At 39.0% G+C, this 1,153,433-nt stretch overlaps 6 protein-coding genes and 4 pseudogenes across 25 annotated transcripts; 5 read left to right on the top strand and 5 right to left on the bottom strand.

Moving 5' to 3' along the window:
- Nucleotides 1-56,055: 56,055 nt before the first annotated feature.
- On the top strand, nucleotides 56,056-148,968 carry LHFPL1 (LHFPL tetraspan subfamily member 1). 4 transcript variants are annotated; one of them, XM_063660160.1, is made up of 4 exons: nucleotides 56,056-56,135; nucleotides 98,946-99,584; nucleotides 109,934-110,032; nucleotides 139,041-148,968. In XM_063660160.1, exons 2-4 carry the CDS (start codon nucleotides 99,134-99,136, stop codon nucleotides 139,220-139,222), a joined length of 732 nt encoding a protein of 243 aa, XP_063516230.1. In that variant the 5' UTR covers nucleotides 56,056-56,135; nucleotides 98,946-99,133; the 3' UTR covers nucleotides 139,223-148,968. The 4 variants fall into 4 exon arrangements, with proteins under 4 accessions (XP_063516230.1, XP_063516227.1, XP_063516229.1 ...); XM_063660157.1 differs by having other exon boundaries at nucleotides 56,062-56,179; XM_063660159.1 differs by lacking the exon at nucleotides 56,056-56,135 and adding an exon at nucleotides 90,613-90,743 and having other exon boundaries at nucleotides 98,751-99,584.
- LOC129024168 (high mobility group protein B3-like) lies at nucleotides 81,211-81,816 on the bottom strand (annotated as a pseudogene).
- Nucleotides 148,969-297,984: 149,016 nt separating the features above from the next.
- Nucleotides 297,985-677,534, bottom strand: RTL4 (retrotransposon Gag like 4). Its single transcript, XM_054471097.1, has 3 exons — nucleotides 677,430-677,534; nucleotides 624,163-624,281; nucleotides 297,985-301,006 (listed from the first exon to the last, which is right to left on the bottom strand). Exon 3 carries the CDS (start codon nucleotides 300,775-300,777, stop codon nucleotides 299,845-299,847), a length of 933 nt encoding a protein of 310 aa, XP_054327072.1. The 5' UTR covers nucleotides 300,778-301,006; nucleotides 624,163-624,281; nucleotides 677,430-677,534; the 3' UTR covers nucleotides 297,985-299,844.
- On the bottom strand, nucleotides 372,523-373,851 carry LOC129024252 (coiled-coil domain-containing protein 121-like; annotated as a pseudogene).
- Nucleotides 677,535-677,742: 208 nt separating the features above from the next.
- TRPC5 (transient receptor potential cation channel subfamily C member 5) lies at nucleotides 677,743-1,000,353 on the top strand. The gene is made up of 11 exons (XM_054471093.1): nucleotides 677,743-678,643; nucleotides 809,645-810,043; nucleotides 846,878-847,399; nucleotides 907,929-908,265; nucleotides 909,613-909,752; nucleotides 914,615-914,937; nucleotides 926,885-927,080; nucleotides 986,073-986,276; nucleotides 987,001-987,042; nucleotides 989,133-989,222; nucleotides 991,366-1,000,353. The coding sequence occupies exons 2-11, from the start codon at nucleotides 809,666-809,668 to the stop codon at nucleotides 992,056-992,058; spliced, it is 2,925 nt and encodes a 974-aa protein (XP_054327068.1). The 5' UTR covers nucleotides 677,743-678,643; nucleotides 809,645-809,665; the 3' UTR covers nucleotides 992,059-1,000,353.
- On the bottom strand, nucleotides 855,850-883,839 carry TRPC5OS (TRPC5 opposite strand). 3 transcript variants are annotated; one of them, XM_054471095.1, is made up of 4 exons: nucleotides 883,699-883,839; nucleotides 863,788-863,933; nucleotides 863,372-863,460; nucleotides 855,850-858,297 (listed from the first exon to the last, which is right to left on the bottom strand). In XM_054471095.1, the coding sequence occupies exon 4, from the start codon at nucleotides 857,985-857,987 to the stop codon at nucleotides 857,652-857,654; it is 336 nt and encodes a 111-aa protein (XP_054327070.1). In that variant the 5' UTR covers nucleotides 857,988-858,297; nucleotides 863,372-863,460; nucleotides 863,788-863,933; nucleotides 883,699-883,839; the 3' UTR covers nucleotides 855,850-857,651. The 3 variants fall into 3 exon arrangements, with proteins under 3 accessions (XP_054327070.1, XP_054327069.1, XP_054327071.1); XM_054471094.1 differs by having other exon boundaries at nucleotides 883,615-883,719; XM_054471096.1 differs by lacking the exon at nucleotides 883,699-883,839 and adding an exon at nucleotides 877,896-878,015.
- LOC129024249 (small ribosomal subunit protein eS7-like) lies at nucleotides 971,352-972,004 on the top strand (annotated as a pseudogene).
- Nucleotides 1,000,354-1,007,711: 7,358 nt separating the features above from the next.
- ALG13 (ALG13 UDP-N-acetylglucosaminyltransferase subunit) lies at nucleotides 1,007,712-1,087,263 on the bottom strand. 15 transcript variants are annotated; one of them, XM_054471082.2, is made up of 27 exons: nucleotides 1,087,110-1,087,261; nucleotides 1,086,117-1,086,279; nucleotides 1,083,307-1,083,445; nucleotides 1,060,048-1,060,414; nucleotides 1,059,391-1,059,474; nucleotides 1,056,732-1,056,782; nucleotides 1,055,925-1,055,971; nucleotides 1,055,157-1,055,229; nucleotides 1,050,515-1,050,596; nucleotides 1,050,168-1,050,330; nucleotides 1,047,667-1,047,742; nucleotides 1,046,575-1,046,683; nucleotides 1,045,421-1,045,485; nucleotides 1,044,395-1,044,495; nucleotides 1,043,229-1,043,356; nucleotides 1,041,261-1,041,507; nucleotides 1,040,871-1,040,984; nucleotides 1,040,550-1,040,706; nucleotides 1,040,015-1,040,135; nucleotides 1,037,904-1,037,936; nucleotides 1,037,751-1,037,806; nucleotides 1,033,183-1,033,254; nucleotides 1,031,424-1,031,589; nucleotides 1,023,381-1,023,608; nucleotides 1,015,492-1,015,532; nucleotides 1,010,595-1,010,769; nucleotides 1,007,712-1,008,627 (listed from the first exon to the last, which is right to left on the bottom strand). In XM_054471082.2, the coding sequence occupies exons 1-27, from the start codon at nucleotides 1,087,188-1,087,190 to the stop codon at nucleotides 1,008,362-1,008,364; spliced, it is 3,405 nt and encodes a 1,134-aa protein (XP_054327057.1). In that variant the 5' UTR covers nucleotides 1,087,191-1,087,261; the 3' UTR covers nucleotides 1,007,712-1,008,361. The 15 variants fall into 15 exon arrangements, 13 of the variants coding, with proteins under 13 accessions (XP_054327057.1, XP_054327058.1, XP_063516534.1 ...); XM_054471083.2 differs by having other exon boundaries at nucleotides 1,033,183-1,033,215; XM_063660464.1 differs by having other exon boundaries at nucleotides 1,086,176-1,086,279; nucleotides 1,086,985-1,087,223.
- Nucleotides 1,087,264-1,098,454: 11,191 nt separating this feature from the next.
- LOC129025598 (5S ribosomal RNA) lies at nucleotides 1,098,455-1,098,574 on the top strand (annotated as a pseudogene).
- A 49,920-nt stretch (nucleotides 1,098,575-1,148,494) lies between these two features.
- Nucleotides 1,148,495-1,152,413, top strand: LOC129024167 (large ribosomal subunit protein eL20-like). Its single transcript, XM_063660228.1, has 2 exons — nucleotides 1,148,495-1,148,541; nucleotides 1,151,778-1,152,413. The coding sequence occupies exons 1-2, from the start codon at nucleotides 1,148,495-1,148,497 to the stop codon at nucleotides 1,152,376-1,152,378; spliced, it is 648 nt and encodes a 215-aa protein (XP_063516298.1). The 3' UTR covers nucleotides 1,152,379-1,152,413.
- The last annotated feature ends 1,020 nt before the right edge of the window (nucleotides 1,152,414-1,153,433 follow it).

Raw genomic sequence — 1,153,433 nt, 5'->3', positions numbered from 1 at the left:
AGTTTTTCTTTTATTGCTCTCCATATTTAATATCAATATGAAAGTAATTAAAATTTTTTAAAAGTGCATTTAAAACAATAAAAACAAAAGTACCTATGATGAGAGAGCAGTCTATGGTAAGAATTAGGAGGTGCATATCCCAAGAGCCACAGAAGTCTGAGGGGTCCCTGTAACCTGAGAGAGCTCCAGACAGCCTTCATGGGGCTGATGGGACTTGAGCTAGACTTAACACATATTTAGGATGCGATTGGTAGACATGATAGGGCGTTCAAATGGGGAAGGCTGTCCATAAAAAGACAATAAAGTAAGAACGAACTACTGTCACCTGAAAATTTCGGAGACTAAGTAGGCAGAAGGATACCAGCTATCTTGAAGGTACAAGGGACAGAAGAGTGAAAGGTGGCTGCATTCCCACTTACATTTGACCCTGAATGTGCTCTCATGGAATACAGGTACCACCAAATTGGAATGTATGAAGTTACCATTTGTCTTCCACCCACCCCCAACCCATTTATTTTCTTTCTTCTATTCCCTTCATAGGCCTTTCATTAAACAGCCACTTCGAAAAATTCTCAGGACTCTATCTCTAGAAATAGTTACCACTGACATTTCTGTGCATGTTAAAGACATGCACAGAATCATTCTGGGGAGACAGAAGCTTGAGGAAATCAACCAGTCCACCTCACTCATACGCTAGAAAAGGAATACAAGGTCTTGACAGGTGAAACATCTTGCCAAGCCACATAGTCCACTGGTGCAGAGGTCCAAATAAAACTCAGTCTTTCACCTTACAGGCCAGTTTTAGACTACTCTTCTTTCTGTGTTTACTAATGATATATTCATTTTCCAGACTAGCCTCCAGCATGTTATTGATGTCTTGGAAAGGTGAAACAAAACATAAAAGCATGTGGAACCAGGTGGTCACTAGAAAAGCTGTGCTAGCTTGTGTAGATTGGAGCCGCGTTCTAATGAGTTACCATGGCAACATCTGGGCATGCATTTCAGGCTCGAGGGAGAATATATAATACTAATATCCTGCCTGGCCACTCATTCCTGTCAAGGTATGATTCATCACTCCAAGAGAATGGGCCTCCAACTGTCAAGTTGTGGGGAGGACAGGGGTGATGGGGAAGTAGACACTCTCTTCTTCCTGTTTGCAGTGTCGTCATTTTTGAAGTGGAGGGAAGGAAAGAAGGAAAGAAGGAAGGAAGGGAGGGAGGGAAGGAAGGAAGGAAGGAAGGAGAGATGCTTTTCTTTTCATTGATATTTTCCTTGCAATATAAGACACTATGCTGCCATTAACCTTTCCTGGCCTGGAAAAAAATTGTTCTAGCTATATCTCCTTCCTTTGAAATCCAACTTGCCCTTTAGTTTAATTAGATCCCATTTGTCAATTTTGGCTTTTGTTGCCATTGCTTTTGGTGTTTTAGACATGAAGTCCTTGCCCATGCCTATGTCCTGAATGGTACTGCCTAGGTTTTCTTCTAGGGTTTTTATGGTTTTAGGTCTAACATTTAAGTCTTTAATCCATCTTGAATTAATTTTTGTATAAGGTGTAAGGAAGAGATCCAGTTTCAGCTTCCTACATATGGCTAGCCAGTTCTCCCAGCACCATTTATTAAATAGGGAATCCTATTTGTTTTTTCAGGTTTGTCAAAGGTCAGATGGTTGTAGATGTGTGGTATTATTTCTGAGGGCTCTGTTCTGTTCCATTGGTCTGTATCTCTGTTTTGGTACCAGTACCATGCTGTTTTGGTTACTGTGGCCTTATAGTATAGTTTGAAGTCAGGTAGCGTGATGCTTCCAGCTTTGTTCTTTTGGCTTAGGCTTCTGCACAGCAAAAGAAACTACCATCAGAGTGAACAGGCAACCTACAGAATGGGAGAAAATGTTTGCAATCTACTCATCTGACAAAGGACTAATATCCAGAATCTACAAAGAACTCAAACAAATTTACAAGAAAAAAAAAAAAACAACCCCATCAAAAAGTGGGTAAAGGATATGAACAGACACTTCTCAAAAGAAGACATTTATGCAGCCAACAGACACATGAAAAAATGCTCATCATCACTGGTCATCAGAGAAATGCAAATCAAAACCACAATGAGATACCATCTCACACCGGTTAGAATGGTGATCATTAAAAAGTCAGGAAACAACAGGTGCTAGAGAGGATATGGAGAAATAGGAACACTTTTACACTGTTGGTGGGACTGTAAACTAGTTCAACCATTGTGGAAGACAGTGTGGCGATTCCTCAAGGATCTAGAACTAGAAATACCATTTGACCCAGCCATCCCATTACTGGGTATATACCCAAGGGATTATAAATCATGCTGCTATAAAGACACATGCACACGTATGTTTATTGCGGCACTATTCACAATAGCAAAGACTTGGAACCAACCCAAATGTCCATCAATGATAGACTGGATTAAGAAAATGTGGCACATATACACCATGGAATACTAGGCAGCCATAAAAAATGATGAGTTCATGTCCTTTGTAGGGACATGGATGAAGCTGGAAACCATCATTCTCAGCAAACTATCACAGGGACAAAAAACCAAACACCACATGTTCTCACTCATAGGTGGGAATTGAACAATGAGAACACTTGGACACAGGAAGGGGAACATCACATACCAGGGCCTGTTGTGGGGTGGGGGTAGCGGGGAGGGATAGCATTAGGAGATATACCTAATGTAAATGAGGAGTTAATGGGTGCAGCACATCAACATGGCACATGTATACATATGTAACAAACCTGCACATTGTGCACATGTACCCTAGAACTTAAAGTATAAAAAAAAAAAAAAAAAAAAGAAACCCAACTTGTCTTACTTCTCTCTTCTGATTCCATATGACGCCACAGGATTTCACCAACAGTCTGACATGGCTGAGCGATTCACAAGCTTTTATAGCAAAATTAAATGTTATTATTCTTAAAGGACTCTTTTTTATCTGGGACAAAACCCAAGAGTCAGTAGTGAAGCAAGAGATCTAGATCAGGACAAGTTTGGAGCTATGGTAAGATTCTGGAGTAGATCGAATTTGCTTTGGAGTCCTAAGGCAGGAAACGGACCAAGTTTAGCTTAGACCTCACAAGGCCCACTCTCCTGACCCAACCTATACATCTTACTGCATCTCAGTGGGGTGCACAAAGGGAGACACAAAGGGATAGCCAAGTTGAGAAGGGGAGATCATGACCTTGGAAACTGATGGTATACCACGAAGTTATCATGTGGGGAGCCCTGAGGTATGATTTAAAAACATAATCATCTAAAGTGGACAGAGTAGGCCGGGATGGCAAAAGATTGCTGTTTCTGGGTCTGAGTCTCTGAATGGGGCTGCTCCAGTACCAAGGCTCAATTGTTCAGTCTGTGAGGTGGGAAGGATGATGCTATCAGCCCCACTTCCTACCTTTCTCCATTCTGTAGCCTCTGAAGCATTCAAGTTAGTCTATTCTCTTTATTCCACACACACACCAGGCTAATTTTCACCTTCTGTTTCTGTGGTTTCTTCTACTTGGACTGCCCTCCTCATCCTCTCTGCTTACCCTACTTCTAATCTATGTTTCAAAATCAAATTAGAGTTCTGTATCCTCCATGGGCCATTCCACTATTGCCCCCAACTCATAATTAGCCCTTGCACAAAGCTTATTTAAGTTTTATATTACATAGTTATTTAATCTCTCTGTGCTTTGATGAGGAAAATAACAGCACCCACCTCCTAGATTTTTAGTGAGGATTAAATAAAATAATTCATGTAAAGCATTTAGGGGAGTGCCTGAAGCACAGTCAGTGCTCAATAAGTCATATCTGTTTTTATTTTCACGGCAAGGCATTATATAGCCTCAAGTTAGGGCCATCACACATTGCTGTGGTATAGTACGTAGTAATAACATCAAAAGCAGCAGGCAAGGCCTTTTGTCCTTTTAATATGCAAAAGGATACCTTGCCTTCCAGAATAGATAAAGAATAATAGGTAACATTCTGAGTCCTAACTGTGAGTCAGGGTGATATTCTAAGTGCTTTACTTTTGTTTCTTTGTTTGTTTGCTTGTTTGTTTGTTTGTTTTGAGACGGAGTCTCCCTCCATCGCCCAGGCTGGCGTGCGGTGGCGGGCTCTCAGCTCACTGCAAACTCCACCTCCCAGGTTCACGCCATTCTCCCGCCTCAGCCTCCCGAGTAGCTGGGACTACAGGTGCCTGCCACCATGGCCAGCTAATTTTTTGTATTTTTAGTTCAGACGGGGTTTCACCGTGTTAGCCAGGATGGTCTCGATCTCCTGACCTCATGATCCGCCAGTCTTGGCCTCCCAAAGTGCTGGGATTACAGGCGTGAGCCACCGCGCCCGGCCTAAGTGCTTTACTTTTATAAACATGTTGAATCCTTACACCACTAAGAGTTCAGGGCTATCATCATTATCCCCATTCTACAGATGAGTAAAGAGATCTGGAGAGGTTGGATAACTGGCCACAGGTCACACACTTAGCTAGCAAGTAATGGTAGAGCGGGATCTAAATCTAGACAGTGTGGCTCCAGAGCCTGGACTCAACCATTACGCTAGCCCCCTTGCAAATTGGAAGATGAAACCCCAGTCAAGGCCCTGGGGAGCAAGGAGCCTATTTAGAAAAGGGAAGAGGATTTAGCTGGAAAGTGTCCAGATGCTTTAAAGCACATAAGCTTTGGGGTGGGTGGCCCATATTTGTGGAGAACAAGCCAGTCTTGCATGTGAACTGGGTGTGCTCATGCTATCCTTGCTGTCTGTCCCGGGGTAGTTTCAGTTGCACTCAGGGAGCCTTTCCTGAGAGTCTGTGGCTGTCATAATGACTCACTGTGAGGAGGGTGACTGGAGATAAGGGAAAGGAAGAGTAGCAATCTCAGGCTGTGGGCACTAGAAGAGTCCCCGCAATCCCTGGGGTGGTGGCAGAAAGTCTTGAAGAAAGAAGCCAGCGGACTGCTGCCCAGCCACAGAGGGATATGAGCATTTTCAGAAATTTGCCTTCATAAATCAAACCTTTAGGTCTTATCTCTAACTTCTTTCTTGGCTCCTTCTTGGCCACAATCCTGTCATTTATCTGGAAGGAATTCCAAGTGTTACACAAAGCTGAGACAGAACATCGACACTTGGTTTTGATGAAATAGTGCTCAGAGAGGGATTGGCAAGCTCCTCTGAGTGAGGGCTGGGTGGGGGCTTTTAGTCAAAGGGTATGAAGCATGCCCTACCTTAAAGTACACAGTTCTGTGGGGAGTTTTTGCTTTTGGTTTCATGCTATTGTCAACTCTCTGATGACTTCACAATTTCTTGGGAGATTAGGTACCACCAGAAGAATTGCTGAAGCCGGGGCTGGAGACTTACATGGTGTTTAGTCATCAGGAATACTAGACCGAGCCTCATCCCTGAAATGCTGGCCTAACCAACACCTGTCATCTTATTATTGGTACTGGATGTCTGAGTCTTGAAGATTTTATTTTTCCATCTTCAAGAATGTCCATTTAAGGGCTAGAAAAACACATGAAGTTCATCTGGTCCAATCCAGTTAATCTCTATTAAAGCATGAGCATTATTTGATGCATTATTAGTATTCATTAAGTTAACCTGAGGTTTATAAGTAGGTTCTATGAATTCCCTAACACAGTATGCCAAGTTTCATGTGAATGTCCAGATGTGCATTTTTTACACATTGTAAGGCTCTGATCAAGCCAGAGGGTACTGGGTTGTGTTAATACTCGGGAGGCAGTATGACACAGTGGAAAGCATAGGCTTATAGAAAGGACTGGCTTTGAATTCTGGCTCTTCCACTTACTAGCTGTGTGGCCTTGAACAAAATGCATAACCATTCTGAGCGCAATTTATAAAATGGAGAAAGTAATAGTGCCCAACTTGAGTTGGTATTGTGAGGATCCAAATAAATAAGGTAGGTAAAGTGCAGAACATAGTCCCTGGCACAAAGTAGAGGCTCAATAAATATTAATTCATTCAATAAATATTTATTGACTGTCCACTCTATGCCTTTCATTTTTCTATGTTCCATAGATACAGCAGTGAACAAAGATTCCTGCTCTCGTGGAGTCTACATTCTGGTGGCTTATACTGTGAATATTACTCTGTCAAGCACTATTCATTCACTCATTTATTCCTTCAGTACATTTCTATTAATTACCTATTATATGTGATCTACTGTGCTGAAAATGAGGCTAAGATGGAAAACAAGACAAATGTGGCCCTTGGTCTCATAGCAATTTGGTGGGAGAGACATCCAAAAAATAGTTAGAAATTCTATACATAAAATAGCTAAAATTATGATAAACACCACGAAGGAAGTAAAGAATGGACACAGAGAAGGAGAATAAGGGGGATGGGAGAGAGTAGAATCATTTTGAGCAGGATGGTTAAGGTATGACCCTGATATATGGTGACATTTAAGCTAAGATTGAAAGGAGATAATTATGAAAAGGGAAGGATTGTGTATTAGTTTTCTATTGCTGCCATAACCAATCACCACAAGCTTAGTGAATTAAAACAATACTGATCTATTATCTCACAGTTTCCATGGGGCAGCAGTCCAGGCACTGCATGGCTGAGGTAGGTTCCCTGCTTAAGAGCTCCAAGACCAAAATCAAGGTGTAAGCCAGCTGCATTTCTTGCTGGAGTCTCTGGGGAAGAATCCACTTCCAAGCTCATTTCCTTTTTGTGTTTTCCACATGGCCCTTTCCATCTTCAAGCCAGCAAGGGTGTCTGGAGACTTTCTCATGCTTCAAATATCTCTGACTTCCTTTTCTGCTGCATTTTTTTCTGCTTTTTAAGGGCTCACGTAATTACACTGGACCTACCTGGCTAATTCAAGACAATCTTTCAATCTTGAAGTCAGTTTATTAGTAACCGTAATTATATCTGCACATGACAATAGGTTTGACATCAGGCAGTGAAGGTTATGGGAGCCAAAATTCTGCCTCCCACAGATAAAAAGGATACTGCAGGCAGAGGGAACAGCATAATGACCAAGTGCACTGAGATGGACTCCAGCTTGGCATATTTGAGGAAATGAGAAGCCAGTGTAGCTGGAATGTTGTGAGCAAGCAGGACAGTGGGACAAAATGAGGTTGGAGAGGTGAGCAGGGGTCAGCTCATGCAGAGCTTATGGGCCATGCACAGGAGTCTGGGTTTCAGTCTAAAGGCAATGGGGAGCCATTAATGAGTCTAAATCTGGTAAATGACATGACCTGGTTGACATATTTGAAAGTTCATTCTTGCTACTGTGTGGACAATGAGTTGGAAGGGAGCAAAAATGAAAGTGAGAAAGTAATCATGAAGAATAAAGGTAATGATTCCAATCCTTAATTCCAGAGCTTCTCACTTTGTTCCAGTAACATAGCACTGGGAATCATAGAGTTCTTCGTGGAAAATTATAAAATATTCATATTTAAATCATAAAATGTTTACAAATATAGTTCTATGTTAAATCAGATGCTAACTTTTTCATTCTAGTATAGGCACACGGGAGCAGGGGCCAAGGGTTTCAGCAAAATTTACGAGAGCACATTCTAACTACAAACTTACTGCTTTTCCTTGAAAAACTTGGTGAAAGACCATCATTTCATTTCACTTCATTTCATTTTTAGTGGCAGAATACTCTTATTTAGTTCACAAAACACAAAAGTTTCTGAGGGGATAGTTTAGAAAACATTGTTAAGAGGAGAGCAATGTCTTAGGGCATAGGCACTAATGTAGGTTAGACATAAGACCAAGGTCCTTCCCGTATTCTTTCAGTCTCTTTTGGACCTCCCTGTCAGGATTTTGAACTAGCTGTTTGAAATGTGTTATTACAGTGGGAAAAAAATTCAAGGTCCAACAGCTATGCAGATGGAAGAAGGCCAAGTTCACAGAGTAGCCTAGTTCGTCAATGGGAGGTGAGATCTTTTCAGCTTCATTGCGAGGTGGGCCCTTTGGTCCCAGATTGAAACTGCTCTGATTCTACCTGGTAGCCCAACCAAACAAGGCTCCCATAGTCTCCTCTTCTAAAGCTCTTTGAGCACAAAGCCCCCAGTCACTGGCAGTTTCCCACCCAGCCTCCTCCTCTTCTACTCTCTGGCTTTGAAGAATTCTGTGATCCATGCTCCTAGCAGGCACTTAGATTTCTTTCTCCTACTTTCTCATGCTGTCTGTTCATTTACACACCTCTCACCAAGTCCTTCAAACGTACCATTTTTCTAAATAACCCTTGTGTTTCCTTTCATCATTTCTAGGTCCCCTCTTCCCAGTGTCACACATCTGGGGCTTTGATGGCACTTGTCCATTTCTGTTCCTCACATAGACTTTGTTCAGCTCATCCATGCTCAGGACACACATTTGCATGTCTAAAGTCCCATTAACATTATGATTATGCCTTCCCTATTCATCCTCCAGTTTTCTCAACATCACATACATTGAGAAGAGGGAAAGAGTTTCTATAGGAGCCAGGATGCAGGTGTCAGAATTGTGAGAGAGGCCTTAAAGGTGGCACTGTTGGATTCCTGAGAGCCTGGCCTGAAGTAGCTAAGAGTGAGCTGAAGAGGCGCTGGAATGTCCACTTAAGGATTTGTGGGAGATTCTAGTATCTGAGAAACAAAAGTAATATTGTCATCCCCTTCAGACAAGTCTACCCAGATTCAAATGGAGTGGGGCCTGCGTCCTGCCACATCTTTTTATCTGTTTGGAACCTTGGGGGCTTCTTTGGTGATGGTGGGGGAGGAGAGATGTGAGACGAGAAACAGAGAGTGTGAGAGAGCGTGAGAGAGCTGGAGAGGGCACTAAGGCGGGAGAGAGATTGATAAAAGGGAAGTCTTTTCAGTGTTTGGAGAATGCATTTGAAAAAGTGTAGAGGGTACAGGCTAGTCTGGTTCCAGCAGTTACTCTGAATGAAATGGAGAATTTCTGCAAAATATAGCTTGGGGGCAGCTCTTTCTTGTACCAAATTATTATAGTAATGTTAAGCATTTTTTTGAGTGCCCACTACTATGTGTTGAGCCCTGTGCCAGGCTTTTTATTTGCCCTAACTCATTTAATCCTCACAATGACATTAATAAACGGAGGTTATTATTATATTTCCATTATGGGTGAGAAAAATGAGGCATGGAGATAGGAAGCAACTAGTTCAAGGTCACATATCTGGTAAGTGACAGAATCAGGATGCAAGGCCAGGTCTGGGTAAGTTCAGTGCCCATGCTCTTAACTACTATGTTCTGTTCTGCTGGCATCATTGGCCAGTCAGTGAACCATTGTAAAGGCCAGGAAGTCCTTTCTCATCTAACTCACGTCTGGTTTTTGTTGTTGTTGTTTTGTTTGTTTGTTTGTTTTTGAGAGTCTCAAAGCTTAGGGAATGGGAAAGACTTGGAGTAGGAGTACAGCCAGTTCACAGCAGAAAAACACCCTTTGGTGTCCATACCAAGGCAAGCATTGATGACTAAAGAATCACAAGCTATCTTCATGTGAGCCAAATGCGTATTTTCTCCTTTTCACAAAGGTAATTAAAAATGTATACACCACTTTCATGTCTGCTCCAGGATCAAGCACCTGCTGGATATGTCAAAGCCCAAGACTCCAAGCTGGATGTCTTCAACCCTGTCCTTCACCCTGCGTTCCTCCCCTTTGCCTCAGCTCTGTCTCCTGCCTTCTGTTACTTTATCTGTTTTTGTCTCCCACTTTTCTCACTCCCTCTTCATATTTATGTGCTAAGCCATAGCCAGAAAAGAGAGTTGTATTTTTACTTTTCAGGGTAATTTCCTGGCTGGTCACATTCTCCTTTAGTGACTGCCTCTGATTATTACATTCTCCCAGCAGCCACTCACATATATATTTAAGATTTAGGAAGAGGCCAGGGGCAGTGGCTCATGCCTATAATCTCAGCACTTAGGGAGGTCAAGGCAGGAGGATCACTTGAGCCCAGGAGTTCAAGACTAGCCTAGGCAACATAGTGTGACCCATCTGTATTTTATTTAAAAAGAATAGGAAGAGAAGGGGGCCCACTTGTATTTGGTATGGACAAAGCTGGAATCTAGTTCCTCCCTTGAAAAACAAAGTGAAATGCCAATTAAAAATGATAGTGTCATTTTGTTAAAATGTTACTTTCAATTTCTCAGGATTTTTTTTTCTTTTCCATTCTTCGATATTACAAGGCATAGTCAAGGTTTGGCCTGTGTAAGTGACTATAGAACTTTATATTCATAACTCTCTCTCTCTTTTTCTGTTTTTTTTTCTCTCTCTCTTTCTGTGTGTGTGTGTGTGTGTGTTTCAGGCTACAGCTCTGAGGTAGACTATGCAAGTATGATTAACCCCATTTGCTCACAAGCAAGTGACTTGCTCATGGTCATACTGCTAGAGAGAGGCAAAGCTAGAAGTACAACCTAGATATCCCATCATTTGCTCCAGAGATCTTTCCACTGAGCCATACCTAGTGGATATGCTTCTTCCTCCATGTGTTCTGGATTTTAGGAGGCTGCAGTTGGAAGCAGCTGGTAGATGGCACTCTTGAGTGACGAAAGATATGACTCAGGGGCATAAAGAAAGATTATGGCACTAAACAGTACCATGCACACGTTTCTTTATTTTTAAGAGGACACATTTGGGCTAGATGAATTCACAAGTTCCTTTTAGGGCTACCAGTCTAGGAAATCTAAGCCTCTGAGGCCCTCTTCTGAGCCAGCTTTGTGTGAGTAAATGTGCTGGAAGGAAATTTATAAGGAAAGCTTGTCCATTCCTTGGCCTCTTAGCAGAATTACCCCTTGACCAGCTCAAGCTTCTCAGATCCTTCTGTTCCTTAGGCCCATCAGATTCAACTCGCCTTTTTAGTTGCACATTCCAATATTTCAACATGTTCTACAGCTGAATGATCATTGTGCACATTTAAGTTTTCTTTCTTTGGGGGATTCTTCCGAATGCAGTATTGGAACCTATTTAGTAGATATCCATGAAAGGGAGACTTGGTGATGGGAGAGCTGGGTTAGGGCACTAACTGAACCAGTCAGAATGAATGTGACTCTCAATTTGAAACAAGCGATATGTTGAAACATCAAGGCCCTTCAAGGGAATATGAGGAGGTTGGCTTTCTTCACACCTGACATTACTGAGTCCAGAATGCCTGATAGGGATACTTGCTTCAGTTAGAAGTTTGGAATTTGGGCTGCAGCTTCAAATGTTCCCCTCTCTCAGCTCCCACTAAACAGAAAGAAGTACCTTAGTCTCCATCTCTCAAACTCTATTCAAGCAAACATTTCCTCCAGATAAAATATGGAAACCATGAAGTGTACAATTTAATCAAAATGCGAATAATCTTACTTTATATGATCTAGAAGTTAAAAGCCCTGGAGTCAGACAGAGCTGGGTGCAATTACTAGATATTGATCATGACAAGCCGGCCTCTCTTTAACCCACTTTTCTCATCCCTAAAATGGGGCAATAATAGCTTATCACATCAGGTTTTGTGGGAATTAAATGAGAACATGCACGTAAAGCACAGGAAGCTTCCAGAAACTGTTCATACTATTATTACACTTTTCAACATACTTTCTCCTGTTACTTCTTTTAAAAGTTTCACTACCCATTCTGTGAGGTAGAAGCTGGGGCAGAGTGGAATAACTTGCTCAGGACCACACAGAGTCCTGACAGAATGGTGCTGTCTCCACCAGTGACAAGAGCTCCACCTCAGGGCTGGAGCTCCCAGCTGCCTGAGCATGTTTTAAAGGATTCCCTTGTAAACATATGTACTAAGTTCACCAACTCCTTCCTTCCTTCCTTCCTTCCTTCCTTCCTTCCTTCCTTCCTTCCTTCTTTCCCTCCCTCCCTCCCTCCCTCCCTCCCTCCTTTCTTTCCTTTCTTTCTTTCTTTTCTTTCTTTCTTTCTTTCTTTCTTTCTTTCTTTCTTTCTTTCTTTCTTTCTTTCTTTCTTTCTTTCTTTCCTTCTTTCTCTCTCTCTCTCTCTCTCCCCCTCCCCTCCCTCCCTCCCTCCCTCTCTCTTATGTTCTTTCTTCTTTAAGGAAGAGAAATGAAACCAGATGCTATAAGACCAGGGCAAAATCTCAGGACAGTCTTGTTTTCGGTTAAATTTTTATAGTAATATTTTATTGGCACAGTCTCTGTCTTTCCTTTCCTCTTCCTCCATCCGCTTTGCAATTCCATTGCCTTCATCTGCACTTAAAATGGCCAAGGCAAGCAAGGCAGGCTAAAAGTCAGTGGGGGCAGGGAGGCCTCCTCGAGATTTCCAGGTCAGGACTGCCATAGATTTTGTGTCCTTGGAGAGAGGCTTCCTTTTCTGCTGGGCTTGGAAATATCTCCGTCTCTTGGGTTGACACAGTCTCAGCTTCCCTCCTTCAGAATCCCAGGGCCTCTGATGGGGGCAAGAAACAGGCAAGCTCTCCTATCCTGGTCCCCCACTCCCCCTCCCCCAAACACCCACTTCCTTTATAGCAGCTGCAGCTGTTGGGTCAGCCTGGGAGCCCAAGCCCCCTCCCCCATACCCCTTTTCCCCAGGTAAAAATAAATAAAATGTCAGTGAGCTGATTGCTTTTTGGATTGCACCTCACCTCTTTCTTCCTGTTTTGAGCTTTTTGGTTTCTTAGTGGAAACTACAAACCTTGCCTTGACTCCAGTGTGGGTGTGATTTCCTTCTTCCTGCCTCTCATCCCACTCTTCCCCGACTCCTTCCTTCTCTAGCATGACTCTCTTATCTTTCTAATTGGGATTTCTCACCAGCAAAGGGTTTTCATCTTCTCTGAAATTAGTAGGTGTCTGGAAAGGATGGTGAAACTAAGTTTTCTGTAACCCAGCAATTAGAGCCAAGAAATGAGAACTTCTAATCTATCTTTTACCTAAGACTCACTGTGTGACTGTAAGCCATTCACAGTGGTAGTGCCATTTGACTTGGAGAAAGAGGTATTAGCCCATATTAATCAAGTTATGCCGAAGAAGCTTACAAAAAGTGTGCTTGCTCTACAAACACGTTTTCAAGACAAATCCCTTAATTTTTACCTGTCTCACCAAACCTCTTCACATAAAGAAAGAATGTAAATGCAAACACTAAAAGGGTAGGAGGTGAGTAGATGCAGCTTCTCTATACAGAAATTCTGGAGCTATGGTTGGTTCTTCACTTTCTATGTTAATCTCTTTTTTAAGACTGTAAAACCATATCAACATTTAATATCTTTGGGATAGACTGAGATGCTTGCAGAGTTTACCTGGTATATGTAGGTCCCAGATTGTAGTCTGGACAGAACCAATCAGAATATTGGCCTGTGTGGTACATTTGTAGTTCTGCTTATAATCATTTTAAAACTATACCCAAAACAATTAATGTACAGTGATTGAAACTCTTATGCAGTGTACAACCATATTCTGTTCACCTGAGGTGCTCTCAGGCCTCCTCATAGGGATCTGGAAAGCATTCAAGTAATTGAGGCAATGGAAAGGAGCAAAGCAGTAGCTGGAGACAGGCTTAGAAATGTAAAGTATGTTGTTTTAGGGCAAGGTAGCTGAATAGCAGGGGGCAATTGAGGGAGGAAAGGTAAAATGCTGATTATCTAAGCAGAGTGGAGGGCTGGAAATCTGCACCCCTATCTCCTGTGGGGAGCAGACTTGAGAGAGTTAGAGACTGTGACTCTAACTTTTGGATGAGGAAAAGAGTAGTTCCTGTCCTAGAGGAGTTTACATTTAGTAGGGGTGAGAAAGTGTACACAGATGAATAGTGGTTAAGAGCATGGTCTGGCACCAGGCCACATGGGTTCAACCAGATTTTCCACTAACCAACTGTGTGACCTTAGGCAAGTCATTTCAGCCCCTGAGTCATCGTGTCCTCACTTAGAATATGGAGGCAATAGTTGTACTTACCATATGAGGACAATGAAATGAATTCATACACATAAAGTGCCTGGCACATATTGAGAGCTCAACTGATGTCAGCTCCTATTTATTCGGGGCTACCTCTGTGCTACATCCTTTGCATGCATTGTCTTTTTTACTTCTCACCACTACCCTATAAAGGAGAAATTGTTATTATCCCCTATTTCCAGATGAGGAAACTGAGGCTAAGATAAGTTAAGTGGATGATAATAATTGAGTGTAGAAAGTGCTATAATAGACAGGTGTAACAGGAATGCAAAGATAAACATGTCTAACTGCCTGGAGAAATTTGCAGAGGGCATCACGGAGAAGGGCACATTTAAGGTGGGCTCTGAAGGGTAAATAAGGGTTCATCAAGAGGGGCACAGAACATGCAAAGGCAAACAGATGGTAGTTAAGCATAGCTGGAGTACAGATGTTGGCAGGTTAGGTATTAGCAGGAAATGGGCCTGAAGGTTGGTTGTAACCAGTTTGTGTATGCCACCCTAAGAAGTTTGGACTCTACTCTTTAGAGAATCATCAAAAACTCTCTGTGTTCAGGTTGTGTAAAGGGAGGGAATTTCGATGAGTGATAACTAGGGTTTGTACTAGCATAGTAGCAATAGACATAGAGAGACGAATCCAAATGGTGAGGTCAAAAGTAAAGCACTTCCGGGTGGGGCGCAGTGGCTCACGCCTGTAATCCCAGGACTTTGGGAGGCGGAGGCAGGGAGATCACCTGAGGTCAGGAGTTAGAGGCCAGCCTGGCCAACATGGAGAAACCCCATCTCTACTAAAACTACAAAAATTACCCGACTGTGGTGGCATTTGCGCCTGTAGTCCCTGCTACTCGGGAGGCTGAGGCAGGAGAATTGCTTGAATCCGGGAGGCGAAAGTTGCAGTAAGCTGAGATCACACCAGTGCACTCCAGCCTGGGGTGACAGAGCAAGACTCCGTCTCAAAAAAAAAAAAAAAAAAAGTAAAGCACGTCTATTGCTTCATTAGAAATCAACTGAACAGGCTGGGTGCTGTGGCTCACTCCTGCAGGCAGAGGCAGGTGGATCACTTGAGGCCAGGAGTTCGAGACCAGCCTGGGCAACATGGCGAAACCCCATCTCTACTAAACACTCAAAAAAATTAGCCAGGCGTGGTGGTGCGTGCCTGTAGTCCCAGCTACTCAGGAGGCTGAGGCAGAGAATCGCTTGAACCTGGGAGGCGGAGGTTGCAGTGAGCCGAGATAGCACCACTGCACTCCAGCCTGGGCAACAGAGAGACTCTGTCTCAAAAAAAAAAAAAAAAAAAAATCAACTGAATATATAGTGCATGCTTGCTTGGGAGTTGCAATATAGTCTCTACTCCCCCTCAAGGAGCTCACAATAAAGTGCAGAAGACAAACCTCAAATCAAAGGCAAACCAACAGTTACAATACAACATGGTATGCTCTGTGAGAAAGAGACACATACAGGATGCTGGAGGAGCACAGAGAAAGTATATTGTTCTCAGGGTGGAGAGGTCAGTAAAGGCTACCCATAGGAGGGACCACTTCTGCTATGTTTTTTTTTTGTTTTTGAGTTGAGAGTCTCTCTCTGTCACCCAGGCTGGAGTGCAGTGGCACGATCTCGGCTCACTGCAACTTCCACCTCCTGGGTTCAAGCGATTCTCCTGCCTCAACCTCCTGAGTAGTAGCTGGGATTACAGGCATGCACCACCATGCCCAGCTAATTTTTGTATTTTTAGTAGAGATGGGGTTTCTCCATGTTGGCTAGGCTGGTCTCAAACTCCCGACGTCAGGTGATCTGCCCACCTCGGCCTCCCAAAGTGCTGGGATTAAAGGCATGAGCTACTGCGCCCAGCCTGGAACTAAGTTTTGAGGGGTGAAGAAGAGGTATCCAGACAAAGAAAGGATAGGAATGGTTGTCATTCCAGTAGCAGGAATAACAGAAGTAAAAGTATAGAGGTATGCAACAGCATGGAATGTGGTAAGTGCTACAAGTATTTCAGAATTGCTGGAGAAGGAAGTGCATCAAGGGTAAATAGCAGAAAAAACAGGGCTAGAAAGTAAGGCAGAGACCAAGTTTAGAGGACCTTTGTACGCTATGCCAAGGAGTTTGAACTTTCTGTAGTAGGTGAAAGGGAGCCATTAAAATGATTTAATTAGGAGGCTACCAGATGCACAGATGTACCTATTAGACTGGTAGCAGAGTGGAGGATAGGATTGGAGAGGGTGAGATTAGAAAAGCCAAGACCAGAAGCAGAGAAAGCTGGTAGGAAATTATTGTAACAGATCATACTAGAGATGAGGAGTGCTTGGTTTAAGGCAAGGCAGAGGCGACAGAGAAGGGATAAGTGATTGGAGAATTAAAAGTGGCAGGACTTGGTAACTGATTCGATATGGTGGTTAAAGAAAAAGGAGTTGAGGAGGACTCTCAGGTTTTTGGCTTTAATGACAAGTGAACTTTAGTTCACCAATCAAGAAAAATAATGGAGAACTGATTCTGGGAGAACAGTGATGAGTATCATTTTGAGCATCTTGAGTTTCAGATGGTTATGGGAAATCCAGGAGGAAATGTCCACTGGACATTTTTTTTGTTTTTGATATGTGAATCTTGAGCCTTGGGGAGATGTTGAGTTAGAGATTTAGAGTTGGAAAGCATCAGCATACAGATGCCGGTAAAAGTCATCAGAAGGGTTGAGACCACCTAGAGAGAACATGGGCCAAACACAGAAACTCAGAGGACTATCAGCATTCAAGGGGCAGACAGAGGCAAAAGTCCAGGAATTGTTGGCACTAGCCCTGGACTATATCTTTTAAGAACTGCGGGATGGAATGAGAAACCCCAGCATAGTGGCCCCAATCTTTCCTCTTGGAACTTTCTAAAACTATTCTGTGGTGTACACGATTGAGAATATTAACACATTTTAGGACTGCATATCTTCTAACTTCTAATATAGTACCATTTTTTCTGAAGATTGTTGCAAATTGCTTTGCAACAATATTCATAATACAAATTTCTGAGTTCCATGATTGAATTTTCTTTCAGCAGAAAATTGTATTTATTTTCTTCATCTCATTAACCTAAAATGCTTTTGTAGTATCACATCCCTTTTGACTTAGTATCTTAGTCAGCTTGGTCTCCTATAACAAATACTATAGACTGGGTGACTTAAACAGCAAACATTTAGTTCTCATAGTTGTGGGGACTGGGAAGTTAAAGATTGAGGTGTTGACCAGTTTCCCTCTTTCTGGGTGTAGACTGACATCTTCTCGCTATGTTTTCATACAGCAGAGAGAAGATTATCTCTCTTATGTCTCTTCTTGTAAGGGCATTAATCCTATCATTAGGGATGCACCCTTATGACCCAATTACTCCCCAAAGGCCCCCCACCTCCAAATGCCATCACACTGAGCACTAGGGCTTCAACATATACATTTTGAGGGAACGAACATTCAGTTCATAACATTCAGGAAGAATTTTTTTTCTTCTTGTTAGTTTTAACATATATAAAGCACTAAACCTTATGAAGGTTAAGATATATATGTTTAAATAGTGCCTAGAACATAATAGGTGGCCCACACAATTCAAGTGGCATTACTCAAATTCATTGCCATTACCTAAATATGCACACCCTATTCTATAGTCACAGACACACATGCAAGCAAGTAAGCTACGTCTTTCTAAACTAGTGATTGCTCAGTGTTAAGTCTTGCCTTTCAGGTTTTTGTTTCAATTTTTGGCATCGAAGGGCAAATTAGAAAAAGAAAAAGTACTGGTATGTAGATTTGGGGGTTATTTCCCTTTAGATTATGACAAGATGTTAAAAACTGATCACAGTTGATATACAGCAGCTTGCTGGAGTCTCTGCAACATGCCTCAAACACAAAAATCCCTGGTGATGGACGACTGTGGGTAAAAACATGCATGCATCAGATTTCTTCTCTGATAGCTTCCAGACCCCATTTTAGTAGGTTTGGCTCTCAAGGAAACTCCATTTGACAGCACAGGAGTAGCTACTCAGTCATTCTCCCAAACTAGTCAGTCATTCCCCCACGCTTGGCCTCTTTTCAGCAGGCAGGCTTGACTAGCTGCTTACTTCCTCTCTCCTCTTAAGGGAGAAGGGAAGTGACAGAACTCCCTGGTGAGTGCTGAGTTGCGATCTGTGCATACAGTTTTACAGGGGAGAACAAAACTACTCTATTTTCTCTGTTTCATTGTAATAAATCTCTGAAGAGATCTCTGGTTGGTTCACCTCAGAGAGAGAGAGAGAGAGAGAGATTGGGACAGAGAGAGAGAGAAAGGGAAAAAAAACGAGGAGGAGGAGGAGAGGAGAAAGAAGGAGGAGGAGGACAAGAGAGAAAGGGAGGGTAGAGAGAAAGAGAGACAATGGGCATTGTTGCTGACATGCACTGTTTTTGTTTCTGTGTGTGCTTTGTACTTGTAATGGTTAATGCCCAGATGTGTCCTAAACCCCATGAAGCTGTTTCCTTCCCAATCACTAGTGAGTAGTAACAGTCCAATCCAAATGTAACCCTTGATCTTTTTCATGAGTAGAGCACAGAATCCTTTGTTCTCACATACCTTTTTTTAGTACATCATTAAATTGAGTAGAATAACAATAATAATAATAAAAACTCAAGTCAATGTTCCAATAACCTACCCCTAACTGCCTCTCCCTACGAAACTGCTACTCTTTACTGCACCACAGCTTTGCTCACATCCAAGGCAAGACCTCAATTGATCAGTTGAGGTGATCTTGTTATACCCTTGCGAGGCTATAGGCTACCACAACCAATATATCAACCTTAATCAGCGCTAAGTCCCTATTGCTATTGCCACTCTATTGATCTCAGCTTGTAGGAGATAAGGGTAAGAGAAATTTTTCTTTTACGGTCTTTGACAAAAAGAGAAAAGAAGAAAAGGGAAGAAAAGGAGAAGAAAAGGGAAGAAAAGGTGAAGAAATGAAAGACCCGGAAAAAAGAAGAAGAGGGAGAAAAAAAGAAGAGGAACCATGTGAAGAAAACTTGAATACAAGTGTCCCCAGGCTCCACACCTATCTAATTTGCTTTTCCCTGTTTCTCCACTCAGCAATGCATTAAACATGTGATCTTTCTTTTAGCCACAGCCTTTCCATTCCTTACTGTGGAGTCAAGAAAAATACATGATATAATGAAGATAAGACAGGCTTTGGAATCAGCTCACCCTAGGTTCTCATTCTAGGACCTAGCACGGTAACTAACCCGTAATGTCAAATAAACTCCTTTTCGTAAGAAATTTGTTTGAGTCCCGTGTAGCAATGGCAATGCTCCTGGACTGTATATATTATTCCACCATTGTATGGTACCAGTAAAAACTCACTGGGAATTCACTTTTCTCAAGTGTGTTTGGGTATGAGGGCAAGGAATTTCAATTGGCAGGCAAAGTATGTTGTTGCTTAACACCCATATATGAACATGCATACTTGTACACATACAATGTATACATAGTAAAAACAAACAAACAAAAACTCAACCCATACCTAACAAAAGGATACAACAAAAGGTCTCTACTCCCTCCTCCACAACAACCCTTAGATCCTTTTGAAAATGTAACCACTGGACCACTGTTAACTGTTTCTTGTTTGCCAGATATACTTCAACATGGGGAGGAGGCTGGTCCAAGTTGTTTTTCATTTGCACAAGGTGTTGAAGTAGAGAGTACTCAACAGTTTAGGGTGGGTGGCATTAGGACCTTGGGCTTCCATGGGGATAGTAGCCATGAAAACAGGTAAGATGAGAGGATGGGAGACATTCCCTACTTTACAGTCTTACCTCTTTCGTGGTGTGACTCTTAGATCATGAATTAGAAGGGTCCCATCAAAGGAAAATCTGAGACCTGGAAAAGGAAGGGCCTTGTGCAAGGTTACACATGCAGCCATTTAGAGGCAGAGCTGATATTAGCCCCTCTAGCTTTATTATTTTATTTTTATTTACCTCTAGCTTCCTAGGACTCTGTTCTTTCCCTAATTCCCCAGAGCCTCCAACAGTGAAACAAACAAAGCTAGCGCCTCTGCTTCTGGCAACTTCCACTGCTACTCTACTCCCTGTGTCTGGACTGTGAGCCTTACAGATCTCCTGGATTCTTCTAAGGGAGGACTTTTTTCTTTTCTCCTTTTAGTGGACACATGATAGCTTGAGGGCATAAAGACATAGTTTTCAAACTGTAGTATGAATCTGAATCATCTGAGCTGATTGTTAAACATGTTAGTCTTTCCCAGAAGTTACTGACTCTCAAAGAACTTTCACTACTCCTTTGAAAAAGGAATCAGACACTTACTGGAATTTTTTGTGTTCACATGATGACTTTCTACAGAAGCCCTAAGTCTAGAGGAAAAACACCATCCTGTTTTAAAAATTTTGTTATATTGTTTCTGTTTGATTATAAAATTAATACATATTTATTGGCAAAAATTAATATTACAGAAGAATATTACGAAAGATATACATCAGCAGATGTTTTTAAAGCCTTTTCATCAACTCTCAAGAAAATCTCCATTCTGGACACAAGAGGGAGCTTTTAGCTAAAATGAAAATTTTAATGCAGGCAGTTTCATGGGAGATACATCATCTTTGCTTTCTTTAACACATTTGACTTTTTTTCTCTTTAAAAACACATTCGTTAATGATTATGGAATTGTATAATGATAGAGCTGATAAACTTCTTAATAATCATGACCTTTCTACAGCAGTTGATATTGTAACTACCCAATGGGTTCATTTTGCCTGCTGCCCACATAGAGCTGATTTATCAAGACAGGGGAATTGCAATAGAGAAAGAGTTTCACACATGTAGAGCTGGCTAAATCAAATCAGCCTCCCTGAAAATTTGGAGGCTAGGGTTTTTCAAGGATAGTTTGGGGGAAGAGAGGTGGGGTGGCTAGGCAATGGTTGCTTGTTGCCAGTTGGTTGGGGATGCAATCATAGGGGCATAGGAAATGGTTCTCATGCCCACTGAGTCACTTTTGGGTGGGACCACAGGAGCAGTTGGCAGGTCCAGGTGGAGCCATTGGTTATCAGACATGCAACAAACCTGAAAAGACATCTCAAAAGGTCAATCTTAGGTTCTACAATAGTTATGTTATCTGCAGGAGTAATTGGGGAAGTTGCATATCTTCTGGCTTCTGGAATAATGGTGAATAATCATTTATGTCAATACCTTGGCAGAATTCAGGCTCCTCTTATCCTCTTAGCCTGGTGGTCTCTCCTTAGCTTTACAAAGGCAGTTCCATTTTGAGGAAGTGCTATTATTATTTAAACTGTAAACTAAATGTATCCCAAGTTAGCTTGGCCCAAGGCCAGGAATAATTAAGGGCAGCTTGAAGGCTCAAAGCAAGATGAGGGGTTGGTTAGATCACATCTCCTTTACTACCATAATTTTCTCGCTGTTATAATTTTTGCAAAGGAAGTTTCAATATGGTTGCCTATTCCTGTCTTTAAAGATTCTCCTTCCTTGTCTCCTGAGATACCACTCTGTTCCTGGCTCTGCTCCTAATTTTTTGACCATTTCTCTTCCTTTGCTCTCCCCTTGAGTGTGGATGCTTCTCTGAGACCCTCAGTCCACTTGTCTTCTCATTCTGCAGTGTATACACATGTTCTGTGGCTGACCTCATCCATTCCCATGGTTTCAACTACCACTATGTGCTGACGAAGTAATCACCATGCATATCTCTTGCTATTAAGCTTATACTGAGGCACAGATATGCATATTCACTTGCCTACTGGACAAGCTCAAAAATTCCAAAGCAGCCCAGAAAAAAGTCAATTAACCTGACCCAGAGGGTAGTAAATTTTAAGACTACATAATAGGTTGGTTAGGGAATCTCTGAGTTTTCCGAGTCCACAGGGAATCACCTCGGATGACCATGTGAATTGTGATTGTAGAAACAGAAAACAAAACAAAAAAAGAGCAACAAAACCCACAATAACAAAAACACTAGAGCACAACAAAAAGTTTCACTTAGGCTGGATTGTCCAATATAACAGTCACAAACTGCAAACGGCTTTTGAGCATCTGAAATGTGTTTGGTTTTAATTGAGATGTAGAGTAAATGTAAAATACTATCAGTTTTTAAAAAAAGCAAAATATCTCTTTTTTTTTTTTTTTTTTTTTTTACTGATTACAGAACAGTTCCTGGTTCATACAAAATGCTCAATAAATGTTAACTGCTACCATTACTAGACACTCTCAATTCTGGTCACTTCAAATTTCTTGATATTACCCAAACCTACCAGGCACTTTCATGCTTCTTTACCTTTGTGGATGCTGTTTCTCCTGCCTGGGATGCTCTATTGCAAATTCTTCACCTATGAAACTACTACACATACTTCAAGATCTAGCTAAAACATTACCCGCTTTTTGAAATCTGCCACATTACCAGTGGTTATTGTCTCCTCTGTGGCACCATGTAGATATTGCTATTATTGCACAAATGCTAATACAGTTACACTTGTAATATAATGGGTGTGTCTTCTTCCTCACTGGACTTAATCTCAACAGAGATAGGGGCTTGTTGGTCTCCTGTTGGTATATAGCACAAGTGTCTAGCACAACATTTGCCACCGAATAGGTACTAAATAAATGCTTTTCAAACTGACAATTGAGTAACATAATTAAACCATCTATCTTTACATATGAAAAAACTGAAGCCTTGGGAAGTGATGGACTTTTTGGACAAGCTTATACTTTGGACCCTAGTGGACCAGAGGGCCTTTTGTTTTGCCTCTGAAGAAAACAGGCAAAGTGTAGCCGCAGAATAATTAAAATAAAGACTTAAATTAACAGAGATCCCTCACTTTCACTACTTGTGAGAAAATGATGATGGGTGTGAATCCCAAACCTTGATACTGAATTAAGCGTATAATATATGTCCAAACTTCCACTAGTTTCTGGTGTCAGGATAAGGATAATAACATTTTGCTATTTACCATCCCTCTGTGGCTGGCTAGACAGCAGGACCTGCAAGCAACTGTAGAGTCCAATATTGTTATGTGCTTGATGGAAAGAATACTATGAGTCAAACGACCTAGATACTAGTCCTTACTTTGTTGCTAACTTCTTAGTTAAGTTACTTAAATTTTGTCAACTATTTTCACATCTATATGATGAGTGGTTGGATCGGATGATCTCTAAAGTATAACAAACTCCCTTCTGATTGTGACTGTGACAGGATTCTTCATGTACAATGAGATTCTCTCTTATTTTTAAAGCTCTCTAGAAAAAGTTAATATACATTTCCCTTAAGAATCCCTTCAGTTTTATATCTCTGAGCTAAGTAAGTAATAATGGAAAACTATATAAGATTGGATAGTGTTTATAGATTACAAATTACTTTACATGCAATATTTCAATTTTCAAAACCTCTGAGGAAAGTTGACCAGTTAGCTTTTTTATATCAATTCTGCAGACGATGATGATGATTGTTATGATAATAAGAGCTAACATTTTATTGAGTATGCCAGACAGTGTTCTTAGAACTCTGCAAGTGCTATCATATTAAGTTATTCTAGGTGAGGATTCTAAAGCCCCAAAATGTCAAGCGATTTGCCCAAGTTAGTAATGACAGATTCAGGACTTGAATCCAACTTGACTTTCTCTAATTTCTGAGTTGTATGCCAATCACTCATCTCCTACAACTGTTTTGTATATCATTGAATTAGAGAATGAGTAAACATCACCTTTTATGACAGCCCTTCACAATTGGAAGATATTGTTCATTATCCTTTTAATTTTGTCTTCTTTTTTGCATGGATTACATTTCTTATCAGAGATCTGGCTGGCTCACATCATTTTGTGAGAGCTAATCCTGTGTATCTCTTCTTAACTCTGCATTCAGTGACATCACTTTGGTGGTGTTATGGCTTGAATATATCCTCCAAAGTTCACATGTTGGAAACTTAATCCCCAATGCAGCAGTGTTGAGAGGTGAGACCTTTAAGAGGTGATTAGGTCATGAGGGCTCTGTCCTCATGAATGGATTAATGTCATTATCACAGGAGTGTGTTCCTGACAAAAGGATGAGTTCAGCCTTCTTCTCACTTGTGTGTGCTCTTGTGTCTTTCTGCCTTCCCACCATGGGATGATGCAGCAAGAAGGTCCTCATCAGATGCAGCTCCTCACTCTTAGACTTCCCAGCCTCCAGAACTGTGAGTCAAATAAGCTTATATAAATTACACAGTCTATGGTATTCTGTTATAGCAGCAGCAAAAAAGACTAAGATAAGTGGCATAAAATCAGCCATGATGGCAGATTTTTACACCATATAAATATGTTAATGCTACAAACAAAGATCTGCTTTCCCCCTGGAGAGCCAGTTGTTATTACCAGCACATGTTTGGTTCAGGATAAAAGAGAAAAATGCCAGAACCTCATTCTGGGTTCCATTGAGTAAAGTGGACATTTGTATTTTAGTAAAGATAACAGTATAGACCACGACATCTTTCTTACTCTGGAGAAAGAAACATTACTCTTCCTTTGAGAAGCCTTTGGAATATTCCAGATATTCCTAGACATGAAGAGAACTAATAGAGCTAAGAAATATTTTTTTTCACCAAATTATTACTATTCTCTTTTCTGTAATATCCTGAAAACTGCAAAGCTTCAGGCTTTAATCCTTTGTAGAATTGGCAAAGATTTTTATGTAACCTTCTTCAAGCATGGTACACTGATTTAAGATGACAGCTAGTGAGTGGTAAAGCCTAGATTCATTCTTTCTTTCTTTCTTCCTTTCTTCCTTTCTTTCATACGAGGTCTTGCTCTTTCACCCAGGCTGGAGTGCAGTGGTGCAATCATAGCTCACTGTAGCCTTGAGCTCCTGGGTTCAAGCCATCCTCCTGCCTCAGCCTCCCAAGTAACTGGGACTACAGGCACTTGTCACCATGTCCATTTAATTTTTTAAAATGTTATTAATTTTATTTTTTTGAGATGGAGTCTCGCTCTGCCACCCAGGCTGGGGTGCAGTGGTGCAATCTCGGCTCACTGCAAGCTCCGCCTCCTGGGTTCACACCATTCTCTTGCCTCAGCCTCTCGAGTAGCTGGGACTACAGGCGTCCGCCACCACGCCCAGCTAATTTTTTGTATTTTTAGTAGAGACAGGGTTTCACCGTGTTAGCCAGGATGGCCTCGATCTCCTGACCAGGTGATCTGCCTGCCTCGGCCTCCCAAAGTGCTAGGATTACAGGTGTGAGCCACTGCACCTGGCCCACCACGTCCATTTAATTTAAAAAAAATTTTGTAGAGGTGGGGTCATGCCATGTTACTCAGGCTGGTCTCAATCTCCTGGCCTCAAGTGATCCTCCCACCTCAGCCTTCAAAGCATTGGGATTACAGATAGAAGCCACTGCACCCTGTCCTGGATTTCTTGATTACCAGTTTATAGCTCTTGTCACCCATCATGATGCCTGTACAAGACATTATTTGTAAATATTTGCAGTGTGTATTTATGGTCACTTGCTGTGTATGAATAAACTTGTATATCTAATAAATAATCATCTGGAACATTTTTACTTGGTGTTCACATTGTTTAGTCTTCAGAATCCCTGCTTCCAGCTAGTATATGTACTCACATTTAAGGAAAATTATGGGACTCTTATATAACATTTTGGAGGTGGAACAATCCCTGTCATCCTCTTGAGGAAAGGGAAAATGGAAGGTCTGATCTGATAGTGTATATCATTGATCACTTGGACATCTAATAAAGTTCAGCTGACTGAGTTATTTTTATTTTGGTGAACTAGATTTTAGTTTCCTCCAAAAATCTAGTCTAGATCTACTTCCTGGAAACCAAAAGCTCTGGATTTCCCAAAAGCAGCCACAATCCCAAATTCTCTGGCTGTAAGTTCTTAATTATAGAACATATGCCCCACATTTTGGTTAATGAAAATATTATTATGGCTTACGCTGAGAATGAGACTATTTTGTGGAAGGAGAATAAAATAAGTCATCATTACTTACACATTTCATTAGGGTACTACTTTGGGGAGCTATTGTATAATCTGGATGAGTGGAGAGAGCTTTTGAGCTGAACTGACAGAGACATGAAGGAAACCAGAAGAAAGAGTCACTAGAGGTCAGGCCTCAGGCATACCTCTTTTCAGTAGCTGCTCTGGAGAACTGTGACCATGGCATACTCCCCAGAACCTGTATGTCCAGCCACATGCGTGTCCTAAAGGAGAGCCAACTACTGGACAGTGCCCATTTGATTCCTCACCCTAGATGCAGCCATCTGTTGCCATTGCTACAACTCCTGAGTGGGATCCCATCAGGGCATTGTTTTGGCTCAGGATTCTGAAGGGGAGGCCAGACCACTTGGCCTATGGGACAAGGAAAATCTTAAGTAGGATTGGCTGCAAGGGATGGTCTAAGGAAAATTTCAGGAGTAGGCTAAGAAAGCGATTGATTGAAGAATTGAGTATAACTCCCCTTCTCTGGGAATTTCTGCAGTGTCAAGGGCATGAAAAGAGAACATCCTGGAAGAATCAAATGATGGTAGACAAGGTCAGATGTATTTGGTTGAAGGATAACCAAACTAAGTCCCTGTCCTTGAGTGTTTCTATGAGAGTAGAGGGATGAGGACAGAACTTTCTGGAAAAGAGCTATTGAAGAAATGCCTGTCAGAGGCTCTTTCTGGATGGAGAGTGTTATGGTTTGAGTATGTTCCCTCCAAAATTCAGGTGTTAAAACTTAATGGCCAATGTGATGGTATTAAGAGGTAGGACTTTTAAGAGGTGATTGGGTGATGAGGTCTCCTCCCCTCATGAATGAGATTAAGCCCTTAAAAAAAGGCTTCATGCAGTGTTTAGATCTTTTTCCCTTTCACCTTTTGCCATATGAGGACACAATATTCCTCTCCTTTGAAAGATATAGTAATAAGGTACCATCTTGGAAGGAAAAAGCAGCCCTCATCAGACAACCAACGGCCATTTCCTTGATCTTTGACTTACCAGCCTCCAGAATTGTGAGAAAATAAATTTTTGCTCTTCATAAATTACCCAGTCTCAGGTATTTTGTTATAGCAGCACAGGGAGAGACCGATTATCATACATAATCATGAATGCTTATTTGAAGGAAGAGGGTGAAATCACCAAAATTAATCATAGTGATATTGAATTCTGGATGAGTTAGTCAGGTGTCTAATCCACATAAACAATCCCTTCTCTGAAGAAGGAGAGGCGAAAAAGCTACTCCCAAAATTACATGAAGTGATATTTGTTCCTAGACTAGTTATTTATATTGTCTAATCCTTATGAGTAAATGCTTATCTGAAGAGGGAGGGGGAAAATGCCAACACAAAAATTGATTCCAGTGAGATAAGTTCCTGGACAAGTTAGTCATGGGTCTGATCATATATGGTAAATGCTGATTTGAAAGAAGAGGACAAAAAGTCTCATCCCAAAGTAATCATAGTGATGCTTGTTTCTAGACTAGTTGTTTGTGTTGTCTGGTCCATATAAGAAAATGCTTATCTGAAGAAATAGGCAGGCAAAAGTCATCACCAAACACATGGCCAGATAAGCTGCACTATATACTACAGGTTTATTGAAATGACTATGTGGCTGTGACAGGCATTAATTTTGTCTCAATGTGCAATTTTGGTGGAAAAAGAAAATGGGAGTATGAGAGAGACTTCTAGCATGAGGAGCATGCTGGGGCAGGGTGGAGGCAAGCTCTGCTAGACAGAAGTGGTAGAAGTCTTGTCTCAGACTGGGCCGGGAACTCTAGAATAGTGGCAACAACTTGTTATCTTGGGTCACAGTGGAAAAGAAAGTGGACAGCTAAAGTGGGCAGGAAACTCCAACCACATTGGGAAGTGGATAAGAAATCTGTCAGTGGATAGGAAATTCCAACTACAATAGAGAGCAAATCTGCTTTCTTAGTGGAAAAGAAAGCAGGCAACTGTACAATCAGGGAAGCCAAACTGTGGAAGAGTAGCTTACAGTGGCCAAGAATGTAGGCAGTTGGGAGAGAATAGAGAATTCCAGGAAGTGGATAGAAGTGCCTGCAGATAGTGGCCAGACAACCATAATCTGCAAGGTTAGCAACATAGAGGCAAAGACCTTGAAGGCTAGACTGCTATACTTATGAGAGGAATGTCAGTGAGCTCTGGAAGCCCCACCCCTAGTTGAAAGCAGCAAGAGAAGGATTGGAAGCCAAACTGAAAGCTGAAACCATTTTCCAGATGGGCAACACATCAAAAGATATGTTGAATTTATGCCAATCATGTCAGTGAGTAGCTTGAGGGAATTAGAAATTGTACTTCATTGTTTTGAGGAGTATGCTTCCATGAGAAGACAATTGCAATACACTAAAGGAGGGAAGTCAGAATGGGTTCAGTCATGGAAAAAAAGCTACAGGCTTTTCTCATGATAGTAGGGTAAGTCTGGAACATTAATAATGCTAATTAACTGTTAGTAAGCATTTTTAATGCGGAGATTGTTTTTCTTACTGGGAAGCATTTTTTCATTCAATACTTTTCTAGAAATGATAATGCTAATCATATTTTGAGTGTAAACATTATTATTTCCAGAGGTGCCTTGTTAAGGTCAGGGTAAAACTCTGACCCTGAAATTGATCTCACATGGAATTCTGATTGAACACACTTCTTCTTCTTTTTTTTAAACAAAAATTACACCTATTAGTTTGAGCATTTCATTATATAGCAAGTCAATGTATTCTAGTTCTTTAGAAAACAATATCTCATTGTTTCTCCATAACTATGCTAGGGAAAATAACCAAAGTGATAGCAACTCCTTGGAATATCAGTGATTGTATATTTATCTAACACATATTAAAAAGTATTTCTTAAAATGCTAATATATCTTAACCATGTTCCTCTTAGAGCATGTTTCAATTATGGTTAACTCATTGTTAAGAGCACTTAAACTTTATCTTCTAACTCCATAGAAAGATAATGCTACTTGAAATCAATTTGTTAAAGTCTTAGAGATAAACAGCCTAAACATTTTATTAATGCATAATAGATGTACATAGTTTTGGGGTACAGGTGATAATTTAATACATTCCTACAGTTCATAAAAATCAAATTTGCATACTTGGACTATCCATTACCTTAAATATTTATATTTTCTTTATCCTAGAATAATTCAATTCTTCTCTTCTAGGTATTTTGAAATATACAATAGATTGCTGTAAACTATAGTCACCCTACTGATCCATCTATTACTAGGTCTTATATCTTCTATCAAACCGTATATATGTACCTATCAATCTGCTTGTCTTTATCACTGCCTACTCACTACTCTTCTTGGCCTCTGGTAACCACCAATCTACTCTCTATCTTCATCAGATCCACTTTTTTTTTTTTTAGCTCCCACAGGTAATTGAGAACATGCAGTATTTGTCTTTCTGTTCTTGGCTTATCTCACTTAAGCCAGTTCTATCCACGTTGCTACAAATGACAGGATTTTATCCTTTTTATGGATGAATAATGTTCCACTGTGTATACATATCACATTTTCTTTACCCATTCATCCACTGATGGGCATGTAGGTTGATTCCATGTTTTGACTATTGTGAATAGTACTGCAATAAACATAGGAGTGCAGACACATGTCTTTTTGATATATTGATTTCTTTCTTTTGATATATACTGAGTAGTGGAATTGTTGAATCATATGGTAGTTCTACTTTTAGTTTTTTGAGGAGGCTTTATGCTGTTCTCCATAATAGCTGTACTAATTTACATTTCCACCAACAGTGTATGAAGGTTCCCATTTCTCTGCATCCTTGCCAGCATCCATTATTACCTGTCTTTTTGATAAAAGCCAATTTAACTGTGATGAGATGATATCTCATTAAAATTTTTATTTGAATTTATCTGATTATAAGTGATGTTCAGTATTTTTTTCATATATCTGTTGACCATTTTTAAGTCTTCTTTTGATAAATGTTTAATCAGGCCTTTTGTCCATCTTAAATTGCATTATTTCTCTTTTTTTGCAATTGAATTGTTTGCGCTTCTTATATATTCTGGTCAGATCCCTAATCCGTTGTCAGATGGGTCTTTTGCAAATATTTTCTCCCATTCTGTGGGTTGTCTCTTCAGTTTTTTGATTGTTTCCTTTGCTGTGCAGAAGCTTTTTAGCTTGATGTAATTTTGCCTATTTTTGCTTTGGTTGCCTGTGCTTTCGAGATCCTACACAAAAAATCTTTACCCAGACCAACGTCATGGAACATTTCTCTGCCGTTTTCTTGTAGTTTCACAGTTTCAGATCTTAGACTTAAGTCTTTAATCCATGTTGATTTGATTTTTGTGTATGGTGAGAGATAGGGGTCTAGTTTCATTCCTCTGCATATGGACATCTAGTATTCCCAGCACCATTTATTGAAGAGACTGTCCTTTCCCCATTGTATGTTCTTGGCACCACTGTCAAAAATGAGTTTTCTGTAAATGCAGGTATGTATGCCTAGGCTATATCTAGATTATATGTTTCTATTCCATGGTCTATGCATCTGCTTTTATGCTAGTACAATGATGTTTTGGTTACTATAATTTGGTAGCAAATTTTGAAGTCAGGTAGTGTGATACCTCTAAGTTTCTTCTTTTTGCTCAGGGCTGCTATGACTATTGGGGGTCTTTTGGGTTTTAAATACATTTTAGGATTGTCTTTCTATTTCTGTGAAGAATGTCATTGGTATTTTCATGGGAGCTGTATTGAATTTTTAAATTGCTTTGGGTAGTATTGTCATTTTTAACAACATTAATTCTTCCAGTTCATGATCATTTAATATCTTTCCTTTTTTGGTATCCTTTTACATTTCTTTTATCAGTGTTTTATTGTTTTTGATGTATAGACCTTTCACTTTGAGGTTAAATATGTTTCTAGATATTTTACATATTTTGTAGCTATTGTAAATGAGATTGCTTTCTTGATTTCTTTTTTTTTTTGAGATGGAGTCTCGCTCTGTCACTTGATTTCTTTTGTAGATTGTTTGCTGTTGGTGTATATAAATGCTACTGATTTTTGCATGTTGGTTTGTATCCTGCAACTTTACTGAATTAGTTTATCAGTTCTAATAGTTTTTGGTGGGATCTTTAGGTTTTCCTAAGTATAAGATTAAGTCATCTGTGAAGAAGGCAAATTTAACTTCTTCTTTTCAAATTTGGACGTCCTTTATTTCTTTCTCTTGCCTAATTGCTCTGGTCGGTACTTCCAGTATTATATTGAATAAACGTAGTGAAAGTGGGCATCCTTGCCTTGTTCCACATTTTACAGGAACAGGTTTCAATCTTTTTCCCATTTAGTACAATGTTAGTTCTGGCTTTGTCATATATAAGGTCTTTATTATTTTGAGGTATGTTTCTTCTATACCCAATTTGATTAGGGTTCTTATTATAAAGGAATACTGAATTTTATTGAATACTTTTTTGGCATTTATTAAAATAATCATATTGTTTTTGTTCTTGGTTCTGCTAATCTGATGTTTCACATTTATTTATTTGCATATGTTGAACAACCCTTGTATCCCTGGGATTGAATCCCACTTGACTATGGTGAATGATCTTTTTCATGTGTTGTTGAATTTGGTTTGCTAGTATTTTGTTGACAATTTTTGCATATGTGTTCATCAGTGATATTGGCCTGTAATTTTCATTTTTCATTGTGTCCTTATCTGGTTTCAGTATCAGGGTAATGCTGGCCTCATATAATAAGTTTGAAAGTATTCTCTCCTCTTCATTTTTTTGAATAGTATTGATATTAGTTCTTCAAATGTTTGGTAGAATTCAGTAGTGAAGTCATCAAGTCCTGGGCTTTTCTTTGATGGGAGATTTTTATTACAGCTTCAGTCTCATTACTTGTTATTGGTTTATTGAGATTTTATATTTCTTAATGGTTCAATCCTAGTAGGTTGGATGTATCAAGGAATTTACCCATTTCTTTTAGGTTTTCTAATTTGTTGACATATAGTTGTTCATAATAGTCTCTAGTGATTCCTGGTATTTCTGTAATGTCAGTTGTTATGTCCCTTTTTCTGTTTTTCACATTAACAATTTTGATCTCTCTTTTTTCTCTTAGTCTAGTCAAAGGTTTATCAATTTTATCTTTTCAGAAAACCTACTTTGATCTTCTATTTTGTTTTTTCAGTCTCAATTTCATTTATTTTTACTTTCATCTTTATTATTTATTTTCTTCTACTAATTTTGTGTTTGGTTTATTCTTGCTTTTTGAATTCTTTAAGATGCATCATTAGGTTGTTCACTTGAAGTATTTCTACTTTCTTGATATAAGATTTTACTGCAAACTTTCCTCTTAGTACTGCTTTTGATGTATCCCATAGATTTCGGTATGTTGTATTTCCATTTTCATTTGTGTCAAGAAATTCCTAAATTTCCTTCTTAACTCTTTTGTTGACCCATTGGTCATTCAGGAGCATGTTGTTTAATTTCCATGTGTTTGTGAAGTTTTCTGAGTTTCCTCTTGTAACTAATTTCTGCTTTTACTTCATTGTGGTCAGAACAAATACTTGATTTTTTTTTCTGTTTTTGAATTTGATAAAACTTGCTTTGTAGTCTAAGATATGAAATATTCTAGAAAATGCCAAATGTGCTAATGTAAAGAAGGTGTATTCTGCAGCAGTTGGATGAAATGTTTTGTAAATGTAAGTTAGACCTATTATGTTTAGTTTATAGTTTAACTTTGCTCTTTTTTTGTTGATTTTCTGTCTGGATGATCTGTTCATTACTGAAAGTGAAGTGTTAAAGTCCACCACTATTATTGCATTTCAGTCTATCTCTTTCTTTGGAGCTATTCATGTTTGCTTTGCATCCATAAAAGCTCTGGTGTTGGATGCATAGATATTTATAATTGTTATATCTTCTTGCTGAATTGACCTCTTTTACACAGTGGTCTTTTTTTTGTCATTTTACAGTCTTTGATTTGTAGTTTATTTTATCTAATATAAGTATAGCTACTTTTCTTTTTTGTTTTCTGGTTGTATGGAATAGCTTTTTCCACCCCATTACTTTCAGTCTATGTATCTTTAAAGGTAAAGTGGGTTTCTTGTAGGTAGCACACAGTTGGGTCTTCTTTTTTATCCACTTAGCTGCTCTGTGCATTTTAATTGGATAATTGAGTCTATATTCAGTGTTATTATTGATAACTAAGGACTTTCTATGACAATTTTGTTGTTTGCTTTCCCGTTGTCTTGTAACTCCTTCCTTCCTTTCTTACTGTCTTCATTTGTGGTCAAGTGATTTCTTTTTTTTGGTAGTATGTTTTATTTTTTGTTTTTCATGAATCTATTTTAGACTTTGTGGTTATTATAAGACTTACAAAAACATCTAACAGACATAATAAGTTATTTCAGAGGGATAAAAACTTATCTTAAATCACAAAGAATAGAAACAAATTAAAAACAAAAGAAATTCTTCTACACCTTAACTCTATCCTCCCAACATTTTGACTTTCAGTTATCTCAATTTACATATTTTTATATTACTTCTCTCTTAACAGGTTGCTGTAGCTATTTTTGTTTTTGAAAAATTTGTCTTTTGGGATTCACAGTATGTTGTGAGTGAATTGCAATCTAACATTACAGTATTAGAGTATTCTGGGTTTGTCTGTATCCTTCATTTACATTTAGCAAATAGTTGAGAGAGTTCAGCATTTGTGGTCTGGTGCTGAACTCTCTCAACTATTATTTGTCTGGAAAAGACTTTATCTCTTCTTCATATTTCCACAATAACTTTGCTAGATACCGTATTCTTGAATGGCAGTTTTTTTTTCTTTCTGTGTTTTTTGGTATTTTTTAATTAACATTTATTTTAGGTTCAGTAGTACCTGTGCAGGTTTGTTACACAGGTAAGCTATGTGTGATGGGAGTTTGGGGTACAAATTATTTCATCACCCAGGTAATAAGCTTAGTCCCTGATAAGTAGTTATTCAATACTTACCCTCCTCCTACCCTCCAGTAGTCCCCATGTCTATTGTTCCTTTCTTTCTGTCCATGTGTACTCAAGATTTACTTTCCACTTTTAAGTGAGAACATGCAGTATTTGGTCTTCTGTTCTTGCATTAGTTTATTTAGAATAATGGCCTCCAGGTCCATCCATGTTGTTGTATAAGATATGATATCATTCCTTTTTATGGCTGCATAGTATTCCATGGTGTATATGTACTACATTTTCTATAGTTTCTATAGAAACTTTTTTTTTTTTTTTAAATAACACACATGCATTTGCTTTATTTTTCATCCTCAGGAATTTTCACTTCAACCTCTAATTTGGTCAAAAAGTCATTCATTTTTCTAATTACTCATCATGCAATGGTGTTTTCCCTGTTTATGTCTTATTATTTTTTTTTTAAATAATACTACTACTACTAATTATTATTATTATTATTATACTTTAGGCTCTATGGTACATGTGCGCAACGTGCAGGTAAGTTACATATGTATACATGTGCCATGCTGGTGCGCTGCACCCACCAACTCGTCATCTAGCATTAGGTATATCTCCCAATGCTATCCCTCCCCCCTCCACCCCACCCCACAAGAGTCCCCGAAGTGTGAAGTTCCCCTTCCTGTGTCCATGTGTTCTCATTGTTCAATTCCCACCTATGAGTGAGAATATGCGGTGTTTGGTTTTTTGTTCTTGCGATAGTTTACTGAGAATGATGATTTCCAATTTCATCCATGTCCCTACAAAGGACGTGAACTCATCATTTTTTATGGCTGCATAGTATTCAATGGTGTATATGTGCCACATTTTCTTAATCCAGTCTATCATTGTTGGACATTTGGGTTGGTTCCAAGTCTTTGCTATTGTGAATAATGCCGCAATAAACATATGTGTGCATGTGTCTTTATAGCAGCATGATTTATACTCCTTTGGGTATATACCCAGTAATGGGATGGCTGGGTCAAATGGAATTTCTAGTTCTAGATCCCTGAGGAATCGCCACACTGACTTCCACAAGGGTTGAACTAGTTTACAGTCCCACCAACAGTGTACAAGTGTTCCTATTTCTCCACATCCTCTCCAGCACCTGTTGTTTCCTGACTTTTTAATGATTGCCATTCTAACTGGTGTGAGATGGTATCTCATTGTGGTTTTGATTTGCATTTCTCTGATGGCCAGTGATGGTGAGCATTTTTTCATGTGTTTTTTGGCTGCATAAATGTCTTCTTTTGAGAAGTGTCTGTTCATGTCCTTCGCCCACTTTTTGATGGGGTTGTTTGTTTTTTTCTTGTAAATTTGTTGGAGTTCATTGTAGATTCTGGATATTAGCCCTTTGTCAGATGAGTAGGTTGCGAAAATTTTCTCCCATTTTGTAGGTTGCCTGTTCACTCTGATGGTAGTTTCCTTTGCTGTGCAGAAGCTCTTTAGTTGAATTAGATCCCATTTGTCAATTTTGGCTTTTGTTGCCATTGCTTTTGGTGTTTTAGACATGAAGTCCTTGCCCATGCCTATGTCCTGAATGGTAATGCCTAGGTTTTCTTCTAGGGTTTTTATGGTTTTAGGTCTAACATTTAAGTCTTTAATCTATCTTGAATTAATTTTTGTATAAGGTGTAAGGAAGTGATCCAGTTTCAGCTTTCTACATATGGCTAGCCAGTTTTCCCAGCACCATTTATTAAATAGGGAATCCTTTCCCCATTTCTTGTTTTTGTCAGGTTTGTCAAAGATCAGATAGTTGTAGATATGTGGCATTATTTCTGATGGCTCTGTTCTGCTCCATTGATCTATATCTCTGTTTTGGTACCAGTACCATGCTGTTTTGGTTACTGTAGCCTTGTAGTATAGTTTGAAGTCAGGTAGTGTGATGCCTCCAGCTTTGTTCTTTTGGCTTAGGATTGACTTGGCGATGCGGGCTCTTTTTTGGTTCCATATGAACTTTAAAGTAGTTTTTTCCAATTCTGTGAAGAAAGTCATTGGTAACTTGATGGGGATGGCATTGAATCTGTAAATTATCTTGGGAAGGATGGCCATTTTCATGATATTGATTCTTCCTACCCATGAGCATGGAATGTTCTTCCATTTGTTTGTATCCTCTTTTATTTCCTTGAGCAGTGCTTTGTAGTTCTCCTTGAAGAGGTCCTTCACATCCCTTGTAAGTTGGATTCCTAGGTATTTTATTCTCTTTGAAGCAATTGTGAATGGGAGTTCACTCATGATTTGGCTCTCTGTTTGTCTGTTATTGATGTATAAGAATGCTTGTGATTTTTGTACATTGATTTTGTATCCTGAGACTTTGCTGAATTTGCTTACCAGCTTAAGGAGATTTTGGGCTGAGACAATGGGGTTTTCTAGATATACTATCATGTCATCTGCAAACAGGGACAATTTGACTTCCTCTTTTCCTAATTGAATACCCTTGATTTCCTTCTCCTGCCTAATTGCCCTGGCCAGAACTTCCAACACTATGTTGAATAGAAGTGGTGAGAGAGGGCATCCCTGTCTTGTGCCAGTTTTCAAAGGGAATGCTTCCAGTTTTTGCCCATTCAGTATGATATTGGCTGTGGGTTTGTCATAAATAGCTCTTATTATTTTGAGATACGTCCCATCAATACCTAATTTATTGAGAGTTTTTAGCATGAAGGGTTGTTGAATTTTGTCAAAGGCCTTTTCTGCATCTATTGAGATAATCATGTGGTTTTTGACTTTGGTTCTGTTTATATGCTTGATTACATTTATTGATTTGCGTATATTGAACCAGCCTTGCATCCCAGGGATGAAGCCCACTTGATCATGGTGGATAAGCTTTTTGATGTGCTGCTGGATTCTGTTTCCCAGTATTTTATTGAGGATTTTTGCATCAATGTTCATCAAGGATATTGGTCTAAAATTCTCTTTTTTGGTTGTGTCTCTGCCAGGCTTTGGTATCAGGATGACGCTGGCCTCACAAAATGAGTTAGGGAGGATTCCCTCTTTTTCTATTGATTGGAATAGTTTCAGAAGGAATGGCACCAGCTCCTCCTTGTACCTCTGGTAGAATTCGGCTGTGAACCCATCTGGTCCTGGACTTTTTTTGGTTGGTAAGCTATTGATTATTGCCACAATTTCAGTTCTTGTTATTGGTCTATTCAGAGATTCAACTTCTTCCTGGTTTAGTCTTGGGAGGGTGTATGTGTTGAGGAATTTATCCATTTTTCTAGATTTTCTAGTTTATTTGCGTAGAGGTGTTTGTAATATTCTCTGATGGCAGTTTGTATTTCTGTGGGATTGGTGGTGATATCCCCTTTATCATTTTTTAGTGCATCTATTTGATTCTTCTCTCTTTTTTTCTTTATTAATCTTGCTAGCGGTCTATCAATTTTGTTGATCCTTTCAAAAAACCAGCTCCTGGATTCATTGATTTTTTGAAGGGTTTTTTGTGTCTCTATTTCCTTCAGTTCTGCTCTGATTTTAGTTATTTCTTGCCTTCTGCTAGCTTTTGAATGTGTTTGCTCTTGCTTTTCTAGTTCTTTTAATTGTGATGTTAGGGTGTCAATTTGGGATCTTTCCTGCTTTCTCTTGTGGGCATTTAGTGCTATAAATTTCCCTCTACACACTGCTTTGAATGCATCCCAGAGATTCTGGTATGTTGTGTCTTGGTTCTCGTTGGTTTCAAAGAACATCTTTATTTCTGCCTTCATTTCGTTATGTACCCAGTAGTCATTCAGGAGCAGGTTGTTCAGTTTCCACGTAGTTGAGCGGTTTTGAGTGAGATTCTTAATCCTGAGTTCTAGCTTGATTGCACTGTGATCTGAGAGATAGTTTGTTATAATTTCTGTTCTTCTACATTTATTGAGGAGAGCTTTACTTCCAAGTATATGGTCAATTTTGGAATAGGTGTGGTGTGGTGCTGAAAAAAATGTATATTCTGTTGATTTGGGGTGGAGAGTTCTGTAGATGTCTATTAGGTCCGCTTGGTGCAGAGCTGAGTTCAATTCCTGGGTATCCTTGTTGACTTTCTGTCCCGTTGATCTGTCTAATGTTGACAGTGGGGTGTTAAAGTCTCCCATTATTAATGTGTGGGAGTCTAAGTCTCTTTGTAGGTCACTCAGGACTTGCTTTATGAATCTGGGTGCTCCTGTATTGGGTGCATATATATTTAGGATAGTTAGCTCTTCTTGTTGAATTAATCCCTTTACCATTATGTAATGGCCTTCTTTGTCTCTTTTGATCTTTGTTGGTTTAAAGTCTGTTTTATCAGAGACTAGGATTGCAACCCCTGCCTTTTTTTGTTTTCCATTTGCTTGGTAGATCTTCCTCCATCCTTTTATTTTGAGCCTATGTGTGTCTCTGCACATGAGATGGGTTTCCTGAATACAGCACACTGATGGGTCTTGAGTCTTTATCCAATTTGCCAGTCTGTGTCTTTTAATTGGAGCATTTAGTCCATTTACATTTAAAGTTAATATTGTTATGTGTGAATCTGATCCTGTCATTATGATGTTAGCTGGTTATTTTGCTCGTTAGTTGATGCAGTCTCTTCCTAGTCTCGATGGTCTTTTCATTTCGGTATGATTTTGCAGTGGCTGGTACCGGTTGTGCCTTTCCATGTTTAGCGCTTCCTTCAGGAGCTCTTTTAGGGCAGGCCTGGTGGTGACAAAATCTCTCAGCATTTGCTTGTCTGTAAAGTATTTTATTTCTCCTTCACTTATGAAGCTTAGTTTGGCAGGATATGAAATTCTGGGTTGAAAATTCTTTTCTTTTAGAATGTTGAATATTGGCCCCCACTCTCTTCTGGCTTGTAGGGTTTCTGCCGAGAGATCCGCTGTTAGTCTGATGGGCTTCCCTTTGATGGTAACCCGACCTTTCTCTCTGGCTGCCCTTAACATTTTTTCCTTCATTTCAACTTTGGTGAATCTGACAATTATGTGTCTTGGAGTTGCTCTTCTCGAGGAGTATCTCTGTGGCGTTCTCTGTATTTCCTGAATCTGAATGTTGGCCTGCCTTGCTAGATTGGGGAAGTTCTCCTGGATAATATCCTGCAGAGTGTTTTCCAACTTGTTTCCATTCTCCCCGTCACTTTCAGGTACACCAATCAGACGTAGATTTGGTCTTTTCACATAGTCCCACATTTCTTGAAGGCTTTGCTCATTTCTTTTTATTCTTTTTTCTCGAAACTTCCCTTCTCGCTTCATTTCATTCATTTCATCTTCCAGGGCTGATACCCTTTCTTCCATTTGATTGCATCGGCTCCTGAGGCTTCTGCATTCTTCACATAGTTCTCGATCCTTGGTTTTCAGCTCCATCAGCTCCTTTAAGCACTTCTCTGTATTGGTTATTCTAGTTATACATTCTTCTAAATTTTTTTCAAAGTTTTCAACTTCTTTGCCTTTGGTTTGAATATCCTCCTGTAGCTCGGAGTAATTTGATCGTCTGAAGCCTTCTTCTCTCAGCTCGTCAAAGTCATTCTCCGTCCAGCTTTGTTCTGTTGCTGGTGAGGAACTGCGTTCCTTTGGAGGAGGAGAGGTGCTCTGCTTTTTAGAGTTTCCAGTTTTTCTGCTCTGTTTTTTCCCCATCTTTGTGGTTTTATCTACTTTTGGTCTTTGATGATGGTGATGTACAGATGGGTTTTTGGTGTGGATGTCCTTTCTGTTAGTTTTCCTTCTAACAGACAGGACCCTCAGCTGCAGGTCTGTTGGAGTACCCAGCCGGCCGTGTGAGGTGTCAGTCTGCCCCTGCTGGGGGGTGCCTCCCAGTTAGGCTGCTCGGGGGTCAGGGGTCAGGGACCCACTTGAGGAGGCAGTCAGCCCGTTCTCAGATCTCCAGCTGCGTGCTGGGAGAACCACTGCTCTCCTCAAAGCTGTCAGACAGGGACATTTAAGTCTGCAGAGGTTACTGCTGTCTTTTTGTTTGTCTGTGCCCTGCCCCCAGAGGTGGAGCCTACAGAGGCAGGCAGGCCTCCTTGAGCTGTGGTGGGCTCCACCCAGTTCAAGCTTCCAGGCTGCTTTGTTTACCTAAGCGAGGCTGGGCAATGGCGGGCGCCCCTCCCCCAGCCTCGCTGCCGACTTGCTGTTTGGTCTCTGACTGCTGTGCTAGTAATCAGCAAGACTCTGTGCGCGTAGGACCCTCTGAGCCAGGTGCGGGCTATACTCTCCTGGGGCACCGTTTTCTAAGCCCCTTGGAAAAACTCAGTATTCGGGTGAGAGTGGTCCGACTTTCCAGGTGCCGTCTGTCACCCCTGGAAAGGGAACTCCCTGACCCCTTGTGCTTCCTGAGTGAGGCAATGCCTCGCCCCTGCTTCGGCTGGCGCACGGTGCACTCACCCACTGACCTGCGCCCACTGTCTGGCACTCCCTAGTGAGATGAACACGGTACCTCAGATGGAAATGCAGAAATCACCCGTCTTCTGCGTCGCTAGCGCTGGGAGCTGTAGACCGGAGCTGTTCCTATTCGGCCATCTTGGCTCGTCCCCTGTCTATAGAAACTTTGAAACTCATTATTGGCCTGTTCAGAGATTCAGTTAGTTCCTTTCTGGTTCAATCTCGGAAGGTTGTGTGTTTTCAGAAATTTATCCATTTTCTTCCTGGTGTTCTAGTTTGTGTGCATAGTGGTCTTCACAGTAGTCTTTGAGGTGTTTTTTGTTTGTTTGTTTGTTTGTTTTTATTTCTGTAGGGTAGGTGTCATTTCTGATGTGTTTATTTGGATCTCTCTGTTTTTCATTAGTCTAGCCAGTGGTATATTGATCTTATTTATTCTTTCAAAAACAAAAGTCTTGGATTCATTGATCTTTTGCACGGTTTTTCGGGTATCCATTTCTTAAAGTTCAACTCCGATTTTGATTATTTCTTGTTTTCTGTTAGCTTTGGGATTGGTTTGCTCTTGTTTTTCTAGTTCCTCTAGGTGTGATGTTAGGTTGTTAATTTGAAATATTACTAAATTTTTGATGTGGGCATTTGGCACTGTAAACATCTTTCTTAACATTGGTTTAGCTGTGTCCCAGAAATTCTGTTGTGCTACATCTTTGTTCTTATGAGTTTCAAAGAATTTCTTGTTTTCTGACTTAATTTTGTTGTTTACTCAAAAGTCATTCAGGAGCAGGCTGTTTAATTTCCATGTAACTGTATAGTTTTGCACAATTCATTTTTATTTAAAGAATTTTAAAAATTTAAAAATTTTTGTGGGTACACAGTAGGTGTATATATTTATGGAATATATGAGATGTTTTGATATAGGTATGAAATGTGAAATAAGCACATAATGGAGAATGGAGTACCTATTCCCTCAAACATTCATCCTTTGAGTTACAAACAATTCAATTACATTCTTTTAATTATTTTAAAATGTGAAATTAAGTTATTATTGACTATAGTCACCCTATTGTGCTATCAAATAGTAGGTCTTATTCATTTATTTTTTGTACCCATTAACCATGCCCAGCCCCGTCTACCCTTTCTAGCCTCTGGTAACCATCTTCTACTCTCTATGTCCATGAGTTCAATTGTTTTGATTTTTTTTGTTTGTTTGTTTTGAGACAGAGTCTCCCTCTGTCGCCCAGGCTGGAGTGCAGTGGCAAGATCTCAGCTCACTGCAAGCTCTGCTTCCCAGGTTCATGCCATTCTCCTGCCTCAGCCTCCTGAGTAGCTGGGACTACAGGTGCCCGCCACCATGCCTGGCTATTTTTTTTGTATTTTTACTAGAGACAGGGTTTCACCGTGTTAGCCAGGATGGTCTCGATCTCCTGACCTTGCGATCCACCCGCCTTGGCCTCCCAAAGTGCTGGGATTACAGGCGTGAGCCACCATGCCGGGCCAATTGTTTTGATTTTTAGATCCTACAAATAAGTGACAATGTGCAATGTTTGTCTTTCTGTGCCTGGTTTATTTCACTTTACGTAATGATTTCCAGTTCCATAATCTATTTACATTCAATGTTATTATTGATGAGTAAAGACTTACTCCTGCCATTTTGTTACTAGTTTTCTGGTTGTTTTGTGGTCTTTCCTTTTTTCTTTCTTTCCATCCTGTCTTGCTCTAATCAAGGTGATTTTCTGTGCAATTTTCTTAGTATTGATTTCTATTTACTTTGCGTTGTGGTCCAAAAGTGCAACTGGTATGATTTGAGGTTTTTTTTTATTATTATTTGCTGAGGATTGTTTTATGGCTGATTGTCTGGTCCATTTTCAAGTACGTGCCATATGCAGATGAGAAAAATATGTATGCTCTTGTTTTCAGATGGACAGTTCTACAGGTGTCTGCCAGGTCCATTTGGTCATGTGTTGAGCTTGGGCCCAAATATCTTTTGTTAGTTTTCTGCCACAATGATGTGTCTTACACTGTCAGTGGGATGTTGAAGTATCTCACTATTATTGTGTGGTTATCTAAGTCTCTTCATAGATCTCTAAGAATTTGCTTTATAAATCTGGGTGCTCCTGTGTTGAGTGCATATACTTTTAGGATAGTTAGGTCTTCTTGTTGAATTGAACACTTTACCATTATGTAATGCTCTTCTTTATCCTTTTTATAGTTGTTGATTTAAAATCTCTTTTGTCTGAAATTAGAATAGCAACACCTGGTTTCTTTTTTCTGTTTGCTTGGTAGATTTTTCTCCATCCCTTTACTTTGAGCCTATTTGTGTCATTGAATGTGAGATGGGTTTCTTGAAGACAGCATACAGTTGGGTCTTGCTTCTTTATCCAACCTGCTATTGTGTGCTTTTAAATTGGGGACATTTATCCTGTTTACATTCAAGGTTAATATTGATACGTGCAGATTAGATCATGTCATCCTGTTGTTAGCTGATTATTATAAATACTTGATTGTGTAGTTGCTTTATAGTGTCAATGGTCTATGTACTTAAGTGTGTTTCTGTGGTGGCTGGTAACAGTCTTTCCATATTTATCACTCTTTTATGGTGCCTTATAAGACAGGTCTTGTGGTAATGAATTCCCTTAGCATTTTCTTGTTTGAAAAGGATCTTATTTGTTCTTTGCTATGAAGCTTAGTTTAGCTGGATATGAAATTCTTGGTTGGAATTTTTTTTCTTTAAAGAATGCTGAATATTGGTCCCCAATGTCTTCTGGCTTGTAAAGTTTCTGCTGAAAGGTCCACTGCCAGTTTGATCAAGTTCCCTTTGTAGGTGACCTGCCCCTTCTCTCTGGCTGCCTTTAACATTTTTTTTATTTCATTTTGACCTTGGAGAATTTGACTATGAGTCTTGTGGATGATCATTTTTATGGTATCTTGCAGGGGTTCGCTGCATTTTCTGAATTTGAACGTAGGCCTCTCTAGTGGGGTTGGGGGACTTTTCATGGATGATATCCTCAAATATGTTTTCCAAATTACCTGGATTATATCCTCAAATATGTTTTCTCTTCCTCTCTTTCAGGGATGTCAATGTGTCATAGATTTGTTTTCTGGCTTTGTTCATTCTTCTTTATTCTTGTCTGACTGAGTTATTTCAGAGAACTGGTCTTCAAGCTTTGAGATTCCTTCCTCAGCTTGGTCAATTCTGCTGTTAATACTTGTGATTGTATTACAAAATTTGAAGTGAGTTTTTGGCTCTATCAGATTGGTTCTTTCTTAAAATGGCCATTTCATCTTTCGTGTCCTGTATCATTTTATTGTATTCCTTACATTCCTTGGATTGGGTTTGACTTTCTCTGAATCTCAGTGATCTTCATTCCTATCCATATTCTGAACTCTGTGCCTGTCATTTTAACCATTTCAGCCTGGCTAGGAACCATTGTTAGGAAACTAGTGTGGTCACTTGGAAGTGAGAAGACACTCTGGCTTTTTGAGTTGCCATAGTTCTTGTGTTGGTTCATTCTCATCTTTGTGGGCTGATGTTCCTTCAATCTTTGAGGTTGTTATCCTTTTCATGCAGTTTTTGTTTTTGGGGATTGACTGTGGTGTAAGGTAAGTTCTGTTGACTGGCTTCATTTCTGGAAGATTTTAGGGGGCCAAGGCTCAGCTCAGCACTTTTAGGCTGCATGCTTTAACTCTGGGGGTGGTATTATGCTCCAGGCTCTGTTCTCTGGCCCAAGGTTAGGAACCTGCTGTGCTGGAGGGAGCCAAGTTGTTTCTGGGCTGCTGATCACAACATTCCAACGAGTGTTACTGGCCAAAGCACTTCACTGGGGTGGTGGCAGTGGGATCCATGCTTGCTTATGTGTGCCAGCAGTGGTGGCAACACTGAGGTGCACATGTGTTGGCTGGGGTGGGATACTGGCAGAAGTGGGGTGTGGTGTTCCTGTTTGTGCCTATGCTGGCAGTGTGACAAGGGTGGAGTGCTGGCAAGTGTGGGGTTGCTGGTGTCCATGCTTGCATTCACACCAGTGGTGGTTGTGGCAGAGGCAGGGTGCTGGCAGGCATGGGGCTTCCAGCCTCTGCTTGTTCATTCACTATGGCAGTGATGGTGCTGCAGGGGGAGGCAATAGGATGCACTCATGCCAGCAACAGTGGTGTAGCAGGATGTGCATGCACACATGTGCCAGTGGGGTAGGGGAGGTGAGGTCTGCTTGCAGGTGTGCACCAGCAAACTGGTGGGGGTGTGGCCATGCATAAGTGCATGCTGGGAAAGCCAAATGGAGGAGGCTGCAGTGGGGGAGGGTGTGAGTGGGTTGGTGCTCATCAGCAGGGGTCACTCTGCTGGAGCTCTCTAGCTGTCAAATACAGTCTGTCAGTGAAGGAGCTATGATCAAGGCCTTTGGGAAGCACTCTGGTTGTGCATCCAAGTCTGCACTGCAAGTGGATGCACCCAGGCTGGGGCCCTTGGAGAGGTCAGGAGACAGGAAGCATTCAGATCAGATTGGCCCCATCTCATAGGCAAGACCTCCCCGCTCTGTCCAGGTTAGGTTTTCACCCCAAACCTAAAGTCTCCTAGAGGAGCATGACAAGCCTTAGGGGATGGGCATTCCTGGCTATTATCTAGTGCTAATGTTCCTGCACCAAACCCTCTGGGTTATGCATAGCCTGGAATCCTGCTGCTACCACTTCTCCAAGAAGCTTTCTCTGCCAGCTCAAGTGTCCATGTGGGTTGTGGGGTCTCCTGTTGCCAGGATTCTAGAGGTCCATGGCAAGAGCAGACCACTTCTTTTCTTGGGGAAGAAAAGAGCAACTCATTTCTTCCCCAGGAGTTGCTGATGGCCAGAAATGAGTTCTAGTGCTTGATAGCCCCACATAGGACCCCCAGCTTTCTCCCCCTTCAGTCTAGCATCTGTGTCCTCCTTCCATCCACTCTCAATGCCTTCTGTTTGAAGATCTACTTGAAGTGTGCCAGACTTCCTGATGCCCCAGTCTCTTGGTGGCAGATATTCCTTCTGGCTATATATAGTCAGCCATCTTGGTTAAAATTCTTACAGCATTTTAAAAATGTTGTTCCACTCCCTCCCAGCCTGTATAGTTTGTTGAGAAGTCTGTTGCCAGAAGAACTGAAACTCTTTTATATGTTATTTGCTTCTTTTGCTAGCTGTTTTTAGGATTATCTCCGGATATTCATATCTTTCTCAAGTTTTAGAAAGTTTTCTTTTATTATTTCTTTGAATAAGTTTTCTACCTCTACTCTTGCTCAATGCTCTCTTGAGCACCAATAGTTCTTAGATTTTGTCATTTGAGGTAATTTTCTATAACTTGTAGGCAATCTTTGTAGCATTTCATTTTTTTCTTTTTTCTCTTCTGACTGTATTTTCAAATAGCCTATATTTGAACTTACTAATCATTTCCTCTGCTCTGTTCTGCAGTATTCTGATCTATTCTGCTGTCGAAAGCCTCTAGTGAATTTTTGAGTTCAACAACTGTATTTCTCAATTCCAAGATTTCTGTTTTGGTTTTTAAAATTATTTCAATATCTTTGTTTAATTTCTCTGATAAATTTCTGAACTGATTTACTGTGTTATCATGGAGATCATGAATTTCCTTATAACTGCTGTTTTAATTTCTTTGTTAGAGAGCTCATATATTGCCGTCTCATTAGGGTCAGTGTATTAGTCCATTCTCAAACTGCTATAAAGAACTACCTGAGACTGGGTAATTTATGAAGAAAAGAGGTTTAATTGACTCACAGTTCTGCAGGCTTAACCGGAACCATGACTGGGAGGCCTCAGGAAACTTACAGTCATGGTGGAAGGCAAAGGGGAAGCAAGCAAGACTTACCATGGCAGAGCAGGAGAGAGAGAGAGAGAAAAGGAAAGTGCCACACAATTTTAAACCATCAGATCTTTCAAGAACTCACTCGCTATCACGAGAGCAGCAAGTGGAAAATCCACCCCCATGAGCCAATCATCTCCCATCAGGCCCCTCCCCAAAACTTGCAGATTGCATTTCAGCATGAGTTTTCAGTGGGGACACAGAGCCAAACCATATCAAACATGTTCCTTGCTTTATCTCTTTGAGGAGTCATGGTTCTCTGTCTGCTGTTTCTTGTGGATGTACATCTATGTCTTTGCTTTGAAGGATTAGCTGTTTATTCATCTCTGTCTGGCTTGTTTATTTTTTTATGGGATATATTTGTGTAAAAATACTCTTTATTGTAAAATCTAACAGATATAGGAAACTATATAAAACAAACCAAACACGCTTATAACCATAGTTTATGTTCAAAAAATGGAATTTTGCCATTCACCCTAATCACAGCCCCTTCCTGCTTTTCAAAGGTAATAACAGTCCTGATATTTATGGTAATCGCACCTTTATTTTATTTTATCACCCAAAAGTTCATGCCTAAGCACTAGTTTAGTTATGCTTCATATCTTGCTAAGTCTTTTTTTTTTAAATCTGGAGACTGCCTTCATCTTTTTTTCATTATAATTTATTCAAGAAATATTGCTTTTTTTCCTCTAAGAGTTTCTTATAGTCTTGACTTTGTTTGGTGGAGTCTCCTGTTGTAGTTTAATAAGTTATTCTGTCCTGTACTTCTTGTAACTTGGTAGTTAGTTTATAGGCTGAACCAAATTTGAGTTGATTTTTTTTCCTCTTGACTTCATAGTGGTGTGATCTATTTGGAGGTACAAAATTTTGGGTTACCTCTCTTTTCTCTGATGTTAGATGCCAATAATGATTAATACTATCAGTCTTTAGGTTGGTGATATTTCACCAGGTGCTTTGGTTATTAGAAGCTCATTCTGTAAAATCAGGAAGAACTTGCAGGAACAGTATTTCCTGAGTTCTCACATGTTGATAAACCTGTCTTGGCATTTTTACTTGAACTCAGGTTGGTCACAAAATCTTTGGCTCACATTTTCTTTCCTTGGGCTTGTTAAATATGCTATCCCATTTTCTGCTGACATAAAAAGATTTGTCAAAGTCTGATAATCTTGTTTTCTCTCTTTTATTAGTTATTTTGGTTCTTTTATTGATTTTTTTCCTTTAAAGTCCAGTAATTTTACTAGAATGTGTCTCTGTGTTGGTTAATTTGCCTAGGTTAATTTCCCCTTTTAACCTGAAGTTTTAAATTCTATTTCAGAGAAGTGTTCTTCAATCATACTTTGTAAAAACAATTGTTCTGTTTTCTTCCTTTGGTTTTCTCATTTGAGGATTGAGAGCTTATGAAAAATAAAACATTTTTTAGCAGCTGCTGAGGGGCATCAACATAGGGATGAATAAGGAATTGCCAAGCAGTATTGAAGGCTGAATTGAGATGAAATGACATACATTTCTAGTGGAGCCAACTTTCTATAGCAGAACTCAGCAGCTACAAACAAAATAAATGGTTGGGTTTTGTGGCAGGTCACACAGCATAGAAAGGCGAAGGCTTGGGAAATCCTAGGATGCTAGTTGAAGTACAGCTGAAATAGTTACCGGCATATTAATTGTACAAATAAGTACAAAATACATGCAGCTATTTCTGGAATAGTTCCAAGTTTTTCTATTTTATTTTAAATAAAGGAAATGTGAATGTTTGACTAAATGTGATTCATTTCTTATTCATTGGTAAGAATGTTCATTAACAAATCAGAAAAGAAAATCTTGATAGACCATCTGTCCCAATTTTTAATTTGAAAAAAATTTATTCCACATCTATGTGTCATCAGCCAGTGCAGTAATAATGTCAATGAAAACAGTGCCTGAGAGTGAAAGCCCTTTAACTGGAGACTTTTTTTTAATCAGTCATGTTGTCAGTGTTGGCAGATTTCAGATGTTTCAATAACATTATTTACACTAAATTTTTGGCCTGTGGGACTGAAAGTACCTCCTGCTTAAACAATGAGCAAAGTCGATCTTTGTCCACAGACTCTCTGAAGTGGGAATCCTTGAGTATTTTCTACCTTTACATTTAGCTTAAGGTCAAGATAGACACAATTGCAATGTTAAAAGAAGCAAGTTGTTTTATTGGTCTCTCCTTTCCTCATAGGAATGGTAAAAGTGCCCCTTAGTTAAATCTCTTTTTACTCTCCTTTAGGTTTCCCAGTATTCCTTTGCTCTGATGTTGTCACGTGACACCATTGATGCTTATTGATTAATTGGCTTTCTTTACCTCCTAACTCAATGTTCCTATTAAATAGGGGCAATGTAGGGAGATAAGAAAATGATGGTTATTCCAGACAAAAAAGTCTTTATCTCCACATGGTCTTGCCATAAACAACGGGGCTGGGATATATGTAGGTGGGGGTTGGGGAACTAGATACACAACAAATCCCATATATAAATCTGATGGAATTCTGCAGTTAACTTTAGAATCTTACATAGAGTTTTACTACATCTAGCTACCACTTCCTGTTCTTCCTGTTACTACAAAGTCTATTTCTCTTTCTTGATCTGCTTCATTGCAATTGTCCATTCAGCAGCCATTTTGTCATCCTTGCCCCCACTTCTTGTTTGCCTTGACTAGGATGGTGAAATGTATTTGAAATGTACTGGGAGTAGCAAAATAGGATCTTAATGTGAACTTTTTGACTAATTTACCCAGTTTGTAGCTTTTGCAACAATATCCTTCTAGAGGATTTCAGTCAATCTCTGTCACTATCTACTTAAAGATGTCTTTTGCTACTGCTCTCCACAGATGGCTTCAGGATGCTGATGCTTTCACTGAGAACACCAATGCCTAAACTCTTTGTTGGACCAAGGCAACATTACAGATGATGAACTCTCTTTGAGACTGCTGCAGATGCTTGTACTTAGAGTACTTAACCTGCATAAAAGGTAATACATCATATTACTGCCAAAGCTCTTGGTACCAATGCTGCTGATTCTTTGGCTTGCAATATCTTATGGCAATTTGCTCTGTTTACTGCAACTTCTTTGCTGAAGATTCAGACTTAGGTCTCTGAGGCTGGGAATAAAATTCAATCTGATATATACCATGCTATACTTAAAATTTACATTCCTTCTGTGTTCAAACACTGGTCTATTGTTTCCATTGAATCAAACTTGTTTATCTTGATTCTGCTTACATAATTCTTTCTCAGAAGAATCCTTAGACTCTAATATAGTATCTTTCCCAGCCCCAGTGGTTCTCCTGATAGTGCTCAAAATGTGCCTGGAGCCCCTCCTATAACATTCTCTTCCCTATTACTCCAAGTAAAAATGTTGTTGTCTTTATTAAAGTCTACACCCACCCAAGAATCAGTTTGAGTAATTGGCATTCCTTCAAGTGAGGTCTTACACAATACCAAAGCACTGGGGAGAGAGAAAGGTGGAGCCACCTGATTATTGACTATTAGTTCATACAAATTGCCACTGTCTTTTTACTACTATCTCTATTTGGTGATTCATAGGATCCAGCAGAGAGCTGTTGCCCAGTGCCTGCATGGTAGTCTTTCTATTGTTTCTATTCCACATTTGGAATACTAGTATTTTATAAGGATTCTTGTGGTCATCACTAGGACGCATACCTCATAGCCATTTCCTTTCTGGGGTCATGAGACCTCACTATTCCCACCTTTGAGAATCAGATGCAGGGCCTATGCTTTCGTTACCTACATAATTATTTCTTTCCATTTCTCTGGTCTCTTAGCCTAGGACAATATCCAGACTGTAGAGAAAAGCCCCTAATCTTCCCCACCACTCACTACCCATATGAATTAATTTAATTTAACATATTTCTTCCATGTAGCTCAGCTGGAGTGGGAGTGGGGTTAGGTTTACAAGAGCAGTTAAAATATCTGTTAGAAAGCCTTGGAGTGGGTGTCTAGCAGCTGCTTGATGCTTTTTAAAGAATATGTGTGTGGAGAGGTAGTCCAATCTTACTATCTTCAGCTTTGGGATTTTAACTGAAATAGTGACCAAAAAAAGTCTCACTTTTAAGTTTGTAAATCTTCACCATTACATTTCAATCTTCTGACTAAGCATAGCAAAAGTGCACATCCTTCCCTAACTCTTACCTGTTCTCTTTGGAACATTCTTCTTCCAAGGCTGGAGAGGATCCTTTCTAGTATCCTGAAATACAAGCAGGGTTAATGTAATCTGGGATAGATAGCACTCATACTATCTCGAGAGGAGGTAATGAGGACAGTAAAATAAGAGGGTACTTGAGTTACAATATAATAGGACTAACCAAGGTTATGTGCTTAAGTTTCTCTCACTGATGCAGTCACTAGTTAGTATAAATAAATCAGTTTTTGGCACACAATTCAAGGGAAAAAAAGCAATAAACACTCCTATGGCTCAGAGACAAAAATATCTTGAGCTCTTGCTAGGGATATGTAAGGAAGGACATGAGATCAATACGATGGAGAATGCAAGGCAACAGACTGCCTTGAGAGTAGCCAGTTTCTACTGTAGGCTACACTGCATATTAGAGGGCTGTATTACTATAAAGAGACCACTTTCGGTTCAACTTTGGGATACCGTGAAGCACAAATTTCACAGGAAACATGGGAATTAAAAGGTTTGAAATATGTAAAACAGACCTTATGAGTAAGAAGAGAATTTTGAGTAAGAGGTAATGACTGTGGTATGCATATATGTGGCAATACTGCAAGTTTCTGAAGATTTGCAAGGAGACAGAGGTGTCTTAAATACCACTCTGAGAGCAGACAGTTTGAAGAGTTATATTTTCACCAATATACGATGGCCATCACAATTATTCTTTTTTTTCTCCCCCTTGGTAGGCTTTTCTTTTCTCTAGCACCACCTGAAGTCATGTGGTCACTGAGGGTTGAGACTCCCTAACCAACATCTACTTGTATTGTAATCTTTTAATCTTTTAATAAAGCCCTTGGGCTAAGCTGACTGACATTCTTTTGGATAGCCTCCACAGATTTTGGAGCAAAGCCTGAGGGAGCAAAATTCCAGGGTCTCAAGGGAACCCTTTGGGTACTATTTGACTGGGAAGACCTGCACCAGAGCTCTCTTCAAGTCTCATACATGTGCTAATGGTCACTGCAGTCAGGGCAAGACTACCAATAGACCTTGATGCTAAATTGCTTTCAATTGTGTTTTATTGACAGGCACTGGACTCTGAAAAAGGGGAATTGATTGGGTGTATTACTGTGGAAGTCCCAACTTGGTAAAAAAGACACTGAGATATCTTGAGTTGGAATCATTCCATTACAGAGGTCTGACAGAGATACTAGCTGGATCAACTGTCCTTTTCCTCTGTGATTTCATAATATATTCCCCAAACTCTAGTTGGATTGGTTATTCATAAGTGTGATGAATTACTGTAGATTTTTTTATCCAAGGCACCTATAACACTTTCTGTAGTGGCCAACTTAGACTTTCTATGATTTGGAGACATTTTAGTAGGTAATATATACACAGAAGTATTTTCCACTGAAATTTAAGAAAACATATGCATTCTGATGTTTGCCATAAACCCACCATAGCAGGTTGAATGACCAGCTCCCATTAAAGCATTGGCACCCCAAAGGCAAATCTATGCATTCTGTTCCTGGATGGTGTAAGGAGTGCTGACATTAATGTTTTCTGCTATAGAATAGCTAAGTTGGGAGGGTTATCTTTATTTATTCTTAAAAAATTATATATATATATATGGTATACAATGTGATGTTCTGATATACACATACACATTGCATTCTTGGGATTAATCCTATCTGGTCATGGTATGTAATTTTTAAATATTTTGCTACACTCAAATTGTATTTTGTTTAAGATTTTTATGTCTATGTTCATAAGAGATATTAGTCTTTAGATTTCTGTTCTTTTGATAATTTTGTCTGATTTTAGTGTCAATTTAATAGTGGTCTCATAGGATGAGCTGGGAGGCATTCTCTCCTCTTCTGTATTTTTTGGAAGTGGTATTGCGGAAATGTTTGCAAAAGTTGCTAAACAAGCAAACAACAGTAACAGCAACAAACAGCAACAACAAAAAATCCTGGCCAAGAGAGAATATGATTTTCAAAATTATCACATTATATTATTTATAATGTCCAGTTTTCAACAATATAAAATACAAGACAAGCAAATAAACGAGAAAGTATGAGCTATGCATAGGAAAAGAAGGCAGTCAATAGAAATGTTCTTTGATGAAGCCTAGATTTTGCACTTATTAGACAATAATTTTAAATCAGCTACTATAAATACTTTAAAAGAAATGAAAAAAATCATGCCCAAATAATTAATACATGAAAATATCTTATCAAATTGAGAAATTAGTAAAGAGAAGTTATGAAAAAGAATAAAATAGAAATTCTCGAGTTGAAAAGTACAATAACAGAAATAAAAAATTCAATAGCGAAGCTCAATGGCATATTTGAGCATGCAGAAAGACAATCAACAAACTTGAAGAGAGATCAATTGAGATATTCCATTCTGATTAACACAAATATAAATAATAAAGAATATAGAAGAGAACTTCAGACCTGTGGGATACCGTAATTTGTCCAACATACAATGGGAGTACCAAAAGCAAAGGAGAGAGAGAAAAAAATAGAAAAAGTAGCCAAAGAAATAATGGCCAAAAACATCTTGAAATGGATGAAAAATAATAATACACACATCCACGAAGTTCAACAAACTTCAAGCAGGATAAACTCAAAGGGTTCCAAACTAGATACATCATAATCAAACTGTCAAAAGCCAATGCAGAAGAGACAATCTTGAAAGCAATAAAAGAGAAGTGACTTATCATACACAGTAGATCCTAAATACAATAAATAGTTGATTTCTAATCAGAAGTCATGGAGGCCAAAAGGAAAGGATGAGAAATTCAAAGTGCTGAAAGAAAAATACAGTTGACCAACAGTTCTGTAACTGGCAAAGGTATCCTTCAAAACTGAAGGAGAGATTAAGACATTCTTAGATTAAAAAAAAAAACAGATAATTCATTGCAAGTAAATCTACCCTATAAGAAATAATAAAGGAAGCCCTAAGGCTGATATCCCTAAGGATTTTTTTTTGAGATAGAATCTTATTTTGTCACCGAGGATGGAGTGCAGTGGCATGATCTCAGCTCACCGCAACCTCCTCCTCATGGGTTCAAGAGATTCCCCTGACTCAGCCTCCCAAGTAGCTGGGATTACAAGCCATGTGCCATCATGCCCGGCTAATTTTTGTATTTTTAGTAGAGATGGGGCTTTCCCATGTTGGCCAGGCTGGTATCAAACTCCTGACCTCAAGTGATCTACCTGCCTCCGCCTCCCAAAGTGCTGGGATTACTGGCGCGAGCCACCACGCCCAGCCACCTTAAGGATATTTGACAGTAACTTGAATGTACATGAAGAAATAAAGGGCACCAGAAAAGGTAACTATACAGGTAAATATAAGACAGTTATATGTATTTTTTGTTTGTAATGTTTCTTCTCTGTATGATTTAAAGGACAACTGTATAAAGCAATGATCATAAATTTCTCTTGATGGGCATACAATATATAACCATGTAATTTATGTGACAATAATAGCATAATAAAGAAAGAGTGAATGGAGGTATATAACGGCCACAATTTTACATATTATTGAAATAAGTTTATATTAATCAGAATTAGATTATTATAAATTATTAATTTTGATCCCCAGAACGACTAAGAAAATGACCATAATGAAATGGTAAAAGAAAAAGAAACAGAATTTAAACTCCTCACTAGAAAATATCTGGTTAGAATGAAGAAGGCATAAATGGAGCAATGGAGGGAAAAAAGACATAAGATATATACAAAACAAATAGCAAAATGACCAAAGTAAACCTTACCATATTAGTAATTGCAATTAAAGTAAGTAGATTTAGCACTTCAATTAAAATGAAGAACTTGTTGAAACAGATTAAAAACATCAACTAATTATATGCTGTCTACAAAAGATACTTTAGATTCAAAGACACAAATAGGTTTAACATAAAAGATTTCTAAAACTATGTCATACAAATAGTAACCAAAGGAAAGTTAAAGTGACTATACTAATCATCAGACAAAATAGACTTTAAGGTCAAAATTTTTATTCGAGACAAAGAGGACATTTCATAATTATAAAAGAGTCTATCCATCAAAAAGATATACTGGTTATAAATAAATATATAAATATATAAATATATATAAATATATAAATATATAAATATATATAAATATATAAATATATATAAATATATAAAATATATAAATATATAAATATATATATATATATACCCCCCCACAACAGAGTCCCAAAATATGTGGAGCAAAAACTGTCAGAATTGAAGGGAGGAATAGGCAATGAACAGTAGTAGTAGTAGTAGACTTCAATACCCCGTTTTGAGAAATAGGTACAATAACTGGATATGTGATGAAAAATAAATGAGAAGACTTGAACAACACTATAAAACAACTGTATCTAACAAACATCTATTAAACACTCCACCTGACAATAGCTGAACACAAATTCTTTCCAAATGCACATGGAACACTCTTCAGGATAAACTATATGTTAGGCTACCAGACAAGTCTTACAGATTTTTAAAAGATTGGAATCATGCAGAGTATATTCTCTGCCCATAGTGGAATAAGATTAGAAATCAATAACAGAAGGAAATGGCCAATTCACAAATAAGTGAAAATTAAGCAACAAATTCCTAAATAACCAAAGAGTCAAAAAGAAAATCATGAGAAAAATTGGAAAATACTTTGAGATGAATGAAAATAAAAGTGCAGCATTCCAAAATTTATGAGATACCACAAAAGCAGTGCTTAGGGGAAAATTTATAGCCATATATATATATTATATATAATATAATATATAATATATATATAATATATAATATGTAATATCTATTATATATATAATACATAATATGTAATATATATAATATATAATATATATAATTTATAATATATGATATATATAATATATAATATATGATATATATAATATATAATATATATTCTATATAATATACATATATAATATATAATATATATTCTACATAATATACATATATTATATATTATATATAATATATATAATTTATAATATATATTCTATATAATATACATATATTATATATAATATCTAATATATAATATATAATATATAATATATATGTGAAAAATATATATGTGAAATATATATATGTGAAAAATGTTATATTATATATTATATATAATATATTGTATATATTATATATATTATTATATATTATATATAATTATATATATTATATATAATATATAATATATTACATACATTATATATTATATATATATTATATATAATCTAATATATATAATATATAATATATATATGTGAAAAATGTTAAATCAACAACCTAAACTGTCATCTTAAGAAACTAGGAAAAAAAGAGCAAACTAAATTCAAAGCAAGGGGATGTAAAGAGATAAGAAATATTATACTGGGAGTAAGTGAAATAGAGAACAGTAAAACGAGAGAAAATTAACAAAACAAAAAATTATTTTTTTGGAAATATTAACAAAATGGAAAAAAAATCTTTAGCTAGACTGACCAAAAAAGAAAGAGGACTCAAATTTCTAAATCAGGAATGAAAGAGTGACATTACAAGAACCTTTATAAAAATAAAAAGGATTATAATGTTATACTATGAACAATTATATGCCCACAAATTAGATAGCCTAGATGAAAAGAATGAATTCCTAGTAAGACACAAACCATCAAGACTGACTCAAGAAGGAGTAGAAAATCAGAATATAACTATAAAAGGTAAAGAAATTGAATTAGCAATAAAAAAGAAAGCCCAGGATCATATGTTTATCCTTGTGAATTGTACCAAATTTTTAAAGAAGAATTAATAACATTTTCTCAATACCACTTTAAAAAAAATAGAAGAGGAGAGAACACCTCTCAGTTCATTCTGTGACACCAGTATTACACTGACACAAAAGCAAGAAAAAAACACCGCAAGAACAGAAATCAAAAGACTAGAGGGGAGGAGCCAAGATGGCCGAATAGGAACAGCTCCGGTCTACAGCTCCCAGCGCGAGCGACGCAGAAGACGGGTGATTTCTGCATTTCCATCTGAGGTACCGGGTTCATCTCACTAGGGAGTGCCAGACAGTGGGCGCAGGTCAGTGGGTGAGTGCACCATGCGCCAGCCGAAGCAGGGGCGAGGCATTGCCTCACTCGGGAAGCGCAAGGGGTCAGGGAGTTCCCTTTCCAGGGGTGACAGACGGCACCTGGAAAATCGGGTCACTCCCACCCGAATACTGTGCTTTTCCGACGGGTTTAGGAAACGGTGCCCCAGGAGAGTATAGCCCGCACCTGGCTCAGAGGGTCCTACGCCCACGGAGACTTGCTGTTTGCTAGCACAGCGGTCTGAGATCAAACAGCAAGTCGGCAGCGAGGCTGGGGGAGGGGCGCCCGCCATTGCCCAGGCTCGCTTAGGTAAACAAAGCAGCCTGGAAGCTTGAACTGGGTGGAGCCCACCACAGCTCAAGGAGGCCTGCCTGCCTCTGTAGGCTCCACCTCTGGGGGCAGGGCACAGACAAACAAAAAGACAGCAGTAACCTCTGCAGACTTAAATGTCCCTGTCTGACAGCTTTGAGGAGAGCAGTGGTTCTCCCAGCACACAGCTGGAGATCTGAGAACGGGCTGACTGCCTCCTCAAGTGGGCCCCTGACCCCTGACCCCCGAGCAGCCTAACTGGGAGGCACCCCTCAGCAGGGGCAGACTGACACCTCACACGGCCGGCTGGGTACTCCAACAGACCTGCAGCTGAGGGTCCTGTCTGTTAGAAGGAAAACTAACAGAAAGGACATCCACACCAAAAACCCATCTGTACATCACCATCATCAAAGACCAAAAGTAGATAAAACCACAAAGATGGGGAAAAAACAGAGCAGAAAAACTGGAAACTCTAAAAAGCAGAGTACCTCTCCTCCTCCAAAGGAACGCAGTTCCTCACCAGCAACGGAACAAAGCTGGATGGAGAATGACTTTGACGAGCTGAGAGAAGAAGGCTTCAGACGATCAAATTACTCCGAGCTACGGGAGGATATTCAAACCAAAGGCAAAGAAGTTGAAAACTTTGAAAAAAATTTAGAAGAATGTATAACTAGAATAACCAATACAGAGAAGTGCTTAAAGGAGCTGATGGAGCTGAAAACCAAGGCTCGAGAACTACGTGAAGAATGCAGAAGCCTCAGGAGCCGATGCGATCAAATGGAAGAAAGGGTATCAGCCCTGGAAGATGAAATGAATGAAATGAAGCGAGAAGGGAAGTTTAGAGAAAAAAGAATAAAAAGAAACGAGCAAAGCCTTCAAGAAATGTGGGACTATGTGAAAAGACCAAATCTACGTCTGATTGGTGTACCTGAAAGTGACGGGGAGAATGGAAACAAGTTGGAAAACACTCTGCAGGATATTATCCAGGAGAACTTCCCCAATCTAGCAAGGCAGGCCAACATTCAGATTCAGGAAATACAGAGAACGCCACAAAGATACTCCTCGAGAAGAGCAACTCCAAGACACATAATTGTCAGATTCACCAAAGTTGAAATGAAGGAAAAAATGTTAAGGGCAGCCAGAGAGAAAGGTCGGGTTACCATCAAAGGGAAGCCCATCAGACTAACAGCGGATCTCTCGGCAGAAACCCTACAAGCCAGAAGAGAGTGGGGGCCAATATTCAACATTCTTAAAGAAAAGAATTTTCAACCCGGAATTTCATATCCAGCCAAACTAAGCTTCATAAGTGAAGGAGAGATAAAATACTTTACAGACAAGCAAATGCTGAGAGATTTTGTCACCACCAGGCCTGCCCTAAAAGAGCTCCTGAAGGAAGCGCTAAACATGGAAAGGCACAACTGGTACCAGCCACTGCAAAATCATACCGAAATGTAAAGACCATCGAGACTAGGAAGAGACTGCATCAACTAACGAGCAAAATAACCAGCTAACATCATAATGACAGGATCAAATTCACACATAACAATATTAACTTTAAATGTAAATGGACTAAATGCTCCAATTAAAAGACACAGACTGGCAAATTGGATAAAGACTCAAGACCCATCACTGTGCTGTATTCAGGAAACCCATCTCATGTGCAGAGACACACATAGGCTCAGAATAAAAGGATGGAGGAAGATCTACCAGGCAAATGGAAAACAAAAAAAGGCAGGGGTTGCAATCCTAGTCTCTGATAAAACAGACTTTAAACCAACAAAGATCAAAAGAGACAAAGAAGGCCATTACATAATGGTAAAGGGATTAATTCAACAAGAAGAGCTAACTATCCTAAATATATATGCACCCAATACAGGAGCACCCAGATTCATAAAGCAAGTCCTGAGTGACCTACAAAGAGACTTAGACTCCCACACATTAATAATGGGAGACTTTAACACCCCACTGTCAACATTAGACAGATCAACGGGACAGAAAGTCAACAAGGATACCCAGGAATTGAACTCAGCTCTGCACCAAGCGGACCTAATAGACATCTACAGAACTCTTCACCCCAAATCAACAGAATATACATTTTTTTCAGCACCACACCACACCTATTCCAAAATTGACCATATACTTGGAAGTAAAGCTCTCCTCAATAAATGTAAAAGAACAGAAATTACAACAAACTATCTCTCAGATCACAGTGCAATCAAGCTAGAACTCAGGATTAAGAATCTCACTCAAAACCGCTCAACTACGTGGAAACTGAACAACCTGCTCCTGAATGACTACTGGGTACATAACGAAATGAAGGCAGAAATAAAGATGTTCTTTTTAACCAACGAGAACCAAGACACAACATACCAGAATCTCTGGGATGCATTCAAAGCAGTGTGTAGAGGGAAATTTATAGCACTAAATGCCCACAAGAGAAAGCAGGAAAGATCCAAAATTGACACCCTAACATCACAATTAAAAGAACTAGAAAAGCAAGAGCAAACACATTCAAAAGCTAGCAGAAGGCAAGAAATAACTAAAATCAGAGCAGAACTGAAGGAAATAGAGACACAAAAAAGCCTTCAAAAAATCAATGAATCCAGGAGCTGGTTTTTTGAAAGGATCAACAAAATTGATAGACCACTAGCAAGATTAATAAAGAAAAAAAGAGAGAAGAATCAAATAGATGCACTAAAAAATGATAAAGGGGATATCACCACCAATCCCACAGAAATACAAACGACCATCAGAGAATATTACAAACACCTCTACACAAATAAACTAGAAAATCTAGAAGAAATGGATCAATTCCTCAAAACATACACCCTCCCAAGACTAAACCAGGAAGAAGTTGAATCTCTGAATAGACCAATAACAGGAGCTGAAATTGTGGCAATAATCAATAGCTTACCAACCAAAAAAAGTCCAGGACCAGATGGGTTCACAGCCGAATTCTACCAGAGGTGCAAGGAGGAGCTGGTACCATTCCTTCTGAAACTATTCCAATCAATAGAAAAAGAGGGAATCCTCCCTGACTCATTTTATGAGGCCAGCATCGTCCTGATACCAAAGCCTGGCAGAGACACAACCAAAAAAGAGAATTTTAGACCAATATCCTTGATGAACATTGATGCAAAAATCCTCAATAAAATACTGGCAAACAGAATCCAGCAGCACATCAAAAAGCTTATCCACCATGATCAAGTGGGCTTCATGCCTGGGATGCAAGGCTGGTTCAATATACGCAAATCAATGAATGTAATCCAGCATATAAACAGAACCAAAGACAAAAACCACATGATTATCTCAATAGATGCAGAAAAGGCCTTTGACAAAATTCAACAACCCTTCATGCTAAAAACTCTCAATAAATTAGGTATTGATGGGACGTATCTCAAAATAATAAGAGCTATCTATGACAAACCCACAGCCAATATCATACTGAATGGGCAAAAACTGGAAGCATTCCCTTTGAAAACGGGCACAAGACAGGGATGCCCTCTCTCACCACTTCTATTCAACATAGTGTTGGAAGTTCTGGCCAGGGCAATTAGGCAAAAGAAGGGAATAAAGGACATTCAATTAGGAAAAGAGGAAGTCAAATTGTCCCTGTTTGCAGATGACATGATAGTATATCTAGAAAACCCCATTGTCTCAGCCCAAAATCTCCTTAAGCTGATAAGCAACTTCAGCAAAGTCTCAGGATACAAAATCAATGTACAAAAATCACAAGCATTCTTATACATCAATAACAGACAAACAGAGAGCCAAATCATGAGTGAACTCCCATTCACAATTGCTTCAAAGAGAATAAAATACCTAGGAATCCAACTTACAAGGGATGTGAAGGACCTCTTCAAGGAGAACTACAAACCACTGCCCAAGGAAATAAAAGAGGATACAAACAAATGGAAGAACATTCCATGCTCATGGGTAGGAAGAATCAATATCATGAAAATGGCCATCCTTCCCAAGGTAATTTACAGATTCAATGCCATCCCCATCAAGTTACCAATGACTTTCTTCACAGAATTGGAAAAAACTACTTTAAAGCTCATATGGAACCAAAAAAGAGCCCGCATCGCCAAGTCAATCCTAAGCCAAAAGAACAAAGCTGGAGGCATCACACTACCTGACTTCAAACTATACTACAAGGCTACAGTAACCAAAACAGCATGGTACTGGTACCAAAACAGAGATATAGATCAATGGAACAGAACAGAGCCGTCAGAAATAATGCCACATATCTACAACTATCTGATCTTTGACAAACCTGACAAAAACAAGAAATGGGGAAAGGATTCCCTATTTAATAAATGGTGCTGGGAAAACTGGCTAGCCATATGTAGAAAGCTGAAACTGGATCCCTTCCTTACACCTTATACAAAAATCAATTCAAGATGGATTAAAGACTTAAATGTTAGACCTAAAACCATAAAAACCCTAGAAGAAAACCTAGGCATTACCATTCAGGACATAGGCATGGGCAAGGACTTCATGTCTAAAACACCAAAAGCAATGGCAACAAAAGCCAAAATTGACAAATGGGATCTAATTCAACTAAAGAGCTTCTGCACAGCAAAGGAAACTACCATCAGAGTGAACAGGCAACCTACAAAATGGGAGAAAATTTTCGCAACCTACTCATCTGACAAAGGGCTAATATCCAGAATCTACAATGAACTCCAACAAATTTACAAGAAAAAAACAAACAACCCCATCAAAAAATGGGCGAAGGACATGAACAGACACTTCTCAAAAGAAGACATTTATGCAGCCAAAAAACACATGAAAAAATGCTCACCATCACTGGCCATCAGAAATGCAAATCAAAACCACAATGAGATACCATGTCACACCAGTTAGAATGGCAATCATTAAAAAGTCAGGAAACAACAGGTGCTGGAGAGGATGTGGAGAAATAGGAACACTTTTACACTGTTGGTGGGACTGTGAACTAGTTCAACCATTGTGGAAGTCAGTGTGGCGATTCCTCAGGGATCTAGAACTAGAAATTCCATTTGACCCAGCCATCCCATTACTGGGTATATACCCAAAGGACTATAAATCATGCTGCTATAAAGACACATGCACACGTATGTTTATTGCAGCATTATTCACAATAGCAAAGCCTTGGAAGCAACCCAAATGTCCAACAATGATAGACTGGATTAAGAAAATGTGGCACATATACACCATGGAATACTGTGCAGCCATAAAAAATGATGAGTTCATGTCCTTTGTAGGGACGTGGATGACATTGGAAATCATCATTCTCAGTAAACTATCGCAAGAACAAAAAACCAAACACCGCATATTCTCACTCATAGGTGGGAATTGAACAATGAGAACACATGGACACAGGAAGGGGAACATCACACTTTGAGGACTCTTGTGGGGTGGGGGGAGGGGGGAGGGATAGCATTGGGAGATATACCTAATGCTAGATGACGAGTTGGTGGGTGCAGCGCACCAGCATGGCACATGTATACATATGTAACTTACCTGCACGTTGCGCACATGTACCATAGAGCCTAAAGTATAATAATAATAATAATAATAATAATAATAATAATAATAAAAAGAAAAAAAAAGAAAAAAGAAATAAAAAAACTAATATCCCTTATGAATACAGAAATAAAAATCCAAAACAAAATATAAGCTAAGTAAATTCAGCAACATATAAAAATTCTTATATACTGTGACCAGGTAGGATTTATCCCAGGAATGCAAGGTTGACTCAGCATATTGAAAACTAATCATTATAATATACCATATGAATACAGTAAAGGGAGAACGTATGTTCATCTCAATAGATGAAGAAAAAGTATTTAACAAAGTGCAACATTCTTTCTTGATAAAAAAACATTCAACATGGTAGGAATAGAAAGGAACATCATCAACTTGATAACAGGCATATATAAAAAATCTACAGCTAATAGACTTAATGGTGAAGGACTAAAGCTTTCCCCTAAGACCAAGAAGACAAAGATTTCTATTCTTGCCACTTCTGTTCCTCATTGTACTGCAAGTTCTAGTCATGACCATTATGTAACAACAATGACAACAACAACAAAATAAAAGACATCCAGAATGGAAAAAGGTAAAACAATATCTGTTCGCAGATTACATGACCATGTGTATAGAAAACCTTATGAAATCCAAAAAATATCATTAGAGTTCAGCAATGTTAGGAGATACAAGATACGTATACAAAAATAAATTTTATTTCTATATACTCACAATGAAAATTGCAAAATAATATTGAAGAAACATTTTCATTTTCAATATCACCAAAAATAATAAAATACTTAGGAATACATTTTTTAATTGCAAAACTTGTACACGGAAAACTAGAAAACATCACTGAAGGAAATTAAGAAGACCTAAATGAATAGATACTCCATGATCATGAGTCAAAAGACTTAATATTTTCAAGATGGCAATATGCCCTAAATTGATCTACAGCTTCAATGTAATCCCTATCAAAATCCTCACTGCCTTTTTTACAAAAATTGAGGTGCTGATTTTAAAATTCATGTGGAAATGACAGGGATTTCAAATAGCCAAATAATCCTGAAAAAGAACAGTTGGAGGAGTGACACTTCCTGATTTCAAAAATTATTACAAAGCCACAGTAGCCAATTCTGCGTGGCATTTCCATAAAGAAAGACATGCAGATCAATGGATTGGAATTGAAAGTTCGGAAAGAAACCAATGTAACTATGGTCAATTGATTTTCAGCAAGGGTACAAAAGCTATCCAACGGGGAAAGACTAGTCTTTACAACATATGGTACTGGCACAGCTGGATATCTGCATGTAAAAGAAAGAATTTGGACATCTACCTCACCTCACCTCATACATCTAGAAAAATTAACTCAAAATGAGTCAAAGACCTGAATGTAAGTGTAAACTATAACTCTAACCGTTAGAAGAAAATTTAGGCTTAAATATTTGTGACCTTGCATAAGGCAATGGTTTCTTAGACAAGAAACCAAAAACACGATGACAAAAAAAAAATGGTGAATAAGACTTCATCAAAATTTTTAAAATTTTCCTTCAAATGACAATCAGGAAACTGAAAAGACAATGCACAGAGTGGGAGAAAAAATATTTGCAAATAGTAACATTTTTAAAGGTGCAGTATCCAAAATATATGAGGAACTTGCAACTCAATAGCAAAAAGACAAATGGCTTAATTTAAAAACTGGCAAACACTTAAAACATTTCTCCATAAAAGATAAGACTGGCCAATACATGCATTAAAAGATGTGAAAAATCTTTAGCTATTAGGGAAATGCAAACAAAATCACCATGACATACCACTTTATATCCACTAGGATGGCTATAAGAAAAAAATACCGAAAATAAAATGTTGGTGAGGATGTGGAGAAACTGGAAAATTTCTATATTGTTGTTGGAGAAGACTTTGGCAGCTCTTCATAATGTTAAATGTAAAGGTACTGTATGACTCAGGAATTTCACTCCTAGGTATATACCCAGAAGAAATAAACACATATTTCCACAAAAATACTTGTACAAAGAATGTTTATAGCAGCATTATTCATAATAGCCAAAGAGTAGAAATGACCTAAATGTTCATCATAAATGGGTAAACAGTGTGGTATGTTCGTGCAATGGAATATTATTCAGTCATAAAAAGAAATGAATTTCTGAGAGACACTACAACATGAATAAGTCTTGAAAAGATTATTCTAAATGACAGAAGCCAGACAAATAAAGGTCACATATTCTATAATTTCACTTACATGAGATATCTAGAATGTCAAATCCACAGAGGAAAAAAGTAGATTGGTGGTAGGAAGGGGTTTGGGCAAGGGGAGTAAGAAATGGGGAGTAAGTGCTAACAGGCATGAGATTTCTCTTTGAGTAGATGAAAATGCTCCAGAGTTGGATAATGGTGATTGTTGTCCAACCTTGTGACTATACTAGATATTGCTGAGTTGTACACTTTTAAAGGATAAATTTTATGGTATGCAAATTATATTTAAAAAAAAATCTGGAGAATAAAAACTATTACTTATAGTTGGGCCATTCAATATGGCAGCCATTAGTGACAGATAGCTAATGAACACCTGAAATGTCACTGGTCAGAATTATGACATGCTGTAAATGCAGAATACATATCACATTTCAAATAAGGTAAAATATCTCATTAACAAATTTAATATTGATTACATGTTGAAATGATAACATTGTGCATGTATTGGATTAAATATAATTATTACAACAAATAAGTTCATTTTTAAAAAAATGTGACTGCTGAAAATTTTAAACTAACATATGTGGATTGGATTTTTTATTCTCATTTTATTTTCTTAGGACAGCATTTCCTTAGAAGGATAATACATCAAGCCTACTATAGTTTTTTTTTTTTTTTCCTAGCTGGATAGTTGACATTGAACTTTATGTTTCTATTAGCTCATGGAAGGAGGCCTGTGGAATCAGTCTGGAATATTGATTCCTGTGGGGGTGTATGGGTGCAAGAAAAGGAGAGAATGGAAACAATGCTGATTTCTAATTTTCAAGACAATCTAAAGGGTCTGGGAATGCAAGATTATTGTTCATTGGTTTATTAGGTGGAATCATATTTGGGGAATCATGATTACTATGTCTAAAACATTTATGGCTGAACAATATGTATCAATCAGTGAGAAAATCTCTAAAACTTGAGTGTACATGCCATACATGTGTTTTAAAACATGTTATATTTTGTTAAAATAAACCGTTTTTTCCTCTCACTGAAATAGGGTGGGAATAAATGAAATGGTGGGCTACCACATTGAGCCATTCCAGCCTTTCATGCCTCCATGTGATTAACTTCTTAGAAAGTTTGCTGAGGAAATATTATTTCCTCTTGGTAGATGCCTCTTAAGTAAGAAGCCTAGGACTGTGATGATTGTCCAGGTCAGAGTCCATTGGCCTGACCCAAGGGTAGGATGCACTGTTTTATTTAAAGAGGACAGAACAGGCAGACACTGGCAAGTGCACCTCTGAGCTCTCAGAACCCACAGTACATCACCTTGGCAGACCACACGATTTAATGGGTTATTGATGACATAGAGAAACAAAAATATATTCAAAAAAATATTTTTAAAAGCTGTTATTTAAATACTACATAACAGGTAGATAGTAAAGTCATCTTTGGCTTTCAAGACCCACATGGGTTCACCGTAGTTGACCACATAACTTTGAGGCTATTGTTTAATATAAAAAGAGAACAAATGTAAATTCTAAAAGCCTAAAAAAAGGTCAAGGAAATGTATCTCTTTGATGAATAATAACTCAGGAAGGCCATCACTCTTCTGTGTGATTCTAGGACATATACCAGAAGATTTACGGCTTGAGTGGCTTTCTGTAAGCTACTGCTGCTGTTGGTGGTGGTTGTGGTGGTGGGTCTAGTCAAGAGTACAAATATCGTAGTTGTGGATGGAGATGGCAAGGAAAGGGGTAAGGCAAAAATATCACTTTTTGTGAATAGAGGGCTGAAATGCAAACCATCTTCTGCAAAGGCAAGCTTCCAGTTAAGAAGGTGCATTGGTTTAACTCATTGTTCAGGGAAGAGGTGCTTTCGGATTAAAACCTTAAGACTGTAAGATTTGAAGTCATTGGTGAGGAAATCTCCCTACCTAAAGATGAATGCTTCATATTTTCTCTAGTTAACTACAAGAGTGATTTTTTTTTTAATTAAATGGAAATTCTTTCCTTGTACTATTAAAGGAAAAAATAAGAAAAACGGTAAGGAGGTGATCACAGGGCACCTTCCCTGTCATTTAGACCTCCTAAGGGAGGGTCACTTCTGCCTGACGCAGAGGTTTATCATATCTTTCTGTTTGAGGGCATCTCTAAAGAGGCAAGCTGGGGGGAAAAAAAAGAATCAACCTTTCAATTAAGAAGGAAAAACACATTTTTAAAAACGGGGAAGCAGAACAAGATGTCTGAATGGAAGTCTACACCATTTGTTCCTCCTACAGGGACATCAAAATTTAGCAGCTAGCTACACACAAAAAGCACCATCAGAAGAACCAAATATCGGATGAGCAATCGCAGTACCTGATTTTAACTTCATATTGCTGGAAGGGGCACTGAAAGGGAGTAGGAGAGACAGTCTTGAATTGCCAATGCTACCCCTCCCCCATTCCCTAGTAGCAGAGAATCTGCGTCCTCAGAAGAGGGAGAGCACAGGAACTGGAGGACTTTACATTGAACTCAGTGAAGATGCCCTGTCACAGTAGAAAGCAAAACCGGGCTGTACCCAGCTGGCACCCGCCCATGGAGGGAGCATTTGAACTGGCCCTAGCCAGGGAGTAATCTCTCATCCCAGTGATCAGAGCTTGAGTTCTGGCAAGCCTTGCCACCACAGGCTGGAGTGCTCTGGGGTCCTACATAAACTTGAAAAGCAATCTAGGACACAAGGACTGCAATTCCTAGGCAACTATTAGTGCTGAGCTGGGCTCAGAGTCACAGAGCTAGGGTAGCATGTGACCTAGAGAGACACCTTCTGGGGTGGCTAAAGGAGGGCTTGTGCCTCTCCTCCTCCAACCCCAGGCAGTGCAGCTTGAAGCAATGAAAGTGTCTCCTTTCTTCTGCTAAAAGGGAGGAGAGCAAATAACTAAGAGGACTTTGTCTTGTATCTTGGATACCAGCTCAGTCACAGTAGTATAGGGCACCGGGCAGAGTCATGAGGCCTCCATTCCCGGACCTAGCTCCCAGACAACATTTCTAGACATACCCTGGGCCAAAAAGGAATTCACTGCCTTGAAGAGAAAGACGCAGTCCTGGCAGGATTTGTTACCTGCTGACTAAAGAGACCTTGGGCCCCAAAGAATGAATAGCAATACTCATGTATTATGCTATAGGCCTTGGGCTCTGAGATGTGCTGGCTTCAGTTGTCAGCCAGCACATTCCCAGCTGTGGTGGCTACGGTGAAAGATTCCTTTTGTTTGAGAAAAGGAGGGGAAAATGTAAAGGGGACTCTGTCTTGAGCCTTAGGTACCAGCTTGGTCACAGTGAGGTAGAGCACCAAGCAGGGTAGTGGGGTCCTCAATTCTAGGCCTAGGCTCTTGGTCAACATTACTGGACATGCCTTGGGGCAGAGGGGAGCCCACTTCCCTGATGGGTGAGTCCCAGGCCTGACAGCATTCACCACAAGGTGATTGAAGATCCCTTGGACTTTAAGTGAACATTGGTATTGGCCTGGAAGAAACTGGTGCTAGTGGCCGCAAGGAGAAGCTCTTCTGCCTGTGGAAAGGGAAGTTCCACTAGGAAGAAATTTGTCTTGTGGTTTGAGTGCCAACATAGCCACAGTAAAATAGAACACTGGGTAAATTTCTAAGGTTTTTTACTCCAATCCCCAACTCTCAGGCAGCAGCTCTGGACACACTCAGGGTCTGGGGGAGTTCGCTGCTCTGAAGGAAGGGATACAGACTTGGCTGGTGTCACCATCTGCTGATTGTGGAGGCCTAGGGCCTTGAGTGAACGTAGGTGGCAACCAGGTATTGGTTACAGTGGGTCCTGGGTGAGACCCAGTGCAGTGCTGGCTTTAGATCTGACCCCATGCAGTCCCAGTGGTGGTGGCCCAGAGGTGGCTGTGTCCACCCATCCCAGTTCCAGGTATCTCAGCACAGCGGAAGAGACTGGGAGAAAGTAAGGGAAAAGAACAAGAGTCTATGCCCAGTAATCCAGATAATTTTTCTGGATCTTATCCAAGACCACCAAGGTAGTAACTCTACAAGTGTGCAAGAACAACAGTGCTGTTTGGTTTGGGGCCTAAGTCTCTTCGAATTCCTGGAAAGCCTTCCCAGGAAAGATAGGCACAAATAAGCCCAGACTGCGAAGACTGCAATAAATACCTAACTATTCAATACTCAGATACTGAAGAACATATAAAAGTACCAACATCTTCCAGAAAAATATGACCTCACCAAGTTAATTAAATAAGGCATCAGGGACCAATCCTGGAGAAACAGAGATATGAAGGAGAATTAATACCAATCCTACTCAAACAATTTCAAAAAATAGAGGAGAGACTACTGCTAAACTTACTCTATGAGGCCAGTATTATCCTTACAGCAAAAATGGATAAAAGCACATCAAACAAAGAAAACAACAGGCCAATATCTCTGATAAATTTTGATGCAAAAATCAACAAAATACTAGCAAACCGAATTCAGCAATACATTGAAAAGATCATTCATCATGACCAAGTGAGATTTAGCATGGGGATGCAAGCATCATTCAACGTATGAAAACCGATCAATGTGATACATTATATCAATAGAATAAAAGACAAAAACTATATGAACATTTCAACTGATGTTGACAAATTATTTAGTAAAATTCAACATTTCTGTATGATAAAAACTCTCAAAAACTGGGCATGGTGGAACATACCTCAACATAATAAAAACCATATATGACAGACCCACAGATAGTATCACACGGAATGGGGAAATACTGAAGTTTTCCTCTAAGATTTGGAACATGACAAAGATGCCCACTTTCACGACTGTTATTCAGTGTAGTATTGGAAGGCCTAGCTAGAGCAATAAGACAAGAGCAGTAAATAAAGGGCATCCAAATAGCAAAGGAAGAAAAATTATCCTTGTTTGCAGATAATATGATCTTATATTTGGAAAAACCTAAAGACTCTACCAAAAAAAGCCATTAGAGTCGATAAACAAATTCAGTAAAGTTGAAGGATACAAAATCAACATACAAAAATCAGTAGCATTTCTATATGCCAACAGTGAACAATCTGAAAAAGAAACCAAGAAGGTAATCCCATTTACAACAGGTACAAATGAAATATATGACCTAAGAATCAACCAAAGAAGTGAAAGATCTTCTACAATGAAAATTATAAAACACTGATGAAAGGAATTGAGTAGGACACCAGTAAATGGAAACATATTCCATATTTATGGATTGGAAGAGCTAATATTGTTAAAATGTTCATACTACCCAAAGCAATCTACAGATTTTATGCAATCTCCATCAAAATACCAATGACATTCTTCACAGCAACAGAAAAACAATTGTAAAATTTATATGGAACCACAAAATACCCAGAATAGCCAAAGATATTCTGAGCAAAATAAACAAAACTGGAGGAATTACTTTATCTGACTTCAAATTATGCGACAGAGCTATAGCAACCAAAACAGCATGATATTGATATAAAAACAGACACACAGACCAATGGAACAGAATGGGGGAACCCAGACACAAATCCCTGTATCTATGGTCAACTCATTTTTTACAAAGGTGCCAAGAACATACATCGGGAAAAGGACATTCAATAAATGGTGCTGGGAAAACTAGATATTCATATGCAGAAGAATGAAATTTGACTCCTCTCTCTTGTCATACACAAAAATCAAATCAAAATTGAATAAAGACTTAAATCTAAGTCCCAAAATGAAGCTGCTACAAGAAAACTTTGGAGAAACTATCCAGAACATTGGTCAGGGCAAAAATTCCACAAGCACAGGTGATCAAATAAAAAGTGAACAAATGGAATCACAAGTTAAAAAGTGTCTGCACAACAAAGGATACAATCAACAAAGAGAAGAGGCAATCCACAGAATGAGAGAGAATTTTTCCAAACTACCCATCTAACAAAGGATTAACGACAAATGTAGAAAAGAGCTCAAACAAGTCTATAGAAGAACATCTAATAATCTGATTAAAAAATGGGCAAAAGATTTGAACAGCCATTTCTCAAAAGAAGACATACAGCATACCTGCTGAGTCCCAGGCCTGACAACATGGAAGGAACTGGAGGTCATTATATTAAGTGAAATAAGACAGGCACACAAAGACTTTCTCTTTTTCTATTGATTGGTATAGTTTCAGAAGGAATGGTACCAGCTCCTCTTTGTACTTCTGGTAGAATTTGGCTGTGAATCCGTCTGGTCCTGGACTTTTTTTGGTTGGTAAGCTATTAATTATTGCCTCAATTTCAGAGCCTGTTATTGGTCTATTCAGAGATTCAACTTCCTAGTTTAGTCTTGGGAGGGTATATGTGTTCAGGAATTTATCCATTTCTTCTAGATTTTCTAGTTTACTTGTGTAGAGGTGTTTATAGTATTCTCTGATGGTAGTTTGTATTTCTGTGGGATTGGTGGTGATATTCCCTTTATCATTTTTTATTGCATCTGTTTGATTCTTCTCTCTTTTCTTCCATATTAGTCTTGCTAGTTGATCTTTTTGTTGATCTTTTCAAAAAACCAGCTCCTGGATTCATTGATTTTTTTGAAGGGTTTTTTGTGTCTCTATCTCCTTTGGTTCTGCTCTGATCTTAGTTATTTCTTGCCTTCTGCTAGCTTTTGAATGTGTTTGCTCTTGCTTCTCTAGTTCTTTTAATTGTGATGTTAGGGTGTCGATTTTAGAGCTTTCCTGCTTTCTCTTGTGGGCATTTAGTGCTATAAATTTCCCTCTATACCTGCTTTAAATGTGTCCCAGAGATTCTGGTATGTTGTGTCTTTGTTCTCATTGGTTTCAAAGAACGTCTTTATTTCTGCCTTCATTTCGTTATGTACCCAGTAGTCATTCAGGAGCAGGTTGTTCAGTTTCCATGTAGTTGTGCAGTTTTGAGTGAGTTCCTTAATCCTGAGTTCTAATTTGACTGCACTGTGGTCTGAGAGACAGTTTGTTGTGATTTCTGTTCTTTTACATTTGCTGAGGAGTGCTTTACTTCCAATTATGTGGTCAATTTTAGAATAAGTGTGATGTGGTGCTGAGAAGAATGTATATTCTGTTGATTTGGGGTGGAGAGTTCTGTAGATGTCTATTAGGTCTGCTTGGTGCAGAGCTGAGTTCAATTCCTGGATATCCTTGTTAACCTTCTGTCTCATTGATCTGTCTAATGTTGACAGTGGGGTGTTAAAGTCTCCCATTATTATTGTATGGGAGTCTAAGTCTCTTTGTAGGTCTCTAAGTACTTGCTTTATGAATCTGGGTGTTCCTGTATTGGGTGCATATATATTTAAGATAGTCAGCTCTTCTTGTTGAATTGATCCCTTTACCATTATGTAATGGCCTTCCCTGTCTCTTTTGATCTTTGTTGGTTTAAAGTCTGTTTTATCAGAGGCTAGGATTGAAACCCCTGCTTCTTTTTGCTTTCCATTTGCTTGGTAGATCTTCCTCCATCCCTTTATTTTGAGCCTATGTGTGTCTCTGCACATGAGATGGGTCTCCTGCATACAGCACACTGATGGATCTTGACTCTATCCAGTTTGCCAGTCTGTGTCTTTTAATTGGGGCATTTAGCCCATTTACATTTAAGGCTAATAATGTTATGTGTGAATTTGATCTTGTCATTATGATGTTTTCTGGTTATTTTGCCTGTTAACTGATGCAGTTTCTTCATAGCATCAATGGTCTTTACAATTTGGCACTTTTTGCAGTGGCTGGTACCGGTTGTTGTGAAAGGCCAATTTTTGTAGAAATTTCTTGGAGAAGGAGCGAGAACACTTAGAGACTAGACATTTGGTAATTCCACAAAGAGGGGAAAATCAGGTTATATGCATTAGGGATCAGCTGATCTTTTAGGAATCATGAAGAAAAGTTGATGAGAGTCCCAGGTAAAGTTATAGCTCATCTGTGATTTAAAAATTTGATTGTCATTTCTCATTCTGGCATAACATGGAAGCTATAAGGAGCTGCTGTTGTGTTGCTCTGGGTAACAACCCACGTTTGATGTTTCTAGCCAAGTTCAGACCAGATGAACTTCAGGACAATTGGCCCATTAATCAACAGGATGCCTCATGATTATTTGATGTCATTCAGCTCTCTACTTTCACACAAAACCCTATTATTAGATTATTTCTATCAGAGACTTACAGGTACAAAGCCAGCTGTAGCCAACCTAAATATCTGCATTATTGCAAGAGGCTATTTTGTAAAGGATATAAGTCGGTGAGAACTAAAACTTGCTGAGGTATGGGGGGATGAAAGTGGGAATGCAGGTAACTGGTACAATCTTAGCTGTAGCAACTAGTTCTATTGCGATTGCCCTAGCTTATGAATGGTCTTTCCTATATGCAGTTCTCCCAAAGATTACTTTGAAGGGCCCCACTTGGTGGAAGTCCCAAGAACAGCCTTGAAACTCAGGGACTCAGATATGGGCAACAAGCCTTCCTCTGAAGACAAAATGTTACGTTAGTTCACAGGACTTGACTTTCAGATAAGTTGTTTACAGATCTAGCTAGAAGCCTCATTTTATATTTTCCTTTTTCTGGCCTCATAAGAAAGACTTCAAAGACCTTCACTAGCCTTGACCACTGCTAACTCTGAATTTTAGGGTCACAAGGCACTCTTGGCAAAAGATGAGAAGAAGGAGGCTGAAAGAGTCAGGAGTCCTTTAAGCTTTGCTTCATTTCAGTGATAGGTAATATCAGAGACCCTTTGAAAAGGCTTTGAGCGGGACCCTTTGAAAAGGCTTTGAGTGGTTGAAGTGCCATCCTGTTGGTTCCGGGTGGTTACTTAGGAACAGTGGGAAGTTTTAGAGAAGTGGTCTTATAAATGTGTATGTAAGACTCTCTGATATTCTGCATGTCTCCTTCCCTAAGGGGGCCATCTACACTGGATTACCACAGGCCTTACTCATTTGTCCACCGGATTTACAGGAGAAATAATAAAATATCTTAGCACATACCTAACCCCTAGAAGCAACTCAAAGCTCCTTCTCTCCCTCCACAAGAAAAAAGTACTGAAGGGCCAGAAGGAAGGCAGTATAACATGGGAGGCTAAAAGTAAGGGCTCCTATGCAAATGGTAACCAAAAGGGAGTATGGGTTGCTATACTACTATCAGACAAAACAGACTTTAATAAAAAATTGTTACGAAACACAAAGAAGAACATTATATAAAGATAAAAGGGCAATTCACCAAGAAGATATAGCAATTATAAATATTCATGCACCAAACCCCAGAGCTTCTAAATATGTAAAACAAACTTTGATAGAATTGAAGGGAGAAATAGACAATACCAAAATAACAGTAGAAAATGTCAATACCTCACTGTTTCAACAATGAATGGAACAACCAGACGGAAGATCAATAAGAAACAAAGGACTTAATAACACTATAGGCCAATTGGAACTAACAGACATACACAGAACACTTTATCCAACAGCAGCAGAATTTACATTCTTCTCAAGTGTATATGGAACATTCTCCAGGATAGACCACATGTTAGGCTGCAAAATAAGTCTTAACAAATTCAAAAAGATTGAAATTATAAAAGCATAAAGCTTCTCTTCTAATCACAAGGCAATGAAGGTAGAAATCAATAGCAGTAGAAAAAAATCCACAAATATGTGAAAATTAAACAAACCACTCAAACAACCAATGGGTCAAAGAAGTCACAAGGGAAATTAGAAAAGATTTTCAGAAAAAACGAGATTTTTTTTTTCTGTTTTGAAAACAAAAACACAAATACAAAATAGTATGGGATACAGTAAAAATAGTGTTAAGAGAGAAGTTTATAGAAAGAGGCAGATATGAAATCAACAATTTAGCTTTATCTCTCAAGAAATTAGAAAAAAAATGAACGAAACCCAAAGCTAGTGGAAGAAAAGAAATAATAATTAGAGCAGAGATAAATAAAATGGAGACTAGAAAACATGAAAAAAATCAACAAGAGTTTTTTTAAAAAAAGATAAACAAAATTGACAAACTGTTAGCTAGATTAACCAAGAAAAAGAGAAAGAAGACTCAAATAACTAAAATCAGAAATGAAAGAGGCAACATTATAACTGATGCCACAGAAATACAAAGAGATTTTAAGAGAATACTATGAATGATTGTACACCAACAAATCGGATAACCTAGAAGAAATGAATGAAGTTCTAAAATCACACATCCTAGCATAACTGAATCATGAAGAAAGAGAAAATCCAAATAGATGAATAACAAGTAAGGCGATTAAATTAATAATTAAAAACCTCCCAACAAATAAAAATCCAGAACCAGATGGCTTCACTGGAGAATTCTACCAAACATTTAAAGAGGAATTAGCACCAATATTCCTGAAACTTTTTCCAAAAATTGAAGAGGAGGAAACACTTCCAAGTTCATTCTATAAGTACAGCATTACACTGATATCCAAGCCAGACAGACACTACAAGAAAACCACAGATAAATATCTCTGATGAATATTGATACAAGAATTCTCAACAAAATACCAGTGAACTGAGTTCAACAGAACATTAAAAGAATTATACATTATGACCAAGTGGGATTTGTTCCTGGAATGCAAGAATGAGTCAATATGTGAAAATTAATCAATGTAATACACGGCATTAACATTATGAAGGATAAAAACCACATGATCATCTCAATTGAGATTATAGAAAAAGCATTTGACAAGATGAAATAACCTTTCATGATAAAAACACTCAGCAAAATAGAAATGAAAGAAAATGCCTCAACATAAAAAAGGCCATATAAGAAAAGCCCACACTAATGTCAGCCTCATTGGTATGATTAAAACTTTTCCTTTAATATCAGGAACAACACAAGGAAACCTATTCTTACCACTCTCTCACCACTATTATTCAACATAGTTTTAGAAATCCTAGCCAGAGAAATTATGTGAGAAAAAGAAATTTAAAAAATCCAAATTGAAAAGAAAAGTAAAATTCTTCTTCTTCACAGAAAACATGATCTTATATATAGAAAATCCTAAATACTCCACAAACAACTGGTAAAACTAATAAAGGAATTCTGCAAAATTGCAGGATACAAAATCAACACACAGAAATAAATTGTATTTCTACACACTAACAATGAAAAATCTGAAAATGAAATTAAGAAACAATTTCATTTACAACAGCACCAAATACTTAGGAGTAAACCTAACCAAGGAGATGAAAGACTTTTACACTGAAGACTACAAAATGTTGCTTAAAGAAATTAAGACATAAATAAATGGAAAGATATCCTGTGTTCATGGATTAGAAGACTTAATATTGTTAAGATATCCATAATACTCAATGCAATCTACAGATTCAATACAATCCCTATCAAAATCCCAATGGGATGTTTTGCAGAAATAGAAAAATCCATCCTAAAATTTACATTGAATTGCAAGAAAGCCTAAAGAGCCAAAACAATTTTGAAAAAGAAGAACAAACTGAAAGATTCACACTTACTGATTTCAAAACATACTACAAAAATACAGTAATCAAAACAGTATGGTACTGGCATAAAGACAGACATATAGACCAATGGAACGGAATAGACAGCCCAGAAATAAATTCTCATGTATATGATGAAATAATGCTCAAGGTTGCAAAGACTTCCCCTTCAAGTGGGGGAAGAAACAGTCTCTCCAAAAAATGGTGCTAGGAAAACTGGGTATTCACATGTGAAAGAGTAGAGTGGGAACCTTGTCTTATACAATACAGTATACAAAAATTGACTCAAAGTGTATCAAATTCCTAAACATAAAACCCAATACTATAAAACTCCTAGAATACATTAGACCTGAGAATAATTTTTTTGGATATGACAACAAAAGCACAGGTGACAAAAACAAAAATAGACAAATGGGACTGCATCAAACTGATGAACATTTTTCATCAAAGGTTGAAAGGGCAATCTATGGAATGGAAGAATATATTTGCAAATCACATACCTGACAAAGGGTAATATCCAAAATATAAAGAACTTCTACAATTCAACAACAAAAAGCCAAATCACCAGATTAAAAGATGGGCAAAAGACTTAAACAGACATTTCTCCAAAGATGATATACAACTGGCCAAGAAGCGTATGAAAAGATGCTTGACATCACTAATCATCAGAGGAATGCAAATGAAGACATAATGATATTAGCCCACTCCTAATGGGATGGCTACTATTAAAAAAACAAACAAACAAACAGAAAATAACCTGTGTTGGCAAGAATGTGGAGTAATTGCAACCTTTCTGCATTGTGGTTGGGATTGTAAATGGTGCAACCACTATGAGAAACAGTATGAAGCCTCCCCCCCAAATTAAAAATAGATCTACTATATGAATCAACAATCCCACTTCTGGGTATATATCTAAAAAAATGGAAAGCAGTGTCTCAAATAGATATATGCACACTCTTGTTCACAGCAGCACTATTTTTACAATAGCAAAGAGGCAGAAGCAACCCAAATGCCCATAGATGGATGAGTGGATAAACAAAATGAATGGAAACAAAATATAAATGTATTACATATAAAATTTGTGTATACATATTTATATATACATTTTTTTATATATGTGTGTGTCTATATACACACCACACAATGGAATATCATTCAGCTTTAAAAAAGAAAAAATTCTATCATATCCTACAACACCAATGAACCTTGAGGACATTATGCTAAGTGAAATAAGCCAATCACAAAAAGACAAATACCATAAGGTGGTAAAACGTATGTCGTGTATTTTTACCAGAATTTTAAAAACTTAAGAAAAAAAAGTAAGGGTCCTGTGGTATGAAATGGACCTCAATGTCAGTATTTTTATGAGCTGAGAGATCTAGGATAAGTTTGTTCTTGTAAACATGTTTTGGTTTTCCCAATCATGAAAAGGGGAGGATAAAATACTACCTATTACTCAGGCTTGTTGTCAGGATCAAACAAGATAATGTATGTAAAAGTGCTTACTACAGCACTTACTAGATAGTAAATGATTAGTATCTCTTAGCTATGATTGCTAGCTAAGACAACTTTAGGCTACAATTCCAGAATAATGGTTTTCATGGGATGAGGGAAACAATTAAAGCTGGAATCCTGATAACAAACACATTTTTCCTTTCTTCTCTCATGGACCTCAGCTGGGACAGAAAAGTGGCCTGATGAAGGTGTATAGACAGGATGTTTCTGATTCTCTACCTATCTCCTCTAAGGCGGCCAGTTACATTCCTTGTTGGCCAAAACTTTGTGTATTTATCCCACTAAATTAACCAGATTAAAAAATAAAGTGTATTTAGAGCATACCTCTAACTTCTAGAAGGATCTCAGAGCTTCCTCTCATAACCTCACAGAATAGGAGTACTCCTGGGGGTCAGAAGAGACAAAGTAGTATGATGTGATGCTGAAGAACAAGTTAAGATGGACAGAACTTCTATGCCAGTTCTGATTATCTATGAAATCTTAAGCAGGGTTTTGAACCACCTCCGCCACAGTTTCCTCAGCTATTAAATTGGGGATATAAATGTGTAAGATAATCACTAGATTATTGTATGAATCAAATGATATAACCTATGTAAAATCACCTAGCATAATGCCTGGCACACAGTAAGCATTTAATAAAATGTAGTTAATGTTAACCAAAGTGATCCTTGGGCCACTGTTCTGGAGAGAACTGATGTGATGTAGGGTGCCACTAAACAAACCTCCGTGTCTTTGTGGCAAGAAGGATATCCTCTCCCTATTGTAGCCTCGCTCCATTGCTTCTTTGATTACTTTTTGATTCTTTTGATTACTCTCCATTTTTGATTCTTTTGATTACTCTCCATTGCTTCTTTTGATTACTCTAGACACACTTTTTGTGTCTAGAGTGTTTGGAGTGGGGAGTTGGGAGGACATTTCCAGCATTTATAGGACTAGGAAGGGTACTAGGACTACCTTTACTCTAGAAACAGGGACAAATATTCTTTTACTCCCTGAGTTGTTATAGGGTTCTTTGTTCCTTTCTTTTGGAGTGCTAATTTCTAGAAGGAAAGAAAAGGCCTTTTGCCTAGCTCAAGGAAGTTAAGGAAGCTGCTAAGCCTATACTTAGCATGATGAGACTTAGACCTTCATGGGGCCATAGGAGGATGACATCCTTAGGAAATTTCCATTTCTGCCCCTTCTGTCACTTTCCCTCTTGCTTACTATTTTCCTGTCACATTAGCCTGGTTTTTGAAAATGCATAACAACTTTATTGAGATATATTTCACAAACTGTACAATTCACCTAATTAAAATGGTTTTTAGTATGACCACAGAGTTGTGCAACCATCACCATTTTCTAGTTTTAGAGTATTTTTATTGCCCTGAAAGAAACTCTGTAAATGTTTTTAGTTTTTATTTTATTTTTTATTTTTTCATGAAATCCTCTGGTGTCGAAACTGATTTTAATTTCTTTTTCTTTTTATTTTTTTCACAATATTTTAAATTATTTTTCTTTTTATTTTTTCATGGTGATTTATTTTTCTTTTTTTTCACGATGTGTAAATGTTGAGCAATCTCTCCTGTGGGAGACCAGAATATACTACCCCCAAATATGCCTCTTTGGCATAAGGATTGTCTTAAGCTGAAGGCAACTGAGAAAAAGCAGATGTAGGAAAGCTCTCTGCCCTCCCTCTTTTTGTCTAAAAACAGAATATAAATTTACAAAGACAAAGATACACCACCTCTCCTTTCTACCAGGGAGAACAAAGGACCACTGAAGAAAACTTTAGATTCTCATAAGCCTTGAGATGGCAACACAGAAATCTACATTAACAAGCTTTACTAACAAGCTTTACTAACAAGCTTTTATCTGCCATTTATTTACCTTCCCACAAGTTATCACCCCTAGAGACTCACAGTCCTCTTTCTTTGTCTTGTCACTTCTCTAAAAACTGACTGTTGTTTGTTGGTGGTGCTACATAAGGTGGACTTCAAAGCCACATTTTTGAGAATTACTAGTTCCCTGGGTATCTTCCATATGTATGTTTTATATATTATATATAACATATAAGTAATTATATATTATGTGTAATATATAACATATATAATCTTATATAATATATAAGTACATATAATTATATATAACATATATAAAATAAATATTATATATAACATAAAAATTATGTTATATAATATATAACATGTATATAGAATATACTATATATTTGTATTTATATAGGTATATAATATATTATATAGGTATATAATATATTATATGTATATAATATATTATATATACCTATATAATATATTATATATATAATATAATATGTATTTATATTTATATATTTATGGAAATATATTTATATAGTCATAGAAATATATTTATATTTATATATTTATATAAATACCTATTATATGTGTCTATATAATATGTATGTATAACATGCATAATATAAATACATATTATATATATATATAGCAATAAACTTCCTTTTGCTTTTCTCTTGTTAATCTGCCTCTGCCTTTTATTACAGGGATCTGCTTTAACTGGAATTTATGAAAGTTGAAAAAAAATGATTCTTCCTTCCCTACACTGTCCATTGTCCCTTCCCCCAGGCCCTGGCAACCAATAATCTATTTTTTATCCCTATAGATTTGCTTGTTCTGGACATTTCATATAAAAGAAATCATACAATATGTGGCCTGTTGTGTCTAGCTTATTTCGCTTAGCATAATGTTTTCAAGGTTCATTCATGTTGTAGTATCTATCAGTACTTCCTTTTTTATGGCTGAATAATATGCCATTGTATACAATGGACACATTTCATCTATTCATTGGTTAATGAACATTTGAGTTGTTTCTATTTTTTTACCACTGTGAAACTATAAACACTGTGAATACTCATAGCTGCTATGAATATTTATGCTCAAGTTTTTGCCTGAGTACCTGGCTTTGATTTTGGAGTGTGTATACCTAGAAGTAGACTTGCTGGGTCACATAGTAACTCTGTGTTGACTTTTTTGAGGAATTGCCAAGCTGTTTTTCACAGCAGCTGCATGATTTTGCACCTCTACCAGAAAAGTACAAGGGTTCCAAATTCTCTACTCCCTCCCAACACTTATTTTCTTTTTTTAAAATTGTTGTTATTATAGCTACACTAGTGGGTCTAAAGTGGTATCTAATTTTTTTTTTTTAAGTATGATACTGTTTATTTAACTTAAAGAAAATTCAGCATTCTAAACATGGGAAAAAATAACAGAACACTGCAAATCGTATTTAAGTACAGAAGATTCTTGAACTTTCATTGATCCAGTGGCTCTTTATTTTGCTAGCAATTAAGAATTCTAGAGTTTGTTTAAAAACAGTTTTAAAACTACCACACTTCACTAAAAACAAAAAACCGAACACTTCTCATGCCAGCTGACCCCCCTTTGTCCACAGCTAAGAATGGCAGCAGAATGCTATGTCACTATACACAGAAACAAGACCACCTGAAGCTAAATGGATGCCCATGCAGAGTCAACAGGTGGAGCCTCACAGCAGCACACCCTGAGCTAAAGCCCCTCCAAAAGGCATCTTCCCCAGCAGCCTCAACGCCAAGCAAGGAGCATGAAGAGTTTGTCGGGGTTGTTTTTTCTTTTTACAAATTATAGAATATGCAGTTGATAACTCAGCATTTCTAGCCAATAACCATAGACTTAATACCACCTTAAAAATAAAAAAACTGCCAGAAACATCTTTAAATGCCTTGTCACTCCAACTGCAATGTACACAGAGTAGGGAGAACACCAGAGTGACTTTTCATTTTTAAAGTGTTGGAAATATGTACAACTTTGATACAGTTTCAGGATGCTCCGGACACCCAACCACTTCATGTAAACCACTGACAATTTCTAGAGCACTTCGTGAGACTACAATATGATCATAATCAAATTTTGTAATTAAACTTAATGAGGGCAACTGACACTTCTCAAATAAGAGATATGTCAATTATGACACTCCCCTACTCTAAGGCCTTCACAAGATGACAGATAAACAGGTTTTTTACTCCCCCTCCTCCTTCTTCTCTTCCTCCTCCTCTTCTTCCTCCTCGTCTTCTTTGTCTTTCTCTTTCACCTTTTTCCAGGCAATTTTAGTGGGACCGTTTGCACTATCAAACTTTCCTTTAGACTTATAGTCAGCAACATCCTTCTCATACTTCTCCTTCAGGTTTGCTGCCTTAGTGATGTAAGGCTGCTTTTCCTTGTCACTTTAGTTAATCCACATCTCACCCAGCTTTTTTGCCATGTCTCCAATAGAGATGCCAGGATTTGTGGATTTGATCTTGGGGTGGAATTCTGTACAGAACAGGAAGAATCCAGACAGTGGCCTTTTGAGGGCATTAGGGTCCTTCTTCTTGGCTCCCTCAACTGGTCCATTATCCTTCATTTCCTGATCATAGTGTACTTTATCCACCTTTGCCATTTCATCAAATTTGCTCTTCTCTTTCCCAGACATGGTCTTCCGCTTCTCAGAGCACTTCTTGGAAAATTCTACAAAATTGACAGGGACCTCTGGGTTTTTCTTCTTATGTTCTTCTCTGCATGTCTGCGCAAAGAAGGCATAAGCAGACATCTTGCCCTTTGGTTTCTTGTGGTCACCTTTAGCCATCCTGACTGTATTGTTCCCTAGTCCATCTCATGTGTTTCTATTTGTATTATCCTAATGACTAATAATTTTGAGCATCCTCTCATGTAGTTATTGACCTTTTGCATATATTCTTTGTAGAAATATCTACTCCAGTCTTTGGGGTGTTTTAAAATTACGTTGCCTTCATGTTCTTTATATATTCTAGATACTAGGCCCTTATCAGATATATGATTTGAAAACTTCCCCCCCACCCCATGTGGGTTATCTTTTCACTCTCTTGATAGTGTCCTTTGATGCACAGAGGCTTTTAATTTTGAAGTGCAATTTATCTTTTTTTCTTTTGTTGCTTGTGCTTTTGGTGTCATATCTAAAACACATTGCCTGATTCAAGGTCACAATGATTTATATCTATGTAGGCGACAAGGTTTATGGTTTTAGCTCTTATATTGAGTTCTCTGATACATTTTAAATTAATTTCTGTATGTGGTGTAAGATGAGGTAGAGGTTCAACTTTATTCTTTTGCATATAAATATACAGTTGTCCTTAACCTGCTTTTTGTTCCTTAAACGCATTGATCATTTGTATAACTTGAGGTTTCCTTATTTGCTGTTTCCTTTGCTTGGAATTTTCCTACCTCTCTTCCTTGTATGGCTGGCTTCTGACTTTTTAGGTCTCATGTGAAATATCACCTTATCAGAGTGTCCTAACTACCCCATCTAATCTAAAGTTGTCCTTATTCCCACTCCAACACTCTATCCTATCACCAAATTTTATTTTTGTTTTAAAACTTATCTCTCTACTTCATTAGTGTTCACTTGTTTTATTGGCTGTCTTTCCTACTAATATGTGAGCTCTGCAAGAGCAAGAATCTTGTCTGTCCTGTTATCATTGTCTCTCCAGTCTCTGACACATAGTAGGTGGTCAACAAATTATTATAGAATGAATGTACTGGTCCCACAAGTAGTAGTAATACTAATAACAATTACCTCAAAATTATTTTGCTACTTAATGATTTGTTCCCATAGTATAATGATAATTTTTAAAAATTTTTAAACTTTTTCCCTAGGTAGAAGAATTAAGTCCTGAGAAGGGTGAAAGTGATGGCCCAAGGTGAAAGAATCTTTGATTTGTGGAGCAATTCTCACAGCAATAATTCAGCTTGTGGTATCCCACAAGAGTAAAGGGAGAAAGTCACAAGAGACACATGGTTTGAAGCTACTCAAGGCCAAATTCAAGGTGCTTGGACCTGCTTCCAGCCTCCCTGTGTTTCCTAAAAGTTTGTCTAAATTCAAGAAAGAAAACCAGGTGGTACCAGAGTTGATGGCTCTTTGCCAAGCACAGCAAGTATCAGCCACTGAGTCGCCCCTTAGAACTCATTAAAAATTAAAAAGAATGATTAAGGAAGCTGGAAATACTGTTTCATTTCTGAGTAAGATTGGTTTCTCACAGCTCATCCCTAGTTACCACCGGACAATAGTTGGTCGATACAGCACTTAAAGCTGGAAGGATGTGCAACCACTTTGCCCCCAGTCCCCACATCCTTCCTGAGCCACTTCTTCCTGAGCCACCTCTTGTCCTTGAGAAGCTGTGGTATGTGGGAAACAGGGTGGTTGGAGGAGGTCTGACCAATCTTTGTCTCCTTCACAAGTCCTTGTTTCTTTACCTATCCCTTAAGTGTGAGTGTTTCTCAGGGTTGCTCCTGTCCCTGGCCCTCGTATTTGACAAATACCTTTGTTCTGTCATCTACCCTTAGGCTTGTATTTTCCACAAATGAACTTTCAGCCTGGAACTTTCCCCTGAGCTCTAGACCCATATAACTATGTTTATTGTACATCTCCACTGGGATGTACAGAGATGCTTTGAACCTAATAGCCAAGCTGATCTCAATAATTTACTGATCCTCACTGTCCACTACCAGGGAGAAAGAGTGTGGAGAGGTGGGGATACTGCTGTGTGCCTGTGTTCTTAGTTTAATGAAGGATATATCTATGCACCGATTTTCTCAAAGCAGAAATTTAGGATTCATAAAATATTTCTCCCTTTCCCTTACACCCTTTTGAACCCTGCCTTCTGTTCTCATCCAGCCTTTCTTCTTTCTCCAGGTTTTTTTTTTTTTTCTGAATCTGTTACTCAACAGACCTAAGAGCTCTGTGCCTTTGGAAAAGTCATTTAACTTTTCTAAGCTTCAGTTTCCTGCTCTGAAAATGGGAGTAATGTTTATTTCATAAGTTTATTGTGAGGATCAACTTTACTATTCAAATTTTAGGAATCATTACTCATTAAAAGGCAAGGCCTGCTTGCAAGGATTAGGCAATATTTGCCTGTAATTCCCAGCAAATATTCTTAATGACAGCCTCCTAGGCAGATCTTCTAAATAGAAGGCATGTTAGAATCCACCAATGTGCCTGTGATTTCCCCAGAGATCAGAATTACATACCAAGAAGTGATGAAATGAAGTTGTTTGGCTGTCAATTGCTTTACTCATTGCTGCCAAGAAAACATGGTTTACATTGCAGGTCACTAGGCAAATGCCCAAATGTGCTCTGGGGTGGTCTTAAGCCAGCACCCAAATACTTAGCCAGAGAACAAAGCTGAGGTTTATAGAGTAGGGCTTTTCTTATTGTATCATCTTTGCTTCCTGCAGCTGTTGCTTCATGGGATTTGGTGGGCAAGTAATCTAGTTTGTAGAACTGCCTCCGCTGGCCAGCCACTGGCCCTATCAGATTACCCCTGTAGAAAAGGTTGCTGCGTATCTTCTGAGCTCTGTGTCTCATTTCCTGAGCATTTTTTTTTTGGCGGGGGGTGGGGGGGCTATCTTGTAGCCTTCACTTTTCCTTCAGCCTCTAAGCCAGCACTGAAATGGCAGAAGACATGTTCATCCTTTTAGCTGTTTTGATGTCCTTCTGTGGTATGGTTGCCCAGGTTTTTCGGAGCAGCCTGGATGGCTATACCATTCAGCAAAGCCAGGAAACTATTGTAATGCTGTAATAACCAACGAGATGCCTAGAAACCAAAGTCTTTGTGAGTGAGGTCCCAAAATTGACAAAGCTCCGTGACTTGCATTGGGAGACAGAGCAAGAACAATAATTTCTTGGTTCTGGAATGCTGCTTCTCTTGTTTCATTGAATTTTCTAAAACTGAGTTTTAGAAACTACATCTACAACCATCTGATCTTTGACAAACCTGACAAAAACAAGAAATGGGGAAAGGATTCCCTATTTAAGAAATGGTGCTGGGAAAACTGGCTAGCCATATGTAGAAAGCTGAAACTGGATCCCTTCCTTACATCTTATGCAAAAATTAATTCAAGATGGATTAAAGACTTAAATGTTAGACCTAAAACCATAAAAACCCTAGAAGAAAACCTAGGCAATACCATTCAGGCCATAGGCATGGGCAAGGACTTCATGACTAAAACACCAAAAGCAATGGCAACAAAAGCCAAAATTGACAAATGGGATCTAATTAAACTAAAGAGCTTCTGCACAGCAAAAGAAACTACCATCAGAGTGAACAGGCAACCTACAAAATGGGAGAAAATTTTTGCAATCTACCCATCTGACAAAGGGCTAATATCAGAATCTACAAAGATCTTAAACAAATTTACAAGCAAAATCAAACAACCCCGTCAAAAAGTGGGCAAAGGATATGAACAGACACTTCTCAAAAGAAGACATTTATGCAGCCAACAGATGCATGAAAAAATGCTTATCATCACTGGCCATCAGAGAAATGCAAATCAAAACCACAATGAGATACCATCTCACACCAGTTAGAATGGCGATCATTAAAAAGTCAGGAAACAACAGGTGCTGGAGAGGATGTGGAGAAATAGGAACACTTTCACACTGTTGGTGGGACTGTAAACTAGTTCAACCATTGTGGAAGACAGTGTGGTGATTCCTCAAGGATCTAGAACTAGAAATACCATTTGACCCAGCCATCCCATTACTGGGTATATACCCAAAGGATTATAAATCATACTCCTGTAAAGACACATGCACAAGTATGTTTATTGCGGCACTATTCACAACAGCAAAGACTTGGAACCAACCCAAATGTCCAACAATGATACACTGGATTAAGAAAATGTGGCACATATACACCATGGAATGCTATGCAGCCATAAAAAATGATGAGTTCATGTCCTTTGTAGGGACATGGATGAAGCTGGAAACCATCATTCTCAGCAAACTATCGCAAGGACAGAAAACCAAACACCACATGTTCTCACTCATAGGTGGGAATTGAACAATGAGAACACTTGGACACAGGGTGGGGAACATCACACACGAGGGCCTCTTGTGGGCTACGGGGAGGGAGGAGGGATAGCATTAGGAGATATACCTAATGTAAATGACGAGTTAATGGGTGCAGCACACCAACATGGCACATGTATACATATGTAACAAACCTGCACATTGTGCACATGTGTCCTAGAACTTAAAGTATAATAAAAAAAAGAGTTTTGTATTAACATCTTGATAGAAATTTTCACTAAATCTGTTTTCATTTATTTAATTATTTATTTTGAGATGGAATCTCACTCTGTCGCCCAGGCTGGAGTGCAGTGATGCGATCTCGGTTCACTGCAACCTCCACCTCCCAGGTTCAAACGATTCTCCTGCCTCAGCCTCCTGAGTAGCTGGGATTGCAGGTGCCCACCAGCATGCCCAGCTAATTTTTGTACTTTTAGTAGAGATGGGGTTTCCACATGTTGGCTAGACTAGTCTCAAACTCCTGACCTCAAGTGATCCACCTGCCTCGGCCTCCCAAAGAGCTGGGATTACAAGCATGAGCTACCGCGCCTGGCCACTAAATCTGTTTTTATTGGTACATAATACATGTACACATTTTCAGAGTACAAATGATAATTTGATACATTCATATAATGTGTAAAGATTAAATCAGGGTAATTGGAACATCTATCACCTTAAATAATTCTCTTTTCTTTATCTTAGGAACATTTGAATTATTCTCTGCTAGCTATTTGGAAGTGTACAATAGATTAATGTTAACTATAGTCACCATACTGATCTATCACACACTAGGTCTTATTCTAACTGTATATTTATACCCATTGACCAACCTGTACTCATCCTCCTTCCCCGCTGGTTTCCCAGGCCTCTGGTAATCATCAATCTACTCTCTATCTTCCTAAATCTGTTTTTTTAAAGTTTACTTAAACATAAATATGCTTACAGAAAGATACTCACAGTAGTGTGAATATAATGCAATTTAGTTTAACTTACCCTATTCAATTTGGACCCAAAATTTGGTACATGATTTTGGTTAAAAAAAGGATTTGCAATCTGTTTTATTTTCATCTACTATAAATAAAATAAAAATCCTCCCTCAAAAGCTGTTAAAGCAGGCAGCAAGATCCATGAGCAAATTTATTTTTGGTTTACTTCTGAATAATACACAAATTGCACTGCAAAAGCTTAAAAGTTGGTGCAGCAAAATATTTTTGAAATGCATTTTAAAATATATTTTGAAACATATTGTGTAGTGGAAAGAAGCCTATGTGTAACATATGAAACAACTATAACAGCAATCCCATTTTTGTTAATATTGTGTGTAGCTCATAAATCTACACAGACCAAGATAGAAGTAACTTCTTGAATCCAAGTTCCAGTGGTATGCTGGAGCTGGCTTGTAGCAGCTTCTAAGAATCGATTGTGCGTATCTCTTCCCAATTCTACTTTTACTGATGTCAAGCTGGTAGCTTGAAATTGGCTGTGATGGGAGTATTTATAGTATGGCAATCAGCAAATGCCACAAATCAGGGCTCTTTTGCAGCCCTCCACCTCCCACCTCCTGAAGCCAGTTACTAAATGTTTACCAACACACCACATCACTGCTTAACACTATCAGTTCATCCTTCGAGGTCAAAAAGGAAACTCAACAAAAGAGTTATTGGTTCTTATTTTTATATACTAAAGAAATATAAGTTTCATCTCTTGGTTTTCAGTCTATAACTGAAACTATAGTTTAGGCAAGGAGTACCTTCCATATCCAACCTGTATTGGTGACAGGTCATGGAGTTCATATGGTTTTAAATTTGCAAACACATATACAAATTTCCCGAAGTTCAAGGGCAATGGGATTCTAGAAATGATTTTTTTTTACAAAATAAATGCTTCTGTCTTGGAAGACTAGAACAGAACATACTAACAAGAGAAGAAGACGCTCTGACAAAAGAGGAAAAAATAACTTAAAATATGTTGCAAAACAACATCAACAGAGGTTCAAAGGATAATTAACAGAAAAATACATTTTCATAAAACTACCAAATGTTTGGCTTAGCTGAATTCCTGTGTGTTGCTAACTCACAGGGAATAGATTTTAACTAGTGTGGGTTAACTGGCACCTTAACAAAGCTGACAGCAAGCAGCATTTATTTCACAATTTTCCCTTCCTTTCCAACCTCTTTCTCCTCATAATCAACATAATGTCTCTACTATAATCTATTGATGTGTGTCTAACCAGGGGTCAACATCTTTTCTCCATAAAGAGTCACTTAGTAAATAATTTTAGGCTTTGTGGACCATAAGATCTCTGTCACAACTACTCAACTCTGCAAGTGTAGCATGAAAGCAGCCATAGATGATACATAAGTGAATAAACAGTGGGAGTGTGCCAATAAAACTTTACAAAAACAGACAGCCTACTGGATTTGGCATGCACTGTCTCTGGCTTGCTGACCCCTTGTCTAGACTGCAAAATGCTGTGGGGGTGTTGATCTCATTTGGGAAGTGCTATTGTATACAACAGTGTTTGGCAAATGAGGGATGGGGATGGGGGTATATATCAGAATCACCTGTTACCCATATCTTACCCTTGCAGAATCTCTTATTCCAGACTGATCCAAGGCAGGATTTAGGTATTCCCTAGTTTCCTTTCCAATACCCATTTTAGCACCATTCTGTCCCCTAAATACATTACAGGAAGTGTTCCTTTCTCAAGCCTTTCCACATAATCTTATGAAAGCAAGGCTGAAGAGCATTTTTAATTGAAAACATATCAAGAGCCACAAGATGCAAGCAATTTTTTTCTGAGAGAGCGTTCAACTGTTAAGAACAGGAAATAAAATTTTGTCCAATAAATTAGACTGTTATTTATTATACACTTAAGTGTCTATAGAGAAAAGAGGATAAAAGAGGAAAGCAAAATGGTATTCTTCTTAGAGTTTCAAATGACGATAGGTTCCCCAAATGACAGGCGTAGTCACTAACCAAAGGTCAATATTTACTGCTGTGCATAGAGTGGGGATCATCTATTTTTTATATGTCAACATTTTCAGCCATATCTCACACAGTTACTACGTGTCAGTTAATATTAACCTATTTTTAATGAAGGAGGGCCTAACATTTCTTTTTACATAATGCTATGTCTGAAGCAATGGTTCTTAAGGGAATGACAGTTGAGAGGTTATAAAACTTAGTTGGGGGGCTTACACTGCCAGAAGTCTAACGTTCCACCTAAGGGATCATCTGTGCTTCCCCCAGAAACATGATGGCCTCAGTAAGCCATGATTACAGATGGAAATGTGATTTATCACTGTGTTGTAGAACAAAACGGTAAAAATTGCTGATGGGAAGTTGCTAGATAGACAAATACATGCATGAATATAGGATTATATCACTGATAAAAGGCAGAATACAGGTGGTATACATAGAAGGCAGGAGAAACTTTCTAAGTTCATTAAATAATCATGGTACAATTAATATGTTAATTTACGGTCATATTTTGAATTATTGCCACAATATGCTAGAAAATAGGCCTAATCACCTTTGTAGCATTCTGGTGAGGGAACTGGGCCATCAGAGAAGCATAGATACTTTGGATCAGTCCAGTGTGCTCTGTTAAGGTAACCATTCTTCCTTCTAACTCATTTGGATTTGTTCAGCAAAGTTCCCCATTCACAGGACATCTAGGAGGGGAAAAGAGACATGTATGAAAATAATAATAATAATAATGATACTAGGTAGAAGATAATAAGTTTCCCCAAATATGAAGTGTCAGGGACATTCACAGGTGCGAAATATGACATCAGGTTGGAGTAGAACATCAGGCAAAGCTCCATTCACCTCCAGACCACTCAGCTCTTTTCCCAAGCAGAGTAGCAGTTATTAGTGCACTGGGATAAATTAAACACTGACTTTTGATTGTATTATTACTATAAAAATATATTAGTTATTCCTTTCAATGTATGATTTCCACAAATTCTGAAATGTAAGCTCATTACATCTTGGAGCCAAAGATTGCTCTGCTGGAGCATCTTCCCCATCAGGCAATGGAAATCAGTTTGGGGAGAAGAGGTTGTTCTGTCTTATTCTATTTAGGCATCTGTTCTCTCAGTCACTTCTAGCCACATGGGTCTGCTACCTACCATGGTAGAGATTATCTAGGGCACTGGAGGAAAATTAGAGAGAATCTCTGTTACTCAGCAGGCTTTTGAGCAGCAAGTGAGGAAGTAAGATAACGCAGTTCAAGCGCGGGCATGCCTGCGCGCATGCGCGCGCGCTCGCGCGGACACACACACACACACACACACACACACACACACACACACACACACACACAGAGACACACACACACACCCCGCTCGCGCGGACACACACACACACACACACACACACGCACACAGCTGCCTTGTCCGCTGTGAGGTTGGAGGTTTGGGGACTCTGTGCCCACTAAGCTACTTTCTATTTCAAGCGCCTGTATGTCTGAGGCTGGGTTTGAAGCCTCCAGCGTGTTTGGAGTTAATCCCCATTAGGTTGGACTCCGCCCCTTTCTCCCAAAGGTAAAGCAAGGTTTTCAGGCATCACTGCAAAGGGCAGCTAGTATTTCCATCCTTGTCTAACAAGCTGTGAGGAGAAGTTGTTTCTGAGATCTGAGCCTGAAGAGAGGGAACAAGTCAGGCAGCCTTCGTGGTCAGAAGGTAAATATGCAACTTGGGCCAAATGCAATTCAAACAGCTGGATAAGACACTGCTTTGCTCTCCCCTTGCTCAGCCCCCCTTCTCCCCTTCCTTTCTCAGGTTTCCTGTCCTTTCATCTCAAAGCTCAGAGAAGCCGTTTTCTACCCAAGGGCAGCCTGGTGCTTTTTTATTTCTTCATAGTCCGTTGTTTGCACAGAGGCTAAGGTGAATCAGGGCTGGATTCCTATTTCATATTGACGAGATTTGAGGACCTAAGGGTTAAGTGCTAGTTGGTTTCCCCAGGGGAGTTGGTAACCTGAGGAGAGGAAGTGCCTGTTTCTGGGAGTGGAGAGAGTGATTTTGTTATGACCTGTCTATACAAGTAAAAATGGATCCGGTTTGCTAATGTGGTAGGTTGATCGCCTGGATTTGCCTAAATCTAAGGGGTTATGCGATGGAAATGGGGTAATGAAGTTAAACTGAAATGCAAATATTGAGGCCTCTCAGGCTGGAAATAAAAGAATGCATCCATTTGGTAAATATTTATGAGTTCCTACTATGTGCCAAGGCATGACAATTTCCAGAAGAACCTGAAATACTTAAACTATAAATCCATTCTTACAAAGAACACTCGGCCAAGTGGTTTCATTTTGTGGTGGGGAACTGAAAATAGAATGAAGCCTAGGGGTGAGGAAAAATCACCAATGTAGCGGTTGTGGGGAGAGAAAGGGGAAAGGAGAGATGTTCTAAATCTTAGGTGGTTCCAAGTCTTTTCCATTACTTATGAGAGAATAGGGTCTTTTCTGGTAGAAAGGCAGAGAATTGATACCTATGCTGGTGTTAGGTATAGTGCAGATGTTTCACTTGAATTTTATGCTTAATCATTTCCATTTTATAAATGAAACCAAAACTCGGAGGTTTTAAGTGATCTTTTTATGTGCATATAGCCTGTAAGGGGCAGACCTCAAGACTCTGTCTCTGATCTGATTCCAAAATTCTGACTCTTCCACTAAAACAGTATTCCTCAGTCATTAGTTCCCATTAGAATCAATTGAGGATTTTTAACAATATGAATTCCCATAAATTCGAATTCAATGAATCTAGGAGGGGGTGACATAGTCTGCATTTTGAACAAGCATTGAAAGTAATTCTGAACAAGCATTGAAAGTGATTCTGTTGAGAAACATTCTTGATATACCATGCTGCCTCTCAACTTCTCTGAAGTGATTGGAAAAGCAATCAGCCCATCTTCTTCCCATATGGGCCAGATTCATTCAATGGAAGTGGGCAGCTGTGGTGACATTTTATTCCCAGCTTATACAATGGGGTGAAGAGACTAAGGGCAACAATAACAGGGCTGGGGTTTAGGGCTTAACAATGTCTTGCCAGGGATCTTGATAGGGATAGTTTCTAACCAGCTGAGAGTGTGAGATAGAACTCGTAGCCAACCAGCTTATCACTGAAGATGATGGCACCTGTCTAGCCAGAATAAGAACTGAGATGAAGATCTCTCATTGGCACCTCACTTTTAAAATCATAGGATAGATGGGGAGCTCAAGGAGCAGCATCTTGGGGAGAGGGAAGGAGAGAGAAGCTCATATGAAATTTGGGGAGGTTATTCCAGTTCCTACCTTTCCAGTCTCAAACTCTGGAGAAAGGAAATAGCCCAGGGCCTGATGTGGAGGTTCTTTTTATGAGCTCTCTTTGTCTCTGCATGGTCAAATATATTTATTTAGAGTTGATCATTTCAAAGTTATCAATTGCTCAGTTAGTCCTTTCTCTCCACTTAGTCTCTGGCTTCCTGCCTTTTAATGCCTTACCTGCTTGTGAGCATTCCCACCTCTGCATGGAGAGATGCAAATAAACACGTAAACTCACCCAACACAGTTTTACTGGTCTTTCTCCCCCAAACTAAAAGAGGAGGGAAGGAAGAAGAAGGCCCAGAAAGACGTTCAGCAAACATGAAACTTGAGGAATTTGAAATAAAAGACATAAGTCAAAAGAGAGATCTTCTTAGAGTCACCAAGATAGAAATGGAAAATAAAGCCCTTTGAGTGAGTACATCATGAGATGATTTCAGGCACAGGATAACTCAGAGCACTTCTCATAATGGAGATAGCCAGAGGAGAAGAAACCCCTGAGGGAGACAGGTAGCAGAACATGAGGAGAGAAATGTTTGGGGAGTAGCAGTATTTTTTTTTTTTTTTTTGAAGCTTTGTCTGAAACAGAAAGATCTAGCATGGTCAGGCTGCTTATATACCCAACTTGATATAAGGAGTCACATCGGTCCAACACGTTTCTCTGGAGCAGGACCCTATTTACCCACTGGAAACATATGCCTGCATATCTCGTTCATTTCCTAGGGAAGTCTCAACTCTGAGTAAGATGTATTTGTAACAGGATTGGCAGGAAGACAATGCACACTGTCTGGGGGCGTGAGGAGAAAGGCCTGTTCACATTCCTTTGCCAACACCAGTGCCAAGAAAGCTGCTCTTCACAGACCAGTCCTAAACCAGCAGTCTTGCAGGCATGTTTCCCTCAGCAGCTGTTAAGTCACTGACTCCCTTTCTTACCACTTCATGTTCTAGTCTTTAATTTGCTTAGTGTTTTGCCTGTACCCTCTTACCCTGGGAAAGGCAGTGCTTTCCTTAACTCAGAAGTTGCACAACAAGCTCAAGTGGGAACAAAAGGATTTGTGTCTTTTTCTGTGGGTACTGGGGAGGAGGTGATACAGGAAGGAATAGCTTTGTTTTTCTCCACCAAGAGAAATATAAAAGCAACGTTTCACTTTCATTGATACTTAATTGTAAGTGCCCATACATTAGTAGGTATACAAGAGAGTGAAAAAAGTGAGAACAAATGATTAAAGGCTTGGCAATTGGACACCACAGGGAGAGGGAGAATGCTCATTATGGGGAAAAGGCTAAAGGTCTCCTGCTAGCAATCTGAGTTGATGAAGGGCTCTCATCTGAAAGATGGTGGCTAGCTGTTCTCCATTCTCTCTGAGGACCCAACAAAAGGATCTGGCCTTAGGTTGCAAAAAGAAAAGTTTACAAAGGCATATAACAAATTATTTATTGACGGTGAGAGTTGTTAAGCTACTAAGAGATATTATAGATTTCCCTTTCCTAGAGTTCTTTAAAAGTAATGGAGATAACCATTTGCCATGTATGGTTTAGGTGGGTTTCCTGCATCATATAGGTTGAGGTGATTTCTACCCACGAGGCTCTGCTAGAATGGCTAGCATTATCTCTAAAGATGAGCAAACATTAGGCTTTAGTAAGGATAGCAAATTCAGAACAGAACTCATATTTGTATCCTATTTATTACAACTTCCTGACAACATCCACTGCATCTCATACAACCAATCTCGGAAACAGGCTTGCGGCCCATCTAGCAGATTAAAAAACCTGAGGAAGGAGGGATAATGTGACACCTAAAGAGAGAGGTTCAACTGCAATCCTATCAATGCCTGGTAACTCGACCACTCCACAAGAGCATCAGGGTGAGTTCTTGGTTCCTGAAATCCAGTGTGGCTCTTTGGCTGGATATTCCAGGACAGGGAAACAAAGCTGTTACATACATGAAGTATACAACAGGAATTAAGATAGAATAAAATACAGCATTGTTTGTGGTTTCTAGTTATGTAAATATAAAGTGACTTAACCGGTTTCTGGAAATGAACTTGGATTGCTTTGGAGGGTTGTCATGAAGGAGATTACTCCATTGCAGGTGGCATAACTAAAAGCATTTTCTAGAATACACTTCACTGTCCACCACATGTGAACATAAAGCAGTGTGTGAACAGACTCCATGTGCCCTGCGGCCTCTCTATCCAGTCACAAGAGAAGTTGGGCTGAGACTCATATTGTGTTCAGAAACTATTAAGCAATTGGATCTCTGAGATCTCTTCCTTGATTGCATTCAAGTCAAGTCTATGATTTAGAAAGGTTTGCATTTAAAGTGTATAAGCTTCATATCTTCAATGTTTAATTCCATACTCACTTCCCTAACTTTATATTGTTTGAGTCCTGAAAAGAGAATATTAGAGAATTATCTGTGGCAGTGATTCTTAACTTGCTGTCCATGGATCGTGCTAGCCCACAACATCTCTAGTCCTAAATAGGGTGACTATTTCATCCAAGGTTGTTTGGGACTTTCCTGGTTTTATCACTGAAAATTCCACATCCCAGGAAACCCCTGAGTCCCAGGAAAACTGACATAGTTGGTCACCCTAGTCATAAATGAAATAAGGGCTACGAGTTTTTCCTAAAGTTGAAAGTACTTCATCTAAATTCTGAAGGACAATGAGTTTTTCTAAAGCTAAACACATTTAATTTAAATTGAATTTTGAGAATTTGTCTTCCTATGTCTTGGCCTCAGAACGTCGCTTTTAAACTGAAATCATGGTGGCAGTAGTGGATAGTATTGTAGTTTAATTTAACAGCTTCATTTATCACAGGTGAGGGCAACCATATATTACAACCCCTCCCCTAATTTCTACTGTAGTCTCGGTACTACACAGAGATAGTCCGTTCCTCTGCCTTAAGTTCTCTGCCCCTCCTACTGGTTGTTATATTGGGACTTTTAAAAAAAATTTATTTTTCCATAAGTTATTGGGGTACAGGTGATATTTGGTTACATGAGTAAGTTCTTTAGTGGTGATTTGTGAGATTTTGGCACACCCATCACCCAAGTAGTATACGCTGCACTGTATTTGTAGTCTTTTATCCCTCGCCTTCCCCCCCAGTCCCCAAAGTCCCCAAAGTCTATTGTGTCATTCTTATGCCTTTGCATCCTCATAGCTTAGCTCCCACATATCAGTGAGAAATATGATGTTTAGTTTTCCAATCCTGAGTTACATCACTTAGAATAATAGACTCCAATCTCATCCAGGTCGCTGCAATAATGACTTCTTTTCCTCTAGGTAGATACCCAGTAGTGGGATTGCTGGATCAAATGGTAGTTCTACTTTTAGTTCTTTAGGGAATCTCCACACTGTTTTCTATAGTGGCTGTGCTAGTGTACATTCCCACCACCAGTGTAGAAGTGTTCCCTGTTCACCGCATCCATGCCAAAATTTACTGTTTTTTGATTTTTTGATTATGGCCATTCTTGCAGGAGAAAGGTGGCGTTGCATTGTGGTTTTGATTTGCATTTCCCTGATCATTAGTGATGTTGAGCATTTTTTCATGTTTGTTGGCCATTTGTATATCTTTTTTAAATAATTGTCCATTCATGTCTTTAGCCTACTTTCTGATGGGATTTTTTTTTTTCTTACTGATTTGTTTGAGTTCATTGTAGATTCTGGATATTTGTCCTTTGTCAGATGTATAGATTGTGAAGATTTTCTCTCTCTGTGGGTTGTCTGCTTACTCTGCTGACTGTTCCTTTTGCTGTGCAAAAGCTCTTTAGTTTAATTAGGTCCCCGCTGTTTATCTTTGTTTTTATTGCATTTGCTTTTGGGTTCTTGGTCATGAAATCCTTGCCTAAGCCAATAGAAGGGTTTTTTTTTTCAATGTTGTCTTCTAGAATCTTTATAGTTTCATGTCTTGGGTTTAAGTCCTTAATCCATCTTCAGTTGATTTTTGTATAAGGTGAGAGATAAGGATCCAGTTTAATTCTCCTACATGTGGCTAGCCAATTATCCCAGCACTATTTGTTGAAAAGGATGTCCTTTCCCCACTTTATGTTTTTGTTTGCTTTGTTGAAGATCAGTTGGCTGTATTTGGGGTTTTCTGGGTTCTCTATTCTGTTCCATTGTTCTGTGTGCCTATTTTTATACCAGTACCACACTGTTTTGGTGACTATGGCCTTATAGTATAGTTTGGAATCAGGTAGTATGATGCTTCCAGATTTGTTCTTTTTGCTTCATACTGGGACTTTTCATCTCCAGGTGATGATGTCCATGAGGGACATTCGGAGTTAGTTTTGACTACAAGTGCTGAGATTGAAAGAAATTATATACTTGCCCTGATGGTGTTTGCACTATGTCTGGAGAAATTGGGTTTCCCTCTGTCTTCAATATTTTTTGAAAATCTTTATGGGAAATCATGGAGGCTTTTAATTGTAATACTTTTGAGGTAATACTGTAGGGGAAGGCTTCAGGTAAAAGAGAAGTGAGAAATTATGGCTTTGCCGTTGAATCACTGTGTACCCCTGGGTAGGTCGCTTGTCTTTCTGAAACCCAATTTGCTCATTTGTAAATTTGGGATAATATCTTTCTTACTAACCTAAGAAGACCGTTGGGCAGAGCACATATAATAATGGATTTGGAAGGGATTGTGATGACACAGCTAATAACTGTTTGTCAGCTTGTTTCCTCTCCTCCTCTGGCCTGGGCTGCTTCATCATGAAATGAGTCTGTAATGGAGGGCTGCTTGCACTTTTTGTAATCTTACAAACTCTAATATAACAAGCAGAGGCATTACCTCATTGCGGCCAACCATACCTGCTGTCTAACAGCAATTACTCAAAACTAGTTCCACTTCTCCCCCTGTTGCCTTTCAATCCCTCATCACATCTTTCTCTCATTCCTCCCATTCTCAGCCACAAAGCCTAATTCCCAGGGGCCCAGCTCAGGGCACTTTCTTCCCAAGCCCTAACATTCCAGAGTAAGCACCTGCAATTTATGATCTCTGCTCCCTTCCTGCACAAAACACGTAGCACAAAATACATATGTATCAAGAGGGGAATTGTGGTTGAGTAAAAAAAGAGCATTATATTAAGAATCAAATAACTGGGCTCTGATCTGGCCAGTGTACCTCACTAGCCCTTCACCCTTGAGTAAATCACTTCCTCTCCATATTCCCACCTGTAAAGTGATGGAGAGGGGGTAGTTTAACATTGTGTGGTAGAAAAGTACTGGCCTAGGCATCTGCAGATCAGGTTTCAGGTACTGATGTTGCTGCTTGCTAACTTACTCTGTGACTTGAAGAAAATCACTTCCTCCTTTACTGGGCCAAATTCTCCCATATGTAAAACAAGAAGGTTGGATTAAATGATTCATTAAGTTCACTACCCATCTGGAAATTGAATGATTCTGTGAAACGGGTTTCACTAAACAAACTTGAAATGGACTGCCTGCTCTGTGTCAGGCACTGTTTGACGATGGTTGTGAAAGGGCTCATGACTGAGACCCTGAGACACTTAGTGCCTCTGCTGCTTGTTCCTGTCAGTGTCTAAAATTGGCAATGTGGTGATGACCCCATACAGCCAGTTCCTGCACTTCCCCTGCTTTGGGTCCCCCAGTCTCCTTCCCCGTCCTCTACACCACCATATATAACTTTAAGTAATGGTGGTGAATCATGGAGAAGTTTTTGAAACATATTCCACCATCTGCCTGCTGGAGACATTCACAGTGCTGTCATCAAGCTGCAGTGTGTTCTCTAGCTGGCCCAATAGAGAAACCGGCCAGAAAGCAATGGCAGATTAATGGAGTTGGGAGGAAAGTGGTTGATTTTTGACAGAGGGGTCTGTGAAAACCATTTGTGAGCTGAGCTGAAGAACTAGATCTGGAAAGACTCTCAGCGTCTTGATTACAAGATTATTTGTTCCAAAAGGGACCTTGAAAGGTCCTTACAGCTATATGTTCCTGCTGCAAGGTAGGGAGTGCCTGATCCTGATCTATTTCAGAACTTTGAGAAGCTTTTTGGATTATATCCAGCAAAGGACAAGGAAGCTTTTCTTAATAGCCAGTCCAGAGATAACCTCTCCTGGTTGGAAATTTGCCTCCCATTTCGATTGTGGGAAAAGTGACTGATCAGTGCTCTCTCAGTGACAAGTATAGGGTATGAGACTAGACACCCCTTATTTTATTCTATCCATTTAAACCTGGCTGATGCATCCCAGTTGAAAAGCCCACACTAACACACTGCTGGACATGTTACCCAAGTCAGATGGGAACAACCTGTAACTCCATGGCGAGGTCTGTTTCCCTCTTACCCCTTATAGTAGGGGCGGGTCTTGTTAAGTTGTCTTCCTTCTCCTTCACTCACTGAAAACAACTTTGTTCCTGATCCTCTTCAGATATTGCCTCCTTCCAAGCTACCAGGCCAGGAAGTCCATTCAGCTGGAAGCCGGGACGGCAGCCTTGTTTTCATTTAGGCTCCTTTCCTGCCACTTGTTCCACGATGTATGTCAAGAGTTAAAAGCTGTCTGATCCGGCTGTATTTGAATTGGCAGAGCAGACCCTAATTCAGTTATCTGGTTCTTCCATTGCAGCCTAAAGACCATAGAACTCTAAATCAGGCAGAAGGAAGGGAAGGTGGGAAAAGTACTGAAAAGCAAAATCCCACAGGGATCCAAATGGTCCTCGAGAGAATGATCTTATCCAGAAGCAATGACCGAGTGGCACATAATTGAGCCCCAGGACTGGCCAACCAGATGAAAAATAGGCCAGTGGAGCCTACATGGTAACTTACTGCATTTGGTGCTGTGATCCAACTCATCTCCCCATCCCTGCAGAGAAACCTGTGACCATGAGGAGCAGCCTGACCATGGTGGGAACCCTCTGGGCCTTCCTGTCCCTTGTTACTGCTGTGACCAGTTCTACCAGTTACTTCCTACCTTACTGGCTCTTTGGATCCCAGCTGGGGAAGCCAGTGTCATTCAGCATGTTCCGGAGGTGCAACTACCCTGTGCGGGGAGAGGGACACACTCTGATCATGGTGGAAGAATGTGGGCGCTATGCCAGCTTCAATGCCATCCCAAGCCTAGCCTGGCAGATGTGCACAGTGGTGACAGGTGCTGGCTGTGCTCTGCTGCTCCTGGTGGCACTAGCTGCTGTCCTGGGTTGCTGCATGGAGGAGCTCATCTCCAGAATGATGGGACGTTGCATGGGAGCAGCGCAGTTCGTTGGAGGTAAGACTGTGCTTCTGGGATTGGGTAGGTTGGGTAGCTTTGGGGCAGGGAGGAGTGGGAAGTGTAGCCTTATGGGGAAACCCATTCTCACCCCCTTCACTTTGTCCAACTCTAAGGCTATGAATGAAGTCTCCTTTAAAATATTTAGTCTAGGACTTCCCAAAGTGCAATCAATATCAGAGTTTTATTCACAGCAAATTTGGCTAGTAGGCAGAATTGATATCTGTTGTTTACCCTCTATTTTTGTCACCTTCATCTGCCTGCAGGTTGCCCATTTAAAAACATTATCTATTAATATGTCTGCCTTCCAGAGGCAGCAACATACACTCTAGTATTACTGCTCCAGTATAAACTTAATTTCTAGGAGCCCTGCTCTCTGGTAGTTATCTCAGAGAACAGTGATCTGATAAACACATACACACAGGTGCAAATTACTAACAGTTCTCATCAAAGAAATACACCTCTAATAGTGAAATGCTGGGTACCAGAAAAACTGTAGATGACTACTTATTTGGACCACATCTAAGGCTAGCCCTGTCTGGCAGCTATTAGCAGTCTACCCAGATTTCTTGTGACCTTGACCCACCTCACTTGTCCTTCCCCTCATTCAGGCTCCCGCTAACTTTAGTGCAGGGAAACTGAGATACCGGCAGTGTGTGGATTGGCTAGAAAAGAGCAAAATGCAAAAATGGCAGACTTCAGGAAGACAGTGAGAGCTGTATAATTTGAACTGTCTGAGAAGAAGAAACAAATTTAGAAAGACAGGAAAATATATATGTGAATATTTGAGTATTTTGCAAAACCTAGATTGGGCACTGGGAAAAAGTGCTGGTAGAATCTACTGCTGAAGTTTGTGGTTACAGGGTTTTAGAATTATTACCCAATTCATTATCATTATTACCTCCATTACCATGACAGTGTGGGTCACTAGAGTCAGGAAACTTGGATTTCACCAAGTTGCTCTGTGACCACAGTGGGAAAATGACATGACTTTTCCTATGCTTCACTTCCTTTGAATTTGTCCCCTGGTGATATAGCCCAGATCTGATCTTTCTTTCTTCTGTCCAATGACTGCATTCATGTGGCCTTGGAGTGAGATGGCAGTGATGAGCTAAGACAGTGGTTCTCAATGGGGACGACTTTTGCACGCCCCTCCCCCCCGTAAGACATTTGGTAATGTCTGGAGGCATTTTAAATTGTCACAACTTGGGGAGGGTCCTACTGACATCCAGTGGGTGAAGGTGAGGGATGGTGATGAACGTCCACAATGCACAAGACGAGGACAACACTCACCCACAACAACAAAGAGGTATCCAGCCAAAATGTCAATAGTTCCAAGTTTGAGAAGCCCTGGGCTAGGCTACCATGGTTTCCTGGCTTGATTATGAAAAGCATCAGATTCTTTTTGTGATACCAATTAAGGTGATGCTTTCTGGTTTCCTCTTTTCTCAGACTAGCTGTAAAAGTTTTAAATCTGAATTACCATTCTAGCCTCCCTCATTTCTGATTTTTCCCACCGTTTAGCCACTAATGGGTTTTTAGCCACATTGGAATGTACAATTAGGTTAGTTTCTTCCCTTTGAAAACTGTAATACTAAACCAGTTGCTAAGGCTGATCTAAGCCAATTATCTTAGCTGGCTTTGGAAGCTCCATGGGTATTACAAATAGGTCTTAGGCTTACCTTTCACTTTTATTTTTGAACATGCTATAATTAACTCAGCACTGCTATGAACACATTATTTCAGGAAGTGACACTTGGCTGATAGGGCAGAGGGGTCATCCTTGCAATTCATATTTATAGCCCTGGAGCCCAGTTCCGTGCCTGGCTGGCACAAAGCAGATGTTCAGTAACTGTAGACAGAATGAATGCATGGCTAAGGCAATATCTAGCATATGTTGGGATAAACTGAATATGTGAGAGCTGGGTTAGTTCACATCCTTTCCTCTTTTTCCAGGCTTCCATGCAGGGTTGTTAGCGCCCTGAACTCTCTTCTCTTCTGACAAAAGAGTGACAGTTTAGCCTCACTTGTATTTCTAAGAGTTTCCAGCAGAGTGAGGAGGGGCTAACTGTCAGGAATCAGAAAGCCTAGCAACAGCCTCCATCAGATTCCACACATTAAAGTGGCTCCCATACCCCCAGCTTGCTTCCTCTTTTGGGCTCAACTGAGACTTTCACAAAGCATTCATAGTTCTCCATATGATGCATTTCAGTTGATTTCACCTACTAGGTATAGAAACTCAAAGGAAATTGTTGATGGGGGATGTGGGAAGGTAGTGGAGATTTGGATATTCACAGGCTAGGCGGGACAGAACTTTGAGTGGCAGGTGTCATATAGAGGAAATAAAAACACGAGCATCGTTTTAGTTTCACATGATTCTGCCATTCTATATCCACATGAGCCTTGCTCATAGGAACACAGTCACAGTGTTCACATGTAGATGAGGGTCTTTAAAGCTGAAGAAGAAAATGCCATTTGGCAGTAGTCCTACAACTCTTCAAGACCCTGGGTGTGCTACCAGGTTTATCCCTGGGCAGGGGATTGATATTGGGACAGATCGCTAGACCTCCACAGCTTCCCCATCTGTAACACCAGCCAATTAAGAACCATTCCTGCCTCCTTTCTAGAGACTGGTGGCTGTCCAGGTTATATCAGATGCGAAAGAATGGTGAGGGTTGCTTGGATGAACTCACTAGGAGCCCCTTGACATATGACTGTGACCTAAGGATCTTTGGACATCTTCAGCCTGACCCTCTGAGACAGGCTTTGCCAGTGGAAGGAAACCAAGGCTGGGCAGCATTTTGGGCCCCATGGATAAAAGACACAAGAGAAAGAGTTTGGGGGATTAAGTTCAAACTTATGTAGCTGAGGGGAATTGATTTTGTTGCTTCAGGCCTGGCTGCTTCTCGGCAGCTAGTGCATTAACCGAAATACATTGGGGGAGTAGTCAATTTTTGTCAGGTCTGGTTTCTCTCTGCCAGACCCCAAACCACTGAAGAGATGGAGAATCCATTAAGAACTACCCCCTCCCCCTGCCTGACTCTTGTTCCCCAGTTTGGCGGCTGCCCACAGAGATGAGTGGTGGGAAGTGGGAGAAACAGGAAGAAATAAAGAGCTGCTGGCCTGACTCATACTCAGCAAAGTGACCTGATGGGGCCCATGGGTCCCATTTGCTCCACCTGTAGCTGATCCATCTGGACAAGCCCAGGGTCCAGAGAGCCTTCCACTGGGACCTCCATGCCCTGCTCCAATCAATGAAGGAAACACCTGGCCAGGAGATTATTTCAACACTGGGGATGCTGAGATTTCTAAACAGCTGGCCCCCAGTCCCTGAGAACATGGCCATTATTCACATTCCCCTGTTTATACATATGCAAGATGCTTATGAGATCCTCTATCTTCAGTGAGAGCTAAACAGAGAACAAATAGGCGAGTAGTAAATATAAGGAACTTCTTGGCAGGAAAACAAAACAATGTAAGATCTTGGATCAGGTTACTCATGGGAGGCCAAGAATCTTTCTCGACCAAGGAATGTATCAGAATCACCTGGGGTGCTTAAAAATGTGAGCTTTCCAACTCTCTGGTCTCGTTTCCCATTCTGATATACACAACAACAGGTGTAAGGCTGCACATTTAGTCAAATCTCCCCGGTGACTTTGATGTGTATGTGTGTTCCCTTTCCCCAGCCTAAGGGAGGATCACTAACCTGGACGTTATTTTTTTGTTGTTAAGAGAACAACATTCAACACACCAGTGCTTTTCTCCGTGTAAGGTCCTAATATTACATGCTTCAAACTGAATAAAAGTTGCCATTGGAGACATATCACTGAGAACTTGATTTCAGGAACAGTGCCATGTTTCTAAAAATCATTATCATCTCTGGAAACCATTTTTTTCCTGGAAAGTCCTTCAAAGTTTCACCAGATATCACTTTATTTATCCTTACCATGCTGAGAAAGGATTATGAAAGCGATTTTCTGTTTGGGAAGTGGTATTCAAGGAAGTTAACCCACTAGCAAAGACTTATGTAGCAAATTGGAACAGAGCTGAGAATATGGTCCAGGGCTCCTGACTCTCAGTCCTGTGCTTCATACACTGATGCTCTTGAATTTTTTTCTTTTCTCTTTTGGAAAAGAAATGCTATCACAGTGTTTTCCAGAGTGGTCCATGAACCACTTGGATTAAGAATTACCTGGGGTGCTTGTTATTACAGATTCCTTAGTGCTGCAGACTGCACCAGGGCCTGCTAAAGTGTGTATTACACAACCTCTCATGCTCATATATTTTTGAAAATATATTATGAAATATTTCAGATGTATTCACTACTTTGTGTAAGAAATGGAATATTAGCAATATAGCTGAAGCCTCCTTTATACCCTGATCACATTCCCTTGTCCCCACTGAAAAGGTAACAACTCTCTGGGAGTTGTTATTTATCATTCACTATCATGATTCCAGTACACACTAAAATTTGAGAAACTCTGCTCAGCCTTGTTTAGGGTGTTGCTTCTTTCTGGAATTCCCTTTTCTTCTATCCCTCCCTGTAAATGTCTACCTATCTCTCAAAGGCCAGGTCCAATGCAGCCCTTCTGTGAAGCCTTCCCTCATCTACTTTTGACATCTTTAGCAGGTATGAACGATCCTGTAACTCCAAGAGGAATATGGGGTAGAATGAATTGCGTGGGGGGGGGGGGCAGTGGTAAGTGAAGGAACTCCCTAGGAAGGGAAAGCTGAGATATAGTTGAAAGTCAGGCTTGTAAATTTTCCACTGGTTTGTGTTTGAGTCGAAGTTGTTATAATAACAAATTAACCCGTACTAGGCTTCTGCTCAGGGCAGTAAATCCAAGCTACCCAATAATTATGTTTGGAAAGTAGGATTGGCAGCTATGCAAAGACAAGGGAATTGAGAACGAGAGCAGGAAGTTTAACAAATGCCTATCCAACAGTTGCACTTGTGAATAGTGGAGGGGTGTGCAAAGGGGGTTGGTAATACACAATGAGGAGGTTATCCCTGCCAGAAGACAAAGATTAGGCATCTACCTATTTGAGAATGTGTAGTTGGGAGAGGATTATATAGCAGCTGGGATATGGGTAAATAGTAATGCTGGGAACAGGGAAAAGTTGAAGGCAGCTGTGGTGTGGCTGGAGGGAGGGTTCCAAGTTCTGTCTCAGATTTTGCACCTGAGGGTATGTATTGATGTCCCAGTTTCCACAAGGGCTGAAGCTTAATAAAGTGTCTAACTCCAGCCCTCTTCTTGGTCAGCTCAGTAAATTCAAACCATGACAACTATGTCGGGGAGAACATTTGGTATATTTTGTGATAAGGGATTCTTAGGGAGGGGAGCAGCTGAGGAAGAGAAACAAAATGGCAGCCTATTGGACATCTTCCCACGTGTAGTAGGGGAGTAAAGACAGTAACACACTCTAAAGGCTTTCTTTTCCTTCCTAGAGGCATGTGAGATTAGAAAAGTCCCAGCTAAGCATATGCAGTTGAAACAGACTTCTTCAGGCCAGGCGCGGTGGCTCACGCCTGTAATCCTAGCATTTTGGGAGGCCGAGGCAGGTGGATTGCCTGCACTCAGGAGTTCGACACCAGCCTGGGCAACATGGTGAAACCCCATCTCTACTAAAAATACAAACATTAGTCAGGCGTGATGGCACGCACCTATAATCCCAGCTACTAGGGAAGCTGAGACAGGAGAATCGCTTGAACCTGGGAGGCGGAGGTTGCAGTGAGCCGAGATCGTGCCATTGCACTCCAGCCTGGGTGACAGAGTGAGACTCCGACTCAAAAAAAAAGAAAGAAACAGACTTCTTCAAGGGTCATATGTGGTTGGAGGGGAAGTCAAAATGGGAGTTAGCAATGACACAGAAGAGAAGTGAGAGCCAGGGCTGAAGCTCATATGTGGCAGGGCTGGGATTTAAACAAGTTTTCTCTGCCACCAGAGCTTCTGCTCTTAACATTTTTAGTGGTGTTTTTCTTAAATGTTGGTACCAGGACACGATACCTCCACATTACAGGGCGCTTTTAAAATGCATATTCCTGGGCTGCAGTTACTGAATCAAATACCTGGGGCTGAGGTCCAAGAATCCACATTTTTAATGAACCTCCATTCTTTCAGAAGGTGGCAGGGACTGATACTTGTAAATGACTTCCCTGTTGCTACTTGAAGCACATCTTCACAACTCCAAATTAATGAGAACTGCTGGAGACAAATATAATTGAGAATGAATTACTCTATGAATCCATTTTTATTTTTAATGTGTTCCCAGGGTCATCTTTCTCCAGCTATGATAAAATGTAATGGAATCAGCTGTCAGTTACAAGTCAAATATCTCCATGAAGTATGTTTACAACCTAATGTGCTCACCTGTCTAAAAGGCAGGATGGAGTGCTGGGGAAGATGGTGGAGGTGGGAGGGCAGATTGGGCAGAGCATGGAGCTACATGCACTAGAGCTGAACAAATGCTTTGCAGAGATTCCTGTTCTTTCATCAGGTACCTCTGCAAAATTGCAAGATAATTCCAACAAGGCAGCTTTTGAATCAAGCCCTGTTCAGGTTTTGACTTTTTAGCTGTTTGTTATGAGGTTAAAGAGGTGAGGAAGAAATTAGCATGGAGAACACAGGTAGAAACTGGGAGAGGAGCCACAGGGAGAGTCAGCTGTATAAGAATAATAAATTTTTCTTGAGCACTTTCTATGTACGAGGCACTTTATGTATATTAATCTCACTAATTCTTTGAACAGCTCCATAAAATACAGTCAGCCTTCCATATCTGCAGGTTCTGCATCCACAGATTCAACCAATCATAACTTCAAAATAATTTTAAAAATCCAACAAGAATACAACTATTTACATACCATTTACATTGCATACCAACCATAACTCAAAAATATTTTAAAAAATCCAACAAGAATACAACAACTATTTACATACCATTTACATTGCATTAGGTATTATAAGTAATCCAGAGATGATTTAAAATATACAAGAAGATGTGCTAGGTTATATGCAAACACTACATCATTTTATATAAGGGATTTGAGCATGCACAGGTTTTGCTATCTTCAGGGATCCTGGAACCAATCCCCTGTGAATACCAAGGGACAAGTGTAGTGTTATTACTCTGATTTTACAGATGAGGTGAATGAGGCACAGAGAAATTAAGTAACTTGCATAAACTCACACAGCTTTCAGGTGGCAGGGCTGGAATTTGAATTCAGGTCTAGTTCTGCAGTCTGACTACAGAACCCATTGTTTTAAGCCACCATGCTGTGCTGCAACTCTCAATCTAATGCCTAGCAAATTCCTAGTGCCTGCTAGAGATATTGTTGCCAAGAGGTAATCATCCCAGGACACATGTCTCTAGAAGGACAGAGCCTCTAAGGGTTGATGATCTCTTTGATCAGTGAAAAAGGGCATTGCTAGTTACTAGCTATGTGATCTTGGGTAAATCATTTTCCCTTTCTGTGTTTCAACATTCACATCTGTAACAAGGAGAGATTAGGGTAGGTTATGTCCAAAAGCCTTTTCCTTTCTAATTTTTTTTTTTTTTTTTTTTACCGTGTCAGATGTCTGGGATGATTTCCCAGCCCTGCCATGGAAGTCCCTTCAGAAGGGACTTTCCCCTTGGGCAGTGTGGGCAAAGGAAGCTGTCTGTTATATAGCCTGTGCATACTCTGAAACAGATGCATTTATCAAGTACTTATTATCTACCATGTGCCAATGACACAGAATTGAAGATAAGTATGTCTCCTGCCTTCAAGGAATACACACTCTAGTGAGGGAGGCAGATGATAAACTTTTGTAAAGAATATATATTATAGACTGTTTTAGTCACAGGAGTAAGCACTAGGTGCTATGGGAACAGAAAGAAGGAGCATGTAATTTAGCCTGGGGGTTGGAGATAGTGAGGGAAGACTTCCTGGAGAAGGAAATCCCTGACCTGAGCTCCTCAGTATGGTAAGATCTGAGGGGCAGGGGTCTGAAGAAGATGGAAGGTTCCCTCTACTGTGCCAAGAAAGGCACTTGGCCAGCTCTAGTTTCCGCTTGAGAAGGCAGAGTTTGTGCCAGTCCCAGGGATCTGAATGTGAAGGTTAGAAAATAGAGCTGGTGTTCTTTTATAAACTTGTGTTCTTTTCTTCCTAGTCTGTGTGGGAAAACTCAGTCTTTATTAAATTTTCCCTCAAAGGGTATATACTGGCAGCAGGAAAAGGCTTAGGTTTGATTTCTACTTTTGTCCTTAACCCAATGTGCATACTCTGGACGACCTCTTCATATCCTAGGATTTCAGTTTATCTGTGGAAAAAACAGGGGGTGTTGTTGTATTGCCACTGGATGAATTCCAGGGCCTAGAAAGGTCTTTGAGTGACCAGTTTCACTTCCTGTGATACCACGAGACAGATAAGAATGCTTTCTAATTTTAAGCATTCCACTGAAGAGAATTTCTAACCTTAATTGGTCATTGTTTTAGTTTCTAAAACCATTCTCACTGTCAGTAAATTCTCCCTATTTTCTTATTTAAATCCTTCTTGCTATTTCTTAAGGTCCTTCTCTTCTTCTGCAGCCTCAATGAGTACTGAGAAAAGCTAGTTGCCATGGGGCAGCCAAGCTTGGAGGCTACTTTGAGATCTTCCTAAAGGATTCATCTGAAGGCAATATGAGTTTCTTAGAGTATATATGGACTGTTCCTCAGTGAGGAAAGAGAAGTGAAGATGAAGCTGGCAGTCCCTAGAGCAGCCCACTTTTCACTGTCCAGTTGAGCCCCAGAGCTCTGGAACCTATAAATATGCTATTCATTCACCATTGATCAAGCAGCTGCTTTGTGACGGTTCTGTGCTATGTGTTACTTTCTGTGTCCACATTCATGGCAAGTGTCCCTCCCATGATCATTAGTGTGGCACCCAAGTATGGCGTGATTGTAATTAGGCTCTATTGGTTGCAAGTAGCAGAAACTCACTTGAGTTGCCTCAGTGAAAAGGGAATTTATTATAACATAAGGAAAGTAGATTTGGAAACCCATCAGGAAGGCCTGGCTTCTCTTTTCTCTAGCGATTTCATTGACAGTATGGAGTTTTTCTCATGGTATGTCTGTTTCATGTCACTATTCTCCTCTATTCTCTCCCTCTGCCAATCAGTTTGCTCAGCTTATCCAGAATTGATACCCACTCATAACTTTGAATTGAACTTGGCTTTAGCTTGATACAGACTTGATTCTACCTTCTGGTGTTGTGGGGGTGTTTTAAACTTCTGCATTATCTGTTAACTAGCTCAGCATCTTTATGATTTTTTCCCTCCATTTTTAAACAGACTAGTCAAGTGCAGTAGTGAGAAGGGGGAAAGAGTAGAACAATAAGTTCAATCCATAACTGACTGTGAACAATCAATTAAGACAACTCAGTACCTTCAGACCAGTCATCTTTATGCTTCTCAATTAAAAATTCCAGAAACAAGAAACTAGCCCAGGTCACCTCTTCATGCCAGGCTACAATGTCACCCATCACTGACCAGCCAATGAATTTGTTTTAGTTGTCAGATGCCAATGCTTGTTACAATCCTCTGTGGCCAGAGGCAGGGTAAAAGCCATAGGATATAAAATGTGAAAACGTATGCAACAAGAAAAAGTTGTGAGCAACGTGGTTGCCCTTAGAAGGCAGTGTTGGCAAGCAGACCCAGATTTGTATCTCTGGTTGGAAGAATAAGATTATCACTAAGGTACAACAGAATTTCCCTTTGATGACTAAATGACCTAAATAAAAGGGCCTTAATCCTTTTATTTAGGGTAAGGGGTCATGGTGTAAGGCATATGGAAACCAAAGAAGGGAGGACTGCTTGGTATAAAGCTGGAATGATTTATCGAGGGAGGAGTGTGGCTCCCTGCTCATCGGTCCAGCAGCTGACTCTAAGTTACAGAAATCGTTACATATTTTCAGCTAGTAGGGACCTGCCTGATGTTTAGAAACAACTGGATTTTGGGAAAGAGTAGTAACCTTCACATTGTTATTCTCTGTATATCAGACCAAGGCTAAAGAGGTTGGAAAAGCCAACCTAGCCTTGTAAGTCATTGACAAAAGTATTTTGGCTGCAAAAAGTATATTGGCCTGTCTCATTTTTCAACATTTGTTAAATTTATGAGTTGTCCCCTCTGCTACCTATTACACTCCACTACCTGTGGCATGGCCAAAAATAAAATCCTGTTGAGTTGGTACTCTCATAGAAATTTAGGCTAAAGGGAGAAGTGTAAGCTCAGTTGAGGAGGCAGAATTTGAGCTGAACTAATCCAAAGGGAATGTTGGTGTGACAGAAGACGTTATATTTTTTCTGTCTGTGTGTATGCTTTCTTTCTAGGGCTGCTGATAAGCTCAGGCTGTGCCTTATACCCTTTAGGATGGAATAGCCCGGAGATAATGCAAACGTGTGGGAATGTCTCCAATCAATTTCAGTTAGGTAAGGTGGCCTGGGCAGATGGCAGTGATGGTTCATGGGAAATGTGTTTTTCAAAGTGCTTTACCACTTGGAGGGCACTCTGCTAGTGGTACTTGCCTGAATCTCTTTCACTGTGTTAGCGTATGGGAAGTGGTGGCTTAACTCACAAGAGTTGGCTATAAATTCACCTTCTTTAACTATCTCTCCATACAATTTATGCACTTTTGCCCTGGGACCTATGACCAGTTTAGGGCAACCCTATCTTCAGAGGGATTTAAAATGCTTGGAGACTAACAATCTGCCATCTTCTGAATAAATCCTAGTTCCTACTAGTGTTTCCTTCTAGGCACCATTTTCCAAATGTAAATCAACAGTATCGCTTGTCAGTCTTCACTGAAGATGTAACACGAGGTTATTTAGTTTACCTGAAGCATGAGGAACCTAGATAAATATTCAAAATTGTTTCTAACGGCAAGAGCTGTTAAATATTAGAGTAGGTGACAGAAGTAGCCCTGAACCATTCTCTCGTTGCCAGTTTTCATTGAGAATGTCTCAGGTTCACTATTGTGAGTTGATAATAGATTAGATTCTAATTGGAAGACTTCAGAAATATTCCCCCACCTATCATGATGAAAGAGAGTAGGAGAGGGAATGTCTAGGTTCCTTGGGTATTCTCAGTTATACAAAAGGATTTGGGAACAAGGACATCCAACCACATATAGCTTGTGCTCCAATACTTCCCTTTCTCTCTGTTGCCTCAGATTGTTTTTTGAGTCTTGCTTGACTAATTTTTGAGAAAGTTGTTCCCTATGCAAACATAACATGAAGGAAGGTGTAACTAGTGTGGACGCTCAAATGTCCAGTGTTCTTCACTCAGGACAAGGCTGACTGGTAAACATAATATTTTTGCCATAGATAAAAGAATGAGTAAATACTTGGGGCAGGTGTTGAAGAAAGGGAAGCAAGCCACTAGTCCTGCTAGCTGGGGTAAAAGCTGAAGATTCAGCACATTTTTCCTAGTTGGTTGTGGGACTGATTCTACTTTTTGAAAATGACAGTTTTGTTGATATATAATTCACATATTATAAAATGTACCCATTTAATGCATATAATCAGTGGGTTTTAGTATAATCACAACATTGTCTAACCATCACCACTATCCAATTCCAGAATTTTTTTTTTTTTTTTGAGATGGAGCCTCCCTCTGTCACCCAGGCTGGAGTGCAGTGGCACGATCTCAGGTCACTACAACCTCTGCCTCCCAGGTTCAAGCGATTCTCCTGACTCAGCCTCTCAGGTGGCTGGGACTACAGGCTGGCGCCACTACCCCCAACTAATTTTTGTATTTTTAGTAGAGACAGGGTGTGGAAGAGGGGTTTCCGCCATGGTTCAAACTGCTGACCTCAGGTGATCCACCCACCTTTGCCTCCCAAAGTGCTGGGATTACAGGGAGCCACCGCGCCCTGCCCCAGAACATTTTCATCAGCCCAAAAAGAAACCTCTTACCCATTAGCAATCAGTGCCTATTTCCCTTTGCTCCCAGCTGCTGGTAACCACTGTCAATATGGATTTACCTATTTTGGATATTTTATGTAAATGGAATCATATAATATGTGTTTTTTTGTGTGTCTGGCTTTTTCACTGAGCGAGAAGTTTTCAAGATGTATACATGTAGTAGCATGTACCAGTACTTTATTTCTTTTCATGTCTGAATAATATTCCATGGTATAAATGTAACACATTTTATTTATCCATTTATCATTTGATGAATACTTGAGTTGTTTCTACTTTTTGGCTATTATTATATAATATTTCTATAAATATTTGTGTACACATTTTTGTGTGGACATATTTTCATTTCTTTTGGGTATATATCTCAAAATTGCTGAGTCAAATATTAACTCTATGGTTAAACCTTTTGAGGAACTGTCAGGCTTTCCAAAATGACTGCATCATTTTACATTCCCACCAACAATGTACAATGGTTTCAATTTTCTCAACATCTTCCTCAATACTTATTTTCCACTTTTTGTTAGAGCTGTCCTAGTGGGAGTAAAGTGCTATCTTATTGTGGTTTTGATTTGCATTTCCCTGATGACTGATGATTTTGAACATCTTTTCATGTACTTGTTGGCTGTTTTTACATCTCCTTTGGAGAAATGTGCATTGAAATCATTTGCTTGTTTTTTTTCTTTTTTCTTTTTTTTTTTTTTTTGAGATGGAGTGACACTTTGTCACTCAGGCTGGAGTGCAGTGGTGCGATCTCTGCTCACTGCAACCTCCGCCTCCCAGGTTCAAGCAATTCTCCTGCCTCAGCCTCCCAAGCAGCTGGGATTACAGGCACCTGCCACCACATCCGGCTAATTTTTGTATTTTTTAGGGGAGATGGGGTTTCACCATGTTGGCCAGGCAGTTCTTGAACTCCTGACCTCAAGTGATCTGCCTGCCTCGGCCTCCAAAGGACTGGGATTACAGGTGTGAGCCACCACAACTAGCCATCCTTTGCTTATTTTTAATTGGGTTATTTGTTGTTGTTGCCATTGTTGTTGAGCTGTAAGATTGTTTTATGTATTCTGGATACAAGACTCTTTTTGGATATATGATTTTTAAATATTTTCTCCCATTCTGTAGGTTGTCTTTTCACTTTCTTGATGACATCTTTGAAGTATAAAAGTAATTTTGATCAAATACAATTTATCTATTTTCCTTTTTCTTTTTTTTTTTTTTGCTTCTGTTTTAGGTATCATATTTAAGAATGCATTGATAAATCCAACATCATAAAGATTTACCCTTAGGATTTCCTCTAAGAGTTTTACAATTTTAGCTCTTATAGTTAGGCCTTTGTTCTGTTTTGAGTTAATTTTGAAAGTGGTATGAGATATAGGTCCATATTCATTCTTTTTGATGTGAATATCCAGTTGTTGTAGCACCATTTCTTGAAAAGTCTGTTATTTCCCCTCGTTGAATCGTCTTGGTATCCTTGTTGAAAAATCAATTGTCCATAAATGTAAGGGTTTATGTCTGGATTCTTCATTCTATTCCATTGATAGAATATATTGAATATTCTATCATTGATAGAATACATTGAATATATGTGTATTCCTATGCCAGTACCACACTGTATTGATTATCATAGCTTTGTAGTAAGTTCTGAAATCAGAAGTATGAGTTTTCCTTCTCTTTTAATACTGCTTTGGCTATTCTGATTCCTTTGCATTTCTATCAGAATTTTAGATTTAGCTTGTCAATTTCTACACAAAATCAAGCTGATATTTTGATAGGAATTGTATTGAATCTGTAGATTAGTCTGGGGAGTATTGCTGCCTTAATAATATGAAGTTTTCCAATCCATGAACCTGAGATGACTTTCCATTTAGTTAGGTCACTTTGAATTCCTTTGAATGATGTTTTGTCATTTCCAGTGTAGAACATTTTCACTTATTTGGATAAATTTATTCATAAGTATTTTATTTTTATTTTTTAATAAGTAAAGCAGGACTATTAACACAGAATTGTTTTACACTTTTATTTTATTTTAAGATTCCTTATTGTTATTATATAGAAATACAGATGGTCCCCCAACATACTATGGTTTGACTTATGATTTTTCAACTTTGCAATGGTGCAAAAATGATACACATTTAGTAGAAACTGCACTTCTAATTTTGAATTTTGACCTTTTTTTAGGTTACAGATTTGTAGTATGATACACTTTTGAGATGCTGGGCCACAGTAGTGAGCCACAGCTCTCAGTCAGGCACCAACAACCCATACTCTACAGCATACTGTGTTGCCCAGTGGTTTTGCTGAACTGTAATATTATAAGTGTTCTGAGCACCTTTAGGGTAGGCTAGGTGAAGCTATTCCATTCTGTGGATTAGGCATATTAAATACATTTTTGACTTACAATATTTTTAAGTTACAATGAGTTTGTTGGGATGTAACCCCATTGTAAATTGAGGAGCATATGTACAAATGATTTTTGCATGTTGGCCTTGTATCCTGCAACCTTGCTGAACTCCTTTATCAATTCTAATAACTTTTAAGTGTATTCTTTAAAATTTTCTAGATACGACAATCATGTTATCTGAGAATAGAGACAGTTTTACTTCTTCCTTTCCAATCTGGATGTCTTTTGCTTGTTTTCCTTGCCTAATTGCCCTTGCAAGAACCTCCAGGACAATGTTGAATAGAACTTGTGAGAATGGAGATCCTTATCACTGGTGTTAGCAGTAAAATATACAGTTTTTCATCATTAAGCATTGATGTTAGCTATGTTTTTTTTTAATAGATGGAGGACCTTTATTAGGTTGAAGAAATTCCCTTCTATTCCTAGTTTGCTGATTGTGTTCACAATGAAACGGTGTTGGAGTTAATCAACACCCTTTTCTTCATTTACTTAGATAATCATGTAATTTTTGTCTTTTATCCTTTCAATATGGTGCCTTTCATTGATTGATTTTCATATGTGAAATCAACCTTGCATTTCTTGGATAAATCACAGTTGGTCATGGTGTATAATTCATTCTATACCTTGCTGGATTTAGTTTTTTATGATTTTGTTAAGGGCTTTTGCATATATATTTATTAGGGATATTGACCTGTATATTTCTTTTCTTGTACATGTTTATTGACTTTTGGTATTAAGGTAATATTGGCTTTACAGAATGAGTTGCTATGATTCTACTTTGATTAAGGTAAAATGCCGAAGTAAAAAGTTGGACATGTGATTTGCATGGAGATTACCAACTTTGTTTTTTGCCCTAATCACTACCTAAGGACCTAGTTCATAAATGAGTAGTTCTAGGCTGAGTGCAGTGGCTCATGCTTGTAATCCCAGCACTTTTGGAAGCTGAGGTGGATGGATCACTTGAGCCCAGGAGGTCAAGACCAGCCTGGGAAACATGGTGAAACCCTCTCTTTACAAAAAATAAAAATAATTAGCTGGGCATGGTGATGTTCACCTATAGTCCCAGCTACTTGGGAAGGGAGATACACAGAGCCAAAAAAGAAAAGACATGGTCCCTACCAGAGGAATAAGCTTTTTACCCTGACATGGTTCAGAGACATGAAGAAGGTAGGGAGGAGAATAGAGGCGGGCATTATCAATCCATCAGAGTAAGTAAAAAGGATTCACCACTCTGCTACTCTGATAGGCTTTCTGCAGCCTCCTATATGAAGAGATCACATTCATGTCTTCAACCTATCTTTTCTTAGGTTTTCATTCAAGTTATCCTAGACCATCCACACTATTTTTTAGTCCTAATTTGAATGATCAAAGATACAACTTATATTAAGGCACTAATCTTGATGTCTGCATTGGATTAAAGATAGCCACAAATTTCTTGATACTCTTCCCATAGAGAAGCTGGGTCTGTCTCCAATTGCTATTCCCCAAATCTTCACTGGCATATAGCTGCTTTAAGTTAATCTAATTAAATCTAATTAGAGCTTTAGACTTAATACTCTAATTAACTTCATTATAGAAGAGAAATAGAGTATGACAGAAGTGACATCAAGCTTATTCTAGGCCTATGGTCTAAAGAACTTGCAGTTTCCATCTTGGTTTCTTGGAGCTCTGAGTCGTCATATAAAAAGTTTGACTGTCTTGGAGAGACCACATGGGATTTCCAAGAGTTACTTAAAGACATAAAAGTTCAGCTAGTACAGCCATTCCTGTCAAGGCAGTACACATGTGAGTGAAGTTGTTCTGAACCCTCCATACCGGTTAACTGAATATCACTGAATGACATCAGTTAATGCCATTTAAAGTAGAAGAATTGCCCACCTGAGCTCTGAACAATTGTGAAACCATGAGATATAATAAAATAGTTGTTTTAAGCTGCTGTGCTCTGAGGTAGTCTGTCATACAACAATGGATAACCAGAAAAATGCCAAACCGTAAGTATATTTCAGATCGTTATTTTAAATAAAAATAATTCATGTATGTGACAAAATAAAACAATACATATATAAAGGTTTAAAACTTAAAATCAGTCTTTTTTTCTGACCTCAATCCCATTCCCCAAAATGACCATTAAGTTCCTTTTATATTCTCCAGAATTTTTAATAAATATAAAATATTTTTTCCAACTGAGATCATATTATCTAGCTCTCTATCTATCTAGCTACACTGTTCTGCACCTTGCGTTTTTCACTTATTCATATCTCTTGAAAAGCTATCAATGTTTATAGATCTTCCTTCTATATTTTAGGAATGCCATATTTTTCCATTGTAGGGATAACATAATAACATGCTGTGTGAGGGCATAGATTTTTGTCTTTGTTGTTTATTGCTATCTCCCCAGTGCCTGCTTAAAGAGTACCAAATAGTACTGAATATTTGTTGAATGATTGAATCATATGATCATTAACCACTTCTTTATGCACATTTAGGTTGCTTCCAGTTTTTGGCTTTTCCAAAACATATTTCAGGGAACAACTTTATGTATATGTCTTAGCATACTAGTTTATCTGTAGGACAAATTCCTAGGAGTGGAATGATTGGGTTAATGGTTATTTTAAATTTTCAGAAGTCTTTGATGAATTAAATGCTCTCCAAAGAGACTGTACTAAGTTATTCTCCAACCCACAATGTGAGTTTGCCTGATGTCCCATAGCTTCCTCAGTTTTGTGGATTGTCAACATTTCAGTTTCTTCCACTCTGGTATCTTCTTTTAATCTGCATTTCAATAATTATGGAAAGGATTAAATAACATTTCATTTTTATTGCTCATTTCAAATAATATATTCAACTCCAGCAACTTTAAAAGGTGACAGTGTCTAATTTACAATTACAATTCTTTAAAAATTCTTAACTTTTATCCATTTATTTTAAGTCAACTTTGATTTCAGACCCTGATTAGAATGTTCCTGAGATTTGCCTTGGTCTATTTTAGCTTGGAGTCAAAGCCCTTTCTAGCAGCTCGTCTCCAACTCCCAGGCAGGCTTGCCATCGAAGGACCTCATGCTGCTTCTCTCGGAGAGAACAGTTTTCAGCATATGCCATCTTCCTTCAGCAAGGAAAAGGAATAGAAAGGGAGGGAGCAGAAAATAGGAGACCCACTTTATCCTTTCCATTCACTTGTTCCTAACTCTTTCTTTTTTCTGTGCATGGGATTGAGGAGAATAAAAATGATGTTAACAATAATTAATATGTTTTTGAGCATTTACTATATCCCATACATTATTTTACTTAAACCTTGATGACAGTTAGAGAGGGAATAACTGAAGGAGCAAAATTCTTGAGAAGGTGGTTATTAAGTTACCCCAGGGCACAGAGCTTGTAATTGGCAGAATCAGGATTTAAACCCAGGCCTGGGAGTCTCCATTGCCCTAGCTTTCAACCATTACTTAGGTGCTGTGATCATTATGTAATAATAATTGCTATCATTTATTGAATGCTTGCATAGGCTTCATATTAATTACATTTTAGAATTATTATGCAATACTTCAAATATTTTTAAGATATGAAATAATACCATGAACATCCATGTACTTATTACTGATTAAGTAGCTACTTAAAGTTATGTAGCTTGCCTAAGTTCACTCACTCAGCTGGTAGAGTGGCAGAGGTGGGATTTGAATTCCAGCTTAGAAAATAAAACCTTACCAATATGTTTGAATCTTTCTATATCCTGCCCCAATTACATCTCTGTGCCTCTCCAACAGAAGTAACTACAATCTTGAATTTGGAGGTCTTAAAAATGTTGTATACACTCATTATGGTGATTGTGCTATGAACATTAAATTCATTACCATATTGGTTTCTTAAAACTATTCTGTCAGGTTGATTTCATCTACTGACATTATCCTGAGAGGAAGAATAAGACTCTCATATCCCTCAACTGATAGCACAAAGCCCTTGGTGCCAGTTTTAATGAGGCAGCTCCCTCCTTTATGATGCTTGGCATATTTAGCTATGTGTGGCATATTTTATACAGAATCATAGAATGTCCAAACAAAATAGATCTTAGCTATCATTTGGGTTTGGCTGGTTCTTTATTATCGTTTATCTTCAATGCCACCACCTCAAAGTCTCCCATCATCATACTTTTCTATCACAGCATCTTTTTGGTGTCTTTTGTAGCACTAATCACAATATATAATTATTAGATTTGCTTATTTGATTACTTGTGTTCCTTACTAGAATGTAAGCTTCATGTTGGCCTAGACCTTGTGTGTCCTTTTTCACATTCAACAGAGGCTTATTGAGCAAATAAATCTAATCCAATCTCCTCAAGGTAAAGACAAGAAACCTGAGGCCTGGAAAAGGACTTGCCAAGATCACACACTGTAGGTTTTCTGACTCGCAGGCAGGCACTGTGCTATGAGGGAAGGAACTTCGGTGGTTATAATAACGGTAGATGTTCTCATGGTGTCTAATTAGTGTTGATAAATGATATGAAGGAAGAGACAGGGTTTGGTGAGAGAATTCTAGAGGGGCATCTGACTTAAATTAGAGGAGAATTAGGGAAGGCCTCTCTAAGAAGGTAAGACTTAAGAAGAAACCTGAAGGGTGGGTAGGCTTAACCAAGTGAACTACATGAAGAGAGTTCCACACAAAGAGGTAGAATGCTATAAAGGCTCTAATGTGAGAAAGCGCATGTTGTATTTGGGTACTACTCTAAGGCCAGTTTTGCTGAATCAGAAGAGTGAGTAATGGGAAGAGTAATAGATGATCTCAGAGACATAGGCATTAGTCAGAATTTAAAGGATTTTGTATTTTATCCTAACTGCAATGAGAAACCATTGCAGGGTTTGAGGAAGAAAAGAGATAAGATGTGACTTCTATTCTAGGAAGTTTCCTCTGGCAGTGTTATAGAGAATGGCTATGGGGATGGTGACAAGAGTGGAAGCAGGAGGCCAGTCAGGAGGCTGAGCCATAGTCTAGGCAAAGACATGAGGGTAGCAAAGGTGACAGTGGAGCTGGGGAAAGTAGGCTGTTTCAAAATATATTTTAAAGGTGTAATCAATTGTACAGGTGATAGATTTGATATGGGTATGGAAGACATGTCCGAAAATGGGGAAGACTAGAGGAGAAGCAACTGTGGCTGGGATTGAGAAAAGAGAAGGAAACTCAGTTTTAGATAGGTTTTGGAGATACCTATCTCCAAAAACAGGAGAAATCCAAGTGGAGTTGTCAAGCAAGCAGTCTGGAGCTCAGTGAGGTCTCTGACCTTGAGTTTAGAAATTGGGAGTTCTTAGTACATAGATGATGTTTAAAGTAATGGGAAAGAGGATTGTAATACTAACAGTGGTTATCACCTACTGAATATGACCTATATGCCAGGCAATGTTCCAAGTGTTTTATATGTATCATCTCATTTAATTTTCACAGCAACCAAGTGAAATAGGTGCTGTCATTATCTTCATCTTTTCATGAGGATGAGAAGTTTACAGAAAGGTAAAGGGACTTATCCAAGATGAATTTAGCTAGGGAGAAAGAGTTGAGTGAGAAGAGAAGAGAGCCCAGTCTAAGTAATGGGAAATTCTTCATGTATAAAGATTGGGCAATCATAGCGAACTCCTATATGGCACTCACTATACATACAAGAGCTCATTACATCTTTGCCACAATCTACAAAGAAGATATTATTAGCCTCATTTACAGAAAGGGAAATTGAGGTTAAGAGAGATTAAGTAACTTGCCTAAGGTCATTCAGCTGTGGAGTGGCAGATAGAAGTCTGATCTAAGCAACACCATCTAACAGAAGTTTTTGCAATGATGGAAATGTTCTCTGTGTTGCTGTCTCATGTGTTCCTAGTCACATGTTGTTGAACAATTAAAATATGGCTAATGGGACTGAGGAACTGAATTGTTACTTTTAATTTTATTAAATAAATGTCTAATTTTATTAATTAACCTAATGTAATTTTATTAAGTGTAATAGGCACAATGTGACTAGTGGCTACCATATTGTACAGCACGACTTGAGAGAGTCTGTGCTGTTAGTTGCTTCTCTGTACAGAAACTTACTAAGGAGACTCAGAGGAGTAGCCAGAGAAACATAAAAAAGAAAATCAAGAATGTGGGGGTCACAGCAGCCAAGAGAAAAATGTATGTCAAAAAAGAAGGTGTAACCAACTATGTTTAATACTGCTGCATTAAACTCGATGAGGACAGAGAAGTGACCATTGGAGTCAGTCAGACACAGGTGACCTAGAAGAGAAGTTTTGGAGTTACAGATACTGGCAGTATTGTGAGATGAGGAAAATGAAGGCAATGTGTGTAGATAGTTCTTTCAAGCAATTTTGCTAAGAAGGAGAGCAGAGAAAGTGAGCAGTAGCTGGAGGAGAATGTGGGATGAAGAAAGGCCTTTTCTAAGATGACCAAATGCTTGGATGCTGATGGGAATGATCCTGTAGTGGAGAGAGAATGATGCAAAAAAGCAAAGTCTCTGAGAAACTGAGGGTGCAATGAGGAGGAATTTTTTTTCTATTGTATTATAAAGAAATCTAAGTAAGAACCCTGAACAGAGATTTCAAGTGATTTCTTAATACGCTAATTGCAACTTTGATGAGATTTTCAAAATCCTCTTAAATCCACACACTACTAGAAAATTCTTTCATACCCAATGGCATATAGACAGGGGACACCCAAATAGGTCCCACTGAAAACTTAGAGAAGCTATATACTTCTTTTTTTTTTCACAAAAAACTAGATGTTTATTTGTTCCACACATGAAAAAAGGGATGTGAGAAGTCATGTCCAGCAATATAAAAGGTCTCCCTGATTACTCCGCACAATGAGAATAAAAGGATTCATGAATATACATATTATGACAAAATTTCAGAACATTAAACAGAATACCTTAAAAACTTGTGGAGAATAAAGAAGTTATAAAAGACAAAATACATATAAAGAACAAAATCATTCTGGCATAATATATTTTATCAAAGCCAATGGATGCTAGATGAAAAAGGTACAATGCTTTTAAAATTTTATACCCAGAAAAACTGTCATACAAGTAAAATAAAATAATGAAGATTTCCAACATGGAAGGCCACATAACATTTATCTCTCATGCATTTTTCACAGGGGAATATTGGAAGATATATTACAGTCAAAGGAGAGAATAAATCCCAAAAGAGGAAGGCAAGTAATCCAGAAAACCATAAAGTCTGCAAATCTTTGAAGAATAGCATGAATGAAGCCTCTGTAACACATTAGGAGGCAATTGTTCACAATTGGAGGAGGCTTATGGCCTTCAGTGAAAAGGTTGCTAAGGAAAAGGGAGTCTTGAAGAAGGAGAAATTCTAACTGAAAGGTTAGGATAATTTGTGAATAGGAACATGTCAGATGATAGATAAAAAGAAGATTAGAAATGCCCAGGTAAACAAACATGCAATAAAAAAAATAAGAAAGTCATGGTCCAAATATAAAGCAAATGAAAAATAAGTATGCTTTTAGAGATATACCTAATGTTAAATGACAAGTTAATGGGTGCAGCACACCAACATGGCACATGTATACATATGTAACTACTGCATGTTGTGCACATGTACCCTAAAACTTAAAGTATAATAAAAAAAAAGAAGTATGCTTTAAAACAATTGGGAGCTAAAGTAAGAATACATTTTAATTTTAAATATGGGTTCATTTATATTAAATTAGCTTAAGAAAATAACACTGTACATGCAACAAGTGAGAAGTATCTTAGTAGAGAACTTGGTCCCTTGTTGAACAATATTTACTACTTCCTATTATTGAAAGCACTATTTGTTGGTAATAGAGTCAATCTATTGTCAAGGTATGGGAGACTAGGTTGTGATTGCAAGAGAAAAATAATGTTTCAACTTATACCTTCTATACCTAACACAGAGTCCATAATAAATGTCCTCATTAATATTTGGAGAATAAATAAATACATAAATTTCTTTTTTTAATGTTGAAATTTTTATTTTACAGATGAAAAAGGTGGAAGATAAAATAATTTAAGAAGTCCTGTTTTGTCTAGCATAGGGGAAAAGAGAACACAGCTTTGTGAGTTTGTTTTTTTTAATACTTTAAGTTCTAGTCTATTAAGGTAGAAGTCAAAATATTCCTATGTTAAAGCTTTAGTTTAATCAAGATAAAATGATCAGGAAACAGATTTTTTTAGCTGATTCTTATACTGTTATTTTTCTTTACTCTTTAGTTCTGAGGAAGAGGACATCAAAATCTTGAATTTCACTCCTGTTGCTCAGTGACAATGTTCAGAGAAATGTGGCATTTTAACCATCATTTTGGTAAACTTGGTTATTTTTGTATGGCCATCTGTCCCTAAACCACATTATTAAGGATATTCTTTTTTAAAAATTATACTTTAAGTTTTGGGATACATGTGCAGAACGTGCAGGTTTGTTACATAGGTATACACGTGCCACGGTGGTTTGCCGCACCCATCAGCCATTCATCTACATTAGGTATTTCTCCTAATGCTATCCCTCCCCTAGCCCCCCACCCCCCAACAGGCCCTGGTGTGATGTTCCCCTCACTGTGTCCATGTGTTCTCATTGTTCAACTAGCACTTATGAGTGAGATCATGCAGTGTTTGGTTTTCTGTTCCTCTGTTAATTGGCTGAAAATGATGGCTTCCAGCTTCATCCATGTCCCTGCAAAGGACATGAACTCATCCTTTTTTATGGATGCATAGTATTCCATGGTGTATATGTGCCACATTTTCTTTATCCACTCTATCACTGGTGGGCATTTGGGTTGGTTCCAAGTCTTTGCTATTGTGAATAGTGCTGCAATAAACGTATGTGTGCATGTGTCTTTATAGTAGAATGATTTATAATCCTTTGGGTATATACCCAGTAATGGGATTGCTGGGTCAAATGGTATTTCTGTTTCTAGATTCTTGAGGAATCGCCAAACTGTCTTCCACAATGGTTGAACTAATTTACACTCCCACCAACAGTGTAAAAGCGTTCCTATTTCTCCACGTCCTGTCCAGCATCTGTTTTTTCCTGACTTTTTAATGATCACCATCCTAACTGGCATGAGATGGTATCTCATTGTGGTTTTGATTTGCATTTCTCTAATGACCAGTGATGATGAGCTTTTTTTCATATGTTTGTTGGCTGCATAAATGTCCTCTTTTGAGAAGTGTCTGTTCATATCCTTTGCCCACTTTTTGACGGAGTTGTTTTTTTCTTGTAAATTTGTTTAAGTTCCTTGTAGATTCTGGATCTTAGCCCTTTGTCAGATGGATAGATTGCAAAAATTTTCTCCCATTCTGTAGGTTGCCCGTTCACTCTGATGATAGTTTCTTTTGCTGTGCATAAGCTCTTTAGTTTAATTAGATCCCATTTGTCAATTTTGGCTTTTGTTGCCATTGCTTTTGATATTTTAGTCATGAAGTCCTTGCCCATGCCTATGTCCTGAATGGTATTGCCTAGGTTTTCTTCTAGAGTTTTTATGGTTCTAGGTCTCTAATGAGACATAGCTGCTTTTAAGTAAGCTTATAGAACTGTTGTGTTATAAATAGCACTTAATTCTAGGGTAATGTCTGTATTGTCCATCAATGGATCACATTCACAACATGTTCTCATGAATATAATATAATAAGACCCGAAAAATCTCAAGCATGACTGACGGTAATATGCCATTTTTATAATGAGGAAAACCTGAGATGGAGAGCTGAAGTGACTTGTGTAAGGTCACACAGCAAATTAAAGGCAGAATAATGAACGGAGCCTATCTTCTAACTCACTGCCTGTGTGCTACAATGACCTTTTTCCTCTCCATTGGTGAGGGTATGTCTTGAGTCATTTGAGAATTTTTTTTCTTTAGGATACACTTCACCTCTATTGTTTTCAGAAATAAATGTCTGAAACATCAGGGAAAGTACCTAGTGATGCATCCTGTCTCCCCACCTCAACCCCTATCCCCACCCCCAGTCCCCCATCAATCTTTTAGCATAATCAGATTAAACATAAATCAGGAAGTGGCTGGACCTGATGGGATTCTGAAACAGATCCCCATTGGAATGGATATGTATGGGAAATTCTTAAATGCCTCTAGATTTGACTTGCGCTAATAAAGGAATCTAAATGGTCCTGCTAAACTCAATCAAATAAGAAAGATCTACAAAAATTTTTGTGTTCCACATGTTCTGAGATTATATACAGTTTATCTAGGGCCTCTTTCTGGTCTTCTGGGGTATGCGTTTGGGGGATAGGGAGGATGAATGATTGGAGGGGGTTTGGGGAAGATACAGCCTTGAAAACAAAACCGTACAATTGCAAAAAGAATCTACCAGCCCCCTCACCCCACTGCAAACCAGGAAAGTTTGACCTCCTTCCTTCCACTGCCTCTTTTGTTTCCAGGTTCTTCTCTTGTGTCTTCCAGTCCATCTTCCAGGTCCCTTGCTGTCCTGGGACTCCGTTGGTGTCCACTCTACCCTCCTGGAAAATTATGTACCTGACCCTGTCCCACCAGAGTCTTCAGTTGAACAGTTTAGGAAATTGACTCCTTTACTTCTTTTCTTCACTTAAAGAAGAAACTAACAGCCAAATATTTAAAACAGAAAATGAACAAACATTAACCGGGAACCTGCACTGAAACTTAAACTGAGAGGGACCTTGAGATCAGTCAGTGGGGCAAATAAGGGCAGGTGTCTTCCTGAAGGTCCCACAACTAGTGACCTAGGACTAGTTTCCTTACTCCCACGTATACGGTAGATGCTGCTTAATGGCAACCCAGTATCTGTTTCTTGAATGAATCACCCATTCAACAAGAGGGAGGAAACAAGTAAAGGCTTCTTGCAACAGCCCTGTCAAGTGCAATGCCTTTCATATACCTTAATTTTATTAAATAAATGAAAAATTTAAGCTGAGAAAAATGCTTTGCTGTTTGTTAATTGAATTCCAGCCATCAAATGAAGATTTTATGGACTTGATGCCACACAGATGAATTCTTGAGAAATCCAATTCTAAATTGATGCTATTCTTCATCAAGCCTCTAATTGAAAGAGAGAGTTGGGCATAGATTGCCTAGTTGTAAGACTGGGCTTTTGCATAGCTACATTCTTAGCTCTGTGACCTTGGGCAAATTATTCAGCATTTGTGAGTTTGTTACTACCTCATGGATTGTTGTGAGGATTAGATGAGATAATGCATGCAATACACACAGTATAGTATTTGGTATATAGTAACCAGTCAATAGTTGATATCTGATATCATCATCATCATCATCATCATCATCATCATCATCATCATCATCCTGATACCAGTTGTTAAAATAAAAATGTTCCCAGTACTTTAGTTTTCAGAAAAAGGACCTATTACAGCAAGGAGCCAGTATATGCAGCATGAAGGATAAATGCACAGGTTAATAGTAGAATGACCTGGGTTCAAATATGAGTCTTACTATTTACAAGTTGTGCAAGCCTCCATTAATGAGGATTGGTAATAGTATTTCTCTCCGTAGGGTTAATGAGAAGATTAAGTGAAGTATAGACACATACAAAGCACAATAGGCTGCTTTATATGTAACTTGCTATTAGTAGCAGCCTAGGTCTCAAGAGCCTTTTTGGAGGGGATGCTCCAGACTTGGCTTCTGGGAGGGAAGGAGGGACCCCCTCCAACACACACTTGGCAAAGGCCTGCAGTAGAGGCTACCCAAAAGCCATGTGTGTGCTCCCTGTGTTTCCTCTCCTGGAGGTTCATTTCCTTTGCTCTCCCATCATTTCCGCTTATTCTTGCCAGTTCAAAGCCTTTTATGGTGACTTGGGGTTTGACCTTTGTGGGTTCAGTTTCCAGGCATTTCCTGTTACCTTTTCTTTCTGTCAGTTTCCTTCTTTATGGACAGTTTGTTTTCTTGTGCTCACCACAGCACAAAGAAGCAGTCTAATACATTTCCATGCCCATAGCAGGGCATCAAAGTGTGGTAGAAACAACCATGGCCAGGGTATCAGGGCACCTGGGTTTTGATCTTCCTAGCTTGGGTGCCTCACTTTGGCACTCTGAGCCTTAGTTTCCTTGTTTTCACATAGAGAGCATTGGACTAGATCGATAAGTACTCAGAGGCCCCAGATACATGCCTAGCTCCCTGTGTTGTGATATGCCTACTTTTATGGTGAGGTCTTTGATCTAATTTCATGTCTACCTATTTTGTATTTAAATAACAGAAGAGCAGATATGAGGTCCTCTTAATGTGTACACACACACACACACAAACAGGAGAAATATATGCTAATTTGCTTGACTGTAGTAATCATTTCACTATAGGTATATAAAAACATCATATTGTATATGTTAAAAATGTACAATAAAAGCTAAAGCAATCTACTTAAGGCATGCCTTCTAGAGGAGAGGAGCTTTTTGGTAATACCCACCCCATCAAGATTAGGTTATAGAGGAAAAGAAAAAAAAAAGAAAGTAATACCCACCCATGGAAGGAGGGGCCAGAGATTGGCCAAAGGGATTGTCCAAAGCAACTCATCCATATGAGGCCATCCGCCCCTCACAATTTTCCTGCAGCATCAGCTAGAATGCCCTGGCAGGCAGTCCTTGAAAATCCATGGCTTAGGTGTTGCTTAAGATTTTTTAGTTGCCCATCTAGCCCACACAGAGAGGAGTATCCAGCCAGAGAAGAAGCTGTGCTGAGCTGGAGCAGGCAGTGGGGAATCAGTCAGTTAAAAGGCAACTTAAGCAGCTGCTCTGTGAGGTAGTCGCTTCTGTTTTACTCATGGGGAGCTGAAACTCAAAAAGGTTTGATGACTTGCCCCAGAGGTTAAGTTTGTGACAGGTCATGATTTCAACCGCACATCCGTAGTGCTTGGCATGCTCAGTGTTGCACTGAATGGAATGAACAAATTGTAGGGTGGCTCTGTTGCTATCTGACTGTATCACCATAGATAAGTAATTTCACTTCTTTAAACCCGTTTCCCCACGACTAAAGTGAGGATGATAATACTTATTGATATGGTTTGACTCTGTGTCCCCATCAAAATCTCACCTTGAATTGTAATAATCCCCACGTGTCTAGGGCAGGACTAGGTGGAGATAACTGAATCATGGGGAAGTTTCCCCCATGCTGTTCTCATGATAATAAGTGAGTCTCACAAGATCCGATGGTTTTATAAGCATCTGGCATTTCCCCTGCTTGCACTCATTCTCTCTCCTGCTGCTCCGTGAAGAGGTGCCTTCTGGCATGATGATAAGTTTCCTGAGGCCTCCCCAGCCATGTGGAACTGTGAGTCAAGTAAACCTCTTTTTTTTTTTTTGAGACAGAGTCTTGCTCTGTAGCCCAGGCTGAAGTGCAGTGGCACGATCTCGGCTCACTGCAGCCTCTGACCCCCAGGCTCAAGCATTTCTTCTGTCTCAGCCTCATGAGTAGCTGAGATTAAAGGCATGCACCACCATGCCCGGCTAATTTTTGTATTTTTAGTAGAGACAGGGTTTCACCATGTTGGTCAGGCTGGTCTCGAACTCCTGACTTCATGATCCACCCACCTCGGCCTCCCAAAGTGCTGAGATTACAGGCGTGAGCCACCGCGCCCGGCTTTTTTTTTTTTTTTAATTACCCAGTCTCAGGTATTTCTTCATAGCAGCATGAGAATGGACTAATATACCTACCTTCAAAAATCGTTTTGGCCATAACATGACAAAATGCAGATAAATGTGCTTTATGAAAACAATGCTCTACAGGTACAAGGCATAACAGATTAGAAAGCTAATTTACCATTAGATTTTCTCACTGATCATCTTCTATTAAAAATAGTGAGGTGCTTAAAGTAATGAGACTCTATACATCCCATAGGCCACTAAGCTACCTTCATTTTGAATAGAAAAATAACGACGGTGCTTATAAACATTTCTATCTTTTCTGACATAGTCTGCGTGAGAATGGGGTGCTCACCCCTGGAGTAGTTGGTGACTAAGGTGACTTCCAGCTTGGTGACTCCAGAGGAAAGCAAGGCTGTTACAATAGCCTCAAGGTCAGGTCTTCTGCTTCAGTTGGCCTTATTTTCACATTGCCTTGCAGAGGGCCTAGTAGGCTCAATGACTGGAAAAATGAATGCAGAATTGTGAGCCAGTTGTCTATGCATCAGATGACCACACGATGGCAGTAAAGTCAGGTGAATTCATTCTCTGCTGCTTTCTCAGTCCTGCCTCTGGTCCTTAGATCAAACAATGTGAACACACTTAATTCCTTGTTTCTGTTTCTTCCAGTTAATGCCTGGGCAACATGGTGAAGCCCCGTCTCAACAAAAAATATAAATTTTTATTTTTATTTTTTATATTTTTTGTTGAGACGGGGCTTCACCATGTTGCCCAAAAAATTTATATTTTTTGTTGAGACGAGGCTTCACCATGTTGCCCAAGCTGGGCTCGAATTGCTGGACTCATCTAAGCTGCCCACCTCGGCCTCTTAAAGTGCTGGGATTACAGGCGTGAGCTGCTTGGCCTGACATTAACTGATTGTATTACTATTGTTATTAGTATAGATTGGACAATATAGAAGGTTTTTTAATAAAGTGAAATGGGTTTCAAACACAGGAACCAGGAGGAAAACTAGGGACAACTGTAATCCTAGGAGCAATTCCCTGGCGAGGCTAGAGTTACAGGGGTGAAAATATATGTTATATCCGTGTTCTATGTCATATGACTTTTTCAAATCATTTTCACCTAGCCTCACTCTGGTGAACTGTGAGAAATCATGAGAAAGAGACAAATGTATCTTTCAAGTGAAAGCTGCTAGCACTGCATCAAGCACAGTGTAGGTTTCCAATAAATGTGGATTCTTCTTGCTTTTCCACTAAAAGTTAGACTGATGTGGGCTAATGATATGGTCCTATCTAGTGGTTCCCCATGGAATTGTGTATCAGAATCATCTGGGCCTTCTCCCCAGACATACTAATTTTGTAGATCTGGAGTGGAGCCTAGGAATCTGTATTTTGCAGCTCTCTCAGACACTTTTGGGAACTTGTTGAACCAGTTGGGAGTGTGTTTAGCTGAGATAAAGAGGATCTGAGAAGTATTAATTATTCTAGGCATGGTGCTACGTGCTTTGTATGTGTCATCTTTTTGGCCTTCATAGCTGCTCTGTGAGATAGGTGGTATCACTTCCATTTTACTCATGGAGAAGCTGAAACACAGACAGGATAAATGGCTTGCCTCACAGGTTCACTTTGTGAAAGGATATGATTTCTAGCACAGTTCCCTGTAACTCTCATCCCAGACTCTTCTCCCTGTACCACACTGACTTTCTGAGCACACACAGACCTGAGCTCAGTCTCTATATTCTCTAAGTGGGGACCTTGGTCAGACGCTTTATCTGACTGTTCGATTCTTTCCTCTATAATAATTCCTGCCTCTGGCTGGGACTTGACGAATGAATAAAACAAATGAAAAATAAATAAATGAGATAATGGATCACAAAATACCTTAAAAATGATAAAGTACTAAACTCATATTGGGTGGTATCATTTGTGGCATTTGTCATTACCCAGGAACCTTGGACCTTGAAAAGTCTGTATGGTGTATACCCGCTGGCTGATAAAGCATGGATGGAAATAGCTAATGTTCAAAGCTGGCATTGCTGGTATGGGGCTAATTTAATGGCTAAAATGAGGGAACATGCACTTCTGAGTCCTGAGGTAAGTCAGCTCACTGGGTCTGGCTTTCTAGCATTCTTGAATATTCGAGGATTATGTCAAAAATTAATAACAGTCACTCAATAAGCATATTCTGGACATTCACTGTATTCAAGATGCTGAATAAGGCATTGTAAAAACTACAAAGAATTTAAGGATATAGTCTTCAACAAGCCTGTAGTTTATTTGAGGAGACATGATCCATACACACACACACACACACACACACACACAGATGGAATCTAACAAAAGCAGTCATAATGATGTCAATCACAAATGTGTAGTGTCGTCAGAAGGAGTAAATTACTTTTGTTATGCTAAGACACCCAATGAGAACTCTAGAATTGATCTTCCTTCTCTTTATGTAAGTTCTCATCTAGGTTACTGAAAATAGCCCCTGACTCTCTCTCTCCCTGTTCCACAAAGGTACTGCACATCAACCCCTTTATCTATCTCCCGTTCTGTGGACAAATTGACATTTCTAAAATGCAAATCTGATGTCATTATCGTTCTTTAGCAGTGGTTCCCCATTGCCTTCAGGATAAAGTCCAGATTCTTTAGCAAGGCCTACAGGGACACTGGCTATCACTTCCATCACCACCCTATCTTCTTCTCTTGCCCAGCCACCTTGAAAATACCATGTTCCTCCACCCCTTTGCAACTTTGCATGTGTTACTCCCTTTGCTGGGAATGCCCTTCTTCCCTTCCTTACCTAGCTAACTTCTTATTTTTCCCTGAAAAATCCCCAGCTCCTTTCAACTGGATTTGATATCTCTCACCTATATCCTTGTAGCAGTCCATATCGGAGCATTTGTCACACTAATAGTCTATTTCCTTGTCCCATTTCTGCTTCTGGCTCCCTTTCACTCATCTAGTTTGTTGATCTTACCTATGAGAAAACAATATGTTTACAGAGCTTACTATAGTGACTGGCATTTAGAAACGTTTAACCAATATTAGCTATTACTATTCCAGTAACTGACTTATTTAGCTGAGAAAGTTTAAGTGGAAGCAAGCAGAGGGCTACTGAGCAGATGTTAGGGGAGAGGAACCAATTTCCTAGAGGCTAAGTGTCCTCAAGAGCTAGCGCTGAATCAAATACATCCAATATTTGGTCAGATGGGTTTTAACCCGTCTCCTTGAGGAGAGCGCCCAAAGCTCTTCTGAGAATCTGCTCCAGGTGTAGCTGACAGGCTGTATAAAAGGCAACAAGGGGTGACCCAGAAGTGTTTTTCAGAGGCAGCTAAAGGTAAATCTGGAGAAAGACCTAGAAGCACAATTTAACTTGGCCTGAGACATGGAAGATGAGCAGAGTAGCTAAAACTCAGGATAGCTATATGAAAAGCTATATGAAAAGCTATATGATATAAATAAGCAATACAGGTTGGCAAAACATGAGGAAAGGTCGGAAGCTAATGCTCGATAATGGCGAGGAAGATTTTAATCGAAGGACTCAATTTGTTCGGCAGAAGTGTGTGAGAGAGAAAAGAAAAATCAGCCAAATCAGGGCATTTCTGTCATCGTGAGGACTTGGCTCTTCTTTGAATACTGCCATGGACTTTCTAGCAAGTGCCCTGGTCTTCCCTTACCCTTTGGAACATTGGGTCGAACCATGATGAAGTTGAAAACCCAGAATGTCCTACCCCTCCAGCAGACCTGACTGGACCAAAAAGTCAGTGGCTACTCACAATAACATATTTACCTGAACAACTGAAGTTTTCAGTGGGTTGTTTTTTATTCTTCTTCTCTGGGAAAGGAGCCTGGCAGGCTTCTGGAATCTTCAGTAGGTTCTGGGCCTCCAATCTGGGCTGCTGTTGACACTCACGCCCAGCTTGGAGAGTGAGAAGAGAGATGTTCTCATAGCTTTGGCTGTCTTTTTACTGGGGGCCGGGGTGGGGGTGGTAGGGTGTTTGGCAATTGCTCTTGAATTCGTTGGCTTTGCTTTATCTTTGTGGATTATTCATCTGTGTTTGCTGAACCTAGTAGAGAAAGTTCTCTGTTCATTTAGCTTGGCTGCATTAAAAATGTTTTTATGTTGCTACCTATAAAGACCCTAAAGTCAGCAGTATGTCTCTGAACAGATGGGACCACCAGCTCCTTCCAAACCCCTGCTTCTCTTGCTAACATAAAATTCAGGTCCTCATGGCAAAAATATGTTGAGTCAGCAAATAGCAACCACCCGTCCCTTACCCTACCATGTGTACCAAACAGTAGTTTGGGAGATGGGTTGTTACCTGGTTTCATGATTTTAGATGGTGCCACAATGATGAGAAGAACAGCTGGCTCTCCTGAACTGGGTTTGCTTTGGAAAAAATAATACCCTCAATAGGAAGAGGTCTGTAAAAGCTTAACCCTGCCCAGCCATCAGTCTCCATGTGCCATGATCTCTATGTCTAGTGTTCTAATCTTCCACCCACCCCATTGACTCTCCTTTAGTATCTCTAGTGTTCTAATCTCCCACCCAACCCATTGATTCTCCTTTAGTCTCTTTCTCTTCTTTGATTTCTCTCTATTCCTTCCCCTCACACCCTACTCTATCAAATTCCAAAGGATTCCTAGGTGCTTCTCTGTAGCTGAGGATTTTGTCCTCAGGGCCACTATAGGCTACCTGGCTTGATATGTGGAAGCCTGTGAAAGCCATCAAGGCCACCAGGTCACTCCCAAGCAGATTTCTCTGTATATCTGTCCTGTTCCTCTACACTGGGTGGTGAAGTTGAGGATGATATGCAGGCTCCCATTTTAGGTTCTTCTCTATCCTTGGTGTCATTCCTTCCCTTCTTTTGCCTATCTAAGGCCAGGGCAGTGTCTCTTAAACTTCCTGATTATTGGAGTATATAGATGAAAAAACAAATGCTAATATTGTTCTCTTTGCCCCTTACCTGAAACACCCTCCAGTCTTCTAATTCCAATAATTCCTAGAATTTGGATCTTATCTTTCTGGTGGAATACAACCCTCTGTCTACACCCTTGAACTATTCACATTGTCCAAATGTATTTTTCCCTTCTTGCCTGACCCTGAAACTCCAAACTGCTTCACAATTCTTACCCCATCTTCATGAGCCTCTCCCCTGCCACACCAATATCCAACACTTCTTACCGTAATCCGTGGTCCTAGCATGCTTGTTTTTTCCTTCTACAGTAGCAGCTCTCAGAACTTGACTGTTGGCAACACTTGTGTGAAATTAAATCTTCATATATCTGAAGGTTCCATTACATTTCATCTAGCCCTATTCAGTTTTGGAGGTGTTAGTTGTCATTATGGGCTTGCTATATCTCTGCTTCCCTGACTCTTCCTCCAACCTTTCAGGAGCCTGGAATTTCATCAGATGATTCTCTGAAAGAGAAGACTCAACTCACTCAAAAGACAGACTTACCTCATTCTCTTTTTATGCCCTTTCTTTTCAACATTGTTTCCTTCTTCCTCCAAAGAGAACTCCTTTTTTGGATTCACTCTCCAGCATTCTTGGCTTCTAAACTGGCATTCTGCACATGCCGCCTGAATGGGGGAGCCACTCTATCAGATTCTGACTCACTCCGGTCCATAATTTTGATGTCCACAGCAATGCTAGGTCCCACCACAAGCATTGGTTTGGGGCTAACTCCCTATAGCTCATCATGACCCATTGACAACTAGCCAGACACCACAACCCTGAAGGGCATAGGACTGCGGCTCTAGGGAGGGTGGTCAGTTTAAGTGGCCGCCAGTGACAATTTATCTCTAAACAGTGAGCTGTAAAACATAACATCGTGCTGAATCAAAGGAAACAGAGTCAAATTCCAAACCAATTTGATTTGCAACTTGGAATAAAAGCAACGTGTCTTGATTTAAATGTCAGGCCCACTGCTGAGTGATGATTTAATAACTTGTATGAGAGATTCTGTCACAGCAAATTCAACACTGGAATTGAGTGACTCACAGATAGAGTGTTAGAAATGATACAGAAGAGCACAAAAAGGAATAGGCTTATCTCAGGGCTCATCCAGAAGCTTTGCATAAAGCTAATTTGCAGTTAGAACCTCTTTTCTCCCCCTATCCTGCCACTGATCCTTCTCTTCACAGACACCCATGCATGGATATAGAGAAAATTTCTAGGTGTGATGTCATCTCCTTGCAGTATCTTCTAAGGACACAGACTTTTAAACAATTCTAGCATGGAATTAGAGTCAGTGCACTTAACCTGAAGGCAAGAAAGCAGTTAGTTTGGTGTTTCTCAAGGGACTTTAAGGACGCATCTGGTCCTAATGTGATGTCTTTAGCCAGGTACTTAATTATTTTTCCACATTTTAAGGGTTAAAGAGCTGAGACCTTGTGGAGTTAAAACATTTATTCAAATATTTATCCTGACTCCTTACTCCCAGGGAATCAGTGCTTCCTCCTCAATACCTTGTGAGATCTCTCCCCTTGAGCTTCCCTTGCCTTCCATGGGGTAACATACCAGAATGCTTGAGATTGACCATGCCTCAGTCCCAGTCTGCTTCCCAGGTCAAGAAGGAACCATGCATGGCTGTTCTTAAGGGAGGAAATTCCATTCTATTGGGCTAATCTTTTAGTCATCAAGATTTATTTTGAATAGAATTTAAAGTATAAATATCTCGTGTTTGTCTACATGAGGATTGCTCAACCTAGACAATATCAACACTTTTTGGCCAGATCATTTTTTGTTGTGGAGAACTGTTTTATGTATTATTGGATGTGTAGCAGTGTCCCTGACCTCTGGTAACTCTCTCTGCCTATATCCTCCATTTGCCTCCAATCTATTTGACACAGACCTTTCAGGTTAATATTTCCAGACAATACCTCTCACTTAGTGGTTCTCAATAGAAAGCAACCTCCCCTCACACCAGGGGACATTTGGCAATGTCTGGTGACATTTTTGGTTTTCACAACTTGGTGGGGAGGAAGAATAAGTTGCTATAGACATATAGTGGGTAGAAGCCAGGGTGTTACAGTGTACCGGAAAACCGCCCCCTGCCCCCGCCCCCACACCAAATAAACGTCCAACCCAAAATGTCAATAGCGCCAAGGTTGAGAAACCTTGCTCTAGCATATCGTTCCCTGCTCAGAAACTTTCCATTGTTTCACACTGCTTGTAGGAAAGATGACAGATTTCGTGGCCTCTCCTGATGTAGATTCAGTTTATTATTTTGTCAACTATAGCTCCTTTTTGGAAACAGCTCTGAATGTTATGCTTTCTCTGAAACATGTCGTGTGCTTTCTCACTCACATAACTTTGCTCACGCCAGCCACTCCCTCTGCCTAGAATGCCCACTTCCTACTACTAAAGCCAAGTTGAAATGTAGCATCTACAAAGGCTTACCTGAGCTCAAATTTTCCCGGCTGCAAATAATTCCTCCTTCCCTGGATATTCCTATAGTATTTTACACATATGTCTCTTAAAGCACTTATCATATTCATTCTACAATAGAAAATATGAACTGGAAGGGGTTTTTAGAATTCTCTTCAGTAAATCCTTCCACTAAAAGTAAAGGAAACTGAGGTCCAGAAAGGTGAAGTAATTGGCTGAAGGCATTGTATATTCTCGCAAGACTTGGACTGTAGTCATTTGTGTTCTTGGTTTCATTCTCCTAGCATGGTTGAAATGGATAATCATGAACTTTGAGTTAGGTCTGGCAGTCAAATTGCAATTCTGACACTTATAAGTGGACCAAGTCATTTACCTTTCTGAAACTCAGTTCCCTGAGCAGTAAATGGAAATAGTCATGGCTGTTATGTGAATTAAATGAGACTGTGTATTAAAAATGCCTAGCATATAGTCAGTACTCAATACGTGTTTGTCAGATGAAAATAAGGATCAATAGTAGTTTAAATAATGGGATTTAGGAATGGATGATGGTCCATAGGACTTCTCTAAAAGGCAACAAGAGGCAAAATATGGCAACTCATTGCCACCTGCTCCCTACTTTTGCACCCTTCCATAGACAATTTCCTCAGTGGGCCATCAGACCAGCATGCAAGTTTTCTATGGTGTAACTGAGTGCTGACAGTGGCTTTCCAAATGGTAAGGTAGTTCTTAAAAGGTCTGCTTTTTCTTTTTCTTTTACAGTGCCAATGATATAATCTCTTTTTTTCCTCTGGTAGATAACAGGTAGAGTTGTGGGGAGGGATGTGGATGGAAGATGTATTTCCCTTCTTTCTCCTTAGTTTCCTTTATGACAGCAGTCTGGGGCTTAGATGCCTTCAGAGGCCTAACAGGAATTTCTATGAGAGAGAATTCACAAGGCACTTGGGGTGGCAATAGGAGCACTTTAGTGTTGGCTCCTAGCTCAGTGATACCTGGTTCCGACTTCAGTGAGGTTTATTGGGGCCTTTCTAGCCAGCTCTTCACTCTGGAGCTGACCACTCTGTCAGTTTTCTTCCTGCCTAGGGCTTTGGGGTAATGGCATGCTATGCATTTATTCTCTTCATTCAGAGAAATGAGTCTTTCCCTGATCCCATGGGGCATGTACCTAATAGAAATATCCTTGCTACTCCAATGAGGGGATGACCTGACAAGCAGCTGAAGAAACAGAATGAGACTTCTGATGCCTTGTCTAGACTAGATTTGAAATAAGCTGGGGAGGATGAAGTTGCTTGACAATGGGCCCATCTCAGAGCTGGCTCCTGTCTGCTCTGCCAGGTGAGTACAGGAGATTTTTGTTGGAGGGGGTTAGAAGAGAAGCTCAGGTGAGTCTACTACAACTTGACTTAGGAGCCCTCCCTCCTTAGGGCTTACAGATCAAGGGCCCTCCCTGTAAGAGAAAAATGCTTTTGGGTGTGATGAAAAAAGACTGCAGAGGGCAGAGCACTGAATTGGGATTAAAGACACTTGGTCTGGATTTCTGCCTCTACCTCTCTGCTTCTGAGAGAGTTCCCAGGGCTATCACCGGAGCCTCATATTATAGTTTGTGAAGTAGGTGCAATAAAGTCTGCAGTCTTCTTCCCAGTGATGGCAGAAGTTGAAGGTTTTCCAGTTTCTGGAGTTTTCACTCTGTGAATTCTAAAACATTGTTCAAACCTTCCTACTTTGTGTATGTGAACCAGGGAGTGTGTGTGTGCGTGAGAGTGTGTGTGTGTTTGTGTGTGTGTGTCTAGGGGGAGGAGCAACAAGGAGGGGATATAGCTCTATAGGCTGCTTGTCTCTATATGGTATTCTTCAGTTTACTGTCTTCAGAGTCCACCATTGTTGTTCATGTTTAAACTACTTTGGAGATAGTTGAGCTCCTTTCTCAAAGGGGGCTTCTCTTTCAAATTTGCTCTTTCTGAGGTTTTCACTATTTTCATAGCTGCTGTAATTGGGCTTTCACCATGATTTTGGGTGGGACCACAGGAGTTCAGGAACTTTAGACTGCCCAGGTCTATTGGTAAAGTACTATTTCCTCTGAAGGACTGTAACACTTGACACTGGTCATAAGAGGGGATAAGGGATCCATTCACCCATTCAAGTAGAAAGGAAGGATACATGGTACTGTGAGAGCCTTGATGAGGGAAGTTGACTTAGGAAGGTCAGAGAAAACTTCACTGAAGAATAAATGATTATGTTTAGTTCTGAGGAATTAGTAAACATTGACTAAGTAAAGAAAGTATTGGAAAGTATATGCGTACACGTGCACATGCAGTAAATATTTTAGGCAAAGGAAACAGAATGTGCATAAGCCTTAAGGTACAAGGGATCAGGGCACATTCCAGAAAGAAATAAAATACTATATTGGCTGGTTTTTCCACTTTAATTCAAAATTTAAGCCATAGTTTTAGGTGTTAAGGGTTGAAAATGCCAATGTACTCAGCTTTGAAGTACTGTTAGGCTAAATCACACATACCGAAATGGTACCCACTGTGGATCGAGCACATGAAAGCATAATCATGAAAAGAAACAAATGCATCTGTACTATTGAGCCAACAATCTGGAAGAGAGGAAAGGGCAGATAAAAAAATGTGAAATGTAAATCTTTCTCCCAATATTTTGTCCAGCAGGTACATCTGTCTATGGAGTATATGGATACATTCCAGGAGGGCTACCTGGTTGAGGTGACATGAGCCCAATGGAGTGAATCAAGGGAGGGCTTCAAGCAGGTGCCAAGTTCTGGATAGTGTTCTGAGGAAGCTATAAATTGGTGAATAAGAGGAGAGAAGATGTTTCTGGCTGGAGAAACAGCATGAGACATGACTTGGTGGTAGACTGTTTTATTTCAGAGATGGGAAATGTGGGGATAAATTAGGCTGGCCCAAATGGGAAAGCGAAGCAGCCAAGCTTGGGCCCATCTTAGACTCTTTCCAGGACACACCAACTAATCAATTAAAAGCAGTAAAATTAAGGTTCACCAGGTAGTACGTGAAAATAAATAATTAGTTATTTGAATTTAGCCTTTAAAAAAATAAATTGTCATACAGATCAATCTTGATATCCTCCACTGACTGTAGTCAGGATTAACTTTCTTCAAGATTTAGATAGAGAGAGATAGGTGAAAGTTGCTGCCTATCTCTCTTCTCAGGGCCTCTCTGCAATTTTGTATCACTGGGACCCTACCATAATTTCTGGAGTCCTGTTTGCTTAAGCACTTTATTTTAGCAGTTAGTTACTTTGATACCTTGTAAAGTAATAGCTCTTATTTTTCTAGGCATTGACATTTTCTGAAGGATGGCTGAAAAGTCACAAATCTTTCGGACAAAGGAACCTGTCTCTGATGGAATAGCAGGTGGTGGGGTGGATGTTTTCGAGCAGGTGACCTTTCCCATTACCTTTTAAAGAGAAAACTACCCACTTCAAAGCTTGGCTTTGATTCCAATGCATATTTCTTTCCTGGGTGTTGAAAGGCTAGGTCAGGATAGAGACATGATGTGAGAGGGAGTCGATTTTATTTTACCTGTCTAATCCCCTCATGATGCAGGCAGCCCATGTACAGTATTCTATCACTGTGGTTCAAAGTGTGGAGTTTTGGAGTCATGATGAGTCAGCATTTGTATCTTTACCACTTGCCGGCTGTGTGGTTTTCAGTTGCCTCATCTTCTGTAGCTGCATGTGCCTCAGTTGCTTTGTCCTTTGTAAAACAGGGATAATAAGAGTACCTATCTCATATAATTACTGTGATGATCAATGAGGTATATGTTTAAAAAGCTTAGCATAATGCTTGACATCTTATCAAGTTGTTCTTGTCATCATTGTCATTAGCACTGCCACACGTACCACCCCCAGGCTCCTACTCTAACAAAAAAATAAAATCTTACAACCTCTTGCTAAAGCAAAGATCAGCAGTCAGCACAGAAGGAAAGAAGAAAATAGGAAGCCTAGGGTCATTCACTGTTTCCTATTCTCACCCTAACCATAGCATCCCAAAGAGAATGTATAAAAACTGTACTTTCTGGAGTCATTTCTATAGTTCATTACCAAAGAGAAAATATGAAAAGACAACCCAATCTTCATTCTCTGTCCCTGTTCTCACAGGTACCTGTCGGCTTGGCTGGGCCTATTACTGTGCTGGAGGTGGAGCAGCTGCAGCCATGTTGATCTGCACCTGGCTCTCCTGCTTTGCTGGAAGAAACCCCAAGCCAGTCATATTGGTGGAGAGCATCATGAGGAATACCAATTCTTATGCTATGGAGCTTGACCATTGCCTCAAACCTTGAGCTTTGAAAGAGGATTGGAGAGGGTGGGAAAGGGGAGGAGGGAGCCCTGAAAAGAGGTACTAAGGATTAGGCCATTTGTCATCTGTCATTAGTGTAGCCTAGTGTTTGCATGCGTTTCAAACTAATTGTCATTCATTTTCACTTATGTTCAAGCCAGTAGGTCACTGGCTGTTTATAAAATTCATCTAGAGGAAACATTTTCAGACATTTACCCAACTGGCAAGTCATGCTAACTCGAAGACCCAAAGTACCCCTTTATGCAAAATAGGATCCAAAGCTAAGGCTGGGTAAGAATAGTTGTGCAGGGAGGGAGCACGAGATGGGCAGAGCTGTTTTCTACCACTCCATTCACACAGTTCATTCCCAAGTATTTATTGTCACCCCCAAACATCTCTAGAGTACTACTGCTCAATTTTTGTGTCGTTATCAGGAGTATACCCTGGCTCTTCCTTTTTTTCCTCCTGCTTTTCTCTCCCCTCCCCCTCACCACCCCATTGTGGGGAAGCTTCAGGGGAGCAGGGAAGGGTGATTCCCAGTGGTGGGGAAAACAATAATCAAGGATATTTGCATTTAGCCTGGAGCCCCTTCCTCATTATGCTTTAGAATATTCATAGGAGTTCAATTTGTATTCCAGCTGGGTGATGAGCAAAAAAATAGATAGTAGCAAATATTCGCTCATCCTTTAGAGATAAAGAAATGGTGTTCATCAAATATACTGAGAATAGACTAGCATTTGTGCGGCACTCAATGAATTTAAATTCATGGTGACAGTGACAAGGATGTTTCTGCTAGATATTTATTGAAATTTCTATCAGAGATCATTTTTACTGACTAGGAAATCCACAGTGGCCTTTTACCCCCTATAGTCACTCTTAATGTGACATAAGTTCATCTGCCTGTTTCAAAGACTGTTCATCAAATGATCTCTCCTCCATCTGGGGCGAGTTAGCCACAAAAGAACACAGCACTGATGTCACCTAGGGCTGATGTATTTTTAGGCCTGGACTCCATCCCATCTGTGCTCAAGGTTGATAGATGGTGTAGAAGAACTTGGTGTCTCCTGGGGGCAGACTTTGTCTCGCTCCTCCCCCCCAGTTAATTCAGGCCAGCTCTATTGTTCCATAACTACAGCTATTGTTCCGTAACTACAGCTTTACGGAATGGGGAGGGCCCGTGATTCAAAAGGCCAGCTCATCTGTTTCTATTCTTAATAATTCCAGCATGGTTTTGGTACAGCCCTACCTAGAGGGATAGAAATAGAAAAAAACTGGCTTCAGAAGTTGTATGCTATCTCATGAGAGGTCAGAGTTCTTATATTGGCTTTACATAGGTAAGTGAATTTAAATGCTTCCTCCATCTATAGTTGATTCATTCATTGAGTCACTCATTTAGAAAACATTTCTTGAGCATCTTACTGTATGACACATTCTGTGCTAAGTTCTGGGGATAAAAGGACAAAGACAGTTTCTCACCTTAAAAGGGATAGTGGTGAGGTATTGAGAGACATGTCAATAAGTACTCATCAGTGTATTAAGTGCTAGAAAAGTGAAGAAGAGTAGCTAAAGGATCACAGAGAAGCCATTAAACCAACTTGGCATGAAAGGGTTCATGGGAAAGCATCCTAGCAAAGAAGATGGGTCTGAGAGATGAATAGCAGGAGCTTTGTCAGAAAAGGTAAAGAGTACACAAGATAAGCAATGATGGCAGCCAAGTCATGGAGACAGCATTAGAATGACATATGGGTATAAAAAGAGAGGTGGCAAAAGCTGAAGTTGAAAAGGGAAGCAGTAACCAGATTCTGTTGGACCCTTTACTCCAGAATAAGGCGTTTGAATTTTATCCTAAAGAAGGGTCATTGAAAGGGAAGTGACATGAACAAACCTGTAGCTTTCAAAGATAAGTTTGGCTAAAGTGAGGAGAATGAAAGAAAAGAAGAGAATAACTAGAGATATTTCAATAATCTCGGTATAAAACGATCAAGGCCTGGAGGAAGGTAGTGATTGTGAGGCTGGAGCAGACGGATGAATTTGAAAGAAGATATTTAGGAAGTACATGCCACAGGATTTATTGTCTAATGGATATGTGTATGTATTGGCAAGTGAAAATCTTGGGATGACCACTCTGGTATGTGGGCGACTCCTATCATGAGGATGGCAAATGCAAGATGAATAACAGGTGGTAGGGAACTGGTGATTGAATTCGTGTAAAGTATTATCTCCCTCATGGAACTGCATTAAGTGTTTAAGGTAAGGCCAACTTGAACATACCTCACTGGGAAGGAAGCAATGTAATGTGTTTGCAGCATCTCCTTTCTTTAAGAAAGATGACTAAGAACAGCTAAAACAAAAATGCAACTAGCTTAAACCTCAGTTTTATTGTGTAGACACAATAATGTAACTTTAATTTAGGAGGGCCCACTGTATAGATAATATGTCAAATATTTGAGAAAAGGCAGATAGCTCACTTCAGAAAAGGTAGTTGGATCAGGCGATCACTCTTCTCAGGCTAGGCAACCTTCTGGAATTCTGTAGGATAGACTTTGTCAAAGTGAGTGTATAAGTCAGAATCCTGCCAAGAAACAGATGGTATACTCAAGGAGTTTAGCTGAGATGAGCTTAGTGAAGGGACAATTTATGATGGTGTGTGCAGGGTTAAGGGAACTTACCAGTGATCGTGAGGCATAGAAAGACTATGAACAGTGAGGGGTTGTTATTATTATTACTCCTAACACTGAAAGGACAAAGGGAAGAAACAGTGTTATTGGCACCTGGTAAGTACTGCATATGTACAAGAGGGGCTGCCTCACAGGAGCTGTTGCTTCAGGTAACACAATATAGTCTCTGCCCAAATGCAGTAAGGAGGGAGAGAGGGGAATTAACACCCATATCTCACTCTCTTTCCACTCTTTGATCTCCTGCCAGTGCCTATCATTAGCCAGTCCCAGCCATATGGCAGCTGGCAAAGAAGCCTGTTGCAATAGCCCATTGAGGTCAGACTCCTTTGGCATAGAGCATGGCAGGGAAAGGTGGAGAATGAAGCTTGGGGTTATGAGGGGCCAATGGAAAATAACATTTCAGTGAGTGCTCTTAGCCATCAGACAATGCCATTGCCTTATGCACTGCTTCCCAGCAAGTATATGCTTTGCTTTCCTCCGTGGCCCAGATGCTTAAACACACTGTGAAGTAATTGGACACTGGAAAGGAGACTGAAGAGGAAGGGGTTAATTTGAAAGAACACTTTAAATAACTATCACCTTGGAGGAGTTAGTTGCAGGTGAAGTAAGTTGGAATGTTTTCTCCTCTTTTCCAATGAAAGGAAACTGGATTTAAAAGATATATATATTTTTTTCTGTGAAGAAACCAGGTCTGCAGGGGCTTATATTCAAAGAGGGATCTAGCCCCATGTTCAATTCAAATTAAAATTCCTCCTTGCCTATGTCTGGTTTCTTTTCTGCCAGGCCTTGTTTTTACATAGATGCCTGGCAAGACTTGGTTCTTTTCCCCGTGGCCTGGAGCAAACTTTTAGAAGCTAAATCTGTGTCTTGGGCTGCTATTGTACAGAAAGGAAGGACAGCCCATGGGTCAGGTGGAGGCTGAATGAGGTGAAAACCTAAGAGACTCTGCAGTTTGTCCCATGCCTAGCTGGCTGTCATGTTCCTTACCTGGGCATGCAGGCCGAGTGTCTAACTATGGGCCCATTCTGACCCTGGAACCACTTAGATCTTGGGGAGGGAGTGAGAGGTAGGAGGTGATTAATCTGGGCTAACTCACAGTCCATTTAGTATTTCATAAGAGCCCATTTTGCAAGATACTCCTTACAGAAAATAATCTCAGATGGGCAACAACTTCCCAATTGGCATGCTTTTGTGTCTAGAGGATTGAAATTTCTACACCTTGGCTAGCAAGTGTTAAGTCACTAGGGTATGTCTTCAGTGGTGCTGTCTCTCTAATGTCACACCTCATTACCTCTGCTCTCAGAGGAGTAGCTGCCTTTATTCACTTACAGCTGCTAGTGACTTCCAGGCAGTGGGTTCTGCCTTGTGGGAGTGAGCGTGTGACCTGAGCCAAGATGGAAAGGTTCTGGTCTCTGGGAAAGGAGTTCTGGCTTATGCAAGAGTAGATGACAATACAAAGTCTTGGCTGGATGAGGGAAAACCCTGTGAGGATGAGGGAATGAGGAAGCTTCTGGGAAGCGGAGGCTTTATAAATTTGTCAAACAAATTGTACTAAGGAAAGGTCTAGCTCCTTCAATATGTGATGGGGACCCTTTCTTCTGAGTCTGGCATTCACTCTCTGTAGAAACATTCATATTAATTTAAAGTAGTTTCAAGATGGTATTTGGTCCCTAGGAAGCCTGGTGATGGGAAAAATGGAACTTTCAAGAAAACTAATACTGAATATATTTTGTAAAGGATGGAAGGCATCCTACTTGGTGGCTTGAGGGGAAAGGTGTGCTATTTCTAAAACTCACAATCAATCTCCAGCCATACCCAGTAAAGCTTTCTTAGTAGACAGCAGTCAGGGCTCTTCCAAACAATCATAGCTACCTTGTGTCCTTGGTTAAGAGCATTTTCTTAGCTGCAGTGGTGCTGGAGTTGAAAGATACTTATTACTGGTCTGTCTCTCTCAGATGTAGAGAAATGCATTTTAAGCTTCATTTTTTCATTTACTTCTGAGATTTGGCTCTCCCAGGGAGATCTCCCAGATCTCTTCTCTAAACTCGTCAAACCCCCACTGAGTCCTCAAAGCTAACAGCAAATAAACAGTTGCTATGTGTGCACACAAATAATTTAGATTTTCATTATACAGAGCTGCTGATATGTTAGGAGGCAGAAGTAGGGGGAGACAAAATGCTAGGTTTTGATGGCAATGCCATATTCTTCTCCTTCCTCCCCCTCCAGAAATGAGGCCCAGAGAACAGTACTTGGGAGTCAGGGAGTGGCGGGGGCGGGGGGTATCAGGGCCAGCCAGCATCCACATTGGCAGGACCCTGATGTTGGCTCCCTTTCATGTAGTGTCTCTGCTACATGAAAGAGACATTAGAAGAGGTGGTAGAAACTACAGATGAGAATCAAAGCTGGTAGAAAGTTCAAGAGGGAAAAAGGGTAAATAAAGAAATAAATATCAGAACCACTCCAGAGAAACAGTATCTCCTCCCACTGTGGCTTATTAGAATTTCATTTGGGACACTTCGACTTTCTTTCGAAGATATCTCAGTATCTTCTGCACTAAAACATCGCCCTCCTAGGCAACATGGTAAAGTGAAGTCAGTCCAGGATTTGGAGTCGGACAAATCAAGGTTTGAATCTCAGCTTCAACATTTATTAGCTGTGTGTCCTTGGGCAAAGCAGTTAACTGAGCTTACTAACATTCTAAGATAACACTGGCTATTGACTCCACAATTCTCAGCAACTATAGAAGGAGTTAATCATTCGGTGGCCCCATTCATTTTAATTTGCATTCATTATTCTAACGTAGTGATTTTTAATCCTGGTTGACATTAGAATCTCCTGGGAAGCTTTTAAAAAATTTTGATGCTTTTGTCCATCCAGTTCACCTGAGTCAGAATCTGTAGATGCCACTACACCATACCACCCTCTCTTTATTTTTGCTATCATCTACTGACCTCCTAGTCATCCCTCATTCATAAGGACTTTAGCACCTGGCTCAGTCTCTTTTCTATTTTTATTTCTTTCATCCTTTTAGAAATTTCAACATCATGTGAACCACTCTTCCAATTTATTGGCCTCTAAACTCTTTGACTTCTTTACCTCCAATAATATTTTTTTTCTACCCAACCTTTGTAGCTCCCACTCTTGGCATCAACAATAAATACACAATCACTAAAGTCCTGATGTCAAATCTCCCATTCCTGACCAACACTCCTTATTCTTTCATCTCATGTTTTTTAACATCCTCACTCTACCAACTATTTGACCCCATCCTAGCTGCACAACTATAGTCCCTAGTTTATCATTGTAATCACCCCTTGCATAAATGTTCCACTCTTTTCCCCTCTTTAATTCTGCCATATATTTATCAAAAAAAAAAAAACCCTAGCTCTGGTTAAACGTAATAATTTCTCTGCTCGATGCTTGCACCAAGTTCTCAACTATTTAGAGAGAAAAACTAGCTACCCTTGCACCTTTTCCTTGTCTATTCTCACCCCCTTGGTGAGTTCATTCAATCTCATGGCTTTACCTGTTATCTATACCCTTGCCACACAAAGGGTGGGCTATGGTCCAAAAGTGTCAGTATCACATTGAGAATGTATTAGAAATTTAGAATCTTGGCTCCACTCCAGGCCTACTGAATCAGAATCTGCATTTTAACAAGATCCCTAAGTGATCATTTGCATTGAAGTTTGAGAGGCACTGATCTGCATCAATGGTTATCATCTTTGATTGCAAACCAGAATCAACTATGATTTTCTAGTGCCAATATCTACTTTCAGAAGCTCTAATTTAATTGGTCTAGGGTAGGGCCTGGATATATATAAATTTTGTAAGCCATCATGTGATTTTAATGTTCAGCATAGACTGACAACCACTGACTTAAGTACTGATGACTCCCAAGTTAATATCTCTAGGCCAAACGTCTCTGAACTTCAGGCTCAAATGTTCAACTACTTACTCCATGTCTCTACTTGGATGTCTAGTAGACTTGACAGAGTGTACATATCCATAACCAAGATCCAAATCTTCCAATCCTAAACCCATTCCTTGTAATCATCCGCATCTTACTAACTAAAGGGCACTATACTTACCGGGTATCCCCTTCTACCTCCTTGGGTGGCCCTTCTCATCCTTTTTTGGATCATCTGCCTATGTTCAACCTCCCAGTGTTGAAATGATCCAGGGTACATAGCTCCTCTTGATATCTAGAATCTCCCCGGGTGATCTCATTTACATGCTGATGATGCTCTGATTTAAACATAGTCATGTTGCTCAAATTTAACCTGTGCAACAGGAAATTATTAGTTTTCTCCTCCAACCGGACCAGCGCTTCTGCCAAAACCTGGGAATAATCTCTGATGTTTTTCCTTCCCTGGGCTGCTACCTTCAATCCATGTGCAAATCTTAACAAGTCTACTTCCAAAATATATTCCTTACATACACATTTCTCTTATCTCTACTATTACAACTCTAAGACATCAATGACAAAAAAGTTTTAGCAAACTGAGACTAAAAAGGAATATTCTGGCCAGGTGCAGTGGCTCACGCCTGTAATCCCAGCACTTTGGGAGGCCGAGGCAGGTGGATCACGAGGTCAGGAGATCAAGACCATCCTGGCTAACACGGTGAAATTCCGTCTCTACTAAAAATACAAAAAATTAGCCGGACGTGGTGGCGGGCGCCTGTAGTCCCAGCTACTCGGGAGGCTGAGGCAGGAGAATGGCATGAACCCGGGAGGTGGAGCTTGCAGTGAGCCGAGATCACGCCACTGCACTCCAGCCTTGGCGACAGAGCGAGACTCTGTCTCAGAAAAAAAAAAAAAAAAAAAAAAAAAAAGGAATATTCTACCCTGGTAACAGATATCTATCAAGCCTCTAGCAAACATTGTACTAAATAAAAAAAAAAAATTTAGAAGCATTCTAGTTTAAAACGGAAAAAAAGGACAAAGATATTTCAGCTCACAATTGCAACAAAAAGTATAGGGTACCTAAGACTAAATCTTACAACAGATGCGGAAAAGTTATAAAGCAACATGGGAAAAGACAAAAAGGATTCATAAATAGGTTTCATGAATGGAAAGACTTGAGATCTTTTTTAAAGCATGTCAGGTTTTTTTCAGAATGAATTTATAGATTCAATGCTGTTCCAATAAATATTCTATCTTTTTTTAGTGTAAATTTACATGCTCATCTTCACATTTGTGTTCAGATATCAAGACTTAAAGCTATAATGATTAACAAGTGTGGTAGTGACACAGAGATGAACAAATGGATAAATGGAACAGAATAGAGGATCAAGAAACACACTCATGATTATAAGGAAACTAGATAGATATGATAGAAATAGCATTATTAATCAATGAGGGAAGGATAGACAAATTCAACAAATGATAATATTTCAGAAATGAAATTATATCCCTAAAACACTCCATTTATAAGAATCTTAATTCCAGATGGATTAATGACCTAAATGTGAAACAATTCAAACTTTGAAAAGATAACCTAGAAAAAATATTGTTTTGACTTTAATATAGAAAGGAACTTCTAAAAAAGACACAAAAGGCACAGCCCATAAAACAAAAGAATGATACACCTGACTAAATTAAAATTTGAAAACGTCTGTTTAATGAAAAGGTCAGCTTGACTTTTCTGGTCCCCTTCTGTTGGGAGTGGGCTGTGTGACTAGTTCTAGCTAGTGGGTTGTGAGCAGCAGTGATGTGTGCCACTTCCAAGCTGGATTATTAGTATTTGCCAGTGTGAGCCCTTCTAGAGATCTCCTTTCCCTCTCCCATGGCGACACAAAGTACTCTTGTTGAAAACAACGTGGATCCTGGAGTGAGGAAGCACTCCCAGCCAACTAATGGTGCACCTGTGATCAAAAAGATACATTTGCTACTTTAAAAAGCCTTATTAATGAACAGTATCATAAGCAAAATGAAAGGGTAAGCCTCAGAATGGGAGAAAATATTTGTAAAGCTAAAGCTAATGAAGGATTAATATGAAAACAATTTAAAGAGCTACAAATCAATAAGGAAAACATAAATAACTCAATAAAAATAAAACACAGGCAGAGGGTATGATTGAGTAATTAACTTAGGAGGAAACTTGATAGGCTGCTTAACTACCTAAACTCAGGGAAATACAAATTAAAGTAACAAGAAGATACAATTTGTATCCATAAGTTAGGTAAAAATGTAAAAGGCCATTTACAGCAAGTGCTGGAAAGAAATAAGAACTGTCATCATTGCTGGCTCAAATATAAATTGGCATAGACACTTTGGAGAAGAATTTTTCAATATCTTGTAAAGATGAAGATCTAGGTGTATATGTAATTTCACCTCTATGAATTTGCTGTGGAGAAACTCTAGCACAACAGCAGACAAAGACATTTACAGTTATGACGGTCAATGTCATTGATATCTGGAATAGAAAATGTCAAATATTTACCAGTGGGAGAATAGAAAAATAAATTCGATATATTTATTTAATGGAAGTTAAAATGAATGACTTGGAGTCACATGTGTGAATGCATCTAAAAATCATAATGTTGAGTAAGTAAAGCAAGTTGCAGAATGGCTTCAGAGTATACCTTTTCCATAAAGTTTGAAAACATGTAAAACAATACTACATATTTGTTATGGAATATATTTTTGTTCATCAAGTATTCATGCCGCCTCACACTACATCTTTTGGAAGAGTATAGTTTCCCAGTCTATTGATGCCTTGGCCATGAGATTCACTTTGTCCAGTAGAGTATTTGGGTAGAACTGATAATGTAAGAATTCTGAGTCAAGGCCTTAAGAAGCATCATATTTTTGTTTTGTTTCTTTGGGAGTTTCTGACCTCCACAATGAGAAGCACATGTCACCTGAGACTATCCCTTCAGTTTCAGCCTCAGAATGAAAATACATGAATGATTGCTGCCCCAGCTGACATAGAGACCTGGGAACAAGAGAGTAAATGCTTGTTGTTGTATGATACTAGGTTTGAAATACATGAAAAACTGAACTATGCAATGTTCATATGCCAGAACATATGTAATGTATGTGTATGTAATACAAACAGGAATAATAAACAGTAAATAATAAAATAATAAACAATAAATTCAGGAGAGTGGTTATTTTTGAGGAAGGAAACAAGGAATCCTTATCCTTCTTTATTTTGTTTTATTTTTCTTCACAGCATATTTATTTATTGTTTCTCTCTCCCTCCCACTGAAATGTAAATTCTACAAAATCAAGCAATGAGCCTTATTTGTTGACTGCTCTGGTGCAGGCATTCTACTGGCACACAATAGGCACTCAGTAAACATTTGTTGAAAGAATGAGACTGTTTATTCATCTGTAGTAGGGACAATACTAATTGTCATGAAGGATTATACTAAGGGTTAAACAAGATTATACCTGAGAATTTGCATCATATTGAACCTGGCATCTACCCACTCAATTATGTCAGCCTTTTTTCTTTTTCTTTTTCTATTCTGGATATGTGGTTTCTCTGTTGAACTATCTCAATAATGTACAGAGCGCTTTGTAATGTGTAAGGTGTAGACAAGAACTGTTTCTTAACTGTGCAATCTCTAACAAGATATTTAACCTCTGTGTTCCTGATCTGTAGACTGAGGATAATAATACCCATCTCATATGCTGGTTGAGAGTATTAAATAGTGTAATGATATGAAGCACTTAGCATGGGGCCTGACACATAGTAAATGCTCAATAAACATTATTTATTTATTATTACTACTACAAAATAGACAGTTGCCTATGTGGTATCAGTTCAGGAGTATTTGGCAGGCTGCTTTACTAAAATAATATCTTCCACACCAGCTTGTCATTTCCATCTCTACTTTTACTATTATGGAGTTATTCTTTTGGTTTATGCCTTGTTCATTCCAGCTACTTCTTACAAGCTTCATTGGGAATATGCTCCCAATAGTTTCTTGTGCTTAATATTATGTGATATCTTATTTTCCTCTACTCCTGGACAGATGGGCAACATAAGGACTCCAGGGAAAGGTTTGGGAAGAGAAGTGAAGAAATGCATTCCAGAGGCAACCTTGGGCTATTTGTCCCTTTTCCTTAAGGATGGCCCTGTTCACAATTGCCTGTAGTCATCAGTCTGTGTCTCAGCAGGAGCTAACTCTCTAGCTTCTGCTCTTTATGATATAGGTGAGAGATTAGTAATCTATGAGAACTGCTTTCTCTTAGGGTTCCGAAGTGTTCCATGTTCTGAGGACTATCTCTTGCTGTACTATCTTTTATGTTGCATCATCTCTCCCACTTGTTGGGGACTTGCCAACCGAAACCATACCCAAACTCAGTATACAGGTGCTATTGTCAAGACTTCTTCTTGGGCCAGGGGATATTATCCTTAGCTCTCCTTATTATAAGGCTGCATTATTTAGCTCATACTGTACTTGATGGCTATGTACTTAGGAATCCTTGAAGTATATTTGAAAATAATTGTGATCGATATGCAAACATGTACAAAAATTTCTGAAAATGCCCATAACTTGTTGGCTTTTTTAAAAACAACCTTCTTAACATATACTTTATACATCATAAAATTTACCTGTTTTAAGCATATGATCAATTTATTCTCAGTATATTCATAGAGTTGTGCAACCATCACCACAATCCAGTTTTAAAACATTTATGATTGGATTCCAAATGTATTCCTTATACCAATAATCAGTAATCTTGTTGGGAATCCTGGAAAATGTCTAAAATTTAACTACATTGGTTTATGGAATAAGTGGCCTCCAACAAAATGATACAAATAAATTTACATAGTATCAATACAATTTCACCATCAATCTTTTCATACAATTAAAATGCATTTAATGACATATGGGGGGTGGAATGTCGGAATCATGTAAAAAACTGACCAAATTGGATATTTCCATGAAGGTTAGTAACTACATTAGGATCAGTAACTGCTAACTGCCACAAAAGAAAACCAAAGTTTCATTAATCTCAACACAACAAAAGTTTATTTCATCAAGTCTAATGCAGGTTGGTGGGGATTCTCTTCCAAGCAGTGACTTGGGGATTAAGGCTCCCTTCTTTCTGTGATACCACCATCTTCCTATATAGCGTCTAAGACCACAACGGGCAAAGGGAAAGAGGGATGAGGAACACCAGCTCTTAACCTCCTGGACCTGGAAGTGGTACACATCACTCCCATTGGTCAGAACTAGCTACATGGCCCCAGCCCAAAGGCACGTTTGAGGAAGGTAGGTTAATACATCGATCACTTAGTGAGCAATTTCTCAGCTATGTTGGTGTAGGGGCAAAGACGGAGAGCTTTCCCCTTCATCCTATGAAAGTTCACTGAAAATGAACTGACAATAGGCAAATTAATATGAAAAAAGGCATACATATTTAGTTAATGTGTGTAGCACAGGGGAATCACAGAATGAGTACACCATAACCCAGTGGGGTACAGAAGCATATATACCCTTCTTCATAGGGGAAGGGGAGATGAGGGTTGTTGGAGTAAATGTTTTTTTAGGGGGAATGAATGGACCCAGTGTTCAGACAATGGTTAGTAAATAATTATTTTTGGGAATTGAATGGGATCTGAGAACAGACAATAGTTTGGGACAAAGTTCGTCTGGGCTCTATTATAGGTGTGGTGTTTAATTTTCAGTTTCTTTCTCTATGACAGGAGTTTTAATCTTCTCTAGTTAATGAAATTTCAGGGAAGAGATTGAAGGCAATTGTGTTATTCTTTGGGGGTCCAGTTTTAAAGTAGATAAGGGAACATCAGAGAACAGCCTCATTCTGTGCTTTGGAAGAGATAGAAGATTGAGAGAAAGGGAGGCAGGGAAGGTCAGAGGATCTTCGAGTCTGCTTTTTCAGTTTAGCATGTCAAAGTGCCATACTTTGGGGTATTATTTCTTGAGCCCCCAAAGTGGTCAAGCCTGTGATGCTTTATTCTTCTTTTGGTCTTTCCTCAAGCACTAAGAATGACTGCAATATCTCACAATATTATGATTTTACATTCTTCACTTCTAGAAATTAGATTCACTCTTGGTCATTTAAAATGTGCAGTTCTCATGTATGCCAGCACTTCAAGTAAAATTTTTTTAAAAATGTGCAGTTTCAGCTAGACTGCAAGTCATCATTCACCAAGAGGTGATGCAAGTCAACATACTTGCCCTTCAGCCTGCAAAATCCTTATCCAAGATTGTTTGTTCTGCACAATAAAATGCTTATCAATTCAGTGAGATTAATTCTTTATAAAATTAATATATTTATACCAACAGATATCATATTTTTATGAATCTTTAGATTGTCATCCATCACTTAGCTAAGTAACCAATGATTTTGGTCATTATTTGATTACCCTTATTTAGTGTCTGTGGTAAGTGTAATGAGGGGATCTCTTTTTTTGTCCTCTAATCTTCTTTTCCTAAATTCTTGCCATAGTCAATAATATCTAACAAGAACGTACTCAAGGTCAAGAACCTAGAAATGAAAGCTGCCAAAAAGGCCAGAAGACATGGTTCCAAACCTGGCTCTGCCTCTAATTAACTGTATGATGTTGGGCAAGCCTCAACCTCTCTGAGTCTCTGCTTCTTTATCTGAAAAAAATTATAAATTTTAATGTCTGCTAATGAAAATGAGTGGTCAGTATAGCCTTCAGAGAACAACCTTGTAGCCTCTGTTGCTAGCTAACTCTCCTTTCCTGCATTCCAGGGGTATATTAGTCCATTCTCACACTGCTATGAAGAAATACCTGAGACTCGGTTCTGCATAGCTGTGGAGGCCTCAGAAAACTTACAATTATGGCAGAAGGCACCTCTTCAGAGGGTGGCAGGAGAGAGAATGAGTGCTGAGCAAAGGGGAAAGCCCCTTATAAAACCATCAGATCTCGTGAGAGCTCACTCACCATCATGAGAACAGTGTGGGGGGAAACTGCCCCTATGATTCAATTATCTCCATCTGGTCCTGCCCTTGGCACATGGGGATTATTATAATTAAAAGTAAGATTTGGGTGGGGACACAGAGCCAAACCATATTATTCCACTCCTGGACCCTCCCAAATCTCATGTCCTCACATTTCAAAACAATCATGCCCTTTCTACAGTTTCCCAAAGTCTTAGCTCATTCCAGCATTAACCCAAAAGTTCAAGTCTGATGTCTTATCTGAGACAATACAAATCCCTTCCACCTATTAGCCTGTAAAATCAAAAACAAGTTAGTTACTTCCTAGACACAATGGAGGTACAGGCATTGGGTAAATACACCCATTCCAAATGGGAGAAATTGACCAAAACAAAGGGGCTACAGGGCCCACGAAAGTCTGAAATCCAATAGGGTAGTCATTAAACCTTAAAGTTCCAAAATTATCTCCTTCGACTCCATGTCTCATATCCAGGTCACGCTGATACAAAGGTGGGCTCCCATGGCCTTGGGCAGCTCTGCCTCTGTGGCTTTGTAGAGTACAGCCCTCTTCCCAGCTGCTTTCACAGGCTAGTGTTGATTGCCTATGGTTTTTCCAGGTGCATGGTGCAAGATGTCAGTAGATCTACCATTCTGGGGTCTGGAGGATGGTGGCCCTCTTCTCACAGCTCCACTAGGCAGTTCCCCAGTGGGGACTCTGTGTGGGGGCTCCAACCTCACATCACCCTTCCACACTGCCCTAGCAGAGGTTTTCCATGAAGGCTCTGCCTATGCAGCAAATTTCTGCCTGGACATCCAGGCGTTTCCATACATTCTCTGAAATCTAGGCAGAGGTTCCCAAACCTTAATTATTGACTTCTGTGCACCCATAGGCCTAACACCACATGTAAGCTGCCAAGGCATGGGGCTTGCACCCTCTAAAGCAATGGCCTGAGCTGTACCTTGACTCCTTTTAGCCACAGCACTGGAGGTGAGGGAGCTGGGACACAGGGTACCATGTCCCAAGGCTGCATAGAGCACGGGGGCCCTGGGCCTGACCCATGAAACCATTTTTCCATCCTAGGCCTCCAGGCCTGCGATGAGAGGGGCTGCTGTGAAGGTCTCTGACATGCCCTGGAGACATTTTCCCCAATGTGTTGGTGGTTAACATTTGGCTCCTCATTACTTATGCAAATTTCTGCAGCCAGCTTGAGTTTCTCTCCAGAAAATGGGTTTTTCTTTTCCAAACTTTTATGCTCTGCTTCCTCTTGAATGCTTTGCCGCTTATAAATTTCTTCTGCCAGACACCCTAAATCACCTCTCTCAAGTTCAAAGTTCGACAGATCTCTAGGGCAGGGGCAAAATGCTGCCAGTCTCTTTGCTAAAGCATAGCAAGAGTCACCTTTATTCCAGTTCCCAACAAGTTTCTCATCTCCATCTGAGACCACCTCAGCCTGAACTTCATTGTCCATATCACTATCAGAATTTTGGTCAAAGCAATTTGATAAGTCTCTAGGAAGTTCCAAAGTTTCCCACATTTTCCTGTCTTCTTCTGAGCCCTCCAAACTCTTCCAACCTCTGCCCATTACACAGTTCCAAAGTTACTTCCGCATATTCGGGTATCTTTACAGCAACACCCTACTACCTCAGTACCAATTAACTGTATTAATCCATCCTCATGCTTCTATGAAGAAATATCCCAAACTGGGTAATTTATAAAGAAAAGAGGTTTAATTGACTCACAGTTCTGCATGGCTGGGGAGGCCTCAGGAAATTTACAATCATGGTGGAAGACACCTCTTCAGAAGGTGGCAGGTGAGTGAATGAGAGCCGAGCAAAGGAGTAAGCCCCTTATAAAATCATCGGATCTTGTGAGAACTCACTCACTGTGACGGGAACAGCTTGGGGTGAAACCGCCCCCACGATTAAATTTTCTCCAGCTGGTCCTGCCCTTGACACATGGGAATTATTACAATTCAAGGTGAGATCTGTGTGGGGACACAGAGCCAAATCATATCAAGGGGTTTCTTTTCTGAGAGCTCTGTTCCCGAGATTCCAGTCCTTCCTTCAGTTTCTGTGGTGCTTCTCTTCAAACGTGTTTGTGGAGATTCTGACTTAATAGGTCTACAGTGAAGTCTAGGAATCTGTTTTGCAACAAGCTCTGGAGGGATTTTGGATTATTAGCCAGGTATCACTGCCAGATTATCACACTTCACTATTTCGTACAGACTATGTAGAGTTGTCCCTCAGTATCCAGGACCCCTTCAGATACCAAAACATATGTATGTTCAAGTTCATGATATAAAATGACATAGTATTTGCATATAACCTACTCATATCCTCCTGTATACTTTGTGTATCTCTAGATTATTTATAATATGCAATACAATATAACTACTATGTAAATAGTTGTCATACTGCATCATTTAGGGAAAAACAATAAGAAAAAAATTGTACTTTTTTTCAATATTTTTGATCCATGGTTGGTTGAATCCATGAATGAAGATCCCATGGATATGGATGGCCAGCTGTACTTCTAACATGAATAGGAATATCTGGTTCAAGGTAAATGCCAATTAGGAAAATTAAATGTACATGATCTCTATTTTGATTTCAGCTTATTGTAGATTAAAATGTAAATTGTGCTCTTACAGTTTTCATTGGTTCGTTAAATTTACTTATACTTTCATATTCCCAGTCAAATGCCGCAATGCTGTTTCAGCCCCCCGTCCCCAAGAATGCAAAGTTTTTTTTTTTGTCTGACCCTTATATATTTCATCTTTCCTTTCTAGGTCAAACATGCTGTCATTACTTATACAAAATTCTGATGCAGTAGCATTCCAGGTTCCTAAACCAAACTCTGAACTCTTTGGCAAACAACTTAAGAAAAAAAGCATTTCTCATTGTTATGCAAGCTTTCCTCCTCTCTCTGGCACTACAGTTCCCCACAGATCTCTAAGCTCTTTCACAGTTCTGCTCTCTCAGCCAGCACCAGCCCATCTCCACACCATACTTTTAGGTCTGAGTCAGCGGTCCTATAGAACATTAACTCATTAACAACACAATTGTCCCTTACTTCTGAGCTCTCACCTGACTAGGGTTGTTTCAGTTAGCGAATACGGTGAAGGACTTTTTTTTTTTTTTTGAATTGCCATTCTTTTTACAGGGTACTTGGGAAGCTCAAGGGAATCCATAAAAATGTACTCTATGATAGATATAAAGCATAACTCAAATATAGAGTGGAGGTATAAATGGGTGCCATCCTCTATAATTTATTCTTCCTCCATTTATTTTAGAAAAAAGCTAGAAACCTCATACACCTTAAATTTCAAGGGCATTTATCATTTGCATTGCTGGCATACTACCATCCAAACATAATCATATGTATCTTCCATCCCTACTGGGTTCTGGAGAATTATGCATATTTCTTTTCTTCTGTAAATCTTCATAGCAATACAGATATTAACCCCTACTCAACCTCATTCCCAGCTGCGCCACTAACTCTAACCTATCCTGCTTTCATGTCTTCAGTCACTGCACTATCTTCTCTGAATTTATATTTTATACTGTCAGATGGGACCACAGTTAGAAGCTCATTTTGTTTCTAAATGATGGGAAAGTCACGAGCATTGAGATAAATAGAAGTATTAATATTTTCAAAGTCAACAACTCAAAGAGATTTGGGGTCCGAGGTAGCTTATGAAATGTGAAGGGCCACCACACAGTGCCCCACACTATTGAGCACTTTTGTAAAAACCAACCAACAAAAATGGTTTCTATTCTTTGGACAGCCATGAAGGAAAATTTGTTCACAAAGTAGTATTCTAACATAGCTGTAAATGCAGTCACTGTTTTGTGGTTTAAGCTCAAGGACTACACTGGTTTCTGAGATGGTGGGATCATTATATTTCCAGAGTGATGACAAGAAAAGAAGAAGTTGGGGGAAATTTTGACTATTGCTGGCTCCTAGATATGTACTCGTCTATGGACTCACAGGTCTGCAAATCTGTGCATGGTGATAAGCGGGGGTAGAGAGCATTTGTGGGTGCACACATATATACAAGTTTCCTTTTATTACTTGTGGTAGGTAGAATTCTAAAAATGTACCCCTAACCCCCAGCCAGGTGCCACTCCCTAATAAGCTGACATATCACTCCTGTGATGACATTACATCATATGACACAGTTGACTTCCAGATAGAAAGATTATCTCAGTAGTCCTAATCAAATCAAGGAGCCCTTAAAAGCAGAAAACTTTTTTCCAGCTGGTGTCAGAAAGGCAGGCAGAAGGAGAAGTCAGAGAGATTCAAAGCATAAGAAGGAATTAAAGTGCTGTTACTGATTTCAATATGGAGGAGACCACATGAGAAAGAATGTGGGTGGTCTCTCAGAGCATAGATTGGCTCCCCTGGCTGACAGCCAGCAAAAAAAATGGGTACTTTCAGTCTTGCATCAAACTGAATTCTACCACAGCCACATGAGTTTAGAAGAGAGCTCTGGGCCTCTAGATGAGCATGCAGATCAGTTGATAACTTGATTTTAGCCTTGTAAGACCCTGAACAGAGATTCCAGTTACACCATTGCTGCACTTTTGAACTACAGAACGATGAGCTAACAAATGAATGCTATTTTAAGCCACAAAGTTTGTAGTAATTTTTAGGCAGCAATACAAAACTAATATATTATTGAATTAGTCTTTTCCCTGGATTACAGAGCTCCTGAAACCATAGATCATGTTATCTCCATGGGAAAGACCCACTGTCCCTCATGCAAAGTCTTGTGTTCAGGAAGTACTCCACAACTGTTATCTGTTAACAAATAAGGTCACTGAACCAGGTGCAATTGCTTAGTGTGCTCATTGACTTAGAGCATAATTGAGCTGATTCTGTGGTTCACAGTTACTATTAAACTGCTTACTAGCTAGAAGGTGAGGGCCACAGAACTAAGGGGTTCAGCTTAGGTTTTCTCTCCACTCTATAAAAGACAGGAAGTGTTCTTCAGGCACACACAAGACTAATAGTCACATCGTGTGGCCTTAAATAAGCCAGACTGGGCTTCCTCTGGGATCAGGGAGATGATATCAGAAATAAAAATAAACCACAAGGCACTTGCGGCCCTCGTTCTTGGGCTGATGAGGAGCCAGATAATGAAGTTACACATTTTAACGTGATCATGAGAATGAAAAAGGGCTCACTCCTCTCTCAGTTTCCATTAGGGACTTTGTCCAGAGAAAAGCTATATTAACAGGTGCTTTGCAAAATGTAGCTTCCTTCCTGTTCTCAGCAGGGAGGGCATCAGTGCCGCTCTAATGCTTGATCATCCTTCTTTTCCACCTCTGTTCATTCCTTTTCTTCCTTTTTCCTTTCCTTTCCCTGCTTCCTCTTCCTAATTTTATTTTTTGTTATTGAGCTCTTTAGTTGCGAGAGTGAGAGCCCCAGCAGCACAGAAAAAACCTCAGCCTTTTAGAGTGAGATAAATGCCCTTTATTCTTATTTGAGATTCTCACTGCCTAGAATGTAAGTGTAGAAAATAGAACAGTCTAACAGAAGCAGAGAGCAAGACCTTTTTCATGGTGTTTGAAAAAGACTAGAAAAAGGTAGCAGAAAGGAAGATGAGGTGACTCTGTTCCCATCTCTCAGCAGTCATTCAGTCAACGTTTCTGGAGTGCCATGACATTTACTCTCATTTCATGTCATTAAACAGGGTATGAAGTAGTTTCAGCACAAGTGTAGATTATGCAGAGACATTTGCTGTCTGTTCTTGGGAGCCAAGGGAAACACAAGATTTGGTCCCTATCCGTAAGGAACTAATAGGGCTGCCAGGCAGCATAGAATCCATATATGAAAAGGACATGTGGAAGACGCAGATGGCCCCAGGATAATGCAGAAGAACTAGAGTGATAGGGTATTCTGGCATTGGAGAAGAGTAGAAGGGATGTGATTTAGTAGAAGTGGCAGTGATGGTTATAGAGGAGCAGAGGAAGGTTTTTTGTGGCAGGGGATGGGGAAGGAGTGCAATGTAGTCTCATGGATGCAGGGTGAAGTTGGAATGAACATTCTTTATGCCTAGTTGTCACAGTACTCATGTTGTTATGGACCAAATTGTGTCCCTTACAAATTCATATGTTCAAGTCCTAAATTCTAGTATCTCAGAATGTGAGTGTATTTTGAGATAGGGCTTTTAAAGAGGTAGTTAAGGTTAAACGAGTTCATATGGATGGGGCCCTGATCCAATATGACTGATGTCCTTATATTAATAAAAAGAAGAAGAAACACCAGGAATGTGCACACACAGAGATAAGGCCAAGTGAGGACACAGTGAGAAGGTGGCTGCCTGGGAGTCAAGGAGAGAGGCCTCAGGGGAAGCCAAATCAGCCAACTCCTTGATCTTGGACTTCCAGCCTCTAAAACTGTGAGAAAAAAAACATCTCTTCTTTGAGCCTCTAGTCTATGGCATTATGTTATGGCAGCATGAGCCAATACACATGTGAAGGAAGATTGTTCTCAGTGCTGAATGGGGGTTGCTCTAAATCACTTACTCTCATGGTCAAAGCTTTAAGTGGCCTAACAGTAATGGGTGTGTCAGCACTTGAGGAGACAGGCAGGTTCTGGCAGGACTCTTAGCTGGGTGACCTTCTGTAGGTCATGTTGCTTATCTGGGCCATTTTTGTCTCTTTGGTAAATTAGGAAATTAATAAGAGTGACTTGCTAATGCATAGATACAAAGTTCAAGCTGGAGATCATAATAACTTTTGTAGATTTTTCAAAATACTCACGCTCTACTGCTTTGCTCCCCGCCCCTGCTGAGAATCCCTAGTTTTTATTATTTTATTTTATTATGTTACGAACACTTAACATGAGATCTAGCGTCTTAAAACATTTTAAGCTAAGTGAAAAAAGCCAGACACAGAGCCACAAGTGCTGAATGATTTCACGTATACGAGGTATCTAAAATAATGAAATTCATAAAACCAAAGACTGGAATGGTCATTATTAGGTGCTATTGGAATGACGATATGGGGACTTATTAATCAACAGGTATAAAGTTTCAGATAAGTAAAATGAATAAGCTCTAGAGAATCTGGCTTTTGTACTGAAGGTCATTTAAGGTCAGTCAGTCTACTAGTCTTGCATACCCATGCACCCCTATTTCCTATTATTGATAAGTTGCCTAGTCTTAAAAGGACCAGTACCTTCTGCTTTTTGCATGGCTCAAGAACTTATCCCATCCTATGCTACCACCATTAAGTGCTAGCAGAGTGATAAATGCCTCTTTTGAGGTGAGAGTTGAGGTGAATCATGAGAGTGGGAAGTTGGGGCTCTCAGAGCTATCAGCTAGCTGAGATTGTTCAACAGGTAAGATGCAGTATAGGAAACACCAATGCCTTCACCTTCTGCTTTGTGTTTACTTTTAGGAAAGATGTCCCTAGCTCTGGAGGATGTGGTATGAAATTGTGAGGCTTCTCATGGTCAGAGAGAAGCCCCCATCCTTAGCTCCCTTTGTTTCCCATTAGCTGAGCATGCATGTCTTGGTTGTAGTTTTCCATTCAGACAGTCTGAATGTGAGTGTGTGCATAGGGGCCAGGGACCTAAGTGTAAGAATGGAGTTTCCAGCTCATGGGTACAGACTTCCTTGCCTCTTCCCTGCCACAAAGCCCAGTTACATCGCCTGACCTGTTCCCAAACTCCATTACTCAAATGCCCACACCATCTACCTGATGTGGGGAGGGAGGCAGTCCTAGAACCCCCTGAAGCCCATACTAGAAATCCTGAGTGCAGCTGAATAAGTGGCAGAATGATTGAGCATCTCTTTCTTCTGCTTTGATCAGCCTCTAACCCAGGCAGGAGATTTATTTCTGTTGTCAATGTTATTTCAGGGCTCAGAAACCAGTTGTCTACCTTGCTCTCCAGCCAATCATAGGCAGGGGTAAAGAGGGGAATGGCAGACAATAAGGTCTGCTGGGGATAGTGCAAGTTATTTTGAGCTTATCTTATTCTTAGCCAGCAGCCTGGGGCGTCGGTGTCTGCATATGATTCAGTTTTGCCTGGTGGTGGTGGTGGCAGCAGTACTCTTTGCTTCAGGTGCTTGACGTTCAGTATTACAGAAATGAATTATGGGAAAAGCAGTTTCCTGATGCTAACACAGTCTCCCGGTAGACTCCTGAAGGATCAGGAGGAAGATTTCATGTAGACAGCCTGCTATGTGAGCAGATGTAGAAATGCCAGTGCCCACTGGGGAACATGGTCCTTAAAAAGGAAAACAATCAACCTGGCACCCCAATATGCCTGATCTGATTTTGAGATGAAAGAATATAAGGCCCTGTCATTCTGAGGTTCAGCCCACGAGGCAAGACTAGCAAGGGAAAAGACAAGAGGAGAGTGACTGGTGGAGAGAACTGGGGAAGGGATGCCCTACTTTTTGTTCTCACTCCTCTAAGAGAACAGTGATGGAGCGCCAACACCTATACCTTCTCAGTGTGTCAAACACTAGGTGATGAATTATTCTGGTTCCTAGAAATGACTTTCCCATTATCTCTACACTACCAAGTTCTTGATGTGTAAAATTCTTCAACAACTCCAGCCCCCAGATCTTTGTTTTTTAGCTGCCTATAAGAATATTAGTGCACTGCTGGCCACATAGTAAATGTTCAATAAATGTTGAATGAATTAATGAATGGTCTATATTAGTAATTTTTATACTTAAAAACTCAGCAGAACCTTTTCTTTCAAATATAATCTAATCTGAAACTCAATACACAGAATGAATCAAAGTTGAACACTCGTGGAGTGTGATCAAATCCTGCATCACTGCATTTATTTCTTCTTGTATCTCTAGTGCTGCAGCCAGCCTTTGACAATTCTCAACCTGACTATGATTCAGATACCCACATGTAGACTCCAATTTTAGGTATCCTGTACAGGGTATGGTATTAGGAAAAGGAGATAGGAGTGGTCACACGTAAAGGGGCCAAAAGGCCTAGACAAAGAAAACTCAAAGAGAAGAACACATCAGGAGAGGCAGATGTGACAAGCTATGAACTTTCACTGGAAGTTAGAAATGTGACAGATATCATTATGAGTGAATATGACTCTTTATAAAAGGCACAAGAAAGAATAAAGAAACAAGGCATGGGAGGCTAGGGTGAGGCCAAATGTGACTGTGAGGGCCAATGGGAAGTATTTAATGAGACACAATCATTCATTTCACATATTCAATAAATTTTTAATAAGTGCATTGTTATGGGCACTAGAGAAACACCAGTGAGTAGAAATACCTACACTCACGAAGCTTACATTCTAGTGTGGGGTAGGAGACAGGCAAGAAACAAAATAAACAAATAGACTCTTTTCCTGAATGATTTCATCCAGCTTTATGGTTTTATTTATCTTCCATATTATTTTTTAAAAATTTTCTGCTTGCAGCATTTATTTATAATTTTAATTTTTAATTTTTTATTATTATACTTTAAGTTTTAGGGTACATGTGCACAACGTGCAGGTTTGTTACATATGTAAACATGGCCATGTTAGTGTGCTGCACCCATTAACTCGTCATTTAATATTAGGTATATCTCCTAATGCTATCCCTCCCCCCTCCCCCCACCCCACAACAGTCCCCGGAGTGTGATGTTCCCCTTCCTGTGTCCATGTGTTCTCATTGTTCAATTCCCACCTATGAGTGAGAACATGCAGTGTTTGGTTTATTGTCCTTGCAATAGCTTGCTGAGAATGATGGTTTCCAGTTTCATCCATGTCCCTACAAAGGACATGAACTCATCATTTTTTTACGGCTGCCTAGTACTCCATGGTGTATATGTGCCACATTTTCTTAATCCAGTCTATCATTGTTGGACATTTGGGTTGGTTCCAAGTCTTTGCTATTGTGAATAGTGCCACAATAAACATATGTGTGCATGCATCTTTATAGCAGCATGATTTATAATCCTTTGGGTATATACCCAGTAATGGGATGGCTGGGTCAAACGGTATTTCTAGTTCTAGATCCCTGAGGAATCACCACATCGACTTCCACAGTGGTTGAACTAGTTTACAGTCCCACCAACAGTGTAAAAGTGTTCCTATTTCTCCACATCCTCTCCAGCACCTGTTGTTTCCTGACTTTTTAATGATCGCCATTCTAACTGGTGTGAGATGGTATCTCATTGTGGTTGTGATTTGCATTTCTCTGATGATCAGTGATGATTACCATTTTTTCATGTGTTTTTTGGCTGCATAAATGTCTTCTTTTGAGAAGTGTCTGTTCATATCCTTCACCCACTTTTTGATGGGGTTGTTTGTTTTTTTCTTGTAAATTTGTTTGCGTTCATTGTAGAGTCTGGATATTAGCCCTTTGTCAGATGAGTAGGTTGTGAAAATTTTCTCCCATTCTGTAGGTTGCCTGTTCACTCTGATGGTGGTTTCTTTTGCTGTGCAGAAGCTCTTTAGTTTAATTAGATCCCATTTGTCAATTTTAGCTTTTGTTGATATTGTTTTTGGTGTTTTAGACATGAAGTCCTTGCCCATGCCTATGTCCTGAATGGTATTGCCTAGGTTTTCTTCTAGGGTTTTTATGGTTTTAGGTCTAACATGTAAGTCTTTAATCCATCTTGAATTAATTTTTGTATAAGGTGCAAGGAAGGGATCCAGTTTCAGCCTTCTACATATGGCTAGCCAGTTTTCCCAGCACCATTTATTAAATAGGGAATCCTTTCCCCATTTCTTGTTTTTCTCAGGTTTGTCAAAGATCAGATAGTTGTAGATATGCGGCATTATTTCTGAAGGCTCTGTTCTGTTCCATTGGTCTATATCTCTGTTTTGGTACCAGTACCATGTTGTTTTGGTTACTGTAGCCTTGTAGTATAGTTTGAAATCAGGTAGCGTGATGCCTCCAGCTTTGTTCTTTTGGCTTAGGATTGACTTGGTGATGCGGGCTCTTTTTTGGTTCCATATGAACTTTAAAGTAGTTTTTTCCAATTCTGTGAAGTCATTGGTAGCTTGATGGGGATGGCATTGAATCTATAAATTACCTTGGGCAGTATGGCCATTTTCACGATATTGATTCTTCCTAACCATGAGCATGGAATGTTCTTCCATTTGTTTGCATCCTCTTTTATTTCATTGAGCAGTGGTTTGTAGTTCTCCTTGAAGAGGTCCTTCACATCCCTTGTAAGTTGGATTCCTAGGTATTTTATTCTCTTTGAAGCAATTGTGAATGTGAGTTCACTCATGATTTGGCTGTCTGTTATTGGTGTATAAGAATGCTTGTGATTTTTGCACATTGATTTTTATCCTGAGACTTTGCTGAAGTTGCTTATCAGCTTAAGGAGATTTTGGGCTGAGATGATGGGGTTTTCTAGATATACAATCATGTCATCTGCAAACAGGGACAATTTGACTTCCTTTTTTCCTAATTGAATGCCCTTTATTTCCTTCTCCTGCCTGATTACCCTGGCCAGAACTTCCAACACTATGTTGAATAGGAGTGGTGAGAGAGGGCATCCCTGTCTTGTGCCAGTTTTCAAAGGGAATGCTTCCAGTTTTTGTCCATTCAGTATGATATTGGCTGTGGGTTTGTCATGAATAGCTCTTATTATTTTGAGATACGTTCCATCAGTCTCTAGTTTATTGAGAGTTTTTAGCGTGAAGGGTTTTTGAATTTTGTCAAAGGCCTTTTCTGCATCTATTGAGATAATCATGTGGTTTTTGTCTTTGGTTCTGTTTATATGCTGGATTATGTTTATTGATTTTTGTATGTTGAACCAGCCTTGCATCCCAGGGATGAAGCCCACTTGATCATGGTGCATAAGCTTTTTGGTGTGTTGCTGGATTTGGTTTGCCAGTATTTTATTGGGGATTTTTGCATCAATGTTCATCAAGGATATTGGTCTAGAATTCTCTTTATTTTGTTGTGTCTCTGCCCGGCTTTGGTATCAGGATGATGCTGGCCTCATAAAATGAGTTAGGGAGGATTCCCTCTTTTTCTATTGATTGGAATAGTTTCAGAAGGAATGACACCAGTTCCTCCTTGTACCTCTGGTAGAATTTGGCTGTGAATCCATCTGGTCCTGGACTTTTTTTGGTTGGTAAGCTATTAATTATTGCCTCAATTTCAGAACCTGTTATTGGTCTATTCAGGGATTCAACTTCTTCCTGGTTTAGTCTTGGGAGAGTGTATGTGTCGAGGAATTTATGCATTTCTTCTAGATTTTCTAGTTTATTTGCGTAGAGGTGTTTATACTATTCTCTGATGGTAGTTTGTATTTCTGTAGGATCAGTGGTGATATCCCCTTTGTCATTTTTTATTGCGTCTGTTTGATTCTTCTCTCTTTTCTTCTTTATTAGTCTTGCTAGTGGTCTACCAATTTTGTTGATCTTTTCAAAAAACCAGCTCCTGGATTCAGTAATTTTTTGAAGGGTTTTTTGTGTCTCTATTTCCTTCAGTTCTGCTCTGATCTTAGTTATTTCTTGCCTTCTGCTAGCTTTTGAATGTGTTTGCTCTTGCTTCTCTAGTTCTTTTAATTGTGATGTTAGGGTGTTGATTTTAGAGCTTTCCTGCTTTCTCTTGTGGGCATTTAGTGCTATAAATTTCCCTCTACACACTGCTTTGAATGTGTCCCAGAGATTCTGGTATGTTGTGTCTTTGTTCTCGTTGGTTTCAAAGAACATCTTTATTTCTGCCTTCATTTCATTATGTACCCAGTAGTCATTCAGGAGCAGGTTGTTCAGTTTCCATGTAGTTGAGCGGTTTTGAGTGAGTTTCTTAATCCTGAGTTCTAGTTTGATTGCACTGTGGTCTGAGAGACAGTTTGTTATAATTTCTGTTCTTTTACATTTGCTGAGGAGTGCTTTACTTCCAACTATGTGGTCAATTTTGGAATAGGTGTGGTGCGGTGCTGAAAAGAATGTATATTCTGTTGATTTGGGGTGGAGAGTTCTGTAGATGTCTATTAGGTCTGCTTCGTGCAGAGCTGAGTTCAATTCCTGGGTATCCTTGTTAACTTTCTGTCTCGTTGATCTGTCTAATGTTGACAGTGGGGTGTTACAGTCTCCCATTATTATTGTGTGGGTGTCTAAGTCACTTTATAGGTCATTAAGGACTTGCTTTATGAATCTGGGTGCTCTTGAATTGGGTGCATATATATTTAGGATAGTTAATTCTTGTTGTTGAATTGATCCCTTTACCATTATGTAATGGCCTTCTTTGTCTCTTTTGATCATTGTTGGTTTAAAGTCTGTTTTATCAGAGACTAGGATTGCAACCCCTGCCTTTTTTTGTTTTCCATTTGCTTGGTAGATCTTTCTCCATCCCTTTATTCTGAGCCTATGTGTGTCTCTGCACATGAGATGGGTTTCCTGAATATAGCACACTGATGGGTCTTGACTCTTTATCCAATTTGCCAGTCTGTGCCTTTTAATTGGAGCATTTAGCCCATTTACATTTAAGGTTAGTATTGTTATGTGTGAATTTGATCCTGTCATTTTGATGTTAGCTGGTTATTTTGCTCATTAGTTGATGCAGTCTCTTCCTAGCCTTAATGGTCTTTACAATTTGGCATGTTTTTGCAGTGGCTGGTACCGGTTTTTCCTTTCCATGTTTAGTGCTTCCTTCAGGAGCTCTTTTAGGGCAGGCCTGGTGGTGACAAAATCTCTCAGCATTTGCTTGTCTGTGAAGTATTTTATTTCTCCTTCACTTATGAAGCTTAGTTTGGCTGGAAATTCTGGGTTGAAAATTCTTTTCTTTAAGAATGTTGAATATTGGCCCCCACTCTCTTCTAGCTTGTAGAGTTTCTGCCGAGAGATCAGCAGTTAGTCTGATGGGCTTCCCTTTGTGGGTAACCCGACCTTTCTCTCTGGCTGCTTTTAACATTTTTTCCTTCATTTCAACTTTGGTGAATCTGACAATTATGTGTCTTGTAGTTGCTCTTCTTGAGGAGTATGTTTGTGGCGTTCTCTGTATATACTGAATTTGAATGTTGGCCTGCCTTGCTAGATTGGGGAAGTTCTCCTGGATAATATCCTGCAGAGTGTTTTCCAACTTGGTTCCATTCTCCCCGTCACTTTCAGGTACACCAATTAGATGTAGATTTGGTCTTTTCACATAGTCCCATATTTCTTGGAGGCTTTGTTCGTTTCTTTTTATTCTTTTTTCTCTAAACTTCTCTTCATGCTTCATTTCATTCATTTCATCTTCCATCACTGATACCCTTTCTTCCAGTTGATCACATCGGTTACTGAGGCTTGTGCATTTGTCATGTAGTTCTTGTGCCGTGGTTTTCAGCTCCATCAGGTCCTTTAAGGACTTCTCTGCATTGGTTATTCTAGTTATCCATTTATCTTATTTTTTTTCAACTTTTTAACTTCTTTGCCATTGGTTCGAACTTCCTCCTTTAGCTCAGAGTAGTTTGATCTTCTGAAGACTTCCTCTTTCAAATCGTCAATGTCATTCTCTGTCCAGCTTTGTTCCATTGCTGGTGAGGAGCTGTGTTCCTTTGGAGGAGGAGAGGCTCTCTGATTTTTAGAGTTTCCGGTTTTTCTGCTCTGTTTTTTCCCCATCTTTGTGGTTTTATCTACCTTTGGTCTTTGATGATGGTGATGTACAGATGGATTTTTGGTGTGGATGTCCTTTCTGTTTGTTAGTTTTCCTTCTAACAGTGAGGACCCTCAGCTGCAAGTCTGTTGGAGTTCACTGGAGGTCCACTCCAGACCCTGTTTGCCTGGGTATCAGCAGCAGTGGCTGCAGAACAGCGGATATTGGTGAATTGCAAATGCTGCTGCCTGATCGTTCCTCTGGAAGTTTTGTCTCAGAGGAGTGCCTGGCCATGTGAGGTGTCAGTCTGCCCCTACTGGGGGGTGCCTCCCAGTTAGGCTACTTGGGGGTCAAGGACCCACTTGAGGAGGCAGTCTGCCCATTCTCAGATCTCAAGCTGCATGCTGGGAGAACCACTACTCTCTTCAAAGCTGTCAGACAGGGACATTTAAGTCTGCAGAGGTTATTGCTGTCTTTTGTTTGTCTGTGCTCTGCCCCTAGAGGTGGAGCCTACAGAGGCAGGCAGGCCTCCTTGAGCTGTGGTGAGCTCCACCCAGTTCGAGCTTCCTGGCAGTTTTGTTTACCTACTCAAGCCTGAGCAATGGCGGGCGCCCCTCCCCCAGCCTTGCTGCCGCCTTGCAGTTTGATCTCAGACTGCTGTGCTAGCAATGAGCGAGGCTCCGTGGGCGTAGGACCCTCCGAGCCAGGTGCGGGATATTATCTCCTGGTGTGCCGTTTGCTAAGACTGTTGGAAAAGCGCAGTATTAAGGTGGGAGTGACCCGATTTTCCAGGTGCCATCTGTCACCCCTTTCTTTGACTAGGAAAGGGAATTCCCTGATCCCTTGTGCTTCCCGGGTGAGGCGATGCCTCGCCCTGCTTCGGCTCATGCATGGTGTGCTGCACCCACTGTCCTGCACCCACTGTCTGGCACTCCCCAGTGAGATAAACCCGGTACCTCAGTTGGAAATGCAGAAATCACCCGTCTTCTGCATCGCTCACGCTGGGAGCTGTAGACTGGAGCTGTTCCTATTTGGCCATCTTGGCTCCACCCCTTTAATTTTTAAGTTTTTAAAATATCAATAGCTTATGGGATACAAGTGGTTTTTGGCTACATGGATGAATTGAATAGTGGTGAAATCTGAGATTTTAGTGCACCTGTCACCTGATTAGTGGACATTGTACCCAATATACAACATTTTATTCCTTGACACCCCCACCCACCCTACCTCTTCTGAGTCTCCAATGTCCATTATACCACTCTATATGCCTTTGCGTACCCATAGCTTAGCTCCCACTTGTAAATGAGAACATACGGTATTTGATTTTCTATTCCTGAATTACTTCACTTAGAATAGTGTCCTCTAGCTCTATTCTAGCTGTTGCAAAAGACATTATTTCATTCTTTTTTTGTGGCTGAGTAGTATTCCGTGGTGTGTATATACCACATTTTCTTTATCTACTCATTGGTCAATGGACACTTAGGTTGGGTCCATATCTTTGCAATTGTTAATTGTGCCTCAATAAACATGTGTGAAAGTGTTTTTTTGATATAATGTCTTTTTTCCTTTGGGCAGATACCCAGTAGTGGGATTGCTGAATCAAATGATACATCTACTTTTAGTTCCTTAAGAAATTTCCACACTGTTTTCCATAGATGCTGCACTAATTTACACTTCCATCAGCAGTGTATAAGCGTTCTCTTTTCAACATATCCACACCAACATCTATTGTTTTTTGACTTTTGAATAATGCCCATTGTGGCTGGGGTCAGGTAGTATTTCATTGTGGTTTTAATTTGCGTTTCCCTGGTTAGCGATGTTGAACACTTTTTATCTGTTTGTTGGCCGTTTGTATATCTTCTTCTGAGAAATGTCTGTTCATGTCATTTGCCCCCTTTTTGATGGGATTATTTGTTTTTTTCTTGCTGATTTGAGTTCCTTGTAGATGCTGGATATTATCCCTTTGTCAGATACATAGTTTGCAAATATTTTCTCCCACCCTGTGGGTTCTGTTTATTCTGATGATTATTTATTTTGCTGTACAGAAGCTTTTTAGTTTAATTAGGTCCCATTTATTTATTTTTGTTTTTGTTGCATTTGCTTTTGGAGTCTTAGTCATCAATTCCTTGCCTAGGCCAATGTCCAGGAGAATTTTTCCTAGGTTATCTCCTAGATTTTGTTATGGTTTCAGGTCTTAGATTTAAGTCTTTGATCCATCTTGAGTTGATTTTTGTATAAGGTGAGAGATAGGGATCCAGTGTCATTCTTCTACACGTGGCTAGCCAGTTTTCCCCATTCATTTAATAAGGTGTCCTTTCCCCGATTCATGTTTTCGTATGCGTTTTCGAAGATTAGACAGTTGTAGGTATTTGGCTTTATTTCTGAGTTCTCTATTCTGCTCCATTTTTACCATTATATTCCGACTCCTAATTTATATATCCAGCCACGAAGTGTCCTCAGAAGTTTAGACTCACTTATCTAATTGCTAGTTCTTGTGAGTCCCTCAGGTTTAACATGACCAAAACAGAATGTTTGATATTGTTCATCCCACAGCCTATCCCATCTTGATATGGTTTCCCCATTCCTCAGTTGCTCAGGCCAAGACCTAAAAGTCATGCTTGATTCCTCTCTTTCCTTCACCCCCCTGCTTTCAATCTGTAAGCAAGTCTTGTTGGTTTCACTGTCAAAATACATGCTGGATCTAACCATTCTTCATCACCTCCATGGCTACCACCCCAATCCAAGCTATTATCATCTCACACCTCAACAACTGCAAGATATCCCTATTCAACAACTAATAATTTCCCATGACTCCAAGAATTAAACAAAAACACTTTTTCAAGGCCACCCACAGATTTTGGTCAAGATCTGTCCCCAATTTATTTCTACAACCTCATCTACTATCAGTCTTTCTTTCTCACGAAGCTCAAGACACATTGGTCTCCTCTCTGTTGTTTGAACCAGGCAAGTCCTTCTCCTCCTCCTGCTTTTTGCCCTTTATTTTTCCCTCTGCCTGCAGTGTTCTTTCTCTTGCTCTTCATATAACTTATTCCTTCCTCTTTCCACTGTAACCACCTCAGAGACATCTTTCCTGACTCTCTAAAGTATACCCAACTACATTTTTCTCTGACACAGAACCCTATTTGTTTCTTTCATAATTCTCATCACAGCTTGAAATTATTTCAGCTGTTCATGTGCATATGTGCATATGTGTGTGTGTATGTGTGTTGGTTTATTTGTGTTTCTGTCTCTCCCATTATGCTGTAAGTTTTGTGACTATAGGGGCAGTGTACATCTAATTTTCCACTGTATTTTTAGTGCCTGGCATATTAGTTGCTTAATAAAAATGTTTTGAATAAACAAATGGGTGGGGAAGGATTATGGAACTAGAATATAGGCATCACAAAGGTCTGAAGAGACAATGAAGTTTCTGGGCCCCATACCATCAATCACATCAATGACTTGTAGGTTAGGCACAAGCTTCCAGGATACAGTCAGGGCCAGAGATTTTTGTAGCTAGGGAACATAGTATGGAGGCTAGAGCATTAATTGCATTTGCATTAGGTTAATGGAAAAAGACTGGAAGAAGAAATTTAAGTCCAGAGTGAAGCTAGCCTTAATAACCAATGGACACAGAGCTTTCTATGTTCAGAGGTGGAACACTACCTAAAGAGAAGAAATAAATGCTTTGATAACAGGCAGACCTGAGTTTGAATACCGGCTGAGCCACTGACAAACTAGGTGACTTTAGGCAATTTGTTTAATCTACGCAAGCATCAGATTTCTCATCAGCAAAACAGATACGATAAGGTTGCCTACTGCATAGGGTTATTGTAACAACTAAGTGAATTTAATATGTGTAGCACTTTGAATAGAACCTAGCACATAATGTGCACCGGTAATGAACAAAAGGAAGAAGGAGAGGGAGAAACAGAAGAAATGAACTCTCCTGTGGGTTGAAGATTGTCCCAGTCCTTGGGAAGAAATCCACATGGAAAGAGAATAAATTTGCAAGATACGCTTATGTCTGTGCCTATTAATTTATAACAAACTTGCATCTTTTTGCTTACAGAAAAAAAGTATGTAGAGTCCTAGGATTCTCTCTCCCTGTATTGTTACCTTGGCCTTCTTTCTCAGTTAGGTGACTGTGCTGACCTGGATGTGATTGCATGGGTTACATTCCCAAAGGTATGGCCACGGTTACATAAACACACTAAAAACCAGTCAATTCATCAGGAGAAAATAGAGTCGCTCAAGCTAATTATATGTCTCAGGGCCCAGACCATGAGCCAGCAGTGGCTACCTAGCCCAGCAATTTCATGCCATCCATATCCATATAGGTTACTTTAGACCAATAAGAAATTTCCTCATATTGTAGTTTGAAGTGGATCTCTTGGTGTAGCATGGAGTTGCAGATGGCTCAGGAGCCAGGAAAGGCTTTCTTCAAAGAATGCCACAAATGCAGTACTATCAAAAGAAGTCACTTTGCTCCTAAATGAGGGCATAAATTCTGAGAAATGATCCTACCAGTAGTCATTCTGGATGTACAAAATAGAAGCAGCAGTGAGTTATCAATCCTAAAATTGGGGAGAAATATTTTCTATGAATATTTGTAGTTTGTTATTGACTTTTGAGGCTCATTATACAAGTACTAAAATATGGAATTTTATGATTACTTTGTATAATTATGTATAGACAGGGAGAGCCAAGCTCCATTTGAAGTTAGTGAGAGATATGCATGAAGAATGAGAGATAAAATTAGTTTCTATTTTTCAGTTTTGTGCAAAGTAGAATTCAATATTTCAAAATGACGAAAGACTCATCTTGTTTTCAAATAGACTATAAAGCACAATAACACAATTTATTTACATACCTGCCTTCTTCTGAAGCTCAAAGCATTTTGCAGGTGTTCTTTTAGTTATTTTCATAATGGAAAGGGTAAATGGTTTTAATCTCTACTTTTTTCCAGATATGAAAACTGAGGCACAGAGTGGCCAAGTCATTTACTAACAATCGCTGTAGACTATTTTTACATTTTTCCCTTTAAAATTAGATGAATAATAATTTCTGCCCTATCTCACAGTGTTGCTATAAGGATATGTATAGAACACTTCTTGTGTGATTTAAAACAGTCTAGACCTTACCTTCTACTCCAACCAATACCGTATTAACTATTTCGTTACAGACTTCCACCCACTTTACTGTGTGCAAGCTGACAGTGCTTCAACTCGAACCCACTGCTGCTATGTCTTGCTCCCTATCCTGTGGTTTTGAGGACACCTTGGCATTGGATGTCCTTGGGACCTTCCTTGAGCAATGTTTTCCCCTGGATTGATAGTCCCGAGATATACTCCTTCATACTCTTTCAGGTTTCTCAGAAGGTCCCAGCCATCCACAGACATATCCAACTCAAGAATTCCTACCTGCATTTTCATTCCCTCCTTCCCTGTTTCGCTTTCCTAGCCCTTTTGTCTGTTTTCTGGAATAATTTCCCAAATATACTACCTGCAAGCAAGCCTTTTCCTCAGGCTCTGCTTTCCAGATAAGTAAGCCCAAGACAGAGTGACTTGAAATAACATATGTGAGATAATTTGAAAACCCAAAAATGCTATGCAATACAAGCTATTTTTGATTTATGTAATGTTAGTAGTCTTCATACCAATTATAACCATAATAATTAATGCTCCTAATGAAGCTATTAAAGGATTGAAGCAAAAATTGGCAGGTTTTTTTTTTTTTTCTGAAACATGGATCCTCTACAAATTAGAAGTATTCCTTTCCCTGGAGGAACACTAGATTTCTCAAGGGATATTCAGGCAAAGGGAGAATTAAAAGAATCAATTTCCAGTGTTATCTCAACTTCCGTGTCATTCAATTCTTAATACTGATCTGCCAGAGTCTGTGCTTGAAGTCAAGGTGTCTTACCATGGTTCCCCTTTCCTTCCTCTCCATTCATAGTTGCGCTTCTCCCACTACACTAAAGAAAAGCAGAACATTTATCTTGAATCTTGCTATGATGTATTCCATCACCCAACTATGTTTAAAAATAATAGCAACACTGCTGAGAAAGAGTCCTGTGAGAGAAAAGCGAAGAGAGCACTGATACGAAAAAATAACTTTTGTGGACCCGTCAGTTACTAATGACCCTATAGCTTCTCTATATGTTAACATGCAGAGATTTCCACACAGAGATTTAAAATGACCTTATGAAAGTAGAACATTTACTTATGCACAAGTGTAGGACAAAATGTTTCTAAAATGCTATCAAGAATGTGATGCCCAGAACTTCAGAAAACCAGTTTCACTTAATTAGAAGAAAACCCTTCCTTTTCAGCTAGTATGCTGCCCTAATTATGTCAAATAAATAATTATAAGCAATAATTTTTAACAATAAAACTAAATTACTAATCTATATATAATAACTCTCAAGTGTCTTTCCCTCTGTCTACCACAAATTTTAGAAGTGCTTGTAGAAGATTTTGATCAGAAAACTGAAATATGGTCTGTAAAATATATGGCTGTGTGTATGTGTCTGTTGTGTTTGTAGTCCATGAAACAAATCCTAAGTTAAATAATTTCTAATTTTCTGTTTGTTTTAACTTCTTATTTTAAAATAATTTTAGACTTTCTCTTTGTAATTAATACATATTGTATTATTCAGTGTTTTCCAGAGAAACAGAGCTAATAGGTTATACATAGGTATACAGAAAGATGTTTTTATGAAGGACTGGCTTATGTGATTATGGAGTCTGAGAAGTCCCATGATCTGCTGTTTGAGAGCCAGAGGCCCAGGAAAGCCAGTGTATAGTTCCAGCTCAAATCTGGAGGCCTGAGAACCAGTGGAACCAATGGTATAAGTCTCATTCTGAGTTCAAAGTCCCAAGAATGAGGAGCATCGATGTCTGAAGGCAGGAAAAGATGGATGTTCCACCTCAAGCAGAGACAGCAAATTCACTTTTCCTCCACCTTTTTATTCTATTCAGGCCCTAAACAGATCAAATGATCCTCACGTACATTGTTTTTGTTTTGTTTTGTTTTGCATGTCTTGAATATCTTCACTTCTATTTATTTATGTTTTGGTTGACAATTTGTGTATTTTTAATTTTTTTAAAGTTTTATTTTAAGTTCTGGGATACATGTGCAATGTGCAGTGTGTGCAGGTTTGTTACATAGGTAAACGTGTGCCATAGTGGTTTGCTGCACCTATCAACCTGTCACCTAGGTATTAAGCCCAGCATGCATTAGCTATTTGTCTTCATGTTCTCCCTTCCCATGCACAGCCCCCCAGTAGGTGTTCAGCTCTTACATATAAGTGAGAACATGTGGTGGTTAGTTTTTTGTTCCTGCATTGGTTTGCTGAGGATAATGGCTTCCAGCTCCATTCATGTCCCCACAAAGGACATGATCTCACTCATTTTTATGGCTGCATAGTATTCCACAGTGTATATGTACCACATTTTCTTAATCCAGTCTATCATTGATGGGCATGTGGGTTGATTCCATGTCTTTGTTATTGTGAATAGTGCTGCAATGAACATATGCGTGCATGAATCTTTATAATAGAATGATTTATACTCATGCACATTGTTGATGATGATTTTTTTTAGTCAGTCTACTGAGTAGACAGAGTATATGCTAATGCAAATGCTAATCTCTTCTGGAAACACCCTCACAGACACACCCAGAAATAATGTTCACCAGCTATCTGAGCATCCTTGATCCCAGTTAAGTTGACACATAAAATTAACCATCACATGTATCTTGGAGTAGATACTTTGAAACTATGCAAATATCCTGTTTCTCCTTAAACTTTTGCCCATTGATTTTAGCATCCATTGGTGGATCTTCTCTGCAACAATAATTACTGTGGTGTTCTAATGGTGATTTTCTATTTCCCTCAATCTTTGTACATTTATTAATTGGAATTCTTCTGTAAAGAAGAGTTGTTCCTTCACAATTTTGTGTTTGATTTTTTTTATTCTACATGTTATGATCCTATACTGTTGTTATTTATTCTGTTGCTCAAATTGTTCTCATTTTGATCATAGGGATCTCTAATAATAGAGAGAGAAATATCCTTAAAAGTCAAATGGTTTAAATTATTTGCTTCTGATATAATTGAGCTAGTTGCATTATCAGTGACTGATCATTAAAAAGTGTGTTGATGGTAGAACACTGTGTAACATTTCACATGTAACACAGAAGACATTCAAAGAAACTTCCATTCTCATAAACTTATTTATATAAATAAAATTTCTCAATACTTTTCTCTAAAAAGTAAAAATTAATGACCAGTGATGATGAGCTTTTTTTCATAAAAGAAAGCAATTGAATTGATACTGAGACTTACCTAAATCTAGCAATTTTCAATAACATTTTGCTTTTTTTCCCGTAGGTTATTGGGGTACAGGTGGTGTTTGGTTACATGAATAAGTTCCTTAGTGGTAATTTGTGAGATTTTGGTTCACCCATCACCTGAGAAGTACACACTGCACCCAATTTGCAGTCTTTTATCCCCCATCCCCCTCCCATTCTTCCTCCCAAGTCCCCAAAGTCCATTGTGTCATTCTTATGCCTTTGCACCCTCATAGCTTAGCTCCCACGTATCAGTGAGAACATACAATGTTTGGTATTCCATTCCTGAGTTACTTCACTTAGGACAATAGACTCCAATCTCATCCAGGTCGATGTGAATGCCATTAATTGATTCCTTTTTATGGCTGAGTAGTATTCCATATATATCACTATTTCTTTATCCACTTGTTGATTGATGGGCATTTGGGTTGGTTCCATGATTTTGCAATTGTGAATTGTGCTGCTATAAACATGTGTGTGCAAGTATCTTTTTTGAATAATGACTTCTTTTCCTCTGGATAGATACCCAGTAGTGGGATTGCTGGATCAAATGGTAGTTCTACTGTTAGTTCTTTAAGAAATGTCCACATTATTTTCCATAGTGGCTGTGCTAGTTTACATTCCCGCCAGCAGTGTAAAAGTGTTCCCTTATCACTGCATCCATGTCAACATCTACTGTTTTTTGATTTCTTGATTATGGCCATTTTTGCAGGAGTAAGGTGGTATTCTGCTGTGGTTTTGATTTGCATTTCCCTGATCATTAGTGATGCTCGCATTTTTTCATATGTTTGTTGGCCATTCATATAACTTCTTTTGAGAATTGTCTATTCATGTCCTCAGCCCACTTTTTGACGGGATTGTTTGTTTTTTTCTTAACGATTTGCTTGAGCTCATTGTAGATTTTGGATATTAGTCCTTTGTCAGATGTATAGATTGTGAAGATTTTCTCCCACTCTATGGGTTGTCTGTTTATTCTGCTGACTGTTCCTTTTGCTGTGCAAAAGCTCTTCAGTTTAATTAAGTCCCAGCTATTTAGCTTTGTTTTTATTGAATTTGCTTTTGGGTTCTTGGTCATGAAATCTTCACCTAAGCCAATGTCTAGAAGGGTTTTTCCAATGTTTTCTTCTAGAATTTTTATAGTTTCAGGTCTTAGATTTAAGTCCTTAATCCATCTTGAGTTGATTTTTGTATAACGTGAGAGATGAGGATCCAGTTTCATTCTCCTACATATGTCTAGCCAATTATCCCAGCATCATTTGTTGAAAAGGGTGTCCTTTCCCTACTTTATATTTTGGTTTGCTTTGTCGAATATCAGTTGGCTGTAAGTATTTGGGTTTATTTCTGGGTTCTTTATTCTGTTCCATGGATCTATGTGCCTATTTTTATACCAGTTCCATGCTGTTTTGGTGACTATGGCCTTATAGTATACTTTGAAATCTGGTAGTGTGATGCCTCCAGATTTGTTCTTTGTGCTTAGTCTTGTTTTGGCTAAGTGGGCTCTTTTTTGGTTCCATATGAATTATAAAATTGCTTTTTCTAGCTCTGCAAAGAATGATGCTGGTATTTTGATGGGAACTGCATTGAATTTGTAGAGTGCTTTTGGCAGTATGGTCATTTTCACAATATTGATTCTACCCATCCATGAGCATGGAATGTGTTTCCATTTGTTTGTGTCTCCTATGATTTCTTTCAGCCGTGTTTTGTAATTTTCCTTGTAGAATTCTTTTGCCTCCTTGGTTAGGTATATTTCTAAGTATTTTATTTATTTATTTATTGCAGCTCTTGTAAAGGGGTTGAGCTCTTGATTTGGTTCTCTGCTTGGTTGCTGTTGGTGTATAGAAGAGCTATGTAGAGAATGTATTGATTTGTGTACATTAATCTTGTATCCAGAAACTTTGATGAATTCTTTGACCAGTTCTAGGAGCTTTCTAGAGGAGTCTCTATGGTTTTTGAGTTACACGATCATGTCATCAGCAAACAGTGACATTTTAACTTCCTCTTTACCAATTTGGATGCCCTTTATTTCTTTCTTTTGTCTGATTGCTCTGGCTAGGACTTCCAGAACTATGTTGAAGAGGAGTGGTGAGAGTGGGCATCCTTGTCTTGTTCCAGTTCTCAGAGGGAATGCTTTCAACTATTCCCTATTCAGTATTATGTTGGCTGTGGATTTGTCATAGATGGCTTTTATTACATTGAGGTGTGTCCCTTGTATGCTGATTTTCTTGACAGTTTTACTCATAAAGGGATGTTGAATTTGTCAAATGCTTTTTCTGCATCTATTGAGATAGTCATGTGATTTTTGTTTTTAATTCTGTTTATGTGGTGTATCACATTTATTGACTTGCATATGTTAAACCATCCCTGCATCCCTACTACAAGACCCACTTAATCATGGTGGATTATCTTTCTGATATGTTGTTAGATTCAGTTAGCTAGTATTTTGTTAAGGATTTTAGTGTCTGTGTTCATCAGGGATGTCGGCCTGTAGTTTTCTTTTTTGGTTATGTCCTTTCCTGGTTTTGGTATTAGGGTGATGCTGGCTTCATAGAATGAATTAGGGAAGAGTCCCTCTTTCTCTATCTTGTGGAATAGTGTCAAAAAGATTAGTGCCAATTCTTCTTTGAATGTCAAATAGAATTCTGCTGTGAATCCATCTGGTCCTGGAATTTTTTTGTTGGTACTTTTTAAATTACCATTTCAATCTTGCTGCTTGTTATTAGTCTGTTCAAGGTATCTAATTCTTCCTGATTTAAGCTAGGAGAGTTGTATTTTTCCAGGAATTTATCCATCTCTTCTAGGTTTTCTAGTTTATGTGTGTAAAGGTGTTCATAGTAGCCGTGAATGATCTTTTGTATTTTAATGGTGTCAGTTGTAATATCTTCTGTTTCATTTCTTAGTGAGGTTATTTGGAGTTTCACTCTTCTTTCCTTGGTTAATCTTGCCAATGGTCTATTGATTTTGTTTATATTTTCAGAGAACCTGCTTTTTGTTTCATTATCTTTTGTATTTTTTTTTTGTTTCAATTTCATTTAGTTCTGCTCTGATCTTCGTTATTTCCATTCGTCTGCTGGGTTTGGGTTTGGTTTGCTCTTGTTTCTCTAGTTCCTTGAGGTGTCATCTTAGAGTGTCAATTTGTGCTCTTTCAGTCTTTTGATGTAGGTGTTTAGGGCTATGAAATTTCCTCTTAGCACTGCTTTTGCTATATCCCAGAGGTTTTGATAAGATATGTCATTATTGTCATTCAGTTCAAAGAATTTTTAAATTTCCATCTTGATTTCATTTTTGACCCAATGCTTATTCAGGAGCAGGATATTTAATTTCCATGTATTTGCATAGTTTTGTAGGTTCCTTTTGGAGTTGATTTCCAGTTTTATTCCACTGTGGTCTGAGAGAGTGCTTGGTATACTTTTAATTTTCTTAAATTTATTGAGGCTTGTTTTATGGCCTATCATATGGTCTATCTTGAAGAAAGTTTCACACACTGTTGAATAGAATGTGTATTTTGTGGTTGTTTGATGAAATGTTCTGTATGTATCTGTTGAGTTCATTTGTTTGAAGGTATAGTTTAAATCCATTGTTTCTTTGTTGACTTTCTGTTTTGATGACCTGACTTGTGCTGTCAGTGGAGTATTGAAGTCCCCCACTATTATTGCGTTGCCATCTATCTCATTTCTTATGTCTACTACTAATTGTTTTATAAATTTGGGAGCTCCAGTGTTAGGTGCATATATGTTTAGGATTGTGATATTTTCCTGTTGGACAAGGCCTTTTACCATTATATAATATCCTTCTTTGTCTCTTTTAACAGCTGTGGCTTTAAAGTTTGTTTTCTCTGATATAAGAATAGCTATGCCTGCTCACTTTGTGTCCATTGGCATGAAATGCCTTTTTCCACCCCTTTACTTTAAGTTTATGTGAGTCCTTATGTGTTAGGTGAGTCTCCTGAAGCCAGCAGATAGTTGGTTGGTGAGTTCTTATCCATTCTGCAGTTCTGTACCTTTTAAGTGGAGCATTTAGGCCATTTATATTCAATGTTAGTATTGAGATGTGAAGTACCATTCCATTCATTTTGCTGTGTACCATGTTCTTTTGTTTTTGCTTTTTAAATTGTCGTTTGTTTTATAGGTCCTGTGTGATTTAGTCTTTAAAGAGGTTCTGTTTTGATATGTTTCCACGATTTGTTTCAAGATTTAGAGCTCCTTTTCACAGTTCTTGTTTTTGTGGCTTGGTAGTGGCAAATTCTCTTAGCATTTGATTGTCTGGAAAAGACTGTATCTTTCCCTCATATATGATGCTTACTTTCGTTGGAGACAAAATTCTTTACTGATAATTGTTTTGTTCTAGGATGTTGAAGATAGGGCCCCAACCCCGTCTAGCATGTAGGGTTTCTGCTGAGAAATGTGCTGTTAATCTGATAGGTTTTCTTTTATAGGTTACCTGGTGCTTTTTTCTCACAGCTCTTAAGATTCTTTCCTTCATCTTAACTTTAGATCACCTGATGACAATGTGCCAAGGCAATTCTCTTTTTGTGATGAATTTCCCAGGTGTTCTTTGTGCTTCTTGTATTTGGATGTCTAGGTCTCTAACAAGGCTGACGAAGTTTTCCTCAATTATTCCCTCAAATTATCCAAACTTTTAGATTTCTCTTCTTTCTCAGTGACACTGATTATTCTTAGGTTTGGTTGTTTAACATAACCCCAGACTTCTTGGAGGCTTTGTTCATATTTTCTAATTCTTTTTTCTTTGCCTTTGATGGATTGGGTTAATTCAAAGGCCTTGTCTTCAAGCTCTGAATTTCTTCTACTTGTTCAATTTTATTGCTGAGACTTTCTAGAACATTTCGCATTTCTATAAGTGTGTCCAATGTTTTCCGAAGTTTTGATTGTTTTTTTCTTTATGCTATCTATTTCCTTGAATATTTCTCCCTTTGCTTCTTGTATCATTTTTTTTTTTTTTTGGATTCCCTTGCATTGAGTTGCCTTTCTCTTGTGCCACCCTGATTGGCTTAATAACTAACCTCCTGAATTCTTTTTTAGGTAAATATGGGATTTCTTCTTGGTTTGTATCCATTGCTGGTGAGCTAGTGCGATTTTGGGGGGGTGTTAGAGAGCCTTGTTTTGTCATATTGCCAGAGTTAGTTTTCTGGTTCCTTCTCATTTGGGTGGGCTCTGTCAGAGAAAACGTCTAGGGCTGGTCCATCATTCAGATTCTTTTGTCCCACGGGGTGTTTCCTTGATGTAGTACTCTCCCCCTTTTCCTATGTATGTGGTTTCCTGAGAGCTGATCTGCAGTGATTGTTATCTCTCTTCTGGGTCTAGCCACCCCGCAAGTCTACCAAGCTCTGGGCTGGTACTGGAGGTTGTCTGCATAGAATCCTGTGATGTGAACCATCTATGGTTATTTCAGCCATGGATACCAGTACCTGTTCTGGTGGAGGTGGCAGCGGGAGTGAAATGGACTCTGTGAGTGTTCTTAGCTTTGGTGGTTTAATGTTCTGCTTTTGTGTTGGTTGGCCTCCTGCAGGGAGTTGGTGCTTTCTAGAGAGCATCAGCTGTGGTAGTACGGAGAAGAACTGCTGGTGGACAGGGTCCTAGAATTCTTAAAAGTATATGTTATTTGTCTTCAGCTGCCAGGGTGGGTAGGGAAGGCCCATCAGGTGGGGGCAGGGCTAGGCATATTTGAGCTCAGACTCTCTTTGGGTGGGTCTTGCTGTGGCTGCTGTTGGAGATGGAAGTTAGATTCCCAGGTCAATGGAGTTGTGTACCTAGAAGGACTATGGCTGCCTCTGCTGAGTCATGCAGGTTGTCAAGGAAGTGGGGGAAAGCCAGCAGTCACAGGCCTCACCCAGCTCCCACCGCGTCCCCCCCAACTAACAGCACCGAGTCTGATTCCAGGCAGTGGGGGAGAAGGGCTTGAGAACTTGCCTGAGGCTACCCACCTCTCAGCTGTGAAAGAAAAGGGCTTTGGTTCTTCTCTTGCCTGTGGAGTCTGCACACTGGATTAGTGCCCTCCCCCGAGTTCTGATCAGGAGGCTTCTCACCCTATTCAAATTGTTACAAAGTTCAGCTGGAGACTTTCTTCTCCTTGTGGCATTTTCCCCTCTCCTCTGGCTGCCCTCCTGAAGGATCCCTGTGGTGCCAGGCAGGAGTTGCCTGCTTGGGGACCCAGCAAGCTCCCAGGGCCTTTCCTGTTGCTTCCTCTACCCCGTATTTCACTCAATGCTCTAAATTCCCTCACTTCCAGGTAAGGTCAGAAACTTCTCCCACACACTAGACCTTCAGTTTCCCCAGTGGGAATGTGTGTTCAGGAGCGGAGCATCTCCCTTTCTCACTACAACAGTTTGGGCACTCACAGTATTGGGGTGTCTCCTGGGTCCTGCAGGGAGAGTCCGCTTTTTTCAGAGGGTCTGTGGGTCCCCTCAGCATTCCTGGTTTTCTGCTTTTTCATATTAGGGAATTTTCAAAAAATGTGTGATATAGTCATGTAGTTTTATCAATTATGTGCTATGCATAGTAGTAATGGCAACTCACTCTAGGAAATAAAAGCAATTAGAGACTCATGGTCACAAAAAACAAAAATAAAATTATATATATAAATACAAGTATGTGAGAGTGATCAGTAAGATACTTTTAAACATAATATATTGTAATACTCTGTGGGGGAAGTAAAGCAGAAATACAAGTTCAAGGAGAAAAGATGTTCATATATTTGTTATTTTTTCCTATTGAAACCATCTTTTAATTAAAAATTTTATTTGTAAAAATTAGTACAAAATTTCATTATTTTTTGGTGTACAAGTTCATGTAACGACCACTGTAATGATGACACAAATCAGGGACATAAGCCCTCAAACCTCCTTTATGCATCTCTTTATAGCAACATCTTCTTCCCATGCCTAATCTACACCAACAACTAATCTATTCTTAATTACAATATTTGTTATCTATTTGAAAATGCCATAAAAGTAGAACTTTATAGTATGTAATATTTTGAGACTTGTTCATTTTACTCAGCACGATGCACTTCAGATTTATCTAAGTTGTTGCTAGTATCAATTGTGTATTTTTTATATTACTGAATATTGTTTAAAATACCCTTTTCTATTGCATTGATTTATATCTTTGTCAAATAAATTGGTTATGTATATGGGTCAATTTTGGGACTCTTTTTTTTCTATTCCATTTGTCTATGGGTCTTTTTGCCAATAGCATGCTGTCTTAATCACTGTGACATTATGGTAAATCTTAAAATTGGGTAGTGTGATTTATTCTTCTTTTTCAAAATTGTTTCAACTATGCTAGCTCTTTTGACCCTCAATATAATTTTTAGGATTAGCTGAATTTGTTGAAATCTGTAAAAAACAGTTGGGATTTTGATTAAAATTGCATTAAATCTCTAGAACAATTTGAGGAGATTTGACATCTTGACTATCTTGAAACTTCCAGTCCACAAACATGGTAGGCATTTTCGTTACTTAGGTCTTTTGAAATAATATTTAACCTACTTATTAGTCCTAGAAATATTATTTTTATTCCTTGAGAATTAAAGAATATTTCTAGATGTACAATTATATTGCTTACAAATAAGAAGAGGTTTTTTCCTTCCTTCTATGTAAATTGTTATTTATTTCCTTGCCTATTACACTAGATAGGACTTCAATTATGGTGCTGAATAAAAGTATTGGAAAAGAACATTAGTGCTTTTTCCCCAAAATTAAGGTGAAAAAATGTAAGCTTTCACCATTATGTTTAAAGTTAGCTGTAGATTTCTTGTAAACATCTGTTGTCATAAATTGGTGTTGAGTATTGATAAAGGGTTTTTTTGCATCAAAGTTTATATAATTACATAGTTTTTCTTTTTCCCCCAGCTTTGCTGAGCTACAATTTTATACATAAAGCTGTGCATAATTAACATATATAATTTGGTGACTTTGGACATATGTATTCCCTTGTGTTTTTATTATCACAATCAAGGTACTAAATAGATTCATCACCTCCAAAAGTGTCTTTGTGTCCTTTTGTTTTTTGTTTGTTTGTTTTGTTTCTGTTTTTGCCAAGTTTATATTTCTTTTGGATAGCTCATTATGAGTTTATAGAAATGCAACTGACTTTTTAATGTTGATTTCATATTCTACAACTTTACTGAATTTATTAGTTCTAAGAGTTTGTGTATGTGTGTGTGTGTGTTTTCAGTCTTTAGTGCTCTCTACATACGAGATCATATCATCTGTATACAGAGATCATTTTACTTGTTCCTTTCAATTTCAGATGCCTTTCCTTTCTGTCTTGCCTAACTGCTCTTGTTAGGACTTTCAGTACAATGTTGAATAGAAGGTGGTAAGCATAGGTATCCTTGACTTATTCCAGATAAAAAAGAAAAAACTTTCAGTATTTTACTTTGAGTGTTGAGATGGTTTGGATGTGTCCCCCCCGAAGTCTCATCTTGAATTGTAACTCCCCAAATTCCTACATGCTGTGGGAGGAACCAGGTGGGAAGTGATTGAATTATGGGGGCAAGTCTTTCCTGCGCTATTCTCTTGATAATGAATGAGTCTCATGAGATCTGATGGTTTTAAAAAAATGGGAGTCTCCCTGCACAAGTATTCTTTGCCTGCTGCCATCCACACAAGATGTGACTTGCTCCTTCCTGCCTTCTACCATGATTGTGAGACCTCCCCAGCCATGTGGAGCTGAGAGTCCAATTAAACCTCTTTCTTCCATAAATTTCCCAGTCTCAAGTGTGTCTTTTTCAGCTGCATGAAAATGGACTAATACAAGTATAATGTTAGTTGTGGGCTTTTCATATATGGCCTTTATTGTGTTTAAGTAATTTTTTTCATTTTTTTTTCATTTTTTTTTGAGACAGAGTCTTCCTTTGTCACCCAGGCTGGATTTGTTGACTGTCTTTATCACGAAAGGGTTTTGAATTTTCTCAAATGCTTTTCGTGCATCTATTGAGATAAACACGTGATTTTTGCCCTTCTTTTTGCCAAAGTGGTGTGTCACATTTATTGATTTGTGTATATTGAACCATCCTTGCTTCCCTGGGATATCCCACTATATCATGGTGATATGATTTTGATGTTTGTTCCCTCCAAATCTCATGTTGGAAATGTAATCCCCAATGTTGGAGGCAGGGCCTGGTGGGAGGTGTTTGGGTTATGGTGGACTCCTCATGAACAGATTGGGGCTGTCCTTGCAGTAGTGAGTGAGTTATTGTGAGATCTGCTTGTTTAAAATGTGTGGCACCTCCCCTCACTCTTGATCATGCTCTCACCATGTAATATGCTGATTCATGCATTGCCTTTCACCATGAGGCCTTAGCAGAAGCCATGCAGATGCTGGTGCCATGCTTGTACAGTCTGCAGAACTGTGAGCCAATTAAACCTGTTTTATTTATAAATTATCCAGCCTCAGGTATTTCTTTATAGCAATGCAAATGGACTAACACATATGGTGTATGATCCTTTTCATGTGCTGTTGAATTCAGTTTACTAATATACTGTTGAGAATTTTTGCATCCATGTTCATCAGAAATATTGACCTGTAGTTTTCTTTCTTTTTTTTTTTTTTGGAGAGTAACATTTCTATTTTTTTAAATTTATTATTATTATTATTATTATTATTATACTTTAGGTTTTATGGTACATGTGCGCAATGTGCAGGTAAGTTACATATGTATACATGTGCCATGCTGGTGCACTGCACCCACTAACTTGTCAACTAGCATTAGGTATATCTCCCAATGCTATCCCTCCCCCCTCCCCCCACCCCAGAACAGTCCCCGAAGTGTGATGTTCCCCTTCCTGTGTCCATGTGTTCTCATTGTTCAATTCCCACCTATGAGTGAGAATATGCGGTGTTTGGTTTTTTGTTCTTGCGATAGTTTACTGAAAATGATGATTTCCAATTTCATCCATGTCCCTACAAAGGACATGAACTCATCATTTTTTACGGCTGCATAGTATTCCATGGTGTATATGTGCCACATTTTCTTAATCCAGTCTATCATTGTTGGACATTTGGGTTGGTTCCAAGTCTTTGCTATTGTGAATAGTGCCACAATAAACATACGTGTGCATGTGTCTTTATAGCAGCATGATTTATAGTCCTTTGGGTATATACCCAGTAATGGGATGGCTGGGTCGAATGGAATTTCTAGTTCTAGATCCCTGAGGAATCGCCACACTGACTTCCACAAGGATTGAACTAGTTTACAGTCCCACCAGCAGTGTAAAAGTGTTCCTATTTCTCCACATCCTCTCCAGCACCTGTTGTTTCCTGACTTTTTAATGATTGCCATTCTAACTGGTGTGAGATGGTATCTCATTGTGGTTTTGATTTGCATTTCTCTGACGGCCAGTGATGGTGAGCATTTTTTCATGTGTTTTTTGGCTGCATAAATGTCTTCTTTTGAGAAGTGTCTGTTCATGTCCTTCGCCCACTTTTTGATGGGGTTGTTTGTTTTTTTCTTCTAAATTTGTTGGAGTTCATTGTAGATTCTGGATATTAGCCCTTTGTCAGATGAGTAGGTTGTGAAAATTTTCTCCCATTTTGTAGGTTGCCTGTTCACTCTGATGGTAGTTTCTTTTGCTGTGCAGAAGCTCTTTAGTTTAATTAGATCCCATTTGTCAATTGTGGCTTTTGTTGCCATTGCTTTTGGTGTTTTAGACATGAAGTCCTTGCCCATGCCTATGTCCTGAATGGTAATGTCTAGGTTTTCTTCTAGGGTTTTTATGGTTTTAGGTCTAACATTTAAGTCTTTAATCCATCTTGAATTGATTTTTGTATAAGGTGTAAGGAAGGGATCCAGTTTCAGCTTTCTCCATATGGCTAGCGAGTTTTCCCAGCACCATTTATTAAATAGGGAATCCTTTCCCCATTTCTTGTTTTTGTCAGGTTTGTCAAAGATCAGATACTTGTAGATATGTGGCATTATTTCTGACGGCTCTGTTCTGTTCCATTGATCTATATCTCTGTTTTGGTACCAGTACCATGCTGTTTTGGTTACTGTAGCCTTGTAGTATAGTTTGAAGTCAAGTAGTGTGATGCCTCCAACTTTGTTCTTTTGGTTTAGGATTGACTTGGTGATGCGGGCTCTGTTTTGGTTCCATATGAACTTTAAAGTAGTTTTTTCCAATTCTGTGAAGAAAGTCATTGGTAGCTTGATGGGGATGGCATTGAATCTGTAAATTACCTTGGGAAGGATGGCCATTTTCACGATATTGATTCTTCCTACCCATGAGCATGGAATGTTCTTCCATTTGTTTGTATCCTCTTTTATTTCCTTGAGCAGTGGTTTGTAGTTCTCCTTGAAGAGGTCCTTCACATCCCTTGTAAGTTGGATTCCTAGGTATTTTATTCTCTTTGAAGCAATTGTGAATGGGAGTTCACTCATGATTTGGCACTCTGTTTGTCTTTTATTGATGTATAAGAATGCTTGTGATTTTTGTACATTGATTTTGTATCCTGAGACTTTGCTGAAGTTGCTTATCAGCTTAAGGAGATTTTGGGCTGAGACAATGGTGTTTTCTAGATATACAATCATGTCGTCTGCAAACAGGGACAATTTGACTTCCTCTTTTCCTAATTGAATATCCTTTATTTCCTTCTCCTGCCTAATTGCTTTGGCCAGAACTTCCAACACTATGTTGAATAGAAGTGGTGAGAGAGGGCATCCCTGTCTTGTGCCAGTTTTCAAAGGGAATGCTTCCAGTTTTTGTCCATTCAGTATGATATTGGCTGTGGGTTTGTCAGAGATAGCTCTTATTATTTTGAGATACATCCCATCAATACCTAATTTATTGAGAGTTTTTAGCATGAAGGGTTGTTGAATTTTGTCAAAGGCCTTTTCTGCATCTATTGAGATAATCATGTGGTTTTTGTCTTTGGTTCTGTTTGTATGCTGGATTACATTTATTGATTTTTGTATATTGAGCCAGCCTTGCATCCCAGGGATGAAGCCCACTTGATCATGGTGGATAAGCTTTTTGATGTGCTGCTGGATTGTGTTTGCCGGTATTTTATTGAGGATTTTTGCATCAATGTTCATCAAGGATATTGGTCTAAAATTCTCTTTTTTGGTTGTGTCTCTGCCCGGCTTTGGTATCAGGATGATGCTGGCCTCATAAAATGAGTTAGGGGTGATTCCCTCTTTTTCTATTGATTGGAATAGTTTCAGAAGGAATGGTACCAACTCCTCCTTGTACCTCTGGTAGAATTTGGCTGTGAACCCATCTGGTCCTGGACTTTTTTTGGTTGGTAAGCTATGGATTATTGCCACAATTTCAGCTCCTGTTATTGGTCTTTTCAGAGATTCAACTTCTTCCTGGTTTAGTCTTGGGAGGGTGTATGTGTTGAGGAATTTATCCATTTCTTCTAGATTTTCTAGTTTATTTGCGTAGAGGTGTTTGTAGTATTCTCTGATGGTAGTTTGTATTTCTGTGGGATCGGTGGTGATGTCCCCTTTATCATTTTTTATTGCATCTATTTGATTCTTCTCTCTTTTTTTCTTTATTAATGTTGCTAGCGGTCTATCAATTTTGTTGATCCTTTCAAAAAACCAGCTCCTGGATTCATTAATTTTTTGAAGGGTTTTTTGTGTCTCTATTTCCTTCAGTTATGCTCTGACTTTAGTTATTTCTTGCCTTCTGCTAGCTTTTGAATGTGTTTGCTCTTGCTTTTCTAGTTCTTTTAATTGTGATGTTAGGGTGTCAATTTTGGATCTTTCCTGCTTTCTCTTATGGGCATTTAGTGCTATAAATTTCCCTCTACACAGTGCTTTGAATGCATCCCAGAGATTCTGGTATGTTGTGTCTTGGTTCTCGTTGGTTTCAAAGAACATCTTTATTTCTGCCTTCATTTCGTTACGTACCCAGTAGTCATTCAGGAGCAGGTTGTTCAGTTTCCATGTAGTTGAGCGGTTTTGAGTGAGATTCTTAATCCTGAGTTCTAGCTTGATTGCACTGTGATCTGAGAGATAGTTTGTTATAATTTCTGTTCTTTTCCATTTATTGAGGAGAGCTTTACTTCCAAGTATGTGGTCAATTTTGGAATAGGTGTGGTGTGGTGCTGAAAAAAATGTATATTCTGTTGATTTCGGGTGGAGAGTTCTGTAGATGTCTATTAGGTCCACTTGGTGCAGAGCTAAGTTCAATTCCTGGGTATCCTTGTTGACTTTCTGTCTCATTGATCTGTCTAATGTTGACAGTGGGGTGTTAAAGTCTCCCATTATTAATGTGTGGGAGTGTAAGTCTCTTTGTAGGTCACTCAGGACTTGCTTTATGAATCTGGGTGCTCCTGTATTGGGTGCATATATATTTAGGATAGTTAGCTCTTCTTGTTGAATTAATCCCTTTACCATTATGTAATGGCCTTCTTTGTCTCTTTTGATCTTTGTTGGTTTAAATTCTGTTTTATCAGAGACTAGGATTGCAACCCCTGCCTTTTTTTGTTTTCCATTTGCTTGGTAGATCTTCCTCCATCCTTTTATTCTGAGCCTATGTGTGTCTCTGCATGTGAGATGGGTTTCCTGAATGCAGCACACTGGTGGGTCTTGAGTCTTTATCCAATTTGCCAGTCTGTGTCTTTTAAATGGAGCATTGAGTCCATTTACATTTAAAGTTAATATTGTTATGTGTGAATTTGATCCTGTCATTATGATGTTAGCTGGTTATTTTGCTCGTTAGTTGATGCAGTCTCTTCCTAGTCTCGATGGTCTTTACATTTTGGCATGATTTTGCAGTGGCTGGTACCGGTTGTGCCTTTCCATGTTTAGCGCTTCCTTCAAGAGCCCTTTTAGGGCAGGCCTGGTGGTGACAAAATCTCTCAGCATTTGCTTGTCTGTAAAGTATTTTATTTCTCCTTCACTTATGAAGCTTAGTTTGGCTGGAAATTCTGGGTTGAAAATTCTTTTCTTTAAGAATGTTGAACATTGGCCCCCACTCTCTTCTGGCTTGTAGGGTTTCTGCCAAGAGATCCGCTGTTAGTCTGATGGGCTTCCCTTTGATGGTAACCCGACCTTTCTCTCTGGCTGCCCTTAACATTTTTTCCTTCATTTCAACTTTGGTGAATCTGACAATTATGTGTCTTGGAGTTGCTCTTCTCGAGGAGTATCTTTGTGGTGTTCTCTGTATTTCCTGAATCTGAGTGTTGGCCTGCCTTGATAGATTGGGGAAGTTCTCCTGGATAATATCCTGCAGAGTGTTTTCCAACTTGTTTCCATTCTCCCCGTCACTTTCAGGTACACCAATCAGACGTAGATTTGGTCTTTTCACATAGTCCCACATTTCTTGAAGGCTTTGCTTGTTTCTTTTTATTCTTTTTTCTCTAAACTTCCCTTCTCGCTTCCTTTCATTCATTTCATCTTCCAGGGCTGATACCCTTTCTTCCATTTGATCGCATCAGCTCCTGAGGCTTCTGCATTCTTCACGTAGTTCTTGAGCCTTGGTTTTCAGCTCCATCTGCTCCTTTAAGCACTTCTCTGTATTGGTTATTCTAGTTATACATTCTTCTAAATTTTTTTCAAAGTTTTCAACTCCTTTGCCTTTGGTTTGAATATCCTCCCATAGCTTGGAGTAATTTGATCACCTGTAGCCTTCTTCTTTCAGCTCGTCAAAGTCATTCTCCATCCAGCTTTGTTCCGTTGCTGGTGAGGAACTGCGTTCCTTTGGAGGAGGAGAGGTACTCTGCTTTTTAGAGTTTCCAGTTTTTCTGCTCTGTTTTTTCCCCATCTTTGTGGTTTTATCTACTTTTGGTCTTTGATGATGGTGATGTACAGATGGGTTTTTGGTGTGGATGTCCCTTCTGTTAGTTTTCTTTCTAACAGACAGGACCCTCAGCTGCAGGTCTGTTGGAGTACCCGGCCGGCTGTGTGAGGTGTCAGTCTGCCCCTGCTGAGGGGTGCCTCCCAGTTAGGCTGCTCGGGGGTCAGGGGTCAGGGACCCACTTGAGGAGGCAGTCTGCCCGTTCTCAGATCTCCAGCTGTGTGCTGGGAGAACCACTGCTCTCCTCAAAGCTGTCAGACAGGGACATTTAAGTCTGCAGAGGTTACTGCTGTCTTTTTGTTCGTCTGTGCCCTGCCCCCAGAGGTGGAGCCTACAGAGGCGGGCAGGCCTCCTTGAGCTGTGGTGGGCTCCACCCAGTTCAAGCTTCCAGGCTGCTTTGTTTACCTAAGCGAGCCTGGGCAATGGCGGGTGCCCCTCCCCCAACCTCGCTGCCGACTTGCTGTTTGATCTCAGACTGCTGTGCTAGCAATCAGCGAGACTCTGTGGGCGTAGGACCCTCTGAGCCAGGTGTGGGCTATAATCTCCTGGGGCACCGTTTCCTAAGCCCATCGGAAAAGCACAGTATTCGGGTGGGAGTGGCCCGATTTTCCAGGTGCCTTCTGTCACCCCTGGAAAGGGAACTCCCTGACCCCTTGCACTTCCCGAGTGAGGCAATGCCTTGTCCCTGCTTCGGCTGCCACACGGTGCACTCACCCACTGACCTGCGCCCACTGTCTGGCACTCCCTAGTGAGATGAACAGGGTACCTCAGATGGAAATGCAGAAATCACCTGTCTTCTGCTTCGCTCACGCTGAGAGCTGTAGACGGGAGCTGTTCCTATTCGGCCATCTTGGCTCCTCCTCCTAAAGGTCTGTAGTTTTCTTTTTGTGTGTGTGGTGTCATTGGCTTTGGTATCAGTGATGTTGGCTGCATAAAATGAGTTCAGAAATGTTCCTTGTTCTATTTTTTGGAAGAGTTTAACAAGTGTCGGTATTAATTCTTCTTTAAGTGTTCAGAAGAATTCATACATAAAGGCATCTCGTCCTGAGCTTTCTGTTGTTTGGAAGTTTTTTGATTACCCATTCAATTTCTATATTTGCTATTGGTTTGTTCACGGTTTCTATTTCTTCTTAAATCAGACTTGGTAGGATGTTTATATCTAGGAAATTATCAATTTCTTCTAAGTTGTTCAATTTGTTGGTGTAAAATCTTTCATAACAATTCCTTCTGATCTTTTAAAAATTTTCTTGGCGTAAGTTGTAATGCCTCATTTTTCATTTCTGATTTTATTTATTTGAGTCTTCTCTCTTTATTCCTTCGTCTAGCTAAGGGTTTGTAAATTTTATCTTTTCAAAAACCCACCTCTTAGTTTCACTGATTTTTAAACTCTTTTTTATTCTCTATTTCATTTATTTCGGCTCCAACTTTTATTATTTCCTTTTTTCTGCTAAATTTGTCCTCACTTTGTTTTTCTTTTTATAGTTTCTTGAGTTTTAAAGTTAGTTTGTTTAAATGAGACCTTTTTTCTTTTTTAAATGTAGGCATTTATCACTATAACATTCCCTTCTAATACTGCACTTGCTGTATCTTGTAAGTTTTGGGATGTTGTGTTTTTATTTTCATTTTTTGAGATTTTTTCTGATTTCTCTTTTGATTTCTTTTTTGTTCAAATGGTTAAGAGCATGTTGTTTAATTTCCATGTATTTGTGAGTTTCTTTATTTAATTGTGTTAGGGATTTATAGTTTTATTCCAGTTTGGGTGAAAAAGACACTTAAAATTATTACAAACTTCTTTCATTTATTAAGACCTTTTATGTTACCTAGCATGTGATCTACTCTATAAAATATTCTGTGTGCACTTGAAAAGAATATGTATTCTGCTGCTATTTGGTAGAATGTTCTGTATATGTTAGGTTCATTTGATCTATAGTTTTGTTCAAGTTTGCTATTTCCTTACAGATTTTCTGTCTGGATAATCTATCCATCAGCAAAAATAGAGTATTGAAGGTCCTTTTTTTTGCTATCTATTTTTCCCTTCAGATCCATCAATATTTTCTCTATATGTTTGGGTGCTTTAATGTTAGGGTATATTTTTATAGTTGTTATATCTTCCTTTTGAATTCAAGCTTTTTTCACCATATAATGAACATCTTTGTCTCTAGAGAGTCTATTACTTAAAATCTATTTTGTCTGATATAAGTATAGCCACCCCAGCACTCTTTTGATCAAAATTTTCATAGAATATTTTCATCTGTTCATTTTAGCTGATGTGTGTTCTTAAATCTAAGGTGAGTCTCTTGTAGACAGTGTGTAGTTGAGTCTTTTCAAAAAATTCATTCCATGGAATCAACCCAAATGCCCATCAGTGATAGACTGGATAAAGAAAATGTAACACGCATACATCACGGAATACTATCCAGCCATAAAAAGGAATGAGATCATGTCCTTTACAGGGACATGGATGGAGCTGGAAGCTGTTATCCTCAGCAAACTAACACAGGAGCAAAAAACCAAACACTTCATGTTCTCACTAGTGGAAGCTGAATAATGAGAACACATGGACACATGGGGAAAACAACACCCACTTGGGTCTGTCAGGGGGTGAGGGGAGGGCGAGCATCAGGAAGAATAGCTAATGGATGCTGGGCTTAATACCTAGGTGATGGGTTGATCAGTGCAGCAAATCACCATGGCACACGTTTACCTACGTAATGAATCTGTACATCCTGCACATGTACCCTGGAACTTAAAAGAAAAGTTGATGGAAAAAATTTATTCAACCACTATATAGTTTAATTCATTTACATTTAATGGAATTACTGATAGGGAAGGTTTAACTCTTGCCATGTCATTTTTTTTCTGTTTGATTTGTACTTCTATTGTTCCTCTCTTCTCTTGATGTCTTTCTTTGTGGTTTGACAACTTTTTGTAGGGATATGCTTTGATTATTTTCTGTTTATCTTTTGTGTATCTATTATCAGTTTTTTTTTCTTGTGGTTACCATGAGGCTGACATTGAACCTCTTATAGTTATAACAGTTTATTTAAAGCAAATAATAAATTAACTTTTGTTGCATACAAAAGCTGTAGCCATTTATCCCCCCACACAAACTTTATATTATTTATGTTAGAGTTTACTTTTGAAAAATACTGTGCATGAATCAACACATTTTTGTGGTTATTCTAAATATTTTTGTCTTTTAACTTTTATACTAGGATTAAAAGCGACCTATATGCAACCATTACATTATTACCATGTTTTGTGTTTTCTTTTATATTTACCTTTAGCAGTGAGATTTCTATTCATATGAGTTGTGTTGCTGCTCAAAGTTTGTTTCTTTCAAACTTGAAGAACTCCCTATAGTATTTCTTGTAAGGTAAGTATAGTGGTGACAAACTTCTTGTTTTTTTATTTATCTGGACAAGTCTTTAGCTCTACTTCATTTTTAAGGACAGTTTTTCTGGGTATACTATTCTTAGAATGCAGTTTTTTTTTTTTTGTTTTTTTTTTTTCTTTCAGTACTTTGACTATATCATTGCACTCTCTCTTAGCCTGGAAGTTTTCTGTTGGAAATGCGTTTATATTCTTATAGAGGCTCCCTTACAGATGACAAATCATTTTTCTCTTTCTGTTTTCAAAATTCTCTAATTTTGAGTTTTGACAATTTGATTATAATGTGTCTTGGTGTGGACCTCTGAAGGTTTAACCAATTTGGAAAATATATGGCTTGATGTATCTGGATGTTCATTTACCTCCCCAGATTTGGGAAGTTTTCAATAACTATTGCTATAAAAAATGTTTCATCTTCTTTCTCTTTCTCTTCTCCTTCTGAGACTCCCATTTTGCATATATTATTTTGCTTGATGGTGTCTCATAAGTCCCATAGGCTTTCTTCACTTTTTTCATTATTTTATCTTTTTATTCCTCTGACTGGGTAATTTAAAATGTCCTGTCTTTGAGTTTACTAATTCTTTCTTTTGCTTGATTGGGTCTGCTGTTGACATTTTCTTTTAAATTTTCTGTTCAGCTATGTATGTTCTTCAGCTCCATGATTTTTGTTTGGTTTTATTTTGTGGCTTCTATTTCTTTGTTGAACTTCTCATTTTGTTCGTGCTTTTGTTTTTCTGATTTTATTTTGATATCTATCTGTGTTATCTTTCAGCTCACTGAGCTTGCTTAGGATGGTTATTTTGAAATATTTCTCAGGAAATTTGTAGATATCTATTTCTTAAAAGTCAGATACTGGAGCTTTATTTATTTATTTATTTATTTATTTATTTATTTGGTGATGTCATGTTTCCCTGATTCTTTGTAATCCTTGTATTCTTGTGTTGGTGTTTGCAAATTTGAAAAAGTAGTCACCTCTTCTGGTCTTTACAGACTGGCTTTGGCAGGGAAAGACTTTCCCCAGTCATCCAAGACTGGGATTCTGGGCAGGCCAACTAGTGTGATCCATAGATGGGTGAGGTCTGCTGCATGGGCCTGATGATGTTCAGGGCCTGCCATCATAGTCTTTGGAGGGTATGGGGCCTCCTTCTGGTGTGTGCAGTTGGAGGGGCTTCATGGTCAGCTGGAGGGGCTTCATGGTCAGACAGGGCCAGCAGGCTGATTTCCATGTTTTGCTGGTGTTACTGGCAAGGCTTTGCATTTGAGCAAGGCCACTGTTGAGGGTTTTTCCATGTTCAGGTGGAACAGCTGGCAGGGCTTTGCATTCAAGCAGGGCCAGATAGTAGAGGGCATACTTTTGCAGGGTTGATGGCAGAGATTGCATTTGGGTGAGGCCACTGATGGGTACTGTGGAGCTACTGCCAAAATCTGTGTGCAGCAGCCACTGACAGCTCCTGCCACTTTTCTTTATTTCTAGCTGTCCCCGAATTTGCTAGCTCTTCTAATTGCCCAGATGTTTTTCATTAAGGGAGTCAGAATGAACCTCTTGGGCAGTGCCCTGGAAGGAAGTTAGATATCCACTTCAGTCTCTCTTTTCTTCACTGGAGAAATCATAGGCTGAAGATATCTTTCTAGGCACTGTACTGTGCCAACTTGGGGAAGGTCTATTTGAACAAATTGTCATGGGTTTTTTTTTGCCTTTTAAATGTTGTTTTTCTTAGTTTGGGTGCTCTCCTAGGGTGCTGTAACCTTTCCCTTGGGTTCCAGAATTCTCATATAGGCATTCTTATGCATGGATAGTTGTTAAAATGGTGTTTTGGTGGGGGCACTAGTACTGGGGAGCTGGTATTCCACTATCTTGCTGATGTTCCACATATTTTTAAATGGTTAAGGTTGGATATCAAATCTCTGTGGTAGTTAGATTCCACTGGACACACTTAGAGTGGTGATATAGCAGCTTTATTTGACAAGTCAGTATTTTCAATATGTCTGATAGGATATCCTTTTCATCTATTTAAACTTATGATACAAATTAGATGTTAGCCTAAACGTGTACCAGGGAATACATTGTTTTTTGAAAGTCTTTGAGGTGTTCTGTGAGAAAAAGAAATAAAACAACTGCTACAAATGAATGGCAACATTTTTCAATGCCTTGATAGTGAGTATTTTCTCCTCCAAGTGGTCAATATCACTAGTCATTTACAACCCAACCCGAGCACACAGACATGCTCTTGGGAAAACTGTGGCTGAGAAAGGTCCCAGGAGCCACTGTGGTTGGTTGGAGGTTGGCTCCCTGGACTGCCTGGCTTTCTTGGGCAAGTTCCCAGGGGGTCATGCCCTTCAACAGGGCCCCTTTGTGATAGTGTTGTGATATAAGATATAGGTGGCTTTGCCTGATACAACTCTGTTTCCCCAAACTCTTTCATTCCTACTCTTTTTCTAAACTCCCGTCTATCCAGAAGCTGATCCTGAACAAGGATCTGCATTTTTTTTTTTTTTTTTTTTGCCAGTGCATAAAAGTCCCTGAGTGGCCCATGTCAGTGAGAACTCATCTGAGATGGTGGAAAGACAGACTCTGACCACAAATGGTCAGAGAAATGGAAAGCAATGGTTGGCTTCAGCAAGAATATGTGGGGAAAGTAAGTGATAGTGATCCTTTCCAAGAAGTACACCAAGAAAAGCTGACTCAGTCTCCCAGACAGCCAGTTCTGCTTTCACCCCTGCTGATCTGATGTGCTGTGGTAAAGGCATAGTGGAAATAGATTTTGCAAACTTCTCCATCTTCTACAATCATTCTACCTCTCATCTGAGATACATGTTTATTTTGTCCAAGTCTCAGATCCTTGTCCACTTTGCCAAGATGTCACTAACAGGGCTACCCAGAAAACTTCCAGAGAAGGATTTGAGACTTGAGCAAAGTAAACATGTATCTCAGTTGAGAGATGTAAATCCTTTGAAAAGCATAAACAACCATATAAATTCATTTATTCCACAAATACTTTAAGTACCTGCTATGTGATATGCACTCTTTAGGCACTTGTGCTAGATATATTAGTAGAAAAACAGGCCAAGATCAATGCCTTCTTGAAGCTAATATTTGAGCTGATGATCACAGCTAACAAGTAGAGATGTTCCTTGATTTACAATGGTGTTATATCCCAATAAACCCACCATAAGTTGAAAATATCATTAAGTCAAGGGCCATCTTGGTACCTAATGTGGTACCTATATGGTACCTAATGTGCCAAGCCCTGTTTTAAGTGCATTACATGTATTAACTCTTTTAATGCTTATCACAACCCTACAAGAAAGGAACTATTGTGTGCTGATGTCCCACATATTGGAAAACAAAAAGAATCCACAGATCCTTTGAAAGAAGTAGCAGGCTGCAGCCTACTCTGTGAGATGGGTGAAAGACTGTTAAGTCCCCAGATGTGAGTAGGGGAGAGTCTGCTTCTGAGTACACATTCCCACTGGGGAATCTGAAAATCCAAACCACAGGAGAAGGCCTTAACCTTACCCAGAGCTACAATGGATTTAGGGAGTTGTGTGAAATATGAAATTAGAAGCAGCAGTGGAAAGTGCCTTGCAGGCATTCCCAGTCTCCAGTGTGAACTGAGGGAAGCCATTCCTGATGATATTTCACAAGGGCCCTCAGGGAAGTCAGCCAATGAGCTCAGGGAGGGGTTGCAGGGTGAAAGAAGCTCCCAACTGTATTTTGTGATTTAATCTTGGGTGGGGACAAACTCCCTTGACTAGAACCTGGTTGGGGTGGTCAGCAAGTGAGAAGTACACTGCAGACACCAATGCAGGAGCTGGGCACCTGGCTTTGTGGGCAGATGGGGATGAGCATGGCCTCAAAGCCACCGTTGCTATCTCTGCAGAGATGCTGCTGGCCTGGGGTAGGTCTGAGATGAGTGCAGACTGCCTGGATCTAAACCTGTTGATGTTAGCAGAGCACTGCAGGATAAAGATTGGCCTCACCAACTTTGTGGGAGCCAGGTGAGGTTTACTGCTGCCTGCCACGCCCCACTCCCTTTGTGAACTCTTCTGTGCAGTACAGGCAGTTACACTCTCCTCTATACTTTACCAGAGTGGACTGAGAACCACCTCCCAACCTTCTCAGGGGCCTCAGCTTACCCCGCACAAGAAGAGTCAGAGCACAGACCAACCTAACCCTATCCGCCCCCCCCCCCCCGGTGATATCCCTCCACCTGCCCTGGTAGCTTAACACAAAGGACATAAACTTTTGGGAGCTTTATAGCCCCCCACCGCTTTACCTGAAAAACCAGAATACTTTCCCTGGGCAACTTAGGGAAAGCTCAAATCCCACTGCTACTACCACAGCTGGTGCTCTTTTGCAAGTGCCACCTCCTGAATGGAGGTCAACCAACACAGGCCAGTAGGCACCTCTAGGAAGAATAACACTGTGCCCAGGAAGGAGAAAACAGCTGAATGACCTCAGCCATTACCACTGCCTGCAACACCCTGGCTAACCAGAGGTCCTGAGTATGTCCACATGAAAAGTTCACTACTGTTATAACCAGCATTCAAGAAAGCCAGCACACTAAGTCTATCTACAACCAAGGAATTTCACAGAGTCTATGTCATGACCCTGCCACCCCCTTCAGAGCTGGTGCTGGTATCCACTGCTGGGAGACTTGAAGACTGGCCACATCACTGGATCCCTTGCAGACATTCCCCAGCACTAGCTCAGAGTCTGGTAGCCCCACTGGGTGTCTAGTCCCAGAAGAACAATAACAATCACTTTAGTCTGGCTATCAGGAATATATCATGATCATGTGGGTTTCATCCCAGGGATGTAGGGATGGTTTAACATATGCAAGTCAATAAATGTGATATATCACATAAACAAAATTAAAAACAATAACCATGTGATCATCTCAATAGGTGAGAAAGAGCATTTGATAAAATGCAGCATTCCTTTATGATAAAAACCCTCAATAAAATAGGCATAGAAGGGACATACTTTGAAGTAATAAAAACCAATTCAAAATGGATTAAATACTTAAATCTATGATCTCAAACTACAAGACCACTACCAGAAAACATTGTGGAGACTCTCTAGAACGTTGGACTGGGCAAAGATTTCCTGGGTAATACTCCACAAGTACAGGCAACCAAAGCAAAAATGGACAAATTAGATCACTTCAAGTTAAAAAGTTTCTGCACAGTGAAGCAAACAATCGACAAAGTGGAGAGACAACCCACAGAATGGGAGAAGAGATTTGCAAACTACTCATCTGACAAGGGATTAATAACCAGAATATATAAGGAGCTCTACAGGAAAAAATTCTAATAATCAAATTAAAAAATGGACAAAAGATTTGAATAGACATTTCTCCAAAGAACACATACAAATGGAAAACAGGCAAATGAAAAGATGCTCAACATAATTGATTATTAGAGAAATGCAAATCAAAACTACAATGAGATATCATCTCACTCTAGTTAGATGGCTTACATCCAAAAGACAGGCAATAAAAAATGCTGTCAAGGATGTGGAGAAAAGGGAACCCTTGTACACTGTTTGTGGGAACGTGGAATTAGTGCAACCATTGTAGAGAACAGTTTGAAGGTTCCTCAAAAACTAAAAATTGAGCTACCGTAGGACCCAGCAATCTTACTGCTAGGTATATACTCAGAAGATGGGAAATCAGTATATCCAAGAGATATCTGCACTCACATATTTGTTGCAGCACTGTTCACAATAGCCAAGATTTAGAAACAACCTAAGTGTCCATTAACAGATGAATGGACCATGAAAATATGGTACTTATACATAATGAAGTAATATTTAGCCAAAAAAATGACATACTGTTATTTGCAACAACATGGATGGAACCAGAGGTCATTATGTTAAATGAAATAAGCAAGGCACAGAAAGACAAACTTTACATGTTCTCACTTACTTGTGGAAGCTAAAAATTAAAACAAATGAACTCATAGAGATAGATAAAAGAAGGATGGTTACTAGAGGCTGGGAAGGGTAATGAGGGGTGGGGGATAAGGTGGGGATTGTTAATGGGTATAAAAAATAGAAAGAATGAATAAGACCTAGTATTTGATAGCACAACAGGGTGACTATAGTCAATATCATGTAATTATACATGTTAAAATAACTAAAAGAGTATAACTGGATTGTTGGTAACACAAAAAATAAATGCTTGAGGGAAGGGATATCCTATTTTTTAATGATATGATTATTATACATTGCATGCCTGAATGAAAATATCTCATGTACCCCACAAATATACACCTACTACATACCGACAAAAATTAAAATAAAAAAGTTAAAAAAAGACTGACCCTTTCCCAATTAAGAGAACATTCCTCTTGCCTGAATGCCTTTGAGCTGGGTCATTGGCTTTTTCCTGCCTTCAGACTCAGAGTGAAACATCAGTTTTGCTGGGATCTTAAGCTTGTCATCCTTCAGACTGGAACTACATCATCAGTTTTCCCGGTTTTCATGACTTTGGATCCAGATTGGAACTATATCATTGGCTCTCCTGGGTCTCCAGCTTGCTGACTCATCCAGCAGATCTGGAAATTTGTCAGCCTCCATAAATGCATGAATCAATTTCTTATAGTACATCTCTTTCTCTGTACATATACATCCTATTTATTTGCTTTCTGTGGCATACCATAATACATGCTCCTATCTTACCCTATATGTTACTACTGGACTTGGAATCAGAACACTTGGGAATAACTTCACAGTTGTAGACAATTATTTTATCTCTCTTGGCCTCTATATGTAAAATAAAAAAAAAATTGGATTAGGTAATCTGTAAGCATCAATCTTCTACGGGTCTTCAACTCTGGGAATGTGTGGTCTAGCTCATGCAGCTGAGAAATAAAAACATTTGGCCAACCTAATTAACTCCTCTTTCATGTTTACGATGATTTCTGCAAGCAAGAAAGAGTATAGTGGTTTTGAGGGATAGACTAGGTATGGGTGATCCTGGATTCTTTTTCTATCTTTCTGTCCTTGACCATGCTGCCACTAAAGTATGCTATTAGTGCAGCATAGAAAGAACCTAGACTGTTCCACTTTAAGCAGCCAGAAGCTCTGTACAAAATAGAATAACCTTTTTTTACATTTGCTTTGCTCCTTCATTTAATTTGGGGGAGATTTTTTATTTTACTTGCTTTTTAAATTAAAAAAGTAATTTGAGCTCATTGTAATCAAACAAAACAAACTTTATATATATGTTCATATATGTATGTATCTTATGTATATACACACACATTTGTATATTATATATACACACAGGCATATATATGTGTGTGTGTGTGTGTGTATATCTATATATATGTAAAGAGTTTACACTCCTCCACTATCATCCCATCCCAGCAAAATTACTAGTTTGGATTAAAAACCAGTATATTGTAGTATTCTGTTTTATTTGATATTTCCTTTATTAATAGCAGCTATTTTATTTTTTGCATAGGCTTATTGGTGATATATAATTCCTCTTGGGTCATGGCCTGTTTCTTTTTCCCAGTTTTTCATTTGACAAATGTGTACATTCTTGTAATCACCACTCTGATGAAGATATAGGACATTTACAGCATCCCACAAGTTTCCTTTAGTCCAATACTGCCCCCAAGAAATAACCATGGTTCTCACTTTTATTATCACAAATTGAATTTAGCATGCTCCTGAATTTCATAGAAATGGAATCATTCAGTGTGTACTTTTATTGTGACTCCTTTCCCTTAACATGATGTTTTTGACATACATCTATGTTTTAAGATATAGCAGTAGTTTGTTTTTTTTAAATACTGTACTATATTCCATTGTGTGTGTGTATATATGTAATATGTGTGTGTATATGTATATATATGTATGTATATATGTATTACTCCATTTTCACACTGCTGATAAAGACATACCTGAGATTGGGTAATTTACAAAAGAAAGAGGTTTAATTGCACTTACAGTTCCATGTGGCTGGGGAAGCCTCACAATCATGGCGGGAGGCAAGGAGGAGCAAGTCCCATCTTACATGGATGGCAGCAGGCAAAGAGAGAATGAGGAAGATGCAAAAGCAGAAACCCCTGATAAAACCATCAGATCTCATGAGACTTATTCACTGCCACGAGAACAGTATAGAGGAAACTGCCCCCATGATTCCATTATCTCCCACCAGGTCCCTCCCAAAACATATGGGAATTATGGGAGTACAATTCAAGATGAGATTTGGGTGGGTACACAGAGCCAAACCATATCATTCTGCCCCTGGCCTCTGCCAAAAAACCAATCATGCCTTCCCAACAGTCCCCCAAAGTCTTAACTCATTTCAGAGTTAACTTAAGGGTCCACAGTCCAAAGTCTCATCTGAGACAAGGCAACTCCCTTCTGCCTATGAGCCTATGAAATCAAAAGCAAGCTAGTTATTTCCTAGATATAATGGGGGTACAGACGTTGGATAAATACAACTATTCCAAATAGGAGAAATTGGCCAAAACAAAGGGGCTACAGGACCCATGCAAGTCCAAAATCCAGCGGTGCAGTCAAACCTTAAAGCTCCAAAATGATCTCCTTTGAATCCATGTCTCACATGCAGGTCACACTGATGCAAAAGGTGGGTTCCCATGGTCTTGGGCAGCTCTGCCGTTGTGGCTTTGCAGGGTACGGCCTCCCTCCTGGCTTCTTTCACGGGCTGCTGTTGAGTGTCTGTGGCTTTTCCAGGTGCACGGTGCAAGCTGTCAGTGGATCTACCATTCTCGGGTCTGGAGGATGGTGGCCCTCTTCTCACAGCTCCACTAGGCAGTGCCCCAGTAGGAAATCTGTGTGGGAGCTGCGATCCCACATTTCCCTTCCACACTGCCCTGAGGTTCCCCATGAAAGCCCCGCCCCCTGCAGCAAACTTCTGCCTGGGCATCCAGGCATTTCCACACATCTTCTGAAATCTAGGCAGAGGTTCCCAAACCTCAGTTCTTGACTTCTGTGCACCTGCAGGCTCAACACCACATGGAAGCTGCCAAGGCTTGGGGTTTGCACCATCTGAAGCCATGGCTAGAACTCTACATTGTTCCCTTTCAGCCACAGCCGGAGCAGCTGGGACACAGAGCACCAAGTGCTTTGGCTGCACACAGCTTGAGGACCCCTGTGCCTGGCCCAGGAAACCACTTTTTCCTACTAGGACTCTGGGCTTGTGATGGGAGGGGCTGCCATGAAGACCTTTGATGCCCTGGAGACATTTTCTCCATTGTCTTGGGGATTAACATTTGGCTCCTCATTGCTTATGCAAATATCTGCAGCTGGCTTGAATTTCTCCTCAGAAAATGGGATTTTCTTTTCTATCACATTGTCAGGCTGCAAATTTTTCAAAGTTTTATGCTGTTTCCCTTTTAAAATTGAATGCTTTTACCAGAAACAAGTCACCTCTTAAATGCTTTGCTGCATAGAAATTTCTTCTGCCAGATACCCTAAATCCTCTCTCTCAAGTTCAAAGTTCCACAAATCTCTAGGGCAGGGGCAAAATGCTGCCAGTCTCTTTGCTAAAACCTAACAAGAGTCACTTTTGCTCCAGTTCCCAAAAAGTTCCTCATCTCCATCTGAGAACACCTCAGCCTGGACCTTATTATCCATATCGCTGTCAGCATTTTGGGCAAAGCCATTCAACAAATCTCTAGGAAGTTCCAGCCTTTCCCACATTTTCCTATCTTCTTCTGAGCCCTCCAAACCGTTGCAACCTCTGCCTGTTACCCAGTTCCAAAATCGCTTCCACATTTTCGGGTATCTTTTCAGCAACACCCCACTCCACTGGTACCAATTTACTGTATTAGTCCTGTTTTCGTGCATTGATAAAGACATACCCGAGACTGGATAATTTACAAAAGAGGTTTAATTGTACTTGCAGCTCCATGTGGCTGGGGAAGTCTCACAATCACAGCAGGAGGCAAGGAGGAGCAAGTCCCATCTTACATGGATGGCAGCAGGCAAAGAGAGAATGAGGAAGATGCGAAAGCAGAAACCCTGGATAAAACCATCAGATCTCGTGAAACTTATTCACTACCACAAGAGCAGTATGGGGGAAACCACCCCCATGATTCAATTATCTCTTACTGGGTCCCTCCGATGACATGTGGGAATTATGGGAGTACAACTCAAGATGAGATTTGAGTGGAGACACAGAGCCAAACCATATCTATAAATATATCTATACCTAATCTTACAATTTATCCATTCTACTATTCATGAATATTTGGGTTGTTGCCAGTTTTTGGCTCTTATGAATAAAATGGCTGTGAACATTTGCAACAAGGCTTTGGATAGTCATATAAGCTAAATTATCTTGGGTAAATATCTAGGATAGGAACCACAGGAGAGACATATGTTGAACCTTAACAGATAATACCAAACTTTTTCCAAAGTGGTTGAATGAATTTAAATTTCCAATAACAACATATGAGAATTCCAGTTGTTCCACATCCTCCCCATCACTTGGTCTTGTCAGTCTTCTTTATTTTAGCCATTCAGTGGGGGAATAGTGGTAACTCATTTTGGTTTGAATTTATCTCTGTTTATATTTTCTTTTGTGGAATAGCCTCATTTAGGAGTTAGTGGCATTTCCCCCTTGCAAGGAAAACCAGGTTTTGAAAGTTTCCAACAAATGTAAATACAGACACAGAGGAAGAGGGCCAGGGAGAAGCATCTCTATCTACCCCCATTTTTCACAGATTCTATCACAAAAACCTAACCACCAGTCATTAAGAGCTTAAAATCCAAACCTCTCACTGGGCCTTAGAGGTGGAGTGGCTTTTACATGTAGATTACACAGTTTAGTTAAAGATACTGGTTTGGAGAATAAGAAGACTGTCTGAAGACACCCAAGCCCTCTTCAATGTAAAGCAGAAATCCAAACTAGTTGGTTCACAAGATGAAATATTTTATTTGGCTTTCATGGAGTTGTAGTTTTGAGGCCAGCACTTAAAAATTCAGGAATTTCATATGAAAATCACTTACATCTGTCTACAATCAGCTGGAGCTTAGTAGCAGCTGGTTCCACAGTCCTCACTACTTTTTTTTGCTCTCTGACATGGAGGAGGCTTGGTGTCAGGTTTTCTGATGACAGTCCCACAATATTCATTTATGTTACCCCTTTTGTACATACAGGCAATTGAATTTGTGGCCTGTTGTAAAATACTGTGATGAAAAGGCAACAGACTCAGACTTTTTCAGAGTATCATTTCCTAATAATTTACATGAATGGGAGAGTAGAGAGAGATAGTTTAAAGTTCTGAGATAAATTGCTTTTCTCATCAGCTCCTTAGTACCCTAAATTTACAAAGGTACTTCTCTACAATTTTACATAGCTTGAATATGCCAAACTAGCTAGAAAAACTTGGGTAAGCTCAAAGTGAGCCCTTTTCCATTATGAGACACCAGTGTATTGTGACATGGAGTTCAGGATCACATCTTCTAATAACATAGAAGAATGGTGGATGCTCCTGACAGAAGAGAAGTGAGTTCAGTCTTTTTAAAACAGAGCAGTCTTTTAGAAAATATTTTATTATTGGGACTTTCAGAGGCTTTCATCCCTTCCTTGACCCAGTTGAGAATGACCTACCACTCCAGCTAACAAGGAAGTTAACTGGGAGAGGCAATAGTAGTGGCTTCCTTCTTAAGTGTAGAGCAGGGGTTCAGTAGTTCAGTGCACCAGAAGCACATAAAGGGTAAACTGAATTCAAGATCGCTGGGCCATACCCTCAGGACAAGTACTCTAGGGAGCTTGTTAAAATGCAGATTTTATTCATTAGGTCTGGAGTGGTGTCCCCACATTTGCATTTCTAATAAGTTCTCAGGTGCTGCAAGTGCAGTGGTCCAGGGACAACACTTGGAGAACCACTGGTGAAGTTCTTAACCACTGGTGAAGAGGGATAACTCACAGGTTACTATATTAAGGATTTATATTCCAGCAGGGTTAGACAAAAATTATAACACAATAGGTTTAATTGAAGGTTCTTAATACATGCTTTCTGTTGCTAATTAGCCTGATTTTTTTTTTCTGTAAACAGCTCAGGAATTGGAAGGGTTTAATAGGTTTTTTTTTTTTTTTTGCTGTTGTTGTTGTTTGTTTTTTAGAGGGAGACAGGGCACAAAAGCAATCAGTGAATAATTGACTCAATTGAAACTGAGACCTAAATTCTTCAGTTCTCCCTGGGGAGTCACCTCAGTAGCCAGTCACAAACACTCTACTCTCTGGTTTTGTTGCTAAAGTTTGGAAGTCCCCGTGATAGATTGGAAAGTGCTGGGCTTGCATGACACTAGAAGGGACCACTGTTAAACAGCAAGACCAGGCCAGTTCTAAAACTAGAATGGGCAAGCTGGAAAAATGACAAAATGATTCCTTTCTCTCCTTGGTGAGTTAAAAGGTAGGATCTTGCTCTCAAGAACTGCTCTAGAGCCTCTCCCTAAGGCATTCCCTCTCTGTTTCTCTGTCTCTGTCTCTCTTTCTCTTATTTTCATTGCAGCCAACCATTCTAAGGTAGCCAATGTATATCTTTTTGTGTTCTTGAAAAATCTGCATTTTTAAAATTTATATAAATGGTGTTATCAATCTCACTCTGCTTTTCCCACTCAGATGGAAGATTTTATGATTCATCTACCTTGATAGGTGCACCCCTAACTTCAGCAAGCATCAGAATCACCAGGGGATGTTATAAAAATACAGATTTCTGGTTTACTTTAAGATATTTTTTTCAATAGGTTCAGGGTAGGGCCTAGAAATCTGCATTTTAAACAAATTTATTGAGGTATAATCAACTTACTATAAAATTCACCTATTTTTAAGTATATACCTGTTTTAGTAAATTTGTGGAGTTGTGCAACCATTACCATGATCTAGTTAGAACTCTGCATTTTTTTTAGGATCAATATTAAAGATGCTTTAATGGCACCAGATGAAAAGTATACCCAAGTGTAGAGGATCATATAAATTTCAACTACAGACCAGAAAGTTTCATATTTTTAGCAGCATAAATGGTAATATTCATTAGTTTAAGGTTTTCAGTTTCTCATTAGTCTTAACAATTCTTTTTTCTCCCAAACAGATTTATAAGTCATCCATGAAAATCTTACAGCCTATTCTCATCTTTTACATTGTTGCCTACATTGTGTAAAAACTATAGTAACTGTTTTTAATAACTTTGCAATGTCTAAAAATATGTAAGGACAATGTACTACTGTCATATGGGATTTAGTAAACAGTCTAGTTGAGTTAAGAATGTAGCCCTGGCCAGGTGCAGTGATCCCAGCAGTTTGGGAGGCCTAGGGAGGATGATCTCTTGGCCTAGGAGTTCAAGACCAGCCTGGGCAGCATAGTGAGACCTCATCTCTACAAAAAATAAAAATGAAATTAGCCAGGTGTGGTAGAGAATTCCCATAATCCTAGATACTCAAGAGGCTGAGGCAGGAGAATCACCTGAGCCCAGGAGTTTGAAGCTGCAGTGAGCTACGACTGAGCCACTACATTCTGGCCTGGACAACAGAGTGAGATGCCATCCTCTAAAATAAAAAAAGAAAAGAAGAAGAAGAAAAAGAATGTAGCCTCAACAGAGAATTGTTTATATGTCCAAAAGAGCACAACAAAAACATCCCCAACAATACCTAAACCTATACATAAAATATAGAATATCTCCAATATTTTTACTTTATATGGCAGCATGCCAATATATGCAAGAGAACATATTGATGGGACAAGGGGAAAACTGATTTGGGCAATGACTTAATTAAATTAGTCAGGCATTAACATTCAAAGACCAGGTAAACAGCCATTTTAATCAGAAAAGCAATATGAGAAGAGGTCGCATGAAGCTGGGATTTACATACTTCATTTTCTGTTCCCAGTCATTTCATCCACAGCTTGACTGTTGTCAATCATGGTTCTTTGCCTTTGGAGTGGTACTATAAAGGTACAGAGAATGCCCATCTCAGTACCAAAATTCCACCATGAAAAATCATAATAGAAACGACAAAGCTTAAAAAAAAGTATGCCAGATTTCAGAAGTATTTACCCTAATAATTTTTAAGAAAGCTTACCATAAATACTTCCAAAAATATAGAAATCTGCATTTTAACAAGCTTCCCAGAGCTTGCGATGCAGCAGGTCTTCAGACTGCACTTTCAGCATTCTAGAGATGAAGAGTGTGTGTTTCGGGACTCAAACAGACCAGGGCTCAAAGGCCTGCTCTGCCACTTTTTACTAGATCTCCTCATAGCACCCAGCTCCTTTATGCTCTTACTCTGTTACTCCTCACTTGCCCTGTATGCTGGCCTTTTAGAATGTGTGCTTACGGCTCCCACTTCTCTCATTTATCTTTGCTTTTGGCCCTCTCTCACACACACCAACAATCTCCTGCTAGATGAACTCCATCTAAAATGCACATTCCAACTCAGACAGTTGCACATTCTCTGATTCCTGTTCTTTGAACTCACTTTAAACTTCACTTTCTAAACTCTGCAAAGTGAGATCATATGAAGGTTATATAAGCTTCATGTCACAGCATGGCATGTTGATCAGCCAGGGAGAGTGGTGCTGCTTGATTGGGAAAGACACTGTTTCTCCATGTGAAGTAAATAAGGCTGACCCCAAAAAGCCTTAACTGAATGGTTCCTGAGGAAGAGGTGAGCCATGGGTCTCAGTCAGTCTCCACCTATCTGCAGAGCTGCAAGAACAGTACAATAAAAAATTTGGATCTTGAGACCTTATATATAAAGCACTATTTGTCAAAACACAAGGAACAGTACCTCAAGTTCTGCCTAGGGCCTAATTCAGGAACAAAAACCAAACAGCTTCTGGCTTTCAGGTAGATGCTGGGATAGATATCACTCATAGGTGCATCAGACTCTGGGTCTACAGGCAAAATCCAAAGTTCCAGATTACTATAAACTGCAACCTAATGAACCATTGAAAATTATTGAGAGATTTATATTAAAGTAAAAATATTTACTGAGCATTTATAATGCACCAGGCACATTAGTTTTTGAGTCTTTGGAGTATATCATTAAAATCTAATAAATAAATTCAGTAAAGTTGCAAGCTACAAAATTAATATACAAAAATTAGTATTTCTATATGACAATAATGAACTAGCTGAGAAAGAAATCAGGAAGGCTCCAGAATAAAACCGTGTAGGAATGCACTTAACCAAGGAGATGAAAGATCTCTACAACAAAAACTAAAAAAACTGATGAAAGAAATTGAAGTGGACACAAACAAATGGAAAGATGTTCCATGTTCATGCAGTGGAAGAAATAATATCATTACAATCATTGTACTGCCCAGAACAATCTTGAGATTCAATGCAACACCTATCAAAACACCAATGTCATTTTTCTTTTTTTCTTTTGAGATGGAATCTTACTCTGTTGCCCAGGCTGGAGTGTGGTGGCATGATCTCAGCTCACTGCAACCTCCACCTCCTGGGTTCAAGTGATTCTCCTGCCTCAGCCTTCTAAGTAGCTGGGATTACAGGTGCATGCCACCGCACCCAGCTAATTTTTATATTTTTAATATAGATGGGGTTTCATCATGTTGGCCACGCTGGTCTCGAACTCCTGATCTCATGTGATCCACCCCACTCAGCCTCCCAACGTGCTGGGATTACAGGCATGGGCTACCATGCCTGGCCCATTTTTCTTGGAAATAGATAAAACAATCATAAAATTTGTATGGAATCACAGAAGGGCTCAAATAGCCAAAGCCGTCCTGAGCAAAAATAACAAAGCTGGAGACATTACACCACGTGACTTCAAAATATATTACAAGGTTATGTTAGCCAAGACATCATGGTTTTGGCATAAAAACAGACACGTAGACCAAGAGAATGAAATTGAAAATCCAGAAGTAAATCTACATATTTACAGCCAGCTGATTTTCAACAAAGTTGCCAAGAACATACAATGGGTAAAGGATACCTTCTTAATTAAATGGTGCTGCGAAAATTGGATTGTCATATGCAGAAGAATAAAGCTGGACCCCTATCTTTCACCATATACCAAAATCAATTCAAGATGGTTTAAAGACTTAAATGTAAAACATGAAACTATAACACTACCAGAAGATAACATAGGGAAAACACTTCAGGATATTGATCTAGATAAAGATTTTATGGCTAGAACTTCAAAGCACAGGCAACACAAACAAAAATAGATAAATGTGACTATACTAAACTAAAAAGCTTCTGAACAGCTAAGAAAATAATCAACAGAGTAAACAAAGAACCTGTTGAATGAAAGAAAATATTGGCAAACTATTCATTTGTCAGGGGAGTAATATCCAAAATATACAGGCAACTCAAACAATTAAACAGTAAAGAAACAATGAATAATTTCATTTAAAAGTGGGTAAAGAACATGAATAGACATTTCTCAAGAGAAGACATACAAATGGTCAACAGGCATATGAATAAAATGCTCTATATCACTTATCATCAGGGCAATGAAATTGAAAACCTTAATAAGATGTCATCTTACCCCTGTCAGAATGGCTACTATTAAAAAGACAAAAAAATACATGCTAGCGAGGCTGTGGAGAAAAGGGAACCCCCCCATATACTATTGGTGGGAATGCAAATTAGCACAGCCACTATGGAAAACAATATGGAGATTTCTTTAAAAATTAAAAATAGAACTACCATGTGATCCTGCAATATTTGGTCAAATACCACTACTGAGTATTTATCAGAAGGAAAAGAAATCAGTATATCAAAGGGATAGTTGCACTTCTATGTTTATCGCAGCACTATTCACAATAGCCAAGATATGGAATCAACCTGTGTCCATCAATGGATGAATGGTGATATGATCTGAATTTGTGTCCCTGCCCAAATCCCATGTAAAATTGTAATCCCCGATGTTGGTGGAGGTGCCTGGTCAGAGGTGATTGGATCTTGGGGGTGGATTTCCCCCTTGCTATTCTCATGATAGTGAGTGAGTTCTCATGAGATCTGGTTGTTTAAAAGTGTGTAGCACCTCCTCCTGTACCCTCTTCTTCATGCTTGAGCCATGTAAAACATGCTTGTTCCTTTTAGCCTTCTGCCATGATTGTAAGTTTCTAGATGTCTTCACAGCCATGTTTCCTGTACAGTCTGTGGAACCATGAGTCAATTAAACCCCTTTTCTTTATAAATTACCCAGTCTCAGGTAGTTCTTCATAGCAGTGCAAGAATCGGCTAATACAGAAAATTGGTACCAAGAGTGATATTGCTATAAAGATACCTATAAAGCTTTGGATCTGGGTAGCAGGCAGAAGTTGGAACAGATTGGAGGGCTCAGAAGATGACAGGAAGATGAGGGAAAGTTTGGAACTTCCTAGAGACTTGTTGAATAGTTTTGACCAAAATGCCGATAGTAATATGGACAGAGATGGCTAGGCTGAGGAGGTCTCAGATGGAAATGAGGAAGTTATTGGGAACTGGAGAAAAGATCACTTTTGTTATGCGTTAGCAAAGAACCTGGCAGCATTGTGTCCCTGCTCTGGGGATTTGTGGAACTTTGAACTTGAGAAAGATGATTTAGGGTATCTGGCGGAAGAAATTTCTAAGCAGCAGTGTTCAAGGTATGGCCTGGCTGCTTCTAAAAGCCTATGCCCATATGCATGAACAAATAAATGACCTGAAACTGGAACTTATATTTAAAAGGGAAGCACAGCATAAAAGTTTGGAGAATTTGCAGCCTCACCATGTGGTAGAAAAGAAAAACCCATTTTCAGGGTAGGAATTGAAGCAGGCCGCAGAAAGTCACATAACTAAAAAGAAGGGAAGTACTAATAGCCAAGACAATGGGGAAAAGGCTCTGAAGGCATTTCAGAGATCTTCATGACAGACCCTCCCATCAGAGGCCCTGAGGCCTAGGAGGAAATAATGGTTTTGTGGGCCAGGCCCAGGTCCCCCGCTGCTCTGTGCAGCCTCAGGACATGGTGCCCTGAATCTTGGCAGCTCCAGCTTCAGCTGTGGCTAAAAGGGGCCACTGTCTCAGAGGGTAAAAACTGTAAGCCTTGGCAGCTTCCACGTAGTGTTAAGCCTGCAGGGGCACAGAGTGCAGGAGTTGATGCCTGGGAGCCTCTGCATAGATTTCAGAGGATGTATGGAAACACCTGGATGTCCAGGCAGAAGTCTGCTGCAGGGCAGAACTATCATAGGGAACCTCTACTAGAGCAGTGTGGAGGGGAAATATGGGGTAGGAGCCCCAACATAGAGTCCCCACTGGGGGACTGCCTAGTGGAGCTGTGAGAAGACAGCCACCATGAACACTAGATCCACTGGCAGTTTGCACTGTATGCCTGGAAAGACACAGGCACTCAACACCAGCCCTTGAGAGCAGCCATTGGAGATGAGCCCTGCAGAGCCACAGGGGCAGAGCTGCCCAAGGCCTTGGGAGCCCACCGCTTGCATCACTGTGGCCTAGATGTGAGACATGGAGTTGAAGGAGATTATTTTATTTTTGGAGCTTTATGATTTAATGACTGCCCTGTTGTGGTTTGGACTTACACGCCTCTCTTTTGGTTGATTTCTCCCATTTTGAAAGGGTGTGTTTACCCAATGCATGTACCCCTATTGTATCTTGGAAGTAACTAACTTGTTTTTTATTTTATAGGCTCATAGGTGGAAAGGACTTGCGTTGTCTCAGATTAGTCTTTGGACTGTGAAATTTTGAGTTAATGCTGAAATAAGACTTGGGGGACTGTTGAGAAGGGATGATTGTATTTTGCAATGTGAGAAGGACATGAGATTTTGGGAGGGGCCAGGAGCAGAATAATGTGGTTTGGATTTGCATCCCAACCCAAATCTCATATTGAATTATAAACCCCAATGTTGGAGGTGGGAGGTGATTGGATCATGAGGGTGGATTTCCCCCATGCTGTTCTCATGATAGTGGGTGAGTTCTCATGACATATGGTTGTTTAAAAGTGTGTAGCACCTCTCCCTTCACCTTCTTCCTCTTGATCCAGCCATATAAGATGTGCCTGCTTCCCCTTCACCTTCTGCCATGATTGTAAGTTTCCTGAGGCCTCCCCAGCTATGCTTCCTATACAGCCAGCAAAACTGTGAGCCAATTAAACCTCTTTTCTTTATTTATCATTTCCAAAAAACTGATACAGATGCCTTTTATGGTAGTCAGAATCCTAACTACTATACATGGAGGGGCCATATGGCAAGGAGTGCCAGTGGTAAGAGCAGTCCTAGACTAATAGCCCACAAGAAAATAAGAACCTCAGTTCTACAATCATAATGAAGTGAATTCTGGCACAACCACACCAACTTGGAAGAGGATCCTGAGGTCCAAATTAGAATGAAGCCCAGCTGACACCTGGATTTTGGCCTTGGGAGACCTTGAGCAGTGAACCCAGCCACACTGTGCCTGGACTTCTGACCTACAGAACTGTGAGCTCTGTAGATAGGTGTTGTTTTAAGCTACTCATAACAAACTAAGTGGTAATTGATTGTGCAGTGACAGGAAATGAATACACACTTTTATGGAGAAAGCTTTTTCCGTACTGTCTTCAAACTAAAATTGGTATCAGAATCACTTGGAAGGAATTGTTAAAAACACATATTCCTGGGTCCCACCCCCAGAGTTTGATTCAATATGTCTGTAATAGATTTATTTAACAAACTCTTCAGATGATTCTTTTACTATTGGGTTGAGAACCATAATATGGGAAGCAAGCTAATTCATTGGTTTCTTCATATTCCTGAAATGCCTCATGGACTGCTTTGAGGTAGAAGAGAATTTTGGTGGGGGGATTGGGGGGCTGTTAAATAGGATGCTAGAGCAGAGTTCTTGGGCTCACAGTACAAGTTCAAGCAGAAGACTGCTCTTTCTTTTAATTTTTAGATGTCAGTTTTTACCTTCCCCCACCTTTCATTTATTTGATATATTAGGCTTTCAGGCAAGATTTCCTTTAAAGGGAGTGTACTAATACTTAGGAAAAAAATGTTGTAAAAACCTTAATGGTGAATTATGCCCTGAAAGTTTATTTATTTATTTTGCCAAGACCTGTCTTTGTGCAGGACAGAGTGTTGGATGTAAGGTGCTGGGGGAACCCATATATGGAACATGTCTCTTATCTTTTTTGCTTACCAATATACGTGCAGTGCCTAGTGAAGTATTTGTCATATACATTTTATAAGGTGCTCAATAAATGTTTGTTGAACAAATAAATGAATAGCACTAATTACATTGTGTTATAATTATTTTACCTGTTGTCTTTCTCTAACAAACTATGAGCTTATTGAGAGCAAAAACCATGTCTTGTTCATTGCTGTAGCACCTGCACCTTCCACATGAACTTATACATAGCAGGCACCTAGTATTTGTTGAATGAATAAATGAATACAAATCAAGTATAAAAACTTGTCTATGGCAATATAGACTAAACATAGTAGATCCATAAACAGAACTGGCAGTTGCTGTTTTCTAACCTTGTACTGATTGCACAAGCTGTAGGACCCCCCCCCTTCTTAAAAGAATGAGACATTTTTGGTGCATAGGGATTGGTCAATACTGCTGTGACCTCATCTTTGCCCGTCCTTGTGCTTTGGCAGGCTTGGTTTCCAGGTTTACTGGCGAATGTGCTGGACTATTGCTTCCTTCTTAGCAAACAGTCAGATGAGATGGATTGTAACTGGAATCTGAAAGGGATACTAGAAAATCCCCTCTGTCTTCTCCAAATACAAATACCACTGGATGGGGGAAGTCTCAGAATGATATTTCTTCACTCAGAGTGAGTAACTTGAATTAGATAATCAGGTCCCTCTCATCTACTACGTAGCTTTAACTTGCTGTCATTGAAAATTAAGGCTTTAATGAGAGGACATTGTAGATCCTGGTCATTTACTGCAGAGGTAGGTTGGGATCTAGAGGGCAGTGGGCAACATGAGCTGAGTGAGGGTCCAGAGACAGTATGTGTTTGGCAGGGCATTAGCATGGAAGACACCAACTGTGATACCACACTTCTTACACTTTTTATTTTACCAAGAGTCTACTTGGACTCAGTTAATAAACCATGCCAGGCCAAATATTTAAGCACCAACTTTTATATGAAAGATTTGGCTGCCCCTGATTGGAGCTACCACTGTATGAGGTATGACTCTACTAACCCTATACTTTCTCATCATTTTAATCTGCAGAGGATTTTTTTTCTTCACTTCTCACAGGTTGTATGAACCTTGTCTGTAGGTCAAGAATCATTTTGCTAAGCATTGTACATTATCAGACCTGGGAACTTTATGCTGATTACTGGGGACATTAGAGTTGAACACATGTCTTGTGAATGAATGGGGACAGCACAGCAGTATAGTTGGGAAAACACACAACTAAAAAATAGGAATCTCAGTTATGCTGTTTATTAGCTTCAAGAAAAGTAATGTACTTTTGCTTTAGTTTTTTTCATCTGTTAAAAAAGCATAATAGCACCTGCTATTACCCCATAAAGTTGTTGTAAATATTAATAAAGATCATGCATGACAAAGTCTAATGAAAATTATAATAAGCTATAAAAATGGAAAGTATTTCTCTTTAAAATAATGGACTTTATAGAATAACCATATAATTTCCTTCTAAATCAGAATAAATTTTGAAGTTACTTAATTATTAACAGTTATTAATTGGTCTACAGCAGGCATAAAATGAGAATGTCCTAGGCAAATCCAGACTACAGTAACCCTTGCATTGATATTTATTTCATTCTGTCTTTTCTGCTTATCTCTTTCCTTGGCTCCTCTCTTACACCTTAACTCTGAAATGCTCTTCTTTATGCTTTATTTCAGGCATCCTATACAGGGAAAGCAGGAAAACATATGTGTGTGACTGTCTGTGTGTGTGTTTGCGTGTGTGTTCTTTGAAATATCTGATCTAGAAAAAAGTTGAGCCATGAATACACATGTCATTATTACAACTTAAAGATTCCCAAATAAATAGTACCAATGCTCAGGTTTGGCTGGTGATTGATTACTCAAATGGGCTCCAGATTTGCTCTGGGCTCTTTTTGTTCCTTCCTCTCTAATTCAACAGTCCTTCTACCTCTGACATGTTGCTAAGTATAGTGCTAGGCAGAACCACCAAGGGTGTCTGGGCAGCCTCCCCAGCTGAGCAGCCAGAGACAGAGGTCTGGGGCACATCTTTGGTGAGTACCCAGTGGAGAAGAAGAGAAGTAGATGATTTTTTAAATAATTTAATTTAATTTAAACTTCCAGGATACATGTGCAGGATGTGTGGGGTTGCCACATAGATAAACATGTGCCATGGTGGTTTGCTGCACCTATTAACCCATCATCTAGGTGTTAAGCCCAGTATGCATTAGCTATTTATCCTGTGCTCTCTCCCCACCCCTGCGACAGGCCCCAGTGAGTGTTGTTCCCCTCCTTGTGTCTATGGGTTCTCACCATTCAGCTCCCACTAATAAGTGAGAACATGAAGTGTTTGGTTTTCTGTTCCTGCATTAGCTTCCTGAGAATAATGGCTTCTAGCTCCATCCACGTCCTTGAAAAGGACATGATCTAATTTCCTTTCATGGCTGCATAGTGTTTCATGGTGTACACGTACCACATTTTCTTTATCCAGTCTATCATTGATGGGCATTTGGGTTGATTCTGTGTCTTTGCTATTGTGAACAGTGCTGTAATGAACATAAGCATGCATGTGTCTTTATAATAGAATGACTTATATTCCTTTGGGAATATAAATAATGGGATTGCTCAGTCAAGTGGTATTTCTGATTCTAGGTCTTTGAGGAATTGCCATACTGTCTTCTACAATGGTTGAACTAATTTACATTCCCACCAAAAGTGTAGAAGTGTTCCTATTTCTCCACAGCCTTGCCAGCATCTATTGTTTCTTGACTTCTTAATAAATTTAATAATTGCCATTCTGACTGGTGTGAGATGGTATCTCATTGTGGCTTTGATTTTCATTTCTCTAATGATCAGTGATATTGACGTTTTACTCATGTTTGTTGGCCACATAAATGTCTTCTTTTGAGATGTATCTGTTCATGTCCCTTGCCTGCTTTTTCATGGGGTTGTTTTTTTCTTGTAAATTTGTTTAAGTTCCTTGTAGATTCTGGATATTAGATGTTTGTCAGGTGGATTGATTGCAAAAATTTTCTCCAATATTGTAGATTGTCTGTTCACTCTGATGATAGTTTTTTTTTTTTTTTTTTTTTTTTTTTGCTGTGCAGAAGCTCTTTAGTTTACTTAGATTCCATTTGTCAATTTTTGCTTTTGTTACAATTGCTTTTGAAGTTTTGTCATGAAATTTTTGCCCATGCCTATGTCCTGAATGGCATTGTCTAGGTTTTCTTCTAAGGTTTTTATAGTTTTGGGTTTTACATTTAAGTCTTTAATCCACCTTGAGTTAATTTTTGTATAAGGTGTAAGGAATGGTCCAGTTTCAGCTTTCTGCATATGGCTACCGGTTCTCTCAGCACCATTTATTATATCGGGAATCTTTCCCAATTGCTTGTTTTTGCCAGGTTTGTGAAAGATCAGATGATTGTAGATGTGCAATCTTATTTCTGAGAACTCTGTTCTTTTCCATCGGTCTATGTGTCTGTTTTTGTACCAGTACCATGCTGTTTTGATTACTGTAGCCTTGTAGTATAGATTGAAGTCGAGTAGCATGATGTCTCCAGCTTTGTTTTTTGTTTGTTTGTTTGTTTGTTCTTTTTTTTTTCTTTGCTTAGCATTGTCTTGGCTATACAGGCTTTTTTTTTTGGTTCCATATGAATTTTAAAGTAGTTTTTTTTTCTAATTCTGTGAAGAATGTCAATGTAATTTGGTGGGAATAGCATTGAATCTATAAATTACTTTGGGCAGTATGGCCATTTTCACGATATTGATTCTTCCTATCTATGAGCATGAAATGTTTTTCCATTTGTTTCTGTCCTCTCTGATTTCCTTGAGCAGTGGTTTGTAGTTCTGCTTGAAGAGGTCCTTCACTTCCCTTGTTAGCCATATTCCCACATATTTTATTCTCTTTGTAGCAATTGTGAATGGGAGTTCATTCCTGATTTGTCTCTCTGCTTGTCTATTGTTGGTGCATAGGAATGCTTGTGATTTTTGCACATTGATTTTATATCCTGAGACTTTGCTGAACTTGCTGATCAGCTTAAGAAGGTTTTGGGCTGAGACAATTGGGTTTTCTAGATATAGGATCACATTATTTGCAAACAGAGTTTGACTTCCTCTCTTCCTATTTGAATACACTTTACTTCTTTCTCTTACCTGATTGCACTTGCCAGAACTTCCAACACTCTGAGGAATGAGAGTGGTGAGAGAGGGCTTCCTTGTTTTTTGCCACTTTTCAAGGGGAATGCTTCCAGCTTTTACCCATTCAGTATGATATTGGCTGTGGGTTTGTCATAAATGACTCTTATTATTTTGTGGTATGTTCCATCAATACCTAGTTTATTGAGAGTTTTTAACATAAAGGGATGTTGAGTTTTATTGAAGGCCTATTCTGTGGCTTTTGAGATAATCATGTTTTTTTTCTTTAATTCTGTTTATGTGATGGATTATGCTTATTGATTTACATATGTTGAACTAGGCTTGCACCCCAGGAATGAAGCTGACTTGATCATGGTGGCTATGCTTTTTGATGTGCAGCTGGATTCAGTTTGCCAGTATTCTATTGAGGATTTTTGCATAGATATTCATCAGGGATATTGGCCTAAAATTTTTAAACATATTTCTGCCCTGTTTTGGTATCAGGATAATGCTGTCCTCATAAAATGAGTTAGGGAGGAGTCCTTCCTTTTAATTGTTTGGAATAGTTTCAGAAGAAATGGTACCAGCTCCTCTTCATACCTCTGGTAGAATTCAGCTGTAAATCCATCTGGTCCTGGGCTCTTTTTCGTTGATAGGTTATTTATTACTGCCTGAATTTCAGGCCTTGTTATTGGTCTATTTAGGGATTAGACTTTTTCCTGGTTCAGCCTTGGGTGGGTGTATGTGTCCAAGAATATATGTGGCACATATACACCATGGAATACTATGCAGCCATAAAAAATGATGAGTTCATGTCCTTTGTAGGGACATGGATGAAATTGGAAATCATCATTCTCAGTAAACTATCGCAAGGACAAAAAACCAAACACCGCATGTTCTCACTCATAGATGGGAATTGAACAATGAGAACACATGGACACAGGAAGGGGAACATCACACTCTGGGGACTGTTGTGGGGTGGGGGGAGGGGGGAGGGATAGCATTAGGAGATATACCTAATGCTAAATGATGAGTTAATGGGTGCAGCACACCAGCATGGCACATGTATACGTATGTAACTAACCTGCACATTGTGCACATGTACCCTAAAACTTAAAGTATTAAAAAAAAAAGAATATATCCATTTCTTCTAGATTTTCTAGTTTATTTGCATAGAGGTGTTTATAGTATTTTCTGATGGTTGTATTTCTGTGGGGTCAGTGGTGATATCCACTTTATCATTTTTTATTGTGTCTATTTGATTTTTCTCTTTTCTTCTTCATTAGTCTAGCTAGTGGTCTATCTATTCTATTAATTTTTTTCAAAAAAAATTAGCTCCTGGATTTGTTGATTTTGGAAGGGCTTTTCATGCCTCTATCTCCTTAAGTTCCACTCAGATATTGGTTATTTCTTGTATTCTGCTAGCTTTGGAGTTTGTTTGCTCTTGGTCCTCTAGTTCTTTTAGTTGTGATGTTAGGATGTCAATCTGAGAACTTTCTAGACTTTCAATGTGGGCATTTGGGCTATAAATTTCCTGCTTACCACTGCTTAACTGTGTCCCAGAGATTCTGGTACATTGTCTCTTTGTTCTCATTGGTTTCAAAGAACTCCTTGATTTCTGCTTTAATGTCATTATTTACCCAGGAGTCATTTAGGAGCAGGTTGTTCAATTTCCATGTAGTTGTGTGGTTTTGAGTGGGTTTCTTGGTTTTGGGTTCTAATTTGATTGTGCTGTGGTCTGAGAGACTGTTTGTTATGATTTCTTTTCTTTTGCATTTGCTGAGGAGTAGTTTACTTCCTATTATGTGATTGATTTTAGAGTAAGTGCCAAGTGGTGCCAAGAAGAATGTATATTCTGTTGTTTTGGGGTGGAGAGTTCTGTAGATATCTGCTAGATCTACTTGCTCCAGAGCTGAGTTCAAGTCCTGACTATCTTTGTTAATTTTGTGTCTTGATGATCTGTCTAATGTTGACAGTGCGGTGTTAAAGTCTCCCACTATTATTGCGTGGGAGTCTAAGTCTCCTTGTAGGTCTCTAATAACTTGTTTTATGAATTTGGGTACTCCTGAATTGGCTGCATATATACTTAGGATAGTTAACTCTTCTTGTTGAATTGAACCCTTTACCATTATGTAATGCCCTTCCTTGTCTTTTTTGATCTGCATTGGTTTAAAGTCTGTTTTGTCAGTCACTAGGATTGCAGCCTCTGCTTTTTGATGCTTTCCATTTGTTTGGTAGATTTTCCTCTATCCGTTTATTTTGAGCCAATGTGTGTTTTTGCCTGTTAGATGGGTCTCTTGAATACAGCACACCAATGAGTCTTGATTCATTATCCAGCTTGCCATTCTTTTAGTTGAGGCATTTAGCTCATTTACATTTAAGATTAACATTGTTATGTGTGAATTTGATCTTTTATCATGATGCTAGCTGGTAGTTTTGCAGACTTGTTGATGTAGTTTCTTCATAGTGTCATTGGTTTTTGTACTTCAGTGTGTTTCTGCAGTGGCTGGTAATGATTTTTCCTTTCCATATTTAGTGCTTCCTTCAGAAGGAAGACCTGCAAGGCAGGTCTGGTGGTTATGAATTCACTCAGCAATTGCTTGTCTGAAAAGGATTTTATTTCTCTTTTACTTATGAAGCTTAGTTTGGGCAGATATGAGATTGTGGGTTGGGAATTCTTTTCTTTAAGAATGTTGAATACTGGCCCCTTATCTCTTCTGGCTTATAGGGTTTCTGCTGAGAAATCTGCTGCTTGTATGAAGGGCTTCCCTTTGTAGGTGATCTTGCCTTTCTCTCTGGCTGCACTTAACATTTTTTCCTTCATTTCGACCTTGGAGAATCGAATGATTACATGCGTGGCATTGATCTTCTCATGGAGTATCTTACGGGGGTTATCTGGATTTCCTGAATTTGAATGTTGGCCTGTCTTGATGGGCTGGGGAAGTTCTCTTGGATGATATCCTGAAGAGTGTTTTCCAACTTGGTTCCATTCTCCCTGTCTCTTTCAGGTACCCCAATCAGTCATAGTTTTGGTCTTTTTACCTAATCCCATAGTCCTTGGAGGTTTTGTTCATTCCTTTTCATTCTTTTTTTCTCTAATCTTGTCTTATTTCAGCAAGATAGTCTTCAATCTCTGAAATTCTTTCCTCCACTTTGTCTATTCAGCTATTGATACTTGTGGCTGTATTGCGAAGTTCTCGTGTTGTGTTTTTCAGCTCCATCAGGTCATTTGTGTTCCTCACTAAACTGGTTATTCCAGTTAACAGCTCCTGTAATGTTTTATCATAGTTCTTAGCTTCTTTGCATTGGGTTAGAACATGCTCCTTTAGCTCAGTGAAGTTGGTTATTACTCATCTTCTGAAGCCTACTTCTGTCATTTCATTCATCTCAGCCTCAGCCCCGTTCTGTGCCCTTGCTGGAGAGGTGTTGTGATCATTTGGAGGAGAAGAGGCACTTTGGTTTTTTGAGTTTTCAGAGTTTTTTTGTTGATTCTTTTTCATCTTTGTGAGTTCACCTAGTTTCAATCTTTGAGGCTATTGACCTTTGGATGGGGGTTTTGTGGGGACTTTGTTGATGCTGTTGTTGTTGTTGTTGCTTTCTGCTTGTTTTACTTTTAAAAGTCTGGCCCCTCTTCCAAAGGGCTGCTGTGGTTTGCTGGAAACCTACTCCAGACCCTATTCACCTGGGTCCCTCCCACACCTGGAGGTGTCACCAGTGGAGGCTGCAGAACAGCAAAGCTGACAGCCTGCTCCTTCCTCGGGGAACTCTGTCCCAGTGGGGCACCAACCTGATGCCAGTGGGAATGCTCCTGTGACTGGTGACTGGTGACCCCCTTTGGGAGGTCTCACCCAGTCAGAAGGCATGGGATAAGGGACCCGCTTAACAAAGCACTCTGTCTGCACCTTGGCAGAGGGGTGTGTTGTAATGGGGGAAATTCCACTTATTCAAACTGCCCAGATTCCTCAGAGCTAGCAAGGGAAAAGACTAAGTCACCTGATCCACAGATACTGCAGACTCCTCTCCCCGCAGGTCTCCATCCCTGGGAGATCAGAGTTCTATCTATAATCCCCTGGCTGGAGTTGCTGAAATTCCCACATGAAGCCCTTGCCTGGTGAGGACGTATGGGTCCAGGTCTGGCCTAGTAAGGCAGTCTGGTCACAGTGTACCACAGCTGCTGTACTGTGCTGTGGGGAATTTCTCCTGGGTACAAACCACTCAGTCTCCCCTGCACTGGCAGGGGAAAATGGCAGACTGGAGTTGCAGTGGTGGCTGCTGCCCCTCCCGCAAGAAGCTCAGTCCTCTTAGGCAATAGGCAGCTGAAGTGATGGCAGCCACCACTTTCCCAGGAACTTGGTAGTCTTAGTCTCCAGCTGAGTGGCTGCCGAGAATCTGCACAGCTCTGTGCATGGGACCCAAGGCCCTGGTGGCGTGTGCTCATGAAGGGATCTCCTGATCCATGGGTTGCACAGATCTGTGGAAAAAGTGTGGTTTCCTGGGTGGGGTAGCACAGTCACTCACTGCCTCCCTTGGCTGGGGGTGGGAGCTCTCCTTGTCCTGTGCAGCTACTGGATGGGCTGTCAGTCCACCCCACTTTTCCTCACTCTCTGTGGTTGTGCCAACAAACTACTCAGTCCCAATGAGAGAACATGGATACCTTAGTTGCTGGTGCAGGATTCACCTGCTGTTTTCATTCCTCTTGGTGGGAGCCTCTGACTGCAGCCATTTCTAGTTGGCTATATTGGTCCCTCCACCCAAAGTGGCTGATTTTAATTCTTACAGCAGAATAAGAAAGTGAACAGCATTGCTAAGGCTTTCAGCTTAGGGAGTGTCCTTGTCTTTTCCTGCTGGGATTTACTGCAAAATTTCTACCCAGGATGGAGGAAGGAAGTCACCTTGCTTTTAGGGATTGAGAAGGCTACCCTCAAATGGAGATAAGTGAGAAACAATAAAGGCAAAGGCCAAGTGGCTTGCTGAGTTTCTGCTTTCTTGTTCTCTTCATCATGAGCACCAAATCTGGAAGGCTGCATGACCATACATGAAAAAATTCATTGGTTAAAGTGAAATAAAATGTAGAGAACAATTAATCTGACATGGATTTAATAGTAGATGGTTATTATATGGTGTTCTATCAGTAGGCACATACATTAAGCCATTGACAGAAATGAACATAATTGGAATTGCTTTTAGATAGTTGTACAAGTATCTCTGATGACAACTTATAAAAACCCAGACTACCTTGGTTTGCCCCATGTTATGGTACACCCAGGCTAGTATAACAACCACCTAGCCAGTGTTTTTGCCTTCATTCTTCACATCATCCATGGTGCCTAAATTATAATGCTCTTCTATTCAAAGACTGTAAATGGCTTGCTTTTGCCTTCTAAAATCTAACACTAGCTGATGTTCCCTGCTTGATCTTTTGCTACTCTCCTACTGGCACCCTTTCCTTTAGCCACATGGACAGGTTATTATCTTATGAGCATATTTTTATGCCAAATTTTGCATGATGTATCTATCCCTCTACCTACATTGCCAAACTGCATATTTAAACTTTTACCTGAATGAGTGGAAAGAATACAAGGCCAGATGACAATACATCTGGATACTAGTTGTGGCACTGCCATTAACTTTCCATGTGACTATAAGAAAGCTAATTCATTTCTCTGAGACTCTCCTTTCTAAGTCTCTAAGGTTGTTTCTAACTTGAAAAGTAAAAAGAGAAAATCATAGGGTATGAAAAATAATGCTACATGTTTTCAAGGTCCAGTTCAAGTACCATTGTAACCCACAGCTCATGGCTTACAATGTTATGAGCTTCCATAATGCTTCTTTTCTGAACCAGTGTGTGTGTATGTATAAGATTACAAGATAGCTGCTTTAGCTCTAGTCTCATCCCCTCTGCCAAAGGGGGAAAAAGAGTAAGGTCTTCGGTCTCAATTTCCTCTGATTGTACCAACCATTTAATCAACAACTGTGGCTAAGGAATGTAATATACTGCTTCAGTTAGGCCTGGATCACATATTCCACCCCCTAAGGCTAGGTGTGAACTGAAGTTGGGAAGGGGAAGACAAGGATCATTGCCAAAAGAAGGGGGAAACAGATTCTGGGGAGGCAAATGTCCAGAACACTGTCTCATTGAATTTGTTCCATACTGCATTGTATAGTGGTTATTTGTATACGTGCCTTATAATCTCATTCATTCATCCAACACATATTTTTAAGCAACTATTATGTGCCAGGCATAGTGTTAACTGTTAGGTATTCAATGGTGAACAAGACTCAGTGCCCATCCTTATAGTATTTGCATCATAGTGGGGAAGACAAACATACAAATAGAGTAAACAAATAAAATGACTGTTAAGTTATAATAAGTATTCGAAGAAAACAAACAGGATGTTGAAAAAAATAATGGGGAAGAACTGCTTTATGTAGGATGCTTAGGGAAGATTTGTCTGAGCTGGTGATAATAAAGGGGGGCCATTTAGGGAAAGGTTTGAAAGTAAGGGCATTCCAGGTAAAAGAAAAAGAAAATGCAAAGGCACCAAGGAAGGAACAAGCTTAGTGTATTCAGTGAACAGAAAGAACATGGGAGTGTCTAGTTCATAGTGAGAAGGGTAGTCTAGAATGAGTTGGGAGAGGCAGGCCAGATAATGTAGAGCCTTAGTGACCATGTAATTTCTACTTGTCTTTAAACTTCTTAAGAGAGAAATGATGTCTTACTTATTTTTACAACTTGCAGCCCTTATTTGTGTGTGTAGGGGGTGCATTCAAAATAGGACTGTGTATTTCTTATCATAATATCCTTGAACAAATAAGAAAAGCTTCCAGTAATTAATCCTGCCTATTGTCTGGAAGAAATATACTTTCCACTCTACTTTTCTATCATGGCCTCAATTCTCTTGGGTCTTCCAAAAATCTCCCTTGTAAGGACATTCTATCTCTTGTAGATTTTGTTTTGCTCTTGGGCTGTTGTTAAGATCTTTAAACATAAAGTCTTTGATAAAGACAAAGTATCATTGGCCTTTTGATATGAAGTGGCCATTGACTTAATCACACAAGAAAGAATGTAGTAATCTTTTAAAAATACTAAGAAATGCATTTAAGGCAGAAAATAAAACTCATGAGTAGGGTTGGGTGGCCTTGGGAAAACAGGTTTGAATAATTTCCCACAAGGTTGAGTAGCCAGGGTGGCAGGAGTCCCGAAGTGGCAGTCCCTCAGAAAAGTACACTAAGTGTAGGTAAGACTGCACAGATTATTTAGAAAGGCATAATTCCTCCCTACACAGGGAAGTTCAGCTATGATTAGGACACAGGGAAACAGGCAAGACAGTTAGCTATCATGGATCCTGGTTGATACCTGTGTGGAATTAGAAAATTATATTCCATAGTTTCTCAAGCATAGTCATATCTTACATTGATTTCTATATAGTTTCAGCTTTCATTCTGTTTTGTATCTCTGGCTGGGGCTATTTTCTAAGCCCTGTTTAGTGGAAAACACTAAATTTTCCCTTCACCTGGAAATTAAATGCTGCCACATTTCTCCATGTTGTCATTTATACCTAGGTAGTTCTAAAACAAAGCTCTTGTTTTAAAATTCAGGAGTCCCTCCAACTTACAAAGGCCTTCATTTGAATTGCAATCTGTTAGATGCGCTCCCAAAATAGAAATTCAAAAATGTGGTATTTGTGGTTTACAAGTTCGTAGGTGAGGGGGAAAGGGAGAAAGAAAGGAGGTAAGAGGGGGTTTGTGGAAGAAGAGGCTCCATTCTTGCCCCTTCTGTTACCTGCATTTTCCCGAGAAGAGACTATAAAGCAAATGATGAGGTAGGAGTGGAGTTTCCTTCTAATAAAAAATCAAATGCTCATTGAGTGTCTATTTTGGGGTCTTCATCTGGGAAAGGAGAGGGGATTTCAATCAGCAGAAGAAAACTTTATATATTGAGAGAAAAAAGTGGTGATTTAAAGTGGTAAATGAATTTAAGTAAAAAGTGACACATCAGGGTCATTTCCAAGATGGCCGAATAGGAACAGCTCTGGTCTGCATCTCCCAGTGTGATCGATGCAGAAGATAGGTGATTTCTGCATTTCCAACTGAGGTACCTGGTTCATCTCACTGGGACTGGTTGGACAGTGCGTGCAGCCCATGGAGGGAGAACCGAAGCAGAGTGGGGCATCGCCTCATCTGGGAAACACAAGGGGTCAGGGGATTTTCCTTTCCTAGCCAAGGGAAGGCATGACAGACTGTACCTGGAGGAACAGTACACTCTCACCCAAATACTGCACTTTACCCACAGTATTAGCAACTGGCAGACCAGGGGATTCCCTCCCATGCCTGGTTCAGGGGGTCCCACGCCCATGGAGCCTTGCTCACTGCTAGCACAGCAGTCTGAGATCGACCTGCGAGGCTGCAGCCTGGCAGGGGGGGAGTGTCCGCCATTGCTGAGGCTTGAGTAGGTAAACAAAGCAGCTGGGAAGCTCAAACTGGGTGGAGCCCACCGCAGCTCAGCAAAGTCTATTGCCTCTCTAGACTCCACCTCTGTGGGCAGGGCATAGATGAACAAAAGGCAGCAGACAACTTCTGCAGACTTAAATGTCCCTGTCTGACAGCTCTGAAGATAGCAGTGGTTCTCCCAGCATGGCGTTCGAGCTCTGAGAAGGGACAGACTGCCTCCTCAAGTGGGTCCCTGACCCCCATGGAGCATGACTGGGAGACACCTCCCAGTAGGGGCTGACAGACACCTTATAAGGTGGGTGCCCATCTGGGATGAAGTTTCTAGAGGAATGATCAGGCAGCAATATTTGCTGTTATGCAATATTTGCTGTTCTGCAGCCTCTGCTGGTGAAATTCAGGCAAACAGAGTCTGGAGTGGACCTCCAGCAAACTCCAACAGACCTGCAGCTGAGGGGCCTGACTGTTAGAAGGAAAACTAACAAACAGAAAGGAATAGCATCAACATCAACAAAAAAGGACATCCACACCAAAGCCCCATCTGTAGGTCACCAACATCAAAGACCAAACGTAGATAAAACCACAAAGATGGGGAGAAACCAGAGAAGAAAAGCTGAAAATTCCAAAAACCAGAGCCCCTCTTCTCCTCCAAAGGATCACAGCTCCTCGCCAGCAAGGGAACAAAACTGCATGGAGAATGAGTTTAATGAGTTGACAGAAGTAGGCTTCAGAAGGTCGGTAATAACAAAATTCTCCGAGCTAAAGGAGCATGTTCTAACCCATTGCAAAGAAGCTATAAACCTTGAAAAAATATTAGACGAATGGCTAACTAGAATAAAAGGTGTAGCGAAGACCTCAAGTGACCTGATGGAGCTGAAAACCACAGCATGAGGACTTCATGATGCATGTGCAAGCTTCAATAGCTGATTCAATCAAGTGGAAGAAAGGATATCAGTGATGGAAGATCAAATGAATGAAATAAAGTGAGAAGACAAGATTAGATAAAAAAGAGTGAAAAGAAATGAAAAAAGCCCCAAGAAATATGGGACAAAGTGAAAAGACCAAATCTACATTTGATTGGTGTACCTGAAAGTGACAGGGAGAATGGAACCAAGTTAGAAAACACTTTTCAGGATATTATCTAGGAGAACTTCCCCAACCTAACAAGGCAGGCCAACATTCAAATTCAGGAAATACAGAGAACGCCGCAAAGACACTCTTCGAGAAGAACGACCCCAAGACACGTAATTTTCAGATTCACCAAGGTTGAAATGAAGGAAAAAATGTTAAGGGCAGTCAGAGAGAAAGGTCGGGTTACCTACAAAGGGAAGACCATCAGACTAACAGTGGATCTCTTGGCAGAAACTCTACAAGCCAGAAGAGAGTGGGGGCCAGTATTCAACATTCTTAAAGAAAAGAATTTTCAACCCAGAATTTCATATCCAGCCAAACTAAGCTTCATAAGTGAAGGAGAAATAAAATCCTTTACAGACAAGCAAATGCTGAGAGATTTTGTCACCACCAGGCCTGCCTTACAAGAGCTCCTGAAGGAAGCACTAAACATGGAAAGGAACAACTGGTACCAACCAGTGCAAAAACATGTCAAACTGTAAAGACCATTGACGCGATGAAGAAACTGCATCAATTAACAGGCAAAATAACCAGCTAACATCATAATGACAGGATTAAATTCACACATAACAATATTAACCTTAAATATAAATGGGCTAGATGCCCCAGTTAAAAGACACAGACTGGCAAATTGGATAGAGTCAACACCCATCAGTGTGCTATATTCAGGAGACTCATCTCATGTGCAGAGACACACATAGGTTCAAAATAAGGGGATGGAGGAAGATCTACCAAGCAAATGGAAAGAAAAAAAAAACAGGGATTGCAATTCTAGTCTCTGATAAAACAGACTTTAAACCAACAAAGATCAAAAGAGACAAAGAAGGCCATTATGTAATGGTAAAGGTATCAATTCAACAAGAAGAGCTAACTATCCTAAATATATATGCACCCAATACAGGAGCACCCAGATTCACAAAGCAAGTCCTTAGAGACCTACAAAGAGACTCAGACTCCCACACAATAATACTGGGAGACTTTAACACCCAACTGTCAATATTAGACAGATCAATGAGACACAAGGTTAACAAGGATATCCAGGACTTGAACTCAGCTCTGCACCAAGCAGACCTAATAGACATCTACAGAACTCTCCAACCCAAATCAACAGAATATATATTCTTCTCAGCACCACGTCGCACTTTTTCTAAAATTGACCACATAATTGGAAGTAAAACACTCCTCAGCAAATGTAAAAGAACAGAAATCACAACAAACTGTCTCTCAGACCACAGTGCAATCAAATTAGAACTCAGGATTAAGAAACTCACTCAAAACTGCACAACTACATGGAAACTAAACAACCTATTCCTGAATGACTACTGGATAAATAATGAAATGAAGGCAGAAATAAAGATGTTCTTTGAAACCAATGAGGACAAAGACACAACGTACCAGCATCTCTGGGACACATTTAAAGCAGTGTGTAGAAAGAAATTTATAGCACTAAATCCCCACAAGAGAAAGCAGGAAAGAGCTAAAATCAACCCCTAACATAACAATTAATAGACCTAGAGAAGCAAGAGGAAAGAGCAAGACTAATAAAGAAGAAAAGAGAGAAGAATCAAATAGACACAATAAAGAAAGATCAAGGGGATATCACCACCAATCCCACAGAAATACAAACTACCATCAGAGAATACTATAAACACCTCTATGCAAATAAACTAGAAAATCTAGAAGAAATGGACAAATTCCTGGACACATACACCCTCCCAAGACTAAACAAGGAAGAAGTTCAATCTCTGAATAGACCAATAATAGGTCCTGAAATTGAGGCAATAATTAATAGCCTACCAACCAAAAAAAACCAGGAGCAGATGGATTCACAGTCGAATTCTACCAGAGGTACAAAGAAGAGCTGGTACTATTCCTTCTGAAGCTATTCCAATTAATAGAAAAAGAGGGCATCCCCCCTAACTCATTTTATGAGGCCAGCATCATTGTGATACCAAAGCCTGGCAGAGACACAACAAAAAAAGAGAATTTTACACCAATATCCCTGATGAGCATCAGTGCAAAAATCCTCCATAAAATAATGGCAAACTGAATCCGGCAGCACATCAAAAACTTAGCCACCACGATGAAGTTGGCTTCATCCCTGGCATGCAAGGCTGGTTCAACATATGCAAATAAATAAACGTAATCCATCACATAAACAGAACCAAAGACAAAAACCACATGATTATCTCAATAGATGCAGAAAAGGCCTTGGACAAAACTCAACAGCCCTTCATGCTAAAAACTCTCAATAAGCTAGGTATTGATGGAACGTATCTCAAAATAATAAGAGCTGTTTATGACAAACCCACAGCCAATATCATACTAAATGGGCAAAACCTGGAAGCATTCTCTTTGAAAATCGGCACAAGACAAGGATGCCCTCTCTCACCACTACTATTCAACATAGTGTTGGAAGTTCTGGCCAGGGAAATCAGGCAAGTGAAAGAAATAAAGGGTATTCAATTAAGAAAAGAGGAAGTCAAATTGTCCATGTTTGCAGATGACATGATTGTATATTTAGAAAATCCTGTCATCTCAGCCCCAAATCTCCTTAAGCTGATGAGCAACTTCAGCAAAGTCTCAGGATACAAAATCAATGTGCAAAAATCAAAAGCATTCCTATACACCAATAACAAACAGAGAGCCAAATAATGAGTAAACTCCCATTAATAATTGCTACAAAGGGAATAAAATACCTAGGAATCCAACTTACAAGGGATGTGAAGGACCTCTTCAAGGAGAACTACAAACCACTGCTCAGTGAAATAAAAGAGGGCACAAACAAATTGAAGAACATTCCATGCTCATGGGCAGGAAGAATCAATATCATGAAAATGGCCATACTGCCCAAGGTAATTTATAGATTCAATGCCATCCCCATCAAGCTACCAATGACTTTCTTCACAGAATTGGAAAAAACTACTTTAAAGTTCATATGGAACCAAAAAAGAGCTCGCATAGCCAAGACAATCCTAAGCAAAAAGAACAAAGCTGGAGGCATCACACTACCTGATTTCGAACTATACTACAAGGCTACAGTAACCAAGACATCATGGTACTGGTACCAAAACAGATATATAGACCAATGGAACTGAACAGAGGCCTCAGAAATAACACCACACATCTACAATCATCTGATCTTTGGCAAACCTGACAAAAACAAGAAATGGCGAAAGGATTCCCTATTTAAGAAATGGTGCTGGGAAAACTGGCTAGCCATATGTAGAAAGCTGAAACTGGATCCCTTCCTTACGCCTTGTACAAAAATTAACCCAAGAAGGATTAAAGACTTAAATGTAAGACCTAAAACCATAAAAACCCTAGAAGAAAACCTAGGCAATACCATTCAGGACATAGACATGGGCAAAGACTTCATGTCTAAAACACCAAAAGCAATGGCAACAAAAGCCAAAATAGACAAATGGGATCTAATTAAACTAAAGAGCTTCTGCACAGCAAAAGAAACTATCATCAGAGTGAACAGGCAACCTACAGAATGGGAGAAAATTTTTGCAATCTACCCCTCTGACAAAGGACTAATATCCAGAATCTACAAAGAACTTCAACAAATTTACAAGAAAAAAATCAAACAACTCCACCAAAAAGTAGGCAAAGGATATGAACAGACACTTCTCAAAAGAAGACATTTATGCAGCCAACAGACACATGAAGAAATGCTCATCATTACTGGTCATCAGAGAAATGCAAATCAAAACCATAATGAGATACCATCTCAAGCCAGTTAGAATGTCACTCATTAAAAAGTCAGGAAACAACAGATGCTGGAGAGGCTGTGGAGAAATAGGAACGCTTTTACACTGTTGGTGGGAGTGTAAATTAGTTCAGCCATTGTGGAAGACAGTGTGGCGATTCCTCAAGGATCTAGAACTAGAAATATCATTTGACTCAGCGATCCCATTACTGGGTATATACCCAAAGGATTGTAAATCATGCTGCTATAAAGACACATGCACATGTATGTTTATTGCGGCACCATTTGCAATAACAAAGACTTGGAACCAACCCAAATGTCCATCAATGATAGACTGGATTAAGAAAATGTGGCACATATACACCATGGAATGCTATGCATCCATAAAAAAGGATGAGTTTATGTCCTATGCAGGGACATGGATGAGGCTGGAAACCATCATTCTCAGCAAACTATCACAAGGACAGAAAACGAAACACCGCATGTTCTCACTCATCGGTGTGAGTTGAGTGATGAGAACATATGGACACAGGTTGGGGAACATCACACACTGGGGCCTGTTTGGGGGTTGGGGGCTGGGGGAGGGATAGCATTGGGAGAAATACCTGATGTAAATGACGGGTTGATTTGTGCAGCAAACCAACATGGCACATGTAAACCTATGTAACAAACCTGCACTTTGTGCACATGTTCCCTAGAACTTAAAGTATAATAAAAAAAATCCAAAAAAAGGTGACACATCATTTGATTCTATTTGGAACATTCCTGTTTGTGATGAATGCTTGATAAAGCAGACTCTCAACAGGTGAGTATGAAGCTACTATTCACCATATGCCCACATTTACCTTGCACTCATTCAGCTAGATGTGGGGAATACACGGTAATATTTCAGAAGGATTGCCAGCATCATGGGTCTCTATATCAAGTTCACCTCTAAGGGATTCTGCCATCTGAAATGAGGTGGATATGGCTGTACCCAAAACTCTGGAAATAAGAGCTCTCCCAAGATTTCTGGTGTATCTATGGGGGTAGGAATGGTGACAGCAAAAGGAATGACCATGGCCTTATCTAGCCACAGGAGGATGGCAGCTGAGCTGCATTACTTGATTCATTAATTCCACATTCATTGATCATCTACTGTATGCCAAGTACTGGCCTAGGTGCTAGGATAAAAGAGATAAATAAGACATTGCAGGACTTGTATATGCACCTGGGAGAGATGGTCACGTAAACACATCATTGCAATGTGATGTAGCAAAAGTTCAAGGTACAATGACAATAAGAATGAGGGAAAAAGCCACAAAGATAAGAGACTTCAGAAAAATTAACTGACGGTGTGGTGATGATTCGTCCCTGTGATGAAAGAAAGGAGTCGAGTTCTGTTTTATTCACCATTGTACTTCCAGCATCTTTCAGAAATGTAGTTGGACAGAGGACTACTCCTCTTCCTTTTTTCCTGTTGTCCGTTTATCATTCAGCCTGCCTATTCTGTGCCAAACACTATGCAAGGTATTAGTGATATAAAATTATATAAGATATTGTTACTTCCCTTGAAGAGCTCACAGTATAATGAAAGAGGAAAATGAGTGAACAAATATATATCTAGATGTATCATTGATACAATATTGTGGATGATGGACTAAAGGAGTAACTCTAGAGATTATTGCAACAGATGAAAAATATTAATGTCCTAAACTGAGGCAGCAATACTGAGGATAAGTACAAGGAAAGGATAAACAAGGTATTTAGAACATAGAATTGGAAAAATGTAGCAAATAATTGGAGTGGTGGTAGGGGATGGTGAAAGGAAAAAAATAAAAATTGAAGTTGAATAAATCCTAGATTTATAGCTTTGGTGACTATAATTAATACAGAGATAAGAAGGTCGGTAATAACAAAATTCTCCGAGCTAAAGGAGCATGTTCTAACCCATTGCAAAGAAGCTATCAACCTTGAAAAAATATTAGACGAATGGCTAACTAGAACAAAAAGTGTAGAGAAGACCTCAAGTGACCTGATGGAGCTGAAAACCACAGCATGAGGACTTCATGATGCATGTACAAGCTTCAATAGTTGATTCGATCAAGTGGAAGAAAGGATATCAGTGATGGAAGATCAAATGAATGAAATAAAGCAGGAAGACAAGATTAGATAAAAAAGAGTGAAAAGAAATGAAAAAAGCCCCAAAAAATATGGGACAAAGTGAAAAGACCAAATCTACAGAGATAAAGAATTCAAAAATAAAAACAGATTTGGAACAAGAGTTAAGATCAGATATTAAGGCTTTGATTATAGAGTTGTTGAGTTTGATGTTTTTGTAGGATATCTCGGCACAGATGCCAATAAACTTTCAGATATTTGAGTCTGATGCTCAGGAAAAACATTAAAATCTGGGATAAAGATTCAGGAATCTTTAGCTTACTTGTAATAGTTACAGTTGGAGGAGTGGATGAGATAACCCAAGAAGATTATATAGCATGAGAAAAAAACCTGAGAAAAAAACCAAAATATAAATATTGAGAAAAAGAAAAAACTCCACATGCAATCCACTTTACAAAATGCTCTTTCCCTTTGGAAGAAGAAATAGAATAGTATTTAATGGGAGCCAGTGACTCTCTGTTTAACTTGGAATTCAGCATACATGAACTATGTGTAGTTCATGGCATAGTCTACACCCTGATTCTTCAGCCCTACCTCATAGGTCAGCCATGGTTGACCCTGATTCCCAGTATGTGTGAATATTGCGAGGGGACTGGTTGAAACCAGGGACAAGTCCTGAGCAGTTTTCTGATGAAGGTTTTTTTCCTGACATAGAAGTTATTTTCCCCTGGAAAAGAGATCCCAAAAGGAGATGATGGGAAAAAGAAACCATGATTATGATGGAAGAGGGATAGGGGTAGGTGAGAGGTTCAACCACAATCACTTGGCATGCAGATCAAATGGCCTTGTGGTCAGGAACAAAACTGGAGCTTTCTTCTCATATGGGTTAGGATGTAGGCCTCGTGCGTGTGTGTGTGTGTGTGTGTGTGTGTCTTTGTGTGTGTGTGTGTATTCCTTCATGTTTGGGGCACATTCACAAAGCCTATTTATCTCCTTCTTAATACCAGTGGTGGATCTTGCCCATTCTTTATGGAAGGATTGACAGCCTAGTAGCCATCTGGATGTCTGGATAAAAATATTTTAATAATCAAAAAGCTGGGTTACACAGGTTTTAGTTGCCATGTAAACAATCAGAAATGATAGAATCACTTCATGCATTACCATCCTCTCTCTGAATAATTGATATTGCTTTAGCAAACTTGGAATTTACCTAAGTCAATTTTTTTCATTGGAATTTTAGTAGAACATAAAAACATGGTTGTGTTCACATTTTATTCTTCATCAGAAAGTACTATAAGTTAAGACAAATTGTCTGAATGCAGTTGTTTTAACGTATTAAGGTATAATTTATACACAATAAAATGCACAATCCCTTAGTGTTCAATTACATGGGTTTTGAAAATTATGTACACCCAAGCCTGATAATTTTATCAGCTGCTCCCATTTTCTCTGAATATTTTCGCACAGGGCTTTCAGGAAAATTCTCTACTGGCTAAGAGCTTCCCAGGCTCAAGACTTTCACTCAATTCTCCCAAATGAATAGGTCAGGGTGTGTCTGTTCCTTGACCTACCTTCTTTTCTTGGTCTGGGTGCCTGGATCACCTAAACTTGATGAGCTCATTCTTGTGCTGCTACAGCCTTTTCATTTTGCCTATAGCAACCAGGATGCTTTTTAAAAAATTACATATGTGGCCCGCGTTATATTTCGATCACAGATACTTTTACATAAAATAGGAAGCCCCTCCTTTTTCTCTTTCATAGCACCCTGTTTTTCCTCTTTATAGTATTTAACACCACCTATAATTATATTGTTTATCTTTGTATCTCCAACACTTAGCACCATGCCTGTCATAGAGGAGTTTTAAAATAATTAATTTTGGGCTGAACGCATTAATTCAATCATTATTTCATTAACAAGTTGATCTCCCTACATTGACTCTTGCTCTCTTTCAATCCATTTGCAACCCTGCAGTCAGACTCACCTTTGAAAAATGTATAGCTGATTATGTGACTTATCCTGCCCCAAATCCTTCAATAGCTTTATGTTTGAACAAAGTCCAAATTTTTTCGTGTGACTGCTTTCCTCAAGATAGACTAAGTTGTGCAGTGGTAACAAATTAACCCATAAATCTCAACAGTGATTTGTTTATTGATCATTATATATTACTGATATAGGCTGGGGAGAAAAAAGGGGGCTTGTTTCACACAGTCACTCAGGTGGCCAGGCAAATGGAGGCACCATCTTATAGCTCAACCATCTAGAGTATAGACACATTATATTTCAGAGACTTTGTTCTTCACAAATTGTTTCTCTACTAATAGCCTTTATCAAACCTAAGAGAACTAAATCCTAATGTAGTAAGGCAACTGTTGTATATAACACATTCATTTTTTTCCTATGCATGTATAACGTTATTCATTATGAACTATCCTTAGGAGAATTAAAATGATAGTTACACAGATCATTTTCTGTGCTCTGTGGTTCAGTTGAGAAACCTTGGTTGAGAAAGCCTGCAAATCTAGGAAACTTCCCGGCACATGATAAGTGGTGGATCTATGTCTCTCTCTTTTTTTAAAAAATGAAGGAACCTATAAATGTTAGGTCTAGCAGGGATCTTGTAGATCATCTAATCTATTGGTTTCTCAACCCTATGCATTGAAATCACTTGAAGAACTTGTTAAAAATCAGATTCTTAAGCTCCTCTTCTAGAGATTCTGATTCAATACATCTGGCAGAAGGAACCAAGAATGTGCATTTTAAAATAATGCCTCCAGTGATTTTCATGCTGCCATTTAATTACTGCTTTCAGAGTATAGGCAGGCATTTGCATACCACCATTCTAGTTTAAACCATTCATTTTCACATTTGGAGTAGTCGTTGTCTGCTAGATTCAGAACACAATTCAGAAAAAGAAATTAGTGTTTGTTTGTTGGGGAGGGGTTGGGGGGTAAGGGTCCAATGTCCAAGTCAGTTTCTTATAAGGCAATACTCCTACCCTTGAGTTTTAAAAACAATTCCCACTAGAATTAAACTGAGCCACAAGAAGTCTAGATGCTTTCCAAGGTCTTCTTGAGATCTAATATTCCGGGAAATTGGACTTTTAAGCCAGAGCTTCACTCCCAAATTAAGGAAAGCAATTGGAGCAACTGCTCTTAGGAATTATCTCATCTTTTCCAAAAAGATGGGAGTAAGAGCAGGAATAAATCTGGCTGTGTTGGAAAACACTGTGTAATTATGTTTGTTTCCAATCTCAGATTAACCAACAGTCCAAGAAAAATCACACAGAGACCCTTCAGGAGTCTACCAAGACAGTTTATGCCTATGCTCATCTACTCAACCTGAAAAAAATCAACTGTAAATCCAGGATTATATTCTGGTTTATATTCATTGGCCTAACATTGGTCTTTCCTTTTTTCCCCAGGATTACGTCTTTCAAAACATGCCAAGTCCAGAAACTTAGCTATGCTCTGAAGCTTCCTGGGATATTTGGCTAAATAATGGAGCATAGCCTGTAATTGTTTAAGGCCTGCACGGAGGGCTCAGAAAACATGCTGGGGTAGACAGGTGCCAGCTCAGTGGAGAGTTTAAGTGTTTGGCTCACTTTTCCAAACTCCATTTCATTTCACTCGTCATTAGGAGAGAAGAGCTTTTCCTTGTTATTGGAAATAAAACAAGTTTTAAAACAGTTCCAATGTGCAGTTCCTTACATGAGTCCCAGCAAGCCACAGCCTAGAAGACTTTGTGTGTTTGGTGCAATCATTTCTCTTCATGGTTTCCAGGACATGTGTATTAATATAATAAACTTACAAAGCACGATTTATATAGTTCATAGACCAACATTTCCCAAACTATATTCTGATATATTCCAGTCTTTCAAGATGCTCTGAGAAAATGAATTCCAGTGTGCAATAAATTTGGTAAAGCTGCATGTTTTAAATCTGATCTTGTTACTTTGCATATTATTCTTAATAAGGCACTGAGAAGCCCTGAAGTGAGGAAACCTGTTTATCTCTGTTAAACTCATCAGGTTCTCATCACATAAACATAGTACCTTCCTTTAGAGGAATACCTTTTGATATATTGTGGATTGCTACTTGGAAAATGCTTTGAAAGACTAAATGACATTAGGAACCTCTGGAAATCATCCAATGCAACATGAAACTTGCATTCGGGGCTTATTTGTACTGTATACATGAAACCATTTCTGTCATTACCTAGGTCAGAAAGGAAAAACAAATATTTTATTTATTGAAAGGGCCAGTACAATTATACAGTAATGAGCAGTGATATTTCTGTAACACTTTCTTCTCAAGGAATTTCCTAAGCAACATGCAATAATTTTTCAAAAGGGTGTTGCATTAGAAATCCAAATACCTGCCTTCTGCACCAGCTCTGCCACTAACTAGCTGTGTGCCTTTATACCAGTTGATTAACTTCATGGGTATCAACTTGCTGATCCATAAAATAGGAACAACAATGCCTTTCTTATCCACTCCATAGGCTTCTTGTGAAATTCAAACAATGAAATATATCGGATAATTATTTCCTATTATTGTGAAAGGGCACAAATGACAGTGAGGCACGGCTACTAAGGTGAGACCTAGGACCAGTAGAGAACTGGCATTGTAGCAGGGTCTGTGATGATTTGCATAAAGCACTGTGTTGTCATTGCTCTAGAAGGACTAGAAATAAAAAATAAGGCAACATCATTTTGGGCCCAAGTTTTGCAAATCTCTTTCACCCCATCCCCAACCACCCCATTTCAACAGATCAAAAAAACCCATGATTTAAGGTAGCTGGAACATAGGTACTGGAAGCACTTGCATGTTGTCTCAGCTCTGACTTTCATCCTGCCCCACATCACCCCCCAACTTCTATCCCAGTAAACAGTGAACAGGTTCAGCGACTGTTGCCTTCTTCTCACCGTCCTGCTCAAGTTAATATTCTTCATTTGTCTCCTTATTGACTTCCTTTATGATTCACACAGCACATCTAGGAGGCTACAAACCTAATAGGGACCTTCTATTTCCCCTTCCCATCCAAGTCCCTGTAATTCAAGTGAACACTTGGGAAAGAGGTCACAGGGAAAATTTCTGTCCCTCCAGGTGACTGATAAATATAGATGTCTGGGCTAACTAGACCATGATACTGACTCAGGCTGTGAATTCCTTTGAGCTTCTTACTCAAAAGAATTGGATCTTAGTTGAAACATCCTTCTCTATGTCCTTGATTCTGTTTCCATTATGCATCCATGGTAAACAATAGGTAAAGGGCAAAGGGCTTTTATAGGATCTTGTTTCTAAAATAGTCCCCTTCCCTGCTGCCTTATAATGATCAGCACTGTAATCTCATATTTGCTGCCACTTGTATCCTCAAAATGTTAAAGGCCCACATCACTTTCACCCTTGCATGAACACAGAGGCTGCTTTTTCTGTTTTATCAGTTATCCATTGATATAGTTTGGCTGTGCCCCCACCCAAATCTCATCTTGAATTATAGCTCCCATAATTCCCACGTGTCATGGGAAGGACCCAGTGAGAGGTAATTGAATCATAGGGGTGGGTTTTTCCAATGCTATTCTCAAGATAGTGGAAAAGTCTCACGAGATCTGATGGTTTTATAAAGGGCAGTTCCTCTTCACATGCTCTCTTGCCTGCTGCCATGTAAGACGTAACTTTGCTCCTCCTTGCCTTCTGCCATGATTGTGAGGCCTCTTCAGCCATGTGGAACTGTGAGTCAATTAAACCTCTTTTATTTATAAATTACCCAGTTTCAGGTATATCTTTATTAGCAGCATGACAACAGACTAATACATCCATCATGTGTAGCAAAATACCCCAAATGTTAGCAGCTTACAACATCACACATTTATTATTGCACAGTATCTGTGGGTCAGGAATCTGAGGGTGGCTTAGTTTGGTTCTCTGACTCATAGTCTCTCAAAAGTCTGTAAACAAGGTGATGGCCAGGGCCACGGGTACCTCCATGTTCTAGTGGGAGAGTGCTTTCAAGCTTACTCAGGGGTTGTTGGCAGGATTCAGATCTTGGGGGCGGTTGGACTAAAGGCCTTAGTTCCTCACTGGCTGTGGGCCAGAGCCAGAAGATGATCTGTGTTCCTTGCTATGTGAGCCTCTCTGTAGAGCAGTTTGTAACATGGAAGCTGGCTTCATCAATGTGAGCAAGCAGAAGAGAGCAAGAGAAACTGTACAAAGACAATGGAAGTCAAAATCATTTATAACTGAATCTCAAAAGTAATATTCCTTCATTTTTGTTATTTTCTATTAGTTAGAAGCAAGTTACTAGATCCAGTCTACAAACTAGGGGAGTAGATTTAACAACAGAAAGGAATTACACAAGAATGCAAATCCTAGAAGACAGATCATTGCAAGGGGTGGGGAATCTTAGAAGGCTACCTACCACACTGTCCTGTATTAGGCATGTGGAAAATTCTGGAAATTGGGCTCCTCTTCGCTCCACAATTTTGATCATCTGGGCTCTACTTCCCTGGCAGGATTCTTTAACCCTACTTTTGATCAGTTGTGCTCTGAGCATATCCTACTCCCTTTAATTTTCTTGCCATCTTTTAGTACGTCATCCCTGTGTGGCCTCTGACCATTCTTTGAAATCAGCCAGAATCCTGTTACTGTTGTTTAACAATCAAGGGATATGGGATCTAAAATTTCCTCCATAGCTTCTAGTCCCTTTTTCTTGATTAAAGAGAAAACACAAACCATCAGCCATCTCACTGAAGAGTTTTATGTCACTCGTTCCAACTTCCCACACCAGAGGTACATACGCCTTCTATTCCTTAATCATAAGAGACTTGCTGTTCCACTAGGCAATGAAAAACAATCCCCAAAGGATAATAGGGCTATTCTGTGTGAGAAGAGCCTAGCTTTTTATTTACTGAAGCCAAATTAAAACTGTTTCCACAGGAGAAGGATTATCTCCAGCAGTCTGCAGAGTTAGTTTTCTATTCACCACAAATCAGGCAAACAACAAATATTTATTAAGTCCCTATAGTAGGTCCAACACTATTCTAGGTGCTTGGAGTATCAAGAAGAGAAACAGAAGACATGTTGACTTCCATCAAAGACATGAGAGTCTGTTGTTCCCCCAAAGCACAGCTTATCTGGATTGAGACCAGAAACAAAACATTAATTTCAACAACATTCTGGAGACCTGTGGAGCTGTGCCTTAAAGAATGGATAAGATTTCATAGGCAGGGGGAAGAAGGAGGGGAGAATAGCACAAATGTAAATGTGGAACTGAGAAAAGGTTGAGATGATAATTTCCTTTTCATTTTATTTGTCTTCATTAATCTCTTCTCATTTTAAAAAATCTTCTCGATGGCAGGTGACATAAGCAGTTTGAATTTTCCTGCAATTCTTGCAGATAGGGAAAGGCCACTTCCAGCTCAAACATTGGTCAAAGTTGCAGTCTGCCCATTTTTATGCTCTTTTGTCACCATTTCTTCTGTTCTATAATTGCTTTTTTTCTACTTTGGATTCAACTGCTGACACTTGGTCCAGATTTGAAAGTTGCCCCACACTTCCTCTTCTGTTGCCCATCTTTCTGTATTCTGCCACCGCTTCTATTTTATAAACATTTATAAAGTGCCCACTCTAAACCAGGCCTTATGCTAAGTGCTGTGAGTAAATAACAGAGATGAAAAAGACATGGACCTTACCCTCAAGGATTTCACAGTTCAGAAGCGTATGGGGAGAAATAAGATGACATGAATAACTCCCACACTAGACAAATTGGCCAGGGCCATGGGGAATGCTAATGCACATCACTATGAGGAATATTCCTCATTTGGGTGTATGGTATTTTGTTTTTACCTATGCATTTTGTAGGCCTCAATTCTGCCATGTTTTGAAATACAAAGTGTGTATGTTTGCGTCTGTCTGTATGTGTGTGGTTTCCCTGTTTGGCTGTTGCATGGCCTCTATTCTGTCTTAACAGTGGCCAGTTAATCTCTGGAATGCCTGGAATGTCACTTCCTAATGAGCTGATGCTGTAGACTCTGGTCCATTCTCCAGAGGGCTTTGGTTGTGCTGGGATGAGGGTGGGGGTGGGAGAGCAGTTAAGACAAAGATTTCCTTTTTGGCCAGGAAGCATCCCTTTGATGCCACACCTGGGACTGGTGGGCAGCACAATGTGTGGAAAACAGCAATTAAACCAAGTCATTGGCACCAGTGTTCTGTCAGGCCTTCCCATGAAAAGGCGTTCCTTTCATTTTTGCAGGATTGAGAATTGAAATCTCATCAGAATGAGTTGTTTCTTAATCCAACAGAAAGTAGACTACTTTGTGCTGACATTTGGGTCATAATGAAAATGTGATAAGACAGTAGGCACAAGGCAGAACCTGGCTGCGCTGGGCTGATAACAGCACTATGCAATAGATGGTATGTGGCTGTGGAAAACAAGACCTGTAAATACAGCACACACTTGACATAAGGGCAGTAGGAGAACTTTCAGAATATATCTGCTAGGAAAATGGATCCACCTCTCTATCCAGTTCCTCAAACTTGTAAGCATTACTGAACACTAGTGCCTGCTAAGACCTTGGCAATCGCCAGGATGGAAGGGAATGGACACAGGGCTGCAAGGGTTATTAAGTTGCTTGTCATTCTACAAATGGAGAGAAGAATCTGTGGTATGATAGGGGTAGAAAATGGCCGGCTAGGTAGTACTGATGAAATCTACTATCTGCTGAGTCAGGATAGAGACAACAGGCACATTTGATAAGGACCAGACAGACTTTCTGTTCTATTTGCAAGCTATAACTCTGATAGTGGTCCTCAAAATAAAAAAAAATCACTTACTCCAGAACCCTCATTTTATGATTCATTGGATGAGGCCCTGTAATATGTTTTTTTGGAGAAAGGTTCTTTTCTATCCATTGAGAACTACTGCTCTAGGAAAAATCCAGACCTTGGTTCTAATTTAAAGGGTCCTGGTTGGGTGACTTGAAGTCACTTACCTCCACCTCATTGTACTGCCCTGATTCAGTTTAGTTCTAGTGAACTAGGGACTTTGGTATTTCTCTTTGACCAAAGCCCCCTCTTCACACCCCTGTTTCAATAACTGCATACTTCTCCAGTTTCCTTAACACAAATTACTGGAAAGGGAATTTGTCCAGAACTGAAGTTCTTCTAAAGGAGTGCTTCTCTAATTTCTGAGTACATCAGAATCAGGTGTACTCTGCCAGACCAAATATGGGACACCCAGTTAAATTTGAATTTCAGATAAATAACAAATAATAGTATAAGTATGCCACTTGCAACATTTGGAACATATTTGTAATAAAATATGATTTGTTGTTCATCTGAGTATAACATTCAATTGGACATTTTGTATTTTTATTTCTTAAATCTGACAACCCAACTTTGGCACTTTATTAAAAATGCAGATTCTTGTGTTCCACCCCCAGAATTTTAATTTTCATGTCTGGGGTAGGGATTTTTCAACATGTAAACATGTACATTGAGACAGGTAGCTAAAGTATACACATTATAAAAGCCATTCCTAATACTAGAGACCTGTTTGTGGCCCCTGTTCCATGGTACTTCTTGGGCCTAGAGTCCTTCCCTAGGATCATAGTTCTGTACTTCGCTCTGTTCCAATTCTGGATAGCCCAAGTTCCCAGTACTTGTCCGTCTATGCAAGGAAGCATATCAGTACAGGAAGGCGTTTCCCAAGGCCCATACCTCCAGAGAATAGAGGGAAATGGTGTAAATGATTTAAAATACTCTCAACTGATGATGATATAATAATAATAAAAATGATGTTAATAACTATGATTTATATAGCACTTACTGTGTGCCAGGTACTGTTTGTTATAAGTGTTTTTACATATGTTAACCCCTTTAATCCTCACAACCCAATAACGTAGATACTATTATTATTCTCACTTTAAGTTTTTTTTTCTTTTTATCAAAATCCCCATTTAGCTAGGCAGTTTTATCTATTTGCAGTCACCTTCAATCAAATTCTTAGAGAGCAGGGTCCAGTAATGGCCCTAAATCAAATGTGAAATGGGCACTTTGTTTTCCTTATCTCTCATGCTCCCTATTGGACACCTGCCTCCAGCCCCCAATTATTTTTTTATATTCTCTAATTTCTTCCTCATGTCCCACAACCTAACTCAGCTCTCTGATTTCCCCAAGTATCACTGAAAACTCCAAAGCCACTTACTAATAAGGTCCTTCTTGTTCTCAAAACAACTGCAACAATAGTTACCTTGCTGAGCAAAGGATTTGGCAAGTATGTGTGTATGTGTGTGTGTGTGTGGGTGCGTGCGCGCATGTGCGTGTGTGTGTGTGCGTGTGTGTGTGTCTGTGTGTGTTGGGATAAGGGTGAGATATAGTATCTATGTAAAACTTTCTAGGCAAATGTAGGCAGTTCCAGGGAAAATGGATGGCCCTTTATTACTGTTTGAATGAATTATATCTGACAGTTCTTGTAAATAGAACAAACAGGAGGCTTGTTTCCCGACTCAAGAAATGGAGGTAAAATTACCCCTAAGTTCGAGCCTAATGCTAATAAGCTGACTTATATGTATGTCTTCTCTGCTCCCTGGAAACAGTCCCTGACTCAAAGAAAATCTTCTACTTTAGCTGCAGATCTCAGAATAGAACACTTCCTGTCTATGTCCTAATTAATACCTCAGTTCAGCTGAGTGTAATTGGCCTAGAATACAGAGCTATGTTCAGTGTCTCTTGGGTTGGTTGCACAATATGAGTTCAACTGAAGCTACAGAAGAACTTGTCAGCAGCAGGCTGAAAGCCTAAGAAATAAACCTATTCCTGAAGGGTTGGGGAGCAGTAGAATGCTTTTGGAAGACACAAAACAATACAAGAAATACATTGGCGAAGCTAAGCAGGGTTATTTTGGCCTCTTTCCATAAGGAGTGTTGGAAATAATTCATTTATTTATTCATCTACTTATCATTCATCCATTTATTCAACAAATATTTAATGTGGGTCTACTATGTGTCGACCACTATTTAAGGAGCAAGTGATGTTAGTATGAAAAAGAAAAGGTTCTAGCTTTTATGAAGCTTACATTCTAGTGAGGAAAGATCTGGTGTAAAATCCAGTGATTTAGAGTCAGTAACATGGATCAGGACCATGGCTTACTGACCCATTGAAGTCACCACAAGCAATGAGCCTAGGGTCAATAGTGGCCTAAGGTCACTGTCTAAGGTCAAAACTAGAAGGCTGAGCTAAACATCCCCATTTGGACGTCCTTTTCCCTTATTTCTTCTAAGTCAAAGCCTCCTTGTCGCTCAAGGTCTACCTTCTGTTGCATTCACTCCCTAAAGCCTTCTTCATGAAAACAGCCCACAATAAAATCTCCTTCTCTTGCTTTCCAAGTCTGCATTCTTGCACTTAATTATACAAGGTCTCGTTTCCTAGTCATTTTTTTTTATCTGTGCCTAATATCTGTTCTTACCTTGCTGGTAGTGAGGGGGCTGTAGCTGATAAATTATAGACAAAATAAATCTGATTCTTTCCCATAGGGATCCAGGATCCCACAGGATCTGACTCTGTCAAATTTCCTGCAGATGCTAGTTCATCCTGACCCTAGAATATGTCAGTGCACATCTAAGGAGTCACAAAGACAATTCACTCTTACAAAGGGTCCAGAAACTCCTTAAAGCCAATTTTGTTTTGTTTTGTGTCTTAAGGGGAAGTGACAATCTATGTTGTCCAGGGGTCTGGGGTATAGGTGTGGTGGTAACGCTTATCAGTCAGGAATCTTAGTTGTGAAGAACCAAAACACAAACTGACAGTTTAAGGATAAAGTAAATTATTAAAAATAAATTATTTGAGGCTCTTGAGAAGCTCACAGAATCTCTGAGAAAGCCAGAGTACCAAAGTTGGAGGCAGTGCAGTCAAAAATAACAATCAAAATCACAATGTAGAAATGAAAATACCACGACAATACTGCTGGACATGAAGACCACAGCTTGAATGGTAAAGAAGAGAAAGGCAGACCCTGTATTGAGGAAGCTTGCCTGGTGCTATCACTGAGGCTTTGGTGTTGCAAGGAACTGGTCTAGAACTCATAGCTAGGTCTTGGTGTTCTCTTGTTGAACATGGATAGTTTCTCAGACTATCAACCTCAGATAGAGGTACTCTGTGAGGGTGATAGATCAATGCAAAAACATGAACATTGCCCAAAACCACAAAAATGACCACCTCCCCCCCAGCCAATATGAGTAATTGCTGCTTCTTTACAAACTGTAAGATTAGCCTTGGTCTAGTCTTTCCGACTCCTAGGTGACATTTATTGTGAAACCAAATCATAGAATTATTCCCGCTTCCTGACAGCATCCAATCCAGAGCAAAGCCCCACTTCCTTAAACCCCCACCCAAATCATCTAACACAAACCTCAATCTTGTAATAAGTCCCCTCTATCATTCTCCCTGAACTGTGCATTTGCCCTTGCAGCACTGAGGGATAAACCCAACTTGTTCAACTACCCAGATGTGTTCCTGGCAGTCTTTGGCTACAGGGCATTGATAACTGCCAATATCACTTATTGTGAGCACCAGATGCTACCACTAGAACCTTTGTGACTGCTGCTTCTGCCAACTAAATGGGACTGACACTGCCATGGCCAGAATGGACTCCATATAGTTTCTGTTTCTCTGTATCACTAACTTCTAATTCAAGCTCTGAGTAAGTGCATTTGGTTGAAGGGGAATGGATCACAAGCCTCAACTCTAGCAGCAGGGAGGCTTGAAAAGCAATTATCTGGTTTCTTTGAGGAGTCTGGGACTTTTAAGGTGAGGAATTCCCAAAACAGGGGAAGGGTGTTCAAAATAGCTGAGCAGTTCTAGACGACATTGTAAGTTCTCCACTCAGATCCCCAGGGATCCCATTTACTGGTCTGATGTGCCCATCCTTCAGCTGCGGTCGGTGCTGCTGCTAAAGGCTCACACTTATTACCTTCTTGGTAGGTTTATCCTTGGGCAAGTTGAGCCATATCACCTGAAGTTGCTTGAGAGTTATGTCTTTCTCCTAAGCCTGTCCATAGCTAATGAACTAATTAGGTTAGCAGTACAAAATTCCCAACCCTTTATCTCAAAATAGGACAGGCTTTTCAGAGCATTTTTTACGTGGGATAAGATGAAGTTAACTGTGGGATAAGATTAAGACTAGATTTCATCTGAAATTACATCCTTGTTTAGCCCCGTCTCCTTTTTCATCCTGCTTCCCTCATTCTCTCACAGGATTCTCCTGAGAATATTCTCCTAATAAATCACTTACATCAGAATATCTCTTGGTAAAGATCTATACACTGAAAACTATAAAACCTTAATGAAAGAAATTAAGGAAGACACAAATAAGTGGAAAGATATCTCATTATGTGGATTGGAAAATTAATATTGTTAAAATGTACATACTGCTCCAAATGATGTACAGGTTCAATGCAATCCCTATCAAAATTCCAATGACATTTTTCATGAAAGTAGAAAAAACAATCCTGAAATTCATATGGAACCATAAAAGACCACAGCTGGAAGCATCACACTCTCTGACATCAAAATATACTACAAAGCTATTGTAACTAAAACAACATGGTATTTGCATAAACACAGTCACAGAGACCAATGGAACAGAAGGGAGAGTCCAGAAATAAATCCACACATTTATGGTCAATTGATTTTGATAAAGGTGTCAAGAGCACACAACTGGGAAAAGAGAATCTCTTCAATAAATGATGTTGGGAAAACTAGATATTCAAATACAGAATGAAATCAGACCCTTATCTCACACAATACACAAAAATAAACTCAAAATACATTAAAGACTTAAATGTAAGACTTGAAACTGTAAAACTACTAGGAGAAAACATGGCAGAAAACTCCACAACATTGGGCTTGGCAATGATTTTGTTTGCATATGAACCCCAAAGCACAGGCAACAAAAGGAAAAACAAACAAATGGAATGACAGCAAACTGAAAAGCCCATGCACAGCCAAGGAACCGATCAACAGAGCAAAGAGACAACATTCAGAATAGAAGGAAATATTTGTGAACTATACATCTGATAACAGGTTAATATTTGAAATGTAGAAGGAACTCAAGCAACTTGATAGTAAGAAAACAAAAATCCAATTTAAAAAATGGGCAAAGGATCTGAATAGACATTTCTCAAAAGAAGACATAAAAATGGCCAACAGGTATATAAAAATTACTCAAAATCACTAATCATTAGAGAAATGCAAATGAAGAACCACAAGGAGACATCACCTCACACTTGTTAGAGCAGCAGCTATTATTAAAAAACAAAAGAAGTTTTAGAGAGGATGTGGTGAAACACCTGTGCACACTGTTGGTGGGAATGTTAATTAGTATGGCCATTATAGAAAACAGTGTGGAGGTTCCTTTTAAAATTAAAAATAGAACCACCTTATGACTCAGCAGTCCCACTGTGGGGTGGATACGCATCCATGGGAAATAAAATCATTATCTTGAAGAGTTATTGGCACTTTCACATTCATTGCAACATTATTCACAATAGCTAAGATATGGAATATATGTAAGTGTCCATTAATGAATAAATGGATAAAGAAAATATGGTGCATATACACAATGGGATACTATTCCACCTTTAAAAAGATGAAACTCCTGTCATTTGTGACAACATGGATGAACCTGGAAAACATTATGTAAGTGAAATAACCCAGGCACAGAAAGAAAAATGCCACACAATCTCACTTATATGTAGGATCTTAAAAAGTTGAATCCCTAGAAGTAGAGAATAGAATGGTATTTACCAGGGGCTAGGGGCAGTGGTAACCCTGCTCCTGGGGGCTGGGGAAGATATTGGTCAAAGAATACAAAATTCCAGTTAGATAGGAAGAATAAGTTCAAGAGATCTACTGAACAACATGGTGACTGTAGTTAATAGCAATGTATTGTATTCTTGAAAGTTACTAGGAGAGTAGATTTTAAGTGTTTTCATGGCACACAAAAAAGCATGTTCAATAATACATATGTTAATTACCTTGATTTAGCCATTCCACAATGTATACATATTTTGAAACATGTTGTGTATGATAAATATATACAATATTTATTTGTCAATTAAACAAATTAATTTTTAAAACAGAATCTCTCCTGGAGAACCAATCCTAAGACAGTGGCCAAAAAGAATGTCTAATGCCCTCTTGATTTCACACTTTTGGCTGACTAGTAACAACATATATCCTTTTTTCATACTTAAACTTCACAACAATAAATGCCCCACATAACATAATGCAATTTTTCCTTATATAAGTGAAAACAAGCAAAAGGGTGGCATCTCAAATTCTGACCAGTTAATATATATAGCTAGCTCTAAGTCCAGGATCTTTGGATGGCATATACTCATCTTCTGGTTCCATCACAATTTCATCTTGATAGTCTGTACACTAAAGACTATGTTATAAAGTTAATCACTGTATGCAAAATAGTAGAATGGGAGGGTGCTATGATTTGGATATTTGTCCCTCCAAATCTTATGTTGAAATTTGATCCCCAATGTTGGAGGTGGGGCCTAATGGGAGGTGTTTGGGTCATGGGAGCAGACCCCTCATGAATAGATTAATGCCCTCCTTTAGAGGTGAGTTCTTACTCTATTAGCTTCTGTGGGAACCGGCTGTTAAAAAGAGCTTGGCATCTCTGCCCCACTCTTGCTTCTTTTCTTGCTATGTGATCTCTGCACACTCTGGCTCCCCTTCACTTTCTACCATGAGTAGAAGCAGCCCGAGACTCTCACCAGATGCCCAATCTTTAACTTTTCCAGGCATCAGAATTGTGAGCCAAATAAACCTTTTTTCTTTATGAATTACCCAGTCTCAGGTATTCCTTTATAGCAACACAAAACAGACTAAGATGGAGAAAGGGATAAGTCACAGCAAGAACAAAACTCAGGTTGATGTTATAGTCTTCTTTTTGTAACTTTTCCTCTACTCTCAGTCCATGTTTTCTTTGCCCTCAATCAGCACCTAAGCTGATCAAAGTTCTTACCTTAGGTATGACCTAAACCTTCATTCCTAATGTATCACAGTCTTCAGTGGTTCTGCCTGCATGTGGTTGTTCAGATCTTCACTTTTAACTTTTACTACTGAAATGGCAGCAGAAAGAGGTGCCTGGAAGGATCCTCTGTGTCCAAAACATACTCTTCTCTACCTTCACTCCACAGCAGCAATCTCATGTGATACCATCCAGCCCTGAAACTCCCACTTTGGCTGTTGTTCTAATGGCATAAGCAGTCCAAAATAGACAGGTGGCTGTCTCATCTTCTGGATAATAGAGATGTTGTTGTCTATCCTAGAGGAGGCATATCCCCCTCAAGTACTGAAACCTAAACCATGGAATCATACACTTTTGTGAATTAGCTATTAGATGTAATATTGATAAAAGCCACTTCAACTTCCACCTCTTGGTTCCAAGAATACTGGTTATGACAGAAACAGCACTGTCTTTTGGCCACTGGTTCATATCATATGACATTTCCTGTAGAATAACACCTCCAGTTTTCCGATGTTGGCTCCTAGAGACTCTTTAACTGAATTTTTAATAGGCTGTTGAACTGTTCTGCCAGAATATCTGTTCCTGGTTTATAAGGTCTGTGATACAATGACTATAAAATGGACATTAATTAAGTCTATGGGTGGTAGTGCTGGTAGAAACATTGCAGGCTGGGAAAGCAAATCCTCATCAGAGTAAGTAATATTTACATTGAGGACAGATGGCTTCCCCCTCCACAATGGAGGGCATTCACAGTAATCAACCTGCTACCTGGTGGCTATTTGGTTTCTGCAGAATGGGGCCCAACTAGGGGCTTAGCATGGGCCTCTGCTGATAGCAGTTTGGGCATTTTCTAGGGACAATAGCCGTCAACTCAGCCTTTATGAAGGGGTGTCCATGTGGTTGATTCTTTGCATAACCTCTGTCTCTGTCCCCGTGGACATGATTCATAAGCTCATTGAGTAAGCACTGTGGGGACTGGGAAAAGAGGCCGATGACATCCAAGATTAGGACATTTCATTCACTTGATTATTGAGAGATTTCTCCAGAGTGGTAGCCTTTTGTTGAGCTATGACCTGAAATATAACATTCTCATTAAATAGTATTATACAAATGCTAGTTCTGTAAATCTGACATGATGTTGAGGGTCAGGTATCACAAAACCAAACAATAAAAAAGCAAGCTCCAAACCAAGGTAAAAATATGGTTCAGAGATCTATACTCAGCCTCATTGGAATGCCTAAACTGGGAAGCATTTGAGTGATGATTAAAGATTAGCATGTAATTGACAAGGTTAGGCCCCAGAAGAGAGGAAAGTTTTCAGAGGTGGTTTGTTGACAAAGAGGTAGAGAGCTCATTGAATTTTGAATCTGAAAATCTGAATGTGATTCTCAGTTCTGTCATTACGAGCTATGTGAATGTGGGCAAAGTGCTTAATCTCTCTTGGTTTGACCCTCCTTGTCTATAAACTAAGGTTAATAGTTTCCTCACTCACCTCATGGGGTTTTAAGATCTAAAATGTGATAATGTATTTGGAAACATTTAATAAATTCTGAAGTGCCACACAAATTTAAAATAAATTCTTGCCATACAGAAAGAATTTTCATGAAATCTGTTTAACATGGAAGGGAAAGAAAAAGTATCAGGCCATATGCCATGAATTCCCTGGGCCATGGTCCAGGTCAATGGACAGGGTCCATAATTTCTAATTTCTTTTTCCCTTAGATTTAGACCAAGGGGCCAGTGGAGCTGGCAGAAGTGCCGTACTTTGGCAGAGTCCATCTGAGAGAAGGCTTGCAGTCTATTTCTCTCTGTGACCTTTGAGTTATTCTCAGTAATTGGAAAATTTAACATGTATTCACATTTAACATGTATTCACATGTATTCACATGTATTCACATGTTAATCCACAAGAGGGATTAATAACCCTCTTGTTGGGTGACTCTGAAAACCATGGGAACAGATAATGAGCAAACCACAGAAAGTTTTTATTGGCACTAGAGCCAAATGAATTACTTTTTAAAAAAAAAATGATATTCTAAAACAACCACCTTTTTTTCTACCTCAAATATTGGAACAGATCTTCAACAGTACAGAGTGAAAGACAGAATGAGGAATAAATGATGAGTGTGGTTCCTTGAACTAATATAGATAATCAATTCAAATAACTAACAAAAATAGTCCACGTGGCTGTGTATATGTATGTGTAAATAACCCATCTCATGTGTGTAGCGTCACCCTTCCTTCCCCCACAAAACCCACACTGCCATGCATTATGATGCAAATGTAATAGGTTGTTGGGGGAAACAGAGGACTCCAGAGAAAGTAGAAACTAATGACCTTGTAGAAGAAGAGAGGCCTGATCCGAGCCTTTACAGAATGTATAGATTATGGATGAGAGTAAAGAGCAAAATTACTTTTGGTTAAAACTGCTGGTTTGCTATTATGCTGGTAGCTATAAGTCATCTTCCTAGTTGTGCAATGCTACATTATACACAACTACAAACTATGAGCAGAAAGCGCTTGTTTTGACACTTTATTGAATATCTGTGACATGCCTTTCTCAAGGTCTTGGTTCTCCAGCAGCTTAGAGTGAGAGCAGCAGGTGATACTGTCACATATCTCAGGTAACAAAAGCCAAAGCAATAGGGGCTTTTGAGTTAAAGCCCTCTGTGTTTTAACTTCAGTATGTGCTTTCTGATCCTTTGCTCCTTCTTTCCAAAACAAGTCATATAACTATTAAGAGGCAGAGCCAAGATCCACATCCAGGCTTCCAGCCTTCAGATCCTGAATTTAGATGACCCAATCTCTGCTAGCTGAGATCGGTGACATTGTATGGGTTGGCTATCTCCTCAATTTTGCAAACCTCCACCCAGGCTTAGCAAAAAACCTACAGGTTATTTTACCACAAGAGGTCATCCACTATTACTCACCTACCACAAACCTCATTCTTTTCCATTCCCTATACCTGAACCTTGAGGTGTTTCCATCATATTTTTAGACCTCTCCTAAAATTATGTTGCAGAGAACCAGCACAAATTACATCCAGCTAAGAACCATTGAAGTACAGGTCTGCAGGTTTTGTGTGCAGAAGATAGGGTTCTCAATTACATTCTCTCTGCTCCTGTGTCCTGCATCCTAGAAAATCATGAAACTCATGAAGCAAGGCATAGATCTCAGGGGGATTCGCCATTAGTTTTCAGAGCTAGAAGCTTTAATGTGGCTCTGTAGAGCAATGAGAGATGATGAGGATACTGCATGTTATTTTAACAGACACCAAGGGTTCTTTCTGACTGTTCTTTGCATTAGACTAGCATGCAATTTCAATACATAAGGATTTATTCAGCAAGCACCTTGTGCCCAGCAGTGTACTAAATGTTATGGGAGATTCAAAGTCCAATACATGGTTCCTACCCCTGGAGCTTTCAATCTAGTTGAGAAGACATAACACACATTTAACAGAAAAATACAAAACACTTTATAATTAAGTAAAATTGTACATGTAATCTAGTACTTTCCATCTCATTTGTGTACCATCACACATGATGGTATGAAAGATGCTGTGGAAAGTCAGGATGAAGAGGGACAAATAATAACACCTAGTGTTTACTGAGCACCAATATATGTGACACATATTTTCTAAGTTCTTAAAACTATTATCTCTTTTAATCCAACAATTTTATTGAGCATGATACTATTTTTATGTCATCTTAAAGATGAGAAGATTGAGATACACAACAGTCAGGAAATATGCCCAAAGTCACAAAGCTGGCAAGTGGCAACATCTGGATTTCAACCCATGACATGTGGCTCTACAATCTGTTACCTAGTGCTCTATTCTGCCTGCATTCTGGTGAATTAGTTGAGGCAGACTTTATAAATGGCATAGGACTGTCTTTCAGCTGTATGGTCTACACTATAACAAGGCTTGAAGGATGGTGTAGAAGAGATGGCAAATTTCATCAAATGCTTTTTCTGTATCTATTGAAATAATCATGTGGTTTTTGTTCTTGGTTCTGTTATGTGATGTATTACACTTAATGATTTGCACATGTTGAACTATCCTTGTGCTATGGTTAGGCTCTGGGTATCCACCCAAATCTCACATTGAATTGTAATCCTCACCCAGTGTTGGAGATGGGGCCTAGTGGGAGGTGACTGGACCATGGGAGTGGTTTCTAATGGTTTAGCACCAACCTCTTAGTGCTATCTCATGACAGAGTTCTCATGAGATCTGGTTGTTTAAAAGTTTGTAGCACCTTCCCCTTCACTCTCTCTCCTGCTCCACCATGTGAAGAGGTGCCTGCTTCTCCTTCACCTTCTGGTTGTAAGTTTCCTGAGTCCTCCTCAGCAATGCTTCCTGTACAGCCTGTGGAACTGTGAGTCAATTAAACCTCTTTTTTCATAAATTACCCAGTATCAGGTAGTTCTTTATAACAATGTGAGAACAGACTAATATGCCTTGCATCCCTGAGAGGAATCCCACATGATCATGGTGAATGATGTTTTTAGTGTGTTGTTGAATTCTGTTAGCCAGTATTTTGGGGAGGATTTTTGCATCTATGTTAATCAGTGAAATTGGCCTGAGGTTTTCTTTTCTTGTTTTGTCCTTCTCTGGTTTTGCTACCAGGATAATTCTGGCTTTGTAGAATGATTTTGGAAGTATTCCCTATTTTTCAACTTCTTTGAAGAGTTTGAATAAAATTGGTACTTTTTTTCTTTAAATGTTTGGTAGAATTCAGCAGGGAAGCCATCAGGTTCTGGGCTTTTCTTTGCTCGGATATTTTTTATTACAGCTTTGATCTCATTGCTTGTTATTCATCTGTTCAAGTTTTTATTTTCTTCATGGTTCAATCTTGGGAGGATCTAGTGTCCAGGAATTTATTCACTGCCTCCAGCTTTTCCAATTTGTTGGCATATAGTTGTTCATAACAGTCTCTAATGATTTTTTGTATTTCTGTGGTCTCAGTTGTTATGTTTCCTCTTTGTTTCTGGTATTATTTATTTGGTTTTCTCTTTTTTTTTCTTAGCCTAGCTAAAAGTTTGTTGATTTTATTTATCTTTTCAAAAAAGCAACTTTTTGTTTCATTGATATTTTGTATATTTTAGTCTGTTTCTTTTATTTAAATAATAAAGATTTAAATAATTTATTATTTAATAAATTTAAATAATAAAGATCAGCTATGATCTTTATTATTTCTTTTCTTCTAATAATTTGGGGTTTGTTTTGTTTTTGCTTTTCTAGTTCCTTGAGGTACATTGTTGGGTTGCTTATTTGAAGTCTTTTTTTTTCTGCTTTTTTGATGTAGACATTTATTGTTATAAACTTCCATCTTAGTATTTTTTATGTTGTATCTCATTGACTTTGGTATATTGTATTTGCATTTTCATTTGTTTCCAGAAATTTTAATATTTCCTTCTTAATTTCTTCATTGATCTACTGGTCACTCAAGAGCATTTTGTTTAATTTTCATGTATTTGTGATGTTTTGAAGTTCCTCTGGTTATTAATCTATATTTTTATTCCATTGTTGTCAGAAAACCTACTTAATATGATTTCCATTTTTGAATTTCTTCACAGTTGTTCTGTGGCCTAAGCTATAGCTTATTCTGGAGGATTTTCCACGTTACAATGAAAAAAAAAGTGTATTCTGCAGCAGGTGGGTGATATGTTCTGTAAATGTCAGTTAGGCCTAATAGGTCTAGTGTGTAGTTTAACTCCATGGCTCTTTGTTAATTTTTTGACTGAATGATATATCTATTACTGAGAGTGGGCTGTTTAAGCCCTCTACTATTATTGTTTTCAGTCAATCTCTCCCTTTATAACTATTCATGTTTGCTTTATGTACTTGAGAGCTCTGGTCTTCGGTGCATAGATATTTATAATTGTTATGTCTTCTTGCTTAATTGACCTCTTTACCATTGTTTAGTGACCATTTTCCCTCTTCTTACGGTCTTTCATTTGTAGTCTATTTTATCTGATATAAGTACCACTACTCTCACTCTTTTTTGGTTTCCAGTTGCATGAACTATCTTTTTCTACCCCTTCACTTTCAGTCTCTGTATGTCTTTATAGGTGAAATGGCTGTCGTGTCAGCAATATAGAATTTGGTCTTTTTTTTCTTTTGGACAGAGTTTTGCTCTGTCTCCCAGGCTGGAGTGCAGTGGTGTGATCTCGGCTTACTGCAAGCTCTGCCTCCTGGGTTCACGCCATTCTCCTACCTCAGCCTCCCGAGAAGCTGGGACTATAGGCGCCCACCACCACGCCTGGCTAATTTTTTGTATTTTTTAGTAGAGACAGGGTTTCACCATGCTAGCCAGGATGGTTTCGAACTCCTGACCTCGTGACAAAGTGCTGGGATTACAGGCGTGAGCCAACACGTCCGGCCTGGAATTTGGTCTTATTTCTTTATCCATTCAGCCACTCTCTATTTTTAAATTAGAGAATTTATTCCATTTACATTCAGTGTTATTATTGATTGGAAACTACTACTGCCAGTTTGTTGCATGTTTTCTGGTTGTCTTGTAACTCCTCTCTTCCTGTTTTCCCTGTTTTCCATTTCCCAAAACATACAGAGAAATGATTTTCTCTGGTACTATGTTTTAATTTGTTGCTTTTTATTTTTAGAGAATCTATTATAGGTTTTTGCATTGTGGTTGCAATAAGACTTACATAAAATATCTTACAGATATAACAAATTATTTTTAAGAGACACCAACTTATATTAGATCACAAGGAAAATAATAGAAACAGAAAAAAAATTTAAAACCTCCACACTTTAATTCCATGGCCCCTACAATTTGACTTTTTGTTGTTTCAGTTTAAATATATTTATATTGCCTATCTCTTAACAAATTGCTGTAGCTGTTATTGTTTTTGATAGATTTGTCTTTTGAATTTCCTACTAGAGTTCTGTGTAAATTGCATGCCACAATTACAGTAATCAAGTATTCTGAATTTGTCTGTGTACTTACTTTTACCAGTGGGGTTTTTAACCTTTAAATGTTTTATTTTGCACAGTAGTGTTTTTTTATTTGAGATTGAGGAATTCTCTTTGCATTTCTTTTTTTTCTTTTTAGAGATATAGTCTCCCTCTGTTGCCCAGGCTGCAGTGCAATGGTGCAATCACAGCTCACTGCAGCCTCAATCTGCTGGGCTTATGTGATCCTCCTGCCTCAGCCTCCTGAAAACCTGGGACCACAGGTGTGCATCACCATGCCTTGGCTATTTTTGTAATATTTTTTGTAGAGACAGGGTCCCACTATGTTGTCTAGTCTGGTATTGAACTCCTGGGCTCAAGCAATCCTCCCATCATGGCCTCCTAAAGTGCTACAGGCATGAGCCACCATACCTGGCTCTCTTTAGCACTTTTTATAAGACAGGTCATGAGCTCTCTCAGCTTTTGCTTGTCTGGGAAAGATCTTTTCTTTCCTTCATGTTGGGAGGTTAATTTTGCTGGATACTGTATTCTTGAATGGCAATTTTGTTTTGTTTTTGTTTTTATTTTTCTTCTCAAGTACTTTGAAAATGCTGTCTGACTCCCTCCTGATCTGCATGGTTTCCATTGAGAAGTCTGTTGCCAGAAGAATTGGCACTCCTTCGTATGTTATTTGTTTTTTCCTTGCTGCTGTTAGGATCCTCTTTTTGTCCTGGACCTTTGAGAGATTGATTATTGTATGCCTTGGGGTGGTCTTATTAGGGGTGAATCTATTTGGCATTCTCTTCCTGTACCTGGATATTTATCTCTTTCTCAAGTTTTGGAAAACTTTCTGTTGTTATTTCTTGATTAACTTTTCTACCCCTTGCTCTTGCTCAACTCCCTCTTGAAGGCCAATAATTATTAGATTGGGTCTTTTGAGGTAATTATCTATATCTTGTAGGAGATCTTTGTTCTTTGTCATTCTTTTTTTTTCTTTCCTCCAAGTGTGTATTTTCAAATGGCCTGGCATGGAGCTTACTGATTATTTCCTCTTCTTGACCCATCCTGATGTTGAGAGACTCTAATACATTTTTCAGTTCAACAGATGTATTTCTTATTTCTGTTTGTTTGCTTGTTCTCATTATTTGAACCCCCTCATTAAATTTCTCTCCTAAATTCCTGAATTGCTTTTCTGCATTATCTTAGAGATCACTGAGTTTCCTTAAATGCTACTTTTAATTATTAGTCAGAGAGCTCACATATCACCAACTCACTAGGGTAAGTCAATGGCTTCTTGCTTTGTTTAACCTCCCCACATTCTGGTTCCCTATTTGCTGGTGTGTCTTGTGGATGTAGTCTGTGCCTTTGCTTTGAATGATTAGTTATTCATTTTAGTCTGTCTGGCTTGTTTTGTTCTTTATTAGATATGTTTGCTTAAAGATTCTTGGTAATTGACTTGCTGAATTTCTTTTTTTCCTGCTAGATTGCTGCCTCCTTTTTGTCACTAGATTATGCCTTAAGCCAAGGTTTGTCTTGGCTGAAGTAAATGATCAGAGGGCTGCTTGCCCTAAATGCAGGAGGCCCCAAAGGGAATATCCTTTCAGCGTGGGAAGACTGGCTAGGGGTTCATGGCCAGGAAACCTGTGGAACTTACCTCCTAGAACTTCTTTCACTTGATATCTCCTTAAGGCTGAGTTACAGAGCAGTTTCCAGGGCTGGGGATGATAGACTGACCTCTTCACTTTGTCTTCAGCTATCCTCAGGGATATTTCTCCATTCAGGCACTTGTGATGCTTTCCATGGGTTGAGGCCAGGGCAGAATTCCCGCTAAGGAACCCAAAATGGTGGGAAAGTTGGTTGTCCACCTCACTCTCAATTTTTCTAGTGTAGAAATCATGAGTTGGGAGGAAATTTTCCATGCACTTGGTGCTAAGCAGATTGAGGGGAAGAGTATTGCAGATACAGAATGCTCTTATCATCTCTCAGAGTTTCCTCACTTCTCTGTGGCCCCTGAGGCAGTCTTATTCTCATATTTAAGTTTTGGGGTATTTCTGGTGATAACCTTCGTGTTGTATATTTGTTTTTGGTTTTCTGTTGGTGGAGGTGGGCTTGTTTCTACACTTCCATTTTGGAATTGGAAGGTCTCTGCTGAGCATCTTTATGCATGTTATTTCCCATAAAATTCATTACAAGTCTATGAGATAGATATCACTTTTTTTTTTTTTGACAAGGTCTCACTCTGTCACCTGGGCTGGAGTGCAGTGGCATGATCATGGCTCTCACTGCAGCCTCAACCTCCCAGACTCAGGTGATTCTCTCTCCTCAGCCCCCTGAGTAGCTGAGACTACAGGTGTGTGCCACCATACCTGGCTAATTTTTTTTGTATTTTGTGTAGAAATTAGGTTTCACCATGTTTTCCAGGCTGGTCTTCAACTCCTGGGCTCAAGTGATTCACCTGCCTTGGCCTCCCAAAGTGCTGGGTTTATAGACATGAGCCACTGTACCCAGCTGGTATTACTTACTCTCATTTTCCAGATAAAGAAACATAAGCCAAGAGAGATTAAGAAATTAGGCCAAACACACAACTCATTACTACAAAGCCAGGACTTGAACTCAGCTTTGTCTGACCCCCTGGGCCATTTTCCTCCTGTTACATCACACTGTCTCAATATGATTGCAACTATGCAAACAATCCACTGCATAGCAAAAGCACGCTTCAGGGAGGCCACATAACAAAATAGTAGTAGTGCTTGTCTTAGGGAGGATGTGCTACAGATTTTCATTTTTGACTTTTAGCTATTGCCTATGTATATAATTAAAATCTTATATTGTTTACAAAATAATAAAGAATAGTAGAGGAGAGAGAGAGAGAAAGAGTGAAAGAGAGAGAGAGGTAAATAAAAAACCAAGATGATAGAAAGAGAACTCTTTCCATTTATAAGGAAAGTTTCCAAGGACTAGGATCATGCCTCATTAAGCTGCTGTGTTAACCTTGATTATTACAATATTAACCTTACCTGAAATGGCAAAATATTTTTCCTTATACTAGTTTTTTTTTTTTCCAGAAAAGCATTTGGTGAGTGGTTAAAAAGGCCTGAATTTACTTGCCTGAGACAATTTGCGTACTGCCTTTAGCTTAAACGAGAGTCTCAGGACTGGAGAGTAATATGTACCATAGCTAGCAACAGGGGGTATCCGGGAGTTAGTGAAACTATCTTGTTTTTTGGCTATCCTGTGAGACAACAAATTTAATAGCGCCCCCTGGCCAGAACCTCTCAGAAGGGATACTGGGAGATAGCTTATCCTACACAAGCACACTCTAAAATCCAGTCCCAAGATTCACATGTGTTATTTCTGCATAGCAAAAATATAGTCTGGTTGAAATGATTGACGAGTTGGTAATTTTCAGTATAAAAGGCTTTTCTTTCCTAAAGAAGGTTTGAAGGCAAAGTAAGTATTGGATAATATCATCATCAGCAGCAGCATTAACATTATTTGAGTACATAATATTTGTTACACCCTGTTATAACTGATTTACATGTCATTTAAGACTCACAACTCTTGTAAAATAAGTAATACTATTATTACCATCCTCATACTAGAGGAGGAGAAGGGAGTTGAAAGACAAAGGGACTTTCCCAAGAGCATACAATTGCTTAGTAGAGAAATTTCTTCTCCTACCTTTAATGCTGACAGATATTTTTGCCTAATTACATCTGAATTAAACCTGGAAGGAGGTCAATGACATAGGATTATTTTCTACACCCATCACCAATTCACTGCTTGTAGTGCTGATTTTGTCTGTAAAGTGATGGGAGCCAAAAGGCATGAGGATTTAAGATGTAGGCAGTTGGTGGTGGGCGCAGTGGCTCACGCCTGTAATCCCAGCACTTTGGGAGGCAGAAGCGGGTGGATCACGAGGTCAGGAGATTGAGACCATCCCTGCTAACATGGTGAAACCCGATCTCTACTAAAAAGACAAAAAAAATTTAGCCGGGCATCATGGCGGGCGCCTGTAGTCCCAGCTACTCGGGAGGCTGAGGCAGGAGAATGGCGTGAACCTGGGAGGCGGAGCTTGCAGTGAGCCGAGATCCTGCCACTGCACTCCAGCCTGGGCGACAGAGCAAGACTCCATCTCAAAAAAGAGGAAAAAAAAGATGTAGGCAGTTGGGTATTATCTGGCCTTTCTTACCTAAAATGCCTGCAGACTTTCTGCCTAGCTCTCAAAGATGTTTTTCTACAGAAGGCTCTCTTGGTATATCATGGTCTGTTTCATTTTTGGGAAAGGATACATCATCAATCATAATTCCTGCTCTTAAGGTGCCTACCATCTAGACAAATGGTAATGATGTGTATGGATAGCATAATTATTTTCACTGTGAAAATTGTGGGGAAAATGCACAGAGATGCAATCCTAAGCTCATTGAAGCAAAGAAGGAACATTTTAATAAATTGAGGGTTGGGGAGAGTGAGTGTGAGGAGGGTTAACCCGTTTGAAGTTCAGGATATCACCTATTTGGAAAGATCATGCCCAAAGAGATTTTGCACCAAGTTTTTACTACCTGAAGGAAGTGAATCATAGAAACCATTTGAAAAAAAAAATGAAAGGATACAGAAAACATGGAAAGTAAAGGTGTGAAAGAAATCTTGATATTGATAAATAAATTTTAATCTTTCTTTCCTCCTCCAAGAAGGCTTGGAAGAGGAAATGAAAAGCTTGAGGATGGATGTATTCAGGGGAGAAAACATATAGCTCAGAAAAACAAGAACTTGTTTTTATGAAATAGAGAAGGCAGAAATAAAATGAGAAATGGTTAAGAAAATTCTCATACTCAGGCTGAGTGGTAAATGTGGATATTGAATGTTTTAGAGTAGGAAGAAACTAATGAGGCACTCTGGACTGAATTAATCAGTTGTATTACATCCTCTGAATACCTCTACTTGCAGATAAAGGCTAGCTTCTTACATTGATAATAACTAGAATTTATCACATACTTTTCATGTGCCAGGATCTGGCTACATGTAGTATCTCACGCAACGTTCAAAACAACCCCACAAAGCACAATCCCTAACAGATGGGAAATTTGAGGCCTGTGAAGATTAAGTGACAGGTCCAAGTTCACACAGATTGTAAGCAGTTGAGCTCAGGGTTGTTTGACTCCAAAGTACACTTTCTCTTCCAGACTCTCAATCTTTGGCAATACACCAGTATTTTCATCCTTTACAATATGAGACAGACCCTGAGAAAATAGTATCGTTGGCAGACAGGCTGGCAGCTCTCTGATGAGTCTTCTTGTAAAGGATGTTGGCTATTATTTTATGAGTCCATCTACTTCTATTATTGAAATCTACACACAATCTGAAGTAACAGTGCCACCCTACTCTCCTCACAATTAAATTTCTTACCAGGATGCTCCACAAGAAATAATGCTGACTTTTTAATGCATGATTTCTCTCCTAGGAAAAACATCTGAGTATAAGTCAGTGAACATATAGAAAACAGGAGAAAGGAAGAGAAACAAAGGAAGCGTTCTAGCCATTAAGACTCCACTAGGCCATTAAGACATCATCAATGGCTCCCTATTAGCTATAGAAAAAAAATAAAAACATAGATCCAGAAAATGCTGAGTACCACCCAGTAACAGGTAATATTAATAACATGGGGCGAGACAAAAGATATTTCTTCTAAGCAACTAGACCACAAGGTTTTTCTTAAAATTATTTTTTATAGCAACCTCTAGTGGATCCAGAATTCCTAGGGTTTCATCATTCAAATCTTATTATAACAGGTATAAATAGGCCCAGACTGTGAAGACTATAATAAATACCTAACTCTTCAGTGCCCGGATATTGAGGAACATCCAGGAGCATCAAGACCATCCAGGAAAACATGACTTCACCAAACAAACTAAATAAGGTACCAGAGATAAATGCTGCAGAGACAGAGATATGTGACCTTTTGGGAGGAGAATTCAAAAGAGCTGTGTTGAGGAAACTCAAAGAAATTCAAGGTAACACAGAGAAGGAATTCAGAATCCTACCAGATGCCTTTATCAAAAATTTGAAACAATTAAAAAGAAGCAAACAGAGATTCTGGAGTTGAAAAATGCAATTGACTTGCTGAAGAATGCATCAAAGTCTCTTAATAGCAGGATCGATCAAGAATCAGTGAGCCTGAAGACAGACTATTTGAAAATACAGTCAAAGGAGACAAGAGAAAAAAAGAATAAAAAAGATTGAAGCACACCTACAAGATCTAGAAAGCCTCAAAAGGACAAATGTAAGAGTTACTGGCCTTATTGAGGAGGTAGAGAAAGATATAGGGGTAGATAGTTTATTCAAAGGGATAATAACAAAGAACTTCCTAAACCTAGAGAAAGATATCAATATCCAAGTACAAGAAGGTTATAGAACACCAAGCACATTTAACCCAAAGAAGACTAACTCAAGGCATTTAATAATCAAATTCCAAAGATCATGGATAAAGAAAGGATTCTAAAAGCAGCAAGAGAAAAGAAAAAAATAACATACAATGGAGGTCCAATATATCTGGCAGCAGACCTTTCAATGAAAACATTACAGGCCAGGAGACAGTGGCATAGACATATTTAAAGGGCTGAGGAAAAAACTTTTACCCTAGAATAGTATATCCGGTGAAAATATCCTTCAAACAAAAAGGAGAAATAAAGACTTTTCCAGACAAATAAAAGCTGAAGAATTCCATCAATGCCAGATCCTTCCTTTAAGAAATGCTAAAGAGAATACTTTAATCAGGAAGAAAATGACATTAATGAGCAATAAATAATCACCTGAAGGTACAAAACATACTGGTAATAGTAAGTACACTGAAAAATGCAGAATATTATAACACTGTAACTGTGGTATGTAAACTGCTCTTATTCTAAGTGGAAAGACTAAACAATGAACCAATCAAAAAGAATAACTACAACAACTTTTCAAGACATAGGCAGTACAGGAAGATATAAATAGAAACAACAAGAAGTTAAAAAGCAGAGATGAAGTTATAGAATTTGTATTAGTTTTCTCTTTCCTTGTTAGTTTATGCCATGAGGGCGAAGTTGTCATCAGTTTAAAATAATAGGTTATAAGATGTTATTTGCAAGCCTTATGGTAACCTCAATCCAAAAAACATGCAAAGGATATACAAAAAGTTAAAAGTGAGAAATCAAAATGTACCATCAGAGAAAATCATCTATACTAAAAGGAGGACAGGAAGGAAGGAAGTAAGAAAGAGAGCACCACAAAACAAACAGAAAACAACAAAATAACAAGCGCAAGTCCTTATTTATCAATCACAGCATTGAATATAAATAGACTAAACTCTCCAATCGAAAGACCTACAGTGGTTGAATGGATTAGAAAACAAGAACCAATGATATGTTGCCTAAAAGAAACACACTTCAACTATAAAGACACACATACACTATAAATAAAGCGATGGAAAAAGATACTCCAGGCAAATGGAAACCAAAAACGAGCAGGAGTAGCTATCCTTAGATCAGACAAAATAGATTTCAAGATAAAAACTATCAGAAGAGACAGAGAAGGTCATTATATAATGACAAAAGGGTCAATTCAGCAAAAAGATATAACAATTATAAATATATGTGCATCCTATGCTGGAGCACTTGGATATATAAAGAAATGCTATTAGAGACAAAAAGAGAGATAGACTCCAATAAAATGATACCTAGAGGCTGCAAAACCCCACTTATAGCATTAGGAAGATCTTCCAGACAGAAAATCAACAAAGGAACATTGGATTTAATCTGTACTACAGACCAAATGGATCTAATAGATATTTACAGAACATTTCATCCAATGGCTATGGAATACAAAATTTTTTTCTCAGCACATGGATTATTCTTAAGGATAGATGATATTTCTGGCCACAGAACAAGTCTTCAAAATTACAAAAATATGAAATTATTATTATTATTATTGTTATTATTGAGATGGAGTCTCACTCTGTCACTCCAGGCTGGAGTGCAGTGGCATGATCTCAGCTCACTGCAACCTCTGCCTCCTGAGCTCAAGCAGTTCTCCTGCCTAGCCTCCTGAGTAGCTGAGATTAAAGGTGTCCACCACCATGCCTGGCTAATTTTTGTATTTTCTGTAGAGACAGGGTTTCATCATTTTTGTCAGGCTGGTCTTGAACTCCTAACCTCAAGTAATCCACCCACCTCAGCATCCCAAAGTGCTGGGATTAGAGGCATGAGCCACTGCACTTGGCCAAAAAGATGAAATTATATCAAGTATCTTCTCTGACGACAATGGTATAAAACTAGAAATCAGTAACAGGAGGAATTTTAGAAATTATACAAAACCATGGAAATTAAAGAATATGCTACTGAATTACAAGTGGGTCAATGAAGAAATTAAGAATAAAATTGAAAATTTCTTGAAACAAATGATAATAGAAATACAACATAGCAAAACCTATACTTTCAGTATACTGAAAGTAGTACTATGAGGAAAGTTTATAGATATAAGCGCCTACATCAAAAAAGTACAAAAACTTCAAAGAAACACCTAATGATGCATCTTAAGGAACTAGAAAAACAAGAGCAAATCAACCCAAATGTTAGTAGAAGAAAATAAGTAATAAAGATCATAGCAGAAATAAATGAAGTTGAAACAAATAAAATAAAACAGTAAATCAGTGAAAGGAAAAGTTAGATTTTTAAAAAGATAAACAAAATCAACAAACCTTTATCCAGATTAACTAAGAAAAGTGAGAGAAAGCCATAATAAATAAAATCAGAGATGAAAAAGAAGACATTACAACAAATGTTGCAGAAATTCAAAGTATCATTAATGGCTACTGTGAGCAACTATATGCCAATAAAATGGAAAATCTAGAAGAAATGGAAAAATTTGTAGACACAAAAAACCTACCAAGTTTGAATCATGAAAAAATCCAAAATCTGAACTTACCAATAACAACTAACAAGATTGAAGCCATAATAAAAAGTATCCCAGCAAAGAAAACCCTGGTACTCAATGGTTTTGCTGCTGAAATTTATTAAACATTTAAGAACTTTTAACAATCCTACTCAAGCTACTTCAAAAAAGACAAGAGAAGGAAATACTTCCAGACTCATTGTATGAGGCCAGTATTACCCTGATATCAAAAGGAGACAAAGACACAACAGAAAAAGAAAACTATAGGTCAATACTCCTGATGAAGATTGATCCAAAATACTCAGCAAAATACTAATGGCATTCAACAATAAATTTAAAAGATTGTTCATTATGACCAAGTGAGATTCTTTCCAGGGATACAAGGATGGTTCAACATAGGCAAATCAATAAATGTGATATATCATAGAAACAGATTGAAGGACAAAACAATACGATCATTTCAATTGATGTTAAAAAAGTGTTTGATAAAATTTTAACATCCCTTCATGGTAATAACCCTCAAAAAACTGGGTATGAAAGGAATATACCTCAATATAATAAAAGCCATATATGACAGACCCACAAATACTATACTGAATGGGGAAAAACTGAAATCCTTTCCTCTAAGATCTGGAACATGACAAGGTTGCTCACTTTCACTACTGTTACTCAACATAGTACTGGAAGTCCTAGCTAGAGCAATCAGACAAGAGAAAGAAATAATGAGGCTGCTCTTCCTATGGAGTAGCCATTCTTTTATTCCTTTACTTTCCTAATAAACTTGCTTTCACTTTACAATATGGACTCACACAAAATTCTTTCTTGCATGAGACACAAGAACACTCTCTTGCAGTCTGAATCAGGAGTCCCTTTTGGTAACACATTCCTGGCAAACCACAAAGGAATAATACTGAGGAGACCCCAACCCAAAGGAAATAGGCTGCAGCATCAATTGACCAACTTTGGGTAAGTGGTGGGGTGCATTTTACCTGGGTAAAGTATGAGATTGGGTTAGAGGCTCAACTTAAGGGAGTTAGAGTCTCTCCTAAGACAGAGAGGGTTAAAGGCCCCTCTTAATAAAAGTCAAGGATGCTTGAACAATCTTGGATTCAAGGCTCACCTTATGAAGGTTAGAGTCCTTCCTAAGATTTAAGGGGTTAGAGGCCCCCTCAGTAAGTCCCTCTTGGCTAAGAAGGGATTTGGCATTACGGGATGTTAACTGCTATTCTCTTTGGATTAATCTGCCTTGCATTCTTTGCTGATGGCTGTGAGTGACAGGATTTGGCATGTACAGGATCACAGGACATGGGGAGCTTTTTCTTTCCTAAAGGGGGAAACTTGAGAGCTGACGGGACTGCTGGACAATATCCCTTCTGACTGACAAGTGGCCACCTGAACTTTTGATTCAGTGTCATTGCAATGAGTGGGTTGTCTTTCTCTGGTCTCCTGGAATGCTTGGCCTTCACCACCCTGCCACAAGCAATGCTTTATTTCCCTTTCTCTCCTTTCCCTTTCTTACCTTTTCTGTTACTCAGGATGACCATCTTGCCCAGAGACCACATGTTGAAACTCTTTTAATACATTTTGAATGGATTAAAGATGACAGGGCACAATCAGGGGCAAGACCGAGCCTTGCTAGTTCAATATTAGGTGCTAAGCAGGGTGGCTAATGTGTCTTAAGCTGTAGCAAATCTAGTGTACTTTGTGGTATAAATTTGCCTTTCTGTGTCGTTTTGTCATAAAGAGGAGCACCTTAGGATAGAGCATGGGCTTAGGACCCCATAAGCCCACTGTTCAAGACAGCCCAGCAAGCTGGTCAGAACAAACTTTGCTGCAGGTCTCTGAAACAAACAAGCAAACAAAACTGGATGAAGTTTCTATCTTATCTTGTTCTATGTTCTTGGGAGCTTAACCTTGTAACCATGTGGCAGTACTTCTTTTTGGTCTCCACCATTGAGGGAACAGGAATTTTGGAGTTCACATCATAGCCTTAAAAATTATCTCAAGCAGTTAAAAGCCATTACAAGCTCAAAATTGGCTACTCTAGACTCCTTATTTGAAGAGCAATGGAAACTGCCCAGTGCTGTAGCTTAGTAGTTAAGGCTTTGTCTTTTCACACTGGCTGTCTGGGTTAACGTTCAATTCCTAGCTTAGGGAATGAGTCCTTTCTGGTTTGATATCTGCATGACCTTTACAATTTGTTGATTCTCTTCCCTTCCATGAACCATCTTTAATTTTCCTTCCTCTGAGCACCTGGGAGACTACTTTTGTAAAGTTCAAAAACTAGAAATATCGGCTGTTTGGCCTGGCTAAAGGTGGGTAATAGGAGATTTAAAATGATTTTTTTAGAGTGCTATGGTTAAAAGTCAGCTTAATTAAAAGCAGATATTCAAGCTCTAACAGCCTGGAACTCTTCAGGAAATATATAAGAGGCACCATAGACCCCATTTTGGGAAAAATCTCTGTTTTCCTCATGGAACCCTAGGAATTAAAAGTGAATAGTTCCCTCTCAAAATATAAGGCTTTGTTATGTTTTGCCTTGCATTATCTGACACTTTTTACTTCCAGGGGTATCAGAAATTACATTGTGAGAGAGCTTTGGTGTGTAATCACTAGGTAGGAAATATAGTTTTGGGGATAGCTAATGACAGTTATGAGAAGATAGTCAGCTCTTTGCATGTTTGAATTAGAAAAGCATGCTCTTGGCAACATAGAAGGTACGGAAATGTCCCCAGGCCCCACTGAGAGATAAGACTCCCACGAGAGATGGGCTGCTTGTCTCTTTTTTACAATCTAAGATCTGGTATAAAAATTAGACCTTTAATTTTTGGGGATTTGTTTTGCCTTCCAGTTGCACCTGCTTATTAAGTCATAGAAACTGCTTGCTTTAAAGAGAAACTTAAAAACTGGCAAATGGAAAATCTTACAACTAGTAGATCTTCTGTCTGTATTTATATGTGTCGTGTGTGATGTTTACATATAAAAGAGCTCTGATTAACTGGCTTAAAAATAATAAGTGCTTAAATCAAATATTTTGTCAAAAGAATAAAAACCATAATGACTTTAGTAAGCTTTGGGAAAGAAGAACAGTTTTACATGCAAGGTGTGTAAGGAAAGTGAAATGTAGTTTTGGTAAAAATTATAAGGCATGGGAATGTGGATTTTTTTTCTGGTCTGGTTTAGAGAATTGAACAGTTGTTTCCAGTTAGATAGGAAAAAGGTAAAGGTTTGAACAAGTTGTGGAAGGTTTGTGAAAAATTAATCTTATGAAAGAAATTCTATGCGTGAACATATTGGCTAAAATTAAAGGGGTATTATTCAGTTTATTTGTAAATTGAGCATTGGAGTAAAAGCATAACAGGGTTTCCTGAGAGCAATGATCTGCTCTTTGACAAAAATTGTAAACTGTTATAAAAGATTTATGAGAATTTTACCTTATGGTCAAAGTAATTAAGATTGGATAGATTTACCTATAAGATTTTAGTAAAAATTGGGTTGACATTAATAGTACATTAATGCAAGTGTGAAATGTGGCTTTTTCTCTTGAAAAAGATTTTTATGTAATATTTTTAAAATTAAAGATTTTAGTATGCCTTTTGAATCAACTACAGGAAAAAGAAGGAAAAAAAAGACAGATTGGAAAGCTACTTCTTCCCTTTTAATGAGTAAAGGTTTTTGCCTTTTTAAATTTTTGAGCTATCATTTTGGCTAAATGAATGACTTATGGTAATCTGGGATTTGAGTTTATAATATAAAGTATTTTAAACCTTTGATACTTGACAAACTTTCAAAAATCAAATTATAAATTATGTCTTTTTCTGACCAAATTAATCTTTAAAATATTAGGTCCCCTAAAGTCCAAAACTGACACATTTGGCTTATTTGATGTAAAAATCATAGAGGAACCATTGTCAATATGAAATGGTGTTTGACATACTTTGGACTGTATTTGTTTAAATATGTTGTTATAGTATGTGTTCCAAAATTATGAAAAAACTTCTATAATTCTGATATGACTTAGTGTATGTCATTAATAGTTGTAATTTTTATGTTAACTTGTTGTATGCCACAGAAGTAACCAAAATTCCTATTCAATTATGGCTTTAATAGTGGCTGGCCTAAGACTTTTTGTCATCCACAAAAAGTTTTGATCCTTTACAAAGGGTGGTTTATAATCAGCTATAGGACTTTGACAGGTGCTCTTGAATGCAGTTTGCTAAAAACTTTGGACATTGTGACATTAGAATAGAGGGAAAAACTTTCAGGACTCTCATGGAGAGCTGAGATGTTTATGAATATCAAATGAAACAGGAGTTAACAGCATGGACTGAACTAATAGAAGACTGAAGTATTTTTCTGGCTTTTTGCTTAAAATGTTGTTAATCCTTTGTTTTATTTTTCAGAGTCAAAAAAACTTTTCTTTTGAGCTATTTACAGCTTTTAACAATTGAGTAAAGTATACTCTTGTGAACAAAATTTGGAGCATATTTGTTTCTCTCTCCCTGATTTCTCCAGAATTTGGAAATTATTTGTGACTATGCTTAACTGATGGCAATATAGTTATTTGCATAAGTGCAATAACAGTGTTTTGCAACAGGACACAATTGGATAAACTGGTTACTTTACAAAAGATTTGACTGGAATGGCATGCTTTCTTTTAAGGAATCAAACTTGATTTGTAGAGCTAATAAAAGCCCCTTGGGAAAACTGGCCTCATAACTTGTGGACACAGTCTCTATATGACCTAGGGTAAGTAAAGAATGTCACTTTCTGACTGGCCTAGGACCCCCAAGTTATCTTGGGACCCAAGAGTAGAGGAATTTACCCAAGTCATAGGTGTTTGAGAGTACAAATCTATGGCTGGGCTCAGCTTTTAAAAAAGTTTTATCTGAGATTCCTTATGGAACAGAGCTCCATCAAAGCCAATTTTAAAAGCATATGTGAAAAATTATTCTTGCTGCACTTTATACAAACAATCAGGGTCAATGTAAGACTAAGGCTTATTTTTGCAAATGAATTGGTCCTATTATGATTTGTCTTCAGTAAAAATGGGAGACTGAAGAGAAAAAAATACTTTTCAAAAACTATGGTAACCTGTTATTAGATTCCAGTCTCATCAGTGGTTTTTAAGTATTTTTTTTCGTGCAATTTAGACTAACCCTGCTTATTCCTGTGAACCAATCAGTGATCTCTGACTGCAGCTGAGAAAAAACAAGAGGGATGGGTAATGTAAAAATCTTGATCAATATTCTAATTCTGGGCATATACTGGAATCAGCTAGCAGCCCCATATCAGCTTAGTTCCAACAGTTTCCCAGTTCATGGAAAACCTTCTAATTTATTTTACTTGAGATAATTTTACTTATTTTGCTTTACTGTTGTGAAATATATTGCTGTTGTACTCTTTGAGTAGGAATGCAGGAGAAGCTTACTGAATATTTTCTTAAATTGAACACTTATTAATCTCCTAGATATCATCTTTTGTCAGAACTCAGAGTTATGAATGGTCCTTGACATACCAGTCCTTTCTGACTGAGTTCCTCTCTACACTGAATACAAGAGACCATAATAGGCAGGAATATCATTGCCCCTATTCAGCCTGAAGAAGTTACAGAAAATGGATCTTCATTCCTCTACAACCCTTAGGATTAAGGGTTCCTTTATAAAAGGGAGGGAAAAAAATGTCAAAGGCATTTGAACCAGAGTGATTCCATTTTGAATAGGGGCTGGGTAAAATGAGGCTGAGACATACTCAGCTGAATTCCCAGGAGGTTAGGTATTCTAAGTCACAGGATGAGATAGGAGGTTGGCACAAGACACAGGTCAAAAAGACCTTGCTGATAAAATAGGTTGTGGTAAAGATGCTGGCAAAAACCCACCAAAACCAAGATGGTGATGAAAGTGACCTCAGGTCATCATCACTGCTCATTATGCACTAATTATAATGTATTATCATGCTAAAAGACACTCCTGCCAGCACCATGACAGTTTACAAATGCCATGGTAATGTCAGGAAGTTACCTTATATGGTCTAAAAAGGGGAGGAACCCTCAATTCTGGGAATTGCCTACCTGTTTCCTGGAAAACTCATAAATAAACCACTTGTTTAGCATATAATCAAGAAATAACCATAAAAATAGCCAAACTGCAGCCCTTGGGACTGCTTTGCCTATGAAGTAGCCATTCTTTTATTTCTTTACTTTCCTAATAAACTTGCTTACACTTAAAGAAAAATAAATAAAGGGCATCCAAATTGGAAAGGAAGAAGTCAAACTATCCTTGTTTGCAGATGATAAGATCTTATATTTGGAAAAACCAGAAGACCCCAACAAAGGACTATCAGAACTGTTAAACAAATTCAGTCAAGTTACAGGATAATAAATCCTCATCCAAATATCAGTAGCATTTATATACACCAACAGTGAGCAATCTGAAAGAAAGTAAAAAAAGTAATCACATTTACAATAGCTACAAAAAACCCCTAGGAATTAACTAAAGAAGTGAAAGATCTCTACAATGAAAACTATGAAACACTGATAAAAGAAAATTGAAGAGGACACAAAAAATGAAAAGATACTCCATGTTCGTGGATTGGAAGACTCAGTATTGTTAAAATGTCCATACTATCCGAAGCAATCTACAAATCCAATACAATCCTCATCAAAATACCAATGACATTCTTCATAATAATAGAAAAAACAATCCCCATATTTTTATGGAACCACAAAAGGCCAAAAATACCCAAAGCTATCTTGAGCATAAAGAACAAAACTGGAGGAATCAGATTACCAGATTTCAAATTATACTGCAGTTATAGTCACCAAAATGGTATGGTACCAGCATAAAATCATACACATAGACCAATGTTAGGCAATAGAGAACCCAGAAACAAATCCATGCAACTACGGTGAACTCATTTTCAACAAAGGTCCCAAGAACATACATTGGCAAAAGGTCAGTCTCTTCAATAAATAGTGCTAGGAATCTTGGATATCCACATGCAGAAGAATGAAACTAGATCCCTATCTCTCACCATATACAGAAATCAAACCAAAATGGATTAAAGACTTAAATCTAAGGCCTCAGAATATGAAATTACTAAAAGAAAACATTGGGAGACTCTCAAGGACATGGACGGGGCAAAGATGTCTTAAATAATACCTCACAAGCACAGGCAACCAAAGCAAAGATGGAAAAACAGGGTCATGTTAAGTTAAAATCTCCTGCACAGTAAAGGAAACAATCAACAAAGTGAGGAAACAACCTGTAAAATGGGAGAAAATATTTACACACTATCCCTCTGACAAGGGATTAATAACCAGAATATATAAGGAGCTCAAAGAACTCTACAGAAAAAAATGGAATAATCGGATCAAAAAATGGGCAAAAGATTCAAATAGGCATTTCTGAGAAGAAGACATACAAATGGAAAATAGGCATATGAAAAAGTGCTCAACATAACTGATCATCAGATAAATGCAAATAAAAACTACAATAAGATATCATCTCATCCCAGTTAAAATGGCTCATACTCAAAAATCATGCAATAACAAATGCTGGCAAGGATGTGGAGAAAAAGGAATCCTCGTATACTGTGGATGGTAATGTAAATTAGTACAATCATTATGGAGAACAGTTTGGAGGTACCTCAAAAAAATAAAAATAAAAATTGAGCTACCATATGATCCAGCAATCTCACTGTTGGGTATATACCCAAAAGAAAGGAAATCAATATATCAAAGAGATAGCTGCACTCCTGTTTGTTGCAGCACTGTTTTTAATAGCTAAGATTTGGAAGCAACCTAAGTGTCCATCAACAGATAAATGGATAAAGAAAATGTGATACTTACGCACAATGGAGTACTATCAGCCATAAAAAGAAAGAGATCCTGTCATTTGCAACAATATGGATGGAACTGGAGTTCATCATGTTAAGTGAAAGAAGCCAGGCACAGAAAGACAAACTTTGCATGTTCTCGCTAATTTGTGGGAGCTAAAAACTAAACCAGTTGATCTCATGGGTATAGAGACTAAAATGATTGTTACCAGCATCTGGAAGTGGTAGTGGGGTGATGGGGAAAAGTGGGAATGGTTAATGGGTGTGAAAGAATAGTTAGATAGAATGAATAAGATCTAGTATTTGATACCACAACAGGGTGCCTATAGTAAACAATAATTTTTGTACATTTAAAAATAACGAGAAGAGTATAATTGAATTGTTTGTAACACAAAGGAAAGATAAATAATTGAGGGGATGGATACCCTTTTACCCTGATGTGATTATTATGCATTGTCTATCTGTATCAAAATATAGCATAACCCATAAATATGTAATCTATTATGTACCCACAAAGATTAAAAATAAGAAATTAAAAAGAAACACATCCTATTTTATATATGTATATATAATTTTAAATTGTAGTAAAACATAAAATTTTCCAACTTAACCATGTTTAAGTGTAGAGTTTATTAGTGTTAATTATACTCCCATTGTCATGTAACAGATGTCCAGAACTTTTTCATCCTATTAAAACTAAAACTTTCACCCAATAACCAAGAACTCCTAATTCTTTCCTCCCCCAGCCCCTGGCAATCACCATTCTTTTGGTCTCTATAAATTTGACTACTTCAAATACCTCATATAAGTGGAATCATACAATATTTGTCTATTTGTGACTGAATTATTTCACTTAGCATAATGTTCAATCAGATCCTATGTAAAATCTCTTGAAGGTCCTCCTATAGATCTGAGTGAGAATTATGACTTTTTATTGTGGTAAAATACACATATCATAAAATTTACCACTATTGACATTTAAAACATTCACTATGTCATGCAACGATCACCACTATCTACTTCCAGAACATTTTCATTATCCCAAAAGAAAACCCTATAGTCATTAGGCAGTCCCTCTCCTTTCCTCCTTCACCCTTGTTGCTTGCAACCACTAACCAGTTTTCTGTCTCTATGGATTTACCTGTTCAGGCTATTTCACATATGCAAAATCACACAATATGTGGCCTTTAGTGTCTTGGTTTCTTTCACTTAGTGTAATGTATTTGAGGTTAGTATTCTTTTTTAATGCTGAATGCTGTTTCATTGTGTGCATATACAACTTTTTAAAAATCCATTCATTGGTTAACAAACATTTGGGTTGTTTCCAATTCTTCATTATAGCAAAGAGTGTTGCTGTGAACATTTCCATATGAAGTTTTGTTTGAACATCTGTTTTCAATTCTTTGGAGTATATGCTGAAATTTATGACATTTTATTAAATCATATTTTTCCTGTATGCCTTGCTAGAAAGTTGTATAACATTCTGTATCTTTTCATCTCCAGGCCAGTTGCCATTATGTCCCCAGTGGGAAATTTTGGCACATATTTATTAGAAGATAATTCTATAAGCTGCAACTTAGAGCAATATTAAAATTTTCAATATCAACAAGACCTTCTAAATAACATTCTAATGTTACCAATTTCATAAAACATCCTCCTATAATACTAACACAGAACTCACAATCCTTATTCCTCAGAATAGGGTATCCTTGAAAATCAGCACAAGACAAGAATACCCTCCCTCACCACTCCTGTTCAACATAGTACTGGAAGTCCTGACCAGGGCAAGCAGGCAAGAGAAAGAAACAAAGTGTATTCAAACAGGAAGAGAGGAAGTCAAACTGTCTCTTTTTGCAGATGACAATCCCATATCTAGAAAGCCCCATCCTTTCAGCCCAAAAGCTTCTTAAGCTAATAAGCAACTTCAGCAAAGTCTCCAGATACAAAATCAATGTGCAAAAAATCACAAGCATTCCTATGCACCAACAATAGACAAGCAAAGAGCCAAATCATGAATGAACTGCCATTCACAATTGCTACAAAGAAAATAAAATACCTAGGAATACAGCTAACAAGGGAGGGGAAGGACCTCTTCAAGGAGAACTACAAACCACTGTTCAATGAAATCAGAGAGGAATCAAGCAAATGGAAAAACATTCCATGCACATGGATAGAAAGAATCAATATTGTGTAAATGGCCATACTGCCTAAAGTAATTTACAAATTCAATTGTATTCTCATTAAACTACCATTGACATTTATCACAGAATTAGAAAAAACTACTTTAAAATTCATATGGAACCAGAAAGGGGCCCGTAGAGCCAAAACAGTCCTATGCAAAAAGAACAAAGCTGGAAACATCATGCTACCCAACTCCAAACTATACTACAAGGCTACAGTAACCAAAAAATCATGATACTGGCACAAAAACAGACACGTAGACCAATGGAACAGAATAGAGATCTCAGAAATAAGACTGCACATCTACAGCCAGGTGATCTTTGACAAACCTGAAAAAAACATGCAATCGGGAAAGGATTCCCTGTTTAATAAATCGTGCTGGGAAAACTGGCTAGCCACATGCAGAAAATTGTAACTAAATCCCTTCCTTACATCTTACCCATCAATTAGTCTGTTTAGGGTATCTGTTTCTTCCTGATTTAAGCTAGAAGGGTTGTATTTTTCCAGAAATTTATCCATTTCTTCTAGGTTTTCTAATCTATATGTGTAAAGGTGTTCATAGTAGCCTTGAATGATCTTTTGTATTTCAGTGGTGTCGGTTGTAATATCTCCTGTTTCATTTCTTAGCGAGGTTATTTGAATTTTCTCTCTTCTTTTCTTGGTTAATCTTGCCAATGGTCTATCAATGTTATTTATCTTTTCAAAGAACCAGCTTTTTGTTTCATTTATCTTTTGTATTGCTTTTTTGTTTGTTTGTTTGTTTCAATTTCATTTAGTTCTGCTCTGATCTTGGTTATTTCCATTCTTCTGCTGGGTTTGGGTTTAGTTTGTTCTTGTTTCTCTAGTTCCTTGAGGTGTGACCTTAGAGTGTCAGACTGTGTTCTTTCAGTCTTTTTGATGTAGGTGTTTAGGGCTATGAACTTTTCTCTTAGCACCGCCTTTGCTGTATCCCATAGGTTTTGATAGGTTATGTCATTACAGTCATTCAGTTTGAATAATTTTTTCATTTCCAACTTGATTTCATTTTGACCCAATGCTCATTCAGGAGCAAGTTATTCAATTTCCATGTATTTGCATGGTTTTGAAGGTTCCTTTTGGAGAGGATTTCAAGTTTTATTGCACTGTGGTCTGAGAGAGAGTGCTTGATATAATTTCAATTTTCTTAAATTTATTGGGGCTCATTTTATGGCCTATCATATTGTCTATCTTGGAGAAAGTTTCATGCACTGTTGAATACATGTGTGTTCTGCAGTTTTTGGATGAAATGTCTGTATATATCTGTTAAGTCCATTTGTTCCAAGGTATAGCTTAAATCCATGGTTTCTTTGTTGACTTTCTGTCTTGATGACTTCTCTAGTGCTGTCAGTGGAGTGTTGAAGTCTCCCACTATTATTGTGATGCTGTCTATCTCATTTCTTAGGTCTAGTAGTAATTGTTTTATAAACTTGGGAGCTCCAGTGTCAGGTGCATGTATGTTTAGGATTGTGATATTTTCCTGTTGGACAAGGCCTTTTACCATTATATAATGTCCCTCTTTGTCTTCCTTAACTGCTGTGGCTTTAAAGTTTGTTTGGTCTGATATAAGAATAGCTGTGCCTGCTTGCTTTTGCTGTCCATTTAAATAAAATGCCCTTTTCTACCCCTTTACTTTAAGTTTATGTGAGTCCTTATATCTTAGGTAAGTCTCCCGAAGGCAGCAGATAGTTGGTTGGTGAGTTCTTATCCATTCTGCAGTTCTGTAACTTTTAAGTGGAACATTTAGGTCATTTACATTTAATGTTAGTATTGAGATGTGAGATACCATTCCATTCATTGGGCTATTTGTTGCCTGTGTACCTAGGTTTTTTTGTTTTTTGTTTTTGCTTTTTAAATTGTAGTTTTGTTTTATAGGTCCTGTGTGATTCAGACTTTAAAGAGGTTCTGTTTTAATGTGTTTCCAGGATTTGTTTCAAGATTTAGAGCTCTTTTTTTTAGCAGTTCTTGTAGTGGTGGCTTGGTAGTTGTGAATTCTGTCAGTATTTGTTTGTCTGAAAAAGACTGTATCTTTCTTTCATATATGATGCTTACATTTGCTGGATACAAAATTCTTGCCTGATAATTGTTTTGTTCGAGGAGGCTGATGATAGGGCTCCAATCCTTTCTGGTTTGTAGGGTTTCTGCTGAAAAATCTGCTGTTAATCTGATAGGTTTTCCTTTATAGTTTACTTGGTGCTTTGTCTCACAGCTCTTAAGATCCTTTCCTTCACCTTAACTTTAGATAACCTGATGACAATGTGCCTAGGCAATGATATTTTTGTGATGAATTTCCCAGGTGTTTTTTGTGCTTCTTATATTTGGATGTCAAGTTCTCTAGCAAGGCCAAGGAAGCTTTCCTTGATTATTCCCCCAAATAATTCAAACTTTTAGATTTCCCTTCTTCCTCAGGAACAACAACTATCCTTAGGTTAGGTTCTTTAATATAATCCCTGACTTCTTGGAGCCTTTGTTCATATTTTCTAATTCTTTTTTCTTTGTCTTTGTTGGATTGGGTTAATTCAAAGACAGATTCACAGCAAAACTCTACCAGACATTCAAAGAAGAATTGATACCAATCCTTTTAACACTATTCCACAAGATAGAGAAAGAAGAAACCCTCCCTAATTCATTCCATGAAGGCAGCATGAAAGTATTAGGGTGCTAATACCAAAACCAGGAAAGGACATAACCAAAAAAAAAAAAACTACAGACAGATATCCTTGATGAACATGGATGCTGAAATCCTTAACAAAATACTAGCTAACTGAATACAACAACATATCAAAAAGATAATCCACCATGATCAAGTGGGTTTCATACCAGGGATGCAGGGATGGTTTAACATACACAAGTTAATAAATGTGATACACCACATAGAAAGAATTAACAACAAAAATCACATTATTATTTCAATAGATGCAGAAAAAGCATTTGACAAAATCCAGCAAACTTTATGATTTAAACTGTCAGCAAAACTGGCATACAAGGGACACATCTCAATGTATTAAAAGCCATCTATGACAAACCCACAGCCAACATAACATTGAATGGGGAAAAATTGAAAGCATTCCCTCTGAGAACTGGAACAAGACAAAGATGCCCACTCTCACCACTACTCTTCGACATGGTAGTTACTGGAAGTCCTAGCCACAGCAATCAGCCTAGAGAAAAAAATAAAGGGCATCCATATCAGGAAAAAGGAAGTCAAAAATGTCACTGTTTGCTGATGACATCATCATTTACCATGAAAACCCTAAGGAATCCTACAGATAGCTCCTAGAACTGATAAAAAAAATTCAGCAAAGATTCCAGATACAAGATTAATGCACACAAATCAGTAGCTCTTCTATACACCAACAGCAACCAAGCAGAGAATCAAATCAAGAACTCAACACCTTTTACAATAGCTGCAAAAAAAAAAAAACACAACAACCAACCAAACAAACAAAAAACCAAAAAACCAAAAAACTTAGGAATATACCTAACCAAGGAATTGAAAGACCTCTACAAGGAAAACTACAAAATGCTACTGAAAGAAATCATAGACAACATGAATATATGGAAACACATCTCATGCTCATGGATGGGTAGAGTCAATATTGTGAATAAGACCACATTGCCAAAAGCAATCTACAAATGTAATGTAATCCCCACCAAAATACCACCATAATTCCTTACAGAATTAGAAAAAAAACAATTCTAGAATTCATATGGAACCAAAAAAGAGCCTGCATAGCCACAGCAAGACTAAACAAAGAGAACAAATCTGAAGGCATCACACTACCAGATTTCAAACTCTACTATAAGGCCAGATTCTCCCAAACAGCATGGTACTGGTGCAAAAATAGGCACATAGACCAGTGGAATAGAGAATAGCACCTTTGCTAGGTCATGTGCCACCTCCTCCAGGAAGACCAACTTGATTTCCCCAATTTAAACCAATTCTTCATTTTCCTACATTCCCAGGGTACCTATTCACACCTTCATTCTGGCCCAGAGGTCTAATCCCGCTCATTGCCTATTTTGTATATAAAGTTCTATTGGCTCATTTATGTGTTGTCTATGTCTAATTTCACACCATAATACCAGGGTTGAGTAGCTGTGACAGAGAGCATACATCCAGCAAAGCCTATATCATTTACTATGTGGGTAATTACAGAAAAAAGTGTGTTGATCCCTGCCTTAGAAAGTAATCTCTCTAAGTATAGGGGCCATGTCTTATGCATCACTATAGTCCCACACTTGCCTAGCACAGTGTTTTGCCTATAGTTGGTTAATAAAAAAATGCTCAAAGAATAGATATAAGTGAGGTGGAAGGTCTTGTTTGCCAAATTCAAAGCTGAAGTATTATTTTTCCGACAGTATTGACATCAGCCAGTGATTCAAAGTATGTGGATTCCAATCTCTTTGTTGGTGGGAGAAGACGACTTGGAGAGGGCACTGGAAACATGATGTCAGAAAAGCTAGCTTGCCTTGCTCCCTGCATTGATTCACAGAGCACAACACTGGTTTCCTCATCACTGCCATCTGGCCCTCTTTGATTTTAGAATCTCTAGTTGGCCTCCATCTCTTCCCAGTCCCTCCAGTTTGAGAAACGGTTGAACTGATTGACCTTTGGAGATCTCACCCAGATTTTACACACATATTGGACCTTACTTTCCCTCTGTGTTGTGGTTCAATTATTGATGTCACAGTGGTTATGAAAGTATTCAGACTCAGGGAAACCTGAGTGTGATTCTTGACTGTGTGACCCCGATCCTATTGCTTACTGGCTCTGAGCCTCTGTTTCTGGAACTACAAATTGGACATAATTATACATATCTCATAGGGTTCTTAGAAGGTGTAAATGAGATAATGCCTGTACAACACTAAGCACAGTCCTGGGCAAATAGTAAGCACTTGTTAAAGGTAGCTATTGTCATCTTCATCAAAGCTATCATCATCACCAGAGGACTCATCTTTCCTGCCATGTTTAAGCCACTTGAACACAGGGGCTGTGTCTCAGGTATTTCTGCATTCCCACCATGCCTGGTACATAGTCAGCTCTCAATGTGCATTAATTGCTTTAATTTTAACCTCTCACCCCAAAACTGAAGCTCATGGCAGGGACATAGATGTCAAGCTCTGTCTTACCTCACACTCTCCACTGCCTGCATCTCAAGGCATCTGGGTGTTAATCAATGCCATATATCAAAAATGGCATGACATATGTGGTAAGTATACCAGCCTTGGGGTGATTCCAAATTAATCTGTCTACATTCTCCAAATGAATAGTAGCTCTATTAAAATTCCCACCTGTGACAAATACATAGTGCATTTCTTTCTTTCCTGCAGAAAGAAATTGCCACTGGGGTGGTATTTCAAAATGCTTGTTTCAACAAGTCTAAATTGCTAAGAGAGTGTGCTTAGATTCAAATCTAAAGGACTAGAAAGTCTAAAGGCCAGAGTTTCAGTCTTTTATAGGCACAGAGAATAAAAAGGGCATTCAAAAGCTGGCAACCATTTTTCCTGATTCACCACTGAATTGGGCTGAGAAACAGATACGTTAGCCTGGGAATAATGTACTGTGTTTTAGAAATGTCATTGCTTATACTAATAAAACGCCACTGTATGGAGGCTCCCAGCGTGTCTGGACTTGGCTATTTCCATTGATTTATTTAACACTGTCCTCAGGAGGATAAATGGGATAGACAGCCGGTGAAAGATGGCTGTGGGGGCAGCATCCAAACCCTTGTCAATTCAGCAGCAATCAGCACAAAACCTGGGATCCTAATTAAAGGTCAAGCCTCTAGGTACTCAAAGCCAACAGCAAAACCCAGGAAAGGGGGAGTTTGCTCTCCTCAGCTCTTGTCTCCTCTTTCTGTATGCTTTGTCTGACCAACACCCCAATCCCACATGAGGTGATACATTTCTTTTCTTAATTTTCTTTTGCTTTAAAAACTTATTTAAGTAAAATTAACATCATATAAAAGTAAGCTTTGAGAAACAGCTTTATTAATGTATAATTGATATACAAAAACTGTACATATTTAATGTATACAATTTGATGAGTTTGGATATAGGCATGTAACTGTGAAATCATCACTACAATTATGGTAATAGACATATTCATAACCTCTAAAAGTTTCCTATGTCCCTTTTCTGTGGTAAGAACACTTGATATAAGATCCATTTTCTTAAGAAATGTTTGCATGCACATTCTAGTCATCCACACTTAAATGATATAGCTTAATGTGGGCCTTTACCAGGGACATTTGCATTTACCTAGAGGTCACTGGATTCAACGTAAAGGAATGACATGCTAACTAGAATTTCGGGAGTGGAGAAAGGAATTCTCGGGGACAAGGTTCTTCCTCGGCCACCATCTCATTTTCTCTTGTTGCAAAACACAGTGAGATGCTTTAATGGATATCAGTGTTTTTAAGTAGACAGCAATTAAACAAAACTAAGATGAACTTTAGGAGAAGCCAAGAAGAATCTTGACATATGCTGATATTTCTAGGGGCTACTGTTTAGTTTCCTAACTTCATGTATCAAAAAGGTCTGTGAATGAAAATGGTATTATAGAATTAAGGTGAAAGAAAGCCACTGGATGAAGCTGAAAACATACTTTTGCTGGAGGTTTCCTTGAGAACAAATATCCACTGGATGGGTTGTAAATAAGATAGGCTTCATGGGCATGCAACTAGTGCAGTCTCACTTGGCACCACACTCAGAGAGTCCCATGTTTGATGTTTAATGCTTTGCAGTTGCTGTCCTGAAATTCTTAATTTTACTTTTGAGCTTGTGTTTTCTAAAATAAGCCTGATGGCACAATGAAGAATGTGCTGGTGGGCTACAGCCTTGGCTTACATCTGCTCTCATCTCCTTCCACCTCTCCACCTCCCTGGAAAGGGTTCTTCTGCTTTCTAGTGCCCCAGGCCCCACCTGGCCTTTCTTTCCCCACCCCTGCTTAATGACTACTGTCTTTCTCCATCCCCAATGGGGGCCTGGCACAGACATGCCTAGAGTCAGAGACAGGGGCGTGTGCTCAGCAGTGTCCTAGACAAGGGCATGCCACTCCGATGTGGCAGCTTCATGGCACATTTGGCAGGTGATTTGGTGGGAGTAAACCTCTTACCTTCCTCAATCCAGGTACCAAGTTTGTCCCACTATGGAAGTTTGCAATCCCTTGGGGTTACCCATTCACTATGGGTTGGGGTGGCAGGATTGTGGGAAGAGGAGTTAGACTTTTCTGTCCCCAGATATAGCACAGCATGTCAGCCTGGTGGCTGGTGGGAGGAGAAACCCCATGGGACTGGGTCCCCAAGCACTTGTGAGAAGGTTTCCGTTCACCTGGCATTTATTCCCATGCCCAAGAAAGCATGACATTAAATATAATAGAAAAAAATACCAGGACAGTGGACTTCAGTTCTGGATAAAGATGGAATAGATGCATTTTTCCCTATTCTTCCCAATAAGGTCAGCTAACAATCCTGTATATTAAATTTTTAATTTTTTTACGACTCTGAAAGGTGAAAGAAGACTGCAGACCAATTAGGGATCTCAGGACCTGAGGAACTATGTGGCAGTTAGTTCCCTGGGTTTCCTTTTTGCCTTATATATCCTGGACTGGCTGCTAGAGAGAATACCAACTCAGTAACAATAACCCCAAAACACCAATGGGTGCAGACACAAAAAGTCCGAACAAAAAACCTACTCTCTCTAGCCAAAGGACTAGAAAAGAAGCAGCCTAGCAAGACAGAAAACTTTTAGACAATTAATGCTCTACTCCAGCCACACACCATAGAACAAAACTGTGGTGCCATCCTCCCATACCAGCAAAGGTGGAATGGGCAGTGTGTCCTCCACCCTCACCAGATGCCTAATTGCCCACCTGCTGGGACGGTGTTGGAGAGGGCCAAATAAGGTAATGAGCCTCCGTGGGAAGCCTGGACTTGCACTTCAAACCAATGATAATAAGACAGTCCTCCTTCCTTCCCAGTGAGGTGGTGTCAGAGACAGCCAAGTGGCAAGCCAGGAATTTCACCACTGCTCAGTGGTTAGGAAGTTTCTCCCTCACCTCTCAGAATCAGTGAAGGTCATATAGGAAGAGTACAAGGCACTCCTCCTCTTCTCAACCAGGGTAGTAGCAGTGGAAGTTTAGTGGGAAGCCTAAACTCCCACTCACGCCCAGCAGTAATGAGGCATCCTTCTCCCACAAGGTATCAGAGGAGCAAAGGGGAAACCTGGACGTTTACCCCCATTGTACAGTAACATAAAAGCACCCCTGTTCTCTACTGTTGCAGCATCAGAGGAGGCCTGTTAAAACAGAAGGCTTAAATAGACCCAGAGTTGCCTAATGTAACACCCAAAATATCCAGAATATAGTAAAAAAATAATCACCTCTTATGCCAAGAAACTGGAAAATCTCAAATTGAATAAGAAGACGGATCAACAATACCAAGATGATAGATGTGTTAGAATTATCTGACAACAATTTTAAACTAGCCATAATAAAAATGCACTAATGAGCAATTATAAATATAAAAATGAAAAAATAGAATTAGTGAAGGAAGCCTAAGCAAAGAAATAGAAAATGGATAATCAGATGGAAATTTTTGAATTAAAAAATATAAGGGGGGAGGGATAGCATTGGGAGATATACCTAATGCTAGATGACAAGTTGGTGGGTGCAGCGCACCAGCATGGCACATGTATACATATGTAACTTACCTGCACATTGCGCACATGTACCATAAAACCTAAAGTATAATAATGATAATAATAATAATGATAAAAGAAAAAAAAAGAAAAAAAAAAAAAAGATATGTAAAAAAAAAAAAAAAAAAATAATAATAACCCCAATATTTTTTAAAAACTCTCCACCCCAAATCAACAGAATATACATTCTTCTCAGCACCACATCACACATTTTCTAAAATTGACCACATAATTGGAAGTAAAACACTCCTCAGCAAATGTAAAAGAACAGAAATTATAACAAACTATCTCTCAGATCACAGTGCAATCAAGCTAGAACTCAGGATTAAGAATCTCACTCAAAACCGCTCAACTACATGGAAACTGAACAACCTGCTCCTGAATGACTACTGGGTACATAACGAAATGAAGGCAGAAATAAAGATGTTCTTTGAAACCAACGAGAACCAAGACACAACATACCAGAATCTCTGGGATGCATTCAAAGCACTGTGTAGAGGGAAATTTATAGCACTAAACACCCACAAGAGAAAGCAGGAAAGATCCAAAATTGACACCCTAACATCACAATTAAAAGAACTAGAAAAGCAAGAGCAAACACATTCAAAAGCTAGCAGAAGGCAAGAAATAACTAAAATCAGAGCAGAACTGAAGGAAATAGAGACACAAAAAACCCTTCAAAAAATTAATGAATCCAGGAGCTGGTTTTTTGAAAGGATCAACAAAATTGATAGACCGCTAGCAAGATTAATAAAGAAAAAAGAGAGAAGAATCAAATAGATGCAATAAAAAATGATAAAGGGGATATAACCACCGATCCCACAGAAATACAAACTACCATCAGAGAATATTACAAACACCTCTACGCAAATAAACTAGAAAATCTAGAAGAAATGGATAAATTCCTCAACACATACACCCTCCAAAGACTAAACCAGGAAGAAGTTGAATCTCTGAATAGATCAATAACAGGAGCTGAAATTGTGGCAATAATCAGTAGCTTACCAACCAAAAAAAGTCCAGGACCAGATGGGTTCACAGCCGAATTCTACCAGAGGTACAAGGAGGAGCTGGTACCATTCCTTCTGAAACTATTCCAATCAATAGAAAAAGAGGGAATCCTCCCTAACTCATTTTATGAGGCCAGCATCATCCTGATACCAAAGCCGGGCAGAGACACAACCAAAAAAGAGAATTTTAGACCAATATCCTTGATGAACATTGATGCAAAAATCCTCAATAAAATACCGGCAAACAGAATCCAGCAGCACATCAAAAAGCTTATCCACCATGATCAAGTGGGCTTCATCCCTGGGATGCAAGGCTGGTTCAATATATGCAAATCAATAAATGTAATCCAGCATATAAACAGAACCAAAGACAAAAACCACATGATTATCTCAATAGATGCAGAAAAGGCCTTTGACAAAATTCAACAACCCTTCATGCTAAAAACTCTCAATAAATTAGGTATTGATGGGACGTATCTCAAAATAATAAGAGCTATCTATGACAAACCCACAGCCAATATCATACTGAATGGGCAAAAACTGGAAGCATTCCCTTTGAAACCTGGCACAAGACAGGAATGCCCTCTCTCACCACTCCTATTCAACATAGTGTTGGAATTCTGGCCAAGGCAATTAGGCAGGAGAAGGAAATAAAGGGTATTCAATTAGGAAAAGAGGAAGTCAAATTGTCCCTGTTTGCAGATGACATGATTGTATATCTAGAAAACCCCATTGTCTCAGCCCAAAATCTCCTTAAGCTGATAAGCAACTTCAGCAAAGTCTCAGGATACAAAATCAATGTACAAAAATCACAAGCATTCTTATACACCAATAACAGACAAACAGAGAGCCAAATCATGAGTGAACTCCCATTCACAATTGCTTCAAAGAGAATAAAATACCTAGGAATCCAACTTACAAGGAATGTGAAGGACCTCTTCAAGGAGAGCTACAAACCACTGCTCAAGGAAATAAAAGAGGATACAAACAAATGAAAGAACATTCCATGCTCATAGGTAGGAAGACTCAATATCGTGAAAATGGCCATACTGCCCAAGGTAATTTACAGATTCAATGCCATCCCCATCAAGCTACCAATGACTTTCTTCACAGAATTGGAAAAAACTACTTTAAAGTTCATATGGAACCAAAAAAGAGCCCGCATCGCCAAGTCAATCCTAAGCCAAAAGAACAAAGCTGGAGGCATCACGCTACCTAACTTCAAACTATACTACAAGGCTACAGTAATCAAAACAGCATGGTACTGGTACCAAAACAGGGATATAGATCAATGGAACAGAACAGAGCCGTCAGAAATAACGCCACATATCTACAACTATCTGATCTTTGACAAACCTGAGAAAAACAAGAAATGGGGAAAGGATTCCCTGTTTAATAAATGGTGCTGGGAAAACTGGCTAGCCATATGGAGAAAGCTGAAACTGGATCCCTTCCTTACACCTTATACAAAAATCAATTCAAGATGGATTAAAGACTTAAACGTTAGACCTAAAACCATAAAAACCCTAGAAGAAAACCTAGGCATTACCATTCAGGACATAGGCATGGGCAAGGACTTCATGTCTAAAACACCAAAAGCAATGGCAACAAAAGCCAAAATTGACAAATGGGATCTAATTAAACTAGAGAGCTTCTGCACAGCAAAGGAAACTACCATCAGAGTGAACAGGCAACCTACAAAATGGGAGAAAATTTTCACAACCTACTCATCTGACAAAGGGCTAATATCCAGAATCTACAATGAACTCCAACAAATTTACAAGAAAAAAACAAACAACCCCATCAAAAAGTGGGCAAAGGACATGAGCAGACACTTCTCAAAAGAAGACATTTATGCAGCCAAAAAACACATGAAAAAATGCTCACCGTCACTGGCCATCAGAGAAATGCAAATCAAAACCACAATGAGATACCATCTCACACCAGTTAGAATGGCAATCATTAAAAAGTCAGGAAACAACAGATGCTGGAGAGGATGTGGAGAAATAGGAACACTTTTCCACTGTTGGTGGGACTGTAAACTAGTCCAACCCTTGTGGAAGTCGGTGTGGCGATTCCTCAGGGATCTAGAACTAGAAATTCCATTCGACCCAGCCATCCCATTACTGGGTATATACCCAAAGGACTATAAATCATGCTGCTATAAAGACACATGCACACGTATGTTTATTGCAGCATTATTCACAATAGCAAAGACTTGGAACCAACCCAAATGTCCCACAATGTTAGACTGGATTAAGAAAATGTGGCACATATACACCATGGAATACTATGCAGCCATAAAAAATGATGAGTTCATGTCCTTTGTAGGGACATGGATGAAATTGGAAATCATCATTCTCAGTAAACTATCGCAGGAACAAAAAACCAAACACCGCATATTCTCACTCATAGGTGGGAATTGAACAATGAGAACACATGGACACAGGAAGGGGAACATCACACTTCAGGGACTGTTGTGGGGTGGGGGGATGGGGGAGGGATAGCATTGGGAGATATACCTAATGCTAGATGACGAGTTAGTGGGTGCAGCGCAGCAGCATGGCACATGTATACATATGTAACTAACCTGCACATTGCGCACATGTACCATAAAACTTAAAGTATAATAATAATAAAAAAAAAGAAAAAAAAACCTCAATGGATGGGCTCAATAGCACAACAGAAGGGACAGAGGAAATAATCAAAGAACTGGAAGGTAAAACAATAGCAATTAACCAACCTGAACAACAGAGAGAAAACAGAATTTAAAAACTGAACAGAGCCTCAGAGACTTGTGAGCCTATAGCAAAAGATCTAATATCCATGTTACTGGAGTCTCAGAGAATGGAAAGAGGCAGAACTGAAAATATACTCAAGGAAATAATGACTGAAACTTTCTAAATTTAGCAAGAATATTACAGTACATATTCAAGAAGTTTAGCAATCCCAAACAGGATAAACCCAAAGGGATTCACTCCAAGAGACACCATAGTCAAACTTTCGAAAATGAAAGGCAGAAAAAATATTGAAATCAGTAAGAGACAAATAACAGTTTACCTAGAGTGGGGAAAAAATCAAATGACAGCCGATTTTTCATCAGAAATCATGAGGCCAGAGGGAAATGGCATAAGACTTATTGACTAATAATAATAATAATAAACTATCAACCATAAGTCCCATATCCAGCAAAATTATCTTACAGGAATGAAAGGGAAATCAAAATTCTTAGATGAAGACAAACAAAGAAAACTTGTTGTTAATAGACCCACCATAATAGAACTTTTCTGTTTCAAGAAGTTATTGAAGCAGAAAGAAAATGATAAAAGAACATCTTGGAATGTCAGGAAGGAAAATAAATTAATATTGCATTGGATAGTAAAATAATTATTAATTCTACAATAATAGTAAAGAAAGAAAGAGGAAGAGAGGAAGCCCTTCTTCTTTATGGAAGAATGTCAGCTAATAAATGTAGAAAGAATGGTAGAATTAGTAAGTTACCATTTTACATCACCCCAGTGTGATAGCAAGTATAAGCATAGATCATTACTGGAGGTTAAAGCTATTGGGTAAAGAGTTGTTAGGATAGACAGTCAAAAGGTCTCAGGGTATCACCCCACATTTAATTTTAACTGTCAAAGAACAAAGATACATTTACAGTGTAGAGATCTGATAGATTCATTACTTAACCATGGGCTCAAACCCAGAATCAGCAATATAGGGACAAACCAACACTCTGGGCATTACCTATGTAGTGGCCTTTTTCAAAACATTTAACTTGAATATAATCATGAAGAAACTATCAGAAAATTCCAGAATGTGGCATATTATACATTATGGAATAGACCTGGGCTTTCGGAAACTATCAATGTCATGAAAATCAAACTAGCAACAAAAATAGCAGGAGACTAATCAAGATTAAAAGAAACTAAAGAGACTTCACAACCTAAATGCAGTAGGTGGACTTCAATTGAATCCTGAGTCATAAACAAAATTATTAAAGACAATTTTAGGAGAAATGGAAAAATAAAATATGAAGTGAATAGTAGATGATACTATTGTATTAATGTTAAATTTCCCAAGTGTCATGTGGAAAAATCCCTTATGTTTAGAGGTGCCTGTTGAAATATTTAGAGTTGAAGTGCCATGATATTTGCAATTTTCAGAGAAAGAGAAAGAGGGAGAGAGAGAGAGAATGGTAGAGACAGAGAAAGCAAAAAAAAATCTTGCAAAATATTAAAAATTGGTGAATCTAGCTAAAGGGTTGTAGTGGGTTGAAGAGTATCCCCTGCCTCAACACCCCCCAAAAGATATTTCCAAGTCCTAATTCCTGGTATCTGTGAATGTGAACTTATTTGGACAGTACAGTCTTTGTACATATAATTAAATTAAGGATCTCAAGATGATATTATACTGGATTTAGGGTGGCTAAATCCAATGACCTGTGTCCTTAGAAGAGAAAGTAGAGAGAGGCACAAAGAATAAGGCCATGTAGAGACAGAATCGGAGATCAGAATTTTACTGCCACAATCCAAGGAATGCCAGGAGTCATCAGAAGCTGGAAGAGGAAAAGAAAGATACTTCTTTCTTATAGGGAGCTTGGCTCTACCACCACTCTGATCTCAGACTTACAGCCTCCAGAACAGTGAAAAAATAAATTTCTGTTCTTGTAAGCCATCAAATTTGTAGTAATTTGTTGCAACAGCCATAGGAAACTAATACAAATGTATACCAGGTTTACACCACACTTTCTTTCAGGGTTTCTGTAGGTTTGAATTTTTTTTTAATGGAAAAAAATCTCTTACTATGATAGGGTAAGAGTGAGACTACATGAGAAACAAATTATGTAGTACCTTTAATGATACTTTTCTCCCCCTGCTTTTTAAACTACAGGCTCCATATCTTCACTTTGTCTTTGTTCCCACAAATTGTACCACCAGCTCAAATGTTGAAGGAGTTGTGACATCAGGATAGATTTCTTTAAACCTCTTCTATCTGTGGTCGGTATTGGTTAATGCAGGGCTGAATATGGGAGGACAAGAAACCCCTACAGGACAGCCAAGGGCTGCACAGCCTGGGAACTGAACAAAGTCTCACAGGGGACCTTGATGACCTTGAAAGTTTAGAAACAAAACCAGTCATTTCCTTGCATTGTTTGCTTTGTTTCCTTCTTGTCTTCTCAATCATATGGTAAGATTTTCAAGTCTCAAGACCTTGCCTTTCACTTCTTTGCATCCCTTATATTTTGTGGCATAGTTTGTATTTCTGTGGGATCAGTGGTAATGTCCCCTTGATCATTTTTTATTGCATCTGTTTGATTCTTCTCCCTTTTCTTCTTTATATGTCTTGCTAGCAGTCTATCTATTTTGCTGATCTTTTCAAAAAGCCAGCTCCTAGATTTGTTGAATTTTTGAAGGTTTTTTTGTGTCTCTATCTCCTTCAGTTCTGCTCTGATCTTAGTTATTTCTTGTCTTCTGCTAGCTTTTGAATTTGTTTGGTCTTGCTTCTCTGGTTCCTTTAATTGTGATGTTAGGGTGTTGATTTTAGATCTCTCCTGCTTTCTCTTGTGGGCATTTAGTGCTATAAATTACCCTCTACATACTGCTTTAAATGTGTCCCAGAGATTCTGGTAAGTTGGGTCTTTGTTCTCATTGGTTTCAAAGAGTATCTTTATTCCTGCCTTCATTTCCTTATTTACCCAGTAGTCATTCAGGAGCAGGTTGTTCAGTTTCCATGTAGTTGTGCAGTTTTGAGTGAGTCTTTATCCTGAGTTCTAATTTGATTGCACTGTGTTCTGAGAGACAGTTTGTTGTGATTTCTGTTCTTTTACATTTGCTGAGGAGTGCTTTACTTCCAATTATGTGGTCAATTTTAGAAAATGTGCGATGTGGTGCTGAGAAGAATGTATATTCTGTTGATTTGGGGGGGAGAGTTCTGTAGATGTCTATTAGGTCTGCTTGGTCCAGAGCAGAGTTCAAGTCCTGAATATCCTTGTTAATGTTTTGTCTTGTTGATCTGTCTAATATTGATAGTGGGGTGTTAAAGTCTCCCTTTATTATTGTGTGGGAGCCTAAATCTCTTTGTAGGTATCTAAGAACTTGCTTTATGAATCTGGGTGCTCCTGTATTGGGTGCATATATGTTTAGGATAGTTAGCTCTTCTTGTTGAATTGATCCCTTTACCATTATAAAATGGCCTTCTTTGTCTCTTTTGATCTTTGTTGGTTTAAAGTCTGCTTTATCAACACCAGGATTGCAACCCATGCATTTTTTTGCTTTCAGTTTGCTTGGTAGATCTCCCTCCATCCCTTTATTTTGAGCCTATGTGTGTCTTTGCATGTGAGATAGGTCTCCTGAACACAGCACACCACTGGGTCTTGACTCTTTATCCAATTTGCCAGTCTGTGTCTTTTAACTGGGGCATTTAGCCCATTTACATTTAAGGTTAATATTGTTATGTGTGAATTTAATCCTGTCATTATGATGCTAGCTGGTTATTTTGCCAATTAGTTGATGCAGTTTCTTCATAGTGTCAATGGTCTTTACAATTTGGCATGTTTTTGCAGTGGCTGGTACTGGTTGTTTCTTTCCATGTTTAGTGCTTCCTTCAGGAGCTCTTGTAAGTCAGGCCTAGTGGTGACAAAATCTCTCAGCATTTGCTTGTCTGTAAAGGATTTTATTTCTCCTTCACTTATGAAGCTTAGTTTGGCTGGATATGAAATTCTGGGTTGAAAATTCTTTTCTTAAGAATGTTGGATATTGGACCCCACTCTCTTCTGGCTTGTAGGGTTTCTGCCGAGAGTTCAGCTGTTAGTCTGATGGGCTTCCCTTTGTGGGTAACCCAACCTTTCTCTCTGGCTGCCCTTAATATTTTTTCCTTCATTTCAACCTTGGTGAATCTGACTATTATGTGTCTTGGGTTTGCTCTTCTCAAGGAGTATCTTTGTGGTGTTCTCTGTATTTCCTGAATTTGAATGTTGGCCTGCCTTCTAGGTTGGGGAAGTTCTCCTGGGTAATATCCTGAAGAGTGTTTTCTGAGTTGGTTCCATTCTCCCTGTCACTTTCTGGTACAGGAATCAGATGTAGATTTGGTCTTTTCATATAGTCCCATATTTCTTGGAGGCCTTGTTCATTTCTTTTCAGTCTTTTTTCTTTAATCTTGTCTTCTTGCTTTGTTTCATTAACTTGATCTTCCATCACTGAATATCCTTTTTTCTGCTTGATTGAATTGGCTATTGAAGCTTGTATAGGCTTCATGAAGTTCTTGTACTGTGGTTTTCAGCTCCATCAGGTCATTTAAGCTCTTCTCTACACTGGTTATTCTAGTTAGCCATTCATCTAACCTTCTTTCAAGGTTTTTAGCTTCCTTGTGATGGGTTAGAACATGCTCCTCTAGCTCGCAAAAGTTTGTTATTGCTATCCTTCTGAAGCCTACTTCTGTCAACTCATCAAACTCATTCTCTGTCCAGTTTTGTTCCCTTGCTGGCGAGGAGTTGTGTTCCTTTGGAGGAGAAGAGGTGCTCTGGTTTTTGCAATTTTCAGCCTTTTTTCTCTGATTTCTACCCATCTTTGTGGTTTTATCTACCTTTGGTCTTTGATGTTGGTGACCTAAGGATCGGGTTTTTGTGTGGATGTCTTTTTTGTTGATGTTGATGCTATTCCTTTCTTTTTGTTAGTTTTCCTTCTAATAGACAGGCCCCTCAGCTGCAGGTCTGTTGGAGTTTGCTGGAGGTCCACTCCAGACTGTTTTCCTGGGTATCACCAGTGGAGTTTGCAGAACAGCAAATATTGCTGCCTGATCCTTCCTCTGGAAGCTTTGTCCCAGAGGGCCACCTGCCTGTATAAGGTGTCTGTCGGACCCTACTGGGAGGTGTCTCCCAGTCAGGCTACATGGGGGCCAGGGACACACTTGAGGAGACAGTCTGTCCATTATTGGAGCTCAAATGCCCTGCTGGGAGAACCACTGCTTTCTTCAGAGCTGTCAGGCAGGGACATTTAAGTCTGTAGAAGCTGTCTGCTGCCTTTTGCTCAGATATGCCCTGCCCCCAGAGGTGGAATCTAGAGAGGCAGTAGGCCTTGCTGAGCTGCAGTTGCTCCACCCAGTTCGAGCTTTCCTGCTGCTTTGTTTACACTGTGAGCATGGAACCACGTACTTAAGCCTCAGCAGTGACAGATGCCCCTCCCTTCGCCAAGCTTCCATGTCCCAGATTGATCTCAGACTGCTGCGCTAGCAGCGAGCAAGGCTCCATGGGCATGTGGCCTGCCGAGTCAGGTACAGGAGGGGATCTCCTGGTCTACCAGTTGTGCAGACTGTGGAAAATGTGCAGTATTTGGGCAGGAGTGTACCGCTCCTCCAAGTACAGTCACTCATGGCTTCCCTTGGCTGGGAAAGGGAAATCCCCGACCCCTTGCACTTCCTGGGTGAGGTGATGCCCCACCCTGATTTGGCTCACCTTCTGTGGGCTGCAACCACTGTCCAACCAGTCCCACTGAGACGAGCCATGTACCTCAGTTGGAAATGCAGATATCACCCGTCTTCTGCGTTGATCTCGCTGGGAGCTGTAGACTGGAGCTGTTCCTATTCAGCCATCTTGGAAGCAAATCCCCAACTACATTTTTAAAGTAATGTACTCTGTGTCATCAATTTCAACTCAGTGAAGAGACTTGTGGCTCTCAAGGAAGAATCTACAATGACTTTTTTTCTCAAGGTATGGACAAAACCCAGAAAGGCCAAGAAGTTTTTGGAATCATTTTTAGGAAGCATTAGTAATAAAAAAGTAAATTGTATCTTGTTCAAATGTATTTAGCGCCCACATCTGGAATGCTGGGTACATTTGTAATGATTGTCCTCTGCTAAAGACAACAGAGTGGGTGAAAGTTTGAAAGGGGCATGATGGATGTTTACTGGTCTAAATGAGTGAATACATGAGCATACACTAAAAAGATGAGGATGTTTCAGCCTAGTACACTAACCTGGGAAGGACAGGTAGTATAGTAGTGAAGAACATGGCTTTTTCTGTTAGAGAGACCCAAATATGAATCCTGGCTCTATGACCTATTAGCTAGTGATCTTGGACATGTTACTTAAACTCTGTGAGTTTACTTGTTTTCACCTGTAAAATGAGAATACTGATAGTGTGTTTCTCATGAGGCTATTGTGGAAATTATGCACATAATTCCACCACTCTTATACTTGGCATATAATAAATGCTCAGTAACTTATTATTTCATGCCTCTAAAACCAAGCATAAGGTGACAGCATCAACACAGACTCCTTCATATCCTGGAATAATTGAATGGAATGGGGGATACCTTTACATTATACATAGGTGAAGTTAATGCATGTAAAGGGAAGTCTGATTTAAATGGCAGGTATTAAACATGTGGTCACCATTGCCCCATGAGATGTTACAGGCTGAAAACAAGCAGATTTAATAAAAAACTCATGGATGATAGAATTATCATAGGCAATTAAGGGAAAAATGATGTTTGATGGTCGTTCCCAAACTCGCGGTTAATGTCAAAGAGAACAAGGCTATCTTCTCATAAATTCTCTTCAGAGTCAGATTGTTAGACCGGATATTCCCTTAGGTTGACACCATGAAGGGAGTTCTCAAATTTAAATGGTTAACTGCTCTCTGAATTAACCAAACTCCTATTTTAATATTGATTTTCCAATGACCATAGCAGATAACAATAATCAGAAGAAACTGAAATTGTCTCCTGGCATTCCTGCAGCCACTATAAACATCATTTTTCAAAAGGACTCAATGGCTTTGTATGAAGAGCTACTGAAATATAAAGCCTTTATGTTAGTCAGAAACCTTTGTTAAAATCCTGCCTCAAAAAGCAAGAGCCTACCCAATCAGATAATGTAGATTCAGTGTATTTTTAGAGATGTCAAGGAATTTTCCCCAACTCATTAGAAACACAAATGAAATTACAAATTCCTAGAAGGCATTGATTTGTTTCATGCTTCCTTTGTAGGCTGTTGTTTAGAACAAGAGTTTGAATCAGTGGCTATGTGAATACCAGTTACTAGAGTATCCTGTCTTCATGAAGCGGTTATGGGATGTGTAATTGAGCAAGTTATGGTAATCAGGAGGGGTGTGAATTAGAGAGTTTCCCTCTTCTGAGATCACAATGCTCTGGCATCAAAAAGATATGCTTTCAAATTCTAGTTCAACCACTTACTGCTTGATGAATTTGGGAAGGTTGCCTAACTGTTCTAAACCTTAGTTTCATCATCTTTAAATTGAATTTATAACACCTATCTCATAAAGGTGTGGTGAGCATTAAATGCCAGAAATGGATATTCCATCTTTCAGTGATATGATATTTAAATAGGCATTATTAATAAAGCTTTCAGCACAGTGCCTGGCATAAAGTAGGCATTCACCAACTATTAGTTTCCTTTCCCTAGATGTCCCCAACCCACATTTTATGTCTAAAGGGATGAGTCTTCTATGTACAGGGAAGGCTGAAATTCTACAAAGTCCTTCACTGGGTTACTGTGAAGCAAATGGGGTTTTTGGAATACAGTCACAACTGACTTATCACTGAGCAGGCTAGATAAGAGAACCAGGGCCATGTAGAGTAAATGCTAGAAATCAATGAGCAGGAAGCAAGTCCAAACAGATCTAAGAATCACAGCTGATAACAGGAAGTTATACCAATAAGCATGAATGCTCAAAACCATAGTGGCTGCAAATGACGGGACAGTGTGGTCTGGGTACTAAGACAAGTTGACCAAGATAGTTCTCCTGACTCTACCAAATGGTGTAACTCACTTCTGGGACTCTTGTTTTTGAAATGTGGCCAGTGACTCTTGCCGCAAGATGACACTGAAGATCCATGACACTAAATTCTCTTGAAGATTTTTCTTTTTTCTTTTTTTTTTTCATTATACTTTAAGTTTTAGGGTGCATGTGCACAACGTGCAGGTTTGTTACATATGTATACATGTGCCATGTTGGTGTGCTGCACCCATTAACTCGTCATTTAACATTAGGTATATCTCCTAATGCTATCCCTCCCCCCTCCCCCCACCCCACAACCCAAATGAAGTTTGGGCCATCATAGGGAGGCAATGAAACAGCCACTGATGTGATACCAATGTGACGGGGCTTTATGGATATGAAACAAGCACCCAGAGCCCTTTTAAGGGCGTGAGATGTTAGATTTTGCCCAGATGGTGGTAGAAATTCTGTGTATCCTAAATTATTTATTTTGCTTCAGAGATGACTATCGTGGTCACAGGCAAGAAGATGTGACAATCATCATTCTAGAGATTATTCTAGAGATTATCTTCTAGAATTCAAAAAAAAGGTGATGTTTGTTGTGTCATCCTGGGTAAAAGTAAGGAAAGTGAAAGTATGGGTCTTGTGCATTGTCATCTGGACAGAATGGAGGTGATGAGAATGAGGCTAATCATGCAGTTTTCCCTCTCTAATGGTGCATTTCAGTGGCTCATGTCTACAGTCATGTGTTATGTTTCATCCATGACAGATTATTCTGACAGGTAGACTGAACTCAGAAATATTGTAAAAGGCAATTGCTTATGGCAGGTACCATGCTTCTGGATGCAAGTGAAGGTAAATGCAGAAAGTGAAAACTGTAGGTATTTAGAAATTTTATTACAGCTGTAGACAAATGAGGGAGATAAGGGAAGCTGGCTGACTGTTGAGGCGAAGTTCCCAAGGAGGCCAATGTTCAGTAGACTCACTATGATTCACACTATGGTGCTGACTTTGCAGAGTGAGAATCTTATTTTTTTCCGTGTACTCAGAGGTAATTAGAATCAGGAGGACTGGTACTATTTAAACCCACAAAAACTGACGTATAAGCCAAACACCAATTTATTCAATTATAATGAGAATTAACTCTGAAATAGGCTAGAACACACATGTCAGCTGGTTAGCAAATTTTCTCTCCCTAACAAAGTTTATAAGGGAAAGTAATTACAATCAAATTACTTTGAGAGCATGGAATCAGAGCAATGGAGTTAGGTGACCATCTTAATGGCTGACACAAATTGGGATGGCCATTGCAGGGGTGGACACACCAAACAGTCTGCTGGTCAACAACTCATCTCTGAATCTAGGGGGATTACCAACGTTCTGTTTAACGTCTTGCTTTTCTGTGCTCCATGAATACTATTTTCTTGTTGACAAATTTTTCTTCAGACTTATCATTAAATGATTAGATTCTATCTTGCTGGGTGGCATCAATATGTAGCAGATCTGCTTCCTTAAAGCTACAACCTTGTTTGGATCTGGTGGTTCCCCAAGCTTTTGCAGTTGCTGACTCCATCTTTGAGTAGGTTATATCTCATCTGTTCTCTGTAGATTCTAAGTAGTTTCACTCTCAGAGAAATTCACATAGCTATGATTTCTTAGGACACACCCTTGTAACTCTCTTTATGCTAAATCATGAGTCATTCTAGTTGAAGTGGATGGCATATAATGGATGGTGTCATTATAACAAAAATTTTGAATTGGTAAAATGGTTGCTAGCTAGTAGGCAGTAAAGCATTATTCCAGCATCCCATTCATATGCTCAGTCTGGCTGCTGGATTGTATTGCACAGTGTACAAGAGGTCTTTGATTTGGAGCACCTCAACAAGGAACCCCCAGAAGTGGAGGGTGAACTGAAGTTCATAGCCCTGGATTGGTTATATTTTCTGAGAGGCTATGAAGTCTGAAGATTTCTAAGGAAAGAAGGTAATGTTGCTGCAAAGAGAAAATCCAAACAGGAAATAAAATGATATATCTCTGGGAAAGAACCCAAAATGATGAATTGTGAACCTAAAATAAGGAAAGATTGTTGATTAAGCCAACTGAATGCTCCTACCAGCATTCCAAGACCATACTGGGTTTGGTAAGGAAAGTGACTAGAGGCCATGAGGTCAGTCCTTTATTATAGAATTGATGGAGGTAGAACAAGATACTTCCAGGTAATTTCAGAGTCACTGTAATTTCAATAGCTCTACTTGCTAGAGGATCTCATACAATCCCAGTACTATAGTCGGAATTTCTTAGCATAACTGGAATATGTTAACTCAGGTCTCTGTTGTGGGAGCATATAGAGTAATGTGGTTGTACAGCGAGCCGTTGTTAAAAGAAACCCTTCGTGAATGCAAATAAGAATTGGCACAGTGGCTAGCAAGGCACAAGGTGAAAATATCTATTTATTGGTGCTACAGAATCAGAGTAGTAAGGTCCTAGCCAGGTTTAAGTATTGTCAAAGTTAGCATAATTCTCCAGAAACAAAGCCAAAGTACAATGGGATTTCATGTTCTGAGAGGCCTTGATGGTTGCTAGGGAATATGTGATTACTGATATTTCTCCAGGATATCCATTTTGGGGACATACATCAGCAACAAGAAGCAGGGAACAGAGGGCTGATAATTACCAGCAGTGATCATTGCTAAATAGTTTTAACATTTTAGGGAGTTGTGCCTTTCTAGCATAACACTACTTTTGTTCAGAAGCATCAGAAATCTACACAAAGCTGGTGTGTACCAAGAGTAAAACATAAGCAATAAAACTCCGACTTCCTGAGTTTTGTGCACAGATGGTTTTAATGTATGTGCCCCAGGATTTTTCAGATGAGATAGTGTAGGAAGTTGTTTGCCATTCATTGTTTTTTAAGATCCTCAATTAGATGAAGGACCTCAGATGTGGTCCATAAAGGTAGAGCTCAATAGCAATGAGTAGTAATCCTAGATGGTGACTACATTGAAGCTTCTAGAGTTAGAAACTACTGCAGGGTCTGGCTGTCAGTCTTCAGTGGAGATTTATTTGGCCAGGTCCCTTGTCCAAGGCAGCAAGGACATGCTACAGACACAGTAATTATGACACACCATCCCCAACTCTCACTAAATACCTTTCAGAAATCCTTATCCTAGAGCATATTGACTTGGCTATAAGACATGCTGGAACCTCAAGTAGGGTTGTTGGAGAAGAGAGGAGTAAGCTGGAATTGGCGGGCTTGGCTAAAAGCATACACCTGCCTGATGGGCTAGCCTGCAAAGAAAGGGACCAACAGTTCCAAGCAGTGTTCAGATGCCCATTCAATCTGGTTTGTAAATAGCCAGGAGGTTCTGTTTGTTGGGAAAGCATGAGTCTTTAGATGGAAACAAAACATATAGCTCTATGGAAGGGTGGCAGAGCTGTGGTTCCAGGAAGGTTGATTTATGCTGAAGGTAGATCCTAGACAATAGGTGAAGCATGGTCCAAACTCTAGGAGGAGAATATTAGCAGAATATAGGAATGTCATTTGGACTTCAGCCAAAGGTTCTAAGCCAACAGGAAATTAGGATACAGATCAATAAAGGTGAAGGTAAAAGTCTTGGGCTCATTTCTAGGCACACAAGATTCAGGATTTGAGCCACAAGCTCAACCCAGATGTCACCCATTGGTCAGGATAAGGTTCCCAATGTGCTTCCAGTGTTATTTTCATTGGCTCAGACCAGGCAAAGTTTTGCCTGCAGGTTTTTGGTGCTCTTGGAGAATTAATCCCAACTGCAGAAAGTGCCTGTGAATTGTTTTCATCATTCTTGGGTTAGGTTTCGTGAGGGGTAATTTGCCAATGAACAAGATCTGATTGTTTAAATTCCCCAAAGCGTGTCAGTTCATAACTGCCTATGAAGTGGTGTCACAGTTCCCCATCTGTATTTTAAAAGTTAATGCAGGATATAAATAAGTAAGGCTGGGAGTGAGAGGGATGTAAGTTTAAAAAGTGACTTTCCTGGTCTCCTCTTACTGGTGAGCTGTGTTATTTGTCGTTGCTGGAGCTCGAGAACGTTTGGCAAGGCAATCTCTTGTGAAGTGACCAGATTGGCTGCAGTAGAGGCACAACTGAGTTTCTTGCTGGTGGGCTCGTTTGGCTGGGGTGAGAGGCTGCTGGCCTTCTCGCAGCTGTATAGGCCCTTTCTTGGGTGGTGGATCTGTGGGGCTAAAGAGGGCTTGGTGTTGGATCAAGGAAGCCAACAATGGGAGCTGGGTCTCTGACTGTAGGAGCTCTGGCCTGTCACTGTGTTTCTTGTCCAACTGAATGCACTGAGTGATCAGGTCTGGAAGATTGTCCATCATATCAGTGACACTCTCTTCATCCTGGTTGGGATCAGCTAGTGCCTTTTCGAACTGACCACTCTGATTGGTTTCATTACAGATCAGATTTTGAGCAAGGAGGTGGAAAGTAGTAGGGTCCTGTTGAGAGGAGTTGTCCCTTTTGTCAAACTTAGCATTCATCAGAGGGTTCATTTCCTGTTTTGTGGGTTTACCAAATGACTGCTGGAACTCAAGAATAAAATTCTCATATTGCTTCAGTAAGGTACTCTTGTCAGGCCCAGATATGATCTCACAACTTTCTAACTGCTGAGATAGGTAATCAAAAAAGAGTTTGATCTGGGCGTCATTTGCAGGATTAGAGATTTGGAGAGCTGTCAAGTAGGTAGTCACCTGAGTGAGGAACTCTGAGCAATTGGCAGGGTCACCATGAAACTGGGTGAGATGCTCAAATGAGTATGGTACAGGCATCACTGTGGTGGCTAGGGCAGGCATGACTTGACCCCTTTTAGCAGTGTTCTCCGTGGTTGGATGCTGCATTTGAGGCCGCAGAATCAGATTCTCTGCCTGAAGAAAGGAGGGCTCTACCTGCATGGTAGGTGGCGATTTCATGCACTTCTCCATTATATCTCCTGGAATCAGGTGGGATTGAGCAGAATTGAGTACTAGTACTGGAAACCAATGGAGACAGTGGATTTGCTCTGTGATCAGAGAGGGAGTGTCATGATCAAGTAGCCAAAGCTGTTAGCTGTGAAGAAGACACTAGGAGATGCTAACAGCTGAATTGGAGAGATGCCAAAAAGTGTTGTCTGCCACTCAATGTTGCCTCTTCCTCATGGAAAAGGCCAATGTTCTGCACATTTGGAAGAAATAAGTTACCTTAGAACACGTAAAGGACTTGGGATTAAGAAGATATATACAACAACAGTCACAGTACCTTTCTCTCCTCCCTCCTTTTCCTTGTAATATAAGAGCAATTTGCCCTCTGACTAAACCTTTGTTCTAAAGCAAGCTTGGTCAACCTGTGGCTGGTGGGCCACATGCAGCCCAAGATGGCTTTGAATGCAGCCCAACACAAATTTGTAAACTTTCTTAAAACATTATGAGATTTTTTGTGATTGTTTTTTTAAGCTCATCAGGTATCATTAGTGCTAGTGTATTTTATGTGTGGCCCAAGACAATTCTTCTTCTTCCAATGTGGCCCATGGAAGCCAAAAGATTGGACACCCCTGTTCTAAAGTATCTTTTTTCCATCAGAGAGTCAAAGAATTTGACAACCCAAAGTGATCTCAGGTGATTATCCAGGCCAAATTCATAATTTTGCAAATAAGAAAACAGAGACCCAGAGATGTAAAGATGTTTTCCCAAGGTCACACAGCCAGTTAATATCACAGCTGGCATGCTCATCAGGATTGTTGTCCAAATGGCAGTTCCCCCAAGACCGTAAATGTGCTCATTTGCATATACTGCTTGGACATGATGACGGTTCATGTACCTGGCTCCTCAAAATGTGATCTGTGAACAAGTGGCATTGGCACTACCAGAAAGGTTGTTAGAAATGCAGAATCTTGGGTCTCACTCCAGAACTACCAAATCATTTTTCACACTTTAATAAGATTCCCAAGGTGACTAGAATGTGTGTTAAAGTTTGAGAAATGCTGCTCTAAAGAGCACTTAGTGTGAACTGGAATAATCACTGGTTGGACTTGACCGTTAGTGCCCCAAGCCTAGCCTGCATTGCTGTGGGGATATGATTCCTGTGATGGCAGTTAATCCATGTTTTCTATCTTTCCAGTCCCTGTCTGAGGTCACAATTTCTTGCCATGGAAATGATTAAGATATCGCAGGCAAGACTAAGAGGTAAGGTTGAGAACCTAGCAAACAAGAACTGAATATTCTTAAAATTAAAAAGATCAAAATGTTCAGCAGTCTTTCCAGCATTGATAACAAAAATAAAGCAACCAGTAAAAGTTAAAAACAACCCCAAACATATGGCATAGCAGTTGAACTATTCTGCACTTCAATTCCTCTCATTGCCCTTTCCTTGTGTAGCATGCTATTTAAATATATTTAAATTGTCCACTGGTGGGAAAAAATGATGTATCATTGAATCTTTTTAAATGTAAGACTTGATTTCCCTAGGTTTTATTTGATGGCTCATTTTCTCTAGACCTATGAAAAAATTATTGGAAGACGAATAGTATAAGATTGGAGGCCAGAAAAATGAATCCAACCACCAGCATTAATCAGTTGGATGACCTTGAAGAACTCATTTAGGTCTCGGTTTCCTTTTTTACATAATGAAGATTACTTTTTATTTATTTATTTTTTTTAGACAGAGTCTCGCTCTTGTCCCCCAGGCTGGAGTGCAATGGTGCAATCTCGGCTCACTGCAACCTCCGCCTCCCGGGTTCAAGCGATCTCCTGCCTCAGCCTCCCGAATAGCTGGGATTATAGGTGCCTGCCACCATGCCCGGCTAATTCTCGTATTTTTAGTAGTGACACAGTTTCACCTTGTTGGCCAGACTGGTCTCAAACTCCTGACCTCAGGTGATCTGCCTGCCTCTGCCTCCCGAAGTGCTGGGATTACAGGTGTGAGCCACTGCGCCTGACCGGGATTACTATTTTGCTTACCTCAGAAGGTGGTTATATCAATGAGATAACAGATTGGTGCTCTGAGTGGCAAAAAATGAAAGATTTACTTCTAAAATGTTTCCAATGTAGATGAAAAATGCGCAGTGGAGAGGCTCTGCCTTTATCACATATTGTCGAAGTAGGGAGATACTATCATACCCTCCTTTTTTTCTTCCTTTCCATATCTCACCCTTCTAATTTCCTGATCTGTCTTCCAGACATCTTCCACTTCCCAGATGTCCATCAATGAGTTCATTACTGCCATTCCAGCTAGGTGTCAACTTATAGCTAAGATGTTGTTCAATAAGGGTTAATGATTGGCCTTTCCAGGCCGGGCATGGTGGCTTACGCCTGTAATCCCAGCACTTTGGGAGGCCGAGGTGGGTGGATCACGAAGTCAGGAGATCAAGACCATCCTGGCTAACACGGTGAAACCTCATCTCTACTAAAAAAAAAAAAAGAAAAAAAAAATTAGCTGTGCGTGGTGGCACGTGCCTGTAGTCCCAGCTACTCGGGAGTCTGGGGCAGGAGAATCGCTTGAACCCGGCAGGCAGAGGTTGCAGTGAGCCAAGATCATGCCACTGCATTCCAGCCTGGGTGACAGAGCAAGACTGTGTGTCAAAAAAAAAAAAAAAAAAAAAAAAAAGTCTTTCCCAGGGCATTTGCAGTTCACTCAAACTTTAATGTCATAAGAATCAACTCAGACCCAGTCCCTAGCAATTCTGATTCAATAAGTCTGGGATGGATCCCAGGAATCTGTATTTTAACAAGCTGGCCCGTTGATTTCTGATGTAGGTGGCTCTTGTGCACAACACTGTCCAGATAAATCTCGAAGAATAAAGCATTATTAGCAGTATCACAGAGAAGTAGGGATGGGGAGGGGACATATTTGTAGGTAGAAAATTGGCTCTCAAATAACATAGAATGGGTGGTACACTATTCTACCTCCACATAAAGCACACAAAGAGCCCACACTGTCCTTCACTACTGCTCATCTCTCCCACGTGGTAGAGTTCAACAGTTAAGGATGTCACTTCTAAACTCAAAGTGACTTGGTTTGATCTATGAGCTGTGTGATTCTGAGCAAGTTATTTAGCCTGAGAATCAGTTTCCAAATTTTAAAATAGACATGATTATAATACCTGCCTTGTAATGTTATGAAAATTAAATGAGATGAAGAGAGATTAGCATGGCTTCATGCATATAGCAAGTTCGCCATACATTTTTTTTTTTTTTTTTTTTGAGACAGAGTCTCACTCTATTGTCAAGGCTGAAGTGCAGTGGCATGTTCACAGCTCATTGCAGCCTCGATCTCCCGGGCTCAGGTAATCTTCCCACCTCAGCCTCCTTGGTAGCTAGGACTACAGGCACATACCACCTCGCCTGGCTATTTTTTTTTTTTTAAAGAGATGAGGTTTCAACACGTTGCCCAAGCTGGTCTTGAACTCCTGGGCTCAAGCAGTCCACCTTCCAAAATCCACCCATTTTGGCCTCCCAAAACGCTGGGATTACAGGCGTGAGTCACTGCACTCAGCATCCATAAATGTTAGCTATTATTATTGTAGGTCCGCAAGCTGTTACCTGACTGTGTTTTAGAATTTAAATTTTTTCAGATTTTTAGAAAGGTAACATGGAGTATGTACTGCTTATTATATAATACCTTCAGCAATGTCTGGGAAACAGCCCATAATTAAGCCATTAACATTCCTGTAGGGAAAAAAAAAATGTCTGAATAGTCATACTAAAAAGGATAAAGACTAAGTGCATGACAATTCAGGTCAAGTTTTGCTGTCAAATGAGTTTTGGCACCAAATTAATGAAAAAAAAATTGCTTCCATTTTACAGAGGTTTATGATTTCACAATTGAGATAAGAGATTACACGGACCTTTATATTATTATAACAATGTCCTTTGATTGGAAATGTGAGATTTTAAATTTTCCTTCCTTTCCTTGCCTTCTCTTTCCTCCACTCTCAGAAGTTCCAGAATCTCTGTTGAGTTCTGTTTCTTTACAGAATTATGTATTCAAGGTGGCACAGCATTCAATTTTCCTAATTATGTAGCACTGGTGAAACACTTGCTAAGATTACAAGCATTAGTCCAAACGCAAATCATACAATGGCACTGTTGTCAGTGGTGATTGCTTAATCCCTCCAAAAAAAAAAATCTACCTTGCCTCATCATTCTGGAAATTGTTCTCCTTTAAAGGTCAGTGGCCTTATATTGGATTGCCCCAGAGGATCCTGGGACAAAGCTTGCCAGTTCAGAGGTGTTTCAGACCACAGCCTTGAAGAGAAAAAGCAGAGATAGAGCCAAAACCTGAAATACACAGGCTTGAGGGATCAGACTTGTGAGCTTGGACAAGGTCTAACACAACTGCATACATTTAAGCTTTTATTTAATAGGTATGTGTTTCAACTACAAAAACAAAAAATGGGTTTGGTAAATTATTAGAGGTCATTTTAGTGTTTGTATTTGGTCTGGCTCAAAGCCATAGTTAACAGTTTCCTCGAACATAAAACTACTTTACTCTGGAGTCCCTTGAGATCCCATTTGGAGAAGAGTCAGCAGTACCCTGCTGCTTATAAGAGAGCTTTTTGACTTTACACTGCTTTAATTTCAAACTGTTCTACGTAATCCCTTGGAAGAGGAGCTTTGACCTAGGGTCATGCAACTACCCAGAGCAGTTGTATATTTTACTCTTGATCTCCAAACCTTCTGAGGAATGCTGTGGCCACAGAAGCCAAACTGAGACATAAATAACTCTCAAGGGGTGACCAGAAGGGCAAACTGTTTGGATTTGTCTGGAGACCTGGGTGTGGGCCTAGCTCTGCCACCATCCAGATCGATGGCCACATGGGCAAGTCACTCGCTCTCTGTGGGCTTGTTTCCTTACTTGTACAATGAAGGCATCGGGCTTCCCAAACTTTCGCACACATACAAAATTCTGATTCAAGAGGGTTAGCAGGAGACCCCAACATTAACTATCATCCCTCCAGATGATGCTGAAGTAAGAGGCCTTCAGATTTTACCTTGTGAATATCGGGTCACTGACCACACCGAGCACCAACATTTCTCAGAGGTTCTCAAATTTCAGGGTACATCAGAATCCCCTGGGATGTTAACATGCAGATTCTTGGGCTCACTCCTGGAAAGTGTGATTCATTGGGTCTGAATTTGATCTCCATTTTAATCAATCTCTGCAGATGATGCAGTAAAAGTTCCCTTGATAACACTTTCAAGAAATTCTAGGTTGAATACCCTCAAAAGGTCCTTTCTGTTTCAACATTATCTACATTTTTGAAAGTAGAAAATATTTGGCTCCAACAGGAGCCCCTAAGGTGCATGATATGTGGATTGCTTCTTTTCATGGCTCTATCTGAGGCTCCATAGGCCCCTGTAAACAGTGGACTGGCGCAGGCCATCTCAGGCACATCACATGCAGCTGGCTTAGGGGCAAGAGAGAGGGTAGCAATTGAGCTGAATCTGCTCTTAGGGCTCTGTGGGTCCTTTGGGAAAGCATGCACCACTCTCTTCTTCTCTGCTTGGGAATAAGATTAAAAAGCCATCCCGTATCCCTGTCAGAGCTGGAGCAGCCCAGCTGAGGGTCAATTTGGCCATTGCTATGTCTCAGACCTCAGAACTTCCTTTAAGCTTCAATCTTCCTTCTGGCTCAGCTGGACCCATGGCCTAGCTTCTTATGAAGTTAAAAGTGTCATGAACACTCTCAATAGAATTTCCTGTTACATTTCCCCAGTTTTCCTTTTTAACATACTTAATTCTATTAAGGAACCACACTTGATCCATCACCCTTTCCGCCCATGGGCTTCGTGGTCTGGGTGTACAGAGATTTAAATCTCAAAAAACCCACCTTATATTCATCGTTTCATCCCATCTTTACTGCAATTCTCCAGTTCAGAAAACAAAACACTGAGATATTAAGTCAAGTGAAAGAGGAAGGGAAGCTTAGTATGTAAATAACTGGCTCCAAAGGACTCTCATTGTTCTCAGAGACAAGGAAGAAGCTATCCAAAGATGCAGTTGATAGGATGGGGATGGGGATGGGACGAGTCTCTCCATGAAGTAAGTTACCAGTTCTATATCACTGGGGAATAAGCAGAGCTAGGATTACCACCTAATTGGGAGTTGGAGTAGGGGGCTCCAAGAATCAGAGAAGAGGGGGCATCATGAAGAGAATCTGGTCCTTTCAAACCCATAGATTCTATAACTTGCCTGAGCACACAGCTAAAAAGTGGGTGAGAAACTGGCTGCTGGTTTTCTGCAATCTGGAATATGACCCTCAGACCCACAGCCAACCTTAATCTTACCCACTATGCTCATCATCCCTCTGTTCCTGTTCCTGGAGCAGACTCAATGGCTAAGATACAGCAATGGCGGTTTACCAATATGAGGGCTTAGTTTGGTTTCTCTGTCCATTCCCAATGTGACCATCGTTTCAAAAAGTACATGCTGTTTCAAGTAAACAATTACAGAAAGAGTGGAAAAATTTTGATCTGCAGATTCCAAATTGTCACATAATCAGCCCATAAATTTGAAATAAAAGGTTTTTTCCTGCCTTCATGCTCTCTGCTGTCTCTTTCATCTTTAATTCATTAAGTGCAGTTCACTTACTGCTGAACACCACTTGCAACTGATGAGATGACAGAACCTAGCCTACTTATATTCAAACTTTTTTTTGGATTTCCAGGTCCCTGTGGTACACAGGCAATCCGTGGCCCTGGTCAAGGTGGAGAAAGCTTAATATAAGCAACTTAGGATATGTCATGTTTTTTGACTACGAGAATCCTCTTTCAGATTTACAGATGAAGAATCTGAGGCTCAGGAAATAAAAGTTATTTGGGCCATGTTTAAGACTCTCTGTATTAATGTTCCAACCCGAAACTCTTAGCCTTTCTCTCCTCTCTAAGTCTTGACTATGAGTGAATGAGAAATACAGGCATTATAGAGTATGGGGCAGAAGCAATCTTATAATGTCACTTAATAATTGGTAACATTCCACACATGTGCAGAGCATTTCATGTGATCTGAATATTTTCCTACTGTTCCATGTATCCTTTTAATAAAATGTGATATAGGCAAGGCATGTATTCAACACTCTCTCCCAGAAGATAAAAAAAGAGTTGTCTAAGGACATACAGTTACTTAGTATTAAATTTGGGACTAGAATTCTCCACATTTGATGCTAACACCACTATGTTCTGGAAATAGTTTCAAACAGTAGAAAAAACTCATGGGCTTCGGAGTCAGACGGATGTTGGATTAAAATCCCAGTCTAGATTCAAATTCCAACCTATGAGACCTTGGGTGAATTGCCTCTCTGAGACTTAGTTTTCACATCTGTGTTGCAAAAACTATATGTATTTACACATAGTTGAGATAATATATGTAAAGTTCCTGGCATCCAGCAGATATCAACAATAGAAGCCACTATTTTCTAGAGACACTGGAAGGTTGCCTACCAAACATCTTTGTCAGTAGCTCCAGTTTCTATCTGAGAAACCATGTTTTTCTGGGGAAGGTGATTCTACCTGAATTTCTTGGCATGGAGCAGGTGACTTAAACTAAGCCACTTAGCATATTACTTGCTCTAGTGTTTCTCCTTTGCAACTCTCATATCACTTGCAATTAGTTATTGCAGGCCTGTTGTCCCTATTAATTCAATATGGAAATATTTAAATATGGGAATTATTTATTTCTGTATTCCCAGGGCCTAGCACTAGCTTACTTCCTTATACATAGAGGCGCTCAGAGATTCTTTCTCGAATTTATACGATCTGTCCATAGCAGCCAGAGTTAGAACTAGATTTTAGCAGAGGTGGTTTTACTGTTCCCCATTCACTATCTCTTCTTTTATTATTCCTTTTTTTTTTTTATTTTTGGAGATGGAGTCTCACTCTGTTGCCTAGGCTGAAGTGCAATGGAGCGATCTTGACTCACTGTAACCTTCGCCTCCCGGGTTCAAGTAATTCTCCTGCCTCAGCCTCCCGAGTAGCTGGGATTACAGGCATGCACCACCATGCTGGGCTAATTTTTGTATTTTTAGTAGAGATGGAGTTTCGCCATGTTGGCCAGGCTGGTCTCAAACTCCTGGCCTCAAGTGATCCACTCGCCTCGGCCTCTCAAAATGCTGGGATTACAGGTATGAACCACTGAGCCTGGCCTATTCCTTGATGTAAATGGAAAACCCAGCTCTGCTCCAGTGTACCTCAGTATGTTTTCACATTACAGATGCCCAAGTTAACCAGACAGAAATATAGAACAAGACTGGTGGCAGTGGGAAAAATGCTCAGGAGGCAGATGTCCAAGCTGTGGACTTCAGTGGGTTTAGCCAGAATAGTGAGAAACAGTAGCCTTGGAGACCCTTGAGAATGTGTTTTGTTTGGATGAATGGGTCATTTAGTTTGTGGCTACTCTCCTCTTCAAAGAGTTTCAAATTAGCCCAGGGCCCATGTCAATATTATCTAGAAGAATTTAGAATAAAACAAATGCAAAATAATCCAGATAACAATTGTCTAAAGATAATGGTATTTTCAACCACCCTTAATGAAGACAGAATAATTACCTACATCTCATTGTTGTGCCCCATGCATAATTGGCCCACAAGTTTGAAAAGCAGAGCAGATTCTGGGGAGTGTAAAAAGACAAAGTAGGAATGGGTGGGCTTCTCTAGCAGCCCAAATAGCAGCAGCTGCTGCAACGTTCCTTCTGCACCGTTACTATTAGAACTCTTCCTTTTCATTGTCTGACATTTCTCAACCCCTTGACATTGGGACAGATACAGGTTGGTAGAGCTTTGAGCTCTGCTAGTTGCTAGCTGTGTAACCTCAGGCAAGTTAACCTTCACAAGCTTTATTTTCTTTATCCATAAAATGTGGCCAATAATATTCACCACAGAAGGTTGTTCATTTATTTATATAATAAATTTTTATTGAATATCTGTTTTATGCTAGACATTTTTTTGAGCACTGGGAAACAATAATGAGCCCTCACTGAGCATGGACATTCTGGAATTACTGAAGCTGAAGCAATATATGGAAACTCCTTATCTCAGTACCTGGCTCATTGCAGCTATTTAACAAACAATAGCTGTCATTTTATTAGTCCGAGATATAAGGATGTGTTGATTACAGTCCTATGATCTGGAGTCAGATCTGGATTTAAGTTCTTGTTTAGAACATTAGCTCCATAAGAACTTGGCCAAGTTTTTTAACCTCACATACCTTAATTTTCTCACCTACAAAATAACTATTAATGATCATAACTTTCTTATAAGTTTGGGAAGAACAAATAAGAGTGGATGTGAAACTTCCAGCAAGTCTCTCCTCTAAGGGCTAACAACTCTAGTTTGAAACAGGTTCAGTTGGAACAAAAACAAAAATCTTTTCAAGGAACATGTCTCTTGAGTTGCTTGAAATTTGTCTACAGCAAAAAGGAAAGTAAACGGAAGAACTATTGTTAGAAGGGCAGATAACTCTGATGGAGAACTATTGTTAGAAGGGCAGATAACTCTGATGGAATTCTAAGTACAGCTATTGCAGGGAAAGACAATTTGTAGTTGACAAGTAAACAGCTCCCTTCTTCACACCCATCACAGGTGAGGAAACACTGTCACCATACTTAATACCTTTGCTTATAATAGACTCAAAATGACCCCTTTGTAAAGCCCTTTTGTCCTGAGCCCCAGATTTCAGCAAGGCCATGTCTCCTTCTCTCATCTTGCTAATAGTTCATATTTTCAATAAGGCTTAGCTCAAGTAAATTAAATTGAAATGAAGAAAACAACAATATAAAAGATCAATAAAACCAAAAGTTGGTTTTTTGAAAAGTTAAACAAAATAGATAAACCTTTAGTGAAACTAAGAAAAAAAAGAGAGAAGACCCAAATAAATAAAATCAGAAATGAAAAAGGAGATATTACAACTGATGTCGTGGAAATTCAAAGGAACATTATTTCCTACTATGAGCAACTATCTGTCAATAAATTGGAAAATATAGAAGAAATGGAAAAATTTGTAGACACATACAACCTATGAAGAAATCCAAAACCTGAACAAACCAATAACAAGTAATGAAATCAAAGCCATAATAAAAATTCTCCCAATAGAAAAGCCTAGAACTCAATGACTTTTTTGCTGAATTTAAACCAAACATTTAAAGAAGAAGTAATATCAAGTCTACTCAAACTATTCCAAAAAAGAAAGGAGGATGTAATACTTCCAAATGTCCATACTACCCAAAGCAATGTATAGATTCAGTGCAATCCCCATCAAAATACCAATGACATTCTTCATAGAAATGGAAATAGGAATCCTAAATTTTACATGAAACCACAAAAGACCCAGAATAGCCAAGGCTATCCTGAGCAAAAAGAACAAAAATGGAGGAATTACATTACCTGACTTCAAATTATGCTACAGAGCTATAGTAACCAATACAGCATGGTACTGGCATAAAAACAGAAACGTTGGCCAATGGAACAGAATAGAGAAACCAGAAACAAATCTACACACCTACAGTGAGTTCATTTTTCACAAATGTGCCAGGAACATACACTGGGGAAAAAATAGTCTCTTAAATAAATAGTGCTGGGAAACCTGGATATTCATATGCAGAATAATGAAACTAGACTCCTATCTCTCTCCATATATAAAAATTAAATAAAAATGGATTAAAGACTTAAATCTAAGACCTCAAATTATGAAACCACTAAAAGAAAACATTGTAGAGACTCTTTAGGGCATTGGACTGGGCAAAAATTTATTGAGCAATACCCCACAAGCATAGGCGACCAAAGCAAAAATGGACAAGTGTGGATCACATTAAGCTAAAAAGCTTCTGCACAGCAAAGGATACAATCAACAAAGTGGAGAGACAACCCACAGAATGGGATAAATAAAATATTTGCAAAGTACCAATTTGACAAGGAATTAATAACAAGAATATATAAGGAGCTCCAACAACTCTACAAAAAAAATCTAATAATCTGATTTAAAAATAGGCAAAAGATTCGAATAGACATCTCTTAAAAGACATACAAATGAAAAACAAACATGTGAAAAGGTGCTCAACATCATTGATCATCAGAGAAATGCAAATCAAAACTACAATGAGATATCATTTCATGTGAGTTAAAATGGCTTATACTAAAAAAATCGTGCAATAACAAATGTTGGTGAGGATATGGAGGAAAGGGAACCTTGTGCACTGTTGATGGGATTGTAAATTAGTACAACCACTATGGAGAACAGCTTGGGGGTTCTTCAAGAAACTAAAAATTGAGCTACCATATGATTCAGCAATCTCACTGCTGGGTATATACCCAAAAGAAAAAGAATCAGTATACAGAGGAGATATCTGCACTCCCATGTTTGTTGTAGCTCTGTTCACAATAGCCGAGAATTGGAAGCAACCTAAGTGTCCATGAACAGAGGACTAGATAAAGAAAATGTGGTACTTATACACAATGGAGTACTATTCAGCAATAAAAAATGATGAAATTCAGTCATTTGCAACAACATGGATGAACTGGAGGTCATTATGTTAAGTGAAATAAGCGAGGCACAGAAAGACAAACAGCTCATGTTCTTACCTATTTGTTGGATATAAAAATCAAAACAATTGAATCTGCAGAGATAGAGAGTAGAAGGATGGTTACCAGAGTTTGGGAAGGGTAGCAGGGTGGGGTTGGGTATTGTTGGTGGAGGTGAGGATGGTAATGGGTACAAAAGAGTAGTTAGAATAAATGAATAAGTTAGAATAAATAATATTTGATAGCACACAGGGTGACTATAAGTCAATAATAATTTAATTGTACATTTAAAAATAACTAAAAGAGTATAATTACATTGTTTGTAACACAAAGGATAAAGGCTTGAGGGGAGGGATACCCCATGTTCCATGATGTGTTTATTATGCAGTACATCTCATGTATCCCATAAATATGTACACCTACTATATACCCACAAATATTAAAAATAAAAAGTTATTTAAAAAAATAAGATTTAGCTCTTCCTCCCTTCTTGTGTTTCTGTGTCTTTGATGACCTCTGTATTCAGGATGCTGCTGTCATTGGCACTTGGGGTGTCAAAACAATAGCTGGGGTTGTGATGGGACATGACTGTGCAGAACGTTAGCTTTTAAAATCCTATTTTGTTGGTGGTATAATTTACATACAATAAAATTCATTCATTTGAAATATACAGCAAAGAGGCCAGGCACAGTGGCTCATGCCAGTAATCCCAGCACTATGGGAGGCTGAGGCGGGTGGATCACTTGAGACCAGGAGTTGGAGACCAGCCTGGCCAACATGATGAAACCCCGTCTATACTAAAAAAAAAAAATACAAAAATTAACTGGGTGTAGCGGTGGGCACCTGTAATCCCAGCTACTCGGGAGGCTGAGATGGGAGAATCACTTGAGCTCAGGCGGTGGAGGTTGCAGTGAGCCGAGACTGTGCCACTGCACTCCAGCCTAGACAACAGAGCAAGACTCCATCTCAAAAAGAAAAAAAAAGAAAAGAAATGTAAAAGTACAGCAATGAGTTTTTGACAAATGTATACATCTGGGTGACCAACACCACATTTGAGATATAGACTCTTTCACTACTCCCCAAATTTTATCATGTTCCTTTTCAGTAAGTACCTCCACACCCAGCCCCAGGCAACCACTAATCTACTTTTTGTTCACATTGATCTGCCTTTTCTAGGCATCTTATATAAAGGGAATCATATAATATGTGGGCTTTTGTGTCTGGCTTCTTTCACTTAGTATGTTTCTAAGGTTTATCCATGTTGTGGCACGTCTCAGTACTTCATTTCTTTTTGTTGCCCAAAATATTCAATTGTATGGATATATCACCTCTTGTTTTACTTGCTGATGGACATCTGAGTTATTTCCAGTGTGAGGCCATTACAAATAAAGCTGCATTTGTACAAGTCTGCATGCCTACATAAATTTTCTTTTTTCCTCTGGCTTTACTAAGATATGATTGACAAATACAATTGTATATATTTAAGGTGTACATCATGATATTTTGACATACATATACATTGTGAAATAATTACCACAATCATTTATCTTTGTTTAGATATCTAGGAGTGGGTCATGAGGTAAGTCTGTGCTTAACTTTATAAGATACTGCAAACTGTTTCCCAAAGTGGCTTTACCCTTTTGCATTCTCACCAGCAGTGTATGAGTGTTATAATCATACACCCTTGCCAACATGTGGCATTTTAAGTCATTTAAAATTTATTTGTGTGTGTTTTCACAGATGCTCTTGAAGGGCCATGAGCCATTTGCTCTCTCCCCTATTGGCTGCTCACTATAATCTCTATCCCGCTGTCTTTTGAAAAATATTTTAAGAAATGGTAGGAAAAGCTTAATCAGGGGTAGGGATCAGGAAAGCTGTCTTTACATATCGGAGAGCCTTCATGGGTAAAAGGAGGCAGTCTAATTCCATGAAGAGCAAACATTAGCAGTATGGAAGCTGCAAGGTAGCATATTTGGGAATCCTACAATATAGATTCTTCTAATTTTAGAACTGCCTAACAATAGAATGAGTTTCTTCATTAAAAAAAAGAGGTTCCTATTACTGGAGGTATTCAAACAGAGATTGGATTAACACTTCATGGGAATGTTTCAAAGCAGATTCATGCACCAGATAAATGCTGGTTGCATGTGCTCAAATGTTTCTATGAAGCTAATAATATCAAAATTTTGTGACTTCTGACTTTTCCTTTCTGTTCTCTGCTCTTTCACCTGACTTCTGGCTGACTTCTAATTCCTAATGCCTTAGTACAACAAATGGCTGGAAATCAATCCCCATTAAAGTAATTTGAAGATTTCCCTTTCCCAGAGTTTCTGAGTTGTAGTACATTTCCCAAATAAGAAGGTGTAATGGTGAAATTTCAGGCAAAGCAACAATCAGTGAATAAGATGTTTTGGCTAGAATTTCATGCCTGTCACCACTCATATTAGATATAGCACCTCAATCATCATCTATTCTACCTACTGGCTAATAATGTAGGCCTTAAAAAGAAATCAAAGAGACGGAAAGCAAAGCTCCTAAATATGATTTGCAAAGCAGGGCAACAGATGAGGACTAACAAACTTCTTCTCAGCTTGGTTTTCACATCCGCATAGACCTGACTATCAAAAATTGTCCATCTGCCAACCCATTTTTGTATCCAACACCCTCTAGCCCTGATATGGTACTGTATGTTTTTAGAATACTGCTTACATCAACTGACAGCTTTTTAAAATATACCCATCAGGAGTGATGTATCTTTTATTCATCTTCACACTTTAAGTGTCTGTCAGGCTGTCAAGTCTTCTTGTCTTCTGAAAGGATGTATCATCACAAAGGCAACTAGTTGTGACCTGCCACCAGGCCTCAGAGATTCAGTCTGCAGGGAGGCCATGCAGATCTGTGCCAGAGAAACTTGTTTCCAAGCCATGTGATCTCCTTCATAAAAAATAATCCAAGAAAGAAACAGAATGGAATTGCATCAAGGAAATGTTCATTTGACTTGCATTATAAGTGAATAAAAAATGGAATCAATATCCCTAGGGATGGCTAAAGAACCAGCCATCAAATGAGTTTGAGTTGACTTTATAGTGGAGGCAGTGCATTGAGCTAGGCATCCTCAAATGCATTTGTCACCGGTAGTAGCAACCTTATAGAGGACACTTGTGTTCCTCTTTCTTCCGTCTTTTTTTCTGTCTAAATGGCTTTTAATCATTCTCATTTGCAAATATCTTTTCCAGGTGTGTTTTAGTCCATTTGTGTTGCTATATAGGAATGCCTCGGGCTGGGTAATTTCTAAAAAGTTTATTTGGCTGATGGTTCTGCAAACTGTACAAGAAGCATGGTATAAGCATTTACATCTGATGAGGGCCCCAGGAAGCTTCCAATCGTGGCAGAAAGAGAAGGGGAGCCACCATGTCACATGGAAAGAGAGGGAGCAAGAGAGAGAGGACAGAGGTGCCAGACCCTTTTTAACAATTAGATCTCACAGGAACTAATAGAGCAAGAAGTCACTCATTATCCAGAGGACAACATGAAGATGTTCATGAGGAATCCATCCCCATGACCTAACACCTCCCAACCAGGCTCCACCTCCAACATTGGGGATCAAATTTCAACATGAAATTTGGAAGGGACAAATATCCAAACTATACCAAGGGGTACTGGCAGACTTTTCTTTACAAAAATCATGGGAGAAGTATCTAGCATATGGGTAGTATCATCTCAAAACATAAAGTCCTCTTGTTTCTAGGTCATTCCAGGAAGATGTTTAAGACTCAGAGAGGGCAAGTGATGGACTCTGTATAATTCGAGGAGAAAAGAGTAAAACTCTAAACTCTTTATTACATCCAACTCCAAGCCTCAGAGAGAGTGAGGACTGAGAGTTCACGTATCAACAGTGGTATAAGTCATGATTTTGAGTAACTCAGGGTTGGCCATTACTGCAGAAGATAGAGGAATGCTGAAAATTGGCCATTACTCTCACCATTGATATGGAATTTTCTGGCAGCAAGACTGTGTTCCAGCTCCTCATATACCCTACCTCTGATAGTCATGTAGATGAGGAGTTAGTCTGCCAAAAGCCCTCACGACCTTATGAGTGCTGGCTCAAGAACTGGTGGAGTTGAGGCCTACTGGTGATGGCCATAAGGAAATCGAGCTATGAGGAACTGGAGAAAGCTGATATGTTTACTTCCCTGCTTCTGGACTACATAAAGACATTGGCTTCCCCCAGAGTTTATTATTTTAAAGCTTACTAGCTTCGACGATTTTCGAAGTGACTGAACTTTTCTGGGTTAGGGCCTCCGAGTTTAACACTCCCTATTACAGGCCTTATCACTTAGTTAAGGATGAGTGGCATAAAACAAGCTTTCAATTCAGCTTAGTTGAATGGCTCCTCTGGTCCCATGAGCATATTAGGAAGGAATTTTTGCTCAAAGCTCTGGGTAATTAGTATGACAACCAACTAGTCATGACTTAAAATAAATCTATTTAGTGACTGCCTGAAAAATCTCTAGGATCCAGAATCATGACCTAAAATAAACTTGTCTTCATAGAGATGAGTAGGACAGGGGAGATCTGAGGTATAAAGAGCACTGGGAGAAGAATTTTTTCCCCTGGAGAAGGGAAAGTGATTCTGAGCAGGGCAAACCCTAGTGGGTCAGAGTAGGACTTGAGTTGGAACTTGCAGTCTCACTGCCTACTATCAAGGAAAAGCAGATTTCAGGAATGCTTCAGTGCCACTGCTGCCACCCATGGGCTAGAACTACAGGTCTCAGTCTGGGAGAGTCTAGGAGTGGGGGCAGAGGAGAGCAGTGGTGGGAAGAAAGCCGTGCTGGGAACTGTAGTAATGTTGCTGCCAAGTTCATTGGAACCAGCTGCAATGCATCAGGATACTCAAGCAGCCTTATGGAGAGGTCCATAGGGTAAGGAGCCAAGGCCTCCTGACAATAGCCAGCATCAACTTGCCTACCATGGGAGGCAGCCATCTTAGAAGTGGAATCTTTGGCCTCAGTCAAGCCATCAGATGACTACAGCCACAGCCGATATTTTGACTACAACCTCATTAGAGACCCTGAGCTAGAACCACCCAGCTAAGCCACTCTTGAATCTTTTACCCACAGAAATTATGTGAGAAAATAAATGTTGGTTGTTGTTTTACCTCCCCTCCACACACAATAAAAGATGAGTAGAAGTTTTACAAAGACATAAGTCATCTTTAAAAAATGACCAAAATAGGCACCTAACTGCTGAAGACCCATGGTCTTTTGTACCAGCTTACAAAATGGACACTAAGCCCACCTACAACAGCGCTAAAAGAAACCAAACATCTGATGTATATGGATGTCAAAAAAAGGCAAGACATAACAACCTCTACCACCACCACCACCACCATGACTTACATAGTGTTTATTTTGGACCTAATACTGTATTTCTTTTACATCTGAAATTTCATGTAATCATGAAAACAATCGAATAAAATCATTCTTATCCTCATTTTATAGAGGGAGAAAATCATTCTGAAAGGTTAGCGGCTTGCTGCAGATCCCTCCATGAGTAAATGGTAGGGCTGAGATTCAAACCCAAGTCTATTTGACTCAAAAGCCCTATATCTTTTTTAAACTATTTTTATTATATATTGACAAACTGTTGTTGTGTATATATATATTGGGTACAAAGTGGTGTTATAATTTTCAAATACAATATAGAAAGATTAAATTAAACTAATTAACATCCATCACCTCAAATATTTAACATTTTTATGATGAGAAAATCAGAAATTTATCTTAGTGATATTGAAATGTACAGAACTAAATTATTAGCTATATTCACCACGATGTGCAATTGATCTAAAAATCAAACTTATTCTTCTGATCTAGCTAAGAAAAGCTCTATATTCTTAATTAATTATGCTGGACTGTCTTGTAGAGATGATCTGGTGAAAAATATGCTGGTGTTGAGGGAAGCATCAACTTCTTAATTGGTAGATTCCCTTGAGCTCCTAACTTGTTGCCTCTTCATCTTTTCCATCTATTGTCTGCCAAGTCATGACTGAGACAGGAAAGTAGGTAGAAGCTAATGGCCCAGAAGAAATAAGGCCTGTGTGTTTGGATTTAATAAATTTGGAGGCTTTTCTGCAAATGTGTTCATCACCTCCATTTACTATCATTGGTATATGAAAGACACTGGTTGTTCCTATTTTACAGATGGCAAATCCAAAGGATAAAGTATCCTCCATCACGGAGCCAAAATGCCCTAAACACCAGCCCAGTGTTTCTCATTTCACAGGCTATCCTGTGACTGCCACTAAAGCTCCTGGGTGACTTTTTCTGAGTGGTAAGGAACTCCTCCAGCCAGCAGAATTAATGTTTAAGGACTGCTTGGTGTTTAGCAGACAGAAGAGTCAGACTGAAAGTTATGGTGAACAACAGGCTTTGGGTTACACTTCTCACATCTGGGGCGCTGGAGAAGCCAGTAGAAATTTACTCTGAAAATTCCATGATACAAAAAAAAAAAAAAGTCCTTATCTCATAATTGCAGAAAAAGTGATTTATCAGGGGCTGCCATGGAATTTTCTGGTTATTCATATCTCCTATCGATTTGTATAAATACACATGTATAAAAGAATAACAAATCATATTTGCTTTCAGAAACATTGTTTCCTGTTCATAAAGAGACTGGTAATTTTATGAGATCTATTGATTTTTCCTAAAATAACATGATTTAGTCTGAACTCCCACACCAACAGCTCAGAAAGCAAGGCGCTGGAACTTTAAATTATTGATTTTTTTTTTATTGTAAGGAGGAGTTTGAAGTTTTTTTCCCCAAGTATCTATGCCTTCTCCATCCTACCCATTCAACTCCACTTTTACATTTTCTTATTAAACATCCTTAGCTTTGATAAAGGAGAAATGAAACAAAGTTCATTAGGAAGAAACCTCTAGTATGGTAGTTTTTTTTTGTTTTGTTATGTTTGAGACGGAGTCTCTGTTGTCCAGACTGGAGTGCAGTGGCACGATCTCGGCTCACTGTAACCTCCATCACCCGGGTTCAAACAATCCTACTGCCTCCACCTCCTGAGTAGCTGGGATTACAGGCATACACTACCATGCCAGCCTAATTTTTGTATTTTAAGTAGAGACGGGGTTTCACCATGTTGGTCAGACAGGTCTCGAACTCCTGACCTCAGGTGATCTGCCCGCCTCGGCCTCCCAGAATGCTAGAATTAGAGGTGTGAGCTACCGCGCTAGGCCTAGTATGGCATTTAGAATCAATCAATAAGCAGAACTGTGAAAAGTTTGAACATGACCATCTGATAAATATTTTTCTTAAAGGAACAGAAGGGAGAAGTAAAGCATGCATGTATGGATTTAATAACCTAATGAATTATATCCTTAGGCAAAAATGAAGCTTAAAAAACAAATTTTAAAAGTTTTTTGTTTATGCTTTGTCAATCGTTCTCAAGATAATATCACTTGTCTCATTTTGGACTTTTTCTAGCTTCCTCCTAACGCTGAGTTTTTCTTGAGCCTTACCTTCTGAACTTTCCACTTTCCTTTTACCTCCATCTCTCCTACTGAGAATGAGCTCAAATTCAAGGGAATCCAATTACTTGGAGATGTGTCATGAGGGCATGGGAAGTTGCTAGCAATTACTTCTTTCAAATTTATTGCCTTTACGAAATGTATTTTCCTACAATGAAAACAAATTCTCCCCAAAGACAGTAATGTTATTTTTTAAAACTCTCAAGAAGATACTAATAGTAACTACAAAAAAGGTTGTACCATAAATTACAAATAATCACACAGGCACTCCAAAAACATGCAGCTATCTCCTTGAGAAAACTGAATGAATACACAGTGGACATTCAATCTGAGCATCTTCTGAAGAATTCAAACATGTGCAAGGGGTTGTCAGTATAGAAGGATGCTTGGTAGTGTTGGTTGGTGGTGGGGTGGTGGACCAATATTAGTGTGACTTTACCCAGTAATATGGTTTTGGCTCTGTGTCCCAAGTGAAATCTCACCTTGAATTGTAGTTCTCATAATCCCCAAGTATTAAGGGTGGGACCAGGTGGAGGTAATTGGATCATGGGGCCAGTTTCTCCCATGCTGTTCTCATGATAATGAGTGAGTCTCATGAGATCTGATGGTTTTATAAGCGTTTACAGCATTTCTCCCTGCTTGCACTCACTCCATACTGCTGCCATATGAAGAAGGTGCCTGCTTCTCCTTTGCCTTCCACCTGACGTAAGCTTCCCGAGGCCTTCCCAGCAATGCGGAACTGTGAGTCAATTAAACCCTTTTCCTTTATAAATTACCCAGTTTCGGATATTTCTTCATAGCAGTGTGAGAACAGACTAATATACCCAAGGACTCACTAAGCTGATGCCGAAGAGATCCATGGTAAACAAAATGCCCAGAAGATAACAATAATTTGTTTCTAAAATTCCAAGCTTTACTTTTGGTTTCTGGTCCAGCATGTAAGAAGCTTTAGAAATAACCACTCGGGCCTAACAACAAATAAAAAGCTAACAAACTGAAAAAGACAAACAACTCTTCTTAAATGTGTCAGAGAAGTGAGGTCACAGGGCAAACTGCTGCCCCCTAAATTAGAGAGACGGACAGGCAGATGGAGAGAATTCCAACATACAAAAGCAGAAACCCAGGAGCAGAAACTTCCATAAGAACCAGTGCTGCAGTAGGAAAACCTGAATTGTAATTGACAAATTGCTGGAGGCTTAATGTGGACAAGCAAGAGTTAAAAACAACAGGGCGACTTTGTCATGGGGCTTCCACATTTTTGTGAGTTTTATTACCACAAAATAGGTCCTCACAGTGAATACTGTAGAAAATTCCCTTTATTCTTCTGGTAGAGAAGGAATATGAAACATTTTGAAATAAGCCAGAGCATTCTGTTCTTCTTAACAATGCCTGCCTTTAACAAAAACTTTTTTTTTTTTCACCAGAGCCTAACAAGCTAGGGTTGTACCAAAGTCTAATTTTCTTGGATGAAAGGAAATATGCAAATCCAGCCCCCTCCAACCTACCATGTGGGAGAAGGGAAATATACAAATCCAAACCCCTCCAGTCATCCTGTGGCACCTAAAGAAAGAGAGAGAAAAGAAAACAGAAACACTGGCGAACTTCACAGTCCAGGGGCATATGTTTATTAAAGGATTGATACCTAATCATAGGACTATGGAATGCTAACTCTTCCCCTCCACCTTACTACTACATTACTAAAGGCCTTTTTGACACAGATCTTTTTGCCCAATACATCATATCTATCTTTCAACAAAAAATTACAAGGCATACTAAAAGATATGGGCATGGTGGCTCATGCCTGTAATCCCAACACTATGGGAGGTCGAGGCAGGTGGATTGTTTGAGTCCAGAAGTTCTAGAAGAGCGTGGGCAACATGGTGAAACTCCATCTCTACAAAAAATACAAAAAATGAGCAGGGCATGATGGCATGCACCTGTAATCCCAGCTGTAATCCCAGAAGGCTGATGTGGGAGGATTGCTTGTGCCCAGAAAGTGCCCAGTGCAGTGAGCCGAGATTGTGCCACTGCACTCCAGCCTGGGTGACAGACTGAGAATCCGTCTCAAGAAAAAATGATAAAAAAATAACACATTGTGAAGAAACCAGACAAGCATCAGAGCCAGAGTCAGGTATGGCAATAATGTTGGAATTGTCAGAACAATAAATTTTTAAAACCATGATAAATATGCTAAAGGCTTTAATTGGAAAAGCAGGTAACATTCAAGAACAGATGGATAATGTCAGCAGAGAGATGAAAATTCTAAGAGAGAAAAAGAAATGCCATATATAAAAAGCACTGGAACAGAAATGAAGAATGCCTTTGATGACCTAATTAATATACTGAACATAGCCGAGGATGGAATCTATGATCTTAAAAAAATCATAATAGAAACTTCTCAATTTGAACAAAGAATAAAGAAAAAAGACTGAGAAAAAACTCTCCAGAACAGAATATCCAAAAACTGTGGGAAAATGAAAAATGCATAACACATATGTAATGAGAATACCAGAAGGAGAGGAAAAAGAGAAAAGAACAAATGCAATATTTGAAACAATAATGACTGAGAATTTTCCTCAAATTAATGGCAGACACCAAACCACAGATCCAGTAATCTCAGAGAACATTAAACATGATAAATGCCAAAAAAAATACACCTAGGCATATTATATTTAAACTTGAGAAAATCAAAGATAAATAAATATCCTCAAAGAAGCAAGAGATAAAAAAAAGTCTTATCTATAGAGAAACAAAAATAAGAATTACATCATATTTCTATTCAGACACCATGCTAGCAAGAAGAGAGTAGAGTGAAATAGTTAAGATGTTAACAGAAAACTCCTCTCCCAACATAGAATTCTATACACTGTAAAATTATCCTTTGAAAGTGAAGGAAAAAAATAATTTCTCAGATGAAAAAAAAAATTGAGGAAATTTGTTGCCAGCAGACATGCCTTGCAATAAATGCTAAAAGAAGTGTTTTAGAGAGCAGAATGGTATTGGTCAGAAACCCAGATCTACGTAAAATAAGGAAGAGTATTAGAAAAGTAATAAGTAAAGGTGAAAAAAAACTTTTATTTTTATTTTTGGCTTAACTGATCTAACCAACAACAGTTTGCTTTAAATAATAATGGCAACATAAATTTGCTTATGTATGCCTAGGTACAAGTGAAATACATGACAACAATGATACAAGGGAAATGAGGGAGGAATTAGGAATATTTTGTTATTATAAGGTACTTGTGTTATCCATGAAATGGTATGGTATTATTTAAAAGTCAACTTGGGTTAGTTGTAAATGTATATTGCAAACACTAAGGCAACCATTAAAAATTATAAAAGGGAAAAAATTATAAAAGGAAATAAAATTAATATTCTAAGAAAGGAGAGAAAAGGGAATCTCATAAGATGTTTAATTAAAACCAAAAAAAAGGCTGAAAATCTGTGGAAGATAAAAGAGGAAACAAAGAACAAGGGCAATAAAAAGAAAACAGTGACAATATAATAGATATTAATCCAACCATGTCAATGATCACCTTAAACATCAATGGTCTCATTACCTCAATTTAAAGACAGACTGTCAGAGTGTATCGAAAAACAAGACCCAAGTATATGTTGTCTACAAGAAATCCACTTTAAATATAAAGACACATTTAGATTAAAAGTAAAGGGAAGAAGAAAGACATACCATTCTAGCACTCATTTTAAAAGTAGGAGTAGCTATATTAATTTAAGACACACCAGACTTCAGGGCAAGGAAAGTTATTAGGGGTAAAAGGGAATTACAGAAAAATACAGGGACAACACAAGAAAACTTGGCAATCTTTAGTGTATATGTGCCTAATGAGAGAGTCTCCAAATACCTGTGGCAAAAACTGATAGAATTGCAAGAAGAAATAGATGAATCCACTGTTCTAGTTGGAGACTTTAACATTTCTATCTTAGAAAAGGACAGACCTTGCAGGCAGAAAATCAGCAAGGACATAGTTGAACTCAAAAGCACCATCAAACGACTCTATGCAACTGACATCTATAGAAAAATTCACCTGACAGCAGGATCTACATTCTTCTTAAGATCACATGGAACATTCATCAAAATAGACTACACTCTGGGTCAGAAAATACCCCTTGACAAATTTAAAATTATGGAAATCATGCAATGTCTGCTTTAAGACCACAGTACAATTAAACCAAAAATAAATAACAGAAAGGTAGCTGGAAAATCCCAAATACTTGGAGATTAAACAACACAGTTCTAAAAAATACATGGGTCAAAGAGGACGTCTTCAGAGAAATTTTAAAAATATTTTAAACTAAATAAAAATGAAAATACAGTATGGAGATTTCTTAAAGAACTAAAAATAGAACTACCATTTGATCCAGCAATCCCACTACTGGGTATCTACCCAAAGGGAAAGAAGTCATTATATGAAAAAGATTAATGTACACACATGTTTATAAAAGCACAATTTGCAATTGCAAAGATATGGAACCAACTTAAGTGCTCATTGACCAATGAATGGATAAAGAAAATGTGGTATATATACACCATGGAATACCACTCAGCCATGAAAAAGAATAAAATAATGTATTTTGCAGCAACTTGGATGGAACTGGAGGCCATTATTAAAGTAAAGTAACTCAGGAATGGAAAGCCAATTACCACACGTTCTCACTTATAAGTGGGAGCTAAGCTATGAGGATGCAAATGTGTAAGAATAATATAATGGACTTTGGGGACTCAGAAGGGAAGGGTGGGAGGGGGATGAGGGATAAAAGACTACATATTGGGTACTGTATACACTGTTCTGGTGATGTGTACACCAAAATCCCAGAAATCACCACTAAAGAATTGATCCATGTAACCCAAAACCACCTGTACTACAAAAACTACTGAAATAATAATAAAATAACAAAATAAAACAATTAAAATACATTTTATCAGAAGTTGTGGAATGCAGCAAAAGCAGTTCTTAAAGGGAAATTTATAACATTAAATGCATATATTAGAAAAGAAGAAAAATTTTAAATTATTAATTAAGGAACTAGAAAAATAAGAAAAAAATCCAAAGTAGGAGAAAATAAATAATAAAAATTATTCAGTACAACGTTGAAAACTAGTAGTGAGAGATGACACCTTGCTTTGTTCCTGATCTTAGCAGGACAACTTTGAGTTTCTCACATTAAGTATGATGTTAGCTCTAGGTAAGCAATAGATAAGGATGTTCTTTATCAAATTGAGAAGTTTTTTTCTCTATTCCTAGTTGGTTGAGAATTTTTCCCAGGAATAGATGTTCAATTTTGTCAACCTGCTTTTCTGCATCTCTTGATATGATCATGTGATGTTTTTCTTTATTAGCCTATTGATGTGAAGGATTACATTAATTGATTTTTGAATGTTGAACCAGCCTTGGGTACCCGGCATACATCCCACTTGATCATAGTGTGTAATGATTTTTGTACATTGTTGGATTTTCTTTCCTAATATTTTGTCAAAGATTATTGCATTTGTGCTTATAAGAAATATTGGGCCTCAGTTTTCTTTGCTTGTAATGACTTTATCTGGTTTTAATATTAGAGTAATGCTGTTCTCATGTAAGAGTTAGGAAGTATTTCCCTTGCTTATATCTTCTGGAAGATATTGTAGAGAATTGGTATAATTTCTTTCTTTAATGTTTCATAGAATTCACTGCTAAACTCATCTGGGCCTGGTGCCTTCTGTTTTTTGGAGGTAATTACTTGTTTATTTGATTTTTTAACAGATACAGGCCTATTCTGATTTTATTTCATTTCGTTTTGTTTGTTTTGTTTTGTTTTACTTTAAGTTCCGGGATGCAAGTGCAGAACGCGTAGGTTTGTTCAACGTTGTACTGAAAGCCCTACCTAATATAATAAGACAAGAAAATGAAATAAATATAGATAGATAGGGAATAAAAAATAAAACTTCTTTTCTTGCAGGTGATATGATCATCTATGTAGAAAAATCTGACTGCTTTCCTATATAACAGCAATTAACAAGTGGAATTTGAGATTAAAAACACATTGCCATTTACACTGGCACCCCCAAAATAAAATACTTAGGTATAAATCTTTAAAAACATGTACAAGATCCTTATAGAAGCACTACAGAACTTTGATAAAATATATAAAAGAAGAACTAAATAAACAGCTATTCCAGATTCAAGGATAGGAAGATTCAATATGTTCGAGATGTCAGTTCTTTCCAATTTGATCTACGTATTCAACACAGTCCCAAATCAAAAATCATAGCAAGTTGTTTAGTGGCTATCATCAGACTAATTCTAAAATGTATATGGAGAAGAACAAAATCAGAGGACTGATACTACTGGATTTCAAAATTTAATATAAACATACCAATGTGGTATTGGTGAAAGAATAAATGAATAAATTAATGAAATAGAATAGGATCTCAGAAATATACCTATATAAATGTAGCCTACTGATCTTTGATAAAGGCACAAAGGCAATACACTGGAGTAAAGACAGTCTTTTCAACAAATGGTGCTAGAACAACTGGACGTCCACAAGCAAAAATCATGAATCTAGATACAGACCTTATACATTTCAAAAAATTAACACTAAATGTATCATAGACCTAAATTAAAAGTGAAAAACAAAACTCCCAGAAGACAATATAGGAGAAAACCTTTATGACCTTGGATATGGCGATGACTTTAGATACAACATCATATGTGCAAACCAAGAAATAAATAATTGAGAAGCTGGACTTCATTAAAATAAAAACCTTCTGCTCTGTGAAAGACAATGTTAAGAGAGTGGGAAGATAAGCTGAGGATTGGGAAAAATATTTATAAAAGGCACATCTGATAAAGGACTGTTGTCCAAAATATATCAAGAATCTTTAAAACTCAACAATAAGGAAATTTTTAAAAACCTGATTAAAAAGTAACCAAAATATCTGAACAGATATCTCACCAACGAAGATATATACATGGTAGGAAAGCATATAAAAGGGTATTCAACATCATATGTCATTAGAGAATTGCAAATTAAAATAACAGTGAGTTATTACTGCATATCTATTAGAGTAGCCAAAAATCCCAAACACTAACACGAAATGCTGGACAGGATGTGGACAACAGGAACTCTTATTCATTGCTGGTGAGAATGCAAAAAAGTACAACCCCTATCGAAGGCAGTTTGGTGGTTTATTACAAAACTAATCGTCCTCTTACCATACGATCCCGCAATTACACTCCTTGGTACTTACCTAAACGAATTGAAAACTTAAGTCCTTAAAAAAATTTGCACACTGATGTTTACAGTAGCGTTATTCATAATGACCAAAACTTGGAAGTAACCAAGATTAATAAAGGCAACTCAATTAATAAACTGGGGTACATCCAGATAATGTAATATTATTCAGCACTAAAAGAAATGAGCAATGAAGCCATGAAAACACATAAAGGAAACTTAAACGCATATTACAAAGTGCAAGAAGTCAATCTAAAAAGGTTATTACTGTATAGTTCCAACTATATGACCTTCTGGAAAAGGCAAAGGTACAGAGAAAGTAGACAGATCAGTGATTGCCAGGGGCTAGAGGAAAGGGAGGGATGAATAGGCAGAGCACAGAGGATTTTAGGGCAGTGAAACTATACTGTACAACAGTACAACAATAGATACATGCTATTATACATTTATCAAAACACATAGAATGTACAACAGCAAGAGTGAATCCTAATGTCAACCATGGACTTTGGATGATAATAATGCATCAATGTAGGTTCATCCTTCATAAAAAATGTACCACTATGGTGCAGGATGTTGACAACGGGGGGCGGAGTTTGTGGGGGGCGAGGGGGTCAGAGAATATATGAGAACCCTCTGTACTTTCTGCTCAATTTTGTTATGAGCCTAAAACTGCTCTAAAAATAAAATATATTAATGTAAAAAAACCAACTTCAGTAAAATATTTCTTAAATTCCCAGCTTTACTCTTTCTATACCTTTCCCATATGTTAGAAAAAAAGAAAATCCAGGCAATCGAAAGCCTTTTTCCTAGGTAGACATTATGACATTAGTGCTTTTAACTTGCTTCTCACATGGGGCCATTTATTAAATTGCTACCCAGTATGCTTCGGATTAGTTGCAACCTTAGCAGAACTGTGCACATGAAAGATTCATGTCTTGGGTACTAATCCAAGAAGGTCATTCACTACAACCTCAGATGTAGCAGTTACCAGAAGATTTATTTTCAACCTCCTCACACAATGATAATCAGCCTTTATGTTTTCAATGAGTGGTTTGCAATGCCTGTGAACTTTTCTACAACTCAAAGTCCAGAAGGTTAATCAGATTGTGTTTAGCTAAACCAAAGAGAATCTGTAAGTGGAAATAATTCTGTTAAAGCTAAAGCTCCCCAAAGATATTAACAACATCTGTGCATTTGCTGCCTTGTAAATAGTATATTTATTAGAGATTTTTCATCAACACTCTTCCCGGCATGTCCTGGGGTTGTTATAACTGTATTTGAATTAATTTATGTTCTTTCATTTATATTAAGTCTACAAGTATTAAGTTCCAACTGGAAAAATCTCTCCTTTTGGATTTATATGGTTGATTCTGATTAATCTATGCGGGGAGTTTACAAAATCATCCCAGACATTAGGTGCACGAACTAAAGACTGGTTTCAGCAATTGGGACTGAGTATCCTGATTTGGAAAATGAACCTGGCAGAGAGAGAAAACATGGGAAAGTACAACCCATGTAAGTTATGACCAAATTATGGGTTTTAGGATATTAGATAGGCAGGATGTTAGATAAGTACAGCCCCAGGACCTGGGCAAGATGTCAATTGACAAATGTACTAGTTTGAATGAAATAGGGATTTGAAATCAGGGAAGATAAACCACATAGTATATTTTTCAAATTTTGCATTAATTCATTTGTAGCAAGACCACTTTTAAAATCACATAAGGAAGCTCATGAGACATCCTTGTGGAGCCCTAGGAAACTAGAAACATCCCCTAAAACAAGAATCAAGAACACAAGGTGGCCAAAACAAGAAGTCAATACAGCACAAAATGTTGAGTACAGTTGGTCAGTATGGGATTTATCAAGCACAAACTTCTAGGTTCCTTGCAATGAGAGTTTCACATAGAGGTAAAGATATAATTTCCAGGTGACAGCCCAGAACTTTATAAAAGAATCCATTTTTAGTACAGCCTAATGGTCTGAGTGGATTGAGTCTTCCATAAAACTGGCTTATTATTTGATCTTTGTACGTAGGCTCATGCTATATAACTAGGGCACTTGGGCGGGGGGCGGGGGGTGCTATTGACCCATAGAATCTATGAACCTCTACTTCCTTTCCTGTCAAAGACTAGTTTGAGTTGACAGCTAAGTACTTGGGGTGATTGGTGAGTTGCTTTGCCTTCATACATCCATAATCCACATGCATTGACCAAGTCCCTTTATCTATACCTGAAAGGAATTGATCTATCACCAGACACATGGTTAAGGAGTGAGTCAATTGATTCTCCTGTCGTTTACATTTTGGCATAAAAATCATAGGCAACCCACCCCCCCACACACGCAATGAAATAAAACAACACAAAGACATGCTTGTAAATTAATCACTCAATTTAAATATTATTTTGAGCCAAACATAATTCCACCCAGAAATGTGGGACAAAATATTTGAGTAACAGTGACATAAAATAAAATAAAATAATCAAAAAAAAAACCAAATAGCTTAATACTTCCATAACAAGCCACTTGGTAGTTGAGGTAGGTATTACTATCTCCATTATTCAGATGGGAAAGCTGAGGCTCAGGGAGGAAAACTGTAACTAAGGATGCAAACACAGCACTAGAAGCCAGGTCCATCTTAATCATAATCCAATTCTTTTCCAGCTACATCTTAGCTTGCGGGGGAAAACTGAAACTAAAGGAGCAATTTACAAGCAGAATCTAGACTCTTAAGAGTTTATAGTCAACATTATATTCTTAAGGCTTTTGAGGGCTTGGATGTACAAGAAGTCGGTGGACAACACTGATCTTTATCCCTGAGGCCCTCTTAAAGGTGCCTCATGCCTAGTAAATTTATTTTCTTTTACTCAGAAAAAAAATTGCTGGTGGTGGGTCAGAGACGACCAGAGCAACAATAAAAGATAAGACCAGGGAAGGAACACCCCTTTGCTGACTAGCATCAGAATACTACAGACACAGTGATTATTAGAGTTTGCTATCTATGATGCCAGCTATCTCTCAGCTTGGAAATAATCCCTGTTTTCTGGGTCATAGATAGCAAATAGGTTTCATTTCACATGCCAAATCTTGTCAATTGGTAGTGGCCATTTGCAGTGCTATATCAAGAATGATTCTAAGGTTGATTCTAGACAATAAGAAAGAATACTGTGATCTACTTAAAATGTTTTCCATGGACACAGGAACTGGGAGGGACAGCACCTGGGCCAAGCATTTGCAACTCTTGAGTTGGCATGAGTCTATGTAAGAAGATCGCATAATAAGGCAGTTTTACAGAAGACTCAATCCACTCAGACCATTAGGCTGTACTGAAAATGGATCCTTTTAGAAAGAAATTTTGGGCTGTCACCTTAAAATTGTATTTTTACCTCTAGATGAATCTCTCTTTGCAAGGAGCCTACAAGTTTGTGCTTGGTAAATCCTGTACTGACCAACAGTACTCCATATTTTGTGCTTTCTTGACTTCTTATTTTGACCTTCTTGTATTCTTAATTCTTGTTTTAGGGGACGTTTGTTTTTCTGTAAAGTTCTTCTCCTCAGCTCCACATGAAGATTCATCCTCTTTCTGCTTATCATGCCCATAAGGAAAAAAAGATTTTCAGAGTTCTGGGCTGCTGCTTTGGATCCAATATGTTATTTAAACTTTGGAGTCAATTTTGTTAGTCAAAAATCTATCCATTATTCTGGTTACTCTACTGTGAGTTGGTATTGTTTTTCTCTTCTCAAATTATTTTCTAGACATGAGGCTGTAAAGAGTGTTCTCAAGCAGCTCTATTTAGTTACTCTTGTGGTACAACTTCCTTGCAGATTAATTGACTTAGTCTTTTTTGGTGGAGGGTTGTCTTCTATCAATTACTAGCTGTGTGACCTTAGGTAAATGAATTCACCTCTCTAAGCCTCAGCTTTTTCATCTAAAAATCATAGAACCCCCACACATAATGAAATAAAACAACAAGAAGATATGCTTGCAAATTAATCACTCGATTTAAATGTTGTTTTGAGCCAAAAATAATCCCATCCAGCAATGTAAGACAAAATATTTGAGTAACAGTGACATAGAATAAAATAATCAAAAAAGGAAACAAATAGCTTAACACTTTCACAACAAGTCACTTGGTAGTTAAGGTAGGTGTTAGTATCTCCATTGTTCAAGTGAGGAAGCTGAGGCTCAGGGAGGAGAACTATAACTAAGGATGCAAAGACAGCACTAGAAGCCAGGTCCGTAGAGTTTGCTATCTATGATGCCAGCTATCTCTCATCTTGCAAACAATCCATGTATTCTGGGTCATAGATAGCAAATAGATCTCATTTTACATGCCAAATCTTGTCAATTGGTAGTGGCCATCTGCAGTGCTGCATACCTCTTTCACAGCGTTGTTGAAAGGATTAAATAAGAGAGTACCTAGAAAGTACTTAGAAGCATGCCTATTTTATAGTAGTCACTCTATAAATGTTAATTTTTGCTCCTCTATTTCTTAGAAATAATATTTTTCACTTTAATTATTTATTGGACAGCTAAAGAGCTGACTATCTGTTTTCACTCAGATTTGTTATTTTCAGAGAAAGAGATTATGAAAACACTTCATAAATAACAAACCTTATAAAAATATTGTTAGCAATAGAATTATTAAAATATTATTACCAAATTGGACAAAATTGATTCTCAGATTGATCCATCTGTTTCTTCAATGTTTTTGTTGGGCTAAACTGTCTCTTTATTCTATGCATTAACTGCTTTACATATTTCCCTCAATTCAGTTATGTTCAACCACTACTTATCAAGAGTTCCAATGCATCCAGCAATTCTGCTAAGCACTGTTGTGGATAACACGTAAATAGAAGACCAAGTTCCTTATTACAGAGCTTATGGAGTAGAAGTCAAAATCAGACTGAAACACAAAACCATTAAGAATGAATGTGTGGAACCAAATTCCAAACTGAAGAACATCATCAACTCTGTGTACTATACACAAGAATGATGGTGCGTGCTCAAGAAGGGGTGTCCTTGCCTCACTCATATCAGCGTTCACTGTGGAGGCTAGTTAGGTTACCAATTTTCCCACTCATTCCTGTAGACGTCAAAGTCCCATTTCTCCAGAGTAGTTTGGGATTGAGGTATCTTGGTATAGTAAATGTTTAAGTGACCTAAAAATCTGTATCATTTACGTTGTCCACAAATTCCCAAATACCAAAGAAACAGAACACTTTTCTTTTCGTAAAAGTTCATGATAATTCAGAAGGCACTTCATGAGCTGTAAATGCACTGGGATCATTAATATGCATATAGATTATCATTTGCCAGGACTAGAGAAAAATTCTGTTTATTTAGATTGTCCAGCATGAATTCTGGGTAATTAAGACCTTACATTTGTACAAATTATCCTATTTTTTAGTGTTTTCACATATATTCCCACACTTTTTCTTTATGGTAGCCTATTGTGAAATAGGTGGAATAGGTGTCAATAGTCTTAACAAATCCAGTTTTAGTCAGTAAACTCTAATGAATGCTTATTACGTGCCAGTTACTGTGCTAGTGATATAAAAATACAACAGAGCCCTTGTTCTCACAAATTCATTTAGATTACTAACACAGGTACAGCTGTTGATAATGCTAGTATGGCACTTAACACATTATAATAAAAAATACAACAGGAATACAAAAAGGGAAGTTTGAATCTCACCTGGATTAAAAAAAAAGGTGAAAGCTTTACATTAGTGGTGGAACTTTAACTGGGCCTTGATGCGTAAATGGTTTTTACCTGGCAGAAAAAAAGGAAGGGTATATTAGGCAGAAAGATGAGCATAAGCAAAGAATGTAAGATGTAGATAAGTATGATGAAACCTGGGGCTGGTGAACAGTTCTGTGGGCCCTATGTGGCCAGGCATAAGATATGTGGCTATCAGTAATGGGAAATAAAGCTAGAAAAATAAACTTGGGTTGAATTGGGAAGGGCTTTGAATGGTCTGCTGAAGAGCCCATAATAACTACGGCTACTTTTAGCACTTCCTATGTGCCAAGCAATGTGCTACCTGCTTTAAGTATGCATTCTCATTTTTCTCCTCACCAAGACTGCATGAAATCAGTATTGTTTTAATTCCATTTAAATTTGGCCCAGGACCTAAGTGGCAGAGCCAGGATATAAATCAGGTCTGTTTGGTGCCACAGCCCATGGTCTTAATCCCTCTATGCACTGCCTAACATATTACGTCTCTGTTGGCAGGGCTCGCTTATCTGCCTGTTGTGTCCCAGGAATATGCTCACCTTATTTCCCCTCTTTCAGCTCCCTCCTTTAACTCTTTTATAGTAAAACATCTCTTGACACAACAAAATGAGTTAGAAGGAGGGGCTGCTGACTACTTCCACCAGTTCCAACTGGAAGGCTGTTTTGGGGAACATTAAGAATTAGCTGTTCCTCAAGCCTTGGTACTTCCAGACCCTATCTGAGGTAAATACACCTGTGTTTGGTTCATTAGTGCAACCTACTAACTGTTTCACTGGCAAAATGCCCCTACCTATTCCATAGTCATTGGATGAATTATCTGAAGTTATCTGGACATCTCTGGGGAAGAAGATATAACAGGGTTAATCCATTTCTAAACCTCTCTTAGAATTTTAGGAGATTCATCAAGAATGTCAGAAGAAAAAAAAAGTCACAGCCACCCACCCACTCTCCTAATGACAGCTTAGATCTTCTCAGAGAAGAAATTTCCCATTTCTGGGTGTGAATGTAATTTTCTCTGCTTTGGAGCCCTACCCTGTAATCTAGGGAAGCTGACATTTTCCATTCTGTAATAGGGTAAGGACATTGGTTTGATGATTTTCCTTTGCCAGAAGCTCTTTTTCTTTCATGGCATATGGTAGCCCTGGCTGCATCTGTTCTGATTGCCAAGAGTTTTACCATTTTCTAGGGAGTCTCTACAAAGACAATGGGTTAAAAACCAGAAATACATCCCCTCTATTGTTACAAGAGTCTTAGCCCCCTTACCATTTCTGTGAGGGTATGCCTGTCACCTGATTGGGGCCACACCTGTCACCCAATTAGGGTCAGATTTACATACTTAAATATATATATATATATCTTATGTGAAATTTTTTTGCCATTCCAAGTATCTCCCATGCTTTCTTTCTTACTTGGTCTGTGAGGTAGGCAAGATAAATACCATTGTCCTTCAATATATGAGGAAATTCAAATGTAACAAAATCAGTATTTTTTAAAGGGGAATCCAATTTGGAGTGGAAGCAAAATTAGAATGGAGGTCTCCCACTCTCAGCATTGTGGAGACTCTACTATATAACTTTGCTTAAATAAGGCATAAACAGGTTTTCCCCACTTCCCTACACACTCCAGTATTTGCATGCTAATTTTTTCCTTCATGACTTAAGAGCCTCTGAAGCTCTTAATGTTCTGGTTGAGGATCTGTAGCCACCTAGAACTGACCAGACATTTGGAGAGGCCCTGGGAAGACCTGCTCCAGATTCAGGGTGCTGGCTGAGTGTACAATCTCAGTGTTATTAGGCTAAGTTTTGTTAGGTCTCTTCTGTGTCATAGTAATCAATAATACCTAACATTCATCCATTGTTTTCTTTGTACCAGGAAGAGTGCTGTGTGCTTTGCAGGGATTGTCTTGTTTACTTCTAACAACCCTATGGAGTAGATACTATTTTTTAATCTTAATTTTTCAAGCTCTTAACCATTCAAATTTGCTTCCACCCCAATACTGCAATACTAGAGACCTTCTAAAGAGTTTAATAACAGAGACTAGTGTTGAAGAGTTGATTTGTCATTTGTGTTTCCTTCTCTAAATCTATGTCTGATGTCTATTTTTAACAGCTTTTGGAGATATGTCACACCACATAATTCAGCCATTTGACGTGTATAATTCAATGTTTTTGGTACATTCACATACTTGTATAACAATCACAACAACCAATTTTATTTTATTTGTTTATTTGTTTTTTTGAGACAGAATCTCACTCTGTGGCCCAGGCTGGACTGTAATGGTGAGATCTCAGCTCACTGCAACCTCCACCTCCTGAGTTCAAGTGATCATCATGCCTCAGCCTCCCGAGTAGCTGGGACTACAGGCGCATGCCACCACGCCTGGCTAATTTTTGTATTTTTAGTAGAGACGGGGTTTAACCATGTTAACAAGGCTGGTCTCAATGTCCTGGCCTCAAGTGATCTGCCCTCCTTGGCCTCCTAAAGTGCTGGGATTACAGGCGTGAGCCACCACAATCAATTTTAGAACATTTTTGTCACTCCCTAAAGAACTGATCTCTATTTTGATGGTGTTTTGTTTTGTTTGGTTTTAATTTTGTGAAGAGTTGGATCTGGCCTGATTCCAGATCTTTTCTAGTCAAAGATCTAGAGCAGAGATCACAGACTCAAATGGTGCAGGGGTCAAGTAGATAACACCAAAGAGTGACCAATCATCAACTCTGAAGTAGACCACGGCAAATCAGGAGTCTGCCCTTTGAGAGGGAGCCCCTGCAACTGAGCCAAGTTGGAATGTAGTCCCAATTGCCTTTTAAAATAAGCCAGAAATACAGGCTTTTATAAGAAATTCCTTGGATTTTTTGGATGATAGCAACTGAATTTCTTCAAAAACAAAAAACTATGTGGGGTAAGCAAATAATGTCTGTGGAATGGATTCAAAACTTGGGTCACTAGTTTGTGACCCTTGCATTGAAGAAACAAGGAAACTCTCTAAGTTTTTTTGGACATTATCCTCCCCTACCACTTGCCCATCTACTTAACTGGAATTTAAGTTTTCTGCCCTTAGGGCTTTGATTTGAGTATAGTTTTGCCACAATATAAGAACATGGACCAGGTAGCTTCTTGAGGGGCACAACAATACCTCTCTCTTCATACTGGTCCATCCTCAATCTGTGCCCACTTCTGAAAACAGACCTGAATGATACGTCCCTCATAACTTTCGAGAGAGACTGCACCTAGCAGATTTATCCTACTGGGCATCCAAGCCTGAAGCCTAGACTCAAGATGTGCCACCTGAAGCAAAGTGAGTCAAGCTCTTTCGGTCTCTAATTATATCCCTAACATCAAGATTGATGATGCCACAGAGCATCCATCACTGATTTGCCACAGAGCATCCATCACTGATATGTACCCTCCTCCTTTGGATTACATTGTCCACCAGGTATTATGGCTTGCCTTTCATCATTAGGGCTAACTCTAAGGGCTGTATTTGTATGAATAACTACCTTAAAGATTGTGTTAAGAATTAGAAATGATATGCACCAAATCTCTTGGATACTGTGTGGCCCCTAGCAGGTGCTCATTACAAAACACGGGTACTCTTCTTCTGGAGTTTGAGAGGAAACAGATTCCTGGTGAGAGAAAAAATAGCAGCACTTGACAAGTTCACCTTGCCAACAACAGAAATTCAAGGTTTTTGAAATACTGCAGCCTATCTGCAGAAATGAATAGACATAGCCTTCCTCAGCCTAGGCCTTGCCTGATTTCTATATCTCTTTGTCCTATTGTACATGAGAATGCAAGGCTCCAATTAGAATACTAGCCAGTGTTATGGATGTTTGGATTGCTAAGCCGGTCAAGTAGAAAAAACATTAGTCTTGCACTAAACTCAGCACAACCACTGCATTCTCCTGGCAAGTCACACAAATGTGCTGTTCCTGCAGGTGCGTATCTCACAGGCATTGGCTCTAGGTAATGAAAACCACAATTTTAAACAACATAGTAACTTTTTATCCACTATGATGCATGGGTTGAAATGATATAAGAAGGAGTGTGAGTTACACTGTGTCCCCCAGAAAGCTATATTGAAGTCCTAACTTCTGATAACTGTTAATGTAAACTGATTTGGAAATAGTCTTTACACATGCAATTAAGATGAGATCATACTGGAGTAGGGTGGGTCCTTAGTCCAATATGACAGGTGTCCTTGTAAGACCAGAAGAGACATATACACAGACAAACACAGAGGGGAGGCAGTTACACGAAGACACAGTCGCATAGAGGAAAGGTGGTCATGCAATGAGGGAGGGAGATATTGCAGTTATGCAGTTACAGACTAAGGAACGCCAAGGATTGCCAGTAACAACTAGAAGCTAGGAAAGTGAGCCTGACTCTATCAACACCTTGATTTCAGACTTTTGGCCTCCAGAACTGTAAGACAATAAATTTCTGTTGTTTTAAGCTGCAATTTGTTGTGTTTTGTTACCACGGTCCTAGGAAACTAATACAGGATGTATAGTAGAAGAAGCATGCCCTTGGAAGTCAGACAAATCTGGGTTCAAATCCTGGTTCTGTCATTTTCTAACTGTGGCCTTGGGCATATTATTTAACATCTCTGAGCCTCAATTTCTTCATTAATAAAATAGAAATAATACCAGTTATCCCACAGGGTTAGTATGAGCATTAAATAAAATCTTTAATAAAAAGTGTCTATCACATAAGAGTGTAGTTTTTTTTCAATTGTCATAAAGATACATTTCTGGAAAGCAAAAATCCACAATAGCTTCACACGTGCATACCCTGCAATCCAGTAATTTCTAAGGTGTATACACAATAGTAATTTCTAATGTATACAACAACTTCTAAGTATATATCCAATAGAAATGCATACACTGCAGTGTTCACAGCAGCATCGTTCATGATTGTAAAAAAATGTCATATATCCATTAACAGTAAAATGAATAAATAAATTATGGTACATTCACACAATAAAATACTACATAGCTATTAAAAATGAATTGATCTGTAAGTGTATACAACACAGAGGATAAATATCCCAAACAATTTTGAATGAAAGAAGCCAGAAATAAAACAACAACCCGCTGTATGATTCAAAACATATATAAAATTCAAAAATCAGGCAAAACTAATATATACTATTAGAAGTACTGATGGGCCTTACCCTTGAGAGGAAAAAGTAATTGAGAGGGGCATGAGTGAAGCTTCTGTGTCTAGATATGGTGGTTGGTTATATGAGTGTATTCATTTTGAAAATTTTTCAAGCTATACACTTATACGTGCATTTCTTTTCATGTACATTTTATTTCAATAAAAAGTTAAAAAAATTTGTACCATTTGACCTAGCAATTTCATATCTAAAACTATGACCTAAGGGAAAATAAAATGTATGTCTGAGAATAGCATAATGATATATATATAACAGCTAGTGTGGAAAAAACTATACAAATATCCAACAGGGGAGGCATGGTATAATTATTTATTATATATACATATAATGCAATATTAGAGGTGGAAAGGGTTTTATATCTATCCTTCAACAGGAAACTTTTATTTCTTTGAACAACTCTCACAGGCTCTTAAGGGACCTTACGGTTAGGCCAAACCTGTCACATTGTGCCTCTGTATTTTTCACTTATAAAAAAGGAAAGTGACTTGCCTAAGTAATATGTCTGCTCAAGTCACCTTCTCTTCATGTCAAATACAGAAGAAAAATGAGAGTGAGAAGAATTAGGATTGGGCCACACACTATTTGGGTTTGAAGAACAATAGAACATCAGTCATCTGTTAGATGGCAAGGATTTCACCTTACATAGGATATTCAATCATTAGTACTGGAGCAGGTGGCTGGACATTTCAAAAAGAAAGAAAGGTAGATCACGATTTTCTTCTTAACCAAAATAATGTCCAGATGGACCAAAGGGAATAACTGTAAAAGCAATACAAGAAAGCACAAGAGCCTTTTCAAAAAGTGATTTTGAAATGGAAAGGCCTTTCTAAACAAGACTTAAACCTCTGAAACCCAAAAAGGGAAAGACTACACAAAATTTAAAATTTATTCATGAAAATAGTAATGCTATGGAAAATAATTTGTAGACAAATAACAAGCTGAGAAAAAAGTTTTCAAAACATGACAAAGAAAAAATTTTCTTAATACATAAAAATACAAATCTGAAGAAAACAACCATAACCCAACAACAACAAAAAAAAAAAAGTGGGGAAAGGAAATGAAAAAGCAGTTCACAGAAAAATCTAAATAGTACCTGAAAAGAGCTAACCTTACATATAACTGTTACCAATTATTGAGTTCCTACTATGTACCAAATACTGAAATTTAAATTCTTGTCTATTACTCAAACAATACTATGAGGTAGTTACTATTTTTTAACTAAATTTTTAATTTTTGTGGGTACATAGTAGGTATATATATTTATGGGGTTCATGAGACACTTTGATACAGGCACGCAATGTGTAATGATCACATCAGGGTAAATGGGATATCTATCACGTCAAGCATTTATCGTTTGTGTTACAAACAATCCAATTCTACTCTTTTAGTTATTTAAATATTTAATTAATTAAATTTTTTGATTATACTCACCCTGTTGTGCTACCAAACACTAGATCTTAGTAACTCCAATAAATGTAATCCAGCATATAAACAGAACGAAAGACAAAAACCACATGATTATCTCAATAGATGCAGAAAAGGCCTTTGACAAAATTCAACAACGCTTCATGCTAAAAACTCTCAATAAATTAGGAATTGATGGGACGTATCTCAAAATAATAAGAGCTATTTATGACAAACCCACAGCCAATATCATACTGAATGGGCAAAAACTGGAAGCATTCCCTTTGAAAACTGGCACAAGACAGGGATGCCCTCTCTCACCACTTCTATTCAACATAGTGTTGGAAGTTCTGGCCAGGGCAATTAGGCAGGAGAAGGAAATCAAGGGTATTCAATTAGGAAAAGAGGAAGTCAAATTGTCCCTGTTTGCAGATGACATGATAGTATATCTAGAAAACCCCATTGTCTCAGCCCAAAATCTCCTTAAGCTGATAAGCAACTTCAGCAAAGTCTCAGGATACAAAATCAATGTGCAAAAATCACAAGCATTCTTATACATCAATAACAGACAAACAGAGAGCCAAATCATGAGTGAACTCCCATTCACAATTGCTTCAAAGAGAATAAAATACCTAGGAATCCAGCTTACAAGGGATGTGAAAGACCTCTTCAAGGAGAACTACAAACCACTGCTCAAGGAAATAAAAGAGGATACAAACAAATGGAAGAACATTCCACGCTCATGGGTAGGAAGAATCAATATCATGAAAATGGCCATCCTTCCCAAGGTAATTTACAGATTCAATGCCATCCCCATCAAGCTACCAATGACTTTCTTCACAGAATTGGAAAAAACTACTTTAAAGTTCATATGGAACCAAAAAAGAGCCCGCATCGCCAAGTCAATCCTAAGCCAAAAGAACAAAGCTGGAGGCATCACACTACCTGACTTCAAACTATACTACAAGGCTACAGTAACCAAAACAGCATGGTACTGGTACCAAAACAGAGATATAGATCAATGGAACAGAACAGAGCCGTCAGAAATAATGCCACATATCTACAAGTATCTGATCTTTGACAAACCTGACAAAAACAAGAAATGGGGAAAGGATTCCCTATTTAATAAATGGTGCTGGGAAAACTGGCTAGCCATATGTAGAAAGCTGAAACTCTAATTTTTTCTACCCAATATCCATTCTCACTTTCTCCCCACCTGTCACTACCCTTCCCAGCCTCTTGTCACCATCCTTCTACCCTCTATCCCCATGAGTTCATTTGTCTTAATTTTTAGCTCCCCAAAATAAGTGAGAACATGCAAAGTTTGTCTTTCTGTGCCTGACTTATTTTACTTAACATAATGAGCTCCAGTTCCGTCTATGTTGTTACAAAGAAGATCTCATTCCTTTTTAAGCTGAATAGTACTCCACTTGTATATGTACCATATTTTCTTTATCCAATCATCTGTTGATGAACACTTAGGTTGCTTCCAAGTCTTGGCTATTGTAAATAGTGCAGTAATAAACATTGGAGTGCAGATCTCTCCTCAATATACTGATTTCCTTTTTTGGGGGGTATATATCTAGCAGTGGAATTGGTAGATCACATGATATCTCAATGTTCAGGTTTTGGAGGAACTTCCAAACTATTCTCCATAGTCGATGTATTAATTTACATCCCCACCAACAGGTGCATGGGTTCTCTTTTCTCCACATCCATGCTAGCAGATGCTATTCCCTCTCTTTTTGGATATAAGCCATTTTAACTGGGGTGAGATGATATCTCATCATAGTTTTGATTTGCATTTCTCTGATGGTCAGTGATACTGAGCATCTTTTCATATGCCTGTTTTCCATTTGCATGTCTTCCTTTGAGAAATGTTTATTCAAATCTTTTGCCCATTTTTATATGATTATTTATACTTTTTCATATTGAGTTGTTTGAGCTCCTTATATATTCTTGTTATTAATCCCTTGTCAGATGGATAGTTTACATGTATTTTCTCCTATTATGTGGGTTGTCTCTTCACTTTGTTGATTGTTTCCTTTACTGTGCAGAAGCTTTGTAACTTACTGTGATACCATTTAACCATCTTTGCTTTGGTTACCTGTGTTCGTGGAGTATTACTCAAAATATATTTGCCCCACCCAATGTCTTGAAGAGTCTCCTCAAGATTTTCCTTTAATAGTTTGATAGTTTGAGGTCTTAGATTTAAGATTTAAATCCATTTTGATTTGGTGTTTGTATATGGTGAGAGATAGAGGTCTAGTTTCATTCCTCTGCATATGGATATCCAGTTTTCCCACCACCATTTATTGAAGAGACTGACCTTTCCTTAATGTATGTTCTTGGCACCTCTGTTTAAAATGATTCTAATGTACACGTATGAATTTGTTTCTGACTTTTCTACTCTGCTCGATTGGTCCAGGTGTCTGTTGTTATGCTGGTACCATGCTGTTTTGGTTAATATAGCTTTGTAGTATAATTTGAAGTCAGGTAATGTGATTCTTCCAGTTCTGTTCTTTTTGCTCATGATAGCTTTGGCTATTCTGGGTCTTTTGCGTTTTTATATAAATTTGACAATTGTTATTTCCATTCCTGTGAAGAATATCATTGTTATTTTAATAGATATTCCATTGAACTTGTAGATTGTTTTGGGTATTATGGACATTTTAACAATATCAATTCTTCCAATCCATAAACATAAAATATATTTCTATTTCTTTGTGTGTCCTCTTCAATTTTTTTCACCAGTGTTTTATAGTTTTCATTGCAAAGATCTTTCACTACTTTAGTTATGTTGATTCCTAGTATTTAATTTTGTTTGTAGCTATTGTAAATGGCATTACTTTCTTATATCTTTTTCAGATTGTTCACTCTTGGCATACAGAAATGTTACTGATTTTTGTATGTTGATTTTGTATCCTGCAGCCTTACTGAATTTGTTGATAAATTCTAATAGTTTCTTGGTGGAGTCTTTAGGTTTTTACAAATAGAAAATCATATCATCTACAAATGAAGATAATTTGGCTTCTTCCTTTCCAATTTAGATATCTTTTATTTCTTTCTCTTGTTTAATTGTACTAGCTAGGAGTTCCAGTACTATGTTGAATACTAGTGTTGACAGTGGGCATCCTTATCATTTTCTAGTTCTCAGAAGAAAGGCTTTCAGATTTTCCCCATTTAGTATGATGCTAACTGTGTGTCCATCATATATGCCTTTTATTATGTTGAAGCATATTCCTTCTATACCAGTTTATTGAGGGTTTTTATTATGGAGAGATATTGAATTTTATCATATGCTTTCTAAGTATCAATTGAAATGATAATATGGTATTTGTCCTTCATTCTCTTGATATGATGTATCACACTGATTGATTTGCATATGTTGAACCATCCTTGTGTTCCTGAGATAAACCCCACTTGGTCATTCTGAATGATCTCTTTAATGTATTATGGAATTTCATTTGCTAGTATTTTGATGAGGATTTTTGCATCAATGTTCATCAGGGATATTGGCATACAGTTTCCTTTCTTTGATGTGTCTTTGTCTGGTTTTGTTATCAGGGTAATACTGGCCTCATAGAATGAGTTATGAATGATTCTCTCCTCCTCAATTTTTTGGAATAGTTTAATTAGGATTGGTATAAGTCTTTTAAATGTTTGGTAAAATTCAGCAGGGAATCTATCAGTTCCCTGGCTTCTGTTTGCTAGGAGACTTTTTGTTACAGCTTTGATGTTCCTTGTTATTGGTCTGTTCCCATTTTGGATTTCTTCATGGTTCAATCCTGGTAAGTTGCATGTGTCTAGGAATTTATTTATTTATTTTTTCTAAGTTTTCTAGTTTATTAGCATATAGTAGCTTCCAATGATCCTTTGCATTTCTGCAGTATCAGCTGTAATCTCTCCATTTTCATCGCTGATTTTATTTATTTGAGACTTCTCTCTTCTTTTCTTTTTCATTCTGGTTAAAGTTTTGTTGATTTTGCCCATTCTTTCAAAAAAACCAACTTTTCATTTTGTTTATCTTCTGTGTTCTGTGTTTTAATTTTATTTATTTCTGCTCTGATCTTTATTTATTTTATTCTACTAATAATGATTTTGGTTTGCCCTTGCATTTCTCATTCTTTAAGATACATCATTATATTGTGTATTTGAAGGTTTTCTTATTTTTTTGATGTAGGCACTTCCAGCTATAAACTTTCTTCTTAGTACTACTTTTGCTGTATCCCACAGGTTTTGGCATATTGTGTTTCCATTATCATTTGTTTCAATAAATTTTTTAATTTCCTTGTTTATTTCTTCATACACCAACCTGTCATTCTGGAGCATATTGTTTAATTTCCATGTGTTTTTATAGTTTCCAAAATTCCTCTTGTTATTGATTCCTCATTTTATTCACTTTTCTTCAGAGAAGATACTTGATATAATTTTATTTTTTAAAAAGATTTAAGACTAGTTTTGTGAAGTAACATATAGTCTGTCCTTGGGAATGATCTATGTGATGAGGAGAATAATGTGTATTCTGCAGCCAATGGATGAAATGTTCTATAAATATCTATTAGGTCCACTTGGTCTATAGTGCAGATTAAGTTCAATGTTTCTTTATTGATTTTCTATCTGGATAAGCTGTCCAATGCTGAAAGCGGGTTGTTGAATTCCACAGAAATTATTGTACTGGGGTCTATCTCTCTCTAGTTTAATAATATTTGCTTCATATCTTTATACATCTATGCACTCCAGTGTTGGGTCCATATATATTAACAATTGTTATATCCTCTTGCTGAATCGACCCCTTTATCACTATATAAACTTCCTTGTCTCTTTTTATAGTTTTTTGTCCTGAAGTCTATTTTGTCTGATATAACTATAGCTACTCCTGATTTTTTAAATTTCTATTTGCATGGAATATCTTTTGCCATTCCTTTATGTTTAATCTACATGTGTCTTTACAGGTACAGCGTTATTCTTGTAGACAATACATTGTTGAGTCTTGTTTTTTTTTTTAATTCATTCATCCACTTTATGTCTTTTGATTGGAGATTTTAGTCCATTTACGTTCAATGTAATTATTGATCAGTAAGAACTTACACTTTCTATTTTGTTATTTGTTTTCCTGTGGTTTGGGTCTTCTCTTCCTTCTTCCCTTCTTTCCTGTCTTCTTTTTAGTGAAGATGGTTTTCCCTGGTGGTATGTTTTAATTTATTGCTTTTAATTTTTTTTTTCGAGATGGAGCCTCACTCTGTTGCCCAGGCTGGAGTGCAGTGGTGCTGTCTCGGTTCACTGCAACCTCCACCTCCTGGGTTCAAGTGATTCTCCTGCCTCAGCCTCCTGAGTAGCTGGGATTGCAGGTGCCCACCATCACACCCAGGTAATTTTTTGTATTTTTAGTAGAGATGGGGTTTCACCATGTTGATCAAGCTGGTCTTGAACTCCTGACCTCGTGATCTGCCCACCTCAGCCTCCCAAAGTGCTGGGGATTATAGGTGTGAGCCACTGTGCCTGGCCCTATTGCTTTTAATTTTTAAATCTCCATTGTATGTTTTTTGATTTGAGGTTACCATGAGGCTTGCAAATAACACCTTGTAACCCATTATTTTAAACTGATAACAACTTAACACTGAATAAATAAACAAAGCAAAAACATAAAAATTCCACACCTTAACTTTGTCTCCAAGCTTTTTAACTTTTGGTTGTTTCTATTTGTTTTTATTGTACGGCTTATGCCTTAAAAAGTTGTAGTTATTATTTTGATTGTTTCCTGGTTTAGTCTTTCTACTTAATAGTAGTTTACACACCACAGATACAGTGTTATAATATTCTGTTTCTCTGTGCGCTTACAATTAACAGTTTTATAACTTCAGACAATTGCTTCTTGCTCATTATCATCCTTTTCTTTCAGACTTAAAAATGCCCTTTAGCATTTCTTGTAGGTAATATCTGTTGTTGATGATATCTCTCAGCTTTTGTTTGTCTGGGAAAGTCTTTATTTCTCTTCATTTTTGAAGGATACTTTCACTGGAAATACTATTCTAGGCTAAAAGATTTTTCCTTCAGCACTTTAAATATGTCATGCCACTTTCTCCACGGAAAGGTTTCCTGTAAGGGTTCCACTGAAAAGTCTGCTGCCAGACATATTGGCGCTCCATTGTATCTTATTTGTTCCTTTTCTCCTGCTGCTTTTAGAATCTTTTCTTTATCTTTTACCTTTGGGAGTTTGAATATTAAATGCCTTGAGGTAATCTTCTTTAGGTTAAATCTGATTGGTGTTCTATCATCTTTTTGTAGTTGCATATTGATATATTTCTCAAAGTTTGGGAATGCCTCTGATATTATCCCTTTGAATAAACTTTCTACCCCATCTCTTTCTCTACCTACTTCATAAGGTCAATAAATTTTATATTTGCCCTTTTGAGACTATTTTCCTAATCTTGTAGGTGTGCTTCATTTTTTTAATTCTTTTTTTTCTTTTATCCCTGCTGACTGTTCATTTTCAAATAGCCTGTTTCCACATTCACTAATTCTTTCTTCTGCTTGATCAATCCTGCTATTAATAGACTCTAATGCATTATTCAGTATGTCAATTGCATTTTTTCAACTCCAGAATTTCTGTTTGACTCTTTTTAATTATTTCAATCTCTTCATTACATTTATCTTATAAGATTCTGAATTCCTTCTCTGCGTTACCTGGAATTTCTTTGAGTTTCCTCAACACAGCTATTTTGAATTATCTATCTGAAAGGTCACATATCTCCATCTTTTTAGAATTGGTCCTTGGTGCCTTATTTAGTTTGTTCTGTGAGGTCATGTTTCAATGGATGGTCTTGATGCTTGTGAATATTTGTTAGTTTCTAGTCATTGAAGAGTTACATATTGATTTTACTCTTTGCAGTCTGGGCTTGTTTCTACCCATCCTTCTTGGGAAGGCTTTCCAGAAATTCAAAAGGACTTTGGTGTTATCACCTAAGCTGTAATTACTTTATGGGGAACCTCCAGCCCAGTAATGCTGTCGTTCCTGCAGACTCACTAAGGTACCGCTTTCATGCTCGGACAAAATTTGGAAGAATTATTGGGTTTAGCAGGCAGAAACTAGTGTTCTCTTCTCTCACTTTCTCCCAAACAGAGTCTCTCTGTCTGTTCTGAGCTTCCTGGAGCTGGCTGTAGAGTAACACAAGCACCATTGTGGCCATTACTACTAGGACTGTGCTGGGTCAGATCTGAGGCCATCACAGCCCTGTGTCTCATACAAGGCTTGCTATAACCACTCTTTGCCTACCACTTGTGTTCACTCAAGGCCCCGGGGCTGTACAATCAGCAGGTGGCAAAGACAGTAAGGCTTGTTTCCTTGCCTTCAGGGTGATGAGTGCCTCCAGGCCCCAGGTGTGTCAAGAGTTGCCATCCAGGGGCCAGGGACTGCAGTCAAAAACCTTAGCAGTCTACCTGGTGTTCTAGTATATTGTGGCTGAAGTGGCACTCAAACTACAAGATGCAGTCCTTCCTACTCTTTGCTACCATTTCCAAAGGTAGAGGAGCCTCACTCCATGGTTACTGCCACCACAGGCCCACAGGGAGTACTACCAGACTACCACCAACGTTCCCTTGAGGTCCAAGGCCTCTTCAGTCAGCTGTGGTGAATTCTGCCTGGCCTGGGACTCCCCTTCAGAGCACTGGGCTTCCCTTTGGTTCAGGCAAGGTCCAAAACTGCTGTCCAAAGGTTAAGTCCTGGAATCGGGCACCCCAAGAGCCCACTTGGTGCTTTACTCTCCTGTGGCTGAGCTGGTTCCTTAGGTATAAGACAAAGTCCACTTTACCTTTGCCTTTGCTTTTCTCAAGCAGAAGTCTTGCCTCATAGCCATCATATCTGGGGATGTGCAGAGTCTCATCTGAAGCCAGCAAGTCTGTGTATCTCACCCAAGGCCCTCGATGTAGTATCTGGTTATCACTGCTGATTATTCAGGGACACAGGGCTCTTCAGTTAGCAGGTAATAAAGTCTGCCAGAACTGGGTCCTTCCCTTCAAGGAAGCAGGTACCCTTCTGTCCCAGCACATATCTGGAAATGTCATCTGGGAGCTAGGGCCTGGAAAGGGGGCCTCAAGACTCTGACTAGTGTTCTGTCTTGCTGTGGCTGAGCTGCTATCCAAGATGCAGGACAACGTGTTCCCCACTCTGTCCTCTCCTCTCCTCAAGCAGATGGAAGGAGTCTCTTTTGCAGCTGCAAGCTGTGCAGCCTGGGGTTAGGGTAGAGGCGATGCCATCACTCCCTTAGCCACTTCAGTTGATGTCTCAGTAGGTTGCATGTCCCCCAGTTCTATGGCTCTGATATAGTTTAGATGTTTTCCCACCAAATCACATGTCAATATGTAATCCCCAGTGTTGGAGGGGGGCATGGAGGGAGGTGACTGGATTATAGGGGTGGTTTGTCATGAACGGTTTAGCACCATCCCCTTGTACTGTCCTCATGATAGTGAGTTCATTCTCATGAGGTGTGGTAATTTAAAACTGTGTGACACCTCTCCCCTCGCTCTCTCTTCCTCCTGCTCCGGCCATGTGAAGTGCCTGCTCCCACTTCACCTCCCGCCATATTGTATGTTTCCTGAGGCCTCCCCAGAAACTCAACAGATGCCAGCATCACGCTTTCTGCACAGCTTGTGGAACCATGAATCAATTAAACCACTTTTCTTTACAAATGATCCAGTTTCAGATATTTCTTTATAGCAATGTGAGAACAGACTAATATAGGCTCTGAGGCCAGTTCAGCACTAGGACTTGCCTAGAAGTTGCAGTCATTGTGGCTTAGACTGCCTTTCAAGTTTATTTAGGTCCCTAGAGCACTTTGGCTCACGGTGGCAGGTGTTACAGGAACTCAAGTTCCAACTGTTGGGATCAGAAATTTCCCTCTGGCTAGGGGTGGTTTAAATGCTCCCTCCACATGGAGGGTCAGCTGAGTTAAGTATGGTTTTTCATTCTGTGATAACAGGAGAGCACTGAGTTCAGTGCCTCACAGTTGCTGAATTCTCCCTCTCCCCAGGGGACAAAAACACTCTCTTCACTATGCCACTGCTGCTGGGAGGTGGAGAAGGGGTGGTGTTGGTGATTCAAGTCTTTTTTTCCTGCCTCTTTAGTGCCTCCTTCAGTGATATGAAGTTAAAACCAAGGAGCGTTAGTGGTCACCTGTATTTTGGTTCTCATAAAGGTGCTTTTTTGTGTAGATAGCTGTTAAATTGCTGTCCTTGCAGGGGGAGGACAATTGGTAGAGCCTTCTCTTCCACTATCTTGCTCCGCCTCCAGAACCTGTATTGTTAATAAGCATTTAGAATGCATAGCCTCCATCTACTACCTCAAGCAGCTAATTTTTCCAAGCACAAGCTGCTACAAACTTCTGAACTTTGTTCAGAGAAAAGCAAAGCATGTCCTGGAAAGAGAAGCAAGCTACTTCATTCACTTAAAGAACACCCACACCAGAAGAAATAACACCACAGGAATTGTGTTACAATATTTGCCCTGCATTTGTAAATGGGAAAATAGTTCATTTGAGGTTTGGAGTGTGATTTCCCCACATCCTTGTCCTTTAGACACCTTTATGTGTTGGGGTTGTGTAATATGGAGAAAAGTAAGTGATGCTTTTTTCTGATCCATGCCTATTAGTGGCCAGAAAATGGAGATAGGAAGCTCTGCTCTGTGTCTAGGGTTTTTATTTTTTTGTTGAAGTTCTCAAATTGTAGTAGTATTGTGTTAATCTGGTTTGTGACTCTTTTTTTTTTAGTGTGTGGCCCTAAAGTGACTTACTGAGAAATTGTTTAAATGTTTGTCTGGATAAACTTAAAGAAAAAGACAAGGTTTGCCTTTCCATGCTGAGGCAGCATGGCTAACCCTTCATAGATGATCGTTTCTTAAAGTGTGAGCCACTGATCACCTGGATCAGCACCTCCACTGACATATGCAGACACATATACTCCACCCTGACCTGCACAATCAGAATTTCTGAGGATGAGGCCTTGGAATCCGCATCACCTAGGTGATTTTGATGCAAAAAGAAGTTACCAACTATGTCAAGATTACTATTAAAAGGAAGCATCTGTCCAGGTATTTTACTTTCTTAAACTCTTTAAATGTGTGTTACAGGGAAATAGACCCAAAATATGTCATGGAAAATCAGCATACTTCAGCTGTGACAACTGGGAACAGAAACTCCCATGGTGCAAAGCTATGACTAGAATGCTATTAAAGCACTTTTTCTGCCTTTGCAGCAAATCTGCAATATTTCTTCATGGTCCCTTTGGAAGTGATGTGGCAGATTTAGGTGAGTTCAAACAAATATTCTGTCTTGAAACAATACCAGGTCAGTACTTTCTTTTTTACTATAAAACTTTAAATCTTCTAGCTGGCATCTTCTATTACAGGCCACCCACAAACTCCCCCAACTACTTTATGTGGAGCAGGCAGGCATAAGAAGGGGATGCAAAGAGAAAAAACGGAGACTCTGGGATAAATGTCTTTTGTGAAGGTGGGATATATTGAGAATATATTCAACTTAGAGTAGAGGTTACAAACACAGATGAAGTCAGGAAGGGAAAAGAAAACTGTACATTGAGTTGGACAAATAAAACACTCGGCTCTTTTAGTTTAATATGTTTTCTTACTTTTGATAGAGATGCAGGTATAAAATATCAGCTTCATTTTCAATATAGCATATGAATATGACAATGTAATTGTGCTAATAAATAGTAACTGACATTCATCCTCAATGTCATAAGAAGTGGTGAGGGTTGTAGTAAACTGGAGGAGCCCATGCCCCACATAAACAGTGAACCAGCAACACAAGGCATAATAATAAATGGCAACTATACTTGGCCTCAGTGCCAGGAAGACAATGAGAAATGGGAGGTGTAAACTGGAGAGATCAGGCTAAAAGGGAGTATCACTCCCCTAGCTGATCCCTTAAGAAATGAGCACCTTTTGTTTCTTGATTTTATGATTCATTCAGAAAAGTTAAAAATCTGGATATTTATGTGTGATCTCTTGATTTTTAAATGCTGGTAACTAATTCCATGTTTCAAAAAAAAGTTCAAAAAAGAAAAAATTAAACTAAACACTGTGTTTGTCAGGGCTGACTGTTTCTGACTTCTGAACTGAGGAACATTTAACCCATTTGTAGTTTTCAACCATCAAGAAAAAATAAACTAACAAAAAGAAGAGCCAGGTGATAAAACCAAGAATTTGTCTAGAAGGTGAGAAAAGAAGAGTTTCCTCAGAATCTAAGAGTAGATAGAACATGAAGGCAGAGATAAATATCAGGAGCGATAAATATCAGGAGCACTGGAGGCAGCAGAGTGGTCACAAATCATTTGTCAATCCTGGATGGTACCTCAGAGATTGTATAGTTCAGCCCTCTAATTTTACAGATGAGACACCTAAAGCACAGAGGTTAAGTGGGTTTCTCAAAGTCCAATAGCCAGTTAAGGCCTTCATCTCATGATGCTCAGTCATTCCACTAGACAAAGCCTTCTGTAGGGGTCAGTTCAGTGAACTCACTAATGAAGCATCTGTGAAAAAAGAGATGACCAATATCTTCCAGCAATTCAATTGACATGCCTTTGATTATTTTTCTCCTTGTAGCTGGCTGTGAAACACCTGATTGTGGGTGAAATTTGTGGTTCCTACGCACAACAAACAGCTTTGTGGATTATAGTCTGCTTACTAAAGCCAATTTGGTGGGGCAAGTAAATGAAAAAGAAAGAAGGGCAAAACTGTGAGCATTTTCTTTTGGTAGGGAAAGGGGCAATGGTTGCAAAGGTTGGGGGGGATGCATTTATTCCAACCACATGTACATAAAACCAAGAAGCTGCGTTGTTTCCATTTCACTACTTCAGAAGCCTAAGAATGAATTCTGAGTTTAACAGGGCAAAGTGTGATTTCAGAAGCCTTAAAATACTATTCATACCGCATACTAAGTTACTCAAAACAAATTCAAGACGTTCGCTTCTGTGAAATCCTTTCACAGTTCCCTGCTTCCTTTCCTTTATTTAGCACACTTTCATTTCCAAGAAAGTCGGCTGACAATTTCTTTTTCTCCGCCCTTCCTTAAAGCTGTCTGGTTCTTCAGATTTTGGCCAGTACCTGATTGCTCATCCTAGAGGTACCATGACATAGTTGTGTCATCTTTCGCTTTCTCTCTTCCTTTTCTATAGATGGATGTTTATTCCTAAGTCATCAAGGTCTAGAGCTCTGAGCCTTTCTCTCCTTCTTTATCACAATGATTCACTTACATATTTCCTAGGAAGGAGCTGCTAAATTCACTAAGGAATGAGTGAAGTGATGCAAGCACAGCTCCTGCCATCAAGACAGGTCTGTATTCCAAATTCCCAGCTCAGACTCACTAATCAAGGATTTGCTTCTGAAAACTTAGGAATGAGCAGTGGTTAGAAAGCACAAGTGAATTTCAGCATAACATGGATAAACATGGTCTCAAACTGTCTTAGAAAACAGCGTTTTGACATACACACACACACACACACACACACACACAAAATAATTCAGCAAAGAAATGAGCTAAACCTCAGTTGAATGGCTTTTCACTAGTCAATGAGGATTTATTGATAAACACCATGTGCTTGCAAGATACCGAGAGAAGGAAAAGGTGTGATTTGCATCTCCAAGAACCTTAAATTGTATACGAGAAGCCAAAAACTTACCAGGAATGAAATAATCAGATAGATACTTAGCAGTTAGAATATGAGGTATCCTGAGGAAGTACAATAAGAACTTATAAAATAAAGACATCCGCATATTCTGAAGCATTAAGCAAAAGCTTCATGGAAGAAGAGAGGCTTGAGTTGGTTCTTGAGAGATAGATAGGACTTGGATGGATGGAGAAGAAGGTACACTAAGCTAGAAGAACAGCAGGTATGGGGACAGAAATAGTAGGATGGACAATAGGGAAAAACCAGTCCAGAATAAGGCTGAATATTCATGTAGGTGAGTAGTGGGATAGAAAATTGTATAGAAACATGGAATAAGTGTCCTAAAAGTAAGGCAGAAGGGTTGATGTTTAATGTGTCTGGCAACAGAGAGCTATTAAAATTTCTTGCACAGGGATCTGAGTTGATTAAAGTATTTAAGGAAGAATATCTGGCAGTAACATCCAACAGAGTGGGAAGAAAGAAATGAAGTTTGTTAGGCTACAGCATTAATGCAAATTTGAGGTGAAGGCAGCTAGTTTTCAGAGACAGGAAGTGGGTAAGGTAATGAAAATTTAACAGTTTTAATCAGAGTTACTTAGAATTAAAGGGTGTTAATGTAAAAAAAAAAGATTAGAATTTTCCTTTTTTTTCTTCAGAATTTTTTTTTCTTTTTATTAGAATTTTTCTAAAGAGTGTAACCACTTTATAGGTTAAATTGAAGCCAAGAACGTATAAGTTATTTCTCTCTAAGGTTACCTAACTAAGTAGTTAGTGGCACAGCATGGACTAGAATCCAGGCATTTTGACACCTTAAAAAGTGCACTTTGCCGGAGCTTGCAGCGAGCCGAGATCGCGCCACTGCATTCCAGCCTGGGGGACAGAGCAAGACTCCGTCTCAAAAAAAAAAAAAAAAAAAAAAAAAAAGTGCACTTTGCAATATACCAAGCTGTTGAATTGAAATGAGAGCAAGATGTTCAAATGGAAATCCTTTCAGGCAGCAGTAGATAGGATATAGATATACAGATGGGATGGTACCTGGACCCACAGTGGTGGATGAGCCTTAAGAGGGGAAAATGTAGAGATAAGAATAGAGACATATAGATTATGGGGTGAGTGGAAGAAGGGTAATTACAAAAAACAAGGGGATAATCAAGAGGAAATCATGTCACAGGAACTACAGAAAGGAGATTTTCAAAAGTAAAGGATAGAAAACTTCTACTTTGGGCTAAGATGGAATAATTAAGACCAGACTTGCCCTCTGGACTGAAACAATGAAAACAATGAACAAAACATATGAAATAACAGTTACCAAGATATTTGACGTCAGACAATGAAATGCAATGATCCCTGAGAGATGGACGAAAAACAAGGGGAGCCCTATTATTGGCTCATCTTTCTGCCTTGAGGGTGTTTCCAAGCCCCAGTAAAAGGAGTGGGAACCTGAGTCAATTTTGATCATCTCCGTGAGTTGAAGAGACAGAGCTGAGAGTCTAGGGAGACCAAGGCAGCTTGAGTTTGCAGAAGAGAGTACCAAAGAAGGGAGAGCTTCACAAAAGGAGAACTATAGAGATTTGCAGAGTGTCCCTTCAGGTATTCAACTGAGTACTTACCTTAGTAATGGAAATAATTAGCCCTAGACTAAGCACTGCTGCAATATTCCACCTATTAAATCTTTAAAGCAAGCCCAGAAAGATTATTCTGTTTTAAAGTACATGTCCAAGAACAAAGCTCAAGACTATCAAAATAGAGAAATATCCAGCATCCAGTAAAATAAAATTCACAATGTCTGTCTTCCAAACAAAAATTACTAGGCAGACAAAAAAGGAGGTAAATATACATATTGAGGGAAGAAGACAGTTAATCAAAACTGACACAGAAATGACACAGATGGCAGAATTAGTAGACAGTGACATTTAAAGTTAACTGTATTCCATATGTTCAAGAAACTAGAAGAAGGATTGGACATGCTAAAAAAGATTTGAAAAATAAAAAATAACACAATGAAGTTCTAGATATGTAAACTTAATTAATGTCAGAGCAGATATTACAGAAGAAAAGATTGGTGAACTTGAATAAATAGCAATAAAAATGATCCAAAATGAAACATAATAGAGATAATATTGGGGAAAATAGAGCATCAGACAGAGCTGTGAAATCACCTCAAATAATTGCTGTAAGTATAATTGGGGGTCTCTGAAGTAGAGGAGAAAGCAGAGGGATAGAAAATATATTTGAAGAAATAATTTCCAAAATTTTTCTATGTTTGATAAAAACTATAAATCAGTAGATATAAGAAGCTCAAAAACCCTAAGAACAATAAATATTAAGAAAATTATAGCAAAGCAAAAGAGAAAATCTCACAAGCAGGGAAAAAGGACACATTAATTACAGAGGAATGAAGATATTATAAAAATGACAGCAGATATCTCTTCAAAACCAGAAGAACACAGTAGAGTAGTAGCTTTTTAATATTAGAAAATGAAGAACGAAATAACCTGCCAAACTACAATACTTTACCCAGAGAAAATATCTTCCAAAAACAAAAAAGATATCAAGGCTTTTTGAGCTATATAAAAGCTGAAATAATTCCTCTCCAACAGACCCATTCTATAAGAAATGTAAAAGGAAGTCTTTTGTAGAGAAGAAAAATGATACTACATGGAAATCTAGATTCATCAAAATGAATGAAGAGCCCCAAGAATATCAACAACATGGGTAAATATACAGACTTTTCTTATCGCCTAAGTCACTTTTAAAGATAATCAACTGGTGAGCTCTCACAGACATACAACATTAAGCAAAAGAAATCAGACACAAAATACAACATACTGTATAGTCTCAGTATTTAAAGTTCAAAAAGAGGCAAAACTAACCTATGGTGTTAGAAGTCAGGATAGTGAGAGAGTAGTAGCTGGTAGGGGGGACAAGGGGCCCTCTTAGGGTTCTAATAATATTCTATTTCTTGATGTGGGTGGAGATTACATGAGTGTGTTCACTATGTGGATATGTATTTTGTTAGAGATAATGTGTGCACCTTCCTGTATATATGTTATTCTTCAATAAACCATTTAAACCATTAAAAAAAAAAAGATAACTGTTTGAAGAAAAAAAATTGGAAACTAGATAACAACATTCTTTAAAAAACACGGGTCAAGGAAGAAACCAAATGGGAAATTATTTTGAGCTGCATCAAAATCAAGACACAATATATCAGAATTCAAGGGAGGCAGCTAAAGCAGTAATTAGAGGGAAATTTACAGCATTATGATTTCTTTTACATTAGAAAAGAAATAAATCAACAACTTCAGAGTCCACCTTAAAAAACTAGAAAAAAAGAGCAAACACACACCAAAATACAAAGAAAAGCTATAATAGAGGCCAGAGCTGAAATCTATAAAATAGAAAAACAATAGAAAAAATCAGTGAAATCAAAAGCAGACTCACTGAGAATATCAATAAAATAGGTAAACCTTTAGCCAGATTCTTCAGCAAATAAAAAAGAGGGTTGAAGGCAGAAAGAGAGCAAAGACTTACACAATCAATATCAGAAATAAGAGTGGCAACATTACTAAATATTCTATAGTTATAAAAATGAGGAACTATAATGAACATTTTTATGTTGCTAAATCCAACAACCTAAATGAAATGAATGAATTCCTTGAAAGACACAAACTATCAAGGTTCAACCAAGAAGATATAGAAAATCTCAATAGCCTGTCATTATTTAAAGGAATTAACTTCACACTTTGAAACCTTACCACAAAGACATCTTTTGGTCCAGATAGCTTTATTGGGAAATTCTATGAAATATTTAAAAAAGAAATAATAACAATTCTACAACTCATCCCGAAAACTGAAGAGGTAAGACGTGTTCTCTGATTAGTCTATGAGGCTAGCATTACTCTGATATCAAAAACAAAGGCTTCACAAGAAAAGAAAACTACTATTCAATATCTTTCATGAAGATAGAAACAAGAAAAGTTAACAACATTTTAGAAAATCTGATCCAACAGGCCAGGTGCGGTGGCTCATACCTGTAATCCCAGCACTTTGGGAGGCCAAGGCGGGCTGATCACGAGGTCAGGAAATCGAGACCATCCTGGCTAACATGGTGAAAACCCGTCTCTACTAAAAATACAAAAAATTAGCCAGGTGTGGTGGCGGGCGCCTGTGGTCCCAGCTACTTGGGAGGCTGAGGCAGGAGAATGGCGTGAACCAGGAAAGTGGAGCTTGCAGTGAGCCGAGATAGCGCCACTGCACTCCAGCCTGGGCAACAGAGGGAGACTCCGTCTCAAAAAAAAAAAAAAGAAAGAAAGAAAATCTGATCCAACAATATACAAAAGGGACAATGTGACCAAGTGGAGTTTGTCTCCGGAATAACAGTTTAGTATAACAAACATTTAGAAAGCAAAAAATGTATTACAATTCACCATCTTCTCAGATCGCAAAAGCAAAACCACATGACCATCTCAATAGATACAGAAGAATTTGACAAAAGCCAGCACCGGTTCCTGATAAAAGCTCTATGCAAACTAGTAATAGAAGGAAATTTCCTCAGCATGATAAAGAGCACCTACAAAAAACCTGAAGCTAACATCATACTTTGGTGAAAGAGTGAATGATTTCTCCCTAATATTACCCTAAGAATGTAAGAACATCTACTCTCAACACTCTTAATCAGCATTATATAGGAAGATCTAGCAATTTGATAAGGCAAGAAAAGGGATAAAAGGCAACTGAATAGAAAAAGAAGTAAATCTGTTCCTATCACCAGACAATATGATTGCTCAGGTAAAAAATCCCAAGGAATCTTTAAAAAGCTACTTGAAATAAGTGAATTTAGCAGTGTTAAAGTGTATAAGGTCAATTTACAGAAATCTAGTGTATTTCTATATATAAGCAACATACAATTGTAAGCAAAATTTTAAATTCAGTTCCATGTACAATATGACTAAAGGTATAAAATTCTTAAGTATAAACTTTCTAAAACATGTATAAGATCTATAGGCTGGAAAGTGTAAGACACTGATGAAAGAAGTCAATGAAAACAAATAAATGGAAATATATATTATGTTCATGAATTGGAAAGCTCAACACTTAAGATGTCTGTTTTCTTCTCACTGATCTATAAATTCAACTCAATGTAACAGAAATCTCAGCAGAAATTTTTGTGGAAATTGGTAATCTGATTTTAAAATGTATATGGAAGAATTTAAAATGTGATCAAGAAGAATCATACAGAATTCCAAATAAATTACAGTTGGCCCTCCATATCACAGGATCTGCATCAATTAATTCAACTAACCGTGGATGAAAAAAAGCCTAGAACAATAATAATATAAAAATAAAGAACAAAGAAAAACAATATAATAGAACAACTATTTACACAGCATTTACTCTGTATTAGGTATTTTAAGTAAGCTAGAGATGATTTAAAGTATACAGGAAAATGTATATAGGTTATATGAAAATACTACACCAGTTATATAAGATAATTGAGCATCCAAATTTTGGTATAATGGGGATACTGGAAACAATCTCCAATAGATACCAAGAAACGACTGTGTGTAGACGCTCCACACCTTAAGTAGGTGCTGTGCATAGTGCCATCTTTCCAAAGACAATAGTATGAAAAATGGGAGTAGAGGTGGTGGAATAACTTTACATGGAGAAATCTGTTTTGTCTAGCTGATTGTAAGTCATCGTAAACTCATGCAATTTACCTCTGTGATATTCCTCCCCGAATTCCAGAACCCAGTCTATAAGAAAAACATCAGACAAATTCCCAAGAAGGGGCATGCTACAATAAACCTGACCAGTATTCCTCAACACTGTCAAGGTCATCGAAAACCAGAAGTCTGAGAACCTACCACAGCCAAGAGGAGGCTAAGAATACCTGATAATGAAAAGTAATGTAGTATACTGGTTAGGATCTGAAGTAGAAATAGAACAATAGACAAAAACGAAGGCAATCTGAAAAAAATGTATGAACTTTAATTAATAATAATGCATCAATATTGTTTCATTAGTTGTACCAAATGTCTCATACTAACATAAGATATTAATAATAGGAGAAATTATGGGTGGGGGGGATATAATATGAGAACCCTGTACTTTCTGCTTAATTTTTCCGTATGTCTAAAACTAGTCTAGGAAGGTCAGAACAAGGTGGCCAAAGAAAAAGCTCCACTGATTATCACCACCCAACAACAAGAACACCAAATTTAACAACTATCTACACACAAAAAGCACCTTTATAATAACGAAAAATCAGGTGAGCACTCACAGTACCTGATTTTGACTTCATATTGCAAAAAGAGGCACTGATGAGGGTAGGAAAGACAGTCTTGAATAACTGATGCCACTTTTCCACTATGCCTTGGTAGTGGGTAGTGGCCACATGATGAATAGAGAGAATCTGTGCATTTGGGAGAGGGACAGCACAGCAATTGAGACATTGCATTGAACTCACAGCAGAAAGTAAAACCGTGCTGAAATTTGCTGACATGCACCCATGGACGGAGTTCTCAAACCAACCCTAGCTAAAAGAGAATTGCCCATTCCAGCAATCAGAATTGGAACTCTGGCAAGCCTTATGTGTCAAATAAAAATTTGTTTAATTATATGATTTTCCAGATTGCTATTTGATAATATAGAGTCAAATAGCAGATAGGATCTTGGAGTTTAAAAGAATCAAATTTCTAAATTCTTACCATAACAATCTGGAAAATCATATAATTAAACAAATTTTTATTTGACACATAAGAATATCCCTCACCAATCTCAACCTCAATTAACAATGGGTACATGACACAATAGTGCCATGTTCGACTTTTGTATTGGGTTATAAGTCCCAGGACATGCTAGTGAAATGGTGTCCCAAAGCAATCCTTGAGGCTCAGCCAAGAGGCTCAATCTAATTACTGAGAGGATAATTCTGCTCTCTAAAGTTGCTTCTCTGAAGCTGTTTATGTGCCACTTTGACACAGGTTTCTTGTGTTAAAGAGTCATGCATGACAGGATGAGGCAGAGGTGGAAACTTATTGAAAGATAGGCAAGTCTACTAAAATCATTTTTTCAGGACTCTTCTAACTAAGATAACCATGTATTTAAATTAATATAGTGGCCTGTCAGCTTTCTATTTCAGGGTGAGAATAAATTTTATTTATTAAGTAATATAAAGAGTTCTTTAATATTAAATAATTTCTATTTTTGTTGATTTTAGGAATTATGTTAGTTTTAAATTTTTTAAGTAAATTTTATTTTATATATTTGAGGTTTACAACATGATGTTATAGGATACATATAGATAGTAAAATATAGTAAAATAGATTAATATGAAGCACATTGATACATCTATTCTCTCCTATAGTTACTTTTTTGTGACAAGTGCAGCAAATTTTATCAGGGATTTTTGTTAAATAAGTATATTTTAGCTGATTTTCAATTTTTTAAACACTTTTTCATAGCATGCTAACGTTTTAAAGGTTTCTGTATTTGAGGAATGAAATTTCTTTTGTCACTAGATTTTTTTTTTCTGTTTGGCTAACATGAATAATAGCTTTCAACTAGTGTGTCATGAAGTCTTCAGCGTATACTGACTCCATCATTAATTGGTTGGTTCTAATGGTAGATTTACAATAGATAACATCTCTTTCTGAAAATAAGTAGCTGAGACAAAAGTCAAAACATTTCTAATATTTGGGGAGTTTTGTTGCTGAACTTAAAAAGTCAAGAAATCAAAAAATTCAGTTAACAAAACACCCACATGCTGATAAACTAAAGTATTAAGGTAGCAATAGTGGAAATTTTAAATCTCCTTGTAAATCATTAGTACATAAAATTTAATATTAACCATAAAAAGAATTTACCATACTTTCAAATTATTTTATCCTGAGATAAAGTGGGTAATGGGGAAATCTTATTTATTAAAAAATAGATTTAAATGTTTCAATATCTTCACTTCTTATAAAAGTGTGTGCAAATGAAAGAAAAAAATTATCTCCTGCAAAATATCATCTTTAAATTTGAACTTTATTCAAGGTACCCTCTTGTTATTCCATAGCTAATTGGCTTGCATGAAACTGATGCACAAATGAAAGTAAGAGAGCTACAACTAATTTGATAATTTATAGTCTGGAGTGTTAGGCTCAGTATGAAAATTAAAATTACTTTAAAGATAATTATTTTATATCTCATCTTTTAAATAATCAAATCAATAGTCTTACAAATCATACCAGTATAAAAATTCTATTTCATAAAAAACATACAGTCATAGGAGGCAAAAGAAAAAAGAATAAAAATCAAAAAAGAACAATTAAAGAAAGATGGCTGACCATAAGAGAAGCAACTAGTGTGTGCATCTGTCATGGAAAGGAATGGAAGGAATGAGTAAATACAGCACCTTCAGCTGAAACATTCAGGTACATGTATTATTGGTACTAATCAAGGAAACAACCCAACCCACGGAGAATGGAGAAAAGCAAGGCAAGAAGGCAAGAAGACAACCCACCCAGAGTGACATGGAGCCAGGGAACCTCCCCAACCCAGAGAACCTCCCCCATCCAGGGAACCAGTGAGTGAATGTGAGACCCTGGGAACCCACACTTCACCCATCGATCTTTGCAACTCTCAGGTCAGGAGATTCCCCCTTGTGAGCCCACTCCTCCAGGGCCTTCGATCTCACATAAGAGCTACATGGAGTCTTGACAGAGCAGCTGCTCTAGCACACGCAGAGAGACCCAAAAGCCTTGGATACACAGGCTTTCCAGGCTTCCCAGCAAAAGTAGCTGCAACTCTAACAAACTGAGTGGTTAAGCCCCCATACATACTTGTAGGAAAGGAGCTGAATCCAGTGGGCTGAGCAGCAACAGTCTGTAGACTCAGCTTCCGTGACACCCCACAGGGTAAGACCCACTGGTTTGGAATTCCAGCCAGCCACAGGCAGCAGCATTGCACCTCCCTGAGACGGAGCTCCCACAGGGAGGGAGTTTGCCGCCATCATTGCTGTTTGGCTGACTTAACCACTCCAGCTTTAAGGCTTTGGGGAGTCCAAACCAACCAGGGCTGAAGTGATTCCCCAGCACAGCACATTTGCTCTATGAAAACAAGGTCAGACTGCTTTTTAAAGTGGGTCTCCAATCTTGTTCCTACTCACTGGGAAGGACCTCCCAACTGGGATCTCCAGCCACCCCTATTGATGTTCTCCAGCTGACAAAGATTTGAAACCTCCTGGGGATAAAGATCCCAGAAGGATGGGTGGGCTGTCATCTTTGCGATTTCGGTGACTTAGCCATTCCAGCTTCTGGGCTTTGAAGAGCACCAGCTGACTGGGGGCAGAAGCGGTACCCCAGCACAACACAGCTGCTCTATGAACAATGGTCAGACTGTCCCAGCTACTCAGGAGGCTGAGGCAGGAGAATCGTGTGAACCTGGGAGGTGGAGGTTGCAGTGAGCCAAGATCGCGCCACTGCACTCCAGCCTCGTAATATAGCGAGACTGTCAAAAAAAAAAAAAAAAAAAAAAAAAAGAAAAGAAAAGAAAAAAAGAAAGAAAAAGAAAAGAAAAAAGAAAAATGGTCAGACTGCTTTTATAAGTGGGTCCCCAATCCCATTCCTCTTCACTGTGTGGGACTTCCCAACTGATGTCTCCAGCCACCCCTGCCAGTGCTCTCTGGCCAACAGAGACTTCAAACCTCCTTGGGACAGAGCTCCCAGAAGAAGGGGCAGGCCATCATCTTTGCTGTTTGGGTGACCTAGCTCTTCCAGCCCTTGGGCTTTGGAGAGTCCAAGGTAATTGGGGGCCGAAGCAGTCCCCCAGCACAGCACAGCTGCTCTATGAAAATGTGGCCAGATTGCTTTTTAAAGAGAGTATTCAATCCCATTCCTCCTCTCTGGGTGAGACTTCCTAAGTGGGGTCTCCAGCTATCCCCACCGGTGTTCTCCAGCTGACAAAGGTTTCCAACTTCTCTGAGATGGGAGGGGTGAGCCACCATCTTTGCTGTTTGGGCAACTCAGCTGCTCAGGCCTTAGGGCTTTGAAGTGTTCGAGGTGACCAGGGGCTAAAGGACTACAGGATTGCTGCTCCATGAAAATGTGGCCAAACTTGTTTTTAAAGCAGATCCCTGATCCCATTCCTCCTCACTGTTGATACCTTCTGACTGGGGTCTCCAGCCACCTCCTACAAGTATGTTCTGAATGGCAACAGGTCCGTACCTCCCTGGGATGGAGTTCCCAGAGGGAGGAAAAGGCCACCATCTTTGCTGTTTTGCAGCCTTCACTATTGATACGCCCAGTTACTAAAAAATCCGAGGTGACTAGGGAAAAGAGTAGGCCCCCAGCATACCACAGCAGCCCTATGGACAAGTGCCCGGACTGTTATGTAGGTGCCCATTCCCATATCTCCTCACCATGCAGGTTCTCCAGGCCTGGGCCTCCAGCCACCATCCACCAGAGCTATGGGGCCAGTAGCAGATCTGTAACTCCCTGGACAGAGCCCCCAGGGGCAACTGAAAATCTCTCTGCCACTGCCTCTGCTGTGGAACTGCCCTTGCTACCCTCAGACTAATGAAGGAGAAAAGACCCTAAGTTCCTTATCCATACCTCTAACAAGCTACTGTCAACCCAAGGAGAGGAGACCATTCCATCTTCCAGAGGTCCAACCCGCCCACACCCTGCTCATCACCAGACAGGGAACTCCTGGCTTGAGCCCCAAACACAGACCCTCCATCCTGGGCTGATTGGACTGAACAATTGCTAACATGCATCTCTCTGGGGATGGAGCCCCCAGGAGACAACAAAAGACCCTTGGTCACAACCACTACTAATGTCCCTTTCTCTTCTGTCTCCAACTTTTGGAAGGAACATAAACACTGAGATTGCACCTAGAGCTGCAGTGGGCAGCCCAGGAGTGCCAAGCCACAATCTATAGCCAGCATTCAACGAGGAGAGGAACTTACACTTTTGGAGCATTGAGAGGGAACACAGCTGCAACTGTGAGGAAACAGAGGAGCCACACAATCAAGCAAGAGTCTACCAACTGATCAAAACACCTAAGTGCCACCTACTAGATCACACCCCAAAGCTTCAACACCAAAAATAACCTCACTAACACACTCAACTCTGAAACCAAAGACAAGAAGTCAGCTACAAATAAAGATCCTACACAAAGCCTTGGCCCTGTGAAAACATTCATAAAAAAAGACTATTGACTGTACTCAATCTCCAGTGCAGTTAAAGGAGCACCCACACACAGAGATGAGAAAGAAACAATTCAAGAACTCCAGTAACTCAAATGGCCAGAATGTTGTATGTCCTCCAAACGACCACATCAGTTCTCCACCAAGTTCTTAAGCAGGCTGAGCTGGCTGGAATGACAGAAATAGAATTCAGAATAAATACAGGAATGAAGATCATCGAGATTCAGTAGAATGGCAACACCCAATCCAAGGAAACTAAGAATCACAATAAAACAATACAGGAGCTGAAGGACAAAACAGCCAATGTGAAAAAGAACCCAACGAATCTGAGACATCTGAAAAACACAATACAAGAATTTCACAAGGCAATCAAGCATTAATAGCAGAATAAACCAAGCTGAGGAAAGAATCTCAGAAATTAAAGACTGGCTTTCTGAAATAAGACAGTCAGACAAAAATAAAAAAGAATAAAAAGAAATGAACAAAAACTCTGAGAAGTATAGGATTATGTAAAAAGGCCAAATATACAAATCAATGGCATCCTTAAAAGGGAGAGGGAGAAAGCAAACAACCTGGAAAACATATTTCAGGATATTGTCCATGAAAACTTCCTCAACCTTGCTAGAGCAGCCACAGTCAAATTCAGAAAATACAGAGAACTCCTGTAAGATTCTACATAAGAAGATTATCCTCTAAACACATAATCAGCAGATTTTCCAACGTCAAAATGAAAGAAAAAATGTTAAAGTCAGCCAGAGAGAAAGGACAGGTCACTGACAAAGGGAACCCCATCAGGTTACCAAAGGGAACCCCATCAGGCTACCTGCAGACTTCTCAACTGAAACCCTACAAGTGAGAAGAGATTGGGGGCATATATTCAACATTCTTTAAAAAAATCTTCAACTGAAAATTTCATATCCAGCCAAACTAAGATTTCTAAATGAAGGAGAAATAAGATTCCTTTCAGACAAGCAAATGTTGCAGGAGTTTGTTACCACCAGACATGCCTTATAAGATATATTTTTTTCTTTTTTTTGAAACAGAGTCTCATTGTGTCACCCAGGCTGTACTGCAGTGGCATGATCTGGGCTCATTACAAAATCCGTCTCTTGGGTTCAAGCGAGTCTCGTGCCTTAGCCTCCTGAGTAGCTGGGACTACAGGAGTGCACCACCATGCCCATCTAATTTTTTATTTTTAGTAGAGATGGGTTTTCACCATGTTGGCCAGGCTGCTCTCAAACTCCTGGCCTCAAGAGATCCACTTCCCTCAGCCTCCCAAATTGCTGGAGTTGCAAACGTGAGCCATGGCACCTGGCCACGATCCTAAATATATATAAATACCCAACAGAGGGGCACCCAGGTTCATAAAGCAAATCCTTAGAAACCTACAAAGAGCCACAGACTCCCACACAATAATAGTGGGAGAGTTCAATACTTCACTGACAATATTAGACAGATCATTGAGGCAGAAAATTAACAAAGATATTCAGCACCTGAACTCAACTTTGGACAAAATGGATCTGATGGACCTCTAAAGAACTCTCCACCTCAAAACAACAGATTATACATTCTTCTCATCACCATATGGCACAAACTCTAAAATCAACTACATAATTGGACATAAAAGAATCCTGAGCAAATGAAACACAAATGAAATCATACCAAAAACATTCTCAGACCACAGGGCAATAAAAATAAAAGTCAAAACTATGAAAATTACTCAAAACCATGCAATTACATGGAAATCAAACAACATGCTCCTGAATGACTTTTAGGTAAATAATGAAATTAAGGCAGAAATCAAGGAGTTATTTGAAACTAATAATAAGAACAAAAATACAATATACCAGAATCTCTGGGACACAGCTAAGGCAATGTTAAGGGGGAAATTCATAGAACTAAATGCCCACATCAAAAAGTTAGAAAGATCTCAAATTAAAAACCTAACATCACAACTAAAAAATTAGATAAGCAAGAACAAAGCTAGCAGAAGACAAGAAATAACAAATATCAGACCTGAACTGGAGAAAACTGAGACACGAAAAACCATTCAAAATATCAACAAATCCAGGAGTTTTTTTTTTAATTAACATGATAGATAGAACACTCGCTAGAATAATTAAGAAAAAAAGAGAGAAGATCTAAGTAAATACAATTAGAAATGATGAAGGAAATGTTACCACTGACCCCACAGAAATAAACTACACACACAAACTAGAAAACCTAGAAAAGATGGATAAATTCCTGGACACATACACCCTCCCAAGACTGAAGCAGGAAGAAACTGATTCCCTGAGCAGACTAATAACAAGCACTGAAATTTAATCAGTAATAAATAATTTACCAACCAAAAAAAAAAAAAGCCCAGGACCTGAATGGATCCACAGCCAAATTCTACCATATGTACAAAAAAAGAGAGCTGGTACCATTCCTACTAAAACTATTTCAAAAAATTGAGGAGAAGGGACTCCTCCCCAACTCATTCTACAATGCCAGTATCATCCTGGTGCCAAAATCAGGCAGAGACACAACAAAGAAAGAAAACAGCAGGCCAATATCCTTGATGAACATCGATGCAAAAATCCTCAACAAAATACTAGCAGACTGAATTTAACAGCACATCGAAAAGCTATTCCACCACAACCAAGTAGGCTTCATCCCTGGGATGTGAGGTTGGTTCAACCTACATAACCCAACAAATGTGATTCATCATATAAAGCGAATTAAAGGCAAAAACCACAGGATTATCTCAATAGATGCAGAAAAGACTTTCGGTAGAATTCAATGACACTTCATGTTAAAATCTCTCAATAAACTAGGTATCAAAGTAACATACCTCAAAATAAGAAGAGCCATCTATGGCAAACCCACAACCAACATCATACTGAATGGGTAAAAACTGGAAGCATTTCCCTTGAAAACTGGCACAAGATGAGGATGCCCTCTCTCACCACTCCAATTCAACATAGAACTGAACATCTTAGCTAGAGCAATCAGGCAAGAGAAAACAATAGAGGGCATTCAAATACAAAGAGAAGTCAAACTATCCCTGTTTGTAGATGACATGATTCTATATCTAGAAAAACGCATAATCTCAGCCCCAAATCTTCTACAGATGATAAACAATTTCAGCAAAGTCTCAGGATACAATATCAATGTACAAAAATTACTAGCATTCCTATACACCAACAGCAGCCAAGTTAAAAGCCAAATCTGGAAGGCAATCCTGTTCATAATTGCCACAAAAATAAAATATGTAGGAATATAGCTAACCAGAGAGGTGAAAGATTCCTACAATGAAAACCACAACATTACTCAAAGAAATCAGAAATAACAGAAACAAATGGAAAACATTCCATGCTCATGAATAGGAAGAATCAATATTATTAAAATGGCCATAATGCCCCAAACAATATATAAATTCCATGCTCTTCTATCAAATTACTAATGACATTCTTCATAGAACTAAAAGAAACCTATTTTATAATTCATAAAGAACCATAAAAGAGCTCAGATAGACAAGGCAATCATAAACAAAAAGAGTAAAGCTGGAGGCATCATGTTACCCAACTTCAAACTATACTATGGGGATACACTAACCAAAACAGCATGGTACTGGTACGGAACCAGACACGTAGACCAATGGAAGAGAATAGACAGCCCAGGAAGAAGGCTGCACAACTACAACCATCTGATATTCAACATAGCTGACAAAAACAAAAACAAGCAATGGGGAAAAGACTCCTTATTCAATAAATGGTGCTGAGATAACTGGCTAGTCATATGCAAAAGAGTGAAGCTGGACCCCTTCATCCCATTCAGATTCTTTTGTCCCACCGGGTGATCCCGTGATCTGGTGCTCTCTCCCTTTCCCTAGGAATGGGTCTTCCTGAGAGCCAGACTGCAGTGATTTTTATTGCCCTTCTGGGTCTGGCCATCTACCAGGGCTACTGGGCTCCAGGATGGTGCTGAGAAATGTCTGCAAAAAGTCCTGTGATGTGATCTGTCTTTAGGTCTCCCAGCCATGGATACTAGCAGTGAAAAAAAAAAAAAAAAAAAAGATAAATAGGTGGGACTTAATTAAAGAGCTTCTACACAGTAAAAAGAACAGTCAGCAGAGTAAACAGACAACCCACAGAGTGGGAGAAAATTTCACAATCTATACATCCAACAAAGCACTAATATCCAGAATCTACAATGAACTCAAACAAATCAGAAAAAAAAAATCAAAAAGTGGGCTAAGGACATGAATAGACAATTTTCAAGAGAAGATATATAAATGGCCAACAAACGTATGAAAAAAATGCTCAACATCACTAATGATCAGGGAACTGCAAATCAAAACCACAATGCGATACCACCTTACTCCTTCAAGAATGGCCATAATCAAAAAAATAAAAAAAAAAATAGATGTTGGCATGAATGTGGTGAAAAGGGAACACTTATACACTGCTGGTGGGAATGTAAACTAGTACAACCACTTTGGAATCGGTGTGGAGATTCCATAAAGAGCTAAAGGTAGAACTACCATTTGATCCAGAAATCCCACTACTGTGTATCTACCCATAGGAAAATAAGTCATTATTTGAAGAAGATACTTGCACATGCATGTTTACAGCAGCACAATAATTCCCAATTGAAAAAATATGAAAGCAGCCCAAAAGCCCATCATTCAATGAGTGGATAAAGAAATTGTGGCATACATATATGATGGAATACTACTCAGCCATAAAAAGGAACGAATTAATGGCATTCGCAGCAACCTGAATGGAAATGGAAAACTATTATTCTAAGTGAAGTAACTCAGGAATGGAACAGCAAACATCGTATGTTCTCACTCATAAGTGGAAGATAAGCTATGAGGATACAAAAATATAAGAATGGTACAATGGACTTTGGGGACTCGGGGGAAAGGGTGGGAGGGGGGTGAGGGATAAAAGACTACAAATTGGGTTCAGTGAATACTGCTTGGGTGATGGGTGCACCAAAATCTCAGAAATCATCACTAACAAACTTACACATGTAACCAAATACTACCTGTTCCCGAAAAACCTATGGGAAAAAAAGTTAAAAAGGAAGAATAAATAAGACCTAGTGTTTGCTAGCACAAAAGGGTGACTTTGGTCCAAAATAATTTAACTGTAAATTTTGCAATAACTAAAAGAGTATAATTGAATTGTTTGTAACACAAAGGATAAATGCTTGAGGTAATGGACATGCCATTTACCCTGATATGATTATTATGCATTGCATGCATGAATAAAAATATCTCATGTATACCATACACCTATGTACTCAAAAACTTAAATATTAAAACGTAAAATAAAACTATTGTAAAATTAAAGCCTATTAATTTAAAATTTTAAGTCCATGTGGAATTTGAAAACCTAGACATTAATTCCCTTAAAACAATTCTAAGTGCTCTCCATATGTCTTTGTGTACCTGCAGGGAACTAAACCCCAAATATCACTTAACATCCCTTCCCAGTAAATCCAGATATCTTCTGCAAGGAAGCACAGAAGAACAGCAGAAATATTAGCATCTGAGCATCTTTATCCAAAAATCTGAGCTTTGCTTAAAAGGAATGTTTAAATTTCATAATCTGGAGCAAAATTTTTTTTGCCATTCCCCAACCCCTGACTAACATGTGGTTGTTTGTGTAAAATGTCAAATCAGATTTAGACAAAATAAAGACTCTTTTGCCAGAAAAAAATGTTATATCCGAAGACACAAGAACTAGAATAGGTAAGACAGTTTTGAAAGAGAATAAAGTAGAAAGAATCATTCTCTCCAGTTTGAAGATTTTCTATCCAGATACATACAATAGTCACGATTGTGGGGTACTGGTGGAGCGATACACACGAAGATCAAGTAAACACAAAAGAACATCCAGAAACAGACCTACACATATATGGTCAATTGATTTTTGACAAAGGTGAAAAGCCTTTTAATGAATGATAGTCTTTTCAACAAGTGTTGTTGAAAATACTGTCTTCAAGTTTTACAAAGTGTTACTGCAAAAAAAAAATACACTTTTACCCCTATCTTGTACCTTATTCAATAATTAATTTCAAATGAATCACAGACCTGGATGAAAAGCCTAAAACTATAAAACTTCTAGAATAAAACATAGCATACAATCTGGGGATCATAGGTTAGACAAGGTTTCTTCAAGTGCATAATCTTAAAAAACAAAAAAATTATAGAGCAGATTTCATCAAAATTTAAAATATTTGTTCTGTGAAAGCCTTAGGAGAGTGAAAAGGGAAGCCACAGACTGGATGAAAATATTTCCAAAACAGATATCTGATGAAAGACTTGTTTCCAGAATAAAAACTTTTCCAAAATCAATAATAAGATACAAAAGCAATGTGCAAAAATCACAAGCATTCCTATACACCAACAGTAGACAAGCAGAGAGCCAAATCATGAGTGAACTCCCATTCACAATTGCTATAAAGAGAATAAAATATCTAGGAATACAACTTACAAGAGATGTGAAGGATTTCTTCAAGGAGAACTACAAACCACTGCTCAAGGAAATAAGAGAGGACACAAACAAATGGAAAAACATTCTGTGCTCATGGATAGGAAGAATCAATATAATGAAAATTGTCATACTGCCCAAAGTAATTTATAGATTCAATGCTAGTCCCATCAAGCTACCAGTGACTTTTTTTGCAGAATTAGAAAAAACTACTTTAAATTTAATATGGAATCAAAAAAGAGCCTGTACTGCCAAGACAATCCTAAGCAAAAAGAACAAAGCTGGAGGCATCACGCTACCTAACTTCAAATTATACTACAAGGCTACAGTAACCAAAACAGCATTGTACTGGCACCAAAACAGATATATAGACCAATGGAATGGAACAGAGGCCTCAGAAATAACACCAGATATCTAAAACCATCTGATCTTTGACAAAACCTGACAAAAACAAGTAATGGGGAGAAGATTCCCTATTTAATGAATGGTGCTGGGAAAACTGGCTAGCCATATGCAGAAAACAGAAATTGGCCCCCTTCCTTACACCTTATACAAAAATTAACTCAAGATGGATTAAACACTTAAATGTAAAACCCAAAACCATAAAAACCATAGAAGAAAACCTAGGCAATACCATTTAGGACACAGGCATGGGCAAAGACTTCATGACTAAAACACCAAAAGCAATTGCAACAAAAGCAAAAATTGACAAATGGGATCTAATCAAACTTTAAGTTCTGGGATACAGGTGCAGAACGTGCACTCACTGATGGTGAGAATGTAAAATATTTCAGCCACTTTGGAAAATTTGGGGTATTTCTTATAAAATTAATCATGCCCTTATAATATAATCCAGAAACCCCACTTCTAGGTACTCATTCAAGTGAAATTAAAATGTATGTTTACACAAAAATCCCTTACAGAAATATTCTGTGTGTTTTAAAATAACTTTATTTTAGATTCAGGGAGTACATAAGCAGATTTGTTACATGGGTATGTTGCATGATGCTGAGGTTTGGGATACAAATGGTCTCATTACCCAGGTAGTGAGCATAATACCCAACAGTTAGGTTTTTAACCCTCGCCCCACTCTAGTATCCCTCTATGTCTATTGTTGCCATCTCTGTGTCCATGTGTACCCAATGTTTAACTCCTACTTATAAGTGAGAACATGTGGTATTTGATTTTCTTTTCCTGTGTTATTTCACTTGGGATAATGGCCTCCAGCTGCATCCATGTTGCTGCAAAGGACGTAATTTCACTCTTTTTTATGGCTGTGTAGTATTCCATAGTATATATGTATATTTTCTTTATCCAGTCCACCATTGGTGGGCACCTAGGTGTATTCCATGTCTTCCCCTTCAGAAATATTTTTTTTTCCAGTGGATAAATGTTTTTATTTAATAACATTGTTTAATAAAAAACTGCATATTTAACAGAAAAGTTGTTAAAGCTACAAGGTAAAGGCACATTGAAGGAGAATCCTTTTTAAATCCAATTTTCAGGGAATTCACTTTACATGTAAATAAAGCGGAAAATGCAGGAAAATTATTTTGAATTTTTTCATCACTAACAATTTCTGGGAAACAAAGTTCATCCTATTTTCCCATAGAGGACCCATGTTAAAATATGAGATTATATTCCCCTATACTAGGATTCAGCATTCAAATAAATCACTAGTCCAACTTCAAGGTTGTAGAACCCAAAAAAATATAACTATCCTAAAAATATATAATTTAAAATATATAGTTACACTAAATGGGAGTAAACATATGGCACACATTAATTACAAAAGATATTTCATGCACTAGAAAGTGCACCTGTAAGAAAATTAATAAATGACCTAAAACTAAACCATTTAGGATAACAAACATCATTTTACTTGCTATCTTTTAGAATGCTGCTAGGGAAATCGATGGCACTTAAAAAAATGTTGTCCAAATATTTCAACTTTTCTTGGATACGTTTTCCTGAAATAAGTGGAGGCATTTAGTCACCTCAATGCTACAGGTGTTTCTTCAAATAAAACATTTTCAAAAGTAAGAGCTAACTTAATATATGTCTCCTTCATCTTTTCTTACCTTCTCAATTAAACTTGTAGGGGCTTAGCATCAGATGAAAGGTCACTCTGCCTAGCACTTACTGGACTTGCTGTTATCAGAATGCTTTTTCACTCATGAGAAAACTAGAAGGAGCTACCTGGTCACTGGCACAAACTCACAAAGAGCTTATAAAAACTGCTTTTGTCTGCTAAGTTGGTCAAAAGGAATGAGGATAAACTGATACTGGTTATTTACTGAGCAGAACGCTATTCAAAGTCTATTTGGAATGCTATCCTTAAAGGTACTTTCTCTATAAAGAAATATAATTTAGCTAGATGAAATAAATCACAACTGTTTTCACTTCCTTAGGTTGGTTTCCTTTAAGCTAGTTTGATGTATGGTAAATGGCTAGGTTAGGGTCATGTATTAGGTTAACAGGAGGTTTGTGGATAGCTTATTAACAAGAGTATTTAAAGAAAAAGCTAGTTAAGGGAAGCTGGTTACCAAATATCTAGTAGGACTGTTGGATAAAACCATCTAATCCTTCACTCCAACACATCATGATGGAGATTTTACAACAGCAATCTGGAATCCAAAAGCCTTTCTAATCAGGTTAATGTAGCACTTAAGAGTAGTTGCTCCACTTCTTATTTAATCAGCGTTATTTTAGGAGTTACTTTGGATTAATCCTTGATATGGTGACTTGGGGAAGACTGGGTGTGGTCTTTGGAATATCCTGTCTATTTAGGCACTGATTATGACTTCCTTGCAGTCTCTGCCTCGCCCGGATTAAGGACTCCAGATACCACTGTTCCTGCTGCAGCTGCTGTTTCCTGTTTTCTAAGTGGCTTTGAGTAGCCGTTAGTTTCTGGGCTTGCTCAATTAGCTGCAGTAATTCCTTCTTGAACTGCTGGTTCTCTCTCTTGATGCCACAGGAGTATTCAAAAATAAACCGCTTTGCTGCCAACTTCAAGGCCTGGGCCTTCATATTAAGCTCTCTTCTTTTTCTCTTTCCCAGTAGCCTCCTGTCTGGCTCGCTCAGTTATTTCTCCAGTAATCTTTTCTCCTGGAGGAGCTGGGCCTGTACTTCCCGTCTTTGCAGCTGTCTCAGCTTGGACTCTTTGTCTCCTCCTGTAATGTCTGTATTTCTTTCTCCTGCTTTTCCTTTAATATAGCAATGTCCCTCATTGCCTGCAACTTCCGCTTCAAACTGGATTGGATATTTTCCTTTTGCAAGAGCGCTGTTTTAAGCACTGAAATTTGTTCTGAACATCTGGAGGCTGATTCTTGTCTTCTTCGTTCAATCTCTCCACTTTTTTGTAAATAGCTGTTCCATACCTTCTCAGGTTGCTTTGTGTACTCTTCAGTTTTGTTAGTCAGGTATTCCAGAAAGAATCTGTTTTCAGCCTGGACAAGTAACTTTTCTCGGTGTAGCTCCCTGGATTCCTCCAGTAGCTGTTCCCGCTGGGTTTGAGCTTGTTTTATAGGCTTGTTCAGATCCGTCATTTCCGCCACTATCTTTTCTTTAAGGCTTGTCTCTACCTTTGTTAGCTTCTCTGGCTTGACAAAATTATTTATTAGACTATGATACGGTGGAAGGAGCCTTCTGGGGCCCTCAGCAAACCTACTCACACCTGGAATCCAAGCATTCATCCTGAAGGTCACGGCAACTGTGTAGTTCACTGAGGGTGACTGCCAAGGAATGAGCGCTAGCATCAGGAACCTGTGTCTGCAACTCGCGGGAACAATGTGCAAGTGCGGAAAGCTCCCGTAGTTTATCCGTTCGGTGCTCAAAGGGTCTCGGTGCTGCCCAGCAACCCTGGAGGCTGCACCCTGCTCCAGTCCGGGCAGGTCCAGCCCTGAACTGTTTAACCGCCTCGGCTACCGAATAAACCCGAGCAGCCGGTCCTCCAGTGGCTCCGCTCCCCGTTCTCTGTGGGCTCAAAATGACAGGCATGCTCCTCGTTTTCTTGCTGTGTGAGCCCTGCCCTCGGGACCCCATCTCTTCTGGCCTTCCTCCAGGGGACAAAAGCCCTCCCAGGCTGCAGAGATCAGCGCCCTTTTCCTAGCTCCCTTCAGCCTTCTTCTCGCTTGCTCAGCGCCCCCACTTCCTCGCCACTGTCACTAGTTGACTCACCAGCCCTGCCCGACGCTAAGAAGATGCCCTGGCAACCGCCGCACCCCTTCACCCGCTCCTTTCTGACGCTTTGGTTCTGTTTTCGTTCGCAGCCCAGAACATCACGGAAGTTTCTCTAGCCATGCCGTGTCTCTATGGTCGGGTGGGCGGGGCCCCAGAAATATTTTGAGTGATTTTATTGATAATCCATAATCACAAAACTGGAAACAATCCAAACTTCCTTCAGTGGCTGCATGGGTAAACAAACTGTAGTTCCTCTTTATAATGAAAGATTACTCTTTGATAAAAGGTTTAAAAAAATTGATCCCTGGCCGGGTGCGGTGGCTCACGCCTGTAATCCCAGCACTTTGGGAGGCCGAGGCGGGCGGATCACGAGGTTAGGGGATCGAGACCATCTAAAACACAGTGAAACCCCATCTCTACTAAAAATACAAAAACAAAATTAGCTGGGCGTGGTGGTGGGCACCTGTAGTCCCAGCTACTCGGGAGGCTGAGGCGGGAGAATGGCGTGAACCCGGGAGGCAGAGCTTGCAGTGAGTCGAGTTTGTGCCACTGCACTCCAGCCTGGGCAACAGAGCGAGACTCCATCTCAAAAAAAAAAAAAAAATTGATCCTCATGCTTGAATGAATCTCAAATCCATTATTCTTAGTGAAAGAAGTGAGAGTCAAAAGGCTACTTACTGTATGATTGAATTCATATGACATTTTGGAAAAGCCAAGCCTATAAGCATCAAGAACAGATCAGTGATTTCCAGAGGTTGAGATATGTGAGTTTAGTACAATAAGGAGTATGAGGAAATTTTTTCAGGTGATTGAATTGTTCTTTATCTTGATTGATGATGATGGTTAGTGGACTGCATGCTTTACACAAAAATCATAGAACCATACTCCATAAGAGTGAAATTTACTGTATATAAATTAATAATTACTATTAAGATATTCCAACTAAAATCAGCTAATGTATATCACATTAAAAACATAAAAAAGTCTTATGATCATGTCAATAGATGCATAAAAAGTGTGATAAATATCAACAACTACTGAGAAGCAAAAAATGAATTGCTAGAAAATTATAAATGAAAAGAAGTGTCTTTGATCAACACACATTTAAAACATGTGCAGCAGACATCATATTCAGTGGTGAAATGTTATAAATTTCCTTCTGAGATGAGAAATAAGACAAAGAGGTTTGCTATTATCCCCTCTATTCAACATTGTACTTGATGTCTTAGCCAGTACAATTAGGCAAGAAAAAGATAGAAAAGGCAGAATTAAAAAAGAAGACAAAAGTATCATTATGTAACTAACCTGCACATTGCACACATGTACCATAAAACCTAAAGTATAATAATAATAAAATAAAATAATAAAAAAAAAGAAAAAAAAAGAAAAAAGGTATCATTATTCATGAACAATATGATTACGTAAGTAGAAAATAGAGGAAAAATCTTCTCTAGACAAACTACTAGAATTAATTAGTGGGTGACTTGGAGTTTATGGTAAGCAAGGCTACTTCAATCCTTTGTTTTCCAGGCCTATGTAATCTACTTATTAGGGATTCAACACAATAGTGGTCATTGATTTAGGGTGTATACTACATTCTGGAGGATTTCATTCTCATAGGATATCATCTTCAATCTGGTTATCACTTTCAAAAAGCTGCACTATTCCTCTATCAGGCTAGCAACTTCTGGGTATTGTAGATATGATAAGACCAGTGCATCTTATGGTGAGACACCCACTGCTGCACTTCCTTTGCTGTAAAATAAGTTTCATAGTCTACGCAATACATGTGGGATCACATGTCAGTGGATCAAACATTCTGTGAGCGCTCAAACAGTGGTATTTGAGGCTCTGTATATAGAAAAATCATATCCATACCCAGGATATGAGTCAGTTTCAGTCAACATGAATTGTGCTTCCAACGCAGAAGGCATTTGATGTAATCAATTTTCCACCTAAACACTGGCTGGTTTCTTTGAGGGATGGTACCCTGTTGGAGACTCAACATTGGTCTCTATTGCTGGCAGGTTGGATTTTTGGTAGAGGCAGTAGCTAAATCAGCTTTGGTAGTGGCACTCCACTGTATTTGGACCATGCATAGCCTTCATTCCTGCCACCTTGATTGCTCCATTTATGTTCCCATTGTGTCTGCACTGAGGTTGTCAATGACAAAGGCTAGGCAGTGTCACCTTACCAAATCATTCTGTCTACTTGCTTGTTAGTGCCTTTTAAATGTCAGAGTATTTTTGGTGAGCTTTAATAAGTGATTCAAAAATCTTCACATCTGATGCCCACTCCTGTAGGTCTATCCACATTCTCTTGGGTATATCACATGCCTCTTTCTTGGACTTTCTTGTCCTTGATCTTTCTGTTACACATTGTCAACTCAGACCACTTCTTTTTCCACACAAAATGAATAACTAAGTGTACTACCTGAAGATATGTTCCTTGGAAGAATTTCCCCTGAAATCTGTCTTCTAGACAGAGTGAATGACTCAGTGTGTTCAGGCTCAATGTCATTCTAAGCAGGGCTATTGTACACCAGAAGTACACTTTTGGCTTACATTCCCATACTGAATTAACCCATCTATGAACCAAGCTTGGTATTTTTCCTCACCCCTCAGCCAACCCTAAAGGATACCCTATAACTACCACCACCATAAATAATGTGGCCTCAATGTAGGCTGAGGGAGAGGTGCAAATGCGATAGTGATGCATGACCTGGAAACCTGGTCCATCTACTCGTGCAGCTTACTTGTGCCCTCTGGCCCTGATCATGACCAATTCCAGATGTACCACATCTGCATTTAGGTCCATCAAACTTTACAATCCAGTCTAGGATCTCTTAGAATCTTACTCACATTGGGCAGTTCTGGCTAGATGACAAGATCACTTGATGTTCCATGATGAGATGCTCCATTTCTACTATGGCTCAAAAGCATTTCAAATGGTATATAATTTTCCACTTCAGGTGGCATGACCTTGCACTAAAACATGTGGGGTCTAAATTGTGATTCTGCTATTGGGAATGTGTGATAAATTCAACATGGCATCTTTTCCCACCTCTGGTATCTTGAATACCATAGTGTGTGTTGTGTCATATATCTCAAACAACAAGGCTGCTTACATGGTAGCCTGGTCCTGACACCATAAAAGGTTAAGAGCCTTTTTATGCTCTAAACCCTGTACAAAGTTGGCAGCCTTTCACATCATCATGTGGTGTATTGAGTAGTACAGATGGTCTCCAATTTATGATGCCTTGACTTAACGATTCTTTGACTTTACTATAGTGGAAAGTCCTACGTATTCAGTAGAAATTGTACTTAGATTTTTGGTCTTTTCCTGTGGTAGTGATATGTGGCACAATACTCTCTCAATATTGGGCAGCAGCAGTGAGCCACAGTTCCCAGTCAGCCACACAATAACAAGGATATACAACTGATACTCTAAAGTATACCGTATTGCAAGATGATGTTGCCCAATTGTAGGCTAAGTGTCCTGAGCATGTTTAAGGTAAGCTACGCTAAGCTATGATGTTTGGTAAGTTTGGTGTATTAAATGCATTTTTGACTTACAATATTTTCAACTTATGATGGGTTTATTGGGACATAACCACATCACAAGCTGAGGGGCATCTGTATCCTAAAATATGGAATATGCTGCCTCTAGAACCTCTATTGGGCATTGTTCTCTCTTCTTAGTGGTGAGAGGTATCATGAAATAAGTTTCCTTTTACTTTGAAGGGGTTGTTTTACCATACTGCAGATCACTGGACTCTAAAAAAATTAATAATGTCATGAGCTTAATGTTTATAGAGTTTATCTCCCACTTCCTGGTACTAACATTTCTTTCTAATGCCTTCAAAATACTTGCCACTTATTTACCATCTTGTCTGATTAACATGACATCATTGATATAGTGCACCAATATAATGCTCTGCAAAATATTCAGAAAATTTAGAATTCTTAGAACTACATTAAACAGAATAGATTACCTAACAATGCTTGTGGCAAGAAAATAAATGTAGATGCTCTGTGTTCAACCGAATGCAAACTGCTTCTAATCCTCCTTGATAGGAATGGAAATGAATATATTCACCAGTTCAGTGGCCATATACCTAGTAGCTGAGGCCTTTTTAGTTAGCTCTAGCAAAGATACAAATGACGGTGCAAAGCTAGTATTGAGGCTTATTATTTGCTTGAGTCCACTGTAAACCTGCAGTAAATATCCAGTTATTCTAAGGCCAGACTGATGAATTAAATGAGGACATGATAGTGACTAGTACCCTTACATCCTTAAGGTCTTACAGGAAGGTGCTAATCAGTGCCATTCCATCTGAGTTGTAATATTATTTTTTTATTTACTATTTTGACTGGGTTTTAGTGGAGGAGAGTTTCAGAGACTTCCACTGGATCTTGGGAAATAACTATTGGCTTGGTCTGCGGATCCATCGTAAGTTGAACTTGGCCTAGAACTCCATTTATTACTTGGTTCCCATGCATCCCCACTTCAACTGGGAGTGAGTCAATAATACTGATTTTAGTCTTTGGGTATTAATGTCAACTCAGATTCAATAGGCTTTGACATATTTGGATATTCCCTTTTCCCCAATGTGCAGTTATCTTAGTAAATGACCATACATACATTTAGAGCAGAGTTTCTCAACCTTAGCACTACTGGATTTGGAGCTGGATAATCTTTGTTTTGAGAGGCTGTCCTATGCATTGTAAAATGTTTAGTAGCATCTCTCGCCTCTATCCACGAGATTCCAGTAGCATCCCCCCATCATGATTATCAAAAATGATCTAAAAACTTACTCATATTCAGTCCTGAAACTGGGCCAGGTATTATGACTTCTTATTGGTCTGATTGTCCTCAGCCCTCTGATTATCCATCTGAGATTTCTCTTGATTATATAGATCAGGGCTCAGAAAACTTTTTATTTAAAAGTCCCCATAGTAAATAGCTTAGATTCACAGGCTATTTTGTCTCTGTCACAACTACTCAGTTCTGCCATTTTAGTGTGAAAGCAGTCATAACCAGTGTGAAAACAAATAGGCATGGTTATGGATGTTAGCAAGATGGCAAAATAGAAGCATTCTACCGTCATCACTCCCCACAGAAGCATCAATTTTGACAAGTACCCACAGATTAGAGCATCTTTGTTGGAGTCTGACAGTCCAGCAGAGAAGTTTCAGCACACTGTTGGAGCAAAAAATTCATGAATAGATGCCTTGAAGAGGGTAAGAACAGTGTTAATTTACCCACATCATCCCTCCTCCAAGGCAACAAAGTTTAGTGCTAAAAGAGACACCCTCAACCTGTGATTTCCCCCATGGAAAAAAGTGAGGATGTAGTGAATGAGCACCTGGCTCCCCCCATTATACAAGATGCTATCAAAGAGGCCCAGTTCTTTCTGAACGCATCCAGATTACTCAAGTGATCTGCACAGCTGAGTGGTTAGGAGAGACCGTGAGCAGGAAAGAGAGGCTGCAGAACCTTAATAACCACTCTACAAACTCAAGCAGAAAGCTTGCGTGAGAACCACTTGAGACAACTTGCCTGTAGACTTCTGCCCCCGCCTCAACTGGGTCATGATCACCCCAGATGCTCTGCATGTCTTTCCATCCCTCTTCCTCCTAGCCAGCTCCCTTAGCATAACCATATGGATGACAAGCGCAAGTGTCTCATGCAGACAGTCAGATTGACTCTGTGGTATTGGGGAAGGCATACTTAAGCATTTTAGGGCAACACCCTTGAGAAGACAAGTGTAAGACCCTCACACCTGGCCTGGCTTTGCAGGACCAAGAAAAGACATTCAATATTAAAAATTCCCTCCTAAGTATTAGTATAAGTACTCATTATCTGAAATTTAAATTTTAACTGGGTGTCCTGTATTTTATCTAACAACACTATCCCTTGTTGCAAGGTAACAAGGCTTTATAACTTTCCTCTGGCATCAACCAGTCATTGGGAGGGAGGGAGACCTGTGGCTAGGCAATTCTCTTCAGCTGAGGGCAATGTCTGGAAAACCTCCAGCCAATAGCCTTTAACCGCCAAATTCCCAGCACCTAGGCGAATGAGTTCCTCAGTTTTGAAGGAAGAGAGAGATGGGAAGCACACTGTTTCCACTTCACCATAGTAGTAAATCTAGCAAATGATGTGCAAGGTGTCTACACAGAAAATTGTAGAATAATTTGGAGACAAAATTCAAAAAACTTAAATAAACAGAGGGATATTACGTGTTCATGGATTGGAAGGCTTGATACTATGAAAATGTCAATCATTCCTAAATGGATCTATAAATCAATGAAAATTGCAGCAGATACTTTTTTGTGGAAAAATGATAACCTAATTCTAAAATGTATTTAGAAATTCAAAGGACCACAAATAGCCAGGAAAATATTAAAGAGGAACAAATTTGGATGAATTAAACTAACCTGATTTTAAATTTTACTATAAAGTTACAATAATCAAGGTTGTGTGGTATTGCCATAAAGATAGACAAATGGATCAATCGAGCAGATGGAGAGTATCCACACTATTGGAGCACTGTTTTATGACAAAGGTGGCATTGAGTCAAGCGTAGTTATTTTCAATAAATGGTGTGAGATAATTCGGTTATCTATATTGAGTACAAAAATTTGACCTCTATCACAATATAGACACAAAAATCACTTCTAGATATATTTTGATCTAAATGTGAAAGGTAATATAGTAAAGCTTCTAAAAGATAATATGAGAATATCTTCATGAAATTTAGGGTAGGCAAACATTTTTCACACTCAAAAAACTCAAAAACATTAGCAATAAAGGAAGTGATTGATAAATTTCCTAATTTATATTAGGAAGAGTATGCATCAACAGTCAACATTAAACTACTCATCAATAAAAAGAAACAAACTACTGATAAAACATGGATGAATCTAAAAAACTTTATGTTGAGCAAAGAACAAAGAAAAGAATAAAGAAACAAAACATACCATATAATTCCTTTGATGTGAATCTCTAGAAAAGACAGATCTAATGTATAGCAACAGAAAGTAGACCATTGTTGGCCTGAAGCTAGGAGTGGGGCATTGAGATTGACTGAGGAGGCAGGAGATAATTTTTTGAAGTGTTAAAAATGTTCTATACCTTGATTGTGGTGGTATATATATATATATTTCAAAATTCACTGAGCACTATAGTTAAAATGGGTACATTTTATTATATGTGTTCCATTGTACTTGTTGTATATAAGTTAAACTTCAATAAATTGGACTTTTTAAAAAGATACTATTAAGAGAGCAAAGAAACAAGCCACAAAGTGAGGAACAGTATTTGTAACACATATAACTTTCATAGCTCATTTCTAGGTTATATAGAGAATTCCTACAAATCAATATGAAAAAGATGAACACTCAAAAGAAAACTAACAAGCGACTAGAGAAAAACATCACAAAGGAAATTAAAAGGTGCAAGTGACAATGTTCTTCACAGAGAAATTCAAGTTAAATCACAATGAGTTACCACTATATGCCTATGAAGATGGCCAAAACAATAACAACAGCAGATGATGATACCAAGTGTTCGTGGTACTCTCATACACTACTGGTGGGAGTGTAAATTGGTAAAACACATTAGGAGACTGGCAATGTGTGCTAAAGTTGAATGTATACATACATACATGGCTCACCTATTCTACTTCTAGGTATATACCCAACAGTAATGTGTACATGAGTTACACTGAAAATATGTACAAGAGTGTCCGTAGTTGAGAGTTCCATTTATGCTTAGGATACAGAAAGACACAAGAGTAAACTGTTCTCACTCTTACAGTGAGAAGAAGATGGGGAATCTACAAAATAACTTTTCTTGAGCCTGTCAGAGAGTTAAGGTTGCAGGACAACCAAATAAATACTCAAAAGAGTGACAAGTGTCTCCAAGGAAAGACACAACATAGAACTTTTTCATCTTTGGCAGAGCACAAGAGAAAAAGTACCACCACACATACAGGCAAGATGAAATAAGCTAAAATTTTATCCAATTCTTAAAGGCAAGTATGAGTGAAACACTCAATTTGGGAGAACTAAAAGTTTTAGATACAAGAAGAGCTCAGCCTCACTCACAAACTCTTTTAGGGAAGTCTCCAGGTGCTTGTGAAGAAGACTGCGGGCAAAGTAGAAGAGCAGGAAAGGAGAGAAACTTCTTTCCTTAGTGGTGCAGTATGTGATTGGCTGCTGCTGGCAGATAGGCAAGAAGCTCAGTTGCTTCCCAGGATCCTTCTTTCCTACAATGTGAAGGTTAAGCTATTGGTAGAGGGGCAACACGTCCTTCCTCCCCCAAAGCCCAGGGGACAGGAATAGAAGAAAAATCCTCAAGGGCAGGTATAGAATATGCTCTTACCCTCAGGACACATGCATAGTAACATTGTTTGTAATAGCCCAAAACTGGAAACAGCTGTAATGTCCATCAACAGTAGAAGTGATTAATTAACTGTGTTATAGCCATCCACAGGATATTATATAGCAAAGAAAATAAATGGATACTGCTACACTAAATAACATACATGAACCAAGCAAATATTTTGAGCAAAAGAAACCAAGTACACTAGAACACATGCTGTAGACTTCAATTTAAAAAAAAATTAAAAAACAAACCAGACAAATCTATGCTGTTAGAAGTCAGGAGAGTCGTTACCAGTGAGAAAGAAGAATGAGATAGTGATTGGAAAGATCAAGGGGCCTTCTGCAGTGCTGTAAATTTTTTTAAATTTTTGATTAGTTACATGGGTCTGTTCACTTTGTGATGATTTGTTAAGATGTACATTTATCATTTGTATACTTTTATGTATGCATATTATACCTTAAATAATAGCAATTTATTTTAAAAATTAAAAACATATTAGTTATATATGTAACTCGCTTAGTGGCACCTTGTCTATGGAGCTAAAATTAGACAAAATTGAAGAAGCTTAAAAAAATAAAATAAAAAGTATGCATATTATTGTTTTTCCCACAGGTTGTGAATTAGGATCTAAATATTTCATGCCAAGTTTTAATTTCTGATATAGATGGTTTCAAAGTGCCATTAAATGGTGTGACGGATGAATAGAGAGATGGACATGAGAATTATTATACATAGATAAGTCAGTAATTTTATTTTATGGTTGAAAACAATTTGACAGAAATAGAACATATCTGAGAAGGAGAAATTCACCCTAATCAAATGAAGTTGATATTCTAAAGTTCAAGTCATTACACATTAGATGTCACATTTGGGGAATATCTTGTCCTACTTCTATATATAAGTAGATGTTCTGCTTGTAAGACTTCAGTTTAATGTACATTGTGGAAATTAACTTTGAGAAGAGAAGGTATTGGGTCACCAGTAAATGCAGAACTTAGAAAAGATGTTTCTTACCAAAGTTTATTTGTTTTCTTAACAGGTCTTCCATTAGAATACTGCATTCTGTAACAGTAATGAGAGGATAGACTGCATCATAGTAAGATTTAGAATGGATGATGGGTGTGTCTTTCTTTTGTAGAGAAAGCAATTGAAGAGTGACATTGACAGGAGATATGCCAAAGAAGAACTGGTATGACACCCCAACTACCGATGTTTTTTAAGAAATAATACCAATGAAAATTAAGAATCTGGTAATTGATTTTCTTAAAACTATGTCTAAATGTCCCTTGAAACATCTTCATGTACCTTCAAAGGTACATACATCCCAGGCTGAAAACTATCTTAGAAAGCAAGTGTACCTCTGCACCCCTGTCTTGTGAACTGCCATTGTCACCAGAGCCATGGAGCCTAGAAATCAGGATTGATTCACTTGGGCCCTGCAGAGCCAGGACCAATATGAAATATACCTGAACAGTTTCAAGGGAATTAGGACTAATTCTGGGTGCAGTCCTATCTGGGAGGCAGAGCAGGGAACATGATGACCTCAGAGCAATGCTTCAGCTCTGACATTTGTTGCTTCTCTTTTTCCCACTCATCAATTAGAAATCAATGCTCTAAACTCTGCCTATACCCCAAGAGGAGTGAAGGTGTACAAAGGTGCCCTCAAAGAAAGAGAGGAATGCTTCTCAGTGATGATAAGTACTGTGCAACGACTTTGGATGTGGATCTTCTACTTAAAATAACACCTACAATATGAACCTTTCAGTGTGCAAACAATAAGCTGAAGATGCATGGAGCAAGGCGAATCCTTGCTCTTCTCAAAATTCAGGGACAATGGTGCCTCCCCCTTCCTTGCAAAAAGCAAACTGACAGGTGGCAGCTTGCATTTCAAGCTGCTTTTCAAAATATTTGCATATGAATTATGCAGATAAAAATGTCTTCTCACCCTTGTAAGAATGGATTCTTATTTGGCTGGAATTAACAATCATTATATCAGCCTGGAGGAAATGATAAATATGTATAACCAAGTAACCTCTTGAGGTTTAAATATCACATGGAGGGTTTAGCTGTTGTTACCATGAGAGGAATGCACAACGGGACGCAGTCCAGAGAACTAAGACTCTAAACTCCCAGTCCTCTTTCAGGAGGCTGCTGGGGGCAGGTTGGCTGCTGCTACGATCACTCCACAAAAAAGAGGCAGAGAGGGTTAGTCTCTGGTCAAATAATGTTGGGGCCCCCAGGGTCCAATTCTTGGTTCTGTTCTCCATCTTTACACTCAGACTCCATAATCTTACTTAGTTTCATGGCTTTCACATCTTCACCCCATACCACTCTCCAAACTTGATTTATATAACCAATTGACTTAATGACATCTTCAGTTGAACATCTAATACACATTTAAAACCAAGTTCAAAACTAAACTCCCAACCCATACACAACATTCCTCATGTCAACTGTTGGCAACTCCATACTTCCTGTTTCTCAAGTCAAAAACCTTGGAGGTCTCTGATCTCAGAGTCACTCTTGCAGCCACATTCAATCCATCAGGAAATCCTGCTGGCTCTGCGTTCAAAAAACACCCAGAATCTATCCATTTCTTAACACATTCATTTCTACCATGCTGGTTTTGACCACCATTGTAGTTGCCTCAATTACTGCAATAGACTCCCAGGTGGTCTTCTAGCTTCTAGCCAAAGGAATCGTACTAAAGCATAAGTCAGATTTGCTCTGCTCAAAACCCCTAAGCACCTTAAATAGTGCTTCCACATAGTGGGCACTCTAAATATCTGCTAATAAAAAGTAGATTTGTCTTCTTTTTCTCTTCCAAAAAACTCAGGAGTTCCTTTTTCCCCTATTCTTCCACCCCCCAATATAGGGATCTCATTCATTCATTTATTCATTCGTTCAACAAGCACTTATTTATTGAATTCCTACTATGTGCTGTGAAGACCTGAGGTAAGGACTCCACTGCCCAGACAGTTATGAAAGATTCTGAATGGGAACTCCATAGTCTTCCACAGATGGCCTGGGGTTGAATTCCACTACTATTTGGAAGCCCTTGGATAGTCCAAACCTGAGGGTGAGAGACATACCCTCAGGAAGGGTGTCTCAGTACAGAATGAGAAAGTAGCACCTATCACAATTTAAGCTATACCCTAATGCCAAAAGATTGTAAAATATCTTTACCTGGAGTGAATACTCTGTAGGGCTCTGCCTGTGGTTCCACACATGGGGCCTAAAGCTATATAAGTAGGGCTTCTGGTGCCCAGAATAATTTCAGGAGATAGCTCAGGCAGGGGCTGCCACCAGCCCTCATCATTTCTCACATGTTCTTGCTGTCACAAAGTGTATGTGGGTACACTGCATGCTGACCAAAAGAATATGGGCAAGAGGCACTCTATGTCTCTGGAAGATCAGAATAAGTTTGCAGATGCACTCTAAGTGTCATGTGCACACATACTCCAAGTACTTGTAGCGTACAGTTCATCCCAATACTCTTGAAAACTGACTTAGGTTATTGGGACCATATACATCAACATCTGCTTATTATTAATCAGTGAATTCTAATAATACCTCATATATCAATTTGGTCCACAAAAGAGAATCTTCCAGGTCACTAAGGCTTATCCCCTAAAGTGTCAAAATGTAAATAACCACTTTAGCTTGTCAGTTCATAAGCTTTGAAGAGGCCTCTGAGTTTATTTAGTCTAAGTTGTTTATGTTGTCTAGCCCAAGATTTTATAGCCTTGGTACTATTGACATTTGGTGCCAACTAATTCATTGTTGAAGGGAAAGGTTATCCTATGCATTGTTGGATGTTTAGCAGCATCCCTAGCCTGTGTCCACTAGATGTCAGTAACCCCCTCCCAGAAGTGACAACCAAAATGTCTCCAGACATTGCCCAAGTACCCTGGGTAGGGGTGGGGGTCAAAATCCCTGATATTGAGAACCAATTATCTAGTTCAAATTTATTTTACAATTGAGGAAAATGAATTTGATTTCAAGGCTAGTTTGTGATTAAATAGTGACTACCAAAGGAAATGGCACTACCGTCATCTATTAATACTTTGTGTCCGTGCCAGATAATTTGGCATTATCTCTGATTCTTCTTTCTCCTTCACCAGACGTTCACAATGTTCTGTCAACAGCATGTTCAAAATATTTTTCAAATCCACCTTCTCTTCATTAACACACCCACTGTGTTAGACCAGGCTATCATTTTCTTTCACCTGGATCACTAAAACAGCCACCCAACCATACTACCTGTCTCTAGTCTTGCCCCTTCTAATCTGTTCTCTACACTGTAGTCAGAGTAAGCATTTTAAAGTATAAAATTAATTCATGTTACTCAGTAAGTTTATACCCTTCAATGGCATCCCATTGTCTTCATGAAAAATGTCCAACATCTTAACAAGTTATCTGGCATTTGTTTATATTTCCCTTACCACCAAACTACTAGCATTTTCACAATCATGCCAAATTATTTTTCATTTTCAGACTAGAATATATGATATGCTCTATGCATAGAACTTCTCAATCCAACTTAGTTTTGTCTGGATAACTTATTAACTTAGACATCATATCCTGCAGGAAGTCTTCCCTGAATGTCCAGGTTAAGTGTCCCTTCCTGTGTGGTCTCTCAGCACCCTGTTAATCCCTTGATCACTCTGTGTTTTAATTGCTCATTCCCTTGTCAGTTTCTCCCACTAGAATGTGATCTCCACCATGACAGGGACTATGTCTTTTTTACCATTGGATCCCCAGTGCCTGGCATATAGCAGAGTGCTTAATTCATATTTGATGAATAAAACAATCAATGGAAGAAACTTGGGAGCTTTTGAGTTTCAGCATATTGTTTACTTTCACATGCTGCCTCCTTATAAAATTAAAAGTGTAAAAACAAGAAACGTGTGATAGAGATTTAGGCTTCCTAAAACAGAAGATATCTAATATAATTTAGCGTTTTTTTTCCTGATGACTTAATGCCATCATTAAGCACAGTGTGGTGCTTTTATGCAATAATGCCTTTAGGAACTACTAGTACAGGTATTATTATTTTCTCTAGCACTCAAAAGTCTAGAACAGTTGAAGTTTTCTTTTCTTGGATCTTTTTAGTTATCAGTTTCAACTCATGTGTCATTTCTTACAGCTATCATCATGATTGACACTAATAACCTAGCAATAGGAGTGGAGAAGTTTGATGCTCTGTTCTCTTTCTATTTTTCTGCTTCTAATCTGCTATTTACAGGGGAAGGAAGTGGCCAATTATGTTAGAACTGTGTAGAGAATTAAACTATATTGGCATAGGGTGAAGATGGAGAGGTGGGATTTTTTCCCTGTGTAAAGGACATGAGTTTTAGGGCATGTAGCAGCTATTTTGACCATTCGTAGTTCTTTGTACAGCTTCCTTGCTTTTCAGCTGCACTCCAGGCAGGAGAAGCTTCCTCAACGGTGACTGTCTATCATTTATTATCCCTGTAGCAGAGAGCCCATGCCTTGTTTGCTAAGGTCAGAATGTACCTCCCAGGATTCTATTACAGGGCTGATCAAAGCTGCCTTAGACTAGGCCTCCAGCCTTGACTTGACATTTGCCACTTCTGAGCACAACCAAGGAAGAAAGACTGTGGTCATATTTACTCTTTCTTATCAAGTACACACAGAGAAAACAGTTACAGGTATTTTTTGTCTGTGCATGCGGCAAACACAAACATATTTGATGTTTGCACAAACATGTGGAGTGTGGGTACAAAAAAATAAGGGGGCTACCTTCAAAAGAAGAGTTTGGCAGACAGGGACACATGAGGAATGTGTGTCAGAAAGCCTGGAAAGGCAGCCTAGTATACTCATAAAATAAGCAATTCAATAAGCAAATACTTATCTCCAAAGAGCAGAACAGTTGTCCAGGTGGAGAAACTGAATTACATGAGCACACATTCTGCTATAAACTGCAGCACATTTCATCTCTCCCCAGGGGAAGCTTCTAGGCAGGGAGGGGACTGGGGCACATCCAGAGCTTGTGAGGAACCACCTGCCAATGCATGTATTGGAGTGTATGATCTGTGTAGCGTATGTCAGGCTTGTACATAATGATGATGGTGATGATGGTGATTATACTAATTATTACTTTATCTTTCCTGAACATTTCTACTTTTCAGAGTACTTTCACATCTATTATTTCCTTTTAGTCAAATGTAAACAAATACATAGCAAAAATAACTGACTTACCCAAGGTCCCACAGTCAGAGCAGAGCAGAGCTGAACTAAAGCTCAGATCTGCTAATGTGCATTTGCTTTCCATCCAATCACACTGCCTCAACTGTCATAACTTACTGATATTAATGGCCAAATGAGAGATGACTTTCTGGCTCCTCCAGGAAGTTGACAGTACCCATGGGCTACTATAAGCCACAGCTCAAAGCAGAAACTAAGTTTTCAGGAAGACATCTGAAGTGAAGGAAAAAAGTAAGGTCTTTAATTCAGTAGGTCGTCTTCACCAGAGACAGAACAACCAGAGAAGCCCACGCAGAAGCATTGACTGGGATTAAAAGGGGCACCTGGCATGAATAAGCAGGGTGGGAGGACCCTAACTGGAGTTCAGTTGACTGGGTAAAGATAGCAATGATTAAGAGAACGGAGTAAGACCTTTTGCCAAGTGCACGAAGTTGGGCCCATTGCCTATGTGGGCAGGCAGTATGGGATTACAGAAAGAGCACGGGAGTGAAAGGCAGAAGATCTAGGTCAAGAATCAGAGGCATTCAAGTCAGAAGGGCCATTTTCCTATGTATGGGTTAGATAGATCTTCTATATCATCATCGGGTTCTCTGGGTAACTCTTTCTAGCTTGTGTCATGTGATCCTCCCAGGGAATCTACAAACTTCTTTTATTTAAGTAACTTGGTCAAAAAGTATCTCACTTTGGTGGTTTGAAAGCCTGAATCTATGACCCTTACATAACTGAGTCTCTCTTAGCCAGAGGAATGGCACTAGTTGAAATAAGTTGAGTTTCTGACCCCAAGTGAACTGGGAAAGCTTCTATGAAATGATGGACTTCTTACACCTTGAAGATTAAGTATAAGTACACTAACATGACTCTTCATGATCTGGCCCCTGTGTATCTTTCCAACCTAATCTCTCATTCTTTCTGTCTTGCAGTGTGTGTTCTAACCAGACTACTTTGCTTTTCAGTTCCTTGAACGTGCCAACATCCTTGGCCTACGGACTTTTGTACATGCTGTTTCTTCTGCCTGGAACTCTCTTTCCACTCCCACCATGTCCACGTGGCATACTTCTACTGATCCTTCAGGCATCAACTTAGATGTATATTCCTCTGAAAGGCTTTCTTTTTCCCTATTAAAGACTGGATTAGGCACCTACTCCATGCTCCTTTACACAATTGACTACCCACCGTCTTACATTCTATTACACTGATTGCAATTACAGAAAATCTTCACCAGACTGTAAGCTGCATTAGGGGCTCTGTCACTATGGTATACCTGTACCTGGCACAGTGTGTAACACACTCTAAATAGGCACTAAATATTTGTTGAATTGAATTAATATCAGCAATGATTTGAATTCAGAAAATGTACTGTGTCAAAAACACTCATGGTGGTAGGATATTAATTAGTCCATACCAATGGAAAATCCAGACTTTGTTTAACCTAGTTCATGATATTTTCCCTATCTGCTGGTCATTTTAGTATTTCTGTTTCTTCATCTTGCTCTTACCTCTCAATATCACTTCTGCTCTCTACTACTTCCCAACCTCTAGACCTATAGCTGCTCGGAGTTGCCATTCCTCCTGCTCTTCTCAGCAATGCTTCATGCTTTAGGGATTGATCTTTACTGCCTGTACTCCCATGACCATCACCAGCCCCCACCAGTCAAAAAAGATCCATCTTAGTTTCCCAGAACTCAGTGAGATGTTGTAATGAAATGCAGTCCTAAGTTACTAAATTGTACCAAGATTCTGAGGCCTAATCCAACAATTGGTTTGAGTCTTAGGACTTTCAGAATGGTTATATATAAATAGTCAATTACTGAAGCCTCGATGCCTTAGTCAGGAGAAGTACATCTGGGATACTGGAATTTCAGTCAGACTTCACGTTTATGAATAGGTTCTCATGGGGAGTAGAGGGTGTGTTGTGGAGGGGGCACCTCCAAACCACACAGTCACCTAAGCAATGGCCTCTATGGTCTCACTGTAATTACAGTCTTGGGCTAGGGAATCCACAGAAGAAAAATATTCAAGTCATTTACTTCTTTGAGAGGAATTCAGAACATCTGCTAAAATTAACTCTGCAGCTATTAGACAAAGTAGATTCCCATTACCCACGTTCTTCCCATTCCATTCAATTCAACAAGTCCTGACTAAGTGACTCCCTATGACATACATGTTATTGTGTGATGGGAACACTTGTGTTGACACTAATGCTTCTGAAACAACAGATATTCCTGTTTCTATAATGGTTAACTAAAGCAAAGAGCCTTACTAATCAGAAATGATTTTGCTCCCTTCTTTCTTCATCCATCCCTCCAAAAATCTCCCCACATCACAGCCTCTGGGTCACCATCTGGCTATGTATCTCACTGTGGTCACATCTTCAATGTCCTGCTTATGGTCAGTCCTCAAGCTGCTGAAAAGTTGTGTTTAATATGGAGAGTGCGTCATATTTATGTCAATGGTGCTGAAGGTTAATGGTGCTTCAAATAATGAGCTTTTATTTTTAAAAAATAGCAGCAAAAACAGGAGCATCTTAAATTAAAGGGCATTTCACAGAGTGTAATTGAACAGGGAGTAGGTGTCTATTTTTGTAGAAAAGCTGTGATTCAACTTCTGTCTCTTGCTTATATTTTCCAAATGGTTACACTCTGGATGGAAAAATCAGAAGCTTACTACTGGTCCTTCTCTTGGCATAAATATGAGTATGCAAGACTCTCTGCCTCTGTGTTCAACTGGCAAACTGCTATGGACTCAGATGTGATCCCAGAATAAGCAAGGAGTTTATCTCACAAGTGACCCTACCATTCCCCAAATAATTTCCCTCTTGTCCTTAATTTAAAAGCAGTTGTCCTCTGGGCCTTAATGTCAATGCAGATAGCACTTTCCCCTGGAGACCCTCCAACCATTTAATAGGAAGAAATGATTATGTATGTCTTCGTTTCCCTGCAGATAGGAAGGGTCACAGAAACTTGCTGGTTCACTTCCAAGTCATGCTGTCTGGCATGAACTGGGCTTTTGCTGACAATCTGCGAGCCTCCCATTGTTTTTCATTGACTTCCAAGTCTTCCCATTACAAAGGCTGTTTCAGAACTGATCTCTGCTTAAGTCTGAAACTCTCTTCTCTCCCACCTTTACCCTTTTCTGATCAGATAACTTTGCCTCCTCCGTGGGAAGAGAGAAAGGGGAACTGAGTATTGAAATAAGAGAAGGGAGGGAAGGCTGCTCGCAGAGCACAATTTGTGCTTTTTCCATACAAACTTGGGGAAGATACAGCTCAGACCTTCATGTTAGGGGCAGGGTCTGATATGTCACAGGATAACTAACCATCTTGATTTGCCCAAGACTGAAGGATTTCCTAGGGCATGAACTTTCACTGATAAAATCAGGATAGTCCAGGAAAACCAGGATGGTTGACTACCCTATACGTGGGTAAGGAACTGAGAGAGTCTGTTGGGAAGGGGACTGTAATAGTCACCTTAGTCTGTGTGGACCCTCAAACTATGTTTGTTATCATGAACCTTATCCAAAACTTGCCTCAACAGAAGCTTCCCCTCTCCATCTCTGTAATCTCATTTATTACTACTCTCTCTGTTGGTCATTTTGCTCCAGCCACACTATACTTTCTTTTTCTCAAACACCACAAGCTTATTCATACTGAGGCTGTTCCCTCTGCCTGAAAACAGTCTTTCTTCAGATGACAGTCTTCTTCATATGAAGATCTGAAGAAAGACATCATTAAAGAGACTTTCTTTAACCATTCATTGTGAAATGGATGGTTAGGAAACCTCTGCTTCTGCCCATTTTCTAACATGTTATCGTCTTTTCTTCATAGTGTTTAGTATTACCACAACTCATCTTATTAATCTGTTCACTTGTTTATTGTGTATCTCCACCACTACATGAAAGCTCCATAATGGGGGGAACCACACCTTTCTTGTTCATTGCTCTACGTCCAGCATCCAGAAGAGTAGCAAGAGCTCAATATCTATCCATTGCATGAATGAACAAATCCAAGTGCTTGTGCACTGCAAGACCCATGGCTTTGCTGAGGACATTACAGAAGTATTAGCCGAGATATTGTTGCTGTCATTTCAGGGTCATATCTGAATAACTTCTTAGAAGGATATTTGCACAAAAGGTATCTGAATAGGTGTGTGTCTTGCGAATATTCCCTGGATCTTTGATAATACTTATGAAAGGGAAAAGTGAGTCTATAAACATTTGGGAGTGGCATCTATTATTGGTAGAAGCAGATTGTTGAAGCTGAATAATAGGGAAAGAAAGAAAGAATTTAGTCAATTCCAATTGAAGGTCCACCCTCTTTTGCTGAAATCATAGTTGCCATGAAGGGGTGTAAAGTCTCCTATTTGCGGATAGAACCTCCTGATACCAGAATTTTCAATTAACCAAAATGAGCCACTATAACTAAAGGGGAGGGCAAGCAAGCAAGCAAGCAAGCAAGCAAGAAAAGAAGAGATCAGGGAGTTAAGGTCTTCACACATTCACAAGACCAGAACTCTTCTCATGGAGGACATTCCATGAGATTGTCCAGACTTGGCAGAGGAATCTCTCCCTTGGATAGAAAAGATGGTGGGTGTAGAGGTTGCATTGCAGAGGGGAGGGGAAAGAAAGAAACCCCATAAAATCCATGGGGTCACTTCTAGAAAACTCTTGGAACTGCCTTTGAAGAGGAAGTTGTCGAATTAGAATCCTAACATAGCCTAGAATTCTCAGTCTTGAAATAAAAAGAATGAAAAGCATGTTTGACTTTTTAGAGATTAAAACCAACAAGTAAACTGTAAAAGTTATCTATCCCCGTGGGTAAGATTAGGAGGCAGTGGGAGTAAGAACCATGGAATGACTAAAAACAGATAGCCTAGGAACAAGAATAGGAGTAGAGAGACTGTTAGTTGAATTCTTCTAAAGCTATCAACTAAAACTGTTGCTAATTGTATATGTGTGTGTGTATGTTTGTGGTAGCATATAACACATGTCCTTTTTTCCCAGTTGTAATAGCAACTTATCTGGGGAATAATTTTGTCCCTAGAGAAAGAAATACCTGTGCAATTGGGAAAATAACCTCTCAGGCAAATTTTGGATTTAGTTTTTGCATAAGGTTGTGTGTGTGTGTATGTGTTTAAGTGCTGTGAATGTTTTCTTTCTTTGTTATGTGAAGTGCTGCGAATGTGTCCTTTCTTTGTCTTGGCTAATTCAAAGTTGATTTGATTTAGAAGAATGAAACATTTTTTTGTTGTTGTTCTGTTTCTCTTCTGTAACACAAAGAGTACTCTGCTTCCCTAGGCCATAAATAACTCCAGGGACCTTGGAATATGACATACGATTATGAATTGAGTTTCATAACTATCTTAAATGACTCATTGTGACTATCAGGTTTAATGAAATGCTGCTTCTCCATTTTTTTTCAGAAGCATACAGTAGGAAAGATGCCACAAAATTACTGAGAGGAATGTAATGATAAACTAACTTGCCAAAATATTCTTGTGAACAAGAAGCCAAATAAAAATGGTGAAATGAGTTTTCAAAAAAGAATCAAACAACAGAAGGCAGGCATATGTAGTGATATTGTATGATGATAGAAGAAGGATTACAAAAAGTTCAAAGACCTGTCAAGTGAATATAAACAGAGTCAAAGTAAAAAAAAAAAAAATTAAACGCTAGATATGCTATGTTCTGAAAGAATTCTTAGGACTATTGTGATCTGGGTCCTTTGGTAAGCAACATAAACAATGGTTAACCGGGGTCTGTGTTGCCTTAGGTTTTCTCAGATTTCTTATTTGTGTTCTATTCTCTTATACTTTAAAACTCCTAAATAACATATCTTTTGTTTGAATCCTTATACTATGAATTTGGGTCTTGATACTGAGCCAATAAACCGAATCCAGGACTTGAAACCTGAGACAGGGAAGGATAAGTGGATCTGGAACTTCAAAAAATCTTTGTGTCTCAAATCCACAATTTGATTTAAAAGGACCTAGAGAAATGAAATCAGTATTAGAAGAGGTCAAAGGAGAAAGAGGTTCAGTAGTAGAACCATATCTGCGAAAGGATGAGTAAGTGATGGGAAATCTAAAATGAGACAATGAGGCTCAGACAGTGAGCCTGAGACAGACGAGGCTTATGTATACAACTCATGTGAAAGGAGAGTTAAAACAGGATGCTTATATAACCAATATTTCATCCTTGCAATTGCTATTATTATGATTATTCTGCATTAAGTGTATGTAAGAGCCTCTGGGCCTTTCCATATTTCTACAAGAACTTCATTCTAATTTAATAAATTACTGCTCCCATTTGAAAAATTGTAGCTTTCAAAATGTCCATTAGTCCTAGTCAGCAGGAGCATATATTGCCTACGTCAGAAAACTGTGTGGTGTTGTGGCACCTGGGAAAGTGGCTTCAGGGAACCTATAAACCTGCTTCATTAAAGAGCCTGGATTTCAATGCCTGTCACAACGGGCAGCCAGAGTTAGCCAAGAGAGAATTATCAGAAGCACCAATTAAGTAAAAAATGACTCTTGCTTATTTTTCTTCAGTCCCAAGAGATAAGGGAATGAAAGTATAAGGAGTGGAAGACCCATTAGGAATAGAGAAAGAGAGATTACCTACTTCCTAATTGCGATGTTCAAAATGTAGCTATCTTTATAAAAGTACTTGAGAAGGTACACAGTCTTCCAAGGAGTCATTGTGCAGGAAGGAGGTGGTGAAAAGTAAAGCTATTTCCATTGCATAAAAAATAAAACATTTCTGAATGATAGTTATCGGAGACTAGGAAGGGTAGTCAGGGGGTGGAAAGTGGGAAGTGAATAAGATCAATTATCTGATAGCACAACAGAGTGACTATAGTCAGCAATAATTTATTTTGCATTTTAAAATAACTAAAACAGTACAGTTGGATTGTTCATAGCAAAAAGTAAGAACAAATGCTTTAAATGATGGATACCCCATTTATCCTGATGTGATTATTATGCATCGTGTGCCTTTATCAAAATATCTCATGTAACCCATAAATATATACACCTGCTATATACCCCCACAAAAAATTGTTAATGTATGGTCCTAGATTTTTTAAAAAACATATTTAATTAAAAGGTATAGTTCTGAAGGTTTGATATATTATAGACCCACTGTTTTCATTAGCTAAAAATAGACATTTGTTATGTGCCTCTCCAGCAACTGTACTCCCTTCCTCCAGCCACGATGCACTGATTACCCTTTGAGGAATTCATTTCTCTTTGACTTTAAGTCAGTATAGTTTGGACGGGGTTGATTCTATCCCCTAAATCCAGGGATGGACACTGATTGACCTAAATGAATCACCAAATCTCATTCTCCTAACCAAAGTGATTAAGGATGAGCACTCAATCAAATTCATACCAGTGAAAAGGACTAAGTGCAGAAACTACTGGAAAAAATTCTTTGTCTTTCCCTAAATAATATAGTGAGAGTAAGAGATCTGGAATGGCAGCCACCATTTTGCTACCATGATGTGGCAGAGGTTAGTGCTGCCACGTATCCATCGTGTGGAATATGAAGATAAAGCCAGTACTACAGAAGTCAAGAGCAGAAAGATGTAGAGCGACTGGGTTGTCATGCCATTGTTTGACTTGTTGTATCAAGCTTTGTTTACCTCTGCAATTGTAAGTTATATGGGCCCCTCCATATTTCCTTTATTACATAAATTAATTAGAGATGTGTTCTCAGTCACTTAAAACATAAAGTTCTATTCTACAAAAATGGCAAATTGACTTTGACTATGTTGTATCCGTCACTAAGTGTGACCACCTGTTTCACAGACACATCCAAGTTTTCGTTGAAAGTGATTTTGTCACTTGAGTCCAGGAGCTGGAGACCAGCCTGACCAACATGGCGAGACCCCATCTCTAAAAAAAAAAAAAAATGCATAAGTTAACTGGCCATGGTGGCACATGCTTGTAGTCCCAGTTACTCTGGAGGCTGAGGTGGGAGGATCACCTGAACCCCAGAGGTTGAATCTGCAGTCAGCTGTGATCATGCCACAGCCTGGACAACACAGTGAGACCCTGCCTCAAAATAAATAAATAATAAATAAAAAAGAAAGAAAGAAAAAAAGAAAATAATTTTGGATGATTCAGTAGAAACCCGTTCCTATAACTACAAAGAAAAATTTAAAGCACAAAGCCCATATTCAAGGTATCTCAATAGTATTTATTTTATTAAAAAAAAGATTGAATTACTGTCTATTACTTTGGGGCTCCAAACATAAGAATCAGTAAATTTTTAAATACTTACCTTATATTCTTTCTGGTGGTTGCAGTCTGAGAACCCGAGATTAGCATACACGTCAGTGTTTGAAAGGTCCTTAGCAAGCCTGTCCAGTAAAAGCACTTTAATTTACACATAGGCAAACTGAGGTAATTAGCCATGACATTAGTAGCCAAACATCATGCTCTGATTATATCAGTGTTGTTTGTACAGCCATATATAAGCCTCTTGCATATACAGATAAGGTACTAGGAAAGTTGCTATCGACGCAGCATGCTTGATGTTTTAAGCTATATGCTGCCCTTAAAGCTAGGTAGCTATTGGGTTGAGCACAGTACAGATGAGGTTAAGAGCATGGTTTTGATCTTTTTGTTTTGGTTTGATCTTTTTGTTTTGTTTTGATCTTTTTGGTTTGTTGTAATCTTATGTATGCCAGTGAGGTGAGCATTAGTTATTTTTTGCCCAACATCTTCTTTTCTGGTTAAAGAGTCTATCTCTTCCTGTTGGCTTAATCCCCTCTTCCAGGTCCAGAAATAGACAAATGACCCAGGATTGGTCAATAAAAGCACAGTATCTTCCTGGACACAGTGATCGGCTTGGGAGTGAGCAGATGATCCAAATCAGTTGAATCAAAGAAAATTCTGGGACACTTGGAATCAACACAGATGAGGAGCTCTTTTTTTTTTTTTTTTTTTTTTTGGTGAAGTAGTTAAGCTAGTAGAAAGTAAGATTAGAGGTACTGAAAGTCTTCTTTATCACTTTGTTGGAAATAGCTTCCAGCACAAACAAAAGCAGAGCAATGATAGAGATTTCTAAGGATATCATTTGAATTCTCTGTTCCAGTGAGCTGTACTCCTGAAACTTGTGGATACATAATCTAATATATTTCCCTGCCTTGATTAAACTAGCTTGAACTGTGCTTTCTGTCACCAAAAGAGTACTGACTATGGCAGACTTTTATTTCTTTCACATTCACAGGTGGCAGCATATATAGTAGATATGAATTGCCAACTAGCCAAAGCTTCAGTTTTTGAAATTGTTCACATAATCTTGGTCCCTGATCAAACGACAATGGTCATGTTCTGGGTTAAGATGAACCCATGATCCAGGGTTTACCAACCCATAAAATGGACTAAGATAATTATTTGGACATGGTGACTAAATGAATTAGCTATAACATCATCTAGAGTTGGGCCAGAGTCGGTGCCATGGCAAGGCAAAGTTACTTACAAGCTAAAGTTATAGGAAAGCTGAGAAGCATGAGTAAATAGAGAAAGCTAATCTATAAAGAGAAAACAGTAGACTAGAAAAATACTCAAAGAAGTGATCATATTACACACGCACACAGACACACCCCAAAACAAATGGGATTTGATTGATATAATATAGTTGCCTATTTTCTACACACAACGTGGTATTCTCTTCATTTCTTCCAGAACCTTCCCTCTCTCCTTTATCCTTTTAATTACAATCTTTTTGTGATTTGAACTAGCCTAAGTGGGATTCTATTCTTTGCAACTAATTAACCTTTCACCTAAGAATCCAGCACTAAGGCAAAGGATGAGGAAAGTGTATTACAAATCAATCTGGACTAGAGGAAATACATTCAAAAGCAGAAGACTGTGGGTTAGTCTGTAGCATGAATTTTGAGCATAAAGGAGACGGCTGGCTTGCTATGCCTCAATTTCTTGACTCTCAATTTGGTGCCTGAAATCTGTGGACTGGCTTACTTGTGCTAGGGAAAATCTCCCCCACAAGTGTTTATAACAATGTTTAAATTATCATCTCAATTACCCTCTGTGTACACATCAATGAGCACTCTGCATATCAATAAATGAACTCTGTGTGTATTCAGAAGGCTACTGTGGTAACATCAACATTGAGATCCAGTCCTCATTTGATGGGCACCTTCCCAGCTAGTTGTGAATGGCTTAGGGGATTATGTCTGAGATTTAAGGGAAAACAGATGATTCTCATTGTCCTACATGAGGTAAATTTAAACAGTCTGAAAATGAGTGCCCTAAAATGTGGTATTATTCTGTTCCTGGTCTGTTCTCCAGCTGTACAGAATAAGCAGACCAAAATGCTCATGAGGAGATAAAAAGATTCAGAGATGCATGTAAGGATGGGACCACATGGCCAAAGCAGGCTGGCACTTTCTGTGAAATTCAGGTTCACCAACTAACTCAAGGTCATCTTCCAGCCGGCCAGACAAATATCAAATTCATCCTCAGGATCATCCTACCCCAGCACAGACAAAACTAAACATCCTGGAGTTCTGGCCACATCTTGCTCACTATCTCTCTGTAAGCCTTTTCTGAGGTGGCCCATCCAGCAGCTCAACTCTTGGAGAAGTAGCAAGGGCCCAAAAAGGATGACTTTTGTTGGCATGAAAGAAAAGTTCCAGTCTTTTTCTTTGACCCCAGAGCTTACTCAAACACTCTTCTATACTTCTCTCCTTTTCTAACTCAAAATGAGAAAAAGAAAAAATATACACGTCCTAAATACTGATGATATTATGTTCTAGCCTGTCATTCAAATCATTTTGGTAGAATTGTCTTTCCTTCCTTACTAGTCCTTCTTCCCTCCTTTCCTTTTGTTCCTGGCTCCTCTTCGTCTCCCTTCCATTTCTTTGAGGGGGATGTTTTTTTCTGGATCATTAAAATGAAGTTGTTGTCATTAAAAATGCCTACTTTGTCAAGGTTATACAAGGAATTAATAATTCAAAGTGTTGTTAAAACAACCTAGAAGTAGAGAAAGGAGAGGGGAATAGCTTTTTTTCCCATTGTCAGATAAATAGAACCCAACTTTACTTTTTGTGAAGTCTTGCTTATTTCCTCCCAGCTGAAGAAAAGGAACAAACCAGTTCTCAGAGACTTAACAGCAGAAACAGCAGCACTCAAGAAGCATTTACATGAAATAACTCATGTGAAGCATAACACATTTCCTGGCACATTGTAAGAACATAGAAAGTGTTGATTATTTATATTACTACTATTACTGGTAGTAGTAGTAGTTATTGCTGTTGTCATTGTTGTTTTAGGGGTTCACACTTATAGTTCTGGGCAAAAACCCGTGAAAACTGGACACCTCCAAAGGGTGAACCTCAAAGAGTTTTTGGCACCAGAATCTCAGGCCCTCTTAATGTTTTGAAGTGCTTTCATACCTATCATCTCACTTTCCTTCTGTCACAAGGTTGGATTTTCACTGAGGCTCAAAAAAAAGGCAGTGTTCTAGCTGGAATGGCCACTGGAGTAAAATGCTATTGTATTAATGTCATCCATAACCACTGCAGGAAGAAAATGCTAAGAAAGGCAAGGTTTCCCTGTGTAAAACACTAGACAACTTATTTTGCAATATTCTAGAGACACAGAGATTTCCATTTATGTCAATGCATAAAGACAACTCTTTACATAATGAGCAAAAATTAAGTAATAAACAGCTGTGAAAACCAATTTTATGGGATCATATTTCTATTTTAATAAAAAGTTACGTGGCACTAATCATGTGAGAGGCACATAAAGGATTTACAAATATTAATCCCTTTAATCTTCATGACAACCCAGTGAGGTAGGTTAGGTACTATTATATTGCCATCACCATTTCAATGTTGAGAAACCTAAGGCAAAGAGGGGCTAGGCAAATGGTCCACTGTCATGGAGCCAGTATGTAGTAGAGCCTGGATTCAAACCCAAGCAGCCTGGTTCCAAGTCCATGTCCCATACTACAATGCTGCGCTACCTCCCTTATGCAACTGCATCCCCTCAAGAGGCCAATGCTTCCTCAAGTAATTCCCCCTTCTATGCCACAGTCTCTCCAGCTTTAGACTTCTAGTACCAAAACTATGCATACCTTATTCTATTGTCCTATTTAGGAAATAGAACTGTTGGCCCATGGGAGGCATGAAACAATCCCACAGTTGCCCACAAAAGCTGCAAAGGTAGTAGCCAGAACCATGAAAATGACTTTAGCTTCAATTCTAAGATACTAAATATTGTATTATTTGCTGATTAATTTAAAAAAAAACATTTGTCTTCCCTTTCTGGACATTCTAACCCACAGCACACCAAAACCACTTCTTGATTAGACAACCAATTTCCCTGTTTAAAGAAAAAAAGGCTTTATGCTCCATCTTTAACTGGTTATCAAGTGATAAGGAATTCTGAAGCAAAAAGGGCCGTGCAATTGGATTCAGAGAAAGGTAAGAACAATGTCAGACAACAAAACAAAGTCACACTCATTCTGTAGGGAGGAGAACCTACAAGCTGGTATCAGAACCCATTATATAGTCTTCATAGTTCATTGTATATAAATGTTTAAACTGAATGTAATTCTTTTTTAAATAGTGTAGTATTTAAGAGCATGGACTCTCGAGCAGACTTCATACATTCAAATCTGAGTTTTACCACCTACTATGTTATGCTAAGCAAGTCATTCAACTTCCTCATTTCTAAAATGAGGATAACAATAGTATGAACTATTATGTACAGCATGTTGTGAGAATTACAGAAGTAAATATTATATTTAAAGTTCTTATAAAAGTGTCTGGCAGTGGTAAAGGTTTTATATATTAGCTACCAGTAGTGGTGGTATTGAAAAATTACACAGGGAGTTATTATCTCTCCTTGTTGTATGACCCATACTCTCCACCACACTATTTATTCAGGACATTGACTTTGTTTCACTTCTAATTGCCTTTAACCACTTGTTCCTTGGTTTCTTTCCATGATCAAACAGAACAAAAGGCACCAACACATATAGTCATTGTTCAGCACATGCACAATTAAGATTTTGCCATATGGAACCTACTTTAAGGAACACACAGTCTTTAGGAACGCAGTATATCCAGATGCTAGGTCTATCTGAAAAGCCAAAAAAATACCACTTTCTGATGGCAACAATCCAGTCATGGTAGGTTTGTGTTACTATCAAAAAGATAGTTATGTGGTTTGTTCCTTCTCTGTGTATGTGTGTGTGTGTGTGTGTGTGTGTGTGTGTGTGTTTTTTGATTGTCTGCTTACTGGTTTGTTGATTTATATTTTTTATTTTGTGGAAAAAAGGAGAAAATGAGACTAAAGAAATACCAAGGATCATCTAAATGATATGAAACACAAAAAACACAAATTAAGGTTATTCCTTTAATTTGTGGCAATCAAAGTATAGCGATCATATCACTCATCAAGGATAGAGGAAGAGAAGCCTAACTGCTAAAGGAATCAGTGGGGAGTCAACCTAACAAAATTCTAGCATCTGAACTAATTGTGAGGCCATGTCTAATCAGAAACAGAAAATTTAAATAAAAACCGAAGGCCAGGATTAAAAAAAAGAGTAAATATCAACTAGTGAGACATATACCAAAGTATCTCTAGGCATTGATTATTTATGCCTGCTGTGTAAGATTCGACTTAGAATTTAGGAAAGTTATATCTTGATGAAAAGTAAAGTTCTGAAAACATTTGCTGGTTCTTATCTGTATATTACATAAAATATATGACTTAGCATTTAGTTTATGAGACTGTATCAGGCAGGGGATGTGCTGTCACAATTACTCTAATTATAGGAAAACAATTTGGAGAACAAAGAATCTCTTAGATGCCAAATCTGTAATCTCGAAAGTATAAAGTCATAAAAAAAATTATAGTCTGTTTGGATAAGGAACTGCCCAAAAGTCCTGCAGGACTAACTACGTAGCCTTGTGTCTCCATTCCAACATTAGGTTGGAGATATCTCACTGGAGGTCAGATTCTGTGGCTTTTTATTTGATAGTTGATTAGCCACTCAGTTATATAGCACAAAATTTTACTTTCAGTTCTGCCTAAACAGTGCAATTGGTCCTAGTGGCAGTATCTGGTTAAAGGAATAGAAGATCCCAGAGTTCCTGTTCCCCATCTCACCTCAGCTACCAGTTTGCCAAAGATGTTTTCTTAATTATATCTCAGTCTACCTGGATTTTGTGGTCTGCTTTTCTCTAGGCTTGAACCTTGGAATAATAATTGGTGAGTAGGTCAAGTTTGACTCCTGTACTATCTTTGTGTATCTTCTCTTATCCCCACCTAGCCAGACCGTTCTTATCCTTTCAAAACTCAGTTCAAGTTGCACTTTCCTGGCTGAGTTTCTTGACCACTCCGGAAGGAAGAAATGATTTCTCCCCTTTTGCAACTCCTATAGCATATCATATATTTGTCATGCTTTTCACAGTTAGCATATGCCTTGATGATGATAGTGATGGTATTTGTAGAAGAAAAAAATTGTTGAGTTTGTCTTGTACTTGAAGCTCTTCATGAATTATCTCACTCCTCACCTCTTCCTTATGAGGCGGGTTCTTCTTATCTCTATTTGGAGAGGAAGAAATGGGCTCAGAGCATTTAGGTCACTTTTCTTTAGTCACACAACTAGTAAATGGCAAAGCCAGACTTCAGACGGGTTTTTATCTGTCTCTAGCTTTTCTATACTGTTTTTCAGAGTGTAGTTCGCAGATAACAAGCACTAAAATCACCCAAATATAGGTTGCTGAATTTTACCTCAAACTTTCTGGAGAACAATTTCTGAGAAGTAAGTCTGGAACCTCAATATTTTCCAGTGGTTCAGATGTCTATTGAAATTGGTGAGAACCACTGTACTAAAAACTACTAATAACAACTCCCTTGTATTTGTATAGGTTCTCATGCTCATGATGACCTTTGACATCTATATATCTATATGTAAACCTTACATGGGTTTATGTCTTGTGTCTCCTAACTAAAGTTTAAGACACATGGTTTCTTCTGCATGGCCTCCTCGCAGCATACCTCAGTGCTTTACACACATCCAAAGTATTCAGTAAGCCCGTTCCTTCATTGTGATTGCCAAATGGTATCTGCTGCTTCAGAGAAGACACCCATCTGTATTTCATACTAAAGAGGGATATTCTCACCCCCTGAACCCCAGCCATTCTTCGTGACTCCAATTTCAAGCATTTTTGTGTTGTACCTTTTCCATTAAAAAAGGGGGTGTCACAAGGGTATGACTTTTTTGTCGTCACAGGAAAAACAGCTTTTGAGTCCATTGATAAGATTTTCCTTCCCTTCCTGTATGCCCTTCCCTCATCATTGGCTCCTTGCCATTGTCTCCCAGGGCTAAATGTGCTTATAGAAGAAATTGAAGACAGTGGTAGCCAAATGCATGCTGGGCCATAGAAGGAATGCTCTGTGAGATTATAGATAAAGGGAGTATGTCTTTGGCCACAGTAAGGAAACTAAAATGATGACCATAGTCCCACTTTTGTCAGAAAAATTTACCTAAAATAAGGTGTTTTTAAAATTATAAAAATACAACATAATCATCATAAATTGTTTAGAAAACAGAGAAAAAAGTTACCCCCATTACTCAAACAAAATCTTTGTCAATATTTTTATATATAGTTGTTCAGTCATTTTTTTCTATGCAAGTATGTGTGTGTGTGCATATGTGAGAAACAGAGAGACACGCATACGTATTTTTTTTAACAGAACAATACTGCATACAAGCTTTTGGATCTTGACTTTTATCCTAATGATAAATCATCATAAACATCCTTTTTCATTAAATCTCCTTAAATCAAATTCCTGTCTTGGTTTTAAAAAGTCTAATGACTATCATGCCTGGTTCAGGGAATCTTGAAAAATAAGACAAGCAAAAACAGACCAGAACAAGGGGTCAAGTTGGGATGGTGGGCCTGTGGCTAGTAATCTGACAAGAGGCCCATATTCCCACATCAAAGTAAGTCATAAGGATGATGCTGGGAACAGTACTTGAGGGATCAGAAGAAACAGAAAGAGCATAGGTAAAGTTCTGAACTCCAGTGTATAAGCTGAGGACAATACTCAGAGAGGTCCAGATTAGTTAGAGGTCAAGCATAGGTAGAGGTATAGGTCAGGGATCAAGGCCCAGGAGGCTAAATGTAAGTAGGAGGGCAGCATAGAGTCTGAGTGTACAAATAGGTCCAGGTTGGGGATTCAAGACAGAGATAAACAAATTGTTGGAAAACACACGGAAACTGAGCACAGGAATTGGGGATCTGTATCACAGGGAGCATATCAACACAATAGTGTGACAACCAGTCCCAGGAAAGGAGCTGTTTGGATATCAGCAGTCTTAGTGAAGGCAAATAAGAGTACAGTAAGAACTCTATGTAGTCCGGGAATTGAACTCAAGGAATTGTAGTCTGAGGTGTCCTGAGAGTTCTAACAGTGACAGCCAGAGAAGCTCTCCTTGCTGATTGAGAGCAAGAGCACTCACGTCATCATCTCTGGAGCCATCAGCAATCAATAGCCAACAACGGACATAAGGGAAGTATGGGAGGCTAGGCTAGGGGTGACCTACAGGCAGACCACCCCTTGCATGGTGATATGGTTTGGCTGTGTCCCCAAATTTCACCTTGATATGAAATAATCCCTATGTCTCAAGGGCAGGGCTAAGTGGAGATAATTGCATCATGGGGGCGGTTTGCCCATACTGTTCTTGCGGTAGTGAATAAGTCTAACGAGTTCTGATGGTTTTATAAATGGGAGTTCCCCTGCAAAAGCTCTCTTGCCTGCCACCATGTAAGATGTTAAGTCTGCTTTTCTTTCACCTTCCACTATGATCGTGAGGCCTCCCCAGCCATGTGGAACTGTGAATTCATTGAGCCTCTTTCCTTTATAAATTACCCAGTCTCAGGTAGGTCTTTATCAGCAGCAGGAGAATAGACTAATACACCTGGTAAGTTTTTCAAAAACCATATAAAAATGGAAATTGCCAATTTTGTGAATAAAAAGTAATGGCACTTGATATGGTTTAGATTTGCTTCCCTGCTCAAATCTCACATGTCTAATTGTAATCCCCAGTGTCAGAGGAAGGGCCTGGTGGGAGCTGACTGGATCATGGGGGCAGATTTCCCCCTTGCTGTTCTCGTGATAGTGAGTAAGTTCTCATGAGATCTGGTTGTTTAAAAGTGTGTAGGACCTCCCGCTTTGTGCTCTTCCTTTTGCTCCTGCCATGCAAGACGTGCCTGCTTCCTCTTTGCCTTCTGCCATGATTGTAAGTTTCCTGAGGCCTTCCCAGCCATGCTTCCTGTACAGCCTGCAGAATCTTGAGCCAATTAAACCTCTTTTCTTTATAAATTACCCAGTTTCAGGTATTTCTTTATAGCAGTGTAAGAACAAACTAATACAGCAATTTTGTATGGTTTAACTCTTGTAAATCCTCTGTAAAAGAGGTGAGTGTTAGGGTGAGGGGAAGTGGGCTTGAGGGAGTTGTGGAATGTGGATTAACTGGAAAGTTTGGTTACAATGACACATGGCTTTACTATATGAAGAAAAGCTAACTTTCAAGACTGGCATATGGTAGATGTTCAGTAAATATTTGTTTAATAAATTTAACAAATGTTAAGGCTAGCACTTGGCTAGCTACTGTGGAATATATGAAAGAATAATGTACCACTATTCCCTAAAAGAACTTATTCTTTTGGTGAAGAAAAATGAAACATTTAGACAGAAAAAACATCATTCAGTATTTAGGACAAGAGCACCATAGCCAGTGAGCATTTAAGAATTCAAAGAGACTCTAGAGATCAGTATTGGCTAGAAGGGCTGAAGAAGCCTTTCTGGTAGAGGAAAAAATCAAGAATATGAAAGGTTTGTATATAAAACACAAGAAAAGGGACAAGGTACCTCTCAGCACCAAGGTTTCTCCCACTTTTGACCATGTTTTCCAAACTAATATTCCTTAAACCAGATTATAGTGGTGACCAGGTTGTTTTTCTGAAGAATGCTCTTCAATACACTAGTCCTGGGCTGCTGCTTCATTTTAAAAGATTCTCATAGTCCAAGTTGGAAAATGCTGCAATTTCCTCTTGGAGATGCACAAGTATATTAGCATATTGAACTGTTCAAAAAGTCCTACAATAAAGAAATCAGTTCTAATTTTGCCTAACCCAGCATTTCTCCAAACAACTTGACTATGGAAACTTTTGTTTGAAAAAATTATTATGAACAGTCCATGGTGCTGGTGTGCTACAGAATATACTATAGAAGACACCATTATAGAAGAGTAAACAATTTAAATCCTCTATCAAGATCCCGAAAAGTAAGGGATAATAAGATGGGAAACAGGGTAAGAGTCTCAGGAGTTAGGCTCCAACTACTATCACTAAAGAGTGGAAGGGAAAAGAAACAGGCACAAAGCATTTTAAAAGATGGATTATCTACAGAATCATGGTTGGAAAACATTGTTGTAAGCCAATATCTATGTCAAATCTTTTTAGCGGTGGTTACAATGAATGACATTTGGACTTACTAGGTATGATGAGCAAATAACCACTTCAGTTGCAGTATGAGAATAGACAGACATGAAAGTGCCTTTTTTTTTTTTTTTTTTTTTTGAGATGGAATCTCACTCTGTTGCCCACGCTGGAGTGCAGTGGTGCGATCTCGGCTCACTGCAACCTCCACCTCCTCCACCTCTCGGGTTCAAGCGATTCTTCTGCCTCAGCCTCCCGGGTAGCTGGGACTACAGGCACACGCCACCACACCTGGCTAATTTTTTGTAGTTTTAGTAGAGACGGGGTTTCACCATATTGGCCAGGCTGGTTTCGAACTCCTGACCCCGTGATCTGCCCGCCTTGGCCTCCCAAAGTGCTGGCATTACAGGCATGAGCCACCACATCTGGCTGAAAGATCCCTTTTTATTTGAACTCCTGATGGTAAAACTCACTTTCTTACCCCTCCACTTGCTCTCTTGCAACTGTGTCAGAAAGGATTTTGTGGGATTTGTTTTGAATTTGTTTGATTCCTGGTTACTGAGGATTGGAGTGTATCTGTCACTGGCTTTCAAAAATAGAGACATTCCCATGGTTTCTCTTGCCTTCCAGAAGACTGTCTTGGCTGTAGCTGATGATGACAATCATGTTTAGAGATGGAGAGCTTCCTGGAGGAATGCTTTCCCTGGAGATGTTCAAGCAAAAAGTAAACAATCACTTGGCAAGATTGTCATAGAGATAGAGATTGGTCTTCATGACTTGTGAGGTCTCTTCCAACATTAAGAATCTAGAATTAGGTGGACGGTTCTCAAATATCTCCGTGCATTAAAATCTCCTGGAAAGTTTTTTTGAAAATTCCAACGCCTACGATCTACTCCAGAGCAACAAAATTGGAATCAGAATCTGTGGAGGTGGGTCCCAGGCATCTTATTGTTTAAAGGCCCCAAAATGATTCTAATATGCATCCAGACTTAAGAATGGCTGAGTTAGATGATATTTTTAACCCTCTGTTAAAAGTGTTCATCCTGGTATGGTAGATACCATGACTCTATTATTCTGCATTGAATTTATACTCAACCAGAGTAGGTGTCTGCCAACACGAGGTGATTTGAGGCCCTCAGTAGATTTACCTCTCATGTGCCCCTAAATTCTCTACAGACTAACCACAGTGCTAGAAACTCTCCCTTTAGAGATGTGTTCTTTTATGTTAGGCCCCCAGAGTCCTCTTAAAATGCAAATACCCTCTGGAGAAGCAGTACATTAAAGTTATTATTAGTCACTGGCACCGTGTACTATAATGGATCAGCCTGTCACCTACCAAGGCCAGGATGGAGTAGGGAGGGTACAGGGAAAGAAACATTACTTACATAGAGATTGCGCCAAGAATTGCATCAAAAGTTTACTGTCTTCCTTTCATGTACTCCTCTACTGCTCTCCCCTTCCAGTTTTAAGATTACTCATCTGACCCTCTACATTTGCTGCTTGTGAACTAACTGTGGGTCATTGTTATCCATTTTGTACATAAATGTGATAATATATTTGGAATCTTATAAGGAACTGGAATAAGAGAGCTATTTTTTGATGTTAGTAATTTCTTCCAGTCATTTTCTACCCTAAACAATGAAGTCAGAATATAGGTTGTATCTATACAGGCCACCAAATTACCCAACTACCAAACTGATGATACAGCCAGTCAATTTAATAAAACGAACATGGCGAACTTTAGCATACACCAAAAGGCAATTCGATCCCCTGGTCCCACTCACAAAAGGACCAACTATTTGAGGGAACTGACCAAAATGAACCAAGGTTCTGGTACCATGTTGGTGCAGTCTCATTGACATCTCCTCAACTTATTGCTTATTCACTGACTAAACAACTGGTTAAAGATTTGGTGCTCTAATGTCTTAGGGGACAGTTTCAGATGTCCACTGGATCCTGGTTGAGTAGGGATAATTAATGAACTTATTTTATTGCCAGAGTCTCTTGAGTCAACTTTCCCTCCTTCCTACCACTAACTTCGTTAGCCACAGTTAACTGTCATTTGACAATTGCATTTTTTTTGCATGCAATCAGGTCTCAATGATATCATTTTTTTCTGTCCTCTAAATATTTCCATTTGCCCACATCAAGCATTTCATAAATAAGTTTTTTTAGTTAATTTCATGTCACATAATGCTCAATTAGTCGTGTTCAAAATGCTTTTACTAGGCCAGGTGTGGTAGCTCATGCCTGTAATTCCAGCACTTTGGGAGGCCAGGGCAGGCGGATCACTTGAGGTCCAGAGTTTGAGACCAGCCTGGCCAAGACGGTGAAACCTCATCTCTACCAAAAAATACAAAAATTAGCCGGGCATGGTGGTGCATGCCTATAGTCCCAGCTACTCAGGAGGCTGAGGCATAAGAATCACTTGAACCTGGGAGGCGGAAGTAGCAGTGAGCTGAGATCGCACCACTGCACGTCAGCCTGGGTGACAGAATGAGACCCTGTCTCAAAAATAAAATAAAATGCTTTTATTTTATTTTATTTTATTTATTTATTTTATTTTATTTCCTCCTTAATAGAGGAAAAATGCTCTGTGAATTGAGGACATCAAAAGCTTCTTGGGAGCTTTTTTTTTTTTTTGTCCTAACGGCCTAAAAAAGTTTCCCTACCCCGCCACCCCGCCTCCCTGCCCCCGCCGAAAAGATGAAAAGATAAAGATAGCATTACTATTCCCGTGGGTCTTTGTTTCAAAGATGACTTAGCTTCTCAGATATTTCATTCACCTTCTCTGGCTAATTTTTGGTACTTAATAATCCCTCTGAATATATTGATTCATTCTGTTTGTGGTTGCATTTTCATAATCCTAATTGGATTCATAATCCACTGTAGTGAAAATTTCAGCTAAACTGATTATATGGCTTCTGTTTAAGTGACTGGGTTCATTGTTTGCTTACATTCATGGTAATCTCTTTGGTATATGCATAAACAGATCCTTTCTGAAGGCTAGGACTGTGTTCATGGAGAGAAAGCAAAGGGGAGATTTGGATAGCAAAAGTAAAAACAGTTTGTTTGCAATTATTTGGCTCTTCAGACTACTAAAAATAAACTTTGGCCTAAATTACCCAGTAAACTACAACTAGTTAATATTTTTGAGGTTTATTTATATATTTTTGTTTTTATTTTTTTATTCCCTCTGACAAACCTAGCCCTGGCTAAAGGCTGAACTACTGAAATTGCCATTTAATCAGTCTCTCTACCTGTAGCTCAATGGTCAGAAAATTATGGCCCACAGGCCAGATCCATCTTGCTGTCTGTTTTTGTAAATTAAGTTTTATTGGCACATAGCCACACTCATTTGTTTACATATTAACTAATGCTGCTTTCAGACTACAATGGCAGAGTTGAATAGTTGCAACAGAGACCATATGTCCTACAAAGCCTAAAATATTCACTACCAGGAATATTACTAATTTACCATTACCTACTCTTGTCTCTTCTCAATGATTCTGCACATCACTGCCATTTTTACTTTTCTAAAATGCCAATTTCATCCTGCAGTTTTCCTGCACAAAAAAACTTAAATGCACAATTGATATTCAGCTATTACACACTGTTATGGCTTTAGTCTTTTCATTGTTAGCGCCCATGACGTGGTGGTTGTTAAATATTTTGAGAATCACTCATGCTTAAATCGTTCTTATTTTCATGGAACAAAATAAAACTCCTTAGCCTAACATCCAAGACACTTTCTAATCCTTTCTCATTTGTTCTTTATTATGAACCACCTTTTCTGTATCTAGAACACACTCAACTCACTCTTATCTTTGCCTTTTCCTTTAAACCATTGCTCTAATTTGGAATGCTCTGAACCTTCCTTTCTACCTTTATGAACATGGAGATCATCTGTCCCTGTTTACCTGGGACAATCTCAGTTTGCACACGTTACCCTAATGTAATTATTAACGATGCCTCATTTCACTCTCAGAAGTGTACTCATTTGAACAACAAATTACATAGTTATCCCAGCTATATTCTTCCTTCAAGGATGACTTCAAACTCCACTGATTCCATGAAGCCTCTGATGTCTTCAACCGACAGAGCTCTTTCTCTTTTTTAAGATTAGTATGTAGAACACTCACTGTTACTTATGGTATGGAGTCTCAGACTAGATTTTTTTTTACTTTTATAATATCGATCCTCAATTAGAATATACACTCTCTTCAGTTAGGAGCCATGTCATACATTTTGTACCTGTTTAGCTCCTAGACTATCTCTCACATACATAAAATTTATTTCTGTACATAGGTTTATTTGCTCGTTGATTTATATATAATTATATGCAATCATGACATGGGAAATGCATCTTGAAAGAAGGAGTTATATTCTTTATAATCTAAAATGATGATAGCTTATGCAATTCTATTAACCCTTCTCTGCTATTACTTTATTGACAAATCTTTAATTTTCAAATGATTTTCGAGGCCTGCCCATTCAACTAGAGAGGCTTGACAATTTTCATTCTCAGAAGAGTGTAGTAGAAAGGGGATGACAATGAAATCATGTGACTAGGGTTTCTATTCTTGGCTCCATCACAATCACTAATATGCTTCAGGCCTCAGGTTTGCTCAACTGTCAAAGAAACAAGATTGGACTAGCTTACTTCCAGAGCTAACTATATCATACTCAAATGATTAATTAATATAATTAATAGATGATTTGTAAAACACAGATTAGGATAAGTACTGTAATATATTCCATAGAACTACCTGAATTCATCTTCAGTTATCAACCTCAAATTGATTTTTTTGTCAGTCACTTTTAATTTACTCCAAATTGTGTTTCTGAAAGAGAAAAATTTTATTTAGAGTGCACGAAACTGTGCATATAATAAATACATATGTTCTGATAATGAACTGATCTGGTTAATTAAATTTTGGGAGTGGGAGATTCTGAAAATATGGTGAACTGACTATCACACCTTTTCCCTTAATTCCCAGTTACAAGCTATTTGTTTTTCTGAACCAAATGGGTAATGGTGCCCATGGGCAACTGGGTGCAAGTAAGGCCTTGGGCTTTCTTAGATCCTAGTGAGAAAAGTGATATAGGATTCCTTTCATCTCTTCCCTGCCCATTGTGTGAGTGTATGAAAATGATTATCATGGAACTTCTAGGTGAAGACTGTAAATTGGTAAATCTTGACTTTTACAGATTTATGAATCCTCATAGAGAAGGTTGATATTGGACTTGCATAAGATTGCCAAGTCACTCTGCCTCCTAAAAATCTAAAAAGACAGTGAAGAAGTGATCTAAGTCCTTCCTTTCCGAGACAGGAAGTATAAGAAGGAAATAAGACAGCCTAGAGAATTTGTCCAAGTGCCTCAGTGGGAGACTAGTGCCCTACCTACTTCCATACTCTTGACTTACAGGGATAGAGAGCACTTTGCATGCACTATAGGACTACAGACACATAGGACATGCCATCTACTGAAATCCCAATGAGCTGACAGTAGAAAGAAACAACCCTATATCAGGGTACCTAGAAGCCAGAGAGATGAAGATAAGGCAGAACAAACTGAATACATTCTTAGAGAATTAAAACTATTAGAAGGGACAGATGAAAACTTGAATAAGAAATAAGAGCATTGAAGGAGATTCAAGTGCATCACAGAAAATGTTTTCTGGAAAAAAAAATAATTATTTTTGGCCAGGCACGGTTGCTCACGCCTGTAGTCCCAGCACTTTGGGAGGCCAAGGCGGGCGGATCACCTCAGGTCTGGAGTTCCAGACCAGACTGGCCAACACGGTGAAACCCTGTCTCTACTAAAATACAAAAATTAGCTGGGCATGGTGGCAGATGCCTGTAATCCCAGCTACTCGAGAGGCTGAGACAGGAGAATAACTTGAACCCAGGAGGCAGAGGTTGCAGTGAGCTGAGATCATGCCCCTGCACTCCAGCCTGGGTGACAGTGCCAAATTCCATCCCAAAAAATAAAATAAAATAAAATAAAATAAAATAAATAATTATTTCCTATCTTTCCAATTCTGTAAATGAATTGAAAAAGAAGATGGCTACTATTATGATATGAATTGGTATATGTACATTAGGATAGGCAGACTGGGAATATGTTTAAAATGCTTAATAAGGACTCAAAATCAAAGCGACATACTTTGAGAGAAATTTTGTAACAGGCTAAAGCAAGAGCTGGCAAACTTCAGCCCACAGATCAAATCTGGCCTGCTACCTGTTTTTGTGTGGGCTGTGAGTGAGGAATTTTTGTACATTTTTAAATTGTGGAAAAATATTAAAAAGAGAATTTCATAACATGTGAACACCATAGAAAATTAAAGTGTTACAATCCATACATAAAATGTTATTGGAACCTAGCCATACTCATTCATTTATGTATTATCTCTGGTTTATGAGAAAAGCAGAGCTATGTAGCTGCAATAGGGACAACAAGCCCTGTCAAGCCTAAAATATTTGCTGTTTTGCTCTTTATGGGAAGTTTGCCAATCCCTGTTCTATAGTAGTGCTATTCAATAGAATTTCTCAGTGATAATAGAAATGTTCCATATATGTGCTGTCCAGTAGAGTGGCCACTAGCCACGTGTGGCTATTGAGTATATGACATGTGGCTAGACTGAGTTACTGAATTTTTATTTTAATTGATTATCTTAAATTTAAAGTTATCTGTGGCTACTGGCTTCTGTATTGCACAGTACGGTTTTAGAACAAAAAACAATAAATAATTTAGGCAAAACATAGGCATTATGGTTGTAGTGGTTGTAGTGATAAAATGAAAAAGCATAACTGGCAATCAAAATATCAAACAGGAATGTGAGATTGAATGCACAAGACAGAATTAGGAGGATGTTGAGCAATGGTAAAAAGCACAAACTAGTATGCACAAAACTAAGTAAAACAATAACTATTAAAAATAAAAGGAAAACTTGGTAAAATAAAATAATGGAGGAAAATAATATATGCCTTTCTCAGGTAAGACAGCTCTTGTAAACAAAAAATAGAAAGTTAGAGTAATAGAAGGAAACAATCAACAAACTTGATTCACTAACTTTCTATATGGACTTACATCTCTCAAACAGAGAAAATATGCTTTGTGGTATGCCCATGGAACTTTAACAAAATTGATCAACTACTTGGCCACAAGGAAAACCTTAATGCAATTAAAAATAAAGATTTTGGCCGGGTGCAGTGGCTCAGGCCTGTAATCCCAGCACTTTGGGAGGCCGAGGTGAAACCCCGTCTCTACTAAAATATACAAAAAATTAGCCAGGCGTGGTGGCAGGCGCCTGTAGTCCCAGCTACTCGGGAGGCTGACACAGGAGAATGGCGTGAATCTGGGAGGCGGAGCTTGCAGTGAGCTGAGATCGCACCACCGCACTCCAGCCTGGTGGACAGAGCGAGACTCCGACTCAAAAAAAAAAAAATAATAATAATAATAAAATAAATAAATAAATAAAGATTTTACTGGCTGCAGTCTTTTATCATAATTTAACACTATTAGAAATAAAAAGATGAACATAAAAATCTAATGAGTTGGAATAAAAAGAATAAGATTCAACTAATTTCATTGAAAACCAAATTAAGAAAGATTCTTAGATAAGCCTTGGGTTAAAAAGGATATAAAAGAGAAATTATAAAATACTTAGAAGTTATGGAAATGAGAACACTTTATAATAAAACCCATAAGACATTGAAAACTGTAAGCAAAAGAAAATACTTAGCCTTAAATATCATCATGATAGGAGAAAAACATAATAAATAAATTTGTTTACCTTCAAAAAGTAAAAGCAAAACAAACTTTAAGAAAACAGGAAGAGATAAAAGCTAAAAATAAATGTTTTTTTAAACAATTGAAATGGCAAATAAATCTAAAGTTTGGTGTTTTTGTTTGTTTGTTTCTTTCTTTCTTTTAGGAGAGGATGACCTTTTATGTTTCTGTTTTAGGAAAAAGGAGAAAAAGCCAAAAAACAGAAGAGTAGGAATAAGAAAATAAACATAATCTCCAAAAAATAAATAATCAAACTCCATGATAACAGTATTGAAAACCTTTCCAAAATCAATTCAAGAAGAAGTGGGAAATTTGAATAGACCAACTATCAGAGAGGAACATGGCAAATGTGACAAATATGTTACCTTTCAAAAAAGCTTCATTCAGCACTACAGGAGTTACAGTGAAGTTTTATCTGATCCTAAAGACTAAATATTCCTGTTACGTAAATTATTCCAGGCCATAGAAATTAATGGAGGTTTCCCAATCCATTTTATTAAATCCAGCAAAACTTCAACTCTAAAATCTAATAAAAATAGTATTAAACAATTTGTATACAATTAAAATGAAGTTGACATTAATCCAACCAACATTGTTATGAATTAAGATGGTAATAGTAATCCCCAGGGAAACGACTAAGTAAATAACTCAAAAAATATACTAAAACAAAAACAAGAGAATTTAAATGATACATTAGAAACTATCTACTTAACACAAAAAAGACACTAATGGAAGAACAGAGAAATTAAAAAGACATAAGACATATGAAAAAACAAATATCAAAATGACAAATGTAAATCCTGCTTTATCAGTAATTACATAAAATGTTTATTTATTAAACAGTCTAATTAAGAAGCAGAAATTAACAAGGTGAATAAAAACATGACACAGCTCTTCAGGAGACACTTTATCACATTTATTTATATATTTGCTTTCATTGTATATACAGATTGATCATCCCAAATTCAAAAACCCAAAATCTGGAAGGCTCTAAAATCAGAAATTTTTTTGAGTGCTGACATGATGTTCAAATAAAATGCTCATTGAATGCTGGTAAGGATGTGGAGAAAAGGGAACCCTGTACACTGTTGGTGGCAATATGAATTAGTACAACCACTATGGATAACAGTTTGGAGGTTCGCCAAAAAACTAAAAATTGTGCTACTATCTGATCTAGCAATCCCACTGCTGGGTATATACCCCAAAGAAAGGGAATTAGTATATCACAGGGATATCTGCTCCTGTGTTTGTTGCAGCACTGTTTACAGTAGCTAAGATTTGAAAGCAACTTAAGTGTCTGTCAACAGATAAATGGATAAAGAAAATGTGGTACATATACACAATGTAGTACTACTCAGCATTTAAAAAGAATAAGATCCTGTCACTTGCAACAACATGGATGAAACTGGAGGTCATATGTTAAGTGAAATAAAGCAAACACAGAAAGACAAACATTTCATGTTCTCACTTATTTGTGAGATCTAAAAGTCAAAACAATTGAACTCATGGACACAGAGAGTAGAAGGATGATTTCCAGAGGTTGGAAAAGGTAGTGGGGGTGTTTGTGGGGGGAGGTGGGGACGGTTAATGGGTACAAAAAAATAGAAAGAATTGTGCTACTATTTGATAGCACAATAGGGTGACTATAGCCAATAATAACTTAATTGTACATTTTAAAATAACTTAAAGAGTGTAATTAAATTGTTTGTAACTCAAAGGATAAATGCTTGAGAGGATGGATACCGCATTCCCCATGATGTGATTATTATGCATTGCATGCCTGTATAAAAACATTTCCTATACCTCATAAATATATATACCTACAATATAACCACAAAATTTTCAAAACCAAAATAAATTAATAAAATGCTAATTGGAGCATTTCAGATTTCACATATTCAGATTTGGGATGCTCAGCCAGTAAGTACACTGCAAATATTTCAAAATAAAAAAGAATTCAAAATCTGAAACATTTCTAGTCCCACACATTTCAGATAAGGGATATTCAACCTGTATTTAAGGTATACAAAGTAATGTTTTGATACACATAGTGAAATGATTACCATAGTAAAGCAAATTAGCCTATCTATCACCTTCCATAGTTATGTTTTGTGTGTGCATGCCAAGAGGACCTAATAGGCTCTTAGCAGTTTTTCAGTATACTATACAAAATTATTAACTATAATCATCAGGCTGTACATTAGATCTCCAGACTTTTTCATCCTATATAACTGCAAATTTATACCCTTTGACCTACGTCTCCCCATTTACTCTCACTCCTCACCCTGGTAACCACTGATCTTCTCAACAAGAGTCACTTTAGATTCAAGGACACAAACAGTCTGAGAGTGAAAAAGTAATACATATATATACACACACACACACCATTGAATATATTCACACACACACACACACACACACACCATTGAAGGAGTAACCAGAAGACAGGTAAAGTGGATATATAATATCAGACAAGACAGACTTTAAGACAAAAATTGTTACTATAGACAAAGGATATTTTATAATGATAACAGCATCAACCAACAAACGAGATGTAATAATTATAAATATATATGCACCTAACAACAGAGCACCAAGCTGACAGAATTGAAGGAAGAAAAAAACAATAGAACAATAATAGTTGGAGATTTTAATACCTTCTTTTCTTTTTTTTTATTATTAACTTTAAGTTCTAGGGTACATGTGCACAATGTGCAGGTCTGTCACATTAGTGTACATGTGCCATGTTGGTGTGCTGCACCCATTAACTCGTCATTTACACTAGGTATATCTCCTAATGCTATCACTTCCCCCTCCCCCCACCCCATAACAGGCCCCAGTGTGTGATGTCCCCCTTCCTGTGTCCTTGTGTTCTCATTGTTCAATTCTCACCTATGAGTGAGAACATGCGATGTTTGGTTTTTTGTCTTTGCAATAGTTTGCTGAGAATGATGGTTTCCAGCTTCATCCATGTCCCTACAAAGGACATGAACTCATCATTTTTTATGGCTGCATAGTATTCCACGGTGTATATGTGCCACATTTTCTTAATCCAGTCTATCATTGTTGGACATTTGGGTTGGTTCCAAGTCTTTGCTATTGTGAATAGTGCTGCAATAAACATACGTGTGCATGTGTCTTTACAGGAGTATGATTTATAATCCTTTGGGTATGTACCCAGTAATGGGATGGCTGGGTCAAATGGTATTTCTAGTTCTAGATCCCTGAGGAATCGCCACACTGATTTCCACAATGGTTGAACCAGTTTACAGTCTCACCAACAGTGTCAAAGTGTTCCTATTTCTCCACATCCTCTCCAGCACCTGTTGTTTCCTGACTTTTTAATGATCACCATTCTAACCGGTGTGAGATGGTATCTCATTGTGGTTTTGATTTGCATTTCTCTGATGGCCAGTGATGACGAGCATTTTTCATGTGTCTGTTGGCTGCATAAATGTCTTCTTTTGAGAAGTGTCTGTTCATATCCTTTGCCCACTTTTTGATGGGGTTGTTTGTTTTTTTCTTGTAAATTTGTTGGAGTTCATTGTAGATTCTGGATATTAGCCCTTTGTCAGATGAGTAGATTGCAAAAATTTTCTCCCATTCTGTAGGTTGCCCATTCACTCTGATGGTAGTTTCTTTTGCTGTACAGAAGCTCTTTAGTTTAATTAGATCCCATTTGTCAATTTTGGCTTTTGTTGCCATTGTTTTTGGTGTTTTAGACATGAAGTCCTTGCCCATGCCTATGTCCTGAATGGTATTGCCCAGGTTTTCTTCTAGGGTTTTTATGGTTTTAGGTCTAACATTTAAGTCTTTTATCCATCTTGAATTCATTTTTGTATAAGGTGTAAGGAAGGGATCCAGTTTCAGCTTTCTACATAAGGCTAGCCAGTTTTCCCAGCACCATTTCTTAAATAGGGAATCCTTTCCTCATTTCTTGTTTTTGGCAGGTTTGTCAAAGATCAGATCATTGTAGATGTGTGGTATTATTTCTGAGGGCTCTGTTCTGTTCCACTGGTCTATATCTCTGTTTTGGTACCAGTACCATGCTGTTTTGGTTACTGTAGCCTTGTAGTATAGTTTGAAGTCAGGTAGCATGATGCCTCCAGCTTTGTTCTTTTGGCTTAGGATTGACTTGGCAGTGTGGGCTCTTTTTTGGTTCCATATGAACTTTAAAGTAGTTTTTTTCCAATTCTATGAAGAAAGTCATTGATAGCTTGATGGGGATGGCATTGAATCTATAAATTATGTTGGGCAGTATGGCCATTTTCACGATGTTGATTCTTCCTATCCATGAGCATGGAATGTTCTACCATTTGTTTGTGTCCTCTTTTATTTCATTGAGCAGTGGTTTGTAGTTCTCCTTGAAGAGGTCCTTCACATCCCTTGTAAGTTGTATTCCTAGGTATTTTATTCACTTTGAAGCAATTGTGAATGGGAGCTCACTCATGATTTAGCTCTCTGTTTGTCTGCTATTGGTGTATAAGAATGCTTGTGATTTTTGCACATTGATTTTGTATCCTTAATACCCTATTTTCAATCATGGATAGAACAACTAGACAGAAGATCAACAACAAAAAAATAGAATATTTAGGCAATACTATAAACTAACTAGAATTAATAGACATCTATGAAACACTACTTAAAAAAAGCAGAATTCACATTCTTCTTAAGTGCACATGGAACATTCTACAAGATAGACCAAATATTAGGTTACAAAAAAGCTCAATAAATTAAAATAATTAAAATTGTATGAAGCATATTTTCTGATCACAAGAGGAGAAATAAGGAAAATTAGAAGCTAATTTGAGACAAATGAAAATTAAAACACAACACTCAAAACATAGAGGGATCTAAAAGAGTGCTACAAAGGAAATTTGTAGCTATCAAGGCTTATATTTTAAAAATTAAAAAAAATTGCAAATCAATTATCTAATCTTAGAAAACCAGGAAAAGAAGTAATTAAACCCAAGACAATGGATTAAAGACTGAAACATAAGATCTGAAACAGAAAAAGTTCTAGAAGAAACTTAGGGAAAAAAACTATATAGCATTGGTTTCAGTAATGAGTTTTTGGAGTTGACCCCCAAAGCTCAGGAAACAAAAGCAAAAATAGAGAAATGGAATTACTTCAAACCAAAAAGCTTCTGCACTGCCAAGGAAATAATCAACAAAATCCATGCAATGAAATATTATTCAGCCACAAAAAGAAATGAGGTACTGATTTATTCTACAACGTGGATGGACCTTGAAAACACACTGAGTGAAAGAAGCCAGATACGAAAGGCCACATATTGTATGATTCTATTTATATGACATGTCCAGAATAGCCAAATCCACAGAAAATAGATTAAAGATTACCATCACTTGGAGTGAAAGAAGATATGGAGTCACTTAAAATGTGCACAGGATTTCTTTGTGGAGTGATAAAGCTATTCTGGACTTAAGTAGTAGTGATGGTTGCACACCCTTGTGAACATACTAAAGATTTCTGCATTGAATATACAGTTTAAAAGAGTGAATTTTATGGTATGTTAATTATAGCTTTATAAAATATTAATAATAGTACAATCATATCATTGGAAAAACTCAGGACACTACAGGTTATAAACTAGAGAGTATATGAAAAATCTAGGAAAGCTATACTCTTTAGAACAAAAGATAGATATATTTGATTATTTAACATTGCCTGGCCACGGTGGCTCATGCCTGAAATCTCAGCACTTTGGCAGGTTGAGGCAGATAGATTGCTTGAGCCCAAGAGTTCAAAACCAGGCAGGGAAACATGGCGAACCATTTCTACAAAAAATACAAAAATTAGCCGGGGATGGGGTACGTGCCTGTAGTCCCAGCTACTCTGGAGGCTGAGAGGTAGGAGGATCACTTGAGTCAGGGAGGTGGAGGTTGCAGTGAGCCATGATCCCACCACTGCACTCCAGCCTGGGAAACAGAGTGAGACTCTGTCTCAAAAAAAAACATAAAATATAAAATAAATAAAATAAAATAAAATTCAAAACTTCTATGTGGTAAAATATATCATAAGCAAAAATATCATAAACAAAAATGTATAATGCGATAAAAGACATAAGGTTATTACACATAAACAAAGAGTTCTTTTAAAGTGAAAGAAAATTGACAAACAATTCAATAGAAAAAATGGTCAAAAGTAATGAATAATCAACTCATTGAAGAGTAAATCCAAAAAAGCTAACAGACAAAAAGATTCACTAGCAGTCAGGAAAATGCAAATTAAAGTTAAAATGAGGTAATACAATAAACCCATCAAACTGACAAAGTTGAAAATCAAATAACACCCATACATTGCTGGTGGAAATGTGAAGTTTTACAGCACTTTTGGAAAGCAATCTGGAAACATCTATTGAAATAAAATATTAATTTACTCAACTCAGCAGTCCCATTCATTGTAGTTTATTCCATTGTAGTAAAAGCATGTGTACAAGTGTGTTTATTGCAGTATTCTTTATAGTGTCAAACAGAAACACAAACCTGGAATAAATTAGATAATTTCCTCTATTGGGTGAAGGCTGAATAAATTAGAGTACATCTAATTCATAGAATATTAGACAGCAATTAAAACTAATATACTACTGTTATCCTAGATGGCCGAAGATATTTCTCAGAAGTATTCTTAATTTAGAAATGCAAGATACAAAAAAGTATGCATAGTACAACCCCATTAAAAAATAATGATGAAATCCTATATATGTGTGTACATGTATGAGCATGAAACAGTATCAAAGAATATATCCTAAGGGCAACATGGTTTATCATGCATTACCTAATGAAACAGAAAGAGGAAGAGAAATTAGAGCCAAGGAAAAAAGAAAAGGGAAAAAATAAACCTGCAGGTAATGATCACACTTCTGTAAAATTAGATATTCATGTATATATATCTCTATACATGACATTTAAAATGAATATACAAAATTACATTAAGGCTGAAATGAGACAGTGTACGTGAATGTGCTTTGCTCTGTGAATTTAAGAGATTATACAAACAAGAAATATCATTATTATTATATAAAACTGTAGCATTCTAGTAGTCGGAAATGAAGAAACATGCATAATAACTCTAAGATATCCTCTACAACAAAAAAATGAAAAGAGCCTTACCTTAGGCAAGTCATTAATGAAAAGATGATGTCCTTATCTTACTTTGATATATGGTATTAAAACTGGTTGAAGAAGAATGACCTTGGTTAAGTGGGATAAGAGAGGTAATAAGAAACTTCCTGTATGACTCACCTAGCAAATGCAAGACTCTTTCAGTCACTGAAAATGCCACAAAGCTATTAGGGGAGAAAAGCTACACTTTTTGTTGCTTTACTAAAACTTTGATTTTAACTACTCAGTAGTCCTTCAGAAGCCCAATTATGCTCATAAAAATTAAGGGTTGAAAAAAGCATTATAGTCTACTCTGGAAAAAATATATAGTTGGATTGAATAGTCGCTGATAAATTAATGTTGCACTTTCTCACTGTGGAGTTTCTAAAAGATGATTTTATTTATTTATTGTACAAATGTATAGGGTACATGAGAAATTTTCATACATGTATGTAATACATAGTGAGTTGTTCAATCCATTGAAACATATTGTTTAACAGGGGAGTTGTACAGAAAAGATGAGATGTGGAATTTAGATTCAAAGATCGTGTTCACTCCCAATTCTACTATTACGTAGTTGTTTGACTTCTGGCAATTTACTAATCTCTCCATCCATGAGTTTCATCATCCTCACTTCATAGGGTTATGAGAAGATTAAACTAAATAGATATATAAAACCAGTTACTACAATACCTCTGTCTTTGTAGGCATTCAAACATTTAGTTTTATCATTTAGTTTTATTTTCTTTTTCTTTCTTTCTTTCTTTTCTTCTTTTTTTTTTGTTTTTTTTTGAGATGGAGTCTCGCTCTGTCACCAGGCTGGAGTGCAGGGGCGTGATCTCAGCTCACTGCAACCTCCATCTGCTGGGTTCAAGCGATTCTCCTGCCTCAGCCTCCCGAGTAGCTGGGACTACAGGCGCGTGCCACCACACACAGTGAATTTTTGTATTTTTAGTAGAGACAGGGTTTAACTATGTTGGCCAGGATGGTCTCGATCTCTTGACCTCGTGATCCGCCCACCTTGGCCTCCCCAAGTGCTGGGATTACAGGCATGAGCCACTTAGCCCCGCCCAAATTTTATTTTCTATTTTAATAAAATGCTATATTGGCAGGAGGAACCTCAGAATAGTCAGGTTAGTAGCAAAGTATAATAGCCATTTTTATTTTTTTTCATTATACCTAAGGAAGCTTCTTCACTCAATCTGTGAATCCATAACCCCAGAAAATACCATACAGCAAATTGTTGCTCAACATAGAAGGAAACAAATAGTTCCCTGAAAGCAGGCCTTACAAACCCAAGATGAGGTGAATGTTGTTTTGATAGCTACCTTCAGTCTCCCTCTAGTGTTTAATGAGTCTATAATAACCATTATCTTCCCTGAGCTACACATACTCCCCTCCCTCTTTTAGAGGCAAAGCCAAACACTTTTTACACAAATATGTGGAAATGTTTAAAGACAGATAAACCAGTACATGTGAGATTTAATTTCCCATTGATCCTATGTCGGGGGTGGGTAAGAAAACTGGAATTTAAGACATTTGTGTTAATATGACTTCGAAGCCACAAAGTGAAGCTTGTAGCTAATAAGGTCATAGACTTATTAACTGTAGTTAGAGTGAAGAAGCTCTTATCCTTGAACTGAAATTCCAGACACATGGCTCAACTAACAACTAGAAGGAGTAGCTTCTACCCCTTTAATCACTTCACTGTTTCTTTTTCTTTACCTCCATGATTAATGACATCTGGTCTATTATCTCTCCATACAGAAAACAAATTACTTGATGTTCTTTTTTAACATTTTGCTAGCTTCTTGCCACTGGACTTGAACATAGGAACACATATAAATTAAATGTCAGGCTCAGAGGTCCTTCCTAAGGCAAGCACCAGAAGCAATGAAAGTATTATGTTCACCGAGAAACAAGTGGAAGTGTTGAATATCTTGTTTAATAAGAACCCATACCAAAACCCAAGCCTTCAGAAATAAACAGCTTCAAAAATGGTCATACATCCAACGGCACTGCAGGTTTGGTTCAAGAATTACGGAGTAAAACTCAAGAATGCAATCTGTGAGCACATTCAGGAAACACAAGAAGCTTAACAACAGCACTTACCAGGAGGAGGCATCAAGACCAATCCTTCCGAGGGAAACATGGTAATACAACCCAGATCTCCTAATGATGACTATTCTATATCCCTCATATATAGAGACCTTCTGATACTGTCACTGCAACTCAGCATGTGTCTCAATTTGAAGGTTCCCACAGATCACTCTGTGGATCTCAAAATAGTCCACTTTGGTTGCTGCCAAGATCCTAACCTATACTGCCTCTATCCCATTTTGGAATCCCAAGTTCTTTCCCCAAGTTTCAATTTCTAATTCTTTTGGCTCTCCATTTCTACAAAGAATGAATCAGTAAGAGAAGCTAGACACAAAACACCACATGTTGTAATGATTTGTAATGACTCCTATACAAGATAATACTTTTCAGCAATAAAAAGGAGCAAACTAGAGATATACTCAACAACACGGATAAGTTTCAAAAACATTGAGTGAAAGAAAAAAAATGAAAGACTACACACTATATAATTCCATTTATACAAATCCTTAGAGCAGGAAAAACTAATCTACAGTGGCAAAATCAGATTAATGGCTGTCTATGTGGCAGAAGGAATTGATGGAAAGAGGCATAAGCAAATTTATAGGGGAAATGTCTTATGTCTTAATTAGGGTGGCAGTTATCTGGGTGTATAAATTCATCAAAACACATAGAACTATATATTTTAAATACATGCACTTTATTTTACATAAATTATGTCTCAATAAAAATAAAGATATAAAAATGAATAAAGTTTTGCTGTTTACCCTTTCTATTACTATGGAGAGTGCCCTACACAGGAAGGAAAAGGCACAGTGTACAGTACTTCAGTATGTCCATTAACCTTGTCTATGCTGTTAAAATTTTGAATGGCCTTTCCATTAAAGAAGAAAAGCAAAAGGAAGCAAAATGGAGGGGAACCCATTTTCTAACTAAGCAGTGGGTACCGTACAATGCATGAAGAGCACAAAGAACTAACTAGACTTTACAATATCTGGGACCTTCACTATTCCTCACCATTCATGGGCCTAAAAGAGACATCCAGAGGTCAAGTATCTTCATAATAAACTGTTAGTCTACAAAAGTTGAATCTGATTACAACATCAGTTTTTTGGAACCTTGCACCCATTAGAAAGCTTCACACACAGGTCCTGCGCATGTTTAGTTCAACCCAAGCCTGTAGTGTTTCTTTACTGAGCTCCCATGTAGGAAATCTCAGTTTTCGTCTATAGTGCTGACCTTGGAAGAACTAAAAAGACTTTAGAATGTTCTCTTCCTCTCCCTCTCCCCTCATCTTTTTCTCTTAAGTTGATTAATTCATTCTGTTCTCTATTTATAGGCTGTTATGAAATCTGGCTGTCAGTAATCAATAACCCAGGGCTTGAAAGTTTCTGAAGGAAAAGTCTCTTTTGTAGATATAAAAAGTCGAGCTTTTTATAAAGAGTAATTAAGGTAATGATGTCTGAATTGGGGTGGGGGGTGTTGAGATTCCATCATCTATAATGTTTCCACCATGTAATTCAAGTGTCTTACTTAAAGAAGCTACTAAATGGGAAGCCACGTAAAGAATAAGAAGAAGCTTCGGTATAGGTAGTTCAGTAAGAAAAATAACTCTTAAGAAAGCTATTTTAGATGACTGCTAATAACATTATACAATAACCTAATCATACATGTTCTGTTTTACTTATCAAAATGATGATGGTGTAATTAATATAGGCACATATAAGCTCCTTCAATGGTGAAAATAATTTCCTTATTCATTCACAAATATTGAGTACCTCATGTGTGCCAGGGATTGTTCTAGACAGCGGGGAATACATGAACAAAATAGACAATGTACAAATCTGATGATGATAAGTACAATGGAGAAAAATTAAGAATAGTAGAGGACAGGGAGTAAAAGGAACTTCCATATTGGGTAAGATGTTTAAGGAAGGTCTCTCTAATGAGGTGACATTTAGCCTGAGAGGAAAAATGTTCCAGATAGGCAAAAGAGCAAGTTCCATGTTTCTGAGATACAAGATTGAGAAAGACTGTGATAGGTTCTGGCATACATGGCCTAAAGCAACCTGGGGGTTGGGGGAAAAGTGGAACACAAGTCCAAAAGGTATTTATAAATTAGAGTGGTTTGTAGAATTTGGTTGGTGATGTTTTGCTTGACACACACAAGATGATCAATAAATATTTTGAAAATAAGTGCTGTGTGTTGTTAGAATGAGCACCAGCAGTGAGCATATTCAGATACAACAGCTATTTCCCTTTAGGAACTTCCTATGTCATTGTTGAAGCAAAATCCACAAATAAAGTTGTTAGATACTATTGAGGCTCTGATAAAAAGCAGAATGAGCATTGGGAAGAGCATAAGCTTTGGAATCAGACAGACCTTTGAGTCCCAACTCTACCACTTACTAGATGTGTGACCATTAGCATGTTATTTAACCTCTGTGACTCAGCCTTCTCATCTGTAAGATGGATGTAAAAGTGCCTTTCTCACACCATTTCAAATATTATAATACGTGGTGCATTTGAACAGTTGAGCACCATGTCTGACACATATGTAATAAATAGCAGCTCCTCCCCATTCCCTGCATACACCTGGTGCTTTACAAGTAGGTACACTGATTTACCTGACACCATCAAATTTGATTCACACAGCAGTCCCAGGAGGCAGAGTTCCAGTGAGCAGCATGGTCTACAAACACTCAAATACTCAAGGAAAGGCAGAGTCCATGGCCAGGGTAGCTGGGGGAAACATGGCTTTTATTCTGCACTAGTCATTCAACATCAAGAGAGCAATAGTTTCCCCTGTTTAAGCCCTGACTGCCCAGTAAAGAATGCATGTCAGTCCTATTTGGAAAGGGAAAAGAGTAGTATTAATGAAGCCGTTGGGAATTACGTCTCTGGTATTTTGTTTTATTATTATATTTTAAGTTTTAGGGTACATGTGCACAATGTGCAGGTTTGTTACATATGTATACATGTTCCATGTTGGTGTGCTGCACCCATTAACTCGTCATTTAGCATTAGGTCTAACTCCTAATGCTATCCCTCCCCCCTCCCCCCACCCCACAACAGTCCCCGGAGTGTGATGTTCCCCTTCCTGTGTCCATGTGTTCTCATTGTTCAATTCCCACCTATGAGTGAGAACATGCGGTGTTTGGTTTTTTGTCCTTGCGATAGTTTGCTGAGAATGATGGTTTCCAGCTTCATCCATGTCCCTACAAAGGACATGAACTCATCATTTTTTATGGCTGCATAGTATTCCATGGTGTATATGTGCCACATTTTCTTAGTCCAGTCTATCATTGTTGGACATTTGGGTTGGTTCCAAGTCTTTGCTATTGTGAATAGTGCCGCAATAAACATACGTGTGCATGTGTCTTTATAGCAGCATGATTTATAATCCTTTGGGTATATACCCAGTAATGGGATGGCTGGGTCAAATGGTATTTCTAGTTCTAGATCCCTGAGGAATCACCACACTGACTTCCACAATGGTTGAACTAGTTTACAGTCCCACCAACAGTGTAAAAGTGTTCCTATTTCTCCACACCCTCTCCAGCACCTGTTGTTTCCTGACTTTTTAACGATTGCCATTCTAACTGGTGTGAGATGGTATCTCATTGTGGTTTTGATTTGCATTTCTCTGATGGTCAGTGATGATGAGCATTTTTTCATGTGTTTTTTGGCTGCATAAATGTCTTCTTTTGAGAAGTGTCTGTTCATGTCCATTGCCCACTTTTTGATGGGGTTGTTTGTTTTCTTCTTGTAAATTTGTTTGAGTTCATTGTAGATTCTGGATATTAGCCCTTTGTCAGAGGAGTAGGTTGCAAAAATTTTCTCCCATTCTGTAGGTTGCCTGTTCACTCTGATGGTAGTTTCTTTTGCTGTGCAGAAGATCTTTAGTTTAATTAGATCCCATTTGTCAATTTTGGCTTTTGTTGCCATTGCTTTTGGCATTTTAGACATGAAGCCCTTGCCCATGCCTATGTCCTGAATGGTATTGCCAAGGTTTTCTTCTAGGGTTTTTATGGTTTTAGGTCTAACATGTAAGTCTTTAATCCATCTTGAATTAATTTTTGCATAAGGTGTAAGGAAGGGATCCAGTTTCAGCTTTCTCCATATGGCTAGCCAGTTTTCCCAGCACCATTTCCTAAATAGGGAATCCTTTCCCCATTGCTTGTTTTTGTCAGCTTTGTCAAAGATCAGATAGTTGTAGATATGTAGCATTATTTCTGAGGGCTCTGTTCTGTTCCATTGGTCTATATTTCTGTTTTGGTACCAGTACCATGCTGTTTTGGTTACTGTAGCCTTGTAGTATAGTTTGAAGTCAGGTAGTGTGATGCCTCCAGCTTTGTTCTTTTGGCTTAGGATTGACTTGGCGATGCAGGCTCTTTTGTGGTTCCATATGAACTTTAAAGTAGTTTTTTTCCAATTCTTTGAAGAAAGTCATTGGTAGCTTGATGGGGATGGCATTGAATCTATAAATTACCTTGGGCAGTATGGCCATTTTCACAATATTGATTCTTCCTACCCATGAGCATGGAATGTTCTTCCATTTGTTTGTATCCTCTTTTATTTCATTGAGCAGTGGTTTGTAGTTCTCCTTGAAGAGGTCCTTCACATCCCTTGTAAGTTGGATTCCTAGGTATTTTATTCTCTTTGAAGCAATTGTGAATGGGAGTTCACTCATGATTTGACTCTCTGTTTGTCTGCTATTGGTGTATAAGAGTGCTTGTGATTTTTGCACATTGATTTTGTATCCTGAGACTTTCCTGAAGTTGCTTATCAGCTTAAGGAGATTTTGGGCTGAGACGATGGGGTTTTCTAGATATACAATCATGATATCTGCAAACAGGGACAATTTGACTTCCTCTTTTCCTAATTGAATACCCTTTATTTCCTTCTCCTGCCTGATTGCACTGGCCAGAACTTGAGACTGTGGTGCAACCTCAGCTCACTGCAGCCTCCGCCTCCCAGGTTCAAGCGATTCTCCTGCCTCAGTCTTCCGAGTACCTGGGACTACAGGTGCATGCCACCATGCCCAGTTAATTTTGTATTTTTAGTAGAGACGGGGTTTCTCCATATTGGTCAGGCTGGTCTTGAATTCCCTTGTTTGTTTTTTGTTTGTTTGTTTATTTTCTTTCCGTAAAGACTGAATCAGAGAAGGTTTAGACATTATTTGCTCCCTCCCTCTGTCCGCAAAAAAGAGACATGAATGACCTTTGTTTGGTGCAAAGAATAATGAGTACTATGTGGTTGTCAGATCATAAAGTTATATTATTAGCCCCCTTTGCATTTTGTATTTACAGCGACATGTGGCTGAGCTCAGGCTTGTCTTTTAATCTTCCCCTTGTTCTGATTGGGCAGTGGAGTTGTTAGGTCTGTAATTTGGGCAAATGCTGTGTGGGAAACTAAAGAACAGCAGGAACAAATTAGTGTCATTCTTTTCACATGTCAGGGACAGAGTGTAAAAAGGCAGTTTGCTTCTCTGGTTGGTAGAAGTGGGAGGGAATGATGTGGACTATTAGTAGAGAGTAAGTTGGTAAAATGTAGAAAAATGTACTGAATGGATTTTAATTTTTTGTTGGGGAGTGGTTAGTACAGAAGAGGTAGTGCAACATTTGATGGTTCCAGATGACATCTTTGTTTTTTTTTTTATTTGCATGAGTTTAAAAGGTAGAAGCGTAGGGTTTTACATGGATATATTGCATAGTGGTAAAGTCTGGGCTTGTAGTGTAACCATCACTCAAATAGGAAACATTGTCCCCATTAAATAATTTGAATTGCAAAATGTTAAACCCTGAAGGGCCCTTAGAGATGACCTAGTCCAGTCCTCCTTTATAGATGAGGAAGTGGAGATCTAGAGAAAGAAAGCAACTTTCCTAATATCACACAGCTAGCAGCTGCACTTCTCAAAATAATACATGCCTAAGCCAGGGAACACATTAAGGTTTTATGAGGGGAACCCAAAACAACAGGATTATTGAATCTTCTTGATTCTTGGTGCATCAACTTTACTATAGATTGGTCATTTAATATAAACAGGAATCATTCATAATCAGAGATATGCAAATTAAAATAGTCACTGGGCTGTCACTTTACACATTTCAGGCTGGCAAAAGTAAAAAATTTGGATAGTGCCGAGGGTTGGAAGGGATGAAGGAAAGGAGAAACAAACCCTCCTCCACTGCAGGTGGGCGTTAAAGTTGGTACAGCCATTCCAAAGAGCAGTCTGGCACAACTCCGTCTCATGAAGAAAACACACATTCTATGGCCCAGCAATTCTTCTCCTAGTACATACTCCAAAGTAAGTTGCACGTGAAACCATATGTAGACATGTACAAAGATACTCTCTGCATCTTTGTCTAGGGAGGCAGGAAGTTGGCAGCCATCTGGGTGCTTCTCCCTGGGAGAATGAACAAGTGAAATGTGGCAGATGTACATGCTGGAATGTAATGCCTCAGTGTAGCATCAGGTTAGATGTATACAAAGAGCATGGATGGTTCTTCTATCAGTGTTGAGAGGAAAGACAGAAAAACTGAAAGGAGACATGTAATAAATGCCATTTCCACACATTAAAATGCATGTACATAAAACAATATATTTTGAATAACACATTCAAATCAAAAGATACTCCAAAACACATGAGGATGGTTGTATATGTTGGGGGGAAAATGGGAAAGGGAGTGGAGGCTAAAGGAGAATAAAATCAAAATGAAATAAACAAGAGGTAGAATGCCAGATTCACATGAATTTTTAAAAGAAAACAGTAGATTTCAAATAAATGTTTTGCTTTTGGCTGCATTGGACCACATCTCCAGTCTTGTTGAGAGTAGAGGTGGGAGTAGCGTGGGGGAGGTCATGAGTTCTTCCCCTGGAGCTATTTTGCTGGAAGATTTTGAGAGGCCCTGAACCACTTAGTGTAACCATGGGCTTTGCTTATGAATCAATCCACTCCACCTCATCTCTTCAACACTCCCTGAGGGGATATCTAGGCCAAAGGAGCCTGCTAGATCTACTTTCTATGATTCTTTATTTCAACTCTTTGTCACGTGGCTCCTGGAGGGAGAGCTGCTCTCCTAATCGTCAACACGTGGGGCCTGACTTCTGGAGCTTTCTCTCTTCAGCAATATAAGGTTTTTTTCTGCTTCCCTTGATGGCTTTTCCCAGGAGAGTTTGTTGTAAGGACTGCCATTATATACTTAATTTCGAGGCAACAGGAAAATATTCATCATGGACAATGACGGGCTATGATTGTTTTACAACTTCACGGCTTCACAATATGAAGGAATATTTTAAAGCCTGCAAACCCAGAATCTTGGGGCATGGAATTACTCTGAAGGTACATGAGAAAGGCAGAAGAAAACAGGGACACCTCTCCATCAAGATCACCAAAAGGGACTTGGTCAGAGATAGTGTGCATGGAAAAGAGGAAGAACTTGAGAAGGCCTAAAATTTGTAGGAGAGTATGAGAAAAGTGGGGCTGGTAAAATAGGTTCCTTGTGATTAATGCTTTATGTTTCGAAAGAGCACGTTGATGAGGAAAACAAAAGAACAATCTGAGACGCTCCAATGAGAGAGATGTGAAACCAATGTTAAATTGCAAGCTAATTATATCATTTAAGCATTTTCATATTTACAACCTGTCTAGTTGCAAAAGCTGATAAAATTTCCAATAAACTATGGCTTATCATTTTCTCAGAAACCCAAAAATTTCAAAAGTCCTTAATGTAGCTTTCACCAGGATCCCCTTCCTCATCACTACTACCTCATTTACTCCTTTTGGCCCTTTTGCCCATTATATAGGTGCAGCACCTCTGTTGTTTTGCAGTATTTATCCTCACCTCCAACCAAACAGCAAACCAAGATGGGGAACTCCCAGGACCAAAAAGTTCCCATTACTAGGATTACATATGGTGTTAGGAAGTTGTACTTAACTCCCAGAAAACTAGCACTGGAAATTGCTTGATCAGTTTTATCTTATTTTCTAAATTTTTAAAACCCCAGTGGGATGTGCTGAATGGTGGGTTTTAGGATTGGTCAGACATGGGTTGAAGATTTGGTTCTGCCTTGGAGTGGCAAGTTACTTAATCTCTCTTAATCTCAGTTTCTTCACACTAGCCAGTACTTGGCATGTAACTGATATTTGTATATCTGGAGAATTGAATGCAAAACTATACAATGATGATGAGCATAACTTTCTCACAGGATCCTTGTGAAAGTTAGGCAGTGTGGTGATAAGCTATTAGCATTGTATAAGCTTTATATATATTATAGTGTTTAGTATATGAGAGGCATCAAAATTTCCCCACTTCCTTTTGATCTCTCTTTCCCCTCTAAATTCCATGCTGAGAATACTCAACTCCTCAGCCTCTTTGCCTTTTTTCCTTAAATTTCCTTTTGATATCCATCTTTATGACTTTGTCATTTGAGTGACATTTGCTGGTTCTTATATACCTTAATAATCACTCCTCTCCTTCCTCTGTCCTTGTCAGAGCAATATCATCTCAAGCTCTATAACTGATTTTGGCCTTCAGATAATCTTACCTTTTTCAATCTAACCCTCTCAGATAAGATATGGATTTGAAAGAGAGAGACAGAGAGAGAGTGAGTGAGAGAGAGAGAGGTTCTGAAACAATCTGAAAATCTTTATTTTATTCCACCTGTCATTTTAAAGTTATGCAGCTCTTGGACAAAGCCCCAACTTCATCTGAGTGATATTAGCCAAAATACTTAACTTCTGTAACTCTCAGTTTCCTCACCTGCAGAATGGAGATAACAGCACCCACTGTGCAGGGTGTTGTGAAGACTAAATAAAATCATGCGTGGGCCATGAAGTACCACATCAGAGGTTTTCAAACTTCTTTCACCACTCAGAGCTCATCTTATCTCCCCTAACTACCACAACTGTGGACCCTGGGGTTGGAGGTTTTGTTTTGTTTTGTTTTTACTAAAATACATAAGATAACAATTTTTTTTCTAAAAAACATAAATAGCCACCAGTCAGAATAGTCCCATATGGTCAGTATTACATCTGTGAATTGCTAAACTCCTATCGAAAAGAGAAAAAAAAAATGTCCTTTCTAGCCTGAACAACCATATTTTGAGTAAGTGTACAATTTCAATTGAGTTAAATTGCTCTGATCCTAGAAAAGCCATTAATTAATAAGTGTTTGCAATCAACTTCCCACTACACACCCATCTTCACCTCAACACACATACATATGCGCACACACATTCCCTGCACTCCCTGACGGTGGTCAGGCTATCTAGAACATGTTACTAATCCTCCTTTTTGATGTAGAATCTGGGTAAGTGGGCCTACAAAATAAAGAACTAATATAAGGAAAAGGGGTGGGGGAAGAAAAAAGACATGAGAGGATCCATGGGCTCTATTTGTGAGAAAGGTTTGGGGAGACAGAGTTGGGGAGAAACAGGACCTGGAGGCAGCTGTGGTGTTTGGAACACACTGAGAATGCAGGAAATTGAAAGGAGATTTTGGAGAACTCTTTCTGTTCCTTATGAATGTATACTCTGTCTTTGGCACTTTAGAGAGAGCTTGCAATGAAGATTTCAACTGCTTTTCAGTTAATCTGTATGTAGGATTTGTGTTCCTCTGATTGTAACACTGTGAGACATGGGGCCATGAGGCAACTGGGCTTTATTTGTTATACAGCAAGACCTCCTAAACTAGGTCAAATTGTTTTTTAAACCTACTGTGTCATTTCTTAAGGGAATGAACACAGTCTTTAACTGTGAAATTTTTCCAAAGTTCTCCCAGGAGTCCTGAGGTATTTTCTCCAAAATACATTAACTTATTCTACAGCTGAAAATCAAGCTCTGCTCCTTATTTGGCAGGATCTGTATCACTTCCAATCTGAATTGTAGATTATTAATGACAAGCTGTCATTTATCTGTTAGCACTTTACAGATACCATCTCATTTAGTTCTTATAATAACTCTGGTACATGGAAATTATTGTCCTCATTTTACATATAAGAGATGCAGGGAGTTGAAGTGACTTTTCCAAGGTCACCAGTAGAGTCATAATTCAAAGCTAAATCTGTCCAATGCCATGACCTGTACTTTCAACTACTACACTTTGATGTCTGGAAATACGCTGATAGGTTATTACCCATGCTGGGAATAGAAGCATTTTAATTAAGTATCCAATATTATTGTTAATATTATTGCCAAGAGAATGAATGAATTTTTATAGAGGAAGCAGTTCATTCAAGTGAACTATGATAGCACTGGTTGTGAATAAGATACCATATGTAGAGTATCAATTATTTTTAGAGTGAAATTAACAAGAAACAGTGATTTGGGTTGGAAAGATATGAGCAGCTACTCTGAAGTGAGTGAGAGACCTTTCTGAACAGGGGGAATAGAGGAGAAGGTTTTTGTGAAAGTAAAGAAAGGAGATAAAAGGATTAAAAGGAAGTGAATGTGAGCACTGTAGAAAAATTAAGAGAGGAGGGTGAGTTAGGAGGCAGGACAGAGCACCTACAGAAATGGTTTCAAAGCAAAGCTCTGGAAATCCTAAATACACTAATGAATAGAAAATACCACTTAAAATGCACTTACTTTTGGCTTTCAAGGTGCAAAGGAAGAAATGTGCTCTCATTGGGTGTTACTTTTCTAATACAGCAGGCAGGGGAGGAGGGAGGGAAAAAGTCTCAGTGATCTTGGCCTAAGGGACTTACAGGGGCAGCTGCTCCCACATACACTTTGTAGAAAATTTAAACGAGGTTACCGCATCAGAATTCTTGTCCAGTGCTCCCATCCTTATCCCTAGAAATGAAACCTGTTAGGATCCAGTGATTAATCTGTTTCTCTAGAACCCATCTGAGGGCACTTTTAGAAGTACAGCCAACATCCTATAAAATGCAGAGGGAATCAGATGGGGAAAGAGGTCCCAGAAAGGGCAATCTTTTCCCCAACAAACTGTGAAATTGGAAAAGAGAATTATCAAAGGCCCCAGCTTCTCAATTTTTCCCACTCAGTACTCTTCTCTTCTCAGCCTTATCACACACAATGCCTACTCACAATCCCCAAAATTTCCTTTCAGATCTTTCATTCACATCCAGGTATAAACTACTACTAACAACTTTAAAGAGCTTAAGGCTTCTGGAGGACACAACTCCAAGGAGCACCTTTCATATTGTAGCTACTTACACAGGCCTAGTAGTGCTTCTTAAACTTCATCTCAAGTTCCCACTTTGCAGAAGAGAATGAAAAAATACCTCCCAGGAGGTCAGAGATAGCTGCAAGACTGGAATTTAATTGCAAGACTGGAATTTCTTTGCTGTCTCCTGTTTTATATATACATATATGTATATATAATATATAAATATATATATTATATTATATATAATATATAAATATATATAATATATAATAAATATAATATATAAATATATATAATATATAATAAATATAATATATAAATATATATTATATATAATAAATATAATATATAAATATATATTATATATAATAAATATAATATATAAATATATATCATATATAATAAATATAATATATAAATATATATCATATATAATAAATATAATATATAAATATATATTATATATAATAAATATAATATATAAATATATATAATATATAATAAATATAATATATAAATATATATTATAAATATAATATATATTACATGTAATATATAATATATAATATATATTATATATATTTCATATTATATATAATATATAATATATTTCTATATTACACATAAATATATATATATATTTATGTGTATATTTATATATTAAGGTGCTGGCCAATTTCGTTCTCCAATAAGGTCTCTCTTCTTAGCTTGCAAACAGCTGACCTCTTGCTGTCTCAAGTGGCAGAGATAGTCAAGTAAGCTGTCTGGTGTCCCTTCTAAGGGCACTAATCCTATCATGAGAGCTCTACTTTCATGACCTCATCTAAACCTAACTACCACCCCAAAGCCCCATCTTCAAATGCCATCATATTGGAGGTTAGGGCTTCAACATATGAATTTGGAAGGGGGTACAATTCAGTCCATAGCAGTATCTAATAGAATGGGCTATGAAATTCATGTATCTTTTTTTTTAAGACAGGATCTCACTTCGTTTACCAGGCTGGAGTGCAGCGGCACGATCTCGGCTCTGTGCAACCTCCTCCTCCCAGGCTCAAGCAATCCTCCCACCTCAGCCTCCCAAGTAGCTGAAACCACAGGCATATACATATATATATGTACACACATATATATATGTGTGTGTATATATGTATGTATATATGTGTGTGTATATATGTGTACACATATGTGTATATATGTATGTATGTGTGTTTATATGTGTGTGTGTGTATATATATGTGTATGTGTATATATATAGCCGGCCGTGGTGGCTAGCACTTTGGGAGGCTGAAGCAGGCGAATCGCTTGAGGTCAGGAGTTCAAGACATTCCTGGGCAACATGGTGAAACTCTGTCTCTACAAAAAATGAGTTGTGCGTGGTGGCACGCGCCTGTGGTTTCAGCTACTTGGGAGGCTGAGGTGGGAGGATTGCTTGAGCCTGGGAGGAGGAGGTTGCACAGAGCCGAGATCGTGCCGCTGCACTCCAGCCTGGTAAACGAAGTGAGATCCTGTCTTAAAAAAAAAGATACATGAATTTCATAGTCCATTCTATTAGATAATGCCATGGACTGAATTGTACCCCCTTCCAAATTCATATGTTGAAGCCCTAACCTCCAATATGATGGCATTTGAAGATGGGGCTTTGGGGTGGTAGTTAGGTTTAGATGAGGTCATGAAAGTAGAGCTCTCGTGATAGGATTAGTGCCCTTAGAAGGGACACCAGACAGCTTACCTGTCTATCTCTGCCACTTGAGACAGCAAGAGGTCAGCTGTTTGCAAGCTAAGAAGAGAGAGCTTAATGGAGAACCAAATTGGCCAGCACCTTAATCTTGGACTTGCCAGCCTCCAGAAGTGTGAGAAATAAATTCCTGTTGTTTAAACTACCCAGTCTATGGTATTTTGTTATGGCAGCTGAGCTTACTAATATCAGTGCTTGCTTCAACATATAAACAATGGTTTAAATACTCTAGAAGTCAATAACTTCCCTTTCCTCAAATCTTGGAGTAAAAATTGACACTCCAGGAAGATACACCTTATTTAACCTATTACACAATCCAGGAAGATTTGCATCTCAAGAGGAAGCAAAGCTCTAATCTGAAGGGCACTGGGTAACAGAAGGAAGCTTTGTTTTTGTTTTGTTGGAATCCTCCTAAACCCCCAACCCCTCTGTTTCCACACTATGTGCAGTGGCTTATTACATCTGGGGTTTCAACCGTACTGGCTCTAAGGAGTCTCTGATAAGGACATCATAGGCTGGCACATTGAATGAAAACCAAGAACAAGCAATCAATGTACAACAGTTGCCCAAATCCATTCACCCACTTAGAAAGTTTCTACTATGTGGCAAACAGCAGGCTATGTACCAAAACCAAAAGTACAGAGAGAGTTTCACCATAATCCTAAATGGAGAAATCTGACCAGAAACGTATGTCTGGTATCCAGAAAATAAGGAAAGGTGCCCTTTTGCCCCTAAGCCCAACCTGTCCTCCATTTCCCTGACTACCATCCTTTTATCCAATCAGAGAGCTACAATTGCTACTTACAGAATATTGTAAAGCTAAATACTAACACAAAGATAGGGCCCTCTCCAACAATAGCTCATTCCTTACAGCACTGACTTCTAAGTATTGTTAGCCATGTGTTTTCCTTTGATATCCTTATACATTAGGGTAGTGGGAAGATCCAGCCCAGAAATGAAAGGATGATTTTTTAAAGTTACCAGACTCAACCTGGCTTTGTCTCAGAGTGGCAGGTGATTTACTTCGCCTATTTGAATGACACTCTAAGTATCAAGTTTATCTTCTTCCAGTTAGGTAGTAGATTCAAGACCTCTTAGAGGCTTTTCTAACCCCGCTCACCCCATCTCAGTTGTAGTACTTTAGCAAAGACCCCCAGAAAGTGGCATGATTTTAAGTCAAAATTTAGAGGTCCCCACATAACTCAAGCACTCTTAACACCAACTTTTGCTTATATCAAATAGTACTACAGAGTATCTCCCAATTGGAGAAAAGATAGTGTAATCTCTTGCAAGTCACTTAAGCCATTTGAACCTCCGTTTCCTCATCTATCAAATGGGGCTAATACAACTACTACTTTGCCTCGTAAGGACAGTATGACAGAAAATGAGTCTCTCTTATAAGTGAGTGATGATGAGGAAGTAGAAAAAACAGCAAAGGAATTGTGAGGGCAGATACCAGGCAGTTCTTGTTGAGAGAAGGAAAAATAAAAGAACAACAGAATAAATATCATTGCAAGATTAAGAAAGCTTAGTGGTACTCAAAGTTTGAATTAGCCAATCTATAGCACAGTGAGGATCATGAGTGAAAGTTAGCTGTGGAGTCAACAAGAAAAAATGTGCTGAATTTGGGTGAGATGAATGGAAGGAAGGAATGGAGGGATGATGAGAGAGATTTAAAAATATCCTGGGGATCTTATAAGGTGTGTCCTGTAAGGCCTATACAGTAGTTCCAAAGACATTGAGAAGGGATCACTTGCAGTGGGAAGACCCGCTAATGAAAAGAAATTGCTATGAAGTTACTTGTTCAGTTAGGAAAGAAATCTAACCAGGCAGACTGGGAATCCTGCTTATTGACACAATATCAATGACATAATATGGACTAGTGGACATGCACATAAGCATGGACTTTGAAGTTAGAAAGACCTGGCTGTGAGTCTTTCTTAACCACTCACTGGTTAGGTGACTTGGACAAGTTAACCTTTCTGAATTTCAACATCCTCCACTGTCAAGTAGGCACAATAAGAGTTCTACACAGCATTGCTGTAAGTATTAAATGAGATATTGCATGTGACTGCTTAGAACACGGCCCAACCCATAGAAAATGATTAATATATGTTAGCTATTATCAGCTATTTGCTATTATTATCTCGGTTAATGGCAGACACAGAGTCCAGAGCTATTAACAGGAAGAATGGGACAGAAAGATCTGAAGCAATGAAAACCGTGGAGAATAGTAGGCCCATGGAAGGAATGCCAACATGAAAAAAGCTGGGATCCCAGAGGTGGCATACACACACAAGGTTTCTAACAGATGCTGAGCAGAGGGAGGCAGAGATCCTGAGAGGAGGTCAGGAAGTGCCAAGGACAAGCTCCTCATCTTTCAGGATTTAGCTCCTGGACAGTCATGTGAACAGACAGCACTGGAACCAGCTTCCTGCTGTGGCCACTGCAGAAACATTTTCCCCTTGAGAGTAGAGTTTCCCACGGAGGAGGTAAAGAGTACTATGGGAAGACTTTGGGTAGCTGGGAATCTGCATGCACTGCTTCTACATAAAGCCAGCATAGAACAGATAGCACTTGACAAGCTCAGTGCTCACCCAGCCAAAGGTAGGAGCTCTGCTTCCCTCCTTCCATCTTTCCCCTCTTCATAACTAATTACTTCTCACGCTATCTGTTTGAACCAATTAAAAGAAAAGCATGCTAGTTAAGAGCTCTGGAGTCAGCCTGGCTAGGTTTGAAAGCTGGTTTCTCCAGTTACCTTTGTGACCTCGGGCAGGTCATGGAATCTATCCAAGGCTTCGTTTTCTCATTTGTAAAATGAGGATAATAGAATTGACCTTTCTTACAGGATTGCATGACACTTAAGTGAGATTACGCATGGTAAATTCTTCTCCTGGAGCCCTGCATGCATGTACATTCTAGAAAAGTGATAGTTCTGGTTACTCAATTGTCACACATTGTTCTCTTTATGAGCACACTGCACACCGTAGCTTGCTCCCAGAATGCAAATGTCATCTGAACAAATTGTGCTTCAACATCAAATATTCATTAAGCAGGGCAATGCTGGGGCTGTTCTGGGCGGGGCGAGATATAGAAATGGACACATGAGCACCAGCCCACAACCAGTTTCCACTTGCAAATTTGTCAGTCTTTCCTCTCTCAGGTGACACTTGGTATAAGGCTTTTGAAAACCAGCAATAAGTTTTGAAGGGAATAATCTCTGCATATCCCACCTCATTTCACCCTCAAGCCACCACCAAGAAGCAGCAATCCCACTAGACAGATCACAGAATTTCAGATCAGTAAGGGACGGGCTACTCCAGGTGATATAGTAAAATCTCCTCTGAAGTCCAGAGAGGCCAAACGGTTTGATTGAAGCAAGGCAGCAAGTCTGTGCCTGAGCTGGCCACCAAAACCAAACCACCTAATTCTAGTGCAGCTTCCCAAAGAAGGCAGCACATGACAAAATCTGAAAATTACACAAAGTCCCTCTGAGAGTACAGCACTGGCTGTACAATGGCATATATTATACAACGAATCACAACAGTGTTTCTTCTCTTCCTGCTGAGCTGTGTTGGCAAGTTCTTAGTACTTATTTAAAAAGGTACGGCTGTTGGCTGGGTGTCGTGGCTCACACCTGTAATCCCAGAATTTTGGGAGGCCGAGGCGGGCAGATCACCTGAGGTCAGGAGTTCGACACCATCCTGCCCAACATGGTGAAACCTCATCTCTACTAAAAATACAAAAAATTAGCTGGGCGTGGTGGCAGGTGCCTGTAGTCCCAGCTGCTCGGGAGGCTGAGGCAGGAGAATGGTGTGAACCCGGGAGGTGGAGCTTGCAGTGAGCTGAGATGGCACCACTGCACTCCAGCCTGGACAACAGAGCAAGACTCTGTCTCAAAAAATAAATAAATAAATAAAAAATAAAATAAAATACAAAAATTAGCCAGGTATGGTGGTGCATGCCTATAGTCCCAGCTACTCAGGAGGCTGAGGCAGGAGAATCACTTGAATCCGGGAGGCGGAGGTTGCAGTGAGCCGAGATCGAGCCACTGCGACAGAGCAAGACTCTGTCAAAAAAAAACAAAAAACAAAAAACAAAAAACAAAGATATAGCTGTGATTCACTGAGTACTCCCCATCCCCTCCATGAGCATGCCATGAGTTCAGTCATTTGCTTGCATATAGATTCTTATGTTATGGAGAATCTGCAGATCTACCCAGTCGAGATCCATAAGCTACTGACAGCTTCTCAGGGGCAGAAGCAGGGAGTATTTTTTTTCACATTTTTGACAGCCTTTGCTATTGTTCTCAATGCTAAAAAAGTTATTGAAATGCTTTTGGTGATGGTCGGGTCTTTTAGTAACATGCCAATGAATGTGGAAAGGAAAAGAGGAAAGATAAGGAAAGAGAGATGCAGGAGTGGGATGGGAGGAGAGATGCAGGAGTGGGATGGGAGGAGAGATGCATGAGGAAAGAGGAGGCAGGAGGGAGTAGGAGGATATGAGTGGGTCAGGAGGTTTATTAAATTCTGTCATACCTCATTCTAGAACAATTTAGAACAGTGTTTCTTAAAACATGTGCTGTGGATTAGTGTTTCATAGGCTGCCACACAGAAAAGATATCTGTGAGCCAAAAAAAAAAAAAAAAAAAAAAAAAAGGTGTGGGAAAATTCTAGTAAGCAGAGAGTAATCAGGTTGCTTTCCTGCAGTACTACTTGGAGCCTTTTATATGTTGATGACATCCCCCAGGAAATACTGTAAACACTGTTCCCAGAAATTTCTTTGACCAGGGTGCTTGCCTTTGGTCCTTTCATCAGGAACAGGTCCTTTAAAAAATTTTAAATCGGTAATAAAACTGCAATTCATTCCATGTCTGCCCATTCAGGTGCTTATCAACACTGCCAAAATAACCAAGTGCCTTTGCAATACCCTAGGGGACAAGATAGTCACACACAAACACAAACACAAACGCACGCACACAAACACACACACACACACATCACCAGGCAATGGCTGGGTGCCTTTGGAGTAGGGCATCTTTGGCTACTCTTCCATATGAAGTATTCTTTCCCATTGCCAACACCCTTGGATTTGATGATCTCTGACTTCCTGGAGTGGCCTGAGAGCCACAAAAAAGACGTGACTGGAGTTGTGTTCTTTATCCTTAGGCAGCCTTCCTTGGGTATCAGCCACAGAAAGGTCCAGGTCCTTCACTTCAAGAATTAGGCCCCACACCCAACCATATGACCACACTCAAAAAAGAGAAAAACGGCCACATTAGCTACTGTAAAGACTATACATGCAACACTTCGAGACAGTAGTTTGTGGAAGTCAGTAGGTAGCAATTATTAATTTGCAAGTACTAGATGGTGGGTGGTAGTAATGTTGTATTAGTAGTTATAATACAAGCATCCCTGTATATTCAAATATAAAATGTAATAGAGAATATGTTGCATAATTAACATGAGCAGAAGCCTGTATCCCATTATTTTAAATGGAGAAATAACAATACATTCCCAAGCCATCCAAAAACAATTTTCCTAATCATTATTAAAACATTTAAACAGCTACACATCAATCCATGAAGGACTTATGGATAATATAATTCATTTAAAATGCCAATACCTAATTAACACATAATGAAATCATTAAAGGGTATTTTTTGTGTTTGGTATACAATCATTTACACTTTCAGGAGCAAACTGTTTTTCTTCTAAATTGCAATGAACATACATTGTAATATAAACAATGAAATAATGTGTTAGAGATTCTCAACATGTGGTTTATGTGGACCATGGTTGATAGTGTCCCTAGGCACTTGAAAGAAGCAAACACTGGGCTAACGAAGGACTACACCCTTAAGAAAATGGTGTGGAAGATGAGAATGATCATGCACAAGGCATCTGGAGCCAAGATGCTATTTTATCCAGAGAGGGGTACATTCTACATCCTCTGGGTAGGATTCCTGTGCAACTCAAATGTTTTCACCTGAGGATTTCTGACTTGAACAGCGAAGTTTGGGAAAACATTTTTACAATTTTTTAAAAATAATGAACATCTAGATAGTGAGAGTTCAAATAGCAAGGGATACCTGTTTAGCAGTAGTAGCAGTAGTAATAGTAGTTCTCATTTATTAAAAACTACTTAAGAGCAAGGCCCCTCTTTGTCTCATTCACCAATTTATTCCCAGTTCTTAAGCACAAAGCCTAGCACATTGTAAATGTTTGAAAAATATTTGTTCAATGAATGAACTGAGTACTAACTGAGTACCACGTACTGAGCAATTTACCTGTGTTATCTCATTTAATTCTAACGTTAACAACCCTATATGGTGAGGGATGAGAAATTACTTAATGAGTACAATTTACACTATTTACACAATTTACACTATTAATGAGTACAATTTACACTATTTGTAGCCATCACTACAATAAAAGCCCACAAATCACCACTACTTAATATATTCATGTAACAAAATAGCAATTTACCACCTAAATCTGTAATTTAAAAAACCTATGTTGTAGATAGTTCCCCATTTTTCAGATGGAGAAACCAAGTCCCAGTACTAAAGAGGAACTTGGCTAATATCACACAACGCATGTGCCAGAGCCAGGAACTTAAACTCCTGTCTTCTTAAGTCTTAAGTCCAAAGCTAATGCTTTTTTTTTTATTTTTTTTTTGACAGAGTCTTGCTCTGTCGCCCAGGCTGGAGTGCAGTGGCATGATCTCCGCTCACTGCAAGCTCCGCCTCCTGGGTTCACGCCATTCTCCTGCCTCAGCCTCCCAAGTAGCTGGGACTACAGGCGCCCGCCACCATGCCCGGCTAATTTTTTTGTATTTTTAGTAGAGACGGGGTTTCACTGTGTTAGCCAGGATGGTCTCGATCTCTTGAATTTGTGATCCACCCGCCTTGGCCTCCCAAACTACTGGGATTACAGGCGTGAGCCATGGCGCCCGGCCTTTTTTTTTTTTTCCTTTGACAGGGTCTTGCTCTATCACCCAGGCTAAAGCATTGGCACCATCACAGCTCAGTTGTAGCCTCGACCTCCTGGGCTCAAGCAATTCTCCTGCCTCAGCCTCCTGAGTAGCTGGGCCTACAGGTTCAGACCATCAGGCATGGGTAATTTAAAAACATTTTCTTTTAAAGACAGGGTCTCATTATGTTGCCCAGGCTGGTCTCAAACTTCTGGACTCAAGTGATACTCCCACCTCGGCCTCCCAAAGTGTGTGTGTTACTGGTGTGAGTCACTGAGCCCAACCAAAGCTAATGCTTTTAGCTACCATCCTCTATACACTTCTCTTCTCTCATTCAGAAATTTGTACACCTGTTTGGGTTCTCTAGTCTACAGAGTTTCCTGACACCTCATGTCAGAGACCTTGAAAAAAAAAACTGTCTGCTTCTGAGAATTATGAATCCCTTGTGCATGACTTCATTGTTACTATTAAACCAAGTTTTTAAATGCTATGACATATGTTTTCTTTATTAGTATTAATAATAATTACAGCTACCATATGTAGAGCATTTACTATGTGCCAATCAGGTACAGTACTATGCCATTATTTCAGTTAACCTTTAAACAACCTGATGAGGTAGGTATTGTTATAATTCCCATTTTACAAATGAGTAAACTGAGGTTTGAAAAAGTTAAGTAGCTTACCTAGGCAAATATCTTGTAATTGACAGAGATGGAATTTGAACCCACATATGTCAGATTACAGGGCACGTCCTCTCAGTTACTCTGTACCACTTTGGTAACTAGCTGACAAACCAGATAATCTGACAGAACAGATCTTATTGATGCCCTACCAACCACTGTCAGTGCCTGTAGGAATCCTACTCTCCTCAGCTTGGCCTCTGCAAATCCTATTGCCCCTCCATATTGAACCCAATTCCCACTTCTCCTGAGAAGCAACCCCTAACTCTCATTGATATACTCCACAGGGATTGTTCCTTTGGCTCAGTCCCCCTCAGCACTGTCTGTGTGAGTCTCAAAAGTTGTTGATTCCTACTGCCTTGCCCTGATCTCTGGCTTCTTTAGTGTAATTGTCTTCCCTGCTCTTTCTCACTAGATTGACAGCTCACACAATACATGGTCTAGGCTAACTTGTTCTGACTGCCTAGTTCTCCACCAGGGGGCATAGTGCCATAAACACAGTAGGAACAGGAGAACATGGCTGCAGTGCCATACGATGGATGCGAATCTGTTTTTTAAAAAATTAATCTTGTTGTATTGCTTCTGTAACTACTAAAGCAATATACATTTATTGTTGAGAATTTAGAAAATACTCAAGCTAAATGGAAAAAAATTTAAAACCCTATCTTCCAACCATGTAGAGAGAACCTTTGTTAACAGATTAACAGTTTAGTGAACATCCTTTCACATCTATACATGCATGCTCACAGTTTCTATCTATTAAGGCCCACACTATTCAAATGAATTTGTAACTTACTTTTTCCTGTAAAAAGACATAGTTAACACTTCGCTATAGCCTTGAATGTGCTTTTACAATATATCTTTAAAAGACATCGTATTACAGATTATAATACAGTTGATTTAATGAATTGTTGAATATTGAACACTGAGATGGTTTCAAATCCTTTGCTATTCAGACAATTAGAAACAACCTAAATGGTATCACCAGAGGACCAATTAAATAAAATATGATACAACCATTCAATGGAATATTATGCAGCTGTTATAAAGCTTAATGTAGAATGTTAAGTGATGATATGAAGTGATTACCAAGATGCATTATTAAGCAAAAAGAGAAAACTGTAAAATCAGATGAGTGAAAGGACCTTTATATATTAGATGGATAGACAGATGGATGGATAGATAGATAGATAGACAGACAGATAGATAGATAGATAGATAGATGTTTATATGTGCAAAGATATTTCTGAAAGAATATATAGATACAAAAAATACAAAACTGTCAGCAATTATTTTACCTGGGGAGGCATGGGACTACCAATGGACAGGGAGAGGTTTTCTGTTTATTTTATACCCTTCTGAAATGATTGAATATTTTATTTTGTGTTACATATGTGTGTGTATACACACACACATACAGTATGATGATGAAAAACCTCATCACTAAATATTAGTTTATATTTATGGTAAGTAACTTTTCAATCTGTTAGGGAGGGAAAGTCAGGAACAAGTTATATTGGCATCAAGTTCCTGAGAAGGTTGACAGAGGAACACTGTCAGGAAGAGTATATATGTCCCATGGGAAAGCCCAGGAGACAACCTCTGCCCCGCTACAGAGTTGCTGAAGGTTGGCTTCACAGAGGAATGCACTATTGCAGACTCCAAAGTCCAAGGGGGAGAGCAAGGCTTTTGATTCTTGCTCTGAAGTAGTGCTTTCTCAGCTGTATTCTCTGAAGCCCTCAAAGTCCACTGAGAAGGATGCCAAAGTTCCAGGGACCAGCTGCCATTTAACTCAAAGCAGATTTACTTTAAAAAATTGTGGTAAAATGCACATAACATAAAATTTGTCGTCTTAACTATTTTTAAGTGCTCAGTTCAGTGGTATTAAAAAAATTCACTTTTAATCTGATTCACATATTGTGGCTCCATAATAGTTAAAAGACACTTTATAACAAATGCTCTAAACATAGTACTTCCCAACTTTTTCAGTACATGACACAAATGGAAGATGACAATGTTTCTGTGGCACACTGAAGTAAAATAAGTTTGCTCATGGCCAGAAGCAAAGACTGCTCATGGACTATGGCTGCCCTGTTATATATCAGACCACCTAGAAGGATCAATAGCTCAGCGCATTTGCAACTCACTCAGGGCACATCAGTATGCCACAATGTCCCAGTTGGAAAGCATCATTGAAAAGACTGAGGGAGCCAACTCTCAAATCTCAGAGTTAAAACTGAAATACCAGTGTTTAATGCCCTGTCTTGAATGACCTATGATTGGCAAGAGCAGCCTGCAAAAGCGGAGAAGAACATAAAAGGTCTTGGAAACGAACTGATGCAAACACAGTTGAAGTTCTCTTACACAACTTAGAAGAGAGCCCTGGGCATCAGTTGGTACATTTTACAGAGTGTTGCTTTGATAATTAGAAAAGCAATACAAGAAGTATAAGGAAAGGTCAAATAATTCTTTTGTCATTGGTAACATGCACCTGAGTGCCGGTGAAAGCTCACCTTGCTTCTGGGATCTAGAACAGAAAAGGGCCCCCAAATAACCCCACTACCCCCAAAGGGCAGTTTGCGCACTGTCACTGGGGCTACAACTGTTGTATTCATTCAAATCAGGCAAAGCCTGGGGTCAGGAACACTAAACAAACCTACTGTACAGAAGAGCAATTATTAAGACCCAGAGCACACATTTTTCTATCCAATTATTGACTCAAGTTCCTGAGGAATAAGGAAAGTAAAAGAACCATGTGGAATGAAAAATCTCAAGAATAAGAACCCGAGGACCCTAAAGTAAGTTGCTCACATGATAAGGGATTCTGAGAAGAAGAATCCTAATTTGTAACATTGTAGAGGTAGAACCAGGCTGAACCTCTAAAGCTCTTCAGGATCTAGTTTAGAGGCAGAATTTCATAGCTATGCCCAGGTAGACTCTCTTTCTTTCATAATAACTAATGTTTATGAGTATTTGCTATATGCTAGACAAAACACATGCTTTATTCAATTTCATCTGGAGGATTAAGTGAGTTAATCTATGTAAAGCAGTGTGAACAATGTCTATTACATAATAGACAATAAATATAAGCTAAAACAAACAGAAAGTACTCTGAGGTGGATACAATATTATATATTGCTTAATGTTTGGGGAAACTCATGCCCAGATAGGTGAGATAATTTGCCTAAGGTCGAACTGAAAGTAAATGGCAAAGCTGGGATCCAGACGCTCTGATTCTGAATCGCTCCACTATGTTATCCCATCTACTCAACCAGCCAGCCAATCAACCAACCAATAAGCATGTTTCTAGGCACCTATTCAGTTTCATGCACTTTGTATACAGACATGATTAAGTCTTAGACCCTGTCCTCAAGAAACCCAGAGTCTAGTCAAGCAGCTCTTAGACAAGTGTCATGTATGAGAAGAGACAAAGTTATAGCTTGTATTGACCCAATAGGAGTGTTCCAGAACATCTTTTCTATGTCGTACCTCTAAGTTAAGTAGGCCTATGAAAAATCTAGTATAAGTGAACATAAGTGTTGCACTTTAAGAAAACGGTTGAGAGCCACTGTTTGTTGGAGAGACAGACCTAGAAATCAGTCACTACAATGGCCTGTGTGTCAGGCTTGTAGGCGTGTAAAGGAGGGAATCATTTGATATGGTTTGGCTTTGTGCCCCCACTCAAATCTCATGCTGAATTGTGATTCTGAGTGTTGGAGGTGGGGCCTGGTGGGAGGTGATTGGATCATGAGGATGGTTTTTCATGGTTAGGCACCATCACCATTCCCCTAGTGCTGTCTCGTAACAGAGTTCTCACAAGATCTGGTTGTTTAAAAGTGTGTAGCACCTTCCCCTTTGCTCTCTTCCTGCTGCTCCAGCTATGTAGGACGTGCCTGCTTCCTCTTCACCTTCTGCCGTTATTGTAAGTCCCCTGAGGCCTCCCCAGTTATGTTTCCTGTACAGCTTACAGAACCATGAGCCAGTTAAACCTCTTTTCTTTATAAATTACCCAGTTTCAGGTATTTCTTCATAGCAGTGTGAGAATACACCATTAAAACCACTTGGGACTGAAGAAAGATTGAAATTGGGGGTAGTTAAGCTGCTCCCATGATAAGGGATTCTAAGAAGAGTCTTAATTTGTAACACTGGGGAGGTAGAACCAGGTTGAACCTCTAAGGCATGGAGGACATTCCTTCTCTTCCAAAACATTATGACAGATGAGACAGAGCTCCCTGGAAGGCAGGGAAAGGCAGTCAGCACTGAATTAGGAAAAGGGAAAAAGATGGACAAAATCTGTCTTTCCACTTCACCTAAATCCTATCTTTTTGACCTAAGAATAACTTAGGGAGAGAAAAGGCCAAGAAAGAGACGGCAAAGAAAAGGGATTCTCAGCTGGGCGCGGTGGCTCATGCCTGTAATCCTAGCACTTTTGGAGGCCGAGGGGGAGGATCACAAGGTCAGAAGATTGAGACCATCCTGGCTAACACGGTGAAACCCCGTCTCTACTAAAAATACAAAAAAAAAAAAAAAAATTAGCCGGGTGTGGTGGCAGGCACCTGTAGTCCCAGCTACTCGGGAGGCTGAGGCAGGAGAAAGGCATGAACTCAGGAGGCGGAGCTTGCAGTGAGCCGAGATTGTGCCACTGCACTCCAGCCTGGGCTACAGGGTGAGACTCTGTCTCAAAAAAAAAAAAAAAAAAAAAAAAAGAAGAAAAGAAAAGAAAAAGGATTCTCAAGAGGGGTAAACCCAGATGGAAGGGAAAACAAAAAACAGGGAAATTATTCTCTGAGGTCATACTGAGACCAACTGCTCAGTATGGGGTTTGGTGGAGGGATGTGTGCGTGTGTGTAGGAAGTGACAGTATCTCTATGAATTAGTGGGGAACAAAATACAGGGTGTAGTGTAGCTAAAAAGAACTTATTTGATTCTGCCATAACTCCTGGAACACGTTCAGGAATTCTAGAATAGAATCAAAGTTAGAGCCAAGTCTTTGAAAACCCACATTAATTAGTCAAGTAAAGGAGAAATGGGCCAACAGTAAGAACTAAGGTACTAAGGCAACTCAGAGAATAACAGGGTTGGTGAACTTCAGGTCCTTTGACTCTGCTGGAGTTTTGGGATGCATAAGAGAAATGATGAGAGATGAGGTTGGATAGAGAGGAAGGAAGGATCAGTGGCAGTGACAAATGGTCTTATGTCCTCTGAGGCAGGCCCTGACAGTGGTCCCCTCAGAGCCTCAGCTTCTCTGGAGGAAAAGCACTTTTCATCCTGTCCCCTCTCTGCAGTGTGGTAGAGGACAAACAGGGAAATAGGCAGAGAGTCCATTTTAGTATAAATGAATATATTTCAGCAATATTTTTCAGCAATGTATTTCAACAATATAAAATACAACTGATTATTGTCACTTACCTGACTTTGGAATTCAGACATTTGGGTACAATCTTTAGGCATTTCAATATAAAAACACTCTGTGCAAATTGCACAGTAATTTCGACAGAGAAAAAAAGAGAAATGCAAACTTAATGAGCTGTACTCAGAGTGCTTGATGAAATTGGAGTTATAGATGATGAAGGCAGGAATGGAAATAGACCCATTAAGCTCACTTTTTCTGGGATCCATCCCATCAGCTACAGTTGAAAATGATTGGTCATAATGCCCCGGAAGGCTCATAGCACTGAATTTATCTCTGAGGCTTGGAATTGCAGAAGGACATAAGTAGAAGTGGGATGGCCCTTGTGTGGGCCACCAGCAGATCTCATGTGTGGGCTGTCCCCATGGCTCCTGATTTGTGCTGGCAGGCAGGCACCTGCAGTGAGGGTGAGTGATGCACTTGGAATGACCCTTTGAGGAAAAGGGCTCACTGAAACCACTTGAAGGCAACAAATGAAGAGAAGAGAAGCAGATTTCTATACTTCAAGTGGGAGTGGTAAAAGGAACCTCTTGAGCAGGACCAAAAAGCATACTTCCCTAGAAGCCAGGGAGATAAGGAGATGTTTGTAGGATGGAGGAGACAACAGCATCAAATGAGGAGCAGAAGGTCTCAGTGGGGGAAGACTATGAGAAGGGAGATAAAAAAAATACCAGCTCTTACCTGAAGACGTTTAATTCTAGGTCTCTGAGTGGCCAAAATCATTTTGGATACACTTAGAAGCAATGAAGTTATCCACAAGGAACAAGTAGCTGCTATGTTGCCTCCAAAAAGCCTTCTGTAGAGCAACTCATGGACATACTATGATTCAAATGTCCTAATCTTTGGGAGGCATTGTTTGATGACAAAAAGAAATTGTGTTTTAAAGTTGAATTATAAGAAAATGCATTTGTAGCAATACTTGATTATATTAGTCAAACCAGGGTCTGCTCAGTCAGAGACTGGTCTTTACTATTGTTGGCTGGTACACTATGGTGAGTCTCTTAGAATGTACACATGAACATTAAAAAGAGGTCATCTATTATTCAATGGTCAGATCAGGTATTGAGCTTGCTAAGTGCTAATGAAATGAACTTCTTAGGAAGTTGGCCATCTAAAAAACACCAAGAAAATTTCAAAGAACATGTTATAAATTCCCAGAAGATTAAGGCTGATTCAAAGTATTGGGGTTAAAAGTAGATGCGAGATGCCAAACTACATAGCAGATATGAAAAGTAGTTTTGAGGGATTAATGGTTGATGGTTTTTTGTTTTGTTTTGTTTTGTTTTGTTTTTTGAGATGGAGTCTTGCTCTGTCTCTCAGGCTGGAGTGCAATAGCATGATCTCGGCTCACTGCAACCTCTGCTTCCCAGGTTCTAGTGATTCTCCTGCGTCAACCTCCTGAGTAGCTGTGACTACAGGCATGTGCCACCATACCTGGCTAATTTTTTTGTATGTTTAGTAGAGACAGGTTTCACCATGTTGGTCAGGCTGGTCTCAAACTCCTGACCTCAAATGATCTGCCTGCATCGGCCTTCCAAAGTGCTGGGATTATGGGTGTGAGCCACCGTGCCTGGCAATGGTTGATATTTTGAGTAATCCTAGGACACACTGAAAACATTTGATCCACTATTCTCATCTGCCAAATCTCTGCCTATGTTGTGGATCCCAAGGCTGTTGAGGCTTAAGCACTCAGCAATTAGTACGAAATTCATCTAGACCAGAGTTTATAAGATCAATGTATTTCCCATAATTATCTACAAAATATGTGCACACAGGTGTTTCTTTGGGGAAGAGAATCAATGTTTTTCATCTGATTCCCAAAGTGGTCAAAGACCTCTCCAAAATGGAGGACCTCTTCTGGACATGTTTTATTTATAAAGAACAGCTTATTTAAATAAACACTGGTTTATTTACAAACTAGTGAGGTTTTCTGAGTATTAGCACTTGCTATTTCATACCTCTCAATTGACACTAGCCAATTGAGCAGGATGCATGGAAACCTACTTTGGAACATGAAAACTCTCAAACTGCTCAAGCTGGTAGAGGTAGGGAATTTTGCCAAGTTACATTTTAGCACAGAGTCTAATATTTTGAATAACCACTGGCTTTCCTGTAGGTACTATTTCTAAGCCTAAAAATTTGGAAGATGTCTTATAAACAATGCAACCTTAGCAATGGTTTTGTGGCCAGGAAATATTATAGATTAGAAGCTATTTTACTTTTAATTAATTTGATTTCTCTTAGTGCCAGAAAGGAAATTACTTTTAACTAAGAACTATCCCAACTCCCTTTGATCTTCCCCAAGGTAGACAATTCCACCAGACATCCTGCTGTTTAGATGACTGCATGGAAAACTGTTACCCCATTCTTATAGATTAAGACCATCGAAGTTTTCAGCAGATACTATTCAGATAATATTGGCAGATAATTATATTACTCCAGAAATCTCACTGGAAGTATATGATTCATTAAAAATCTGAATGAATAGTGAATACTGTGTTATACAAAGTTGGCAGCTAAAGGGCAAGAATAATACAAAAGAAAAATGGAGAAGACAAGGAATATGTGTCTATTAGTGGAATGAGTGTTTTCAGAATTACATGTGTGTCTATAGATGGAGGTCCTTAATAGAGACCTTCTCTGACTTAGCCAGCCATGGGAAGGAAGATGAAAGTACTGCTAACAAAGGGGACAGCTTGTCACATCTATCTCTTCAGTCATTTTGCCTACATGGGGAATAATGGCCATCCCTGGCATCACCTTTGAGTTACAAAGAGAAAACAAGAATCGTAAGAAGAAGATCAAAGAGCTGCCTGAGGTCCAGATTGGTTGGTCCTTTGATTCTCCACAGGCTGTCTGTGTTGCTATTAGCAATTTTTTGGATAGAAGCTTTCACAAGCGCAGTAGGAAGAGCAAAGGTGCCTGCTTTACACAGTAGATATGTTCTTGGGAAGTTAGATGTAAATTGGAGACTAAAAGTCAGTGAGTCAGAGAGTCAGTGATTTTCTAGTATGATCTTTCTCGAAAATTATATACATATAAAATATGTATTTATGTTATTTTTATAATACATATTTTTCCTATTGAACAGTATATACACACATACACTGGATTGAGCTATTGTATTCTACACATTGAGGGGATAAATCTTTAGGTTAGTTCACAGTTCAAAAAGAAAAAAAGTACTGAGTTTTAGTTAGGTTTTGATGCAAATTAGCATTTTCCAATATTTCAGTACATGGAATTTTTTATTTAAATGGTTTTACAAATCAGATCCTATATTAAATGCCTATTTAAAGGAAATCTGTAGGTAAGGAATCATCTTTTGATCATTGTAATGTTAAACACCCAAGTATTGTGGAACAATATATTCAGAATTTTGCTTATCAGGTGTTCTGGGAAATGGAGGCACATGGATATTCAATGTGAGGAAGAGGCTTCAGAGGTCCTTGCTTTGCTAGTCATTATCCAGCAGCACTGTCAGTTGTCTTAATTTGATGAGAAGCGTCTATGGGGAGATATTGGACCACAGGTAGTTTTTCATTCTTAAGGAGAAAGGAACAAAACAAAAGCAAAGCACAACTAAAGGTCTTCTGTCCTAGATCTTTTTCCTTAAGTGAGAAAATAATTCTGGTCTGAGTTTCCGTCTGGTTTTCAGCTCTGAAGGAGGTGGGAGCATCAGAAGTGACAAACACATTTGGTATTTTCAGAGACCTGAATAGAGGTATAAAGCATGGAAAATACAGAAAACGCACATTCACTCCAGAGGTTATTGACTAGATTAATTACCTCATAACTGCTTTAATAAAATGACTCCAAGCATATTACAACTATAATTATCCATAAAAATCCTAATGAATTCAATTTCTCCAGAAATCACCCTGCTGCAACTAGTGAGTGTAGGAGAAGTAGCAGGAGGAGGCAATCCTGCTCTTAGGAGAGAAGGGAAGAGGGAAGGAGGGGGGAGATGGTTGGTAGAACTGAAGGGTATCTAGGCCGGGCACAGTGGCTCATGCCTGTAATTCCAGCACTTTGGGAGGCCGAGGGGGGCGGATTACGAGGTCAGGAGATCGAGATCATCCTGGCTAACACGGTGAAACCCCGTCTCTACTAAAAATACAAAAAATTAGCCGGCCTGGTAGCGGGCGCCTATAATCCCAGCTACTCGGGAGGCTGAGGCAGGAGAATGGCATGAACCGGGGAGGCAGAGCTTGCAATGAGTGGAGATGGTGCCACTGCACTCCAGCCTGGGTGACAGAGCAAGACTCCGTCAAAAAAAAAAAAAAAAAAAAAGAACTAGAGGGTATCTGATTAGCTCAAGTACATAGGGGTAGATGGTGTTTCTTCTGGTTTTCACCCTGTGATGTTTCATATTGACCTATGAACCTATGAACCCCAGTTTTACATGTCAATGTTCCGTTGAAAACAATTCCAAACATCACTATTATTTTTTTTCTTTTCCACCCCACCACCCCATCAGTGTGTGCATGTGTGTGCGTGTGTGCAAAGATACATATATCTATATTCATGAATTTGGCTCACATCTTCTTTGCAAAATGCATATCGTAAGAGACAGAGCCAACACTCATCCTGGACAAACTTGTCTGAGACAAACAGAGGAAGGAAATGTTGATCTGTGGTGGTCCCCACACTTTCTGCTTCCTGCTCCCTACTTGGACACCTATCCCACCCACCAATACCTCATCCTACCTCTGGGCTACTTGGGGCCCTTGTCTACTTCCCTTCTCCCAGGCAATAACCTACTCTGAGCTGGTCCTGCCTCCCTCTCTCTTATGCAAAGTATTCCTATCTTGGGTCCTAGTCCCACAAACTCCTGCCATGCCCTAGCTGTCTAACTAGAAATGTAATAATAAGGGAAAGTATTTTAGATTGGAAATTACAATGACCATATCCCACTTAATAGCCATGTAGTTCAGGGGCAAATCACTTGGTTTCTCTAAACCTCAGTTTCTCTGAATCTCAGCTTCCTTCTCCCAAAAAATAAGGTTCAATAATGAAGTTTTCACAATGCACTTCATAGATGGGATCCAATGAGATGTAGAAGAAAAGAACAAACATTTGTGGAGTGGTTTCACTATTTTCATAGCTATTGTCTCAATTAATTGCTAAAACAACTCTGTGCTAAATATTATATTACTATACTCAAATTGTCAACAGGAAATTGAGAAATGGTCAGCTATGTGTCTAAGCTTATTGAGCTAGTTAGTATGTTATAGCAGTAGCTTATGAACCTGGGTCCACAGACTCTCTCAGTCTAGTACTCTTTCTATCACACAATACTGAACAGTACAAGCAGGAATACGCAATATACATGAAAAGCATTAGCATTACTACTGTCCTGATTTTATTGCCATGCTAACAGCTTGTCCCATGACTCCCCAAGATGATCCTCCCTTTTTGGTCAAGACCGTCTGTCACTGCCCATCGTTACTTCTCTACATGTCATGCCTTTGCTTGTTTTTTCAATTTAAAAACATAAATCTTCAGATTCTATCTCCTTTATAAAGCCTTCCATCATTATTTCACCCTGTGCTGATGGCTTCCTTCTTTGAAGACCAAGAAACCTTCTCATGGCTATCAGGAAATATAGCCCTGGTTTATAAATACTTTCAAATCATCTTCTAGTTAGTCATTCCAATGAACAATAGCTATCTTTTTTAGTCTCTACTGCATTCCAGACAATAATTTCAATAATCACAGTTTATCTATTTCTAAAACTCTACAAACTTTCCTTGAGCAGCTCTATAGCCTGCTGCTCTCTGACATACGCACTCAGGCCATATGTAGTCTTGGCTACTTCATGTTGTCTGCACATGTCCCACCCTTGCTCACAGTGCAGCATTGTGATTAAGAGTACAGCTGCTAGGGTGAAGCTGCTTGAGTTCAAATGTCAGCTCTCATTTACTATCTGTATACCTTGGCAAGCTACATAATCGCTCTGTGCCTTAGCTTTATCATCTACAAAATGAAGATAATAACAGTACCTACCTCACTTACCTCAAAGGGTTGTGGTAAAGATGAAAAGACTATGTGTATGTATGTGTATTTTATACACACACACAAACACACACATATTATACACACACGTACATACACACACATAGTACATAAAGTAGCCCAGTCACATGGTGAGTGTTCAGTAAATATTAGCTATTATTTCTTGCCTACTATGTGCTAGGCTTGTGACATACATTATCTCATTTAATATACACAACAACCATGTGACATAAGGTTCTATTATTACCCCCATTAAACAGATGAGTCAAATGAAGCTCAGAAAGGTTAATACACATGCCCAAGGTCATACAAAACAAAATGGTCTATGCAGGACTCAAATCCAGATTGATCTGGTTCCAAGTCAATATTTTGTATTATGTAGTGTTTATTCTAATTGCTTTTATTGTATATGCTTTGTCTTTCCAATCAGACTATAAACTTTCCAAGGACAAAATCTATTGTCTTATAATACTTCTAGATCCTCTGTTCTCTTCATTTTAATCCTTAGTTGTTTGCCACAAATTTGGCTTTTCATAAACATCCACTGACTTGAAAGGTACTTTTTGAGTTAAGCCTAGAAACTATCACCTTCATGTACAAAGGAATTACTTCCCTTATTGCTGAACTCATGAAAAGGGTTTCCTGCCCACGACTTACCAGGCACCCTGACCATTTCCTCCCAATCCAGCCTGTAAGCTTTCTATACTTCAGTCCCTTTGTACTTATTCGACTGGGTGACCCCTATGATAAGAGACACAATAAGGAGAAGGCTGGGACTTGAAGGGTCTCAGCATTTCAGGTTTAAATTCTATTCATTTACTCAACAAATCTTGATTGAGCACATACTATGCTGTAGGTACCTTTGTAGGTACCAGGGATACAGACTGTCCAGAATGAGACTGCATTCCCTATATTAGTGTTTCCTAACATGTGAATCCTCATCCTGTGGAAAAATAATACTTTCCACACTTTTGAAGTGAGGTTTTGGGCATTAGATGTGTTTGGATGAAGATAATGAGATACACACTTCTAATAGAGCTTAAGAGTTACTACATGCTCAGTCACAAGCTATTTTTCCTCTACAATCATGACCAGCAATATTACAAATGGTAGTTATTCCATTAGCCTGGGTCCAAGAATAAGGATGGTATAGAGAAGAGCCCCAGCCAACCAACAAAATGTATGAGGAGAAATAAACTTTTGCCAACTCAAGCCAATGTAATTTTTCAAGTTATTTCTCACTACAGCATAATCTAGCATACCCAGATTGATACAAAGTGAAAGAAGTAAAACAAAACAGCATCCCATTCTTCTACAACCTTTGCTACGGATTTAGTAATAGCTGCTTATTGACTATTGGGGTTTGGAAGGTTGAATATTGGCACACTTGAGGGGAAACTGCTACAAACAAGCCATAGCTATGGCAGTGCCCTCACTAAAGTAGGCAGTACCTTTCCCATAGAGTGCCAATAAAAACAAACATCAGGATAATTAAATTGTATACACATATCTGCATAGATCAGGTGAACATATAAACCAAGAGAGCTAAGTTTTGCGTGTTTCTCTCACTAGCAACCTGGCAATCAATTTCTTATGCTGAACTATTTCTTTGGTTTATTTCTATAACAGTAGACTTCTTGGGAAACTATTCACAATACTTGCTCCGAGTAAGTATTTGCAGCCTTCATAAGTCATCGTAACTCCATAGCAGGCTGTGGCAGCCATGAGAATGAGCCTTATAGACCCATCAACTACAAGAATAATTGACCAACAGCAACAGTTGTTGTCCTCTGAATCAAGCACAGCATTTGTTCCAAAGTCACACTCTCTACAAGCTGCTCAGAGCTAAATGCAGCAGAGAAATTTAGGCAAGTCCATCCTGGGGAGATACAAGATTCATCTGATGACTGACTCTCTAAAGCTTTGTCAAATCATCTTCAGAGTGTTCAGAGGTGTAAGACATATCTACTGGACTGTACTTCACTCGGGGTCAGATTTAAATTGTGGTCTTTTAGCTTTTACTGGCCCCTTCTCCATTTTCTCTCATAGATGTTTTCCATAATAAAATTTTTGGACAGTTAATATCACCTTGATATCGGTTTCTCATGGGAACTTGACACACATAACACAATTTGCTGGCTGTCAGTCTTTAAGATGTCATACTTGGGGCCTAGACTTGGAGGCAAGAGATCATGTCCACTTATACCATGCATAGCTCTCAAATGAATGCTCCTACTAGAATGCAGTCCCCTTGAGAGTACAGACAGAATACATGTTGAGTCCACAATGCCTGGTCCAGTGCCTAGCACAGAGTAGGTACTCAAAATATTTTTGTTGAATCAATAGGTCAATGAATACTTCCAAGATTAGTAGATTGTCAGTTATACTTCTCAGAATCCTACAATTCTAGAAGAGAATTTAAAGATCATTTAGTCTATGTGGGAACAAACTTATTTTATATAAAGCACTTGGAAGTCTATTCTATAATGAATATAAGAAATGAGATACTATTACTCTTAGACTTATTCCAGAATTTCAGAATATTTTGGTCAGGAGTTTTTTCCTTATGCCTAATCTCATTATTTGTCAGTGCTCTAAGGTATTTAATAATGACCTCTCTTTATATCAGAATTCTCTTTATAATAGCCTTTCCTATATTTATATTCACTGATGCATGTATTCATTCATCACATATTGAGTACCCTCTATGAGTCAGGCACTGCGCTAGGCACTAGAGACACAAAAGTAAGTAAGACATTGTTCCTGCACACATCTAAGCATACAGCCTAGTGAGGCAGACAGATATTAAATAAATAACCAAATGAATAAATACGTATCCACAATTTGCCACGACTGCTATGAGGGAAAATAACAAGGAACTGTGGTAACATGAAATGTGGTAAGATAATTTAGGTTGGGGGAGGGGTTTGACAAGGTCATTCTATGTGGTGATATTTAATCCTGGATGCTATTACCTTAATTAGTTTCCTTGAAAATAGTCTGTGGTCTAATCAATCCTACTAAACATTTTATTTCAGTTCACATTCTTCTCTTTCTACCAGAAATGTTCTTCTCTATGTAGGGAGAATCAACAGACTCTAGCAATGGATTGGCTGTAGGGTTGAATTTTTTAAAAAAAAGAGTCAAGAATGACTTCTAGGTTTCTGACTTGAAATTGGATGGATGGTAGTGGTGCCATTCCCTTAGATAGACAAATCCAGTTGGCACTACCTATAAAACATAAGCTGCATGTAACCACTTTTTAAAAAAATTTTATTATTATTATGCTTTAAGTTTTAGGGTACATGTGCACAATGTGCAGGTTTGTTACATATGTATACATGTGCCATGTTGGTGTGCTGCACCCATTAACTCGTCATTTAGCATTAGGTATATCTCCTAATGCTATCCCTCTCCCCTCTCCCCACCCCACAACAGTCCCCAGAGTGTGATGTTCCCCTTCCTGTGTCCATGTGTTCTCATTGTTCACTTCCCACCTATGAGTGAGAACATGTGATGTTTGGTACTTTGTCCTTGCAATAGTTTGCTGAGAATGATGGTTTCCAGTTTCATCCATGTCCCTACAAAGGACATGAACTCTTCATTTTTTATGGCTGCATAGTATTCCATGGTGTATATGTGCCACATTTTCTTAATCCAGTCTATCGTTGTTGGACATTTGGGTTGGTTCCAAGTCTTTGCCATTGTGAATAGTGCCACAATAAACATACGTGTGCATGTGTCTTTATAGCAGCATGATTTATAATCCTTTGGGTATGTACCCAGTAATGGGATGGCTGGGTCAAATGGTATTTCTAGTTCTAGATCCCTGAGGAATCGCCGCATGTAACCACTTTTTACCGCACCCATTGCTATCACTCTAGTCCAACATTTCCCCTAGACTTTTGGAATAGCACCCAGATTGATCTCTGTGCTTCCACTCTGGCCCTCTACAGTCTATTCTCATCACAATGGCAATAACTCCTTTAAAAACCTAAGTCAGATTATGTCACTCCTCTGCTCAAAACCTTACAATGACTTCTCATCACACTTGAAACAAAATTCCAATTCTCCTATGGCAACAAGTATGTATATGATCTGGCTCCTGGCTACCTCTCTAACCCATTTCCTAAAACTTTTCTTCTCACCTACTACTCCCCAGTCATTATGCTTTTCCTCAAATGCAAGAAACATATTCCTACCTCAGAGTATTTGCACTTGCTATTTTCACTGTGTGAAATATTCTTCTCCCAGATACATGGTTTATTCTTTCTTTTTGTTCAGTTTTTTTCTTAGTTAGTGTTTTCTCAGAGAGACTTTCTTCCATCACCTTATCAAACACAGTATCCTCCCATCACTCTCTATCTCCTTGGTTCACTTTGTTTCAATATACTTTATTTTATATTTTATGTATAAAACACTCATTAGACTTCTTTATTTGCTTTTTAAAAATTATTACTCCCCACCAATAAAATGTAGATACCAGAAGCCAGAAATCTGTTCACAGTTAAATTTTCTATTACTAAGAATAGTGTTTGGTACCTAGCAGGTAGGAGCAGGCATGGGAGAAGACAAGTTTAGCTTTAGATGTGCTGATTTGCAGGTGAATTGGGGACATCCAAGCTGAGATGTCCAGTCAGAAGTTACATAGTACAATCTGGAGCTCCGATCAAGCTGGAACTATAAATTTGAAAGTCATAAGTATAAAGATGGTATTTAAAGCCATGAGGCTGAATGAGATAACCTAGATAGGAGTATACAGTGAAAAAGGTGAGGATCCAGGACTGGGTCATGGCAATTACCAATACTGAAGACTGATATGATGAATACCATCTATCTTTATTTTTCCTTCAGCCTCTCCCAATTCTCCCTTTGACTATTGGATGTCCATTTCCTGTAGGGTTGCCTTGACTGGGGAGGATGCTGGATTTAAAAAAGGCAACACTTCCATATACGCAAAATAAAACCCACCTTCAGAGGGAAACTCTGAATATTCTAAGGGATAAGCCATATTTTAAAAGGATCCATCTATTGAAAATATGTCTGAACAATTTTTGTTATGGTTCATGATTTGCAGTTGCTTAAGAAATCTATTAATACAACTGTTACTGGGAATTCCACTAATATTAAAAAGTCAAGCATATGTCACTGTAACCACTGGATTATCCCTGGACTTCATTTAGTCTACTTCCTGTGTTTGTTCTGCCTTCTTTTTAACTGGAGCACATTTGAAACATCTTAGAACAAACTAAACCACTTCTCACTCTTCAGTGTCAGGAATCCAGCTAGAGGCAGATTCAAAGATACAAGCTCCCCATAATGGTTATTCAACTTTGATAAGCAAATATATTCTGATCACCTGGTATGTTTACTGGGCCATTGTTTTTAGAGGAATGAAAGCATTAATATTGGTCATTTAGCCAGTTTGGCTTAGGTTATAAGAAAAATGACAAACCGGGAGCCTTTAACTTTGCTGGACGTTTTGAGAAAATGTCCTTTAAATTATTCAGGGTCCCTTTGTCTCCATCTGAGAGTGCAAAAAGTGTCAGACTAATTTTCAACAGTTAAGAATTAAGGCTCTAGAGTGTCTCTGGGATCAGAATGGGCAAATTGAAACATACTAAATTGATGACACCTGGGACAATATGCTTTTTATGTCAGAGGCACAATGAGTTGTCAAGAATTAAGCAGTGTGAGCAGAGGACTCAAAGAGGCCTGGCTGCCAGTTGCTTGTGAGTCATGCCCTAAAGAAAAAATGGATGAGGTGCACCTTCCAGTTATAGAATGATTACAACCTGACCAATGCAAAGATTCCTTTGGGCCACACACAACTACCAAAGGCCATAGAATGGTACTTTGCCTTTTCATAGTTTAGAGAACCTTGACTGCTGGCCCCCAAATTCAGCATGAGCAGAGAAGAGGTGGTTTATTGAAGGTTACAACCACCTGAGAAGTTAGAATGAGAAAGTTCAGGAGGAATGAAAAATAATATTCCCTTACCTTTGGATTCTGCTTTTTCATTATAGATAGTATGTTACAGTTGATGAAACTGAGGCACAGGGAGAGTTAATTGACTTACCCATAGTCACACAACCCATAAGTGAGAAAACTGGGATTTCGATCCAAATAATACTTTTTTTCACATATATCACATCAAACATTTGTATTTTTAAACTTCATTTTTTGAAGAATTCTTCTTCCAAAGACTTGCCCAGAAGCTAAATAGATATAAAAATACATATTATATATAAATTTTATACATATATATGTATATATAATAAAAGTAGAGGTGATCTAGTTGAAAGGGATGTTCTAAAGCTCTGTGAACTAGGCCTCAGTTACTTTTCCCACTCCTTACCCCAGTCACTCTTTGGATCCTGAGACATCAGTATTAACCTCTAGGGTTTTGGAAAATAAAATAAATAAATAAATAAATAAATAAATAAAACAAAATATGGCATTATTTCACTTGAGAATGTGTGCACCTTTTTTACATAGGTGCTAGATTGGTAGAGAATTAGGATTAGAAATAAAGGCCAAGTTCTGGAAAAGATACGGTCACAAGAGCAGGTTATGAGACGTCTGCAAGCAAGGGTGACAAAAGAGGAGTCAGAGTAGGGTTGGCATAATAAAAATATGAGAAACTGGGTGCCAGGACAAAAGCTCAGTGGGAGAAAGGCATAGGGAAGGCATAGTAAAACTAATTAAATATTAATAGGTATAAATCAAAAGAGGCATTTTATTTACTCTATTTGGAAATGGTTGTGGGCTTCTAGATATCTCTGCTGTTAGGAGTAGATGCTGTGTGATTTTTAAAGGACAGTAGGCTTGCTGTAGCAGCTTTGTGACTTTATTCTCAGCAGCTGTATTCTTATCTATTCAATAAGCCTCTGATCCTGTTGGTGATACCATATCCCTGCGGGGTAGTTTGGGTCTCCTCTCTAGAGCTAAGGTTCCATTCTGACTTAAAATAATTTATACTCTTGATAGTCTTTGTTTCCACTTTACCAGTCTTTCTCTCTGAGATTTCTTGATCTCTCTGGCACTGGTACTGAAGGAGAGAACTTCTGGCTCATAGCATGATAGCAGACACAACTGCTCTTACTATATCCATTTGACAGGTGAGAAAACTGATGTCCAAAAAAGGTGAATGAGTTGTTCAAAGTGATACAACATTCAGTGGCAGCATAGATATTTGAATTAAAGTTTTCTGATTCCTAGGTGATCCTTACTTAAGAACAACAATATTTTGTTACCTCAAAACGATTTTTTTTCATAAATGATAAGAGTTAATTTAAGCATTCTAGGACCCAAAACAGATTTTCTGAAAGAGAAAACTCTTTCTACATGGTTGTTTTAGATTAAGTCCATAAGCCAGAATCTCTTACCAAAGCCTGAACTTCAAACCAGAACCAAGTACTTATGTTTCCAAACTCCAATATCAGTTGTTTCTTTAATCATGACCCCAACAAAGTTATTATTCCTTTTTATTTACAAAAGTATCAAAGTTTCACATACACCTACTATAATAAACCAACTAATTCTACATGGTATCTTAGGTCAAATAGCAGTCTTTATTCCTCTTTTTTCACCCAATTTCTTCTTCCCATTAAGAAAGCACCTTCAATTATTAATATTTTCGCTGTCAATGAACTATCCAAAAAATAAATTGAGAAAACAATCTGATTTACGATAGCTATGAAAAAACTTATGAATAAATGTATCCAAGGAGATAAAAGACCTGTGCACTGAAAACTATAAAACACTAATGAAATAAATTGAAGAAGACACAAATAAATGAGGAAATATCCCATGTTCATGGATTGGAAGAATTAATATTTTTAAAATATCTGTACTACTCAAAGTTATCTACAGATTCAATACATACCCTATGAAAATTCACATAACATTTTTCATTGAAATAGAAAACACAATCCTAAAATTCATATGGAACCACAAAAGACCCCAAATAGCCAAAGCAATCTTGAACAAAAAGAACAACACTGTAAGTATTATACTACTTGACTTCAAGGTAATATAGTATACTACAAGGCTATAGAAATCAAAACAGCATGATGCTGGCATAAAAACAAACACATAAACCAATGGAACAGAATGGAAGGCCCAGATATACATTCATGCATTTATGGTCAATTGATTTTTAACAAAGGTCCCAAGAACACACAATGGAAAAATGTCAGTCTCTCCAATAAATGGTGTTGAGACAAGTGAATATCCACATGAAGAAGAATGAAATTACAGTCTTGTCTCACACCATCTACAAAATCAAGTCAAAATGGGCTAAAGACTTAAATGTGAGACCTAAAACAGTAAAACTATTACAAGAAAACAGGATGCAAGCTCCATGACGTTGGTCTGAAATACAATATTTTGGATATGACCACAAAAGCACAAGAAATAAAAGCAAAAATACACAAGTGAGATTATATCAAACTAAAAACTTCTCCACAGCGAAGGAAACAATCAACAGAGTGAAGAGCCAATTTACAAAATGGGAAAATATATTTGTAAGTCATGTATCTGAAAAGGGATTAATAGTAAAAATATATAAGGAATTCAAACAACCCAATAGTAAGCAAACAAATAATTTTAAAATTGAGTAAAGGACCCAAATAGACATTTCTCAAAAGAAGACATATATATGGCCAACAGGTATATGAAACAATGCTCAAAATCAGTAATCATTGGAGAAATGCAAATTAAAACCATAATGAGATATCACCTCAACACCTGTTAGAATGGCTCCTGTAAAAAAAGATGAAAGACAACAAATGCTGGTGAGAATATGGAGAAAAGAGTATTCTTACATACTGTTGGTGGGAATGTAAATTAGTAGAGTCATTTTGGAAAACTGTGTGGAGGTTCCTTAAAAAAATAGAAATAGAATTCCTGTATGATCCAAAAGTCCCACTACTGGGTATACGTCCAAAGGAAACAAAATCAGTATGTCAAAAATATATCTAAACAAAGACTTGTTCATTGAAGTATTATTCCCAATAGCCCAAATATGGAATCAACCTGTGTTCATCAATGGATGAATGGATTTTTAAAATGTGGAATATATATACATTGAAATACTATTCAGCCATAAAAAAGAAGGAAATCCTGTCATTTGTGACAACATAGATGACCCTGGAGGATGTTACATTAAGTAAAATATGCCATGCACAGAAAGACAACTGCCACATGATCAAACTCATGTGTTGAATCTAAAAATGTTGAACTCATGAAAGTACAGATAGAATGGTGGGTAACAGTGGTTGGAGGAATGGTTCAGGAGATGTTGGTCAAAGGACACAAAATTTCATTTAGATAGGAGAATAAGTTTAAGAAATCTATTATAAAAATACAGTGACAATAGTTAATAACAATGTACTCTATTCTTGAAAATTGCCAAGGGGGTAGATTTCGTGTTCTCACCACAAAAGATGATAAGTATGTGAGGTAATGCATATGTTAGTTAGCTCAATTTAGCCATGCCAAAATGCACACATAGTTGAAAACAACGTGTTGTACGTGATAATATATACAATGTGTATTTATCACTGAAAAAAATAAATAAATAATAAATAAAAATAAGTTAAATATATTCACTCTGAGTTTTTTGTTAACTTTCATTTTAGGGCCGGGTTTGGTGGCTCACACCTGTAATCCCAGCACTTTGGGAGGCTAAGGAGGGAGGACTGCTTGTGGCCAGGAGCTCAAGACCAGCCTGGGCAAAATGGTAAGACTGACCCTATCTCTACAAAATATAAAGATAAGTTAGACAGGTATGGTGGTGCATGCTTTTGGTCCCAGCTACTCAGGAGGCTAAGGTGGGAGGACTGCTTGAGTCTGGGAGGTCCAGGCTGCAGTGAGCCATGATCATATCACTGCACTCCAGCCTGGGTGACAGAGTGAGACTCCATCTCAAAAAAACAAAGAAAGAAAAACAAACAAACAAAAAACTTGTACCTTAGATTCAGTGGATACATGTGCAGGTTTGTTACCTGTGTATATTGCATAATGCTGAGGTTTGCGTTATGAATGATCCCATCACCCAAGTAGTGAGCATAGTACCCAATAGTTAGTTTTTCAACCTTTCCCCCTCTCTTCCTTCCTCTTCTAATAGTTCCCAGTGTCTATTTTTCCCATCCTTATGTCCATGAGTACCCAATGTTTAGCTCCCAATTATAAATGAGAACATGTGATGTTTGGTTTTCTGTTCCTGTGCTAATTCACTTAGGATAATGACTCTGATTCTTTTCATGCATATATCTGTATCTCCAAATTTACATGTTTGTATTGCTGACTCATAGATTTTCAGTTTTAGACAATATCTATTGATTTTCCAGGTTGGAGGATGAAGATTTGGCATTCTTTTTTTTCCCTACCCACCAAAAACATACACATTTTCCATCTCTTCAAAATCTCAGTATAATTGATTTAGATCAGTGTTTACATTATTTTGGCACTATAGTAACCTTTGATTACTTTAACTTTGTTGCACAAGTCCTTATTTTCCCTGCAATTAATAATTACTGGAGTTTTTTTGTTTGCTTAATGTAGTACATACTTATCATTAATTCCACCCCAAATTTTCTCCAGTTGTCAAAATCTACTCTCAAGATAGTATGCATCAATTATTGAATCCATATCAAATTCATGGAGAAGTTTATCTCAGAATCTTCTGTTCAACAATCTGGATAAGCTGTCCTCTCTGCTTTAATACACCGTGTTACATTGATTTCTCCCTTTAGCTTCAACCTGGAGATTCCTCTGGCATCTCTCCTATGTTTCAGATCCTGTTTCATATATTACATCTTTTTTTTTTTAAGTTAACCTCCTCATTTGGGTGGAATATATCCTTCAGTACCTACTAGAGAAAGTGCACATGGAAAGAAATTATTTTGAGATCTTTCGTGTCTACAAATATATTTATTCTACTCTTTGAGTAGAAAAGATCATACTTGATTAATAGTTTGGGTTGCTAAGTTAGAAATATTTTTTCACCAGATTTAAAACACATGGCTCCATTTTCTTTTGTTTTCTTGTTTCTCTGTTAAATCATTCTCATTCCTCTATGCTTAATATATGATCTTACCCTACCACATCCCAAAAGCTTGTAAGATCTTCTATTTGTACCTAATAGTATAAAATTTTGTAATAATGTGCCTTTCTGTGGGCCCATTTTCATTCATTGTGCTGGGCACTAATTTGGCCCTTTAAATATGGAAATTCGTATGCTTCAGCATGGGAAACTTTTCTTGTTTTATTTTACTGATGATTTCTTCCTTTCCATTTTCTCTGTTCTCTCTCTTTAAATTTTGTATTATCTAGATGTGGGCCTACTTAGTTAGTCCTTCAGTTTTCTTATTGTTTTTCTGTCTTATTTTCCATCTTTTGTCTTTGCTCTACTTTCTGTGAGATTTCCATAACTTTATCTTCTAATCTTTTCAATCATTTTTACTGTTATGTTTGAAATTTTCAAAGGTTTCATTGCAGCTGCTCTCTAAATGTTGTTTTCTTCTTTTTAAATCATCCTTTTCTCATTTCATAAATTCAACGCAAATTTTAGCTCTCTAATGTTATTTATGGTAGTATTTTTTTTTTTGGGAGGAGGAAACTTTATTATCCTTGTATAGCCTCTATTCCCTCCACATTGCCTTTAACTGTTTCTTTGTTTTGATCTGTCTTTCAAGTTAGAAGCTTTCATCAAATCCTTGTGATACTTCATTCTCTGCTCAAATATAGGCCAGCTAAAAAGCTGATTGGAAGTTCTTACAGCATGAATGGGATTGTTGACTGAGAATTTCACTATGGGTAGTATAGTCATATGTCCTGGTAATACCAGAACAGCCCCAGGTTATGCTTATTGTTCAGTAATAACTAATAAAATCTCCTTTTACTCAAAAATGTCCCATTTTGTAGGATAAATTATGGTTATCCTAAATACAAAGTGACCTGCCTGGGCCATTTGTTAGAACATTTAGATGTCAGTATCTCTAGGTTTTTCCTCTTTGGGTGGTCAGATTTCCCAGGGAATACTCTTTCAATTTTCTACCTAGAGGTAAAGGCCTGACAGCCAATGTTTTAGAAACTGCCAAAATATAAAGTTCAAAAATTAAAAACATGATTCCTATATACAAATCTAGGGTCAAACAGATTCAAATAATATTTTGAGAAGCTGAACATTATTTATAGTCATTTAAGAAGAAATTTTAAAGTCAGATTGTTGGGTTATATATGCAACTGGTGAATGTCCAACAAGACAATTAAAACCAATAATCTTTAGAGTTATATTTTCTAATGGACAAAAATTATTTATATTTCTCCTGGGTAAAATCTTCAAGTAAACATAAATCTTCACTGAGTTTAAGAGAAAATAGTAAGTAACGTCAAACAGAGGTATATTTCCCTGAACACTTAAATCATCCTTGGATGGGCTTGTTAAACAGTGCTCTATATAACATCAAAAAAATATGCTGCAAATTTTTAGCCTTATTTCAACTTTTGGATCCTTTTTCTGAACAGAATCTAGAAGGAAGAAAAGGCTGGGATTTCAGTATTCAGGATTCATTTTATTTAATCCCATGTTCCTTATGATATTCAAGCTGTCAGCTGTTTATGGCATTCCACAGTCCAGATACCCTCTGTTTTACCATCTCTAGAGAATAAATCTCTGGTTTTCTGCTGAGGTAGAAGGGGCAGCTACCTGGAAGCGTGGAGTAAGTGAGCACATCCAGGGATTTACTTTTTAAACAGCTTTCAATCAATCTTCCTTATCATAGCTTCCCCTTTATCCCCAGTTTCAGAGGTACAAGTTGCCTCCAATTGTGAGCCTTTTGATGATTCTGCACGGTGAACCAGGTTGGCTCTCCGCTTTCCCCACTGATTGTCTAAAATTCATCTTTCTTAGGTTTGCTAATTCAGTTAACCTTGATCTATTTGCTTTCCATCCTCCAAAATATTGCTCTTGTATTCCCTCCAGTTCTCTCTATTCTTTTGGGCTTTATATTGTTTTTAAAAATCATTTGATTGTAGTTCAGAGGCATTTCAGGTTTGATGAACTCTCCAGGGTCAATATCTTTGGGTCTTTCCTTTTAAAGTGCTCAGATTTTCCAGAGAACATGATTCTAATCTCCAGCCAGCAGGATAAAAATCTGGTTGCCAACATTTTGAGAGCTGAGTATGGGAAGAAAGCAGGAGGTTTCTGACTTCAGTATGCATAGATTTACTCAATCCTCCCAGTTTTTGTACATCTCCCTTGATGTCATCTGTATTACATCAGAAGCTTTCCCTGGACCCAAGACATGGGGGAAACTATTGGAATGAAATTAGGTCTGTGTGTTTAATTTACCAGCACCTTGAGCCCCAAAGTCTTATTTTTTATTTCCTTCTTAACAAAATCTACAGGGATAATCATAAGAAATATTCGGTGCTCAAACCACTGACTTTGACAAAACTAAATGTCTGTTTTATGAAACTGAACATTTTATTCATTTCCATATCACAAAATATGAACAACTAGGGCTCTGTTAAGTATATGCAAAAAAACATAGAATAGTACCTAGTACTTAATAATGTTAATTATTTTTTACTATTATCTGAAAACAAATGACCAGTTTAATAGTTTGATTTTAATGAACTGATGAGCTGCACTAGCAGACCTCTATCTCCAGTATGTTAAAATACCAATCTATTTTCATTTGCTTTTCACCGTATATTAAAATTAATTTGATAAATCATATGATGCAGTCACCTTAATTTGGTCTTTGAGCCCTTCTGCTGTGTGCCCTCTATGCTATGCTACCTGCCTGGTAGCATACTTGGAGAAGACGATTGCATCCAGGTAATTTCCCACTCTGAGAGCAGAAAACAGGTTCTGAGGTCAAATTAATTTGTGTAAGTATTGAATAAGACAGAGTTAAACATATTTCCTTATTGCAGACTATTTAGAGCTTTTAATAGACTAGTGGGGAGTATGACTCTCTAAGAAGAAAATATAGCATGCTCTATTTCCCAAACTTTTTGACAATGTAAACTGGGTTGTTTTTGTTTTTGTTTTGTTTTTACTCTTGGGAGCATCTCATGAGACTAATTACACATAACACACTTTGGGAAAGGCTTCATTAAGAAAATAGATACTGCCATCTTGGTGGATTTTCAATATCAATCTCTTGTTCATGTTTACTTTCACTCTGCCCTCAAGCAAAAACGATTAAATTTACCGACACATCTTAGCAAAGAATATGATGGAAGCTGTCAAAAGGTTGAGTGGTCTGAATAAATGCTCTCTTTCTTTAAATTGAAAGCCAGATGTAGGGGAAAGAAAATCCATGGAGACAAAGGAATGGAGACCTTAAAGACCCTCTGAAAAATGACAGGAAGAAAAAAAGAATGGCTAGTCAGGCTTGGAAACCAACTACTGAGGCTGCCAAACACTCCCTAGAGAGAATAACAGCAATATGAGCTTGCTTACTCTTAAAAAAGTGGAGGATGGAGTCTTGCTCTGTCACACAGGCTGGAGTGCAGTGGTGGGATCATAGCACACTGTAGCCTTGAACTCCTGGACTCAAGCAATCTTCTCGCCTTAACCTCCTGAGTAGCTAGGACCACAAGTGCATACCACCACATCTGGCTAATCTTTATTTTTTTTTTTATATATACAGAAAGGGTATCTCTGTTGTCCAGGCTGGTCTGAAACTCCTGGCCTCAAGCAGTCTGCCTACCTTGGCCTCCCTAAGTGCTGGGATTACAGGCATAAGCCACCACGTCAGGTCAGGTTTTTTTCTTTTTAACACTGGTCTATTTCATTTTTCCTTCCAACAATCCGGTGAGACTGATACTCGTTTTCTCCTCATTTTACCAGTATTATTGATACACAGAAAATTTAAGTAACTCGCATAAAGTTACATAGTTAGAAAATTTCAGGGCTTGCATTTGAACCTTTTTGTTTGCCTTCATTGCTGATGCTCTTAAACACTACATTGAATTACCTATCAGAGAAGATGATGGTAAAAGAGTCCACCATCACAATTTCTGGGAAAAGACAACAGTTAACTCTAGGGCTAGTCCAAAGCTAATCTAACTGGCACACTCTCCATTTTAACCACAACATCTCTTCCCCTAGAGGGAGGCCCAGAACTTTATTCAGTTCTGTGGCTGGTTCTCGCATATGAATATGGTGACTGCAAGATTTTCTTTACCCAGCTCTCAGCTAGCTACCAGACTGGAAAAAAAAAAAAAAAAAAAAAAAAAGAAAGAAAGAAAGAGAAAAAATGAGATCAAACTAAAATGTTAGCGTACTGCAGATAATGGCTTAATGAGGCAGTATAACGTGGCAGTTAACCCGTAGATGCTGATGCCAAACTGCTTGGCTTTTCCACATATTAGGTGTATTGATCTCGGTAAATTCCCTATTTCTCCGTGGCTCAGTTTTATTGTCTATAAAGTGGGGATAATAATAGCATCTTTCTCCCGAGATATTTTTGGGACTAAATGAGTTAATATATGTAAAGCACTTAGAATAGAGTCTAGCTCATGACATGTGCTCTGCTAGTTTCAGTTATGAACATTATCCCACTAGGACTATTCTTATTTGATTATGGGAAGTTTCTAGAGCTGAAGAAGTGAATCCCAAAAAGTAGACTTTAATATTGCAACACTCTAAAAGAAAGCAGAAAAATAAGGATTAACCTGTAAGTCAAGACCATGTGGAAAAGGAGACCCTAACCAAGTACTGTCAAGTGGTTAAGACCCCAGGATCTTTTCTTCTTGCTGGTGCCCTGCCTTCTGAGCTCTACTTTATAGCTGTGGATGTGAACTATGAGTCTTTTACAATGCCACCTACCTCTGCGCTTTTGTGTTCCTAACCTTTCTTCCTGTTTGATTCTTAGTTTCGTACTTGTTTGGCACAGCTGACCTTTCTCAGTCAGGAGGTTTGCTCTTCATTTTTCACCAGTAGCACTTTGCCCTTTAAAGTAGAAGTTTGTGTTATTGCTATTTTAAAATACTGCCCAAGTTTTTAAATTAAGCACTGCAAATCCCCTAAAGTGTTTATAACATGGGCTCAGAACAGACTGCTTACTTCTAATGGGAACACAGATTTCCACAGGAACTAGCATGACATCCTCCCCTGAAATTTCCCTCCAGCTTCTCGAACTCAATATATCTCACATCCAATTCACCGTCCTTTCCAGACCAGCTCTCCTCCATTCCAATTCTCTTATGGAGTACCACACTTGAACTACTCTCCTGTGAAAAACAGGCCTTACTCTATAGAGCAGTAGTCAAGAGGATTAAGGTCTTTAGAGTCAGACAGACCTGATTGGAGTTATTTGCTAGTGGTGTGATCATAGACACATTACTAACTAGAATTTAATTTATCTGAGCCTCAATTTGCCTTTCTATAAAATGGGGATAATACTGTACTAATACCTGTCTCACAGAGTGTTTGAGGATTAAATGAGTTAAAGCATATAAAACCTTCAACATAGTACCTGGCACATAATAGTGGCTAACACTTATTGAGATTTGCTATGTGCCAGGTAGCCTTTTAGCATTCTATACATGTATTTACTTATGTAACCCTCATAACAATTCTGTGACATAATTATCATTATTGTCCTCATTTTGCAAATGAGAACATTCAGGCGTAGAAAGGTTAAGTTACTTGCTCAAGTTCACAAAGCACAACTGGTATTCAAGTCAAGGCAGCTTAGCTCCAGAAGTCGTGCTCTTATCTTAACCACCCCACTCTGCTACCTTCCATGCAGTTTGCACTCAGACCTGTCAACACCACTTTCAACAAATGATGGAACTTATTGAATGCTTGCCACTTGCTGAAATCTTTGCATGCATGATGTTCGTTAATCATCAACTTGGTCGTGCGCGGTAGCTCACGCCTGTAATCCCAGCACTTTGGGAGGCCGAGTCAGGCGGATCATGAGGTCAGGAGATCGAGACCATCCTGGCTAACAAGGTGAAACACCGTCTCTACTAAAAATACAAAAATTAGCCAGGCGTGGTGGTGGGCGCCTGTAGTCCCAGCTACTGGGAAGGCTGAGGCAGGAGAATGGCGTGAACCCGGGAGGCGGAGCTTGCAGTGAGCCGAGATTACGCCACTTCACTCCAGCCTGGGCGACAGAGGGAGACTCCGTCTCAAAAAAAAAAAAAAAAAAAAAAAAAATCAACTCTGTGTGGTATGAATGTTTCTCCTCATTCTATAGATGAAGAAACTGAGGCACAGAAAGATGAAGAAATTTGTTCAAAGTGACCCAGCTAGGAAGTGACAGAGTCAGAGTTTAATCCCAGATATGTATGACTTTACAGGATGCTACAATTCACCTTCCTGAAAGTTCTTTCTTCATGTAATGGAAAAGAACATTCTTCTTTTGACAGTTATTGTGAAATTTGTTATAGCCGCATGGTGATTGTCTATACAAGTTGAAAATCACTTCGTTAAACAGAATGCTTCTTTCATCATGAGATTTCACCTTGGTATATAGCTATAAAGTAGGGATAATAATAGCATCTTTCTCACGAGATATTTTTGGGACTAAATGAGTTAATAAATATAAAGCACTTAGAATAGGCACACTTAGGCCAGGGAGAATGTCACCATAATTCTCTTAATTATAAAAAAAAATTTAGAGTCTAATTGGCCACATGGACACTAGAAGACAAAATTCTAGGAAAAAAAGTATACATCTTAATATCTTAATTTTATTTAATTATCCCAACTTAAAATTGAGTCTTTACAAAGACTATGTGATATGTGAAATGGACATTCTATACTGTTAAGTAAGTAAAAAGGATATAAAATTGATCATGCCATTCTTCTACTCAAAAGCCCTATAGACTTGAAGTAAATATGTTCAGACTGACATTCAAGGGCCTCCACATTCACAGCCCATCCTACCTCCCAACATGAACTCCACATTCCAATCAAACTTTTCTACTTACTGCTACCAAGTGTACCTTCTGCAATTCCTGCCTCTGCATCTGTGCCTGTTGCTTTCTCCCTCCTCCATGTCCATTCGTCCAGACTCAGCTTAGGATCCACTGCGCAGACAAATCCTAACTCATAATGACCCTTTTGCCTCAAATTTATCACTCAGGGTTTGTTTCCATAAAGAAAAAAATGTTAGACATAATCGTTCATTTATGGCCAGCCTACTAAAATAACTATTTAACCCATGATATGCTTAAATTATGTTAAAATTTCTCTATTACCACAATTTTTAATTGTTCAATAACTGAAAATCTTTGGGGAAATGTTGGCTAATGAGTACAGTTTTAGTTACGCATGCAGGATAAATAAGTTCTGCAGATCTAATGCATGGCATGATGACTGTAGTTAATAATACAGCATTGTACACTCGAAATTTGCTAAGAGAGTAGATCTTAAATGTTCTCACTACACACACAAAAATGGTAACTATGTGAGGTGATGGATATATTAATTACCTTGATTGTGGTAATCATTTCACAGTGTATATGCATGTGAAAACATCATATTGTTACATTTTAACATAACTAAAAGAGTATAACTGGATTGTTTGTAACACAAAGAAAGGATAAATGCTTGAGGTGATAGATACACCATTTACCTTGATGTGATTGTTGTGTATTATATGCCTGTATCAAAATATGTCATGTAACCCATAAATATATACACCTACTATGCACCCACAAAAACTCAAAATAAATTGTTTTTAAAAAAACTAAATAAGAAAAAACATCATTCAGGACATAGGCATGGGAAAGGACTTCATGTCTAAAACACCAAATGCAATGGCAACAAAAGCCACAATTGACAAATGGGATCTAATTAAACTAAAGAGCGTCTGCACAGCAAAAGAAACTACCATCAGAGTGAACAGGCAACCTACAAAATGGGAGAAAATTTTCGCAACCTACTCATCTGACAAAGGGCTAATATCCAGAATCTACAATGAACTCAAACAAATTTACAAGAAAAAAACAAACAACCCCATCAAAAAGTGGGCAAAGGACATGAACAGACACTTCTCAAAAGAAGACATTTATGCAGCCAAAGACACATGAAAAAAATGCTCATCATCACTGGCCATCAGAGAAATGCAAATCAAAACCACAATGAGATACCATCTCACACCAGTTAGAATGGCGATCATTAAAAACTCAGGAAACGACAGGTGCTGGAGAGGATGTGGAGAAATAGGAACACTTTTACACTGTTGGTGGGACTGTAAACTAGTTCAACCATTGTGGAAGTCAGTGTGGCAATTCCTCAGGGATCTAGAACTAGAAATACCATTTGACCCAGCCATCCCATTACTGGGTATATACCCAAAGGGTTATAAATCATGCTGCTATAAAGACACATGCACATGTATGTTTATTGTGGCACTATTCACAATAGCAAAGACTTGGAACCAACCCAAATGTCCAACAATGATAGACTGGATTAAGCAAATGTGGCACATATACACCATGGAATACTATGCAGCCATAAAAAATGATGAGTTCATGTCCTTTGTAGGGACATGGATGAAATTGGAAATCATCATTCTCAGTAAACTGTTGCAAGGACAAAAAACCAAACACCGCATGTTCTCACTCGTAGATGGGAATTGAACAATGAGAACACACGGACACAGGAAGGGGAACATCACACTCTGGGGACTGTTGTGGGGTGGGGGGAGGGGGGAGGGATAGCATTAGGAGATATACCTAATGCTAAATGGTGAGTTAATGGGTGCAGCACACCAGCATGGCACATGTATACATATGTAACAAACCTGCACATTGTGCACATGTACCCTAAAACTTAAAGTACAATAATTAAAAAAAAATTAAAAAAAAAGAAAAAACATCATATTGTATACTTTAAATATATACAATTTTTACTGGTTTATTATACCTCAATAAAGCCAAATTTTAAAAATAATTGGGAGTCTTGTCTCTAAAACAATATTCTAAACCCTCAAGGGCAGGAATTATGTATGCCTTCTTTTTTTTTTAATTGCTCAGTGCTTTCCCCCTCAGTTCTAGGTACACAAGAGGTTTTCATTAAATGATTAATGAATAAATGAAACAAGGTAGCACTATGTGCAAACATCTAAAAAGCACAGACAAAAGAAATTATTTATAAGAATGAGTAGGTCTTTGAACAAAGTATGCAGTTCACTTTTGGCAATTTGGTCTATACCCCTTCATGCCAGATCTTCAACATATTCAAACTGTCAATGATCTATTTGCTTATCTTGTTCTTTTCAAAAGATTGATCTCGAAACTGTGCTCAGCCTTTCAGCCATTTTTCAGTCATTGCTAATCTCACACTCTGTCTTATATATGAATTGCTTGATCCTCCCACTCTATCCATTTGTCTCTGAAAGCCCTTCTTGTTTTCCTTAATCCCATCAGAGTATTAGCTTAGTTCTCATTGTGCTGTTCTTATCTCTTTCCTGCAAACCCTAACTGATGTGGACTACTGTTGTTCCATTCTGGGTTTTTTTTTGTTTTTTTTTTTTTTTTTATGTCTCCAGGACCAAATCTTTCACAGCAGTTCCATATCTTAGAGTGGGGACCTCATTGATTCTTGACTGTGCTTCTTTACCCCTTAGGAACTATGATGTCTAATAGGCACAGCTGGCCTAGGCATCAGTTACCTCTATGTTACTGAATGGCCTTGAAAAAAAGCCGATTGCCCTTCAAATGCCTCTTCTTTACAGCCTGTGACAGTAAAAAAGCAGCATTTCACATTACTTACTTCTCTAGGTTAAGGCTTGAGAGAGCCTCCTTTACTTTGGATGCACCCTCCTTCCTCCCAACAGAACTCCTTTTCCCTCCCAGCCACCAAGCATCATCATGCCACCTCCTAATTGTCAACCCATTTCCGTTTCAGTGATTGCCACAGGGCTGTCTGCTAGCTGTCTAGATGAGTGAGACTAGGCACTGAAAAGACAGAAAAGAGAATGAAATAATAGGCTAATTCAGTTACAGCAACTAGAACCATTGCCCCGAGGTCCACATCCTCTCTTTTTCTTAACAAAGTTTACCTGTCCTACATCTCCCTCCTTAGGGATCCTGCTGTGTAATGCTACTGATATAAAAAATCTGAGAAAAGGCATCAAAGACTAGTATTATCTTAAAGTATCCTGCTCCTCATTATGTTAATCCAAAAGTCATTTGTTATCAATGGAATTGAAAAACAGATATCCAGATATGTGACTATATTTTTAGCTAGTTAAGGCTTTGTGGTTTTTACAAATTTGTAGAAAGCACTTTGATTAATCCATTAGTAATTTTTAAAGGAATCCTTCCAACCAGTCATGCCACATAAGAAGACTTTAAAGTGCCTGGCAAATTATGCTGATTCCTTCACTTTCCAACTCGTAGATATGACCTCAATGGACGTGATTGAACTTCATCTAAAGGTGAAATTTCCCAACAGAGAGTTTTTCCAGGGGTCTGAAAAAGGGGACTTCATTAGAGCAGAAGAGGAAAGGAGCGAGTCCTTTCTTAGGTTGTTGCCAATAATTTGACTTGAATGATATTATAAATGATACTACCTATCAGTCTAATTATCCTTCTCCATAATTAATCCTGCTTATGCCACAAAGCTATGAACAATTATGTTTTTCCCTGGAGGGAACACCATGCTTCAACATTACTGCAATATGTGGCTAGAAGTGAATTGGACAGTAAGAGGGAGAGAAAAGTGAGCTCCAGGGTTCAAATGATTATAACTGACACTGAGGTGATTGGTTCAGTGCACTTGATTTGAAAAATGAATTGTCTTGAGGACTGAGATCAAAGAAAGGCAACTAAGTGAAAAAAATATACAGGAGTACATTTTACATCTGTATCTGGGAGGTGGGCTTTCAAGGCAAGAGACCTGTGGTTAGGCCCAGTCTTTATCAAGTCTGTGTCCATAAAAAATAACTGAATTGGCCAAATCTCAGTTTCTTCAACTGAAAAACAGGCATAACATTATCTACCTTCCAGAATTGTGATGAGTAATAAATTACAAAATGGATATAAAGAGTTTGGTCCATTTTATAAGTGTTAAGTATTGAGATACTTAATAAGTGTTAGTTTCTCCTCTTTTTTTTACCCTGATATCAAGTGTGATTCGGAGCAAAAAGTTGAGAAATTTGCGCTGTAAGAGCAAGAGGAAACTAAAGGTCCCTCTGAATCATTGCCTTCAGTTTTACAGATGAGAAAATAAAAGTTTAGAAAAGTTGAATGTGGTTTACTAAGCTGATTTGTAAAATGGGAATGGGGCTATGAATTCATATTTTAATATTCTGAGGAAATCTATAAATCACTCTGCATTACTCACTCCTATTCAGATAACGGACATGAAAAGGAGATACTCCTTATCCAATCTTTTCCTAGATTTTATACTTACGCCAGCTGACAGTTTAAATGGACTATTATCCATCTGTAGCCCACAACTTTCATAGCTGTTTGTTGAGGCAATTTCCTAAGCAGCTCTCAGAATTAGTTAGAACATGGTTATATTCAACTGGAGACAATAGATCCTAGGGGTGCAGAGACAAGAAATGTCACGGAGATGGAACTGAGAGAAATTGAAACTCTGCATTCAAACGGTAGGAAGGAGTGGGAGGATAATGCCAGAGTTTGGAGCTTGAATGACTGAGAAAATGATTATGCCATTAAGGGATATTTGGAAGTCTAGAACAGGAGTGGATTTGCAGTAGAGGTAGAAAAGATAATGAGCTCTTTTTGTACATGTGTTTGAGGTGTCAGTGGAACATTCAGGCAGTGATGCCCAGCAGGCAGACTTATAGTTAGCCTTTTTAGAATTTTTGTGTGGATATCTAACAAGATGCTCTCTCCAGACAGAGCCCAGAGCAAAAGACTTAGCGGACAGACAGATAGTACCTTTGTGTGAAGAAAAAAACACCTCTTTATCCAGTTTGATACAGGCTGGTACAGGGCTTGGTGAGCAGAGCACCAACTGGGTTATACCTCCCACTTCTCCCGGAAATTTTTGCAATTGCTCTGCTAGTAGCTAGCTAGAAATGTGGATCTGAAGTTTGGTAAGAGATATCTGGGTTGAAAATAGAGATTTGGGAGTCACGAGATTATAGGTGAGAGTTCAATCTGCCCTAAGAGAGTATATATAAAATAAAAATATATAAAGGAATTGCTTTAAGGGCTTGGGTATTGTAAGGGTTTCAGAAAGTTGTTTATCATACATTCATGTTTTGGTTCTTTCATTCATTGAGAGAACAAGCCATGTGGACACGTGGGGGAAGATCCTTCTAGGCAAAGGTAACAAGGGAGAAAGCCCTTAGGCAGGAATATAACCACCATGTTGTAAAACGAGTCAGGAGATAAATGTGGTTAGAACAAAGTAAGAAAAAGGAGAGAGTGGTTGGAGATAAGGTCAGAGTACATAAAGGATGGGGACTGGTGCCAGATTAGGTAGGATCTTGCAGGCCATTATAAGGACTTTGGCTTTTCATCTGAGTGAAATGGCAGCCATTGGAGGGTTATAAGCAGAGGGGTGACATGACTTGGCTTATGTTTCAAAATGTTCATTTATGCTTCTGTGTGGAGAATAGAATGTAGGAATATAGAAGAGAAGCAGAGAGTCAAGTAAGATGAGGCTATTGCAATGAGGCAAACATGACATCACGTTTTGGACCAGAGTCATGGCAATAAAAATGATGAGAAATAGTTGAATTTTGGATATTTTGAAGGTAATGCTAACATAATTTCCCCTATGAATTGGATGTGGAGAGAGATAAACGGGGTGGGGTGGGAAAAAAAGGGGGATGAAAGAGAGAGGGAGAAAAGATCCAAGGATGAAAGTGGAATTGCCATTTACTGAGATGGGAGAGACTATAGGAGAAACATGTTTGGAGTTGAAGATGGGGAATTCCATTTTGGAAGTATGAGTCTGCAGACTAGGGAAAAGGTTTGGGCCTAGGATATAAACTCGGAATCATCATTATATAGTTGATATTCAAAACCATGAATCTGGATGAGATTGCCAAGGCAACGAATACAAATAGAAGAGAAGACTGTGAGACTGAGCCATGGAGATCACACAGATTGGAGGACAGAGGGAGGAAAAGGAATCAGCAGAGACTGAGAAGGAACAACCAGTAAGATAGGAGAAGAACCAGACAGTGAGGAGTCTTGGAAGCCAAGTGAAGAAAGTATTTGAGAAAGGATGTTGATTGTGTTCATTGTTTCTGATAGGTAAGGAAAGATAAGGAATAGGAATTGATCACTTAATGTAACAAAGTGGAGGTCATTAGTGACTTCTACAAAGAACAGTTTTGATGGAGTGATCGAGGCAAAAGCCTGATTTGAGTGGGCTCCAAAGAAAATTGGGGACAGTAAGTAGAGAACTCCTTTGAGGAGTTTTGTTAAGAAGGGAACCAGAGAAATGAGGCCATCCATTTATGGCAAGTGGGGTCAAGGGAAGGTTTCTTTAAGATGTGAATGATAACAGTATGTTTATATAGTGTTGGGAATGAACCAATAGAGTTCCACTGATGCAGGAGATTAAGAGAAATTTGCTAGAGCAATATCTTTGAGTAACCTAGAGGTGTTGGGAGATAGTGCACAAATGGAGGGTTTGGCCTTAGGAGCAGAGATGGTTCTTTCACAGTAACATGAAAGAAGAGAAAAAATACGGGTACATTCACAGGTAGATGGGTAGAAACACAAGTGTTTAGTAGGTACTTGGCAGGGCATTTCTTCCCCATCAAACAGAATGACTGTCATAACTATGAGAGCTATGACATCTCAGTTAGGAAACAGGTGGTCTAAGGATTATGGGCTGAGAGTGCATACCAAACATGTTGCCTGAAGGGAGAAGGTACTGATATTATCTGTAAGATTACAGGGACAGCAAAAGATCATGTCAAATGGCCGACTTTAAAAGGGGCCCTGTTCCAGTGTATGGTTTTGTGGAGCATTTTGGCTGGGACTCCAGCAGTATCAATGGAGTATCATTATCTGGCAGGCAAATTCCTCACTCTCTGGCAAGAAATATCCTGTCCAACCTCAGGGAAGTTGCCAGTCCAACCCCCATTCATGTCCCCTCCCCCTCCCCAGGTTCAAGGTCTTGAGGAGTCCTAAATAACATTTGTCATAGGCTTTTTATGTGCTGTGGTAGAAATGTGTCTGGTTGGACTTTCTTTACAACTATGGTCAATGGACCTTCTCCTGCAGTCGTTCTGAGTCATTGCTATGCTGCCAGCCCGGTATTTGTTTCAGCCAAATTAAGGTTTTTAGTGGCCTGAGGCAAAACCTTCACCCACCCATGCAAAGTATTGGATTGCAGAAGTGCTCACAGTCGTGCCTTTGAAATGCCATTTTTTCCTTTCAATTAAGTCTGCTGCTTGGGTGTTATATGGCAAGTGAAACCAATCTATGTCTTTTTCATGTTCCCAATCTTAGACCTCATGTCCAATGAAATGTGTGCCTCGAGGGTATCCATACATAACACTGAGTTGCTCCAAGTCCTTGATGGTGGCTATCTGGTTCGCCCTTTTACAAGGGAAGGCCTGTAACACTCCCGTCAAACTGAAGAAGCAGCAGATTTGAAGAGGGAAGAAGGGAAAGTTAGGTTCTGGAGAGGGTGACTGTGAGGGGCCTGTGGGGGGATCTGAGTAGAGTTTCAGGTGTATGGCTCACATTACAGTTCTAGAGTGAAGGTGGCACAGAATTGGGAGGTGGTTACGTGAGGCCAAGAGAATGGTTCAGGTTATGCATGGAGGAGGAGGAAGGATAAAGGGAGGGGAAAACGGGAAGGGAAGGAGAAAAGGGAGGGGGAGAGAAGAGAATATGGTCCAACACAGAGCTGTGGGGCCTGACCACATTGCAAGATCAGGGGCAAGAAGAGAAAGATTTATCAGGGAATTGAGCAGAGGACAAGCTACCTGTCTCACTTCACTGCTATTAGGCAGGGAATGTTTGAAGAAGCACAATTATGAACCCCACAATATTTCATGTATTTTTCATTACATCATGAGCTGGTTGCAGCCTCACTGCTTTACAAATTCTCCTGTCCCTGAAGATCTCAAAGGACAGAATGTTCCACATGCAGTACCAGCTTGAATCACGGAAGTTGTTTTAACAGGAGGAAAACAAATTAAAGCCCCCTTATGTCTGGGTTACGCAGGGACTCTCTCTTCCTGTCTTCTTCTGAATCAAGGCCAGGCTCTGGGAGTTATCATCCCTTCACATCTGCATGCCTTTCACTTTGCAAAGAGCTTTCATGACTGTCATCCAAACTATATCCTTAGAGAACCTCTATGAAGGAGGCAAAGTAAAGATTATGACCTTCACTTTACAAATAAGAATCCAGGTAGTAGAGAGATTTGAACAGGGTTACCTGTGAGCTGCCTCTGGAATGCAAGTTCTTGGCCTCCTGGCCTGGTGGCCCATCCCCTGCAGAGCACTGCCAAGAGGGCCACTACTGGGTGGCTCCAGCTGCTGCTGTCTGTGAGCTCGTTAGAACCTGTCAGCTGTGGCTCCAAGACCTGCCACAGTGATCACTGAAAATGTTGATGGTGCCAATAACCAGGACCCCCAAGTCGAGACTGGCCTCAAAGAGTTTATTGAGTACCTACCACATACCCACCACCATGCTGGTGCTTGTGGGGAACACAACAAGGGTACCACATAGCTACTGTCCTTGAAGAAATTATAATTTCAACAGGAAGAAAACTCTTAGACACCAAGTCCAAAGACAATTCCAAGGGCTTCTCTCTCTTCCACTAACCAGTCTCTTGTCAGCAACAATGACACACAGACCCCTTCTGCATTCATCTCTCTTATCCCGGCTCTGGTGTGGGAGGGGATTGGTGGATGACTAGGAAGAGTAATGAGGAAGACAAGGAAGATGGAGGAAGAAAGGGAAAAATTAGAGCTCCTACTAAACACTAGAAACAGTGTGAAGTTTATGTGTTATACATAGGTCATTTGTATTATATTTATCATACATATACATGAACATATACACACAAACACATACATACATAATCACTTTCCATGAATTAACTCATCTATTTAGCCCGTTCTCATTCCTGGAAAGAGCTTAGGACCGTGTCTGTCACTTAGAAAGCACTGAATGAGTATTAACTATTCTTCCTTCTTATGATCATCATCATCTGCAGTCGTATTTAAAGTCTTGGCACCTGCAGTGTGTGTGGAGCTGTTTAGAGAGGAAAATGAGAAGGCTCCAAATACTAATATTATCTACCTCAATAACCTAGCAGGGCCCTGAAGCTAAAGAGATTGTTGAGCCCTGCTTACTGATGTCCCATCCCTCTACACACTAGCCTAATTTCCACATGTTAGAGTTGTTGAATAGAACTTTGCAAATATTTATTACTAGTAGTAGTAGCCGTCGTCATCTTTATTTTCCCTCATATTCTCTCCTGGGCACCATGGTTTGGACCAGACACTTGACTGTCATGAATCTTACTCTTCAATCTCTTCTATCACTGTCCAGGGATGCCTAAGCCTCTTATTTCATTGAGTAAATCAAGTCCACCCATCAGGGAGACTTCCTTATCCAGCAACCACACCCACTATTAGCTCCTTTTCTCTAGACCAAAAGAGTGAGATGAATCCTTAAACTCCTCTCTCTTCCTTTTATTTTAACATATTTAATTGACAAATAAAAATTGCACGAATTCAAGGTACACATCATGATTTTACATACATATACATTATGTACTGATTCCTACAATCAAAGTAATTAATACATCCATCACCACCCATAGTTATCATTTTGTATGTCTGTGTGTGAGGGAGGGGTGAGGACACTTCAAATTTGCTCCCTTATAAAATTTAAGTAAACCATACAGTATTATTAACTATAGCTACTCTGCTGTACTTTAGATCCTCAGAAGTATTCAGCCATAAAAATAAGGAAATCCTGCCATTTTCAACAAGATGAGTAAACTTGGAGAACATTATGCTAAGTAAAATAAGTCAGACACAGAAAGACAAATACTGCATGACCTAACTTATATGTGGAATCTAAAAAAGTTCAGTTTATGGAAGCAGAGAGTAAAACAGTGGTGGTCAGAGGCTGGGAGTTAGAAGAAATAAGGAGACATTGCTCTCTCTCTTTCTTTGACTTCTTTGAAGTCTTCTTCTACCAGTTTCTCTCCTTTTCTGGCCATTTATCTTTGCTCATTTTCTGGCCATTCATCCAGATCCTCTTGCTCTGCTCAAACCTCAAATTGTGTTGTGCTCCAAGACTCTCACCTTAGCCCCCTAGGTGATCACCTCTGAATCTGGGGCCTCAGAACACAATGCTTCTTTCTACCACTGCATTTACTGATTTACTGCTTCTTTTTTTTTTTTTTTTTTTTTTTTATACTTTAAGTTCTACGGTACATGTGCACCCATTAACTTGTCATTTACATTAGGTATATCTCCTAATGCTATCGTCCCCCCTCCCCTAACCCCACAACAGGCCCCGGTGTGTGATGTTCCCCTTCCGGTGTCCAGATGTTCTCATTGTTCCATTCCCACCTATGAGTGGGACCAAAACCAAACATTTGGTTTTTGGTTTTTTGTGCTTGCGATAGTGTGCTGAGAATGATGGTTTCCAGCTTCATCCATGTCCCTACAAAGGACATGAACTCATCACTTTTTATGGCTGCATAGTATTCCATGGTGTATATGTGCCACATTTTCTTAAGCCAGTCTATCATTGATGGACATTTGGGTTGGTTTCAAGTCTTTGCTATTGTGAATAGTGCCACAATAAACATACATGTGCATGTGTCTTTATAGCAGCATGATTTATCATCCTTTGGGTATATACCCAGTAATGGGATGGCTGGGTCAAATGGTATTTCTAGTTCTAGATCCTTGAGGAATCGCCATACTGTCTTCCACAATGGTTGAACTAGTTTACAGTCCCACCAACAGTGTAAAAGTGTTCCTATTTCTCCACAGCCTCTCCAGCACCTGTTGTTTCCTGACTTTTTAATGATCGCCATTCTAACTGGTGTGAGATGGTATCTCATTGTGGTTTTGATTTGCATTTCTCTGATGGCCAGTGACAATGAGCATTTTTTCATGTGTCTGTTGGCTGCATAAATGTCTTCTTTTGAGAAGTGTCTGTTCATATCCTTCGCCCACTTTTTGAAGGAGTCGTTTGTTTTTTTCTCGTAAATTTGTTGGAGTTCTTTGTAGATTCTGGATATTAGCCCTTTGTCAGATGAGTAGATTGCAAAAATTTTCTCCCATTCTGTAGGTTGCCTGTTCACTCTGATGGTAGTTTCTTTTGCTGTGCAGACGCTCTTTAGTTTAATTAGATCCCATTTGTCAATTTTGGCTTTTGTTGCCATTGCTTTTGGTGTTTTAGACATGAAGTCCTTGCCCATGCCTGTGTCCTGAATGGTATTGCCTAGGTTTTCTTCTAGGGTTTTTATGGTTTTAGGTCTAACATTTAAGTCTTTAATCCATCTTGAATTAATTTTCATATAAGGTGTAAGGAAGGGATCCAGTTTCAGCTTTCTACATATGGCTAGCCAGTTTTCCCAGCACCATTTCTTAAATAGGGAATCCTTTCCCCATTGCTTGTTTTTCTCAGGTTTGTCAAAGATCAGATGGTTGTAGATGTGTGGTATTATTTCCGAGGCCTCTGTTCTGTTCCATTGGTCTGTATCTCTGTTTTGGTACCAGTACCATGCTGTTTTGGTTACTGTAGCCTTGTAGTATAGTTTGAAGTCAGGTAGCATGATGCCTCTAGCTTTGTTCTTTTGGCTTAGGATTGACTTGGCAATGTGGGCTCTCTTTTTGGTTCCATATGAACTTTAAAGTAGTTTTTCCTAATTCTGTGAAGAAAGTCATTGGTAGCTTGATGGGGATGGCATTGAATCTATAAATTACCTTGGGCAGTATGGTCATTTTCATGATATTGAGTCTTCCTATTCATGAGCATGGAATGTTCTTCCATTTGTTTGTGTCCTCTTTTATTTCATTGAGCAGTGGTTTGTAGTTCTCCTTGAAGAGGTCCTTCACATCCCTTGTAAGTTGGATTCCTAGGTATTTTATTCTCTTTGAAGCAATCGTGAATGGGAGTTCACTCATGATTTGGCCCTCTGTTTGTCTGTTATTGGTGTATAAGAATGCTTGTGATTTTTGCACATTGATTTTGTATCCTGAGACTTTGCTGAAGTTGCTTATCAGCTTAAGGAGATTTTGGGCTGAGACGATACGGTTTTCTAAATATACAATCATGTCATCTCCAAACAGGGACAATTTGACTTCCTCTTTTCCTAATTGAATACCCTTTATTTCTTTCTCCTGCCTGATTGCCCTGGTCAGAACTTCCAACACTATGTTTATAATTGTCTTTCAACTAGTCTGTCTTGAGAGCAGAGCCCATGCCTCCCTCATTCATTCTTATATCCTCATTGTTTTGCACAGTCCTTAATGTATTATGGACATTCCATCAATGTTTGTTTCATGAATTAATTTAAGTCAAGGTTCAATCGTAGTGATGCCTTACCAAATTGTAAGTCCTCAAGGATGAGGGGACAGAGTTACAATTGATGCTTTAAATCAAATAACCACTCAGTGTTCTGAATGAGACTGCATACACCCTTTAGCCTGCCTAGGAATCAAAGCACAGTTGCTTATCTAAAATTAGGTGTTCATGGGTTTCTTTATGCTCTTGATGCCCAGATTGAAAAAGAGAAATGTCTGAGAATGTGCTTTGATTCAGCACAAGGTATGTAACGAAATATGTAGGTATAGGAGGATTGAGGCAAGAAGGATGGGGATTAAATAAATGGGAAAGTGGCGGCCTTATGTGTATATGTTCATTTTCTGGAGCCTTGCAGATAGTCATTTGCATGGATCTATAAAGTTAGTAACACTGATGACAGGATATAATAAAGATGGTGGTTTTGTTAGACTATTAGTGTATTCAAGTTTGGCTTTAAAGAAAATTGCCTTTAGCAAACCAACCCTCCCTCTTTTAAAACCACTATCAATACTCTGTGGTAACATTTCTTCAATATAATACCTGCTCTAGACATTGAAGGCCCTCTTCTTATAAAAATTAGCCAGCTAGCCAAGTCTTTTGTTCTGAATTAACCTCACATTACTGCAAACCTTTTCCTTGGATATCTTTTTCAATCTCAGAGTAAAAGGCCTCTGTAAGCTGACAGAAGGACTCTAAAGGGCAGTGAGGTATGCTCAGAACCCTAAAAATCATAGAATATAGGCCAGTCTTAAAAGCTGTACTTGCTTCCAAGAGCTAGACCTATTTCCTTCAGGGGCCCCTGTGAGCTAGAGCTGATATGCATGGATGAGTTAGATGCTGCAACCACCAGCCCTAGATAAATTGTTGTTGCTTCTAGGCAACCAAGATTTGGTACCTTACTGCAAAAACTCCAGAGCATTCTATCCAAAGGGGATCAACAATTGAAATTCTCTCTATCTCAAGCTTCAAGGATTGGCCTCGTCAGGACCAAATGCTCAGACTACTAGGAATGACTTAACATGGGTGTACAGAAGCAGAAAGCATCTGTCCAGTCTACCAAATTCCCTTCTGTAATAATCCAAAGCTGTTCACCTTGGCAAAATTTCCCAACCATCGCTAGTGATTTCACATTATTGCCTTCTCAGTAATTAGAAAAGTGTTGAGTGGGTATGAAGAAAATATATTATGCTCTGCTAATTTATTAGGCAATCTGGACAGAAGGATTGAAATTCAGAGAAGAGGATTTCTGAGAATTGCTTTGATTGCTTATGATTAGTGAATGAGTCATTTACATCACTAGCCACCACTTTTTCTTGAACTAGAGATTGGAATTGCTTGTCTTATCTTCCAACAAGGATACTGAGGCAGAGTCCAGATACTATGGCAAGGAAACAGAAAACTGGGTAGCACTGTATGATTATTATGTGCCAGGCACTGTGTGAAGTGCTTTTATTAGGTTGGTGCAAAAGTAATTGTGGTTTTTGCCATTACTTTCAATGGCAAAAAATGCAATTACTTTTGCGCCACCCAACCTAATTGTATTTCATTCAATCCTCGTAGCATCTCCGGGAGCTAGCAGCTATTATTATCATCACCAGTTTACAAACAGAAAATGATTAACTTCCATATTGTTAGAAATTCTAAACGGAAATAAAGATTCTGTTTCAAACAGAACTAAACAAAAATATATAAGATTTCTATGAGGACTTGCTTAAACGTTAAATTATTACTAAGAAGCATAAAACAAAACTTGCACAAATAGAAAGATACACTGTTCTTGAATATGTGAATTCAATATTTTAAGATGTCAATTCACATATAGGGCTAAAATTTAGTCTATTAATGTAATTATGATCCAAATGAAAATGCCAACAGGACTTTTTGGATTTAAACATGCTGGAAAATAAACATACAAGATTAGCCAGAAAACTACTGAAAAATATGTTATAAAACTATAATAATTTCAACAACCTGGGGCTGGATAATAAGAAAACAAACTGGTTGATGGAACTCAACAGAGTATCCAGAAAGAGCACCTATACATACAGGAGTTTTTTAATTGTCTAGATGGTATTTAAAATGTGCCAGGAAACAAATTATTCAATAACTAATGTTGGTATAATTGGCTGACTCCTTACCCTAAAATACATTCCAGATAGTAAAAGACTTGAGTATCAAAAATAAAATTGTAAAAATACTAAATGAAAATATGACAGAATGTTTATAAAATAATCTAATATTGAAGAAGGCCTTTCTAAGCAACAGAAAAACTGAGGAGTCATGTAGGAAAACTGATAAATTTAAACAGAAAATTTTAATTATCTGACCATAAAAACTATCCTAAACATAAAAGAGAATTGAAAAAATGTAACATAGGGCAAAGATCTAATTCCATTTATATAGAGAGTTCTTAGAAGTCCGTGAAAAAACCCACTAACAATTCATTTAAAAATGAGCAAACAACATGGACATACGGTTCACAGACAAACTTTAAAATGCCATTAAATATGTGAATACTTAACTTCACCCATAATTAAATACATTTAAAAAATGAATATATTATTTTTAGAGTAGTTTTGGGTTCACAGCAAAATTGAGCAGAAGGTACATAAAATTACCACATATTCATTTTCCCAGACATGCACGTCTTCCCCTATTATCAACATCCGCCACCGCAGTGGTACATTTGTTACAACTGATGACCCTACATTGACCCATCATTATCACTTAAAGCCCATAGTTTACAATAGGGTTTACTCTTGATGTTGTATAATTTATGGGTTTTGCCAGATATGTAATAATATGTATGCACCAATTTCATTAAATGCATTTTAATGAGAAGATTTTTAAATATCAAAAGAGAAGACTTTTGAGAACTTTTTAAAATAAAATTAAACTTACAGAAAACACTCTCTAAGCTGAGCCATAGAGAAACAGAAAATCTGATCAGCCCTTCAATTATTGCTAAAAGATTGAATAAATATTTGAAAATCTACCCCCTCAACCAAATTTCAAAAACAACCTTTCAAAGAACATATAATCTCTAATTTAAATAAATGTTTCAGAAAAAGTATTCAGTTCTTCAATGAACCTAGCTTAGTTTATATATATATATATATATATCAAAACATTACATTGTACACCTCAAATATTTAAAATTTTTACTTGTTGATTATATCTTGCTATGTTCTGAATGTTTGTGCTCCTCCAAACTTCATGTTGAAACCTAATCCCCATTGTGATTGTGGTGGTATTAAGAGGTGAGGTGTTTAGGAGGTAATTAGCTCAGAAAAGCTTTGCCCTTGTGAATGGGTAAGTACCCTTATAAAGAGTTGAGGACCCAGCAACAAAAGCATCATCTATGAAAAATGGGACCTCACAAGCCACTGAATCTGCTGGCATCTTGGTCTTAGACTTCTAAACCTCCAGAACTGTGAGCAATACGTTTCTGTCATTTATAAATTACCCAGTCTAAAGAAATTTGTTATAGTGGACTGAACAGAGTAAGACACAACAACGCTAAATTAAGAAAAAAAAGCAGAAAAGGACATAAGTAAAATGAACTACTATAGGAAAATCTCAATTATGAACATAGACACAAAAATACTAATAAAATATTAGAATAGCAATCTGTCAACATACCACATCATGGCCAAGTTTGATATATCTGAAGACTGCAAGGATAGTTTAGCATTCAAGAAAAATAGATATGTCCTTTAATATTATTAGATCAAATAGAAAAATAACTGATGAAATGTAAAAAAAGCTTTTGATAAAAATCTACACCCTTTCAGGAAAAAAACTAGAAAACAGAATAAAAAGTAATTTCTTAATTTAATAAAAATTCACTACCAGAAAATGTATAACAACTATAAACTGATGGGTGATATCTTTGAAATATTTGCATTAAAGTGAAGAATAAGTAAAGATTTCCTACTACTACTCTTTTTGAAAATCTGACCAACACAATTAAACAAGATGATGAAATCAAATTTGTCATAACAAAGAAGAAAGAATGAAGCTGACATTATTTGGAGATGATTTGACTGTCTACAGAGAAAACTCAAGGGAAACTACAAGCTTTTAAAACTAAAAGATTGCTGGATATACAATTAATGTGCAAAGATTGTATTCTTATACACCAGCAATAAACAATTCAAAAGTAAAATAACAAATATAGATACTATTTACAATAAACAAACTATCATATGGACTAAAGAATATATCTAACAACAGAAGTGTAAGTCTTTTATGAAGAAAATTATAAAATATTATTAGAAGCATAAAAGAAAACCTAAATAGATGGAGAAATGTAAATGTTCATGTGGTATATTCATGGATGAGAAAATCAGTATCACAAAGATTATAATTTCTTCCACGTTAATCCATAAATCCAATACAATTCGAACAAAATGTTTCCTTATCCAAATATATTGTTCAGCATTCAACAAATATTTATGGAGCTTCTGTGTGTCAGACATTTTTCTAGGTGCTGAAAAACAAACAGAAATTTCTGTCCTCTTAGAGCTTATATTATGTTGGAATTATTTTTTTTTTTTTTTTTTTTTTTTTTTTTTTTCTTTTATTATTATTTATTATTATTAAACTTTAGGTTTTATGGTACATGTGCGCAATGTGCAGGTAAATTACATATGTATACATGTGCCATGCTGGTGCGCTGCACCCACCAACTCGTCATCTAGCATTAGGTATATCTCCCAGTGCTATCCCTCCCCCCTCCCCCCACCCCACAACAGTCCCCAGAGTGTGATGTTCCCCTTCCTGTGTCCATGTGTTCTCATTGTTCAATTCCCACCTATGAGTGAGAATATGCGGTGTTTGGTTTTTTGTTCTTGCGATAGTTTACTGAGAATGATGATTTCCAATTTCATCCATGTCCCTACAAAGGACGTGAACTCATCATTTTTTATGGCTGCATAGTATTCCATGGTGTATATGTGCCACATTTTCTTAATCCAGTCTATCATTGTTGGACATTTGGGTTGGTTCCAAGTCTTTGCTATTGTGAATAATGCCGCAATAAACATACGTGTGCATGTGTCTTTATAGCAGCATGATTCATAGTCCTTTGGGTATATACCCAGTAATGGGATGGCTGGGTCGAATGGAATTTCTAGTTCTAGATCCCTGAGGAATCGCCACACTGACTTCCACAAGGGTTGAATTAGTTTACAGTCCCACCAACAGTGTAAAAGTGTTCCTATTTCTCCACATCCTCTCCAGCACCTGTTGTTTCCTGACTTTTTAATGATTGCCATTCTAACTGGTGTGAGATGGTATCTCATTGTGGTTTTGATTTGCATTTCTCTGATGGCCAGTGATGGTGAGCATTTTTTCATGTGATTTTTGGCTGCATAAATGTCTTCTTTTGAGAAGTGTCTGTTCATATCCTTTGCCCACTTTTTGATGGGGTTGTTTGTTTTTTTCTTGTAAATTTGTTGGAGTTCATTGTAGATTCTGGATATTAGCCCTTTGTCAGATGAGTAGGTTGCGAAAATTTTCTCCCATTTTGTAGGTTGCCTGTTCACTCTGATGGTAGTTTCTTTTGCTGTGCAGAAGCTCTTTAGTTTAATTAGATCCCATTTGTCAATTTTGGCTTTTGTTGCCATTGCTTTTGGTGTTTTAGACATGAAGTCCTTGCCCATGCCTATGTCCTGAATGGTAATGCCTAGGTTTTCTTCTAGGGTTTTTATGGTTTTAGGTCTAACATTTAAGTCTTTAATCCATCTTGAATTGATTTTTGTATAAGGTGTAAGGAAGGGATCCAGTTTCAGCTTTCTACATATGGCTAGCCAGTTTTCCCAGCACCATTTATTAAATAGGGAATCCTTTCCCCATTTCTTGTTTTTGTCAGGTTTGTCAAAGATCAAATACTTGTAGATATGTGGCATTATTTCTGACGGCTCTGTTCTGTTCCATTGATCTATATCTCTGTTTTGGTACCAGTACCATGCTGTTTTGGTTACTGTAGCCTTGTAGTATAGTTTGAAGTCAGGTAGTGTGATGCCTCCAGCTTTGTTCTTTTGGCTTAGGATTGACTTGGTGATGCGGGCTCTTTTTTGGTTCCATATGAACTTTAAAGTAGTTTTTTCCAATTCTGTGAAGAAAGTCATTGGTAGCTTGATGGGGATGGCATTGAATCTGTAAATTACCTTGGGAAGGATGGCCATTTTCATGATATTGATTCTTCCTACCCATGAGCATGGAATGTTCTTCCATTTGTTTGTATCCTCTTTTATTTCCTTGAGCAGTGGTTTGTAGTTCTCCTTGAAGAGGTCTTTCACATCCCTTGTAAGTTGGATTCGTAGGTATTTTATTCTCTTTGAAGCAATTGTGAATGGGAGTTCACTGATGATTTGGCTCTCTGTTTGTCTGTTATTGGTGTATAAGAATGCTTGTGATTTTTGCACATTGATTTTGTATCCTGAGACTTTGCTGAAGTTGCTTATCAGCTTAAGGAGATTTTGGGCTGAGACAATGGGGTTTTCTAGATATACTATCATGTCATCTGCAAACAGGGACAATTTGACTTCCTCTTTTCCTAATTGAATACCCTTGATTTCCTTCTCCTGCCTAATTGCCCTGGCCAGAACTTCCAACACTATGTTGAATAGAAGTGGTGAGAGAGGGCATCCCTGTCTTGTGCCAGTTTTCAAAGGGAATGCTTCCAGTTTTTGCCCATTCAGTATGATATTGGCTGTGGGTTTGTCATAAATAGCTCTTATTATTTTGAGATACGTCCCATCAATTCCTAATTTATTGAGAGTTTTTAGCATGAAGGGTTGTTGAATTTTGTCAAAGGCCTTTTCTGCATCTATTGAGATAATCATGTGGTTTTTGTCTTTCGTTCTGTTTATATGCTGGATTACATTTATTGATTTGCGTATATTGAACCAGCCTTGCATCCCAGGGATGAAGCCCACTTGATCATGGTGGATAAGCTTTTTGATGTGCTGCTGGATTCTGTTTGCCAGTATTTTATTGAGGATTTTTGCATCAATGTTCATCAAGGATATTGGTCTAAAATTCTCTTTTTTTGTTGTGTCTCTGCCAGGCTTTGGTATCAGGATGATGCTGGCCTCATAAAATGAGTTAGGGAGGATTCCCTCTTTTTCTATTGATTGGAATAGTTTCAGAAGGAATGGTACCAGCTCCTCCTTGTACCTCTGGTAGAATTCGGCTGTGAATCCATCTGGACCTGGACTTTTTTTGGTTGGTAAGCTATTGATTATTGCCACAATTTCAGCTCCTGTTATTGGTCTATTCAGAGATTCAACTTCTTCCTGGTTTAGTCTTGGGAGGGTGTATGTGTTGAGGAATTTATCCATTTCTTCTAGATTTTCTAGTTTATTTGCATAGAGGTGTTTGTAATATTCTCTGATGGTAGTTTGTATTTCTGTGGGATCGGTGGTGATATCCCCTTTATCATTTTTTATTGCATCTATTTGATTCTTCTCTCTTTTTTTCTTTATTAATCTTGCTAGCGGTCTATCAATTTTGTTGATCCTTTCAAAAAACCAGCTCCTGGATTCATTTATTTTTTGAAGGGTTTTTTGTGTCTCTATTTCCTTCAGTTCTGCTCTGATTTTAGTTATTTCTTCCCTTCTGCTAGCTTTTGAATGTGTTTGCTCTTGCTTTTCTAGTTCTTTTAATTGTGATGTTAGGGTGTCAATTTTGGATCTTTCCTGCTTTCTCTTGTGGGCATTTAGTGCTATAAATTTCCCTCTACACACTGCTTTGAATGCATCCCAGAGATTCTGGTATGTTGTGTCTTGGTTCTCGTTGGTTTCAAAGAACATCTTTATTTCTGCCTTCATTTCGTTATGTACCCAGTAGTCATTCAGGAGCAGGTTGTTCAGTTTCCACGTAGTTGAGCGGTTTTGAGTGAGATTCTTAATCCTGAGTTCTAGCTTGATTGCACTGTGATCTGAGAGACAGTTTGTTACAATTTCTGTTCTTTTACATTTATTGAGGAGAGCTTTACTTCCAAGTATATGGTCAATTTTGGAATAGGTGTGGTGTGGTGCTGAAAAAAATGTATATTCTGTTGATTTGGGGTGGAGAGTTCTGTAGATGTCTATTAGGTCCGCTTGGTGCAGAGCTGAGTTCAATTCCTGGGTATCCTTGTTGACTTTCTGTCTCGTTGATCTGTCTAATGTTGATAGTGGGGTGTTAAAGTCTCCCATTATTAATGTGTGGGAGTCTAAGTCTCTTTGTAGGTCACTCAGGACTTGCTTTATGAATCTGGGTGCTCCTGTATTGGGTGCATATATATTTAGGATAGTTAGCTCTTCTTGTTGAATTAATCCCTTTACCATTATGTAATGGCCTTCTTTGTCTCTTTTGATCTTTGTTGGTTTAAAGTCTGTTTTATCAGAGACTAGGATTGCAACCCCTGCCTTTTTTTGTTTTCCATTTGCTTGGTAGATCTTCCTCCATCCTTTTATTTTGAGCCTATGTGTGTCTCTGCACGTGAGATGGGTTTCCTGAATACAGCACACTGATGGGTCTTGAGTCTTTATCCAGTTTGCCAGTCTGTGTCTTTTAATTGGACCATTTAGTCCATTTACATTTAAAGTTAATATTGTTATGTGTGAATGTGATCCTGTCATTATGATGTTAGCTGGATATTTTGCTCGTTAGTTGATGCAGTCTCTTCCTAGTCTCGATGTTCTTTACATTTCGGTATGATTTTGCAGTGGCTGGTACCGGTTGTGCCTTTCCATGTTTAGCGCTTCCTTCAGGAGCTCTTTTAGGGCAGGCCTGGTGGTGACAAAATCTCTCAGCATTTGCTTGTCTGTAAAGTATTTTATTTCTCCTTCACTTATGAAGCTTAGTTTGGCAGGATATGAAATTCTGGGTTGAAAATTCTTTTCTTTAAGAATGTTGAATATTGGCCCCCACTCTCTTCTGGCTTGTAGGGTTTCTGCCGAGAGATCCGCTGTTAGTCTGATGGGCTTCCCTTTGATGGTAACCCGACCTTTCTCTCTGGCTGCCCTTAACATTTTTTCCTTCATTTCAACTTTGGTGAATCTGACAATTATGTGTCTTGGAGTTGCTCTTCTCGAGGAGTATCTTTATGGCGTTCTCTGTATTTCCTGAATCTGAATATTGGCCTGCCTTGCTAGATTGGGGAAGTTCTCCTGGATAATATCCTGCAGAGTGTTTTCCAACTTGTTTCCATTCTCCCCGTCACTTTCAGGTACACCAATCAGACGTAGATTTGGTCTTTTCACATAGTCCCACATTTCTTGGAGGCTTTGCTCGTTTCTTTTTATTCTTTTTTCTCTAAACTTCCCTTCTCGCTTCATTTCATTCATTTCATCTTCCAGGGCTGATACCCTTTCTTCCATTTGATCGCATCGGCTCCTGAGGCTTCTGCATTCTTCACGTAGTTCTCGAGCCTTGGTTTTCAGCTCCATCAGCTCCTTTAAGCACTTCTCTGTATTGGTTATTCTAGTTATACATTCTTCTAAATTTTTTTCAAAGTTTTCAACTTCTTTGCCTTTGGTTTGAATATCCTCCCGTAGCTCGGAGTAATTTGATCGTCTGAAGCCTTCTTCTCTCAGCTCGTCAAAGTCATTCTCTGTCCAGCTTTGTTCCGTTGCTGGTGAGGAACTGCGTTCCTTTGGAGGAGGAGAGGTACTCTGGTTTTTAGAGTTTCCAGTTTTTCTGCTCTGTTTTTTCCCCATCTTTGTGGTTTTAACTACTTTTGGTCTTTGATGATGGTGATGTACAGATGGGTTTTTGGTGTGGATGTCCTTTCTGTTAGTTTTCCTTCTAACAGACAGGACCCTCAGCTGCAGGTCTGTTGGAGTACCTGGCCGGCCGTGTGAGGTGTCAGTCTGCCCCTGCTGGGGGTGCCTCCCAGTTAGGCTGCTCGGGGGTCAGGGGTCAGGGACCCACTTGAGGAGGCAGTCAGCCCGTTCTCAGATCTCCAGCTGCGTGCTGGGAGAACCACTGCTCTCCTCACAGCTGTCAGACAGGGACATTTAAGTCTGCAGAGGTTACTGCTGTCTTTTTGTTTGTCTGTGTCCTGCCCCCAGAGGTGGAGCCTACAGAGGCAGGCAGGCCTCCTTGAGCTGTGGTGGGCTCCACCCAGTTCAAGCTTCCAGGCTGCTTTGTTTACCTAAGCGAGCCTGGGCAATGGCGGGCGCCCCTCCCCCAGCCTCGCTGCCGACTTGCTGTTTGATCTCAGACTGCTGTGCTAGCGATCAGCGAGACTCCGTGGGCGTAGGACCCTCTGAGCCAGGTGCGGGCTATACTCTCCTGGGGCACCGTTTCCTAAGCCCGTCGGAAAAGCACAGTATTCGGGTGGGAGTGGCCCGATTTTCCAGGTGCCGTCTGTCACCCCTGGAAGGGGAACTCCCTGACCCCTTGCGCTTCCCGAGTGAGGCAATGCCTCGCCCCTGCTTCGGCTGGCGCACAGTGCGCTCACCCACTGACCTGCGCCCACTGTCTGGCACTCCCTAGTGAGATGAACACGGTACCTCAGATGGAAATGCAGAAATCACCCGTCTTCTGCGTCGCTCGCGCTGGGAGCTGTAGACCGGAGCTGTTCCTATTCGGCCATCTTGGCTCCTCCATGTTGGAATTATTAAGTGTAAAATACAAGGTGCAGACCAGTGTGTGTAGTATGCTATCATTTGTATTTCTAATTGTACATTTAATTGCATAGGAATAGAATATTTTTGAAAGGATTTATAAGAAAATGAAAACAATGGTTCTTTCAGGGCAAGGTGACTATGAGAATATCTCAGTGGGGGAAAGCTTACTGTTCATTGTTATGCCATTTCATAATGTTTGAATAAATATATACTACATTTTATATACATTTTAAATCTAGAAAGCTAGTCCAAAATAAACAAAAATGGAATTTAGTGGACAAAATAAAATTCTATCTTTAAGTTAAAAATATCATTGCATATGCTCTAAATGAAGGAGAGCTCACTCAAACAGGTGTTTATATGAATTATATCTTGGCATTTTTTGTTAACTATAAGCTAAAGATGAAACAATTATATGACATGGTTGCTAAAAAGGCTAATGAGATTTTAGGCAATATAACAGAATCTTATCCAGATCAAGAGATATCATTGTTCCACTTTATACTGTTTCAGCCATACCTAGAGTATTACGGTCATTTCATTTCTGTGTACCATAAATTAGGAAAGATATTTGCCTCATCTAGAGAGAGTATCCAGGAGACAGAGGAAGAACTGATGAAGTAACTGAGAAAGATTAGTTTCAAAAAGGAAGACTTAAGGGAAACGAGATAAATCTTCAAATACGTTGAGGCAAGAGAAGTTAGATTTATTTTATATTCTTTCAAATAGCACCAGTAGGACCTCCATAATCGTATAGGTTAAGGGAAGCAAGTTTGGGCTCAGTATTGAAATGTTCTAACAATTTGGCTGTGAGGTGGGAACAGAGTGGAATGAAAATAATATTTACTGCCTACTACATGCCAGACTCATTGCATACATAATAGTAATCCTCACAGCAGTCCTGCAAGGAATGTATCATTATCCATTTTCCAGAGGATAAAATTGAGGCTCAGTAAGGTTCAGTAATTTCACTTAAAACCCTACAGCTAGTAAATGCAGAGAAAGGATTTGAATCCAGTTTACAACAGTCTCCTAATTTGGTCTCCATACGTTGTATCTTGTCCCTCCAATAACAATGCAGCCAGAATGTTCTTTCTAAAACATAAATCTGTTCATATTATTTTCCTGCATAAATTTCTTAGCTTAGCTTACAAAGCCCTTCATAATCTGGCTCTTGCTTACCACTCTATAAATCACTCGCTATTTGGAACTGTTCTGCAGCCACACAGACTATCTTTAAATTACTCAAATATGTATCGAAAAAATATGGTGTTTCAATGGAAAACTATGCATCCTATATAGCACACTCTTTTGGGTCATCAGATTCTAGCCCTGTTCATTATCATTGAGGTATTTTGCAAGTTTTTGTTAAGTCGTAAGTAACTGAGAGACATCTAAGTTATGTCCTGCCCAGCAGTGATTAATTGACTTCCCCAACCCCTGTGGAAAAAACAGTTTTGTATTACTTGCAACTAATCTCAATGTTCCTTTACTCCATATAAAACTATGGTGTTTTGACTTTTCTTTTGAACTAGTTATAACATGTGCCTAGTTCACTCATATCTCATGAGAAAAACAAATTCTTTAACATATACTCATTTTTATGCTTGTATGAGAGTCATGACTTCATCTTTTTTTCTGAAAATTATCTTTTAACATATATCATGCTCTCCTCTTTCTTGTTTATTTCTTGTCTCTGGGACTTCACATAGCCTGTTTCCTCAACTTAGGACAACTTCTTAATGCCCCCCTCCCCTGTTCATAAAATGTTTGTTGAATGAAAGTAAAAAGAAGGTGGCCAGGTGCAGTGGCTCACGCCTGTAATCCCAGCACTTTGGGAGGCTGAGGCAGGTGGATCACGAGGTCAAGAGATCAAGACCATCCTGGCCAACTTGGTGAAACTCCCATCTACTAAAAATACAAAAGTTAGCTGGGCGTAGTGGCATGTGCTTGTAGTCCCAGCTACTCAGGAGGCTGAGGCAGGAGAATCGCTTGAACCCAGGAGGTGGAGGTTGCAGTGAGCTAAGGTCACACCACTGCACTCCAGCCTGGTGACAGAGCCAGACTCCGTCTCAAAAAAAAAAAAAAAAAAAATTAAAAAGAAGTTTAGAAGGAAGGAACCACTTAACCGAGGTCCGTCTGACACCGAAGACTATGATCTCTGCAATAAGGAGTTGCCTTTCACATCTTTTACATCATCTAAACAGAATGGTCTACTTCAGAGCAACAAGCTTCTTGTCACTGGAAGCTTAACCTATGTTATCATCCATTAGGGATGCAGTAGGATGTGATTCTAATATTGGGAGTATCAAAGAAAAAATGCGTCTACTGAGTAGGATTTTAAAGAGAAAAAATATTCTGATACTTGTTAAAATGGTAAGGAAGAGTTTATTTGAGACACTTACATTGGGAAAGAGAGAAGGGGCTTAACTCTAAATACAGCAAGGGTAAGTGGGGATTTATAGCCAAGGATCAGGGTGTGAGTGGGGATCAATGGATGGAAAATTACTAAGAGGAGGCATCAAAGATTGGGGAATTATTGCTAAGCTGGTGTAACAGGCCAAGAATTTAGACATTAAGGCTAGGGATGAGGAACTTGATCAGACATCAAGGGTAGAGGCATAACTTAGCAGAATTCTAAGACTGGGCTGGGCAGGCCAAACCTAGAACAGGGGCTAAGATTGAGGCCTAGTCAAGAAGTGGGCTCAGAGGAGGCTAACTAAAGTTTGGCCAAGAAGAGAGTCTTTGTTAAAAGTTAGGCTGTCATAATCAGTCTGTACGGTTACTTCTAACTCTAAGGTCACTGAAATGTAATACATTAAAACCAAGACGGCATCATACTTCTGTGAATACTTTGAGAGAAAGGGAGCCTGAGAAAAAATGAGCTCCATCTCTGTAAGTCTCCCACAGGTCCATAATACCAGCCAACTTGGCCTTTCTGTTTTTGGTATATTAAGTTCCAAATAGAATATAGGAAGCAAAGCATAAAGATGGCTGTGTTTTCTAGAGTGTTCCTGGATGACTTCCCACTGTGAATTTCATAGGAAACAGCCCCACGCATTTTTAATTGGAGCTGCTTCTTTCCATTTGTGTGGGCAAGTCACATTAGTGATTTACAAAAGAGAGGGAATGGAAATGAGCTCAATGAAACGGTGAAAACAGCTTGCAATAGACTCATTTCTTCTCAGGCAGCCACTTCTTTGACTTCCATCTGAGAAAATACCAGAGGTAGTACCTATGGCAAACAGCACAAGCAGCCTAAACATGTGACAGGTGCAACCAGCTAGGATGACATACTCACCATTGCCACTCAGGAGGTGGAGCAAAATCCTTGGTAGAAAAGGACAGACTTCCTAATGAAAGTCTTAAAAATGGTTCAAAACCTTTTCATATCTATTACTCTATACCAAGTATAAGAATATTCCACCATTAGCCACTCATTTGGGCTGAAGCATTAAATCCAGAAGATTACATTTAAAATAGGAGAGAAGGTGCGGGAGTGTGTATGTAACCTGTTAGCCCTCATTAGCAAGCTGTATGTCTTTGATTGAGGTATTTTCCATCCTGGGATCCAGGATCACCAAGGTATAAAAGAGGAGGTTTAGGCCAGTTCTCCTTCAGCTCTTATTTTCTGTGCTTCTATGTTTTTCAGCAAAGAAAGACATTCATTATCCGCTAGCAAGTGGCACCTAATTAGCAGGATTCAGAACAGAAAAATTGTGACAGAAAACAGGGAGAAATAAATGTCCAGGACAGGGGTCATGCTTGGGGCCAAGAATGATAGGAGCACTATAGCCAGACGATTTGGGCAGCAATGGGGCAGAGCCAGCAGGGAAAAAGGGCACCCAGAGTAGGTGGAGCACAGAGCATACTAATGGCAAACTTTATTTACTTCATAAATTTGCCGTGCTCAAACTCCACCCTCCACATTCTCACAGTCGCATGCATATACAATCTGTCTCTCACAATCTCTGTCTCTCTCTCATAGACTTTCTCTCTTGATTATTCTCATTCTCACTCTCTTTCTCCAAATACAGTAGTTAAAAATAGACTTTAACTTTTATTTCAGTAATCAACCTGGCATTGGAAGTGGTAAAGCAAACACTTCCCAAGCTCATGTTATCATAGCAGTACTTGTTAGGAGATTGATTTTAGGGAGGAATGAGCTTACAGCTTGGGAGAAAGCTTTTTATTTTTTCAATCGCTTACTTTTGTTTAATAGCAAGATTCCTTGTAGGATACCTGGAAAAATTTGGGCCAGAGTGGGAAAGCATGAACCAGTTTACTTGAAAAACAGTTCATTTTAGATTGATTTAATTTCACTGAGAAATGTTGTGTTTATCTTTGATAAAGAGAACAGTAGGTGATAGTTTGGAAAGGGTTCCACTCAAATCGTCCCCCAGAGCTTGGATGGCAGAGGGATCAGAGATTGATGCCTCTGTGGGTGTCCTTTAGATGATGCTCACCTTCCATGCTTCAGTGTATTTCATTTTCATAAGGTTCAAAGACACATTGTTATTAGAATGGCTACAACGTCATCAAGTAAATTCTATGAATCAAAGTGCACCTGTTTCTCTATTAGGCATTGGGATATTAAAAAAAAATAAAGCTGTATATCTGCTTTAAAATTAAAAGCTATTTTATCCTGGGTTTATCATCACCAGATACTTCAGGAATAGAAATTGAGAGCTATGGCTGTAAACCTTTTAGAAGTACAGTGCTGGTCTTTAAGGTCAATATGGAGTCACTTCTAATCCTTTATCCTCAATTCTAACACACACATGCATGCTCACACACACACACACACACACACACATTATATATTATCTATGTAAGGCTGTGCAATAGTGAAAGATAGACAAAATTACCCTGATAAAAAACCTGGTTAAATCTGGACCGAATTTATTTATTCTAAACATTGTTAGGTTGTAAATATTGAAAAATTATCTTTGTAGTCCAGAAGTTTTCAAATGGCCTGATGTGTAGTGTTGTCTTTTGCAGGATATAAGCAGGGCCCACACCACAAATAAAGAATGTTTTTCATGTTTCTATACCTGACCACTGAGAAAAGGATGAAGAAGAGAGGGTGAAAACAATAGGAAATAATGAGCAAAGGGAAGAAGGCAAGGATAAAAAAGACAGAAAGAGTTTGATGTTTGCTAAAGTCCCAAGAAGCAAAAATCTAACACATGACTTTTTAAAAAAGAAAATAATATAATCCCTTACATTTTAACAATAGGTAAAAATTGACAGAATTTAATTTATATTTAAAGTTCACCAGTGCAGGAACTCCTAAAATACTTCGTTTTTCACACTTAGGGAGCATCCCCAAATGAAGCTAAGTAGTTGAAGGTAATCTTTTTGAGGACTAAATGAGTTGTTATATGTAAAGCACTAAGAACAACATCAAGCACTTAGTAAGTACTCAATACATGGTAGCTATTATTATCATAACCATCATCACAGTCATCATCATCATCATTACATTTTTGCCAAGATAATGATTTTGAATGAAAAAGTATTATCGCAAGAACAAAAAACCAAACACCGCATATTCTCACTCATAGGTGGGAATTGAACAATGAGAACACATGGACACAGGAAGGGGAATATCACACTTCGGGGACTGTTGTGGGGTGGGGGGAGGGGGGAGGGATAGCATTGGGAGATATACCTAATGCTAGATGACGAGTTGGTGGGTGCAGCGCACCAGCATGGCACATGTATACTTATGTAACTTACCTGCACATTGCGCACATGTACCATAAAACCTAAAGTATAATAATAATAATAATAAAAGAAAAAAATAAAATAAAATAAAATAAAATAAATAAATAAAACAAAAAAAAAAAAGAAAAAGTATTCCTTTTATTTTTTTAATATATATGGACAAAATACTTTAAATGTCATGTTTGTGTTCCGAACTACGTACATAAACAGAATTGTCGCCTAATGTATGACCTGTGAGATAATTTAAAATAAGCTGCAGGTCTGATCTTCTTCCTCTGGGGGGCTAAATGTTACCTGTCCCTAAGAAAATCCAGACATCGTCATGACTGATTGCATTTTTCTTTTATGATTTTAAATACGTTTTGCCATGTAAACAAAACAGTGCTTCTAGTTAGTCTTCTTTCTCCCAAGAGATCTGCGTACAGAGGGAAAATTACCAATTGTATCATCAAATAACTCTGATAAGCCCTTGTCTATATGTGACACTATCCTGGACACTGTCCACACAATACAATAATGCAACCTCTGCCCTGTGTACACTTAGAGCAGTGACACAAGTGATACACAGACTGGGTCTACATCACATCCTCAATCATCTGTTGGCCAGTCAATTCAGCCAAAAGAGCTGATTTTGGTCCCATACAGCTATAGCGACAGACAATTGAGCAAGCACAACACGGAAACAAACAAACAAACAAAACAAAACAAAAACAAAACAAAACAAAAAACTAAGAAACAAACAGCTTCACTTCTGTTATCCAATTTTCTTTTTCTTTTCTTTTTTATTTTTTGAGACGGAGTCTCACTCTGTCACCCAGGCTGGAGTGCAGTGACACAATCTCGGCTCACTGCAAGCTCCACCTCCCGGGTTCATGCCATTCTCCTGCCTCAGCTTCCCAAGTAGTTGGGACTACAGGCGCCAGCCACCACGCCTGGCTAATTTTTTGTATTTTTTTTTTGTAGAGACGGGGTTTCACCGTGTTAGCCAGGATGGTCTCGATCTCCTGACCTCATGATCCACCTGCCTCGGCCTCCCAAAGTGCTGGGATTACAGGCGTGAGCCACCGCGCCCGGCCCTGTTATCCAATTTTCAAGCCTCCACATGGGTCTTTGTGACTATATAGAAGAAAGGTGGCTGTGGTTGATTCTGAATATTTTTTTTCCTCTTGCAGTGGCATTACAAGAATACTCATCTCTGTTTTCCCAAGAATGTCACCACTAGAAAAATTGGACTGATTATGTGTTATCTGTCTATCTCTCTCTCTATATATATATATAGATAGATATATAATTACATATATCTATATCTATATCTATATCTATATCTATATCTATATCTATATCTATATCTATGTAATTGGCTCATGCAATTATAGAGGCTGAGATGTTCAGACCCAGAAGAGTTGATGGTATTGTTTCAGTCCTAATCTGAAGGCCTGAGAATCAGGAAATCCAATGATATAAGTTCAAATCTGAGTCCGAGTCTGAAGGCAGAAGATAATCAGGAAGAGAGAAAGAATTCTTACTCAACTTCTTATGCTATTCTGTCTTTCAACAGACTGAATGAGGCCCATGCTGATTTGGGAGGGCCATCTGCTTTACTCAGTCTACCAATTCAAATGTTACTCTCATCCAGAAACACCTTCACAGACACACCAAGAACAATGATGAGCCAAATATCTGGGCACTCCATGGCTCACTCAAGTTGACACATAAAATTAGCCATCACAGATACTCAGAACCCCTTGGTCTGAATCTCAAGTGTTGATCCAAATGAATGGTCAGATGGAAGAGTAAAGTACTCACATGATCAAACCTTGGACTCCATTCCTGTATCCTCAAATCTGTATTAATTTACATCAGTATAACCCAAGGTTTGTTACCCACCAGCACTTCCTATTTTCCCAAGCAAGTGCCCATAAATGAATTATCTGATGTTGGGAATGTGAAAAAATAAGACTGTTTCCTTAATCCACTGACTAATCCCGCTCACTGGGCTGCATTTAAAACTATTGAATACCCATCTTTATTTCTCTCTCTGGACACTTGAGAATGTTGGGCTCTGGTTGAAGCCTTAAAGACAGAAAGCAGTTCAACTTATAAGGGATGCTCCCAGGACTTTAAAAGGAGGCCTGTGCCAGCAATAGATCATCAGACAGAATAAAGTTAGGCTACCTTTATCTCATTTTCTAGTACCATCTTGCTATCATATTGCTAACCTAGGTTCTTATTCATGACTCCACCTCTGATATGAATTCTACTCAGCTAAAAATAATGATACTTATTGCTGTTGGCCCTTATACTTTCTACTTGATTTAGGTCTGAGTTTCACTACACCCTAGCCTATTTTCAATTTGGCATCACTTCCCTTGCTCAAAGGACAAACCACCGTGGGACAGTTATTATCCTACCGAAGAGATACTTCACAGAAATATATTGAAGACTCTGTTTCCACCTTTCCTTCTTCTTTCTTTTCCCAATGCCAGGATTCATTCTCCAAATGGCCTGGCTCCTCCAGAAGCTATAAGAATGATAGGGTATATGAACACTGCATTCAAAATAGGCACTATCCTAACAGATGGTGCAGAATGGCAAATTGAAAGGAGAAAGCTATTGTAAGGCAACATTTCAAACAACAAAAATAAGTTGTAGGGGCTTGGAGAGGAAATTGTGTTTTGGTTTAAAGCAGCAAATTACCTGGATGGCTTAAACTATCTGACAATCTAAGAATATCAAATTATCCACTGAAAATCTGGCTACTCAAGCTGCTTTTCCAAACTGCACATTATTTGCTCAACAAATTTTCTGCTCTTAAGTCTCTGAGAAAAGATTTTAAAATGCTCTTTTCACCACAAAAGAAAAGTAGATTTTTTTAAAGAGACTATAGAAAGAATCTACAGAAGGAAACACCAAATTTCTCTGGAAATTTCAAGTTTTTCTTGGAAATAATTATAGCTATCTGTAGTAAATAAGCAATGTCTTCCACTTACATTGATTACTCATGAAAACCTAGATAAATCACTGCCAACTGTAGTACAAAGTTAACATATATTTCTTTTGTCTAAAAACTCAAAGATTTGAGGCCAGTTAACTCCTTTGGTGTAGATGGGGAAGAATATTAGCCAAATCTGTTTACATGCAGCAGAATTGGTCACAGATGAAAGATATGGGAGGTTCTGCAAGATACGCCCAGTTCTGCAAGGTCAGCTTTTACAGTTGGAGGAAACCAGTCCTTCCTGTCCCCAAGGGAACTAGCTCAAGTTGAGGCCAATAGGACCCTCAAGTACTATTGTTATGGCCAAAAAATAATCATTACTGATCACTGGGCAGATTCCAAATTGTCTTCTGGAACAGATCCACTCTGTTTTGGACAGTGAAGTGGCATGGCATAGTGGAAGGACCATGAGCTTTGGCATCAAACCAGGATTTAATTTCTGGCTCAGTCACTTATTAGCTGTGAGATGTTGAGCAAATATTTAACTTTGCTGAGTTTCATTTTCCTCATCTGTAATACAGATAATCTTATTTATCCTTAAAGTATTGTCTTGAAGAGAAAACAAAATGAAGCACCCAATGAACTCAACATAGTTCCTGGCATCATGTTTTGTGCCTAATAAATAATAGCTTAAAAAATGAGGAGATATGCCACAACATGGATGAAACTTGAAAACATACTGTTAAGTTAAAGAAACCACTTACCAAGGACTGGATGTTGTATGATTCCATTCATGGGTAATGTCTAAAATAGGCAAATCCATAGAGATTAAAAAGTCATTTTGTAGTTGCATAGGGCTGGGGATAGGGAAGAGGATGGGAATAGGGAATGACTATTAATAGGTACCTTTTTTTGGAGGGGATAATTAAAATCTCGGCTTTTTACTTGGTATATTTAAACCATTCAGACTTCAAGTAATTAGTAATATGTATAAGGCTTAAGTCTGCCATTTTGTTTTTTGTTTTTCCTTGTACTGTGTCTTGTTTCTTTGTTTACCTTTGAGGACTTCTTTTGGGTCACTTGAACATTTTACAAAATTCCATTTTGATTTATTTAAATGTATTTGAATTATATAATTTATAATGTATTGTGCAGTTTTTTGAGTAGTTGCTTTTGCTATTACTACATACATATACAGAACATATCACAGCCTACTTATACCAATGTTTTGCCACTTCAAGTGAACTGAAGTAAAGAAATCTTACATCCATTTAGCTTTACCTTCTCCGCTCTCTAAATATAAATACAAACGATCAGAGGTCCGTTCCAAGATGGCCGAATAGGAACAGCTCAAGTCTGCAGCTCCCAGCGTGATCGACACAGAAGATGGGTGATTTCTGCATTTCCAGCTGAGGTACCTGGTTCATCCCATTGGGACTGGTTGGACAGTGGGTGCAACCCACAGAGGGCGAGCTGAAGCAGAGTGGGACATCGCCTCACCTGGGAAGTGCAAGGGGTCTGGGGATTTCCCTTTCCTAGCCAAGGGAAGCCATGAAAGACTGTACCTGGAAAATCGAGACACTGACACCTAAATACTGTGCTTTTCCAACAGTCTTAGCAAACGGCACACCAGGAGATTATATCCCATGCCTGGCTCAGTGGGTGCCACACCCACAGAGCCTTGCTCACTGCTAGTGCAGCATTCTGAGATCTAACTGCTAGGTGGCATCCTGGCTCGGGGAGGGGTGTCCGCCATTGCTGAGGCTTGAGTAGGTAAACAAAGTGGCAGGGAAGCTCGTACTGGGTGGAGACCAACACAGCTCAATGAGGCCCGCCTGCCTCTATAGACTCCACCTCTGGGGACAGGGCAGAGCTGAACAAAAGGCAGCAGAAAATTCTGCAGACTTAAACATTCCTGTTGGACAGCTCTGAAGAGAGCAATGGTTCTCCCAGCACAGTGTTTGAGCTCTGAGAACAGACAGACTGCCTCCTCAAGTGGGTCCCTGACCCCCGTGTACCCTAACTGGGAGACACCTCCCAGTAGGGGGCGGACAGACACCTCATACAGCCAGGTGCCCTCTGAGACGAAGCTTCCAGAGGAAGGATCAGGCTGCAATATTTGCTGTTCTGCAGCTTCCACTGGCGATACCCAGGGAAACAGGGTCTGTAGTGAACCTCCAGCAAACTCCAACAGACCTGCAGCTGAGGGACCTGACTGTTAGAAGGAAAACTAACAAACAGAAAGGAATAGCATCGACATCCACAAAAAGGACATCCACACCAAAACTCCATCTTTAGGTCACCATCATCAAAGACCAAACGTAGTAAAACCGCAAAGATGGGGAGAAACCAGAGCAGAAAAGCTGAAAATTCTGAAAATCAGAGCGCTTTTTCTCTTCCAAAGGATTGCAGTTCTTGACCAGCAATGGAACAAAGCTGGATGGAGAATGACTTTGACAATTTGACAGAAGTAGGCTTCAGAAGGTCGGTAATAACAAACTACTCTGAGCTAAAGGAGGATGTTGAAACCCATTGCAAGGAAGATAAAAACCTTGAAAAAAGATTAGATGAATGGCTAACTAGAATAAACAGTGTAGAGAAGACCTTAAATGACCTGATGGAGCTGAAAACCATGGCACAAGAACTACGTGATGCATGCACAAGTGACAGTAGCCAATTCAATCAAGTGGAAGAAAGAGTATCAGTGATTGAAGATCAAATTAATGAAATGAAGCAAGAAGAGAAGAATAGAGAAAAAAGAGTAAAAAGAAATGAACAAAGCCTCCAAGAAATATGGGACTATGTGAAAAGACCAAATCTATGTTTGATTGGTGTACCTGAAAGTGACGGGGAGAATGGAACTGAGCTGGAAAACACACTTCAGGATATTATCCAGGAGAACTTCCCCAACCTAGCAAGGCAGACCAACATTCAAATTCAGGAAATAGAGAGAACACCACAAAGATACTCCTCGAGAAGAGCAACCCCAAGACATGTAATTGTCAGATTCACCAAGGTTGAAATGAAGGAAAAAATGTTAAGGGCAGCCAGAGACAAAGGTTGGGTTACCATCAAAGGGAAGCCCATCAGACTAACAGTGGATCTCTTGGCAGAAACTCTATAAGCCAGAAGAGAGTGGAGGCCAATATTCAACATTCTTAAAGAAAAGAATTTTCAACCCAGAATTTCATATCCACCCAAACTAAGCTTCATGAGTGAAGGAGGAATAAAATCCTTTACAGACAAGCAAATGCTGAGAGATTTTGTCACCACCAGGCCTGCCCTAAAAGAGCTCCTGAAGGAAGCACTAAACATGGAAAGGAACAACTGGTACCAGCCACTGCAAAAACAGGCCAAATTGGAAAGACCATCGATGCTAGGAAGAAACTGCATCAACTAATGGGCAAAATAACCAGCTAACATAATGACAGGATCAAATTCACACATAACAATATTAATCTTAGATGTAAATGTGCTACATGCCCCAATTAAAAGACACAGACTGGCAAATTGGATAAAGAGTCAAGACCCAGCAGTGTGCTGTATTCAGGAGACCCATTTCACGTACAGAGACACACACAGGCTCAAAATAAAGGGATGGAGGAAGATCTACTAAGCAAATGGGAAGCAAAAAAGGGGCAGGGGTTGCAATCCTAGTATCTGATAAAACAGACTGTAAATAAACAAAGACCAAAAGAGACAAAGAAGGCCATTACATAATGGTAAAGGGATCAATTCAACAAGAAGAGCTAACTATCCTAAATATATATGCACCCAATACAGGAGCACCCGGATTCATAAAGCAAGTCCTTAGAGACCTACAAAGAGACTTAGACTCCCACACATTAATAATGGGAGACTTTAACACCCAACTGTCAATATTAGACAGATCAACAAGAAAGAACATTATCAAGGATATCCAGGACTTGAACTCTGCTCTGCACCAAGCAGGCCTAATAGACATCTACAGAACTCTCTACCCCAAATCAACAGAATATACATTCTTCTCAGCACCACATCACACTTATTCCAAAATTGACCACATAATTGGAAGTAAAGCACTCCTCAGCAAATGTAACAGAACAGAAATCACAACAAACTGTTGCTCAGACCACAGTGCAATCAAATTAGAACTCAGGATTAAGAAATTCACTCAAAACCACACAATTACATGGAAACTGAACAACCTGCTCCTGAATGACTACTGGGTACACAACGAAATTAAGGCAGAAATAAAGATGTTCTTTGAAACCATTGAGAACAAAGACACAATGTACCAGTATCCCTGGGACACATTTAAAGCAGTGTGTAGGGGAATTTATAGCACTAAATGCCCACAAGAGAAAGCAGGAAAGATCTAAAATGGACACCTTAACATCACAATTAAAAGAACTAGAGAAGAAAGAGCAAACACATTCAAAAGCTAGCAGAAGGCAAGATATAACGAAGATCAGAGCAGAACTGAAGGAGACAGAGACACAAAAAAACCTTCAAAAAATCAATGAATCCAGGAGCTGGTTTTTTGAAAAGATTAACAAAATTGATAGACCATTAGCAAGACTAATAAAGAAGAAAAGAGAGTAGAATTAGATAGATGCAATAAAAAATGATAAAGTGGATATCACTACCGATCCCACAGAAATACAAACTACCATCAGAGAATACTATAAACACCTCTACGCAAATATACTAGAAAATCTAGAAGAAATGAATGAATTCCTGGACACATACACCCTCCCAAGGCTAAACCAGGAAGAAGTAGACTCTCTGAATAGACCAATAATAGGCTCTGAAATTTAGGTAATAATTAATAGCCTACTAACCAAAAGAAGTCCAGGACCAGATGGGTTCACAGCCGAATTCTACCAGAAGTACAAAGAGGAGCTGGTACCATTCCTTCTGAAACTATTCCCATCAATAGAAAAAGAGGGAATCCTCCCTAACTCATTTTATGAGGCCAGCATCATCCTGATACCAAAGCCTGGCAGAGACACAACAACAACAACAAAAAAGAGAATTTTAGACCAATATCCCTGATGAACGTCGATGCGAAAAGCCTCAATAAAATACTGGCAAACTGAATCCAGCAGCACATCAAAAAGCTGATCCACCAAGATCAAGGTGGCTTCATCCCTGGGATGCAAGGCTGGTTCAACATACACAAATCAGTAAACGTAATCCATCATATAAACAGAACCAAAGACAAAAATCACATGATTATCTCAATAGATGCAGAAAAGTCATTCGACAAAATTCAACGCCCTTCATGCTGAAAACTCTCAATAAACTAGGTACTGATGTATTTCAAAATAATAAGAGTGATTTATGACAAACCCACAGCCAATCATACTGAATGGGCAAAAACTGGAAGCATTCCTTTTGAAAACTGGTACAAGACAGGGATGCCCTCTCTCACCACTCCTATTCAACATGGTGTTGGAAGTTCTGGCCAGGACAATCAGGTAAGAGAAAGAAATAAAGGGTATTTTATTAGGAAAAGAGGAGTTAAATTGTCCCTGGTTGCAGATATCATGATAGTATATTTAGAAAACTCCATCATCTCAGCCCAAAATCTCCTTAAGCTGATAAGGAACTTCAGCAAAGTCTCAGGATACAAAATCAATGTGCAAAAATCACAAGCATTCTTATACACCAATAATGGACAAACAGAGTGCCAAATCATGAGTAAACTCCCAATCACAATTGCCACAAAGAGAATAAAATACCTAGGAATCCAATGTACAAGGGATGTGAAGGACCTCTTCAAGGAGAACTACAAACCACTGCTCAACGAAATAAAAGAGGACACAAACAAATGGAAGAACATTCCACGCTCATGAATAGGAAGAATCAATATCGTGAAAATGGCCATACTGCCCAAGGTAATTTATAGATTCAATGCCATCCCCATCAAGCTACCAATGACTTTCTTCACAAAATTGGAAAAAACTACTTTAAAGTTCATGTGGAATCAAAAAAAAGCCCGCATTGCCAAGACAATACTAAGCAAAAAGAACAAAGCTGGAGGCATCGTGCTACCTGACTTCAAACTATACTACAAGGCTACAGTAACCAAAACAGCATGGTACTGGTACCAAAACAGAGATATAGACCAATGGAACAGAACAGAGGCCTCAGAAATAACACCACACATCTACAACCATCTGATCTTTGACAAACCTGACAAAAACAAGTAATGGCAAAAGGATTCCCTATTTCAGAAATGGTGCTGGGAAAACTGGCTAGCCATATGTAGAAAGCTGAAACTGGATCCCTTCCTTACACCTTATACAAAAATTCATTCAAGATGGATTAAAGACTTAAATGTTAGACCCAAAACCATAAAAACCCTAGAAGAAAACCTAGGCAATACCATTCAGGACATAGGCATGGACAAGGACTTCATGACTGAAACACCAAAAGCAATGACAACAGAAGCCAAAATTGACAAATGGGATCTAATTAAACTAAAGAGCTTCTGCATAGCAAAAGAAACTACCAACAGAGTGAACAGGCAACCTACAAAATGGGAGAAAATTTGTGCAATCTACCCATCTGCCAAAGGGCTAATAGCCAGAATCGACAAAGAACTTAAACAAATTTACAAGAAAAAAAATCAAACAACCCCATCAAAAAGTGGGCAAAATATGTGAAGAGACACTTTTCAAAAGAAGAGATATATGCAGCCAACAGACACATGAAAAAAATGCCCATCATCACTGGCCATCAGAGAAATGCAAATCAAAACCACAATGAGATACCGTCTTACATCAGTTAGAATGGTGATCATTAAAAAGTCAGGAAACAACAGGTGCTGGAGAGGATGTGGAGAAATAGGAACACTTTTACACTGTTGGTGGGACTGTAAACTAGTTCAACCATTGTGGGAGACAGTGTGGCGATTCCTCAAGGATCTAGAACTAGAAATACCATTTGACCCAGTGATCCCATTACTGGGTATATACCCAAAGGATAATAAATCATGCTGCTATAAAGACACATGCACATGTATGTTTATAGCGGCACTATTCACAATAGCAAAGACTTGGAACCAACCCAAATGTCCATCAATGATAGACTGGCTTAAGAAAATGTGGCACATATACACCACGGAATACTATGCAGCCATAAAAAAGGATGAGTTCATGTCCTTTGTGGGGACATGGATGAAGCTGGAAACTATCATTCTCAGCAAACTATCACAAGGACAGAAAACCAAACACCACATGTTCTGACTCATAGGTGGGAATTGAACAGTGAGAACACATGGACACAAGGTGGGGAACATCACACAATGGGGTCTGTCGTGCAGTGGGGGGAGGGGGGAGGGGGGAGGGATAGCATTAGGAGAAATACCTAATGTAGATGACATGTTAATGTGTGCAGCAAACCAACATGGCACATGTATATGTATGTAACAAACCTGCATATTGTGCACATGTACCCTAGAACTTAAAGTATAATAAAAATAAATAAATAAATACAAATGATCTTCAACTTACCCTTTTTCACCTTCACAATGGCACAAAAGCAATATGCACTTAGTAGAAACTGTACTTCGAGTACCCATACAAGCATCTTGTTTTTCACTTTCAGTACAGTATTCAATATATCACATGAGATGTTCAACAATTGATTATAAAATCAGCTTTTTGTTAGATTATTTTACCCAACTGTAAGCTAATGTAATAGTTCTGAGCACATTTAAGTCAGACTAGCCTAAGCTATGATGCATTGCTATTTCTTCAAATAATTTTTCAGCCTCCATTCCTTCTCCTCTCCTTCCAAAACTTCCATAACACAAATGTTAGATCTTTTGTTACTGTACATTCCCTCAGGCTCTGTTCATTTTATATATTTTTTCATCCTATTTTCCTCTTTGTTGTTCATATTGGACAATTTCTATTCCTCTGTCTCTGAGTTTACTGATTGTTCCTTGTCTTGTCACCAGTCTTCCACTGTACCTGGCCAGGGAGCTTTTGATTTTTAAATTTGAGTCACTGTATTTTTCAGTTCTATAATACCCCTTTGGTTCTCCTTTATATTTTCAAATTCTTTGTTGAAATATTTTTCATTTGTTTTAAAAAGGTTTGTTAAAGCTCATTGAAGCATTTTTGTGATTGTTACCTTAAAATCCAGATAATTTCAACGTCTGAATCATCTCATTGTTGATGCTTGTTGATTATCTTTTCATATTGAAGTTATAATTTTTCTGGTTCTTGGTATAATGAGTGATTCACAGTTGTATCCTGGGATATTTAGGTATTATCCTGTAAGATTCTGGATCTTATTTAACCTTCTTTAGAGCAGACAATCACCATGTTTAATTGTAGTATACGGATATGGGTGGAAATGGCTATTCAGTTTCTGTGTGTGCCTGTTAATATTACCCTGGCAAAAGTGAAGGTTAAATCACACTATCCTATTGCAGACGGTGGAATGGAAGTTCAGCTCCTTTTTTGTTCCTACTGACACCCTCCTTGTGAATATGGGGCACCAACTCATACCAAGTGATCATGTATGCTCAGCACCCCACTGGGACCTGCTGACACTGAGGATATGGGATAAAATAGAGGGCCAATTCTCACCACCTTACACACCCATGTTCTAACTTGTTGCTGCCATGTGTGTTGGAAATTCAGCTCTTCTGTGGACCAAGCTGACACCAGGAAGGCGAAAAGCAGAATTCCCACTTGTTCTGCCTTACACCTCATCATTCAGTCTCATGGTTGCTGGGTGGGAATAAAGACACAGTTTCCTACTGGGCCCTACTTCCATGGGGTGTGTGGAAATGCCTGCTAGCTCCATCTTGTTCCTCTTTATTATACCTTATTGATATTAGGCAGGGATAGAAGCCCACCTCCCCACTAGGCCCCACTGACACTACCCTGACAGGGACTCTGAGTGCCACCTGCCTCTGCCAGGTAGGAGGATACAAAATCAGCTCCCTCTTGCTCAGCCCTGCCAACATCATCCTAGGCCAGGGAGGAAACCAAAATATTACCTGTTTCTGGGAATAGGTGGTGATAGGGTAGAGGAATGGAAGAGTAGAAGATCAGCTTCCCACTCTGCCCATCAATACCATCTGAGTGGGAGACTCAGAGTATGACCACTTGCTTTCACTAGGTGGAGGCAAGGTGGAAGACCTGTTTCCCAGTGGGGAGATTGGAATATAGTCATCTGCTTCTGCGAAATGGGAGGATGTGGCGGAAGATCAGTTTCTTTCCACTGCTTCGGTGCTTGGCTCCACTGAAACCATGAGGGATGGGATAGCTTTTCCATTAGTAGTTATCTGTAGTACAACAGGTATTGCCAATGAGATTTTCTGTTTTTAGACCACCAATTCCCAGTGCTTTAGCTAGTGGGGACAGGCTTTTCTTGGAGCTTTTTGTCTGTGCCTGTTGGTTCCAGGTTGGATACTATAGCAGCACACCATCTGGGATATATAGGAGGTAAAAAAAAAAAAAATCACTATTGTGTTGTTCCTCAAGTCCTGAAGTCCCTAAGGCAGTCTGCTTTCTTGTTTTTCTTTTCTTAGTCTTCCTATAATTGTTTGTTCCATTAAATCCATAGATTTTTATTTTTAAGAGGGAGAACATGGGAGAAATTGGGCTGCTCCATCTCATCTAGAAAAAGAAGGCCATTCCAGCACTCTTTGTAATAGCAGTAACAGTAAAAACATCCTAGGTGTCTTTCAAGAGGGGAATAGAATAATTTATTTGGGCATAGTTTTAAGATGGAACATAAGAAATGAACTAGATCTGTATATATCAATCATCATGGGCAAATCTAGAAGAACAGTGCTGAAAGAAAAAAGTAAGATGTAGAATGATAAGTAAAATATGATTCCAACTATATAAATATAAAAATCATATACACAGAAATCAGTATCAATTGTTTATGGTGATAGACATAAAAATATGAAATATACTATTTGTCTCTAATGTGGAGGGGAAGAAGACTGAGCTGGTGGTCAAAGGGGCCTTCAGCTGAACAGTAATGTTATATTATCCAAAAACAAACTAGAAGCAAATAGGGCAAAATGCTAATAGTTAATTACAGGGCTGAAGGGATAGGAGTGTTGTTCTTTGTACTTTTCTGTATTTTTTAAGGTCTTAACGGAAGACAAAGGACACATTTGTTTTGTAGTAGCAGCCATGTTAGTGAAATAGGATTTTCTCTGAAGAAGTGTTCATTATGCAACTGTAGTGGGCCACCTTCCTAACGCTGGAACAGAATGACATATTCTTTCAATAGAGCATGCCTTTTAGCTTTCCTCATGTCTCAACCTCACTGAGACTCAGCCAGCATCATTTGGCTCTCTGAATAAATCGCTCTTGATTCATTCACAAAGAATGTGGTAAGTGTCCCCTCTCTATGCTAGGTGCTGAGCAAATATTGTTGAATAATATACAGGTAACGCTTGGTAATAAAATATATTAAACAGGAACTATAATAGAAATGTGCATAGAGTATTTACCTCCATTATAACAATGCTTAGATTAATTTCTCCTTAAAGTTCGATATCATGTTAAAAATTGGGCTGTATAAGCTTGCAGGAAGAAAAATTTGTTTTCCTCATTTTATACTTAAACTAGAGTAATACAGGAGCTGTTTCCTGGAGAAATTGCCAATCAGCAAATAGCAGCCTTCTGCCGCCCTGCTGGCTACAATACTTCCCTCATGAAGTTGACCTTCAGAGGCCATTCAGCTTCAAGAAATACCAAGCTGAAGATCACTTCTCTGATCCTCAAAGAATTCTAAGGGCAAAAGTCTAGCCCCTGCCCATCTTTTGAATTGTCTGAGTGAAGTAGCTACGTGGCAAACCACTTTGCTCCACAGGCCACTATCTGTCTTACCCCCTCAACAAACCACACACCTTCCTTCCATAACTCTAATGTGAATTCTTCTGAGCAAGGCACTTCTTCTTGTTGCCCCTGAAATAAAATGATCTTGGCAGCCAACCTCACACTACAGAAGGTCAGTCCTAATCAAGAGAAGAGGAGACTGTCCTGAAATCGAGAATTCTTTACTAGGGGCCATTTAATTCTGGGACTCTTTGGTTCCTTTCTGCAAGCTCTAGGGGGGAATCCCTTTCCTTGCTTTTTCCTACTTCTAGGGGCTGCCTACTTTTCTTGAATTGTCACCGTCTTCCATCTTCAAAGCCAGCAATTGCATCATTCCAACCTGTGCTTCTGTCATCACATTGCCTTCTGTGTTTGACCCTCTGGCCCTCTCTTATGAGGACCCTTGTGAAAACATCAGTCCCATCCAGATTATCCAGGATAATGTCCCCATCTCAAAATGCTTGACTTAATCACTCGTGCAAAGGCCCTTTTGCCATGTAAGGTAACATATTCATAGGTTCCAGAGATTAGAATGTGGATATATTTGTGTGGACTGAGGCATTATTCTGCTTACAACAGTACTGCTTTGCTATTTTATCCATCTCCTAGTCATGACTCCTGATCTACAATTTGTCTCTGATGTCTCTACTGATTGTTGATATTGGCCCTGATTTGAGCCTGGACATTGTGAATTTCTCTGCCTTTGGGTTTCTCTAAAAGGGATCCCTTTTATGAAAGTTAGGAGCAGGCACTGTACAATGGAGAAAAGAAAGAAAGGGCATTTAATTCTCATAATAATCTTGTGAGCTAGATACTATTATTCTCATTTTTTAAATAAGGAAACTGGGGCTCGTAAAGTTTCCATCATTCATCTAGATAATGCAAATAGGAATAGGCAAATCACATTTGAGAGAACGCTGTTGTGACACTCGTTTTCCTGAACCAATTCATCAAAATTAGGCAAAAATAAGTTGGTAGGTGAGCTTCTATGTTCATTTAAATTATTCTCTTCCCCTCTCTGGCACTTGGGCCAACTTCGCAGTATCAATTATTTCATACGTTCCCTCCTCTCTTCAACTTTTTCCTACTCTGCCTCCAAAGCGGTGGCTTTCTTGGTTGCCAGAAACATTTGGTACCACCTGGGATACATGGGTCCATATGAGTACTTATGAGAAGCTATTCCACAAACATTTACAGCTCTAAAATGGATCATTTCCTCAGCCTTACTTACTCTGAGTATTCTTGGGAGCTGAGATTTCCCAATATACTCATGATACTATTTCCCAGATTTAAACAGCCAAAGACAGAATGGGAACAGTCAGAATCCTTGCCTCAGGAATGGCTCTTTCCTTGATGTACCAATAAAGCCAGTCTGTTGACCTTCTGGGAAGGGTGCCAGGCCCAGTTTTTCATTGAGGCTTTGGCTAGACCTTAAAGAGTTCTGAATTGGTGGAGCATTTTTATTAGACACAACTAATATTTATACTAGTGCTTAAGTCACAAAAGCTAAGAAGGTATTCCCCAATAATTTGAGAAGTGTTTTAGACCTTTGGGGCTCAATCCCACCAGATGCTGTGTAGTCAAACTCTGTCTTCACAGAAGACATAGTCAGAGTCCTGTGCTGCCTCTAAGGCAGAAAACAGTCCTGTCAGTGAAGCCAATTAGGGGGATTGCTTTGGGCCCAAACCAAAGGAACATGGCTATTATAAAGCACAAAGGCATTCTGGGAACTTAGCAGAGGCAGCACAGAACATCACAACCGGAAACTGAAGCCATTACCCCTTATTAAGTAGACTCTAGGCTCAAGTTTGACTCACACTGTGATATGGTCATGCCACCTTCCATAAAGGAGGGTGTATTTTGGCCTAGGGTAGCTATTTGCCATTTTTCTTCGACTGAGTCCATTGATATCAGTTGTCTGCAAAGGAAAAGTGGTGAGTCTTAAAGAAGCCAAAAATGAAAATGCCTGTTCACTTGAGTTTGATACCATCTGCGGCAAGTAATTCTATGAGCAGCCCTTGATGATATTTCTGTTTTGCTGCCAGAAACAATTTGGGGTTAAAAAGGGAAGGAAAGCCACCTGGATCCCGAAAACAGGAAAGTCTGAATCATAAGCTCTTAAAGCAGAAGCCCCAAACACACCTAAGAAGCCGAATCTACCCTTCCACTTGATAAATACTAGCCAAGCCTCAAGGCCAGGGTGAATAGAAGCAGTCATCAGACCAGAATTATAAGTGCTCTACTGTGCACTTCTCTCCTTTTTTGCTCCATCAAACACAAATTGATCATAATGAAATTGTTTGACAGTGATAAATCAAGTCATTCAGGCTTTTATTTTACTGGGAGGGGAGTGATGCTGATCCCACCTGCTTGAAGTAGAAATTCAAAATCAGATTTTCTGGAGTATAAAAAGAAGCCCATCAACCTGGCTTCTCTACCGCTACTCATTTTCTCTGGCAAAGACAGAGGAAAGGGAGGAGCATGTACAGGTGGGTGGGTGGGATTCAAGTATGACTCGTGGTTTGCAGCCCTTGCCCCAAGTACAACCTGTGAAAGTCACAAACCTTGGTGAGTTGACCACTAGTTCTGGAGCTGATCCCAAAGCCAGGGGTTCCTAGTCCCCAGGAATATATAGAGTTAATGATGGTGCCACTGCAGTGGAGGGGTATGGCCTACTCCCCCAGGAAATTTAACTATTTTGTATTAATCCAGGGTCAGTTCTCAGACTAGCTGGTTTCTCCTTTCCAAGACAATATCCTACTTGTGCAGCACTGATTACCCAACAGAAGAAACAAGGGGATAAGAGTGTATAAGGTGACAATCTGGTCTTTAAGTTACAGAAGATAAACATTGTGTTGGATTAATAAGCCAACAATTTACTATGTGTTGCAGAAAGTTTTTATTTTTTAATTTAATTTAATTTTATTTTTTTGAGACAGAGTCTCACTCTGTCGCCCAGGCTGGAGTGCAGTGGCACAATCTCAGCTCACTGCAACTTCCGCCTCCCGGGTTCACTCCATTCTCCTGCCTCAGCCTCCCGAGTAGCTGGGACTACAGGCGCCCGCCACCACGCCCGGCTAATTTTTTGTATTTTTAGTAGAGACGGGGTTTCACTGTGTTAGCCAGGATGGTCTCAATCTCCTGACCTCGCGATCCGCCTGCCTCGGCCTCCCAAAGTGCTGGGATTACAGGTGTGAGCCACCACGCCCGGCCTTATTTTTGTTTTTAAGGCAAATTGGCGTCCATGTCACTTTGCCAAACAATGCAAAAACAGACAGGGAATTGGTACTTGTTGTAAGTCTACTTTGTGGCAGGGCATTATACTGGTTGTTTTTATGCATGCACTTAATCCTCATTGCATATCTGTGAGGAAGGCACTACAACTCTGTTGGACAAAGCAAAACAAACACTGGAGCTCAGAAAGATTAGGTGCATTGCCCAAGGTTACATAGCCAATAAGGGTTCCATCTAACTCCAAAGTCACAAGAAATGGGTCATCATGATTGTCGAGAAAATCTTCCATTAAATAAAATAAGTTTTAGAGTTAAAATAGAAAGACTTTTAAAGTCCAAAAACATTGCTTTTGCTGCTCTTTTTTCAGTAACAAATAGCTGACTCCATACAAGGTGTCCAGGAGCTCAGTCATGGCTAGACTGAGAATAGAAGATCCTCTCTTCACCTCAAGGGCTATAATAGGATGCAGCTTCAAAGTCCATTGACTCTGGGCTAGAAAAAAAAAAATGTGTTTAGACTTTTTCTGTGCTCTCTCTAGCATGAAAAAGCCACAAACCAAAATACAGGTTCAACTCAGATACAACCACGTGATAAATCAACTAACCAACTTGGAAAAGATGGATGTTAGTTGTTTCCCTGAGCTTCCTTTCTGCCACATGCTCAGCTATGCCCGTTGTGACCTTTCGACAAGTTTACACTCTGTTGGTAGGTGTATGGTTGGTGGATGACTGAGATGACAAGTGGGAAGAGGGGATGAAGGCTGTTCTCCCCCTTTATGCCCACCAGGATGCATGAATGTTCTTCTAAATCCAAAGGGATGATTCAATCCTACTGCACTTTACTGCCTCTTGATCTCAAAGAAGCTGAGAACTACGTCACTGGCTGAACATCCTTCCTACTGCCTTATGAACAGTGATGGCAGCTGTAATACAATCACCATCCTCCTATCCTGAGAATCAGATCCAAAATAGGGTGAGGATTTTTGGCCTTAGCTCAGCTCCCCTCAAGAAGTGGGGAAGCTGGGGCTTGGGGTGGGGAATGAAGCTTCCAGGAAAGTCTCCTGTCTCCTAAAATTTTTAACTTGCATTGAAAGGTAAGACAAATCATAGCTAACACTCCGAAAAGCAAAGAAAAGAGGGGGATTTTCTGTTAAATTCAGGAAAGCCCACTCCAGTCTTTTCTGCTGTGACCAAATGGGAAAGTTGAAAAACTAAAGTCTATAGTAAAAGTGACTGAAAGTCAGCTCTGCCTTATGCCCAGAACACTCAGCACAAGATCCCAGGGAGATACCTGCTGAATAAGGGTTGACTCTTATTTTTAGGTATGTCTAAAGGCAACTGGTAATTCTGTTTGGGTCAATCACTAAGAGTCACATAAACTCAAGCTGTGCTCTATGATGCAAAAAATACAGAAAATGGGTCTAATAACTTCAAAAACCAATTCACTAAAAATAGAAACATTTGAATATTACTTTGATATATATTGTTTTCTTGTATTCTCACAACATCTTATTCTTATTCTTACATCCCTGTAAGATAAACAGAGCAAGAACTCTAATTACAACTTTACATATGGAGGCTCAAAGAGGAGACCTAACTTGCCCCATATCACCTAGAAAGGTGATGGTAGAGCTTAAACTAAGACCCAGATCTTCTGACTTCTGTGAGGATACCAGATACAACTCTTTGCTGAGGGAGGCTGTGCTACTGTCTGCCTTAGCTGACATTTCTAGGCTTTCCTTCTTGTATCTTAACCTAAGATTTCTGCTCCTTGTCTCAGGTAACCTCACTGGTCCACTTGAATTAAAATACCTGTCAACCCCAAGCTCATCTACATGAGCTTCTGGTTCTAGTTGTTGTCACTAATATGTCTTATTTACCTTTTTATCCCCATTTAATAATCATAGATTACTTTTATAGAAGCAGTGGAACATAGCAATTAAGCACATGTGCTCTCAAGTTAGAGGATCAGGGCTTAAATCCCAGTTCTACCACTTATTCCTCACATAACTTCAGACAAGCCACATAATCCTTCTCAGTCTCAGTTTTCTCATCTGTAAAATAGGGACAATAACAAGGTAATTACTTACCTTATAGCAAGCTTGCTTATGAATTGGTAACACAAATTCATAAATTATGAGTTTTTTTATTATTATTATACTTTAAGCTTTAGGGTACATGTGCACAACGTGCAGGTTTGTTACATATGTATACATGTGCCATGTTGCTGTGCTGCAACCATTAACTCATCATTTACATTAGGTATATCTCTTAGTGCTATCCCTCCTCCCTCCCCATAGCCCACGAGAGGCCCTGGTGTGTGATGTTCCCCACCCTGTGTCCAAGTGTTCTCATTGTTCAATTCCCACCTATGAGTGAGAACATGCGGTGTTTGGTTTTTTGTCCTTGCGATAGTTTGCTGAGAATGATGGTTTCCAGCTTCATCCATGTCCCTACAAAGGACATGAACTCATCATTTTTTATGGCTGCATAGTATTCCATGGTGTATATGGGCCACATTTTCTTAATCCAGTCTATCATTGGTGGACATTTGGGTTGGTTCTAAGTCTTTGCTATTGTGAATAGTGCCGCAATAAACATACGAATGCATGTGTCTTTATAGCAGCATGATTTATAATCCTTTGGGTATATGCCCAGTAATGGGATGGCTGGGTCAAATGGTATTTCTAGTTCTAGATCCTTGAGGAATCACCACACTGACTTCCACAATGGTTGAACTAGTTTACAGTCCCAACTAGTTTAAAGTCCCACCAACAGTGTGAAAGTGTTCCTATTTCTCCACATCCTCTCCAGCACCTGTTGTTTCCTGACTTTTTAATGACTGCCATTCTAACTGGTGTGAGATGGTATCTCATTGTGGTTGTGATTTGCATTTCTCTGATGGCCAGTGATGATGAACATTTTTTCATGTGTTTTTTGGCTGCATAAATGTCTTCTTTTGAGAAGCGTCTGTTCATATCCTTTGCCCACTTTTTGATGGGGTTGTTTGTTTTTTTCTTGTAAATTTGCTTGAGTTCATTGTAGATTCTGGATATTAACCCATTGTCAGATGAGTAGGTTGCAAAAATTTTCTCCCATTCTGTAGGTTGCCTGTTCACTCTGATGGTAGTTTCTTTTGCTGTGCAGAAGCTCTTTAGTTTAATTAGATCCCATTTGTCAATTTTGGCTTTTGTTGCCATTGCTTTTGGTGTTTTAGACATGAAGTCCTTGCACATGGAGTGGAGCCAAGATGGCCGAATAGGAACAGCTCAAGTCTACAGCTCCCAGCATGAGCGATACAGAAGACAGGTGATTTCTGCATTTCCAACTGAGGTACCGGGTTCATCTCACTGGGGAGTGCCGGACAGTGGGTGCAGGACAGTGGGTGCAGTGCACTGTGCGTGAGCCGAAGCAGGGCAAGGCATCGCCTCACCCAGGAAGCACAAAAGGTCAGGGAATTCCCTTTCCTAGTCAAAGAAAGGGGTGACAGACGGCACCTGGAAAATTGGGCCACTCCCACCCTAATACTGTGCTCTTCCAACGGGCTTAACAAATGGCACACCAAGAGATTATATCCCACACCTGGCTCGGAGGGTCCTACGCCCACGAAGCCTCACTCATTGCTAGCACAGCAGTCTGAGATCAAACTGCAAGGCGGCAGCAAGGCTGGGGGAGGGGCACCCACCATTGCTCAGGCTTGAGTAGGTAAACAAAGCTGCCAGGAAGCTCGAACTGGGTGAAGCCCACCACAGCTCAAGGAGGCCTGCCTGCCTCTGCAGGCTCCACCTCTGGGGGCAGGGCACAGACAAACAAAAGACAGCAATAACCTCTGCAGAGTGAAATGTCCCTGTCTGACAGCTTTGAAGGGAGTAGTGGTTCTCCCAGCATGCAGCTTGAGATCTGAGAATGGGCAGACTGCCTCCTCAAGTGGGTCCCTGACTTCCAAGTAGCCTAACTGGGAGGCACCCCCCAGTAGGGGTGGACTGACACCTCACAGGGCCGGGTACTCCTCTGAGATGAAACTTCCAGAGGAACGATCAGGCAGCAGCATTTGTGGTTCTGCAGCCACTGTTCTGCAATATCCACTGTTCTGCAGCCACTGCTGCTGATACCCAGGCAAACAGGGTCTGGAGTGGACCTCCAGAAAACTCCAACAGACCTGCAGCTGAGGGTCCTGACTGTTAGAAGGAAAACTAACAAACAGAAAGGACATCCACACCAAAAACCCATCTGTACGTCACCAATTATGAGAATTTTTGTGATTAATTTTAGCTCAACCATTATCTTTAATGTTAGTGTATTTTATGTGTGGCCCAAATCAATTTTTCTTCCAACGTGGCCCAGGGAAGGCAAAATATTGGACACCCCTGCCTTAAGGTGTTTTCTGTGACAATCACATGAGATATGGCAAAATCCTTATCACAGTAATGTACATGTTACAATGAAAGTTTTGACTCTGGTACTAGAGAAAAGTAGGTTTAAAGTTCTACTTCTACCACTTGTGACCATAAGCAAGGTGCTTAATTTCTCTGTGCATCGATTCCCTCATCTGTAAAGTGGGGGTGATAATAGTACCTATTTGCATAGGGCCATTGGGAGGATTTAAAAGATAATACATTTAAAATAGCTGGCACATAGTCAGTACTCGATGAAGGTTACTACTATAATTATACATGTTTTTAGCCTCCATGCCTGGCACAGTGCCTGATACATAATAGAAGCTCGGTAAAAATTTATTGAGTAGAAGACAATGACTTAGCCCCTCCAACAGGAGGAACGTAATAAAACATCATCCCTCAAGAGACTGGATAGGAGTAGAAAAGGTAATTAGTGGGATGAATGAGGATTAATTATCTTGAGTCCTTAAGGAGGCAGTTATTTTTTCCCTAGAGGGGACACCTTTTTTTGGCATAAATGTCAAGCTTCACTCGCCTCATATAGGTTTTGACGTCTGGTGTTTTATCTTTATTAGGAAGTCAGTGGAAGAAGACTGTGGGTGCAGTTGCTTGGTTTTAGTAAATTGATTTGAATTTTCTTCTGAGATAATTCTCAGCTAATCAGATCTTATTGAGACCAAATTAGAATTATATGGAGACAAAAACACATCTCACTTACTGAAATAAGCCAGACACAGAAAGACAAATACTGTATGATCTCACTTATACGTGGAATCTAAAAAAAATGAACTCATAGAAACAGAGAATAGAACTGAGGTTCCCACAGGCTGAGGTGTAGGGGAAATAAGGAGATGTTGATCAAAGCATACACACTTGCAGTTATAAGATGAATAAGTTCTGGGGATCTAATGCACGGCATGGTAACTATAGTTAATACTGTATGGCATACTGGAAATTTGATAAGGGAGCAGATTTTAAGTGTTCTCACCACATACACAAAAAGAGTAACTATGTATGATAGTGTATGTGTTAATTTAATTTGACTGTGGTAATCATTTCACGCATAATCACACTGTATACCTTGAAAACATATAATTTTGTCAATTAAATGTTTTAAAACTTTAAAAAGGAAAAATAATCCCACATGTGTCACAGACTTCACTGTGTTACAATTAAAATAAAAATGGTTCCTTTGAACTTGTGGGTACGACAGGGAAGAAATCAAACCAAAGCCAATCATGATCCTGGGTACCTGCCCTCATCAGCTACCACTCTCCTCAACTGGGGGTTTCCAGGAAGAGGGATCAGCACTAACTTTTTTTTTTTTTAATTGAAATCCTTACTTCTTATTCGGTGATATCCCCCAGGTTCCCAGCATCCACAGGTAGGGGGACCGTGCATTGAAAAAGTCTGTTGAAATACAGCTCAGTAATACCTTCAGTCCCTGGCCTGTCAGCAAGTGCTTACAAGCATGTCCAAATATTGTCATACTTTTATCTACAGTTTTTCAGTGCAGACGAGCAGAGAGTGAAGTTACCTGCAGCTTGGAAATTCAGGGAGCTGTTCTGAGCCTGGGAACCAATATCAGCCTGAGGCAAGATGGCAAAATCTAGAGAGTTTGTCTCCTGAGCCACAACACCTCCATTTATGAAGGGCCAAGCTGACTTTAAACACTACATCAATATTCTCCCTTCCATCATACTCTACCACTCAGGTGTTGTGTTTAACCCCTGCCCAGTTCTGATATGCAAGCAGTCCCCATTCACCCACCCTGGGCACAATTCTAAACCTCATTTGCCTGAATCTCACTCAGTATTACTGAATGACTAATCTAATAAACTCATTTCTGCACAGATGTTAACAGTTGAAAATGGCTCCATCTACAACTATTACACTTGGAACAGGAACCTTCAATAATGCCTTAGCTTAAAGAAGAGCATTCTGGAAAGACTTTAGACACCATGAAGTTACATAGGGTAGGATATCCGCTGGCACACCAACCCTACAGCAATGACCCGGGAGTACCCTGGCCTAGGCTTGTGACCTTCAGACACGCCTGGCTCTTTTCTGCCTGTGGGTCAAAATTTGAATTGATGGACTGGAATTGGCTGTTTCTCTGACAACCTCTTCATCACTTCAACAGCCCATTGAGGCTGGCTGCCATTCAAGCAGACCATAGTGCATGGAAAGCGAGTTTTGATATAGTGATATTGTAGTACACAGGCCCCATCTCAATCCCAACCTCATCCCTTCCTATTTACTCATAGCCCTGACAGCCAGAAAGAAGGTGAGGTAAGAGGTGTAAGTGAATGTCAGGCAAGTCAGCCATTTGCAGCTTGGTGAGGTGCAGTTCAACTAAAGACTTAACTTCTGCATGTGCTGGCAGCCCTGACCAAAGCTTGGGGTGAGGCCGAATCACAAAAGACAAGCTCAAATGCTGACTTTTTGGTTGAGTGAATGGGGGAACAGTATTTATGGGGAAAGCTATACTATAGGCTGTACTTTATTTTATTTTATTTTATTTTTTGAGACGGAGCCTTGCTCTGTCACCCAGGCTGGAGTATAGTGCTCACTGCAACGTCTGCCTCTCGGGCTCAAGCGATTCTCCTGCCTCAGCCTCCTGAGTAGCTGGGATTACAGGCACGCACCACCACACCTGGCTAGGCTGTACCTTTGATATCAAATAATTGAGGATGCAAAGTATGAATGACATTTGTCTGGTGTAGGCCAAATACATGAATAGTAATGTCCACCATTTATTGGGCATTTAATGAGTGCCTGGCACTTTCCATAAATTACTACTAATCTTTGCAATGATCCTGCAGCATTGCTTTTACGCCCATTTTACATCTGTGAAAACTATAGCTTACAGAGGTGTCTATATATATCTGATCAATATTGGAGCTGGAATTTGAATTCATATATGACTCTAAAATCTTTGTTCTTGTCATTACATCCCAGTATTTTTCCGCACCAAGCTACTTGTTTTAAGAAGAGTAAATCTGCTTAAGGATCATTCTTGAAATAATGATGTCTCTCCAATAACCCATCCCATAGTGATGGGAAAAGACACATCTGCTGGAAGTGGGAAGATGATACATGGAAGGCTACATAAAGCAGGTTGTAGCTGAGCTAGGCCTTGAAGTATGGACAGAATTTTCATAGACAGAGCTGGAGGGAAAGAATATTCCTGAAACTGGTTGCAGTGTGCACAAAGGCTGAAAAATGCAGCTTTGGAGTTAAGAAAGAGCTGGGTTTTAAAAGAGCTGGGTTTAAATTCCAGCCCTGACACTTAAATTTGCATTCAATGCTCTGCCCCTTCCTGTGTTACTGCCAACTTCCTACTCACACCCTCTCATATTCGCCCATCCAGGGTGCTGGTGACAGCTTGTACTGGCTTGCAAGAACTAATTGTACACTTGTCCTCCCAACTCTGAGTTCAGTGACTTCACATATAGCTTAAAATAAGCCATGGTGGAATTATTTACACCATGGAAGGAGGCAACTGCTACAAATAAGTTTTTTGTTTGTTTTGGAGTGACGGTTTGACAACGAGTACACCGTTGCACAAACACTCCATGGTAGGGGCCAGGGAATCTCCATTTTTTCCAAAAACTCCACATTAATTGTACAGCCTGGCCATTCACAAGCCTTTTTGGGGCAGTGGACCTTAAACTTAGGTATGCATCAGAATGATTAAAGAGAAGCTTGATAATATGTGTATTCCTGGGTCTCCTTCCTAAAATTCTAATTCATTGAGTCAGAAGTGCAGCCCAGGAATCTGTATTTTAACAAGAGCCTGCCTCCACTCATCATTCTGTTGGAGGTGATCTAGGGCTCATTTGGACTCATCTCAAGTATACAGGCACTGGAGAGAATGGAGGCAGAGCAAAGTGCAGGGATCACAGACTGTGCCAATCACAGACATCTGAGAAATTAACAAAATTGCCCAAGTTTCTCACCAGGTTTTCTTTTTTTAACCATCAGAAAATCAATTGATTAAGCAGCTGGAGAGAAAACTTGGGTTATAAAGAAGTTGGCAACAAAAAGCACAAGAACAAAATGCACTAAGTAAAAGAGAGCTTACCATTTAGGCAGGGCCATTTCACCCAGCCATCCTCCTCTCCAAATCTTGCACTATGTACACACGTAATATGCCAGAGAAAACTACTAGAAAAACAAGAGCTTAGGAGAGACCAAGGTTTAGTCTTGAAAAAGAGGTAGGTTTGGAGCGTGGAATGCAGAAGAAAGTCAAAAGGCAGATAAATGTAGTAGTCAAGCAGGCAAGCTCTGGTATCAAACTGCCTGGGTTTCGATTTCCGTCCTACCACTTATTAGTATTGTGACCTCAGGCAGGTTATTTAATAACTCTGTGACTTAACGTTTCTTGCCTGTAAAGTAAAGTTAATATTAGTAATTACTTGCTGGGGTTGTCATGAAGATTAAATAAATTAGTATTTGTGAACTATTTAGAACAGTACCTGGCACATAGGAAGCACTTTCTGTGTTTGTGAAATAAATAATTGACCAGTTAGAAAGAAAAATTTTCCTGAGAGCTATAGGTCAGACACTGTTTCATGGCTGAGTTAGAGTGTGTCCACCTGCTTCATAAAAATAAAGTTGGTAGGGAGTGCAACATTGAACTCCCACTTACAAATTTTCACTTTTCAGGAATGGTAACCATTGTAGTTGTTTCATGTGACCAGTGTGAGAGCTTGACTGCCATTGAAATAATGTGTAAGTGAATGGGAAGCACACATATCTCTGCTGTGGGTGCCTGAAGTATTTCTCTAAAAGAGTCTGGAAAGACCAGATCCGGTGCCTCACGCCTGTAATCCCAGGACTTTGGGAGGCTGAGGTGGGCAGATCACTTGAGACCAGTTTGAGACCAGCCTGGGCAGCATGGCAAAACCCCGTCTCTACTGAAAATATAAAAATTAGCCAGGCGTGTTGGCACATACCTTTAATCCCAGCTACTCAGGAGGCCGAGGCACAAGAATCGCTTGAACTTGGGAGGCGGAGGTGGCAGTGAGCTAAGACAGTGCCACTGCACTCCAGCCTGGGTGACAGAGTAAGACTCAGTCTCAAAAATAAATAAATAAATAAATAAATAAATAAATGTATCTGGAAGGTCTGTAATTAATTTTATTATTCATAACGCAAAAATGCAATTCTCCAAGCTCATGTAGTGTTGTCCAAAATATGAAGCTGTGCTATTTCACTTTGCAGGCCATGTCTCTACTGGTATAATTCTTAGTCAGACTGACTGCTTCTGACCGCCCAGCGGTCTCAGTCTGCATCTCTTCCAACTGTGACAATAAGGACCAATTATGGGCTCCATAAATTCGAACCATGCAGAGATTCAGGAAAGGCCAAGGAGAACAGATAACTAACTGGTTAACAGATATTCAACACTGAGACCTCAAAGGAAAAAATTAAGGAAATTGAACCGTTTGACCAGGAGAGAGACCAAAGAGTGAGTTGATCGTGGTTTCCAGGAATCACAAGGCATCACTACATGAAAAGGAAGATAGTATTAAATCTCCATTGAGGAAAAATGAGCACTAGGTTACATTATCTGTAACTTAGGTCAGATATAAAGAGGAACTTCATGAGAGAAAAAGGTAATGAATATTGCTATGAATTATTGGGTGGGGGCAGAGAGAGAACCTCTCTCACACAGAGTTTTTAACATGGGACAGGGTCTGCTGTCCAGTGGAGTCCCTCCTACAGGGAGGAAAATGAACTAAATCTCCTTTCAAGATCTCTTCCTATGAGTATAATAATTGGAAACATCCATAGAAATAGCCTGAAGCTACCACAGATGTCCCTAGGAGCATGGGAATGTAGAGCTGGGGGCTGTGGCCTCCTTAGTGACGTAGATTACACGGAAGAGCTGTCTCACAGTGGAGGCAGAGGTAGCAAGTACCTTAGCCCATCCTCAGTTTATCCTTTTGTCTTTAAACTGTCTCATTTAGGATAGTGAGATCCAAGATAGATTAGATTACATCAAGGAAATAGGATTCTTTTAAATAGGTAATAGAAAACATGTCTAAAGAAACTCAATGATAATTGCATTATCTCTGGCACGTTGTCAGGGAATTATCTGTATTGTATTAGGTGGTGGAAGGATGCCAAAAAGCTATTTAAAATGCAAGCCCAGTTGTCAGTCAATTGATCTTTGGTTACAAATGAATTAAAAAGCTTGAAATTTTCGTATTTATAATTCCAGTTGCCCTCCTTTACCAATGGTGACAAGAGCTGAATACAATTAACTAGTGACAGCTTGAACAGGCATGAAAAAAATCTCTGTGATGATAATATGATCTCCTCACCCTTCTTCCTCTTTCTCCCCCCCAGTTCAAACTATTTGCAAAATGTCAGCCAAAGGAAAAGTGTTCAGCATCCTGTGCACGCTTCAGCCACTGCTGAGAATTGTCAATAACTCTGTTTCCATGATACATTAACATTTGTATCATAATATGTTCAATCTGGTCTAAATGAAGGTGAAACCATTGATAATGATTTCCCTTCCCTCACCCACATTTCTTTCACTGTCAACAAGACAGTTGTCACCAGTACACCAGGGGCAGGGGATCTTCTTGCCAACTACATGGCATCAGCCCCATTCGGCATTTCCTTGATTGGATCCTTACGAATGACAGGAATATTTTTTTTTTCTTTCTTAAGTCACGGTCTTGCTCTGTTTTCCAGGCTGGAGTCCAGTGGCATGATCACAGCTCACTGCATCCTCAACTCCCTGGGCCCAAGTGATCCTCCTGCCTCAGCCTCCTGAGCAGCTAGGATCACAGACGTGAATCACCACACCCAGCTATTTTTTTTTTCAATTTTTAGTAGAGATGAGGTCTCACTATGTTGCCTAGGCTGGTCTTGAACTTCTGTGCTCAAGAGATCCTCCTGCCTCAGCCTCCTCAGCCCTCCCACGACTTGTGGATTACAGGCATGAGCCAGCGTACTCAGCTAGGAATATCTTTACTATTGCAGAAGATACGAAAAGTGTGCTCCACTCCCTGTGGGTACTGGAGCTGGACCTATCCCTGATTCCACAAGTCCATAATCCTATTTGATCTTCCAGACTTTAGAATGTATATCCTGTCCCCCACTGCATGAAGACTTACTGTAATAAGTAGGGTAGAAAATAGATAGGAGATTTCTGAAGAGGTGGTAAAAATTTTAGTTCTAGTCTCCAAGATAACACGTGGAGAGAATTGTCTTTCCATCAACTGTTTTTCTGGTCATGACTAGATCTTGTGGGTCTAGTGGGCCTCCATATATTCAAGAAAATAATTGTCCTTAGCTCTTCATGACGCTATACTGTTCTCACAGTGATATCATAGAACTTACCCTTCATACTGAGAGAATATTTATTGTGTATAAGGTGAGAGAATGAGGGGCACAAAATGAACCTGAAAATGAACTCAAGATCTTTTATTATTTCACATTCAATTCTGTTGTCTACGACACAGTGAAAACAAGAAGGGCAAGGCCCTATTTTTAACAAAAGCTAGGAAGCTCACAGGTAACAAGACCATCCAATGAAAGTAATTGACCAACCCCAAAGGAGTCATTCAGCCTGTGTGATGTCATAATAAGGAAGTGAAATCTTTGTGTTTGTTAGTCCATTACCCCTTCCTTTGGTAATAACACCCTGAATTTCCTTTAGAAAACAACCTCTCCATCATTCTCAGTTTACGTGGTTTACATGAGACTGGAGCCATCCCTCTGATTCCACAGAAAGGCAGATGACCCAGGCTTGGTCAGTAAGAATGACGCTCAAGCTATAAACTAAAATTATTGGTAAAGAAAGTATTTTCCTTCTAGGGTTGCTAAGGTGGCAGGATTCAAGCCTAGCACTGTTGGTGCCCATCTTTCCTATCATTTGGAAAGAGCTTGGCTGAGAACAACACCAACATAGAGAAAGAACCGAGAGATAGAGACAGGTTCCTCATGACCTGGCTGGAGCACCTTGATGCTGATACCAAATACCTCCCTGAACTGTTCAGTTATGATAAGGCTAGGCTTTGTGTCCCCACCTAAATTGCATCTTGAATTGTAATCCCCAGGTGTTGAGGGAGAGACTCGGTGAGAGATGATTGGATCATGTGGGCAGTTTCCCTCATGCTGTTCTTATGATAGTGAGTGAGTTCTCACAAGATCTGATGGTTTTATAACGTAATTTTCCCTGCTCTTGCACGCTGTCTCTCACCTGGCACCACGTAAGATGTGTGTGCTTTCTCTATCGCCATAATTGTAAGTTTCCTGAGGCCTCCCCAACCATGCAGAACTGTGAGTCAATTAAACCTCTTTTCTTTATAAATTACCCAGTCTCAGGCAGTTCTTTATATCAGTGTGAGAATGGACTAATAAAGAAAATTGGTACTGAGAGTAGGGTACTGCTATAAAGATACTTGAAAATGTGGTAGCAACTTTGGAACTGGATAACAGGCAGAGGTTGGAACAGTTTTGAGTGCTCAGAAGAAGACTGGAAGATGTGGGAAAGTTTGGAACTTCCTAGAGACTTGTTGAATGGTTTTGACCAAAATGCTGATAGTGGTATTGACAGTGAAGTCTAGGCTGAGGTGATCTCAGATGGAGTTGAGGAACTTGTTGCGAACTAGAGTAAAGGTCACTCTTGCTATGCTTTAGCAAAGAGACTGGAAGCATTTTGCCCCTGCCCTAGAGATCTGTGGAACTTTGAACTTGAGAGAGATTATCTGAAATTGGAACTTATGTTTAAAAGGAAAGCAGATCTTAAAAGTTTGGAAAACTTGCAGCCTGACAATGCAATAGAAAAAAACAACCCATTTTCTGGAAAGAAATTCAAGCCTGCTGCAGAAATTTGTATAAGTAACCAGGAGCCAAATGTTAATTGCCAGGATAATGGGGAAAATGTCTCCAGGGCATGTCAGAGATATTGGCAGCAGCCACTCCCATCACTTGCCCAGAGGCTTAGGAGGGAAAAATGGTTTCATGGGCTGGGTCCAGGGCCCCCTTCTGTGTGCAGCCTTGGGACTTGGTGCCCTGCATCCTAGCTGCTTTCACTTGGGTAGTTAATAGTGTCATCTTTGACTCAATTTGAGTGGAATTCAACTTTATTGGAGTTCTTTTTAAAAATATATATATTGTGAGCCCAAAAGAACAAATATATTTTTCAATTCAGGAAATACAATTTAGACTAGCAAAATAACTTGACCTTATTCTTAAATAAGTCATTATTTTATAGGATTATTTTAAAGCCCAATTGTGTTCTAGGAAAAAGCGGCAGAGTTCCTTTGAAGAGATATGTTAGTGTCAAAAGCCAGGCTATAAAACTTCTATGAGAACTTTTAATGAATAAGCATAACTGATTATATAGAGGTGAGAATAGGAATACTGGCATGATTTGGATCTGGATCTAAACAACTAGGGAAACAACCATATGAGGAGAAGGTGAGGTTAATCAAGCCTAAAGAACAGAAGGGGAGGCATGGAGAAAGAAAGGTTTTTCTATCTTAAGCAATTATTAGATTAGGGCTCCAAGTGTCTAACCAGAGCCAGGCCCAGTATAAGAGGCAGAGGCTCTAGACTGGTGATCTCCAGTTTTTTTAATCATGTACCACATTACAAAAAAAATTTGAGAATATATCCAAATATATGTAAAATTACTTATCTATAAATCATGTACATGTTTTGTTGTGATTCACTAATATCTCAAGGCAAAATATTCACTAGGATAAGAGATGATCACTAATGATAATGGACATCATTTTTTCAAATAGTCTCCTTGATAATTTTGGTTTGTTTTGCTTTGTTTTTGAATGACAGCTTTTCTAAACTATTTAAATCACAACTGTTTTTACCCAATAAATCAATAGCTGATGAAAAGCTCATACCTGAAAGAGGAGAGGTGTTAGCTCTGCCATTTTAGTGATATTTGTTTGTGCTAACATTATTAGCATGATCTTCAAGCCAAAGTTGCTTTGAAGAAATATTTATTAAACCACATGTCCGTTTTTTGAGGATCTGTTTAAAGAATAAATAAATAATACTCATAAATCCACTGATCTGGGCATATGTGAACTTCAATGCATGGCAATGTTTTGAAAGCAAATAAATGAGTTTCCCTTTCTGGAATTCTTATTCCCTTGAGATGCCTTGTAAATCTCAGATGGCATGGCATGAGATCCTGTGTCATAGATACTGAATAAGGGCACCAATGCCAATCTGAGAATTAAACATAAGTACATTCTGATTGTTTTCTTATAATGATGTTAAGATATCACCATTTTGGAGACCACTGCTCTAGAACCTTCCTCAGCACAACACATAGACATGTACCATTATAAGAGTCCTAAGTCAAGTCCCATTTATTATCTGCTAGATGGGTCTATTGTGCTATCAGGAACAATTCTGGCTACTTCTTAAAATCAAAACAACTCTATCACCTATATGAATCCTAAAATGCATTTAAGAAGGCAAACTTCCTTTCTTTTCTTACCTATTGATAACATGTTTAAAATGCAATTTCTTTTAGAAGTAATATAAATCCTGGACAAAGTCAATCAGTCACCCACAACTATGGCACTCAGGTCTTCAAACCACAGGTTTGTCTACATGGTGGTAGCTACTTAAATTGCAGAAAGAATATCTAATAGTCTTGTATCTAACAGAACACAATAGAATATCCAATAGTCTTATGGGCTATTGAAAAACCAAATCCCAAATCACAGAGCCAAGAACTAGAAAGAACTAGAAAGTGGTGATCATACCACATCTAGAGCTGTGTATGAGAGTATGGTAGGGAGCAGCAGCTAGCTAGAATGTGCTGAGAACTGGCTTAAATTACTTGGTCTTTAACTAAAGGATCTCGAAATTGGGTGCAGACAGAATGGGAATGCCAGTTGCCAGTGGGCAGACAATGGAAGACTGGGAAACAAATAAAGGACAATAGTGTTTTCAAGGAGAAAGGGCATGAGGAAAGGGCTATGGAAAGGGCATGAGGCAACCTGATCACAAACTGGCTCTTAACTTTGGCACCAGTTAACAACACATGTCATGATTAGTTGACAGTTTGGTAGAAGACCTGATGGAGGCCAGCATCACAGAGATAGGGAACCCAGGACAATGAGAGTTTAGTTCACTTCAGCCAAGGAAAGGATGACACAGAGCCAGAGCTTGTGCCTATTGCATATATGCAGTCTGCTGTTCACTTTGGTCCCTACCAAAGTTACCACTATTACTAAGTATCCTGAACTCTTGACAAGCTACTAGGCAAAATTAATCCATTGATAATAATTGCTTTTAATATTCCCTACTTCCCTTTTTGTTTCCCTTGCCCCATTCCTAGCACCCTGACTCTTCCTATACTAGCTTAGACTTTGTTCCCAAAGAGCTTGTTCCTTTTGGTTGTCAACTAACTCTCAATAAGATTTGTTGTTTAGTTGATTAAATGTCTAGCGATGGCTTACAGTATTCCTTTTCCCAGAGGTTCTTTTTTTATCTTTTTGATTTCCATTTTTGCAAGGTACTCCTAAAAACTAGAAAGTCTCCTATAGAAAAGAGAATTAAGTCTTAATGAAATTTCAGACACCGTGATAGAGAATGAGGGAAATATTTCATTCAGGGGCTCTGCTCAACCATTCAAAGTACACCACCTAGGATCCTTTAAGGCCAACTCTATGTTAAGCAGAACAATTACATATTTATTGTGCATATGCTATTGGCAGAAAATATTACTGGCATATTATTTTCTCCTTACCCAACATTTGATTGTTTATTATGTACATCATCACATTTACTACTCACGACAATCTCATGTGGTCTCCTGTTATGACTCCCCCACCACTAAGAAATGACTAAATTAAAATCCAAGGAGATCAATGAATTGAGTGAGAGCATAGAGAAAGTAATTGGCAGAGTTGACACTGGAGCCCAGGTGATTTCTGGAGTTCATGTTCTTAAAACTGGATTCTACTCCCTGTTGGGAATTAGCAAGAAAAGAAAAGAAGTTGCTAGCGTTGTTGACAATAAGCCACTTACAATGGAAAAGGCAGAATCTTCCTTTCATAAAGTATAATGCCTCCTCTGATCACCACCAACTCTCTTCATGTGCCCAGTTGATTTGGGGCATTCTCAAAGCTCTTAATTTTTAGAACACTCAGGACACTGCCTATGTCACTATTTCAGAACCCTATAGGAAGTCAAGAGGACAAGAAGGCTCTGTCCCTCTTGTGGCATTTCTGCTCACATTGCCCAGCCTCCTTCCCTCCAATCAGAAGTAATGAGAAGTTTGTATCTATTCTCCCCTCTCATTCTCTAATCTCCTTTCACCTGTGGTAGCATCAACCAGTGCTAACCTCTGGCCAAGGAATGTCTATTTTTCTAATGTTAATGAGAGCCATTGATTTCAGAGCTGATAATGTTCTGGATGATCCCTGTTGTCAAAAATGGATCATTCACTATTTGCACAGCTAGCAAAGGACTGTTGGATTAAATTTCTCATTAAGTATGTAGAAGCCAAAGACTTTGGAATAAGCAACAAGATGACCTCAATATATGGGTAGATTTTAATGGTCTGTTCCACTACCACTGGGGGAAATGAGCCAATTCCTCATCCTACAGATGCTGGAGAGAACTTCTTACTTCCTCTGTACTAAAATAAACACGCTTGAGAAGAAAATTCTATTCCAGGTCTCTCTAAGCCAATCATACCACTTACAAGTCCTTTAAAAAGAGGGGAGTTGGAGAGCCATCTACATTGTAGGAAAGCTTTTTATAGGGAGGCAAAGAAAGTAGAAGAAGAAAAGGCTACAGACCCCAAATGTAACCCAGAATTTTAAAGTAGTTTTTATATAAGTTCCTGCAACTAGAATTCATGGACAAACTATTAGTAGGTAACAGGCTAGGGTGAGCAAAATAGTCCTCCAGTGCCCAGATGTTAATCCCCAAACATCCTTTCTTTAAAGATAGCTTCATTATTGGGGTTTATGGCTATGACAACTATTAAAATACACGTATTCTATGGTTAGGAGTATGGTGATTATAAATTAGTGATATTCTAAAACATTTATGAAAACCACACTTCTATTTAATGGTAGTGTTAGTGTTTACTTTGGTGGAATAATTGATTTTGAGAGGCCAAAGAGTTCTACTTCAAACTTCCACTCAGCTCTCCTCTGCATTGTCCCTGACAGACAGAGCTCCAAAGGGTTACGGGAAATTTTACTTTGCAAGGCAGTAGGTGTTTCAAACTGAGTCTGGATTGACCTAGCTGGAACCTCTAATCCTTGGTGTTGATGCTTCCTTCTGAAGCTATAATTTTAAAAGATTATTTATTTATACAATGAAAGAAAATACCATTCCCTCTCCCCATCCCTTAACATAAAGGAAAACATTTGACAGATACAACGTGCAACCCCCTGATTTTTATATGTTGGCAACTAATTTGAAAACCTTTAAAAATACTCAGTGGTGAGAAATTAGAACCCCTGTGCATTGCTGGTAGGAATGTAAAATGGTGCAGCCACTGTGGAAAACAGGATGGTAAAGCAGTTCCTAAAAAAACTAAGCTTAGAATTACCATATGATGCAGCAATATCACTTCTGGAGATATAACAAAAAGCACTAAAAGTAGGGCTTGAACAGGTATTTGTACATCCATGTTCACATTAGTTTAACTCACAATAGCCAAAAGGAAGGAACATCCCAAATGTCTATCAACAGATGAGTGGATAACCAAAGTATGGTATAGACATACAGTGGAATATTATTCAGCCTTAAAAAAGAATGAAATTCTGACACATACTACAACATGGATGAACCTTGAAGACAGCACAGAGTGAAATAAGACAAACTAAAAAGGACATATATTGTGTGACTTCACTTATATGAAATATCTAGAATAGTCAAATTGATAATAAAGAGTTAATATCCAAAATAAATAAGGCACTCCCACAACTCAATAGTAAATAAACACAGATAATCATATGAAAAATGGGCAAAGGAACTGAATAGGCATTTCTCAAAAGAAGATATGCAAATTGTCAACAGGTATGTGAAAAGGTACTCGAAATAGTGCAGTAAGGAAATTATTGCTAATAAAAATTATTATAGATTTCAACATAGCTAGAAGAGAAGAATTGTGATGTGCTCAACACAAAGAAAAGATAATGTTTGAGGTTATAGATATCCCAATTACCCTGATTTGATCACTAAACATTGTATACAGGTATCAATATGACACATGAACCCCCCAAATATGCACAACTGTTATATATCAAATAATATAAAAATAAATAAATAAATAATCTTTTAAAAATCACTAATCAGCTGGGCACAGTGGCTGATGCCTGTAATCTCAGCACTTTGGGAGGCTGAGGTGGGTGGATCACAAGGTCAGGAGATCGAGACCATCCTGGCTAACATGGTGAAACCTCGTCTCTACTAAAAATACAAAAAATTAGCCGGGTGTGGTGGTGGGTGCCTGTAGTCCCAGCTACCCGGGAGGCTGAGGCAGGAGAATGGCATGAACATGGGAGGCGGAGCTTGCAGTGAGCCGAGATTGCACCACTGTACTCCAGCCTGGGCAACAGAGAGAGACTCCGTCTCACAAAAACAAACAAACAAACAAAAAAACCACTAATCATCAGGGAAATGCAAATCAAAACCACAATGAGATATCACCTCAGGTTGTTAGAATGGCTATTATGAACAAAACAAAACAAAACAAAAAACAAGTGTTAGCAAAGATGTAGAGAAAAGAGAAGCCTTATATTCTGTTGGTAGAAATGTAAATTGATGCAACCACTATAGAAAACAGTATGGAGGTTCCTCAAAAATTTAAAAATAGAACTACCATATGATCCAGCAATCTCACTTCTGTCTATATGTCCAAAAGAATTGAAATCAGGATCCGAAAAGATATCTGCCTGCTCATATTCATTGCAGCATTATTCCTAATAGCCAAGACATGAGAGCAACCCTAAATTTCCATCTGCAAATGAATGGATAAATAAAATGTGGAATATGAATGTAATGAGGTATTATTCAGCTTTACAGAAGAAGGAGATCCTGCCATTTGTGACAATGCAGATGAACCTGGAGAACATTGTGCTAAGAAAAATAATCCAGACACAAAAAGACAAATAATACATGACACCACTTATAAGAGGAATCCAAAATAGTTAAACTCATAGAGAAAGAGAGTAGAATGGCAGTTTCTAGAGGCTGAGGGGGAAATTGAGTGGTATTAGAGTATAAAGTTTTAGTTACACAAGATAAGTACATCCTAGAGATCTACTATAGAGCATTGTGCCTATAGTTAACAATACTGTATTTTATACTTAATTTGCTAAGAGGGTAGACCTTATGTTAATTGTTCTTATCCCAAAATATAAATAAATAAATAGGGCAAGGGGAAACTTTGGGAGATGAATAAGTTTTTGGCATAGATTGTAGTGATGGTTTCACACGTGTATACTTATCCCCAAATTCATTAAGTTGTATACATTAAATATATACAGCTCTTTTTATGTGAATAAATATCACAGTGAAGTGGTGCTTTTAAAAAAGAAAAAAAGAAGAAAGTAAAACGGTGGTGGCCAGGGGCTTAGGAAGAAAGTCATGGGGAGTTGTTTAATTGGTACAGAGTTTCAGTTTGGAAAGACAAAAAACTTCTGGCGATGGATGGTCATGATGGTTATACAACAATTGGAATATACCTAATCCCATTGAACTGTATGCTTAAAAATGGTTAACACTGTAAGTTTTATGTTATGTATATTATACCACAATTTAAAAAATGGCGAAATCCATATAGTCTGGAGCTCACTTAATAGTAAAAACAAACAAACAAACAAAACACTCAATGGTACAAATAAAACAAAATATGTTTGTATGACACCAAGCACTGGACTCAACTATTCAACTGTGGTCTGGCCAGCACCAAGTATAGCAGACCTTGTCACATTTCTTGATCTGGATCAGAGATTTTGATAAGCATAGGCTTAATCTCATACTATGATAGTGGTACTTCCTGAATGCTGACAATAGGCAAAGCATTGCTCCAAGCACCACCCATTTATTAACTCATTTAATCTTCCCCATAATCCTGTGAAGTAAATGTTATTGGCCTTGTTTTACCAAAGAAGAAACTAAATCATGAAGAGCCAACAAAATTATGTGACTCCTAAAAACATAATACATAGTAAACTTGTGGCCCATCATAAACTCCCAGATATTTTTTCTTTCCCACAGGTAGCTGCCTAGGCATTTGTTCCCCATTGCCGTGACTGATGATTCTGTCATGTGTTTTACTGGCTATTCCTCCCAACTTGGAATAGAGATACAAAAGTGAGCTTATCAAATCTCCCATAGGGAAAACACATTGAAGAAAACAAATATTACTACTCCCATAACATGCAAGTATATCTCCTCCAGGGTTATTTGGTGTCTAAAAGCAATATTGCAGGGTGGGGCGGGGGTGGCAGTCAGCCTCTACAACCCACTTTGTAAGCTAACTTACTCATTTATATAGCACCGTAATTATGTATAGCAGCTTCAGTGGGAATAGGCTTCAGTAGGGAGAGACAGTCTTGGTTGAATTTGGAAAGAAAAACATCCACTGATTAAGTGAGGGACATCAAAAGGTGACTAGAGGAATATTAAACACTGATTGTGTTGCTAGCTTTTTTTGCCTCAGGCCCACCCTGCCACTGTGTTTGCATTTCAACTTTGCCATTAGCCACCCTCTCTCAGAAGCTCAGATGGGTCCTCTTTCAGTTCTAGTTTATAAGATCGTAAACATAATACTCAAAATCCCAGCCTTTGTGTCAGGTTAGGAAGACAATCAAAACAGTGAGATCAGGAAAGCATTTTAGGAAAGTGCCTGAGGGAAGCCAGGATGTTTTGTTTGGAGAAGAGAAGGTTTAGAGCCACTAGGCCTTGTCCTAATAGCAGTAGCAATGATTGTACCAAGTGCTAAGAACTGACCTAGGCACTGCATGTACTTCACTTCTTTTAATTTTTTTTTTTTTTTTTTTTTTGAGACGGAGTCTCGCTCTGTCGCCCAGGCTGGAGTGCAGTGGCGCGTCTCGGCTCACTGCAAGCTCCGCCTCCTGGGTTCACGCCATTCTCCTGCCTCAGCCTCCCGAGTATCTGGGACTACAGGCACCCGCCACCATGCCTGGCTAATTTTTTTGTATTTTTAGTAGAGACTGGGTTTCACCGTGTTCGCCAGGATGGTCTTGATCTCCCGACCTCGTGATCCGCCCGCCTCGGCCTCCCAAAGTGCTGGGATTACAGGCGTGAGCCACCGCGCCCGGCCCACTTCTTTTAATTTTTACAAAACTTATTCTATAAAGAAGGTACTATTGTTATCCCTAGTTTACAGGTGAGATAATTTTAGGATAAGAAAGGGTAAGTTTGCACAGTGAGTAGGTAGTAAAGATACCATGCTATCTGATTACGCACTCCCTGTTCACCTCTATCACCCAACCCTGTTTGTTTCTTCCGTAGCAATTCCCACAATTTGTATTTATTTTATTTGTTTCATCATTCCCCAACTAAACTGTGAACCCCAAAGGGTCAGGAATCATGTCTATTACTGTTCCACATTCTATCAACGTGTCTAGCACAGTGCCTGTATATAACTTAGCATTCAACTAACACTTGTGGGAGAGAGGGAAGCAAAGAGGAAGGGAGGATAAAACATCTAGGTAAGATCTAACTCCAGAGCCTGTGCTCTTAACCACTACAATTACACTGTTGAGTCACTGTGGGCTGCCAGCACCAAATTTTCGCCAACACCCTGGTTTAGTCATCTGTAAAGTTCGCAACTAACCTAGCTCCCTGTGCTGTGCAAAGCAGCCAAAGCAACAACAGGCAGAGCTCCTTAAGACCATATATTAAATATCATCTTACTCTGTTTGCCACGCTCATGGTCCAATTCTAGGCAGTATTGTTGCAAATGTTAGAATACACATTCTAACAAAGCATCCTACCACATAGGGCAGGCATTAAAATTATGGTTCACACAAGCAAACCCACAACTTTCTTGAAAATCAGATATGTCAATACACTCATCTGCATTTCAGCAGTCTTGGTACAGAGTCACCTATTTTACCCTCTGTCCTCTTGTTTTAATTAGTCCTCTTTCTAAGCTCCTCAGTGGCTCTGCTATGAAAAACCGTTAAAATTAAATGAACATTTTTCTGATTAAATCCCCTCCCTGCATTTCCAAGCCTTCAGTTGTCTATTTATGACTGTGAGCTTCATTTTACCAAGTTCTATTTCTAGGCCACTAATATCATCTCATGCAGAGAGAGATGTATTCAGCATTCCATGTGGTGTCATTTTCTGAAGGGGGCGAAGTCTCAGCTCCACTGCTTTACTATTCTTTTATACAGAGAGTTTTAGAACACATAAACCAACTGTTTTGAACGAATAGCTTCCTTCTGTTCTTGCCATTCCTATTACTGGATTCTACTGGTGAAGAATGAACACATATCTTATGTTATAGTGGAGACAGTTCTCGTGGAAAAATCACTCTCCTTTGGGGAAAACTTGATGTTCTCTGGAACTTTGTAAAATCCAGGCTAAAAGGCAAACATTTTTTCTTAAGTTCTCACAAGAGCTAAAAAATCTAAGGCCTGCTAACAAGACCCCTTTTTTCCCTTGGATGGGATGCCCTAAAACCCATCTGAAAATTTCAGCTGGGACTTTACAAAATGCAAATCAACTGACTAGATTAACTGGTTTGTGTTGCTGTCTTTGTGGAGTACCCACAGGCTTAGGAGGGATCAGCTTGAATCTGAGATGACAAGATCCAGGGATTTCTCATCTGGAGGAAAGTAATCAACCTGAATTTTGCATGATATAATGAAAATGTGCTAATGTACAAGAAACTCAAATATTAGCTCTGTATATCAATATTTTCAACGTTCTTATTGCTAAAGTCATACAGAACCTGCCGTGGCACTATGCCATGTGTTTTTTTTTCCATTTACTCAGTTACTTAATCTTAACAACAACACTGTAAAGAAGGTGCTATTACTATTCTCATTTTATACGTGAGGAAGCTGAAGTACAGAGCGGTAAATAACTTCCCCCATAATCACAGACTTTGTAAGTGACAGAACTGAGATTATAACGCATGTCTGTCTGACTTTAAACATCACATTATTAACCACTGTCCTAAAATGGCTCTCAGGTAAGGCAAGGAGAAAGTATTTAAGAAGGCTAGGTTTGATGGTTAATACTGAGTGTCAACTTGATTGCATTGAAGGATGCAATCCAATTGGATTGATTGGATTGAAAGGCTGCCAGTTTCGAGTGGGGTCCAGAACAGGAGAAGGCTCTGCAACAGGTCCAGGCTGCTGTGCAAGCTGCTCTGCCACTTGGACCATATGACCCAGCAGATCCAATGGTGCTGGGGGTGTCAGTGGCAGATAGGGATACTGTTTGGAGCCTTCGTCAGGCCCCCATAGGTGAATCACAGCAGAGGCTTCTAGGATTTTGGAGCAAGGCCCTGCCATCTTCTGCAGATAACTACTCTCCTTTTGCAAGACAGCTCTTGGCCTGTTACGGGGCTTTGGTGGAAACTCAACATTTGACTATGGGTCATCAAGTCACCATGCAACCTGAACTGCCTATCATAAACAAGGTGCTTTCTGAGCCAGCTAGCCATAAAGTGGGTCACGGGTCCAGCAGCATTCCATCGTCAAATGGAAGTGGTATATATGTGATCGGCCTCGAGCAGGTCCTGAAGGCACAAGTAAGTTACATGAGGAAGCGGCTCAAATGCCCATGGTCTCCACTCCTGCCACCCTGCCTTCTCTTCCCCAGCCTGCAACGATGGCTTCATGGGGCGTTCCCTATGATCAGTCAACAGAGGAAAAGAAGACTAGGGCCTGGTTCACAGATGGTTCTGCATGACATGCAGGGTCCACCCAAAAGTGGACAGCTGCAGCACTGCAGCCCCTTTCTAGGACATCCCTGAAGGACAGCGGTGTAGGGAAATCTTCCCAGTTGGCAGAACTAAGAGCAGTGCACCTTGTTTTGCACTTTGCGTGGAGGGAGAAATGGCCAGATGTGCAATTATATACTGATTCATGGGCTGTAGCCAATGGTTTGGCTGGATGGTCAGGGACTTAGAAGAAGCATGATTGGAAAATTGGTGACAAAGAAATTTGAGGAAGAGGTATGTGGATGGACTCTCTGAGTGGTCAAAAACTGTGAAGATATTTGTATCCTATGTGAGTGCTCACCAACAGATAACCTCAGCAGAGGAGGATTTTAATAATCAAGTGGATAGGATGACTTATTCTATGGACACCACTCAGTCTTTCCCCAGCCGTTCCTGTCATTGTCCAATAGGCCGATGAACAAAGTGGCCACGGTGGCAGGGATGGAGGTTAAGCATGGGCTCAGTGACATGGACTTCCACCCACCAAGGTTGACCTGGCTATGGCCACTGCTGAGTGCCCAATTTGCCAGCAGCAGATAACAAAGGTCTTAGAGTGTGGACAGAACAAAGTACAGTCCTTCAGCTGTGATACCACATTGGAGCTTGGCTGCATTCCACACCTGTAAGGTTCTTGAAACAGACCGAAAAATAGCCCTTTCTCCCAAGGACTCCTGAATGCAGTTGAACTATGCTCCTGAGGTCAGTCCCTGTCCTGAAAACAGGCTAGAGTAATTATAGTTGTGTCTTTACATACGCACCTAGAATTTCTGATAGTTTGACCTGTTTTTTAAGCAGTTTAAAAGGTTCCTTTATCTAGCTAGTGAGACAGATATTGAAGCTGACTTTCTTCCTTGATTAGAATGCCAGCTTAATTGAGGCCATAGAGAGATGATCGCTATATTGACTTTTTCAGTCTCTCCAAATGGCCCTTTCTATTGAATACTATCCTAGTTCCTGGAAACAATCTTAGCAAAGAGCTCAGGGATCTTATTTTATGAACCAATTACTAAAACAATACAGATAAACTATGACCAATCTGAGAACTTGGCCTCAGAACTACGCACTATTACAGGGACATGATTCTGAAAGCAGAAAAATATCTGAGTTTGAATAATGATGGTGAGGCCTTTTAGATCAAACATGTCTTGTGAACTGGTTACTCCTGGTAGGACCTATTTCCCAGCACCACAGAAGTCATCATCTGTCTAAGCACCAGTGATTTATTAAGAAACAGAGGAACATGAACATCTTCTCTACACAAACAATTATTGGCCAACCTTCTCCACTGAACTCCTTTTCAGCTAATAGCAGTTTGAAATCATAGCATCATCCATTAGTCTCAAGGGTAATTTCCCCTGGCTTTGCAGTAGATGTTTTGATTTAACCTTTGGTCTCAATGCCACAAGTCCCTATTCTTAGCAAATTGAACAATGCCCTGGTCTAATATCTATCGAAATGGGACATGTTCTCAGGCCATGCAACTCAATGGGGTCAATTTATATAGGGTCTCTGGTGTCCATTACTACTGTTAAATATATATTTAGAATGAGGATAAGCTAGAACACTAGGGCCCAGTGTTGTGTGCAGTAGAGTCCTGCATTCCATTCTATTAAACCTCCAATCCAGTGGCTCAAGCTGTGCTTCGGAGCCCCAGGATTCCATGGTGAATCTTAGGGGCCTCTGGAGGAGTTTTAAAGAGAAAGACTGACTGGGCAGGCTCAGTATCCCACTCTATCTCCCGCTTCACCAGAGCAATTTTATTTTTATCTATGTGATATATTGGGGTTCCACAGAAGATTTAATTTGAAAAAAAAAGCCACTAGAAAACAAAATTCATAAGCCATTACTGAAATCTATCTACACAGTTGACCATGAGCATGGACGGAATCTCCAAGTACTGAAACTGGCATGGCAGAGAAAGCTTCCTGCTCAAAAATACATGGTTAAATTTGCAATCCATTAATTTATCACATCCATTTTGAAACAAATTTTTCAGCCTGAAACAAAGTTAAGCATTTTCAGATAGTCTTAAGTCCAAAGAAGAAAATAAAATAGGGTAATGGGATAGAGTGACCAGAGTAGCAGGTTTAAGAACTATTTTAGATAGGGTGTGGGTTGAGGAAAATCCCCCAGAAAGGTGATGCTAGGGATGAGATGATATAGAGAGAAAAACAATACAGCTGGAACTCAGTGAGCCAGTGCAAGAAATGTAGACAAATGGAGTTAAGACAAGAGAAGTGGTTCATGCACCCACTAAATGAGTTTAAGCATGGATTGATTAATACTTGTAAAGGATTAGTCCTGGGGCTGGTTGTGGAAGAGGGCAAGAGAGGAATTGGGAAAAGCATTAAGGAGACTATTATAATAACTCAGGTGAGCAATGATGGTAACTTGAACTAGATTGGTAACAGGAGAGATTGAGAAAAGTAGACATGTGGGATATACCTTCAGAAGTAAAGTTGAGAGCATTTGACGATGGATTGCATGTGAATTGTGAGAGGAAAACAGAAATCAAGGATGATTCTTGGGTTTTAGTATTAAGCATCTGAGTGCTTAGTAGTGCCATTAAGTGAGATGACAAATATTGTGTAATGAACAGTTACATTTGACCAAGGCCAATGGGAGGAGTAGGGGTCAGAATCAACTGAATTATGTTTTGAGCATATGATGATACTTACTGGATACTCAAGACGTGTCCAGAAACCAATTGGATAAAGGTGTCTGGAGTACTAGAGAGGCATAAATTTGGAAATTATCAGCATAGAAATGGTATAAAAGCCACAAAACAAAATGTGATCACCTATGTAACGAGTGTAGATGGAGAAGAGAAGGCAGGCCACAATTAAGCCTTGAGGAACCCCAACTTTTAGAAGCCAGGGAAAGGGGGAGATAACAAAGGAGCAGAGAGGAAACACTGTCAGATAGGAGGAAAACCAGGAGAGCACGGTGTCATGAAAGTCTAGAGAGCAGAGTGTTTTGGGAAGGAGAGTGTGATTACCTCTGTCAAAGTTTCTGAGAGATAGAGTAAGATAAATACAGAAAAGTAATGCTGGCATTTCAGGATTTGGCCAATGGGTAGGAAGATTTGAGGAGGAGCAATGAATTACACTTCCAGCAATGAATTACAGAGTCCTTCCACTCTGTAAAATCCTGTCACCTGGCTGGCCTCCTATATTTTGAGGTATAAGAACAGCCATGAGTAGTAGAGTACTGCATAAAAGAACTGGAGAGGAAGTTGTAATGAGAAAGCATTGCAAATAAACATCTTTTTTCCCAATTGTTTGGTATTGTCACTGGAGATGACATCCAGCCCAGAAAAGTTTAAAAGATTAAGTCTTTGATTTCTGGGGAGCTAAAGACGATAACATCACCATAGATGTGCCTAGAGAAAAACATACTTCCTCTACCAGCTTAAGAGAAGAGCACAAGTCAATAAAAAGGCATTCAAAATGTGCACAGGGAAAAGCCAATATTAACTGTGTGCAAACATTTAAATCGTTTCAGCAGAAAGATGTGTAGGCAATTTAAAACCATGACCTATATTTAAAGAACATATCCTAAAAGCTCCAGTCCCTTATTAATATTACAGCATATAATTATCCCTGATGCCCTGCCTATCTTGCTAGACCATGTTTAATCAGATCTTTTCTCATTGTCTTGGCTGTTTCCCCTGTATATATCTGCTAACACATGGTAGAGATAAGGCTTGTGATCTATACTAGTGAAATAGATTTATAATTACCATTGGGCACTCATTACTGGCCAATCTAAAAATAAAGTGTCCTTTGACAACTGTTGGTCTAAATTCCTCAATGGAGAGAGGTATGTGTATGTGTGCCTGTGTGTGCATGTGTGTGTGTGTGTGTACATGCACACGTGTATCTGTGAACATACACTCTAAAATCCAGGCACACTGCACATTTGGGAAATGAGATATTCAGGATGATCAACCAAGCTGCATTTACCTCACTTAAAGACCAAGAATTGGATTCAAACTTTGTTTTGTATAGGTATATTTATATAATTATTTGATATGTGCTTCCTTTTCTTAAGGTAAAATACATTTGTACAGCTTCAACATTTTTTCTTAGGTCTATTAAGAACCTCATTTTATGACCTAAGAGGTCATAAATGACTCTTATACAAGGTAAACCTTAATGACCTTGTATAAGAACCTTAATTATACAAGTATGTTTTGAGGGAGTATAATTTGTATGCCCCTTTGCCAAAGAGCCTCAGAGCTCTGTGCTTTTGGGGTTTTTACATCTATCTAATAAAATTGTATCCATTGTATCCTCTTCCTCTCATGTCAGTATTGCACTGCTGTAAGTGCATCTGCCTAAAGCAATCCCTCTCCCTCCTAATTATCTGAAAGTTTGGAAACAGGATTCAGAAGCCGTTGAAACTATAAGTGGAATAAAAGTAAACAGATATCAGCAAGGTTGGAAAATAAAAGATCAACACAGGAGAATCAATCACATTTTTTACATACAAACCATGAATATGTGGAAATGATTTTTTTAAAGTTGTGTGTACATATGTGTATATATTTATGGGGAAATGAGATGTTTCAATCCAGGCATGTGATGTAAAATAAGCACATCATGAAGAATGGGGTATTCATCCCCTTGAGCATTTATCCATTGAGTTGCAAACAACTCAATTATACTCTATAAGTTATTTTAAATTATACAGTTATTATTTACTACAGTCACTCTGTTGTGCTGTCAAATAGTAGGTCTTATTCATTCTTCTGATGATTTTTTAACCACCCTCACCTCCCCTGCAAGCCCCCACTACCCATCCCAGCCTCTGGGAACCATCCTTCTACTCTCTATGTCCATGAGTTCAATTGTTTTGATTTTTAGTTCCCAAAGATAAGTGAGAACATGAGATGTTTGTCTTTCTGCACCTAGCTTATTTCACTTAACATAATGATCTCCATTTCCATCTATGTTGTTGGAAATGCCCAGATCTCATTCTGTTTTATGACTGATTAGTACTCCATCGTATATAAGTACTACATATTCTTTATCCATTCACCTGTTGATGAACACTTAGGTTGCTTCCAAATCTTGGCTATTGTGAACAGTGCTGCAACAAACATAGACATGCAGATATCTCTTCGATATACTGGTTTCCTTTCTTTTGGGTATATAGCCAGCAATGAGATTGCTAGATCATATTGTAGTTCAATTTTTAGTTTATTGAGGAACCTTCAAACCGATCTCCATAGTGGTTGTACATTCCCACCAACAGTGCACAAGCGTTCCCTTTTCTCCACATCCTTGTTAGCATTCGTTATTGCTTGTCTTTTGATATAAGGCATTTTAACGGGTGTGAGATGATATCTAATTGTAGTTTTGGTTTGCATTTCTCTGATGATCAATTATATTGAGCACCTTTTCATATGCCTTTTGGCATTTAGAAAGTAAAATTAAAAACACAATGCCATTTGCAATTGCTCCAATGACAATGCAATACTAAGATGTAGACATAACAACATGTATAGCATTTCCATACTCAAAACTACAAAATGCTGATGAAAGAAATCAAAGACCTCAATAATTGGAAAGACATATCACATTTATGGATTGGGAGATTCAACTAGTAAAGATGTCAGTTTCCCCTGAATTGTTTTATTTTGTGTTTAAGCAATTATTATCAAAATCCTAGCAAAATTATTTTAGACACGGACGAGCTTATTCTAAAATGTATATGGGAAGTCATAGGCCCTAGAATAGCTAAAATAACCTCAACAAAGAAGAATAAAGCGGGAGGAATCACTCTACCTGATATGAAGGCTTACTATATAGCTATATAGCTGATACAACCAAGACAGAGTTGTATCAGTGGAGGGACAGACACATAGATCAATGAAACAGAACAGAGAAGCCAGAAATTGACCCATATGAATATGCCCAACATATGAGAAAAAGGAAGAAAATTCAATCAATGGAGGAAAAGTAGTCTTTTTAACAAGTGGTGCTAGAACACTTGGACACTAGGGCATAAAAATGAACCTTGACCTAAACCTCACTCCCTATACAGAAAGTATCTCCAAATGGATTATAGACTTAAATATAAAACTAAAATGTAATTTTGAAGAATAAAAAATAAGAGGAAATCTTCATACTCTAGGAATAGGCAAAGATGGCTTAGTTTTGATCATCTACAAAAGCAATTCAGAAAAGAAAAATTTGATAAACTGGACTCCATCAAAATTAAATACTTTTCCTCTGTGAAAGAACTTAAGAGGATGCAACAACAAATTACAGGTGGAGAGAAAATATTTGCAACCCCTATGTTCAACAAAGGACTAGTATTTAGAACTCTCAAAACTCAACAGTAAAAATACAAACCATCTAAGTAGAACATGGGCAAGAGATACGAAGACAGTTCTCTGAAAAAGACATGCAGAGGATAAATAAGCACATGAAAAGATGTTTGACATTATTAATCAGCAGAAAAATGCAAATTCAAACAACGACATATCACTACACACCTATCAGAATGACAAAAATTGAAAAATAGTGAAAACAGCATATACCAGGGAAGATGCAGTGAAACTGGATCATTTATATATTGCCATTGGGATTTAAAATGGTACAATCACTCTGGAAAACAGTTTGGCAGGTTTTTTTATAAAACTAAACATACTGAGGCAGGCAGATCACTTGAGGTCAGGAGTTCAAGACCAGCCTGACCAACATGGTGAAACCCTGTTTCTACTAAAAATATAAAAATTAGCCAGGCATGGTGGCATGGGCCTGTAATCCCAGCTACTTGGGAGGCTGAGGTAGGAGAATCACTTGAACCCAGGAGGCGGAGGTTGCAGTGAGCTGAGATCACGCCACTTCACTCCAGTCTGGGTGATAGAGTGAGGCTCTGTCTCATAATAATAATAATAATAATAATAATAATAATAATAATAATAAAACTATACATGCAACTACCATATGACTCAACAAGAGCACTCTTGGGCATTTATCTCAGATAACTAAAAATTCATATGCACTTAAAAACCTGTACAGATTTCCATACCAGCTTTATTTATAATAGCCACAAACCAGAAGTAACACAGATGGTCTTGTGCAGGTAAAAGGTTATGCAAACCATGTTATGTTTGCAAAATGGAATATTACTCAAAAGTAAAAAGGAATGAGCTATTGATAGAAGTAACAACTTGGATGACTCTCCAGAGAATTATGACAGGTGAAGAAAAGCAAACCCCAAAAGGTAACACAGTGCATGATTTGAATAACTTTTTGAAATGACAAAATTACAGAAATGAAGCACATATTTGTTATTGACAGGGGTGGTGGAAAGGGTGAAGATTATGAGAGGGAGGTGAGTTTGGTTATTAAAGGGCAACACAGAGGATCCTTGTAGTCATGGAACTGTACTGTATCTGGACTGTGGTGGTGGTTACACAAATATGCTCATGTGATGAAACTGCATAGAAGTAAACACACACACACACACATACAAACACACACACACTACTGAGTCCAAGTAAAACTGAGGAAATCTAAATTTAATAAGTGGATTTTATCAATATTAATTTCCTGGTGTGACATGTTCTGTAGTTATGCAAGATGTCATTATTCGGGAAACTAGGTAGTGTACTTGGGATATCTCTGTATTATTTCTTACAACAGCATGTAGCTTCAATTATCCCCAAATAAAATGTTTTTAAAATCAATGCATATTTAAAAAGTAAATAGATAATGTAAAACCCAAGTCCTAAAAATAATGCATTTCTCACACAAAAGGAGGCTCTCCTGCAGGCTTTCATTTCAACCTAATTTTTTTTTCAGAAGCTATTTTCCCCTTATTATCTGGTTCTCAACTGTATTCCCAGTGGGTTTGGTGCTCTTCAGTCCTCCTCTACTTCTTGTTTATTACTTGTATTTCTCGGGTCCTTGACATGTTTCAAGTGCACTATAACCATGAATGAAGACACTTACTCTCTTAAAGATGACTTTGAGATATAGGTGAGTGGAAGAGAATTCCACTTGAGGACTCTAAGACTGGATGTAAGTGATGTACATCACTTACAACATACAACATACACATACAACGAAGTACAAATAGTAGAATGGTATAACAAGAAGGAGGTGTGATATGGTTAGGCTTTGTGTCCCCACCCAAATCTCATCTTGAATTGTAATCCCCATAATCCTCATGTGTCAATGAAGAGACCAGGTGGAGGTAATTGAATCATGGGGGTGGTTTCCCCCATGCAGTTCTCATGATAGTGAGTGAGTTCTTACGAAACCTGATGGTTTTATAAGGGACTCTTCTCCCTTTGCTCAGCACTTCTTCTTGCCGCCTTGTGAAGAAGGTGCCTTGCTTCCCCTTCTGTCATGATTGTAAGTTTGCTGAGGTCTCCCCGGCAGTGCTGAACTGTGAGTCAATTAAACCTCTTTTCTTTATAAATTACCCAATCTCAAGCAATTCTTTATAGCAGTATGAAAATGGACTAATACAAGGTAGGATTCCAATAATGGTAATAGAAGAGATCCTTCCTCATTATTCCTTTCCCTCGTCTTGCTTTGTACACTCTCTGAATTCCAACTCTTTTGCTTTTCTATCCTGCCCCTGACAAATACAAAAGCCTACCTTTACATGGGGCAGCAGCACCAGGATTTCAAAGGGAGCGTGTCTTCAAACCACCAGAGCTAATCTGAATGATTGCAGACTCATGGATAATAATGGTGTTTCCACCCTGACTTCTGGTTTGTTCCTATTGGCTTTTAACTCAGGATCACCTCACTAACTTTGGTATTCAAATCAGCCCCATTCAGGTTAGGATGCCCTGGGTAATTCACCCCAGTGCCTGAACCTGTCCTTCTCACCAATTCTTAATTCAGTAACTGGATTCTGGTGCCTACTTGTCAAGTCCTGGCATTTTTGACCCCTTCGTTAGTTTTTGGCCGGAATTCTAGTTCTCCCAACTTCAAGCCATTTATTCTCTCATACATTCATTCAACAAATATTTATTGGGAGCCTACTATATGACAGACACAGTTCTAGCCTCTGGGGACATATGATAGTAAATAAATCATGTATCTGATAAATAAATCAGACAAAAATCTCTGACTTCATGAAGCTTATATACTAGTGGGGAGAGAGAGAATAAATCAGATAGGGAACTCTGATATGTGTGAGAAAGTAGAATATCCCAGTCTCTTTCCCCCTGTCACACTGCATGTTGGCACAGACAGTCTGTGTTGACTTAGGTCACAACAAAGCCAAGTAGTTTTAGGCCCAATTCCTGAAGTTAGACTACCTAAGTTTCAATTATGAGTTCCTTACTAACTATCTGGGGGACCTTAAACAACAAACTTACTCCTTCCTCTAGGTTTGAGTTTCCTCAGCTGTAGAATCGGGATGATAATGATTCCTACCTCTAGGTAGTGGTATGAATTTAATGAGTTATATAAAACACATAGAAGAGTGCCTGGCACATAACAAATAAAATACTGCATAGAACGCCATTAATAATGTGCCCACCACAGAGTAAATGCTCAATAAAATTTAACTATTATGACTACTACCATTACTAGTCTTTTTACAATTAAGAAAGGAAATTATTAAAATGTGAGGATGATCCAGAGCAGAACTTTGCTGTGCAATGTGACTAATAGCTCCTTTTGAAAAGTATCTATCATTATTGATAAAATGTTTGAGTAATTTTCTGGTACTGTTTAATGAGCTTGCGGGCCCCTTCTAGGAAGTGAGTTTCATCCAAATGGTCTTATGAGGAGTGACCTACATAGCAGTTAGTCTTGTGACAAGCCTAATAACTTTTAACCAAATAATCCTTTTTTGAATCTAATCTATGTCATCTACCACTCTTTCATTGTATACAAAGTCTCCAATAATGAAATACAAAAGCAGAAAGGGGAGATAGAATGAAGTTAATGGGGCCTCCTCCACCCACCATTCATCCATTCTTTCTCAAGTAGCTAAAAGGAAGGAAAAGATGTGCCCATAGTTGGTTTCTTAGCACTCTTTCAAGGCCTTACTGGTGCCTTTCAGTCTCTTGAATCTTACCTCAATACCACTCTGCAGTTAGCTGGCTAAATCCCTCCAACACATCTTTCTTTCCTTCCCTTACACAGGTAAAGCACTTTTCTGCCTCAGGTCTTTTTTTTTTTTGAGACGGAGCCTCGCTCTGTCACCCAGGCTGGAGTGCAGTGGCACGATCTTGGCTCACTGCAAGCTCCACCTCCTGGGTTCACGCCATTCTCCTGCCTTAGCCTCCCGAGTAGCTGGGACTACAAGTGTCTGCCACCACGTCTGGCTAATTTTTTCTATTTTTTTAGTAGAGACAGGGTTTTACCGTGTTAGCCAGGATGGTCTCGATCTCCTGACCTCATGATCCACCCCACCTCGGCCTCCCAAAGTGCTGGGATTACAGGCGTGAGCCACCGCGCCCAGCCTGCTTCAGGTCTTTATATCTGTTGTTACCTCTGCTTGTAATGTTCTACTCACTTCTGCAATTCTACTGCTCTCACCTAGTTAGCTCTTAATCTTCCTTCAAATTGCGGCACAAAGAACAGTACCTAGCCCCTTAGCTTAGAGGTTATGTACAGCTATATACTCCATGACACTCCACATTTCTCCATAGTAACAATCTGCACAATTTTCATCACATGCTCTATCTCTGATATAAATCCTTGTATATCTTAAAGGCCTTGGCACATAGTCAGCATTCAAGAAATGTTGAATGGAGGGATGGATAGTTAAATAGATGGATGGGGAGATGGATGGATGGGTGACTGGAAGGGCAAATGAATGGGTAAATAGATAAATAGATATTTTAGATAATTTATACAAAGAGTATAAATATTCACAGAACTATTGAATAATAGAGGACAAAAGGACATGAATGATCTTTTACTGCAGCTCTCATCTTTTGTAACGTTAGAAACTGAGCCCAGCAAAAGAATGCGGCCTGGTTAAGATCTCTAGTTAGTGGCAAAGTCAGGACCAGAATGCTAGTTCTCCCAACTTTGAGCTATTTATTCATTCATACATTCATTCAACAAATGTTTACTGGGAGCCTACTATATGACACATACCATTTTAGGCTCTGGGGACACATGATAATAAATAAATCATGTATCTGACAAATAAATCAGAGAAAAATCTCTGACTTCATGAAGCGTATATACTAGTGGGGAGAGAGAGAGATAATAAACAAGACAGGTAACTCTGATATGTGTTAGAAAGTAGAATGTCTCAGTTTCTTTCCCACTGTCCCATTTATCTACACATGAAAGTATTTTCTTCAGAGCATGCTTCCCCCTGTGGACAATAACAACCCCAGATTTCTTTAGTGCTCCATTTTCTGCTTAGTCACATTTTTTTTTGGTGAGTCCTAATCTCCCACCAGATGCTCAGTATCAGACTCTCAGACGAGGCCTTCTGCTCTGAACTTATCTTCTTCTGTATCCCTGTACTATACAGAAAAGCAGTTAGAGATTAGCTATTTATGAGGCTGTGAAGAAAAAGATCATAAAAATGATGTCTACAGAAACTAATTTGGGACTTCTGTTTCCAGGAATATTCAGTACATGTACTTTTCTTTATTTCCCCCACTAAGTACAACTACAATCCTGAAAAATACAAAAATACAAAGACAAACAAATGCAAAAATACAAAGAAAAACAAATATAAGAAAATTCTGAAGGGTGGAGAGAAGAAAGCACAGCAGTGAAACACCTTGGGACCCAAGCAATGACATGGAGGGGAGGGCACTTGGTTTTTGTTTTGCCTCATATACCTCTGACTTGTGGCGGAAAAAGCCAGTAATGTCAATGGTGCAGACAAAAAAAAGGCCCTCCAAAAGCCTTGTCTCTCTCACCAGTAAAGAAGCTTAGCAAGAGAACAGACTTTTATACAATACTACTCTATTCCAGCCATACACCACGAAAAAAATTGTGACCTCATGCCCCCACGCTAGTAAAGGCTGAATAGAGAGCTAGATTTCCACACTCCCAAGGTTGTAATGAGGTAGTCCATCTGCCATGCTGAAGTTATACCAGATAAGGCCAAGCAAGAAGCTGAGACTTTCATCACTGGGCAGCCAAGAATGAGCTGCCCCTCCACAGTATCAATGAAGACCAGATGGGGAACTTGGACTTCCACTCCACCCCAGCATTAACAAGGACATATCCCTCTCTTCACTCCACCTAACAAGTGCAGAGTACATTAGTGATATTGAGCTTTTTTTTTTCATATAACTGTTGACCATTTGTATGTCTTCTTTTGGGAATTGCCTAGTCAGGTCCTTTGCCCATTTAAAAAATGTATTATTTGTTTTCTTGCTATTGAATTGTTGTTTTTTAAACAGGCAAAGGACCTGACTAGGCAATTCCCAAAAGAAGACATACAAACATATAAATAGTTATATGAAAAATGCTCAACATCACTAATCATCAGGGAAATGTGAATCAAAACTGCAATGAGATATCACCTCATTGCTGTTAGCATGGCCATTATCAAAAAGACAAAAGACAACTAGTGTTGGTGAGGATGTGAAGACTAAGGACTAGTGTCTAAAGTATATGAAGAAATTTTATAATTCAATAGTTTAAGAAAAACCCTAGAACAATCTGATTATAACATAGGCAAAAGACTTGAAGAGACATTCTACTAAAGAGTATATACAGATTAAAATTATTTCATGAAAAGATGTTTAATGTCATTAGTCATCAGGGAAATGCAAATTAAAACCACAATGAGATGTCACTACACACCCATAAAATTGACAATTAAAAATTGTGACAACACCAAATGTTGGCAAGGATGCAGAAAAACTGTACTCATACATTGCTGGTTAGACTATAAAATAGTACAGTCATTCTGGAAAACAATTTAGCTGCTTAAAAAAAACTAGTATGCAAATACAATATGATCCAGCAATTGCACTCCTGGGCATTTATCCCAGAGAAACGGAGAGTTATGTTCACACAAAAACCTGTATATACATGCTCATAGCAGCTTTATTCATGATAGCTAAAAACTATAAACAATCCAAATTCCCTTCAACAGGTAAATGGTTAAACAAACTATGTAACATTCATACCATGGACTACTACTCAGCAATAAGAAGGAACAAACTATTAATGCATGCAACAACTTAGATGAATCGAGAAAATTATGTTGAGTGAAAAAAAAATCCCAATGGTTACATACTGCACGACTTCCTTTATATAACATTCTTGAAATGACAGAATTATAGAAATAGAGAACAGATTAGTATATGCTAGTGATTAAGGTGGAGGTGGAGATGGGAGAAGTGGGAGTGTCTATAAAAGAGCGACATGAGGGATTCTAGTGGAAATGGAAACATTATTTAACTTGACTGTATCACTATCAATATCCTGGTTGTGATATTACACAATAGACTGCAAGATGTTACAATGGCAGAAAATGGGTAAAGAGTGCATTAGATCTCTCCCTACTATTCTGGTAATCATATGTAAATCTATAATTATCTCAAAATAAAAAGTTTAGAAAACGAATTTGGGCCACTCAAAAAAAATTATTTGCTTTTTTTACCCCTCAAAGTTGTGTTTCTATCACTTTTATCGTTGTAAGTATTTATTGTCTTTCTATCATGTTTGTCTAATGAGGTACCAGAATTAAACACAAAATGCCAACAGACAAATTCTAGGAATCAGGACATTGTACATTGAAAGACACATACCAATTAATACAGTTACTGTGGGGCAATTTCTAGGCTCCATTAACTAGAATCCTATGTGAAATACTCAAGCAAAATATAAATCTCATGAAGCAACCTCAGTACTACTTATCCCTCAATCAGCAGACCAGCACTTCACAGCCGTAGTGTTTTGAGTTAGAGGGTCTGTTTCTTTAAATACCCAAGACTCCGAAGAGGATAACTTCAGGTTCACCAAGCCTATAGCTTATTCACAATTAGAAATCAAGTGGGACTTTCCAACTTAATTGGTGATGGGGCATGATGGAGGAATGAGTTGATTGTTTAAATGAGTAGACAGATGGGACAAAGCAATAAATGAAATGGCTCAAATGAAAGAGAATGTGACTAACTGAATGTCTTCTATAATAATATGTTCCTAGTCCCAATTCATAGACCTGAACATTTATTTACTTCACTCTTTCAATTTTTCAAATAGCTTCCTGTCTCTATGCTTGAAGTGAATGATCATCTTCGCTAGGGAACATGATAGTCACCACGTCAATTCTTCTCTTCCACCAACTAAAACAACTGAAATGGCTCTGTACTTCCTGCAGGACAAAGTTCACATGCTTCACATTTAGGACCGTCCACATTCTGCCTCAACCTTTCTTTCAAGCCTCATCTATTCTTACTACTCCTAAGTTGATTATCTTGTCCAATCAAACTGGTCTGTTCACTTTTCCTAAAAACAGAAATCTTGCATTATCCTACTTCCATGCTTTTGCTCATGCCATTAACAGTGCTTGGCATGCTTTATCTTCCATCTAAACCTTACTTATTCTTCAAGCTCTAAATTAAATGGCGTATGCTCCATTGAGCTCTCTTTCCTTCAGAACCCCGTGGCTTATAGCTTTCATTCTAAACTTAGTATATTCTGCTTGGCATGTGAGTTAGTACTTCCCTAGTTATCTTTTCAGGTGTTCACAACATTATATGAAAACAATGGGAAGTGCTACACGATAATTGTTATGATTTAATTAGCATATGCCTTTCAGTGTGTGGTTTCCTGTTCCCACTCTGCTCGGGAAGAGGGTTGGTCTGTTGATGTTCACTGTTTGGCTCTAGTACATTTTCAGGTTAAGGTCGGAGTCATAACATTAGGAAAAGAAGGCTAATTTGTCAGCTAGGGCTGCCATAAAAAAATGCCACAGACTTGGTGGTTTAAACTACAGAAATTAATTATCTCATAGTTCTAGAGGCTAGAAGCCCAAGATCAGGGTGCCAGCATAGTTGAATTATGGTGAGGGCTCCCTTCATGGCTTGTGAATGGCTGCTTTCTCACTATGTCTTCATATGGTACAGGGAGGGGAAGCAAACTTTCTGATGTCTCTTCATAAAAGGGCATTATTCCCATCTTAAGCCCAACCCTCATGACCCCATCTAACCCTAATTACCACTCAAAGGCCCCATTTCTAAATACTATCACACTGGGGGTTAGGGCTTCAACATATGAATTTTGAGGAAACACAAATATTTAGTCTATAACAGAGGCATATAATGAGAGACCTAATAATTATAACTAAAGTAACTAAAATAATTACATTAAATTAAAGATAAACTATTGGTTATGCAATAATCACTCACTGGAGAGCAGAGAGCAAGCAGGCTACTCAGGCTGTATCTCCCAAAGTGCCCTTCCTTGAGTGGACCCTCACAGGATCAGTATCAGTCTGGATTCAGCTTTGCGTGTTCAAGAGCTTGATTTTATCCATTTACCTCAGAGTATTCCAGCCATAGGGGACTGATTAAATACTAAGGAAGCTCATGAGGCCCTGCTTTATAAACCAGAATGCAAATTTGTTTATATTCAGGATATTCTCAATGAGTGTCCTGCTTTTCTTTAAAGATAGAAGAGGTTCTGAGTGTCTAATCATTAGAAGAGTTCAATAGCAAATGTCAGAAAGCATAAGAATGACTCAGACAACTTGAAGATAGGTCAATTGAAATTATCCAATCCAAGGAACAGAAAGGCAATAATAGAAGAAAATAGACAGAGCCTCACAGACGTGGGATGCCATCAAGTATGCATAAAGGGAGTTTCAGAAGGAGAGAAAGATACAGAAAGAATATTTGCAGAAACAATAGCCAAAAACTTCCAAAATTTGATGAAAGACATGAATTTATACATTTGAGAAGCTTAACCAAGTCCAAGAAAGATAAACTCAGGGATCTATATTTATATACTTTATAATAAACTGTTGAAAGCAAATACAAAGAAAAAATTTTGAAAGCAACAAGAGAGGAGCTCATCACATACAAAACATCAGAAAGGTAGTCAGGGGTAGGATAAATAGGGATTGGTTAATGGGTCAACATACAGTTAGATGGAATAAATAAGATCTAGATTCAGTAGCAAAATAGGGTAACTATAATTAACGATAATTTATTGTATATTTCAAAATAACTAGAATAGTAGATTTGGAATATTCCCAACACAAAGAAATAATAAATGTTTGAGGTAATGAATATCCAATCACCCAGATTTGATCATTACATATTTTATGCATGTATCAAAATATCAAAAGTACCCCGTAAATATACACTACAATTACGTTATCCATAAAAATTAAAAATTTAAATTATTTTAAAAGATCAGCAGCTGATTTCTCACCAGAAACCATAAAGGCCAAAGGCAATGAGATGACATAATCAAAATACTGACGAATAAAAACCTGTCAACTAAGAATTTTATATATGGAAAAACTATCTTTCAAACATGAAGTACAAAGTAAAATATCCCCACATAAACAAGAGAAGAGAAAGTTCATTACTAGTATACCTTCTCTACAAAGAAATACTAAAGGAGTTCCTTCAGGCTAAATGAAAGACACTAGACAGTAACTTGAGTCCACATGAAGAAATAAAGAACTCATAATGGTAAATACATAGGTAGATACAAAAGACAGTATCAATATTTTTGTTGTTAGTACATTCTTCATTTTTTTCTACATAATTTAAGACATCTGCACAAAGCAATCATTATAAATCTCTGTTCATGGCCATACAATATATAAAGATGTCATTTGTGACAAAAACAGCATAATGGAAGGGAGAGAATGGAGCTATAGAGGAACAAAAATTTTGTATATTATTAAAATTAATTTGGTATTAATCTGAAATGGATTGTCATAATTAAAGTGTTAATGATAATTCCTAAATTAACCACATAAAAAATAACACAAAAACAAGAAAAACTACAAAGAAATTAAAATGATACACTGGAATATATCTACTTAACACAAAAAAGGCAGTGCTGGATGAACTGAGGAACAAAAATGACATAAGACATATAGAAAACAAATAGCAAAATATCGAACATAAAACACACAGCTAACATCATACTTAATGGTGAAAGACTAAAAGCTTTTCCCCTAAAATTGGAAATAAGACAAAGATATACAGTCTCATCATTTCTACTCAACATTGTACTGGAGGGTCTAGGTAGGACAATTAGGCAAGGAAAGAAATAGGAGGTATGTAGGTTGGAAAGGAAGAAGTAAAACTCTGTCTACTTAAAGATGACATAATCTTGCATATAGAAAATCCTAAAGAATCCACAAAAAAAACCTATTAAAGGTACTAAATGAGTGCAGCATGTTTGCAGGATACATGATCAATATGCAAAAAAAAAAAAAAAATACCGTAGTATTTCTCTGCACTAACAATAAAAACTCCTAAACTAAATTAAGAAAACAATTCCCTTTACAATAGCACCAAAAATAATGAAATACTTAGGAAAAAATTTAACTCAAGAAGTATAAGACTTGGACAGAAAAAACTATGAAACATTATTGAAAGAAATTAAAGAAGATTGAGAAACATGTGAAAGACATTCCATGTTTGTGGGTTGGAACACTTAATACTGTTAAGATAACAATCTTCTCAAACTGATCTACAGATTCGATAAAGTTTGTATCAAGACAATTCAAAAATCACTTGATGAGTTCACTGAGTATAACATGTATGAATTAGGGATGAAGGTCACATTTGCAGGCCTACTCTTTCCATCAGTCTTTCTTTTTTTTAATTTTTTAATTTTTTAAATTTTATTTTACTGTTATTATACTTTAAGTTTTAGGGTATATGTGCACAATGTGCAGGTTAGTTACATATGTATACATGTGCCATGTTGCTGTGCTGCACCCATTAACTCGTCATTTAGCATTAGGTATATCTCCTAAAGCTATCCCTCCTGCCTCCCCCCACCCCACAACAGTCCCCAGAGTGTGATGTTCCCCTTCCTGTGTCCATGTGTTCTCATTGTTCAATTCCCACCTATGAGTGAGAATATGTGGTGTTTGGTTTTTTGTCCTTGCGATAGTTTACTGAGAATGATGATTTCCAGTTTCATCCATGTCCCTACAAAGGACATGAACTCATCCTTTTTTATGGCTGCATAGTATTCCATGGTGTATATGTGCCACATTTTCTTAATCCAGTCTATCAATGTTGGACATTTGGGTTGGTTCCAAGTCTTTGCTATTGTGAATAGTGCTGCAATAAACATACGTGTGTGCATGTGTCTTTATAGCAGCATGATTTATAGTCCTTTGGGTATATACCCAGTAATGGGATGGCTGGGTCAAATGGTATTTCTAGTTCTAGATCCTTGAGGAATCGCCACACTGACTTCCACAATGGTTGAACTAGTTTACAGTCCCACCAACAGTGTAAAAGTGTTCCCATTTCTCCACATCCTCTCCAGCACCTGTTGTTTCCTGACTTTTTAATGATCGCCATTCTAACTGGTGTGAGATGGTATCTCATTGTGGTTTTGATTTGCATTTCTCTGATGGCCAGTGATGGTGAGCATTTTTTCATGTGTTTTTTGGCTGCATAAATGTCTTCTTTTGAGAAATGTCTGTTCATGTCCTTTGCCCACTTTTTGATGGGGTTGTTTGTTTTTTTCTTGGAAAATTGTTTGAGTTCTTTGTAGATTCTGGATATTAGCCCTTTGTCAGATGAGTAGGTTGCAAAAATTTTCTCCCATTTTGTAGGTTGCCTGTTCACTCTGATGGTAGTTTCTTTTGCTGTGCAGAAGCTCTTGAGTTTAATTAGATCCCATTTGTCAATTGTGGCTTTTGTTGCCATTGCTTTTGGTGTTTTAGACATGAAGTCCTTGCCCATGCCTATGTCCTGAATGGTAATGCCTAGGTTTTCTTCTAGGGTTTTTATGGTTTTAGGTCTAACATTTTAGTCTTTAATCCATCTTGAATTAATTTTTGTGTAAGGTGTAAGGAAAGGATCCAGTTTCAGCTTTCTACATATGGCTAGTCAGTTTTCCCAGCACCGTTTCTTAAATAGGGAATCCTTTCCCCATTGCTTGTTTTTCTCAGGTTTGTCAAAGATCAGATAGTTGTAGATATGCGGCAATATTCCTGAAGGCTCTGTTCTGTTCCATTGATCTATATCTCTGTTTTGGTACCAGTACCATGCTGTTTTGGTTACTGTAGCCTTGTAGTATAGTTTGAAGTCATGTAGCGTGATGCCTCCAGCTTTGTTCTTTTGGCTTAGGATTGACTTGGCGATGCGGGCTCTTTTGTGATTCCATATGAACTTTAAAGTAGTTTTTTCCAATTCTGTGAAGAAAGTCATTGGTAGCTTGATAGGGATGGCATTGAATCTATGAATTACCTTGGGAAGTATGGCCACTTTCACGATATTGATTCTTCCTACCCATGAGCATGGAATGTTCTTCCATTTGTTTGTATCCTCTTTTATTTCCTTGAGCAGTGCTTTGTAGTTCTCCTTGAAGAGGTCCTTCACATCCCTTGTAAGTTGGATTCCTAGGTATTTTATTCTCTTTGAAGCTATTGTGAATGGGAGTTCACTCATAATTTGGCTCTCTGATTGTCTGTTATTGGTGTATAAGAAGGCTTGTGATTTTTGCACATTGATTTTGTATCCTGAGACTTTGCAGAAGTTGCTTATCAGCTTAAGGAGATCTTGGGCTGAGATGATGGGGTTTTCTAGATATACAATCATGTCATCTGCAAACAGGGACAATTTGACTTCCTCCTTTCCTAACTGAATACCCATTATTTCCTTCTCCTGCCTAATTGCCCTGGCCAGAACTTCCAACACTATGTTGAATAGGAGTGGTGAGAGAGGGCATCCCTGTCTTGTGCCAGTTTACAAAGGGAATGCTTCCAGTTTTTGCCCATTCAGTATGATATTGGCTGTGGGTTTTTCATAGATAGCTCTTATTATTTTGAGATATGTCCCATCAATACCTAATTTGTTGAGAGTTTTTAGCATGAAGGGTTGTTGAATTTTGTCAAAGGCCTTTTCTGCATCTACTGAGATAATCATGTGGTTTTTGTCTTTGGTTCTGCTTATATGCTGGATTATGTTTATTAATTTGCGTATGTTGAACCAGCCTTGCATCCCAGGGATGAAGCCCCCTTGATCATGGTGGATAAGCTTTTTGATGTGCTGCTGGATTCGGTTTGCCAGTATTTTATTGAGGATTTTTGCATCGACGTTCATTGAGGATATTGGTCTAAAATTCTCTTTTTTTGTTGTGTCTCTGCCCGGCTTTGGTATCAGGATGATGCTGGCCTCATAAAATGAGTTAGGGAGGATTCCCTCTTTTTCTATTGATTGGATTAGTTTCAGAAGGAATGGCACCAGTTCCTCTTTGTACCTCTGGTAGAATTCGGCTGTGAATCCATCTGGTCCTGGACTCTTTTTGGTTGGTAAGCTGTTGATTATTGCCACAATTTCAGAGCCTGTTATTGGTCTATTCAGAGATTCAACTTCTTCCTGCTTTAGTCTTGGGAGGGTGTATGTGTTGAGGAATTTATCCATTTCTTCTAGATTTTCTAGTTTATTTGCGTAGAGGTGTTTGTAGTATTCTCTGATGGTAGTTTCTATTTCTGTGGGATCAGTGGTGATATCCCCTTTATCATTTTTTATTGCGTCTATTTGATTCTTCTCTCTTTTCTTCTTTATTAGTCTTGCTAGCGGTCTATCAATTTTGTTGATCCTTTCAAAAAACCAGCTCCTGGATTCATTAATTTTTTTGAAGGGTTTTTTGTGTCCCTATTTCCTTCAGTTCTGCTCTGATTTTAGTTATTTCTTGCCTTCTGCTAGCTTTTGAATGTGTTTGCTCTTGCTTTTCAAGTTCTTTTAATTGTGATGTTAGGGTGTCCATTTTGGATCTTTCCTGCTTTCTCTTGTGGGCATTTAGTGCTATAAATTTCCCTCTACACACTGCTTTGAATGTGTCCCAGAGATTCTGGTATGTTGTGTCTTTGTTCTCGTTGGTTTCAAAGAACATCTTTATTTCTGCTTTCATTTTGTTATGTACCCAGTAGTCATTCAGGAGCAAGTTGTTCAGTTTCCATGTAGTTGAGCGGTTTTGAGTGAGTTTCTTAATCCTGAGTTCTAGTTTGATTGCACTGTGGTCTGAGAGACAGTTTGTTATAATGTCTGATCTTTTACATTTGCTGAGGAGGGCTTTACTTCCAAATATGTGGTCAATTTTGGAATAGGTGTGATGTGGTGCTGAAAAAAATGTATATTCTGTTGATTTGGGGTGCAGAGTTCTGTAGATGTCTATTAGGTCTGCTTGGTGCAGAGCCGAGTTCAATTCCTGGGTATCTTTGTTAACTTTCTGTCTTGTTGATCTGTCTAATGTTGACAGTGGGGTGTTAAAGTCTCCCATTATTATTGTGTGGGAGTCTAAGTCTCTTTGTAGGTCACTCAGGACTTGCTTTATGAATCTGGGTGCTCCTGTATTGGGTACATATATATTTAGGATAGTTAGCTCTTCTTGTTGAATTGATCCCTTTACCATTATGTAATGGCCTTCTTTGTCTCTTTTGATCTTTGTTGGTTGAAAGTCTGTTTTATCAGAGACTAGGATTGCAACTCCTGCCTTTTTTTGTTTTCCATTTGCTTGGTAGATCTTCCTCCATCCTTTTATTTTGAGCCTATGTGTGTCTCTGCACGTGAGATGGGTTTCCTGAATACAGCACACTGATGGGTCTTGACTCGTTATCCAATTTGCCAGTCTGTGTCTTTTAATTGGAGCATTTAGTCCATTTACATTTAAAGTTAATATTGTTATGTGTGAATTTGATCCTGTCATTATGATGTTAGCTAGTTATTTTGCTCGTTAGTTGATGCAGTTTCTTCCTAGCCTCGATGGTCTTTACAATTTGGCATGATTTTGCTGTGGCTGGTACCGGTTGTTCCTTTCCATGTTTAGTGCTTCCTTCAGGAGCTCTTTTAGGGCAGGCCTGGTGGTGACATAATCTCTCAGCATTTGCTTGTCTGTGAAGTATTTTATTTCTCCTTCACTTATGAAGCTTAGTTTGGCTGGATATGAAATTCTGGGTTGAAAATTCTTTCCTTTAAGAATGTTGAATATTGGCCCCCACTCTCTTCTGGCTTGTAGAGTTTCTGCTGAGAGATCCGCTGTTAGTCTGATGGGCTTCCCTTTGTGGGTTACCCGACCTTTCTCTCTGGCTGCCCTTAACATTTTTTCCTTTGTTTCAACTTTGGTGAATCTGACAATTATGTGTCTTAGAGTTGCTCTTCTTGAGGATTATCTTTGTGGCATTCTCTGTATTTCCTGAATCTGAATGTTGGCCTGCCTTGCTAGATTGGGGAAGTTCTCCTGGATAATATCCTGCAGACTGTTTTCCAACTTGGTTCCATTCTCCCTGTCACTTTCAGGTACACCAATCAGATGTAGGTTTGGTCCTTTCACATAGTCCCATATCTCTTGGAGGCTTTGTTCGTTTCTTTTTATACTTTTTTCTCTAAACTTCACTTCTCGCTTCATTTCATTCATTTCATCTTCCATCACTGATATCCTTTCTTCCAGTTGATTGCATCAGCTCCTGAGGCTTCTGCATTCTTCACGTAGTTCTCGAGCCTTGGCTTTCAGCTCCATCAGCTCCTTTAAACACTTCTCTGTATTGGTTATTGTAGTTATACATTCGTCTAAATTTTTTTCAAAGTTTTTAACTTCTTTGCCTTTGGTTTGAATTTTCTCCTGTGGCTCAGAGTAGTTTGATCGTCTGAAGCCTTCTTCTCTCAACTCGTCAAAGTCATTCTCCATCCAGCTTTGTTCCGTTGCTGGTGAGGAGCTGCGTTCCTTTGGAGGAGGAGAGGCGCTCTTCTTTTTAGAGTTTCTAGTTTTTCTGCTCTGTTTTTTTCCCCATCTTTGTGGTTTTATCTACTTTTGGTCTTTGATGATGGTGATGTACAGATGGGTTTTTGGTGTGGATGTCCTTTCTGTTTGTTAGTTTTCCTTCTAACAGACAGGACCCTCAGCTGCAGGTCTGTTGGAGTTTGCTAGAGGTCCACTCCAGACCCTGTTTGCCTCGGTACCAGCAGCGGTGGCTGCAGAACAGCGGATTTTCATGAACCGTGAATGCTGCTGTCTGATCGTTCCTCTGAAAGTTTTGTCTCAGAGGAGTACCCGGCCATGTGAGGTGTCAGTCTGCCCCTACTGGGGGGTGCCTCCCAGTTGGCTGCCCAGAGATCAGGGGTCAGGGACCCACTTGAGGAGGCAGTCTGCCCATTCTCAGATCTCCAGCTGTGTGCTGGGAGAACCACTGCTCTCTTCAAAGCTGTCAGACAGGGACATTTAAGTCTGCAGAGGTTACTGCTGTCTTTTTGTTTGTTTGTGCCTGGCCCCCAGAGGTGGAACCTACAGAGGCAGGCAGGCCTCCTTGAGCTGTGGTGGGCTCCACCCAGTTCGAGCTTCCTGGCAGCTTTGTTTACCTAAACAAGCCTGGGCAATGGCAGGCTCCCCTCCCCCAGCCTCGCTGCCACCTTGCAGTTTGATCTCAGACTGCTGTGCTAGCATTCAGCGAGACTCCGTGGGCGTAGAACCCTCTGAGCCAGGTGTGGGATATAATCTCCTGGTGCGCCGTTTTTTAAGCCCATTGGAAAAGCGCAGTATTAGGATGGGAGTGACCCGATTTTCCAGGTGCTGTCTGTCACTCCTTTCTTTGACTAGGAAAGGGAACTCCCTGACCCCTTGCACTTCCCGAGTGAGGCAATGACTCTCCCTGCTTTGGCTCGCGCACAGTGTGCTGCACCCACTGTCCTGTGCCCACTCTCTGGCACTCCCCAGTGAGATGAACCCGGTACCTCAGATGGAAATGCAGAAATCACCCGTCTTCTGCATCGCTCACAATGGGAGCTGTAGACCGGAGCTGTTCCTATTCGGCCATCTTGGCTCCACCCCCCACCCATCAGTCTTTCTTTGACTACCTATGCCCTTTTTCTTTGGTGACAGGAGATGACTAAAGTAGAGGAAAATGTTATAGTGGGGAGAAAGGAAATTCGTCTTTACAAAATGCAGTCAGAATTTCAGTATAATTTGTGCTTAAGACACTTAATGCCTAAGCCCATGATGACAGTAAGCATAAAATCAACAAAATTTCTAAAATTTTTTCAAGCCAAATGGGTCTAGGTTTTTCTCTATGATACCCTAGGATACCAACGAAGCCACAGATACAGAGTGGTGGTTGTGGGCAGTGGTAGAGAGCAGAAGGCAAGGAAAGGGCTTTCAGGAGCCATTTCATTTATAGTCTTTAAAGTTAATGAAGACTCTAGATATGCCAAATCCAAGTTTGTTGTTCTGTCCATGGCACATGTATGTCTTCTAATGGGAATATGTCAGAAACTAGGACCTTTTTTTATGGGAGGGAAGTATCATGAAAGGACACATACAACCATTCAAAAGAACAGGCCAGGACGGGGCACTTTGAGAAGAAGCAATGGTTATAAGGAGGCAGAAATGTCAAGCAAGTAAGCATGAAGGCCTTGCTTGACATTTTTGCTATTTTGCCACTCACTAGTTCATTGTTATGTACCATCCCTACCTTCCAAGACACAGTCCTGCCAAATCCAGTGACTGGGTATTATGGCATTTTGCCAGGCCTGCTCCAGATAATCATATCAGTCCATTCTTAGAGTATGGGGAAAGGGATTTTTCTATTTGAGTGGAAGTCAAATTGTGACCTTCTAGCTCAGGAGTCTGGCCAGAAGATCAGTACATGGATACTATTGCCATGGCACCAAGTTACCACCATCAATTACCATGTCAGCGACTAACCACAGGCAGGGAGTTGACCTCAAAAGGGATGAGAGTTCCTTCCATCAGACAGCTATTTCATTTACAATGCCTCTGGCAGTGCTTCTAAGCCACTCTCAGACTCCCTAGCCCCAGGAAGAAGGAAATCAAACTGATATTATATCTAATTATGGCTCCTGATGAGAGAAGACCGATAAAAAAATTAGTAGAAAAGTGTTAATAACATTTATGAATTTTCCGTGTGAAATGGCAGATCAGGAGTACCTCCTGTGGCATAAAAACTATAAGAATGAATCTCCAATGAGACTTTACCAACTCTTGGCTCTCAAAGAAAGAAATAGAGTCAGGCTCTGTTAGAAAGTTTGTGTTTTGAGAATCTTTTCTGAGAATTAGACAATGTCCTTTGGGGAGCTGGGCCTCTTTGATAAGCCCTTTGCTAACTGAAAAGATTCCCATATGGCCTTTCTATTGGACCAAAATGAAATTAAAGTGGAAAAGATGTTTCCAAATGCAGCCAATGGCCCAAACCAGAAAGAGATCTGCTTTGCTTCAATCACGCATGGTCAACTGAACAAAAAAAAAAGTTTAATAAATAAACATTTACTGAGAATCCACTGTATGCCAAGATCCTTTAAGAATTTCATAGGTATAGAAAAAAGAAAGAAAGGGACAGGCTACTATTTTAAGGAGAATTCTAGTTCATTTTATGCATTTTTCTTGCAAATTTGACTCCACAAAGATGCATTATCGCATTAGTGACTTTGTGTTTAAGCATTGTGCATGCATGTAAAAAGTTGAAAACTCCTCAATAAATGAAGAGAGAAGGCTTATCTTGTATATCAGCAATTCTGAAACATAAAGTTTTTTGAGATAACTGAATTTCTCAAGGTCTCTTTTGTAGTTGTTGTTGTTGTTATTTGGGTGAGTCCATATACAGTGATGACCCATTGAGGTTTTTGATCAATCTCATTAAAAGACTTACATTGTTCATCACAGCATTTCAGATGACCACAGTTATAAAAGCTATTTCTTTTTTTTTTTTTTTTTTTTTGAGATGGAGTTTCGCTCTTGTCGCTCAGCCTGGAGTGCAGTGGCATGATCTTGGCTCACTGTAACCTCTGCCTCCTGGGTTCAAGAGATTCTCCTGCCTCAGCCTCCCAAGTGGCTGGGATTACAGGCACCTGCCACCATGCCTGGCTGATTTTTTTGTATTTTTAGTACAGATGGGGTTTCACCATGTTAGGCAGGCTGGTGTCGAACTCCTGACCTGAGGTGATCTGCCTTCCTCGGCCTCCCAAAGCTATTTCTTTATTAATATAGTTCATCTGCTCATAACTGTTACACATGTTCAGTTGTCATTAGTATAACTGAATGTTTATGCTTGCAACAATATGTAGGTTATTATTGCTTATTTTATTGTGTAATGTGGCCTGTAAAGTGTCATGTTTTTATGTTTTTCAAATAAATTCCTTTTCTAAAATGTAAATAAATATTTTTTTAGGAATTTTTAAATTATTTTTTCCAGAATTATATTTTAGGGATTTTGATCTTTCAGGATTTCTTTTTCTCTTTCCTTTTTTAAAAAATTGAGATGGGGTCTTGCTATATTGCCCAGGCTGGTCTCTAGCTCCTGGCTTCAAGCAATCTTCCTACCTTGGCCTCCCAAACTGCTGGGATTATAGGTGTAAGCCACCATGCTCAGCATCAGGATTTCAACATTCAGGATTATGGCATTTGGGATTGTGTCTTTCAAAATTATGATTGACTCTTTCGGAGTTTACACACTAGCTATAAAAATAAAACATAAATAGATGGTAAAAGGAATCAGGAAAGGACAATTGGCCTGGAGGCTGGGGAACCTGGGCTCTAGTCCTGGCTCTAACAGGTGGCTGTGTGACCATGGGCAAGTCTTTTTTTCTCTATTGGCCCCACTTTTCCCATTTGTAAGCTGAGAAGGTTAAACTAGATCCTTAAATGCTTTCCCAACTCTGACATTACTTAAAAGTAATGAGTATAGGAAAATGGGAGGTGGGGGGGATAGTTGAGCATCCCATGCTAAAGAGGATTTAGTTTTTTTTTAGGGTGAGTGTTTGTTTGTTTGTTTGTTTGTTTTCTATTCCAAGGACACAAGGTGTCTTCCCAACGCTTTGAAGTCATTGAAAGTGGAAGGCCGTAAAAGCCTAATGCCAGAACTAGGGAACATTTTCTCTCCAAGGATCAGTAAAATGCAGTCACGAAAGTTGGTGACTCATTCTAAGTAAGACCTCCTCAGGGAAATTTTAGAGGGCAACTCCAAAGTCAGCTTCAAAGTTTCCAGTCTCTCCTTTTTCATCATTTGCTGTCCAAATGCAGAAGGATTAGAATAAGATTTCTATCAGACCCATTACTTTCGCAGAGAGCCCTGTGTCTGCCTAGGGATGGAGGCAGTGTTTGGTGCCCATGAGTAAGGCTTGTAAATTGCTATTCTTTGTAACATTGCTGAGGAGGCAAATGCCACATTCAAGACAAAAGACCATCAGTAGACTAGAGATGAAGAGAAGGTAGTGGAATAATGGAGATGGTCTTTTATGGAGATTATGAGCAGAGGGTTTAGAGTCAGTCAGTCCTAGGCTCAATTCCAGCACCATCACCTTGAGCATAAGTGTTTAAACATTTTTTGAGCCTCAGTTATTTCATGTGCAAAATGAAGATAATAATAATACTGATTCTACAATGATTATTGTAAAGATTAAATAAAATATCATATGTAAGGAGTGGGCACATGTGTCTTGCACCTAGTAGATGCTCAATAAACGGTAACTGCTAACATTAATTAACATAGCCATGATCATCATTATCATCATCATCATCATCATTGATTTCTCTCCATACTGGCAGTAAAGACATTTCTAAATAATGAAGATAACAAATGACTTATCAAAGATCATTGATATTAAATGCTCAGAAATCATCAATGGCTGCTCATTTTCTATGGTTTCAAATCCAAACTCTTTTGTTTGGCAGTTGATGTCCTCCACAATTGCAAAATGTCAATTCCTAAAATAAAATTCCTTACTATCTATAAACTATAGTGGTTCTGCTTCTTTGATCAAACCTTAATTGAGACTGAGATAGGTACCATTATTATCTCCATATTAAAGATTATCCTAAGACACGGAAAGATTAAGCAACTTGCTCAATGTCAAACAATTAATAAATAGAGAAAGCCAAGTTTTGAATCCAAGCAGTTTAGCATAAGAGAGAAAGAGTGTGTGCGTGTGCGTGCACGTGTGTGTGTGTGAGAGAGAGGGAGAGAGAGAGATTAACCACCATACTATTAATATCTACGTTTCAAACCTGTTTGTAATTATGCACAGGTAATTATGCAGAAGTAGATAAATACTATGAGAAAAGAAAAACAATTCTATGAGAGCACAGCATATAACAAAGTATCTTGTATTAGATTATCTATCTCTCTGCCTACATATCAGTCCTATCTATCTATCTACTAATATATGCGTATATATATATTATTTTTTAAATAATATAGCTGATGCAGGAAGAAAAGCTTAACCTGCGTAAATTTGGGTAAAAGTGAAGAAAAAGCAGGAGCCCTTCCCTTCTCCTGACACCACTATTTGGACAAAGTGTTGTCTACTCCATAACAGGGAAACTACCCTACTGAGAGCATAATGCAGAAGTTGTTTGCAGTGCTAAACATTGATGAGGGGATAGTATAAAGTACACTCGATTGGGAATCAAGAAACTTGCCTTATAATTCTAGCTCTGCCACTGATTTGCTGTGTAACTCTGGGCAAGTGATTTCCATTCTGTGAATGTCCATTTCCTCTCTCTAATATGATATGATTGAACTCTACAATCTCTAAGACTCCTTCTAATCTGCTAGGAGACTATAACCATTGGCCTGTGAAATTAGGGTCTGTCCAGGTTTTCAGATAATTCAGGAAAACAGTTTGGATAATAACCCTGGGATTCCTGGTTTATTTTTGCAGTCTCAAAAGAAAACAAGATAGCTGACATTTAGGTAGTTTTGTTGGAACTCATGAAGAGAAAGAAGGGATGGTAGAGCTGCTTTACCTGGTCATAAATCAGTCTGGCAGTCACTGTAGGCTATACACCATTTTTCTTACCAAGATCTCTGACGAATTCTTATGTTGCAATAAAAAAAGATTAACACATTCATTTCGAAGAGATGGTCTCTTCATTCCAAAAATCTCCAGGGGAACTTTTACCAAATAGCAGAATGTGGAAGCACAGCATGATTCAAGGAAACCACATGACCTTCTACCAAGAGAATGATGAATACTTTTTGCCTTGGCCGGGAAGGAAACGTGGACTAGAATTGATTTCCTCTCTTCTCTTGGGAGAAAGTGGGAGTGAGGGCATTAGAAATCCCATTTCGAAAAGTTTGGATTAAAATCTTGATATTTTATAGATATGTGAGAGTTAAGATAAATAAAATATTTGTCCTGTTCAATGTCTGTTGTTTTGCAGTTTGAATTGAATACAATTTTTTCTTTTTTTTATTTTAATTTTTTTTATTATACTTTAAGTTCCAGGGTACATGTGCACAACGTGCAGGTTTGTTACATATGTATACATGTGCCATGTTGGTGTGCTGCACCCATTAACCCATCATTTATATTAGGTATATCTCCTAATGCTATCCCTCCCCCCTTCCCCCACCCCACAACAGGCCCTGGTGTGTGATGTTCCCCTTCCTGTGTCCAAGTGTTCTCATTGTTCAATTCCCACCTATGAGTGAGAACATGCGGTGTTTGGTTTTTTGTCCTTGTGATAGTTTGCTGAGAATGATGGTTTCCAACTTCATCCATGTCCCTACAAAGGACATGAAATGGGATCTAGAAATAGAAATACCATTTGACCCAGCAATCCCATTACTGGGTATATACCCAAAGGACTATAAATCATGCTGCCAAAAAAACACATGCACAGGTATGTTTATTGCTGCATTATTCACAATAGCAAAGACTTGGTACCAACCCAAATGTCCATCAATGATAGACTGGATTAAGAAAATGTGGCACGAATACACTTATTTTCTAATTAAATTTTTTATTATACTTTAAGTTCTGGGATACATGTGCAGAACGTGCAGGTTTGTTACATGGGTATACATGTGCCATGGTGGTTTGCTGCACCCATCAAACCATCATCTACATTTGTTTAAGAGGAGTCTAAGTCTCTTGGTAGGTCTCTAAGAACTTGCTTTATGAATCTGGGTGCTCCTGTATTGGGTGCATATATATTTAGGATAGTTAGCTCTTCTTGTTGAATTGATCCCTTTACCATTATGTAATGCCCTTCTTTGTCTGTTTTGATCTTTGTTGGTTTAAAGTCTGTTTTATCAGAGAATAGGATTGCAACCCCTGCCTTTTTTTGCTTTCCATTTGCTTGGTAAATATTCTTCCATCTCTTTATTTTGAGCCTATGTGTGTCTTTGCACGAGATCGGTCCGCTGAATACAGCACACCGATTGGTCTTGGCTCTTTATCCAACTTGCAAGTCTGTGTCTTTAATTGGGGCATTTAGCCCATTTACATTTAAGGTTAATATTGTTATGTGTGAATTTCAACCTGTCATTATGATGCTAGCTGGTTATTTTGCCCGTTAGTTGATGCAGTTTCTTCATAGTGTCGATGGTCTTTGCAATTTGGTATGTTTTTGCAGTGGCTGGAACCAGCTTTCCCTTTCCATATTTAGTGTTTTCTTCAGCAGATCTTGTAAGGCAGGCCTGGTGGTGACAAAATATCTCAGCATTTGCTTGTCTGTAAAGGATTTTATTTCTCCTTTGCTTATGAAGCTTAGTTTGGCTGGATATGAAATTCTGGGTTGAAAATTCTTTTCTTTAAGAATGTGGAATATTGGCTCCCAGTCTCTTCTGGCTCATAGGGTATCTGCAGAGATCCGCTGTTAGTCTGATGGGCTTCCCATTGTGGATAACCCAACCTTTCTCTCTGGCTGCCCTTAACATTTTTTCCTTCATTTCAACCTTGATGAATCTGATGATTATGTGCCTTGTGGTTGCTGTTCTCCAGGAATATCTTTGGGGTATTCTCTCTATTTCCTGAATTTGAATATTGGCCTGTCTTGCTAGGTTGGGAAAGTTCTGGATAATATCCTGCAGAGTGTTTTCCAACTTGGTTCCATTCTCCCTGTCACTTTCAGGTATACCAATCAAACGTAGGTTTGGTCTTTTCACATAGTCCCATATTTCTTGGAGGCTTTGTTTGTTCCTTTTCATTCTTTTTTTATCTAATCTTGTCTTCACACTTTATTTAATTAAGTTGATCTTCAATCTCTGATATCATTTCTTCTACTTCATTGATTTGGGTTCATGAAGTTCTCATGCTGTGTTGTTCAGGTCTATCAGGTCATTTATGTTCTTCTCTAAACTGGTTATTCTAAAGTTAGCAATTCCTATAACCTTTTTTCAAGGTTCTTAGCTTCCTTGCATTGGGTTAGAACATGCTCCTTTAGCTAGGAGGAGTTTGTTATTACCCACCTTCTGAAGCCTACTTCTGTCAATTTGTCAAACTCATTCTCTGTCCAGTTTTGTTCCCTTGCTTGCAAGGAGTTATGATCCTTTGGAGGAGAAGAGGTGTTCTGGTTTTTGGAATTGTCAGCCTTTTTGAGCTGGTTTTTCCTCATCTTGGATTTATCTACCTTTGGTTTTTGATGTTCATGACCTTTGGATGGGGTTTCTGTGTGGATGTCCTTTTTGTTGATGTTGATGCTATTCTTTTCTGTTTGTTAGTTTTCCTTCTAACAGTCAGGCCCGTCTGCTGCAGGTCTGCTGGAGTTTGCTGGAGGTCCACCCCAGACCCTGTTTGCCTGGGTATCCACCAGCAGGGGCTGTAGAACAGCAAAGATTCTTGCCTGTTCCTTCCTCTGGAAGCTTCATCCCAGAGGGACACCTGCCAGATGCCAGCTAGAGCTCTCCTGTATGAAGTGCCTGTCAACCCCTGCTGTGAGGTATCTCCCAGTCAGGAGGAATGGGGGTCAAGGACGCACTTGAGGAGGCAGTCTCTCCCTTAGCAGAGCTCGAGCGCTGTGCTGGGAAATCTGCTGCTCTCTTCAGAGCCAGCAGGCAGGAACTTTTAAGTCTGCTGAAGCTGTGCCCATAGCCACCCCTTTCCCCACGTGCTCTGTCACAGAGACATGGGAATTTTATCTATAAGTCCCTGACTGGGGCTGCTGCCTTTCTTTCAGAGATGCCCTGCCCAGAGAGGAGGAATCTAGAGAGGCAGTCTGGCTACAGCAGCTTTGCTGTGCTGCAGCGGGCTCCCCGCAGTTTGAACTTCCTGGAGGCTTTGTTTACACTGTGAGGGGAAAACCACCTACTCAAGTCTCAGTAATGGCAGACGCCCTTCCCCCCACCAAGCTTGATCATCCCAGGTTGACTTCAGACTGCTGTGCTGGCAGTGAGAATTTCAAGCCAGTGGATTTTAGCTTGCTGGGCTCTGTGAGGGTGGGATCCGCTGAGCTAGACCACTTGGCTCCCTGGCTTCAGTCCCCTTTTCAGGGGAGTGAACAGTTCTGTCTCGCTGGCATTCCAGGTGCCACTGGGGTATGAAAAAAAAAAAAAAAACTCTTGCAGCTAGCTCAGTGTCTGCCCAAATGGCCACCCAGTTCTGTGCTTGAAACCCAGGGCCCTGGTGTTGTAGGTACCCAAGCGAATCTCCTGGTCTGCAGGTTGTGAAGACCACAGTAAAAGCATAGTATCTGGGCAGGAAGGCACTGTTCCTCACAGCACAGTCCCTCATGGCTTCCCTTGGCTAGGGGAGGGAGTTCCCTGACCCCTTGCACTTCCCGGGTGAGGCAACGCCCCACCCTGCTTCTGCTCACCCTCCGTGGGCTGCACCCACTGTCTAACCAGTCCCAATGAGATGAGCTGGGTACCTCAGTTGGAAATGCGGAAATCACCTGCCTTCTGTGTTGATCTCACTGGGAGCTGCAGACCGGAGCTGTTCCTATTCGGCCATCTTGCCAGCCATCCTAATTAAATTTCTGATAGAGTTTTAAACAAGTGGGAAGTTCATATAGCATGGCTAAGGTTATAATTTAGGCAGCCTTCTCTTAAATGAAGAAAAATAACAACTTCAGATTTAGTCTGATATCCTGAAGCATCTGAATCAGATAACTGTAAAACTGGGGGGAAAGGTATTCCTCTTATATTTAAAGAGAATGAGACAATTTAAAGAGATTGCTCTTAGGTCCATGAAGACTAAGGTCCTCAAAGTATAAGGATGGGATGAGGTCACATTTCTTTGACCTACATCAATAACGCACATTAACTCGTTATTTAAATGAACCAACCCCATTTAATAAGCTTGAGGTTGTTTTTAATAGAAAAATAAAGGCTTAACTAACCCCTTGTAAGTGGCCTTATTTCAAAAAATGCAAAATCCACAGTGAGAATTTGTGTTTAGAGAAAAAGTCATATCACAGAATGCCATTTTTATCTCCTTTTCAGTTCTAGTTTCTCCTTTTATTGTAGCATTTGTTCATTCAAATATCTGTTGTATATGGGTTTTGTATCAGGTACCGTGCTAAGTACTGGCTTACCTCTTTGACTCTTGGATTTTTACAAGCTGCATTTAGATGTTGAGCCTCCAGAGCTGGGACTTCAATGTCAATTTTAAGATTTTTTGCTTTGCTTGGGAATTTTCTCCCTTTCTGGTTTTCCTCCAACAAACCCCTTTTATTCACACATAGGCTATCAGAAAAGTGGAAGAGGGGCTGTGTCATACAAGATATCATAAGTGCAAACCACAGTTGGCATATAAAGGAATGCTTCCAAGTGTCAAGGCACTTTAGTGACCATATACAGCACTGTACCTTACCCTCAATCAGAGGCAAAATACGCCCATGTTCTTCAGACTCCTTTAGGACTCTGATCAATACCTGTGAATTCAAGTTTGCCACATCCAACAAAGAATGAACCAGAGTGAACAGCAAATGCTTCTACCCTAGCACTAGCATTTGTCTTTAGCATCTCTTGCCCACTAGTGCTAGTTTGCTGCTATACTGGACTTTTCAGTCTCTATCTATTCCCTTTCCTTGATTTTTAAATGTCATATCCCTTATCACCTCCTAATATATTATATTTGAAATATTATATATGCTGTTTGTAATCTGTTCAAGCCCCATGAAGACAGGGAAGTTTGTTTGTTTTGTTCTCTCAATGCCTAGAATAGCACCTGGCTCATAGTTAAGCCCTCAAAAATGTGATGAATAAATGAATGAATGAGTGATACCTGCTTGTTTCTTTTCACCTTAATTGACTCTTTGAGCCTCAAGCCCGCATTTGTCTAAGATCTACAGCAGAAACCTGATCCTACTATTCCTCTGGCATTAATCCTTCAGGCTTGTCCTACCTGACATACCAGATCCGGCTTGGTGAACCGACCCAACATATAACCCAGAGAGGAAAATAGCCAATTCAAAGCATTTTTGCATACACAAGGACCTACACACAAAACTACTTGTTTTTTTTCATTTGTTCTTAAAGCTGTTTTTTTTTATGTCCCTATATATGTGAGTATGTAAAATGGTTTTGCCCTCAACATATGGAGCAGAAACATTACTACCCACCATAGATCCCCTCTAGACCCCCACCCTACATTCAGGCTGTATAGCCTTACTTGATTTATTCTCCCTCCTCAGTATTAGCATTTTAATATTCCCTAGGCCTAGCTCACAGGAATGAAGAACTGTGGGCCACATTAATTAGGAGGCAACAACAACCAGGGCCTTTTTACCTCCTGTAATGTCACTCTGTCTGGCCCCTTCTTCCACAGCCACATTGGGTAGGCCATGCTTGACGAAGAGTTTAGAAAACATTGAATACTAAGAATCTGTTCCTCAAAGAGAGTTCAATTCAACCAATCATGTTTTTCTTTGCCAACTACCTTAGTTATGTCTGTTAGACCAGAAACCCAAGAGGACTCTTTTTTTTCTAAATTGACAATTCAAGAGACTCTTCACATTCTTTTTGCTCCCTCTGTGTGTCATGGATTTATTTTCTAAGAGGTGTGTGGTCAGAGGGGAGAGATAGAATGAGCATTGCATTTCTTTCTGCTTTGGAAGTGTCCCTGGCATATATGATGTGATTCTAGGGAAGCAATATAGGAGTTGCGGTTGAGGTAAGGGGAGTTGCAATTCGCAGGTGCTGTCACAGATGAGATAATCACAAATGAGTATCTGTGATACCTGACAATAAAACAGAAGGGATGAGGATGGGAGATCAGTTAAGCAAACAGTTTTTTAAAAACTATGTATTTTAGAATAATTTTTAATTTACTGAAAAGTTGTAAAGATATTACAGACTGTTCACAAACACCCTTCACTCAGTTTCCCCTAGTGTTCACAGCTTACCTAACTATGGTACAGTTGTCAGAGGCAAGAAATTAACACTGATATGTTCCTGTTACTAGGCTACTAGATTTCACTCATTTTTCCACTAAAATCCTTTTACTGTTTCACGGTCTAATGCAGGATTCCACATTGCATCTAACAGATAGCTTTTTGGCATAGTGTAAGAAGATCTACTCAAGAAGCCAAGCCTAGGCCCAGAATCATCGGGGAAAGCTGCTTACATGGGGCTGGGCTCTTTTGTTCCTGACTACAAGTCCTGGTTAATCTGCACTATATGGTATAGGCAAGGGGAGCTTGGCTAAACAGCAGGGGTATGCTCAGGCATCAAAAGGGGAGTACTGCCACATTGAATGGATTTCCTACCTTCAGCGCTATTAAGAATGACAAATCTGTATTATGAAGCAGACATGTTAGAGTCACTATATTAAATATGTCAAACACATGGGACAGTCTAGACTTGGGGTTGACAAACTGCAGCCTTGCAGGCCAAACTTTGCTGTTGACTTTTTTTTTTTTTTAATGAAGCTATTTATTGGAATACTTAGACACTCCTGTTTGTTTATGTATTGTCTGTGGCCACGTTTGCACTACAAAGACAGAGTAGAATAGTTGAGACAGAGACTGTATGGCCCACAAAGTCTAAAATATTTGCCATCTGGCTCTTTGTGGAAATAGTTATCTAAATGTGATTAACAGGTAGAGAAATAAGAACCTGGATGGTCTATACCTAGTCGAAGCTGCAAAACTGTTAGACAAAATGTACAACCTATGTCAGAAGGCTGGGGCATGGGATTATATCAAGCTAACAAGCTTCTGCACAACAAAGGGAACAATTAATAAAGTGAAGAGACAGTCCACAGAACAGCAGAAAATATTTGCAAACTACCCATCCAACAAGGGATTAATAACCAGAGTACATAAAAAACTCAAACAACTCAATAGCAAAAAAAATCCCAAATAATCTAATTTTAAATGGACAAAAGACCTGAATAGACATTTCCCAAAAGAAGACATATAAATTGCCAAGTATATGAAAAAATGCTCAATGTCACAAATCATCAGGAAAATGCAAATTAAAACCACTATGGGGTATGACCTCACCCCAGTTTGAATGGCTATTATCAAAAAGACAAAAAATAACAAATGCTGGAAAGGATGCAGAGAAAAGGGAACACTTATATACTGTTGGTGGACATGCAAATTAACACAAACTCTATGGAGGTTTCTCAAAGACCTAAAAATAGAACAACCATATGATCCAGCAATGCCACCGCTGGGTACGTATCCAAATAAAATAAAATAAATATATGAAAGAGATATCTGTACTCCCATGTTTATTGCAGAACTAGTCACAATGGAAAAGACCAGAATCAACCTAAGTGTCCATCAACAGATGAATGGACAAAAAAAAAACAACAAAAAAAAACCCCATAGTATATATAAACAATGGAATACAGCCACAAAAAAATAAAATCCTCTCACTTGCTGCAACATGGATGGAACTGGATGTTATTATGTTAAGCAAAATAAGCCAGGCACAGAACAACAAATACTTCATGTGCTCACTCTATATGGGAGCTAAAAAAGTGGATCTCATGGAGATAGCAAGTAGAATGTTAGTTACTAGAGGCTGAAAAGGGAAGTGGGGAGGGTGGATGAAGAGAAGTTGGATAACAAGTAAAAAAAACCCAATTAAATACAAGTAATACATTTTAGTATTCAATAGTACAATAGGAAAATTATAGTTCTCAATAATTTATCTTATATTTCAAAATAGCTTGAAGAACTGTAATGCTCCCAAAGCAAAGATAAATGTTTGAGGTGATGAATATCCCAATTACCCTGATGAGGTCATTACATACTGTACACATGTATCAAAATATCACATATACCTCAAAAATATGTTATATCAATTTAAAAAAAGAAGCCTAGCTCCTGGCCAGTGACACACCCAGTAATGAGTGAGGCTTCCTTGGAGATTCTGTGAACATCACACTGCTGAATGTGGCTTCTACCCCAGGCCCAGCTCCTGAAATTTCTAATTAAGGGGAGATCACTAAACCATGGAAAGGCTAGTTGGTTGTGGAAAGGGGGAAATCACTTCTTACCAATGCTCTGAGAATTCTTTGTTGTAAGTTAATACTGAGAAACGAAAATAAGAAAACCCATGGGCATAATCTATTTAGATATTTTCATACTTTCCTTTGACAAGATTGTATATTTAGGATGACTTTAAATTATTAGATTATCATAAGACAAGAGAATATTTTTATTACTCAAGTCATTATTGAATACTTAGTTTATCTACTGCCCTGTGGGATTTCAAAGAGGCGTTAAACCCAGTCTATGTCTTATGATTTTAGTGAGAAAGAAAACACATGCACTCAACCACCTATTATAAAAGTACAATAAAGTATCAAAACATCTAAATGTCTCCATTTAGTCTCAATCCTTTCTCACTCCTAGGATGACTTAGTCCTTCCTTTACCTACGGCATCCTTCCAACTCCAGAGGGCTACTATGCCCTCTGGAGACACCATTTCAAGGTAAGCAAACTCCCTGACATGCTTAACCTCCTCACATAACAACTCTTTTTTTTAACTGAAATCTGGCTCCACCACAAGAACCCTGCATCCCTTTAAGCTCTCTCAAGAGTGGGGTGTTTATTCCCACATACTTCAGAAATCTTATGGCCACAGTTGCTTTTATTGTCCCCATTTTAGTAAGGAGAAAACTGAGGCTTAGAGAGGCCAAGTAACTTTCCCAAGGCCACACAGCCAGTAAGCGGCAGAACTGTGATTAGGACCCAGATGAGAATGATGGGAGCATCATGCTCTTTACAACCACACTAGAGAGTCTTGCAGATCCTCCATAATCCTCCATCATCACTTGATGCTAAAGGTGAAACATCTAAGAAACAATAGAATTTTTAAAAATCTAGGATCATGTACTTTCTTTTTTTCCCAGTATTACCCTGCACTTATTTATATTTGTTTTCTCTTGAGAACTTGGTCTTTTTATGTTTTTTTTTCATCAACTTTTATTTTAAGTTTCAGGATACATGTGCAGAATGTGCTGATTTGTTACATAGGTAAACGTGTGCCTTGGTGGTTTGCTGCACTAATCAACCTATCACCTAGGTATTAAGCCCAGCATCCATTAGCCATTCTTCCTGATGATCTCCCTCCCCTGACCCCCCTAACAGGCCCCAGTGTGTTTTGTTCCCCCTCCCTGTGTCCATGTGTTCTCATTGCTCAGCTCCCACTTATAAATGAGAACATGTGGTGTTTGGTTTTCTGTTCCTGTGTTAGTTTGCTGAGAATAATGGCTTCCAGCTCTATCCATGTCCCTGCAAATGACATGATCTCTTTTTATGGCTGCATAGTATTCCATGTAGTATATGTACCACATTTTCTTTATCTAGTCTATCATTGATGGGCATATGGGTTGATTCCATGTCTTTGCTATTGTGAGTAGTGCTGCAATGATCATAACATATCTTTATAATAGAGTGACTTATATTTCTTGGGATCTATACCCAGGAATGGAATTGCTGGGCCAAATAGTATTTCTGCTTCTAGCTCTTTGAGGAATTGCCACACTGTCTTCCACTGTGGTTGAACTATTAATAATTTACATTCCCACCAACAGTGTAAAAGCATTCCTTTTTCTACACAAGCTCACCAGCATCTTGTTGTTTCTTGACTTTAATAACCATCATTCTGAGTGGCATGAGATGGTATCTCATTGTGGTTTTCATTTGCATTTCTCTAATGATCAGTAATATCGAGGTTTTCTTTTTCATATGTTTGCTGGCTTTGTGAATGTCTTCTACTCAGAAGTGTCTGTTCATGGCCTTTGCCCATTTTTTTTTTTTTGACCGAGTCTTACTCTGTCACCCAGGCTGGAGTGCAGTGGCAGGATCGCCAGTCATTGTACCCTCAGCCTCCCGGATTCAAGCAATTATCCTGCCTCAGCCTCCCTAGTAGCTGGGATTACAGGTGCCCGCTGCTACACCCAGCTAATTTTTGTATTTTTAGTAGAGATTGGTTTTCACCATGTTGGCCAGGCTGGATTTGAACTCCTCAAGTGATCCACCTGCCTTGGCCTCCCAAAGTGCTGAGATTACAGGAATGAGCCACCACGCCCAGCCTCTTTGCCCACTTTTTAATGGAGTTGTTTGTTTTTTTCTTGTAAATTTGTTTAAGTTCCTTCTACACTCTGGATATCAGACCTTTGTCAGATGGATAAATTGCAAAAGTTCTCTCTCATTCTACAGGTTGTCTGTTAACTCTGATGATAGTTTATTTTGCTGTGCAGAAGCTCTTTAATTTTTTCTCCAATTTTTTCTGTTGCTGCAATTGCTTTTAGCATTTTCATCATGAAATCTTTGCCCATGCCTATGTCCTGAATGGTATTGCTCAGATTTTCTTCTAAGGTTTTTATTGTTTTGGGTTTTACATTTAAGTCTTTAATCTATGTTGAGTTAATTTTTCTACAAGGTGTAAGGAATAGATAGACCACTAGCTAGACTAATAAATAAGAAAAGAGAGAAGAACCAAATAGACACAATCAGAAATGATAAGGGGGATATCACCACTGACCCCACAGATATGCAAACAACAATCAGAGAATACTATAAACAGCTCTGCGCATATAAACTAGAAAATCTAGAAGCAATGGATAAATTCCTGGACACATACACCCTCCCAAGACTGAACCAGGAAAAAAAAAATGAATCCCCAAATAGACCAATAAAGAGTTCTGAAATTGAGGCAGTAATAAACTGTAAAAACTCAATTTTTTTGCCAAACTAACCAAAAAAAGCCCGAGACCAGATGGACTTATAGCTGTATTCATTCAGAGGTACAGAGGATCTGGTACCATTTCTACTGAAACTATTCCAAACAACTGAAAAGGAGGGACTTCTCCCTACGTCATTTTATGAGTCCATTATCATCCTGCTACCAAAACCTGGCAGAGATACAACAACAACCAAAAAAACAAAACTTCAGGCCAATATCCCTGATGAACATCGATGCAAAGAACCTCAATAAAATACTGGCAAACCAAATCCAGCATCACATCAAAGAGCTTATCCACCATGATCAAGTTAGCTTCATCCCCAGGATGCAAGATTGGTTCAACATATGCAAATCAATAAATGTAATTAATTACATAAACAGAACCAAAGACAAAAACCACATAATTACCTCAATAGATGCAGAAGTGGCCTTCTATAAAATTCAACATCTCTTCGTGTTAAAAACTCTCAATAAACTAGGTATAGAAGGAACATACATCAAAATAATGAGAGCCATGTGTGACAAACCCACAGCCAATATTATACTGAATGGGCAAAAGCTGGAAGCATTTGCCTTGAAAAGCAGCAGAAGACAAGGATGCCCTCTCTCACTACTCGTATTCAACATAGTATTGGAAGTCCTGGCCAAGACAATCAGGCAACAGAAAGAAACAAAGAGTATTCAGATAGCAAGAGAGGAAGTCAAGCTGTCTCTGTTTGCAAATAACATGATCCTATATCTAGAAAACCCCATAGTCTCAGCCCAAAAGCTTCTTAAGCTGATAAGCAACTTCAGCAAAGTCTCAAGATACAAAATCAATGTGCAAAATTGCTAGCATTCCTGTAAACCAACAACAGGCATGCAGAGAGCCAAATTATGAATGAACTACCATTCACAATTGCTACAAAGAGAATAAAATACCTAGGAATACAACTAACAAGGGAAGGAAAGGACCTCTTCAAGGAGAATTACAAACCACTGCTCAAGGAAATCAGAGAGGACACAAACAAGTGGCAAAGTCTTCCATACTCATGGATAGGAAGAATCAATATTGTGGAAAATGCCAGAAGTAATTTACAGATTCAATGTTATTCCCATTAAACTACCATTGACATTTCACAGATTTAGAAAAAAACTACTTTACAATTCATATGAAATCAAAAAGGAGGCCATATAGCCAAGACAATCTTAAACAAAATGAACAAAGCTGGAGACATCATTCTACCTGACTTCAAACTATACTACAAGGCTACAGGAACCAAAACAGCATGGTACTGGTACAAAAACAGACACAAAGACCATTGGAATAGAATAAAGAATTCAGAAATAATACCACACACCTACAACCATCTGATCTTCAACAAACCTGACAAAAACAAACAATGGGGAAAGGATTCTTTATTTAATAAATAGTCCTTGGAGAACTGGCTAGCCATATGCAGAAATGTGAAACTGGATCATGCACTTTCTTATAGTACCTAATGCAAATTCCTGATGTGTCTGTAGGGGCAGGAGGGATTTCACAGGCTTATTTGATATTCTGGCAGCACGTGTCACCCACCCACTCCCCTTTTTTGGAGTCAAGACATTGTCATCAGCAATGTAATTATAGTCCTTAGGCCAATTCTCATCTGATAGAATATCTATCAGAAGCTATATGGAAGTTGAAACCAGGAGAGGTCAAAAGAAATATAACCAGGATAACTAGATGAGGTGTGTCTAGGAGGATGTTGTTAAACAGCAACCGAATAAGTCTGCTTCTGAATAAGTCTGCCCCAGTGCTTGGAGTTATAAGTTTGCCAGTAGATTGATGACATATTGATCCCTCAGCCCAAGGTCCCTTATTAACTCTGGTGCCACAAGTCTCAGTTTTTTTTTACACTAAGGTTCTATAGAAATATTTTCTACTCATACCAACATGGCAGTTTTATCAGAAAGTGGTCTTGATTCAGACCCCAAGAGAGGGTTCTTGGATTTCATGCATGAAATAATTCAAGGGCCAGTGCGGTGGCTCACACCTGTACTCCTAGCACTTTGGGAGGCTGAGGCAGGCGGATCACCTGAGGTCGGGAGTTTGAGACCAGCCTGACCAACATGGAGAAACCCTGTCTCTACTAAAAATAAAAAATTAGCCAGGCGTGGTGGCACATGCCTGTAATCTCAGCTACTAGGGAGGCTGAGGCAGGAGAATCACTTGAACCTGGGAGACGGAGGTTGCAGTGAGCTGAGATGGCGCCATTGCACACTCCAGCCTGGGCAACAAGAGTGAAACTCTGTCAAAAAAAAATAAAAACCCAAAAAACTAAGAAAAAGAAAGAGAGAGAGAGAGAGAAAGAAAGAAAGAAAGAAAGAAAGAAAGAAAGGCAAATCAATCAATAGGGTAAAGTGAAAGCAAGTTTATTAAGAAAGTAAAGGAATAAAAGAATGGCTACTCCATAGGCAGAGCAGAGGCATGAGCTCCTCAGCTGCTTATACTTATTGTTACTTCTCAATTATATGCTAATACAGGGTGGATTATTCATGAGTTTTTCAGGGAAGGGGTGGGCAATTCCCGGAACTGAGAGTTCCTCTCCTTTTTAGACCATATAGGGTAACTTCCTGATGTTCCCATGGCATTTGTAAACTGTCAGGGTGCTGATGGGAGTGTCTTTTAGCATGCTAATGTATTATAATTAGCGTATAATGAACAGTGAGGATGACCAGAGGTCACTTTCATCACCATCTTGGTTTTGGTGGGTTTGGGCCAGCTTCTTTACTGCATCCTTTTATCCTATCTCATCATGTGACTAAGAATACTTTCACCTCCTGGGAATGCAGCCTAGTAGGTCTCAGCCTTATTTTACCCAGTCCCTATTCAAGATGGAGTTGCTATGGTTCAAATGCCTGTGAAAGCAGTGCACGGGTTTGGGAAACAGTGTTGTTGAAGATGGCTAAAGAGATATCCTGGCCACCAAAAATTTCATGCCTTATACACAATTTGTAACTTCTTTTTTCTCCTAGTCTGCTGTGATGTCAGAGGCTCAGGGTGCCTTTCAGAGGGTTTGAGTAGGGTATGAGAGGAAGTATGGAAGAGAAGCAGAGTCCACCCAGAATTAGGAAAACTGATGACACACAAAGTGAAGTGGTGCTTAGCCTTATAGAACAATTCCAGATCTCTTGACAGATCCTTTGCTCAGCTTGCATATTAGAGGCACAAGAAGAAATAAGCCTATCAGCAAATAGGTGAACCTTTGCTGCAATATTTATGTCAGTCAGATCAGCCATAATAGACATGGACTGATATCTTGAGATCACCCAAATACAAATGAAGTGATAAAGAAATAAATGCAAAGATAGATAAAAGAAAAACTGTCTTGGAAGGCTATATACTAAAATGTTGACCACGTTTTTTTTTTTCTTTTGGACTTTCTGTATCATCTCATTTATTTTGACATTGGGTATGCATTTGTCCCAGAATAAAAAATGACAACAAAGCTATTTTCATTTTGGAAGATACCACCACAACAAAATTACGTACTACATAACCTTGGATGTTTCAATATTTCATTTATACAGTATGAGCAGGATTGAAAAACAAAGAAAAGGGGAAAAAAAACCCACCTCACTTAAACTTGGTTTCCCACCTATAAAATAGAGATAGTATCAGTGCCTTACAGGTTGCTATAAAGATCAAAAGAAAGAGTAGCAGGCACATCGCAGAAACTCAATAAGCATTTCTTTCAAAAACAAGAAAGCCTTCTGAAACGGGTTTCAGTGATGTAAATATGAGGTGGTTTCTGCAAAACGTAAAACAAGAGAAGCCCTTGAATTCAAGGTCAAAGTATTTAGTTTCCTGTGCCTCTAGAGGTCAGGAAAAAGCAACAGATAAAACAAGTCAGGTAGAACGTAGAACCTTTTGCCCAAGGAGGAAACTTACCCAAGTTCTACCAACACAATTTGCTTGGCCACTACTTATTCCCATCTTGCTTTTACCCCTCTATTTTTCCTTTCCCAGATGATATGAAAGAACTAGTAAACCCAACCAGCGTCCACAAGTATGTCACTGAAAGATCTATTTCGTTAGATGGAAATCTGTCCCTTTTGTCACTGACCATAACAATCTGAGAATCTTAAATGGACAAGGGATTTGGTTTGGGCCAACTTGATCCTTTGCACATGCAAACTCATGGTCCATTTTTTGCTCTAAGGAGGTTTTTGTCTCATCTCATTCTTCCTGTTAGGTACACAAAGATAGATGCTTTCAGTGTGTTTACCTTTAAATATAAGAAATCACTTAAGGGAGCAGAATAGGGAATGCCTGCCAAGCCCACAGCAGAAGATAGGCAACTACAATAGAAAGAGAATGGACTTAGAAAGTCATCTTAGTTCAAAAAACATAATCAAAATTACTTATGTTATTTATGTTAATATAAGTTAGGCCCTGTTCTTAATACCTGGTATACATCAACTCATTTAATCTTCACAGAACCTCATGCAGTGCGTACTTTTATTATTCCATTTTGCAGATACAGAAACTGAGGCACAGACACACTCAGATAATTCAGCTAGTAAGTGGTAAAACCAGGCAGTCTGATTCTGTGGTCTTTGCTCATAAATACTACACTTCGCCTCTCTAGGAAACAAAGTACTTTCAAGCACAGGCTGCAGTTAACCTGAGTAAAAGAGAAACCCCCTAAGCATTCCTTCTGTTTTTTCCAGGCAGTTTTTCTCTCCAAACGTCCATCTTTACCCCTGCTTTCTCACTTCCTCTAGCCTGCAGTTATTCTCACTCACATTCATTGATAGTTGGGATCTCCAAAAAGAACTTTCAACAGGGCATTGTCTCCCTGTAAAAAGTTGTAAAAATTAATCCTTTACCTCTTTCCTGGTTTTTCATTTATCTGAGCTCACTGACTCTTGTCCCCTTGCTAGTTGCCAACATACAAAAATTGTTTCTGTCTCGTGTGCACCTACTACTCTTCTTCCTTTTGACCATTTAAAAGCATGGTATTTCTAGGAAATGAAAAAGGGAACCAAAATAATTAAAGAATACCCAAAGAAAGCACTGCATCCTATCTTTACATTCCCAATTAGTGGACTCAGAGTCTACACTGGCACTTGCAGTGTTTTCACTGGACGGGGTCTCTGAAAGACTTTGCTGAACAACATGGATTCTTACACCATTGCTAATCAGCACCTTTGTCAAGAGCACCATATCAATTACTCAGCAGGGGTTCTAAGAAAGGACTGATCCTTTGGATGGAGGAGATTTCAACAAGTCAATTATTTCTCGGGTTGCAAATCTCCTTCCTCTTTAAGAGTGCTGTACTTTTCTCTATGAATTGATTTTAATGAACACATGTTCCATTTCTAATGATTACTTTCTCCATTAGTGGCATTTGAATGAAAGGCAAAGTGCCACAATACTGCCACTCCTTGACAGGAAATAAACCTTAGAAGGCTCCTCACAATACACCTTCAGGACCCACCTATCTTGGGGCTAGAAGAGCATCTAAAGGCAGAGGAAGAAAATATTTACAGTGACTCCTCATTCACAATGTTCCCAAAAGGTCTCTTTTGGCTGTTACCTGCTGGTCCAGGAGGGGTGATGTGAATAAAATGCCAAAGTAATAAAAAGTACAGGGAATATATTAGAGTCAAAAATATTAAAAATAAGGGGAGGCCAAAAGGGGAAAAAGAGAGAGAGAGAGATTTAAGTCAGTGGACTCTGTCTGCAGGGGATAAGATTTCATATGGGTCTTGGCCCAGCAGGAAATAGGTGATTCAAGCTGATTGGAGTCAATTATTCCAATTCCCCAGGATTTGTTGAGGACCTACTGTGTGCCTCGAACGGGTGGGTGGAGTGACAGAGGGCAGTTCATCTCAATCTGTAATCAAGTGTTGGATAGGATGGTACAGTCTATTGTCTTTTCTCAAGACAAAGACCAATGTATTTCTTTTGGCATTTTACTGCTTCTGAAAATAAAGGCTTACAGTTGTTGTGTACATTGTATGTAGTGCTTCAGTGTTTTGTTTTATTTTCTGAAAAGTTGTTTTTGAAATCAATGATGCATCTTAGAAGGATGGAAATATGCTATATGGATTCTGAGTCTCTGAAATGAGAACAATCTCTGTAATCTCAATATGAAGGATAGCCATGACCGTGCGAGGCAGTATCTGATCAGGGACCCAAACAATGAGTGCAATAGGATTTGATTGGTGGAGAAGAGGAGACACCCCTGGTGTGGGGGATGGGAAAGGACAGAGAAACGGCACAAATAAGGTCAGGTACAGGAATGAATGTGGCCTGCTAATTGGCAGTGAAACCTGGCTGGAGATGAAGTTGTTTACAGAACTAGTAGGAGATCCGGCAGGAGAAATAGGTAGGCCTTGTTCTTTCCAGGAGGTCTACAATATGAGGTGTCCTATATCCAAATACTCTTGGGCAGGAAGTGAGCTTATTGAGGGAGGCACCCAGAGGCGATTCTTTTAAGAGAGTGAGCCTTTGAGAGTCCTATACAGCTGTAAGGAGACAGATGGGAAGCCAGGAAATATGCCAGAGTCAGAGTTCAGGGGTTATAAACCAATAGGAAAGAGTAGCCTGGAAGTACATTATAGACAGATTCTTGAATCTTGATAGGTAGAATAAGGAAGTGAGGAAGACAGTGACACTCAGCCTCCTCTGGCAACAGCCTTAGCCAGCAGCACTACCACAGTGGCATGCCTGCCTGGGCTGTCTGTGGGCAGTCAAAGCCTAATAAGTGTGAGGGAAAGTCAGAGAGAAACCAGACCTACCTATTCCATCTCCGCATGGTCTTAGCAGCTGACTAGGGTATAGAGATTAGGCTTACCTAATACTTTCTTCCAGAAAAATAAAATAAAAGTGGTTTTCCTCAGCCAAAAGTTCTGCAGCCACTGGGAACTTCAGCAAGATGACTGTGGAGGGAAGGACAGCTAAGGTGAAACTACCATTTTTAGGAATCACTCTCAGTAGATGACACACCTGGAGGCCAGGGGCTGGGATACCTGTGGGAAGGGTTTACCATGCACCCTTCTCCCCATCAGCTGCGAAAAGAAGCAGTATCATAAAACTCTAGCTACATGAGGCTGTTTTGAGCCAGTGGAAATCATATAGGCTTTGGGGTTAGGCTGTCGGGGCTTAATTCCAGCTGTACCACATACTAATTGACTCACTATGAGCAAATCGCTTTAGACCTCTGGATTTGAGTTTCCTTCGCTATAAAATTAACAGCATTTTACTGATGGAATAGTTGAGGTTGCAAAGGGATGCATGTCATGTTTTTTTATCTGTCACTAAACTATCTCCCCATGACTGCAGAGAAAGACAACTATTTGCCCCATTCCCAGAGGCTCATGCAATTCCTGCCAGCCTTAAAAGAACAGATTAAAACCTCAGAGTGAGAGAGCACTGTGAACACCCATCCCACTCTCCTGTTTTCAAAAGAACTACCATTTAGTGACCACCTACCCTCTGCTAGGTACTTTGCATACTTCATCTCATTCAAACCTCCTCAAAACTCTATGCAGGTAGGTGTTATTCTTCATCTCTATTTTATAGTTGAGGAAATTAAAGCTCAGAGAGGTTATGTGTCTCTGCTAAGATCACAAAGCTGGTATTTGAAGATGTCTGACTCCAAAGTTTATGCACAGAGTTTTCACTCCAAATGTGACCACCATTGTAAAGCAGTTTCTGGTTATGCAACAAAATGCTTTATCCTCAAGAAAAAGACATGTAGGCCTCAGGGATTCCATGGTATAAGTACTCTGTGAAGCAAACAGGATGTTCCTCACTATCCCTCTGGTAAGGGCTGTCTTTTGCCTACAGCATGCTGAGATGAGATTGGACTCAGAATACAACCCCTTGATCAGATGTGAATACCACAATTTGCAGAACTCTAGGCCAAGCAATAATTCATTAGAACCTCCCACCAACAACCAAAGGTACACAGGACTGCTACTATTACTCCTATTTTACAGAGCTAAGGATAGTAAGCCTTAGGAAATTAAATAATTTGCCAAGGTCACAAAGCCGAGAGCTTAACAGAGCCAACATTCAAATACAGGTTTTCTGGCTGAATTCTACACACTTGGGCTCTTTCTACAACTCCATTCTGAGCTTTGTACAGCTCCACACATGGTATGAATGATCCACAAATAATCAATGACATCTACTGCCTGGCTCCCAACCAAGAGTAGAACACAGTGAAAATATGATCCATGCATCTTGAAGCACTGAAATACGAAGAACAGATAAATGAGGAGAACTGAACACTGTGTGCCAGGTGCTTAGTATTCATCATTTAGCATCAGCAGCAGGCGTCAACATTGAGGCAATTCTATTTTCAGATGCTGCTAAATAAATTCATCTCCTTTCTCTGGTATGACAGTAATAGTAATAAATTCTCCTGACTTTTCAAGACAAGACTACCCCCCTTAGGATCCTCCGGAGCAGAAAATACTGAACAAAATTGGAGAAAACAAATCCACAGTAGGAATACCTGAATAAACTATACTTAGGGGAGACTCGTCTGTTGTAGATGGCAAAGGGCATGAAGTGAATCCACAAATTTCTGTGATACAGTTAATAATAATTAACAAATGTTTCCTAGTAGCTGATTGCTAAAATCATATTTTGCCCTTAGTCTTATCCCACCCCATATGATGTTATCTAAAGAATTATTTCCATTTAATTGGGGCAGTTCAGGCCTACTAGGAAATACAGTATGCTGGAAAGTACTGTAGACAGGAGATTCTAAACCAAACCCTGTCACTAACAATGTCAGGCAAATCATTTCTCCTTTCATTAATGGGGACCTGTGCAAGGCTAATGTCCTCTCAACTGGAAAAGAATATCTGACAGCTTTTATTGGTTTTACACTGTCCCTACCACATTCATACCAGAAAGTAATGTACCAATGAGAAGAGTGAGAAGAAACAAAAAGAATAGTTTTCCTAGCAGTTAGGAGCAGAAAACCTGAGTCCTTGGAGAGCCATTTGTGTTGCCTTAGAAAGGTTTCCTTCAGGCAGGGTTGATTCATAGTGAAACAAATGTTTCCTATAGCTTTATGGTTTTGTTGTTGTTGCTGTTGTTATTGTCATTAAACTAGGGTTAGTTTTCCACAGATCATATACCAATACTCCTCATAACACAACTATCTACAATTTCTCTCCAAAACTTTCCTTTGTAAGTAGCAAATGTAATGCTGTTTAATTGGAAGAAATATAAGTTATTTCTAAAAAATCTAGCCTGTTGAAGCAAATTATAAAAGTTTCTGGTTATTAGGGCATTATTGCATGAAGTCCTTGTTTGCATGTGGAAGAAGATATTGATCTGGAATGGGAGGGGATATTAGAATGGATTTTTCCTCAAAGTAAAAAAGAAGAAAGAAAGAGAGAGAGAAAGAAAGGAAGGAAGGAAGGGAGAAAGAAAGAAAGAAAAGCAAGCTGGCAAGTCCAAGGCCTAATAGAGTGCAATTTTTAAAAGATAAAGAATATATTCTTAGCATAGTTCATGGTACATAATAGGTGATCAACAAATCAGTGGTGCTGTTGTCTCTGTTATATGTGTTTTGGGCTGTTGCCTGTCTGCTTTTGCTTCAATGGCAGAGACAGCTCTATGTTCTCTGTCCTCTAAGGTTCTCTCCCCTCATGCTGTTCTCTGCATCCCTCAAGATAAAGCAAAACTAAAACTCATTCATACTGAAGGGTGAGGGGTTGATGTGTTTACTGTCACAGAGATATTTGCATTTTGAAGGGAGGATGGCCAAGAAGAGGGAATGATTTTGCCAAAGGAATGAATCCTTCGTGGTGACATGTTAACAGCTGATATACTGAACAACTGGAAAGAGATTTTTGATTTGAGAATAGGGACTGAGTGTTTTCCACTTTAGCAACAACAAGGACAATGTAATTGCAAGGCTTTAGAATTCAGCAAGCTCCTTTACATACACCACCACACAGGCACTTATAAGAACAGCCTAAGCATTTAAATTTCTTGAAAGGAACATGATTTTTCAAAAAACTTATTAATATTATTTTTGATTGACAAAGCATAATTGTATACATTTATGAAGTACAGTGTAATGTTTTGAGGTATGTATAGAATGCAGCATGATTAAACCAAGCTAATTAACATATCCATCACCTAGCTTGCCTATCATTTTTACTGTGAGACATTTAAAATTTACTCTGTTATTTTGAAACACATATTATTGACTATAGTCACCCTGCTTGGGGCTGGGGGAGCGGCATGCTTTTTTATTCACTCCTATTTATCATTTCCTTTCTGTTTCCACACAGTTAACATTCTAAACCTTTATCCCTTTCCCTAAATTCCTTAACATGGCATTCAAGACCCTTTGCAATCCATTGCTAGCCTAACTAACTCTCAGAGCTCTCCTTCAACTCTCTTACACTCTCCCAACATACAAAACACACATAGATACACACTCCCTCAGTTCCTGTAACATTTTGAAAAGTTATGCCTTCTTTCTCCCTCCACCTTCCAATTCAGTAACAAACTTGTCCAGTCTAAATGCTCACCTTCTGCAAAGTCCTGCCTCCATGCCTCATACCACCCAAGCTGAAAGCATTTACATAGTACTTGCCACCTAGTAAGCCCTTAAGTGTGACTTACCCTCCCTTCCCCATGGCATTCCTTAGGTACTTTTACTACAGTACTCATCATATCATAAATAGCTGCACATATATATGGTTTTGGAGGGCAGAGACTGATTTATCTCATACATCTCTGTATTCCCAATGCTAAGCGCATTGCTTGACGCATAAGAAGTTTAGATAAAGCTTGTGGAATGAATAAATAAGATGATTATGTGACTTTCCCAAGGTACACTATTAAGTTACTTGCAGAGACAAGTCTAAAACCTAGATCTACCTCCCCCAGTGGACTGTGAGTTCCTTGAAGGCTCAAACCTCTTAACACATATCTAGCAAAGTAGAGACACACAGTAAGTGTTCAGTACATATTTCAATGAAATCGTCAACTCCACAAATACCAATAAACAGCTACCAATTTATACACCTCTGTTCCAGGTTAACTCATACTGATAGGCAAGATGTATTCAGATTCCGCCCCAACACTAATCCCTGTATAACTCCAAAATGTTTATACTTATCCTCTGCTTCGGGGACGTAAGACAAACAACATGCAGCCCTAAGAGACAGGACAACACACAACAAAGCAACAGTTGGTAATTAGGCTTTAAGAGGTAGATGTGAGGAGGAAAGGATCTATGAAAGCTGAGAAAGAGAGACTCCATGGAAGTGGCCCTCTATGTGGACCCTGGAGGACAGGAAGTATTTATATAGGCATGAGAAAGAGGAGGGGAAAGAGCATTGCAAGTGTGGAGAAAAACAGAGGTGTAGGGACTGCTACAGAGAATGGCACACATGGGATCCCTGAGAAGACCAATCTGAATGGAATGCATTTGGAAGAGTGGGGAGAAGGGCATGCAGCTGTGTGGAAGCAGATTAAGAGTCTTCAATGCTGAGGTGGGGAATCTTGGACTTGATTGGAGACAATGAAGAACCACCAGAGGTTTGTGTAAAGAAGAATAAAGTAATAAAATACGGTGAATAAAATGATCAAGTGTTCACCTTACCTTGGCCAGTCAATTATTAAATACCCTGTGTATAACTGAGCTTCTGGGTTTACTTGAATCTAAATATGCTGGCATCAAGAAAGAGATATTTTTGCTATTTCCCCACTGGATGTCTTTGGTACGTGAGATTGGCACTGTAAAATGACAATATTTGGGAAGATGGATGTCACATCTCAGATCAGCCACTGAACTTCACAGCAATGCTGGGTAAGCCACCAAACCTCTCTGGGACTTATTTTCATGCTCTCAAACATGTCTATCCTGCCTCTGGGCTCCAGTTCTGACTTGCAGTGATGCTGAAATAATAAATGAGCAAAAGACTCTACTCCTGCCTATAACTGAAATTGGCTAGGACAGTTGTAGTGAAATCACTTTATACCTCTGTTTTCAAAATCTCATTAGAAGATACTGCAATCAATGTGACAGAGGCAAACACACTAATGGAGAAATGGGCAGAAAAACACAAAAAGGAAATTCATAGAAAAAGAAATACAAGTGGCCAATAAATATATAGCAAAATTAAAAACCTCAGTGGTAATCAATGAATGCACATTAAAGCAAGAGTGAAATAGCAATTTTTTTCTAACAAGTTTGTAAAATTTTAAAACATAGAAAATATTCAGGATGTCAAGAGTTCCCCCAAAATAGCCTTTCTCCAATATGCTGGTTAGAGTGTGTATCTCTGTAAACCTTTCGAAAGTCAGTCTGGCTATACATTTCAATGGCTTTCAAAATATGCATATTCTTTAATCCAATGTTTTGCTTCTAGGAATTGATCCTCAGAAAATTATCAGAGAATGATACAAATATTTAGCCAGAAGGAGATTAATTCCATAATTATTTATAATAGCAAAAAAAAAAAACTGCCAACAATTTACACATTCAACAATAAAAGTGTGGTTAAATTATATCTTCTTAGGTTGAGAGTAGAATACTATGCAGCTATTGAAAATGTTATAGAGGCATGCATAATGACATGGAAAGATGGACATCATATATCATAATTGAGTATGATGTTTGGGAAAATATTACATACAAGCCAATCCTGTTTGGTAAAAAAATTCGTATTCTATGTGTGTATGTATGTGCACATATGTATATGTACACACACACATATATATATATAATGACCTTTATATATATATCATATATATATGTATTACGTATATATGAAGAGAGAGGGAGAACACCAAAACATATGTACCTGGATAGCAGTCGTCTCTCAGTGAAATAGTATTGCAAGTACTTTTTATTATTTTCTTTTCACTACTCTGTATTCTACATTTTACACAATAAAAACTACTATTACATTTTTAAAAGACTATTTTAAAATCATATTAGGTGCCTTTTAAATATTCATTAAAGTGGCTGTTGTTTGGAAAGATATTAGCTCTTTTAGAAGACTTTCTGCTTTAGGCTGAGATTACATGACTTCTTGTTTTTATCAAAGGCAGGGAGCTTCCCTTCATCATTGGAGGCTGGAGCCAAATGAGAGTCAATTTTCCTTTCTACACAGCCACCTAGGAAGCAGTGGGACATGGCAGGTTGGGCCAGGCCAGTGTGGTAAAGGCAAGCTAGATCCCAAGAACTGTATGGCCTCTGGGAGCCAGGGACAGGGGGCAGAGCAGTCAAAAGTAGTGTCCCACAGATCCAGAGGGAACAAGCTAAAAGCAAGATCTCAGCAGGAGAAACTGGCAAAGGTGAGTTTTTAAACAGCCGGACTGGACTAAACTATAAAGGCAGTAGCAGAGTCTGCATTTAAAGGAAGGTCCAGGGTCAAGGCTTCAGATCAAGCAAGAAAGAATAGCTGAAGAATAGAGACTAGTCAGATTGAACAGGGACAGCAGCTCAGGAAGCAGCAAAGGAGGATGTGAGTGTTGAGGCTTTCTGTGCCAGATTTGAGTAACACACTGCTCCCTGCTGTGCATAAACATAAAAATGTTGCCAGATGTGTGTTACCTATCTGAATGCAGTGCTCACTAGGATATGTATGAGAGGTAGTTGTTGCAAAGACAAATGCATGGCACCTTTCTACGATTACCCACCTGTACTAGACCAGCTAAGCTATTGACCAAACTGAAGATGGTAAGGAGAGAAGAAACAAGAGTAGACGAGCGGAGAGCTTGGGGTACGTTAGGGGAGATCACAGGTTTTTCCAAAGTTCACAGGCCTTAGGCTGCGGCTATATAACTTCTCTTTCTTTCAGCTTCTGCCCTGTGGAAAACATCCTAATCTCACAAAACATCGGAGCTAGAACTATACTTAGGGATCATTTAGGTCAAACATCTTAGATTTATACATGAGAAAATTCAGGCCCTAAGAAATAAAGGAACATACTTAAGGCTTCACTTAAAAAAATGGGGAGAAAATAATCAAGTTTGTTCAACAGCCCCATGTCCTGCATACAGTGGTAAAACATATTTTTAAATATTTAGTGAAAAATTGAGGTCAATATATTAAAGCTGATATTCTGGGTATCTTTCGGGTATTAAATCGCTAAAACATAGAAACACACACACACACACACACACACACACAAACAGTATAACAGACAACCATGTACCCAACACTCACATCTAACAAATTTTAATACCCTGCCAGCTTTGGTTTTTTGAATGTTAGTTTGCAGTCTCAATTTAAATTGGAGCAATCAATTTGTTTTATCAAACCTCTCTTCTCAGCAAATTTGTAGTTGCTTCTACTCACTAACACCCCAGTCTCCACCCTCCAGTCCTTAACCCAATGGCTTAAGCCTCTTGTCCTGATGTGATATTGGTGGTATTGCAGATATAATTATTGAGCCATCCAGGAATTTAGTCCGAGTCGCTAGGCTGTGTCTGCTTCTTCCCATTTCCTTGATATACAGCTTTATACAAGTCTAATGACAAGCAGTGGTGAAGCCGTTTTTAACTTTTTTCTAATGCAGGAAAGACTAACCAACCCCCACCCACTCTAGCCTCTGCTTCTGGGCAGCAAGCCTAACTTTAGTCTTTCATCCTATCAAGCACTTTTAGTGTCTGCTATTCCAAAAGTCAACCACTTAACCACCTCTGCCTACATCTAGACGAGGAGTACTATGGCCCTGTGATATCAACCTTGCTTTCAGTTTCCTGTGCTTTGTCCAGATTTTCCACCATTGATATATATATATCTTTTTAGAGTACAGTTAGGTCTTCTAAATTTCCTCTAAATTTTATCCAGCATTGATATCTGTTAGCAGAAGGATTCTCCAAATATGAAATAATGATGCCATTTTGAATGCCTCCTGAAGTGTCTTTCATTTACTTTTATTTCTGTTACTTGATTTTCAAATAAGTTAGCTTTTTGACTTGCAACTCATGGGTAATATGTAAAATCACTGAAAGAAAAATTCCTCCTGGAGTTCGTGTCTGAAGTAAGGACATTGCTGTCTCTCTCTTCAGGAATAGTGAAATGGATTGAAAAGGAAGACTCAAAAAAAGAAGGTGAAAATACTATGGAATTCTTTCAGAACAGGCTTTGAAGGAGGATAATATCCTCAATGATCCCACAATGATTCCTTGGACTGACACACAATAGCCAACACAATGGCCAATAGCCACTAAATGCTGTAAGTACAATTTGAGGCTGAGCTGCTAGAAACTTGGCCTAAAACTACCAGAGCCATCTAGAATAAGCCAAAAGAAGCATTTCCTTGAAGTCTAAAGTTAAACCATGACATATTGATCAAATATTAATAACAAGATTAGTAATACCTAGGGGATACTTAGGGGAACGATTGTTGGCGATAATGTAAAGTAAGGATATCCAAAAAGCCACTCCTCCATAAAAGCAATAAGAACACTGGAAAAAAATGGCAAAATCAATTTTTCCAGAACTCTAGAAATTAACCATAGACTTGCAACAATCTAAGAAGCATTTATTCAAGAAAAGTGGCTGAATCTTAGTTAAAAACTGAGTTTTGTGGCATTTAAACTTGCCTTTTTCACAGTCCCACCCCATTCCCAACTCCACAGTAGCTTTGAAAACCAAAAACCTCATAATCGTGGTGAAGATCAGCAGGCTAGTGGCCACTGGAAGGGAAAGAATGAGTTTAGAACCTCCCAAACCAAAACAACTATTCTTAGAACTGTCATTATTTGACCTGTTTGGCATTTCCATTAAAACCCCAATTCACAGGGCTTATCTTTATTTTACCTAACTCAGACCTTGCTCAGTGCAAATAGCCTTTTCCTTGGAGTATTGAAAACAATCAGTGGCAATTGTTTAATATTGCAATTGCCTAAGACAGCAATAAAACTTGGGGCAATTAAGAAGCTGATCAAAAAATTTAAAAAGAAAAGCTAGGGAATAAGATATCCACAGCAAGCTTTGAAAAGCTTCAACATTTTCCTAGTTATCTAGAAGGCCATTTTCATAGTCCCCTTGTGCTGCTATAATAAAATATCTGAGACTGGGTAATTTAAAAAAACAGAAATTTATTTCTCAGTTCTAGAGGCTGGGAAGTCTAAGATCGAGGCACCAACAGATTTGGTGTCTGGTGAGGGTCTGCTCCATTGATGACATCTTCTTGAAGAGGCATCCTCACATGGCAGGAGGTGGAGGGTCAAATGAATGAATGTTATGTCCTCATATGGCAGAAAAACATAAACGGCTGAATGCTGTGTGAAGCCTCTTTTACAAGAGTCTAAATCCCACTAATGATGGCCCCACATCTTAATACTATCATATTGGCAATTAAATTTCAATACATGAATTTTGGAGGACATTCAGACCATAGCAGTCATGCAAATGGCTAGGACTGTGTGCTTGCCCAAAAAAAAGACCTAATAAGGTCCTAATCTCTCATCTTTGCTGATCTTGTGGTTCTTCATTTGAAAGCAGGAGATAAAGGCTAAGGAAGAGTTGTAAATTGCTGAATGGCTGAAGGCATGTCCCAATAATTTTACAAAGCCCCTCTGCAAAGGCTGAGACAATTTTTGGTTCCAGTTATTTAAGGAAATCTCTGTTTCATCATTAGCTGACCGCTAGAATAACTGAGCAGAGACTTTAGTGATCACACATGACACAAAATACATGTTCTATGGGATCAGTCCAGGAAAGTCATCAAATAAACAGCAGGATTAATAAAAATAAATGGCAACAACAACAAATCCTGGGTGGGGTCTGATTTCCAGACTTGCCACACGCAAGTCAAGTTTTCAACAGAAGTTTATAGCACATGCAAAGAAATAAGAAATTATGGCTTATACATATGAAAGAAGCGATCAGTAGAAATTGTCCCTGAGGAAGCTCAAATGTTGGCTTTATTATGCAAAAAAGTTTAAATCAACTACTTTAAGTATATTTAAAATCTAAAGAAAATCAGGTGTAGAGAACTAAAGGAAAGTATGAAAATGATTCCTTATCAGAGAATGTCAGTAAACAGATAAAAAGTATAAAAGGAACCAAATAGAAATTCTGGAATTGAAAAGTATGGTAAATAAAAGGAGAAATTCACTGGAGGGCTCAGCATCAGATTTGAAAAAGTGGAAGAAAGAATCAGCAAACTTGAAGATAGGTCCATTGAGATTATCTACTCTAAGGAACACAAAGAAAATAAGAATGAAAAATGAACAGAGACTAACAGGCCTGTGGACACCACCAAGTATATCAACATATACATAATGGGGGTTGCAGAAGAACAGGAGAAAGAAAAGGGAACAGAAAGAATATTTGGAGAAATAACGACTGAAACCTTCCCTAATTTGATGAAAAATCTTAACTTACACATCTAAAAAGCTCAATTAACTACAGGTAGGATAAACTCAAAGAGATCCACACCTATACACACCACAATCGAATGGTACAAAAAGAAAATCTAGAAATTATGGTACCTAGTTTCCTCTACCTACTTTTTGTGTAAAAATATATACTTTAGGATTATCTAGGTCATTCTATACTAAAACAGCCAAACACATGCTTGAAAGAAGTCTCACTTTTCTGAAAATGAATACTTGTATGGGAAATTGTACTTATTTTTCTGTTATTATATTAGCTTACAGAAAGCCTGAATGTTTGGATCGTGGATGCATAGTCAAAATTCTTGCAGACACAAATTAGCTCAGAGGGAAATAAAAGAACCTTAGATAGTCAGTAAATCAAAATATAAAAAGTATGACAAAAATGTCTCAACAATCAACTTTCATTTATTCACTTTGATTGGGAAATGGAATATTTCTTAATTGATCACTCTGGGCAGCTAAAAGTTATCAGCTCTTTCTACTTTACATAAATTGACATTTGTCAAATAATCAGGATATAACAATTACATGGAAAACAGAAAATCTACTATGAATGACTATTTTTTCTTCAGTGATTGGTTTCTGTTTACGGCTTTAATGTTCCCATGGAGAACATAATTTCTCATCATCCAGTACTAGAGATATAACCAGTTTTAGAAACTTGGACAGAATATGCACTAAGTCCCAAGTCCTGGATATTGTTTTCAAAGAAAACCAATTCTGATGTCAGATTGTTTACTCTTTCTCATCAAAATAGAGGGCAGAAAATGCCAACTTATTTTTATTTATTTGACCTTTTCCATGGTTTGGACTTCAGGTACATAAACAATTGTTGTACCTGGCTATAAACTAAGCACTTTAGAATGCTTTTAGGCAACTAGGGCAGAGTTTATAGGCTTTTGCTTAGGATCTTTAAGGACCTGTGGAGACATGAGGGACATGAATAAGTTCATGTAACTTCCAAAGGCATCTTCCTTAAAGCTAGTAAGACTTTGATGTAACAGAAGAACCTATCTCAAATGGTTTGAAAGAACTGAACTTTATTGAAAAAAAATACAATAAAGACCCAAAGCCTTACATTTATTAAGCCTAGCTCTCTAGTGGAGAAAAGGGTAGTATAAACCTGTTGGGAAAATACATCAGAAAGTTTATAGGACATGAAGCAGGCAGAGGCCAATTCTTCCAAACTTCTTTAACAGGACTACTACCTAGCTGTGTTTATCTAGAGAGCAATAGTTTCCTTCCCTAAATGTGTGACTGAGCAGAAGAGGAGAAAAGGTCAAGTTGCTATCAGGGCAGTCAGTCATTCATCCAATAATTATATAGTAGAAAGCTATGATGGGCCAGGCACTACAACTAGGTCTTGTGGATACATTCATGAGCATAAACAGACACAGGTCCACCATTATAAAGGTTACAGTCTAGTGAGGAATAATTATTATTCTCCAAGCTCCCAATTATACAAACTTCCATTGAGTTTCCGAAATGCCTTCCAAAGTCCACTTTAAGTCTATGTTATCCATTAACCACTGAAATCTGGAGTCAAGAATGAAATGATTTCATGGCACATTTCAAGTCGTAGAATATTGTGCAAAAATTAGAAACTTTCACTCCTACCTCAGCCCCATTTACAGCCCTGAAGATCGTAGTACTATATCCTGCAAAGCTGTTAGTGGTAACTATGACTGTTTTGCTTGTTCCTCCTAGGCCTAGTCTGAAGGTAGCCCTCTCATTTCAACTACAGAAGAAAGTGCCCCGGTCAAGTTATCATAATGTTATCCTGTTGTTATTTCTGACTTGTCCTTGGAAGCCTAGAAATCTGACAGATAGAACTGCCCCGCTCCCAAATGGTATTTTGTTTTTTGAATTTAATCAGACTCTCAATGAGCACATGAACAACTGTGTTGTCCCACAGGGACTACTTCCCCTTCCTTTGTTTCCCTGTAGCATTCCATTTGTAAACATGCATGGCTGTCAACATGAAAACTTTGTGATCAAAGGAGCTATGGGTAAGGGCTTGAAACAGAATTGCTGAAAAATAGATTAGTCATTGCTTTGAATGGATTAAAGCAGCATGAACACCTGCCATGCTGAGGGGACAAAAGGTGAGACTGTAGGAATAAATTAAACTCACCTTACTTCCAGGGGAACATATAGGGCAAACTGAACATCAAATCTCTTTCTTCCTCTTCTGAGAGACTAATAAATGGAAATAGTGAAAAGACATTCAGCACTGACATGAAATCATTAGACTTCTAGCTAACTTCATTGCTAGAGGAGTAGCACAAATGTTTTTGTTACTGCTATTTCTCTATATAACATTGACATGGTAAAGGCAGATTTTGGTAATGAGCCAATATAAACTGAATGGTTAGTGCACACCAGGTTGTGGGATGGAGTTGGGGAGAGGAGTGGAAAGACAAGGAAAATAAGCATCTCCAAATAATTACCACTTGTCAGTCTCCAACTCTATAAGTGCTTCATAATTGCCTTTGGCTCGGCCTTGAGCTTTTTCCATTGAATATTTGCTGAGAGGCTTAAATATCATGCACAAAAAAGGAAGCTTCTAGACAAAAAATAAAATGTATCCCCAATGTGAGACCATGCTCTGTGAGACCGTGCACTGATATCAGTATTCACAGCCAGTCTGAAACTGTCTTGTGTGCCTGAACCTGGTTGAGAATGATATCCTTCCATTTGGAAAAGTTATAAAAGGAGGAGATTTAAATTCTTTGATGTACTGTGACCACTCCTCTGTTTCTTGATTTTATTTCAGACGGTGTGGCTAGATCTCTTTTCCATGGGAAGGAGAGAAAGAGGGATCCTCAGAAGCTCCTGCCTGATCTCCCTCTACAAGTCTCTTGTGTAAACCAGATGGTCAGTGACGAGAACAGCAGAAACAAACAGTGCTTTTCTGAGTCCAGAGAAAATGGATAGGTGGGAAAATAACCTTAATTAATGCTAAGAGAGTAGTGGTTCTCTACTGTTTCCTCTCATAGTTCTCCATGTCCTACATTTGCCTCTATTAAAGCAAAAACCCTGGCTGATCTCTTTGCACAGTTATTTAACCTGAATTCCATCCATGGATGGGCTGTGGGTACTGAGGGGGTCTACGAATCTATGCAAATACTAAGCAACAATTCACATGCATATGGCCATAGGTGCTTTTCTAAATACAGAGATTTCATCGCTTGTATCAGATTTTCAATGGGATTTTTTACTCTGAAAATTTTAAAAATCATAATCTTAGATGCCACCATTACTGAACATTTGTATGTTTTTCCTCTTGAATTTCAGTAGATTTAAAGGGAAGGGGTAAAAAAGAAAAGAAGAAAAAGCAAAGAAAAGGGAAAATAAAAGAAAAGAAAGTGGGACCTCACAATGGTTGTGTCTGGACAGGTGAGAGGGCAATTCATCTCAGTCGGAACCAATTGGTTGGGATAATTAAAAAGAGATTGATCCACTGCCTAGGTCTCTGCCATGTTTTTTAATCTCTTTAAGATTCCTGTCTTCTCCATTCCCTCTGTTCTTTCCAGAGGGAAAGAAATCTCCAACTCCAATACAGACAAGCATTTTCTTAGAGGATCACCATCATTTATTTCAGCAGATAAATAAAAAGCCAAACTCCTTACAATGACTACAAGGTTTACATGCTAGCATTCCCCTTCCACCCACTATTTTTCTGACCTCACCTTCTGCCATCCTCCACCTGGCTCATGCTGCTCCCACCACACTGGCCTCCTCACTGTTCTTAAAACACACAAGTCTGTTCCAGCCTAATATCCTTTATATTGGTCATTGGTTGCTCCCTCTATCTAGAATCGTCTACCAGAAATCCCCAAAGCTGGCTCTCTTGCTTTCTTCAGTTCTCTACTTAAATATCACCTTCGTAGAAAGGCCTTTTCTGTCCGTCTTACTTAAAATAGTGACTAACCCCCACCCCAGATTTCCCTTTCCCCCCTTGCCTTGTTTCATTTTTCTTTTTAGCATGTCTCACCACCTGAAATGTAATTATTCTTTTCTCCTCCCACTAGACTGACTGTAAACTCCATATGAAGGCAGAATCACCATCTGCCTTATTCATTGCACCTTATACCAGTACCTAGCACAATTCCTAGCACATAATAGGTACTTGATAAATAGTTGCTGAATGAACAAGAGCAGGAAATGATGAGAAAGAGTTCAATATCAAAGGTGTTCCTACAACTGCTTCTGTTGTTTACTCAACTTCTGCCATGCTGGCCCCTTTGCTACGCTGTACGTGCACCAGTCATTCTCCTGCTTGAGGGCCTTTGTGCTTGTCCTATAATCCTCTGCCTAGAATGTTCTTCCCCAGATATTTGTGTGTCCTTCAGCCTTTTACTCAAATCTCACCTTCTCAGTGATCCCTTCTCTGGTCTATCTAAAACTGTAACTTTGTCACTTAAGATACTTCTGATGTAATACTTCCTATCACCTCTTCCTGCTTTATTTCTTTTCCTAGCACTTATCATCATCTCACATATAATAATGCATTTTACTTACCATTTTTATTGTCTATTTCCCTCAAAAAGACTGTCAGCTGTAGGAAAGTGAGAACTGTTGTCTCTCATCTATCCCTAGTGCCTCAAAAAAGGTCTCACTCATAGCAGGCACCTATTAAATATCTGTTAAAGGAAGTAACAAAAAAACAAGTAAATGATTCATCTTATACACTAAGCTAAAGTAATAATCAGCTGGGTTTTTTTTCTTTCCAGGAGAAAAAATGACTAAATTGTTTAACCAGTGAAAATACATATACAGACAGATACAGGAGATTCTAAGATACTTGAGGGATAGGAGACTGCCTTCCCTCCTTGTCCTTAGAGGCACCATTAACACCCACTCCCTCTACCTAAGGTCCTTAGTGGAAATGACACATCAATGGGATGAGATGAAAGGACTGCTTCTGGTGCAGGTAAAAGAAGTTTAATTATTTTATGCTATCACGAATTGAGAAGTTACTATGTGCCAGGCCCTTTATACAACCACACAAAATTCTCACACTAACTTATCAAGATAGATATTATTATTCTCATTTTATAGAAGAGGAAAGTAACACTCAGAGAAATCGAGTAACTATCGAAAAGTCTGATGCCTAGAACTATTCAGAACTGGGTTTCAAACCCAGGTCAAAAATATACAGAGACTCTGCTCTCTCTGCTGTATTGTGCTGCTGCAGGTGAAGGGAGGATATGTATCTTTATCCGAGGTTTCCATTCTGACCAGTAGGTCAAACTCCTCAGACTTGACATTACTTGGCATTTTCAGTGAGTATTTTCAGTTTCCAACTACATAAGGCTTCTGAACTGTCAGGAATTAAATTGTGGCCCTGCTCCACCCCCTGAAGCATATCAGAACAAACATCAGTGTTCTCCCTTGCAGGCTATTACCTGTATTTCATTCCATTAGCATAGCTGGAGCTCTAAGATCAAACCCAGATTTTTTTTTTTGCACTCAGTCACATGGCAGTTAGATCACATTGGGAGAAGAGGAACACGTATTTCTGCTTGGTTGTGGCATGTTAATAGGCTTGAAGGAATCCCAAGTTCACATCACTGTACGGAGCAAGTTTCCAGAGACAAAATATTCCACTGAACAGCAAATGAGCAGGAAGCACCAAGATCCTGTGATATCTGTCAAATAATGCTCTTCCCATTCTTACAAGTACCTTCTCCCCGAAAGGAGAGTCTGTTACTCATCCAATGTATGTTGGCTGACCAGGTCCTGTGCTAGGTGAATGTGACAGAAAGGTGAATGTGATTCCATCTAGTGGAGAAAATAGACATGTAATCAGATGATGAATTACCACCCAATGTGGCAAAGACTATGGTAGGGTTAGGAAGAGAGTTCAGGGAACACATAGAGAGGGGGAGGTCCGACTTTTACAGGCTACATAAAGAAAGGTTTTCCTAAAGAGATGATGAAGAGCCTGCCTCGGCCTCCCAAGTAACTGAGATTACAGGTGCGCCCCACCACACCTGGCTAATTTTTTGTATTTTTTAGTAAAGACGGGTTTTCACCATGTTGGCCAGGCTGGTCTTGAACTCGTGACGTCAAGTGATCCACCCATCTCGGCCTCCCAAAGTGCTGGGATTACAGGTGTGAGCCACAACACCCAGGCCAGAGCCATTTGATTCTTTTTTAATCAGTCAAATAAACCCAATTTGTTTTAAGGTATGGTATTGGGCTGTATTCATCCAGAGGTTTACTTCAAAATGGGGGCAGTGAGGAGCTTACATTGTGACCAGTTCACTGAAGTGCAGTGGCCACAACTCTGTCTCATATGGACTAGTGGCTCTGTGGTCTGTGGTCCAGAGTCACAGAATTTCCTCCAGAGTCACAGAATTTCCTAACACTGACCAACCACCCTGTAATTTCAGCACTTGGTCACAAGGGGGAGGGGGTAGCTGAGAATCTGAATTCTAGGATTCTAAAAGCTGAAAGTCACATAGAATCCATCCAGATGAGTGCTTTGCAAGCCACAGGGCAGAGAAGGGGAAGAGGGGAGACAAGTCCAGTTCGGTAGACAGGACTACAGATCCTACACTCAAGCTTGAAACAGTGCAACTCTGCTGTTTTATGTACTGAGTTTCTGTACTTACTTTTGTTTGAGATGAGAGGGTATCGTTGCTGAAAAAAAAAGTAAAGTAATTCACTTGCTCATTTTAGAGACGAGAGAAATTCCCTCAAAGAAGGGAAATAATTTGCCCCAGATCACACTGTGTGACTTTGGAGCAAGGGACTGTACATCTGCGAGCCTCACTCAGCTCCCCCATCTCTGAAACGAGAATAATAGTGTGTACCTCATCTGGTTGTTGGGAGGATTCATTGAAATAATGCAGGCAAACACTTAGCACAATGCCTGAAATGTACTAGATATGGACAAATATTGCTTACTATTACCATTTTGATGATGATGATGATAGCGATAATAATGATGATGATTATATAGTAGTTCCAGTTAGTCCTTAAAACTGAAGTTCTCTGCGTTGCAAGCCAGCATTCTTTTCCATACATCACACTCTCTCAGCACAGGTCTTTCAGCAGAACTTGTCTGCATGACCTGACACAATTGACCATCCCCTCCTCCTGGATTCACTTGATTCATTAGTATTTCAGGGAAACACACTCACTGATTTGTCCTCCTACCTCACTGACCCTGATGCTTCCTCCTCATTTCCCTGACCATTAACCTTTGGATTGCCTCAGAGCTCAGGCTTCAGATCTCTCTTCCCTCTTCTATGCTGTCTAACTCACTCAGATTTTAAATTATCTCTATATGTTCAAAAATCATAAATGTATATCTCCAGTCCAAAAGCTCTTTCCTGGGCTCCAGAATTGTGATGCCAACTCAGCATCTTTACTATGTTATAGGCCTATCTCAAAGTAAATGTGATCATAATAGAATTTGATTTCCCTCCCAAATTTGTTCCTTTCCCTATTGTTCCTCATTTCAGTAAATGCCCCCAACTTCCCCCAAATTGTTCAAACCAAAAACAGGCACCTTTCTCTCTTCCTTCCAACCCATCTCCAATTGATCAGCATGTCTGCAATTTGATTCCTCTGCTTAAAACATCCCACAGTGCCTTCTCATTGAACTTGTAATAAAATTCAAACTCTTTAGCACAGCCTACAAGAGCATATCTGATTTGGCTTGAGACTGCTCTCTCCTTTGCTTGTTGGCTTTTTTTGAGGGTATGTCCCTTGAATTTGCACTTGTTTCTTCTGCTGGGATTCCTTCTTTCTCATCATTCAGGTCTCAGTTCAGATGTCACTTTCACAGAGTTTCTTTTTCCCTAGGTAAAGTAACAAGTGCCTGTCCCCATTCCCGGTGTATTCTCTATCCCATTGCCCCACTTCTTTTCGTCATAGCACTTATCACAACTAAAAATTATATAGACACTTTTTTTACTTGTTTACATTTTTAATGTCTCCTCCTCACACACTAACCAATAGAACGTCATTGCCATAAAGGCAGAAACTTTACCTAGTCCGCTACTGTATCCCCAGCACCTAAAACAGTGCCTGCACAGTAGACCCTCAGCAAATATTTGTTGAATACAAGAAAGAAAAAAGAAACTCAGAGACTCGACTCCTTCTCAACATCCCCCTTGACTGTGTCTGTGAAGTCCCCTTTCCAAATGAACTTTCATTCTAGATTAGTCCAGAGAAAGTCAGGAAAGAACTTGTTCTCCACCCCACTCACACCCTGACATTAATTCACTCTGGTGAATTAAGCATCGATAGAGCTCTCTGACTCTCTGAAAATATTCTTTTCATGGCAAAATGATTTTTCCAGTCTACAAAATAGAGTAATTAAGAAGGATCCATCATGATCAAAAAGTATTGCTCCTAACTGTGGTCATAATGAATGTACAATAATTAAGGTATTCCAACTAGTGTCATTTGCTTGACACACTCCAGTTAAGTAGGATGCTATAAATAAAGAGGTTCAAAACATCACCTGTTGCAAACATTCTAAAGGAAAAGAGCTCCTGAACAGAACCCTTCAGGATAATAGGTCTGATGATGAATGGCTTATTGCTACAGGAAAAAAAAAGGACTTGCAGAACCATAGATACAGAGAAGGAGGGGAAGAGCATGCTGATGCACAACGTCACCCTGATCAAGCATCAGGAGCCTTGAAAATAGGTCATATTTGGGATTAGAAATCAAGATTGGCCCTAAGCAATATAGTTAAGTGAGGGAACTTGTCCAAGGGAGGAAGTAATGACTGCAGGGGTTTTTCACCTTTTCCATTTGTTATTCAGCTACATGGGAGATATGTGGAGGAATAGAAGAGCGTTTGGCCTGGAGCTTCTAGCAAAGTGGGATGTAACATAGAATTCACATTAGAATCACCTGGGGATATTAAAAGACACTCATACCTAGGCTTCACTTCCAGTTATTCTGATTTAATTAATCCGGAGCAAGTCCCAGGCACTAGTATGTTGTTTACGCTTCCCAGGTGATTCCAATCTGCAGTCAGGTTTGAGAGCCATTTTTAGCCGGTCCAAATCTTAGGCAGGCAGCCTACGTTTGTTCCTTTGAGAACCCAGTGGTTCTCAAAGAATGATCCCCATAAATGCAGTAACATTACTCAGGAACCTATCAGAAATGCAAATTATGTGGTCCCTCCTCAGAGCTACTGAATCAGAAACTCTGGGGACAGGGCTCAGCAATTTGTGTTTTAACAAGCCTTCCAGGTGAAAATGATACACCCTCAAGTGGAAGACCCACTGCTTTAACCAGCAGTTACAGATTAAATAAATATACCCACTCTGACTATAATGGAGTTAAGCAGCTGGAGCTAAAAGGAGCAACTGGAGGCAATTTGACTCCAAACTGAACTGAAGTACTGCAGCCAGAGCTGTTTTTTTTAGGGATCCCACCCCAAGAGAAGATGTTAGCAAATTAAATGAGCACTGAACCAAAATGCAACTCTAAGGTTAAATCCAAGGTTAGAAGATGATATACCTGGAAATATTTAAGATTAACAAAAAACATACTGATTTGTAGACAGAAGATTCTTTTCTTTATAAAAAGTAGTTCTATGTGAGGTGATGAATATGTTAATTATCTTGATTTAATTTCACAATGTATGCATTATCAAAACATGTTTTATGTTGCAAATATGTACAATTTTTATTTGTCAGTTATGCCTTAATAAAGCTGGGGAAAAATCTTAAAAAAATAGTTCTGAAGATGTGCTTTAAAAAATTGTTAGCTTGCAACAGAGATCTATGGTCAGTTTGTTAAAAATGTAGATTCCTGGGACCCATACCCAGAAATTCTGATTTTGCAGGTCTGGAGTGGAGCCTAGAAATTTACATTAATAAGGTTTTTAGGTGATTCTATAGTAGGTGGACCTCTTACCAAACTTTAAGAAATGCTGTTCTATATGAACTTCATCTGCTTTATTAATGGCTGATAAAAAAAATTGTGATTGAAAACTAATGTCAGTGATCTAGATGAAACGTGATGCCTCATAGATTTAATCATGTGACCTTGCAAATAAAGACACCTCCTGGAATCATTCTAATGACTGTATCCTAATTGGGAACAAAGGAACTGACAGGAAGCAGCGAATCTTGAGCGCTGAATCTACATCCCCAGGAATACAGAGGAACAATAGTAATGGCAAAAGCAAAACCCACAAGGTGATCATGTGGAAGGTGACTGCAGCTTGCTTTATATTTTCTATTCTTACTTGAGACCTGCTTATTTAAAGTCTATTAAAAAAATGCCTAAGTTCATCTGAGAGTAATTTTGAGGTGTTTTTTTAATACCTCAAAACATGTAAAGGCATAAAGAGGTCACAGCTACTGACTTATCCTACGGCAGCCTAATACCATACATCTTCAGCTATAACTATTGCTATATAAATATTCAGTAATAGCAATATAACATCTAAAACTTTCTCCAGGCCGGGTGTGGTGGCTCACATCTGTAATCCCAGCACTTTGGGAGGCCGGGGCGGGCGGATCACTTGAGGTCAGGAGTTTGAAACCAGCCTGGCCAATATGGCAAAACCCCCTCTCTACTAAAACTACAAAAATTTGCCAAGTGTAGTGGTGCATGCCTGTAATCCCAGCTACTTGGGAGGCTTGGGTAGAAGAATCTCTTGAAGCCGGGAGGTGGAGGTTGCAGTGACCCAAGATCACATCAGTGTACTCTAGCCTGGGTGACAGAGCGAGATTCTGTCTCAAAAAAAAAAAAAAAATTTTTCCTTTGTCTTCAGGATATGCCTGGCTGTATGCTAACATAAGCCATAAATGGAAGATGAAATAGTCTACCATTCAGCTTAAACAAGATATACTGCCACATCCCAGTTACACACACATACACACACACACACACACACCCCCCCCCCCATTACAGGACTTTCAAACTCCATGCAGCTTTGTAGTCTCCCATTCCATGGTTTGGATACTGATTAGAACATAGACAACTCATTTATTGTTTTAGACCATGGCCATTGTTTAGTGTCCTCAGAACCCTGCTTTGGGCATGGCCAACCTAGGCAATTGTTCAGGCTCTGATCTTTGACTACACATGGTATCAGGGAAAAAAAATTATTGAGGAAGAAAGAGATGGTTCCAGATACCTATATTAATAAGTGATCATAGGTAGAATTAAACAATCAACCCATTAAATCCTTCCACCATCAGGATAGCAAGATTATAGTCCCTGTGGATTATATTTTGTGGCTTCTTCCCATGAAGTTGAGCCTGAAAGAGATTTTTGAGTTCACTAAGACAGACACACTGAGGACAGGAACATGTCATGCAATGTAGTCTTCCCTAACCTTCTCTGCTCTCCTCACCTTTATGGAGACAACCCAAAGTCAGTCGATGAGGCAGCCCAATGATAGTGCTGGTCTTTTCTTGTCTTCAAAGGTTTTATTTGATTTGTTCTCTTTGGTAGTTCTATTGATTTGTATGAAAGACCAAGTTGCCATCTTCTCTGATTTGGCTATATGACCCTCAGCTTCGTTCAGCATCCTTGTTTAGTGTTGGCAAGTACAGATGGCAATATTGTAGTACCAGAAGAGAATGCAAGAAATTATCTTCCCGGTTCCTTGTCTCCTAAAAGGTATATGTCTAATATGTCCAGAGAACCATAGAAATAAATAATATCTCTTCTCTTTCAAAAAATCACCAGTGATAAAGATTCCAAAACCCTTAGTTATTAAACTTTAAAGATATTAGACATCAACTACCAATTTCCAAAGTAATGGAATTTATTAAGTCTAAACAAAATAAAAATTAAACAAATGTGTCACTGAAGCGACCCATGTCTCCACCAACATTTATTTCCTTTTTTTCCAGTACATTCCCCCATTCCCTCAAGGCAGCCTGATAGTGTCCTAGCTTAGGTGTTACTTGATATACTAGATATCTCTAGACCATGTAATATATGAACCCTCCAAGACACCGTGGCATTTAAAAAAGAATTCTTGAGGCCACAAATAACCTTCAATACCAACACAGTTGGATCTCCAAAAGCAGAATTAGAGGGGACAGAGTTGATATTTGGAGGCAGTGCACTGGAAGCTTACACTTTAGACATCTAACATCATACTTAATAGTGAAAGACTGATTTTTTTTTCCCTGAGATCACGAAACATTGTGCCAGAGGATATAGCAACTATATTTAGGCAAGAAAAAGCAAGAAAAGTTATTGAGATTGAAAAGAAAGATGTTAAACTATCTTTTATTTGTAGATGACATGTAGAAAATATTTATGTAGAAAATTCAATTCAATCTCCAAAAAAAAGAAGAATGAATGAATGGGCTTAGTAAGGTTGAAGATAAAATATCAATATAAAAATTGTATTTATACAGATTAGCAATGAACAATCATAAACTGAAACAAAAATAGAAATACCATTTACCATAACATTAACATATATTTAAGTACTTAGGAATAAATTTGACAAAAGATGTAAAAGAGCTATGCGCTAAAAACAACAAAATATTGCTGAGAGAAATTAGAGACCTAAATAAATGGAAACACAGACTGCATTTCTGAGATAGAATCAACATTGTCAAAATGTCAGTTCTCCCCAAACTGATTTATAAAATCAATGCAATCACAAGCAAAATTCCAGCATGAGACTGTAGTTGTAGAGAAGGAATTTACTACAAAGGGACAGAACTGGGCTACAGCTATTCTGTATTATATTCTGTATTCTGTGGTTGTGGATGCATGCCTGTGCATTATCAAACCTCATAGAAATGTATAACACAAAGAGTGAATTTTACTTTTAAAAATTTTCAAAAATGGGTTAGTATACAGACATATTGCTATGGTATCAATATTGGTGTCTCTCCAAAAATTAAATGTTGGAACTAAATCCCCAGTGTGATAGTATTAAGAGGTGAAGCCTTTAGGACTTGGTTAGGTCATGAGGACAGAGCCCTCATGAATGGGATTAGTGCCTTTTTAAAAAAGGCTTGAGGAAGCCTGTTTGCCCTTTTCACCACATGAGGACTCAGCAAGAAGGTGCCATCTGTAAGGCAGAGCAAGCCCTCACCAGACACTGAATCTGTAGACCCTTAATCATGGACTTCCCAATCTCTAGAAACTGTGAGCAATACATTTCTGTTGCTTTTAATTACCCACTCTAAGGTATTTTGTTATAGCAGCAGCCACAAATGGACTAAGACATATACATTTCTAGCTCTGTCCACTAAGAGATAGAAGCAGTGACAACCTAGCAGCAATGAGCACACTTAGAACCCAGATATTCATTTTTCATACCATTTTCCAATCAAAGGAACCAGGGATACTTGGAGAAGTGTCTGATTTTGAGGCTGGGACAGGGAAATCACTAGGTGATCCTGGAGCATCTTGCAGTGCCAGAAAGTAAAGAAGTTCTTAAAAAAACAAAATGTGGGGCATGTCAAAAGAAAACATTAGTCAACCTGAAAAAGCTTTCAATGGCCAAAATTTGAACAATTTGAGCAATAAACTATATAATAATATTATTGGATTATAACTGTATTAGTCCGTTTTCATGCTGCTGATAAGGACATACCCAAGACTGGGAAGAAAAAGAGGTTTAACTGGACTTACAGTTCCACATGGCTGGGGAGGCCTCAAAATCATGGCTGGAGGTGAAAGGCACTTCTTACATGGCGGTCGCAAGAGAAAAAGGAGGAGGATGCAAAAGCAGAAACGCCTCATAAAACCATCAGATCTCGTGAGACTTATTGACTACCAAGAGAACAATACGGGGGAAACTGCACTCATGATTCAAATTATCTCCCACTGGGTTCCTCCCACAGCATGTGGGAATTATGGGAGTACAATTCAAGATGAGATTTGGGTGGGGGCACAGAGTCAAACCATATCAATAACCCAAAGAATAAATATCTGTAATTCTATGCTGAGATAAATGATTCAACAAATAAAGAAATGAGAGAGAAGTAACAACTCTTCCTTACTGAATAATTCAAATTAACAAATGTAGAAGGAATGGGGAAAATAGAAAATAACTTTTAGAACACCACAGTACCAGTTGCTGCAGGCAAAATACACTGATAAATGCTAAAATGAGTAGATAAAACTTTAAAGTGAAATTGAAATTGGGTATTAACATAACCTCAAAGTGTATCTTCCAAAATATTTATTAATTACTGTGGTAGTTTTAACATGTGCCCACAATTTTTTAAAATATTCCTACCTTCTGAAGATGGAGGGAATTTAATTTATCTCCCCTTGTGTGTTGGCTGAATTCTGTGACTTTCTTTTTAAAGAATGGAGTATGGAAACAGAAAAATACAAGTTTACAGTAGAGAAATCCATCAGACACAACCTTAACCAAGTGATCAAGGTTAATGTCACCCATGATAAGTCATTTTGATATCACACAACCCCTGATATTATGTGATGTGTATGGTACTTTATGTTATTCCTCCCCAAAATCCATACGCTCAGTCTAATAATGAGAAAACATCAGAAAAACTCAAACTGAAGGATACTCTACAAAATGCTTGACAAATATGCTTCAAAAGTGTTAAGGTCATGAGAAACATGAGAGATTGAGGAGCGGTCACAAATTGGAACGACAACTAAATGCAATGTGATATCCTGGTTTGGATCCTGAAACAATAAACAGACATTATTTAAAAACAAAGAGAATCTGAATAAAGTCTATAGTTAATAGTATTGTACCAATGTTAATTTCTTAATTTTGGTCATTGTACCATGGCTATGTAAGAAGTTAACATTAGGGGAACTTGGGCAAAGTGTAGGTAGAAAGATTATGTACGATTTTTGCAACTCTTTTCTCGAAAGTTATTTGTTAATAATTTAAAAAGTATTGCAAGATTTATTGTATATAAAGCTAATTCTAAAATTTGACAAACTGATTCTAAAATTTATTTGCAAATACAAATGACCTGAAATAGTTAAAACAACTCTGGATAATAAGACCAAAGCTGGAGGATAAACAGTATGTAATTTCAAGACTTAAAAAAACACTTTATTGAGGTATGATTGATATTATAAAAAACTGTACAGATTGAATGTATACAACTAGATGAGTTCCTAGATAAGTACACTCTAGTGAAACCATCATTACAATCTATTGCATAAACATATCTATCACCTCCAAAACTTTTCTCTCACTGTCTTTATTATTATTATTATTTTATAAGAACATTATTGTAAGATTTACCTTCTTACCCAATTTTGAAGTGTGTAAAACAGTATTGCTAACTATAGACACTATGCTATACAGTAGATATCTAGGAATTACCCAGCTTTCATAACTGAAATTTTATACCCTTGGACAAATAACTCCCTGTTTCTTCTCTTCTTCAATCCCCTGGCTACCACCATTCTAATCTCTGCTTCTATGAGTTTGACTATTTTAAAAAGCAGTATCATATAAGTAGTATGATGTAGTATTTCTCCTTCTGTATATGGCTTATTTCACTTAGCATAATGCCCTACAGGTTCATCCATATTGTTGCAAAAGGCAGGATTTTCTTCTTTTTTAAGGCTGAATAGTATTCCATTGTATGTATATACTGCATTTCTTAAATCCATCTGTCAGTGGACATTTAGGTTGCTTCCATATCTTGGCTATTGTGAACAACGCTACAATGAACATGGCTATGCAGATATCTCTTTGGGATTCTGATATTAATTGCTTTGGGTATATACCCCGAAGTAAGATTACTAGATCAAATGGTGGTTCTATTTTTAATGTTTTCAGAAACCTCCATACTGTTTTCAATATTGGCTGGAACAATTTACATTCCCACCAATGATGTACAAGATTACCCCTTTCTCCACATTCTTGCTAACACTTGTTATCTTTTTAATATATAATAGCCATATGTTATGGTTTGAATCTGTGTCCCCACTCAAATCTCATCTCAAATTGTAATCCCCACGTGTAGAGGGAGGGACCTGTAATCCCCACATGTCGAGGGAGGGACCTGTAATCCCCATGTGTGGAGAAAGAGAGGCGATTGGATCATGGGGGCGGTTTCTTCTATGCTGTTTTCATGATAGTGAGTGAGTTCTCACAAGACGTGTGCTGTTTGACAGTTCCTCCTTCACACACTCACTCTCCTGCCACCTTGTGAAGGATGTGCCTGCTTCCCCTTCCTCCATAATTGCAAGTTTCCTGAGGCCCCTTGAGCCATGCGGAACTGTGAGTCAGTTAACCTCTTTCCTTCATAAATTACCTAGTCTTTGACAAACAGTGTGAAACGAACTAATACACTATCCTCACTGGTATAAGGTGATTATCTCACTGTGGTTTTGATTTGAATTTCCTTGATGATCAGTGATGTTGAGCACCTTTTCATATACCTGTTGGCCATTTGTATGTCTTCCTTGGAGAAATGCATCTGCAGTTTTTTGCCCACTTTAATACAATTATTTGTGGGTTTCTTTTATTTTAACTATTGAGTTCTAGGAGTTCCTATATATTTATCAGGTATATGGGTTGAAAATACTTTTCCCCATTCTGGAGTTTGCCTTTACATTTTGTTAATTGTTTCCTTTGTTGTGCAGAGCGTTTTAGTTTGATGTAATTTCACTTGTCTATTTTTGCTTTTGTTGCCTATGCTTTTAGTGTCCTATTGAAGAAATCATTGCTAAGGCCAATGTCAGGAAGATTTTCCTTATGTTTTCTTCTAGAACTTTTACAGTTTCAGGTCTCCATTTTGTTCCATTGGTCTATATGTCTGTTTTTATGCCAATGCCATACTGGTATAAAACTGGCATAAAAATAGTTTTAATTACTACAGCTTTGCAATATATTTTGAAATCAGGAAGTATGCTGCCTCTAGCTTTGTTATCCTTCCTCCAATCTGCTTTGAGTAGCTGGGATCTTTGTTGATTCCATTTGAATTTTTGGACAGTTTTTTCCAGTTCTGCAAAAAATGCTACTGGGATTTTGATAGGAATTGCATTTAATCTGTAGATCACTTTGGGCAGTGTAGACATTTTAACAATATTACTTTTCCAATCCACGAATATGAGATGTTTTTCCATTTATTTGTGTCTGATTTAGTTTTTTCATAAATGTTTTTACAGTTTTCAGTGTACAAGTCTTTCACTTCCTTGGTTAAGTTTATGAAAACACCGCAGCTAACATCATACTCAATGGTGAAAAACTGAAAGCTTTTACTGTATGATCTGGAAAAAGGCATGGATATCCACTCTCACCACTGCTATTCCACATAGTACTGGAAGTCCTAGTCAAAGCAATCAGGTAAGAAAAAGAAATAAAATACATTCAAATTAGAAAGAAAGATGTACAATTATCTCTGTTCATAGATGAAATAATCTTATATGTAGAAAACCCTAATGATACCACAAAATTGTTGTAACAAATAAACAAATTCAGTAAAGTTGCAAGATACAAAATCAAGGCATAAAAATAGTGTTTCTACACACTAACAACAAACTATCAAAAATGGAAATGAAGAAAATAATCCTATTTATAATAGTATCAAAAAGAATAAAACACTTAGGAATAAACTTAACCAAAGTGATAAAATATTTGTACAATGAGAACTATGAAACACTCAAGACCCTTTATAAAGCTAAAATAATCAAGCCAGTGTGATATTTATGTAAGAATGAATAAATGGGTCAATGGAGCCCAGTAGAGAGCCAAGGCATACATATATACATGTATGTATTTATATGTATGTGTATATATATACTCATATATAAATATATGTATATAAATACATTTGCCAAAAATTAATTATATATTCAATTAATTTTTGGTAGAGTCAAAAGAAATTCAGTGGGAAAATGTATTTTCAGTAAGTGGTGCTCTAAAACTTGGATACGCATATGCAAAAAAATGACTTCAATCCATATCTCACATTATATATAAAAATTAACTCAAAATGAATCATAGATGTGAATGTAAACCTAAAACTTTAAAACTTCTAGAAGAAAATATAGGGGAATATTTTTAGGCAAAGATTTCTTAGGTACATTATAAACCATAAAACCCATACAAAACAATTGATAAGTCAGACTTTATCAAAATTACAACTCCTTCTTTTTGAAAGAGGCTGATAAGAGAATGAAAAGACAAGCTATAGACTGGGAGAAAATCATTGCGAAGTATATTTAATAAATGAACCACAAAACTCAATAATAAGGAAAACAATTGCCGATATTTTTAAATTGACAAAAAATTTGAATAGTCACTTCAACAACGAAAGCATACAGATGACCGATAAGTACATGAAAAGATGCTTAACATCATTAGTCATTAGGGAAATGCAGACTCAAACCATAATGAGATATTACTACACAGCTATGAGAATGCCTAAAATTAAAAAGGTTGACCTTACTAAGTGTTGGTAAGGATGCAAAGCAATTAGAAATCTCATATAATGTTGGAAATGTAAAGTGGGCCAGTAACTTTGGTAAATAATTTGGCAATTTCTTAAAATGTTAAAAGTTAAACATACACATATGATATGATTTAGCCATTCTATTCCTACATGTTTATCTAAGAGAAAGGAGAGCACGTCTTTACAAACATTTACATATGAATGTTCATAACAACTTTATTTGTGATACTTAGACATTGGAAACAACTCAACTGTCCATCCATATGCTAATAGACACAATGTGGTATATCCATACAATAAAATACTGCTCATCTATGAAAGGGAATAAGTTGTTGATACACATTACAACATAGATGTACTTCAAAATAATTACATTGAGTTAAGAAACCAGACGAAAAAAAGTACACATAATAAGATTCCACTTATATAAAAATCTAGGAAATATAAACTAGTTTATAATGACCAAAAGCCATTCAGCAGTTTCTGAGGGATGGGAGGAAAATCCAAAGGAGCTTGCTGAAACTCTGGGGGGTGATGGATATGTTTCATTATCCTTATGGTAATAACAGTTTCAGTGGGTGTACACATATGTAATAATGTGTCTACTTGTACAATTTAGATTTTACAGTTGATATTATATCAATTATGCCTCTGTAAAGCTATTTTTTAAAAGTACTATGGGAGTTCAGTGGAAGTAGACTCTAGATGGATCACAGTCGTAGGACATGAAGGCCTACCTTTTCTTTCCAGTGAGTGTAAGAATGATCTATAGGAGTGAGATGTCCGTTTCTACAATTTGCATTTTTCTTAAAATCATGGGAGTAAGGAAAATACCAAACTGTATGTCCAAGTCCGAAATAATTTAGTCCCACAGAATCTAATATTTCTAAGAGTGTTAGCGGTCCAGAGGTTTTCCAGTGCTTTGCTCCACTCCACAAAGCACTGGAATTTCTCTGATTTCTCAAGAGTATATGGTTGGAGGGATGGGAATCTGGTGTTGTAGAGGATTTAGAAGACATAGAAGGTAATCCTGCTTCAATCAGAGAGACTCCAATATTATCTTCTTTATATACTGAGTTTCAGAGTGACAATTTACTTAAAAATTAAAAGCACTCCACAACTAAAAAGGAGAATTTGAAAATCACAGGTATAGCTCAATCAGTCTGCTATGCGACTAATTTTTCACTACATTTGTTTATTGCAGTGTGGCTAAAACATTAGAGAGATTGGGAGGTCCTGCTTAATAATCTAGTTATATTAGCTCTAGCATGGATTAGGAAAGAAGAAATTACTGAGCAAGAGAGCGGAATGGGAAAGCTAGGTGAACTAATTCTTCACGAGCAAAGCCTTTGTTTAAAACTATATAGATCAATAATGAGAATACAGCCAACATTTATTGAACAATTATCATTTGCAGGTACTGGGATAATCACTTTACATATATTAATTTACTAAATTTTCACAACCTTATGTGATAAGAACTATGTTAAATACCCTTATTTTTCAGACATAGAAAATGAGGCACAGAGGGATTAAGCAGTTTGCCAAAGGCCCTGAGCTATTAAGTGTGAGAAGCCAGAGCTAGAACCCATAAATGCTTAACTCCAAAGCACATGCTTTTGACTATTATTAGTTTGTTGCTCTCTTGATCAACTGTTTTCAAACTGCATGGATGTGCTTCATGGGTGTGTCAGTGGTATTTGAGAAGGATAAGAAGGGAGGGAGTCGGTCCCTTGCCATCGCTTCATCACCTTTTGATCCCAGCAGTTCTATTTTTATCTTTATTTTCCTCTGAAAAGTTTGTTCATTTTAATACAATTGAGCATTTCATTTCCCCCTGACAATAGTCAAAGAAAACATTTTATCATTATTTTTATCATTATTATTCTTGGTATATCAAACTACATATTGGCATTCTGCTCAAGATTTCCACTGAAACGAAGATTTACACTACTAAAGAATTTTTAAAGAGATTTGAAAAGCACTTATAGCAGTAGCAATCACTTCATGTTACAGAAGAAAATACTGAGGGTACAAAGGAAATGTCTTTTACCTGCAGTAACCATAACACAGCAAATTAGTGGAAGTTTTGGCTCTTCTTTGTCCAACATTCTTTCCTATATGCCACTATTTCACCATGAACCCCAACAAGGCCTTATCAAAATTTTAGTGGAATACATGAGTTTTAAGAAATTAAAATTGAATGTAAGAAATGTCTAGAAAGAAGACTCTATTTTGAAATTAAGAGTGAGCTAGCCTCCTCCAGGAGGTAATAGCCATCTATAACATTCAAATACTCAAGGCAAAAGATTTGTCTTTGACCGCCAGTGGGCACTGGAGTGTGTAAAGAATTTAATGCCATGTTGGAAATATGGAACTTAACTTATTGTAGTGCAAATCAATCAATAAATTTGAGTATAGGAAAAAATTTAACCTTCTTACATAAAACTTTTCATAGAGACATGACTTAAAATGGGAGAGAAGACAACCATATCCAACTTTGTATTTGAAAAGGGTTCAAGAAAGTTCTGGCAGAGCCAGGGTGCTAGGGTTGGTGCTCATCTTCTGTCTCAGATTTCACTGTAATTCTCTTTCTAGTTCCAGACTCTAAGACTCATCTCAGATGCAAACCTTAGGACTTTGAGGGGGTCAATGAAACTCCAGACTTGTCATGCAAAATTTGTATGTATGTATGTGTATTTTTCTGGAGAGAGGGTCCTAGCCTTCTTCAGAATCTCAAAGGGGTCCAGAAAATTAGGAAATGCTGGCTTGGACCTAGTTTTTATGAGTGGAATGGGCTTTATTCCCTTTGTGAGATCAGAGGGAGGCAAGCTGTCTGACCTGAAAACTCCAGGAAAAGGGAAAACTGAGGATATCGGCAATATTTTTCTGCCTGCCTGCCTGCTTATCTTCCTCTCAAAGCACACTAATCAAATTGAATCTTTGTAAGTGGTGGGGACCCTGAGCAGAGGTAATTAAGGAAAATAAAAGCTAGGGATGATGATAGGTTATTTTGTGTTGTGTAGTATGTTTATATGATGCCAAATAACCTGTTTAACTTATGTTTTTGTCTATTAACCTGTTGTTTCAGGATCATATAGCGGTAACCTGATACAGTGGGAAAAATATGGGCTCTAGAGACAAGCAGACCTGGATTCAGATCCAGACTCTGTCTCCTTGGAGCTAGTTTCTTAACTTCTTTGAGCCTCTTTCATTTATAAAATGGGAATAATAGGTACTACTTCATAGGTACTACTTCAGATTAGACGTTATATAGCAAAATAGCTGGTAAACAGGAACATAATAGTAGGGATTTTTATTAGAATTTACTGTTATCACCATAGATACAATCTTCTTTCTCCTGTTTTGTATTCCCTCTATTTATTTCTCTCCGTCTCACTATCTCTATTTATTTTCCTATTTGGATTGTTCCTTCTCTCTTTACTTCCCCCTCTTTCTTTTCCAATTTCTCCCTTTCTCTGTTTAATATGCGTCTTTTCCTCACACCCACTCTCTCTCCCCTGCTATCCACCTGCCAGAAAGAGGAACACATAAAGCAACGTGAGAGATTTAATAGTACGAATAGTGAAGGGGGAATAAAGGCATTTGTTAAGTCAGATTTCAAGAAATACCAGGTCTCATTATTGAAGTCCTGCATCTTCATCTGAAATCTCATATACAATATGCAATAACTGCTAAACTTATGCTGTCCCCTTGTATGGCTCAATCTCAGCCTGTCAGTATCAGTCTTCCAGTTGTACTCAGAGCTAAAAATGAGGCCATGGGTGCCATGGAGACTTGAAGTTCTCCCAGAGCTCTTGAGCTTTTACTTAAATGAAAAGCCAAATATCTAAGCAATATTTACTTAGGGATTTGTTTGCTACATTAATTAAAATACAGTACAAGTTCGCTTATCAATGGAATTGCTTGACTAACTTAAAAGTCTCCTTTAAAGCAGAAACTGGTGAAAAAAAAAGGTACTTATATACCTTAGATGTTTTATTCTAATTTAAAACATAAATGTACATTCAGTTCTCAATATTTTTATGTAAGGCCAAGACCTATACTACAATTTTTCTTTTATAAAACTCACCCAGGCAGGGCGCAGTGGCTCACGCCTGTAATCCCAGCAGTTTGGGAGGCCGAGGCAGGCGGATCACGAGGTCAGGAGATCGAAACCATCCTGGCTAACAGGGTGAAACCCTGTCTCTGCTAAAAAAAAATACAAAAAAAATTAGCCGGGCATGGTGGCGGGCGCCTGTAGTCCCAACTACTCGGGAAACTGAAGCAGGAGAATGGCATGAACCCGGGAGGAGGAGGTTGCAGTGAGCTGAGATCGTGCCACTGCACTCCACCATGGGTGAAAGAGCAAGACTCAGTCTCACAAAAAAAAAAAAAAAAAAAAAAAAAAAAACCTCACCCGTAAGTGTCATCAATGATATCTAGTTTCAGTTCCTTTCACATGGAGTAAAGACATATAGTACTTGTAGAGTATATTGAGTAAAAAAGCCTTCTAAATTTTACAATCTTGTTCCGAATTTATAGTTGTCATACTCCCATTTAGTTTGACAGAAATATTTTTAGTAACATTAATTTACTGAGTATTTCCAAATCATTTTACTTAGTATTTTTTGTATTATTAACTATGTCATACATAAAAATAATATACATGTATCTAAAGAGTAAATATTAAATGAGCATGCATGCATTCACAACCTACTGTAAGAAATACATCATTACAAATAACTTTGAAGGCTCTTGTGTCAGGAAAAGTAAAGGGTCTGAGATTTTTTACCCACCTCGCAAGCTGGCAAGTTGGCCTACCAGTTGCATGGATGATGGCAAAAACTGATCTAATTGTCTGTCTACACTAACGGCATACTGTCTTGATTACTGTAGCATTATAAGAAGATTAGAAAAATTGACTCCGTCTCAAAAAGAAAAAAAAAGAAAAATCAACTAGTGCAGATTTTTCCTCCAACTCTGTTATTTTCTGAAGTTGTTTTGGCTAATCTAGGCCCTTTACATTTCCATGTAAATTTGAGAATCACCTTGTCAATTTCAAAAAACCCTAGCATTTTTGTTTGGATTGTGTTGAATCTATACATAAATGTGGAAATAATTGGCATCTTAGTAATACTGAGTCTTCCTTCTGATTCATAAAAACAATGTATCTCTCTACTTATTTAATTTTTCCTAACAATAGTTTTTCATTTTCATTGAATGGGTCTTATATATCTGTTGTCAGAATAATCCCCAAGAATTTAACATTTTTATGCTACTGTTAATGATATTTTTTTTCCATTTTAATTTTGGATCGTTGTTAGTAAATATAAATATAACTGATTTTGTATGTTGATCTTCTATCCTGTACCCTTGCTAAATTCACTTATTACTTTTAGTAGCTTTTTTGGTATATTCCATCAAATTTTCTACATAGAAGATCATATAGTCTGAAAAATAAAGACAGTTTCAGTTTTAGTTCTTTGTTTCCCATCTGGATGCCTCTTTCTTGCTATACAATAATGGATACAACTGCAAGTCTACTGGTGAAATAAGTGGTGAAAAATTATATCCTTGCATTGTTCATGATTTCAAAGCAAACACATTGAGTCTTTCACCTTTAACTAAAATGTTAGCTGTAGTTGGTGTGTTTTTGTTTGTTTGTTTGTTTTTTGCTAATACATTTTATCGGGTTATTAGAATGTCCTTTGGTCCCATTATGATGAGAATTTTTATCAGAAATAGATGTTGGATGTTGAAGTTTTTAAAATGCTTTATCTTGTCTATTGTGATAACAATATGATTTTTCTTTTTCAGCTAATAACATGGTGAATTACACTGATAGACATAATGTTAAACCAATCTTATATTTGTCATTATGTATTATTTTTATATATTGTTGGAAACAATTCACTAATATTTTGTTCAGAATTTTTTGCATCTACGTTCATGAAGAATATTCATTTGAGTTCTCTTTTCTTGTGAAATCTTTGCCTAGTTTTGGGATCAGAGTAATGCTGGCCTAATAGAGTGAATTGGGAAGAACTTTTTCCTCTTTAATTTTCTGGAAAAGTTTGTTTAGAATTGATTTCATTTCTTCTTTAAATGTTGGTAGAATTTAGACTTTAAAAATCTGTGGAGAAATTTTATGGCTCAGAATTTGTTCTATCTTGGTAAATGTTCAGTGTCTATTTTTAAATAATATGTATTCTGCTGTTGTTTGATGGAATAGTTTATAAATAGCAATTATTTCAAGTTTTTTATGGTATTCAAGTCTTCTACATTCTTACAATTGTTCTTTCTACATGTCTTATGAAATATTGAGAGCCAAGTGTTTAATCTGTGACTATAATTGTGGGTTCATTTATTTATCCTTGCACTTTTATCAATCTTTGCATAATATGTTTTGAAGCTCAGTTATTGGTTGTATAAATATTTAGGCTTAGTTTCCCTTGATGAGTTGACACAATTATCATCATGAAATGACATTCTTTATATCATTTGCTCTGAAATTTATATGTATTATTTAAAATAGCAACTCTCATTTTCTTTTGATTAGTGTTAGCACAGTATATCTTTTTGCTATTCTTTTACTTTAAAATATATTTGCCTTTATACTTAAAGAAGGTTTTTTATAGGCAGTATATAGGTGAGTTTTGCTTTTTTATTCAAACTAATAATCTTTACCTTTTAACTGGGGTGTTTAGACCATTTACATGTAAGTAATATTTTCACATTACAATATTTCAAGTTCACAGCTCTTTTTTCCTTTCAGCACTTTAAGGATGTTGTTCTACTGTTATCCAGTTTGCATTGTTTCTGATAAGAAACTTACTACCATCCTTTCTTTATTCAGTAAGTAATGTGTGTTTTTTCCTTGGCTACTTTTAAGATTTTCTCTTTATCACTGATTTAAACAATTAATTATAATATGCCGTTGTGTATTAGTTCTCTATCACTGCATAAAAATTGCTTCCAGAACTCAGTGGCTTCATTAAACATTTATTATGTAAAAGTTGTCAGAATAAAAATGGAGTCACTTTTGTCAAACCCTGACAAAATGGAGCTGAAGAAGGTCATGAAGGGAGGGTTCTCACGTACATATGCCTGATAACAAGTACTATCACAAAAGATTGTGGAACCCACAACCTTGCACAATGACCACTGCAACCTTACAAAGAAATACAGCAACTGCCTGTCCAGCCTTGAACTGACATCACCCTTGTTATTGATCCTTGTAGTCAAGGATAATTGATTCAAAGCAACTTATGCAATCCTCATTGTTTTGCCTTTAAAAACTTCCCCTTTTCTCAACCTCCTTGAATTGAATACACACATAGTATACTATGGTGCATATATTCCCATTGCAGTGCTACTCGTCAACAAACATAATTTTGTTTTAGAGAGTCTCCATCTCTATTTATTATTTTGTTTGACAATTATCTCACTCCATTCTGTGCATTGAGAATCTGGGTGTGGCTTACCTGCATCTCTGGCTTAGTGTCTCTCACCAAGCTGCAGTCAAGTTGATGGCTAAGGCTGCAGTCATCTCAAAGTTCAACTGGGCTAGAATTTGATTCCAAGCTCACTCACTAATTCTTGTCAGGACTCGTATCTTTATGGATTGCTGGACTGAGGGCCTCAGTTACTCACTAGATGCCGGCCAGAGGACAAGATCCTTGTGTGGGCCTCTCCATACTGCAGTTCACAACATTGCTGATTTTATCAATGTGAACAAGAGAGGGCTAGTGAGATAGAAGTCACAATCTTTTGTAATCAAATCTCGTAAGTTTCATTCCAATATTTTTTCTATATTCTATTCATTAGGTTCAGCTCACATTCAAGAGGCTGAGATTACACAAGGGCATGAATACCAAAAAGTGGGGGTCGTTAGGGTATATCTCAGAAAGCTGGCTAACCACACTTGGTGTAGTTTCTTCATGTTTCATGTGCTTGGGTTTTGTTTAACTTTTTGTATAATTTTCTTTAAATTTGGAAAATTTCACCTATTATTTCTTCAAATATTTTTCTGTACTCTCCTCCTGTCTGTTGAGGATTCCAGCTACAAATACATTAGGCTGTTTTAGGTGGTTTCCAGAGCTCACTATTCCATTCTCCTCTTGGTCTTTTATGTCTGTATGTTTCATTATGAATAATTTCTACTGGTATGTCTTCAACTTCACTACTTTTTTCTTTCACAATATCTAAGCTAGTGTTAATCTCATCCAGTCTATTCATCATTTTAAACATTTTACCTATTTTCTGTAGAAGTCTGATTTGATTATTTCATATATATAAAATATAACATTATATAAAATGTTTCATATATTATATATAAAAGATATATATGCATTATATATAATATTTTTAAAAGACATATACATGTATTATATAATATATATTATTTATTATATAATTATTTCATATTATATATAATTATATAATTATTTTTATATATTATTATAATACATAAATGTATTATATGTTACATAATTATTATGTATTATTATATTTTATATATTATTAATATATCATTACATATTATATATAATATGTAATACATATATAATAATATATATCTTCTATATATAATATACAATACATATATAATGTATATGTTCTATATTTTAATATATTATATGTATATATGCATATATAATACATGTATATATACATATATGTATTATATATGATAATAAATATACCTATTATATATTATATATAGAAGATGTATATCTTCTATATATAAGAAAATATATATATCTTATACATAATATATAATCCATGTATATATGCATATATATACACATATATATCTTCTATATCTCTACTAAACAGCTTCCATCTTTCTTCTAGCTTCCAAACATGAAATATAGTTATAAAAACTGTTTTAATATACCTTTCTGCTAACTTTATCATCTGCATCACTTCTGGGTAGTTTCAATTGCTGGTTTTTTTTTTTTTTCCTTTTAATGGGTTTTATTTTTCTCCTTCATTTGAATATATGACTTATAATTTTGTATTGGATGCTAGATATAGTGAATTTTACCTTCTCGTGTGCTGAACATTTTGGTGTTCCTATAAATATTTTTGAGCTTTGTTCCAGGAAATGTTCAAATTGATTGAAAAGAGTTTGATCCTTTTGAGTCTTACATTTGTGCATTCTTGGGCATGACCAAATCTGTGTTTTTAGGGCGATTTTTTCCCCTGTTGAAACAAGACCTTCTGAGTACTCTACCCAAATACCCATTACTAGTGAGTTTTTCCACTCTGACTGGTAAGAATAACTATTATTGGCCAATGTGAATTTAAGGAATTATTGTGTGTGACCCTATCAAATGATATTTTCCCATCTTGGGTAGATTCCTCACATGCATGTTGTATCAGTACTCCCCTAAATGCTGACAGGTGAACCTCCACAAATATCTTGAGTTCATTCCCTGTACAGCACTCTCCTCTCTGGTATTCTGCCTTGTGAACTCTAAGTACACTGGCCTCCCCAGATTCTTTCAGCAACATCTCCTCAACTTACAGGGTCTACTGGGCTTCACCTGTGTTTCCCTCCCTGTGCCATGGGTTGAACATTCTCTCCAGTCGGAAAACTAGGGCTCACCTAATTGTTTCCCTCTGTGTCTCAGGTATTACCATGCTTCCTTGACTGACACCCAATGTCTTGAAAATTAATGTTTTATATGTTTTGTCCAGGTTTTTTATTTAACTAGAAGGGTAAATCCAGCCTCTACTATTCCAGCTTGACGAGAAGCAGAAGTCCCTGGGTATTGAATTTGTCACATGCTTTCTCAGTATCTATTTAGAGGAATTTATTTTTTTTCTTATTAAGTCTATTAATGTTGTGAATGTTGTTTGTTTTTTGAATGGGAAATCAACCTTGCATTACAGGGATGAAACTAAACCACATCGTAATATATTTTTCTATATATTGCTAGATTCTATTTGTTAATATCTTGTTATAAGTTTTTGTGTCTTTGTTCAGGAGGGTATTTGCCTGTAGTTTCCTTATCTTGTAATGTATCTTTTTTGGTCTTCATATCAAGGAAATGCTGGCCTCATTAAATGTGTGGTGCAATGTTCCCTTCTCTTCTATTTTCTGAATGATTTTAGATTGATATAATTGCTTTCTCAAAGTTTTGGCAGAATTCACCAGTCAAGCCACTTGAGACTTGTTTTCTTTGTGTAAAAATCTCTACTTATAAATTCAGTTTATTTAATAGATATAGAGGTATTTGGATTTTCTTGTGTAGTCAGTTATCATCCACTGACTTTTAAATTTTAGTTACAGCATTTTATATTTCTAGAAATTATATTTAATTACAATTCCAATCTGATGATTTTCTAATTCCCTGTTCCCTACAGATATTTTAACATTAACTCATATTTATTTATACATAGTAAACCTATTTTTATAAACATAATTTTTTTGAGACAGGGTCTTGCTCCATCACCCAGGCTGAAGTGCAGTGGCATGAACCTGGTTCACTGCAGCCTCGACCTCCCAGGCTCAATTGATCCTCTCCCCTCAGCCTCCCAAGTAGCTTAACTACAGGCATGCACCAACACATCGGGCTAATTTTTTTTTTATTTTCATAGAGACAGTCTCACTATGTTCTTCAGGCTGGTCTCAAACTCCTGGGCTCAAGGGCTGGGATTACAGGCATGAGCCACTGCACATGGTCCTATAAACGTAATTTCAAAAACTAATCCGTGTCTCATAAATTCAGCCTCTAAAGTCTTCTGAAGCATTTTTCTACTGCCTTTTGTTTCTGCTGATTCTCTTTTATGCTAGTTTGTTACATGTTGTGCATAATCATTTTGGCAGTGGGTTGCTCATTTTTTTGGAAAATTACTTTCAGAATTTTCTAAAATCAGTTTTTGTTGAGGTGAAATGAACATAACATAAAATTAGTCATATTAAATAATATCAGTGATATTTAGTAAATCACACGTAATCCAATTATCACATCTATCTAGCTCCTAAATATTTTCATCAACCCCAAATTAAATCCTGTATCTATTAAGCAATCAATTCCCTGGCAAGCACCAATCTGCTTTTAGCATTTATATATTTACCTATCCTGGATATTTTTAATAAATGAAATTATATCATATAATTTCACAGATTTTTGTGTCTGGCATCTTTCACTTACAAAATCTTTTAAAGTTTCATCCCTCTTGCAGCATGTATCAATATTTCATTCCTGCTTATAGCTGAATAATACTCCATCGTGTAGATGTGCCATAACTTATTTACCCCACTCATACATTAATGATAATTTAGGTTGTTTCTACCTTTTGACTGTTATGCATAATGTTGCTATGAACATTCATTTCATTTAAAAGTTTTTGTGTGGATAAATGTTTTCAATTCTGTTGGGTATATACCTATGAGTAAAATTGCTGGATCATCAGGTAATTCTACATTTTACTTTTTGAGGAGCTGCCAACTGTATTAAAAAATGTATGAAACACATTACATTCCCATCAGCAATGCAAAAGGGTTCTAATTTCTTCATCATCCTTGCCAACCCTTACTTTCCATTAAAAAAATTATAGTCATCCTTATGGGTGTAAAGTGGTATCTCATTGTGGTATTGATGTGTAGTTCTCTAATAACTAATGATGTTGAATATCTTTTTATTTCCTTCTTGGCCCTTTTTATATCTTCTTTGGATAAATGTCTATTCAATTCTTTTGCCTACATTTAAGTGGATTGTTTGCCCTTTTGTTGTTGAGTTCTAAGAGTTCTTTATACATTGTTGACATTAGATCCTTATCAGACATATGATTTATAAATTTCTCCTATTGAGTAGGCTATCTTTTACATTTGTTGATAATGTCCTTTGATGCACAGAAGACAGAAGACTAATTTTGATGAAGTCTAATTTATTTATTTGTTTATTGCCTAAGCTTTTGGTGTCATAGCCAAAGTTTTATTCTAAGAGTTTTATAGTTTATCTCTTATATTAGGGTTAGATTTAATTTGGGTTAATTTTTGTACATAGTAGAAGGTAGGGACCCAACTTCCAAGTTCTTTTTCTTTTTTTTGTGAGACAGAGTCTCACTCTGTCTCCCAGGCTGGAGTGCAGTGACAAAATCTCTGCTCACTGCAACCTCCACTTCCGGGTTCAAGCGATTCTCCTGCTTCAGTCTCCCAAGTAGCTGGGACTACAGGCGCGTGCCACTGTGCCTGGCTACTTTTTGTGTTTTTAGTAGTGACAGGGTTTCACCATGTTGGCCAGGCTGGTCTCGAACTCCTGACCTCAGATAATCCGCCCGCCTCGGCCTCCCAAAGTGCCCAGATTAGAGACGTGAGCCACTGCGCCAGGCCCCAAGTTCATTCTTTTAAACGTGAATATCCAGTCATGCCAGCATTGCTTGTTGAAGAGAATATTCTCTCCTTATTGATGGCCTTGGCACCCTTGTCAAATCAATTGGCTCTAAATGTACAGGTTTATTTCTGGAGTCTCAATTCTATTACACTAGTCTACAGATATGTCCTTATGCCAGTACCATACTGTTTTGATTCCTCTAGCTTTTTAATAAGATTTTAAATTTGGAAATATGAGTCTTCCCACCTTTTTTCTTCTTTTTAAGGGATATTTAGGATAATTAAGGCCCCTCGTAAGTCCTTAAGAATTTGTAGGTCAGCTTTTCCATTCCTACAAAAAAGGGCAATGGAATTTTGATATATATTACATTGAATTTGTAGACTATTTCAGTTTATATTGTCACTTTAACGATATTAAATCTTCTAATCCATGGAATATCTTTCCATTTATTTAGGTATTCTTTAATTTCCTATGTAATGTTTTGTAGTTTTCATTGTACAAGTCTTTTCCTTCCTTGGTTAAACATTTATTCCTTTGTATTTTATTCTTTTTGATGATGCTATAAATGGAATTATTTTCTTAAATTACTCTTCATATTGCTCAGTGTGGGTATACAGAAACGCGAATTTTTGTGTATTGGTTTTGTGCTCTGAAACTTTGTAGAATTAGTTTATGAGCTCCAGCAATTTTTATGGGGCGATTCCTTTGAGATTTTCTATATATACAATCATGTCATATGTAAACAAATAGAGTTTTACTTCATCCTTTCCAATCTGGATGCCTTTTATTTCTTCATCTTACCTAATGGCTCTGGTTAGAACTTCCACTACAATGTTAAACAGCAGTGGTGAAAGCAAACACCCCTGTTCCTGATCATAGGAAGAAAGCGTTCAGTCTTCCTCCATTAAACAGGTGATGAACTGTGGGTTTTCATGAATACCCTTTATGATGTTGAGAAAATCCCTCTCTATTGCCAGCTTTCTTGGTATTTTTTTTTTGTAATCATGAACGGTTTTTGAATTTTGACAAGTGCTTTTCCTGCATCAGTTCAGATGATCATGTGATTTTTATACCCTTCATACTATTAATTTGGTGTATTACATTGACTGATTTTCTTAGAATGAACCACTCACTCTTGCATTTCTGGAATAAACCCCACTTCGCCATGGTGTATAACCCTTTTAATATGCTGTTAGACTTAGTTTGATATTATTTTGCTGAGGATTTTTGCACCTATGTTCATAAAGGATATTGGTCTGTAGTTTTATTTTCTTATGATATATTTGGCTTTGGTATAAGGGTAATGCTGGTATCATAAAGTGAATTAAAAGTGTTCGCTCCTCCTCTATTTTTTGGAATTTTAACAAGGATTGGTGTTAATTTTTCTTTAAATGTTTTGTAGAATTCACCAGTGAAGCCATCTGTTCCTGAACTTTTCTTTTTTGGGATGTTTTTGATTACTGCTTCAGTCTTTTTATGGGTTTTTAAAAAACTTTTTATAGGTCTATTCATAATTTCTATTTCTTTTTGAGTCAGAATTGGTAGTTTGTGTGTTTCTAGGAATTTGTCCATTTCATCTAGGTTATCTAGTTTGTTGGGGTATAAATTGTTCACAGTATTGTCTTATAATTCATTTATTCCTTTAAGGTTAGTAGTATTGTCTTCACTTTTATTTCTAGTTTTAGTTCTTTTCATCTGTCTTTTTATTTTAGTCAGCCTACTTAAATGCTTGTCAATTTTGTTGATCTTTTCCATTAACCAACTTTTAGCTTCATTGATTCCATTGTTTTTCTATTTTCTATTTGTTTTAACTTTTATTATTTCTTTCCTTCTGCTAGCTTTGGGTTTAGTTTGCTCTTCTTTCTCTATATCCTTGCTGTGCAAAGTTAGGTTATTGATTTGATGTCTGTCTTTTATAATGCAGGTTTTTACAGCTACAAATATTCCTCTGAGCACTGCTTTTCTTCATCCCATAAATTCAGTATGTTGTGTTTTCATTTATGGATACTCTTTGGGAGTTAGCATGAAGGTACTTTCCTCCAGAGAGTATTTGTGTTTGCCTTGCAAAGCACTTAGGTACCTTTAAGGTACTACTTTAAATTACATTCTTTTCTTCAATTTTTTTTCTACATTCATTTCTTGACGAGTTTTGTCCAATCAGGTGATAATTTCAATTGCAAATATGTGTGAGGACCAGCTTGTGTTAACAACTTCTTAGGGACTAGTCATCTTATCCTCATATTTTGTTCAAGGTTAAGGCAACTTTTCAGGCAGTCTTCTGAGGGGGTGGAATTGCTGGGATGGGATGATCACCCTTACTCAAGGGCCTAGCCTCTTAACATTCACTTTAATAGGGATAGTCTCCTACTAAACTCCCCACCTTAGCCCGCTGGCCCTGCATAACTTCTCTCCCACCTGCCACCATGAAGCTGTCAAAAACAAAAGCTCCAGATAGCTAGTTTGACAAATCTCTTAAGGACAAAAGCGGCTTTGGAGCTCAGCTTATAGCTCTCTGTTCCAGTGTTATCGTAGATGTTGGCCTTGTATTGATATCTAGTCATCTCTTGGTTGCCTTTATGATTTTAAACAGTATTTTATACACAGTTTTTAACTCGTTAAATGGGGGGGTTGGTTTAAATAAATTCACCCTACTGGTAGCTCTGTTTTTCCCTATATCCTTTATCCCAAAGATGTAAATGTTCAATTACTGAGGAATTTAAATGAAGTTGTGACCACTTCCATTGGCAGGCAGGGCTCTAAGTTAATTGTACAATTGGTAATGGACTTTCTCAATGGCTCTGTAGTCATTATTAACATGTCTTCTCTCTTCCCCATAAGGACATAGGACATTTCTGTCCTTAAAGTTTGAACAACTAACAAATCAGATAATCCAAGGGGCATGTTCTATTTTCCAAGAATGATTGACACTTTGGTGCTGCGGTTTTGTGGGGGCAGTGGTGGTTTTTGTTTAACTTGTGTGGAATTGTGTGTGTGAGGTAAGGTTTTGATTGGTGCTTTTTTCTTTTTCCTTTGTGAGCTGACAATGGAAGCAGAACAGTACATCTTCAAGTAAAGAAAGATTTCTTAATCCACTTTCTGTGATGTCGGACTATAAGAGAAACCATTACAATTGTTTTCTAGATTTAACTAAATTCAGTCAGATATTTTGGATTAAGAAATCTGAAGTCTCACGCCTGTAATCCCAGTACTTTGGGAGGCCAAGGTGGGTAGATCACGTGAGGTCAGGAGTTCGAGACCAGCCTGACCAATATGGTGAAACCCTGTCTCTACTAAAAAAAAAAAAAAAATTAGCCAGGCATGGTGGCATGCACCTGTAGTCCCAGCTACTTGGGAGGCTGAGGCAGGAGAATTGCTTGAACCTGGAAGTTGGAGGTTTCAGTGAACTGAGATCGCACCACTGCACTCCAGCCTGGGTAAGACAGCGAGACTGTCTCAAAACAAAACAAAACAAAACAAAACAAAACAAAACTGAAGTCTTAATAGATTACATACTCCAAGAAAATACATCAAGGGCAGATAATTGACAGAAAATACTGACGCTTCAATGTGACACATATTTTTTTTTCTTTAAGTTCCAGGATACGTGTGCAGAATGTGCAGGTTTGTTACATAGGTATAGGTGTGCCATGGTGGTTTGCTGCACCTATTGACCCATCCTCTAAGTTCCCTCCCCTCAAATTGCCCCCTCCAACCGGCCCTGGTGTGAGTTGTTCCCCTCCCTGTGTCCATGTGTTCTCATTGTTCAACTCCCACTTATGAGTGAGAACATGAGATGATTGGTTTTCTGTTCCTGGCTTATTTTGCTGAGAATGATGGCTTCCAGCTTCATCCAAAACGTCCCTGCAAAGGACATGATCTCGTTCCATTTTATGGTTGCATAATATTCCATGGTGTATATGTACCACATTTTTTTTTATCCAGTCTATCATTGATGGGCATTTGGGTTGGTTCCAAGACTGTGGTATTGTAAATAGTGCTGCAATAAACACACGTGTGCATGCATCTTTATAGTAAAATGATTTATATTACTTTGGGTATATACCCAGTAATGAGATTGCTGGGTTAAATGGTATTTCTGGTTCTAGATCCTTGAGGAATTGCCATACTGTCTTCCACAATGGTTGGACTAATTTATATTCCCACCAACAGTGTAAAAGTGTTCCTATTTCTCCACAGCCTTGCCAGCATCTATTGTTTCTTGACTTTTAATAATCACCATTCTTTCTGACTGGCATGAGATGGTATCTGATTGCGGTTTTGATTTCCGTATCTCTAATGGTCAGTGATTTTGAGCTTTTTTCATATGTATGTCTTCTTTTGAGAAGTGTCTGTTCATATCCTTTGCCCACTTTTTATGAGGTTTTTTTTTTTTCTTGTGAATTTGTTTAAGTTCCTTGTTAATTCTGGATATTAGACCTTTGTCAGATGGGTAGACTGCAAAATTTTTCTCCCATTGTGTACATTGCCTGTTCACTCTGATGATAGTTTCTTTTGCTGTGAGAAGTTCTTTAGTTTAATTAGATTCCATTTGTCAATTTTGGCTTTTGTTACACTTGCTTTCGGTGCTTTTGTCATAAAGTCTTTGCCCATGCCTATGTCCTGAAGCTGCAGCATCATGCTACCTGACTTCAAGCTATACTACAAGGCTACAGTAACCAAAACAGCATGGTACTGGTACCAAAACAGACATATAGACCAATGGAACAGAACATAGACCTCAGAAATAACACCACACATCTACAACCTCTGATCTTTGACAAACCTGACAAAAACAAGCAATGGGGAAAGGATCTCCCATTCAATAAATGGTGCTGGGAAAACTGGCTAGCCATATGCAGAAAACTGAAACTGGACCCCTTCTTTACACCGTATACAAAAATTAACTCAAGATGGATTAAAGACTTAAATGTGAAACCCCAAACTATAAAAGCTCTAGAAGAAAGCCTAGGCAATGTGACACATTTTTATAGAACATTTCTACCTGACTTGACTTCTCCTGTAAGGATCACACTGTGTTTGTGTTTAATTTAATGCAATTTGTGTAACTTGTAGTTGCATATCTTCAAAGTTTCTCATTTTTATAAACAGATTTGAAATCATGCCAGTAAGTTAGATGTTGAATGTATGTAAGTAGCATTTGGTAACTGCTAAGAGGCTACAAAAACATTATTGGCAAAGAAGAGTTTAGTTCTGATTTGGTTGGATAATATTTTATTATGAGCCTTTCTTGGTCTCAGGCTCTAATGTTTGAAAAAGAAGGGAATATATTGGGTCTTTAAAAATCAGTGTATTGCAACTTGAACTGCTGTAAGTTATTCTTCCACAGAACTATTAGTGCTTTGTATATTTATATATTTTTACTTTATTATTGTGAAAGAAAAATATATTGACTTTATAGAAAGCAAGTTTCTCCTAATTAAAAAAGGTTAAAATTTTACCTCTACCAATTAAAATTACAATAGATATTGAAAAATTTAAAAATAAATAATAAATTGACAGTCATTATTTCTAGAAAATAAGATGTCATACAATATACATGCATATAAACACATAAAATTGATAGATATACTAATTTTCTCAGATATAATCTAATATAATCTCTAATGGATACAATCTTAGAAAAAAATAGTTTTGTTTCTTTTGAACTTTGTTATAACTTCCGTTTCTTTACCTTGTCTTACTCTTCTGGCTTGCATATCCTATCAACTATATTTTTAGGGTATTTATTCACCTCAACCATTTTTTCTTTGTGTTTCAAATAATCCAATTATAGTCTTAATTATTTTAAAAGGTACAGGTATTTTTTACTATAGTCACCTATAGTAAAAAATTGTTTGTGCTATCAAATACTAGGTCTTATTTATTCTTTCTAACTATTTTTTGTACCCCTTAACCATCCCTCGCCTTCCCTCACCTCCCCGCTCCCCTTCCCAGGCTCTGGTAATCATCTTTCTACTTTCAATCTCCATGAGTTCAATTGTTTTAATTTTTAACTCCCACAGACAAGTGAAAACATGTGATATTTGTCTTTCTGTGCCTAGCTTATTTCACTTAACATTAATGACCTCCAGTTCAATCCATGTTGTTGCAAATAACAGGATCTCATTATTTTTATGGCTGAATACTACTCCATTATGTATATGTACTACATTTTCTTTATCCATTCATCTGTTGATGGACATTTAGGTTGATTCCATACCTTGGCTATTATGAACAGTGCCGCCAAAAACATGAGAGTGCAGATATCTCTTTGATATACTGATTTCCTTTCTTCCTGTAAACTATTGGATAGAAGTGGAGTTAGTGGCATCCGTGTCTCAAAGGGATGCATTTGGAATTCAAACATTAAGTATAATGTTTGTATTAGGTTTTTAAAATCTCCTTAATCAAATTTAAAATATTTCCTTCTATGCCTAGCTTGCTAAGGGCTGATTTTTATTATGAATATATGTTAAATTTTATTAAATGCTTTTACTGTATCTATTGTGATAACATGTGGTGAGTTATATTAATAGATTTTCTAATATATTAATTGCATAGATAAAGAATTCTCAAAGGAACCTAAAGTTTCTTTCCTAGCATTTCTGAAATAATATCATGCATGTCTGAAATAAGCCCATCTGGATCTTAATGAACTATCTTTTAAGATGTTGCTGAAATCAATTTGTTAATATTTTAAAAAATATTTTACCTATATTAATGGGTGAGTTTAACCTATAATTCCTCTAACATATGTTGTACTTCTCTGATTTGTTATCATGGTTACATACTAACCTCATAAAATAATTTGAGAAGGGTTGCCTCTTTTTCTGTCCTCTAAAATACTTTATGTACAATTATTAAAACTTCTGGATCTCCTGTTTTACCTATGGAGAGATTTTCAACCAGTGAATAAGTTCCTTAAATGTTATCATAGTTAATAAATTTATTTAGTTATCTTTCATAATTTATACTTTTCTAGAAATTTGTTATTTTCATTGTTAGTGTATCAGCATAACGTACTTCATAAAATTATCTTATTAATTTCTGCTCTATCACTAATTAAGTCCCTTATTTTATTCATTCCTAAATTTTTCATTCAACTTAGTTTTTATAGAAACAATAATTTCATTTTCATAGTCATGGTTTCATTGGTTTTCATAATACTAAAATTGAGGTAGAGAATTACAAAATTAGGTTCAATTGACTTAACTTTGGGAATAAATACAGCTATCTTTTTTAACTTTTATGTTAAGTTCAGGGGTACATGTACAGGTTTGTTATATAGGTAAACCTGTGTCATGGGCGTTTGTTTTACAGATTATTTCATCACCCAGGCATTAAGCCCAGTACCCATTAGTTATTTTTTTCTGATCTTATCCCTCCTCCCAACCTCCACCCTCTTGTAGGCCCCAGTTCATATAACTGTATGTTGACTCATATCTCTCAACTAGTGGCAGCAAGAGCATTCTGGCCTAATAAAGAGGCACTTATTAGTTGTAAGCATTCAGAGTGCCCTGGGCATCAGCCAGTAAGTTTTACAGAGGGACTGAAATGCACATACATAATTTTTACTGTATGTCAAATTCCATGTCTTTATGCAGCAGGAAAAGAGTGATGTTTCAATTTGCTGAAAAGAATTTTTAACATACTTTTCGGCCACTACACTTAGGTATTTAGTGTCTTTTGTGTTCTTCAGTAACATAAGGTTTTGGTGTTTTTTTTTTTCAGAAAAATGGAAACTACTAGGCTTGAGGACTTGTCTTAAATGCTTATGATCTTCCAAGTGCTAAAAAAAAAAAAAAAAAAACCCCAGCTGGGCGCGGTGGCTCACGCCTGTAATCCCAGCACTTTGGGAGGCCGAGGTGGGCAGATCACGAGGTCAGGAGATCAAGACCATCCTGGCTAACACAGTGAAACCCCGTCTCTACTAAAAATACAAAAACTTAGCCAGGCGTGGTGGCGGGTGCCTATAGTCCCAGCTACTTGGGAGGCCGAGGCAGAAGATTGGCGTGAACCTGGGAGGCGCAGCTTGCAGTGAGCTGAGATCGCCCCACTGCACTCCAGCCTGGGAGACAGAGCCAGACTCCGTCTCAAAAACAAAACAAACAAACAAACAAAACCCTAAGTTTTATGTACTTATGTGCAAACTCTTGATCTGTATAATGCAGTCTTTTCCACCTAAAACTATTTCATGTTGCCTACATAAAGTATCCTTGAAAAGATCCTATATTGGTGGCCATTTGGAAAAGAAGACCACAACTTCGCTTTTGGTTTGGCTCCAAATAGGGACTAATAACTCTTATTGTAAAATTAAAGTTACATACATCATGGGCTTTCTGTAAATATAATTCAAGAAAGTCAACCTAGCAAGTAGTAAGGATAAATGCTATGAAAACATGTTACATTAACTCATTATAATTTTCAAAAAGATGTAAAGCCACCCCAGAGGCTTGCCAATAACATGAAAGGTAGCAAGCATTTTAATGATTAACAGTTTAACATTATTACACATTAGAGTTAGTAATGTTCTTTGAATTTAAAGATGACACGAGACAGACACAAATGTTATCATCTGGGTTCTCAAGTTTTTTCTATAATCCTTTCCCTGGTTGGTGCTCTTTCCCATTACAAACAACAGATGTCTTAAATTTGCAAAACCCTCTCTAGGTCTTTTACCCATCACAGTTAGACTCCACAGAATGCTTTGCTTCCTTTATCAGTGAGGAAAAGGGAACCATTAAGTGTAAACTTCATCAACTTTCCTGCCTTAATACTCTAACATTTCTAATAATGGCACTCAATTTTTCCTCCTCTCATATTTGAGAGGCATGTGTGTTTCCACTCCAATTCAAGCCTAACTATTATTGACCAACGCTAATATGTCCTGTCCAAGGAGTACACATTCTCATGTGTAAGGCCAATGGGTTTACATATCTACCCTTTCATTATTGCTCACTGCAATCATGACAACTGTCTCCACCTCTACGTTGAAGCATACTCCCTCACACATCCATCAATGGTCCCTTTTCTCTCCTGTTTCTGACCTTGACCTCACCTGCAGATCCTTCCCCTCAGCCTACAAACACATTTTTCCTTTAAAAAAACACAGTAATCAACCATGACTATTTCCAAAACTAAAGACTTTACCTGTCTTCCCTTGACTACCAGACCTTTTGAAAGAATAGTCTATACACACTGTATTTCCATGCCCGCCTCCTTCTTTTTCTTTAGAAAAAAGTACAAAATGGGTCTGTAATCCCACCACTTTGGGAGGCTGAGGCAGGTGGATCACTTGAGCCCGGGAGTTCAAGACCAGTCTGGGCAACATGGCGAAACCCCGTCTCTACTAAAAATACAAAAAAAAAAAAAAAAAAATTAGCTGGGTGTGGTGGCACATTCCTGTAGTCCGGGAGGCGGAGGTTGTGGTGAGCTGAGATTGCACAACTGCACTCCAGTCTGGGTGACAGAGCGAGACTCCATCTCGGAAAATAAAATAAAATAGTACAAAATAAATGGTTGCTGGTTTTATCAAACATCAGTAATCCATTTTCATCATAAAAATTGGAAAACTGATAAAAAAGAAACTAAGTTTTAAAATATCTATAATCTCATCATAAACATTCTTGACAATTTGATGTCTCCTTTTCCTCTACATCTTCATACTCATAAATATGTGCATATTTTTCTACAAAATTATATCATAGCACACATAGTTGTAGCATCCAGCCTTCAAGGTGACTCCCCATGATCCCATCACCTGGTATTAACACTCTTGTATAATTCCCTCCCACATTGTAACAGGGTTGATCTGTGTGACAAATGTCATATAAATGAAGTAATGTCATGATCCTTAGGAGATTAAATTATAGAAGACTGTGGCTTCCTTCTTTGACTGTGTCCCTACTCTCTTTTGGATTCCTAACTCTAGGGGTTGTCAGCTGCCACGTCATGAGGACAAACAGGTAGCCTATCACTTGGCTCACATGGCAAGGAAAAGAAGACTCTGGCCAATAGCTGGAGAGAAACTGAAACCTGACAACAACCATGTGAATGAGTTTGGAAGTGGTTTCTTCAACACAAGTCAAGCCTTGAAATCAATATCAACCCAACGTATTGCTTACAGAACAGAACAACATCTTGTCTGCGAACTGATGAAGGACTCTGAGCCAGAACTACCCAGCTAAGCAACTCCCAGATTACTGACCCTCAAAAACTGTGTAATAAATGTTTGTTGTTTTAAACTGCTAAGTTTCGGTGTGATTTCTTAATGAAAGCAAAAGATAATTAATATAATAGTGCTCTGGAACTTGTTCTCTCAATTAATAATCTGTCAAGTACATATTTCCATTTCCATAAATATAAGCCCTACATTATTATTTTTAATGACTGTATTATATCTTATTTTAAAGTTATACCATAATTTGCCTAGACAGTCCTCTACTGCTGCACACTTAGGTTGTTTCCAAATGTTTACTATTAGAAACAATATTATAATTATGATTAATATACCTGTACATTACACATTGCATATTTATAGAATTATTTCCTTGGAATAAATTAGCGAAAGTGGAATTGCTCCTTTAAAGACTATAAATATGTTTTTAAACTTTTTAAAGACATAGTCAAAATGTCTTACACAAAGCTGGCATGACTTTATTACCCACTAATTGTACACATGCCCATTTCCCCATTCCCATGCCAATGCTACATACTGCTGTTCTCTTTAGCTTGTTGTCTTTTTTTAAAAAAATACATTTCTCTGATTTCAAGTAAGGTTGAACATTTTTCTCATATGATTTCTAGTAATTTGCATTTCTTTTCTTTTTTGTGAATTGCTTATTAAGATTGTTTACTCATTTCCATATAAGAATAATTAGCTTTTTATTGATTTATAAGAGCTAGTATATGTTAAGGGTATTAACACCATTTTTGACATATATGTTGAAAATATTTTCCCCATCTTTTGAAATTTTGTATTTACCATATAATGATTTTTAAGAGTATGTAGTCAAATCTATTAGTTTTTTTCTTTTTAAGATATGCTTTTTGTAACACACTTAGAAGTATGACACAGTTATCCAACCTGAGATTACAAAAATATTTACTTATGTTTCTTTTAGTCAATCTATGTTTTCATTTTATGTTTAAATGTATAACCAGAACTCCTTATATGGCCTTTAGTGACATATGGTCTTTGTGACATCTATCTTCATGTAGGCCCTCTATAATTTTATTTCCAGGTATAAGGTATTTTAATTTTATATTAGCATGAATTGAAAAGGTCCATCATATACCCTCAGTGATTTCTGCTGTTCTACAGGCAATATGCTGATTTTTGCCACTTTGTTGGACTCTTAGTGAGGTGAAGCCAGCTGGACTTCTGGGTAGGGTGGCAACTTGGAGAACTTTTCTGTCTTACAAGAGAATTGTAAAATGGGCCAATCAGCACTCTGTAGCTAGGATTGTAAAACGCACCAATCAGTGCTCTGTAGCTAGCTAGAGGTTTGTAAAATGTGCCAATCTGTGCTCTGTAAAAACGCACCAATCAGCACTCTGTGGCTAGCTAGAGGTTTGTAAAATGGACCAATCAGCACTCTGTAAAATGGGCCAATCAGTAGGATGTGGGCAGGGACAAATAAGGGAATAAAAGTTGGTCGCCCCAGCCAGCAGTGGCAACCCGCTTGGGTCCCCTTCCACGCTGTGGAAGCTTTGTTCTTTCTCTCTTCACAATAAATCTTGCTGCTGCTCACTCTTTGGGTCCGTGCCACCTTTAAGAGCTGTAACACTCACTGCGAAGGTCCGCGGCTTCACTCTTGAAGTCAGCGAGACCAAGAACCCACTGGAAGGAACCAACTCCGGACACATCTTGGCGACCACAAAGGGACTATCGCCAAGTGGTGAGTACCACTGGAACACTTTTGCTTACTATTCTGTCCTATTTTTCCTTAGAATTTGGGGGCTAAAGACCAGGCACCTGTTGGCCAGTTAGAAGCAACTAGTGCAGCTGCCGTACTAAAGACATGGATGTCAGGCTTTCTGGGAAAGGGCTCTCTAACAACCCCTGACTCTTCGGAGTTGGGAGCCTGGTTTGCCTCTAACCAGCTTCTGCTTTTACTGTACTTCTGGGCTGAGCTGAAGGTCAATGGAGAGGAAAGCCATTCAGCTCCGGGGTCCGGACAAAAAGATGGTTGACCCTGCAGCCATGAGCGGAACTCTCAAAGTCACTCGCCCAAGGGAGACTCGCCCATCTATCCTATCTATCCTGACCCTTGGCTCCTGGGTCCTAATGCCTGTCAGACAAACTTCCTCCCACCTCTATTCTCCAAGGCTAGTCCTGCTTCTAAAAACCACTCCCTGTTTCTGGTGCTTTTCTAGTTTCTCCTATAAGAATGATTTCTACTGTAAATTTCAGAACTCTGTTCCCTTCCTTAGGAACCTGGGCTTACCAATCAGAAAGGCATAATTTTTGCCCAAAGCCCTGTCAGGGGAGTGGGGCCAGGGTTACTATCTGGAATTTTAGGATCCCTCCTCAAACTAGCAGTCTTAACAAAGGCTATTCCCAAAGCTAGGATATGGTGAGCCTCAGAAATGATATCCTTCCTATTCATATAGAAGGACTAAAAGGTGTCACTCTTCTAACCCTGGAGATCCCTTCCCTCCCTCAGGGTATGGCCCTCCACTCCATTTTGAGGTATAACATCTTTATAGGACAAGGGTAAGGTCCCAATACTAACAGGAAAAAATGCTTAGGACTCTAACAGGTTTTTGAGAATATGTCGGTAAGGGCCACTAAATCCGATTTTTCTCGGTCCTCTTTGTGGTCTAAGAGGAAAGGCAAGGGTGCAGGTTTTTGAGAATGCATCGGTAAGGGCCACTAAATCCGACCTTCCTCGATCCTCTTTGTGGTCTAAGAAGAGAGGGGTTTCTGCTGCTGCGTCAGTGAGCGCAACTATTCCTATGAGCAGGGTCCAAAGACTGTTGTGGGTTCTTGGGTGGTGAGGGAAAAACAAATCAAAACTGCAGGCGGTTTTTTCTTTCAGATGGGAAACACTCAGGCATCAACAGGCTCACCCTTGAAATGCATCCTAAGCCACTGGGACCAATTTGACCCAAAAACCCTGAAAAAGAAGTGGCTTATTTTTTTCTGCACTGTGGCCTGGCCCCAATATTCGCTCTCTGATAAGGAAACATGGCCACCTGAGGGAAGTATAAATTACAATACTATCCTGCAGCTTGACCTTTTCTGTAAGAGGGAAGGCAAATGGAGTGAAATACCTTATGTCCGAGCTTTCTTTTCGTTGAAGGATAATCCACAACTATGCAAAGCTTGCAATTTACATCCCACAAGAGGACCTCTCAACTTACTCCCATATCCTAGCCTCCATATAGCTCCCCTTCTATTAATGATAAGCCTCCTTTAATCTCCCCTGCCCAGAATGAAACAAGCAAAGAAATCTCCAAAGGACCACAAAACCTCCTGTCTATCAGTTATGTCCCCTTCAAGCTGTAGGGGGAGGGGAATTTGGCCCAACCCGGGTACATGTCCCCTTCTCTCTCTCTGATTTAAAGCAGATCAGGGTAGACCTGGGGAAGTTTTCAGACAATCCTGATAGGTATATAGACGTCCTACATGGTCTAGGGCAAAGCTTCGACCTCACATGAAGAGATGTCATGCTATTGTTAGATCAAACCCTGGCCTTTAATGAAAAGAATGCGGATTTAGCTGCAGCCTGAGAGTTTGGAGATACCTGGTATCTTAGTCAAGTAAATGATAGAATGATAACCAAAGAAAGGGACAAATTCCCTACTGGTCAGCAAGCCATCCCCAGTATGGATCCCCACTGGGACCTCGACTCAGATCATGGGGACTGGAGTCATAAACATCTGCTGACCTGTGTTATAGAAGGACTAAAGAGAATTAGGAAAAAGCCCATAAATTATTCAATGATGTCCACCATAACTCAGGGAAAGGAAGAACATCCTTCTGCCTTCCTCGAGTGGCTATGGAAGGCCTTAGAAAAATACGCTCCCCTATCACCTGACTCCCTTGAGGGTCAATTGAGCCTAAAAGATAAGTTTATTACCCAATCAGCCACAGATATCAGGAAAAAGCTCCAAAAGCAAGCACTGAGCCCTGAACAAAATCTGGAGGAATTATTAAACCTGGCAACCTCGGTGTTCTATAACAGGGACCAAGAGGAACAAGCCAAAAAGGAAAAGCAAGATCAGAGACAGGGTGCAGCCTAAGTCATGGCCCTCAGACAAACAAACCTTGGTGGTTCAGAGAGGATAGAAAATGGAGCAGGCCAATCAACCAGTGTGGCTTGTTATCAGTGTGGTTTGCAAGGATACTTTAAAAAAGATTGTCCAATGAGAAACAAGCTGCCCCCTTGCCCTTGCCCGCTATGCTGAGGTGATCGCTGGAAGGCGCACTGCCCCAGAGGACAAAGGTTCTCTGGGCCAGGAGCCCACAACCAGATGATTCAACAACAGGACTGAGGGTGCCCGGAGCAAGCACCAGCTCATGTCACCACCCTCACTGGGCCCTGGGTACATTCAACCATTGAGGGCCAGGAAATTGACTTCCCCCTGGACACTGGTGTGGCTTTCTCAGTGTTACTCTCCTGTCCGGGACAGCTGTCCTCAAGGTCCATTACCATCCAAGGAATCCTGGGACAGCTGTAACCAGGTATTTCTCCCACCTCCTCAGTTGTAATTGGGAGACTTTGCTCTTTTCACATGTCTTTCTCATTATGCCTGAAAGTCTCACACCCTTATTAGGGAGGGACATATTAGTCAAAGCTGGAGCTATTATCTACATGAATGTGGGTAACAAGTTACCCATTTGTTGTCCCCTGCTTGAGGAGGGAATCAACCCTGAAGTTTGGGCATTGGAAGGACAATTTGGAAGGGCAAAAAATGCCCACCCAGTCTAAATCAGGCTAAAAGACCCCACCACTTTTCCTTATCAAAGGCAATAACCCTTAAGGCCTGAAGCTCATAAAGGATTACAGGATATTGTTAGACATTTAAAAATTCAAGTCTTTGTAAGAAAATGCAGCAGTCCCTGCAACACCCCAATTCTAGGAGTACAAAAACTGAAAGGTCAGTGGAGATTAGTGCAAGATCTTAGACTCATCAATGAGGCAGTAATTCCTCTATATCCAGTTGTACCCAACCCCTATACCCTGCTCTCTCAAATACCAGAGAAAGCAGAATGGTTCACTGTTCTGGACCTCAGGGATGCCTTCTTCTGTATTCTCCTGCTCTCTGACTCCCAGTTTCTCTTTGCCTTCAAGGATCTCAGAGACCACACGTCCCAAATTACGTGGATGGTCTTGCCCCAAGGGTTTAGGGATAGCCCTCATCTGTTTGGTCAGGCACTGGCCCAATATCTAGACCACTTCTCAAGTCCAGGCACTCTAGTCCTTCAGTATGTGAATGATTTACTTTTGGCTACCAGTTTGGAAGCCTTATGCTAGCAGGGTACTCTAGATCTCTTGAACTTTCTAGCTAATCAAGGATACAAGGCATCTAAATCAAAGGCCCAGGTCTGCTTACAGCAATTCAAATATCTAGGCCTAATCTTAGCCAGGGGAACCAGGGCCCTCAACAAGGATCGAATACAGCCTATACTGGCTTATCCTCACCCTAAGACATTAAAACAGCTGCGAGGATTCCTTGGAATCACTGGCTTTTGCCGACTATGAATCCCTGGGTACAGCAAGATAGCCAGGCACCTCTATACTCTAATCAAGGAGACCCAGAGGGCAAATACTCATCTAGTAGAATGGGAATCAGAGGCAGAAACAGCCTTCAAAACCTTGAAGCAAGCACTAGTACAAGCTCCAGCCTTAAGCCTTCCCACAGGACAAAACTTCTCTTTATACATCACAGAGAGAGCAGGAATAGCTCATGGAGTCCTTACTCAGACTCGTGGGACAACCCCACAACCAGTGGCATACCTAAGTAAGGAAACTGATATAGTAGCAAAAGGCTGGCCTCGCTGTTTATGGATAGTTGTGGCAGTAGCCATCTCAGTGTCAGAGGCTATCAAAATAATACAAGGAAAAGATCTCACTGTCTGGAATACTCATGATGTAAATGGCATACTAGGTGCCAAAGGAAGTTTATGGCTATTAGACAACTGCCTGGTCAGACACCAGGCACTACTCCTTGAGGAACCAGTGCTTCAAATACACGTGTGTGGCCCTCAACCCTGCTACTTTTCTCCCAGAGGATAGAGAACCAATCGAGCATGACTGCCAACAAATTATAGTCCAGACTTATGCCGCCTGAGAAGATCTCTTAGAAGTCCCCTTAGCTAATCCTGACCTTAACCTATATACCGATGGAAGTTCATTTGTGGAGAATGGGATATGAAAGGCAGGTTATGCCATTGTTAGTGATGTAACAGTACCTAAAAGTAAGCCTCTTCCCCCAGAGACCAGCACCCAGTTAGCAGAACTGGTGGCACTTACCCAAGCCTTAGAACTGGGAAAGGGAAAAAGAATAAATGTTTATACAGATAGCAAGTATGCTCATCCAATCCTACATGCCCATGCTGCAATATGGAAAGAAAGGGAGTTCCTAACCTCTGGGGGAACCCCCTTTAAATACCACAAGGAAATCATGGAGTTATTGCACACAGTGCAAAAATCCAAGGAGGTCGCAGTCTTACACTGCCAAAGCCATCAAAAGGGGAAGAAGAGAGGAGAACAGCAGCATAAGTGGCTAGCAGAGACAGGGAAAGACCAGCAGAGAGGAAAGAGAGAGAGAAAGAGAAAGACAGGAAGTCAATGAGAGGAAGAGACAGAGACAAAGAGGGAGTCAGAGAGAAAGAAAGAGAGAAAGAGACAAAGTCAAAGAGAAGGAGACAGAGAGGAAGAGACAGAGAGACAAAGAGGGATTCAAAGAGAGAGACAGAGAGAGGAAGAGACAGAGACAAAGAGAGAGAGAAAGACAGAAAAAGAGAAAGAAAGAGAAAGAGAGAGTAGTAAAGAAAAAACAGTGTATCCTATTCCTTTAAAAGCCAGGGTAAATTTAAAATTTAAAACCTATAATTGATAATTGAAGGTCTTCTCCATGACCCTATAACACTTCAATACCACTTTGTTGTCAGCACTGAGGCCACTGACAACCCATAGCCCTCCTATCAAAAATCCTTAACCGAGCAGGTTTCCTAACAGGAGGTCTAAATCTTAATTAATTACCATACAAAGGTCCAACCAGATCTAGGAGGAACTCCCTTCCGGACAGGATGATAGATGGTTCCTCCTGGGCCATTAAGGGAAAAAGACACAATGGGTATTCAATAAGTGATAAGGAAACTCTTGTAAAAGCAGAGTTAGGAAAGTTGCCTAATAATTGGTCTGCTCAAACGTGAGAGCTGTTAGCACTCAGCTAAACCTTAAAGTACTTACAGAATCAGGAAGGAGTCATCTATACCAATTCTAAGTTAATATGGACTGAATGAGGTCTTATTAATAGCAAAGAATAATTGAAATCCCAAACATACAAGGTAAGTTTTTACAAAAGTAAAGTTTGCTAAAAGTTAACAGTGTAACATGTATTATCCTAAGTTCTAATCTTGTGGTAATCAGACCCTATCAGTGCCCCTCAGAGCTCAAGTCCATCAGCACAGGGCCCTACAACTAATACCCCTACTTATAGGGTTAGGAATGGCCACTGCTACAGGAACCAGAATAGCCAGTTTATCTACTTCACTATCCTACTACCACACACTATCAAAGGATTTCTTGGACAGTTTACAAGAAATAACAAAATCTATCCTTACTCTACAATCCCAAATAGACTCTTTGGCAGCAGTGACTCTCCAAAACCGCCAAGGCCTAGACCTCCTCACTGCTGAGAAAGGAGGACTTTGCACCTTCTTAAAGGAAGAGTGTTGCTTTTATACTAACCAGTCAGGGATAGTACGAGACATTGCCTGGCATTTACAGGAAAAAGCTTCTGAAATCAGACAACGCCTTTCAAACTCTTATACCAACCTCTGGAGTTGGGCGACATGGCTTCTCCCCTTTCTAGGTCCCATGACAGCCATCTTGCTATTACTCGCCTTTGAGCCCTATTTTTAACCTCCTTGCCAAATTTGTTTCCTCCAGGATCAAGGCCATTAAGCTACAGATGGTCTTGCAAATGAAACCCCAAATGAACTCAACTAACAACTTCTACCAAGGACCTCTGGACCAACCCACTGGCCCTTTGACTGGCCTAGAGAATTCCCCTCTGGAAGACACTAGAACTGTAGAGCCCCTTCTTTGCCCCTATCCAGCAGAAAGTAGCAAGAGCAGTCATCGCCCAATTCCCAACAGCAGTTGGGGTGTCCTGTTTAGAGGGGGGATTGAGAGGTGAAGCCAGCTGGACTTCTGGGTTGGGTGGGGACTTGGAGAAATTTTCTGTCATACAAGAGGATTGTAAAATGTGCCAATCAGCACTCTGTAGCTAGGATTGTAAAATGCACCAACCAGCACTCTGTAGCTAGCTAGAGGTTTGTCAGTGCTCTGTAAAAATGCACCAATCAGCACTCTGTGGCTAGCTAGAGGTTTGCAAAATGAACCAATCAGCACTCTGTAAAATGGACCAATCAGCACTCTGTAAAATGGACCAATCAGTACTCTGTAAAATGGACCAATCAGCGCTCTCTTAAAATGGACCAATCAGCAGGACATGGGTGGGGACAAATAAGGGAATAAAAGCTGGCCACCTCAGCCAGCAGCAGCAACCTGCTCGGGTCCCCTTTCACACTGTGGAAGCTTTGTTCTTTCCCTCTTCACAATAAATCTTGCTGCTGCTCACTCTTTGTGTCCAGGCCACTTTTAAGAGCTGTGACACTCACCACAGAGGTCCACGGCTTCATTCTTGAAGTCAGCGAGACCAAGAATCCACTGGAAGGAACCAACTACGGACACAATAGCACTCTCCACAGATTGTCTCCTCACAGAAGCATCAATTTGAACAGCCTTCTATGCACAAAAATACCTTTACCAGTGCTAGGGAAACCAGGTAAGAGAGCAAAACACCTGGATGTAGCACAGCAATAAGAAAAGACACATTAAAGAGAGTAGTAAGAACAGTTATACATTTCCTACATCACCCCTCCCTCAGCCCTAGGCAGCACAGCCTAAAGAGAGATACCATCTGCCTGAGGGAAAGGAGAAAAATATGATCACAGACCTCAATACTGGGCCTGCCACAGTAAAACCCAGCACTGGGTAAGCCCACATAGCCCCACAGCTTAGGCTGGTACCCACAGACTGAACCTTCAGACCTGTCTCAGGGCCAGGCCAGACCCCACAGCCCCAGGTTTTAGGCCTGCACAGTGGACCTTATCTCCAGTCTGCACTACCACCAGGATGAATTCGGATTCCCCAGGTTTCAAACAGCACTCAGCAGCATGTCAGCCCAAGTGGCCGAAGACTTGAGGTCCATCCCAGAGCTATGCTGGCCTCAGCAGCTCTGGGTTTCAGTACTGCCCCAGTGGACATGGGCTTCAGGCAAGCTCCCAGGGATATAGGCTACAGGCCTATACCAGAAGAGTCAATCGATAGGTCTACCCAAGTAGGTCCAGTTCCATGCCTGCCCACCTGTTGACCCATGCCAGACAGCCCAAAGACTCCAGCAGCAAGCCTTTCCATGGACCACACCAGATAGCCTGCTGAGAATCTCTGGAGAGGCGGACTGTTAAAGGGCTCTCCCAGACAAAGGCAGTCTGAAAAGACTGGAGTAGGTATCTACCTCTTAAAATTTGCAGATCCCAATCAAAGAGCAAGAATAATCATGGAAACATGACGTCACCAAAGAGAAAATATAAAACATCAGTGACTGACCCTAAAAATAGAGATGCATAAACTGCCACACAAAGAATTCAAAATAACTGTTTTAAGAAAGCTCAGTGAACTTCAAGAAAATACAAAGAAACAATTCAATGAAATGAGGAAAACAGTAGGTGACAAAAATGATAAATTTAATAGAGAGATTAAAATAATTAAGAAATAAAAATTCTGAAGCTGCAAAGTACAGTGAATGAAATAAGAAATGCAGCAGAGAGCATCCGCAGCAGAATTGATCAAGCAGAAACAATCTGTGAACTTGAAGACAGGTTATTTGAAAATATACATTAAGATAAGAAAAAGGAAAAAAGAAAAAAAATGGAAGGAAGAAAGCTTATAAGAGTTACAGGACAGCATCAAAATAGAGCAAATTTTTGAGGTAAAAAAGATAAAAAAGTGAAAGAAAAGGAAGTAGAAAGGTTATTTAAAGAAACAATAGGAGAAAACCTTCCAATCTGGAGAAAGATGTAAAAATTCAAGTATAGGACAGCCAAAGATTTCTAATCAGTTTCAGTCAAAACAAGACGACCCCAGAACATATTATACTAAAACCGTCAAAAATCAAAGACAAAGAGAACACACTGAAAGCAGCAAGAGAAAAGAAGTAAACAACATAAGGGAGTTCCAACATGGCTAAAGGCAGATTTATCAGCTGAAATTTCACAGGCCAGGAGAGAGTGGGATGATATATTCAAAGTGCTGAAAGAAGAAAACCTTCAACCAAAAATACTGTTCCCAGCAAAGCTGGCATTCAGAAATGAAGGAGAGATACACTTTCCCAGACAAACAAAAATTGAATGAGTTCATCAACATCTCTGTTTTATAAGAAATGCTAAAGAGAGATCTTCAAGATAAAAGAAAATGATACTAATGAGCAATGAGAAAATATCAAAAAGTTTAAAACATGCTGAAAAAAGTACATATAATACAGTCAAATTCAGAATACTCTAATAGTGGTGTGAAAATCACCTATATCTTTAGTACAAAGGTTAAAAGACAAAACCATTAAAATAATAACAGTTACAAAAATTTGTTAAAATATAAGCATTATAAAAAGATGTAAATTCTGACATCAAAACTTCCAAATTGAGGGGAAGTAGAGTAAAAGTGTAGAATTTCTTCTTGTGTGATCAAAGTTAATTTGTCAGCTTAAAATAACCTGTCATATCTGTAAGCGGTTTCTTGTAAGACTCATGGTAACCACAAAGCAAAAACCTATAGTAATTTTTTGGATAAGAACTCAAAACCACAGGTAACAAAAGCAAAAATAGAGAAATAGAATTACATCAAACTAAAAAACTTCTGCACAGCAAAGAAAGCAATCAAAAAAGCGTGGAGACAGCCTGCAGAGTGGGAAAAATATTTGCAAACTATCTATCCAACAAGGCATTAATAACCAGAATATAAATGGAACTCAAACAACTAAATAGCAAAACAAAGGAAAAAAATCTGATTTAAAAAGGGCAAAAGACCAGAAAAGACATTTCTCAAAAGAAGACATACAAATGTCCAATAGGTATATTTTTAAAGTGCTCAAGATCACTAATCATCATGGAAATGCAAATAAAAATCATGAGACATCATTTCACTGCAGTTAGAAGGGCTATTATCAAAAACACAAAAAATAACAAATGGATGCAGAGATAGGAGAGTGCTCATAGACTGCTGGTGGAAGTATAAAGTAGTACATCCATTATGGAAAACCGTATGGAGGTTACTCAAAAAACTAAAAATAGAACCACCATGTGATCCAGTAATCCCACTGCTGGATATATTTATAAAAGAAATGAAATTGGTATATTGAAGAGATATCTGCACTTGCACATTTATTCCACTCCCATGTTTATGGTAGCATCACTGCTAAATTCTACCAAACATTTAAAGAACTAATACCTAACCCTCTCAAGCTACTCCAGAAAATGGAAGTCTAGGGTATACTTTCAAACTCACTTCATGAGGCCAGCATTACCCTGATACCAAAGCCAAACAAAGACCTGATGAAGATAGATGCAAAACTTCTCAACAAAATACTAGTATTCTGAATTCAATAGCACATTAAAAAGATTATTCACCACTATCAAGTGAGACTCATCCCAGGAATTCAAGGATGATGCAACATACACAAATCCACAAACGTGATACACCACTTTAACTGAATGACCAAACCATATAACCATTTCAATAGGTACACAAAAAGCATTTGGCAAAATTCAAAACCCTTTCATGATAAAAACTCCAAAGAAGGAGTAGAAGACATGTGTCTCAACACAATAAACTTAACCTATGACAAACCCATGGATAATATCATATTTAACAAGGAAAAGTTGAAAACTTTTTCTCTAAGATCAGGAACAAAATGAGGATGCCCACTCTCACTGCTTCCATTCAACGTAAAACTGGAAGTACTAGTCTGAATAGTTAGGCAAGATTAAAAAATAAAAAGATGTACGAGTTGGAAAGGAAGAAGTCAAATTGTTTCTATTTGCAGATGACATTAACTTACATACAGAAAACTCTAAAGACTCCACCAAAAACCTATTGGAACTAATAAACAAATTCAGTAAAGTTGTAGGATACAAAATCAACGTACAAAATCAGTAGCATTTCTATACACTAACAGAAAATTTTCAGAGAGAAAATCAAGAAAATAATCTCATTTACAATAGCTCCAAAAAAATAAACTTAGGAATCAATGTAACCAAGGAGGTGAAAAATCTATATTCTAAAAACTATAGTATACTGATGAAAGAAACTGAAGAAGGCACAAATAAATGGAAAGATAGCTCACAATCATGCATTGGAAGAATTAGTCTTGTTGAAATCTCCATACTACACAAAGAAATCCATAAATTCAATGCAATTCCTATCAAAATACCAATGATATCGCTCACAGAAATATAACAAATAATACTAAAAATTTGTAGAGAACCACAAAAAAACCAGAATAATCAAAGCAATCTTGAGCAAAAGAAAAAAGCTACAGGTATCACACTGTACTTAATTTCAAAATATGCTCTAAAGCTATAGTAATCAAAACAATATGGTACTGGCATAAAAACAGACAGACCGATGTAACAGAATAGAAAGCCCAGAAATAAATACAAGTATTTACAGCCAACTGATTTTAGACAAAACTACCAAGCATACACAGAAAGAAAGCATGGTCTCTTCAATAAATTATGATGAGAAAACTGGATAACTAACATGCAGAAGAGTAACATTAGACCACTGGCTCACACCATATACAAAAGTAAACTCAAAATGGATACAGAATTAAATGTACGATCTGAACCTGGAAACCTATTAAAGAAAACATAGGAGGAGAGCTTGATGAAATTGGTCTGGGCAATTATTTGTTGGATATAAATCCAAAAGTACAGGCAACAAAATCTAACATACACAGTGGAATTATTTCAAACTGAAAGGTTCTGCAGAGCCAAAGAAACAGCAATGTGAAGAGACAATCTACAGAATGAGAGAAAGTATTTTTAAACCTTGGATCTGATAAGGGATTAATATTCAAAGTATATAAGAAACTCAAACAACTCAATAGTAAGAAAACATACAACCCAATTAAAAATGGGAAAAGAATGAAAATAGGCATTTCTCAAAAGAAGACATATAAATGGCCAACAAGTACATGAAAAAATGCTCAAAGTCACTAATCATTAGAGAAATGCAAATTAAAACCACAATGAAGTATTACCTCACACATGCTACAATGGCTACTATCAAAAAGACAAAAGATGAAAAGTGTGGGCAAGGCTGTGGAGAACAGAGAATGCTTGCACACCATTGGTAGGAAGGTAAATTAGTATAGCCATTATGAAACACAGTGTGGAGGTTCTTCAAAAAATTAAAAATAAAATTACCGTATGAGCCAGTGATCCCATTACTGAGTGTATTTCCAAAGAGAATGAAATCAGTATGTTGAAGAGCTATCTCCACTCCAATGTTTACTGCAGTGTTATTCACAATAGCTAAAATAAGGAATCAACCTATGTGTCCATCAAGAGATGAATGGATACAGAAAATGTGGTATGTATACACAATGGAATACTATTCAGCAATAAAATAAGGAAATCCTGTCATTTGTGATAACATGGATAAAACCTGGAGGACGATATGTTAGATAAAATAAGCTAGGCACAGAAAGACAAATACTAAATGATTACACTACTTTGTGGAATCTAAAAATTTGTTCTTCAAGAAGTGCAGAATAGAATGGTGGTTACTAGGATCTAGGGAAATGGAGAGAGGTGGAGGCTTGGAGACATGTTGCTCAAAGGATAGAAAATTTCAGTTATATAGGAGGAATAGGTTCAAGCAATCTATTGTACAACATGGTGACTGTAGTTAATGATAATATATTGTGTTGTTGAAAATGCTAAAATATAAATTTTAAAAGTTATCATTACAAAATTGATACATGTATGAGGTAATGCATGTGTTAATTTAATTAGCTAGATTTAGCCATTTCACAATGTATATATATTTCAAAATATCATGTTGTAAACAATAAATACATATAATTTTACCTGTATATTTAAAAATAAATAATAAATAATAATAAAATATTTCCTAATAAACTGTCTGCATTCTTAAAATGAATCCTTCTAGGTCATTAGTTATTATTCTTTTCATCCCTGTTATATTCACTTGAGTATCACATTACCTAGATTTCTAAATCCATATTCATAAGTGAAGTCTGTCTGCTTTCTTTTCTTTTTTTTTTTTTCCTTCAGTTCCAGGGTACATGTGTAGGATGAGCAGGTTTGTTAAATAGGTAAACGTGTGCCTTGGTGATTTGCTGCACAAATCAACCCAACACCTACGTATTAAGCCCAGCATCCCTTAACTATTCTTTCTGAGGCTCTCCCTCCCTCCACCCCCACAGCCGACAGGCCCTAGTGTGTGTTGTTTCCCTCCTCGTGTGTTCATGTGTTCTCATCGTTCAACTTCCACTTACAAGTAAGAACATGCAATATTTGGTTTTCTGTTCCTGTGTCAGTTTGCTGAGCATAATGGCTCCCAGCTCAATCCATGTCCCTGCAAACGACAGGGTCTTATTATTTTTATGGCAGCATAGTACATGTAACACATTTTTTTTATCTAGTCTATCATTGATGGGCATTTGGGTTGATTCCATATCTTTGCTATTGTGAATAGTGCTGCAATGAACACATGCGTGCATATATCTTTATAACAGAATAATTTGTATTCCTTTGGGTATATACCCAGTAATGGGATTGCTGGTTCAAATGGTATTTCTGCCTCTAGATCCTTGAGGAATTGCCACACTGTCTTCCACAACGGTTGAACTAATTTACACTCCTACCAACAGTGTAAAAGTGTTCTTTTTTTCTCCACAGCCTTGCCACCATCTGTTGTTTCTGGACTTCTTAATAATAGCCATTCTGACTGCTGTGAGATGGTATCTCATTGTGGTTTCGATTTGCATTTCTCTAATGATCAGTGATGTTGACCTTTTATTCATATATTTGTTGTCCACACATATGTCTTCTTTTGAGAAGTGTCTGTTCATGTCCTTTGCCCACTTTTTAATGGGGTTGTTTGTTTTTTTCTTGTAAATTTGTTTAGGTTCCTTGTAGACTCTGGATATTAGTCCTTTGGTAAGTGGCTAGATTGCAAACATTTTCTCCCATTCTGCAAGTTGTGCTTTTCTTTTTCTTTTTGGTTCTGTCTTTGTTGGATATGATTTTCCCAGATAGGCTAATTTTATAAAAGATTTGAGAGACAGTCCTTATTTCTGGAACAACTAAAATTTCTCTTTCTTTGAAATAACTCACCTATGGAACTTTATGAGGTGTTATTGTTGTTTGTTTTGTTCTGTTGTTTGCTTTGTGATGGAAGAATTGACAGTCGTTTAACAACTTTTTATGGTTATTAATTTTCTACTTTTCTTGAGTCACTTTTTATAATTTCCCTAGGATTTTAAATTTATAACATTCTCTCTCTTTTAAAAATCTACTATGTTTTACTATATAAGATAGGAAGTTACATGTGGTGATTTAGACCACAGGCTTTGAAGTCAATCTAAGTTTGAATTATTTGCTTGGACAAATTACTTAAACTCTCATAAGTTTATCTATAAAATAGCACCCACTTCATTAGATTCTTGTATGGATGAAATTAGTTAATGTATATAAAAGTGTAAAACACACAGAGAGTCCCTATACTATATTTTGCCATCAATTATTAAGCTTTTATGTATATTTGTTTCCTAGGGCTGTCATCCAAAGTATGACACACTGAGGGGCTTAAAACAAAAGAAACGTATCCTTTTACAGTTTTGGAGGCCAGAAGTCTAAAATCAAAGTCTATAAGGCCACAGTCCCTTGAAAGGCTGTAGGGGAAGGGTTCTTTCTTTCCTCTTCCATCTTTTGGGGGCTCCAGGCAGTTCTTGGTGTGTGTCAGCATAACTCTAATCTTTAGCTCCATTTTCACATGGCCTTCTTCCTTATGTCTCTGTGCTTTTCTATATGTCCCTTCTATTTATAAGGACATCGGTCATTGTATTTAGAGTCCACTCTAATCCAGTATGACCTCCTCTTATCTTAATTACATTTGCAAATATCCTATTATTAATAAAGTCATATTCTGAGCTTCAGGATGGACATAAATTTGAGGGGGACACTATTCACTTCACTGTATTAATTTCTAATATGCTTTTCAAAATTCTTTTTTTCTTATATTCTTGATTACTCTTGCCAGGAATTTGTCACCTATGGATCATTTCAAAAACTGGTTCTAATACTTATTTGTCAGTTTTTCTCGGTTTCTGTTTTCTGTTTCATTACTTCTTTCAGCTATAATAATTTATGCTTTCCAAATTTTCCTTTATTTTGCCTCTTCTACCTTCATGATTTATTTTTCTCCTTTTTTGTTTGACAGAAAGTCATGTAGCTTTTCCTTTGAATAAAGCAGTGGCGATGTTCCCTAAATTGTTAACATGCTTCATTCACCATTACTATTTAAATAGAATATGCTTGAAGTTTTTATTTCTATCTTTGACTCAAAAATTATTCAGTAGAGTGGTCTTTTAATGTTCTGCATGGTTTGATTTTGTTTATTTCCCTTTGGATTTTAATGTCTAGCCTGATTGAATTGTGATCACAAACTATGAAATTATGGCCTAAACTATTTCTGCTTTCTGAAATATAGTGTTTCCTTTGTGGTCTTAAATATGAAAATCTTTTTAATGTTTCATGAAAATTTAGTAAAAATATGTGTTCCGTGTAGGGCACAAAGATGTAGTTATAGATATATGTATAGAGTCAAACTTACTAATTGGATTATTCAATTCACCTGTTCTTTTTTTGTCTATTTGGTCTGTCAAAGACTAAGACAGTTGTAAGGCAGAAGCTGCTAGTTATCAACCCAACATCTGATCTTACCTTTCTTCTTGATAACAGAGAGCCTGCCTGATTTTTACATGGGCATATTGACACCCAAAATAAAAGACTACATTTTCCAGCCTCCCTCACAGCTCCCATCTGACTAGGTTCTGGCTACTATGATTTAAGTGTGTGTGGTGGGGGTAGCTCCTCTTCCTCCTTCCTCCCACATGGAATGTAGATATGATAGCTAAACTTCAAGAAGTAATACATTAATGATGGCAGAATAGCAAGATATACAGCTCTGGAATGAATGCGTCCAGACTCTTTTTTCCATGGAAGAAAAATAAGCCACTATCTAGTTTATGCCCCTGCTATTTTAGGTTTTTCCTTGCTTGAAGCTAAAATAAATCCTAACTAATACAGGTATGATAATGTCTCCAATTAGGATTATAATGTTGCCAATGTTTTCTTGTAATAGTCTTTGTTTTATAATCTGTCATGCTGCATCATTCCGTGTATATACATTCATGACTCATGTTTATTGTAGACTTTAGCTTTTGTCAGTAAAAAATAACCCTCATTTTCCTAACAGTCTGTGTCTTGCTTTTTCATTTAATTCATCCAATATTAACTTTGGTATCTCTCATTTTTATTCTTTGAGAATCTCTTTGATTCTAAGTTTTCTCTTCTAAATTTCAAACAGATGCAATCTTATGTCTGCTCCCACCACTGCACTGAAAGTGCTCTTGTTAAGGTCCCTTCATTGCTAAACTCCAGTGTCCTGTTTTCAATCTTCATTATACTTTATCTTTCTGGAACATTTCACACTCTTGTATTTCAAGATGCTATTATTTTCTTCTGGTTTTCTTCTTGAAGCCCAGAGCCATATTTTAACTGCCTAGCTGAATGTCTCATAGCCATCCCAAAATTGAGTTGATTTTATCGCCTCTGAAACCTACTTTCTTCAGTATGCTTCATTTTGGTTAATGTCTACACAGCCATGCTTGATGTCATCCTTCATTTTTCTTTCTGCCTCACTCTGTATTTCCAACTAGTTATCAAATCTTGTCAATCCTACCTCAAAAATGTATCGCAAATTTTCTTAAATATCTATTTTAGGTCAGACCTTTTCTTTTTTCTTTTTTCCTTTTTTTTCTTTTTTATTTTAGGTCAGACCTTTTCTTAAATATCTATTTTAGGTCAGACTACTCCAAAATCTTATCTCCATGCCTCTAGTCTGTCTTTCATTCTCCAGAAAGCTATACCAGTCCCATTCTCTGAAAAATAAAACCAAACATATTTGATCACATATTCATTTTCCTTTAAAAAGAATCTCTGTTGATTCCCCACTGCCAAGCTCTGTAGTAGGGTGTACAAATTCTTTGACAATCGGACACACTCTCTCTCCTACTTTATATCTTGCCACACCTTCCCCACCCACTTCCTAGGCTCCAGCACGGTAGATTTCTCACACCACTAAAAATTTGCTTTCTGTAAATCCTTTTGTGGCTTCATAGTTTTGCACATGCTGTTCCCTCTGGATAGAGTACTTTCTCTATAGTCTTTCTTTGGCACACTTTGATCCATCCTTCAAGTCCCAGTTAAAATTTCACCTATTCCATGAAGCCTACCCTGACTGACAGACTGAGTTAGAAATTAGTCATTCTCTCTCTCTGCTCTAGACTCTCACTATGCTGCCCACATCACTGCTATAGCACTAATGCATGTAGTGACTATCTTTCATAGCATCTATTTCCCTCCTATAGGCCATGAGCTTCTCAAAACCAAGAACTGTTCATACCCTTCACCCACTTTTTGATGGGGTTGTTTGTTTTTTTCTGGTAAATTCGTTTGAGTTCATTGTAGATTCTGGATATTAGCTCTTTGTCAGATGAGTAGATTGCAAAAATTTTCTCCCATTCTGTAGGTTGCCTCTTCACTCTGATGGTAGTTTCTTTTGCTGTGCAGAAGCTCTTTAGTTTAATTAGATCCCATTTGTCAATTTTGGCTTTTGTTGCCATTGCTTTTGGCGTTTTAGACATGAAGTCCTTGCCCATGCCTATGTCCTGAATGGTATTGCCTAGGTTTTCTTCTAGGGTTTTTATGGTTTTAGGTCTAACATGTAAGTCTTTAATCCATCTTGAATTAATTTTTGTATAAGGTGTAAGGAAGGGATCCAGTTTCAGCTTTCTACATATGGCTAGCCAGTTTTCCCAGCACCATTTATTAAATAGGGAATCGTTTCCCCATTTCTTGTTTTTCTCAAAAGAAGACATTTATGCAGCCAAAAGACACATGAAAAAATGCTCATCATCACTGGCCATCAGAGAAATGCAAATCACAACCACAATGAGATACCATCTCACACCAGTTAGAATGGCAATCATTAAAAAGTCAGGAAACAACAGGTGCTGGAGAGGATGTGGAGAAATAGGAACACTTTCACACTGTTGGTGGGACTGTAAACTAGTTCAACCACTGTGGAAGTCGGTGTGGTGATTCCTCAGGGATCTAGAACTAGAAATACCATTTGACCCAGCAGTCCCATTACTGGGTATATACTCAAAGGATTATAAATCATGCTGCTATAAAGACACATGCACATGTATGTTTATTGTGGCAGTATTCACAATAGCAAAGACTTGAAACCAACCCAAATGTCCAACAATGATAGACTGGATTAAGAAAATGTGGCCCATATACACCATAGAATACTAGGCAGCCATAAAAAATGATGAGTTCATGGCCTTTGTAGGGACATGGATGAAGCTGGAAACCATCATTCTCAGCAAACTATCACAAGGACAAAAAACCAAACACCGCATGTTCTCACTCATAGGTAGGAATTGAACAATGAGAACACATGGACACAGGAAGGGGAACATCACACACCGGGGCCTGTTGTGGGGTGTGGGGAAGGGGGAGGGATAGCATTAGGAATACCTAATGTTAAATGACGAGTTAATGGGTGCAGCACACCGACATGGCACATGTATACATATGTAACAAACCTGCACGTTGTGTACATGTACCCTAAAACTTAAAGTATAATAAAAAAAAAAAACAAGAACTAACTTATTTAAATCTAGAATCTTAGCACACTGTCTAGCTCAAAAAAGAGGACCAATAGTCGGGGCCAAATTGAAAAAAAGATTCCTGGTCCTCAAAACACCCAGCCCCTTCCAGCTCACTAATGTTAAAATTCTACCTTTCCACCTTTGACTTAAGGCACTCACCATTGTTAATAGATGTCTCCGGAATGGTCGGAAGTGCTCATTGTCATTTTATCAGACATTTTCCAAAGGGGTATTAAAAAAGTGCATTTTCAGCACTGGGCATTTATCAGGGAAATGGGGGGAAACAGACATTATACTTTGTTAGCAGAGTCTTTGTTTTTCTCGGTCTGTCACCCAGGCTAGAGTGTGATGGCATAATCTCAGCTTATTGCAACCTCTACCTGACAGGCTCAAGCAATCCTCCTGCCTCAGCCTTCCAAGTAACTGGGACTACAGATGTGCACCACCACACCTGGCTAATTTTTGTATTTTTCGTAGAAGTGAGGCTTTGCAATGTTGCCCAGGATGGTCTCGAACTCCTGGGCTAAAGTGATCCTCTCGTCTCCGGCTTCCAAAGTGCTGAGGTTACAGGCTTGAGCCACCATGCCTGGCCTGTTTCTCTTTCAATATAGTCTTGTGTCATCTTGGCAGGTAAAAATGAAGTAACTCATTATTTTTAAATAAATTACCATGATTCTTTTGGTTGAATACACTGCTATGTAGTCCCTCCTCCTTTCTTCACACTAACTAGACTGTAAATTCCACAGTGACAGGGATTTTTGTTTGGTTTGCTCACTAATATATCCCAGTAAATAATTATTTGTCAAATGGATATGTGAATGAATAAATGAATGTATGTGAGGCTGGGGGTAAGGTTGGTTACATTATTTGATTTCAGAGTTCCCATACACCTCAACAGTCAAAGATGTTGCATTCTGTTATATAACCTTCCCAATTTCCCAATGAAGGCACACTTTAACCTCTAAGGCTTCTTCTACGTCTCAGAGTCTATCATTCTATTATTAGAATCACCTCATGGTGGTATCTGTTAGGGGACGCTAAAGAATAAACGCTTACTTTGGGACATGCCCTAAAATGTTAAGTCATGATGGCATCTTCCAATTGTACCCTCCAGGACAATTACTGATTTATAGTGATGTGTAACTCTCCCTCACAGAGTATCTACTTGGGTGTGGCTTCATCCTCTTATCTTGCTTTCCAACAACCTTGCTGTGCTATGTAGTGCAGGGCTCTCATAGTGTGGGGATGGCTAGTTGGTTTGTGATTTGTGATTTCCCAATAGGAATGACTATACCATATTGTTTAGTGTAGATGCAAAGCTGCTGATGAAGCTCCTGTTGGGTCATTCTGTATATAATAAGTCTAATGTCACTACTAATATAGCCTTTGGCAAGATAGCTGATACATTTCCCATCAGTCCCTTGCTCAATAAAAGTGGGCTTCAGAAAGCATGGCATCCATGCTGTTGACGTGCCTGGATCTGAGGACCCACTACTGGAATGGGCCACTACTGATGTAGTTAACATATCTGTGATAAAACTAGGTCACATATAACTGAAATAAAACCCCTCATTGACAAATGGGATGCCTATAGTTGGTTGCAACCTTCTATGTGAATATAATCAGAGCTGGGCACCCAGCCTTCTGTAAAGTAGAACCCTACATGAAAATTGGCAATTGTATGGAAGTTACTATAACCCAGCTACCGTTCGAAGTGTTCTTCAGCTATTAATTCATTTAATCTTCTTAACAACTCTATAAGGCAGAGTCTATTATCATACCAATTTTACAGGTAAAAAATCTGAAGCACAGAGGCTACATAACTTGGCAATCATCACTCAGGGTGGATGGAGCCAAAATTCAAGCTTGGGCAGTTTGACTCTGGATCCCATATAAGCTCTGATATTTTAAGGCACCTATCATTTGGCTAAATAGTCTCCTAACTTTCTTGTTGTTGTCATACACCAATATCTCTGTCACTTTCTCACTACCACTCCACCATCTCTACCTTCTGCTGTTCATTAGAAACTTTAAGTGCTCAACTTCCTCTACACACCAAATCTTTCCATCACCTTGGGTGACATCTATGGCAGTATAGATGATCCAGCCAATGCCCTGAACCTTCAGTTATATTTCCAATTATCTCTTCCTTCACCACTGTACCTCAGCCACCCACTCTTACAGCCACACCCCTGACTTGGTCAGTATCAGAATCTGCTCCTTCTCTAAAATGATAAATTCTGGCCCTACTCTCTTACCACAAGTTCCTACACTTCCATTGCATGCACTCTATCATTCTCAAGACAATGAGGCTCTTCCATCTCATTGGGACCACCTGTATATTGAGCTCTCTATTTTTACCCTATCCATAGATTTCCCCTGCCTTCATTTCTCTATATATTGGGATTGGATTCAATGATCCATCACATTCCCAGCTCCCTGGATCCATTGAACTCCTATCATACCCACTTGGTAAAACCCTGGATAAATTAACCATTTTCCTTCACTGTATCTGCACTCAGTCTGTAGAGCAGTGACAGAAGAACCACCAACCTGCTCTCAACACTGCCTGGTGATTCCAATTTTTACTTAGCTGGCTCTCTCATTCTCAAAATTATTTTATCCACTCTCATCAAACCTCCTAGCTCTCACACCTTGAACCCTCCCTCAGTAAATGATCTCATCTCCTACTACTATACAGAAAATATAAAAGGGTCAGAAGGAAATGGCCCCAGCTTTGTGCTGTGAAACCTACAAACTTATCTGAATCCATGTGGATACTTTTTGCTCCTTTCTTCATGTTACAGTGGAAGAGGTGTCCTCTCTCCTCTCTAAGGTTAATCCTGCCTTTTTCCTGATGCCATCATATTATGTTCTCTTTCCTTCTCCTCTCTTTTTCTACTAGTTCTTTTATGTCAGCATATAAACGTATCAAATGTTTTCTCATCTTAAAAACAAGAAAACCCAACCTCTCTTGACCCTACATCTGCACTAGCTAGTCTCTCCACTTCCTCTTTTCTGCAGAATCTCTTGAACTAGTTATTTACACTGTTTCTATTTCCTCACCTCCCTCTCACTCCTCAGTCCAGTGCATTATAACTAAAATCAAGCAATCAATCACCATTGTGTTATTAACCCTAGTAGTCACTTTGTGTCCTTATTTTGCCAGACTTCTTAGCAGCATCAAATACTGTCGATTACTCTCTCTTGAAACATTCTTCCCTTGGTCACCATATTCAAATGTTGTGTGAATATCAAACTATTCTGAGTTTTCTCCTTTCTCCCTAGTATTTTCAGTCTCCTTTGATGGCCTTTATTTCACTACCTGATCCTTAAACACTGAACAACTCCACAGCTCAGTCCTCCTCTCTCTTCTATTTATTCTCTCTCCCTAGGTGATATAATTCAATCACACGGCTTTACTATCTATATGGTGACAACTTCCAAATCTTGTCACTGACCTTGACCCCTCTTCTGCATTCCAGACTTATACGACCAACTCTCTAACATCTCCCCTTGGATGTCTCACATCTTATACTCTCCACATCCTAAACTGAACTCATATTCTCCCCTTAAGATACACATATCCTTCAGTTTCCCCATTTCAGTGAAGTGGTATCACTATTTACCTACTTGTTCAAGCCAGAAACTTGGAAGCCATGTTTGACACATCCCCCTGCCTTACCCGCCATATTCGATCCATCATTAAGTTTTGTTGACTGTATTTCTTAATTATCTCATGAGCCTGTCATCTTTTCTACATCCCAGTGGTGAATGGCTTATTCTAAGCCACCATTGCTTATTTCTGATATTATTTCAATACGCTCCTAACTAGTCTCTCTGCTTCTACTCTTCTTCCCCACCAATCCATTCTTCATAGCTAGAGTGATCCTTCTAACATGAATTTCTAGTCATATAAGTCTCCTTCTTCAATGGCTTCTCATTGTTCTTAGGATGAACTTAGCATGGCAACAAGCCTTCACATGACCACGCATAATTGCATAACAGCCCCTGACTATTATTGCTGTTAATCTTTCTCTGTAGAATCTGTGTGGCAGTTGCATTTCTTTTATTTCACTTCCTAGAACAGATTGTGCTTTTGCCTAGGTGTTCTCACATACGCTATTACCTTTGTCTGGAATACCATCCCATATCCTCTCTACCTGGCTAACTTTTACTCATTATTTATGTTTCACTTTATAATAACTTTGGTAGGAAAGTTTTTCCAGGCCTCTGGACTAAATCCTGCTATGAAATCCTTCCTCTATTTTAACAACTATCATACGGTATTTAAATTACTAATTTATTGTTTATCTTCTGCAACAGATTATAAGGTCTATGATAGTAGGTACCAATAACAGCTATATCCACAGTATCTAGCATATGCCTTGGCACACAAGAGGTATCCAACAAATATTTGGGGAAGGAAGAAAACGCTCTTGAAAGATGATTAAAGAGGCAAAGGAAGAGGGATACTCTAATTAGCATGAACAATGAATGTTGGCTGGTCAGTGATGGACTCTTACATGACATGAGAAATTCAACATACCTTAACAGTGGTTGGGGAGAAGGTTACATAAACTTGAACCTGATTAGAGAGGGCTGGGAGGTTCCATCACTTGAACTGATAGGCCATGTATTAATAGTTATTATGAGTTCTTAAGTAGGGAAGTGTCTTGATTTAAAAGGATACTTTTAGAAGATTACTCAAGCAGGATATATTGGAGGTGCCAAAACCCAAGGCAAAGAAATGATTCAGAAGTCTTCTGCAATTATCCAGGTGTGGAGCAATGAATATATGAGTAGTAGTGGAAATGAATAGAATAAATTTAATCCAAGTGACAGAGAGGAACTGGCAATTGCACTTAGCGGCTGTATGGGAGTAGGGGACTAAGGGAGAGGGAGGAGGCCAAGATAACCTTAAGCCTTGAGGACTGGGATAACAGAATTCCTAGTTATATTTCACTTACTAAAGTGAAATGAATTTTCTGGTGTATTAGTCCATTTTCACGCTGCTGATAAAGACATACTCGAGACTGGGCAATTTAGAGGTTTAATTGGACTTACAGGTCCACATGGCTGGGGAGGCCTCACAATCATGGCAGAATGTAAGGAGGAGCAAGTCACATCTTATGTGGATGGCAGTAGGCAAAGAGAGAGCTTGTGCAGAGAAACTCCTATTTTTAAAACCATCAGATCTCATGAGACCCACTCACTATCATGAGAACAATACAGGAAAAACCCGCCCCCATGACTGAGTCATCTCCCACCAGGTCCCTCCCACAACACGTGGGAGTTATGGGAGCTACAAGATGAGATCTGGGTGGGGACACAAAACCAAATCATATCATCTGATGAGATGCAATCAATTTCAGAACCACTGATGAGATGCAATCAATTTCAAGAACCAGTGAGTTTGAACTGATGGTTTAACATTTAAGTGAATAGATATGGGAGTGAGAGGCAGACTTGCATGTCTCTGAGAGAAAATGAGGAAGTACATATAGAAGTGAGGGTTTTCTATTTCATAGTTATTGCATGAATATATGAGCAAGAATAGATATACAGCTTTCCCATTTTGGTTCTTTACAAAGTAGAATCCCAAAGCAGAAGAGAAAATCAATCAAACCCAAAAGCAAGCAAATGAGAAATTGAGGAACAAAAAATATTTTACGTATAGACAAAGACAGCAACATGGCAGAAGTAAGTTCTTTCTTACAGTAATTACTTTAAACATAAATTGATTAAATTGTCCAATTATAAAAGGCAGAGATAGGCAGAACAGACTTTAAAAGCAAGATTCAACTATATGCTATCTAAAAGAAGTAGACTTTAGATCCAAAGAAACAAAAGTGAAAGGACAAAAAAGATATTGCATGCAAATAGCTAACAAAAAAAGGCTTAGGATACCTATGATAATATCTTACAAAATAAACTGTAAGTCAAAAATTATTACAAGAGACAAAGAAAGATATTATATGTTGGTAAAAGGGTCAATTAATCAAGAAAACAGCAATTATAAACATACAGGCACCAAACAACAGAAAACCCAAATATATAAAGCAAGGATTAAAGGGAGAAATATCCAGTTCTACAATAAAAGTTGGATACTTCGATACCCCACTTTCAATAATAGATAGAAGAAGACAGAAAATCATTAAGAAAATAGAAGACTCGAAGAAAACTATAAGCCAACTAGATGTAACAGATAGAACATGTCACCCCAAAACAGCAGAATAAACATTATTTTTAAGTGTACGTGGAACATGCTCCAGAATAGACTGTATGTTAGGTCACAAAACAAGTGCTCAATTTACAAAGACTGAAATAATACAAAGTATCCTATCTGACCATGATGAAGTAAAGCTAGAAACAGAAATCAATAACAGAAGAAAAACAAAATTTCACAAATATGTGGACATTAAACAACAAACCCTTAAACTACAAATATATCAAAGAAGAAATCACAAGAAAAATTTAAAAACACTTTGAGAAGAATGAAGATGAAAATTCAATATACCAAACTTATGTGATACAGTGAAAGCAATATTCCAACTGACATTTATATTATACACACATACATTAAAAAAGAACACCTAAATTAATAACCTAACTTACATTTAAGGAACTAGTAACAGAACAAATTAAACCCACAGCTAGCTGTAGGTAGAAAGCAGTAATTATGAGACAAGAGATAAATAAAACAGATATTAGAAAAAGATTACAGAATATTAACAAAAGTAAAAGTTAATTCTTTGAAAAGATTAACAATATTAAGAACATTTAGCTAGACTGACAGAAAAAGAAGGAAAGATTCAAATTATAAAATCAGAAATGAAAGTGGGGACATTACTGCCAATATTAAAGAAATAAAAATAATCATAAGAGAAAACAATGAACAATTATACAAGAAATGAGATAATCTTGATGAAATGGAAAAATTACTAAAAACACACAAACTATTAAAATTGACACAAGAAGAAACAGAAATTCTGAAAATATCTATAACAAGTAAGGTGATTGAATCACTGATCAGTCCACCCCTTGCCCCCTTAAGAAGCCCAGGACCAAATAACTTCATTGGTGAATTCTATCAGATATTTAAAGAATAATTAACAGCAATTCTTGTCTAAATCTTCTAAAAAAATTTTAATAGGAGAGGATACTTCCTAACTCCTCCTACAAGGCCACCATTACTCTGATACCAAAGCCAGACCAAGATAGCACAAGAAACAAAACTACAGACCAGTATTACTTATTCATACGGATACAAAAATCCCCAAGAAAATACTAGTAAACCAAATCTAGTCGCACATTAAAAAGATTATACACCATGACTAAGTGGGATTAATCCCAGGAATGTACAGTTGATTAAACATTTTTTTAAATCTATTAAAATCAATGTGATACACAAATTAATAGAATGAAGGAAAAAACCATATGAACATCTCAATGAGGAAAAAAAAGATTTGACAAAACTCAACACCCTTTCATGATTAAACCACTCAACAAAGTATGAACCGAAAGCAACTCCTTCAACCTGATAAAGGATGTTTATTAAAAACCCACAGTTAACATCATAGTCAGTGGTGAAAAATTTAAATCTTTTCCCCTAAGATCAGGAACAAGACAAGGTTATCCACATTTTTACTCCTATTTAACATGGTACTGGAAGTTCTATCAAGAGCAATTAGACAAGAAATAATAAATGGCATCTAAATTAGGAAGAAGTAAAACTACCTCTATTCACAGATCTTATATATAAGATCTTATATATATATATGGTCTTATATATAAGAAATCCTAAAGAATCCATAAAACAACTATTAGAACTAATGAAAAAATTTGGCAAAGTTGCAGAGTACACGATCAACATGCAAAAGGCATTTGTTTCTATAAAGTAGTAATGGAAAATCAAAAAATGAATTTCAGAAAACAATTTAGTAATCAATAGTATCAAAAAGAATAAGATATTTGGGAATAAATTTAACCAAGAAGGTACAAGACTTCCACACTGAAAACTACAAAACACTGCTGAAAGTCATTAAGGAAGAACTAAATAAATGGAAAGACATCATTGTGTCATGGATTAGAATACAACATTATTGAGATGGAAATATTTCTCAAAACTATCAACAGATTCAGTGTACTCACTATTGAAAGCCTAAAGGATTTTTTTGAAGAAATGGAAATGCTGATCTGTATTTGGATTTAAGGAACCCTGAACAGCCAAAACAATCTTAACAGTCTTGAAAAAGAAGACCAATGTTGGAGGACTCACACTTCCCATTTTCAAAACTTAATTCAAAGATAATAGTAATAAAAACGGTGTGGTATGGCATAAAGGTGGATCTATAGACCAGCAGAATAGAATTGAAGGTTCAAAAATTAGCCCATATGTCTATGGCCAATTGATATTTTACAAGGTGCCAGTATCGTTCGACCAGGACAAAATGGTCTCTTCAACAAGTGATACTGGGACATCTAGATATTCACACGCCAAAGAATGAAGTTAGACCCCATCTCCCACCATAAACAAAAATTAACTTGAAGTGGTTTAAAGACCTAAACATAAGAGCTAAAACCATAAAACTTAGGAGAAAACACAAGAGTAAATCTTTATGACCTTAGATTGTGCTATGGTTTCTTAAATATGACACTGAAAGCATAAGTAGCAAAAGAAAAACAGATAAATTGGGCTTCAACAAGCTTTAATACTTTTGTACATCAGAGGACACTATCACAAAAATAAAAAGACAACCTAGAGAATGAGATAAAATATTTGCAATATTTAGATATATTGGATAAGGGACTAGTTCATGGAACATTCAAAGAACATTTATAACTCAACAACAAAAGGACAGTCAACCCAGTTTCAAAAGTGGGCAAAGGACTTGAACAGACATTCCTGCAAAGAAGATATACAATGGGTGCATAAGCATGTGAAAAGATGTTCAGCATCACTTGTCACTAAGGAAATGTAAACCAAATCCGCAATGAGATACCACTTCACACATGCTAGGATGGCTGTAATCAACAAAATGGAAAATAACCAGTGTTGGTGAGGATGTGGAGAAACTGTAACCCTTGTACATTATTGATAGAAATGTAAAATGGTACAACCACTGTGGAAAACAATTTGGTGGTTCCTCAAATAGTTAAAATATAGAATTACCACATAATCCAGCAATTCCTCTCTTACGTATGTCTCCAAAAGATTTGAGAACATGTATCAAAACGAATACTTGTACACTAATGTTTGTAGCAGCATTATTCATAATAGAAAAGGTGCAAACAAGCGAACGGTCCAACATCTGATGAATGAATTAAGTGAAATATATTATATCTATACAATGGAACATCAGTAGGTTGCAAAAAGAAATTAAGTACTGATTATATGCTACAACACGGATGGACCTTCGAAACATTATATTAAGTAAAAAAGAAGCCAGACCCAAAAGGTCAGACATTGTATGACTCCATTTTTTTATGAGATATCCAGAATAGCTGAATCCATAGAAACACAAAGCAAATTAGTTGTCAACAGCTGGAGGGGGGTGGAAATGGGGGAGTGATTGATTCAGGGATACAGGATCTTCTTTTGGTATGATAAAAATGTTTTGGTGCCAGGTGCGGTGTCTCACGCCTATAATCTCAGTTCTTAGGGAGGCAGAGGTGGGAGGATAGCTTGAGCCCAGGAGTTTGAGACCTGCCTGGGCAATATAGTGAGGCCCTGTTCTCCACAAAAAGGAAAAAAAAAGGCAAAAAAAAAAAAAAAAAGAAAATGTTTTGGAACTAGATAGAGGTGAAGGTTGCACAACATTGTGAATATACTGAATGTCACTAAATTGTATAGTTTAAGATGATTAATTTTATGTTATGAGTCACTTCAATACAAAAAGGCAGAAAGGGAGAAGAAAGGAAATTAGCAGTTAGTGAGCTACTGCTGTATATTAGGCTCTGTGCTAGGCTTATGCATTATCCAATTAAATCCACTAAACGACACTGTGAGTCATTGTCCCCAGCTTACAGATAAGCAAACCAAAGTCCATGTAACCTAATTTCCATAGCTAATAAACATGAATCTGGAATTCAAACCCGGGTCTGACTCCAAAGCCTACACCCTTTACCACCACCTACTCTCTAGGAACCTCCCATAGCTCACCTCTCATTACTCTGTCCATAAGGACTTATGTCTTTGATGAAGAATAAAGCATGGCTCACCAACTACTCCTTCACAATGACAAACTTTCCAGAGAGAAATGCTGAAATTAAAATTTCATTTTTGCACCAAGCCCTCCCTGATATCAAAAATTGCCCATTCTTGAAAAGGTGGGAAGAACAAAATTTCATGGCCCTACTCCCAGCCTCCATAGATTTTACAAAACATGATCTGCAGTTGGGGTGATTTTTAGGAGCTTCAGGAAGTCCTCATCCCAAGGACATACATGTTCCCTCATGCTTGAACTCTTTTCATTAAAGAGATAGAGCCCTTTCCCCACAATTGGAAAAAAAAAAAAAGCTGAAGACCAATCTACTCCTGGGAGAGGGAACACATTAGTATAGTGATTAGGACAGATTATATCATTCCATGAGGGATAGTTTTTAATAAGCTGGGGAGGGGGCAGGCAAAGTAAAGACTAAACCTACTCTTCCTGAGGTCCCACAGAGTCAGTCACAGACCAGCGAGATACAATTGGAGCCTTCTCTGTTACTATCCTCTAACCTCAGGCAAGGTGCTTCTCAATGGTCCAATATTCTGCAATGTCCTATGATTCTGTAATTACACTTTACAAATTTGCTCAGAGCTGGCCCCATTTGCATTGCTATTAATGGTGAGGACAGCAAAGTCCTTAGCTAATCCATGAAGTGAAGCTCTGTTTACACATCTTTTATTAAGATTAATCATTAATTAATGTAAGGCTTTATCCCTTGATTACAGGGATCCCATTCTGATATAACAGTTTAAATGTTCTCTTGAAAAATGAAACATATTTTTCAATTACAGTCATTCATCGTCCCAATTCAGGCAAAACTTTTATTTAAATAAATAATTAGTCTTGGCAATAGCATCATAATTTATGAACGTGTAAAGTTTGAATGTGCTAATTGTTGGTTCCTGCATTAGTCTTTATAAGTGACATGTTGCTATATATATACGTGGTACTGGGCTAAGAATTATCCAAAGCAAGTAACACTGATGCAGTCCTGCCTGGCTCACCGGAAACTTATTTTTAAGGCAGGAGCTTACTCAGCTGATTTGAACAGATATTCCACGCTTTCTCCTGCATTTTCCTTTGCTGAATTCCTGATCAAGATCCTACAACTTGCATTAGTGTTGTTTGACTTCCTGAGGTAGAGATAGTGCTGAGTGTTAAAACCCATAATCACACTGAGATATTTTTTCAACACTCCACAGTATTTTAAGAATCACCTCTTTTTACATTCCATTTCTTTGGCTTTTGCCATTGTTGAGTATTTCTCTAGCATGCAAGTAGTTAGAAACTTTCCTTGAAAACAAAAACCTGCTTTCAAATTGCTCAATTTGTTACAGCCTTTGTGATGTTGTAGTCATTTTTATGCTGGATACAGTGTTATGACACAAATGCCACATGCTGAGAAGTCACAAAAAATTGTTGTAGGACTATGCTAATTAGCAAAACAAAATGCAATCTCTATAAGGCAGAACCTCAAAGAATAAGTCACTGTTTGGGGATAAATAGGAAACAGAAGAGGGAAAAAGCCAGGTTGGATTCAATCCAGAAATTGGTTATCTATGAAAATCAGTAACCCTTTCCCTTCGGGGAAAGAAAGGTCAATAGTTTCTTAGCATACTGAAGGCTGGGATTCTGTCTTATGGATCTTTGCTATAATCAGTACCCTGCTCATAGTGTGTGCTTGACAAGAATTTGATGGTAACCAGAAGATGGCATTGTTGATAACAATGAATTCCACCATTTGTCAAAACTTCACTAATTTGTGAGGGTTCCTTTTTATGTTGTTTCCTCACGAAATATTCATGATTTTCTGAGACTTTGTTCAATGCAAAGTCTGGACATGCCATGTGGGTAGAATTAAGGTTAAAATACGGTCTTTGAAATGTGACATTACCTTAAATGGCACTCATTCTATATGGTGAGGGGATCATCTTACTCCCCAGTGGACATTTGGCCATGCCTGTACACATTTTTGGTTGTCACAAATGGGGTGTGGGTTGCTACTGGAATCTAATAGACAGAGGCCAAGGATGCTGCTAAACATTCTACAATGCACAGGACAGCCCCCCACCAAAAGGAATCATCTGGCCTAAAATATCAGCAGCATCGAGGTTGAGAAACCCTGCTTAATGACTGGGAAAACCCCACTCTCTGGGTTCCTCATAACAGTTTCTCTTCACCTACGACGTTACATTAAACTCTGGTCTACATATGGTCAAGGCTGTAAGAAGAGAGGAGAAAAGAGTATGTCTCAATTACATTTTAACAGTCATACCTGTCATGGTATTTGAATAGGCCAGGCCATGTAAGTAAACCTAGTCTAGAAGCTAGGTAGTTCTGGGCTTAAATTATTCAGATAGTTGCTTCCATTTTTGGCTTTGAGCCACTTTTGCAGATGTAGCCTCTAGGTGCAAACTACCCTGGGAGACATACACACTCAGCCACCAAGTGGAAAACCAGAATATTTCCCTATTGACAGAGAAGATGAGCCACCCAGCCCCAAGGCTGACAAGCAACCTAGACAAAGCTTGGGTCCCTGCCTAAGTCAGCTTTCTAATTGCACTAGGAGATACTCTGCTAAGTTTGTTTTGGAATTCGTATAGTAATGCCTGGCATTTGCATGGTGCTTTTAACTTTTGAAAGGATTTTTCTTTATATATCCTTGATCTGAAGAAGTTAGAAGGATAGGGCAGAAACAGGATAGGGCAGGAGCAGAGAAAGAAATTTTAACCTTATCCACAGTCCACTGGGAAATCTCCAAATTTCAGAAGCACACACAATCCTCATATGTTAAAGACAAGTGCATTGTATATAGGGCCTTTGAAGGAAACAGCTCACAAGAATAAGGCTTTTGCTCTCCCTGAGCACTGCTTCTGGTTGCATCTGGGCTTGGAGTGGAAGTCTCAGCAGGACTGCAGTTTGGCTAAAAAAAGGGAAATGCCCCCAAAGTTTTATCCACAGTCACATATTCTACTCACCCTCATGCCAAAGGGAAGATGGCTTAATCACAACCTAGACCTCCCTTATTTGGGAGACTGTATATTAGTTTGCTGGTTCGCAGTAAAACTGCCTCTGAATGAAAAGCAAAGAATCAAGTGATTTTTTTTTTTTCAGCGACCCTCTTGGCCAATCTTTAGAAACACTTCCTGAACTATTTAAGTTGTTAGGAGGTGGAAACTCCACCCTCACTTCTCCCTCCCCAACACCCTTCCCCCCAGACACAAACTCTTCATCCCCCAGGGTAATAATTTTCTTTTCTCCAATACCTTGCTCCCATACAAAAGCTAAATACTCTCCAGAATATTGGACTGCCTCGGGACTAGGAGGACTAAGGACAAGGGAAAATTTGTCTTGCTTGGTGCCCCGAGCGACTTTTCCAAGGTAGGTTAGGAGGAGAGTGCTTAGGGCTTCCACTAAACATAGCTAATACCAGCTTCACGGGCTCCGCAATGAAAACACTCGGCCATTTAGGCAAGGGAGATGATTCTGGCATTTTCGGGAGCTTACACTTAGGCTCCCAGGGCGTGCAGAGGGGGTTAAAGAGCAGCAGGAAGTACAGTGGAGTTTTCTCAGAGCTAGGGATTGTTCTGAGAATGGGTAGGGAAAGGTTTTCAGGTACCAGCCCGGCGTCCAGAAAGGCAGAGACACACATGCCCCTTTCCTGAGAGCGCTAGGAAGGGAGATAAAAGACAAAGCCGATATTTGGGGCTGTGCGGCCGGGCCATGAGATGCTGCCAGCTAGTGGACCTATGCGCCTGCAGGTTGCAGGTAGAAGTCTCAGGCTTGTGGTGGGGGTGGGGCTATTTAGCCCCTTCCAGTTGGGCTCCAGAGGGTGGACATTCCGGGCGCCAGGCTATAAGGTGAAAGAAGTGGAGAGGTGCTTCATGTGAAAGGGAGGTGTAAAGATCAAAGAGTCGCCCAAGTGGCCGGTGACACCGCCCCCTCCCTCCACCACAGATACCACTAAGCAACTTAGCCCCCCGCCCCCATCCTACAATATCACTTTCCCTCCCTGCATCAATCTAGGCTGGATCTTGGGAGACCGACCCTATGGGTGAGAGGGGCACGGATGGGAGAATTAGGTAGCTCCAACTAGATTAATCTAGATCTATCAGGGATCCAAGCCTGCCCCATAGGACCCCAGGTCAGTCCCTGGCGACTTAGCGCTCCGCTGTCTCCCTGTCCTACCAGCCGCCCGCCGCCCTTACTCCCCCAGGTTCAACTCCCCTTCCTCCTGAATGACCTATGGTCGCCGGAGCAGCCTGGCCACCACCGGCCCAGAGCCCAGGCTGAGGGGGGTGGGCAAAGGTCACTGCCCAAAGCAGGGGATATTCAGGCCAAGGGGCAAAGAGAGACTCTGCTAGCCATATGCTCCGAGGGACTCCTGTCCCCTCTACCCGCACCCGCGCTTAGCCTCCCACCTCCCCTCCCGTCTCTGCCACCACCCAGGGGAGGGGGAGGTCTGGGAAAGCAAACAAACGAGACAGAAAATTCCGTACCGAGGGGGGAGAGATGAGACGGTGGGACGGGGCAGCGGGGGTTGACTTGGGGCTGCGGCTGCGGCTTCCTTCCACCCCTGGCCGCGGAGCTGCAGAGAAGGCAGGAGCTGCTGCCCCTGCCGCCTGCCCCGTCCTCCCTCTTTCCCTCCCGCCTCCCCGCCTCCCCCGCCCCGCCCCGCTGCCGGGAGATTGAGAGAGGCTTCGGCTCGGGGGCTGGGGGAGGTGAGGGGTGCTTTTGCCTACCACGGTTGTCTCAATCTCTCTCTCTCTCTCTCTCACACACACACACACACACACACACACACACACACACACCCCACATCACAACCACGACGGGTTGTCCGCAGCTCGCAGCCACCCCAAAGGGAGGAATAAAGAACAGGAGCAGAGGGAAGCCGGGCGCAGAAAGAAGGGAAAAGGAAGAGCTCAGGGTTGGACATTTTTGGAGACAGGGGTGGGGAGGATAAAGGGAGCGTGCCTCCTTGATTTTCCCCTCCCCACCCCTCTTTGCTTTTCTCTCCCCTTCCCTGTATAGCATATTCCAGAAACGGCAGCAGAAAGGGACAGAAACCTCTAGTGTAGAAAAGGGTTTTGGAGGGGTAGCCAGAGCTCCCGCCAGCCGCTACCTAACAGCTGGAGCTTGAGTGTACGTGTAAGAGTGTGAATGCGGCTCTCTCTCTCTTTTTCTCTCTCTCTCTCCCCTCTCTCTCCATCCCTTCCTTCCTCCCTCCTTCTCCCTCTCCTTCACACTACAGTGTCAGCTACCCCTGTCAGTTTCCCCGTGTCAGTTTCTTCCCTAGCTCTTATTGTGTGTGGCTGGCTGCGTGAAGGGAGTGGGTGCGCTTGAAGGGGCTCAGGTTGGGTTAGAGAGCTGGGAGAACAGGGTAGGGACATTGGTAGAGCAAAGAGTTTCAGGGCACTGGCGAAAGTGAAAGGTGAGGAGGGCCGATCTGTTACAGGCAAGTTTGGGAATAACTGAGCATCTAAAGGGGAAGCCAAGGTAGGAGCCAGTACTTGCGCTCTTCTTTACACCCCGCCCCTTTCCCTGTGCTCATCCGCCCACCCACCCATCAGCCTAGAGGCTCCGGGCTGTCCCAGTCGGCTGCTGTTTGCGCGCCGCAAAAGAGGAGTCCGGCAAGGCGCCGCACCACGCATCCCGGCCCGTGGACACCCAGACGACACAGATCTGATCCGAAGAAACCACTTGGCTCAGGGTAAGTCTACAGGCGGCCGGTGCGGTCCATTTCGCTGCCTGAGTGCTGCTGAGGGGCAAGGGGCAGCGAAGTGCAGGTTGAATGAAGATGCTGGGCTGCTGTAGGCTGAGAAGCATTGACTGGCTGGCTGTGGGCTCAGGGTGGTAGGGAGCAGAGGGAGGCCAGCAACAGATTGTTTTGGAAGAGGAAATGCAATGGGGAGAAGCTCCAGGGGTGATAGGACAAGGTGCTGCCTGCGATGGCCAAAAACATCCTTTCACTGGGAATATTTTCCTGAACCACAGCTTTGTCCTATCCCTGGACAATGATTTGCTCCATTCTTGGGTAGATTTTAAGATCCCTGGGGAACCTGCTCCCAGGCCTCCTTAAAATCGATTAGTGTGGCCCTCGGGCCAAGGATACCTGCCCTTCGTCAAAAGCCACCTTCAGAAATAGAGAGCCAGGAGCCGGATCATGAAGGTTCAGGAACCAGGGTCCCCATTTACCTTCTTTGTCTTGTATCCTTCAAACTTAAGAAATGGCCAGATTTGTTTGCCTGTCTTCCTTAAAGGAACCAAGAAATGCAAATGGAGGGGCATCAGTCAGATCTCTGCTTCAAAGTGGACACCTCCCTCCCTCCCTAGACACACATCGACTCGGACAAATAGTCATGATCATGTCCCACATATGCACGTACTGAGCTGAATTCACAGATGCTGATCTTTCTCCATGGTCTCTTAGAATGAGACTAGAAGGGCTTTTTCCCTATTACAACCTGGGCTCTTTGGATCACAGTCATGTACCTGGTGATGGTTAAGTGTTTAGCAAGGTTATTACTCCCTCAGGAAAAGCCTGAAGTGGGGAAACCAGCCTGAAAGATAGAATCTCTGAACTTTACCCGAGTTTATTATAAGAGTAGGAGAGACATAGACTAATTGATAATGCTCTTTTTAGAGATTGTGCATGTTAACCCTTGGCTTCAAATGTGAAATGATTACAACATTGACATGGCACACCCAGACCCACTTTTCTATTGCCATATATTTATCTTCATGGCGTTTAACAAGAATGACAGATTTATGTATCAGCATTCATAATTGTCTATTGTTGGTCTCATAGGTTTTTTGATGTTTTATTGATGATTTATATTATGTCTCCTTTTCCATAAACTCTTTAAAAACTGAGATATAAATGATGTCACATGGTACCTTTCATCATGTCTTTAAAATCTGCTTATTCTAAATCAAAAGGCATGTTAATACATTTACATAGTACGAAGTTCATTTCAAAGCAAATATATAGTCTGGGATAAAAGAAACCCACAGGGTCAAGGAGTCTCTGAAGCTCTCTCTGTGAGGTCGAAGGAAGAATTGAATGTCACCTAAAATCCACATTTTGGTCCCTGGAAGATGCTGTTTTCATAAACTTTCACAATATACATAGGGAGGGAGAGAGAGAGAATCTGTGTGTGTGTGTGTGTGTGTGTGTGTGTGTGTGTGTGTGTGTGTAGTTTTTCAAGGACCTCAATCAACCCCATACAATCTTGGCTCTGCTTTTGTAACAGAGGGGAGCAGGAGGTGAATTTGTGCTTCCAAAGCACCCAGGTTGGTCTGTTAAACTTTCTATTTATTACTATGTTACCAAAATGCAATGAATTGCCTCCTTCCAACTCAGCAAATAAGAGAAACGGATTCTGCATTAAGTGAAACTGTTTATGTTGCATCAGGCAATTTGTTCTAATGTTCACTGCTGAGAGAAAGCAGAATGAGGATTACTCAAGTAGGATCTGAAAAGGTGCCCACTCTGTTACTTTTTAAAGCAACCATAGTAAGTATTTTCTTAGGTTAAAATTACACTTTCAAATAGATAAACTAAAAACCGGGTTGCAGACAGGTAGGAAAGAACTGGCAGCATCATAATTGGGGAAAAACTCAAAATATCAGCACGAATGAAGCCTACAGTGTAGGTTTTGCTCTGTTCCTGGTGATGTGAGTATCTGGCTGTTGAGGTAAGTCCTGATGGTTACCCAGGGAATAGGCATGTGAGCAGGTTCAGGGATTCAGAACCAATGTAGCCCCCAGCTTCACTGATACTAATTCACCTGGCTTCAGTGTACATCTCAACATGGAGACCTGAACGAGATATCTGCCATCCTTCCCAGCCATAAGAGCTATAATCCTAAGATTCTGTTCTTTCTATAGCTAACAACTAAAACCGGAATGGCACGCAGAACCACAGTACTTAGAGAAGACTAGGCCAGGAAATTAGAGATGCAGAAGGGAGGAAGATGAGAGGAATATGAGAGAACCGAAGATGTTTTGAAACGAACAGAAAGAAAACTATCCAGGTGTTTGCTTTGACTGGGAATGGAATTAATCCAGAAATCAACTCATATGTAAAGCATCTTAAAATTGCCTGTATTTGACTTGCAAACACTGTGTAAACAATGATAGAATTCCATAGTACCAGGGAATTGGGAACCTTGGAGTACATTCTCAGTGTTGCTGCCTCATTTCTCTCCTTACAATATTAAATTCCAATCTGCAAGCCATTCAGATGCTTAATTATTGAATGGATATTTCAAATGTGTCATGATGCTTTCCTGTAGCCTGTTTTCGAATATTCTAATTTATTTTTTGCCATGGCTCCATCACTGAAGGTGGTAGATTGAAGCATTTCTGCCTGCTTTACTTTTGCCAAAGGTTGCTGTTTTCGCCTCAGTATACTAAGCTGTTCAGATGCCTCCTGCTAACTGATGAAGAATACAAGGCGCAGAATCTCTCTCCCCAAAGCACTCTGTGCCACAAGGTGCCACCGGCCTAATCTGGCCCAGTCATTTTCCAGGTTTTCAGGGAAAGGTATGACAAAGTTTGCAGCCTATAGACAGAAATAAAGCCTCATTCTAGGCAGAAGTTATTCCTCATCCCACAGATGAGGGATAAGCTAAGGCCAGCCATCATGTCCAGAGCCTAGTAGCTGATATATCCATAGTGTCATCCTTTCTAAAACTCACGAAGCTTTTCTTCTGTTGATGGGCCCCTCAAACTTTGTCCAGTGAGACCAGCAGAGCCATACTGCCAGCAAGGAATGATTCCTGAATGACTCAACTGTGGTCTTATAAACAAACATGTACATCATGCTCAACTGAGTGAGAACAGATGATTTAAAGAAATTGTAAAAGCTTATAGGGGCTAAGCAAAAATTGCAATTTGCTGGGTGAAGGGAACTTTGCAAGTTTCTTAGGTTTGGTTCTCTGTCACCAGTTGTGGAGTTGGCCCTTGGATGGTGGTGGCCAATGCATTTGCCCCAGGTTTTTGCCTTAGCAAAAGGAAAGAAAAAATAACGATAAGAAACAAGCGGGGATCTTGGCGGGGTCAATTCTCTCATTTCACCTATAGAGAAATTGAAGTCTAGAGAGTAGAAATGACTTGCCTAAAACAGACTACTAGCTAACAACAGTGGCAAAACCACAACCCAGGACTGTTTGCTGATACTAAATACATTTTCTGAAGTTCTGTGGAGATCTTCCCAAGAAATCAAGAGGTAACTAAAGTCAAGTTTGCCAAGATCACAGCCCTCTACTTCCATTCCATATGTATGTATACGTGTTTATATTACATGCTGCTATCATATCTTTGTGGCTTACCTTCTTAACCACCACCTCCCCCTAACACACACACACTCACACACACAATCCTATCTTGCTAGCTAAGAAAACATTATATGTGTCTATAGCTAGCGTATTCAGATGGAAGGCAGAATTAAACATGACAAAAATTTAGCTGCTCACATTTATGTGTCTGATCTGGCTCACACCACCAACAGCAAGGCATCTAGAAATCCCAGTCTGTTCTGCACCATGGTAGTTTTGGGGAATGGAAGCTAGCAGAATCCAGCGACTATGGCTCTGGTTTTGTATACTCAGTCTCAGAATCAGCCCCCCAAATGCACGTGCAAATACACACACATGCACACACACACAAACATGCACATACAGTCGCACACTTTCCGAAAAATTAAAACAAAGAAAATAGAAAAGATAAGGCAGGTGGTTTTTAGAGCAGAGTACAAGAAGAAGGAAAGGTTTGCAGAGGGATATTCTTACCTTCCCCCATTCTTTAGCCTTATTGCCTAATTTTCATTAATCCCACCCTAATTTATTTTAGGATCTGAGAAAATAGACCAATGCAAACATGTTTACTACAGCCCAGAAGGATGATCTGAAAAACCTCCACATTTGAGTGAGAATATCACAAGGATAGGGAAAAGGCTAGGATGTAGTGAGGTAGAGCCTTGCTACTCCAGGTGTAGTCCCCACACCAGGATTGCCACCATCCCCTGGGAGCTATCTGGAAATGTAGAATCTCAAATCCTTCCCCAGACCTACTGAATAAGAATCTGCATTTTATGAAGATCCCCAGTGATTCATTTTTATACTAAAATTTGAGAAGCATCGGGCTAGAGCTTATCCAAAAAGCATCTGAAAGATATTTGAAAATAAACAATTACCTACTGAGCATGTAGGGACAATTCATGTGGCTTATCAATTAAAAAATAAAATATAAAGTTTTTCCAGGTCCACTTATCTTATTATTCACTGTAAAACCCTTAAGTGTGGGCAAGAGATCTCATGTAAAGGGAGTGAGATCATAGGATTTGTTTATTTACCAGGATGACTTGGGTGTGGGAACTCACACAGACCTGAGTTCAAATCCTGGCCCTGCTCACGAATTACTAGCTGTGTAAACATGCACTTTGCCTCTAAGCCTCACAGTCCCCATCTATAAAATGGGATTAATAATAGTACCAACTGGCACTGGGCTGTCATGAAAAATTAAATAAGACGGTATAATGCACTGGGATATGGTGAACAATCAATAAATAGAAGATATAATTCACATGATTTGGCTAATAATTTTAGTTTGGTAGAAAACCAACCACTAGATATGTTATCTTGGGGCACCTAGCATTATTTCTAATTGATGTGAATCTTACTGGGTTTTCTACAGATAGAACGCTAAGATATACAACAGTAAAATGTATTTAAATATAATGGAGGCTGCTAGAAACAAATATTTTTTCAGAAGGAATTACAGGTGTCCCTAGTGAAATCACTCCATGGAAGAAGACTGAAGTCAGAAATGGCCCTGTTCTATGAAGCGTATCTCAAAATATTACCAAGTTAGAAAGTCAAAAGTGAGGCATTTTCTGCATGTTTGCATCTATATGCAACATGAAAACACATGGATACACACACACATACATACACACACACGGACGCATCATTTGATGGACAAACTATAAAATAATTCAAGGCCAAAATGACATTCTAGGAGCAGAACTAGGTTTCTGCCTGATAAAATCTTTAAAATGCACGAATAATAACCTCTACTTCGTAACTTGCTCATGTTGCACAGTTTAATGACTTAGGTATATACTATAGCTATTACTATTTTGTAGGTGAAAAAAAATGAGCAACTCCTACCTCTTCCCAGCCCATGGTGCTACCTACCTGCTCAATTTTCTCACCAGTAAAATATGATACATGTAGTACTCAAAGTCCAAGAAATCACAAGGCACTTGATTCTATAAAGACTTATTGACTGGCATGTGCAATCTGGGCAACCTGATTGTAAAGACACAGAGACAGACACTACCACCTCTGGGTCCCAGTCCTTTGGTATGTTCCGGACCTCCAGCTTCCCCTGATTTTCAATAGTATCAGATTAGTAAGGTATCAATAATCTTATAATAGACAATATATATATATCTAATTGCTAAGATTTCTGTGAATCTAATTGCTAAGATTTCTGTGATCACCCTAAGAAAACAATAGCAAGTGTTATCAATTATTGACTATCTTTATATTAGTTTTCTATTGCTGCCATAAAAAATTCTCACAACCTTATCAATTTAAAACAACACAAATTTATTATCATTATAGTTCTGTAGTTCTGAAGTCTGACACAGGGATCACTGGGCTAAAATCAAGGTTTCAGCAGGACTGCCTTCCCTTCTGGAGGCTCTAGCAGAGAATCAACTTCCTCACTTACTCAGATTGTTTGCCTAATTCACTTCCTTGAGGTTACAAAACTGAAGTCCTAATTTCTTTGGTGGCTATCAGCTGAAGCTCATTCCTAACTTCCAGAGACAACCCACATTCCTTAGCGCATGGCCTCATTCCTCTGACTTCAAAGCCAGCAAGGGCCTGTTAAGTATCCCCTTACACTTTGATGAGGGGGAACTCAGTTGGCCAACTCCTCTCTCTTCTCCCTTTGCATCTCTCTCTGGTTGACTCTTCTGCCTTCCTCTTCTGCTTTGTTTTGTGCTTACATTGGGCCCACCGACGTAATCCAGGATTATCTCCTATTTTAAGGTCTGCTAATTAGCAACTTCAATTATATCTGAAAATTATTTTTCACCATATAACATATATTCACAGGTTCTGGGGATAAGGGTGTTGACATATTTAGGGGTTGGCCATATCTTGTCTACCATAATCTTCTATGTGTTGAGTGCTACAAATATGTGGTTTTAAATGACATTCACTACAGTTCCTATATGATAGGTATTATTATTATTCCCATTTAACAGGTGAGGAAACAGGATCAGACAAGTTAACTGGTATGTTTAACATTGCGCAGCTTGTGAGTGGTGGAGGCCGGGTTGGAACACAGGTCACTCTTCCTCCAAATCTTGAATTTACCCTATTGGCCTACATTATGCTGAACATGGCCTGAAAGTTTGCAACTCACATAAAATATTTAATCTCAAGAACCACCAGAAAACTTCATCCTTTTGGTTGTTGTCATCTTTACATGGTGGTCATCTCCAGAAATTTTTTTAGTAGCTTTTAGCCTAATGATAAAGACCAAACAATGAAGAAAGATTGACAGGAATATAAAATGTATATTTGTTTATACATCCAGGAAAAGGCTGATGAAGTAGTGATGGGTAGGTAAAGATTGTCACAGGATGTTTGATGTTGCAAAAGAGAGGATTTTCACATTTGTTACGGGGCAATTATGCCAAGGAAGAGGAAAATGAGAGGGCTAGTTGGAAGGATAGAAACAAGAGAGTGTTAAGGAGTAATTAAACAGCTCAATCCTCAAAGTTGTAATTGAGCCCCTACTGTCAATCACTTGACGAATATTCGCTCAGTGTGCACTAGGTGGAAGGCACTGTTGGGAATGCAAACAGGCATGCCCTTCCTTTTCCCTCTAGGAACTTTCAACATGGTCAGAAGTGAGTGGGATGATGGGAGCAAACATGAAGTGAAATCCTGGTGTGGCCAAGTAGGGCATTATGCTTTAAGCCATTCATGGAAACAGAGGCAGGTACTTCCAGGAGATAGAGTGGGGAAGTTCAGTCTGTAGAGGCCTTTAGATGTTCAGGCTGTGCTGGATTTAATTTAGTGGATGAAAGGAAGATACGAAAGGATTTTGAAATTTAAAAAAAGAAATAATGATAACAATGTTTGGGAATGATTATTCTGGAAATGGTGTGTAGGAATTCCGGATTGGTGGAGGAGCAAGCAATGGCAGGCATACCAGTTAGGAAGCAATTATAGAAATTTAGGCTTTTTGTCCTTGCGATAGATAGTTTGCTGAGAATGATGGTTTCCAGCTTCATCCATGTCCCAATAAAAATATATATATATAATAAAATAAAATAAAAAATAAAGATGATAAAGAGAACTTTGCTACTCAAATAAAAATAACTGATATGGCCTTCAAAAAAAAAAAAAAAAGGAAATTTAGGCATGAAGAGTAGCACTGTGGTTAGGTACAGAATCTAGGTCCAAATTCGTCTGGGTGTGATTTTAACTGTGCCACTCTGAGCCTTAGTTTTCTCTTCTGTGAAAAGAAAAAACTAAAAGTACCTGCCTTAAAAGAATACTGTGAAGTTGAAATGAGTTACATGTACAAAGCACTTAGCCCAGTACCTGGCCAGAGTAAACATGTGCACGTTAACTGTTATACTATTGTTATTGCTGTTGTTACTGTAGTGGTGCACTTGGAAAGGATGGGGTATAAAATACACTGTAAAGAAACAATAATGTTGAATGGCTGTGTGATGTGTGATGAAGGTAGTCAGAGATGACTGCAAGTTTTACCTCCTTGCTAGGTAACAGAGAAATGATGCCATAAGAAAATGTGAAGGCGAGGTGAGATAATAAGGCGAGGAAGATAATAAGTTGGTAATAAGCTTTGATATAAAATTAAGCTCAAAGTCAGTGTGAGACATTCTAGTGAAAATGAAGCTTGGAGTCAGTGTGAGGCTTGGAGTCATTTGAAAATGACTACCAAAAAATTTTAGATGTGACACTGGAGCTCAAGAGAAAGTTTAGGGATGAAATGAAAATTTGGAAAGTCACAGATATAACAATTTTTATCTCTGGGCTGGGCGTGGTGGCTCACATCTGTAATCCCACCACTTTGGGAGGCCAAGGCAGATGGATCACCTGAGGTCAGGAGTTCAAGACCAGCCTGACCAACATGGTGAAACCCCGTCTCTACTAAAATTACAAAAATTAGCCGGGCATGGTGGCACGTGCCTGTAGTCTCAGCTACTCAGGAGGCTGAGGCAGGAGAATTGCTTGAACTCAGGAGGTGGAGGTTACAGTGAGCTGAGATCATGCCACTGTACTCCAGCCTGGGCAACAGAGTGAGACTCCGTCTCTAAAAAACAAACAAACAAACAAAAATTTATCTCTAAGAAATACATGTAAAATCTCCAAGAAAGAAAGAAGAGAGACAAAAGCAGATAGTTAAGGTTTAATGTGTGGCCCATGATTAGTGGGGGCAGAAGAGCCACAGGAAGAATGATTGAAGGCAAAAAGAGACCTGTGCAAGGCACTACAGGGAATTCACAAGAAGAACATGCCCTGCCCAGTACAACTTATAGACTCAGGACAGAAAGCATTATAAAGTATGAAATATATAATAACGACATTCAATTTTAAAATATAAATTATCAGTTTCAAATATACCTTATTTTGTTGACTGGAAAAGACGGGAAGTCTTCATAAGTATTTTAGCCCTTGAATGATGAATGACATTTGGAAACATATCAAGGAGCACATTTCATATGAGAAGAATTATATGATCAAAGATGAAGAGTTAGAAATGGGCACACCAAGTTTAAGAGAGAGGGAGAGATCGATCTGACAAGAGTGAAGGAAGATAAGGAAAGGTAAGAGAGGAAAAATGTTCAAATCACCCACATAGCTAAACTCAAGTCCCAACACAGTCTCATCTTAGCTTTAAAGCTGGAAGTTTCATGTCACTTTTTTCTGACATAAAACTCAACTCCCAGCTTTCTCAGTTAAGTGATTGAGTGGACAGTGATGCTTTTAACAAGAATAAAGTGATAGAAGAAAGATAACAGGTTACGGTGAGGTGACAGAAGGGTAGAAAAGGGATGATGAGTTATGTTTGGGACATGTTGAAGTAAAGGTGCCAGTGTGACATCCAAGCACAGATGTTAAACAAGCAGTTAGTTAAATGGGTTTAGAACTCAAAATAGAAGTCTGAGCTGTAGACATAGATTAGGGAGTCATTATCCCATAATAACAGGACAATAATAGCAGTGATGATGACAAATACTTATGAGGTATATACTCTATCAAAGGCATGGTTCTAAGAGTTTTCCAAATAGTAAATCATTTAACCTTCACAACAACCTTATGAAGGAAATGCTATTTTTATCCTCATCTAACAAAAGGACTAAAACCAAGGCTCAGAGAGGTCTCATGCCCAAGGTCACACAAGTGGTATCTATTGGAGACAAGATCCAAACCCAGGCAAGTACAAATCCAAAGTTCGTGCTCCTCATTACCATACTAAGAGTGAGTGTTAGTAGTCTTAGAAGTAGAGTCACTTACTCTAGCAGAGCAGAGTAAAATAGGTCAGCTACTGATCCTTGAAAATACCAATATTTCAGAGGTAAGTCGGAGAAAAGAATCTTTCAGAAGAGACTAACAGCAATCATAGAGATAGAAGGAAAACTAGGAGTGAGTGATGGCCTTAAAGTCACTGAGGAGAGAATGCCCAAAAAGGGGAATGGATATTAGCAGCATTAAGAGCTGCAGCCATTGGATTTGACAATTCAAGGGGCTTTGAATAATGCAGTAGTTAGGACATGGGACAGTAAACCACAAGCCATGGGCAAAATTGGGCCTACCACCTGTTTTGGTGTGGCCTCAAGCTAAAAGTGGTCTTCACATTTTTAATGCCTGGAAAAAATCAAAAGAAAATACATTTCATGATGTAAAAGTTACGTGAAACTCAAATTTCAGTGTCTATAAATAAAGTTTTATTGGAACACAGTCATTCTGATACATTTGTGTATTGTCTATGACAGCTTTCCTACTACAATGGCAGAGCCTGGCAACAGAGAGCATATGGCACAAAAACCCTAAAATCTTCTCTATTTAGCCCTTTACAGAATAAGTTAGCCAGCCCTTAGGTTAAAGGATTAGCTGAAAGTCAAACTATCTCAGTTCAAATCCCAACTCTACCACTGACTACACAATGTGACCTTGAAAAAGTCACCAAATGCTCTAATGACCATTGTCAGTAAAATGGAGATTAAAATGGTACTTATCTCATAGGATTCTTTTTATTTATTTATTTATTTATTTATTTATTTTTGAGACAGGGTCTCAATCTGTCACCCAGGCTGGAGTGCAGTGGTGTGTGATCATGGCTCACTGCAGCCTTGAACACCCCAGGTTCAGGTGATCCTCCCACTTCCCCAAGTAGCTGGGGTTACAGGTATGCAACACCATGCCCGGCTAATATTGTGAGTTTTTTGTTTTGTTTGTTTGTTTTTGCTTTTTTGTAGGGAGGGGGGTTACACCATGTTGTCCAGGCTGGTCTTGAACTCCTGGGCTCAAGTGATCCACCCACCCTGGCCTCCCAAAGAGTGGAGATTACAGGAATGAGTCACTTATCAAGCCCAACTTCACAGGATTTTTTTGAGAATCAAATAAGACAATTTGTGTAAAGGACCTAACACAGTGCCTGGTGCATAGTTAGAACTTAATAAATGTCAGCTGCTGTTGACTTTTGATATGGTAGAAATGAAGCCAAATTGCAATAGGTGGCAAAAGGAAATGGAGATGAGGTCTATACAAATAGAAACTATACTTTTGAAAATTTTCACAGTGGATTTGTGGATGGAGGAGGAAGTAACTTTGCGGGGGGGGCAGTTTTCAGTTTTAGTGGAGAGACTTGAACTTAGGGAAGGGGAGAAGTGAACGAAGATTGAGCATCTAGGAGGAAAGAACGTGAAACAACAACCTGATGAGATAGGAAGATCAAGAGTAGAGATCAGAGATTAACCTTAGAAAGGAGCAGGAATAATTCTTCCTCAAGAAATAAAATCGAGTTGGATGCAAATATAATATTTTACATGGGGTGGGAGAAATTCATATCTCAAAGAATCTTTCCTCTATAAGGTTGGAGACAAGCTTTTCTGTTATGGGGCATGGGTAGGGGAACTTGATGGAACACTGGCTATGGAACTTTCAGAAAGAAATTGGCCCAGGAGATTCCAAAGAGGAATATGTATGAAATGGCCCCGTGGGCTTGATGGAGCTTGGAAAATCGAACTTGGTGGCGTCAATCCGCACAACCATGTGAATTACTCTAGAAGTGCTGAAAAACCTGAAAGAAGAAATCCAGAAACTAGAGGGGTGAGTTAAGTCATGACTTTTAGTTGTGTTGAAATACTTGGAAAAGTTAACGCCACCATTGGCAAACATTTGAATCCCATACCAGCCTGTCATTGGAACCACTGCTTCTGGGACCCTGGTCTTGTCAAAAGGCTCTGCAGCTTGCTCATCTTTATCCTGCCTGGTGTGGTATCATGTTTGCACAGTGGCACAGCCTCCCCAGACACTTCCGGATTTCTTTCCCTGAAATCTCATTGCAACGTAACAGAGACAGACGGTACATTGGAAAGCTCTGAGGAGGAACATAAACTGTGACTTTTATGGAGAGAGAATGATACTGCTGAAGGATAGGGACTAGTGCTACAGAGTCTGAGTACCTTTCAGGACTCCATGAACCTAGCCATAAAATCCCTATTAATTTGAGAGATGCAGGACACAAGCTTTATGGTGTCCAGGATAAATCCAAATAAAATGCTACAATGGCTGGTGTGCTGGGTTTGGCTCCCTTGAGACTCCAGGAGTAAAGTTACAGGGCTAACAGGCCAACTCCTGTCTGGGCAAACTAAAGGCAGAGCAGAAGTCAGGGAAGGAGACGTTGTCTAAGGAGGCTACAGATTCAGAGAACAAATGCTTTGGCTAGAAGTTGAGATGGCAAGGAAGAAATGGAACAAGTTTTCCTAGAAAGGTGCCCACTGAGCCCCCTGGAGGCTTGCAGCTCAGCTAAAACTTAGCCAGGGCAGCTCTGAAGATTCCATTCAGACTTCCTCTAGAGAGCATGTACCTTCTGCTGGGGAAAACAGGTCTCCCGTAGGCATTTCCCCATCTTACCCTGACCTTTTGTCCTGGGGCTCAGACAAGTATGCATTCCCCTTAGAGGCTTCCAGGCTCATTTGGAGGTCTGCTAAAAGGATATTGAGTGCCAGTTTACATTCAGATAGCACACACATGCCCAAAGCACTCTCCCATCCAGCATTTTAAGCAGACTAGTATGGTGTCAAAAGCACTATATTGGGAGTCAAGAGTCCTAGCCCTGCTACTTACTAGGAGTGTGACTTTAAGCAAAACACTAAGCCACTCTGAACCTCAACTTTCAGCATTCATAAACTAAGGATAATAGTAGTGCTGTCCTAATAGAGTTGTTGGGAGGATTAAATAATAGTGCTTAGCATAGAGTCTGGCTCATAATAAGCACTCATTAGCTGCCATCCTCATCCTCATCATCCTCATTTAACATATAAAGAACCTGAAGCATGTATTAGGCTTGAAGCCTGGCTCTGACACTTATGAGTCATAAGACCTTGGGCAAGTCACATCACCTCTCTGAGCCCATTTATTTCTTCTTAGTTTAAGGTAGACTTGGCTGATCCTACAAGATACTGTGTATGAAATGTATACAGCACTTTTCGAATGCTATAGTATTCGTTTTCCTTTTCAAAGAGCATCATCTCTTTTTAAAGACAGGGAAAAGGACCTGAGAGGTAAAGGCATTTACCCAGTGAAGCAACAGAAAACCTGGAATGAGAACCCAAGGCCCTCTACTTGCAACCCAGGGCTCTTCATAATTATATTCTCTGAGAGCAGTTTGGTCTGGTACTCAGAGTAGAGTGTTCCACATGGTCCCAGCAGTGCAGGCTGTGCTGATGATGTGTGTGTTTCCCTGATGCTCACCAGCCAGAAGGCAGCAGTGCTGACTGGGCCCCTCGCAGGCAGATGTCAGAAGCCAGAACCTCAAGCTCTTTGTTTGCCCCTGTAGCAAGTGACTAGCATTCAAAAATAGAGAGTTCTGGCCATCTTCATACCCAAAATACTTTCTTCTCCCCACGATCACCCAACCTTGGTGTATGAATCCCCATCATTCAAGCTTTGTCCTTTTAAGCTTCAGCCCTTGTTCAAAAGGTGAACTCCCTATGGCATGCATACAATGCCTGCTACCAAGAATCAGCAATCAGAGCAACAGTATGAATTAAATTATTCAGTGCTTTTTCTCTCTGGAAGCAGGAAAGAGGGAGATTTCAAGTGCAGGACACTGTTCAGTCTTCCTGGATAGCTAGAACAAACTACAGACAGCAGGAAAGATATTATAAATGGAGAGAGGGGCACATAAAGAGTAGGTTGCAAAAGCAGCCCGTCTCTACCCATTTTGAAAGTGCAGGAGCAGGACAGACAGAAGAGACATCCCTGGAATGGTGAAAAGAGCATCCATTTAGAATGACAAGGTCAGACTTCCAATATGATGGCAAATGTCCTAACCTGTCTATGCCTCAGTTTCTTCACCTGTAAAATGGAGTGATCACATCATCTACCTTACCAGATAGTTCTAAGTGTAAGAAGAAAAAAATGTGTGTGAACGTGCTTATAAATCAATGCCCAGATCTAAGTGATCATCAAGGATTCAGTTAACTTCTCAGAGGAGGCTCGAGGATGCAGTGACCTTGACAGCTAAATGGCCAGGTGAGATGCACCTGGCATTCCTCCCATCCCCTTCACTGTTAAGTGGAGCATTTAATGCACCTGCCATGCTTCCTCTCTGAGTCTGCCTCTCTTCTCATCTCTGGCAAAGTGGAAGCATTTAGTAGCTCTCCCTGGGGCCAGCAGTAGGTTTCAAGAGCTCTGATCTGAGAGCAGTGGAGGTGGGCAGTTGGCAGAGGTCAAGGCTCTTCTGAGACTGAATGCCTTCCCTCGGCCAGCTGTGGTCTCCAGACAGATACGAAAGTCCTGCCACCAACCTAGGGTAGCAGAGACAATTAGGATGACCTCTCAGTGACAAGACTCTGGAGTCATTAAAGCAGTGACATAATTGGCCTGATAAAGCTGAGACGGCAGACACACAGTCCAGCAATATGGCAAAATAGTTGTCTCAAGGAATAAATAAAGCAATCTATAAATAATTACTGAGGCTATTAGCTATATTTTATCTTCTCCCATATCCTGCTTCCTGACACTACTGGATTCAGAGGCCCCACAGGGGTGGCAGTCAGAGTAAGAGAGGTGACAAGGGAAGGAATGGCTGGGGCCAAGGACTCCAGTTGGCTAGAGGCTATTGGGGACCCTGCAAAATATCTACCTACAAGTTCCAGGGACCCCCCCCAAAGTCTTCTGTGATGAAAGCAGGCAGGAATGGGTGAAGAGTCACCTCTAGTGAGGAATGGAAGAGAGAAGGGACTGCTAATAGGGCAGAGAAATACCTAAGGCCCACTTATCAGGTCATGACTTAGCCCTAGCCACTACAGAGGTGACTGACTTTGGGCAAGGCTGAAGCTCCGGGTATGTGTGGGAAGTAAGTTGAGAGGCTGGTAAGATGCCGGGTTGTATAATTACCCTGAAAGGCCATTCTCACAATTTCCCTCTCTTTGCTTTTATTAAATAAGCCCTGAACTGAAAGTGACAGAAATGGGGAAGATCATGTATGAACAAGTAAAATCAGAACTGGTAAGGAGAAAACAAGGCCAGCCACATTATCCCTCAAACTGAGAAATTTAAGTTTCTTTGCACTCTGCCCTAAATTTTATTTAATTCATTTTATTAAACACTTGGCATATTCCAGACACTAAGCGCTTTACAAATATTGACTCTCATAACCCTCATCACAGCCCTCTGAGATGAAGACTATAATAATTCCCATTTTACAGATGAGGAAAACAAGAGACAGGGACATGAGGTAAATTGCCTGAAATAACATAGCTAATAAATTGTGAAACCAGGATTCAAACCCAGGCTAGCCCAATTCTGGAGAAGAGACCATGCTCTTCACCTCTATGATATGCTTCCTGACAACTTACATTCAAACTGTACACCTACCATGTTCTGTTGCTATTTGATATTTATTGGTGGGTATCCCCTACCAGTATAAGCATTGATGGTAGGCACCATGAAGGCCAGTGCTAGACCTTTCTGGTTCACCACCATATTCCCAGGGCCTAACACAGGGGCTGAATGATTAAATGAATTCATTAATGAAATATAGATTTCATGAGTATTCAATGAAAACAACCAAATGCCAAATAAAATAATTGCAATAGTTTGAGACAGGAGCTATTTTCAACGTATGTGCAGAACTGTAGATGATTCTGAGCTGTAGGAACACAGAAGCAGAAGGGTTTGGTTCTGCCTGGAGAAATCAGGGAACGCTGTACAGAAGGGACGTAACATAAGAGCTGGGACTTGAAGGAGAAGTAGGTATTCACAAGCAGAGAACGGCCATCAGGTGGAGGTATTCTAGGCCAAGAGAAAGGCATGAGGAAAGTCAGAGCTGTCTGGGGACAGGTAGTTGGTGTGGTTGGAGTCTAGGATATGCACATGGTAGCCAGAGGTACCTTTGGAGAGCTAGGCAGGAGCCTACTGGTCAATTCAAACTTGATCCTATAGCCAGAGCAGAACCATCAGCCAACTTTTTTTTTTTCTTTTCTTTTTGGAAATAGAGTCTTGCTCTGTCATCCAGGCTGGAATTCAGTGGTGCCATCTCAGCTCACTGAAAGCTCTGCCTCCCAGGCTGAAGCAATTCTTGTGTCTCAGCCTTAGCACACCACCACTCCCAGCTAATTTTTTATATTTTTTGTAGAGACGGGGTTTCGCCATGTTGGCCTAGCTGCTCTTGAATTCCTGACCTCAAATAATACACGCGCCTCTGCCTCCCAAAGTGCTAGGATTACAGGTGTGAGCCACTGTGCCCGGCCCCATCAGCAAACTTTTAAGTAGGACAAAGATATGATAATCAAATTTGCGCAATGGAAATGTCATAATACTTAAGGGAAAGATGGAAGAGACCATGAAGCCAAGGAGACCAGAAAACGGAGGTTTGATGGCAATATCGTGAATCGAGGATAGAGACTGTTAGAGGCTGTATTGATAGCTCTTGGTGATACGATGTGCAAGAATAAGGGAAAAGGAGGATTCAAGAATGACTCCCAGTTTTCTGGCCTGGGAAACTGGATAGATGGTGTTGCCAAAAATGAATGTGAAATATGTGAAGTAGGTTAAGATGAGCTTGATGATAAATTTGGTATTGAGTATGTTGAGTTTAAGGTATGTGTGGAGGGATTATATACCAGTGGTGATGCTCAGTAGGCAGTTTGACACATAGATGTTAAACTTAGGAGAGAGATATAAAAAATTACATTTGATTCATTGCTGTGCAAGATCAGTCATTGAAACCATGTGTGTGAATGTGTGAATGAAACTAACTTTTTTTTTTTTTTTTTTTTGAGACATAGTCTCGCTCGTCTCCCAGGCTGGAGTACAGTGCAGTGGTGCGATCATGGCTCACTGCAAGCTCTGCCTCCCGGGTTCACGCCATTCTCCTGCCTCAGCCTCCTGAGTAGCTGGGACTACAGGCGCCCACCACCATGCCCGGCTAATTTTTTGTATTTTTAGTAGAGATAGGGTTTCACCGTGTTAGCCAGGATGGTCTCGATCTCCTGACCTCGTGATCCGCCCGCCTCGGCCTCCCAAAGTGCTGGGATTACAGGCATGAGCCACTGCACCCGGCCTAATCTTTTCTTTTAAACTCACACAGATCATGATTTGATCCATCCTATGATGAAAGGAAACTCTCTAGGTCTTAGGATAAAAGAGAGATGCCTTCCCTTTCAAATACTCATTCCTAAAGTTTTCAGTAGAGAGATTATTCCTGATAAATTTCTAGATGCTTAGGGAAAGTCAGTCAATGATTATGGACAAGCCAGAGGCTTGGCTCCCATTCCGAGAGGTTGAGCCAAAGACTCTGGGTACTTCCTTTGCATTTTGGAAGCCAGCTGTCAGAGGTGTATGAAGCTGGCACAATTGGTAGCAGCTCTATGGTCTCCACATTGCAGGAGGGAATATATCTCTCTTCCAGTTGTCCCCTACACTTGTTGACTGACTGGCTATTGTGGCCCAAAGCAAAGGTTGGCAAATAGCCTTTCCTTTTCAGAGAAAAAGAAAGAAGAATTTTTAAAAAGGGCATTTTTGCTAAAATGCTCAGTGAACTTGGGTGAGTAATTTATCCTCTCCATGGCTTGAGATATAATGCTATCTACCTGATCTACCTCACAAGAAAGTTGTGAGGATCAAATTAATCATGGATTATTAAAATGCTTTTAAAAATACACTACAAGCAAGATATATTATAATTTCAAGCACCAAGATGTCTGGGCTCTAGTTTCCAATCCTTCATTGTTCCAATTAAAAATGGTATTTTACTTTGCCTTTGTTTACTTTCCTATATATGACAGAAGTGACCATAGACCTTTCATATTTTGGAGTGTGCATGTGTTTGGGGGGCAGGATGTGTGCTGGCTTGTAGACAAATGCAATGATCATAAATGGCTTTAGAATAAGTAAGCACCTGGCCGGGCACGGTGGCTCACGCCTGCAATTCCAGCACTTTGGGAGGCCAAGGCGGGTGGATCACGAGGTCAGGAGATCGAGACCATCCTGGCTAACACAGTGAAACCCCGCCTCTACTAAAAATACAAAAAATTAGCCAGGCGTGGTGGCGGGCACCTGTAGTCCCAGCTATTCAGGAGGCTGAGGCAGGGGAATGGCGTGAACCCGGGAGGTGGAGGTTGCAGTGAGCCCAGATCGCGCCACTGCACTCCAGCCTGGGCGGCAGAGCGAGACTCCATCTCAAAAACAAACAAACAAACAAACAAAAAGAATAAGTAAGCACTTAAAAATGCTAAGTAGGTTTTTATATACTACCTGACATTATTCTTGTAATCTTTCACATCTCTTCCTCTGATATCTCTTTTTCTTCAAAGAATTCATGCAAGCATACACTACTGAACCCAGTCCCCTGTGAGGAAAGGGGGGGAAAATGTCTTCCTGTGCCCTGATCTAGAGGCAGAAAGTGCTCCTTTATTTAAATTAACAAAACAAAACTAAAATTTTTATTAGTTGCCTATGGTTGTGTAAAAAAGCAGCAAATCACAGTCCCTGAAATGTCTGCAGTTCTCAAAGGCCAAAACAAGCATGAAGACATGAGCTAATATCAAGCAGAGAGGCTATGCCTCACAGAAAAGTAAGGAAGAAAACATGCCAATGGATAAAAGTTATTCAGCCCCTGAATGGATTGCCTAGAAAGGTAATTTGGGGCAGGATCAACGGACTTGAAATCTGAATGAAATAGCAAGAGAGATGAATCAGGAAACAATGGAATTGATCTGTCATAGTTTGGGTTGACCCCTACAGGCCAGAGTTCAAACAAACCAGTCTAGAATCTCTAGGTCCTTTCAAGCCTCAGAGTCTCAAGTTATAATTACATGAAATGCACTGAGACTAATATTTTTGCAAACCAGCCTAAGACATCATTAAATAACTTCTAAGCAGAAATAAAAGACATCTGTGGTAATGTCACCACTATTCCTCAGTCTCATGGGCTAGAAGTTGAAGTCATCCTACCTTCCACCGCTCCTTTGCCCCATATATATAATTAAGTCACTAAGCACTCTTCATTTGAATTCTGCATTTTGTTATTGCCTATCTTACTGCGTTTTCCACTGCTATTACCCTAATTACTGCCCTTATCAGCAAGCTAAGCCTCCAAGCTGGTCCAACTGCCTACAGTCTCTCCCTGTCAATCCATTCTGCACATAGTCACTAGATTCATCCTCCCTTGACATTACCCTTCTACCTTCAGTAGTTCCCCACTACCTATAGGATAAAGTTCAAACCCTTTTCCCATGGACCTTAGGCCTTCCATTATCTGGCACCAACAACATTTGGAGTATGATCTTTCTCTATAAATCCTCTGCTTTAGAAAAACTATTTGCAGTGTCTCCCAGCACAACTTCTGCTTCCTCTACATTTACCTATACCGGTATTGTAGCAAGAATATAGCTCCCATTCTAAACTGCCTCTCAAAATATTATCTATCCTTTGAGATCCAGCTCAAATCCTGCCTTACCCAATAAATACATATTGCATGTCTAGTATGCACCAGGCATTTTAAAGTCTTGCTAGCTTTCCCAGTCTTTTATTGCTCCCTCCTCTGAGTCTATTGAGCAGTGTCTAAGTATCACAATTGGCCCTTTGTAGTGATTCTCTTATATAATTATTAGCCATTGTTTTCTGTCTTAATGTTTTTTGTACCCAAATACACTGTAAGTTTCTTGAGAGCAGGAACTTGGTTCTGTATTTCTTTCTTCCCTCACCCCTTACTCTACTCCCTGAAAGTAACATATTGCTTTGTATTTTGTAGGAAAGAAATGTATATTATTTTAATTATTTTTATAACAGCATATTTCCAGTCAGAAATCCTGTTGACCTGAGAGAGAGTTACTATATCAGCATCAAAACAGCCTAAATGAAGCAGAGTAAAAGCAAAACCAATTGGCTCTCTTGGAGCCAATACAATTAAATTCTAAGTCTAGAAGGAAAACACATCTGTTCTAGTAAAATGGAATGGCCTGGAGATATAAAGAATGCCTATAACATATAGGAGGAAGGGAAAGATGACTATAGCTCATAAAAGAAAATCAAACCATTATATCATTGAAATAAACTGTTCCTGGTTTTAGACAGGAGAACTAATCCAAAACTTTCAATAACTTCCAGTTATAAGTTCACTTTACGGTTCCTTGCAGATTGAAAATTAGTGTAAAGAAGGAGCAAAGAGGCAGCTAGCACCAGAGGAACCTGCTTCTGGACTTTTTCTTTTATTCCCTTTCCCTCCTTCTCCCACTATTTTCTCCCTGCTACATCTCCAACTACCACTAGACCCCCTACACATACACATACACACATGTTTTTAAGAGTCATGTGTGTGTGTAAACAGGTATATTAGCTGCCTTTGTAAAGACTGCTCTTCTCTGTCTCCTTGGAGGATTCCAGTTAAGGAGGGACCACAGCCCTAACCCCAAATCAAATGCCAGAGACTCTCAGAGTCTTCCTGATCTGCTCTGCCTTCACAGCTCCTCCTCTTCTTTTGCTTCAACTCTGTTTCAGGCCCTACCCTCAACTCAGATCTGAAGACTAATATGGTCCTCAGCTTTCCCCCTCAGTATTCCTCCTCAGACATGGCTTTGCGTTCTCCCTTAGTTTCAACTCACGCTTGGCCTCCCAATGAAACAAGCCTGTTTTTATATCCAAGGACCATCTCCAAGGATACTTCCAGGACTTGTACACCACAGGGAATCTGACAGGGCTGAATGCTGATGGTCAGTAGGAGATGAAGATACCCTCTCTCAACTCTTGTCTCTTTTTTGCCACCCTTTCTGTAGCCTTCAACACAGATTTGATCAAAATGGATCTTGGCCTTACAGTAAACAGAGCTTGATATAGTCTAAGAAACTCTGTGGATGTTTAATTAATAAACAGTTGTTGAACAGCTTCAATAGCCTACAAGCTGAATCAGACATAAATCAGGACACAGTTAACCCAGGAAGTGTTTTCCCCAATATTGGAAGGAAGTTTCTAAGGAGGAAACAGAAAATTAAGGTCCAGGAAATGGCCAGTTGTTGGAGGGTCCAGACGAAAGCCAAGGCTGAGCCAGGAGGCATTTTCATCTAAGAGTCCACAAAATTAGAATACCAAGAAAGAGAGGTTTTATTTTCCCCATTTCACAGACGAACTGTAGAGGCGTGAGTTCAAAGAGAAAGCATATTGCAGCTAACAAAGCAACCCTTTTGGGGGAAGCCTTTCCAAATAGGCTCTGTTGATGGTTCTCAGTCATATATTATTTTGGTAGGGGGAGGATATTCATGCAAACAACAAACTGCAGTTAGCAACATATCATATTGCACAAAGTGATTTACAATAAGAACTTCGCTTGGGAAGTGCTGATACGTTCATGTGCACCCCCAGTGGAGAAACACTGAGTTAAATCAGAGGGATCAATCCAACCAAACACAGGAACCAGAAAACCTCAATGTTTTTGACAAGGAACCTCAGATAACCTCAGATAAGTTTCTTTCTTTCAAATCTGGTCATATCTAAGTAATTTATTATGCTAAGTATATTACATGAATAGGAGCAGCCTCATGTTCATCAATATTGGAAAACATTACATCTTAGATCCTTCAAAAGAACATTACTATTACTCACAACCTCACTTTATTTTGTGAGGGAAATATCTTTTCTTTCCTCTTGTTTTAAGTTCTGAATAGATGCAGGTTGCCCTGGGTGGTCACCTCTCCCTGCATTGGTATGTAATTTTGTCATTCTCAGGTAGTTTGGCAGGAGTTGCAAATGTAAATATCCTCAGGGGTCAGGCAGTAACATAAAACTGTGAAACTATTGGGTAGGAGATAATTGGGAGTAGTAAGAACTGTGGTGAGCAGCAGAGGGCATGCCCAACCAAGAATTTAAATTCAAAACTTTTTAAGGCCACGTGCTGGTCAAACATATGTTTCTAAGTTTTGAACTCAACCTCTGGCACCTAGTTTTCTATCTCTGGTTAAAACTCGAAGGAAAGAGGGATGGGCTTGATAAGTCCTCGGTGTCTTTCAGCTTGAATATTTGTTTATTTTGTATTAAATGTTGCAAATCAATCAGAACCCCCTTTACTGGACAGATTCTAAGTGGGATTCAGTACAAATCCATTTTCTCATACCTTAATATCACTTCCCTTATTCTATTCCTCAGAATAAAAAAAAAAAAAATTGCATGGTTTTCCTTTGACTGAAACATCTTCATAAAATTTCCTTTATTTACCATCAACACGGGGTCCCTACCTGCTCTGTGTGAGAGCTACTCTGGCATTTTGGAGACTATAGAGCTGATGCCCTAACTTGGTCCTATTCTGAGATACACATAGGTGAAAATTTGGAAAGAAACACTTTAGCCTGAGTTTATGATGGTAGGGATAGATGTGGAGATTTTGGGTTATCAGAAAACCCCCGACTTGGTGTTGGCCTCTCCTTCCTACACCTTCCTAACCTTCCATCCCTTAAACTCCAGGGTGATATAACTCAGAAGCTCCAGAAAACAACCTTGTCCACTGAGTGCATACCCTTAACCAGGCTCTTTGAATGGGTTTTACGTCAAGAATCTGAACAGTTCTAGAAATGGAACTGCGTCATGTGGCAGAGACTGTAGCAACCAAAATAACAGTAGGCAAGGAGAAGCTCTGCTGCCCATGCAGCTGCAGAGATGCTTCAGATGTACAGTTTCTTGTAGAGCAGAGATCATTCCATGTGTTGTGCATAGAATAGCACCAAACACATTTCATTAATGCTGAATAACCACCCAGAAAGGCAGAATGGGCTTCATTAGATGGTAAAATCCAGGAGTGGCAATGCAAGATGTGGGTGGTGAATTGGTGTTCTCATTTCACCATATTTGGGGCTCCTCAGAAACTAGTGAAGCTAGTTAAGATTTAACATTGTTGAATCAGAATTCAATGTCAGTTTTTGAGAAGGGAATTGACATGATAGAGAGAGTGCGATAAAGAGTATCTTGGTAATCCTACCTGTTGTGTTTGAGAGACAGGAAGCCTAGTGGTTAAACCCGTAGGCTCTCGAGCCAGTCTGTCTGGGTTCTTCTAATTCCAACTCTAAGGTCATCTGTGAGGCCTTGGGCAATTTGCTTAACTTTTCTGTACTTAGTTCCTTCATCTGTAAGATGAAGATCATAAGATCCACCCTATAGTATTGTTGTGGGGCTTAAATATGAAGCACATAGAACAGTGCCTATTATGTAATTAGTACTCAAAAAGATTATTAAAATGCTTTCCTTTTAACAGCTTTTAAGAATAAGAATAAAATTGATGCTCACTGTTTAAAGATTTGAAGAGATCTTAAGCAAGTGACATCGCTTTTCTGAGTCTTAGTATCCTCTGTAAAATGGAATGATGAGAGTATATGACAATATTTTTCAAGCATTTTTTTGGTAGTACAACCTTTTATTCAAGATTAATTGATGCTTCTTTTTATTTAAATCTTGGTATAAGGAAATAATATCCTACATATGCCTTAGATACTTTTAGTCCGCAAGACTGAGAGTGACGCTTTCCTCTCTGCTATTTCTTGGTTTCTTAACCCTATGACACCAGAGGCATGGAATGCCCCCAGCTTATCTGCTCACACCAGCTGTTAGGGGACAGTAGAGATTTTCCTTTAGAGTGAAAGCTGCAACAAGCATCTGAGAATAATTTGTTATTTATCAAGTGTTTCCTTTTGTTCACCATCAAACCTGACACTGGTCATTGGAATCACACAAACCAGCTGGTGAGTAAAAAGACTGAGTTTAGTTTTGGCTTGCTTCTCATCCTGGCCTGTTATACTGAATGTCAGGGTAAGTCTGCTCCGAAGCCTAGGTGACGAGCTCCAAGTTAGGAGAGAAAACTCTAATATTATTCTTTCTTCACTGGGTAGGGGCTCTGGAGAAATCACTTTACCTTTGTAAGTCTGAAGAAAACAGAGTTTGCAATCACTATCCCTCCTTCTCTCACAAAGACACTACACAGAGAGCAGAAACAAGAATAGACCCAGGGCTAGAGAAAGGGCAAGCAAGAACAGGCATAGGTGGTGGTCTCCCATTACCATCTTTTGAATAAAATGTTTCTCCAACAGTGGACCACTAGCCGCCTGAAATGAAACCATCTTGGGTGCTTGCTAAAATATTAGATTCCTAGGCCTCACCCAAACCCACTGGATCTGAATCTGTGGTAGTGGGGACCAGAAATTTGAATTTTAATAAGCTCCTTTAAGGATTCATTTATCCACTAAGAAACTTGCTTAAGAACCACTGGTCTAGTCAATCACCAGCTCTTTGAATCCAACTGGAAACGATGATCATCTATTTGAGATTTCAGTTATGGACAAGTTAGTTATGCACAGAAAATAAGTGTTAATTGTAGCTGGAGATGACTGAATGGGGTAAAAGGGAAGATTTTCTGGCAGTGTGATTAGACACATAGGAACGTGGAATCATAAAAGCTGTAGAAACTCAGCACACATTTCTGTTTTGAAAATAAGATGACTAAGTTTGGTAGTTCAGGGAAAAGCTTGCACTATATGAAGCTTGAACTACCTGAAGGGAGGTTCATATTTCTGTCTCCAGGAATAATAATAAAAAAAGTGTAAGCAAAAACATCCCTTTAATTGTGCTACATACATTTCTTGAGCCCCTTGAAGCCAAACAAACTTATTTTACCACTAAGGAAACTGAGGTTTAAAGAGAGAAAGTCATTTTTCCCGGGTCACATAGCTAGTTGATTGGTTACAAACCTTTATTAAATCAGTCATTGATGGGAAGACAAAACTTATTTGAGTTATTTGCCTATCTGCCCACATTTTCCTTTCCTCCCCCAATTTCGAGAAGAAAACACTGTTTCTCCCACTATATTTTTGCCTTGCAATTAGGCTTTAATGCTTGTCAGCTGAAGCAGAAACTCTTCTGAGCATTTAGGCAGAGAGTCTAAAGGAGATCTAATGACCCTCGTGACTGAAAGTGAAAAGATTCAAAAACCAGTGTTCACAGATCTTCAGCTGCTCTGATCAAGCCTTAAAATTGCTGAAGCCAGACCTTTGGTTGCACAGCTATCTACAGGAGCAGCCAAGGAAGAAAATGTTTTCTGAATAATTTGCAAGATATATGAGTAAATGTGATATTCAATTAAGCATGTAGTCATAGGAAGGAAAATCAAACAATTGAAATTGCCACTCAATGGTTGGCTGTAAATGCTGCCTATGCCGCTACCCCACTTTAGAGATGCCTGCTAGACACTGGCAAGAAGAAGACAGTGCAGTTAATGGTAAAAATGGCCCCTCTCTAAAAACAGAGTTAGAGTGAACATATGCCTTCAACCCTCTTAGGAATATGAGCCAAAACCAGCCAGTAAAATGTAGCTGCACAGGCTGCCTGGCAGAGAATTTTCATACATTGCTAAGCAGCAAAATGCATAGAACATACGGTGCTATGGCTGGAAAGGACCTTCCAGATCATCTAATTCTACTCCTTTCATTTTATAACTGAAGAAACTGAGGCTTCAGAGAGGAAAAGTGATTATCTCAGTATCACACAGCTGGATAATTGGTTCTAAATATTCCCTAAATCAAACTCCTTGGTGTGGAAGCATGTTTGATTTAGTGAGATGTCAGAATTACAGACCACTTTTTAAAATGCATTTCTTTTAAGAATTCTACAAAGTTTATAGAGCAAATAAGTAAACATTATGTATCCCAGTAATTCACAACCTTGGCTTGTTATCAGAATCACACGGGGAGACTTTTAAGGTAGCTCTGCTATTAAGCATTCTCATGCAGGGCCACTGTATGCAATTGTGCAGGCCATGCACTGCATGAGAGTGTCCACTGATGGAGGTGAATGGGGGCCCAACTTGAGCCACTGCACAGACTTACCAAGCTCTGCACCCTGATGTAGGGCTGTACCTGCTCAGGGGAAGATGTGCCTTTCTCTACTTTGTGAAAAGGGTCAATATGGATTAGTAGCAGCACTATATTCTTGGCTCCCCACCTCACAGGTATCACTGCAACTTCCTACTTCACCCTATCTTGATGCCCCAATAGACTTTGAATCCTCTCCCACTCCTGAAATAGGCTCAGTTGGTGGTTGCCTCTTGTGTGTCTCTGGACAGAAAAAGTCCTTTCAATGTGTGGTACAATTTTTCCCTCCCCCTTACTACAACTATGCAGTTGTTTAATGCAGTGACTTTCAAGTTTTCTTGATTTCTCACTCAATTACTAAAAAAACCCTCCCAATATATGTACAAATATATATATATAAATTATATAAATGTAATAATGTAGATCATATATAAACATATATTATATATTTATAACTAAACATATGCTACTGTACTATAAACACACAAAATTTCTTTAACACATGCAAAAAGGAAGATTTAAAGTGTCTAATAAGGATGAAATTAACCATATTTAAAAATAATATATAATAAATATATTACAGTCTGAAAATCTTTTTGGCTTTCACTAAAAAATTAACATTAAACTAATGTCTTTAGAGAGAGAAATGTTCTTTAATAAGCTTCATTCGTTATAAAAAACTTCAGTCTTTCATAATGCAGTAATCTGAAGTCCTGATTCTAAATTCAGCAATTTCAATTCTTGGAATTAATGGCTGTCAACCACCCCCCCCCCCTAAAAAAAGATACCTCACAAAGACTTACAGCAAATCTGTTTCCCCTACTTCTTATCAGTTTATTAATTGGAATTGTGCTGTTTTGACTTGGTAATGTGGCTAACAAAGAGCTCATTCTACGAGTAGAACCTTCTAGAAGCAGAATGGCATTAGCTCTGCCATTTCCTTATTATTTTCTTGTGCTTACACTAAGTTTCTCCTCAATTCCTGATTTACTTGCATGAAAAATTGCAAACTACTTGCTCATTTGTGAGGATTACGTTAATTAAAACTAGACAGTACGATATGTAATTTCACATAAGCAGGCACACACAAACTGCAATATATTTTAATATGAGGAGAGTAAATGAAGGCATGAGGATAACTTCATCAACCCCTCCTTATTCTGGAATTTCCATGCTTCCCTTAGGATCCTTCCCGTATTGTTCATGACCTGTGACTGGCTTAGTTCCTCCAATTCCCCTCTGAACTCGAGTCCTCAAGTTTCCTCATATCCTGTCCTATAGTAACTACAGGAGACATTACAGCAGTTAGGAGGAAAACAGGAACCATGGAGGACTTCTCAGTGGAGGCTATATCTAAGCTGAACGCTGAATAATGGGGAGGATTTTCAAGGAGATGGAGAGAGAGGGCTTCTCAAGGGGAGGTGACAGTATGAGAAATGTCATAAATAGCAGATTGGTTATGTTCTACAGGCTTTAAAGACAGGTAGACTTTTGGGTTCAGATCCCTAGTTCTGGCTGTGGTCTTCACCTCTCTCACATGTCACTATTCAATCTCTATGCCCACCTCTCTCACGCCCACCCCATGAATCAGAATTTTTGAACATGGCACCAGAGTATCTGTATTTTTTAGGGCAGGTTTGAGAACCGCCATGTATACCATGTTCATAACTATAGTTATGTAGTATGTTTACCCACATCTTGACCCTCTCTCTTGCAGTATTGTAGAGTGGCTCCCTATTACCTATTGAGTTACATCCTCAGTCCAGCCTCCAGCACCCTAACTGCAACCACCTCATCTTGGTGTGCTACAATGTTTCCTTGGGCCCTTCAACCACAACACATTCCCTCCCTTTAGTATTCTTTAACATATGATAATCCCCTACCTTGACAATTCATCCCCTTCCGCTACCAATCCACATCACTCCCTTCAAGGCTCTGCTTAGAACACATTGCCCCCAAGAGGTACTCTCTGTATTCCTCTGCTCCACCCTGCCTACTTTCTAATCCCACATCACCTCAAAGTGTTGTAACATCTTTGTACCACAATCAAGCTTCACCTATTTTAGATGAATTGAGCATTCCAGTGAATGAAGAAAAAGATCACATTTGAAGAATATGGAATGTATCTTTTAAGTACATCTATCCACCCATACCACTGACTCATAAAGTATTACCAAATAGTTGCCTAGTCATGTCTGCTTTATTCAATTTTGGTACAGCTATAATTTGTACAACTTTAGATACATGTAAATCAGGTACATGTGAGCTAATTCAATATATGTGACCTAATAGGTTACTTAAAAACTATTTTATGATGTTAAGCACACTCCTATATGGGAAGGCTGGAACCTGGTTCCATGTCTATCTCCCTGCTCTCTCCTTTCTTCAACCTCAGGGAAAGCATGCACTTGCAGTGCTCATCATTTTTTTTTCCACTTAGTTAATAACACCAAGAAATTATTTTATACACACACACGAACACACATTCTTTCTTCCTCCCCCTTCCTATATCTCCATTCAAGCCATCCCTTATACCACCAGGCCATCTATTACACCACCAGCAAAATCTCTTCACCACTCACCTGTACAGCCCCAACTAGTCATTCCTCTTAGCTCTCAATAACGGGGTAAAAAATGTGCTTTTGAGACACTAATATTAGTACTGGTGCCATTAACCTATTAAGCCCTTTCAATGTAAGGGAACAGCATTTATTAACACTAACTACAGACCAAGTTCTGTGATAGATGCTAAGCATACAGAATTTCAGTTAGTCCTCACTACAACACCGAAACATAGGCACCACTGTCACCATTTTATAAATGAAACTGAAACTCAAAATATCAAAGTCACATAGCTATAGACAGTAGCAAACTCTTCATTTCTACGAGAAAATGCATGCCAGGTTCCCCAAACCAATTTAAATATCACATCCTGGAGTTTGAACCATTTAAGGATTTGTATACCCACGAGTAAACTCCTTTGTAAAATGTGTCCATTTAATACCTCCAGTTAGACTGCTTTCTCCTTGAGTACACTAATGTTGTCATTAACCAACAGGTTTTCTTCATAATGTCAAATATTTCCATCTGATTTATCCCTTGACTCTTATTGCTACGCCACCCCTCAGCTTCATACTTCAGTGGGTGAGGGGAGTCACTTCTATACCACAAAAATTATTTAGAACTTTTCATAAAAGTTTTCCTGGCACACAAAGGCAGACGTATACGCCAATGGAATAGAATAGAGTACCCAGAATCACATATATGGCCAAATGATTTTTGACAAGAGTGCCAAGACCATTCAATGGGGGAAATAACAGTCTTTTCAACAAATGGAGCTGGGAAAAGTGGATATCCATATGCAAAAGAATGAAGTTGGACCCTTACCTGACACCATATACAAAAATTAACTCTAAATAGATCAAAGACCTAAATATAAGAGTTAAAAGCACAGACCTCGGGGGGAAGCTTCATAATATCAATTTGAAAATGATTTCTTGGATATGATGCCAAAAGCACAGGCAATCAAAAGTAAAAACAGAGAAATTATACTACATCAAAATTTAAAACATCTGTGCATCAAAGGACTCAACAGAGTGAAAAGGCAACCTATAGAATGAGTGAAAAATATTTGTAAATATCATATCTGATAAGATGTTAATATCCAAAATATATAAAGAACTCCTACAACTCAACAACAAAATATTCCCCCAAAAATCAATTTTAAAATATGGACAAAGGACTCAAATAGATATTTCTCTAAAGATATACAAATGGCCAGTAAGCACATGAAAAGATGCACAACATCCCTAATCATTAGGAAAATACAAATAAAACCCATAATGAGATACCACATCATACTCATTAAGAAGACTAATTTAAAAAAAAAAAAACAGTAAATAAAGAGTATTGGTGGGAATTGGAAATATTGGATCCCTTATGTGCTGTTGATGGGAATTTAAAGTGGTGCAGCCACTATGGAAAACAGTATGGTGGTTCCTCAAAAGATTAAAAACAGAATTACCAGAGAATCCAGCAGTTTTATTTCTGAGTATGCACCCAAAATAATTCAAAGCAGGGTCTCAAAGAGATATTTGTTCATGTTTATAGCAGCATTATTCACAATAGCCAAAAGGTAGAAGCAGCTCAAGCACTTGTTGACAGAGGAGTGGAAAACAAAATGTAACATATACATACAATGGAATATTATTCAGCCTAAAAAAGGAAGGAAATTCTGACACACACTGCAATGAGGATGAACCTTGATGATACATTCTAAGTGAAATAAGCCACTCAGAAAAAGCCAACTTCTGTATGAATCAATTTATAAAAAGTACCCAGTGTTGCCAAATTCATGGAGACAGAAAGTAGAGTGGTGGTTGTCAAAAACTAGGGGTGGGGAAATGGGAGGTTGTTTAATGGATGTAGTTTCAGTTTTGCAAGATGAAAATAGTTCTAGAGACCGAATGCGCAACCATGTGAAATGTACTTAACACTACTGAACTGCGTACTTAAAACTGGTTAAGATGGTAAATTTTATGTGATGTGTACTTTACCACAATTTAAAAAATAGTTTTCTGGCAAAGCTGGCTTCGAGATCAGTTGGAGCAATGCAGAAGACATTTTTTTTTTCTCATGAGCATTAGGCTTTTGTGTTCACTTTCATCAACTTTTGAACAGATGAACATTGCCCTGGAAAACACCTCTAATTTCTGCTCTCACTTATTGAGGCAGACAGTAGATGGGGAAAGCAGTGGATCTTGAGAAGATACACCGTTATTAGGCAGGGTTTCAGCAGAAAACAGAATTCACCCCAGACAGTCAAATAAATTGTAATAAAGGGAATGGACCAAGGGATGTGGTAATGCCTCTGTGGTGAGCCACCCACACACTAGCAGCAGTAGGACTCCATTGTCAGCCCCAGAGGTGGAGGAACAAGAGAAGGAAATAGCAGGAAATGAAACCTTGAAGGAGCTACCTGGCAGAAGCAGAAGTCCTGGCACCAAGGAAACAGCATCAACGCAGATAAGAAATATACTGACCTCTATCTCTTCCCACCCTTCAGTCTTCTGGAGAAAACTCCCATTGGCTGAACCAGCCAGCAAAGAACCCAGGTTATACATTCTGCTGCAGTTAGTCTCTCAAAGCGCAGAGCGGGGCAGAGAAGGACAAAGAGTAGATATCAGGTATACATGTTGGGGGTGACAAACAGAATAAGTGGCACACTTGGATTATAGTCTTAGGCCTGTTGCTAACCATGGGAACTTAGAGAAGTCAGTTAACGTATTTTGATTTTTGGCCCACTTAGAAATTTGCTCATAGTAACCCTTGTCTTGCCCAGCTGATGGGCTCTGTGAGTCTCAAATAAAATAATGGATGACAGACTCCTTTCTACCCAACAAAGTGCTATTAAACATAGAAAAATAATGTTTCTTCCACTCTTTCCTTGGTCCTTCTCTCCTCTACCTGAGAAGGTCAGGAAACAACATAGCAGAGTAGGAAAAACTAAACTGGCAGGTGGGAGACTTGTGATGTCAAGCAAGTAAGTGACTTTTGCACTCTGAGCCTCAGTTTTCACATCCATAAATATCTGAACTACATGTTTGTATTAATGCCCTTTCTGACTCCAATGATTTTCTTACTGAAGAGTAGGTTAGCAAGATGTACACACGTGTGTACAAGACCATGCACATGTGCGCACACACAGTCCTTTTTCTTCTGCCTCAAGTCACACACATATTTACACAAACCTATGTGTTTGGCTTTCATCAAACCAATACTGCTATCCATGAGAGCAGGAACCAGGGCATTAATTACTACTTTGTCTTTCATGTCATACCATGTGAGAGACCTTTCCTGGGATAATCGCCTAAGGCAGTGTTGCCCAACATGGGTTCCTTCAGAATGTTAACAAGTGTTACAAGAGGAAAAAGTCATTTCAGTCTGGAAAATGCTGGGATAACAAAGCAGCACTTCTCACAGCCTTTGTTTGTTTGTTTGTTTATTTATTTTTTGTTGTTGTTTTTGAGATGGAGTTTTGCTCTGGTCACCAAGGCAATGGTGCAATCTCGGCTCACTGAAACCTCCGCCTCCCGGGTTCAAGCAATTCTTCCGCCTCAGCCTCCGGAGTAGCTGGGATTACAGGCACGCACCACCACGCCCAGCTAATTTTTGTATTTTTAGTAGAGATGGGGTTTCACCATGTTGGCCAGGCTGGTCTCAAACTCCTGAGCTCAGGTGATCCGCCCGCCTCAGCCTCCCAAAGTGCTGGCATTACAGGCGTGAGCCACCACGCCCAGCCCAGCCTTTAATATTCTAATGTACATTGTGCATCTCTGAGAGGGTAGTAAAGTAAATGGTGGGATTTTTTATTTCCCAAACTTATTTGACTGTAGAATCCTCCCACCACCCTACCCACAGCACCTCAAATTCTTTGGAATGATATGAATTGTTGGACCAAATCCTATGTTCAGACAGCCTTTCTGTACATTCATGCTTAGGCCCAAAATACATTTTGTTCTATTTATACATTAAGAATATATTTTTATTTTAAGTGTCAGCTACTCAGAAGGCTGAGGTGGGAGGATCACTTGAGCCCAGGAGTTTGAGCCCAGCCTGGGCAACATAGCAAGATCCTGTCTCTTAAAAATATATATATATTAAATATATAAATATATATTTGTGTATTATCTATTAATTACTATATAGTTAATTATATATTTTGTATAGTGTATGTGTGTGTGTGTGTGTGTGTGTGTATATATATATGTATATAGTAGCCTATAATACATGCTTTATCTCTCAGTTCCTGCCTTGGTGCCCCATGCAGTTGGTGGTGCTTCCAGATGAATATGGAGGGCAGGGCAGCATAAGAAGGCATCATTCATTACCCAAATCAGGAATAGGCATTCCAGAATGCCTTTAAGATAAGGCAGTCTCTTGGTATTTCGCATTGTTTAGGCAAGATGAAAAGTTGCTGTCATAATATCAATTCACAAAGGAAGAGCAGTTTACAGTTGCAGAGAGCTTTCACATAAACCATCTCATTTCTAAACAACTGAGGTCAGTGGGATCATCATCATTTTACATATGAAAAACAGCAAGATTATTTATCTCTTGCAAGGTTACTCAGCAGAGCCAGGACTCAATAGCAGGTCTAGAACTTCTATTTCCAGTGCTTCTTTTAATGAACCAAGATTGAAGGCAGAAAGGCTCCCTTAGCTTTCTAATGACCCAAACTCACTGGACATACAGCGCTGAGCATTCTGCTGTTGGAGAGGCGGGATGAGGTTGCCCTCTTGCTTCCAGGGAGGGAGGGACAAAGAGTATTTTTTTAAAGGTTTCCTTTTATTGTTTGTTTTTCTAATCCCATGAGTTAACCATGCTCATTACAGAAAGGTCAGAAACTACAAATAAGCAAACAGGAGAAAAAATTAAAATATTAATAAACACCTACCAATTCGGACACAACTACTGTTGACACCTTGGTGTTCCAGACACTTTTCTATGCATGTTAGAGTCTATGATACATTTTCTTTCATATTCTAGTGTTTCTGGAATTGGGCTGTATCTCCTAATTGATGTTCATAGCTGATGTGGTAATCCTTCCTTCACAAATATGGTTAGGGTTATCATACTGATGATGTGTCTTAAAATCATGGCATCTTAGAGTCTATGAGGGATCTTATATTTTTCCCCCAAATTATGTCAGAGTGCTGTTTTGAAACCTGCTTTTATCACTCATCACTCTCCCCTGCTCCTTTTTTTTTTTTTTTTTTTTCTTCGATAGAGTCTTGCTCTGTCGCCAGGCTGAAGTGCACTGGCGCGATCGCAGCTCACTGCAACCTCTGCCTCCCAGGTTCAAGCGATTCTCCTGCCTCAGCCTCCCAAGTAGCTAGAACTACAGGCACACGCCACCATGCCCAGCTAATTTTTGTATTCCCCTCCCTTTTATTTCTTAGCATGATGCCATGTCAGTAGATATTTTTCTACCAAAAGTATATTTAGTGAATGCAAAACCACCCCACTGATTGGTTGCACTGTATTTTTTTTAACCAAACACCTAATGCTGAGCACTTAAATCATTTACTTTTCCCAACTACAAACAGCATTGGCGACAGATATTCACTGAAGAATTGAGGTTATACTAGGTGCCAGACATAATACTGGGTGCTAGAGATAGAGAAATGAACAAAATAAATGTGGACTCAACCCTTCAGAAGTTGATAGTCTAGTAGAAACAGCAGGCATTAAACAAGTAAACACTTTAATGTGTATTTGTAGAGATTTATTAAATATCGAACACTGAAAGATAAGAACAGTCTTTCTTTAGATTAGACAATCAGGAAGGGGCTCTCTAAGGAAGGAGTAATTAAGCTGAGATCTGAAGGATGAGAAAGAAATAGCCAGTGAAGGGAAGGCTGCACCAAACTAGACTCCCACAAGTACAGCAGGAAATGCCCACTCTCTTGCTGATATGGAATAAATAGTCTCCTTTTTCTTTACCAATCTGCTGGAGGATGAAAGGGTTCTCATTATTTTTTAATTAGCATTTTACAAATTATTTCTAAGGTTGAACATGTGTTCCTACTTCATGTTGTTTTGTCTCCCTAGAAGAGTTCAACAATAACACTGTATTCACTGCTGTGACGAGGTCATATCTACTATACACCACAGCATAAAGCTAGGGCAATGGCTGTTGAAGTGTGCTCCCTCTGGAACCTCCAGAGTATATCAGCATCACCTGGGAACTTGTTAGAAATGCATATTCTCAAGCCCCATCTCAGACCAACTGAATCAGAAATTCTGGGGGTGAGGCCTAACAATCTGTCTTAATAAACCCTCCACATGATTCTGATACATTATAAAGCCTGAAAACCACTTTCAAGAAAATATTCAATGGATATTTGTGGATGGATGCAGTTCCGACATCCTAGGATCCTAGGATGCTCCTCCAAATACATAAATCAGAGAATATAGACCTCAATTGAAGCACAAAAAGGCCTGAAAAGAGAGTTCATTCATTTATCCAGCAAATATTTTTGAGCACCTACTATGCATCAGAACTTTGCTACATACTGAAGATTTAATAAAGAAATAGGACAAGAGTCCCTGCCCTCACAAAGCTAATCATCTAGTGGAGCGATTCCTTGTCAAAGTGGGATGGACGGCCAAGGAAAGTTCTAGCATGCACTGTTTTTGAACTCTTGAAAAGCAAGGAAAATGGAACAATGGTAATATAAGCACACTGTGGTCAGGATAAGTGAGACAAAAGTGAAAAGAGAGAAGCGGACAGAGATGGTCTGTCCATCTTGGTTCTGCCGAGTCTCCTCTACAAACTGCTCCAGAACAGAGGTAGATTCCAGATGGGAGAAATGCCAAGGTCCTACACAGTTATTATTATTCACGTATTTCTCTAAATTGTATGCATCATTTCCCTTTTCTAGGCAGCATAGTCTCAGCTTCCTTAGATTCCTGAAGTGTGCCCCAAGGATTTGTAGCTCTATGTTAATGTGATACATAAAATAGAGTCACCTTGACTTCACATTTATCTGGCTTATGTAAGCTCTAACCTTTTACTGCAGTGCAACAGAAATGCCAGACCCATTTTGTATAGGCACATAAACAAATACTCTGATTCTAAATAATATATTGGGGACCCTGGTGACTATGAGAGCATGACAGCCTACAGGGAGTTAGGAATTAAGCTACTGATCCAAGCTCTGGTGTGGAGGGAAGCACCAGGCTCTGGCTCCACTTCTTTTCCCAAGAAAACTGCTCATTGCAGTAAAGTCTTTGGAAAGAGCTTCAGAATTGTTCCTTCCATTGGCTATAAATCAAGGAAGCTATCTAGAGAAGGGGTCTGATGAGATCACTCTCCCACCAAGTCCAATAGCCTTGAACAAACCCTTCATAATCCTTTCTTCTAATCTAAAAGAAATAGGAAGCAAAAAAAAAAAAAAAAAAAAAGGTGGGAGTGGCGGTAGAGGGGGCTAGTTATGATGCATCTAGTTTTCTTTCCCCGCTAGAGCAAGGTTTCTCAATCTCTGCACTGTTGACATTCTAGGCAACATAATTATTTGTTATAGGGCTGTGCATTGTAATAGGTTTGGCAGCACCCCTGGCATCCACCAACTAGGTGCCAGTAAGTCCTCCTCAAGTTGTGACAACCAAAAATGTATCCAGACATCACCAATGTCCCCTGGAGTGTTGGGAGGAATCTCCTCAAGTTGAGAACCACAGCACTAGAAATTAAGGCAGTTAGAAATCCCGGATATTAACCCCTGGAAAGCCACGTGGACTTTATTTTCTCAGTTTGATAAATCGAATCAGTTTAAATACAGAAGACACCACTCAAGGGTTCACAAAAATAATTTGGATAGTTATCTCGCTCCCACTTATAATAAACCCTTAACTGCCTCCATTGACTTTAAATAACATTATCAGAGCAGTGAGGTGAATTACTGAGGGCCAACAATTGGGAGACTCAAAATCAAGTTATAATGATTACTCCTTGCAAATGTATAATAATTCATGTTTTACACATCTGTCACTTTGAATTCATTTTAACTTTCTTTGGTTATTTCTATGTACTGAAGGCCTTTAGTTTTCATACCACCTGTATTAGTTTTCTGTGACTGCTGTAACGAATTCTGCTTAAAACAACATGAATTTATTGTCTCACAGTTCTGAAGGCTAGAAGTTCAAAGTCAGTACCACTGGGCCAAAATCAGTGTCAGCAAGGCCACACTACCTCCAGAGGCTCTAGGGGAAAATCATTTCCTTGCCTTTTCCAGCTTCTGGTGGCTATCAGCATTCCTTTGACTTGTGACCACATCACTCCCATTTCTGTCTCCAAAGGAACCTTACCTATTCCTCTTCTATGGGTCATCAAATCTCCCTCTGTCCCCCTTTTATAAGGTACATGTGATTGCATCTATGGCACATCAGATAATCCAGGATAATCTCCCCGTTTCTAAATTCATTATTTGATTACACCTGTAAAGATCTTCCCCCACACCCCATCTCTTTGCCATATGAGGTAACATTTACAGGCTCCAGGGATATGGATATGGGGGAACGGAAGGATTATCTATTATCAGCCAATTATACCACCCTTGTGATGCAGGCAAAGATTACTATTTTCAGTTTATAGATTTTCAGTTTAACAAACAAGTTAAATGGTTTATAAGAAGTTACATACTGTGAGAGACCGGCACAGATGGGACAAGAATCCAGGGCTTCTGACCCCTCTTTTGAATTGCCCATGGCCCAGAAGGATAGAGACCCATTCTCCCCTGCCTCCAGGAAACAGTTAAAAGGCACTGTGAACTTAGTATAATCATGAAGGATTAGAGGATGGAGTTTACAGGCTAGCGAGGATTCTGGAAAGCCTCATATCATTCTGAGGGGCTTAGGGGTGAGAAATCACACAGAATTTTCCAAGATATTAGAATAGCACAAGGAAAATGAAAGGAGACAATATGGTATGAGAAGAAAGCAAACTGTAGCCTGTTAATATTCATTGAGTCCATGACAGCATAATGTTTCACCTGCTAGTTAGCATTTCACATTGGCAACACTGAGTGGGCATATGCTGCTTATAATTTTACGAAGCTCTTTAACAAAATAGTCTATAGTTGAATTTTCACAATATCTCTGTATGGAAGGGCAGTCATTATCGTCATTCCATTTCGTAGGTGAGGAAACTGAGGTTTGGGGAGTTAAGAGATTTTCCCAAGCTAGAATAAAATCCAAGCCTTTTTTCCTTTTATGATAATTGTCTTTTCTAATTATTATCTCTCATGTAAGAATGATATATACAGTTGTCTCATAAAGTTATAACCCATAGCTACTGAGTTATCAGTATAGATGATAAATGTTACTTTATATTCAACCCTCAGGAGACCCAGTTCCCTTCAGGCACTTTTCATGTAATTCAGATACACAAACAACAGGTGGCAGTAAGTGCGTTAGGTAAGTGGTTTGAATGAACAAATTTAAACTTAAATATTTTTAACTATGACAAAAATGGTAGATTTTCAGGATTTCGGTTTTATTGTTTACAGTTTGCTAGTCTATCTTATTCTATGCAATATGTTCAGATGTGTTTAAAGGTCAAATGTATAAAATAATTTCAAGAAAATAAAAATCTGTTATTTGCTGTCTTTCAAAATAATTCCTGCTAACTGCAATTAAACTAAAGTTTTGTCTTATCCTGAGACTAAAATTACAATATTCATTTCCACTTGACTGTAAATATTTTTAAAATCTAATTTCTTCCTGATTTTAAAATTAGATTTTAAAATCTAATTTCTTCAAGATTTCTATTTGACTTACTGACAAAAGAGCCATGGGATCTTTTACTCAAGTGGAAAAAGCTTTTATCATTTCCCATTTTCTCTCTAAGTTTTCAGGGAAAGGACTTAAAGAATGAGGAAATAGTAGGCAAGGACATTTCTCCTCTTCAGTTCCCTATCTCTAGCTTTTTTTTTTTTTTTTACCTCTTCTCAACAGAGAAACTATCAAACAGCAATGTGTTACCACTGAAAGTACAGAGTCTTTTAACTTTTTTTTCTATCAGAATGAAGCAAGTTTTCATGCTAGGTCCTAAAGTGATAGCAACTAGCAGCATTCCCCTTCCTAACACATATTTCCAAAAGTAGCTACTGGCTTAGTGTAACTTGAAATTTACATGTGATAAATTTCCCTAGCAAATCTTTAACTACCTGTAACATCCACACAGTGGCTTCTGCCACAGATAGGCTCCTTTTTTCAGGGCTAAGAGATACAAACATACAGCTCACACCAACACAGCAAATCAAAGAACCCACATATTTAAGTACTTTTTATACGAAGATGTTCATTTGTTACATTAAAGATACACTGGCATTTGTAGTAAACAATATCCACATTGTCAGTCAACTTTAAAAGTAACACTAATCTAGGGTTGGCTCTGCACTAAGGACTTTGAGAACTCAGGAGAAATGTAAACCACAGTTCCTACCTCAAAAGATTTACAGCCTAATTGAGGAGACGGCATTTCTAAATGATGCATTTGTATTATATATCAGTATAATATGTACATAAGTTCATATTCAAAAGAGTGGTTACAGATACCATGAAGTACAGTGGATCATAGTAGAAAGGAAGGTTTCATGGAGAAGAACTTAAAGGGTGAATATATTTTGCATAAGCATATAAAAGAGACAAGAATAGTTCAGGAATAGAATAAGTCTCACAAAGGCAGGGGGTTGAGAATGAACCTGGTAGGATTGAAGGTCAGATGGCACTTGCCTGCAAGGAGGGGAAATTTGGTAAAAAAAAATATAGCTAAGATATATTACAGTCTTAAAGGTAGAGAGTTTGAAAAATATGATCAGTTTATCATACTTTTCATCTGCCCCTATATAGAGACTGGATCTAATAGTTAAAAATGAAAGTTTAAGCCAGAGTAGTAGTTAGGAGTACTGGACAGAAGAAAAGCCAGGTGTTGGGAACTGAAGAGGGCTAATCCATGAGATGAGAAGAAAAGACAGGGGCCATGACCTTGAGGAGGTAAGCTACAAAGGATCAGAAAGCCATTAGCATGAATAGAAGCCTAACAAAAATTGAAAAAGGATGATGAGTTCTATTTGGCATGGTGAGTCTTTAAGAGTGATAGTACCTTTACAAAAGAAACCACAGAAGACGGGATCCCACATAGAGGAAGACAGTTAAAGGAAAAAGCATCCTTGCCTCTTGGAGCAACGAAACACAACCCATCATTAACATCAGAGTCCCCAGGTCCAATGTGGCACCTTTTATTTTTCCTCCAAATGTTCAGCATAATTTATCTTCCTTTCTTGCAGATCCTGCATTTAATGGCTGTCACATCGCTTGGGAAACTTGATTGCAACACGGTCATTTCATGGGCACCAGTCAGAAGGCTTATACCAAAGTCCTTGCAAAAGACAATTTTCAGATAAGATATGTACTTGTCATATCTGCAGTGAGCATCTGTCAGTCTCGTCATAGGCTGCACATAGAGAATTAGTTTATAATCCTTAACACTCCAGCTTCCCATGCCGCTCCTCCTGAGTGTATTGAGACATGCAAATTAGCTTGTTTTATTTGATTTGCATTTGAGTAATCGCCTACTGTCCATAAAGTGATGATAAAACAAAAACCTTTTCCAAATTGACCAGCTTACCTAAGACCATTAAGAATAAGAGAGAGTCGAGCTATAAAATGCCTTTCAGAAATAAGAGGAGCCACGTTCATAAAACATGTTGATTTCTTTCCTACTACAGAGCTATAAGCAATATTACCTGTGGAAAAAAAATAGATCAGAGATTTCTGTCATTTTCAAGGCACTGGTCCGGAAATCGGCAAACAAAACTTCAGCAACGTATCTTAAATCCTCTTTACCAGCTGAAGCAGTTGGTTGCAAATGAAAAATTTAAAAGACAGGATCTTCAAGGTCGCCAGGGAGACTATGTCAACCCCTTACCCCCAGAGTTGTCAGTAGAGTATAGCAGTTTTAAGGATGTAGACTGGAGAATTTGATTGCTGGTGTTCAAATTCAGGTCTGCTCACCATTAACTGTGTAAGCTTGGGCAAGTTATTTCACCTCTCTGAGCCTCAGTGCTCTTTTCTGTAAAATGGAGATAACAATATTTAGTTCACAAAGAGGATTAAATGAGTCAATGTATTTAAAACACATAACATGGTGTCTGGCACACGGTAAGTATTCAATGGATGTTATGATTATAATTTCAATTTCTTTCCAGCCATATGGCCCTTTGTCATCCGTTTCATAGGTCTTAGCGGGTAACTATAATTCTAATGCTTATAATTATTAACTTTTCTTTATACAAAAGACATCACTTATGCTCTTGTGCCAAATGTAGCAGATGCTGTCATACCAATACTTCTTTACCCTTACCACTTCAGTGCATGCCACCCCCAAATTCCTACTGCCAACACCTGCATTTCTTTCCCTGGGGACTTTTTCTGGATACCAAACTTGTTTTGCCAACTTGTGTGGTAGGTTGGAAATGCTGAGAAATTAATGGCCCCAACCAAAGACTGATAGGAGTCAGGGTACCCTCACCTCTCAGGTGGGGTAACTCTGAAGGAGATGTCTTACGCTGCCTCCAAGACTCTCCCCTGAAGACTTAAGCCCCAGACACTCTGTCTGTGGCAGCAAATTTGATAATGTCTTTAACACGTGCTTACTTCTCTCGTTTCACTGCTCCATTCTTCTATCACTATTTCCTTCAACTCTGAAACAAACTACTTATATTTGAATCCCTGTCTCCGAGTGTATTCTTGTGGGAGCCCAAACTAAGATCTTCTCGCAAACGTGTGAGATAATTAAGGGTAGACATCATAATTTTGCAGTTTCAGTAAGAAAACCGAGTTGCAGTTCATGTGGGTAGTTGGTAGAAGAGATGGCCTAGAACCCATGTCTCTTGATAAACTGTGTTCTTTTTCTGTTGCCAAGTATATATCACAGCTTTTTCCAGCTGCATGCAGACTAATAATGTCAGTAATTCCCTATTCTCTTCCTCCTCATTGTATATCAGTTGGCCTCTGAAAAGTCTATCTGGACCAAGCAGGAAATGGTCATATTCCAGCTGACTCTTATCACTGAACTTCCTTATGTGTGACATGTGTATTTATCAGTTTATTCTTTAAGTGTATGATCGTAACAAACCCTCTACCTAATGAACACTACATTATCTGCCAGAGTCTGGAAATGGATTGTTCTAGATCATCAAGAGTCTAGCTAATAAGGAAGTTCTGAATTAGCTGAAACTGATTTGTTTTTAAAGTAGCACTTAGCATAGCGATTGCACTAAAAACACATTAAGGTCCCTTTGATGATTTGGTCTCAGGGTCATGTACGAACACATCAATTCTTATTAGATTGAAAGACCTACAAAAGGTTGTTTTATCTTTTTAAGACCTTCCCCCACAACCCAAAAGGAAGGTACCCAATAACCCTGGGTACCATAACTGAAAGGCTACTTAAATAGAGCATCTGTTAGATGTAAGAGTACAAGAAGATTCTGCCCATTGAGGGCTCTTATTTGGAGAGCCTCCTTAATTAATGGCCATCTGGTCCCCCATGAAGGACTATAATTAAGAAAGCAATGTAGGAGCAGATACATCAGTTAAAAACTCGCCTGTGCTTGCCTTTCCTCCAAGATATTCAGTAGTCAGGTAAATGCCAAGGTCACATTGAGCTATTTGTCTTTTTCATAAAAAAATGGTTTGGGTGTAGAGGTTGGGATAAAATAAATCACTGATTGAATTAAGTGGCAGACACAGGACTTGCTAACATCTGAATGCCCCTCACTGACTCTGATTCAGCACAGATCTGCTGTTTTCATTGTCCCTGTTTTTTTCCAGTTGATTTTAGGCTCTGTATGACAGTAATAGAGGCACCCTGGATAGATGAAAGAACTGAGCAACCTTGATCCTTAGCTTTGTCAAAAGGATCTGCACATGTCCATTTTTACTGCAAACATGAAGGAAAACTCCTGTTGTGGTTATTCCTTAAGATAATAAAGATATGTTCTTCACCCAAGCTCCCAGAGAGCATCTGCTGAGTTAGAAATCATCTCTGTTGCAATGTTCAAACCTAGGGATACGACCAAATCATATGCCTCTCTAAGTATTTGCAAAATAACAAAAAACAAAAGGAGTGGCAACCTACCCCTTGCTGTCTAATGTCCTCCATCTGCAAGACCTCCAGGTGAAAGCCTTAAGAGCCCCAGGCATTAGGTACAGAGTGTTCCTATTATCAGAAAATGGGGTTGCAGGAAATGGCTACAAGCCACTAGTGTGCTTAAATTATAGCCCTCCCTCAGCTATGCCTTTTATATATTTCTCCGAAAAAGGTGAAATAATAAAAGTATCATTTTAGAACAGTGGAGAGCAACATGAAGCACGTTGTCAACTACCTCCTGGCTTTACAGTAACATTCATGTTACTGTACACAGTGACCCTTCACCTTTCTGAACCTTACCTTACAACCATAGCAACATTACATACCTGTAACATAACTAAGAACCAGGAGGTAAGCAAAGAGGGCATCTGAGCACCAAGTCTGTGCACTTTAACGCATGTGCTTCCTTAAAAGTGAGGCCCTATAGGCTGGGTGTGGTGGCTCACGCCTGTAATCCCAGCACTTTGCGAAGCCAAAGTGGGCAGATCACGAGGTCAGGAGATCAAGACCATCCTGGCTAACACGGTGAAACCCCATCTCTACTAAAAATACAAAAAAAAAAAAAAATAGCCGGGCGTGGTGGTGGGCGCCTGTAGTCCCAGCTACTCGGGAGGCTGAGGCAGGAGAATGGTATGAACCCAGGAGGCGGAGCTTGCAGTGAGCCGAGATCGTGCCATTGCACTCCAGCCTGGGGGACAGAGCGAGACTCTGTCTCAAAAAAAATAAATAAAAATAAAAAAAAAAGTGAGGCCCTATAGGACTTGATTCAGAATCTATATACATTTGCATTGTATGCGTAATTTTAACCAAGTTTGAATGTTTTATTTCCAATCTCACCAAAGTTTAGAGACATCCTGTTAAAAGCTAGTCAGTGGATGTTAAAACAAAGATAACAGAACACCTACAGCACAGGGAGAGAAAAACTACGGAAAAGCTGGCAAAATAACTGCAGTCAGAGAAAATTTAGTGTTTGTGCAAACATTCATTCTTACAGCCTGTAATAGGCTCTGAGGGCATTGCTGGATACAGCACACTGAAAATCTGAAAATCATAGTGTGGACCTTGAGTCATCAAGAAAAGACGAGACTATATTCCATACAGTCTGCCTAAGGAGGCAAGGAAGTGTACAATACATGTTAGAAAACGTTCTAACAAAAGCAGTTAAATTAAAACTTGTTGAAATGTAACGACATAAGTTTCTACACCAGAAAACTCTACTATCCAGAAAGATTCCTTTTTCAAAAGCTCCATCTCTTGCTGAAATTTCAATTTTTCTGACTTCATCATTTACAGCCTTGGTCATCTCTTGGTGGAAGACGATGATTTTGCATCTCATACTCCCTTTTGCAGTGGAAAAATGCATGTGCATGGTTTTGCCAAGTTTTTAAACTCTTGGAAGAAGGGGGAATCTTTATTTTTAATTGCATATTTTGTATGCTTCTGGGGGTCATAAACTGTCCCCATTCTTATATTATCAGTGAATTTCCGATAAAAAACTAGTGCAAATTTAGACACCTCCCAAAATGAAGGAAAATTACCCACAATGCATCTTTGCAGTAGAAGGTTGGTCCAATTAGATTATACAGCAATTTGTGTGATTTCTCATCTGGACACTCAGCACTTAGTTCCCATTTCACCTCTACCAACCGCAGCTTTGACAATTTGTCTGACAAGTCCATAACCTAACTTTTTTTTTTTAAATGCCAAAGAAACAGAAGCTACCTATGTTTGTAAGGTACAGTTCAGAGACTGTGGAAAAGGGTAAGAGTAATAGACCCAGAGCAGAGGGAAACAGAATTAAGACAAAGAAGAAATTGTATAACTTAGTTCTAAAAGCTACTGTGAGGGCTAAAAAGGGACCTACAGGGGATGGCAATGCTGGAAGAAAGATTTAGGGGGAAAAAGATAAGGTCAAGATGGCAAAAGAAAATTGGTATGAATGTCCCAATAAATAAAATAGTCAGATTCTAGAGGAAGTAGCCAGTACAAGCCGGATAGAGCAAATATGATTAACTATTTTTGCCAATCTTTGGTGACTGTGGGGCATAGGGGCATTAGAGAAGCAGCAGGTGTAATCTTTGAATGGATCTGGGCCTTTAGTGTTAAGGAGTCCAGACTAGAAAAGCTAGGTGAACTGTGAAAAAAGGATAAGTAGGGTCTAAGAGAAGACCCACCAGGTAAACCTAGAATACCAGAGGAATTACCTAGGATGATAGGAATGTAATATTTCAGAGCTGTGCTTAGGAAAGAAGTATATTTTTCACTGAACAAACAATGTTTACAACTGATAGAGAAAGAAGGAAGAAAGAAGCAAAAATAACCCAAGGAGATAATAAATGCATCATTGAAAGCAATTTTGGGGGGACACTTTTTTTTTATTACTATACTTTAAGTTTTAGGGTACATGTGCACAATGTTCAGGTTAGTTACATATGTATACATGTGCCATGCTGGTGTGTTGCACCCATTAACTCGCCATTTAGCATTAGGTATATCTCCTAATGCTATCCCTCCCCCCTCCCCTCTGGGGGAACACGTTTTGAAAGAAGACTACAATTTAGTCACCAGACTTTGCTTGAAGCCTCGCTCAATTTCCTTTCCCATTGCCTTGATCATTAGTAGTCTTTCTCACTACTCAGCAACATCCAAATACCCATGAGTATCCTCTAAGTCTAAGCAAGGATTTCTGTGTAGGGAAGACATATGGAGACCAGGGTTGCTTGTAAGGGTCTCTGGAGAGAAGGGTCTGTAGTTGGCAGAAGCGATAGTCTTCTCAAGCCAAGCCTTACAAAACAAGCCCTGGATTCAGTGGCCCAGATAACTGTTTGTTGGTAAGAGTGACATCAGCAAAATAGCAGAATAGGCAGCTCCAAACTCCCATTGCACCACAGAAACATTGAAAAGCAAGCAGAAACTGTCACAACCTTGTCAAAACTCCGGAAAATAGTCAAAGATGTACAGAAACCAGGTATATGCTGAATCAAGAAAAAGGCAACTTCCTACACATTAGGAAACTTTTGTGGCATTTATTCCAGCTCTTGTCCCACCTCATCCCTAGTTTGGCAGTGGTCTTGAAGGTGGTGGCAAATCACATTTCTTGTGTGGGACCCTGGTCCCTGATTGCAGAGGGAGTGGAACAGATCTTATCAAAGGATTATTGTGTTTGCCTGTTCTAATCTATGTATGGGCTCCCCAAAGGGCTGATGCAAGGCACTCATCTTCATTTCACCTAACTCAGAAGTCACTCAGTGTGAAAGTGGTGGACATTTCTCAAAGGTGTTGTAAGGCAAATGAAAATCCTGTACCCAACTGGGGTGAAAGATTATGGTTGAGGCAAATAGTAGACCACCTAAAGCCTAGAAGAAAAATCTGGGCATAAAATTTCTTTGGGAAATTAGGAGATTCAAAATCACCCATGTATACTGGGGAATTAAAAAGTCATGCATATCCCCAGAGTAGGACACATGTTCAGAAAAGACTTAAGAAGACTCTAAGCTTTCACATCTGGCTGCTTTCTGGGCTCAGTATAAGCAGGAAGTGAAGGCTAAGGCAGTTTCAGACAGCTGGCTAAGTGTTGAAGGAATGCCCCAACACAGAGCTAATCTTGTATATATACATATATGTGTGTGTGTGTGTGTGTGTGTGTATGTGTGTATATAACATATAATATAGGCTGGGTGCAATGGCTCACGCCTATAGTCCCAGCACTTTGGGAAGCCGAGGTGGGTGGATCACGAGACCAGGAGATCAAGACCATCCTGACTAACATGGTGAAACCCCATCTCTCCTAAAAATACAAAAAATTAGCCAGGCATGGTGGCGGGCACCTGTAGTCCCAGCTACTTGGGAGGCTGGGGCAGGAGAATGGCATGAACCTGGGAGGCAGAGCTTGCAGTGAGCCAAGATCACACCACTGCACTCCAGCCTGGGTGACAGAGCAAGACTCCATCTCAAAAAATAAATAAATAAAATAAAATAAAATAAAATAAAATAAATAACATATACACATAAGATAATAATCAAAGATATGTTCTTCACCCAAGCTCCCAAAGAGCATCTGCTGAGTTAGAAATCATCTCTGTTGCAATGTTCAAACATAGGGATATGACCAAACCATACGCTTCTCTAAATATGTGCAAAACATGTATATATATGTGTATATAAGTATATATGTGTATATATGTATATATATGTGTATATATGTGTATATATGTATATATATGTGTATATATGTGTATATATGTATATATATGTGTATATATGTGTATATATGTATATATATGTGTATATATGTATGTATATATATGTGTATATATATATATATATATGTTCAAGGAAATCTCTGTCAAAGCACTAGCTAAACGCAAGATAAAGAAACAGAAGACTTAACTGACCACACATGACAAATAATACAGTCCTTCCAAAAATAGTTTGGAAAAGTAATTAAACAAATGGATGACTCTAGCTTTCCACAATCAAAAATAGCAAACCCTAGAGAAAGGGGAGAATCTGATATCCAGAGCAGCCACCTTATAATATTCAAATATCCAGTTTTCAACAAAAATTCATGAAGCATACAGAGAAACAGGTAAGTATGGCCCATTCATGGGGTTGTGGGGAATAGAAACTGTCCCTGAGGAAGTCCATTGTTAGGGAGATTTATAGCTCTAAGCTCTTACATTTAAAAAAAAAAGAAAAAGGAAAACTTCAAATCAACAGCATCACTTTACATCTTAAGGAAATAGAAAAAGAAGAATAAAGCAAACCCAAAGCTAGCAGAAGGAAGGAAATAATAATGATTAATCAGAAGTAAAATTAAGGACATAAAAATAATAAAGAGAAACAATGAAACCAGAAGTTAGTTGTTTGATAAGATCAACAATATTGACAAATCTTTAGTTAGACTGAAAAAAAAAACGAGAGAAGATATTAATGAAAAAATCAGAAGTGAAAGCAACTTCATTACTACCAACTTTACAGAAAATAACGAGGATTATAAGAAACTACTATGAATAATTATGTCACAACAAATTAGACGACCTAGATAAAATGCACAAATTACTGGAAACACACAAATTACCAAAAAGATCATATTAAATATCATATATTAAAAACATTATATACTATGACTAAATGAGATTTATCCCAGGAATGAAAGTGTGGTTCAACATAAAAAAAAAAATCCATCAATGTAAAACATTACATTAAGAGAGGGACAGAGAAAAACCACATCTTCATCTCAAATGATGCAGAAAAAGCTAACAAACAAATTCATCAAAGTTTCAGAATAAAAATCAACACACAAAATCAGTTGTGTTTCTGTACATTGGCAATGAAGAATCCAAAAAGAAAATATAAAAATAACTTAATTCACCATAGTATCCAAAAAAATCAAATGTCTAGGAAGAAATTTAACAAAAGAGGTGCAAGTGTTATACCAAAAACTAAAATAAATAAATAAATAAATAAATGATAAAAGAAGTTAAAGAAAATCTCAATAAATGAAAAGACATTCTGCGTCATGGATTGCAAGACTTAATATTGTTAGGATTTCAATACTGCTTAAAGGGATCTACAGATTCAATGCAATTTATGTCAAAATCAATGGCATTTTTTGGCAGAAATGGAAAACCTTATGCTCAAATTCATATCAAATTGCAAGGGCCCCCAAAAAAGTCAAAACAATCTTAAAAAATAACAATAAGTTTTGTGTGCTCACATTTTCTGTTTTTAAAAACTTACTACAAAACATAGTCGTAAAAAATAATGTACTGGCATAAAGAGAGACATACACATCAATGGAATAGAATTGAGAGTCCAGAAATAAACTCATAGATCAATGGCTTATTGCTTTTTAACAAGGGTGCCAAGACCATTCAGTGGGGGAAACAATAGCCTTCTCTTTTTTATTGAGATGGGGGTCTTGCTCAAACTTGCTTGTGGGCTCAAGCAATTTTCCTGCCTCAGCCTCCTTATTAGTTGGAATCACAGGCACATGCCATCGTGCCTGGCAAGAATAGTCTTTTCAACAAATGGTGCTGAGATAACTAAATATCCACATGCAAAAAGATGAAATTGCACATACTTCACACCATATACAAAATGGGTCAGCAACCTAAATATGAGAGCTAAAACTATAAAACTCTTACAAGAAAACATAGGGGTAAAATCTTCCTGAAGTTGAATTTCACAAAGGATTCTTAGATATGAATACCTAAAGCATAAGCAACAAAAGAAAAACATAAATAATTTGGACTTCATCAAAATTAAAACCTTTTGTGCATCAAAGGATATTATCAAGAGAGTAAAAAGACAACCTATAGAATGAGAGAAAATATTTTCAAATCATATCTCTAATAAGGATCTTGCATGCGGATATAAAGAACTCCTGCTACTCAATAACAAAAAGATAAAACCCCTTTTTTTTATACTTTAAGTTCTAGGGTACATGTGCACAACGTGCAGGTTTGTTACATATGCACACATGCGCCATGTTGGTGTGCTGCACCCGTTAACTCATCATTTACATTAGGTATATCTCCTAATGCTATCCCTCCCTCCTCCCCCCACCCCACTACAGTCCCTGGTGTGTGATGTTCCCCACCCTGTGTCCAAGTGTTCTCATTGTTTAATTCCCACCTATAAGTGAGAACATGCGGTGTTTGGTTTTTTGTCCTTGTGATAGTTTGCTCAGAATGATGGTTTCCAGCTTCATCCATGTCCCTACAAAGGACATGAACTCATCCTTTTTTATGGCTACATAGTATTCCATGGTGTATATGTGCCACATTTTCTTAATCCAGTCTATCATTGATGGACATTTGAAAACCTCTATTTTAAATTGGGCAAAAAACTTGAATATGCATTTCTCCAAAGAAGATATATGTATGGCCAAAAAGCATATGAAAAGATGTTTATCATCATTAGTCATTAGAGAAATGAAAATCAAAACCACAGTGAGAGAGCTCACACCCATCAGGATGTTTCATAATTTTAAAAAAGACAAAAACAAGCATTGATGAAGATGTACAAAAATTGAAACTCTTGCACCTTACTGGTGGGAATGTAAAATGGTTCAGCCACTATGAAAAGCAATTTGGTAGTTCTTCAGGAAGTTAAACATAGAAATGCCATATGAATCCATATTTCTACTCCTAGGCATATACGCTATGTAATTGAAAACAGGTACTCAAGCAAGCATATGTACATACATTCCTAGCAGCCCTATTTATAATAGCCAAGAGATGGAAACAACCCAAATGCCCATCAATGGATTTATGTATGGATAAACAAAGTCTGGTTGATTCCATATGTTGTCTATTGTGAACAGTTCTTCAATAAACATAGGAATGCAGGTATCTCTTTGACATACTGATTTCCCTTCTTTTGGATACATATCCAATAGTGGAATTACTGGATCATATAGGAGTTCTATTTTTTTTTTTTTTTTTTGAGGAACCTTCATACTGTTGTCCATAATGGTTGTACTAATTCACCTTCTCACCAGCAGTGTGTAACAGTTCCCTTTTCTCCACACCCTTGCCAACATTTGCTGTCTTTTGATTTTTTTGATAGTAGCCATTCTGACTGGAGTGAGGTAATATCTCATTGTAGTTTTTATTTGCATTTCCCTGATGATTAGTGATGCTGGGCATTTTTTCATATGCCTATGGCCACGTGTATGTCTTTATTGGAGAAATCTCTATTCAGCTCTTTTGCCTATTTTTAAATCAGGTTATTGGTTTATTTGTTGGTGAGTTGCTTGAGTTCCTTACCTATTTTGGATGTTAACCTTTCATCAGATGTATAGTTTGCAAATACATTCTCTTATTCTGCAGGTTGTCTCTTCGCTCTGTTTATTGTTTTTTGAGATTATATACATATATATGTAATATCAAAGTCTATATGAAATATATATATATACAATGGAATATTACCTAGATTTAAAATGAAATGAATTACTGATACATGCTACAACATGGATGAACTTTGAAAACATTATGCTAAGTAAAAGAAGTCAGATACAAAAGGTCACATATTGTATGATTTCATTCACGTGAAATATCCATAATAGGTGATAATATTATCTGTATCTATAGATATATATACATCTATGTATATAGATACATATCTATTTATCTATGTCTATATCTATGATAATATCTACATCCATAATAGGTGAATTTCACCTCAATAAATTATTTTTTTAAACTTTGCTGGTGCTCAATATGTATTTTAAATGTTAATTTTTTAGTTAACTCCTATTAACATAATTAAGAATACACAGCTTCAGCAAACTGAAAACAAAATTAGCTAATAAGCAGGTGCAGAAATTGGAAACAGTAAGATTGGAGGGAATGCTTACAGCTAAAATGACAATAAAAGCACTGTCTGAGTTTCATAGCCAAGAAGCAATTCCCAGATGCCTGTCCTTGGTTTGAGTAGAGCAGGGAAGCTATTACTCAGACCTTACATTCAAGGCAGGGACTGGAGGGAGCAGGAAATAATCCTTTAATTCCATGTCTCAAGGAGCTGTGGGTTTTGTCCCGTTTTCTTTTCTGCAGAAGATAGTTCATTGTGTTCATCTGCCCTAGGGGAACCTCCAGAGAGTTGGAGCCAGGATTTAGAAAAAACTAAGAAAGATCGAGATTTCCCTGCTTACCAGGACTCTTACGGAAAGCAATAACTGTGCTTTTAATGAAGGCTGAGTGGTATAGTGGAATAGACGTTAGGTTGTAGAGCCAAAAAGACCTGATTTCAAATCCCGGCTGTGCCCCTTAATAGCCATGTGATGTCAAGCTATTTACTTAGCTGACTCAAACTTCAGTTTCCCCTTCTGTTACATGTACATGTATAACTCTGCAGGATCCTTGTAAGGATTAAGTGAGATAGATATAAAATACCTAGCACAAAGCTGGGCACACAGTGGGTACTCAACACTAGTTATTTTTCTTCAGTCAAATAACAGATGTCCTCTCCATCCCACTCCACCTCCCTTGCAAAAATAGTAATTAGAATTGATTGATGATGAAGTATAGTAGGCCAAAATTTCAATTACAAAGGATACTTAAACAATTATATAGGTGATGGATGCAATGCTTTTTCACCTGGTAAAACATTCTGTGTGACAGGATAGAAGCAGATTCCTCCAGGAGAGATCAGCAAAATGAGAGAAAGACAAGGCTGATGGACAAATCCATCCCAGAATTCCTGTTTTTTTCTATTGGCCCCACAAGAAACAAAAGCTATCCACATCCCATAAGCAATGGGAAGCTCAACAAACAGATTCATCACAATTAAATCATTTGAGCAAGAAGAGTAATGGTTTTCTTATCCTCCTTATGAGGCTCCAGGATTCGGAATGCTATAGTGATTAACAAGAATGTGTGTGTGGGTTGAGAAAGATGTTGGTTCAAATTCCAGATCTCTCACTTACTAGCTATGGACTTTGGGCAAGTCACGTATCTTCGAGGCTTAGAGTTCTCATTTATAAATAATAATACTTAGCTTGTAGGGTTATTGTATGTATTATACAAGATGATACATGTAAAGTGCTTAGCACAATGCCTAGTACATAGTCAATGACCAAAAAATATTCATTTCTGCTCTCTTTTTAATCACATAAAATTCTACTCTGTTTTACAGAAAGGAGCTCTTTTTAAAGATGAGGCTATCAGCTGGGTGCGGTGGCTCATGCCTGTAATCCCAGCACTTTGGGAGGCCGAGGTGGGTGGATCACCTGAGGTTGGGAGTTCCAGGCCAGCCTGACCAACATGGAGAAACCCCATCTCTACTAAAAATACAAATAGCCAGGCATGGTGGCACATGCCTGTGATCCCAGCTACTTGGGAGGCTGAGGCAGGAGACTCGCTTGAACCCGGGAGGCAGAGATTGCAATGAGCCGAGATCGCGCCATTGCACTCCAGTCTGGGTAACAAGAGTGAAACTCTGTCTCAAAAAAAAAAAAAAAAAAGATGAGGCTATCATGAAAACGACTCATTATTCTACCTTTCTTCTAATTTTGAGTATCATTTAAGAGTCCTCTACTTTGGGTTATATAGCTACCTATTATTCTGTCTCAATTTAAAAGTTGAGAGACAGTTCACTCCAGTTAAAATGGCTTACACCAAAAAGACAGTCAGTAACAAATGATGGTGAGGATGTGGAGAAAAGGGAACCCTCTTACACTGCTGGTGGAAATGTAAATGAGTACAACCGCTATGGAGATCAGCTTGGAGATTCCTCAAAAAACTAAAAATAAAGCTACTGTACAACCCAGCCATCCCACTGCTGGGTATAGACCCCAAAGGAAAGAAATCAGTACATCAAACAGATGCCTGCACTCCTATGATTGTTGCAGCACTATTAGCGATAGCCAAGATTTGGAAGCCACCTAAGTGTCCATCAACAGATGAATGGACAAAGAAAATGTGGTACAATAAAGTACTATTCAGCCAGAAAAAAAGAATGAGATCCTGTCATTTGCAACAACATGGATAGAATTAGAGATCATTATGTTAATTGAAATAATCCAGGCACAGAAGACATTATATTACATATTCTGTCTTATTTGTGGGATCTAAAAATCAAAACAATTGAACTCACAGACATAGAGAGTAGAAGGATGATTACCAGAGGCTGGGAAGGGTAATGGGGCGGGGGGGGGTGCGGTTGGAGGGAGGGTGGGGATGGTTAATTGGCACAAAAAAAAATAGAAAAAATAAGTAAGACCTACTATGTGATAGCACAACAGGGTGACAAAGTCAATAATACGTTGCATATTTTAAAATAACTAAAAGTTGAAAGGCAAGAAGGTTTTGTCAGCAGAAAATTCAACAAATTAAAAGTTAAAAGCAACAGATAAACAACGGATGCTGGAGAGGATGTGGAGAAATAGGAACAGTTTGACACTGTTGGTGGGAGTGTAAATGAGTTCAACCACTGTGGAAGACAGTGTGGCAATTCCTCAAGGATCTAGAACTAGAATACCATTTGACCCAGCGATCCCATTACTGGGTATATACCCAAGGGATTATAAATCATGGTACTATAAAGACACATGCACATGTATGTTTATTGTGGCACTATTCACAATAGCAAAGACTTAGAACCAGCCCAAATGTCCATCAATGTTAGACTGGATTAAGAAAATGTGGCACATATACACCATGGAGTACTATGCAGCCATAAAAAATGATGAGTTCATGTCCTTTGTAGGGACATGGATGAAGCTGGAAACCATCATTCTAAGCAAACTATCACAAGGACGGAAAACAAAACACTGCATGTTCTCACTCATAGATGGGAGTTGAACAATGAGAACACATGGACACAGGGCAGGGAACATCACACACCAGGGCCTGTCATGGGGTGGGGGCCTGGGGGAGCGATTGCATTAGGAGAAATACCTAATGCAAATGACAAGTTGATGCATGCAGCAAACCAACATGGCACATGTATACCTATGTAACAAACCTGCACGTTATGCACATGCACCCTAGAACTTAAAGCATAATTTTAAAAAAAAGAAAAAAAAAGTTAAAAGCACTAAGTTTCATCCCAGCTTTTCTAATAATTAGCACAGCATCTTTCTGGGCATGTGTTTGTATATAGTGAATAAGGATCTTTGACTTCAGTATTCCTTCCAGTTTTAAACTTGCATGAAACTAATTATTCAGGCCAACAATAAAAGACAAGTCACCACTTTGCTAGCAAGAAGAAAAGAATTATGTACATGGGGATATTTGAGGGAACTTGAGAAGTCAACCAGTTTGCTTAATGCTAGGATGATTTAAGTCCGACACCTGGGATAGAGATCCCATACATTCTTTGTTGATGTTCTCTAAGGTTTTTCTCCCTGAAAGTAAGCCTCTGTGATTTATATGTATGGAATAAGTAAAGTGTGCAAATATCGTAAGTATATAATAGTCACTGCACTGATGCAGTGAATCAACCTATATTCTGAGACATGATGGGCTCTGCAGTATGAAATAACTTTGAGGTACTCGGCCGGGCGTGGTGGCTCACACCTGTAATCCCAGCACTTTGGGAGGCCAAGGCGGGTGGATCACAAGGTCAGGAGATCGAGACCATCCCGGCTAACACGGTGAAACCCCGTCTCTACTAAAAATACAAAAAATTAGCCAGGCGTGGTGGCGGGCGCCTGTAGTCCCAGCTACTCAGGAGGCTGAGGCAGGAGAATGGCGTGAACCCGGGAGGCGGAGCTTGCAGTGAGCCGAGGTCGCTCCACTGTACTCCAGCCTGGGCGACAGAGCGAGACTCCATGTCAAAAAAAAAGAAAAGAAAAGAAATAACTTTGAGGTACTCATAAAAGAGGATCTAGAAAGATAATTTGTTATTTGGTCTGAAACTTAAACATAATCTGCTCTCAGGGCTGAGGGTGGTTTCTCCTATTATCAAGCATATGTAGTTAAACTTTGGCCCATGTATTTTGAAAGATGAAGCATAACTAAACTTACAAAACTTCCCAATCATGCACACACATGCGCATACACACACAACATACACACACACATTTTCCTTTCCTCCTAAAGGAGACAGGATCTATTTTTCAAATTACATCAGTAAGACTTGATTCAAAGAACACATGAATTATCTTCACCCTATAGGTGGAGCAATTTACCAATACTGCCAAGACTAGAGCTTCTAGAAGGCCAAACTTAGAGAAGGTCACTAAAGGGCAAGTTCAGAGTCTCAGGATCAAGGGCAGAAATGTGGTGACTGTTGCTTCTATCTCCCTAGTCCAGGAAAAAGGCAAGAAATTTCTTCAGATGAACAGAAAACTAAATGCCTCCATGGAAGTTTGTCCTCCTTGACCCAAATTTCTTTCTTTCTTTCTTTCTTTTTCTTCTTTCTTTTTTTTTTTTTTCATGGTCTCACTGTAACCCAGGCTGGAGTGCAGTGCCAAATGTCTTAATGTAGCAATTTCTCTCCACAAGGCAATATATAATCTAGAAATTCAATGTCATACACAATCACCGCCATTAAGAAGCTTTCAATCCAGCCAGGACTCTACACGTACACATAGAAGCATTGACTATAGGGTTCCATGATGGTCAGGAATGAGAAAATCAAAATTAAAAAACAACAAGCATAGACTATAAGAACTGAAAGAGGTTGAGATAATCTAGTCCAGTGGTTTTCGTACTTTTTGGTAGAATTTTTTAGGGTTCCATAGAAGGGCCTCAAACTATTGAAAAAGAGTCTAGGGCATTTCTTTGCACCTAGGAGGCTCTAGCTTCATGACCTTCTTCTATTTAACTTTATTTATTGTTTTATTTAACTTTTACTTTATTTAATTCTACTTATATTGTTAGCAGAAAGGGTTCCATGACCAAAACAAAATGCTTGAAAACCATAGCTCTTATTCAAATTCTTCGATTAAAATATAAAGAAATGAAGGCCCTGAAAGGGTCCAGCAATCTGTCCAAAGTTTTTCTGTAATTAGCCAAGCCATGAAGTGTTGAAGAAAAGATACATTACCTTGTGACATCTCTGCTTCTTTCAAGTGCCAAATAAGTGCTGGAGACAAATCATGTAGGTGGATACAATCACAGGGGGACTTCAGTGGACAGAGAGTGCTTCATAAGGGAGATTGGGCTTGAACTGGGCTATGATCTGTGAGGAGAGTTTCAAGAGTTGGAAGGAGGGTATCATGGCAGAAGTACAGTCTAAATGAAGGTGCAGGGGCACTGATGCATCCAGGAGTGCTCTTATAACTGTTTCTTGTGGAAATGGTATGATTATGAAAACTGTTAAATAATATTGAGAAGAACACTATGGTGTGTTTGTGTCAGGTGAGACACAATGAGGAAGTAAAACCAAAATGCATGAAATGAAAGAAGTTTATTACTCACAGGTTCGAGAGGTTGAGGGTGCCAACAGGAGGCTAATAGGAAGCCTGGAGATAGCAGAGTGCTCAACCAGTGGATGGGGAGTGAGAAAGGGGGTATATCTGTGGGACTATGGCTTTATTAAGGTCCATGGGCATTATCTCTTAGGTTTTCCTGTGAGAATTGTGGATTGGCTCGTTTAAAGAAAACACACCTGAAGAGGGATCTTAATCACATGACTCTGGTGTTCATTAGGTTTTATCATGATTACCAGCTGTGGAGTGGGCTGGGTTTTGGGTTAATGAGATGCAGAATTTGTGAACTATATTACAAACAAACACATGGGGAGTGGAAGTTTTAACTAGGTCAAAGGTGATGGGGGCATGACCAGGTTACCAATAACTTATGTCAGGCCAAAACAAAAATGAATGCCAAGGCAGTGATTATATTAAACAAATTTATGACATGGTGTTAGTGACCTGTGGTTCCTGCTTACCAAACATTTTGATTCTCATTCTGACAAAATCTGTTGCTACTGATCTTTTCAGAATGGTGTCTGTACTGGAGGATTCTGTCAAATCAGCTTTGGTATGAAACTTAATAAGCTGTAATTTCTATAATTGGCATAATTGGCTAATTTTTGTTTTCATATCCATCAGCAAGCTTAGAGATAAAATACCAAATTTTATCCCGTATACTGAAATATCATTATTTACAGTGCGTTTTGATTATCTGCAGCTAGACTTTTTTCATAATATCTGAGTACCCACTTCCAACACATAATTCTGTTTAACTGTCATGACCACAAAGACCATTCTTCCTGAAAGGCATTGTATCCCCATTTCTATTTAAAAGATACCAAAGAAAGCAAGGGGTTTGTGTTGTATTTGGTATGAATGGTTTCAGGGATGATTAACAAATGATTCTTGGCTAAAAGAAAGAAATGTTGGGAGTTGATATTATTGCATATTAGTGATGATTTAGTTGCTTTACTTTTTTAGCTTTACTATGGCATAGGCGTAGAGTGAGACAGTTCATTAGAATAATTTTTCTCTTTATTAAATGGAAGTAATCCCAGGGAGGTGACTTACCCAAAGTCACGTCACACATAAATTGAGTCAGGATTACAGGTCTCTTCATCATTCACAAAAATTCCTTTCTCTAAAATCACCTTAATTTGAAATATTTTCTGAAGTCTAATAAGACTGCTTGAGACTTTCTTTCATCTTTTCTTGTGCTATTCATGGAGCAGCTAGACTTTACTGTGGAAGGGTAGGTGTATTAGTCAGGGGCCTCTGCAGACACTTATTAAAAAATTGACTTGCATGATTATGGAGGCTGAGAGTCCCAAGACCTGCAAGCTGGAGACCTAGGAAAGCTGATGGTATAGTTCTAGTCTGAGTCTGAAGTCCTGAAAACCAGGAAAGCTGATGGTACAAGTTCTGGCCCAAAAGCCACAGGCTTGAGATCCAAGAAGAGCTGATATTTCAGTTCAAGTCTGCAGGTAGGAAAAGACTGATGTCCTAGTTCAGGTAGTCAGGCAGGAAGGGTCCCCTCTTACTCTCAGAAGGATCAGCCTTTTGTTCTATTCAGGCCTTCAATTCATTGCATGAGGGCCACCCTCATTAGGTAGGGCAATCTGCTTCACTCAGACTACCAATTCAAATGTTAATCTCACTCCAAAACACCCTCACAGACACACCCAGAATAATGTTTGACCAAATATCTGGACACTCTATGGCCCAGTCAAGTTGACAGTTCAAATTAACCATCACAGTCAAGATGACGGAAACTCTTCTTTTTGTAAAGGGAGATAGAACTTGGGAAATCATTAGTCTTCTGTCCTTCCACTCATAGAATGACCAGCATCTCCAAGCAGGCAGGTTCATTTTTAAGATAATTTAAAGCTAGATGAAGCTTCCAAGACCAGAGTTCCTATAAAAGAGATTTCTAGAGATTGAAGACACCATTTCCCTAACTCTATAAATGAGGGAGGGGTGTAATATTGCTAGTTGGAACTGCTGTCACTCCCTTTTCAATTTTTACGTATTTGGGCTGATCTCACCATGCATTTTTCCCTCTGCTGGGGCTTGGGCAGAGTTTGGAGCAGCAAATATATGAGGATATTCAGCAAGGGAAACATAAGCCACGGAAAAACATGGAAATATAGCTGTAAATGGAGGCAGATTATAGAAGCAGAATATAGGAACATGTCAGGAAAATAGTCCAGATATAGGAAGTTCATGGCAATTGCAGATAATAATGAGATAATAGGTCAGAGCCTGACAAGTAATCAATAGCAGACTCTAGAAGCTAAATGGCAAGCCAAGTACAAGGAAAGAGTCAGAATAGTATAAATTGACACAAGGCTCCAAAGACAAGAAGATTTATAAACCAGACAACTTCTGTCTCTGACAGGAAGACTCTTATACTTTTTTTATAGTACTCTGGGGCCTGCTTGCCAGGATCTAGCCAGTTCAGGACCAACATTGCTGCAAGTCACAGAATCACGATCTTTGTGAGAAGTACCTGCCAAGGACTGTGAGAAACCTACAAGAGGCTGGAGGTTGGAAACAGGTTTCAGTGGAAGGAGGCAAATTTGTAAAAAGAAGGCCAAAAAGAAAGGAGACAGAAAAGAATTTTAAAGTAACTAAGTCCTGTTTGTAAAAAAAAAAAAAAAAAAAAAAAAAAAATCGGCCTGGCGCAGTGGCTCACGCCTGTAATCCCAGCACTTTGGGAGGCCGACGCTTGCAGATCACGAGGTCAGGAGATCGAGACCATCCTGGCTAACACGGTGAAACCCCGTCTCTACTAAAAATACAAAAAATTAGCCGGGCATGGTGGTGGGTGCCTGTAGTCCCAGGTACTCGGAAGGCTGAGGTAGGAGAATGGCGTGAACCCAGGAGGTGGAGCTTGCAATGAGCTGAGATCGTGCCACTGCACTCCAGCCTGGGTGACAGAGCAAGACTCTGTCTCAAAAATAAAAAATAAAAAAAAAAATCTTCCTCAATCCCCACAGACAAGTTTAATAGAGGGCTTCACATTGTTGGAATCAGACTACATAAATGCTAAACAATAAAAAGATAGAAAATATTACTATTGTCGTCAGTAAAATTCATAGCAGTTAATCTTGTCCCAGTAAAATGTTACTTACAGTATATCCCATGGCAATTAACATGTTTTTATTTCTTTTCTTGAGCTTAAGAAAAAGTGAAAGGCATTACCAGTCGAATTTTCTTTTTGTGGTTGTAATTTTGAAACTACTGTAAACTTTTCTTCCTCTCATAACCATGCCTTTTCTAGATTCCATATTCCCCCTCCATGACAATTACACTACAAAGCAATGTACAGGTGTTAGTTATGATGTTCTGTCTGGAATGGTGAATGTGAACACTCATTCATCCATGCAACACAGGTATTGAGCTTCTACTATGTGTCAGGCATTGTTCTATGCTCTGGAGATACAGCAGTGGAAAAATCCACACAAAACTCTCCTCTGTCATAAAGCTCATGTTCTGGTGAACTTTCTAATGTGCTGTTTAGAGGACCTGATAACTAGGACTTCTGGCCTATCGTGGTACACACATGAAAAATCAGCTTTTCGTTTCGACCAAAAGCTCTTTCCTCTCTGCTTGTAATTTAATGGTTTAGTGGAATATCTCAGTTTTAGAAAAGCATTCCTGTTCTCCGTCAAAAATGATATAAGATTGGGAAAAACAGAAATCTGAGTGTGACTTAGATCATACTTCTTATTGTATAAATACAGTATATCCTACCTCTATAGATTTCTTGTACTCTTACATACTCCAGAATGTGTACCTGGGCTTGACTTCAAGCTCCTGGGCCTGCTGAAACCAGACCCTTTAGGGGCCATAATTCAGAATCTACAGATATTTACTGAACACCCATTAAGTGCTGGTCACATGGCTAGACACAATCAAATCATCATCCCATTTATTCCTCACACCAATTCTGTAAAAGGTAAAGAACAGGTATTCTTAATCTTCATAGACTTTGGGTTTCTCAGCAAGATGTGCAATGACTTACCCAAGATCTATAAACCAGTAAGTATTCCATTGGAATATGAAAATCATTCTTTAACTCTATGATCCTTGCCTCCTAGTGTTCTTATGGGGGACTATTTTTCCCTGTTGATCACCTTCATTGAAAACATGCATGCCAACATAACACACACAGTAGCCTTGGTCTTTATTTAGAACAGGTATATTCAATTATCCTGACTGTTCAATGCCTATTATTTCCTTTAGATTCCACATTTGCATAGGAACATCAAGTGGGGACAGCAAGGTATTGGTGATAATGAAAAGACCATTCACTAGTATATGACTGAGAGTTTGAACATCTATCCCTATTCCATTTGGTATGGGTAAATCTGAGGCCTGAGCAGTTTCTCAATAGAGATTCATGCAAAAACAGAGGAAAAGTCCCAGACATCTGTATGAGTAGCAAAATTTATGAATATTCTATTGTACCACTGGTTAGTAGGGAAAAGCCTTCAGTTATGATTCAACCTCAGAAGTTAATTAGATGGAAGCACCTATACTAATCTTCCGCAGGCCTCCCTGTGTTCTGTTTTCGTTTCGTTTATTTCACCTGCCTACTATACTTACTGTATAGGTTGACATAGTGGACATCATTTGATATTGTGAATCCAGAGGGTTTTGTGGACCACGAAGTGTGTTCTCAATTATATGTAAGGATGGGGAAGACAGAAAAAAAAAGAGAAAAAGCTATAGGCGATAAATAATTATTCATGGCTCAGTAGAATCAACTGTTTGTTTCTACCCCAGCTCCCACTGGACCTTTCCACAAAGCCTCTAACAAGCAGAAAGCAAACTGATTTCCTGCCAGTTTCTTCCATTCTCCGGTGGCCCTGTGATGGAGGTGGTAATGAGGAAGATAAAGACCCTAAAGGCCAGTAGCAAATGGAAGTCATCAAGTGGCCTGAAGCATCAGGCAGTTAGATAAACATCCCCAGAAGAGTTGAAAATTGACTGCTGTCATGAGTGGGAAAAGTCAGCTGCAGTCAGATTATTGATTATTTTGTAGTAGAAAAATTATCCCCAGTGTCTGACTCCTTGGAAACATGAACAATGAAAAGAAAAGATTTTCAATAAATAACCTAAGCTGATTTGACACGGATCTGAATCAGGCCTCTGCAAAGGGAAGAAATATAGGAGGCAGCCATACCTTTAAATTCAGTCTTTGACAGAGTCAAATATGATCATTGACAGTCACACCCCAGAGATTTCATTATTTTTTCTGCCTCTGCAAAAATAATACTTGTTCATCTCATCACATTGATAATGTACTGTCAACACTGGAGGAACAAACTGTGTGTGTTTTTTACATTCAGGCCTAAGAATGTCACTTCTTAGGTAATGTTCCTTCAAGACCCTAGGATATTACATTTCCTTCTGTGTTCCTCATCAGATCCTTTTTAATGGTCTAATCAGAGAACGTTGAAGCTCAAAGGTTATTTCCATCCTAAGCTGTTATGATTACTCGCCTTCAAAGACCCAGAACCACTGAGTTCCTGTCCTTAAAAGACTGTTCTCAAATACTTCCATCACTACTTGGTCCTGAAAGAGAAATAGAGCCATGTCTTTGCCCAAGTAACTCACCTCTTAAACAATTGGTTTAAATAAAAATATACATCTGAAAAATGGAAGATTCAGCACAATTCATGATTTCACAACTAGCATTGCTGGGCATGGTGGCTCACACTTGTAATCCCAGCAGTTTAGGAGGCCAAGGCAGGAGGATTGCTTGAGCCCAGGAGTTCAAGACCAGCTTGGGCAACATAGTGAGACCCTGTCTCAAAAGAGAAAAACCTAGTATATTCAATGTTAGATACCAATGAGAGGATGAATCCAATGTTATATACAAAGTAGTTTTCTTTTTCTAAAACTTGAAGAATAAAAGTGTTTTTAGGCTTTAAGTTATTTCAGAATGCAGGTAGTCATGGAGAAGATGAGAAAGTTAGTTTGATGAGAGATTTTAAGCTCAGCAGATCTCAAATGCTCCATTTTCCAGCCCTTACAACAGTCAATAGATTCTAGAAAGAAAAAAAAATAACATGAGATGGCTGCCAATGACCACTACCAGAAGGCTTCCACTTGCTGGGCCTCCGTTTCCTCATCTGAAAAATGGCGGAGTTATTGGCCAGGCACGGTGGCTCACGCCTGTAATCCCAGCACTTTGGGAGGCCAAGGTGGGCGGATCACGGGGTCAGGAGATGGAGACCGTCCTGGCTAACACAGTGAAACCCCATCTCTACTAAATATACAAAAAATTAGCCGGGCGTGGTGGTGGGCACCTGTAGTCCCAGCTAGTCGGGAGGCTGAGGCAGGAGAATGGCGTGAACCCACGAGGCGGAGCTTGCAGTGAGCCGAGATCGCGCCACTGCACTCCAGCCTGGGCAACAGAGCGAGACTCCATCTCAAAAAAAAAAAAAAAAAAAGGAAAACTGGGGGAGTTATTTTATATTATATTTAACATGCGTTCCAGTGCTGGCATTGCCTTAATTCAAATGCCCTTTCACAGTTCCTGTGGCTACTTCCTCAACAGGCTTTCTCTAGCTTCGAAAGAATTGGCTCCTTCTGCAGACTCAAAGTTTCTTCTCATAATTTATTTCTCACTGAAATGATGCAGGCCCTTGTCAGAATTTCTGTGATAGGTGGAATTCTAAGATGGCCTGCCAATATTCTCAGTCGCTGGTGTATACACACCTTCTCCCAGTTATTCAATCCAACACCAATCTAGATACTGCTATGAAGGTATTTGCAGATGTAATTAAGGTCTCAAATCAGGACCTTAAGATGGTATGATTATCTAGATGGGACTAAACAGTTGCATAAGTGCTTTAAAAGCAGAGTTTTATCTGGCTGGTGAGAGAGGAAGTCAGAGAGACAGGATCCAGCTGACTTGGAAGAAAGCAAACATTTATCTTATGAACTGCCTTTGGGGGCCACATGGCAAGATACTGTGGGAAGCTTCTAGGATCTGAGAGGTTGCCAGCCAACAGCTAGAAGAAAACCAAATTCTGCCAACAAATCGAATGAAATGAGAAGAGGCCTTGAACCCAGATGAGAAATTCAGCCCTTGCCAGACACCTTGATTTCAGTTCAGTGAGACCATGAGCAGAAAATCAAAGCATGCTGTACCCAGACTTCTCACGCACAGAAACTGTGAATTAATACGTTTATGCTATTTTAAACCTTTAAGTTTGTACTAATTTTTATGCCACAATAAAAAACTACTATAGGTCCTTTTAACCATCAACGCCTGGCTTCTCTTGGCCTCCCCACTTTTCTTGCTTTAAATTTCCCTTAGCTTGGGAATTATTTATTCTTCTTCACATCTCTTCTCTGAAAAGACATGAGAAAGATTTACCGATAATATATTTGTAAATGGAACAACATTACATCACGTAGCCAGAGCCACAAATTCCTGTCATTAGTGAAACTAAAGACATGAAATATAGTAATATGAGTTAAATACTCAGTCACCCAGAGGAATGGAAAAATAAATCCAAAATGATTCCATGAACCTTTAGCCAAAGTTTCAGGGTTCAATACAAACCTAGATATAATATCAATTCCTTTATTCAATTATTTAGAAATATTTAGCTGGCACTATGTCAGATAGCAGGGACACCATGATGAGCAAGACAGAAAAGGTTTCTGCCCTCATGGAGCTGACAGTCTAGTGCAGTGTGGTCCAGTAGAAATATAATACAAGCCACATTTGTATTAGGTTGGTGCAAAAGTAATTGTGGTTTTGCCATTTGCATTTATTACCTTCAAAGATGTCAATAAAAACCAAGTGAAATTATTTCAATGTATTTTATTTAACCCACTGTATCCAAAATATCATTCAACATGTAATCAATATACAAAATTATCAATGAGATATTCGGCATTCTTTTTTATTGTACTAAGTCTTCGAAATCTGGTCTGTATTTTATACTTACTATGTATCTCACTTCACACTAGCCACACTTCAAGTGCTCAATAGCCACATGTGGCTCATAGCTACTGTACTAGTTTAATAAGTGTTAACCAGATGAATGGCAGGTAAAACGGTGTTCTAGAAGAAGGAAATAGCATAAGCAAAGGACCAGCAGTGCAAGAAGATGAATGTGCCCAAAGACTAGAGGAAAGAAAGCAGAATATTTGCAGAAAATCACAAGTATTTCAGACACTGCTGGTGTGTGGATGCGGAAGGAAGAAGAAAGGCCCAGCGCCCCAAGGTCCAAGGCCCAACACCTCACTGCCTGCTGAGATACTCTGTCAGCTCTGCTTTTTCTACATTAGGTCCCTCATAAGTATATTCCTTTCTCTGCTTGGAAATTTTATTCTCTAAACCTCTCCTCCCAAGAGTATCTAACCTCTCATATCCCGTAAAATAGTAGGCTTAATTCTGCCACATTATTAGTGGCAATCACCCAAGGAAAAGGCTATCACTGGGGCCCAAAATAGTTTTGCAGTGCCTCAGACATTTAGTTCATATTGCCACCACTCTGGGCTTCTCTACCTGCCCCAAAAGTTTCTCTCTTCCTCTGTAAAAGTAGTAATAATCGTGGCCGGGTGCAGTGGCTCACACCTGTAATCCCAGCACTTTGGAAGGCTGAGGCGGGCGGATCACAAGGTCAAGAGATTGAGACCATCCTGGCCAACATGGTGAAACCCCGTCTCTACTAAAAATACAAAAAATTATCTGGGTGTGGTGGCACATGCCTGTAGTCCCAGCTACTTGGGAGACTGAGGCAGGAGAATTGCTTGAACCCGGGAGGCAGAGGTTGCAGTGAGCAGAGATTGTGCCACTGCACTCCAGCCTGGAGACAGGGCAAGGCTCCACCTCAAAAAAATAAATAAATAAAATTTTTTAAAAAGGAGTAATAATGATAAACAACAACTGTCACGTATTAAGTACTTAAAATGTGCCAAGCTAAGTGCTTTACACGGATTCTATCTTTTAACCCTCACAAGAACCCTCTATATCAGGCTGCTTCATTATCTTTTGTTTACAGGCAAAAACTGAGGCTTAGAGTAGTGAAGTGATTTGATCAAAGTAATGCAGCAAATAGGAGGTACAGTTGGGATTCAAACCCAAGGAGTCTAAATTTGGATAGCTTACATTAAGTTATACTGCTTCACCTCCCGCTACACACACATGCACACATGGGTGCATGCGCGAGTACACACAGAGCAAAAGCTAAGGCTCTGAGAAATACATGGTCAAGTTCAGCCGAGCACTCAGGAAGGTGAGCTGGTGGTCATTCTGAGGAAAGAGAGATGAGAAGATGGTCTTAAAGTACTAGGATGTGGGACCAGGAAGAGAAATGGTATCAGGACTGACCTGCCAACCATGCTTTCTGAGTACCCCTGTCTGGGCCAGGATTTATGCCAGCTGATCCTTACCTTGGACTATACAAGAGAAACATGGGTAAGAAAGACTGAATTGCTATTAAAGTTGATATTGTTGGGCCAGTTTCTCCTCGAGATATACACACACACACACACACACACACACACACACACACACACACTCTCCAAGCTTCCAGAGGTGCTTCTCTGTACATTGTAATGTAATTGGTGTCTCAGGGCTACTGGGCCCATTTATTGCCTCTGTTCTTGCCTTTGATCCTCTGGAGAAGAGGTGATGGATGGCAAATGCAGGAGCTGCCTTGCCAGTCATTCTAAGCAAACAGAATCACCAACCAATTTCCTCCCAACCTCATCATCTCTGTCTAGTTGTTCCCCATCCCCGTCTTTGTGGAGAATAATTAAACTTGCAAGCACTGGGCATTGTTACTTAAAGCTAACTGCAATATTCAAAAACAACCCCAAAGATTTCTTTTCCTGGTCTGCTGCCCTGGATTAAGGGTGGCTTTGATTTGTTTTGTTCTGATTTCTTGCTGCCTGTGATATCTAATTTGCCATTGTGCTTTAACAACAACACTCTTTACATAACCAGAAGACAGTTCTAACCATGGCAGGGGGAGATGGAGGCAAAGACGCCCAAGCTCTACAGAGACTGAATCAGGATAAACATCCTAATTATTTAACTCTTTCTTCAGCTACTGGCCTCCTCCTATTACCCAGGAGAACATTTGCTTAGTTCCTCTAATGCACACCATTTGTATTTCATCTGTCTTCGCAAACAGATACTTGGTAACTTTGATACAGCTCTACCCAACACAACTGTGTGGGTGTGCACACCCTTATAGTGCTTGAAAATTGTCATGGAGGTTGAGGTCTAAAAAAATCAGCCATCAAAATTGTCTTTTAAGGGGCACCGGATGACAAGAATTGTGCCCCTTCCAACAGTGGTTTACAAAGTGTAATCCCTGAACCAGCAACATTCACACCACCTGGAAACCTAGAAGTCTAAATTCTGGCCAAACATGGTGGCCCACACCTGTAATCCCAGCGTTTTGAGAGGCCAAGGAAGATAAATCGAGGCCAGGAGTTTGAAACCAGCCTAGGTAACAAAGCAAGGCCTCATCTCTACCAAAGAAAAAAAAATCCAGATTCTTTGGCCCCACACCAGCCCTACTGAATCAGAAACTCTGAGAGTGGGAAAATCTGCATGATTCAGGTGGTTCTGAAGCACGCTAAAATTTCAGGACCACCAAATCTAGAGTTAGAGAACTTGTGTTTAAAAGGCAAGAAGACCCCCGTCTCTACTAAAAATACAAAAAATTAGCTGGGTGTGGTGGCAGGCACCTGTAATCCCAGCTATTCAGGAGGCTGAGGCAGGAGAATCAGTTGAACCTGGGAAGGGGAGGCTGCAGTTAGCCAAGATCATGCCATTGCATTCCTGCCTGGGCAACAGAGCCAGACTCTGAGACTATGTCAAAAAAAAAAAAAAATGGCAAGAAGGCAGAGTAGAGGGAAAAGCGGCTTTATTTTTAACAGTGGTTTTCAACATTGGATGCATACTAGAATCATCTGGAGAGCTCTAAAAATACAGATGCCCAGGTCTTACTCCCAGAAACCCTGACTTTGTTGGTCTGGTATGGGGCCTAGGCATTAATATTTTTTCAAAGCTACCCAGGTAATTCTAATGTGCAACCAGGACTGAGAGCCACTATTTTTAGAAATATAGGGGAGGATGTCATCTGGAGATCTTTTACCTTTTCAGTTATCACCTGGTCCATGCCCTGTTTTGGATCAGGGGAGTGCTAGGATGGCTCATGAGAAATCAGGAGGTATTACCAGTTTGAGAAGGGGAAGGAAAGGCAGCTAACATGCACTGAATGTCTGCTATGCACCAAACACTATGCTAGGCACTATGTCCACACATCCTTGAACGGATAGATTTGCTGGCAGCAATCACTGTTGAGCATCCAAGGGAAGGAATTAGAATAAGGAGATGATTAGTTCTCAGGAGCACATGCAGAGAAGCTTCTCATTATAACCACTCAAGGAATAAACGAACAAAAAACTGTAAAAAGCCAAGCATATATTTGGGATGAGTTAGGTAGATCCCAGTTTAGATGCAGAAGGCTGGACTAAATGACCTAATATTTTTTCAAAGTTTATTCTAGAATACTATGAAAAGGCATAATGTCAGATACAATCTGGAAGCTATTTCTGCACATTCAAAATGATGGAGAAAATTGAGGTACTATCTCCCAAACCATTCTCACTGAAAACTTTGAGATGGCTCAGGCAACCTTAAAGAGGAACGAGGTCAAGTATTACACTCATTTTATAGACTAGAACAGTGGTTCTCAATGTATGGTCCCTGGACCAGCAGCACCAGCAGCACCTGGGAACTTGTTAGAAATGCAAATTCTCCATCCCCATCCCACTTCTACTGAATGAGATGCTCCAAGCATGGGGCCTTGCAATCTGTGTTTTAACATTCTCCCAGGCAACCCTGATGCATGCTTGAGAACCGGTTTTAGAACCACAGTTTACTGAGTTTGTTCAACTGATCCTCAAGGGAGGAGTCATTTTTAAATTTTTTTTCACATCAGCAAGTATTCACTGAGGAGCCTGTCTATCTATACCCCAGCCACGCCCTTCTCTGAATTGTACTGGAAAACTAAGAGATGCAAGGCTGCAGTGAGGACTGGCAATGTGGCTGGCAGGAAATACTAGAGACTGAGGCTCCAAATCATATAATGTGCTTGTAGTGTGACCCTACAAAGATTACCTAACAACTCTGAGTCCAAATCTAGCACATGGCAGGTGTTCAATAATGATTTGGTAGCTAAATACCTGTAAGGATGATAGTGCTGAAGGAGACAGGATATGATGAAGGAAGCAGGAGTCAGACATATCTCAGTTTGGGTCCTGGCTCTGCCTTTGAACTAGTTCTCTGATCTTGAGCAAGGCACTTCCCATTTTAGCCTCAGTTTTCTCAGCTATAAGATGGGGGAGAGAGATTCTGATTACATGATGTCTATAGGCTCTGTTGACATCTAAACTGTTCTGTTTCAAAATGAGCCAGGCACGGTGGCTCATGCCTGTAATCCCAGCCACTATGAGAGGCCGAGGCAGGCGGATCACCTGAGGTCAGGAGTTCAAGACCAGCCTGGCCAACACGGTGAAACCCCGTCTCTACTGAAAATACAGAAATTAGCTGGGCATGGTGGCGCACGCCTATAGTCCCAGCTACTTGGGAGGCTGAGGCAGGAGAATCGCTTGAACCTGGGAAGTGGAGGTTGCAGTGAGCTGAGAGAGCACCACTGCACTCCAGCCTGTGTGATAGAGTGAGACTGTGTCTCCAAAATAAATAAATAAATAACAACAACAACAACAAAATCTACACTATGATCTTGAGACAGTTTAGTGATCCAATTTCTATAAAGATAGGGCTATATAAATACAAAATGTACTGAAGCCTCAAGATACATTTTATATACAGGATCAATTTCCAGCACCCGGCAAAATACTGCTATTTAACACCAAAGGAAGTGGCTTAATAACTAGAGCTTTCAATTGTCTGAGTGGTACACAGGAGTATTTCTTCACAGTAGGAAGTTGTTTGGAGTAGCTGGGAAACATTACGCACAAATAACTGGGGCAAGCTGCTTGTGTTCATTAGGATCGTAGAACTGGAGGAACCCCTCAATAACCTTTAAACTTTCGAAGGTGAAAAGTATTAGCAAAGGGTCAAGAAAAACCCTACATACAGATTAACAGGGAGAAATGCAAATAGTGAAAAGAGCTAGGGTGATGGAAAGAGGCCAGACCCAGATTCAAATCCCTGCTCCACAGTAACTGTGTGAACTCAGACATGCCATTTAGCATCTCTAAGCCACAGACTCATCTGTAAAGAGGAGATAATAACTCCTGCCTCATAAGGCTGTTCTGAGCATTAAGTAGAACAATGGACTACATAAGAGCCCAGTAAAGACACACCCCCATCCCACCAAGCTTAAATGCTCCATCAGTTAGAGATGATGTTATTATTCTGAATTGCCTTTGCATGTGAAAGCAAAGAGAATTGTGAGATCCTGACTGCCTGCAACTTCATCAAAAAAAAAAAAAAAGAAAAGAAAAAAAAGAGACTTGACAAGAACTTGCTGCCTACTCTGTACAAGAAATGGTAGGTGGAATCACACCGAATTGCAGTATTTGACCATTTTACCGACAAACCCACCAATGTTAGTGGTTCAACCTAAGATAGGAAGCTGTCCCTTGTTTTATATAAAGTCTGATCCTGTCAGGAAATGATTGATGCCCAGGAAAACAATATCAATCCCCAAATGTTTAACCGAGTCCTAAGTTGAATATACAGTAGACCCGTTATCCACGGTTTCTCTTTCCGTGGTTACAGTTAGCTGTAGTTAATGGAAGTCTGAAAATATGTGAGTAGAGTAAGATATTTTGAGAGAACATTTACGTAACTTTCATGACAGTATGTGTAATAATTGTTCTATTTTATTTTTGATTACTGTTGTTAACCTCTTACTGTCCCTAATTTATAAGCTTTGTCATACATATGTGTGTATAGGAAAAAACATAATGCTGTATACATGAAGTTTGATACTATCTGCATTTTCAGGCATCCACTGGGGTCTTGGAACATATCCCTCCAGGGTACTGTAAAGCAAAATGTGCAGTGCAGGGAAGCAGTTGGTGACCCTAGAGGTAGCAAATGCTCTATTTTGGCTGAGTGAATAACCGGACTCACCACTATTTTGACATCAAAATGGCCACCTTTTAGTCACCCACCTGGCCCCACTCTTTTCTTTCTCAGTCATGAATATGAGGGCAGTGGAACACTGAGCCCCTGCTGTAGAAGCCCTAGCATGCCAAAGCCCCCACTGGGGAGCCCCCCAGTTCCAGGCAAAGGAATTCAGCACAGCCGAAGCAAGGTTGAGATGAATAACTGGATTTACTCCTTGAGATTCCGGGAGCCTCCAACGGGAACAGCCTGTTTCATAGAGCCAGTCTCAGCTGATAAGAGGCAGCAGATGACTCTTTCCAAGTCACAGTCATTATGATGCCTGTAACCTTTTTATTATAAAAATATATGCATATCCCGCAGAGCCCTACTTACTTGCGCTTTCTTGGATGGCTGCTGGGTTTCACACACGCCAAATTAGATACATTCTGACTTGTTCAGGCACTGTCGGTTTAGGTCCTTTCCTCCTGGAAGCAACAAAACCAGGCAAAGAGATTAATAAGGTCCACTACATATAAGGAGAAATTGGGGGGCACTTTCTTAGCCAGAGGTTGCTCAAAGACAGCCCCATCCCAGTTGATGAACCAGTCTACCATGTGCATGGTGTCTAGCTGATCCTTTTTTCCCCCTACACAGCCTGCTCAGACATAGCCTATATTTTACCCTTGTCAAATGGGGGAGGGTAGCATGTCCCTTCTGCAGAGGATTAAGACCACACAGTTTCCAGCCTGGACACTGCTCATGCTCTCCCCTGAGGGAAGTGGGTAGTTTTCTGGCTGGCCCTCTCACAGGCAGGAAGTTTGGCTGCCATACATCCCCGGTTTCACATTTACTTAACAAACAATTATGTAACAGTTTCCATGTGCCAAGCACTAGTCTAGCCACTATACACATATCAACTCATTTATTATCCTCATAAGAACCCTGAGAAGTACAGTCATATGCTGCATAATGACATTTCAGTCAAGGATAGACCACATATACGGTGTTGGTCACATAATACTATAATGGAGCTGCCTTATACAGACATACCATTTTTTATCATTTATATCATTTATCATTTTTATTATATATAAATTATATTGGGTATAAATGATATTGTGTGTTAGATACACAAATACTTCCCATTGTGTTACAATCGCCTACAATATTCAGTACAGTAACATACTGCACAGGTTTGTAGCTTAGGAGCAATAGACCATAACACATAGCCTAGGTTCCTAGTAGGCTATACCCTCTAGGTTTCTGTGAGTACACACTATGATGTTCACACAATGAAAAAATTTCTTAAGGAGACATTTCTCAGAACATATCCCTGTCATTAAGTAATGCATGGCTGTACATACAGTTATTAAGCCCATTTTACAGATGAGAAACCTGAGGCAGAGAAAGATGAAGTAACTTGCCCAAGGTCACAGAGCTGCTAGGTGGGAGAGCTAGGATTTGACCAGGCTAAGATTTGAGCTGGTAAGTGGGATAGCTGTAATTATCTCCCCTTCACAGATGAGTCTGTGGCTTAGAGATGCTAAATGGCATGTCTAAGTTCACACAGCTACTGTGGAGCAGGGATTTAAATCCGGGTCTTGCCTCTTTCCATTGCCCTAGCTCTTTTCACTATTTGCATTTCTTCCTGATAATCTGTGTGTAGGATTTTTCTTGACCCTAGCTCCAGAGTTTGTTCTCTAAACTACTAGAGTATCCTACCTCTTGAAGTACGATTTTTTTTTTATTATACTTTAAGTTTTAGGGTACATGTGCACAACGTGCAGGTTTGTTACATATGTATACATGTGCCATGTTGATGTGCTGCACCCATTAACTTGTCATTTACATTAGGTATATCTCCTAATGCTATCCCTCCCTGCTCCACCCACCCCACAACAGGCCCCGGTGTGTGATGCTCCCCTTCCTGTGTCCAAGTGTTCTCATTGTTCGATTCCCACCTATGAGTGAGAACATGCAGTGTTTTTAAGGGATAGGTAGAGGCAGAGAGAAGGGCAGAGGCTGTACCCACAGGTGCAGCCACTTTCACCAGGGCTTGAATTGAGAGGCACTAAAGACTTCTGCTCTAAAATGTTTTTCCCTTGCCTTTATGCCTCAGAGTTCATGCTGTGCTCCCTCTTCTGAGGCATCCAAGGTCCTCACTTAATTATGAATAAAACTTGGCAGGAACAGTACAGTTATCATTGGTCATTAACACCCAGGCCCAAAGCACGTTATCACATTCAAAGTCAGGCAGACTTCTGAGAATCTGGGTCCCTGAAGAGGCAAGTTGTGAAGATGAGGAAGAGAGTTTAAGAAAGGTCTATGGCTGTCAAAGCTGCCTAGGAGAGAAAGGCCTGAGGATGATCATGATGAAGATACCCGAAGCAGCCTAAGGGATTTTATGAAAATATTGGGTGCCTCAGCAGCAAGACCCTACAGGAGGAAATAAGACTACACTGAAAACAGACTTGACTCCTTCCTGGTTTGGCCCCCGCAATCTCGATTCATAAACTACGCCCAACTCAAACCTGACACACGGCAGCTAGGTTCTCTTCTGCAGTGGCAGAGGATCCCAGGTTAATAAAGAAGGCCCGTAGTTAGGCAAGTGTCCAAACTCACACTTGTCCTCTTCTTGGCTGTGTCAAAGATACAGTCCTCAGTGAAGCCTGTCCCTAGCTCCCCCACGCCAGGGCAGCATTTGAGAAAACAAAGCAACATTAAAGCATCCAGGTCAGAAGGCACAAGAAAACCCTCACATGGTCTGGATAAGCCAGGGGTATTGACTGTGGCAGTGACAGGCAGATCCTCTCAGACGGTTACAACCCAGATTCCCAGCTGGTTTCGTGGTTGCACAGCCCACACACTCTAACAACTCAGCTTCTCTCATTATGATTAAGATTATGATTAATCTTTCATTTATCAAACATTTGATATGTGCCAGGCACTGTTATTAGTGTTTTACATGTATTAACTCATTTATTCTTCACAATTATGTTGTTATGTAGTTATTATTATGCCTAGAAAAACTGATGCTCTGAAAAATAGCAGGCCAGAGGTCACACAGCTACAAAGTGGAAAATTGGGGTCTTTCTCTCTGTCTCAAAAGTCACCTTCTCTATATATTTTTTTTTTTTTTTTTTTTTTTGAGACGGACTCTTGCTTTGTCACCCAGGCTGGAGTGCAGTGGCGTAATCTCGGCTCACTGCAAGCTCCACCTCCCGGGTTCACACCATTCTCCTGCCTCAGCCTCCCAAGTAGCTGGGACTACAGGCGCCCACCACCGCACCTGGCTAATTTTTGTGTGTGTGTGTGTTTTTAGTAGAGATGGGGTTTCACTGTCTTAGCCAGGATGGTCTCTATCTCCTGACCTCGTGATCCACCTGCCTTGGCCTCCCAAAGTGCTGGGATTACAGGCATGAGCCACTGCGCCCGGCCATCACCTTCTCTATTTCTAAAATACAATAAGGTTCATACAAAAGGAGGTGATTTCCGCATGAAGCTCTATTGATCTTTTATCTCTCATCAAGGACCCAGCAGCTTGGGGATCAAGGAAGAAGTTGGCCAAGGCCACTCACATCATCCACCAAGGCACTAATTTCCTCACTTATGTCCAATCCAGGCTCTTCTCACGAGAGGAACTAATCTGTGAGCATGTGTTTGGTGGGTTTCACCTTGGATAGAGTGGAGGGCTACTTTCTTTGTAGGGTGCTATTTAGAGTATAGCTGGACACTTTACAAGACAGGAGACAAACAGGGAATGGCTAGCAGGATGTACGGTGGCTATTTGATGAAATTCCTCTCCCCTTAACTCCTCCTACCACCCATATGGTTAGCTCATAATTGGTAAACTCCGCCATTCTGGTCCTTTATTATGGAACTACCCTACCACTGGTCAACAAGCAGACTTGCCAGGCTGCACTGGGACTGAAACCTCTCTTATTCTTCTGGGTCCAGTCAGTCCCTTTATCAGAGTGACCTGGATGGAGAGCAAGGGCTTCTGCTTTGGAGCCATTTAAAGGCTCCTAGAGTACCTCTGTGTCCTAAGGGGCAGATTAGAAAGAACAGGGCCAAGGAAGTGCTGAGAATATAGGGGAGACTAGAAGTCAAGGTAATGAATGACTCTGTTATGCTGGCCTACCACGGTGTACCTGGAATGATCTTCAGGATCTGCACAAACCCTTAGGTGTGCAGGGAGGGAGAATTGATTGCTGTGTGCTCTCTAACTGAAGCCCATGTAGGAACTCCCTTTATAGTCCAAAGAAAGCGTATTGAAGGAAAGCTTACTTGGCCTGGCTCTGACTCCCTGAAACAAACTAAATAAATCTCTTAAATCTCTCTTCTCACAGGGAGGAAACAAAACATAGTTTCATGGCAAAGCAAGAGACCATGTCACTTAAGGGACAGTATCCCATGTGAAATAATAACTTCCGTACTCATCTAAACACCAAGTATGCAGATGGAACTGAGTGGGTTTCCAAAGCAAATTTATCAATTTCTCCTTCAGATTAGCTCCCCTTCCAGTCCTTCCGTTCAGTCATCTAGACTCAATCTCAGAGTTTTCACTGAAGTTGGGAAGTGAAAGAGAGAGGAATGTTCATCAAAACCTATTGATTCTACTTTTCTATCCTATTATTCCTAGCCTCACCACCACCCCCACTCCCCCAAGTCCTAGACCTTATCTGTGCCACTCCACCCCCACTCCACCCCACCTCCCTATACTGGATACCTTCTTGACTGCCTTCCTATCTTCAGGACTAGCTTCATAGTCATGCTGTCTGAGCAGCCTCATAGGTACTCACACTTGGTTTAATGCTCTGCTGTTACCATCTTGAAAGTCCTAATATTTTTTTCTTTAACAAGGAGCCCTGCAATTTTATTTTGCACTGGGCCCTGCAAATTATGTAGCCACTCCTGCCTGTTTCTCCCCATCTGGACCCATCTTACACATAGTGTTTATTGCCAGAGTTTGTTTGCTAATGCCAATAATAATGCATCTAACGGCTCTCCGATGCCTCCAGAATCAAACCCAAACCTCGCAGCCTGGTCTTCAAGGCCCTCTGTTACCTGGCCTCCGTCTAATTTTCCATACATCCCATATAAATTCTACTCATTCCAGAATGGAGGATGGTTTTACTATTAACAACTTCAGCAGAATGAGTAACAGCTCACACTGTGGAGTCAGACCCACTTGAGGGGCCTGGTTCTACACTTGTTAGCTGTATGGCTTTGGGCAAATTCCTTAGCCTCTCTGAACCTCAGTTTCCTCATCTGTAAAAAGGAGATACCAACAGTGCCTATCTCATAAGGTCAATGTAAGAATTAAATGATATAATCAATAGAAATAAGTCTCTAAGCATAGTATCTGGCCGGCCCTTAGTAAACACTAAATAAGTATTAGCTACTAATATTGTTATTTGTTGTAATTGTTACAAAGCTGAGTAGTTCTAAAAGTCACTATGCCTAATGCCTATCTAATTGGCCATATTGCTGGCTGGATTTCAGATAACTCACAGTGACCCGCCATGTCCCTCTACTTCCCTTTCATGTACTTCTCAACCACCAGCCTCTGGATGGAGATGATTATAATTTGCATGTTGTTGAGCTGTGTTCACCACCTCCCTCTTTTTGCTCTCTGCTAGTGTGGGAGCAACTTGATAGGCCAGCAGAAGCTGCAGAGGCAGACATGGAGAGGAAGCAGCACATTTACCAACTAGGGTTTCAGAGGGAAGCAGCTCTGGGAACTGACATTCAGGCTTTGACCAAACCCCCTCCCCTGCCTCCACCTTCCCCCTGCCAAGATCTGTCCATTCTCCTGGGAACCCATGGTCGGCCTTGGGGGATACATAGAGATTTTGGATGAGATTTGTCCAGGCATCTGCATGAAACAGCTCCGGGATAGTTCCCTCTATCATATCAGGTCAATTTCAAATTTGCAGCAAAGGTTCATCCTGAGCTGCTGAAGTAATTCACAAAGTAGTCACAGAAGTGGCTCACCCTATATAAAGACTAAGGACCCCAGCTTAAGCTTTTTGCATGGGTCCTTTGCCACACCCCAGCTGTGGTGAGGAGAACAGCTCCCAGCAGGGTCACTCCCAGTTCGTTCCCATCCATTTACAGATGTGCTTTATACTTCTCTTAGAACAGGGATCCTCAACTCTGGCTGCACTTTAGATTCACCTGCAGAACTTCTGAAACATACCAATGTTGGGCCACCAGTAAGACTAATTAAACCTGAATGTCTGGGAGAGGGACCCTGGAGTTGGTAAGATTTTTTTTTTTTTTTTTTTTTTACTTTTACGTTCAGTTTCAGGGGTACATGTGCAAGTTTGTGACATAGGTAAACTTGTGTCACAGGGGTTTGTTATACAGATTATTTTGTCATACAGATTATTTTGTCACCCAGGTATTAAGCCTAGTACCCATTATTGTTCCTGATCTTCTCCCTCCCCAACTCCACCCTCCAAAAGGCCCCAGTATGTGTTGTTCCCCTCTATGTGTCCATGTGTTCTCATCATTTACCTCCCACTCATAAGTGAAAACATGTGGTATTTGATTTTCTGCTCTTGTGTTAGTCTGCTAAGGATAATGGCTTCCAGCCCCATCCATGTCCCCGCAAAGGACATGATCTCATTCTTATTTTATGACTGCTGGGTATATACCCAAAGAAATGGAAATCGTTCTGTCATAAAGACACATGCACGCGGATGTTCATTGTAGTAAAATTCACGATAGCAATAACATGAAGCTGGTAACATTGACAAACTCCTGAAGTGATTCTAATGTGTGGCCAGGACAGAGAACAAGACTAGATGAGAAATGTAGCTTTTTTTTTTTGTTATTATACTTTAAGTTTTAGGGTGCATGTGCACAATGTGCAGGTTAGTTACATATGTATACATGTGCCATGCTGGTGTGCTGCATCCATTAACTCGTCATTTAGCATTAGGTATATCTCCTAATGCTATCCCTCCTCCCTCCCCCCCACAACAGTCCCCAGAGTGTGATGTTCCCCTTCCTGTGTCCATGTGTTCTTGTTGTTCAATTCCCACCTATGAGTGAGAACATGAGGTGTTTGGTTTTTTGTCCTTACGATAGTTTACTGAGAATGATGATTTCCAATTTCATCCATGTCCCTACAAAGGACATGAACTCATCATTTTTTATGGCTGCATAGTATTCCATGGTGCATATGTGCCACATTTTCTTAATCCAGTCTATCACTGTTGGACATTTGGGTTGGTTCCAAGTCTTTGCTATTGTGACTAGTGCCGCAATAAACATACACATGCATGTGTCTTTATAGCAGCATGACTTATAGTCCTTTGGGTATATACCCAGTAATGAGATAGCTGGGTCAAATGGTATTTCTAGTTCTAGATCCCTGAGGAATCGCCACACTGACTTCCACAATGGTTGAACTAGTTTGCAGTCCCACCAACAGTGTAAAATGTTCCTATTTCTCCACATCCTCTCCAGCACCTGTTGTTTCCTGACTTTTTAATGATTGCCATTCTAACTGGTGTGAGATGGTATCTCATTGTGGTTTTGATTTGCATTTCTCTGATGGCCAGTGATGATGAGCATTTTTTCACCTGTCTTTTGGCTGCATAAATGTCTTCTTTTGAGAAGTGTCTGTTCATATGCTTCACCCACTTTTTGATGGGGTTGTTTGTTTTCTTCTTGTAAATTTGTTGGAGTTCATTGTAGATTCTGGATATTAGCCCTTTGTCAGATGAGTAGGTTGCGAAAATTTTCTCCATTGTGTAGGTTGCCTGTTCACTCTGATGGTAGTTTCTTTTGCTGTGCAGAAGCTCTTTAGTTTAATTAGATCCCATTTGTCAATTTTGGCTTTTGTTGCCATTGCTTTTGGTGTTTTGGACATGAAGTCCTTGCCCATGCCTATGTCCTGAATGGTAATGCCTAGGTTTTCTTCTAGGGTTTTTATGGTTTTAGGTCTAATGTTTAAGTCTTTAATCCATCTTGAATTAATTTTTATATAAAGTGTAAGGAAGGGATCCAGTTTCAGCTTTCTACATATGGCTAGCCAGTTTTCCCAGCACCATTTATTAAATAGGGAATCCTTTCCCCATTGCTTGTTTTTCTCAGGTTACAACTATCAAAGATCAGATAGTTGTAGATATGCGGCATTATTTCTGAGAGCTCTGTTCTGTTCCATTGATCTATATCTCTGTTTTGGTACCAGTACCATGCTGTTTTGGTTACTGTAGCCTTGTAGTATAGTTTGAAGTCAGGTAGCGTGATGCCTCCAGCTTTGTTCTTTTGGCTTAGGATTGACTTGGCGATGCGGGCTTTTTTTTGGTTCCATATGAACTTTAAAGTAGTTTTTTCCAATTCTGTGAAGAAAGTCATTGGTAGCTTGATGGGGATGGCATTGAATCTACAAATTACCTTGGGCAGTATGGCCATTTTCACGATATTGATTCTTCCTACCCATGAGCATGGAATGTTCTTCCATTTGTTTGTATCCTCTTTTATTTCCTTGAGCAGTGGTTTATAGTTCTCCTTGAAGAGGTCCTTCACATCCCTTGTAAGTTGGATTCCTAGGTATTTTATTCTCTTTGAAGCAATTGTGAATGGGAGTTCACTCGTGATTTGGCTCTCTGTTTGTCTGTTATTGGTGTATAAGAATGCTTGTGATTTTTGTATATTGATTTTGTATCCTGAGACTTTGCTGAAGTTGCTTATCAGCTTAAGGAGATTTTGGGCTGAGAAATGTAGCTTCTTAACCAATTTCCTGGTGTCCATGTCGTTCTCCCCCTTGAACCTATCTATGTCACTTATTACTTGAAATGTAAAGTTCAAGAAACCTCCAATATGACCCTGTTTATTTTTTGCCACCCCTACCCATGCACTCTACCCTCCAGCCACACCTGGTTCTTTCACAGTCCACAGACACAACACCTGTATTAATCTCATTGAAATGTTGCTCACACTGTTTCCCTGACCTAGAATATCCTCACTACTTTTCCAAAAGCAGTGGTTTTCAAATGTGAGTGTGCCTCAGAATTTCCTGGAGGGCTTGCTGAAATACAACTTGCTGGGATCCACCTCAGAGTGTCTGATTTAGAAGGTCTAATATGGATCTGAGATTTGACCTGCTAACAAATTCCCAAGTGATGCTGATGCTGCTGGGCAAAAGATCACATTGTGCTGCTCTCTCCTTGAGTTTCCAAATGGCCTCTTTTAAGTTGATAGTGTGGTTCCAGGAAGAAATGACTCTAGTGGGATCTGCCCTTGGCAAACTTTAGGGAGAACAGGATTGCCTTCAGCATCCTTCTATCTCACTTCGTTACCTCCTAATTGCCACCCTCCTACTTCCAAGCACTCAAGGTTTTCATACTGGTTACTACTTGTTCAAAATGCTCCACAGCAAGGTTCTTGTGTTCCAGCCAGACTCTTATGCCCTCTGGTCTCCATACTCTACTAAGATGTTCTGTTCGTAATATAACAACAGAACATACAGATAACTCTATAGTTAATTAAGTGCAACATGGACTCTGGGGTCAAACAGGTCTGGTGGACTTGTGGATCCACCACTTCTCTGCCGTATAGCACTGCAAAATCACTAAGCTTCTCTGAGGCTACATTTCTTCATCTGTAATATGAGGATATCATGCATACTTTGCAGGGTAATTATGAGGAATAAAATAAAATAATGTATGTAAAGAACAAACCTGACATATGTTAAGCATTCAGTAAATAGTTGCTATTACAAATGCATTAAAACTTTACTATTAGTAAGTGGTGAGAGATTGCCTAGGTAGACCTTGCATTTTAACAACAACCTTGTTAGTGAGGATCTCTGGGGAAACCCTGCATTTTTGCACTGTTGCCAGAATGATCTTTTCAGAATATAAATTGAATCACTTTGTCCCTCTGCTTAAACTTTTTCTCATTGCTTCCCTCTTGCTTGTAGAATAAAACCCTAAATCCTTAAATGACTTATATGCCCCCATATTCAGTGGTTCTTAACTGGGGAGTATTTGGAAGTTTGGGGACATTTTGGTTGTCATAAATACCAAGGGGGGCAGTATTAGCATTTAGTGTGCAGGGACCAGGACACTAAACCTCCTGCAACCTTGCATATGCAAACCAGCACTCCCCACCCCTATGAAAAACTGTCTCACCCCAAAGCCAATGGCACTCGCATTGAGAAACACCCGAGTCAAACGCTCTAGCCTCAACTCCTATCACTTCCTTGCTCTGTGTACTCCAGCCACCCTGGCCTTGTTTTTAGTCCTCCACAGCACCTTAGACATTCTGTTCTTTCTACTTGGAAAGCAGTTCTTTTCTGATGGATCATTTAACTCCTACTGACCCTTCAAATCTCAGCTTAAGTGATATTGCTTCATGGAGGCCATAATTCACTCCCCATTATAGTATATACCTCCTTGGAACTGTATTCCTTTCCTTCAGAATATTTATCTTAGTTTATAATTGTGTACTCTGTAATTTTTTAATTATTTGATTAATGTTTGCCTCACACATAAGACCACAAATTCCAAGAAAGCAAGCATCACATCTGTTTTTGCTCACCATTGTATACCCAGTACCTAGCCCAATGCTTGGCTAGCAGTAGGTACTCACTCTCTCTCTGAGAAATGAATACCCACATAAGTAGACCCTAGTCTTAATCAAGTCTCCAGGGAGAGGGGGCAGTTATTAACATGCTCTGCTCTTAGAGGTCTTAGAACAACTGGCTCCCACTGAACTCTTTGAGGTAGGAGGGGGACCTACATAGAGTAGAAAAGTGCTTCCCTGTAATTATTCTGTTTGCATTCAAGCTTATTAGAATGCAATGGTTGGTCACAATTGTTTATGTTTCCAATTTCTACACGTAGACATTCTGATTGATTGCTTGCTCCCAATCCTAAATATATTAAAACAAATGAAGGATTGTCTAAAGCATGTTGTCTATTTACTTTTTGATGCTTCTAAGACATGCGGGGTACCAGTCCAATTTTTGTCAAATTTGAAAAATACCCTGTCAAGAGTCCAACAGTCTTGGAACATGGTACTACACGTGATAGAGCTACTTATACCTCAACTCTCTAGTGAATTCTGCATTAAAAATCAAGACAATAGGCTGCTTCAGCTCTAAGTAGCTTGGAGTTGGTTTGTTTGTATGTTTAATGCCATAGTCCAGGCAATAAGAAAGAACGAGAAAAAGAAAGAGCAGGAGTATGTGTTTGGTGCATAAAAGAAATGCTGATTCTAGCTGGGTGTGGTGGATCAGGTCTGTAGTCCCAGCAACTCAGTAGGAGACTGAGTCTGGAGGATCACTTGAGCTCAGCAGTTTGAGACCAGCCTGGGCAACATAGTGAGACCCTGTACGCCCCATCCCCCCAAAAAATGCCGATTCTGTTCCAGTGTGACTAGAATCCAGTAAGCAAAGGGGAAGGTAATCAAAGATGAAGTCATAGAGGTAGCTAAGACCAGGTCAGTTAAAATTTTTGTCCATTCCTGTGAGTAGGCTGGGAGCCATGGGATGGTTTTGAGCAGAGGAGCAGTGTGATCTAACTTGTTTTTAAAACAGATCACTTTCAGTACTGTTTGAAGAAAAAATTTGTGGAGGAGGGGTGATGTGTGAGCAGGTTGCGGGGTATAAAGGACAGAAGCAGCCAGGCCAGTTAGGAGACTATTGTGATGATTCAGGTGAAAGGAGATGGAAATTATTGACCAGATGGTAACAGAGAAGGCAGTAAAACCTGATTGGATCTTAGATATATTTTGAAAGTAGAACGTGATGTGTGAGAGAAAAGAAATCAAGGATTCATTTTTTATTCAACAAATATTTACTGAACACCTACTATGTGCCAGGTACCGTTTTATGTGCTTAGGATATAGCAGTGAACAAAACAAACAAAAATCTCCATCTTATTTGAGTTCACTTTTTGTTTTGTTTTGTTTTCAGTCAGAGTCTTGGTCTGTTGCCCAGGCTGGAGTGCAGTGGCAGGATCTTGGCTCACTGCAACCTCCGACTCCCAGGTTCAAGTGATTCTCATGTCTCACCCTCCCGAATAGCTGGGATTACAAGCGTGCACCAACATGCCTGGCTAATTTTTTGTATTTTTAGTAGAGACGAGGTTTTGCCATGTTGGCCAGGCTGGTCTCGAATTCCTAGCCTCAAGTGATCTGCCCAGCTCGGCCTCCCAAAGAGCTGGGAATACAGGTGTGAGTCCCTGCACCTTGTCTGAGCTTACTTTTTAATCAATAATAGATAACATGTTTTGAGCACTTCCTGTGTTCCAAGCACTTTGCATTCTTAACTTATTTAATTCTCACTACAACCCAATAATGTATGTGTGTATGGTATTACCTCCATTTCTCAGATGAGGAAACTAAGGCACAGAGAGGTAAGTTTCTTGAGGTCTCACAGCTGATAAGTAGCAAAGCTGTGTTTCCAACCCAGGAAATTATGCTTGAGAGTCCGAGTTCAAAGCACTTCATTCTACTGCCTCCTTACCAGGCCAGTATTCCCACAACAGGAGCAAAGCTGGACCACCTGGGTGAAAACTAGGGCTCTAACTGCTAGATGACTCAAGGTTTTTTGGCCTGAAAAACTGCAAGAATGTACTTGACATTTACAAGAGCTTGATTCTGAATATAAATTGGTAGCCTGGGCACAGAAAGATTTGGGCCAGTGAGTACTCTCTAAAATGTCCAATATGATTTGACACAAAAATGTTGTGTCATAGCATCATGTAAGTGTTAGCTCTAATTATCCACTAGAATGGTTAAGTGGCATTCAAAAGGGCAGAATTTATCAGGCTTGCTGAGACCCTGACACACTGCCAGGCAAATCAGGAGGCTTTGGTCAGTGAAATCGCCCTAGGATTCTTTCACAGAAATCTACCATCAAATGTGGTAGAAATATATGGGAACAAAAGTGATAAGGAAACCCGAGATTAGGAGATATACTGATAGAAATTGCTTGCATTTTTGTTAGATGCTTACCATGTTGTAGGTATCTACATGTTGTAGGATAGGATGTACCTATCCTAAGTGTTGGCAATGTATTACATCATCTAATCATCGCAACAACCCTAGGAAGAAGATATTAGTATTTCCATGTATAAAACTGGGGGTCTGAAAGGTTTGGTGACATGCCCAGGCTCTCCTAGCTCAAATGTGGTAGCAGTGGGATGCAAACACACATCTGTTTGACTCCAAAGCCCACGCTGCTCCCCAGGAGGTTAAATTCTCCTGCTATGCTCCCCAGTGAACCCTGTCCAGATCATCTACTCACCTATATTTGAATTGTTTCTAATACTTAAATTTGTACTTCTTTGTATATTTCTGTACATGCTTTGGTACCATCTTATTCAAACATATGTTCCATCTCTCCCATTTATTTTATAAGCTCACTGAGGTTGGGGCTCTGATTTGCTTATCTTGTTACTTTCCGCAGTGTTACTTATGGGGATCTCCCCACAAGTGAGTGTCTAATAAAGGTTGCTGATTGACTGCAATAAACTGTTTTAGAAATCTGCTGGTGATTCTAAATCTGGTATGCTTTCATCCAAGACAAGATTAATATCACAGTGGCAGGTAAAATAATAGCTGCCATTTCTTTAAGATTTAATTTGTCCTAAACAACTATACCGTGCAAAGTGCTTCCTGTGCATTATCTCATTTAACCCTGAAAATATGAATCAGATACTCTAATTGCTTTTTTAATTTTTATTATTATTACTATTATTTTGAGACGGAGTGTTGCTCTGTCACCCAGGCTGGAATGCAGTGGTGTGATCTCGGGTCACGGCAACCTCCGTCTCCCAGGTTGAAGCAATTTTCCTGCCTCAGCCGCCCGAGTAGCTGGGATCACAGGTGTGTGCCACCATGCCCAGCTGATTTTTGTATTTTTAGTAGAGACGGGGTTTTGCCATGTTGGCCAGGCTGGTCTTGAACTTCTGACGTCAGGTGATCTGCCCACCTCGGCCTCCCAAAGTACTGGGATTACAGGCGTGAGCCACCGTGCCTGGCCAGATACTCTAATCACAATTCCCATATTTCATGATCTAGCAGTCCCACTGCTGGGTACATACCAAAAAGAAGGGAAATCAGTTTATCAAATAGATACTGCACTCCCATGTTTACTGCAGCCCCATTCACAATAGTCAAGGTATAGAATCAACCTAAGTGCTCATCAACAGATGAGTGGACAAAGAAAATATGGTACATATACACAAAGGAATGCTCTTCAGCCATAAAAAGAATGAAATCCTGTCATTTGCAGCAACATCGATAGAACTGGAGGGCATTATGTTAAGCGAAATGAGCCAGGCACAGAAAGACAGATATCTCATGTTCTCACTCATATGTAGGAGCAAAAAAAAAAAAAATTCATCTCATGGAGGTACTGAGTAGAATAGTGTTTCCAAGAGGCTAGAAAGGGCAGGGGGGACTAGGGTGTGTGGAGAGGTTGGTGAATACATACAAAACTACAGTAAGATAGAAGGAATAATAACTTATAGTGTTCCTGCATGTTCTCACTCATAAGTGGGAGTTGAACAATGAGAACACATGGACACAGAGAGGGGAACATCACACACTGGGAACTGTCAGGGGTTGGGGCGCAAGGGGAGGGAGAGCATTAGGACAAATACCTAATGTATGCGGGGCATAAAACCTAGATGGTGGGTTGATGGGTGCAGCAAACCACCATGGCACATGTATACCTATGTAACAAACCTGCATGTTCTGCACATGTATCCCAGAACTTAAAGTAAAATAAAATAAATAACTTATAGCGTTCAATAGCACTGTCAGGAGACTATGTATAATTAACAACTCATTGTACAATTAACCCTTGATTTTTTTCCAACCAAACTCAGACTGAACATACGTTCATCCATTGGTATGCATGGGGAGTTGGTTCCAGTAAGTTCACATGCACCAAAATCCACACACGCTGAAGTCCTGAATCTGGCCCTGTGGAACCCCATGTTTAAAAAGTGCAGGTTTTGTATCCCGTGAATACTGTATTTCTAACCCATGATTGGTTGGAAAAAAAATGTGTGTATAAGTGGACCCATGCAGTTCAAACCCATATTGTTAATGAGTCAACTGTACAGTATTTGAGAATCCGTGGATACAGAGGGCTGACTTTTTGTATCTGTGGGTTTGGCAGGGCTGACTGCAGACTGAAGGATGTTTGGATTTTGGAATACAAGGGTCCTGGAACCAACCCCTTGCATATACTGAAGTATGACTATATATTTTTAAATAGCTGGAAGAGAATATGTACAGCATTCCCAACATAAAGAAATGAAAAGTTTGAGGTGGTATATATCCCAATTGCCCTGATTTCATTATTAGACATTGTACACATATATCAAAATATCACATGTACCCCATAAACATACATATAAATATGTCCAACTATTATGTATCAATTAAAAATTAAAAATAATTTTAGATGGCTAATTAGGAAGAGCTCTGGTCTACAGCTCCCAGTGTGATTGACACAGAAGATGGGTGATTTCTGCATTTCAAACTGAGGTCATCAGCATCAAAGACCAAAGGTAGATAAAACCACAAAGATGGGGAGAGACCAGAGCAGAAAAGCTGAAAATTCTAAAAATCAGAGTGCCTCTTCCCCTCCAAAGGATTGCAGCTCCTAGCCAGCAACAGAACAGAGCTGGACAGAGAATGACTTCAATGAGTTGACAGAAGTAGGCTTCAGAAGGTCGGTAATAACAAACTTTTCCAAGCTAAAGGAGGATGTTTGAACCCATTGCAAGGAAGCTAAAAACCTTGAAAAAAGATTAGACGAATGGCTAACTAGAATAAACAGTGTAGAGAAGACCTTAAATGACCTGATGGAGCTGAAAACCATGGCACGAGAACTTCGTGACGCATGCACAAGCTTCAATATCTGATTCAATCAAGTGGAAGAAGGGGTGTCAGTGATTGAAGACCAAATTAATGAAATAAAGCAAGCAGACGAGGTTAGAGACAAAAGAGTAAAAAGAAACGAACAAAGCCTCCAAGAAATATGGGACTATGTGAAAAGACAAATCTATGTTTGATTGGTGTACCTGAAAGTGATGGGAAGAATGGAACCAAGTTGGCAAACACTCTTCAGGATATTATCCAGGAGAACTTCCCCCAACCTAGCAAGGCAGGCCAACATTCAAATTCAGGAAATGCAGAGAACACCACAAAGATAATCCTTGAGAAGAGCAACCCCAAGACATATAAATGTCAGATTCACCAAGGTTGAAAAGTGTTAAGGGCAGCCAGAGAGAAAGGTCGAGTTACCCACAAGGGAAAGCCCATCAGACTAACAGCAGATCTCTTGGCAGAAACTCTACAAGCCAGAAGAGAGTGGGGGCCAATATTCAACATTCTTAAAGAAAAGAATTTTCAACCCAGAATTTCATATCCAGCCAAACTAAGCTTCATAAGTGAAGGAGAAATAAAGTCCTTTACAGACAAGCAAATGCTAAGAGATTTTGTCACTACCAGGCCTGCCTTACAAGAGCTCCTGAAGGAAGCACTAAACATGGAAAGAAACAACCAGTACCAGCCACTGCAAAAACATGCCAAATTGTAAAGAACATCGATGCTAAGAAGAAACTGCATCAATTAATGGGCAAAATAACCAGCTAATATCATAATGACAGGATCAAATTCACACATAACAATATTAACCTTAAATGTAAATGGGCTAAATGTCCCAATTAAAAGACACAGACTGGTAAATTGGATAGAGCCAAGACCCATCAGTGTGCTGTATTCAGGAGACCCATCTCACATGCAAAGATTCACATAAGCTCAAAATAAAGGGATGGAGGAAGATCTACCAAGCCAATGGAAAGCAAAAAAAAAAAAAAAAAAAAAGACAGGGGTTGCAATCCTAGTCTCTGAAAAAACAGACTTTCAACCAACAAAGATCAAAAGAGACAAAGAAGGCCATTACATAATGGTAAAGGGATCAATTCAACAGGAAGAGCTAACTATCCTAAATATATATGCACCCAATACAGGAGCACCCAGATTCATAAAGCAAGTCCTTAGAGACCTACAAAGAGACTTAGACTCCCACACAATAATAATGGGAGTCTTTAACACCGCACTGTCAATATTAGACACCAAAGAGACAGAAGGTTAACAAGGATATCCAGGGCCTGAACTCAGCTCTGCAACAAGCAGACCTAATAGACATCTACAGAACTCTCCACCCCAAAGCAACAGAATATACATTCTTCTCAGCACCGCATCGCATTTATTCTAAAATTGACCACATAATTGGAAGTAAAGCACTCCTCAGCAAATGTAAAAGAACAGAAATCACAACAAACTGTCTCTCAGAACACAGTGCAATCAAATTAGAACTCAGGATTAAGAAACTCACTCAAAACCACACAACTACATGGAAACTGAACAACTTGCTCCTGAATGACTACTGGGTAAATAAGGAAATGAAGGCAGAAATAAAGATGTTCTTTGAAACCAATGAGAACAAAGACACAATGTACCAGAATCTCTGGGACACATTTAAAGCAGTGTGTAGAGGGAAATTTATAGCACTAAATGCCCACAAAAGAAAGCAGGAAAGATCTAAAATGGATACCCTAACATCACAATTAAAAGAACTAGAGAAGCAAGAGCAAACAAATGCAAAAGCTAGCAGAAGGCAAGAAATAACTAAGATCAGAGCAGAAATGAAAGAGATAGAGACACAAAAAAAAACCTTCAAAAAAATCAATGAATCCAGGAGCTGGATTTTTGAAAAAAACAACAAAATTGATAGACCGCTAGCAAGACTAATAAAGAAGAAAAGAGAGAAGAATCAAATAGATGCAATAAAAAATGATAAAGGGGATATCACCACAGATCCCACAGAAATACAAACTACCATCAGAGAATACTATAATATATATATAAAATACCTCTACACAAATAAACTAGAAAATCTAGAAGAAATGGATAAATTCCTGGACACATACAGGTTCCCAAGCCTAAACTAGGAAGAAGTTGAATCTCTGAATAGACCAATAACAGGCTCTGAAATTGAGGCAATAAACAATAGCTTACCAACCAAAAAAAGTCTAGGACTAGATGGATTCACAGCCAAATTCTACCAGAGGTACAAAGAGGAGCTGGTACCATTCCTTCTGAAACTATTCCAATCAATAGAAAAAGAGGGAATCCTCCCTAACTCATTTTATGAGGCCAGCATCATCCTGATACCAAAGCCTGGCAGAGACACAACAAAAAAATAGAATTTTAAACAAATATACTTGATGAACATCAGTGTGAAAATCCTCAATAAAATACTGGCAAACTGAATCCAGCAGCACATCAAAAAGCTTATCTACCAAGATCAAGTTGGCTTCATCCCTAGGATGCGAGGGTGGTTCAACATACGCAAATCAATAAACGTAATCCGTCACATAATCAGAACCAATGACAAAAACCACATGATTATCTCAGTAGATGCAGAAAAGGCCTTTGACACAATTCAACAGCCATTCATGCTAAAAACTCTCAATAAACTGGGTATTGATGGAACGTATCTCGAAATAATAAGAGCTATTTATAACAAACCCACAGCCAATATCATACTGAATGGGCAAAAACTAGAAGTATTCCCTTTGAAAACTGGCACAAGACAAGGATGCCCTCTCTCACCACTCTTATTCAACATAGTGTTGGAAGTTCTGGCCAGGGCAATCAGGCAAGAGAAAGAAATAAAAGGTATTCAATTAGGAAATAAAGGGTATTCAATTAGCAATCAGGCAAGAGAAAGAAATAAAGGGTATTCAGTTAGGAAATGAGGAAGTCAAATCATCCCTGTTTGGAGATGACATGATTGTATATTTAGAAAACCCCATCGTCTCAGCCCAAAATCTCCTTAAGCTGATAAGCAACTTCAGCAAAGTCTCAGGATACAAAATCAGTGTGCAAAATTTAGAAGCATTCCTATACACCATTAACAGACAACAGACAGCCAAATCATGAGTGAACTCCCATTCACAATTGCTACAAAAAGAATAAAATAACTAGGAATCCAACGTATAGGGGATGTGAAGGACCTCTTCAACGAGAACTACAAACCACTGCTCAACAAAATAAAAGAGGGCACAAACAAATGGAAGAATATTCCATGCTCATGGATAGGAAGAATCAATATCATGAAAATGGCCATACTGCCCAAAGTAATTTATAGATTCAATGCCATCCCCATCAAGCTACCAATGACTTTCTTCACAGAATTGGAAAAAACTACTTTAAAGTTCATATGGAACCAAAAAAGAGCCCACATTGCCAAGACAATCCTAAGCCAAAAGAACAAAGCTGGAGGCATCACACTACCTGACTTCAAACTATACTACAAGGCTACAGTATCCAAAACAGCATGGTAATGGTAGCAAAACAGATATATAGACAAACGGAACTGAACAGAGGCCTCAGAAATAATACTACACATCTACAACCATCTGATCTTTGACAAACCTGACAAAAACAAGAAATGGGGAAACGATTCCCTATTTAATAAATGGTGCTGGGAAAACTGGCTAGCCATATGTAGAAAGCTGAAACTGGATCCCTTCCTTACACCTTATACAAAAATTAATTCAAGATGGATTAAAGGTTTAAATGTTAGTCCTAAAACTATAAAAATCCTAGAAGAAAACCTCGGCAGTACCATTCAGGATACAGGCATGGGCAAAGACTTCATGACTAAAACACCAAAAGCAATGGCAACAAAAGCCAAAATACACAAATGAGATCTAATTAAACTAAAGAGCTTCCGCACAGCAAAAGAAACTACCATCAGAGTGAACAGGCATGCCACAGAATGGGAGAAAAATTTTGCCATCTACCCATCTGACAAAGGGCTAATATCCAGAATCTACAAAGAACTCCAACAAATTTACAATAAAAAAAAAAACAACCCCATCAAAAAGTGGGCAAAGGATATGAACAGACACTTCTCAAAAGAAGACATCTATGCAGCCAACAGACACATGAAAAAATGCTCATCATCACTGGTCACCAGAGAAATGCAAATCAAACCCGCAATGAGATACCATCTCACACCAGTTAGAATGGCAATCATTAAAAAGTCAGGAAACCACAGATGCTGGAGAAGATGTGGAGAAATAGGAACGCTTTTACACTGTTGGTGGGAGTGTAAATTGGTTCAACCATTGTGGAGGACAGTGTGGCGATTCCTTAAGGATCTAGAAGTAGAAATACCATTTGATCCAGCGATCTCATTACTGGGTATATATCCGAAGGATTATAAATCATGCTACTATAAAGACACGTGCACACATATGTTTATTGTGGCACTATTCACAATAGCAAAGATTGGGAACCAACACAAATGTCCATCAGTGATAGACTGGATTAAGAAAATGTGGCACATATACACCATGGAATACTATGCAGCCATAAAAAATGATGAGTTCATGTCCTTTGCAGGGACATGGATGAAGCTGGAAACCATCATTCCCAGCAAACTATCACAAGGGCAGAAAACCAAACACCGCATTTTCTCACTCATAGGCAGAAATTGAACAATGAGATCACTTGGACATAGGGCATGGAACATCACACACTGGGGCCTGTCGGGGGGTGGGGCCTAAGGGAGGGATAGCGTTAGGAGAAATACCTAATGTAAATGATGAGTTGATGGGTACAGCAAACCAACATGGCACATGTATACCTATGTATCAAATCTGCACGTTGTGCACATGTACCCTAGAACTTAAAGTATAATAAATAATAATAATAATAATAATTTTAAAGGCTGGGCACACACCTGTAATCCCAGCACTTTGGCCAAGGCGGTGGTTCACTTGAGGTCAGGAGTTTGAGACAAGCCTGGCCAACATGGTGAAACCCTGTCTCTACTAAAAATACAAAAATTAGCTTAGTGTGGTGGCAGGTGCCTGTAATCCCAGCTACTCAGGAGGCTGAGGCAGGAGAATAGCCTGAGCCCAGGAATCAGAGGTTACAGTGAGCCGAGATCGTGCCACTGCACTCCAGCCTGGGCAACAGAGCCAGACTCAGTCTCAAAATAATAATAATAATAATTTTTTAAAAAACAATTCCCATATTTCAGATGGGAGAATAAGATTTAAAGAGGATAAAAACCTCAAAGTAATTCAGCTAGTAAATGACAGCTATAGGTCCGTCTAACTCCACAGTCAGTTTTCTTAGCCACTGGGGTTAAGGTAGAAATTATGCCATATGATTTCAACTACCATACGATAGTTTACTTTAAATTTTGGATTGTCAAGACCAACTCGGATAACCAGAGTGGGTGAGAGAAAGGTACCTGGAAGCAAATAATATGGTATAATTGGGTAGGGCTTTATGTATATATAGATTTTGAACAATCAATAAACAATCAATAAATCAATAAAATTTAAAAAAGAAATTATGCCATATGATAATTTTTCTCAACGAGTAAATGCAGTTTTAAAAAGTGTATATCTTCAAATGCTTAAAGCAGCTTTCTTGAGATATAATTGAAATGCAGTAAAAATATTTAAAGTGTACAACTTGAAATGTTTTGACATATGTATGCACCTGTGAAACCATCACCACAATCAAGATAAATAGAAATATCCATCACCTTCAAAAGTTTCCATGCTTTTGTAAGCCCTCCTTCCCACCATTTTCTGGTCTTACCCTGTACCCAAGCACAAATTATTTTTTTGAATGTGCAAGGTAGTAACTTGGGAAAGTCTCTACTTGCCAAATGATCACACCGGCTCTATTCCTCATATACTGGATTCATTTGATTAATGTAACAGTTAGCTGATCCGTGACTTGTGATTCTCAGTGCTGAACCCTAAATTGAATCTGACATCTAAGCTAAGTGCAGTAATAAGAATGATGATAAATTCTCTCTGAGTTAGAAAGCTAATCTAAGAAGCCAGCTGGGCTGATTGATTTCTTCTTTTCAGAAACAAAAGATGTAGATTATTTATTAGATAGCCTGAAACCCTAGGGATCTTTTTGGGCTCCTGTGTATTAGGAAAAATGGGCTTGGTATTTATAAGCTTTTGAAAAATGTCTATATTACCCAGTAGAGAGATTTCCAGGCTATGACAAAGGTAGCATATCCAGTCAGCAGCTAAATTCATTTTTTTAAAAAAACCTATCAAATTATTTATTTGATGAACAGACCTAGGTGTGATAGATTGCTACCAGGTTTTTAGAAAATGATGTGCAGGAGCCCTAAAGGGCTTTTCTTTATCAAATTGATTCATCTATCCACTTTGCTCATTTGCTCATGGTGTCCTCCACCCAAACATTAACCTAACATTTTCACTCTAAGTGGGAGAAAAAAATGGTGGTGAAGAAGGATTGTATGAACATCTGAGCCTTGATGGAACATTGCCTTTGGCCACTGTCCCACATTCATCTAAATCTCAGCCCTGTTTATGAAATAGGATGATAGAGAAAGAAGGTTAACATTATCTAAATGATGAGAGATTAATCTGTATGGTTCAGCTAATAAGTCATAAGAGTACAGGGAAAAGAGCAGTCACTGTGTACTGAGGTGGTCAGGGAAGGCTTCCTGAAGGAGGGGCTAGATGTAGGCTCAGAGGAAAATGGGAAAGAATTCCAAATGCATCTAGCCACTGGCATGACCACTGTGGTAGAGGCAGGAATGAGTATAACAAATGCAATTGGTATAGAGGGGAAAGGGAGCGTCTCTAGGACTGAAGGTCTCTAACAGCCCTGCATTGCTGACCTAGAAGAGATAGAGACACAAGGAAGGAAAGAGGAAAGAGACAGACAACTGGTGGGAGTAAAAGAGTAGTTTCTGATCAATTTTTATGTCTCTTTTACCTCATTCAGTGGCAATCAGATGTCTGGGTCTTTTAATTTCAGACAAGCCCTTGTCTACCCATCAAAGATAAAGCAGTTCTGCTTAGAGCAGTTTCTACTAGCAGCAGCAGTTAGCATAAAAGAAAAGTAAGTCGCAGGAGGAATTTCTGCAGAGAAAACATTTTTCCTTGATTTTTCTGTCAAAAGATGGAAGTATGCCATGGTGGGAAATATCTGAGACAATTCGATCTCTCTGTAGTTGGCCATCTGGTAACCAAGCACTTCTGATCCTCCACTGATGCCCAGACATAGCTCATGCAGGAGCCCAGAAAGCAATCATTCGTTTAAGAGAGCTGAAGAGAAAATCTTTGCTTGTTTTCATAGACACACAGGGTTGAAATAAAGGTGGTCTGCTCCGATCTCCCAAGAAAAAATTTACCCAAAGTGGGCTCCTGGAGATTATCTTCTTTACCTCCCTGTCTTGGGGCCATTTTAATGTGATCTATTTATCCCAGAGAAGTGTGCAGCTCCATCTCAAGAGAATTTTGAGATACTGTTGCAACTTTTCACTACTGAATTTCTCCTTGTATCTTAAAGCCATAGAATTATTATTATTATTTTTGAGATGGAGTCTCACTCTGTCACCCAGGCTGGAGTGCAGTGGTGTGATCTCAGCGCACTGCAACCTCTGCCTCCTGGGTTCAAGCGATTAACCTGCCTCAGCCTCCCAAGTATCTGGGATTACAGGTGCCCCCCACCATGCCTGGCTAATTTTTGTATTTTTAGTAGAGACAGTGTTTCACCTTGTTGGTCAGGCTGGTCTCGAACTCCTGACCTCAAGCAATCTACCCACCTTGGCATCCCAAAGTGCTGGGATTACAGGCATGAGCCACCACACCTGGCTGCAAAGCCATAGAATTTTAGAGTTCAAAGGAACCTTGGAGACTACTTAGTCTAACTGTCCCCTTTAAAAAAAAAATAGAATGTTCTTGATTTTAGAAAACTAGATAAAAATGTTTTTAATTTGGAATAGAACACTACAGATAAAGCTGGCAACTTTCTCCCAATCCAAGAAACCTTCTTGTGCCTTCATTTTCCCCCCAAAGGTAAAAAGTGTTATTGGTTTCTGAATTTTCTTACAGAACATTTTGATACTTCTACATATGTGAAAATATGTAGTATTATTTTTGTGTTTCAATTTGTTTCAAAGATATCATACAGTATGCATCTTGCTTTCTTCATTCATCGTTCTGAGATCTAAATCATTCCTTTTAACTGCAGCTCAGTATTCCACTGTGTGAAAGCATCACATTTTCTTTATCCAATTCTCTCTTGATTCATATTTACAAATCTGCTTTATGGAGAGAGAACTGAGGCTCAGAGAAGTTGCAGAATTGCCTCAAGATAAGCTTTGGTACAACTAAAACTAGAATCTACATCTAAGATGAGAGGCAGATGAATAGATGAATTTCTCAAAAGTTATCTTGAATGAGTTAGGCTCGTTCATGAAAGTCTTAATTGGCCCAATATGAAGTTGAAACCTTGGCTTTAAGAGTGTGAAAATTCTGAACATTCTTACTTCCTAGAGTGGGCAAGCCAAAAAACTCATAACCCATGGTCTTACGTGCTAAAGATCTTCAGGGGTCACTCCTGAGAAAGAAAATAGCTGTGACAGAGTCACATTTGTGAACAAGGGAAAGCATGCTGGAACACTGTACACTCTAAGAAGCATCACGCCTCAGCCCAAAATATTTCCTCTAACTTTGCTCATGGGGTCTGAAAAGCCTTTCTTTCCAACTTACAGCTTTGAATCTTGAAGGTTTTTCATCTGTAAATTCCCTGAGAATTAAATTAATATTGGCCATTAACAGACACTTGATAGCTTGGTTTACTAGGTTGCTTGCTAGAACAAAGTCATTATGGAAAATGGGTATAGGATATGCATCCAGGTACATCGTCAGGATGAGGCAAAGGGAACAAGAAAGGAAGAAAATGAACATTTATTGATCACCTGCTATGTGCCAAGCAACGTTCTAGGAACTTTATACATATATTTGCACAATGGGATTAGTAATGCTACTTTCCATATTAGGAAACAAGAGTTCAGGGAGATTAAATAACTTGCCCAAAGTTTATTTGTTCGTTCATTTCCTCAATAAAATTTTTTCAAGCTACTTTTGCTCTATGCCGGAAACTGTGCTCAGTGAGGAAATATTTTGGTGAATATGAGACAACAAGTTTTGTCTTCATGGAATTAAAATCAGAGAAAATATGTACCATGAGCAAGCCAAGATAAGCATGGTAAAGGACATTGGACAGTAGGCAAATCATATGCACCTTGAAGTCTCATTTATTTAGCGAATATATATTGAATACTTACTACATTCAGGCAATGAGCCTGACCCTTTAGGGGAATATAAAAATGAATAAGATGCTCCATACTCCTAAGAGTGCTTAGAGTATAACATGTTCACTCAATATTTGAATACCAGCCTAAAATCTTTAAGTTCAAGTTCAAGTGACAACTCATGTTTCCAAGCTATTTGTCTTGTCAGGTACAAGGGTAAATTTGTGTCAAGCAGAGGAAGAAGAAAGGGAGGGTGAAATAGGTACAAAATGACTAAATATCAGCTACCATCTCCATTAAACTGGATTGCTCTATAAAAGATTGCAATCAACAGAGCTAGGGACAAGACAGTTTTTTTCAGCAACTGACTGACAGGCATATGGCACCTTATTGATATAAGGTATCAGCAGGTTCTTGTTCTCTGACTGTAAGTAAAATGACAAAGGGGTTGCCAGTGTGTCTAGATATGAGGTGTTTTATTTTTCCTAAGATCCAGAGCAAAGAGAAGCGTCTGCTTCTCTTTAGAGGTAGAAACCCTGCCTACCACCAGGATAAACTTATCAGAAGCCAAATACTTGTTCTCCATCCAGTGGTGTTCTGGTAAATGTTTAACAACCAGATCTCCAGAAAAAATATCTATTTGCTGCTTTATATTGCTATACATAAATCGTGGTGGTTAATTTTATGTGTCAACTTGACTGGGCCGTGGGATGCCCAGATATTTGGTCAAACATTATTCTATGTGTTTCCATAAGGATGTTTCTGGATGACATTAACAATTGAATTGGCAGAATGAGTAAAGAAGATTGCCCTCTCTAGTATGGGTGGCCCTCATTCAATCATTTGAAGGCCTGTATAAATCAAAATGGCATACCATCCCATAAGCCTCCCATGAGTAAGAGGGGGCTCCTCTTGCCTGACTATTTGAACTGCAACATCAGTCTTTTCTGGACTTCAGACTATTGTTGACAAATGAATGGATAAGGAAATTGTGGTGTACATATACAATCAAATATTATTCAGCATTAAAAAGGGAGATCCTGTCAATTGCAACAACATGGAGAACCTAGAGGACATTATGCTAAGTGAAATAAACCAGACAGAGAAAGAAAAACACTGCATGATCTGACTTATATGTGGAATCTAAAAAAAAAAAAAACCGAATAAATAGAAACAGTTGCTGGGGTGTGGGGAGATGAAGGTCAAAAGGTACAAAGGTGTGGTTATACAGGATGAGTAAGTCTAGAGATCTAATGTGTAGCATGGGGTCTATAGTTACTATAGTTTATAATATTGTATTGTGTACTGGAAATTTGTTAAGAGAATAGGTTTTAGGTACTCTTACTACAAAAAAACAAAGAAGAAAGAAAAAGAAAGGTTTATATGAGACGACTGTTATGTTAATTTGCTTAAAAGTAACAATTGCCTCACTATGTATATGTATATCAAAATATCATGTTGCACAGCTTACATTATACAATAAAAAAGTCTTAATCTAAAAAGACACTAATGACTTTATTTTCAGTAGTAAAGAGAGCACTGATGGTCCATGGTGTGATCTGGCAATAGATAAAAGCAAAATATCATATTGAATACTCCTAATCAACCACTTATAAGAAACAAAGATATGGATGATTTGTATATGATACACCCAAACATTTTTTTGCAAACCAACAAATGTAATGAGATTGTCTGGCTGCTCCTGATGTTGCTAGATACAATAGAGAAAGAAAAGAATGAGCTCAAGGATTCAAATTCCCAGGTCAAGTGCCACATAAATGATCTGAAAGCTTCCATATGTGCCCTGAAGGAGACCTTTATCTCCTGTATCCATAGGACTGAGATTGCTGAAAATCAAATCCAGAGTTTCAACCTGAAACTGGCTGAATTACAATGAAAGTTAAACTTCCAGCTTTGTAGATTGTCTACTGATAAAGTGAAGGCATTTATTGGGAAGAGATGAGGTCCTGAATTTTGGAGTGGGGATATGCGGGAAGCCCATAACAAAGCTAGGGACATAGAGCTCCTAAATTATGACTCTTCTTTGCCAGTTAAGTAGGCCTCTGTACCCCCAGTGGTAGTGACTTCTCTACCCTTGTCTGAGAGGATTAACCCTGCATTGCCTGGGAAAAGTGTAACGGCTTCTCCTGAGGCAGTTGCTGTGCAGGACAATGCTGAGTCTTCTCAGAACTTACCCCCACCACTCCTTTTTGCTTCTACACTGATAAGTAGATTCAAGTCCCAGCAGGCCCCTAAAAGTGAGTACAAACCATGAGGAGGTATACTATACTCCAGAAGAACTACTTGAGTTTTCTGTCAACAGACAGAAATCCAGGGAACATATGTGGGAATGGATATTAAGAATTTGGGATAATGGTATCTGGAACATAAAGTTGAATCAGGCCAAATTTGCCGATACGGGCTCACTAACTAGAGACTCTGCATTTAATGTTGCAGCTTATGGAGTTAGAAAATACTGTAATTGTTTGGGTGAATAGCTGAAAGAAGGACCAAAAGGCCTCCAGTGGGCAAATTGAAAATGCCAGACCTACCTTAGTTTGATGTAGAGTTTAATGTCGAGGAAAGATTCAAAAGTTTAGAGATTGGGATGTTTCAGTGGATTTGTCATTTAAGGTCTTCTCATTTATCCTTGAAAGGTCCAGAAGACATATCATTCACATAAATTTGTGAGGGGAGTCTCAGCATTCTTGAAGAATTTTGTGGTTGCTCTTCTCTGTAGGCCAGACCTTACAGTGAAAACTGCAGCGACTCAACTGAGAAACCTAAATGCTATGTGAGTACCTAGATTCTGGTGTGGCAGGGGCCAAGTGCAGCACTCAACTGCCAAAGACAAGGTGAGCATGGTCACCATAAGGGACAACAGAGTCAAAGCAGCATCAGAATGATCTGACTTGTGCAGACCTATGGTATTAACTACTTAATCACGGAGTCCCTAAAAGTGAAGTAGTTAGGAAGCCTACTAAATTCTTACTTAATCTGGATGAGCGGAAAATTTCTAAGTAAAGTGAACCAAAGTCTAACCTGAATCATAAAAACAGACAGTCAATCAATTTTCTGACTTTAGCCAGTTTACCTACCCAGGACCCCTTGAATGAAGGGGAAACCAGGTCTCCTAGAGGAAGGACCCTGCTACAATAAAAAATTTATTCTGTGAATCTTTATCCCAGCCTTCCCCAACGGGGCCTATGACCTTTTACCAAGGTAATTGTGCATTTGGGGGAAAGAAAATAATCAGACATTTGAGGGACTACAAGACACTGGCTCTGAAGTGAAAATAATTCCAAAATATCAGTGTGGTCCACTAGTCAGAGTAGGGGGTTATGGAGGTCAGGTGATCAAAGAAGTTTTAGCTCAGATCTGTCTCACAGTTGGTCCAGTGTGTCTTCAAACCCATCTCATGTTTATTTTTCCAGATCCAGAATGCATAATTGGAATAGATATACTCAACATTTGGCAGAATTATCACAGTGGCTTCCAGACCTATAGAGTGTGGGCCATTATGGTGGAAAAGGCCAAGTTAATGCCACTAGAATTGCCTCTACTTCAGAAAATAGTAAACCAAAAGTAATAGCACATTCCTGGCAAGATTGCAGAGATTAGTGCCACCATTAAGCACCTGAAAAATGGTGATGGTGATTAGGGATGGTGATTCCCACCATATCCTCTTTCAGCTTGCCCATTTGGCCTATGCAGAAGACAGATGGATCTTGGATATGACAGTGTATTACTGTAAACCTCTTGCAGCTGCTGTACTAGATATAGTGTCATTGTTTAGGCAAATTAACACATCCCTTGATATATACATAGTATAAATGTATTAGTCTGGCATATGTCTTTTTCTCCATCCCTGTACATAAGGCCCACCAGAAGCAGTTCGCTTTCATCTGGCAAGGCCAGCAATACAACTTCGTGGTCCAACTTCAGAGTATATCAACTCTTCACCCCTATGTCATAATATAGTTCAGAGGGATTTTGATCACTTTTCCCTTCCACAAGATATCACACTAATTCATTACATTGATGATATTCTGCTGCTTGGACCCAGTGAACAAAAAGTAGCAACTATTCCAGGCTTATTGGTAAGACATTTGTGTGCCAGAGAGTGGGAAATAAATCTGACAGAAGTTCAAGGACCTTCCACCTCAGTAAAATTTCTTGGAGTCCAGTGGTGTGAAGCCTTTCAAGATATCCTTTCCAAGGTGAAGGATAAGTTGCTACATTTGGCCTTTCCTACAATGAAAGAAGCACAATGCTGAGTGGACCTCTTTAGATTTTGAAGACAACATAGTTCTCACTTGAGTATGTTACTACATCTTATTTACCAAGTGACCTGTAAACCTTCTAGTTTTGAGTCGGGCCCAGAATAAGATCCAGGCTGCTGTGCAAGCTTCTCTGTCGCTTGAGCTATATCACCCAGCCGAACCAATGATGCTTCAAGTGTCAGTGGCAGATAGGGAGGTTGTTTGGTGCCTTTGGCAGTCCCCTGGAAGTGAATCACAGCGCAGGCCCTTAGGATTTTGCCATCCTCTGTGGTTAACTAATCCCCTTTTGAGAAACAGCTCTTAGCCCGCTACTGGGCCTTAGTAGAGACTGAATGCTTGAACATGGGACAGAAAGTTACCATGCAACCTGACCTGCACGTCATGAACTTGGTGTTTTCTGACACACCAAGCTATAAAGTTGGAGGTCACTTCATCATCAAATAAAAGCGGTATATACATGATAAGGCCTGAGTAGGTTCTGAGGACAAATGTAAGTTAAATGATGAAGTGGCCCAAATATCCATGGTTCCCTCTCCTGCTACACCGACTTCTGTCTCCCAGCCTGTACCTATGGCCTTATGAGGAGTTCTCTATTATCAGTTGACACAGAAAGGGAAGACTCAGGCCTGGTTTACAGACAGTTTGACACAATATACAGGCACCACCCAAGAGTAAACAGCTGCCACATTACAGTTCATTTTAGGATGTCCCTTAAGGAGAGTGGTGAAGGAAAATCCTCTCAGTGGGCAGAATGTTGAGTAGTGTACCTAGTTGTTCACTAGCTTGAAAGGAGAAATGGCTGGACATGAGATTATATACTAATTCATGAGCTATAGCCAATGGTTTGGCTGGATGATCAGGGACTTGAAAGGAACATGATTAGAAAATTTATGACAGGGAAATTTGGGAAAGAAATATGTGGATAGACCTCTCTGAATGAGCAAAAAAGTGAAGATTTTGTGCCTCATGTAAATGCTCACCAAAGGGTTACCTCAGCAGAGGAAGATTTTAATAATCAAGTGGACAGTATGATCTGTTCTGTAGATAGCAGTCAGGCTCTTTCCTCAGCCACTTCCATCATCACCAGTGGGTTTATGAAGAAAGTGGTCATGATGGCTGTGATGGAGGTGATGGATGGGCTCAGCAACATGGACTCCCACTCACCAAGGCGTACCTGGCTACAGTCACTGCTGAGTGCCCAATCTGATAGCAGCAGGGACCAATACCTTCTGCAAAAACTATCATTCATGGACTTACAGAATGCTTTATCCACCATCATAGTATTCCACACAGCATTATTTTTGATCAAAGAACTCACTTCACAGCAAAAGAGGTATAGCAGCGAGTCCATGGTCATGGAATTCACTGGTCTCACCATATTCTCCACTATCCTAAAGCAGCTAGCTTGAAAGAACAGTGGAATGGCCTTTTCAAGACTCAGTTACAGAATCAACTTGGTGACAATACTTTTAAGGTTAGCGCAGGTTCCTCCAGAAGGGTCTATATGCTCTGAATCAGCATCCAATATATGGTGCTGTGCTCCCATAGCCAAGATTCACAGTTCCAAAAATCTAGGGGTACAAGTGAGAGTGGAATCACTCATTATTACCCCTAGTAACCCACTAGCAAGATTTTTGTTTCCTGCTCCCATGACCTTATGCCTTGCTGACCTAGAGGTCTTAGTTCCAAAGAGAGGAATGCTTCTACCAGAAGACACAACAACAATTCCATTGACCTGGAAATTAAGACTGCTGCCCAGCCACTTTGGTCTCCTCACACATCTTAATCAGCAGGCAAAGAAGGGACTCATGGTGTTGGCTGGTGTGACTGAGCCTGAATACCAATGGAAAATTGAACTACTACTCCATAATGAAGGTAAGGAAGAGTATGTCTGAAACACAGGAGATTCCTTAGAGGATCTCTTAATATTACCATGCCCTGTGATTAAGGTCAGTGAAAAACTATAACCCAATCCAGACAGGATGCTTAATGGCCCAGAACCTTCAGGAATAAAGGTTTCAGTTATCCCACCAGATAAACAACCATGACCAGCTGAGATGCTTGTGAAGGCAAAGGGAACACAGAATGAGTAGTGGAAGAAGGTAGTATAAATGCTAACTGTGACCACATGGCCAGTTACAGAAATTAGAACTATAATTATCATGAGTATTTCTTCCTTATTTTATAATGAATATTATATTATTCTGTTCTCACACTGCCATAAAGGACTACCTGAGACTGGGTAATTTATGACTAAAAGAGGTTTAATTGACTCACAGTTCCACAGGCTGTACAGAAGCATGGCTGAGAGGCCTCAGGAAACTTACAATCATGGCGGAAGGTGAAGAGGAAGCAAGCATGTCTTACCATGGTGAAGCAGGAAAGAGAGAGCGAGAAGGGAAGTACCATACTTTAAAACCATCAGATCTTGTGATAACTCACTTACTATCATGAGAACATCATGGGAGAAATTTGCCCCTATGAACCAATCACCTCCCACCTGGTCCCTCCCCTGACATGTGGGGATTACAATTCAGCATGTGATTTGGGCTGGCACACAGAGCCAAACCATATCTAATAAGTTTGTGTTTATATATATTAAGCAAACATCTTTGTATTATTTCCTTTTTTATTCCTTTATCATGAAATATAAAATGTATTAACTTTACATCATGGTAATTAAGTTGTGAGATATCAAGGCAAAGAGTAAACATCACTCAAGGATTTTACCTCCTCTTCTAGAAAAGGGGTTAGTGAATTTTCAGTTGGACACAGGACAGTTGCATCATGTTAGGCTGAATTATGACATTGTTATTGTTTTTATTTGGAGATGAAGTGTGGTTTAATGAGATGTGTTTAGGTGCCAAATTGACAAATGGTGGACATGTGATGCTTAATTTTACGTCTCAACTTAACTGGGCCATAGGGCACTGAGATATTTAGTCAGATGTTATTCTGGGTGTGTCTGTGCAGGTATTTTTGGATGAGATTGACCTTTGAATTGGTAAACTGAGTAAAGCAGATTGCCCCCATTATATGTGTGGACCTCAATCCAATCAGTTGAAGGCCTAACTAGAATAAAAATGCTGACTCTCTTATGAGCAAGTGGGGACTCCTCCTGCCTGACTACTTGAGCTGGGACATCAGGCTTTTTTTTGCCTTTGAACTTGAACTGAAACATCGGCTTTTTAGGGGTCTCAAGCCTGCTGGTTTTTGAACTGGAACATGCATCATCAGCTCTCTTGGTTCTCAGGCTTTTGGAATCAGACTAGAACTACACCATCAGCTCTCCTGGGTCTCCAGCTTGCTGACTGCAGATCTTGGGATTTCTCAGCTTCCATAATTCCATGAGCCAATTATTTATAATAAATCTCTCTCATACACACATATATGGATATATACATACATACACATAGATAGTCTTCTCTGTATATACATATACATATAAATTTATGTATTAGAGTTCTCCAGACCAACAGGTTGTGTGTGTGTGTGTGTGTGTGTGTGTGTGTGTGTGTATTAGTCACAGTCTTCAGGCTAATGGGATGTGTATCTCTGACTAATACATAGATATATTGCAGATTTCATTGATATAAATGACGTGTAGCACAAAATTTAGAAATAATAATGAAATATACAATACTCTATTGTAAATTCCATATAGCCTATTGAATGTCACAAAATGCTTTCAATGACTTTTGCTGAAGCTTGTATCCTTAGCTGGGCTATGTTTGTAATTGATGAAGGAGTCAAGTTTTGATATGAACATTGGTTGATATTTTTATTTAAGTTAATGAGTGAAACTAAAGTGAAAAAACAATGATATATCTTGAAATTTTATTCATCCATCAATGACATGAATGAATTCATTGATTAATCTGAATTCAAATACTAAAAGAATATTTCCTCAATTTTTGTGCAATTTACAATTTTAATAAGGTATAGAACATATAAGAAACTGCACATAAAGTGTAAGATTTGGTGGGTTTTGACATATATCCCATTAAACCCCTGAAATCACCACAAATGAACAACATATCTATCACACTCAGAAGTTTCCTCCTGTCCCTTTTGTAATGCCTCTCCATTCCCATCATCCACAGGCAACCATTGATCTTTTTCTCACTATAGATTCATTTTAATTTTCAAGAATATTATATAAATGGAATAACAATGTGTATACTCTTTTTCTCTTGCTTCGTTCACTCACCATACTTATTTTGAAATTTATCAATATTGTAGCATGTATTAACAATTTATTCCATTTTACTGCTGAATAGTATTCCATTATATGAACACACCTCAATTTACTTATCCATTTACCTGTTGAAGAACAGCTGGATTGTTTCCAGTTTGGGGCTGTTAAAAATAAAGCCACTATGAAAATTCACGTACAATTTTTTTGTATGGACATATACATTAAATTTTCTGGGATAACTACTTAGGTATTTTTAGACTGGATCGTACAGTACATGTATGCCTACTTTTAAAAGAAATTGCTAAGCTGGTTTACAAAGATGTACCATTTTTCATTCCCTCTAGCAGTATATGAGAGTTCTAGCTCCTTCACATTCTCACCCACGCTTGGTATGGTCAGTCATTTTAATTTTAGGTTTAACTTAATAGATGCATAATGGTGTCACATTGTGGATTTAATTTGTATTTACCTAAAAACTAGTGATATCGAGCAACTTCTCATATGCCTATTTTCCATTTATATATCCTTTTTGGTGAAGTATCTTTTCAAATATTTTGCCTAACTTAAAAACCAGATTATTTGTTTCAATTTTGGGGTGTTTTAAGAGTCTTTATACATTCAGAATGAGTCCTTTATCAGATTATGATTTGCATATATTTTCCCAGTCTGTAACTCATGTTTTCATTTTCTCAATAGTGTCTTTAGAACAACAGATAATTTTAATTTTGATGGAGTCAGATTAATCTTTCCTTTCCTCTATTATAGATTATACTTTTGATGTTATAGCGAAGAAATCATTGCTTAGCTCGTGGTCACAAAGATTTTTCATTATATCTTATTCTAGTCATTTTATGGTTTTAGGCCTTACACATAGGTCTGTGATCCATTTTGAATTAAGTTTTGTATATGGTGTAAAGTATGGCTCAAAGGTCCTTATTTTCACATGGAAATCCAATTGTTCCAGCACCTTTTGTTAAAAAAGACTCTTCTTTATCCACTGAATTGCCTTTACCTTTTTCAGACATCAGTTGTGTATATATGTATAGGCATACTACTGGACTCTTTTTTTCCATTAATCTATTTGTCTCTCTTGATGCTACTACCACATTTCTTGATTGCTGTACCTTTATCAAAAGTCCAGTGTGTACATCTTTCATTTCTTATTATTTCCTTCTAGCACTAGCCAAAACATCCAGTACAATACTAAATAGAAGTTGCAAGAGTGGATATCTTTGCCTTGTTTCTGATCTTAGGTGGAAAGTATTCATTCTTCCATAATGAAGTATGATGTTAGCTTTGGGTCTTTTTAAAACAATTTTATTAAGATATAATTGACATAAAAAATTATATATACTTAAAATATATGACTTGATGTTTTGTTATAAATATACATTGTGAAATTACTACCAGCTAATTAACTAATTGATGGTAACCTTTACATAGTTACCATTTGTGTATGTCTGTTGAGATATAATTTAAGATCCAGCCTCATAGCAAACTTCAAGTATATAATATAGTATTTTTTACTATTGTCACCATGTTGTATATTATAACTCCAGAACTTATTCATCTTGTAAGACTGAAATTGGGGCTATTAAAAATAAAGCCACTATGAAAATTCACGTACAATTTTTTTGTATGGACATATACATTAACTTTTCTGGGATAACTACTTAGGTACTTTTAGACTGGATCATACGGTACATGTATGCTTACTTTTAAAAGAAATTGCTAAACTGGTTTACAAAGATGAAATGTTGTACCCTTTGACCAACATTAGCCAATTCTTCCCTCCTCCAACTATCCAACTCTCTTCTTCCTTGAATTTGACTATCTCAGATTTCACATATTAAATGAGATCATGCTGTATTTCAATTTCTGTGTCTTGCTTATTTCACCTAGAATAATGTCCATCAGTTCCATCCATGTTGTCACAAGTGGCAATATTTTCTTCTTCTTCAAGACTAAATAATATTTAATTATACACACACATTAAAGTTAATTCCATATTTTGGCTATTGTGAATAATGCTGCAATGAACATAGGAGTGAATATTAACTCTTTGTGATGCTATTTTCAATTCCTTTGGCTACATACACAAAAGTGGGATTGGTGGATCTTATGGTAGTTCTATTTTTAATTTTCTGAGGAACTTTCATAATGTTTTCCATAATGGCTGTACTAATTTACATTCCCACATGAGTGTACAAAAATTCCCCTTTCTCTACATCCTCACCAACACTTATCTTTTGTCTTTTTTGTAATAGCCATCTTAACAGGTGTGAGGTGGTATCTTATTGGGGTTTTCATTTGCATTTCTCTGACGATTAGAAATGTTTAACACCTTTGCATATTGGCCATCTGCATTTCTTCTTTTGAGAAGCATCTATTTAGGTTCTTTGCCCATTTTTTAATTGGGTTATTTGTATTTTTGGTATTGAGTTGGATGAGCTTCTTATATATGTTGGATACTAACCACTTATTTGATATATAGTTTGCCAATACTTTTTCCCATTCTGTGGGTTGCTTTTTTGTTTTCTTGATTTTTTCCTTGGCCATGCAGAAGCTTTTTAGTTGGTGTGATAACTCTTGTCTATTTTTGCTTTTGTTGTCTGTGCTTTTGGAGTTACATCCTAAAAATCATTGACAAGATCAATGTTAAGAAGGTTTTCCCTATGTTTTCTTCTAGCAGTTTTGTAGTTTCAAGTCTTATGTTTAAATCTTTAAGTTTTGTGTGCGGTGTAAGATATGAATTTAATTTCAATTTTTGCATTTGGATATCCAGTTTTCCCAATACCATTTGTTGAAGAGTCTATCCTTTTTCCATTTTGCGTTTTTGACACTCTGAAGATCAGTTGACCATAAATGTGTGCGTTTATTTTTTGGTTATCTATTCTGTTCCATTGATCGGTATGTTTATTTTTATGCTGGTACCGTAATGTTTTAATTACTATAATACAATTTAAAGTCAGGAAATATGATGCCTCCAGCTTATCCTTTTGCACAAGACTGCTTTGGCTGTTTCAGGTCTTTTGTAGTTCCATACAAATATTAGGATTTTTTTTCTATTTTTTAAAGGCCATTTGGGATTTTGATAGGAATTGCATTGAATCTGTAGATCCCTTTGGGTAGTATGGACATTTTGAAAATATTAATTATTCTAGTCCATAAACTTGGGATCTCATCTCACTTATTTGTGTCTTTTCTAGTTTTCTTCATCAATATTTTATGATTTTCAGTGCATAGGTCTAACAACTCTTTGGTTAAGTTAATTCCTAAGTATTTTCTTTTTGCTTGTTCTTGTCTCTAATGTAAATGGGATTTTTTAAAAAATTTTTCTTCTGGATAGGTCATTGTTGGTGTATAGAAATGCCACTGATTTTTGTATGATGATGTATTTTTCTACAACTTTACTGATTTATTTATTAGTGCTAACAGTTTTTTTGTGAATTCTGTAGGGTTTTCTACATATATGATCATGTTATCTGCAAACAAATAATTTTACTTCTTCCTTTCCAATTTTCATGCCTTTTATTTCTTTTTCTTGCCTAATTGCTCTGGGTAGAACTTCCAGTACTACGTTAAATAGCAGTGGTGAACATGAGTATCTTTACCTTCTTCTGGATCGTATAGAAAAAGTTTTCAGTTTTTCCCCATTGATTATGATGTTAGCCTCGAGTTTTTCATATACAGTCTTTATTGTGTTAAGGTAAGTTTTTTCTATATTTATTTACTTAGTTTATTATTTATTTATTTAGAGACAGGGTCTCACTCTGTCACCCAGGCTGGAGTTTAGTGGCACAAACATGGCTCACTGCAGCCTCGATCTCTTAGGCTTAAGTGATTCTCCCATTTTACCCTTCCAAGTAGCTGAAACTACAAGCGCACACCACCACACCTGGGTAATTTTTCTATTTTTTACAGAGACAAGGTTTTGCCATGTTGCCCAAGCTGGGCTCGAACTCCTGGGCTCAAGCAATCCTCCCACCTCAGCCTCCCAAAGTGCAGGGGCTATAGGTGTGAGCTATCATGCCCAGCCTCCATATTCATTTTGTTGAGTTTTATCATGAATAGATGGTGAATTTCATAAAAAATTTTTTCTGTATCTATTGAGATGATCATGCAGCTTTTTTATTCTGTTAATACAGTATATGACATTGATTAATTTTCATATGTATATGTTGTATTCTCCTTTCTTCTCAGGGAGAAATTCTACTTCATCACATAACGTGATTTTTTTTTTGTTTTGTGTTTTTTTTTTTTTTTGGAGACGGAGTCTTGCTCTGTGGCCCAGGCTGGAGTGCAGTGGCGCAATCTCGGCTCACTGCAAGCTCCGCCTCGCCGCTTCGCTCCATTCTCCTGCCTCAGCCTCCTGAGTGGCTGGGACAACAGGCGCACGCCGCCAAGCCCGGCTAATTTTTCTTTTTTTTTTTTTTTTAAGTGGAGATGGGGTTTCACAGTGTTAGCCAGGATGGTTCCGATTTCCTGACCTCATGATCTGCCCCCCTCGGCCTCCCAAAATGCTGGGATTACAGGCGTGAGCCACCACGCCCGGCTGTAACATGATCTTTTTAGTCTGTCAGGGGGTGTGGGGCTGGGGGAGGGATAGCATTAGGAGAAATACCTAATGTAAATGACGAGTTGATGGGTGCAGCAAACCAACATGGCACATGTATACCTGTGTAACAGACCTGCACATTGTGCACATGTACCCTAGAACTTAAAGTAATAATAAATAATAATAATTATATAATATGGCACCTATGGAAATCATATTAGTCCTCCTTCCAGGGTTTATTGCTATTGCTGTTTGTTATTTTGTTGTTGCTGCTGCTGTTTTTTGGTTTTTTTTTTTTCTATTTAGTGAATTTCCGGGACTAATTTTGAAAAGTTTGTGCTCTTTATTGTATACAGTCACTCAAGTCTCTGCTCAATTATCTTAGTCGCCAGTGATTGGACAGAGATTTCTTTAAATGCCTTGAACTAGTAATTCTCCCACCTTTTGCTGATGTGGAGCAACCCTCAATTCCCTGGCAAGCAGTTAACAATTCTGCCTTAATCTTCATTTCTTGTTTGTGCAGAGCATCAAGGTCACTCTTACATGAGTGATTAGGGCCTTCTCAGGTATTTTCTGGGCATAGACACAGCCATACATTTGTCCCTCACCCTTCAGAATCCCAGGAAAATTTCAGAGCTCTTTAAAGCTCCCTGTAAACATCTCATTCCCGATATTTTCCTTTTAAGTTTTTTGTCATCCTCTATTTTGCTCCAACTAGTATTATTTCCTCAGGGAACTATAGTGTTAAACAATTGCCATGGATTTTGTAAATTATTTTAAAAACAATTTTTGTGGGTACAGACAGTCTAGGGATAGGGTTTTCCTCACTGACAAAGCCCTGGAGTAAGGTCAAAATAAAGACAAGCTTTTCCCGGGATTTTCCAGACAGCTCATAGTCACAGCTCTCTGGTGATGGGTCTTTGGGGAGCTCCAAACCCATTCTGTCTTCTCCAGTGGTTACTAGCCTGCTGCATTTTCCAGTTGCTGTATTTCTGAAGTTGCACGTTTTCAAAGCTACCATCAAGCAGTAGGGTGGATTATCAGACTACAGCAAGTAAAAATGCCACAGTGCTATCTGTTCCTATAAAGATTTAACTGTTTTTCTTGAATAAATGCTTCTTAGATTGTTGCAAGTGTTTGGTTAATTTCCAGAGTTCTGAAAAGTCATTTTTTTTTTTTCCTAGTGTTCTCATTGCTTTTATGTGGGAACAGATTAGTGTTCTCCTTAATACATATGGAAGACCCTGTGCAGATATTTGGGGTACTTTCTCTGTACAACTATCTCTTATCCATTACCCTCTCCTGTGATCTCTAGCTACCTTCACCAGAAGTCCACCAGGCTCTGCTTCAGTTCCCTCTCTCTGAACCATGACCTGGAAACTCTCTCAAGGTAGCAAGCTTAGGAAATTATAGAACTCTTCTACCTTGTTTCCCATCTCTCAGAGACCACTGCTTTTCATTGGCTAGTGCCCTGTGTCCTGAAAATCACCATATAATATGTTTTATTTTATTTTTTGGTTGTTTCAAGTGGGAGATTAAATTTAGTCCCTGTTACTTTATTTTAGCCAGAAGTATAAATCCCCTCCATGACACACTTTTAGGTTTAATATGCATTATTAATATTTTCCCCATCACTTCTTTAATTCTAAACTGTCAACAAAACAGTACATCTAGCACTGATTTGTAGCATTTGCCAATTTATATTGTATATATACTCACACTATGGCCAATTTCAAGTTAACAACATATGTAATATTTCTACAACATATGTAATACAATAGATATAAATAACCTCAGGAGCATAGATTCTCCTGTAAATGAAGTAAAATAAATAGGAAATTACATTGTTTTCAGTATTACTTTGTTTCTAATGTAATTTGTTTAATTGTAAGTTGAAATAATTTAATTTTTAATAACTGTATTTAAAAACAGCTTACAAAATTTCTGAAAATTTAACAATCTGTTCTTGTGAGATAGTATGAGCCATCTGCAGCACACTACTGCTTCTATCTCTGGAGATTAGAATCACTGTGGAAACATCACTATAAGCCAGTACACAAGGAGAAGAATTCATCCACCTAGGGACATGTGTGCATGCTCCCTGCTCACCAAGGGCATTAAGCTACCCTAACAAATATAAAAAGCAAGCATTTCACCACTTTTTTCTCTCCAGAGGAAAAATATTATTCTCAGAACTCCACCATTAAAAATTCATTACTACAGATCTTGAAGTCTTTTCAATTTCTAAGAATCCTCTATTAAAACGGCAAGGTATTTCCTGTGAGCAGTAATACTTTAAGCCTTTTAATCGGCTAATACCTTTATGGATGGTACATAGCTAAGTAAGAACAAGGCCTTGTGTCATTGGCTCCTAGGCTCTGTGCTTGGCAGAAGCAGTGGAAATAGATGTAGGAGGGAAATTAAAAAGGGAAAGTAGCAATACTCCAATTTAAAAGTGCCTTTTTAATTGACTTTCAGAAAGTCAGTCCCAATATATCCATATACAGGACTGAGTTTTCACATACTAAGAAAATAGCTGGTGCCTCCTCCTAGCTTGGCCTGACTACCCACTAGCAGTGAAGGTCACATGAGCTGCTAACCAATTTGTCTTGCTCATCTCCAGGAGAACATTCTAATGTTGGAGGAAAAATTGAAAGAAGAAAAAGATAAGAAGTCCATCTATAAACCTCAAAAGTTTAAAATACCTTTACAACAGTAGCCATGCCAAAATATTAAAAAGCTAGAAATGTTCAGCAGTTTATGTAAGAAAAGGAAGCTCATAATGAGAAACAAGAGAAAAATGAGGAAGAATAATTTTCTAAAGACAATGGGGTTTGTGAGGAAATTGTCACTTTTGACGAGTTCAAGATAATATTTTTTCTCAAGATTTAAAAATTAAATTAGAAATGGGTGATATTTGGCAGCCTATTCATAAATATGTAGAATGTATACAACCTTTGAGGAAGGAGGGTGCCACAAGCCAGACCAAGCCCCTCTAACCATAATCAGCAATTCCTGTACAAAGCTGTTAGACCCACGCACCAAGCACGCAGTGCAAATTCCCAGTCAGCTACACTGAGTTCCCAGGGACAGAACAATGCTGACCTTTTGCCCCTGTAAAAACTTTGTATCACTCTCTCTTGTGCCTCATACTCACGTAGTAAAGTTTTCTTCCTACTTCCTAACCCCAAACCCTAGGCAACCTCTCAATGCCTACTATGCGTGGAGTCTATTAATAGCAATTTAGACTGCAAAACTCTAGAAGGAAATGAGCAGAATTGACTTGTCCCCATCTACACAGCTGTTGGAATATGAATACCTTCTTCAGATTTCTGAATTTTTCTAAGGCAAGAAGAAATCTAAAGTGGGGAAGGTCTCTGTCACTAAAAAGGATCGTAAGCACGGTCCAACTTGGTAAAGGGCCCAAGGAAAGAATCATCTCTGGAGCTTAAAAGGAACATGGTGGCAGAAGGGCAAGAGATGCAAGACAGGGTAATTGTAACCTGAGGCAGTGGGAGAGGCAGAACACTGAAAGGAAGCCAAAGTTTGCAGCCAAGAAGGACACATTTCATATCAGTATTTAATCCATAGAGCAAGGTAGATGCGATGGGTATCTGGGAGAATAGATAGCATGAGAGAAGGAGGATTGAATTGAGTCAGGAGATGACAAACTTGTTGAGCAGAGCTATTACACGTGTTAGTATGCTCCTTTATTTACATGGGGGCTCAACACATATCGAAGAACAAGATTAAATGCTTAAAGAAATTAAATTAAACTTACAGCAATATTTTATAGGGCCCATAGAGAGCATCCTGACTTCCAGGTGATCTTTCCTCCAGATTTCTGAAGTACTGAGGTTAAGTTATGAATGATAGAATCGCAAGCAATCATGAACAGGCAATAGAGAGACCCTGGGAATAGTCTTAATTTTTGGAAGGGACACAGGGGAAGAAAACCTCTTATAACAACATACTCCTCAGAGTTTCTATTAGAGGAAAGATCTTGGGCTGGTTTCCCTTAAGATGGAAATCACAATGATCACGATTCATTAAGATGGCTTTGAGCAGTATGACTATTATCTCTGGGAAACAGCACTCAAGAGGCTACAGTCACAGACCTCAAAAAATCAGAGGAACTCCATCTCTGAGTTGAGATGTACTACCTTCTGAGTACAGGTTTACAATCCAAACTTGGATTGCCCCCGCCCCAGTGTCAAAAGGAATTGAGATCCTATCTGAATTATCTAGTTTATTTTATCTATAAAACAGCCTAAACTGATAACTGAATCTCAAACTTCATTTCTTTTAGTCTGAATCATCCTGTTTGCCTGTCTTCATAGTGTAAACAAATAGTTAACTGATAAATGTGCCCTCACTTGGTGCTGTATCTAACCCAATAGTCTCTAAGTACCATAATTGTTGGTAATACTTTGCAAACTTTTATCGTGTTAATAAATAGTTGATGTTAGGGCTGACATCGATAACAATCACCTTGTCTATCCCCCTCATTTTTCAGAAAAGGAAATGAAGACATAAAGAAGCGGTAATGTGGCCGGGCACGGTGACTCACGCCTGTAATCCCAGAACTTTGGGAGGCCGAGGCGGGTGGATCACGAGGTCAGGAGATCGAGACCATCCTGGCTAACACGGTGAAACCCCGTCTCTACTAAAAATACAAAAAAACTAGCCAGGCGTGGTGGTAGGCGCCTGTAGTCCCAGCTACTCGGGAGCTGGGGAGGCTGAGGCAGGAGAATGGTGTGAATCCAGGAGGTGGAGCTTGCAGTGAGCCCAGATTGCGCCACTGCACTCCAGCCTGGGCGACAGAGCGAGACTCTGTCAAAACAAAACAAAACAAAACAAAACAAAACGGTAATGTGACTTGCCTGAGTTCACACTTCAAGTTAGTGGCAGAACTGGGACTACAATCCACGTCTCCTAATTCCCAGGACACTATTTTTAAACTGTACCAATTTACAAATAGAAGTACATACCATTACTTTCAGAAATGTTCCCTGATAAATTTTTCTCTTTCATTTTGAAGCTGTTCTACTGTAACATTTTAAGTCTTAATGTTGTATGTGGGGGCAGGCAGGAATGTGCAGAATTAACCACTTTGCAGGAAACATGACCTTGTACAAAAGTAAAACTCTCTGAGTAACAATAAGGTTGACCTGGTTTTAGAGCACCCGATATGCAAAATGAGAAATTTATAAGATAATCACACTGAAGGTGATTGCAGTGTAAGGGAGTACTCAGCAGAACTTCTTGGGTGCATTTAAGCATTTAAGATCATTATTTGGCAGAACTCTCTGGGGCCGAGAAACAAAGTTAAAACGTTAAAAGTTACTGCCAAATGAAAACCAAAAAAGCAAATTAAGCATCTTTGAAGAATAATAGAAGTCATGAAGAAATAGAATCTATTTGACAGAAACTCAGATTCTCCTGGAAATATCCAGGGCCCTAGTAATCACCCTTAACGAATGGCCTTTCTCAGTCACACAGATAGCAGCACTATAACTCTTCCAGTCACCAAGGCTTAAACTTGGATATTATTTTAAGGTTCCTCCTATGCCTCATTCTCTAGAGTTTATTCATTAACAAGGCTTGTTTTATCTTCCTTTGAAATAACTCTAAAATTCTCCTCTTCTCCATTCAGACTGTCACCATTCTAGACAGAATCTATAAACGTATGACACAGTCCCATTCTCCCCTACTCTGGTTCACCATTGACACAGCCATAGGAGTCACCTTATAACATACAGCTTTCTCGATCACTTCTTTAAGAACCTAGAGTGTCTCTTCAGTGCCTATAAGATCAAGTCATAGCTTCTCAACCAGATGTTCATCATCCTCCAACAAGTAGGCCCAGCTTACTTACTCCTACATTCTTCCCTCTCTTTCTAAATATTGCCCTATCCAAAACAGTACCAATTCTCACCCCTGACTTCCACCCCTACCCCACATATAATAAAAGTTTTCTCCTAGCTCCTACATCTGTCTATCTATGTCCTACCCACCCTTTAAAAATCAGCTCAAGTTCTACCTCTTCCACATACCTTTCCTAACCACCACCCAATAACTTCAGCTAACATTGATCTTTACAATTTCATTTAGTGCTTGCAATGCTATAGACACTGACATCCTCCATGTAGTTTTATAATTGGAAAAAAATAGCAGGCAAAATTTGGAACTCATTTAACAAAGTCCTGCCCTGAAACAGAAGGATGGTCAAACGTTTATACAAGCATACCTCGGAGATATTGAAGGTTCAGTTCTAGACCATCGCAATAAAGTGAATGTTGCAAGTCAAATATTTTCATCTCCCAATGCATATAAAATTTATGTTTACACTATACTATAGCCTATTAAGTATGCAATAACATTATGTTAAAAAACAATATACAAACCTTAATTTTAAAATACTGTATTGCTAAAAAATGTTAACGATTATCTGAGTTTTCAGCAAGTCATCATCTTTTTGCTGGTGAAGGGTCCTGCCACAATGTTGATGACTGCTGACTGATCAGGCTGACTGATAAGGGTGGGGGTTGCTGAAGGTTGAAGTGGCTGTGGCAATTTCTTTTTTTATTATTATTATTTTTATTTATTTATTTTTTTGTTGTTTTTATTTTATTTTATTTTACTATTATTGTACTTTAAGTTTTAGGGTACATGTGCACAATGTGCAGGTTTGTTACATATGCATACATGTGCCATGTTGGTGTGCTGCACCCATTAACTCGTCATTTAGCATTAGGTATATCTCCAAATGCTATCCCTCCCCACTCCCCCAACCAAACAACAGTCCCCAGAGTGTGATGTTCCGCTTCCTGTGTCCATGTGTTCTCATGGTTCAATTCCCACCTATGAGTGAGAACATGCGGTGTTTGGTTTTTTGTCCCTGTGATAGTTTGCTGAGAATGATGGTTTCCAGTTTCATCCATGTCCTGACAAAGGACATGAACTCATCATTTTTTATGGCTGCATAGTATTCCATGGTGTATATGTGCCACATTTTCTTAATCCAGTCTATCGCTGTTGGACATTTGGGTTGGTTCCAAGTATTTGCTATTGTGAATAGTGCCACAATAAACATACGTGTGCATGTGTCTTTATAGCAGCATGATTTATAATCCTTTGGGTATACACCCAGTAATGGGATGGCTGGGTCAAATTGTATTTCTAGTTCTAGATCCCTGAGGAATCGCCACACCGATTTCCACAATGGTTGAACTAGTTTACAGTCCCACCAATAGTGTAAAAGTGTTCCTATTTCTCCACATCCTCTCCAGCACCTGTTATTTCCTGACTTTTTAATGATTGCCATTCTAACTGGTGTGAGATGGTATCTCATTGTGGTTTTGATTTGCATTTCTCTGATGGCCAGTGATGATGAGCATTTTTTCATGTGTTTTTTGGCTGCATAAGTGTCTTCTTTTGAGAAGTGTCTGTTCATATCCTTCACCCACTTTTTGATGGGGTTGTTTGTCTTTTTCTTGTAAATTTGTTTGAGTTCATTGTAGATTCTGGATATTAGCCCTTTGTCAGAGGAGTAGGTTGCAAAAATTTTCTCCCATTGTGTAGGTTGCCTGTTCACTCTGATGGTAGTTTCTTTTGCTGTGCAGAAGCTCTTTAGTTTAATTAGATCCCATTTGTCAATTTTGGCTTTTGTTGCCATTGCTTTTGGTGTTTCAGACATGAAGTCCTTGCCCATGCCTATGTCCTGAATGGTAATGCCTAGGTTTTTTTCTAGGGTTTTTATGGTTTTAGGTCTAACATTTAAGTCTTTAATCCATCTTGAATTAATTTTTGTATAAGGTGTAAGGAAAGGATCCAGTTTCAGCTTTCTACATATGGCTAGCCAGTTTTCCCAGCACCATTTATTAAATAGGGAATCCTTTCCCCATTGCTTGTTTTTCTCAGGTTTGTCAAAGATCAGATGGTTGTAGATATGCGGCATTATTTCTGAGGGCTCTGTTCTGTTCCATTGATCTATATCTCTGTTTTGGTACCAGTACCATGCTGCTTTGGTTACTGTAGCCTTGTAGTATAGTTTGAAGTCAGGTAGCATGATGCATCCAGCTTTGTTCTTTTGGCTTAGGATTGACTTGGCGATGCAGGCTCTTTTTCAGTCCATATGAACTTTAAAGTAGTTTTTTCTAATTCTGTGAAGAAAGTCATTGGTAGCTCGATGGGGATGGCATTGAATCTATAAATTACCTTGGGCAGTATGGCCATTTTCACGATATTGATTCTTCCTACCCATGAGCATGGAATGTTCTTCCATTTGTTTGTATCCTCTTTTATTTCATCCTAGGTATTTTATTCTCTTTGAAGCAATTGTGAATGGGAGTTCACTCATGATTTGGCTCTCTGTCTGTTATTGGTGTATAAGAATGCTTGTGATTTTTGCACATTGATTTTGTATCCTGAGACTTTCCTGAAGTTGCTTATCAGCTTAAGGAGATTTTGGGTTGACATGATGGGGTTTTCTAGATATACAATCATGTCATCTGCAAACAGGGACAATTTGACTTCCTCTTTTCCTAATTGAATGCCCTTTATTCCCTTCTCCTGCCTGATTACCCTGGCCAGAACTTCCAACACTATGTTGAATAGGAGTGGTGAGAGAGGGCATCCCTGTCTTGTGCCAGTTTTCAAAGGGAATGCTTCCAGTTTTTTTTCATTCAGTGTGATATTGGCTGTGGGTTTGTCATAGATAGCTCTTATTATTTTGAGATACGTCCCATCAATACCTAATTTATTGAGAGTTTTTAGCATAAAGGTTGTTGAATTTTGTCAAAGGCCTTTTCTGCATCTATTGAGATAATCATGTGGTTTTTGTCTTTAGTTCTGTTTATATGCTGGATTACATTTATTGATTTGCATATGTTGAACCAGCCTTGCATCCCAGGGATGAAGCCCACTTGATCATGGTGGGTAAGCTTTTTGATGTGTTGCTGGATTTGGTTTGCCAGCATTTTATTGAGGATTTTTGCATCAATGTTCATCAAGGATATTGGTCTAAAATTCTCTTTTTTTGTTGTGTCTCTGCCAGGCTTTGGTATCAGGATGATGCTGGCCTCATAAAATGAGTTAGGGAGGATTCCCTCTTTTTCTATTGATTGGAATAGTTTCAGAAGGAATGGTACCAGCTCCTCCTTGTACCTCTGGTAGAATTCGGCTGTGAATCCATCTGGTCCTGGACTTTTTTTGGTTGGTAAGCTATTGATTATTGCCACAATTTCAGAGCCTGTTATTGGTCTATTCAGAGATTCAACGTCTTCCTGGTTTAGTCTTGGGAGGGTGTATGTGTCGAGGAATTTATCCATTTCTTCTAGATTTTCTAGTTTATTTGCATAGAGGTGTTTGTAGTATTCTCTGATGGTAGTTTGTATTTCTGTGGTATCAGTGGTGATATCCCCTTTATCATTTTTTATTGCGTCTATTTGATTCTTCTCTCTTTTCTTCTTTATTAGTCTTGCTAGCGGTCTATCAATTTTGTTGATCTTTTCAAAACATCAGCTCCTTGATTCATTAATTTTTTGAAGGGTTTTTTGTGTCTCTATTTCCTTCAGTTCTGCTCTAATTTTAGTTATTTCTTGCCTTCTGCTAGCTTTTGAATGTGTTTGCTCTTGCTTTTCTAGTTCTTTTAATTGTGATGTTAGGGTGTCCATTTTGGATCTTTCCTGCTTTCTCTTGTGGGCATTTAGTGCTATAAATTTCCCTCTACACACTGCTTTGAATGTGTCCCAGAGATTCTGGTATGTTGTGTCTTTGTTCTTGTTGGTTTCAAAGAACATCTTTATTTCTGACTTCATTTCGTTATGTACCCAGTAGTCATTCAGGAGCAGGTTGTTCAGTTTCCATGTAGTTGAGCGGTTTTGAGTGAGTTTCTTAATCCTGAGTTCTAGTTTGATTGCACTGTGGTCTGAGAGACAGTTTGTTTTAATTTCTGTTCTTTTACATTTGCTGAGGAGTGCTTTAGGCGTTCTCTTTATTTCCTGAATCTGAATGTTGGCCTGCCTTGCTAGATTGGGGAAGTTCTCCTGGATAATATCCTGCAGAGTGTTTTCCAACTTGGTTCCATTCTCCCCGTCACTTTCAGGTACACCAATCAGACGTAGATTTGGTCTTTTCACATAGTCCCATATTTCTTGGAGGCTTTGTTCGTTTCTTTTTATTCTTTTTTCTCTAACCTTCCCTTCTCGCTTCATTTCATTCATTTCATCTTCCATCACTGATACCCTTTCTTCCAGTTGATCGCATCAGCTCCTGAGGCTTCTGCATTCTTCACGTAGTTCTCGAGCCTTGGCTTTGAGCTCCATCAGCTCCTTTAAGGACTTCTCTGCATTGGTTATTCTAGGTATCCATTCATCTAATTTTTTTTCAAAGTTTTTAACTTCTTTGCCATTGGTTTGAATTTCCTTCTGTAGCTCGGAGTAGTTTGATCGTCTGAAGCCTTCTTCTCTCAACTCCTCAAAGTCATTCTCCATCCAGCTTTGTTCCATTGCTGGTGAGGAGCTGCGTTCCTTTGGAGGAGGAGAGGTGCTCTGGTTTTTAGAGTTTCCAGTTTTTCTGCTCTGTTTTTTCCCCATCTTTGTGGTTTTATCTGCTTTTGGTCTTTGATGATGGTGACGTACAGATGGGTTTTTGGTGTGGATGTCCTTTCTGTTCGTTAGTTTTCCTTCTAACAGACAGGACCCTCAGCTGCAGGTCTGTTGGAGTTTGCTAGAGGTCCACTCTAGACCCTATTTGCCTGGGTATCAGCAGCAGCGGCTGCAGAACAGCGGTGGCTGTAGAACAGTGGTGGCTGTAGAACAGCGGATATTGGTGAACCGCAAATGCTGCTGCCTGATCGTTCCTCTGGAAGTTTTGTCTCAGAGGAGTACCCGGCCGTGTGAGGTGTCAGTCTCCCCCTTCTGGGGGGTGCCTCCCAGTTAGGCTGCTCAGTGGTCAGTGACCCACTTGAGGAGGCAGTCTGCCCGTTCTCAGATCTCCAGCTGTGTGCTGGGAGAACCACTACTCTCTTCAAAGCTGTCAGACAGGGACATTTAAGTCTGCAGAGGTTACTGCTGTCTTTTTGTTTGTCTGTGCCCTGCCCCCCGAGATGGAGCCTACAGAGGCATGAAGGCCTCCTTGAGCTTTGGTGGGCTCCACCCAGTTTGAGCTTCCCGGCTGCTTTGTTTACCTAATCAAGCCTGGGCAATGGCAGGTGCCCCTCCCCCAGCCTCGCTGCTGCCTTGCAGTTTGATCTCAGACTGCTGTGCTAGCAATCAGCGAGACTACGTGGGCTAGGACCCTCCGAGCCAGGTGCGGGATATAATTTCCTGGTGTGCCGTTTTTTAAGCCCGTTGGAAAAATGCAGTATTAGGGTGAGAGTCACCCAATTTTCCAGGTGCCCTCTGTCACCCCTTTCTTTGACTAGGAAAGGGAACTCCCTGACCCCTTGCGCTGCCTGAGTGAGGCAATGCCTCGCCCTGCTTTGGCTCGCGCACAGTGCGCTGCACCCACTGTCCTGCACCCACTGTCTGGCACTCCCTAGTGAGATGAACCCGGTACCTCAGATGGAAATGCAGAAATCAGCCGTCTTCTGCATCACTCACGCTGGGAGCTGTAGACCCGAGCTGTTCCTATTTGGCCATCTTGGCTCCACCCCCGGCAATTTCTTAAAACAAGACAACGATTAAGTTTGCCACATTGATTGACTCTTCCTTTCATAAAAGATTTCCCTGTAGCATGCAGTGCTGTTTGATAGCATTTTACCTGCAGTAAAACTTCTTTCAGTTTTGGAATCAATCCTCTCAAACCCTGCCACTGTTTTATCAGCTAAGTTTATGTAATATGCTAAATCTTTTATTGTCATTTCAACAATGTTTCACAGCTTCTTCACCAGGAATATATTCCATCTCAAGAAACCACTTTCTTTGCTCATCCATTAGAAGCAACTCTTCATGCATTAAAGTTTTATGAGATTGCAGCAATTCAGTCACATCTTCAGGCTCCACTTCGAATTCTAGTTCTCTTGTAGTTTTACCACATCTGCAGGCCATCATTTGAAGGGTTCCTCAATCTTTCTTTCTCACAAGATGGAAGTATCATCTATTGGAACATCTTAAATGTACTTCATTCATGACATATTATTCATCTATTACAGAATCAGAGAATCTTAAGACTGTATGAGAGGGGAAGGGACTTTGGATCATAAATCATACATTGTACATGAAGAAACTAAGGTTCACCTCTGTTTCCTGGGATTTCTTTTTTTAATTTTATTTAGATTTGGGGATACATGTGCTTGTTTGTTACGTGGGTACTGGTGGGGAATGGGCTTCTAGTGTACCCATTATCCAAATAGTGAACACTACCTGATAGATATTTTTTCAACCCTCAGTCCCCTTCTATCATCCCCATTTCTGGAGTTCCCAGTGTCTATTATTTCCATCTTTATGTTCATGTGTGTCCACTGTTTAGTTCCGAATTAGAAAGGAGAACATGTGGTATTGGTTTTCTGTTTCTGAGTTAGTTCACTTAGGATAATGGCCTCCAGCTCCCTCCATGTTGCTGCAAAGGACATGATTTCTTTCTTTTTATGGCTACATACTATTCCACATTTTTTTAAATCCAGTCAACTGTTGATTGTTTCCTGGGATTTCTGATATGTTTTCATTCCCCTTAGAAAGCCACTGCTGTTAAATTAATAAAATAATTTAGGAAGAAGTTCAGCAGTATGTATTGAGAGCTTTAAAAATGATGCCAGATTTTGGTCCAGTAATTTGACTTCTAGGAAGCTATACTGAGCAAATAACCCGGATATATGTGAAGATCTTTATGTAGCAGAAATATCTCTCTCAGCTTCATTTACAACAATATAGATCAATGAAAGAAACCTTAAATATTCCCAAGCTGGAGACTAGTTAAATACATTGTAGTATACCTGACATGACCAAATGAAATATTATGTAGCCATTTTAGTAGAGTATTTTAACACAGGATGGTAGAAAGCATACTACCTCAATCTCACCTGTCAGAGCTACGTCCCCACAAGAGAAATTGGTGGTGGGAAGGGCAGTATATGCAAAGAGTGTTATTACAGATAATTATGTATGAAAAATTCCTACACAATATTAAGTAAAGAAAACTCGGTAGAAAAATGTGTATTAAGGATGAGTTAATTTAAAAATGCATGGGGGAAGAAGACAGGAAAGATTTATTTTAAGCCATATAGTTTTATTTTGTGTATTCATGATTTGCTGGTTTAAGTAATTTTTTGCAATTTTTATTTTGAAATAATTTCAGAGACATAGAAAAATTACAAAAATAATAAAAAGAACTCCCATGTACCTTTCATCCAGATTCCCTAACTGTTACCATTTAAAAACAATTTTGTAGGCCAGGCACGGTGGCTGACGCCTGTAATCCCAGCACTTTGGGAGGCCAAGGCAGATAGATCACGAGATCAGGAGTTTGAGACCAGCCTTGCCAATATGGTGAAACCTCGTCTGCACTAAAAATACAAAACTTAGCCGGGCGTAGTAGTGCATGCCTGTAGTCCCAACTACTCCGGAGGTTGAGGCAGAAGAATCACTTGAACCTGGGAGATGGAGGTTGTAGTGAGCCGAGATCGCACCACTGCACTGGGCAATAGAGTAAGACTCCATCTCAATAATAATAATAATAATAATAATTAATTAATTAATTAAATAATAAAATAAAACAATTTTGTAAAGTAGTCCCTTTGTCCTATTTAAGGAAGTTTGGCCAATAAGCTCCTGTGTGAACATTGTCATATTACATTCCAAAGTAAAGGGGCAATGGAAATGGGACAGGCTCATTTCTGATGGCCTGTGGGATCTGGGATTAAAGCCAATCCAAGACTAGTAATAAAATGCAAGACTTTTAACGAATTATGCTGCTTATTATTTGCTGTTTCAGTGTCTTTCCATTCTGCTTTTACCTTGACTACTTCAAGGAATATCGTGCAGACAAAGTGATAATGAGTGTTGAGCAACAGATTTAAAATCCCCCATGCAGCTGAGTGACTTAAGGGAAACAAATATATAACTTTTTACTTATGTCTTCACCTCAGTGAAAATAAAACATATTGATTTAGTCCAGATGTCAGTGGTTATACAAACCTCCCCTGGACATTGGAGAGAAGGAAAAGAAAAAGCTTACAAAAATAAAAGCACACGTGTTTATAGCCATGAAAATATATTATGCAAATGAAAGTACTGACATTTTAACATAGACACTGCATTTTTAACCTTAAAATTGAAAGAGTCCCCTGTATTATAGTCCTTTTAGAGTCAGAAGAGAAATTTGGGTCATTTGGCACTATCCAATAAAACTTTCCACAATGATGAAAATGTTTTATGTCTATACTTTCCAGTACAGTAACCATGAGCCACATGTAGCTATTGAGTGCTTAAAATGTGGATGATGCAACTGAGGAATTGAATTTATTCCATTTTAATTTATTTAAATTTAAATAGCCACATGTGGCTAGTGGCTACTGTACTAGAAAGCATGCTAGACTACCATCCTAAGTAGAAATTTCTTTTCCAGTTCCCCTGATCTCTTTGCATTCTCCCTTGTTATCATATCAATTCCTAACAGCTCCAGTTACCACTTATAATATGATACATCATCCTGGCTGCATGTTAGATTCACCTGGGGGGCTATTTTAAAATGTCGTTGTGGAGAGGAGGGGTGACCTAAGCATGGATATTTGTAAAAGGGTATTTAATATGTAGCCAGGATTGAGAACCTTTGATCAATATGTGATGATTCCCAATTTTATATTACTAGCTCTCAATGATAAGCTTCAGATGCTGACTGGATCTCTCCTCCTGATGTCTCCCACCCCAAAGAAAACCTCAAACACCAACGTATCCAAATGTGACATGATTATGTCCCATTGCCCTCACCCAAATCCTTTGAATTGTAACTACTGGACTTGCTTCTGCCATTTTCCATTTGTTTTCTATACGTCATATATTTTTTGTTCTTCAATTCCTTCATTAATACCTTCTTTTGTGTTTGACTTTTTGTAGTGTATCATTTTTATTCACTTCTCATTTCCTATTCTAGCTATTTCTTAGTTATTTTCTTAGTGGCTACCATGGAGATTAAAATTAACATCTTAAATATATAGCAAACTGGCTTGAATTAATAACATAGCTTAAATAGTATAAATAACTCTGTTCCTATGCAGCTCTCTTTTCCTTTATGTTGTTATTGTCGCAATTTTTTATATCATACATGTCCACTAACATAGATGCATAATTTTGGTTTCATGCATTTGTCTTCTAAATCATATAGAAAAAAATAGAGCTTACAAACCAAAAGTACAATAATACTGGCTTTTAAATTTAGCTATGTAGTTACATTTATCAGTGTTCTTTATTTCTTCATATGGCTTCAAATTGCAATCCAATCTCAAGGACTCCCTTTAGCATCTATTGTTGGACAGATCAGTAAACAACAAACTTCCTCAGCTTTTGTCTAAGAATGTCTTACTTTTGCCTTCATTTTAGAAGAATCATTTACAGGATATAGAACACTTGATTGAAGATATTTTATTTCTTTTAGCACTTATCATCTACTGAATTTGGATCTCTGTATGTTGTTTTTGAAGAGAAATTGGATGTTAATTTTATTGAGCATCCCTTGCATGTGACGAGTCACTTCCCTCACTGATTTCAAGATTCTCTGTCTTTGGCTTTTGACAATTTGATTGTAGTATGTATCAGTGGGAATTTCTTTCAGTTTTTCCTGCTTGGAGGTCTTTGAATTTCTCGGATTTGTAGATTCACAAAAGGCAATTACTTTTGCACCAACCTATAACTTAGCCTTAAACTAATTAAGACTCAATCCTTGAGGTGAAGGAGGGGCTTCTTGCCCGAGCCCATGACTGCGTGGGGATGTGGTTAATCTCACAAACAAAAGCAGGGCTCTGCCAACAGAGCATTCTCCCATCTCTATCCCCACCATTCTTTCATTTAATAATTCAATACATATTTATTGGGAGCTTACTATGTGCCAGATACTGGGAATAAAATAGTGAACATGACTGATGAGGTTCTGGCTATTATGGAGTTTACATTTGGGTTGGGAGAGCCAAATGTTAAAATAGTGAACAAATAAAAATGTAGTCAATTCAAATAATTATAAGTTCTTGAAGAACTTACCTTGAAAAAAATGTAGATGGAAATCAAGCTAGGATAGTGAGATGCAGAATGACATGTGTGGGGCTTGAAAGCGTGGTCTTGAAAGGCTTCACTGAAGAGAGGACATTTATTCTGAAACTATACAATAGGAAGGAAACTGTGCAGCTTTATGGAAGAGGACTAAAGTGTAAGGACCCCTACGTGATCACATGCTTGACAGGTTTAAAGAACAGATAGAAGGCTAGTGTGTTCTTAAATACCATTGTGTTTTATATACCCACGTCTGAGCACATGCTGTATCTACAATCTAGAATGACATCCCTAGATCGTTGCTGTGTAGGAAACTCTTACCAACCCTTCAAGACACAGCTCAAATATTACTTCCTCTGTGATGCCTTCCCTTATCTCTAACACTTAAAGTTGAACACTTCCTTCTTTGTATCCATACTATCAATTAGAATCTCTATCACCCTGCACTATGTTTAACTTATTTATATTTTTGTCTCCCCCTCTGGACTTGGAGTTGCTTGATGGCAAGGGCAATGTCATTTATATATGCATATTTGTGTTCCCTACTACCAAGTGCTCTGGGCGTGACAAATAGTAGATGCACAGCAAGTACTTACTGAACTGAAACACTGAATATCTACTATTGCTGGCACTCTCATAGATTTTGTGGAGCATACAAAAGAATCTGCCTTCATTGAAGTAATCAGGAATGTAGACTCTGGTGCCAGAAGCTTGACTCCAATCCCATTCCCACCACTTACCAGCTGCGTGAGCTTAAAAAATTACTTAACCTCTCTGTGCTTCAGGTTCCTTATCTGTAAGGTGGGAGATAACAGTGGTAACTGTCTAAAAGTGAGTATTAGTTTAAATAATGTATATGAAACATTTAGCACACACAGTACCCGGCACAGAATAAGTGTTGAGTCTTACCTTACTTATAAATTAAGGAAATAATTAGATTGACAAGATTTATACACATGAAAAACAAAATACTGCAAATATATTACTATACAGAACTGTTTAAAGTGCCTCCTGAACCAAGATGTTGCAGCACTATGACCTCAACAAAGCATTGCTGAATGAACGAATGAATGAATGGACTAAAAAAAAAAAGCCATAGTACAATCTGTGCTGATCTGACCATTTCTAGAGCACTGTGTTCACTTCTGAACATTACATTTTAAGAGAAACAAAGTACTTTATAACTAGAAGCAGACCAGTAGGATGCTCCAAAATCTGGAAAGTATCTAATAAGAATGATTGAAGAAACTGAGAATGGTTAGGTAGAGGAATACATTACTGCTGACATTAAACATTTGAAAGTTGTCATGTGTAATAAAGGGGAGCTTTGCTTGATGCTGCTCTAGAGAGCAGAACTTGGGCCAGGAGATAAAAGTTATAGGCAGGTGATTTCAGCTGAACATAGGAGAGTATTTGCTGAAAGTCGGTGTTCACCATGCAGGTGAGGAAGTGGTGAGTTTTCCATCTGTGGAGGTGCTGATTAACCGAACAATCACTTAACAAGGATACTGTCAAGGGGACTTTTTCATTGGGCTGGGGGTTATTCTAGATGGACTTTGGAGTTCTTTACAGGAGGTTCAAGATCTGGACCTTTCGGGGAAAGAATAGTGTCACTACATTAAAATTAGTTCTCAAAGTGATAATCTCGTAGAAGCCAAAATGCTCTCAAAATCAACAACCCCATAACTTTCCCATGACCAGCCCACCCCTGTGCTTTTATACAAGAAATTTCCACTATAGGCACTTTTTGGACGGCTCATTCAAGGTCCCTGTTCAAATATTATTTTTTTTCCTAGGAGAAGTATGGTTTTAAGCCACTCAGCCATTATCATCAGCTTCTATTATAGTGCCTGGTATATATTAAGAATTAGTTGTTCAATGTGTTACCAGTCATTCACACCTTAGATCATACAAATTTATCAGATTAAATTTACTTGCCTTAGAAAGGCCCTGAAGAGATAGACAACTGGACAGATAAGTTTGGAAAATTGTGAAAGGTCACAAGGGTTTTACCATTTAAGCTTCAGTCTCCATGACACACGGGGCAAGCCATGCACAGATACCACGACACTCTGAAGGTACTGATGCTTTCTTAGTTAGGTAGAAAGCCACCCTTTCCTCCTCACAGATGAAGTCTTATGCTGGGCAGAAATCTGGGCTGGGATTTGCCAAAGCCATTTTGTGTCCTGGCCTTCTGCCAAGTCCATCGATTTAGCTCTTTGAATCGCATCATTTAAGCCCACAAATGTCACAGATTCTATTAGACAAACTCCTCTGGCCAGCAGCAAAGAAAAGAGAGAACATGATAAGCCCTCTGAGGCAGCCTGTTAGACCATTCTTAATCTTTCATGGTTGGAGAACTACATTGCGAGTGGGGTTCACTGGCAGAATGGCATGAAATACTGGCAGGTTTTGTTTCTTTAGTTAAGAATATACCTCGAGGCTTAGCTTTGGTTAATGGCAGATGAGTGCATCTACCAAGTATAAAGGTAAAGGGTAATGGGGAAAAACCTTCCAAATAATACATTCTTAAAAGATACCAGAAACTCTGTCACTAGTTACTTATTCTCAGAATAATGGCAGAGTAGGCCTAACAGCAAGCATGCAGAGAAAGGATTGGCCTCTGAGCCTGGAGTGAGGCTGAGGCTAAAGCTATGAGTGAGGGTCAAGTGGCTGCAGCTGTGGGGATTGGAAAAGGGCAAAGAATTAGGCAAGTCATTAGACAGCTATATGAGTCTGCATGTCAACAGACAATGCAGGAAACCCATTTTTGCATTATTCTTTATTCATAGCATAGAGCTGGGCATAACTATTTAACAGAGATTTCCAAGGCTGGATACCAGACCTCTCCTTTACCCTCCATCACTTCACCCCCATTCTTTTAGCCAGACATTGCTTTAATTCCAAAGTCATAGCAATGTTCCTAATGAAGGAATTCATGTTGATATATTACTAGTTTTTAGCCATGTGATTTATTATTTCATCCAGGGGTAGTTTTGGCAATGTAGTCCCTTAAAGCAAGAGTGACTCTAATGGTAAAATCTCAGGCAAATGTTTGTAGATTTATTTTTTCTAAAGAGGAATATTATTGAGGCCCCTTACAACAGAGCCCACTGGAAAATTACATACACCAGACTAATTCCAAATGCAAGAGATGAAAATTAAAACTGGACTTTGAACTGACTATATATCATCCGATTATACTTGCCTCAAGTTACAAATTACCATGATTTTACTGTTTTCTCTCTTCACTACTTTAACCCATGCATCTGGCACATACTGAGAATTCAGTGAATGTTACTGCTTGTTGCCTTCATTATGATTACAATTAGAGGCAGTGGTAGTAATAGTGCCACTCCAGTACCTGGCACCATGCCTGAGCCATGTTAAGTATTCAAAACTAATGATTATTTTTATAACTTTATTGCCCCAGCTTCTGGCACAGTGCCTGGCACGTAATAGGGCACCGATTGAGTTAGTTTCCTTCATTCTCACCTTTCCCTGGGATACAATATTCTTCTGCTTCCCCCCACAACTGTGCCTTACTAAGGGGGTTGCAGATCTTCCTGTAGCAGTAATGCTTCCTATAGCAGTAACACCACCAGTGACACCATCTGAAAGGACATCTAGCCTTTTCTTCCATGGTAGCCTCTTAAATGGCAAATGGGCAGCAAGTGTTCAAGACCATTTTTCAGATGAGGATACCAAGATTATGAGCTATTGCTTTGGAATGTTAGCTCACCTCTAATCCTTATATCCTATTAAGCTGAAAAAATAAGACCCCTTGCGTTCCCCCCCAACCCATCACCCAGTTAGGCCGTAACTGATCTCATCTTTCTTGTTGCACTCGGCAGTGCCTGAACTGCCCCCACACTTTCATGTTTAATTCATCCTCCAAGGATTAGCCTAAGAGCTACCATCTTTATGAAACTTTCTGTGAGGCCTCCAGCCCTCAATGAGCAGGGTTGTATTGTTTCCTATCCCCTAGCAGGGGCTAGCAGAGTGCTAGACACAATAGAGGCTCTCTGTGTGTTTGTATTGATTAAATAAATAGAAGCTAATTGGGTTGTTGGTCCTCACTTTAGGAGGTCACACTATCCCTTCTCTCCCCCACTCATTTTTGTTTACAAGGTAAAGGCAGGGAGGCAGTCTACAATTAGTATCATTAAAGTTTTGTGCTGTGTATTGGCAAATGCTTACTCCAAGTGCTGTTCATTTAGCCACTTTCACTACTTTCACTACTTTCACTTTACTTGCAAGTAGTGAAAGAATGTATCAGTGCTGCTTCAGCCAGTGAAACAGCACCCTCTTCTCTTGGGATTTAGATGTGGAGAGAGATTTGTCATTTGGGTCTTGAGGCAGTGAAACAGCACCCTCTTCTCTTGGGATTTAGATGTGGAGAGAGATTTGTCATTTGGGTCTTGAGGCAGTGAAACAGCACCCTGTTCTCTTGGGATTTAGATGTGGAGAGAAATTTGTCATTTGGGCCTGCTCAGGGCAAGAGTCAACACTCATCTTCAAATACTAACTTCCCAGAAGGTCACAAGCACATGAATTGCAAATACCATTTGATATAAGATACGCCTCCCCCTCTGCCAAAGCAGGAATGTCATTACCTGGAAGACTGAGGTAAATGTTGGTGGAAGCTTCATGTCTTTATCTTTTCTTACATCCAGAAGGTGAGAAAAGAGGCTCTTTAGCACATTTCCGTGTCCTTTAGCTGGCAAAACAGTTAAGTAATGAGACACTGGAATAGGTCCATCCTAACTCAGCCTCCAGAGCGGCCTGGAGGCCTCAGGGATGAGGAGAAAAGTAGAGCCAACACCTAATAGATCTGAGCCTCATTTTCTCCCTTGGAGAAGATAATCATTCCCATCTCACAGGGATGCTACAGGGAGTTAATGAGGAATGTGTATAAATTTTATCTGTCAACTATGAGGCAAGAGCTCTATACTGCGATTCATTCTATGTGATTGAAGACAAAGGCTGTCTTTTTACCTTTGTCTCCCAGAGACAGTTTAAACACATTGTAGGAGCTCAATAACTAGGTTTTTACTTTAAAACTAATTCTATTAAATATAACCTGGATTTAGGTATGATACAAATAAAACAGACCATTCACTTATCAGAATTTAATCAAACAGATTCTCAGATCTGTTAGCTTTTCATTTGAAATGCAGAGGAAAAAATCATGAGCAGGCACAGAGGGTACACGCTTATCTTTTGCTGTTGGCTTTGGCCTATTGGAGTCAGTACCCCTTCCCCCAGTGAGCAGCAGCAAGAAGCAGGGTTGCAGTTAGAACTGGAATAGGATTTCAATCCAGGATGTGCATCTGGGATAGTTACAAATGTAATCTTGAAAATTAGCATAGAACCAGAGACCTAGAGCCTGAAGGAAATTGGCCAAAGAAGATTTCCAACTTTGCATCACTAGTCAGAAGTGTTACCATGAGTATTTTCAGGCACCAGAAGAGAAGGAAGGTAGGAACTAGCTTATGCCATGTCCTAGGAGGTTTACCCTATGCCAGTTGCTTTGATAATGTATATCTTATTTAACTCTCACAATAGCTTTATGAGGTAGGAATTATTCTGTAGCACAGGACCTGGCACACAGCAAGCAGTCACTAAATGATAACTGCGAGTAATATTATTAAGATTGATAACCTTAGTATTAATAAATAAAGTACAGAGGGCTTGAGTAACTTACTCAAGGCCACAGAACTGGCAAGTCATAAAACCAGGATTTAAGCCCAGGTCTTCCTGACCCCAAAGCCTGGGCTTTTTCTGTTATACTTCTTTGTAAGAGGAAAAAAGATTGTGTCATTGAAGTAGTTTAGGATTTTCTAACCCCTTAGCAGGGCTGCCTCCATAACTGGCCACTTGAGACCTCCACGTATCTAAGGATATTTTTGGTCTTTCTCTGTTTCCTCACTCAGATTTCTAAATTGCTGTGAACCATGGCCCAACTGTACTACAAAAAGGTCAACCACTCACCGTACAGAGACCGCATCCCCCTGCAAATTGTGAGGGCTGAGACAGAGCTCTCTGCGGAGGAGAAGGCCTTCCTCAACGCTGTGGAGAAGGGGGACTATGCCACTGTGAAGCAGGCCCTTCAGGAGGCTGAGATCTACTATAATGTTAACATCAACTGCATGGACCCCCTGGGCCGGAGTGCCCTGCTCATTGCCATTGAGAACGAGAACCTGGAGATCATGGAGCTACTGCTGAACCACAGTGTGTATGTGGGTGATGCATTGCTCTATGCCATACGCAAGGAAGTGGTGGGCGCTGTGGAGCTTCTGCTCAGCTACAGGCGGCCCAGCGGAGAGAAGCAGGTAAGAGAAATTCCTATAGGCTGGGAAAGAGCCAGACACAACAGGGCACCAGGTCAGAAGCCCTGAAACTAGGGAAGGTTAGGTGGTCTGGAATTGAGATGCCCTATCTCAGAAATTGCACCAGTGATCTCAGGTAGCATCCTGGAGCTACCCTACGTGGCCCATGCTGAGTTTTACTGATTTACCTTTTCCTTATTAGTGTTTGCCCATATACATTCAGTACTCACTGAATGTACTTAGCAACCCAATGATGTGTTCTTTGTTTCCAGACTATTCAAGCCCCTTCTAACCTTCGTACACCCTGCTTTCTATCTTCCGTTTCCTCCTCTACTCAAAGGTTATATTCTAGAAAAGGAGGGACAAAATACAGACTTGGGCTTTCTACTTCTCATTAGCCTCTCTCTGAAGACAATACAGGAGGCCTTTAAACTTGAGTGCCATGGTGCAGGTGCTTATGGAATAAGGCCTCATATATTTTCCCAGTACCTATCAAGTGACTTCATTCCACTTCCAAATGTTTGGGGTTTTGCCTCTGTGATTCTCATATCCTCCAAGGCACCTAGGTTTGATACTCTGAAGTCATCTTTTATTTGTCTGGCTCCCTTGCCTGCATGTCCAATCCCCGAGTCCTGTGATTCCTTCCTTCCAAATATCTTTCATATACTTTCTCTCCTCTCTAGTTCATCTTTCACCAGTCTGGCTCTGGTTCTCAACATCTCTCTCTTAGATGAGTGGTTCCTAAAGTGCGGTCCCTTGACTAGCAGCATCAGCATTACCTGGGAACTTGTTAGAAACGCAAATTCTCAGGCCTCTGCCACAGCCCTATTGAATCAGAAACTCTGGGGTGGGGCCCCAACAAGCCCTCCAGAGGATTCTCATGTACAATCAAGTTTGAGAACTGCTGTCCTAGATTAATATAAAGCTCTTCTGACTGGTCTTGTCTCTAGCATGTTCCCCTCTCTCAAATCCTGAGCAATAATATCCCGAGAATAAGGCATTATTCTCCCTAAATAGCATTATTCTCCCTAAAATAGCATTATAAGCCTGTCATTCCCGTGCATCCTTTTGCAGCTTCCCTTCTGCTGTCTAAAGGTTCACTGAAAATGAACTTACAGTAGGCAGATTAATAGGACAAAATGGCATACAAAATGTATTAACATGCATATGGACATGGAAACCATACACAAAGTTTGAGGCTCAAAGAAAAGTCAGATGTTTGAGACATAAATACTCTCTTCATAGGGTAGAAATGTATGGACCTGGGAGGCAAACATTATTTTATAAATGATTATCTTTGGACTCTGGATGGTGCCAACAAGTTAAGGGAAAGTGAGGGGTGGAACTGCACAAGAACTAATGCTGTCTTTTTTTTCTTAAATTTCCATAGGTTATTGCAGAGCAGGTAGTGCTTGGTTACATGAGTAAGTTTTTTAGTGGTTATCTGTGAGATTTTGGTGCACCCATCACCATGAGCAGTATATACTGCAGCCTATTTGTAGTCTTTTATTCCTCTCCCCCTTCCCTTCCTTGTCCCCTGAGTCCCCAAAGTCCATTGTGTCATTCTTATGCCTTTGCATCCTTATAGCTTAGCTCCCACTTATGAGTGAGAACATACAATGTTTGTTTTTCCATTTCTGAATTACTTCACTTAGGAAAATGGTCTCCAATCTCATCCAGGTTGCTGCATATGCCATTAATTAATTCTTTTTTTTTGAGACAGAGTCTCACTCTGTCACCCAGGCTGGAGTGCAGTGGTGCGATCTCGGCTCACTGTAAGCTCCACCTCCTGGGTTGATGCCATTCTCCTGCCTCAGCCTCCCGAGTAGCTGGGACTACAGGCGCCTGCCACCATGCCTGGCTAATTTTTTTGTATTTTTAGTAGAGACAGGGTTTCACTGTGTTAGCCAGGATGTTCTTGATCTCCTGACCTCGTGATCCACCCACCTTGGCCTCCCAAAGTGCAGGGATTACAGGAGTGAGCCACTGTGCCCAGCCAACTCATTCCTTTTTATGGCTGAGTAGTATTCCATTGTATATATATATATACGCCACAGTTTCTTTATCCACTTGTTGATTGATGGGCATTTGGGTTGGTTCCATGTTTTTGCAATTGTGAATTGTTCAGCTGTAAATATGCGTGTGCAAGTATCTTTTTCATATAATGACTTCTTTTCCCCTGGGTAGATACCCAGTAGTGGGATTGCTGGATAAAATGATAGTTCTACTTGTAGTTCTTTAAGGAATCTCCAAACTGTTTTCCATAGTGGTTGTACTAGTTTACATTCCCACCAGCAGCATAGAAGTGTTCCCTGTTCACTGCATCCACGCCAACATCTACTATTTTTTTTTAATTTTTTGATTATGGCCATTCTAGCAGGAGTGAGGTGGTATCACTCTGTGGTTTTGATTTGCATTTCCCTGATCATCAGTGATGTTGAGCATTTTTTCATATGTTTGTTGGCCATTTGTGTATCTTCTTTTGAGAATTGTCTATTCATGTCCTTAGCCCACTTTTTGATGGGAGTGTTTTTGTTGTTGTTGATTTGCTTGAGATTTTCATTGTGGATTCTGGATATTAGTCCTTTGTCAGATGTATAGATTGTGAAGATTTTTTTCCCACTCTGTGGGTTGTTTGTTAACTCTGCTGCCTGTTCCTTTTGCTGTGCAAAAGCTCTTTAGTTTAATTAAGTTCCAGCAATTTATCTTTGTTTTTATTGCATTTGCTTTTGGGTTCTTGGTCATGAAATCCTTGCCTAAGCCAATATCTAGAAGGGTTTTTCCAATGTTATCTTCTAGAATTTTTATAGTTTCATGTCTTAGGTTTAAGTCCTTAATCCATCTTGAGTTGATTTTTGTATAAAGTGAGAGATGAGGACCCAGTTTCATTCTCCTACATGTGGCTAGCCAATTATCCCAGCACCATTTGTTGAAAAGGGTGTCCTTCCCCCACTTTATGTTTTCTTATTATGCAGATGAAGTCCCCTAGGTAATCTCTTGGAGCTGCCCTCAGACAAATACATGAAAACTCCGTTGGGTCACAGTGATGACTGCCCATCTCTTCTCCATGGTTGATCTTTCTTGGTTATTTGATTAGATTTCTAGGGAGGGAGTCTTAAGACAATTGCATTTCTTTTGGAAAGAAGCTTCTTTACTCAGATAAGGAAGTTACAGAGAGTCCCTCGGGGTATATCCTTAAAAAGGATCAGAGAGACAGGGAGGTGGACAAAGGTCAGAAAGAGAGCTCAGTTCTGAGGCTTATTTTTGAGGCCTTTCCACTTTTCTTTCTTTTTTCTTTTTTTTTTTTTTGGAGATGGAGTCTCACTCTGTCACCCAGGCTGGAGTGCAGTGGCGCAATCTCGGCTCACTGCAACCTCCGCCTCCCGGGTTCAAGCAATTCTCCTGCCTCAGCCTCCCGAGTAGCTGGGACTAGAGATGCACACCGCCACGCCTGGCTAATTTTTTGTATTTTAGTAGAGATGGGATTTCAACGTGTTGCCCAGGCTGGTCTCGAACTCCTGAGCTCAGGCAATCCGCCCACCTCAGCCTCCCAAAGTACTAGGATTACAGGCATGAGCCACTGCGCCCAGCGGCCTTTCCATTTTTCAAAGCACTCAGCATGCTTAAGTGCCATATTTTGGGGAATTATTTTCTGTACCCCAACACTTTCAATAACTGTAGTTATTAGAAAAGAAACCAATCCATGAAGCTTGTACCTCAATGCCCTCATGCAATGGTCTTTCCAGTCCTGTATTCCCCTAGCCCCTTCTAAACACCCCTCAAGTCAGACAGGTCTCTCTTCACTGTCTCTCTTCTTTAGGAACACAGAATTATGCACATAGTAGGGACAAAAAAATACTAAATCATCAAAATTGGAATACCTCAACACTTTCCAAAAAGTAGAAATAGTAGATAACAAAACCAAAATTGCAAATTTCTTAGAAATAGTAATAATGGAAACACTCAGCATCAAATCTAATGGTATATGCCCAAAGCTGAGTTTAAAGGAAATTCATAGCTTTCATATTTGCCTAATTAAACAAAAAAGAATGAAAATAAACTTAATTATAACTCACGGACTAAGAATTATAATAAATGGAGCAGAAAGCAAAGACACTATGTGATAATAAAAGTTCCTTGAGTAAAGGGCCTGAATCCCCCTCCACCATCAGCATTGAACAGAGTACTAAGAGAGTAGGACTTTCTCTCTCTTGTTCACTGCTGTATTACATCACTAGAAAAATTATTGGTACATCATCAACACTTCATAAATGTATATTTAATGAATGAGTAACATACAACCCACACTGTGCTAAGTATCTGACATGGCTTATCCCATTCAATCCTCTTAGCAACTCTATTAGATAGACAGTATTATTATCATCCCTATTTTACCATAAGAAAAATTGAGACCAGCTGCAGTGGCTCACGCCTGTAATCCCAGCACTTTGGGATTTGCCCGAGGTGGGCAGTTCACTTGAGCTCAGGAGTTCAAGACCAGCCTAGGAGAAACCCGGTCTCTACTAAAAACAGAAAAATTAGCTGGGTGTGGTAGTGCAGGCCTGTAATTCCAGCTACTCAGAAGGCTGAGACAGGAGAATCACTTGAACCCAGGAAGCGGAGGTTGCAGTGAGCCAAGATCGCACCACTATACTCCAGCCTGAGTGGCAGAGAGACACTCTGTCTCAAAATAAATAAATAAAAAAGAAAAATTGACTCACATGATGATTAGGTCAATTGTCCAAGATCCCAACTAGTCAATGTGAGAGCCAGCATTCAAACCCAGGCAGCTTAGCTCTTGAACACACTCTCTTAACCACTAAGCCACACTGCTTCTCTAGCAGTCTGAGTAAGTCAGGATTCCCAGCACAGAAGTTCTGAGACAAAGTAGATCAATGGAGGATATATCAGCCCTCTGGAAAGGAGGGGCCTGAAGGATTTGGATGACTAGCAAAGCAGAGAGGTGTGAATATATTCCTGACTTGACTCGGTCCACCTCACTATCTCCATTAAAACTGATATGTTTTATTCCCAATTTCCCCAGATCCCTGCCAAGTGCCTGGGTGATTTAATGTGCTATTCTATACTAAGGCTTACCCAGCTACACTGCTCCAGAATGACTTTGCCAGCCTCTGAGAATCTGCAGCCCATTGGCTTTTCCCTTCACTTGACACCAATCACATATCATTTTGTACTATTGGCTAGCCTTACTTGTGTAAATGTCTGATCTCTGTAATTAAATTGTTTCTCAAATGTGAGGCAAAAATCTAATGTTCAATGGTTTCCATGTTTCCCTCATCAGTACTTAACCCAGTGCCTAGTACGTGATGGGTGATATATAAATGTTTGCTGAGGAACATGAAAGAGTTAAGTGAATCTCCCAGAAAAGCACATGGCTTGCTGATTGAACAAGACCCTCTGGACTTTCATATTCAACTTGATTTAGCTTCATTACAGTTTTGGGAATGAGGAGATCACAGAGAAGGTTCCAAGAAGGAGGCTAGTAATGCCAGCTCTGTCTGAGTTTTGAAAGTGGGCCGAGTTCTCATTTGATGGCCCTCATTTCCTCCATCTTTCCTCTATGCTCTACTGAATGCTGAGGCTCTGCCAGTCAGGAAGAAAGACACTAGGCAAACTTATACCAAAGTGCAATCAAAGGCATGACCTCCCTGGGGAAAGGTACTACTTAACTTACAGGAATGAACCTACTGACAGAGGAAAGTCAATCCTATGGAACCTGGGTAAAGCCACTTGGCTCAGGCAGGTTTTTATCAGGACCCTTTCATACACATTCCCAATATAAGACCTACTTTGTCCGTACTTAGCTATCACACTGTATGTACAAACCCACAAAGTTATCAGCTCCATTCCCAAGTCTCTTCAGCAGCCTTCTCTTCCCTTTCTTCTCTCTCCCTCTAACCCCCACCATGAGCCTCTGCTAAATTTCATTTTCTTCCATTGCTCTGACAATCGCTGTGATAAGTCATATGTCAGTAACTATAACTGTCACAGTACTGGAGTTCTGTCTTTCTGGGAGATAGAAACAAAATTTGTTTACTTGGGAGCCATCAGGGATGTGAGCAAACACAGACCTTCTGAAGGACTTTTGGTTTAGACGGGCAAGCCGTTTTCAGGGAGGCCTTTCTCCCACACCTGGAATTCAAACAACTACTCTTTTTCACTGAGTCCCTCCCTTATCTTTCCAGGAGATTGGGCACAGTTGACCTCCATCACTCTTGGGAAGATAAACCACTGCCTTCCTTGGCTTTACTGGGCAAGGGCTTTAGCTCCAGGCTAGAAGTAAGAAGCTGTCTGCTCTATCCTTATCCCAGACTCTTGTGCTCTTCCCCATCTTTTAGTCTATCATCTCAGACAAAGGTCAGGGGCTGGGCATAAGGGGCTGACAGTAACTTCAAGGATCAACTTTGATATGGAGACTTTCATTTTTAATAAGAACGAAATCTTTTAAAATATGATGATACTCTATCAGGTAGAATTTTCCTCACCAAACAGGGGTATGTGTGTCTATGTATGTCTGTGTGTGTGTGCACAGATGTGTGTGTGTATGTTATGTTACTCTGTGGACTTGTTGCTCCAGAAATCTGACCCTCTTGGCCCACTCCCTAATCACTGTAGCCTATTTACTTAGGGGTAGATTTTGACAACCAGGGAAATTTGTGATTTTTGTTGGGTAAATCATCTGAAATTGGTCTCAGCATTCAAAATTCTTGAGACAACATAAGGTCTAATGCCCACCTATTTCTGGTCTAGTATGCTTGCTACCTTTGAGCCACTGACTGTAGAAACCACCAGAGGAGTACTGTTATCAGGGAGAGCAAATCTAACCGCAATTCAGAGAGGAGACTCACGTCTGTGTATGCTCAAAACCAGCTCTAAATCAATTGTTGTGCACATGAGAAACTTGTCAAAATGCAGATTTCTGAGCCCCACTACATACCTACAGATTCAGAATCTTGGAGTTTAGGCCTGAAATCAGAATTTTAACAAATGCAACCCCCACCTGTTTCTAGGTAAGAGGTCCGCATACCTCTCTGTATTTGTTTCCTAGGGCTGCCATAACAAATTACCATAAATTGGGTCTCTTAAAACAACAAAAATGTCTTCTCTCACAGGTCAAGAGGTCAGAAGTCTGATAAGAATGTATCAGCATGGCTGGTTTCTTCTGGAGGGAGAATCTGTTCCGTGCCTCCCTGCTAGTCTCTGGTGGTTGCTGCTAATCCTCTGCATACCTTGGCTTATAGCTGCATCACTACAATCTCTGCCTCTGCTGTCAAAGTTCTCCTCTGTATCTTTCTTCTGTGTCTCTGTAGTTTCCTTCTGTGTCTCTTTACCTAAATCTTCCTCTCCTTTTTATTATGAAGATACCAGTCATTTGATTTAGTGCCCACCCTAATCCAGGATGACCTCATCTTAATTTGATTAAATCTGCAAAGACCCTTCTTCCAAATAAGGTCACATTCACAAGTACCAAGAGTTAAGACTTGAATATATCTTTTGGGGGACACAGTTCAACCCACTATACTCTCTATGAGAAATATTTGTCTAAACAAGTGGTTCTTAAACATTTTCAGCAGTAGAGTCTTTCATTAAATGAAAACCCACTCAGATGCAAAACAGACCCAAGCAGAGTTTCCCTAGTTTAAGTGCAGGTTGGGTTTCAAACCCACTTGTTCGTTCTCTCTCTCTCTCTCTCACACACACACACACACACACACATATACACACTTCTACTCCCACACCTCCTTGGCCCCTGAGGAGTGAACACAGCTTAAAAGCCACTGGCCTACAAGACAGAGTGACAGACTATAATTCACTGTTCATGGTGCAAGCCAGCTTGTAGCTAACAGTGTGACCTTGGGCAAGTCACAGAATCTCTCTGTAGCTCAACTTCACCATCTGCAGAATGAAGCTAACAATACCTAGCCCTACCTAATCCAGAAACCTATTGTGAGAAAGAAATAAGGTTAAGATATGCCCAAGTCTTTTGAAACAAAGGTTTGAAAAATGCTACACAGAGGTCAATAACTATTATTTTCAGCTTTACTCCATCTATTTGACTTAGCATGTCGTATGGAATGGAGAGACCAGCTGGCAAACGGTACTCCTCACAAGGCACCACCAGTGGAGTGAGAGGAAGAGGCTGGTAAACAAACCAACTTAGTTCTAAGATTACCTCCTTCTGCCTGGCCCTGATGGCAATGCTCTCCCGTCTGTTGCCAGGCAATCTGCATGACCTCAAAGTCATCCTTCCTTTTTCACTAGAGTCTAAGGATTTGAGCAACAGGGAGGTAGAGCTGCTGGCCTCTATATCAACAACCCACCCAAGTAATTTTCTTTCTTGGTCACTTGCGTCAATGCAAGCAGGTGAAAAGAGGCTAAGCCAACCTTCTCCCCATGGCCCGCCCCTCTGGGCTCTTCCATAATTACTCATTTGTCTGTGGCAGATGGCTCAAAATTAAAATTGGTCTCACAGATGAGCTAGAGAGATTAAATCTCAACAACACTGATAAGTGTTTATGTTGAGATTATAGAAAATCAGCAACAGGACACTTCATTTACTCCTCCTATCTGTTTTTTTGTCTCAGACTGAGATTACACAGTGTGGAGGGGGACAGCGAGGGCCTGGAGAAAGGTGACTGGATCATGGAGAAGGAAAATAAAATGTCTAGCCTATAAATCTCAAACACTTAATATAAAAGCAGAAATTCAAGGAGAAAATTATAAAAGTCATCCTGCTATTTATAGATAGCCTGCAGTGGTAGAAAGACCATAGGCTTTGAAGCCAGACACTTATTAGATGTGTTTCCTTGGACAAATAATTTAATCTCTCCAAACCCCAGTTTCTTCATCTGTAACTAGGAATGATAATGAAGTCTATTTCATAGTGTTACAGTGAGAATCAAATGAAATAATACATGCATATTACTCAGAAGAGTCCATGATATCTAGTAAGTACTCAATAAATGGTAGCTAGTACTAATCCTACTCCCACCAGGTGAAGCCATGCTGCTCAAATCACCCGCTGGCTAATGTCATTTATTCATTAAAAAAATGTATTAAGCACCCACTAGCACATAGTGGTTAATAATTCAGACTGAACGACCTTGGGAGGTTATTTACCTTGTTTAAGCATCAGTTTCCTTACATGACAAATAGGTTTAGTGATATGATATCATGATAATTCTATTATTTGCTTTGATTCCCATTCCAAAGTCAAACTTCTAGGTGAAAACAATGGATTTTGTCAATCAAATCAAGAAAATAAATCATTTAGTTTAAATTGAGAGAAAAGGACAGAATGACTGCATGGCATCATACTGGCCAAAGTGATAAACTGAGTTACCTACTCTCATGTATCTGTGCTAACTTTCAGTAAACATAGCTTACTTCATTCACAGAATGGAACTGTGGGGAGTTTCAAGATCCTGTGGTCTGAAGTGACCACACTTCAAGGTCACTCAGCTGAGCCTGAACTGACACAAATACCTCCTGTCCCCCGAGCTACTCTTTCTACCACCCCACTTTGCCTTTGAGGAATCATCAGAAATGCTACCATTTACAATGGAGCTGCAAATAAATAAAGCAGCTACAAGTAGTGTCTATCTAGAACAATTCATTGATGACAGAGTTTCAGCAAATGATTAACTCTATTTAGTTCTGTTCAATTTTCTAAGTATTTTTGACTACTAATCATATGCCTCACAATCAAATGGAAATATCCAGTTAGTGCTTTCAAGAAATGTATACTCAGAGTGACATCACCAAGAGAGATGGCTGATCAGAGGTACCTAACATTCATCCCCTCCACAAAAAGTACAAAAACAACAATTAAACAACTACACTTCAACTAGAGTGTCTAAGGGAGAACACCAGAATGTAGCAAGGGACTGGTGAATTCGCTGTGGAGCAGGGAAACTCAGAATGGCAGTGTAGAGAGGGAAGTGAAGCACCCTGCCTCCATGACCCTGTCTCTCCTGCTGAGACTGGCTCAGAGACAGCATGGGCTTCTCATCGTGGGGAAAATATAAACAGAAGATCCCCAGCAGCCCTCATTACTGTCATTGACACCTGCAGTCCTTGCTACAGCAGAGTCCCACAGTCCTCACAGACACTGAGCCCAGTTTAGGGAGCTGCCTGGAGTCCGTGTGGCTGCATTGTTCCAGAGGAGGAGCCCACATGGTGTACCCTCCCTCACAGCACTATCTTGAGACTAGAGCCACTGCTAGAATGCATCTTGCTCTGAGGGCCAATAGCCACTGTATCTCCCCCTCTCTGACGCCCCACTGTCATTCCATCATACTCACACAAGTGGCTGCAATGCTACACTCCAGTTGCTTGGAGCCTAGACCAAGTAGAACAGCTGTGACTTTGACACCCAAGCCTATGCAGTGCCCTGCATTTCAAGGAACAAGCGACCCTGCACAGTGGGGAAGCCACTTCCATGACTGGTGGAACTGCCACACTTTTCACATCCCTGACCTACCCAGCAGCATCATTATCAGCAAAGCCACACCACCACAATACCCACAGCCTAGGGCACTGAAGCACTTGCAGACACTGTTGATATTGATTATAGCTGAAGAAATTAAACAGAGACTACCTTACTGTGCTTATACAGAAGCAAAGCCAAAGCATCCTACCAAATCAACACCCTAAGACACATCTTCAGGAAAAAGTCTTTCCCTACTGTTAAATATCACACAAGATCTATAAATTTAGAAAACAAGACTATTTATTTTACAGGTTAGAGCCTGCAAGGTGGTCATATCACAGGCTGGGAAGAATAACCTCCAGCAAAGACCAGAGACAGGCACATTGAAGGAAGGGTTGGAGTAGGAACTTCATGCTGAATGGATTAGCTAAACATATATAGTTAACAGGTTATAGGAGGTGACATGAATATATATGAAGGTGGTCCTGACATGTACATATTGACAAAACATGCAGGCAACATACAACCCATGTTCATTTTAGGGTAGAGACAACATTTAAATGTATTACAGTTAGGTCCTATATGTCAAAAGGTGAGGCGGGGACATCAAGGCACTCAAGTGTGCAGCCTCTGTAAACCCACCAGGACCAGTCCATGGTTGGTGCCCTTTTGATCAGGAAAAGTTACTGAAATCAGTCTTTTGTCCAATCAAAGGAAGAGTGACTGGGGGCCAGTTAGCATACATTGAAACTGAATTTGCTTTAACATTGCTTATCTCAAGATCAGTGCTTGTTTAGCTGCTAGAGAAAAAGAATAACCTCATGACAGTCAGAACATAGTTTATTCTTTTTTTTTTTTTTTTTTTAGACGTAGTCCCGCTTGTTGCCCAGGCTAGAGTGCAGTGGCGTGATCGCTGCTCACTGCAAGCTCCGCCTCCTGGGTTCATGCCATTCTCCTGCCTCAGCCTCCCTAGTGGCTGGGACTACAGGCGCCTGCCACCACAACCAGCAAATTTTTTTGTAGTTTTAGTAGAGACAGGGTTTCACCATGTTAGCCAGGATGGCCTCTATCTCCTGACCTGGTGATCCGCCCACCTCAGCCTCCCAAAGTGTTGGGATTACAGGCGTGAGCCACCGCGCCTGTCCGGAACATATTTTTTGCTTTGCGTGTCAGGGTACGTGACTTCATGCTTGCCTGACATGGCCTTAGGTTTTGTTTATAATTCGGTACAAAGAGTTCAGATCGTCCCACTGCACTCCAGCCTGGGCAACAGAGACTCCGCATCTTCTCGAACCACAATGGAATAAACCAGAAATAAATAACAAGAGGTATTTTGGAAACTAAACAAACACATGGAAAGTAAACAATATGCTCCTGAAAGAATAGTGGGATAATATCTCCTATCTTGAGATACATGAACCTATAGACATTAAGAAGAAAATTTTTAAATTTTTTTGAAACAAATGAAAATGGAAACAAAACATATCAAAATTTATAGGATACAAGGAAGGCACTACTAAGAGGAAAGTTTATAGCTATAAGTGCTTACATCAAAAAAGTAGAAAAACTTCAAATGAATGACCTAATGTTGCATCTTAATGAACTACCAAAGCAAGAGCAAACCAAACACAAAATTAGTAGAAGAAATAATAAAGATCAGAGCAGAAATAAATGAAATTGAAACGAAAAATAGAAAAGGTCAATGAAATAGAAAGTTGGTTTTTAGAAAACATCAAAATCAACAAACTTTTAGCCAGACTAAGAAAAAAAGAGAGAAGGCGCAAATAAATAAAATCAGAGATTAAAAATGAGAAACTACAACTGATGCCTCAAAAATTAAAAGGATCATTAGAGTCTACTATGAGCAACTATATTCAAATAAATGGAAAGATCTAGAAGAAATGAATAAATTTCTAGATGCATTCAACTTACCAAGAATGAACCATGAAGAAATCCAAAACCTAAATAGACCAATAACAAGTAATGAGATCAAAGCTATAATAAAAATTTCCCAGCAAAGACAGACAAGCCCAGGACCTGATGGTTTCGCTGCTGAATTTTACCACATTTGAAGAAGAACTAATCCCAATCCTACTCAAACTATTCTGAAAGATGGAGGAGGAGAGAATATTTCTAATTCATTCTAAGTCCTGTACTACCCTGATACCGAAGGCAGATAAAGACCCATCAAAAAAAGAAAACTACAAATCAATATTCCTGAGGAATATTGATGCAAAAATCCTCAACAAAATACTAGCAAACTGCATTCAACAACACATTTAAAAGGTCACTCATCATGGCCAAGTGAGACTTATCCCAGAGATGCAAGGATGGTTTAACATATACAAATCAATCAATGTGATACATAATATCAACAGAATGAAAGACAGAAACCATATGATTATTTCAATTGATGCTGAAGAAACATTTGATAACATTCAGCATCCATTTGTAACAAAATCCCTAAAACTCTGGATGTACAAGGAACACATTTCAACACAGTAAAAGCCACATGCAACAGACCACAGCTAGTATCGTACTGAATAATTCTTTCCTTTCCTCTAAGATCTGGAATAAGACAAGGATGCCCACTTTCATGACTGCTATTCAACATAGTACTAGAAGTTCTAGCTAGAGCTATTAGACAAGAGAAAAAATAAAGGGCATCCAGATTGGAAAGGAAGAAGTCAAATTATCCTTATTTGCAGATGACATGTTATATTTGGAAAAACCTGAAGACTATAAAAAAACTATTAGAACTGATAAACAAATTCAGTAAAGTTGCGGGATACAAAATCAACATCCCAAAATCATTAACCTTTCTGTATGTCAACAGCAAACAATCTGAAAAATAAATCAAGAAAGTAATCTCATTTACCATAGGTACAAATCAAATAGCTAGCAATAAACTTAACCAAAGAAGTGAAAGACTTCTACAATTTATACTATGAAACACTGAGGCAAGATATTGAAGAGGACACAAAAAATGGAAATATACTCCATGTTCATGGATTAGAAGAATCAATATTGCTAAAATGTGCATACTACCCAATGCAATCTATAGATTAAATGCAAATACCAATGGCATTCTTCACAGAAATAGGAAAAAAATCCTAAAATATGTTTAGAACAACAAAAGACCCAAAAGAGCCAAAGCCATCCTGAGCAAAAGGAGCAAAACTGGAGGAATCACATTACCTGACTTCAAATCATACTACAGAGCTATAGCAACCAAAACAGCATGGTACTGGCATAAAAACAGACATAGACCAGTGGAACAGAATAGAGAACCCAGAAATAAACCCATATATCTACAATGAATTTATTTTCAACAATGGTGCCAAAAACATACATTGGGGAAAAGACAGTCTCTTCAATAAATGGCACTGAGATAACTGGATATCCACATGCAAAAGAGTGAAAGTAGACCCATATATCTTGCCATATACAAAAATCAAATCAAAATGAAATAAAGGCTTACATCTCAGACCTCAAACTATGAAACTACCATGAAAAAACACTGGGAAAACTCTTCAAGACATTGGTCCGGGCAAAGATTTCTCGAGTAATACCCCTCAAGCACAGGGAACTAAAACAACAATAGACAAATAGGATCACATGACATTAAAAAGCTTCTGCATAGCAAAGGAAACAATCTACAAAGTGAAGAGGCAACCTACAGAATGAGAGAAAATATTTGCACACTATTCATCTGACAACGGATTAATAACCAGAACATATAAGGAGTTTAAACAACTCTATAGGAAAAAAAAACTATTACTCTGCCTATCAAATAGGCAAAAGATCTACAAAGACATTTCTCAAAAGAACACATACAAATGGCAAACAGGTATATGAAAAGGTGCTCAACATCATTGATCATCAGAGATATGAAAATCAAAACCACAATGAGTTATCATCTCATCTTAGTTAAAATGCCTTTTATCCAAAAGGCAATAACAAATGCTGGTAAGGATATGGAGAAAAGAGAGCCCTTGTACACTGTTGGTGGGAATGTAAATTAGTACAACCACTATAGAGAAGAGGTTGGAGTGTCCTCAAAAAACTAAAAATAGAACTACCATATGATCCAGGATTCTCACTGCTAGGTATATGCCCAAAAGAAAGGAAATCAGTACATTGAAGAAATATCTTCACTCCCATATTTATTGCAGCATCATTCACAATAGCCAGGATTTGGAAGCAACCTACTTGTCAATCAACAGATGAATAGATAAAGAAAATGTGCTGTATATACACAATATAGTACTATTCAGCTGTAAAAAAGAATGAGGTCCTATCACTTGCAACTACCTGGATAGAGCTGGAGGACATTATGTTAAGTGAATTAAGCCAGGTACAGAAAGACAAACTTCTCATGTTCTCACTCATTTGGGGGAGCTAAAAGTTGAAACGATTGAATTCATGGAGATAGAGACGAGAATGATGGTTACCAGAGGCTGAGAAGGATAGTAGTTGGGGTGGGGGAAGTGGATATGCTTAATGGGTGCAAAGATAAAGTTAGATAGAATGAAAAAGACCTACTATTAGCACAGCAGGGTGATTACAAACAACAATATTTTACCGTACATTTTAAAAATAACTAAAACGGTGTATTGGAATGTCTGTAACACGAAGAAATGAAAATGCTTTAGGTAGTGTATACCCCATTTATCCTGATATGATTATTATGCATGGTATGCTTGTATCAATATATCTCATGTACCCAACAAATATATAGACTTACTATGTACCAATAAAATTAAAAATTAAGAAAATCAGCTCAAAATTGTTTAAGACATAAATGTGAAACCTGAAACCATAAAAGTACTCAAAAAAACAAAAAAAAAACCAAAGGAGAAACAGTTTATGGCACTGTGGCAATGGTCCGGGAAAGAATTTTTTGGATAAAAGCTTAAAAGTACAGGCAACAAGAGCAAAAATAGACAAATGGTATTGCATTAAACTAAAAAGCTTTTGCACAGAGAAGGAAATAATCAACAGAGTGAAGAGACAACCTAAAGTGTAGGAGAAAATATTTGTAAATGATACATCTGACATGGGGTTAATTCTCAGAATATATAAGAAACTTAATAGCAAAAAGGCAAATGTCTGATTATACAGTGTATACTTGTATTGAAACATCACACTGTACCCCATAAATATGTACAATAATGAATCAATTAAAAATAAAATTTAAAATAATAAATAAAAATAAATTATTTTGGGGGATGTTATAAAAAAAGAAATTTATAGTCTCATGAGAAGAATAGTTATGCATATGCTGACCAGTCAGATCACTCCTCTCAGGCATGGCTTTCTGTGTTTCAAGGGACACAAAAGACTTAAAACAGTGATGCTTGGCTCTCAGAAACAAAAATATAATGATTTAAACTTGATCTAACGCGGACCAAGTGAGTGGGCTGCACACTTCACAAGGAATAAACTATGAAATAACCTCGAAAACAATTCACTTAATGAAAACACATGAGTGTTTTTGTTTGCTTGTTTTTTTTTTTTTTTTTTGCCACAGCCCCTCTTTCTTCATGGTTACCATCAACTCAGGGCTTCCCTCCCTTAACCTCATGCATCAGGGTTATATATAGCCCTTATGCACATACACATGTCCCATTAGAAAGTTTCCTATTGTCTGTCCCTGGGCAGATATGTCTCATCTGCATATGATGTCATGTCCTCTCCCTTCACTTCACCTGTACAGTTGTCTAGTGGGCAGCCATTTTGTCTCATTTTCACCCCAGCCCGCTCAATGTTTACTCTGTTATTGTTTTTTTCCAACTTATGACTCTTATTGCAAGCTCAATTCAAGTGTGAAACATCAGTGCAAAATTCACAGCCACCTTTCCATCTCTCCTCAGAGCTATTGTATCCCAGCACACCAAACACTATTCTGTACTGATTTATTATATATGCTAACAACAAACATGAGACAATAACAGTACAAGGAAATGTATGCTACATCATCCAAAATGTGTGAAGTGGACAATATAAGAGGCCACACAGGATGCCAGTAGATAGGGCAGTTTCAAGTGAGGAACATTTCAGAAAATAAATAGTCTTTGAGCTGGAATAGCAGAAAGAAGATGGCACGCTGGTCAGAAGGAAGTGAATGCACAATGATGTCGGGAGTGGAAATGATGGTAGCATGTTCACAGTGGGTACTGGAGTGAAAAGTTGGTGATGAAATCAGTGCTTGTGACTCATGTTATCCTCATGAGATTAGCCTCATGGAGGAAGGCCCTGGATATTTCACTCAGATCCAGGACACTGGGCTAGGTCGGTACTAAATCTGATCACAAATAGCTGGGTTGCTGTGCTCATCTGCCCACCCTCTTTTTTTCTCTGATCTTAGTTGGGATGTGTCTATGGCCATTGATTGAATGGCTGTTTAGTTGGGACCTTGGTGAACAGTCAGCATCATCCCAGAAGGCTGGTAGTAGTTTTCTGACTGACAGTCAGGACAGAGAGGACTAGAGTATGGTGAAAGGAAAGGGCCAGGTCCACTGATTACCCAGGGGTCGAGTTGGGCAGGGCTTCCCCTTAGCAAATATTGGTGAGAAGCTGGCCATATTGGTCTTTGACACTCTCTTCTTTCATCTATCTTCTTCCTGAGATGACACTCTTTCCCTCCACTCCTATAACCCCATACACATAGGTCCAATGTCGGTCTCCCATTTTTAACAGCTTTATTGAGGTAAAATTCATGTGTTAAAAAACTGCATGCATTCAATGTATCCAGTCTGATGTGTTTGGACATATGCATATACCCATGCACCAAAATCAAGGTGATAAACCTATTCATCACCTCCAATAGCTTCCTGATGCCCCTTTGTTTTGTCTGTGTCCCATTTTTATTGGTTGATATTCATTGATTGACAACAATTTTGACATCCATGATACCATGCCTAAGTAGTTGTCTTCTTCTGTCTCTGTCCATTGCCTTCATCTCTTTTTCAGAATCGTTATCTTTTTCTCCTTTAAATATTGGTGCTGCCCAGAATTATTTCACTCCTCCCTTTGCAGCCAAATATCTATCAAAGGCCCATGATTTATTTTGTAACTTTCAGCTAGATATACCCACCTGGATGGACTCCAAACATTTAAAATTCTCTGTGTCTAGTAATAATATTAGCAAACACACTTTGAGCATTTACTTTGTGCCAGTATCCATCCTAAGTATATAACATGCATTATCTTGTTCGATACCCACAACCATCCTGTGACGCAGAATAATGCTATTATCCATATTTACAAGTGGGGACATCAAGGCACAAAGAGGTTAAATAACTTGTCCGAGCTCATACATCTAGTAAGCGGATGCACTGGGATTTAGTATGACTTAATGTTTGTAGCCACCATCAACTCTATTATTCATATAAGAATTGTGGATAGAACTTTGGAGCTAAAAATGATCAACAGAGCTCCTCTGAGCCTACCCTTGTCAGCAAATCAGCCTTGTACTCAAACCACCAAGTGGATAGTATCTCTCTTCTTCGCAATGTGCCTGCACAGGGAAGGAAGGGTTTCAATGTCCACTGAGAGATCCAGAGTTTAGAATAGTCTGAGCTTTGTCTACCCAAGCAAAATGAAGATATGTCATATTTACTTAAGCAATTTTCTCCCTCTACCCCCTAATTTCTTAACTCCAAATATAAGATGTGCAATTATTCAATTACGAGGGTCCTAGGTCACCACCACCCTTCTCCACATTCATTTGTTTATCTTGAAGTTGTAAAAATAATGCATGTTAGCTCTAAGAATTATAACAACATAAAAGCATGTAAAGGAAATCATCCCCTATTTCCCACACTCAAAATAATGCCCTAGAAGTCATTACTATGAACAAATTATGTATGTCCTAGGTATTTTCTCTACATAGTCAAACAGAAACACACACAAATACACAAAGACTTTTTTTAAACAAATGTTCTACAGACCTGTTCTTTTTCTTTAACAATACATTGTGGATATCCTGCCAAAGCTGGGCACAACACTGATGAAGTGACATTTGCACTGCATCTGCTGCTTGGCCTCGCTGTCATCTCCCCCTGCCTTCCTCCCTGTCCTCCTCCTCCTTTCTGGTAACCTTGAGAGTCTGATGACTTTCCAAGCACAGGCCAGTGAACCATGGACTTTTCCTCTAAGCATGTGATTGGCCATTTCCAGGGTGATCGGGGCCTCATCCCTCATCCTCCATTGGCATGCATGCCTGCCAAGAGCACCAGGTGATTTTCCAGGGCAATGGCTTCCAGTGGGGCTACATGAGTCTTGATCTGGGCTACCGTCTCCAAACCTTCTTGAGGGTGTGCAGATCCTGGGCATGAATAAATAGCTGCAGGCTAGCTACCAAATTGCAGCTACCACTGCCACTGCCCTGAAGATGGAGACAAGAAGAGCCAAGGAATATGTCCTCATCACCTGCTGTATGCCACATTGCTGCTCAGAAAAGCATTCTTTATTTTTATTATTATTTTTTTAAAGACATATTCTCCCTGTGTTGCCCAGGCTGGAGTTCAGCAGTGTAATCTCGGCTCATTGCAACCCCAGCCTCCCGGGTTCAAGCTATTCTCGTGCCTCAGCCTCCCAAGTCGCTGGGATTACAGGCCTGCACCACCATGCCCAGCTAATTTTTCTAATTATTGTTATACTTTAAGTTCTGGGATACTTGTGCAGAATGTGCAGGTTTGTTACATAGGTATACACATACCATGGTGGTTTGCTGCACCCATCAACCGTCTCTACTTAAAATACAAAAATCAGCTTTTCTCGAGAAGAGCTGATTTTTGTATTTTAAGTAGAGACGGGGTTTCTTCATGTTGGCCAGGCAGGTCTCAAGCTCCTGGCCTCAAGTGATCCACCCGCCTCAGCCTTCCAAAGTGCTGGGATTACAGTCATGAGCTACCGCACCTGGCCAGGAAAGCATACTTAATAAAGAATTATATACTAGAGAAATCAGCCTGAGAGTGTTGAGTAGTGTTTGATGAGGAAGAAGGAAATGTGGCCACCCAATTTCAAAACCACAATCTCAACACTGGAGATAAATGGAGTGGCATATCACCACATGTTGAGCAGAGGCAGAATGGCTACTGGGCAGGAGTGTTACCAAAAGGGTTAAACATGTATCTATTATGAGGCTGGACTATGTCATCTCCAAGGTCTCTTCTAACTCTGTGATTTTGCACTGTATATATCAACTGTGATTTATGATATGATGAACCAAGTCTGAGAGTGGAATTCGCATATTGACTTCATCCCTCAACTGTTGGGTAGCTGGAGACAAATACTCAACCTCTCTATAGCTTAACCTCTTATCACTGAATAACAAAGGAATAATGCTAAATAACCCCACAGGGATGCTGTGAGAAAATGAGCAATATTTTGAAATTGTTCTAAAAGTACCTGATAAACGCACATTAAATAGGTGCTGTGCCTGACATATAATTGGCTTAGTAGAGAGGCAAGAATACAAAGCCCCAGTAAATATAAAAACCACAGGGGAGTTATAATTCCACAGGCAGGAATGTCACTGACACATTTCTAGCATAAAACATCTGGAGTTGTGAGGGATAACTATTTAGCTGTGGTCCACTTGATCATGGAATCGTCAGGATTAAATGAAATATAATGGCAATCTAGTCCATTCTTCTGTCACTGCAATCAATCCAAGCTGTATTAATCTCTAGCCTCTGAAAGAGTTAAACATGCCAATGCTAATTTGATGGAACACAACCTTGGCAGGGTATGAAAGGAGTCCCAAAGCAATTCTGTGGAAGAGTCAGTTGCCCAGAATTCTCAAATGTATGTCTGGGGCCTCCAGGGAGTCTCAAGTATATGAATGAGGCCACAGATGAGGAAGAGTTGGCTGGGAGCTAGGGCTCCTCCTTGCATACCTATTCACCGTTGCTGCCCTTTTCTAACAAAAGACAAGCAATCCCTGCATCAGTGGAGCCCTCCAAGAGCTGAGTGTACTATTTCGTTCTCCACTTGCAACTTTTCATCCATCTTTGAGATTCTTATCCCCTATTAACTAAATATGGAGGAGAAAACTAAGCAGTAGTAAGTTTAATTTAGAACCCCAGTCCTTTTTAAGGCCTCTTTTGGGTTATCCCTGGCCTGTGTTCCTGAAAAGGTGCTGCAGAGTGAAAGACTGCTTTGAAGCTCTGAGGTGTCTGGCTATATGTGTTTCAGATAGATGGACATGTTTTGCAAGTGATTGAAAATTCATCATTATGTATAAACTGTCTTTGCTTTCTCAAGTTTCAGATGTGGGGCATGTCTGACTTCAGGGAAATAAGGACAAGACAGCCGATGTTTCCCTAATTCATTCTTGATCAGCACCTAGCTTATTTTTCTCTAGGGAGACAGCAGCCCACACCCCTAGCTTAAGAGCATACAGTGAGAAAGCTAGGCAAGAGACAGCAGCCGTAGAGCTAGAAGCCCAAAGCAGCCCTCCCTTCTCCCAGCTACAACAAAGCTCCTGCTCCTTTCTTTTAACACTTGGTCTGCTGTGACAAGAGCGAAAGGTATACTGCTTGAGACTGCACAATTGACAATGCAGCAGCCAGTTCAAAGCAATAAAATTGGAAGTAATATCAGAGAGAGAGAAATTATGGGATAGGGACATTGTTCTTGAGTGTTTTTTTTTCTCTCAAAATAGAGGGAAATAATAGAGGGAAAATATGTGAGTAAAGGCAGTGCATTATAAAAATATTAGAAAACATTTGCTTGTCACAGATTATGTTTGGAAAGAACTTGCTTGCGATTGGATGATGTTAACATGACGAGCATAAGTTCAATCACAAAATGACTTCAGCTACTTTTCCTGGTAACCACAAGTTGTATATTTTTTAAATGACTTCTGTTTCATTAGTGACCCAGTAATTTAATCCTGGCCATTGTGTACTGAATAATCAATTGCTTATCATGATGGGGCACAGTCATGGCCATGAAACAGAGACTTTTGAATCCTGTTTTTCTGCTAAAGAAGGAATAACTATTCTTGAAATATGTCACCTTAAGATGTCTGTGCTAGATGAACTTAGGCATTTTGATGTTATTCAGGCCTAGGCGTCTTTTCTCAATGGCTTCCCAACCCTAATCAATTCTTGCTACAGAGTGAGGGGCTCCTGGGTGCATGGTTGTTTCTGAGAGAAGCCATTCAGAAATCCCAAATGGGGAGTTCAAGCAGAAAGATCCTGAATACAAAATTGCCCCAGGGTGCTTCCAGTGGTACCAGCTAACAAAACTGTTTCCCACCTTGGGGATAATAGTAAAAAAAAAAAAAGTTTCCCACCATTAATAGTAGTCATTGTAGGTTTGCCTCATGTTTGCCTAGAATATCCATAACTTATGGAATTTTTATTCTGATGATAATCAAGGGCCTGTGGTGTTGCCATGAGATACATGTCCACTGACTTCTTTTCAGTGTAGCTAAGAGTAATAGCACCATGCCATGGAGAGGCAGTCTCCATAATGACCTGCCCAGTTCCCTGTCACAGTAGCCCTTCAGTCCTCCCCGTCCTCCATGGCCCCAGATGAAGACACTTCATTCCCATGGATTGACTCGTCTATCCATTACTATGAGATGACTCTTCTAGTCCATAATCTGAGATTAATCCTGTTTCTAGCCATAGAGACTCTTAGAACTAAAGGGCAGTAGCTCAGCAGTGCAGCATCAAATCAGGCAAGCTGCTGGTCCCTTCTGAATCTTGTATTTTGGTAGCTATGCCTCAGACCTTGCCTTATTGTCATGTGACCAAGACTCTGTTTTATGATCTACTTCAATGGTTCCAAAATGCAAGTGATTTTGCCCCCCAGGGGAACATTTTGGCATTGCCCCCAAGGGGGACATTTTGGCAATGTCTAGAGAGGTCCTTGGCTTTTATACTGGGTGACAAGGTGCTACTGATATCAAGGGGGTAAGGCCAGAGATGCTGCCAAACACCCTACAATGAACAGAATGGCTCCCCACAATGAAAAATCATCTGGGCCAACATGTCAAGAGTGCTGAGGTTGAGAAACCCTGGACTAATTCCAGTAATGGAGTCCCTGTCGCATATCCTTCCCAGTATCCCCATTCATGTTTCTAGACCTCACAATACTAATCACCTAATCACCTTCTTCCTAGACCACTGCCTACATTTACATTATACTGACACAGTGTTCTGCCCACATACTGAGAACCCTCTCTTTTATCTACTGTCAGCATAACTGGGCTGCTTCTGATGCCACCAGACATCCATCATCCCACCTGACCAACTTGAGTCTGTATAGCATGCTTGTTTAACAACCCAAGCTTTGGGTCCAACCTACTTGAATCAAAGTCCTGGCTCCTCCATTTAGTAGCCGTGTAACCTTAGACAAATTACCTTACCTTTTTGAGCCTCAGCTTCCTTATCCATGAAATATAAATAGTGGCAACTCCTACCTCATAAAGGAGATAATACATGTCAAGAGCTCAGCAAACTTCCTAGCATATTTGTAAGTGTTTGGTAAATGTTAACTACTGCTCGTTGCTAAGACATTTGTGGATTGATTCAGCCGGTCTCCTGTACAGTGATTAAGCTTCTAGAGCAGCATTATCCAGCAGAACTTTCTGCCATGAGGGAAATGTTTTCTATCTATGCTGCCCCGTAAGGTAGTCATATGGCTATGGAGTAGTTGAAATGTAGACAGTGTGACTGAGGAAGTTTATTTTTTAAATATTTTTAAAATTTTAATTGTCAGACATGGCTAGGGATGTTATCATAATGCACAATGCACTTTTAGAGTTTTTCAAACTCAACATCCAACCAAAAATAAAATTCCAACAAACTCTCCTGGGAAAGGGAGGGGCATTCTTACTCTCTCCTTCCAGACATTGAGAACCATTGTCCTAGTGAGGCACTGTACTGATGGGAGTATGTTATAATCTTCAGGCGGGTTGGGAAATAAGAAGGAGCTAAGACTGGCATGACTAATTCTAGCTAGCCCTGCCTCCCCCTGCTCCACTGAGCCACTGTCAAAAAAGCCTCATGCCCAGAACCCAACCAGGGTCATATTGCTCCCAGGAGACATTTGGCAATGTCCAGAGATATTTTTGGCTCTCAATTCTGGGGTAGAAGGGAGAGCTGTTACTGTCATCTAGTGGATACAGACAAAGGATGCTGCTAAACAGCCTACCATGCACAGAACAGTCCCCCACAACAAATTATTATCTGGCCCAAAATATCAGTCATGCCAAGAATGAGAAAATGCCCTAGAGAGATCCCTAAACAATCCCACACAGGGGAGCATCACTATGTGCTTAAAAGTCTCCAAAGGTAAGGGGTCTCTAACCTTCTTGGGAATTCAGTTCAATGTTTCCACTACCTTCAGTTTACTCCCTTCAAATTACCTGGAAGGAAACTGTTCCCCTCCATATTAGGAGCAGATATTAAAAACCAACAATTCTTCAATCTGGGAAAATGCAGACAAAGGAGAGAAACTTCTAAAATGATGATAGCTGCAGAGAGGGAGAACTGGGTTTAGCTCACCAATTGTTAGGATATCAGAAAGAACAGAATTTTTGAAACCTGCCAGAATTTTACTCTAAGTAATAGACCATGATTCCCACAGTATGCAATAAAACAACTTGTCCTTATTACCCTCCTAAAGATAATACAGTGTAAAAGGATAAAGATGTTCTCAAAAGGGGTTGGATTTAGAAATGTTTGCGGCTTCTAAAACTATAACAGACTACTTATAGGAGCCAGAAATACTAGGACCACACTTCTTTGAAATCGATAGCATACAACGAATTCCTGATCTCTTCCAACACCACCTTCTGTGCCTCAGACACAGAAATCTGGGCTGAAAGGCCCATGGAGCTGAGCCAGTCATTGGACTAGATCTTATATTTCTGGGTCACCTGAACTTCTCCATGCTGCAGTTTAGGTACATCTTTTCCTGTGTCGTCGTCAAGGAAAAAAATTGAAAGCTACTGTGTTCACTCCAGAAAACTAAACTGGATAGGTAATTCAAATCATAAACCCATATTTCTTCTCCTATCTCTGAGCTTGGAGAAACTGAACGGTCCTACATAATTGTCCCGTACTTTCTCCTGCGCTTTGTCTAACTACATGATAAATGTCTCTATGTGACAGCAATCAGCAAGGCTGAAAATGCAAAATTTAACCCTGCAGATGCTTTTCCACCATCAGAGGTTTGAAAGATAGTAAAGGACCCTTTAATGTTTATTTCCTGAGAAGATCAAGGATAGCCACAGGAAGAGGAATTAACTCCTGCTGCTCTGGAGGACTATGCTTACATTTAGAGCAACTGCCAACAGGTCAGCAACAGTATTCTACCTCTGGAGACCAGCGTCAGCTGCCTGGCCTGCCTCAGGTGTGGATAACTGAGAGAAAGAATGTGAGACTTAATAATTGCTTAATGAATGTGACAAAATCTCTTCTTTCAACCCTTATCCTCCAATCGTATCATGTAACCTTACAGTCAGATGGCTACATATGAACTAAGCAACCAAACAAACATCATTTGACAGGTATATGGAGCGTGGAATGAAAATCATGGTGGGGAAAGGGAATGCTTTTGATGTTATGTAACATGAATTTTGCTTCTAGATTTCTGATCTGGTTTCCTTTTTACCTCTTTTTTTTTTTTAAAAAAAAGGCCTCTTCTTACCGTGAGGCTACTTTCAGGCCTTTTTCTTTATTCAGGCGCAGCCCACACTGCTTTTGTGAGTGAAGGTCAGAACTGCCCTTTTGTAACTTTCCTTTTGTACTCTGAGACCCAACTGAGTTCATTTTTGTCACCCAAGGTCTCAACTCCTCTTCTTTATTCATTCTGATTTTGTTTTGCTGGCAAATGTGCTCTTATCAGTATCAGTACCCATTAGAAAAAATATAAAATAATAAGTGTTTATTTATATTGAGTCCTATAATATACTTACTAGTAATCTGGTTACCCTGGCCCTCCAATGATACTGTCTCTGCATCTGGGTTCTCAGCCTTGTCTAGAAACCTTTATCATGATGTCCAAACTCACACTAGTCATGTGATAAGCAGTGATGTGGAAAACTCTAAATCAGCTTGTCACCATCCTCTTTCCAGGACAGCAATCTACAAGAGAAATTTAATTTAAAAATCACACATTGATTTATACAAAATGAACCAAGAACTATTATGGCTGTCCTAAAAAGCTATGTGTATCAAGCTCCACAGTAGGGCCACCTACAAAGCTAACTGTACACCCTGGTAGATTAGTGCTTCCTTCCTCTGTGCAATGCTAGAGATACGTTGATTAGAACTTTGCTTCTGACATTTTTCCCATCTCAATAATAACCCACATCTGCTGATTGACTCATTTTTTGATCCATCACATCATTTTCACAATTTCCTGGAAAACGTCAGATCTCAACTGCATGCAAAATGCCTTCAGGGAGGGCTGTCTCTCCAAAGGCCAGCCACTTTGTATTCCCTTCCTACCTTGGAGCCTTTTACCTTTTTGGTTTTTTGTTTGTTGGTTTCTAATATCCATCCCAGAGTGGACCTTACTTTTGGGATCAGTGGTTCCCATCGCTCATTAGAACCCATATTTTATGAAGAAAATATATGGAATGCTTCATTTAACTGTGACAAAAATGCCTTTCCAGGTTTTATCAAATTAAAACTCAGAAATTACAAACTTTCATAACCTATGGAATTAGTCATGAATTTTTTTTTCTCATAGATTTAGCTCCTATCTTTTGAAAACTTAAGGGCTTCTATGTGATGAGAACTCAAGAATAGTTTTGTGGGCTGCCAAAGGTTAAACAATGATATATAATGTTTGTCTGGTTTAAGGTAGAACATTAGGTTAATTAACATCTAACAAAACCTGCAATGTGTACTTAAGATATGTCGGTATATTCAGTGTTGTGATGTGATTTTAACATTTGTTTATTGATATAATAAATCAAATTGTTGGCCTTTTGCTGGTTAGGGGTGGAGCTGTATAGTGGTTAACAGTACGGGAGGCTTTGGTACCAAACTGCCTGGGGTCAAGCTCTGGGCTCTCTACGTCCTAGCTGTGTGACCTTGGGCAAGACACTTAGCTTCTCTACGACCGTAGCTGTGTGACCTTGGGCAAGACACTTAGCTTCTCTACGACTGAGTTCCTCAGATATAAAATGGGAGTAATTATTATGCCTATAGCATAGAGCTATAGTGAGGACTAAACAAAATACTCCAGCATTGTGCTTGTGCCTGGCATATGGAAAGTGCTCAACCTCCAGTAGCCATTAGTATTACTTTTATCCCTGCTGCTTAGGCTAATCCTGGCTATTGTTTTATATGTATAATTGATCTGTATGTATCAATACTGACATTTTTAAAGGCCAGTGGGTTCTGTGACATTATCCCCAAGTAAATTTTGTCCATTTCAGTCTTCCAATCTAAATTATATACACCTTGGCCTTGAAAGCTGAGATTATCCAGCAAATCCTAATTCTGATGCTTCTGTTTTTACCAGATTCTGAGAAACAGATACTTTTCCATCTCATGCCAATGGTTGCTCCAAAGTAACACATACATCACCAATACTAGCGAACTAACCTGATGGATAGGCAGAGCAGGAAGCTGGTAATGTGAACTGATTAGATGCTGGTGTTTTTCACTTCTGAGTAATACAGAGAAATGAAATTTCATTTCCACACATTCCTTGGACTGCTGAACACTGATTTTATCTGGCATGTTAGGATGGAGGGAGGAGAACACAGAAGGTGAAAAAAGAGGGATTGCAACTTCACTAAATCCAGGCATAAGACAGGAGGTTCATTTCCAACATGATGCTATCAGACCAGCTGTGTGAGGAAGTGCCAATTGGAGAGGCTGGGTCTGTGAGCAGACAACATTGTGTGTATGAATGAGTTGGCTCCTGATAAGGGTCTGGCCATTAATTACAAATGGGGGATTTAATTTCAGAAGCCTGTGATAAACTCCACCAAGGGTAACGATAGGGTTCAGAAAAACTCCAATTAGCAGATTGTGTCCAGTGATGAGGTTAATGGAAATGAATGTATCATTTGAGCCCTTGGTGAACAATAACCTTGTAAAAGCTTTAGCCATTTCTGACGGCGGGGAAAAAGGAGTATCATCTATCCTCTAGGCTGCCCTCTGGCAATAGAATTTAGCTGAAAATACAGAGAAGCTGACTGTAGCTCAGTCTATTCGCTGCATTGCAAGTGTTTTATGTGATGAGCTCTGAGCTGAGTGGCTCTGTCCTATGCTCATTCATCCAGAAGGATCCTCGAATAGGATCCTAGCTTTTCTACAAGGAGTCCTTGGACAGATCCAGGAGCAAACTCATTATGGCCTGAATGAAAAGTCCCAGGGAAAGGCAAGACAATGTAACTTCTTTAGTGGCCATGTCCTTAGCCCACATCATTGCAAATTTTAAAATTCAATCGAGTTGGTTGATGTACCAGGTTTCTTTAGAAGTACAGATATAGATAATATAAGCCAAATCTAAATTCTTGGCCTACTGATTTCCTTCCCTCTTCCTCACCTCCTCCTACCTTTATTTTTCCTTTTAAAAACATGATTTTAAACAGAAAGTCCAAGATCTTTCAATATGATTTTGGAGTTTAAAGAGAAGGCAAAACTTGATAAGAAATAATCAAATTGAATTTTTCACCTGACCTCAATCTGAACACAAAATGGCTGTTAAAAGATAATTTCAAAAAAAAAAAAAAAGGTTAAATCGTAATCTTCATACAAATTTAAAGTAAACATGTCAAAGATTTTATTCAACTCATTAATTAATGAGGGAACCAGTAGGTAGGCCAAGAGTCTGCAAACTATGGCCTTCAGTCCAAATCTGGCCTGTCAACTGTTTTTATAAATAAAATTTATTGGAGCACAGCCATACCCATTCACTTACACTTATGGCTGCTTTCATTTTACAATGAAAATGAAAGTTTCATTTCATTGTAATGAAATGACATTGTAATGTAATTTGTTGTATGGTCCACAGAGTATCGATTACTGTCCGGCTTTTTACAGAAGTTTGCTCTCCCATGATACAGGCCATCAGAAATACAGAAATAAACTCACAAATGGATACAAAGTAGTCTATATCCACAAGGCAATAATCAATTATATTCCACCCAATAAGAAATAGTTGCATTACAATTTACAGAGTTTTAAATTAAGTCAAAGAGAATCAAAGACATGGATAATCCAGAAAATATACTAGACAGGACCTCCAGTTTATGTTTTTTCATGATCCAAAGTCTTTCACAATTTTTCTTAATAGCTACTAGGAGAAACCTTATGTACAGAGCCACCACTAGTAGCAGAATCCACTCTATCTGAAAGTGGAGTAGGAATCAAGCTGTACAGTGGGTTGTGAGGCCTGAGAAAGACCTTCACCAAACTTAAGTCCCTACCAGCCTAGTCCTCCTTGAAATTCTCATTTTTTTTTTGGCTAATGCCAAGGTGTTCTTTCTAGGTGCCACCAGTTAAAATGTAAATACCCCCCACTCAGGACAGCTCCAGATATTGTTATCAATATTAGTAACCTGTATGGATTTTTTTTCAAAGAATAGCAGACCAGTCACCTAAAGGGACCCAAAAGTCCAGGGACCTGGATGGGAAACTGATACAATTTAGTAAACCTAATCTAAAATATAAGAACAACCCATAAAAGGCAGTACTGGTTAAGCCTGCACAGGAGGCTTGCAAGACAGCACTGGGTTAACTTGTATTAAGTTAGGTAGAACATTAAAAAGTACACAAAATAGAATTGAAGGGGGGTGCTCTTACGGTTTCCATATGTCACAGTTTTGCCTAGGTGAAGACTAAACCATTACTGTGCTGGGGAGTTTGCTTTTGATTAAGATACATTTTTTTTGTTTTGTTTTGTTGAGACAGAGTCTCGCTCTGTCACCCAGGCTGGAGTGTAGTGGTGCAATTTTCCCTCACTGCAACCTCCGTCTCCTGGGTTCAAGTGATTCTCCTGCCTCAGCCTCCCGAGTAGATGGGATTATAGGTGCGCACCACCATGTCCAGCTACTTTTTGTATTTTTAGTAGAGATGGGGTTTCACCATGTTGGCCAGGCTGGTCTCGAACTCCTGACCTCAAGTGATCTGCCCGCCTAGGCCTCCCAAAGTGCTGGGACTACAGGCCTGAGCCACAGCACCTGGCCACTTTTGTAATACATTTGTTGTTATAATGATAGGAACCATGTTTGTTGAGAACCTAGTATATTCTAAAACAAACTTATCCAACCTGCGACCTGCAGGCCACATGTGGCCCAAGACAGCTTTGAATGTGGCCCAACACAAATTCATAAACTTTCTTAAAACATTATGAGATTTTTTGGGTGATTTTTTCTTTTAGCTCATCAGTTATCATTAGTGTTAGTGTATTTTATGTGTGGCCCGAGGCAATTCTTCTTTCAATGTAGGCCAGGGAAGCCAAAAGATTGGACAACTCTGTTCTAAACCCTATGTAGAAAATACACAATCTCATTTAATCCTTATAATTTTGCCCAGCTGCTGTCATTTTCCCATTGTATAGGCAAGGGAATTGAGATACAAAAAGGCTAGTAAATGACAAAGCCAAGCAAGATATTCTTAAATTGCACTGTGAAAGTGTGTCTGGAATTCATTCCTTCTGGTGGGTTCATGGTCTCGCTGACTTCAATAATGGAGCCGTGGACCTTTGTGTTGAGTGTTACAGCTCTAAAAGACGGCACGGACCTAAAAAGTGAGCAACAGCATAATTTATTGTGAAGAGGTGAAAGAACAAAGCTTCCACAGCATGGAAGGGGACCCGAGCGGGTTGCTGCTGCTGACTGGGGTAGCCAGCTTTTATTCCCTTATTTGTCCCCACCCATGTCCTGCTGATTGGTCCATTTTACAGAGTGCTGATTGGTCCATGTTACAGACTGCTGATTGGTCCATTTTACAAACCTCTAGCTAGCTACAGAGTGCCGATTGGTGCGTTTTTACAGAGCACTGATTGGTGGATTTTACAAACCTCTTATAAGATAGAAAAGTTCTCCAAGTCCCCACTCGACCCAGGAAGTACAGCTGGCTTCACCTCTCAGAAGCCCTCCTCAAAATAGTGTGGACACAGTCACTCCTCTTTCCATCTCCTGATCATCTGCTGATTTAGTCACTATCCAAAGTACTCTGATTATCTTGGCCCCTAGATCACAGTTGTCCTTGACTTCAGCCCAATACGTGTCATCACTCTGGACAACTTCAGCACCCACCCATGTGGAAATGCAGCCAGCATCCTGACCCATCAGCTCCTTGACCTCCCCGCTCCACTGACCTCCACATTCACTCTACTTCAGCCCATTGCGCCCATGACCAACCCGCAGCTGGTCATCATTCAGCACTGCTCCACTGTGGACATCATATCTACTAGCACCCTACTCTCTGTCCACAGTCTCCCATCCTCCCAGTTTGCCTACTCTGTCTTTTCACTTCAGAGAGACCTCAAGTCCCTCAATGCCTCCATTTCCTCCCAGACTTGTAGCCCTTACCTATCTGATCTAGTCTTCAAGTGCAATCACCTGAACTACTTCATCCTCAACTTCCTCTCACGTCTGGCAAAACCACAATCCTGAATCTATCCAAAACCTGAATTTTCCATCCCCACATCTGGACTGTCAAAGCTGCTAGAGAGAGAAAAAAAAAAAGCCATATTCTTCTGTGCATCACTGCCATTACAAATTTACAGCTGCTAATTTACCCAAGATTTCATGACTGCTAGGCCATCCTTTTACTTTCCTTTGTCTTCCTCTTTCTTTCCCGTTAGCAAATCTTCCATACATTGAACTCTCCCCACACACCCTGCCAACTTCTCCTCCCTCACTCAAAGCATCTGATCTCACCTCCCATTTCAATGAGAAAACTGCATTTTTAGATGGGAAGTACTTCAGCTTCCAGCCTTCTTCAATAACAAACTTACTAACACCTCCATTCAACTCACCTTTTTTCCTCCAGTCTCTGAGGATAAGGCATCCTTATTCCAGACCAAGATCAACCTCCACCTCACCCCAACCTTTGCTCTGGACCTCATCTCTCCTCATCTCTTCAGGCACACTGATCTACCCACAAGCCCCCTCTTTCCCTTGTTTACAACTTCTTCCCTCCTCCCTGGGTCCTCCCCCTGATCTAATCAAGGTGCTCAAGATGCAGCCTCATCTCTTCACAGCCACATTTCATTAAAGAGGCCTGGGATATTAGGCCAGAAACTCAGACAAGGGTGAAGCCTTGTTTTAAAAGCTAGGGCACAGGTGCAGAAGAAGCTGCAATTCAGAAACTAACAGAACAAGACTGTCCCATTGCGAAAGCCTCAACAGTAGGAATTTGGAATGATGGAACCTGAGGCAGGCCTCCTGAGTGCTTCTTATTTCAGGCCTTGGTTGCCCTGGAAACTGGGGCTGGACAGAGTCCTTGGAGTAGACAGGTGGAGCCACTTGTGAGGAAACAAGGGCAGGCAGAGGCTGATCCTGTCCACTCTTGGTTTCAACTACTATTGCTGGCTGAAGGCTCTCACATCTATATTTTCAGCCCTGACTTCCCCTTCAAGATTCATGCTGGAGTTATACAATTTCCTGCTGCTTTCCCGGTAGGGACTTCAAAGTTAACAAGCACAAGACTGAACTTTTAAAACCTTAAACCTGCTCCTGTATGCACTATCTCAATTAGTGACACTACTGTTCAACCAGGCATTGGAATCTAGAGACTCAATACCCTTGATTTCTTCTCCCTCCCTTCCCTGACACATCCAATGAATGCCTTAAATTTGTTATTTTTATCTATCTCTAGAATCACTATCTAATTTAAGATCCTTGCCATCTCTTCACCTGAACTAATGATATCTTTTAACTAGTCTTATTCTGAAACACATGGTGGTATGCTTGGAGCTGGCTTGCACCAGCTGGTGAGAGCGGGTTATCTGCTCCTCTTCCCAACTCCGTGTTCCATGATGTCATATTGGTAGCATGAAACTGGCCACAGCGGGAGTACTGACACCACAAAAACTGGCAAACACCACAAAACAGGATATTTTTTCCTCCCCTGTGGAGAGCTGGTTGTTAAACATTTATGAGCATGATTACCACTGCCCATTTCCCACACTGTGGCCAAACTAATCAACTATGCCACTCTCCTGATTGAAACCCTCAGTGGTTCCCCGTGGTCAACAGATACCATATAAATTCCTTAGCACAGCATATGAGGCCTTTTATCATTTGGCCCTTGCCTAAATGTCCAATTTCTTCTCCCATCTCTTTTTAGTCTCACAACTTATGTGCTAGCACGAAGGTCACAAACTGGTTCACTCGAGCCAAATTGGTTTCACATATGTATTTTGCTTGGCCTGCACACTGTCTTTAAAATTTTTGAGCCAACATTTATAACTTTAAGAGCTTCTACCCCCAAATTCATGTTTCTGGCTTCTTTTCAAAAATTTACAACACTGCTCCTCACTTGTGTTTATGACAATTTACAGGAGCTGAGTAGTAGCTGCCCCCTTGGAGAGAGTCTCTGCAGTTTACCAGTTTCTGTCATTCACTCGCCCAAATTATGCATATACACCTACACCTGGTCCTCATTTCTGTTACCTGTTTGGCCTGCATTTTAGATAATGTCATAAAATCTAGATTATTATCAGAATCTTCTGACCCTCATTATAGAACTTTCTCTTCCTTTACTTTGGCTGTCCTGATGATAGTCCATGGTCTCTGCATAGCCTGGGAAGGAATAAAAACAGCAAGATGATGAAGGAGGACAAAGCAGAAGCGGTAGAAGGAATAAAAAGAAACCCGTAGTCTATGGATCAGTCCCCACTTTGAAGCAATAGAATTGTGAAAAATACAGGCAGAAATGTCCCAAGTTTGTGAGACCTCGTAGTAGTTCCCTGCAGAGCTAATCATCTAACCCTTCTTGGAGTCTTGGGACGTCTGCCTTCTCAGCTGGACATGGGAAGGAGAGGTCCAAGGAAATTAGCTCATATTGACCCAAATCGTGGGAGTCAGGTTTGTAAACAATAGAGTCAATTTCTCTTTTCTTTTCTTTGCTTTCTTATTGGAGACAGGGTATCACTCTGTTGCCCAGGCTGGATGGAGTGCAGTGGCATGATCACAGCTCACTGCAGCCTCGACCTCCCGGGCTCAAGCAATGCTCCCACCTCAACCTCCCTACTAGCTGGGACTACAGGTGCTTGCCATCACACCTAGCTAATATAATGTTTTTGTTTATTGTTTTTTGTTTTTTTAGAGACAGAGTCTCACTATGTTGCCCAGGCTGGTCTTGAACTACTGGGCTCAAATGGTCCTCTCACCTCAGCCTCCCAGAGTGCTGGGATTACAGGCGTGAGCCACCACGCCTGGCCCAAGAGAGTCAATTCCTTAATGTGAAAATAGGAAATTTAATTTATTTTTGCTGAGTGCCTGCCGTGTGTCTAGCACTGTGCTAGATGCCATAGAGGAAACAAGAGCAGACCAGGACAACTCTGCCTTCAAAGAGCTCATAACCTTATCAAGGAGGCAAAAAGTACGTGTGTGAAGTAATTTGAGAATAATGTAAGACAGCATCAGAAAAGTGATTTTCTTGCATGTAACCTTGTGCCCACAATATTTGAGCGGGCAGCAAGAGATAAGCTCAAAGTTAAGAGGAGGAGCTATTGAAGAAGCCAGAACTTGCAATGGCCCTTGAGTGGCAGAGAAATGGGGCGAGAGACCATTCCACACAGGGGATCCACAAGGATATACACACAGAAAGCAAACTGTGAGTGGCAACACTGATAGGAGGAGAAAAAGCAGTCTGGGTGGGAGGGCAAGGTTGGTCACCGTAGACCAGTTTTCTTTTTAAAAGGTTTCCTCTCTGGTGTTAGGTACTCAGGAAGCCGAATGGAGAATCATAAAGTTCCTTGTTAGACAATATAATCGGATAGTTTCAGAAAGCATTTCATATTCTAGGCATAGACAACAACAACCTTTTGGCTCTATCATACAAGTGGGGCTAAACACTATTCACGGGTACTGCTGTGTGTCTTGGACAGGACTGGCAGCACTGCCTCGGAAGAAAAGAAAGGAAAAGAGTAAGAAAAGTAGAAAGAATAAGGAAGTGGGGAAGAGAGAGAGAGAGTGAGGAAGGAAGAATAGCATGGTAGGAAGCAGACCCATACCCATAATCTAACCCAGGGAACCCTGTGCTAAAGGTTAGCCTCTCTTCCCTCCTGCTCAGCACTTTCAGACCCTGACAGAGATTGAGGAATGCCTCTGCCTAGAGAAAGGGCAGATTTCTCAGATCTGAGCTCGCTTCTTCCTGGGCAGACTGTGACAAATTTCTCACTTCCCCATCTCTCCCAACTCTAGGCTTTATGCTGATAGTGTTTATGTTCATTTCCAGGCCCACTCAGACCTACTTCTTCCTTAGCCTGTAGGCTTATGTTAATTTCTGAGATTACTCTTTCCTATGTCCAATTTACTTTATGAGCCAGTTGCTCACTTCCTGCTGTCTTGTTTGTAGCTGCTCCCTCTAAATGTTTAACAATGTTTACTCGCTGCTCCATCCTAGCCATTAATGACCATTATGCGGTCAGCTTTCAACTATTCAGAGGCTGATGCAAGCACTCAGTGAAGGAAACAGGTTTCTTGCAAACTCCTCCTCCTCCACCTTTCTCCTACTCTATGTTTTCTGGCCACTTCCCTGTTTGAGAATCCTGCGTGCAAGGTGGGAGGGAGGCAATGATGTTGAAAAACAGTTAACTCATCCCTTTGTCAGTTCCCCAGCAACTGTGGTTGTTGTTTTATTTTTTAAAGAAGTTTTGAGAGTAAAAAGAACCTATTGATTAAAACACGATTTGTCTCTCTGCTTACATTTACAGAGATAAAATAATTAAAAACAAAACAAGAATCCCATGATTTGTCTATTCGATGAGACTCCCAATTATCCATGGTCTGTCCTACCCAGTTAAAATGAACATTTGGAACTTTTTTGTCCTAAAGTGTAATAAAAATCAATATTTCCCAATTTTCTGGAATCCTATCCATGTTTTGAATACTCGGCTCCACCTCTTAAAGCCTCTGTTGCCTCTGTTGACTATTCCAGCCCTCCCCTTCTCTAGCTCTAGATCCTACCGCACTTAAACTCTTCTATGAGTCTAGCAAGCTGCCTCAGTTTCCCTACTGGACTGAGAAAAGACTGGGTCCCAAAAGAGACATTTTTTTTTTTTTGAGACTGAGTCTTGCTCTGTTGCCCAGGCTGGAGTGCAGTGGCGTGATCTCGGCTCACTGCCAGCTCTGCCTCCTGGGTTCACGCCATTCTCCTGCCTCAGCCTCCCAAGTAGCTGGGGCTACAGGCGCCCGCCACCACGCCCAGCTAATTTTTTGTATTTTTAGTAGAGACGGGGTTTCACCGTGTTAGCCAGGATGGTCTCTATCTCTTGACCTCATGATCCGCCCGCCTCAGCCTCCCAAAGTGCTGGGATTACAGGCGTGAGCCACTGTGCCTGGCAAGAGGCATTTTAAAGTTGAAAGATTTTTTAATTCATTGATCAGGTTCTGCACACTCACCCGGAAGTGCTCCTGAATACCCAAAGAAGCCCCCATCTTTCACCTATAGCTGCTATTTACACTAAACATTACATCATGGACATAGCAGTTTTATCAATGGTACTTTTGCTATCAGTATCCCCTCCCCAAGCAGAGAAGTCTTCATTTTCAGAGTACTTCTTCCTGACCCTAACGAATTATCTTTACCTTCCTGGGACCTACAGGAAGCTGGACAAACCCTGTCTGGCCTTGGGCTTTGGTCCCCTCAAGTTATATATATAGCCTCTACTGCTCATTTGGAACTGAGCAGATAATACTATGTACTGTTACCAGTTTTATGAAAGTTTGCTCTACCCAAGTAATTCTCCAGGAGGTCAGGAAAAATGTCCTTCACCTCTCTGTGTTCTCCAGTATGTCTCAGACAGAAATGGGCATGTTGTCATTGCATAATTGACAATTTGACTCTAGAGCTTGGCTCTAGAGTCTTGCTTGGGTTTGAATCTTGGCTCTGCTGACTAAAAACTTTGTAACCTTAGGTGTGTTCTTTAATCTCCCTCTGTCTCAGCTTCTTCATATGGGAAGAGTATTTACCTCACAAGGTTGTTGTGGAGATTAAATGAGTAAAGACATGTAATGTGCTTAGAATAGTGCCTGGCACACAATAAGCATCCCACAAACATTAGCTATAAGGAAGGAGGTTTAGGAGGTCAAAAGAATTGAAACAAGAATGGAGACTCTAATTCCTGAATCGCCAGCATTTTATAGGCCCGATGCGTCTCTCTCCAAACTTTAATCCTGCCCTTCTATTCTTCTCATTTCTTGTACCTAGGTCCCCACTCTGATGATGGACACGCAGTTCTCTGAATTCACACCGGACATCACTCCCATTATGCTGGCTGCCCACACCAACAACTACGAAATCATCAAATTGCTTGTCCAAAAACGGGTCACTATCCCACGGCCCCACCAGATCCGCTGCAACTGTGTGGAGTGTGTGTCTAGTTCAGAGGTAGACAGCCTGCGCCACTCTCGCTCCCGACTGAACATCTATAAGGCTCTGGCGAGCCCCTCACTCATTGCCTTATCAAGCGAGGACCCCATCCTAACTGCCTTCCGTCTAGGCTGGGAGCTCAAGGAGCTCAGCAAGGTGGAGAATGAGTTCAAGGCCGAGTATGAGGAGCTCTCTCAGCAGTGCAAGCTCTTTGCCAAAGACCTGCTGGACCAAGCTCGGAGCTCCAGGGAACTGGAGATCATCCTCAACCATCGAGATGACCACAGTGAAGAGCTTGACCCTCAGAAGTACCATGACCTGGCCAAGTTGAAGGTGGCAATCAAATACCACCAGAAAGAGGTAAGCTGAGCTCATGTCTGCTTTCAGGGAAGCTTAAGGCCTCCAAAGTCTGGAGCAGCAGAGCAAGAATCAGCATTTTTCTACCATTTAGCCCTCTAACAAGTAAATGGTTGGGCAGGCCTCACAGCTAGGCCCATTTATCCGAGGCACAGACAACCTTTTTGTATTTTCCTTATGGCCAGACAAGTAACCATCTGATTCTTTGGTGGAAAAGCATTCATGCATTTAACAAATGCTTACTAAGCACTGTTCGGAGTGTTTGCGATACAGAAGACAGACACCGACCCTGCTTTCATGGAGCTTACAAGCTGGTAGTGGATATAGAGTAAATGATCACTTTAATGAATATATAATTATCTACTAAGATATGTACTCTGAAAGAACAGTGCTCTGTGAGAGCACACAACAAATGATCCTATCCTATATACTGGGGACATAGTGGGCAGTGATTACAGAAGGGTCACTGTCTGGATGCTGGTAATTGTTAGCACAACTGAATCCCTGGCAGCCCCTTAGCGAGAAGGCTAAAAAACACATTTGAAAGATGAAGTCGTACTCAAGGTTTGTAGTTCAATGAAAGGCTGGAGCAGGATCTGCTATGGTATGACCTCCAAAATGTTAGGTTCCACCTCGTTGAGGGAGGTCAGTTCAAGCAGGTCACAGGTGAGGCTTTGATTTCCAGTTAGGGAAGATTTACAATCAAGCAGGTGTAGTTCTATGCCATCTTATCAGACAGTTTGGGAGAGCCTCCTAACAAGGCTAACTTAGCCCTTTAAGGAAGCAGCATGACACCACAGAAAAAGCAGAGACTATGGAGCCAGAGCAACTGAGGATAGAATTTTAACCCACTAGCTGTATGACCTAAAGAAACTCACTCCTATTTTCAGGGCATTAGTTTTCTCATTTATAAAATAGAGATGAAAATAGTTTCTTCACTTCATAGGGGATTGTGAGAAATAAGAAAACTAGCATTCAGTGCATGGCACCAGAAGCGCTTTAATGTCCATTTCCATCTCTTTTGCATGCTACCTGGAGTCAAAGCAGCTGAGGGGTGCCTGCCAGCTGAAGGGCAACTGGCAGTGCCATTCCTTCATGGATCCAGGCTCTGAGGCAAACCTCATTGTGTGTTTATGTGGTCCCTTTTTCTCAGACAAAAATAAAAGTACTACGCCTTAGAAATGAGGCAAAAAACAAATACCAGGGCAACCTGGAATGGGATAAAAAATGAAAAAGAGCAACATGGAGATTGAAAGGGCTATACTGGAGGAAGTGGTAAATGGTTAGGCCCACCCATGAGTCCCGTTATTTTATTTTTGCCATTTACCTGCTTTAAGTTATTTCAATAAGCCTGGTGTTGTGCTTACCTCCCTGGAGAAGTGTAAAGATAAAATAAAATAAAATAAAATAGGTAATGTACTTAGGCATAGCGAAATACCGAGCATACAGTAGCAGTCAATAACTGTTAGCTGGGCGGGGTGTGGTGGCTCACGCCTGTAATCCCAGCACTTTGGGAGGCCAAGGCCGGCAGATCATCTGAGGTCAGGAGTTGGAGACCAGCCTGACCAACATGCTGAAACCCAGTCTCTGCTAAAAATACAAAAATTAGCTGGGTGTGATGGCAGGTGCATGTAATCTCAGCTACTCCGGAGGCTGAGACACAAGAATCGCTTGAACCTGGGAGGCAGAGGTTGCAATAAGTAGAGATCATGCCATGGCACTCCAGCCTGGGCGATAGAGTGAGACTGTGTATCAAAAAAAAAAATTTACTATTAGCGGCTATAATTATTCATTTTTATTTTTACACATGGAGGACTCGTGGCATATGGTCTAATTCTGTGCAGTAAAATGACAGGTAATAGATATAGTAAAGGCCCATCCTTCTCTTATCCCTCCCTCTCTCCCACAGCCCTGCTGTTGATGTGAAGTATCAGTTATTGTGTTAAGCAGTCTACTGTATCTACACTTTGATATATGTATATATTTCCATTAAAGATGTATATTTTTGTTTCAGTGTTTTTTCACTTTACATAAATTGTTATAATACTGTGAGAAAAAAAATCACAGATATTTTTAGAACATGAATTGCTTCCAAGTGACAGAATGGTTAACGGGAATAAAATAGTTTTTAAAAAATAGATAATTGCAGAATGCAACTAAAGTTTACAGTCCTCACCCCACTGAATATGAGATAAACTTTACAATTTTAGGCCCCCCATTCTCTTTAAAATTGAGAATGCATTTATTTTCAAACAATTTCACTGCAATATTTCATCAATTTTTGTGTTGGTAGGTCACCTTCTGTTGTATGGCTTGACTCTGCTTGCTCATATGATCTTCATTTGCCAGTTTTAGTTACTGTTGCATTTGAAAACCAATGTGATGACTTTCTCACTCTCATGGGGATCTACTTGTCATATGATCACTTTTGGATTCTACATTAACTGCCCTCCAATCCTCATTAACCTTCTCATTATTTTTTCCTCTTTGTTTTAGTCCTTTTGCTGTCCAGAAACTTTGTCCCTTGTGTTCTTTATTCCATAATTTCTTATCATTGTTTTTACATAATATCTTTATGCTACTATATTTTCATATATTTCTCAACTATCATCCCACTAATCTGAATGTGCCACAGGGTTTTATTTCTTCTTGTTCTCTTGATTAAGCATCAGAGATTCCAACATTGTTTCCAGAGTCCATTCCTGTGTATGTTGAAGTGGACTTTTTATTGTGGTAAGATATACCTAATATAAAATTTCACATTTTAACCACCTGTAAGTTTACAGTTCAGTGGAATTAGGTACATTCACATTGTGCAACCATCATCACTAGGATTCATTTTTGAAGATGCACAAGTTTTGGAGTGTCTATTTTACTTTCAATAGTGAACCTATCTAAGTATGGTTTCATATTTCACAAGGCCACATTTTAAAAATTTATTTATTTATTTATTTATTTATTTATTTATTTATTTATTTATTTTTGAGACAGAGGCTCGCTCTGTCACCCAGGCTGGAGTGCCGTGGCACAATCTCAGCTTACTGCAACCTCCAACTCCTGGGTTCAATCGATTCTCCTGCCTCAGCCTCCATAGTAGTTGGGACTACAGGCATGCACCACCACACCCAGAACATTTTTGTGTGTATTTTTTTTTTTTTTTTTTTAGTAGAGATGGGGTTTTGCCATGCTGGCCAGGCTGGTCTTGAACTCCTGACCTCAAGTGATCTGCCCACCTGGGCCCCTCAAAGTGCTGGGATTATAGGTGTAAGCCACCACACCCAGCCTATTTTTATTATTTTTAGAGACAAGGTCTCACTTTGTTGCCTAGGCTGGTTTCAAACTCCTGGCCTCAAACTCCTGGCTTCAAGTGATCTTCCCATCTCAGCCTCCCAAAGCACTGGGATTACAGATGTGAGCCACCATGCCCAGCCAGCTAAATTATGTTTAATCCATAACACTGGCAAAGTAGCACCTCTTAACTATTCAATATTATGGATATTCAGCAGTAATCAAAGTAATTTCAAAAGTAAGTAATCAAAGTAATTTCAAAAGTAAATTACTTTTTGAAAAGTAATTCAAAAAGCACTCTATTTATGCAAAGATCAACAATTTTAGGCCTGGTGCTATTCACTGATATTTGTGAATCAAATAAATGAAAACCATGGTATTTAGTAGACTGAATTATTTCAATCAGGTCACATCAAACTCTAGCTCCAGGTATACAGCCGGGATAGTGAGTGACTGTCAACTTCAACGTCAATAGTGATAAAGACTATAATTCCAAAGAGCCACCGAAACTCAAATATGGCCTAAAGTTTAGTCTCATAGCCAGAGACTTCAGAATCATTTGGAGATTTATATTTATGTATTTTGCTCCAAATTTTCCAAGATAAATTATCTTAGCAACGGCCATACATCAATTCTAACATAATTAGTTTCTCTTCAAACTAAGCCACACTGATTAGAAAGGCAGGCTTGAGAAATCATATATATCTTAAAGTTTATACTCCAAAGGCATTGCTTCAGGAATGTAAAACATAATTTATACTCATCAAACTATAAATCCCTTCTGAATTGTGACTTCATTTCTAGAAAAAAAACTGTAATTCTTCCCAATCTGTGAATTAGAGTTTTTTAAAAATATGTGGTTTCATTGAGTCTCAACTGCATACAACCTCTAATTTCTCTCTATTCAATTCACATGTCTAGTTTAAGGCTGAATAAGCCCACCTTCTTAAACAAATCAGCAATGTCCTTTTTGGGGTTGTGTTTTTGTGATTTTAACTTTAGCATATAAATTTAGCTCAATGATGTGAGCTACTGAGGTTCCAACAGTTCAAGTGTCTGTGAGAACTTCATTCTCAAAAGTCCTTGATTTGAGGAATCAGACTGATAAGTCTGTTCAATAAATATCCAAAATCTGGTCTTAAAAAAATAATGAAACACTCCTACAGTGCTTAGGGCCACGAGCATAAAAAAGTCATGATTTTGATCTTTATTTTATCACATTATATAATACACTTGATTTTTGCAGTATAAACTCTTCTCATGTAGGATTGGATGAAACTAGGCAAACCAATCTTTCCTTTCGATGCAAATAAATGAATGAAACCTAACTTTATGCTTCCATTATTATTATTACTATTTATTTTTAGTTTTATTTTTGAGACAGAGTTTCACCATGTCACCCAGGCTGGAATGCAGTGGTGCCATCTCGGCTCACTGCAACCTCTGTCTCCCAGGTTCAAGCAATCTTCCCACTTCAGCCTCAGTAGCTGGAACTACAGGCATGCACCACCACGCCTGGCTAATTTTTGTATTTTTAGTAGAGAGAGGTTTTACCATGTTGGCCAGCTGGTCTCAAACTCCTGACCTCAGGTGATCCACCTGCCTGGGCCTCCCAAAGTGCTTGGATTACAGGAATGAGCCACCGCGCCAGTCCTATGCTCCCATTATGTTTATGGCAAGTTAACTCAGCTTTTCCATGTTAGATAAAATTTCTCAAATTCTTTGAAGGCATATAGTTTATATGTGCTAACTCATCAAGAAAAAAACATATTAACAAGTGGGTCACACCCCAGGATCTAGTGGAACACATTTACCCTGAGGGTTACATATCGGGAGCCCCAAACCAAGATGGAAAGGACATTTTCTTTTTCTTTCAAATGACCTTCATACCCAAAAGAAGGCTGTAGGGGAATGGACAAGAATTATTTCCCAGGAACAGAATTATTCAAAGAGAAACAGCCTCTAAATGATAATGAAATAACTGAACTAAAAGAGAAAAGTTGTCTTTTCCACTTGATTCCATGCTTAATAACAGTTGGACTGTGAGGTTCTGTCTTCAAGGATAGGTGGGATTACTTCCTCAATGTCTGTAATCAGGAATAGGACAGAGCAGATGCATTACTTCTCCACTCTCTAGTGCCATACCTGATGACACCTTGCTAAATCTTTTAAAGTGTGCTGTGATTCCAACTGGGGAAAAAAATGAAGAAATACCCAGTACAAATGGAAATTTTCTCAATGAGTCGAGGTTTGTGGGGGAGAAGCATCAAGAACTCCGGCACCTGGGTTAAGGACCCAAAGATAAGCCCATTCACCTCTTAAGTTTCAAATAGACAACATGTCTTTTTAAAACTTGAGATTAAAAGCTGTATTTCACACAGAACTTTTTTTTCTTCATAAAATGTGCTGCAACAGAGCTGATTTCCAAAGCTAGAAGCTAGGGGTTTGCCTACATTAAAAACTTAGAAGTTATAGTTTCAAGAAAGGCGTGTTCCCCCAAGTTTAACTAAGAATAAAGTTGCTAGAATGACCAGTATTTCCAGAATTTGTCATAATATAGAGGCATGTGTATTTATGCGCGTTCAATAACAGATTTTGTTAATGACACCTTTTTTTTTTTTTTTTTTTTTTAAACAGAGTTTCGCTTTGTTGCCCAGGATGGAGTGCAGTGGCATGATCTTGGCTCACTGCAACCTCCACCTCCCAGGTTCAAGCTATTCTCATGCCTCAGCCTCCCGAGTAGCTGGGATTACAGGTGCCTACCACCGTGCCGGCTGATTTTTTTGTATTTTAGTAAAGATGGGGTTTCACCATGTTGCCCAGGCTGGTCTCGGACTCCAGAGCTTAGGCAATCTGCCTGTCTTGGCCTCCCAAAGTGCTAGGATTACAGGCGTGAGCCACCGCGCCCAGCCTGTTAATGACATCTTTGATTAGAGGAATCTGAAACACTAAAGTTGTGTTTCATAACTGTGGCCCCCTTGTCCACCTTATATGAATATTTGTGGTAAACTTAAAATTATCTTTTGAGATGCCTTCAGCATTTTTCTTTCTTTCTTTTTTTTTTTTTTTTTGAGACAGAGTCTCGCTCTGTCGCCCAGGCTGGAGTGCAGTGGCACGATCTCGGCTCACTGCAAGCTACGCCTCCCAGGTTCACGCCATTCTCCTGCCTCAGCCTCCTGAGTAGCTGGGACTACAGGCGCCCGCCACCACGCCCGGCTAATTTTTTGTATTTTTAGTAGAGATGGGGTTTCACCGTGTTAGCCAGGATAGTCTCCATCTCCTGACCTCGTGACCCACTCGCCTTGGCCTCCCAAAGTGCTGGGATTACAGGCATGAGCCACCGTGTCCAGCCGCCTTCAGCATTTTTCTAGGGTCTTTAAGATGAAATTGTGACCAGGTATAAAGACTTCAGTGATTTTCCTTACCTTGTAAAATGCAGTTCCAACCTTCATAAGTATAATGGCAGTCACCTCCAAGGATTATTTGTTACCCTGAAGAGATGTGATATTGGAAACTGACAGTTTTATTTATCAATACAAGTAATTCGCAAATAACTAACTTCAGGAACTAGAAGTTATTTTTTCTTTCTTTAGGGATTTTCTGTTGGTTGGTTGGTTGGTTGGTTAGTTGGTTTGTGAGCTTTCTGAGGGTTAAATAGACAGAAGAAAACCAGTTTTAAATATGGGCTGGAGGGAGTAGGATCTCTGAAAAAAATATAAGAAGTATTCCCAAGAGGTATCACTAAGTACATCTAGTCTATTAAGATAAGACTGTCAATACAAAAACACAATAGTCAGCTTTGATGTAAAAAAAAAAATCATAAAAATCAAGTTGGATCACAGTGAGTTAATAACGTACAGAGTTACATAACCCCCTCAGGAACAAAATCTTAACCTTAAATGGAATATAATTCATTATTTCCTGAAGGGCTTTTTCATATTGTTTTTTCCTCATTATTATTCCTACTAGAACTCAAGTAGACTCCACAAAAGAATTCAATTTGGTAAAAAAAAAAAAAAAAAGTCAGCTCCAAAGAATGAAACAATAGCTGATTCCAAACTCTAACTTTGGCATAAAGTAGAATAAGAAAACTCTTATCTCTTAGAAAACAGGTGTAAAACTATTGGATAATTATTTCATGTCAAATAGACTTTCAGGTATTGTCATACAAACTTTTTGCAGATGGGTGAATTTTCTTTTTAAGTTCTGGGGTACATTTGCAGGATGTACAGGTTTGTTACATAGATAAACATGTGCCTTGGTGGTTTGCTGCACTGATCAACCCATCACCTAGGTATTAAGTCCAGCATCCATTAGCTGGGAACCCATTTTTGATGCTCTCTCTCCCCACCCCAGCCCCCAACAGGCCCCAGTGTGTGTTGCTCCCCTCCCTGTGTCCATGTGTTCTCTTTGTTCAGCTCCCACTTATACGAGGGAACATGTGGCTTCTGGTTTTCTGTTCCTGCGTTAGTTTGCTGAGGGTAATAGCTTCCAACTCCATCCATGTCCCTGTAAAGGACATGATCTTGTTCCTTTTTATGGCTGCATAGTATTCCATGGTGTATATGTACCACATTTCCTTTATCCAGTCTATAATTGATGGGCATTTGGGTTGATTCCATGTCTTTGCTATTGTGAACAGTGCCACAATAAACATACATGTGCATGTGTCTTTATGCTAGCATGATTTATAATTCTTTGGGTGTATACCCAGTAATGGGATTGCTATGTGTGCTATTTGCACCACATTTTTAAAAATCCAATCTGCCATTGATGAGCATTTGGGTTGATTCCACGTCTTTGCTATTGTGAATAGTGCTGCAATGAACATACGCATGCACATTTTTCAGATATTCCTGAAAAGTCGTGATTTCATATATTCTGTCTGAATATCAGATATGTCATGCCAAAGGCTTTGAAAACTATTATTTCATTTGTTCCTTATTATCACTGAAGATAAGCAGAAAATTTATTAATAACCCTCATTTTGCAAATGAGAAAGGAGATTTGTTTAAGATCATCTGACAAAGCCAGAAGTATAACTTTAGAATCCTGGTACAATATTCTCTCTTACTATGTGCTGCTACCTTACGTTGAGTGAAGTTCTTGTGGGCCCATTTGGTAGCCTCCAAATTCACCACCAGGTAATTTAAGATGACCACACGTTTTTTTGATTTGTGAATGAAAGTTTATTAGTTAAAATCTCTTGAAAGAAAACAAAATGGTTTAGATCAATAGCTAATACAGATTGTAAACAATCATAAGATAATAACTAGCAGTAATCATCACACATAAGAATTTATATAGGCACAACTCCCCACATATTTTAGCCCAAACAAATAGGGATGAAAACTTGTACTACCTAATCTAATGCCATCTACCAGCCTATCTTCCTTGATTTTCACAGCTTTAAGCTTCTCTCAGAATGATGAGCCCCTCTCTTTTCTGCCATGCTATATAATAACTGGCTTTAACACTGGTCTTAAGAAGATACAGAAAAGGGCTAATTTGCATAAAGGATCAGCCACTCACTCCATTCTCCTGGAGGAGATGCAGGATTTCAATCAGAGATATCCAGTCAGTGGACTAAACTAGTTAATAATTCTCCATCTAATTGAGCTTTCAGATACATGACTTATGTCAATCGCCTACCAGCTGTTTATAGCAACATCTTAGGGTTGTTTAATTTGCAGAAGACAAAAACAGGGCTTTGTTCATAAACCTGTTTAGAAACTAACTCCATATCATGGCTTTCCATCGTAAACTGTCACGTAACTGTTGACAATTTATTAATTTGCTTCTCTCTCCTGAAAACACCGTCCCCACTAGTTCTTGTTCCTAAGTATTTTCTTATTTCCTAAACATTTCTTTTCACTACTAACTCTAATTCTGTTCCATAGAGCAAACATACTTAATACAACAATCCATTCCTTGGAGCGGGGGTTATATCTTAACAATCCTTAAGCACATAAAATTACAGAATCAAAGCAAACACTGGAATATATCTTATCTAGTTTCTGAGGTACCATTACAGTACAATCTGTCCAGGTGACCCAGGAAAACAAGGGTCCAGCCAGCTCCACATATTATGGGGTTGTAGCATCTTCCTGCTTTGATGCCTAAGGACTATATCTAGTCCATAGATATTTAGTCCAATATGGTGAGTGTTTGTCTTTCCATTGGTGAATAGTCCTTGTAGGGCTTTGCTTAGCCCTTCTATTACTTCTCTCTTTGATTATTTGGTATAGTGTGCCTTTTCCATTTGGGGAATAATAGTGCAAAGTAGCTACAATGTGGTCAGAATTTGCAAGAACAGTCCTGCATTGGAACTCTTGGTCCCAGCTTTTTCAGTTTTCTCCTTGGCAACAGTCATTTGAAAACCTTTCTGCACTTTTATTATCTGGTAGATAGTACTCTTTTAAAATTACCTCCCTTAGTCTGCCATAGCATTTTTTGTCGGACACAGGCTCTCTTAAAGGATAAGTAAAGAGTTATATCCTTTCAAATAAAAGTATCCCAACACTGTCTTGTTAATGTGAATGTACTCATTTACTGTAATGCTACACTGGGGGATATTCCCCTTTTCATTTCCATTCATTGGAGAGCAGTGAAATTAGTCCCAAGATGTGATAGAGTTCGTCAGTTCTCCACTCCATAATTAGGCAAGGAATTTCTTTTCTTTACTATTGTTTGCTCCCGTCATCAGAAATTCTAGCATGAGAGTAAGTACAGGTAAAGGGAGACCTACATGGCAAAAGCCAGAACTTTTTGAATAACAACAAAGAGGAAAAAAGACCAGCTTTTGCTAGAAGTAAAGCAAATCTCACTTGTTATATGGGTTATTAGTAATGAAAATGTGCAGAACTATGAGAAAACACATATTGCTAATATACAGAAAATAAGAATATATTAAAACAGAGAAATGATCAGTTTTCACACCCCTGGGGGCGGGGGTAGAAATTGCGTCTTAGTCACTTGTTAAGTCATCATTTATACCAGAGACTGTATCTTCATATAAGTTATCCATGTCTAACATAGCCTGATCTATATCAAACATTAGGTCTTCATCCTCTCTTGGTGTAAGTATTGAGTCTAAGTCTGAGAGATCAGGGAGATCAGGTAGCGAAGGCTCCTCGGGAAGAGGTGCATCTGCTTCAGTCTCTTCTGCTCTACCATTTTCTTCTACATAAGGAACTTCTTGTACTTGTATAATGAATTGTAAAAGCTCATCAGCTATTCTTATTAACTGGGCTACACAAGCAACAAGTCCATCAATGAGTACAGGAACTGACACAGAATCCATGCTGCAGTGCTCTTCTAAATAGATAAAATATCACTAAAAGCTCTAGCAAACGGACTCTTGGTGACAATGGATAGTATAAGGGGCTAACAATGGTTCTGTGGTTGGTTTAGGCCAGAAATTAGGATGTTGATATGATTATGATGGTGATCAAGTAAAGAATGAGAACAGTGGAACAATATAACTTTTTGATGATGTTGGTAAACCGTGCACAGAATTTATGTATGGTACTCTTGTTTGTACTAGTGGTGAACTGCTGTTATAATGACCATCAGGCGGACTGTCACAGCCAAGAGAAAACAGCAAAGCAGACCTAATAATAAAAAAGAGAGATATAAAGATTAGTATCTTTGAGCCTTTATCCATCCTACAGGCTATGGCTACTGGTTACCCCTATCAAGAATTGCTGTTAAGGTTGAAACGATATGTCTAACTATAGCCCCTCCTTTGTTGCTGGCCTTGTGAGGCTCTACTACTTCTCTTTCCTTTGAAAACCTCATGGTCTTTATCTCTTGTTAGGAGATTTGGGAGAAAAGTGAGTATAGGTAGTTTGTCTGTCTTTCTTGAACATCTCTTTTGAGGAAGGATACACTCACGCAGGGTCTGTCAATTATTAGCACCTTTGCCTCATTGCCATTTATATCTGGTGCTGCTGAATTCTTTCTGTGTTTCTAGGAATCCATTCATTAAAGTTTCCAGATGCCCTGCAGCCTGGGGAGTTTATGGTAAATAAAAGTCCTATATTCTCTGTATTTTGCCAAACTTTGGAGAATTTCAGTTATAAAACTAGTTCCTTGATAATTTCCTATTACTGCCCCTCTTCCACATCTAGCAGCTAGTTCTTCCAACTTTTATCTAAAGCCATGGTTGTACTATTTTCATCTGCATGTCTGGTGGGCTTTGCAAACCCACTGTCTGAGTAAGTATATATTTGTGTAAGGCAATATTATTTGTTTGAAAATCTAGATATTGGCTAAATATAATCTACCTGCTACATTTGTCTGGTTTACCACTCCCCACCACACTTAAAATGAATCTGCTGAGGATGCAAGAAGTTTTTAATATTTTGATATATCTCATATTTCTTACTCACTTGTTTATTTGATTCACAGGTTTTCTAACTCTTTCTTCTCTGCTAACCTGGTACATACATGCCCATATGCCCTGAGGTTTCACAAGCCCATCCTACAACCTTAAATTGAACTGAAAAGGGAGCTGAGTTGAAACTTAAAGTCCCCGAAGCTTCAGGGTCTACATTAGTTTTGGGGGCCTAGATTCATTCATTCATTCATTAGTTTTGGGGGCCCTTCTCATTCCAAATAGATTATTCTGCTTTTCCGTTCTGATGAGCTGACACGTCTTTATAAGAATTTCTAAATTCTTTCACCAATTTATTTTCATATCTCCCTTCACCAGATTGTTTTTCCTGCAATAGTCCAGGTCTATATGGCTGATCAGTGTAGCTATATACCTTTGACCAGTTTTTTTCTTGGGTATATCTACATGTTAAATTTCTGGCTATTAATTCTGTAAATTGGGCTAACTTTCTTTCTCCAGCCCCAGTCAGGCTTTTCCTAGTTGAAAGTCTTAGGAAGTAGTCATCTATATAACTCCTTTAGGATTCTACCAAGTCTATTATTGCCCAGTTTTCAGCAGTTCTGACCAGAGTGGGGCCCAGCAAGCCACAGGCTTCACTTTCAGCTGACTATAATCCTTGGATATTTATTGGAGTACAGAAAATCATCAGCCAGATGGTCTGTGATTTGCACATACAGCTTGCTGGTCTTCACAGGGCCTTTTTTGACCCACTCAGTTGTACACTGTCTCCACTTAGCCTAAGTCCTATCAGATCATTACATTTTTTTTGTCCAAAATCCTACCAGTAGACGTGGGATTTGCCCTGATGATAAGGGTCACAACGATAATGACCAGAAGGCACGATTTTGTTGGAGGCAATTTTCCATATGGAATATAGGAGAATGGGTACTAGAGGCAGAGCAGTTTGTTTTATTAATTCAAAGGATCTGTTTGTTTGATTTAAGAGAAAAACATCTCATGTAAGGAAATATGGAGAGAAATCAAGGAAAGGAATTTGGTATTTATTTAGAATATGCATCAGCTAATCAGAAGGAAAACACAGAAGAAAGATGTGTGTTAAATATTATAAGAGAGCACCATCACATTTTTCAAAGGAAGCAATAACTACTAGATGGTATATACAGCCCAAAGGCACAAGAAGATGACAGGAACACACTCGCACAAAACCTATTTAACTTCTGACTTCCCATTCACCCAGTTTTTTTTCTCAGCTTCTCTATCTTCCTCTGGGACTCTTTTATTCCTCCTCTTGATCAATATGCTTCCATTTATTCACTTACGTGTTTCATTCTATTTCATACCCTCTCTAACTCCATCTACTCTTACCCTTTTCCATCATCTTTTCTTGTCTCTCTCTCCTAAAACTGGAAAAAAATTGGAATAAATTATATTTGATTCATCAAATTTTTATTGTATTTATTGATTTGTACATTACACAACCTAAACATAAAAAAGCAGAGAGGTAAAACATTCCATATTTTGCTCTCTTATAAGAGAAATGTAGTTACTTATTACTTTATGTGGCCCATGAGTTTTTTCGTGGGGCGGGGGACTCAGTCACTTTTGATGGGAAAAAAAATTAGTGACCTTGCCTTAACTTTCTTGACCCTTGTATTAGCTTTTTTTTTTATTTTTTATTCTCAAACCATCTCAGAACTTAGCAACTAGTGGGTGAGGAGAGGGCAAGGAGAAACTTAAAGAAACTGCTAAGTATTCCAATAATAAGAAAGAGTAAGAATGTAGCATCAGCTTATGCCAGTTATGGTAATTTCCAAAGCAACCAACTCTGGACACCTTAACTAGCCTAAAGGGGTCTTTTGGATAGTTTATGCCTAGCCTTAACTCACTTTAAGGGACTTTTTATTAGCTATATCCTCTGCCTGGGATCCCTTTCTCCTTGGTGGGGGAAGAGTGGGGAATGACTTCGTGTCATTCTGATATCTACTTTAATATTATCTCCTCAGATTTCTTACCCCTCAACCTGGGTAAAGCCCCTAATCCTTCCTTTCCCATTACACACAAATTTCATTTTTGCATGATGGTATCTATAACTAGCTCATATTTTCTTGTTTAATTATTTGTTTTTCTGTCTCTCACCTTACCCCCACATACATATAGACTAAAATGTAATTGTCATGAGACTAAGAAATCTGTCTGTTTTGTTTTCTGCTATATCCCCAAAGAACAGAAGAGTGCTTGCCAGCATAGTATATAATCATTAAGTGTCTTTGAAAAAAAGAAATAATGGAAGGGGGCAGGGAGGAACAACTTTCAGCTCATTCATTCAGTAAATATTATCAAGCTTCAACCATGCATGTGGGAAACAGGGGATACAAAAATGGACAAACTCATCAAATCATACAGTTAATAAAATGAACAGGCAACCCAGAGACTGAGAGAAAATATTCACAAAATATATATCTGACAATGAACTTTCAACCAGAATATATAAAGTTCATTGTCAGATATATGTGTGTCTGTGTGTGTGTGTGCGAGCGCGCATGCATGTGTGTCTATATCTATATATATATAAAGAACCCCTACAACTCAATAATAAAAAGACAAACAACCCAACTTAAAAATGGTCAAAAGATCTGAACAGACAATTCAAATGAAGAGCTAATAAGCACATGAAAACATCCTCAACATTATTAGTAATCAAAGAAATGCAAATTGACATCACACTAAGATACCGCAATATACTCAGTAGATTGGCTAAAATTAAAGACTGACAACATCAAATATTGACAAAGATTTAGAGAAACCAGAATTCTCACACACATTTATACTACTGGTAGGAGTATAAAATCATATTATGTTTTTGGAAAAACATCTATCAGTTTCCTATAAAACTAAGCATGCACCTATCTATATCCCAGCAATTCCACTCCTAGGTATTTACCCAAATTAAGTGATAGTTCACAAAGTGACTTTTACAAGAATAGCTATAGAAGTTGTATGCATAATCACCAAAAAGTAGAAAGAGCTCATGTATCTATCAAGAAGATTATGAATAAGCAAACTGTGGTATATTCACACAATGTGATACTAATAAGCAATAAAAAGAAAGGCACTACTGACAGGGACAACAACATGGAGGAATAATCAACGTTATACTTAATGAAAGAAGCCAGACACAAAAGATTACATGCTGTATGATTCCATCCATACACAATTTTAGAAAATGCAAAATAATCTATGTAGAAAGAAATCAGAATAGTGGTTGCATTTATGGGAGTAGGAACTGATTGGGAAGGGGCATGAAGGAACTTTCTAGAGTGATGGTAATTATCATGTTTAGATACGGTTGTGGGTTACACAGGGGTATGCATGTGTCAAAACTCATTGAATGGTACTCTAAAGATTTGTACATTTCCCTATATGTAAATTTTACTCCCCTCAAAAAAGTAACCAAGCACAATCCCCAGCCTCTGAAAGCATATGTCAGATGCAATGATGTGCCCATAAAAATTTTTCTAATAAATTGTCACATTAATGGGAGACCTATTGTGTATCAAGGACTGTAAAACCCACTTTTCTTATATTATAGGTTGAGTATCCCTTATCCAAAATGCTTGGTACCAGAAGTGTTTTGGATTTCAGATTTTGCAGTATTTAAATATACATAATGAGATATCTTAGGAATGGGACCCAAGTCTAAACATGAAATTCATTTATGTTTCATAAACACCTTATACACATAGCCTGAATGTAATTTTATAGAATATGTTTAATAATCTTGTGCACTAAACAAAGTTTGTTTAAGCCAAACCATCAGAAAGCAAAGGTGTCATGTTGGTGCTCAAAACATTTTGGATTTTGAAGCATTTAGTATTTCAAATGTTGAGATTAGAGATACTCAACCTGTAGTACATTTAATCCTCACAATAAAATCAGCCTATGAAGTTATAGGGGGAAAAACTGAGGATTAGAGAGATTTGGTAATTTGCCCATGATCATATAAGTAAAGATGCAGAGCTGGATGTCAGCCCAGGTCGGACTTCTAAAGTCCTGTGCTAGAGGGCACAAATTTAGGTGACTACAGGAGCAAATTTGCCTTATTCAGGGCCAGAGCTGACATCTCATTCTCCTAAGCAGGAATAGAACTGAGAATGTTAATATCATTTGTTATCCCTAGAAACTGGCTGAATTCCAAGTTGAATGTGACTTAGGCAGATCAGTCCCCTAGGAAATCCCCACTATCTGTGACTGGGAGGTTCAGGGATATGTCCATTATCTATCCTTCCACTGACCTACTGAATTGGCCCAAATGTTCATAAACTACTTACCTGTGATAGAGCTGAGAGGGATGGGGGTATCAAGGCTCGGCCTATTAAACAATTTGCAGACTTTGCTTCCAAACAGGATGTGAACGCTCCTGCAACAACAAAAAAAACAACACCCCCCCCACCAAAAAAAAAACAGATAAATTGCGAAATCGATAGGTTTAAGGATAAGCAAGGACGAGATTAACCAACATTTCAGAGAGCAAAGAGCCCTTTCTAAGTGAACTGACAATCGGGGCTTTTTTCCTTTCCTGTGGCATTTGCTAATTCTGGGCACTGTTGAAGATGAAGTTTTGCTGTAAGGCAGAAGGACTCTCCTGAGGAAAGGAGAAATGAGCATAACTTTTGGCAGTTGGGAGACACTAAAATAATGGGCTAGAAACTTGAGAAGCCCAAAATGCAGGGCTAGTTTTTCTTACCTGAAGTCACCTGAGTTCTGGGCTGGTGTCTAGGTAGGAAAAGCACAGGAAAATCTCCTGCAGTCTCCTGGTACTTCAGAGACAAATTCTCCCTCTAGAGGGGAACTGCCCCAAACAGGCCACTGGTCTCCACCTTAAAAGGTTACCTAGATTTTGAAATTAGAGGGACAAAGGGAAAACTAATGAGTCAAAAAGATCAAAACCACTCCCAAAGGGCAATTTGGACAAAGTGATTCTAAAATGCATAAGGATACATAAAGGCTAGTAATAGTGAAACATCTTCAGGAAGAACAAATTGAAGGACATATGCTACCAGATATCAAGGCTAGTTACAGAGCTAGAGAAATTAAGACAGCATAGTACTGGCTCAAGGACAGACAAACAAATCAATGGAACCATGACCCTTACCTCATACCAGATACCAAAATAATACTAATAATGATTTGAAATGAATCATAGGCCTAAATACGAAAGTCAAAACAACAAAGCTTCTAGATCACACCACCAGAGAAACTCTTCATTATCTTAGGTAGGCAAATATTTCCCAGAAGACAAAAAACATTAACCATTAAAGAAAAGATTAATTAATTATACCTTAAGAGGATGAAAAGCCAACCACAGACTGGGATAAAATATTCACAATATATATCTAACAAAGGACTTACATCCACTACATTCATACATTTTTTAAACTCCTACAAATCAATAAGAAAAATATAATCAATCTAATTTTTAAAAAATATAAAAGAATTGAACTGGCACTTCATAGAAGAGAATATCCAAATGGCTCACAAGCATATAAATAGGTGTTCATCACTATTACTCATCAGGGAAGTGCAAATTAAAACCACAATGAGATATGCAAAACCCACCAGAAGAGCTAAAATGAAAAAGACTGACAATACCAAGCACTGAAAACATGGAACAACTGGAACTCTCATAGATTGCTGGTGAAATTGTTAACTGGTACAACTACCTTGGAGAACTATTTGGCAGTATCTACTAAAACCAATCATACCTCTATCACATGACCCTGGAATGCTACTCCTAAGTATATAACCAAAGAGTGTACAAATATCCACCAAGATACAGGCACAAGAATGTTGAAATCAACCAGATATATAAAATTAGCTATCATATCACTACATTTACATGAAATCCAAGAACAGGCACACAAATCTATGGGAACAAAGTGGTTACCTCTGGGTAGGGGCTTATTGACTGGGAAGGGATATGAAGAAGCCTTCTGGGGTGCTGGTAATGTTCTATATCTTGATATAATCACATATGTTAAAAAATAAAAGCATTGATATGCACCCTTAAAATTTGCGCAATTTACTATATGCATGCCATACCTCAAAAAAATAGTTTTATTTTTTAAATTTTAGGCTTCCATCCTATAAAAACTAATGAGGACAGCAAGACAGTGATAAGAGTCTTACCAGGGTTCAGCAAGCCAGTCATCAAAGTTAATGAAAATTGAATGAAATATGAATGTGCAGGGCAGTGTCCCTTTGGTCTGTGTGGCTCTCTACTTCATGGCAGTGCTAAGGCAAGAGACCCTGATAGCTAGGCTGAGTTTTTAATTGATACAAGATGAGATAACCTATATCTTACAAGTAGCTCATAAAGACCCCTGAGGCAGAGGCCATACTATCCATCTGGTAACTGAGATCTTTGACCCCATTAAATTTTTATTAACCTCTCTTAGGACTTTTTTTTATCTGCACAACTAATCAAAAGTCACCATTTTTCTTTTAGCTGAAAGTCCTACCCGGCAATTTTGCAATGCTCCTAACTGGAAAACTGGCAATAAGTGTCTAACAGTAGGATGGAAAAGGAGCAAAGAAATCCAAATCCTCTGGGTCTATCTTTATAGTTGATAAGCTTCTTTATATTAGGTAAGGTAAATTAGTTCATATCCAAGGAGAACAGAGGCAGTTATGTGGGAAAGATTAAAATGCACCTTTGGTGAGGGTGGGTGCCAGATTCCTATTTACAAACAGGAAAATTTTTTTTCCATAGTGCTCCCTTCTCCGGTGCTGCAGTACCATTTGGATGCATGCATTCAATATAGCTTGTTTTAAAAAACACCTACAGACATATAACTTCTCGTTACCCTCTTCACCCCTTCAGGAAACATCAAGAGAACTTTATCCACAAAGGGCAAATGTTCACAATTTTGACATAACAGAAGCATCTCTATGGGAATACAATGAATAAAAAACAGTATTTACACTTTAAACTCTTTTTGAAAAAGCTACAAACTTTTGCCTTTAAAAAATAACTGTGTGCAATACAGCATTTGCCTGTTATAGGATCTGACATTTAAAAATCTCCATGAAGCATCTTTAATTTATCAAGAAAGAAAGGAAAGAATTGTGCAGCTGAGGAGCTAAACATGGCCCCTTCTTGAAAATATATGAAAAATTCAAAACTAAAACTAAAAAAAGGGGGAGTAGGAAATGTCCTTATGGTCAATTTAAACCAAATTCTACTGAATTTCTTTCCTCCTCCAAATTTGTTCATTGCTGCAGAGAAAAATCACAGACTGGCTTACCCTTCAGAAAAACAACTTAGTAGAAAAATACAACTACTTTTGAAAATACATCTTGGTTATTTTCCTAGACAGATACAGTGTTTCCTCAAAACACTGTTCAAACATGAGGATAGACACTCAATCTTAACCTGGTAGGACCCTACACAGGCTTGTCCTTGAGGCTTGGCTGCTATGAGAGGCTCCTAGGCCATTAGAGAGTCTGGAAAGAGATGTAATACTTCTAGAAAGATTTTTTTGGTTTTCAAATATTACAGTGCAGATGACAGGGTCTAAAATAAGGGAAATAAAAACAGAACTTGGAGGTAACAGGAAAAGGGGTTCTATTTCCAAGTCTTTCTTTAGCTTTCTGAGAGGGAAAAAAAGTTGTGGTTGTTTGTTTGTATATGCTTTTTGGGAGAGATATAAAATGATACTAGTGGTTATAAGGATAGGATCTGGTATCCAAAAAAAAAAAAAAAAACACAAAAACCCCTATATTTGAATTTCAACTTCACCACTTACTAACTAGAAGGTTGCTAAGCTACTCTTTGTGTCAGTTTCCTCATCTGTAAGATGAAGATAATGACAGTTGTGAGAATTACATTAGTTAGTTACCACAACGAATTTAAACTGGTGTCTGGTATATAATTAGCACCTAATAAATGCTAGCTGATATAATTGCACTGGAGAAATTCCAGGATCTAGGAAATAGTATGTGGTACATCATGACTAGTGAATAGCTACCTATGGAAGGCAGGAGAAGAGATGGCTGCAGGCATTACAAAAACTGGAAGGACATGCCAGAGACACAATTCATCTCATAGTTAGAACCAATATTAGATGATGGATGATGACTTTGAGCTTGGGTAAAAATGTGAGGGAACAGGACCATCTTGAAGCTGTAGTTCACAAATGACCCTTTCAGGAGACCTAAGAACAATCAAAGACTGTAGGGAATCCTTGAGGATTAGCAAATCCTCCTAGTCTAACTTCCTCTGAAGCACTTCCTTATTCTGGCTTTGAGCTCTGGTGGGGCTGTAGCTCACATGCACCACTCCTGGCCTGGCGAAAGCTAACTATATTGTGGGCTACACATTGGCTGTGCCTCCAACACACTGCCAGTTGCACAGAGAATGCCCTCCACCTCGTATTGTGACAATGATTCTTTCAAAGCATTAAATCATTAGAAACATCCACTTGGAAAGTAATTGGCAAGGTCATTGAGACAAGATAATAAAGGCCCATTATCCTATGTCTAGCATGACTTCACCCAAACCAACCCAAAGTTTCAAGTATTCCTTTGTGAATCATTTGGATAAGAAGGAGAGCATTATGCAAACATCTTTGTATACTTTTTACTTCATACCATCCTAGCCTGGATTTAGTCCCTAACTTCAGGAATATATCTCAGAAATTTGATAAGAGAAAGACTAAGCACCAGTTGTGGCCTCTATGTTTCTGTGGCAAATGCCAGCTTGCCAAGAAAGAACAGGTTAGTTTATTTTACCACATGAAAAGATGATCACAGATTACAGATTGCTTCCCTCTGCCTGCAAACGTGCTTAATGCCTGTCCACCAAAGGAAAGGCCCTTCTGTTTTTAATGATTTCGAAATAACATTCCATAGCATCCCTTGGTAACTCATTCCAATATTTTACAGTTTCCTTCTTCTGGTAATTATATCCTCAAATATGTTCACATACATTAACTTATAATAATCCTGTGTAGCGGCCAAGCACGGTGGCTCACGCCTGTAATCCCAGTACCTTGGGAGGCCACGGCAGGCGGATCACGAGATCAGGAGTTCAAGACCAGCCTGGCCAACATAGTGAAACCCCATCTCTACAAAACTGCAAAACTACAAAAAATTAGTTGGGCGTTGTGGTGGGCATCTGTAATCTCAGCTACTCTGGAGGCTGAGGCAGGAGAATCGCTTGAATCTGGGAGGCGGAGGTTGCAGTGAGCTGAGAACACACCATTGCACTCCAGCCTGGGTGACAGTGTGAGACTCCGTCTCAAAAATAAAAAAAAAATAAACAAAATAATCCTGTGTAGCAAGGATTATACCTATTTTACAATTGAGGAAATGAAGAACCAAAGAGGGTAACTGATTCGTCAAGATTGCACAGCTGGTTAGTAGCAGAGCAAGAATAAGAACCTGATTTCTTGGCTACTATTAAAAAGTCAAAAAATAACAGATGCTAGTGAGGTTGCAGAGAAAAAGCAATGCTTATACATTGTTAGTGTGAGTGTAAATCAGTTCAGCCATTGTGGAAGACAGTGTGGCAATTCCTCAAAGACCTAAAGACAGAAATACCATTTGACCCAGGAATCCCATTACTAGGTATATACCCAAAGGAATATAAATCCTTCTATCATAAAGATACATGCACGCATTATGTTCATTTCAGCACTATTCACAATAGCAAAGACATGGAATCAACCTAAATGCCCATCAATGGTAGATTGGATAAAGAAAATGTGGTACACATACACCATGGAGTACTATGCAGCCATAAAAAACAAGATCATGTCCTTTGCAGGGACACGGATTGAGCTGGAGGTCATTATCCTTAGCAAACAAACAGGAACAGAAAACCAAATACCGCATATTCTTACTTTTAAGTGGGGGCTAAATGATGAAAACACATGGACACATAAAGGAGAACAACACACACTGGGGCCTATCAGAGGGTCGAGGGTGAGAGGAGGGAGAGGATCAGGAGAAACAACTAATGGGTACTAGGCTTAATACCTAAGCAATAAAATAATCTGTAAAACAAACACACCATGACATGGGTTTACCTATGTAACAAACCTGCACTTGTACCCTTGAACTTCAAATAAAAGTTAAAATTTTTTATTTAATTTTAAAAAGAACCTGATTCTTCGGATTCTTGGCCTTCTTCAGACTCTTGGTCTGACTAATGATGCTCTGGGAACCTCCACATCACCAGCAGAATAAGAACAAGTGTTAAGATATCAGCAAGAACACAATATGTTTGTCTCTTGGTGTACAGGAGGATTGGTTCCAGGACCTTCCACAGATACTAAAACCCGTGGATGTTTAAGTCCCTGATATGAAATGGCTTAGTATTTGCATATAACCTATGCACATCCTCCCTCATATACCTTAAACCAGGGGTATCCAATTTTTTGGCTTCCCAGGGCCACACTGGAAGAATTGTCTTGGGCCACAAATAAAATACACTAACACTAATGATAGCTGATGAGCTAAAGAAAACTGCGAAAAAAATCTAATAACATTTTAAGAAAATTTATGAATTTGTGTTGGGCCGTATTCAAAGCTGTCCTGGGCCACAGGTTGGACAAGCTTGCTTTAAACCATCCCTGGATAACTTATGATACCTTATACAATGTAAATACTATGTAAATAGTTTGTTTTACAATATTGGTTTAGAGAATAATGACAAGAATAAAAAGTCTGTACATGTTCAGTACAGATGCAATATTTTAAAAATATTTTTGATGCACAGTTGGTTGACTCCATGGATGCAGAACCCACAATACAGAGGGCTGACTGTATAGCCATGATAGTTTGCTTACCAAGTGGATCAAAGGCCAAAAGTCCCCTTGAGGACAACCATTTCATTATTGTCATCCCTACATACTATCATTCCCAGAGTGTTCCTACAGTAGAAAGCCCTACTAAAAAGAAAAGATACAAAAAGCCTAGCTGAACATTAAAATCACCTTAAGATCATATGCTGATCCATGAAAATAAAAAATAAGACAAGAGTATGTGGTTTCCTGCTTTCTAACTTCTCTATTTTTACCTCTGAGATAGATACACTCAGAATAAATTGAAGAAAATGAGGCAGAAAAAAATTTCCTAATATCCTAAAAAAAAAGCTTTACCCTTGGCCATGAACTTCCTTTCCCTTTGAGGATTTCATACCTCTACCTCCCAAAGTTTCTAAGGGAGCCAAGGTTTAGCATTTTAAACATGGGTAAAGAGTGAATCCCATTGCTTCATATGCTTGACACTCAGAAAAGCACATCAGGGTTACAACACAGTCCTCTGGCAAGAGCCCTCCCAATACTAAACCAGCATGCTGTTCAAGTGAAAAGATAAATGGAGTTTTCCTTGTAGGATTTCTTACAAGATTTCTTTTTTAATATTAGCTAGAGCCGGGGGAATCTGAAGGCAGGCTCACTCAATAGGAACAAAATTTCTCTCTCATCTCTTATGACTGATATTACCAAGGTTAAATACTTATGTCCTGAAACACACTTTTAATTATGGCCACTCCACCTTACTACCCTTGTTAAAGTCACCAAAGACTTCTGCACTGCTAAATCCAATTATCAGCTCTCCGTCTCATCTTACTTGTCCTATAAGCAGCCTTTAACATGGACGATCACTCCCCAAGTCCTCTTCTTCTTCATCTATAGTCACTCTCTTGGTGATCTCATATGGGCTGCAAATAACACCTATAGGCAGATGACTCCCAAATTTATTTAACCAGCTTAGGCCTTTCTCCAAAATCTCATACTTGTTTATCTACTTTCATTACATTGATTGCTGTAAAATTCAACACAGTACATTCAAAACTAAATCCTTGGTATTCTCTCCAAAACCTACTCCCTTACAGCCTTCCATCTCAGTAGATGGTAATTCTATCCTTCTAACTACTCAGGCCAAAAAATCCACAGTCAATCCACCAGGATATCCTGTTGTCTCTGCCACTAAAACATATCCACAATCTGATCACTTGTCATTGTGAGACACCATCACACCATCATCTACATCTCACCTTGATTATTTTGACAGCCTCCTGACAGGAGTCTCTTTGCCTTGCCTCACTACAGTCTCTTTTCTTTTTCTTTTCTTTCTTTTTTTTTTTTTTTTTTTTTTGAGATAGAGTCTCGCTCTGTCACCCAGGCTAGAGTACAGTACAGTGGCATGATCTCAGCTCATCGCAACCTCCACCTCCCAGGTTCAAGCCATTCTCCTGCCTCAGCCTCCCAAGTAGCTGGGATTACAGGCACCCGCCACCATGTCTGGCTAATTTTTTTTTCTTTTCTTTTCTTTTTTTTTTTTGGTAGAGACGGGGTTTCACCATGTTGGCCAGGCTGGTCTCGAACTCCTGACCTCGTGATCCGCCCGCCTCAGCCTCCCAAAGTTCTGGGATTACAGGCATGAGCCACCACGCCCAGCTACAGTCTCTTTTTCAACAGGACTGACAGTGATCCCTTTAAAATGGAAGTCAGATCATGTCACTCCTCCATTTAAAACCCTCTGATAACTGCATTTCCTTTAGCATAAAACCCAAATCCTTATAGTGGTTTATATGGCCCTGCATAATATAATCTGCAACTTCATCTTCTATTTTTCTCTCTCCTGCTCTGTTCTAGCTGCTCTGGTCTGTCATTCCTCAAATTCACCAAGCACACTTCCTCTTTAGGTTCTTTATACTGGCTATTCTGCCTGGAATGGTCTTGACTCAAATATCGAAAGAGCTAAATCCCTCACCTTCTTCAATCTCTTTGCTTCTATCTTGCCTTCTCAATGAGTATTTCACTTACCACCTTTGTAAATTTTAACCTCCCCCTCCCAACTTGGCAGTCCTGAGTCTTCCTTATTCTGCTCTAACTTTTTAATTTTTCTTAGAAACGTATCACTTTCTACACATATTGTATAGTTTACTTATTTATTATGATGATCATTTATTTTCTGGTTTTCCTCTCTAGAATGTAAGCTCCATGAAGGCAGGGATCTCTGTTTTGTCTAAGTGCAAGAACAGTGTCTAGCACATAGAAGATATTCAATAAATATTTGTTGACTAATAATTTGTAAGGACTAATAATTCCTTACATTTCTATAGCGTTTTATGCTTCTAGTGCTTTCACATGGTATCCCATTTAATCATCTTAATTACTATATGGGGTGGGTAGGGTAACACAGAATTTATCTCCATTTCACATTTAGGAAAATTAAAATCCAGAGTAGTAAAATGATCTACCCAAGAGCTATTCTACATAGCTGGAATGTGGTAAAACCAGAAACCTAGTTTTGCACCCTTTTTCTGTAGCCTCCAATATTATACTGCAAAGCCCGTAGTCCTTGAGGAAAGACCTTCCAGATTCTTTGTTAGGAAGGGGACATGACCTGCTCGTGCCACTAACCCAGTGCCTTGAAGCTTAATGTGTTTCACCAGCAAATGCGAAGTCAATTAAAGACCTGAGCTTATGTGGGGAATCACCTTGTGAATATGAGAGAAAATGATTCCCAAATGGCACTCTCTCCAAGAAAGAAAGAAAGCAACATTTGAATATCCCAGCTATTTAGTGGAATAAATTATTTGTTTCTTCCTAACTAGCTCTGCCTTCCTCTGGCATTACCCACTAAACCAAACAATTCTCCAAAGCAATGTAATAGCATAAAGGGAGAAGTGAGAGTCCAAAAAGGCATTGGCAACATAACATATATCCCAGTGGCCTCTTCCACTTTGCCACCATCTAAGCCACTGACTGCCCTTGTTGAAAGCTTTGCCCCATTGCCACTGGCACACATAAAGAGTGGAGACTGTCCCTTTAAATGTACCACCAAACAGGAAGCTGGTGTTTACTTGGCAGGGGAAGAACAAGATACTTTCATGCTTGGCATACTGCTACCATTGGCATCTAACCCAGAAGCTGCTGCATTCTGCAGGGGTGGCAACTATTTTGTCCTCAGGATAACATAGTGGAAGATGCAGCTATATTTACATGCAGGCTTTTTAATAGAGATGCCTGTCACCCCTGGTAAGCTCACAGGAGGCGACAGAAATGGCACAGTCAGAAAAAGGCAAGCCAAGTCCTCAGTACCTTCTGGCAATTGAATCCACAGTACCAGAGAGGGAGGCCTCGATCTCTTTCTTTGGCCTCCAGAATGTCATTATACCAGGGGTATATCCAGAAACCCTCTGAAGTATTACTGAGTAGACCGGGTTTGTCTTCAGTGCCCTTGTCAGAACTGTCTTTTCCAAGATTACACCAAATCGAGTGGTTGAGGCTTGACTCTACTAAGTCAACTCTGCTGCAAGGCTCAACAAATATCCCATAATGAAACAGCATGCAACAATTCAATAAATAAACCTCAGGCTGAAAAAAAAGAAGTGTCAATGCAAGCATAATCTACCAAACACTTAACAGATTTTAGATAATACATGGATGCAAACATCACTGAAACATGAAGAAACATACAATAACCTTGGCTACATGGGTATGCACTGAAGTATCTGACACTGAGGAAGTAGGAAGGATGGAAGAAAAAACATTATTTTATTTTATTGACAGAGTTTCACTCTTGTCGCCCAGGCTGGAGTGCAATGGCATGATCTTGGCTCACTGCAACCTCCGCCTCCCGGGTTCAAGTGATTCTCCTGCCTCAGCCTCCTGAGTATCTGGGATTACAGGCGCCCGCCACCATGCCCAACTATTTTTTATATTTTTAGTAGAGACAGGGTGTCACCATGTTGGCCAGGCTTTTCTCGAACCCCTGACCTGAGGTGATCCACCCGTCTTGGCCTCCCAAAGTGCTGGGATTACAGGTGTGAGCCACCATGCCCGGCAGACAAAAAAACATTATTTTTAAGGGGAATATTGGCTTTGGAGGCAGAGAAACCAAGGTTCAAGTCTAAAAGTTTTCTTGCCTTAGATCACTTAAGCTCAATATGACTCACTTTCCTGATCAGAAATAAGGATGATGACAATAAGCAAGTATTAATTTTGTGATGTAGACAATGTTTAGTTATGGGGAGATGCCCTATTGATTTAGTTTTTTAAAAAGTGTGGCTTTTGAGTTTCAACATAGATTTAAACTGCACTTCTAATACTAATTGTATGGCATTGCAGAAGGTACTTATTCTCTCTAAACCTGAGTTTATTCATTTATATTTTGAGGATGATGTTGACACCTATCTCAAGTGGATGCTATAATAATCAAACAAGATAATGTTATGAATGTGTTTTACAAGCCATGAACTCCAAGACAAAGAAAAGTTTTCTTTTTCTTTTTTTTTTTTTTAAAAAAAAAACCCTTTGATTAGAGTGGCCAACCAATCTGATTTTCCAGGAATAAGGGGTTTTCCAAGACCCAGAGTTTTCAATGCTAAATATAGAAAATCTTAGGAAAACCAGGATGAGTTGGGCACTCTAGTCTTGACTAACCTTTAATTAGGCCAATGTCCTCACTAGACCTTAACTGAGATGACTAGGCCTTAACTAGATTTAGGCTGTGGCTCTGCCTTAACTAGATTCTTACTAGGACTTAACTAAGCTTAGCCCTTTCTAGACCTAACTGCGTTAAATAGGCCTTAAATAGGCCCAGGCCCTTGCTACACATTAAATTAGAAACGAATAGGCCTTCTCTAGACTTAGGTCCTGGCAACGCCTTATCTAGACTGATTAGATATTAACTAGGCATAGTCCCTGGCTAAGCTAACTGGGCTGTGGCTAGGACTTAACTAGGCATAAGCCTGGCTCCACCTTCACTGAGTTGACTAGGCTTTAACAAGGCTTAAGGCCTGCATTTGCCTTAACTAGACTCTGACTAAGCTTTAACTAGGCTTTGGCCCTGGATAGGCCTTATCTGGGCTGGCTAGATCTTAACTAGGATGACTAGGCCCTAAGTAGGCTCAAACTCTGGCTAGAACTTAACTAAAGTCTGACCACAGCTTTTCTAGGCTTAGACCTTGACTAGGCCTTAACTGGGTCCAGGTTATACCTTAACTAAACTCTATGTCTCCTCTAGACTTATGCCCTAGATAGGCCTTAACCATGCTTTGTCTAGGACTTAAGTAAGCTTATCCCCTGGATAGGCTATAACTGGGCTAATTAAGCCTTAACTAATATTGGCCCTCACTAGGCTTTAACTGGGCTGACGACCCTTAATTGTGTTAACTAGCTCTTAACTAGTCTCAGGCCTTTGCTCTACTTTAACTAGACTCTGACTAGGCCTTATCTAAACTTAGGTTATGACTAGACCTTACCCAGGCTTAGTCCTTGGCTAGGCTTCAACTGGCTTCTGACTAAACCTTAACTGGGCTTTGGCCCTGGTTAGGCCTTAACTAGGATGGCTAGGTTTAAACTGGGCTCAGGCCATTGCTACACTTTAACTATATTTTGATGAGGCCTTAACCAAGATGGCTAGCCTTTAATTAGGCTTGGGCCCTGGGTATACCTTTAAAAGACTCTGTTTATGCCTTAATAAGCTAAGGCCTGGCACTGCCTTAACTAGTTTCTGATTAAATACTTAAGTAGATTTAGGCCTTAACTGGGCTCTGACTAGGCCCCTAACTAGCTCTGACTAAATATAAACTAGGCTTAGGACATGAATAGTCCTTAAAAATACTCTGATAATACCTTAACCAAGTCAGTTAGCTTTTAATTAGGCTTACACTGTGGCTATACCTTAATAAAACTCTAGCCAGGCCTTAAATAAACGTAAGCCCTGGCTATACCTTAACTGGTTTCTGCCTAATACTTAACTAGACTTAAGCCTTACCTAGGCTCTGACTTCACCTTAATTAGGCTTAAGCCCTGACTAGGCCTTAACTGGGCTCTAACAAAGTCTAATCTAGTGTTAGGTAATGGCTAGGCCATAACTGGGCTTTGACTCACACTTAACTAGGCTGAAGCCCTGCCTATACCTTGATTAGGCTTCATTACATCTTAACTAGGCTTAGGTCCTGGCCAAGTCTTAACTAAGTTCTGATTAGGACTAAACTATATTTATGACCTTGCTAGGACTTAAGTAGACTAGGACTACAACATAATTAGGCATAGACCCTGGCTAGGGCTTAACCTGGCTCTGACTAGACCTAAATTAGGCTTAGGCCCTGGCTAGGGCTGAACTGGCTTCTGACTAGACCTAACCTAAGTTTAGGCATTGGTTAGGCTTTAACAATACACCAATGAGGTCTTAAGCAAGCTAGCTAGCTTTTAACTAGGCTTAGTCCTTGGCTATACTTTATCAAAATTCTGACAGGCTCTTAACTATGTTTAGGCCCTAGCTAGGCTTTAACTGGCTTAACTAGACCCGAATTAGGCTTAGGCTCTAGCTAGGTCTTAACTGGGCTAACTAGGCCTTAACTAGGCTAAGGCTTTGACTCAGTCTTAACTAAGTTTTGACTAGGACTAAACTATACTTATGATCTTGCTAGGACTTAAGTAGACTAGGACTGGAACTTAACTAGGTTTAGACTCTGGCTAGGGCTTAACTGGGCTGACTAGGCATTAACTAGGCATTGGCCCTGAATAGGTCCCAGTTGGGCTGACTAGAACTTAACTAGGCTCTGACTAGACCTAAATTAGGCTTAGGCGTTGCCTAGGGCTGAATTGGGTTCTAACTGGACCAAAACTAGACTTGGGCACCAACTATGCTTTAACAATATCCTAATGAGGTATTAACCAAGCTAACTAGATTTAACTGTGCAATCTAGACCGGAAGTAGGCTTAGGCTGTGACTAGGTCTTTTTTTTTTTTTTTTTTTTTTGAGATGGAGTCTTGCTCTGTTTCCCAGGCTGGAGTGCAATGGCACGATCTCGGCTCACTGCAACCTCCGCTTCCCAGGTTCAAGCGATTCTCCTGCCTCAGCCTCCTGAGTAGCTGGGATTACAGGAGCGTGCCACCACACCTGGCTAATTTTTGTATTTTTGTAGAGACGGGGTTTCACCATGCCAGTCAGGCTGGTCTTGAACTCCTGACCTCAGGTGACTCTCCTCCCTTGGTCTCCCAAAGTGCTGGGATTACAGGCATAAGCCACCACGCCCAGCCGGCTCTGACTAGGTCTTAATTGGGCTGACTAGGACTTAACTAGACTTAGGCTCTGTCTCCACCTAACTGATATCTGAGTAGGCCTTAGGTGGGCTTAGCCCCTGGTGAGATTGTAACCAAGCTGCCTTGGCATTAATTGGGCTGAGCAAGCCTTAACTAGGCTTTGGTCTTGGCCAAGTCCATGGCTAGAACTTAACTATGCTTAAGCCTCAGGTAAGCCTTATCTAAGCTGAGGTGCTGGCTAGGCCTTAACCAGACCTTGACCTTGGCCTTGTCTTGATTAAGCTGTCGTCAGGCCTTGGCTAAATTGCAGCTACTCTTTCGTAAGGATCACCTCAAGAATATACTACCTCTAGCCCTCACCTCCTCCAGTTTGTATCTGCCATTACCTCAGTTATCCTGCAGTTTCAGGCCGTACTCTGGGTCATAAAGAAGTCAGAGACAGGACCCCTACCTTACCATACTGCAACAGGAAACAGACTGCTTGTAGGCTCTTTGCAGCCAGATGTACTTACAGTATAAAACAGGAAGCAACCCCTGAATTGACACTCCCAAGAAACCAGGGGGATACTCTTTTATGTAACACTTCACCCAGAATTATATTTTTATTTCAGTCAATGAGAATAGTCTGTAAAACTTCTTCCAGGACACCGACATTTTGTAATAAGTTTGTAACAAACTTAAAACGTAACATAGCATTCCTGAGTACAGTACAGCAGCAGGTGACTCTACGGCTTTTGCCCATAATGTGCAATTGGCAGTTTAGAAGAGAGATCTTCTTACCTACCTTACCACACTGCAACAGGAAACAGACTGCTTGTAGGCTCTCTGCAGCCAGAAGTATTTATAGGATAAAACGGGAAGCAACCCCTGAATTGATACCCTCAAGAAACCAGGGAACACTCTTGTATGTAACACCCTACCCAGAAGTATATTTCTATCTCAGCCAATCAAAATGGTCTGTACAACTGCTTCCAGGACACCAGCGTTTTGTAACAAGTTTTTAACAAACTTAGAACATAGCATTCCTCAGTAGGGGAGGAGACTCTACTGCTTTTGCCCTTAATGAGCAATTGGCAGTTTACTTACCTTACCACACTGCGACAGGAAACAGACTGCTTATAGGCCCTTTGCAACCAGATGTATTTATAGTATAAAACAGCAAGCAAACCCTGAATTGACACCCCCAAGAAACCAGGGGATACTCATGTATGTAACACTCCACCTGGGAGTATATTTTTGTTTCTGCCAATCAAAATGGTCTGTGCAACTTCTTCTAGGACACCGACATTTGGTAACAAATTTGTAACAAACTTAAAACATAGTGGGCCAGGCCCAGTGGCTCACGCCTGTAATCCCAACACTTTGGGAGGCCGAGGCGGGTGGATCATGAGATCAAGGGATTGAAACCATCCTGGCCAACATGGTGAAACCCCGTCTCTACTAAAAATACAAAAAGTTAGCTAGGCATGGTGGCGCGTGCCTGTAGTCCCAGCTACTCGGGAAGCTGAGGCAGGAGAATCACCTGAACCTGGGAGGTGGAGGTTACAGTGAGCAGAGATTGTGCCACTGCACTCCAGCCTGGTGACAGGGTGAGATTCTGTCTCAAAAATAAAATAAAATAAAATAAAATAAAACAAAAGAAAATCACAAAACAACAGCAACAACAAAAAAACATAGCATTCCTAAGTACAGTACAGGAGGCGAATCTACAGGTTTTGCCCACAATGTGCAATTGGCATTTTAGAAGAGAGATCACCAATGCACTAGAATTGCAGTAACGGGAGTGTAAGCTTCACCAAGCTGGACTCTGAGCATTTGTAGAACCTATGAACTCTCCACAGTTAGTTACCAGTTCCATTGTGAGGAAGTAGCCAGTCTGATATATACTGGCTTGGCCTGCTATAAGACACTGAAATACTTGGTTAATGACCCAACAACAGGATGATAAATCCAGACCAGAGCATAGGTAGTCATTCCTGTCTATTAGCTTCATGGATTCCTAGTGATGAAAGACTGGTAATTGGTTCCAACCTTGGCTATATTATTGAGTTTGGGAGCATGTATTTGTATATACATACACCTCCTAGTAAAATGCATTTGATTCACTGCACACTGGGAGTTCACTTTGACCCAACTAATCATTTTTGTCATCTGTACCAAGTTATAAGTTAAACTTACATAGGCCTGTACAGTAACCTTTTCAAGTACACAGTGACTTAGGTATCAGTCCTGCATGGACTAACTGAAGTTTGTAGGTACTATTCAGAGCAAAGCAGGTAAGCAGGTAAGCAGCTCTGTTCACAGGACAGTGCCCGGACAGGGCCTGTGGCTGTGGGATGTAACCAGTCTTTACATTAAGCTCTGTATAGCAGTATGTCAAAAGAACTGATCTGGGCACCAGAACTGGAAAGTTAATACATTCATTCATTCATCCCACAAATATTTATTAATCATCTACTGTGTGCCAGATATTATCCTGAGACTGGGAATATGATGGCAAGCACATATAGCCACAACCCTTAACCTAATGGAGTTTTCATTCTACAAACAAAATCAGGAGAGGATCTGCACAGCCATGAGTTGAAGCCTAGATTAAAACAATCTGTATGCTACAGGGCAAGGTCAGATGTGATAGGCAAAGCCTACAATGACAGAATAGCTGTAGGAAAATAGCCATGTGGTTAAAAAAAAAAAGCAGCAACAAATGAATATAATCTTCATTTTAAAAGTATGAAAACAGATTTTTTCTAACATCACCACCACCACTACCACGTCATTCTGAGAAAGTCATTTATATTTTTTGGTCTTCGGTTCTTCCTTCTATAAAGTGGAATCACTTACCCATTTGAAAAAAAAATGAAGAGAAACTCGACTAGATAAGTAAATCCTAAATCACACTAGCACAATGGATAAGAGCCACAGGCTTTAGAGTTGAACAGATGGGGGCTTTAATCTCAGCTCTTGTCACCTTGTAGCTATATGCCCCTGGCATGATTTAACCTGAATGAGCCTCATATTTCTTTCTCTGTAAAAAGAGTATAGATACTAACCATGCCTATCTCGGGCTGTCATGGAGACAACACCTGAGAAAACATGGAAAATGCTTACTGCAATAAATTGCCATGCTCTGTTAAGAAACAGGAAGAATGAGCTATGCCTTGCACAACCTCAATTCTTTTTATTTGGATGCATCACTCTTTAGTGTCTTGAGAGTATTTAGCAGGTACTTGATAAAGATGTCCTGACTGGTTTATTGGACTTCACCATAGGGCAGTAAGAAGATTCAAGGGCAATAGCAAGGACCAAAGCCTGGAAAAGGTGAGAGATCAGGGATTTTCCTTATTCTCACTCCTAGTCCAGCTTAACCCACATTCATTCGTTCCCTGTGACCATAACAAATAAACATCTTCCTGGGACCACAGGCCCCACTGGGATGATACATAAAGTCTCAGGAAGACATTTCAAGTTCAACCTGAAGAACAAGAGTCAACGTCTCCTGAGTTCTCTGCTCTGAATGAGCACTGAAACCTTCTCTACCTTTCTTTTACAACTCTCTCTCTTTTTCTGATGTCTCCATTCTCTGCCCAGTCTCTGAGGAGGCTACCAGCAGAGTTACAATCTAATATTTGAAAGATGCTTTGAAAAGAATAAGTATTATTAACTATTAGTTGCACTGTATGAACAAATTCATAAATACTTCCCTTATTGTTGCAGAAACATTACACACCGCTGCTGTAACTAGACCTCTTTCTAGCTTAACTTTGATATTCCGGATCATAAGGGAAGTATGTTGGCATTGTTTCAGTACTTGCTGTTTAAATGCAAGTACGGAGCCATTCACTCACTCCAGGGAGAAGCAAAGAAAAGAATGACTTTAAGGGTCTCAAAACTGAAAACAAATAACCAAGAAGGTTATACATGTCTTTCTGTAGGCTGTGAACTGGGTAATAGTGTTTCTCACTCAAGGAAGACTTTGGATTGTCCCTGCTGAAGGACAAAGGGATAAACAGACTAGGCCCAGATCACCTAAAGCAGTTGTTCTCAGGGCTGATTTCCCTCCCCACCACCCCTCCACCCAGCCGTCTGCCCATCAGGAGCATCTGGCAATGTCTGGAGAGGCTTTTGGTTGTCACAATTGAGGGGAGGTGCCATTGTCAATTAGTGGGTAGAGGCTGGGGAAATACTAAACACCCTACAGTACACAGAACAGTCTCCAAGAATAAAGAATTATACAGCTCCCAAAGCCAATAGTGTTCAAGTTAAGAAAATCTGACCTGAAGAATCTTTCCATCCTAACAACCAGCAAATATTTCTGAAGGTCTTTCTTGTGGGCACTGTGGTTTACTAAATAAGCCATAGTCTCTGCCCTAAGGAAGCTTAGAGTCTAACAGGGAGATCAGCCAATCCCACTGAAGCAATCAGGAAATAATGCAGTATATCTCTTATCACTTAGTTTTTTTTTTTCTTTTTTTTCTACAGTGTGGTCTAGCCTCTGGGTATTATAGGAGCATTTTAAAATTTTATTTTATTTTTAATTGACATAATTGTATTTATTTATGGGATACAATATGATATTTTGATATATTTTTACATTATAGAAGAGGGAGAACAGCAGGCAGATGAAGTTCAGGAAAACTTCCAAGAAGAGTTGGATCTTGAGCTGATGTTTGAAGGAGGCTACTACTCTTTCCCTTCTCTTCACTGCTGGCAGAAAGATGAATCTAAGCTTGCTGCCCATACTTCTTTACTTCCCACTCTCTATCAGTATCTTGTAATCTGATTTCAGGACTCCATAGAAAATTATTTTTCTTAATCACCAGAACCTATAACCCATCCTCAAATATTAATCTACATCAACCCTCATCTTTTAAAAATTTCCTTCTTTATTGACTTCTGTGACATCATCATTGTGTTCTGGTCCACTTTTGACCTCTCGTGGCTCAGCCTCAGGTTTCTTTTTACAGCCAACCTACATAGGTAGGTGTGCCACCACCTCCAGCCTGCTGCCTTTTTCTCTCTCACTGTTTCCTCTTAATTATTTTACTCATTCATTTATGTCCCTTCTCATTCCACAAAGGATTTGCAGTAGTTACAATCTCATGCTATGCATTTTTCCTTAATTATTACACCAACTCCTGTGGTTTTACCCATCATCTCTATATAGGCAACTCCCCAAGCTGTGCCTCTGACTCTGACTCTGATGTCCTTCCTACACACCACACTACCTGCCTGATCACCTGCTGAACACCATCCACATATACCTCAAATCCAACATATCCTAAACTTGAGGTTTACCCAGGACCTAGTTTTAGCACTGAAAGTTCCGTGTCCTCGGAATTCCCTCAACCCCAAGCAAACCAGGACAGTAAGTCACCACAACTAAAATGAACTCAACAGTGTCTGTTCCAAACCCAGTCTTCCTCATGAGCTCCTAATTCCTCCCCATCATTTTGTAGCAGAGATATCCTCCTTCTGCATAAACCTCAACTCCTCTTTGCCTTCCACCTACTCATGCAACTGATTGCTAGATATTGTCAATTTTATCTCCAAAATATCTTCTTTAATGTCACTTCCTTTCAACTTCCACCGCTCTAATTCAGGTCTTTATTACCTCTAATCTATACAATTACAGTAGACTCCTAATCAGTCCGCCTGCCTCCAGCCACGCTATCACTCTACTCCCATCCCTTTTGCCAATTCATCTTCCAAACTGCAAAGATTGATCATTCTGAAACACAAATGTGATCATCCATAGATAGTACTTTTCTAATCAATATTGAAGTTTTACAGAATGAACTCCAAGAACAGCATTAAACTCAGGCTCCGAGGCATTTTAGCATGATGACTACACAATATGACACCTAAGAAATGTTGTTATGAATGACTAAAATACACGGAGTATTAATATGAGCTCTAAGTGAAAAGGAAATCAAAACAAAACAAAAACCACCACCATACCCTTGAGAAGCCAGGAACTGAATTTGTCGGTTCCAGTTTTGCATCTTTTCATTTCTTCAGAGAAGTATATGATAACCACAGTTAAGGAAAGTAAATATTGCCAGGGAATTCTGGGTGGTAGAGACTCATTAAAGCCATGATGTTCATATGAAACAGAATCATCTGGAAGTCATATTAAGCAGAAACTAAACTTGAGAGAGAATTCACTTGTTCCCTCAGGGCGTTAGGTCTTAACTGATCTGTGGCCCTACTCCCTAATTACCTCTGCTGCAAGAGCCATAGGCTTTCCATCTCAGACTGGCAAGGAAAAAGAGAATTTACATGAATGATGTTTATATCAGTGACAGGAAATATGTATCCCACTTGAATAAGGGGTACGGCGCACCCAATATAGATTGTGAAAAATGAAAAACTGCCAGGAGAAGAAGGCAAGTGCTTTCCCTAGAGGAGAGAGAGCTCATCCTTTCCTCTCTCAGGAAAACTTATCTATCCTCTGTCTCCTCTCATAGACTTGCAAGTGGTAAATTGTTTATGAAGCAACTCACCTTAGGAGTCAGGGGTTGACCTTCACAGAGATATTAGAAAAAGATGGCTACCAGAAACATCAGAGCCGTAATCCAAAGGCTTACCTCTCTAATGGTAGGAATTTTCATCACATGGTAGGTAACCTCCTCTTCCGTCTACATAATTAAGAGGCGTAGCTCCCACCTCTTCAGAAACCTCTTCCAACTATGGTCCTGCAGTTTTTGTTTGCCACATTTGTTTTTTCTAGTTTTTTTTTTCTCCCTAGCTTAATAGGACATTGAAACATTGTTGTGTTTCATTTATCTCCCAAAGACCTTGCCTCTGAAATTTATTATCCTTTCATTTTAGGTACTTCCCAGTCAGAAACACACATGCACGCACACACACACACACACCACACACACACACCACAAACAAAACCACATCCCTTCTTTGTTTAATAGCACCAACACCCTCCCTCTCCCTCAACCTAGGAGATGTGAACAGCCATGGTTGCTACCCTAAAGGAGTTGAGGATCTAATCAGAAGTATCAACCAAGCCCGACTAAGAACAAAGTTTTCTACAGTTGCTGCAGGAACTAGGAGAATGGGGAGGTCAGCATAAACTGCAATCTTTAAGAAAACATCACATTAATCAAAGAATGGAATCAGAGTCCATTGAAGTGCAACACAAGGGAAGGATTTTGAAGATATCAAAAAAAAAAAAAAAAAAAGAAAGAAAAAAGAAAAACATCACAGAACTGGGGACTGTCTTCCCGGGCCCTACACATACACGCTTCATTGTGGTCATATATGGTTCTGGCTTAAAGCTTTTAATGGCTTATACTAGAGTGAATCCCCTGCTGTCAGTCCCCCTCCAGGCCGAAACCACCCTGTTCACTGCCCTGTCCTGCTAATCCTCATACTTCTACCTCCGGCCCTAAACTTCAGTTTTTTCTTCAACAACTCAAGGTACTAGAAATGTCATCAAGAATAAGAAACAGACAAATACAGGTATTTGGTATTTAAGTGAACATTCACTATGTGCCAGGCACACAGCCACATTCTATCTGTTCTCATTACTACTCCAAGTAATTTAACTACCATTTTTAAGAGTTCACTATGTGCCAGGCAACCAGAACTGTGCTAAGAACCTTTCACGCAGAGTAGCTCATTTAATCCTCATAGCTACCCTATAAGCAGTATTATTATTCTCCTTTTACAGAGGAGGATACGGAGGCACAGAGAAATAAAAGAACTTGTCCAAAGGCATACTATTAATAAACGGCAAAGCCAGAGTCGGACCTCACGTCTGTCTTACTCCAATGCCTACATACCAGAGACTGTGCAGTATTATGGTTACAGCAGGGCCCAGAACTCTTTCTATAGAGGGCCCATAGCAAATATTTTAGACACTGTTGACCTTATGGTCTCTGTTGTAATTACTCAACTCTGCATAAAAGCAACCACAGGTAATACATAAACAAATGAATGTGGCTGTATTCCCATAAAACTTCATTTACAAAAGCAGGCAATGGGCTAGATTTAGCCCAGAGGCTATAGTTTGATGACCCCAAGTTAGAGCACTAGTGGTGTACTCAGATAGACCTGGGTTCAAAACCTGGCTCTCACCACTTACTAGACAAAACATTTAGTCTCTCTGTGTCTCAGTTTCTTCAGCGGTAGAACAGCAACAATACCACCCTCATAGAGTCATCACGAGGATTAAGGATTAAAGGCATGTCTGGCACATAGTCAACTTCTCAGAAAGTCATTATTATTAAAAGCCCACCACATGCTGGTCCCTAGAAGGAAAGAGAAAGGACATGGATTAGAATAATTACAACTCTCTTTAAAATCAAGCTACCAGGGCCCCTACGGTCTTGATACTCCACAGAAATAATTACTCTCTCGGGATTCCAGCTAATTTGATTCTCCCTTCAGCTACATGAACCATGTTCTCTTGTGAGTTTAGTTTCCTGTTTCAGTCATTAGCAAGAAAGTCTCTTGACTTCATCATAGCTTTTGTCAGGCACTGGGAACCCTATCATGGTAGAACAGGAATCTGATTTTGTTATTATCTGTTAGGTGTTCCCTTCAGGAACGAGATTCTGACCACTGAAGTCACGCCTGTGTCCCAAGTACTTGGCATGGGGCCTGGCACAGAGTAGGTGCTCAGTGAATGTTGCTGGCTTAATTAAGCTGGCTACATTTGGGGTGGTCTTACCTGGAAACAGATGGAAAATGACTTCTTAAAAGCCCTCCAAGCATTGAGGATCCCTCCTTTCTCTACCAGAGAAAGACAGAATGTGTGGTGAGGGCAAGAAGGGTGTAGGAGTGTGGTGGATGGTTGGAGGAGCAGGGAAGAACAGGACACACTGTTCCTTGTTACATTAAGCACACAGGAGCCAAGATGCATTCGTGTCTTTAGGCCATGTTCCTGAATAATCACCTGGTAAAAGCCATTTTGAGCAAGTTTTTTTGCTTTTTTATTTCAAATTTTATTTATTTATTTATTTAGAGATGAAATTTTGCTCTTGTTGCCCAGGCTGGAGCGCAATGGTGCAATCTCGGCTCACTGCAACCTCTGCCTCCCGGGTTCAAGCAATTCTCCTGTCTCAGCCTCCCTAGTAGCTGGGATTACAGGCGCTCACCACCACACCCAGCTAATGTTTTGTATTTTTAGTAGAGACGGGGTTTCACTATGTTGGCTATGCTGCTCTCGAACTCCTGACCTCAGGTAATCCACCCGCCTTAGCCTCCCAAAGTGCTGGGATTACAGACATGAGCCACCACACCCAGCTTCAAATTTTATTAAAGGGCACACGTGTAGGTTTGTTACATGGGTAAATTGCTCAGTGCTGAGGCTAGGGGTCTCAATGATCCTATCACCCAGGCAGTAAACATAATACCCAACAGGTGGTCCTTCAGCCTAAGCCCCCATTTCTCCCCTATCTAGTGATTCCCAGTGTCTGTTGTTCCCATCTTTACATTAATGTGTATTCAATGTTTAGCTCCCACTTATAAGTGAGAACATGTGGTATTTGGTTTTCTGTTCCTGCATTAGTTTGCTTAGGAATCACCTCCAGCTCCATCCATGTTGCTGCAAAGGACATTTCATTCATCTTTATGGCAAAGTATTTTATGGTGTCTATGTATCACATTTTCTTTATCCAATCCACTGCTGATGGGCACTTGGGTTGATTCCATGTCTTTGCTATTGTGAACAGCACTGCAATTAATATGCAGGTGTAGGTATCTTTTTGATAGAATGAATTATTTTCCTTTGGGTATACACCCAGTAGTGGGATTTCTTGGTCAAATGGTAGCTTTATTTTGTGTTCTTTGAGAAATCTCCAAACTGCTTTCCACAGTGGCTGAACTAATTTGCATTCCCACCAACAGTGTATGTCTTCCCTTCTCTCCACAGCCTCACCAACATCTGTTGCTTTTTGACTTTTTAATAATCGCCATTCTGACTGGTATGAGATGGTATTTCATTGTGGCTTTGATTTGCATTTCTCTGATGATTAGTGATGTTGAGCATTTTTTTTCATATGTTTATTGGCCACTTGTGTGTTTTCTACTGAGAAGTGTCTGTTCACGTCCTCTGAATGTAAGTTTTTTGCTTTGAATCAAAACCACACTTAGGCAATCTTCCATCTCAGCTTTGAAAAATACCCTGAGATACCTCAACTTGTCAGTCAGCCCTGAAAAAGCCATACTTCCTGCAATCCTGACTTGCCAATCCTTCTCAATGAAAAATTCTCTCTTTTATCTACCAAGTTGTCTCCAACTCTCTAAAATGTGTCTTGTATAACAATTCAGTTTGTTCACTCTGAAATTTGTTAGACTTATTTATAGGATCTGACTATACAATGAGGACCATACTGACTGCAATTGGATGTATTTCTCCAACACGTTATTCCTCCCCTACCTCACCATCCCTACTGCCTACTACCACCACTATCAGTCTCCTTTCCAGAATTCTAAGCCAGTAATTGGCATGACAGAACATATCCTCAAAACATTCAGAGGAACAAATAATGGAAACAGTGCTGATGCATGCAAACTCTGTCTAGGCAGGAACTGGGTATTCTAGTTCATTCTGTGTTGCTAACAAAAAATATCTGAGACTGGGTTATTTATAAAGAATAGAGGTTTATTTAGCTCACAGTTCTGCAGGCTGAGAAGTTCAAGGGCATGGCCCTGGTTTCTGGAGAGGACATTTGTGCTGTGTTACAACACGGCAGAGAAGGTCAAAGTGAAAGCAGACAGGTGTGAAGAAAGGAAAGCCTGAGGGGCATCCTGGCCTTATTACAACTCACTCTCAAGGAAACAAATCCATCCCTGCAAGAACTAATACAGTCTTACAGGAATGAGAACTCACTCCTGCAAGAACAGCCATTCATGAGGGATACACCCTCATGACCCAAACACCTTTCACTAGGCCCTACCTCCCAATACCACCACACTGGGGATCAAATTCAAAATTAGTTTTAGTGGGGACAAACAAACCATGTCCAAACCATAGCACATAGAGTGTGTCAAATCACATATACAGTCACTTCAAGACAACATATCCAGAAGTGACAATTCTACATCTCGGAAGTCATAACGATGAAAAGAACTAACATTTATTGAGTGCTTTCTTGTTTAATTCCTATAGTAATCCATGATGAAAAATAATAACACTGGCTTCCTAGTTGCCAGGCATTTAATTTACTCTCTTAATCCTCATAATGACCTCTTGACATGAGTTACTATTGTAATCCTCATTTTGCCGATGAGGAAACTGAGGGCTGGAGAGGTTAAGTAACTTGCCCAAGGTAATCCAGCCAGGGAGTGGTGGGGCTGGAATGTGAACCCCAGGTCAGTCTGTCTGACTGCAGAGACCAATCTCCTAACCCTACCACACTACCTTATTAGAAACATCTTTGAGCATGCAGCCCACATTATCCTGTTATGATCAAAAAAAAAAAATGCATGAAAATGCCTGCTTCCATCTATTTGGTGTTGAGAATGTTTCAAAGCACTTTCCCATCCCTGATGCATTTGATCTTCATAACAGTCCTGTGAGGAAGACAGGCATAGGCAACACCACCATCACACAGATAAAGACCAAACACAAAAGCTTGCCCCAATTCCCACTCCACAAATGAGAGACCAAGCCAGAGTGAGAGTTCAATGTACAGTATACATTTTCAAAATGTGTTCTTTGGTATAGCTAGGGATTAAGTCTCCTCCACCTCCTTCATTCTGATTTCATCCTGAAGATTTGAAAGGAAGTGGGCAGCCCACAGCAGGTCATTAAACCCTCCAGACAAGCTTTCCTATAAATGTAAAAACTACTTGAGTATACCTCACTTTGTCTTCCACATACCCCAACCCTTCAGGATCTGCAGTACCTGACCACATCCTGTGTCTTGAAAGAAAAAAAACAAGGGACCTTGACCCTTAAAAACTGGATACACTGAAGGTATGAACATATCTCATTGTGGATTTCTCAGTTTAAAAACATTTATTGGACAATTACAGGTCCAAAATTCCAAAACCCACCTGGCAGGTGAGCAATACTCACCTGGCAGGGGAGATATCATGATCACCAAGCCCACCAAGTTCTGAAAACCCAAAGTTTTTAAAAATAAATTCCCTATCAAACCTCTCATATGGCGGCAAAACCTGATATGCACTGATGGGAGGCAATTTATGGTGTTTATTTATCCCATTGCATCTAAGCATTCCCAGGTTTCACTGCTGAAAATGTATTGTGTTTGATTATAGTAGGGTTGCCAGATAAAACATAGGACACAGTTAAATTTACATTTCAGATAAATAATGAATAATGTTTTTGTATAAGCATGTCCCAAAATTATAAGGGGCATTTAGTTATGCTAAAACATTTTTGCTGTTTAGCTGAAATTCAAATTGGGCATCCTGTATTTTTATTTGCTAAATTTTGGAACTCTAATTATGGGTGCTGCCTGAAACCTCACTGGGAGTGTTATCTAATATATGGCATAGACAGCATATTACTGTTCTAAAATCTGACAAATTTAGAATTCCAAAATAAATCTAGCTCCAAGAGTTTTGAAAAAGGGATTGTGGACCACTGGACCTATAGCATCCTCCCAGCACTGGGCTTGGTACTTCACGGGGACTCAGCTCCCAAAGAGCAACAACCTCTCAAAGAATTATCCCATCACAATGCCTTGCCTCTTGAGCTTTCATTAGATTTCCCCTCTGCTGTCTTTCATAGGTCATTAGCATGCTTTCTGCTTTGATATATTTATTCTTCAAGGTATTTCCCCTCTAGTGTCCTGATTTAAACTAGTAGGACTGCAACCCACAGCTGACCTAACCACACTTTCTATGATTTCTTACTTGGCTTTAGTGAGTTTCCAGCCTCTCGTGTTCAATTGCTCTGACATGCTATGTCACTTTCTTCCTTCCTTTCCTTCCTTTCTTCCTTCCTAGGAAAGAAGCCTTCCAACACAGACTCCTCTTTACTTCCAGAACTCTCCTCTGTAGTAGGCAGTGAGCTCCTACCACCCTCTGCTGCCATCTCATGGCTAGGATAAGCCATTGCATTAGTCTTAATTCTCTTGCACTAGTTGTTTTTAGAGTCCATCGCCGCCAACACAGAATTATAACATCCGCCAGGAAACCCCATTGGGCTAATTCTGACTGCTGTATGCATTTGCAAATGGAAAATTATACTTTAAAAAAATATGCGTTCTAAAACAGTTTTCAACCTCCTCCTTCAACCTAGCCTCACCTTCCTCCATTTAGTTCTAAGTAGTGAGGCTTAGCCCTAGTTTGAAATTAAAGATAGGGCTTCCAGTCGACTGATTTTGTGAGTCTGCACCTGTGTTGCCATTGCTATTGGCAGCCCAGCTTGGGAACTAAGTCTGCTAGCTAATTGCAACAACAGAGCCAGCTTAGAACAAAATGTCTCAGTAATCCTTGGGTAAGAACATATCTCCTTTTTAAAAAATAAAACTCCCCATGGATTAGTGATCTGAGTGGTTAAATATTAAACTGCGCTAGACAGAGAGTACATGTAAAAGGTAGGGGCTATTTCCAATCATTATCTGGACCTAAACTTTTGTCAAAACCTATTTCTTGATCTCAAATGTCTGCTGCAGTGGTTTACAAAAAAAAAAAAAAAAAAAAAATGCTGCACTGCTTAATGAAAGTATGACTCAGCAAGCTCACTACAATGGTGAGGGAAGAAAGGTGCTTGAACATTTCTTCCTCTTCGGGAACTTTTGCATTGCCACTGATTTCCCTTTTGGGCGTTTTTCTCCTCTTCAGAGCCCAGCTTGATTGGCAACTAAAAACAAAACTCATTCTCTTGAGGGTCATTTCTGTAGAGGCGGGTTTTTAAACACATCCTTACACACAACCGGACTATCTTCTGAAGAACTGAAATCTAACACAGTATACATTGGGCCCATTTCTATGTTCAGCCATTCACTGAAGGGAGTAGGATGCAGTTCTTAAAAGATCAGTAGACTTTTTCAAACCTCCCAGAAAGACCCTTACCTCAGATCTTACTATAGCCAGTAACTGCTGTTTCTTCCTGATCCTCACCCTCTCCTCTGGTATAGGGGACGACTCATTCTCACCCTTCAAATTTTCTTTTCCTCTAAATGGACTAAAGGAAGAAGCGTTCACAGCTGTAAGTCTCCCAGCTCAAAGTCAGCTGATTTCTTTTAGGAAACATAGGAACATAACTCACTACCAATTACTTTAGAGAACCACAGACCTTTACTGCTTTATAAACCTCTGAATATTAAACATGTGTCAAGGTGACCTTTCTTTCAGTCACACCTATTGAGCTTTTTTGTACACACCTAAAAACTTAAAATAATCTGAAAATAACCAGTTAGGTGACTTAACTGTGAAACTGACTTGTTTTTATCCTAATGCTTTTCTTGCTGATAGCTTTTCTAGCAGGGAACAGGGTGGACTGAGCAGGGTAACAAAGATATTTCTCCTCTGACCATTGTCCATTCCTAATGGAGCCACTGGAAGCTTACTGCTGTGGCTTTTCTCTACCTCACAGCCTGGCTTACTTCTCAAAAGCCCATCCCCACGACCAGATCCTCTGCTTCTATGAGAGGACTTTCCCTTTTTTTTCATTGCCTCCTCAAGGAGTGGTGACTCAATTAATTATCACGGAGGTCTATCTGTAACTCATTATTCTTAAATGAGCACTTAAATACAATGTTTGACATCCAGTAGTCACTCAAATGTTAGATGTTGTTATTATTACTATTTAACCTCTCTGAGCCTCAGTTTTCTCATCTGTAAAATGGATGTAATAATAGGACCAACCTCCTAGGTTTGTTAATACATATAAACTGCTTTTAAAAGTATCCAAAACTTAGAAAGTTCTGTGTACATTTTATCTGTGACTATTAAGACTTCTACTAGGGAAATGATTTAAGGGAATATAGACTGCAAGGTGAAAAGAGAAACGTGTGTGTGTGTTTGGGGATGCTGCGGCGGGGAAGAGTTCTGTGTGGATTATGTGTTTGAAATATGTTTTAGCAGCCAAGGAGAAATGCCCACTAGGCAGTTAAACATTCAGGTGTAAATTTTAGCAGGGATGGAATGAAGAATTTTTTCACTTTAACAAAAACAGTAAATGCCTGCAAAGACCTTTGGGGGTAAGAAATGACATATATAGAAGTGTTCCTCCACTTCCTAAGCTTACCGTCTACTAAGAAGGCTGAGTCACTGATTCTACATAGAAGTACATGTAACACAAGGTAGGCTCTGAGAGGTACCACAAGGAAAAAGCAAAGTGGTATGGGCTCAAGGAGAGAGAGGTCACACCTCTGGCTGAAGCAGTCAGGGAGGGCTTCCAGAAGGAAGTGATTTTCTGATTTCATTATTCACCGCAGCCTTTTCTTAGGACTCTAGTGCCAGCTGATTTTTTCCATCTCTGAATGCTCTAAGATCCCAAAGTGTGGTGCCTCATGACAAAGCAGTGAGGTTTTCCTAAAGCTAAATAGATCTAGATTGAATGACTGTCCTTTATTCCGTCCTTTCTTTTATAAAATGGTGGTAACAGGAGATCAAAGGAGTGTGGGCTTTTCTCATGTCCTTACTTGGCAAAACAATCTCCTGATTTGGAGAGGAGTGGCCTTAATCAGTCTGTAAGAGCCAACCATCTGGAAACCTGACATGTTTACCATCTGTACCATTTATGTGGGCGTCTGAACACAAACATTATTGCCCCGTTACTTGTTTCGCATGAGTTAGGCTAGTATCCCTTCAAAAGAGCTCCTGCAGGCCAGAATCATGGCTGGTCTCTGTTGTGATGACCCTCTCCCACAGGCCACACGGAGCTGGGCACAAACCAGGTACTCCAAAATACTTGTTGAAAGGCCTAAACTGAATCACATTAATCTTGCACTTCCCTTGCAGTAAGCAAGTCAAATTCTACTCTGCCTTGAGTTAAGCATGTGAATCAGGCATTAAATCCTATTGATCCTTTAAACAGCTGTAGAAACAAAAGTCACATACAATAGACTGGTGAGGGGCTGGGAAGATAATTCTCTTCACCAAATGAAAAAATTCAGAACTCTGCTGCAGTGAAATCAAAGCTATTTTGCTAGTTTTCTGGCAGAGGAGTGGTCTCTTTCCAGTAGAACCTGACATTATTCCTATCAAGAAATATTCCTAGGAGGTGCCAAGAGCCACTGGGCCCCTCCATTGACAACACAGCTTTATGTCAAAGAAAGCCAGGGCTTTTCCAAAAGTTGTGTGCAGTAAGGAAAAAATACAATAATGTTCAGCCCTTGTCTGGGAGTATTGCAGAACTGAAGCACTGAAGAGGGAAAACACCCAACAACTGCAGTGAGGATCCCAGCTCATTTGTGAAGAAAAGATTTAGACAGATTAAGCAGGGGGATTCCATACAGATCTGGCCTGGGGCGGGCCCCATCACTTCTGGGCTTTGCTAGCCTTCAGGACCCTTAACTGTCTAATATGATATACCCACTTTAAGCTGTTAAGGTAGTTGATAGTTTTGTATATTACCACTTCCTACAAACATGAATATAGTTTCAATGCTTTAATCCAAAGCAATAAATTATGTGGGCATTTCAATCACTGGCGGCAAGGCCAATGGGGAAGATACTGGGAAATTTAGCTTTCTGCATGCCTCTGATCATACCATCCATGGATTGTCAGAGAGTGTAGTGTTTAAAAGCTTGGTCTATGGAATCAACCAAGCTAGTTCCCCAGTCCTGGCTCCACCATTTACCAAGAAATGTGACCTTGGGCTCTGTCCTATCAGCTGTAAAATGATATAATTCTATATCTGCCATTAGCGTTGCTGTGAGATGATGCATATAAAAAATCCAGTACAGTTGCTGGCACATTATAAGAGCTCAATCTTTGATATGTAATCTTCCAATGTTAAGAGTAGTTCCTAGTTGCAACTCCCAGGAGACTTGTCTTAGCTACTATACTCCCTTCACACACTAAGGAAGGAAGAATTTGGAAAGAGAGTATTCCACCAAGATTTATCCAGTGCAGAGCTATTTATTCAATCACTCATACAACAAATATCTATTCAGCATCCATCTTGTACCAGGCATTTTGCAAAATGTTGGGAATATAATGAAGAATAAGACAAGCTCCCAGTCCTTGACCAACATTCAGTCTTATAGCTTTTAAGAAGCTGGCCGGGCGCGGTGGCTCACGCCTGTAATCCCAGCACTTTGGGAGGCCAAGGTGGGCAGATCACGAGGTCAAGAGATCAAGACCATCCTGGCCAACATGGTGAAACCTTGTCCCTACTAAAAATACAAAAAATTAGCCAGGCATGGTGGTGTGCGCCTGTAGTCCTAGTTACTCGGGAGGCTGAGGCAGGAGAATTGCTTGAACCCAGGAGGCCGACGTTGCAGTGAACAGATATCACACCACTGCACTCTAGCCTGGTGACAGAGTGAGACTCCGTCAAAAAAAAAAAAAAAAAAAGGAGAAGAAGTAAAAGCTGCTAGAGGCCGGGCACAGTGACTCATTCCAGTAATCTCAGCACTTTGGGAGATCTAGGTGAATGGATTGCTTGAGCCCAGGAGTTCAAGACCAGGCTTGGGGGGTAACATGGCAAAACCCCCTCTCTACTAAAAACACAAAAATTACCTGCGTGTGGTGGCATGCACCTGTAATCCCAGCTACTCGGGAGGCTGAGGCATGAGAATTGCTTGAGCCAGGGAGGCAGAGATTGCAGTGAGCTGAGATCGTGCCACTACACTCCAGTCTGGGCAACAGAGCGAGACTCTGTCTCAAAAAGAGAAAAAAAAGAAGAAGAAGCTGCTATATTCCTTAAACTTTTTAAACCCCTGAGGAAGGGAATTCATTGGGCAAGGACTATCATTTGCACTAACCCACACACAAATAGAACAGCATAACTTCCCATGAAAAGTTAAAAAGTTACAAGGGAAAGCACTTCCAGAATGGCAGAGTTCTGACAATCTACTCTTGCACAAAAGCTACAAGACATTGAAAATTTTTTTAAATTAACTTTTTCACAATTCTGGAAATTAAGCAAATGTTTACAATGATCAGAGGAGTATTTACTCAAGTAAAACAGCTAAGTTTTTGAAGAAAAGCAAGTTTTGTGGTATTTTAATTTGCCCAATTCCCATCTTCCTTTACCCAGCTCAACAGCAGCTTTGAAAACTCACAGCCTTGGAACCATAGTAGCTATAAAAAGCAGCAGCCTGGCACCCACTGAAGAGGAGCAAACTGGGTTTGGAGCACCCCAAATAGACCCAACCCCAGAGAACTGTCATTATCTGTCAGGCAACTTCGTTAAAAAGCCCAATTCCCAGGACTGGTCTTCATGTGATCTGACTCAGTACCAATAGTTCTTTTCCTGGGGGCATTTGTTTAAAAAAATCAGCAACAGTTGTTTAATATGAAGGCTGCCTGAGGCAGTAGACAACAATTGGGTCAAACAACAGGCTAAAGAAAAAGCAATCTAAATCCAGCAACATATAAAAAGAATTAGACACTATGGGCCAGGTGTGGTGGCTCACGCCTGTAATCCCAACACTTTGGGAAGTGGAGGCCTGTGGATCAGGAGGTCAGGAGATTGAGACCATCCTGGCTAACATGGTGAAACCCCATCTCTACTAAAAATACAAAAAAAAAATAGCTGGGTGTGGTGGCAGGCACCTGTACTCCCAGCTACTCGGGAGGCTGAGGCAGGAGAATGGCCTGAACCCGGGAGGTGGAGCTTGCAGTGAGCCAAGATCGTGCCACTGCACTCCAGCCTGGGCGACAGAGCAAGACTCCATCTCAAAAAAAATAATAAAATAAAAAAGAATTAAACACTATGACTGAGTAGAATTTATCCCAGGAATATGAGGGTGATTCAACATAACAAAAATCAATCAATGTAATACATTACATTAATGAAAGGAAAGACAAAACCACGCATGATCATTTCATTTGACACAGAAGAAGCATTTATCAAAATTCAACAAACTTACATGATAAAAACACATGGAAAACTGTGAATAGAAGAGAATTTCTTCAGCCTGATAAAGGCCATCTGTTAAAAACCCATAGCTAACATCACACTTAATAGGAAACTTGAAAGCTTTTCTTCTAACATCAGGAAAAAGACAGGGATGTCCATTGACAGCACTTCTATTCATCATCATACTGAAGATTCTAGCCAGGTCAACTAGGTAAGAAAAAGAAATAATAGGCTTCCAGTTTGGAAAGGAAGAATTAAAATTGTCTCTATTCACTGGTGACATGACCTTGTACAGAGAAAATCCTAAGGTATCAACAACAAAAATTATTAGGGCTGATAAATGAGTTGGGCAAGGTTGCAAGATAACATACAAAATCAATTGTGTTTTGTTCAACAAAAATTATGGAAGGCCATTGTTTTGGACTGAGCTCCCATACTAGGCCCCAACAGACCAGACCAAACCAAAATGGAATCACCTGCTAAGTGCCATATAATCAAACTAAAACTTTAAGAAAGCAGGTATATCCCCAAACAGACCAGTTTTTCCTGAAAATAGGAGATTCCACTCCACCTGAGTCCATGTAATATGGAAGATGCCTCTGTTTTAACCCTTGCCAAAAAAAGTAACCTGATGTTAACCGATATTTTTTTTCCTATTGTTCTGTTTCCTTTTTCCCACCTTACAAAACCCACTGTTCTGCTATTGCCTAGTAGAATGGAATGTCTCATTCTATTTTGTAGAATGGAGGCTTCCCTGATTCATACATCATGAAAAAAGCCAATTAGATCTATAACTAAATTTGTTGAGATTTTGTCTTTTGACAGTTTCTATACACTAGCAATGAACAATCCAAAAATGAAATTAAGAAAACAATTCCATTTACATTAAAAACAATAAAATACTTAGGAATAAATTTAACAAAAGAAGTGTAAGACTTGTACACTGAAAAAAACCATAAAACACTGTTCAAAGAAACTAAAGAAGATCTACGTAAGTGGAAAGATATTCCATGTTCGTGGACTAGAAGACTTCATATTGTTAAAATGGTAATATTCTCCAAATTTTCCTTACTTTTATGGTTAATTGATTTTCAACAAAGGTGTCAAAACAATATAATGGGGAAATAGTAGTGTTTTCAAAAAATAGTGCTGGGAAATGTATATCCACATGCAAGCAAATGCAATTGGGCCTCTACCTCACAAAATGTGCAAATGGATTAAATACCTAAATATAAAAGCTAAAGCTATCAATCTCTGAGAAGAAAACAATGGTGTGAGTCTTTGTGACCTTGGATTGGGCAATGATTTCTTAGATACGACAACAGTAAGTCTGTCAGATTAGAATCTATGTAGGTTCAGTCAAATCTAACCATGGATTCGAGTTATTATATTATATAACCCTATAAAATACATAGAAGTATTATTACTTTGCCTTTATAACAAAACCCAAGAGTCTGTTTCAATTTATAATTTCAACATTTAAGCAAAGAGATTTTAGTTCCCAAAGTTGGGGAAAATGACAAAACAATAAGGGAAGAAAGAACCAGGCCTTAGTGTCGTATATTTTTCTCTTGAGGTTGTAAGGCAGAGTATCCTTCTTTCCAGAACACTTTATTATTAATTTCACTTACAGACCTAATTTTCTGTGTCAAAGTATAATTCCCATGCTGAAGCTCTAACCTAAAAATGCAAAAAAAGTTATCTTCATTGTACAAACATATCCATCACTTTAACGAGATAATAAGGGAACAAAATTTAGGATTCAAGCTAAGAAAGAATATTGTTTCAATGAACATGTCCCTAAAATAAACCAGCATTAGCAGTTAATTTATGCGTCTAGAAAATCTCAGTTCCCACCAGTAAAAATATCCTCAGTGGCTAGTGCACCTTGAAAAAAAATCTGGCATACTACATAAATAACGTTCATGTGGGAGCCAGGAGCTGGGTAAGCCTTGCCTTTAGATTACTCTGTGACTACAAAAATAAAGCCAGCACTTTTGGAACTAATAAGCCTTCACTTGTCAGTATCATAAACAGTATTGCCCAACTAAACCTTGCTCCCACCAGTTCAGTAGTTACTTATTTCTACCTAAGCACTCACCTTCCGATTTTACCCAAGCATTTAACATCGAAAGAAAAAAGCATTATATTTCAGCGCTACTTTGCCCAAATTACAAAATGAGTCATTATTTTTAGTTTCAAGTCACGAAAAAAAATTAACAGGTTTTACATTAAAGTTAAAAATTGCTAAAAGTTACCATTATAACATGTAATTAAAACTGCTAAACATGAATTTGCATGCAAGGTGTATAAAAACACTAAAAATTGTTTTTCTTAAAAATTATAAGAAGGCATACAAATGTACATTTTGCTTAAAAATAAAAAATTGTCTTAAAATTAAATAAAATAAAGTGGATGGTTTAAGCAAATTATAAAGACACTATAAAAACTAATCCTGCAAATAAAACTCTGTGTAAACACATTAACTAAACTCAAAAGAATATTATATTTCTTTTCTGTAAATTAAACACTAAAATAAAAGCACCACAAAGTTTTCTTAAAATGCTAATCTACTCTTTAGCAAAACTTGTCAAGGGTTATAACAGGTATGTAAAAATCTTATTTCATGGTCAAACTGGTTAAAATTAAACAGAATTATCTATAAGGTTTCATTAAAATTAAGGTTAACATTAATAGCAAACTAATACAAGGGTAAAATTTAACTTTCTCTCTTAAACACAATTTTCATGTAAATGAAAAGGCTAATAAATGGTTTTTGGTTTTTCCAGATTGTTATCTTATCATTTTGGCAAAACAAAACAAAACAAACAAACAGAAAAACAACTTATGATAATCTAAAGCTCTATTTCATAATATCAAGGGTTTTAAATTTTAAACATATTTAACAGTCTTTTCAAAATCAAACTTTACTTTCAAGGTTGTTTTTCCTAACCACTGGCTTTTGGGTGCTGCGCAAGGCCCCTGAACCATCCAAAAAAGAGGTAAACAGGATTATTTGGCAACATAAAATTGCGAAAATAATGTCTAATACATTATATTTTAGGGAATATTATTAACATATGTTCCAAAACTGTATGGAATGTCTAAGGTTCTTATGTCTGAATATGTGCTATTAATCACAATTAAAGTTGTTATGTTGGGTTATTGTAAGCCACAAAAATAACCAAATTTCTTTGTCAATTGTGTTTCTAACTGTATCCAAACTGGACATTTTGTTATTTACAGACAATTGTTATTTTGTTTTAATTCTCTTCAAAACATTGTTTATATTCAAGCTTTGGAACTTTAACAAATGCTCTCAAATGCCGGTTACTCATAACAACAATAAAACGTACAGAACTCATAAAAAGCTAAAATGTTTATAAACATAAAGCAAAACAAAGGTTAATAAAATGGAATAAACTAATAAAAAAATAAATTTTTACCTTTTACTTAGAACACTGCTAATCTTTATCTTATTTTTCAGAGTCAAGAAAACTTGTCTTAAGCTAGCTACAGCCTTTAACAACTAAGTATACTCCTGTGAATAGAATTTAAAGCGTGTTTGTTTCTCTCTGCCTAGTTTCTCTAGAATTTAAAAACTAGTTATAAGTAGGCCAGGCGCAGTGGCTCACGCCTGTAATCCCAGCACTTTGGGAGGCCGAGGTGGGCGGATCACGAGGTCAGGAGATTGAGACCATCCTGGCTAACACCGTGAAACCCTGTCTCTACTAAAAATACAAAAAACTTAGCCAGGCACGGTGGCGGGCACCTGTGGTCCCAGCTACTCGGGAGGCTGAGGCAGGAGAATGGCGTAAACCCAGGAGGCGGAGCTTGCAGTGAGCTGAGATCTCGCCACTGCACTCCAGTGTGGGCGACAGAGCAAGACTCCGTCTCAAAAAACAAACAAACAAACAAAAAAAAACCTAGTTGTAAGTATTCTTAAATTACAATGATATAGTTGTTTGCATCAATGCAATAAGAATCTATTTTCTTTTCTAACAGAACACAATTAAAAAAAAAAACTGGTTACTTTACCAAGGCTTTTACTGCAATGGTGTGCTGAATGGGCAAAAACTGGAAGCACTCCCTTTGAAAACTGGCACAAGACAGGGATGCCCTCTCTCACCACTCCTATTCAACATAGTGTTGGAAGTTCTGGCCAGGGAAATTAGGCAGGAGAAGGAAATAAAGGGTATTCAATTAGGAAAAGAGGAAATCAAATTGTCCCTGTTTGCAGATGACATGATTGTATATCTAGAAAACCCCATTGTCTCAGCCCAAAATCTCCTTAAGCTGATAAGCAACTTCAGCAAAGTCTCAGGATACAAAATCAATGTACAAAAATAACAAGCATTCTTATATACCAATAACAGACAAACAGAGAGCCAAATCATGAGTGAACTCCCATTCACAATTGCTTCAAAGAGAATAAAATACTTAGGAATCCAACTTACAAGGGATGTGAAGGACCTCTTCAAGGAGAACTATAAACCACTGCTCAGTGAAATAAAAGAGGATACAAACAAATGGAAGAACATTCCATGCTCATGGGTAGGAAGAACCAATATTGTGAAAATGGCCACACTGCCCAAAGTAATTTATAGATTCAATGCCATCGCCATCAAGCTACCAATGACTTTCTTCACAGAATTGGAAAAAACTACTTTAAAGTTCATATGGAACCAAAAAAGAGCCCGCATCGCCAAGTCAATCCTAAGCCAAAAGAGCAAAGCTGGAGGCATCACACTACCTGACTTCAAACTATACTACAAGGCTACAGTAATCAAAACAGCATGGTACTGGTACCAAAACAGAGATATAGATCAATGGAACAGAACAGAGCCGTCAGAAATAACGCCACATATCTACAACTATCTGATCTTTGACAAACCTGAGAAAAACAAGCAATGGGGAAAGGATTCCCTATTTAATAAATGGTGCTGGGAAAACTGGCTAGCCATATGTAGAAAGCTGAAACTGGATCCCTTCCTTACACCTTATACAAACATTAATTCAAGATGGATTAAAGACTTAAATGTTAGACCTAAAACCATAAAAACCCTAGAAGAAAACCTAGGCATTACCATTCAGGACATAGGCATGGGCAAGGACTTCATGTCTAAAACACCAAAAGCAATGGCAATAAAAGCCAAAATTGACAAATGGGATCTAATTAAACTAAAGAGCTTCTGCACAGCAAAGGAAACTACCATCAGAGTGAACAGGCAACCTACAAAATGGGAGAAAATGTTCGCAACCTACTCATCTGACAAAGGGCTAATATCCAGAATCTACAATGAACTCAAACAAATTTACCAGAAAAAAACAAACAACCCCATCAAAAAGTGGGCAAAAGATATGAACAGACACTTCTCAAAAGAAGACATTTATGCAGCCAAAAGACACATGAAAAAATGCTCATCATCACTGGCCATCAGAGAAATGCAAATCAAAACCACAATGAGATACCATCTCACACCAGTTAGAATGGTGATCATTAAAAAGTCAGGAAACAACAGGTGCTGGAGAGGATGTGGAGAAATAGGAACACTTTTACACTGTTGGTGGGACTGTAAACTAGTTCAACCATTGTGGAAGTCAGTGTGGCGATTCCTCAGGGATCTAGAACTAGAAATACCATTTGACCCATCCATCCCATTACTGGGTATATCCAAAGGACTATAAACCATGCTGCTATAAAGACACATGCACACGTATGTTTATTGTGGCACTATTCACAATAGCAAAGACTTGGAACCAACCCAAATGTCCAACAGTGATAGACTGGATTAAGAAAATGTGGCACATATACACCATGGAATACTATGCAGCCATAAAAAAATGATGAGTTCATGTCCTTTGTAGGGACATGGATGAAATTGGAAATCATCATTCTCAGTAAACTATCACAAGGACAAAAAACCAAACACCGCATGTTCTCACTCATAGATGGGAATTGAACAATGAGAACACATGGTCACAGGAAGGGGAACATCACACTTCGGGGACTGTTTTGGGGTGGGGGGAGGGGGGAGGGATAGCATTAGGAGATATACCTAATGCTAAATGATGAGTTAATGGGTGTAGCACACCAGCATGGCACATGTATACATATGTAACTAACCTGCACATTGTGCACATGTACCCTAAGACTTAAAGTATAGTAATAAAAAAAAAAAAAAAGAATCAAACTTGACTTACGGAACCAATAAAACCCTTGGAAACTGGCCTCATATTTTGTGTACACAGTCCCTGTACGGGATTTCTGATCTGTAGTAAGTAAAGAATGTCACTTTCTGACAGGCCAGGAACCCCAAGTTATCTTAATAAGAAATGAATTCACCCAACTCGTAGGTATTTAATGGTACAAACCCATGGCTGGGCTTGGCTTTAACATGTCTTATCTCAAATTCCTTCTATATAACAGAGTTCCATCAAAGCCGATTTAAAAGGGCTGTGTGGCAAATAATTATTCTTGGTGCATTGTATACAAATAATTAAGCCAAATATAATAAAGCAAACCAGTCCTACCATAATTTGTCTTTTAATAAAAATAGGAAACTGAAAAGTAAAAATTATGTTTCAAAAACTATAGCACACCTGTTGTTAAATTCTAGTCTTGCTTAATGTTTTTCAACTTTTATTATCTTCTACAGTTTAAATTATATCTGTTACCGAAATCGCCTCCTGGATACATCACACTCAAGTCAAAGCCTAAAGAGCTGAGAAAGCAACTTCTAACAGCCCAGAAAAACGTCCTAACAATGAAAAAAAAAATTTAAGCTGGTAATCATAAAAGCCAACAGAATAATGGCCATTTCGCAAACAACTATCCAAAAACATCTACAAACGGTGTTGCTCCTGCAGCCAATCCAAGACCAAAAAACTTTCTGCTCCCCCCATCAGCAGGAAGTAGCCAGAAAGAACACGTCGCTCCTTGTCCTTTTATAACTGTAGGGTCTGGAATGACAGAGCAGGACCACCATCATCTCAGACAAACACTGCCACTTTAAGCTCCAGCTGCCTTTCCAGCTTCATGCATTTCAAGGAAATCACTTCTTTTTTAACTACAAGCAGCCAAAAAAGAGCAGACAGTACAACACAGATAAGAAGGCTGGGGCACGGAGGAAGGCAGGGGAAAGTCTCTTGGGTAACTGCCAAACTTCACCCTCATACAATGGGCTCCAGTAAAACAGTGGGCCTTAATAAGCACATTCCTTTCCCTTCAGGTACACTAAGATAGGGAAGCTAAAAGCAGACTCGAGGGATATGCCTGCAGCTGCGGAAAGATGTAGGGGAACAGACACACAACTCTCCCTCCCAGATAAGCACAACAAAGAGACACAGAGAGACACAGAAGCAGTCCAAGCCTCTGATAAACTCTCCCACCCTGAATCCTTAAAAACTCTTAGTCTGTAAGAGATTGCTACTTCTGACCTAACTCAGTCAGACGTCCCTCCCAGGTTGGAAATAAACCTGTTGACTGTTGAGCCGACCTTCTTGTTTCTCTCCTCGTTCCTTAATTCTTACAACAACAACAAAAACTACAAATTGGACTTCATTAAAATAAAAACCTACTGCTCCAGGCTCTGGACAGTTTGAGTTTTTGTGCAATGAGGCATCTAGTGGGTACACACTCTGCAGTTTTTCCTGTAATTCTTCTTTCTGAGGTGTTCTTAGAATCAACTAGAGATTGATTAAATAACCTGTCAAATGTGAACTTCAGTATGCAAGCAGAATCAGGATTGTGCTTTCAAAGCTCACAAATGTGTTTAGATTAGATACTACATGGTGGCTTAATAAAAATTTCCCTTATCATATTCTAATTGCAGTTTGTTCTGCCAGAATCCACACCACCCTACACTACTTCTGTCAGATATAAAAATAGAAGATAAAAACCTGTCCAACTTTAAAATTGCCCAGCTTGAGCCAAATTGAAAATCAGAGCAGAGGCATTGAAGATAAAGGTTGGATGGTATATCCACTATTAAAAGAAGCTTCACTTCTGCATTTGTGCCTTAGCAAAAAGTGATTCCTGGGGTTGGAGTTTCTGGGAATACATAAGCGGAAGTCACATGAGGTCATCAAGACCATTGCTGAAGAGCTCCAAATGTCTGTTTGGTTCAGGCTGATGCAGTAGCATAGGACAGAGATTGGCAAACTACAATTTGCTGCCTGTTTGTGTGAATAAAGTTTTATTGGCACACAGCTAAGCCCATTCATGTACATATTGTCTATGGCTGAGTTTGCACTGCAACAGCTGAGTTGGGTAGCTACAACAGTGACAGTGTGGCCTGCAAAGCCACACTATGTGGCCCTTTACAGAAAAATCTGCTAATCCCTGCCAAATAACATCATTATTTGATGTCAATCCGGATATCTCCATTTAGATGTCTCACAGACAAATCTAATTTGACAGGCTTAAAAAGGCATGCACTTCATAAACCTGTTTCATCTTCAGTGTTCCCTCTCTCAGTTAATGGCACTACCATCACCAATTCACCTGAATGAGAAGCCTCCCTCCCCTTTACCTCCCACACCCCATCCATTACTCCATTCCCCATCCATCAGCACATCCTGCCAATTCTGCCTCCTCACTGCATTTCAAATCTGACCACATCTCTCCATTTCCACTGCCATTTCCTTAGTCTAAGTCACCATCATTTTGTTCAAGATTGACAACAGTTTTCTAACTAATCTTTCTGCCTCTAGTTTTGACTGCCCTCTGCTTCTAATCCATCCTCCACCCGGTAACCAGAAGGATCTTTTCAACATCTAAATCTAATTTTCTTACATGCATAATCATATATGTAGCTAAGATTTAATGAGCCCTTACTATGTGCCAGGCATAGTTCTAAGCACTTCGTATGTAGTAACTGATCTTAATCCTCACAGCAACCCTACAAGGTAGATATTATTATCTCCATTCTTTAGAGGAAGACATTAAAAAACAGAGTAGAACTTGTTCAGTTACACAGTTAGTAAACAACAGAGCCAGTTGCAACTGCTTTATTATACTACTTTACATACACACACACACACAACTTATGGCTTCTCATTGCTCTTAAAATGGTTCATACTATGGTTTTTTTTGTTTTTTTTGTTTTTTGAGATGGAGTCTCGCTCTGCTGCCCAGCGTGGAGTGCAGTAGTGGCGCAATCTCGGCTCACTGCAACCTCCACCTTCTGCTCTCAAGCGATTCTCCTGCCCCACCCTCCTGAGTAGCTGAGATTACAGGCGCACATCACCATGCCCAGCTAATTTTTGTATTGTTAGTAGAAACGGGATTTCATCATGTTGGCCAGGCTGACCTCAAACTCCTGACCTCAAGTGATCTGCCCACCTCGGCCTCTATTATTATTATTATTATTATTATTATTATTATTATTATTATTATTATTTGAGACAGGGTCTCACTCTGTTGCCCAGGCTGGAGTGCAGTGGCACTATCTCTGCTCACTGCAGCCTCTGCCTCCTGGGTTCAAGCGATTCTCTTGCTTCAGCCACCCGAGTAGCTGGGATTACAGGTACACGCCAACACGCCCCACAATTTTTGTATTTTTAGTAGAGACGGGGTTTCACCATGTTGGCAAGATTGGTCTTGAATTCCTGGCGTCAAGAGATCTCCCCGCCTCAGCCTCTCAAAGCTCCAGGACTACAGGCATGAGCCACCGTGCCCAGCTGAGTCCATACTATTTTTAATGGCCAAAGACCATCGTCTTGATCTTCTCTAACCCCTGTTTACCTCTCCAGCCTGGTCTCTTGCCATTCACAGCCTTGCAATTTAAGCTGCAGCCACCCTGACTGCTGTAGCCCCCCACATACAAGGCAGGCTCTTTTTCACCTCTATGCCTTAGTCATGCGATCCTCTCTGCTCTGGCGGTTTACTCTCTTTTCTTTTCCTCTCCCACACCTAGCCAACTGTTGCACATCTTTTAATGCTCCAGTCAGGTATCACCTACTCCAGGAAGCCTTCGCTAAGCAATCCAGATTTGTCCCTCCCTTGTGTTCCCATTATGCCGTGGTCATATCGCTTTCGGTGTCCTTACTATACAATTGTATAACTCTCCTTTTGTGCTTCTGTTTCCCTCAGTAGACTGTGAGCTCCCAACAGTTCTTCTACTGCAAAGGTCTTGCTTTACTCTTTGACTTTTCTGTATTTTCTTGGACTTCATCATCCCAGCCTTTGGCATAGGCTACTGTGGCAAAAAAAAAAAAAAGAGTAGAAAGGGACTATAGGATTTTGTCTTTTTGTGTATGAATGCGTGGAAAGGAAGTGTCAGGACATAATGGAGATCATGAACATGTTGGGAGGAAATGACATCACAGGATGAAAACATTTTAGAGCTTATTTTTGGTAGTTTCATACCAGTAATCTTCTTTAGGACAGGCTAGACCCCAAAATATATAATGGCTCACACACAACAGAACTTTCTCCGTGATGTAACAGTCCAAAACAGGTATTCTTATTCAGCAGGCTAGTTCTGCTAACATGGTTATTGAGGGACAGGGGCTGACAGAAGCCCCTAGATCACACCAGGTTATCACATCCCAGTCAGTCAGAAAAGGAAAAGAACATGGAGGAGCACACATGGGAGACCTCTATAGGCCAGACCTGGTAGTGCCACACAGCATTTCCCACAGTGAGAAATTAGTCATGTGGCCACACCTCACTGCAAGGGAGCCTGGGTAATGTAGTCCAGCTGTGTGCTCAAGGAGAAGAAGAATGGTTGTGCTGGGAAACTAGTGACCTTCACAGATAAACTAACAGTAAAGTTAGGCAAGTTTACCTTTGGTGTTGGGTAAATGATGAAAGAGGTTTATTTCCTTTGTACTAGTAAGCTAAATGGTGCAGCTCTGTTTAACCTGTCCCATGGGAAGCTGGGGTAGTCAAATGTAGGCAGTATTTAAAATCATAGTTGACAGTTGAGCTCCCTGTTGAGTCACTTACCAGGAAGTAGCAGCTGGATAATGATTTGCAATGCTGATGACTCCTTAATTATTAATCACTGACACTTTGTAGATTGCCTTTGAGTAAAATCCCAGCTGGGTTAGTATACAATAACATAATGCCAGCCCCAAAATATTTTTTCCTTTTGCATGTCTAGACTAGAGAGGGTGTTAAATAGATGGCACAGTAGCAACCTGATTCATTACAAGCTAACCAAGAGGTGCTCAAAACAAAATCAAGAAAAATAAAAACAAAATATAAAAAAGAACTCATTTTCATTTCAAACCCTAGCTACACGCATGGGTTTATTCTCTGCCAGTTTCTGTTTGCCCAAACAGAGTGGACATTGATGATGACCTCACGCAGACTGAGGGAATGAGCAGATGTGAATCAATTTGAAATGAAATATCTCCATGATTCTCTGCTAACAGGCATGTAAGTTCCCAGGAGAGTTTGTAAAACAGCTACCCAGGCTCTACTCTCTCCTCCATCCACACCCCAGAGTCTCATTTAGTCGGTCTGTGGAAGGACCAGGGGATTTAGATTTTTTAATGTTCCGTGGATGATTCTGATGTAAAACCAGGTTTGAGGAAGCACAACTCTGACAGGGTGGGAGGGACAATAGGAAGGTATGCCATGAACCAGACAGAGTGATTTTGTTTTAATATATTAAAAAATAATGAACACTAAGGAAAATCTAGTTTCATAGTTTGGCATGAAGAGCCGTCTCTGGGGTTAGATGCATTCACAGGCACCTAGAAAACAGGTCTCTTCTGGGGACTGGCCATGCAACTCCTTGCCAGAGCTGACTGTAAACTAGGAAAGGTATTACGATGGTAGACTTTCTCCTGGACATTCCAGTTGCCTAACTTGTTTTCTTCTTTTCCCAGTTTGTTGCTCAGCCCAACTGCCAACAGTTGCTTGCCACCCTGTGGTATGACGGCTTCCCTGGATGGCGGCGGAAACACTGGGTAGTGAAGCTTCTAACCTGCATGACCATTGGGTTCCTGTTTCCCATGCTGTCTATAGCCTACCTGATCTCACCCAGGAGCAACCTTGGGCTGTTCATCAAGAAACCCTTTATCAAGTTTATCTGCCACACAGCATCCTATTTGACCTTCCTCTTTATGCTTCTCCTGGCTTCTCAGCACATTGTCAGGACAGACCTTCATGTACAGGGGCCTCCCCCAACTGTCGTGGAATGGATGATATTGCCTTGGGTTCTAGGTAAGTCAAAGGGACCAGGAGCTATGGCCAGACTGCCTGATGGTCCTGTTTAAATAAACTGCTAGAACAGGCAGCCAGACTAGCTCTGAACTAGGGCACCCCCACCCCACCCCCATGCAGTGTGGTAGTACTTTGTTGGGAGTCTCAGAAATGTAGTTCCTTCTGTCCCGGGCGCTGGTCACTCAATATTGTCTGGTCCATGGTGAGATTGGCAGTACACCTAGGGCTTGCTTTTGCTAACCTAATATCTTCAAGGACAGAGAAGCTGTCTGTCAGTTAGTCTAGAGACAAAGCCAAGTATCAGTCAGGACAGGCCTCAAGTAAGGTAAGCAGAGCAAGTGCTGATCAGTCTATTCAAAGCACCTTTTCCCATAACCAAGGGGCACATGAATCTGTTCATTTCTCATGGCTACTCCACACGACCCAGTTCTTGTTCAGGGTCTACATTCTATTTGGACACTGACTTCACAACCAAGGGGGAAACCTGGGAAATTCACACATCATGGTAAAAGCAGCCCTACCAGTAGTCTCCAGGCATAATTAGATTGCACTGGACTCTCCAACACGTGGCCATCTTCTAAGTCCTTGCTACTCAAACTGTGGTCCCCAAAGCAGCAATATCAGTACCACCTGGGAGATTATTTGACACAAAGAACCTCAGGTGCCACCCAGGATCTGAATTTTAACATGATCCTCAGGTAATTCACATGTACTTTAAAGTCTGAGAAAGTGCGGCCCTAGACCACAGCCACACCTTTTACTATTTTCTTTATTCCAAGGCTGAAGAAACATCCATGTCATCAGGTAAAATTTTACAAAACTTCTACATAATGAGAGAAAAAATGAAAAAAAATGAGTTATAAATTATTTTGGGCCCCATTGCCTAGCTTTAGCCCCAACATCTGGTAGTTTGATCCATAATCAGCTTGCTCACCTGAAAACACATTGAGAAGTTCTCTTTCCTGAACCCAGTGGAAACTAAGGACATGGGATAATACTGATCTAATTAATTTATTGATGAAATTATTCCCATTCCAAAATGGAAAGGAAGTAGAATCAGGCACCCAAAATTGCAACAGCATTCCAGTAACTATAGTAAAAATGCTGAGAGTAGTACCCAGAAAAGTATAACATATGGGCATTTTCAGGAAAAGCCTACCAGGTTTGGCAAGTTCAAAACTGGGAGGTGGAGTAGGAAAGCAAGTGATTATTGTCTCTCAAGGCTTCACTCCACTGAGACCCCAATTCATTCCTTAATTTCATCCTTATTCACTTGGAGGGGGGATCCTTCTATGATGAGCAGGGCTGACCCTATGTAGAAATAAACTGTTTTCCTCCATTATTCAGGTTTCATTTGGGGTGAGATTAAGGAAATGTGGGATGGTGGATTTACTGAATACATCCATGACTGGTGGAACCTGATGGATTTCGCAATGAACTCCCTCTACCTGGCAACTATTTCTTTGAAGATTGTGGCCTATGTGAAGGTAAATTGGAATGTCTGCCATTTTTCCTACACAGCAATTTTGGCTACATTAAGCATTTGCACTGAGAGCATAAAGAGTTTTGAGAAAAAGTGATGATGATGATGGCTCAATCCATGTGGGAAATTACCATATAAACAGGCATTCTTTCAGTGGTTTGTAAGCAGTGTCCACCTACGCAAAGAAAGTGGAAAATGGAACAACTTGCAAATGAATCATTAGCTTCTGAGACTTTCAGGGTAAAAGAGTCTTCAGCTTTCGGTGTTTAAATGCTCTCTACGATATCCTCGCCAACATAATGGCTCAATGATGCTTGCATGGGGCCAGGGCAGAAAATTCACTGAATTCACTATCTCCAAAAGCTTCTCTTAATCCTTGTCACTTCATTAAAAAGGACTACTTTATATATGTCTAATATTATTCTCTCTGTGACACAATCATTAGTAATTCTTCCTCCCTGTGGAGTCATACAAAAGAAGACTGTTTCTTCCTAACAGTGCTTCTGATATGCTGTCATCTCTCCCTAACCCTCTGAGTTGTCTCTTCTCAAAGCTAAACATTCCCATTTATCTCAACTGTTCTTCATATAATGACAAGTAGCAGAATCCCAGAAACTTGACTACAGGTGGCACAGACTTTTAATAGCCCCTTCCTTTCTCATCACTTCCACCACCGGAATAATCACTCAAGCAGTTATAAATCCAGCATTTTTAGTATCACCCAACCTGTGCTTCTCTACCAATTCAGATAATGTACACACACACACACACACACACACACACACACACACACACACCACCTTAATGCTTTTCCCACACAACATTCAGCTCGAATTATCCTGAAAATAGCTTCATGTTTGACATCTTACTTTGGGTAATCAGAGGCTCTGAGTTCAGGTCTGATGCTTATTAAATAATGGGATTGCTGTCCTCCTTGTAGCCTGAGTTAAACTTCTCCATGAGAAAAGGCTGACAATTCAGTCTCCAAGATTGTATAGTCAGTCATGCTTTTTGGCACTAAATTCCACATTAAGGACTTTTAGAATGGAAATATGGCTGTCCCCCAAATCTCCAACAACTTAGTTTATTTTTGTATCCCTAATATGCATATTGCATAAATTTTAAGACCTTGGGAGTTATGTAGAGCATGCATATTGAATGCAGTCATGAAACATTTTTGAAAGGAGCCCAAGAGTAGGCCCTATACATGTGGTGATCGTTTAACACATACTTACAACTTCCTTAAGAGAAAAAGCTGGTGAGGAAAATGAATCCCTGGTTAATGTGCCTGGGTGAAATCCATGTCATTCTGGCACTCTGCTGACTAAGTAACACTGTAAAGTAAAGGGAAAAATTCTTCCTTTGGAAATGGTATTCATACACACTGGAGGAACCTTAAATTACCAATCTAGAAATTGGTGGGTTTTGTTGAAACAGGAAAGCTTAGAAAAAATGATGAAGAAAAGGATTAACATTTGGGGATATGAAAAACGTACCTGTAGATTCTCAACATTAGCTAATCACGTAACCTGTCCGACTTTACTGGAGAGGCTTCCGAAGAGTTAGATACTTCTCCATCACAAAGTATAAGGATAAATCTGCTCTATTAAGCTGGGTAAATGCCCCTTAACTGGCAAACACTTTATTCAAAGGAGACCTTTGCCAAGAAGTTGGAGTCCTTCCCAAAAAAGAATTTATAAAGCAAGACAGGCCACATGCAAAATTTGGATTTGTAATGAGAATTTATAAATGGGGATAATCAGGTCTACCCATCCACAGAAGTCCAGGCTGGATGACCTTCCCCAAGCAGGCTGAGCCAACTTCTATGAGGCAAAGCCATAAGAACTGCACCATAGGCTCCTTGAAATGTTTTCAATCACCATTGTACTGAAGCAGTACAGAAGCACCAAGGAATGAGCTGTTTTTAAAGATCCTTTATTTTATTAGAGTGCAAAATTAGTCAACAATATCTATTCCACTTCACATGATCTAAAGCAAGTACCAAAAGGCACACACCAAAGTACTCAAAAGGAACAAATATATATAAGATTGACCCTCATTGCCCCCAGATGATTCTACAAATGGAGTATAACCATTCTTTGCTTTTCTAGGATAGTACCACCTAGATCTATTCCACCACTGCCTCGCTTCCATGTATGCCAAGTAAATCTGGACTATGCTACCCACTGAGTTACGGCCTTTCCTTCAGTCAGTGCTTAGCTAAAGACATAATAACACCCCCGTCAAATTCTTATTACTATTGAGTCCCCACATTAAGCTGTTCCTCTTCATATTTTGCTTTAGGGTTTATAAAATGCAATTTACATCCTTTGAAGGGCAAGGAGGCCAATTTTCTAACTGCATTCCATTTCAAAGGATGTAAGAAAAATCACTTGCCTCCAACAACAACTAATTCAAGAGTCAGGAGACTGAATTTAATTCCCAATCTGATACTCATGAGCAGCGTTACCATGGGCAATCCCTCTACCTTTCTGAGCTGTAGATTCTGCCTCTGATAAATAAGCAGTAGATTAAACTAGATCAGTGGTGCTCAACCTTTAAAAAAAATTTTTCCCATGGTAACACATCTTTAAGCAAAAACTCACACAGTAATCCAATATATAAAAAGCCCAAAGGACTGAGTTTGGCTTGAGGAATGAGTCTTCTAAGCCTCCACTTTGGCTCCCACAGTAGCTATGAGATGCCCCCATTGAACCCCCAGGCTCTAAGGAACACAGTTTAAAACCACTGTGTTAGATCAGGGGTCAGCAAACTATGGTCTGTGGGCCAAACCTGGCCTTCTGCCATGTCCTTGTGGTTGTATATTGTCTAGGGCTCCTTTAGGATTACAAAGGAAGCATTGGGTAGTTGTGATGGGAACCATAGAGCCCACAAAGCCAAAAATATGTACTATCTGGTTCTTGACAGAAAGTTTGCCAACCTCTATGCTAGATGAGCTCCATGTTTATTCCCTGCACATACATGCTATATCTTTCTCCAAAGGTGCAAAGTATCTATGTTCAAAGTATAGATTTGCCGTGAGAATCATGTTTTACACTTCTGAGTGTTCCACAAATTCAGATTCACCATCCCATGGGCAACAGACATCCCTGAGGTTACAGTTCTGGATGAGGAGAGAGAAAACCCCAAATTATGAGCTATACATGTTCCAGTTGATGATTTCTAGTTTTAAAACATAGGTCTGTTTTGTTATCAGCAAAGAGACTATCTTTCACGTATACCTCAAACCTTTAAAGGCTGATCTATCATCTGTGCTGTGATATCAACTATCATATAAGTAACATTTAATAGAAATAGTGCTAGACTGAGTGTCTGGAGACCTGTGGATAACTTCTTGCTGGCTCTGCCACTGACTTGCTGTGTGATCTTTAGCAAGTCACTCTGCCTATCTGGATTTCCTCCATTTGTAAAACAGGCATAACCATTCCTACCCCTCACAGTAATGCAGTGCGTGTTTGTTGGGGGAGGAAAAATGTAGAAATATAAGATTTGGCCAAGAGTACATAAAACTGATTGGCCGCCTAAAAGTCTATCCGAAGCAGAAGCACAAATGTGGCAGTTTCTCCAAGCTCCTCTGACAGAGAAGAATATTGGATACACACAAGTGATTTTAACCGCACCAGTTTCCTCAGTTGTTGGAACTGAAGCACATTTTAGAAGTGCTAACAATATAATTTGGCCCCCAATGCAACATTTTCTCAGGAAAGTTGTTTACATTTAGTCCTGAGAAATTGTGATATTTAAATGTGAGCTCAAGGCAATATGCTTCAAATTAAATTCCAGGCAAAATCTACTTCTGTCCTGGGAAGGTAATAAGTAATTCCTTGTATTTCCATAACATCTCCACTTATGGAGTACACAGACTTTTGCATATGGATACAGAATCACAAACATGTGCAGTGGGTAGGAGGCATTATCCTCATTTTGTGGTGAAATTAAAAGATACAGGCAGTTTTAAGTGACAATGCCCAAATTGGAGCTCAGATCTCACAATGAATTCATCTTTCTACAAGGCTACTCCTAATATGCCAGGAGCTGGAAACCTGGGATGGGTAACCAACCCAATAAATATTGGTTCTTTCCCTCCTTGAAGCCCCTGGTTCTTCATGTGTGCTAAAGGAACATTCTGACTTACAGGGTTGTCAAATGAACTGTGAAATACATCCATTCACCACTGTATGGGGCAGTACTAAATTCATTACCTGAAAGGTTGACATGCCATTTGCAGTAGTGTAGAATACATTACAGCCTGCTAAAAATTCAGCAGAAAGCTCCAGTGAATGGCTCCCTAAGGATCCTCCATCAGCCCCAAACTGCAGTCAGCAAGGGAGTGAGAATGAACACTGCATACCGAGAAGGCTGCGTCTACTCCTTGTGTTTCAGTAACAGCACGTTGTCCATGGTGCTCAGAGCCCAGTGAGGGATTGAGGAAGTACATTTGACTTGAAATCTTTAGGAAGCAGGGTGATTTTTCCCCACTACATTGGGCATACTAGTGCCTCTGTTTCAGTGACACTCCCCAACAATCTGGTAAACCCACAGTTAGAAAATGTCTGTTGATAAGCCACAGGTGGTTGCTGCAGATGATTGATCTAAAATTTATTCTTCTATGCGTACATCCCAGGTATATACGTGGATGGGAGTGGGAGGAAGAGAGTTGTTAGCAGCACATGTTAATTGGGTGGGGCAAGAAAGACAAATAGTGTCATGCATGGGGCCTGTTGCATAATGAATGCTTGATGCATATTTTGGTGGCTTTGTTTGGGTATGGAAGCAAGGAAAAAAGGGAAAGTTTTATAAATGCTCACTGTACCCCTCATCTTGTGCACTTGTTGTTTCTTTCAGTATAATGGTTCTCGTCCAAGGGAGGAATGGGAAATGTGGCACCCGACTCTAATTGCGGAAGCACTCTTCGCAATATCCAACATTTTAAGTTCGTTGCGTCTCATATCCCTGTTCACAGCCAACTCCCACTTAGGACCTCTGCAGATCTCTTTGGGACGCATGCTGCTTGATATCCTCAAATTCCTCTTTATCTACTGCCTGGTACTACTAGCTTTTGCCAATGGACTGAACCAGCTTTACTTCTATTATGAAACCAGAGCTATCGATGAGCCTAACAACTGCAAGGGGATCCGATGTGAGAAACAGAACAATGCCTTCTCCACGTAAGACAATCCCCTTTCCTTTTTTTTTTTTTTTTTTTTTGCCATTTTTTCCACCTTCTCCATTTTTGTCCTGTTTTCAGCCTACAGCTTCATCACTGCCACTTGACTGTGAAGGCAGTGCTCACTGTGGATCCACCCAAAGGGTCAGAGGTGGAGGAATGTTCTTCTCTTGCTACAGGGTACTAGGAGATGAAGTGAAGTTAGGTGAGGTAGGAAAGAAACAAGCACACACATGAGATTCCAGGAAGTCATCTAAAGAGTTGGTTCTGAACTATGTTGGTAGCATTACATATTTTTAAAAGAATTAATTGGGGTGAGGTAGATAATTCCTCACTCAAAATGTGGCACCAAGTTAATGAAACAGCAAAGCTGTTCCTCTGAACGAGTGGCTACCAAAGCTAACTTTACTATTGTGAATCAAGGAAGGATGCAAACATGTCTTAATGCACCCCCAGTCATAGGTGTAATCTCGAGAGGGGACAGGCTGAAGGTAGGACTAGAATCCACTCTCCTGTTACATTAAGGTTTCAGGTGGGCCAAGCGTCACCCAGCACTAATTGGAAATGTCTCAGGACACAAGAGATAACTCATGATTCTGTCCATGAGTCCACTGCCTCTGAACACATGGAACTCCTGTGCCTTTGCTTAGTACTGTCAAGACGTACTTTTTGGGGGACCTTCAAGCCTTCAGAACGGCTTTTATTTTCTGATAAATCAATGCTAGGGGAAATAGACAAGAGAAAACAAATAAGTACATGTCAGGCTATTAGGAGCTGTCCTGGGCTGACCCTGAACTCAGTGTCCTACATCTTGTCCATCTCCACCCCTACATCGGGAGAGTGCAACTCATCACTGGTATTCATGGCAATGACCCCAAGGTCGTACAAGATTCTTAGTCATTAAACTAAGATACAATTTTTTCCTTATAATGCCATAAACCAAGACAGTTCAGTGGACTTGGACATTCTAGAAATGTGCTCCATAACAAAGGCCAGAGAAAAAAAGGACTGTTGCAGTGATAGAGAAAAAAAACAAAACAAAACATTGCTATCTAACTGATTCTTGTTATTTGTCTCTAGCAGCATTTCCTAAAATGGATTCACACAAACCACAGCTCAGTGGCATGTTAATAGACAGGAGAATGGAATCTATGATTAAACCTCCTGCACTAGGCCATGCTCCTTGTCTCTCTTCCCGAAACTCAGGGCTAAATCTTGGGTGTGGAAACCAGATTAATGTGCAAGGAGAAGGGGTCCAAAATGGGTTGACAAAGAGATAGTGCTATTTTGGTTAAGCCAACCAAGAGTGTATAACAGCAGCTTATCAGCTCGCTAGTGCCTGTTGACTAGGAATGGCTTCCTCTCCTGCATTACTCTAGAGACAGAACTCACAGCAACCTGTTTTCAACATAAAGAGCAATTGTGTAGTGGCCTGAGCACCAGGAGACTGCATTTTCTCCCATCAAAGTGTTCAACAGAATTAAATACATGAATGAGAGGTGCCTTTCAGGAGGTCAGGTCCCTGCCAATTATGCTTTCATGTGTACTCTGCTGAGGAAATTTATGAAATGCCTCCTTGCGAGTTTGTAATGATTATTAACACCCCCGTTGCCAACTGACATTTTGCTCCTATCGCTTGCCTAGCAGGGACAATTGAAAAGAATGGGCACCTGTCACACACAAAATTATATCTTGGGGTGTCAGATGTGCAGAAGCATTGTCATGGTGGGGCCAAATCAGCAGTAATGTTACCTCAACTTTCCCTCTATCAGTTGATTTTTTTTTCCTACGTAGAAGGCTGACTCATATTTATGTTTTCTTTTAAACGCCTCAACTCAGGGATTCATTCGTTCATTCATTCATTCATTCATTCATTTATTGAGATGGAGTCTTGCTCTGTCACCCAGACTGGAGTACAGTGGCGTGACCCCAGCTCACTGCAACCTCTCTCTCCCAGGTTCAAGTGATTCTTGTGCCTCAGCCTCCTGAGTAGCTGGGATTACAGGTGCCCACCACCATGCCTGGCTAATTTTTATATTTTTAGTAGAGATGGGGTTTTGCCATGTTGCCCAGGCTGGTCTCGAACTCCTGACCTCAGGTGATCCACCCGTCTCAGCCTCCCAAAGTGCTGGGATTACAGGTATGAGCCACTGCACCCGGCCTCAGGCATTTATCATACCTGTTAAAATACATGTTACTCAGCCAGGGAGTTAGAAAGATTCTGCTTTTAGAGAAGGGGATAGTTTGTTTATGTATCTGGTGGAAAGTTTGGTACCTGCTTATTGTTATCCTTTTCCTTCTGATTCTCCAGAGATGCCATTGCTTTTCTTCCACATAAAAAAGAAAAAACAGGCCAGTCGCGGTGACTCACACCTATAATCCCAGCACTTTGGGAGGCGAAGGCAGGCAGATCACCTGAGGTCGGGAGTTCAAGACCAGCCTGACCAACATGGAGAAACCCTGTTTCTACTAAAAATACACAATTAGCCGGGCGTGGTGGCACATGCCTGTAATCCCAGCTACATGGGAGGCTGAGGCAGGAGAATCGCTTGAACCCGGGAGGCAGAGGTTGCAGTGAGCCGAGATCATGCCATTGCACTACACTCTAGCCTGGCCAACAAGAGCAAAACTCCGTCTCCAAAAAAAAAAAAAAAAAAGAAAGAAAGAAAGAAAGAAAAAAGAAAAAAACAATCTTTTCTCCTTAGGCATACAATTTAAGGGAAACTCATTGTCCTTGCTGACAACCACATGACAGTACTGTTGGGGGTTTGAGTTTGGTATTGCATACTGGGAATACGTGGCCTTCATCTGCTGTCAAGAGAAGCAATTAGAAAGACATTATCATTCTGAAGACAAAGGACTTGTGAGAGAAAAAGAAGCTAACTTGATCCAGCCCTTATCTCCTGATGCCTCCTGAATATACCTGGCTGTTTCACAGGCCCCTCAAATACAGGATGTCCACAACTAAATTCCTTATTCCTTTTCTCTGTATCTTCACTTCCAGCCTATATCCCCTTTAATTCCTCATCTCATTAAATGACACTAGCCGGACTCCTAGGAGTCATCTGGGACTCTTACACCTTCCCTCATGAAACACATCATCAAGTGTGTCACTCAGCCCTATCAGATCTACTTCCGAAGTATCCCTTGAATACCCCTCTCTCTTTCTCTCTGTCTCTCTCTCATTCTCTCTCTCTCTCTTATTCTCTCTCTCTCATTCTCTCTCTCTCTCTCACATACACACACACACACACACACTTATCCCACTGTCTTGGTTCAGGCCCAAATCATTTCTCCCAAGGACTGTGGCAACAGACTCTTGACTGGTCTCTCTGCCTCCAATCTGGTCTTCTCTCCAAACAATCTCCTACTTGCTATGCGGAAGTTTCTTTCTAAATACCTGTTGCATCCTGGCCCCCACTGGCTTCATGCCTGCCAGAATATCTGAATCTTCTCCATAAAATCTTGCCTCTTTACCATAACAAACAGGGCCTTGGTAATCTGACTCTTGCCTCTCCAGTCTTTTACTGCTCTCCTCCTTTGTCAACATTTTGCTGTTCTCCAGCTACAGGAAAGTGTCTCAGCCCTTCAGACCTTTGTACATCACATGCCATTACCTCTGAATGGAATACCCATCCTCACCTAGCCAGCCTGGCAAACTCATACCCATCTTTCCAACTGCTGCCAAAGGGCTACCTGTTCTTAAGCCTTTCTTATCCTCCCTAACCCCACTCTCAGCTGCAGGCTTCTTCTAGAATGCATGTTTCCCATGGCATTCTGAACACATCTCCATTATGTTACATAAACTGTTGTATTTCAGACATCTGTGCCTCTCTCTCCCACCAGACTGAGACTCCCATCTTAGTAAGCTTTGCATCTGCCATAGAGGGGCCTAAGATATAAAGGTGCTCAACATGGCTACTGAACAATTGAGTGAAAAGACAAAGATGATGTCCAAAAGCAATCCTATTTTTTAAGCTTTTTATTTGGAGATAATTGTAGTTACATTGTATTCGGAAGAAATAATAGAGAGAGAAATCTGTAAATCCTTCACCCATTTTTCCCAGGCATAATATCTTGCATAGCTGTAGTACATTATCACAACCAGGAAATCAACACTGATAAAATCCAGTGGCCTCATTCAGATTTCACCAGTTTTATGTGCAAACCATTTGCAACAACATACATGGGCCTAAGAGTAATCTTGTCTTTAATTATAGATAATCTACTTCTGCCTCTGCCCACCCTGCCCCCCAGGATGACTGAAGTATCTGGCCAACTCTGTCACTCTACTGATCCACTTTGAGCTTGCTTTCAGCAAAAACCCTTGGCCTTTCTCCTACCTCTCTCATCCTGTACTTGGGCACTTGGCCCGAGAGCAAAGCTCTATATTGATCCCTATATATTTCATCTTATTAGTTCCAGCCCCTTGCTCCAAGGTGTTGAAGTCTTTCTGAGTCTTTATCCTGTCATCCAGTTTATTAGCTTTCCCTCTAGTCTTGTGTCATCTGAAGATCTAAGAAGCATGCCATCGATTTCCATCCAAAGCGTTGAAAAAACTGTCAGGCAGGCTTGGTATTCGTTGGGTGGAATATTGGGCAGCTATTAAAATGATACACATGAAGACTCTGTATATACATTAAAAAGTGTCTAAACCCAAAATGTGTAATTTTTTAAAAATCACAGAAATTGGGCTGGGCGCTGTGGCTCATGCCTGTAATCCCAGCACTTTGGGAGTCTGAACCGGGCAGATCACTTGAGGTCAGGAGTTCGAGGCCAGCCTGGCCAACATGAGGAAACCCCGTCTCTACTAAAAATACAAAAATCAGCCAGGTGTGGTGGTGGACACCTGTAATCCCAGCTACTTGGGAGGCTGGGGCAGGAGAATCGCTTGAACCCGGGAGCCAGAGACTGCAGTGAGCCAAGATGGCTCCATTTCACTCCAGCCTGGGCAACAGAGCGAGACTCCATCTAAAATATATATATATAATATATATATATATACACATATATATATACACACACACATAGATAGATAGATAGAGCTATAGATAGATCAATAGATCAATCCCAGGCTGGGCATGGTGTCTCACGCCTGTAATCTCAGCACCTTGGGAGGCCGAGGCGGGTGGATCACCTCAGGTAAGGAGTTGGAGACCAGCCTGGCCAACATGGTGAAATCCCGTCTCTACTAAAAATACAAAAATTAGCCAGGCATGGTGGCATGAACCTGTAATCCCAGCTACTCAGGAGGCTGGGGCAGGAGAATCACTTGAACCTGGGTAGTGGAGATTGCAGTGAGCCGAGATTGTGCCATTGCACTCCAGCCTGGGCATCGCATGGAGACTCTGTCTCAAGAACAAACAAACAAACACCAGAGATTGTATAAACTATGATTGCAACTATGTACAATTAGACATTCAAATGAATAATAATCTATAAAGACAAAGGAATGTAAAATAACAAGGTGGAAAGTTTAATAATAATAATGAAAATAATCAATATTTACTGAGTGCTAGGAACAGGCACTATTACAAATCAGCTTTTCGTGAATTAACTCATGTAATCCTCACTACTATGCTATCAGGTAGACAGTGTTGTTATTATCCATTTTACAGATAGGGAAACTAGAGTACAACGCAGTTAATCAGGCTGTCCCGAGTTGCATAGATGGTAAGTAGCAAAGACAGGATTTCAATCCAGGTATGCAAGCTCCAGTCTGTACTTTTACCTAGGGATACAGGTGTAAGACTGGTTTTGTAAAGGTATGTAAGATTTGTTGTATACAGTTGCAATAATCATGAATAAATTAAAAGCGAAAAAGGACAGAGGCATGACCTAGCAGGCCACTGTGACCTCCTTCAAGGCTATTACCATTCATTTGCAGCTACTTTTACTTAATCAGTGGTGATTTCTCCACCCATCATTCAGCCAATATTTTCCTATCTTGTTAACATGGATACACACGTAGTTCCCATCAAACACTCTTTTTTTTTGTTCTGGTCAGGTCATAAAGGTTCTTATTGGTTATCTCTGGCTTTTCCTCCTAATTCCAGTCCATATCCTTCCTGATGCTATTATCACAGGATGGTGCTACTCGTTTGTACTTTTCTTGGTTATGTGTTTCTCCTGTCATCTTTTATAGACTCCTTCAATAAACATTTCTTCAACAATTCCTATGTACCAGGCAATGAGGATACTGAGGAAGATGGAATCCTTATCTTTAAGAAGTTCATAGTCTAATGGGGAACGCAAATAAACAATTAGAATAGCTGCTATTATTAATGCTTACCATATGCAAAGTACCTTAAAGTGCTGAGCACTTTACATGCAGTATCTTAGGTGATACAGTTATGAGGCTATGTGTGTGGGCTTCAGAGTCAAAAGAGCTGGGTACAAACTCTACCTCTGATACTTCCTGCCTGTGTGACCACTCTGTGCCTCAGTATCTCATCTGAAAAATAGAAGAACAATAGTCGCTACTTTATAGACATATAGCCAAATATAATATAGTCAGCCCTTCATATCTATGTCTTTTGCATCCATGGATTCAACCATCCGTGGATCAAAAATATTTTTTAAAAAATGAATGGTTGCATCTGTACTGAATATGTACAGACTTTTTTCTTGTCATTATTCTCTAAATAATACAATATAGCAACCATTAACATGGCATTCACATTGTATTAGCTATCATAAGTAATCTAGAGATGATATAAAGTATATGGAATGGGCCAGGCATGGTGGTTCATGCCTGTAATTCCAACACTTTGGGAGGCTGAAGCAGGAGGATCACTTGAGGCTAGGAGTTCAAGACCAGCGTGGGCAATATAGCAAGACGCCTGTCTCTCCAAAAATTGTTCTTTTGTTTTTGTTTTTGTTTTTGTTTCTGTTTGAGACGGAGTCTCGCTCTGTCACCCAGGCTGCAGTGCAGTGGCACGATCTTGGCTCACTGCAAGCTCCACCTCCCAGGTTCACACCATTCTCCTGCCTCAATCTCCCGAGTAGCTGGGACTATAGGCGCCCGCCACCACGCCCAGCTAATTTTTTGTATTTTTAGTAGAGATGGAGTTTCACCGTGTTAGCCAGGATGGCTATACGATCTCCCGACCTTGTGATCCGCCCAACTTGGCCTCCCAAAGTGCTGGGATTGTAGGTGTGAGCCACCGCATTTTGAAAAAAATTAGCTGGGTGTGGTGGTGCCTGCCTGTAGTCCTACCTACTCAGGAGACTGAGGCAGGAGGGTCACTTGAGCCCAGGAGTTCAAAACTGCAGTGAGCAGTAATTGTGCCACCACACCCCAGCCTGGACGACAGAGTGAGATCTTTTCTCTATAAATAAATAAATAAAAACAATCAAAATGAAAAAGTATATGGGAGGATATGTGCTTACGTTATACATAAACACTATGCCATTTTATGTAAGGCACTTGAGCATCCATGGATTTGGGTATCGTAGGAGGTCCTGGAACCAACCCTTTGCAGATATCGAGGGACAACTGTATATGCAAAGCACTTAGCACAATGCTTGGCATATAGTAAGAGCACAATAAATGTTAGCAATTAGTATTTATCTTACCAAGAATCATTTTTGAGATGAGGAAAACTTGAAGTTGAAAGGCTACGTAACTTTCCCAACATTATTTAATAAATGGCGGGGTCTAAAGTTCTCTCTTAGGCACTCTCCTCTATTGCCTCTACAGTGTGATTTGTGCATTTATGGAACAAGGCTTGGGTGCTATGGGAGCAAAAAAGAGGAGCATCTAACCCAGCCTTGTAGGAAAGGAGTTGGGGCAGGCTTCTAGAGGAGGTGGGGCTTCAACAGAGCCTCAAAGGTCAAACAAGAACTAGACAGAAAAGGAGAAAGGAAAGAAGTAGAAGCTAGAGGTTGGGGCAGGGTGAGGGTATCCTATCCAGAGACAGGAACTTGTCAAAGGCATAGTGGAATGAGAAATAGCAGGTCCAGGGAACTGTGGAATGGGTAAGGGTGATACCAAAGGGTCACCTGTGTTGGGATTACAGCTTTTGCTCCATTTAGGCTATCAACATACAACTTGGGAAATATAGGATGATGTCCCTGCTTTCTCCCAACAAGCCTTTAACTTCGAGTTCACCCTCTAGTTCGTCTTTGTTGGTCTGAATTAGGTCCAGAGGAGTAAATCCTCTCCATACTCCTTCTACTTTTTGAAAGGGTAATTCCTCATCTCAAAGATGAGACTTTCGGCAAATGTTCAGAGGACTGAGTTCCCATCCCTGTTCTACTTTACCCCTCTTAGCTTTGTGATCTATTTGTAGATGGCTCCCAACATGTGCAAGTTCTCCCTTAACCACCTGTTATGGATTTGTCTTCTGTGCATTTAATATCAAGTTTTCTTGAATCTTTGTATCTTCAGTCTATGCCTCTTCTTGAGCTAGCAAGTTCCATATGTTTGTTTACTCTCTGCTAAATAAAAATGGACTAGTTGCTTTTTTCTAAAATAATCCCTCTTTAAAATTCAAAAGATAGTCCTTTGTCATTAAGATTCTATGGTTTGTCAACAAGTCTTTCCATCCCTGTGATGACTTTATTATAGACCCAGCACCAGGTAGTACACTCCCACCACCACCAGTGGTGGCCCTTTCCCTGTGTATTAAACTGAGTCTAGAAGCCACAGAACCTCCAGCAGATGTCTCACCAGAATATTATTTTCCACCTCACATGCCAGTCCCTTATTTTACCTGGGCATGCTTTTCAGCAGGCCAGCTTCTCCTGATGACCGGACCACACTGTAATATTTTAAGAAACATGTTGAGGACATTCTCACTACCAACCACCAAAACGGAGGAATGATCTTTCCTATCCCTCCCCATTTTCCCCTCTTGTACAATTTTATCCATAAGGTTTCCCTGATTAGAATATCAGCACAGTTGAAGGCAGATTTATTTATTTACTTATGCATGCATTCATTGTTTGTTTATTATTTATTTATTTACTCATATGTCGAGAGAGACAGGGTCTAGCCCTGTTACCCAGGCTGGAGTGCAGTGGCATGATTATAGCTCACCGCAGCCTCAAATTCCTGGGCTCAAGCAATCCTCCCATCTCAGCCTCCCACGTAGCTGAGACTACAGGCACATGCCACCATACCTGGCTTTTTTTTTTTTTTTTTTTTTTTGATAACGGGGCTTTGTTATGTTGCTCAGGCTGGTCTCAAACTCGTGGGTTCAAGTAATCCTTCCAATATTGCCTCCCAAAGCTCTGGGATTATAGGCATGAGCCACCTTGCCTGGCTGAGGGAAGATTTTAAATGCTCAGACTTTTACTTTTAGGGAACGTTTGTATCTGTCAGTGGAACAACTAACAATAAACTCTATCTTCAAGCATAAGCCATTGCAATTTTAATTGTTGTAGGGGTAGAGGTGAAGGTAACATCTATTCAGGAGAAGCAACTAATTAAGTAAGACTCTACCAACATATTGATTACATATTTGCCCTAGTTTGTGGCCTTATTGTCTGTCAGGAAATCAACAAACACTTACTGAATGCATTCTGTGTTCAAGGTCATTCAGCTTCCAGGGACTCTGGTTCCTCAGAATGACATTCCTACTCACTGCAGCTGCTCTTTAAAATTCTGAACTACAATCTGCCCTGGCTTCTGTTACCTAGCAGCTGTGCTAGCTGCTTGTGCTATTTACTGCTGGCCTCCTGCCTGCCTGATTTCTGGTATCTAATAGACATCATCAGGTTTTGACTGTGCCCTCCTAGCAGGGGCCAGATTACTTAGCCCCATGTCTTCCTCATTTTTCAACCCTCTGCCTGGTTCTGTGATGCATTGTATTGCCTGGCCCTGACTGGTAGAGTCTCCTGAAAATTTAGATCCTGTGATAGGTCTGACTTGCCATATTGTCTGGTTCTTGTGCCCTGGCCCCTGAACTCCAGACTCTCATCTTACTATTGATTCTCAAATGCTTCACCAGCTGGCATTTATCTTCACCAAACAAAAAGCAAATTTATTCCTTTTAGGCTAGCTCTCCAGCAGTGTGATGCTGAAAAGATCATGGAATTTATCTATGATAATCAGAGAAGAGCCACTTAGCAAGTTGAGAAGGCCCATGTGCACATTGCCCAGGCAGCCCTGAAAAGGGCCCTTGAGGGTCAGGCCAGTGCAGAGCACAGCCTTAAACAAAATAAACTAGCCCTTGTTGTGCAGCCTACTGACTGCAAAATTGTCAATGGGATTGGAATCTTCTCTACTTTAATCTAATGATAACAGTAATAGTAATAGTTTACATGTATTCATTCATTTCTTCAATAAATGTCATTTAGTGCCTATTATGTGCCAGCTACCTAGCAGCTATGTCTCTGCCTCCATAGAGCTTACATTCTGGTAGAGAGGGACGGAAAATAACCATTTAAACCAAAAATTACCTAATATAATTTTATGAAGCTTCAAGTGCTACAAAGAAAATTAAATAAGACAATAGGATAGAGAAAAACTGATGGAGCTACATTAGGTAGAGCAACCAAGAAAAGCCTCTCTGAAGAAGTGACATTTGAGCTGAGACCTTGATGATAAGAAGGCAGCTGTGTAAAGATCGGGGGGCAGAGCACTTTCAGACAGAGGGACTCCTTAAAGCACCTCTCACCCACCTCTAAAATGAACCAAAGAACAAATCCCTAAGACTCTCAAAATACATTGTGCTCATTAAGAACAACACATTTCGAGCACACTGAAAAATGCATCCATTCTTAAAGTAGCATTTCTTATGTTCTGCATGGTTTCCATAGGCTTGGGCAATGGCTAATCTCTGCCACCCACGAACTGGCTGCATTTTATTGCTGTATTCAGATTTCTGAATATAAAGCAAAAGAAACCCTAGACACGAAAAGCATATCATTGCAGTTAGATGTTTGGATGTGAAGACTAAGAGAGGAAATAATAATTTGAGAAGCCATCAATATAGTGGTTTTGGAAGGGCAGACAGACCTAGATTTGAGATCTGGCTCAAAACTTACTAGTAAGCTGTCCTTGGGCAAATCATTCAGTCTCTGAATCTCTGTCTCATCATCAGTAACAATAAAATTTTACAAGGATCATAATGATAATGTATGTATGTAAAAGTACCTATCATGCTTATAAGTTCTCGATAATAGTTGAGTTCTCAATAATAAAAGCCTCAATAGTAGTTGGTTAATGTATCATTAACAATTATCTGTATAAAGTGTTAATTTGAGAATCCTCAAGCTCCTCCATGCAGTTTAGAGTTATCTGGGTCCTGTGAGAGCCACAAAAGAAGTATCAGAAATGGTAATTTGTTCTCATGTTCACTCAGCCAGCAAATGCCAGAACTGAGATCCTAACCCAGTGCAATCTAACCCAAGCACCATTCTCCTGCCTCAGCCTCCCGAGCAGCTGGGACTACAGGCGGCCGCCACCATGCCCAGCTAATTTTTTGTGTTTTTACTAGAGACAGGGTTTCGCCATATTAGCCAGGATGGTCTCGATCTCCTGACCTTGTGATCCACCCGCCTCGGCCTCCCAAAGTGCTGGGATTATAAGCGTGAGCCACCACGCCTGGCCTGAAGCACCATATTCTTAACCACTGCATGTATTGCCTCTGCATAATTAGAATGGTAAAAAAATAACATGGTCTGAAGACAAAAGATAAAGTTTGGTAGAGGAAGTAGCTCTTGAAATAAGCCCTGAAAATTTTTAGGCTATGCATAGACTGAGAAGAGGGAATGGTATTTCAGGTAGAAAAGCAAAGCATAAGACATAGAAGTGGAAACAAACAAACAAGTGGACATGGATGGTCAGTCTGTGTTAGGGAAGAGCCCAAAATATGTGAGATCACCAGTTTATCTGTCACAGATCTGGCAGCCCCTTCATTAAGCAGATCACCTTACATTTTCTCTCTTTTCTTGCTCTTCTTAAAGAACTAACTAACCTGCTCTTTGATCCCTTTTAGGCTCTTTGAGACTCTTCAGTCACTCTTCTGGTCTGTATTTGGCCTTTTAAATCTATATGTCACCAATGTGAAAGCCAGACACGAATTCACCGAGTTTGTAGGAGCTACCATGTTTGGAACATACAACGTCATCTCCCTGGTAGTGCTGCTGAACATGCTGATTGCTATGATGAACAACTCCTATCAGCTTATTGCCGTGAGTAGCTTTGCTTTACAAGCGTGCTTACTTTTGTTTCAGCTTGGGGCAACATCGGCATGGAGTTCATTAGAAGCTCAATGAAAGAGTTCGTCTGCCTCAATTAATTTACATTAGCTTTCCTAGTTGTTAGACTGAATTATTTCTTTCCAATGCAATTCAGGTTGGACTCTTAGTCTATAGAATCTTCATCATCTAATATGTTATTCTAGTGAATAAGATTTTCTACCTACTTATTGAAAATATTTCTAAATTTCAGAATCAATTTTCTTGCCTCAGTGGAAAACTCAGGGTTTGAGCACAATTTGGCTACAATGTGTCACCTCACTCATCTCCAGGGTTAATTCAGCTGATCTGGTTCTCTAGGCAAGAGGGCCCTATCTCCCTCTTCACTACAAACATCTCCCTCTGAAAACTAAGAATCACATTGACAAGGATGGTCTTCTGAGAGAGAGACAGAGAGGGGAGGGGGCTACGTTTTTTCCTATTTTAAAAAACAGAGATGGGGTCCTGATATGTTGCCCAGGCTGGTCTGAAACTCCTGGCCTCAAGTGATCCTCCCACCTCAGCCTCCCTAAGTGCTGGGATTACAGGCATCAGCCACTGCACCCAACCAGTGGCTATTTTTTAATCAAGTATATATAAGTAACTGCACTCCATTGCGAGGCACTCCTAAGTAGAGTCCATTGCTGAATTTTTTTTGCACCATCATGTTACCATTTAGATCAGCAGTGTTTATTCCCCTAGACTAGAAATAGTGAAAGTGTAGGATACAGGATCAATTTAGTCCCTGCCCTGGTTTTTATGTCAAAGTAGATATCTAACCTTAGCTTATTTTATTTTAATCTGCATATAATTCCTAGAAATTGAGTTTTGGCAAAGGAGTCCTCATTACCTGAGGTCTGATTTAGTTGGGCATTAGTAAATTTGGATGTGTAGTTCCTACTATAATGCTAGATTACCCCCTCTGGATCAGTCTGTTGCTCAAAGTTTTTGCTGTAGCAGAGAAAGTACAAAATAAATAAACCCAAGTCTTGTTTTCCTTTCTAGATGCTATTTCTCAGATTTGGTTTGCCACTGAGGAGTTATTTAGCCTATAGAAAAGAAGCTCAAATTATTCGTTACATATACATAGATATATATATATATATGTATGTATATGTGTGTGTGTGCATATATATATATATATGCACACACACACACACACACAGCCATACATGCACATTGTCCATGTCTTAAATATTATTGTTAATAGTGAACGTCTGTGATCCATTTCCACTAAGGACAGAACCAAAAAGGAATGGAGTAGGAGGCTTTTGAGTTACCTATTTGGGAGAAATTCCTAACTATAAATAGCAATGAAATAAATATATTCTCACAGGTGGGTCTATAGAATTTCTGTTATTGGAGAGTTTAAAAAATTAGGATATAAAATTGTCTGCTAGGATAGTTTAGATATTAGGTATTTAGGTGGTAGAGAAGGGAGAGGAGTGTAGTGGAAAAAAAGATTTGAAGTTAATAAACCAGGGACTCTAATCCTAGTTCTGTGGTTTATAACTGCATGTCTTTAGTAACTTACTTTCCCCTCTTGAGCCTCAGTGTCGTCATCCAAAAGTGAGGGTATTGAGATCAATGGTTTTTAATATCCTTGCTAGCTCTGACATCCTATGTGTCTGGGTGCCTACAGATTAACAAGGTAGGCTCACAAGGTCCTTTCTAGCTCTGAAATTCTGTTTTTCTGTTGCATTTGAAATTCAATATAGTTCAGTTCCATTCACTCATTCCCCCTCATTCAAACAACTAGGCCAAGAACTCTAAAATGATTTATGTTCACTCCTAGTCTATCTCTATAAGGGGGCAGGGGCAGGCATGGAATCTCAGGAATTGACTTTTCCAGCTCCTCTGCTTGGCATTCTATCGTTCACCCCTGCCAAAGATGGCAATATTCATGCAAAGGCATTTGTAATTTTCTCACTGGGTGTCTGACAGCTGATTTTTCCTTGTGACAGTAGAAAAGGGAGAGATTTTCTTGTCACCTAATGCAGGACTGTGGTCCTTCTCACTGAGCTCAGTGACATTTTCTAGGAAGGGTGAAAATAATCAACTCCAGCTCTCATCACCACCTGCTGGTAGTAAGTTTTGTTTTAATGCCACCTACTGCTGCACCCAAAGAAAACACATTGGCTTGGGAGGGAGCCAACGGTAGATGGCCTAAATGGAGTCTATACCATCTCATAAATCTGAAGTCATGGCCAACCATTCTGAATAATATCTTTACTGCTTTTGGATCCCACGGGAGTGTGTTTTTACCATTTGGAAATGGATCCAGTGGGATCCTGATATTGGACAATCTGATTCCAAAAATACCTGGATCTGCTTAAGTGGTAAGGGCCAGAAAGTAGATTTAATTTCATTTGCAACATCTCTGCTTCAGTACTGAATGTAATTGTTACAAGATCCTTGATATAAGGGGAAAGGTTACAGAAAGGGAAACCACTGAAGACAAGTTTCTCCTATTTTAAAAGGTATCACAGGCTGATTCAGTCTAGGTAGGGACTAAGTTGTCAACATGCCTCACTGTGAATCTGTTTTGTGTACATTCTAGGACAGTCCTCAAGAACACCAGGTAATACCAATCCCTTGAAGGGTTAAGCTCTTTATCAATCTTCCATGCAGGATTCAGAGCTGCTGGTGATGTGAATATATGGCTCTGTAGCAATTTGTATTTCCATGTCATAGGAGGCTCCACCTCAGTAGTGTATAGAGTTATCCTTAAGATACAGTGAAGCAGGAATCACTCCAGGCCTCTGCTCTGTGGTCCCAGCATCAGCAGGTGAAGATGGCCATATTGTATATTATTGTTATTGACAATTAGCAGTGATTTACTTCTCCTTTTATTCTTATATCTCCCTCAATCTCCTTATTACTCTCAATGACACTTTTTAAAATACATCTACCTTGTCACTGCTGTCCCTGATGTATAGGCACAAGCTCCATCAACCAAAGCTGCCCTCGGGGCCATTTTATTCAGATTCATCCGTTAAAAAATATTAGGTGTAAGAGATAAGATCAATCCCACAAAGTTCATTACCTTAGGCCCTATTCCTACCCACTACCCCACCCACAATGGCCATCTCTGTTGCCTGAGATTAGTCCTCCCAAAACATAGTGCTCATAATGGTCTGTGATAAAGCCTCATTCAGCAAGTTAATAAGAACCCTTGGTTTCTTTGGCTGCTATGGAGTATTTGCTTTAATGCTGAAAATAAGTAAACAGCACTTGCTTCACTGAGCCACAGCTGCTGGATGGCTTGGGGAGAGTCCAAATATAAATAATTGGTTGTCTCCCTTAGGGTGGCAGCATTTGGAGGCCCAGATGATGAATGGACTCTTCCACTGCAGAAGACATTCATGCAAATGATGACATTCTTCCAAACAAACCTGGCAACACAAGATAGCAGGCAAGACTAGAGAGGGCTGTTGCATACCATCTAAGTGCCAAGAAGGGCAGGTGGTCTCCCCACCCACCCCCAGTCATCTAGGACCAACCTCAGATTCTCAAAGCAGAGACTTTCAAAGCAGAGACTCTCAAAGCAGCACTTTACACACAATACCATGATTTTAACTCTCTATCAGCAGGACTGATAACCAACTGCTATGCACTGATATGGCTACTCAATTGTTAAAATATCAAAACATTTCCATACCAGTTGGTAAATAGCTGCCACTCCAGCTGTTCCTTCCATGACATACCCAGACCTCCCCACAATCCAGTAAGTAAAGGGTAACATTTGGAACAGCTGCTAGAATCTAGGACCCTGCTCCAGCACCAAAACTGGCCTACATTTGGATTGATTGGTTTTTTAAACAGTCTGAATATCACTATAGTAGGCAAAACCCTAAAATGCTCCCCCTAGATTCCCCACTCTAATACTCAAGACTATTAATACGAAGAGATACCACACTTGTGATTACATTGTATTATGTGGCAAAAGGGATTCTGCAGATGTAACGAAGGTTAGTATTCAGAGAGATTATCCAGGTAGACCTAATCTAATCACATGAGTCTTAGAAGCACAGTTTTCTCCAACTGGTAGCAGAACGGAATGTCAGTATATTAGTCTGTTCTTACTCTGCTATGAAGAAATATCTGAGACTCGGTCATTTATAAAGAAAAGAGTTTTAATTGCCTCACAGTTCCACATGGCTGGGGATGCTTCATTAATCTTACAATCATGGCAGAAGGAAAAGCATGCAGGTCTTACATGGTGGCAGATGAGAGAGAGTGAGAGGGAAGGGGGAAGAGCCCCTTATAAAACCATCAGATCTCATGAGAACTCACTATCATGAAAGCAGCAAGGGGGAACTGCCCCCATGATCTAATCACCCCCAGGAGGTCCCTCCCCTAATATGTGAGGATTGTAATTTGGATTGTAACTCAAGATGAGATTTTTGGTGGGGACACAGTCAAACCATATCATTCCATCCCTGGCCCCTCCCAAATCTCATGACCTTACATTTTAAAACACAATCATGCCTTTCCAACAGTCCCCCAAAGTCTTAACTAATTCCAGCATTAACCCAAAAGCCTAAGTCCAAAGTTTCATCTGAGACAAGGCAAGTCCCTTCTGCCTAAGAGCTTGTAAAATAAAAAACAAGTTAGTTACTTCCTAGATACAATGGGGGTAGAGGCATTGGGTAAATACACCCATTCCAAATTGGAGAAATTGGCCAAAACAAAGGGGCTACAGGCCCCATGCAAGTCCCAAATCCACTAGGGCAGTCATTAAACCTTGAAGTTTCAAAATGATCTCCTTTGACTCCATGTCTCACATCCAGTTACAGTGATGCAAGTGGTGGGCTCCCATGGCCTTGGGCAGCTCCACTTCTGTGGCTTTGCAGGGTACAGCCCCGCATCCTGGCTGCTTTCACAGGCTGGTGTCAAGTGTCTGTGGCTTCTCCAGGTACATGGTGCAAGCTGTCAGTGGATTTACCATTCTGGGGTCTGGAGGACAGTGGCCTATTCTCATGGCTCTACTAGGCAGTGCCCCAGTGGGGACTCTGTGTGGGGGCTCCCACCCCACATTTCCCTTCTGCATTGCCCTAGCAGAGGATCTCCATGAGGGCTCTGCCTCTGCAGCACACCTCTGTCTGGACATTCAGGCATTTCCATGCATCATCTGAAAGCTAGGTGGAGGTTCCCAAACCTCAGTTCTTGTCTTCTGCCCGCCTACAGGACCAACACCACATGGAAGCTGCCAAGGGTTGGGGCTTGTACCCTCTAAAGCCACAGCCCAAGCTGACCCTGGGCACCTTTTAGCCATGGCTAGATCGGCTGGAAAACAGGGCACCAAGTCCCTAGGCTGCATACAGCAAGGGGGTCCCTGGGCCCAGCCCAGGAAACCATTTTTCCCTCCTAGGCCTCTGGGCTTGTGATGGGAGGGGCTTCTGTGAAGGTCTCTGACATGCCCTGGAGACATTTTCCCCATTATCTTAGTGATTAACATTCGCCTCCTCATTACTAATGCAAATTTCTCCAGCTGGCTTGAATTTCTCCCCAGAAAATAGGTTTTTCTTTTCTATCACATTTTCAGGCAGCAAATTTTCCACACTTTTTTTTTTTTTTTTTTTTTTTTGAGACAGAGTCTCATACTGTCGCCCGGGCTGGAGTACAGTGGTGTGATCTCAGCTCACTGCAACCTCTTCCTCCCGGGTTCAACCAATTCTCCTACCTCAGCCTCCCGAGTAGCTGGGATTATAGGCACCTGCCACCACGCCTGGCTAATTTTTGTATTTTTAGTAGAGATGGGGTTCCACTATGTTGGCCAGGTTGGTCTTGAACGCCTGACCTCGTGATCCACCCACCTTGTCCTCCCAAAGTGCTGGGATTACAGGCATGAACCACCATGTCCAGCTCAAACTTTTATGCTCTGCTTCCTACTGAATACTTTTCTGCTTTGAAATTTCTTCTGCTGGATACCCTAAATCATCTCTCTCAAGTTCAAAGTTCCACAGATCTCTAGGGCAGGGGCAAAATGCCACCAGTCTCTTTGCTAAAGCAAACTGAGAGTCATTTTTATTCCAGTTCCCAATAAGCTCCTCATCTCAGCCTGGACTTCATTGTCCATATCACTATCAGCATTTTGGTCAAAGCCATTCAACACGTCTCTAGGACGTTCCAAACTCTCCCATATTCTCCTCTCTTCTGAGCCCTCCAAGTATTTAGGAAGTTCCAAATTTTCCCACATTTTCCTTCTTCTTCTGAGCCCTCCAAACTGTTCCAACCTCTGCCCATTACCCAGTTCCAAAGCTGCTTCCACATTCTCAGGTATCTTTACAGCAGTGCCCCACTCTCAGTATGAATTTACTATATTAGTTTGTTCTCACACTGCTATGAAGAAATACCCAAGACTGGGTAATTTATAAGGAAAAGAGGTTTAATTGACTCACAGTTCTGCATGGCTGGGAGGCCTCAGGAAACTTACAATCATGGGAAGCCACCTCTTCACAGGACAGCAGGAGAGAGAATGAGTGCCAACAGGGGAAATACCAGATGCTTATAAAACCATCAGATCTCATGAGAACTCATTCACTATCATGAGGACAGCATGGGGAAAACAACCCCCATGATTCAATTACCTCCCGCTGGATCCCTCCCATGACACATGGGGATTATGGGGATTATAATTCAATATGAGATTTGGGTGGGGACACAGCCAAACCATATCAGTCAGTGATCTGAAGCACAAGGAAGATTTGATGTGCATTGCTGGCTTGAAGATGGAGCAGGACAAGTAGTAAGAAATTCAGGCAGTGTGCAGGAGATGAAAGGGGGCCCAAGCTCTCACTATAGAAATGAATTCTATAAACAACATAAATGAACCTGGAAGCAGATTCTTCTCCAGAGCCTCCAGATAAGAGCTCAGCCACATTGACACCTTAACTTCAGCCTTGTGAAGGCCAGTATGACTGGAGTGGAGTAACCAAGGGAGGAGAGGGAAGTAGGAGATGGAGTCAGAGAGGTAATGGGAGTGACTGACAGATCACTTAGGGCCTCATGGACCGTTGGAAGGATTTGGGCTTCTATTCTAAGCATGATAGGGAGCCATGGGAGGGTTTTGAGCAGAAGAGGTACATGATCTAATTTGTATTTTAGTAAGAGTGCTGTGTCTGATTGGGAATAGACTAGAGTGGGATAGGGGCAAAGACAGAGAGACCAATTATGAGACCATTGCACTAAGCCAGACAAAAGCTGATGGTGGTTTTGGCCAGGTTGGTCATGATGGCAGTAATGAGAAGTGGTCAGATTCTGTATATACTTTGAACTAGATCAGATGTGAAGTGTGAGCAAAAGAGAGTAGTGAAGAATGTCATCCAGGTTTTTTGGTCTGAGTAACTGGCAGGGTGGAGTTGTCCATTACTGAGATGGGGAAGAGTAGGGAAGGAGCAGGCCTGGTCGGGGAGGGAGGTGAAACAGAGATCCAGAGTTGACTTTTAGACATGTGGAATTGGAGATGCCTATTAGACATCCAGGTAGAGGCATTGGGTGGTCTACAGGTCTAGAGGAGAGGTCCAGGCTGGTAATAGATATTTGAGAGTTACCAGCATATGCATAGTATCTAAAGCTATGGAACTAGATGAGATCGCCAAGGAGTGAGTGTGGAGAGAAAAGAAAAGAGATCTGAAAATGAAGTCTGGGGCACTCCAATATTTAGAGGTTGGAAATGTGAGGATGGATTATCCAAAGAGACTGAGAAAGAACAGCCAGAGGGATGGGAGAAAAATCAAGATAATGTGCTATATTGTAATACTGTATTATTCCCAATATGCTAATAAGTCATATGCTAGTAAGTGGTACTGTCTGGATTTAAATTGAGGTAGTCTGACCCCAAGACCCACACACAGAACCTCTACACTATCATGTTGACACTTACCTTGAAGGCAAGAAGCACCTGAAATGCACTTTCACTACAAGGGCCCTAACAGACCTTCTTTCCTTTCCTTATTTTGTCACAACTCTGAACTGCTCAGTCTCCTTGTCCTATCAGTTCCAGTGATAAAAGGGCTCATTATAATCCTGAGGGGATGAAGAGCCCAATATCTGCCCTAATTTCTTCCAGGATAAGAATCACTGATGCTTCATCAACATACCCATTGTCTGTGTCTCAGCTCCCAAGAGCCATCTCTTAAGAAAACAGAACAAAACATAAACCCTGCCACCTTTCACTTCCACTAAACAGTCCAAACCATGGAAGCTATAGTAAGTCCAAGGAATAGTATAATCTCTATTCAGGTGAAGGAGTTGTTCAATTCAAGCTGTAGGCATATCATGACATTGGAGCAAAGCCATTTCAAATTTTAATAACTGTCTCTTCCCTTTGGGATGCCCTTAGGCAATCTATGTATTTTTCTCATCTCAGCTTGTGATTTTCCCTGTTGCCAAACCATTGTCTGGAATCTGATCAAGGGTTGCTACATTTCACTGAGGAGAAAGAAAACATTCAGAACTATGGAGGACATTTTAATAGTGCCCTCCTCCCTTGGGTAATGTGGAATCTATGAACACCTGCTGATAATCTCATTTCAGTCAACAATTTACATTTTCTGGTAGATTCTGTAAGAGATACAAGAGTTAGGTGCTGTAAGTGGTATAAAGGGAAAGACACAGTTGATACCATTAGGAAGCTTGTAGTCTAGTTTAGAGGGAAAAGTCTGACATGTGTAAAACAATAGCACTATTATCACAAGAATAGTAGCAGTGATTTCAGACAGCATGGGCTCAAGAGTAGTCAGACTGCCTGGATTTGAAACCTGGACAGCCACTTACTGTGGTTTTGGGCAACTTGACCTCTTTCTGCCTCATTTGACTTCTCTGTAAAATAGGGAAGATAACTAGGCTTTTCATTTGCTGCTTACTCTCAGGTCTATTCCCTGCCTGTTTCTTGTATCAAGAAAACTACATTCCTCACAATCCTTTGCCCTTTGGTGTCTGAGCAGATTCAACCAATCAGACGGTAGGAGGAAGGGAGAAGCTAGACTATTTCTTCCCCATCCAATCCTCACTTGTTTTGGTGCCCCCAGCAGCAGCTGTAGCTCCTCTGGGGCTCACCTCCAAATTCCGCCAGCCATCTCCTCCCTACTTGGCCCCAGCTTTTGCAGCGACTCCCCATCTTGGCTCAAGCTCCAGCCAGAGTGCACTAGTCTTGGATCTAAGAACACTACCTCTTCCTGTTGACCCTCGAACTCCAAGGATAAGAGGGGTTTCCTGTTGTTGCTAATCTCTAAGTTGTCTCACTATTCCCTTTTTAACTTGTCAGCTCTTACATCATCTGTGTAACCAATCCCTGCATTAAATCTAGATTTGAAAGTCCTAGAGTGGGCCGGGTGCAGTGGCTCATGCCTGTAATCTCAGCACTTTGTGAGGCTGAGGCAGGTGGATCACTTGAGAACAGGAATTCAAGTTCGAGACGAGCCTCGCCAACATGGTAAAACCCCGTCTCTACAAAAAAATACAAAAATGAGCTGGGTATGGTGGTGCATACCTGTAGTCCCAGCTACTCGGGAGACTGAGGCACAAGAATCGCTGGAACCCAGGAGGTGGAGGTTGCAATGAGCTGAGATCGTGCCACTGCCTTCCAGCCTGAGTGACAGAGCAAGACTCTGTCAAAGAAAGAAAGAAAGAAGAAGAAGAAAGAAAAGAAAGAAAGAGAAAATGAAAGGAAGTCCTAGAGTGATTTCTGTTTTCCTGGCTGCACCCCAGCCAACACATATCTGATTGAATCGTTGTGAGGTACATTTAGGAAGTACAAATTGAACTGAGCCTTGAAGAATTGGTCAAATTTGGAAAGACAGAAAATTGAGGAGGTGGTATCAGATTTCATTTTTGGCAAGGAACTAGCTTGCACACCAGCGGGGATTGGCCTAGTGTTTATTAAAGGCAGTAGCACTGTAAGGATTGGCTTCAATCTTCTCTGCCTACCATACTTTATTCCCCAGGAAACTACCTTTTCAATAGGCAGTGAAGTCCCCCCTGCCCCAACAATGAGAAGCAAAAACAGTAGTCGCATCTTTAGGAACTGCATGACAAAGTGCAGAGCCTACCTTTAGAAAAATCATACAAGGAGATGAGGTGTGTTCTTGTGTCTTCCCACATCCCAACTCTGGGTCCTCACATTGCTGTCTACCTGGCTCAGCACAGAACCCTAGACCGCCTGACCTGGAAAAGCCCCAGGCCCCTCCTCTAGGCCCAAACTGAGCTCTTTCTCATTCACTAAAGCTTAAAGAAGTCAGTAAATATGAATGTAAGAAATAATAATATCTAGCATATAGACAAGCCTTTATTAAATGCCAGGCACTGCTTTCTATTACTATTATAACTACTATTAATAACTACCATTTATTAAGCATTTATGTCCCAAACACTACACACAACACTTTGTACCTATTATCTCATTAAATTCTCACATCAACTTTATAAGGTGGGTACTGTTATTGACTCCATTCTGTGGGTAAGAAAACTGAGGCACAGAGAAAAAAGTGACTTGCCCAAGGGTACACTTTTTTTTTTTTTTTTTTTTTGAGACAGGGTCTTGCTCTGTTACCCAGGCTGGAATGCAGTGGCACAATCTCAGCTCTCTGAAACCTCCACTTCCCATCTCAAGTAATCCTCCAGCCTCAGCTTTCTTTTTTTTTTTTTCTTCTTCTTCTTCTTCTTCTTCTTATTATTATTATTATACTTTAGGCTCTATGGTACATGTGCGCAACGTGCAGGTAAGTTACATATGTATACATGTGCCATGCTGGTGCGCTGCACCCACCAACTCGTCATCTAGCATTAGGTATATCTCCCAATGCTATCCCTCCCCCCTCCCCCCACCCCACAACAGTCCCCGAAGTGTGATGTTCCCCTTCCTGTGTCCATGTGTTCTCATTGTTCAATTCCCACCTATGAGTGAGAATATGCGGTGTTTGGTTTTTAGTTCTTGCGATAGTTTACTGAGAATGATGATTTCCAATTTCATCCATGTCCCTACAAAGGACGTGAACTCATCATTTTTTATGGCTGCATAGTATTCCATGGTGTATATGGGCCACATTTTCTTAATCCAGTCTATCATTGTTGGACATTTCGGTTGGTTCCAAGTCTTTGCTATTGTGAATAATGCTGTAATAAACATACGTGTGCATGTGTCTTTATAGCAGCATGATTTATAGTCCTTTGGGTATATACCCAGTAATGAGATGGCTGGGTCAAATGGAATTTCTAGTTCTAGATCCCTGAGGAATCGCCACACTGACTTCCACAAGGGTTGAACTAGTTTACAGTCCCACCAACAGTGGAAAAGTGTTCCTATTTCTCCACATCCTCTCCAGCACCTGTTGTTTCCTGACTTTTTAATGATTGCCATTCTAACTGGTGTGAGATGGTATCTCATTGTGGTTTTGATTTGCATTTCTCTGATGGCCAGTGATGGTGAGCATTTTTTCATGTGTTTTTTGGCTGCATAAATGTCTTCTTTTGAGAAGTGTCTGTTCATGTCCTTCGCCCACTTTTTGATGGGGTTGTTTTTTTTTTCTTGTAAATTTGTTGGAGTTCATTGTAGATTCTGGATATTAGCCCTTTGTCAGATGAGTAGGTTGCGAAAATTTTCTCCCATTTTGTAGGCTGCCTGTTCACTCTGATGGTAGTTTCCTTTGCTGTGCAGAAGCTCTTTAGTTTAATTAGATCCCATTTGTCAATTTTGGCTTTTGTTGCCATTGCTTTTGGTGTTTTAGACATGAAGTCCTTGCCCATGCCTATGTCCTGAATGGTATTGCCTAGGTTTTCTTCTAGGGTTTTTATGGTTTTAGGTCTAACATTTAAGTCTTTAATCCATCTTGAATTGATTTTTGTATAAGGTGTAAGGAAGGGATCCAGTTTCAGCTTTCTACATATGGCTAGCCAGTTTTCCCAGCACCATTTATTAAATAGGGAATCCTTTCCCCATTTCTTGTTTTTGTCAGGTTTGTCAAAGATCAGATAGTTGTAGATCTGTGGCATTATTTCTGATGGCTCTGTTCTGTTCCATTGATCTATATCTCTGTTTTGGTACCAGTACCATGCTGTTTTGGTTACTGTAGCCTTGTTGTATAGTTTGAAGTCAGGTAGCGTGATGCCTCCAGCTTTGTTCTTTTGGCTTAGGATTGACTTGGCGATGAGGGCTCTTTTTTGGTTCCATATGAACTTTAAAGTAGTTTTTTCCAGTTCTGTGAAGAAAGTCATTGGTAACTTGATGGGGATGGCATTGAATCTGTAAATTACCTTGGGAAGGATGGCCATTTTCATGATATTGATTCTTCCTACCCATGAGCATGGAATGTTCTTCCATTTGTTTGTATCCTCTTTTATTTCCTTGAGCAGTGGTTTGTAGTTCTCCTTGAAGAGGTCCTTCACATCCCTTGTAAGTTGGATTCCTAGGTATTTTATTCTCTTTGAAGCAATTGTGAATGGGAGTTCACTCATGATTTGGCTCTCTGTTTGTCTGTTATTGATGTATAAGAATGCTTGTGATGTTTGTACATTGATTTTGTATCCTGAGACTTTGCTGAAGTTGCTTATCAGCTTAAGGAGATTTTGGGCTGAGACAATGGGGTTGTCTAGATATACTATCATGTCATCTGCAAACAGGGACAATTTGACTTCCTCTTTTCCTAATTGAATACCCTTTATTTCCTTCTCTTGCCTAATTTCCCTGGCCAGAACTTCCAACACTATGTTGAATAGAAGTGGTGAGAGAGGGCATCCCTGTCTTGTGCCAGTTTTCAAAGGGAATGCTTCCAGTTTTTGCCCATTCAGTATGATATTGGCTGTGGGTTTGTCATAAATAGCTCTTATTATTTTGAGATACGACCCATCAATACCTAATTTATTGAGAGTTTTTAGCATGAAGGGTTGTTGAATTTTGTCAAAAGCCTTTTCTGCATCTATTGAGATAATCATGTTGTTTTTGACTTTGGTTCTGTTTATATGCTGGATTACATTTATTGATTTGCGTATATTGAACCAGCCTTGCATCCCAGGGATGAAGCCCACTTGATCATGGTGGATAAGCTTTTTGATGTGCTGCTGGATTCTGTTTGCCAGTATTTTATTGAGGATTTTTGCATCAATGTTCATCAAGGATATTGGTCTAAAATTCTCTTTTTTTGTTGTGTCTCTGCCAGGCTTTGGTATCAGGATGATGCTGGCCTCATAAAATGAGTTAGGGAGGATTCCCTCTTTTTCTATTGATTGGAATAGTTTCAGAAGGAATGGTACCAGCTCCTCCTTGTACCTCTGGTAGAATTTGGCTGTGAACCCATCTGGTCCTGGACTTTTTTTGGTTGGTAAGCTATTGATTATTGCCACAATTTCAGCTCCTGTTATTGGTCTATTCAGAGATTCAACTTCTTCCTGGTTTAGTCTTGGGAGGGTGTATGTGTTGAGGAATTTATCCATTTCTTCTAGATTTTCTAGTTTATTTGCATAGAGGTGTTTGTAATATTCTCTGATGGTAGTTTGTATTTCTGTGGGATCGGTGGTGATATCCCCTTTATCATTTTTTATTGCATCTATTTGATTCTTCTCTCTTTTTTTCTTTATTAATCTTGCTAGCGGTCTATCAATTTTGTTGATCCTTTCAAAAAACCAGCTCCTGGATTCATTTATTTTTTGAAGGGTTTTTTGTGTCTCTATTTCCTTCAGTTCTGCTCTGATTTTAGTTATTTCTTACCTTCTGCTAGCTTTTGAATGTGTTTGCTCTTGCTTTTCTAGTTCTTTTAATTGTGATGTTAGGGTGTCAATTTTGGATCTTTCCTATTCAAACCAAAGGCAAAGAAGTTGAAAACTTTGAAAAAAAATTTAGAAGAATGTATAACTAGAATAACCAATACAGGGAAGTGCTTAAAGGAGCTGATGGAGCTGAAAACCACGGCTCGAGAACTACATGAAGAATGCAGAAGCCTCAGGAGCCGATGCGATCAAATGGAAGAAAGGGTATCAGCCCTGGAAGATGAAATGAATGAAATGAAGCGAGAAGGGAAGTTTAGAGAAAAAAGAATAAAAAGAAATGAGCAAAGCCTCCAAGAAATGTGGGACTATGTGAAAAGACCAAATCTACGTCTGATTGGTGTACCTGAAAGTGACGGGGAGAATGGAAACAAGTTGGAAAACACTCTGCAGGATATTATCCAGGAGAACTTCCCCAATCTAGCAAGGCAGGCCAACATTCAGATTCAGGAAATACAGAGAATGCCACAAAGATACTCCTCGAGAAGAGCAACTCCAAGACACATAATTGTCAGATTCACCAAAGTTGAAATGAAGGAAAAAATGTTAAGGGCAGCCAGAGAGAAAGGTCGGGTTACCATCAAAGGGAAGCCCATCAGACTAACAGCGGATCTCTCGGCGGAAACCCTACAGGCCAGAAGAGAGTGGGGGCCAATATTCAACATTCTTAAAGAAAAGAATTTTCAACCCAGAATTTCATATCCTGCCAAACTAAGCTTCATAAGTGAAGGAGAAATAAAATACTTTACAGACAAGCAAATGCTGAGAGATTTTGTCACCACCAGGCCTGCCCTAAAAGAGCTCCTGAAGGAAGCGCTAAACATGGAAAGGCACAACCGGTACCAGCCACTGCAAAATCATGCTAAAATGTAAAGACCATCGAGACTAGGAAGAGACTGCATCAACTAACGAGCAAAATAACCAGCTAACATCATAATGACAGGATCAGATGCACACATAACAATATTAACTTTAAATGTAAATGGACTAAATGCTCCAATTAAAAGACACAGACTGGCAAATTGGATAAAGACTCAAGACCCATCAGTGTGCTGTATTCAGGAAACCCATCTCATGTGCAGAGACACACATAGGCTCAAAATAAAAGGATGGAGGAAGATCTACCAAGCAAATGGAAAACAAAAAAAGGCAGGGGTTGCAATCCTAGTCTCTGATAAAACAGACTTTAAACCAACGAAGATCAAAAGAGACAAAGAAGGCCATTACATAATGGTAAAGGGATTAATTCAACAAGAAGAGCTAACTATCCTAAATATATATGCACCCAATACAGGAGCACCCAGATTCATAAAGCAAGTCCTGAGTGACCTACAAAGAGACTTAGACTCCCACACATTAATAATGGGAGACCTTAATACCGCACTGTCAACATTAGACAGATCAACGAAACAGAAAATCAACAAGGATACCCAGGAATTGAACTCAGCTCTGCACCAAGCAGACCTAATAGACATCTACAGAACTCTCCACCCCAAATCAACAGAATATACATTTTTTTCAGCACCACACCACACCTATTCCAAAATTGACCATATACTTGGAAGTAAAGCTCTCCTTAATAAATGTAAAAGAACAGAAATTATAACAAACTATCTCTCAGATCACAGTGCAATCAAGCTAGAACTCAGGATTAAGAATCTCACTCAAAACCGCTCAACTACGTGGAAACTGAACAACCTGCTCCTGAATGACTACTGGGTACATAACGAAATGAAGGCAGAAATAAAGATGTTCTTTGAAACCAACGAGAACCAAGACACAACATACCAGAATCTCTGGGATGCATTCAAAGCACTGTGTAGAGGGAAATTTATAGCACTAAATGCCCACAAGAGAAAGCAGCCTCAGCTTTCTGAGTAGCTGGGACCACAGGTGCAAGCCACCATGCCCAGCTCATTTTTGTATTTTTTGTAGAGATGGTGTTTCATCATGTTGTGCAGGCTGATCTCGAACTCCTGAGCTCAAGCGATCCGACCTCCCCATCCTCCCAAAGTGCTAGGATTACAGGCATGAGCCACCACTCCCTGCCAAGGGCACACTCTTAATAAGGTCTGTCTGACCTGAAGTAACAAAGATATCTCACTTCCTCCTTTCCTGCCAGCATCTCAAGCCCCCAGGCCCTGATACACAAACCACACCGGACCCCTGCCCAACCTCAGACTTCTCTGGCTTCACGCTTCCCCTTGGTTGGATAACTTGCTGACTGTTCCCTAGGTTCTAACCAGAAGGATCCTTTAAGGAGCCTTTTCCTTGGTTCTGGACACAAAGCGACTTATTTCCTAAGCTGAGATCCCCTATCACCACCCCCAACACACGCCGACTAGCTCTCCTTTTCTCCTTTACTGTGTCCAGCAGACTTCACACAACCAGTTTCTTCTCAACTCTGCCCCTAATACTTCCAGCCTCCCCAAATGAGCAAGCAGACAACCACAGCCACAGGGAGTAAATGGGTCAGCACTACCAAGTTCATTTGCATGACAAGAATTCCTCATTGAATGAACACATCCTGCCTTGAGACATCTCAGCCCTGTTCTTTGCCAGACAGCTGTTTGCATGCCTAAAGCCTCTCTTGACATTATACTCACACCAGTAAATGGACTGTACAATATCCAGCTTCAGGGAAGGAGGGAGGAGCACTGTCTCTGCAAACGCTGCAGGGGGCACCAAAGGCTGACTTTTCAGACAGACCTCCCCCATCCTGCCCGGGCCTTGCCTGGCCCTCCCCCTGGTGGTTTGAGACAGCAACAGATTTCTTGGTCATTCTGCATCAATGCCTGCTCCTGGTTTTGTCAGCAAGCTGTCTGAGAGGCTGAGAGCTCTTTGCCACAAAATTCTCAGGGTGTACTTTGGCAGGTCTGTGCCAAGCAGCAGTCTCTGCTTCCAACAGCAGCAGCATCCTTTGATACTTGCTTCTACCTGCTAATGATTTTGGTGACTGACAAAGATGCAAGTGGAAATGGGATGAGGACAAATGAAAGGATGTATATTTTCTTTTCCTGTCCTAAACGGCAACCAAACAGGGCAGATGTGTGAGCTACTCCTCTGGATCCCAGACTCAGCTGGGATGTTCATCGGAAACATCAGTAATTGTCATGAAGACTATCTTGGGTAACTCAGAGACAAGACCAACAATGCCAGTGACAGAAAGGTTCCAGTGCCAAAAAAATACCTCTCCCCATCTGCTGGCTGATGTCCTTTACTCTTTCATTCATTCACTTAACAATAAATTAACAATTGAATAAATATCTATTGTATGGATAAATGAATAAACTTAATAACTTAATAAACATGTATTGAGGCACTACTATGTGCCACACTACATTCTTGGCAGTGGAGATACAGTAGGGTGGTAGGTGAACAAGACAGACTGGGTCCTTGTTCTCATGGAGTCTACATGGACTGTCCAATCATGGAACCACAGTTTCAAATTTCACTATTTGCATTTTGTTTCTTTACCTTAAGGCTGCCCTTAACCTTTTATGGGTCACAGATTCCTTTGACAATCTGATGAACATGAACAAGCAAAAAGCATATATTAGCAAACATACATAAAATTTAGCATCTCAAAGGGTTTACAGGCATCCTCTCACTATCATCCAGAAATTCCTTACCTTAAGATTTGTCCTCAGTTATAATGCAAATATGCTTTGAGCTATGAGTAGGTCGCTTAGGACTCAGTGTAAATGAGTATGTCCAATCCCTTATTAAGATCAGGTTTTCCTATGTGACCAAGCAAGTGAGAGGTACCATAAGGGAAATGTGCCTGAGGACTACTGAGGAGGGGACAACAACAAGAAAAAGAGATTGGAGGCACTGAAGAAAATGTCACCATCATCACAGTTTTGCAAAGAATCAGGTTGCTGTAGTAGTCCCCAAGTCAAAGGTGCCTTTGGCCTCTACATAAAATAACAATTACCCATGGACATTCCTGAGATAAAAATAACTGTGTTTTTATTTCAAAAAATATCAGAGTTGAGGTTCAGAAAGTATTGCTCTTTGTGGTGTTCCTGGACCACTGTCCACAACACTCTGAAGGGTTGTGCCAACCAAAGGGTACCCCTGAACCTAAAACAAAAGTTAAAAAAAAAAAAAGAATTGATCCTTGTGGAATACTTAGCCTTCCTACTTAAATTGGTCTCTGAATGTTCTCTCCATGGGATACAAACATTTGTAGACAAGTCAAATGTCCATGGCCCAAAGGTCATCGTCTGAGGGTGTGGTTCTTCTTGGCTTCTGCCTTATTCCCATAATCCTTGTTCTGGGCACCAGGAATCATTTGACTAGAAAGCTAAGAGAAACAAACTTTATTTATTTCTGAGAAACCTGAGGTTTAAAAACTAAATGTGAGTTCTGAGTTATTAATATTAATAAGGCCCTCTCTCTTCCTGTGGTTACTGGAGCCTTGTGCCATAGCCTGGCTCAATGTGAGAGGCAGAAGGGCAAGGAGGTGTCCTTTAGCTGTAACACAGAGGTCAAAATACCCAGTGGAGCATCAAAGGTTACAACCCACTGCATTACTCTCCCTTTTACTTGAGATATGACAGTAGAATTACGTTATCTCAGCTGTCAAGGTAAAATTGCTTTTCTTTAAAAGAGGAAATAGAAAAAAATCTAAGAGTGAAAATGTGGGAGGGGAAAGTCATTGTATTTCTCTCTTTTCTCACAGGATTTTGCTTTTTCCTCTGTTTTGTTCTGTATCCCAATTTCCCCCTGGGTATTTGAACTTACAGAACTCCTGGGCCTATAAAATTGTAAGCTAATCACAAAGACTTGTCAAGGAATGTATTTATCTCAAAGCCCTTCCTAATAAATGTAGTGTATCAGGAGTTTCCCAGAACATAAGGAAAGAAAGTACCGTAGGCCTCCTCATTCATTAGGAAATCAACACCAATTATTAAAGAAGGTTTGGACTAGTGTGATTAGAACCATCTCAACTGACTCCATCAGAGCTCCCACTGCCCTGGCCCTAAAGATTCTTGGGGGTATAGAGAAGTTTCCATTGCCCAATGGATATTCTAGGAGGTTATACCACAGGGTTTTTCTCTTAATACCTTATTTCATATATTTCATACAGGAACATTAATCAACTCAGAGATATTTTATGCTGAAATCTCTCCATCCTTAACCAGGATACACTTTCTGGCACATAGTAGGCTTTCATTTAATATTTATTGAATAAATGGACAAATTAATTAATTGCTAATGTATAAGACTTCCCGGAATATTTTAAAATGAAGACAGAGCAACTGACAAAGCTGACTAAACCTAAGTTTATTGTCTTCTTGTTCAGGGGTTAGCAAATGTTGTCTGTAAAGGGCCAGATGGTGAGTGTCTTAGGTTTTGTGGACTCTGTCTCAACTACCCATTGTAACACAAAATCGAATGGGCATGGCTATGTGCCAATAAAAATTTACTTATTGACACTGAAATTTGAAATTCGTATAATTTCAAGTGTCAAAATATTATTTTAATTTTTTCAATCACTTAATAATGTAAAAAATCATTCTTAGCTCATGGGCAATACAAAACCAGGTGGCAGTCCAAATTTGGCCTGCAAGCCGTAGTTTATCCCCTCCTACTGTAGTTGCTTCAAAATGTGTCTATTTTCAAACTTTGAGGACTAAAGCTCTGTGAAGACAAGGGCTCTGCTTTAGGTTTTCTCTATATTCCTCTGGTGCCTGGTAAAATATGGCACATATAGAAGATACTCAATAAATACCTTTTCACTGATTGATAGGGAAAAGATTGGGGAAATCTCTGATCTATAGTTTGTCGACTATGTTAAAAAATACATGATGTCAATTTATATCCATTGCAAGTGTTTAGAGATCAATAAATTTCTATGGCAGTGGGTAGGGGTATTATCTAATGGAAAGAAAATCTACCTAGATGATGGATTTTATAATTATAGTCAATACAGTGCTTTATACTTTCCAAAGCACAATAGCATATCATATTGTCTTATTTGATCCTCACAAGAGCTCCATGAAAGTAGGCACTATTATCTGAATGTTACAGATGAGGAAACAGGCTTCCCGAGATTGAGACTTGCCTGGGGTTTCATGCCAGGTGTGTTTGTTCATTCATTCATTCTTTCCATAAGAACTTGTGAGTCTGCTATGTGCAAGGAAGTAGGTGAGAGGGAACCCAGGTCTAGTGACCCCTGAGGTGATTTTTAGAAGCTATCTATAAGATGGAAGTATGGCTTGGGAAGTTACAAGTTAGTTCCTGATAAGTGAGGTAGGAAGTTAGAAAACAAACATTATGACTACCTGAGTACATGATACCAGTAAGAATTCCAGTTGGGGACAGACCTGCAGTTTTTCCCATGTCCCAAGTGATAAGGCATACCTCTATCTTCATCCAGGCTCACAAATAGAAGTTCTGATTGGCTTAGTTCCAGTTATTTCTGAAAACTGCAGGTTAAGCTCAGCAAAAACCACCATTCTCACCACATTATGGTTCCCTCACTCCCCAGTGGAAAGACACAGGCCAAAAGAATGATCTGTGTCTCCTTGACTCAAGGATTTACATCTCTGGAGTTGCCCAGTAAAGGTGACAAGCAGTTCAGTGGGATTCAGGAGTACCACATCTGCTAGAATGGTGCTCCCAACATTGTGTAGTATATGACCTGCACAGCTGAATGCAGAATCTCTAAAGGGTCACTTCTGAAGCAGAAAAAGCTGCTTTTTTCTGCAGGAAACATAAGCAAAAGAGAAACCTGGGCAGTCAAAGGCCTGGCTGAGTATATACAGTGATCTGTTCTTCAAAATCCAAGGCCCTGATCAGGCTCTGTTTCTGTTCCCACACATTTTGCCGGAACCTTCCTGATGCCGGTGCACTTCCCAAAAAGACAGTATAGCTCAGTGGTTAAGAACTTGGCATCTAGAGTCTGCACCATCCGGATTTGAGTTGTAGTCCACCAGTTTCTAGCTGTACATCCTTAGACAAATTTCTTCACTTTGGTGAGCCTGTTTCCCAATCTATAAAATGGAAACAGTAATGGAACCCATCTCATCAAGCAGTTATTAAGATTTACTGATATGCTTGAAAAGTAGCCGGGCATGGTGGCTCACGCCTGTAATCCCAGCACTTTAGTAGGCTGAGGCGGGTGGATCACCTGAGGTCAGGAGTTTGAGACCAGCCTGACCAACATGGAGAAACCCCGTCTCTACTAAAAATACAAAAATTAGCTGCGCGTGGTGGTGTGCGCCTGTAATCCCAGCTACTTGGGAGGTGGAGGGAGGAGAATCGCTAGAACCTGGGAGGCGGAGGTTGCAGTGAGCCAAGATCGTGCCACTGTACTTCAGCCTGGTGACAGAACGAGACTCTGTCTAAAAAAAAGAGAAAAGAAAAGTGGTAGGTAATATTGCTGATGCTACCCTCAGTTTCATATCTGCCTTTGGGTCTTCAATTAATTTTTTCTACAAATTTGATTGTACACCTACTTTGTGCCAGGCTCTAGGACTGATCTCTAGGACTACAATAGTGAACAAGACAAAGTCTCTAACCTCAGTGGGCTTTGATTCTACTGGGGTAGCCTAAGAATAGGCAAATAGAGAGGAATCCATTAATAATTATTTATTTGCAATGATTAGTATGAGAAAAAATAGAATAACAGAGAAGTACACTTTAAGTTTGTTGCTCAGGGAAGGTCTCTTTGAGAAGGTGATACTTGAGCTGAGAACTGATGGATGAAAATGAGCCAGCTCTATGTTCCTGTTTAGGAAAAAAATAATTGAAATATATGAGGCAAAATTTCACCCCCAATTGCTGTCCTTTTATCCAGGCCTTTAGGCCTCTGGTCATTTTAAGGAGGTTCTTGGGGAGTCGAACCTTGAGTTGCAATTTTACTGGGGAAATGATAGAGGGCGGAAGGAGCATTTGTTCGGTGGGTATTGATGTGCCCATATACCAAAGCTCAGAAAGGTTGGCAGGAGAGTGAAGATCAGACACAGGTGTTTGGGAGCGAGGACAAAAGAAGTTCAAGCTAGCTGGCACTTCTGATGTGAAATGGGGTGTGGCAGGATGCTAAAGAGAGGCTAATCTCTCCAGTTATTATCCCACTGAATTCTGTGAGGATACTCCTGTCCAGGCAGTAACCCCATAGATAGGAAATGAAGTAAGTGGTAGATGTGCATGAAAGCAGGAGTCAGAAGACTTCGATTCTGGATCTGCTTTATCATTGACTAGATCTGTGACCCTAGAGAAGTAACTTCTCTCTCCAGCACCTCAGTTGTCAGATCTGTGCAAGGTAACAACTTCACAGGGTTTCCTGCCAACTTCACAGTTCACAGGGTGGGTGTAAAAATCAGATAAGAGGCCAGGCACGGTGGCTCATGCTTGTAGTACCAGCACTTTGGGAGGCCGAGGCGGGCAGATCAAGAGGTCAGGAGTTCAAGACCAGCCTGGCCAACACAGTGAAACCCCGTCTGTACTGAAAATACAAAAATTATCTGGGCGTGGTGACGGGCGCCTGAAATCCCAGCTACTTGGGAGGCTGAAGCAGGAGAATTGCTTGAACCTTGGAGGCAGAGGTTGCAGTGAGCCAAGATGGTGCCACTGCACTCTAGCCTGGGTGACAGAGCTAGACTCCATCTCAAAAAAAAAAAAAAAAAAATCAGATAAGAGAAAGTATGTGAATGTGCTAGGAAAAACATAAAGCTCTAGACAAATGTGAGGTACTGGCTGTCTAGTGTCCCTTTCCCACTGATAGGCTGACAGGTGAAACACTTGGCATTTCATTTTCTGGTCCATCTGTTTGAGATTGGCCAGAAAGCCCTTATGTAGAGAAGACAGTAGCCCCAGAAAGTCCAAAAAGAGTCCCATCCCATGGTGGCAAGCACCACTTCTAAGGATGTAAGGAGGATTCTTCCACTATGTGAGCTCAGAGGGCCCTGCGAGGCCATTATTTCCTTTGAGTACCACCTGAGTTATCAAAAGAATTGTTTCTGCAGTAATAAACTGGAGACTTACAGGAAGTAACATGTTTATTTCCAAGTCTCAATTATAATATACATATTTTATATTACCCAGAGGCCTCTATGGTGCTGTTCTTTCTGACCGTACATAAGGCACCCTGCTCCCATCTTCTCCCTCCATCCTACTCCATTAAGGCCCCACCTTCCTTCCATAACAATGGAGAGGGGTGGCATCTACCAGGAAAGAGCTACATTTTGACAGTTCCAGCTTCCAACCACCTTGAACTTTTTTTTTTCCCTTCTCCCTTCACCATTACCCCACTTTGTGGTAGGAAAGGGAGGACAGGAACAGGAGAAAAATTGAAACTGACAAGATGACCACAGAGAAGGTATGGGGAACTGAAGAAGCCCTGCAACTCTGCTGGTTGATTTCATGAGAAATCGTGAATTTTAAAACTGCCCAAATTTCATTCTGGCTCTCAGAAAGTAAATGACTTTGTTGAAGGCAACAGACTGGGTCAGAGGTTAGATCATAGATGAAGGAACCCTGGGGATCCTGTGCTCTCACCAATTTGCTTGCAACTTTTCCTGCCACATCCCTTGGAATCAGAGAGGGAAAGATAATTAAGGCCCATTGTTTATGGCCTGTATTGCTTTTATGAGTACACATGTGTTCTATATACTAAATGCTCTTGGTTGGTGACAGTCTCTCTAAATAAAATCCAGTGATGACTGTGAAGACCTTGCAGGACCATTTTAGAAGATGAAAAGGAGATTCTTGTGCAGTCTCAGGGACCCAATACACTGGATCAATTGCAATTGTCTTTTGTTCTGCCACTTTTATTGTTACCGATGCAAGGCAGCCTGCTGGCTTTCCATTAGAAAGACCAGAGAGTGCCAAGCCTAAATAACCACTGAATATCATTTCTATCTCTGCTCCCTCCCTCTCTCATTCATTAGTTAGAAGGCCATATCTTTGGGTTGTATTGTGCACACATTAGGAAAGGCTGGGAAGACTACTGGTTGTTTATTCTGTCTTTGTTCCTCCTTCTCCTCACTATCTTCTTTCCATAGTAGCCTGATAAACTAACTTGGTTCATTTTGCTACATGGCCTGATAACATTATCACCAGGGATGCACAAATTATACCTACTCTCCACCGTCCTGTGTCTTGTCAACAGAGAGACGGAAGGTGACATGGACAGGCGAAAAGAGGGACAGATGGAAAGGAGGAAGAGTTGCTGGTTAGCTGCTTTGGCCTGCTGAATATATATATATATGTGCGTGATTCTCACTCTGTCTCTGTCTGCCAGGCTGGAGTGCAGTAGTGCGATCTTGGCTCACTGCAACCTCTGCCTTCTGAGTTAAAGCAATTTGCCTGCCTCAACCTCCCAAGTAGCTGGGATTACAGGCGCGTGCCACCATGCCTGGCTAATTTTTGTATTTTTAGTAGAGACGGGGTTTCACCAAGTTGGTCAGGTGAAACTCTGACTCAAGTGATCCACCTACCTCGGCTTCCCAAAGTGCTGAGATTACAGATATGAGCTACCGTGCCGGGCCTGAATATATCTAGATCAGCAGGTAGAAACCCTGAATTCGTGTTTCTGAAAATGGTCAGCAACCACCTGCATCAAAATCACCAAAAGAAGCTTGTTAAACAATGAAGATTCTTGGGCCTCCCACCCCCAGAGCATCATCTTTTTGTGTATCTGCAGTGGGACCCAGGACTCTGCATTTTGGCAAGCACCCTAGGTCAGTCTGATATCCACTGAGGTTTGAGAACCACTGATGTAAACAAATTCTAATACATTCACCCGGTTTCAAAGGCATGCTCAACCTCTATATTCTTCTTGAGTTTTCATATTGTAGCCTCTTTCTGAGGAGGTTCTTCCCTCCATCTCTGCCCAGAGATATCCTGCTAATGTCTCAAGGCCCAGCTCAAATATAACCTATTTCGTAATGTCTTCTCTGCTTTCTGTTTCTCACCTGCAAATAGCTGGGATCTCTCTTGAAGCAATGAGACAGAATATTGGCTTGATGTCAGTAGTGGAGTGTGAGGGGAATTGGGAACACGAGGATGGGAGAGCTGGAATGGAGCTGGAGCTTGAGTTCTGAGGTTTGCCCTGAAGTGTAGCACCTGAGTTTGCACACTGAAGCTGAGGTGGTTAAAAAGGCTGGAAGCTGAGTACTAGTAAAAAAAGTAACACACGCCAAGTCCTCAAATGGTCAGAGCAGTAACCCCAACCACCTAGAAACCATAATTTGGGAGGGGGATTAGCAGCCCTTTCATGCCTGAGGATGGGGGTGGGAGACAAACAGAATAGCTGCCCACTAGACTACTGCACATGCTCAGTAGGGAAAAGGACCTGTTTGCAGCACTCACCAAGGGGGCTCTTGCAGTTTGGGAAAGGTTAAAGGGGCTATTGGGAAGCATCAGCACTAGGGTGCAAGGGAGTCTTGGGGGCAGTGGATGGACAGTGAATAAGAACTGGAGGGACAGCTCTCTTTTTGGCCCTGACACTTTGCAGCTGAGTTTGTACACTTAAATTGAAGTTGCCGTGAGGGCTCTAGACTAGCTAAACCAATCTCAAAGTGATTCCCAGCAGGCGCCAGAATGATTAGAACAGTAAATTCTAACCACCTAGAAACCTTAGAGAGTAGATGAGGATTGTGGACTATTTTGTGGCAGGGAATTGGCTCCCCATAGACCACACTGCATGGATGCAATAAGTTAGAGGGGAGGGCATTGAGGGATGTGGGAATACTTGCTGAGGAATGTTTCTCTGCTTCAGGGTCTCTACAAGGTTGAGGGAGGCTTTGACTACCTCCATATTTTGAAGATTCCTGTATATTTTTTAAACGAGTTGAAAAAACAAAGTTAAAAATTATAATCTCTTCAAAATGCTAATATATTTTTTAAATTACATTTTTAGCCCCAAAGCAAAACTGCAATACAATGTATAATTTCTGGTGAGGTCCAGAAATCTGCATTTTTAACAAATGTCCCATATGATTTTGATGCACACCAACATTTGAGAAGCATGCCCTAAATTCTACCAAGAGAAGAAAGCAATCCAAGTGAGGTAGACTTCCCTTATCAGGGAAAATGAACCCTCTCGCTTCTCTTTGGCATATATATGTCACGGCAATTTGTGTTGCTTTCCCATCAAAGTGAAGTAGAGCTGGTCTTATACTCAAGTGAAGTAGGTAACTACCAGTTAAAGTGAAGCCTCCCAATATGTCCCCCTGCCCAAAATATCTCTCCAACTGGCCTGCCCATAGGGCCTAAGATTCCTAGGAGCAGCCTTTCTCCTTAAGAGTTATTATTAGCTCTGCTTTTGCTGTGTTTGTGCCTGCCACTCTCCCTTTGTATTAGGTTATAAAGTTTTCCAATTTGCTAAACAAGATAGTTGCTTGCAGGAAATCTGAAAGAATACGTAAGACTTTGTCAAAAACTGGTAAGAAATTGGCCTTGTAATTTGATTGCAAAGAAAATAACTGTGAGCTTGGATTTGTTGAGAAATGTAAAATTGAACAGGCATGTTCATTTAACCTCTAGCTATGGCCATGTGCTCAGAATCTGGACAAGTCAACAACATTTGAGGGTGTGCTCTACAATCAGAGTATATATACTCACACTGTGAAAGGAGCTAAAACAAATAGAAGCCTTGGCCTGCTCTACAGGAGCTGACAATCTGAAAGGCAATGCAGGGCACACACATGAATTAGAACACATCTGTAAGGCTATGTGTCATTAGGTGCACATTATATCCGCACAAAAGTCCTAAACACTGTGGAAAGTTGAGAAAAGGCAGGACCACTGTCTATGGTTGTGTAGTTTGTCTCTTAGACAAAACCACCCAGCCAGGAGCTGATCTGGGAAAATGTTCCAAAGTCATAGTTGGGTAGAGAGGGTAGGACAGAGAGTAGAAAAGGGCATCACTACCAAACACTGAAAGTAAACAAGGGAACAGCCAATGTCCAATTTGTCTATCAGATAAAGTGGAAGGCTAGTCCCACGAAAATAAATGAAAATTTATTGGGGATGATATCTCTTGGAAAGTTTTAGATAAGTATGATTACAAAAGCACATCCATAATGTTATAATTCAGTTTAAATCAAGGGTTATAAATAAAACAGATTTCTATATACCAAATGATTTTGTCATCCATATTATTCACTGCTATAATCCCACCACCTAGCATCTGGCAGACAATCAACACATATTTTTGAATGAATTAATTTATGAATGAATACTTACCTTACTCAACAATTAACAGCTTACCGTGTTTATTCAGTCCTTCCAGGTGGGCTATAGTTGCTGATCTTTAGGATTAAGGTAATACTGCTATACTCCAATTGTATTCTGTGTGGCATTCCCATCACCACCACTGGACAATCATCTCTTTATACCCAAAGCTATACAGAACACTTGCAATGTGGGAGTTGCTCAACACAGGAATCAAAAAAATAAATGGATAGTTAGATAATGAATTGATACATGATAAATGAATGGAAAAAGACTGTTGAGAAGAGCATTTACAATAAATTCTCTGCTAAATTATTGCATAGTAATTCCCAACGTGAGGTCACGTGAGCACCAGAGGAATGGAATGGGAGCAATTGGGGTCCTCAAGCTCTTTTCAAAATGCTTAGCTAAAATCATATCCTCATATCAGTGGAGTGGGTGCAATGAGGGGCACCAGAAAGCATTCTACGCACACACACAAAAAGTTGCCTATGGTTTATAACTTGGCCCACTGTATCTTTCCATTCTCTGTCAAAAATCAAGTATTCTTCCCTCAAAACCTTTAGAAAATTTTTAAAGGACATAACTGCTTATTGTTTAAAATACATATAAACAAAAAGCTAAACTCACGTAGGGATTAAAAAAAAAACCACCGGCATTTCCAGATACCAAGACATCTAGCCAAGTTTATTTAAAAAAATGGCTGAATACCCACAGGAGTTGAATCATCATTCTCCCTTTTTGAACATGTCCACAGATGGAAATCTGTGCTTGAAAATGTGACTCAGTTCATTTTAAGAAATACTGATTGAATATCTACTTCATTTCAAGAGCTGTGGTAGCAAAACATAAGTGTATTTCCAAGGATGAGAGATTGCTGTTCTGGGCCATCAAAGGGTAAAATGAGAACTCAAGGTTTGTTCCTGGTGTCATAGGTTCAGAAGTACAGGGGAAGGAATCAACAATTATATAGCTCTTACTACATACCAGGGAGTAGCCTAGGAATTTTATATTGACTTCTACAACCATTCTGCTTGGTAGGTATTTCCCCCCATTTTTACTGTGACTCAAAGACTTGAATTTACTGGTACGAGATCACATAGCTAGTAAGTAGGAGTATTCCAAACCGTTCTGTGTTGTTTGACCCCCCCAAAACCTCTGCCGTTTTGACAGTGGCATGCTGTTTCTCAATATTTCATACTCCTCTTACCTCCTATCCTCCTCTGCATCCTAATTTCCCTACAGAAACACTGTATCCCATGGCAAATTTCAGGGCAGTGAGAGCTTATCATAGCCATAACTCTGTGTGTGTGTGTGTGTGTGTGTGCGCGCGCACATGCGAGCGTGCACACGTACATAAAATTTATATATTGAAATTGTTTTAGTTCAGGGTCTCATCAAGAGCATTCAAACATTTGTTGGCATACCCTCTAATGAATTTGGAAAAACAAAATCTATATATCTCCTTACATATTTTTGGATTGATGTCCAAATATTTCATCATAACTTTCAACAGTTGCAAAGGATGTAATTTCTGGAATACGGTAGACATTGACATTTAAAATAAAACTATGTAATTACTCATTTAAATGCATCCAATGGAATCTGAATACTATAGCAACTTCTTACTCATACCCATATGTTAAGAAAATAAATGGCTTAAGTCTTCTTCAGGGGAAGAAAGTTTACATCATTCCTTTGTCTCCTTGAATTCTCATTTCCATTCCACATTCCCACAAAATTTTATTGTAATGTTATATAATTTTTGCATTTATTTTATTTTTATTACTTTGTCATATTTCTTCATAAGAAAGCATAAATTGAAATTTAATTTTTTTATTCCCTATTGCCATAAGGTAATAATGTTAAAACCATTCTTCTGAATTTAGTTGTCCTTTAATTATTAGTAGTACCAAACTACTCAAAAGAACACAAATATAAATATAAATTTTGACAATTATTAGAGATAAAATTATACTTTTATTAAAAATGCCTTTCTTCTTAAAAATGTGATTGGAGCTTTTCTCCCAACTAGGTATTATATTCACAGATGAATATTGAATAACATTCAGGAACAAGATTCAGCATCAATTATATTTTGTTTCCATTTTTATAAAAGTAAATGTTAATGACGTCTTTTTCATATCAATAATTATATGTGAATTGATAGAGTTCAATTATGCTACTGTCACTCAATTTTTTAACTCAGAGTTGTGTGCCAGAAATATTTATTTTTCATAAAATAATATTTTTAACAATTTATTATCTGAACACTTGATTAAGTTCTCCTTAAATGTTATTGAAGTCAATAAATTAGAAACCACCTGAGATAGAAGACAATTTGTTACCTAAGAGTAGAGTCATTCAGTTTCTCAATTTCTGAGAAGTGCTACTCTGGTAGGCAGCTTCTGAGATGGACCCCTGTGATCTCCACTTTCTGGCATTTGAGTCCTTATGCAGTCCTCTCCCCATGAGTGTGGGCTAGACCCAAGAACTCACTTTTAACAAACAGAATATGGCAAAAGGGCCAGGCACGGTGGCTCATGCCTGTAATCCCCACACTTTGGGAGGTCGAGGCGGGCGGATCACGAGGTCAGGAGTTCGAGTCCAGCCTGGCCAATATGGTGACTCCCCATCTCTACTAAAAATACAAAAATTAGCCTGGCATGGTGGCGGGTGCCTGTAATCCCAGCTACTTGGGATGCTGAGGCAAGAGAATTGCTTGAACCCAGGAGGCAGAGGTTGCAGTGAGCCGAAATCACGCCAGTGCTCTCCAGCCTGGGCGACAGGGCAAGACTCCATCTCAAAACAAAAAACAAAAAACAAAAAAACAAAGAAACAAAATGAAGACTATGGCATGGTGACCATAGTTAATAATAATACTGTATTGTATACCTGAAGTTGCTGAGAGAGTAGATCTTAAATGTTCTCACCACACACACACAAACAAAATGGTAACTGAGGAGGCAGAGCAAGATGACTGAATAGAAGCCTCCAACAATTGTCCTCTGTGCAGGAACACCAAATTAAACAACTACACACACAGTAAAGCACCTTCATAAAAAACAAAAAACAAAAAATCAGGTGAGGGATCATAGTACCTGTTTTTAACCTCGTATTGCTGAAAGAGACACTGAAGAGGGTAGAAAAGACAGTCTCGCATTCCCGACACCATCCTTGCTGCACCTCTGGCAGTGGCTGCATGGCATGGAGACAGAATCTGTACACTTGGAAGAGGGAGAGCATAGTGGCTGAGACATTGCATTGAATTCAGTGCTGCCCTGTCACAGCAGAAGCAACACTCGGCAGAACTCAGCCCAGTGAGCTGGGCTAACCCCTGGAGTGAGCATTTAGACCAGCCCTAGCCAGAGGGGAACTGTTCATCCCAGCCATCAGAATCTGAGTTCCAGCAAGCCTCACCACCTCAGGCCAAAGTGCCCTGGGGTTCTAAATGCACTTGAAAGGTAATCTGGGCCACAAGGACTGCAATTCCTTGGCAAGTCCTGGTGCTGTGCTGCACATGATGCAAGCAGACTTGGGGTACATGTGACCTAGTGAGACACCAGCAGGGGCGGCCAAGGGAGTGCTTGTACCACTCCTCTCACAACCCAGGCAGTGCAACTCATAGCTCCAGGTGACATCCCTTCCTTCTGCTTGAGGAGCGGTGAGGGAAGAAACAAGAAGACTTTCTCTTGCAACTTGGATACCGGCTCAGCCACAGTAGGATAGGGCACTGGGCAGAGTCCTGAAGCCCCCATTCCAGGCCCTGGCTCCTGAATGACAATTCTAGACACATCCTGGGCCAGAAGAGAACCTGCTGCTTTGAAGGGAAGGACTCGGTTCTGGAAGGATTCGTCACACACTGACTAAAGAGCCCTTGGACCCCCTGAATAATCAGGAGTGTTAGTCCAGTAGTACTCACTGTGAGCCTTGGGTGAGACTGAGAAATATATTGGCTTCAGGTGTGGCCCAGCATTATTCTCAACTATGGTGGCTACAGGGAGAGACCCCTTCTGCTTGAGAAAAGGAGAGGGAAGAGTAAAGGGGACTTTGTCTTGCAGCTTAGGTGTCAGCTCAGCCACAGTGGAGTAGAGCACCAAGCAGTCTCTTTTGGTCCTCGATCCCAGGCCTTGGCTCTTGGACAGCATTCCTGGACCTTCCCTGCACCAAACGGGGTACCACTGACCTGAAGGGGTAGTCCCAGGCCTGGCAGCATTCATTGCAAGCTGACTGAAGAGTCATTGGCCCTTGAGTGAACATCAGCAGTAGGCAGACAATACTTGCTATGTGCCTGGTGTGGTGGTGGCCATGGGGAAAGACTCCTCAGCTTATGAAAAGGGGAGGAAAGAGTGGGAAGGAAAGATTGGGAAGGGTTTTGTCTTGTGGCTTGGGTGCCAGCTCAGCCCCAGTAAAATAGAGCACCAGGTAGATTCCTAAGGTTTCTGACTGTAGGCCCTGTCTCCTGTATGGTATCTCTGGACCCACCTGGGGACTGGGGGAACTTATCACCCAGAAGGGAAAGACACAAGCTTGGCTGGCTTTGCCACCTGCCAATTGTAGAGCCCTACGGCCTTGAGCAAACATAGATGGTAGCCAGGCAGTGGTCACCGCAGGCCTTGGGTGAGAGCCAGTGCTGTGCTGGTTTCAGGTCTGACCCAGGGAAGTCCTAGTGGTGGTGGCCACAGTGGTGCTTGTGTTACCTCCCCCCAACTCCATGCAGCTCAGCACATGCACACACACACACACACACACACAGAGAGAGAGAGAGAGAGAGAGAGAGAGAGAGACTCCATTTGTTTGGGAGAAAATAACGGAAGACAACAAGAGCCTCTGTCTTATAATCCAGAGAATTCTTCCAGATCTTATCAAAGACCATGAAGGCAGTACCTCTACGAGTCTGCAAGAGCCACAGTATTACTGGGCTTGGGGTGTCCCCTAATGCAGATACAGCTGCAGTGACAAAAACCTTAGATCACAACACCTAAATCCCTTCAAATATCTGGAAAGCCTTCCCAAGAAGACATGCACAAACAACCCCAGACTGTGAAGACTACAATAAATATCTAACTCTTCAATGCCCAGACACAGATAAATATGCACCAGCATCAAGACCATCCACGAAAACAAGACTTCACCAAATGAACTAAATAAGGCACCAGGGACCAATCCCAGGGATACAGAGATATGTGGTCCTTCAGACAGAGTATTCAAAATAGCTGTTTTGAGGGAACTCAACAAAATTCAAGATAACACAGAAAAGGAATTCAGAATCCTATCAGATACATTTAAAAAAAAAGATAGAAATAATTTAAAAGAATTGGGAAGAAATTCTGTAGTGGAAAAGTGCAATTGGCATACTGAAGAATGCATGACTCTCTCAATAGCAGAATTGATCAAATAGAAGAAAGAATTAGTAAGCTTGAAGACAGGCTATTTGAAAATACACAGGCAGAGGAAACAAAATAAAAAAGAATGAAGCATCCCTACAAGATCTAGAAAATAGCCTCAAAAGGGGAAAGCTAAAAGTTTTGGCCTTAAAGAGGATGTAGAGAAAGAGATGGGGGTTGAAAGTTTAGTCAAAGAAATAATAACAGATAACTTCCCAAACCTATAGAAATATATTAATATTCAAGTACAAGAAGGTAATAGAATACCAAGCAGATTTAACCAAAAGACTACCTCAAGATATTTAATAATCAAACTCTTCCCAAAGGTCAAGGGTAAAGAAAGGATCCTGAAAGCAGCAAGAAAAAAGAAGCAAATAACATGTAATGAAGTTCTAATACACCTGGCAGCAGACTTGTCAGTGGAAACCTTACAGGCCAGGAGAGAGTAGCATGAATTATTTAAAGTGCTGAAGGAAAAAACTTTTATCCTAGAATAGTATACCCAGTGAAAAAATATCCTTTAAACATAAAGGATAAGTAAAGATTGTCCCAGATAAACAAAAAAAAATGGTAACTGTTTGAGGTGATGGATATGTTAATTAGCTTGATTTAATCATTTGACGATTATATATAAATCAAAACATCATGTTGTACACCATGAAAAATATACAATTTTTGTCAAGTTTACATTTAAAATGCCAGGAGAAGAAAAAGAATATGGCAAAAGTGATGTCATTCCAAGATTAGGTTACAAAAAGACCATGGCTTTTCTCTCTCTCTCTTACTCTGAGAAAAGCCTGCTACCATGCTGTGAGTTGCCCTGCAGAGAGGCCCACATGGCAAGGAACTGAGGGAGGCCTCTGTCCAATAGCTAACAAGGCTCTAAGACCTTCAGTCGCATAGCCCATGAAGAACTAAACCTGCCAACAACCATGTAAGTGAATTTGGAAGAAAATCCTTCCTTGGTTGAGTCTTCAGATGAGACGTTAGCTCTAGCCAACACCTTGTCCATACCCTTGTGACAGATCTTGAGCCAGAGGCACATAACTTTGCCACACCCAGATTCCTGACCCACAGAAACTGGGATAATAAATGTTTGTGGTTTTAAGCTTTAAGTTTTTAGATAAAACCAAAAAGGCTTTACTAAGACTTATCAAATACTTATTAAATATACAAATTACTCTTTTACTTAGAGGTACCTTGTTTAACCCAACATATTAAGCAAAATTCATGATATAGAAAAATATTTTAATAACTTTAAAACACCTTTACCAATAAAACATTTTTATTAAATGCTTTTGTATTATCACATGCTTTGAATATAATTTTACCAAAACTACAGAGCTGCAGATTTAGCAATTTATAGAAAATATTGGCCAAGTGCTGTAATCCCAGCACTTTGGGAGGCTGAGGTAGGCAGATCGCTTGAGCTCAGGAGTTCAAGTCCAGCCTGGGCAACATAGCAAAACCCCGTCTCTACAAAAAATATAAAAATGAGCCAGGTGTGGTGGTATGCGCCTGTAGTCCCAGCTACTCAGGAGGTTGAGGTGGGAATATCACTTGAGCCTGGGAGGTGGAGGTTGCAGTAAGCTGAGATAGCATCACTGCACTCCAGCCTGGGTGACAGAGTGATACCCTATCTCAAAAGATATATCTATATCTATAGATAGATAGATAGATAGATAGATATCTGTCATTTAGCCTAACTGGCATAATAATTTTCATTTCCAACACAATTGGCTAAATCACACTTATTTTCTGTCTCAAAAAATATGCCTTGATTTTTCAGCTCAATAAATATGTCCATACTGTTCATGCCCTTTGCCCACTTTGGAAACCAAAAAAAGTCAAGGTCCAGATGGATTCACAGCCGAATTCTACCAGAGGTACAAAGAGGAGCTGGTACCATTCCTTCTGAAACTAGTCCAATCAATAGAAAAAGACGGAATCCTCCCTAATTCATTTTATGAGGCCAACATCATATTGACACCAAAGCCTGGCAAAGACACAACAAAAAAAGAGAATTTTAGACCAATATCCTTGATGAACATTGATGCAAAAATCCTCAATAAAATACTGGCAAACAGAATCCAGCAGCACATCAAAAAGGTTATCCACCATGATCAAGTGGGCTTCACCCCTGGGATGCAAGGCTGGTTCAATATACGCAAATCAATAAATGTAATCCAGCATATAAACAGAACCAAAGACAAAAACCACATGATTATCTCAATAGATGCAGAAAAGGCCTTCAACAAAATTCAACAGCCCTTCATGCTAAAAACTCTCAATAAACTAGGTATTGATGGAACATATCTCAAAATAATAAGAGCTATTTATGACAAACCCACAGCCAATATCATACTGAAAGTGCAAAAACTGGAAGCATTCCCTTTGAAAACTGGCACAAGACAAGGATGCCCTTTTTCACCACTTGTATTCAACATAGTGTTGGAAGTTCTGGCCAGGGCAATCAGGCAAGAGAAAGAAATAAAGGGTATTCAATTGGGAAATGAGGAAGTCAAATTGTGTGTCTTTGCAGGTGACATGATTGTTTATTTAGAAAACCCCATCGTCTCAGCCCAAAATCTCCTTAAGCTGATAAGCAACTTCAGCAAAGTCTGAGAATACAAAATCAGTGTGCAAAAATCACAAGCATTCCTATACACCAATAACAGACAAACAGAGAGCCAAATCATGAGTGAACTCCCATTCACAATTGCTAAAAAAGAATAAAATACCTAGGAATCCTACGTACAAGGGATGTGAAGGACCTCTTCAAGGAGCACTACAAACAACTGCTCAACAAAATAAAAGAGGACACAAACAAATGGAAGAATATTCCATGCTCATAGATAGGAAAAATCAATATCATGAAAATGGCCATACTGCCCAAAGTAATTTATAGATTCAATGCCATCCCCATCAAGCTACCAATGACTTCCTTCACAGAATTGGAAAAAAACTACTTTAAAGTTCATATGGAACCAAAAAAGAGCCAGCATTGCCAAGTCAATCCTAAGCCAAAAGAACAATGCTGGAGGCATCATGCTACCTGACTTCAAACTATACTACAAGGCTACTGAAACCAAAACAGCATAGTACTGGTACCAAAACAGAGATATAGACCAATGGAACAGAACAGAGGCCTCAGAAATAACACCACCCATCTACAACCATCTGAACTTTGACAAACCTGACAAAAACAAGCAATGGGGAAAGGATTCCCTATTTAATAAATGGTGCTGGGAAAACTGGCTAGCCATATGTAGAAAGCTGAAACTGGATCCCTTCCTTACACCTTATACAAACATTAATTCAAGATGGATTAAAGACTTAAATGTTAGACCTAAAGCCACAAAAATCCTAGAAGAAAACCTAGGCAATACCATTCAGGACATAGGCATGGGCAAGGACTTCATGTCTAAAACACCAAAAGCAATGGCAACAAAAGCCAAAATTGACAAATGGGATCTAATTAAACTAAAGAGCTTCTGCACAGCAAAAGAAACTACCATCACATTGAACAGGCAACCTACAGAATGGGAGAAATTTTTTGCAATCTATCCATCTGACAAAGGGCTAATATCCAACATGTACAAAGAACTCAAGCAAATTTACAAGAAAAAAACAAATAACCCCATCAAAAAGTGGGCAAAGGATATGAACAGATACTTCTCAAAAGAAGATATCGATGCAGCCAACAGACACATGAAAAAATGCTCACCATCACTGGTCATCAGATAAATGCAAATCAAAACCACAATGAGATACCATCTCACACCAGTTAGAATGGCAATAATTAAAGAGTCAGAAAACCACAGATGCTGGAGAGGATGTGGAGAAATAGGAATGCTTTTACACTGTTGATTGGAGTGTAAATTAGTTCAACCATTGTGGAAGACAGTGTGGCAATTCCTCAAGGATCTAGAATGAGAAATACAATTTGATCCAGCAATCCCATTTCTGGGTATATACCCAAAGGATTATAAATCATGCTACCATAAAGACACATGCACACGTATGTTTATTATGTTTATTATGGCACTATTCACAATAGCAAATGTCCATCAATAATAGACTGGATAAAGAAAATGTGGCACATATACACCATGGAATACTATGCAGCCATAAAAAAGGATGAGTTCATGTCCTTTGCAGGGACATGGACGAAGCTGGAAACCATCATTCTCAGCGAACTATCACAAAGACAGAAAACCAAACACCACATGTTCTCACTCATAGGTGGGAATTGAACAATGAGATCACTTGGACACAGGGTGGGGAACATCACACACTGGGGCTTGTCGAGGGGTGGAGGGCTGGGGGAGGGATAGAATTAGGAGAAACACCTAACGTAAATGATGAGTTGACGGGTGCAGCAAACCAACATGGCGCATGTATACCTATGTATCAAACCTGCAGGTTGTGCACATGTACCCTAGAACTTAAAGTATAATAATAAAATAAATAAATAAATGAATAAATAAATAAAGATATAGATATAACATGCAGGCTTGCTATGAGTTTGTCACCATTATGAAATGAGGTGATATAGATAGCTCTTCTAATGTTGTCTTTTTTGCTTTGCCTTTACAGAATTCTCCCTCAGGAATGATATATTCCTTGAGCAATAGTTGAGAAATGTAGAGGAGGTCGTTAAAAGAAGATTATCATCACTCTTGTAATACCACTACAAATTATCCCAGTATCCCCCAAACCAGCTCAAACACTGTGTTTCTAAGCTTCACCCTTAATAAAAATATGTATAAGGTGCAGAGTGATTTTTAAAAAGCCAATGATGGATACATGGTACAGTAATTGAAGGTGTCATCTTAATATTTTAATGGCATGGAATTTTTTTTACTGCTTTGTGAAGCCTTTGGATTCCTTATCTAGAATTATACTTTTAAATATATAAAAATATAATTTGCTTTTGCAGAAATTGACAAGCTGCTCCTAAAATTCATATACAAATATAAGGGACCCCAAAGAGCCAATACAATCTTGAAAAATCAATGAAGTTTGAGGATTTATACTTCCAAGTTTCAAAACTTACTACAAAGCTATAGTAATCAAAACAGTGTGGTAGTGGCATAAGAGTTGACATAAAGACCAACAGAATAGAATTAAAGGTCCAGAAGAAATAAATTTTTTATGAGTTTCTGTCAAGGGTACCAAGACAATTCAATGGAGAAAGACTAGTCTTTTCTAACAAACGGTGCTGAGACAACTGGATTTCCACATGCAAAAGAGTAAAGTAGGACTCCTTTTTCATACCATACACAAAAACTAACTCTATATTGAGCACAGACTTAAATGTAAGTGATAAAACCCTTAGAAGAAAACCTAGGAGTAAATCTTTGTGACCATGGGTTAGACAATGATTTTACAGATATGACACTGGAAGCACAAGTGATAAAAGAGATGATTCATAGTTGAGTTTCATTAAAGTTAAAAACTTTTTGCCTCAACATATACTATCAAGAAATCAGAAGACAGCCCACAGAATAGAAGAGAATATTTGCAAATCATAGATCTAATAAGTGACTGGTGTCCAGAACACACAATATTTACGATTCAATAATACAAAGACAACCTGATTTTTTAAGTGAGCAAAGGATATGAAATGACATTTCTCCAAATAAGATATACAAATGGTCAATGAGCACATTGTAACATCCTCAACATCATTCAGCATTAAGAAAATGCAAATTAAAACCAGAATGAGATACCACCAGTTCACACTAGGATGGCTATAATAAAAAACATAGACAGTAACAAATGTTGGTGAGGATGTGGAGAAATTGGAACCCTCGTATATTGCTGATGGGAAAGTAAAACTGTATAGCCACTTTGGGAAACAATAGGGATATCCCTCAGATAGTTAAAGTTATCATATGACCCAGCAATTTCATTCATAGGTATATACTCAAGAGAATTAAGAACATATACTTCCATAAAAACTTGTACACAAATACTCATAGGAGAATTATTCAAAATATTCACAATAGCAAAGAGTGGAAACAACCCGAATGACCATCAATTGATTAATGGATAAACAAGATGTCTATACAAGGAAATATTATTCAGCCACGGAAAGGAATGAAGTACTGACACGTTACAAAATTGGTGAACCTTGAAATCATTATGCTAGGTGTAAGAATACACACACAAGGGACCAATATTTTATGATTCCATTTATATGAAATGTTCAAAACAGATAAATCAGTAGAGATGAAAGTAGAATGATTAGTGGTTGACAGAGACAAGAAAGGGCGGCAAGAAGGGAGTGCTGGAAAGTAACTGCCAATAAGTTTATTTTTGGAGTGATGAGAATGTTTTAAATCTAGGTAGTGGTGATGGATGCTGAAATCTGTGAATATATAGCTGACCCTTGAACAATGCACAGGTTAGGGTTGCCGATCCTTCGTGTAGTCAATAATCTGCTTATAACTTTTGGTTTCCCCAAAACTTAACTACTAATATACTAATAGCCTACTCTTGATGGGAAGCCTTACTGATAACAGTTAACACATATTTTGTATGTTATACACATTATATACTGTATTTTTTTTTTTTTTTTGAGATGGAGTCTCACTCTGTCACCCAGGCTGGAGTGCAGTGGCATGATCTCGGCTCACTGCAACCTCCACCTCCTGTGTACAAGCGAGTCTCCTGCCTCAGCCTCCCTAGTAGCTGGGATTACAGGCATGCACCACCACAAAAGCAAATTTAGTAGAGAGGGGGTTTCACCATGTTGGCCAGGCTGGTCTCAAACTCCTGACCTCAAGTGATCCCCCCGCCTCGGCCTCCCAAAGTGCTGGGATTACAGGCATGAGCCACCATGCCTGGCCAATTTTTGGATTTTTAGTAGAGACAGAGTGTCACCATATTGGCTAGGCTGCCCTCAAACTCCTGACCTCGTGATCCACCCGCCTCAGCCTTCCAAAGTGCTGGGATTACAAGCGGGATATATACTGTATTCTTATGATGAAGTAAGGTAGACAAAAGAAAATGTTATTAAGAAAATCATAAGGAAGAAAAATATATTTACTATTCATTAAGTGGAAGTGAATCATCATGAAGGACTTCATCCTTATTATCTTCACGTTGAGTAGGCTGAAGAGGAAGGGAAAGAGGAGTGGCTGATCTTGCTGTCTTAGGGGTAGCAGAGACAGAAGAGGTGGAAGAGGTGAAATGGGAGGCAGAAGAGGCAGGTACACTCAGCGTGAGATTTTGCTTTATCATTTCTGTAAACATTTTTCTATATGGTACCAATCCTTCCACCATTTGCTTCAGTTTTCATGCCCATATCATAGAAGGGTCCCTGTCATAAAGAAGTCAAAAGTAGTCTTGAATAATCAGAACTCTTCTGCCAGATTGCCTAATGTTAATTTGTTTTCTGGCACTGCTTCTTCACATTCTTCCTCATTGTCTGTCACTGGTTCAGAAGCACTCATCTCCATCAAGTGATCTTCAGTTAATTCCTCTGCTGTGGTATCTGTTAGCCCTTGAATTTCTCCAAGACCCATATCTTGAAACCCTTCATTTGTTACCCTTTTTGTTTTTATCCACATTCACAGTTTCATTCATGATTTCCCTGATTGGCTCTGTCATAAATCCTGTGAATTCATGTACAATATCTAGGCACAGTTTTCTCTAGCAGGAATTTACTGTTTTGGGCTTTGAAGGTTTTTACGGCTTTTTCTATAACAAAGGTGGCATCCTAAATAGTGTAATCCTTCCAGACTTTCAGTGTTCTCTTTATCGAGGTTTTCTTCCATAGCATTGACAGTACTTTCCATAGAGTACCATGTGAAAAGAGCCTTAAAAGTCCTTATGGCCCCCTGATCTAGAAGCTGGATTCAAGGTGTTGTATTTTGGGTCAAGTAGACCACTTTGATGTCTTTGGTGTTGAACTCACAGCACTCTGAGTGGCCAGGGCATTTTCCAATATCAAAAGATCTTTAAAAGACAATCCCTTACTAGCAAGGTACTTCCTGACTTCAGGGACAAAGCATTGAGGGAAGCAATCCAGAAAAAGTGTTCTCATTGTCCAGGCCTTCTAGTACAAACAAAAGACTAGCAACTGGGCTTTATTTTTTTCCTTCAGGGCTGAGGGGTTAAAAGGTTCATAGATAAGGGCAGTCTTGATCATAAGCCCAACTGCATTTGCACAAGAGTAGAGTTAGCCCATCTCTTCTTGCCTTTAATCCTGGGGCCCACTTCTCTTCCTTACTAATAAGTGTCCTTTGTGGCATTTCCCCCCCAAGAACAGAACACTTTCATCTGCATTAAAAAACCTATTCAGGCAGATATCCTTTCTCTTCAAGAAGAGTCTGCGAACTCGTCAGCTGCCACTTCATCAGCAGAAGCTGCTTCTCCTGTTATCTTGACATTTTTAAAGCCAAACCTCTTTCTAAAATTATCAAACCATCTTTTGCTGGCATTAAATACTCCAGCTTTAGATCCTTCACCTTCCTTTTGCTTTAAGTTGTCATATAATGAATTCACTTTTTCTTGAATCATATTAGAATCTATAGGTATGCCTTCCTTATAGCAATCCTGCACCCATATAAAAGGTGCATTTTCAAGACGAGATAATAAAGGTATTTTGCAAAAAGTGCAAAATTTTTGCACATGCTGGAATAGCTGCAATGACAGCTTCACAAATTTCCTTTTTTTATTTTTACAATGGTCCTTATGCTGAATTCATTTATCTTGAAATAGTGGGAAACCACAGCTGCAGACCTCAATCTACGATACATATCAAGAAATTTGACATTTTCTTGTAATGTCATGACATTTCTGTTTCTTGGGAGTACTTCCAGCATTGCTAGTGGCACTTCATATGGCCCCCTTGGTGTTATCCAATGTTTGCAGTATTGCACTAAATACAATAAAAATATGCAAGAACCACAAGAGATCACTTTTTACTGCAATATGCAATTTATTGGAGTAATTGTTTATATGGAGATAAGTAGCACACAGCGTTTTAAATGGACACTCACAACACCTGAGCTCACCACAATGGCAACTGGAGGTGGCTACAAAATTATTATAGTAGTATAGTATGTATTACAGTTAATTTCATGCAGTTGTGATTTAATACTTCATCTTTACGCTTGTTTACATTTCTCTCGACTGCAGATGGTGCCATGTATGCACTATGTGTGCATATATTTTGATAAATGTTAACTTTTATAATAGTTGTGTATAGTTTATGGTAGTAAATAATATAATAGACTAGCATCAACACATATTTTATGCATTCAGAATATATCCTTTTTTTCTTAATTTTTCAATATTTCTAGGCTCTGCAGTTCATCTATGAGTTATTTCAAATTGTTGAAAATACCCAAATAATTTTCCAATAAATTTATTTTTTAGAAATCCACGAGTGGGCTCACACACAGTTCACATGTTGTTCAAGGGTCACCTGTATTAAAAACTCTTGAAATGTAAATTTTAAAGAATTAATTTTATGATGTATATAATATAGCTCAATAAAGCTGTTGCTAAAAAATAAACTCATAAAAGAAAACACAGTAGTATATCTTCATGACCTAATGTTAGGCAACAGTTTCTTGGATTAATACAGCAAAAACATACACAATGAAAGAGAAAATAGATAAATTGAGCCACATCAAAATAAAATATATAGAATTACAAAAGAAAGAAATGTTGAAATAAACAGTTATCAAAATATTTTTAAACACAAATTTGTGATATGGTAATATATGTGCTTCTTTATTAATTCATTAAATAACAAAATCTAGCAGTGGGTCTAATAAGTACCTAATTTTATCTAAAGGCTTCATTTTTATTTTGAACTTACTGCACACTTGACCCAAAACCATTTAGTCCCTCCCAGAAAAGATAGAGGTATATCCACTTTATCCATTAATAGCTGATTAGGATCTCTTATTCAGAAATACACAATGAGGATCTCAGAAATCAACAGAATCCTCTAAGTCAGTAGTTCTTAATCATTTGGGGATGTGCAGTGTCCTTTGAAAATATAATGAAAATCCAGAAAAATGCAAAACTTTCAATATTTCACATACAAGTTTAATAGATCCATTGACTCCATTAACTTCATTCATAGAATCAAGTTTAACAATCCCTGTTTCATCAAATGACATTATTGGACTCAATCTGCTAATCCTTTAATATGACAGCTAAGCACTGCTACCTTGGAGAGCAAAATGAAAGCCTTCATGGAATATCTGAAAAGCTAAAGAGAAAATTCTAGGATTTACTGACAGACTGAATGTTCACTCAAAAACCACTGTAAGCCAACGTTGTAAGGCATAGCTCTCTTTTTAAAAATCTCATGTGCAAGTAAAGAAAGAGATTTTTATTTTTTTAAAGTGGCAATATTTTAACAGCACAGCAGCCTAAGGCAACAAGGCCAGTTAGGGCTAAAAAGAGGCTGATAAAAAAATGTAAAGGAAAACGCTGGTAACAAGATACCCATAGGGGGCTTTGAAAACCTCCAACAGAGTTCTAGGGATCTAGAAGGCCATGGACATGTACAGGGCTGTATGCATGCCCAGAAACATTGGAGAAGGCCCTAGTCTCTCCCTTCTGGCTAATCTTGAGCTCTACACAAGTAGGAAGGAAAGGCCAAGGCAGAGTTTTAAACTGAAGGAGTGTTGAAGCTGTGTCACAATACATGAGCACCTTAGCAAAGAATGGGAGAACTATTGATTCAAGGCATTTGATAAAATCACTGTGCAATCATCAGCTGAGCACTAGACTGAGAATAGACTTCAATGGCTTTATAAGACAAAGAATACAGGCTTATAATAATCAGTCAAAGAAAGTCACTAAACAAACACCAACAAAAACAAAACCTGGTGGGAGGGGCTCAAATTTCCAGAGTAGCCACATTATGTTTTTAAAATGTCTAGTTTTATAAAATACAAAACATGCAAAAAAGCAAGAAAGTATGGCCCATATATAGGAAAGAAATATATCAATAGCAACTGTACTTGAGGAAGCCAAGAAGTTGGATTTACTAGACAAAGACTAAACCAGCTATTTTAAATGTGTTTTAAATATGACATATCCTATGTCAAAGAACTATAGGAAACCATGTCTAAAGAATGAAAGGAAACTATGAGAATTTTTCAACAAATAGAGAATATTAATAAAGTGATAGAGGTGATAAAAAAAGAATCAAATTGAAATTCTCGATTTGAAAAGCACAATAACAGAATGAAAAAGTCACTACAAAGGCTCAATAGCAGATTTGAACTGACAGAAAGAATCAACAAACTGGAAGATGGATCAATTAAGACTTCTGGTCTGGGGAACAGAAAGAAAAAAGGGTGAAGAAAATTGAACAGAACCTCAAAGACTTGTGGGACATCAGATGTACCAACATATACATAATGGATGTCCCAGGAGGAAAGGATAAATGAGAAGAAAGAATATTTGAAGAAATAATGGACAAAATCTTACAAAATTTGATGAAAAAAATTAATCTATACATCTAAGAGTTCAAATAACCCCTAGCAGGATAAATACAAAGATATTTACATCATAGTCAAACTGACAAAATGAAAGACAAATAAAGAACCTTGAAAGCAGCAAGAGAAAAATTACTATGTCATGTACAGGGGATCTTCAATATGACAACAACTAATTTTTTTTCATCAGAAACCATGGGCACTAGAAGTCATTGTGATGACATATACAAAATATTTAAAGCAAAAACTACCAAACAAATAAAACTATTTATAAATAACCAAATGGGATTTATCTGTGGAATGCACAGTAACCAATCATATTAACAGTTAAAACAAGAAAAAGCCCGGGATTTTGACGTGCTCTCGCAAGATTTGGGTCTCTTCCTAAGCCGGTGCTCGGCAAGTTCTCCCAGGAGAAAGCCATGTTCAGTTCGAGCGCCAAGATCGTGAAGCCCAATGGCAAGAAGCCGGACGAGTTCCAGTCCGACATCTCCCAGGCTCTTCTCCAACTGGAGATGAACTCGGACCTCAAGGCTCAGCTCAGGGAGCTGAATATTACGGCAGCCAAGGAAATTGAAGTTAGTGGTCGTCGGAAAGCTATCATAATCTTTGTTCCCGTTCCTCAGCTGAAATCTTTCCAGAAAATCTAAGTCCGGCTAGTACGCGAATTGGAGAAAAAGTTCAGTGGGAAGCATGTCGTCTTTATCGCTCAGAGGAGAATTCTGCCTAAGCCAACTCGAAAAAGCCATACAAAAAATAAGCAAAAGCGTCCCAGGAGCCTTACTCTGACAGCTGTGCACGATGCCATCCTTGAGGACTTGGTCTTCCCAAGCGAAATTGTGGGCAAGAGAATCCACGTCAAACTAGATGGCAGCCGGCTCATAAAGGTTCATTTGGACAAAGCACAGCAGAACAATGTGGAACACAAGGTTGAAACTTTTTCTGGTGTCTATAAGAAGCTTACGGGCAAGGATGTTAATTTTGAATTCCCAGAGTTTCAACTGTAAACAAAAATGACTAAATAAAAAGTATATATTCACAAAAAAAAAAACAAGAAAAAGCCCATGATCATATCAATTGATGTAGAAAAAGCATTTGACAAACTTCAACATACATTGATGATTTTTTTTTAAAAAAAGGTCTCAACAAACTAGGAATAGAATGTAACTTCCACAACCTGATATAAAGAATCCACAAAAACCTACAGCTAACATTAAACTTAGCGGTGAAAGATTGAAGGTTTTTTGTCTAAAATCAATAATAAAGATAGTATATCTACTCTCACTACTTCTAGTCTATGTTATGCTGACAATTCTAGACAGTGAAGAAAAAATATCATTAAGGATATACAGATTGGAAAGGAAGAAGGAAAACTCTATTTAGAAACAATATGATCTTATATGAAGACACCCCTACGGAATCTACAAAAAAGTTCCTAGAACTAAAAATTAGTTTAACAAAGCCACAGAATGCAAGGTCAACACACAAATCGCAATATATACTAGCAATAAATCATTGGTAACTGAAATTTTAAAATACAGTTCTGGCTATTATCTGAATGTTTTGTGTCCCCCTCCCCCAAGTTCATATGTTGAAAACCTAATCACCAATGTGATGGTATTAGATAGAGCTTTTGGGAGATGGTAAGATTATAAGGGCACAGTCTTCTTGAATGGAATTGTGCTCTTATAAAAGAGGCCCCAGAGGACACTGCCTTTCCCCCTTTTGCTTCACCATATGAGGTTACAGCAAGAAGGCCCTCACCAGATGACAGCAAATCTGCTGGCACCTTGATCTTGAACTTCCCAGGCTCCAGAATTGTGAGAAATAAATTTCTGTTGTTTACAAGCCACTCAGTTAATGGTATTTTGTTATAGCAGCCCAAATAAACTAAGTCTCATTGACAATCACTGCAAAGAAAATGAAATACTTGTTATAAGCTTAACGAAACAGGCAGAAGAGCTGTACACTGAAAACTATAAAACACAATGAAAAAATGATATACTGTATTTGTGAACTAGAAGACTTAACAGAATAAATATATTAACAATCTTGACAAAGTAAATTAAAGTGGAAGGAATGGAATTGCGCTACCTAATTTCAACAGTTACTATATAGCTACAGCCATCAAGACAGTGTGGTATGATACAGAGATGGACATATAGATTAATGTAACAGAACAGAGAATTCAGACATAGACTCACACAAATATCCCCAACTGATTTTTTCTTTTGCATTTAAAAAAAATAAGTCTTAGTAAGATATAATTCACATACAATAAAATTTGCCCTTTTAAGTTGTATAATTCAGTGGTTTTTAGTATATTTGAGTATATGTGCAGCCTTTACTACTGTCTAATGCCAGAGCATTTCTCATTTAAAAATGAAGCCCCATACCCCCATTCCCTTCTCCTGCTAGCCTCTAACAGCCACTAATCTACTTTCTGTTTCTATGGACTTGTCTATTCTGACCATTTCATAGAAATTGAATCATAGAATACAGCCTCTTGTGACTGGCTGGCTACTTTCACTTAGCATAACATTTTCAAGGTTCATCCATGCTGTAGCATGTAGCAGTGCTTCATTCCTCTTTAATGCCAGATTATATTTCATTGTATGAATGTGCCACATTTTGTTCATCCATTTATTGGTTGATGGATATTTGGGTTATTTTCATTCTTCAGTCATTATAAAAATGCTGCTATGAACATTTGTATACAAGTTTTTGAGTGGAGATACGTTTTCATTTCTCTTGGGTATATACCTAGGAGTGGATTTGCTGGGTCATGTGGTAGCTCTATGTTTAATAATTTGAGTAGCAACCATACTGCTTTCCAAAGTGGCTATACCATTTTACACACACACGAGCAGTGTATGAGGGGACCAATTTATGTATATCCTCACAAACAGTTGTTATTATCTGTCTTTTCTTATAATAGTCATCCTATTGGGTATGAGGTGGTATCTCATTGTGGTTTTGATTTGAATTTTCCTAATGATTAATGATGTTGAGAATATTTTCAGGAGCTTGTTGTCCATTTATATATCTTCTTCGAAGAAATGTCTATTCAAACGATTTTCCCATTTTTACATTGGTTTTTCTTTTCATTGCTGAGTTGTAATTATTTTTTTTAATACATTACCCAGTCTCAGATATTTATTCAAAGCAATGTGAGAACAGCCTAATACAGCAAGTGTCACTCAGATCTACTTTCTTTACAAGAGTTCTGGGAGCGGCTCCTTCAGGATGCTGATGGGACTCTCTTCCTGGGGATGACTTGTAAAAGGAGGGTTGGTAGGATGAACTACAGCCCCCCTGCAGCTGCAGCTGGTCTTGCGGCTATAGCTGATATTCATTCCCCTGCTCCTCTGCTGTGCATTCTAGATTCTCCTTACCATTGATGACTCCCTGTGAAAGTTTAGGTGACTTTCCTAGTGGTGTGACTCAGTCTCTCAAAACGGAGGCATTCTAGTTCCTGTTTGCCATACCTTCTCAGGCTGTAGCTGCTGAACTTGTCCATTTGCCATTGAAATTGTGCAAGGTGGTACTAACAGATGTCCAAGTTGATGATCTGGGTATCAAACATATGCCTCCTGCCTCCATTGTGTAACAATAGCTGGACTGCCTCTTGATGATAAGAGTCAATCACGCCAACCAGGATCCTTTCCTTGCCTGCTGGTCCTTGGCATGAAGGGCCCAAAGTGCCTGGATGATGATGTAGCTTAAAGTTCAGTGAAGACTCTTGCTGTGTTCCCTGGTGGAAATGTTTCCCCTTTGGGAACCAAGACCTTTGACCCTGTGGGCTACATTTGTGAGGATGAAAACACAAATTCCTTAAGTGGGTCACTGGGAATGATAGCAAGTGGGGACACTGCTGCTCCCACACCATGGATTCCTTTCCCAGGTATTCTCTTGTGGATACAGCATTATATAATGGTGATTGACTTCAGGCATTACTGCATCCTGGAGGGTAGTGCTTTTTTTTAAAACTTTTTAAAATTTTAAGTTCTGGTATACATGCACAGAATGTGCAGATTTGTTACATAGGTAAACATGTGCCATGGTGGTTTGCTGCACCCATCAACCCGTCATCTAGGTTTTAAGCCTCACATGCATTAGGTATTTGTCCTAATGCTCTCCCTCCCCTTGCCCCCCACCCCGTGAAAGGCCCTGGTATGTGATGTTCCCCTCTCTGTGTCCATGTGTTCTCATTGTTCAACTCCCACTTATGAGTGAGAACATGTGATATTTGGTTTTCTGTTCCTGTGTTAGTTTGCTGAGAATGATGGCTTCCGGTTTCATCCATGTCCTTGCAAAGGACATGATCTCATTCTTTTATATGGCTGCATAGTATTCCATGGTGTATATGTGCCACATTTTCTTTATCCAGTCTATCATTGATGGGCATTTGTGTTGGTTCCAAGTCTTTGCTATTGTAAATACTGCTTCAGTAAATATACACGTGCATGTGTCTTTAGAGAAGAATGATTTATAATCCTTTGGGTATGTACCCAGAAATGGGATTGCTGGGTCAAATGGTATTTCTGGTTCTAGATCCTTGAGGAATCACCACACTGTCTTCCACAGGGTTGAACTAATTTACACTCCCACCAACAGTGTAAAAGCATTCCAAGGATAGTGCTTTATCCTCACAGGGTATCACTTCCAAGCTGGCACTTTAGCCAAGCTTTCAATAGGCTGTTCCATTGCTTATGAGACCAGTAGCTTGGGTGGTGTGCCATATGATGGGTTCCATCATCATGTGACCACTGCTGTGTGTCCTTTGCTGTAAAGTAGGTCCCTTAGTCTGCTGCAGTGATATGTGGAATGCCACGTTGGTGGATTAAATATAGCATAAGCCCTTGGATGGTCATGTTGGATGAGACTCTGCAGGCAGGAAAGGCAAACCCATACACAGAATACCTGCCTATTCCTGTGGAAATTAATGGCTGCCCCTTTCATTATGGAAAGAGTTCAATACAGTCAACTTGCCACCAAGTGGCTGGTTGGTATCTTCAAGGGATATTGTTGTACTGAGTTTCAGCAATGGTTTCTGTTGGTGTCAGGGTGATTATCTGGCTGTGACAGTAGCTTGGGCCCATGGATAGCCTTCTTTGCTTCCATGTCTCCTCTGTTTATGAATCCATTGTGCCAGGACTAGGGTGGTTGATGAAAAAGCTGGCTGACATCAACGGGCTGAGACATTCCATTTAGTTATTAAATACCTCTTCAATGGTAGATGCTCTTGGGACCTGTGGAGGAAAAGGATGGAAGCAAAATTGGCAGAAAGAGAAACTGGGTTGCAGTGTAGTCACAACCAGTCCTCAGCCAACCCTGTGGAGAGTTCTAAAGGGGGGATGATGCTTCAGAGATGTTCCCTGAGGAGGTGAGGGGGTCAGGTCTTTTTTTTTTTTTTTTTTTTGAGATGGAGTCTTGCTCTGTGGCCCAGGTTGGAGTGCAGTGGTGCAATCTTGGCTCACTGCAACCTCTGCCTCCTACGTTCAAGCGATTCTGCGCCTCAGCCTCCCGAGCAGCTGGGATTACAGGTGCGAGCCACCATACCCAGCTAAGTTTTCATATTTTTAGTAGAGATGGGGTTTCACCATGTTGGCAAGGCTGGTCTTGAACTCTTGGCCTCAACTGATCCCCAGCTGTGGCCTCCCAAAGTGCTGGGATTCCAGGCATGAGCCACGATCAATCAGATCTTAACACTCCCACATTGACTAGTCATTTGTTGCAGGCTGTCCCTAGAAGGTGGCAGGACCTTGAATAAGGCAGGTTTGTTTAGCAAGACAGTCACTGAAGAAGGCTGTCAGCATACAAGCTTCCCAAAAGCTAAGGGAATAAATCCTTTAGTCACTTTTTTCCCTACTTATTTATTTATTTATGATACTTATAGTTCTAGGGTACATGTGCACAACGTGCAGGTTTGATACATAGGTATACATGTGTCATGTTGGTTTGCTGCACTCATCAATTCATCATTTACATTAGGTATTTCTCCTAATGCTATCCCTCCCCCAGTCCCCCACCCTCTGACAGGCCCTGATGTGTGATGTTCCCCGCCCTGTGTCCAAGTGATCTCATTGTTCAATTCCCACCTATGAGTGAGAACATGCAGTGTGTGATTTTCTGTCCTTGTGATAGTTTGCTGAGAATGATGGTTTCCAGCTTCATCCATGTCCCTGCAAAGGACATGAACTCATCATTTTTTATGGCTGCATAGTATTCCATGGTGTATATGTGCCACATTTTCTTTATCCAGTCTATTATTGATGGACATTTGGGTTGGTTCCAAGTCTTTGCTATTGTGAATAGTGTGGCAATAAACATACCTGTGCATGCGTCTTTATAGCAGCATGATTTATAATCCTTTGGGTATATACCCAGTAATGGGATTGCTGAATCAAATTGTATTCCTCATTCTAGATCCTTGAGGAATTGCCACACTGACTTCCACAATTGTTGAACCAATTTACACTCCCACCAACAGTGTAAAAGTGTTCCTATTTCTCCACATCCTCTCCAGCATCTACTGTTTCCTGACTTTTTAATGATTGCCATTCTCACTGGCGTGAGATGGTATCTTATTGTGGTTTTGATTTGCATTTCTCTGATGACCAGTGATGGTGAGCATTTTCTCATGTGTCTGTTGGCTGCATAGATGTCTTGTTTTAAGAAGTCTCTGTTTATATCTTTTGCCCATTTTTGATGGGGTTGTTTGTTTTTTTCTTGTAAATTTGCTTGAGTTCTTTGTAGATTCTGGATATTAGCCCTTTGTCAGATGGGCAGATTGCACAAATTTTCTCCCATTCTGTAGGATGCCTGTTCTCTCTGATGGTAGTTTCTTTTGCTGTGCAGAAGCTCTTTAGTTTAATTAGATCCCATTTGTCAATTTTGGCTTTTGTTGCCATTGCTTTTGGTGTTTTAGTCATGAAGTCCTTGCCCATGCCTATGTCCTGAATGGTATTGCCTAGGTTTTCTTCTAGGATTTTTGTGGCTTTAGGTCTAACATTTAAGTCTTTAATCCATCTTGAATTAATGTTTGTATAAGGTGTAAGGAAGGGATCCAGTTTCAGCTTTCTACATATGGCTAGCCAGTTTTCCCAGCACCATTTATTAAATAGGGAATCCTTTCCCCATTGCTTGTTTTTCTCAGGTTTGTCAAAGTTCAGATGGTTGTAGATGGGTGGTGTTATTTCTGAGGCCTCTGTTCTGTTCCATCGGTCTATATATCTGTTTTGGTACCAGTATCATGCTGTTTTGGTTACAGTGGCCTTGTAGTATAGTTTGAAGTCAGGTAGCGTGATGCCTCCAGCTTTGTTCTTTTGGCTTAGGATTGTTTTGGCAATATGGGCTCTTTTTTAGTTCCATATGAACTTTTAAGTAGTTTTTTCCAATTCTGTGAAGAAAGTCATTGGTAGCTTGATGGGGATGGCATTGAATCTATAAATTACTTTGGGCAGTATGGCCATTTTCACGATAATGATTCTTCCTATCTATGAGCATGGAATATTCTTCCATTTGTTTGTGCCCTATTTTATTTCATTGAGCAATGGTTTGTAGTACTCCTTGAAGAGGTCCTTCACATCCCTTGTAAGTTGGATTCCTAGGTATTTTATTATCTTTGCAGCAATTGTGAATGGGAGTTCACTCATGATTTGGCTCACTGTTTTTCTGTTATTGGTGTATAGGAATGCTTGTGATTTTTGCACATTTATTTTGTATCCTGAGACTTTGCTGAAGTTGCTTATCAGCTTAAGGAGATTTTGGGCTGAGGTGATGGGGTTTTCTAAATATACAATCATGTCATCTGCAAACAGGGACAATTTGACTTCCTCATTTCCTAATTGAATACCCTTTATTTCTTTCTCTTGCCTGATTGCCCTGGCCAGAACTTCCAACACTATGTTGAATAAGAGTGGTGAGAGAGGGCATCCTTGACTTGTGCAGGTTTTCAAAGGGAATGCTTCCAGTTTTTGCACTTTCAGTATGATATTGGCTGTGGGTTTGTCATAAATAGCTCTTATTATTTTGAGATACGTTCCATCAATGCCTAGTTTATTGAGAGTTTTTAGCATGAAAGTGTTGAATTTTGTTGAAGGCTTTTTCTGCATCTATTGAGATAATCATGTGGTTTTTGTCGTTGGTTCTGTTTATGTGATGCATTGTGTTTATTGATTTGTGTATGTTGAACCAGCCTTGCATCCCAGGGATGAAGCCAACTTGATCATGGTGGATAAGCTTTTTGATGTGCTGCTGGATTCGGTTTGCCAGTATTTTATTGAGGATTTTCGCATTGATGTTCATCAGGGATATTGGTCTGAAATTCTCTTTTTTTGTTGTATCTCTGCCCGGCTTTGGTATCAGTATGATGTTGGCCTCATAAAATGAGTTAGGGAGGATTCCATCTTTATCTATTGATTGGATTAATTTCAGAAGGAATAGTACCAGCTCCTCTTTGTACCTCTGGTAGAATTCAGCTGTAAATCCATCTGGTACTGGATTTTTTTTGGTTGGTAGGCTATTAATTATGGCCTCAAATTCAGAGCCTGTTATTGGCCTATTCAGAGATTCAACTTCTTCCTGGTTTAGTCTTGGGAGGGTGTATGTGTCCAGGAATTTATCCATTTCTTCCAGATTTTCTAGTTTGTGTAGAGGTGTTTATAGTATTCTCTGATGGTAGTTTGAATTTCTGTGGGATCAGTGGTGATATCCCCTTTATCGTTTTTTATTGTGTCAATTTGATTCTTCTCTCTTTTCTTCTTTATTAGTCTTGCTAGTGGTCTATCAATTTTGTTGATCTTTTCAAAAAACCAGTTTCTGGATTCATTGGGTTTTTGAAGGGTTTTTTTTTTTGTCTCTATCTCTTTCAGTTCTGCTCTGATCTTAGTTATTTCTTGCCTTCTGCTAGCTTTTGAATTTGTTTGCTCTTGCTTCTCTAGTTCTTTTAATTGTGATGTTAGGGTGTCGATTTTAGATCTTTCCTGCTTTCTCTTGTGGGCATTTAGTGCTATAAATTTCCCTCTACACACTGCTTTAAATGTGTCCCAGAGATTCTGGTACATTGTGTCTTCGTCCTCATTGATTTCAAAGAACATCTTTATTTCTGCCTTCATTTTGTTATTTACCCAGTAGTCCTTCAGGAGCAAGTTGTTCAGTTTCCATGTAGTTGTGCAGTTTTGAGTGAGTTTCTTAACCCTGAGTTCTAATTTGATTGCACTGTGGTCTGAGAGACAGTTTGTTGTGATTTCTGTTCTTTTACATTTGCTGAGGAGTGCTTTACTTCCAATTATGTGGTCAGTTTTAGAATAAGTGTGATGTGGTGCTGAGAAGAATTCATATTCTGTTGATTTGGGGTGGAGAGTTCTGTAGATGTCTATTAGGTCTCCTTGTTTCAGAGCTGAGTTCAGGTCCTGGATGTCCTTGTTAACTTTCTGTCTCGTTGATCTAATATTGACAGTGGGGTGTAAAGTCTCCCATTATTATTGTGTGGGAATCTAAGCCTCTTTGTAGGTCTCTAAGGACTTGCTTTATGAATCTGGGTGCTCCTGTATTGGGTGCATATATATTTAGGATAGCTAGCTCTTCTTGTTGAATTGATCCCTTTACCATTATGTAATGGTCTTCTTTGTCTCTTCAGATCTTTGTTGGGTTAAAGTCTCTTTTATCAGAGACTAGGATTGCAACCCCTGCCTTTTTTTGCTTTCCATTTGCTTGGTAGATGTTCCTCTATCCCTTTATTTTGAGCCTATGTGCATCTTTGCATGTGAGATGGGTCTCCTGAATACAGCACACTCATGGGTCTTGACTCTTTATCCAATTTGCCAGTCTGTGTCTTCTAATTGGGGCATTTAGCCCATTTACATTTAAGGTTAATATTTTATGTGTGAATTTGATCCTGTCATTATGATGTTCACTGGTTATTTTGCCCGTTAATCGATGCAGTTTCTTCATAGCATCGATGGTCTTTACAATTTGGCATATTTTTGCAGTGGCTGGTACCAGTTGTTTCTATCCATGTTTAGTGCTTCCTTCAGTAGCTCTTGTAAGGCAGGCCTGGTGGTGACAAAATATCTCAGCATTTGCTTGTCTGTAAAGGATTTTATTTCTCCTTCACTTATGAAGCTTACTTTGGGTGGATATGAAATTCTGGGTTGAAAATTCTTTTGTTTCAGAATGTTGAATATTGGCCCCCACTCTCTTCTGGCTTGTAGGGTTTCTGCTGAGAGGTCCGCTGTTAGTCTGATGGGCTTCCCTTTGTGGGTAACTTAACCTTCCTCTGTGGCTGCCCTTAACACTTTTTCCTTCATTTCAACTTTGGTGAATCTGACAATTATGTGTCTTGGGGTTGCTCTTCTCAAGGAGTATCTTTGTGATGTTCTCTGTATTTCCTGAATTTGAATGTTGGCCTGCCTTGCTAAGTTGGGGAAGTTCTCCTGGATAATATCCTGAAGAGTGTTTTCCAACTTGGTTCCATTCTCCCCATCACTTTCAGGTACACCAATCAAACATAGATTTGGTCTTTTCCCATATTCCCATATTTCTTGGAGGCTTTGTTCATTTCTTTTTACTCTTTTTAACCTAACCTTGTCTTCTCACTTTATTTCCTTAATTTGATCTTCAATCACTGATACCCTTTCTTCCACTTGATAAAATTGGCTATTGAAGCTTGTGCATGTGTCATGAAGTTCTTGTGTCATGGTTTTCAGCTCCATCAGGTCATTTAAGGTCTTCTCTACACTGTTTATTCTAGTTAGCCATTCGTCTAATCTTTTTTCAAGATTTGTACCTTCCTTATGATGGGTTCAAACATCCTCCTTTAGCTCAGAATAGTTTGTTATTACCGACCTTCTGAAGCCTACTTCTGTGAACTTGTGAAAGTCATTCTCCATCCAGCTTTCTTTCATTGTTGGTGAGGAGATGCGATTCTTTGGAAGAGAAGAGGCGCTCTGATTTTCAGAATCTTCAGCTTTTCTGCTCTGGTTTCTCCCCATCTTTGTGGTTTTATCTACCTTTGGTCTTTGAAGTTGGTGACCTACAGATGGGGTTTTGGTATAGATGACCTTTTTGTTGATGTTGATGCTATTCCTGTTTGTTAGTTTTCCTTCTAACAGTCAGGTCCCTCAGCTACAGGTCTGTTGGAGTTTGCTGGAGTTCCACTCCAGACCCTGTTTACTTGTGTGTCCCCAGTGGAGGCTGCAGAACAGCAAATATTGCAGAACAGCAAATATTACTGCCTAATCCTTCCTCTGGAAGCTTCATCCCAGAGGGGCAGCTGCCTATATGAGGTGTCTGTTGGCCCTTACTGGGAGGTGTCTCTCAGTTAGGCTACACAAGGGTCAGGGTCCCACTTGAGGAGGCAGTCTGTCCGTTCTGAGAGCTCAAACGCCATGCTGGGAGAACCACTGCTCTCTTCAGAGCTGTCAGACAGGGACGTTTAAGTCTGCAGAAGTTGTCTGCTGCCTTTTGTTCAGTTATGCCCTGCCCACAGAGGTGGAGTCTAGAGGCAGTGGGCCTCATTGAGCTACAGTGGGCTCCCCCCAGTTCGAGCTTCATGGCCGCTTTGTTTAGCTACTCAAGCCTCAATAGCGGACCCCCCTCCCCCAGCCAGGCTGCCGCCTTGCAGATCAATCTCAGACTGCTGCACTAGCAGCAAGCAAGGTTCCGTGGGGGTGGGACCCACCAAGCCAGGCACGGGAGAGAACCTTCTTGTCTGCCAGTTGCTAAGACCATGGGAAAAGTGCAGTATTTGGGTGGGAGTGTCCTGTTTTTCCAAATAGTCTTTCATGGCTTCCCTTGAATAGGAAAGGGAAATCCCCCAACCCTTTGTGCTTCCTGGATGAGGCGACACCCTGCTCTGCTTCAGCTCGCCCTCTGTGGGCTGCACCCACTGTCCAACCAGTCCCAATGTGATGAACCAGGTACCTCAGTTGGAAATGTTGAAATCATCCGTCTTCTGTGTCGATCACGCTGGGAGCTGCAGACCAGAGCTATTCCTAGTTGGCCATCTTGTAATGCCCCCGCTCCCCCATAATTATTCTTTATACATTGTGATACAAGTCCCTTATCAGATATATGATATTAAATTATTTTCTCACGCTCTATGAGTTATCTTTTCATTTTCTTTATGCTGTCCTTTGATGTAAAAATGTTTTTAATTTTGATTAAGTCAAATTTACCTATTTTCTTTTGTCACTTGGTTTTTGGTGTCATATCTAAGAAATTGTTGTTTTATCCAAGGTCACAAAGATTTACTCCTATGTTTTCCTATTAGAGTTTTATAGTTTTTATGTTATTATTATTATAAGTTTTAGGGTACATGTGCACAATGTGCAGGTTAGTTACATATGTATACATGTGCCATGCTGGTGTGCTGTACCCATTAACTCGTCATTTAGCATTAGGTATATCTCCTAAAGCTATCCCTCTCCCCTCCCCCCACCCCACAACAGTCTCCAGAGTGTGATGTTCCCCTTCCTGTGTCCATGTGTTCTCATTGTTAAATTCCCACCTATGAGTGAGAATATGCGGTGTTTGGTTTTTTGTTCTTGCGATAGTTTACTGAGAATGATGATTTCCAATTTCATCCATGTCCCTACAAAGGACGTGAACTCATCATTTTTTATGGCTGCATAGTATTCCATGGTGTATATGTGCCATATTTTCTTAATCCAGTCTATCATTGCTGGACATTTGGGTTGGTTCCAAGTCTTTGCTATTGTGAATAGTGCCGCAATAAACATACGTGTGCATGTGTCTTTGTAGCAGCATGATTTATAATCCTTTGGGTATATACCCAGTAATGGGATGGCTGGGTCAAATGGAATTTCTAGTTCTAGATCCCTGAGGAATCGCCACACTGACTTCCACAAGGGTTGAACTAGTTTACAGTCCCACCAACAGTGGAAAAGTGTTCCTATTTCTCCACATCCTCTCCAGCACCTGTTGTTTCCTGACTTTTTAATGATCGCCATTCTAACTGGTGTGAGATGGTATCTCATTGTGGTTTTGATTTGCATTTCTCTGATGGCCAGTGATGGTGAGCATTTTTTCATGTGTTTTTTGGCTGCATAAATGTCTTCTTTTGAGAAGTGTCTAGTTTTTGTCTGTGAAGTATAGGTCTATGATCCATTTTGAGTTGAGTTTTGTACATGGTATAACATAGGTGTTTAACTGTACTCTTGAATGTGGATGTCTAGTAGTCCAGCATGCCCCACTGATGTTCAGCAAAGAGGAAAAGCAGTTCAATGGAGAAATGAGAGTTGTCCAACAAATTGGGTCAGAGCAATTGTTCACTCATATTTTCAAAAAGAACCTCAACATAAACCTCTTCCCTTATAGAAAAATTAACTCAAAATGGATCATAGAACTAAAGGCATATCTTACAACTATAAAAGTTGTGGAGGAAAACATAGGAGAACATCTTCATGACCTTGGGTTAGCTGAAGAGTTCCTCGACATGACACAAAAAGCACAATCTATAAAATATTGATAGTTTTATAAACATGATAATTTTGGCTTTCTCAAAAGTAAAAGTTTGCTCCAGTAAAGACATCATTAAGAGAATGAAAAGATACAGACTGAAAGAAAATATTTGCAAGTCATATATCTAACAAAGGGATTGTATTTAGAATATATATGTATATTCTATATTATATTACATATATATAATAAAAATGGGCAAAGGATCTGAAAAACACTTCATCACAGAAGATATATAGATGGTAAATAAGCATGTGAAAAGATGCTCAACATCATTAGCCATTTGGGAAATGCCAGTTATAACCATAATTAGATCCCACTACATACCTGTTAGAATGACTAAACTTTAAAAACCTGACAAGCACTAAAGAAGATATAGAGCAATTAGTGAAAATGGAAAACAGTATAGCCACTCTGGAAACAGTTTGGCATTTTATTATAAACACACCCTTAACACACAATCCAGCAATACCACTCTTAGATATTTAAGTTAGAAAAATTAAACGTATATTTAAACAAAAACCTGTACATGAATGGTCATAGCAGCTTTACTCATAATTGCTAAAAACTGGAAATAACCCAAACGTTCTTCAGTGGGTAAACAAACAAACCATCGTGCATCCATATAATAGAAAACTACTCAGCAATGTGATTGAATGGGCTATTGATACATACGAAAAGACAGATGAATCTCAAAGGTGTTATGCTGAGTAAAATGAGCCAATCTCAAAAGGTTACCTACTGTATGATTCCATTTATATGACATTTTGGAAAAGGTAAACTATAGGGACAGAAAACAGAGCAGCAGTTGTCAGAGGTTAGAGGTTGGGAGAGTTTGATTACAAAGAGGTAACAATAGGGAACTTTGGAGGGTGATAGAACTGTTGTGTATCCTGATTGTAGTAACAGTTACATCAGTCGATGCAGCTCTTAAAACTCCTAGAAATGTACACTGATGTGTGTGTGTGTGTGTGTTGATTATAATGATTGTTACATGGGTATATATACCTGTCAAAACTCATCAAACACTTTAAATGGTTGAATTTTATTCTGTGTAAATTGTGCCTCAATAAAGTTGATTTTTTTTTTTAAAAAAAGCCTCCCACCACAGTCTCACACCTTAAAAATAACTACTATTGACAGTTTAGTGTGTACTTGTCTAGAACATGTAAGCATGTAATATAAAATATTTTCCAGTTGTATAAATGGGATCACTGTACATAATAGATGTTGTGCTCTATATTGCTTTATTCACTTAGAGGGCTTGGACAGATGCATATATATACATATCTATAATGTTTATGGATCTACCATATTTTAGTAGTTATATTTTATACCATTTTGTAGATGTAACACCATTTATTTAACCAGTTCTACTGTTGAATATTTAGGTTGCTGCCAGTTGTTTTGCTACTATTATCTGTGCTACAGTGAACAGCCATGTACATACATGTTTTTGTAAGTATATTGATAAGATGTATTTCTAAGAGTAGGGTTACTGGGTGACAGGGTATGTTTAATTTGAATTTATATAGCTCTTGACATATTGCCCTCTATAGAAGCAACTAGAAAGTTTAGAATGACAAGTGAGTACATCGTGCAGTTTCCCATCCCAAATCCTTGAACTTCATTATCTTTCATAGGATCATGCTGATATCGAGTGGAAGTTTGCAAGGACGAAGCTCTGGATGAGTTACTTTGATGAAGGTGGCACCTTGCCACCTCCTTTCAACATCATCCCCAGCCCCAAGTCATTTCTATACCTTGGTAACTGGTTCAACAACACCTTCTGCCCCAAAAGAGACCCTGATGGTAGACGGAGAAGGCGCAACTTGAGAAGCTTCACAGTAAGACTTTTAATTTTGAAAAATTAATTTTTAAAAATTGAGATGGAGTCTCATTCTGTCACCCAGGCTGGAGTGCAGTGGCACGGTCTCGGGTCACTGCCAACCTCTGCTGCCTGGGTTCAAGCAATTCTCGTGCCTCAGCCTCCCCAGTAGCTGGGATTACAGGCGTCCGCCACCACACCTGGCTAATTTTTTGTATTTATTACTTTTCGAGATGGCGTCTCACTCTGTCATCCAGGCTGGAGTGCAATGGCACCATGTCAGCTCACTGCCACCTCTGCCTCCCAGGTTCAAGCGATTCTCCTGCCTCAGCCTCCCAAGTAGCTGGGATTACAGACGAGCACCACCATGCCGGGCACATTTTTGTATTTTTAGTAGAGACAGGGTTTCACTATGTTGGCCAGGCTGGTCTCGAACTCCTGACCTCGTGATCCTCCCACCTTGGCCTCCCAAAGTGCTGGGATTACAGGCATGAGCCACCACACCTGGCCAAAATTATGAATCTTTTTAAACAAAACTGTTTCCTCCCGTCCCTCCTTTGTGACCAACTCACTGTTTTAAACATCATAAAATCATTCCAACATACATTTGCTTTGGGGATTTGTCAGGCAGGAGCTCCTGTAGCATTTTCCAGTCCTAATATATAGAATTATATTCAGATGTTTGGGTGGGTAGGGTGCTGGGAGACTGCCGATGTAACATCTCTGTCTATTTTCAATTATAGGAACGCAATGCTGACAGCCTGATACAAAATCAACATTATCAGGTAAAGCTTCCTCACAGGGATGAAGCACAATAGTTGTTGGCTGGTTCTGTGGAGGAGAAGCAAACTTCACTCTGGCTGTGCCTGGACACAATCCCATTTGATTGGGATAGGAAGCTTGGAAAGGCTGTAATTTATCAAGGGCTGAAGTACCTTCTCCAAGAGGAATCACCTGCTTTATAATCCTGTTCATGGCCCTTATGCACTGCCTCGGCTTGATCAGCAACAACTATGACTTAGAAAGCTGTCTTCCTTGAAGTTACATAAAATAGAATATGTGGTTGGTCAGTCAGTCAAATATATGAGTACCTACTGTACATAAAATACTACACTAGATACTAGAAAAATCACTATGAACAAAAAAGATGCAATCTTTCTGCCCTTATGAAATTTATTATCTAGCAGGGATACAATAACACGTCATTAAAATTACAGTTGACTCTTGAACAACAGAGGATTGAACTGTGTAGATCGACTTATAGGCAGATTTTTTCAATCAAATGTAAATAGAAAATATAGTATTCATGGAATGTAAAACCACATATACAAAAGGGCTGACTTTTTGTATCTGCAGGTTCTGCAAGATGACTGCAGGACTTGAGTATGCATGGATTTTGGTACATGGGGCGGGGGGTCCTGGGACCAATCCCCAGAGTATATACCAAGGGATGATTGTATTAAAATTAAGTGATTACAAGGATAAAAACTGCCATGAAGAAAAAATACACAGGGTAATGGTAATATATAACAGGAGGAAACTAACCTCAATGAAGTAAAAGCTTATCTGAATGTCAGGAATTTAGATCTTGATAAATTACAACATGACTTTAATCAAAGAAATAGAGAAGCACTTCTGTTATTTTGTTAAAAAAAAAAGTAATAAACCTAATAAACATTAGGGCACTCCTCTTCCCACCAGCTAGAAAACAGCCAAGCATACAAATATCACCAACACCTCTTGAGAATAATCCTTGCAAATCACAAATAAGAGACAACCATCTCTCACCATCCTGATCAAAAGAAAACCAAAGTAGAAAAATGTTCTACAGCGTTTGAAGGAAATGCATCCTTATTCTATAGGTCACTTCTCCTAACTTTGTTCCCCTTAGACCATAACTAACAAAGAGAAGCAGAAAATATGGTATTTTGTATGTAAACCTTCTCTCCCTACTCCCGCCTTCAAATGTTATTACTTTTATAATAAATCTTAAATAAGATTCATTGTCTTCATTTTCTGCTTCATAGCCCTCAACAATAACAAAAAAAATGATTTCTGCATGTCTCAGTGAGTTCCTCAAGTACACATAGTAGCAGAAGCAATACCATTGGCCTTGAAATCAGACTGAAGTAGAATGAAAGTCTAATGTTGACACTTACTAATTGTGTAACATTGGATGAGTCAGCCTCATTGAGCCTTGACTTCCTCATCTGTAACATGGGAAGAGTAATAAAACTTAACTTACAGAGTTGTGAAAATTTAGTGATAAGTATGTATAATATGTATTATGTGCATGTGTTGCCTGACACATTGCAGTAAGTGGTAACTATCATCATCACCATCAGTAATACAAACTGTAGTGACCATGTGTAGATCATTCCCCTGGGGGCTTAGTGAAAAGAGGACATTCCTGTAAAGGAGAAGTGTAGGTTGACTATGAGAAAAATATCTTCACTATGTAATTAGTGGACATTAAAATCAGCAGACTTACTGACTCTGAAGAAAACTCTCTCAATTTTATAAAAGGAGAATAAAACTCTCATTTTACTAGGAGTGTTAACGTGTAATCCATCCTAAAGGAAAAGAATATTAACTATATGACCATGCAAGAATTATTCTACTGGAAATACATGTTTACCTTATGCTTGGGTAAAAAATTTTCCTTTAGGGTGAATTTGATTCTGCCACTAAATTCAGAGACACAATAGTTGTTTAGCCAATGGACTTAACTCATTTTTACAGTAAAAGGCTGGATCCTATGAGGATTTTCTACTGCAAAGAAGGTCTAAGCATGTTTTATTTCCTATGTAAGTTTCTTATTGTACTGAGAGCCTGAGAAGGAGACTGAATGCTTCTTCATGTTTTGTAATTCCAGGAAGTTATCAGGAATTTAGTCAAAAGATATGTGGCTGCTATGATAAGAAATTCCAAAACAAATGAGGGGCTTACAGAAGAAAATTTTAAGGTAATTTAATCATGAAGTGGTTTTTCATTTTACATATCATAAGCATCATTTAATCTTCACAGTGTGTGAGGTTTCTGGTGATGGAATTTCATCTGCTTACAACATAGCAAAGCCAGTTATAATGCTTATTCTCTTAGAATTGTCTCTTATCCAGTAGACGGAGAGATTTTACCAATGTATGTCACACCACAATCAGTGTCATGAATGAAGGAAATCTGCTGTATGCATTCTTTTAATATTCTGAGTGTTTCTCAGTGTGGAAATTGAATGCTTTAAATGATGTGGCAAGGATGCATGGTGGTGAGGGACAAGATAACAAAGGGAAGATGCCTGGAGACTTAATTATCTTCTTTACTTAAAAGATATAAGATCAAAAAATCTGTTATTAAATCTAAGGTCTTAAGAAACTCTACCATTAAACATTAAAATTCTACTAGTGGCATTAGCCTAAAACAACCGTTTTCAACCAGGGGCAATTTTGTCCCCAAGAACACATTTGGCAATGTCTGGAGATATTTTTGGTTGTCACACTGGTATCTAGACAGTAAAGACAAGGTTGCTACTAAGCATCCTACAATGAATAGCACAGTCTCTCACAACAAGAATTATCCAGCCCAACATGTCAATAGTGCCAAGATTGAGAAATCCTATCCTAGAACACATCTATATATTTCTTTTTTTAATTTTTTTTTCTTTTTTTTATTATTATTATACTTTTAAGTTTTAGGGTACATGTGCACAATGTGCAGGTTAGTTACATATGTATACATGTGCCATGCTGGTGTGCTGCACCCATTAACTCGTCATTTAGCATTAGGTATATCTCCTAATGCTATCTTTTTTAAATTTTTTTTTATTATACTTTAAGTTCTGGGTTACATGTGCAGAACACGCAAGTTTGTTACATAGGTATACATGTGCCATGGTGGTTTGCTGCACCCATCAACCTGTCATCTACATTAGGTATTTCTCCTAATGCTATCCCTCCCCTAACCCCCACCACCTGACAGGCCCCTGTGTGTGATGCTCCCCTCCCTGTGTCTATGAACACATCTATATTTTCTAAGGCACACAGAAAGTCCATTATCCTAATTCATAGACATAATTCATCTACTGAGGGTCTGCTATGTTCCAAGCACTCTGCTAAGTGCTCTGGTACAGTGGTGAGCAAGATCTAACCAGCTCCTACTCTCAAGGAGTGACAAACAATAATAAAGGGTGATGAACAATTTTATATTCTGACAGGTTAAACACAGGACACTGTGGAAACACAGAGAGGAGGGACACTCAACTGGGACTTGGGGAGTCAAGACAGACTTTCCAATGGAAGTGATGCTTAAGCTGAGGCTTGAAAGCGAAGCCAGCCAGATAAGGGGGAGTTGGGGAGAAGAGTGTTCTAGACAGAGAGAACAGCACAGGCAAAGGCCCAGAGGCAAGGGAGAATATGTCCATACAGGTGGACAGCAGAGAGCCTAGGAAAAGCGTAGAAAGATGAAACTGGAGAAAGCAACATGTACTAGGCCTTGAAAAACCTTGTAGTCCACGGTATGGCATTTCTACTTTTTCCTAAAGTCAGTGACAAGTTAGTTTTGAGAAGGGGAAGTACATGAACAGATTTCAGCTTGGCTTTTAAAGGAACAATCTAGTATGTAAGCAGCCAGTTGGAGACAGAAGACATTTTATAGAGGTTTGAACAGGGCCCCCTGTCTCAGAACAGCAGTCTCATCACCTGACATTCAACTTCTCTAGTTTCACTCGTTAGAGTCTTAAAAAGCTTTTTCCTCTTCAGTAGTCCTTTTATGTGCAGACACCTGTGAAGCCAGTGTCCTAATCTAATACCTTGTTAGTTAATACTTAGCAGGAGTTAGTCCTTATGAAAGCACCTCAACAGACTAATCCCTGCTAAAGTGTTAGCTAATCCTGAATCAACTTTACCCATTGTACAATTTTGCCAATGGCCAGCCCAGCCCTGCCCATGGAATTATTAATGTTTTTCTTGTGTTTTTGAATAATGGCAGATTTTTCTGGTGTTTTGTGATTTGCTACTAGGCAAAAACCTGGAACATACCAAAGGTATCTAATGTGCCTACTTTGAAATAAAGACCAAGCTTCTTGACATAATATGTCTCCTCTCTTTTCCCAGGAATTAAAGCAAGACATCTCCAGCTTTCGGTATGAAGTGCTTGACCTCTTGGGAAATAGAAAACATCCAAGGAGAAGCTTTTCCACTAGCAGCACTGAACTCTCTCAGAGAGACGATAATAATGATGGCAGTGGTGGGGCTCGGGCCAAATCCAAGAGTGTCTCTTTTAATTTAGGCTGCAAGAAAAAGACTTGCCATGGGCCACCTCTCATCAGAACCATGCCAAGGTCCAGTGGTGCCCAAGGAAAGTCAAAAGCTGAGTCATCAAGCAAACGCTCCTTCATGGGTACTTCTCTCAAGAAACTGGGTCTCCTATTCTCCAAATTTAACGGTCATATGTCTGAACCCAGTTCAGAGCCAATGTACACAATTTCTGATGGAATTGTTCAGCAGCACTCTATGTGGCAGGACATCAGATATTCTCAGATGGAGAAAGGGAAAGCAGAGGCCTGTTCTCAAAGTGAAATTAACCTCAGTGAGGTAGAATTAGGTGAAGTCCAGGGCGCTGCTCAGAGCAGTGAATGCCCTCTAGCCTGTTCCAGCTCTCTTCACTGTGCATCCAGCATCTGCTCCTCAAATTCTAAACTTTTAGACTCCTCAGAGGATGTATTTGAAACTTGGGGAGAGGCTTGTGACTTGCTCATGCACAAATGGGGTGATGAACAGGAAGAACAAGTTACAACTCGCCTCTAAGTCAAGCCCTAATCATCTGTTCTGGAACTCAACAGAAATTTGTAATTTCCTTGCTCTCAGAGGTGACACAGAATATGATTCCCTCACTGCCCCTGCCCCCGAGAAAGGAGAGTGAAACTCTTATTTGCACCATCTTTTATAGCCACATTCTCCATTTTTGTTCTTGTTTTATTATTACTTTATTATTTGCCTTTTTAATACCTATACACACTAAGTCCATCTTACAACCGACTGAAGGGGTGTTGCACCTAATCATCAGAGGTGCAGTTGGGTGCTTAACCTTTTTGCTTTGCTTTTCTCACCCAAGCTTCCTTGAAGCCCCAGGTGCCACTTTGCTAGTCTTGTTGCCGCACAGATTCCTGACCATCCTCAGAGTCTCATGCCATTTTCCCACAGAGCTGAGGGATGTGGTCAGCAGTCCCCACCAGCTATCAGATAAGGCAAACTACCCTGCCCATCTTTGTTGCCATTCAGTGCTACGTGCTGCCCATGCTGGGTCAATGAACAGCATCAAAGGGAGGCTGAAGAGATTCCAAAGAATTGTCTGCTTGTGGTTTCTAGGTATAAGTGGCTTGTTTCGTTCTTAAATACTACAACTTCTTATTGTGGGGGCTGTTGAGTTTTCTTGTTTCTTAAAGATGTGTTAGTTTCCTAATGTGTGCCAATGAAATATTTACCCCATAGTATATGTCATATCTAATAAGTTAGGCGAATTATTTTTCTGTGTTTGTGTGTTTCAATTAACTTACATTTGAAAATTTGATAGTATGAAAATCAGTATTTAGAATTTGTGCTATTTTTTAAAAACATCTACTACACTCTAACCAATAGTCACTACATCTCATACATTGGCAAGATAAATAGTTGTCATATTTGTTGGGTCCTATTCTACTGTTGATAGTTTTAATTATCATTGCTATCAAATAATTTCTAAGATAAAAGCCTGAATTTGAAATATTTTTATCAGAAAAATGGCATATTGCTGAAGTGTCAAAATATGAGAAAAGAGCATCTTCATTTTAATTAATTGCTTTATAAAAATGGCAACTTTAGGTATAGATAACCTAATTCAGGTTGCAGTTTTAATATTCATTGGGGGCAGTGGAATTGCATGTGTAAATTATGATATATAACATAACAACCCTAGTGGATTCATGGAATTATAAACGTGATCCAAATTCTACTGTCTTCCAAGAAAGCTACATTTATACATCCAAACAAATTCTTTTCCACAGCTTAAGAGTACCTCATCAGAATACAGTGGTTCAAGTTAAAAAATAAAGTCCATAATGCATATGGTCATCATTCTAGACCTGATAACCACTGAGAACCTGCTGAGCAAGGATGGTTTTTACCAACGTTAGCACAAAGGTTTCCTCAATTTAGACTCTAACATATGACCTGAAACAACTCTAGGTCTGAGTCCTAGAGATTACATTAATAGTGTGTAGCCCAGAAAAGTAAAATAGTTAGGTGTCACCCTGTTTTTTTAATGTCAACACCAATAGGAATCCATTTAGATTAATGTAAGTAATTTCTGATAAAAGTAAGAGAAATGAGGAATTTTCAAACTGCAAATATGCCTCCAAACTAGCTTTTGATAGTGTGGTTTCTGTTATTTGAATGGATTCCCATCTCTGTCTCTAGCCTGGAGAAGAGCAAAATGGAGGGGGAGGGGCCAGAAATAGGAGGAGGTTTTGAAGAATAAAGCCTCAGATCCAGGGAAAAGTGATCAAGTGAAAAAGCTGTATCAAGACCCATTTGGCAAGAGGTTGTCCGAAAATAATTCCTTGATCATATCTGAAGTGGTTATTTACTCAAATCAATTTCTCCCCTGCTTCACTAAGACTGTCATAAATGGCCTTGACATTTAATCACAGGTTACTTTCCAGAAAGGTTTCTAAAGTTACAGATTCAGCTTTCCAAATTGTCAAATTCACTTTGAATAATAATAGAACCTGGGCTACATTCCTAACTCATATTAACAGCACCAAAAGAAATAGCATATAAACCCATTTTATAAAAAGAAAAACATGTTTTTCTCAGGTGTCTCACTTCTGAAAACTTATGTATAAGTGTTCTAGCAGTGACCTTATCAACTTGTCAGAAAACAGGCTAGCCAGACATGGAACTATATTCCAAAAGTCTTCTGTCACTTACGTTCTAAAGAGATAATATGTGTAAATCAATCTCTACTATTGAAAGAACCAGTGTCATATGTCACGGGAGTACATTCCTTTTCAGATCTTCTCAGGGTTATCGTTGTGACTTGGGCTTAACACTTCACTAGCTATAGTGAAGCCTCATTTAGGATGGGGGTTAAAGCTAAACAGCTATTGCCCTAACTTCCATGTTGGTGACACCAACATTTTTATTAACTCTAATTCAGTACAAAGTAGGAAAGGAAAAAGATTTTGTTCACTTCCTTACTCTCTTGATCAAGTATCATAAAAGGTATTTCAAGTGAAAATGCTTAGGTATATCCTCTGACCCCAGAGGAGTTATAAGCCAACTTGAGAGTAAATTTATAAACATAAAAAGTTAAGAACTAAAAGAGAACTTTATAAAGGATCTACTCTATTCCAACCTCATATTTTACAAATAGAAAATAAAGAGGCCCAGAGAAGGACAATGACTTGCTCAAGGTCACAGAGATGGTCAATAAACTCAAGTCTTCTAGATTATAGAAGACATTAGTAAGCATATATGTTATATATAGATGTGAAGTGGCCACTACAGACACCCTTTTGTTCATTTGCCAAAAATGCTGTGAACTCCAAAAACTTCAGACTTACATATTTAAATGTGAAGTTAAAAATGTACTGCAAAGTCAAACACAAATACAAAAATAATTTACTACTTATCTAAAATATCCATATCATGTTCCACCTACATTACAGTTGGCTTATCACTTCCGGACACCTTGGATTCATTTATTTGATCTCATAAAGTCTCCCTAATAATAAAGGTAAAAATTACAAAGAAAATATTTGAATTATATTAGAAAGTGACCACTGTTGAAGTATCTCCACTTCCAGCTTTATGTCCAGTGAAATACAGGGGAAAGACTCTAAATTTAAAATCATTTTTGGAAAATGCCAAACTTTACAGGGATATAAATGCTTCAAGTTTTGCTTCTGTCTACTGACATGGAGATATTAAAAAATTCCCTGTTCTGCCTCCATCATTTTTCATTCCACTGTGACCTAACTTAGGCTATTTCAAGCTAAGTCGTAAATACCTGTCTGCAATTTGATTAAATAATTTTTAAAAAACGAACGCCTCCACTTTTCAAATGACTTAATACCTTTTCCAAAAAGAACTTTATAGTTCTTATGGCAGTGCAAACCTCATCTGAAAACTTCACTGGGAACTTTAGAGATAAATACGAGGCCATACCTTAGCCTGAAAATACAAATAACCATTGGCATTCATGTTGCATCGTGGGTGAATCTCGTGTGGTGTTTTGACTAACAGTTTTAGTGCCCCAGACCTTGGTTTGTTACATCATCAGGTAAAAAGTACTTGAAGATAGGCAGCAAATCCTTTGTTTAAAAGTACCTTAGAAAAATTGAGGCTGGGCATGGTGGCCCACTCCTGTAATCCCAGCACTTTGGGAGGCCAAAGTGGGTGGTTCACTTGAGTCCAGGAGTTCGAGATCAGCCTGGCCAACATGATGAAACCCATCTCTACTAAAAATACAAAAATGAGCTGGGCATGGTGGTACACGCCTGTAGTCCCAGCTACTTGAGAGGCTGAGGCATGAGAATCACTTGAACCTGGGAGGCAGAGGTTGCAGTGCGCTGAGATCACACCACTGCACTCAAGCCTGGGCAGCAGAGCGAGACTGTCTCAAAAATAAATAAATAAAGGTACCTAAGAAAAATTGAGTATATTTTCTTGGTAATCAAGTTTTCAAGATTGCTCATACAGACATAGTCAATGCAAATTGATCCAAGTGTTCAGATCATCTAAATAACCTCTTCATACCTACTTCACAGCTCTCCCTACCTTTAATCCCTGCAGCTTTGCTTCAAAACTATGGATATTTTAGATTGTTTCTTTGGCTTACTTTATCTAGATAATTGCTCCAAATATCCACCTTGTTGGTGTAGAACTCGGCAGTGGGATCTGAGTACCCCAAATGAATGTGAGCTTTACTTTAGCAGAGAGAAACATTGTTACCATTATATTTCCAACTAACCTTCCAGTAACTTTTTTTCCAACAGATGTGGGTTTTGGCTTGCTTTGCCTTTTGAGGGATGTCTGTAAAAGTGAGAACGTGTCTGTGTATATACATAGACACACATAACAAAACTTAATAGCATTTGATTGTTCTGCCTTTGGCACTTTACCCCTTTAGGTAATTACTAGATCATTTTGAAGAGAGGGAAGCAAGAATAACTTTTCAATGGAGACATTTCCTGAGCTGTGAGGAACTGCCAAAATGAACTGCCATGACAGCATCTTCTGTAGCACTTTTATATTGAGAGCTATCAAGATTTGAGGTTCCTGGTTTTGTTTAAAAAAAAAAAGCATTTAGGTCAGAATAACTTACCTGGAAGACTTAAATATACACATTTTTGGCAAAATAAAGTAAGTCTGCATACTTCAGATTTACTGTATACCTGAAATTTGGTGCATACTTGAGGTGTTAATATTCATTCATACGCTGGTACATGGCCTAGGATTTTCATCTGTTGTGTGGTGATCCAGAGGAGGTGTTAGTGGGTGCCTTGTGAGAGCTTTACTTTTAGAAAATGTAAGAAACAGAGTTAACTGCTGGAATGATAGAGGGGCAGCAAGCCAGTGTGCTCTAGCATCTTTAGGCTCAGTATTTGTGTTATCCCTAACTTGAGTGGATTTGTATCTTGTACTTGATTATTGGATCTGAGTTGTGTTCATTCTTTTTCTAAAGATATACCATCAACATTTGTGGTACCTGAGAGACATATACATATTAAGAATTATAATATTTAAATATAAAACTAAGTGGAATGCCCTTATGCCAAAAAGCTAGTTTTCTTATATGATGTGAAAAGATGTGAAAGCTCTATAGAGGCTTCCTGTTACTACACAAATAAATGGCAAACAATTTCTGTAGGAACATAAACAGCCCACAACTTTTGATCATTGAAATCAACTGTCATACATCCATGAAAGTAGCATGTATCTGTCCTACCCTCCTCCCCCTCAAAGAACTTTCTTTATAACTCCAGTGACTTGATAGAACCAAAAAAGACTAACTGAAGTAGGTTAGAATGGCTTGCAATGTGAAGGTCATTTTCACCATTTTTCAGCATATTTGCCCTTTGATTTTAGCAGGTTTTGGGGCAACCTAACATCCCAGGAGCTTACATACATACACACAAAAGGCACTGTCCTCAGCGGCACTTGAACGAATATGTGGCAGTGTGCCTTTTATTTAAGCCTAAGGTAGCCAGCCATTTGAAAGTACAATTAAGCTGGGATTGGCCATTTTATATCTTTTCCCAGAAGTTCAATATATCCCCAAAATACTCATTGCCATCAATTGCCTTCCAACCTAGGAACCCTCTTGACAGTTCTCCAGTCTTACACAACTCTTAAAGCTGACCCTTGGAAGGAAGAAAGGAGGCTTTGGATTTTTGCTGGGATTGGGAAACTTAGATGGTGATAGTGTAGTAAAGAGACAATTGGAAAAGCTTTTGAAGTAAGGACAAGTGAGGATATACACTTTAAAACATGGGGCTAAACCACCAAATTGTCAATTTTTTGGATGGCCAAATTGAGATGAATCACCTGAATTAAAAATGTAATTTAAAATGGTTAATTAAAACATTAGCATCATCATTTCTCCTTTAATGAAATTCAAAAAAATGCAACAATATATGAAAGCAGAACTACCGGTAAATCATTTTTCAAATTTTGGGTCATATTTGGGTTAAATTTCAGATGTTAACAAGTTCTCAACTTTGGGATCACTGTAAATATAAGTTCAACACACCACATCCATAATGCAATATCACAGATGGGCTTTCATAAATATGTACACTTTAGCCAATTGGAAAGATCACTTCCTTCAAATTTTATCTAAGAAATAAAGTGGGTTTGTCAAAACAACATGAAAGAGAAATGAAAGGTAAGGAAGGGTACTATGGCAAAAAGCCAGATTATGTATCTGCTGTCATCTTTTAGCATCATAAATTTGGAATAAACATAAAATAGGATAATGACTGATATTTTCATAAACATACCAGAACTTATGCACCCAAATGAATGTGGTCCTTTAAAGTAGTCACCTTAAAAAGCCATACCCATATTCTAATGATGCTGCCATTACTCAACCCACTTTGGACTTCTGCTTTTGAAATGACTTTCAAAGTCTACAGTACGATCTCTGAATATCCTCAATGGTAGAAAATCATGATCCTGCAAGATTAAATTTTTAGGAATTTAGAAATTGCCAAAAGTAATTTTAGATCCACACTTGGTAAAACATGCAGTAGTCAAGATGAGTACCACTTTCTCTGGTTAAAAACAAACAAACAAACAAAAAAAACATTTTCAAGTGCTATTACACAATAGGCACTTTCATAGGCGCAATTATAAAATAATGAGATTGTCTCTTGTGGGATTTGTAAGGGACCTGGAACTGTTCTTGGGAATCTAGTTTTTTTCCCCTAATTAACTTTATTGAGGAATGATTTATGTACAATTACCTGCATTCATTTAAAGTGTACAAATTGGTGAGTTTTCAGAGTTGTATATACCTCTGGAAGCACCAGCCAAAATCAAGTTATAGAATATCCCCGTCACCCCCTCAAGAATGCTTGTTCCCCTTTGTATCCTGGAATCTAGTTTCAATTATGCTTGGAGCAGTGGTAGCCTTACATGAATAAGCACATAGCCTCCTGAAGAGAACACTTTAAAGAGCAATATATTTAGATAGAGAAGCTTCACTGATTTGGGAACAACCATAATGATTAACCCTTTGTGTTTAAATAGTAAAATACATTGAGTTCCAATGGCTTATGCTGTAAATAAACTCAGAATTGACTCCTCAAACTTATTTGATCCTTAAGAAATGACACTGTATAGCACAGAGGCTCTGGTGACTAGGCTGTTATCAGGGAGAGGGACAGTAAAGAAAAACCACTCACCTCCATAGAGAACAGAGGGGAGGATTTTGGACTCATAAGAACCCACGGTGGCAGAAGCAATGGAAAGAAACTCTAATGGGAAGATGACAGCTAGCTAGCTGAATGTGTTCAGGTCATCTGAAAGTCACAGATTCAGATTAGGTATTTCCTGTATAAGATCTAGTCACAGTATTTAAAGTATAGCCTCATCATGTTGTGGCCACACCTTGTAGGACCTCCTTGTAAAACATATTAAGCAATCAGTTTAAATATCCAAGGCAACGTAACCTGTAGTCCAATAATCAGTGATAACTGTGCTTAGCATTACTTGGGCAGGAGAAGCAGCCAGAATTCTCAAGTGTCTTAACAGGATAAGTGGGACCAATGACACCAAAATGAATATTATGTGAGCACATGAAGAGTCCTCTAAACCCAAAGGGTTAACACATCAGTCTGTGGTTTAATGTAAAAGGAAATTCAACGAGATAAATTAACTTTAAAATTAACTGTTCAAATTACTACCTTAACAAAGTAAAAGTAAAGCTGTATCTTATCTCAACAGTAAAGACACAGACCTTCCCCAGGACACTTCAGATAAGGATAAACACATCCGTCTCAAGCAAATACGTTTTAGTTTGTTTCTTATAATAGGAATGCACACCAGAGGTACTATTCAACAGAACAATAGTTAAACTCTTCACAGGATTCTATTTATTCCATATTTCTAAAAAATGGGGTTGAAATTAGGGATGGGAGTTTCTTTCTACTCAAAACAATGAATGCAGTCTGCAGCTACAAACTAACATTTGGTAGCAGGAAGGAGAATACTAGAGAATACGGACTATGTGTAATTCACCTTCTAAGCCTAGTTGGCAGCCCCAACCACATATCACCATGTAGAAAGTGTGTCAAATTTCAGTTTAAAATGATACATCTCGAGCATAATCATGAAAAGGGAAAATTCCAAATGTGTCTGTGTAAATGACACTGGCTTTGAAGACTATTTTAAAAGTGGAAATCTCTTTGAATTAACTATTACTTTTATTTAAACACTTTCTGTAAGTGCACAGTGTCAATCTTAATGTATTAAAAAGGATCTTGTACAATAAAATAATTTTGTGTATTTTTAGCTTCAGTATCAACAAAATAAAGTATTTACTTTTTTCCCCTGAAATGTGTGACAACTCAGATTTAAGGTGTTACGTTCCTCCCTTTTTCAGTGTATTCATTTGTAGCCACCTATTATTAACATTTATGAACAACAGATTTCACAATGTAATTTGCCTAGCAGAAACACTAATGGGAGACCTCCACAGTCCAATATATTTTGAAAAGTATATGAAAATAAATATTCTGATTTTTATATCTTCCATTAAACAAAGCTGACTAGTATTTAAGAATTTAATAATAATTTATAAGAACTATGAGATGAAGTAAAGAGACCAATACAGTTTTAAAGCTATAGCTTACAATATCGAAAAACCTTAGAAGCCCAATCCTGGAAATTAATTATTCTTCATTGAGTACTTAAAGTATGATACATATTGCATAGAACAGTTGGAATCTGTGAGACAGTGAGAAGACATATAAATGGAGGTTAAGCTGGTCATGATTAAACCAGTGTCATCTGAGGACATCTGAGCAATAATTCCAGAATCAGTTGACATTTCTCCTTCAGATTTTTTTGTAGTAACAGACTTTTCAGCAACTAGCTTTCTACTAATTCAGATTCCTGAAGTTTGATTGTCTTATTTTACTGATTAACTTTTACACCAGCAGGGCACTGGTTAGCATATCAGAAAAGCTTAACTTTCAGCTAAATAACTCACCTGTAAGTCCTGGCCTAATTATTTTAAGCATAAATGAGTGTACAACATTAACACACTGGTTAGATAAGGATAATTAAAATAAGCAGAAGTCACAAATGAGATAACATCTCACACCAGTTAGAATGGCAATCATTAAAAAGTCAGGAAACAACAGGTGCTGGAGAAATAGGAACACTTTTACACTGTTGGTGGGACTGTAAACTAGTTCAACCATTGTGGAAGACAGTGTGGCGATTCCTCAAGGATCTAGAACTAGAAATACCATTTGACCCAGCCATTCCATTACTGGGTATATACCCAAAGGATTATAAATCATGCTGCTATAAACACACATGCACACGTATGTTTACTGCAGCACTATTCACAATAGCAAAGACTTGGAACCAACCCAAATGTCCATCAACGATAGACTGGATTAAGAAAATGTGGCACATATACACCATGGAATACTATGCAGCCATAAAAAATGATGAGTTCATGTCCTTTGTAGGGACATGGATGAAGCTGGAAACCATCATTCTCAGCAAACTATCTCAAGGACAAAAAACCAAATACCACATGTTCTCACTCATAGGTGGGAACTGAACAATGAGAACACATGGACACAGGAAGGGGAACATCACACACTGGGGCCTGTCATGGGGTGGGGGGGGAGGCGGGAGGAATAGCATTAGGAGATATACCTAATGTAAATGACGAGTTAATGGGTGCAGCTCACCAACATGGCACATGTATACATATGTAATAAACCTGCACGTTGTGCACATGTACCCTAGAACTTAAAGTATAATAATAATAAAAAAACAGAAATATATCTGACAAAGATTTGCAACCAGCACATATAAAGAACTACTATAATACGATAACACAAATTATTTGAACACACTTCACAAAGGTATACAAATGAACAAGCACATAAAAATGCTTGATATGAAAAACAATTAGGGAAATGCAAATTAGATACCACTTACTACAATGAGATACCACTTACTACACATCCACCAAAATGACTAAAATAAAAACCACTGACACCATCATATGCTGATGGTAATGAGAAACTGGAACTGTCATACATTGCTGATGGGAGTTTAAAATGGTACAACCACTTGAGAAAAATGTCCTGCAGTTTCTTATAAAAAAAAACTAAACATGCACCTCACCTATGACCCAATAATTCTATTCCAAGATAAATGAAAACATGTGCTCATAAAAAGATTTACAGAAAAATATCCATAGAAGCTTTATTTATAATATGTAAAAAAACTGGAAATGGCCCAGGTGTCCATCAAAAGGATAAACTATGGCATATTCATACAATGAAATAATATTCAGCAATAAATTTTTGATACACACAACATAGATAAATCCCAAATACATTATGCTGAAAGAAGCCTTACACAAGAGAGCATATACTTTCATTTATGTAGTTAGAAAAACAGAAAACTAATCTATTGGGGAAAAATCAGAACCAAGAGTGGTTACCCAGGGGAATGGAATAGAAAGATTTGACTGGGAAGAAGCATGACGAGACTTCCTGCGGATGATAATGTTATCTTGATCAGGGCTTGGGTTTCACAAGTATGTGATTTATCAAACCTCACTGCATCCAACACTTAAGATTTGTGCATTTCACTGCATGTAAACTTTACCTCAAAAGAAAAAAATCTTTAACAACTTTTGAACTCTGGTTAACAATATGCATGAAATGTTTACAGGTAATCTGTACTTAAGTTTGCAATTTTCTTTGAAATGCATCAAAAATGAGGACTTATAGATGGATATGTGAAAAAGCAAGTATAGGAAAATGTAAGTACAGAACTTACGTAGTAAATATACAGATGTTAACTGAACAATTCCTTCAACTGCTCTGTGTTTAAAAGATTTTTATAAGAAAATGTTGGAAAAAAAATAAGCAGTGAGTAAAGAAAAAGAACTAAATTAACAAAATCCTATGCCATGTTTCAAAACAACCAGGAAAGGAAAAACTTCTTGGGTAGCTGAAGCTATTTTAGCAGAGCTAAAAGGAATGAAAGAAAATCAAAACAAACTTCAACTGCTAAAACAAACAAGACTACTGAATATAAAATAGCTTTTTATGAAGGTAAAAATTTTCACTTTGAGGCAGCCAACATACCAGAGCAAGGAAATAAAACATTATTTTAAGTCCAGTATTAGGGTAGATTTTTTTCAACAATTCTGCAAACAATTTGGAAAAACCTGTATTATATAGTCTGGAAAGAGCCAAAAGTTCTGCAAGAAAGATTTGCTAATTATGTGAGGGGACTGACCATCCATATAACACTAATAAATCAATACTATGAACCAATAATGTTTGGCTAGAACAGATTTCAACGTTTTTATTCACTGACTGGTCTGAATTCGTAAGAACTGATTCAGTTTAACCTCAATATTGTTTGTAATGACCCCACCCACTTCACAAAAGGTCTACTCAGTGGCAAGAGACACCTACCAGGAAAAAAACTAAATAATAGTCAGATTTTCTTGTTTCCAAGATCCCTCCTCACCAGCGGCCATAAGAAAAAAAGTAAACTCAAAAGTGGTGGTGATCGGCTGGGCGTGGTGGCTCATATGCCTATAATCCCAGCACTTTGGGAGGCCGAGGCAGGCAGATCATCTGAGGTTGGGAGTTTGAGACCAGCCTGATCAACATGGAGAAACCCTGTCTCTACAAAAAATACAACATTAGATGGGTGTGGTGGCACATGCCTGTAATCCCAGCTACTCCGGAGGCTGAGGCAGAAGAATCACTTGAACCCGGGAGGAGGAGGTTGCGGTGAGCCAAGATTGCACCATTGCACTCCAGCCTGGGCGACAAGAGGGAAACTCCATCTCAAAAAAAAAAACAAAAAAAAACAGTGGTGATTATTGGGAAAACAATTACTGAAACAGTAAAACCAGAATTGGTTCACTTAGCTCAATTAGTTTCCACTACAAATAAACGTCATGTGTTTATTAAAACTAGCTTTACGTGTAGCTAGCAAATATTAATTACAGAATTTCAAGAATCCATTTTCCATCCTATAGCTTTCCCCAAAACTCCAGATGTTTTAAGGGGAGGACCTTATGTGACAGCCTCTCTACAACCTTATAAGTTTAATTCTTTTCAGGATTCAAGACATTTCAAAAAACCCAAACTCATACTAACTTCATAAGCAAACATCTCCTCTCCAGATGGCAGGTTACCAAGGTAGTTTTTATTATCAAAAATTTCAAACAAAATAGCATAATGAACCTAAGTTTCAATGATAATTATTCAATGACACACAGCTAATGTTCTTTCATCTATAATACTCATCCTGAAATTACTTTGAAGCACTTCCCATAATCACTCTAAAGTAGTTTTAGTCACACAGTAGGTCATTACCTAAACTCAGGTCAATCCTTTCCTGAAGCTACATCTCCCACACACAGGCACCCTCCATGTCCCTGAAAAGCATTTTAGGGGAAACTGCCTTTGGTCATTGAGGTAGGAGAGAAGACAAGTGTTCCAAATCAAGTTGCTCCTACTGAAACTTAACATTCTAGGTAGGATGGAGGGAAACAAGAGGTTGTCTTGTTACATAGGTTGAGTATCCCTTATCTGAAATGTTTGGGACCAGAAGTGTTTGGAATTTCAAAATTTTTCAGGTTTGAGAATATTTGCTTTATATTTACTGGTTGAGCATTCCCAATTCGAAATTCCAAATTGCCACAAAGAACATTTTGAGCAGCAAGTCAGTGCTCAAGAAGTTTCAGATTTTGCAGCATTTTGGATTTTCAGATTAGGGATGCTCAACCTGTATTAGTTCTCTTGAATTCTTATATAAATTATATAAATTATTATAAACGTAAATATAAAAGGCCTTAAAGAGGTTTCATATGAAATGAACTAAATTTGCCCCAGATTTACAAAAGTCTAGATTAAGTTTATGCTCCACCCTTCCCAATAGACTATATCATTCATTATCTATGGAGATTTGTCTAAGTTCTCAATGTCTGGTGTTCACATAAAAAATCCCATGATTTGTTTATCCTTTTAAATCCAAAGCTAATTGAAAGGTTATGCCTTGATTATAAGCTTTAAGGAAATGAAAGCTGCTTTAAATTCATAAGTCTTAAATTTCAACAGTAAAACCGACTGGATGTTTTCATCTGCTCTTAATCAAGGCAGAAAGCCACAATCAGTTTTGAGAATATATACAGCATAAAAATGAATTTAATTATTTTTCCTGGCTATGAGAAATTATCCAGCTTTTTACCTTTAGCGTAACCAGATTTATGTCAAGAAGGAGCTGTAAGTAAAAGGTTCCAAACAAATTACAGTGCCTTTATATTTCCTTCCCCAAACAATTCTAAATGGCTGAAATTTGGTTAAATGCAGAGAAAAGATAGGATACCTTTTGTAACAAGAGCAACTTAAGAGGTGATCTGTAAAAAGGAGAAGTCTAACACTATGTTTATCCTAGATGGTGATTAAGTGTTAGGGTTTTGTTTTGGTTTTCATCACAAAAACCATTTCCTTTTTACCTGGCAGCTGCCTCCAAGAACGACTGAAGACTTCTGCAGCAGTACAGGTTACACTCACCTCTCCCCCAACAAGAGGGCCAGGACTCACTCCTTGATTATTTCTTAGAGAAGACTGATTGTAATACATAAACAAAGAGAACTTGCATGATTTAAGCAGGCCACAAATACTGCCCTCAATTGATAGTTCACAATCTAGTACACACATTGCTTTCAGGTTACGTTAATGCCAATCATGATTAAATTTCATTAACTGGTAATAGAGCACAAGTCAAGGCAGCATTATGTAAGTTTGAAATAAAAACAAATCTACTGGAAATCTAAGGCAGATGTGCTTGTCTCAAAACCCACCAAATTCCAAACCCATATTTCTCAAGACTACAACCTTCTAAAACACCCCTTAGAACCTATGAACCACTGACAACTGAAAACAGAGGACAATCACTTTCTGTGAATTATGTATACTTCAGAAATGTTTGCACATTCAAAAAATGTTGGGAAGGGGCTGTTCCATGTTATAAGCTTGACTAAAACAAACCTTTATGCAAAACACAATTTGCAGGCTGCACAAATTGAGAACCCAGGAGGTTAGCAGAGAAGTTAAAACACTAGTACACACAGTTGGTTGTTATTAAAACATTAGTGCACTGCCATCCACCTTAAGTTGTCAGATGCTAACTTGTAGTGCAAGGCCTTCTTAAAATCAAGGATACAAAAACAAATCCAATCAGTACTGTCTATTAAGAAGCAGAACCCTTTAGTACACTGGCTTATTTAGAACTCATCAATATCAATCATCTTGAGAAAAGTACATTGAAGATATATCTTCTTTGCAATGTTCCACTCCAGTACCTTCAGCTGTTCAAGTACTTCAAGCCCTGATGTCTCAAATTGTTCTTTTTGGCCAGGGTGTAGCCACAGGGGGAAAGAAGAGACTGATTCACAAAAATAACCTTTTAAGAAAGCGATATAAATAGGTTTTGTGGCAACCAAAGAACACTTTTTAAATAGCTGTTTGTCAGGTGAGACAGAGCAAAGCATTCAGGACGATTTGCCCCTCCGAGAAGAACTGATCAATACAGAACATCTTGTGGTCTTCAGATAGATGAAAGGGAGAAGGCAAAAAAGAATGATGAAATGTGTCTCACAGCAAGCCAAAGCCAAAGCCAAGCCAGGCCTTCAGAGATACAAGATTAAGTCTAAAAACAAAAATGGTAAGATGTGACAATGTCTGGACTCAGAAAACAATACCCCCGAATGAAGGCCTCAGTAGCAAGTTTTTCTCTGACCTTCTCCTGCCCTCCTGTCTCTCAGTCTCCTTCTTCCCCAAAGCTAGCCATGGAAACTAGAATCCCTCTTCCCCAAAGTGGGTCATAGAAACCAGAACCCCTTTTTCCTGAAAGCCAGCCATAAAACCTAAAAATATTACTCGAACTTTTCTAAAACCTAAAAATATTACTCTACCTTTCTGTGTAAAAACTGGTCATAAAAAATTATCTGATCTACCTGGTTTGACCGTCATAAGACCCCCTATTCCCGAGAGGATCCTGTCCCACATCCAGAAGGAAGGAATGTGTGCTCAGAGAGGCCAAGAATACAAACAAGCCTTGTTGGGTTCCCCTACTCAAGTCCATTAGCAGATCATACCCTTTTTGTCCAATCATATTTCTACATGGCTGTCCATACTTCATTGAAGCTAAGCATAAAAATGGACAATTTCCCCTGTATTTTTGGGTCTTCATTCTGAAGGTTCCCATGTACACATTAATAAAATTTGTATGCCCTTTCTCTTTATCTGCCTTTTGTGAGCTGACTTTTTGGTGAACCTTTAGAGGGTGAAGGAGTTTTCCCTTGGTTCCTACAACTATTGAAAGTATAGGATTAATGAGAAGTCTGAAGTTCTATAAGAGGGTTATAAATGCTTTAAAAAAACACACACACACACATACAACATAAAAGGAACATTTTCTGGAGAAAAGGCGTAGATATGGTAGTATGTGCTAAAATGACTCTAGATTAAATAACATCTCAAGTGGCCCTGCAACTACTCCCCACCAGTTCATGCTAAAAATTCACATTCTTTTGCAACCAAAATGCCAGAGAAAAAACATGTTGAAACAATCAAATGTCCGGTACTCTTTGCTGACATGAAAACGCAAAAAGAAAAAAATCTCACTCGTTTTGGCAATTTTAAATGCTAATTTTTATTTACTGCTAACTGTGCAAAAGACACCAATTCAATACAGCGCAGTAAAACACTTACATACATCCAGTATTAAACAATAGCGTATGGGATAAATCTAAAGCAGAGAACCATGTGCCTTCAAAACTGATATCACAGAATGCAACTGGCTTCAGATAATTCTCAAGAAACCTGAAGAGCTCTTTAATTTAATATTAAGTGAGTTACCCAGAAGCAAAGGCTCTTGGTTTTACTTTCTAGAAAAAAGTGGAAGTTATTCCAATTCTGCATGGTTTAATATGATATGTGATTTTTGGACCAATGAAATACTTTATATTCATTTTATCAATTGGTACCATCAGCTAGTATAAAGCTGACAAATGGCTGACAGGAAAACAGCTGAATACAATGAAGTATGTTCAATATGGGGCTAGTTGTACATCCATCTCAATTTCCTTAGTCACAGCCCAAAATAATACCCCTTAATTTTAAAGTACTATTTTAAATCAAAAGATAAAATAATTTTAAAGACAAATACAATAGTAAACACTAATCACCTAAATCATTTAACCACTAACATAAAATACTTTTTAAAAACAAAAACAGCAAGAAAATGGCAGTGCAAGAATACTTCATACTGCTGGATCTTACATACCCTGAGGTACATAATGAGAAGCTGGGGGAGATGGAGCAATATAGCCAATTGGCCCAGGATTTATAGCACCATGAATTTGAGAAGAACCACCATATGCTGTACCAACTGGATGCCAGGGGGGAACACAGGAATAATCTGGCACAACCGGAAGGCAGGAGTCAAAACCTGGCAAAGGTGGCTGCCCATAGGGATCTGACATTACTGGATAATAGACTGCTCCATGAGGGACAGATGAAGAATCAGCATTCGGAAAAGTATCTGAAAGAAAGGATGTATACAGTCTACTTTATATACAAAAATTCACCAAAACAGAACCCCATGCAACATAAATGGATGTTCTTATGTGTGAAAATAAAATTTATTAACTATAAGAAAGATCACAGCAATTGCAGCAGGAGCACTTTAAATACAAATAATGAGTAAAGATAACATGAAAATTTCCAAATTAAAAAACTGTGAAATATATGTGTCAAGTATATTCAATGTACAGACAGCTATCTTTCTGGGATGATTTAGGTATCAGCAAGCTAAACACATAAATATTCTCTAGTGTCCTTCTAGTTAATTAAATTCTTGTAAGAGGTGGTCACAATCGAGTTATCCAATAGTTTTACAGTATACATCATCTGAATAACCATTTAGCAATGAAAAACTCAGGTGTCTAGACATTCTGGTCTATACCCGAAAGTATAGTTCTGAAGAACACCCTAAAAGTGTCATATCCTGAATGTCATTAAGATCAAATTTTAATTTCATAGCACTTTTGCCATGAATCAGTTCCAGTAGAAATAAATGCTGTTTTAATCTTGCTATAATGAGTATACACATTAGACAAAAATAAAAAATTCATTACTTGGGCTTAGATTAACTCTGTGAAATTAAGACTGCCACTGCCTCATAGTTAACTACAATTAAAAATAGCTCTATAAAAGGTATATTGCACAAAATTAAAAAAAAAAAGATTGACACTGTAATATGCTTTAAAAATGGAAATGAAGAGAGAAATTAGTATTCCTAATATGCATCAGGTAATAGTATACTTACACATAAGGTCCCAATTAGTTCTTATAACAACGCTGGCAAGTCAGGTACGAACTCCTGACCTCAGGCAATCCACCTGCCGCAGACTCCCAAAGTGCTGGGATTATAGGCATGAACCACTGCACCCAGCTCAGTGAAGTATTTTAATACCTAGCCTTTCAGATAATTGTAGATATTCTTTGATGTTACACCCAAACTACGTAAGTGGTAGTTCCTCAAAGGTCAGTAGCAATGTGGATTTTGCATGCTCTGTTACATTAAAATCCACTGTTTTATCTTGCACTTGGAAAGATCTGTTACAAAAATCACACCTTGGTCATATCATGCATTGGTAATTGGGAAACTCTTCCTTCACTGAGTTATGCAGATCTTCCAAATGTTGACACATTTCCTCATACAATTTAAGAAACTACATTCAGCTCTACTTATCTTATTACAGGAGTTTTAATTGGTGGGAAGGTGTCAAGCTCATGGTGGAAGATACATGTTTTCCAAAATTCTAATTTTTATTTGAAAGCTAAAATTGTATCTTTGACAACAAATATTACTAGTTATTTATCCTAAAGTGACAGGCTCACTTTGTTCATTTAAGAAAATGCCGGCCAGATCAACTAAGTGTGAATAATGATAGTTTATCCCTCTTTCAAGTCAGCAAGTACAACTCATAACTTAATAGCACAAGTCTTTTTCCTTAAGTTAATCATTATACTTCATTTAGTATGCAGAAGTGTTTTATAAGTAGTTCCATTTTTGTCACAAAGAAAAATACAACTATTCAAGGATAAAAATTTAGTAAAAATGTCTTTGATTAAACAAAAAAATAAGATTGGCATTTTTGTACTATGGGTGTGTGGCAGTGAGAAAAACACTGATTACTAGCAGAGTCTGGGGTCAGTACCAACTAGTGCTTAGGTGCCAGCAGTTTTACCCACCACTGGTTTCTATGCCCTCAATGAAAATGCAAGCCAGTGAAAGGGGCAAATAAAATCTTAGTATTATTGTGAACACTTCTGACCTCATGAATCCCTTGAAAGAGTCTTAGGGACCACAAGAGGTCCACATATCATGCTTTGAGAATCACTGGTATAGTATATGGACCTGATGAAATATATGAAAGCTATTATTGAATTACACACAATAAAATCCAACTGTCTTTCTTGCTGGCAATCTCATTACATACTCACCATTTGCTGATGCTTCCGCCTGTATGCCATCTTCTCTCCTCACCTCACTGTAGAATTGAGGAACGGTTTGATCTACCAGAGGTGGCTCAGTATAGACTGGATAATTCTCTACATGAAGCTGCTGCTGCATCTGTGGCACATAGACCATGGAGTGCCAGTAGCTGTGGTAATAGCACTTGAGCAAGAAAGGGCAACAAAAAAACAAGAAACTTTACTTTTCTCTATTCTTAATGTAATACAGTTCCCCACAGACAAAAAAAAAAAAAAGTAAGAATTGGGCCATGATTTTCAGGTGAGGTAGCAATGACTTTTTTGACCTAAAAACTTGACAGTCTGTTCTCTATTAGAACTTCAGGATCTTTTGCAGCATTTGTATCTCATATTTAAACCTAAGAATTCTTTTAGGAAATCATCTAAAAGACCTGTATACAAAGGTGTCTTTTATAGTATTTTTAAAAGCAAAAAACATTGCACATAGTATTTAACAACAGGGAACTGGATAAATTATATACCCGTAATGAAACACTATATGGGCAACGAAAATCATGCTGTCAAATATTTAAAGCAAAAATGCTTGTATTGTTAAAAGATTTAAAAATTATACAGCATAATCCATAGTTTGTAAAATACAAAATTGTAAGAAAATATATAAAAGTATACAGTGATCATAGAGGTGATTTTAGTTTTCTTTATACCACAGTATTTTCAAAATGTACTACAATGGACACTATGATTTCTAATAAGAAAAATACTGAAATATCTATTCAGCATCTCCTGGTATTCTATGATGTAAAAGGCAGGAGAATATTTTTAAATGCCTCAGTGAAACAGATTACAAAGTTTCCACATGTGACTATAATAAACTAACATAACAGAAGGGGCAAGCGGTTTATCAATTCTTGAAACTAAATTTAAGAAAAATAGTCTCAAAGAACAAAAACCCACCCCACTACTCTTAATTTATAGATGTGTACTATTTGGGAAGACAGTTTTCTTGGCACTGACATGTCTAAAGCTTCAGGGAAATCAGTGTCAGGGAATACGCACTAATCTGAGCATTACCCAGGAGAGCATAGAGTTTATGATCATCTGACAGATCTTAAGATGCATTATTCCTTTCAGTAAATATGCCATCTTGTTACATTTTAAGTCAAGTGTATTTCAGAGGGAAAGTGATCCCTGAAAGACTAAAAGAGCTCTCACCTCAACTCAGAGACACCTTTCACTGATAAAGACATTTGTCAATACCCACCTGCCTCTACAACTCAGGGGAGTGGTGAAAAAACAGTGTTGAGCAAGCATCTATGAACACATGAGTGCTTTAAAAATGCAGCTATTTTTATTTTTATATTTATTACACAAGTTTTGGGATACATGTGCAGAACATGCAGGTTTGTTACATGGGTATACATGTGCCATGGTGGTTTTCTACACCCATCAATCTGTCACCTACATTAGGTATTTGTCCTAATGCTCTCCCTCCCCTTGCCCCCAACCCCTCAACAGGCCCCGATGTGTGATGTTCACCTCCCTGTGCCCATATGTTCTCACTGTTCAACTCCCACTTATGAATGAGAACATGCGGTGTTTGGTTTTCTGTCCTTGTGATAGTTTGCTGAGAATGGTTGCCAGCTTCATCCATGTCCCTACAAAGGACATGAAGTCATTCTTCTTTATGGCCGCATAGTATTCCATGGTGTGTATGTGCCACATTTTCTTTATGCAGTCTATCATTGATGGGCATGTGAGTTGGTTCCAAGTCTTTGGCATTGTGAATAGTGCTGCAGTAAACATACATGTGCATGTGCCTTTATAAAATGATTTATAATCCTTTGGGTATATTCCCAGTAATGGGATTGCTAAATCAAATTGTATTCCTCATTCTAGATCCTTGAGGAATTGCCACACTGTCTTCCACAATGGTTGAACTAATTTACACTCCAACCAACAGCATAAAAGTGTTCCTATTTCTCCACATCCTCTCCAGCATCTGTTGTTTCCTGACTTTTTAATGATTGCCATTCTAACTGGCATGAGATGGTATCTCATTGTGGTTTTGATTTGCATTTCTCTAATGACCAGTGATGAGTTCTTCATGTTTGTTGGCCACATAAATGTCTTCTTTTGAAAAGTGTCTGTTCATATTCTTTGCCCACTTTTTGATGGGGTTATTTCTTGTAAATTTGTTTAAGTTCCTTGTAGATTCTGGATATTAGCCCTTTGTCAGATGGATAGATTGCAAAAATTTTCTCCCATTCTGTAGGTTGCCTGTTCACACTGATAGTTTCTTTTTCTGTGCAGAAGCTCTTTAGTTTAATTAGATCCCACTTGTCAATTTTAGTTTTGCTTTTGTTGCCATTGCTTTTGGTGTTTTAGTCATGAAGTTTTTGCCCACGCCTATGTCCTGAATGGTACTGCCTAGGTTTTCTTCTAGGGTTTTTATGGTTTTAGGTCTTACATTTAAGTCTTTAATCCACCTTGAGTTAATTTTTGTATAAGATGTAAGGAATGGGTCCAGTTTCAGTTTTCTGCATATGGTTAGCCGGTTTTCCCAGCACCATTTATTAAATAGGGAATCCTTTCCCCATTGCTTGTTTTTGTCAGGTTTGCCATGTGTGGTGTTATTTCTGAGTCCTCTGTTCTGTTCTATTGGTCTACATACCTGTTTTGGTACCAATACCATGCTGTTTTGGTTACTGTGGCCTTGTAAAATAGTTTGAAGTCAGATAGCATGATGCCTCCAGCTTTGTTCTTTTTGCTTGGGATTGTCTTGGCTATATGGACTCTTTTTGGTTCCATATGAAATTTAAAGTAGTTTTTTTCTAATTCTGTGAAGGAAGTCAATGGTAGTTTGATGGGAATAGCATTGAATCTATAAATTACTTTGGGCAGTATGGCCATTTTCACGATATTGATTTTTCCTATCCATAAGCATGGAATGTTTTTCCCTTTGTTTATGTCCTCTCTTATATCACTGAGCAGTGATTTGTAGTTCTCCTTGAAGAGGTCCTTCCCATCCCTTGTAAGTTGGATTCCTAGGTATTTTATTCTCTTTGTAGCAATTGTGAATGGGAATTCACTCATGATTTGGCTATTATTGGTGTATAGAAATGCTTGTGATTTTTGCACACTGATTTTGTGTTGCACACAACTTCAACTTTGCTGAAGTTGCTTATCAGCTTAAGGAGTTTTTGGGCTGAGAAAATGGGGTTTTTAAAATATATAATTATGTCATCTGCAAACAAAGACAATGTGACTTCCTGTCTTCCTATTCGTATACCCTTTCTCTCTTGCCTGACTGCCCTGGCCAGCACTTCCTATACTATGCCGAATAGGAGTGGAGAGAGAGGACATCCTTTTCTTGTACCGGTTTTCAAAGGGAATGCTTCCAGCTTTTGCCCATTCAGTATGATATTGACTGTGGGTTTGTCATAAATAGCTCTTGTTAATTTGAGATACATTCCATCAATACCTAGTTTATAGAGAGTTTTTAGCATGAAGGGGTGTTGAATTTTATAGAAGACCTTTTCTGCATCTATTGAGATAATCATGTGGTTTTTGTCATTGGTTCTGTTTATGTGATGGATTACATTTCTTGATTTGCATATGTTGAACCACCCTTGCATCCCAGGGATGAAGCCGACTTGATTGTGGTGGATAAGCTTTTTAATGTGCTGCTGGATTCGGTTTGCCAGTATTTTATTGAGGATTTTCACATCGATGTTCATCAGGGATATTGGCCTGAAATTTTCTTTTTTTTGTTTGTCTCTGCCAGGTTTTGGTATCAGGATGATGCTGGCTTCATAAAATGAGTTAGAAAGGAGTCCCTCTCTTTCTATTGATTGGAATCATTCAGAAGGAATGGTACCAGCTCCTCTTTGTACCTCTGGTAGAGTTCGGCTGTGAATCCATCTGGTCCTGGACTTTTTTTGGTTGGTAGGCTATTAATTACTGCCTCAATTTCAGAACTTGTTATTGGTCTACTCAGGAATTCGACTTCTTCCTGGTTTAGTCTTGGGAGGGTGTGTGTGTCCAGGAATTTATCCATTTCTTCTAGATTTTCTAGTTTATTTGCATAGAGGTGTTTATAGTATTCTCTGATGGCAGTTTGTATTTCTGTGGTATCATTTTTTATTGTGTCTATTTGATTCTTCTCTCTTTTCTTCTTTATTCACCTGGCTAATGGTCTATCTATTTTGTTAATCTTTTCAAAACAAACCAGCTCCTGGATTCAGATTTTTTTGAAGGGTTTTTTGTGTCTCTATCAGCTCTGCTCTGATCTTAGTTATTTCTTGTCTTTTGCTAGCTTTTGAATTTGTTTGCTTTTGCTTCTCTAGTTCTTTTAATTGTGATGTTAAGGTGTTGATTTTACATATTTCCCAGTTTCTCATGTGGGTATTTAGTGCTATAAATTTCCCTCTAAACACTGCTTTAGCTGTGTCTCAAAGATTCTGGTACATTGTGTCTTTGTTCTCATTGGTTTCAAAGAACAAAATACAGTGCCTTAAATTTCTTTGAATTTGTCTAATTTTCACATAAAATGGAAAGACAGTCATAAAAATATTTTAGGATAATTCATTTATTTTGAGACAGAACACCACAGTGAAAAGTTAGCATGTAATTTTAAATATGATGGCTCATCTAATATATGCTGATTGTGCTGCTTACAGCCCAGTACCCCTCTCTTCAGTTTAACGACTATTTTATAAGAGAAACTAAAGCACTGGGAGGCTAAAGCAGACAACTGAACTATGTCATCTTCAGAGATCTCTTAGACAGAAATAAAATTTTTATTCCCCTTAGTGCTTTTGGCTTTTGAAGTTCAAGAGTCTGATTATCAAAACGGTCTATACTTTGAAAATAGGGCTTATCAAAGAAATTTTAACATGGCACTTACCTGCAATCCTAGATTGAAATAGTACTGCAAAACTTTTGTATCTAAAATTAAAAATCAAAAAAATTAGTGACTTGACTGACATAAGCAATTAGAATTATCTTTTAAAAGCTTTTCTGGCTGGGCACAGTGGCTCATGCCTGTAATCCCGGCACTTTGGGAGGCCTAGATGGGCAGATAACTTGAGGTCAGGAGTTCAAGACCATCCTGGCCAACATGGTGAAACCCTGTCTCTACTAAAACTACAAAAATTAGCCGGACATGGTGGCGGGTGCCTGTAATCCCAGCTACTCAGGAGGCTGAGGCAGGAGAATCACTTGAATCTGAGAGGTGGAGGTTGCACTGAGCCGAGATCATGCCACTGCACTCCAGCCTGGGTGACAGAGCGAGACTCCATCTCAAAAAATTAAAAAAAAAAAAAGCTTTTCTGTTTGAGCATTATTAAGATATCAGTGTAATCTTGCCACATTAATACCACTCTCAATTTTACCTTATAGTAATTTTACCTTATAGTAACCTACCAATATAGGTAAAATTATTTTCTCATCTAAGGTTTAGTTACCAAATAAAATTTTTATTTCTAATCTTAATTTTAGGCAGATGTTACAGGAATGTCACTTCGGTAATATTTAGGAAGAATCCAATAAAGGCATTTTCCTGTTTGTTTCAAGATGGAATTTTTACTTTAATACACTTCTAGAACATAAACAATCATTTTGGTCCTCAGTTACTAGCACTTATATACAGTACAGACTAATACTCTACTGCCAGAGATCAGTGATGCCTGCTGAGACAATTAGAACAATATGAAACAATTCATCCTGTTTTTATTTACCATGACTGACATACCACCACCAGAACTCCAAAGAGAAGGGCAATGAGCAAGGTAATTTCTCCCGACGTTATGAAACTAAACTATTTCATAAATGAACAAAAACTGTTCTTAGCATTCCAATTGGACCTCTAAATCTATTTTTATTGTTTGACCTGAGATCCACACATATTTTTATTTATAAAGTAATCTAACCTGAGTTCCACTAACAGATGAACTTTCAGAAAACCCCTCTTGAAGTTGGAGACTCCCTACACATACAAATACATTTATTGCCATTTTTTTAAAAATCAGCTTGTATTTTGACTATTATATAGGAGAACAGCATAAAGCCTAATGCTCAAGCTACAGAATATTTTAAAAAAATAGCAGGAAATAAATTCATGAGTGGCATGGGATTCTACTCGATACATATATCTATCAAATAACTTGTATACACAAACGCACGTAGCAGTATTAATAGCCAGAAAGTGAAAGCAACCCAAATGTTCCTCAACTAATAGATAAAATATGATACAGACATACTTTGGAGATATCATGGCTTTGGTTCCAGAAAAAAATAAAGCCAATATTGCAAGGAAGTGAGTCACACCAATTTTTTGGTTTCCTAGTAAATATGCTTATGTACTGGGCGTTATGCTTATAGCCGGGCGTGGTGGCCCAGGCCTGTAATGCCAGCACTTTGGGAGGCCAAGGTGGATGGATCATGAGGTCAGGAGATTGAGACCATTCTGGCCAACATGGTGAAACCCCATCTCTACTAAAAATACAAAAATTAGCCAGGTGTGGTGGCACGTGCCTGTAATCCCAGCTACTCGGGAGGCTGAGGCAGGAGAATCACTTGAACCTGGGAGGTGGAGGTTTCTGTGAGCTGAGATCGCACCACTGCACTTCAGCCTGGCAACAGAGCAAGACTCTGTTGCAAAAAAAAAAAAAAAAGTTATGCTTATACACTATACTGTAGTCTTTTAAGAGTATAATGGTGTTAGGTCTAAGAAAACAATGTACATACCTTAATTTTAAAATATGTTATTGCTGGCCGGGCACAGTGGCTCACGCCTGTATTCTCGGCACTCTGGGAGGCCAAGGCAGGCGAACCACTTGAGGTCAGGAGTTCAAGACCAGCCTGGCCAACATGGAGAAACTCCATCTCTACTAAAAATACAAAAAATTAGCCGGGCATGGTGGCGGGTGCCTGTAATGCCAGCTACTTGGGAGGCTGAGGCAGGAGAACTGCTTGAGCTCGGGAGGCAGAGGTTGTAGTGAGCCAAGATTGCACCACTGCACTCCAGCCTGGGTGACAGAGACTCTCCATCTCAAAATACATAAATAAATAAATAAACAAACAATACAATACAATACTGCTAAAAAAAAATGCTGACAGAAATGAAGGGAGAAAAGGGAGAACGTGCTGTTGGAAAAATGGTGCCAATAGATTTGCTTGACACAGGGTTCTCACAAATCTTCAATTTGTAAAAAAATAAAAATCACAGTATCTGTAAAACACAATAAAGCAAAGTGCAACAAAATGGAGTATGCCAATACATCCACACAATGCAATTTTTTTGGCCATAAAAAAGAATAAAGTACTGATACATGCAAAAACATGAACCTTGAAAATAGTATGCTTAGAGAAAAAAAGTTAGTTGCAAAAGCCCACATATTGTATGATTCTATTTACATGAAATGTCCAGAATAGGCAAATCCATGGCCAAACTAGAGGAGCGATTGCTAAGGCCAGGGAGAATGGGGAGCACCTACTAATGAATACATGATATATTCTCGGGGTTAGAAGAACTTAGATGGGAGAGTGAATGGGGAAAGAATTTGAGTTGAAGCACCACGCCAGCAAAGGCTTAGGAGAAGAAAACCTGCTACATAGAGTTCACACAGGAGTAGAAAGAGATAAGGTTGGAATAGAGACTAGATTGTGGAAAGTCATAAATGCCATACTTAGTCTGTTGAACTTTAATCTACAGAAACCAAAGAATCACTGAAGAGTTCTGAGCTAGGAACAGACACAAAGTGGAATAGTACCAGAGCAGTGAGACCAATGGAGAAGCTACTCTAACTGTTCAGGGACAAGGTGATAAAGGCATGACCTAGGAAAGAGGCAGTGGGTATTTTTTAAAAACACTCTGTGAAACACAGATTTTTAATAAATCAGCCAAGGGTAACATGCAAAAATCAATTTTATTTTTATGTACAGGACAAAATTGGAAAATAAAAGTTTTAAAATTCTGTTTACTACAGCTCCAAAAACCCAAATACATAGGAACACATTTAACAGAAGACGTAGAAGAAGACTGCTATACCAAAAAAAAAAAAAAAAGTTGAGAAACCAAACGCAACCTAAATAAATTGATGGGTATACTATGATACCATGTTCATGAATTCAAAGAGACCATACTGTTAAGAACTGGCATTCTCCCCAAATTGAGCTATAGATTATAAACACAATCCCTAATTTCCAGAGGGTTTTTTTTTTTTTGGGGTAAAATTTGATAGTGTAAGAGACATGCAAATGACCCTACCTTACTTCAAACCTTACTAAAAAGACAGTATAGTACTGATGTAAGGATTAAAAAATTGATCAATGCAACAAAAGAGGGCAAAGAAATAGACCTGCACTTAAAACAGTCATTTGATTTTTGACTAAAACACCAAAGTGATCCAACGAGGAAAGGAAAATCTTTTCCACAAATGGTACTGCTGGAATACTGGAGATCCATAAAGAAAAAAAAAAAAAATCACCTCCACCATCCGCAAAAATGAATTTGAGATGGACAGTGGACTTAAACATAAAACTAAATGAATTAAGCTTTTAAAGGAAAACATAGGAAACAATCATAATGACTTTGGAGTAAGACAAATAAGGCAAAGGTTTTTTGTTGTTTTTTTGTTTTTTTAAATTAAGTCAGAGTTTCGCTCTGTCACCCAGGCTGGAGTGCAGTGGCATGATCTCAGCTCAGTACAACCTCCACCTCCTGGGTTCAAGTGATTCTCTGGCCTCAGCCTCCCGACTAGCATTACAGGCACGCACCACCTCTCCCGGCTAATTCTTGTATTTTTAGTAGAGACAGGGTTTCACCATGTTGGCCAGGCTGGACTCGAACTCCTGACCTCAATTGATCTGCCTGCCTTGGCCTCCAAAAGTGTTAGGATTACAGGTGCCAGCCACCATGCCCGGCCAGTTTCTTAGATTACAGAAAGCAATACACACCAAAAAATGATTAGATTTCATCAGAATTAAAATCCTCTACCCATCAAAAAGCACCATGAAGAAAATAGATAAGCCACAGAATAGGAGCAGATATTCACAAAACATACCTGACAAAAGACTAGCATAGAGAATATGTAGAGAACGTCCGCAACTCAATAACAAGCACCCAATAAAAAAGAAAGCAGTCAAAATATGTGAACACTTTACAAAAAATATGCAAATGGCGAATAAGCACATGAAAAAAGTACTCAAACAACTGGACATCCACATGCAAAAATATGAATCTACACACACTTTACATACTTCACAAAAAAGTCACTCAAAATGGATCACAGACCTAAAAGTAAAATGCAAAACATAAAACTCCTAGACGATAACATAGGAGAAAATCTAGATGACCCCGAGTCTGGCAATTACTTTTTAGATACAATACCATAGGCATGATCCATAAAAGAAATAATTTATATGTTAGAGTTCTTTAAAATTAAAAACATCTGCTCTGCGAAAGACACTTAAGAGAATGAAAAGACAAGCCACAGACTTAGAAAAAATATTTGCAAAAGACATACCTGATATAATGGACTGTTAACCAAAATACACAAAGAACTCTTAGAACTCAATAAGTAAACTACCTGAATTAAAAACGGGCCAAACACCTTAAGAGATGTTTCACCAAAGATATATAGATGGCAAATAAGCACATGAAAAGATGCTCTACGTCGGATTTCATAAGAGAAATGCAAATTTAAACAATGAGATATCATTACACACCTATTAGAATGGCCAAAATCCAGAACACTGACAATACCAAATACTGGCATGGATGTGGAACTACAGGAACACTCATTCATTGCTGGTGGGAATGCAAAATGGTATAGCCACTCTGGAAGACAGTTTGACAGTTTTTTACCAAATAAAACATATTCCTATTCAACAGAGCAATTGTAATCCTTGGTGTTTACCCAAAGGAGTTAAAAATATATTTCCACAGGGCGCGGTGGCTGACACCTGTAGTCTCAACACTTCGGGAGGCTGAGGTGGGTGGATCACGAGGTCAGGAGTTCAAGACCAGCCTGGCCAACATGGTGAAACCCCACCTCTACTAAAAATACAAAAATTAGCCAGGTGTGGTGGTGGGTGCCTATATTCCCAGCTGCTCAGGAGGCTGAGGCAGGAGAATTGCTTGAGCTCGGGAGGCAGAGGTTGCAATGAGCTGAGATCGCACCACTGCATTCCAGCCTGGGTGACAGAGCAAGACTCCATCTCTCTATATATATTTCCACAAAAAAACTTGCACGTGGATGTTTAAGGCAACTGTAACCAAAAGTGGAAGCAACCAAGATGTTATTCAGTAGGTGAATGGATCTATAAACTGTGGTACATTCAGATAATGATTTGGTGAGGAAATTTAAATATATATTGCTAAGAGCCACTCTGAAAAGGCATATATTGCATGACTGCAACTATATGCCATTCTGGAAAAGTCAAAACTATGGAGACAGTAAAAAATCAGTGATTGCCAGGAGTTGGGGGATGAATAATAATAGGCAGAGCACAGATTTCTGGGGTAGAAATGCTCCATTATAGCGTCCATGTGATGCTATAATTAAGGATACATGTCATCATTCATTTTTCCAAACTCATGAAAGTGCAAGAGCAAGAATGAACACTAATATAAACTATGGCCTCTGGATGATAATGATGTGCCAAGGTAGGTTCATCATTGTATCAAATATTCCACACTCTGGTATGGTGGGGGACACTGATAATATGGGAGGCTACGGACATGTGGGGGCTGGTGGAAAATGGGAAATCCCTATGCCTTCCTCTCAATTTGGCAAGGAACAGAAAACTGCTCTATAAAATAGATTTTTTTAAAACATGATCAGTCACCAGAATGGATAAAGTTAAGGAGTGTGGTGACAATAAACGTTGGTGAGCAAGAGAAACTACTGGAATTCTCATACGCTGCTGGTGGAAGTGTAAAATGGTACAACTTTGGAAAAATGTTTGGCAGTTACTGATAAAAGTAAACACATATCTCTCTATGACCCAGCAATTCCACTGCTAGGTATTTGCCCAAGGGAAATAAAAACATATGTTTACAAAGACTTTTACAAGAATGTTCATAGCAGCTTTTTTCGTAACAGCCCTAAACTGGAAATAGTCCAGCTATCTATCACCAACAGGAGAATGGACAAACTGTAGAACAGTCATACAATGAAATGCTATTCAGCAATGAAAACAAATGGACTACTGACACATGCAACAACAGACAAATCTCAAAATTATGCCAAGTTTAAGAAGCTTTCCATAAAGATTATATACTATATGATTACATTTCTATAAAATCCTAAAACAGGTAAAACTAATCTATGGTAGAAAAAAGTCCAAACAGTGGTTGCCTCTAGGGAGAGCATGGGAAAAACTGGGAAGGAGCATGAGGGAAATTTGTGGCACAATGTTAATACTTTATACCTTGATAGGGATTTGGGTTACACGAGTGCATGCATGCATATGTTAAAACTAAGCTAATGTGCATTTAAGTTTTGTACATTATATGTAAACTGCACATCAAAAGGAAAAAACTACTTAATGATATGTATCCTGAAGTTTTTATGGGGAAGCGTACAAATGTCTACAATTTACTTAATGTATCAAAAAGAAGATGGATTAATAGAGATGGATGGAGGGGAAGATGGATAGATATGTGATAAAGTATAAACGTTAATGATAGAATCTAAGTGATAGATATGACTTCATTCTAAAATTCAACTTGGATGAATGTTTGAATATTGTCATAGTAAAATATTGGAAAAATACAAAATCAGCATTATGTGGTGACTAAGTACATCTTGGGTACAGGTAAGTAAGGGAAGGGAGAGTAGTAAAGAAATCAGGGTTTAGATATTGGGCAAATTAGGTGGAAATGATACCACTATTAACAAAATAAAAAACCAAGGAGAAAAGTCAATGTTTTGTGTGGCCTGGGGAAAAGATAAATATGAGGAATTTCATTATTGAAATGAAAACTGAAAAGCTAAGTGAAAATGTCTAGCAAGTATCTGGAGACAAGTAACTAAAACTTCTGATGCCAAGGCTAGCTAGATTTAGGAATAAACTACATAGAAGTAACAGGGAAGTTAAAGGTAGGGAAAAAACAGAAGGGAGTTAAAGAAAATCTTGGTGATTAGGGGTTGGAAAAAAAAAAGCAAAAATAGAGAAGCAGCTAGAAAAACCAAGAAAATATTATAGCAAGAAAGTATAAGCTACAAACAATTCTCAACTATAATTCTCTTGAGAAATATGCCAAACTGAGGAGTAATAAAGAACTTCCAATGAAAAACTACTCCTTAGATGTTTAAGAAAACACAGCTGAAATTCAAGGCAGATAAGACTCCTAATCCCCACTCCCCCAAATCTTTAAAATTCAGTTGAAATTCTAAATATAAAAGACTGCAATAATTCATGCACTTGTGGAAAGAATTTAAGAAATAAAGAAAAATCTGACACCAAGTCCTGTTTTGCAAGGAAAAACAGTTAAGAAAAGCAAAGATATCCATTTGAGAATCTTCTTCAGGGTAGGCATGTAGCTACCAAAAAAACAAAACAAAACAGCAGCACATGTCAACTCAACCATCCACTTGTTGATTATGTAGAAGATATTCTCAGTTTTCAGCTTTTAATTGCTCCTTTCCTTAGTCACTTCCAGTATTGTGCTCTCAAGTCAATTTTCATTTGGTTCCCCATTCCCCAATAGGTCAACCAAAGAGAGATATGCTCTAACAATATTTTTTAAGTCTCAGACCCCTCACCTAAGTCTCAAAATCTACTTACCTTGAGGCAAATCACTGCCGCTTGGATCACAGGAATAAGGTGGAGGTGGTAGTGGTGGTGGTGGTTGTAAGTTTGAAGCCTCTCCCACATCAAGAGCAGGAGGAGGAGGAGGAGGAGGAGGAGGAGGTGGTGGTGGTGGTGGTGGTGGTGGTGGTGGTGGTGGTGGTGGTAGAGAGGCACCAGCATGAGGAATAGCAGAATGGCATGGATAGGATGGTGAGGCAATCACTAACAAAGAAACAAAACATAAAGTAGCAATACACAACTATAACACCTTATGAACAGTAGGCTCATCTACTTTTCTTGTCTCCAGTATGGTCAAAGAACTCTTAATTCTTAAGGTTTGGCTTTAAAAAAAAAAACTTGGACAGTGAATTGTCTACATTCTCTTAGACATTAACAATGGAGAACTAATTCATAACAGGTCATTTTGATTTAAGAAAAGTATTGGAAATTAAAAGGGAAAAAACTGGAAGAGGCAGAGCTTTGACTATCAGACTTTGAACATTTAGCTAACAGGTACATAAATAAAACATAATTAAAGCAAAATTTTTACTTAGTTTAATACCCAATGCAAATTTAAGAATGTTTTCAGCAATCTGTCACTCTCAGTCAAATCACAAAATGCAGAAGCTAGTAAGAGATGGACTAAAGTGCACAGACTACAGATTTTAGCAATCCTTGAAGATTTCCACTGGTAGCATCTCAGGAATATAGGGAACTTTAAATCATGAACGTTCCATTTCTAAGAAGGTACAGAATCTAAAAACAGGTTAGATACAATATCTTATCCCTTTAGCTTTCTATACCTGTTACTATAGCTTAGAAATAATCAATATTTAAAAGTTTTTGACATAAGAAATTCAGATGTAATTATATTTAAATATTAATCCTCTATGACAATAAAGGAAACAATGTGGTTACAACCTAGTAAAAACACATACCTGCATATATGTATGACATAACACGCAAATTTGTTAATTTTTTTTACAAAAGATGAATAATACAAACCTTCAAGTTTAACTGAATAATTTTAGCCAGCTTAAATCCAAGTACAAAATTTCATCATTTTGTTATCTGCATTATCATTTTAACTCTGAGAAACACAGAAAGTTTAGTCTTATTCTATAAATGTTTAAAGTCAGAGTTTTAGCACACTGAGTTTAGCATAGGAGCATAGGAACAATTCACACAAGCTGAATTTGTTATTCTGATATTTTAGCAAGACATAATCCACATTGTTTCCATTTAGTGACCAGTACTAACAATATACTCATCTATATCTTTTGTACATTTACAGGCTAACAGTAATAGATCTGTGTCTTCAGGTGACGTAAAACTTGATAAACAACTGTTTAGGAGTGATGCAATTATCTCTTGATTGTGGTGGTGGTTACACAACTCTATGCATTTGTCAAAGCTCACAGAACTGGGCACCAAAAAAATGAATTATACTGTATCTAAACAGTTTTTCAAGCTTGCTCAACTAGCTGTTTTGGAGTTTTGTCATATATTTCGAAATCTCTACTTTTACAGTTTTGGGAAAGGAACTTAATTTTCAGAATATCCCCAAATGTTCTAGATACAGATTTTTTAATGGCTCCTCCAACAAAGCTCTGCTCTTATTCCTTTTAAACTAGCACTGAAAACGTATCATGCCATTTTTTTTTTTAAAAAAAAAGCAAATGGAGAAAGGCAATTAGCTGAAGACAGTAGAATGTGATTATGATCGCTAGGTAAAAACCAACTACTAGACATAGAAGTGGCTAAATACATTCTCACGGGCCTGAAGGAATCAAGAGTAGACACAATTTGGAGGTTACTTTGTCTGAATTCACCTTCCTTATAAATGCACAGTATTACAATAAACCCTCTAAGTAAAAGCTTTTACAATTTCAAGTTTCTATAGAGATGCATGAGCTTCTCATCCTCAGACTTAAGAAGAGCTCCACAGGCTTAACAGATACACTTCAAGGGATGGCTCAAGAATTATAGAAACGTCTTCTAAAATACTAGTAGAAATCAATGTAATGCATTCAGAATGCTGATTTCCCCCATCCATGTAGCTGTAGTCTGCTTCAGGACACTTCAGAAGAAAACATAAATATATATAATAAGATACTGCTGCTTCTCTAGAAATCACAGAGCAGGGCCAAGGCCAAGGTGTGGTGAGATGCTCCAGTGCAAAATTTAAGGGGCTACCAAAACTAATACAAAGAAAACTATTATGAATACAACATCAAAATTTTCAATAAAGACAGGATCCAACCCTGTACTTGCATGATCCCAAGAGTATATGCCTTACTCAATGCACCTTAAACCTGACCCACAGATCCTGTCTTTATTTAAAATTGATACTTTGTTCTCAAATTTTTTATATTAATCTTTATTTTTAAAAATGATGAATTAAAGTGTTATTTATCTTGATTACTGTGTTTTTTTTTTTTTTTTTTGGCATTCCATTAAATTTTGCACTCAGGGACAGTCACTGATCCCAGCCCTGGCAAAAGACTTGGGAACATTTACTGAAACCCAGAGTTTGAAGTTGACAGGATTTAATGCCTAAAAGGAGACTCATATTTGAAGGCAATCATCACATCTTGTTACCTGGCAGATTAGCAGTCACTTAAGGATGGAAGGGGCCTGCCAGAGAGACATATGAAGAACAAAGTGGGAAAAATCAGTCATTTCATCTATAGGATTGACAAGAATGACAAAGAGCAACTGAAAATCAGCCAGATCTAGTAAAGAAGACCTATAGTTGAGGTTCATCAAGTGACTGATAGAACAAAAAGTAAATAAATGAAGGCAGTATGCATTTTTAGAAAAATCTGGCATTTAAATCGTAATCTTTCAATGATTCCACATAAATAAAACATTACAATGCTTGCTTCATCTGTCACTTGAATTTAAGCTCAGACAGCTGCTAGAAGCAGACAGCAAACATTTTCCCTTACAACTAGCACAAAGTAGTAAAAGTAGTGTCTACATTAACATTTCCAGTGAAAAAATTATATCATCATTAACATTTATTGTATGTTTTTGTTCCAGGCACTGTGCTAAGCACTCTTTTTTTTTTTTGAGACAAAGTCTCACTCTTGCCCAGGCTGGAGTGCAATGATGTGATCTCAGCTCAATGCAACCTCCAACTCCTGAGTTCAAGTGATTCTCTTGCCTCAGCCTCCAGAGTAGCTGGGATTACAGGCATGTGCCACCATGCCCGGCTAATTTTTGTATTTTTAGTAGAGATGGGGTTTCCCCATGTTGGCCAGGCTGGTCTCGAACTCCTGACCTCAGGTGATCCGCCCGCCTCGGCCTCCCAGAGTGCTGGGATTACAGGCATGAACCACCATGCCCTGCTCACTTTATCTTTTTATAAATAAAACAGATACAGCAAACAAATCAAATATACTGCTTAATGAGTTATTTTAATGTGGATACTACCCATGTCTATAAATACTTTTCCCTCCTACCATAACCAACCGTTGTTTTGACTTTAATAGTAATCACTTCCTTGGGGTCTTTTCAGAGTTTTGTCACTCAAATGTGCATCCTTGAACAGTAGTTTTTTAGTCTCGTCCATTAAAAAGTTGGATATTTCCTGAATGTCTTAATCTATTGGTCCTCCATCCATTTCCTGACAAGTTCTGCTTTAAAGAACCTGGGCCCTTTGACCTGACAAGCTTCCCATAATCTGGATTTTGCAGATTACATACTCATGCTGCAATCCAACATGTTATTCTGTATTTCCTGTCAATAGGCAGCTAGATCCAGGAGACTGAATCAGATTCAGGACTGATTCCTTTGGGACATCTATAACATCTATAGCTAATGTCTGAATGACTTTGCAATCTTAGTAGCTACTGATGTTTAATGTCCATCCATTTAATAGGAACTGAAAAATTATTTTCACTTTTTAATTGATTAGTTAGAACACTATTACAAAAACATACTTCCCCTCATCTATTTGGCTATTCAGTAGTATACTTCATATAAGGAAGGCAGAATAAATGTTTGATTATTTCATGTTCCAGTTTTCAAGAAAATTGATTTCCTATTATCCTCTTAAAGTAAGCAATTTTTAAAATATCACTAAGAACTTTTATATTCAACATACTTGGTATATTCCAATCTATTGCAACGATCATTGTTGAGGCTCAAATTGTTCCAACTTTGGCCAGTGGGAATCTCCCTTTGTGATGGTTTCTGAGTCCTTTTGACATAATGCCTATACTCTTTGATATGTTCCTTGCTATCTGGTATGACAAGATGTTCCAGGCTCATCTTCAACATTTCCTGCCCAGACCTGGAATCAGCCATTTCTCCACAGAGCCGTTTATTTTTAAAAGTAATAAATGGTATTTTAAGACAACAAACTAGGTGCTAGGGATACTTATTGTTTTCAGGCCTTTCAGTGGACAGAGCGAGGAACATATACATATATTTAAAGATGAAATATCTCAAGTTCATACTGATATTTCTAATTCAAATTCAAGAGTATAAAAGCTTTTAATTAACCTCTATAACATCTGCATTACCTTTTTTCCACACTAAGAATCCTGGTTCACAAGGGCACAGGGGATAAAATTAGAATATCCCACAATTACTCATTTGCTTTAGCTCACATTACACAGTCTTGGAATAACTTTCTGAGTATCTAAACTAAAGAATCTGATGTGACTGAGAGCATGAAAAAATGCTTTGCCCATATTCTCTCAATTCTATCATTTAAAAAAATAACTACATCTACATCCTCCAAACATAAGGCTATTACATAGTATAGTCTCAACTTCTCAGCCCTCATTTGTCTTACTTCTACAGGTAACTATGTATTTAATACTTACCATCACGTCTTATGTCTCTAATTGTTCTGCCTCTAATTGTTCTGGTACACAATACCAGAACAATGTCTCTAATTGTTCTGGTAGCCTAAAACTCAAAAGTTCATTCTCTAGTACACTGTTGTCCAATACAACTTTTTGTGATAGAAATATTCTATATCTCTGCTGTCCAATACAGTAGCTACTAGCCACATGTGGCTTTTAGCACTTGGTATGTGGCTAATGCAACTGAGGAACTACAGATTTACTTTATTTAACTGTAATTAATTTAGTTTCCACACGTGGCTAGTGATTAACCTGCTTGACAGCACAGTTCTCACAGATTCATCAGGAAGGGCTCATGGGAAGAATATTCTTGGTTTCTCACATGTTGCCCTTTGTGCTTGAAAATCAGTTTGACTGGATATAAAATTGCTGGTTCACATATTCTTTCCTTGAGTATCTTAAATGTTATTCCACTGTCTTCTAGCATAAAGCAATGCTGTCAAAGTTTGATGATTATCATTGTATTTCTCTTATATGCCATAGACTCTTAGGACTTTTTAACTCTAGCAATTTTATTACAATATTCTGCTGTTTATTGCTCTGGGTCAATATTCTCAGGTATTCAGGGTGCTGTTTCAAGTATGTACTTTTAAAACTTTTTAAACTTATGGTTTGACTTTGTGTCCCCACCCAAATCTCATCTTGAATTGTAAACTGAGTTGTAATCCCCAGGTGTCAAGGGACAGACCTGGTGGGAGGTGGCTGGATCATGGGAGTGGTTTCCCCTATGCTGTTCTTGTGATAGTGAGTAAATTCTCATGAGATCTGATAGTTTTATAAATGGCAGTTTCTCCTGCTCTTTCTCTCTCTCCTGGTGCCTTGTAAAGAAGGTGTCTGCTTTCCCTTTGCTTTCCGCCATGATTGCAAGTTTCCTGCGGCCTCCTCAGCCACGCAGAAATGTGAGTAAATTAAACCTCTTTCCTTTATATATTACCCAGTCTCAGGCATTTCTTTATAGCAGTGTGAAAACAACCTAATACAAAACTTCAGCAAAGTTTTCTAAATTATAGCTTTTAGTATTATTTTGTTCCTTTACTTTGGTTTTTTCAGAGACTTCTATCCGTGTTTGATCTCATTTGCCTAACTTCAAATATGTCGCTTTTAAATCTTTATCTTCATTTTTTTTTTCAATTTTAGATTTCCCTCTTCTTACATCTTTTTTTTTTTTCTGAAGTTTATGGCCGGGTGTGGTGGCTCATGCCTGTAATCCCAGCACTTTGGGAGGCTGAGGTGGGTGGATCACTTAAGCCTAGGAGTTCAAGACCAGCTTGGGCAACATGGCAAGACCCTCTCTCTACAAAAACACAGTAATTAGCCGAGTGTGGTGGCGTGTGCCTATAGTCCCAGGTACTAGGGGGCTGAGGCAGCAGTACTGCTTGAACCCTGGAGATCCAGGCTGCAGTGAGCCATGATCATGCCACTGCACTCCAGTCTTGGTGACAGAGCAATACCTCGTCTCAAAAAAAAAAAAAAAAAAAAAAAAAAAATTAAAGCCTAAAGCACTCTTATTTCTCTTAAAGCATTATCTGCTGTACATACAGAGTGGGTATCCCTAATTTGAAAATCTGAAATTCAAACTGCTCCAAATTCCAAAACTTTCTGAGTGCCTACATAGTGCTCAAAGGAAATGCTCATTGGAGAATTTTGGATTTTCAGATTAGGAATGCTCAACAAGCATAATGCAAATATTCCAAAATCTAAAAAAATCCTAAGTCCAAAACACTTCTGGTCCCAAGCACTTTGAATAAAGAATACTTAACCTGTATTTGCTCAAGCTCATTACAGTTTAGTCTCCATTACTAAAATGACCTTATCCCCTTTATAATTCTTTCCTGAGTTCTATCACCTCAGGTGAGTTTTTCTAATTCTGATTTATGTTATTCTTTAATGTTTTGTATTATTAATATCTTTAGCTCATTTTGAAATAGTTTGTCACAGTTTTTAGTTTGTTTAGATCTGTTTAGTGTTTCATTTCTAACATGTTTTCATTGTCTGTAGGGATATTCTGCTTTTTATTCCTTAAGATATATTTGTGTAGCATTTGACCTTAATCCTTTTCTTTTGTTCTTTTCCCTGACCTGCTCTTTTCTCTATCCTGATCAATTCAGATTCCACTCTTAGCAGTTTCTTCCCAGTGAGGAATACTAATTCTAAAAGGGAACTCTGGCAGGTCAAATTCTGAAGAGTTAGAGGTTAAACTGTTCTAAGCCCTTTAAGTCCTTCTACTATGTGCCTCATGCACTCACCTAGTATTAGAGAGACCAAATCCCTTCCCAGCTTTGGCTGCTGCTTCCAAATTGTCTGCCCTACTTTTCAGTGAATTCTTATTCACTGGAATTCTCAGGTACATAAGACAACATCCTCAATGCTTCTATGTTCTTGCTCCCTCACAGACCCTGACAGCATGCAGGTCTTGTGACTAGTGGTTTGTCCCTACCTGCTTAAATCCTGGGGTTCATGGGGATACCTTGTCACCTAGATTTTTGTAGGTGTCATGGGTTTTGACTTCACTATTTCCATTTTTATTTTGAGACTCAGAAAAGCTAATGCTGTTGTTGCCACCACCTTCCTAAAAGTCTGCTGATAATTTAAAATTTTATTAACTCACTGAAAAGTCCACAACCACTTCATGAATTGGTACTATCAGTACCCCCAAGCCACAGATAAAAAGCTTCAATAATTTGTGCAAAATTACACAATAAGTAGTAAAACCAGGATTCTAACCCAGATCTTTTAAATTCCAGAGCCTATATCTTTTATTATGATATTTACAGGGCAATTATTCATTACAAAGGAACGTGTTTTATAGAATAAATTCCTGAAAAGTCTGCTATAAGGTGAGAAGCATCGCTATCTTAACTCTTACACGATAAAACTTAACTCAAGGTTTGAGAAACTAGTACAAGTCCCCTAATTCAGCAGGTAGCAAAATGAAAGGTATAAAATCTTACCAGCACAAAATATTCAAGAATAAACTTGAATCCCTGACTCTCAAATCTCATGGATTCCTCAATGGCAGAACATAATTTATTAAGTAGGTTAAATAAATTTAATTCTGGAAATTAAAGTAATGGTATGCAATTACCAGAATAGCTGGATGTGCATGTTCATGAATAGGAAAAGAGGCTTCCAAAGTAAATATCCGCTAATAACCTACCTGGCTTGCCGTGTGTAGGTGGAGATACAAATAGAGGCTGTATAGCATTCTGTGAGGAAACTGAAGTGGTACTAATAGCTTGATTAGCTGCTGCACCGTTAGATAAGACTGGAGCTGGAACATTATTGGCACAGGAAGCTGCAACTGCTGCAATATTTCCCATCACCTGTAAGTGTGGAAGAAAGTTCAAAACTCTAAGTTTGGTTTTTAAACAGTAGATTATCTGATCCTAAACTTCAGAAAATAGTAATTAGTTTAGACAACTAAAACACTGAAAGTCAATCTTTATGTAAACCTTATATAGGAAGGTTATTTCTTTCAGAAGATCTTAGGTCACTTGAGAGCTTTAATTTTTTAATTCATTTATTTCTAAAAAGGTAATACATTAATATGATTTGAGAATCAAGTATTAAATCGTATACAATGGAAAGTTTCCCTCCAAGCCCTGTCCTCCGTCTACCTAGTTGCCCGCTCCCCAAACAGTTAACCTCTGGGCTTCCTGCATATTATTCCAAAGATTTGTAACTCATTTTTACATGCATATATATTGCCCCACACAAGCAAACACCTTTTTTTGAGACAGAGTCTCACTCCCATCGCCCAGGCTGGAGTGAAGTGGCATGATTTCATTCACTGTAGCCTCAACTTTCCAGGCTCAGGTGATTCTCCCACCTCAGCCTCCTGAGTAGCTTAGGACTACAGTCACGCACCATCACGCCCAGCTAATTTTTTATATTTTTAGTAGAGATGGTTTTGTCATGTTGCCAAGGCTGGTGTTGAACCCCTGGGCTCAAGCAATCTGCCCGCCTTAGCATCCCAAAGTGTTGGGATTACAGGCATGAGCCACTGCATCTGGCCTACACTTTTTTCTTTTTTAAAGAGAAAAGGTGCCTTGCATTTTTTATAACATTGTAAGACTGTAATTTTTTTTTCTGCTTAGGCCACAGCTCCTTAAGAGAATAAACTATTTTTCCACAGCACCCAGTACGGGGCTGTGCACAGAAAGATATTCAATAAATGGTAACAGACTCTTCTTGAACATACTGTCCTCACTGGGAGTCTCCATTTTCTTCCCACCCAACTGCAGTGTGGCTGCTACCCACCCTGGTTCTCTGAAACTGTATTCAAAGTCACCAGTGGTCTCTATGTCAACAAATCTTAGTAGACTTTTGTTAAGTCTTATGTTGCTTGACCTCTTGGCAGCAACTGACACCTGGCTGCTCCTTGAAACGTTCTCTTCCTAGGGCTTCCATAATATTCCTCTCTCATGCTTTTCCTTCCTCCTTAGATGGTCCTTCTCTGCCCATTTTCTAAAATTTGATAATCCACGGGCTCTGTTCTAGTAAATGCCCTTCTCAATCTCTTCCTTTGCCCGGGATGATCTTGTTTACTCCTATGGTTTCAGCTACCTTTTATAATGCTGACTCTCCATTCTACAGGAAAGCTTTAAAATTAAGTTTCAGTTAATGAGACAGAATTGATGGGTAATTTAGATTAACTCACTCTTTATATAAAAGAGGCTCACAGGAGACTATGAGTAATCTAAAGCCAGCACATAGAACAGTGTCTGGAACACAGTAGATGCTCAATAATTTGTTGAATTAATTTACTAATCACTGTGTCAGACACCAGAAGGTACAATAATACCTAAAGGAATGAAAGCAGTTGCTTTGAAGTATGATGAAGGTAAATGAAAAGAGAAAATTCATTTTTCTGTGTTCAGGCCATTGTAACTGCTTAATAACACTATGAATATTACCTTCTGGGGGTAGTTGTATGAGGTAACTGTGTCCTGAGGAGACATAGAACATGACTTTCTGTCCTGAAGAGACTTTAACGAATACAAAAATATAGTTAAATAAAAAAACAAACAACACATCAATAACTTTGTTTCAACATATTTTAAAACTATATGAAAGTGATCAGTCCTGAAAAAATTCAAATTTGGAAGTGACTCCTAAGACAAAGCTCTAAAAGTTATCACTCTAAAATGTGATGTAGGTGACTGTTTTGTTACATATCTACAGAAATCCTCAACACATCTAACTCAAGTCCTGATGTAGATACTAAAATGTAACTGATAATTGAAATCTAAACACTCTTTCAGTGATCTTTGTCTTAAAAGCTTGAAGCACCATAGGACCAACAATAGTTTTGCTTAAAAAAAAAAAAAAAGGCATTCTATCTGAATATGTAGCTTGGTACAAGGGTAAACTGGTTATTCAGCTGCGTTTTATCTAAGCGGGATTTAATAGATATTGTAAGATTCAAATATCATTCTCCTCTGGCTTAAGACCCTGTCTTTCTAAAAGTAAAAATGATTTTGAATGGCTTGGACTCATGCATGACAGACTGTCATGGCAGCAAAAACTCTACCAGCAGAGATTGGTTACATTAGTAAGAGCACAGAGAGAACAGGGAAAGGTAATCACAGCAAACAACAAAAGGTACCTTACTGTGAAAAGGTGAGCCCCACTTAACATGGACAATTCCAAAGTCTGTGTTCAAGTATAGCCAAAGCCCCTGCCAAAAAGCAAACATTTGCCCTGGCTCAGAAGTTCCCAAGTGAATACCAAATGCTTCTAGAGAAACATTTATTTGAGTGTTAGACATGGAAATAAGAAGTAGAAATAAATGTTCATGATTTCTTAGAAGGCTTTGCCTGGAAATCTTTATTCAAAGAGTCCTGTGTTGGACAAAAACAAAGATAAATAGACGGGACTTAATTAAGCAAAAAAGCTTCTGCACAGCAAAAAGAAATAACCAGCAGAGTAAACAGATAGACAACGCACAGAGTGGGAGAAAATCTTCACAATCTAGCAATCTATACATTCGACAAAGGACTAATATCCAGAATCTACAAGAAACTCAAATCAGCAAGAAAAACACAATCCCATCAAAAAGTGAGCTAAGGACATGAATAGACAATTCTCAAAAGAAGATATACAAATGTTCAACAAACATAGGAAAAGATGCTCAACGTCAGTAATTACCAGGGAAATGCAAATAAGAACCATTATGTGATACCGCCTCGCTCCTGCAAGAATGGCCATAATCAAAAATATCAAAAACTAATGTTGGCATGGATGTGGTGAAAAGGGAACGGTTTTATACTGTTGGTGGCAGTGTAAACTAGTACAACTGTGTACACTGTTTTCCACTATGGAAAACAGTGTGGAGATTCCTTAAAGAACTAAAAGTAGAACTACCATCTGATCCAGCAATCCCACTCCTGGGTATGTACTCAGAGGAAAAGAAGTCATTACACAAAAAAGATACTAGCACATATATGTTTATAGCAGCACAATTTGCAATCGCAAGAATATGGAACCAGCCCAAATGCCCATCAATCAATCATCAAGTGGATAAAGAAAATGTGGTGCATATATACCATGGAATACTACTCAGCCATACAAAGAAACAAAATAATGGCATCTGAAGCAACTCAGATGGAATTAAAGACCGTTATTCTAAGTGAAGTAACTCAGGAATGTAAAACCAAACACTGTATGTTCTCACTCATAAGTGGAAGCTAAGCTAAGGAAGCAAAGGCATAAGAACGATACAATGGACTTTGAGGACTCAGGGGAAATGGTGGGAATGGGGTGAGGGATAAAAGACTATACACTGGGTACAGTGGTACACTGCTCAAGTGATGGGTGCACTGAAATCTCAGAAGTCACCACTAAAGAACTTATTCATTGTAACCAACTGCCACATGTTCTCCAAAAAACCTATTGAAATTAAAAATTAAAGACAAAGAGTTTTTTTTAATGTATGCTGATAATTCTGAAGACATTCATCCTTTATTTTAGCAACAATAGAAATTTGCTATGGATTTGGTGATGGGGGCAGGGGGCTTGGAACATATGAAGAGATTGAAAGCTATTGAGGTTGTTTGAATTCAGAACAACAAGGAACATGTGACAAGTGAAATTGAAGGAACAGAAAAAAAAAGTATTCTTGTCATCCCTTGTGGTAAGATTCTTACTTGGCTACTTCAAGAGGTGATATCAAAACTACATGATATGAGAATAGTAATGGTGGCAGGAAATGGGGGAAAAAACTTTCTCTGGAGGGAGCAAAGTAAGGGAAGGAGAAAGAACAGAAAGAGAATTACATATCAGAGTTTTCTTCTCCTTCCTAAGGTATATTGTCTAAACAGTAAAAACAAAAATTTAGTATATGAAGCTGCCACAGTTTAGTCATAATTAGAGAATATAAGGCAGTTATTCAAGTTCTTCATAAATATTCCAGATTTCCTGAATAGATGGTAGGATTGCCCTTCCCAGCTCCATCCAAAGTCAAGAATGACCATGTTACTTGGTCAATAAAATATGACCAGAAATGTCAGTGTTCAATTTCTGTATCTTTTGCCATGCTGTGATGATCATGATGGCATGTGTCCATCAGCCTGGGTCCCTGGGTGACTATGAAGAACAGTCATAGTCTGGCAGCCTGCTGCCAACTCGCATTGAACTACATAACATTAGCAAGAACAACTTTTCCTGAGTTAAGCCACTGAGATTTTGGGGGGTTGTTAACTGCAGCATAACCTAGCTTGACTAAAACAGAAATTGGTAACTAGAAGTAGGGTACGGCTATAACAAAATCCTAATTGAGAAGGAGATTATGAACATATAGCTCCTAGGATAAGCAATTTAGAAGACATGATGTTAGTATTGTACTTTGATAACTGTTGGCATTGTTTAAAGCAAGTTATTTTAAGACAGGTGTGTGTAGGAGAAAATGAGTAGTTTGCAGGCAGGAATGAAAGGGAATAGACTCCTTGCATACAGGGACTCACAGGGTTGAAGGAACAACTGTTTCAACCCTAAACTATAAAAGGTAATATTGATGAATGGTTTGAACGACGACAAACAGTGAAAACTCGACCTCACAGCAAGAATCAACTCTTTGGTTAAAACCCGAGTGCATTAAGATGTCTCAAAGCTGGAGTTCAACTAAGGATGTAACACCTAGTAAATCCTTGCACTTCAACAAAATGGCTTGTAGAAAAATGTCCAAAATGCATGGCTCTTCCATCAATGCCTGATAAACTCAAGCCACTTGCAATCAAATAGACAGAAATATAAGGATAAAACCACAAAGAATTATAGCAAATCTTAGTAGTATATCTATAGAAAAGAATTGTAGTATGGCTATTGGTACATGATACCAAAAGAAATCAAACAGAAGCAGAATAAATTAATCTTACAGCCAAAGAAATCACGAGCCAGAACTAAAACCATTCAACTGAGATAAAACCACCCTTGGGCCTCCAATCTTCTGTAAGTAGCAAGCTTAGAAAGCTGCTCGGTTGCCAAGGAAGGATTATTCTCCAATGCCTACTCCAAACACTGCCAAGGAAGGATGGGCCTTGGGAGTAACCAAGAGCCCCAGAAAATGAACGAGAGTTCCTCCAGCGAAGAGTCCCATGAGTATGTTGGGGGCCCTTACAATGTCTGCTCATGAAGGTCTCAGAATTGCTACAGGCCAATAACTGTTTTTTTATCCCCCATTTTCTCCCTTTCTGAATAGAAATTTCAGTCCCTGCTTCAGCATTGTAAACTGGGGAGGGAGGGGGGAAAAAAAAAAAAACCCTCTGTATTTTTGGTTTTAGGTCTCAAGATCACAAGAAGCTACATCTGGACCCAATATAACAAGTACTACACATAGCCCAGAAATCCTAGGCTTTGAGTTTGATTACACTGAATGGGACATTTTAGGATGCCTCCTTTGAGACAGAAACAAGTATTCTGCCTATGAGAGGGAGGGCAAGTTGAATGATATAGTTCTTAGTGCTGTTAACATGTTTCTTTTTGCCTTCCAGCACAGAGAAGTTAGACTCTTCAGTGGGACCTGCTCTGGCCAGTGAAATGGAAAAGAAAGTGACATGTATCACCTCTAGCGGAAGCTGTCCAAGAGCCAGTGCACCATTTACCGAATTTTATTTCCTGCCTTGGCAATTGTGGATGAATTTCCATCAGCCTGAGTACCTGAGCAAGCCCTTCTATAGACGTCTACTAGACATGCAGCATAAAGGAGAAGCAAATTTTTGTTATATTGAGTGAGATGTATCATCCATTCTAATAAAAAAATCATAATAAAACCTTCTAAAAGATCATTACTGCCTATGTTAGAATATCTCTAAATATATTAGTTCCAGAACACGAGTTAATTTCTGTCTCAATTTCATCTTCAAAACGAGAATGATACTAAGCCTCACAGGGTTGTTCTGATTTAAATACATTTATATGTATAGCTCTTAACAGTGCTCTAGTACATAGTAGGAGCTATAACTCTTTGCTATTATTAAATACCTACCAAGTTTGCTGTAGATGCAGTTGTGCTATAAACACCTGAAGTTTCATAGTCTGGCTCTAGAGAATATAGCCAAAGTAAAAAATGAGCATTATTTTATAGCTTGAAATTCTATAAACAATGATGAATGCCAGATCACTTCTAGATCTTACTGACCTGCACGATAAAGATATTCTTCATGATATCCCCCTGGGGAAAAAAGACAAGACAGAAGAAATGTGTTTATATAGGTCTTTTTAGCTCAGCAGAGCCAAATGGCCAGCACTTGCTTTTTCCACCAGTTTTATGGTTATATGTTCAAAACTAAAATGCATACATCCTGGAAAGTGATATGAGCTTTCACACTTGTCAAGAGATACTGAAGCCGGAGACTAGCTGTAAGCTGTATAAATTTCTCCTCTGAAAATCCACTTAGCTCTTAGAGGTCAGGCAGAAGTGAAAACTCAGTTGTGTCCAATTTTTCCAGTGAGGCTACGGTATGGTGATTACGCACATAGGCTCTGGAGTGAGGACTGCCTAGATTTGAATTCTGATTAACTACATGACTTTAGGCAAGTTATTTAATCTTTGTGCCTCAATTCTTCACTGTAAAATGGAATAACAGTACCTAGCTCACAGGCCTTTTGAGGATGGTTAATGGAAGTGCAAGTAACTTAGCATAGTGTTTTACACATACTAAATACTCAATGGTGATTATAAAGTATGAGTATAATCCACTGTTTCCTTAGGTGGACATTAAGGGAATATGTATGCCTCATCTGTTTTTCAATCTGTTTCATGTAAGTAATACATGTAAAATGAGTGTGTCCTCAAAGGGTGGCTCAGTAGACTGAAGTACTTTTAAGATTTCTGTACCACTGAAATGCAGAGAAAGTCAATACTCAATCGGACAGTTTTCCACCAAATATAACCCCGCAGTTCTAAAGTAAATTTGATTCTTAAACATACCACTTATCAAACACACATGCATGAAACTCCTCCAGATTTAAGGTGGGAGCAAAGATTTGGTTATTTCAAATATGCCACACTACCCATAGAGCTAAAAGACAAAAGCGTCATCTAAATAAGAGAGCAGACAGTAAATGTCCTTAAGCACACGCATGCACACACGTACAAAGTTTTCACAGATCATTCTTGCACTAGATTTTTTTACTCATTAAATTCCTAAAAATATCTATTTTTTCTACACTAGTAGAAAAAAAGAGTACAAGAAAATAAGGAACTTATTCATAAGTCAAGTCATTAGGAATGCCTGACACCTCCTCAAGCCACTCAATGCTCCACAATTGTTTCAAGAGGGATATGCAGTATCTTTTAAAAGTAACAAGGTAAAAATAAACACGTTCCATGGTAGAAGTCAACATAAAAACTGTTAAGGCTATGTGTGTGTATGTGATTCCAATTATAAAAAATGTCCAGCAGAGGCAAATCCATAGAGACAGAAAACAGACTGATGGTTGCCAAGGGCTGGGGGTTGGGGCAAATGGGGAATGGCTCCTAATGGGCACAGTATTTCTCTACTGTGGTGATAAAAATGTCCTAGTATTAACTGTGTTGATGGTATGCAACTCTGAATAAAAAACCATTGAATTGTATTCTTTAAATAGCTGAATTGTATGATATGTAAATTATATCTCAATAAAACAGTTACAAAAAATTATATCTCTGCCATTTACCAAGGATATGACCTTGGCCACGTCATTTACCCTCTGAATCTCAATTTCCTCATATGTAAAATAGGGACAGCACATTCCTCAGAAGAACGCACGAAGGACTATATTATGAATATAATGACTTAGTAGAGTGGGTATCACATAGGGTTCAATAAAGAGTAATGTTTATAGATCAAATAGACTTATTTGGGCAAATAAGTTACTTCATAGTAGTCTTAAAAAATAATAGCCAGTCACACGAAAAGCCTAACATATACAAATGGTGAGGACAACTATCAATAGTGCCTTACTAATAACAAATAGATGTTTTCCATACTGATATCTGACACCAAGTCAAAACTCACTAAAGACCTATGCAGAGAGCTGAAAACAAGTTATAACAATGTAGCAGCCTACTGAAATAGAAGTCTACACTTCTGAGAAATACCAGGACATATTAAAAAACCCAGCAAGCATTAAGAACTTATATAAATCTTTCAAAACTAAGCTACTGGAACAGACAGAGACCCCAAAACCAAATTGGTCTACTTCACCGGGCTGATGTGCTAATGCCACAAGAATCTTTTAAAAAATATTTAACTGTAATTGACTCACCATTTTCACTCTGGCCATTGCCCTCCTCTAAATTCAAAGTCTGTTTGCCTGAGCTATGTCCCCGCCTTCCAACACAGTATGCTGAAGTAGCAGGAACCATTGTAGAGGGACCTCCATGATTCTGTATTAGAGAGACACACATACACTGCAGTTCTCACTATACAGTCAGAAAAAAAAGCTAGAGGGATGTTTTAAAAGGCAGTTTAAAAACTAGCCTAACAATGTGAACTGCTATTGTAAGAGAACTCTGTAATTAAATGTTTTCCATGCAGTTTAGAATACAAAAAATATGAAGTAACAATCAAGAAAACAGAAAATATTAACCCATACTCTATAGGCAAGATTATTAAGTCTACCTCTATTCCCTTCTCTAGGAACAGCTGGGAGAAAATGTCTCTTTTCTCATTTTCATTTTCCAGAAAAGGCTTTGTGTGGTTATTTGTACAAAATCTAAAATTTGCCCACATTGCCTTTACTTCAAAAAAATAAATGAAAAAAGTAAACAGCTTTTTGAGTAAAGCATTGATCCACTCACAGGTAAAGTTGGATAAGCAGTCTCATCCCCTTCTTCAACTTCATAAAAAGTAATAGTTTCTTCCAAGCCCCTGGGCATCTGTCCATTCCCTGGGGTAAATCCATACTGGGACTCCTTATTCATACAACTCATCTGGCGGTGACTACGTCTAAATGAACTTAAGTGGTTCCAATAATAAAAAAGTAAAAATGATGAAATATAGTAACTTGTTCCTAATTTCTAAATAACAGTTCAAATATCTCAAAGTTGACACTTTTTAAAGCATTAATGTTCAGCAATGAAATCAGACTTACCCATTTTCTCTTTCAACACAATACTTACCGAGATCTATAAGAGAAGTTATCATAGCTCTGGCAGCACCTTTTACCTGGGCCTGGGTAAAAATCAACTTTAGGGCCCGGCACGTTGTGCCTGTTTATAAACCGAGATGAATTCCTAAAAATAAAGAGAAAGGAAACTAGAACTCTCTACTCACTAATACCTAAGTAGTCAGTCTCTGTAGTTAAATAGAACTAATCTGTCTTTCTAAAAACATTCAATTAGAAAGAGCTCTGCTCTCTGCAATACTGGCATTAGGCCTAACTATTATTAATGAAATACAGTCTGTATGTCACCGAGACCCTCATCTTGATGGCATTCTATCTTCTTGGATCTCTTCAATTGCTTCATATTTCCCTAGACCATGAAAATACAAATCTGTCAGTGTCTTACCTGGGCATCCCATATCCCCGACCTTGTCTCGGAGATGGATGCTGAGGATGAAAATGTTCATCAGACATAACATTGCCAGCTGTCTGTGAGTAGTGAATTGGAGGATCGTGCCCATAATGCATACTGTGCTGTAGCCTGGGTGGGAGGAGGGGGTCTCCCTTGCCGTAAGCCATAGTCATGTAAACCTCTTTCCCTCGAATTTTCTTGAACATCTTCTTCTGTTGCTTTATGTCCATCTCTGATATAACTTTCAGGCAAACAAAGAAGTAGCAAATAAGCTTCATAATCAAAGCAAAAGGCCCAGTGTACTGTCACCACCACACTGCCTTAAACTTTCCAATGCTTCCCCTGGGAACAAACCAAATAAACATACGGAGGGAATTTTTGTATTTTGGAAGGATATACTAGATTTTTTATTTGGAAGGACAAAACCAGCAGGTAATTTCTGTATCAATGGGTATATCTCGGCACTATCCCCAGTATGGGCAGGTTAGTATAGGTCATCAAAACACTGAGTCATCCATAGCCAGGCAAGGTGGCTCACGCCTGTAATCCCAGCACTTTGGAAGGCCGAGGTGGGTGGATCACTTGAGGTCAGGAGTTCAAGGACAGCCTAGTCAACATGGTGAAACCCCGTCTCTACTGAAAATGCAAGAATTAGCCAGGCGTGATAACGTGCACCTGTAATCCCAGCTACTCAGAAGGCTGAGGCAGGAGAATTGCTTGAGCCCGGAAGGTGGAGGTTGCAGTGAGCCAAGATCGCGTAACTGCACTCCAGCCTGGGCGACAGAGTGAGACTGTCTCAAAAAAAAAAAAAAACAAAACAAAACACGCCTGTAATCCCAGCACTTTGGGAGGCCGAGGTGGGCAGATCACGAGGTCAGGAGATCGAGACCATCTTGGCTAACACGGTGAAACCCCATCTCTACTAAAAATACAAAAAATTAGCTGGGTGCGGTGGCGGGAGCCTGTAGTCCCAGCTACTCGGGAGGCTGAGGCAGGAGAATGGCATGAACCCGGGAGGCGGAGCTTGCAGTGAGCCGAGATAGCGCCACTGCAGTCCGGCCTGGGCCAAAGAGGGAGACTCTGTCTCAAACAAACAAACAAACAAAAACCCCAAAAACACTGAGTCATCCAATCACATACATTACTATTCTCTAATAAATTATGCCTGTTAATATCCCTGGCTGCTTCCATGAGGTATTTTCCTAGTTCTCTAAGAAATATTTTTCCCCCTCAGGTTAAGATCCATGTCGGCTTAAGTTTTTAAAATTAATTTTTATAGGTGTAGAACAGTACGTATTTATGGGGTACATGCACTATTTTGATACAAGCATACAATGTATAATGATCAAATCAAGGTAACTGGGATATCTATCACCTCAAACATTTACCAATTCTTTATGTTGGGAACATTCCAAATCCAGTCCTCTAGTTTTTTTGAAATATGCAATTGTTAACTACGGTCACCCTATTATGCTACCAAATACTAGATCTTAATCCTACTACCTATTTTTGTACCCATTAACTAATCCCTCTTTATCCCCCACCCCCAATACCCTTCTGAGCCTCTGGTAACCATCATTCTACTCCTCATCTCCACAAGATCATTTTTTTCTTTTTAGCTCTCAAATATGAGTGCTTAAGTTTATACAAAGTCCCTTAAGAACCATGGTTCTCAACCAGGGACAATTGTGCCTCTCCCTCCTCTAGGGAATATTTGGCAATGTCTGGAAACATTTTTGTTTCTAGTGGACAGAAGCCAGGGATGCTATGAAGCACCCTACAATGCACAGGACAGCCCCCCGACAAGGAAGTAGTATCCATTCCATTATCAGCAGTGCTAAAGTTGAGAAACCCTACCCTACAACAAAACATATGACATACCTTTAAAAAATAGTGCAATGTAGGTAAGTAAAAGCAGGTACATGAAGGGAAAAATAAAATAACAACCTTTAGCATACAAACCTATTTCCGGGACATATCCCCCAGGCATTTTCTGGTAACCTCTTCCTTTCCGACTGGGCATAGCATTCCAGGCAGTAACAGGCATCACTTGGGTAACTGGTTTTAAGTTAGCCAGTGGAACAACATGCCTTAAAAGTTAAAGGTATCACCATGAAGATACTGCAACACAGACTTAAATTTCATTCAATACACGTATCCCACCCCTTATACTTCAAGTGTATTCTATTAAAACCTGGTTGACACCAGTTTCCTTGTTTAATTTTTTCTTAGTTTAGAAAACCTAAGAGTAGTTTGTACAATTTCACTGCTGTTTCTAGTACCGATGACATTTCAGAAGAAAGACTGTGGTAGACTGTATTAGTTCACAAATATTTGCTGCACCTCCTGGGAGGATTAAATTTCCCCATCCCATTGACATGAGGCTTGGGAATGTAAACCACTCTGGTTAATAAAGTATGAGACATTTTAAGATTCAGCAAGTGGTTTGTTCTCATTTTATTCCCTATGATCATGGATGCACGTGTTAAAATAGAATCTCTGTTGAACCGGATCCCATTTGCTGACCCACTATGGACATGCTAAATGAAGGAGGAAGGACCTTACTGTTTTAAGCTGCTGAAATGTTTTGGTTGTTAGAGCAGCACAGCCTCATTTAATGGTTCTCAAAGTGGACCAGCAGCATTATCATCACCTGGAAACTTGTCCAAAATTAAAATTCATGGGCCCCACCTCAGACTTACTGAATCAGAAACTTTAGAGACTGGGCTCACTAATCTTGTGTTTTCACAAGCCCTCCAGGTAATTCCAGTGCATGGTAAAGTTTGAGAAAGACTAGATTAGCTTATCTTCATACTGGCAGAGGCTCAGTTATTAATCCAACTTTGCAATTACTATGAGCAGTTTTGTATCAGAATTCTGTTGTACTTAATATTTCTAATAAGTAGGCTAGTGTCTTAAGATTTGAAAACTTTTATACATATCTAATATCTATATTGATATTTCATACTTCAGCACATGCTTTTATAATTCAAGATAAGTCATCCTAGGCCAACAGTAGATACAATTCTGGTTCTCTTACTAGCATCCTGGTAATTCTCAATTTAATATTACAAAATGGAACCAGGAACCAAAGATTTCAGTAATTCAACAAATTATCATATTCCTACTTTTCTGCCAATTCTTCAATGAAGACTGTTACTGAATTGTTCTCATTTCCAACTTCCTGGATATGAGCATTATAATATCTTCCATCTGATTCCAAGCAAACCTGAAAAGAGAATACATCTAGTCTCAAGACTAGTGACAGATATGGCTAATGCCAAACAAAATACCACATTTCCCCAAATGGAGTTCAGTGTCTACTTTTTAAAGTAATTCATATCAACACTGCCAGTCTGGATCAACGGAGGCAGCACATACTGAAAGAACCTTACATCTAATCACTAAATTTGTAATTAAAATTTAACACAGACATTAAAGAAACATTTTTTTTTCGGCTGGGTGTGGTGTCTCATGCCTGTAATCCCAACATTGGGAGGCCAAGGTGGGAAGATCACTTGAGGCCAGGAATGAGACCAGCCTGGGCAACATAGTAAGACCCTGTTTCTATAAAAGAAAATAAAAATAGGCCAGGTGCACTGGCTCACGCCTGTAATCCCAGCACTTTGGGAGGCTGAGATGGGTGGATCACGAGGTCAGGAGATCAAGACCATCCTGGCTAACATGGTGGAACCACGTCTCTACTAAAAATACAAAAAATTAGGCGTGGTGGCAGGCGCCTGTAGTCCCAGCTACTTGTAAAGCTGAGGCATGAAGCCGGGAGGCAGAGCTTGCAGTGAGCTGAGATCGTGCCACTGCACTCCAGAGCCTGGGAGACAGAGCAAGACTCTGTCTCAAAAAAAAAAAAATTAAAAAAAATTAAAAAAAATTAGCCAGGCATGGTAGTATGTGCCTGTAGTCCCAGCCACTAGAGAGGCTGAGGAAAGGAGGATCACTTGAGCTCAGGAGTTCGAGGCTGCAGTGAGCCATGATCATGCTACTACACTCCAGCCTAGGCAACAGAGCTAGACCCTATCTCTTTAAAAATAAAAATAAAAAGTTTCTAGTACTTTGTAAATAAGTCTTGCTCAACTCATATTATGACAAAAAGCACATTCTTAAGCAAATTACTGATTCTTGAAGAAGGAACTAACCTGACACTTGTCTCCCAAATAGTAGTGTCTCCCAGCATACTCCATGTAATCAGATTTTTGAAGTTCTATTAAAAGAAAATGAAGATTCAAGCTCAACTAAACTGGTTCCTTTCCTGTATCATTTAATTTCCTCATTTACTTTTACCGTAGTGCCTTTGACAACGCTACCACTATAAGTGAAAATAGGGGTAAAGTCCCGAAGGGCCATTCTATCATTCTGGATGAGTTATTTCTGCAGTCAATTTAAAAAGACGTGCCAGAATAATTTTGTGCTTTAAAAAACAAATAGGTGGAAATTGGGAGTTTGTAATCAGAGATAGTCAAACACCAACGAGGTACAATTTGAAAGTAACATTATTCAGCTTCTCAAATCAACCTATTTTTTTTTTTTTGACAACTTACTGTGTTTCCCAAGGTCTTGACCTCATTCTAGATTGTTAACTACAACTAGGTTTACCAGGGTTCAAGGAGTTGAATGTGAAATACTAAAGGCTTATCTTGAAGGCAAAACTTTAAGGCCTAGGTTGATCACTTTAGTTATCTTATAAGGAGAGAAACAATGACCTATTTTCAAGGGTTGGTAAACTTTTTCTGTAAAGAGCCAGATAGTAAGTATTTTCAGTTTCTTGGGCCATAAGACGCTCAGAACTACTCAAACTCTGCTGTAAAATGTTATGAACACTGAAATTTGAATTATATAATTTTTCATGTGTCACAATATATTATTCTTTTAATTTTTTCCTGCCATTTAAGAATTAAAGACCATTCTTAGCTCATAGACCACATAAAAACAGTTGGTGTGTCAGATTTGACCCACAGGCCTAACCTACTCATTTATCAAGGAAGGTGGTCTTAACACCTGGAATTTAAGATGAGCTTGTTTTCAGTCACTAAGTTTCTTGAAGCTATCTAAAAATTATCTCCACACAGTTTTTGCAAAGTTGAAGTCCCAGGCAAACATCAGACTTTAAAAGATCCCTCCCACTTCTAAAGCTATGTTCCCTCCTTTGAATTTAAATCATATATAAAGTAAGATAAAAAGCATCAGGCTGTTTTTTATAACAGTATTTCTTATAAGAGATGTTCACCAAAATTTGCAAAATTATACTCCTGATTTGTCAGGATTCAAAAGTATCCTGTTGATATTTCATTACCTTTTCTGCTGTCCAACCAAACATCAAATTCTACATTACGATAGATTTCTGGATCCAGGGCTTTGAGCACCTTATAGGGGAAGGGCATCTTTGATGGATTTTCTGGAGACTAAAACAAAAATAATCATGCTACAAACTCACAATCCTTAGTCTTCCTTCTACGAAGAAGGAAGAATTAAGTTTCTCTCTTCTTAAAAAAAAAACCTACATGTCGTTCTTTATTAAAACAAGAAATAAATCGCACAATAAATTTTGCCATATATTTTAAAAATCAGGAGACTGAAGTCGCAAAATGCAAGTAATCTAAAAGGTTTTAGATGGCAGAAGGGAAATAATGTCTAAACCAGGCAATGACTCAGGACACATCCCATATAAACCAATGCAACACAAACCAGGATTAAAAATTCAGAGCTATTCAGGAAGTGTTATCATGATATACACATGGAGGTGCAAGTATTTCTGTATTCTACAATCACCTGGAAATATCTGAAGGTTACTTCATTATGGTCAAATCCTGTTAAAATTTCCAAAGGAACTACCATTTTTCTTCTGCTTTCCTAGAATTTCACCATATTCAATACTATTCCAAAATTACAAGCACCTCAGGTATACACAGAGATTGCTATAATGGTATTTGACTTATTTAGCTAGCCTCAAACTGAAGGCCTATTTGATTTTAGTCCTATATGGATGGTGAAATTTCTGTTTCTCTAACTTTAAACCATGATTATCACCTAGTTTGAATAAAATAAAGATAGGCATTGTATTCCTTAATGAAAAAAACCTTAGCATCAGAAGACTGATTACAAACTAAATATTGAGTTTGTAATATTTAACTTAAAAACATATTGCTCCTGAAATTTCTGAAGTGTTCAGTTTGTTCTGAAAAATCTAAAATTCTGTAAAAATAAGAATTCAAAGAACATTAAGCATGCATTTGAAGTTTAAAGATAGGTAGACTTTCACAAAGGAAAATGACCAACTCCTCCCTCAACCCATATAACTAGAATATAATATCTGACTTTAACTAGTTTAAGTCATGATGCTGCAAGCCAAGAGTATGAAAATTCTTTGCCTTAGAAAATATCAAACCTTTGTTTCTTCTGTTCCTTTACTGTAGCCCTCTGGTATATTTTCAGCATTGTAGCAGGCACCCCACTCTTCCATCCTAATTCAAAAGATTTAGAGCAAAGAGCTTTTTATAAATGAAGAATTTACTTATGTTAAGCCTAACAACTACACCACCACCTAGTGGTAAATTAGCTCAGCTCTAAAAATAAGGCAAACGCTTTTTCATTCCAACATTTGCATTTATGCTTCCTTTTTATAAGTATGTGCTACAATATACTTAGCAGATTACCTCCTATATTTTACAACTCCTGTGAGAACACACTCTTAGGGTGATCCCTATGATCCCTGCCTCATTAATTTTACTGGTCTCTCTCTCTCCTCTGCTGCCTATAAGGAAGCAAGCAGCCATGTTCACCACTACAATGTAGCAGAGCTGAGGGTTACTTCTGCCAGCTGACAGCGAAAACTTGAAGCTCTCAGTCCTATAGCTGGAAGGAACTGAATGCTGCCAAGAACCATGAGTGGGGAAGTAGATCTTTCCCCAGTCAAAGCTCCAGATAAGAACTCAGTCCTGACCAACATCCTCATTACAGTCTTATGAGACACTCAGCAGAAGATCCAGCTAAGCCATGTCCAGATTCCTAATCCACATAAATTGTGAGAAAAATGTGCTGTTTTAAGCTTGCAAGTTTGTAGTAACAGTGTTACACAGCAAAACATAACTAATACACCTTGTCTTCCGACTAATGTAGTTTCCGTAAGCCTGAAGTCCTTAAGACAAGTGATCAGTGAAGAATGAAGCAACCTTTACCCTAATACATGGTTGCCACTCCTGGCAGTCCCAAATAAGCTTTAAAAACCCTCTTCTGGGCCGGGTGTGGTGACTCACGTCTGTAATCCCAGCACTTTGGGAGGCCGAGGCGGATGGATCACGAGGTCAGGAGACCGAGATCATCCTGGCTAAACCAGTGAAACCCCATCTCTACTAAAAATACAAAAAATTAGCCGGGCTTGGTGACACGCGCCTGTAGTCCCAGCTACTCGGGAGGCTGAGGCAGGAGAATTGCTTGAACCTGGGAGGCGGAGGTTGCAGTGAGCCGAGATCGCGCTACTGCACTCCAACCTGGCTGACAGAGCGAGACTCCGTCTCAAAAAAAAAAAAAGAAAAAAAATTGTAAGCTTTAAACATCCAAGAAATAGAACTGCAAGACAAAAAACACAAGGTGACACTTACCTAGCACCAAACCTATCTGAATTTGCAGGCAGAACTAGGAATTAGGAAGAAATATAAGACATGTACTTTATTATCTCAAACCCAAAGTGTTCAACTAGAGCTGTTTAACAGTTGTTTCCTCAGAGGCACACTCATAGTGCATACCAAAGGCAGACACTAAAACACTCCTAAAACTTACACTGAGAAATTTTCTACTGGCTGGATGTGTCAACTAACCTCAGTTATTACCTAGAAAATGATGGTGCTACTTTGGAATCAGTATTTTCTCAAAGTATGATCCACAGGCTACCTACATCAGAATGCTTAGGCACACTTGTTTAAAAAACAGATTCTTGGCCCCATCCTGACCTCAAATTTTGTGACAGTAGGCCCAGGAGAACCTGCCTTTCTAACAAGCACTATAATTCTTTTTTTATTTTTTATTATTACTATACTTTAAGTTTTAGGGTACATGTGCACAATGTGCAGGTTAGTTACATATGTATACATGTGCCATGCTGGTGTGCTGCACCCATTAACTCGTCATTTAGCATTAGGTATATCTCCTAATGCTATCCCTCCCCACTCTCCCCATCCCATAACAGTCCCCAGAGTGTGATGTTCCCCTTCCTGTGTCCATGTGTCTCACTGTTCAATTCCCACCTATGAGTAAGAATATGAGGTGTTTGGTTTTTTGTTCTTGCGATAGTTTACTGAGAATGACGATTTCCAATTTCATCCATGTCCCTACAAAGGACATGAACTCATCCTTTTTTATGGCTGCATAGTATTCCATGGTGTATATGTGCCACATTTTCTTAATCCAGTCTATCATTGTTGGACATTTGGGTTGGTTCCAAGTCTTTGCTATTGTGAATAGTGCCGCAATAAACATACGTGTGCATGTGTCTTTACAGCAGCATGATTTATAGTCCTTTGGGTATATACCCAGTAATGGCATGGCTGGGTCAAATGGTATTTCTAGTTCTAGATCCCTGAGGAATCGCCACACTGACTTCCACAAGGGTTGAACTAGTTTACACTAAAGTTTGAGAATCATGTAATTAGATAGTTCTGAAGTTTCTTCTAGCAATACAAAACGGACTCGAACAAAACCCCCAAGTCTGGGCATCTCACGACACATCTCTTTGGTAAAACTCTCCCCCCATTAAAAATATATATCCTGACATATGTGTACGTGTGAATATGTAATCTAACTCATAAGCTTGCCAGGCCCCTTCCACTTTCAAATGATTATGCACAGAAGTATGGAACATAATTATCATGATATCCCCTTTCTCTTTATTACCTATTCTGATTTGAACTCTTGTAATCAGTATGGGCATCCTCGCTTCCAGTCACAGCATTATTTCTGTTCTTCTTAGAACCACTTCGAAACAATTTAATCGCAGTCTTCAACTCTTCTTCATCCACAACAAACACATCTTTATAGAGAATTTCGTACAATACAGCTGAAGAAAAAATGGCCAAAATTCCAATTGTCAAAATAAGATTTATATTAACTATGTGAAAATAGTCATAATCCTGCGTGCAAATAGGTACCAACAAGGTTTTAAAGGGGCTATTCATGGTGGGTCCCTGAGTGAAAACAAGTCATCTGAAATCACACTCAAAATTTATAAAGCCTTCACATACCCTGACAAACAGCTGCACTTGACTGAAATTGCTTTGAGTACACAGAATCATAGTGACCACTACTTGAATAGCAGAGTAGAATCTAAAGAAAAACACACAGAACAATTAAGTGAATGTTACACATCTTAAAACCATGAAATTAAGATGATAATTAACTTGAAATTGAGTCTGTAGTCAGTAACTGATAACTAATTGATTTTTTTAAAGTGATTTTTAAAATCTAAATATAAGGAAATGCAACCTGTACCTCATAAAGATTTTCTTGGCAGTGACTTTTAAATGCCAAGATTAAAATCACTACTAAGGTTACACTATGAGCCTCAATCACATTAATATACCAAACAAGCCCTGATTTACAAATTTGCTAAAAAAAAAAAAAAGAAAAAAGGAACACTTAGAAATTGAGTTATTGAACATAACAGAAAGCCTAACAGATGCCAAAAGACCCAGGTAACTTCCAAGAATGACTGGAAAAATTAGGTCAAATACCCAAATACTCCAAACTCAGACTAAGGGAGGAAAGGGATTTTATTCAATTGTCTCAAGTCATCCATTTAACTGAATAGCAATATATCAATACACTACATAGCACCAATACTGCTAGAGAGACTTCCTCAATGAATTAAGGTACATCTCAGGCTACAAAAATGACAGTTTAATGTCTGAGCTGATTCCCTGAATCCCTAGAGGTTTTTTTTCCCCCCAAAACAATTCAAAGGCCATGCTTGTTAAGCAAAATTTTTTCAGTTAAAATGTTCTATGTGATGAAATTTGTTTATATAACTGTTCCAAAACCTTTCTGAATTTTTGTTGAAAAAATCTGTCTTCACCAGGTGGGGTGGTGTGTGCCTATAGTCTCAGCTACTACAGCAGGAGGGTCACTTCAGCCCAGGGGTTTGAAGCTATAGTGTGCTATGGTCTCACTTGTGAATAGCCACCACACTCCAGCCTAGGCAACATAGTGAGATCCTCCCCATCTCTTAAAAAAAAAAAAACTGTCTTATATAAGGGATATAATCCCTAGTGATTAAGGTTCTTCCATTTTGAAGGTATCAGCAACCTGAGTTACTCAAAATGATTCTGCAATCTGTGGAAAGATGTTGCCACCAAGCCTCCTTGGCAGAAAAAAAAATTATCCTAAGCATTCTTTTTTTCTGTCTTCCTACTCTTCCCTGGGCTAACTTCTCCCAATAATCCAGTTATTTGATCCCAGGTCTATTATTCTTCACTTGTCTTTTTGGAAATCACAATTCTATTTCAGTAGTAATCCATTTCAAAGTACTGAAGTCAAGTGTCAAGCTGAAGTAACTCACAGTAAAGTTTAAGTTATAAGTTTCTCCCACCACAAGGGGTATTTGCATTTAAGAGTTTATTAACCCATAAGAACAGTGAGCAGATTTTGAGCAGAGAAATCCTTTGTACTTTGGGCTACAAGAACTGGGAACTCTAAGAAATATTAATAACTAGAGGCAGTTGTTAAGGAATAAAGGAATCCAGTTAACCAGAGTGATGAATAAGCAGTTCTTATAGAAAGAAGACAGACAACTATATAATTTCTCTATTCAAGTGGCAAGAATTTCCATTTCGACTGGAAGAGGCAAAACAAGGCATGATGGCTTTTATGTTTCTGGTGGTATCCCAACATGAAATAGTAATTCATACATACTTGTGGGTGGTTGGGAGTGGGCAGATGGGATGTAATTAATGGCAGTAAACTAGTGAAAAAATGGGGTAGATCTATATTACTAAGAAGGATATTTAAAAAGAACAAGTAACAATGTTAAATATGAGCCCATTTACATTTAAAAGACAAACACAAAGAAAATGACACAGAAAGATACTCACCAATACTTAATAGTTTGTTACTTTGAAGTGCATGAGAACTAATACTTGTTACTTTGAAGGGCATAAAATTGAAGAGGATGAGTGGGGACTTTCTTACTCTACATTTCGAGACTTAATTTTATTCTCTTTTTAATGTAAGTATGTACTTCTATCTAGAGCAAATGAGCTGAGTGAAGATGGCTCGATTTCAGCTGAATACACTTAAGAAACTGAAGATAACTATGTAGAATGCAGAATTAAGTCAACACACAAGATGAAAGATGCCAAAGTGAATATTAGACATTTATTTCTATGAAAGTTTGTTCTAAAATATTTTTAGAAGGCTCATTAATAATGTTCACTGCCTATAATACAATCATTTTTATTTATTTATTTTTGAGATGGAGTCTTGCTCTGTCGCCCAGGCTGGAGTGCAGCGGCGCAATCTTGGCTCACTGCAACCTCTGCCTCCTGAGCTCAAGCGATTCTTCTGCCTCAACCTCCCGAGTAGCTGGGATTACAGGCATGCGCCACCACGCCCAGCTAATTTGGGTATTTTTAGTAGACACGGGGTTTCACCATATTGGCCGGGCTGGTCTCAATCTCCTGACCTCAAGTGATCCACCCGCCTCGACCTCCCAAAGTGCTGGGATTACAGGCGTTAGCCACCACACCCGGCCTCATTTTTAAAAATTCAATCCTGATGCCAATCTTAGGAGTGTGAACTGAGATAAAGCAACAAAGTTTTAGGCAAAGCAAAGCATCACAAAATAAAAGCACCTGGCTTTTCAATATAAACACACACTCCCACTTTATAAATTCCCAAATCAGACATATATATGCACTATCCTGTACATGCAAATACCCAAGTGCTGATAAGTATTAGCACTGTATACATGTATAGATATTTGTAGGTTGTACACACTCAAAAGGTCTGACATTTTTGTATTCTCATGGTCCCCAATGGGTAATGTTCCCCTAAATTAGCTAAATAATCTGTCTGTAAGAAACACAAGACATTTATAAATGGAACTGTGTAATTGTAGGAACTAAGTGGTGGGTACATGAATGTTTACTGCATGAGTCTTCATACTTCTCTCTGTATGAAAAATTTCAGAATACAATGTTGGGGAAAAACTGAACTGGGAGTTTAAAGATGCCTGGTAAAGATCCAAATTTCATCTCAAGCAATGCTATGTACAACTGCTTAGATACAAAAGTTAACACTCCTCTTCCTCAAACAATTCAGATTATGTCACACCTTTGCCTAAAAACTTTCCATTAGCATTTAGGGTCAAGTTTTCTGGTGTCTGAAATTTACTTTAAAATACATCAAAAAAGAAAGATGGACAGATGAATGGATCGAGGAATAGATATGTGATAAGAATACTAAGATGTTAACAGCAGACTCTAGGTGGTGGGTAGGTATATGGATGCTCACTGTAAAATTCTTTTAACTTTTCTGTATGTTTGAACATCATAATAAAATGTTGGGAAAAAGTTTCAAATGACTATTCTGTACAATGAAAAGACAAATTATTTGGCATGGCCTGCTCTACCTCTTACTATGTAACTCTAGACTATCTTTCCAGCATCACCCTCCTCACATCCAACTACTTAACTCCCAAAGGGTATCTTGCTTCTATGCCTCTGTATATAGTGTTTCCTCTGAATAGACTGCTCTTCATATTTGATGGACTCTTTTATACTCCACTTAAATGTCACTACCACCATGAAGCTTTCTAAACTCCCTCAAGCAGAAAGAAGGGCTTTTTCCCTTATGCTTTTAGCACAATTTTTTTATTATAAAACTTACCACTTTGCTGTAATTAACCCTTTGCAGGTCTGTCTTCATTGCCCCTTAAGCTCTTGGAGGGCAAGGATTTCACTGTATTAATTTTGGTGTCCCCAAAGCTCAGAAAAGAGATAATTAATGTACCCCATTCATACTTATCTTCTAAGTTATCTCCTACTCAGTCTTCTCTATTCCTAATGCTACTTCTCCTTAGTTCAGGTATTCCCCCTCGATTATCATAACAGCATCCTAACAGTTCTCCTGGTCTCTAGTCTTGTCTTGCCATCATTAGAATTGTGTCTAAATTGTGTTCCATGTTGTGAAATAAGACATATAAAACTCAAACATTGGGTAGTCGATATTTCACTAATAAAATAATCAGGATAAAGGGCTTTTCTTTTATAAACTTTTTGGAGGAGAAGCTGTATGCTGAAAAACAATTTATCTGCTGAGTATTCTCAGCTAACAACCAAGTACTTTACCAGGCAGTAGTAGACACTGTCACTTCCCTCAAGAAACGTTCAGATAATGAAAGAAATACATATGAAAACAAACACAATATAATAAATACTACGATTACTTGGGAGCTGCTAGGGGAGCACAAAGTGAGAAAATGACTCCAGGGGCATTGGGAAAGTTTCAAATACAAAGACACAAAGTATGAAAGGCAGAATACCTGGAAGCATGGCATAAAAAGGATGGAAGAAAATGAAGCTGGTTTGGGACCTTTCAGGATGCTGAATGCCTAGCTTCAAAGTTTGAACCTTATCCTTTTTAGTCACTGAGAAGCCAATTAGGGTTTGGGGTGGCTTTTTTCCTATCACAAAGAAATGACGATCAGGTCTGTTTAGAGGGCTAACAACACTGAGATTAACGACTAGAGAGGAAAATGCTAGTAACAGAGAAACCTGTCATTCAGACTATGCTTTTCATTAATTAGGTTAAAAATGATTTAATATCCAGGCAAGCCAGAAGCATCATTCAACTTCTTTTATATAAGTCAACATTCACTCATCTTCTTACCTTGTCTTCATAGCCATTATCTGTGACATAAGTTGGAGGTTTTCCAGGAAAGCGATAAAGAATGAAATCCCGACTATATGGGGAAAACAAAGGTAAGTGGGAAGACATAATTTGGCATATGTAAGAGATAGTTATAGGAACAACTATTTGTGCTTTTAAGTTGCCTACCTTATTCATATAAAGTAATATAAATATCCGGTTTAATGTTTGGCTTTAAAATAATCCAAAACGGCTAAATGATGTTAATTCAAGGTAGACAGCTAATTGCCCCTAAAGTCCTATGGATTTTTTTTTAATGTATCTTAATTTGGGAGGAGAAGGGGTAAAGACAACCAATTATCAATTGTATGTATGTCTGTGAGTTGGGGGGTGGTGCTCTCCTTTATTTAAAGCAGAGGTTGGCAATTTTTTTGGCAAAAGGCTAGAAAATAGGCATTTCAGCTTTTGCAGACTATATGGTTTATTCAACTTTGCTTTGGTACCATGAAAGCAGCCACAGACAATGCATAAGTGAATGAGCATAACTGTGTTCCAACAAAGCTTTACAGACACTGAAATTTGAATTTTATATAATTTTTCCATCCCATGAAACATTCTTCTTTTGACTTTTCAACCATTTAAAATATTTTAACACTTTTTCTTAGCTTTCTTCATTCTAGGTATCAATACATCAAATCTCAAATTTCCCCAATCCTGAAGAGACCGTTGAGATCTTATAAACACATGCATGCACATACCCACTCTCAAAGAAAAGAGGATATAACTTACTTATAAATTAGAGAAAGAGCTCTTATTTCCAGCTGGCCAGCACTTTCCTAAACATAAATAGTGTATTGAGTTTTAAAAAACATTCTGTAGCTAGGAGGTAGTTTTTTCAAGTACAACAAATTTTTAGCTGCTTAGCACTGTTTTAGATGAAGAATTTGTAGAACACACTATAACCTGTTTTAAGGCTTGGAATACTGTGATAGCTACTTATTAACATGAACTTATCCTGAAAAAAGGATCTAAAGCCCTACTTAGCCATTAAGTAATAAGCACAGTTAATATGAGAGATTTTAAAAACATAATAAAAATGGAACTAGTATAATAAAAAGGCAGTAGGGATTTAGTAAATGTGTTTCTTAAGTCCAGAACTATGGAATTAACTTTATCACATAAAAATTATTTCTAAATAAAGTATGAATTTATGAATTTTACTCCCACATAAAAGGAAGACAACTACAAATCAGGGGAATTGTTTAATAACAAAATAATGACCTCTTGGTAAAATTCATTACCACCCTCCTCCCCCGTTAAAGTGAAAAGGCTTAAGCTTGTCCTGTTTCCAAGTAGTGTATACTCTTTTGCTAGTCTATGGTTGATGGGATTGTTAACACACAATTATCAATATTCAACACAAAACAATAGGTCAATTGCCAGCCTCTAAACTTATGCAAGAACTATTGGATTCAACACAGCTGGCTACTAAATAAAATATTTGGGGTCTGGCTAAAATAATACAGTTGAATGAATAAATTTACATTACTATTCCAAATAACTCCGAAAAGATTAAACCCCCATATTTGATCTTACCTTGGGATCTCCCAACCGTTCCAGGTATTTCTCAAAAGATCCCTCCACATACTTCAAAAATAAAACAAACTCGACTTAACCAAATACACAGAATTACTGAAATCTGATTATATTCTACAATATTATCCTGCAATGCGTTTTTTGCTCAGCTCAACAATTATGGTGTAAGTTTCTACTTTGCACAGCACCTCAAGAAGATTTGCACATACACAAAAGTCATGAGTGGAGAAAAGCTGGAGTATAAAAGTATCTTAGGAATTGGTCCTGGCATATCCACATACCAGTACATTTCATCAAATGGTATGCTTTCGAGTTTCATTTGAAATGCCAACTTGTCATTTATGACAATTTTCATAAATCAAGCAAGACCAGTATTTCTAAGGATTTCAAATTTGACAAGACATGCATTTACAACATTAAACTGAGAAACTTTAAAGAGAATTTCATTAGTTTCTAAAAAGACCATGGGACTTTTTAGGGGTGATGGAAACATTCCATATCTTGACTGCAGTGGTAGTTCCATGATTGCATATCATCTCCAAAACTAAAAATGGTAAACTTAAAATGATGAGTTTTATTGAATGTAAAATATGCCTCAATAAAAATGAAATTAAACTCAGGGACTGTAATAGATTTATTTCTAGTTCCATGGATACATATCACTAGACTTTTAAAAAATCATTTAAATTTTCCTTTTAAAAAGTTTTGAGATATAAATGACATACAGGCTGGGTGTTGTGGCTCACGCCTGTAATCCCAGCACTTTGGGAGGACGAGGCGGGCAGATCATGAGGTCAGGAGATCAAGACCATCCTGGCTAACATGGTGAAACCCCATCTCTACTAAAAATACAAAAAAATTAGCCGGGCATGGTGACGGGCACCAGTAGTCCCAGCTACTTGGGAGGCTGAGGCAGGAGAATGGCATGAACCCAGGAGGCGGAGCTTACAGTGAGCCGAGATCGTGCCACTGCACTCCAGCCTGGGCGAAAGAGCAAGACTCCGTCTCAAAAAATAAATAAATGACATACAATAAACTGCACAATTTAAATAGTACAAATTTTGACTTATGTATACACCCATGAAATCATCATCACAATTGAGATGGTGAATATATCACTTCCATAAGTACCTTTGTGCCCCTCTATAACTGATATATAACCACTGATCTGCTGTCACTACAGATTGGCTTGTATTTTTTCTAGAGTTTTATATAAGGGAAATCAAACAGTATAAACTTTGCATGGGGTCTGGTTTCTATCACTCAGTATTGAGATTCATTTACGTAGTTTTAAAATTTTACACACATCTTTGTTACCCAAAATGTTGTCCACAAACCAATAGCAAGCATTACTTCAGTTTGTTAAAAATGCAGAAATCTCCACTGTGCGCAGTGGCTCACACTTGTAGTCCCAGCACTTTGGGAGGCCAAGGCAGGCAGATCACTTGAACCCAGGAGTCTGAGACCAGTCTGGGCAACATGGCGAAACGCCATCTCTACTAAAAACACAAAAAACTTAGCCCAGTGAGGTGGCGTGTGCCTGTAGTCCCAAGTTACTTTGAAGGCTGAGGTGGGAGGATTGCTTCAGCCTTGTAGGCAGAGGCTGCAGCGAGCCGTGATCCTGCCACTGCACTCCAGCCTGGGCAACAGAGTAAGACCCTGTCTCAAGGTAAGAAAAAAAAAGAAATCTCGGGCCCCAACTCAGACCTACTGAATCAAAACCTGTATTTTAACAAGATCTCCAGGTGATTTGTATGCACAGAAATACTTGAGACGCACTGCTTTACACTATGGTCTTGCATTTGAAGTAATGTTACTAATAATCCTTTCCCCAGGTGTAGAGAAGACTACAATGAACTTCAAGGTAACAAGCTTTTAAGTCAAGAAGTCTTCACATAGTTTTAAAATTCACTGAAACCAGTTGAGAAAATTAAGAGTAAAACTCGAACAGCAGGCAAATACCCACAATAAACAGAAGAAACAAATAGCACTGCAAGGGCCAGAAGTGTTTAAAAAAAAAAAGAAAAGGAAGCCTCCAATTTCATTAACAAGAATTCAAATACCTGAAGGTGTACAAATATGTCTTCTGTAAGTTGTTTTACCTAAAGTTAATCATTAGTGGCAGAGCTCTAATTATACAATTTGTGACATGGAAAGACTAGATACTTAGACTCATTTGTTCCCTTACAATTAAGTTTTACAAGATTCCTCAAATTGACTGGCTGAAGATTATTGTACACAGGATTAAGCAAGAAAATAGAGGCGGTTCCCATTTTTACGTATTTTAAAATATGCATTGCAAAATATTAACAGAGCCAAACTTTTCATAAACTATTATTAATTGTTCAATAAAACTGTATGGATAATATAAAACAGCAATCAAAATGTAACTTTTTAGGGTCTGGAGTTCTTGGCGTAGGACGAGGTAAGTACTGGGAAAATGTAGATTATTCTTGATTTTTAATTAGAGTCCTAAACAACCTAATTCTAGCAGAGGGTCAAGAAGCATGTTAGCTACTGGGAAGGGAGCCAGTTGGGAATTATATATTTGCTATTGAGGAGACTGCATGATATAGTTTAATTTTGGTAGGTGCTCACAATTATTTTTCCACCTGCTACATACTCTACCAGTTCTCCCCTGGGTATGTATTCTACTTACAGACTCAAAAGTTTGTTGATTTTCCCTCATATATGAGACACAAGCCTTCCTGATTTCCAAATGATGGACCTGGCTGCAAAACAACTAAAAAGAAGAGAAAGACCAGCCCACTGTCAGTAGTCATTTAAAATAGGCACTTCTAAATCAAGACTATGAACTGGACACTTAATGCTTCCTTATTCAGAACATATGTAGGAAATTGGGAAATTAAATCATCTTACTAAAAGTTTTTTTTAATATCATCTTCAACGAAATGGGGGAAGGATGACTGTCATGCCCCATCCCCTTTTCTACTCCTTATGTGCACAGCCTATAATTTTTTTCTTAGGCATTAAAATTAGAGGAAGCAGAGGATGCTTACAAAGGATCAAGATATATTTCAAAGTTGTCTTTAGCCTCCTTACCTTACCCCTCCTACATTACAAACCGGCATTTAAAAAAACAGAAAAGATGGCAAAGGTACAGCAATATAGACTATTCAGCAAAGGCATGCACCAAGCTAATAAGAACAGGCAGCTTCTCTCTAGGACCTGACAGGCCTGATGTTTTCACTAGAAAGCAGGGGAGTTTTTTTGTTTCTTCTGGCAAACTACAGGACCATCCCATGTCTCAAACTCTGAAAACTCAGTACAGGGAAGATATATGTTTTCCTTTTACCTGCTCCGAAATAGCCCGAAAGAGGCAAGAGGCATCCTTGGCAGTCAGCTTTCGAAACAGCCCTAAGCTGCCTAAATATTCATCCATTGATGCCTCATTCAAAGACTTCTGGCTGCAGTAGTTTTTCCATCCTTTATGCATTTTGTACAGGGTGGGGGTAAGAGGGAGTAGAAAAAAAGTGTGGCAAGAGGGAAAAAGCAGGGTGCAGGTAGGATGGGTAGCAGTAACAAGGGCTTGCTTATGCAGGTATCCGGAAAGCAGCCCAAAGTCTAGGCCTGAGAAGGCAGTTGAAGTCAGCGCTGCAGAATCTTGGCACTTCCCAGGAGCAGAAGCAATGGACTTGGCTTGCCCAGGACAAGTCAGGACCCTGTGAAAAGAAGAGGAAGAGCCAATCCTCCTAGGAATAGGGAACTCAGACTGAGCAGGAGACATGGGAGGGAGGGAGAAAGTGCTTAGAGTTACCTCCTTGGGAAAGAGTGGGATTAACCCAATCAGACCAAGGTTGAGAAAAGTATGCATAAGCAGCTGAGCTTTGGGTCTAGAAGGAAACTGACTTTGCAGCTTAACTCAGGGCAACTGCTGCACGAGGCTGAAAAGGGACTACAATAAGGCTCAGGTGTGTAGGATGCAGCCTGGTCCACATTACATTGCTTTAAGAATTGCTTTAAGATCTCTAGCTGAATTTTCAACTACAGTCTCTCCCCAAATTCCCTGCTCCTTTCATAGTTTCAGGCAAACATGGAGGGAGAGAATCTTCATGAACCTAGTTAACCAGTAAGCATTTGCATTAATACCTTTTTAATACACACAAAAAAGGAGAAGGAACTTCCCTTAATCTATAGCGGCAGAGGGCACAGTTCAAGCTAAGTGCCATGGCTATTACCTGGATATTTCAGATATAGGGTTGAAGTAATCTTCTCTTTTAATTCTAGATAATAATCTCTGCCAGGATCACAGAAACTAAATCTTATTAGCCATGCTAGGGAAACCTTATACAATTCTTGACTAATGCCTCCAAACTATTATACGGCACCAATAAAAAAGAAAAATGCAAAAAAGTGTGTTTCTTTAAAAATGGAAATAAAAATTTAAATGGAAGCAGCATGAAAATATCCACAAACTAATAGACTACATTTGAAATGGTATGGTAGAGTATGAGATGAGTTGGACAATGAGAGATGTGTTTCAATGTTTTACTAGTGTACTTTTCCAGATACATTACTCTGGATTCTGAGAAAACCAAAGAAAATACTAAGTGCCAAAGGCAGGCCCAATTGCTTGTTTTATTTGTTCCTATTATCTATACTATCTAGTGTCTTTTATTTTTATTTAAATGCAAAAATCCAATTCCTTTCTTACATTTTTTAAGTATTAAAAAACAAATAGGTCAAAAGCTGGCTTTAGAGAAGGCACAACATTAAGCTGCTTTCAAAATTGTTTTTTCCTTTTTTTTTTTTGTATCTGTGGATCCAGTAGTAATCATGACTGCTCCCTCTAGGAAAAGCAGCAATATTTTATAATTTAGGAATAAAATAATGTTTGACATGGTAAAAAAGGAATAAATCTTGACTTCCTTAGCATGCCAATTTGAAATTACCTTAATTTCTTTTTTTTTTTTTTTAAAGGGTCTCACTCTGTCACCCAGGCTGAAGTGCAAGTGCAGTGGTGTAAACACAGCTGACTGCAGCCTCAACCTCCTGGGCTCAAACAATCCTCCTACCTCAGCCTCCCAAGTAGCTAAGACCAAAGGTGCATGCCACCACACCCAGCTAATTTTTCTATTTTCTGTAGAGATGGGGTCTTGCCACATTGCCCAGCTGGTCTCAAACTCCTGGGTTAAAGCTGTCCTCCCACCTCAGCTTCACAATGTGCTGGAATTACAGGCATGAGCCACCATGTCCAGCCACTAATTTCTTTTTTAAAGAAACTGTAACACTGGAGAAGTGATGCCTTTTGCAAAAGTTCTGAAACACACCGTTTGGGAAGAGAGATTGCCATCTTTCGTTAAGGTCACTAATTCACTGAGAAAAATTAAGGGTTATAATTTGGCCAGGCATGATGGCTCACGCCTGTGATCCCAGCCCTTTGGGAGGCCGAGGCGGGCAGATCACGAGGTCAGGAGATGGAGACTATCCTGCCTAACACGGTGAAACCCCATCTCTACTAAAAATACAAAAAATTAGCTGGGCGTGGTGGTGGGCGCCTGTAGTCCCAGCTACTTGGGAGGCTGAGGCAGGAGAACGGCGTGAGCCGAGATCACACCACTGCACTCCAGCCTGGGCAACAGAGCGAGACTCCGTCTCAAAAAAAAAAAAAAAAAAAGGGATTATAATTTAAAAGTTAATTTGTTTCCAGCATATTGTACTTGTAAAGAAAAACACAAATGCTTCACATCTGCTTTTTAAACTAAAAATAAGTGTGATATATAAAACAATGCAATCTAAATGCTTCATTTTGAGGAAGGGAATGGGGGAAGGGAAAATCAGGAGAAGGAGGGAGAGAATCAGAAAAGTAACAGAAAACTGAAAACAAAAAACACAGGTAGGGACAGGAAGACAAAAGGAGACAGAGCAAGAGAAAAGTAACACACAGGGAAGCATACAGTAGATCCACACAAATATGGTCCATTGATTTTTGACAAAGGTGCAAAATCAGTTGAATAGAAAAAAGATAGCATTTTCATCAAGTGGTGCCAGAACAATTGACCATCCACATGCAAAAAAAAGGATCCTCAACCTATACCTCACACCTTGTACTATAATTAACTCAAAGTGGTATAAATGTAAAATAAAACTTCAAAATTTTAAAAAATAAAACATAGGAGAAAATCTTTAAGATCCTGAGTTAGGCAGTGAGTTCTCAGATACATAACAGAAAAAAAAATTCACTCAATTTTATCAAAATTAAAAACTTTTGCTCTGCAAATGACATTGTTAGGAGAATGAAAATACAAGCCATAGACTGGAAGAAAATATTTTTACATCACATATCTAACCAGAAAAACTTTGTACCAAAATATATAAAGAACTCTGAAAAGTCAACGATAAAAAAAATCCAATTTCTTAAATAAACAAAAGATTTGAATACACATTTCACCAAAGATATAAGAATGGCTAATGAGCACATAAAAAGATATTCAAAATCATTGATCTTTAGGAAAATGAAAATTAGAACCACAATAAGACATCATTACATACCCACCAGGATAGCTGTAATAAACAATACAAACAATAACAAGCATTAACAAGGATTGGAGAAACTGGTCCTAAGAAGATGGAAGCAAAAACTGTATGATTCCAAAAGGAATATGATTCCATTTATATGAAATATGCCAAAAGGGTAAATCTAGAGACAGAAAGCAGATGAAGTGGTTGCCCGGGGCTGGAGTGGAAATAGGCATTGACTACAAATAAGCACAAAAAATCTTTCTGGAATAATAAAAATCTTCTAAAACTATTTTGTGGTGATATGTGCACAATTCTGTATATTCACTAAAAATTAAATTGTACTCTTAAAACTGGTAAATTTAACAGCTTTCAGATATGTCACATACCATATAATTCACCCACTTAAAGTATACAATTCAATGGTTTGTTGTATAGAGTTGTGCATCCATCACCATAATCAACTTTAGAACATTCTCTTTATCCCAAAATAAAACTCTGCATCCTGTAGCTGTCAACCTCTAATCCCTCTATCCCCACCAACCCCAGAAAACCACTAATCTACTTCCTGAATCTACAGATTTCCATATTCTGAACACTTCAAACAAATGGGATCATAAAGTATGTGGTCTGGTGTGACTTGCTTCTTTTACTTAGTTTAGCATAAGGTTTTCAAAGTCCACCCATGTTGGAGCATGGTGCATCACTACATAGTTCAATCCCCTGCATAAACCAAAATTTGTTTATCCATTCACTAGTTGATAGAAATTTGGGTTGTTCCCACTTTTGGGCTATTATGAATAATATTTCCATAAATATTCACATGCAAGTTTTTATTTGGACTTATGTTTTCAAGTATCTTAGGTATATACCTAGGAGTGGAGTTACTGGATCATATGGTAACTCTATTTAACCTAATGTTAGGAACTGTTTTTCAGAGCAACTGCACCATTTTACATTCTTATCAATAGTGTATGAGGGTTCCATTTTCTCTAGATTCTTATCAACACGTGTTATTTTCCATCTTTTGATTATAGTAAACCTGGTGGGTGTGAAGTGGTATCTCACTGTGGTTTTGATTTGCGTTTCCCCAGTGGCTAATGATATTGAGCATCTTTTCATCTGCTTATTGGCCATTTGTCTATCTTTAATGAGATACCACTACATACTAACTAAAATAATTTTTTTAACTGACAATACAAAGTGTTGAAAAGGATGCAAAACTGGAACTCTCATATGTTGCTAGTGGGAATGTAAAATAGTACAACCACTGTGGAAAACAGTTTAACAGTTTCTTATAAAATTGAACAGAATTACCATATGATCAAGCAATCCCACTTCTAGGTAACTACATAAAATAAATGGTAACACCAAAACCTCTATGTGAATGTTTATAGTAGCTTTATCCATAATCATGAGCTCTCCAAAACTGGAAACAATCTAAACATTTTTCAACTGGTGAATGGACAAAAACTGTGGTACATTCAAACAATAGAATACTTCCTAGGAATAGAAAATAATGAAATATTGATACATAAAAGAACACGTATCTCAAATGTAACATGCGAAGCGAAAAAAGACATGAGTCAAAAGGCTACACACTGTATGCCTGCATTTATATGACATTGAAAAAGGCCAAACTATAGGAAGGGAAAACAGATTAGTTTTTGCCAGTAGTTAGGGTTGAAGGGCTGACTACGAAGAGAAAGGATAAATGGGGGCACTGGAACTGTTCTGCATCTCGACTGTGGTAGTGGTTACATGATTATGCGTTTGTCAAAATTATAGAACTATATAAGAAAACAGGCCAATTTTACTGTATTTAAATTTAACAGTTAAGTAAAACAAAACAGCAGAAGACATATAACAGAGTTGAGGAGCTCACAGAATAGTCAACAATATTGGGAAGAAAAAATAAGAAAATCAGATTATCAATCTAGGAAAGCCAACATCTAACCAACAGGAAGCCCGAAGTGAAATGAAGAGAGCAGAGGGAAAGAAATGATAATGATGATGATGATGATTAGGACAATATAAAAAACTTCTAGCACTGTAGAACACGAGTATCCATATTGAGACTGAAAGGGTCCATGAAGTAGCCACAACAATGAAAGCAAAAAAGATCATCCCTGGACATAACAATAAAGTTTCTGAAGTCAGGGGATAAAGAGAAGATCCTAAAGCTTTCACAGAAGAAAAACAGTTTATACACAAAAGAACACAAATAAGAACACAATATAGTTCTCAAAAGAAAAACTAGGATTCAGAAAACAATGAAGCTCTAGATTAGAGGGGAAGTTATTTCCAACCTTTATTTCTATTGCAAGCTATCAAATGAAAGAGTAAAACAAGGTGTTTTTAGAAAAAAAAAAAGATTCAAAAATGTTGCCACCCTTTCTCAGAAAAGCTACTTTGAAGACATGTGAAACCAAAATAAAGAATTTTTTTTAAAAGTCTGGGGGTGGAAGGGAGCAATCTTGGAAATAGGAGATTCAACACAAGAGAAAAGCAAAGAGAAATTACAGGATAAGGATGAAGGGGAAATCACAGGAAGATAGACACTCAGAAGGACTAGAAAATAAGCATTTCCAAAAATAGGACAGAGAACTCCAGTGTGGATATCTCAGAAAAGATAATAAAGGTTTAGATAACTCGATGTGTTTGAATACAATGAGAGATGTACACTTCTGTTGGAGAGTTTGGAGATGTTACTATCAAAAACTGGGAAAATGATGAAATAACAAAATGAGATAAAACAAAGTTTTACAGGAAAGGAAATAAAATCATTGAACACTACATGGCTCAGATGTGAATAATACTGTAGTTAAGCAGTCATAATAATGTCAACATTGAAAATGAATCTCACAGAACTGATAAAACTAAATTAGGAGGATGGGAAGGAAAATGGGGAAGAGAAAAAAGAAAAAGTCTCCTCTTTGGGATCTCATTACCCCTCTTTCAACAATGGACAGATAACCTAGACAGAAAATCAATTAGGAAACATTAGACTTGAATTATACTTTACACCAAATGGACCTAACAGACATATACAGAATATTCAATCCAACAGCAACAGAATACACATTCTTGCTATGCACACATGGACCATTCTCCAGGATAGATCATATTGTTAGGCTAAAAAACAAGTCTTACCAAATTTAAGGAAATTGAAATCATATCAAGTATCTTTTCAGATCACAATGGCATGAAACTATAAATCAGTAACAGAAAGAATCTTGAAAAATACACAAATATGTGGGAATTAGACAAAATGCTTCTGAACAAGTCAATGTGTCACAGAATAAATCAAAAAGGAAATTTAAAAAACCCTTGAGACAAATGAAAATGGAAACACAACATACAAAAACTTACAGGATGCAGCAAAAACAGTTCTAAGAGGGAAATTTATAGTGGTAAATGCCTACACTAAAAAGGAAGAAAGATCTCAAATCTAACACACTTCAAGGAACTAGAAAAAGAACAACCTTAAGTTAGCAGAAGGAAGGAAACAAAGATCAGAGCATAAATAAATGAAAGAGACTAGAAAAACAATAGAAAAATAATAAACTAAGAGTTAGTTCCTTGAAAAGATAAACAAAATTGACCTACCCTTAGCCAGACTAGGAGAAAAAGACTCAAATCAGAAATGAAATAGGAGACATTACAACTGTTATCACAGAAATACAAAGGATCACAAGAAACTACTATAAACAATTATACGCCAACAAATTGGATAGTCTAGAAGAAATGGATGAGTTCCTAGACACATACAACCTACCAAGACTAAATCATGAAGAAATAGAAAATCTGAACAGACCAATAATGAGGAAGGAGATTGAATCAATAATAAAAGTCTCCCACTAAAGTCCAAGACCCCATGGCTTCACTGCTGAATTCTACCAAACATTTAAAGAACCAGTACCAATCCTTCTTAAGCTCTTTCAAAAAACTGAAAAAGAAGGAATATTTCTAATCTCATTTTACAAGACCAGCATTACCCTGATACCAAAGCCAGACAAGAACACTACAAAAATAGAAATGTACAGACCAATATCCCTGATGAACATAAATGCAAAAGTCGTCAACAAAACCCTAGCAAGCTAAATTCAACAACACATTACAAGACTCATTCCCCATGATCAAGTGGGATTTATCCTGGGGCTGCAAGGAAGGTTCAATATACACAAATCGATAAATGTGATACACCACATTAACAGAATGAATAAAAATCATGATCGTTTAAATAGATGCAGAGAAAGCATCTGACAAGATTCAACACTCCTTCATTAACGAAAAAACAAACAAACAAAAACACTCTTGGCCGGGCACGGTGGCTCACGCCTGTAATCCCAGCACTTTGGGAGGCCAAGGAGAGCAGATCACAAGGTCAGGAGTTCAAGACCAGCCTGGCCAACATAGTGAAACCGCATCTCTACTAAAAAAAAAAAAAAAAAATACAAAAATTAGCTGGGCATGGTGGCGGGCGCCTAGAATCCCAGCTACTCAGGAGGCTGAGGCAGGTGAATCGTTTGAACCTGGGAGGCGGAGATTGCAGTGAGCCGAGATCACGCCATTGCACTCCAGCCTGGATGACAGGGCAAGACTCCATCTCAAAAAAAAAAAAAAAAAAAACAAACTCTCAACAGATTAGGTATACAGGAAATGTATCTCAGTACAGTAAACACCACATATGTTAAACCCATAGCTATGACCATTTTCAAGGGTGAAAAATCGAAAGCTTTTCCTCTGAGATCAGGGACAAGACAAGGACGCCCCCTCTCACCACTTCTATTCAACATACAAATCGTAGCCAGAGCAATTAGGCAAGAGAAAGAAAACACATCCTACTAGAAAAGGAAGAATTGAAATTATCTTTATTTGCTGATAACATGTTCTTACATATAGAAAAACCTAAAAACTACATAAAAAAAAGGCTAGAACTGATAAAAAAAAAATGAGTAAAGTTGAAGGATACAAAATCAACATATAAAAAATCAGTAGTGTTTCTATATTATCCAAAGAGAAAATTAAGACAACAATCCCATTTACAATAGCAATAGCAACAAATACTTAGGTATAAATGTAACCAATGAGGTAAAAGACTGATATAACACTGAAAACTATAAAACACTCATGGAAAAAAAACTGAAAAAAAAACCCACAAATAAATGGAACAATATCCCATGTTTATGGATTGGAAGAAAACTGTGAAAATGTCCACACTACCAAAGTGATCCACAGATTCAATGCAATCTCTATCAAAATTCCAATGACATTTTTGCAGAAATAGAAAAAAAAAATCCTTAAATTTATACAGAATCACGGAAGATCCCAAATAGACAAAATAATCTTCAGTAAAAAGAACAAAGCTGGCAGCATCTCACTCCCTGGCTTCAAATCATATATAAAGTGAGTATAATCAAAACAGCATCATGCTGGTATAAAAACAGACACATCAAAAAAAGGAACAGGATAGAAAGCCCAGACAGAAACCTACACATTTATGGTCAATTTTCAACGAAGGTATTAAGAATGCACAATGGGGAAAAGACAGTCTCGTCAATAAAGGGTTGGGAAAACTGACTATCCACGGGCAGAAGAATGAAGCTGGATCCTTACCTTATATCATATTAAAAAATCAACTCAAAATGGATTGAAAACTTCAATATAAAACCTGAAACTGCAAAACTACTAGAAGAAAACATAGGGGAAAAGCTCCACACTTCTTTGGGCAATGATTCTTTGAATATGACCCTGTAAGCACAGGTAACAAAAGCAAAAATAGACAAATGGTATGGCACCAAACTAAAAAGCTGCTGCACAGCAAAGGAAACTATTAACAAAGTGAAGAGACAACCCACAGAAATTGAGAAAAGATCTGCAAACTATACATCTGATAAGGGGTTAATATCCAAATATGTAAGGAAATCAAATAACTCAAAAAAAAAAAAAAAAACCTGTAAGGAAATCAAACAACTCAACAAGCAAGAAAACAACCCAATTTAAAAATGGGCAAAGGAACTAAACGAACATTTCTCAAAAGACGACATAAAAATGGCAAACAAGTACATGAAAAAATGCTCAGCATCACTAATCATTAGAGAAATGCATTCAAAACATGAGACTATCACCTCACAACTGTTAGAATGGCTTTTATTTAAAATGATGAAAGATAACAAGTGTTGGCAAGGATGCAGAGAAAAGGAAACTGTTGTACGTTGTTGGTGGCAACGTAAATTAGTACAGCCATTATAGAAAACAGTATGGAAGTTCCTCAAAAAATTAAATAGAACTACCATATGATCTAGTAATTCTACTTCTGGGTATATATCCAAAGAAAATAAAATCAGTATGTCAGGAGATACCTGCACTCCCATGTTCATTACAGAATTATTCACAGTACCCAAGATAAGGAAACAACCTAAGTGTCCATCAGTGGACGAATGCATAAAGAAAATGTGGTACATATACAAAATGGAATGCTATTCAGTGTTTAGAAAAAGGAAATTCTGTCATTTGTGACAACATAGATGAACCTAGAGGATGTTATATGCTAAGTGAAATAAGCCAGGCACAGAAAGACAAAGAGGGCATGATTTACATGCGGAATCTAAATAAGTTGAACTCATAGAAGTAGAGAGTTAGAATGATGGTTACCAGAAGCTGGGGGGTGAGAGGGAAAAGAGAAAATGGGAGTTGTTGATCAAAGGGTACAAAGCTTCAGACAGACAGAAGACATAAGTTCTGGGATCTTTTGTACAGCAGAGTCGCTACAGTCAATAATAATATATTGTGTACTTCAAAATAAGAATTTCAAATGTCTCGCCATAAAAAATGACAGGTAAGTGAGGTGACTATGTTAATTAGCTTGACATAATCATTCCACATTGTACACAAATAGCAAAACATTACATTGTACCCTATAAATGCATATACAATTGTGACTTGTAAATTAAAAACATTAATTTTTGAAAAGTCTCCTCTTCCATATAGGAAGGTTAAAATGATATTCAAATTTAAAAAACAAAACAAAACCAGTTTAAGCATATTATTTATAAAACATAAAGTAATACGGTCACCTATAAGAAGCAGGAACAGAGATGGGGAGGAATAGGACATACAACTGCTGTTTCTTGTTGTAAGCCTTGTATAATCAATTAACATTTTTAACTATTCACATGTATTACCTTAATTTTAGAAAGTAAATTTAAACATTTTATCATTAGTGAGCAAGAAACAATAGCATCATAAACTAGGAAAACAAGTAATTGGAATTTTACAGCTCCAAGGGACCTCTTACTTTACAGATGAAGAAACAGGTCTGAAATAGTTTTAAGACCTACCTAAGTTTTCACATCCAATCAGTAACAGTACTGAAACTAAAACTATATAAAATCTCCTGATGTCTGCACAATTACCATAAAGAGGAATTACATACCAAGGCAGAAAAGACAGGAGCAAAGGCCCAGGAGTGGTAAAGCAGAGGTTCCATTCTGCAGATTAGTACAATAGGATATTTTAAAGAGACCTGTGGGTCGATTCTAGACTTTGTCTTGCATATAATAAAAAGCCACTTCAAGGTATTTAATACTGTCCTTTGAAATAGCGCACTTGAAATCCCAATTGGCTTTCTCCACAGCAAACTACTTTAGTCCTGTAAACCTCCAAAACAGTGGTTCTCAAGTGGAGGGCTTGTTAAAAGATTGCCTCTTGCCCAAGGGATTCTGAGGCAGGTCTGGGATGAATCCCAAGAATTTGCATTTCTAACAAGTTCCCAGGTGATGATGATGCTTGTCCAGGGAATACACTTTGAAAACCACTGTTCTAGAACAACGTATTCCTAAAAAGAGAATTTCAAGTCAAAAATTTCAGCAAACTTTGCGTATTATAATCCTATCCTTGAGATTCACAGTGCCCATTAGCAACATTAAAGGTCCTAAGGAATGCTTACAGTAAATGCTTCACATTTTTGACCTAGCCTTTACCAAACACCTTCTTCCCTCCATAGATCACCTATTAATGTTTCAAAGTTTGAGAAACAGTGCTCTAGAAATTTTTGTGACTTAAACCTAAGGTTGTTAGAATAATACAAGACACTGTATATTCAGTGTTTAGCACATTTGTGCTTAAATATGGATGGCTGTTAGCTGCTACCTGACAAAACATTCAGCAAGTAATCATTCTTTGGCACCAAAAAAAAAAAAAAAAAAAAAAAGGTAAGAACCAGAGCAATTTCACTGAAATTCTACTGGAAATCAAAGCTCTAATATGGGTCCATATCCTGTTTCCCCATCCCTAATGGAATTATTCCCTTTGACATCTAAGTATAATGGAAAGAAAATATCTTAAAAAAGACATTTTAAGTTTTAAGCACTGTACCTCTGGGTACAGATTAAAATAAGTTAAAAAATATTAAAGTAACTTTAAATAACATAGTTTACCTGTCATGAAACTGATGGGCTTTAATTTTATAATGACTACTTTTTATACTGAAATTTAGCTAGAATACGTAATTTGTCCTTTTAATTGCTATATTTATTTCTTCACTGATAAACGAGGAAACTGTAGTGTGACATATAAATACTAATGATTTTAATTCTAAAATAACACTTCACGTTTCAACCAATTAAATGAGGTATGTCCGGAATTATTTTTTTAAAGCATACATTCCCTGTGACATACAAGGTATAGTTGTAAATGTGCATGACAAAATGCTATGAGTTATTAGTTTCTGAGAGGCAATATGGTAACATGAAAAGAATGTTATGAACTTGGCTGTACCAGTTTACTCTAAGTCTCAGTTTCCTCATCTGTAAAATAAGTAGATGGGCTGCATAATCTCTAAGCACTCTTCCAAATGTAGGGAATTACTCTGTGATTCAATAGTGGATAACAGACTTTAGGTGGTAAAATTTGTAATCAATATTAAAATATTGATAACACCTTCCTTTAAGTGGTCAAATTTGTGATCAATATTAAAAATAGCTTTTGGGTGTTAGCCTATTATCTTGGCAAAAAGTGGGGATGACTGGCCCACACAAAAATGAATAAATCTGACATTACCACATAAACAGACCTAGAATTTTAAAGATAACAAACCCATGTATTAACATACAACAACTTGTAACAGAACCTACTGAAAAGCCAGTATTTTAAAAATTAGCCCTAAATAACTTACTTCAATTATTTTTTAGTATTTTTAGTACGAAATAACATGAAGCAAATTAAGGGAAATAACTCAACAGAACCTCTTTTTGGGGTCTTTCATTACTGAAAATATAATGGTAATGTGTTTTAAAAATGTATTTTAACAGCACCCTGGAACTAGAGCCTATCAACTTTTCAGGGTGAACATTCAAGCAGAATTAGCAAAGCAAGATTTATGAAGGAAGGGAACACAATGGTTCTAAAACAAAGCATGGCCTGGCAGCCCTGTTCAACCTCCTCCTCAAGTTTTAGGAAGGAGAAATAAAGGCAAGACAAAGAATGGATTTCCCAAAGAAGTGATCCTTGTTCGGAATTGCAAAATAAAATATCAAGAACCACTTGCTTTCATTTTCTTCTCTCTCTTCCCCATTTCCACCTGATAGCATGACAATACAGATTTTTTTTAAAAAGGAAAATACTACTTTGCTTTAAAATATACCACACTGGCACAGAAATACTGAGGGTTTTTTTTTTTTTTTTTTGAGACGGAGTTTCGCTCTTGTTGCCCAGGCTGGAGTGCAATGGCGCAATCTTAGCTCACTGCAACCTCTGCCTCCCAGGTTCAAGCAATTCTCCTGCCTCAGCCTCCCGAGTGTCTGGGATTACAGGCATGTGCCACCACGCCTGGGTAGTTTTGTATTTTTAGTAGAGAGACGGGGTTTCTCCATGTTGGTCAGGCTGGTCTGGAGCTCCCGACCTCAGCTGAACCACCTGCCTTGGCCTCCCAAAGTGCTGGGATTACAGGCATGAGCCCCCACGCCCAGCAGAGGGTTGTTTTTTGACTTAAGATACCTGCAGTGTCTGATCAGTCTAGAGACAGGATTAGCGGAAGGAGGGAAAAAACCCAGAACATTTGAAGCACTGGAAAGACCCATTCAATTAAACTTCTAAATAAACTTAAATTATCTAACTATAACCCCAATTAGAAACTGAGTATGAGTTTAAATACGAAATTCAATGAAAAATCTGCTTTCCGTATCATTTAGGACTATATTCTGTGAATTCTAAAAATAGATCTTAGTCCTACTTCTCAAAACAAAAACTAACCAAGAGAAAATGTGCTATTTCAACAGCATTTTTAATTTTTAAAACATGCTACACAACTAGGTTTATGTCTTAGAAATCACCTGAGAAGTTAGTTTTATTAATTCCCAAACAGGAAAACTGAGACCCAGAAAACTACTAATTTAGGCTAAGGACTTAGGAATGTTTTTCACTACTAAATATGGGGAGTGTATTATCCCCTCACTTCACACTGGCAGTGGAGAATTGACCAGTATGTAATGCTGCACAAAAGGAGAAATGATCATTCAAAAAGATGTACTATAGGTGTCTCATAGACATCATTCCAACAGTGACTATCAGGGTCCTGCAACCAAGTACTTTAGAAACACACTTAACCGTGAGTGAACACCATATTGTATTGCCTTACTGGATTTCTTCACCAGTCTATTGTAGGATATTCTAAAATAATTACTACAAATAAAAAATTCCATTTAGTCCTTATTATCTATTAGAAAAGACACTATATAAGACATTATGGGTTACAGATACTCAGTTAATAGCATAAGAATATTAAGGTTAGTTTCAAAAATGTATTGGCTGGTATGCTTTAAACAAAAAAAGTATTGAATTTGTGTTACATTATAAAAACTGGGAATTACTGGCCGGGAGTGGTGGCTCATGCGTGTAATCCCAGCATTTTGGGAGGCCAAGGCGGGTGGATCACGAGGTCAGGAGATCGAGACCATCCTGGCTAACATGGTGAAACCCTGTCTCTACTAAAAATACAAAAAAATTAGCCGGGCGTGGTGGTGGGCGCCTGTAGTCCCAGCTACTCGGGAGGCTGAGGCAGAAGAATGGCGTGAACCAGGGAGGCAGAGCTTGCAGTGAGCAGAGACCACGCCACTGCACTCCAGCCTGGGTGACAGACCAAGACTCTGTCTCAAAAAATAAATAAATAAATAAAAATAAAAATAAAAACTGGGAATTACTAAATTTAAATGTAATTAATCAAAAGGATTTAATTACAAATGAGTCTAGGAATTAACACCAAAATAGTAATAAACAATGACCAAGAAATGAAGTTACTGAAGTTCGCCTCAGCCTAGGGATTCTTAATCCGGGGCCACGAGGTCCAGCAAACTTCCTGAAAGTCACTGCAAAATCATGTATATAGAGAAGAAAAGCCATAGTTTTAAATTAAAGAGTTCCATGGCTGAAAGAAGCTTAAGAACCACTGCCTCAGAGAACAGGACTGCAGCCACCAAAATAAAATCATGTTCAAAGCTATGATACAAGTGTCAATCAAAATAAGTAATTTTAGCCAGGATATGGTAAAAAAATTTATAAGACAATGAAGATATAGAAATACTAACATAGATGGTATATAATGGTATTAAAAGCCTGTCAAAATATTTTTCAAGAATCAGTATCAACATTAAGAAGCATGTATTCTGGCCAGGCACAGTGCCTCATGCCTGTAATCCCAGCACTTTAGGAAGCTGAGGTGGGTGGATCGCTTGAGGCCAGGAGTTTAAGACCAGCCTGGCCAACATGGCAAAACCCCGTCTCTACTAAAAATACAAAAATTAGCCAGATGTAGTGGTGGTTACCTGTAATCCCAGCTACTCAGGAGGGTGAATCACTTGAACCGGGGAAGCGGAGGTTGCAGTGAGCGGAGATAACGCCACTGCACTCCAGCCTGGGCAACAGAGCGAGACTCCGTTAAAAAAAAAAAAAAAGCAGCATGTATTCTACATTCCTGTTTGAACCTAGCCAGATTTGTCTACCTTTTGTTTAGCCGCCTACCAAAAAAAAAAAAAAAGAATTAAAAACTGTATAATAAATAGAGCATTCATGTAGGGAATTCGCCATTAGCCAGTTAATAAGTAATTAAATATCATTTGATGACTGGGCACAGTGACTCACGCCTGTAATCCCGGCAGTTTGGGAGGCTGAGGCAGGCAGATCACTTGAGCCTAGGAGTTCAAGACCAGCCTGAGCAACATGGCAAAACCCCGTCTCTACAAAAAATTAGCCAGGTGTAGTGGCCCATGCCTGTGGTTCCAGCTACTCCAGAGGCTGAGGTGGGAGGGTCACTTGACCAGGGGAGGCAGAGGAGCCAAGATCTTGCCACTGCACTCCAGCCTCGGTGACAGAGAGACCCTGTCTCAAAGGAAAAAAAAATTGTTTGGTAATATCCTAAACCTTTCTCTATGTAAGCTTTTACTAGAAAACACTATAGTGCTTTTTATATACCTGATTTTTAACATCATGTTTTGCCACATATCCCCGACAGGTACCATTATTTGACAGACCCTTAAATACCATTAAGATACTGCATAGAATCAGCACTGTTATATTTGGGATGCTATTCTTATATGTGCTTGATCCTACAAACTTACCATACAATATGATGGTCACATCTTCTGAACAAGAGACTTACTAGATACTTCGCTGTCAAATCAAAGTCAGTATGAAATAAATATGTACAAGATGACAGTGTTTCCTAGAACAATACCTAATCCTAATCAAGATAATCAAAAAAGAGTACTAGATTACAGAAGTGCATTCATCATTTATGGAAAGCCTACTGTGTTTCAGGCAAAGGACTCAAAAATGAGTAAGACATAGGTCCTCCAGAGCAGGAATCATGTCTTGGATCCTGCTGATACAAAAGGTAGATTCTCATTATGCATTTATATTAAAAGCCTGAATGATGAATACATGAGCTTGAGGTACTTAGGAAATAAAGCTGTGAGTACTTGGAAACCAATTAGATATAAGGGGTTGGAGACAGAGTTAAAGGCTAGAAGAATGACTAAATGATGATACCATTAATAAAGATAAGCACCTCAGAAAAATGAAAAGAAATATGATTTCAGTTTGGGGCACACCTTGAGTTTGAGGTACTTACAGAATTAACAGACAGACAGGGCTAAAGGCAATTAGAAATACCATTTAGGAGCCCAAATCAGAGTTGGGAGATACAGATAAAGGAGTCAACAGTAGAAGCTGTGGGAATGATGAAAATTCCAAGAAAAGAAATAAAGCAAGGACCAAAATGAAACTTTAAAATACAAATAAGAAAAAAGAAAAAGATTTGTAAATAACTTGCAATCAGGTAAACCAATTGGAAGAGTTTCTCCACATGGATTCTACACATGGATTCTATGAGTAGCCATCACTGTGGTTTTTTTAAGTAGCAATGTAAAAATTCAAAAAGGTTATACACCTATGGCTAGCATACAATTACACCTATGGCTAACATACAATCTAAATTTCTTAGGAAAATCCTCTGATTTCAAATATTCTTTCCTACTGTCCCCATAAAGGATGGAAGTATACTGGAATTCAGTGTTCAAATTACAATTTCCACAACATCTCTTGGACCCTAAAATGGAATACAACTTTTCTCACATTATGTCATTTGTAGAATGGACAATACCAATTATTGCACAGGAATATTTAAAGATTAAATGAGTATATATGTGTAAAGTGCTCTGAATAGTACCTGATACATACGAAGCACTAGTGTTAACCAAAATTATTTTTCACTCCCCACTCCCCAATAAAAATATGGTATTACGGCCGGGTGCGGTGGCTCACGCCTGTAATCCCAGCACTTTTGGAGGCCAAGGTGGGAGGATCACCTGAGGTCAGGAGTTTGAGACCAGGCTGGCCAACATGGTGAAACCCAGTCTCTACTAAAAATACAAAAATTATCCCCACGTGGTGACACATGCCTGTAATCCCAACTACTCGGGAGGCAGAGACAGGACAATCACTTGAACCTGGGAGGTGGAGGTTGCAGTGAGCCGAGATCACGCCATTGCACTCCAGCCTGGGTGACAGAGCAAGACTTGGTCTCAAAATAAATAAATAAATAAATAAATAAATAAATAAATGGTATTACATGTACAGCAGAAAATTGATCACCACATGGCTATCATGATGACCCTTTCCAAATCTTTCCCCAAAATTAATTTCAAATGATCTGTCCATATGTGTCATTTCTCAGACTATATGCAGAGTTTTGGTCATCTCCACAAATTTTACATTATGAACAAATCAGAGGAATTACGTGCTTATACCATAATAAAGGGCCAGGAAGAATATTTATATTACTGCTAGTCATTACTTAGTCTTGAAAAACTTTCTCAAACTAAATATTAAAGTGGCAAACAATCTTTTTGTACTATCTTTTGTGCCTATATATGACTTGCCTTTAAAAGAATACAAAGTAGAGCCGGGTGCAGTGGCTCACGCCTGTAAAACCAGCACTTTGGGAGGCCGAGGCGGGCGGATTGCCTGAGCTCAGGAGTTCACAACCAGCCTGGGCAACATGGTGAAACCCCATCCCTACCAAAATACAAAAAAATTAAAATTAAAAAGTAGAGGTCTAAGGTGTCCAAAATCAGATATTTGACGGTACTTGCAGATAATGACTACTTTTAAATGTTCCAGAACCATATGTCAAATTCATTGGTTATACTATCTTACCAACAAATCCTTTAAACTTTCTTTCCTCCCAAATTATAAGTATCTAAAATCCTTAATTCCCAAGGTCATCCCATAACATCACATCTCTTTTCGTCTACTCCAACCCGTAAATGTTCTATTAACTGTCTACCTCTTAATCTATCCATGGTGCAAATTTCCCAATGCTAAACTCTCTCTTTCATTTCCTTATCCCTGAAAATTTCAATACCTCTAATAGAACACTGCTAAATAAACTGCATTCCACTTACTCATTAATATCAAGAACCTGCAGCTCTGTCATGTAATGAAACCAAACAAATTCAGCAAACATTTCAAACAGACTTTTGGTTACCATTCTTTAATAAGGACTAATAAGATGTAAATGTGGTGATTAATTTAGCATGTTTCCTCATCTGTAAAACTGGTGGTTTAAAATATTCTTTAAATTATCTCCCAACTCCAAAAGTCTACAATTCTGTCTTAAAGTCTTAATTTATTCAATCTACTATCAATCCTACCCAAAGCATTTTCCTAAATTCCAAAAACTCAAAAATCACAGATTTCTAAGTCCTAGGTAAGGCTGTCATTCGCCAAAGGAAAAGCCAGTTAAGTGTGAAATTCCTACTAAATAACTTCCATAAATAAACAAACGAAACCTACCTTGCAAGGAATTCGAGTAACTAAAATGAATACTAGGCAAACAACTATAAAGAAGGAAAAAGCTTACAACATATATTATGTATGGTAGAAAGAGCAGGGGACTGGGAATCAAGGAGCTGCTCCTGGGGGCAGTTCTGCCAAAAGCTATACTTTAAGCAAATGGTAAAATCTGAATATGATGGAATTGGACTAGATAATCTCAACAATCCCCGCCAAATCAAAATGATTTTAAAGTCTCCTTTGACTTAAAAATCCAAAATTGATACAAAATTCCATAAAAGTGTAGTCAGAGGTGTTACTGCACACAATTGACAACAACGGCTTAAGCCTCTGCTAAATGAAATAATGGAATTTAGGTTATGCATTATTCTGGGGAAGTAGATAGCAAAGGATTTAGGGGCTGTATAGCCTTTTAGTTGTTTGATATTTGAGTAGACCTTGCCTTTCATTTGTTTCTCTTTAATTCTTCATCATAAACTATAAAAACTAAGTGACCAACATAAACTTTAAGTCACAATTTTCTCAAATGAGAAAAACGAATTTACGAGGGCCCAGAAAACACTAAAGATTCTCTCCCTGGATTTGAATAGGACCTTTCCTAAAACATAACATTGATATACAATTATGATTATGGTGCTGTGAATTCTCAACCAGATTACTCACTTTTTAGATTATTCTCAGCAAAATTTTAATCCAAGTTGGCTTCCTCCTGCTACCCAGAGTATTTCTTTGTCACCACCTTCTACCACTAGTAAGCATTTTTTTAATATTAGCCTAAATAAAACACAATCAGAAAAATAAACCTATAAAAACATGATAAAATGCATTCCAAATAAAATGTTTGGAACATTTAGCATTTTGGGATAACATGATTGGAATGGAAGGGAGGTCTTTATAGTGAATGTTCCATTTTGATAGATAAACTATATCTAAACATTGTACCAGAGAGCTATGGACACTTACGGATAATCTACTGTAAAGGTCTTGAGACCACACACTCTGATCAGAAAGAACTTCATAATGTATCTTGCTCAAGTTTCAATTTTAAAACCATATATTTAAGCCATTATATGCATCAGTTTATTGTTCATTCATAAAACTAATTTTATAAGCACATAAATTGTAAATTTCTGTTACAGTTAATGTTTCATTACCACTGTGAGAGGAGATCCTTAAAAAACAATAGTAAGTCCTACTGGTGTAAGTTCTTTTTGATTATTCTTCTCAAACCAGTAAAGTTTTGACATTAGGCACGATTATTTTATCACTTTTATGTATGTTTTAGAAAAAAAAGTGAACATATCCACTCCACCCTGTTCTTTAGGAAAAAAGTAGCTTTTCCAAGTACAAGAGATCAACTAACTTGATCATCTTTTTTAGGCAATGATTGAACTTTTCATTTCACAGAGCATAATCCATCATTTTTTAAATTTGGTTCCTTAGATTATAAAGCTAAAGATGCTGACTCTTACGTAAAATTTTTTACATAAAAGTTGTTACTGTTTCATTTTTTATTCTAAGGAATATCAAACTAACTACGTTTATAATCTTTGTGAAAGTTTTCAAATCTCATTCATTTTTATGATTCCAATTCCACTTGAGATTCTAGGAGAAAACCTGTGAATGCTCACTACATACTGAAGATTAGAAAAAAATCTAGTAAGTTTACTAAACTGCAATTAGGATTTGGACCCAATGCAAATGTGCACAACATAAAATTTCCTATACATTCTATAGATGTAGGAAGTTTATTAATTATATTATTTTGTAAATATATATTATGTATTTAATTTGATTTAATCACATTACATAGGTTGAATTTGGGGGTTGCTTTTAAAGTGTTGAGAGTTTAGTGTTTATTTTTGTAATCCAACAACTTTATCCAAAAATGCAGAAAATTTTTCTGGCTGGCCAGGAGGATAACATTTCAGTGTTGATAAGTCCATTGACTGTAACAGCCCAGGAAGCGTGCTAAAACAAAAGAAGAAAAATATTAGGTAACATGGGAGAAAATTCCATACTTCATCTGCTGCCCACTGATGACTGAATCTAACTTCCAAGAATATAGTGGTACTTCTAAAAACTGCACATGTGAATTTGTATATATTTTAATATTATAAGTATACATACTAGGATTATTAAAGCAATACAAAGAGAACTATAAAATGTCAATATAAATTCAGCAGATACCTTATCTCCTATGTCAACTGATATATTTCAGAAATGATATTTCATGAAAAATGTCTTCACATGGCTTTGTAATACTTCTCAGGACTGGGCATATTTAAACTGAAGCACAATTCATTCATGAAAACAGAATTTAAAAATTGAAACCAAAAGTAATAGCTGCCAGACAAGACAATAAGCTGGGGAAACTACCAGACCATGCATGAAGATTGTGAAATAATCTTTGCCAGTAATTTACTATCATAACTTCATATATAATTAAACAATATACCATACCACCATGTATGCCGGAAATAAGGTTTTAAACATAGAACTACTACATCAGAAATTTATTTAAACCAATCGCTTAAATTAGAACAAACATACTACCCCCCAGCCTAGGTCTGGGGAAAATAAATGATTTACCTAAAATGAAAATATAACCAATTATTGGCTGGGCGCGATGGCTCATGCCTGTAATCCCAGCACTTTGGGAAGCCAAGGCAGGCGGATCACCTAAGGTCAGGAGTTTGAGATCAGCCTGACCAACATGGAGAAACCCCGTCTCTACTAAAAATACAAAATTAGGCCGGGCATGGTGGCGCATGCCTGTAATCCCAGCTATTCAGGAGAATTGCTTGAACCTGGGAGGTGGAGGTTGAGGTGAGCCGAGATCGCACCACTGCACTCCAGCCTGGGCAACAAGAGCGAAACTCCGTCTCAAAAAAAAAAGAAAGAAAAGAAAATATAACCAATTATTCTTTCTTACTGCTTACTACTTTTATGTGACTTTCTTGAAATTAATATAGAAAAAGACATTTAAAACTGTAAAAAAAATAAATAAATAAATTGGAGACTTGTACTCATCCTTTTCAGCATGAGTAAAAAGTCAGGATATGTTTATGAAATCAATGTTTTCCTTTTAATGTACTAACACAAAATCAAAGCTGATTTAACATTTAGAATGAAAATACTAATTAAAAGTATTTGGAAAAAATTGACTTGCATAAAGCAGTTAGGAAGATAAGTTTATTCCTCTTTAATCTAGCTTCTCTCCTGACTCACTAAATAGTTCAAGACTGGCTTCTATACTACACAGCCACCCTGACATTCCCTCTTCTCCAACATTATAGTGATAAGGACACCAACAATTTTACTCCTGAAATAATCAATGAATCTGCCTCCTCTCAATAAGAACAGGAGTCTTTGTTTTGTTCACTGATGTATACGAAGTGCCTAGAACAATGCCCGGCACATAGAAGGTACTCAATAAATATTTAATGAATGAATAAGTATTTACTGAGTGCCTAAGAGACAGAAGCAGTAAAACTAAAAGAAAAGATTATTATGCTCCAGCCAGTTTCTTCTCAGGTTTTTTATTTTAAAATTAATTTCATTTTACTATAATGTAAATAAATATATATATACACATATATAGTAATTCTATGAGGCATTTACTTCTTGAAACATCAAACTAGGATAGGTTTTAAAGTCAAACAAGTGGGAATTACTGACCTGGCCCTTTGGCAAGCTTCTAGTGTCTCAAGGAAGAACTAACAGAAAACAAACAAGCAATTTTCTTCATCCTTCTATTACGATGATCAGTTCCTGTTGAATTCTAATATACTTGTAGAAAATACTCCTTACCATAATTTCTCTGCTTAAAATACTTCAATGGCTTCTCAATAAACATGAATAAAATCAGAACTCTTACATAAGCTACCCCCACCCAACTTCATCTTCTATTATATTCCCTTGCTCACTATGCTCCTGCAACACTAATCTTCCCTCTGTTCCTCAAGCACACCAAGCTCCAAGTTCATCCCATACTTAGGCTTTTGCACTTGCTGTTCCTTCTGCCTCTAAATCTTCACATGACTGGCTCTTCCTTGTATTTCGGGTCTCAGATCAAAATGTTAGGTACTCTGCCAAGCCTTCTCTGACAATGCTAATCAGTCTTCACCCCAGCTACCACATCACCCTGTCTTACTTTTTTCATAGTACATTTCACCACGTGAAATACCTTGATCATTTATTTGTTTATTATCAATTTTCCACCACTAGAATGTAAGCACCATAAGAACAGGGACTTTATCTCATGTTTACTACTGTATCCACAGCACCTAAAACAGTGCCCTTTATATATTGGGTGTAACTGAATAAATGAAAGAGTAAATATAATTTAGGGATTTTAGTGGATTTACTATAGGCAAAATTTTTAACTAAAATGAGCAAATGTCTTCCTTGAATAATGAAAATCTAAATAATGAACTCAAAATTTAGAACTCCAAAATTAGTGTCTTGGAGACATGCATGCCTAGATAAACACACATACACACACGCTCTCAGATATCCACATATGCAAAGAAACAGCCACAGATACACATAGAAATACAACACAGAGATTGCAAAGTGGGAGACAAACAAATGGGAGGATTTTACAGCTGAGAAAATCAAAAGGTTTGGTAACTGGGAGAAGGTAAGAGGCAGAAGAGACAGATGGGTTAGGTAGGTGGATAAGAGGAAGAGCAAGGGACGAATTAAGGCAAGAGATAAAAATAATCAGTCTCTAGTATACCTGCAGGTACAATAGAAGAGATGACCCTCTGTGTGTAGCTGCTTTGCCAGTTCCAGCTGATGATTGTTCATCAACTTTTCGTTTATAACCACTATGAGTGGCTTCCCTTTTTCCAGAGTCTCCAAACAGCTTCCTGCACCTACAAATATAAATCAAATTTGTTTAACACAATTTAAAATAAGTTAAGGTCCCCACGAAGCTTTATAGCTAGAACTCAAAAGTTAAAAAACTTAAGTTGACAGAACTACAAACTAGGTCTTTCACTTACACATTCAAAATGACAAGAGTATAGTTATCAGTTGCTCTCTAATAAAAAGTGCCAGAAACTTTATTTGAAAAATACATTACTTTATCACTGATGATGACATTATGGCCTATGATTCAGTGCTATGCTACTTGCTCTCTAGTACCAATGACCCTCAACTTACGATGGGGTATAGCCTTGTGACGGGGTATAGCCCCATCATAAGTTGAAAACAGGCTGGGTGCAGTGGCTTATGCCTACAATCCCAACGCTTTGGGAGGCCGAGGTGGGAGGATCGCTTGAGCCCAGGAGTTCAAGACAACTCTCTGCAACATAGAGAGACCTTGTCTCTACTAAAAAATCAAAATAAAAACAAAAACAATTAATAAGGCATGGTGGTTGTGGTCCCAGCTACTGGGGAGCCTGAAGCAGAAGGACTGCTTGAGCCCAAGAGTTGGAGCTTGAAGGGAGCTATGATTGCACCACTGCACCCCGTCCTGGGTGACAGAATGAGAATCCACCTCAAAAAAAAGGAAAAAAAAAAGCAGTTGAAAATATTCTAAGTAGAAAATGCATTTAATACACCTAACCCACCACACATCACAGCTTAGCCTAGCCTACCTTAAACGTGCTCAGAACACACATTAGCCTGTGGTTGGGCAAAATCATCTAACACAAAACCTATTTTATGATAAAGTGTTGAATATCTCATGCCATTTATTGAATACTGCAAGTGTAAAACAGAATGGTCGTATGGGTACTCGAAGAGCGGTTTCTACTCAATGTGTATGTGTATTGCTTTCACACCACCATAAAGTTGAAAAACTCTAAGTGAAACCATTGTACATTGGGCCATCTGGAGTATGCTTTGGGCATGGCCTTGAATCCAAATAAGATCCAGGTTTGACATACTGTATGTGAAACTATACTTCATTTCTATTCAACCCCAAGTAGAAAAGCAAGCCTACAATAGAGACAGGCAGGCATCAATAAAAAACCTTGACCACTTCTTATGGGTTTACATGTGAGGTGCTATCCCAGAAATAGTCAAGGATAGATCTCCATGAATATGCAAATATACAATATTAGGATCAATTCAATTTTGAAATGTAAAATCATCTAGCTATTTTAAATGAGAGCAAGGAGATTGATAAGTGAGTAGATAAGTCCTTTTTGGGTATCTTATGCTAGGGTGGTTAGTTAACAACATTAACTTCAGAGGGGCGCAGCGGATCATGCCTGTAATCCTAGCACTTTGAGAGGCCGAGGCAGGTGGATTGCCTGAGCTCAGGAGTCTGAGACCAGCCTGGGCAACACGGTGAAACCCCATCTCTACTAAAATACAAAGAAAAAAAAATTAGCCGGGACGTGGTAGTGTGCACCTGTAATCTCAGCTACTGGAGAGGCTGAGACAGGAGAATCGCTTGAAACCGGGAGGCGGAGGTTGCAGTGAGCTGAGATAGTATCATTGCATTCCAGCCTGGGTGACAGAGCGAAACTCCGTCCCCCCCCCCAAAAAAAAAAAAAATAGAAAGAAAAGAAAGGAAAGGAAAAGAAAAGAAAAAAAGAACATAAACTCCAGCACCAGATTGTTATCTGTCCACCACTTCCTGGCTGGACAAATTACTTAACCACTCTTGTGTCTCAGTTTCCTCATGTGTAAAATGGATACTAACAGTACTTAGTTCACAGGATTGTTTAAAAAAGTAAAGTTAATATACACAAAGCATTCAGAGTAGTGCCAAAGGCTCTGTTACCTCCTAGGAGATACATTTTTAATCACCAATCTGTTGGTAATGTCTATTTCTAAAGACTTTTCTCTCCTCAAACTAGACTTTAAAAAGAAAAAAGAAAGAAAAAAAAGAAACACCTTCCTTCACAACAGTCAAAACTGCATTACTCCCCAAAAGCAGTTCTCCTGAATGCACTAGAAGTCTAATTAACTAGACCATCAGGGCGGTCCTCTGAAGAGGAAACAATTTACACAGTATGTAGCTGTTACTATTTTTGACTGGATTCATTTCACCCACATTCAACAGAAATGTAAACAATCTTACAATTCCAATTTCTCCATGACCAATCCAACCAATCAGCAGGCAGAACACTCCTTTAGATCTAAGCCCAAGTACTAATGTCAAGTTGACAATTTATTACACTTCACCGGGTAAATTATTTTGCCCCTCTGTGTTTAGGGTTTTTTATTGTAAAGGTGGGCTACAGTGGTTAATTTCCCATTCTTCTCTCACCCCAAAATACTAAGTCCTCTCCAATAAAGTTCTCAATTGTCATATTCAAATAAGTTGTGTATTCAAAAAGGGCTACAGTGAGTTCAGCTAGTGATTTTATTTTACCTCGAAAAGGTGCCAAGTGTCAGTTCCTTATTGGAGGGAAAGCATCAGGATAAAAAGCTAATGGATGCTGGGCTTAATACCTAGGTGATGCATGGCACACGTTTACCTTTGTAACAAGCCCGCACATCCTGCGCACATGTATCCCCAGAATACCCCAGAACTTAAAAAAAATTAAAATGAAAAGGCCCAACCCTGAGATTCTAAGACACCTTTACCTGCGTGACTAATAACAAGATCTGCTTTCTGAATGTCTTCTTTCAAAGAATCCTTGTACCTGTAAACATCCAGAGTAAACGACTCAGTACTGAAGGGTTCAGGTACCACCGTTCCTCTACCAATTTGCAGGATAAGTCGGTTGTAACCAAGGCTCTCGATTTTCTGAAAGAGGAAATCAAAACATGAGGGCCTTTTAAACTGGCTATGTAAAACAGAGCAGGAACCACCACCACTACTAAAGTTTGACGTTAAGATCGGATCACGGCCGCCAGAGCCTACCTGTGGCCGATTTCACTTAGTTTTCAAAACTAAAGTATTTTCCGGTCCGGGGCCCGACGAGGAACCTCCCGAGCACTCATGAATCTAAGCGACCCAGCTCGCAGAGTCCCGCGAAAGCCACAGCAGGAAAAGACTTTGGAAAAGGAGTCGCAAACTCGGGGGGAACCCAGGGACTACCCGTTCTGCCTCACTTGCTCAACTGCGAGAACCGGGATCCCTGAGGGGACGACGCGCGCTGAGGAGAAGAACTGCGCGTCTCCGGCCAAGTGCTGAGGGGAAGGAGCCGGGCTCTGAGGCGAGCTCGGCTGGCTGAGACACCGGCGCCGACGCGCGGTCCACAGGGGGGCCTGAGGAGAAACTACCGAGCCCGGTGGAAAACCCAGGCTCGGAGGGGCGGAGCCGTTGGAAGGAGGGGCGGAGGACGCGGAGGCGGAGAATAGAGCGCGGGGGCAGCCCGGGAAAGGAGCTGAAGAAATGAGGGAGAGGAGCGGCCGGGATAATGGGAAGAGGAAACAACCCCGAGTAGCCGGGTTGCCGGAGAAGGGCCCCGCCGGGCGTGGGCAGGAGCCAGCTAAGGGGCAGCGGCACCTGTGGTAGAGTTGCGGGGGTTTCTTTCCGAGAGCGACGGTCAGGCAAGGCTAACGCGGCTGGCAGTATGGCCGGAGATGGCGGGTGGCGAGCCAAGCCGCCGCCTGCTCGCCTCCCTCACTCACTTGCAGACTGTCGGGCGCCGACACACACGCAATGAGGTCGTCAAAGCTGGTGGTCCCTACGGTAACAAACACGCACTTCATGGCGCGGGTTCCTCAAGCCCTGATCGCAAGGGCCGGATATGACGCAACTGAGGCCACGCACGTTGCAGCGGCTGCCTTCTGTGAGGGAGGCGGAAATCCGTAATGGCCGCCAGGGGGCGGCGGGACCCCGGGCTGTGTCACCGGTTGGGTGGGGCAAAAGGCTATTGGTGGCCTAGGTGCCAGCCACTGTTCTAAGCCCTTTATGTGTAGGAGCCAGCTCTTGAGACCCCTCACTATAAGGGAATGGGGAATTGCCAAGTGTAATTAACTTTTTCAAAACTAGTGGGTAAAAAAAAAAATCATACCCTACGCATTGAGTTGGTGTCATTGCGTGGGTACCACAATCTTTTAATGACAGACAAGTTTGAGATTTTTTTGTTTGCTGCCAGGTTTTGTCAAGATACATTTGAGAGATGGTTTTACTTCGAGTTGGCTAAGGGGATATGAAAAATAAAAGTGCCTTGCCAGGCACAGTGGCTGTAATCCCAAACTACTAGGAAGAATCACTTGAGCCCAGGAGTTTAAGACTAGTCTGGGCAACATAGCAAAACTCTTGTCTCTAAAAATATTATTTTTTAGGCCAGGTGCCATCGCTCAAGTATGTAATCCCAGCACTTTGGGAGGCCAAGGCAGGTAGGTATATTATTGAGGTCAGGAGTTCCAGACCAGCCTGGGCAACATGGTGAAATCCTGTCTCTCCTAAAAATACAAAAATTAGCCGGGCATGGTGGCAGGCTTCTGTAATCCCAGCTACTCAGGAGGCTGAGGCACGACAATTGCTTGAGCCCAGGAGACAGAGGTTTCAGTGAGCCCAAGATCCTGCCATTGCACTCCAGCCTAGGTGACACAGAATGAGACCCTGTCTCAAACAAACAAAAATTTAATTAGCCGAGGGTGGGAGCACCCACCTGTGGTCCTAGCTAGTCAGAAGGCTGAGGCTGCAGTGAGCCATGATCATACCACTGCACTGCAGCCTGGATGACAGTGAGACCCCGTCTGGAAAAAATAAAAAAATAAAAATAAAAGGCATCTTATAAGGTATGGGGTCTTGCTCTGTTGCCCAGGCTTGATTCTAACTCCTGGGCTCAAGCAGTCCTCCTGTGGCAGGCCACGTCTCACTAACGGAGGCCTCCATAACAACTGTTTCAGTACTGAGTGGTGAAGTTAATATTAAAAGCTAAAAAAAAGCCAGTGCCCTTATACAAAGGCTAGAATGTAACTAAAGCCCACCAAGAGTTTTGCCTAGGCCTTTCCTGGGCCCTAAAGCATGACAAAATAACAAAGGAATTCTTAACATGACCCATTTAGGATTAAACAAGTTTTATTGTGGGTCTGAAGAAACTCCCCAGGCCTCCACAAACGAGTTTGTTGGGAGTCCGAAGGAACTCCCCAAACCTCTGTGATTTAGCAGGAGACAAGATAAGGGTAATCACGCCAGCACCTGGACTCATTTAGATTTTTTTTTTTTTTGTGACGGAGTCTCGCTCTGTCACCCAGGCTGGAGTGCAGTGGCACGATCTCGGCTCACTGCAAGCTCCGCCTCCTGGGTTCACGCCATTCTCCTGCCTCAGCCTCTCGAGTAGCTGGGAATACAGGTGCCCACCACCACGCCCAGCTAATTTGTTGTATTTTTAGTAGCGACGGGATTTCACCATGTTAGCCAGGATGGTCTTGAACTCCTGACCTCGTGATCCACCCGCCTCGGCCTCCCAAAGTGCTGGGATTACAGGCGTGAGCCACCACACCTTGCCGGACCCATTTAGATTAAGTAAATTTACTGAGGCTCCGGAGGAAGATCTTCAAAATTCAGACCTTATTTATAGATTAAAAGAAGTTAATCACTTATGTCTTTAGATGAATACACACTTACATGTAGACATATAGCTTAGAAGGTATATAAGCTCTGGAAAACATCGTGATTTTGAGTTGGTTTGGTGATAATATCCAGGCCTTCCCCCTGTAAAACAGTCACAGAAATAAAAACTCTCTTCCTCCCCAGTTCATCTACATCTTGTTATTAAGTCATGAGAAATAGCAGCCCCACCTTCAGTTTGGTCTGAGAGCACTCCCACCTCCGTCTCCGCCTCCCAAGTAGCTGGGACTACAGGTGCATCAAAAGTGGCTTTTAGAAAATCACTCTAACTGGCTAGGCACGGTGGCTCACGCCTGTAATCACAGCACTTTGGGAGGCCGAGGCGGGTGGATCACAAGGTCAGGAGTTCGAGACCAGCCTGGCCAGCATGGTGAAACCCTATCTCTACTAAAAATACAAAAATTAGCCAGGCACGATGGTGGGCACCTGTAATTCCAGCTACTTGGGAGGCTGAGGCAGGAGAATCGCTTGTACCTGGGAGACGGAGGTTGCAGTGAGCTGAGATTGTGCCACTGCACTCTAGCCTGGGCAACAGAGCAAGATTCTGTCTCAAAAAAAAAAAAAAAAATCACTCTGACTTGGGCTCTTCTACCAACTGTGGTTCTCAGAAAACCGGGGCCCTCTAGGGTCCCCTGGAAGCTGCAAACAGTTAACCTCCATTAGCAAGCATGACTTGTAAAATAGAGGTGATAAAGCCTGAAGCATTGATCTACAATCTATTGAATTATTCCACCGAACCATTTAAATATAACATTACACATTAGCACGATAAAGTACCACACATAAATTACACTTAGGCAGGGACATATAGGATAGGTTATTTCTCAAAACTCTTCCTTTTTTCTCCTACCACCATCATACCATTGTTAAGATAATTGCCCACTCTATCTCCTTCTAATGTTTTGTGTATTCCCTATTTAAAATATCACCTTAGCTCATATTTGTGCTTTGCCCTGCCTGGATATATACAGAAGAGAGGCTGTGAGAAGAAATTATTTTAAGGAGAAAAAGAATTGGAGGTAAATTGGGCCTAGAACATAGCCTGAGAAGACCCTCGGGCCTATTTCTACAGGATGTTTCCTTTAAGTCTTGTAGCTTAGGTAGTTGTCATTTTGAAGAGTAGCATGGACAATGGCAGGAAAACTCACCAGCTGCCTTTCTGAAAGTGACATCCAACAGAGACTTCTGGTTGGGTCTTGGAAACCACCCAATCAGGACTCAGCTGTTTTCAACTAATGGGGACTACTTTTGAGTTATTTATTTGCATACACAGACTTGATTAAGGGCTGGGAGGAGAACTTTCCCTATTTAAGCCAGACCCACTCTTTGTTCTTCGGAGCACACTTAGTTCACATTGGAGGCTGTGTTTCCCCATCTGCAGATCTCCTGCTTTTAGGCTGAGGTCTCCGAGACTTTGTTTTCTCCAGGGAGCATGTTCACCTGCCTCTATGGGCCCTGTGGGGTACACTCACCCTTTGTGGAGTACTTTTGCATTTTGCAGTGTACTTGTGCTTGGTGAAGTATGCTCACATTTCAAGTTTTGTGGGGACACTCATGTTTCTGTTGCACTCAAAGGAATGCCTTTGTTATAGTGCCGTGGGTAATCCATGTTCTAAGGCAATGGTCTCCAACCAGCCACCTTATGGTGCACTAATGACTTTTATATTTAAAACCTATGGAGAAAATTCTTGTGCCTATTTAAGGCTCCGGATAAAACTTTTGGATTTAAAACTTCTTTGGCTACATTGGGGAGCTTTCTGTATCCCTAATCAAATTTATTTATGCATGCGCTTAGAACAAAGATGAATCTAGGCCTCTCAAAGACAATACAAGGCTTTCCTTAATAGGTACTATGAAAACTCCAAATGGAATCAAGAATTTCAGATTGCCTTCTTGAGAGAAACTAATACCGAACTCAGTGCCTCCAAAAACTTGAAAATCCTCCTAGCCCAGATTCTGTTCCCAAGAAGAACTCAAACCCTTTATTCCTCTTCCTTTCACTCCCTCTGCACTACCTCTACTTTATTCTCCTCTGCCACTACCTTCTTCACTTTCTGAACTTCCTTTTTTCTCCTCACTGTCTATCCCAGGCACACTACCCATAACCCCTCAACTCCTCTTATTGCCCCATTTAAAATAAGTGAAAATGCAGAGGGAGGTCAGACCATTTCTTACATTCCTTAGTCTAAATCTGAACTCTTGGCGATTGTCCTAAAACTGACTTCCTTGAATTTGAATGCCACTTTCATTTAATCGTAAGCACATACTAGCCCAGACTCACCAAAATCTATCAATTAATTCACATGCTGGGGGTCATTTTTGTGGCTAAAACATGTATATGCCTAACTAAATGGATAAAACCTCCAGAGGACTTCCATTTCAAAAGGGACATGGCCATAACAAAAGCAAAGAAAATAACCTGTGATTTGTTAAAGTTCATTCCAGTGCTTTTCCTCTGGCAAATTAATTGGAAAGCCATTCAACGATTCACTCAAAAAAAAAAAAGATGAGTCTGCTTAGATTATTTTGACTGCTTCAAAAAGGCTTTCCAAGCTGGGCACGGTGACTCAGGCCTGTAATCTCAGCACTTTGGGAGGCTGAGGCAGGAGGACTACTTGAGGTCAGGAGTTCGAGACCAGCCTGGCCAACATGGCGAAACCCTGTCTCTACTAAAAATACAAAAATTAGCTGGGCATGGTGGTGCATGTCTGTAGTCCCAACTACTCAGGAGGCTGAGGCACGAGAATCACTTGAGCCCAGGAGGCGGAGGTAGCAGTGAGCTGAGATGGCACCACTGCACTCCAGCCTGGGCAACAGAGCAACACTCTGTCTGAAAAAAATAAAAATAAAAATAAAAAAATCTTTCCAGCAAAATTCTGGTATCAAGGACTTAACAGAGGATACCATTAATCTTTTTGATTCCAGTTTTCTTTCAGGGCTTAACTGAACTCTTAATGCCTTAGTCAAACAACATAACCTCAATTGGACCTTTAAGAAACCCCACAAAATTGCCTCCTTGGCAAACTATCTCTCTAAAACTTTGTAAAGAGACAAAGAAAGAATAACACACTTGATTATCAGGAAAAGACCACCACGTTCATGGCCCTACATATTCAGCAATTTAAAAAACAATCACAGAACCAAAATGCTCTCAAGATTCTGGGAAACAGGATCTATTTCTTTCGCAAAGGCTTTTATCACTGCAAAAGAGATTATGAAATATACAAATGATGGCTTCAGAAGAACCCAGATAAAGCTAAGAAAAATGCAAGCTTTTTCTTCATTACAAGATTGGGGTGCTTCAGGGAGATAAGGGCAATCTTCTTCCTTCTGTGAACCAGCTGAAGAAGGTTGGTTTGCAAATAAATAACAAATTGGTCCAGGCGTGGATAGATACTGGTGCCACACTCTCAATGCTAAACTCCAACTCTTTTTCAGATCGCCTTCCCTAGAGTAGTCAAACCACCCAAATGGTAGGGATCCCCAGCCAGCCAATGATAGTCAGGTGAAATCCAATTCCTTATCAGACAGGGCCCATCATTGGATACCATATCTTTCTCCTTCTCCCCTCTCTTCCCATACATTTATTAGGAAGGGCCTTCCTTGAAAAGAGTCAAGCCAACATCTTTTACCCATAAGCGAAATGTGTTATTTTAAGAATAAGCTCACCTGAGACCTCTACTTTTTTTTTTTTTAAATAAGGTGGACTTGCTCTTTCACACAGGCTGGAGTGCAGTGGCACAATCGTGGCTCACTGCATCCTTGACTTCCTAAGCTCAAGTGATTCTCCTACCTCATCCTCCTGAGTAGCTGGGATCACAGGTGGGCGCCACCACAGCTGGCTAATTTTTTTACATATAGAGAAGAGGTCTCACTATGTTGCCCAGGCTGTTCTTAAACTCCTGGGCTCAAGTGATCCTCCCCCCTTGGCCTCCCAATGTGCTAGGATTACAGGCATGAACCACTGCGCCCAGTCTAAGACCTCACTTATGTGTTTCCCTTGTGAGCCCATGTCTGTCCAGCCATTTCTGAATAACCTACCTTAAGGGAATTATCTGAGACCCTATGGGCAAAAACGAACACCAATATCTGTCTTTTTCACTCAGCACCACCTATTTTCATTCGGCTAGATCCTAACAATCCTCTTCTAAATGTCAAACAATACCCCCTCAATTCTGAGGCATTAGCAGGCATGGAACCTATCATTGATTATTTTATTTCTAAGGGACTCATTGTCCCCTGTACTAGCCCATGCAATACCTCAATTTTACCCATGCAGAAACATAATGGGAGAAGATGGAGGTTTGTTCAACAACTTAGAGCTGTAACCAATATTGTTATTCCTGACCGCACTGTGCCTGATCCACCTACGCTCTTACATAATATGCCTTCTGACACCCAATATGTCTGTACTCTTGACCTCTGCGTTGCCTTTTTCAGCATCCCTGTTTACCTGAAAGTTTCTTTTCACCTTCATGTGGAGAGGCCAACAATATACATGGGCAGTGCTTCCTCAGGGATATACTGAGAGCCCTATCTATTTTTTCCAGATTCTTTGAGCAGACCTGAAAAAGATAACCTTTTTATAAGGTTCAACCCTTTTACAATATATTGATGATATGCTTTTATGTTCTCCCTCTCAAAACACTTACCTTGCTGACACTTTTCATTTTTTTTCTGCCAACTGACCCTCAATAAATGTCATAAGGTCTCGAAACAAAAATTACAATTTGGTCAAGATTCAATTAAATTCCTTGGATATGTATTAACTTCCTCAAGGCTAAGCCTTGATCCCTCTCACATTCAAGTTATCTTTTTCTTCCCCTTACTTGCTACAAAAAGGCAGCTCAGAGTATTTTTAGGGCCTGTGGATTATTGCAGAATATGGAACCTAATTTCTCTCTGATGGTACAACCCTTATATTCCTTACTTAAAGCCTCTTTTCCCCATTTCCTTGTCTGGATTACTGATGGTGAACAAGCTTTCCAAGTTTAAAAAACTCAATTGTCCACTACCCCTACCTTATGACATCCAAATTATTATGATTTTCCCTTTTCGTGCATGAAGGAGAGGGTAACACATTAGCGGGTTTGCCTTAGCCCCTTGAGGGCAACAATCAACTGATTGGCTATTATAGCCAATAGCAGTACTCTGTGGCACAAGTATTGCCCCCCTATCTGAGAACTGTTGCTATTACTTCTATGCTTATAAAGGCCACTAAAAAATAGTCATACAGTCCCCTCTCACTATGTATGCCCCTCATTCCATTGAAAGCCTCCTCACTTTTCATCATACCCAACATCTTTCAGCCAGCCGATTGGCCTCCTATGAGATACTATTTTCTTTTTCTCCCAATTTAGCCATTGCCCACTGCAATCTATTAAAACCCTTTTACCATCTCCAGTGGAAGACATCCTGTGACTGTGTCAGTTTTACAGATACCCTCCTTTTACCCAGCATACACCCAAAGGAAACGCCTCTGCCCAACCTGGACTTTGTCTAGTACACTGATGGGTCTTCTCTCAAGAGCCCTGCTGGCTCTTACCTCGCAAGATATGCCATAGTTTCCCTAGCAGAGACTATTGAATAGGACCCCCTTCCCACAGTCTGGTCAGCTTAACAAGCAGAATTGCATGCCCTCACATGAGCCTGTTTGCTGGCTGGAGGCAAAACAACTAACATTTTATACAGATGGTAGATTCGCCTTTGGTGTTGCACATAATTTCGTATGCCCTGGAAACAATGAGGTTTTTTGACCTCCTCCAGACAACCTATTAAAAATAAAGATTTTTGTTTTGACATTTTTAAAAGCTATTCAGGCTCTATTATCTCTTGCTATTATCAAGATCCAAGGACACTCCCCTGAAAACTCTGAAGACACTAAGGGCAATCATCTTGCTGATGCAGCAGCTGAAACTACAGCCCTACAAGCAACTCCCTTGATCATGCTCGTTCAATCCTCAGCCCCCATGCTTGCCCATTTGATTACCATTTTTCTAGACTTTTCACATCTCAGAAAGCAGTTTCATATCTTGAAAGGGAGAAATGGATGAAACAAAGTTGCACATTTAACTCCCAAACAAGATTATGAGAAGGGACAAATAGACATCCAATCCTCCCCAGCAGTCTGCAGACACAAACAGACCTTTATACATAACCTAATTCACTGCAATCTGGATACAATGAATAAATGGGTCAGACAATACTTTGGAGAAATTTCCCCAACAGTTGCTTTTTAGATATACAAACTTTGTAGCCTCTGTCCCCAATATACTCCAGGTGAACCCCTAAAATGTCCTTCAGGCCAAGTACCACTTCCCAATGGCCTTTTTGCAGAATGGCAGCTTGACTTCATCCAGTTACCCCATCTCATGGATACAAAAATGTCCTTATAATGGTTGACATGTATTTCCATTGCGTTGAAACTTTCTCCTGCAGACAGACTACGGCCGTGGCAGTAGCCAGAGTACTCCTTGAAAAGATCATTCCTCTTGGGGAATTCCAACGGAGCTTTATAGTAACCAAGGAACTCATTTAACTGGCCAAGTATTTGCAAAAATTTGGAACATTTAGCCCATTCTGCAGCATTTTCATTATGCATACCACTCCAATCTTTTGGGCTGGTTAAATAGATAAATGGGGTTATAAAAACCCAATTTGCGAAGATCCCAAGTACTTTTAACCTGCCCTGGCATAAGGCCCTCCCATTGGCATTGCTAGTTTTACAATCCACACCTAGTAGGAAACACTGTCTCTCCCCTTTTGAGATCGTTGCTGGTCTGCTCATGCACCTGGTTGAAGAAGCATTTTCCCTGCTCAGTTACAGGGAGACTTCCTAACCTACTACCAATGCCTTGTCAAAGTTTTAAAGACTAACCACCACAAGGTTGTGGAATCCTTTTACAGGCCCAAATCAGATAGTGACCTCTGGCATCGCAGCCTCCAGCCTAGTGATTATGTACGTTGGTAGAGACATCAATTGAAAGACTGCCTTCAGCCCTGTTGGAAGAATAACTCTTTTCAGGTACTGTTAATCAATCTCTGTGCTGCCAAGTTACAGTGTATTGACTCTTGGATACATATATCTCACCTAAAAATGGCACCAACTCCTGGAGAATCTTGGACATCAATGCCAGTGTTTAATACCAAATTCAGATTACTAAAACCCCATCTCCAGGCCAAAAAGACAACATCTAAGGTTGACAGCTAACCCAGGACACCAAACCAGGACTGTATGAGTAATATCCTTAGCCCTTACATTTACTTTATTTTTGCCTTGATTGTCATAGCTTTGGGAATTCTCTGTATTTTAGACATTTTTTTTGACATGTTAAAATTTAAAATAGTTCCCAGACAGGGCAGTTCCAGACGAACATCCTGTTTGCGCCTCTGAGCTAAGGCAGTTCCTGTAACCAGTAATTGGAGCTGAGACACAGTGGCAGGAAAACTCCCACCAGCAGCCTGAAAGGAGCATCCAACAGAGACTTCTGGTTCTGGCTTGAAAACTACCCATCTGGGACTCAGCAGTTTTCAACCAATTCGGGCTGAAAGAGTTTGAATTCTTCATTTGCACATATGGACCTGATTGAGGGCTGGGGTGGGAACTTTCCCGATAGCATGCTTTCAGTTTACAACAGAGGCTGTGATTGTTTTTTTAGAAAATAAAACTCTTCGGCCAGGCGCAGTGGCTCACTCCTGCAATCCCGGCACTTTGGGAGGCCAAGGCAAGTGGATCACCCGAGGTTGGGAGTTCGAGACCAGCCTGACCAACATGGACAAACCCCGTTTCTACTAAAAACACAAAATTAGCTGGGCATGGTGGTGCATGCCTGTAATCCCAGCTACTTGGGAGGCTGAGGCAGGAGAATCACTTGAACCCGGGAGGTGGAGGTTGCGGTGAGCCAAGATTGCACCGTTGCACTCCAGCCTGGGCAACAAGAGTGAAACTCTGTCTCAAAAAAAAAAAAAAAAAAAGGAAAGAAAAGAAAACTCTTCTTTGTTTTGTTTTTCCTTTGCAGACCTCATGGTCTTTTGTTAACAAAATTAATGATAATGGTGAAACTACACTTTTATAACAATAAATATAGAAAGGCCATAGTTGAATAATGAAACAAGCACAATCATTTTCTGCCCAAATAGAGAATAAGATATGAATATTTAGTGAAATATAAAGACAAAAATATTCAAAAGTATTACCTGTCCTAAAAAAAAAATTCTAGGACTTAAGATTTCTACACATGAATCAGAGACTATAATGCCTTATTTGCTATGAATTGTACCACAAAGCACAATAAGCTACAGAGACCATTTCTTATATGTGGGCTAATAAAGAAATACATTAACTATTAAAATAAAACCCTAAAAATAGTTTACAAAACAACTTCTAGCTGATACATTAGAATAGAAGCAGAATAGACCAATGTGTCCTACATATTACACCACCCCACTACTCTAGCTATATGACCTCCAAGAAATCATTTAACCTCTCTTGAGCCTCAGTTTTCTCACTTATAATGAAAATAACAGATTCAGATTAGGTCTTTCATCTATACACTCTATGACTCTAAGAGCAAATATTCTGCTGTTTGATAACAAAGGAAAAAGTAAAATTCTTAATACATAATATAAATCCATATTAAATGTTTATGTCATATCTTGTACTGATCATATTGATTCTTATATTTATAACTAACATTTGTATGGCACTTTACAGTTTTATTAAATGTCTTCATGTTCATCATCATATTTTAATTACACAGCTTCACTATGGAGTAACAGAATGGGAGAAGTTAAGCTGTTTGCTCGAGATCACATGGCTAGGAAGCAACTTACTGAGGAAGTCCAGCTCTTGAGCTGCTTAAGCCTGGGCAGATCTTTTCTTTCCTCCCAGAGGTAAATCAAAGCAACCAATGAACTTTAACTTTGTACACTCTGTTTCATTTGTTATTCTCCTTCCTGGGTTATTTTGGGGGGTTATTTTATTTCTAATTTATACATGACCACTAAGTTATTCCCATTTGGTAGCAGCAATAGCTGGGAATCTGATATCATCGCATGATTATTCAATCTCTGCATTAATAGGTTATATAGATTAATAGCGATGTATTAAAAAGGAGTATTTCCTGTTAGGCAAGAGAAAACAGAATTCCCTTATGAGTTTTGTTTGTCTGCCAATTTTGTCTTCAATTAAAAATTTATGCCATCAGGAAGAAGAATAGCTTTTTGATATCAGGATTGGCAAATATTTGTGTTTCTGTGTTTAATCTTGATCTGTGGCTGAAGTTGTAGATCTGAAGTTATAAGTTCTCTGTGAATCTGTGTGGCTATAATTCAGAAAGACCTTTACGTCTCATTGAATCTGTGAAACTTTTTCCTATAAGATATTAAATTAGTCTATGGCCATACCACCCTGAATGTGCTTGATCTCATCTGATCTCGTGAAGCTAAGCAGGGTGGGGCCTAGGTAGTACTTGGATGGGAGACTGCCTGGGAATATAAGCTGCTGTTGGCTTAAAAAAATTTTTTGTATATTAAAAATAAAAAAATAAATTAAAGGAGCACTGTTCTGATTAGAGAACATAAGTACATAAAATACTTATGTTAAGTTCCCAGAAAACAAACAAATTGACTTATAATACTTTAAATGTACTAGACTTTAACAAAACATCTCTTACAGAAACTAATTCAGAAACCAAGATTACATAATTAACATTATTTTGACAATTATGGTTTTTTTCTGATTTATTAGTGTAAAGTAAAATACAAGCATATATTGTATTTTACTTGGATTTCTTTTTCCTAAACTTGCATAGGTTTACTGATCAAATAAGTTAACATTATTCCAAAAAATGTTTGATTATAAAAGATGTAAAGTTGTATTCAAGAAAATGAAATCATTACTCTGACAGATTTTATATCAGCAGCTATTATGCTTTGAAGTAGGCCAGATTGAAGATTATTTCCAAGATCTTTAAGCAACTCAAAATCATGGACTGACATTAAATTGAGTTAATTAATGGGTAATCATTGGACAGAATTTTTTTTTTTTTTTTTTTTGAGATGGAGTCTCGCTCTGTCGCTCAGGCTGGAGTGCAGTGGTGCGATCTCGGCTCACTGCAACCTCTGCCACCTGGGTTCAAGCAGTTTTCCTGCCTCAGCCTCCTGAGTAGCTGGGATTACAGGTGCACACCACCACGCCTGGCTAATTTTTGTATTTTTAGCAGAGATGGTGTTTCACCATGTTGGTCAGGCTGGTCTTGAACTCCGGACCTCCTGATTCACCCGCCTTGGCCTCCCAAAGTGCTGGGATTACAGGTGTGAGCCACTGCGATCGGCCTAGCTTCTACTTTTAATCCTTTACAATATCACATATTAAGTAACCTATGGAAAACAACACTGTATACTCATGAAAGAATGAGAGTCAAAAGGGCAGATGATATCTCATTATTATGAAAATTGTTTTGACCTCACAGATCCTCTAAAACAAATATGAAAGAGCAGAAAGAAAAACAAAACTTGGAAAGTGCATTTTATTTGCCTTGATTTATAATACCTGAGTCTGAAAAGAAGCTATTAAATATAGTAAGATATTTACAATGGTCCCTCGGTTTAGATGGGTTTGCTTCCTTTATTTAGAAATTAATGCTTCCACTTGCAATGTAAAAAGTTAATCTTTATCTTCTGTGTAATCTGTGTAAATAGAAGAGATTCTGTGCCTTTCAAGAAAAATGTTCTATGATTAAATTGTCTTTATTATGTCCTTATCTATGGGAAAAAAATCCCATAGAGCATATGGTTTTTACTTATGAAATAATGAACATTTTTACAATAGTGTTACCTTCTGTGTTTTTTTCAAGTGCTTTATTTTTACTTTGATTAAATAGGTAAAGAAGTATTATTTCTCAGACTCTCATGATCTCACCTAATCAACTCCACAACTCTTAATTTTGCCCTCCCAAAATCAGTTCCTAAATTTGATCAAATAAAATAAACATTTCAGGTGGGGTGTGTGTGTGTGTGTGTATATATATATATATATATATTTGTTTGTTTTTGAGATGGAGTCTTGCCCTGTCCCCCCCATGCTGGAGTGCAGTGGCACGATCTTGGCTCACTGCAACCTCCACCTCCCGGGTTCAAGCAATTCTCCTGCCTCAGACTCCTGAGTAGCTGGGATTACAGGCACGTGCCACCATGCCTGGCTATTTTTGTATTTTTAGTAGAGACGGAGTTTTGCCATGTTGGTCAGGCTGGTCTTGAACTCCTGATCTTGTGATCTGCCCGCCTCGGCCTCCCAAAGTGCTGGGATTACAGGTGTGAGCCACCGCGCCCGGCCCTTTAGGATATATTTTATACCTAAAACTAAAACTTTTAACCTAAAACCACTGAAATTTCTCAGAGGGCCTTTGGAAAATCACAGAGATTCGTTATTTGACCTTATAAAAAGAGATGTTGGAAATAGTTGTTAGATCAAAAAAGATACTCAGCCCTCTCTAAGTTGTTTTAATAAAATGTTATTAATAAAAGGCCAGGCACGGTGGCTCACGCCTGTAATCCCAGCACTTTGGGAGGCCGAGGCGGGCGGATTACCTGAGGTCAGGAGTTTGAGACCAGTCTCAACATGGAGAAACCCCGTCTGTACTAAACATACAAAAATTAGCCAGGTGTGGTTGTGCATGCCTGTAATCCCCGCTACTCAGGAGTCTGAGGCAGGAGAATTGCTTGAACCTGGGAGGCAGAGGTTGTGGTGAGCTGAGATCGCATCGTTGCACTCCAGCCTGGGCAACAAGAGCGAAACTCTGTCTCAAAAAATAAAATAAAATAAAATGTTATTAATATAAATATTTCAGAAATTGTGTGCTTTATGGGAAGTCCCTGGCAATTTTCAGTGCCCTCCCTGTCCATAATGATATTTTACTTTCAGGTGTAACCCTGATCAAAACTGTTATGTGTTACTATCGTGAAAGTTGCATGGGAATAATTGTTATTCAGAAGTGACATTCAATCTTCCCCATTTGTTTTGATAAAATGTTATTAATATAAATATAAAACCCAGGTTTTCTGTTTCTTCTAAAGAAATATATACCCTTACCCAGATAATATAAACATGTGGCTATTTCTTAGAATCTAAAGGAAATATGGAAAATAAAGTAGCGTAAGTTATTATATGATAAAGGTGGTTTCATACCCATTTTATATAACAGGATATGTTTTATTTTAAAAATTTAGAAGGAATTTAGAATGAATGTATGACATATTCATTTATTTATAATCTTTACATTTCTTTGTTATTGTTCTTGCTATTAACCTCTGCCGCCTCATCAATGTGGCTAACTATTCCTTCAAGATTCATCAGAGGTGTAATTTACTCCAAGAAGCCTTTCTCCACCCCTTTTAAGATTGTGCCCATTTTGTGCCACCAGTAACACTCTTTGCCTACCTCTGTCATAATTCTTGATGTTCAAATCACCTGTATACTTTTCTCCTCTTTTGTACTGTAAAATCTTAAAAGGTGGAGACCATATTTAAATCATCTCTAAATTCCCAGCATTTAGTGCTATTCCTGGAACCTAGATGATACTCGATAATGTTTATTGAACAAAAAATAATTAAATTACTAGTTACACAGTGGGATACCTAGGCCTGTTGGGATTACAAAGATAAATAAAACAGAGTTCCTATTCTATCCCAACAATAGCTGATTTGTCTTATTCATGGGTTGATTAATGGTTTGTGAAATTTCAAAAGATTTAAAAAAAAAAAAACCTATGGAATCCATTCTTTTTATTTTATGGACAAGAAGCAGAAGCTCAAATCAATAGTTTTTTTTTTTTTTTTTTTTCAAGATTATACTGGTAATAGCAGAGCTAAGGCTTGACTCCAACCCTCCTGATGCCTGTTCTGTGCTGCTCTACACTATGGCGACCTATCCTTTAATGAAGAGCCTTCAATAATGGCATATGCATTAAAATATAAAGTAATATAACTTTGAAAGGACGATAAATCATAAATGTTTCTTCTTAATCTTTTAAACACAGCACATTGCAGAATCCTTGAGGTGACTTTAGATTTATTTCTTTAATTTTCCATCATTCATCAAAACTTTCTGTATACTTTTTCTTTATTATTACAGTAAATGTCTTTGAACAAAGATGAAAAGTTTCAAGTTATAAAACCCACTTATAATCTCCACTTTGTGGATGTTTATGTTCTTAAGAAGTTGCCGAAACCTAACCTATATATATATATAAAGGGGAGTTTATTAAGTATTAACTTACACAATCACAAGGTCCCACAATAGGCTGTCTGCAAGCTGAGGAGCAAGGAGAGCCAGCCTGAGTTCCAAAACTGAAGAACTTGGAGTCTGATGTTTGAAGGCAGGAAGTATCCAGCACAGGAGAAAGATGTAGGCTGGGAGGCTAGGCCAGTCTCTCCTTTTCACGTTTTTCTGCCTGCTTTATATTTGCTGGCAGCTGATTAGATTGTGCCTACCAGATTACGGGTGGGTCCGCCTTTCCCAGCCCACAGACTCAAATGTTAATCTCTTTTGGCAACACCCACAGAGACACACCCAGGATTAATAATTTGTATCCCTCAATCCAATCAAGTTTACACTCAGTATTAACCACATTATTATTAATGGCAACTGTCTTACTTTTAGGAACACCAAAATAATTATTTTCTAGCTATATTGGTCAAATCCAGAGTTAAAATAATACTATAATAGAGTCAATTTCTGGACAACCTCAAAATTGTTCAATTTATTAATTGATTTTTTATTGAAATTATCTTTAAAATGTTTACAGTAGGTTGCTTTGTTTCTCAAGATTCTAGCAAGTAAAACAAAGGGCTCCATTCACCCAAGGGTATGCAAGAGAACTGACAAAATCAAGATTCAAAAAGAATTAAATAATGGCAACTTTGTAAGAATAAATGTGTTGCGATTCTTTTGAAAGAAAGAAACTCATTTGGATACATGAAAAAAAAGATATGAAGGAAATTTTTAAAAATATGAAGTAGCAAAACAGTCAGCTGAAATAAATCAGATGAGTCTCAGCTTAAAAAAAGCAACTGTGCAGTACAAAATTGGAGTTTTACTGGACTATAATAAATGAGAGTTGGCTGTATCACTACTTGTGTCACCAGAGGAAGAGAAAGAAACTAATTTTTGTTGAACACTCCCAATGTGCCAAGCATTGTGGTAAACACATTACATGCTTGATCTGATTTTATCCAACTAAAATTTAAAGATTTTTATAAAATCAATCTTTACATGAAATTGCTGCTTATAGAAAATTATGCTACAAATCATATTAAAGCTATAATATTACTGAAATAATTAAAATAAACTCGTGGTTTTTTTTTTTTTTTTGAGACAGGGTCTTGCTCTGGGGTGGAATGGCATGATGATGGCTTAGTACGGCCTCAACCCTCTGGGCTCAAGCGATCCTCCCATCTCAGCCTCCTGAGTAGCTGGGATCACAGGCACATGCCACCACATCTGGCTAATTTTTAATTTTTTTGTAGAGCTGGGGGGGTCTCATTATGTTGCCTATGCTGTTCTAGCCTCGAATAATCCTCCCACCTTGGCCTCCCAAGGTGCGAGGGTTACAGGTGTGAGCCACCGAACCCTGCCCTTTTGTGATTTTTTTTTTTTAACCACACATCCTTCCTAGGCCACAATGACAAAGATTAAAAACCATGAAAGGATCTCTTTAACTAAAATCCAATTGAATATGGAGCAAGTCACTTTGGTCAAACATTTAACTCTATTACGGTGACTACTAGGCTAAATATATCTCATTACCAAGTATTCTGAAAAGGAGGAAAATATATTTATGTGAACTTGATTATATGAGTATATGCCTCCTGTATGGATCAGTGATGTTATTAATTAATCCCCTGATTTGTAAAATTATCATAATCAACTAAGCTACAAATGATAAAATGTTTGATGAAAGGAGACTGAGTATAGTCTGAGTATAGCCCCTTTAATCAATAAGCACTCAAAATCTAGACCTTGCTCTGAATCTGTTGTATAATAAAGGGCTGGTGCTTAAATGAGACAGGATGTATTATGATTTGGAAGTTTCTTAAGAAATTTTCAAAAAGGTTCAGTCATACCCAGACCTCAGCATCACACAATATAACTTTGAGACAAACCTGCACATGTACCCCGTGATTCGTAAATAAAAGTTGAAAAAGGAAAAAAAAAGTCTGAATTGTGTTAGTTTGTTTCAATCCTCCTTAATTTTTACTATCATACAGCAAAAATAAGAGAATATAATATACCATTGTTCATAAATGTCAAATGCACATCCATATCACTTAAAACAGGTTCATTCAAAGATATTCATTAAGCACTTATTATGTGAAAGGCCCTCTGCTATGCACAGATGTACTAGACAGTTTACAGTCTAGAGGATACACACAAACATGAATGCAAACATATTTTTATAAACTGTGGTAAAGAACAGAGCCATGCAAGAGAGCAGGCGATGTGTAACTGGGGTGGGGACTAACTTTAGATTTAATGGTCAGGGAAAGCTTCTTGGCAGAAGTGACATTTAAGCTGAGGCTTGAAAAATAAGGAGCCACCCAGGAGAAGACAGAGGGAATAACCTTCCAAACAAAGTGAATAGACTGTGAGCAGGCCATCAGAGAAGGGGCTTTGTTTGCTTGAACTAAGAAATGAAAAAGGACAGTATGTGTAGAGCACAATAAGCAAAGGAGCCAGCAGAGAGCTCAACAAGCCCTACAGGTCATGGGAAGGAGTTTGATTTCTATTCCTCAAGAATTGAGCAAGTGGCAAACGTGGCAACATATTTAGATGGCTTTTACTTGTCTTAAAAATTATCACTTCCAGATTAGAACATGCACACAACACAACCCAGAATAATTAAGCTAAGCCCAAGTGTATTGTTCAAGGGAATAACTCCTTTAAAAAAAGTTTTTTTTAGAGACAGGGTCTTCCTCTGTTGCCCAGGCTAGAGCGCAGTGGTCCCATGATAGCTCACTGCAACATCGAACTTCTGGGCTCAAGGAATACTCCTGCCTCAGCCTCCCAAAGTGCTGGGATTACAGGTGTCAGCCACTGCCCCTGGTCCTGTTCATGGGAATAATTCATTTTAAAACTAAAATGTTAATTGTATTAAATTAATGCCATATGCACAGATTTTTAAAAATAGTCTACTGAGAAAATCCCATCTCTCTCCGTTTCTAATTCTCACTACTGAAGGGCAATAATTTTAAACAGTTTTCGCTATTCCCTATGGTGTTTACTACCATGTTTCCATATAGCATGCTTGTATTGCTGTATCTTGATTGTTCAGCTTTAATCTATTGATATTTTTATTACAATAGGTGACAATTAGGCTCTCTCATACAGCCATAAACACATACTGTCTTTCCTCTCAGAATATTCACATCACAATTTTTGGTGAAATGAATATTTAGTGATTATATTATTATGACATTGTAAACATTTTTCAGAGTTTAACCATGTATTGAGTATGTTATAACATTTCCTTCCCTATAAAAATTTTGTTATGTTTTATTTAATTTTTATTTGCTCAGGATTTTCTCTATGAATCTATCACTCATTCTCAAACAGATCTTCCCAAATGATCTGTACATCTTCCCTTTGTATGTTCAAATACATCAGATTATCAATAACTTTCTTTTTTATTATTAGTAAAGATGTCTGTGCTAGATATTTTTGTCCTTCTTCAATGTGAACTGGTTTAGTCCTTATGAATAGCTGTCTTCTGGGATTTCCCCTCACCCTTATCCTGAAAATCTCTTTTGCCTATCTCTTATGTCAGATTCTATTTTCTGGACTCTGTCTTCCTCACTTTCTATTTAACTTCCTCATTTTGGTGGGCAAATATCCTCCAGTGACTTCATGAGAAAAAATGGTCAATTTTTTAGATTTTACCATCTGAAAACACCTTGTTCTAACATTTCATCAGATTGTTAGTTCAACGGATATATAATTCTAGATTGGTGTATGTGTTTTCTAATGCTACTATAACAAATTACCACAAATTCTGTGGTTGAAAATGATACAAGTTTATTATCTTTCCATCAAAAATGTGAAATCACTTTCAATGATCAAGGTGTTGGCAACACTGCTTTCTTCTGGAGGCTCTACTGAAGAATCTTTTTTCTTGTTCTTTATGGTCTCTAGAGGCTGCCTGCATACTTTGGCTCATGGACCTTTCCTCCATCTTCAAAACATATTACTCCAATCTCTGGTTCAGGTTTCACATCTTACTTTGGTCGTCCTGTTACAAGGGCCCTTGTGATTACTTCAGCCCCACCCAGATGATCCAGGATCATCTGCCCATCTCACGATCCTTAATTAATTGCCATCTGCAAAATCCCTTTTACCATGTCAGGTAACATATCCATAGATCCATGGATTAGGACATCTTTGGGTAGGGGTTGGGGGGGACATTATTCAGCCTACCACAGTTGGCAATTATTTTCCCTCAGAACTTGTCTTCCAGAGTCTAGGGATACAATTGACAAGTTCACACTTAATATTATTTGCAATCCTTTGTACATGACCTGTTTTTTTCTCTCTGGAAGCTTTTAGAATCTTCTTTTTATTCCATCTTCTGAAATTTCACTGTCATGTACCTTGGTGGACCTTTTCTGTCTGTATTCTCATCTGTATTAGTCCATTATCGCATTGCTATGAAAAACTACCGGAGGCTAGCTAATTTATAAAGAAGAGAGACTAACTCATGGTTCCACAGGCTGTACAGGAAGCATGGCTGGGGAGGCCTAAGGAAACTTACAACCACGGCAGAAGGCAAAGAGGAAGGAGGCATTTTTTGCACGGTTGGAGCAAGAGGAAAAGAGAGAAGGGGGAGGTGCTCCGCACTTTTAAACAACCAGATCTCATGAGAACTCACTGGCTATCACAATAGCAAGGGGGAAGTCTGCCCCCATGATCCAGTTACCTCCCACCAGGCCCCTTTTCCAACATTGGAGATTACAATTGGACATGAGATTTGGGCAGGGACACAAATCCAAACCACATCATCATCCTAGAGTGCTAGGAATTTTCTTTGTATTATTTATTTAATACATTATTTTTTTTCTACTTTCTGTAACCTCACTTTCTAGAACTTCTCTTGCTGTAATTTGGCCCTGCAGTACCAAATCCTTGCATTTCCTCATCTTTTCTCTATTATTTTTCATTTCTTTTTCTGTTCATTCTACTCTCTAGAAGATCTCCTCAATGTTAAATTTGTATTCTATTTATTTTTTAGATTTCTGCCATAATATTTTGACCTTCTAAGAGCACCTTCTCATTCTTTAAAAGTTCTATTTTTTATAGCATGCTGATCTTGTGTCTCTAATGTATCTTCTTGTATCTTTCTAAAGAATATTATTAATTATATTTTAAGTCCTTTTTTTTCTTTTTTTCTCTCGCTGTCTTTTTTTAATTTTATTATTATACTTTAAGTTTTAGGGTACATGTGCACAATGTGCAGGTTAGTTACATATGTAAACATGTGCCATGCTGGTGTGCTGCACCGATTAACTCGTCATTTAGCAATAGGTATATCTCCTAATGCTATCCCTCCTCTCTCCCCCCACCCCACAAGAGTCCCCAGAGTGTGATGTTCCCCTTCCTGTGTCCATGTGTTCTCATTGTTCAATTCTCACCTATGAGTGAGAACAAGCGGTGTTTGGTTTTTTGTCCTTGCGATAGTTTACTGAGAATGATGATTTCCAATTTCATCCATGTCCCTACAAAGGACATGAACTCATCCTTTTTTATGGCTGCATAGTATTCCATGGTGTATATGGGCCACATTTTCTTAATCCAGTCTATCATTGTTGGATATTTGAGTTGGTTCCAAGTCTCTGCTATTGTGAATAGTGCCGCAATAAACATACGTGTGCATGTGTCTTTATAGCAGCATGATTTATAGTCCTTTGGGTATATACCCAGTAATGGGATGGCTGGATCAAATGGTATTTCTAGTTCTAGATGCCTGAGGAATCGCCACACTGACTTCCACAATGGTTGAACTAGTTTACAGTCCCACCAACAGTGTAAAAGTGTTCCTATTTCTCCACATCCTCTCCAGCACCTGTTGTTTCCTGACTTTTTAATGATCGCCATTCTAACTGGTGTGACATGGTATCTCGTTGTGGTTTTGATTTGCATTTCTCTGATGGCCAGTGATGGTGAGCATTTTTTCATGTGTTTTTTGGCTGCATAAATGTCTTCTTTTGAGAAGTGTCTGTTCATGTCCTTTGCCCACTTTTTGATGGGGTTGTTTGTCTTTTTCTTATAAATTTGTTTGAGTTCATTGTAGATTCTGGATAGCCCTTTGTCAGATGAGTAGGTTGCGAAAATTTTCTCCCATTTTGTAGGTTGCCTGTTCACTCTGATGGTAGTTTCTTTTGCTGTGCAGAAGCTCTTTAGTTTAATTAGATTCCATTTGTCAATTTTGGCTTTTGTTGCCATTGCTTTTGGTGTTTTAGACATGAAGTCCTTGCCCATGCCTATGTCCTGAATGGTAATGCCTAGGTTTTCTTCTAGGGTTTTTATGGTTTTAGGTCTAATGTTTAAGTCTTTAATCCATCTTGAATTAATTTTTGTATAAGGTGTAAGGAAGGGATCCAGTTTCAGCTTTCTACATATGGCTAGCCAGTTTTCCCAGCACCATTTATTAAATAGGGAATCCTTACCCCATTGCTTGTTTTTCTCAGGTTTGTCAAAGATCAGATAGTTGTAGATATGTGGCGTTATTTCTGATGGCTCTGTTCTGTTCCATTGGTCTATATCTCTGTTTTGGTACCAGTACCATGCTGTTTTGGTTACTGTAGCCTTGTAGTATAGTTTGAAGTCAGGTAGCATGATGCCTCCAGCTTTGTTCTTTTGGCTTAGGATTGACTTGGCAATGCAGGCTCTTTTTTGGTTCCATATGAACTTTAAAGTAGTTTTTTCCAATTCTGTGAAGAAAGTCATTGGTAGCTTGATGGGGATGGCATTGAATCTATAAATTACCTTGGGCAGTATGGCCATTTTCACCATATTGATTCTTCCTACCCATGAGCATGGAATGTTCTTCCATTTGTTTGTATCCTCTTTTATTTCCTTGAGCAGTGGTTTGTAGTTCTCCTTGAAGAGGTCCTTCACGTCCCTTGTAAGTTGGATTCCTAGGTATTTTATTCTCTTTGAAGCAATTGTGAATGGGAGTTCATTCATGATTTGGCTCTCTGTTTGTCTGTTATTGGTGTATAAGAATGCTTGTGATTTTTGCACATTGATTTTATATCCTGAGACTTTGCTGAAGTTGCTTATCAGCTTAAGGAGATTTTGGGCTGAGACAATGGGGTTTTCTAGATATACAATCATGTCATCTGCAAACAGGGACAATTTGACTTCCTCATTTCCTAATTGAATACCCTTTATTTCCTTCTCCTGCCTAACTGCCCTGGCCAGAACTTCCAACACTATGTTGAATAGGAGTGGTGAGAGAGGGCATCTCTGTCTTGTGCCAGTTTTCAAAGGGAATGCTTCCAGTTTTTGCCCATTCAGTGTGATATTGGCTGTGGGTTTGTCATAGATAGTTCTTATTATTTTGAGATATGTCCCATCAATACCTAATTTATTGAGAGTTTTTAGCATGAAGGGTTGTTGTCAAAGGCCTTTTCTGCATCTATTGAGATAATCATGTGGTTTTTGTCTTTGGTTCTGTTTATATGCTGGATTACATTTATTGATTTGCGTATATTGAAACAGCCTTGCATCCCAGGGATGAAGCCCACTTGATCATGGTGGATAAGCTTTTTGATGTGCTGCTGGATTCTGTTTGTTGGTATTTTATTGAGGATTTTTGCATCAATGTTCATCAAGGATATTGGTCTAAAATTCTCTTTTTTGGTTGTGTCTCTGCCCGACTTTGGTATCAGAATGATGCTGGCCTCATCAAATGAATTAGGGAGGATTCCCTCTTTTTCTACTGATTGGAATAGTTTTAGAAGGAATGGTACCAGTTCCTCCTTGTACCTCTGGTAGAATTCGGCTGTGAAACCATCTGGTTGTGGACTCCTTTTGGTTGGTAAGCTATTAATTATTGCCACAATTTCAGAGCCTGTTATTGGTCTATTCAGAGATTCAACTTCTTCCTGGTTTAGTCTTGGGAGGGTGCTGGCAGCCAAGATGGCCGAATAGGAACAGCTCCAGTCTACAGCTCCCAGTGTGAGTGATGCAGAAGACGGGTGATTTCTGCATTTCCATCTGAGGTACCAGGTTCATCTCACTAGGGAGTGCCAGACAGTGGGTGCAGGACAGTGGGTGCAGCGCACTGTGTGCAAGCCAAAGCAGGGCGAGGCATTGCCTCACTTGGGAAGCACAAGGGATCAGGTCGTTCCCTTTCCTAGTCAAAGAAAGGGGTGACAGACGGCACCTGGAAAATCGGGTCACTCCCACCCAAATACTGTGCTTTTCCGACGGGCTTAAAAAACAGCGCACCAGGAGATTATAGCCCGCACCTGGCTCAGAGGGTCCTACGGCCACAGAGTCTCACTGATTGCTAGCACAGCAGTCTGAGATCAAACTGCAAGGCGGCAGCGAGGCTGGATGAGGGGCGCCCGCCATTGCCCAGGCTTGCTTAGGTAAACAAAGCAGCTGGGAAGCTCGAACTGGGTGGAGCCCACCACAGCTCAAGGAGGCCTGCCTGCCTCTGTAGGCTCCACCTCTGGGGGCAGGGCACAGACAAACAAAAAGACAGCAGTAACCTCTGCAGACTTAAACGTCCCTGTCTGACAGCTTTGAAGAGAGCAGTGGTTCTCCCAGCACACAGCTGGAGATCTGAGAATGGGGAGACTGCCTCCTCAAGTGGGTCCCTGACCCCTGACCCCCGAGCAGCCTAACTGGGAGGCACCCCCCAGTAGGGGCAGACTGACACCTCACACAGCTGGGTACTCCTCTGAGACAAATCTTCCAAAGGAACAATCAGACAGCAGCATTTGCGGTTCATGAAAATCCGCTCTTCTGCAGACACCGCTGCTGATACCCAGGCAAACAGGGTCTGGAGTGGACCTCTAGCAAACTCCAACAGACCTGCAGCTGAGGGTCCTGTCTGTTAGAAGGAAAACTAACAAACAGAAAGGACATCCACACCAAAAACCCATCTGTACATCACCATCATCAAAGACCAAAAGTAGATAAAACCACAAAGATGGGGAAAAAACAGAGCAGAAAAACTGGAAACTTTAAAAAGCAGAGCGCCTCTCCTCCTCCAAAGGAACGCAGTTCCTCACCAGCAACGGAACAAAGCTGGACGGAGAATGACCTTGACGAGTTGAGAGAAGAGCTTCAGACGATCAAACTACTCAGAGCTACAGGAGGAAATTCAAACCAAAGGCAAAGAAGTTAAAAACTTTGAAAAAAAATTTAGACGAATGTATAACTACAATAACCAATACAGAGAAGTGCTTAAAGGAGCTGATGGAGCTGAAAGCCAAGGCTCAAGAACTACGTGAAGAATGCAGAAGCCTCAGGAGCCGATGCGATCAAATGGAAGAAAGCGTGTCAGTGATGGAAGATGAAATGAATGAAATGAAGCAAGAAGGGAAGTTTAGAGAAAAAAGAATACAAAGAAATGAACAAAGCCTCCAAGAAATATGAGACTATGTGAAAAGACCAAATCTTCATCTGATTGGGGTACCTGAAAGTGATGGGGAGAATGGAACCAAGTTGGAAAACACTCTACAGGATATTATCCAGGAGAACTTCCCCAATCTAGCAAGGCAGGCCAACATTCAGATTCAGGAAATACAGAGAACGCCACAAAGATACTCCTCGAGAAAAGCAATTCCAAGACACATAATTGTCAGATTCACCAAAGTTGTAATGAAGGAAAAAATGTTAAGGGCAGCCAGAGAGAAAGGTCGGGTTACCCACAAAGGGAAGCCCATCAGACTAACAGCGGATCTCTCAGCAGAAACTCTTCAAGCCAGAAGAGAGTGGGGGCCAATATTCAACATTCTTAAAGGAAAGAATTTTCAAACCAGAATTTCATATCCAGCCAAACTAAGCTTCATAAGTGAAGGAGAAGTAAAATACTTTACAGACAAGCAAATGCTGAGAGATTTTGTCACCACCAGGCCTGCCCCAAAAGAGCTCCTGAAGGAAGCACTAAACAAGGAAAGGAACAACCGGTGCCAGCCACTTCAAAATCATGCCAAATTGTAAAGACCATCGATGCTAGGAAGAAACTGCATCAACTAACGAGCAAAATAACCAGCTAACATCATAATGACAGGATCGAATTCACACATAACAATATTAATTTTAAATGTAAATGGACTAAATGCTCCAATTAAAAGACAGACTGGCAAATTGGATAAAGACTCAAGACCCATCAGTGTGCTGTATTCAGGAAACCCATCTCACGTGCAGAGACACACATAGGCTCAAAATAAAAGGATGGAGGAAGATCTACCAAGCAAATGGAAAACAAAAAAAGGCAGGAGTTGCAATCCTAGTCTCTGATAAAACAGACTTTTTCATTCCCTCTGTTTTCTCTTTTCCCTTTGACTTCTGTTGTCATTATTGTTGTTTTGGTCTCTTTCATTTTAGAAACTGTCCTCAATGTCTAGTGATTTAGCCACCATAAATAAAAGTGGGGTGCCAAAATGATGACTGGAAATTATGTCTAGATTTTTGAGCTTCACTGAAGAGTAACTGGACAGAAATCCAGTGTTCAATAGGAAAACCCCAAACATCAGTATATGTAAGGCTTTACTTTAGAGCTACTCTGTTTCTCGAGAATCCTCCAATCTCCTGCTGAGCTGCCAATATCTTAGAAACCAAGTGGCAGGCCAGGTGCAGTGACTCATGCTTGTAATCCCAACACTTTGGGAGGCTGAGGTAGGAAGATGGCTTGAGCTCGAGTTCAAGAGCAGCCTGGGCAACATTGCGATACCCCACTTATACTAAAAAAAAAATAGCCAGGCCAGGCATGGTGGCTCATGCCTGCAATCCCAGCACTTTGGGAAGCTGAGGTGGGTGGATCACCTGAGGTCAGGAGTTCAAGACCAAGCGTAGCCAACATGGCAAAACCTCGTCTCTACTAAAAATACAAAAATTAGCCAGGCATGGTGGTGCACATCTGTAGTCACAGCTACTCTGGAGGCTGGGGGAGAAGAATCGCTTTAACCCAGGAGGCGGAGGTTGCAGTGAGCCGAGATCTCACCACTGCACTCCAACCTGGGCAACAGAGAGAGACTCCATCTCAAAAAAAAATGATAAATAATAGCCAGACATGGTGGTGTGCACCTCTGGTCTCAGCTACTCAGGAGGCTGGGAGGATTGCTTGAGTCTGGGAGATTGAGGCAGCAGTGAGCAATGATCACATCACTGCATTCCAGCCTGGGTGATGGAGTGAGACAGTCAAAAAAGAAAGAAAGAAAGAACAAAAGAAAGAAAGAACAAGAAATAATGAAAGAAAGAAAGAAGGAAAGAAAGAAGGAAAGAAAGAGAAAGAAAGAGCAAGCAAGCAGCAGAAAGGTGCTTGGGCTGGGGTGGTGTGGAATTAGGGTGGGAGTGTCTTACCTTTTAGTATATAGAGACTCAATCCCCATTTTCATTACAGTTCATCATCCCAGCCCTCAGCTATGCCTGTTTATATGACTAGAGCTTCTTTTCTGGAGAGATGATTTAATTACTCCAGAAAATACAACTTGAATCTTTTGTTGAAAGGGACAAGGGACTCTTGAGATCTAATTTCTTCTTTTTTATTTTTTTTAATCTTGTATGTATGTATGTATTTTTGAGACAGAGTCTTGCTCTTGTTGCCCTGGCTGGAGTGCAATGGAGCGATCTTGGCTCACTGCAACCTCTGCCCCACAGGTTCAAGCCATCTCCTGCCTCAGCCTCCCCAGTAGCTGGGGTTAAGGTGTCCACCACCACACCCAGCTAATTTTTGTATTTTTAGTAGAGACGGGATTTCATCATGTTGGCCAGGCTGGTCTCAAACTCCTGATCTCAAGTGATCCACCTGCCTCGGCCTCCCAAAGTGCTGGGATTACAAGCCTGAGCCACCACACCCGGCCTGATCTAATTTTTTCTTGAGTTGGACTTTCAATCAATTTTCCTTTTTTCAGCTTTCCATTTACCCTGTACCTCAGAAGTATACAGTACCTCTAAGAACTGAGCCCATCACCACCAGCCTCGGGTTTCAGCTTTCTCCAATTATGTTGGTTTAGCACTCATCTCATGTATTGTGTTCCAGCCTCTGAATTTTTGATGAATTTACTTGTTTTCTGTTGTCTTCTCTCTTGTTCTCTTTATCCTTCTGCATTTTTGGGCGGGGGAGTGATGGGGAGGGAGTCTCACTCTGTGGTGCAGGCTGGAGTACAGTGGTGCAATCTTGGCTCACTGCAACCTCCACCTCCCGGGTTCAAGCAATCCTACCACCTCAGCCTCCCAAGTAGCTGGGATTACAAGTGTGTGCCATCATGCCTGGCTAAATTTTTGTATTTTTAGTAGAGACGACTATGTTTCACCATGTTGGCCAGGCTGGTCTCAAACTCCTGACCTCAAGTGATCCGCCCTCCTTGACCTCCCAAAGTACTGGGATTACAGGCATAAGCTACTGCACCTGGCCCCTTCTGCATTTTTTTAGAGACGAGGTCTTGCTATGTTGTCCAGACCAAAGTGCAGTGGCTATTCACAGATGTAATCATAGCACACTACAGCCTCTTAACCCCTGGCCTTAAGTAATCCTCCTGCCTCAGCCTCTGGAGTAGGTGTGCATCACCATTCCCAGCATCCTTCTGCATTTATACTGCATTTGTCCTTCTGCACCTTACAAAATTTTTTACTGTTATTTTAGTGGAACCTCATGAAACAGCAGAGATAGATGCATGTGTTCAATCTGCCTTGTCTAAGTGGAAGTTTATAGCACATTCTATATTGAGAAATAATATGGCCAAAAGCTGATAACACTAAGGGTGTGAAAATAAGAAGCCCACTTTGCAACACAAACGTGAAAATCTGTTTCAGAGAAAGATGAAATTTAAAAATTCCATAAGCCATATATATGACTATTCACTGCTCTGTGAAAAAGCAAAAGGTCTGTTGCTATAGAAAACTGGATTACATGAATTTTCAAATACTCAAAATTATAGATAAGTCAATAAATCAACATAAAATATATGGGCTTGTCTAGTGATTTGTGGATACAGAATGTATTGAGTGTATTTTATGAAAATTGCCTTTAGACATTAATTGACCTCATTTAGGAACCTTAAGAAGCATGCTATTTAGTGACTCATTGGAACAGCTCCAGATTGGAAGGATGGAGCAGGGCATTTAATCTTGTAGATTTATGAAATAGGTGAATTGCAGACACAGTTTTTAAAAATATTTTCAGACAGAACTTAAGTATTTTTTAAAAAGAGTCTGCATGGTCTTCCTCTATCATAATCCTGACCACACCCCAGCCTGTATATAAATTTGAGTAAAAAGGTACAGTAAGAGCACAGAAGTAGAGTTGCACACAACACAATGACTAACATTTATTGACCTGCAGTGAGTGTTTACTATGTACCAATAATTGTGCTAAACATTTTTCATAAATTATTTAATAGCAAATGGTTAGTGATTATTTGATAAATATATTTAAGCATTAAAAAAGGAAGGACAAATGAGAAAGGAGGAGGAGAGAGGTTGCAAACACCACCAAAGATTTATGGTGTTCTCATTTTCTTTCCATCCCCATGCCTTCCAATCTCGAGGGCTGTTCTAGACTTATTTATATTCACAGCATAATTTTGAACGTTATTGTGATTTTTGGTGTTCTTTTCGTATGTTAATATTAAATAGTTCATCTTAGCTACTTGAATTTGAAGATTAATGATTTGAAACTTCAAGCAGGAGCTTTGATTTTGCATATGTAGTAAATGTTCAAATCACACATAGATTACAGTTTTCTAAAATATACCATCAGATACTTTGTAAAAGAAGAGATAGAATAAAAGGAGAGAGAGAAGAAAGAGAAACCTGCCAAGGCATTAGTACAATTTTAAAATCTGTTTTTGAAAGCAATGTGGTTGCTGTTTCCAAAATGACCAAACCTTTAAAAAGTCTTAAATAATATCAGCCTGAGAAGACTTAATACATATCCAATCAAACAAATTAACAAGAATGCATAAGTCTGGAACATGTATAAAATTGGTTTAGGATTAATGGAAATAATCTAGAGATAAAATGAGAATATAAATAATTCTCCAAAAGACTAGTAAGATATACTTGAGCCTACAGATTATTTAAGAATAAGAATTTCCGTTATTCTTTTTTATTGTTAAAGAAGAGGCTGGGAGTGATGGCTCATGCCTGTAATCCCAGCACTTTGGCACTTTGGGAGGCCAAGGCGGGCGGATCACCTGAGGTCAGGAGTTCAAGACCAGCCTGGCCAACGTGGCAAAACCCCATCTCTACTATACAAAAAAAATAGCCAGGCGTGGCGGTGCACGCCTGTAATTCCAGCTACTTGGGAGGCTGAGGCAGGAGAATTGCTTGAACCTGGAAGGCGGAAGTTGCCGTGAGTGAGCCGAGATCGCGTCACTGCACTCCACCCTGGGTGACAGTGAGACTCCATCTCAAAAAAAAAGAAGAAGGTAGATTTCTTTCTTACTTAATTGTTATCTACTGAGTACCTGCTTTGTGCAAGGCATTGTGATAAGCATTATGGAGGAAAAAATATTAAAAAGTCTAAGATGCTATCTATTTTGCCAAAAAGCTCATAATCAAGTGTTGAAGATAAGACATATGCAAAATAACTGCCAAACTGTACACAGTATTAAGTGAAAAATGCCACATGAATGACACAAATATTTTCATTTTCCATTTTGCCAACCTGCAATATATACAGAATGAATTATATAGCTGACATTCCAAATATATGTGCTTCTTTGTACCCTAATCATACATGTCAGTCTTCTATAACAGCTACAAAATACCATCAAAAGCATTTTATGTAGAGCAAGTCTAGAAAAAGGGCTACCAGCTATGTCATGCAAGAGAAAAAATTTCTGATTTCAAAGACGTACATGTGTATGTGTTTATCTTAATGGAATGCATAACTTTTTAAAATGCCTGACATAGAAAAGTGTTTATTTTGTTGTTTGAATAAGAAAACAACATTGTGAAGATTTCTACAAATGTATTCCTTGTAACCGGAAATAGTAACTGAAACAATATTATACTTGGATGTCTGTATTCTAAATGGCTAACAGTTTTGTTACTTGGGGTTACAAATGAGAAATGATGCCCTACGATGATCTAGTCCATCAAAGTGTCAAGTTTAAGTCTCCCGGTTCAGAATTAAAGGGAACCATAGGGTGAGAAGCAATCTGAGTCCATAATTCCATCAACAGCAGTTTTCTTCAGGCTTTGATTCATAGCTCATCTGCTCCGTGCCAGTTGCCCTGAGTTCAGCGATGCCTTGCCGGTTTCCATGATACTGATATGCATACCAAATCAGAACTTGTATTTTTGTGTTTGGCTCATATGGAATATGTAAGTTATTGAGTGTTAACTGCATTCCATTCATCCAAGTGTGTTAGGTATATATCTCATTTAATTTCACAATAGCCCTATGAGGTCAGTATTACTTTTGTCACCATCTTACAGATGAAGAAAGTGAGGCTCAGAGAAACTAAGTAACTTGCTGTGATGGTTAGTACTGAGTGTCCACTTGATTGGATTGAAGGATGCAAAGTATTGATCCTGGGTGTCTCTGTGGGTGTTGCCAAAGGAGATTAACATTTGAGTCAGTGGGCTGGGGAAGGCAGACCCACCCTTAATCTAGTGGGCACAATCTAATCAGCTACCAGCGAATATAAAGCAGGCAAAAAAAAAATGTGAAAAGGTGAGACTGGCCTAGCCTCGCAGCCTACATCTTTCTCCCATGCTGAATGCTTCCTGCCCTCAAACATCGGACTCCAAGTTCTTCAGTTTGGAGACTCTGACTGGCTCTCCTTGTTCCTCAAACTTGCGGACAACCTATTGTGAGAACTTGCGATTGTGTAAGTTAATACTTAAGAAACTCCCCCGTATCTCCCCATATATATATATACATATATATACACACATATATATATGCATATGTGATATTGTGTGAATGGGTATTTGTGCCTATGCTGCCCAGAGGCCCCCAGCTACCCCCTCGGAGGGCAGCCTGGAGCCACAGTACCTTCTGTGTTCACCCTCAAGAATGCCCAGGCCCTTGTTGGCACCAGCCGCCCCCCAGAAGTGGCCTTTACCTCTGGGAGACCCCGAAGACCCCTCCATATATATATATATGCATATAATTCGTTCTGTCCCTCTAGGGAACCCTGACTAATACACTTGCTCAAAGTTACGGAGCTGGTAAATGATGGAGTCAGGAGTCCAACCGAGTCTGTTTAACTCCTGTGGTCTGTACTGATAACCATTTGGCTCTGTTGTCTTTCCTGTGGAACATGCTAGTGGAGATGTCTAGGAGGTATGTAGATATCTGGAGTTTAAGAGAAAGGGTTAGGCTAGAGATACAGATTTAGTAGTAATCAACATGTGTTATATATCCTCAAATATAAGGAGACTTCAAAAGAAGACACTAGAAAGTTTCCCTTGTCAACTGGATTATAAAATCTTTTATGGATATCGATGAATGAATCAAATGCCTATTCTTGGCATTTAAAATTTTAATCTAGTAAAATAATTATTTAAAGCTACATTATATAAATACATGAATTTTGCTGTGTTGCTTTATCCCATTTCATGAAATAATTCATTTGAATTATTTACATGCATTTTGAACATCACTAGAGTCTAGTTTTGTTACCTAAATGTTTTTCAGAGCTCATTGTCCTCATTTCTAGGTTATATGACATATTATATAAAACTGTTACCATCTTGCTGTCAAGAAAATTTTATCCCAGGTCACAAATACCCATTCACATAATATCACATATGCAGTGGTGATGTCATACCCCCGGAATAGCTGCTACATTAGTATTAAATTGAGACTTTTATGTATGTATGTATGTGTATATGTATGCATTTGCTTGCTCATATTTAATATTTAGTTTTAGACTAGCTTTGATGTGGATTATTTCATGCAAACATCATAGTGTCAATAAAAACCTTTGGAGTAGAAAAGTAGATAGGGCTCCAGTTTAAAAAAAAAAAAAGGCAATGATTCACATTACAACTGTATTAAGCCAGAAAAACACATACTTTTCCAAAACAAATTTCTCACATTTAACTGAGATGTGCTAAAACTTACTATTTAGTAGGTAGAACTAACTTACGAGGGAGAACTAATTTATGAAGGAGGAAAAAAAAGAGCAGAGAAAAGATTGTAATCCAGGTCTAACTCAAGTCCATGTTCTTTTTTTTTTAACCCCTGCTGTGATTTATGATTAACAGACAATATATAGTTGTGAGATGGCTGATGACCATGGGACAGAGTTCAGGTAACTGGCCTATGTGTAAACACAGAATGAATGACCAATTTTCTAGCACACTGTTTTAATCAATTACCATGCCTTCTAAGGAACAAATGTCATATTGCAATATATGGGGGCTCACTTTTAGAGAATTCCAATAGGGAAAGGATGGAGAGAAGAGCAAAACTAGAAAATGTGGGTAGTGGTGTGTGAAACAACAGTTATTCTGCATTAGAGTAGATTAGAGATTGAACCGTTTACAGTTCTTGCATGTATCTGAACCCAAATTCCCATGACAAAGCTATCAGGTAAAGACATACGTGACATCAAAAGTCACTTTGTAACAAAATTTTATTTATCAAGAACTTGCTAAATTCAAAAAATGTAGTCACATTTACCATTTGAATCTAAAGCTTTATTATATTCACTTTCCTAGTATTCTCATACTTCAGTTACAAAGAATAGGCACCCATTCAGTGCAAATCAGAAAATGGACACAATAAATGTTAAAAGAAACTATATGTTTTCTAAAAATGGCAGTATTTGCCCAACTATAAAAAAAGTTGCTTTGCTTATATCTATAAATGTTATTAGGTTTTAGTTAGAGAAAATCCACCAGATGGCAACCTCATCTGCATGTGAAACGTGATGTGCAATCCTCTGCAACCCATTGCAGGTCCCTTGAGCCAGAGGCTCCCTGATTAGTGGCTGATTTCTATAGTGATCCATAAATGGATACTAGGTAGTCATTTGGGGGTGATTATTAGAAATTGGGGAATAGGCACAATTAGGCCACAGTTAGCATCAAGGGTGAAATAGTTTTAGTATCATTCTCTTTTATTAATATTGAGACAAAAATACAGTATCTATTTCCATGTTGCCCTCTAATAATATTTTTGATTTGAAGCCAAAAGGAATTATATTCACTTATTCAGTGTACGAAGCTACAGATAGTATTATTTTTTCATGGATCACAAGTTATTCTAGTTGGTTCCCTTGTACTTAATGGCAGTCTGGTAGCTAGCTGGCTTATTGTTTCAAATGCAAACTATCTTCCTTATATCTAAACCTGATAGTATGCAGAAAGTACTGCTGGGGATATTTAATATGTCCCTTATTGTTTTGTTTATAAACAAACTGCCCTGAGGTACTAATTAGGTAGAAGATACTGCACATATTTAGCAAATATTGTTGGTGTTTTTCCATACAATGTCTGTGGTCAAGGTGAAAGTTGTTGATGGGTTGGTTATATGAACTGCACATTTCTGAATGTATGCATGATAATAAATGTTCCAGAAAAGGGAAAAAATAGAATTGTTGAAATTTTTATTCCTGAATAGGTAGAGTTCTAATTGCATCTGACATTTCATTAATAAATCCAGTTCCAAAGTGGCATGTATCACCTGTATTAAACTACAGCTGTGTAAGACATCTGTTTGACTTAAATATCTACAATACCTAACAGGTTGCCTGTTTTTGTTTGTTTTTTTTTTTACTACAATGGACTTTTTTTATCTGTGTATTTTCTAAAATTCATGTAATAACTTGAGAACTATAGTTTTTTCTTTCTCCTGGGTATTTCTTTATTGAGGCATATTTTTAAAAATCATATAATTTACCATTTCAAGTATAGTATTCAATGATTTTTAGTAAATTTATGTCTCCTGGATATTTTTAAAGTTGTATAGCTGTGTCTAGATGCTGTTCCTCATTACGTGAAGAGTACTCTAAATTTTGGAAGCTCAACTATCCTTGGTTCCATATGTGCCTGCTTGTTGATATTGTTTACATAAATAAAGAGCAGAAAATCTGACTCTTATGTGTCTAAAATTTTGTTAGTATCAGTGTCTCAGTGACCCATCTTCTAGATTTGGGCGGACAGATTTGTATCGCATAACCGAGTTGGAATTTTGGGCTCATTTTCAGATAATACTAACAAATCGGCCAGACGCGGTGGCTCATGGCTATAATCCCAGCACTTTGGGAGGCCGATCACGAGCTCAGGAGTTCAAAACCAGCCTGACCAACAGAGTGAAACCCTGTCTCTAATAAAAATACAAAAAATTAGCCAGGCATGGTGGCATGTGCCTGTAGTCCCAGCTACCCGGGAGGCTGAGGCAGGAGAATCACTTGAACCTGGGAGGCGGAGGTTGCAGTGAGCCGAGATGGTGCCACTGCGCTCCAGCCTGGGCGACAGAGCGAGACTCCATCTCAAAAAAAAAAAAAAAAGAAAAAAAAAAAACAAACGAAAACAAAGCAAACAAAAAAAAACCTAACAAATCTAACCTTCAAAACTACCCACACTATTGGAACTAGTTATTATTATTTTAACACATGTGCAGTACTGACATTACATTAAAGCATTGCACAGCACATAAAATACTGTTCTTGCTGTTAAAGGCTTTACAAAGTAATTGGAAAAATTGATCTAGGTATAAAGATGCCTTAAGAAAAGTCATTAGACTCCATTCACATTCTCCTCTATCCCCTTCATTGCTAATTTATCATTTCCATCCTGCAGACGTATGGCCTTCTGTTCTCTTGTTCTGCCACCTAGATTTACTCACATGGCTCAAAGTTCAAATGACATTAGCAGAATGTATATCAAAACTGATGTCCATCTTCTATTAAATATTAGTTCTTTTCTTCATATGTTTAAGCTAAAGGCTATATGGTAAAATAGTAGAAAAATCTTCTGGTCAATGTTACTGTTGGTTCTTGCACTGACGGTGGTCAAGAACTGACATCTTCCCCAGCTGAAAGAGTTTCTTTGAACTTGGTGGAGGAAATCCTCCTCATTTGAGTAAATAAATTCCTGAGTTTGGGGAATCTGCATAAATGCTTAAAAAAACTGGACAAATGACCAAAAACAACCATTTCAGCACTCTGGAAATTGACCCAAGAATACCACAAAATGAGAACTTCTGGATTTTGAGTAAGAAAATAATAAGTCTGTGGTGTTCTTGCTTAGGCCTGTCTATTCACCACCTCCCCCACTTACTCCCCTCAAGCTCTGTTGGCACAGTAGTTCAACAAGCGTGAGGCAGGCAGTAAGAACTAGAAGCTTTGCTGTTGCTGTTGCTGCTACTGAAAAGAACTCACCTGATTTGGAACATTGTCAGTTAAAGTACAGTTAACCCTTGATCAACATGGGTTTGAAGTGTGCAGTTCCACTTATATGCAGATTTCTCTCTGCCTCTGCCACCTCTGAGACACCAAGACCAACCCTGAATCTTCCTTTGCTTCCTCTGTCTACTCAGCCTGAAGATGAGGATGAAGACTTTTATGATGATCCACTTCCACTTAATGAATAGTAAATATATTTTCTCTTCTTATAGCTTTCTTAACATTTTCTTTTCTCTAGCTTACTAGCTTACTTTGTTGTAAGAATACCATATATAATATATATCACATTAAAAATATATGTGTTAATCGACTGTTTAAGTTATTGGTAAGTCTTCTGGTGAACAGCAGGCTATTAGCCAGCCCCACAGACTCAATCATCAGCCCCACTCTACTGCCAGTTTGGCCTCCAAAGACTCAGTCTCCAGGCCCCACTGCCAGGTGGGCCCCAGCAGCTCCAGGCTCTAGACTATGGCCAGCATCAGGCTGTCATTTGCAGCCCTAGGCTTCAGGCCTGCCCCCAGCAACAAGGGAGTCTTCACAGACCTACCTAGTCACCAGCACTGGGCCAGCACTCACACGCCCAGCCTCCAGGCCAGCCCCCACTGACTCAAGCTTCAGGCCAGCACTCATAGACCCAGCCTCTAGGCCAGTCCCAGTGTCACACTGGCCCCTGCATCCATGACTCCAAGCTGGGACTGTAGACTCAGCTTCCAGGCCAACACCCACAGACCCTGCCTTCAGGTTGGCCTCTGCAGCCCCAGGCTGCTGGCACACCCCAGCACCAGGTCAGCATCCACCGACCTCAGCTCGAGACTGGCCCCTATGGTTTCAGGCATAAAGCTGGAACCTGTGGATCTAGCCTTCAGACAGGCCCCCGTTTGTAGAGGCTCCAAACATACCTAGAGTGGGGCCAGCCCCTGTGGCCCCAAGCTGTATAAGTTGGCTTCCCCACAGACTTAGGATCCAGGCCTACCTCAGGCTCCAGGCAGGCACAGTGCTATGCAGGTTCACATGGCCCCAGGCTTCAGACCTGCCTCAGCATCAGAACAGACCCCATGACCCCAGGCTTTAGGCGATTAACTGCAGACCCAGCCTCCAGCCCCACCCCAGTACCAGATCAAAACCTTTAGACCCCCAATTCCAGCCCAGTCCTTGGCAGACACAAGCTCCAGGCCCACCCAGTGCTAGGCTGCTCCCTGTGGCCTGAAGCTCCAGGCAGGCAGGCCCATATAACCCCAGGGTTCAGGCCTATTTCAGTAGATCCCAGCACCAAGCTGGCTCTCCTAACCCCAGGACCCAGGCCTGCCGCCATAGACCCAGCTTGAAAGCTCATCCCAGAGACAGGCCAACGTCCATGGTCCCATGCTCTAGGCCAGCCCTCATGAACCTAGCCTCCAGACTAGCACCCACATGACCAAACTCCAGGCCAGTCCCCATGGCCCTAGGCTACAGGTTAGCCCCTGTGGCTCCAGGCACTAGGACACCCATGGTCACAGGCTCCAGGCTTACCCCAGCACCAGACCAGCCCCAAGATCAGTGAAATCAAAGACAGATCATCTGAAGCTACCTAATCAGAGGAACAAAAAGGAAAAAGAACGGCAAAGAGTGAATAAAGCCTACAGGAATTATGGGATGCCATCAAGTAAAACAATTTACACATTATGGGTGTTCCAGAAGGAATAGAGAAAAAGAAGGGGACGGAAAGCTTGTTTAAAGAAATAATGACTGAAAATATTCCGAATCTGTAGAGCAAAATGAACATTCATTCAGATTCATGCAGCCCAAAGAACCCCAAATATATGAAATAGACAGTAAGTTCTCACTTAAATTAACATTGATGATAAGTTCATGGAAACTGAAACTTTAAATGAAGCTACATATAGCAGGTCCTCAAAATAATATCATTTCCTTCAACATTGGTGAGAAAAAATTGGTTTCGTTATACATCATTTTGCTTAAAGCTGCAGTTTCCAACAACTTATTGATGATTTTAAGTGAACACTTAACCATAAAGAGATCTTCACCAACACACATTATAAAAAACTGCTTAAAAGTCAAAGACAGGCGGGGTGTGGTGGCTCATGCCTATAATCCCAGGACTTTGAGAGGCCAAGGTGGGCAGATCGATTGAGCTCAAGACTTTGAGACCAGCCTGGGCAACATGGTGAAACCCCATCTCTACTGAAAATACAAAAGATTAGTCAGGTGGTGTGGCGCACATCTGTAGTCTCAGCTACTTGGGAGTCTGAGGCACGAGAATCGCTTGAACCCGGGAGGCAGAGATTGCAGTGAGTCAAGATCTCACCACTGCACTCCAGCCAGGGCAACAGGGTGGGAGCAAGACTCTGTCTCAAAAAATAATAATAAAAATAAAAATTTAAAAAGTCAAAGACAAAGAGAATTTTGAAAACAGCAAGAGAAAATCAACTCATCATGTGCAAGAGAACCTTAATGAGATATTAACAGAATTCTCGGCAGACACCTTGCAGGCCAGGAGAGAGTGGGATGATATATTCAAAGCACTGAAAAAAAAAAAAAAACCTGCCAACCAAGAATACTACACAGTCATGTGCAGCATAATGATATTTTGGTCAATGACAGACTGAATATATGATGGTGGTCCCATAAGGTTATAAAAGAACTGAAAAATTTCTACCCTCTAGTAATGTCATGGCTGTCCTAACATCATAGTGCAACACATTACTCAGACATTTGTGGTGATTCTGGTGTAAACAAAGCTACTGCACTACGAGTTATATTAAAAGTATAGCACATACAATTGTGTACAGTGCATAATATTTGATAATTATAATAAACAACTATGTTACTGGTTTATGTACTTATTATGCTATACCTTTTATAATTATTTTAGAGGGTAATCCTTCCACTAATTAAAAAATAGTTTACTGTAAGACAGCATCAGGCAGGTGCATCAGGAGATATTCCAGAAGATGGTATTATTTTCATAGGAGATGAGAGCTCCATGCATGTTACTGCCCACAAAGAGCTTCCAGTGAAACAAGATGTGGAGGTGGAAGACAGTGATACTGATGATTCTGACCCCATGTGTGCCTAGGCTAATGTGTGTGTTTGTGTCTTAGTTTTTAACACAAAGTTTAAAAAGTAAAAAATAAAATAAAATAAAATAAATTTAGAAATAGAAAAAAGCTTATAGAATAAGAATATAAAGAAAAAATGTGTACAACTGTACAATGTTTTTGTATTTTAACCTGTGTTATTACACAAGGGTCAAAAAGTTTAAAAATTGCAAGTTTATAAAGTAAAAATGTTACAATAAGCTAAGGTTAATTTATTATTGAAGAAATAAAATGTTTAAAATAAATTTAGCATAGCCTAAGTATATACAGAGTTTATAAATTCTATAGTTGTGTGCACTAATGTCCTAAGCTTTCACATGCAGTTGCCACTCACTGACTAACTCACCCAGAGTAAATTCATTTCCTGCAAGCTCCATTTATGGTAAGTGCCCTATACAGGTGTACCATTTTCTATCTTTATTTATTTATTTATTTATTTATTATTATTATACTTTAGGTTTTATGGTACATGTGTGCAATGTGCAGGTTAGTTACATATGTATACATGTGCCATGCTGGTGCGCTGCACCCACCAACTCGTCATCTAGCATTAGGTATATCTCCCAATGCTATCCCTCCCCCCTCCCCACACCCCACAACAGTCCCCAAAGTGTGATGTTCCCCTTCCTGTGTCCATGTGTTCTCATTGTTCAATTCCCACCTATGAGTGAGAATATGCGGTGTTTGGTTTTTTGTTCTTGCGATAGTTTACTGAGAATGATGATTTCCAATTTCATCCATGTCCCTACAAAGGACATGAACTCATCATTTTTTATGGCTGCATAGTATTCCATAGTGTACATGTGCCACATTTTCTTAATCCAGTCTATCATTGTTGGACATTTGGGTTGGTTCCAAGTCTTTGCTATTGTGAATAATGCCGCAATAAACATACATGTGCATGTGTCTTTATAGCAGCATGATTTATAGTCCTTTGAGTATATACCCAGTAATGGGATGGCTGGGTCAAATGGAATTTCTAGTTCTAGATCCCTGAGGAATCGCCACACTGACTTCCACAATGGTTGAACTAGTTTACAGTCCCACCAACAGTGGAAAAGTGTTCTATTTCTCCACATCCTCTCCAGCACCTGTTGTTTCCAGACTTTTTAATGATCGCCATTCTAACTGGTGTGAGATGGTATCTCATTGTGGTTTTGATTTGCATTTCTCTGATGGCCAGTGATGGTAAGCATTTTTTCATGTGTTTTTTGGCTGCATAAATGTCTTCTTTTGAGAAGTGTCTGTTCATGTCCTTTGCCCACTTTTTGATGGGGTTGTTTGTTTTTTTCTTGTAAATTTGTTTGAGTTCATTGTAGATTCTGGATATCAGCCCTTTGTCAGATGAGTAGGTTGCGAAAATTTTCTCCCATTTTGTAGGTTGCCTGTTCACTCTGATGGTAGTTTCTTTTGCTGTGCAGAAGCTCTTTAGTTTAATGAGATGCCATTTGTCAATTTTGGCTTTTGTTGCCATTGCTTTTGGTGTTTTAGACATGAAGTCCTTGCCCGTGCCTATTTCCTGAATGGTAATGCCTAGGTTTTCTTCTAAGGTTTTTATGGTTTTAGGTCTAACGTTTAAGTCTTTAATCCATCTTGAATTGAGTTTTGTGTAAGGTGTAAGGAAGGGATCCAGTTTCAGCTTTCTACATATGGCTAGCCAGTTTTCCCAGCACCATTTATTAAATAGGGAATCCTTTCCCCATTGCTTGTTTTTCTCAGGTTTGTCAAAGATCAGATAGTTGTAGATATGTGGCATTATTTCTGAGGGCTCTGTTCTGTTACATTGATCTGTATCTCTGTTTTGGTACCAGTACCATGCTGTTTTGATTACTGTAGCCTTGTAGTATAGTTTGAAGTCAGGTAGCATGATGCCTCCAGCTTTGTTCTTTTGGCTTAGGATTGACTTGGCGATGCGGGCTCTTTTTTGGTTCCATATGAACTTTAAAGTAGTTTTTTCCAATTCTGTGAAGAAAGTCATTGGTAGCTTGATGGGGATGGCATTGAATCTATAAATTACCTTGGGCAGTATGGCCATTTTCATGATATTGATTCTTCCTACCCATGAGCATGGAATGTTCTTCCATTTGTTTGTATCCTCTTTTATTTCCTTGAGCAGTGGTTTGTAGTTCTCCTTGAAGAGTTCCTTCACATCCCTTGTAAGTTGGATTCCTAGTTATTTTATTCTCTTTGTAGCAATTGTGAATGGGAGTTCACACATGATTTGGCTCTCGGTTTATCTGTTATTGGTGTATAAGAATGCTTGTGATTTTTGTACATTGATTTTGTATCCTGAGACTTTGCTGAAGTTGCTTATCAGCTTAAGGAGATTTTGGGCTGAGACAATGGGGTTTTCTAGATATACAATCATGTCATCTGCAAACAGGGACAATTTGACTTCCTCTTTTCCTAATTGAATACTCTTTATTTCTTTCTCCTGCCTAACTGCCCTGGCCAGAACTTCCAACACTATGTTGAATAGGAGTGGTGAGAGAGGGCATCCCTGTCTTGTGCCAGTTTTCAAAGGGAATGCTTCCAGTTTTTGCCCATTCAGTATGATATTGGCTGTGGGTTTGTCATAAATAGCTCTTATTATTTTGAGATACGTCCCATCAATACCTAATTTATTGAGAGTTTTTAGCATGAAGGGTTGTTGAATTTTGTCAAAGGCCTTTTCTGCATCTATTGAGATAATCATGTGGTTTTTGTCTTTGGTTCTGTTTATATGCTGGATTACATTTATTGATTTGCGTATATTGAAACAGCCTTGCATCCCAGGGATGAAGCCCACTTGATCATGGTGGATAAGCTTTTTGATGTGCTGCTGGATTCAGTTTGCCAGTATTTTATTGAGGATTTTTGCATCAATGTTCATCAAGGATATTGGTCTAAAATTCTCTTTTTTGGTTGTGTCTCTGCCTGGCTTTGGTATCAGGATGATGCTGGCCTCATAAAATGAGTTAGGGAGGATTCCCTCTTTTTCTATTGATTGGAATAGTTTCAGAAGGAATGGTACCAGTTCCTCCTTGTACCTCTGGTAGAATTCGGCTGTGAATCCATCTGGTCTTGGACTTTTTTTGGTTGGTAAGCTATTGATTATTGCCACAATTTCAGCTCCTGTTATTGGTCTATTCAGAGATTCAACTTCTTCCTGGTTTAGTCTTGGGAGGATGTATGTGTTGAGGGAATTATCCATTTCTTCTAGATTTTCTAGTTTATTTGCTTAGAGGTGTTTGTAGTATTCTCTGATGGTAGTTTGTATTTCTGTGGGATTGGTGGTGATATCCCCTTTATCATTTTTTATTGCATCTATTTGATTCTTCTCTCTTTTTTTCTTTATTAATCTTGCTAGCGGTCTATCAATTTTGTTGATCCTTTCAAAAAACCAGCTCCTGGATTCACTAATTTTTTGAAGGGTTTTTTGTGTCTCTATTTCCTTCAGTTCTGCTCTGATTTTAGTTATTTCTTGCCTTCTGCTAGGTTTTGAATGTGTTTGCTCTTGCTTTTCTAGTTCTTTTAATTGTGATGTTAGGGTGTCAATTTTGGATCTTTCCTGCTTTCTCTTGTGGGCATTTAGTGCTATAAATTTCCCTCTACACACTGCTTTGAATGCATCCCAGAGATTCTGGTATGTTGTGTCTTGGTTCTCATTGGTTTCAAAGAACATCTTTATTTCTGCCTTCATTTCGTTATGTACCCAGTAGTCATTCAGGAGCAGGTTGTTCAGTTTCCATGTAGTTGAGCAGTTTTGAGTGAGATTCTTAATCCTGAGTTCTAGCTTGATTGCACTGTGATCTGAGAGATAGTTTGTTATAATTTCTGTTCTTTTACATTTACTGAGGAGAGCTTTACTTCCAAGTATGTGGTCAATTTTGGAATAGGTGTGGTGTGGTGCTGAAAAAAATGTATATTCTGTTGATTTGGGGTGGAGAGTTCTGTAGATGTCTATTAGGTCCGCTTGGTGCAGAGCTGAGTTCAATTCCTGGGTATCCTTGTTGACTTTCTGTCTCTTTGATCTGTCTAATGTTAACAGTGGGGTGTTAATGTCTCCCATTATTAATGTGTGGGAGTCTAAGTCTCTTTGTAGGTCACTCAGGACTTGCTTTATGAATCTGGGTGCTCCTGTATTGGGTGCATATATATTTAGGATAGTTAGCTCTTCTTATTGAATTAATCCCTTTACCATTATGTAATGGCCTTCTTTGTCTCTTTTGATCTTTGTTGGTTTAAAGTCCGTTTTATCAGAGACTAGGATTGCAACCCCTGCCTTTTTTTGTTTTCCATTTGCTTGGTAGATCTTCCTCCATCCTTTTATTTTGAGCCTATGTGTGTCTCTCCATGTGAGATGGGTTTCCTGAATACAGCACACTGATGGGTCTTGAGTCTTTATCCAATTTGCCAGTCTGTGTCTTTTAATTGGAGCATTTAGTCCATTTACATTTAAAGATAATATTGTTATGTGTGAATGTGATCCTGTCATTATGATGTTAGCTGGTTATTTTGCTCGTTAATTGATGCAGTCTCTTCCTAGTCTCGATGGTCTTTACATTTTGGCATGATTTTGCAGCGGCTGGTACCAGTTGTGCCTTTCCATGTTTAGCGCTTCCTTCAGGAGCTCTTTTAGGGCAGGCCTGGTGGTGACAAAATCTCTCAGCATTTGCTTGTCTGTAAAGGATTTTATTTCTCCTTCACTTATGAAGCTTAGTTTGGCTGGATATGAAATTCTGGGTTGAAAATTCTTTTCTTTAAGAATGTTGAATATTGGCCCCCACTCTCTTCTGGCTTGTAGGGTTTCTGCCGAGAGATCCGCTGTTAGTCTGATGGGCTTCCCTTTGAGGGTAACCCAACCTTTCTCTCTGGCTGCCCTTAACATTTTTTCCTTCATTTCAACTTTGGTGAATCTGACAATTATGTGTCTTGGAGTTGCTCTTCTCGAGGAGTATCTTTGTGGCATTCTCTGTATTTCCTGAATCTGAATGTTGGCCTGCCTTGCTAGATTGGGGAAGTTCTCCTGGATAATATCCTGCAGAGTGTTTTCCAACTTGGTTCCATTCTCCCCGTCACTTTCAGGTACACCAATCAGACGTAGATTTGGTCTTTTCACATAGTCCCACATTTCTTGGTGGCTTTGCTCATTTATTTTTATTCTTTTTTCTCTAAACTTCCCTTCTTGCTTCATTTCATTCATTTCATCTTCCATCACTGACACCCTTTCTTCCATTTGATCGCATCGGCTCCTGAGGCTTCTGCATTCTTCATGTAGTTCTCGAGCCTTGGTTTTCAGCTCCATCAGCTCCTTTAAGCACTTCTCTGTATTGGTTATTCTAGTTATACATTCTTCTAAATTTTTTTCAAAGTTTTCAACTTCTTTGCCTTTGGTTTGAATATCCTCCCATAGCTTGGAGTAATTTGATCGTCTGAAGCCTTCTTCTCTCAGCTCGTCAAAGTCATTCTCCATCCAGCTTTGTTCCGTTGCTGGTGAGGAACTGCGTTCCTTTGGAGGAGGAGAGGCGCTCTGCTTTTTAGAGTTTCCAGTTTTTCTGCTCTGTTTTTTCCCCATCTTTGTGGTTTTATCTACTTTTGGTCTTTGATGATGGTGATGTACAGATGGGTTTTTGGTGTGGATGTCCTTTCTGTTTGTTAGTTTTCCTTCTAACAGACAGGACCCTCAGCTGCAGGTTTGTTGGAGTACCTGGCCGGCCGTGTGAGGTGTCAGTCTGCCCCTGCTGGGGGGTGCCTCCCAGTTAGGCTGCTCGGGGGTCAGGGGTCAGGGACCCACTTGAGGAGGCAGTCTGCCCGTTCTCAGATCTCCAGCTGCGTGCTGGGAGAACCACTGCTCTCCTCAAAGCTGTCAGACAGGGACATTTAAGTCTGCAGAGGTTACTGCTGTCTTTTTGTTTGTCTGTGCCCTGCCCCCAGAGGTGGAGCCTACAGAGTCAGGCAGGCCTTCTTGAGCTGTGGTGGGCTCCACCCAGTTCAAGCTTCCTGGCTGCTTTGTTTATCTAAGCCAGCCTGGGCAATGGCGGGCGCCCCTCCCCCAGCCTTGCTGCCGCCTTGCAGTTTGATCTCAGACTGCTGTGCTAGCAATCAGTGAGACTCCGTGAGCATAGGACCCTCTGAGCCAGGTGCGGGCTATAATCTCCTGGGGCACCGTTTCCTAAGCCCGTCGGAAAAGCACAGTATTCGGGTGGGAGTGGCCCGATTTTCCAGGTGCCGTCTGTCACCCCTGGAAAGGGAACTCCCTGACCCCTTGCGCTTCCCGAGTGAGGCAATGCCTTGCCCCTGCTTTGGCTGGGGCACGGTGCGCTCACCCACTGACCTGTGCCCACTGTCTGGCACTCCCTAGTGAGATGAACAGGGTACCTCAGATGGAAATGCAGAAATCACCTGTCTTTTGCGTCGCTCACGCTGGGAGCTGTAGACCGGAGCTGTTCCTATTCGGCCATCTTGGCTCCTCCCCCCCATTTTCTATCTTTTATACTGTATTTTACTGGTCTTTTCTATGTTTAGATACACAAATATTTACCACTGTTTTACAATTGCCTACGATATTCAGTACAGTAACTTGCTGTAAAGTTTTGTAGCCTGGGGACAATAGGCTATACCACAGAACCTTTGTGCGTAGTAGGCTATACCATCTAGCTATGTGTAAGTACACCTTGTAATGTTTGCACAATGATGAAATTGCCTAATGACACATTTCTCAACGCATGTGTCAGTTATTAAATGTTTCATGACTAGACATGATAAGGCTGTCCTTCAAAAATGAAGAAGAGATAAGGACTTTTCCAGACAATAAAAGCTATGGGAGTCCATCACCACTAGATCTGACTTATAAGATATGCTAAAAGGAAATCTTCAAGCTCAAAGAAAAGGATGTTAATTAGTAACATGAAAACATGAAAATATAAAACGCATTAGTAAAGTAAGTACACAGTCACATTCAGAATACTCTAATACTGTAATGGTGGTATGTAAATCACTTTATCTTCTGTGTTAAGGTTAAAAGACAAAACTTAAAAAAAAAGCTACAATAATTTGTTAAGGGATATACAATATAAAAATATATACGATGTGGCATCAAAAACATAATATGGGCCAGGCATGGTGGCTCAGACCTGTAATCCCAGCACTTTGGGATGCTGAGGCAGGTGGATCACTTGAGGTCAGGAGTTTGAGACCAGCCTGGCCAACATGGCGAAACCCCTTCTCTACTAAAAACACAAAACAAAATAGCCAGGCACCTGTAGTCCCAGCTACTCAAGAGGCTGACATGGGACAATTACTTGAACCCAGGAGGTGGTGGTTGCAGTGAGCCAAGATTGTGCCACTGCACTCCAGCCTGGGTGACAGAATTAGACCTTGTCTCAAAACAAAACAAACAAACAAAACAACAACAACAACAACAAAAAACCCATAATGTGTAGCAAGGAGAGGAAGTAAAAGTATAGAGTTTTTTTTTTTTTTATGTGATTGAAGTTGTTACCACCTTAAAACAGCCTGTTATAATTATAATGTGTTTTATATAGGCCTCATGATAACCACAAAGCAAAAACCTATAGTGGATACACAAAAGATAAAAAGTAAAGAATCAAATCATACTACTACAGAAAACCATCAAATTGAAATCACCTTTGCAAAATTATGACTGAGACAGTGAAAGAGATCTAACTTAATCTTCTCCATCTTGCTTCAAGCTGTTCTTGCTCATTCTTGGGGGTAGGCTGAACTAACTTTGGGAGAAACTTAGTTTATAGTTTAAAACAAAAATGATAACAGCCCTTTCCCAAAGCAGACCTCCTTCTTGCCTGGGGACTAGATTGCCTTTGTAGGACTAAAATTAGCCACAAGATTAGAAATTATGGTTTAGGAGTCATGCAGCTGGAGGCTATGAGGTTCTGACCCTCCCTAAACTGCTCCTAAAATCAGTGCTTGAGATATTTTGCAGACCCTGCACTTGACGGATCAACTGGCAGCACCCAGATTGATAAACTGGCTCATCTGATCTTGTGGCTCCCACCCAGGAACTGATTCAGTGCAAGAAGATAGCTTCAACTCCCTATGATTTCATCCCTGACCAATCAGCACTCCTGGCTCACTGGCTTCCCCCTACCCACCAAGTTGTCCTTAAAAACTCTGCTCCCCGAATGCTTCAGGAGACTGATTTGAGTAATAATAAAACTCTGGTCACCCGCACAGCTGGCTCTGTGTGAATTACTCTTTATCTATTGCAATTCCCCTGTCTTGATAAATCGTCTCTGTCTAGGCAGTGCGCAAGGTGAACCCCTTGGGCAGTTACGAATTCACTAAAGAAGATAGCAAGAGAGGAAGAGGGATAGCATTGGGAGATATACCTGATGCTAGATGACGAGTTGGTGGGTGCAGCGCACCAGCATGGCACATGTATACATATGTAACTTACCTGCACATTGCGCACATGTACCATAAAACCTAAAGTATAATAATAATAATAATAATAATAATAAAAGAAAAAAAAATGTAGTTATCAAAAAAAAAAAAAACAAAGGATCTGCGAAACAACCAGACAACAATGAATAAAATGGCAGTAGTAAGCCCTTACCTATCAATAATTACCTTGAATATAAATGGATTCGATCTGCCAATCAAAAGACTTAAAGTCTTTTGATCCACCTACTGAACTAAAGACTAAAGGTAGTAAGCCCTTACCTATCAATAATTACCTATCAATATTACCTATCAATAATTACCGTGAATATAAATGGATTCGATCTGCCAATCAAAAGACTAAAGTCTTTTGATCCACCTACCTATGAATAATTACCTTGAATATAAATGGATTCGATCTGCCAATCAAAAGACTTAAAGTCTTTTGATCCACCTACTGAAGGATGAATAACAATGAATGAATAAAAATCAAGACTCAAATACATGCTGCCTACAAAAGACTCACTTCTCCTTTAAGGACACAAGTAGATTGCAAGCCAAGGGTTGGAAAAAGATATTACACACAAATGGAAATAAAAACAGAGTGGGGATAGGTAGCTATACTTAGATAAAATAGAGTTGAAGTCAACTGTAAAGCAAGACAAAGATTGTCATTATATAATGATAAGGGGATCAATTCATCAAGAGAATAAAGTGATTGTAAATATGTATGCACCCAACATGGGAATACCTAAACCTAAACATATAAAACAAATATTAATAGATCTGAAGGAAGAGAAGGACTGCAGTACAATAATAGCAGTGGATATAAACATATCATTTTCAAAAAGGACATATTATCCAGACAGAAAATCAGTAAGAAAACATTGGTCTTAAACTATGCTTTAGACCAAATGGACCTAACAGACATATACAGAATATTTCATCCAACAGCAGAAGAGTACACATTCTTCTTAATTGCACAGGGAACATTCTCCAGGATATATCATATCTCAGGCCACAAAACAAGTCTTAAAAATCGAAGAAGATTGAAATCATATCAAGTATCTTTTTCAACCACAACGGTGTGGCAGGCCAATTCTCCCTGACAATCACACAGACAGGCCTGCATGACAGTCACACAGGCCTGCATAGCATGCCAGTTACACCAACAAATGTCCATAGCGCTGCCTTAACATTGTGCAAATAATTAAACCTAGGGAAATCGATGCCCAGACATAAAGCTAGAAATGAAACATATGGTCAGTAGGAGCCTTGCACAGACTTCTCCCTAACCTGGAGCATGTCAAAATAGTGGAGACAATCTTACATTCCTCATGCCAGGACCCATCTACCGTCGATGAAATCTGAGATGAGTCAAGGTAACAGAGGCAGCTGTTTGAATAGAATTATTGGAGAGTCTAAGGCAGCTCTCCGGATCAAACTGTAAATGAGATAAGCTAGAAATAATCACTTCAGTATCACAGTCTTCACTAATTAGAATTTAGGAGACAGGCCTTGATGGTACCGGTGCCCTCACAGCTTCTTCAGACTTAGAAAGCATTTTTGGCCTCTGACCGTCTAGTTAAAACAAAATTAGTTACCTATAGACTTAGGCGAATGTGATATCACACACATAGGCATATAACCCCAACCTATATAAGCACTAAGAAAATTGTAACACTTTGAATTGGTCTAGTGTAATCATCTCCGACCTTCTCCCTCTATCCGGTTACAGCAATAAACTCCCTAGTTGGTCTGCTTCTTGTCATTGGGCCACAAGAAAATGCAGCCAGACCCGGCTCAGTTCTGGGAACAATGGTATGAAACTTGAAATCAATAACAGAAAAGATTTGGGAAAATTTACAAATTCATAAAAGTTAAACAACATGCTCCTGTAAAACCAATGGGTCAAACAAAAAGTTGAAAAGGATACTTAAAATATCTTGAGAAAAAGGAAAAAGTAAAGACAACATACTAAAACTTAGGGAATGCAGAAAAGTAGTTCTAAGAAGGAAATTTATAGCAATAAACGCCTACATCAAAAAGTGAAGAAAGATATCAAATAAACAACCCAAAGTTACACCTCAAGGAACTGTAGAAAGAGAATCCAACTGAGCCTAAAGTTAGTAGATATAAGAAAATAAAGATCAGAGCAGAAATAAATGAAATAGGAACTAGAAAATCAATAGAAAAGATCAATGTAACTAAAAGTTGTTTGGTTTTTTGATAAGATAAAGAAAATTAACAAACCTTTAGCTAGACTAGAAAGAGAGAAGACTCAAATAAATAAAATCAGAAGTGAAAGAGGATACATTACAACTGATCAGCACCATAAGAGGGGTTAAAAAAAATTAAAAAAAATAAACCCTGATACAAAAATACAAAGGCTCATAGGAAACTACAATGAACAGTTATACACCAACATATTAGATAACCTAGAAGAAATGGATAAATTTCTAGACACATACAACATCCTAAGACTAAATCATGAAGAAATACAAAATATAAACAGACTCATAATATGGAAGGAGATTGAATCAGTAATAAAAACTCTCCCATCAAAGAAAAGCCCAGCGTCTAATGGCTTTACTGCTGAATTCCACCAAACATTTGAAGAGGAACCAATACCAATACTTCTCAAACCCTAAAAAATTAAAGAGGAAGGAATACTTCCAAACTTATTTTAAAAGGCCAACATTACCTTATACCAAAGCTAGACAGGGACACTACAAGAAAAGAAAACTATAGGCCAATATCCCTGATGAACATAAATGCAAAAATCCTCAGCAAACTCTTAGCACACTGAATCAATAGCACATTATAAGGGTCATTCACCATGATCAAATGGGATTTATCCCTGGTATGCAAGGACGTTTTAACATATGCAAATCAATATATGTGATATACCACATTAACAAAGTGAAGAACAAAATCATATGATCATCTCAATAGAGGCAGAAAAAGCATGTGACAAAATTCAACATCCTTTTATGATAAAAACTCAACAAATTAGGTACAGAAAAAAGCAGCTTAACACAATAAAGGCCTTTTGTCACAAGCACACAGATATCATACTCAGCAGTGAAAATTTGAAAGCTTTTTCTCTAAGATCAGGAACAAAATAAGGATGCCCATTGTTATGGTTTGAATGTATGCGTTCCCCCTAAAACCCATATACTGAAACCTAACCCCCAAAGTGATGGTATTAGGAGGTGGGGCCTTTTGGAAGTGATTACGTCATAAGGGCTCCACCTTCATGAATAGGATTAGTGTCCTTATAAGATAGGCCCAGGGGAGCTTGTTTGCCCCTTTCACCAGGTGAGGATGTATAGAAGGTGCCATCTATGAGGAGTGGACCCTCACCAGACATCAAATTTTCTAATGCCTTGGTCTTGGAGTTTCCAGCCTCCAGACATGTAAGCAATAAATTTCTATTATTTATAAATTAGTGAGTCTAAGTTATTTTGCCATAGCAGCCCAAATGGACTAAGACAGAAACTGGTACTAAGAAGTGGAGTGCTGCTGTAACAAATACCTAAAAATGTCAAAGCACCTTTGGATCTGAAGAATCAGTAGAGGCTAGAAAAATGTGGTGGTGCATGCTAGAAAAAGCCTACATTGGCAAGGTGGCTTGTGTCTGTAATGCCAGCTACTCAGGAAGCTGAGGTAGGAGGATCACTGGAGCCCGGGAGTTCAAGGCTGCAGTGAGCTATGATTGTGGCACTGCACACCAGCCTGGGTGACAGAGCAAGATCCCATCTCAAAACAAAAAAAGCCTATATTACCATGAACTGAGCATTAAGAGTGATTCTGATGAGGACTCAGTAGAAAAGGAAAGATATAGAAAAAGTCTCAATCTTACTAGAGATTACCTAAGAGGTTGTGAAGAGAATGTGGGTAGAAATAAGGATGGTGGGAGCCATACTGACAGGTCTCAGAAAGAAATAAGGAACACACTTGGAAAAGGGAGGAAAAGCAATCCTTGTTATAAAGCAGAAAATATTTCGGCTAAATTGTGTTTGTGTCCTACTGTTTTGTGGAAGGAGAAACTTGTGAGCGATGAAATAGGGTATTTGTCAAAAGAAATATCTGAGCATAGTTTTGAAGGAGCAGCATGGGTTTTCTTGAAGGCTTATAGTAAAATATGAGAAAAGAAAAACCAGTTAAAGATGGATTTTATAATAAAAAAGGATGCATAACTCAATTATTTGGAAAATTCTCAGCATGGCCATATTTCAAAGAATAAAAAAGCATGTTCAGGAGAGAATACCAAGGGTGTGGCCAAGCCACTTTTTGATGAGATTATTATGTATCAGTGGAAGCCAGGTGTTTTTTATCAAGAAAATGGAAAAATGACCCTGAAGGCTTTTTGGAAATCATCAGGACCACCACTCCCATCATAGACCCAGAGCCTTAAGGCTCGGGGTCAGAAGTATGTCAAAAGAGGGGCCTCAGGTACTGGTAGGACCTCCACACTCACTACCTGGCACTACCTAAAGTCTCTGCTCCCCACATTCTGGTATAATACTCCTCAGTCATCCCAGGTGTGATTCTAGAGATCCCAAATGTGGTTAGGGCTCCAGTGGCCATCCCTCTGGAGAGCATACACAGTAAGTCTTGGTAGTGTTTGTGTGGTGCCATCTCCACTGGCTGGCAGAGTACATGAGCTGTGGGGGCATGTCTGTCTCTGCCTAGAATTCAAAGGGTGGAGGCCCCTGGTGCCTCAGGCACAGGACCTAGACCGCGTGCCATCCCGAAGGCAAAGCTACCACAGAGAGCCTCCACTAGGGCAGTGACTAATGGAGCTGTGAGACTCTAACCATCTTGGGGCTCAGGGGTGACCCTGTACCCACAGCTCTTCCGGGCATTGCCCTAATGGGAACTCTCTGCAGTGGCGCTGCCCCCTATGGCTTACTACCTGTGCCCTCATAAGTTCATTTATGTCTGTGCAATTAATTCTAGTTTCATTTGTGTCCATTGCATTTTGGATGGAAGTCTTCCTTCATGAAATACATCTATTTCTATACTATAAAGAGTCCTGGAAACACTCACTCTATTCAGTCTGAAACTTGTGTAAGCAATGTATTAGTCCATTCTCACATCACTGTAAAAACTACCTAACATTGGGTAATTTACAAGAAAAGAAGTTTAATTGACTTATAGTTCCACAGGCTTTACAGGAAGCATGGCTGGACAGGCCTCAGGAAACTTACAATCATGGCAGAAGGTGAAGGGGAAGCAGGCACATCTTACACAGCTGGAGAAGGAGGAAGAGAGTGAAGAGGGAGGTGCTACACACCTTTAAACAACCGGATCCTGTGAGAACTCACTATCATGAGACCAGAAAGGGGGAAATCCGCCCCATGATCCAATCATCTCCCACCAGGCCCCTCCTCCAACATGAGATTTGAGCAAGTGTGTATTCTTAAAGTATTAATAGTTCAGAGGGCCGGGCCCAGTGGCTCATGCCTATAATCCTAGCACTTTGGGAAGCCGAGGCGGGCGGACCACGAAGTCAGGAGATCAAGACCATCCTGGCTAACACGGTGAAACCCTGTCTCTACTAAAAATACAAAAAATTAGCTGGACGTTGTGGTGGGCGCCTGTAGTCCCAGCTACTTGGGAGGCTGAGGCAGGAGAATTGCTTGAACCCAGGAGGCGGAGGTTGCAGTGAGCCAAGATCACGCCACAGCACTGCAGCCTGGGAGACAGAGCGAGACTCCAACTCAAAACAAAAAAAAATGTTCAGAGTACTTGATATAGTCCTATCCACAAGCCTCTGGGATTGTACTTTTGTTGTAGACACAAATTCCAACCAAAACCTTACAGTAGAGACTTTACGCATGCATCAGGAATCAGAAATCTGTCTAATAATGAGGCTGAGAGGGTATTGTATGGTTAGTTTATTACAGTCACAAATATTAGATTGACAGACAGTAAAATTCTCCATTGGCACACAGAACTATTTCATAAGGGTTTGATCAATGTTTTCCCCTGAGTTTAAAAACATACTTACCAGTGAGGACACTGACAAGTCTCCAGTGTTTTCTCATACAGTGCATAATTTCTGAAATATTTACATTAATACCATGTTATCTATTCAAATTTAACCTAGTATGGCTAACCATTGGTTCAGAATTGAGAATTTACAATAGTGTTGAGTTTATGCAATATGAAGACGGTATCCCCAAAATTGTATTTTAGTTTTTAAAAATTGGAATCCTTTCTGGGGAAGACAAAATCAAAACAACTGGCCAAAGGCAATTAAGATAGAATAATGAGTACCTTAAAAACAACATTTGGTTATCTATTTAATAAAAATGACAATAAAATATTTTAAAATAATTATAGAGGAAGGTAACATGGTTATAAGAAAACTTAGTTCTTTCATCTATGTTCTTTGTTTCCATCTTTGGGTGTATATATATATATTATATATATAATATATATATTTATATATATTTAAATCAAGGACACGATAGAGGCAAAACAATGCAGATTAAGTTATTCTTGTGATATATGAAATCTCTGCTATCAGGCATATTATACAGAAGGTAAATATATCCTCTTATTACCCCTTGAGGAGAGCTTGAAGATCAATTTCTCATTTAAAAACTTTTTTGTTTTGAAATAATTGTAGATTCACAAGAGGCTGCAAAGAAATGTAGAGAAAAGTTCTATGTACTCTTCCCCCAGCCTCCCCTAGTGTTTACAACTTATTCAACCATAGAGCAATATCAAAACCAATAAATTGATATTTGTACAATTTATAGAGTTTATTCAGATTTCAAATGTTATACATGCATTTATGTGTGTGTGTGTGTGTGTGTATGTGTAGCTTTATGCAATTTTATCACATGTGTAGCCTTGTGTAACCACCACTGCAATCAGCATATTCAACTATACCATCACCACAATACTCCTTCAGGTTACTTTTTCTCCTTTCCACCCCTATTACCTGGCAACCACAAATCTCTTCTCCATCCCTACAATTATGCTATTTAATGAGTATTACACAAATAAAATCATGTGGTATGTGAGGTTTTAAGATTGGCTTTCTTTTCATTCAGCATAATGTCCTTGAGATCCATCCAAGTTGTTACATGTATCAATAATTCATTCTTTCTTTAATTGCTGAGTATTTTTTAACCATCCATCTATTGAAGCGCATTTGAATAGTCTCCAGTTTTTGACTATTATGAATAAAGCTGCTAGGAACATTCACGTACAAGTTCCTGCATGAAAATAACTTTTCAATTCTCTGGGATAAATGCCAAGAGTTCAATTGTTGGATCATATGGTATGTCCATTTTTAGATTTGAAAGAACTTGCCAATTTTTCAGAGTGGCTGTACCATTTTACATTCCCACTAGCAATGTATGAATAATCCAGTTTCTCCATATCCTCACCAGCATTTGGTGTTATCGCTATCTTTCATTCTGTTCATTAGCCATTCTGACAGGTATGTTGTGGTATCTCATTGTACTTTTAAATTCCATTTTTTTAATGGCTAATGATATTAAACATCTTTCCATATGCTTATTTGCCATCTGTATATCATCACTGATCAAATATCTATGCATATTGTTTGTTAATTTCTTAATTGAATTGCTTGTTTTGATGTTGAGTTTTGAGAGTCCTTTATAGATACAAAGCCTTTATTGGACATAGAACTTGTCTTTTCATTCTTCTAACAGAATCTTTTGTAGGCAAAATTTCAAAATTTTGTTGAGGTCCAATTTATCAATTTTTCATTCAATCAATCATGTTATTTTGTGTCAATTCTAAGAAATTTGCTTAGTCTTACCTAGGTCTCAAAGATTTTTTCCTACATATATTTTTAGAAGTTTTGTAGTTTTACATTTTACACTTATGTTCATTATACATTTTGAGTTAATTTTAATATAAAGTATGAAGTTTAGGTCAAGGTTCATTTTTTTTTTTGCTAATGGATATCCAATTTGTTCAGCCCCATTTATTGAATTGCTTTTGCTTCTTTGTCAGAAATTAATTGGACATATTTGTGGGGATAAATTAAATTGGTGAAAAGTTATTGCAGTTTTTGCTATACTTTTAATGGCAAAAGCTATGATTATTTTTGCACTAACCTAATATTCCTGGGTTTTATATTCTATTCCATTGATCTATTTGTATGTCCCTAGGTAATTTATCATTTTAATATAGAAAGAGCCAAATTCTAGTTTTGCAGTAATATTGGCAGTAAAATTTCACAAGCTTTGTTTTTGCTTATGAAGAAATCCTTTAAAATTGAGTCAAATTTTGGCCAATTTTTACACATTTTATTGCTTCTTTTGAGAGTCAGTACTATAAACTATGGCAAATGAAAATGTTCTTTCCGAAAATCTATAACTTTCTATAACTTAAAGCTTTGTGTTTTGCTATCTTTTAAATTCTGGAACAATCAGATGCTTTAAAGAAAAAAAGCATTAACTTTTTATCTTGATAAACAAGCACATAACCTTATATACCCAGGTTTATTTTTCTGTTACTGTTTTTCCTAGAATAGTTTCAACCATTCATGCTAATAATAACTTTTAACCAGAGTAACTAACTTCCACTCACAGAAAAAACTGGGAGGTAAATAATTGAGAAATGCCACACACTAGAATTCAAGCCAACTAGCGAAGCTTGTGAATGCACAACTTTTTACAGACTCAAATTTCTTTTTACATCTTAATGTGTCAAAAAAAGCAACATGTCTGTTAACATGACCAAAGACATAGTCACCCTATAGCATATAAAAAATACGAAGTAAATGTATGGCAGTTTGAAATTATGCTCAATAATCATTATTTTTAGTATTCTACTTCACCTAGAAATTATCTAGCAATCAAAAATTATTCATTAATTAGTTTAATTTGATTCAAATCTAAGTGTTTAATTTACCTAAGAATATTGAAAATCATGTTCAAGCTACAAAATATAATTATAGTAGAAGTAAAACGTTTGACAGAAGATGACTTTTAATAAAATACAAATCTACATTTTTCATAATCTTAAAGATTAAGTAGGAGTGTTGGCTTCTTTGATTGGTAAACCAAAAGATGTTTAAGAAGTTCACATTAAATAGTCTCTTCATAAAAGAAAACAATCTTATAAAAATAAAATGTAAATTTTATTATACTTAATATACATTTGAGAAAAAGACCTAGAGATTTCCTCTTTCTTTTTTAAAACTATTTTTTTCTTTTTTTTTTTAGGACAGAGTCTTGCTCTGTAGCTCAGGCTGGAGTGCAGTGGTGCAATCTTGGCTCACTGCAACCTCTGCCTCCTGGGTTCGAGTGATTCTCCTGCCTCAGCCTCCCAAGTGGCTGGGATTACAGGTGCGCACCACCACACCCAGCTAATTTTCGTATTTTTAGCAGAGACGGGGTTTCACCATGTTGACCAGGCTGGTCTCGAACTCCTGGCGTCAAGTGATCCCATTGTCCTCCCAAAGTGGTGGGATTACAGGCATGAACCACTGCGCCCAACCTTAAATCTAAATTATCAAACCAATCTAAACTGTCCAAAGATTCATCTTAATTAAGTAAACATTAATTCTTAAAATGTTTCTGAGCTAGACATTTCTGTAAGAATTTTGTAAATATATAGCACATTTAAAGTATTAGAAGTTCATTTAAAAATTTTCTGTTATTTATAGCACTATTAGATTCATATGTTATTATTTATTTATAAATTAATCACAACTGACCTCCTCAGAGATACATTATGATCAGATTTAGTATTACCTTTCATAGGTAGGAAATTATTTTATACTCTACATGAGAGAGAAAGAACTTTCAGATTTACAGAAAAACATAAGATATATGGAGAGCTTATAGCTTCAGTTCTACAGCTTCTGCCACAGGTCAAGTGTAAACATGTAAATACAAAAACCTATTGGTCTAAATATGAAAGAATTTTTCTCCTTCACAACAGGCACAAAATTCTTAGTTGATTTGATTTTGCAAATGGACAAACAAAAAGCCTAAACAAACCAGTTTCTCTGCTTCTCACCCAAAAGAGAACAGTACTTCACCATCCACCCAATAGAGATCACCAAATGGCCAAACAATAAAAACAAATTCCCCATTGTTGCTGCCACCAAATGAAAATAACTTCTTGTCATGTGCAACACAGAAATCAACAGCAAGAAGAAAATTAAACCTACAGAAATAGAATCAGCAAAGTTAAAGTTCTCTTGCTGTCTTGGATTCTCTCCGGCAGCCAAGAAAAATATGCTTGGGCTTAAACAAACTTGAGGTGCATTTCTCCAGGAATGCAGCTTACTTGTCTCCATCAGATGAGTCAATTTGGACATCTCCACACACCCTCCAAAACTGTCAATATATAATTTCAAACCAAGTAAAATCATAACACTCAGGCAAATATAAAGTGAATGAGTATCAAAGATTTTATTTGAGTTATTAATAAATGAGGGAACCTTTAAGATGTCATGACAGGGTCAAACACCATTTTAAAACATAGAATATTGATAGGGTGGTAAACTTCCTGGATTAGATACAAAGTGGGTAATGTCTCATGAAGCCATAAAACTTTGAGGTTATCTCTCTACTAGACAGAAAGTATTTGCATCTAGACCAGACAAAAATCTACATGTTAATATGTAACTTCACTAAATCTGGAAGCTTAAACAAATAGTAACAGTGAGTTGAACGACTTACTAACCTGGGTCCCCTAGCACAGGGGTCAGCAATTTATAGCCTGTGGGCCAATCTGGCCACGCTTACTTGTTTGCATGTGGTGTATGGGTGCTTTCATGCTACAGGGGCAAAGTTGAGTACTTGTGAAAGAGACCATATGGCCCAGAAAGCCAAAAATACTTGTTATCTTGACCATTACAGAAAAAGTTTTCTCACCATTGCCCTAGGCAATGCTTGAGTTGTTTACACCTTCTTATGAGATTGAAACTATGTGATCCATAACTCTTTTTGCATTACTTTTCAGATAATTTTTCTAATACTGCTTTGATTCTGCCTTGGTAGAAATGCTCTCCCACTTTTGGGTTCATTCATTTATTTTTATCCCTCTTATAACATTATATTATGGTATTATGATCTTTACTAGATTTCAGCTTATTGAGAAAATTTCATTTATCTTTGTATCTGCTATAGCACTAAGCACAGGGCCTTGAAAATAGTAAATATTCAACAAATATTTGCTGAAATTAATGGAATCAAAACTAAAATGTGAATGTGAAGGCTCAGGGAAGACTGGAGGTTAGGATCGTTTAGGGAGGATTGCAAAGATAGTTGGCTGGGGGAGTAAATGAAGTCCTATACAAAATTACAAAAATGTAAAAATATTACTAATTCTTCTACTGAATTTATTTATCTTCAAGGATCCAATCACTTACCTACAATGTGCCATAGTTCCTCCATCTTTGTGATATGAATATAATTTGTCAGTTACCTATTTGGAATATGTCATAGTTGGTTCGTGTTGCTATGAAGGAATACCGAAGACTGGGTAATTTATAAAGAAAAATGGTTTATTTGGCTCATAGTTCTGCAGATTGGACAAGGAGTATGGCACCAGAATCTGCCTTTGGTGAGGTCCTCAGGCTGCTTCCACTCATGGCAGAAGGTGAAGGGGATTCAGCCTGTGCAGAGACCACATGGTGAGAGCAGAGGCAAGAGAGAAGAGGTAGGTGCCAGACTCTGTTTAACAACAAACAACCAGCTCTCACTGGAACTAATGGAGTAAAAACTCATTCATTACTGGGAAGACCGCAGTAAGCCATTCATGATCTGCCCCCATGGCTCCCAATCCCCCCCCCTTAGGCCCCACTTCCAACACTGGGGATCAAATTTCAACATAAGGTTTGGAGGATCAACTACCCAAACTATAGCAGAATGTCACTAGACCCATGAAATATAACTTGCATTTTATTGTTCTTACTAGAAATTAGCACATTTGTTCAATAAAAGTTTAACCAGTATTGACCAGGCCAAAATGTTGAAAAGTATTTTTATGTAATAATATGTTTCAATTTAAAAAATGGAAACATGTTGTGACAAATAGTTTTTTGTTACTTTCATATGTAACATATAATTTAGAATATATACAGTTGATCCTTGAACAATGTGAAGGTTATGAACCCTGACCCCCCCACACACACAGTTTAAAATCTGCAAATAACTTATGACTTCTCCAAAATTTAACTGCTAATACCCTACTGTTGACAGGAAGCCTTACTGATAACAGTCGATTAAATTTTGTAGGTTATATGTATTATATATGGTATTCTTACAATGAAGTAAGCTAGAGAAAAGAATATTAATAAAATTATCAGACAAATATATTTACTGTTCATTGAGTGGAAGTGGATCATCATAAAAGTCTTCATCTTTGCCATCTTCTTGTGAGTAGGCTGAAGAGGAAAAGGAAGAAGAGGGGTTGGTTGGTTTTGCTATCTCAGGGGTGGCAGAGTTGTAAGAAGTGGAGGAGGTGGAAGGGGAGGCAGGAGAGGCAGGAACACTCAGTGTAACTTTTATGGAAAAAAATCCACTTGTAAGTGAACCTATGTAGTTCAAAATTATGTTGTTCAAGGATCAATTGGAGTTTGAATGATGAAATTTTGGGTTTTCCAGGATATTTGGGTGGTATATGAAGACAAGTAGGCTGAATGTTACCTTGACTGCCCTAAAGTTTCAAGTCATCATGCAAATTGCACTCAGTATCATCTGAATTAATTTGAAATATGGTTTTCTCCTATCATGAAGGGTAAGGAAGTGGATAAACAGTAAATGCTTTCATTTTCAGCTTATAAATGAGTAGTTCAACCATAGTCTTATTGCCATTAGTAGGCTTTGACCCTGGTTCATCTGACGTTGAATCAAATATATCTGTAAATAAACTCTCAAAATATGAAATATATTATTTCAGCTTGAGTTATCTGTAAAATCTCTGGGTTTTCCTAAAATACAGTAATTTTAAGCATACTTAAAATATTTTATTGCTTTTCCAATTTTACCTGAGCCTATATTTTTGTGTAAAGGGTTTTAAAAATTTTTGGTATGAAGGATTGTTCAGCTAATGGAAGATACTAACTATTGTTTTAAAAAGTAATTAAGTGGGCTAGTCATTTCAGACATTTAAGTGAGAATGCAATTTAGTTGATTTCACAGTTAACAATTTAACATCAATAAAAAGGAGCTCCTAGTTTTCTCCATGGGCTTGTCTGAAACAAATGAATACCAATTAAAGTATGATATTTCCACTAGGGCTTAGACCATCATTTTTCTAATTATGGTATAAATCTCTCAGTGGAAAATAATCTTCATCTGTAAAGAAATAATTCCCAACAGAAATCTTATATCTTGTAGAACACCAACTATTATACATTTCTCAATACCTTTGCCAGAGGAAGTATGCATCAGTCAGTGAATTAAAATCATGGCAGTTAAGGGAAAGATAAACTATATTGGAAGCAAGTAAAAGCATTGAGTATATGGAATAGCTCATTCAACTTTATATCTTGATTTTGCTTCACTAAATTGGGAGTGTTTTTATATCTGTTTTCTGCTATTGGGTAAAATTAAATGAGCTTTATTTCATAAAGAATAATGCACTCTTATACTCTTATTCCCTCTCATTTAGTTGGCTAGCTGTATAAAATGGACTTACTGCTCATAACATAATTTGGGTGGTAATATAATCTATAGCCCTTAGACTATTGGCAAGGCTTACGTGTTATGATTTAACTGGACATTAACAAGGCCATTTCTATATATATATATATATATATATATGTCAAAAACAAACAAACAAAAACAAGGCCATTTAATTCATGCTGATGACAATAGCTTAATTATTTGTATGGTGGTTTGTAAAAATTAGTTGGCTGAAATGAATTGATCTTCATGCCATAATCCATTCATCTAATTCACTTGGACATGGAGTATGGGTTCTTCATTAAAATAAAAGGATATTACATTTTTTATGAAATCTACTTTAAAAAATTTATAAACATCAGAAATTTATTACTCACAATTCTGGAAGCTGGGAAGTCCAAAATCAAGGCAACAGCAGATTGTCATTGTCTGGTGAGAGCCTGTTCCTCATAGATGGCTCCTTCTATGTGTCCTAGGAAAAGGGGATCCTACAAGTCTCTTTTGTAAGGGCGCTAATCCCATTCATGAGCCCTCATGATCTAATCATCTCCCAAAGATCCCATCTCTTAATACTATCACAGTGACGATGAAGTTTCAACATACGAGTTTTGAGGAAACATCAACATTCAGACCACAGCAATTTGTCTATGCTCTCTGGGCATTTATGTTTTAGCTGGAAAGGTTAGAATGGCCCCAGGAAACAAGCCAGGAAGGGACTGTGGATCCAGAAGCAGGTAAGATCCTGAGGGAAGTGGGCAGGGAAAGCCCTGGGGAGGTAGTCTGTCTGTACCTAGTGTTCAAGGCATGGCAGGATGTGAAGGTGCATGGGCAGGCAGGGAGTTGGCAGAAAGCATCAGGAAAGGCATGAGTCAGGGAGAAGACAAGGTGTGGTAAGAGGCAGTGAATAAAGAGTCCCACTGGAGTGGACTCCTTGGAGAGGAGCCAGGAACCAAAGGGCTATTTCTGATACAGGAAACAGAGCATTCCACAAGTATCACTCTGGGTATGGGGAATCTATGGGCATTTAGTGGGTTTTTATCTTTTTTAAAAAACTCCTATTTTAGGTTTCGGGGTGCATGTGAAGGTTTGTTACATAGGTAAATTCGTGTCATGGGATTTTGTTGTACAGATTATTTCATGACCCAGTTATTAAGCCCAGTACCCAATAGTTATCTTTTCTGCTCCTTTCCCTCCTCTCACCCTCCACCCTCAAGTAGACCCCAGTGTCTGTTGTTTCCTTCCTTGTATTCATAAGTTCTCATCATGTAGCTCCCACTTATAAGTGAGAACATGGGATATTTGGTTTTCTGTTCCTGTGTTACTTCGCTAAGGGTAATAGCCTCCAGCTCCATCCATGTTCCCACAAAAGACATGATCTCATTCTTTTTCATGGCTGCCCAGTATTCCATGGTGTTTATGCACCACATTTTCTTTATCCAGGTTGTCATTGATGGGAATTTAGGTTGATTACATGTCTTTGCTATTGTGAATAGTGCTGCAATGAACATTTGTGTGCATGTGTCTTTATTGTAGAATGAATGATTTATATTCCTCTGGGTATATACCCAGTAATGGGGTTGCTGGGTCAAATGGTAGTTCTGCTTTTAGCTCTTTGAGGCATCACCATGCTACTTTCCACATGGTGGAACTAATTTACACTCCCACCAACAGTGTAGGTTCCATTTTCTTCCCAGCCTCACCAGCATCTGTTATTTTTTGACATTTTAATAGTCATTCTGACCGGTTATTTTGGTTTTAATTTGCATTTTTCTAGTCATCAGTGATATTGAGCTTTTTTTCATATGCTTGTTGTCCACATGTATGTCTTCTTTTGAAAAGTGTCTGTTCATGTCTTTTGCCCAGTTTTTTATTATTATTGTAATATATATTTTTTTGAGATTGAATCTCGCTCTGTTCCCCAGGCTGGAGTGCAGTGGCATGATTTCAGCTCACTGCAACCTCCGCCTCCAGGTTTCAAGTGATTCTCTTGCCCGAGCCTCCCGAGTAGCTGGGATTACAGGCGCCTGCCACCATGCCCAGCTAATTTTTGTATGTTTAGTAGAGACAGGGTTTTGCCATGTTAGCAAGGCTGGTCTTGAACTCCTGACCTCAGGTGATCTGCCTGCCTGGGTCTTCCAAAGTGCTGGGATTACGGGTGTGAGCCACCGCTCCCGTCTGTTTGCCCACTTTTTAATGGGGTTGTTCATTTTTCTCTTGTAAATTTGTTTAAGTTCCTTATAGATGCTGGAAATTAGACCTTTGTCAGATGCAGAGTTTGCAAATATTTTCTCCCATTCTGTAGATTGTCTATTTACTCTGTTGATAGTTTCTTTTGCTGTGCAGAAGCTTTTAAGTTTAATTAGATCCCGCTTGTCAATTTTTGTTTTTGTTGCGATTGCTTTTGGTGTCTTTGTTATGAAATCTTTGCCCTTCCCTATGTCCAGAATGGTATTGCCTAGATTGTCTTTCAGGGTATTTAATGAAATCTACTTTGAATAAGTAGCAATACAAATTGTATTACAAATACAAATTTGCATTCTGACTATAATAAGTATAAATAAAATCTAATTGATTATTAGATAAGCAATAATAAAAACTCCCAAATAATATCATATATCTCTGCATTAATCAGCTTTAAGTCAATGTTTGGCATATCACCATCACCGACAGTTATTAATTTCATTTATGCATGTCACTGGGTATTATTCAAAGGAAGTAAGACAAAATGGTTCTTGCCTCTAGATGTTTATAAGCTATGAAAATCACCACTGACACAGACCTGAATGCTTCTTTACATCAAATGTTTTCATAATATCTTAGAATTGGAAGGGAAGTCATCTAGTCCAACTTCCCACTCACTGCAAAAATCTGACCTGTAGTTTGACTAATACGCAGTGTCCCATAGAAAAAAAATGGGCTTTGCAGTCAGACCTGAATTCAGATTCCAGCTTTACAATTCATTAGCTGTGTTACTTAATGTTACTTAACATGACTCTTTATCTCCTAATCAGTAGAATAAAAGTAATGATGATGTTTACCTAGGCTAATATTTATTGAAGCAGTCATTATGTGCTAGGCCTTGGGTTTTTTTTTTTTTTTTAACATAGTAAGCACTTACATTTTAGCCACCCTTCCTTTTCTGTCATATTTAGGGTTTCCTAAGCAATATGTGTTAATTGTTTAGCATAACATAAAGTACCTTTCCCTTGCCAGGCACAGATCAATAGGCCAGTAGCTAAAAGATGTAAGAGCTGAAGTCTGTCTTTAGCATACTCAGCTTCCCCTTCTTGCAAACACCAAACAGATGAGAGAGGAAAAAAATAATTTTCGTCTAAAGCAGTGGTCTCTAGACTTTATTACTGTACTATTATGTTCATTGTAAAACATGTTAAAAATTAGAAGTTGTAAAACAAGACAAAAAAATCTAAATACAAGGAACTGCTAGATTGAATATATAAAGAACTCTTAAATCTCAACAATAAAAAGACAAATACTCCAATCTAAAAATGGGCAAAGGAACTGATTTTTGACCAAGGTGCCAAGAATACATAATGGGAAAAGAATAGTCTTGCCAATAAATAGTGTTTGAAAACTGGATATCCACATGTATGAAAATAGACCCTATCTCACACATTATACAAAAACCAACTCAAATTGAATTGAAGACTTAATTGTAAGACCTCAAACTATCAAACTACTAGAAGAACACATAGCGGAAAAGCTCTATGACATTGGAGCAAGATTCATTGGTTTGGGCAATGAATTTTGGATATGAACCCAAAGCACAGGCAAAAAAAAAAGCAAAAATAGACCCATGGGATTACATCAAACTGAAAAACTTCTGCACAGTAAAGGAAACAATCAACAGAGTGAAGAGACAACCTACATAACGGGAGAAAATATTTGCAAAGTATATACCTGATAAGGAATTAAATCCAAAATATAAAGGGGCTAAAAAACTCAATAACAGGAAAACAAATAATCTGACTTTAAAATGGGGAAAGCCCTTTTGCGGGTGGCGGCGAGCTCGGAGAGGACGCCCTGAAGGCATAGGGCACTTAAGAGAGTACAAGGTGGTGGGTCGCTACCTGCCCACCCCCAAATGCCACACACCGCCCCTCTACCGCATGCGAATGTTTGCGCCTAATCATGTTGTCGCCAAGTCCAGCTTCTGGTACTTCTTATCTCAGTTAAAGAAGATGAAGAAGTTTTCAGGGGAGATTGCCTACTCTGGGCAGGTGTTTGAGAAGTACCCTCTACGGGTGAAGAACTTCCGCATCTGGCTGTGCTGTGACTCCCTGAGTGGCACCCACAACCTGTATCGGGAATACCAGGACCTGACCACGGCGGGGGCTGTCACCCAGTGCTACCGAGTCATGGGCTCTTGGCACTGCGCCCAGGCCCACTCCATCCAGATCATGAAGGTGGAGGAGATCGCAGCCGGCAAGTGCCGCCGGCCGTCAGTCAAGCAGTTCCACGACTCTAAGGTCAAGTTCCCGCTGCCCCACCGGGTCCTGCGCGGTCAGCACAAGCCACGCTTCACCACCACGAGGCCCAACACCTTCTTCTAGATGCAGGGCCCTCGCCCAGGTGTGCCCCAAATAAAATCGGGAAGGCCAAAAAATGAAAATAAATAAATAAATAAATAAAAATGGGGAAAGGACCTGAACACATATATGTCAAGAGAACACAGGCAAATGGGTCAACAGGTATATGAAAAAATGTTCAACATCACTAATCATCAGGGATATGCAAATTAAAACCACAATGAGCTATCACCTAAGACTTGTTAGAATAGCTACTATCAGAAAGACGAAAGATAAATGTTGGTGACGATGTGGAAAAAAAAGAACCATTACTCACTCCAATGTTTATTGCAGGATTATTCACAATAGCCAAGATATGGAATCAACTTAATTGTCTATCAACAGATGAATGGATATATGGAATATATACATAATGGAATACTATTCAGCCATTAAAAAGAAGATAATCCTGTCATTTACAGCAACATGGATGAACTTGGAGGAAATTTTTTTAAGTGAAATAAACCAGACACAGAAAGACAAATACCACATGATTGTACTCAAATGAAGTATCTAAAAAAGTCAATCTCATAGAAGTAGAAAGTACAAAAGTACAATGGTTGTTACCAGAGTCGGGGTGGTTGTCGGAGGGAGTTGGGATGATGTTGGTTAAAGAACACAAAATTGTTAGGAGAAATAAGTTCAAAAGATCTATTGTACAACATGGTGAATATAGTTAACAGTAATATGTTGTATTCTCGAAAAATGCTAAGAGACTGAATGTTAAATGTTCTCGCCACAAAAAGTATTACTATGTAAGGTAATGTATATGTTAATTAGCTAGATTTAGTCATTCCAGAGTGTATATAAACTTCAAAACATTATTTTGGGCCGGGCGTGGTGGCTCATGCCTGTAATCCCAGCACTTTGGGAGGCCAAGGCGGGTGGATCACCTGAGGTCAGGAGTTCAAGACCTGCCTGGCCAACATGGTGAAACCCCGTCTCTACTAAAAATACAAAAATTAGCCGGGCATAGTGACATGTGCCTTTAGTCCCAGCTACTCGGGAGGCTGAGGCAGAATTGCTTGAACCCAGGAGGC

This window comes from Pongo pygmaeus, chromosome X (genome assembly GCF_028885625.2).
Source record: "Pongo pygmaeus isolate AG05252 chromosome X, NHGRI_mPonPyg2-v2.0_pri, whole genome shotgun sequence".
Lineage (NCBI taxonomy): Eukaryota > Metazoa > Chordata > Mammalia > Primates > Hominidae > Pongo > Pongo pygmaeus.
This window is presented reverse-complemented; position numbering and strand designations above follow the sequence as displayed.

Bases quoted from the DNA above. Each gene is read 5' to 3' on its own strand.
- LHFPL1 (XM_063660160.1), top strand. From the start codon at position 99,134: ATGGTAACTTACTGCATTTGGTGCTGTGATCCAACTCATCTCCCCATC. The intron at 99,585-109,933 runs GTAAGACTGTGC...CTTTCTTTCTAG, and splicing joins AGCAGCGCAGTTCGTTGGAG to GGCTGCTGATAAGCTCAGGC. The intron at 110,033-139,040 runs GTAAGGTGGCCT...CTGTTCTCACAG, and splicing joins CTCCAATCAATTTCAGTTAG to GTACCTGTCGGCTTGGCTGG.
- RTL4 (XM_054471097.1), bottom strand. From the start codon at position 300,777: ATGGAGAAGTGCATGAAATCGCCACCTACCATGCAGGTAGAGCCCTCC.
- TRPC5 (XM_054471093.1), top strand. From the start codon at position 809,666: ATGGCCCAACTGTACTACAAAAAGGTCAACCACTCACCGTACAGAGAC. The intron at 909,753-914,614 runs GTAAATTGGAAT...TGTTTCTTTCAG, and splicing joins AGATTGTGGCCTATGTGAAG to TATAATGGTTCTCGTCCAAG. The intron at 989,223-991,365 runs GTAATTTAATCA...CTCTTTTCCCAG, and splicing joins TTACAGAAGAAAATTTTAAG to GAATTAAAGCAAGACATCTC.
- TRPC5OS (XM_054471095.1), bottom strand. From the start codon at position 857,987: ATGGATTCTGTGTCAGTTCCTGTACTCATTGATGGACTTGTTGCTTGT.
- ALG13 (XM_054471082.2), bottom strand. From the start codon at position 1,087,190: ATGAAGTGCGTGTTTGTTACCGTAGGGACCACCAGCTTTGACGACCTC. The intron at 1,055,972-1,056,731 runs GTAAGATCAAAT...ATTTATGTTTAG, and splicing joins AACGGTTGGGAGATCCCAAG to GAAAGTGCTGGCCAGCTGGA. The intron at 1,046,684-1,047,666 runs GTTTGATATTTT...TTTTTGTTTTAG, and splicing joins AAGGAACAGAAGAAACAAAG to TCTCCAGAAAATCCATCAAA.
- LOC129024167 (XM_063660228.1), top strand. From the start codon at position 1,148,495: ATGGCCCCAGGAAACAAGCCAGGAAGGGACTGTGGATCCAGAAGCAG. The intron at 1,148,542-1,151,777 runs GTAAGATCCTGA...ACTCAATAACAG, and splicing joins GACTGTGGATCCAGAAGCAG to GAAAACAAATAATCTGACTT.